Below are 1,153,433 nucleotides of genomic sequence, written 5' to 3' on the forward strand. Positions count from 1 at the left end.
ATTAAGTTGCTGAGTGTCTACCCTAAACCGAAGTACATGCAAAAAAAGAAAAAAAAATTGGAGGAGCAAAATTATAATGGCATTTGCTGAGATGCCAAACAGCAACCGATCCATCAGAGAGACTTTATATTAAAGAACTAACTTAAAAAACATTTCCAAGATTTCTTCTCCTCCTCCTCAACCTAAAGTCCTATTAACCCTTCCCTCCCCAAAATAAAAGATGAAGGAAGAACAGAGGAGGTTATAACACACAAAACCTTATGACCTTGAAAATGCTACAAAATGGCCTGAGCATTTTGTCCAGATGGTTTGGTAAAGAGGTCAGTTCAGGTCTTCACCAGAATTAAATCGCTTCCCATGGTCAACCGGGTCAACAGCAAAGCCAAGACTACTAAGATTGCAGTTGTTGTTGTGCACAATGACATTTGAAACATTTATAGTACAATATAGCTTACAAATTACTTTCATACGCATTAACCATGTGACTCTTACAATGATCCCATCAAGTAGGTAGGACATGCATTATTATTATTATTCCATTTTACTTTACATGTCAAATAACTGTAATGTGAGTTATATAAACAAAACAAAAAACCAAGTCTTCATGGAAGACAGTGGCAATTTCATGAGGGCAGACAAGGGTTTAAGTATCTCAACACAAAAACTTGGCCATATGTTCAGAACTGTTTCTTTATATTTAGAGACGAGAGTCTAAGTCTCCAGAAAGCCCAGTTTTCTCTCCTTCACTCATTATTCAGTCTCAGTCCTTAAACTGTACATCCTAAAAGATTTTGAGCATTTTAACAAGCCTAAATCACCCTTCACCACAAAAGTATCAGAGGGACTATATCTGTTTACCGATTTATTCAATGACAAGAAGTTGGGGCTGGCTCTACCATTACATTCTGTGAAATAAAGGGTTGAGTATTTAAAAAATAATGAGCACTCCAAAAAATACTGAAAAAGAAAATAAATCAATGTGATAATTCAGGGAACCAAAATAAATGCACATCACTCCTTTAATAACAACCAATTACTAGGCCAGAAAACTAGCAAATGAAACCCATGACTTGGGCATCATCATAAATCTGTACTAAAGAGGGCTCCAGACATCACACCACTCAGCACTGTAGGAAACACTGAAATACTTGCATAGCAACTGTAACTAAGGACATGCTGAAAATGCAAAAGAAGAAAAAAGAGTCACAAACTGGGGACAAACAAGTTTGCTTCCCTGGTAGAGTGAAGCACGCTGCTCACCTGCAAAAAGCATAAACATTTAACCACCTGAGACCGGCTGTAAACACTGTTTCAGCTAGCCAAACTCATCCTCCTGGTCTATATTCTATCAAGAAAAGAAATCAACCAAAAAGCTCAAAATATAAGGGACACAAAAATGCACATACCAAGCAGGTGACAGCAAGCTCTAGTCTATGGATTGGTCAAGAGTCAGGAAAGGCGCCCAGTCATTTAACTGTCAAACCTATCACTGACAGGCAGGTATTATTATCAGGGACACAAAAGTGAATCAGAAATTGATTCTGAAGTTGGAGCACTGCAAGGAGAGATAAAAAATAAATTACTGTACAATAAGCTAGTATTGTGATAGATATCAAAGAAAAATAAGATTATTGCTATTAGATTTTAGCTTATTGGAGGGTGTTATGAATTAAATTGTATCCCAAAAATATGTATGTTAAAATCCTAACCCCCAGTATCTCAGAATGTGACCATTTTAGGAAATGGGTCTTTGCAAATAGAGTTAAGTTAAAATAAGGCCATTTAGGGTGGCCCTAATCACCGTGACCGGTGTCCATGTAAGAGTGGAGACTGGAGTGACGCAGCTACAAGGCAACGCCGGGAACCCCAGAAGCTAAGAAGGCGCAGGGGAGGACTCTCCACCGGCACCAACAGAGAGAGCATGGCTCTGCTGGCACCTTGACTTTAGAACTGGGACAGAATAAATATCTGTTGTTTTAACCACCCACTTTTGGGTACTTTGTAACCTCAACCCTAGGAAACATACAGAGGGAGAGATTACTTCATATTAAGCAGATTACAGCCAGGATTCTTGTAAGAAGTAACATCCTAATTGAACCTTGAAGCATCTGCAGCATCTAAATGGTAGGAAATGAGATTTCCTATTTATATGATAACAGCATCTACCATTTATTGACGCTAAAGTATTGTACTAGGAATCATTCATATATAACTGGAGTGGGCGCAGGCTCACATCAAAGGGCATCTAAGACCTCAGCTCCCTCACTGACCCTCCCTGTTCCAGTCCACAACAGTTGATGTGTCTAGAAGCTTCAGTTTGGTAAATGGAAGTGGAAGGAGGGCTCGGGTTTGGGGAGAGTAGTGGAGAGGAGGGGGAGAAAGATACAGCAGATGGCAAACCTCCGTTCCCTTTCTAGTCCCGGCCGTGATCTCCCTCTAGAAGGGAGGGTGGAAGCAAGTTCCAGTCCCTCAACCACCAGTGTTCTGATCTGCTTTCTGGCCCAGCTTGCCCTTCATGCCCGTGGAGATCACAAACAGCCATGTAAGCAATATGCCATTAGAACCCTTGATTTCCTTGCTGACTTGTCCTCGTGCTGTAGCTATCTTATCAATACCCACCCTGAGCAGAGCAAATTGCCTACTTACTCTGGTGCTGCTTTTATACCACAGAAACACTACCTGGCCAAAGATCTCTTCTCCTTCAAGGTTCATCTGCTCTTTTCATTACATCCACAGCGCCCTCTGCATCAGTGCTGCACCGTACCTCTCCCCAGAGTCCCTTGAGCCCACTAAGGTTCACATCAGTTTAAAATTGAAGCAAAGAAAGATTGTATACCAATTATACTTCAATAAAAATAAAATAAAATTGATGCAAAGGGGATCCACTAAGCATCAGAGGTTAAAAAATGTAAACAGACAATATCCATCATATCACTGATAAGTTTTCACAAATGCCTCGGGTGCCTAACTGGTTTTCTTGGTTTCACTGGAGATGGCTGGTAATTGTAGGTCTGCTTTGGTTATGTAGCTGTATTCCTATTATGTTAATGTGTGTGCACAATTTAATTAGTAGTTTAAAACCTATACACGCTTATGTTACTCTACAAGAAGATATGTCAAAGAAATAATCAATCTTCCCATGTTTTCTTCCGTCTGCTACTTCTATAGCTTTTCTTCTTCCTTCCTAATTATAACCCTTAAGTAGAATTCGTGCCTCATATCGAAATTACTGAGTATCATAATTCTTCCAAGTGATAAAGATACCTCAAGACAAATGCTGGGCATAGAAGCCACAGGGCATAAATCTGCAAAGAAGTAAAAAGCTAACCGTTTCAAACAATATTGCTTCTCTCTCACTTACCAACTTTACATCTCCCTGTATGGCCCCGGAAGATGACTGGTTAGCCAGAGACGGGTAAGATTCCTCAAGGGAGGAACAACCTAAGACAGGCACAGTCGCAGGGGGGCCATCAGGTGAGAAATTGGGGATCAACAGAGGTGAGGCTTAGAACCTCACCCCCCCTGTTTTGAGAGAAATCTTCTGCATCCATGGATGTTTTGTTGCCCTTGTCTAGCTTGGATTAATACTTAGTCTATAGGCACACACCTGATCATCTACATTTGCCCTCTTACAGCACTAAACTATGTTTTCTACCTTTATCTTGCATCTACCTACCACTTCAACATTTTATTAAACATAATAATAATAATAAGGGAGAAATGTGGGATTCACATATAAATCAAGTATAAAAATCAAACGAATATTCATATTTGACCTAATTGTTTATAGTTCATAATGCATGATCAAAACTGATCAAGGTCTACTATCAATGGTTTAAATACACACTTGAACATTTCAGACAGAGATTCCATGTTTTCTCCAATACACACTTTTGTTCTAAGCTGGGATGCAGTTTTGTCTAGTTGTTAAATGCAAACATGCAGTAAATCACATTATTGGTCCTGATCCTTCCCTATACTCCATCCATGCCCTTTGCCATGTCTTTGGAATTCCCTCCATGTTGAAGGTTAGATTTGCACATTGTAATGATTGAGGGGTACTTTTGGAACAGGCCTTTTAACAGAGTAATGGAAACAAGACTGGCAGGGGAAGAAAAGTGGGACTAACTTAGTTGCAGCTGAGCCTCAACCCATCTCATGGGAAGCTCTGGAGCTGGGGTGGCCCTACAAAACTGTTTTACGGTGAGGCAAGGGGTCAGGTCTTTGTGCTCTCACATCTGACCAGTCACTGCATGCAGGTTGCCTGTGGGCACTGCAAAAACTGGAATTTGCCTCTTTTTTGTTGCCTCACTATTTGAGCTAGAGCATCTCATCTCATTTTCTCCTGACCTTGTCCAGCTTTCTTCAGACTCCACCTTGCAGATGGCAGATACTCTCTTGTTATGATACTTCTCAGCCTGCATAATCATGAGAGCCAATTCCTTATATATAGGCTCTGTTTTTCTAGAAAACCCTAATGTCGAGACCTACTTGTGGCCTTGAAAAATTTACCCAATTTTCTTCTAAGCCTCAAGTTCACCTTTGATATAGAAATAATATCTGCTCTACAAACTGAATTTAGCCTGGGACATGGCAACTTAGAAGCACTCAATCACAATGACTTATAGTTAATATTTGTATGCTTTTATTTCTAGGTGCAGAAATCACAAGCCTAGGAGATACTGGTAGGAGAAGAGGACTGGCAAAGGATGGGGCAGTTCTCCCTGCTCTCCAATCCCTTCAACCAGCCTTGCCCTCTGTCCTCCAACTGTTTAGGTTCTGGCAGTAGAGGAGATGGGGGAGTGGGGTCCAGCAATGTCAAAGGTAAATCGGAACGTGTGCCCTCTCACTCCTGGACTACTGAGCCAAAGATGACATCAGCTGAAAGAGGCAAGAAAGAACAGGGAAAGGCGCCCTCTAGTCTTACCCTGGTCTTTTCTTGTGGATTCCAGACTCTGAGCTTTCTTAACTTGGTATAACGTGGTGTTCTAATGCATCAAAAATAGCCTGTGGGGCCCTCACCATGCAGCCACTTCCAAGATTGGAGGCGGAGAATTTCTGCTCTCTGAAATTCCACTGCCAAGTTTTGGCAGAGTGCTTTCCTTTTTTTCTTTTCCTTTTAAAGCTGACAAGGGAAAACAAAGTGCAGAAATAATGTTAACCAAACAGACACTGATTTTTTTAAGCCTCATTTGCATCAGAAATTTCATTTCCAGATGAGCTAGAACCAAAAGAGACAGTACATATCCCAACTCTCACTAGAGAAAGTTTTAATTACAGACTTTGTATTTTATGACCAGTGGGTCAAGCCTTGGTTCCAAAGGGAGTCGAGACTGAAATTTCTCACATCTCTACCTCTAAAATCTTAACTGTGGCTTGCTATCCCCAATTATTAGTTACTTCATTTTAAACATGAGTGAAACTGAAAGTCATTCCCCTTCACTTTCCAAATGCATAAAAAAGCTACTCTCTGTTTTTCATGGTGCTGCAAAAAAAAAGAAAAAAGAGAACAGTGCATTCTTGAAACATTACGGAAGACCCATAGCAGAGAAGGGCAGCATACTGGGGAGAATCCTGGGAAAGGCTCCCCAGATTCGTGGGCCAAGGCATCTTAACAACAGAGAATAGAGAATTACCCCTGGGACGTCTTAAGTATAAATAAAGATGAGAAAACAGTTAACATTAGTGGGAGATCTACATTCCAGCCATTGTTCTGACATTTAACATAGACACATCATTTATTCCCATGCTAACCCTGTGAGGCAGATGATATTATCCCATTTGATGGATGAGGAAACAGAAACTGAGACACAAGGAGGTTAAGCAACTTGCCCAAGGACACACAGCTAGAAAATGGGGGAGCTCGGACTTAGCATCTCGCTCCAAAGGCTGCGGTTTCAACCACAAGTTGCCGTGGGCAGTCCACCCGCAGCTCAAAATTTCATGGAAGTTTTACCTTAAAAATTCATCAGGTATTTCATTCAATTCTGTAATGTTTTCACATTTGCTTTAAGATAAAAACGTATTCCAAAGATTTTAGCTCCATTTTTCAGTGTTCTACTTCCTCTTCAGCTAAATCTTTGAGTAAAACTGATGCTCCAAGAAGACACACCACGTATTTGGGGAGGTGCCCAGTTTGAGAAGCACTGGCCCAGAGCAGCTAACTTGCCCCCCCACAAAATAAAAATACCTTTATTGTATCATCAGAATTAATTTGTTCAGTTAATCAAATACATAAGAAAGAAGATTAGTTTCTTCCCCAGTGTCAAGGCAACTGATTGTAAAGGGTTGTGGGTAAAATGGAATTGAACCAACATATTAAGTGAGTAATTTAGCAGAAGAAAGCAGACCAATACCTCAGTTAGGCAGATGAAGTTCATCCTGGCTAAACTCAAAATAAGCATAAGGCTTGACATAAGGCAGAGAATCTTATGAGCAGGATATTTTTAGTTTGGACTGGGATGTAAGGACTGTGAGAGAGAGAGGAGAGAGAAATGAAAATGTGTGAGTATGTGTGTGTGTGTGTGTGTGTGTAAAAAGGAACGAGAAAGAAAATACAGAGAAGGAGCAGAAAGTCTGCTTTTGTTAGAAAAGATAATGCAATTTAGTAGGAAAAAGAGTACAGGATTTATAATTAATTAATGAGAACATTACAGATAATACTTAATAGTGCAACTTATTTTATCAAATCTAAGACACTGTCAATTGTAAGATTCATTCAAATTCCAAAGATTTAAAATGTCTTTTAAAATTTCATCTTAGATTTGATAAACTGAAATAATTTCTGAGTCCCATCCATAGTGAGGATAGTACATAATATAGAGCCTTATGGGGTGATGGTGGGGATAAGTGAGGTAACACATGACTGACATATGGGAGGTCTTCAGGAAGTTGAAGTATTATTATTTCTACCACTTTTTTGCCAAAAGCAAGTTAATTTCCTTCTTCCTCCAAATGATATTTTTATTTTTACTATATTGCAGGGGAGGGCTTTGCAACACACAAGTAGCGATTCTACAACATCTTACTGTGCTGATGGACAGTGACTGTAATGGGGTTTGTGGGGGGGACTTGGGGTAGGGGAGAGCCTAGTAAACATAATGTTCTTCAAAAAAAATAAATAAAATAAAATAAAAAGTTTAAATTGCAAAGGGGGCATTCACCTCATCACTAATGAAACAATAACTATATGCTGATGGATAAAGCAAGGCAGCATTATCCGCCTTAGATTTTTCTGTTTATTCTACAAATATATGTGTACATCTACAGACACTTATGTATGATAAATTGTTTTTAAAGATTTACTCATTTGAGCACTGTTAAGGTTTCTCATACTGCATAATGGATAAAGAATCACACTAGACGAGACACACAATTCATTCTTTCTAAAAAGTGCTAAGAACTATCAGCAAAATGAGTATAAATAACACCATTCCTAAATTTAAAGTTCTTTAGAGCCTAGCAGTTATTCATATTTCCCGTAACATATTTGAAGCTCGTCCTGATCATTGTAACTAGCTGTACTCCTTCCCGCCTTTATAAGTTCATGGATTTCTGTGGCGTGTTTATAGTTTTTAGGGGATACCACTGCATACTGTAGTAATTTATGTTCCTATCTTATCACCTCTACCTGCACATTGAAAAATGGAAATGAAAGGTTGCAGCAATGACCCAGCATTGGTCATTGGAAAGAGTGATGCAAAGATAAGATTACAAATAAATTGAGACTAATTCTAACAATCATATGAGTTCCCGGCTGTACAGAAGGGCCAGAAGCCAAGAAGGGATTGAGAGATGAATTAAAGAAAGGGGTGAAAGTGGTCAAGATTTGCTTGTGCTCAGAGAGTAGGTGGAGTTGCAGTGAGATGCCAGAATCAAAAGGTGTGGGAGTTGGGGTTCCAGAGAAGAAAAGTAAAACACACAGTGTATGTGGTAGAGAAGTTCAGAGCGATGGTCAGGTTCACACTGTGACTCTCCGAGTGGGTGACAGAAATGAGATGTAAGGGTTGAGGTGAAAATTTGTGGAAGTGAGGAAGTAAATACATTCTGAAAGTCAGGGTGCTAGGAGGTCTCATGGATGTTGAAACTCCTGGGACAACTTCATCCTTGTCTTCATTCCAGTTCCCATCCTTGTGTGGCGAAAGCTGCAGTTCTTCCCTACTGGGTGTTTCTTTCCTGTGAGTCTCCTTTACTTTCACACAGAACATTTCTGGTCACTTCTGATCACCAAATGAGGCTTTTTCCCCACAAGAAGCAATTCTGTGACATTAGCTGGGTGTCTTACAATGTAACTCAGTTCTGACACTACCCTGAGATAGCATCAGATCCCACAGGTTAAGGGCTCAGTCCCATAAGACTGCTCCCACCACACATACTTCAGATGCCAGTCACAAGCACGGATTATCACCCGGACTGTAGATCAGTAAGTTCCAATGACTCCCTCCTTGGGTTCAGTTAATTTGCAACAACGGTTCACAGAGCTCAGAGAACCACTTACTAACATTTACCAGTTTATTAAAAGATATGAGAAAGGGTACAGATGAACAGGCAGATAAAGGAACACATGGGGTGAGGTCTGGGAGGGTCCCCAGCACAGGAGCTTCTGTCCCTGGGGAGCTGGGGTGAGTCACTCTCCTGGTGTGAATGGGCTCACCCACCTGGAAGCTCCCCAAACCCCACATTATTGGGATTTTATGGAGGCTTCCTCATGTCGGCCTGATTAATTACTAACTCCATTTCTAGCCTCTCTCCCCTCTATGGAGGATGAGGGGGTGGGGCTGAAAATTCCAAGCTTCCAATCCTAGCTCGCTCCTCCTGATGACCAGCCCCCTTGCTGGAGCCACCCAGGAGCGCACCCAGAGTCACTTCATTCAAACAAAAGGTGCTCTTGCTGCTCTTATCATTTAGGAATTTACGGTTTGGGGGCCCTGGGTAGGGACAGAGTCAGAGACAAATACAAGAACAAGAGATGCTCCTAGTGTTCTTATCACTAGAAAATCTATACGGGTTTTAAGAGCTCTATGCTGGGAACCAGGGGCAGAGACCAATGCATATATTTTTGATTATCTGTAGTGCCGAAAGATCTGGGAATACGTGCATGGGATGACTGGGATGTCAGTAAACAGACAACAAGGAGACAAGTCGGAGAGTGCATGATAAGCTTAATATCAGGCTTAGCAAAGGAAGATGGACGTTTTCACCAGGGCAAAAGAGTGCAGATTTCCAACAGTGGTTCTCAGTGTGGTTCCTAGGCCAGACATATCAGCATAACCTAGGCTCTTGTTAGAAATGCAAATCCTAGACTCTACTCCAAATCCATGGAATCAGAAAACTGAGAGCAGACTCAGAAATGTGTGTTTTCTTAGTGTCTTTATTACCTCAGGTATCTAGAGGATATTATTTAAAATGAGATTGTTATTTCAAGTAACCTCAGTGAAAATACTTCTATCCTGTAAAAGGAGATAATAATTTTTGAAGCATTAATGAACATCAAAACTTTGAGAAACCCTCATCAGCTAAATGTTTACCTAATGTGTGGGCCATCCACAGTGATAAGAAAACTAAAAATACAGATTCTGATGGTTTATTAATTATATTAATTTTTAATCATTAATATTTTTTGGATGAATTCTTTTTCTCCCTCATTCTCTTCCTATTATAAATGTGGCCCACCCCTTTGAAAAACACATGTTACTGTTGCCCATAAAATAAAACTAGACAATAAGCTTCATTACCTTTTCTAATTAAACAAGAAAAAAATCTATTTAAATAGCGTCATTTTTCCTCAGCCTCCTTCTATGCTGTTCAAAGATCATTCCTCAATACCACCCTCCTGGCTAGAAAAGCACACTATTAATTGAACAATTTGTATCTTGGGCAAATAGAATTTGACATTGTGTTGTAAAATAAAAGGGAGAATGTCCCACAAAGCAGTATCATTACTAAAAACTGTTGTAACTGATCAGAATGTTCCACAGACATTCTGCAGATGGTGGCCCTCTAGGCTGTTGGCATCTGCAGGAGATGAGACAGGGTCACTGATTTACTAACTTTTGGGGCTGACTGACTCTGTTCTAATGGGACAGTGACCTTATTCTAGGAAATAATTGGACAGTCAGTCATTTCCTCCCACGTGAAATCTTGAGTGCTTTCCAGGGCTTCTGAGATGTGAGTCCAAGACTCACCAGGTTCTTTTAATTTCCTTCCAACTTTAACTAAACATTCCTTCTTAGACCCTTGCAGGATCTTTCTCTTGTCCCCCAGAATGAAAGCCCATTGTCCACTGTCTTTTTTGCACTGTCTTTTTTTGGGAAAGTCATATTTGCAAGAAGCTTATTCCACAATTGCTCTTGTGTTTGAATAACTTTACTTCTCAGTATATATGCGATCTGAACTGAATATGGTATTGGGAGCCTGGATTTTTACTGACTTTTTTCTCAGACTAGCACTGACTCATTTTCAGTGTCCTCGGCGTGGCAGAGCACTCTGGTGAGTCTTTGTAGGGTTCCAGGGGACCTCCAGGTCCAAGATTCCCAGAAGATGTATGGGGTATGAGGTCCTGCTCCAGTGTATCATCTGCACCTCACCACCATCCCCTGCCACCAACTGTACCTTCCCTCCAGCCTCTGGCTGCTACAGTCCCTGACTGTCAAGCTGCCTTCTGGTGGTGGGGCAGAGGTGGGAGGTACAGTGGGGCAAGATACCAGCCTGGTGGCTCCAGCCCAGCCATCTTAAGCAGTGTCCACTTCACCTGTTGCAAACCCATGCATCCTTGCAACACCAAATGATAGGAGTGTAGGCTGCACCTCTGTCCCTCCCTCCCTCCTCTCCCAAACTCATCTCCTCTTCCGTTTCCCCATTGAAGTAGGCACAGGGCAGATCAACAACACCCTCCCCTCCTTACAGGCACTCCCTGAATCATTATGTGAGCACTCCCACTATGGTTTGAGAGGGAGGGTGAGCAGCATCTCCCCCGCCATGGCAGGGCTGTCCTCTCACTGTGACCTTCACTCTGACCATGCCACCACCCTTGACCCCTTCTCATATGGGCTGGAGAGAGTTGGAGTAATCAGCTATCTTTGTGCCAGTGCCTAGTGATACGTGGGGTACACATATCACACTCCAGTTGTGGAAACTCTCTTCAGGGTATGGGATACTTAGCACCTTTCATCTTTGGCAATGGGCCTGCTGCAGCTAGAAAGTCTCATTCATCAGTCTGTATGCAATTAGCTTGATTATGATAAACTTTAAACAATGTGCCTGGCCACAAGCTGACCCCACTACTCTGCTCTGTCGCAAATACTCCTTTTGGAGAGGAAGTCCAAAGTGTCATCATGGGTGGCTTTTTAGGGGTAGAATCTGTTCTTCCATGACAGTGAGTACTGTTGGAGCAAGGTGACTTTTCCAATTAAAATACATCTTTGTTGATTCATTCAATAACTATTCATGGAGAATCTACTACGTGCTGAGCACACTGCCACATTGGGATACAACTGTGAGCCCAAAAACAGACAAGGTGCTTCTCCTTAGGAAATTTACAGTCTAGTGGGTGAGAATTATAAAAGAATCACACAAATATGTTTAAAATTCAACCCCAAAAAACACTTGGAAGAAAAAATATGATGGGGAGGATCAGGGAGGTCAGGAAAGGCCTTCTTGGGCAATTGAGTATCTATGTCTCCCCATTATATTAGCAAGATTCAAGCGCTATAGAAAGGAATATATTGTGAGCCTGAACCCTGAGCCCTGGCCTCATTCTGCACACTTAAGTTTTAACACAGAATTTAGCCTCTTTATCTGTGCTAATATATTCCTATGACCACACCCTCTTGGTCCTTATCTTGGGGGACCAGCACCATTCCTTTCCACATCCTTTTTCCCCTACCCCATGTGTACACAGCATCCTATCTGCATTCAGGCTCTCCACAGCCACCCACCATCACTTACACACACACACACACACACACACACTCCTCATCCTTCTTGTCTCCCCACTAGAGCTTCCTTCTCCTGAAGCCAGACAGTTATTAAGGTGAAAATATTATGTAGTGAATGGCCATCACCATGGGCATTTTTTTACATTTCACATTTTAAGAGGATATGTGATGCTTACATTTGGAAACTGTGGATCTGTGAAATTATGAATTATAGATTGCAAATGAGAGCCAACTGAACTTTAGGAACCTTCTAAGAACCTCTTATATTTTGTAGGTGCCTAGCTTGGTAGATGGTATTGAAGAGTTGATATAAATTGGGGGAAAAAAAGGTTTGGGGACAAATAATACCATATTATTTGAGAAAATCCACGGAAACTCACAAAAGATATTTAAAACAGAATCCTAGAAATTTCTTCTTTTCATGAGAATTCATTCCTAAAACAAAAAACTGAAGGCAAGTATCACTGGGTGGCCACTTGTGACTACTTCAGATAAAATGCAGATCTGATTACATCTCTGCTTAACTATAATGTAAGGAGACTGGGCTTTTCAGGGCTCTAAATAAAGACTGGTTAGCAACTTGGTAAAAACAAACAAACAAAAAAACCCAGGCACATGATATGTCACTAATCTTCCTCTGAGAATTAAGAAAATACACACCCGAAGATGTCATACAGTAAGAACTTTACAATTGTTACACCATATAAGGAAAAAAAAAGCTTATGCTATGATTAACTAGCATGTTTTCCTTCTGATCTGGTAATCCTCATATTGGTTTGAACCAATTTAAGGTTACTTGATTTCCATGTTGTAGTTACAGAACTGTAATTGTTTTCAGTAAAAAATTGTTGCTCTTAAAAGGCTTAAAATTGATATTACAGTAATTTCCTCAAGAAATATTTGTTGGTAGACCAAAAAAAATAGAATGAAATAAAAATATCTCACTTTTTCCTATCTGTTAACACAATTTAGTAGTACATTTTACTGGCAGGAAATTTGTTATGCTTTATTAGAGGTTTTAATATATTTTGACATGAAGAAGTTTCACTTAGAGGTACTAGAAAAAAGAAATCATGATTTATCAAGCCTTTACAACATGCCAAGCAGTATTCTGGACATTAATGTAAATATTTCATTTAATTAGCATAAACATTGTACCAAACCAACTGAAGAAACAGCTTATTGTTAATACTATCACTAATAACAGCAATAGTCCTTACCTATCACTTTACACTCTACAAAGAAATTTTAATGTAATTTATCTTTCTTGGTTTACATATTCATAGTTTAAAAAAGTAGTTTCACAGAGTTTATTATGAAAAACAGCAATCCAATAGCTTCAATTGCTTCCCTTCTGATTCTTGTTTTCAAAAGACCAATACTCAGGACCCTCTTCTGCTTCTCAGCAGTGCTGAACCCCCCATTTCCTGGATCATGTGCATTCCTCTTTGTTTACTCTTTCATTTTAATAAAATATCTTCTCCAACAGCTTGTGAGAAAGTGTAATTAGGAGAAAATTTTTGAGACCTTTCATGTCTGAAAATATGTCTATTCTACCCTCACTTTTATTAGATAGTTTGGGTAGGTGAAGAATTCGGTCAGAAATCATTCACCTTCAGAAGTTTGAAGACCCTGCTCTAGCATCATTTGGTTTCCTGTGTTTCTGTTGAGAAACCTGCAGCCATTCTCTCCCTGATCCTTTCTCTGTGACTCATTTTTCTTTCTGAAAGCCTCTAAGGCCTCTTTGTCCCAGATGTGATGAAACTTAATAATGATGTACTTCATTTAGTTCTTTTCTCATCAGTTGTGCTGGGATTATAATCTCTTTCGATCTATAATGTCAAGTCCTTACATTCTGGAAAGCTATCTTGAGTAATTTCTTTGATGATTTCTTCACCTCTAGTCTTTTTCTAGTTTTTCAGGAACTCTTGTTTTATGGATGTTGGATTGAACCTGGATTTATTGTCTAATTTTCTTATCTGTTCTCTCTCACTTTATATCTCTCCATTTTTGTTCTACTTTATAGAAGATTCCCTCAACTTTATCTTTTTTTTTTTTTTTTTAAATAATTATTTTTTATTGAAGGGTAGTTGACACACAGTATTACATTACATTAGTTTCAAGTGTACAACACAGTGGTAGAACATTTATATACATAATTCTAGGTTCCAGCTATCACCCTACCAAGCTGTTACAATATCTTGACTATATTCCTTATGCTATACATTACATCCGGGTTACTTATTTATTTGACCATTGGAAGTCTGTCCTTTTTTTTTTTTTTTTTTTTTTTTGTGAGGGCATCTCTCAGATTTATTGATCAAATGGTTGTTAACGACAATAAAATTCTGTATAGGGGAGTCAATGCTCAATGCACAATCATTAATCCACCCCAAGCCTTATTTTCGTCAGTCTCCAATCTTCTGAGGCATAACAAACAAGTTCTTACATGTAGAACAAATTCTTACAAAATGAATAAGTTACATAGTGAACAGTACAAGGGCAGTCATCACAGAAACTTTCGGTTTTGCTCATGCATTATGAACTATAAACAGTCAGTTCAAATATGAATACTCATTTGGTTTTTATACTTGATTTATATGTGGATACCACATTTCTCTCTTTATTATTATTATTTTTAATAAAATGCTGAAGTGGTAGGTAGATACAAGATAAAGGTAGAAAACATAGTTTAGTGTTGTAAGAGACCAAATGTAGATGATCAGGTGTGTGCCTGTAGACTATGTGTTAATCCAAGCTAGACCAGGGCAATAAAACATCCACGTATGCAGAAGATTTCTCTCAGAACAGGGGGGGTGAGGTTCTAAGCCTCACCTCTGTTGATCCCCAATTTCTCACCTGATGGCCCCCCTGCGACTGTGCCTGTCTTAGGTTGTTCCTCCCTTGAGGAATCTTACCCATCTCTGGCTAACCAGTCATCTTCCGGGGCCATACAGGGAAATGTGAAGTTGGTAAGTGAGAGGGAAGCCTTATTGTTTGAAAAGGTTAGCTTTTTACTTCTTTGCATATTTATGCCCTGTGGCTTCTATGCCCAGCATTTGTCTTGAGGTATCTTTACCACTTGGAAGAATTATGATACTCGGTAAATTTGATATGAGGCACGAATTCTATTTAAGGGTTGTAATTAGGAAGGAAGAAGAAAAGCTATAGAATTAGCAGGCGGAAGAAAACATGGGAAGATTGATTATTTCTTTGACATATCTTCTTGTAGAGTAACTTCAGCATGTATAGGTTTTAAGCTACTACTTAAATTGCGCACACACATTAACATAAAAGGAGTATAGTTACATAACCAAAGCATATCTGTAATTACCAGCCATCTCCAGTGAAACCAAGAAAACCATTAAGGCACCTTAGGCATTTGTGAAAACTTATCTATGATATGGTGGATATTGTCCAACTGAACTTGAACAGTCTGAGAGAAATCAGACAAATTAAAACAACCCATTCCTGGGGACTGTTCACATGCCATATGTTCTTTTAACAGTAAATAGTCTGCAGTTGTAAGAGTTTGGAGCGCTACAATTTGCACTTCTCCAAATTCTTGGTTGAGTTCCAACAGTATAGATCCAGTCAAATTTGTTGTTTTACTGTATGCACAGGCCAGCTTAGATATCTCCTTCCTCATTCCCATGGCAAGTCCAGGAACTGGTGGGATGAGTGCATCTACAGCTGTAGCAGTGCGTGGATCTTTGTTGGGGTTTTTTGATGATCATCTTCTGGCATGAGTCTTCCAGAGGGTGCAGATGTTGGAAGTTCTTTTTCATATCGTATCTTAGTTCATTTTCGGGGTAGCCCAATTAGGCTTTGATCCTCTGTATAAACACAAACAGACCCTTTGCCTACACTTTTATATGCCCTTTATACCCTTGTGTAGAACTCGTTGGAGGTTACCACACAGGAACTGCCCTTTTTTTTTTTTTTTTTGCTTTGTTTTTGGTATCACTAATCTACACTTACATGACGAATATTATGTTTACTAGGCTCTCCCCTATACCAGGTCTCCCCTATAAACCCCTTTACAGTCACTGTCCATCAGCATAGCAAAATGTTGTAGAATCACTACTTGCCTTCTCTGTGTTGTACAGCCCTCCCTTTTCTCCTACCCCCCCATGCATGTTAATCTTAATACCCCCCTACTTCTCCCCCCCTTATCCCTCCCTACCCACCCATCCTCCCCAGTCCCTTTCCCTTTGGTACCTGTTAGTCCATTCTTGAGTTCTGTGATTCTGCTGCTGTTTTGTTCCTTCAGTTTTTCCTTTGTTCTTATATTCCACAGATAAGTGAAATCATTTGGTATTTCTCTTTCTCCGCTTGGCTTGTTTCACTGAGCATAATACCCTCCAGCTCCATCCATGTTGCTGCAAATGATTGGATTTGCCCTTTTCTTATGGCTGAGTAGTATTCCATTGTGTATATGTACCACTTCTTCTTTATCCATTCATCTATTGATGGACATTTAGGTTGCTTCCAATTCTTGGCTATTGTAAATAGTGCTGCGATAAACATAGGGGTGCATCTGTCTTTCTCAAACTTGATTGCTGCGTTCTTAGGGTAAATTCCTAGGAGTGCAATTCCTGGGTCAAATGGTAAGTCTGTTTTGAGCATTTTGATATACCTCCATACTGCTTTCCACAATGGTTGAACAAGTTTACATTCCCACCAGCAGTGTAGGAGGGTTCCCCTTTCTCCACAGCCTCGCCAACACTTGTTGCTGTTTGTCCTCTGGATGGCAGCCATCCCCACCGGTGTGAGGTGATACCTCATTGTAGTTTTAATTTGCATTTCTCTGATAATTAGCGATGTGGAGCATCTTTTCATGTGTCTGTTGGCCATCTGTATTTCTTTTTTGGAGAACTGTCTGTTCAGTTCCTCTGCCCATTTTTTAATTGGGTTATTTGTTTTTTGTTTGTTGAGGCGTGTGAGCTCCTTATATATTCTGGACGTCAAGCCTTTATCGGATGTGTCATTTTCAAATATATTCTCCCATACTGTAGGGATCCTTCTTGTTCTATTGATGGTGTCTTTTGCTGTACAGAAGCTTTTCAGCTTAATATAGTCCCACTTACTCATTTTTGCTGTTGTTTTCCTTGCCCGGGGAGATATGTTCAAGAAGAGGTCACTCATGTTTATGTCTAAGAGGTTTTCGCCTATGTTTTCTTCCAAGAGTTTAATGGTTTCATGGCTTACATTCAGGTCTTTGATCCATTTTGAGTTTACTTTTGTATATGGCGTTAGACAATGGTCCGGTTTCATTCTCCTACATGTAGCTGTCCAGTTTTGCCAGCACCACCTGTTGAAGAGACTGTCATTTCGCCATTGTATGTCCATGGCTCCTTTATCAAATATTAATTGACCATATATGTCTGGGTTAATGTCTGGATTCTCTAGTCTGTTCCATTGGTCTGTGGCTCTGCTCTTGTGCCAGTACCAAATTGTCTTGATTACTATGGCTTTATAGTAGAGCTTGAAGTTGGGGAGTGAGATCCCCCCTACTTTATTCTTCTTTCTCAGGATTGCTTTGGCTATTCGGGGTCTTTGGTGTTTCCATATGAATTTTTGAATTATTTGTTCCAGTTCATTGAAGAATGTTGCTGGTAGTTTCATAGGGATTGCATCAAATCTGTATATTGCTTTGGGCAGGATGGCCATTTTAACGATATTAATTCTTCCTAGCCACGATCATGGGATGAGTTTCCATCTGTTAGTGTCCCCTTTAATTTCTCTTAAGAGTGACTTGTAGTTTTCAGAGTATAAGTCTTTCACTTCTTTGGTTAGGTTTATTCCTAGGTATTTTATTTTTTTTGATGCAATTGTGAATGGAGTTGTTTTCCTGATTTCTCTTTCTGTTGGTTCATTGTTAGTATATAGGAAAGCCACAGATTTCTGTGTGTTGATTTTGTATCCTGCAACTTTGCTGTATTCCGATATCAGTTCTAGTAGTTTTGGGGTGGAGTCTTTAGGATTTTTTATGTACAGTATCATGTCATCTGCAAATAGTGACAGTTTAACTTCTTCTTTACCAATCTGGATTCCTTGTATTTCTTTATTTTGTCTGATTGCCGTAGCTAGGACCTCCAGTACTATGTTAAATAACAGTGGAGAGAGTGGGCATCCCTGCCTAGTACCCGATCTCAGAGGAAATGCTTTCAGCTTCTCGCTGTTCAATATAATGTTGGCTGTGGGTTTATCATAGATGGCCTTTATTACGTTGAGGTACTTGCCCTCTATTCCCATTTTGCTGAGAGTTTTTAACATGAATGGATGTTGAACTTTGTCAAATGCTTTTTCAGCACCTATGGAGATGATCATGTGTTTTTGTCTTTCTTTTTGTTGATGTGGTGGATGATGTTGATGGACTTTCGAATGTTGTACCATCCTTGCATCCCTGGGATAAATCCCACTTGGTCATGGTGTATGATCCTTTTGATGTATTTTTGAATTCGGTTTGCTAATATTTTGTTGAGTATTTTTGCATCTACGTTCATCAGGGATATTGGTCTGTAGTTTTCTTTTTTGGTGGGGTCTTTGCCTGGTTTTGGTATTAGGGTGATGTTAGCTTCATAGAATGAGTTTGGGAGTATCCCCTCCTCCTCTATTTTTTGGAAAACTTTAAGGAGAATGGGTATTATGTCTTCCCTGTATGTCTGATAAAATTCCGAGGTAAATCCATCTGGCCCGGGGGTTTTGTTCTTTGGTAGTTTTTTTATTACCGCTTCAATTTCGTTGCTGGTAATTGGTCTGTTTAGATTTTCTGTTTCTTCCTGGGTCAATCTTGGAAGGTTATATTTTTCTAGGAAGTTGTCCATTTCTCCTAGGTTTCCCAGCTTGTTAGCATATAGGTTTTCATAATATTCTCCAATAATTCTTTGCATTTCCGTGGGGTCCGTCGTGATTTTTCCTTTCTCGTTTCTGATACTGTTGATTTGTGTTGACTCTCTTTTCTTCTTAATAAGTCTGGCTAGAGGCTTATCTATTTTGTTTATTTTCTCGAAGAACCAGCTCTTGGTTTCATTAATTTTTGCTATTGTTTTATTCTTCTCAATTTTATTTATTTCTTCTCTGATCTTTATTATGTCCCTCCTTCTGCTGACCTTAGGCCTCATCTGTTCTTCTTTTTCCAATTTTGATAATTGTGACATTAGACCATTCATTTGGGATTGCTCTTCCTTTTTTAAATATGCTTGGATTGCTATATACTTTCCTCTTAAGACTGCTTTTGCTGTGTCCCACAGAAGTTGGGGCTTAGTGTTGTTGTTGTCATTTGTTTCCATATATTGCTGGATCTCCATTTTGATTTGGTCATTGATCCATTGATTATTTAGGAGCGTGTTGTTAAGCCTCCATGTGTTTGTGAGCCTCTTTGCTTTCTTTGTACAGTTTATTTCTAGTTTTATGCCTTTGTGGTCTGAAAAGTTGGTTGGTAGGATTTCAATCTTTTGGAATTTTCTGAGGCTCTTTTTGTGGCCTAGTATGTGGTCTATTCTGGAGAATGTTCCATGTGCACTTGAGAAGAATGTATATCCCGCTGCTTTTGGATGTAGAGTTCTATAGATGTCTATTAGGTCCATCTGCTCTACTGTGTTTTTCAGTGCTTCCGCGTCCTTACTTATTTTCTGCCCAGTGGATCTATCCTTTGGGGTGAGTGGTGTGTTGAAGTCTCCTAGAATGAATGCATTGCAGTCTATATCCCCCTTTAGTTCTGTTAGTATTTGTTTCACATATGCTGGTGCTCCTGTGTTGGGTGCATATATATTTAGAATGGTTATATCCTCTTGTTTGACTGAGCCCTTTATCATTATGTAGTGTCCTTCTTTATCTCTTGTTACTTTCTTTGTTTTGAAGTCTATTTTGTCTGATATTAGTACTGCAACCCCTGCTTTCTTCTCACTGTTGTTTGCTTGAAATATGTTTTTCCATCCCTTGACTTTTAGTCTGTACATGTCTTTGGGTTTGAGGTGAGTTTCTTGTAAGCAGCATATAGATGGGTCTTGCTTTTTTATCCATTCTGTTACTCTGTGTCTTTTGATTGGTGCATTCAACCCATTAACATTTAGGGTGACTATTGAAAGATATGTACTTATTGCCATTGCAGGCTTTAAATTCGTGGTTACCAAAGGTTCAAGGTTAGCCTCTTTAGTATCTTACTGCCTAACTTAGCTCGCTTATTGAGCTGTTATATTCACTATCTGGAGATTCTTTTCTTCTCTCCCTTCTTGTTCCTCCTCCTCGATTCTTCATATGTTGGGTGTTTTGTGCTGTGCTCTTTCTAGGAGTGCTCCCATCTAGAGCAGTCCCTGTAAGATGTTCTGTAGAGGTGGTTTGTGGAAAGCAAATTCCCTCAGCTTTTGTTTGTCTGGGAATTGTTTAATCCCACCGTCATATTTGAATGATAGTCGTGCTGGATACAGTATCCTTGGTTCAAGGCCCTTCTGTTTCATTGTATTAAATATATCATGCCATTCTCTTCTGGCCTGTAGGGTTTCTGTTGAGAAATCTGACGTTAGCCTGATGGGTTTCCCTTTATAGGTGACCTTTTTCTCTCTAGCTGCCTTTAACACTCTTTCCTTGTCCTTGATCTTTGCCATTTTAATTATTATGTGTCTTGGTGTTGCCCTTCTCGGATCCTTTCTGTTGGGGGTTCTGTGTATTTCCGTGGTCTGTTCGATTACTTCCTCCCCCAGTGTGGGGAAGTTTTCAGCAATTATTTCTTCTAAGATACTTTCCATCTCTTTTCCTCTCTCTTCTTCTTCTGGGACCCCTATAATACGGATATTGTTCCTTTTAGATTGGTCACACAGTTCTCTTAATATTGTTTCATTCCTGGAGATCCTTTTGTCTCTCTCTATGTCAGCTTCTATGCGTTCCTGTTCTCTGATTTCAATTCCATCAATGGCCTCTTGCATTCTATCCATTCTGCTTATAAACCCTTCCAGAGTTTGTTTCATTTCTGCGATCTCCTTTCTGGCATCTGTGATCTCCTTCCGGACTTCATCCCATTTCTCTTGCGTATTTCTCTGCATCTCTGTCAGCATGTTTATGATTCTTATTTTGAATTCTTTTTCAGGGAGACTGGTTAGGTCTGTCTCCTTCTCTGGTGTTGTCTCTGTGATCTTTGTCTGCCTGTAGCTTTGCCTTTTCATGGTGATAGGAATAGTCTGCAGAACTGGGACGAGTGACGGCTGGAAGGACTTCCTTTCTTGTTGGTTTGTGGCCCTCCTCTCCTGGGAGAACAGCGGCCTCTAGTGGCTTGTGCTGCGCAGCTGCGCGCAGACAGGGTTTCTGCTTCCTGCCCTGCTGCTATGGAGTTAATCTCCGCTGTTGCTGTGGGCGTGGCCTGGCTCGGGCAGCTACTCCAAAATGGTGGAGTCACGTTGGAGCAGGAGCTGCTGGGAGGGTATTTATCTCCGTAAGGGGCCTCCCTGCTCCCTGCAGCCCAGGGGTTAGGGTGCCCAGAGATCCCGGATTCCCTACCTCTGGATTAAGTGACCCGCCCTGCCCCTTTAAGACTTCCAAAAAGCACCCGCCAAAACAAAACAACGCCCACCAAAAAAAAAGAAAAAAAAATTTTTTTAATTAAAAAAAAAAAAAAAGTTTTTAATTAAAAAAAAAAAAAAAAAGGTGTTCGTTCGTTTTTCTTTATTCTGCGCTGCCAGCCTCAGGCCTCTGCTCACCGGTCTTTCTGCCCTGCTTCCCTATTATTGGGATCCCTATCCCTTTAAGACTTCCAAAAAGCGCTCGCCAAAACAAAACAGCAAAAAAGCAAAAAAAAAATGTTCGCGCGCTTTTCTTATGCCCTCTGTCGCCCAGCCTCCAGTGCCTGCTCACTGTTCTTGCTGCCCTGTTTTCCTAGTATCGAGCGCCCTACACTCTGGCCCGGATGGCTGGGGCTGGGTGCTCGGCAGCCCTGGGCTCCGTCTCCCTCCCGCTCTGCCTGCTCTTCTCCCGCCGGGAGCTGGGGGGAGGGGCGCTCGGCTCCCGCGGGGCCGGGGCTTGTATCTTACCCCCTTCGCGAGGCGCTGGGTTCTCTCAGGTGCGGATGTGGTCTGGATATTGTCCTGTGTCCTCTGGTCTTTATTCTAGGAAGGGTTGTCTTTGTTATATTTTCATAGATATATGTTGTTTTGGGAGGAGATTTCCGCTGCTCTACTCACGCCGCCATCTTCTATCATTTCTCAACTTTATCTTTTAATCCTTCTATTGAAATTTTTATTTTCCACTATCATATTTTAAGTTTCCAATCTTTTTTTTTCTCATAATTTTCCTTTTTTAACTCATCTATTCGTGTTTCGTGGATGTGTTATTATTTTTTTCTTGTCTAATCTCTGTACATTTAATGAGCTGGGATTTTCCTTTCTTAACTTTTTCTTCTTCCTTTTAGTTTCTGTTTTCTCTAAGTTCTAGCTTACACTTGGATTTTTGTCTCTGTCTTTAATATTAGAGCCTCTGCTCAAAGGCATGTGGATCCTTGACTATTCACTGACACCTAAGAGAGGAGCATTCAAACCTGACCTGAAGCTGTGTGTGCGTGGGCAGGGCTTGTCAACCGGTGGGCCTTACTTTAGAGTGATCTGGCTCAGGTGATTCTTGGGGAGACCCCCAGTTAGCAGTATCTTTAGGACTTTTCTCCTGGGCTTCTTAGAGTTCCAGAGAAAATGTACCCAATGGTCTATATGGAGGCTCTAACTTTGTTTGCTACTGATCTTGGAGCTGAGTGGATCTAGAGTTTCTCTCTTCAACATGTAAATTTACACTTGCTGCTGTTTTTAATGTGGCACTTGCACTCTCTGCTGGGCCTGGTACTACCTTTGGTTCACTCTTATTCAAAAGTAAGCAAAGTCTTCTGCTGTTGTAGGAAATAGGCAGTTGACCAGCTATGCACAGTGGTAGACAGAGGGGCAGGGGGAGGTAGCAAAGGAGACCTGGAGTGCCTAACTACTTTTACAAACTTTCAACCAATCCTCCTGTTTTATTCTTTTTTTCAAAGATTCTTGGTGTTTTTAAATTTAGGTTTTACTATTATTCAGATATGGAGACAACTGATATTGAAAAAATAGTTCGTTTTTCACAGTTCCCAAGATGAGGAGGCACAGCACACCACAGAGAGCCACGAGGGGAAGGCGGAGGGAGTGAGGGAGAAATGCAGGCAAGAGGCTTTATTGTGGTTTTCATGAGAGGAATGGGAGAAGCAGGCTAACACTGGCTAGTTTAAGTAATTTTAGCAGGCTCTGGAGCACAAGGACTGTCCTTAGGTTCCTGACATGTGGCCCTGGGATGATTAGGACAGCAGAATATTGGCACAGAATATAGGAGCCCGATCAAAGAGGTGGTGGTGGGGCCTCTGGATTGGTTAGCCTACATATTAAAGGCACACTGAAGAGGAGTCTTTACTATTGCCAGGAATTGGCTAGCTCTGGGATGTGAAATGTCCCTGATGTCACTAAGGCCTCAGATGTCAAAATATCAGAATAAAAGAGTATGCTTAACACATAACCTAGGTGGGTGGGGCACAGGGAAGGCATTATAACACAGAGAAGACAAGTAGTGTCTCTACAGCATCTTACTATGCTGATGGACAATGACTGTAATGGGGTATGTGGTGGGGACTTGATAATGGGGGGAATCTATTAACCACCATGTCACTCATGTGATTGTATATTAATGATACCAAGGTAAAATAAATTTTTCTTAATACACTTGGTACTGCCAATTTCTGAGCCTCTAAGAGGTCTGTGGTGCAAGATGGCATATTCTGAGGTTCCTCCACTGCCTGTATATGGTTCTGCTTTCTTGGATATGATTATGTTCTATGTGGAGGCTCTAATCCCAGATCATCATGATTAAGACAATATGATTATCATATGGATTATGATTATAACATCATAACATCTTAGGTCTCACAGCCATCCATCTGCCCTCTAGCTTCTGAAATCTTTTGTTGTTGTCCCGTCCCTCATTCTCTTTGAATATGAAACATATATGCCTTTTAAAATAGTCTCTCAAGGTCATTTTAGTGGGAACTGGAGAAGTAGCAAATGTGAATGCTTGTGTTTAATCCACCGTCTTTTATAGGTAGTTGCAGAGTAAGTACAAATTCCTACTTTAAAGGAATGGTAGTATGTAACCACCTTACTCTACCCCAGCGCAGTCCTGCCCCAAACAGGATATATACGTATATATATATAAAACCTATGCTAAATATGTGAAGGGCTACTATATGGAAGAAAGAGTAATTTTATGCTGAGCTCCTCCAGAGACCATCTAAGAAATAAGTAGAAATTTTAGGGAGAGATTATTCAGCTCAATAAAAGAAAAAAATATTCCAGCAGTCTAAAATTTTAATCTGATTAAAGAGCTTTCCATCATGGAACACATGTATTCCTTCATAAACCCCTATCAAGCACTCACTAGAACCAACACAGTCTCCCCCATAGCTTGATCTCCAGCTGTTCATGGTCTATTGGAGGAACAGAAATGTCTGCGCCTGAAGATCCCTGCTTCTGTAGGTCTTCCACTGTACATAACACAGAATTCATGCTTCTCTTTTGCAGTGCTTACAATTGCTTGCTTAGAGTCTGTCTTCTCATTAGTCTCTGAGCTCCGAAAGGGCAAAAACTGTGTCTTTATTGTTTACCATTTTACCACTTAGATTTAGCATGTGAATGAGACACTGTAGGTACTCCGAAGCAAACCAAAATTTAGAGAGTAAATTAAGAGATAGTAGGACATAAATATAATCACGGCACAAGAGGAGAATTTTGGAAGAAACAGAATTAGTAAAAATACTTTAGTCAGCCTGGGATGATAAAGGGGACTTCCTGAGGGTGGTGGCATGTAAATGAATCCATGAAGAACATAAAAAAACTAGTAAGGCAATGAAGGAAGGGAAGAGAATTCTAGGAAGAGAAGCAGCTGACAGTAAATAACAACCTGGGAACTACAACTTAATCAGTATAGCAGGATAACAGGGAACACAATGAGGGATAAGGAAAGGTGAAGACAAGGGTGAGGTCAGCCTGAAGAGTTCCACAATAACATGGCAATGAAGAGTTAGTCAAGCCTCTTAAGCAAAAGATCTTACAATTTAATTCGGAAATGTTACTCCGGCAGCAGTATGAAGGATCAAAGAGAGATGGAGGCTAGAGGCAAGGAGACCAACTGGGCATGTGGAAGGTAGCACAAAACACAGAACACGAACACAATTCAGCCATGTTCTTTGCCACTTCAAACGTGAATCACCTTTCCTCCAGTTCCTAATAACGCACTCCTTATTTCTCTCTGAGGCTTCACCACAATGACCTCTACTCCATATTTCTACCATCATTCTGTTCAGGATTACTTGGATATTCTCTACAACGATCAAGGCCTTCTCTCCAGCTCTTTTTTTTCTGAGCTCTTACCAGAATCGCCCTTTACAGTCCGGTCACAGCATGCACTTTTCCCAGCAGGTCCCTGCAAACTATTACAGACTCTGCCCATTACAGTCCTAAAGCCACCTCCACATTTTTAGGTATTTGTATACCACCATCCAACTTGTCGGTACCAATTTTCTGTCAGAGGCTGTTCAGGTTGCTATAACTAAACACCAAGGATGGACTGCAGATAAACAACAGACATTTATTTTTCCCAGTCCTAGAGGCCAGGAAGTCCAAGACCAAGTATCTGCTGAGCCTGCTTTCTGGTTCATGAACAGTCACCTTCTCAGTGTCCTCACATGCCAGAAAGGGCAAGTGAGCTCTCTGGGGTCCCTTTTATCAGGGGACTGATCTCATTCATGAGGTCCCTGCTCTCATGACCCAAACACCTATGAAAGGCCTGACCTCCTAACACCACCACATTGGAGAACAGGATTTCAACATATGAATTCAGGAGGGAAGCACAAACATTCAGTCCATAGCACCTAGAATCTGTAAGTGGCCAAAGATAGAACCCACTGTATCCCAGTTCTTATTTGTGGAATTACCCTACATCACAAACCTAGAGACTCCTTCAGTGTTACTGCCCTCTTACCATATTGTTAGCAGACACTGCTTATACCTTCCTCTCCCAGTGCATTCTGATCCGGTTCAGGATGGCAGTTTAATTTCACTTCCTTAAATGTGAACCAATGGCAGTGACTTATCTCATGTGCCAACAGATGGACTCTGCATATTACTCTGTCACAGTTTAAAATTTGATATTTTTAAACATCTAAACTGAGAAAATATAGTTCTGATCAAAGAAAATATGCTTCTCCAAGGTACTGAGCACGATTGGTTTAAAAACCAATGTTACTCATCTTCCTATGTTGACAGAGAGTAACTGCATGAGTGGGGGTAAGGATTTAATAATATTTAATAATAAGAAAATACGGGTAACTGTTGAACCACTGTATTGTATACTTGAAACCAATGTAAGATTGTATATCAATGATATTTCAATTTTAAAAACTTATTTTTTACACTGTTTGGTATATGGAAGACACTCAAAAACAATGATAAATTAATGGATTTATAAGGTCAGGAAATCAATATAAAAGGCCGATATGGCAAATTGTGGGTATGTTCTAAAAATGGTAATTGTCAAATTACCAGATACATGAAAGCACACAGTGAGAAGGTGAACTACAGTGAGACTCTGGGGAGCCTGGGATGCTAAGTGGGGACGTGGATTTTATGGAGAGCCATTAAGATTTGTTTGTAATCAGATATCTGCTTAAGAAAGATAACTGTGAAACTTCCCATTTCAGGAAGCTGATTTTCATCCTTTCAAATGCCACTAAAATGACCAGTGTAATACGAAAATAGGGATAATTCTGTTTCAGGGATGGAAAAAGAGAAGGTATAGTCCAGAGCAATGCCTATGAGACAAAGGGCAAACAGGACCAGATTTGAGCAGTCGGGGGAGTGAGCAGCCTGCCATTCAATAAATGGAAAAGGAAAAGGCCTGCTTAGGAAATAAGTAGATGGTGTCCATTACAGAACCCACACCCCCAGGCTGTGAGTGGGAGGGGTAGCGCTGCAGTGTCATCAGCAGGAGCCCCCACCCACCCACCCACCCCCCCGGCTCCCCGCACCACAGCAGAAGAAAACAGCCCATGAGGCCTGCCCTTGTGCAGTGGGGCAGACAGGGGATACATGCAGGGGACTTCTAAGAGGAGTGGTGCCTGTTGCCTGGGCAAATGTGGGAAGCTGGGGCAGAGGCCGAGGTGGTGCCAAGGAACATACCTTGAGAGAGAACCAACTGGCACGTCAGCGGAATGCTCAGAGATAGCTTCCTCCATACCTGAAACAGGCTGTTCGTACTCTAAATCTTGCAAAATATCCACAGAAAATACATATTTTTATCCCTTCTTCTCTAGAACCAAAAGATTTGCCCAAGGGCCCAGATAATCTTCAACACAACTCATGTCAAGTCCCAATATTGGACCAATATGGACGCTATCTGTTAGGATGTACGAACAGAAAAGTTAAGAAACTTCAAAAAGTTTACTGACAAATACATACACACACACACACACACACATGTGCAAAGACCTGAATAAATAAGGTGACACTATGATATTCCTAAACAGAAAGACTCAACATGACAAACATGACAATTTGCCCCAAATTAATGTATAATGTTTAGGCAACCCCATCTAAAATCCCAAAGGGATTGTGTGGCGCATTTCATCCAAATTTCTTCTACTTACTCTTTAAAACGAGCACTCCTTCCTCAGGAAAAGAACTATGAGCAAGCCTTAAAGGTCTCCCTTTGCCCTGGTTCCATTCATACTGTCTAAGAGAAGTTCCTTGAAATTTGTGGCACGCAGAAGGCATTTTTCTTCACATTCAAGTACTAATGTAAGTTTTGATTATCAGTTGCTGTGGAACACACAACTCAAAATTTTGATAACTTAGAACAATAATCATTTATTTGCTTGTGGTTTTGAAACTTGGGCAGGGTTCCATGGGACAGCTCGTCTCTGCTCCAGACAGTTCCTGTGAGAGTGGTTTGACGGAGCCCGGAGGAATCAGTTTCCGAGATGGCTCCGGGTGCTGCTGGCTGCCACATGGGAGCTCAGCTGGGCGGATTGCTGGAGGCCTTTATTTTTTGCCACATGGGTCTTTCCATTTTAGTGTCCTTATAGCATGGATGCTGGGTTCCAGAGGGAGGACGCAGTAGGCTTATTAATGCATGGGCGCAGAGATCCCAGAATGTTAATATTCAGCAGCTACAGGCCCAGATCGATTCAAGAGGAGACCCAACTCTCCCTCCTGATAAAAGAAGCTGCAAGCACGTACAGGGAGGGGCAGGGTTCTCTGGGGGCCATCTTCGGAGACTGTCTACTACAGGCTATTTCTTAATTGTGTGTATTCCATTGGCCATTTGGGTCAGTGTCCGTAAAGGATATGCAAATGTCAGTGCTTTTAGATAAACTTGAAATTTTCAATAAAAAAACCTGCTGGGATTTTTATTGGAATTGCATTTAATCGATAGATCAACTTAAAGAGAACTGACAATAAAATAATATTGAGTGTTCCAATCATGTACATGTACATATCTCTCCATTTAAATTTTATTTACTTTCTCTCAGCAATAAGTATCCCACATTTTAATTTAAAAATTTTGCTTGTAATCTGCTGTAGTCAGTGTAATTTATAATCTGTGTAAAAGCATAATAGGAAATTTCAAGGTGGCATTATATAGTTTTTTTCTTCTCACAATCTAATAGAGGAACAAAGTAGTCTCACTGCTGGTTTTAGAAGTAGAAAATTTTGAATAACATTTTTAAATTAGAATATATGAAATACACACACATTTAATAACGGCATAAAGATAGAATATGATAAGAGTTACAGAGGAGTTACACACAGTACAATAAAAAACCAAGGAGAAAGCAAATTCAGCCTTTGATTTCTATTAAACAATTAAAAATAATAAAAACATTTTTAAGTGAATCTGTCAAATATATTAAAAATTGAATTCCATGAGATGTAAGAAATTGGATAAGAAAAAGAACTTTTTATGACAACTACATCCAAGCAGGCTTTCGACATGGATAACAATCTGATTTCTATTTAATATTTTCACTTACGGAGACTGCTCAACTTATTTCATTAAATGATTTCAGCATTTAATAATCAACATAACCAAGCTAAGTCCTTCAACTTTGAAACCCTGACTTCATCCTTTAAAAATGGCTGATCAGAATTCCCTTTATATAAGTCTTTTATAATGTACTTGAAAGTGGTTAATGAATTTTTTTCTTACAAAGTACAAAATCCTAATTCTAAGTACAAATCCTAATTCAAATTCTCTATATTTTTAAATTTAATTTTTTTTGGCTGAAACTATCAAATAAGAATACACTAAAAACAAAATTGAATCAGTCTGTTTGGATACTTCCCTCCCAATAATTTCAGATGAGACATTAGACTTCTTACTGAAAATAATAATTATTATTTAAATTTTCTTTTTAAAATAAATGCATCAGGTCAATAAGAAATCAACAATATTAAGTTAGAACATTTAAAGGCTGAAAATGTTCACAGCAGCAGTCATAATTCCTTCATAAAATGTAACTGTGTATATAAAGCCGTACAGAGATAGCACTTTTTTATTGAAGTATCATTGATATACAATCTTACATTGGTTTTAAATATACAGCACAGTGGTTCAACAGTTACACATATTATTAAATCCTCACCCTGTCCAGTGAGGTCACTGTCCATCAACATAGTAAGATGTTACAGAATCATTAACTGTATTCCCCAGATAGCACTTCTTTTTACGTCTAGACTATATGAACATATTAATTCTAAATGTTATAGAAAAAGCCTTTGCCACTAACTAGTAGGTGACTTTGACAAACTCTCTTTGATGGTCATTTTCCTCTTCTACTAAAAAAAGAAGGAGGGAATAATTCTCACCTTCACAGGGTTGTTATAAAGATTAAATTATTGTTTACAAGGTACTTGGTATAGTCCCTACCAGATAGTAAGTGTTGAATTAATGGCAATTAATTTTATTCTTATGGCAATAATAGCAATCGCAAAGACATTACTGCAGGAACAGTTTCCTGATATTGAAACAGTTACTGCAAACTTAGTGTTTTAAAATAACACAAATTTATTCTACTATTCTAGAGATCAGCAGTCCAAAATCAGTATTACAGAGCTAAAATCCAGACTTCAGAAGGGCTGGTTCTTTCTGGAGGCTGCACAGGAAATCCTTCCTCCTTGCCTTGTCCAGCTTCTAGAGGCCACCTGCATTCCCTGGCTTGCCGCCCGTTTCTCCATCTTTAAAGGCAGCAGCATAGCATCTTCAAATATCCACCTCTCTCTCCTAAGGACCACCTGAATAATCCAGGCAGTCCCCCAGCTCACAGTCCTTAACGTATTCACATCTGCAAAGTCCTTTTTGCCACATAAGATAACATATTCAGTTTTGAGGTTAGATGTGGATATCTTTGGTAGCTGGACATTATTTTGCCTACCACAGACACTAAAGTGACAAAGAGCACAATTATCTATGAATTTCATGAATCCAGTCCTACAACTTAATATTCTATTAACTTTGTTTTGAACAGACACCTATTTATTACAGAAGAACTTCAGTTCTTTCCTAAAACTAAATAAAACACATCAGACACAAATTACTAAAACGATTTTCATATCCATAAAATCAATGACTCTGAGTCATTGGTTGCTATAATTTTCAACCTGTCTAACCTAGAGCTTTAAATCTAATATGCTTCAGAACAACAGTGATCTTAATGTAATGGCAATATTAAACGTGCTCTGTGTACAGAGCTCATATAGAAAACTTCAGAGGTGGAGCCAAGACGGCGGCGTGAGTAGAGCAGCAGAAATCTCCTCCCAAAACGACATATATCTATGAAAATATAACAAAGACAACTCTTCCTAGAATAAAGACCAGAGGACACAGGACAATATCCAGACCACATCCACACCTGAGAGAACCCAGCGCCTCGCGAAGGGGGTAAGATACAAGACCCAGCCAGGCGGGAGCGGAGCGTCCCTCCCCCCAGCTCCCGGCGGGAGAAGAGCAGGCAGAGCGGGAGGGAGACAGAGCCCAGGACTGCCGAACACCCAGCCCCCGCCATCCGGGCCAGAGTGCAGACACAGTGCATGCGCGGGGGGCCCTAGATACTAGGGAAACAGGGCAGCAAGATCAGTGACCGGGCACCGGAGGCCGGGCGCTGGAGGACACCAGAAAAACGAGCGACCATTTTTTTTTTTTTTTTGCTCTTTTCTTTTGGCGAGCGCTTTTTGGAAGTCTTAGAGGGATATGGACCCCAATACTAGGGAAACAGAGCAGCAAGACCGGTGAGCAGATGCCTGAGGCTGGCGCTGGAGAATAAACAAAAACGAGCAGCCACTTTCTTTTTACTTTAATTAAAAAAAAATTTTTTTTATGGTTGTTGTTTTGTTTTGGCGGGTGCTTTTTGGAAGTCTTAAAGGGGCAGAGCGGGACACTTAATCCAGAGATAGGGAATCCGGGGATCTCTGGGCACCCTAACCCCTGGGCTGCAGGGAGCAGGGAGGCCCCTTACGGAGATAAATAGCCTCCCAGCCGATCCCCCTCCAACGAAACTCCACCACTTTAGAGCAGCTGCCTGAGCCAGGCCACGCCCACAGCAACAGCGGAGATTAACTCCATAGCAGCCGGGCAGGAAGCAGAAACCCTGTCTGCGCGCAGCTGCGCAGCACAAGCCACTAGAGGTCGCTGTTCTCCCAGGAGAGGAGGGCCACAAACCAACACGAAGGGAAGTTCTTCCAGCCGTCACTCGTCCCAGCTCTGCAAACTATTCCTATCACCATGAAAAAGCAAAATTATAGGTAAACCAAGATCACAGAGACAACACGAGAGGAGACAGACCTAACCAGTCTTCCTGACAAAGAATTCAAAATAAGAATCATAAATATGCTGACGGAGATGCAGAGAAATACGCAAGAGAAATGGGATGAAGTCCAGAGGGAGATCACAGATGCCAGAAAGGAGATTACAGAAATGAAACAAACTCTGGAAGGGTTTATAAGCAGAATGGATAGGATGAAAGAGGCCATTGATGGAACTGAAACCAGAGAACAGGAACGCATAGGAGCTGACATAGCGAGAGATAAAAGGATCTCCAGGAATGAAACAATATTAAGAGAAATGTGTGACCAATCCAAAAGGAACAATATCCGTATTATAGGGGTTCCAGAAGAAGAAGAGAGAGGAAAAGAGATGGAAAGTATCTTAGAAGAAGTAATTGCTGAAAACTTCCCCAAACCGGGGGAGGAAATAATCGAACAGACCACGGAAATACACAGAACCCCCAACACCAAGACACATAATAATTAAAATGGAAAAGATCAAGGACAAGGAAAGAGATTTAAAGGCACCTAGAGAGAAAAAGGTCACCTATAAAGGAAAACCCATCAGGCTAACATCAGACTTCTCAACAGAAACCCTACAGGCCAGAAGAGAATGGCATGATATATTTAATACAATGAAACAGAAGGGCCTTGAACCAAGGATACTGTATCCAGCACGACTATCATTCAAATATGATGGTGGGATTAAACAATTCCCAGACAAACAAAAGCTGAGGGAATTTGCTTCCCACAAACCACCTCTACAGAACATCTTACAGGGACTGCTCTAGATGGGAGCACTCCTAGAAAGAGCACAGCACAAAACACCAAAAATATGAAGAATCTAGGAGGAGGAATAAGAAGGGAGAGAAGAAAAGAATCTCCAGACAGTGTATATAACAGCTCAATAAGCGATCTAAGTTAGGCAGTAAGATACTAAAGAGGCTAACCTTGAACCTTTGGTAACAACGAATTTAAAGCCTGCAATGGCAATAAGTACATATCTTTCAATAGTCACCCTAAATGTTAATGGGCTGAATGCACCAATCAAAAGACACAGAGTAATAGAATGGATAAAAAAGCAAGACCCATCTATATGCTGCTTACAAGAAACTCACCTCAAACCCAAAGACATGTACAGACTAAAAGTCAAGGGATGGAAAAACATATTTCAGGCAAACAACAGCGAGAAGAAAGCAGGGGTTGCAGTACTAATATCAGACAAAATAGACTTCAAAACAAAGAAAGTAACAAGAGATAAAGAAGGACACTACATAATGATAAAGGGCTCAATCCAACAAGAGGATATAACCATTCTAAATATATATGCACCCAACACAGGAGCACCAGCATATGTGAAACAAATACTAACAGAACTAAAGGGGGAAATAGACTGCAATGCATTCATTCTAGGAGACTTCAACACACCACTCACCCCAAAGGATAGATCCACCGGGCAGAAAATAAGTAAGGACACGGAAGCACTGAACAACACAGTAGAGGAGATGGACCTAATAGACATCTATAGAACTCTACATCCAAAAGCAACAGGATATACATTCTTCTCAAGTGCACATGGAACATTCTCCAGAATAGACCACATACTAGGCCACAAAAAGAGCCTCAGTAAATTCCAAAACATTGAAATCCTACCAACCAACTTTTCAGACCACAAAGGCATAAAACTAGAAATAAACTGTACAAAGAAAGCAAAGAGGCTCACAAACACATGGAGGCTTAACAACACGCTCCTAAATAATCAATGGATCAATGACCAAATCAAAATGGAGATCCAGCAATATATGGAAACAAATGACAACAACAACACTAAGCCCCAACTTCTGTGGGACACAGCAAAAGCAGTCTTAAGAGGAAAGTATATAGCAATCCAAGCACACTTATAAAAGGAAGAACAATCCCAAATGAATGGTCTAATGTCACAATTATCGAAATTGGGAAAAGAAGAACAAATGAGGCCTAAGGTCAGCAGAAAGAGGGACATAATAAAGATCAGAGAAGAAATAAATAAAATTGAGAAGAATAAAACAATAGCAAAAATCAATGAAACCAAGAGCTGGTACTTCGAGAAAATAAACAAAATAGATAAGCCTCTAGCCAGACTTATTAAGAGGAAAAGAGAGTCAACACAAATCAACAGTATCAGAAACAAGAAAGGAAAAATCACGACGGGCCCCACAGAAATACAAAGAATTATTAGAGACTACTATGAAAACCTATATGCTAACAAGCTGGGAAACCTAGGAGAAATGGACAACTTCCTAGAAAAATACAGCCTTCCAAGACTGACCCAGAAAGAAACAGAAAATCTAAACAGACAAATAACCAGCAACGAAATTGAAGCGGTAATAAAAAAACTACCAAAGAACAAAACCCCCGGGCCACATGGATTTATCTCAGAATTTTATCAGACATACAGGTAAGACATAATACCCATTCTCCTTAAAGTTTTCCAAGAAATAGAAGAGGAGGGGATACTCCCAAACTCATTCTATGAAACTAACATCACGCTAATAACAAAACCAGGCAAAGACCCCACCAAAAAAGAAAACTACAGACCAATATCCCTGATGAACATAGATGCAAAAATACTCAACAAAATATTAGCAAACCAAATTCAAAAATACATCAAAAGGATCATACACCATGACCAAGTGGGATTCATCCCAGGGATGCAAGGATGGTACAACATTCGAAAGTCCATCAACATCATCCACCACATCAACAAAAGGAAAGACAAAAACCACATGATCATCTCCATAGATGCTGAAAAAGCATTTGACAAAGTTCAACATTCATTCATGATAAAAACTCTCAGCAAAATGGGAATAGAGGGCAAGTACCTCAACATAATAAAGGCCATCTATGATAAACCCACAGCCAACATTATATTGAACAGCGAGAAGCTGAAAGCATTTCCTCTGAGATGGGGAACTAGACAGGGATGCCCACTCTCCCCACTGTTATTTAACATAGTACTGGAGGTCCTAGCCATGGCAATCAGACAAAACAAAGAAATACAAGGAATCCAGATTGGTAAAGAAGAAGTAAAACTGTCACTATTTGCAGATGACATGGTACTGTACATGAAACACCCTAAAGACTCCACCCCCAAACTACTAGAACTGATATCGGAATACAGCAAAGTTGCAGGATACAAAATCAATACACAGAAGTCTGTGGCTTTCCTATACACTAACAATGAACCAACAGAAAGAGAAATCAGGAAAACAACTCCATTCACAATTGCATCAAAAAAGATAAAATACCTAGGAATAAACCTAACCAAAGAAGTGAAAGACTTATACTCTGAAAACTACAAGTCACTCTTAAGAGAAATTAAAGGGGACACTAACAGATGGAAACTCATACCATGCTCATTGCTAGGAAGAATTAATATCGTCAAAATGGCCATCCTGCCCAAAGCAATATACAGATTTGATGCAATCCCTATGAAACTACCAGCAACATTCTTCAATGAACTGGAACAAATAATTCAAAAATTCATATGGAAACACCAAAGACCCCGAATAGCCAAAGCAATCCTGAGAAAGAAGAATAAAGTAGGGGGGATCTCACTCCCCAACTTCAAGCTCTACTATAAAGCCATAGTAATCAAGACAATTTGGTACTGGCACAAGAACAGAGCCACAGACCAATGGAACAGACTAGAGAATCCAGACATTAACCCAGACATATATGGTCAACTAATATTTGATAAAGGAGCCATGGACATACAATGGCGAAATGACAGTCTCTTCAACAGATGGTGCCGGCAAAACTGGACAGCTACATGTAGGAGAATGAAACTGGACCATTGTCTAACCCCATATACAAAAGTAAACTCAAAATGGATCAAAGACCTGAATGTAAGTCATGAAACCATTAAACTCTTGGAAGAAAACATAGGCGAAAACCTCTTAGACATAAACATGAGTGACCTCTTCTTGAACATATCTCCCCAGGCAAGGAAAACAACAGCAAAAATGAACAAGTGGGATTATATTAAGCTGAAAAGCTTCTGTACAGCAAAAGACACCATCAATAGAACAAGAAGGATCCCTACAGTATGGGAGAATATATTTGAAAATGACACATCCGATAAAGGCTTGACGTCCAGAATATATAAGGAGCTCACACGCCTCAACAAACAAAAAACAAATAACCCAATTAAAAAATGGGCAGAGGAACTGAACAGACAGTTCTCCAAAAAAGAAATACAGATGGCCAACAGACACATGAAAAGATGCTCCACATCGCTAATTATCAGAGAAATGCAAATTAAAACTACAATGAGGTATCACCTCACACCAGTAAGGATGGCTGCCATCCAAAAGACAAACAACAACAAATGTTGGCGAGGCTGTGGAGAAAGGGGAATCCTCCTACACTGCTGGTGGGAATGTAAGTTAGTTCAACCATTGTGGAAAGCAGTATGGAGGTACATCAAAATGCTCAAAACAGACTTACCATTTGACCCAGGAATTGCACTCCTAGGAATTTACCCTAAGAATGCAGCAATCAAGTATGAGAAAGATCAGTGCACCCCTATGTTTATCGCAGCACTATTTACAATAGCCAAGAATTGGAAGAAACCTAAATGTCTATCGATAGATGAATGGATAAAGAAGATGTGGTAAATACACACAATGGAATACTACTCAGCCATAAGAAAAGGGCAAATCCTACCATTTGCAGCAAGATGGATGGAGCTGGAGGGTATTATGCTCAGTGAAACAAGCCAAGCAGAGAAAGATAAATACCAAATGATTTCACTCATCTGTGGAATATAAGAACAAAGGAAAAACTGAAGGAACAAAACAGCAGCAGAATCACAGAACTCAAGAATGGACTAACAGGTACCAAAGGGAAAGGGACTGGGGAGGATGGGTGGGTAGGGAGGGATAAGGGGGGGAGAAGTAGGGGGGTATTAAGATTAGCATGCATGGGGGGGTGGGAGAAAGGGGAGGGCTGTACAACACAGAGAAGGCAAGTAGTGATTCTACAACATTTTGCTATTCTGATGGACAGTGACTGTAAAGGGGTTTATAGGGGGGGACCTGGTATAGGGGAGAGCCTAGTAAACATAATATTCGTCATGTAAGTGTAGATTAGTGATACCAAAAACAAAGCAAAAAAAAAAAAAAAGGGCAGTTCCTGTGTAGTAACCTCCAACGAGTTCTACACAAGGGTATAAAGGGCATATAAAAGTGTAGGCAAAGGGTCTGTTTGTGTTTATACAGAGGATCAAAGCCTAATTGGGCTACCCCGAAAATGAACTAAGATACGATATGAAAAAGAACTTCCAACATCTGCACTCTCTGGAAGACTCATACCAGAAGATGATCATCAAAAAACCCCAACAAAGATCCACGCACTGCTACAGCTGTAGATGCACTCATCCCACCAGTTCCTGGACTTGCCATGGGAATGAGGAAGGAGATATCTAAGCTGGCCTGTGCATACAGTAAAACAACAAATTTGACTGGATCTATACTGTTGGAACTCAACCAAGAATTTGGAGAAGTGCAAATTGTAGCGCTCCAAACTCTTACAACTACAGACTATTTACTGTTAAAAGAACATATGGCATGTGAACAGTCCCCAAGAATGGGTTGTTTTAATTTGTCTGATTTCTCTCAGACTGTTCAAGTTCAGTTGGACAATATCCACCATATCATAGATAAGTTTTCACAAATGCCTAAGGTGCCTTAATGGTTTTCTTGGTTTCACTGGAGATGGCTGGTAATTACAGATATGCTTTGGTTATGTAACTATACTCCTATTATGTTAATGTGTGTGCGCAATTTAAGTAGTAGCTTAAAACCTATATATGCTGAAGTTACTCTACAAGAAGATATGTCAAAGAAATAATCAATCTTCCCATGTTTTCTTCCGCCTGCTACTTCTATAGCTTTTCTTCTTCCTTCCTAATTACAACCCTTAAATAGAATTCGTGCCTCGTATCAAATTTACCGAGTATCATAACTCCTCCAAGTGGTAAAGATACCTCAAGACAAATGCTGGGCATAGAAGCCACAGGGTATAAATATGCAAAGAAGTAAAAAGCTAACCTTTTTATAAGGCTTCCCTCTCACTTACCAACTTCACATTTCCCTGTATGGCCCCGGAAGATGACTGGTTAGCCAGAGACGGGTAAGATTCCTCAAGGGAGGAACAACCTAAGACAGGCACAGTTGCAGGGGGACCATCAGGTGAGAAATTGGGGATCAACAGAGGTGAGGCTTAGAACCTCGCCCCCCCTGTTCTGAGAGAAATCTTCTGCATACGTGGATGTTTTATTGCCCTGGTCTAGCTTGGATTAACACATAGTCTACAGGCACACACCTGATCATCTACATTTGCTCTCCTACAACACTAAACTATGTTTTCTACCTTTATCTTGTATCTACCTACCACTTCAGCATTTTATTAAAAATAATAATAATAAAGAGAGAAATGTGGTATCCACATATAAATCAATTATAAAAACCAAATGAGTATTCATATTTGAACTGACTGTTTATAGTTCATAATGCATGAGCAAAACCGAAAGTTTCTGTGATGACTGCCCTTGTACTGTTCACTATGTAACTTATTCATTATGTAAGAATTTGTTCTACATGTAAGAACTTGTTTGTTATGCCTCAGAAGATTGGAGACTGACGAAAATTAGGCTTGGGGTGGATTAATGATTGTGCATTGAGCATTGACTCCCCTATACAGAATTTTATTGTTGTTAACAACCATTTGATCAATAAATATGAGAGATGCCCTCACAAAAAAAAAAAAAAAAAAAGGACAGACTTCCAATGGTAAAATAAATAAGTAACCGGGATGTAATGTATAGCATATGGAATATAGTCAGATATTGTAACAGCTTGGTAGGGTGATAGCTGGAACCTAGAATTATGTATATAAATGTTCTACCACTGTGTTGTACACTTGAAACTAATGTAATGTAATACTGTGCGTCAACTACCCTTCAATAAAAAATAATTATTTTTAAAAAAAAAAAAAAGTGTAGGCAAAGGGTCTGTTTGTGTTTATACAGAGGATCAAAGCCTAATTGGGCTACCCCGAAAATGAACTAAGATACGATGTGAAAAAGAACTTCCAACATCTGCACTCTCTGGAAGACTCATGCCAGAAGATGATCATCAAAAAACCCCAACAAAGATCCACACACTGCTACAGCTGTAGATGCACTCATCCCACCAGTTCCTGGACTTGCCATGGGAATGAGGAAGGAGATATCTAAGCTGGCCTGTGCATACAGTAAAACAACAAATTTGACTGGATTTATACTTTTGGAACTCAACCAAGAATTAGGAGAAGTGCAAATTGTAGCGCTCCAAAATCTTACAACTACAGACTATTTACTGTTAAAAGAACATAAGGGATGTGAACATTCCCCAGGAATGGGTTGTTTTAAGTTGTCTGATTTCTCTCAGACTGTTCAAGTTCAGTTGGACAATATCCACCATATCATAGATAAGTTTTCACAAATGCCTAAGGTGCCTAACTGGTTTTCTTGGTTTCACTGGAGATGGCTGGTAATTACAGGTATGCTTTGGTTATGTAACTATACTCCTATTATGTTAATGTGTGCACGCAATTTAAGTAGTAGCTTAAAACCTATATGTGCTGAAGTTACTCTACAAGAAGATATATCAAAGAAATAATCAATCTTCCCATGTTTTCTTCCGCCTGCTACTTCTATAGCTTTTCTTCTTCCTTCCTAATTACAACCCTTAAATAGAATTCGTGCCTCATATCAAATTTACCGAGTATCATAATTCTTCCAAGTGCTAAAGATACCTCAAGACAAATGCTGGGCATAGAAGCCACAGGGCATAAATATGCAAAGAAGTAAAAAGCTAACCATTTCAAACAATAAGGCTTCTCTCACACTTACCAACTTTACATTTCCCTGTATGGCCCCAGAAGATGACTGGTTAGCCAGAGACAGGTAAAATTCCTCAAGGGAGGAACAACCTAAGACAGGCACAGTCGCAGGGGGACCATCAGGTGAGAAATTGGGGATCAACAGAGGTGAGGCTTAGAGAAATCTGCATACGTGGATGTTTTGTTGCCCTTGTCTAGCTTGGATTAACACATAGTCTACAGGCACACACCTGATCATCTACATTTGCTCTCTTACAACACTAAACTATGTTTTCTACCTTTATCTTGTATCTACCTACCACTTCAGCATTTCATTAAAAATAATAATAATAAAGAGAGAAATGTGGTATCCACATATAAATCAAGTATAAAAATCAAATGAGTATTCATATTTCTACTGTTTATAGTTCATAATGCATGAGCAAAACCAAAAGTTTCTGTGATGACTGCCTTTGTACTGTTCACCATGTAACTTATTCACTATGTAAGACTTTGTTCTCCATGTAAGAACTTGTTCGTTATGCTTCAGAAGATTGGAGACTGATGAAAATTAGGCTTGGGGTGGATTAATGATTGTGCATTGAGCATTGACTCCCCTATACAGAATTTTATTGTTGTTAACAACCATTTGATCAATAAATATGAGAGATGCCCTCACAAAAAAAAAAAACGTACACACTTCCAATTGTAAAATAAATAAGTATCCGGGATGTAATGTATAGCATAAGGAATATAGTCAAAATATTGTAACAACTTGGTATGGTGATAGTTGGTACCTAGAATTATCATGTATATAAATGTTGAATCACTATGTTGTACACCTGAAACTAATGTAATGTAATACTGTGTGTCAACTACCCTTCAATAAAAAATAATTATCTACAAAAAAGAAAATAATAACGTGTATAGGAAAAATTTACGCTGTAATGAACATATGAGACCAAATAAATAAATAAATAAAATAACAACAAAACAAAACAAAACAAAACAAACTTCAAAACAAAACATCTTAGGGCAGATATCCTTTTTAATATGTCAGATCTATAAAAGAAGGAAAATATACTTTACATCCTGATTTTTTTTATTGTTTCTACCCTTCTACAAATTTTCCACATGCATCATCACTGAAATTCTTTGATTCCAGACACATTACAGAGACTTTAGCCGAGCCTTTCCCTAATGAGCCATTCACCTACAGATTTACAGTTGTGTTTGAATGAGAAGTATTACCATTATATGGATGTGTATAGCATTTGGCAGAGAATCATATATTTATTTATTTAAACACAAAAAATTTTGGAAGAATACATAAGACACTGTTAACAAATGTTATCACTGGTAGTGGGATAGTAATCAGGCAAGGGCACATGGAGAAGATGGACATTTACTGTTTGTTTCAACCCACTTTGTGTAGAGTTTGAATTTTTGCCAGATGCATGTTGTAGTTTTACAATTATAAAACTAGTTCAATTTTTAAGGTAGTACATAGTCTAGGTAAAACCCAAAGATTAAATGTATTCAGAACAGTGTTTCATGTATCTTTGCACCCGTCATCATGCTTTACACATTATGACATTCAACAAATGTTGGATGAGTAAACAAACATATCATTCTTACTCTCAGAAATGGGAAAAAAGGCATATTAAATACATGAAATTAGTCTATGTATATAAAGTCATCCCAGAAAACTTCCCTGAGACAAAGTTGCAGTAAGACCAGAATTTTCCTGAAATTCTAGATAATAATTCAAAACAATACAAGTGCAAAAGAGGCTGTGACTGAACTCCAATGCGTCTATGGAGTATGAATTTATAATGAAGATGGCTTACATGTAAACTAGGAAAAGAATCAGAAAGTATCTTTGCTAGTATTTCTCCTGCACTGACCAAAGAAAGGATATTCTAATTCTTGGCTCGTGATCTAGCTCTTGCCAAAGAAATGCCTCTAAAATGCGAAAGGACAATTCATTGGTCCTTCTCAGTTTGCTAGAAATTCCTTCAGAAAGCGTCCAATTCAATATGCTTTAATTTTATGTTTATTCAGCAACCTTCTGACTTACAACTTGTTCTCAGAAATGTACATGCCCACCAGAAAGAAAAAATTCAAGAAAGAAGAAAAAGAAGAAAGGTGGTGGGGGTGTGTGTGGAGGAGAAGGATTCTGCATTTTTAAGCAAGAGAGTATTTTGTCAAGAAAGTTTCAGGTCTGGCTATCGTCCTTGGTATATATTCCATGGCAGGTTAATAAACTAGTACTCTGGATGATGTATACAAGCCTCTTATAAGATGATTAGCTTCCCAGTACCTAATCATCCCTCGAATGAACTGGTAAAATTTAATTCTTAAACATATAAATCTGAGCAGCAGAATCTGGACTCACAAATGTGGCCCTGAAACTCAGCCTACAACCACCCAGAGATGACTCTATAATCAGCATCAATTCATCATCAATGCAACAGAACTGTTTTTTCCTGCACTCTTTTGTCTTCATTTGAATAGTCTCATGAGGAAGAAATACTTTAGAAAGTTGAAGACAGACTGTCATCTTTCATAGCAGAATTTCTGAACCTTTGAAGACTTGCTAACACCAAAGTTTAGCCTGTATGTTCAGAAAGAACCAACCAAAACTTAAGGTAACTAGAATCAGAGCGATTAATACCTCGCTTGGGCCACAAACTCCACATCGAGCGACCTCAGAGTCTGCGGAAGCTTTGGGAAGTGCACCATGGTTGTACTGTTAAGCGCTCTTATAGAATACAGTGTAATTGAAATTGTTACACGTGAAAACACACTTTTATGATTTTGATATACTTTGCCAAATCGCTCTTTAAAAGGGTTGACTCTATTTATATTCCAACAAAATACAGCTTTTTCCCAATATCCAAAAGTAGAGTGCTCCTATGAAACCTTTCATAAGCTGAAATTGTGTAAAGCAAAGCAGCAGTTACCATTCATTTATATAAGCATTCCCAGACCCCAAAAAATAACCTCTCCTAGGCTTTCTGATACCTTAGGACACATCTTGCTAACAGACGCACAAATTAAATCAAGATAAAGCACAGATGCTCACAGACACAGTTTGGAGCTCTGGCAGCTGGATGCTGAGATGCTGAGAGTGGTTCCCGCAAAGGAGCCTGGTGGGGCCACTCTCGCTGCTCGGGGTGAATGCTGCCTCTGTGGGCTCACATTGAAACAAATGCTGAACATTATTTTCACTTTTCACCTTTTTCTGTAAGAGCAAAGCTCCTCTTTGGGATTCTTTTGATTAGTAATAACAGGTACTAATGTAGGTCTTTGGTAAAATTGAAGTGGCATAACATGGACTTTCAAAAAGCAGGGCTACCTGTATTTCTGTTTCCCCACATCCTTACCCACATTAAGTATTATTAATCTGTTAAAGTCTGTCAATCAGATACAAGGAAAATTATATCCTTATTATTTAATTTGTATTTCCTTAATTGTGAATGGTAACAAAAATACTTGTGCTGTCTGGCTATTAGATTTCTTTTCAGTATCTGGCTAGGTGTGGTCTTTGCCCAGATTTCTATTCGATTGGTCTTTTGCTTACTGACATGTAAGAGCTCTTTGTGTGGTAAATAAATTAGCCCTATATTTGTCATATGTTGAGAGTATTTTTTTCTTAATGTTATTTATCTTTTGCATCATTATTTGTAATTCAAGATGAGTTTTTGAGACAAGTATTTGCCAAGAAAAAATAAAACATATGTGCCTACATCAAGTTAAAAAGCTTCTGTACAGCAAAATAAACAAATGAAAGGCAACCTACAGAATGAGCAAATATATTTGAAAATCATGTATCTGATACAGGGTTAACACCCAAGCTACAATAAAGAATTCATACAATTCAATGGCAAAAAAAAAAATCCAATTCAAAAATGTGCAGCAGAACTGATTATGTATTTTTTGCCATGGAAGACAAACAAATGGCCAATAGGTTCATGAAAAGATGTTACCATCACTGTCAGGAAAACAAAAATTAAAACCACAATGAGATACCACCTCACACCTATGAGAATGGCTATTATCAAAAGACAAAAAATAACAAGTGTTGGTGAGGATGTGGAGAAAAGGGAATGTTGTGCACTGTTACTGGGAATGTAAATTCCCACTGGAGGTTTCCCAAAAAATTAAAATTAGAGCTATCATATGATCCAGCAATATCACTTCTCAAGTATATATTCAAAGGAAAGGAAAATAGGGTCTCAAAGAGATATCTGCAGCCCAACGTTCACTGAAGCATTATTCAAAATAGTCAAGATATGGGAAGAACCTAAGTGCCTGTCAGTGGATGAATGGATAAAGAAACTATGTGTATGTATGTGTGTGTGTGTGTACACACATACACAAAAACACACACACACGCACAGATGGTGTGTTACAAGGAATATTATTATTCCAAGAGAAAGAAGGAAATCTTGCCATTTGCAATAATATGGATGGACCTTGAAGGCACTATGTTAAGTGAAACAAGTCAGATAGAGAAAGCCAGTTAGGGTACGATCATTTACATGTGGAATCTAAAAAACCCAAACTCAAAGAAACAGGGCAGAATAGTGATTACCAGAGGGTGGGGGGTAAGGAAAATGGGAAGATGTTGCCCAAAGGGTACGAACTTCCATTTACAAGATGAGTAAGTTCTGGGGACCTAATGCACTGCATGGTGATTACTGTTAACAACACTTTTAATACTATATTATATACTTGAAAGTTGCTAAGAAAGTAAATCTTAAATATTCTTACCACAAAAAAAGCAATGGCAATCATACAACATGATGGAGGTGTTAGCTGACTCTATGGTGGTCATCATTTTGAATTATACAAGTGCATCAAATCAACTGTACACCTAAACTTACACAATGTTATATGTCAATTATATCTCAATAAATGTGGTAAAAATTTTAAATAAATAAATATAAATAAAATAAGCAGGTGTAGAAAGTATAAAAGGACCTAAAATGTATACCCAAGCTCCCAATCATGAAATAAAGGATCTTTTAAAGTAAAAAATAGAAAAAGTAATTTCTTTCCCCTCCTCCCACATGAAAGAAAACCTGCTATTGTGTTTCTAAAAGGCCTAAACTCTTTACACCTTCCTTAGTGTTATGGACAAATTGTTTGTGGCTCCCCTCCAATTAATATATTAAAGCCCAAAACCTACAATGCAGTGGTATTTGGAGGTGGGGCCTTAATGAGGTAATGAGATTGAGATGAGGTCAAGAGGGTTGGGTCCCCACGATGGGATCAGTTCCCTTATAAGAGGGGGAGAGACCAGAGGACACAGTGACAAGGGTCATGTGCAAGCCAGGAAGAAGGCTCTCACCAGAAACCAGAGCAGCTGAAATCTTGATCTTGGACTTCCCAGCCTCCAGAACTGTGAGACATATATTCCTGCAGGTCAAGTCACCCAGTCTACGATACTTTTTAGGGCCACTGAACCGACAAGACCCCTAGAAAAGAAGTAAAAAAACAAATTTTAAGGACAGTCCTTCAAAAGGGGATTAAATTGGACCATCTGAGAGATGAACAGAATAGACCTTCTCAGAGAAGCATAATGGCTTTCTGTGCAAGTTTCATGGGGTATCCAGACTTTCTAGGCACTAAACAACAATAACATACCTTAACTATTAAGATAAACAAAAACAAAACAAAACAAAAATGCATCTACAATATTTTCAAATGTCCCTAACATTTTCACCAAGAGGTGGGTCCTTAGAATTGAAAAGATTGAATTAGCTTCCTAAGGACTGATAGAAGTAGTAGGTTCCAAAAACTACAGGCAGCTGTGCCCACATTTACCAAGAGATACAGGAATTCTGATGGTGCTTTAGCTTATAGTCACTGGGGAAATGAATGCTAACCTCTATGGACCTGGGAATTGAAGTAAAAGATATTTATAACCAAACCTGGCACAAAGGGTGTGGACTTAAAACAGACTCAATGCGCCTAGGCAATGCACATCTCAGTAATGTTTATGATTGACTGAGTACCAGAGGACTTTCCCCAACTTTTCCAAACTGTGAAAACCTCTGACAATTCTTATGCAACTGTGGAACAGGGAGAGGAACTCCTAATTTAAAGACTGATAGTGGATCTCTTATGACCCTAGCAAGTGGACTCAGACCAGAATGACTTTGATATAGAAAATAAAATTAGATTTCTTGTTTCTGTAAGAAGATAACTAAGCCGGTATCAACCCTCTCACTATGTATGCATAGACTTGCCAAGATTAGATGAATACATACAGGTGGATAAACTATAACAACAAAAAAGAATACACAGTCTAAATCAAAAGAAAGGGAATCCCCAGGAGGCTTGCCAAGCCAGGAAAACGCCGCAACAGAGGCTCAGAATAGAGGTTATAAAGACCCCGGGGGTCAGAAGACATGTCCTGGTCTAGAAAGAAGAGCTGGCAGTGAGACACTGACAAAAAGGCCCTAGAAGATTCACTAAATCTGAAAAGGAGCTAGAAAAATTCTTTTTAGTGGAACAGAGAAATAACAAGGGAGCTTACCATCCCCTAGGGTTCTGAATGGGATAAAAGTTTCTGGGAAGCATCAAACCCCCAAACCTATACCATGGGTGGGTAAGGTTTCTGAATTTACACTATCTATGTGTTATGGGAATTACAATCTGAATATTTAATGTAAATGCTGGTCCCAGATACGTGAACATACTCAAGTACTGGCTTTGGAAAAAGCAAACATGAAAAGCAGATATCAAACCACTGTACAGGGGCTGAGCACAGGGAAGTCCCATAGGAAAATCAGCACCAGTGGAGATGAATTTACATTCCAGAGAGTTATCAAATGCAACAACAAAAAAGGAGAATTAGAAATAATAAAACAACGTGAAAAGCACTACAATAATTATCTTCAAAATAATTACAGCAGTGCAAGATTCAAAAGCATAATGAATAAAATAATTTGACTACAGGAAAAAAGAACAGAGGTTTTTAACGTAACAGTGGACAGCTGGAGATTTTAAAAAGATAACCACTGAAATTTTAAACTCAATCAACAAATTTAAACTAGAATAGAAATAATTGGAGAGGAAATTAGTAAATGAGATCAGTCATCAAACATAATGAAACCATAAAGATATGAAAAATATAAGAGAGGTTAAGGGTCAACCTCTCTTAATAGTAATTCCAGAAGAAAAAATACAACAGGTTAGAGGCAATACTCTAAGACATGATGGCTAAGAAATTCTCAGAACTGGAGAAAGACATGATTGAAATAGCACACTAACTATTGTAAGTAAAAATAAAAACAACCTATATTCAAACACTACAGAACAGTAAAGATGATGGAAAATTCTTAAAAGCAACTAGAGGGAAAAAAAGCCATTGGTATTTCTGGAAATGTGTCCATTTGGAGATATTTCTTTGCATTTCATTGCCATAATGGCTTTCAAATATTAATACACTCCTATCTGGGACACCCCCACATCCTACAAATTATCAGTACAACACTGTCATGTGTATCTCATCTTTCAATTAATTTTCTGTTCATTCCTACCACCCACTCAATCCTGATTCATTTATTTTTGTCCCTCAGGTTGACAGCAATTCCATTTTTCATGTAGCTTCAGGCATGAAAAGGACTATACTTGAGAAGAGAAAAATTCTGCTGTAAGCATCAAGTATTTAATTGTTAGCATAAATAGAACATTTTCCAATATTGTAATAATTACAAATCCAGAGAATGGACAACTGGATGAGTTTGAATTCATAACTGGCCATTAAGAGAACTGGATTTTGTACCTAATTTACCTGCAGAACATGCGATCTTTACCTACTTCATTTGCATCTAAAAATAGGTGCAATCATATATTCCACTATCTATTTCAAGAATTTAAGTTATGGGGTGGATGACAAAATGCTGATTATATAATAAGCTCTTAAAAATGCATTAATTGCTACATCACTGGAGTGATGTTTAGACAAATGTTCCAATAGATGGACAAGGAAAAGATTCCACAGATGCACTCTTCTGTACCATCAGTCAAGTCCTCAGAAGTCAGTTTCCCAAACAGTCGAGCCCTTTCAGAGAGATCTCTCATTACACTAACACAATTTCAACAAAAGCACATGTACATATGAGAAAGATGTGGGAAGTGAAGAAACAAAAAGATGTTTTTATGTTTTAATAATTGGTAAGCACCCTAAATCCAGAGTATGTATGACAGCACAGACAGCTCATGTGACAACAATCTGTGACAAACCAAAAGTGAACCTAAAATGAACTGATTATTCCCTGTTCACACGGGCTAGGGGGTTATAAATAGTTCCCTAGTGATCACTATTAGCAAGGTGGTCTGATATTGTGATATATAATAAGAAGTAATATATTTGGTCTTTGTCCCTATTTCTGGCACAGAGCTCCTAACACTCCTGGAATTTCCTAAGTGTTGAGAGATATAAAGATGTCTTTTGTTATGTTAATGAGGTAATGTTTGGAAAGTCCCTTGGTTGCCTAAGGATGGGGGCTCACTGCCTGGAGAACCAACCATGTGATTAGAGAATTGGAACTTTCAGTCCCACCTTCTGTGCCAAAGGGGAGTGGAGTGGAGAGGAGCTGGAGATTCAGTTCAATCGCCAATGGCCAATGATTTAATCAATCACGCAATGAAGCCTCCATAAAAACCCAAAGGACTGGCTGGAAAGCTTCCGAGTAGGTGAACATCTGGAGGTGCTAGCAGAGTGGCTTATTTGAAGAGGGCATAGACGTTCCACACCCTTTCCCTGTGCCCTGCCCTATGCATCTCTACCATCTGGCTGTTTCTGAGTTATATTCTTTTATAATAAACCAGCAACGCAGTAGTAAAATGTTTCTCTGAATTCTCTAAGCCTCTGTAGCAATTAATCAAACCCAATGAGGGGGGTCACGGGAACTTCCCATCTATAGTGGGTCAGTCAGGTGACAACCTGAACCTGTGACTGGTGTTTGAAGTTGGGGGAGGGCAGTCTTATAGGACTGAGCCCTTAATCTGTGGAATCTGATGCTATCTCCAGGTGGATAGTGTCAGAATTGAGCTGAATCATAGGACGCTCAGCTATAGTGTCTGAGAACTGTGTGGTGGTATAGGAAAAAAAAAACGCACACACAGGAACTGGGTACCAGAATCTCAGGTGGTCATTCAAGGAGCCTATGAGTCATCTTGATATTCTGTCTTGTTTTTTGCTTCACAGCCAAGTTCAATAGATTCCACCTCCAAAGATAAAGACAAATTGATCCACTTTTCCACATCACCTCTGTTACCACCTGTTACCTCCCATCACCTGTCACTTGGACCAGTCTTCCACTGGCCTCCCTTTTTTCTCTACTCTTTGCTTTCATTAGATATCAGCCAAAGGAATCTTTTAAGTGGATCTCCTATCTCCACACTAAAAATCCTTGAAAGGCTTCCCAATATACTTGAGATAAAATCCAAATCCAAATGGCCTAATATGATACACAAGGTCTTCATAATCCAGCCCTGCCTCCCTCTACTTCATTTTATACTACTTTCCACCTCACTCCAGCACACAAAACTGCCTTTCTCTTCCACAAACACACCAAACTACTTCCTTCCTCAGGCCATCATACTAGTGGCTCCGTCTACTTAAAATGTTTTTCTCTCTATTCTTTACTTGTCTGATTGATTTATCCTTCAGGTACCTAATTAAATGTCACTTTGTCAGAAAGGCCTCTCTGGCCCTCCAATTTAAATTAAAGCCCCCTTCTACATACTTCCATGGCAGTGGTTTTTATTCATATAATCACATATATAATTATAAAAATATATATAATATCTAATATATATTATAAACATAAATGTATATATGGATTATTTTTGGTCTTCCTTACCAAATATAAACTTCACTAGGACACGGATCATGTCCCTTTTGTCCATCACTGAATACCTCGTGCCCAGCACTGGGCACAATATTTTTTTGAATAAATGAACGACGCTGTAAAGTGGATGACTCCATATTATAGACGAGGACACTAAGATTCAGGATAAAACAACTTTAAAGAACTAGAACATTATTCTGATGTCTGACCAGAAAGTATTAAAATCCAGCATGGTCTATTTGATTCTGTAGACTATTAGATTATTACTGTCTAGACCAATACTCTGGTTTCTTGTAGTTTTTTCCTGGTGCCCACAAATTCACACATGTTTGCATCTAAGTGATAAAATTTTCAAGGATTTCTTCATTAAGAATGTTACAATTTTTCTCTAATTTTTTTTTCACTCATCTACAATTCATGACCCTGGAAAGTATTTAGGTCATTCGAGTCAGACACAGTGAAACAACTACCAAAGGACAATGGACATTTTTTTCCTGGGTCACTGAAGGTACTGAATTTGAACAATCATTAAATGACTTTAAAAATACAAAATTTCAGAATGCTTTCCCTCAAATAATTGTATGCAACTAATTTCTAGTCACAGCAGGAAAATTCTTTCAAAGTCCTTCAGACTAGTTCCATTGCCATTTTTCCTATAGCGCAACCACAGAATTTAAAAAGTCACATTTTAAAAAAAAGACTATACAAGGGAAAAAGGATACTACATAATGAAAAAGGATTCAATCCAGCAAGAAGATACAATTGCAAATATCTATGCACCCAACCTAGGAGCACCTAAATATACAAAGCAAGTATTAATGCACACAGAGAACCTGACAGTAATACAGTAATAGTAGAGGACTTCAACACCCCATTTACCACAGTGGGTAGATCATCCAGAGAGAAAATTAATAAGGAAACAGTAGCTTTGAATGACAAATTAGACCAGGTGGACTTAACAAATATACCCAGAACATTCCACCCAAAAACAGCAGAATACACATTCTTTTCAAGTGTATATGGAACATTCTCCACAAAAGATCATATATTAGACCAGAAAACAAGTTTCAATAAATTTAAGAATGAAATCACATCAAGCATCTTTTTGGACCACAATGACATGAAACTGGAAATCAATTATAAGAAAAAAACTGGAAAAAACACAAACACATGAAGGTTAAACAACATGATACTAAACAATCATTGGGTCAATGAGGAAATTAAAAATGAAATTAAAAAACTCTTGGAGACTAATGAAAATAGAAACACAATAGTTCAAAATCTTTGGGATACAGCAAAAGCAGTTCTAAGCAGGACACCAGATGGCTTCACAGGAATTCTGTCAAACATTTAAAGAAGAGTTAATATCCATCCTTCTCAAAGTGTTAAAAAAACTGAGAAGGAAAGAAAGCTTCCAAATTCTTCTTATAAAGCCAGTATTACCCTGATACCCAAACCAGACAAATACACTAAAAAAAGAGAAAGGTACATATCAATATGTCTGATGAACACAGCTGTAAAAAATTCTCAGAAAAATATTAGCAAACTGAATTCAAAATACATTAAAAAGACCATTCACCATGACCAAATAGGATTTATCCCAGGGATACAAGGATGGTTCAATATCCACAAATAAACCAATGTGACAATATTGTATTGATAGAAAGAATAATAAAAACTATATGATCATCTCAGTAGATGCAGAAAAAGCATTTGACAAAATCCATTATCTATTCATGATAAAAACTCTCAACAAAGTGGATATAGGGAGAACATATCTCAACATAATAAAGAGCATATGACCGGGATTAGGCGGAAGATGGCGGCGTGAGTAGAGCAGCGGAAATCTCCTCTCAAAACAACATATATCTATGAAAATATAACAAAGACAACCCTTCCTAGAATAAAGACCAGAGGACACAGGACAATATCCAGACCACATCCACACCTGAGAGAACCCAGCGCCTCACAAAGGGGGTAAGATACAAGCCCCGGCCCCGCGGGAGCCGAGCGCCCCTCCCCCCAGCTCCCGGCGGGAGAAGAGCAGGCAGAGCAGGAGGGAGACGGAGCCCAGGGCTGCCGAACACCCAGCCCCAGCCATCCGGGCCAGAGTGCAGGGCCCTCGATACTGGGAAAACAGGGCAGCAAGAACAGTGAGCAGGCACTGGAGGCTGGGCGACAGAGGACATAAGAAAAGCGCGCAACCATTTTTTTTTTTTTTGCTTTTTTGCTGCTTTGTTTTGGCGAGCGCTTTTTGGAAGTCTTAAAGGGACAGGGACCCCAATATTAGGGAAACAGGGCAGAAAGACCGGTGAGCAGAGGACTGAGGCTGGCACCGGAGAATAAAGAAAAACGAACGACCACCTTTTTTTTTTAATTAAAAATTTTTTTTTTTTTAATTAAAAACATTTTTTTTCTTGTTTTTATTTTGTGGTCGTTGTTTTGTTTTGGCGGGTGCTTTTTGGAAGTCTTAAAGGGGCAGGGCGGGCCACTTAATCCAGAGGTAGGGAATCCGGGATCTCTGGGCACCCTAACCCCTGGGCTGCAGGGAGCAGGGAGGCCCCTTACGGAGATAAATAGCCTCCCAGCAGCTCCTGCTCCAACGCGACTCCACCATTTTGGAGTAGCTGCCCGAGCCAGGCCACGCCCACAGCAACAGCGGAGATTAACTCCATAGCAGCCGGGCAGGAAGCAGAAACCCTGTCTGCGCGCAGCTGCGCAGCACAAGCCACTAGAGGCCGCTGTTCTCCCAGGAGAGGAGGGCCACAAACCAACAAGAAAGGAAGTCCTTCCAGCCGTCACTCGTCCCAGTTCTGCAGACTATTCCTATCACCATGAAAAGGCAAAGCTACAGGCAGACAAAGATCACAGAGACAACACCAGAGAAGGAGACAGACCTAACCAGTCTTCCTGACAAAGAATTCAAAATAAGAATCATAAACATGCTGACAGAGATGCAGAGAAATACGCAAGAAAAATGGGATGAAGTCCGGAAAGAGATCACAGATGCCAGAAAGGAGATCGCAGAAATGAAACAAACTCTGGAAGGGTTTATAAGCAGAATGGATAGAATGCAAGAGGCCATTGATGGAATTGAAATCAGAGAACAGGAACGCATAGAAGCTGACATAGAGAGAGACAAAAGGATCTCCAGGAATGAAACAATATTAAGAGAACTGTGTGACCAATCCAAAAGGAACAATATCCGTGTTATAGGGATCCCAGAAGAAGAAGAGAGAGGAAAAGAGATGGAAAGTATCTTAGAAGAAATAATTGCTGAAAACTTCCCCACACTGGGGGAGGAAGTAATCAAACAGACCACGGAAATACACAGAACCCCCAACAGAAAGGATCCAAGAAGGGCAACACCAAGACACATAATAATTAAAATGGCAAAGATCAAGGACAAGGAAAGAGTGTTAAAGGCAGCTAGAGAGAAAAAGATCACCTATAAAGGGAAACCCATCAGGCTAACGTCAGATTTCTCAACAGAAACCCTACAGGCCAGAAGAGAATGGCATGATATATTTAATACAATGAAACAGAAGGGCCTTGAACCAAGGATACTGTATCCAGCACGACTATCATTCAAATATGATGGTGGGATTAAACAATTCCCAGACAAACAAAAGCTGAGGGAATTTGCTTTCCACAAACCACCTCTACAGAACATCTTACAGGGACTGCTCTAGATGGGAGCACTCCTAGAAAGAGCACAGCACAAAACACCCAACATATGAAGAATCGAGGAGGAGGAACAAGAAGGGAGAGAAGAAAAGAATCTCCAGACAGTGTATATAACAGCTCAATAAGCGAGCTAAGTTAGGCAGTAAGATACTAAAGAGGCTAACCTTGAACCTTTGGTAACCACGAATTTAAAGCCTGCAATGGCAATAAGTACATATCTTTCAATAGTCACCCTAAATGTTAATGGGTTGAATGCACCAATCAAAAGACACAGAGTAACAGAATGGATAAAAAAGCAAGACCCATCTATATGCTGCTTACAAGAAACTCACCTCAAACCCAAAGACATGTACAGACTAAAAGTCAAGGGATGGAAAAACATATTTCAAGCAAACAACAGTGAGAAGAAAGCAGGGGTTGCAGTACTAATATCAGACAAAATAGACTTCAAAACAAAGAAAGTAACAAGAGATAAAGAAGGACACTACATAATGATAAAGGGCTCAGTCAAACAAGAGGATATAACCATTCTAAATATATATGCACCCAACACAGGAGCACCAGCATATGTGAAACAAATACTAACAGAACTAAAGGGGGATATAGACTGCAATGCATTCATTCTAGGAGACTTCAACACACCACTCACCCCAAAGGATAGATCCACTGGGCAGAAAATAAGTAAGGACGCGGAAGCACTGAACAACACAGTAGAGCAGATGGACCTAATAGACATCTATAGAACTCTACATCCAAAAGCAGCGGGATATACATTCTTCTCAAGTGCACATGGAACATTCTCCAGAATAGACCACATACTAGGCCACAAAAAGAGCCTCAGAAAATTCCAAAAGATTGAAATCCTACCAACCAACTTTTCAGACCACAAAGGCATAAAACTAGAAATAAACTGTACAAAGAAAGCAAAGAGGCTCACGAACACATGGAGGCTTAACAACACGTTCCTAAATAATCAATGGATCAATGACCAAATCAAAATGGAGATCCAGCAATATATGGAAACAAATGACAACAACAACACTAAGCCCCAACTTCTGTGGGACACAGCAAAATCAGTCTTAAGAGGAAAGTATATAGCAATGCAAGCATATTTAAAAAAGGAAGAGCAATCCCAAATGAATGGTCTAATGTCACAATTATCGAAATTGGAAAAACAAGAACACATGAGGCCTAAGGTCAGCAGAAGGAGGGACATAATAAAGATCAGAGAAGAAATAAATAAAATTGAGAAGAATAAAACAATAGCAAAAATCAATGAAACCAAGAGCTGGTTCTTCGAGAAAATAAACAAAATAGATAAGCCTCTAGCCAGACTTATTAAGAAGAAAAGAGAGTCAACACAAATCAACAGTATCAGAAACGAGAAAGGAAAAATCACGACGGACCCCACGGAAATGCAAAGAATTATTGGAGAATACTATGAAAACCTATATGCTAACAAGCTGGGAAACCTAGGAGAAATGGACAACTTCCTAGAAAAACATAACCTTCAAGATTGACCCAGGAAGAAACAGAAAATCTAAACAAACCAATTACCAGCAACGAAATTGAAGCGGTAATCAAAAAACTACCAAAGAACAAAACCCCCGGGCCAGATGGATTTACCTCGGAATTTTATCAGACATACAGGGAAGACATAATACCCATTCTCCTTAAAGTTTTCCAAAAAATAGAGGAGGAGGGGATACTCCCAAACTCATTCTATGAAGCTAACATAACCCTAATACCAAAACCAGGCAAAGACCCCACCAAAAAAGAAAACTACAGACCAATATCCCTGATGAACGTAGACGCAAAAATACTCAACAAAATATTAGCAAACCGAATTCAAAAATACATCAAAAGGATCATACACCATGACCAAGTGGGATTCATTCCAGGGATGCAAGGATGGTACAACATTCGAAAGTCCATCAACATCATCCACCACATCAACAAAAAGAAAGACAAAAACCACATGTTCATCTCCATAGATGCTGAAAAAGCATTTGACAAAGTTCAACATCCATTCATGTTAAAAACTCTCAGCAAAATGGGAATAGAGGGCAAGTACCTCAACATAATAAAGGCCATCTATGATAAACCCACAGCCAACATTATATTGAACAGCGAGAAGCTGAAAGCATTTCCTCTGAGATCGGGAACTAGACAGGGATGCCCACTCTCTCCACTGTTATTTAACATAGTACTGGAGGTCCTAGCCACGGCAATCAGACAAAATAAAGAAATACAAGGAATCCAGATTGGTAAAGAAGAAGTTAAACTGTCACTCTTTGCAGATGACATGATACTGTACATAAAAAACCCTAAAGACTCCACCCCAAAACTACTAGAACTGATATCGGAATACAGCAAAGTTGCAGGATACAAAATCAACACACAGAAATCTGTGGCTTTCCTATATACTAACAATGAACCAACAGAGAGAGAAATCAGGAAAACAACTCCATTCACAATTGCATCAAAAAAAATAAAATACCTAGGAATAAACCTAACCAAAGAAGTGAAAGACTTATACTCTGAAAACTACAAGTCACTCTTAAGAGAAATTAAAGGGGACACTAACAGATGGAAACTCATCCCATGATCGTGGCTAGGAAGAATTAATATCGTTAAAATGGCCATCCTGCCCAAAGCAATATACAGATTTGATGCAATCCCTATGAAACTACCAGCAACATTCTTCAATGAACTGGAACAAATAATTCAAAAATTCATATGGAAACACCAAAGACCCCGAATAGCCAAAGCAATCCTGAGAAAGAAGAATAAAGTAGGGGGGATCTCACTCCCCAACTTCAAGCTCTACTATAAAGCCATAGTAATCAAGACAATTTGGTACTGGCACAAGAGCAGAGCCACAGACCAATGGAACAGACTAGAGAATCCAGACATTAACCCAGACATATATGGTCAATTAATATTTGATAAAGGAGCCATGGACATACAATGGCGAAATGACAGTCTCTTCAACAGGTGGTGCTGGCAAAACTGGACAGCTACATGTAGGAGAATGAAACTGGACCATTGTCTAACCCCATATACAAAAGTAAACTCAAAATGGATCAAAGAACTGAATGTAAGCCATGAAACCATTAAACTCTTGGAAGAAAACATAGGCGAAAACCTCTTAGACATAAACATGAGTGACCTCTTCTTGAACATATCTCCCCGGGCAAGGAAAACAACAGCAAAAATGAGTAAGTGGGACTATATTAAGCTGAAAAGCTTCTGTACAGCAAAAGACACCATCACTAGAACAAGAAGGATCCCTACAGTATGGGAGAATATATTTGAAAATGACACATCCGATAAAGGCTTGACGTCCAGAATATATAAGGAGCTCTCACGCCTCAACAAACAAAAAACAAATAACCCAATTAAAAAATGGGCAGAGGAGCTGAACAGACAGTTCTCCAAAAAAGAAATACAGATGGCCAACGGACACATGAAAAGATGCTCCACATCGCTAATTATCAGAGAAATGCAAATTAAAACTACAATGAGGTATCACCTCACACCGGTGGGGATGGCTGCCATCCAGAGGACAAACAGCAACAAGTGTTGGCGAGGCTGTGGAGAAAGGGGAACCCTCCTACACTGCTGGTGGGAATGTAAGTTAGTTCAACCATTGTGGAAAGCAGTATGGAGGTACATCAAAATGCTCAAAACAGACTTACCATTTGACCCAGGAATTCCACTCCTAGGAATTTACCCTAAGAATGCAGCAATCAAGTTTGAGAAAGACAGATGCACCCCTATGTTTATTGCAGCACTATTTACAATAGCCAAGAATTGGAAGCAACCTAAATGTCCATCAATAGATGAATGGATAAAGAAGATGTGGTACATATACACAATGGAATACTACTCAGCTATAAGAAAAGGGCAAATCCAATCATTTGCAGCAACATGGATGGAGCTGGAGGGTATTATGCTCAGTGAAACAAGCCAAGCGGAGAAAGAGAAATACCAAATGATTTCACTTATCTGTGGAATATAAGAACAAAGGAAAAACTGAAGGAACAAAACAGCAGCAGAATCACAGAACTCAAGAATGGACTAACAGGTACCAAAGGGAAAGGGACTGGGGAGGATGGGTGGGTAGGGAGGGATAAGGGGGGGAGAAGTAGGGGGGTATTAAGATTAACATGCATGGGGGGGTAGGAGAAAAGGGAGGGCTGTACAACACAGAGAAGGCAAGTAGTGATTCTACAACATTTTGCGATGCTGATGGACAGTGACTGTAAAAGGGTTTATAGGGGAGACCTGGTATAGGGGAGAGCCTAGTAAACATAATATTCGTCATGTAAGTGTAGATTATTGATAGCAAAAAAAAAAAAAAAAAAAAAAAGGGCAGTTCCTGTGTGGTAACCTCCAACGAGTTCTACACAAGGGTATAAAGGGCATATAAAAGTGTAGGCAAAGGGTCTGTTTGTGTTTATACAGAGGATCAAAGCCTAATTGGGCTACCCCGAAAATGAACTAAGATACGATATGAAAAAGAACTTCCAACATCTGCACCCTCTGGAAGACTCATGCCAGAAGATGATCATCAAAAAACCCCAACAAAGATCCACGCACTGCTACAGCTGTAGATGCACTCATCCCACCAGTTCCTGGACCTGCCATGGGAATGAGGAAGGAGATATCTAAGCTGGCCTGTGCATACAGTAAAACAACAAAATTGGACTGGATCTATACTGTTGGAACTCAACCAAGAATTTGGAGAAGTGCAAATTGTAGCGCTCCAAAGTCTTACAACTACAAACTATTTACTGTTAAAAGAACATATGGCATGTGAACAGTCCCCAGGAATGGGTTGTTTTAATTTGTCTGATTTCTCTCAGACTGTTCAAGTTCATTTGGACAATATCCACCATATCATAGATAAGTTTTCACAAATGCCTAAGGTGCCTAACTGGTTTTCTTGGTTTCACTGCAGATGGCTGGTAATTACAGATATGCTTTGGTTATGTAACTATACTCCTATTATGTTAATGTGTGTGTGCAATTTAAGTAGTAGCTTAAAACCTATACATGCTGAAGTTACTCTACAAGAAGATATATCAAAGAAATAATCAATCTTCCCATGTTTTCTTCCGCCTGCTACTTCTATAGCTTTTCTTCTTCCTTCCTAATTACAACCCTTAAATAGAATTCGTGCCTCATATCAAATTTACCGAGTATCATAATTCTTCCAAGTGGTAAAGATACCTCAAGACAAATGCTGGGCATAGAAGCCACAGGGCATAAATATGCAAAGAAGTAAAAAGCTAACTTTTTCAAACAATAAGGCTTCTCTCTCACTTACCAACTTCACATTTCCCTGTATTGCCCCGGAAGATGACTGGTTAGCCAGAGACGGGTAAGATTCCTCAAGGGAGGAACAACCTAAGACAGGCACAGTCGCAGGGAGGCCATCAGGTGAGAAATTGGGGATCAACAGAGGTGAGGCTTAGAACCTCACCCCCCCGTTCTGAGAGAAATCTTCTGCATACGTGGATGTTTTATTGCCCTGGTCTAGCTTGGATTAACACATAGTCTACAGGCACACACCTGATCATCTACATGTGCTCTCTTACAACACTAAACTATGTTTTCTACCTTTATCTTGTATCTACCTACCACTTCAGCATTTTATTAAAAATAATAATAATAAAGAGAGAAATGTGGTATCCACATATAAATCAAGTATAAAAACCAAATGAGTATTCATATTTGAACTGACTGTTTATAGTTCATAATGCATGAGCAAAACCGAAAGTTTCTGTGATGACTGCCCTTGTACTGTTCACTATGTAACTTATTCATTATATAAGAATTTGTTCTACATGTAAAAACTTGTTTGTTATGCCTCAGAAGATTGGAGACTGACAAAAATTAGGCTTGGGGTGGAATAATGATTGTGCATTGAGCATTGACTCCCCTATACAGAATTTTATTGTCGTTAACAACCATTTGATCAATAAATATGAGAGATGCCCTCACAAAAAAAAAAAAAAAAAAAAAAAAAAAAGGACAGACTTCCAATGGTAAAATAAATTAGTAACCGGGATGTAAGGTATAGCATAAGGAATATAGTCAAGATATTGTAACAGCCTGGTAGGGTGATAGCTGGAACCTAGAATTATGTATATAAATGTTCTACCACTGTGTTGTACAGTTGAAACTCATGTAATGTAATACTGTGTGTCAACTACCCTTCAATAAAAAATAATTATTAAAAAAAAAAAAAAAAAAAGAGCATATGACAAATGCATAGCTAACATCATACTCAATGATGGGAAGCTGAAAGCTTTCCTCTAAGACAAGGATGCCCATTCTTACTACTTTTATTCAACATAGTACTGGAAGTCCAAGCCACAGCAATCAGACAAGAAAAAGAAATAAAGTCATCCAAATTAGTAAGAAAAAAGTAAAATTGTCACTATTTACATGTCAGTAGATGACACAATACCATATAGAACACCCTAGGGACTCCACCAAAACCTATTACAAATAATGAATGAATTCAATAAAGTTGCAGTATACAAAATAAATATACAGAAATCCATTGTGTTCCTATATACTCATAACAAAGTAGCAGAAAGAAAATTAAGAAAACAATTCCATTTACAACTGCATCAGAAAGAATAAAGTACCTAGGAATAAATCTAAACAAGGAAGTGAAAGATCTGCACTATGGAAACTATAAGACATTCATGAAAGAAACTGAAGACAACACAAATAAATGGAAAGATATTCCATGTCATGGACTGGAAGAACTAATCTTGCTAAAATGTTCACACTTATCCTAAATAATCTATAAATTCAGTGCAATCTCCATTGAAACACCATGGCATTTTTACTGAACTATAACAAAGAATCCTAAAATTTGTATCAAACCACAAAAAAAAATCCCAAGTTGCCAAAGCAATCTTGATAAAGAAGAAAAAAGCTGGAGGTATCACAAGCCTTAGTTTCAGACTATACTACAAAGCTACAACAATCAAAACAGTGTGGTAGTGGCATAAAACAGACCAACAGATCAATGGAACAGAACAGAGAGCCCAGAAATAAATCTACAACCATTTGATCAATTACTCAATGACAAAATATGCAAGAATATACAATGGGGAAAGACAGTCTCTTTAATAAATGCTGTAAAAACTGGACAGACAAATGGAAAAGAGTGAAACTGAACCACTATCTTACATTAGACACAAAAATATACTCAAAATGGATTAAAAACCTAAATGTAAGACCTGAAAACATAAAACTCCTAAAAGAAAACATAGGCAGTAAACTTTTGAACATTGGCATTAGCAATTTTTTTCTGGTTATATCTCCCCAGGAAAGGGACATGAAAGCAAAAATGAACAAATGGGACTATATCAAACTAAAAACATTCTTCACAGAAAAGAAAACCACCAAAAATACCCCAAAACAAAACAAAAAAGGAAACCTACTGTATGGGAGGATATATTTGCAAATGATATATCCAATAAGGTGTTATATCCAAAATACATAAAGAACTCCTACAACTCAACATCAAAAACAAATAATCTGATTTTAAAAGTGGTCAGGACCTGAACAGACATTTTTCCAAAGAAGGCATACAGATGAAAGGTATGTCCTTCCAAAGAAGGACACATGAAAAGATGCTCAACATCACTACTTGTTAGGGATATGCAAATTCAAAACTGCAATGAGATATTACCTTACACCAGTCAGAATGGCTAGTATCAAAAAGACAAGAAAATAGCAAATGTTGCAAAGGATTTGGAGAAAAAGGAACCCTTGTACACTGTTGGTGGGAATGTAAATTGATACAACCAAGATGGAAAGTGGTATGGAAGTTCCTCAAAAAGTTAAAAATAGAAATACCATACAACACCATAATTCTGTCTGGGTATTTACCTGAAGAAAACAAAAACAGTAATTTGAAAAGATTCATGCACCCCTATGTTTACTGCAGCATTACTTACAAAATCCAAGATATGGAAGCAACCTAACTATATGTTAGGTGATGTGTGAAAATGTAGTGTATATATACAACAGAATATTACTCAAGCATAAAAAAGAATGCAGTCTTGCTTTATGTGACAACATGGGTGGACCTACAGGATATTATGCTAAGTGGAATAACAGAAAGACAAATACCATGTGATTTCAAGGGCAAGTGGAATCTAAAAAATGTAAAGAAACAGATTCGTAAATACAGAGAACAAACAGGTGACTGCCATAAGGGAATGGTTTGAGGAGGATGGATGAAATAGGTGTAGGGGAAAAGAGATAAAAACTTCCAATTATAAAATAAATAAGCCAGGGTAATGAAATGTACAGCATAGGGAATACAGTCAATAACATTTTAATAACTTTGTGTGGTGACAGATGGTAACTACACTTAATCAGGGTGAGCATTTCTTAATGTATAAAACTGTCAAATCTCAATGTTGCACACCTGAAACTAATATAATATTGCATATCAACTATACTTCATATAAATAAAGTGAAGTTTCCATGTAGGTTTTTATTATCTCACTGATGCGAGCATTAGAATCTCTGCTGTGTGCTTGGATACAGCTTTGAATCACATAAAAGACTGACTTAATTGTACTGAGAAGGTCCAACAATCCCATGGAAATGGAAAGGGGTTTGGGGAGAAAAGTAGTAATTTTGGAGGGTTCCCTTCAAGAATATCTTCTCAAATTTGAATCCTCAGATTTATTCTCTGACATCCACTAGGATTTTCTTTTTATCTCATTAAAAAAATTACAGTAAAATATACTTAATATAAAATGGACAATTTTTAAGTGCACAGTTCATATGAATTGAGTGCATTCATACTGTTATGTAACCATTACAACCATCCAACAACAGAACTTTTTTCATCTTGCAAAACTGAAACTGTACCCAGTAAATACTAACTCCCCATCTCTGCTTTCTGGTAATCACCATTTTTATCTCTGTGAACTTGACTACTTTTGGTACCTCATAGAAGTGGAATCATACATTATTTGTCCTACTGTGAAAGGCTTATTTCACTCAACATAATATCTTCAAGGTTCATCCATGGTGTAGCATGTGTCAGAATTTCCTTCCTCTTTAAGACTGAATAATATTCCATTCTATGTATATATGACATTTTGTTTATCAATTCATCTGTTGATGGACACTTGGGTTGCTTCCACCTTTTGGCTATTGTGAATAATGTTGCAATCATAATGGCTGTACAAATATTTGTTTGAGTCCTTGCTTTCAATTATTTTGAGTACATACTCAGAAATGGAATTGCTGGATCACATGATAATTCTATTTTTAATTTTTTGAGGAACTGCCATAATGTTTTACAGAGTGGCTGTACCACTTTACATTCCTATCAGCAGTGCACAATTTCTCAACATTAGTGCCAACACTTGTTTATTTTCTGGTTTTTGTTTATTTCATAATAGCCATCCTAATGGGTGTAAAGTAGTATCTCATTGTGGTTTTGATCTGTATTTATTAATGATACTGAGTCTCTTTTCATGTACTAATTAGCCATTTGAATATCTTCTTTGGAGAAATGTCTATTGAAGTAGTTTGCCATTTCTTAATCAGGTTTTTTCTTTCTTTTCTTTTAAAGGGGTTAGTACATTACTCAAATTTAAGAGACGCTATCAACCAAACTCACGATAAATCTGTTGGGTACTTGACATTCAGTTTCTTGCAAATAATTGTTTGCATTTACTAAACAATATCACAATTGTATATAAAACAATTTATAAGCTTTAAATTTTAAAAATTATTGCATATGCAAATAGACATTATTCTAAAGAAGACATACAAATGACCAACAGGCACATAAAAAGATGGTCAGTATCACAAATCATCAGGGAAATGCAAATCAAAACCACAATGAGGTATCACCTCACCCTAGTCAGAGTGGCTAATATCAACAAGACAAGAAATACCAAGTGTTGACAAGGATCTGAAGAAAAAAGAACCCTTGTACACTGCTGGTGGGATTGCAAATTGGTACAGCCTCTATGGAAAGTAGTATGGAGGTTTCTCAAAAACTTAAAAATAGAAATAAGACTTAACCCAGCAATTTCACTACTGAGAATTTACCTGAGGGAAACAAACCAGTATGGAAAAGATATATGCACTCCTATATTTATCACAGCATTATTTTCAAATGGCCAAAATATGGAAGCAACTTAAATGTCCATCAGTAAATGAATAAAGTAGATGTACATATACATAATGGAACATGACTCAGTCATTAAAAAAATGAAATTTTCTATTCATAACATGGATAGACCTAGAGGGTATCATGCTAAGTAAAACAAGTCAGAGAAAGACAAAATACCATATGATTTCACATAAATGTGGAATCTGACAAACAAAAGAAAAAATAAAATAGAAACAGACTCCTAGACACAGAGAACAGACTTGTAGTTGCCATAGAGATGGCAGGAGGGAGGACAGGTGAAAGAGGTGAAGGGGGAAAAATAAGAGAGTGTTTAATATATTGATCTGGGTGATGGTTACATGAATGTATACACATGCCAAAATTCACCAGGCAGTACACTAAGATTTGTGCATTTTATTCTATGTACCTCAATAAAATTAATTACTACAAGTGAAGTATAATTAACATTCAGAAAAAAAGTTCGTAAGAGTACAGTTTGGTGAATTTTCACAAATGGTCACACATGCGTTACTAGAGCCAAGATCAGCAGAGACAGCCTTACCAGGACCTCGGAAGCCCCTCTCCTAATCAGTCTACCCCCTGCCTGCCAAGGTACCCAGTATTTTAACTTTTAGCAGATTACTTTTCCTGTTTTTGTGCTTTAGAGCAATGGACTTATTCAGTATGTACTTTTGTGTCTGATTTTTTTAATGCTCAACTTTACCTTTCTGCATTTCATCTATTTGTTGCTTGTGGGAGCAGATTATTATTCTCATTGCTGCCTAGTGTTCCATCATATGAACACTGTGCGAATTCATTACTTTATTCTGCTGGTCTTTTGAGTTATCTCCATTTACGGGCTCTCAAAACAGAAGCAGCAGTGAACATTCCGATACCTGCTTGTCGATGCACCATAAGCACCCATTTCTGTTGGCTGCATAAACACACGTGGAACTGCTGGATCAGGGTATGCTCCTTTCCTAGATAATCCAAACTGTTTTTTAAAGTTGTTACAATTTACATTCCAGCAACAGGGTAGGATTCTGTTACTCCACATCCTCGCCAACATTTGGTATTTTCCTTTCCTATTCTATTCTATTTTGAAATATAAAAACTGAGGCAAAGTTTAGATTGCTTTTGGGGGGACTCCTTTAGTGTTTGGTTTGGTTCTCCCAATTAGTAACCATGTCAGGCTTCTACCTTGTCCAGTCACAAACTGCAGACTGCCAGTGAGTTTTCGACTTCGCTGGACAGTTTTGCTCACTCCGCCGCCACTAGGTCTGGTCAAGAAAATGAGGTGTGCGCCCAGGGCGGGCCGAATCCTGGGAGTATTCTGGAAGTCTGAGCGCTGTGTAACTTACGCAGATTTCCTCGGTCAGTCTTTGCGCTGTAGTCCACGCCCTGGGAGCTCCTGCTGGCAGCTGGTCCCGCCGCCGTACACCCGGGTCCCTGGGGGGCGCCGGCATCTCAGAGCGGCCGCCTCTCAGCAACCAGCCGGGACCCGGAGGCGGCGGGCGGGCGCCGGGCGGCGCGGAGCATGCGCAGACCCAGCCCGGCGCATGCTCCTCAGCGCGGCGGGCCCGCGGGTGAGAGGAGTAGAGGTTTCCGAGCCCTGCTGTCCTCGGCGGAGCGGTTGCTGAGATGCTTGTTCTGAAACTTGGCTGCCAATAAAGTTCACTTAAAAAATCGTAGTCATTCTTAAGAGAGAGAAAAAGGCCGCGATCCAGGCGGGCGGCCCCGCCAGGAGGTGGCGGAGACGGCGGCGGTGGCGATTGCGCCGCGGCCAGGAGGAGCCGGCGGCGCCTGGCGGCGGGTCCGCGGCCGGCTGGGGACGGTGAGTAGCGGCTCGCTCCCGGGGCGGCGGCCCTGCGCTCCGCCACCCGGGGGCTCCCGGCTCCGCAGCGGATAGACCCGCCTCTGCCCGCGGTCCTGCGCTGCGCCTGGCCCCGGAGACCGGGGCGCAGAGACCTCCAGGCCCAGCTCCCAGCCCCGGCCGGGCCGCCGGGCGCTGCTCCCCCGCCTCGGAGCACGGCGCCCAGGCTGCAGCTGGAGGAGGTGGGCTGCGGGGCCCGCCCGGCCCACGGAGGTGCCCCCGTGGTGGTTGGGGGGGTCCCTGGACTGGCCCCAGGGCGGGAAGGAGCGCGGTGTGAGGGGGCGAGGCGCCGCGCCTCCAGCCTGGCTACCGACGGCTCCTTGACTTCCCCCAGCCCCCGGTGGGGGTCGGGGCGGCTCCGAAGACGGGAGACCGCGGCCAGGGGCTGGCACAGCCCGCGCTCAGTTTAATGGGGAAGAAGGTCCCAAACTCCGCCGCCTTTCAGAGCCCCCTTCTGCCTGCGGGGGCCCCCTGCCCGTCCGCGGCCCCACCCTCCCCTGGTTTCTCGCCCTGAGGCTCCTGGACTATGCATGAGCCAACTGCAGCATCATTGACTTCGGCAGCCGCGGAGCCTTCGGAGCCACGGCAGGTCCCAGGCAGGCGAACCCGAGGGTGTGTGGGAGCAGAAACTCCACTGTCAGGCGGCAGTAGAGCCTGGAAAGGGTCATTTTCTTCTCTAGGTTTTATATAACTCCTGACATCTTACAGCAAGGAAATTTCACTGAACCCAAGAATTTTTTCAGTATTTTATAAATATAATCATACCTGTACTTAAGTACGGGCTTTGATGAAATCCCACCCTTTCGGTCAGTTAACTCATCCTTCCCTTTTCCAATTTACTACCCTGCATTGGTTGGAAAAATCTTTAAAATTCAATTTAGAGGAAAGTACGTACAGGATTACTGTCAGGCTCTTGTACTCAGAATTATGCGTATTTTTCAGGAACTTACTTGTTTTGAGAATCAGTGCTTTAAGTCTATAGAGTAGAAGTGGCTGATAATCACAAGAGGCAGATTGCCTATGTTAAAATCTAATTCCATTTTTTTTCCTTCAAATTGTATTATTTTTAAAATTATCACTCAGTAAAATTGACTTTTGGGGGGGTGTAGAGTTTGAGTTTTAGATTCATGTCACCATCAGAACAATTAGGATGTAGAGCAGTTTTCATCACCCACCAAAAACCTCATGCTATCCTGTTCCATTGATTTTTATCTATCTTTCTCTTTGCTAGTATCATATCTTCTTGATTAATGTAGCTTTATGGTGTCTTAAAATTGGGCAGTATGATTTCCTCCAGTTTTATTCTTTTCCAGTGTTTTAGGTATTCTAGTTCCTTTGTTTTTCTATATAAATTATAAAATCAGCTTGTCTCTAACTACAAAAAATCCTGCTAGTTCTCTGGAATTGCATTAAACCATAGATTAATTTGGGGAGAAATGTTATTTTTACTTTCTGAGTCTTTCAATCTGTGAACATGATATCTTTACATTTTTTTACTTCTGTGTTTCATTAGTGTTTTATAGTTTTCAGCATACAGATCCTGTACATGTTTTATTGGATTTATACTTTTTTGGGGAACTCCTAAATGTCATTTAAAAACTCTTGGATTTATACTTTTTTGGGGAACTCAAATGTTTCATTTCAAACTGTACATTATTAAGATATAGAAATACATTTGAGTATTGTGTGTTGCTCTTATATTGTGTCCTTGCTAAACTTATTAGTTGCAGGATTTTTGTTTGATTCCTTATAGTTTTCTATATAGACAGTTGTATCATTTGTGAATGGATGTTTTATTTATTTTTGTTGCCTTTTGCCCTGGCTAGGACTTAATGTATGTTGAATAGGACGAATGAGAGTGGACATCCTTACCCTTGTTCTCAATCTATGGGGGAAAGCAAGTAGTCTTTCAGATTTAAAAATGTTAGCTGAAAGGTTTCTGAGTAAGTCCTGTTCTGTTTCTAGTTTGCTTAGTTTCTTCTCACAAATGGATGTTAAATTTTGTCACATATTTCCTCTTAATCAATTGATATGGTGATGTGGTTTTCCTTTTTTACTCTGTTAATATAGTGGATTACTTTGATTGATTTTGAGTATCGAACCAGCCTTACATTCCCAGAGTAAAGCCCACTTGCTTCTGGCTATTCTTTTTATATATTGCTGGATTCAGTTTACAAATATCTTGTTGAGGATTTTTGTGTCCATATTCATGAGGAGATATTTGTCCTAATTTTTTTTTGTACTGTTTTTATGTGGTGTTTGTATCTAAATAACGGGGATTGTTTGTTCCTCTTCTATATTCTGGAAAAGACTGTACAGCCTTGTTCTTGAAAAATTGGGTAGGATTATTCAGTGAAATCAGTTGAGCGTGGAGATTTCTTTTTGAGTTTTTTAAGTTACGAATTAAATTTCCTTAATTCTTATAGGGCTGTTCAAATTATGTATTTCATATTGGGTGAGTTGTGGTGGTTAATGTTTTTTAAGAAATTAGTTCATTTCATCTAAGCTATCAAATTTATGTATGTAGAGTCACTTGTTATGTTATCCTTTGAGTCCACAGAGTGCATAGTGATTTCCCCTATTTCATTGCCGATACTGGTAATGTGTGTCTTCTCTCTTTTTTCTGTTTGTTAATTTTACTGAACTTTCAAAAAACAGCTTGTTGTCTCATTAATTTTCTCTATTTTTCTGTTTTCAATTTCATTGTTTTCTGTTATCTTTACTATTTACATCCTTTTGCTTGCTTTGGGTTTATTTTGCTCATCTTTAGTTTCTTAAGGTGAGAGCTTATATTATCAATTTGTGACTTACTCTCTAAGGTAAGCATTTAGTGCTGTATATTATCCATCAGCACTACATTAGCTGTGTCCCTCAAATTTGGGATGCTGTATTTTCATTTTCATTCAATTATTTTTATTAAAGTTCTCTTAAGCTGCTTCTTTGGCCTGTGGATTGCTTAGAAGTCTGTGGATTGCTTAGAATTCCCCAAATATTTGGCGATTTTCCTGTTATCTTTCTGTTATTGATTTCTAGTTTGATTCCATTGTGGTCCCATTATTTTAATTTTGTTGAGGTTTGTTTTATGAACTAGAATATGTTCTATGTCCAGTGAGTGCTTGAAAAAAAGTATATTCTGCTGTTGTATGGACAGCAATATAAATATCAATTAAATTCTAATATAGTTTTATTGTGTTTTTAGAATTTTATTGTTTTATCTGTAGTGTTTTTGAGTATCTCTTTACATAACTATTTTAGTGGTTGCTCTGTTTATCTAATTTATCACAGTCTGTTGCTGTCAATAGACACCTCCCCAGTTGAAGAGAAGTATAAAAATCTTACCTCTCTTTATATTTCCTTTATTCTCTCCCATTTTAAATTGTCTTAAATATTTTCTCTACATATATAACCACATGGGACAGTGTCATAATTTTTGTTTCAACTTTGAAAACATAATTGAGAACACTCAAGAGAAGTCTTACTTTATTTACTCTTTTTTTTTTTTCTTCAACCATGTTCTTTCTTTTGTTTGATTATTTTTTAAGTTTTTGTTTTGTTTTGGTTTGGTTTTTTTAATCACTGAGATGGAGACCTGGATCTTAGGCTTCAGCAAGTGCTCCTAGGTGATTCCTGGATCATGCAAGTTTGTGAAGCACTAGGGACAATTACTGAGACTTCTTGAGGGGAAAAGAAAGGAATGTTCTTCACATTTGAGACTTGTTTTATGTGGTGATTGTACAGAAAAATTTTTCAGTTAAAGTAGTTGGACTATAATAGCTAGGTAGGAAGGAAATTAACTAGTAATTTTAAGAAGAAATTAGAGAAATTTACGTTCTGTTCTTTTCCATCTAAAATGCAAGCAGTACACATTCCATTACTTTTATTATATGAGGAACTATAACTAGTCTGACATCAAAGAATGTATGGCATAAGATTATTTTTAAAGGATTCATTGTAACCAGAACACTAGAGCACTGTAACTAAGAGCCCAATGTTGTCACACAGTTTTATGTTACTATGTAAGACTTTTCTTTGAGGTGTTTTTCTAAGGACATTAATTATTGCCTGTGAGGTTGAAAAGCAGTTTCCATAGATTTTGTATTTGTTGCCCATTTGGTGGTGACTGTGGAGGATTTATGTTTTATAAAACTACCATTCTTTGAGTGCTTAACTTTCACTACGCTGAGTGCTTTATATGTATCATTTATTAACAATCCAATGAGGTAAATATCCTCAGGAAACTGAAGCCTAAAGAGTTCAAGCATTAACTTCACTGAGAAACTAGTAAATGGCAACTTCAAACCTCAACTCTAACACCCATAGTCTTAGTGTCCATGAAAGGCAGAACCACGAAATCTAGGTGTTGACTGATACCTGGATGGCATTACATTGTGCTATTGACAAGGATTCAGAAATGAATGACGTTATTCCTCCTGTTGAAGAATGTCATTATCTAAACAGGGTGGGAAGGGGGAAACAAATTCTTGTAATGCAATGTAATTATTTCTTGATAAAACAATTATAACTTAGTTCGTTTTGTACAGTTTTTGTGTCATGAAAAAAATAATTTCATTTTAAACCACAGATTTAAGAGGGAAGATCTGATCACCTGGAATTAAATTTGGTACAGAAACCTTTTCAACTCCAAAAATGTTGGAGGAAGATATGGAAGTGGCCATCAAGATGGTGGTTGTAGGGAACGGAGCAGTTGGAAAATCAAGTATGATTCAGCGATACTGCAAAGGCATTTTTACAAAAGACTACAAGAAAACCATCGGAGTTGATTTTTTGGAGCGACAAATCCAGTATGTACTTGGCCATTTTCCCCTCTGTTTTCATATATGAACTGTATCCAGACTTTCATCAGAATAATAGTAACTAATTATAGTAGAGTCCAAGGTTAGGCATCTAGGGCAGTGGCTTATGAGAACAGTTGGGGGTTTTCTGTTACTCATTCCTGTTTGTTTATTTATTCTGTCTTTTTCCGCCTTTCATTTCTTTTCCCTTCCTCTCTCATTTTCTTTCTTTTTTTCCTACTCCTTTGCATCCACCCCACCCCCTGCCTTTTTCTATCTTATATCTGTTTCATATTGATGGCATCTTGGGCATTTCTTCCACAGAAACTGATGCTTGACTCAGGATTTCCGTCCACTACAGGCATACCTCGGAGATATGCAGTTAAGTGGATACTGCAATTGAGCAAGTCAGGTGAATTGTTTGGTTTGCAAGTGCATTTATAAGTTATGCTTACACTATACTGTAGTCTCTTAAGTGTGGAATAGCATTGTGTCTAAAAAAAACAATGTACATACCTTAACTAAAAAATACTGTATTGCTAAAAAATGCTGTCATCTGAGCTTTCAGGGAATCATAATCTTTTTGCTGGTAGAGGTGTCTTACCTCACTGTTGATGGCTGCTGACTGATCAAGGTAATGGTTGCTGAAGGGTGGGATGGCTGTGGCAGTTTCTTAAAATAAGACAACAATGAAGTTTGCCACATCAGTCGACTCTTCATGAACAATTTCTCTGTATCATGCAATGCTGTTTAATAGTATTTTACCCACAGAACTTCTTTCATACTTGGAGTCAAGCCTTTCAAACCCTGCTACTGCTTATCAACTAAGTTGATGTAATATTCTAAATCCTTTGTTGTCATTTCAAGAATCTTCATAGGAACAGACTCCATCTCAGCAAACTACTTTCTTTGCTCATCCGTAAGAAGCAGCTCCTCATCTGTTGAAGTCTTACGAGACTGCAGCAATTCTGTCACATCTTCAAGCTCCACTACTAATTCTAGATTCTAGTTCTCTTGCTGTTTCCACCCTATCTGCAGTTAACTTCTTCCACTGAAGTCTTCAAGCCCTTAAAGTCATCCATGAGGGTTGGAATCAACTTCTTCCAAATTCCTGTTTATGTTGATACTTTGACTTCTTTCCATGACTCACGAATGTTCTTAATGGCATTTAGAATAGTGTATCCTTCCCAGAAAGTTTTTAGTTTACTTTGCCTAGATCCATCAGAGGAATCACTGTCTTTGGCAGCTGTAGCCTTACACAATGTATTTCTTCAATAATTACACTTGAGAGTCAAATTTATTCCTTGATCCATGAGCTACAGAATGTATGTCGTGTTAGCAGGCATGAAAACAACATGAGTCTCATTGTCCATCTCCATCAGAGCTCTTAGGTGACCAGGTGCCTTGTCAGTGAGCAGTAACGTATTGAAAGGAATCTTTTTTTCTGAGCAGTGACCTTAAAATGCTCAGTAAACCATGTATAAACAGATGTGTTGTCATCCAAGCTTTGTTGTTCCATTTTAGAGCACAGGCAGAGTAGATTTAGCATAATTCTTAAGGGCCCACAGTTTTGGAATAGTAAATGAGCATGGGCTTCAACTTAAAGTCACCAGCTTCATTAATTAATTAATAAGAGAATCAGCCTGTCTCTTGAAGCTTTGAAGCCAGGCACTGACTTCTCTCTAGCTTTGAAAGTCCTAAATGACATCTTCCAATGGAAGGCTGTTTTGTCTGCACTGAGTATCTGTTGAAGTGTGGCCACCTTCATTCGTTACCTTAGCTAGGTTTTCTGGATCACTTGCAGCTTCTCCATCAGCACTTGCTGCTTCATCTTGTATATTTATTTTATGGAAACAGCGTCTTTCCTTCAACTTCATGAACCCACCTCTACTAGCTTCAAAATTTTCTTCTGCAGGTTCTCCAGGTCCCTTCAGAGGATTGAAGAGTGGTAGGGCCTCACTCTTGAGTCAGCTTTGGCTGAAGGGAATGTTATGGCTGGTTTGATCTTCTATCCAGACCACAAAACTTTGTCCATATCAGCAGTGAGGCTGTACTGCTTGCTTACCATTCATGTGTTCCGTGGAGGAGCACTGTAATTTCCTTCAAGAACTTCTCCTTTGCTTTCACAGCCTAGCTAACTATTTGTAAGAGGCCTGGCTTCAGCCTAGCTTGACTTTCAGTGTGCCAGTCTCACTAAGCTTGATTGTTTGTGGGTTTTGATTTAAAGTGAGAAATGTACAACTCATCTTTGCACTTGAATATTTAGAGGCCATTTGTAGGGTTATTGATTGGCCTAATGCAATATTGTTCTGACTCAGAGAATAGGGAGGCCTGAGGCGAGGGGGAGAGACTTGGGAACAGCTGGTCAGTGGAGCTCACTCAGAACACACACAACATCAAGTCTGCCTTATTATATGGTGCAGTTGATGGCACCACCCCCCCAAAAATTAAAATAGTTGTAACATCAAAGATTGCTGGTCACAGATCACCATAACAAATATAGTAATAATGAAAAAGTTTGAAATATTGTGAAAATTACCAAGATGTAACACAGAGACACGAAGTGAGCAAATATTAGAAAAATGGCGCTGATAGACTTGCTCAACACAGGGTAGCCACAAACCTTCAGTTTGTAGAAAGAAAAAAAAAAGCAACATCTGTGAAGTACAATAAAACAAGTATGCCCATATATTTTGTTTGGAAGGAAAATTACCTGTCATGATATTTTCTATCATATATGTAATGGGATCCTTTTGTTTAGAATGTCTCTTCTCTTTTTAAAACTGGGCAAGAATATATAGAAGTTAGATGATTAATAACTTGTTTTTACTTTAAGGAAATATGAGAAGGCAGATTTGGGAGGATTAAATACTCCTATGAAAAGAACATCTTCAGGGAATCCAAGTAGATTCTAAAACACATCAAAGTAACATTTTTTGGTCATTAGTTCTGAAAATTCTTAATGATATTTTAAATTATAGGAGACCAACTGAAATGTATTATAGAAATAAGTAACATTAAACAAATCTGACTTAACCAGCCCAGATAATTAGCATCCAAGATGATGGTGTTATTTTAAAGACTTTTGAATTTCTAGTCTGTATTCTATTACCCTTTTTAAAATACTTCTGTACTTGCTTCCTTTCTGTTATTTTAAGAGGATCCATTTTAAGTCTTCATGATGTTTATTTTTCTTATTTGTTATCTGAAGCATACTAATATTTTAAGGATACAGTTGATCCTCATTACTTGTAATTATTTATTTGCAAATTCACCTACTTGCTAAAATGTATTTGTAACCCCAGAGTCAATACTCCCAGTGCTTTACTGGTGGACAAGCACAGAGCAGCAAAAAACTTTGCTATCTGCGTGCACATTCCCCACTTAGGTCAAACAAGGGGGCGCTCTTCCTTCATCTTTCATCTCTCATACCATGAACAAGTGTCCTTTTCATGTCTATTGTGCTTTCTGTTGGTGATTTTGCTATTTAACACAGCCCCAAAGCACAGCGTTGAAGTGCTGTCTAGTGTTCCTAAGTGCAGGAAGACTGACATGCCTTACAGAGAGAATATGTGTTAGATAAGCTTCAGTCAGGCATGAGAGCGCTCTCAGCCTCGAGGTAAGTGCTACTGAATTTATATGTATTAAATAAGGTATCTTTAAACAGAACCACACAAAAAAGCAAAGTTATGTATTGATTAGTTAATGAAAATGTAACCAGGGGCTCACACACAGGAACCTGACCCTGTATTCCCCTAGGAGCAATGGCTCTGTATTTGCTAATCAGCCTTTGCAGTGACTTTACAGAACACAACTATCACGAAAAAGACAATGGACTGTGTGACAAAATAAGTAAGTAATTTAGTAAGTATAAGTTATAAAGGGCTACCAAGCAGGTAGCTACTTCCTTTCCTTTCTTCTTCTTGTTCTATTACTTGTGCACTGGAACCCATTAGAAGGGTGTGGCTAGAAGAGAGCAAGCACTGACCTGGGGAGTTCTCCTTTCCCAACACTGCTAGTCTCAGAGGGAAGAAATATGATAGGTAAATCCAAATCATGTGTTAAGTTACGGTTTTGAGGGAATGTCTTTCACCCTTCATTTTCAGTGTTAGTAATGGTATCAACATTTAAAAGTACTGTTTTTCAGAATGAAACCAGCAATGTAGTTTTAATACTTCCAAGTCTGAAGAATAAAAGTATACACAAAGCTTTATTACTAAATACATATGAAATAAATTCATCTCGTTTCAGAGTTAATGATGAAGATGTCAGACTAATGTTATGGGATACGGCAGGTCAAGAGGAATTTGATGCAATAACAAAGGCCTACTATCGAGGTAAATTGTGGGGGTTTTTGTTTGGGCATGTTCTTTTGGCTACACAAAGAACTTTGCTTTTTTTTTGTTTCCCATAGAAGGGTTTCTCTTTAAGAATACTTCATTTCAAAGTATTTTTTAAAAGCCCAGGTCATTATTATTCTAAAGACCTTGTTGAGTGGCAAATAATACTTTGTACTATGGACAGTCTGTCTCTGCCTTAAAGTTATGTAACTCATATAGGCATTCCTAGACCTAATCAGTCAGAAACTGTTAAATGCCTACTTCTGACCCCAAGGCATAGAACACTAACATATGAAGAAATAAAGCCCCTGCAGTAAGATGACATTTTGTCATGACACATGAACTTGAATGGGTAGAGCCTTTCAAATGCTGTAGGACGTGTATGTGAAAGGGAAGAACTATAGCCGTAGGTTTTAAGACTCTACAATGTGGAGTTAGGCTTTTCAAGGAAAACTTAGATTTCTAAATGGAACGTAAAGTTTCCATTAACATTGTCCTATAAAATTTTGTCCTTTTGGAATTTTCAAAAGCATTTTCACTGTTTCTCTAGCTCACTGCCAAGGGTGTTTGTAATAAGAGAAGAACTGAAAGCTTCATCTATTACACTTAGCAGTATAGCCCATTGATGCTTTTGACTGTATGTATATCTTGCTTTTTCTACTTTTTGAAAATGTGGGATTTATTATAATAATGATAACTGAGGTCTAATGAAAACATAGTTACACTAACATATAAGCAGCCAAAGAAGTTTTCTTTCTAAATTGGTACTAAGGGAACTTGACTTTGACAGCCTACTCTAAGAAAACATTGGTTCCTTGAGAAAATAGGAAAGGCACACCTTTCCGGGTGCCATCCTGATAATGCTGCCATTACTCACTGCTCCCCCTCCTTAAAGGCCTCTCATCTACACAGTAGCTTTGATTATCCCTTTCCTGTGGATGCCAGCTTGGATCTTGAGCACCTATATCATGATGTATGTGAGGTGGGAACTATGTTCTTACTACCCAGAGCTCTTCTTAGATTAGATGATATTTTTATCAGACTATGCATCTCCTGAGCATTGGTGTTGTTGATTAACAGGTCCTTAACATACAGTTTATTCTTGAATGAAGGTTATTTGTATTTTTTTAAGTGGGCTTATCACCACCACAACCCCCTATAACCCTATCCCAACACTCAAAGAAAAAAATAAGACAAAAAACCTAGGTGGAAACACTAAAAAGTAGTAGGATTACATCTTCATTATTTTCTTTATACCTACCTAGCTTTTTTCTCTAATTCTCATCATGAAATATGTGTTCTTTTTTTTTCTTGAGGAAAAAAATAGATTGGGCTGTTTCTTTTTAAGCTTTTGACAATTTGATATGGAAGTATTACATTTTAACCAGTATAGTTTTTTTTGAGAATTGTATTTACCATTATGTAGCTCTAATGTAAAAAGGTAAAACTGTGAGTCTACAGTTATCCCAGAATAAAGTTTAAATTTAATAAGCAAAACTGGTCAAATGTCAACAATTATTTGATTTGTACCTAAATAAAGAGAAAATGTTGGAATAGTGCAGTTCAGTAGACCATTTGGGCCCCTGATTTTTTAAAAAAGCGGCGAGGTAGCTAAAATATTTTAATTTCCACTGTACTTGGCAGTATTAATGCTTTCCCAAGTTTTTGGCATGAGAATGTGTTCAACATTATTATCTTTCAATTTTTAAAAGTTGGCTCATCTAGGTTGTTGTGTACTTCTTGTTTAGTACTTTTTAGGTGTCCACAGATCATACTGTTTCTCTTTAATATGTCTACAAAAAACATTCGTTGCCAGAAACTAAAAAGAGAGCCCATAATTATTAGTATTAGCATCTTAATTACTGTAAGTAATTGTTACATTTCTTTCCATTTTGTTTCATTTGGACTAAAAGGTTTTAAACAGCTTCAATTTCCCTATATTTAACATTTTAACTTAAAATAATCTTAAGGCTATATATAAGTGCCTGTTAAAAGCTTTGCTTAAAATGTAACTTGGTTTGGCCAACCATGTTAAAATGACAAAAAGGGTGGGATACTGAGATTGTTTTCTAAGTTGTAAGAAATATTCATTACATCCCAATTTGAATTATGGAATAAACAGGGGCAATTATACATAAATGGCATGTTGAACAGTCTTTTATACTTTCCTTTGGGGTTCCATCAGAAGGCTTTTGGCTGCTGACAGCAGAAAAGCAATTTAAAACTGATTTAAACTGGTTTTGACTTGTTTAATAGAAAAGTGGAAGTAACATAGCTTTTGATTGGGCGTTGTCCTGACTGTAACCTCAATGATTCTCTTGGTTTGCCCCCACCTCCCTGCTTGGGGTTCCTCCTCATGCTGATTTCCCTCTTGGTTACAAGATTGTTACCATCAGCAATGGAGGCCACATGCTTTGTTCACTTTGCTGGGGAGAGAGGGTTACTTCCCACAACAAGGATCAGAAGTCCTGAGCTTTTATCTGATTAGGCCGCTTTTGACCAGATTACAGTAAGTAGTCGGAGGAATGTGATCACCCTAATAGGCTTGGCGTGCTTAGGGCCTCCCCTCAGAGCCATGGGTAGGTTTAGCCTGCGTAAACCGTAAAGCTGCTGTATAGTCAGGAGAGGTGTTCTCAGGAAGGGAGGGGAACTGGACACCAGGTAGGCAACCAGGTAATAAGTGCAATTAGCATAGAGTCAGATGATGATGATGTAATTAAATAGAAGTAAAGACTAGGAAGAGAAGGTAGGGCTAGGAAGAATGAGTTCAGTAAGATATGCATTTGGTAGAAATAGAAACTCTCTGCCTTTTAAAATTATAACTTACTGATTTATGTCCAAAAATGTGTTACTTAAGATGAATAAAAATATTTTAAAAAGAAAAATTTTATTATAATTCATTTAAAAGACCTCTTATATAAAAAATCCATTGCTCAAAGGCATTATTATGTTCTTGGAATGCTGGCTTAATCATATAGTGAGACATGCTGAAACGTGACCTTCTTGTAAATAGGTTAGAATAGAGCATAAATCATATGAGGAAGCCTTTTGAGACCCCAAATGTACCCAAATACTAGCTAACAGTATATGGAAATGAGGTTACAGATTTGAGACCTATTATCTGAGATTATTCATATATAAAGAAGGAAGCAACCTTTATTTTTTTAAAAAAAAAAAGTACTTTCACAGACAAATGAATATAAATTGTTGGAAATGAAATAGCTCTAGACAAGAAACTACTTATAAATTAAAATTATAAATGCAAGAATTGTAGAACAAAATTAGACTATGCAAGACTCAGATCTGTTCTGAAATTATGTGGGCATGGATTCTGTGACAGATTGATTCATTGAATAACTTGTGTGTTTCAGATTATACAGAGTGTCAAAAAGAATAAGGGACAAATATTTTAAGTCCAGAGTGAAATCTGTAATAACATATAAAGCCCTGTGATCAAATTTTACACTGGTTCTCTAGAGTAGTGTGTCCTAAACTGTAATGTGCACCTGAATCCCCTGGGGAGCTTGTTAAAATGCAGACTATAATCAGTAGCTCCAAGGGTGGAGTCTGCATTTCTGCAATCCCCCAGGTGACACCGATGCTGCTGGTCCTCAGTCACACTCAGAACAAGTCTAGACACCATTTGTAGGGTCTTTCAGTGGTTGGAGGACAGAATTACTCTCCACACATTGTGTGCTGGGATATCTTCTGAACTGAATTCAGACACAGCAACTTTTTTAATGATCTTATTAATTAGGAATAAATATTTGCTGTTGGTGATATTATAATTGACAGCAAAAATTTGTTCAGATCTCTATTCCTGATGTGTGGGTAAATGGGGTTAACTATTAGAAGCAATTCAGTCGTGGGTGATTTACTGTTACCCATGATGAGGAAGAAATTTTCCAGTGATGTGATTCTTAGGGTAGGTAGTACTGAAAGAAGATTGAGTGGTAGGAAAATAAAAGTCTTTCGAAAATACAGGGATAGAAAACACTAGCTGCCTTTAAAATCAAGGGTGTAAGATAGGTCCAAATGACACAACCAAAATTAAAATCACTAACTTTCCTAAGGATGACTGGCTCCAACACAGAACTGGAGGTCAAAGGAAGAGAAGGATAGGATAACAGTATAGGGTTATTTCTGAATTAAGAATATTTATAGTAGTTGGTATGTTGCACAGGCACAGCTCATGGAGTTACCAAATAAAACTGTTTTTATCTCTCACAGTCCCTTTGTATTTTATTAGGTAGTAAGAGGGGAATTCCTTTCCTTGATCCTCAAATGAAAATTCCCTTCAACTCGTGTCCTTTCTGGTCACTCACAGACAGCAGTTTTTCTCAACTGACTCATAGTTATTTCTAGTCGTAAACATAGTCTCCATTTGGTAATTGGAGTAGCCAGTCCTGTGTATTAACCAAAATCCAAATGTGATTTAGCACTAAATCCCCTGTGCTCTCTGGGGTCTCAGCAGGCCAGGCTGTGGTCTAGGAAGGAAGTGCCGGTGGCCCCCCGCCGCCTCCTCTCTTCCCTAGCTGCCAGAGGCATTTCTGCCTTCTCCTGGGTCGGGCCTAGGAGGAGAGGGGGTTGGGAGACCAGCGCACCATGGCAGGTGCTGCTGCCGTCCGACTCGGGGGCTCTCTGCACGCCAGATGTTTCTTTCTCCAGCTGATTGTCCTGAATTCCTCCGGAGTTCCTGTTCCGGGTATGTTTCTCCTGGATACTTGTGGGAGTCAGCATTTCCCCTCCACCTTCCTTTATGCTAAGCTCCAGTACCCGCTCACATGATTTAAAATGACCCCATGCTGACTCATCTCTCAGACGTGGTTCACCTCGACTCCATGGGAAATGCGCGGGCTTTCCTTGTGTTCCCCGGTGAGAGCACACTGCCTAATGCAGCTCTCTCCTCCTCCTCTGTTGGCCTTGCCATTTCACTCTCGCTCCCAGCCACTGCATCTTTCCCAGGCTTGAATCAAGGCACCATCAGTCCAGAGGTCCCCAGTTACTGGGAACACATATCAAGCTCCCTAAGTGGTCTCACTGAAATCCGTTTCTTCCAGGTGGAGATAGAGGTAATGCCAGTACCCTCCCGCATCCCACCCCACCGTCTTCAAAGAGCAGGGTTGAATGGACAGCACTTTCTCTAAAGAAACCCTTTACAAGTCTTCCTTTCCTTTTCTCAATTCTTAATAACAATTCTTGAAGTGCTTAGGGAGTTCTAGGGTTGTGTAATGGACTTAGAGCAGTTTCCTTTATAAATTCTGCATATAATGATCTCCACATATATTTTGGGATCTGGTATTTGTCCTGTATTTTATTGGTACTTCTGCCAATTTTGTAAAAAGGGCCCTCTTTTAAGTTCAAAATATATTAGAAAAGGCTTTTTTTGCTTTTTAGAGTTTTCTTAAAGCATAAAGGAATGCATCACGATTTGACAGTATTTTATCTGTATGGATGGATGATTCTTAATTAGGGGAAATTAAAACAGGTAGTCCACCATTTGTCAGAACTATTATAACTGCAAAAGTAATCCAGGTTGTCTGGTTTTTGTTTTTCACTTTGTAATATATTTAGGTTAGATAAGATAAGGGGTTGCAAGCATCAGATCTGGAGGCTTAATATCAAGTGAACCAGACTGCGGTAGGGATTTGTGGACCATTTTTCGGGAGATTGTAATTGCTTTGTTTTGGCTTATTTCTGTCATCTTAGTTCAAGTTTATATTTTCTGTAGTTCTTTTGCTTTTTGGAATTTTTTCCTCCTCTACATTGGATAAATCTACTGTTCTCCCTTGGTTTAACAGTCACACATTTCGTCTTTTATGGCGATTGCCTTTAACTTAAGATACTATCTTAGTTTGATCCTCCCCCACCATGCACACACAAAGCAGTTCTTGGCACAGCTTGGTAGGGGTGATTTATTTGGGAGGTGTTCCCAGGAAGTAGAAGTGAGAGACTAGGGAAAGAATGGCAAAAAACCCATAAAGGGTGCGTTAATGAGCTAATTATTACTGTAGGCAGTTGGGGATCAGTCCTTTTGAGGTACCACACAGACACAGCGCAGGATGGTTCCACCAACGTGCAGCTGAGGTATTTCGATCCCCCCCTAAGTTGAAGCTTCCTCCAGAGGCATCAGTTCCTCTTCCGGGACGCACTACCCGAAGGGTCCTTCTGAGCATCAGAAGAAGCTCCGAGGCAGAAAAGCGAGAGAGGCACCTGCGGCGGATGCCGGATGTAGGATCCGCGCGGCAGGCAGCACCTGTCCTCCTGGCCGCCCTGACCCCGGGGCTGAGGGGACGTGTGCGCAGCCTCAGTGTCAGCGACACGTATTGATGTTTATTAACCACCCCTGGTTACTTACTTATCAATATTACATCTTCCTCCCCTGCAGACAACCCCACATTCCTTTGGTCCCTCCCCACCCCGTTCCCACAGGAATTTTGGGGTTGTCATGGGCATGCTTTTTCTTTTACCTTTGATCGCTTTTTTAAAAAATAACATTGTGCTTTTCTTAATCACTCTTGCTGCTTTTATCTCTGGCACCATCTGCTTGTTTTTTGTTGATGTTTTATTTTAATATATACTTTCTCTAAGAGCTTTTTTAATTTTTTTAAGGTGTCCAAGACCTGTATACCTGGAAATACCCTTAGGGCCCTCATACTTAAAAGACAGTTGACTGAATATAAAACTTTGGGTTTAAAACTAACAAATAGCATTCATAGTGGATTGCTGGTTTTCTCTCTCATTAGTGCTCTTTTACTTTCTGTATTCCTGCTGGTGCTCTACAGACCTTTTTTGGCCTCAAGAGTGTCTTGGGCAGCCCAGGTGTGTATGTCTTGAGGCTTAGTAGCAAACTCCTGTACCTGAGGGATCTGGAAGGAAGGCTTAATGGTAAGAAAACATGCCTGGATTCCAGGACATCCCTCTGACCCCAGAACGATTTCCTCTTGTTACCTGCACACCTGCTTTTCACCATACTCCCTGATTCAACAGCTAATCATTTGTTAGGAAAAAAAAAAAAAAAAGCTACTTCCAGAAGGTTGCTTCTTATTTTCCAACTTAGTTCTTATCAACCTAATGTGATACTTGGTAAGTATTGTCTATGAGTATAATATGGGAATTATGCAAACAGGGTAAACAACTTTTTTAAAAATAAAACTTTTTTCCACTTACATGTTTTTTACTCTTGGCACTGATTCTTAAATTAGGTTCCTCAGCATCACTGGTATTCTCCTACTAAAATAAAATAAAATAGATCTTTTTAAAAAGTAAACAATGAGCAAACTGATTATTTTCTCATAGAATTTTCTTAAATCTGTGCTAAAAGAAATTAAGAAGCAAATGACAAATATTGAAAGATCTTGGCAAAAGCCTATTCATGCTTAGTTTACCATTCTCTCTGTAATGCAATGAAATATATCAGTATTTTGTGGTGTTTCAACAAAGAATGTGTAAAAACCAGTTCTTTGTAGTAGAAATGTTTGTTAAAATATAAGCAGAGTACAACAAAGATGAGTTCAACATATATTTACACAAAAATTGTTCTGAATAGACAAAAGTTGCCCTTACCCTGCGTAGGGTTGTTTCATTAAGGTAAATAACATTTTTATTTTGTGCCCTTACAGGAGCCCAGGCTTGTGTGCTTGTATTTTCTACCACAGACAGGGAATCTTTTGAAGCAATTTCCAGTTGGAGAGAGAAAGTAGTAGCTGAAGTTGGAGACATACCAACTGTACTTGTACAAAATAAGATTGATCTCTTGGATGATTCTTGTATAAAGAAGTAAGATGGCTACTTTGAGGGGGTGGTGGTAGTTCTATAATGTTAAAACCTATTTTAATTTTTATATAGACTTACAAAATGTAGTAAAGTTTTTCTACAGGATGCTTTAAAGTTTCTATGAGGTATTCTGTGTGATTGGGTTAAAAAAAAGTTTACACTGAATCTTAAGTAAAAAAACTAAAGGAATAAATTTTGTAGGTCATTTTAGAATTCCAGTCTTAGGTCTTGTACCACAATTCTTCATGTTAAGTCAAATCTAGCTATAGTTAAGACTGTAAGAAAAACATCCTAGGATGTTTTAATATCCGAAGTAAGTGGCTATCCTATATTGATGTTTAAATAAACTAGTTCAGTTTTATATATTCTGTATATTCAGAACTGTTATTTGTAATTGATTTTACAAATTTATTAATAGTTTAGCATCCAGATAATTTGTCTGTATTTGCTCACTGTATTACTTTTTTGCTAGATTTGAAAATGTTTGGTTTTCTACTTTTTTATATGTTCTTATATCAGTTATTGGTTGCTATATAACAAGTTAGCTCAAAACTCAGTAGCTTAAAACATTTATTTCACAGTTTCCATGGGCCAGGAATCTGAGAGTGGCTTAGCTGGGGCTTCTGGTTCCTAGTTTTTCATGAGGTTGCCCTCAAGAGGTCATCTAGGCTGTAGTCACATAAAAGCTTGACTGGGGATGGAAGCTGTACTTGCCGTGGGGCGCCCCTCAGCTGTGGGCAAACCTTAGTTTCTTGCCGTGTGGACTTCTCCCGTGGGCTGCCTGTAGGTTCTCACAGCGTGGCAGCTGGCTTCTCTGGCAGCTTCACCAAGAGCGAGCAAGGCAGAAGCCACAATGTCTCCTGTGACCAAGTCTCAGAAGTCACATGCCATCACTTCTGTACATTATTGGTCACACAGACCAATCCTGATTACAGTATGGGAAGTGACTGCACAAGGGTATGAAGGCCAGAAGTGGGCGTCTGGGTATGGAATCACTGGGAACCATTTTGGAGCGTACTTACTCCATCTGAATAAAACTAAAATCAGGAGTCTACTCTTGTAGACATAGTCATTACTATAGCTCATATTGGCAGCAAAGTAGTTTCACAGCCGTAAGAGCAAAATAAGTAATGTAGTAGGATTTTTCAGTGTAAATTCAATTGTTTTTAAAAACAGAAGGAAAATTAAAGTATCATATAAACAAAAGTACTATTTAGCTGTATTAAATCTGGACTTTACAGAAATGTCTGCATACAGTTACAGGGAAATGGCTACAGTGACAGTATAATGATCCCCCCAGAGTAGAGCAAACTGAAAACTGGGAACCTTGAACTCCTCTGCCTTACTTAGCCCCTCTGCCACGCTGTTTTCAGTACATGTAATAAAAGTGATTTTTTTAAAAACAAGCTATCAGAGAGTATCTTCATATAAAACTTTTTCTCTCTTCTAATTGATATACAGTGAGGAAGCTGAGGCACTGGCAAAAAAGTTAAAGCTAAGATTCTACAGAACGTCAGTGAAAGAAGATCTAAATGTGAATGAAGGTAAACTGCCTTTAAAAAAAATTAATAGGACGTTTGTTTTATCCTCCTTCGGCTTTTTCTGTTTGTTGTTTACAAATCATATTTACATTGAGAACAGAATTTTGTCACTTTAAGAAAATTTAAAGGCATGATGCTTCTTTGAGTTAGAATCCTTACTAATGTCTTTGAATACTTGTTACCCTCTACAGCAAAACTCATGGGGTTTGTTTTGTTTTGTCTTTAAACATGTAACTGTGTGTGTGATTGTGTATGCACAGATGTGTTTTTCATGCATACCTTTTAAAATAACTGAATTGTTTTAGAACTCCACAGTATTGTATATTCCCGTAGGTAGTTAGAATGGTCTCAATTTATTTCATAGTATTTCCCAGTTTAAGAAAGTAGGATTAGAGAATGATTGTTATTTTCCTCATTCCAGAATTGCTACTTATTTTATTAGATTGCAACCCAGTTCTGTTTCAGGTGTCTTCTGGATAGGACATCTCTTCAAGACTAAGTCAGTTTAGTGTTGCTGAGTATTATCACTAATCAAGGTCTTAAAGCTAAAGAACCACTGCCTACAAGTATTATTTTATGTCTTTATTAATAAAAGGCCACTATCTATTTATTAGTATTACCACTGTATTTAGGTATTGCTTAAGTAATTTTTAAGTTGAATGTTTTTAACTAGATTGTATACTTCTAATTTAATTCCAAATATGTTTATTAGCAGGTACGAATATAGTGATATGAAATAAAAGATTCTATATTCATAAATTATACTGATCTGGTAAGGTTTTTGTTTTTATTCTAGTTTTTAAATATTTGGCTGAAAAGTATCTTCAAAAACTCAAACAAATAGCTGAGGATCCAGAATTAATGCATTCAAGTAGTAACAAAATTGGTAAGTTCCCAGGAAATTTTAGCCCCACATTTACCTGGTAAATTTATTTTCCATTCATTATTATCACATTTACTATTTTCTAATACAGTATACTCATTTCTTTAATAAATATGATTAGAAGGTATTACATCAGTGATTATTAAACTTAGGGGTATTAGTTCTCCTATTAAGATATATTAAGATTTTTTAACTATTTCATTTCCTAAATCCATGATATATTAAGACAGCAGAGATAAGGACTGTTTATAAAGGTCTGTCCTTTACGTAAGGGAACTTTTAACACTTGTTCTTCTGCCTATACTTGTACCATCTCCACATCTTCCTACCATCTTACTGATTGATTACTTATCACTGATTTTTTTTTATGCTAAATGCCAAGCAAAGTTAACATTCCCTGAACTAATGGGTTGTTTTCTCTTCAGCAATAATTGGTGAGCTGAGTCTTGATTTTTGATTTGACTTTTAAGAAGATGAGAACCGAATGCTCTGTTTCTAAAGCTTCTGTGTTGTCTTTTAAGGACTTGGTATCTGTAGTCCATCCCCTCTCGCTACATACACATAAACACACACATTTCTTGACATGTTTTGACTTAACTTTCTTCTTGGTTCTGGCTTCTTTTCTTCTTTTGCCATTTTTATCGCATATGTTCTTACCATAAGATACATCGGACACTTTAAGAGACGAGATAGGGTAGTCGTAATAAGCTCTGGTCTGGTCTCCTGGGCCCTACCCTTGTCTTCCAATCCACTGATTAAAGCCCTTTGATAGATGCTCATTGGGGAACATATTGAATGCAGACTCTTTTGATCACAGCATCTAAAGAAAGTCTGTGCATCCTTCCTGTGTCTCAGGCCCCACTATCCTTTATGTGGCCTGGTTACCAGCTCCACCAGTGGTCTTGCTCTTCCCTAAGCATACCCAGTGCTGTCTTAACTTCTCCACATCTACTTTGGTTCTTCCATCAGGAGTGTCCTCCCTTTCCCACCTTCTGTCAAAGAACTCTTCATTCCTCAAGGACTATTCTAGAAAGCTCTCTCAGCTACGTACCTGGCTGAAGCCATAGCCTCCATGCTTTTCTTCTAAACGAACAGCTCTAAGTCCAGGGCACTGCCAGGTATTGCATGTAGGTTGTCCTTTCTTATGAATTAGATGTAATTGGTCCTTCCTTTGAACCATATGTGGGATCTTGTGTCTCTTTTATGACACTTGACATACATCCTATTGCATTACTTATTTGTGTGCTGCCGTATGTCACTTAAAGCTTGTAAACTTGTGGGCAGGAACTGGTCTTGGTTGGCTGATAGTGTCTCTGGCCCAGAGCTTTGTATATCATGGATGATAAATAGTTCATAAATTGGAGATTACATTTAAATACTAGCACAGTTCAAAATGGAAACTGTAGTAGTAAAAAGGTTTTTAGTTCATCCCTCTTCTCTCATCACTTCAATTATCTGTAGACCATTTTCTTGTTGCTGTTTTAGCTTAGATAGCAAAGTCCTACATTCGTACCAGCTTTTGCATATGCAGTGTTTTTTATTAAGTCTCACAAGTATTGTTGTAGATGTTCTTCAGGAAGTTACATGATGTGAAGTTAATAACTGAAGTTAATAAAATGATATTTACTGATTCCAAATTTCAGAAATAGATCACAGAACAACATGTAGAATATGTCACCATTTGGGTAGCACAGGGAGGAAAATAATACATAAGCATTTTTTGCCTACATATGCATAAAGTATCTCTAGAAGGATATGTAAGAGAACTGATAAAACATGCATGTCTCAAGGGGGGGAGCTGGTGATTGGGGCAGGTGGGGATGGTTAGGGTAGAAGGGACACTTCACTGTGACTCCTTCTGTACCCTTTGAACTTTAAACCATGTGTATTGGCTATTAAAAATAAATGAAAACAAAAACCTAACATTGTAAATTCTCACAAATATTACTGATTTACCAAGAAGCTGGATGCACAGCCTGCAGTAGGTAACCCTTAAGTACTTCAATGTCAATCTCTGTTTTCCCTCAATTCATATAGGTGTCTTTAATACATCTGGTGGAAGTCACACGTCGGGTCAAAATTCAAGTACTCTTAATGGTGGAGATGTCATCAATCTTAGACCCAACAAACAGAGGACCAAGAAAAACAGAAATCCTTTTAGCAGCTGTAGCATACCCTAAAATATTTTAGGGAGAAAAATAATTGAATTATATTGTGCAGTTCAGTAATAAATACATCCAGCTGCTGTGGTATGTTACAAGTTTTTAAGCAGATTTTGCACCTAATGACTCTCTGAAAGTTGACAGACTTAAATATTGTTCTGCAGTGCTTTTCAGAATGGAGTGAGATCTTTGGTGGAAAAATGACTGCCCTGTGGACTCATTTTAATTTTTTTACATTAGACGAAGTTTCTCCTGTTTTTGAAAGAATGCTAAAAAAATGTCAAAAACAGGTTTTGCTGAATTTTAAATGCTGGAAAACATAAATGAAATGCCTAAATATATTGGTACAGATTTTGATATTATGGATCAAGGGAAAATAGCAAGCCTTCTTTTTCTGAAATTGGTCACATAGCTTTTCTGGAAAGTAGCATTGAATCCAAATATTACAAAAAAATAATATTGAAAGGTAAATGTTAAATTTCGCCAGACTACATTAGTGTGTATTTTGGCAGTGTTACTTGTGCAATATCTGTATAATGCAGAGTGTGGAGGTACGCATGCAGCGATCTGGTACTGATGTATATGCAGTATTTAAGGAAATATGGACTCTAATTCCTTCATTCATAAAACCATTTACACATTGTATGTTAAAAGTTTTTGTTTTCAAATAAGAAATCCCAGACATGTATTTTGCAAAAGGAGCTCAGATTTAAGAAGTGCTTTGTGCCAAAAATCTCATATCTAATTTTTACAGTGCTTTACTATCAAAATTTATGTTTATAGTGTCTCTTAAAAGCAGTTTTCCTTCCTGGACAGGGTAGATAAAAGAAGACTACAGTTGTTTTAATGCTAGCGCATCTCCCAGATGAGACAGTTGCTTATCTTTTTCATCTGTCTACCCATAAGCACGGTAAGCCTACGCTGGACACTCCTTGAGGTTCACAGCACATGTGCAGCTATTCCTTCAGTCCTGGGAAGTGCAGTGGTGTATCTAGTACCTTTTGCTGCTGACTGAAAATGCAATTTTGAACTTTTTGGATCATGCTAACAATTTTTTTAAATGCACAAGAGATGATCTTTTGTCTTAATCCACATTATTGATTTTATAATGCCCTGCAACTCTAAAACATCTTTTTGTCTATACATTTTTGTATGGTATTTTAAGATTATCACTTAACAATTTCTATAACCTTCGGTTTTTATAGCACTTTCTCAAGAGCTCTGTCAGCACCAAATACAGAATACTTTAAGAAATGATTTTAATATGTAATCACATAGCAGAGCATAAATTTTGTGACTTGGGATAGTAGCTTTCCAACTAAGATAATTGCATGAACCCTGTTAATAAGTGATACCATTCATCAATGACTTTTTTTTTAACCCCTTGGAATATACCTGGTTTTTACAGGATTTCAAAATATGTAAAAATAATTTTTCTTGAAGAATGTGTCAGTCATTTTTCATTATTTGTACTACTTTCATCCCCCCATCCAGATTAATATTGAGGACAGAACAGAATTTTCTGGGACATGTTTTGTGAAGTGGTCAAGAGCTGACTGTTTTCTTTTCATAATATTGAAATAATTGGGCATTATCTATTTCAAAGTAATATAAAATGTTTATTTTTGTATCACCAGTTGTCACCACTCCCATTGCTGGCAGTGGAATAGTTGCTGGGCACACAACTCAGTTCCTAAGAATATACCTGCTAGTCGTTCATCTTTTCTACACTCTTGAAATACAGGCTCTTTAATTTTTGCACAAAATATGTTTTGCAACAAATCGTCTTAATAGTCTTTAGTAGCAGAATAAAATCATTTTGTGTAATGATGTTGTAGTTCTGTTTCGTATTAGTTAGATGTGGGTTAAAGTTTGTTACTTCACTATATAAAAAATGTAATCTCTGCTGATGGTTGCAGTTCCCAATATTTGTGATATGATTTTATGTACTTCTGTCCTTTTTTTCTTTTACGTGATCTTTGTTACACATGTGAATTTTTAATTTGCACTCCTGTATTTTAATCCTAACCATAATTAGTCATTTTAAATAATTAAGTAGACCTGGAAATCAGTCATAAGTGGTATGTTAAATGCTTTCTCAACTAATCCTAAAATCTTCAAAATTGACTGTTTTTCTTCCCTTGCAACGCTTAACTTTTAAATAAGTTTATTATTAGTTTCTAATGAATCATGCATGGATGCTAAAGAAAAACAGTATAAAATTCCAGGATGTTGCGTGTTTGTGCTGTAAGGCGCTTTTCCCCATTATGGCCAGTCGTTAGCAGACAGCCAGAGCTGGACAGCTGCCTTTTTCCAGAGTTCCTCAGGTTTCTGTTCCTTTCAGTCCATCTGCCTAGTTAAATAGTATGCAGACCAGCCCACATAGGCAATATAGTTAAGTAAAACCAGGCTAAATGGTTTCCTTTTTATCTGTCCAAAGTTGAGAGCACCATATACTTTTTCAAAATAAAGTAAAACTAATACTACCAAAAAGAGGATGAAGACCTTTCCTTATTGTGGAATGAAGTTAGAGGACTGTTTCAGAAGTTTGCAAGGCAGTGCTGAGAAACAACTCTCTCCTTCACATGTACTCCATGGTGCCTCTGGCTTTTGGGGATCTTCTCTGAAGATCTTAGAGCGGGGAATTGGCTTTAGCACCTAATGTCCCAACTTAAACTACTTTAATATAAAATGTTAATTGTTGGCATCCTCTTCAAAACCTTTCACGTAGTTACTGGTAACTTGCTGAAGTGCCACTATCACTGTTATCGTTAGGGTTTCTGTTCTCTGATAACAAATGGCCTGCTGGGATGAAAGTGAGTCCCACCCACACTGCATTCATCCAGTGAACAGGTAGATTCATTCAGTTTTAACTATTAGTTATGAATATCATGTGTACTATTGTCACTATTCAGATTTTTACCCTAAAACATATAAGCCTTTCATACAAGTGAATTTATTTGCTAGCAGAAAAAAGGACTCTGAAATACCCAATCACCAAACTCCCAGGTAACTGGATGATTTGACTGTAATAACCTCTGTCAGGCAGTGCTTCTTTCCTTCTCTCTCTCGAAATATCTATAGTGGGATGTTGGTAAATGGTCTTTTAAAAAAAATTAAAACTTTGGATTAAAAGGAAAACTGAACTTTATTTTTGGTAGTACCAAATAATGCTTTTGTAAATTTGAATGGAAAACCACTTGTATGTATTGCTATTGGGTTGCAATTATGAGCTTAAAATATACTACTAAATAAAAATTTCATGAAAGATGAATTCCAGTAATCAAAAAATAAATGCATTTCAACTACAATTTTGTGTGGTATGTGTGCTGTATATCACCAGTGTGGAATCAAACAGTAAAAAGTGAAATGTGAGTTCTTTAAAAATCAGAATGACCTAAAGTATTTAATATTTCAGATATTCTGCAAATACTTAGCATACTCATTTTTTTATTGCAGATATTTAGTGTAATTTATTAGCATTAGGGTTTAAATAATACTGTCTTGGAAGCTAAATTTTTTCCTTAACTCTATAAGTAGCAGTCTGTTCTAAAGAAGTTATTTTGTCTTTTCTTTTTCCCCTTCCTCCACCCAAATAATACATTTACTTTGTCCTGTGGTACAAAAATAACTATAAAGTTCCAATTACTTAACAAGTGCTTTCTGTGTTACCACCATACTAAGCACTTTTGTATTCTGTATATCTGTATTTAAAGTTCTTAACTCCCAGGAGCATTATCACCCCAATTTTACAGTGGGGGGTGGCAGGGACATACATGTTGACGCCCTCTGTGGGGTTGGGAGTTCATGTCAGGTCTTCCTGCTTCAAATCTTAACACCTTGGGTTTTGTCCCAGAGCTTGTATGGTTGCACCCAGAGATGTAGGTATAAAACTGGACCCAAATGTTAGGTCAGTTTTCCAATGCCAGGTTTTCAATCTTTTCTGACACCTTTTGTCAAATTTCTGCACAATTTCACCTGTTTTAGTTACTCTTGGAATATTGCATATTAAAAGCTAGAGTAGATACTAGTCCTCACCAAACAGATGTGAGTCAATGTCACAGTGATTTGAATGCCCACTATAGGCAAGGGAAGCAGCATGTGTGCTATGATATTAGGTGGTTTGAAGTGGATAATTAAAGATTTATGTGGTCCAGTGCAAGAGGTTTATTCCTAGTTCATGATCAAAACTTAAGAATGCGGTTGTAGCCCTAAGTAGAAGACCCACTGCATTGTGCTTCCTTGCTGTCTGCGTGGCTACACATGGGGAGTTCCACCATACTGCTCTGCTTGTTGCCTTTTCTCTTTTCCAAAATTCTCAGCTTTTGCTTTCATTTCTGTCTCTGAAGAAGTATAAAATCTAACCTTCAAAAATAATATTATCACATACATACACTCCAAATGTATCAGCATTTTATCACCATCAGTCATTTGAAAAGGACAAAGGCATGGATGTTTCCTGGTTACAAATCACTGCATATAATCATATCCTTACTCTGCTACTTACAGTGGTTGTTAAATTCTTTCATGCTTTCTGATTCTAAAATGTTGAAGCAGGGTTCTCTGATCAGTTGATGACCTCTTTACAGTGAATTTTAAGCATTTGGAATCAGAGTGCTAAGACTGAGCTCCGTCAATAGGAAGGACCACACCTGCACTCATTGTGTCCGCCTGTGTAATACCTCACTTGGCTGTTTTATTAAAGCGGGGACGACATTGGTGTACAACAGTGTGAATGGTGCCCCCTAGAGGATGCAATTTGGTACTGGAAGGGAAACAGCTGGGGGACACCAGATAACATTCATTACGATTGGCTCTTCCCATCCCTCCGAAAAGCTTGGGATTTTTTTTTTTTAATTTCAAGGGTTCCTACATTAAGATACCAGGAGGTCAATTCTATATTTTTCAGATTTTTAATAGGCATCATTTTCACTCTGTCCTCAATTGAAGAACACAGAGTACCCTTCTGTCACCAACTCTGCAGGCCCTGCCAGCTGTGCACTAGAAGAGCCAGGGTGGGGATGGGAACACTGCTGGGAAGCAGTGTTCATGAGGGGGAGCAAAAGGGGTCCTAAAACTATGTCACATTCTAGAAGTGGTATACAACTCAGATAAGGCTGTTAGTACATTTATCAACATTAAACATATACTGTGAAGTTCCCTTACAGTCCAAACCTATTATATGTTATATACAGATGACAGCCTAAATGGAGATGAAAATGTGACTCTTGGGAGTTTCATCACTTGAAAATAAATTACACTTCCATCCTTATAATAAATAAAAATGTTAAGAATTGACACATTGTGGTCCTCACCCCTTGAATGTGGCTCAAGCTGGAGGTACAGAGGGCTGAGGTGCTGCAGACCAGGGACTGAAGCAGCTTGGAGATGGCAGATCACAGCTCTTCAAGTCTGTGATAAGGAATGGCCTCCAATAAAACTCCACTGCAGAAAACGGGAAATAAACATAACACGTAGAAAGGTTGAGGAGGCAGAGCCAGAATAGTCTGTGGTATAACAAATCCTGCACTGACGTGGAGGGAATGGGGAGGTGGAGTATTTCTCTGAGTAGAAGGGATTTACAGATGCTGACAGCTTTTGAGAACTTCAGAAAAATTGCTGCTTAGTTTTCAAAAACCAGATAACTAAAAAGATGGCAAAAAAGAAATTCTTTATCTGACAGTGAACCTGAAGATAGCAAATTTGAGTCTACTGACAAAGCAAGAGGCTTTGCCACAGTCACCAATGTGAATTAATGTGTCCCATGAAATGGAAAGATTTAAATGAAGATTTAAATGCCAGACAGGGCTGGCAATCAAAACAACCATGAATGTCCTCAGATTGTAATTGCTTTCTATGAAGAGAGACTAATTTGCATTTTTGTCCAGAAAATGAAGCTCCATATTGTTTGCACTGAGATATAAATATATAGAACCAGTCTGGATCTTGACTTTTTCCTGTGTGAAATAATACCTACATTCTAATGAAAATTGAGTTGCTATATTCATTTTGAAGTAGTATTTGGGGAAGTTAAAGTTGTATATTAATAGCACTTCTCACCTTGAGCTAATAGAAGTGTTCTACAGTTACCTCATTTATCACAGAAAAAAGAAAAACTGATATATTGGTCAACCTTATCGGTAAATAGAATGTAAACTCATTTAAGATGTTTCATATCTAATAATAATAGAAAAAAATAATGCTCAATGCTGGAAAGCTTTCAGTGAAAGCTACATTTTAATTATTGAAGACAGTATAAATTGACATAACTCTTACACAAAAAAATTTGGAAATATGTCAGGCCATAAAGTGTATATACCCTTTGATGCAGTAAATCCCACTGCTGGGAATCTTAACAAAGAAAATCAAAAACAAAAGAAAGAAGAAAAAAGCTGTATGTACATAAAAACGTTGCAGGAATAAGCAACAAGTTGGAAACAATCTGAGGCCCAATAAGGGGAACAGGTAAGTAACCTGGTCAACTACACAGAAGAGAGGTTTTTAAGTTGACAATTAAGCAGACTTTATGGCAGAATTAAATTTTTCTTTTCAAAGGCAAGTTACAACACCCTTATTTCTGTAATGATTAAAAATTTACAGAAATGTTGCACTTGAAAAAGATGAAGAAGATGAAGTGGGTATATAGTTGTTCAGTGGCAAAATTAGAGGTGAATTCCTTCACATTTTATGTTTTCACATATATCAAGAAATGCATTCATATTATTAGATGCACAAATCTTTACATTCAGAATAATTTCATAAAGATATCTAAAAAAATTGTACGAAAGAGAAGACACAGGGAAAGGTTCTTATTTTGTGATTCCTTTTATCCCTATAAACACACTGTGTGGTTAACAGAATGTGTAGTGTGTATCGTGAGTAAGATTTTGTCACCCAAATGCCCCACATAACCACATTTCCATGCCCAAACCCAGAAAAGAACAGTGGTTCTCTTGCCTCTAGCTGAGCACTTACTTTCTCATACAAAGTATTCATCCACAGAATAGTAAAAAATATGTATTTATATATATATAAAGGTGCTAGTCAAAACATAAGAATTTATCTAAAAACGTCTAAAAAAGATTAAAATATTTCTAGTTTTAATTGAATTATGCACAAAAGTGATGACACTGGAATATTTTCCTCACCTGAAACAACTGTCAGTACCAAATGAGTTGTTATGCCTAACATAAAGAACGAGTTATCACTTAAAATGGTATTTTATCATTTTTATGTCATTACTTGTAAGTACTTTAGGCTAGAAACCGAAATCTGCTTTCAGCATTTTACTGCAGAGTTTTGGAGCTAGCTCCTTTAGAATGTTCTAACAGCTTGATGGCCTTGTCAGAGTTTTCAATATTTCTAAGTAGAGTCTCTAATCTTCTCTTAATTTTCTTCTGATCTTCAAGAGCACAGCCAATTACTATGGATTGAAACTTCTGGTCAACTGGCCCAGGTGGCACCTCAGATGAACATGCACTGTATAATGACATTAAGTGACTCCTGGCATTTCCCAAATCATCCAGAAACTTACTGACCACCTCATCAATAATCCTGGTGGCATGCTTTAGGGATTCTTGCTGCTGGGGGCTTCTAATTGTTTCTACTGAAACTTCAACGGTGAGGGTTCGTCCCATCAAACGGTTTGCAGTCAGATTTAATTCTTCTCTTTCTCCTAAACATAAAAAGTTTCAAATATCAATCAATATGAGCCATAAACTGCTCTATGTCAAGAACACTAAGGAATTCACTTAACTAATTGTATTTTCTTTAAGCACCTCTGCTATGAATTTTTCAAAAGTAAAAGAGAAGAGGCTCTAACAAAGCCTAATTATTCCATTTTGAAACAAGCTAAACGTTCCTTCCAGGTCACCCTTTAACCAGACCTTTCTGAGTTTCAGGAATCTCACCTGAATGCCTGAAAACTACAGATAAGGAGAAGTTTCACCTGAAGAGCCCTCGAAACTACAGATAAGGACATTTCATTCTGAGGCAGTTTCGAAGCACAACCTCCTAGATGCCAGCAAGTCTGTCCTTGAGCCACTGATTAACTGGCTAGCCCCCTATGTTATGGGTAGGTACATAACTCCTACCCATAAACCTTCCCTTTAAAAGGTTCTCGCTCTGTTAAGGGCATGTGGGAGTTGGTCTTGGAACACTAGTCCACCATCTTCCTGAACAAAGCAACCTTTTCTTTTCACCAACACGTGTCCCTGGAGTTTGGGCCTTTGCAGTGACAAGCAGCTGAATTTAGGTTTGGAAATGGGCCATGGCCTGGTATGTAAGATTAACTGAAGTGTATCAGATTAGAGAGAGGTGGCAGAACACCTTGCCCTGAAATCTTTTACACAGGGGATCCCTGATGGGCTCTCAGGTTGCCATGTCTGCACAAGTGTGCACAGGTATGCATGTGACTGGGACGGACATCAAGTCTTAACACAGAGTGAACAGTGAGGATCACTCGGACTCCGTGCTGGTTAGAATGCAGAGATCAGGTGTCCTGGATCTTCATAAAGACCATGTGAGGGGAGCAAAATAATTTTCCCTCTACCTTTCTGAGTTATTGGCTGAGAACCCCTGTAATAAAACACAGATGAACAAGAAAAATAGAAAAGTTTATTACCATGTATACCTCACATATACATGGGAGATTCTCAGGGAAACTGAGTGACTCCCCTGGGTGGCCTAGGCCACCACCTTGTATACCATCTTTAACTAAAGACGATGTTGGCAGCCCAGTTGTGGGAGGTTACCAGGAAAGCAGATGAGCGAGGGTTCATAGCAGCCACGCAGATCTAATATAGGCGCCTTCTTGAGTCTCTGTTGATTTACAGAAGAGGAAGACATCCTTACAAATTGAGATTTCCTTTATACACGTAAATGGTTCTCACAAAAGGGTAACTTCTACTGCTTCGGAGTTTCTTAAGTGTCTGCAGTTTCTCAAAAATAATTAGCTCAAAATAGTCCTTATGCCCAGATGCATATCTTGGGGTGGCAAATTCTGCATGTGTAGCAGAATACAATGCTCCAATTTTGGCTGAGAAAACATAGCCATGATAGTGGAGGAAAAGCTGGCCTTAAAAGTAGTCACTGACTCATCCCTTCCACACAAATCTAAGCAGGCCAATAGTCTAAGTCTTGGCCAGCAAAAAAAGGCAGCGATGGGAAAAGGCACTGTGCCTATATTTCATTATTTATATGGAAAAGTTAGAGATCTCCTGCTAGTCCTGTTCTGTAACTTCCTTCCTAATTCATTGATCTTTGACCAGGACGGTGAAGACAGACTGGATGCTGGCCCCACTGTGGATGGTTATGTTAGGCAGAAGAATAGACATGAGTGGGGTGAGTAGAGAATAAGGCCAGTAAAGCCCACTACAAGGGGCTCAAAGAGTTAACCAGATAAAACCAGAGAGCCAGAAAGGACTCAGAGAGTTAAGGAGTTAATTAGTTGAAGTTTCCAAGGCCAGGAGTGACTTGGAATGTCCTGATACTCCCCAGATATAGAAAAGTATCCGAGCGCAGCGGTTGCCTTCATTGTACCAATTAGATCACGCCATTGTACAAGCTACTTAGCCTGCAAAAAAGATCCAGCTTACTCTTTAACTCAACCTATATGCTGTTTTTACTTCTTCTTCCAGCCCTCTAATCAAGTAACTTGTGACCAGGGCAGGCGACAGACCTCCTCGGAGTATAAATAAACCTACGTTGGATAGGATGCTGGGATCCAGACCAGCGCAGTCCCCTAAATAACCCTGTTCTTAAGACAGAACTTCAAAGGAATTATGAATCACCTGTGTACTTCGTGCCATACACTCCTGCCCAAGACGCCCTATAAAACCCCAGGCCCTAAATCCTTAAGCACGCCTCCTAAGGCTGCCTGTACTCACCTTTCTTGGAGTGTGTCACCCGCTGTTCTACTTCAGGTAAGTAGGGGGGCTGCGGAGAGCTCTGATCTGGGGCTTGCAAGTACCCGTTGCCTTGGTGACACGGACGAAACTGCAGCTGTGTGACAGTGCCCTTTAGTAGCCTGCCTGAAAATCTCCTTTCTTTGCCTTTGGGAAGTTCTCAGAACATCATCTCACTACATCCAGTGCTCTGTGGCTCCCCCAAATCCTGGGTGGTAGGGACTTAGTTCCCACACGACGCAGATCCAAGTTGGCACTGGACGCCGGGTGACCCCGGCTTTAGGAGTTGGCAGGGGGTCTGCCCAATGAGGTTCAGCGAGCTTCCCTTTCCTCCCTCCATTTTTCCTCCCTCTCTGCTCTATTCAAGGACACTGGCCTTTGTCCACCTTGACTCCGACCCACTCCTCCCTGGGAGACTCATTCAAATAAAACCTTAACTCTGCTTCACTACTGGGTCTCTGCCCTTCGGTTCTTTGTGGGGATGAGAACAGAGAACAAACTCAGCCCCCGACAGCCCACGCTGCTGGTCTCGGCGCGCTCACCCCACCGGCTCCCTGGCCCGCTAGTTGTCCCCAGAAGTGCCACAGGAGGGCCGCTGCCAGCGGAAGGAAACCACACGTGACTAGTTCCTCAGTGGCAGCTGTGCTTTTCATATAAAAGAGAGAGCCTATTTCTACATTAATGGGCCTTAATTGGGCCCTTCCTCTCTTTAAGTGGCACTTCAACCCATCTTTTGTCTTCTCTGCTTCCAGTCTCTCATCATTTTCCTCTGCTTTTACATTTCCAGTAACTTCTAAAGAACTGAAGTTGAGAATGCAAACGGAGACCAGGGCGCGGCCTTACAGTGCGGGCTCCTCTGCAGCCGCGGGCCCCTTCCTGTCACAGCCCCGCCTCAGCTGGGGGTGCGCTGGGAGGGCGGCCTCCGGGTAGCTGGCTCGGACCGGCAGCTGCAGCTGCTGTCTGCTGCCCACCGCAAACGCTGCAGCCCCGCGTACACAGCCCACAGGTCAAGCACACACTGGCCCACACTTAGCATGAAGCCCTTAGAGTGTCAAAGACGCTCACCATCACTGATCTGCCTCATGTCCTGGCTGTTTTGGATACTGTGTATCATTTCCAGCAGGATTTCCTTCTCTTGCTCAACAGCAGTTGCTGCTTCTCTCAAAGCTTCCACCCTATACAAATTGGAAAACAGAACAGTTATTATACGGAAGATTAGTATCTACCATTCAATCCCACTCAAGAATTATGTTTCAAAAATTATTCCTTTTTATTTTTTATTCTTTAATTTTTCTATTCATTTTAATCGGTTTACCCCTCTCCCATTTCCCTCTCTGCTCTGGGGTAAACATTCTATTTAGTGTTTTATCTATTTGTATTTATTCTTACAAAATCTGTATCTGTGTATTCGTCTACTTTGAGTTTATTTCTCACTCGTTTCTGTTTTCACTCAGCCTTATTTTATTAAGAACCCCCCGGTTCCTATGGGTACACCAGCAGCTTCTCATTGCTGCATAGCACGTGACCATCCACCTGATTTTACCTCCATTCTCCCAGTGGAGACACTCACCCCGCCTCCCAGCTTTTTATCACCACCAACGCTTCAGCACACACACGTCCCCTCTGGACCTGAACGGCAGGCTCCTTGGACATATTCCAGGGCAGAACTGCTGAGACACAGGGCGCATGTTCCCTCAACTGGACTCAGTGCTCGGACTCTTCTCCAGAATGGCTGTACGAGGCCACACTCCTGGCAGCAAAGCTTAGGGGCCCCTGTGTCCCCGCCTCAGCCCTGCCCAGTACTCAGCACTTCCCAACTTTGTTGCCAATCGAGTGAGTATACGTCAGTACTTATTTCCCTTTTTTCCCATTACTATAATAATTTTGGACATCTCCTGTATTCTTGTTAGCCTGTTCATGGCCTCTGCCCTTTTTTTTTTAAAATAGGGGTACCTGTCCTCTCCCGGATTTGCCTTCTCCAGGTGTTAACCTGCTAAGACACTGCAACCATCTTCACCCATCCTCACACGCCAGCTTCGTCTGGGATGGCCTTCACTGAACTGAGGTCCTTATTTTAAAGCAATCAAACGCATCGTTCCCTCATCGCTTACGCTTTTGAAGTTTTGTTTCAGGATCTTCCCCAACACTAAGTCATAAGATATTTTCTTACATTTCCTCCTATTTTATCATTTTACCTTTCTCATAGTTGTGTCTCAGTCCATCCAGAATCCACTCTTGTAGGTGGCTAGGTAAGGATTTTTTTCTCCCAACAGTGAACCATTTTCCCCAAGATTATCCACCAAAAATCCATCTTTCCCCCAAAGATTTGTAAATTGCCTACCTCTGAAATCTCTATTCTCTTCATTACTTATTTGACTGTTCTTACACTAACATCCTTTTTTTTTTAAGTATCAGTTTTGTAATTTGCCTTAATAACTGATAGAACCAATGCCCCAATCGTCTTTAAAGATAACTTACCTATTTAGACTTTTATTCTTTCATATGAGTAAGTTTATTGGGTTTTTCAAAAACCTGGGGTAAAATGACATAGAATATTGTCATTCCATCCACAGGCATGACACATCCCTCCACCTACTCTCATCCTCTTCTATATTCTTATTAGAAGTTTCAAGCATTCTTAATGGTAGTCTTCCTAGATCTTTTGAGTGTTTTGATAATTTGGGGGTATTGTTGCTATTTTGAATAATATTTTAAACTACATTTTCTAGCTGGTTACTGCTTATAAGAGAAATGCTGTTTGGGCAATTTTCCTTGTAACTGGTAACCATGACTTTTACTTATTAATGTTAGTGGTTTGTCTTTTGATTCTATTGGTTCTTCTAGACTGATGATTATATCATCTGCGAAAACATGGTAAGTTTTCATCTCTTCCCTTTCAATCTCATTTGTTCCGATTTTTCTTTCTTCATACTATCGACTAACATCGTCCAGTGGGGGTGAGAGGGGGCACATTTGTCTTTTCCAGAATTTAAAGAGAATGTGTCTGTAAGTTTTTGGTATGAAGCCCTGATCAAACTAAACAGGCACTGCTTTCCCCAGCTCCCCCAACTATACACACACATGCACGTACGACATACACACAAACATACCCGGTCACTGAAGAACTAGGTTGCAGAATTATGACAGAAAAAATTTCTGTATATTTAAAGGGCTCTGTTTCCAGGGTTCTTTCTTGTTATATGTTACACTTCAACTGCTGAAGTTGCCAACTTTTGCAAAATAAATAGTGACAGACCCATCTCCAGCATTCAAGGTAGTCTTAGAACATAAAATCCAGACCTAATCCTGATTGCTGCCTTAAATGGGCACAGGAGGAACAACTTCTCCAATGTTTTAGCATGTGTCCAATCCATATAAGGATCCCCCCTCCTTAACCCAGCCACACTTACGCATTTTCCCCAACAGTCACCCACCTGTTATACCCCAAAATAGCACTGATAGACTGTAAAGTCACAGAGACTCTTTCTTCATTAAGATACTAAATATATGTTGGACTTTGTGGTTTATAAGAGCCAGTAAAAACAAAGAGCTGATAAGAATCTTGTGTGAAAAATGTGGCTGGAAAACACCATCAAAAACATTATTCTATAGAATAGTAATAATGTATCAGGCCCTCTTCAGTACCATTCTTTATGTACTTAACACATTTTACATTAACAAACTCTCAGATAAACTAGGGTTCAGTACACATGAAAGAGATTGAGCAGGCATTAATGTAAAACATACATGCTAAAAACACAAACCATGACTCTATGATTTAAATGACACAGATGAATCATGTAATTGGCAAACAAGAAGATAATGAAAGACATTAATTTCTCAACACCCCTGAGTTTGCATTCAAATGTAAGATGATAGAGATCAAATGTTATTCTAAAAAGGAAAGCCTCATTTACAACAGTTAAGTAAAATAATGTCATAGAATTGTTAACAAGAAAATGGTTTAAAAGGAGTACTCCAGAAAAAATAAACCTGCCATGTAAAAGTTACATTTTGTCATTATATGAATCAGATGTAGAGAAAATTAGATAGAACTTTTAAGCTTTTGTTTTTTTGGCCCACAAGGCTAGAAACTACCAAAAATTTTCCTTGTGAAAACGGATTTCACCTTTTATAGAACTTCTTAGATATGTTTTTATTATTTTTATGTACATCTTTCTTATTTCACAGCAAAAGCAAAACGTCATTCTTCAAAATATACAGAGCTCAATGATTTTTTTTTTTTTTTTGGCATCAGGGGCCTTTCATTTGCTGTTCCCTTTTCTTGCAACATTCTTTATCCATGACCCTTGTCTACTGGGTGATCCTTCTTCAGAACTCAATCCTTTAGGCAGGAACTATTTCCTTAGCAACTTCCCACTTCTTCCTTGAGGCAATAAATACCTCCATTAGCACTGTATACCTGTCTAGTGCCTGGACTACATCATATTTTTTATTTTTTATTTTAAAAAGCTGAACCTAGATCTCGACTTACTTTATTATGTAATCTTTGTACTGTTTATCAGCTATCAGTATCCTTAAATTCTACTCATATATAAATCTTTTTGTCTACAATCTTTCCATTAGTTCTAAACTTTGTGAGCCATTATTATCTTCAAATATTCCCTGTCCTCCATTCTACTACTTTCTTCTGGAACAAGTGTTGAACCATCACATTCCATCCTTCATGTTTCTTCACATATCATTTGACAACACTTCTCTTGGCCAGAGGAGCAGTTACGTTCCTACTAACAGATCGTGGAAGAGCTACATGTCCAAATTGGGAAATAACTTATCTTCATATCAAGGCTAGCCTGCGCTGTGCTACTGAAAAATTCTTGCATGAAAGCACAACTAAGCAGCCTTTAACAAAAATAAATTTTAGACAGAATATTCTTATGAGGACAAAATGTTATTCAAGAGTATTTTTATGAGGACAAAATGAAACGCATGCATCCTCAGCTTGTCTTCAGGTCTCACGCACTACACACATCTCTGATCTCTTCAGGCTGGATATTAAAAGAACAAATTGTTGGAAGACTTAGGAGAAGCCCAACGTGATTTCACCAGACAGTGACTGCTACTGATACACGGCTAACAGAGTAGGCAGTAGGAACTGCAATGGCTTTTCAGTCTATGTTCAAACCAGCTCTGCTACTTACTAGCTATGTGACCTTGCGCAGTTACTTAAAATCTGTGTCTCAATTTCTCATTTCTGAAATAGGGATAATAAAATGATGGTTATGACTGAAAGAAGCAAAGCAGGTAAATAGTTTAATGCAGTGACAGCATCGACTACAAAAATTATATTTTGAGTTAATATGTGTAATGTGCCTAGAATTGGGCTGGCAAACCTAAGATTCATGATATTTATTATATGCTTACCATTATGAACTCACGCTTAGAGATGTCAAGAATTTGTGCTTTTGTAAAAAGGAGGGGAAAAAGGCAACTGCTCCCATCACAGGTTTATTTGAGAGAAACAATTTCTGAAACACGTTCTCAAAATCATAGTTCACAACTCTTACTCAATACCCTTATATTAAAAGGATACTACGACAATCAGTTAAATTATAGGCAAGGCAAGATTTTGAAGGGTTTTCTTAATCATCACCAAAATATTAAATTACATTCACTACTGAGACACTTTGGTGTACAAATGGGACTGGCTTAAAGTCAGCAGCTATTCATCAGAATGGCCCTAGGCAAGCCACTAATCCCTCTGGACCTCAGTTCCCTCACCTCTAGAAGATACAACGCGTCCTCCTCCTACCTCAAAGGGTTTTGTAAGGTCCAAATGACAATGTATATAAAAAATTACAGCCTGTTAATCAATATTACCTATGATGTCATCTTTGTGACTCCTAGGATACTGACACACCCTAAGGAGCTGTAAGCGAGAGGAAATCTTCAGCCAAATGATCCACATCATCCGCCCCCAGCCAGGACCCATTCCCTGGCTGCCAGCTAAGCCACAGCAACTGGCTAACGCCGGGGGAGGGAGCCACAGTATGATCAGTTTAGGGGTGTTTGTGAGCAGCCAGTCTCCTAATCCTGCCATTTTCCCCTGTGTCATTCCCCACAATCCATGTTCCAGATATCATCACCAGGCAGAGCCTTCTAGGAACCACTTAATGAGTGACACAGAGTGGGTGTTCAATATTTACTGCATTAAATACCAATTTAAATACAATTCTCACCTCTTTCTGTAAAATCATATATTTATCCATATGCTATTCCTACATTCTGAAATATAACCTAGTTAACTTTAAGAAAATTCAAGCATAAATTATTACAATTCAAGCACAAAGTATTACGCTCTGTAGCCAGTTGTCTGGGTTCTAGTTGTGTGACCTTGAACAAGTCACTGAGCTTCCTAAGACTCAACTTCCCATCTGGAGAACTGGAGCTAACAATCACTTCCACAAAGGCCTGGTATGTACGTCAGTGCTCATTAAGTGAATAAATGTTAGCATACATTATTTATAAATTAGGATAACTTAAAATTATAAGCAAGGTATTTTGAGCCACTGACAAACGCAAAAATCAGATACCATTTAGAATTGGTCATGAAAACTGGCGAGAAGAGAATCACCTTTTTAGGAGAAAGCAGAAAAGGAGATGAGACGGTCTCAAAAAAGAAAGGCCAGTATCGTAGCAAAGTACTAGAAACAAATGGAGTATCTTTAACAGTTTGTAGAATGCTGTGAAACATTTCAAAGCATTTTAAACATCACACACACCAGTTCACACTCTGTTCATAAAGCATTTAGCATAATTCACTTAGTGTAACTTTCATTTTCACATGGAAGAAGTTTTTACCACAACTGACAAAACTAGTATGGCTGGGGAACAGTACAATACAAGCTTCTAAATACAAACTGTAATGTTTTACTCTACTTAATACAGTGCTTATCGGAGGTCCTTACAATACAAAATTGAAGCAAAATAACATATGAATATCATATTTTCTTTAAGAATTGATCTTCTAGGCATGATTCTAGTTTTAAATAGTGTAGTGGTTTATCTATTTGGTTTCAAACAAACCTTAATGGATCAGCATTAACGTTTTTCTCTTTTTACTCACCTTCTGAAACATTTCCTTAGTTTTTAGTCAGTACTATCTCTTTTAAAAGAAAGTAACAAAGCTTAAAGTCTAAAATTACTAGACAAGTCCTTAAAATGAACAATTACGTATTAATCAGTCTCTCCTCAGCTCAAGGATTACTTAAGCAAGTTATAATTTAATCACTTGTACACAGTAATCTAACTCCATTTTGTATTAATCAAATCTTAGAATATAATAGTACCAAAAAACCAGAAGCTTTCTTTTAAAGATGAGTACTTGCTTTTGTACCTATTACCCCTTGAGGCAATAATTGGAGTTCCAGGACAATGACTCAGCTCGAAAGGGAGGCAGCATTCCTCATTCTTTTAAGAAAAAACCCTTTCTTCTCATTAGAGAGAGCCCCCTAAAATGGTTGAGAATACGCTCTCCCAGTTCTAAAGACCTGGGGAGATGAGCGGGTTCCTTGTTACGCTGCTACATAAAAAAGAACTACTACTCTTGAGAGGGACAGTAGGCAGCTGAGGCCGCTCATCTCCAGTTTCGCTCCATTTTCTCTGGGGGTCGGAGGCATCAGGTTCAACCCGGGGGAAGCGTTACTTTTCTCTTGTTCCATTTGACTCATTTTGGGCCGATGCCCTCAGAACGTGGTTGTGGCTCAGGTTTCTTGCTCTGTTGTCATCCATGAAATCATTGGGGATGGAGATTTTCTCGCTTTCTAGCTCTTCTCTCAGGGAAATAATAATGAATGCCCCACATGCTGAGATATACTGTGGTCGTTAACGCACTTTCTCCGCAAACAGACACCCCTTTTTGTTTTGGTGTATTAATCAAGGAAAATAAAGACAGACATGCAATGCTTCTTAAGAGTTTTTGGCTTACATACTCCTTTCCTCACCCGGCACCTGGAGAAAACGACCGAGCACTGTCCTGTGGACTCTCAGGGCGTTGCGGGTGCCTTAATAAGATTTCACTGGGGTACACCTGCACAGTTTACCCAGTATCTAGTGCCATAAACATTTACGGTGACAGAAACATTAGTTTTCATCCACCGTAGAAGGAAAACAGTATCTCCAAAATTTACTATAAATTAATTAGAAATTTTTTACAAGCCCACCACTATATTAATTACTTAACAAAATCTTAAATCTGCTAAGAGGGAGAAGCTATGACTACAGGCTTTCAGGCCAGGGACGAGCACTTTGAAGAAGCGGTCGGCACCGTGCGTTGCACAGAAGGAGGCGCAGCTCAAACCAACCCTGGGAGGCTGGCTGCGGGCCGAGGGCAGCGAGCGGGGTCAGGGCACGAGGGAGGCTGCCGTCCTTATGCCACAGGCACCCAGGCCGTTCATCCCGCAGCCCCTCCTACGCCCTACTCTATAATCCTTGCTATCTGATGGATCCCTGGACTTAATTTATATTTCTTGCTCTGAGGTGTTCTGGAGTGAAAAAACCACCACCACCACCTTTCACATTAGGGACTACTGAACAGCTGCCTCTTAAAAGGGCGTAATAGGCAACGACCAAGTTAACATCTGGGAAGACCCCAGCCTGGCCCCCAGAAGGTTCTGGGAGTGCTGGAGACCCGGGGTGTCACCGTCCCTGAGCGCAGCGTCACCGTAACTCCTGCCTTCTCTGACTCTCCTCGGCGCCCGAACGCTCAGCGTCTGTCACTCAGAATGGGGCACGAGAGCGCGCGCACAGGTTTTGCCTGAATCGAGCGCGTTTTCTGAGGCAAGGAGAGGAAAACCCGCCAGGAAACAGCGCCGCCCCGCCCACCCGGAAGGGCTGCCGGGCGGACCCCCAGCACCGGCGGGAGCCACGGCACCCCGCGCCCCGCCGCGCCCGCCGCGCACCTGAGCTCCAGCTGGTCCAGGCTCTCCAGCAGGCGGCTGGAGCGGTCGGCCATGGACGACGAGCGGCAGAAGCGCCCCTCGTTGGCCTTCGCGCTGATCTTCGCCTGAGCCATCCGAGCCTGCCGCGCGCGCCGAGGGGTCAGCGGCCTCTCCGGCGGCGGCGAGCTGAGAGCGCCCGCGACCGCACGTCGCCGTCACCGCGCGGGGCGCCCGCCTCCTCTGACGCCCGCGGGGGGCGGCCCGGGAGGACGCGCCGCCGCCGCCGCCGCCGCCGCCGCCGCCGCCACCGCCGCCACCGCCCGGGGCAGGGGCGCGCTGGCCACGCCGGCTCGGGAGGCAGGGTCCCGGGGGGGGGTCCCGGGACGGGAAGGACGAGCGTGTCCCGAGACCGAGGCAGAGCCCCCGGCCCGTGAGACCCGACTCCCGCGCAGCCTCAGACCACCAAGCCGGCGCGCGGAGGTCCCTAAGGGGGGCTGCGCGCACCCGCTCGGCGAGGGCCCCCCGCAGTGCCCCCCAGCACCCATAATTCACAGCAGAACCACACATGTGCAAGTCCCTTGATGTGGGAGGAGAGTGCGGCGCGGCGGAGGCGTGTAAGCCCAGCTCCGCGCGGTGTGCGCGGGCCCGCCCCGTCCTGGTACCGGTTCCTCGCCGGGGATGAGGACGGTCGTTAGGCCTGGGCACCACCACTGAAGCTGACAGAGAAAAATGAAAAGCTACCCCATCTTTCTGGCTAGCTGGATGTAGGATGCAAGGGGAATTTAATTTTTTTTTCTTCGAGTGAAATAATCGGTGCTAAAACCATTTCACACCCAATTTATTTAAATCTCTTGTTAAGAATGAAAAGATGCAGTAGGCCACTAGTTTCAGACACTTTAAAAGTGCGCAAGTACAAAGATTTTTCTGCTTAAAAACTTGGACTTTACTCCCATCTCATTATAGCTGTACACCTTATATTACAAGGATGAGAATGTACGTAAAATGATGGGTAGTAACAGTTTAAAGCTGAATCACAACCTTTAATTTGAGATCAGTTATTTAAATAGTTGACCAGAGATGAGGCCCTGAAGCCTGGATCCCAATTCCCTCTGAACTCGATTGAAATACTAATAAAATATTGGCATAGGGGATTTGACCTCATTGAATATATTGTCATTTAATTTTAACACACACTTGTGTTAGAATTTGAAGACATTTTGTGAAATGGTTTGAAAGTCAAGTTATTTTAGAATCGTCTTGGACACTCTCTCATATCCTTGATCCAATCCATAATTAGATCCCATTGGCTCTTCAGAATATATCCAGATTCTTCTGCCCAGTTCCACTGCCAACCCTCGGTCCCAGCCACCATCAATTCTCTCCTGGCTTACTGCAGTACCCTATTTGGTCTTCCTGCTTCTGCTCTTGCCTCTTACTATGTTCTCCTACAGTAATCCTAAGTAAAGCAGACCATGCCACTTTTTGCCAAAAAACTTCAATGGCTCATTTCAGAATAGAAAGGCCTCAAGGACTTCATCTCCTATTACTCTCCTAACTCATCCTGCTCAGCCATGCTAGCATTCTTCCTATGTATACCTCAGGATCATTTGTAGACCTTTTCTCCCTCTACCTGGAACACTTCCCCACAATTGCATGGTTCACTCCCTCACCTTCCTTTGGTCTTTGCTCAAGCTCTGGTCTGGATCTTTCCTGACCATCTATTTAAAAAGCAAGCCCCCTGCCCTATGCTATTTATCTTTCCCTTCCCTACTTTCTTTCATTACGCTTATCACCTTGGATATACTTACTATCTAACACTCTATCCAACTACCCCCAGGGAGAGTCCATAAAGGAGTATGGGCTTTGTTTTACTCAGTGGTTTACCTCAAGTGTTTGGAACAGCACATTGTTAAGTACTCAATAAAATGCTTTGTGAGTACTGAATGAATGAATGATGTAACAAAGATACACATCTTGGTCAGTTAGAAACATTTACTTTTGGTAATTTAATAACTTTCTTTAATACCACAGATACTTATCCTCCTGTCTAAATTAAGTTCAAATTATGATTTTAATTGTTTAACAAGTAGAAATACAGTGACATTAATTAGAACATTAAACAATCTAATTACCTTTTAAGGGTCATGATGAAATACCCCTTTTCTGTCATATGAAAAGCTTCAGTTACTCTTTACCACACACATCACAAAAGCTTATTAATAGAACATCGGTGCACATCCCATGCGTGTGTGGCACCTCTGGCACGGAGATGTCTCCTTTTCCCTACATCTGCCTGACCACTTTTCTTTCTGGAATGGCCCTTCTGCTCCACACTACTGAGCAAGTTCCTGCATGTGTCTTTAAGGGCGGGTCATCAATGGTTACCTCCCAAAGCCTTGCTCAACCACTTTACATACAAATTAAAAATACAGTGTGCTCACTTTGAACAACTAGACTGGTGAACTCTCAAGCTACAATGCCTACTTTAAGAAAAAAATGCAAGCAGGTGGGACAAAACTGGCCTCTTAAAAAATAAAAACAAATTAGATTTCAATGTGGACTGGAAAGACAATAGTAATTTTAAAAAGTAATGTTATTTTACACTAAAATATCTAGTTGCAGAAAAAGAACAAAATTTTAGCCATAACTTTTTTCCAATCTTAAAGAAAAATTTATATTTCTAGAAAATTTTAAGTTTGGTGTAAGTAATGACTACTCAAAATTTTTAGGGATGACATTTCTGTTCAAAAAACATGTAGCATATACACAAAGATAGGAAAGCGCCTCTTAACTTTCTAATTATTTAATGATTTTTATTCACAATGAAGCCTCAACATTTAAAAATTAAATGTGCCACCAAATATAAGAAACTAATAATGAATTACTAAAATGAAGACACTTCCATATGAAATAAAAAATTTAAAGGGCTAAGGAAATTACTCCTGAGTAGATCTTCAACATTATTTTTTGAAGAATATTATATTTACAGAAACATATATAAAAGGACTATTATTAAAAATAAGTTTAATTCTATGCAAATATTTTGAATCATTCCCTTTAAACAGTAGATAATGCACATCACATAAAAATCTAAGCAAGTAAAAGGAACAGACAAGGTTTCCTTTTAATAATGAAATTAGTATGTATTTATTCTTATTCCAGCACTGTGCTGCTCTAATTAAAACAGGAATATATAGCTGAGTGAAACCCACAAAGAACACTGCTGGCAAAATTTTTAATGTTTCCATGATCAGTTTCCATTACTCTTCTTCTGATAATCACAGAGATCTCAAAGGTAGTATATATTAGTGCCACAGGAGAAGTAGAATTTAAGAGAAAAACTGAATTATGACAACTTTATTTATATTCATTTCCACTACTAAAAAAATAAACTAGAATGATCTAAACAGTACAAATAAAATTAAGGAACTAATGCTACCTGGGAAACATATAAACAAGTCAGAAGCTTTTCCAATTTTTTTTTTAATTCTTATAACTAAACATATAAGTTCAAAGTTAACTGGGAAACTGTAATACCTATACTAGAAATACACGATTTATATTTGCATTAACGTATTTGATTCCTCTGTACACTTTTGCAAAACAGCACAAAAATACAAGGCAAATATGTAAAAGCAAAAAAAGCATCTTTTCAAATGCATTTGTCCTAGTAGAGATCTGATCTTTAGAAAACAAATTTCAAGAATTTATCCCAAGTATCTTCAAGGCCACTTGATGTCGTGTGGTAGTATCTTTAATTACATTTCCTCAAGACTTCTTCTAATAGCTTCTTCTAATTCCACATCTGCATTAAAAGACAGAATTTTAATAGGGCAGAAAACTAATAAACATGTCCTGTATGTAAGTCTCATTAACTACATCTGTCTTTTTAAAAAGGAAATACAAATTTAAGAAACAAGATAACTTGGCAGTTTCTCCACTATATGAGAATCTGGATATAATCTCAAATTGAATTATAATATGTAAGCTTAATGTGCTAAGGAACTTTTAAGTTAATTCCATTTAAGGATGTAGAAAAAGTTATAGACTCACAGGTAATCACTAGATTCAACATTTAAAAAAAAGATCTACTTATTTCCAAAAAGAATTGAATTAATGCATATACACTTAAAATAGAAATAGCAACACAAAACCATGAAACAGCGCAATCTCACAGGCTATTAAAATTTTAAGTTTTCTAGCATCTAAGGCAGAGTTAAACTCATGGTTTTATCCTGTCTTCTGAGAAACATATATACACATATGCACTCATTTTACAGTCGTTGAATGCCTGCTATATCTCAGGAACAAGACTGTAACAGTGAATAAGATAGACATTTTGGGGTTCACAGATATTTCTCTATTTCCTCTCTGAGAATGATGGTGCAGCCCAGGAGGGTAGAATTAGGCATCAAGTTCTTGACCTTCACTAGCTTCTCACACCAGATTTCTCTCATTCCATCCATTCTGCAATTTCTCTGAGCCTACCTGTCCCAGACACCAGTGACCTAACATGCATCTGCACCTTCCTCTGAGCTCAGGCACTGGTGTTATATTGTCTGTAATTTCCAATACTACAGGCTAGTACATGCTGTGTGTTAAACTAAAGCTAAATTCCAGGTCAGTGAGTGGCCTGAATTCAAAGAGATGAGGGAATTCAAAGAAAAGCCAAGATGCTCTTAGCAAAGAAGAACAAGGTGACAAGACTTGTACAGGATATGAAACCATATAAGGTCACAGTTAACTAGGAGTGTGATACTAGTGCAATAGGTAATAGACCAAAGGTACAACATAGCTCATACATATATGTAAACTTATCTGTGACAAAGGTAGCACTGGAGAACAGAAGGCAAAAAGGGTATTTTTAATAAAATAGTGGTGGGTCAATTGGTAGGCAATATGGAAAAAGTAAAATTTTACCCCTAGTTTATAGAATATACAAAAAAACCTCAGATTTACTATATATATATATATATATATAAAACCATGAAAGGCAAAACAACAAAGCTTCTGGGAGATAATACAAGGGAGTATCTTCATGACCTTAGTGTAGGAAAAGATTTATTAAACAGAATTCAAAAAACATGGCAAAGAATGGTAATTTGGAATGTATTTAAATTACTTCTATCCATGAGAAGACACCACTAACGAGTAAAAAGGCAAGACAGAGTGGAAGAGAATATTTGCAATACATGGAACTTGTACCCAGAAAGAACTGAAAGATTTTTCAACCCCGAAAGTCAACAAAAAGATAATCTAAAAGAAAACTGTCAAGATGTGAAAAGGCACTAACAAAGGAGTATGTCAAAATGGTCAATAAACATTACTCACCAGAAAAATGTAAATTGAAACCACACAGAAATATCAGTACATACCTACCACTAGTTAAAATTAAGAAGACTAAATAATTTCAGTGATTAGAGAAGATGTAGATCAATGGGAACCCATATACAATACTGGAACAAAAGAAATTGGCACACCACTTTGGAAGAACAATCTGGCATTATCTGCTATAGCTGAACACAGAAATACCATTCCTAGGTATATATTCCCAGAAACACGGACATACGTGCACCAAGAGACATGTATGAGAATTACTTGTAGATGCCAAAAAGTACAAAGCAAATGTTTGTAATAGATGAACTATGATATACACATAACAACAGAATATTACACAGGTATTGAAATGAACATACCAAAGCCACAGGCTAACATGTAGATAAATGTGTAAAACGATGATTGAAGGCATCCAAACACAAAAAGAATATAGACCAACTTATGTTGTACAATATGATGGACACTGACTATATGTAGCTATTTATATTTAAATGAATCAAAATTAAATAAAATTTAAGGTTCAATTCCTCAGTTAAGCCACATTTCAAGTGCTTAGAGCTATAGGTGACTATTAGCAACCATACTGGTACAGATAAAGATTTTCATCATTATAGAAAATTCTTTTGGACAGTGGTGATCTATATGATCTCATTTAGATAGTTCCAAACCAAGTACTACTAAATTAGTGTTTCCAGACATGCAAGTGGTTACTAACCTTTGGGAAGGAGTGCAGGGAAAGTAACTGGAAGAGGAAAGCCTCTTAGAAAAGTTCTTTTCTTTTGGCACTCCAATTATAAATATGTTAAGCAGCTTAGAAGCAATATAACTTGCAAACCAATTAAAAAAAATAAAAAGAGAAAGCTAAGAATGAAATGGAACTAAATACAAAAACTTTAATATCTACAGTGAGTTTATATGAATTACATGTGCCAGTTAAAAAGATGATAAAAACAAAAACCACCTAAGTGGTTCCACTTGCACTAACAGTGAAGTAGTACACTGGATTAACCATCCCATAGATAACAGTTATGAACTATTTAAGGCACTAGACAGCCAACAAAAATCAGAAACAGGACAGAAGCTGATCACTGATGGCAAACTGCAAAGGATTAAATTTACAGCTTTATGGTTTTCTGCTGCCTTAGGGCATTCCTCAGTCCTTGTGGAAAAAGAAGGCAGAATTTTGGCAGAAAGCCAAACTCTCTGTGGCTTAAGCAGACAAAGTCAGAAAAGCTGGAAAATGAAGTTGGGGGTGGGTGGTAGGTAGGTGGATGGGTTTCAACGATACGAAGAGAATTGCAGCAGAAACAAGAAAGCGACACAAGTGAGATCCTCCAACTTTATAAATCCTTGGTTGACATCTGAATTGCGTGTACACAGGAGAGGATTCAAGATTCTCAATGAAAACAGTTGGAAAGCTTAAAAAAAAAAAAAGGAAGCAATTTTAATTGTTGCCTTCTGTGGAGGAGGCAGAGTTTGGAGTTTGAGTCTTGCAAGTTAAGGGGGGGAAAAAAACAACCAACCTTCCTTAGATGAAGATAACAGAATCCAGAGAATCTGTAATATACATCGACAACATCCAGTATACATCAAAAATCACTTGGCTTATAAAAAAATAAGGAATATAACCTCAGAGTCAAGAGGAAGAGCATACTGTCAACAAGTAATAGCCTCCAAGACAATCAAGCTCTTGGGATTAGCAGAGAAGGATTTTAGAAAAGTTCTATTTTCAAGAACTTAGGATAAATGCTTAAGAAATCTCAACAGAGAAATGAAAATTATGAAAAACAACTAAATAAAAATTTTAGAACTGAGAATACAAAATTTGGGATGAAATATTCACTAGATGAAGTTCACAAAGGAGATGGCAGAAAGAAGCATCAATAAACTTGAAGGTTGAGCAACAGAAATTATCCAATACGAAAAATAGAGAGAAAAAATATTGGAAGAAAATGTACAAGCCTATGGATAAATGTAAGCCACCTAACATGTATAATTGGAGTTCCAAAAGAAAATAAGACAGAAAATGTTGCAAAAAATGGTTTAAAAAAAAAAAAGGCTGGAAATTTATAAAATTGGGGGAATTTTATAAACAGATATAAAGAGCTAAGAAAACTCTAAGTGGGATAGATACAAAGACAACCACATCCAGGGACATTATGAAAAATTGATAAAATCTAAAGAATTATTGAAAGCAAGAGGGAAAAAAATGACATATTATATATAGGGAAACAATAAAGACCACAGAATGACATCTTTAAAGTGCTGAAGGAAAAAAAAATTAGTCAACCAGATTCTAAAACCAGAAAAAAATACCCTTTAAAAGTCCAGAAAAAATAAAGATATTTTCATATAAACAAAAACAGGGTATTCATCACTAGCAAAACTGCATTACAGTATAAAAGGCATAAAATTGAAAGGAGTTTTTTTAGGCTAAAGAAAAATGACACCAGATGGAAATTCTAATCTACTGGAAAGAACGAATGTCACTGGAAATGACAAGTAATGGGTAAACATAAAAGACTATATATTTTTCTTTTTTTAAAATTTACAACACTTTTTAAAGCAAAAAATAGTATCGTGTAGAGTTTATAACACACATAAATGTAATACACATGAAAACTAAAGCTTAAGAGAGTTGAGGGCAGTAGGTAAACTGACCTATAGAGTTGGAGGTTTCTACATTTTGGAAAAAAAGCATAGTAGCACTCAGCACAAGGTAAAAAAGTAATAATCATTTAGTAATCTTTAGAGAAATCATAAAAATCAACGTAATAGGCTAAAAAGTCAATAAGTATATTAAAATAGTAAACACTAAATATATAAAGTAGAATAAAATAAAAATATAATAATCCAAAAGAGGGTAAAAAAGGAACTAAGAAGCAAAAGAAGGGACAAAGAGAACAAAATGGCAGACAGGAATCCAATCATATAAGAAGAAACTATGTTAAATGCTTATGTACTAACAAATCCATTATTAAAAAGTAGAGATTGTTACAGTAAATCAAAAAGTAAGATAAAATCTTATTGTGTCTATAGCAAATGTACTTTCAATAAAAACATATTTTATAATAAAAAGGATAAAAAGTATATACCATGTAAACATGAATGAGAAAGCTTGAATGTCTATATTAACATCAGAGAAGAAAGATTTCATGACAAAAGGTGTTATCAGACATAAAGAGCACTTCATAATGATAAACAGGTCAGTTCATTAGGAAGACACATCCAAGATATATGTGCAATTAAAAAACTGAACTTCAAAAGTATAAACCAACAGAACTAAAGAGAAAAAACCCACAATCATTGATGAAGAGTTCATTGTCCCTACTGCAATGATAGATCAATTAGTTAAAAAAATCAGTAAGGATAAAGAACATCTGATATTATTAACCACCTTGACCTCATTGATACTTATAAAGTATTTTACTTAATAAACACAGAAAACGCATGCATATGGAAATGTTCACCAAGACACACCACATGTTGGGCCACAAAAGCCTCAATAAATTTCAAAAGATTTAAATTGTGCAAAGTATATTCTCTTACCACAAAATTAAAAGTGAAAAATAAAATGTTTAAATATTTGGAAACTAAACAATATATGTATAAAAAGCCAATGGGTCAAAGAAGAAAATACAAGGAAAATCAGAAAATATTTCAAACTGATTATAGCAAAAATACAAGATATGAAAATTTGTGTAACACTACAGAAGTACAGAGTTGTTGAGCTACAGTCTGGGCCAAATCCAGTACAGTGGCAATCTGTGTGAATAAAATTTTTGGACACATTCACATTCACTTGTTTATACACATATGGTTGCTTTCATGCTATAATAGAGTAACTGTAACAGACACAATTGAATCCACAAAGCCCAAAATAATTACCACCTGGTATTTTACAGAAAAAGCTTGCTGACTCTGGCTTAGAGGGAAATATACACCTTTTCATGTTTACATGAGGAAACCAGAAAAATCTTAATATAGAAAGATAAACCCAAAGTAGAAGGAAGGACATAAAGAGCAGACTGAAAAGAGAAAAACTATCAACTGAGAAAAGTTAATTCCTTGAAAAGATTAAATAAGTCAATTAACATCTAGTTAGACTGATCAAGAAAGAGAAAACAAAAATGACCAATAACAAAAACAAACAAGGAGATGTCACCACAGATCCTACATCAAAAAGTATAGAATAATGGAATACTATTATAAGCAACTCTATATTGGTGCATTTGACAACTAAGATAAAATGGATAAATTTAGTGATAAACATAACTCTTCAAAACTGTCACAAAATGGAACAAAATCTGAAACCTATGTATTAAAGAAAATGAATTTATTATCAAAGACTTCCCAGGAAGAAAAATCCTGGCACAGAAATTTTAAAAAGTCAACTAACAAGTCTATATTCAGAAAAACTATTCTTCAAGAATGGAGGAGAAATTAAGATATTCCTAGATAAACAAAAGCTAAGAGAGTTTGTTACTAGTAGACCTGCCCTACAAGAAATGCAAAAGGGAATCCTGGTTGACATGAAAGTCTCAAAGCTATAAGAAGAAACAAAGAACATCTGTGGAAAGTATGTCTTTGTTTTTCTTTTATATGGTTAAGTCCATGTTTCTCTTACTCTCCTTTCTCTCTGCCTCAATTTCATTCTCTTCCGAGAGGTAATTACAGCAGTAGAAAGAGCTAAGGAGTTAGACCTGCATATGAATCAAGCCCCAGTCATTCTGAGGCTGTGACCCTGAAGGCAAATTACTTAATGTTTAGAACACTTAAGTTTTTGTGTAAAATGAAGAGAATATTCTCACTCTCACAAGTTAAGACTGAAAGCAGCTGTGGAAGTATTGGATATTTCAAAAACATTAACTGAATTCAAAATGAACACACTAGTCTCTTAGCCTTTCTTTGTTATTTAAACCAGCTACAATATGGAGTTTTACTGTTTATATTATATTATAATATTAATATTTATATTGATGACTGCTATTAATTGAACAAACTCTAGGGCAAATTACTGACATTTACAGAAAGACAGTTTTGCCTTGGCCTGCATTCACATAATGCTGTCCTCTTTTCCAGTGATCTGAGTCAGAAACCTCTGTTATATAGGCATACTTCTAGAGCAGACCTTAGGTGCAGGTAACAATAAATAATAATAATCAAAATCACAATAATATCAACAATACATATACTGCTTACAGTGTGTCAGGTTATTCTAGTTAAGATAGGTATACTAGTATTTCCATTTTTAAAATGAGGAAACTGACACACAGTGAAATGGTGATTTGCCCAGCATTACATAACATGTAAGTGGCAGAGATGAGTTTTAATCCAGGCAGTCCAAATCCAAAGACTACACTATTCATTACCACACTATGTGACCTCCATTTCCCATGTCTAGTATCTGAAATAGATTATATAGGACTTTTATGATTGCCCTGGGTAGTCAGAATATGATACTGGTCTACAGATATCAACAGACTGAAACAAATCACAGTGGAAGGGAGGGCAGACCTGAGGGAAACTGCTTTTACTCAAAGCAAAAAGCCACAGGCCAACTTATCCTTGCCTTGTGCCAACATTTTCAAACATTTATTGATTCAAGAAGGGAAGAAATGAGAAGAGACGAAGAATTTATTTAAACTTTCTGAGTTTTGCTATCAGGTTTGGACGAGAACACCATGTTGCAGGGACAAAAGATGACCTAATATTCTCTCAGTCAAACGGCCTGTGTTCATGTCCCTTATCCAGTTACAGGGAGATGGGTTGCAGTAGCTCTCAAATGTTGCTTTGTTAAGTTTATTAAGTTTATTCATTCAGCAAACAATCATTTGTGCCAAGCACTATGTTAGATGCTGCTGAAATAAAGATAAATAAAACATGATCCTACTTCTTGAGGAGCTTATAGTCTGGGAAGGATGAGCAATGTAGACAAATTTTTTTACATCCATTGGAATAGTACAAAGGAGCCTATAGGAAACAGAAGTTAGTTCTCTACAAAGAAGAAAAATCTAGGAGAGGCATTGACCATACAAAATTGTTTACAAAATGGCAATTTTATGTGGTTTACCCTAAGAAATCATATTTGAGCTAGCTCTTATGGGGTGAAAAGGAGAGGGAAACAGAAGAGTATTAGAGAAGGTGCAGCGGAGATCGTGTTCTTACCCTACACAGAACACCGTGAGCTTGTCACACTTACTTTATACAAAGCATCAGGAAATGAAACACACACATAATACCCCTCCAATTCTTCTTGGATTTAGAGCATTATGTCCCTACCTCATGTGACCAATTACTTAAAAGTTTAACATATCTTTTCTTGAATTTTTTAATAATTCTTTTCCAAACTAAAAAATTACAAAAACTCTCAATCTCCAAACCATAAAATATACCACACTGATAAAATCCTAGCAATTCTGATACATACTCAGTTACACATATTTCAGATTTCCTGCTTTAGCCAGGAGTGCACAAAACTGAAGGCTTCCCAAATGTGGTCATTTAAAAGTTATAATTTTGTTTGGCATTTTCTATGAGATCAGTCATGGGTGGCAAATAAAGGTTGCAAAGTCTCAACTATTTGGATGCTCAGCAGTGTTTATACTGTTTATCTTTTAGTCACCCTGATAAACAAGTTAGCTGGCAGTTTTTGTTTAAAACTAACAGAAGTTCCTTCATTTGTTTAATTCATCATTATGTAGCTGCTAAGCACTGAGCCAGACCTTACAAGACCATGTTGGGAAAATAAGTTGACCAAAAAACTTGCTTTCAATTCTGCTGTAGATTTACTGCCAACTTTAACCAGTGAATTCTGGCTATACAAGCGAAAGATTACAGTTGTCTACCTCACTGAATGGATGAATCAATTCCACTGCCAGACTTGAATTTCCCAACTCCTAATAGCACAAAGCTCTAGTATGCTCTTAGTCAACTAATTGCATCATTAGAGATCAAGCAAATACACAGAAAACAAACAGGCTGGATCACTCTGCGCCTGTCAGCCATATTTCCCTCCCTACTTCTAGGCTCCACATTCCCTCTCAAATCTCCAACAACAAATACTATGTTGGAATGTATATTAAGACTCCTATTTTGTCCTTTAATGTCAAAGATACCCAAGTAATAGCTTCAACTTACTCAGTCAAGTACTTTCTAAAATTGTTGTTTTATTTTTCTCCATGACTATTAAAAAGCAGTGTTATGGAAAAACCAAAATAAGAAATGGGCACATGACACAACCAAATAGTGGTACTACTAGCAAATGACTTACTGTGAAGAAAGACATAAAGTTTTCTTTAACCTATGGAAGGGAATAACTTCTTTAATGAGAGATTTGTTAATTTATAAAAACTGTCCATTAATACTCAGATGTAAGTCCTGTGTTCATAGTTCTACTGTGTAACTTTTAATACTCTTAATACTACTCACAATAAATACAAATTAGAAAAAAACAAAATCTCCTTACCTAAGTTAGTCAATTTTTTCTGCAATGGATCAGAAAATAATTACTTTAGGCTCTTGGGAATGGTGGGGGTGGTCTATACTTCTTTTGTCACAACCACTCAAACTTGCTCTTGAAATGTGAAAGCAACAGCACAGACAGTACCGAAACAAAGGAGTGTGGCTGTACTCCAGCAAAACTTTACAGGATCAGGTGGCATACTGGATTGGGTCTAAAGGCTGTAATTGGCTGATTCCTTTCTAGCCTCCTAAACTAGTATTGCCCCTAAATCATCTTATGTGAGAACATTTTACTTATTATCTGTATGAGGAAAAAAAATCTTCAAACTCAGGGGTAGGAGGGAGTAGAGGGGAGAAAGGAGAGAGGGAGAAAAAAACCCAAACCATACATATACAGTCAAGTAAGGAAAAGGATTAACTCTATTAGGTTACCTTCTGTGGAACTGAATTCTTCTCCTTTTATTAAAGGACTTTTTATGTCCATGTTATCATCACTGTCACATTCTGTAAGGCAGAATCCACAAATGCAAATGTATTTGTGAAAATTACTGTGCCATAACTTATGTATTCTCAAACAGTAGTTTCAATGATTTCTCTCATACCCAAACTTACTAATTACAACTCACTAGTATTACACTACACCACTTTCCCTATAGGATGGTTTCTCCAAAATGCTTACCAAATAATATTATTTAAATCAAGAAAAAACTAAAATCTAATGAAGGAAAATTCAATTTTTAGGTCTATATTATTCAAAAAAATTACTTGAAAAAGTTCTTTTAATGTAACTATTGAGGAAATACAGAATTCTAGTATTAAAAAAACTGGAAATTTTAAAAAGCTGGTATGTTTATTTCCATCTAGCAAACAAACTCCAAAGTTTCATTTGCACAAAATCATCTTAATGTTTTTTTAAATGGTGACAAAACTCTTCTGTTCTTTGAAAATCATATGCATTTATCTCTATAGATACCATCGGTTTAAATTAACAATGCCTCTGCATTGCACAAACTCACTTACCTGGTATCTTATATGCTTTCATAATGAGAAACCACAGGCTTTATTAAAATGACATGACTGACCAGATATTGTAAAAAGTCACTTAAAATCTGAACTATGGTACTATCAGTGATCTAGCATTTGGCTCACTACTTTAACACTACATTTAAATCAACATACATATATCATAGTGACTGAATCAGGGTTTAAACAATTAAATACAAGTCATAAGGACATATTTGCTTCTATTAAAGTATGTAAAAACTTAAAACATACATCTAAAAATTAAATATTTATAAATAAAAATAATTGTATTTTACTTATATATATTCCTTTGCTACAAAAATTTGTTATAACAAGTCACCTTTTGCCATTCCAGCAAAAAATACTATTGCTTTTTCTACAATCTGTTATATACACTTCTACAATGTTTTAGTGGAATAAAACATTACAATTGAAAAAACAAACAAATGATGTCTTAAGACATTAGGAACAAAGAGAAAACACCTTAGGTTTCTGTTATTACACTTTCAAAGTCAAGGCCAGTCAACAGCAGCATGTCTTAACTGGCCAAAACAATTCATCATTGCATAAAAGGCCTAAGGCAATAGTGCAGGTGTTAATCACAAGCATTATCTTCACACTAGGTTGCAAATATTTTAAAAGCTTTTCTTTGCCTCAATCAGCCCCACCTGTAGAATAGACAAAATTACTGTTTTCAGTATCCTACTTTCAGTAACTTAAACAGAATTAATTGTATCAAACAGATTTTTTGGATGGTGCCCAAAGCAGCAACCTATACTCTCATTAACAAACAAGCTGAGGAAACAACAGGCAGAGAGACCTGTAGAATTAAGTTCAACAGTAATTTTATGTAATACCTATTCAAGAGCATGATGCTATTTCAATCCTCCATACTTTCACAGCATGGGTAAAATTTTATGTCCAATTTTTAAGATGGCTTTAAAAATCTGTGTAATTAGTATGGCAAAATAGATACCAACCATACTTAATGACTCCATCCCATTAATTCCAAAATGAAGGCACAAACCAAACAGATACAACAAGGTCCTAGGAGCCCTGAAACCAAAAATGACCCAAAATTGTATGTAATACTGTATAGTATGTTCCTTTTGGGGAAAAAGGTATAGAAAGCTTTCATCAGATTATCAAAAAGGTCCACTGCTTTCTACTCCAAAACCATACTGCCTTAAGAAACTGTCTGTGTGTCAAATCTGAAGATAGGAACACTGTGCTAAGCTAGGTGAAGGGAGTTATCCTGGCATTCTTGTGGTAACCAAATTTACCCTAAAGGTCCAACAAGAATTACAGTATTTAATTTGTAAATTCTGTATCAATTCTGATATAGGTTATAACATGGATAAAACCTGGGGACATTATGCTAAGTGAAAGAAGCCAGTAACAAAAAGACAAATGCTGTATGATTTCACTTACATCAAGTATGTAGTCTAATCAAAATCAGAGACAGGCAGTAGAACGGTGGCTGTCATGGACTGGGGGAAAGGGGAACAGGGAGTTACTGTTTAATGGCTATAGAGTTTCAGTTTTGCAAGATTTTGAGTTCCAGGGACAGATGGTAATGATGGCTGCACAACAATGTAAATGTAGATAATACCACTGAACATACACTTCAGAATGGCTAAGGTGGCAAACCTCATGTATTATTTTACCACAAGAAAAAGAAATTGGAAAGAAAAACTAGAAAAAAAAATTGTAGGTAGAAATCATGTTTTCTTTTTATGGTAGTAGTTTAAAAAAATAGCTATTTAACAGGTTACTGTTGCCACTGTACACCAGGGGTTCTCAGCATCCTTTAAAAATTGTAAAAAGATCAAGGAGCCTTTAAATATCCCAAAACCCAGACTGCACCCCAGACCAGTTACAGCACAATCTCTGGGGATGGGGTCCAGGCATTAGTACTTTTTAAGGCTCTTCAGATAATGCCAACGGGCAGTCAAGGCTGAGAACCACAGTTCTAAGGGAAAATCCAAGTGCCCAGTACCCAGAGAGCAGCCTTCCCTTAATTCCCTTATGGTCACAGAACCTTGTATTTATCATAAAGGTAAAACAGTTGGGTCTACCAAAAGGAATCTATCCTATGAATAAATATTAATCTAGAAATACTAAAAAAAAAATAGCTATTTATTGAACACCACAGAGCTTTATATGCTGTGCTAGACACTGATACCACTTATTCGTATACCTTACAGACAGGAAAAATGAAGTTTGGGCAAGTTTAGTAACTTGCCTAAAATCACGTAGTTAGGAAGCAGCAAAGTCAGCATCTGAATTGAAGCCCATGCACTGCATTTCACAAAGTTTCAGGATAAAGTACACATGTGCCCCCAAAAAGCAGTAAGCTCAAAAGAGCACAGATTATGAATGACTAAAAAGAAATACCTAGAGCATAAGAGGCATTCAGAAGGGAACAATCAGCGTATGACAAAACCTGGGTCTTGCCTCCAACTCTAATACACCCAAGCAGACCTACTTCTCCACAAAAGGTTTCACGTTGTAAGTCACAAAAGAAATGCTACCAAAAGCAGGAGCACAGGAGGAGGAGGAAAAGGGGGTTGGTTGGCTTAGGGTGTCAAAGGTAAAAATTTAAGTGTTTTAGAGGATGTTAAGCAGATGTTGTTAGGGATCGGAGGAGGGACAGTAAAAGAGTGAAAGAAAAAAAGATTAAAAAAAGCAGCAGCCGCCAGACAGAAAAAGCAAGTGGATAAAAAAAAAATTACAGAATAGGGAGAGAGAAAACTCAATACTAAGGCATAACATACACAGAACTGATTCTTCCTTTAAAGAGCAGTTGGGTTTGTACACTTAACTTTGCAGAAGTGAATTGATCCATTGTTATAAGTGATTAGAGCAAAGTTCTTCAGAATGGGTTTTCAATCAAAATGTGGCTCTAAATATGTTGAAAGAAAAAAATAACTAGGAGGAGAGCAGAGCTGAAAAATGGAAAGGCATATAATAAAAAAATGCCAAAAAATAGTTTCTCATTGAGGTCATTCATGGTTGTAAATTAGAATGTTTAAAAATTATTTTATCATTGTCTTCTATCCACATTTATTTCAAAAATTATGAAAAAATAAACAAAAACAACACGTGAATCCCCAGAATCACATCTAAATATTGGGTTAGTAAAAGTGGGTATCAACATGTCCTTTCATTGAACAGTCTCAGAAAGGTAGAGAAGAAAGTGTTAAGTTCCAGGGATAGGACAGGAGGGACCTACCCCAAGGAAATAAAATATCTCTCAGGGCTTCATTTTGTCAGTGAACCTTCTAAATGGTCCTTTCATTTATTTGGTATTGCCACATTTATTGTTTTCTGGTTTTACCTATAAGCAACTTTGCTTTCTGAAAAACTGAAAATAAATTTGGAATTTCAGACACAAAGTGAAGATATGGTTCTGGGCTTTGCCAAAATATATCAACACATTTCAAACCATGAATACATATTTTATATATGTGAATATAATTTTATATACATGAATATAATTTTATCTTATTAGAGCAATAAAGGCTCCAAAAAATATGTCTCTTTCTTCTAAAACACTAAAGAATGAAAGTGATATAAAGAAAAAAATAAGACAGGAGTCTGAGAGCATGGTGTTTTAGTAAGCAGACAGCAGCTCACTAATGGACAGTTTATTGGTTTCCCTCAGCAGTTGAATCTCCTCCTTTTGGGCGGTTTGCACTGTGACTGCAGCTGCGTACCTTTGGTGGAATCAGATATGCTATTTAACAAGGCACACATCATATCTCCCTCTAAGTGGTGAGGGTTTAGTATATGTGCTGGCCTCTGAGTCTTCTTAAATTGATTCTCTAGCTCCAGAAAACCTTGATCTCCTGAGAGGATGGTGAAAGGAATTTGCTTGGGTAGTTGTTCATCTAGACGGCCAGCCTAAGTTGGAACAAATGGCATAAGTTGATAAAAATCAGCATTTGCGTTTCAAATCAAGTTACATCTATTTCAGGATGAGCACATACCTAGGAGGTATATTTATTAGCTTTAGCTTTTTGCTTTTTCCCTAGCTCCCACCAAAGTATGATGTATAAAGATCTCCCTCACAAATTAAATATACCACACTTAGTCAAAGATAAAATGCCATTAATTATAAGCTATTTTATGTGCCACTAAGAAACAAAAAAAAGGGCCCAGCGAGTTAAATAGGAGCCCTCCAACATAAAGCTGGAATGCTAAGGACTACACACTCAATCTAAGGGTAAATAAATAAATTTGCCACAGAAAAAAAGGTAGGTAAGGCAATCTGCATGAATCAGCATTGGGTAGGAGCAAAAAGAAATGTGCTTTAAAACATAAGCAGCCGTCAACAAGTTTGCAGACCACATTCCTGTTATCAATGTGACACATAAACCTTAAGCAGAGAATTTAATTTAAACAGGATCTCAGGTTGGCAGTTTTTCTAAAACACTGGCAGAGACAGAGGCAAATGCAAATCCCATCTTGGCCAGCAGTGACTGTTAAGGTGCCTCTCAATTTCAGAGATGCTAAAATGTGCAAGTGTCTTAGCATACATCAAATACAGTGTCACCTGACCATTTATTCCATAGATAGCTGAGTCTACTACATGTAGCTAAGAGTCCACTAGGAGTAAATAAGTATGATATGGGCCTTTGCCCTCATTAGTCATAAGTAGAACCTGATACAGAAAGTTTTATACAAAAATATAGCACTGAAGAATGATCTACATGTCATTACAAGTCAAGTGGCAAAAAATCCAAATGGGTCCTACATTCACATCCGACTTCGAATAGAACAATCACTCACATGCATACATATGGCAAAATCAGCAGCATCTTTTCTGTTACTACAGCGAGGGTGAAGGAAGAAGCATCCAATCCTATTCAGATAATTATAGATCTTACAGTTGAGTGGAGGCTTCCAGTTGGTGTTTCCTCCTATAATTTTTAGAAAAGACATAAATGATAGTCAAACAGGGAAGAAAAAGAACACTAGATACAACTAAAAATTCTATCAATGAAAAACATGCAAGAAAAAGATTTTTCTAGAAGGAAAGTACTATATTAGAATGCAGAACAATTCAGTTCTAGTGCAGGTGTCACTACCTTGCTGCATTCACCTTCTTGGGAAAGTAGACCAACTTCCCTGAATCTGCCTATTCATCTGAAAACTCATAGGGATAGTAAGCAGAATCAAAAGTAATCTGGAGAAATTTATTTGAATGGTATCATTCTATATGAATGCAAGCTTATTAGTTTTTTACAAATATGTCAAAGCTGTTCAAGTGGATAGAAATGATGGACAATCTGCAAAGCTAGATGTACAAAAGATTATCCAAGTCAGTACATGTCTATATTAAATCCAAATCCTCCTCTTCATATGCTGTTTCCTATCAAACATGAAGTATATCAGATGCTCACTATACTAAACTTCTATATGTCAAAGGTCTCTCTGCCAGGTTTGATCAATGGTTTGTAAAGAGATTCATAGAAGTTGCATATTTATGAATAGCAGTAACAATGAACTGAAGAGGCAGTTATGGCATGTTGAAAACTTCAGTGCTGCAGGTAGAAGTTTCAAGTTCAAAAACTAAATCTACTATTTGAGTTTTACACTTTGGAAAAAATAAACTTTTCAGCCTACTTCCATATATTTTAAAAATAAGGTAAACTACAATAATCAGTAAGCATGCATTAGTACTACGTATAGTACCTGGCACACTGTACTGCTGAATAAAGAAATTTTCAATCTGTAAGATTCACAAACTCTGTGCTACCAAATAAAGCTAACATTTACCACAGAGAAACGTAAAAACAAAAATATTCTAGCAGAGTAACTATAAAGTGACTTTGCAAAAAATACTGCAAAGTGACAGTATTCCAATTATGTCCCCATGTTCTATTCAGGAAGGTTCAAGAGTAGTCCTTTTAAAGTGAACCATATTTTAAGGGAGGAAAAAGAAGGAGAGGGGGTTATTTCAAATGTCTTTTTTATTAGCCATACCTTGAAAGCCCCAAATAAATGTTCCTTGGTTAAGATGCCCTGGTAGATGACCAAAAAAGCTTGACCAGTTGTCAAAGTCTACAAAGACTATATGAGTCATGGTTCGCAGGTAATCCAAATCTGGAAGCTCAACAACTTCATCATCTGAGAAGAACCATTAACATGAGTTTGATAATTAGCTAAAAAGATTTTAATTTTCCAAGTTTAGATGATATTAGAGAATAAGATCCAAAAATATTAATCTTGCATGTTACTCATTTCTACTTACATCTTTTCATGAAACCCAAACCTGTACATGACATGGTATATTTCTATCAGATAAAGAATACTCTGAATTATTTCAGAAATTTGATTATCTTTTCTAAAATGTATGCCATTGATCCTAAGATTTTCTTTAAAAGTCATTTACAAAAGGAATTTTAAAATATTAATGTACTGAAGAACTAGAAGACCAAGCTTTATAACTAAATAACCAAAAACTTCCACCATCCATCAAAATAAAGTTTCAAGGTTACCTAAGAAATTTTTCCCCACCAGAATTTCATTCTTTCCCCAGTCTAAACTGATTTATTCATAGCCTCTGGCTCTGAGATTAAACACCCTTCAAAAACAAGATAACCTACAACCTTTTTCTATAAAGTGGTGCAGAATAGTACTGACCATAATACATGCCCCTCTTGCTTCTTTCAGGTTCTTTCCTCTTCCACCTCTTATTCTCCATCCCTTTCCCTTTCCTTTATACTTTTCAACCTTAACAAGGCCTTAAAGTTTCAAGTGGTAGCAATGCAAATCTTAAAATTTTTAATTATTTTTAAAATTAATACCTTCTACTCCAACTAATACACTCCCTCAAAGATACTACTGCCATCCCCTCCCTCCCATTTCCAAGCCACTCATCTTAAATTTTTTAAGATTCTCAGTAATTGTGGATTTGGACACTGCAATCTTCTATCAAACACAAAACAAGTTCCCAAAAAGTAACCAGAAGAGCAAAAAAGCACAGGAGAACATAAAACAGTGTGATCACTGTTTTACTGTTTGAAAGAGCTGAATGGGTCTGCAGCATGTCACTCAAGCACTTCTTCCATAAACATGCCATAACTAAAGGTGTTGCTGAGATCTACATATGCTACAGAGCAAGCCCATTAAATTCAATGGTTCATAAAATATTTTATTAGTCCAGATTTTCATATAGCCTCATTGTCTCCACTCTACACTGTATAACTTACCAAGTGCTAATATTTATTTGAAAAGATACAGACTTAAAATTATACTCCAAACAAAAAAAACTGTATTTCTAAACAAAATATTACATTCTCCTAGACTTATTTAATTTTATCATATGGAAGAGGAAAATTGAGTTAAGTACCAACAAGAGGAGGTCCATACTTCAATTTTTGCCCTACTTTCCTTCATCCACTTGTAAGTCTACTTCTAATTGCTATTTTAACTATAAGTAAAAGCTTTGCTTCTAAGAAAATCATAATGAAACATACAAATTCTGAAGTGACCTTTAAGATTTCCCATACTTGAGGATAATACCAAATAAAAACAAAAGAATTACTTGATTTTTCTTTTTAATGAACCTACATCTAAATGATAAAATGTAAATGTTAGTAATGTCCAGGATAACTTTCAAATCTGCCTTTCAGAAAGACTAACAATTTCATCACTCTAAATTCCTCTGCCTTTTGTAATAGAAGAAAATGTTATCTAAAATATACATTATTTAAAGTTAACATACTCTTTGTCCTTTAGAGTGCTAAAACAACTGGTAGAACTATAAACCCCTGAAAAGTGTATGTGCAGTAATTAACTGAGTAATGTATCATTCTACCGTGCTCCTTGCTTCAAATCACTATTACAAGCTGTCACAAAAACAATGGCTGTAATTTTTTTTTTAATCAGTATGTGAAATTTGTGCAGACATTAGAGTCATAAGCCATACCCATATTCGGACAGCTTAGGTCATTCTCGGCTCCCTTCTCCATGTCTGAATTTTTTGGAGAATTTACTGCCTGTTTCAATTTTCTCTCTGTGCGTGAGGCACTGGCAGCAAACTTGTACAGGCTCGTTTCTTCAGATCCAAAAGGTGCCACACTGGGTTTCTGTAAGAAGCAATGATTTCTATGGAAGTGCTGCTGAGCACTCTTGAGATCATGGAATGCTTTGGTGCAGGTCCCACACTTGATTACATACAGTCGCTCCTCCTCCTCCTCACTCTTTTCTTCTCTGTGTACTTGATGGACGTGCGTGTTCATGTCAGCTACATTCTGTGTTGTGGCGGAACACAAACTGCAGCGAAACCACAGTTTACCTTTATCCAGCATGACCTGGAGACATCTACCGTAATCTTGCTTTCTGTTGAATTTACAGGTATAACTTTCACGGCAACCACAGGTTAACAGGTTACTGGTTTCTATTATTGGAAAGTCATTCTCAGTTTTAATTGATTTTTCAGTTTTTTCTGACACAAACACATAATCTATGCTGTGATGTTCCTTGTAATGATTCAAAAAGGCTTCTTCCACATTAAAAATAAGATCACAAAGCCCACAGAAGTACTTAATCTTTACCTTGTTATCATGCTCATCTTGGCAATGTCGGTACAGTGTTTCCACCTTGTGAAAAGTCTTTCTGCAATGGGCACAGCTGTATCTATGAAACTGGTGACTTGCTAAAGACATGCAGTGCTGTTTTACACATTCTTGGGAATCAAACATATCTTCACAAATTCGGCACTGCCATTTACCCCTTGGAGGACTATTTGCTGGGGAAGGATCAACAACAGTAACAGTTGAAGAGGGATTCTTAGCAGTCAGATTACTCACCAACACTGTAGAAGATGATGGCAAGATTTCACCTTCTATCTCATCCGTCTCATAAAAATATCTGTGTCCATTATGAAATTCAGTCACATGTGTCATGATAGTCTCCCTTCTTGATAACTCCTTTTTGCATGTCCGACACCAGAAAAGAAAGTTATTTAAATGTGCTCCTCCATGAATACGGCTCATATGTAAGCGGATGACCCCTGAATCTTCACACACCTTTGCACAGACCACACATTTATAACACATTGTGTTTGCTGAGAAAACATGCTTTTCTACTGCATCTTCACTTGGAAATTGCTGATGGCACTCACAAAACCAGGTTTTAACAACTGGCTTCTCCGTCTGGACACAAACCCAATCTTTTTTATCTTCTAAATTCATCCTTTTTTTTGGAATGATGCCGTAATCCTGTGAGCTAGATTTCTGAATAGACATAGTTCTTTTAAGTGATGAAAATTTTGATTGATCTAGCAGTAGATGCAAGTCAGGAGGTTTTTTCCCTTCACTGCTGTGGCAATAAAGTAAGACTGATTCTTCTATTGAGTTAATGACTCGGACTTTGTGTCCTGAATTCTGCTTGTGATTTCGGGTACTGGTTTCATCCACAAAGATTTGGTTGCAATTTGGACAATAACCTCTTAATATGAATTTCTCTGCAACCTGGGCAATGCTCTTCTCAGCTACAGCTACAGGACCAGCATTTCGACAACGAACTCTAAATTGGATTAAAAAATAAACTCGTAAGTATTTTTTAAATACAGTATCTCTGCTTTTTATTGTAGGAATTATAAACATACAAATAAGTACTAAGATATTTCTCAATAAAGATGGAGATGATATAATAATATTCTATCACCTCAAAATACCTGAGTATTACCTACATTTTGTCTGTTTCTAATCCACATATAAAATGGTAAAACTAGTATTAAAGAATTTTAAAAAATTCAGTCACTCACTTTAGGAAACTAAAAACAGTATCAAATGACTTGATAGAGGACCTTATCAGGCAAGCACATTAACTTCTCTATGGTAATTAAAATGTACAGAGGAATACTATGGTAAGATTCTTGAGTATCTGCTCTTTAAGAACTGATTAATTTTATGTCAGGAAAATACCATGATAGTTGCTTTTAAAGGAAGAACCAGGCTCAATTAAGACCACCCACTATTCCAAAAATTTACTCAAAATAAATCAACTTCTTCAGAGGAAAAGTAAAATGCAACAACTGTGCTTCAACTGTCTTCTCTTCACAATTAAACTCTCAAGAGAACAGATCTGCTACCATTCCATATATTAAATATATATTATAAGTGGGAAATTATACAAAGTATGGCCCCTAAGTATAGTATAATTAAACTGGAAACAAGGAGTGATAATAAAAACCCCTAAATATTTAGAAATTAAATCTCAGAATCTTTAGAGGTTAAACAACACATTTTTAATCCCTGGGTCAAAGTAGAAATCTAAAGGGAAGAGGGAAAATACTGTTAACAGAATGAAAATGAAAACAACCTATCAAACTCTGAGCGATGCAGGAAAAACAATGCTTGGAAAGGAAAAAGAAGGTCCAAAGTCAGTCTAAGCTTCTATCTTAAGCAGCTAGGAAAAGATAAAGCCAAAGTTTTAAAGAGCAGAAATTAACAAACTGAAAAATGGACAAACAAAAGAGAAACAACAGTGAAATCAAATGCTGATTGTTTAGGTGATCAACAAAAATTGGTTTGGTATAATTACAAACATAAAAGGCTGATTTTATTTTTTAATGAAGCTATGAAATAAATTCCTGAACCAAGTATAAGCAAAAGTTTCTCAGGAGAAAGCATATCCATAAGGAAAAAGAATAAATAAATTAAACTTAATAAGATTAAAAGCATCTTGTCACCAAAAGATATGAGTAATAATATGAATATGCAAAGTCTACACTGGGAGAGACTATATTCAGGGTGCATAGATTTGACAAAAGATCTAGATGACATCAAGAATTCCAACTTACTAGTAAAAAGGCAAACAATACAAATTTTTAAAAAGGCAAAAGACCTGAACAGACATTTCACACAAAGATAAATGAATGACCCATCAGCACAAGAAAAAATGCCCAACATCACTGTTCATCAGAAATGCATACTAAAACCACAGAGACATTCAAAAGAATAGCTAAAAGGAAAAAGACTGGCAACACCAAACTTTGGCAAGGATTCAGAGTAACCACAACCCTCATACCTTAATGGTAGGAATGTATACTGGTACAAACACTATGGAAAAATATTTAATAGTTTCTTATAAAATTAAATATACACCTACTTTTTGTCCAAGCAATTTTACTCCCAGATATACATCCAGGAGAAATGAAAACATATGTCCATAAAAACTTATAAGAAAGGTACATAGCAGCTTTATTCAAATAGCAAAAACTGTCAATAATCCAAATGTCCATCAACATGAGAATGAATAAAGAAACTGTTATATTTATACAATAGAATACTATTCAGTGAAAAGGAACAATGTAATAAACATATGAATGAATCTCACAGATATTATGACAAACAAAAGAGTGCATACTATACAATTTCATTTGCATGAAGTTCTAGAGGAGATAAAAACCACTATTAAAGTAGAAAAAAACCATCAGAATAGAGATTACCTAGGGATGAGATTGTGGGAAATGATTAAAAAGGAACCGGATAGAACTTGCATGGAAAGATAATTTATTATGAGAAAAGTGTGGGTTAATGCATTCATCCATTTGTCAAAATCATAAAATCTGTATACTTGAATGAACTTACACTGTATCTCAAAAACAAAGAACTTTCAAAAATAAGGAGAGTAAGGAGCATATATATGTGTAAATTAAACAAGAATGGCAGTGCTGGTTATTATGGAAGTTGGGTGATGGGTAAATGGAGGTCATTATACTATTCTGTTGATTCATAGAGTTGAAATTTTCCATAATAAAAAATTAAGAATAAAAATAAAAGGCAGAACAAGGATTTGAATTCATGAAATTTAAGTCAGTACCAGGACTGCTAACCTAATTATACTGAGTATATCTACAGAGTAATTATACTTTGCTCTCTCAGTTTTACTGAGAAAGTATTTTCACTTAAAGGAGAAAATAACTTCTGTTTCAAGCAAATGCACTCATGTCATTTAGTAGATACAAACTTTAAATGCCTTTTAATAACATAACAGGAAAACAGAGACTTGGAGAAACAGCCATCAAAATGCAAAGTACAGACTTTGGATCATGATTCCAACAAACCAAATGTAAAAAACTTCATGAGGTAATCAGGGAAATCTGACAACTGACTAGGTATTTGATGATAATGAAAAACTTTTAAAGGTGTGCTAATATTAGTTATTTTTTTAAAAACAACAGTCATTATTTATAGATACATACTGAAGTAATTACACATAAAATGATGTAATTTGCTTCAAAATAATAACTTGCAGTGAGTGAGAGAATGAAACACAACTATCATGTGTTGATAACCACCCAACCTGGGCTAAAGGCACCTTGCAGTTCACTGTACTATTCTCACTTTTGTATACTGCTTAATAATTTCCACTGCAAATGCAAGAAAAATCGCACTTGAATATTAAATAAATTTGGCCTTTCATTGAAATTTGACCTTTCACATGTATGTGATACTTTCCAGTCTGTTTGACTTAAAGCCAAGTTTCTATCTTAAACTGTTCTACACACAGCACACACAGAACTTAGAAACATCGTTTTTACATTCACAGCAATATCAATATATCCACTTTTTTCACACCTCTAACTTCTCTCATGCTGAATTTGGCTAATTTCCAGGCAAATGCACACTCTCATTCTAAAAGGAGAGAAACATGGAATAGAAAAGTATTCTTTGAATCCTTCCACTGGTGAAGAGCTTATCAGGCAGGATTCCCTTACAGCCCAAGACTAGACCTGTACAAACCTGAAATGGGCCGTGAGCTCCATGTGGGAACGCAGTGTCTGGTGACAGGCCACACACTTAACTTGAAATGGAACATCTTTGCACAAAGAGATCAAAACTTTCTTTGCAAAAGATGGAAATGATACTGGATGTGCTATTCCATTGTCATCTGAAATACAAAACAAACTACAACTTGCAAAGATTTGTTGAGAGTGACCCAACCTTCCTCCCCTTTGCCTTTCTCTACATCAAGTTATTTACATGATAAAAATCTACAGGAGGTAATTTTCTAGCCTTAAGTGCAAAGGACAATGAACACATACTCCAACTAAAATTTGAACCTTAAATTTAGAGAAACAACTGAATTCCCAGATATTATGGATATAAAAAAACCATAACCCTAAATAAATGTTTTCTTCCCAAGTTACTGTTTATTTCTCAAAGTAAGTAAACCTTACTCTTAGGTACAAATAAGTATTAAGAATCATTTTTGAAAAATAAAAATTGAGATAAAAACCTTTCGCTTTCATGTTTCTCAAGTTACTATGAAGAAAAGTTACCTCAAGAATTATCTGAGAAGTTATGGTAAATCAGCAAAGATTAAAGTAGTTTAGTAATTTTCAGCAGAAGAGAGTATTAACATACCACCCAGTTTAAAACTCTGATGGAAATGATTCTTTCCAGACATATGCTTCAAACACTCATCCTTGCTGCTAAAAAGAAGGAAGCAATTTGGACACGCAAAACACTGAATAATCTGAGGAAGAAGGTTGTTTTTATGTCCATCATCTGAAGCTTCCTAAAATATAAGGCAAAGCTGTATTATAAACAACTAAAATCAATATTCAATTTCTTAAAATCATCTTAAAATTTTCTTATTTACTATTTATTTGGAATACTCTGCATCAGTTTTTAATAAGAAAACTTTTCTTCTCTGAGTGTGAACTATGGAATTTTCTATTGTAAATAAAATTCCATGTGAAATTTTACATTTTCTCCTTAAAAACAAATTATGACCATCATTCTATAACAGTAAATACACAAATGTACTTGCTTTCTGTAATTTTCCTTTTTATATATACATTCATAAGCAATATTATATAAGTGCATAAATGTTTCTATATCACATATACTTTGCTTTGCTTAATCTATTCTGCAACATAACCTATGCTTTGTTCCATAAATTCCTCCATACTTAATCATCTACAAAAAAGTAAACAAACGGTGCTGCCATCATTTTATCAAACACTGTCATCTTACAGACTCTTCTACCTCTTGGTTTTCTTTTTCTATAATATGTAATGGAAATACCTAAAAATCAACTGGTATAGACCTAATGCATTCTTCTTAATGGCTGTAAATTCCATGGTGTGGATTTACCAAGATTTAGTTAAGTATTCATTTCCAGATTTTTTTTTATGACTATAAACAATGATGTAAACATCATTGAATATATACCCTTATTTACAGGTGCTTCTCTCTCATTATCAGGAATGACTATTGGGTTAAGAGGCTTATTATTTCACTATTAATATGTATGACTGCTTTTCAAGAAGGCTCTATCAATTGACATATTCCCTAGCACTAAGTGAGCCTGGCACAACAGCTACTGTAAATCTTTTTTTGATTTGTGCAGCCTGACAGACATTGTGATACTCAATGCTACTTTAATTTGCATTTCCTATCCACGAGTGAGTTCCAGCATTTATTCATACAACTCTGGGGTCATTCCTTTAACCTCATGTTTCAACTATTTTTTGTTTTCCCCCCTTCTAGTCAACTTGTATCTGTTCTTCATTGCTGAAGCTTTGTCTCATCTTCCATTTTGCAAATATTTTTCAAATATCTGTGTATTAATTTTGTATATGGTCACTTAGATTTTGATAGTCAAACAGGTATGTTCTTCTAGCATCTAAATTTTCCAAACTTATGAGTATCCTCTATTCTCAATTAGAAATATTCTTTAAGTATATATTTATATGTGTATGTATATGTATGTGTGCTTGTATAAAAACATAATTTAACTTAATGGTCTTTAGAGTAATAGCCTTAAAGGTGGTGTCTTCCTAAATTTACCATCATTAACACTAGGGATATCAGAATAGTCTTTGTGGTGCTTATGAGATGCAACAGGAGAAGGGATAGGAAATTCGCATTTATATTTAGCACACATCAAGCACCACACTAGGGTTCAAAACATGCTTTTCCACTTAATCCTTAGAATAACCCCATGAAGTACTATTTCCATTATGTACAAATAAGAAAACTGAAATTTAAATAAATCAACAAAATTACCTCCCACCAAGTTGTACCCCACAGGAGATAAAGCTACCCATCAAACTCATCTTTGGTAATAAATTCTATACTCTTCCCAATACTCCCCACCCCATTTTAATTTGGTAAGTACCACATAGAAGCTAACACCCAGGAAGATATTTTGCATTCCAATTAGAAGGTGTAAGGAAGAGCACTAAAAACATTTACTGACCACCAATTTACACAAATAACCCCTACTTGAAGAACTCTAAACTACAAAAATTGTTTAGTTCAATTGTGAGTTATAAATGGATTCAATATAAAGTTTAACTTGTTTGCTCAATAGAACAAAAATGTGATTACACATAAAATACCTTCTACAAATTGGGTGAGGAATAGGAAATGGGATGTCTGGAAAGTCAAAGCACTGAATACCTTTTTACCATTATATTTCTGGTTACATTAAGATAAAACACACCATAGAAAGCTGTATATTAAAAAAAAAAAGAACTACAGTAAGATATCACTTTATATCCACCAGGATGGCTGTTTTAAAAGACATAAAGGTGTTGGCAGGTGATGTGGAGAACTTGGAACCCACAAACGTTGCCGGTGGGAAAGTAAAATGGTATAGTGTACTGGATAACAATCTGGCAGTTATTTAAAATATTAAACAAAATTACCATATGACCCAACAATTTAACTTTTTACAGAAGTGAAAACGTATGTCCAAAGACTTGATATTTGTTTCTATCAACATTCACAGTAACAAAAAAGTAGAAAAAAATTCAAGTGTCCATCAACTGATGAACTGATAAAAGTGACATATATATCCATACAATGGAATTACTTGGCAACAAAAAGGAATGAAGTACAGATACAAGCTACAGCATGGATGAATCTAGAAAACATTGTGGTAAGTGAAGGAACGTTGTCACAAAAGGTCACTTATTATAGGATTCTACTGCCAGGCACACCTCATTTTACTGCACTTGCTTTACTGTGCTTTGAAGATAGTGCATTTCTGACAAACTGAAGGTCTGTGGGCAGCCCTGCACCAAGCAAGTCTATCAGCCTCAGTTTTCCAGTAGTACAGAAGAATTTGCTCACTTCCTGTCTCATATCAGAATGTGTCAGATTTTAGTAATTTGGTATTTCAAACTTTCTCATTCTAACTATATCTGTTATGGTAATCAGTCACTTCGAATCACTGAAAGCTCAGAAACAAACTTAGGTGCACTGGGAAGCCAAAAATTTCAGCTGACTGCTTTATTGCAACATTCTCTTTATTGCAATGGTCTGGAACCAAACCTGCAATACTCAAAGGTTGCCTGTATATGAAATTCCCAGAAAAGGCAAAAACCATAGAGAAAGAAAGTTTACTGCCTGCCTGGAACCAGGAAGTACAGGCTAGCAATGGGGGAAAATCACCTGGGATAACAGAATGGCCCTAGAACAGAATGAAAAAGAATGGTAGCACCTGCTGACCCACAGGTGACACTGAGACACACCAGGGCTCACAATATGTTGTCCTCCTCCTCCTCCTTCTCCAAAAAAGGCAAAAAACAGGAAGCTATTTGGTGATATACCCATTAGATGGCTTTAATGTAAAAAAAACTCTAAACACTTGCTCTTCAAGGTATGACCCAAAGACCTGCAGCACTGACATCATCTAGAAGCTTGTTAGAAATCCTGACTCAAAGGCCCCACCTTAGATCTACTGAGTAAGAACCTGCATTTTGACAAGATTCCCAAGTGATTCATGCACACATAAAGTTTGAGAAGCACTAGTCTAGACAGAAGAAACTGGATGGGAACAGGGAGGGAAGCAAGGCAAACAATGCAAACTGTGGATAATTTCAATGTTTCACTGAAGAATGCCATCTTCACAAAATAGAAACCATGGGTACACATTCTTCTAGCAACCTCTGCTGGCTGATTTAAGATAGCAATTACAACCTCATGCATACTAGTTTCCTTTTCCTTGCGACAGACACTCCAAACAATAATAAGGAGCATTTACGACAGCTGTTAAGTCAGGCCCTAAGTGTTCTATATAGTATTATATTTCTTCTCAACAATCTTGTGTGTAAGTATAGAATTTGCATTTTATCAACAAAAAACTTGGCTCACAGCTGTCCTGTAACTTGCTGAGAACACCTCCTGAAAGTGCCAGTGGAATCCAAGTCTGCCTGACAACAAAGCCTTCGTGCTATTGTGCCAAAATGCCTCCCAGAGGACTGCTAACCATCACAAAAGGCAGAGCACAACAGCACTGAAAGCAACGATTTCCAGGAAAACAAAGGAACAAAGCCATGAATTTGGAAAAGCACAAATGAGAGTACAGCTGACCCTTGAACAACATAGGTTTGAACAGCACATATCCAATTTTATGCGTATTATTTTCAATAAATGTACTAGAAAACTATTGGAGATTTGTGACAATTTGAAAAAACTCTCAAATCGACCAGATAAGGGATAAAGCATTATTTTCATCATGTCACTGTTCCATAATAGCAACCTCTTGCCAATATCAAGTTTAAAATCTTGTGACTTTATAATCAAGTTATTATTTGCTCTGGAAGTCCCCAGGACCATCCCCAGACTCCACGTTTGCTAGGACTCAACAGGCCTCCGCATATGACTGTACTTCATTCAGGCTGTGATGATAGTGAAAGGACACAAAGCGAAACCAGCAAGGGGAAAAGGCACACGAGGTGAAGTCCAGAAGAAAACAGGTGTAAGTTTCTAAGGCTCCTTCTCCCTTAGAGCCACACAGGGATACACTCAAATTCCTTCAAAAATGAATTGTGATAACCATGTGAACTTTTGTCTATTAGGGAAGTTTATTACACATTTACTGCCCACCATTTTTACTGGGGGCTGCTCACATTGCCTAATACCTACCAAAATTCCACACTCCTGTAAGGAAAGTAGGTGTTCAGCATAAACCACACTGTTAACACCAACAGTTAGCTACAGTGAGCTACTCACGTCAGAGATTGGTAGGAGCCCTCCAAAACCCAAAAAAACAGCCAAGAGCCAACCTTGCAAGCAAGCCTTTCTTGAGGATGGCAGTGTCGGGCCTGCTATGCTAACTCTTTTCTGCACACTACCCCATATTCACTGTTCTGTTTAGGCTCTTCAAACTTTCCTAGAATTCCATCACGTTCACCTCCCACCTATCCAAATCCAGTCCTTGGAGACCTCTTCTCTTCCATAGTGCTTCCTCAATTTCTCCTGATACTTCTCTCCTGATTCTCTTAATTCCTATTTTACTTTACGATGTGATTAAAGCTTATTCATTCTAGAATACAAGATCCCTGTGTTAAGAACTATAGCTGATTTCTCTTATACTACAGCAACTAGTCAGTGTTGAACAAGATACAGGCTCCCCAAAACTAAGGACTGAGTGTATAACAAAATCTGCTTCAAGATACACATCTATTCTGGGAATGCACTCTATTATTAGAGCAGAGGATAAGAAAACTGTAGAACTCAACTAGATATATTTGAGAGTACGAGCTTTAATTCTCTGCCATGAACCTATCTATACACAACCCAACGTACTACCAATGTTACTTTTCAAGTAGTATAGGTCTAGATATGAGCAAATTCTGAAGACACAATTTAAAGAGAAACACTATTGCTCTCTGGACATTACCATTTTACTATTTCAAAACCTGACATTCATCAATACACAACCTAAATACATCCTACAATACATCAAAGATGAATCTGCTTAAAGGTTTTTAACTATCAGGATATTTAATGTGGTATTGTTTATAACAGAAAAATTTAAACAAGCAATACTCCTAATAGGAAACTAAATGAAACTATAATATATACATACAGTAGAATGCTATTCATTTATTCAAAATGTATGTACTGATTCAAAAAATATTTAAGCATTTTTTGTACAACACATTGCTTTACTATAAAACAATTTAGATATTTTATCCTATGTAAAAAATTCATATATTGAAATATCAGAAACATATAAGAGCAAAACCTTTGTTAGTATTTTTAAATTTCCCACAGTGAACTTTATCACACAATTAACATTTTACAATGTTAATAAGTCATTAAAGATATCAAATATCAAAGCTGGTAATCTAATATCATTACAGAGTTCTCTGATTTATAAATTTGCACATACCATGAGTTAACTCATGTCCCTTGAAATATGACATATAAGAAGAGTTCCTTCATCTTCCTATGGTGACAGACAGTAGTTACACCAGTGGGGGTGAGGATTTAATAACATGGGTAACTGTGGAACCACTGTATTGTACACTTGAAACCAACATAAGATGGTATATCAATGACACTTTAATAAAAAAAAAGAGTTACTTAAGACAGCCTTTTAGATCTGTTTCTTAGTATTAGCATTAATAGAAGAACTGTTGTTTACTATGTGGTTCCAACAATTCAACAGGCAGTAAAGGCAGTGGACTTAAGTATAAGGTGGTAGTTCTCATCATGAACATCCTGAACAAGGTAAGTTAATTTTACAGAGCAACTCCATGAAAGTTGGCTTTCAGTTATCAAGTTTACCTGCCCACAAAAATTTCATGTTCTAAATAATTTTACTTTCCACAGACAACCACAATTTTGATTTTACGAGTATCACTGGTGAGTACAAGTTTAGATGCAGCAAGAAAACATCTATATCCAACTCTCTAGAAAAAGAATACCTATCTTAAGACATGTTCTTACCTTAGCAAAAAGGTGATCCCTATATTGTTGTTGAGTAACAAAATTTTTGTAACATACTACACAAGCAAAGGAATTCATGGAAGGTCCATGTAGTGTAATTGCTGGATCACATGGAGAGTGATCAAATCTACTTGGCAAAAGAGAAGGAATGTCAGAAAAGCCCACATTCTAGGGTCAGAACCATATTTGCTTCATTTGTTAAGCAAAACACACACGTACACACACACATTTGGTATTTTACACTTTTTTATTGAAATATTAAATAATTTTTATATCCAAAAAATATGGAGTTGCTCTCATATGCTAGGCAATCCCTTCAAACAGTGACCAATAAGCTAGCTCAAAATTTCATAAAAAGCACTCAAGATCCAATACGATGGATGTAAGCATGTTTTATCTAACTGTACACTTCCAGTTTGAAAATTACATAGCCATTTTCTTTTCCTTCTTGCCTTATTTACCATAAAACTCACAAATAATTTTAAATGAACCAATGGAATAATAACCTCATGTCAAGATTTCTGGCACACATCTGTTTCCTAAAAACAGCTTTTAATACTTTTAAATGCCTCCCCCTTATTTGTAGAACGCTGAAGCTCCCTCCAGAAGCCTCTGTAAAAGCCCCAAACTCTCAATTCCCATCTTTAAACTATTAGGAGGAGAGACTGTGAAGGTAAGAATGTTTAATGCCTTTAATACTGTCTTCCCTCCATACTGACTTTCTCAAGGTCTACAATTCAAAAAAATCCAGTAAATTAATAACACGATTTCATAAATAGAATATTTACTGTTAATTTTTTTTACATTTGGTTTACTTTTAGCATTCATTTTGTAATTCAATTTTAGCTTTTTTAGGCTAGGCCAACTATCTGTAAGTGCTTTGTGTCTCTTGAAATTTGCATTTATGGGCTCGATTTCTCTAAAACTGTTCAACTGTATATCAATGCAAAAAGGCTGTACAGAATTGTATGAGACATTTAAGGAATACATACATACTTAAAGGCGACATGCCTTTAAAGATAGGATATCACTAGAAAAATTTCAAGCCTCCTAGGAAGCCTAAGAAATGTAAATTAGAAATAATTATAACAATTTGAGTTTGGAATATTGAGTTATAATCACAATGGCAGAAGTACATCATGCTTTCATTTTACAAAATCACTTTGTAACTCATTTGATCATCAGCATCCACTAAGAATATCATACTTACCTTTTCAAATGTCCTAAGAGAAGGTGTCCATTATCAAATTCCTTGTTACAGTGCATTATGGGACATGAGATTGGTTTCCCAGACACCCACGCTTGGCCTCCTCTTCGGAATGAACTTTTTGTTCCAGAATTCATTGTACCTGTTTTGACTCCTGCATTATTAGAATATAAATTATTAAGTGTCTATTTCAGATACTTGCCCTTTGGACTGGTAATCAAAATTATGACATGAATGTAATAAAAATTACAGTATGGCATCAAGTGGGTGATTTTAACTGTAATTGTTTATAAGCTTCTTGCAACAGATATAATAATCGAAAAATAAATAGTTATTTGGGACAAGGAAAGCTGTCAACATCTCTAAGTAACATTCTCTTGAGGGAAAAAAAAATTGTTTCCTAAATTCAAGAGCCAAGAAGTGTCAAAGATCAAATACCTTAGAAAATCAGCTGCTCTACAGAACCCCTACCTCCCCCCTTCTTTTCCTTACATAAGTTGGCACACATCTTCTAATTTTTATTTTTTCTTTTAACTATCTTAAACACATTTTAAGGTTTAGCTATATTACAGAGGACCTGGGTTCTATGAAAATTATGTTGAACAATGTAACTAGGAGGGCAGGGAGGAGTGGAGAGGATAGGGAGGCAAGGAGGATAAGAGAGCTACTTTCTGAGGAATCCAGCCACTGGATAGCAAGTAATGCAGTTGTCAGCAACATATTTACAGAACATGGAGCACAGATTTACTTATCTCTCTCCTTTCTATTTGTCCTGTTATGTCCCTTCCCTTTTTCTCCTTTCAAAGCCAACTAGTAAGTAGTTTGCCCATCATTACCTTCTCTTAATTAATCCCCTTTCATCTGGTCTGTACTTCATCCCTTGTCTTATTTTATAATCTTGGTCTTACAGTCACACAACTCTTATAGACTTAATACCACTGACTAAATTTTGTTCCCAAGGAGACTACTAATACATGATATGCAATGGAAAATTTAGAGTTATGTTATATAAACAAAGAACTGTAAAACTGCCAGGAGGATTCTGATATACCAATAGCTTTTTACTGATTCTCTTTTATTATTATTTCTTATGGATTGTTTCAGTCAAATGCCTTTAATATTTCATATAACAGAAAACTGAGTATTTACCTTCATGGTAGTTTCTACAAAGCCCCTAATCATTTAACTGGAACAGAATATTATTCATGTAACATCACCTAGTTTTAAGATATCCAAGTAGTTATATATGCTTAAGGTTTCAACAGCTTTTCTGTTATTTCAGTCCTTATGGGGGAATGCCTTTATTAAAAACTGCCAAAATGATTACAAGTGTTCTGCCAATAAACAATGAACAGCATAGCATTTATTATATTTTAATTTTAAAGAAGCATTAAACGACAACACACCTCTTCAAATTTTTTAGTACATTCAGAATTACGACAATTTTTATTTATTGTCCATCCACATTCCAATGTCACCCATTAAGACTTTTACTTAGCCAAAGAGAGGCTTTGGGTAAAAATAAAACTGAAGAAAACAATCAACTGAACAAAAATAAGCTTTACCCATGGAAAGGCAAAATACAGAGAAAATTAAACAGTTCTTTTCCTTAAATTGTACGGAGTGCTATTTTTCAGTTACTAAGTACTTAAGTGTATGCAAACTAGTCAAACTGAAAAGGTCTATAAAACATGGATTTCCAAGGTTAGAGTAATTATAAATAAAGTATTTAAACAACTTCTAATCAAAGAATTGATAGCTGGATGCTTTGGAATAGGTTGAACAAGGCCCTTAATGTTACTATGTAGAATCTCACTTTTTATAATTAAAGAGAATAATGACTCATTTCTGTTTTCCCCAGTTACATCCTCTTCAAAGACCTTAGCACTCTTTAAAGCCCATTTATGGAATAGCACCATACCAAACATGGCTCAATGCAGCAGTTTCTAGCAATAAAAAAAACTTCAATTCTGTGTGGCAGGTACCAAGCAAAAAGATGAAACAATCATACAAAAAGAGCATAACTGAAGACCTTAACTCCAATCTCAAAGCTTATCAGCCACCAATGAACCAGGTACAACCTGAAGATAAATAAAATACCAAGTCTTGCCAAGAATCATAAAGATACAGCCAAATGCTCACTAATGTTCATTTGTTTCCACCTGGCCCACTCAAAGAAAAACGTAAACAGATGCTCATGAATTCAAATTGAATTCACACAAGGTGAAGGCCAGAGATTAGGCCTAATAGGGCATATTACGAGTCCTTATATTACGAGTCCTTATAACCATTTCTAGACAAGACTTGAAAGTGTTAGATTCATATGAAAAATGATTTAGAAGAGATCTTGTAGCTCATAAAGCATTGTAGTTCTAGCCCATTTTCCTATCAAAATCACTGAGGAATCTTCTCAAACCTACAGATGCCCTAGAATTATCTCTGGAGGTGAGGCCCAGGCATGTATTTAAAAGTTCCCAGGTAAAACCACTGAGCTAGTCATTAACTTCTACTGAGAATGAGTGCATATTAAGAGGGACTTTTTTTAAGTAACTGAAGCCTTAAGAGAACATCTCAAGAGGCAAAACAATTTATAGAGTAGTTTCTAAGTATCTTTTGCTAAAGTAGGATATCAATCATTTTGTTTAGCTGAATGACAGTCACATTTGAAACCCCAGTTTTAAGCTCCCTTTCTGTGTTCATATGTACACGTTTATAGCTCACTTTGGTATAATATTCAACATGTACTGAGCATCTCTGTGCTGAGCATTCTTTTTAGGCACTGATACTAAAAAGGATTAAAAATCCTTGGTCTCTTCCCCACTGAGCATACAGTCTGACAGAACGGACAGACATGAAAACATATCAATCCAACATAAAAGGGTAAAGACTACATTGGATAAATGAATACAGCATTGTGGGATCAAAGAAGACTCATCAACCAAACTTAAACAGAATAAATAAACCTAGCAACCTCTAGTACTGAGTATTACCTGTGGGTATTATTAATTTCACAGGCAAGTAACAAGAAAAAAAAGGAAAAGGTATTTAAAAGGAAGATGGGATGAGGTGGGAGACTGCCAGACACAAACAGAGGTAGGAAGGAAACAGAGTTTCAGGGAGTGACCCAGTGTCAAAATATCTACAAGTTATGGAAATTATTTTATAAGCAGTAATTTGATTCTATTCAAAGAAAAGCCCTCTGAAAACTAAACTTAGAACAAGACAAGGTTCAAAATTGAGCACTGTATGCCCAACTATTTCAAATGATCTTTTGCAACTAAACCTTCTGCTGGATTAAATACATAGCTAAGGTTTCTGTGGCTATCGCAAGCCTTTAAGAACTGTCTTTCAAAAGAGACGCTAGAAAAATTTCCATGGTAGGAATGGTCTACTAGCTCTTAAAAATTCCACCAAATTATCTGGCGTGGCGGGGGGAATGTTCCACAGTGACACTTCCAGGAGTCTCAGTTCTGTAGTTAGGGACAGAGAAGCTACTCAGTGCTTCAGATAAGCCTCCCATGTAGGCACTTCCTTAGAAAATATCTACATAGGCTGCATTGACAAAATAATAAGTAAACACTAATCCGTTAGATTTCAGCTTCATTACCATCTTATAGAAGGCTTTCCTGACCTCAAATAACCTATTATAGACCCCCATAGGTACATGCACTATTTCATGCAACACATGAATAAATGAACTACATCTAATGAGCTAAAAGATTATTTATTTACTCATACTCAAAATATGCTTCCACCAAAATAGGAAGATAATTAGTAAAGTAGGACATTATTAAGTATCACTGAAACTAAATTCAACAATTTATATAGTTACTAGCAACTGAATAAAACAGACATAATGCCTTAAGGTTTTAGGGAAGCTCAGTAACTTTGGTGTTCCACTTCTATCTCTAAAGAATACCTGGCATTTTTAGCCACTGGTCCACACACAGTCTTGCTGCTTCTGTATCAGAATGTCCTTGAATAAATTCCAATTCTTGTAACCCATGAGCATGCTGAAAATCGACTTTTTCCTACAGATATTAAGAAAAAATCAATTAACCTATGATTACTAACCTGGTTTCCTAGAGAATAGATTGTGACACAACAGTAACCAAAAATATACTGTTAATCCTATAGATAATAAAGAAAATAAAGACTGTGCACAGAAATATTTAAAGACTTTAACAGTACAAAGCATCTAGTTTAGTGGTTGGCACTGGCCCTGCCTGTTTTTGTAAATAAAGTTTTATTGGAACATAGCCATGCCCATTTGTTCTTTATTTCTTTTTCTTATAGAGCTAAGTCAACACAAAGGTTCATGCTCTAAGATGATTCCAATGTTATCTATATTTGCACAAAGTTTGCTATGACCTACATCTCCAACAAGAGGTGCTGCTGAAGTAAATTACAGTATATACATTTCATCAGTTGTTAGAAACATTACCAAATTTTCCAGTGAAGTAGGAATATACTTTTGAATTCAAGTAGGTCACCAAATAGTATTACACAAAGAAGACCAAATATAAACAAAGATGAATTTCAAGTTATATGTAATTATGTCAGCAGAGGTGGAAAAGAGGGTGAAAATAAATATATTAAATGTCAATGTCTGTTAATTGAAATATAATCTTTTTCATTTTTAAACTTTTATACATTTTTTCAAATTTTCCATATGTAGTCTGAAGTACACAGAAGCTTATTCAGTATCTCAGTGAATAATATTAATAAGAGCATTAATATTTAATATGTGCCAATATAAAAGCATTTATTGCCACCTACATCACAGGTTGGCAAACTTTTTCCATAAAAGGCTAGATAGTAAACATTTTAGGCTATGCAGCCTATATATAATCTCTACTGCAACTACTCCACTTGCCACTGTAGCATCCAAGCAGCCATAGATAATATGTAAACAAGTGGGTGTGGCTATTTTCCTATAAAACTTTATTTAGAAAAATAGGCAGCAGGCCAGTGCCAATCACTAAACTAGATGCTTTGGACTGTTAAAGTCTCTAAATACTTCTAATCAATTTACCTATAATCTATGTGCACACTCTTTAATCATGTTTTGTCTAACAATTATTAACCACTTACCATGTGCCAAGAAGTGTTCTAAAAGCATTTTAGACTTAATTCTCAGAGTAACTGTATTAGACAGGTACAATATTGTTCCCATTTTATGTACTGAGATACAAAAAAGGTCAAATAAATTGCCCAAGGATAAATAACAATGCCAGGACTTAACTCTCACAGTGTGACTATAGAAAGAATGTACTTAACCAGTATGCCATACTGTGTCTCAAAAAGGCCATGTTCTTAAAAAGAAATCACAAAGTTGCAAACACTGAATTTGTAAGATATAGGCCAGAATAATGAATAGCCTACTTAGGATCTTCTATCAGGAAGGTTAAGTAAAGGGGCAGAATGATTCAAGATTTTAATCTGAAAAAAATTTTCTCAACAATGTTCAAAGTATGGCCACAGAATACTGTTTTTCAAAGATATTAACATGTACTACATACTTTTAAAAAATTCTCTGTAATCAAATTATGTATAGAAACACTGGTTTTAATACAAAGTTCAAAAGGTTCCTTTAGTGAAGGACTTCCCAAGCCTTAAAGTGCTAATGTGTGTGTGATTTTCCATACAGAGTATGCAGTATACAACTTAATAAATCACCAAATACTTTATCTTTTCAATGTGTGTCTTACAGGGTCAGTGTTCTGAATAACATGCTATGGGCAACAAAACTAGTTTATCCAAAGAAAGCAGTATGACAAGCTTCTGGTAGACTATAAAGACATTTTCTTATGTACAGAATAAAACCATTTCTCAAAGTTCGTTGCAAACACCTATCACAATAAAAATTCCTATATATAATTGAGATTAAATACTACTATATGCCAACTAATAGCTTACTTATTTTAAACAAATGTCAATAATTTTAAAAAGAGACTTTTTAAAAAAGATTTTAGCATTTCTTACAATGTAATTTGAATTCTGTGCCTATACATGGTTGGTCAATGTACGCTCAAAAAAACATTTGTTGGCTTAATTTAGCCATCTTTTTCTCTTGTCAGAAAGCTATGTCCACAAACTTTAGGGTTATATCCTTTCTTGCAAGTCATCTTAACTCCAGCAATATCAATAAGCAAAGCCTGAGGCTGGTCAACTAGTCAGCTCAGCAAATAATCGCTCACAGTGATTTGTCCAGTGAAGATTTTAATGAATTTTCTTTTTTTTTTCTGACTGTGTTAAAACAGACAATTTAATAGTGAGACACCAACAATTCACAAAGGCCTAGAATAACTGGAGACATTTTCTATTATCTCTATTTTTGGTTATCTGTCATCCACTGGAATTCTTCAAGAATCCTTCCTTTCCAGGTGGTTTGTTTTGTTTTTGTTTTCTGTCACCTAGTTTTAAAAAAACAAGTTATCCATAACAGGAACCAAATTAAGAAAACAAAAAACACAAACAGATAGCAAGCAATGAGCTAAAGCATCTGTGTGAGGCAATTTCTCCCTTAGAAAAGGATGAAATCTAGATAAATTTATTCTTCACGGATAGGTAAGAATTTTGAAATTTCAAAAAACTATTCAGTTGTAAGATAAAGCCTTTAATACAATGAATGAACATTTACAGGGATAGAAGCTGACATTGTCCTTGAGAAAAACCCTGTCATAGTGACTATAAGATCATGAACTCATCACAAAAGCTTATTTACTATCTACGTGGGAACACTGCCTGGGAAAAGAAGGGAAAGAGTGGAAAAGCAGGAAAGCTTGCAAACCACTCCTCTCTCAAAGAGATTTTCCCAATGATCCATTAACGCTACACTTAACACAGTTTGGGGAAAGACTCTTCCCTAAAAGTAAATAGTGTTTCTGCCAGGAAAGAAATTACTATTTTTTTTTTTTTTAGTATCTCTGTGTGCTCTAAACGTACAATTAGAACAGTATGCTCTAATTTAATTGGTATTACATCATAAAGTTAAAATCCCCAAAACAAACCTACTTCTAACTTAAAGCCTAATTTATTCTATATCAGATTAGGAGATGCTAAAACAGAGGCTACAGAAATATATAAATTCCTTTATAATAACCAATTAAACATGGAATCAAAACCATAGGCATTAAAATTCTAAAATCATCGCACTGTTCTTTTACAGACTGAAGCCCAACGTCTATAAAAGCCAAGTGGCCTGCTGCAATCAAAACGGCCACTGGCAGAGCCATGATTTCAATTTCCATTTTTAAACTCTTAGTATGAAGCTTTTTTCTATTCAACTCATTAACATTCTACTAATAGACATTTGTCTGTATTGAAGGATTTATTTAAAGTAATTTCATTTGGGGCCTTCTAAAGCAAGTCAAGGAAAAGATTTATATTATGTGAGATTCTAAGTTAGGCTTCATTTTCCACATAGCAGCTCTTCTACAACCCTGACTCAAATTTCTTCCTCTTAGTAACAGATTTAATCTGAAGAGACAGACTGTAGAAAGTGGTCTGGTTCTATTCAGTAGAAAATAACCTTTCAACAGCTTATACTACAAAAGTCCTGATAAACTCTTTCATTCTTGTGATAAAGTAACCAGAAACCCTTAATTGCTCATCTGCTCTGAGAGTCCCCATGATTTCTAATCCCCAAAAATAAAGTCCACCCAATAATTTTTTTTCTTTCCTTTATACACATGATCAGAATCCAACAAACTAAACAAGAAATGTAAAAAGCTATCATGAATTACTCCTAAGTCCATGCTGAACTTGGATTCAATTATGTATTTTTATTTTGAATTTTTCTTTACAGCTTCATTATAAAAAGTACTATTCTGGTATAACACCAATTAAAGTAACTACATACCCTGAATGCTCTGTTCTTCTCTTCTTTCTGCTGTTTCTCCACTTCGACATGGTGGGCTAGCCGAGCCAAAGTCAGAGCAACTTTGTCCTTCTGATGGTCGATATAGTCTTTACGCTGAACATTATGCTGTAATTGAAAAAATGGTTTTCATCCCTTTAACCAAGAAAATTAGTTATATAAACACTTACCAAACAGTTACTATACCAAAAAATCATTTACTTTTAGCATAATCAAATCTCTCAGAACCTGTCTTATTTATTTTATATTTTATGTGGTATTTTGTAGATTGGCCAATCATCCAACTGCATTTTTGGTTTTCAAAATATTGTATAAACTACCTGCTAAGACATTAATCATTTTTATTTATAATCATCTGGCTATTAAAAAGTTTGGCAAACAGAAGATTGGAGACTGACGAAAATTAGGCTTGGGGTGGATTAATGATTGTGCATTGAGCATTGACTCCCCTATACAGAATTTTATTGTCGTTAACAACCATTTGATCAATAAATATGAGAGATGCCCTCACAAAAAAAAAAAAAAAGGACAGACTTCCAATGGTAAAATAAATAAGTAACCGGGATGTAATGTATAGCATAAGGAATATAGTCAAGATATTGTAACAGCTTGGTAGGGTGATAGCTGGAACCTAGAATTATGTATATAAATGTTCTACCACTGTGTTGTACACTTGAAACTAATGTAATGTAATACTGTGCGTCAACTACCCTTCAATAAAAAATAATTATTAAAAAAAAAAAAAAAAAAGTTTGGCATTGTTTTGGTCAGAGTCTATAAGGTAGTCCCAGCAACCCATTAGTTCAAGCTCCAAAAGGTGTAACAGTACAAACCTCCTTGACTATGGTTTTTCAGCCATGCAAGGTTGGTATTTACTTAGAAGAGAAATTTACTGATTATAAAGAACAGATCTAACTTCCAGTTTCTGGTCCAAAGGTAAGGAGTCTGGAAGCTGTCATTCAGGGTATGTAGCTATTTTAATTGGTGTTATACCAGAAGTCTTGGAAGCTGTCACACCATCCTAACGAGTAAAAAGCTAAAAAGTCAACAACTCTCAGATTCATCAGAGAAGTGAGGTGAGGTCACAGTGTAAACCACAGCTCCAAAAATGAGAGGGGGGCAGATGCATAGGATCGTAACTTAGTGAGGCAGAAACCCATGAGTGGAAACCTCAGCAGAAACCAGTATTGGGTAGGAAAACCTGAACTTTAATCGATGAATTGCTGGAGGCTGAGTGTAGACAAGTCTTAGGAGTTAAAAACTCCAGGGAGACCTAGTCACAGGGGGGCCCCTCACACTTCTGTGAGTTAATCTCCAGGAGTTCTACCAGATTCTCACAGTAAATTCCCTCATGTTTCCTGTAGGGGAGAGAAAAAGTAAGCATTTTGAAATATGCCAGAGCATTCTATTCTTAACAAGGCTGCCCTCAAAAGAAACTATTTTACCAGAGCCTAACCAACCTGAGAGAAGGGAAATATCCAATTCCAGGCCCACTTGAGGGGAGGGACTGAGCAGCACTGTTGAAGCTCATGGTCAAGGGGCATGGACTCTCCATAGCTGAGACCTAGTCACAGGCCTATACAGTGCTACCATTTCTCCCATACCTAACCACGGCATATAAAGGCCTATTTACTACAGTTCCTTTTACATAGTACAACATGCCCACCTTTCAACAAAAACTAACAAGGCATACTAAAAGGCAAAAAACACTTTGAAGAATCAGAACAAGCACAAAATGGGAGACACGGCAGGGATGCTGGGACTACTAGATCAGGAATTTATGACAACTATGATTGGTATGCTAAGGGCTATAACTGAATTAAAGTTGACAACATGCAAGAGCAGATGTGTACTGTAAAGAGAGATATAAATCCTAGGAAAGACACAAAAACATCAAAAACGCTATACAGAATGAATAACGCCTTTGATGGGCTCATTAGCAAACTGCATACCACTGAGGAAAGAAATCTCTGTGCTTGAGTATATGTCAACAGAAACTTCCAAAACTTAAAAACAAAGAGAAAAATGACTGAAAAACAAAAAACAGAATATCCAAGAATTATTGCAAATGATGTAATATGCGCATAGTAGGAATATCAGCTGCAGAGGAGAGAAAGGAACAGAAGAAACATTTGAAGCAATAAAGACTGAGAATTCCCCCAAATCAATGTCAGACCAAATCACAAATGAAGAAGTAGTAAAATCCTTTTTGTTCACTGATGATATGATCTTTCCAAGAAAAAAATATACAAACAGTAATTGGGGTGAAGTAACCTGTGTAATTATACATTTCCAGCAGCTTTACTTGTTGTAATTACCAAAAAGGCTATGCATACTGTATGAGTCCAACTACATGACATTCTGGAAAAAGCAAAACTATAGTGAGTAAAAATATACATATATCAGGGTTTTGGAGGAAGAAGGAATAAATTGTCAAGAGTACAGAGGATTTTTAGGGCTGTAAAACTATTCTGTACAGTATAAAGGTAAATATCTGTCCTAATACATTTGTCCAAACCCACAGAATGTACACCACCAAGAGTGAACCCGATGTAAGCTATAGACTTTGGGTGATAATGATTTGTCAACATCAGTTCATGGATCATAACAAATGTACCACTGTGCTAGGGGATCTTGGTAATGGGAGAAGTTATGCATGTGTAGGCACAGGAAGTATATGGGAAATCTCTATACTTTTTTAAGTTTATTAAAAATTTTACTAGAAAGACTGGGTTACTAACTAAAATGTCACTCTTCAGGCAAATCAGTGATATATGAACAACCCAAATTTTACCTAAGGTGGGACACAGTTGCATCAACCAAGTCAAATAGCAGGTATGATTTTGCAAATACACAGATGTTACACAAAGTGAGCATATATAAAAGGTCAAACTGGTATTTTCAGTACAAGACTACATCTTGGCAGTAAGGGATGCTCACAGGCTCACTCAGGACAGAAATAGTCCCAGCTAACTTTTGGGTCACTTGGCCAGCTTACAGTGCTACAACAGGTTAGTAGATAGTATTCTAACAACTCAAAAATGTTGTTTTAAAAGTCATAGGACAATGAAGCTTATGAGAAAGGATGGTCACAGAAAGCTATTTACCTGAGCTCTGATCCTTTAGTGGCAAATTTATCTGTCTTAAAAACAAATTACATTTACTCTTTCGGGAAGACAAAAAAAGTAGTATCTATTTATTTAAAATGTAGGTATTACCTTAAGAAGGAAATTTACATTGTTATACAAAGTCTATAGTTACTAAAAATTAGATCCTAACAAAATTTTTAATTTGAGGAAGTTAATATTTAAACATAGGTCTAGAATGTGCTCCCTTTCCTGACAGAAATAACATTTTACAGAGATAACACTGAACATTTACTATTAAACTCTAGCAAAAGTCATGCTTGGAAGGCCAGGTATATCAAAGCCATATTGACACATGAGGCAGACAAGGTATAAAATATGGCTCAATTACAAAATATACTGTTGTTTTATAACAACATGAATATTCTGGGAACAGGAAGTATGCCACATTTTAGATTAATTAAAGTAATCCTAACCCATGAAGGGCTACCCTTGAATTGATGGTTTCACTATCATTTTACTTTCTCTTTGGCCACAACAAAACAATTGTTCTGGATTACTTCTAAAGTTATACTCATTCAGATAGACTTCACATAATATTTATTCTTCTTAAAGTTTATTTTAAAAGTTATTTTAAAGCTTGCTTTAAAATGTTTAATCATTCTCAATTTACAAATTACAAATATACTCTGGACACAAAGTTAAATGAAAATTTAAGTCAGAAATACAGCAATTATATATCCAATGGGGAAACTCTTAGAGATACACTAGTCACAAAATATAAATACGTTTCTAAAATTTTCTCCCTTCAAACTACACTCATATGTTAGCAAGATAAACTATTTAGCTCTTTAATCAACATCTAAACAACATTTGTTCAGAGCACTTCAACTTCACCCTAAAATTAATCTCTTGCCCTACAACATTACCTTTTGAAGGTCAAATAACTTGAACCTGTTGGTATAGTTTGCTAAAATTATTTTTTGTAGAGAAAAAGGAATGGTACCATGGATATACAATGGGGAAGTAACAGCCCCTTCAACAAGTGGCGTTGGCAAAACTGGACAGCTACATGCAAGAGAATGAAACTAGATTATTGTCTAACCCCATACACAAAAGTAAACTCAAATGGATCAAAGACCTGAATATAAGTCGGGAAACCATAAAACTCTTAGTAGAAAGCATAGGCTCTTGAATTTAGACACGAGCAACTTTTTCCTGAACGCATCTCCTCGGGCAAGGGGAACAAAAGCAAAGATGAACAAATGGGACTACATCAAGCTAAAAAGCTTCTGTACAGCAAAGGACACCATCAGCAGAACAAAAAGGCATCCTACATTATGGGAGAATATATTTGTAAATGACATATCTGACAAGGGGTTAATATCTAAAATATATAAAGAACTCACATGCCTCAACATCCAGAAAGCAAATAACCCTATCAAAAATGGGTGGAGGAGCTGAAAAGACAGTTCTCCAAAGAAGAAATTCAGATGACCAACAGACACATGAAAAGACGCTCCACATCACTAATCATCAGGGAAATGCAAATTAAAGCCACAATGAGATATCACATCTCACCAGTTAGGATGGCCAGCATTGAAAAGACTAATAACAACAAATGTTGGCGAGGATGCGGAGAATGGGGAACCCTCTTGCACTGCTGGTGGGAATGTAAGCTAGTTCAACCATTGTGGAAAGCAGTATGGAGGTTCCTCAAAAAGATCAAAATAGAAATACCATTTGACCCAGGAATTCCACTTCTAGGAATTTAACCTAAGAATAAAGCAACCCAGTTTGAAAAAGACAGATGCACCACTATGTTTATCGCAGCACTATTTACAATAGTCAAGATATGGAAGCAACCTAAGTGTCCATCAGTAGATGAATGGATAAAGAAGATGTGGTACATATACACAATGGAATATTATTCAGCCATAAGAAGAAAACAAATCCTACCATTTGCAACAACATGGATGGAGCTGGAGGGTATTATGCTCAGTGAAATAAGCCAGGTGGAGAAAGACAAGTACCAAATGATTTCACTCATATGTGGAGTATAAGAACAAAGAAAAAAACTGAAGGAACAAAACAGCAGCAGAATCACAGAACCCAAGAATGGACTAACAGTTACCAAAGGGAAAGGGACTGGAGAGGATGGTGGGAAGGGAGGGATAAGGAATGGGGGCGAAAGAGGGCCTTACGATTAGCATGTATAATGTGGGGGGGGGGCACGGGGAGGGATGTGCAACACAGAGAAGACAAGTAGTGATTCTACAGCATCTTACTACGCTGATGGACAGTGACTGTAATGGGGGTTGTGGGGGGGTCTTGGTGAAGGGGGGAACCTAGTAAACATAATGTTCTTCATGTAATTGTAGATTAATGATACCAAAATAAAAATTTTAAAAAAAACATCAAAATTACAGTATTCTTTGTTTTGCCTAGGGTAAAAACAAACAAACAACAACAAAAAAGTAACAGGTGAGGAGCCAAGAAAAAAAAAAAAGGAACGGTACCTGGAGAAAGAACTTTAACTTAGAAACCTTTGCCATTTAAAAATGAGAAAACTGAAGTATTTAAAATTATGTTTTTCTTTTACTGGGGAGTAAATTAAGTACTTAAGGCAGAATGAACACGTACTCTCCAAAAGTCAAGTCCCCTGGATTTTCATTATGAGTGACCCAAGATGGGTGGCCTCTAGATCTTACCAAATTACATCCTTCCCTGCTTATGGGAGAACACAGCACTGGCAAAACAGAATGATCATTGATATTAAAATGCACATAAGGCATCTGTACCAAAAAGGTCACAGAAGGCCTTATTTTGCACATAAATGTTAACAGGAAATTCAAAGGACCAATAGGTTCAGAAACATAAATTTTAACATCAGGACACAAGGGGGTAAAAACCTAATGCAGGCTACCTTGTTACTGATACAACTGCAGAACCAAAGCTATGATATTAATGTCAGGAACATGGGCAGAAAGTGAACTGATTTCAGGGTACATATCAAAGTACCTGAAATGTTTTCCATAGAACAGATGAAAAGGGGCCACTATATTCTTAGGTTTGGGAATTTCCACCATTCCATTAGTGCCAAAATGCTGAATTATAATCTCCTCCAGAGCCTATATTTAAAGAAGCATTTAGGTCCTAGGAACCTAAGAGGTCAGTCTTGCGGATAGTAACTTCTCAAGTTAGAAATGAAATAGGCTCTCAACTGTAAGAATAAAGAGCCTTAAATTCCATTTAGAATGTCTACAGCTACACTATCTTCAGAGTCATCCTTCCTGAAGCACTTGCTGAGGTCACTGCTAATGAGTAGTAATGGAGAGTCCACACTGATAGCAAATCATCAGTAAGAAAATGCTATCTACTCATTTTGGGGGGAAAAGCATGAAAAAGTCTTAAAAAATACAGTGGGGAGAAGTCTCTATTTGCCTATATTTCAGTTCACTCTGCATCAGTTTTTCTTCCATACTTACTCCCCTCCCAATGAGGTCTTAAACAGAATCAAGGACAAAACTGAAAAGCCAGGAAAGGTTAAACGGTAGATTCAAGATTCAAAATTTCATTACCATTTTTTTTTCAACTAAAATGATGGCTTTTTAAAATGGGATCAGAGGTATGGTCACAATGCCATAGCCCTACACAAAGAATCCATGGGCACTCAGGAGTTGGAAGATTACAAAATGAGGATCAAACTGAGTACAGCAAGAAAAGTTTTCCCAGAACGTCAGGAGCCAGGTTAATATGACCTGTGCCTGTGATCCTGTCTGTGCTTAACCCCGCACACTATGAGATTCTTGTATCCTCAAGCATTCTCTTTGCATTCTTATCTAAAACGAGGTAAAACATACAAAGCAAATTTAGGTTGTGCCCTAGAAAAAGGAAGTCAGATTAAGGATACTGGTTACACTTGAATGCACATAATCTATGAAAAGTTTGGTAAAAGCAAGAATTTTTTTTAATTTAAAGCAAGAGGATAATATTTCTTTTAACATACCTTGGTGGAGTTATAGCAAATACACCAAGTCTCAAATAACTTGGTTAGGAAAGGAAGGCTTTCTTATGACAACTAATCCGGAATAGAGGGATTCAGTGGGTCAGTATAATGACAGAGCAGGGGCTGACACAGGAGGATTTCCTTTTTGTCAAATAAGGGAATTTTAAAAAAGGAACTAGTATCAATGGTCAACATCATTTTGTAAGAGTAAAGTAAAATCTCAAGCTAATACTTTTAAATTTCCATCTCATATTGAACAAATACAGCCTTGTGAAAAACTAGCTGCACTATCTTGATATTTCTTTTTGTTACAGACCAATAACCACTTCAAATTTGAAATCAGTTTAGTTGAACTTGAAATCAGTTCTGACCATGAACTCATAATCTTGATCACAGAAAACCAGAAGTCACCTCCAGTGAGAATTCCACTATTTGGAAAAAAATTTCACTGAAGTAATTAAATACTTTCATTTACTAATGAGTTTAATGAGCTAACAAAGATTTCTTAAGAAATAAAATTTCTAACATTGCTATGAAACTGTAATCTGCTATGTGAACTGTAATGTGTACAAAGTCATTAAATAGGCAAATTAACATCATGGCAGAAAAATTCCAGTAATCAATGAAGCTATAATCTGTATGTATTTCAATGTCTTTTTTCCCTGTATTTGTCTATTTTTCTCTTACAGTTTTTAAGTGAAAATGATCCTATTTTAAACATATGTATATACATTTTGAGTAAAATCTAGGGAAGCTGCAGATTAAAATGTTAACAGTTCTTTCTTTTCATCTTTATTTTGTAATACCTACACACAATCAGCACGTGTAATTAAATTGTCAATGAAATTTCAGTTGTTAATGAACAAGACAATGACAAAAAATGTTGAGACCTTCAATCTTCTGTTTAGAAATGTAATGGTTTGGTTTAAAATGACTAATTTATGCCTTATAGAAATTTAAGTTTAATGTCTATCCTTCATACATTTAGGTAGATATTTTGTATCTAGAAGGAACAATTAGTAATTGTATTTAACTTTTTTCCCTCTGTATTTTGTCACTAGAAGTGCAAAGACTGGATTGACATTAACCAAAAATTAAGTCAAGTCATTTTCATTCTGAGTTTAACAGGCTTAATGGCTACTGAGAAATATTTTTATACAGGTTTGATGTCAAACACCATTACTTTAAAGAAAATGCACTTAGCTAAAATGTACTTATAAAATTTATGCAGGGTTTAAAAAGTAAGTACTGATTTGTATTTAAAACATTAAAGGCATATTTAGTCAAATTAAAAGTTGTAACTTAAAAATATTAGCTTATTCATCTTAGACCTAACCTTCCTCTTTTCCTGTTTGGAATGTAAAAATGGAAAGCAAGATTTTTAGCTTTTCCAATCACAAAGGTAACTTATCAATGTTTAACAGATACATTCACAAGGAAGCTAATTATGTCCCTAATGAAAATTTTAGTAGAATCTGAATTTCGGTTCATCTGACTAATCTCAGATGAATACATACATAAAATATACTTTCTACATGCCTATTTCTTGAATCATTCACTCTCAACCCTGAAATGTATTGTAGTTTTAGAAGCCAAGTGCCATACACTTCCTACTAGCCTTTGGTAGTCAGGAACGGCCTAGTATTGAATGCTGGGGGAAGTAGCTATAAAGTATTTTGTAAAAATGTTCTAAGGTCTCATGAATAAATTTCCTTAATATTAAACACAGGGAGATCTTTCACAGTACTCTTCACTCGTCTGCTCATCCAAAACTTGAGCCTCTAAAGTCACTTCTTACTACCATAACTAAACTAGTTTTCTAGGAATATTTGCCAAGATCAAGTCAAAGGAAATGAAAGGAGTAATTCTGCTTTTGTAAAGCAATTCCTGAAACACAATATTGAAAGAGCAGTGCTTCACAAATTATCATTTTTTGATAGCTTTGTGGCACTGTATCAGTTTGTCTTTTTTACAACAATTGAATTACATTTTAAAGTAATTATTACTCATCTCTAAAAAGCACTTAGCTCTTGAGTAACCAACAAAAACAACTATGTTTGGAAATAGGAATATAGTCACTGAACCTCTCTTGTGAAATAGGTAATTCTGCCCCATGTACCAGATGAGGTGCTACAAACTAGGAGAAAGCACTCTGTAAAAATTTATTATCCAGACTTGATCACAATCACCCAGTTCCATATCTGACCCACCAAAGGCACTTTCTGGTTACTGAAAAGTATTATATAAGGGAAGATGAAATGGGGGAGGGGGACCTGGGGAGAGTGAAGAATAGGGAGAAAGGATATAGACAGAACAATCCAAGGCATTAGTTTATTTATTGTTGTATCTCCCTGAATATCAGCTGGCTCTGATTAGTCAGAAGACCAACTGGAGGATGATTATTCCCTCCACAGTCTTTATAGTCTATGTAAGGGACCCCAAGTCCAGAGAAAGCTAAGGAGCACGCAACTGCAAAAGTGGAATGAATTAACTTCAGGTTTCATCCTATCACCCATCTGACTAGTACACTTGGTTTGAATACAATTCCTGAAACGGCGTACTTCATTCAGACAAATTTCATAGCCTGCTTATTTATTGTTGTCCATCGAAAAGCTCTGGTCCATAGTTGGTCTCAAGTTTGCACTCCCACAAGTTCTGTTTATCAGAAGCCCCTTCTGTCCAACATACAACTCGAGCCATACGGTAAAATAAAATTTTGAAAAGCAGCAATTTTTCTCAAGAATTTTATGTTCCAATACAGGTAAGAACGTAAGAGATAAACACAGCAAAGCAGTACAATATTTATTTACCATCTCCAGCAGCAAAGTTTTGGAACCAGAAAACAACCTTTTTGTACAAAGCAATCTTCTTCCCCCCACAATTGGTTATTGTTTACAAATACAAAGTATACAGAACACCTGCTTTATATGAACAAATTGAAAAACACACACACAGATATATCCCATTCAGTAAAGTACTTTACTCAGTTAAGAAGGCTAGTACCACCAAACCTGTTAATAAAATTCTTCCTTTATTTTCTTTTCAGTAAATTGCCAATATCTTTATTTATGAAAATCCCCTCCTCGGAAGAATGACTTTGTTTCTCCTTCAGTACAAGACTCAAAAAAAAAAAAAAAAGGAACCTAGGAACTTAAGAAAAATTTTAAATCTCTCTGTATATGAAGTTGTGACAAAGCAAAGGGGAGCTACAACTTTTTAACCCTGAGTGCCACTGCTCTACCTCAGGCACAGAAAAGAAAAAGGATGAATTATGGAAAGAGAACAGAAAGGTCACAGTGCCAGTAACAGCAAGAAACTCAAACAAGAGAAAAAACAAACAGGTGGTTGACAGAAATGTGCTGAGGTTTGCGTGCTGCTGGAGACACCAATGGCACAAAGTTCACAAGTCCTTCTTCAATACAACACTTCCAAAATGCCAACGAATTAGAACATCTCTAGGAATATCTGCATTTTCCCCAAGTCCACCCTTAAACTACCTGTAAGTCAACACACAGAGAAATTAGCCACATTTAGCTACTCTGAGGACATACTGCCAATAGGTGGTCCTGAAATATGCAACTGTATACCCACAATGGGAGTCACATGTCACTTCAGAGCCATCATCCTGTTCATCTTCAAAGTTGTTCTCTACCAGTACCTCAGTCCTTCCTCACTGCTTGAGCTGTCCTTAGGGCTAGAGGTACACTGACTGAGAGCCCTCCTTTGGCTCAATTCAAGGAAGAAAAAGAATTGCTCTAGATGACCACAGTGGATTACGGTACAAACCAACCTCTTGAGAGACTACCTCCATAACCTTTCAAGAAATGGCTACCCAAAGTTAGTACGCTTTGAACAGGAAGGAACTGATACATGTTCATGGGTAATTCATCCTCTTTCTTCAGCTTCATCTCCTCCAACTGTCCCCATCAAAGCTATTCCTTAAAATTCTAATACCAGCAACAAGATGTTCCCCATGCCTTTGCCACATATTCCTTCACTGGAATGCCTAGTTCCTGTTTCCCCCTTAGTCCAACCAACTGCTCTGTAGTCATGGTCCAAACCTCAGCTTTAGCATTTGGTAAGGAAAGTTTCCTTAACCCCTCTAGATGCCCTATCTTTTGTTCCTACCTCATCACAGGCATTCCTCTAAACCAGACAAGTACACCATATGTCTTTCTTTCTTAAAGGAATATACCTTCTCTTATTAACTCCCAGTATCCCAAGACATTCTCAGTGCCTGCCTGCACATAGCAGTGAAAAACGTTTGATAAAGGACTGTTTCCAACAGACACAAAATGACAAAATAGCATCCATTAAAAATTGTATACATATTACACATCCTAGCTCTTCATTCCACATTCTTTTTTTCCCTTATTATTATGACCACTTCTTAGCTAGCAGTTGGGAAAAAAAGACCAATTCACTTTACATGTCTTTCAACGACTAAATCCATTACTGGCTTTGTAATACAGCTTAATGATTCAGCCTTAAAAAAAACTGTGAACAAGGGAGGGGGAGGGCATCAAGGGGCACTATAATTCACAATCACAATATAGGTAGGTCACGGGGATGGCAGTACAACAAGGAGAAGTAATGACTCTATAGTATCTTACTACACTGATTAAGACAGTGACTGAAATTGGGGAGAGGCAGGGATGGGTGAGGACCTGATAATATGGGTGAATGTTGAAACCACAATGTTGTTCCTGTGAAATGTTCATACGATTGTTTATCACACTTCAATAAAAAAAAACTGAATAAGGGGAATGTGATCTGATGGCATGGAATGATTACATGCTATTAAATACATCTTAAAAACTATCTGTATTTATACCCAATACCATCCCACAGTTATAAGAAATCTACAAATGTGGAAACAGCACAGCTACTAAAGGAAATCTACATGGGGCTTTCCAGTTTTCAAAATACTTCTGGGCATTACCTTATTTGAGAGTTGAATAACTGAGGCTCAGAAAACAACTTGTTAATACTCAGATCAAGGTCTTTGGAATTCAAATACCATGTGCTTTGCATCATTCCACCTTCCTTCCATTAAGCAAACAGCCTCAAGATGCCAGTAAAAAAAAATTTCAAGTATGTATCTGAAACAAAATGGGTGAAAGAACAACAACAAAAAGTATAATAAAGGAAAAGGAAATAAGAAATAAAAACTATGATTAGAACAATCAGTGCTGAAAATTAGTAGAATACAAATAGAGCATATGTAACAGAAGCCAACCATGAATGAAGAACAATCTTAGTCCAGCATCGTGAAATCTCAATTGGAGAACTAAGAGGTTAGGGTTTCTGATTTGACAAGTGAAAAAATCAGTAGTTAACATAAGACATCAAGTACTAAGGGATGAGCATACCAACCACAAACACAAAGTTTGAAGAAGAAATTATTAGTATGAGTCAAATTAGCTTATCACAGAGGTTAAGACTTGAGCGCAGCCTTCAAAAACACATGGATGCAGCCCAGTACAATGTTGAATTGGGACGTTGGAGGAATGGTTTTATTCAAAGCCCGGTTCCACCACTTGAGGAGGTTGCTTAATGATACATTTCACTTCCTCATCTGCAAAATAAGGGTTTGAAGTTCTGCCTCAATAAGGCCTTACAACTAGAACAGAGCCTACTAAACATTAGCTCTATAAATGAAGGTTCTCTCCTTTACTTCCTTCCCAGGCAGGAAGACAACAAATCAGACCCAACGCTATCAAGGTGCTTCCAAGATCTGCCAAAATATATTTTTGCCAAAAGTAAAAGAAAATAGGAGCTGTTATAAGCCATTAAAGACTAACACCCATATAATTCTGTGCTACGATTCTAAATGAGATTAATAATTAGAGTTACTATGTTCTCAATTCAAGGCAGAAAGGAATGGGCTACACACCTAACAAGAAGAAGCTTAATGTAGTATTTTTTAAAAAGTGAAATTTTTAAACTGTTTCATGACTTGAAAAATGCTTTTTCTCATCATCCAGATCATTGCTGCCTCACTAATTAAAAGCCATATAAAGGGACCACAAACATGATAGTTTTTTTAGCCTATTACTGTATCACAAATCAAGATGAAATACAACCATCAAAGATAAAAGCGGGAGCTAACAAGAGGTCTAATTGTAGCCCTTAAAACTGTATGCTGTGATAGAGCCACTCCTGTGGATAATGAAAAACAAGAAAGCATAATGTTCATTGAAAGAAACAGCATATCAAAGTTGTTCTTATAAAGAGACTATTATTAGAACTCATAATAACACCTGAAGCACTTAAGGTCAAAGGAGAATTTTTAAAGTCTCACCAGATACAAAAGCATTTACTTCCACTTCTACCAAGGAATATACTCAGGGATATTAGAAAACTCAGTACAACTTGAGGTCTCCAAAGTCATAAAAGAAAGTACAGACAACCTGAGAACTCGTTGAATTCTTGACAAGGCATCACAAAGTCCAACAGACCATGTGAAATAGTTACCTCAACAAAACCAAGTACAGCCCTTAAGATCTAGAGAAAACTGGTTAACTTTAAGACAATATATGTCAAGAGCTATACTCTCAATCTATAGTGATGGGCTTATAATTATTATTACCAGAAAAGAGACAACTGACCACAAACTCTATGTAATAATATATTTGTGTGAAGAATATGTAGAAATGAAAAAATAATACTACCATTAAACAAGAAAGCATTAAAAGTTGATGGGAGTTCAAGAGACAGAATAGTTTTGAGAGACCAGACTGACTACTTTAAAAGAAAAAAAGGACACTATAAGAGAAAACTAGGAAAATCTTTTACAATAATGCTGAAAGCAATGTACTTAAATATACAAATGCAAGCCACATAAAAATCCTGGCTAGTATATACTGGTAGAATAAAAAATATAATCTACATTGAAGAGATTAAGGGAAAATCGAATACCCTTTCAGAAAGAGGCATTACATAAAGGAGAAAAAAAGATCAATACAAAGAATGAAGTAACTGATATGCTAACATCAAAAGGATGTGGTTGGACTGTGATCACTTCATGGAGCAAACTTAACTTCCAGTAATAAGATATCTCAACAGTATCAAACACTACTATAAAGAAGTTTTCATTACTGTAGAGTCAAACAAATGAAAAGACATAGTAAAAAAATATCATTCCACTAATCATAAGAGGAAAAAAAGATTTAATGAAACAATTTCTCATCATTCAGCCAGGAAGGGAAATACCATGAGAGTATCTTAATGGCTTACAAAATTTATTATACCTGGAAACAAAAGATTGACACACAATACATTGATCATTATCAGTTACTGATGACTTCCACCTGTATATTTTCTTAAGTGAAAAATGAATAACTGGTTGGTTTATGTATCCAATAATGAAAAACTATATAGAATGGATGTGGCCACCTGAATGACATGAAAAAGATGCATACATATGACAATCAACTACTGAACTAGCCACTAACGTTAAGTAAAGAATAGTAAATTTCAAAAGATGAGGGAACCAAAATAATGCGAGTCCTGGGCAAAACACACCTCACATTAAAAAAACAAAAGTTTTCAGTTATTGCAATCTTTAAACTATTTCTACAAAGATCTAATCCATAATTTCTAACCTTCATCAGAATCCCAGTCAACTAATACTGAATGTGGCATTTAACTGTTCATTCATGTCATTTAACTCTGCATCCAATTTTACACGTAGAAGGGATTCTGGATTGTGCCTTTTCCAACCTCCTTGTTTACAGTACCTGAGAGGTTATCCTGGATGTATTGGGCCCTTAAGGACATAATCCATTAGGTCACTTAGGTATTATTCAGTAAATTATTAGTATCAGACTAATACAATATACTAAATAGTATCCAAGTAGCCTGAAAGAGTTCATGCTCACCTCAAAATGTCATTTTGAGGGTAAAGTAAATAAACACAATCATGCTGAACTGATAAAGAAGATGACAGTTAAAAACAAAAAAGCTTCAATGCAATTATACTGAGGAAACTATGAGTTTTAAAAAAGGCAGTGTCAGCAATTTACTGCTTTTTTTCCTTATGTCCTTGTTTCTTTTTACCAAGTAAACACATCCACTTATCAAATATAAGTTGTGTTACCATGGCTAAGAATGTTAGATAAGACAAATGACTTAAAACAGAAAACTTAGAGCCTACAGATAGAAAACAAAACGCTGCCTTAATTTAATGCCCAGAAAACTTGAGACAATTACTAATAACTAAAAAGAACTACCATGAAGTTATTTAAATAAAGGGGGAGGGGCATACTCTACAACCTTCTGAAATAGATCAAGGGTGCTATAAAGAAAACAAACATTCAGAAGGAGAGTACATTTAGATAGTGCAATTGTACAGATGAAAAATCTACATAATTTATAATCACTGTACAGAATAAACATAAATATCAGTGGCAACATATGCAAGAAATCAAAATATTAAGTTTTAAACAATAGTGTAAAATTTAAAAAGGCACTTCATATAACAATTAAACAATTTTTCTTGTACACAGTAATAAGAAATCACATTGTCTCCACATATTGTACATCTAGTTAAGAAGTTACGTTTTGAAGAAAAAGGATCATTATAACACATCCCTTCTAAGAATACCAGATCATTAAACTTGCCATTATTCTAAGGCCTCCTAGAAAACCTAGAGGTATTTAAACATCAGAGGTTGGCTTAATGGACAATTCTGTCACAGGCTCTGCATATGGCAGGCACAATATGAAAACTTATTATCTGACTAATTATGATTCCATACACTACTGGGGTTGTTCCCCCTACACCAAGTCCCCATTTTGTTTTGTAACAACGTTGTCATTCAAGTATGCCAGAGAAAGTTTTAAAATGATTTTTAAAAACCGAACCAGGTTAATGTTATTTGTTTCTTCTGCAGTCAAGAGACCCATCAAATAGCTAAATGCTGTTCCCATTCTAAGGCCTTCTTCCCCACCTCCACTCAACTGTCAAGTTCCTTCACCTACTTGATCACCAATACAATTTCTCACTATATTTTACTGTTAGGAAAATTCTCTGGAGATGCTTGAGTACATCAATTCAAGTGTGGTAAAGAATGTTATTTAATTATTGAGCAACATAACACAGGAGGAAGAAAATAGCAATGCTGCTTTATAAATATTTAAGAAAAAAGCTACAGAACAATGTAAATACAGTTAACACTGCTGACCTGTACACTTAAAGACTAAGATGGTAAACCTTGTCTCTTTTTTAAACCTACAATGTAAAAAACACAAACTTAAGCAGAGGAGCATCTTAAGTGGTAGTGCCAAAATAGTTTCACAGAATCACATCCTCAAGCATTTATTTTGGTTTGGTTTTTGGAAAATAAGAGTGCCTCAAAAATCATCAGGTCTGTGACCCAATTATCTAATTCAGAGAAGGACACAGGAGAAAAGGAAAGGTGAGAGTGGTATGCAGTAGCCTTAGCTAGCTGGGAGCACCCACGTGCAGTCATGTAAAAGAACCCCACAAGGTTTCTCTATCCATGAGTTCCCCAGCTGAGTCCTTTCCCAGAAGAAACTACAGTGTCATGTTAAGGGCACATGAGACTATTTCACTGGTGTAGTAAATATCACGAACTATAACCTCTGTATGATTTTTCAGACCCATCTTTTCAGGTAATCCATGTTCTTCCAATAGAGATCAATTTTAAAGAGTTTCTAGATCACTGGCATGGACCTCAAAAAGTACAAGGAAAACTTTGTGGAAAATACAGAAAAATAAAAGTAAACATTAACTTGAGATATGATGACAAAATTTGCAAGATTATCTCCTCTATCAAGACTGCAGTATAAACTTAATCTGCAAACAGGACAAACAGGACCAATACAGTACCCTGAAATTATCTGACAGAATAAAGTAACTTCTTTCAAGTAAGGATACTGGCGTCTTCGATCTCTATAGCACAAACAGGGAGTGAAAGAAAAGTAGATAAAGTGTTGAATATGACTACAATGGTTACAATTAGAAAGTAGGGCACCAGGAAAAATGGCAATCACTATTCTGCAAGAACTAAGAAATATGGCAGGAACTAGAAACCACATGAAACCTGAAGTACTGTATATTCCATTAACAGTAGACCCAAAATACTTTGATCAAACAAATAACAAAAAAATGCAGATGTTTGACAAACCAATAAGTTACAAAATTATACGTCTGTCAATAATTCTTTTTTGGCTGCCAAGCAAATACTAGGTGATATATTCAGACCCCTCAAACTTGACATTTTCTCCATTTCTGAAGTCATGCTGAGAAGACAAAGAACTAAAGGCTGATGTACTATACAGCCACTGCCTTGAGATTAAAAAGATACTATGGGACATATAACTGAGGTACCTGCTGCCAGTTGCAGTATGGCAGAGAACTATAAATGGAACCAATCAGGAGCAAAAACATAAGTCATCTCTCATGGTAAGAGTCTGACTAGATTAAGGGGCCAATAAACCAAGAACATGTCACTGGAGTCTTGATTTCAGACTTTCAAGAAATCATTAATAGAGAACCAGAAACAGAACTATGTGACATGTTCTATTTATTACATCCACAGTTATACTCTAATCTTAAGAATTTTTCAACATCTAAATTAGATGACATCCCCCTTTATTACATGAAGAGGACCAGATTGTCAGGCATGTTTGGAATTCTTGCTCTTTAAAGAATTCATGCCTGGAGGGTGTAACATCCTTTATTTTGAGGGCACTAATGTGCATATCTTTTTGTATTGAGAATGTGATGAACTATCAAGCTCAAAAAAGTTAACTGTTTAGAAGGTAGGTGTAAGAAGGTGATCTTGGTGAAAAGCCTGAGGACACCATGACTGGGTCTCACAGCTTTGTTGATTTATGAGAGCTTGATAGGTCAAACACTTAGGGGTGATGACCACAAAGAATTCTCTCACATGTAGCTTTGAGAGGTTATGATGCAGTAGCCATCAGTCTTGATGAGACAGTTACGATGAAAATTTCTATATAGATGTTACAGGTAGGAAAGTCTTTTTCCAACTTTTGTCCACAGTAATCCACACTGTAATCATTGTGACATCTAACCATTCCACTGGAAGCAAACTGGGCTTGGCAGAATTTGAATTCCAGTTCTTGATACACAGCTTCATGGTTGATTCTAAAGTCTCACAGAGCTTGAGTAGTATGAACTCTTTCAGTGAGCTGACTGACCATCATGACTTAGAGACTGTAACCAACGTGCCATTTTGTGAATATCTAACAAGCTCAAACCTGAACAAGGAAGCACTGATAAACTAAAAACAAAGGGTTTTCCTCTGGTGTTAGTAAACAGAGATCTAGTAGTAGGTTATTTCCAGATCTAAAATCTGCTAGTCCTCGGTTTACCAGTAAGATATTGCTGAGGAACAAATCTTTAGGTTTTTCTTTAATTACAGGAGGATTCCAATACCTGAGATCCTCCTCTGGACTTATTTTGGTCCCGAAGTATGTGGTAAACCTTTGTCCAACCCTACTTAAGTGAAGGTCTCTACTGCTCACTTGGCCAGTAAGTATGAGTCTATTATATACTTCATTCCAAAAATCCAGAATTCAAATGTCAGCTGTGGTCATTCCAGATGTGCATTTAGTTTCTGAGGTGACCGCCTACCTGTAGATCCTGTGTAAATGGGGAAGAGCAAGTAAAATAGTGAGGGTCCTGGGTGGCTTTACTGCTGAACATGAAAGATTATTAATTCTTATATCCATGGCGTTCTGGAGAGTCCCCCTTTTTTCTATATCTATAGGGGTGATTTCGGGGTTTGTACCATTCCCCTTTGGAGTATCCTCTGTTGTGATAATGTGCTTTCTGATCATGACTATAGAAGTATCGATGCTGGTTATAGTATTTGTTGTGGTCTTTAGAGTCATTTTCTTTTACACTGTTTTCTTCTGCAACAATAGCATTCACATCCTGTCCAAAGAGGGAAGTACCATCAAAGGGCAAGTGTGAGATCTTCTCCTGGGTTTTCTTAGAGAGCGATGTAAGCCGGAGCCAGGCTTGCCTTCTGTAGTCTATTGCCATTGCCATAACTCTGACAACAGAGTCCATTATGTCCCTAGTAGTACAAAGCTGCCAAAGGCCTGCATCCATGCCATCGGATATTATACATCTTGCTTTTCCACGATCAAACTCGGGATCATGGACCAGATCCTCCATATCTTCCCAGAGTTTTCGCTGATACTGAGTCATATAGGCCATGTAGCTAGCAGCTCGGGCTGCAATAGAAGCAGCGTGGTAGAATCTACAACCCATGACCTCCATTTCTTTTGAGGTAGAATCTAGAGGAGATGTTGTGCTTCCCCTTTTGCTGTGCTCCAACGCTTCCACAATGGGGCCCTCGGCTGGAGGATTTGGTTGGAAAGGAGAGGTATCCTTGGCCACAGGATAGACCCTATGTCCCATGAAGGAAGAAGGATGGCAATCAGCAGGGTCTTTAAAAACCTCAGTGGTAGCAATTCTCAGAAGAGGATGCAATGGAGGAACCAAACGTTTCTTAGAGGTCACAAAATCAGGTTTCCCTTCACACGATTCTGCTTCAGACTGTAATGTCACTCTCTTTATAACACCTCTCTGCTCCATTCTTTTCAAAAGACCTGTGAAACTAGACTGACTGGGGTCAGTTGGTTGCCCCTTGTCATCAGCTGAGGGGGATTTGCAGTCAGTTTCTTCTTCCACTGTGGACAGATTTTCTTCCTTGGAGCTTGAAATGTCCCAAGGTGCTGAGTTCTCACTTGGCCTAGAATGATGAAATCTAAAACAGCTCCTGGACTGGAGATCACGTATCACTCGGGACATCTCAGCCACTTGTGTCTGGAGATAGAGAATAGCATCCTGTCCAAGCTGTGAAGCTGAAGACTCTACAGGTAAATCCTCCTTGACCTCTGAAGAGGCCAAAGATTCTTGGGGGACCAGGAGTGGAGATAAAGGCAGAGTCTGACAATTTTGAGATGATTTAAGTGCCTCTGTCTCAGAAATCTTAATATCTGAATTATTCTGATCATTTTTCTGGTTCTCCAATGGCTTCTCAACAGAAGAACATTGAGAAACTATCCTTTGTGGACTGCTGGTGCAACTCCCAGAGGAGGAGCTGCCGTCTCCACTGGGAAGAGGTACACTGTAGCTAGAGCTCATTTCTGGACGATGATTCTCAGAGGATGGCACCTTAGACTCAGGCATTCTCTGGGTTATCCACACGAGTAAGAAAACCAAGGAAGAAAAAAAATATGCTTTTAATATGTTAACTTTCAAGTGCAGAGATGCATGTCCAGTAACTAGAACTCAATTTTTAAAAATTATTATAATTTACAATGAAAGATGCAATCCACTACAGGTCAGGAGGGGATCACAGAAGTAAAATCTACAACCTTTACTACCCCAAATACCCAATACCAACTACTGGCATTAATCTGGTACTCTGGAAAAAAAAGAATAAAAACATGCCCAGTTCAACTAGCCTGCTGCTCAGTCCCATGCTAGGATAAGAAGAGGTAATAAGAGTATTGGTGTTAACAATTTTTGTAAAATTCTCATTCAATATATGTAAGTCACAAGTAGAAGCTAATAATGGTAGAGAGAACTCGGGAAAAGTTCTAGTGACAAGAAAAAAAAAATTCTATAAATTCCCCATTGCAAAGTCACTTTTAAGCCCCTTTAAACACTTCCTCATTCACTCTCCATGTAGAACAAAACTTTCCAGTTGTTTGGTCCTACTTGATGGTTAGTAGTTTTCAGGGAGTTGATGTATATGTTACCTCATTTCTTCCTCACAACAATGCTGTAAGGTTAGGTATTATTATTATTCAATAAAGAAACTAAGGTTAAAAAGCTACTTAATTTATCCAAAGTCACAGAATTACTGAGGAGGACAGCTAAGACTAAAACCTAGGTATTATGAATCCAAGTCCATGGCTCAATCCCCTATATCAGAGAGCAAGAAGTTTTCTGGCCTCCTTGAACAGCCAGTTCTCAAATCCATAAAGAAAATAGCCCGATAATGGAAATTTGGATTAAGACAGATGAAAAATAAGACTGCAACAAAGGGCTCAACTAGTTGGTCCCAAAGTAAGGGAAGTAGTAGTTTAATGGCAAAACCCATGACCAACAGTAAACCAAAAATAAGAGGTCAGAGACAAAACTCCATATATGTGGGGAATAGAGGTCAAAAGGAATGACAAAGAAGTAATATTATCACCTATAACCCTTCCACACATTGCATTTCTTAAAGGCCCTTCACATATCCTTTCTTCCAAGATAAAACAAATTTTCGGTGGTCACATGGATCTGAAAGAAAAGGTTTCAATTCTATAGGGCACCTGAGAAGAGAGAGGAAAGGAGGGTGGCAGAAGGGTCCCAAAGCTTGCAGCTTTTATGCAATTTCTTTTTTATCAGTTCATCTCCAAGGCTTAGATTTCCTGTGTCAAACTGTCTTTTCATATCCTCACTGACTGTAAAGGAACAAACTTGAAAGAGGAAATGTTCTGGGCAAAAGATTCCTTGGATACCTATTATGGCCCATTCTAAACAGAAACAGGCCATTCACTATAGCACAGAGCTCCTAAACACAGTCACATCACTGATGTGATACCTCTCTTTAGAGAATACCTCTTTGATGACAAAAGAAATGCAAATCTAATACTATGTACTTACATCACTCTGAGAAGTGCTAGGCTCTTCTTCATCACTGCTAACCAGATCAATGTATTCCAGAACAGGTCTCAATGGTCCTTCCTATGAAAGAAATGAGCGCATTACAGGTTAGGTAGTTATTCAGACTAAACTAGCAGTTACAACAATGCTTTATGTTGCTGTTGGGACTGGTAAGGCTTCCTGAGGAAACCTTATGGGTGGCAGAAAATTATCAGAAAAAAAACAGAGAAAAATATTCAGATTACATGGTAAGAAATGATGACAAAACCTAACCCCTGACAGAGTGTTAGGACCATGTCAATTCACTGGGAAAACGATAACTACAATTAATACAGGAACAGCACTACAAGGACACATGTATGTATGATTCAACACTTCTCAGATGGAATGGGTACCCCAATAGCCTGTTAGATACCCAAGCTCAAAAGCATGGAATTCTCTAATAGCTCAGCTTTACCTCCCACTCCTAAAAAGTCAAACATCAAACCTAATTCTGCTTTCTTTCCATCCATACTGACTCCATCATAAACAATGATTTGAATGTTAATATTTAAAGCTGAAATTTTATTCTATAGGCAAGAGAATCAGTAAATACTAAGAGAGGAATAACATTATGAGACCAGTGCTTTAAGATCATTAATCACACTGCAAAGTATGGAGAACAGGGAAGGTAGGATAATTAATCAGTCCAAGCACATAGTAACACAGAACTAAAATAGTGGTGACAGCAAGGAGATAGTTTGTGGCACATATACAAGAAAATACACATGTATAATGCAAAACTAAATGATTAGCTATAAAAAATAATAATAACAAGTAGTCAAAGTGGCCCCTACATTTTCAAGCTTTAGTGACTAAAAGGATACCAATGCTATTCATATAAATTGGAATACAGAAAACAGGAAGCTGACACTCTTGAATATAGTGTGTTGATATGCCAGTGGTACACATAAATATCTGGCAGGCAGCTGGAAATGCAAGTTTTGTAATCTGGATGTATGAATGTAACTGTAAACAGAGATTTGGGAGATGCTCCCATAAAAGACTATTAATTCTAGAACTAAACTGTAACTATGATATTGCCAAGGAAGAAAATGAAGAGAAATAAGGAACTGAGGAAGGCTTTTGAAGGAATGCTGGAATTTTAGGATCCAGGAACAAGAGCTAAATAGCTAGTAAGAGATCAGAAAAGAATCAGGAATGCACAAATTCAAAGAAGCTAAAGATAGAGAAAACCTCAATGAAAAGTTGCCAATGCTAAATGTGGCCAAAAACATTTGAGCACCAAAAAAATAAAAACAGAAAAACCAAACACTGAATTTGGTAACAAGGAGATTTTAAAATGCCTCTGAGAGAGCAACTTTCAAGGAAGTAGTGAGCACAGAAGCCAGATTCTAAAAAAACTGAGTAGAAAATGAAGCAGTAAAGGCCATGAGTATAAATTATTCTTTTAAGAAACCTGGCATGTTGGGAACAATCTGGCATGTTGAGAATGAGAAAGGAATACAGGAGAATACGGTTGAAGGAAATATTTCTTAGGATGAGGAAAGCCGACTGTTGGCAAGCCAGAGTGATCCATTCAGTGAAAAAACTAACAGAAAAAAACTCTAGTGTTAGGAAATAGTAAGATCTAGTTAAAGATGATCTTCCTGAGAAGAGGCATTCAGTCTCAAAGCAGATTGTTTCTCCCCTAGGCTGCAACTTCTTTCCAAGCAAGAACTGCTATCCTTACTATAGTAATCTAGTCACTAAGGCAAAACGAGAGAGCAGAACTTCCTGGCAGGGATCATGTAATAAAGTGATTACATTTTTTGCCTGGGCTATAGAAACAGAAGTTTAAAAAACAGAAACAGAGGAACAGATATCCTCCAATATATGGTCAACAGAAATGAATCACCTAATTTAAGACTAAAACCAATCACTGGTATTAGGACTGTCAGTCCAAGAAGTAGAGGAAATATAAACTCAATAGCTTCTCCTGTTCATAATCACCTTAGTTTGTTCTATTCAAGAAATGTGCATCAGCTTTTGAGTTTTAATTACATACCAATAGAAAGAGCACACCAAAAAAGTCCCCAGGTTACCAGAAATACTAAGAGGTAGGGCGGAGCTTCCATGAATAGATGGCAGGTAAAAAAGAAAAGGAGGGACCTGAAAGAAGATAAGGTCACTAAGCTAAAAGTAGAATGCGCAGGAAAAAAAGAGTAAGGAAAATGGTCACAAATAGGATTAAAAGTAGCTGCAGATGTAGTAGAAAGGGAATAAATTCAGATGAGAGATGACCAGCTTAACTACGGGGGTAAACTGTCAGAGCGATATGCAGCCATTTTTGAACTGCTAAAAAATGACAACTTCTATATGATTCACACTAATTAAGAAAGGAAGATAAAAATAATCCAAAAATGAGAAAAAGCAGGAGTCATATACTACTTCACTCAACAAAAGTGGTTAAGAGTGGGAGAAGGGTAAGACAACATGTGTTTGGAACTGCCAAGACCAAGAGGGTGGGTGGAAAAAGGAAAAGAGCAGTATCCCAAAGAAAAAGATTACTTATAAACAAACACTCTACACCTAATTTTCAGTTGATATGGAAAAACTTCCACCATAATGAATTTGAAGAATCAAATCACTTTAGTACTGTTTTACTACAATTCAGTAACATTTGCCATTGAGCCCTGTACAGGCACTGTGTCACAGCTTTTCATGTACATTATTTCACTGAATCCCCTGTTAATTTACAAGTTGAGATACTGAATCATTACTATTACCCCTTTTAACAAATAAGAAAACTAAATGAGTTCTAGCAGGTACACCTGCTTCTCTAAATACATGGTCACTCTAATTGTGAGACAAAGTATGCATACACTTTTTAAATCAATGCCTTATTACCTAAGTTTCTGAGGCAAAATACTTTCTTTTCCTTTAGAACTTCCTATTGTCCCCAACTCTGAAAACCTCATAACACTGGACAAGAAATAAGTGATTAATTCCCCAATATAATTTCTTATGTTTATAATGACTGCTTTTATCCTTAAAAGATAAAAGCATGTGGTCTTCCAAATGCAAGGTATTTTATTTGAATTTGCTCCATCCATCAACTAGTAAACCATCATTCTCATCCCCTCTATACAAGTAACAAAACCAAAGAATTCTACTCCCAAAGTCATAGGATTTAGGGCCAGGAGCAGAAGCACAACCAAACAGTTTAGGAACATAGTTGGTTTATTATCCAAAAAAAGAAAAATTAATGAAATGAAGTTTTTGCTCCTATTATTAGAAAAGTCTCATACAAAGTCAAAATACCAACTACCTACTGTCATGTCAATAAACTAAAATATAGTCTACAAAAGTAGTTTAGACTGCTAAAACAAAGAATATAGACTTGAGCAACAGATGTAAAAATCTAACCTAAACCATAAATAATGAATATTTTTATTCATACAGAGAAGTTGAGGGCATAGTTTACTTCTGCAGTTCTGCCCAGTTCAAAAATTTCAAAAGGCTCCCAACTGCCACTTTAAGTTCAGATTTAGGCCATGATTCAAGATCTGAACCATCTTTCCTCTCCCACTCCAAAAAAATCTTACCCTCCAGAACTACACATTAATCCTCTCTGCTTTCTCATTTTGATTCCTTTCCTTACTCCATCTCAAAATGCCCTCTTAAACAAATACAAAATGCGATCTATACCAAAGTTATAAACTAAAAGCCCCGAGTCTTTCTGGTAGCACCACGTACTTTTTATTGAAGAATGTTCTACTTCCTACTAGAACTATTTACATAGTTCTCATCATCTCATCTCATACAATAAAAGACTAACTATGGATAAGGATGTATTTTTTATTATCTTTATAGCTCTCAGGTACCTAACTTATGACTTTGCATACTATGAACTCCCAACATTTCTATTTATTGAGCTATTTACAGCCCCAAGACACCCAACCAAAAGCTATCCTCATTTTTTGCCCATGACCCCTTTCTACTGCAGCTAAAGTATTATCACTTGACCTGTATGCTCTTGAAGTTATTTGTGAAATTACACTTTGATTTCCTTCATTATTTCTACATGTTCAATGATTCCACATACCATGAATCTTGACTGAAACCTAAATCTCATGTGCTGAAATTATGATAGGCTGCCACAGCAATTTCTGTATCTTTTTATCTTTATGTAGCTCTGTGAAAAATAGTTATCATCTCTTAGCTACATTTAGTAATGTACTGGGAGTACATTACTAAACTAGCTGCAGTTTCAAAGACAGAAAGATGGTGGCTCAATAAGGGATCATACAGGTATCCCTCACTTTTTTGAAAGTTCCTATTACGCACTTCACGTTTATAATAGACCTACATTAGTACTTATTTTTGCTAAACAAAAGAAATCCAAAGAGGATTTTCATTTTTATGAAAAAAGGCAAAAAGCAAAAATGGCATTCAGGGTGTTTTGCAGCCAGCTGTTAAGGAGATGGCTCACGACAGAGGCGGCAAGATCCCGTCCCGCCAAGCTCCTTCCAAGGAACCACACTCAACATCTCAGCATCAAGCCGCCAGAGCTCTGAACTGTGTCCGTGAGCATCTGTGCTTTATCTCGCCTGATTTTGTACATCCGTTAGCAAGATGTGCACTACAGTACCATAATGCCTGAGAGGTTAGTTTTTGGGTGTGGGAATACTCAGAAGAAATTTTTTCCATGTAAATTAATGTTAAACTGCTTCTTCACTTTAATGCCTTTTTGGCTTATTCAAGGTTTTGTAAAAACACTCTAATTTTGGATAGCGGGGGGAGTCTGTCTTATCAACAGAAAATGAGAGCAAAGGACCTAAATGAGAAGCTTTTTGTTTGGTAACATTCTGTTTCTTGTTTTGAGCACTGTTTACGAAGGTATATTGGCTTTGCAAAAATCAAACAATAAACTTACAAATCGTGCAGTTCTCTGTACTTAGATTCAATAAAATTTAAATGAAAGGGCTTATTTTTACACCTCCACAACTGTATTACTACTTTCATTCAGCATACTATGTTTAGTTTCAGACTCTGTACTTTACAAACCACAGAACGATTGCTGTGCCACAATGTGGACTGTAGAGAAAATTAGTAAGAGCGGACTAAGAAATCCAAAACAGAGAAATCAAGAAGTGACATTACGATGCTTTTTCAATCTGAAGACACCTAAAAGCAGGAAACTATTATCTTCACTGAATAAGCATTACCTGAAGCAGTCAAGTCTAAGATTAGGTGACCTAGGGAAGTAGTAGATTACAATTCTGAATATATTTTAAAATAGACTTACAGTATCATTAAGTGTCATAACCAAAAAGGCAGAAGGGCATTAGGAAAAATAAAAAGAAATCCTGCCATTTCCAACAACATGGATGGATCTACAGGGTATTATGCTAAGTGAAATAAGCCAGGCAGAGAAAGACAAGTACTATATGATTTCACTTCGTTTGTGGAATATGAAAACAAAGCAAAAAAGAATCAAAACAGCAATACACTCATAGACACTAAGAAGGTACTGGTGGTTATCATGGGAGAGGGCTTGGGGTGGGTAGATGAGAAGGGTGAAGGGGATAAAGGGGCAAAAAAATTATCCATTTTAAGTTGGTCACTGGGATGGTAATATTGCATGGAATTCAGTTAAGGATTCTATAACATTTTTCTATGTTGACAGACAGTAACCCCATTAGTGGGGGTGAGGATTTAATAATATGGGTAACTGCTGAACCACTGTGTTGTATATTTGAAACCAATATAAGATTGTATATCAATGATACTAAAATAAAAATTTTTGAAATTATGTAACGATCATATAAAATGAAAAAAAGGCAGAAGGAATGTTTTTAATAGGTTTCTTTTAGTATTGCAATTGCACTTAATACATATAATTTGATTCTATTTGGAACTATCAAACCTGTGAACCTACATTTGCAAACGGATAAATATAAAATGTGGTACCAAGAGGGATACACAATACATTGATTGTATACCTTTTATTTTTGATGCAAAGATATAACAGATTCTCTACATTTAAAATATACATTAAAAGGGCATTTTAAAATTCACCACATAAGCTTCCATGAATTACACACAAGCTATACTACAGTTCATTACAGAATACCAAAAAACATCTTTCTAATCTTATTTTTGTAGATTCCACCTGTGATTCCGAAAGTAAGGACCACAGTTGATAAAGTGTGTCATTCTTTCATTTGCACAAAATATCAAGATAAATAGTCTCTGATCACAAATACACCAATACTCAGAAAGAACCTGAAAACGTTTGTCCTTTAGAGATACGGACGGTATCCTGTTACCAAACACATTTCAGTCCACAGTGAGGAAGAGGGAGGATACAATAATTCTATTTCCCCAACCCAAAATCCCTTAAGTTTAAAATGAAAGGACAGAGTATCGTATGCACTAGCAATGGCGAAAAAAGCCAAGAAAATGATCCCGGGAAAGACTCCTAAACAAAATACAACAATGGATCACCACAATAAACATTACTGTTAAGGTACACATAGGGTATTTTTTAATAACCAGTTTCACAAAGTTGCCCCCAAAACCAACAACCACGAATACATTATCAGATAAACTATTAAAGAAAAATTATACACCTTTAATAGCAAACCTTCACTAATCACTGTTTGGGGTAGAAGTGTTCTTAGCTAGCTGAGATACCACTTTAAACAGAGCCTTCATAAAACTTGAACAATTTTGGGTGAAAAATTAACCCAAAATATGTCATGCTCCTGGCATTTGTACCAAAATGCATTTGTGCTCTGAAATTCTGATTCAACAGGTCTGGAGTGGGGTCCAGCAATGCACAGTTACTAAGGCTTGAAGACTGACTACTACAACAAAAGAAATAAACTTAGAAAAATATGTGAGCTGGTTGATGCAAGGATCTTCATTATGAATATCAATTGTTGAACTACGATGTAATATGATGTCCTCAGACGTTAGCCTTCAGGCTATCTGCTAGTGAAGCTACAGAATGCTCACACTTGGGAGTTCTTGCAACCCTTCTTGGTTTCTACCTCCTTCCTCATCATTGGCCCTCCGTTCTCCCTAACATGTGTTAGGAAGATACTCAGCCCCACTTCAAAACAGTCTTAAGAAACTAGAACTCTTTTAAAAAAAAAAAAAGAAAAAGAAACGAGAACTCGGCGTGTAGATTAAATATAAAACGGCTCTAAACCAAGGCACGTCTTTGTGATGGCTCCTGTGCTTGCTCAGAGACCTTTTCTGGTAAACTTCCTGATCCCGGGCCATGATCCACAGGGTCAAGCACCTACCAGACATTCTCACATGTTCGCGGATTATCAATGAACAGGCGAGGTATAATCCCCTAATGGCTTACCACGCACTGTCTCTGACTCTGGAAAAACCCGAATACGTTGCTACTTACACTAACAAACTGAATGTCATCTTCGTTTTCATCCGTTGTTGACTCAGACGCCTCAGGCCCGGCTGCGGGAGCAGATTCTATTATCTATAAAAAAATAAGCCAAAACACGCTTACCTATTCAGCCATATGCTTGGAGGAAAAGATTTTTCCAAAAGGAGAGACAAAGGAAGAACTTTCTAAAACGAAAAGCTCTTGAGGAAACCCGACTGAGCCCAATCCCACGCAAGAACACCCGGCTAAGAACAGCACCCGATGCAGTCAGTCGGGTCGTGCCCCTGCGTACGTGGAGCCGCCGACCCCCGCGGATTCCCCTGCCCCCTCCGGCGGCGGGGATGCAAGCTCACCACAGAGGAGCAATCCCATCTCAAAATGTCGCTCCCACTGGCAGAGCAGCGGCACAAGGAACTCCCGAGCCGGTGCAGGGGGTCGGGGGAGGCCGGGCGGCCATTGTTGCTGCGGGTTCCCCGCTCAGAAAGGCACCAGGCCCGGAAGCTGGGCTCGGCCCGAGGCGCGGAGGGAGCCGTCGCCCCCCGGCCGCGGCCGTGCACCAGACCTCCCCACCCCCGACAAAACACACCCTCCGGCGCCGTGCGGCCGAGAACGCCACGGCCCAACTCTCGCCCACTCACCTCAGGCCCTGGGTCTCCCATTTCTCCAACTGCCAGAGAGCACCGCCGCTCTGGCTGCCCCCGCCGCCGCTTCTGCTGCCGTTGCTGCCGCCGCCGCCCCCGCCGCAGCCGCCGCCGCCACCGCGACTCCCTTCCCGCCCAGCCCGGCGTCGCTCCACTGTGACCCGCCCCTGCGTGTGCGCCGACGCCGCGACGCCGCCGGCGGAAAGAGGGGAATAACCGCTTCCGAAGGAGGAGCGTGCCGCTCGGGCCCGCTATCCCCGCAGCCGCTTTCGCAACGTCCCGGCCTGCCTTCCTCGCGCCGAGCAGGATGCTGGGAATGGTAGTTCTAACTGCGCCCGAACGGCCCCTCACACCGCTGGAAAAGAGCGGAAAAGGACCCCGTGCTACGACGCATGCGTTGCGCCAGGCCGACATCAGCTGCAGCTGCGCCGAACAGCGGGCGGTCCGAGTTTTCTTGGTGGGGGGCGGAGCTCATTGATTTCTGTTTCAGCCCTCAAGGCGGGTGGTGGAGACTAAAAGAGTTTTCTTTTTTGGCTGACGTCGGGAATACGGAGGTTTAGCTGAACTCTGAAATGAGGAACCAAATCTGAGGTGGCCCTACCTTATTCCCTTTTCCCAGGCTTCAGTGTCCCAGCCACAACATGTGCACACAGGAGGCAGAAAACTGAGGACCAGAGCTCCAGTCTCCACATTGGACTAGAGAGACTGGTGAAGCTGAGAGCCCAGGGCCCAATAGGACAAGGAATCGAGGCTTGCTTAACTTTTATCACTAAGCTCTAGACCCAGTGACACCAAAATGTGCTTTTCAAAGATGGTCTGAGGTATTACATTACTAATAGAATAGTTGCCTCTATTACCTGTTCACCCTAACAGTTAACTCATGTTCAATTGTTTTAATTTTTCCTCAGTGCCTTATAAAATTCCTGACTTTTTATAGCCAAAGAATTGTCAATAAAGGTTTTGAAAAGAACTTAAGTTGGAAAATCCTTTAAAATCTTTAATTCCTGCCTATATGCAAACCTACCATGTGATTACCTATGCCTGTAGTAACTAATCTTGTCCTTGTATTTACTACATTTCCACCGTGTTTTATGACTTCAGTTCTACCTAGTAAATCTGAGAATTGTAGAGGCAAATTGAGGGACCTACCTGTTGTGTTCCTCAAAAGCTGTATGGAAATATTTTTTGAAGTTTTTAATGTCCAGGCAAAACTTACACTTAAGATTTTCCAAATATACTGGTGAGAGTTCAGGGGAACATTTACTGTAACGGTTGTAGGTAGCAATTAGTGGGCAAAACTGTTATGTGCCACAGTAATGTGGCTCAAGTCCAAAAATGCCTTTACCCTTCAGTTAAGTTGTTGTCATTGCAAGAATTTTTCCTGAGGACCTAATTTTATATTTATTCAAAATACTATTTATCACAGATTTGTTTTAATAACAAAAATTCGGGAATAAAGGCCTAATGATTGAAGAATAAGATGGTTAAACTTCGGCATGTACTCTACCAACTTAACACTATACAGCTAAAATTTTTAAAAGCATATGCAAACCATTCCTGAATTAGGAAACTTAAATATTAATAGTAATTTTTCCTGGGTAGTTGGACTATGTGTTTATAAGAAAATCCTTTGAAACTAACAGAAGATTTCTTAGAGACATGCCTATATTTCTCTAGGGGCAGATTAGTGTAACAAAGGAGAACAATCGGCAAAGTTTGGGAGTCTCTCAATCTTAGAAAATTAAGCAATTGGGCTGCTTTTAAAGTCAGTCTGTAAAGTAGTCTGGTTAGAATTGGAAGAAGCAGTTGTTTGCTAATTTGTTCAGGATTTAAAATAGAGGATTTTAACTATGGGGAACTTTTTGCATGTGTCAGAGGAAATGTTTTTTGTTTTACCTGGGCTGTGCATCCATAATTTTGCTTTGAGTTAAGATCATGATGGGTTTGATAACCCCTTATTTAGTTCTCTCAGACTTTGTCTTAAGCAACATTATAATAAATGAACAGATCTGTATCAGTGACATTGTTGATGTTGTTCCTTCAACTCATTATGTATAACAAAGAAATACACGCTTCAACTTTAGTTTGATTTTCATCAGTTTTCTATTAACTTTCTTGCTATTTTTCTTGAATGATTATTTCCAGACCCATCTGTCTGGTTATTTACTGACCCATCTTAAGATTCTGGAAACCTGGTTCTTGATAACGGAATGCCACCAAGAGACAAATACATCAATTAGGCTCAAACCAGCATTAAGAATCATTAGCCAATACTCATAAATCTCAAAAAAGAGAAAATATGGCTAGCATGAGCCTGTAACTTATTTAATGAGGATTCAGCTTGGCCAAAAGAGTTCATGTATATACAGCACTGAATCCTATTATGCTTCAGTAAAAGTACAAATACTCCCAATGCAACTCTACTACTAAGAACCATATTTAGTTTGGATTAAATGCTATGATTTTAAGACCTGGCAAGTGGAATGGTCTTTAACAATTTTTGATAAAGTAAGAAATGAATTTAAATGCATTTATTCAAAAATGGAATATTTTTCAGGAAAGAAGATGGTTCTTAGGATAATATGGAACCAACTGACATGGTCTTTCCTGTGAATTATAGGAGCAGAACAAAAAGCATTTGGTTCTAAAATGTCCAGTTTTCAATAAAAAATTAAAGGCAAGCAAAATGTTAAAGTGTAACCCATACACTGATGGGGGGTAGGGGGAAGCAGGCAACAGAAACTGCCTGTGAGAAACAGATTTGTAAACAACTACTTCAAATTAGCCATTAATCACATATTCACATTACTACAGGAAAACATGATTAAGAAGTAAAAGTATGATGACAATGTCATATCAAATAGAGAATATCAATAAAGTGATAGAAATTATAGGAAAAGAGTAAATGAATTGGAAAATACTAGAAATGAATTGGAAAGTAAATAGAAAATGTTTTAATTTACTAAATTGGATGTCATCAAAATTTAAAACTTCTGTGTTTCAAAAGAAACCATAATCAGTGAAAAGGCTACCCAAGAAATGGGAGAAAATATTTGCAAGTTATATATGTGATGAGAGAATTATAAACAGAACATAAAATATGGAAATGCAAATAAAGATATACAATGACCAATAAGTACATGATATATGCTCGATGTTATTAGTCATCAAGTAAGTTCAAATCCAAACTACAATGAAATACCACTTCACATGAACAAGGATAGCTAATATGAAAAACTCAGATATTAACAAGAGTTACCAAGGAGGTGGAGAAATAGTAACCCTTATACACTATTCATTAGTTTTCAGGGCCAACTTGAATGACAAGCTCATCAGACCTATGCCTGCCTCTCCTCAAAGACTTTCCTTCATAGCTAAAACATAGAAGACATCAAAATCAAAGATAAAAAACAATTGATGACTCTATAACATCTTACTATGCTGATAGTGACAGCAATAGAGGCAGTGAGGACTTGACAATATGGATGAATGTTGAAACCACTGTGCTGTTTATGAAACTATCATAAGATTGTATACCAATGATACTTCAAATTTTAAAAAATCAAAGGTAAAAAGGAACAGAAGACAATACTACAAGCCAAATTTAACCAAAAGACAAAAGAGTACCTGATCAGAATCCATAATTTTATTCTTAATCCTAGGAATAGGAAAATAAACTATGTTGAAGGGCACCATGGAAGTTTAAAAGTTACCTTATCGTTATTGGCAAGGTGGACTTGAGCAGTCTCAGATGATGTGCATGTGTAGTTTCCATGTTGAGCATCCTGGTCCATTGTAACAGATCACAACAGAATCTCTGTGGGAACTGTACAGAGATTGCCAAAGCCCACCAATGAAAGATCAACAGTTACATGTCTAAGTCACAATAAGCCATCTATATTTAGCTTGCTATATCAAGTTTGCCCCATGGAGAAAGTTCAGGAGAATCTTAATCTAGGAAAGTTAGGAAGGGCTTTTGAATGGGGTATTAGTACTTGTGTTAAGTGGTTCTAATAGAGGTCCTGTGATGTGGGTAACTGATTGGAATACAGTTAGAGAAATGAGGCTGTTTACTGACTGGTTCAGGCTGTAAGCAAACATTTCATAACCAGAGGGAGGTAATTCTTGTGGTTTTACTTGGGCTTTGGGTCTATTGCTGTAGCTTGAGTTAAGTTCTTTAAGGCGATACGTGGCCTTGGGTCTGTTACTGTAGTTAATGAATTGAGATCCTGAAGGGGAAATCAGCTTATTTCTCAAGCCCCTAATTAATCTTTTCCCTCATTTTGAGTTTTCATACACAGGCACACCTCATTTATCTAGAGGTAATGATTCTGGTAGCCAATAATATCTGAAATACAATAGTATTTGAAACCTTTGGATTAATTTCTGTATTTGTAAAATTAAGACATGGGTTTCCTTTATACTCTTAATATCCTATGAGTTTAAATAAATTAAAAAGTAAAGGATATGAACAGACTGTTCACAAGTAATAAAAATACTTCTTAAACATGTAAGAAAATGTATATACTTGTCCATAGAAAAAGAAATGGGAACTTAACTATAAAGTGGTACTATCTTTCACCTATACATATTATAAAAATCTAAAAATTTATAATATGATATATAAGCAAAGGTGGGGAAAATGCATGTTAAGGATTGCTAGTAGAATTATAAATTTGTACATAAATGAAATGCAACTTGCTAATACCTATCATAATTTATAACACTTTTCTAGGAATTTATACTTCTGATGTACTTAAAATATTTGAAATGGCACATGTACAGGGATATTCCTAGCAACATTGTTTGTAACAGTAAAAAATCGGACACAACTAAAAATGTCCATCAAGGGAATTTCAAATGAAATAAGATACATTCACAGTAGAACGAAACATTTGCCACCACACAAAATTGGCTATCAGAAGTTTGGACAATAGCTATGTTTGGGAAATAGTGACTGAACAGTGACTGCAAGGGGCACAAAGGGATCTCCTAGGGTGCTGGTAATGTTACTGCTTTGATCTGAGTTCTGGTTAAACAGGTATGTTCATTTTGTGGAAAATCACCACTCTGTACACTTACAATTCATGCATTCCTTTGTATATATGCCATCCTTCAAGAAAACAAATAAATTAGCTTTATGTAGACTTATATGCAATGATCTTTAAGATACATTGTTAATTTCAAATCCTACCATTTATGAAAAATATATGTACATGGTTGTATGTACATAAACAGTTTGCAAATACAGATAGAAAAGTGATAGGAGTAGTTGCCTCTTGGTAGTGTGTGAGGTCCAAGGTATTTTTCAATATGTAACCATTTGGATCTCTAAAATATATTACTGTGTGCATGTACCATTTCTTCAGAATTAATTGTAGTTTACTAATTTAAATAGTTAATTTTTATTAGCCTGCTGGGACCCAAAATAAATTTGTCACCGCATAAAATTCTACATTAATCATGGGTGATATCCTCAGACCCTATGCCATTGCCTAGCTACTCTTTAGATTTAATTACACTAAGAGGGTTTGCATTCTTGAGTCCAAGATGGTCAGAGATAGCATATTACCAGAGATAAAGGAAGCAACAGCTGAAAAGTGAGGGGTAGAAAAATTACAACTAACATGGATGAAATAACCTAAAGAAGTAATATAATCAGGACCATTTAGTTTAAGAGCAAATATTCCAACCTTTTAATGACTTTTGAACTTATGTTATAGCAATTGCTATTCATATGTTCAACTTAATGAATAAAGTTAGAAATAAAATACCAAATAGATTATTGAAAAAGCATGGTACAGATTTATTTACAGAGGTATAGTTTTCTCACTGCTAGTGTGGTCACAAAATGGAATTATGTGGGAGCAAATGACTGTAGAAGTGGTAGCAGGACTGCATAACAGGTAACCCCAAGGAACTAGATAGGTCACTTTCTTTTCCTTTCCTTCCTTTTTCTCTTTGGGTCTTGCCACTTTCAAATACAAAATGGTCCATTTTTTCTCTGAGGATTATCGATCATAAAGGTCCCAGATGTTAGAATTGCAGCTGTTTTCCTTTAATGAGTATATGTAGTATGTGTGTGTGTATGTGTGTATTTGCTGGTACATTCTTGCTTAAAGCAGCAAAAGCAAATTTCAATCAGTGGGACATTTGTTCCAGGATATCTTATCTCCAAGCAAAAGCTAATCAGACACACCAGCACTAAGGGCGGTCCTATCCAGATGAGGGAGAAAGTAAACCAGTTTGTTACCACCACTCTTAATTCTGAACATCATAAGCAATGCTATAAAGGAAAAGAAAGGAGGAAAAACTATTAGAAAGAGAACGAAGAATTTATGTCACTATGCTCTCCTTTTTTTAAAAAATGAATATAAGAAAATCAGTAAATCCACAAAGACAGCAATAGAGATTTTTTTGGCATCACCTAGGGAATTAATACGACTAGGACCATCCGGGATTTTCAGAAGTTACATAATACTAAAAACTACCATTTACAGAATGATTACTACATGCTAGGTGCTGTGTTATGCATATTACATACTTCACTTCATTTGTTCCATACAGTAATACTTTAGGAGGTATCATCTGGTATTATCTCCATTAGTTGAGAAAAATTTGGGAGACAGAAAAATGGATGGAGTAGTAACTGACTTCTCATGGCAGAGGAACTAAACCAGTTTGCCCCAGAAAATTAACGAGGGGCTCAGAATTGACATCAGGTGCAATGGATGATGCAGGTAAGGTTTTACAAAGATAGGCTGACATGATAATGCAGGTAAGGCTCTACAAAGAGAGGTTGACAGACTGCATTCAGAAATTGTAAATCCTCCCTCAGATGCATCTCATGTATCTACTCAAAAGATGTTCTCTGCATTAAGTTATAAGGAGACATCCAGCACCCAGGACACTGGGGATAGTTGTGGGTCTGAGTGAGATCTTCTGGAGAGCAATTCAGCACTAACCAAAAGACTCATGATCAGACTAATAATATGTAGGACACACCCCCAAAAAACAGATGGCTTTCTTCCCAGTGAAGTTCCCCTTGTAACAAATTGTGTATGAAAGAATAGAGGAAAAGCAAATTTAAGATGAGAAAAAGGGATCTTGGGTGAAACAAATAATGCCCAGAAAAATTTTTTTTAAATTTTTTTCCCAGAGAGATAAAGGGCATACACAAGAAAGAGGTTTAGTATTTTAATGAAAAATAAAATATTAGAAAACAAGAAACAAGTCTTGGAAATTAGAATTTTAACAGTTGAAATTAAAAATTCAATAGATGGCTGGAAGTTACAGAGTCCAGGAACTCTCCTAGAAACAGAAAAAGAAACCCAGAGACCTTAAAAAACAAATTGAGGAGAAAAGGTAAGAAAAACAGAAATTCATCCATGATAATTGGAATCCCAGGGTAACTGAAATTCCAGAAAAAGATAAAAGAAAGAGTGGGGTGGAGAACATTATACAAAAGTTAGATCAAAAAGTAATCAAATAAACTTTCCCAGTTGAAGAATGTAAGCATCCAGAATGAAATGGTCCATCATGTACCTGCATAATCAATAGAAAAAGATACACAACGAGCATATTTTTATCTAATTCTACTATATCAGAGAAAAAGAATACTGAAAGAGCCCCAAGGAGTTTAAGGACACAGGTTCTGAATAAAAGAATGAGAATCAGAGTTGCATTAGGCTTCTGAATAGCAACACTGTATGTAACTTTCTAGTACAAATACATCAGTAACCTTACTACATTTCTCCTTGTCCTTTGAGAAAACTGTAAAGCAACAAGGAAAAATTATAAACAACAAAAAACAAAGATTTCAAAAATATTACCCCACTTTTTCAGCAAATGGGTGACAAACAAAATCCGCAGAACCAAAAAGAAAAGCAATTCAGCAAAAACTTCAAAGGGAACATCCAGGTGTATGATGAGTGGCAGATCTCAGAAAGTAACAGCAGAAGTATATTCCTAAAAATGAGAAACTCATCCAAAAATGCAGTCTACAACCTATATACCTAACAATGGAGGGATGAGGTTGGGATGCGGAGAAAAGGCACAGAGTAAGGAGAGGGCTCCTAGCAGCAGATCTCAGAAAGATCCAGCAAACACAATCTCCCTGGAGGTAAAGGGCTTACCTGGAAGTGCAGGGGCTCTGTCCTCTGTTTGCTGCTACAGATGAAGGGTCTGGGAATGCAGGGCTTGTGACAGAAATCCTTCCAGACTCAGCATGGGTCAGAGAACCAGAGGGAGCAGGGCTACACAGTACTCCCAGGAGAGCCACACCAGGCAGAAGCAGTGGTCTATGTGACATCAGAGAGAGGGCCTTTGAAAGGTCAAAGGCTGGCAGAGACTTCTGGTCTCTCCCACTTTCCATGGACCCACCTGCAAATAGCTAGACCAGGAAAAACCAGATCATTAACAGTATGTGTTCAAGAAAGACTATGGCACAATATCAGCACAGAGATTTTATAAGAAAAAAATGTGAAAAAGAGCTGTACAATGGACCAATGTGTGAATGACACTCACAGAAAAATGTCTTAGAACAGATGAAGATGCTGACTGCACTTTCCACCACAGGGTAAAAATCTTAACAAAACTATCAACCTCATGTAGGAAGAGCAGAGAACACACATGCAGGAACTCATACACTAGTTTTTTCTTGGCACTTTCACTGCACTACCTTTATATTGGGAATGGCCTTTCCATTTAGGGAACATAAAAATATTCATCAATGTTTATTTTTCTTTTATGGTTTCAATTTTTTCTACTTCATCTTTAATTTTCTTCTGGAATTTGGGTTGACATAGGAATGTAATAAAATTTCTCCACAAACAAATTTTATTTGGGGATGAGGAAATGCCTATTTCCAAAAAAGACATACTTCATGCTTATCTGGCTGTTAGACATTCTCTGGTTTGATGCATTAGGGTGGAATCTACATGTAGGTTCTTTGGGAAGCTTGTTGCTCCATCAGGAGAATGCGTGATGTTACAGACAGGTCAGGGCCTGTCAACGCACGTGTCTCTCTGTGTTGCAGGGAGATTGTGGGTTCTCCAGCTAAATCCAATGTTAGATTTAGAACTGAAGGTGCTTTGTTTCAAGTACCTATAATACCTTAAAAAATCAAAATTTGAAAATAGGGCAAATTTATGGCATTGTTTCACACTACTTTCAATAGATGTATATTATTTTATATCTGTAATTTTTTTGTTTAAAAATACAAATTGTCAGAGACAGTAAAAAAAAAGACAGTGGTGTATGAAAGCAAGGCAAAAACCTCCTTCCAAAATCCCATAGAACATGAAAACACAGCAAATACAACTAGGCCTGAAATCAACCTGAAGACTACAGAACTGACCACCTACATCTGGGGACGAAGAGAAGACCCTACAGGAAAGGGTACAGTGACAAAGACGCAATCCAGCGGGACCCAAGCCCTCCTCCCACACCAGCTACAGGTGGGAGGAAGAGGAACAGAGTGGGGAGAGAATAGAAGCTCAGGACCCCGAACACCTGGCCCTGGAGATCTGCTCTGGGGAAACAAGCCCACAAACCCACACTGCACAGTGCCCTAGTGATTGGTGGGGCATGACAACAGAGACGGCAGGACACTCAGAGAGGCTGAGATTACAGCCATGTGTGGAGAACAGGCACGCTCTATCAGCCCCCCTGAGAAAGAAAGCAGAGCGGGCAGTTTGAAAGACTTCCCAGCAGTAAGAGGGGTGTCAAGAGGCAAGGATTGCATAGTGCTGTCTATTTAGGAGAAAGGTCAGGTGGACAATAGCTTCCAAGCCCACCCTCAGCCCAAAAGATGGGAACCCTCAGGAACTTCAGATGTTCCATACCTCTTGCTGGCAACACAGCCTGGAGACTCCTTCCAGTGATGCTTGGCCTGCTAGTCAGCAATGGACTCAAAACTTTACTCCCAGGTAGGCAGGGGGAGAACCTCCAGCCTGCTCAGCCCTATTTTGGGTCAGCCAGGGAGCTGCGTCAAAGAACCAGCCCTGGGAGCTCTTTCCTCCTGGCAGGTGCTGATCCCATTCATCTGTCCTCCACCATTGCAGCAGGCCAGATGGCAGCTATAGAGAGTATTCTCTCTGCTCCTGTGATCAGCTGACGGCCCACACAGCCCATCTGAAATCAGAACACAACGAGCAAGGCAGACCTACTGCACACACCCATGGCACGCAAAGAATTGGGGGTCCAGCACAGGAAACCGACGTTCTGGGAACTAGAGGGCACTGCCTACACAAATCTATTAATTCATAAGAAAATTTTAAAAATGAAGAGACAGAGGAATTTGGTCCAAACAAAAATTCAAGGAAAAAAACGCCAGAAAGAGGCCTTAGTGAAACTGAAATCACCAATCTTCTTGGTAAAGAATTGAAAGTAAAAGTCAGAAACTTGCTCATGGAGCTACAGAAAAATAATCAAGATCTCAAGGAGGATTTCAACAAAGAGACAGAAACTTTGAAAAATACAGTATCTGAAATGAAACATACAATGGAGGGTTTTAAAAGTAGGTCAGATGAGGTAGAGGAGATAGTAAATGAAATAGAAATTAGAGAACAGGAAAACAAAGAAGCTGAACTGGAACTGTTCTGGGACGTGAGGGTCAAGGTCAATCACTCCCAATCTCCCCTTAGCCTCACCAAGATCGGTCTGGCCTAGGGTATCATCCAAATTTGTTCCAGGCGGCCTTGGTATCTCCTGCCTACCCAATATTGACAGCCTCTAAAATACAGTGGTTAACTGACAAGCCCGTCTGGGTGGATCAATGTCCCCTAACTCAGTAGAAACTGCAAATTGCCCAGCAGCTTGTGTCCGAACAATTGGAAGCCAAACATAATGAAGAATCCCGTAGTCCTTGGAACACTCCCATCTTTGTGATAAGAAAGAAACATTCTGGTCGTTGGAGACTCCTACGGGACCTCTACAAGACTAATGCAATCATGGTTACCAGGGGAGCGCCACGACCGGGACTGCCCTCCCCCACCGTGATCCCTTGGAAACACTCCTTCATTGTTGACTTGAAAGATTGTTTCTTTTCTATCCTTTCACATCCAGAGGGCAGAGAACACTTTGCCTTTAGCTTGCCTTCGGCTAACTTTAAAGAGCCCATGAAAAGATACCACTGGAAAGTGCTTCCAGAAGGAATGGCTAAAGCCCCACTTTGTGTCAAACATTTGTGGCACAAGATATTCAAGTGGTACGTGACAAATATCCAGAAGCATACATTATCCCTTATATGGATGATATTATTTGTTCTCACGCAGATCCAGAGATTTTGTCTCAACTTTACAGACTGCTTACAATACAACTGAATATCCATGGACTTCATATTGCCCCTGAAAAGGTGCAAATGCAAACTCCATTCTCCTATTTGGGAACTCATATTTTACAGAGAATTGTTCAGCCACAAAAGGTGGAAATAAGAAATAGGCAGTTACATACCCTAAATGATTTCCAAAAATTGCTTGGAGACATCAATTGGCTGTGATCTTTCCTGAGACTTACCACAGGACAGTTACAACCTCTTTTCCAAATCCTTCAGGGTGACCCTAACCCCTCCTCCTCTAGGCACTTGACACCAGCGGCCACACATGCTTTAAAGCTTGTTGAGAATGCTACCCAGCGTGCTCAGGTACTTCACCTTGGTCCTCGAGCACCTGTTTCTGTTAGTTTGTACTACCAGCCCAACTTCTATAGGTGTTTTATGGCAACCCCTGGGACCACTTGAATGGATTCATCTCTCAAATTCTCTTTCTCAGCATCTTACTCCCTAATCATGTTTTAGTGTGTGATGTGGTTCATAAAGCCAGGACTCAACTTAGGCAGCTTATGGCTGCTGAACCTTCTTTCATTATTGTTCCTTACAGTGCCCAGCAACAGGCTTGGCTGCGGTCCACTTCTGAGGAATGGCAACTTGCCTTTGCTAACTTTCCTGGGAACACTGTCACTACCCGTCCAACAAACTTTTACAGAGTCTTAAGGACGACACTCCTCTAACTTTTCCTAAAATTATGCGCAGTGCACCTACCCCGGATGAAGTCACCATTTATACAAACGGATCCAATTCAGGTACCCCTGCTACTCACACCCCTAAGGGCACTCGCTCCTGCCGCAACTCACCGCTGCTTCGCCCAAAGGGTGGAGCTGGAAGCTGCGCTTTGGGCGCTTGAATTATACCCAGAACATTCTCTTAACATTTACACTGATAGTAAATATGTGTTCATGATATTCCATACTATAGAAACTGCCATTTTTTCTCAAGCTACTGCTGAGGAAATTTTTCATCTTTTTTTATAAAGCTCAAATGGCTCTTAAACAGAGAAACCATCCAGTATATGTCGGACATCTCCTTGCACACACTGGTCTTCCTGGACCTTTAGCTACCAGCAACGCAGCTGCTGATGCTGCTGCCTGAGAGATCCCTCTGCAGGGTTTAACTTTTATCTCAGAATCTCCATTCTCGGCTGCTCAACACTCTCATCAGTTATTTCATCAAAACTCCCAGACTCTTAAAAAACAGTTCGGGATTACCCATGAACAGGCTAAACAAATAGTCCGCACATGCCAAAACTGTCATCCTCTGTTGCCTATGGCACCTCTTGGTGTCAACCCTTGAGGCCTGCTTCCAAATCAAATCTGGCAAATGAACGTTATTCAAATCCCATTCTTTAAAAGTACACCCTCTGTTCACGTTTCCCTTGATATTTACTCTAGCTCTATATGTGCTTCCCCTCGCTCGGAAGAAGCCAATAAACACTTCGTTTCTCATTGTCTGCATGCATATTCTACCATGGGCATTCCTAAAATTATAAAAACTGATAACAGGTCTGGTCACACCAGACCAGCCCTCCAACATTTCTGTTCTACTTTTCAAATTCAACACATCACAGGAATTCCTTACAACCCTCAAGGTCAAGGAATGGTGGGAAAAGCCCACCTCACACTTAAAACTCAATTATTTAAACAAAAAGGGGAAAAATATGGGACCTCTCCCACAAACCTTGCGCTATTCACATTGAATTTTCTTTCAGTGGGGTTTCTTGCATACAAACCCCAATATGCGTTGCTTGTAGGGCCTTTTACTGTCTCTTTTCAAGGAAATCTGTATCACATTACCTGCACAAATTGAAATTTAACCTGGAACAAATTTTACCTGGAACAAAGGGAAAAATGTCTTAGTTCCTTTGCAGCCACCATATATCATGTTACCCTCTAATTTATCTGGACCATGGTATGATGACCCAGGAACACAATCCCTTATAGACATGAAAAATGAACTCTCCAGAAGCCAGACAGCTACTGGACTTCTAATTGCGGGATTAGTGGTTGCTATTTCCATCCTCATCACCTCTGTTACTTCAGCTGTGGCTCTCTCACAATCCATACCCACTGCCAATTTGTTAATCAGTTGGCTTATAACACCTCTCAAACTTTAAAAACACAGGAAGACATTGATTTAAAGATAGAGAGCTGACTTGCTGCTTTAGAGAGTACAATGCTAGCCACAGGTGATGAGGTGGAATCCGTCCAATGGCAGTTATGGCTTAGATGCCATGCTACATTTAAAAGCACATCTGTGTTACTAATGCACCTCCTAACAGTTGAGTGGGAATGGCATAAAATTCGTAGCCATATCCTAGGAGTATGGCATCATATTAACCTTATAAGCGTTGATCTACATAGCTTACATCACGAAATATCAGACATCCAAAATGTTCAGTTGGATATGATAGATCCCCCAGATCTAGCAAAACAAGTTCTGGAAAATCTTAAAGGCTTCAATCCTTTCAATATGTTAAAAGATACCCTCTGGTGTTTGCTTGCTTTGATATTTGCAGTAACTGTTTTGTTTTGTCTGATATTAGTCCACTGGCAAGTTTTCAAGAAAAGCAACGCAGACCAATTGAACCTACACGAACTATGACTTCAATTTGAAAATGAGAGGGGAAAGTTTTCAAATTTTCTAATCTTTTCACCCCTTTTTCTATTTGTCGGTGCTGTAACTTTCTCCTTTCTTTCCAAACCAAACTTTTTCTAGAACCTCCCTACCCTGTTGTTCCAAAGGAAATATATAGCCTGAGTTCTCTAAAATATTTTACCTGAGCTAAGCCCCGCCAGCTGGCAAGGGAACCTTAAGGCAAGAGTTGGGCATGGAAGCCATGGAGACAGAGAACTGATTCTCTCAAAAAAACGCCACTCTCACTTACATGCCACACTTTACCCTGACTGGCCCCGGAGGATGACTGGTTAGCCAAGGACGGGTAAGACTCCTCAAGGGAGGAACAACCTAAGACAGGCACAGTCGCAGAGGGGCCACCAGGAGAGAACTTGGGGGCCAACAGAGGTTTGGCACAGATCCTCACCCCGCCCCCCCAATCTTGTAGAGGCCTGAATCTTCACCATCTCTGTGAGAAGTGTCCTCCTCCTATGGCTGCTTTGTTGCCCATGCTCAGCTCAGATTGAGATACAGGCAGTGGTTATAATCCCACTTTTCTCTTACACTATGGGAAATTAAAGAAATATTTCACTACAGGAATTTAAGGGGGAAGGGTTATGTTAAAAACGGGATATTTAAGGGAAGGCTTTCTGTAATCTCTATTACATCTATCTATTACCTTCATTATTTAATAAAGGAAAAAGGGGGGAATGTGGAGGGCTGGAAGTGATGTCATCCTGGAAGTGACATCACCAGAGGTGAGCTCACCAGAAGCAGAAATGACAGCACTGGATAGGATATCACACCGGAAGTGACATCATTATGAGCCTGTGTATATAAGTTGTGCTCAGAAAATAAACGGCATCACTTGTCTGCTACCAGCAGTGAGTGAACCTCCTGATCCCAGCTTTGGTTTCCATGGCTTTCTTGTATCTTTCTCTGTGTTTCCCTTAGTCTCCTCATCCACTCCTCTCAGGTTTAGCTGGTTTGTGGAGCTGGTCTCCACACCCCACTTGGCCTCTAATGGCTTGGGTGGAGAACAGAATCATAATTTTTCATGGTGCTTGGCTGAAGTGAAGAGTTTACTGTGTAAAATAATGTTTTCTGCCTTGCTAGCCTGCCCTTTCCTGATCCACTGACCAGAGGGCAGGCTTTTTTCTTTTTCTTTTTCTCTGCATCTATTGGCATTTGCAGGTTGCTAGCTCCCTCAGCTGGAAGTCTGAGATATATTAATGGCAAGTAGGTAACTCAGGGAATTCACTTCTCTGTCATTCCATGAGTTCCATAAACTCTAAGTGATCTGCCTTCTCTCCATTTTTCAGTCTCATGTTTGTTTACATATAATGTTTAGGGTATTTAATCATACATAGCAGGAGAAATAAGGCAAAGTACATTTATCCATCCATTGATTTTAGGTTGGATAATCTGATTTAGATTGGGTAATTTGTGCAACCATAGATAAAAAAATAGATTTTATATCTAAAATCTATTTCTTATAGACAGATATACCTGGGTCTTGCTATTTATTCATTTTGGTAATCTCTGACTTATTAATTGGTATGCTTAGAACATTAGTATTTAATGTAATTATTGCTATGGCTATTTAAATCTACAACTGTATTAGTTTTGTTTGTCCTCTGTTTTTTGTTCTGTATCTTTTCCTGCCCTTTGGGAGTATTTGAACATTTTTAAAACATTCCACTTTATATCTTCTAGTTACACCTCTTTACATTTTTAAAATTGTTCTAAGAATTAAAACATATATTCTTATCTTTCTACCTAGTTAATACTGTACCATTTCATGTAATACATAGAAAACTTGCAACCATGAATTTCCGAATACCACCAACCCTGACCTTTTATGCTCTAGTGTGTGTGTATATATATATATATATACATATATATATATATATACATACACATATATTGGATATGTATCTAGTCCATAGGAAAAAACAATGTTTTAACCTTGGTTTTATTTTAAAGAAATTAACAAGAAAAAATGGTCTTTTACATCTTCCTACTTGGCATTTCTCATACTTTTTGGTCAAATCCGTATTTCTCAAAACTAGTTGAAGATTACCAAAGTGTACCATTTTCCCCTTACATGGATGAATACAAATTGCATACTAAAATTGTTCCTTTTTCATTAATTCATAACAAGTAAAGAAGTAACATTTGGCACCAATGTGCTTGTAAACTAAAACACAAATTTAAGCAATGAAACTTGCTGGCAGTATCAGCTTAACTTGTTTATGACAGTTGTGTTTGTTTTTCATATTATCAATTGTATTTTTAAAAAATGTTAGATATTAAAATTCTTGTTGGAACTTCTCTAAATCATAAACATCTTTGTAATATGAAATAAAGTAGCAGCTATTTTCAACTCATTTTTAAGAATACATCAGTATGTCTTCAAGGTAAGCAAGAAAGTTAATTAAGGCATAACTACATGTCTGATGCTAAAAACTGAAGAACTTATTTCTCTTATTAGTCCAGTGGGAGGTAGGAATAGTTGGAGTTGTAAACAACTCATAAAAATGAAGTGACATGTGGGAAACTTCAAATATTAAGCAAATACTTACTGAGCTTCTACTATGTGCTAGACACTGCTAATAAGTGGAGTTATCAACTCCTTTCATGTTGTTGTCCCAGAAACTTGCTATCTAGTAGGGGAGAAAGACAAAAAATTAAACTCTTATTAAAAGGGAAGGAGAAAGGTTGAACTTTACTATCTTGAAGAAAATGTGGAACCAGTGAAAGATTTTTAGTAGAAGAGAAATATAAACCTCAGAGACTGGCTAACCCACCCCAGTCCCTTTTCTCCCTTGCCCACTTTTACTGTAGAAGCTAAGAAAGGTAAAAGCTCACATTCCAAGCCTCCCATGGAGGGAGGGATAACCATGGAGACAGTTATGGACAGTAAAATGTAAATCTACCCAAAAAGGCTTCTGGCAAAGCTTCTTTTTGATGAATAGCCATGACTTTCTCCACCCCTTGTCTTTTTGCCTTAAATTTAGCAGATCTCAAACTGTATCAGACATCCTGTAACCTTAAGGGAAGGACCAAAATCATCTCAGATAACGCAGGAATGACACTACTGAGCCACTCAAAGCTTACAGCCATTTTCAGATTTCTTGTTATTCTAGATTATAAATCCCTTTGGTGATATAAAACAGGTTTTCTGTTATCTGAGTCTGAATGTCTTTCCAATAAAAGTTAAAAAAATAAATCTCTATTTTAGAATGGCCATTCCTGAGTTGGTGTAGAGGATGGATTAAGGGGCAAGAATGAAGGTAGGGAGACTTGTTAGGAAGTTATTATTATACTGTAAGTAAGAACACCAGGTACCTGAACTAAATTAACTGTAGTGGAGAGGGAGGAAAATACAGATTATAGAGAACTTTAAAAGGTGAGAAAGAGCAAAAAGATTTCAAATGTATGTCTTCTGAGTTTCTTACAAGTTTGAGCAACAAAGTAGATGGTTGTGCCATTCTCCAAAACAGATACAGTGAGGTATTGATAAGCTCAGCTTTGACACACTTCTGGGACAACAATGTGAAAATGATTAGAAGGTGGTTCATTGAGGTCTGGATTCGAGAAATTCAGATTTGAGAGTAACCATCATATAGGGTAGTACTGTTAGATAAGACTCTAATATAACCCATATATGTAATTCTAAAGTAAAATTAAATAAATGAAATTAATTTTAATATTTAACTCAATGTACTTAAAATATTTCAAGAATTATTACCATTATAGTTATTAATATAATAATTTACACACTAAATCTTTAAAATCTGATGTGTATTTTACACTTAAAGCACATCTCAATTCATTTGAATGCTTTTTCATCACAAATACTTGATCTGGATATAAATTTCATAAACTTACAGTTTAAAAAAGTAGATTCATATACCCAAATTGTTCCAAAAGTTAAGCTTTCTAATAGCTGAAAGTCATTTTCCTTTATTAATTACACCCACACTGAAAAAATCCAGCTCATCTTTTTAGAGACTTGATTTGCATAAATTTTGTATCAGCTCAGGATTAACATTGAACTCAGAGTTACTGAGTAAACTGAAAGGTAACTTTAAATTTACCAATAAATAAAACATTTTTCAAATTTTTCTTGTAGTTTTTGTAATAAATTTATGTAACAATGTAAAATACTGTTAAAAATATTATACATAGAGATGGCGGCGTGAGTAGAGCAGCGGAAATCTCCTCCCAAAACAACATATATCTATGAAAATATAACAAAGACAACCCTTCCTAGAATAAAGACCAGAGGACACAGGACAATATCCAGACCACATCCGCACCTGAGAGAACCCAGCGCCTCGTGAAGGGGGTAGGATACAAGCCCCGGCCCCGCGGGAGCCGAGCGCCCCTCCCCCCAGCTCCCGGCGGGAGAAGAGCAGGCAGAGCGGGAGGGAGACGGAGCCCAGGACTGCCGAACAGCCAGCCCCAGCAATCCGGGCCAGAGTGCAGGGCGCTCGATACTAGGAAAACAGGGCAGCAAGAACAGTGAGCAGGCACTGGAGGCTGGGCGACAGAGGACATAAGAAAAGCGCGCGACCATTTTTTTTTTCTTTTTTTTTTTTTTTGCTGTTTTGTTTTGGCAAGCGCTTTTTGGAAGTCTTAAAGGGACAGGGACCCCAATACTAGGGAAACAGGGCAGAAAGACCGGTGAGCAGAGGCCTGAGGCTGGCACCGGAGAATAAAGAAAAACGAATGACCACCTTTTTTTTTTTTAATTAAAAATTTTTTTTTTTTTTTAATTAAAAAAATTTTTTTTCTTGTTTTTTTTTGTGGTCATTGTTTTGTTTTGGCGGGTGCTTTTTGGAAGTCTTAAAGGGGCAGGGCGGGTCACTTAATCCAGAGGTAGGGAATCCGGGATCTCTGGGCACCCTAACCCCTGGGCTGCAGGGAGCAGGCAGGCCCCTTACGGAGATAAATAGCCTCCCAGCAGCTCCTGCTCCAACGCGACTCCACCATTTTGGAGTAGCTGCCCGAGCCAGGCCACGCCCACAGCAACAGCGGAGATTAACTCCATAGCAGCCGGGCAGGAAGCAGAAGCCCTGTCTGCGCGCAGCTGCCCAGCACAAGCCACTAGAGGCCGCTGTTCTCCCAGGAGAGGAGGGCCACAAACCAACAAGAAAGGAAGTCCTTCCAGCCGTCACTCGTCCCAGTTCTGCAGACTATTCCTATCACCATGAAAAGGCAAAGCTACAGGCAGACAAAGATCACAGAGACAACACCAGAGAAGGAGACAGACCTAACCAGTCTTCCTGACAAAGAATTCAAAATAAGAATCATAAACATGCTGATAGAGATGCAGAGAAATACGCAAGAAAAATGGGATGAAGTCCGGAAAGAGATCACAGATGCCAGAAAGGAGATCGCAGAAATGAAACAAACTCTGGAAGGGTTTATAAGCAGAATGGATAGAATGCAAGAGGCCATTGATGGAATTGAAATCAGAGAACAGGAACGCATAGAAGCTGACATAGAGAGAGACAAAAGGATCTCCAGGAATGAAACAATATTAAGAGAACTGTGTGACCAATCTAAAAGGAACAATATCCGTATTATAGGGGTCCCAGAAGAAGAAGAGAGAGGCAAAGAGATGGAAAGTATCTTAGAAGAAATAATTGCTGAAAACTTCCCCACACTGGGGGAGGAAGTAATCAAACAGACCACGGAAATACACAGAACCCCCAACAGAAAGGATCCAAGAAGGGCAACACCAAGACACATAATAATTAAAATGGCAAAGATCAAGGACAAGGAAAGAGTGTTAAAGGCAGCTAGAGAGAAAAAGGTCACCTATAAAGGGAAACCCATCAGGCTAACGTCAGATTTCTCAACAGAAACCCTACAGGCCAGAAGAGAACGGTATGATATATTTAATACAATGAAACAGAAGGGCCTTGAACCAAGGATACTGTATCCAGCACGACTATCATTCAAATATGACGGTGGGATTAAACAATTCCCAGACAAACAAAAGCTGAGGGAATTTGCTTTCCACAAACCACCTCTACAGAACATCTTACAGGGACTGCTCTAGATGGGAGCACTCCTAGAAGGAGCACAGCACAAAACACCCAACATATGAAGAATCGAGGAGGAGGAACAAGAAGGGAGAGAAGAAAAGAATCTCCAGACAGTGTATATAACAGCTCAATAAGTGAGCTAAGTTAGGCAGTAAGATACTAAAGAGGCTAACCTTGAACCTTTGGTAACCACGAATTTAAAGCCTGCAATGGCAATAAGTACATATCTTTCAATAGTCACCCTAAATGTTAATGGGTTGAATGCACCAATCAAAAGACACAGAGTAACAGAATGGATAAAAAAGCAAGACCCATCTATATGCTGCTTACAAGAAACTCACCTCAAACCCAAAGACATGTACAGACTAAAAGTCAAGGGATGGAAAAACATATTTCAAGCAAACAACAGTGAGAAGAAAGCAGGGGTTGCAGTACTAATATCAGACAAAATAGACTTCAAAACAAAGAAAGTAACAAGAGATAAAGAAGGACACTACATAATGATAAAGGGCTCAGTCAAACAAGAGGATATAACCATTCTAAATATATATGCACCCAACACAGGAGCACCAGCATATGTGAAACAAATACTAACAGAACTAAAGGGGGATATAGACTGCAATGCATTCATTCTAGGAGACTTCAACACACCACTCACCCCAAAGGATAGATCCACTGGGCAGAAAATAAGTAAGGACACGGAAGCACTGAACAACACAGTAGAGCAGATGGACCTAATAGACATCTATAGAACTCTACATCCAAAAGCAACAGGATATACATTCTTCTCAAGTGCACATGGAACATTCTCCAGAATAGACCACATACTAGGCCACAAAAAGAGCCTCAGAAAATTCCAAAAGATTGAAATCCTACCAACCAACTTTTCAGACCACAAAGGCATAAAACTAGAAATAAACAGTACAAAGAAAGCAAAGAGGCTCACAAACACATGGAGGCTTAACAACACGCTCCTAAATAATCAATGGATCAATGACCAAATCAAAATGGAGATCCAGCAATATATGGAAACAAATGACAACAACAACACTAAGCCCCAACTTCTGTGGGACACAGCAAAAGCAGTCTTAAGAGGAAAGTATATAGCAATCCAAGCATATTTAAAAAAGGAAGAGCAATCCCAAATGAATGGTCTAATGTCACAATTATCGAAATTGGAAAAAGAAGAACAGATGAGGCCTAAGGTCAGCAGAAGGAGGGACATAATAAAGTTCAGAGAAGAAATAAATAAAATTGAGAAGAATAAAACAATAGCAAAAATCAATGAAACCAAGAGCTGGTTCTTCGAGAAAATAAACAAAATAGATAAGCCTCTAGCCAGACTTATTAAGAAGAAAAGAGAGTCAACACAAATCAACAGTATCAGAAACGAGAAAGGAAAAATCACGACGGACCCCACGGAAATGCAAAGAATTATTGGAGAATACTATGAAAACCTATATGCTAACAAGCTGGGAAACCTAGGAGAAATGGACAACTTCCTAGAAAAATATAACCTTCCAAGATTGACCCAGGAAGAAACAGAAAATCTAAACAGACCAATTACCAGCAACGAAATTGAAGCGGTAATCAAAAAACTACCAAAGAACAAAACCCCCGGGCCAGATGGATTTACCTCGGAATTTTATCAGACATACAGGGAAGACATAATACCCATTCTCTTTAAAGTTTTCCAAAAAATAGAGGAGGAGGGGATACTCCCAAACTCATTCTATGAAGCTAACATCACCCTAATACCAAAACCAGGCAAAGACCCCACCAAAAAAGAAAACTACAGACCAATATCCCTGATGAACGTAGATGCAAAAATACTCAACAAAATATTAGCAAACCGAATTCAAAAATACATCAAAAGGATCATACACCATGACCAAGTGGGATTCATTCCAGGGATGCAAGGATGGTACAACATTCGAAAGTCCATCAACATCATCCACCACATCAACAAAAAAGAAAGACAAAAACCACATGATCATCTCCATAGATGCTGAAAAAGCATTTGACAAAGTTCAACATCCATTCATGTTAAAAACTCTCAGCAAAATGGGAATAGAGGGCAAGTACCTCAACATAATAAAGGCCATCTATGATAAACCCACAGCCAACATTATATTGAACAGTGAGAAGCTGAAAGCATTTATTCTGAGATCGGGAACTAGACAGGGATGCCCACTCTCTCCACTGTTATTTAACATAGTACTGGAGGTCCTAGCCACGGCAATCAGACAAAATAAAGAAATACAAGGAATCCAGATTGGTAAAGAAGAAGTTAAACTGTCACTATTTGCAGATGACATGATACTGTACATAAAAAACCCTAAAGACTCCACCCCAAAACTACTAGAACTGATATCGGAATACAGCAAGGTTGCAGGATACAAAATCAACACACAGAAATCTGTGGCTTTCCTATATACTAACAATGAACCAACAGAAAGAGAAATCAGGAAAACAACTCCATTCACAATTGCATCAAAAAAAATAAAATACCTAGGAATAAACCTAACCAAAGAAGTGAAAGACTTATACTCTGAAAACTACAAGTCACTCTTAAGAGAAATTAAAGGGGACACTAACAGATGGAAACTCATCCCATGCTCGTGGCTAGGAAGAATTAATATCGTCAAAATGGCCATCCTGCCCAAAGCAATATACAGATTTGATGCAATCCCTATGAAACTACCAGCAACATTCTTCAATGAACTGGAACAAATAATTCAAAAATTCATATGGAAACACCAAAGACCCCGAATAGCCAAAGCAATCCTGAGAAAGAAGAATAAAGTAGGGGGGATCTCACTCCCCAACTTCAAGCTCTACTATAAAGCCATAGTAATCAAGACAATTTGGTACTGGCACAAGAACAGAGCCACAGACCAATGGAACAGACTAGAGAATCCAGACATTAACCCAGACATATATGGTCAATTAATATTTGATAAAGGAGCCATGGACATACAATGGCGAAATGACAGTCTCTTCAACAGGTGGTGCTGGCAAAACTGGACAGCTACATGTAGGAGAATGAAACTGGACCATTGTCTAACCCCATATACAAAAGTAAACTCAAAATGGATCAAAGACCTGAATGTAAGCCATGAAACCATTAAACTCTTGGAAGAAAACATAGGCAAAAACCTCTTAGACATAAACATGAGTGACCTCTTCTTGAACGTATCTCCCCGGGCAAGGAAAACAACAGCAAAAATGAGTAAGTGGGACTATATTAAGCTGAAAAGCTTCTGTACAGCAAAAGACACCATCAATAGAACAAGAAGGATCCCTACAGTATGGGAGAATATATTTGAAAATGACACATCCGATAAAGGCTTGACGTCCAGAATATATAAGGAGCTCTCACGCCTCAACAAACAAAAAACAAATAACCCAATTAAAAAATGGGCAGAGGAACTGAACAGACAGTTCTCCAAAAAAGAAATACAGATGGCCAACAGACACATGAAAAGATGCTCCACATCGCTAATTATCAGAGAAATGCAAATTAAAACTACAATGAGGTATCACCTCACACCAGTAAGGATGGCTGCCATCCAAAAGACAAACAACAACAAATGTTGGCGAGGCTGTGGAGAAAGGGGAACCCTCCTACACTGCTGGTGGGAATGTAAGTTAGTTCAACCATTGTGGAAAGCAGTATGGAGGTACATCAAAATGCTCAAAACAGACTTACCATTTGACCCAGGAATTCCACTCCTAGGAATTTACCCTAAGAACGCAGCAATCAAGTTTGAGAAAGACAGATGCACCCCTATGTTTATTGCAGCACTATTTACAATAGCCAAGAATTGGAAGCAACCTAAATGTCCATCGATAGATGAATGGATAAAGAAGATGTGGTACATATACACAATGGAATACTACTCAGCTATAAGAAAAGGGCAAATCCAATCATTTGCAGCAACATGGATGGAGCTGGAGGGTATTATGCTCAGTGAAACAAGCCAAGCGGAGAAAGAGAAATACCAAATGATTTCACTTATCTGTGGAATATAAGAACAAAGGAAAAACTGAAGGAACAAAACAGCAGCAGAATCACAGAACTCAAGAATGGACTAACAGGTACCAAAGGGAAAGGGACTGGGGAGGATGGGTGGGTAGGGAGGGATAAGGGGGGGAGAAGTAGGGGGGTATTAAGATTAACATGCATGGGGGGGTAGGAGAAAAGGGAGGGCTGTACAACACAGAGAAGGCAAGTAGTGATTCTACAACATTTTGCTATGCTGATGGACAGTGACTGTAAAGGGGTTTATAGGGGAGACCTGGTATAGGGGAGAGCCTAGTAAACATAATATTCATCTTGTAAGTGTAGATTAGTGATAGCAAAAAAAAAAAAAAAAAAAAAAGGGTAGTTCCTGTCTGGTAACCTCCAACAAGTTCTACACAAGGGTATAAAGGGCATATAAAAGTGTAGGCAAAGGGTCTGTTTGTGTTTATACAGAGGATCAAAGCCTAAATGGGCTACCCCGAAAATGAACTAAGATACGATATGAAAAAGAACTTCCAACATCTGCACTCTCTGGAAGACTCATGCCAGATGATGATCATCAAAAAACCCCAACAAAGATCCACGCACTGCTACAGCTGTAGATGCACTCATCCCACCAGTTCCTGGACTTGCCATGGGAATGAGGAAGGAGATATCTAAGCTGGCCTGTGCATACAGTAAAACAACAAAATTGGACTGGATCTATACTGTTGGAACTCAACCAAGAATTTGGAGAAGTGCAAATTGTAGCGCTCCAAAGTCTTACAACTACAAACTATTTACTGTTAAAAGAACATATGGCATGTGAACAGTCCCCAGGAATGGGTTGTTTTAATTTGTCTGATTTCTCTCAGACTGTTCAAGTTCAGTTGGACAATATCCACCATATCATAGATAAGTTTTCACAAATGCCTAAGGTGCCTAACTGGTTTTCTTGGTTTCACTGCAGATGGCTGGTAATTACAGATATGCTTTGGTTATGTAACTATACTCCTATTATGTTAATGTGTGTGTGCAATTTAAGTAGTAGCTTAAAACCTATACATGCTGAAGTTACTCTACAAGAAGATATATCAAAGAAATAATCAATCTTCCCATGTTTTCTTCCGCCTGCTACTTCTATAGCTTTTCTTCTTCCTTCCTAATTACAACCCTTAAATAGAATTCGTGCCTCATATCAAATTTACCGAGTATCATAATTCTTCCAAGTGGTAAAGATACCTCAAGACAAATGCTGGGCATAGAAGCCACAGGGCATAAATATGCAAAGAAGTAAAAAGCTAACTTTTTCAAACAGTAAGGCTTCTCTCTCACTTACCAACTTCACATTTCCCTGTATGGCCCCGGAAGATGACTGGTTAGCCAGAGACGGGTAAGATTCCTCAAGGGAGGAACAACCTAAGACAGGCACAGTCGCAGGGGGGCCATCAGGTGAGAAATTGGGGATCAACAGAGGTGAGGCTTAGAACCTCACCCCCCCGTTCTGAGAGAAATCTTCTGCATACGTGGATGTTTTATTGCCCTGGTCTAGCTTGGATTAACACATAGTCTACAGGCACACACCTGATCATCTACATGTGCTCTCTTACAACACTAAACTATGTTTTCTACCTTTATCTTGTATCTACCTACCACTTCAGCATTTTATTAAAAATAATAATAATAAAGAGAGAAATGTGGTATCCACATATAAATCAAGTATAAAAACCAAATGAGTATTCATATTTGAACTGACTGTTTAGAGTTCATAATGCATGAGCAAAACCGAAAGTTTCTGTGATGACTGCCCTTGTACTGTTCACTATGTAACTTATTCATTATGTAAGAATTTGTTCTACATGTAAAAACTTGTTTGTTATGCCTCAGAAGATTGGAGACTGACAAAAATTAGGCTTGGGGTGGATTAATGATTGTGCATTGAGCATTGACTCCCCTATACAGAATTTTATTGTCGTTAACAACCATTTGATCAATAAATATGAGAGATGGATGCCCTCACAAAAAAAAAAAAAAAAAAGGACAGACTTCCAATGGTAAAATAAATCAGTAACCGGGATGTAATGTATAGAATAAGGAATATAGTCAAGATATTGTAACAGCCTGGTAGGGTGATAGCTGGAACCTAGAATTATGTATATAAATGTTCTACCACTGTGTTGTACACTTGAAACTCATGTAATGTAATACTGTGTGTCAACTACCCTTCAATAAAAAATAATTATTAAAAAAAAAAAAAATTATACATAATGTCACATTAGAAGAATGTATAAAATTATTCTGGCTTTTATTTTTAAAAGTTTTAATTTCAAATGAATTCTAGCTCAGGTAGAGCACAAACAGGCTTTTACCTTTCCTTGGAGCTTCAAATTTCAAATGCATATGCCATCTGATACTGGGGAGAAAACAAACCACCATTTCTACTTTATAATTTCTAAACTATCTGGCTACCATTTTTTGACCTAGTATTAACAGTACAATAAGTTCTGTAGAACTCAATAGGCAGGATCACTAAATTCATTCTTTCAATTCTTTCAGCAAGCCCATAAACTGATATTGAAGTGATTCATAGCACGTCTGCTCATATAATGAACACTTAACAACTGTACCCATGACACCTGAAATCATTTCAGAAAACTGAGCACAAATATTTTCAAACTGTGTCATACAGTAGATTGAAGATAGAGATGAAGCATTGGGCTCATTTAAAAATTCCAATGAAATCTGACCTTTTACCTAACCTAGCTAGCACATCATTTTCTGTGATAGAAAATAATATTTTCTCATGTAGCTGAAACTCCTCTGACACACTGTAAAATATTGAAAAACAGCTACACAAGTTTGACTTTTAGGCCTTGAATTGAAAGTACTTCTTCCTAAGTTTTCAAGTCCTATGAATTGTTGATATTGTTAGAAAGGTTCTGTATTCTGTGAGCAATACTTGGTGACTTAACTACAGTTTAATTAAACATCTGTTTTAGGCTTTAAGTCATCATTTTCTAACATCTGTAATTATTTTACTATCTATCGGTCTAAAACTGGTTTTTCATGCGAAAATCTAAGCTGTTTTATATCTGGCCAAACTTACCAGCTCAACCTTTTTAAAAATTATTTTTTTGCTGGGCATTTAATTCTGATTTCAGCTAAATTTACCACTTTTTTAGCCTTTGGACAATAACTTCACTCATTCTATTATGCATTTGCTGAAACTGTCTCAAAATTATCTACTTCACTATCTTCTTTGGTTAAATAACAGCTTGTTTTTCTCTGACACAGCAAAATGCAATTGTCTTTCATCATGAAATCTGCAACAAAAGTCTTTTTTACTGTTATAGTGGTAGCACTAGTTTCTGCATCTCTACTTGATTCTTTTTCAGTATGTCTTCATTTTAAATTAAAAAATTTGTTCATATTCATGCCTAAACTAGAAAAATAATTATAATTAAAATTAGTATTTCAACTTACCAATTACGACTTACATAAGTATCACTGTAATTCCTGTTATCTGTATAAAAAACTCAGTTACATCAACTCATAGAAAAAAATAATTTGCATTAATCCCATCTGTTGACACCAACTTAACCAGTATGTGTTTACAATACCAGACATGACACACAAATTTGACAGCACACTACAATAACCAAATCTAAAGCGATTTAGCAAAGTTAAATATATTTCTAAAAAAAAAAGGTTGAGTTATACATTAAGTATTTTATTTCACACTTCACTTAATTTTTAGACGTAATTAAAATAAATAAAAATTTCACTTTCTTAGTCCTACTGAGCTCAAGTGCTTAATAGCCACATGTCACTCTAGTGATTACTGTATTAGCAGATACATTAATGAGAAAGACAAGCGCCAAAAGGCTTATGGTTATTATTCCATTTCCCTTTTATTTGATATAACTTCCAGGACTCAGGACTTATCTGGGTTGTTATTCTCTAAAAAGTAAAAAGTGGAAATGATTGGATGTTCTGTACCAGATTCCCTGAAATATGTATGGCACACTCTAGCAGACATGGGCCAATCTCTAAAACACTATAGTTCCTAAAATCAATCATCAACATTATATTATTTCTTTGGAGAATACCTTTTAAACAGCAATATGCCAATATAAGTTTAACAAATAAATTTCAAAAAAATTTTAATGTGTAAATGAAAGATGTGTAGCAAAGAATTTACGAATGATAAAAACAAATACACAACACTCTTTATTCCAAGTTCCAAATAGCCAACTGATTTTCACATAAAGCTTTTGATCTTTGCCGAACTCTTGCATCCATAGCCAGCCTATGGTTGCATTGTGACCATGATTTTATAAATGGAGTTGCACCCCAATCTGCTCTTTCCCCAATAAATTTATTGTCATCAAATCTGATATATGATCTATTGTTAAACTATTTCTAACTCTTGTACAAATTTCATTCATTAAATTGAAGCCTCTTTCAGCTTCGGCACTATTGATCACAACAGTGCTAACTACCTTTTTAGCTTTTTGTGTAGATGGAGGAATTGAAACATTGTTTGATTTTACATTATTTTTTACAAATTCCCCAAAGTCCTTCAAATCAATTTCACATAGATGAAGTAATTTTTTTTCACCAGCTATCCATGGTGAAGTGATTTCTTCATAAGGCCATGTAGAAAGTTTTAGCAAATCAAAATAATAAAAAATACTGTCATCGTGAAGACGTAAGTTCATGTGTTGAATTATATTTTCTAGTAACGTATTCCTAGGAAGGGCATTGAATTTATTGTATCTATTAAATGGAATGTCTTTAAACCTATCTGACTTAATCAAACCTTCAATTTGAGACTCATGTTTTCCAGAACCCATTTTTAAATTTTCCAAAGCTCCTATAGTGCGGTTTGGTCAATTTTTGTGCTTTCTGAATGTTAGTTGACCTTAACTGTAGTGCAGCTGAAAAGTAGTGAAAATTCCTCAAGAATGTCTATCATTAAAGCAAGGTCTTGTAAGAAATTAATGTTAGCTAACCTCTTTGCCAAACCATAATAAGAATGAGAAAAATGCATATATAATACAGGATATGCACACAATACAGCAGTAGCAGCTTGTAAACTACATGCCACCCACCTTGGTCCCATTACCCGGCCAATTTTAACGATTTCAATTTCAACATCTTTAGCTACAGTTCCTAAAAGCTTGTTCTGATTTTTATCAGATTGACAGTAAATGGAATACATTTTATCAAGAAATACTTTTAAATGATTCACTTGTTTTATTTCCGATATTGAATCATCAAATGACAACTGCAATTGGTGGTTTAAACAGTTCCAAATAATGATTTCAGGAAAACTTTCCAACAACTTTGTAGCTACTCCAGACTTTTTCCCCAGCATTGTATTAGCACCACCAGAACAAAATCCAATTAAATTTGCTTTCAAATATTCCTTGGTAAAACCACAATCATTTAAAGTTCTCAATAATGTACTGAAAATATACTCTGCTCTCATTGACACTAATTTTTTAAAGTGACAAATAACATAACTGGTGCAGGAGCTGAATGAACTGTACACTGGAGATAAACCATCAGTGTGCTTTTCTTTGAAACTGTAGATGCCTCATCAATTATGATACAGATTTTGGCATTCTCTTCTATAATATTTTCAAATATTTTCATCTTCGTTTCTTTTGTAATATGCTCTGCTATTCTTGTTGCACCGTATCCTGTATTTAAACAGCTGACCTCTCCATTTTTCTCTTGTAATTCTATTATCCCCTCAATATCAGATAAAAGTCGATTATGTTTTACTAAACTGTAAACAATATTGAAAACATTGATGGTAGCATCAATATTTTTATTGTTTTGTTTGTGCACTAAATTAGAAATTGGGTCATTAACTGATTCCTTTAACAAATCCTGAATTTTACCATGGGCTTTAGAAACATCATGTTCCCTAATTTTTTTCCACAGAGAAGCTTGTCTAGTAGTTTTAGTGTTGCCATTAGAGATTACTAAATATGCAATCCACTCCTTAGACACATGGACATGCTTTTCTGCTTTTGATCCCAAATGCCGAACTGTGGAGCAATCCTTACATCCTAATTTACCCTCTTTTATTTCAAACCATCTGTACTGTTCAGTAAACATAAGCGCTTGTTTTTCATTCCTACAACCTGGAAGCATAAGATGATCTATTTCTTCCTTCGGTGAAGATGATGGATTTTGATTTTCTTCGACAACTGGTTGTTCAACATATTCAAAATTTGATACCTTTGGCTTAGACAATCCACAATGATTTGTTTCTATTATTACTTTCTGTGTCTGTTTTCAATTTCTTCACATTTAAAAATTGTGAAAAATCACCCTGCCGTTTTGGCATTTTAGGGAACAGAATCTGAAAAACAATTTTATACATGTAAGGATAATTCATGATAACACTTTAAGGGTTAATGTAAATGTTCTGCTAATGATTTCTTTTTGTAACTTTAGAAATAATTTTTTTTTGTATATCACTATATACAATCTTATGAAGATTTCACATAAGCAACTTTGTGGTCACTCAAATAAATTCTAAACAAAGTACTTGCCTTGATTTTGTTTACACCTATAACTTCAGTACAACTTGCTTTTTCTTGAAAAACTCACTATCAGTTTTTTAAATTCTACAGCTAATAAAAATGCCACAAAAGCTGACTATAAGCTTTTGATTATCTTCCAACTCAACAAGAAGTTGTTCATATGATTTACAAATTAATACAGTTCCAATGTGAAGAGTTGTTGGTATTTTCATTTGCACTAGTGAATAAGATGAAAGTGAAGAAATGGTGAACATCAGAACTCCGCTCACTCATCCATGTTAACATCAACATCTCTGCTGAACCAGAGAACAGTTTTCAACTATTGCAAGATTTTCTCAATTTTTTGTATAGCATATAGTCTAACAGACATATCACATTTTTAGGCTGAATCTGCATTAACATTTTATCCATCACTTTCTTAAGTTTAGACAATCAGCAAATAGATCAAGCTCTGAGTGATAAATCAATAATATATTAAGCAGAACACTGTCATACAGTATTCTACCAAACAGATACAATAGATGTAAAGAACCTCAAGTGCGCAAAGATATTTTGATGAGTTTTGAACAATTACCTTAAATGTAATAATTTATTTAGTTGTAAATTTAAATATTTTAATTCTTAGTAACAATTATGTGTTACAATCAGGTCACAAAATTCCTGAAAATTTAACAATTGGTTCTTGCAAGCCAGTTAAGCCACCTTGCAAACACTAATGCACTTAATGGCAGAACTGAAAAAACAGAAATATAACATACTTACATCACTATGATAGGTGCTGGTTTCTTTATCATCCCCACAGACCAAATCAATGTATTCAAGAACAGGTCTTAACGGTCCTTCCTAAAAAGGAAGGGAGGAAATTTACAAGTCACAAACCAAACTTGCATTTACAAACAATGGGCTTTTTTTCTTGGAATTTTTAAAAATTCCTATTAGGAGGAAGCCTTACAGATGGCACAGAATGATCAGAAAAAAAGGCAGCACAGGAAAAGATTCAGAGTAGATAAGCATATAATGATGACAAAACCCAAAAAGAGATTAAATATTCAAAGAGAGATAAAGCCAGGTAGGCTCCTTTGGAAATGGGATATAGTACAGAGATAGTATGAAAAAGACAAAAATATCACGACATGTTATTCTTTAACTGGGATGGTCATCAATAACCTTTCAGATACCTAAGATTGAAATCATGTAATTATTTGATGACTGCTTCCTACACATCTTCATATAATCAAATATTAATCCCTGAATCTTCTCAACCCTTTCTTTACATACATGCTATTTGTAAAGTATACCAGGCCTTATATATTCCAGTCAAAAACCTAGATTTTATTCCATAGGCAAAAAAACAATACAGTTCCGAAATGTCAACATTAGAGTTGTGTTTCAAGATTAGGAGAGTATGAAGTGTGGGAAGACTAATAACGATAATCCAGACAAATGGTAACGTAATACAAGTAGGGAGGACAAGGAGAACAGTGAGGACGTACACTCTTCTGTACGTATGCTGTATCGAAACAAAATCTGTCTCAAAGATAATGGCTCTCTTTGTGCCTCCAAATTTTTATCATTCTTTTCAGCATGTTGTGTTTATTCTGGGGCTATATATGGCAGAACACAAAGAGGCTGCGCCGTACTGCACACTGAAGGCCAGAAAGAGCTACATGAAAAGCCTAAGGAACCGAGCCAGTATACATCAAGTGGTAACATACTTCTGGATAGAAGATATTAGAAGAACAGAAAAAAAAGATACTGTTTTTGTATCTGAGGAGCTCTCAAGCAGAGAACTATCACCAACAACATTTCATCTTTATGGATGGTACTATAAAAAACACAGAGAAATAAGCAATTTCTAATGGAACCCAGCAGAGGATTGTGTTACAGAAGAAAATTCTGTCTCTGAATGTATTTTAAAGTAGAATTAAATTATCTTTTTCTTTTTTCTGTCACACCATATAAAAGCAATAGGAATATTTTACTAGTATTTTTCATGTACTGCCATTCCACTTGGACCATATGGCATACCTCAGAGATACTGTGATTTGGTTCCAGACCATTGAAATAAAGTGAGTCAAATGAATATTTTGGTTCTCAGTGCATAAAAAAGCTATGTTTATGCTATTACGTTAGTCTATTAAGTAAGCAATAGCATCATGACTGAAAAACAATGTACATACCTTAATCAAAAAGTACTTTGAAGGGTTAGCACACATAATGTAGTGGGGGCACAGGGAAGTCAGTATAGCACAGAGAAGACAAGTAGTGATTCTATAGCATCTTACTATGCTGATGGGCAGTGACTGTAATGGGGTATATGGTGGGGACTTGATAATGGGGGGAATCTAGTAACCACAATGTTGCTCATGCAACTGTATATTAATGATACCAAAATAAAAAAAAAATAAAGTACTTTATTGCTAAAAAGGTTAACCATCTAAGTTTTCAGTGAGTCATCACTTACTACAGATCACTACAACAAATATAATAATAATGAAAAATTTTTAAATATTGCAAGAATTACCAAAATGACAGAGATACAAAGTGAGCCAATGCTGTTGGAAAAATGGTGCTGATAGATTTGGTTGATGCAGGGTTTCCACAAACCTTCAATTTATAAGGAACACAAGTATCTGTGAAGCACAATAAAACAAGGTATGTCCATACGAATTCACATCTCCTTATGGAGCTGTCAAACATCCACTCCTCCCCCTCTATTTGGAAACCAGGCTAACTCTAAGAGGTTCTAAGCTGCACGTATAGAACTTTGGATTTCAAGATACAATGTTCTCTATATCTTAAAAAAATTTTAAATTAAGAGGGTTAAACCTCAGCTGAATAAAATCTTAACTTTGGTGATTCGATCCTTCTGTTTCTCAAAGTAAGGTATAAACATATGTGTCACTCCAGTTATAACTGCACAAACCATCAAGATCACAATGTCCATTCATTTCTATCTTTATACCATGGTCAGGAGGAACCAAGATAATTTTTCCTTAACACCCATGGAATCTTCCTTCTAAATGTTTTTAGTACAAAAACAGACACTGTGGCTCTTCATACCTACATCACTTACTCCTCAGCACAGGGAGGTAGGATCAACACACAACCCTCCTGGCACCCCCAAAATTCCAAGTATTAAGACTGTCATATGCACCATTAACAGGGAAGATTGTCAAGGAAACTCCTTGTAAGGAATTTCTATAGAGCCCTATTAGAACAACACACAACAATGCTAACACCACAATGTTTAGGAAGGGAATTTTGATTTCAAAAGAAGTGATTTATGAGGTGGCACTAAACCAATACCAACTAAGAAACACACCAACGTTAAATAGACACCCATTTACCGAAAAATTATACACCTTTAATAGCAAAACTTCATTAATCACTGGGGTAGGAGTGTTTTTAGCTAGCTGAGATACGACTTTAAACTGAGCCTTCATAAAACTTGAAGAGTTTGGGGTGAAAATTAACCCAAAATATGCCATACTCCTTGCATTTGTGCCAAAATGTATTTGTGCTCTGAAATGCTGATTCAACAGGTCTGGAGAGGGGTCCAGCAATGCACATTTACAGCTACTAATGCTTGAAGACTACTGTCCCAAAGAGAATAAACTTACAAAAATATGTGTGCTCTTGGTGATGCAAGGATCTTCATTATGAACATCAATGTGTGACAAAAACACACATTTTATTGCTAAAAATGCGGTGTCCCTATGATGTAAACATGATGTTCTCAGAGGTTAGCCTTCAGGCTATCTGGTAGTGAAGCTACACAATGCTCACACTTGGGAGTTCTTGCAACCCTTCTTGGTTTCTACCTCCTTCCTCATCATTGGCCCTCCGTTCTCCCTAACATGTGTTAGGAAGATAGCCCCACTTCAAAACAGTCTTAAGAAACTAGAACTCTTTAAAAAAAAAAAAAGAAAGAAAAAGAAACGAGAACTCGGCGTGTAGATTAAATATAAAACGGCTCTAAACCAAGGCACGTCTTTGTGATGGCTCCTGTGCTTGCTCAGAGACCTCTTTCGGTAAACTTCCTGATCCCGGGCCAGGCTCCACGGTGTCAAGCACCTACCAGACATTCTCACATGTTCGCGGAGTATCAATGAACAGGCGAGGTATAATCCCCTAATGGCTTACCACACACTGTCTCTGACTCTGGAAAAACCCGAATACGTTGCTACTTACACTAACAAACTGAATGTCATCTTCGTTTTCATTCGTTGTTGACTCAGACGGCTCAGGCCCGGCTGGGCGGGGGGACAGATTCTATTATCTATAAAAAATAAGCCAAAACACGCTTACCTATTCAGCCATATGCTTGGAGGGAAAGATTTTTCCAAAAGGAGAGACAAAGGAAGAGCTTTCTAAAACGGAAAGCTCTTGAGGATACCCGACTGAGCCCAATCCCACGCAAGAACACCCGGCTAAGAACAGCACCCGATGCAGTCAGTCGGGTCGTGCCCCTGCGTACGTGGAGCTGCGGGGACCGGACGCTCGCCCACTCACCTCCGGCCCTGGATCTCCCATTTCTCGGAGGGCCCGACAGTACCACCGCTCTGGTTGCCCCCGCCGCCGCCGCCGCCGCAGGTTAAAGAGGTGCTGAAACGCCTCAGAAGGAGGCGCAGCCCGCTCTGCCCGCAGGTGCCCCAGCAGCCGCTTTCGCACCGTCCCGCCTTGTAGTCCCCTCGCCGCGCAGGATGCTGGGATTTGTAGTTCTGGTCGCGCCCGAGCCGCCGCTCTCCCACCGCGCGTGTGGGTGGTGAAGATGTAAAGGGACATTGCTATGGCGCATGCGTTTCGCTAGATGCTCCTTGACTGAAGTTGAAAAACTTTTCTCTCCTAACCTGTCCCTCTCTCTTTTTAAGTCCAGAGAAGTTTTTAATAGACCATTGGTGTTAAACTAACTCTCCGAGGTTTTCTCGGATATTTCCCTGCCAATAGTGGCCGACCAACTCTTCTGAAAACTTGCACTCAAACGATTGTGAACAGATACAATGTATGAAACCAAATGGTAACTGAGACCGTTCTTTTAAAGCTTTTTCTCCTTGTCCTGTCATCCTGCGATCACCGGACAAATCTGTAGGCCCACAGAATCGCTTTTATGATACTGGTCCTGGCATACAGCGAATGAGATCAGACAGCACAGGAACTATGAGGCATCCCACCAGACAAAGGATCATCGTAGGAAATTTTAAGGAAGACTAGAGGTAGGTGAAATTTGAGTGAAAACCGTGTTTTGATAGGTTCAAAGCCAATTAAGACTGTGAAGAGTTCAGTGTCCCATAGGAACTGCGAAATGGACCCAGGGTCCTATTTACTTGGAAATTACAAAATTAACATAGTTACTAAACTTTGTGTCCAGAAACCCATTAACTATAGGCCTGCCCTGGGTTTGGAATATGAGGCTGGTTCTCTTTGTCAAATGACCCGCCAAGGTGTCAGATTGGTCAGATACTCAATGATTTTAGAGAACAAAGTTGCTCATTGAGTAAGAAAGCAGTAGTAACAGAAGTCGCTTTGACTTTACAAATGTAGTATTTTCTTTTGGAGAAATGTCTCTTGTTCATTTCTCAGCTGACTTGTATCTATGTCTGTTATTTGAACCCAGCAGATATTTACTTTCTCAGTTGGTGGTCCTGTTTTTGCTGGTCTAAATTATAAAATGGTAAATAATTACTTATGTCTTTAGCTAGTATTAAATGAATCTTAAATTTTTTGCATTTGCACATAGTGCACTAAAATTACAAGTGCATTTGTACCAACTAAATTTGGGACTTGTAGAGGAAAGTTAAGAACAAGAGATTTGCAAATATGATTGCCTGAAAACATATACATTTACCATTTCTAAATCCCACAAATGCTAGGAGAGATTTGCATTTAAATGATTTTCCTAATGTGCTGCCAAGAGTTCAGTGTAACATGTACTTTGATAGGTTACAGGTGGGAGTTATTCAGTTAAGCACTTGGAAAACAGGCAGGAAGTATGTGGCTAGAGCCTGAATATATGCCTTTCAATTCAGTAATTATGGCAGGGGTAGTCTTTTCATTTTAGATATTTAATAGGTATGTAGTGATATGGCATTGTCACTGTAATTTGTATTAAGTTAATGACTAACAATGTTGAACATCATAAAGTGTTCATTTACTCTACCCTTATATGTCTTCACTGGTCATGTCAAGATCTTCTGCCTATTATTTAAGTGAGTTATTTATTTTCTTATTATTGAATTTTGAGAGTTGTTTGTTTATTCTGGGTATAAATCCTTAATAGAGATGTGATTTGCAGATCTTTTGTCCTAGTCTGTGACTTGTCTTTTCATTTTCTTAAAATTGTCTTTCAAACAGAATTTACTACATTTTATGGAGTCTAATTCATCAGTTTTTTACTTTTCTTGATCATGCTTTTGGTAGTGTATCTAAGAAATTTTTGCCTAAGTAAAGTTACCAATATTTTCTCCTTTGTTTTTGTGGGGAAAATGGAAGTTTCTATGGCCAGGATCCTCACCTGACCCTAAACTACTTGATAATATAATTGGCTTACTGTTAGGCTAATGCTTTCATACTGGTTGGCAATGAGCTTTTATTGCCTGAGTCACTATATAAAGAGCTCTGCCCAGTGCTCTTGGCAGAGGCAGAGACAGGAGGATTACAGGCCAGTGGAGTGCTAGATGCAGACGTGATCCTAGTGCTCCATCTACCACTGTAAGAATTAAACCAAGTGTAGAGAAAATGAAAGTTCCTGTGGGCAGGATTCTCACCTGACTCTGGTAGGCTTGCTCACTGCACATGTGTGGGCAATACATTATTATTGACTCTATATGAAGAGCTCCACCCAGTGCTCTGAGCTGCATGGCTGCAGGAGAACAGAGGCTGGAGGTGGGGCAGTGCCTAGGAGAGGCCCAGAGGCAGAGACTTGCTCTGAGGGGAACTCTGGCCCCTCCCACCATTCATGGACCCACCTGCAAATAGCTCGACCAGGAAAAACCAGATCATTAACAGTATGTGTTCAAGAAAGGCATAATATCAGCACAAAGATTTTATAAGAAAAAATGTGAGAAAGAGCTGCAAAATGGACCGATGTGTGAAGGACATTCACAGGAAAATATCTTAGAACAGATGAAGATGCTGACTGCACTTTCCACCACAGGATAAAAATCTTGGTGAAACTATGAACATCATGTAGGAAGAGCACAGAACACACATGCAGGAGCTCATAAATTAGTAAACTTCTTTTCTTGGATACTTTTGCTGCCTAATTCTACACTTAGAAAGTCCTTCCCCTTCAGAAAACATAAAATATTCATGTATTTTTTTCATCTGAGTCCAATGTTTACTTTTTATTAATCTGGAATTCTTTATTAAATATGTTTTAAAAAATAAATATAACAATTATTTTTCATTAACTGGCTGTCTTAGTATCATTTATTGGATAAACCTTCCTTACCTTACTTATTAAAGTTTCTACTTTAACTGGATTCTAAATTCTTATATATATGAATACATAATATATGCACACATATACACCTATATGCATGCATATATACACATGTATACCAATTTCTGGGCACTGTATTCATTTTCACTAGTTTTCTTAATTTGTAACTCATTTAGAATCAGTATATGAAGCTGAATTTAAAAGAATACATACACTACTCTTGCCTATAAAAATATCAACACATCTCAAAATATTTTAAGGAAGAACCATAGAAGTTCCAGTTGAATAATACAGTTATGTTTTGTAAGGCAATTTTATTTACATGTCAGCAAAATATATTATGAAGTTTTTAAAGGAAATAACATATGTCTTAATAAGATTATCCTTTTTTGATAAAAATTTTAACCTCCCTGGACATTGTGTATATATCCTGCATAGCACTGGACATTTACCATGCACATTTCCTATATATCCTACACAGTATGGCTATGCAGAAGATGGAGGAGCCAGAGACACATAATCCAATTATAATGGTAATGCCTCAGTGTATGGGTAAGGAAGCCGTCAGCCTAGAAAAAGACATTTTCCCTGAATTTTATGCATTAATAAGAAACAAGCAATACTTTTTATGTTTTCAGTGGGATTTATTTACATTTAAGTAAAAGCAAATATTAACACAAGTTATTTCCTTAAGAATATTTATTTTGTACAACCACACTGTTATCAAGCAACACTTATGGAATGTTCCCTGGGTCTACAGTACCTAACTTTCTATTATATGGATCTTCTTTTCCAAGTTTAAACATGACCTTGTGCACAGAGGAAGCATGGCATGGCATTGTGGAGTTGCCATGTGTGATAACCTGACATCAAAAGAGAAGTCTCTAGATGAAGAATGTTTTATTTTGCATTCATTTACAAAGTGGTATTTTTCTTTTTGTGTGATTATCAAATCCATGCGATTTTGCTTTCAGTTCTTTTTTCTTCTGATACAACGAAAACAAACCAGTTAAAACTAAGCAGTGTAGCAATATAACCAACCAAATCAGAGGATGTTATATCTTACATAGGATGTTTTAGATGATATTGGTGTTTCATCTTACACATTTGTATTTAACACACTTTGGGCAATTAAAAGAAGCATGTAAACAAACAAAGTTTACTGTAAGTTGATGTGTTATTTTAACACCCATGAAAATTTGGGTTTATTTCTCTTCCAGGAGTGCAGTGGAATAGTTTCAGATTAGAATAAAAAGGTCTGGCTGCTCTCATTTTTTCCAGATACCAACTTTCTGCATATTTTTAGGTAACAGAATAATCCTGTAATTTTATTGCTAAAACACTATTACGTGGTTAGATAAGATGATCAGATTTCAGGATGACTTTCCTGCTTTCATGCCTGTGGACATTGATCATTTCACTGTTTATTTTTCCAAACATGTGCTTATGCTAAAGATCCAAAAAGTAAAATGGGGAGTCACTGGTAATAATAAATGTACAGCAGTGTCTTAGGACAATGACAAACCTTAGAGGTTGAAGTTTTTGTTGCTATGATCAGAGCTCTGACTATCCTGTTAAGTTAGCTGTACAAAGAAGCATTTGGGGACAGGAAATGCATATTTCCAAGAAACCACACTGCATGCATATTTAACTGCTAGACATTCTCTGGTTTGATGCATCCCTGGTATTTAGGGTGGAAAAACATGTAGCTTCTTCAGCAGTTTGTTGCTCCAGTAGGAGACCCAGTGATGTTAAAGATGGCTCGGGGCCTGTCAACACACATGTCGCTCTGTGCTCCCTGCCAGGGAGGTTGCAGGTTTTCCAACAAAATCCAATATTAGATTGAGAACTGAAAGTGCTTTGTTTCAGATGACTATAATACCTACAGAAAGCAAATTTCAAAAAACAGCAGATTTATGTTAGAGTTCTTAGAGCATTTTGACATGAGTTACTTATTTTTATGTCTACCACAAATTTGTGCTTCAAAACACAAATTGTTAATAAGAACTCTTAACTACTGAGGTGAACTAGGAATTATTTTATGATCTACTCAGAGGAAGTCTGGCATAGGTAATAGTTAAAATATTAAACATACATTTTTATCTCAAATGATTTTTAAAGTACTGTTTATTAGGTGAAAAATGCTGACCTCACATTCCACCACAGGGTAAAAATCTTAATGAAACTATCAACCTCATGTAGGAAGAGCACAGAACACATAGGCAGGAGCTCATACATTAGTAAACTTCTTTTCTTGGACACTTTTGCTGCCTAATTCTACACTTAGAAAGTCCTTCCCCTTCAGAGAACATAAAATATTCAAACACAGTGTAAAATGAACCATACCCATCAACCATCTTAAAAAATTATCAACAATTCTGTTTGTCATTCTCCAGTAACATTTATGGATTGTTTAGATATCAGGCAGTTTCCTAAATCTGCTTTACCTCTTTAAAATTAAAAAACACTAAATGAGCTAGGCCAATGGCAGAATTGCCGGGAAGTTAATAAATCTTACTTGCATGGTTACCTTCCAAAAAAGGGGCCTGAATGAGATCTTCACATGTTTATATATTCTTTGTTAAATTTACCAAAATTAGATATTTCGACCATAATCAGTTAAGACCACTGTCTCTTTCCAGTTTAAATGCCCCCCAGTCATATTTTCTCTCCGATTGTAACCATAAAATAGCACTGGGCATTTTTGAGATTTTGTTAAGGATTGACTGGGATATATTTTTGTGCCTTGTAATCTCTTCTATATCTATTATAATACTGCTGGCCAGTCCAGTGTGCAATGTCTTCTGGGAATACTGTAAATATACTCAATTCAAAAAATATTTAAGAGTACCTACTCCACAGATAACCTGAAATGCCCTGAAATCTTATAACTGGGATAACAGAGAAACTCAATAGAGTTTCTTCAAATTTGACAGCAATCCTACAAATTACATTGCTAATAAAGTGTACAGAATTTGAAAGAAACCTCTTTAAACTGTCAAAAAGAAAAAAAGCAATTTTCCATCAACTATGGTACAGTATAATCTAAGTCATTTTTCTATTCTCTCTATAAAAAAAGCTATTACAAAACAGTAGAAGAGGCAAACATCATGTCTGGATCCCCGAAAAAGTAGGATAAAAGAATTACAGAGCTGTTAATAAAAATATTCTGTAATTCCCCCTACATTATGCGATATTGGGAAATTTGTTAGTTTTAAACATTATGTAGTTTTCATGATTTATTTATTCTAAATTACCATACAGAGTTGTAACTGATTGTGTACTCATAATTTTGTATTTATTGTCTTAAAGAGAGTTCTCCAAATTCTACCAAGCTTCAAATTCCATAAGCCATTCATCCACCTCTGGGGTAGATATTATTAATACCCCTGTTTAAATAAAAGTTCAGAGAAGTAAAGTGACTTTCCAAAACCTACACAATTATTAAGAGGTGGAGCAGACTTCAACATGAGGCTTCCTTTTTTTTTTCTTATTTTTTTAATTGAAGTATCATTAATATACAATCTTATATTGGTTTCAAGTATACAACACAGTGGTTTGGTTCAACAGTTACCGTACTATTAAATCCTCATCCCCATAGTGCAGTTACTATCTGTCAACATAGGAAGATGTTACAGAATCACTGACTATATTCTCCCTGATGTGCTACTGTTTCCGTAGCCAACTTATATTATGATTGATAATTTTTGTGCCCCTTTATCCCCCTTACCCTCCCGACCCACCCACGCCAACCCCTCCCCCATGGTAACCACCAGTCACTTCTCAGTGTCTATGAGTCTACTGCTGTTTTGCTCATTTTGTTTTGTTTTGTTTTGTTTTTAGATTCCACAGATAAGTGAAGTCATAGGATATTTGTCTTTCTCCACCTGGCTTATTTTACTTAGCATAATACTCTCTAGGTCCATCCATGATGCTGCAAATGGCAGGATTTCCTTTTTTTAATGGCTGAATAATATTCCATGGTATATATATATATACCGCCTCTTTATCCACACATCTATTGATGGACACTTAGGTTATTTCCATATCTTGGCTATTGTAAATATGTGGCAATAAACATAGGGGTGCATATATCTTTTCGAATCAGGAATCTTGTTTTCTTTGGGCAAATTCCTAGATATGGAATTACTGGGTCGAATGGTATTTCTATCTTTAGTTTTTTGAGGAACCTCCATACTGCTTTCCCCAGTGGCTGCACCAATTTACATTCCCACCAACAGTGTAAGAGTGTTTCCTTTTTCTCCACGTCCTTGTCAACATTTGTTATTTCTTGTCTTTTGAATAGTGGCCATTCTACCTGGTGTGAGGTGATATCTCACTGTTCAAAACCAGAGTTTCTGACCCTAAAACATTCAATGTTATCTATCAACATGGCTAGGCATGTTACCCAGTTGTTTGTTCAAACAGCAGGCTTGATGTTGCTGTGAAGGTGGGTTTTCTTTAGATGTAATTAGCATTTAAATCAGTAGATTTTTAGTAAAGCAGATTACTTCCAAATGAGGCTGGGTCTCACCCAATTAGATGAAGGCCTTAAGAGAAAAGACTGAAGTCCTTTGAGGAAGGAGGAATTCTACCTCCAGACTGCCTTTAGACTCAAGGCTGAATCATCAACTCTTCCCTGTGTTCCAGTCTGCAGGCCTGCCCTGCAGATGTCAGACTCGCCATTCCCCACAGTTGTGTACACTAATTCCTTAAAATAAATTTCTCAGTATATGCACCCTGTTGGTTGTTTTTCTGGAAAACCATGACAAATGCATTAAGAAATACAATGAAGTATATGCCAGTGTTGGCTTTCTAATAGATAGTGATCACTAATGCTGGCAATTCACCTAACCTCATAAGGATTTAGTTTATAAGGAAATCATTTTAGACCGGGATTTCTCAAGCCTGGCATAACTGACATTCTGGGCTGGGTCATTCTTTGTTGTGGGGAGCTGTCCTCTGCAGGATGTCTAGCAGCATCAGTGGCTTCTATCAACTAGATGCTCACAGTAGCATCCAGTTGTGACACCAAAAATATCTTGAGACATTTTCAAATATTCCCTGGTTGAGGGGTGGGGGACAAAGTCCCTCCCACCCTCTTTGCACACTGCTGTATTAACCTGCAGGCTTTCAGCTGCCTCTGCCCCAAAAGGTCTGCCTCAGAATCCCTGCTGAATATCAGGGTAGAAATTATATATACTAAAGTGGCTTTGGAAATTTCAGAAGGTTATTTGACTATTTAGTGCAATATTATAGAGATGATAGTCTAATATCCTGTAATTCTTATAAATAAAATTTTCTTCAGCTCCTGTAAGAAAGAAGCTAAAAAAATGGAGTAAGGCCAAAAAGATTGGTAGTATCAAACTCTTGGCAAAGTGCATGCTGCAGGCAAATTGAGAACAGTCACAGGAGTGAGACAGAATAGGCAAAAAGGGGGGATGGATGGAACTTAGCACTTACCCTTATAGAAATGAGGCTCAACTGGTAAAGGATTGTCCTTTCAGATTCAAGCCACCAGTGGCAACCTTGAGCTCAGTTCTGGGTGGAGCGCATAGTCTACGACAGGGTCCATGGGTCGGTGTTTCTGGGCTTGGATGTATAGGAATTGGTAGAAGTCTACATGGTTTTGCAGACTTGGCAAATTTCTATATATTGCCATGCTAATAATAATGCAAAGAAAGTTGTTTTTCCAAAGAATACTTTTGGGGGCAGGGCGAGGAGGGAGTATGGTTCACCTGAGTAAGTATAGTCATCTTTAAACTGCTGTTAAATGACCAAGAAGAGAAAAATACAGCAGCAGTCCACCAGATGGTGCTATATCTGACTAACTCATCAAGCATGGCTACACTGAGTTTTAGGTGACCCTGCAGTTCCCAGCCTGCCTTCTCAGTTCTTTTGAAATAATTCAAATTCAGTTATACCGCAGTGAAAGATATATGCCAATTAAAAAATTGTTTTTTCCATTTTAGTGTTAATCTCTACTTCTGATTAAAAATTTATGCATTTCCTTTCCAAACAACTCAGTAGGAAAGCAAGGCTCAGGCCCAGATTTTTTCCCTTTTTCAATTTTAATTAATGACACAGCCATGTAATCTAAAAGTGCTATTCCTGGCAAGTACAAGCAAAACTGATAGAAAAACCTTTTAACTTTAATTTCTTCCACACTGTGCTGACTGATATAGTCAGAGATGAGTTTTGTGTCAGTCTTTGGCAGCCTGAGATATTAAAAAAACATAAGAAATAAAATGCTTTGCAGAGCTCTGAAATACAATAATGTTCTCCAAAAGATAGCCCTATGATTGGAGGTCTGGTTACACGGCATTTAGAAAGCGAACGTGGACAGTATATAGCAGGAAAACTGGGTAGTCTCAAGTCAAAGTGAGAAGGCTCATCTAAACAATTATCTTAGAACTGGGAAGTTGTGAAATTCACAAGCTACTGAAATTCTTAATCATTCGGGGAGAAATAAATACACATATCCTTATCTTTTATAAATCTTCAAGTCAGTCTACCAGTATGTATGTGCCATGGGAAAGAATTCCTTATAATGTTTTGTTTCAATATAAGTTTTTTTTTTTTTTTAAGGAAGGAAGAATATTGTTGACCTTTCTCAGAGCTAGCCTTAGTTGTAAGAAAAATAGGGATGGACCTGCAGGGAGGATGGGGGTGGTGGTCAGCAATGGGTGGAGGGGGATCACTGCAGTTCCGCATCCCATTTAAGACACAGTCAGAAGAAAGACAAGTAAAATGGTCTTAAAAGTGGCTAGGGTTAGGCAGAGAACAGAGAGGGGAAGTCAAAGATAGAAGTAGAGCAGGTTAGGTGAACCTGCCCTCATGAATTTACCATATACCATATTTATCCAAATATAAATAACACAATCATGCATTATTTTGTACATATTATCCATCCAAATAATGGAGAGGAAGGGTGTGCACAGTAAAACCGCCAGGACATTGGGTTGCTAAAGCAAACACAAAATTCCACTTCATGGCTTTGCCTAGGACAGGGCCTGACTATAAAGTGTATAAAATCAGGATTCACTAAAACAAGTAATTACTTTTCTTTATATAATCCAAGCATCTTGGAAAAAATCCTTTTTAGACAGATAGAAACTATAACAGTTGACTTAAAGTTCTCATGAAGCAGAATGGAGGAGGGTGGAGGAGACCTCTCAGTATTCCTGGCCAGTTGTTTGAACACAGATCAAAGCACTGTTTAGAGTTTCAAATCTCTGATGTACCTCAGAGATTTTCCAAAGGTCGCATCTCCCCTGTTCTGGACAAGCACTTTCCAAAGTGTCCTGAGTGCCTCCTTTGGCTCCTTTCTACCCCTACGCACAATTAAGCACATGTTCTGTGAAGGAAAATAATTCCTCAGTAAAACACAGTTGGAAAACACTGCATATTATATCCTCTTCTTAGAGATTTCTGGTATGCTCTGGGTGTATTAAAGGTTAGCAAAATGTCTGAGAGGTTCTGGGAAAGGAAAATGTGTAACTGAACTCAGCAGTTCCCAGATGTAAATGCCCTTCCCAGTCCCCACCTTCACCCCCAGGAAAGCCTATTAAGTATCTCACAGGCCACTAGTATTTTCTAGTAGAGTGTTCAGAACATGCTGTTTCAGGGATAAAAGTATTACATCTTCTTGCCACATTGAAAGGTTTGTGAAGATTTGAAAGACTTACCAAAAAGATCTACTTAATATCCTGAGAGTTCAGAGTTTTGCTTAAATTTGGCTTCTTGGTACAGTTGTTTAGCTTTTGCCCTATCATTCTCCTAATTGAAACATCATCTGTATTGGGAAACAACTGTTTTGTGACTCCTGTGAAAAAGAACAGTAACACAAAAATACTTTATGAGACCTTTGTATCTTAAGGTATGACCTGAGATAAAACATCAAGCAATCTGCATTACAATTTCGTCTCCATTTTACAAAAGCAGCCCAAATACCCATGAGATATTTAAGTAGATGATAGGTTAGGTGCAGGGGAAGATGGGGATTAGGGTGAAGGGTTAGGGGTTGGGTAGGATTAGAGTTAGGGTTAGCGTAAGGTGCAGGGTGAAGGTATGGTTATGATTAGAGTTAGATTGAGAGCTCAAAGTTAGGGTTAGGGTTAGGTTTAGGGTTAGGCTTAAAGTTAGGTGTGGGTGAAGCTGAGGGTGAGGTTAAGGGGTAGGGTCAGGGTCAGGTGTAGGCTTAGGTTTAGGATGTAATCAAAGTTAGGGTTAGAGTTAGGTTTAGGGTTGTGGTTCCATGTGAGGTAGGCTCAGATTTTTCAAAACAAAAAAAGAGATAATAAAGGTCTATGTTATAAACTGAGAGTATGCATATTTGTCTTCCTGTGGTACCGCTCAACTTTAACCTGGCTGCTTGCTCGGAACTCCAGGTCCACTTACTTCAAAATGTTAGGAATTTATTTTTATCCATTCCCAGTATCAGTTGAAACAACTAGACTTGGAATGAGCCTTTTCCAACAAAGAAATAGCATTTATTATAAAATATAGAGAGTTTGGATTCAGTGAGTCCCCAAATTTGCTGGATATATGCCCCCCAAATTATTTGATAATCTACATTATTATATTTAAGCAGCTTCATTAACTTAAAAACTGTAAATAAGATAGTCAAATTAACCTCTATTTCTAGAATAAAAGATAAGGGATATAACCAAGATAAGAAAGAGAAAATAAGATAAAAACTGTCCTGAAATTTTTTTTCAAAGATTTTAAAAAATTTACTCTTCTAAGGTTATGAATTTTATGAACCAAAACTTTTTAGGGATATTAAATTAAATTTTATCTTAATAACCACTTTTCATATAAAGTTTTCTTATAAAATTTCCCATATTTAATAAGAGTTTTAAACTATCCTCAGATTTTTCTTCCATAGAAAAATAGATTTGAAAAAAAAGCCATCAGACAATAACTTAAGATTGAATAATAAAATAACTCCAAATTCGTGTGACAATATAATACAGTCATATTATCACCTATTATTTCTTGAACTTCATTCTGATTCATAGCTGGTTTTACCGCTTTGTCCCTTGAAGTAGACGATTTTGCACCCGTCAGGCTGTGTGTGGCCATGTATTCATTTGTGTAAAGTACTTGCATTAAATCATTTATAAACTTCTGAGGCTTGCTTTTGTTACAACGGGCAATCTGCCATTTTTCAATCTTGAACTAAAAAATTTAAAAAATAAAATGAAAATTGGAAAAGAAAAGGAAAGTAACATCTGCAGAAATATATTACTAATTGAGTTAAGACATACCAGAAAACAAAATCAACGTTCCATAAGGTGATGTGTTATACTTTTAACATATATTTTACATTTCAGGGGTTAGAGTTAAATGTTGCTTTGAGATAGTTCCCAATATTTATGAGATATTTGTTCCATAGTATATGCAAAGTCTTGTCATGTAATCTGGATTTGGTACTTTAAGGATTAGACCCATCCTCAACACTTTCCACTAAGTGCGGTAGGCAGAATAATGGCCCACTGAAGATGTCCACGTCCTAAGCCCTGGAGCCTATCAATATGTTATCTTATATGGGAAAAACAGCTTTGTATATGTGATTAAAGGAAGTACCTTGAGATGGGGAGAATAGTATCCCATTATTATCCAGGTAGGCCCAATCTAATCACACAAGCTCTTAAATGTAGAAGAGGGAGACAGAAGAGTGGGTCAGTAGAAAACACAGAAGGAGGAGAGATTCAAAAAGTAAGAGGGACTTTGCCTGCCATGGCTGGCTTTAAAGATGGTGGAAGTGACTCATGGGACTACATCAAACTAAAAAGCTTCTGTACGGCAAAGGACACCATCAACAGAACAAAAAGGCATCCTACAGTATGGGAGAACATATTTGTAAACGACATCTGACAAGGGGTTAACATCCAAAATATATAAAGAACTTAACATACCTCAACACCCAAAAAGCAAATAACCCGATTAACAAATAGGCAGAGGATATGAAGAGACCGTTCTCCAAAAAAGAAATTCAGATGGCCAACAGACACATGAAAAGATGCTCCACATCACTAATCATCAGGCAAATGCAAATTAAAACCATAATGAGATATCACCTCACACCAGTAAGGATGGCCAGCATTGAAAAGTCTAAGAACAACAAATGCTGGCGTGGATGCAGAGAAAGGGGAACCCTCCTACACTGCTGGTGGGGATGTAAACTAGTTCAACCATTGTGGAAAGCAATATGGAGGTTCCTCAAAAAACTAAAAATAGAAATATCATTTGACCTGGAATCCCACTCCTTGGAATTTACCCAGAGAATACACATTCTCAGATTCAAAAAGACATATGCACCCCTATGTTTATTGCAACACTATTTACAATAGCCAAGATATGGAAGCAACCTAAGTGTCCATCAGTAGATGACTGGACAAAGAAGAGGTGGTACATATACACAACAGAATATTATTCAGCCATAAGAAAGAAACAAATCCTACCATTTGCAACAACATGGATGGAGCTGGAGGACATTATGCTCAGTGAAATAAGCCAGGCGGAGAAAGACAAAGGCCAAATTATTTCCCTCATTTGTGGAGTATAACAATGAAGCAAAACTGAAGGAACAAAATAGCAGCAGACTCAGAGACTCCAAGAAGGAACTAGTGGTTACCAAAGGGGAGGGGTGTGGGAGGGCAGGTGGGGATGGAGGGAGAAGGGGATTGAGGGGTATTATGTTTAGTACACATGGTGTGGGGATCACGGGGAGAACAGTGTAGCACAGAGAAGGCAAATAGTGAATCTGGGGCTTCTTGCTGCACTGATGGACAGTGACTGCATTGGGGTATGGGTGGGGACTTGATAATATGGGTAAATGCAGTAATCATATTGTTTTTCATGTGAAACCTTCATAAGAGTGTATATCAATAATACCTTAATTAAAAATAGTAAATAAATAAATAAATAAAGATGGTGGAAGTGGGCCACTAAGGAATGTGGTTGCTTGTAGAAGGGGGAATGGTCTTAAGTTTGCAGTCAGCAAGAAAATGGGGAGCTCAGTTTCTACAAGCACAAGAAACTGGATTCCATGACAATCTGAAGGAGCAGGACCCCTATGTTTATTGCAGCACTATTTACAATAGCCAAGATATGGAAGCAACCTAAGTGTCCATCAGTAGATGGACCTTCTATGAAGCCTCCAGAAAGGGGGGCACATGGTGACCACCTTGATTTGACCACACTTCTAACCTACAGAACTCTGAGATGATAAATTTGTGTTATTATTCATCATTAAGTTTGTGGTAATCTATGAAACAGCAAAAGCAAACTGATACACTAAGATTCAAATATCTGAATGTTAGGTGATTAGTATTTAATTATGCTCTTGAAGGCATATTTTCTGAGGCCGATACCTGATTCTAACAAAACTCTGTGTTTTTAGCTTCTGTTTCTTAAGAGAAATTGGGAGAGTAGAAAAAGAACTGTGTTCCGTTAGCATGAAGCTGAAATTTATCTTCTTTCAATGATATAATTTTATTACCCTTAATGCATAGTTATCCTTCTGTCGCTGGCTTAAGAATTTTCTAGTTTAATAGCTTCATTATGGTCCACAATTTGACTTTAGTTTTCTATACTGGCTATTTATTTCACAAATATTAGATTTATTGTAAAAAACTGTTTTATGCAATCAGGACGTTGTGGCTGTGATCTAAAGTTACCTAGACTTATCTGAGAAAGCAATGTTCATTATGTACTCTTATTTTACTTTTTTGTATTTAACTGTATCCCAGAGAAAGAAGGGCAGGTAGTCCAACTGACCTGTTTCTCCTCAGTATGATGCTCTTCTTCAGCTTTCAAGGAAACTGGTGAACTGGAATTAGAATTAGAATTGCTGCACGTTGAGGCTAATGAATCTGGTGAGGAGTTGTTTGTTGCTCTCCAAAGGGTGGTTGCAGATGTGGACATGGTCCCTCCACCCTTAAGCAAGGTCTCTGCCATACCAACCAATTCCTCAAACTGGGTGACTGCCTGGGGTAACACTAAAATGGCAAGAAAAAGTACTACTTTACAAATACTTTTCATACCAGGGGCATATGTCTATATTTTTTACTGTGTGTATATGCGTCAAAAATAGGTGGAACCAATTGTTAACATTTGCTACCTTTGGAAAATAAACATGGTAAGAAGAGTGGTTGGAATGTATTTACTTTTTCTTATTATACATAATAATTGCTTAATAAAAATGAATCACTTTTAAAGTATTTTATTATATTTAATGTATATGCATTACTTTGTAACTAAGTTGCATGTTTTGAAAAATTGGTTCTAATTACAAATAGTATTGTTTGAAGGTGTTTAATCTCTTTGTTTGGAGACATTACTGACTCTATTATCAATCACCTTCTAGTCACTCACATTAGGCCAGTTTAAATGACAAGATAAAATAAAGCATTTCTTACAGATTAAAATAAATTTTCAATGACCTTTCTGTGTTGCCAGGGAGTCAGATTCCATCAAATTAATAAAACTAGTTGCCACAATTCAAAAGTATGTTTTCACATATTAAAGAAAAAATTTGGCATTCAACTGAATGTTCTCTTTGTTCCTTTTTTTAATGGAAACTTACACATTCAAAGGTTTCATGCTTCCATGTAAAATGGTCTTCTCAGTTCTTATATCTAGTTTGTTTCCTAAGGACAAATAACATTGTGTTGGCGTTGGAAGACACCTTGAATCCTGTCTAATTCAACTCCTCACTCTATGGTTGAAGGTACTGCTAGAGAAGTGAAAAATCTCTTTTTTTTTGCACTTTTCTTAAGCATATTATTGAGCTATAATCTTCAGAATAATAATTTGATTCGAGAGCTGAAAATCAGGCATATTGATGAGATGTCCTAATCAATACATCTGGTACTATATTAATGGAAAAATAGGGAAATCTAAAGAGGAAAATCTTGTTTGATATTCTTTCAATTAATATTTACTAAGCACCTCTCATGTGCCAGACACTTATTCAATCAGCAATTATTTATTGAGCATTCACTAATATTAAACATTACCTAGTTTTTACCCTGTGCCAGGCATTGTTCTGAGAACTTTAATGATGTTCATTCATTTAAACCTCATTGCAACTCTATGAGATAGGTATTATCATTACCCCCAATTTACAGATGATGACAATTAGGTACTGAGAAGGTTAAATAATGTGTCCAGGGTCAACACAGTTAGTGAAAAGAAGAACCAAGATTCAAATTCAGATTCTGTCACTTCCATGCTATAAACGACTCTATTATGCAGACTCAACATTTGCCAACCTCTAAGTTAGGGGCCGGGGATAAGACGGGGAGCAAAACCAGACGTGATCCTAACACTTTGGAACTGAGAGGGGGTGGGGGGGCACATTATTTATATAACCATGCCATGTAGGAAGAATATGGCCTGCTCAAAGATCTGGCTTCCCCATCAACCCCCTCTCCTGGGCAGTAACCTCTAAACTCTTGGAATTTCCTGAGTGATGTAAGTGTCTTTGTTCTTCATGATGAGCCCTTTACACCACACCTGATAGTTTGCTTAAGGAGTTTCTCGGGGTGGGGACAATCACCCCCAATAGTTTTAGGGTAGAAGCTGGCCACAGCCACAAAGCCAGAAAGGCTTAGAGACTAGTTCAACCAGATAGGCAACCAATGAACCTCAATAAAAACTTTGGACACTGGAGCACAGGTGAGCTTCCCGGGTGAACAATACTCTGTGCATATTGTAAAACATAGACGCTAGGATGGTAATGCATCCTGAGGACAACAGAAGCTTCACGTTTGGAAACTGCCCAGACTCTGCCCTGTGTGTCTCTTCCAGCTTTGGCTGGTTCTAATTTGTACTCTTTCTGTATAATAAATGTAACCATGAGTATAACACATTTCAGTGAGTTGTGAATTTCTCTAGCAAATTATTGAAACTGAGTGTGTCTTTGGAAAACTCTGGAACATGTAGTTGGTATAAGAAGTCTTAGGCAGATTTAGTCTAGAGGAAGTTGAAGACTGAACAGGAATTAAACGGCTGGAGAGAATGAAGTGGTCATCAGACAAATAGGAAATACGAGTTCTGAATCTGAGGAACTGCAAGAAGGCCAAAGCTAGAATGTAAAAAAGAAAAAGGGAATTTGATGTAAAGTGAGCTTTCAAAAATATTTACTGTTTTCTCTAATAATGGAAGTTTTACAGCCTATTGGAATATATCCTTTTTCTATTTGTGTATCTCTGCCTCTGTTCACTCTTTTCTTTTTTAAACACAATTAGGACCATACAACATACGTAGCATTGTATCATGGTCTTTTTTTCAATTAAGTCTGTAAGTTGAAAATTTTGCCTACTTGATTACAATTAAGTCTGTAAGTTGAAAATTTTGCCTACTTGATTAAATCTTCTTGGGAAATATGATCTTTTGAGTCTAATTACTTAGAGTCAAAAAGTAAGATCTGACATGAAGTCTGAGCAGAAATTAAGTAGGGAAAGGGAGATGAGTTTGACAAAAGGCTGTAACAATGAACTCATCTTGTACACTTCCTGTGCAAGTTCTGGAATCAGCCATTTCTCCAAGGAACTCTAGCTCCTTTCAGTGAGAAATGATATTACAAGACCACATCCGGGTACTAGGAGTGCTCTTTGCTGTTGGCTTCTTTCTAGGCTAATTCAGCAAACAGTATTAGAAGAAATAATTATTCATTTTTAAAAGATAAAATTCATCATATGTTTAACCAGTATGTCCTATTCAAATTCAGAACACAGAGCTTTTATTTATACTGTGTAATGATGCTTTTTTAGTGTGCCACATGGTATAGAAAGGGAAGCTAACTTGGACCTGCTCCCACTCCTCCAACATTGAAATACTACTTTTCCTAGTGCCATTTGTTGAATAATCTGCCCTTTTCTTAATTGACTTGCAGGACTGGCTATATAAAGTGCCAAGCCCTTTGCAAAATGAAAAAATAGGACTCCTTGCTCAAAACTTCTTAAAAATTTTAACATGGTGATAGCAGAGCCTTTAACCAGTATGCCCTTTCTAAGAGCAGGGTTCTGAATGACTGCACAGGTCACACACTTGTGAAGCTGGCTCTGATGACTTGAGCACCATTACAGCAAATGCCTATATAGGATTTGCTATCGGCAGGCTCAGTTCTGAATGCTTCACGTGTCTCCTAAGTACTTTTGTTCTTTCCACTTTTGAGATGGGGAAACAAGAGGCACAGAGTGGTTGACAACTTGTACAAGGTTACACAGCTAGTAAGTGGCAGAGCCAGGGTTTGAACCCAGGTTGCTTGGCCTTTCTAAATCCAGACTCTTTACCTCTATGCCATAGTGCTCCAAGAAGGTTTCTTTATCATGTACAAGGTTCTGTTTTGAGGATATGCCATCTGTTCCTTGATTTGCTGACTCTTGCACCAGCAAGTTGTTTTTAATTATTGAAACGTTGTATGATTTAATATTGATAGGTTATGCCCTCATTTTTTTTTCAGAGGGTTCTTAATTGATTTTGCCTATTTCTTCTTTCAGGTTAACTCGGAATAATTATTTTCAAACTACCAAAAAAAAAAAAAAAAACAAGCCCACAAAATAAAGGGATCATTGGTATTTTGACTGGGATTCCATTCAAACTATTTCTGATTTGGGAACGAATGGCATCTTTTCATTTATGAATGTGACATGTCTCTCCATTTATTTAGGTTTGTATATTTCTCTGTGGAGTTTTAATTTTTTCATAGATCCCACACAATTCTTGTTAGGTCAGTGAGTAGATATTTTATAGTCATTTATGTAATTGTGAGTAGATTTTCTTTCTTTCTTTTAAGAATATGAAAGGCAATTACTGATCTATATGGAAATTACTGATTTTCTTAAGAAGGCAGCTACTATATTTTGGACACCTATTATATATCAGACATTTATTATTTTTTGAATAAGATAAAGCCTATAATGAAAAACAATAGTCCTCTGCCATATCACTCACCACTGTTGACTACCACTCCTAGAGGCTGCCACTTTCACTCCATTTACCTGTTTCTTCTGTTAATAATATGCATAAGTAATAATATGCATTTATAAACTATTTCTTGTATTTTTCAGATTCATATAATTATTTATTGACTTTCAACTATGTAATATGACAGTGTAGCTCTCTTTCAACTCTTCCTCGAGCTACACAGAAACATACACATGAAATATTTATATGCAAATAGATACACACTCCTCTCCTTTTCCACCATCCCAGGAGAGTGGTAATGGTTGTTAGTTCACTAAATATTGTGCTTGCATTGTTATAGTGATGTAAATATTATTCACCATTTCTTTTCTTTAAAACATGATTTTTTCCTAGAATTAATAATTATCTAATTTTTACAGTTTGCTTATTATTATTATTATTATATTTACTGCTTCTTTTACTTAGGCATCTCTAAACTGCCTAAAAGAAGTGTAAAATCTACTTCAGTATGTTTGAACACATCATGTCATCTATCACTTGCGAATTTTTGTGGAAGATCTCTCTCCTGGAACCCTTCAGAACCCTCCAGAACTAGCCTAGATGATTCTAGGCCACTGTAGATGTGTTATCCTGGAGCTTTCCTTCACTCTCATTTTGTGGTTTTTCCTTGTCTCTCCTGAATTAGACCATCTGTTTTCTGGATACCATATATTTCTCTTTCTAAATTCACTCTCCTATTATGGAGGAGCACATTCTCCATTAGCTTTTCAAAAAAGAAAGCATGGAAAGTGTATTACAGTTAAGTATGAAAATACTATTCTACCCTCACATTTGGTTGATAATTTCACTGGGTATAGACTCATAGGTTTAAATAATTTCCCTTCAGAATTTTGAAGGCATTCCTTAATTATCATGGAGATTTTGGTGTTGCTGGTGAAAAGTCCAGGGTTATTCTGATTTCTAGTCTTTAGCATGTGACATGCTCTTCTCTCTGAAAACTTTAGGATATTCTCTTTACTTCTGGGATTACAAAATTTCTCAGTGTTATGCCTTGGACAATTCTTTTCGCGTTTGGTGGTATTTTTTAATCTAGAAATTTGTGTTTTTTTGGTTCTAGAAGTTTGGAATATTAATTTCTAAAATACTTTCTCCTCTCTCTTAGGATCTCTTTTCTTTGGATATTCAGCCTCTTGGACTATATTTTTCTTAACCTTCTCTATTTTTCTTTTCTTTGTCTTCTTGCTCCAATATTTAAAAGATTTCTTTAACTTTTATTAAATTTCCAGAGTTCCCTCCCCTGGTTCTTTGAATATTCCTTTCTTAAACTACCCTGTTCTTGTTTCATGAAACTTTCTTCTGTTCCTTACATTGTCTCTATTTCCTTTGACCTTATTTTTCTTTGTTTGTTTTGATCTCTGCGTTCTATGTTAGAGGATTTCTTCAAGTAATCACACACCTTCCCTCAGCTGTGTCCAGTGTCCTGAGTTCATAGCTCTAGTCCAACCTCTCCTGAGAGGAAATGTTCACCTTCTGCTGTGGTGAAGAGCGGTAGGTGCAGGTCACATGGGAAGAATGTGTGACTTTGTGGTCCAAAAGGGTATTTATGTAGGTTTTTCAGTGATTACTAGTTTTCACACTGCCTGCACTACCATAATCCCTTTCACAGATACAATTCCTCAGCCTTTTGTAATTCTGTGGTGGGATTCAGCCTCTTTTTAATTTCTCTCATCTCTATTCCCTAACCACCCCCATCATAGTCCCTGAGATTTCACATTTCTCCAGATTTAGTCAGTCACCACTCATCCATCTACTTTTCAGCTTCTGAAATTTTATTGCATCTTTTATCTGCTGTGGTCTTCTCTTGATTTTCCTTTGTCCTTGTGCTTTTTGCATGTCAATTCATTTTTGGTGGGATTTCATGAAAGGAGGGAAATTCACACAAATTTAACTTAAGCTTTGTGTCATATTTAAATGAACCTGCACAAAACTTAATTGATTTTTGATTCCTTAATAAAATCTCATTAGTTATAAGAGTTTTCAATTGATGCTTTGTTTTTCCTAGGTATACATTCATTCTGTAGAAATAATGACAATTTAATATCCTCTAACAGTAGATATATCACTTTTTTCCTTTTATAACTTATTATGTTGGTCAGTTGTCATCTACAAAATATGTTTCAAATGCTTAACACATACACTTATTGCACCCACACATTTACTATTGTGAATGTCTACAATGGCATATATATTCTGTCCTTTTTCTTAGTAGGCTTTACAAACAGCGAAACAGCCCTGATTCTTAGTTCAAGGAGTAATTAGGAACATTACTGAGCAAAAGATAAACACTGTACTCTTTTCTTAGACCCCTTTCTTATTTGGATTATACATGAAATCTCAATTTTCTGGTATCTTCCTAGTTTCTAACTGTAGTTTCACAAGGAGACCTACCATGACCGTGCAAACACTCCCTTTCCTCAAATCTCAATCCTACTACTTTTTCCATAGCACTAATCACCAGGTAACATATTATATAATTTAATCAAAACATTTTTAATGGATTTTGATCATCTTGGTCCCCTAGAATGCAAGCTCCATGAGAGCAAGAGTGTTTGTCTGTTTTATCACTGGATTTTCCTAGGTATTTAGAACAGTGCCTGACATAGAATAGGGCTTTAGAGTTACCGAGTGAATAAATACATGTATGAATACTGCAGCAGCAGTTGGCAGTGCCCAACTTTTCTGTAGCCGGAAGTCCAGCCAATAGCCAACTTTACTACCTGGTTTCTAGGAGTACATTCTAGTGTGTGATATGGAAGGGGCAGAGGATATTAAATACATAATAGATTACACAGAATTTTAAGTGCCATAGAGGAAACAAAGCAGGGGAGGTGAGTTAAAAAAAAACAAAAAAAAAACCATTGGTGGAAGAGAGGTTGAAGTTTTAGATACAGAGAGGAGGTCAGGGAAAAGATGAATTTAGAGTGAAGACTTGAGGTAAGTGAGGGTGCAGACCATGTGGATAGTCGGGGGAAGAACATTTCAGGCTTAGGGAACGGTTGTACAAAGGCACTGAAGTAAGATCATGTCTTATTCTTCAAAGGGGAAGCAAGTGGTCTGGTGTGACTGGATCACAAAGCAGGGGGAAGAAGTAGAAAATCAGGCCACAGGGATACGTGGAAGGGAGGTGGCCAGATCACGTAAGGACTCAAAGATCATAAATATGACTTTAGTTTTATCCAGAGCAAGGTGGAAATGCACAGAAGGGTTTGAAAAGATGAGCGACATGAACTGACTTATGTTTAACAGGATCGTTCTGGCTGCTGTGTTGAGAACAGACTACAAGGAGCAAGAGCAGAAATAGTGACACCAGTTAGGAAGCTGCTGCCATGATAATCTAGGTGAGAGAGACAGTGGCTTGGATCAGAGTGGCAGTAGTGAGGGTGGTAAAGACGATTGTATTACAAAAGTATTTTGAAGGTAAAGCCAGTAGGATTTGCCAACAGACTGAGTGCAGGGTATGAAAGCAATATAAAAATACAAGATAACATTATGGGTTTTGGTATGAGAGTCTGGAACAATGAAGTTTGCATTAACCAAGATGAGGTGGAAAGAGAGAAACAAGTTGAGGGAAAAAGTCAAGAATATGGTTTGGGACATGTTAGTCTGAGATGCCTCCTAGATATGTCAAGTACACAGCTGGACAATGAGACTGGAGTTAAAGGGAGAAGTCCAGGCTGGGAATGGAAATATGAGAATCATAGCTTATTGATGGATTTTAACACCAAACCATTGGATGTAATCAGCTATGGAGCAAATGCAAATAGAAAGGAAAGAAGTCCAGGGACTGAGGCTGGGGCATCATCAAATATTTAGAAGGTAAGATGATCAAATGAATCAGCCAACTAGGCTAAGGAGGAAAGATCATCAGCACAGGAGGAAAACTGGTGAATGCGGTGCTCTAGAAGCCACATGAAGAACCTTTTTCAAGGAAGGGGACATAGCCAAATGTGTTAAGTGCTGGTAACAGGGCACTTAAGACGGCCATCGAGAAATGACCATTGAGGTTAGTAATACGGAATATTATAGGTTGAATTCTGTCCCCCCAAAAAGATATGTTACAGTCCTAACCCCAGTACCTCAGAATGTGACCTTATTAGAAATGGGGTCTTTACAGAGGTCATCAAGTTAAAATGAGGTCATTAGGGTGGACACTAATGCAATCTGCTGGTATCCTTTTAAAAAGGGAGAAATTTGGACACAGAGAGACAAGCGTACTGGGAAGACACCATGTAAAGTCAGCATCATGCTGCCTCGACCCAAGGCACAAGCAGACGCTAGGAGAGAGGCCATCCCCAGTGCCTTTGAGGGACCACGCATGGCCCAGCTGACACCGTGACTCTGGAATCCAGTCTCTAGAACTAGGAGAGCATTTCTGTTGTTTAAGCTACCTAATATGTGGTGGTTTGTCACTAGTAAACTAATATATGGAGGTTCATAAGAAGGGGATCATAAGAAGGGAAGTTACAGTGGAATGATCAGGCTGTAATTAAAGTGGGATCCAGAGAGATTAAAAGGGGAAAAATCAAACACAGTGTGTACTGTCAAGTTATTTAAGGAGGTTTCCTATAAAGGGAAGAAGAGAAACAGTGTGGAAAGTGTAGAAGGAAAAGGCCAGAAATACTTTTTTTTTAATGGGAGGAATAATAGTATGTCTGATGCTCATGAAAATGATTCACTAGAGAAGGAAAATTTCATCTTGCAGGAGAGTGGGGAGAATCTCTGGAGCTTTGCCCTGGATTAGGCGAAAGAGGATGGGATCTGACGCATAGATGGAGATTCTGCCTTTGGCTTAGGAAGATGGGTCGTAAGAGCAGAAGAGAAAGTGGAGACAAGCATGGATGCAGGGAAATGACAGTCCCAGCACATCCCCCAATTTCACAATGGAGAAGCAAAGTCATCAACTGAGAGTGAGGATCTGGGAGGAGGTGCGGGAAGTCAGCAGAGGGGAGAAACTAAACGGCAGCCGGTGAGCGCTGGAGAGAGAGAAGAAGCTGGTCATAGTAAGCGATTTGCCTCTCTTTAGAGTTTAAATTTATAGCAAAGATTGGTCTACTAATTTCCTTTTTTTGGGTTTATGTGTCAAGGTCTGGTTTCAATAAAAAGAGAGACAATAACAATAACTACCATTACTGAGCACCATCATGTACCAGGCACTGGGTAAATAAGGCATTTCTTCCAAGGATGTCCTTTGATCCTTATAGCAACAAGGTCCTGACAGGACGCCCCGAGGCAGGTGAAGCTGGGGCTGAGAGCGCGGTGAGGTGGTGAGGCCGGGGCTGCACGGCTAGCAGGCAGGGCTGAGATTCAAACCAAGGTCTCCAACATCAATACTTTTAACTAGCAGTTTATGCTAATTTTATAAACTAGCTTTTCATTTTACTCTAAATTCTTGAAGAGACTAAATAAAAATGAGAATTATCTGTCCTTTGAAATTCTCATCAGGAAAAACTATCAGTAAGTTATAAAAATAAAATTGAAAAAGATATAATGACTTGTTGATGGAATAAACATATTACTTTCATTCCTATGTGGCTGTTTCTATTTAAAACCAGGAAACCTTCAATTTAGTAAATATTCTCAGGAAAGCACATGAGCCATTACTCTGTCAACCTAGCTCATCATTCTGTTCTGTCTTCTATTATTTCTGACTCTAAAAATATAGTGGCACCGCCCTCTTTATTTCCATAGGCATCGCCCCAGGCGAAGCTGCCATCACGTTAGTCTGGGTGGCTGCAATTCCTTCTGTAAGTGGTTCTTACGCATTTTCTTTCTTGTTCCTCTCGTACTCATTCTGTACACAGCAGCCAGAGCGGTCTATTTTCAAAATGTTCTGTGTTTTTGCGGTTTTACAACAGAATGCTGTCCAACATAGGATATAATTGCCAACTACTCAGCTGTACAAAACAGGGCATGGTGCTTAACTACAAATGGAAAACATAATTTTTGAAAAATAAACACTTAAGCACAAGATATGATTCCACCAAAAGGCCTTATGCCAAGTGATTTTTAATTTGCTGAGCCCGATCTTTCTCTTTTTTAAGCCTTAAATGGAATATGATTATTTTCCCAAAGCATTCCTTCCAAAACCCAAACTAAAACTTAACATATGGAATCTTTAATTCTAGCAGTTCTCCAATGGATCACCGTAGGCTCCATTTTCTAGTGCTTTCCCTGGTAGAGGGGAATGAGGTAAGTATATCATGAGCGCCTTAACACGTTTGTTCTATCTTGCTGATCTTTTCTCTCTGGAACCTCACACAGTGAGTGGCCTATATAAAATGCTCAATAAATATCTGTTGAACGTTATTAAATGAACACAACATTTGGCATTTTGTAGCAATGATCTAAAATTTTCTAAGCAAAGAACTAGAAGCTTCAATAGAGTGCTTCTGTACTGTTGTGTAATCATAGATTTTAAGATATGATTTTTAATTTTTTCTCTAAGGTACTGATTTTCTTTTTCATTCTTGATAGCTGATTAGCAACACTGCTCACTCATACTGTATTTTTTCCCTTTCATCTAAAAATGTCAATTCTCTCAGAGTTTACCTTGAAGCATGACCAAGGACTGTCGGAGTCGGCTGTTTTCTTTCCGGGTGTTTGTGAGCTTTTGTTTCAGACATTTTATTTTCGTGCACAATTCCTCCTTTGACAATTCTGCTAAAGGCTCTTCATCCTCACTGGAGCTCTCACACAGCAGAAAGGTATTTCCTGAATATGGATCTCTCTGGAATACAAGGAAGGCGTAACAGAAGAGGTTTCAAAGTGACTTCATAATGGTTTATTCCATGTGCTGTGCACAGCAGGCGCTTAATCAGACCGATACATTCCAGCTGTTCCAGGCACGTCCTGGTCCAGGAGAGGAGCTGGGCCCCAACTGGTGATCCAGCCTGAGCTCTGTCTTCTGCTATCCGGGAAAACTCAGAATAAGGGAAGACATCAAAGTTCCATGCACATGTCTCTTGCAAAACAGATATCAGGAATCTGATTCTCTGCCTAACTTCTGTGAAAAATACTTTAACGATCAGCCAGACCATATGAACCTTTGTAACTCCTGCCTATCCTCCATTTCTCCGCTAACTCCTCATTCATAGCTTCTCTGCTGAGACTATGCAATGAGGCCGATTTGGGGGTTTATTGCATCAGATAAAAGGAGGCAGAATGTTCACTTAGAACACAGCATGTGTGTTTACCTTTTAGTTTTAAAAATAGTCATTAAGGTCAATGCAGGATGATAGTCTGAAAACTTCAGCATTTGAGTTGTAAAATCCAGGCTGTATTGAGACAGAAAAGAATTCTCTTAAATTACTAATCTGGAAAATTGGAGCATAGAATGGAATTTATAAAGATATACCTAGAAGCCTGGAGTATCAAGTTATTAAAAATAAGCTTTGGAGTAGAAGAGATAAAGGCAAGACAAAAGAAAGTTTTTTTTTCCTCCTGCACAGGAAGGGAAAAGGTGGCTGGTGTAGGCGGAGGAGCCTTGGGATAAGGAAGTGGAATGGCAGGAAGTCAGATTCAAGGGTCTGCGCTTCCTGCCCCAGTCCTTGGTGGGAAGAGAGATGAACCACAGGGGTAGGGATACACATAGAAACATCCAGATAATGAGGGGCAATCCCAGGGCAGCAGGACTGTCTCCTCTTTTGTCAGTGCATTAAAAAATTTATAAACCTAAAGAGGCATGCCTGGCATAACCTCAGGACAACATGGTTCCCTGCTGGGTCATGGATCAGAAATGACCAAAATTGGTGTCTAGATGAATGGACCGAGACAGCATCAAGACTCCCCAGAGCTCATGCAAAGCAGCAAGGGAATCCAAATGGTCCCTTTGTCCTGGTCAGGAAACAGGTAAATGCCAAGGGAACTGGAAACAGAAATCTTTTAGTATGTAGACAGGGGGGCCACAGGGTGCTGGAACCTTGTAGAAGATGGCAGTGGATGCCAGGATGGCAAACTTCAGCAGCCAGGGCCAATGGAACCCCCAAAGCACCTAGGAGTACTGGCTGTGTCTCAGCAGTAACACTGTTGGACACCTAGAAGCCAGGCAGGGAAGTTAGAACCTCAGCAGAAGGCCAGCTACCCTCCCCAGATGCTGGGACAATAGGCAAGACTACTGGAAACTTGGGTCACTTTCCACAAAAAGAAATAGAAAGCTGGGGGGAGGGTAAGAATCTAGGATCTATTGAGGTTTAAATCCCAAAATGACTGAAATTATACTGGTAGATCATAGGAACTTTCAATAGTTAGAACACTAATTGTAATTCCCTGCGAATGGACAATGGACAAGTTCAAATTTTTTTTTCTTTCTTTTCAAGCAAGAGATGGAGAATTGAGAGCCACATGAGATCAGCTATAGAAAATACAATTACAGTTTTGTATGATTTTATATGAGCTGCCATAGCACCCCTGGACTGCTCTTGCTGTTGTGTGAAAGGGAAATAAGCTTCTGTCTTGTATAAATCACTGTTATATCTGGGTCTTTGTTATGGCCTTTGCAACATCTGTCCTAACTATGCAGATGTTGGCACCTAGAAGCAGGATACCCCAAACCTGACATGTTTGAATTACTTAGAGGTCAGGTTTGGGGCAAAAAGAGCAGAGGTATAACATGCTGGAAAGCCCCTGACTCTTGTTAGACCTTGGTGACATATTTGGTGAAACTGTCACCTGGAATGCCTTGGAAGGCAGACCATGTGCTTACCGAGCCTGGAAAAAGAAAAATGCTGGAGTGTATCAGCGACTCTTGTCAGGGCTAGCCAGCTGACAGAGATGAGAGGCTGTCTTCTTCCATCTGCATTTGGAATGCAGCTTGCAATCTAAATGGACTGAATCCAGTAATGTTAAATCTTCAAAGTTTGAAAAAGCCAGTGACCTATCCATCTAAATGGTAGGATGTAATACTGTGATCCCAAGGCTTTCTCAAGAGTTTCTCTTCAGGTGTTTTCTGCCAGATACTGAGATCCATCCCAATGGTAAGGATCAGATTCGGTGTGTTGTCTTCAAGATTTTGTTTCCTATGACCATTAGAAAACTGCCACAGGTTACAGAGAAAAGAGGCTGAGCACATATGACCTCCTTGTCATAACAAAAGAGGAGAGTTTTCAGGCTTTTTTATGACCAAACAAGATCTTTGGCTGTAGATACTTACAATGGAACCAAACAGAAATAGTCTGGAAAGCTATTATGTTTTTGAGGAAAATACATCACTAAAGAAATCACAATACTGGCCTGCAAGGTCATGTGACTATTTTACCCCTCAAGGAACTACTGGGCTCCCCACACCTGCACCAGAAAATTGAAACAGGATGTCATTTTCTCCCATCAATTGTCAAAAATATGAAATACGGATATAAATATTGGCAGGGAAGTACAAATACAGGAACCCCTTATGCACTGTTCCTGGGCACATAGACTGATGTGGAAAGCAATCTAATAGTATTAGTCAAATGAACTAGAAATGAACATAATACTTATAAGCCATAAACTGTCCTTCAATATGAAAGGGAAAAAAGTTTCTTTATTCCAGAGAAATTCTTACACTGTTTCTTTAAAGGACATCTATGAAGGTATTTATTTTGTCATTGTTTCTAGTAACAAGATACTAGAGACAATCTAGGTGTTCATCTTTGGAGGAAAGGATAAATAAAATATGGTGCTATGCAATAGTTATACACAATGAATTAGATGTATAATAGCAAGGTAGATAGATGTTAAGAACAGTGCTGATTAAAAACATCAGAACTAGATTAAGGTGTGTATTATGATACCAGTGTCCTACTAAATGATGTATCCATAAGGTGGCACAGTGCAGTATGATTTGTAAAAAGGAAAAGAGTGGAAACCAGCCGCACACATCATAGGGGACTGGTTAAATAAATAATGGTACATAGACAGAGTGGAATAACATGGAGCTATAATAAAAGAAAGTTCTTTATATACTAGTGGAAAGATCTTCAGAATATATTAAGTAAAAAAGCAAAGCAGAAAGCAGCATATCTTGTCAGTTATATTTTGTGCAAAAGAGGGGATAAGAATATTTGCTTCAGCACTGTCGCAGGGGGCCATCAGGTGAGAAAATGGGGAGCAGCAGAAGTGAGGCTTAGAACCTCCCCCCTCATGTTCTGAGAGAAATCTTCTGCATACATGGATGTTTATTGCCCTTGTCTAGCTCGGATTAACACATAGTCTACAGGCACACACTTGATCATCTACATTTGCTCTCTTACAACACTAAACTATGTTTTCTACCTTTATCTTGTATCTACCTACCACTTCAGCATTTTATTAAAAATAATAACAATAAAGAGAGAAATGTGGTATCCACATATAAATCAAGTATAAAAATCAAATGAATATTCATATTTGAACTGACTGTTTATAGTTCATAATGCATGAGCAAAACCGAAAGTTTCTGTGATGACTGCCCTTGTACTGTTCACTATGTAGCTTATTCACTATGTAAGAATTTGTACTCCATGTAAGAACTTGTTGGTTAAGCTTCAAAAGATTGGAGACTGACGAAAAATAGGCTTGGGGTGGATTAATGATTGTGCATTGAGCATTGACTCCCCTATACAGAATTTTATTGTTGTTAACAACTATTTGATCAATAAATATGAGAGATGCCCACACACACACACACACACAAATATATATATATATATATATATATATATATATATATATATATATATATATATATAAACACACTTCCAATTGTAAAATAAATAAGTAACCGGGATGTAATGTATAGCATAAAGAATATAGTCAAAATACTGTAACAACTTGGTATGGTGATAGCTGGTACCTAGAATTATCATGTATATAAATGTTGAATCACTGTGTTGTACACCTGAAACTAATGTAATACTGTGTGTCAACTACCCTTCAATAAAAAAATAAATTAAAAAAAAAAAAAGAATATTTGCTTCATTTGAATAAAGAAAGACCTGGAAGGATAAACAAGAAAGCAGTAAATGTGGTTACCTGTATTTGGGGGGTGGGAGGTGGGAAGGGTTAATGGGAGCCGGGGATGTGAAGGAGAGTTTTCATCGCTTACTTAAAAATATATATATGTATAGTTTTTTTATTTTTTGATTGCTCAAGAAAGGTTTATTTTTTATTTAGATTTCTGACTCTGTCCTTGTGCCTTAAATACTGTCACAATTTTCTGCTCCTCTTTCAGAAAAGCTCTCTTGTCCTGTCGCAGACACATTTAGCACACACAGAACCACCGTAGACCCTGCTGACGTGTTTTTTTAAAATTTCAGACAATGTCATAAGAACTTTAGGTCACAGCACAAATTCCTCAAAGTTGTCCCGGGCACATGCCTCATGTGGATTTTGGTGCCTTCCCAACCTTCTGGGTATAAAGGTAAATAATTCTATTAGGGGTGAGGACAGCCTAGTTTTGATGGTGGCTGTATTACAGGACAGCCAATGATGGTATGTCAGATTCACGATTCTGAATGTCTCTAGACACCATCCCCAGAAGACTAAAAAATATTTTAAGCCACGTGAATACATAGTGTGTATTTTAAAAATTAGAATATATGCACATAAAACAATACATGTATTACAAAGACACACAAGTAAAAATATACAGGAAAAACATATTGATAACTTGTCCAAAGCATAGAAGAATGGGATGGGGAATTCAGATTAAAAAGAATAAATACATAAACAAATAAAAATAGGAAAAGGTCCCTGCCCAAAACAGTGATGATGATGGGTCACCAAGTGGAATAATTTTTTTAAAAAAGCAAGCAGTAAATCTTAAAGATGAGGTATTCCAATTTCGCCAATGTTTGTTTGTTTTTTTTGAGGGAAAACATTTTCCTACAGTTTGCTGTCAGATCTTTAATTTCTCAGACTATCAAGGAAAGTATGAACAATGGCATCATTGGTCATACGTAAACAGAAGCAGGTAAAATGTCTTTTGAGCATCTTTCTAACTCAACTTGTTCAACATTGAAAAGAGAACATGAACATGAACTTTTATTCCCTCAGCTGAATAAAGAATTAAAGAGAAGAATAAGTTAATAGAAGAAGAGAAAGTACTAATAAATAATGAAAGGAATGATGGAATTACGCTAGAGCTAGATAACAAAATTTTATCAAGGTAACAGAACACCAACCTGTCCTTTGTCCATGTCACTGTTTGCATTCTCTGAATCCATTGTGTCTGTTCTTTTCCTCTTTCCTTTTCTAAGAGCTTGGGTATTAGTAATTTCATCTGTTTGCAAGATCTTCTGCATTTTCTCAATTAGTTATCAAAGGTTTTCTGAAATTGTAGGAGGAGGGAATACCCATGTAGCTGATGCTATTCTGGATGTGGCCCAAAAGTTAATGTTTTTCCTTAAAAACAAAAACAAAAAGTATGTACATAATACACTTACAAACATATGTTTCATAATAGCACTAGCCACTCAAATAAACCATTTTTACTAAATGTGTCTTATCATACTTTCTCCCACTAACCAATTTAGTACACATTTTCATTTGATTCCAGTCTTTCAATTCCATCACCATGAAGACATCAAGTGTCCATGAAGTGACATGCAGTGAGCTGTCATTTACAGTTCAATAGTGTAAATTTTTTCCATCTTTACAAGTTTTTCTTGTCAATCAGTTATAAAGAATCTGAAGAACAACATGGGAACATTATAAATTGATGCAAACAGTACTTCAGAGTACTGAAGTTATATATCTTTAGGAAAAAAGACATTAATAATAGCAGATCTAATTGGGATAAAAATATTCCAAAGGGAGGTCAATAAGAATTGCTTAAAAGTTTGTTTTGTTTTTCTCTGAAAACTCTCAAGTTTTGAGATGGAAGTAAATTTAAGAATTGTACCACACAGAATGGGTAAAACTATCTCCAAGGCAACAATACATTTCATAAAACTTTTAAGAGATAATCATTTCTCAAAATTGATAAAGCAGATGACAATTTTTAGGTAAAATAGGGTTGAAATTTACTTTTGCTATGATTTTAGCATCCTTACTACTTGCATAATGCTTTTTTCATGAAAAGACTTTTAATTACAAATAATATAAAACTTTACAGAAAGGACTGAGTGTAAAGAAATATGTGGACGTTTAAGCAGAAAGTAACATATGTCCTTATTAAATTACACTAAGTATTTTCTTTTAGAAAATATGGTTCTTTTACCTATTTCAAGAGAAGTTCATATTCTCTATTCCACTCATAAAATTATATTTGGGATGGTGTTGCTGAAATTGCTTGTATGACACATGGCCCTGGATTGTCATATCTGACTCACAGAAATCAGAGATTTAGTTAATATCTAACTTCATTAATAATTTCAAAGATACAAGCAGCCAGGAGGCACAGGCAGAGAAGGGAGAGGTGTAGGGCATCCTGCAGGCTTTGTAGGTCCTTCCTTCTTACATCATATAGGTCCTCTGTGGTCTGGAATAATAGGTGAGACCTCTGAGGTTTGAGGGTCACTTCACACAGTGGGAAATGTTTAAGTTGTGACACAGCTCCATTTAATACCTCAGTATCACTTGCATGACGTTTTCTAGGGAGTTATAAATCCAAAGATTCTAGGCTTGCCATAAGCAATCCTAAATCAGAGATATACAGTTGAGAGCATTCCATAAATAAAAATTCTACTCCTAGCAAATATCATTAGTTTATTTACCCAGAGCAAGGTCAACAAACATTTTCTATAAAGGGTCACATAGTAAATATTTTAGGCTTTGCAGGTAGAGAAGCACAGTTGAGGATACTATGTAGGTACTTATCTAGCAAGAGAGAAAATAAAGTTTTACATAATTTTTATTCATAAAATTGAAAATATACTAACAATAATTGAATATAACTTTTGTAAGACAGGTCTATTAAAGAGAATGGAGTTAAAAAAAAAAACTAAACTCTTGTTCAGTTTGGGTTCAAAGTGTTCCCTGCCATCAAAAGCAATTGCAATTGCTCATTTGTTAGTGCTGACCTAGATGAGATTTTACATATTCATCTTTGAAAATGTGTTTCACACCGATGTACAGCCATATGCTGATATTAATACATAAGCTTGTAATTTTCTTAATTGAGATAAAATTCATATAAAACAAGATTCACCATTTAAAGTATATATTCAGTGGTTTTATTAAGTATGTTCACAATATTCTACAGCCATAACCTGGGAAGTCCATGTCTCCCAACACGAGATAATAATTTTAACTGGAAATTTAATATGTCTTTCACTTAGTAGACTCTTGTAGCCTTCTATTAAATTCTTTGATATTTGCCTTTTAGTGTACTATCACATTGCAGATTAATTACTTCCAATTAAGCTTTGGTAGAAGCTCCTCAGTTGCATGGTTAAATGTACTTAGAAATATGGAAATTTCCTTTGTATTTGCATTGAAGTCTGAAAGACAATGTTGGAACTGTAATTTGAACTTGAAAAATATATCCAGTGCATACTGTCTAACACCATGCACAAAGTAAACATGAAATGTATTAAAGACCTAAATATAAGACATGAAACCATAAAACTTTTAGAAGAAAACATAGGCAAAAATCTCTTGAACATAAGCATTAGTAATTTTATTCTGGACACACCTCCTTGGGCTAGGGAAACAAAAGCAAAAATAAACAAGTGTAACTACATCAAACTAAAAGGCCTCTATATGGGAAAGGACACCATCAAGAAAACAAAAAGGCAGCTTACAGTATGGGAGAATATATTCATAAAAGATTTTTCTGATAAGGGGTTAACATCCAAAATATATAAAGAACTCATAAACTCCTCAAAACCCAAAATACAAATAACCCAATTAAAAAATGGCAGAGGAACTGAACACACATTTTTCCAAAGAAGAAATACAGATGGCCAAAAGGCACATGAAAAGATGCTCCACATTGATATTCATTAGGAAAATACAAATCAGAACCACAGTGAGAACAACAACAAATGCTGGCAAGGATGTGGAGAAAGGGGAACCCTCCTGCACTGCTGGTGGGAATGTAAACTAGTTCAACCATTGTGGGAAGCAATATGGAGGTTCCTCAAAAAACTAAAAATAGAAATACCATTTGACCAGGGAATTCTACTCCTAGGAACTTACCCAAAGAATATAATTTCTCAGATTCAAAAAGACATATGCACCCCTATGTTTATTGCAGCATTATTTACAATAGCCAAGATATGGAAGCAACCTAAGTGTCCATCAGTAGATGACTGGATAAAGAAGAGGTGGTACATATACACAATGGAATACTACTCAGCCATAAGAAAAGAACAAATCCTACTATTTGCAACAACATGGATAGAGCTGGAGGATATTACACTCAGTGAAATAAGCCAGGCAGAGAAAGACAAGTACCAAATGATTTCCCTCATTTGTGGACTATAATGAAGCAGAATGGAAGGAACAAAACAGCAGTAGACTCACAGACTCCAAGAAGGGACTAGCGGTTACCAAAGGGGAGGGGTGGGAGAGAGTGCGTGGGGAGGGAGGGAGAAGGGGACTAAGGGGTATTATGATTGGCACACATGGTGTTGGGGGGATCATGGGGAAGACAGTGTCGCAGAGAAAAGGCAAACAGTGACTGTGGCATCTTACTATACTGTTGGGCAGTGATTGCATTGGGGTATGGTGGGGACACAATAACATGGGTGAAAGTAGTAACCCCATTGTTTTTTCATGTGAAACCTTCATAAGAGTGTATATCAATAATGCCTTAATAATAATAATAAAAAAAACCACAGTGAGTTATCACCTCTCACCAGTCTGAATGGCCACTATCGAAAAGACAAGAAATAACAAGTATGGCAAAGATGTGGAGAAAAGGTAACCCTCTTACACTGTTGATGGGAATATAAATTGGTGCAGCCACTATGGAAAGAAGTATGGAGATTCCTCAAAAACTAAAAATGGAAATACCATTAGACTCATTAACTCCTCTCCTAGGAATTTACCCATAGAAAACAAAATCCCTGATTTGAAAAGATATATGCACTCCTATGTTTATTGCCATATTATTTACAATAGTCAAGATATGTAAACAGCCAAAGTGTCCATCAGTGGGTGACTGGATAAAGAAGAGGTGGTACATATACACAATGGAATATTCATCCATAAAAAAGAAAGAAATCCTGCCATTTGCAACAACACAGACAGAGCTAGAGGGTATTATAATCAGTGAAATAAGCCAGGTGGAGAAAGAAAAATACCATATGATTTCACTTATATGTGGCACCTAAAAACAAAACAAACAAAGAAAATAGCAATAGACTCATAGACTTTGAGAAGAGGCGGATACCATGGTGGAGGGCTTGGGGTGGGTGGGTGAAATGGGTGAAAGGGATAAAGAGGCACAGAATCTCAATCATAATATAAAGTAGTCACAGGGATGAGACTCCACCATAGAGAATATGTTCAGTACATCTATAATATCTTTCTATGTTGACAGTAATTACACTGGTTGGGGTGAGGATTTAATAATGTATATAACTGCTGAATCACTCTTTTGTGTACTTGAAGTGAAGTTAATATTGTATATCAGCTATACTTCAATAAGGAAATATATCCAAAAAAAAAGAGAAAAAAGAAAAATAATATCCAGCGCAAATCTATGTGGGGATGAACATCTCATTTCTTGTTTCAACTTTTGACAGTGGTGGAAGTGTATAATGCAACTTGACATTCACTTATGAGTCACACATTACTTGAAATGCCTTTATCTCGGTGTAAGTTTTGCATATCAGTACTCTTTTTGTTTTATAATTTATTAATGAATTCATTAAGAAACATTATCAAATGTGCAGTGAAAGCTAAATTCTATTAGTTATTCAATGTTCCATAAGAGCATTTGAAGGCAGTTCTCATTCACAAAAATTTCAGTCTTGGCCCTCAGCTCAAACATTTGCAGCAAAACTTCACTACTGCTTAAGTTATTGAAATGCTGTATAGCAGGGCAAGTTAGAATATTTGGCTTCTATTTTTTTAAAGAATTTATAGAACTGATGAGGTCAAGTCCACAAGAATGAAGTTTACCATAGACACTATTTTATTGTTTCATTTATACATAATATTTTCAGAAGTAACCAAAGTGACCTTAAAATTTATATGGAAATACAAGAGATTTAGAGTGGCCAAGATCATCTTGAAAAAGAAGAAATTTGGATGACTCACACTTCCCAACTTCAAATTTTAACACAAAGCTACAGTAATTAAGACAATGTGGTACTGATATCAGGATAGACATATAAGTTATTGGAATAAAAGTGCAAGTCCAGGAACATGCATCTATGATCAATTGACTTTTTACAAGGATGCTGAGAATTAAATGAGCAAAGAAGAGTCTTTGCAAGAAATAGCGCTGAAACAATGCAAAAGAATGAATATACAAAAGAATGAATCTTACTCACACAATACACACAAATTAACTAAAAAAAATGTACATTTAGATCATAGACCTAAATGTAAGAACTAAAAAGAAAACAAGGGAGTAAATTTGTTGATCTTGGGCTAGGCAATGATTTTTGTAGATATGAAAACAAAAACATTATTTTCACAAATGAGATCATCAAGGAGGTAAAAAGACAACCACACAATGGAAAATATTTGAAAATAGGTCTCATGAGGGACTTGTATACAGGATATATAAAGAACTCTCACAATGCAATAATAAAAAGAGCAATAATCCAATTTTTAAAATAAGCAAAGGATTTAAGCAGACATTATTCTAAAGAAGATATACAAATAGTTGATAAGCACATGAAAAGTTGCTCAATATCATTAATCATTACAGAAATGCACATAAAACTATGATGAGAGGACACTATATCTATAATAAAAAAATAGAAAGTAACAAGTGTTGGTAAATATGTGCAGAAATTTGAACCCTTATACATTGCTGTTGGGATTGTAAAATAGTTTGGCAGTTCCCAATGTTAATGTTTAATGTTAAATGTTAAATGTTGAATGTTAAAAATTAAACATTAAGTCACCATTTGACATATCAATTCTACTCCTACATCAATTTATGCGAGAAATAAAAACACAAAAACTTATACACAAATGTTCACAGTAATATTCATGATAGTTAAAAAGGAGAAAAAAACCCAAATGTCTATCAACTTATGAAGAGATAAAGTGTAGTGTATCCTGTCAGTGAACTATTACTTAGCAATTAGAAGAAATTAAATTCTGATGCATGTTACCACATAAATGAACCTTGGAAACATTATGCTGAGTGGAAGACACCAGTCACAAAAGACCCCACATTGCATGATTCCATTTATATGAAATGTCAGGAATGGTCAAGTTTATAGAGACAAAATAGATTTCTTAGGGATGAGAGATTGGTGGAGGAGTGAGAGTAGGGGATGAATGGATAAACTGTTTCATAGAAGGGACAAAAATGTTTTTAAAAAATTGAATTTTACTAAAAAAATGTTAGTAATTGTTACACAGCCCTGTGAATATACAAAAAAGAAAAGTGCAAACACATTGAATTGTGTACTTCAAATGGCGAATTGCATGGTATGGGACTAATATTTTAGTAAAGGTATTTTAAAAACCATATATATGTAACAACCTTAGGGGGCTAATTTAACTTCCCTGTGATCACAGAGTTAATGAAAGGCAGAGCTGGGGAAAAACAAATAAATCATATATAACTGTTCCAAATATTTTCTGCAAAGTACCTGCTGACAAATAGTCAAAATATAGGCTTTAAAAGCATTATATTTTCACAGGCTTTGTAAATTTGCCCAACTAATACTTTTTCTGCTCCACACACATTTTCACCACCATCAATTATAGCACATCTTAGTAGATTCCACCTTAGGTTGATCTGAATTATTTTCTCAACGTCTTTGAAAGTATTCTCTCCCATAGTTTTTTCACAGACTACTTAGAGAGTCGAATTTGTCAGTCACTCTAAGCTCAGCAATTATTTCCCAAGTAAAGAAGAACAACTGAGCAGTATCAATAACATCTGTTGACTCATCAAGAGCCAAGGAAAACTCAAAGTCATTTGCCTTGTTTTTTAATTGATTATAATGTTGCTCCCAATGTCCTTGATTCTTTAGGGAACTGTTTTTGCTGAAAGGCTAATAGTCTTAAGTAAGTTTATGTTTTTCTGGGCACATGCCCTCAACTGCTTCAATCAAGTTTTATTTAATTAACCCACTATTGGTAAATGGCTTTCCTTGCTTGGCTAACAAATGAACCACTGGGAAATTTATTTTGGTTGCAGACTCATTTTCATTTTTTATTTTTGTGTAGAAATTCTGCTGTGATGAGATATTTCATTTCAAACTTTCTAATTTTTCTGACTGTTGCTGTCCTGAGTTGTGAATATTGTGATGAGTGCTTAGTTTAGTAATGTTGACAGATCATGTGCTTTTAACACAGCTATAGTGTCACTATAATAAACACAGTGCTTTGCCACCTAATTTGATAACAATCTCTGCTTTAAAATCTCAAAGTCCAGTTTTCTTTCCTTTTTTCTTGTTTTGACATAATTGGCATGCACTGGTAATAAAAAATTAATAAAATGCCATAGCATGACCATATGCATAACACTACAACACTGCCAAGTTATTATAACTGCATTACTGTGATTTGTGGTGCAATGAGCAGCAGTACAAAGTGAGGAGATTGTCTCATATAGTCTCTGTCAGAGCTACTCAGCTCTGCCCTCAGAGCCTGAAAGTAGCCATAAGCAATATGTAAACACACAAGTATGAGTGTGTTCCAATAAAACTTTATTTATGGTCCCATTTCGCACAAAGACTAAAGTCGACTTGCTCACCAAGAGTTCTTATTTCTGTAGTCCTGCTCAGACTGAGTGCTGCAGATCTTCCCTTTGCCCCTCCAGATCCCTTCTTCAGCCATCTCTACTCTGCTCCCTACGCCTGCAGGTTGGCCTATTTGGGCTCCCTCGCCCTCTTTCCATTGGGTTCAGCCAATGCAGTGCACAAGCAGATCAGAGAGAGGGAGGACAGTGAGTTAGGAGAATTATCCTCCTCCTTCCTCTACCTGTAGGGTCGCCTTAGATTTTCACAGTAGCCTTATCTATATGACCCTCTCCTTTCAGGTTGAAAATACCCACTTCCTTTCCTCTCCATTTGAGTCTAGGGCTGGTAGCATTTCCATTTTGACTAGCCCTGAGGTAGAGCACTATTCCCCCAGCTTCCCTGTACCTGGAAAATGGAATGGGTTCTCCCCTTACCCCAAATCATATGCTGAGACCCTGACCATCAAAGGTGCAGGTATTAGGTGGTGGGTCCTTGGGGAGGTAATTAGATAATGATGGGACAGACCTCATGAATGGGGTTAGTGCTCTCAAAGAACAGGCTTCAGAGAGATCCTTAGCCCCTTTGACCATGTGAGGACACAAAGAGAAGCTGGCAGTCTGCAGCCCGGAAGAGGGCCTTCACCGCAACCCAATCATGTTGACACCCTGATCGTGGACTTTTAGCTTCCAGAACCGTAAGAAGTAAGTTTCTGTTGTTTGTAAGGTATGCAGTCTCGGGTGTTTTGTTATAGCAGCCTGAATGGACTAAGAGACCAGCCACACATGTTAGCTTCATCATCTTACCAGAGTCTTTATGGTGCTCCTGAGTTGGCAAGAAAGCCAGGTGCTAAATGACTCAGCCTCTGTCTTATCTGTAATTAGGCAGTGCGACTGGCTTACTTTCATCTTGATGTGTTCAGGAAGAAGACTTCTACAGCAGAGAGGTAACAGCACAGAAAGCAGAGGCTGGGAACAGTGGGAGACAATCTTCATCTGCTCCACAATGTCACCCATTGTCTATGTCATGTGTGGAGCTATCTGAAACTTTGCACAAGAAAAGTATATGCAAAACTCAGAGGAACTTGGCAAGTTTTCCTATGGTTCAAGGGCAGCCAGAATCTTTTCTCAGAAATAGCAATTTTTGTGAGTATTTTCTCCTTGGCTATTATTCTGTTACTACTTGTCCCCCACACCCCCAACTCTTGATATTTATGTGCGTTTTCCCCATTTGTCAGAAACACAGGTGCAGAGTTAAGCCTAAAGAAGAGTAAGAATCAAAAGTTCTATTTTTAAGACAACTATACATCATGTAAATCACCTTCTACTTCACATTTTCTTGATTAATGTAGAACATTCTATTCATTTTGAAAGTTGAGGCCAAGGTGAGATCATTATGCTTTTTGCTCTAAGTAATCATATTCTAGAACATTAGTAAGTTCAGGCTAATTTTTAAAATTCACAAAATGTGATAATTCTGATACAAGAATCAATGTATATGAATAAAAATCAGGAGTGAATCAACTTTCAAATACTAATTTATCTTATCAACTATAACATGCAAGGACAAGCTAATTTCCCTTTGAAATATCTGCCCCATTATACCCTATATTAATATGACATATTAATATAATAAGTGGTTATCTTATTAATTTTGTACTTTTATAGTTTCAGAAGTTTAGGTCTAAACATAATTAATGTGCTGAGTCACGTATTGCAGATAATTTACCTAATAAATCATCTTAAGTAGTTTGCCTTCTCACCTACCACCAATAATTTTCTTGCTCTACTATTCTTATACCATGTTGAAGCAACATTAAAATTTTTAAAAAGCAACAATAAGCTACATTTCACATTCTTAAAGATGTTTCTTTACATCCTGTGAATAGGTCATTAGAAAAATACATTCATATATTTATGAGCTACAGTATTTTTCTGTCAGTAAATTCATAGAATAATAAGAATGAAAGGGAATGTAAAAGGCCATCTTCTCTCTGTACCTGCACTGCCAAGCTTGGGTGTGGGCACCTGCAGGGCAAGTGAGAACCAGGAAGTTAGTTAAGGAGGGAATGCAAGTAGTGACCAAACAAGGAAGCCCAAGGAGATGGAATGGACCTATCTAGTCCAGCTGAAGCCTAGAAAGTTACATGGAAGGAAGGAAGCATAGATGCATGCAGTGAATTCAAAGTATGGAGACCAAGCTCAAGGTTCAGTAGTGTTAAAGACTGAGAGGAACATGGGACTCAGTGGTGGCATTTTGGGACAATGTTGTGAGCCCATGATTCTATAGTAGAGAAATGGCTCGAACAGCCAGCAGGGGAGAGAACCTCAGGCAAATGTACATCCTTTCACAGAAAGAGGGGAAAGGCTAAACTTGTTCTTCTACCAAAGGATAGACAGCTTAGTGAAATACTTTTTGTTTTATTTGGTAGAGGTAAAGTCTTGCTATGTAGGTAGCCTGAATAGTTGTACAGTCTGAATCTCTTCCAAATATATTAGATGAAGAAGCAGGGTCATAAAAGTGGTTACAAACATAGGCTCTAGGATCAAACTGTTTGGATCCATAGCCATAGATCCAATACTTGGTAGCCATGTAATATTTCTGTGCCTGTTCCCCATCTTCAATAGAATAACTACCCCATCATGAGTTGATATGTTAAGTGTATTAATAACACATTAGCTTTTAATAGTATTTCTATTACTAATTGAAGGAGGAAGACCCAAATCCCCCTCATACAAGCTTAGATCAAGCACAGCGGGGAGGAGCAGAATGTCAAGAAACATTGTTAAATAACCTGGATGCTTATAATGCTATATTAAATTAGTCTCAATTTTAAAAACATAAAGAAAAAAATTATTAAAGCTATCTTTTTATGAAGGACAGCCTGTTAGTAATAGAGGTCTTTTTCCAAAGTGGTCCTCCGCCTGGCCCCCTACCCTTATTTAAGTTCTGGAGGTGCTTTGTCAAATTTACCCAAGTGATACTGATGGGGACATGGCAACGAAATGGTAAGAATGGATCTACAATTTTTTTTATTAATAAAATTTTATGTTGAGCTACATATAATAAAATACATGAATCTTAGTACACAGTTTGATGAACTTTGATATGTATATACACTGATGTAACCATCACCAAGGATCTGTAATTTTTTAATGAAAGGAGTCTTATTAGATTGAAAGATTAGAGGAGATGGTCTAGGCAAATTCCTCACAGGCTAAAGGAGAGGACCAGGTCTCCTGTGTGCCAGGAACAGCTGATCAGCTGTTGGGTCGGTCCTCACCCCTCTGCATATGGATAGACTACGGACAGTCAGAAGAGAGGAAGGTAGCTGTCCAGCAAGTCCCAACTGGGAAGTACCTACCTGAAGCTGCTGTGAGAATTACATGAGTAAATGTACGTAAAGCACTTAGCAGGAAGTGGATAGTAAGTTTTAGCTATTACTGAAAACAACACGCTGGTCCACCCAGAGGTAGCTAGCTGTTCCGTAACGAGGAAGCCCAGGACATGTTGTCCCATGGCCTTTGAGGGAGAGGGAGAAGTGAATGATTACCAACCAAGGGTACTGCTGCCCCTCAATCCAGGCACTAAGACCCAGACTTCAACAGCTCACAGATGGTAGATCACCAGGGGGTCTGGGACACTAACTGCAGTCCTACAGTATCTTCTCAAGATGGACTCCTGCCTCATTACAAATGGCCACAAAACAAAACTACAAAGAACAGTGCCCGCTAGACCTGGGGGTCTGAGAAACTTAGGGAATGGTATTGGTTCAAAGTCTGTCTCTGTGTGAAATGCATGAATGTTGTGCCATTAAACCCTTCAGAGCCTAGAGGGTCAGAAGGGAACTTGGAGGAACTAGAACCAGCCAGGCTGAGAGATCAGGACAGCCCTGGAAACTGGACCTACCCACTGGAGTGAGAGTCACACAGTACGGTCACAGTGATGGGAAGTTAAGACCTAGTGTCCTGAGAATATGGTGGTGGGAGTGGAGTTGAGGTTCACAAGTATGGCAAGTGTGGAAAGCTAGCGATAATGGGTAGAGCTGAGCACTGGGTGTGAAAAACCTCATAAGCTGTGGCTTGGAGCAGGATTTAGGAAGAATGGTTTCTATAGTCACCTGGGTATCTGGATATCTAGGAGTAAGTCCTTCTGCCTCTCTCCTAAGCCTTAAGACTATGGAGATCCTTGCAGACTCTGAGCTCAAGACTAAGTTTTAGGACCAGTTTTTGGCTCAGAGTGGGCTTATCGATTCAAACATCGAGATAGGTACTGGGACACTTCACTGGCGTGAAGGCAGCTCAGGCACCAGGTCGGCCCTTCTTCCCATGACAGAAGTCTCTGGAAGTGGCCCCAGAAAGTTAACAAAGGCTTGCCTTCTCAGGGTTAGAGCTGGCACTCCAATGACAGTTACCTTAGGGAGCTCACTGTCTCTCTCCCATTGTTTCAAGGTGTAAAAGGACAAGGAAACTCACAGCCCATGGTCTCTGCCTAGTCCTCGTGGAGCAGCATTCACCTGTATTTGGGAGATGCCCTTGAACTTCTATGTAGGTTAGAGTCCAGTTTCCTCAGCTCATCCTAGACTGACAGTGCTTGAGACCCTTTCCCAGTCTCAGGAGAGGTACCATGATATTAATGTTGTGGATTGAGAAAATAATTCAATACTGCAGAAGCCTTGGTATCTGTATGGATTTGTATGGTTCTGATTGATTCTCTCTCTCTCTCCTTTTTTTTTTGGTAATAACTTCTTCAGAACCTGATGAAAACTATGGATCAAGTCCCCCAAAAGAGACCCATATTTGTACATATAATTTCAGGTCCCTAAAAGCCTGTTCACGAATCCCAAGTTAAGAACACCTACAGCAGAGATAGGACCAGCAAAACAGGCTTTAGTTTTTTGGCTTTCTTCCTTGAAATATAAACTTTTATTATATTCTGATTTAGTTGCATTTTGGCCTGCTTTACTCCGAAGAGTGTTCGGGGGCTACAAAGACATTCTGAGGTGTCCTTTTCTTTCTGTTTTTAGATCTATGCTATATCATGACAATGGGATAATTTTAGTAACCTCTGGGACTATGTGTTATTGACACACCTTTTACTAATCAGTTACTCATCACAATTCTCTGTTCTCCTCGGTACACTTGCTACCTCTGTTCTTTTAGTGGCATTCTTTCTACTTATATGCTGATGCATTAGCATACAAATCTATAACCACAAAATATTTAATGCAAGAGTCCTACAAGAAATTATTATACAAAAATGGAGGAATATTAGCTATTAAATGTTGCTGTGATTTTATTAAGACAGTCTGGAATTTAATTCATAAACATTAGTTAGTTAGGTTTTTATTCATCTCATCACATTTTAACTATGCAACTATAAACCTCCTACCTTACCTTTTTCTGTTTTAAGAATGTAGAAATGCTTGCAGCTTATACAGCAACTCCTCCCTTGGATCTAGAAGGCACTAACTTCAGCTTTCAAACTTGCTTTGTCAATTGCCCATTCTTAGAAACGGTGGAAACATTTTACACTATGTGAATAATAATGAACAATGCTGCTCAGTGATTTATAACTCTAAGAGCTTTATAATTTGATTTATGAACAGCTCTCAAATTTTCCACTCGCAGTTCATAGAACTATGAGTAAATTTTCTAGCCAAGTGACTCAGTATTTTGCTGCATGACTAATCCCACACTCTGTGGAAAACTATATAAATGAATTCTATTTGCTTGTGGATAATAAATGATTACTTTCCAAAAACTGTCTGCAAAGCATTATGGAGTAGATGAATTCAATTACACTGATGTTTTAAACTTTCAAACTCAGCAGACATTTTTTGGGAAGTCTGTAATGCTCACAAGAAAGAACATTTTTTCCCCCCACAGTAGTATCAGGAATTCCACAACCCATAGGGCAACAAATCCTAATCAGGCTCTAAAATTTCTTAACTGTTAAAAGAACAATTTGGAATTATTCCAGTTGAAGTATTTTCTCTTCCAATGATTCCTTTATGTTATTTTAAAAGCTTTTATTATGATAAAATGAGCATAAAGCTCTTTCCCAGGGAATATTTGCTGAAAATAATACTTGATATTATTGAACCTAGTCATTTTTCCTTCAAAAACTCATATTTTAAAAAGGCAGTAGTGATCCAGCTGCATGATGGCTCCCCTGATTCTGTGGTTAGAAATCACCTCCAAGATTACATTAGATGATGTAGGTTCCTCCAGAGAACAGTTTCCTTACCTCCCATACAAGAACATGTATATCGTTGGCACAGGGCCTGGTCTTATACTGTCATGAAATAAACAGGCCATACATTTCCTTAGTTTTAACCTCTCAATTCCTTCCATGCTAATTAATTCTGTGAGTAAAGAACTTCAGTTGGGAACAAGTAGGTTACCAGCCCCAAATCAGTATGATTTACTTCTACTAATTTATTGCTACCATCATTCTTACCTAAACTTTTTGTTCTTAAGGGGATAATATTTCAAGGTAATGTCCTTGTGTGATTAAGGCTTGGGTAGTTTGCTTAGTTCCATATTGGTTTGTTATAAAAGCTTACAGACAACCTGGGCTACATTCCAAGGTTTTCCTTCTCTTTGCCCAGAAATCATTCTTCTATTCTGAGTATTGGTAGCCAGGGCTGGTGGGGAGAAGACTATGGGCAGGGAGCCATCAGAACTAGTCAGGGTCAATTTTAACTCTGCAGGGTCAAGAGCAGACTGAATGCAAGAGGAGCCAGCCTGGGGGACTCAGGGCATGTTAATACAATTAAACCAAGAATGCCCAGGAGAATTCCTTCTTCTCCCCTCTCTCCAACTCTTACTTTCTCTCCCACAGCTGGTTCCTTTTCCCAGGGTCCTCAGAAACTTGTTCAGGTACCTATATTGATGAAACAACCATTATTGGCCTTTGCTCAGGCTTTAGCTGCCTTTCTGCTCATCACTTTTAGAGCTAAATATCTTTAAAGATTGTGGACAGAGTTCTTTCCTCTGTTCCCCCTCCTACTCCGTCTTCAGTCCATTAGTGTCTGGTTTCAGCCTCTCCCACTACAATGACTCAGCTCCCTGGAAGGTTTCCAAAGGTGGCCCAGTCACCAGTTCTCAGTCTTCATCCTCCTAAACCTCATTTGTGCGTCTGTCCTTAAAAGTCACTAAACTGGAAGGCTTCCCACTTGGCTGGCATTGTCTTGCCTTCTGTTCTCCTTCTCCAGTCTGCAAGTGGAAGTCGTCTCCAAAGTTCTGATCCCAATTCTTTCTAAAGTTACTCTTACTTAGTCATTTCATCTGTATCCATGGCTTCAACTGTAATTTAGATCGATGGCTCCCAGTCTGTCCCTGGTTCCGACTGCTCCACCCATGTTTTCCGTGGGCTTGCTGGATAATTTTACATGGATGTCCTTCTGACATCTCCACCTCAGTGGGTCTCAAACTCAGTTTGTCGTCTTTTCCTTCAAAACTGTCCCTCCACCCTAGGTCAAAATTTGAGTCATTCTCATTTCCTCCCTTTCCCTCAATTGGATGCTATATAGCTTAGGGTGGAGGCTTCTTTTCTCGTGGTTTCTTTGTGACCCATAAATTAGGAATTTGTGCCACAATTTCCTAATTTATACACTTCTAGGAGATGTTTCTGCCATTTTATTAGAGCCCCTAACTCTCTCTTCTCTTTGGGACATGAATGACTCAGTGAGGAGGGAAACTGGGGAGGGCCTGCTGTACAAAAGGTACAGGGCAGCGCTGGTGTACAAAGGTCCCTCCTCATGTATGGCCCTGTCTCTTGCTCACTCCCGCTGCATGCCTTGTGGGTTGAAGATGGTCAGGCTCTTTTTAGCTGCTGGTCTCTAGGTAAGAAACAGCAGGGGTAGGGTCCCTTGCTGCCCTAGTGTTGGGAAGGCCTGTAGTTGTTCAGCTGTGACTGGGTGGGAATGGAGAATTCAGAGAAAAGGAGTGACGTCCCATTTTGGCCTTGACTCTAAGCCATTTTCTTCAATCTGAACTTACCCTGAATAAAGTATTTTACTTTCCCTTTGGTTCCTCACGTGTGTTCTCAGTTGAGTTGACAACGCAAAGGGAAGGAGGGTCATCTTCCACATACCTGACACCAAAGGTTCTCAATATTTTTCCCAACTCATTTGTCTTGTCTTGGGTGATAGTGCTAACTCATGATCATAAAAAGTCAAAAAATTATATATACTTTTCCATCTTGATTTTCATTTCTTGAAAGATTTGGCCATGGACCTTCCTCCTCCATCCATACCCCCAAACTTTCAATGTTTTTGTGATTTTGATACAATGTCAATTATTATTTTTTAATGAAAACCTAGCAGAAAGGAAAAGGCATACATTCTACTGAATTAACATCTAAAAAGGATTGATTGGCTCATTTAATATTTATGAATTTCCACAATGCATTAATGTTACATAAAAACAAAGAAGCAATTAATAACGGGTCATTATTTGGAGAAGGAAGTGATAAATTCACACACAAAAAAAGCAAAACCCAAAAAACAACAGAAAATAACAATGGAACCTAAATACTAAATTCTTGCAATGATGTGGTTTCCTTATTATTAGTATCCTTGGGATAACTGATCAAAAGAACAGAAATAAGTTCATCTAAAAAGAAATATCTATAATCCTACTGCACGGCGGTTAAACATTTGCCTGCCAAGAAAGATAAATGATGTTCTTGTGTGCACTTGAAACTTATAAATGGCTGCAGCAAGACTCAGGATGATAACAATTGTGCTGAAGAAAACCATATGTGCTCAGAAAACCATAATTGCTATTTAGTTGCTTTATTGTTGTTAAAAATCCAGAGTTTGGGGCAAATTGGTAACTATGTTGTGTTTGTGGTCTCAGTCATGTTTCAAATCTGTCGAGGCCATTTCAGCTCATTCATCAAATTTTAGTCAGTTGGAAGTAGTATAAAGATAATCTTCCTAAATTCTATTAGTTATTTCTTCCAGTGTTTGTAGAAGGTTAATTCAGTTCTGTTGTTTTCAATTACGAGGCTATGTTGAATCAATGCGCTGAAGAATTCTACCTTTCGTGATACACCACACATTGCAGGTTTTCAGGATTCCCTTCAATAACCCCAGCGCAATGAACAGGAATACAGCCTCTCACCGCAGTGGGCTGCAGTGTAAGGAAACCTCTGAACAGCGCAACCTGTCAGTCTCTGAGTACCAAGGACCTATGAGCCTATTGTGACTTGCAGGGCAGCCTACACTCTGACAGTCAACATCTCCACCTTAGCAACTGCAAGGTCCTGCCATCGTTAAACCAAAATAACTGAACGAGATGCAATATGTCAACAACTTGCATGTTTGTTTTAGGAAACATGTCGTGCATAAGAAAACCTAATCTATTGTTTCCCATGTTTATAAATCTGGTGTTTAAGAAATGCATGAGGCAATGCCTTTTGGGTTTCCTTTAATGCTTACACTTGGTGGTATGCTAAAGGTTTGAAGAACATCAATGCAAATGGTTAAGCTTTTATGCAGAGCCCTGCACTTGATTTTGTATAGTCAGAAAACAACACCCATTTTGAGAACCTACCAGCAAGTAAGAAAACTTAAGTATTGTCAGTGATTCTTTAACGGCTTTGCAAAATTTTACAAATTACTTTTTTATGACACAATTTCTTCAATCTCGTAAAATATTCCACGGAGTCCACCTAAGTAGTTACTAGAAACTCCATAAATGCAGTAATATGTGACCTTGTCGCAATAACTGCAGTTCTTTTATGAGAATAAATAAAACAAAACCAGCGAAAACCAGCCCTACACAAGAAAAGGCAGCACTGCCTCGGGAGCGGCGGAACGCAGTACGGCACCTGGCCGGCCACGGCCGCCAGATGCCGCAGACCGGTGTCGCAGCGGCGTCTCGGGCCCGTGGCGGTGGCCGTCCGCCCTGAGGCACTGCCGCGCTCCCGCCGTGCCTGAAGCGCTCGCATTGCACCAGTGACCGTTGTACAATCCCGGCCGTCAGCTACAATACACTTTTTGCTGGTTATGAAAAAATGGGAGGGGGTGTGCGTTTTGAGTGTGGCAGAGCATTAATTTCCTCTGGCTCCCTAAAAAAATTTCTCTTCAAAATATTTACAAGCCGAGCTCCAACTCCCTTCGTCTGTCAGTTCCCCACATCTGAAATTGCCTCTCCCTTCAAATGCACGAACTGAGGCAAGGTTTACGGTCAACGCAAGGCTGCAAAAACCCGTTTCTCGGCTGCGAAACAGCGCCAAGTTTGGGGGTGGAGCAGCTCACGCCTGCAGCCCGGAGCGTTCTACTTGGGGTGCGGGGGGAGGCTCCCAGCTTAGAGAGGCTTGGAGAGGGGTGGGCCTCCCGGTCCTGGAGAACCCCAATTCCCAGGGAAGGCCCTGCCCGGCGTTCACGCTTCAGCGTGCGAGGAACCCCCCGCAAGCAATAGCTCACCCGGCTGCATCCTCCAAAGCCCCAGCCTCGGGGCGGGGCGCGGGGAGGCGGGAGGTGGGCAGCACCGCCTGGAGGCTCCCGCCAGCTCCTTACGGTTTTCCCCCCGGCTCCGTGGCGCCCCCTGTCGCCGGGATCCCCAGCAATTCGGCCAAGAGAGGCTGCAGAGGGGGAAAGCCCAGTGTCCGGGAAGAGACAGGCGCCCTGCCTGTGCACCCGCGGGCGCGCGTACTGGCGGGCGGCCCCGCGGGGGGGGCACTAGGCGCTCAGGCCCGGGCGTAGCCCGCGGCCGCCGCCGAAGCCGCTGCAGCCATGTCCGCGCGCCCGCGCTGCCGCAGCCCGGCCGTGATGTCATCAGCCGAGCCCCCGCCGCGGCGCCCATTCCCGCCCCCCTCGGGCCGCCGCGGCTGCAGCCCGGGCGCCACGTCCCCGCCCCGACCCACGTGCGCCCGGCTTCGGGGATGCCGAGGCCGGCGGCGGCCGCGCGACGATGCGCGGGACCCCGGTGGCCGCGGCCGCAGCGCTGCTCCTCCCAGCCCGCCGCGTCTCCGGCGGGGCTGCGCCCGGGGGCTGCGCACGGACGGGGGCGGGGGCGCCCGGGGAGGGAGGGGAGAGGCTCCCCGCCGCCCAGTCCCCGCCGGGCCGCCGTCTGCTGAGTCACGGCGGGCGCTCCCCGCAGCCCTGGATCGTCGGCGCAGCGCGGCTGGTGCGGGCTGCGCAGCCATTGGGCTGCACGCGGGGCCGCGAGCGCGGGGCCTGACGCGCCGAGCCGCGCTCGCCCGTGCCCGCCGCTGGGTCGTGCGCCCCGCGCGGGTGCCTGCGCCGCCGCCCTCCAGTCCCGCCGCCGAGCCGCCCCCGCCTCGCCCGCACCATGATCGCCGCGGCTTTCCTGGTCCTGCTGAGACCCTACAGCATCCAATGTGCCCTCTTCCTCTTGTTGCTTCTGCTGGGCACCATCGCCACGATCGTCTTCTTCTGCTGCTGGCACCGCAGGCTCCAGAAAGGGAAGCATCCGATGAAATCTGTCTTTTCGGGTCGTTCAAGGAGCCGAGGTAAGACGCGCCGCGACAGAGCTCTGGGGGCCAGGGGGAACATTTAAGCGGATTTGGAGAGTGGAGCCCGGTTCGCCCCTGCCCCCGGCATTGCCCACTCCCCATCCTAGGTATGTTTAGGCTTTTAACGCCCCTTGCCCTTTTCGCCGTTACCCCTTTCCTTCAGCCTCGCGGATTGGGATGCACGGTGATGCAGGGCACTGGGAGCGGAGGAACGGGCGCACATTCTTAGTATCAGTTGCGAAAGCCCTCGGGGTATTGGAGTGCAGCCCGGGGCTGCGGCAGCCTCCCTTCACCCGTCCAGCGCAGGACCTTAGGTGTAGGAAAGTAAAGCATGGAGAGTTCGGGGCTCTCCAACTCCCCCAGAACTTTCCCCAAAACTTGTCGCGGAGAAATCGCTTGGAGACCGATGGCCTAGTAACCTCCCGGCCCTACAGAGAGATGTCCCCGCAGAATAAAAGGCGTCTGGAATGTGCCTTTCCGACTCTTGTCCCCCACGTAAGTCATTAGTAACTCGGCAGGTGAAGCACAAAGAGTTAATGAAGTCTCGTTTTTCTCTTTTCTCCCCAGATGCTGTTATGAGATCTCACCACTTTCGTTCTGAGGTAATTTATTTAGCGCGCACGCTCAAGGTCAGAAAAAGTTCTCTTTTCTGAGTACCAATATTAATCATACGCTTTAAGAAATAAAAATACACGTAGTCATATGTGTGAAGAAACCAGCAGGGCACTGAATGGCGAGCATGCTGCCCTCAAGCCGACAGTGACGTTTCTTTTTAAGTGATTCTCCAACATTAGTGCCCAGCGAAGATTTTAGCAAATTTCTTGGGTAGTGGAGCCCCTCCCTGTACAAGAAACGGAGACAGCGCCTAGAAGCGCTTTGAAAACCTCAGGAAACTTAGCCACGGAGTGGATCTCAGTTTCGTTTAAGATCTGTAATTTGCCTGTGGAAGCTTTCTGGGTGCTGTCAGTGGGCGGTGGTTGTTCACTTGGATAGCCAATGACAGAAAAAGGCTTTTAGGGTTGGTGCAGAGCAATTTGATCCATATACATTTCATTTTAGACTTTCAAGGTTACCTTCCTGTTCACTCTTAAAGCTCTCCACATTTTACTGGGGCCATCTGACGATTTTTGCCAAGTGATGGTGGTAGTGATCCGGCTGTAGTTGGTCATGGGTGCACCTCTCTGCTCTCGGAATGTGAACTGTCCCTCCACAAGCAGGTGACGGTGGGTGCAGCGATTAGGTGGGACAGCCAGGGGACCTGCTCCACTGAAGACAGAACAAAAAAAACCCACAAGCTCTCCCTTACCCAGTGTTCCTTTATGAATTTCCAGGCCAACCCCCACTTAGTATGAGGTAATTTTCCCTCTTTTTGGGAGTGTTTCACACAGCCAGACTTGGAGATTACTGGTACCAATGCATGATGTGTTTGCTCAGCAAAGACTTCATAGTCAGACACCCTCCATTTCCTTGCTGTTTACCTGAGAAGTTATTTCACATTTCATCTCACTAGTTAATAAGACGTTTTATTGCACACTAGATGTTTTATGGGACTGTGGTTGCTTGGAAGTTTTTACTGCATTATTATAACATTATAGTGTTGCCCAGTGAGTAATTCTACTGCATGCAACCCTGGAGGGTGAGAACTCAATTTAGGATGCTTAAGAGAGTAAGTTAACCAGTAAAATAATCTAGAGATTCCATTCCTGGCTTTACTCTAACTAGCTGTATGGTGCTGGGAAACTTTCTTAAGTTCTCAGCACCTCAGTTTACCCATCAGTATAATAGGATCAAATGTACCTGGCAGCGTTGTAGTGGGAGGGTGGGTTTACAAGTAATTACATGAAAAAACCTACTTAGTTCATAGCAGATACTGAGTACTGGGTACCTATCATTACATTTTGTAAAGCTGAATTTAAAAGTGTGTAAAAATAAAAGGTGTTCATAAAATTTAAAGTTTTGTTAAATACAGGTTTATGAGAAATGATATAAACAGTCCATTATGAAGTAACACTTTCTGAGTATTTTATTAATTTAATATAAGAATCATTTAGATGTGACAAAAAATAAGTAATGCTCAGGGTGCAAACAACAAAATTTGGGATTTGATTTTAAAAAGAGAGTGCCTGTTCTATGCACAAAATGATAGAACCAGAGTAATAATCCTGTTATGGATTATTATATTAACCATCAGGTATTTTAGACAAGGTACAAACAGAAAAATTGACATAGAATCATGTTTTGGTTAATTCCATCTCAGTGAAGCATTTGTCATGAGGATGCATTTGGTTAGGAAAGTTGGGAGCAGTAGTTTCATGCCTTATCTCATTTCACAAGATTCCTGGTACAGTTGACATCTTCTCTGTGCTTTATATTGCTTTATCTGCTAGCCTGTTAGCTCCTTGAGGGTGTAGACCATATCTCTCTTGTTTAGGGCTGTATGCCCACTTCCTAGTATATTGTGGGTTCTTAATAAATATTTATTGAATGAATGAAACATCTCTCCGTGGGTGCCAGCCAGTTCCTGTAACTGGGCAAACAGAACTCACAGTTGGGCAGAAAAGAAAAATGTGCATTTTCAGGTCATTGCTCAGAATTCAACATTTGCTGAATCTCAACTCTTATTTTATCTTTCTAGGCTTTTAAAACCTGTCCTGGAGTTGGTATTAAAACTTTAAGTCATTAATTATAACAAAATGGATTTGGTTAGAATTTTTGTTTCTCTAAAAATTAAATGCACTCTTCATTTATTGATGGACTGCCTATGTTCTTTTTATACCAAGTTCCTTTGATAAACTACTTAAAGAATGTTATTTTATAAGTGAAAATCCTGAGACTGTGTTGTGTGAGAATGTCATATTTTGTCACTACATTATATTTACCATAAATAAAACATTTTCCCTTAAGGGATTTTTTCCCTTCTCCCTTTCTATCAAAGTGCCATTTCCTGCAGGATTTTCTCCTTGAGAATACCTCTGAATTTTTTGGATTCTAGCATGTTAAAAAATTAGAATTTGAGTAGCATAATGGATATCCTTGTTGCTTTTTAGCAGTATCTGCTGAAAAGTAATTATCAAAAAAAATGTTTTGATTGTTTGACAAGTCATAATCAAATTAAACTAAGAAGTTGGTGCCTTCTCTTCTTCATTCCACTCCCAGTTAGAAGATAATTCACTTTGAACATTTCCATAGTGGTCAAATGAGGGAAATGACTTTAGGATCTGCTGACTCATTCTGAAATGGGAAAGAGCTTTGGGAAAACCCTTGTACATGGGAAGGAGTTAGTTAGCACTATCCTTCTTTACTTGCCAGAGGATATTCTCCAACCCACATGTCCAGAAAGGAGTCCATTTGGACAGAAAATTTCAGGATGTTCCTTCCCACGTAGTCAGGAGAAATCCTTCTCTGGTGGGGAGCCATGGGATTAGGACCCGATCTGCTTTGGAGAAGCTCCGCAGTGGGGAAGAAAGCCACATCTCTTATCTGAGGAGCTCCAGCATTTCTCCTCACTAAGTGTATAATAAACACCTTTATTCAATTCATGAAGCTAGAAATAAATACTATAGATGTTTATAAGACATTTTGGAATAATAACCACCACCAACCCTTTTTATTTTCACATACCTGCAAACTCATCTCTACTGGCTTAGGAGTCCTCTATTAATAACAGCATACAAGAATGTGAATATATTAATCCGTCCAGCGAGGACTGAACAGTATAACACCAATTCACTGATAGATAAAAGGCCCAATTAGATACATAGAAATAGGTGATTTGTGTAGGAATATAAAAATCATGTGTAGTGTTTATTTGGTCATAAACAGCTAACGAAGAGAAGTGATTTCACACTGATGTAGGCCACAGTCTAGAAACCAAGTATTCATTCTGGTTATCTAAGAAGTGTTCTTTTCCTGGGAATTTACAATGTTTTATGCTGTAACTTTACACAATGGTTGACTGTTACTTAGATCCCTCTGGGGAGTATCAGGCAGTGACAATCCTGATTTTAAGGAAATTTCAGAAAGTGATATGGGTAATTGAGGTACCATTCGATTATGAAGAGTCTTGGGAGTGCTTCTGTAGAATGAAGACAATTATAATGCCCTTGGAGAATATCCAGAATGAACAGTGGTAAGTGATCCCTATTCATCCACTCAGCGGACTAAGGGAAGCCTTGTTTGATGTAAGGAGGGGAAAGAGTGTGTTTTATGTCTATCAGCATTTGAGTAAATATCTTCACTTCCCTTTTCAGGTAAATGAAGCAAAAGAACTAAGTCAGGTTAAGCAGTTCCCAAAGAGTCACATAGCAAGATAAGGACTGAGTAAGACAAGAACTCCCTGTCTGCATTTTGTCTGCCCTGCGGTGTTTAACTGTGACACTCACAGCTCAGGGAGTAAAATGCCCAAACTTCTCAATGAAAGAGAAGCTAAATTGAGTGAATTCTTAGTGAACATTTCTTACAAAGCTGAATAGCCAATCCTTTAGGTTTTTCCAGCGGCTATCCAGGTTATCTTAGATGAAGGGATGGCCCACACAAGCCCTCTGGGCCGCATTACATTCCCAGAGGGTCCCTGTACCAAACTGTGTAACAAGGACAGCAAAATTTTTCCCAGCTCTTCCCATTAAATTTGTGTCTTTCATTAAGAATTATTCAATGTAGTGGATTAGAGAAAATGATTGTTTTTTAGCTATCTTTTTACAATTGGTTATTTTTAAAATTAATTCTTTGCCTAGAGTTAAATTCTAGGTTTAAATTAAATTATACTAATTAAGTCCATCTTAAGTTGAACCCTGTACATGATACAGTGTTCATTTAGTGTCACCCAATTACTTTCAAAATAAACACACGTTATTTTTTCATTCCGTGCAGGGTGTGATGTTAGCACTGACAACGGGTTGGAGGTACAGCCCCTGCCCTTGATGATTACTTCTAGGTCACTCCCAATATGAGTGCTGAAATTTTATAGTCACCGGTTTCTTCTGTCACAGTAACTGACTGCTGTGCTGTTTCCAACTGTGAATCACAAATGCTGTGAGAGCATCAGAGGCCAGCGTGTACAAGTACAGCCGATACATGTGTAAAAAAGACAAATTCACTCTATTCACAGAGCTTTAGTTCAGCAGTCCCCACTACCATATAATTTACCCTTACTTTAGCTACATGGCAACAAAGCAGAATGCTGAAAGAACAAAAGAGAAGGAAGGAAAAAAAAAGCCCATTTTATTTTTCATGCATCCAAGCCAATTAAATGGAATCTAAATGAATGTTGAAACAAAAGCTTTTCCCAGAGAAATTTGAATCTTTGTCCAACCTTAAGGCTTAAGAATGACTCTCTGAGATTTGGACTACAAAATAGAAAGAGGCTAATAACAAGTATTGATTTAATAGAAAGGAATATAGGGATAGAATTCCAAATCCTGCTTTTGGGCTCCAGCTGTGCCACTAACAACGTGATCTTGGTCAGGTCTCATAGCGTCTGAGATGTGGATGCGGTCTTCTCACTGGTAATGTGAAGATGATCTCTGAAGCCCCTTCCAGAAGTAACAGGCTGTGCTTCTGCTGTGTGAAAAGCATCATGCTAAGAAGGCAGCATGTAAAACATGATTCCTGCTTTCTAGGAGCTTAAGGCAGGTTAAGATAAAGATGTAATCAATATACATACCAAGTAACAAATTATGTATAGGAAAGGAATGGCTGGAATAGTTCTGAAGAAATTATTGTCTCTAGCTAAGGTAATCAGAGAAGCCTTCCAAGAGGATGTGATGTTTATGCTGTAGCCTGCAGGTTGGGTAGCATGGGGCTAGACAGAGAGAGACTGAGAGCAGACCCTCAGGCCAGCAGAACAGCTAAAGAATAGGCAAAGATTAAGAAGGTACACACCTTCCTAATCCACACCTTCCAAGTGAGAAGAGCTCAGAATACACCAATGTGGGCAGAACAAAGGGTTCTTGAGATTGCTTAAAGGAATATAGAATTAGAGATAAAAGTAGGTGCAGCTACAATAAAAAAGTTTGTGTACTACTTGACGGTTGGCAAAGGCTTTTGACATACATCATGTTGTTTGAACACCTTAAGAGGGCACCTACTATGAGGTCTCTCAAGAGAAGCAAAAAAAAAAAAATCACCTTTTGACTTCTTTTCCTGGCAGCTACAGCAGAACAGCCTCATCACTTCTTTTTCACTCTGGGGAGGAATGAGGAGTCATGCTTCAGGGAGCCGGGGAAAGTGCCCAGTGGCGGGCCTTTCTGCTCACCCTGAAGCTGCACTCTCGCAGGCTCACTGCTCGAGTCCCACTGGGTTATATTTTGACTGCAGACACCAAATATCCAGGGATTTGTGACAACCTGCTCATGTGTTCCGTGTGGTCATTACAAATCTTAGGGCAGAGTATAATAGTTTTGCAGGTAAGTCATTAGGCACAGGCCATTTTAATCAGCTGTGAACTGTATTACAGTGTTAAAAGTATTTGAAATATGTGTTCTTGTTTTAAATGTCTTCCTTGAAAATTCCTCTCCCGTAGTAACTATTCTACCTCAAATCCTCAAGCCTACTCCTTCACCCTCAGCCAGCAACTTTTGACTCCTAACTCACAGAGAACACGAATGCCATCAAGTGATAGAGCCTTAAGCTTCTTGTCCCTGCACACTGAGTGGCTTCTTAAGCTTCCCTCCCAGTCCAGTGGAAAATCCTCCGTTCTAATGTTTTATGCTTATGTTGTGAATTCCTGTTCTTTGCATGTCTTGGGGGATGTCCCATGAGTCATCCCCTCCTCTTTTATCTTCTGTTGCTTCCTCTCTGCTGGCTCCTTTCCCTAACACATAAACATCATATGTGCTTCCTTTTGAAAACAATACAACACTCCTTATACCACCAGCTCTGCTCTTGGCAAGAAAAGTTTCCTGAAAAAGGGTATTTATCACCTCCCATTCCTCACCTCTCATTTATTCCTCAACTCAGTATAACCTGGCATCTGCTGTTACTACTTAAAATCATTCACACTTAACTCATCAGTGATTTCCAAATTGTTAAATCAAATACTTTGGTCTTAAATTTAATTGATCTATTTTGTGTTTGATCTCTGATACTTTCTTGAAACTCTTTCTTCCAGGTTTTTGAACAATACTCTCTTCATTTCCCTCCTTTTTCTGGCCATGGCTCTCTCTGTTCCTGCACTGGGTTTTCTTCCTGCTTATATGTTGGTATTTCCAAGGTACTTGCATGGGCCTAATTGTTTAAACAGTGTTTTTGAGTGTTTTTGAGATGTAATTCACGTTTTGCATAGTCCACCCATTTAAAATGTATAATTCAGTGGTTTTTAGTAGATTCACACAGTTGTGCAGCCATCACACAATTTAATTTAAAACACATTGATTCCCCCTCCCCAAACCCCATACATGTTAGCAGTCACTCTGTATTCCCTCCCACCTCCACCCCGAACCACAAGCAACCAATAATCCTTTGTCCTAATAGATTTGCTGGGCTTCATTTTTGCTCTCCCTACTCAAACTCTACTTGTAGGATCTCACCATACTTCCTGTTTTCATTTACCCCCACATAATCGTTGCCCTGAAATCTGTATCTCAAGTTCACACTTCACTCTTGACCTCCAGATACAGTCAACTGCTTTTCCTTGTTTTCATATGATGTACGGTTGGCACCTCCAGCTGAACACTGAATTCATTAATTCCTCACCATATCTGCCCCTGTTTGGAGAGTAGTGCTGTCCTCACACCTCTCCTCTGCAGTTGCTCAAATGAGAAATCCAGATGTGACAGGTCCCTTCCTTACCCTTTCTGCACTCTCTTAACTATCCTTGGAGTCTGCCTTCCTTACAGCCCCATGGTGGGGGCCTTGGCTCAGGTCCTGTCATAAACCTCCAGGCAAGCCTCGCAATCCATACACACTAATTAGGATCATTCTGAAATACAAATTAATTCTTAAAATGTTTATTAGTCAGGGAGACATTCAGATTCAAGTAATCCCAACATAAAAATGGATTATTAATAAATAGGGATTTATATTCTCTCTTGGCAAGAGGTCTTTGAGATGCTGCAGGTGTTGCTTGATCCACACTATGTCATTGCTGGTATGTCTGGGACAATCCCAGCCTTTTCCTCATGGTTGCAGGATGGCTGGCACAGCTCCAAAATGCCCAAATTCAGGGATGGGAGGAGGGGAAGGGGAAGAGACAGCCAAGGAAGGATGTTCATCAGGATCAAAATCTTGGTCAGAAGTCTTTCCAGTTAGGGTACTTCTTACATCACTGGTAAGAAGGTGTACCATGGTTGGTCAGAACTATGTTCCCAAGCCACCTCTCACTGCAAGGGAAGCTTGGGAGATGAGCTCTTACTTTTTCCTAGCTTCTGTAGTAGAGATAGGCAAGAGAAAGGGTTGGGTAAGCCATGTATCTCCCCTACTGAAAATCCTTCAGTGGCTTCCCACTTCCTTCAATGTAATGAAGTTCAATGTTCTTGACATAACGTCAAAGGGGTCCCTGTCCTGGTGTCCTTGTGATAGTTCTAGTCTAACCGTTTGTCCACTATTCTTGTGATTCTCCAAATGGAGCATGACCTTTTAGGATTGTTTTTGACCATGTTATTTTCACCTGAGAAAGCTTCTCTTTCTCGTCCTTTCCTATTATTGCCCCCCCACCCCCAAGAAAAACAAAAATACTCAGACACAAAGGTCTAACACAAAGGTCTAAAAAAGGGTTTTCCTTCAAAACCCAGCTCATAGGTCATCTCCTCCAGGAATCTTGATTGGCTCTCTCCTCATAATAATATTTGAGTTTTTGTTTGTCTCTCCTTCAAGATTGTGATGCTCTTGAAGATGTCTAAGTCCCTACTTCTTAGCTCAGTGTCTGGCACAGAACAGAGCTCAGTAAACGTTTGCTGAATGAATGAATATTTGACATTATCTAAAGTCAGCTTAATTCTCAGTTCTTATGGATTCTGTAACTTTCCAAATATTCCTGTGTCCCTCTTCTACTTTAAGGGAAAGAGACAGATGCTTTTCCTTTTTTTCTTTCAGACATACCCACAGTTATGCCTTAACATCCTGTGTTTACTTCAAAAATACACAGATTCAGGAACTTTTAAAAATAAGTTGAAAATATTCCCTGGCATTTTTATTCCTTATTGAAGAGATTTTCATACTTTGATGTGAGAGTTCTGAACAAAAATTTTAATATATGTTTTTATTTCAATTTATAATCTGAAAATGCAATGTAAATATATTCTGAATTATCTTGTAGCCAGTTTACTGTATCACCCGTTTGGTCACTCAGTTCCAATGCCTGAATTTAAGTTTTGCTTACAATCACATTAGTGCCAAGTGATATTGCTTTAACTGTCACAATCTTAATAGAAAAAACCGGGGGTAATTTTACTGTGTAATTTATGCATTCATGGCAGGTGTGGACCAAATGGTTTATGTGCTTTGGTAATCCTTGTTCATCCAGTTTTGAGAAATGTGGTAAATCTGAATAAAGAGCATCAGAAATACCAAATATCAAGGTAAATACAAAAGAGCCTCTTAATTTCTTTAAAGTACATATAATTGTTTAAAGCACAAATTAAAACATTGTCTTGTAGGGTTTATGATGTATATAGATAGAGATTTGACAACTATAATATAGAGAAATATGGGGGAGTCAATGAACTTCCTGTATAATTGCAAGGTTTCTATATTTTATATGAAGGGTATTTTTAACTCTAAGTAGAATGGAAAGTTAGGGATGCATATTTTAATCTCCATAACAACCCAATGAAAAACAATGTAAAGCCAAATGATAAACCCAAGTTGAATTCTAAAAAACATACAAATGATCCAGAGAAGGAATGAATAAAGGAACAAAGGAAACCAAAAGCAGAGGGGACAGATTGAAAATAAGATGTTAGACCTAAATTCAACCATATTAATAATTACAGTAAATGTGAATGAACTAAGCACTCCAGGTCAGAGGCAGAGATTATCAGAATGGATAAATAGTAAGACCTCACTACATGCTACTTACAAGAGGTATACTTAAAGACTTAGTTAGGTTGAAAGTGAATAGATGGAAAAACATAAGTGTTGCAAACAATAAGCCTAAGATTAGAATGGCTGTGTTAATATCAGATAAAATAGATATCAAGGCAAATAGTATTGAGAGAGAAAGTAGGATGTTCCATAATGATAAGAGGGCTAATTGCTTAGGAAGACAAAACTATAAATGTGTATGTACCTAGAACAGAGCCTCAAAATATGTGGAGTAAACATTGTCATAATTTAAGGGATAAATAGACAATTTTGTAATCATACTTGATGATTTTAACATACTTCTCTCAGCAATTGATAGAATATCCATACAGAAAATCAGTAAAAATGTAGGTGATCTTAACGCCATCAGCTATCTTGACCTAATTGGTATTTATAGAGCACCATCCTCACACAACTCATTCATAAAGTCAGACTATATTCTGGGCCACAAAACATGTCACAATAAATTTAAAAGGATTAAAATCATATAAAGTATGTTCTCTGATCATAGTACAATCAAACTAGAAATCAATAATAATAATAGCTCCGTGAAAACCTCAAGTATTTGGAAATGAAATAACATTCTTCTAAGTGATCCATGCATCAAAAAAGAAACTGTGGGAAATTATAAAATATTTTGAACTGAGTGATAATGAAAACACAATATCTCAGAATTGTGGGATGCTGCCGTAGTAGTGCTCAGAGGAAACATACAAAGCTTATTTGCCTATATTAGAAAAGAAAAGTCTAAAATATAACAAATTTTTAAAATTAAGAAGCCAGGGGATAAAAAAAGGCAAAGTAAACAAAGTAAGTAAAAGGAAGAAAATAATAAATATAAGAGCAAACATGGATGAAATAGAGAAAAAACATACAATAGAGAAAATTAACAAAGCCAAAGTTGGTTCTTTGGAAAGACCAAGAAAGTTTATAAACATCTAGCTAGACTGATCAAGAAAAAAACAAAAATTACTGGTAAGATACATGGAAGAGAGTGTGTAAGTTTAGCACCCATAGACATTAAAAGAGTAAGAGAATATTCAGTACAGCTTTATATCCGTTAGTGGATAACTAATGGACTAACACCTATCTATAGCCCATTAGTTATCCACCCATCCATCCATCCAACCACCCAGCCTATGTACATTTCCTATGTCTTGGAACTCTAACTCCCAGATCGTGAATTCTGAAATAACCTCTCATTGTCCATCCAATTGCTTGTTAGTACCTCATAATAAGCTTCTAATGAGTTTCTTCTTCACCTTCACTGTGACCTCTGGTCCTAAATCTTCTCTAGGGTTCAGCCTGTCAGCACTTTCTGACTTCACTTGCCTTTCTGCTCAGCTGTGTAGAGAAGCTTCATTGTTATTTTTGCTTCCTTTGTGCAGTTAGTTCCTCTGCTACCGTGACTGACAATTCCCAGACCTGAGTCAATCGCATGGATTGTTTTTCTGTTGTTGTGTCTGTGAGGCCTGTCCTTACTGGAGACATTCACAAAACCCAGCCATTTGGTTCATTCTGTTATCTATCAGTCCTTTGCTCCCTGTCAGTCTATTAGTTAGTTTATGCTTTATAACAGACCACTTACAACATTAACTTTAGCTCACAGTTCTGGAGATGGGCAATTTGGGCTGCACCCTGGTGGAAGGTTGTTCTGGTCTGAGTTAGGCTTGTCTCGTTGCAGTTGAAACCTACTCCTGTGACTTTGGGCAGCTTCTGGCCAACTCACAGTTTCCTGACAGGTCTCTCCTCTTCAAAAGGCCAGTCCAGGTTGGTTCACATGTGGTTGGATTCGGGTTCCCAAAGCAGCAAGAGTAAGTGTGTGAGGCCTCTTGAGATCTAGGCTCTGAATTCGTATTAGTGCCTCTGCTCACACATTGTTTTGGCCAAAGCAAGTCATTAGGGAATGAGGGAAATAGAGTCTTGATGGGAGGAGTTTACAATACTGTGACAGCCTCTTTGCAGTCTACCATAGGTAATCTTTTGATTCATCTCTAGTTTGCTTCTGTCTACTCTCCCTAAAGCACTCATGTTAAGCTTTTTAAATTGTTTTCCATTAATCTTTTCCAATATCTTGGCTTTAATATATATGGAAATTCCACCTGAAATTTCCAGGGCTGACTTAATTTTTCAACACTTTTTTTGACGTATTATTTTCCAGTTTTAGAATATTTTCCATATCCTAGAAAGATTTCTCATGCCTATTTGCAGTCAGTCCCTGTTTCCACCCTTAGCCCACAAAACCATTAATCTACTCTGTGTTAATAAATTTGCCTTTTCTGGACATTGAATATAAGTAGAACCATATAATTTGTAGTCTTCTGCTTCTGACTTCTTTCATGTAGCTTAATGTTTTTGAGGTTTATCCATGTTGTAGCATGTATCATTAGTTTGTTCATCTTTATTGCTGAATAGTATTCCATTCTTTGAATATACCACATTTTGGTATATTTTGAATATATATATACACTTCTTTTTCCTTTCACCAATTGTTGGATATTGGATATTTTTCCTCAATTTGTATCTATTGTAAGTAATGCTGCTTTGTATATTTACTTAAAAACTTGTGTGCACATATGTTTTCTTTTATCTTGGGCAGATACTTAGTAGTAGAATTGCTAGCTTGCATGGTAAGTTTATCTTTAGAGAAATTGTCAAACTGTTTTCAAAAGTGACTGTACAGTTTAATATTCTTACCAGCAATGTATAAGGGCTCTAGTTTCTCCACATCCTTGGCAATACTTGCTACTGTCTGTCTTTTGATGATAGCCATTCTAGTGGGTTTTGATTTGCATTTCCCTAACTACTAATGATTTTGAACATCTTTTCATGTGCTTATTAATAGTTTATAACTTGTCTTGGTGAAATGTTCAAATCTTTGGCCATTTCAATTTTTAACTTCTGCTTTATTAAAATACTGATGTTATTTCACATGTATGTTTTTGTCTCCCCACCATGTCCATTTGTTTGAACACCACCACTATGTCCTATCATAACATTCTGTACATACTTAAAACCAAGCAAAGGGTGGAATTCCATTTTTAAAAATTAAATAGGCATTTTGGACAACACATTCTTGGCAATGGACTACATTTATCAGATACGGAAGGGAAAGTTCTCACCCTGTGTTATAAAAAGGATACCAGATATCAACTTTAACAGAAATGAAACAAGATGGAAAATTTTAACAAACTGTCTAAATTATTTTCTTAAAGAGACTTCCTCCACTGCCAAGATCTTGAGTAACCTTCTGATCAGTCATCTGGAGCAGTTCTTCATATAATTGATGATGTTGGCTTCCACTTGAGAAGATAAACACTTTTTTCTATACTTGCTTTCATTTTTGCCTTAATGTCTTCTACAGACAAGGTCCTTTCTGTGTTTTAGGAGTCTTTTCCTGTTTTTGAGGGATTCTTGACCTTTTTATCTTGGTGTGGGTCTTTCTATTTTGGTTTGATTTTTGTGCATTTCTGGCTGGAGAATCTTGTGTTGATTTTTTTACTGGAACTTTTTCTTTAGCTTCCGCCTCATCAAAGTCATTGTCATCATCATCATCTTCTTCATCAGCAGCAAGTTTTACTTTCTTCGGTGGAACATTGCTACTACTTCCAGGGGCAGATTGCTTTCTTTCCGGGTATAGTTAGGAGTTTCACACCCTCCTCCTCCTCCCCTTCTGACTGCATCTTCCTCTACAGCTACTAAATGCTGCCCCCTGAGAGGCATAGGCCCTGAATCACATTTCAAATATAAGACCACAGGTGGTATTATTTCAGTCTTCAAGGGAAATCATTGATGGTACAGACATTTTCTAAGTTGCCAGTGTTACTTTGATTGAACTGCCTTCATAATTCTCTTCCTCTGCTTCAACAATGTACAGTTCACTCTTTGCACTCGCCCCTAAATTGATCATTCCTAAAGATAACTGGTGCTCATTTTCATCATTATAAACCTTAAAATGATAATTTTAAGTTCACAACTGAAAGATAGCTCTGGGGCCTCAGGGAGCTCATGTCCATGTCCATTGAGTCTTCTATAGGGTGTGGAACATACAGGTGGGAGAGACGGTGGATGGAGGTAAATAACTATGGTTCCAGAGGACAGGCATGCAGGATGGAATCATACCAGGGATAATCTTTGCCCATATTCAAGTTGGGTTCTGTGTCTTTCTGAGTTGTTAGAGTTCTTTATGTATTTTGGATACAAATCCTTTAATAGACATAGGATTTGCAAATGTTTTCATATAGTCTGTGGTTTGTCTTTTCATTTACATAATGGCATATTTTTAAGTGCCAAAGCTTAACATTTTTTAGTCCAGTTTATCAATTATTTTATTTTATAAATCATGCTTTTGGTGTTATATCTTAGAACTCCTTGCCTCAGCCAGTATCATGAAATTTTTCTGCTATGTTATTTCTAAAAATTTTACAGTTCTGGCTCTTACATGTAGTCTATGTTCCATTTTGAATTTTTCTCTATTTTCTGGGTTTGTGAATTATTGTTATTAATTCTATTAAATAGTTGATAGAGTTCCTCAGTGAAGCCATTTGAGGTGATGTTTCCTTTGTGGAAGTATTTGAAATGATCAACATAAAACTTAAATAATCAATTTCTTTACTTTTTATGCCTCTTCAGATTTTCTATTTCTTCTTGAGTCAGTTTAGTAACTTGTGTCTTTCTGGGAATTTGTTCATCTAAATTGTCTAATTTGTTGGCCTAATAACAGTCCCTTTTACTCTCTTTAGTTTCTCTGTGGTTAGTCGTACTTTCAGATACTGTTTCTGTTTGTTTAGCAGAAAGTAGGGGCTTTCATTATCCTGTTCTGTTGCATACATCTGAGACTATGCTTGCATCCAGAGCCAGTGGCAGGAAGAGAGAAACATAATATAAAGCCGTGGGAATTTAACCCAGTCTCTTGGGATCAGAGAGGAAGGTTACCTTCCTAAGAATTTTAGTTTCCATTCTACTGGGACTCCTAATGTCATTGCCTATGAGATTGCTGGAAGGCTGGGGCTTAAGAGGACTCAGGGAAAGTAATGGGGGATTTCTGTACTCTGTCTGAGCCTTAAGAATTCCCTTTCTCACTCCTCAAGACAGAATAAGGGAGCTTGCTCTGGAGCTGTCTTTGTCTGAGCCTCAGTACCCAGCTCTGGCTTTTAGGCTGTGCTGCCTCATTGCATTAGTCTGGGAGGTACTGGAGGTCAAAAATGGCAAAAATTACCACTGGTTTGGTGGTACTTTGAATTCTGGCCCTTTTATTTAAAGCCCTTTGTACTACAGTTGACCCTTGAGCAATGCAGAAGTTAAGGGTACTCACCCCTTGTGCTCTTGAAAACCCACGTGTAACTTCTTTTTTATTATTCAGGTATTGTTGATATACAATCTTATATTGGTTTCAAGTATACAACACAGTGGTTCAATAGTTACTCATATTATTAAATCCTCACCCCCACTGGTGCAGTTACTATCTGTCAACCTAGGAAGATGACCCCTGTGTAACTTTTGACTCCCCAGAAACTTAACTGCTTATAGCCTACTGTTGATTATGGTAGTAAATGTTAAAGTAGACTAATATCTACAGATATTTTATTCACTCATGACATTCTGAACTTCCTCTTAATTTTTTCAATATTTCCAGACTGCATGGTTTTTCTGTCAGTTTCTTCAAATTGTTGCAAATCTCTAAACATTTTCCCAACATGTTTTTTGAAAAATATCCAGGTATAAGTGAACCCATGCAGTTCAAACCCGTGTTGGTCAAGGGTCAGCTGTACTGATCTCCAGAATCTTCAAATAGCTGCTTGGTGCATTCTGTTCAGTTATATAGTTGTATTTAGTGGGAGACATGCTTATTCTTCTACTTTATTGCAACCAGAACCATGATCTGTTTTTAATTTGTCTATCCCTCTCTCTTCCATAAGCCCATTGCTATTCTCTTTTTTTATTTATTTACTTTTTGGAAAATCTTGTAGCATTTTGTCATCTATTAAGACGTAGCTGATAGAGATGTGTATTGCCACGTATAACTCTAGTACTACTAAAGATTCTACTTATATTTCATCATTATACAGAGTTTTTAGGAATCCAACCTCAACATGTTTTCAGTTGAAACAGTTTATTTTTCTTCCTCTCCTTTTTGTCCGACCTCATAAATTCTCCAGATTTTTCTGGATTTTCTTCTAGTTTCTAAAAACTAAATAGACGGAGCGTAAAGAACTACCTGCGGATTTTAAAGAAAACAATCTACATTTCATCATGCTTACTGATGTTATTTACACAGGGAGTAGAACATTAAGAAATAATTAGCTGTACGCCATAAGCAAGTTTTAAATAGCTAACTGATTAACTGCAGAATCTTTAACCAATGTTAAATAAGTAAATTCCTGCTGCTGCCAGCCCCACTGTGAGCTGCGTGGAGGAGGCAGGAGGCATTCGCAAGCGTTTCAGACTGATGTGGAGTGCCACTGCCTCTGGTTTTGAAATCTGCAGGGTGTCCCAAAGGAACCCCAAATATATTTGGTGGAAGATTTGGTGAAATTGTCTACTTTTTTAAAAGTGATGCAGTATAATAGTAATTTGCAGTACAAATAGGAACTGAAAAAATTTTAAATTATTTTATAATAATGAGGTCTAATTTCTGCCTTTCTGAAGTTGCCTTGTGGGAACTTAATCTTTGGGGGCCATTCTAAGTGTCTGATGAACAGTATGGTCCGCGTTTCTTGAGAAACTGGAGATACGTAGACATTTGCTTTTATGCATGCTTTCCGGTGCCAGCTGTGGTCATGCCCGTGTGTGGATTGCTTGGGCAGAGACAGCCCCCAGTTAAGGAATCCTGCAGGAAGATGACCAGATACCCTTGTCTAGTCAGGACTGGGATCATTTTCTGAAAATCTCTGCCAGGTGAACGTTTGTCCTGGGTAATGCCTTTGGCGCAGCAGGCTGAGCTTTAGTTCCCACTATGGTTCAAATATGAGATGTTGTAGATTAACTTTCTGTATATTCCTTGTGATACCTGGAGAAATAGTAATTCACAAAGTCATCCCCAGTCTATAGTCTACAACTCAAAATTCCATTTCAGATCTTTTTCGTGCAGCAGAGAGGCAGATGGGCTCCATGTTTGTTTAACAGTGAGGAAGTGCATTTCAGGAAATGTATGGGACTTCAGGAGCAGCTGGAAGTTGTTTCTCAGCCTGCCTTCACTATGCTGCAGTGACAGGGCTGTGTGAGAGGGGTACCCGGAGAGGATCCTCACTTAGGAGTAAAAAGATCTGAGGTCAAGTCCTGTTCCTTAGTTTACCTTGGGTAAGTCACTTAGTGTTGCTGAGGCTCACTTTCTGTTTTGGTAAACTAGAAATAGCAATTCCTACGCTATCTTTTTACAGGATGTTGTGATAATCAGTGAAGATAATATGTGTGATTAAAAAAAATAAGTAAACCTATTAATTGGAAGACAAAGGGACTCATATCACAATGGCTATGACAGAATGGAATCTCCATTTATTCACCATGTATTTATTCATTAGTAAATACGTGCAAATCTAACATGCACAGGGCATCTTTAATTTCCCTATGCTCCTGGTTGGAAATATGGCTCACTTATCTCTCAATTACTTTTTGGAATCTATTCATCTTGTATAGAAAAAAACAGAATAAAAGCAAGTTTAGTTACAGGGAATGAAGAAGTCAAATGATTTGTGTAACATCTAAGTTGCAAAAATCAGTAACTGGGTAGTTTATATGGGCTCTTAAAATGATAGTCAAAGGAAGCAGGGTGATTTGGGGCTTTTCTGAAATAGTGAGATCTCATCCTGCCCCACATCCTGTCCTGGAGATGACCTAATTATGGGGAAGTGATAATAGCTGACATTTTCTGAGAGCTTTCCTACCTTTACATATGGCCTATCTCATTTAATAATCACTTGTCCAAGGTTATACTAAGGTTGCTCCCAGAGCTGAGATTGCAACCCTGGTCCTTTTACCTACACAGTCCACAGCTACCTAGAAGCAGAAACGTGGGGTCAAATTACAGGGAGCTGAACCAGCATTTCATTTATTTGCCTTTTCCAAGGTTCATAGGGATCAGCGTTAATTCACATTTTTTAACCTTGAAAGCTCAGAATAACCTTTGAGTTTGCTCTTCAGGACTTAAGAGATGGTGGTAATCGCCATCTGAGAGCAGAGTGGGGCTCAGATGGAATCAAATTTTAGAGCTTTAAGAAATAAGGTTCTCTGAGCAACCCTTTTTAATTTTTAAAATGTTTAAAGAAATGAATTTCCATTATTTAATCTGTTTTCTGAGAGTTCCTTTTTCAAGCATATCCAAATTTACACTTCCGAATTATTCGAAAGTATGAAGCAAGTTGATTATCATAACATATAAAGATGGTGTTTTTCCTCCATTATTATTAGAAAGAAAAATGTGCTGCTGTTTTCCACAGATGCAGTCAGTGTGTTTGTTAGTCTGACTCCCCCTCGATCTGCTGTCTAACTAAGCTGTAGTCTGCTAGTTACATTCCTGATATGGCAAAACAGAAGAAACCAAAGGCTGAATTTTAAATAACATTCCTAGTTATTTAGACTCTCCTAAAATATTTAGAATACCTAGCTATCTGTCTGAGTCATATGCTGTACTGGGTGGGAGTTAAAATTGGGAAATTTTGGCTGGCAACTGCTATATTACAATTTCTCTAGAAACCTCAAAGAAATAATGGACTGAAGCATGCCTTGAGCTTTTCTCTGAGAAACTATGGCAACAGGCCTTTAATTAAAGCTGAACTAGTGCGTGTAGCTTAGAAAAACAGAGATACTGCCAACTGATAGGGAGAGTACATGTGAATAATCCAGAGAAGTAAAAAAAATGTATTTTTGTAGATGTATTGGGTAACTCTTTGTGTATCTATATTGTTCAAAGAAATAGTAGGAAACTCTTGTAGTGAGTATCGATATTTGGCTTTGGAATATGTTTTAGTATTTTTTTTTTTTTAAGAAACTCGAGTTTCCTAATTATACTTTTTTAAGATGAATGTTCAAATTGTGTTTCCTGAGTGCACACGAACTGACATGTGGAAGGGCCAGCCACCTCGGGGGCAGAGGACGGGCAACCTGGGATGGTGACAAAATGGATGATCTTTCCATTTTGACGGTGGAGACCCTACACATGCCCCAGTAAAATGCACTGGTGGGCTGATGAACAACAATTAATAAACCGTTTCCCTCTTGAGCTGAACCATTTACACTAGTATGCTGGAAGGTGTAAACTCAGAGCAGGTCAAAACGTAATTGAAAAAAACAAAACAAAGTGGAATAGCAAGAGTGGACATTTTTCTCCAATCAAAATACGTGCTGGGCTAACAACCCCCAGTGATGAAGAGATTTTTGTAACCACCTTTGTCAGGAAGAAGTTTAGGTTATGCCTATTGTTTTAGTATCCTGTCTGAGTATTGCCATTCGCTCTTAAAAATGTGTCTGTTTGGAGGATAAATTTTCTAGTCATCTGGTAAGGGCAATAGCTGGGAAGATGAGTAGAATCTAATGAAATAAAATGTAATAGTGACAAAAGTAAAGCTCGTAGGCAAGAGACAGTGTAGGAACAGACTACAGTCATCTGTTATCCGGTCCCCTTGGCTCTGGCTTCCAGGTCACCTTGATTATACTGCTGGCAGAGTTGACTATTTATAATGAGATCCTGTCTGCCGCTCTTTTTACTTAATGACTTCCTGTTGCTTACAGGATTGGTACCCCCTTACTCAGTCCCAGATCCACCCTGCCTCCAGTGTACATGCCCCAACTCAAAATGAGCAAGGCCCATTTGCAGAATGTTCACTGTCTCCTGTGTGTTCGTGTCTCAATTATTGCTATTGTTGGAATTCTTCTCCTCTTTTCTTTTTGTGGCAAACTCTTATTCATACTTCAAAACAAGGATTAAACATCACCTCTTCTCCTCTTTACCTCGCAATCCTCCCTTAATTCTCCCAAACATTCTCCCCTCCGGGATTGGATGAGGGTACCAGATGTAGAGATCTATACATCGGTCTTTCCAGGGCAGGTACTATGTAGTTTTCATCTTGTCTGCATAGCCTTGGGTGGGGTCACTGTTTTGTTAAATATTTGATGAATGGATGAGTGGGATTGAGTGGGTAGAATAATTGGAGTCACTGGGGCATATTTGAGAAAACAAATTCCAGCTACAAAGTAGATGGAATTTGGTTCTCCTGTTTTTCCTTCCTCCCTCTTTCTCCTTTTTCTCCTGCCTCTCTAAGTGCCCACTGCTCTCATGCCTGTTTTTTTTGGCTTCCCAGAATATTTTCTTCAGGGACTTATCTCGGTTTGCTGAGCTTTAAAATACCCTTTACTTTTCTTCCCTAAACTTCTTCCCTCGATTCTACTCAGAATGCTATTTCCATTCTGAAGAATGCAGGTAGGTATAATTATAGGATAATCACTTCAACCTAATTCATCACAGGTTGAAAAAGACTGACAGGGAAGCAGCAAGAAGTATCTGAAATTGGAATTTTGCAATATCAGGGGTTGCTTGCCTGTTCATGTTTCTGATTGTATAGAAAACCTTTTCATGTATGTAGGGAACTAATGCCATCTCTAAACAGGTTTTCATGTCAGGATTTTGGATTATGTCATTCAGTCATGACAGAGGAATATTTTGAGAGCTGCCTGCCTATAACCAGTTTCAGCAGCACTACTGTCTTTTTTCAGCAGCATTTGTGTGATTATTTGAACATTTTATTGTCTTTTTTGTGTCTTTTTTTATATAAATGACTGAATATTGGAAAAGTGACTGCTAATGCTAACGACAAGGACATTAGGTCTCATTCAGCTAATTCACTTCAGACAGAAATATAAAAATTCATCAGGTGAGGCAATCAAAAGAGTTAATTCTTAGCCTCAAATGGATGTTCACAGAATTTAAACCCATCTGTAGTCTTGTTATATAGGAAAAAAAGCAAAAGCTAGGAACATACATGGAATTCTGGAACTCTGTCCTTGAAGACTGTATACAAAAGGGGAGCTATAACTAAGGATATATATATATTTTATTTTGCTATCATTAATCTACAATTACATGAGGAACATTATGTTTACTAGGCTCCCCCCTTCACCAAGTCCCCTCCACAACCCCCATTACAGTCACTGTCCATCAGCATAGTAAGATGCTGTAGAATCACTACTTGTCTTCTCTGTGTTGCACAGCCCTCCCCGTGCCTCCCCCAACATTATACATGCTAATCATAATGTCCCCTTTCTTTCCCCCCCTTTGTCTCTCCCTTCCCACCCATCCTTCCAAGTCCCTTTCCCTTTGGTAACTGTTAGTCCATTCTTGGGTTCTGTGATTCTGCTGCTGTTTTGTTCCTTCAGTTTTTCTTTGTTCTTATACTCCACATATGAGTGAAGTCATTTGGTACTTGTCTTTCTCCGCCTGGCTTATTTCACTGCGCATAATACCCTCTAGCTCCATCCATGTTGTTGCAAATGGTAGGATTTGTTTTCTTCTTATGGCTGAATAATATTCCATTGCGTATATGTACCACATCTTCTTTATCCATTCATCTACTGATGGACACTTAGGTTGCTTCCATTTCTTGGCTATTGTAAATAGTGCTGCGATTAACATAGGGGTGCATCTGTCTTTTTCAAACTGGGCTGCTGTATTCTTAGGGTAAATTCCTAGAAGTGGAATTCTTGGGTCAAGTGGTATTTCTATTTTGATCTTTTTGAGGAACCTCCATACTGCTTTCCACAATGGTTGAACTAATTTGCATTCCCACCAGCACTGTAGGAGGGTTCCCCTTTCTCCACAACCTCACCAACATTTGTTGTTGTTTGTCTTTTGGATGCTGGCCATCCTTACTGGTGTGAGGTGATATCTCATTGTGGTTTTAATTTGCATTTCTCTGATGACTAGCAATGTGGAGCATCTTTTCATGTGTCTGTTGGCCATCTGAATTTCTTCTTTGAAGAACTGTCTGTTTAGCTCCTCTGCCCATTTTTTAATTAGATTATTTGCTTTTTGTTTGTTGAGGTGTGTGAGCTCTTTATATATTTTGGATGTCAACCCTTTTCGGATCTGTCATTTACGAATATATTCTCCCATACTGTAGGATGCCTTTTTGTTCTATTGATGGTGTCCTTTGCTATACAGAAGCTTTTCAGCTTGTTATAGTCTCACTTGTTCATTTTTGCTTTTGTTTCCCTTGCCTGGGGAGATATGTTCATGAAGAAGTTGCTCATGTTTATGTCTAATAGAGTTTTGCCTATATTTTTTTCTAAGAATTTTACAGTTTCATGACTTACATTCAGGTATTTGGTCCATTTCGAATTTACTTTTGTGTATGGGGTTAGACAGTGGTCCAGTTTCATTCTCTTACATGTAGCTGTCCAGTTTTGCCAACACCAACTGTTGAAGAGACTGTCATTTCCCCATTGTATGTCCATGGCTCCTTTACCATATATTAATTGACCTTATATGTTTGGGTTAATGTCTGGACTCTCTATTCTGTTCCACTGGTCTGTGGGTCTGTTCGTGTGCCAGTACCAAATTTTCTTGATTACTGTGGCTTTGTAGTAGAGCTTGAAGTTGGGGAGCAAGATTCCTGCCCACTTTATTCTTCCTTCTCAGGATTGCTTTGGCTATTCGGGGTCTTTGGTGTTTCCATATGAATTTTTGAACTATTTGTTCTAGTTTGTTGAACTAAGGATATTTTGTCCTGTATTTTAGTTTCTGGCCTGAAACATTAGTCTTTCCTTTATCTTATAGTGATGTGTAATCAGATAAGAAATTTGTCATTCATTCAAATTAGTGTTGGTGCTTCCTTTCTTCTCTTCTTTGTCTATACCTGCAATTTCCTGAGAGTTTCTCTGTCTTATATGTAGAGTCAAAGAATAAATTGGATCTGTTATTATTTGGTTGTTTTTTCCTGTCTCTACACCTAAGATTTTAGTAATGGGACTTGGGGGAGTGGAGAAAGGTAACAGCAAAAACATTTTGTGTGCTGGTATCTCTTCACTACAGGGATTAAAGATTTAATTTGGCAGCATTTGCTGTTATTGCTTATTAATTTTACTTTTAGGTCAATTTTTGCATAGGTAAAACATTTACAAGCTTCAAAACTTAAAACAGGTAAAACTGTATCAGTGAGAATTCTTTATCCCATTCTTCCTCACTTTTATGGAAATTTAGTTAATCACCATTCTTAGTTTCTTGTGAATCCTTGTGTTTCCCGTGTCTCTGTGTTTCCCTATTAAGCATAAGCAGGCTTTTGAGTTGAGATAAGTATATCTTATTATGTTTCAGAAGTTGACCATCTGTGTTGCACATTTACCCTTAGTCTCTCAGCTTCCCCTTGCTCTTACATGCTATACTCTCTAGTGTTGGGGCTGGGACTCTGCAGACTACATTTCCCAGCTGCCCTTGACAGCTGCTTCCTGTTGGGATCTGTCAATGGGGAGCATTAGGGGGAGCTTGGAAGGTGGGAGGAGGGAGAAGCACTTCCTGTCTCCTGTTCCTGTCAGAGGTATTTTACCTCAGCCTCCAGCTTTTTCTCTAGACTGGCAGAACTAGCCTCACCACTCCCCCTCACAGGTACCAGCAGAAGCCACACAGTGCCCCCTCCTCAGAGATATGAGCCCCCACTAAGAGGCACTTACTCTCAACTATGCCTGAGCAGCGCGGCCCTTCCCACAGTTCTGAGCTCCCGCTTTGTGGGGCCTCTCCTTGGAGCTCCCACATTCTTGTAACCTAATCTCCTTCCTCTCCCACCCCCAACTCTACAGGTGGTAGCTGCCTCCTGCATTTATTATCTCTGAGGTACCTCATTGTCCTCTCTCTGCTGTGCCAGTCCTCCAACACCTATTTCACCAACTGTCTTTGTTAAATCTCCTCTGTTGAAATACCTGATGCGCTTTCTGCTTACCCAGAAGGACCCAGGCTGATGACTCATCTATTCATATTGTAGTGAATGTTTTTATGGAGATTGTTTTTTGAATTTTTTTCCACAATACTTTTTCTGTGCCAATAAGAATGATTGTATGGTTTATCTCTTTAGGCCTATGAAATACAGGACTGGATTTTCTAACACTAGACTCTTCTTGAATTTCTATAATAAATTACCCTTCATCACATTGTATTCTCTTAACAGGCAGCTGAATCTATTTGCTGATATTTTCTTTAGGATTTTTGCATTACTATTTATACATGAGATTGGTCTGTGAAATTTTCTCTTTTTTGGGTACTCTAAGTCATGTTTTTACTTCAATGCTGTATTTGCTCTGTAACAATTTTGGGTTTCCCATGTTTTTCCTAAGCTCTTCAACAATTCAAATAGCATTTAACATTACCCTTTCCAGGTGTCTGTTGTTCTTCTATCTTATTTTTATTCCTTTCAGAGAGTCTCTGAACTGGTGCCAGTTTGGTATCACATAATGGGAGATACATTTCACTAAATTAACCCAGAATGGCTAACACAAAAAGTAATACTTATTGTCGTATTAGCTGGGCTAGTTGAGAAAAGCTGGTCCAAACCAAACTGTGAAGTAGGCATTGTGTCTCTGGTGCCCTTTTAACCCCATTATTGTTGTACTTGAGTCTCTAAATAATTCTCCCTTTTACCTGCCCTCTTTTTCATCCTATTCTGCTGATAGTCCCTGCTACTAACTGATATGGTTTTTGAGATATGACCCTGCATAGAACTATTTGCATTTTTATAGCAGAATCATGATAATGGTCATGAACCAGTCTCAGATCCTGGTATTTTGTTTTGTGTCCCCTCTGTCTTCTGGGTTCTCCACGTACACTGATGTCTGAGGTGAGGCAGAAATGTACCGGACTGAGGAGGTTGTATCTTCCCATTGGCTCAGTTAAACAGGCTTAATGAGCTTTCTAGTCAGGACCCACAGGGGCTCTCCAGCCTTCTTTAAGAAAAAAGATGCAAACAAACACAAAAAACATCAGGGTCACCACCTAATTACCTTGGAGTGACTAAAAGATGGAATAACACCACATTCAAGTTTCTGATCCCATCTCTAGCCTCTCAGCTCATCATTTATTTTCAATACCTTTACGTGTCCTCTTCTTTCTGACCAGAAGGTCTTTCCTTGCCCTGGACCCTCTTTTGGAAGCTGGTGTCCTGGCTTCTCTCACACAGTGGTCAGCCCCTCCCCTCCCCACCATGAACTGACCTTTGTCTTGGTTGCCCCGGAATGTCTCCTGAGCATACTTCCTCATGTTACCTTCATTGTGTATCACTTGCTTTAAGACTGTTCCCCTCTGGCCTGGCCGCTCCTGAGGGTGAGTTCCGTGCCTGCTTGTTCTGGTTTCTGTGCTTAGTGCACTCCCACACACACAGGAGGCCTCAAAATATATTAGCTGCATTATTGAATAATGAGACCCAAGTAAAAGTGGAGGATGAGAAAACTGAATGGTAAATGGATAAGTGGACTCTGAAAGGATTTCGGTACCATGTGCCAAATGCTAAAAGGTAGGTTTTAATAATCCACTTGCACTGTATGAAAGTAAACATAGTGTTTTCATTCAGAGTGAATTTAATTTATATTTGGTGTGTGTTTACATTGCCGATGTTTTTCTGGCAACACACTTTCTACATCTGCTTACTCAGAAGATGTGTAGCAGAATAAATTGGAAAGGCTATGAAAATCTAAAATCCTCTGGTAGCTTTAGAATAACTCGCCTTTTGCATCAGGAAATCTGTGTTTGTTCTTCCTACATCAAGCAGTTTTGCCCTGCTTCAGGGAATGATGAGAGTGGAGATAAATGAATCAAAGGAGTAATAAGGGGTGCTAAAAATAGGTCTGTTGGGAGATGAGATGACCTGAAAGCAGAGGATTAAATGGAGGGGTTTGAAGGAAATAAAAGCTCTTCCCGTGATGCCTCCATCTGGAAAATGCAAATATAAATAGCTCATGGGATCATGTTTAGGTTGAATGTTTTCCCGTTAACACTCTGCAAAAATTTTAGTTGGCAATCTATGTTGGATGACAGAGGATTTTGAATTTTTTAGACTCACTTTAGCCATCAGACTCATTCAGGAACATATAAACATTGTTATCCTTACCTTAATGTTGCCTCCCACAGTACATCTTCATGTATTTATGTTTTCTTTATTCTGTACTCTCTAGGTAGATATTTTATGTTAGTGCTTTCTCTTTCTTACTGTTGTGTTAAATTATGTTTAGTTCTGCAGAACTGTGTAGGGACAGTTCTGGGATTTACATACATACCTATGCTTATATTGAAGTGTGTTAGTGGTTAAAATGAATCTTTTTAAAGAGTTTAGCAACACTCAAATGAGAAACATTGATGATGACAGTATAAATTTGTTGATTTTATAACCATACTTCAGCAGGGTTATTCCTTTTGGTAAGACAATTTGGTTTTATCAGTTGTGATTTAAGAAGACTGGTTCTCACCTGTAAGTCAATATGAGTGCCTTCATTTCTACCTCACAGAGCTTGTTTCTGTCTTCTTTTAGAGAGTGGGACATGTGGGTGCAGGATGAAAACTGAGGGGATTAGATCTTATGGTTTCTCCTGAGTGCCCTTCACAGGGGGCTGCTGCTTCTCTCCAAAGGGTCCGCAGTGTGGAGATCACTGTTGCCTCCTTTCGTTGAAATAATTGCACACTGGCTCCCAGTGAGAGCTGTAGTAGTATAGGGTTTAGCTGGATGCTCCAAAGCTCTGGGGGTGGGATTGGAGAGGGCCAAGTCTCTGTCAAGGGCCAGGACTCATGGCCCACACCTTCAGTCTCTTTTGTTCTTTAACTCTCCTGTTTTTTTCTTGCAGCTCTATATCCTAAGCAGAGGACTTTTCTCTTCTTGCTTTTCTGTCTTAGACTTTGCACCCCACCCCCCACCCCCAGCATCAGGCATCTTGTGAAAGTTGGTGCTTTTCTTCTTTCCTGCCGTCTCTGAGAAGCATAGGGTGAACTCTTGACTTGTGACCGCTGGCCTCACCAATCTCTGCAGGCTCTAGATGAGAAAGTAACACTTGACCTATTTAATGCTATTTTGGCTGTGTAGTTTTTGTGGCCTGTTGGCCCAGAATGACTATGCTAAGATTGCTTTTTAAATTAGCCAACCATGAAAGTGTCCCAATCAGTCATGCTTAATCCCTATGATAAAAGCAGACACAAATATGTTAGTCAATTCAAAGTCTGGCATAAAATGGAATGTTGTGGTCCTCCTTCTCCTACCTCATAAAATTAAAGAAAAAAATTTTGAAACAAGCATTTGTACTTTGGACTTTTCTTTAAACTCAGATGGCCATGTATAGAATTTGGTAGCCTCCTTGCATATGTTTCCCACAATGCTCATGGAAATGTAGTTTTCACTCTTGGAGGTGTTCTAGTCACAGAAAGGGCAGGCAGAGTCAGGTCTATTCCATTGTGCAAGAACATAGCCCCTCATTTCAACCTACCTTGTTTTGTTTTGTTTTGTTCTGTTTGTTTTACTATGAATAAGAAGTTATTTAGGAACACTTTAGGACACATAGATAGAGTGAAGTGCTGTCTTTCCTGCACTGCGGAGGTAGCCCAAACTTCTGATGATTAAATTAAAGTAAAAAACATATATGTTTGAAAACTAGAAATGATAGCTTTGCAGATTTTCAGTGTTACAGAAGTCCAGCTCCCTTGGTATGCTTAACTTACTGCCTTCATGAAATTTTCTTCCACAATAAAATTAGTAGAAACCTAAAAAGCCTAATATGACCAAAGCTGAGAAGAAACAATATAAATTGTGTCCGTAAGATATCATGAAATTTTCTTGTTTTAAGCATGTTAGCCTTAAAAAAAAAGAAAAAGAACCAGCTGTTTTGCCAGCTTCTCTCTGTTGGAGCATTTAAGCTATGCTTCTTACAGTGGATGGTAGTACATGAGAACTACCCCTCAGGGCTTCCTGACTCCACTTTAATGAAGTTTTCTTTATTTATTTTCACATTTCCCCATTTTGATCAAGATCTTTACTTGAAAGTATTGCTGATCAAGAGGCAGGTTTTCTTGTAGTTAGTGATTTTGTTCACTAAAGTGGGCTTTATCTCTTGGTGCCAAGAAGGACATTTCTTGGTTGTCGTGCTGGAGGGAAGTATGCCGGCTGGAAACCGTTGAGGCCACGTTGAACAACGATGAAGGGTAAGAGGGAGAATCTTCAGGCACTTCCCACCTGGTCTATGTCTTAAGTGTTGGAGAGAATCTTGAAGTGCTGAGCTAACATTACCCTTTTGGGCATGTCATTTCTACAAAGGTTTGACAGGCAACAGGTGTAAAGATTAAAAATGATTATACAGAATAAGATGAGGAACAGACGTTCTGCGAGGAACCATTCCAGCACAAAGTGTTCTTTTCTAAAAGCCTCGCAAAGAGGAGTTAGCTTGTTTCTATTTCCCTTGGGTACAGGGAAATGGATTAAAGACTAAGGGATCTCTGACATCATGAGCAGATTGGAATTCCTGGTGACATATTTAACAGTCAGAAAGGGTTCCCCCTTTTGCAGTAGATTGGGCCAAGAAAGAGGGAAGAAATTAGGCAAGAAGCAATAGCAAGCAAAAGTAATATAGGCCTGGTCCAGTCATCTTGTGAAAGCTGTCTGCCTCAGACGTGATCTGCTTCAGTTCCTGGAAATATTTATTTTCAAGTCACACGTTGGTGTACAGGCCCAGTCGGGGATTTGGTGCACAGGCCCAGTCGGGGATTTGGTGCTTTCTTTAGCTGTGGCACATGGATTCAAGAGTCTATTCCTTGGGCTGTGGCAGCACAAGGGTTGGTTCCTTTCCAATGGGGTAGAAAAAAGAGTCTTTCTGGAGATAACTTTTCTAATATACAAAATCTCCAGACTGCAAGATGTCATGTTGAAGGGACCTGCTGTGGAAAGATAGTTCTATGAAAGCGTGATTATTCTTAGTGGAAATAATTAGGACTTTACAATATTGAAGTATATCCCCCTTTACCAGTTGTAGGTTGAAGGAAGCAGGAGCCATGTGCACTGGGTGTCTTGTGATTATCTCAAACGGTGAGAGTTTATGGGTTCCAAAAAAGGGTAGATCTGAGACTCATAAGGACTAATGGCAGTGCCTTTGGCTAGGGTATTTGAAGACTCTACAACTTTTGCCGATTAAGCCTTAATAATGCCATCAGTGTTTTCAACAAACCCTGAGGATTAAGAATGAGATGTTGCATAACTGGCCAAATGGCACAGACTAGGGTAGTCAGTTCCCCAGTTAACTGAACACTGTAGAGTTCAAAGGGGTTTCCCAGGAGGAAATGATATTTTTAAAACATATAAACCATTTTGTGTATCTTGTATGGATAGGTATTAACTCTCCTTTAAATGTTTGGTAGAATTCACCTGTGAAGATAGCCGGTTCTAGAATTGACTTTTGTTTGTTGGGAGTTTTCTGATTACCGATTCAATTTCAGTCCCAGTAATCAGTCTGTTCAGATTTTCTATTCCTGATTCACTCTTTAAAGACTGTATGTTTCTAGGGATTTATCCATTTCGTTTAGGTTGTCCAATTTGTTGGTGTAAAATTTTTTGTAGTAGTCTCTTATAATCCTTTGTATTTCTTATGATGTCAATTGTAACTTCTCTTTCATTTCTGATTTTATTCATCTGGGTCTATTCTCTTTTTTTCTTTATGAGTCTGGGTAAAGGTTTATCAATTTGGCTTCTCTTTTCAAAGAAACAGCACTTAGTTTCATTGATCTTTTCTGTTGTTTTTGTTAGTCTCTGTTTCACTTATTTCCATTCTGGTCTCTATTATTTCTTTCCTTCTACTAGCTTTGAGCTTGTTTATTCTTGTTTTTGTAGTTCCTTTAGGTATAAAGTTAGATGTTTTGAGTTTTTTTTTATAGTTTGTTAAGGTAAGCCTGTATTGCTATAAACTTTCCTCTTAAACTTGTTTTGCTGTGTCAGAAAGATTTTGAACTATTGTGTTTCCTATCCACATTTTAAAAAATTCTTTTTCCTTTTTACTGTTCAGCTTAGATTATTCCCACTACCCTGTGTTTCAGATCATCGACCTGTTCTTCTGCATCCTCTAAGCTACTCTTGCTTCCCTCTAGTTTAGTTTATCATTTCACTTACTGTATTTTTCATGTCTGATGGTTTCTTTTTATATTTTTCTTATTTCTTTTTTGAGGTTCTCTTTGAGTTCATCCATTTTTCTCTCAAGTCCAGTGAGTATCATTATGATCATTACTTTGAATTCTTTTTCAGGTAGATTGCTTAGTTCCACTTCATTTAGCTCTTTTTCTGAGGTTTTGCCTTTTTCTTTCATTTGGAACATATTCCTCTGTTTCTTCATTTTGTCTGACCCTTTGTGTTTATTTATTAGGTAGATCAGCCATATTTTAGTCTTGAAGGTAGTGTTTTATGTGTTTATATATCATTATAAAAATTACCACATTGGTTAAAGTAGAACAGAATGTTCCTATAGGTATAGTTACAGTAAATGATTTAAGTAGCTGTTTCAATCAATAGGGATGTATTGATAGTTGTTGAAGCTGGGTGATGGGTACTTAGAATTCTTCATACTCTTAACTTCTTTTTTATATTTTGAATTTTTCTATAATAAGAAAACATTTAAAAATAAAAAATAAAATAAACTATTGGAAGAAAGAACAGGTAGTTCAGTGGATGGTGATACCCATTTGCGAAGGAAATAAAATTAGTCTATAGTTTATACTGTAGTCCAAAATTAATTTTGGATGGTTAATAATTGCAATATGCATGTTATTAATTCCAAGTGGATTATAAATGTATAGATAAAGAACTTTTTATAAAGGACTTAAAGAATAGAAGAAGATATGGCAGAGTATATTATAATCTTGCAGTTGGGAGAAACTTTCTAGGAAAAAAATAAAATGTAGAAGTCATAAAGGAAAGGAATGGAAGTTTTAAATAAAAAATAATGGTAAACTTCTCTACAATAAGATAGGTTGCAAGATAGGCAAACATACTTGCTGCTTATATCACAAATGATTGCATTCATATTATATGGAAAACAAATATATGTAACTTGCAGGAATATGAGCCATGGATGTGAACAATTCAAAGAAGAAAGCCAAAAAGATGGTTTATAAAAGTATGACAACATTTCCAACCTTAATAATAAAAAAGTGCAAATTAAGATCAGTTTATTTTGGCCATCAGATTGGCAAAAAATAAAAAGACTAGTACTATCCATTGCTGATGGGAATAGGATTAAACAGGTACTTTCATAGTGTTGCTAGAAATATAATTTGGTTCAATGTTTTTAGAGATGAATTTGGCAGTATCTTTTACAATGTGATTTTTTTATGGCCTGGAAATTCCATTTCTGTTTATTTCTTTTTTTTTTGCAGTGTAGTTGATATACAATATTAGTTTCAAATATACAATACAATGATTCAACAGTTACACGTATTATTATATCTTCACCCCAACTAGTGCAGTTACTACCTGTCAACATAGAAAGGTATAGAACCATTGACTGTATTCTCCATGCTGCACTTGCATCCCCATGATCAACTTATGATTGAGAATTTTTGTGCCCCTTTATCCCACCTCACCCTCACCCCCTCAACTGCTCCCCCATGGTAACCATGAGTCACTTCTCAGTGTCTATGAGTCTATTGCTGTTTTGCTCTTTTGTTTTTAGATGCCACATATAAGTGAAATCACATGGTATTTGTCTTTCTCTGCCTGGCTTATTTCACTTAGCATAATACCCTCCAGGTCCATTTATGTCGCAAATGGCAAGATTTCCTTTTTTATGGCTGAATAACATTCCATTTATATATGTATACCACCTCTTCTTTATTCATCTATTGATGGACACTTAGGTTGCTTCTGTAACTTGGCTATTGTAAATAATGGGAAATAAACATAAGAATGGATATATCTTTTTGAATTAGGGATTTTGTTTTCTCCAGTTAAAGTCCTAGGAGTGGAGTTACTGGATTGTATGGTATTTCTGTTTTTAGTTTTTTGAGGATCTCCCGTACTGCTTTCCATAGTGACTACCAATTTACATTCCCACCAACAGTGTAGGAGGGTTCCCTTTTTTCCACATCCTCACCAATACTTGTTATTTCTTGTCTTTTGGGTAGTGACCATTCTGATTGGTGTGAGGTGATATCTCACTGTGGTTTTGATTTGCATTTTCCTGATGATTAGCAATGTGGAGCATCTTTTCATGTGCCTGTTGGCCATATGTATGTCTTCTTTGGAAAAATGTCTGTTTAGGTCCTCTGCCCATTTTTTAATTTGGTTATTTGTTTTTTGGCATTGAGGCATATGAATTCTTTATTTTGGATGTTAACCCCTTGGCAATTCCATTTCTAAGTAAAGATTTAGCTAAAGACACATATATATCTTGTTTATTGCCCTGTTTCTAGTAGAAAAGAATGGAAGTAGCTGAAATTTTAATCAGTAAGACAATAGTTTAAATATGACAGACCCATATGCTAGAAAAGTTTTCAGTTGTTAAAAAGAATGTACATCGAAATACTATGTATAGTATTGTTAAATAAAAAAACAAGTGCAAAACTATATGCATAGCAAGATCCTACTTTGTTTATATTTTGTTTAATTATCTGTATAAACAGTTTATATTTATGTATCTATAACTGTCTGTATAAACATGGGAAAAAATCAGGATGTTATTTACTAACTTCACAGTTATTACTCTGGAGGTGTGTGTTTGGAGGTATAATATAAGGACATTCGTTTATTTATACAGTTCGCAAAGAGTGTGATATTCTTTTTTTGGTGGGTGTAAGTTTCTAATTTGTTCTTTTCTGAAAACTTTATACAAATAGATCTTTAAGTAAGAAAAATCCAAACCAAAACATATTGAGCATCTACTCTGTTCCATAATAAAGTAGGAAGAATGAAGCACTCAAAGGAGAAAGAAGCATGTGTCTGCTCTCGTATCCACGAATACCTTGTTGATAAATCAAACTGAGATAAATGCTGCGAAAGAGCCATATTGAGGTAAACACCACTTGAATCAATCTACTGGGAAAAAGTGAACAGGATCATATGGTCTAGGTTAAAAAGTTCGTAGCTCTTGCCCAGATAGCTGCAAGACAGGGTGATAAGATCTCTTTTAAGCTTCTAGCTACTGCATCATCTTAGGAAAATAAGTCAGTGTGCAAGGTGACTTCTCATGCTGAGATTTTGCTCATTGCTTTGATGTATGTCAAAGAGCAGAAATAAAGAGTGAAAGATGCCATAGTTGCCCCCCAAATAGACTAGCCACAAACATTTCTTCCAAACCTCCAATTAAGAGTCTTAGTTTGGACCTTGGTTCTGTTAGCTCTGTCTGTTCCTATTTCTCTGTCTTTGCTTAATATAAATATCAGAAGATTTGGGTCATGAAAACTTCTTTTTTTCGTGCTCATAAGTATGCCTTTCAAGTAAGCAGATTGTGAGAGGGAATATGCTGCCAGGAAAGCATTTAAGACTTGAACGTAGACCAAATACACATTCGATTAGTTTCATCTGGGGCAGAGATTCAGCTTTTAGACTGTGCGCAGGGACGGTCAGTCCTTCCTGCTCTCTGCATCCTCAGTGGGACTGTCAATGTTTATGAGACATTTCTGATCAGAGCAGTGTGTGTTGGAAGACTCTGCCCATCATGTTTTTAGACTAGCTTCACAGGCATTGTGCCTGGGGCTTGAAGATGAGCTTGGCAGCATCCATTCCCAATTCCTGTCTTGGGGGCTCAGTAAATGACCACCCTACTTCCCTGTTATGGTGCCATAGCTCACCCGTGGAACTTGGACACCTGCCCTGAATTCCAGCCTAACAGCTTGAATAGCTTGTTTTTCTATCTTTTCCTCCTGTTTTCTGTCTTTCTTTCCTTCCCCTTCTTCTTCCCCTCACCGCACATTTCCTCCTGCACACTTACTGGGCTGCGCAGCCTCCCCCCACCCTGCCCGGCTCCCGTGCTCTCACCTGCACTCCCTGTGCCTTCTGCGGCCCCCTTCTGGCTCCTCCAGCCCCTCTCTACTGCTTTCTGTCCTATGACCTGTCTTGTGGCCTTTGCTTGGTGTGACTGTTCACTTCAGAGATCTTGCTCTTTGGGTGCCATTTGGCTTCTCAGCATTTAAACTGAGAAGTTGTGAACACCCCATAAAACATGCTTGCTTCCTTATCTGTTTCCTTCCTTGGAAAGGGCGTTGGGACACACTCAGATTTTCAACTGTGATGCTTTTTATTTCATAGACATGGTCACTAGTGATACCGTCTGTGAGAAGGTAGCTTGGAAAGGGCTGCATGCGAACAGACTGTGTTCGCATTTAAAGAATCATCTATAGGGCCCTTCAGTCTGCAGTCAGGAAGCCTGGGTTATGATTTGCTGGTTGCTCTGCTATTTATAGAGCCTGTCATTGCGCATGACTGCCTGAGCCTGTGGCTGGGACCTCATGCCAGGTGGCGCTGAGCTCTGCTGCCCCAAAAGCGGACCGCAGACTGCTGCTCCTGCTTCCCAGGCAGCCTTCCTCACTTGCCCTCCTTAGCTTTGAGTGGAGCTTCAGCTTCTCTCTAGACCTCTCTACTCCCCACTTCACTTCCCAGGTGGCTGCTGCTTCTGTATCCTCTTGCTGCCTGTTTCTGATGTATATACTGCTCAGTATTTTTGCTGTTACTCTCATTTTTTGTATTGATGGATTTGCTGTCTTCTAGAAGCTCTTTTTTATTTTCGTATTTTTCATGAGAAAGGCCTGTAACACTATCTTTTATTTTATTTATTAAAGTATCATGATATACAATCTTACGTTGGTTTCAAATATGCAACACAGTGGTTCAACAGTTACCCATATTATTAAATCCCCACCCGCTCTAGGGCGGTCACTATCTCACTAATGTAGTAAGATTTCAGAATCTTTAACTGTATTCTCCATGCTGTGCTACTGTCCCCGTGATCAACTTATATTGTGATTGAGGATTCTTGTGCCCCTTTAACCGCTTCCCTCTCCCCCAACCCCGCCCCCTGCCTTAGCCCCGCCCCCTTGGTAAACGCCACTCCCTTCTCCTTGTTCCTAGAAGTTCTTTACTACTGGCTCTTCTCTGTCATTGAATGTTAAAGATGGGTCATAAGCTACTGAAGACCCTGTTAAGATGTTGTTTAGGAGATGCATTGGAGCGCACCTTCGGGGCTCCACTGGAAGGGAGTGAGGGGAGCAGGACTAAGCTGAGAGAGAAGTTGAAGTGTGAAGCATCTGCATGCAACGGAGGCCCCCCTGGTGCCCTATGGACTCTATGGAGGAGAGAGGCCCTTCTGAGTTGTCCCTAAGTGAGGCAAGTACTTCCCCTTTTCTTGACCAGCACTGGCTCTGGGGAGGGGGTGTGCCCTGACAACCAGTGACTAGCTCCTAGGCCGAGGGCAATTCACACATAGGGATTCGGCTAAAAGCCAGGAGCTGCCACTACTCCTAGCAACCAAGGCTTTGGGTACCTATGTCCTGACAGTGGGATTTGGGTGTGACCCCACGGCACCCACTAAGATGTTCTTGTTACCGTTGTGCATGTAGAGGATGCAATTTCTGCCCTACTTTTAACTGGATTTTATTATGAATGCAATGTGGGGTCCATACTCCAAGAGAGTCTCTTAAATGCCAAGCATATTTATTTTCATTTTATGGTTTACTTTGGCAAAAAACATGATGCTGAATTAAAAAGCAGTGTTGAGGCCCGTTTCAACAGAAAACTGCCTTGCCTTACTAGACAGTGCTGCCTGTAAAGTTCACCGTCACTGTGCTGATGGCGTTATTTCTGAAATCCAAAGCAGGAGGTGGGAAGGGTGAAGGTTTGAACTCTGTTGTACCAAAAGCACCAGGCTTGATAAATCTATGTAAACCTTTTGCATGGTACAGCCCAAATATACAAAATCAGGGAATAGGTATCATTATTAGAAAAGTAACGCAAGTATTAGCCTCTTTTGGTAGTAGCTATGTGTTTGATGAAACAGCCTAACATGTTGTTTAATCTGCCTATAAAACTACAAACAGACGGAGCGGACATGGCTGCCAGAGGGAAACTGACTGACCTTGTATTTCACAGACTAGGTTGTTGTGCACACAGCCCTACAGGGTACTGCAGAGCAGGGGCTGGCAGAGTTTTTCTATCAATGGCCAAATAGTATAAATTTTTGACTTTGTGCTAAGTGGCCCGTGCTCTTGGTGTTTCTCTGTCGGACACTCAAGAGAGAGGCTCCACCCGAGAATCAAGATCCAGCAACCATGCCCAGAGGGGTGGGGTGCCATGGTACAAAACTACCCCACCCCAGACAGCAGGAACTGGAGGTGGGGCATATGTCCAAGAAGGGAATGGTTGACATCTGTAAGAGACTGAAAAAGATTTCTGTTTATAAAACTTCATTTAAGTTGTAATTTATTTGTGATTTGAAAAAAATCGTCAAGGCTCTCTGACTGCCAGTCAGAGCTTCTGATCAGTGGAGCTAGTAAGTAGTTGGTACAGTATTAGTTGGTGTAAAAGAAATACTGTATTACTAACCTGTGAAACCTTGTCTAAAATAAGTACACAAATCTTCTGACTTTTCATAGATTAAAATTTGATTTGTCATTATCATAACATACCTGCAGGAACCAGTTATCTATACAGGTTGAATGATTACTTATTAGAAAATAAGACTTTGAAAAGGTAATATTTTGTCCCATTATCCCTTATTTGTGAGGGAATACATTTTCTCTGAAAACAGAAATGTAGCTCTAGATACATTGTTTCTTATCCAGCTGACAGAGTGACTCCCCTGGGCAGTCTTTTAATGTAAGATGATTCAAACCACAGGTGGCAGGGCTGCTTTAATCTTGAGGGTCCCCTGCACACGGCACAATGGGTAGCGTGTTATGACCAAAGTTACTCACTCACCATACAGTGAAGGGCAGGAACTGGTATTAGAGTAAGGATTTTCAGAGTGTAGTCAGGGGATAACAGTATCATCATTACCTGAGGACTCATTAGAAATTCAGATTCTCAGCTCCCATCCCAGATCCCTAAATGGGAAGCTCCAGTGGTGGGGTCTGGCAATCTGTGTTTTAAACCATTGAATTAGGGTACTACAAACTCCTATAGCCAATATACACTTAAGTGTACAGTGATTCAATGGCACAAACAAAATAGAAATATACTTGTTGTTCATTTAAGGGTACAAGTGGGTGACAGATTTGCAGTTATTAATTTTATTTAGTTGTTCGGGGGCCCAGGTTAATAAAGGCACTGCCATTTTCAGTGTGTGACTTTCAAGGTTGCTCTAGAGGTTATCCTAGCCAAAAAAGAAGTGCATGGTGAAGTGGTTGTGGGGAGTGTTTTCTGGACTTGGTCCAGAAATGACATATATTACTTATATCCACATTCCATTCTCTAGGCTCAGTCACATGGCCCTACTTTATTGCACAGGAGGCTGGGAAATGTAGTCCAGCTTGTTCTCAAGAAAAAGAGGCAAACATGGATTTTGGTTAGCAGCTAGTAGTTAGTCTCTGCTATGAACTCCTATGGAAATTTCTGAGATTTCCTGTATTCTTGACCAATTTCATGCCAAAAACCCCTTTGGCAGTCTAGTAAAGCCCATGGAGTCATTCTTAGAATGCTTTAAATATATATATATATACATAATAAGGGCAATGGATTATATTGAAACATCATTATAAATAAAATATACTTGGACAGAGCCATATTTGAACTTCTTTATTAGTGAATTAAATTACAAATTTAATTGGTAAATCTGGTGGCAGATTTACCAAGTACTGTGATTTTGAATTAAGGATGAGTACATATGGTATTTCAAGATATCTGCAGCCACTATAATTTAATATGTAATTATCTGTGGTTTATTTTGGTGGAAAAAGTGACAGGTACTGCTAATAATATCAGATTTATGTCCAACATTCACAATTGAGCAATATGGTACATTTCAGTTGGAGGTTAGTGAGAATAAAGGTGTAATTTTTCACCATCCAAGTTCATTAACTGCCCTCCCCATGTGCCTTGAATTTTATTCATGGATCCAGGAACTTCTGCTATATACTTTATTTCTAGCCTTGGATGAGAAGAATCAAAGTGTTTTTGCAGCGTATTATATACTTTATAGAAACATCAGCTTATTGAACTTCATAATATTTGTATATGGTAAGTTTGTATCTCATTTACCTACAAACCTTAGCTGTTCACGTATGTGTAGCAATAATAATACAAAACCAGTTCTGTATAAATGCCTAGTATATTCGGTTTCTTTGTTCCAATGCTTCATCTATAAACTGGGTGGTAGTTTGATCTATATAACAGTAATTCTTAACCCAAAATGTTAACTTTTTCAATTTCTTCCCCACTTATATGAATTGTTTATAGACCTTCTCTTGTTTTAATCAATCAGCATACATTTCTGAGTACTTCTTTGGTGCCAAGGCCTATGAGTTTATGTAGAAGATTAGCTTTGAAAGCATTACTGCCTTAAAATGTCTCTGCCTAAGAACAGAGTGGTAAGGACATCGATTTGGAGTTAGATAGATCTGGTTTTTTTTAATTGTAAAAATTAAATCTGGGTTTTTCTAATTGTAAGTTTTTGCCTTATGTCAATTACTTAACCCCAATAAACCTCAGATTTGTTGTCTATGAAGTAGATATAATAGGTCTCACACCTCAATTGTGTTTAGTAAATTATTGCTATTAATATCTCTTCCCTTTTTGTGCCAGTCTACACAGCCAAACAGTCCGGTTAAGTTTGAGTTTCTCGGTGCTTACATCTTCCCATTTAATATTCGGTGTCCAAGCAGAGAGATCAGTTGCTTGAGCCTTGGCCATGTGCCTACGCGTGAACTGTACATGTTATTAAGGGGCAACTTCTGGAGTGGGCTGTGGTATCAGCCACTCACCTCTGTATCAAGACTATATCTTGGGAAGTTGTGAACCAAAAGGTGCTGATAAATGAGGGGTCCTAAAAGTGGCACAAGTCCATTACTGAGAGACTTCCAAGTATCTGTCATCTACACTTGTCATCTGGTTAAAGGGCATCCAGGCAAAATCAAATGACCAGTCAGAAATGGTCTCTATACCTACACCATTAAATCGTGTTAACACCTGTAAGAGTTTATAGCACCCCCACTGTTTCAAAATAAAATGTCTTCCTGTTTCAGGACAAGCAAGTGTAATAAGCTGAGGACCTGTAATTCTATGCAGTGGGTTAGGGAAATAAACCAGGTGACCACTCAGTGATGACTCTGTGTTGTTTATAGTGTTTGTGGTCACAACTCTGACCTCCTGGCATGTGAATTGCTGCCACAACATCCAGAAAGTGAAGTAGTAATAAAAAATGGTAATAATTTATTGACTACTTCTTGTAATCCATGTACGGTTCTAAGTACCTAATGTGTATTATCTCACATAAATCATAATGCTGTCAGAGAGGTATTAATATATGTTTTTGGCAGATGAAGAAACTGAGGCATAGAGAAGTAACTTGGCCAAGATTGCATACCTAGGAAGTGAAAGAGTTTGTATTAGAGCCCAAAGAAGTAGCTATCTAAGAACACACAACTAGGAAGTGACAAAGGCAGTATTTGAACCCATATAATCTGGCTGCATTCTGTGTACTATGGTGCTTATTAAAAGTTATTTAAAAGTAGTAAGTATATTTTTTTTCAAATTTTTTGAATTGAAGTATCATTGGTATACAATCTTTTATTGGTTTCAAGTATACAACACAGTGGTTCAACAGTTACCCATGTTATTACATCCTCACCCCCACTAGTGCAGTTACTGTCAGCATAGGAGATGTTACAGAATCACTGACGATATTCTCCATGTATTTCTCCAAAATATATTTGGATGTCACAGAAATCACAGAGGCCTGTGGTGGTGCTTAGATCTTTTAAAGCATTTGAAGGTGGAATGAAATGACTGACATTTAGGAAAGACAGATTTAAATGTTTCTAATATTTATTATTAAAAGTAATGCTTGAATATATTCTTGGGCATACTTTGTAGAATTTCTCTAGAGTAGATACAAGTATGCAGAACATAATAATTTACTGTGTCATTGCTGCCCAGAATAACTGTACCAACATGATTCAATCTTAATCTTTTTTGGGGGTGGTCACCTTTAGTCCTTATTTTCCCAAGTTTTTCTAGAATTTGTATGTAGACCACCGTAGACTATTGGTAATAATATTGTATCATAACTTGTATTATTACAAGTTAAGCAATATTTGGTTGCTTATTTCTCATAAAAGCATAAGAGAAAGACAATCTGCATTCTCACCAAAGAAATGTACCCGACTTGCTCAACTATGACAGTATCAAATACTTAGTTAACTCCCAGGGCCCACATTTCTGAACAAGACTCTGAGGACATGGAAGTTATCGCCACCTAGTGGTTAGGCTAAGCCCCAACTCATGAGGTTCCTGGAATTTTCAGAGTACAGAAAAGTTACCAGAGGAGCTTGTTAAAAAATAAGCTTCTTGGCTTCACTCCTAGTGGGTCTAATTCAAAAGGAAGGAAGGAAAGAGAGAGAAAGGGAGTGTGTACATGTGTGTGAGTGTGTGGGTGGGAGGGGTGTCCAGGATCCTGCATGTTTAGAATGTGGCCCCTGGGCCTGCCGACTCTGACACGTCTGATCCTAAGTCTAGAACTCAGCTGAGCAGTCGGCCCAGCTCCCTCTTAATCCTCTTCTTCTGCAGCTGCAGCCTATTTCCTGAGTTATGTGGGAGCTGTGGGGACCTTCTGGGGCTCTCTTGGGTTGAGCAGGACCCAATGAGCTTGCACGCAGAGGAGGGATGGGAATAGGCTAATGTGTCTGGGGGTGAGTGGAAAGAGCCCAGACAATGGCCCCATTTGTGCCAATCCGCTTGCATTTCTTCCTTAATGATTTCTGCTGATTTTAGTGCTACTTTTGACTATGGGGGTCAGACCCTACTTTTGTCTTCTTTTCCTCCGTCTTCATATCCTTAAGCCTGGTCCTCAGGGTCTGTAATCAGACTCCAGGCCTTTTCCCAGGGCCTTCCGTGAGAATTCCCCTGTACGCATTCGTCTTTCAGTATCCCATACTGCTTCTCCCCTGAATTCTTACAGTTCATTCATTTCTGTACTCTAATCTTTACTTTTTCTTTTTACATCATTTAAAATTCCAAAGACCCACAACCCCAAAGAGGCCCTCCTTAGAGCATGTCACACCTCCTCCCCTCTAATTTCCCACCATACTTCATGTGTAGCCTATATATTCTCATCCTGGCACATAATGAAGTAATGTGTCTTATCACTGCGTGGTCCATTCATCTGTTCATCATTTTACTTCTTCATTCACTCCTTAGGTTGTTTCCCTATATAAATACTATTCATTCTTCAAATGCCACCCACCCAACTAAGCCAAATATAGACTGTTCTCAGCTTCCTTCATTGATTCCTTCTCTGAGGTGTCTGAGCTGAATCCACCACTGCCCACTTTAACCCTTAATTACTCCAGTGTGTTTACGAACTCTGTGTTGGACTTCTTGTGCTCTTCAGTACATTGTAAGCTCCATGGACACCTGTAATTCTTTGTGGACATATGCAATTTTCCAAACTTGTTTTGTGCATTCCCAAATGCGTAGTACTGCTTGGCTGAACATCGTCTTCACCTTATTGCACTGTCTCCATTCAGTATTCAGTCTTCATGGTGTTTTATAATGATGCTTTGCAATCCCACTTTCCTTCCTTCAGAGTCTGCCTTCAGGAAGGTAGAGTGTACCTTTACCCTGGAATAATACTCACTCCTGCCCCTTTCCCCTGCTTCATGCCTATGTGGAAATATTCTTCTTCACACGCAGTCTGATTTACATACATACAAGTAAAGCAATGTGCCCACTTTTTTATTTGGACTGGCTTTACAGGTGTAACTCCGGGGAGGGGAAATCCTGGGGCAAAATACCTTTGAAACCGAAATCAGTCAAAGGGAGAAATAAAGTTTAAAACCCGTTTATTGCTTACAAGCGGTTGTCCCACATCTGTCTCCTGCTGTGGCCCGAGCAAGTGAATACTCCCCCAACCTCTCTGGTCCAGATAAGCCCTTGCTTGCCATGTAATTACCCATTGATATGGAGATGCACTAAAGCCAGGTGAGAATTTCTGGAAATACTGCAATTTTACCCAGAATGGATTAAAAACATTTCTTTTTTTTCACATTAAAAAAATTGAGGTATATACAATAAAATGAACTAATCTTAGCATACCGCTTGATGCATTTTGACATGTGTATACACTCATGTAGCCACCACGCAGATCCAGATATCAAATGTACTCACTGAATTTTTTCCTATTTCACCCATTGCCCCCACCTGCCCCCACCTCCTACATGGTGTGTTTATGAGTCTATTTCTGTTTTGTTTGTTCGATTGTTTCTTTTTTTGTTATAAATGTTTCTTAATCCTGGGAGTAACTCCGAAAAGTAACTCTGGGCCCTGAGACACAAGCGCTTTCCAGAGCACATGAATCTTGCTTACACAAATCTTGCGTGTTGAGCATCTTTGTACATGTTCACTTTGGGAATGTAAATGATCTCATTAAGCTTGTGGCTTTTGGAGCTCTCTGTATAACCAGCCCCAGAGAATTTCCAAGCTAACTCAATACAAAACTGGATGTATTTGGTTGTGTCTTCCACCACAGGGATTCAGAGCAAGCCCGCGGCACAGTAGAAGGCGAGCTGCAGCCGTTGCAGCTGCTCGTCTGGAAGAAGCCAAGCCTGTGGTGGAAGTTCACCATCAGAGCGATAAAGAGATTTCGGTGAGGAAACGAAGAATCAAGAAAAGTAGTCGAGTCCAGCCAGAATTCTATCAGTCTGTCCAAGGTGCTTCAACCAGAAGGCCTGTAAGTAGAGAATTGTCTTTTATAAGAATATTAAAGAAATCGTTTTTTTAAAAATTGTCTTCAAGTATTATCTTTAAATGTTTAATTTAATTTAATTTAATTTAATTTAATTTTTTTTAGATAATTATTTTTTATTGAAGGGTAGTTGACACACAGTATTACATTAGTTTCAGGTGTACAACACAGTGATTCAACATTTATATACATGATAATTCTAGGTACCAGCTATCACCATACCAAGTTGTTACAATATTTTGACTATATTCCTTATGCTATACATTACATCCTGGTTACTTATTTATTTTACAATTGGAAGTGTGTACTTTTTTTGTGTGTGTGTGAAGGCATCTCTCATATTTATTGATCAAATGGCTGTTAACAACAATAAAATTCTGTATAGGGGGGTCAATACTCAATGCACAATCATTAATCCACCCCAAGCCTAATTTTCATCAGTCTCCAATCTTCTGATGCATAACGAACAAGTTCTTACATGGAGAACAAATTCTTACGTAGTGAATAAGTTACATGGTGAACATTACAAGAGCAGTCATCACATAAGCTTTCGGTTTTGTTCATGCATTATGAACTATAAACAGTTCAAATATGAATATTCATTTGATTTTTAAACTTGATTTATATGTGGATACCACAATTCTCTCTTTATTATTATTATTTTTAATAAAATGCTGAAGTGGTAGGTAGATATGAGATAAAGGTAGAAAACAGAGTTTAGTGTTGTAAGAGAGCAAATGTAGATGATCAGGTGTGTGCCTGTAGACTATGTGTTAATCCGAGCTAGACAAGGGCAATAAACATCCATGTATGCAGAAGATTTCTCTCAGAACATGAGGGGGGAGGTTCTAAGCCTCACCTCTGCTGCTCCCCATTTTCTCACCTGATGGCCCCCTGCGACTGTGCCTGTCTTAGGTTGTTCCTCCCTCCTGTCTCTGGCTAACCAGTCATCTTCCGGGGCCATACAGGGAAATGTTAAGTTGGTAAGTGAGAGAGAAGCCTTATTGTTTGAAAAGGTTAGCTTTTTACTTCTTTGCATATTTATGCCCTGTGGCTTCTATGCCCAGCATTTGTCTTGAGGTGTCTTTACCACTTGGAAGAATTATGATACTCGGTAAATTCGACATGTGGCATGAGTTCTATTTAAGGGTTGTAATTAGGTAGGAAGAAGAAAAGCTATAGAAGTAGCAGGCAGAAGAAAACCTGGGAAGATTGAGTGTTACTTTGACACATCTTCTTGTAGAGTAACTTCAGCATGGATAGGTTTTAAACTACTAATTAAATTGTGCGCACACATTGACATAATAGGAGTATAGTTACGTAACCAAAGCATACCTGTAATTACCAGCCATCTCCAGTGAAACCAAGAAAACCAGTTAGGCTCCTTAGGCATTTGTGAAAACTTATCTATGATATGGTGGATATTGTCCAACTGAACTTGAACAGTCTGAGAGAATTCAGATAAATTAAAACAACCCATTCCTGGGGACTGTTCACATCCCATATGTTCTTTTAACAGTAAATAGTCTGTGGTTGTAAGATTTTGGAGTGCTACAATTTGCACTTCTCCTAATTCTTGATTGAGTTCCAACAGTATAGATCCAGTCAAATTTGTTGTTTTACTGTATGCACAGGCCAGCTTAGATATCTCCTTCCTCATTCCCATGGCAAGTCCAGGAACTGGTGGGATGAGTGCATCTACACCTGTGGCAGTGCGTGGATCTTTGTTAGGGTTTTTTTTTTTTTTTTGCTGATCATCTTCTGGCATGAGTCTTCCAGAGAGTGCTGATGTTGGAAGTTCTTTTTCATATCGTATCGTAGTTCATTTTCGGGGTAGCCAAATTAGGCTTTGATCTTCTGTATAGACGCAAACAGACCCTTTGCCTACACTTTTATGTGCCCTTTATATCATTGTGTAGAACTCATTGGAGGTCACCACACAGGAACTGCTTTTTTTTTTTTATTTTTTATCATTAATCTACACTTACATGACGAATACTTTGTTTACTAGGCTCTCCCCTATACCAGGTCCCCCCTATATACTCCTTTACAGTCACTGTCCATCAGCGTAGCAAAATGTTGTAGAATCACTACTTGTCTTCTCTGTGTTGTACAGCCCTCCCCTTTCTCCCACCCCCCTATGGATGCTAATCTTAATACCCCTCTTTTTCTCCCCCCGCTTATCCCTCCCTACCCACCCATCCTCCCCAGTCCCTTTCCCTTTGGTACCTGTTAGTCCATTCTTGAGTTCTGTGATTCTGCTGCCGTTTTGTTCCTTCAGTTTTTCCTTTGTTCTTATACTCCACAGATGAGTGAAATCATTTGGTATTTCTCTTTCTCTGCTTGGCTTGTTTCACTGAGCATAATACCCACCAGCTCCATCCATGTTGCTGCAAATGGTAGGATTTGCCCTTTTCTTATGGCTGAGTAGTATTCCATTGTGTATATGTACCACATCTTCTTTTTCCATTCATCTATCGATGGACATTTAGGTTGCTTCCAATTCTTGGCTATTGTAAATAGTGCTGCGATAAACATAGGGGTGCATTTGGTCTTTCTCATACTTGATTGCTGCATTCTTAGGGTAAATTCCTAGGAGTGCAATTCCTGGGTCAAATGGTATGTCTGTTTTGAGCATTTTGATGTACCTCCATACTGCTTTCCACAATGGTTGAACAAGTTTACATTCCCACCAGCAGTGTAGGAGGGTTCCCCTTTCTCCACAGCCTCGCCAACATTTGTTGTTGTTTGTCTTTTGGATGGCAGCCATCCTTACTGGTGTGAGGTGATACCTCATTGTAGTTTTAATTTGCATTTCTCTGATAATTAGCGATGTGGAGCATCTTTTCATGTGTCTGTTGGCCATCTGTATTTCTTTTTTGGAGAACCGTCTGTTCAGTTCCTTTGCCCATTTTTTAATTGGGTTATTTGTTTTTTGTTTGTTGAGGCGTGTGAGCTCTTTATATATTCTGGACGTCAAGCCTTTATCGAATGTGTAAATGTTTAATTTTAAATAATTAGTTTATTATGTTGTTATCCCCAACAAGTGGTAGTATACGCACATGAATTCTGGCAACGAATGTGGTTTCACAGAAAGCTGTGGGGCAGAGAGTTGTCAAAGAGGCCAGAGGTAGTCACGGTCAGACAGATGGATTTAAAAACTGGTGAGTTCTGAGTCCCGCTAGAGCCGGGCTCTAGAATGAGGACAGGGGCCATAGAGTCAAGAGGCTGAGGCTGTGGTAGTGATGAGATCAGAGCTGGTAAAGTGGACATCCACAAAGCCAGCATCAGGACAGAAGAAGCAGCGGGGGGCGGAGGGGGGAAGCGGGGCTGGAGTGTGGGGCGGTAGCTGAACCCCTCAGGGAGGCTTGGGCCAGTGAGTCCTGCACTGCCCTCTGCAACCAACCAGGGAGACCGGAAGCGTGTTGGCCTTCTCGGGTGCCACCTTTACACTGTCCCAAGGCAGCAGCATCATCCTCTTCTAACCCAGTGCCGTGCATCTCTGTGGGCTGCAGTGCCTCCTTGCCTGGGAAGCCTGGGGCTCGCCTGGGAGCTGGGAGCTGGGAGCTGGCCTCCACCTCCTGCTCATCTCCTGCACACGTCGTTCTTTGTGCTTTGGTTGTTTTTTCGTGGTTGGGGTTCTCACATGGACTTTTACCAATGCCGTGACAATTAAGGATTTGGGGCTTAGGAAAGTGCCACTTAAAAGTTTTTGAAAAGTATTTCATGACTGTGATAATTTTATATTGCTTCAGCATTAAAAAAAAAAGTTCCCCTATGGTTTACTCCTATACTGGGGGAGCCTGTTTTTATCATTTCTCCTGCCAGCCTAGGGGACCATCAAGCTTCAACTTGGTAGTCTTTGAGCACTGGTCATAACTGCCTTGGGTAATAAGATGTATTCCCCATGCCCCTGTGACTTTGAGCTGGCTCTTCACTTTGTCCTTGAATTCCTGTCCTTGCTCTTTGTCTGCCTGGTGAATTCCAGTTCACCTCTTAAGAATGACTCATGATCAAGTGACTTGTCCAGAGAGTCTTTTCTGACCCTGTCAGAGTGAGGTGCCTTTCATTTTGATCCTCAGCATTTTGTACAGATCTCCAACATAGCAGCCATCCAAGTGAAAAAGGCAGGCTCTGTCGTAAGGCAGACATGGGTTCAAATCCTGCTCTGTGTATTTGGCAGGAAACAGTTGACATATTAAGAGAGCTTAACCGAAGAGAGTTTAACGAAAGGACTGTTTCCAGAGGTGTGGGCAGGGCTAAGCCCAAGCTTCACCAGCCTTCAAGTGGAGCCTGCCTACCTACCACTCCTCGCCTGAAAGGGCAGCAGGAGGCAGTGATGCTACTGGCTCCGGTAAGGGGAGCTGAAGCCGCGGGAGACTCCTGCCCCAGGAGCTGTGGCTGAGCAGGCAGCCACAGCCAGAACCCAGTGAGTCGGGCAGGGAGCAGGCAGAGTAAATGCCCTCTTAGCTCCTGACGGTGCTTTCCGTTGGCCCAACCTCACCGGAAGCCAGAGGGCAAGGGAGCGTGGGTGATGTGGATCATAGAGATTCGTGGCCCAGGGATGGAGCAGGGCAGAGATGGGCAGAGACTGAGAGGAGTCAGGGGCAATGAGAATAAAGAACATACCTGAGAATCTTGGCCAAGTCGTTCAACTCTTTGAGACCCTTACTGTAGAGTTATAACAATAACAGCTACTTCATTAAGTTGTGAGGATGAACTGAGCCGACCTATGGAAATAGATGGCACAGTGGCCTCCTTAGAATTAACAAAAAATGGTGATTCCTTCCTTTCCTTTCCTCTCCTAGAACTTGGCTTCTTTGGGAGCAGCTGGGGGCTGTATCATCCGGTCCAGAAGGTCTCCTGGCATAGGGCATTTGAGTGCATTTTATTGAATAAATGAACAAATGATATTTATGCATGACATATAGCTTATGTACTGTGGGCATTCAGAGAATGGAGAGGACTTATTTACTTACTCAATTATTTTAGCCCTCTACTACGGTAGCCAGAGGATAACTATTGCATAGAAGAGACGGGGTTGAGTTGTGTTTTAAAAAATGTGGGCAGGAGTCGGATAGGCAGCAGATGTCAGGTCTGGGGAATGGAGAGAGCAGAAGTGCTCAGAATCTCTTGGCTGCTTGTGGGGATTCATAAGGGGATCTGGAGAAAGACTGGGGCCAGAATATGTTCCAACCAATGTGTTTAAACTTCAGTTTCTATGCTTCATGGAGACATTGGAAGAGGTGGGTAGCATGCTCCATGCACGATTTTAGGAAGACTAAACGTTAGCAGGGTGAGGCAGAGGGGAGCAGGACAGGGGCAGGTAGGTAACTGTGCTGCAGTGTAGGTAGGAGACAATGAGGGCCCGAGCTTGGGCCTCATCGCAGACTGTCCACTGTAGCACCTCTGCCTCATCTGGTGTGCACGGCTGATGGGGGGCCTGAGGATGACCTTTGCTCTCTCTTCTTCAGAAGGTTCATTTGGAAGGGGGAGAGATTAGAGTGCAGTAAATAGCCACAGAAGCTACTCTGTTGGTTGGGGCAAAAAAAAAGGAAATTTTTTTTTTCTGGGGAATGTTCTTTGGGGCAGGTGAATCTCACCTCCTCTGTCTATCTGCACCCCCTAGGGGTTATTGTGGAGATTGGAAACTGTGAACTGGTAGTGAGGAGGCTGTTGGCTCCTTATATCCCATGATTCCTGCTCCGCCTTCTGGAACCTTCTGGCCTCTGCTGACATTTCCCTGTTTTTGTGCCTTATGTGGGCTTTAGCCTAGGACTCGTGTCCTGTCCTGGATTTCGTCAGGTGCAGTCAGTAGTGCTTGCTGGAGCCTCCCTAGTCAACGCTTGCCCCAAACGTGTGCCTTTTCTAACTTTCATATTTGGAGACAATCAGTATTACTAGGGGTTGCCATAGAGGCAACTCTGATTATGACTTGGAGATGGAATAAAAATAAATCAGCTATGGTGATTCAGGATTATTTGAATGAGTGTATATAAAGTACTCCAGGCATTTCTGGTGGCAATCTGAATAAGAAACAGCCCATGAGTGAGAAAGACTGAAACAGGGTGTAGCTGCCAAAGAGGTGGATTTGGTAAGGGGATCAGCCGGCTTTCAGTAGGACTGTTCTCTTGGGGACTTGAGCCTCATGCCATGGGGAATGCATTATACTTTGGCACCTTTGGCTGCTCTAACCTGTAAACTTATCCTCAATGTATAATTTATACTCAAATGTGCCTATATGAATTTATAATGGAGATCCCTCATATAGACAAATATGCTTATATGAATTTGTAATGGAGATCACCAACATGAACTTAATTAATAATATATGTATTTTCTCTTTCACTCCTTTGGAATGTTTCTAAGGGTGAGTAAGCTAAAAATATTTCCTGCTTCCTTCTTAGTAAACATGTCTTGGGACTTATACTATATATTAAGACACGTCACTAGAACACCTAGAAATTTTCTACACCTTGGAACAGAAAAGATAATTGTATCGAGATCTGCATTTGTTCTTTAGTATTTTTATTTTAACATTACAAAGCCGTTTTTGTGTGTGTCTGAACCCTGGAGTTTTTAAACATGACCATCATTGCCATAACAAGAGCCCCCCCATTTGCTGCACGCAGACTGTACTGGACCTTCCCAAAAATTGTGCTTCCCTGTTATTTCTCTTTTAATCTTCCCAGCTATTCTCTGGGGTAGATGTTCATTTTTCTAGAGGAGAACCCTTATTAAGGTCACACAGCTGATAGATGACAGAACGGAGATTTAAACCTAAGAACTCTTGACTAGAGTCACTTGAGAATGGGGAAATTCAAGCAATCACATTCTAGTGCTGGGGGTTTATCCTAATGAACCTTCCTAAATTATTTTAATCACTTTGAGTCTCAGTTTTCCTACCTGCATAGATCGTATACATAGATGGTGGTTTTTAATTATTATATCAGTCAAAATCTCTTTTTAAATGATATTGACTAGATAAACCCCAAACCTCACTTTCTCCATGCATTTCATTAATCCTCTCTTTCTCTGGCAGAGCACCTAGGAAAGTAGCAAGAATCTCCCTATCCTATTGCCCTCTTGCATGAACCTGTTAATGTGTAACAACTCTCAGGCCCAAGAAGTATTTATATGTTTGGTGTTGGGGTGGGAAAAGGGGAAATAAAAATTTCAGAGCACTTGCAAATAATCAGGCACACTGATTTTATTCTTGTTACATTTCACTGATTCCAGTTTTTTGCACACTTCATCGCCTGTGTTTCCTCGTGATTTAGAATCTCTGAGTCTTTCTCACTGGGGTGAAAAAGTATCCAGTTAAAAATTGGTAGGCTCCCAGGTCCTTGCCCAAGCTCTAGCTTACTCCCCCTGCCAGCAAAACCTAGGCCCTTGAGCTTCTGTCTTCTCCACCACAAGTAACTGGCTGTTGCACCTAATAATCTTGGCTCAGGAGATGGAGGACAGACGAGTTTAGCACAGACTATTGGTGGTTCTTCCTTCTGAAATGGTGAACACTGAGGAAGAAGCAGGTTGAGCCTTTGAACCTGAGTGGAAATTACATTTTCAGTTTGTTCAATTTTCAAATGTTAAGTTTGAAATATCTATTAGATACCCCAGTGTCTGCATTTCATGGAAACATGTGTCTGGATTGGAGTCACTAGTGCAAGATGGTATCAGATACAGGACACTGGATGGCACACCCCAGGAAGTGAATATTGGCAGAGAAGTGAGTTGAGGGCTGAGCCTTAGATCCTCCAGAATCCAGAGACTGGGAAGAAGGCTGAGGTTCCCTTACGCCTTCCAATTCCTCCCTCAGAAATACAGATGCAGGGAACACATTATTGTTTGTCAGAGGTTGGGGGGTTGGGTGGGGGGCTGGGAGAAAAAAATAAGTACACACATCCGACTACATTTGTTCTCTTCAGTGATACAGAAAAATAAACTCTTTGAATACACCAAAAAAAAAAAAAGGATAATAATACAGCTGCCTTAAGCAGAGATGGGTACAGGACTCCTGACTTCGATTTAAGGATATTAAAAGGCAACTCAGGTAGAAACTAGACAAAGAAGCAGTAAAGGATTTCCCACGTACACTGATTACTCCTCAGCTCTTTCTCCAACCACTTCCTTGACCTCACCCTTCTTTTCCTTCTCTGGTTGGATTTTGTTACTGATTCTTGGGGAAATTTCTGCTTTTCCAATTACAGCTAAGGTCATTGGAAGACTGCAAGCTATTTTGGAACATTGCAGAGTTTTTACATTTTTAAATTAGTATTAATAGCAGTTCAGGTCATTTTTGTAGTTGGAAGCTTGCTGCAGTGTAGAAAAGACTAACCACACATCCCTGATCTTACTGAAAATACAGTAGGATGTTTCTCTGCTCCTTTCCTGCTTAGATTATTAAATGACCTTCCCTTTCCCTTTCCTTTTCAAATAAGTAGGACCAGACAGCTTTATTTGCATAACCTCAGGACACTTCCCTTTCTGTGGAAGGCTTGACTACACAGCTCCTACCTTACTTTGGCTTAATTAATTGGCAAATACAAAGCTTCTAAAGGAAATGTTTGTTTTCTTTGCCTCTTTGGAATTCTAGAGAATGAATTGAATGAATAAAGTCAAATTTCTTTTGCTAACTGCCTAAAAAGGATTTTATTGAATTCTGCCCATTCAACTTAATGAGTCTTTTGCTACACATTGCTATATATGCCTTCCTTATGGAATCTTACAAAAGATTTCATTTGTTATAAATTTGCTATCGATTGGTTTAAGAATAATTGGAGCACAGAAACATTCAAGGTAGAAGGAATATATTAAATGAACAGTGTTAATATGGGTAGTGTTTAGTTTCTCAAACAATTCATGAAACCAAGGTGACCTTGGGTAAGGGATTCATGTGTTCTGCTTGGAGAAAAATAGGCACATCTGTTGTGCCCAAAGTCGCGAATCCCAAGGAGACCACCAAGGAGCCAACACGGATGCAAAAGCAAAAGAGCCTTTATTCGAGCTAGCCCGAGCTCAGTCTCACACCCGTGCCAACACAGTGGCCAGGTGCCAGAGAAAGAGAGAGCGTTTTCCCAGAACAAAGGCTTTATGGGTTTCCAAGGTGGTTGGGGTGGGTGATGGCCGTGGCTCTGGCTGATTGGCTGGGTCTAGGGGTAGTTGGTGGGGTGATAGTTCGTGGCTCTGGTCAATAGCCAGGGTCTAAGGGTGGTGGGTGAGCTCCTTGCTGACTGGAGAGGAGACCAAGCTCCGATTGGGTGAAATAGGATCCGGGTCCTGATTGGCTGAGGTAGGATCCAGGTCCCAATTGGCTGAAATAGAATCTGGGAGCTTGCCCCTTCACATCTTTCTAGTTCAAGATTCTTCTCCAGGTCAGCATTTTGACTGCATCAAGGCTTGTTGCCCCTCTTTTTAAGTCTTGTATTCTGGGTCCCCTGTTGTCTTAAAAACCTGAAATTCATTGAGCTCCAAGCAAACAAACTTAAAGAAAACATTTAGATAGATGTGTAAACACTTTCCAAGTTTTCATGTATAACTGTGGATCAAAGGACTGAAAAGAAGTCCCTTCAAAGATGGTTTAGTTTATTACTTTACTTCTAACAAGAACAGTCTTTATAAATTGTTTGGGGAAGGAAGGTGGGTATAAGTTCCTTTATTGTAAAGGGCACACTCATAGCTTTCTTTAGAATTCTGTTTGGCATTTAACATCCTCTTTGCCCAGGATGATTCCCTGACTGATCTTTGCCCTAAATCCCATGGATTACAAAAGAAAGCCATTTCCCGTTGCATCATTTGTGAGGAGTGTGAAGCATAGCCCACTACAGCTGTGTTGCTGTCGGTCTTTGTGAAATCAAAATGTTCAAGTTTAAGAGGATCTCAGAGCTTATCTGATTCAAAGGCTCTCCTAATGCTGGATTCTCCTTTGTCCCAGTACTTTTAGTAGTAAGATCTTCCATTGTTAGATGGTTCTAGTTTGCAGCAAGTTAATTGTACTTGAGAATCAAAAAGCTTTTTCTTTTCTGTGCTCATGGTCTCATCTCTCTGGACCTTTTCTCCTAGATCTGATTCTCAGTTTTTCTGACCATCACCTTTGTTGCTACTCTTCTAAACCCCCTCCTACTGAGTGGCAAGGATCTGCCTGATTTCTTTCTCTCTCTCTCTCTTTTTAATCAGGTGATGATTGTGGTGCAAGAAAATCAAACTATGGGAATTGAACCTATCCAAACAGAATTTAGTTTGTGCCTTGGGAGAGGAGAGGTTAATTCTGGAGATGACAGTAACGTTTCAGGAAAATTACTGCTTTGCACTAACACTTTGTAGTTGTTAGTATATTATATTTTTTAAAGTGTGTTTGTATTCATTATCTCATTTAATGTGCACAATCAACTTGTGCATTGGGTAGGGTATATATTATTAACCCAATTTGACAGAAGTGAGTCTCAGAGACTGGGACTCAATAATTATTTAGTCAATAATTAAAATAAATTATAACCCAAGGTTATAAGTCTAGAGAGAGGCAGACATCCTTCGTCCTTGCAAGCTGTTTGAGAGAGCACTAACTCAGATAACACTTGGGGAATTGGGTAAGAAATTTCTAGGACAAGATTATAGATTCCAGTAGACTGGAGGAATTACTCATTTACTCAACCTGGCTCATTACTAAGGGAGTATTAGCTATGTATCTTTGTAAGTCTGCTCACAGCCTGCAGTATCTGTACTGGCCACCCTAGAGTACTAATGTATTGTTAGGTCTACTTTGGTCCAATGCTACCAAGACCATGCTGCAGCCTCTACACCCTGCTCAATTATCAAGTGGTAAAGTAGGCAATTGACTCTGATGCTTGGGACTATCACTGACTTATCAGCATTGATCCCCCACTGCTAACGACCTGTATCACTAAGATAGATGAAGATCAGACACCTAATTTTATCTGGTGTTAAAATTGAGTTTAAATACTCATGTGTACTGTTACTTCTTTTGTAAAATGGTGCAGTTGCTATGGAAAACAATATGGAAGTTGCTCAAAAAGTTAAAAATAGAATTACTGTAAGATCTGGTAATCTCATTTCTGGATATATACCCATAAGAATTAAAAGCAGGGCCTTGAAGAGATATTTGTACACCCATGTTTATTGTAGCATTATTCACATTAGCCAAAAGGTAGAAGCAACCCAAGTGTCCATTGATAGATTACTGAATAAACAAAATGTGATATATACACACAATGGAATATTATTCAGCCCTAAAAAAGAAGGGAATTCTAACATATGCTACAACATAGATGAAACTTGAGGACATTATGCTGAGTGAAATAAGCCTGTCACAAATAAAGGAATACTATATGATTCTCCTTCTATGAGGTACCTAGAATAGCAAAATTATAGCAACAGAAAATAGAATAACGGTTGCCAGTGGCTGATGGGAGGAGAGAATGAGGAGTTGTTAATGAGTGTAGAGTTTTAGTTTTGCAAGATGAAAACAGTCATGGAGATGGGATGCACAACAGTGTGAATTACTTAATACTACTGATCTGTACACTTAAAAAAGGTGAAGATGGTAAATTTTTTGTTTTATGTATTTTACCACATTAAAAACAAATTGAGTTAAAACAATAACTGCAGGCAAGGAGGCAGAAGAGTATAAATAAGGGTTCATACAATAAGGGCCCAAATGATATACATTAGTGAATATACACATTTAGCTTATTTAAAATAAAACTAGCACAAAGTAAGAGTGCTACAAGGTAAACAAAAGGTAATTACAATCATCAAATGCTAAGAAAAGGACTTAACTATTATTTGGAGGGCATGTCCTTGTACACCCAGGGTGGGCATGACTCAATTACATGGCATGACGTTGCTTCATATGCATGAAAGGACAGTTAGTATTATCATTCTTAAAAAAGAGAAACTACAGAATGTAACTTAGTCTAAAGGCTATTGTATGATTCATTTGCACATTAGTTTAAACATATCTGGAATAAACAATATTGCTCTAAAACAATGTAAATGATATTGATTCAAAAAATATATAATTTCAAGTTTGTGTTCTGTGTCAAAAACTTCAGAAACTTTATTTAGCAAATAAATACATTGATCTTCTTAGGAGCCAGCGTTATCAGTGGGAGAGAGAAGAGAGGCAGGTATAGAATCAGGGAAATTAGGTAAATCCCTATAATCCTAAAATTCAATTGGAAATATCAGTTTGAACTCACTATGAATTTTTTAAAAAAAGAATAGTTCCTGGCTCTGTTCACTGAACAGGTCTGGAAACAGTGACCATCCACTAGTCTGCCCATATTATGGTATTCTGATGTCATTTCTTGATCCCAGATCTGGAATGAGAAATGTACAAGGAGCCTGGCTTGTCAAACCAGGAAGCAGAAAGCATAATTCCTGTCGGAAGGATCAGCAGTACACCTGGAGAGGCTCCTACTGCTGATCAATAAGCATAATGACTGCAGTGGGCTGAATCACATTAGTATATTTAAAATACATGCATTTGCGGGATTTAAAAATCCCCACCTCATTGGTGACCTTTGGAGAACACTGAATGAACCAACTCACTTTCCCCAAAAATGGCAAAGCGAAAGAATCAAGCATCAGCCTGTCTTTGCTGTAAGAATTATTTTACATGGTAATCAAATAATTGTTGAGGAAAGAAGGAATGATGACTGTCAGATGTCACCATTTTGCAAACCCTAATCAAATAATGCACCTGAACAGTGATCACCAATGACCACTAACACCCACAAGAGAGACAACTACACATTACGCGCCTCCTGATGAAAGTGCGTAACGCACGATGTGACTTGCCCAAAGCATTGCATCTACATCAGATCAAACCGCTGCTTCTTCTGACAGCTTTACACAAAACACAGAGGACAGAGAAAAAGACAGAAGACAGAGGAAGAAGGGAAATGATCTGCTGAGGATACAGTTAGCAAAGTCAGACTGTGGGAAACTTCAGGACAAACACTCCAATTTCTGAATAAATAAATTGAAAAGAAAAGAAAAAAAACCCAGGTGTAACCTATAGATGAAAAGAGATTTAAGAGACCTAACAACCAAATGTAATGTGTAGGCTTTATTTGGGTGAACAAACCACATGTAAAATTAAGAGTTCTTAAGATAACTGGGGACTGAACAGATATTTGATGATTAAGAAATTTATACAACTGTTTTAAATTCTTAATAGTGTTGTGATTTTGTTAAAAATAGTCCTTATCTTTTAGAAATACATACTCAAATATTTAGTACTGAAATAATAAGATCCATGGGATTTGCTTCAAAACAATCCAGTGGGGCAGAGGGACAAATGTGGGCAGGAATATAGCTCAAGCAACACTGGCCAGGGGTTGGTGACTGTTGGACGTGGCTCTGGTGTACATGGTAGTTCTTCACATTTTTCTATTTTTGTACAAGCCTGAAATTTTCCCTAATAAAAAGTTTAAGACATTAAAAAAACAACAACAATCAACACATTTTTATTTGAAATTTATATCATGAACACTTTGCTTCATCAAGTCCCTCTTCTGGCTTTTGTTTTCCTTAGAGTGAGCCTGCATTTTTGTGAATAACATTTCAAGACTTCAGATGGTCACTATTGGGAGGTTAAGAAAGGCAGAAGGGGGCAATATTTTGATGTGTTTTAATTTTTTTTTCTTTACCAAAGGACTATTTGCTTAGTTGTTGGCTTTTTATTCAGGACATTTGATGATACCCTGTTGGTGAGTGGTATAAAAATATACTTATTATTTACAATGTAAACAAATAATGTAAAACAGGGAATTATGCAGGCATATTCTTCCATTTTAATATCTAAAAGCTGCTTTTCCCTGAGATGGCTGTTTTTGTTCTCTGTAGCTTTGTTAATATGGAAACAGAATCATTTCGGAAACAAAACTGACCCAAAGGCAATGTGCCATCGCATTGCTTGACTTGGTCTTGCTCAAGTCAAGTCTACTCTTAAAATATTTTCCATGGTAAGAATTCTTCCATCCCAGCATTACTTTATTCCAGCAAATTATGCTTGTATCTTCTCACAGAGCTCATGAAATTTTGATGATGGGTGAAATGCAAGCTGTTGAGTTGCCTAATCGATGTCAATCTTTCATATTGACATCCCGTTCCATTACATGACTCTCTGTTCAGGAGACAGGTTTCCAGAGGCAGAGTACTTGCTTCCATTTTGTGGCTCATATTTCTACTTTTCCGTTGCTAAATAGGGAGGTGAGCTGATGACTTTCACATTTCTACCTCTATTTAAAGCTTACTTAAGAAAGCTTGAATTATCATAAGTTTGGGTGCTTTAGAATTATTTGTGAATTTTATTTATAGATTAGCCCTATTAGAAATGGACATGGATAATTGGGAATGGATTATAATTTTTAGGTGCTTTGCCAAAGGCAAACAAAAAATACTGTTGTTTACCTTTGCTGGAAGTGGATAGCTGGCGTGGATCTTTGGCACGGGGGTCCTTGTACCTGTGCTTTCATGCTATTAATTTTCATAACTTGCAGCTGCAGAAAGTTATTCTTAAATAGCCTAAGTGTTGAAAGTGAGCCCCTTTTTCTTAGTTTTCAGAGTAACCTTTTCCCTTGAACTGTGATTATAATCAGCTGTGATAAATCATTTTCAGCCTTTTCTCCTTCTTCTGCATTCCAATAAAGTTAAATATTATTGAGCATAAACCTTTGTCCTGAGAGTTCAGAAGGGCAAAAATTTTTATGCATTAGACTTGAACATATACTTTAAAACGGAGTTGTCTGTGCTCATTCAGCACTTTGGAGTTGTAAAGAAGAGATGTCGGAAAGTCATAAGCCACGGTTCTTGGCACCTTTTTCCATCCTTTTGATTGGTGTTTTTTTTTTTTTTTTTGGAGGTGGGGGTGTGTCTCTGAAACAGAGGAGTAGCACCCCATTCAGTGAAGTGTGAACTAGAAGAGTTAGTCAGACTTGATTTCTTCCACAGATAAAAAATGGTAGAAGTTTGTGATTTTTACCAATAAAGAAGCAGCACTGGGATTAAATATCTGATTGAGGATTTGCTTTTGAATTGTGTTATTGTCTATTTTTGGGAATAAAAGACTGGGTATGGTTTGAGAGTTGTAGAACCCTGTGTGGCCCATGGCCTGCTCATAAAAAAACAGAGTTGTTATTTTTTTAACAAAAAAATAAACCATTGGTCTGAAGGTGGAAAGCGGTGGGAAGATGAGTCAGTTGCATGCCAGGTATTGTCTGATTCTTTTGGCAATTATTTTGTGTTTACTTTATAATCTTAATTATTCTCACTGGTGCTTTTTATTTTCCTACATATATATAACTGCATGAGAGAATATTTCATATTATGAGGCACTGTAGAAGTATTTCATTAGTTGATATTTAAAATATATCTTTCTCTAATTGTGGAGCCAGATAAATTCAGAAACAGAATAGCACTGCTTTCTTAGAAACATGCTAAAATTGTTTTTCCAAAGTCATTTCTTCATTGTAGGTCTGTCTCTGTTTCTGACTTTAATAAGGAGAAGAATTATGTCAACTTAGAAGAAAAAGACTGTGCTTTGGTTTTTAAAACCTTAGCACTAGGGAATTATGGGATTTCAGTAAATTTTTAGTAATGAGTCTCTGGTCTACTTTATTTCTGAATAGTTGTTTAGCCATCATGGAGTAAAAGAAAATTGTAACATGAGAAATCAACGTGAGGAGGCATAGAAAACAGGAAAATCATAGGCTCAGCTATTGTGGCAAATTTCCAAGTTAGATCATCTTTTCTATGTATATCTGTAAGTTCCTTTCTTGATTCTCTTTTGAAAGGTATCTGTTCATCATGGGAACAGAAATTAGAAAATCTTTGTATCACATGCTTCAATAGCACCTGGTTTCTTGATGGGCTGGGCCTGGTTTAATTTTTCTTGAGCCTTTCAACAAATATAAACAATACAATGGAGTAGCTAGGAGTGTATTCTGGAGCCACCCGGCCTACATGAGTGTATTTCTGGCCTTAGTATTTACTAGCTCAGTGCCTTTGGGCCCTGGTAGTTACTCATCTAAGCTGTGGCTCAGATTCCTCAACTGTGAAATGGGGGTCATAACTTCATAATGTTTTTGTGAAGATTCATCTTTTTAAAATGCTTAAAACAGTAGTTGCCACATAGTGAGTGCTGTATCTGTTTACTGCTGTTTCTTATCAACAACCTAGGCATGGGATAGGGTTCTAGGTATATTGGAGGTGGGGAGACAAAGAACACACGGTTTCTGACCTTGGGGACCCTACAGTCTGTAGCAGTGGACAAACAGATGGTTGCAGTGTGGTTTGAGAGAGGGTGTTCTAGGAGAATATTAGCCACTTATTTCAAAACGGGAAGTTCAGAGAAGGCTTCCTGCAAGAGGTGGCTGCAGCTGAGTACTGAAGGACTATTGAAAAAAAATGGGGAAAAGCCTTCCAGGCAGAAGGAGCAAGATGCCCTGAAGGAGCAGTATGAGAATGAGCTCTGTTCCTTTTGGGAAGCTCGAAGGAGCTCCTAGTGAAGCTGCTTCAGAGTGTGGGGCTGAGGCCGTGTAAGTCTAGTGCTAGTGTAACAACTGGATTGGAAGTATGCAGGGTTAGGGTCAGGAGACTAATGCTTTGGTCCAAGTAAGAAATGATTAGGGCCTGACAATACTAGCAATAGTGTAGGTGAAAAGAGAAGAATTAAGTTGAGGGCTATAAAGGATTAGAATAAAAATGACTTGGTAACAAATACTAATGAGGGTGAAGAAAAAGAAGAAATCGTATGTATATATTTTTAATTGTTGGTTGGTTGGTTGGTTTCTAGCTTTAGCACATGGGTAGATTCTATAGTCTTTCACTAAAACTAGAATAGATCAAGATGAAAGGAACAGGGTGTGGTATAGGGAATGGGGAAGAGATACTGGCTTTTGTACGTGTGACTTTTTATGTGGCTATGAGCCATCCAAGGAGTGATGTCTAGAAAGCAGTTGGTTATTACAATGGAATTTACTGATAGTTGGCAAGGAAAAGATAGTTGGCAAGATAGATCAGATAGTGCTCAGTTCAGAGGATGTCAACAAAGCTCAGAGAGTGAATGAGCCTCATCCAGGGGCACCTGTAGACTGAAGAAGGAAGATAAGAGCTCAGATAGTGTGCCTAGATCCCAGGCAAAAATACATGCAGGTTAAATGGTGGAAGAGAGAGCCATCAGGAAGAAACAAACAGAAGAGGCAATCAGAGAAGAAAACCAGGGGAGAACGGTGTCACAGAAGCCAAGAGAAGCACAGGTTCCAAGAAAGAGTGGTAACGCTTTCCAAAAGACAAGACACAACAAGTGCTGGCAAGGATGTGGAGAAAGGGGAAGCCTCCTACAGTGTTGTATGTAAATTGGTTCAACTATTGTGGAAAACAATATGGAGATTCCTCAAAAAATTAAAAATAGAAGTGCCTTTTGACTTAGGAATTCTGCTCTTAGGAATTTACCGAAAAAGAACAAGGTCCACGATTCAAAAAGACATATGCACCCCTATGTTTATTGCTGCACTATTTACAGTAGCCAAGATGTGGAAGCAACCTAAGTGTCCATCAGCAGGTGAATGTATAAAGATGATGTGGTACATATACACAATGGAATATTACTCAGCCACAAAAAGAAAAATCCTACCATTTGCAACAACATGGGTGGATCTAGAGGGTATGATGCTCAGTGAAGTAAGCCAGGCAGAGAAAAACAAATACCAAATAATTTCACTCATTTGTGGAGTACAAAAACAAAGTGAAACAGAAGGAACAAAATAGCAGACTGAGAAGGGACTGGTGGTTACCAAAGGGGAAGAGTTGGGGTGGGGGTGGGTGAGGACAGAGAAAGGGATTAAGGAGCACAATAATTCACAATCATAATATAGGTAGGTCATGGGGAGTGTAGTACAGCATGGAGAATACAATTAATGACTCTGTAACATCTTGCTGTGTTGATAGTGACTGCAGTGGAGGGGGTGAGGACTTGATAATATGGGTGAATGTTGAATCACTGTGTTGTGTATTTTTATTCATAAGATTGTATATCAATGATACTTTAATTAAAAAAAAAGATTTTAGTCCAGTCTAATATTAATATAACACCAGCTTAATCTTGTGTATTATCAAAGCTCCATATTCAAAGTTAGTATTCCCTCTTCCCTCAGCTTGAGCTAGGGTCCGGCTGAAGTGGCAAAGGGTGTGGTTGGTTTCTTCTCTTTTCTTCCCTCCTTTTCTCCTATACCCTCCAGCTGTTGCTTCTGACTGCTCTAGGGTGGGCCCAGGGAGAAGAGGCGTTGGGGACAAGGGCCTTGCTCTGCGCAGCGCATAGCGCTGGGATCTGCTGTCAGTGCCCTCTGCATGGGTTGCAGTTCTCTTCACGTGGGAAAAGTCTTTCCTTTGCTTGCTTATTCATGTCTTGGCCCCCTAAGCATTGGTGATTCACCCCCTCTATTTGGTCCCTTCTTCCATCCACAAGGTCCACTTGGGTAGGATCCTTTGCATAGGAGTCTAAGTTCCCTCTCTCTTGGGGCCTGTCTCAGGTCCCCGGAAAACACGTGCCTTTGCTGGCCATGGAGGGGCTGCTCAGTTCTGGGCAGCCTTTCAACTCCAGCCATAGTCTTCACCTTTAGATTCTCTTGGTGAGAGTCATATTCTAGTCATACATTCCCCAACCTCAGAGGAGACATATTTCGCCCTTAAGAGGTCTCCTTAAAGTGCTCGTCCTTGGTTTAAGGTACAGGGTAAGTACCCCAACCTGTCTTCTTGGAAGAGATGCCCGAGGCATCGGTTGCCACCTCCAAAGCACTGCTTCTCTTGGTTTCTGGCTTTGTCTGCCTCTCTCTGAGAGGAAGATGGCCTTCTGCTGCTCTAATTGCTTCTACAGTGACTTAGCATGGCCTTCTTTGATGGCCTTCCTTTTCACATATTTGTGGGAAGATTATTTTTAAAAATTTTCAATCCATTTAAGATCTATACATGGCCCTTAATGTATGACTGGTCTTCCGCTCCGTCGCAGGTGACTTACCACATGAGTTCAACACCACTTGACATGGTCTGTTCAACAAGGCAAGTCTACTGACCATTTGTATCTTTAGGGCAATGTCAAATTATTCTAAATACTCTTGATTTCTATATTTACATTGTAGCAAACTAGTAAAAACAGTTCTCAGACTGGCACTAGTCTCTGGGCATATTTTGAGTTATGCTGTTCTAGCATTTTCTTTTAGGATCCCTTTAGGGTTGAAGGGTAGTGGAATTTAATGAATCATTCATTCCTAGCCTTTGGGGCATCAGCTAAAACAGATCAGGAAAGTTCTAGTTTAATATCCTACTAGAATTATAATATATATGCATTATTTATTAACATGTGTGCTCTGTGACACAGATCCTATAAAAATAGTGTTTCTATTCTAGAAAGGGGAGAGAGAGAGTAAGTAACTAAATATATATTATGTTAGGAAATGATAAGTGGTTGAAGAAAAATTTTTGAAGTAAGGGGGAAGAGAAAATTGGGTGTGGAATGGTGGCCTACAGTTTTATGTTGCATAGTCAAGGGATGTTTTTTGGTAAGGTGACATTTGATCAGAAACTGGTATCAGTGACAGAATTGTGTATCTGGGTAACTGCCTTTTAGGCCAAATGCTTTTTGTCACTATTTGCTTCTTAATTTATGGGCATATCTTAACTTTGATAAAAATAAAAGTCAATTCAAAAACGAATAGGGAAAAATGAATGGGAGATGAGGACACGAAGAGAGCATTTTTAGATTACTTGTTAAAGAAGTTTGCCAAAGGAAGGAATGAGGAATTTAGGCAATAAAGGAGGACATAGGATTCAGAAAGGTTTTCTTAAGATGGGAGACATTTGAGATGTTTTGATGAGAAGAAAGGGGGCCCTTGTGTGGACCTGAGCTGAAAAAAGTTGGGGGCAGGGGCAGAATGGACACATTTTGGGATTGATGGAGGTTAAATAGGGATGGTGCTGAGGGCCCTGTTGATGTTAGATGCTTTTATGTTTGTTGAGGGATCAAAGTGACTAGTTGAATGATGTTTTCAAAGTAGATTTCAGCAGTTTAGGATCAGGAGTTAAGGTGAGTGTTTTGGCTGATCTGAGATGGAGGTGGAATTGATAGCTCTGGAAAAGGGGGCTGGAATATTGATTTCAAGAGAATGCTTGTAATGATGCATCATGAGAGTGGCTGAGGAAGAACAGGAAGTCACAAGGGCAGGAATGCATCCAATGAAGAGCAATGAAGTGGAGGTCTGATTAGCTTGAAAAGGAGTGAGCGAATCAGAGAGCTGGAAATTTGAGGTTTGTTGTGGGGTTAGCATGAGAAGTTTCATAGATGGCTTAGTTCCAGGTAATGTCATCATCCAGAACAGAGCCGTGGAGCAGAAGAGGAGGGAAGAGAAGGGTTATTTGAATTCAGGAGGTTAGCAACTTTTGTGGCTGAAGCTCAGCCAAATGATGTGGAAATCTAGTGGATGATGCCAACACTCACTGAGGAGAAGAGGCAGTGAGTCAGATACCGAAGTCCTCAGTCAGTGAGGGGGTGCGGCCACAGGGCAGACGTAAGAAAGAAGAGAGTGGAGTTGGATGACGGCTTGGTAGGCTGGGATGCATGGGAGAAGGAGCAGCCGCTGGTAGAGGAACGCAGGTGCACAGAGAGCAGGTGATGGAGGTAAGACAAGCAGTTGCCACTTTAGGTGAGGGGGTAGAGCTTGTTGACAGCTGAAATAAAGGTTCCAAAGGGCACCTAGAAAAAAATCGGCAAGGATGGCAGTGGCAGAGGAGGTACAGATAGCAGGAAGATGATAGTCTTTTAGAGGAGAGATGCCCACGGAGCTTGAATTTGGACCAGTGGCCAAGGACGGCAGGGATGGGCAGTGTGGTAGGTGGGTTCACCTGTGCCAAGTTCCCAGCAGCTCTAGGAAGGGACCTCAGGGGAGCCAGGGGGAGCCTCTGCTGTCCACACCAGTGGTCTGAATCCTGTGCTTTCGGCCAGGTGGTGTGTCCATTAGACACTCCAGTCTCCTTAAGGTATGTGCTCCTTAAAGGCCTTTGGAACAACTGAGATGTAAATATGTTACTGATTCCTAAATAAGAAGTTTGGAACTTGAACTTTAAAAAGTAATCTTTAATTAAATGACTGCAAAGTGTATTGTTATTTCAACTGGGCAGTTGCAATTCAATCTTTATATAATTGCACATAAATGAAGTGTTAGAAAAAAGCTATTTTAACAAAATATATTTAAATAATAAAGTCCTTTCCAACATGTAATGGGAAAATGTATTAAATCTGTATTGTCGTATGTCTGATATGACGTGGAGAGAGCCTGTGAAAGAAAGCACAGGGCCCTGGGAACAGACTCTCAGAACGTCTGTGGCCTGGGCTCCTGCATAACCTCAGGAAGGAGCTGCTCAGAAGGTGTCAGTGTGCACCTGAAAATGGTGATAGTAAAGATAATGAGACTTCCAGCATGACCCTCTGCAGGTGGTTGGGAAGGGGACCCATTATCTTGAGGAATGTTTTCTCTGAAGGGAGTTGATTTTGGTGTCTACCTTTGGTGATTTGGAGGCTGAATGTATTATTTATTCAAGATCTCTTAAATATCGCATGATTTGAAGTGGGGGTGGGGAGGTTTAGAAAGGACAGATTTTCTTCAAGCTCATACAGGAAAGAATACACAATTTGGAGTTTTCAAGATTTAAACTAGAACAATCACTTCATCTCTTTGAGCCATAGTTTTCTTTGATGTAGAATGGGAATATAATACATATATATTCACCCCCCCACATAGGGTTGTTGCGGGATTAAATGAGATAATATTTATTAAGGTTTTGTGAGCTACAAACTGTTCCACAAATGTAGGCATGAGTGACAAGGGTTTCAGGTTTTGGAACTTGAACTTTAACATGATGGTGTTAAAGAGGGAGGAAAAGAAAGTGAGATGGCTGACATATGACACTCTCATCACTGGCTCATGCACAGCCTAGTTTGTGTATCCATCTGTCTGTCTGTGTAATAAGCACTCACAACCCATCATTGAAAACAAAAGCTAGGATCATGGCAGTAACCTATGTCTAACCATCTGGTCTCTCCCTTCCAGCCACTTGGCTCTTTCTACTCAAGGTAACCATCATTCTGAAGCATCTGTATCATTCTCTGTTTCCCTTTTCACAGAGTTTATTGTATCTCTGTGTATTCCCAAACCATTTACATTTCATAGTTTTAGTTGTTTTTGGCTTAATAGGAAAGGTTATCATAGTTTATGTAATTATTTGGAGCTCACTTTTTTCATGTAATACTACATTGCTAATATACAGCCACACTGTGGCAGGTCACTGTTGTCTCTTCATTCTGACTTTTGTGTTTAGGTACTATAGTTCATCCATTCACTCTCTTATAAATGGGCATTTGTTTCCAGGCCTTTGCTTGTTTGAGTGCTACTCCAAGTTTGCTTGTACATGTCTCTTACTCTGCATGTGTAAGAGTTTTTCTTGGGTAGATGCTTAGAGGAATTGCTACATGAAAGTTAAACTTTAGGAAATAATGCCAAACTGGTTTCCAAAGCACTTGCACCAGTTACAGTTCTATGAGCCCTGTGTAAACAAGCTTGAGGAATCATGTTCTTTTCAGCACTTAGTAATATTTGCCTTCAAAAATGTTTGCTAATTGAATATATGTGATATGCTATTCACTGTGGGTTTGATTTGCTTTACTCTGATCACGAAAGAGGCCAAACATCTTTTCATATGTCTATTAGCCATATGTGTTTCCTCTCCTACAAAATGTCCATTTCATGTGCTCTTTTCCTTGTTTTGTTGTATGTGCTTCTCTTACTGATTTGTAGGAGTTTGTTTTTTTTAATGTATTTCAGTTCACAGGGTTTTAATTTAAATTATTGTATTTTCCATTGCTTTGTGTTTTTGATAATCTCTTGTTCCTAACTCCTACTTTTGATGCCCTTATCCCTTTCTTTAAACATATCAAACACATCTATTTTATATTTAATAACTGATACTTAATATACCTGAAGTTTTGTCTATGGGTTTGTGTCTGTTGTTTCTGTAGTAATACCAGTGGGGTCTTATCTCATTGTAACTTTTGCACCTTTTAAAAAAAATTGAGATATAATTGACAAACAATGTTATGTTAGTTTTAGGTATATAACATAATGATTCAATATTTGTATATATTGTGAAATGATCACCATGATAAGTCTAGTTAACATCTGTTACCATAGATAGTTAAGGAATATATTTTTGTGATGAGAACTTTAAAAATTTTAGCAACTTTTAAAAAATTTAAGTTTCGTTGATATACAATCTTATGAAGATTTTATGTGAACAACATTGTGGTTTCAACATTCACCCACATTATCAAGTCCTCACCCACCCTCCTACTTGCAGTCACTGTCTATCTGCATAGTAAGATGCTATAGAGTCATTGCTTGTCTTCTCTGTGCTGTCCTGCCTTCCCCATGATATACCTGTTTTGTGATTGCTAATTACAGCACCCCTTAATCCCCTTCTCCCTCCCTCCCTGCCCACCCTCTCCAACCCTTTCCTTTGGTAACTGCTTGTCCCTTCTTGGAGTCTGGGTCTGCTCTCAGCAACTTTTGAATATGCAGTACAGTATTATTAACTGTCACCATGCTGTGCATTACATCCCCAGGACTTATTTATTTTATAACTGGATATTTATATCCTTTGACACATTCACCCATTCCCCCCAGACACCCCTGTTTTGCATTTTTTTTAAAATCATGAGCTTTCCTTTGCTGGAACTTTGTGGCAATTTTTGAAGCTTGGATTGAAGGTACATTTCTCCAGAGAAGATCTTTTTTTTCTGCCAGGCTTTATTAAACATGGGAAATCTAAAAACAGATTCTCAGTATCAGGCTTTTCATACTGCATAGGGAGTGTAATTGCCATAAAACACACATGAGAACCAGCTTGTGATTATGAAAATGTTTATCTGACTCTCTCTAGACTCACACTTGAGACAGACCAGTATCCTTGCTGTCTCAGGGTATTTGCTTTGTTTTCCTAATTCATACTTTCGCTGGCTTTAGTAGAAAGGCTTGTTAGGATCAATCTGCAATATGTCTGAGCAACCTTGTCTTGTTTTTGTATGATTAAAGAGGTTCCCCAAAATGGGTCCTCTCAGATCAGAGATACTAGTGCCCCAAAGTTCTAGCTTCCATCCCTAGAGCCATTGAAAGTTAAAAAAAAATCTGGACATCATTGTCCGAATATACTCCCTCTCTATTCCTCCTTAGCCCTAGCCAGAGGGCCAAGACATGACTTTTAATTCTCATTTCTTGTATAATTTCATTTCTGCTTAGGGCTGCGCAGGACATGGAGCCAATTGCTTCATCTTAAGGCAGATGACACAGCACCTTCATTTCCCGCAGACGGTAGAATTCATGCTCACACAGGGTGTTGAGAAGTATTCTAGTGCCTCACTTATTGTTCAAGTCTCAAGTTTCAAAACACATTTGTCATTTCAGTTAAGCCAAATCAACTTCCTAATTGCACAGTGATTTGTTATAATTTGTAGCTGAACATAAAACCTCAAATAGAAAAAATATTGATGTAACATTTGATGACAAAAGAAATCCAGATAAATTATGAAATAGCAAATGTGATTGTCAGGTTATTTTATTTATTAATTTTTATGTATTGCTTTTGGTAATTAACAACTTTCTAAAGAGATGTTATAGCCCAAATATACTTTTTTTAGAGGGGAGGGTGAGTTATGGGATTAGGAGAGGATATTTTCTTTTTTTTTTCTTATGTGTTCCACTAAGTACATGTTACCTCTAGTTCACTAGCTTTTAAACTTCATTCAGGATAAATATATAAACAGGCTCTGCATAAGATTGAAGGCAAAACATTAATGATATTGGAATTTGAGTCAACGTTTCTTTCCTAATTGACTTTATATTATCAAATATGTTTTGTATATATTTATATTACTGTACTGCAAGACATATTTTTTCAGCTTAATACATAAAGATAAGATGATCATGTTTAATTATAACTTGGCTGTTTTATCACTTCTGCTCTCCCAGTTAGATTTTAAGTAGAAGCCTATGATGCTTAAGACATATTTTTAATTGATTGATATAAATAAACATCCATTTAAAATGTAAGATTAAGTAGTCTCTAGTTAAAGAAATGTTTTCAGTATTTAAGTTTGTCTTCCTAATGTGTTTCTGTTTTGTGAGGCTATTTTCAGAGTTGTGTTTGCTTTTTTAGGCAAATTATTTAAAATGTCCTTCCTCAGTTTGAAAGGACTCTCTGCATATGCTCACACGTGAACTATTCTTGATGTGTCTATTTCTATAACTTTAATATGATCGAATCAAGCTGGACTTGAAAAAAAAGATGTCTGTGCCATTTTTGAAATGTTTTTACAATTTTAGAAAGATTTGGGATTTTGATACCTTACATAATTTTTCTTTTATGTGTGATATGTTTGGGGAGAGGGTTTGTGGAGGTGTAGGAACACATAGGATCAAGAATCCTAGACACCACAAGGCGAATTCAGTGTTCTACCAGCGAAGGCTTGGTCCCTTGGAGGAGCAAGGAGTTCACATGCACAGAGCAGTCCTTTCCTTTTTTTTTTTTTTTTTTTTTTTTTAGATAATTATTTTTTATTGAAGGGTAGTTGACGCACAGTATTACATTACATTAGTTTCAAGTGTACAACACAGTGATAAAACATTTATATACATAATTCTAGGTTCCAGCTATCACCCTACCAAGCCCATTTTTGAGAAGTTGTATATTTTTGGGTATCTTTTCTTTATTGTGAACTGATGCCTGTCTCTGGTTGTTTCTGTGCTTTGGGCCTAGTACTGAGCACAAAACAAGTCTAATCCTTTTGAGCTCCCCAAATACACCGTGAGATCTCTAAAGGCTGTGAGTATGTTCCTCCCAGTGCCTGGGACCACATTTTAGGGCACTTAATACGACATAGCTGAGAGCACAGGCTTGGGGTCAAAAGGACCCAGGTGGAAATCCTGGCTCTGCTTTGTACTGGCGGAATGACTGTGGACAAGTTATTTAACTTCCCTAAACATCCGTCTCCTTAAGGGGTCACAGTGACTATTAAATAAGATGGTGTGTGAAAGAAAATGTTCAAAACAATCCCTGACTACAATCACTCAGTAAATGATGCCTATAGTTAGACTATGATGGCTAAGTTGAAAGGAAGTCTTGCAGAATGTTTTAGTGCTAAGCCACGACTGCAGAGAATTTGAAAACGTGCTCCTTTTGGAAATGAGTCTTTGATACCTACCATGTAGAGCTTCTTACACAGCTAGAGGAAAATGAATTTGGAGATGTCCTCCTTCCTGTTTCCCACCATCAGGGTCAGTTTCCCCAAAAACATCAGACCGGGAAACACTCTGATCAATGTATGATCTTTATAACCTAGAAAGAGTGTGTTGTCCTGAATCCAGTGGTTTTCTTTCATAGGCTGATGAACTGGGCCTTTCTACCTAGAAAGATACCTTTGACTTCCTTAGCTCTTTGCCCAAAGCCTCCTCCCTGGAGTCAGATCCCAGAGCCTTCCAGCTCCCTCTGACCCCCATTTCCTCTCTAGCTCCACCCAGGCTTCTCTTCCTGACTTAAGGGCTCCCGCAAATCTCCCCTAAATGGAGATGGTGAGAGCCAGCTGAGGCCCCACCAAACCAGAGGCCTCCTCCCTCTTACTATTTAAAGGTGGTTTCAGTTTAGATGCCAATTAAGAGCTGTTTATTTGATGAGAGAGTACTTGAATTGTTCAACTCGTTTTGAAAAAAACATTTAAACTAAAACAAGCACACTATCCCCCAAATTTACCATAACTCATGTTATCTTCAAGGGGTTAAACACACTTTCTTCTATTGTCCTTAACTCCTTTCTTCTGCATCTATTTACTGGTGCTAGAGGTCCTTTGCTTGGAATTTCTACAGTCAGATAATGGGCCCTTGCCTACTGACTTATTTCCAAACACACACAAACACACACACGAGTATATATAATATATATTTATAAATATGTAAGGATGGTCTTGGGCCTTACCATGTATTTTTAGATAATATGTAAGAAGTTAGTACTTGCACTAACCTAATCAATGGATTTTAAATAAAATTAGAACTTTTGTTTATGTAGAATATAAAAAAAAATGTGATTTTGAATCAACTTTGTGTTCACTAGACTATATATTAAATGAGTAACAGAGGAGTTTCTTTTATATCCTTCCATCTAAAATGATGCTTAGGACTGAGGCAGAGAGGGCCTTTCTCTGCAGTCTTGATGGAGGTCACCGCTCCTGTGCTTCTCTAAACGTATGAGAAATTACTTAGGTAAACACTATCATTCTATGCTTACAACCTGGGGATCTTGATCCAGTGAGAAGAGGCCTAGACTAAACAACACTTAAAAACACAAACAAAAAAGGCCTTGTTATGTGTTTCATAGCATTTCGAAAATATTCAGATTTATAGAAAAGTTGAAAAAATAGTCCAGTGAATACTTACTGTTAACCTATTGCCATATTTTCCAGCTGTCTGTCTTTAAGTGCACACATTATGAGTTTCTTCAGCCTTCCTCTCCTATGACAAGGACACTTTCCTACACAAGTACTGTAATCACACCTTAGAAAATTAACAATGATTCCCCAGTATCACATAATAAACAATCCATGATCCCTGTTCATATTTTCCCAGTTGTTCCTGTCTTTTTAGCTTAAAAACAAGTACATAATCCCATCAAGGTTCACGAATTTGTTGTCTTCTTAAATTTAAAGTTCCGCCTTTTTGGGTATGTATGTCTCATGACATTGACCTTTTTGAAAAGTGCAGGAGAGTTATCTTGTGGAATGCCCCATAGTCTGGATTTGTCAAATTATTTCCACTTGTGCTTTTTATTTTTTACTTGTTTGTAAACTTTTGGAAATGGACTTACAGAAATGTACATAATGCATGAGGACATGGGTTTTTTAAAGTTATCTTCCTGGTCTCTGGGGTCCTAAGAAATCTGGCTGTTTTACAAACCCTTATCTCTGCCTTTGTTTCTCCATACTTCGAGAATGCCTAGTGCAGCGACAATTTCCTGGCTCCTTCATACAGATCAGGGTGCTAAGACTGGGCGGCTTCCAATCTAGGCAGTTCCATTGTACTTATCTCAGATCCCCCACCGGGGTTTCAATTAGAGAAGTTATTGTTTAGTTCCTCTTCTAAAAATGTTGCATTATGTAATTATCCTGGCTTTAGGAGATTTGGGTTGTTTTTATACCATGTGAATGAATTGGCTATTAGGAAAGTCATTTTAAAGCCTTTGGTGATCTAACTCAGTTGTTAAAACTACCTTAAACTAGGTTGTAGTAAGACACAATACAGGTTTTTTTGTTTCTCACAATTCAGGGTTTTTTTGTTAAGGAGATCCAACATTGGTCCAGAGGTGGCTCATGGTCCTTTATTATGAAAAAAGGCCAAATGTTAAAAATATAATGACCTAGGCCATTTTTGTGTTCACTGTCCCAATTACCCTTTCCCCTCTTTCCATGTACTCCACAGCTCTTTCCTATTTCTCTTGTTCTCAGGATGCCAAATGGTGGTGACAGATGATGGTGTAAATTGGGGTCTTAACCTGTGCTTAGTGAGTCAGTGAGCCCCATAAAATCATGTGCAGAATTTGTATGTATTTACTTATGAGCTTTGTTCTGGAGAGATGTTTTCATAGATCTCCTCAACTTTGCAGGGTGTCTCTGAGCCCCAAACACTGGCTTGGTTACTTCTTCCTGGAGTCTTGTGTATTTTCTCTGACTCTTAACAAGGTCTCTTTATCTTTGTAGTAATATTTCTGTGTATTTGTTTTAGACTAAAAAATTATAAGGAATGAAATTAAATGCATTCATAATACTAGTCATCACACAGAGATAATCACTGTTTATATACTGGTAAATAGTTATCTGTCTGCCTATCATCTGTCTACCCCTTTATGGATCATTCATCTATCCACCTACACTCACACAGTGGTTGTTTTTTTGTTTTCTAAATAATAATTCTATATGAACAGTTTCCACTTTGCTAAGTGTAGATCAATAACATTTTGGTTTAATTGCCGCAGATAGTCTATTGTATGGATTATGGATATACAGTAATTTATTTATCCAATCCCCTACTGATGGACATAGATAATTTATATTTTAATAGGAATCAAGCCTTAGGCAACAAGAGAGGAACTTGGGGCTTTTTGCTGGTCACAAGAGCCCTTTTCCTGGGTCTTACCCTTCCAAGCCCAATAGCAAAGGTTAGGCTCTGTACTTTGGGTCAGAGAACTTGTTTGCTTTTTCCACAAGAAAAGTGAACTGTACTCTTACACTCTTACCTCTAACTCCCAAGACAGTGATATGAGCTGGCAAGTCATTTCAAATCAATAAAGAATACACTAGTTTTATAGGATTGACTGACTGCATAGCAGTTCCATTTAAATCCATCCTCAGTTTTCAAGGCTCAAATGGGCGTAATTTTGTGCAATTTACATTTTTGAAGTGTAATGTACATTCCATATTATTGTGGAAAAAGAATCGAATGCTTCATTGAAACACTTGAAGCAAGTAGCCAGGAGATTATCGTGTATGAATATGTACCTATGAATATATCCTATGATATTTTGCCGAAAGAGGTGGTGCTGTCTTTTCTTCCTTTTTCTTTTATGTGTTTACCACTGACACTACCAGATTAGAGGCTGCAGCAGTCAACACCCTTGGGTCCCGGGGTAGTAACTGTTCCCATCTGGCTCCATGTGATTAATGGTGTTTATGTCATGGCATAAATCACATTTTGCTGTTCAATCAGCTGAGACTCTGGCCATTAAAAAAAATTACTCTATCTACAAAAATCAATAACCAGTGGTTTTTGGAAAGGAGCAGTACTTTAACGGTTATTCCCTAAGTCTGTCTGTGAAGATAAACAATCAATTACTGTACTCACTGAAATTGTGCAGGCAACAAGAAATATAATCATACAGATAAGTGATGACCTTAAGTAAGGACAGGTAGGAAGCCATCTTAAGGGAGACAGAAGGCAACCAAAGATACCCAATACCCCTTTGAAAGTCTTTAAGAATGTCACCCTTTTTTACAAATCCAGCCAACAATACAACCTCAGAGAGCTTAAGAGGAATTTTCAGAAAAGCATGGAAAATAAATTAGGTTGATAATAGCATTCTGTGACTGACTTCATGCCACTCACTACTCTGTGGACTCTAGCTACAATATAGAAAATCAATTTTGGTTCTTTATTTGCCTCAAGTTTGCCTAATACATTACTGCCACCAGGAAAACCCACAAAATCTAAATAAATTAATTAAATTAGCTAAAGCAATGAAATGTCGTGTAAAATAAAAGGGATGACTGCTTTTTTGGGGAAGAATAGAGCTGAAGATAAGTCTTAGATGCTTTGCCTTACAGGGAATATTATGTGTACTTTGAACAAGATGCTGTTGACCATGTGTAGCCACACGCCTGAATTGACCCAGGTGAAATCAGTAGTTCTGATTCACTTACCGTTTATTTCACATGCCTTGGATGAGTGCTTTGGGGTGTTGCTCACACAGCCTGTTTTTGCTGCAGTTGCCACTGCTTTTGTGAGCAGCACAGTGTTTTTGCTCAAATTGGAGCATACCTCACTGATTCCTGCCTGCCATGTGCTTCTGAGAAATCTGTGGCTGAAAGATACCTTTCAGGTATTCAAGTCATTCCAGTTTTGCATCTTCATGAGCCTGAGTAAAGTGAAATTCTAAATGGGAAAGGGGACATTTCCCTTGGACAGTTCATTTTATCTATAACCCTGTTCACAGCACAGTCAGCATCCTTGTTTTGATAGTAAGCTGGTGGATCTCTAAATAATCACAAACTTAATAAAGAAGGAAGGAATAACATTGTGTGCCTTTCCCCTGTATGGTAGGTATAATAACCCTTTTTTGCAAGATAAGATCCTGCAGATTAGCTCCAGCTAGATGAAGGGAGGACCAACCTTCAGGCAAAGTGCTTTCAGGAAAGCATCATGTTTCCCCATTTCACTGTAATGACCAGGAGCTGAGAAGAGCTGTTTCCTGTCACCGCACTGCATCGCTCTTCTTTACGTTATTGGCAGCTGTTACTTGCCAGAAGTTTAAATTATCTCAAGAGCTCTAAACTGAGTTCAGATGTTTGTTTACTGGAGCTGCCTTAGGGTTCTGAAAACAGCCTTTTGTGTGCTCTGCCTCAAGGAAAGGCTCTTCTCAGCATCCATCCATCCTCCCTCCCTGCGCTTGTCCGGGAACCTGCTTCAGTCTCATGAAGGAAATTAAATAGAGAGGCCAAGCGGCTCAGAACTCTTCAGAAAGGAGACTCCAGTGGTGAAGCGACTTTGAAACAGACAGGAATTGGGACTCGACATCCTGTATTTCTGCTTTGTTTTTGAAACTTGCAGTTAGTTGCCTTGATGAATTAGTCAGCAGTCTAGTAATGGAAAATGTTTCGCCTGTCCTGGTGGGGGAGCCAAATACTATAGATTTGTAACAGGAAGGCTGTTGATTCTGGCTTCATTGTTGGGCCAGTCATTTGAGAGCTGGCGGCCGGACCGCAGGCCACACACTTCTGTGCAAATCTTCCATGTATTGGAACCGCCTGGGTATTGTTTATACTGTCGGAGACACAGTCAAGAAAAGATGGTGAGCCCTGGGTTTCATTTCTTGGTTGTGTATCCCCTCAGCGCCGAGGATGGTGCGCTGCCAGACTCAGTTTGGGGGGGGGGGCGTCCGGGAGGGGGGCTGTTTAAATCGAGGAGCATCTGTGCGTGTTTTGCCGTTAATGCCTTTTTTTCCCCCTGTGTCATCCTCTGTAGAGTTCCGGGAACGCGTCCTATTGCTGCTCTGTGTCTTCCTCTGCGGATTTTTCCGATGAGGATGATTTCAGCCAGAAATCTGGCTCCGCATCTCCTGCTCCCGGAGACACATTACCGTGGAATTTGCCTAAACATGAGAGATCAAAAAGAAAGATTCACGGGGGCTCGGTGCTGGACCCCGCTGACAGAGCAGTCCTTAGGGTAGCAGGTAAGAGCATCCGGGAGGGGACGGAGCCACGACGAGAGTTGCGGAAATTCACCCACTGCTCCCTGGGGGCCATATCTGGGAGCTGACGCACTGGGCAGAGATTTGTACCCAAGGTGGGGAAGGAGGGTGACCCTGTTTACTTTATACCTCGATTTATCCAGAGTGCAGTTTGCCCTGCCTGCTGCTAACTAAGCTGTTTGTCCCCGTCTTCTGGTTGGATGAATTGATACCTTTGAATCGCAAGGAGATATTTACAGACATCTGCATTAAACTTTCCTATTTACATGCAGTAGCCACCTGACAACCTGAAAGTATTAACTCTATGGATTCCTAGTGGATTTACTGGAAGCTGTGAGACCGCAGCCTTCATTTTCATTTTCACCCAGGGGACTGAGCTATGCAGATTTAACAGGGATAGGTTCTTGGTTTTTGGTACCCAGGATCGCAGAGGGTATTCCAGCAACTCGGATGCCATTTTTTTCTTTTCTTTCGTCTTTTTAAAAATGTATCATCTCTGTCAGCATCATGTGTCTGTAGCAGCTTTCTTCCCTAGTGCTTTGAGGGTTTAGCCATTATGCATTCCTGATTAATTAATATATGGGAGGTGCCGATGTTTCTGTTCTGTCACACCCGGTGTTCCCTTGCACTGGCTCTAAAAGTCGAACCAGAAGGGCTGGCTTGTTTCAGCCAGCTGAAAGCTGAGACCACTCTGGAAATCAATCCTCCAGCCTTTGCAGTACCTATGTGGTTTGTGTGTATGTGTTCCGTGCAGGACAGCTGCTTCCTGGCACGGGCTGTTCTGCCATGCCCTCAAAAATTGTTTTTCTCTCTCTTGGAAATGGTGCTGGGGTATCTTGGAGGAAGTCTTTAGGGTCTCTTTTGCAAGGGCCAAAGGTCCAGGTATTTTTCCTTTTCGGAGGAGTAGCTTTCTGCAACCCTCCATCAGGCCTCCTTTCCACCCCCTCCCTTGCCTACTCACTTCCTTTTGCTTCCCACTGTAATGCAAAGTTGGTACTTTATCTTCCTCCACCCGGGGCTAGAAGGGACTAGCCCAGATCCCAGCCATTCTGGCAGCTGAGAACCCCCCACCCCAAGCACTCCCCCAGTAGGATTTTCTGATTAAGGGAAAAACAAATAGCCCAGCCAGCCTTTCTCTAGTCTGGGTTTCTGGGGCAACAGCCTTGAGCTTCTTCTGGCTTCTGTTGTGAGATGCTGGCTGGTTTCAGCCAGGCCTTTGAAGAGGAGGGGTGGAGTAGGGAAAGGGGAGGAAGAGTGAGGACGGAGGATGGAGACTGTTTGGGAGCTAAGTGAAAGCCAGCCGGGGTGGCCTGGGAGACCTGGGGCAGACCTGGGGCAGACCTGGCCCTCGGCACCGTCCTTGAGGACCAAAAAGTGTTTAGTCACTGAGGCCTGACTCCTTGCCCTGTTGAGACACCTCGCCCCTCACACACACACACACACACACACACACAAACACACACACACACACAGACACGCCCCTCACACACACGCACAGACACACACCCCTCGCCCCTCCCACACCTCGCCCCTCACACACACACACACACACACACACACGCACGCACGCACGCACGCAGGTCTGAGGCACAGTGCCAGTCCCAGATATTTGGCCTAGCAGAGGGGGAGGACAGGCACAAGGAGGGCATGTGTGTGACAAGTTGCTGGGGCATCAAGACAGGAAGTCTGTATCTGGGCATTTTCCCAGAAGGTAGAAGGTGCTACTGGCTTGAGAGTTTTCATAGTGGTGGCAGAAGTGGATATTTTTGCTTTTGGTAGTGAAGGAAGGGGTTAGGAGAGAAGGACAAGGCAGATATTTGTCGGGGAGAATGATACTGTAGAAATCGAGGAAAACCACTGGGCAGGAAGTCGGCAGGAGCTGGGAGATGTAGCTGGCAGTCTACACTGCCGGCAGGGAAGAAGTGGAAGAACTGGGCTTCTCAGGGCCTGCAGTGGACACGCCGGTGCTGGTATTGCTGGGCTGTGGACCCTGCGGGGGCAGGGGCCCTGTCCCATTCCTTGTAAATAGTTTAAAGAGTCATTTGTGGATTTGTGGCGTAGCAATGGAGTTAGTGGTTGATGATAGACTTGAAACCTCCAAGTTACATCCATTTAAATTATGTTAATAAAATACCTGAACAAAAGAACAAACAATGAGTAGCTCTGGTATGTAAGTGTACTACTGTGTTTAAAATACATATTGGTAAATTAGCTGTTTGCTATACAAATCATAATCAGTAATCACACATGGAGCATAGACTTGGAGGCCAGTCCACAAATATGCTTAATCATATTGTGGCATAAATACGAAATTCAGATATATTATGTGTTAAATTTGCTAGTGATCCCCCAGTGTGAGGATAAGGGAACAGGGCATCTGAGGGAATCTGGTGCTGTGGATAGTTTCAAAACATACTATTAAGAGCTCAACTGCTACTTTTATTAGACATTTTCATTCTGCTTAAAACACCCCATTTCTGAAATTCATCACCAGTAAGAGGTGGGGTGAGGTTCAGAAACAGAGTGAGAATGTCCATAGTGTTCATTACTAGGCAATAAGAGTTGCAAGTTCAGTATTTTTATTTGTTTTTAAGGCATAAAAATAGAACTTGAAAATGTCTAGGGTGAAGAAGACCATATAGTCTGTGGGATACCTTAATTCATTCATATTTAATAGATACTTATTGAGCCCCAGGAATAAAATGAAGGGAAGCACACAGTTCTGCCTTTAAAGAAGTCATAGTCTAACAGGATAACCAGATGTGTTGTCAGACAATTACCATGTGGTATGAGAGATGAGTTGTAATGGCTGTAAGTCCCTAGTACTTAAAAGAATCCAGAGGAGAGTCTAATTAACTTGGATGGAGAGGGGGGGCCTGGGAGGTTTCTGAGAGGTTGCTGAGGGCAAGTGCTGCTGAGATGAGACTTCGAGAGCTGGATGGAATTAGGGTGAGAGGGAAGGCCAATTCAGAGGGAATGGAACTACAAGAACAGAAGGTGGGAGATGTGCTTAAATGGAAACTTACCAAGTAATATGCGTAGCGCAGGCATGGGATTTGGTAGGGATTTGCAGAAACTGTAAAGGCGCTTGTGTGCAATAACGAGGAAACAACTATTTATGCTGTAAGTGGTGGAGAATTACTGAACGATTTTTTAAGTGGTACAGTGACATAATCAGGATTGCATTTTAAGAAGTCTTATTGGTGATGGTGTCACACATCTAACACTTCATATTTTTAAAAGTGCTTTTACATTTACTGTACTTTCCTCATGTTAAAATCTGAGGTTATACTATACACCCTTCCTCTCTCTCAGGGTCAATGTGGGAGTAAGATGAGAAAATGTCAAGGAAAAGGGCTTTGTAGTACCCACTGTATAAATGCCTTTTACACAAAAATAATACAGATCTGCTGTTCTTAGCTCTAGGATATTGTACATTGGGTTTTTCAGTCTTGAGGTGCCTGTAAAGGTACATACATGGTTTGTTAGTGACAGGGCTATTTTAAAATAATGGATTTTTGTCCCATGTGAATTCTTTGAAGTGGGATTTGAAGGATCAAAGCAGAGTCAGAGTTTGGACTCAGGCAAACTTGGATTTAATTCCCCTCCTATCACTAACTAGTTGTGTTTTCTTGGAAAGTTTACTCAACTTTCCTCATCTACATTTTTGTATCAAAGGGCCATGGTTGTAGTGACTAAATATAGTAGTAAATGTAAAAGATTTTGCAAATTTCTTGGCACATGGAAAAGCCTCTATAAATGATAGTTTATGGATGGCCAGATGCTTTTAGTAAAGCATGTAATGTGTTATAAGCACTTATTATCTCATTTAGCCTCCCAACAACCTTCTGAAGTAGGTACTATTATTTTCTTCATTTTTCAGTCTAAAAATCTGCCAAGAGAGGGAGGGATTCTTCCCAAGGTCATATAGCCTAGTAGGTGGTAGACCTAGGATGTCAATTCAGGCAGTCTTGACTCCAGAGGCCAAGCTCTGAACTACCGAACTTTTGCTGCATCCCTATGGAATACACTATTCTTATTAACAAGTGAATCCAGTGTTACCATCCCAGGAATGAATGGGGCAAAGGCTCTTTTTATAGACAACCCCAAATGCTGCTTCTGTTCATTTTGATTGGCTCTTTAAATGGACAGTTGTAATCACTTAAGTGTGCACTGAAATATCCAGAAAATTGGGAGCTCCTGGGTGCCAGTGTCTGATGGAGGGTCAGACTATGCGCTCAATGACCTTAGTCATTGTGAAGGAGACAAGAGAGTTTTGAGAGATCTATGTCTGTATATGTATGGTCTGTAAATGGAATGACCCTTAGGGATCTAATTGGTAATCCTTTTCATTTCAAAAAGGTGCTCCATATGATACGTGTTTGTTACTTCATGAACTAATGTGTTACCAACTAAATGCACACCAATTTGCAAGACGATTCTGGAGATCCTAAGGGCTTTGCAGGACATGGGATCAAAGTCGGATCGTAGGACAGTGGTAAGGATGGAAAAGAGATGTGGTCTTGCTTTGTTTGTAGTAACAAAAGTAGGCCAATTGCTCAGAAGTAAAGCTTCCCAATTCTAACGCAATTAAGTTTTTTTTAAGAGTGTACAGTTTTTCAAGAGTAGTCATCCCCATCTGAGAGTTAATGGAAAATGGTCTAGATTCACATCAAAAAAGAAAAAAAAATCATCAAGGACAAAAAGGTCAGCACATATAGAAGGAAGAAATAGGGAAGATGAGGGCAAGAGGTGAAGTTGTTTTAAGTCAGTCAACAATGAGCTGGTTTATCTAATAATAATAGCTAACTCTTAGGAAGCTATTTGATACTAGCTTTCTGAGGTAGGCACTATCATTGTCCCCATTTGACTGAAGAGGGGCTCGGAGAGGGTAACTTGGCCAGTCGGGCAGAGGGTGCAGGGCTTGCGTCCAAGGCAGCCCTCCATTTACGTGCCCCTGGGTAACACTCCCGTGGATCCTTAAATTCACCACTTTAGTATATGACATACCAAAGTTAAGGGAATAGCCCCCATTTACTAAAATTCAGTGGCCACCAGTACTGTGTGGAAGGCATCCAGGGTGGAGAGGAGGAGGGCGGTAACGGAGGGGGCCGGGGACACGGTGGGGCGCCCGGTCGGCGGCCGCCTCGAGGAGCGCGCGGAGCGGCGCGGCCGGCGCTGGGGGCGAAAGGGAGGGGCCGCGGCCCGGGTCTCCGGCCGCCGCTGGGGGGCGGGCGCGGGCGCAGGCGCGCCCAGGCTGACAGGCCCTGATGCGCGGAGCCACCTGCACAGGCCCCGCCGCCCCGCCCCCGAGGGGAGCCCTGGGCGGGGGACCCCGGGCCCTCCGCGCGGCCGCAGAGTGGCCTGTGTCCTGTACCCTAAACTGGGCTGGAAACAGCGTATTCTCCCCACTGTCGTCCCCGCCACCTCTTCCCCAGGGAGAGTCGCCGGCCCCTCAGCGAGCGCCGGGCACGTCGGTGACCAGATCCGTGGCTTTGTTCCCCAAGCACCTGTTGTTGGGTCCCAAATAGAAACCGGGCCCTGGGGGATCCGGGCCGGCCGCCCCGTGTCCGGGGGTGGGCGTTCCTGGCATGGCGCTGAGCGCGGTGGGCGGGCCGGGGAGGGGGCCGCGGGCGCCCGGGCTCCGGGGGAGGAGGGGCCGAGCGGCGCCGCGTCGGAGCCGAGCCAGCCGGGGCGCTGGCCGCCGCGCGCCCCCTCCCTCCCGCCCTCCGCCCGCCCTCTCCGGGGCGCGGGCGAGTGTCTGCGGCGCGGCGGCCAGGAAATGCCGCAGATGCGCCGCGCAGCATCCCGGGCGGAGGCAGCGCGCCGGCCCTCCCGCCCCGCCGCCGCCGCCTCGGTCCGGCCCGGAGCAGGCGCCCCGCGCGGGGCCAGGCTGCCGGCCGCATTGGCCGCTGAGGGTCCCGGCGCCGGCCGCCCCCCGCCCGTCCCCGCCGCGCTCCCGGCCCCGGCGCGTGGCGTGGCGCTGTTCGCCGCCGCCCCCGGGCTCGCCGAGATCTGCTGCTGCTGAAACCCGAGAGGGACTCGGCTCCCGGGCGCGGGGCGGCCCAGAGGCCAGCCCGGGAGCCTGGGCGTGCCCTCCGCTGGCGGCGGCCCCCCTGGCCCTACGGCCCCGGCCTCCGCGCTGCCCCCGCCTGTCGCTGCTTCTGCTTTCCCGGCTCCCGAGGCTGCGGCTTGCTGACTGCGATACTCTCCCGGGGTTACGAGGGGGCGAGCGGAATCGGCCAGTCATCGCGCAGGCAAACTCCGGGCATGGCGGGGTACCTCTCCCCGGCCGCCTACCTGTACGTGGAGGAGCAGGAGTACCTCCAGGTCTACGAGGGTGTCCTGGAGAGGTACAAAGGTATGTGGTCCCCGCGCTCGGGCTGCGGGGCTTGGCCCCGACCAGCAGACTAACCGTTACCTTTGCCTCACCAGAGCCATCACTGCGTGGGCACAAGTGAACAGGTGTCTGGACCGTCTTGGGAGAGGACCGGGTCTCCCTGGACGGGATTCAGTGCCCTCAGCGGAGGGAAGGTGGTGGGGTGGGCGGCTGTCCGGAGACGCCCTTGGATAGGCAGTAGAATGGGGGGAAGGGGCTTGGTTTTCAAGAAGCACAGTGCGTTTTCTCTCCTTTGTAAAAGCTCTTAAGCACTACGCATAATCATAATTCTTCCTAGGTGGGTGGATACCGATTAATTCTCCATGGGATTACTGAAGCATTGCTGCTCCTACTCGCCATTGGGTATTGGGTATTGGTTAAAACCCTATAAAAAAGGCTCTTGGGTTCTTAAATAAAGGAACTGTGTCACCGCTGAGACATAACCAAATCATTTTTCTTAAAATGATCTTATTTGATAAAAGTTTATAGTTTGTGACTATATACCTGTTCATATGTATCATAAATAATATTTCGTAGTGCGATGGATGAAAGACTTTAGTCAGTGAGCCTGTTATAAATTTAAATGTAACAATGTATTTTGAGATGTTTACCCTTTATGGTTCAGAAATTCTATACCAACTTGATATTGATATGTTAGTATTATGTTTACTTTGACTTTATAGTTAAATATAATGTTGACAAAGTGCCCTTTCTCATCTTAAAGAATCTTTTTTTCTCTGAAAATTATTCCGGTGTGTACAGGTGGTCTTCTTACTTTGGCTTCTGAAACATTCCACACCCAAGGGTGGTGCACCGAGCCTTAAGATATTAATAATGAATAGTAGCCCATTTCATAGGTTGGATTCAAATGGTTTTGCATGTTTTGAATATTTGCTTTGGGTTTAAGAAAGTCAATTTTTGTAAAGTGAATAGGGATTGCATGGTTAAAAATGCACATATTGATAGTTTTCTATTAGTAGAAAATAGAAATATAAAATCCTGAACTCAGTAAATTCCATATCTCCCCAAGCTCAAAATCCACCCACCCACAAATGTTTTATCTCTTTCGAGAACATGTTTTATTACTGACATTCTTTTAATCCATGTAGAATTTTGTAAACAGCACAGAATTCCTTTGTGCCAAGACTATTGTGTGTAATATGGCCACTGAGCAAGTGCAATGATATTTTAGGCTAGAGTGCATTTGTAGCATTTTTGTGTGTGTGCATGCGTGTGTAATACAGTCATGTTTATGTCTATTTTTCAATTTAAAATAAGGTTCTCAATTGTCTCCATAACTCTAAAAATTAGAAATATTGCAATACAGTAAACCTTATCGAATATGGACTCCTGTGCTCTTTAAAGTCAGAAAAAAGCCTGAAAGTGCTAAAGTATATATATTTTATACTTATGAAAAAAATCATGCCTGCGTGAATTTTTGCCCCATCAAGTTTTACCTGAGTGACATGTGAGTGATTTCAGGTGACTCTGAAAACAGAAATAACTGAGGTAGCTGATCTGACTTGTCTGGAGGAAGCAGACATTATTTGAAAGCTTGTTTCTATCTGCCTTTGGAAATAAAAGGACATTTAAAGATCTGAAGGCCACTGCAGTTCTCAGTGCAGACTTCATTTTAATTATAACCGAATGGTTAAGTATGGCACTTAAGTGTACACTTTTTCAGACAAATTTGAACCGAGAAACTGAGGGTTGTTTCCTTCAATTCCGTTGTGTTTCTCAGACAGTCATGAGTTTGTCCTTGGCTTTACAGATGCTGAATGTTTCATTTAGACTTGGAAAGAAAAGGTAAGAGTATTGGCCAGTGTATTATATGAAAAGCTGGAGACCTGGAAAACTCGTTGTTTCCCCATGTGTTTTGAAGCCAGTTATGATTTCCCATCAGTATCCAATACGATGACTTCACTACAGGGCTTATTATCCTGACGGCTTGCTATGGGGGCTGATCTAATCAGAAAAGAATTGTAGGCTTTGGAATAGGGAGTGTCAGTTCAATAAACTTTCAAAGTACAGTTGCTCTTTTTCTGAAATCATGCATTGTTCAGACATATTACATTCCCATTTGAACTTAAGAGAAGTTCTTTTGATTTTTATGTCTGACAGTGTTCCTTGGTTACAGAATGAGTTTGGGTTCGACTGGAGTATTATCAGGTTGCCAAGTTATCATACGCCCCAGCTGTTGAATACTGTTTAAGTGTAGAGTCAGCTGGAGCAACTTCAAAATCTGTTGTCAGAATTGTAGATTTATAATCATCCAAAACATTGGCAATTATGAGTATTAGATTTAGGAGTTGAGAGTTTTGTTAGGCATACCATAGTCTTCAGATGGCCTTGGAGGGACATCAAACCTAGCTCTCTGTAGAAAAATAAGAAGAGTGGCAAATGAGTGAGTCCTGATTACTTATGGTGTCTATTCTTGTGACTCGCTTTGGTCCTTTACTTCTGAGTGAACAGAAGTAGGCAACTGTTTTGCTGAATTAGAATAACACAGAAAGAGCTATTTGCTACGGAGAAGGGGGCGGGGGTTCTGATTCATATTCTAGTCCTCTGATAAACTATATTAATAGCTGAATATTCAGGGCATCTGATTGAGGAAAATCACATTGTTCTGCTGGTATCACAGGGTGAATAAAGGCACTTATTTCCAAGTAAAACATATTTACTTATTATTGTTCATGGTAAAAATTGTGCCATGTCAGTGGCTTTCTTTTACAGCTATAGTTAATTATCCAGTGTATTTGTCATGTAGTACAAAATATTTTAGTAGCTTAGCATAAAAGAGAACCATCCCTCTTGTCTGTCAGTATAAGGAAACTAAACTATATACTGATATTAAATTTCTTATTATATATTATGTTAATTTAATTAGCTGTCATTTTAATCTATGAAATTCTGCTCTTTGAGCCTGTCATTGGAAGATTTTATTTTCTCCACACATTGTTACTTTTTAGATTGTAATGTTAAGTATGAAATTAGATCATGAATGTGAACCCAATAAATCTTATTCTATATATTTTATTTTTTCCTGCCTGGGTCAAAGTTATATATTTTGAGATACGTGGAAATATTCTATACGTTTTAGACTTAAATAGAAGATAAATTATTTTGGTCCAACAAAATGGGTGTTTTTCCATTGACCTGGACATTAATTTATCTCCATACAACTGTCAAAATATTTTGTTACCATTCTCTGTGAGAGCTGAATGGCAGATTTGTTGCTTGTTTGTAACATCACTGAAAAATCCTCTTTGGTTATTCGGAGAAAAGGCAAAATTTTCTGTTTTTCATGGAAACGTTGAGTAATTGCATTAGTTCCTCTCTTTTTTGGGATTATATACTATGGCTTAAGTGCATGGGGACAAAAGGAACTGAGAACTAGTTCAACTGTAGTTTTCATTTTCAGTTCAGTTTTATGGTCTACACAGTTGCACGATTGGTAAAAATCCTGTCTTTTTACTGTGTAAACCAACTCTGGTGCCAGTGGAACTGGAATACAAAGGTTTTCAGGAATTTACCCCACTTCTTACGGTGTAGCCTTTGATGATCTTGCTCAGTGGTTTTCAGTTGGCGTCCAGGAATCTGCAAAATACTGATTTCAAATTTCATTTGCTGATGATCTGCTCATGGCTTAAGAGTTGTGTGGTTAGTGGACTTTAACTGTGCTGCATCATGATAGTGTTGTGTTGTAGCTGGTTATGATAGTATTTGGGCATTTTATAAAATAAAATAGGCTTAATCTGGAATGAGTGTTAGTTAAGATGGTATTTGTCTGTAACAGAAAACATATGATAGTGCTTAACCAAATAGATGTTTTCTTTTTCTTAGGTAACTGAGAGCCCCAGGGTAGGCAGGCCAGAGCTGTAGGATACCTCTGTTTGCCAATATGATCCAGACTTTGATATTTCTGCTTAACCTCTTGTAGTGTATCATGTGTCCCATCTGTCATCACAAGATGGCTAATCCTCTTCCAGCCCTTGTGTCTCAGTCCATATAGGAAGAAGGGGAAGTACAAGGGCAAAGGGCAAAAGATGCATGCTAATTAAGTCAGTCTCCTTTTAAAGAGCTTTATTGGAAGCCCACTCAGTAACTTTGACTTGTATCTCAGTGGCCAGAACTGTTAAAGTCGCCACTGCTATCTGCAAGGCAGACTACAAAGGTACAGATTTTTAAGGTGGCCCCGTTTAGTGCCCTGACCCTAAACTGAAATTCTGTTGGTAAAGAATAAGGAGAGAATGAATGGATACTGGGTTTGCAACCAGCAGAGTCTGGCACATGGAGGGTAAAGTGCCTGTCCTGAAATTGGAAACTTAAAGTTTGGACACATGTTAACAACTATAACACAATCTGACTTTGCTAAGGTTTGAGAGAATATCTGAGAGGTCCCTTGACGTCTCTTGAGGATTTTCAAAATGACACAGTTATAACATGGATTTGAAAGGTAATTTCTGCCAAATAATTAGGATTTGAATTGTGCAAAGGACTTGCTCATTGCCTTATACCCTAAGAATGTAAGCAGTTATTAGGTATTATTGGTGAGCATAATTTTGAACCCAAAATACACTGGTGAACCTTGGTTTCTTTTGTTCTGACTTAGCCTTATAGATTTATATCATATTTAGTTAGTCAGGCACTTTTAAAAAAGCTTTATGTTTTTTAAAACTTTCATTTCAACAATTTGGGGATGCTTATTTGCCGACTCAATGATAATTTTGGGTAATAAATACATAATAAATAAATGACATGTACGGAGAGGTGATGAGAACAATTTATTGTCTTACGGTTATTCTGTAGCCAGGCAAAGAATCATTTGTGTTTCTGCCTTGGGTTGTGTGCCTGGCTCTGTGAGGAGCTGGATTATTTGACCAAAGTATCTTCAGGAAATTGGAGATTGTAGCTTTAGGGTGATGAAAAGACAGAGTATTAAACTGTCACATGTTCCTTTGTGTTTTAGTTCCACATCCGAGTACAAAAATGTATAAAATTATCTGACCTTATAAGCCTGATGAATGAATTGCGTGAGAAGATTTGTAGTTTAGAATGTTTAGTATTTCATGTTAATTAAAAAGAAACTGAGATTCAGTTACATAGGACACTCTCTCTACAGTGTACAATTTGAAGGAAGTCTTCTGTGTCCATTTCTCAGCTTTTAGTGTTTTAGGGATCACATTCTACCAACTTCCAAAGAGGAATTTCAAGCAGATAACTTAAAAAAAATTAAATAAAATTTTGATTAAATCGGAAAGAACTTTTTCTTTAAAAATTGACGTATAGTTGATACACAATATTATATTGGTTTCAAGTGTACAACATAGTTATTTGACAGTTGTCTATGTTATTAAACGCTCACCCAAGTAAGTATAGTTACTGTCAACATAGAATGATATTACAGTATTAGTGACCATATTCCTTATGCTGTACTTTCATCCTCATGATTATATTACAAGTGAGATTTTGTACCTCTTTATTCCTTTCACCTCTTTCACCCTCCATCCCCAAACCCATCCCCCGTGGTAACCACAAGTCTCTGTGTCTGTGAGTCTGGTTCTGTTTGTTCGTTTGTTTTGTTTTGTTTTAGATCCCACATGTAAGTGAAATCATATGGTATTTGTTTTTCTCTGTCAGATGGATAACTCTCTGCTGAAGTAAATCATTATTGCTGTAAGTGATCAAATAAAGTCTTTTATAGTCTTTTAGTTATGTTTTAGTCTATTCTTCTAAGCAATATTACTTGCTATTGTTTTCTACACTACTTTAGTCTTTCTCAGAAGAGGAAGCAAATAATTCTGCTTGGGGTGGGTGTTGGATAAAGTTTTGTGCTTAGGGTCAAACGGGGTTTTACCCTATGAGAAGGTGAAGGTTCCAGGGAGACAACTGCAAAAGAATGACTAGCATGACCTCTCCATCTCACTAGTACAACCACAGAATCCAGTTTGGACATTTGGCTAAAGGGCAGAGTAGTTTTTAGGGAAGGGATTGGACAGGGGATATAGGAAGATGGAAATGGGTGAATATGGAGGGTTATATTGAACCAGATTGAAATGTGCCTTGAATGACACACCCAGGACCAAGTTTGGGCTTTATTCAGTTGTAGTCAGGGAAGGTAACCCTGATGACCCTCATCAGGACACTACCAGTGAGAGAGATTGTGGAGACAGTGAGTGGAAAGGAGGATACAGGGACTAGGGAGACAGTAATAGGAGGCGCCTGTAAAATTACAGTGCTTGGAATGAAAAGCTGATTATTCAAGAGAATTTCAGAAATTGATGGGATGGCCGACTTGTTGATTCTCTATGTGGGGCTGCAAGGGGTGCAGTGACTTCCATTGTTGAAGTTCTATTTGAAGAAGCTTGGAGTGTTTTCTTTCTAATTTGTAAGAAATAAATGTAAAATGTGTCCATTAAGAAATATATTTTTAAAACAAATGTTTAATATTCATCATTATTATACCTTCTTTTGGTAGTGAAATGAAGTGAATGCTGCTTAGTTTGACCTTGGAAATACAGCAATTATTGTGATCCAGAAAACCAGAATGTTCTGTTTAACGTAGGGTTCTTGCATACCTTATAGTCTTGTTGGGAATCCTCTGAACAGAACTGTAGCATCTTAGTGCAGTGAATTTGTTTTCTATAAGCAAATAAAATGAGTGGTTTCAGATCCTTTTGAGAAGTAACTAAATGATTAAAAAGCAAATTTTTCAATATATCCCAACTTTCAAAAAATTTGTTTTATTTCAAAAAGCCTCTGAATAGTTTTTTCCTACATAAACTTTAGTAGATTTGTAGAGTCCATTTTGTTTGGTATATAAGTTCAATGGTTGGATGACCACTTTGTACAAGTTCTAAGCCATTATGTGTTAAGCCTTTAATTTTTAATTTATATAGTGAAAAGAACATCTACCATTTATACACATAGCTACTCATATGCCAGGCACAGTGCTGAGTATTACAAATGAATGTATTATTTATAATTGCTAATTCTTATAACTCTTTATTTTGTCTACAACAAATGCCATTTTGGCCAGTGTGGAAATTGGAGTTTAGAGAAGTACAGAAGTAAATAAGTGGTGGCCAAGGTATTTGAACATAAAATGCATGTTTGAAGTAACATTTTGAGTTTCATTATATTGACTGGTAAATATTACAGAAACAGTTTGTATGAGGTTTTTTTATTAGGATTTTTTTTACTAGTATTATGATTTGGATTAATACTAGAACTTTATGAGATGTATTAAAATGGATGCATGAAATAAAAATTAGTAGTTTAAAAATTCATAGAAATTTATTTCAGTTCAAGTATTAAATAGACTTTGGAGCTTGACCTGCTGTATCTTAGCTGGATTTATAAATTCTAATGATTAGATATCCATGAAAGGAAAATAAGATTTTAATAATATGAGCATTTCCAGGGTGTTTAGGTTCAGGAGATTTTGAAAATAATTAAATTTTGTAAATGTCACCAGTGAATTTGACTGCTTTGATACATGCCTGAAATGTTTCCTGGAAAGAATTGTCAAAGGGAGTTAACAAAGTCCTGATTTTTCTCTAGTGGGTGAAAATATTTCCCAGTGAATCCTGGTATTAAAGACATTATACAAAGATACTATTGTCACAGTGGATTTAAATGCCCCCATATTCAGTGCTATAGTTTTCCGTGCCGGCCATGCTAGTGTGACAATTTGTATTTGTGGTTTTTGGCATGAAATACTACTACTCACTGGCTTATTTTATCCCACTTTTATTAACCTAGTGAGGTAGACACACCAGGACTCCCACACTAGGTTAATAAAGGTGGGATAAAAGAGGGCATATGAAGTATTTTGAGCAGGAGGGTTTTCGTAGACTGTCAGCGAATGAAGTAGACCCAAGAAATCAAGTCCTCTGTCTCTTCTTGGGCCATTAGACTCCTTTTTTTTTTTTTAAGTTAGTAGAGCAGTTTTAGGTTTACAGAAAAATTGGGCAGAAAGTACAGAGTTCCCATATGCTTCATCCTCTGCCCTCCACAGTTTCCCCTTTTGATGTCTTGCATTGGTGTGATACATTTGTTATAATTGATGACCCAGTATTAATATTATCATTAACTAAGAACTATGGTTTACAGTAGGATTCACTGTGTTGTACAGTTCTGTGGGATTTGACAAATGCGTATCGTGTGTCTACCATTATGTCATCGTACCGTGTAGTTTCACTGCCTCCAAAATCCACTGTGTTCTACCCATTCATCCTCCCAACCCCCAGACCTCTGGTAACCAGTGATTTTTTAATTGTCTCCATAGTTTTGCCTTTTCTAGAATATCATATAGTTGGAATCATGAAGTACGTACCCTTCTCAGACTGGCTTCTTTAACTTAGTAATAGGCATTTAAGCTTCCTCCATGTCTCTTCATGGCTTGATAGCTCATTTCTTTTTATTGCTGAATAATATTCTATTGTCTGGATGTACCGCAGTTTGTTTATCCACTCACCTATTGAAAGATGTCTTGGTTGCTTTCCATTTTTGTCAAATGTAAATAAAGCTGCTGTAAACACTTGTGTGCAGGTTTTTAGGTGGACATGTTTTCATCTCATTTGGGCAAATACCTAGGAGTATGACTGCTGGATCACATGGTAAGGCTGTGTTTACCTTGTAATAAACCGTGAAACTTTCTCCCAAAGTGGCAAGTGGCTGTCCTATTTTTCATTTCCACCAGCAATGAGAGTTCCTGTTCCACATCCTCACCTGCATTTGCTGTTGCCAGTGTTTTGGATTTTAGCCATTCTGATTGATACTAGAACTTTCTGAGATGTGTGTAGTCCTATTGCATTGTTTTAATCTGCAGTTCCCTAAGGACAAATGAAACTTCTTTTCATATGTGTATTTGCCATCTGTGTGTCTTCTTCGTGAATTGGATTGTTTTCTTACTGTTGAGTTTCAAGAGTTCTTTGTATGTTTTAGATAACAATCCTTATTCAGTCCATGTTTTGCAATTGGTTAGTACCCTTTTTCTACTGTCACTTCCTTTTGACACTTTTAAGACATTACATATTATAGATATTATTTAAATTAAAAGGCCCTTATTTCCTTTCATATGAACATATTGTTCTTAAGTACTATTTTGTTTGTAGGCACATACATTGAATATCATACTTACATCACAGAATTGCATATGATGGCTCAGAGTTCAGCAGTCCTACAGTTTGCTTTAATAGATCCACATATACTGCTGGTGCAATTCAGGTGTCCAGTGGGTCGTCAGCTATGATGCTTTATAACACTTGAGTCTAAAATTAGTTGAACTGTTCTATTTTAAGGATAGACTAAAATTAATAGACTATGTCCTGCAAAACATGTGAAAGTTAAACTCTCAGGATATTGAATTACTTCTTTAAAAAGGTAATCAGAAGTAGGGTAGAAAGTAGTTTGTCTTCATTTTTTAGAAAGTGTTTGTTACTGTGCTTTGATTATAGTCTGGGTATAATATTGAATGTATATAACATAACATTAAAAACACAAAGTTTTACTCTCACCCTTTAGAGATGAGACAGTATGTGATTATGTGTTTGAGTTTTCAAACCATATGAGCTAACAGGTAGAGTAAGATTACCTGATTTTTCTTTTAGCATATTTTAGAAGAGTCATTCATGGTCCATGAATATTTATGAATGCTGGAACACCATTAACTGCCTTTGCTAGGAAAAAAAGTGAATAATTAAAGGCATATTTGGCTGTTCATTTTGGGATCTTTATGATAACTTTATCTACATAACAAACTAGAGAATATTGAAATTACTTAGATAAAAAACTGACTGATTCAAAGTCAGTTTGATTTGCATATGGTGTGAATTTTATAATCTCTTTAAGTGAAAGCTTATGGTTATGAAGGCATTTGCAGTTTAATTTGCATGTGCCCTTCAAGCAATCTCAGAAGCTTTAACAATTTAGCCACTATAGATAATTGGTAATTTTTATACTTTTTTCTTTGAAAAATTTTGGAGGATGTAAAGAAGAATTGAAGAATTCTAAGTTACAGAAAGCAAAAGGCAAAGATACTTTAATTTTCTTGTGGAAAACAGAGCTGTGTTTAATCTTCATCCTTTTCCATTTAGAAAATTATATAGAAATTTAAATTTGTCCTTAAGTAAAATTAAATGGATAGGATAAACAGAATGAAGTGCTTTTGTTACTACTAACATTTCCTTGAAATCATTCAGGTGACATTGTGTCCAACCTCATATTTCTAATGATTCTTATCAGAAATTGGTTGATTACATACTTCATGTGAACAAATTACCATATACTCTCTCCCATCACATTTTGCCCTCAATGTTTCCCTAGAAAAACTGGGCGGAGATGAAGTACTTGGGGTCAGGGGAAATTGAATGTCACCAAATTGGAATATATGGTTTAATTCTAAAAATTTATTGATCATATACTTAAAAATTGTGCCAAGGAGCTAGGGCCTACTGAAGGGAGAGGAACACAGGGTTACACGATTGTAGCCTCCCAAAGAACACAGTTTGGTAAGCAAGGTGAACCAGCTGGACTCGTTATAAGACAGTGCTACAAAACAGGAGTGATCTGAGCATCTAAGAGTTTTATAAGCAGGGTTGTCCTTTGAAAGAAAGCAGAATTTCAAAGGGGGAAAAAAGCTTTGTGTTGCTTGAGCAGGGTGGTGGTGTTGGCAGGAGGTTTTCTCCATTTTACTATTTCCTCTGGACAATTTGACCTTGCATTTTACTCTTTTTGCATTGCAGTTCATGTATTATAATGATTTAATCAATACTCTAAACTGGACATTAAGTTGAAAATTTAGTCTCCATTTTAAGTAATTCTGCTAATGCCGTAATATATTATCAGATCTGAGGATTTATTAGTGAGGAATAACTTGAAGGTGTGGCTCAGCAAATAGAAAGATTGAATGAAACACTCAGCCTGGTATAGGAAACTCTGAATTAGATGGATGATAATAATTTTAACACCTTATGTATTTATCATATTTTTGCATATGTGATAATTTAATTTATATAACAACTCTCTGAGACAAATAACGTAAGAGCCAGTGCTCTTATAGTCAAGGAAACCAGGCTTTCACGATTGCATAGATTAGTGGCTGAGTGGGGACTAGAATCGTGGTCTTCTGATCTGCCAGTCTGGAGAACACTCTCTTATAGATAAATGTGGCACATCTTTATACGCATTCAAAGTTATTAATAGTATAGATTATAAGTTATGTATGTGAATAGTCTCAGTTCAGGTAAATCGTCATTGAATATGTTCTATAATTATTGCTAGAGATCTATACATAGGAAGGAGAGAAGTATGGTATGCTTTTTGTTTAATGTGGTTTGGGGCTACCAGTAATCTACAAACTATTAAAAAAAATTGAAATTGAAGTATAGTGACATACAATATTATATTGGCTTCAGGTGTACAGCATATTCAACAATTATATGCATTATGAAATACTCACCTGATAAGTGTATTCACCATCTATCACCATACAAACATGTTGCAGTATTATTGGCTGTATTCCCTATGCTGTGCGTTTCATCCCCATGACCTATTTATTTTATAATTGGAAGTTTGTACCTCTTTATCCCCTTTGCCTATTTTACCTATCCCCCTGCCCCTATGATCCGTAAACTTTTTGTTTAACATGGTTTGGGATATACATAACCATAAACTTTAGTGAAAAATTCTATTGCTGGATGTGGAGGACTTAGTTACTTGAGGGAAAATTTCCGTTATCTTTTATTTCCATTGTTAATTGAAGTAGCTTTTAAAATGACAGTGTTTACATTTAGACAGGAAAACTATCCCATTGACTAGAGATATCATTTCCCTATTACTCAATGGAAAAGGAACTGTGTAAGTGCTTGGGGAATGTGAGAAGAAAAATCTATGACACAAACTCATAATACTGTGGGAAAATAAATACACAAAATATGAATAAAAATAATCTTCAGTTCTATCCAAATATACTAATGTTTTGACATATTTCCATCTCCTTTTCCTATTCTCTTTTCTCCTTATATAGAACCTTTAAAGATCTGGGCCATTGTATGTAAAGTTCTGTATCTTGCTATTCACTTAATATATTATGGCATTTTCAAATGCCATTAAATATTATTTCAAACATTTTTTTTTATGACTGATGCGTGTATTCCATTATGTAGTGCTGATAAACAATGTCATGAAACCATTTAAGCAATTTTGTATCCTGGTGAATTTGGGTTAATATTGGTATCTTTTGATCTAATTACAAACTTCAGAAATACAAGTTTTCAAGATAAGAAAGAAATCATATGAATTATGTAAGCCGCTTAACAATGAATTGCTTATAAGATACTGCCTAATTTGTGATTGAGTAGATTCTTGAGTTACTTATCCGATTTAAATATTCTAAGTACTCTGATTTAGAAATTCAGCAATAAAGGAAGCAATGACTAATAATCAGGAGATCTGGTTTCCATTCCTGCCTCTTATGCTAACTAATCTTAGCTAGTCGTGGATGGGTTTATCAATTAAAATGAATGATTACCAATGTTCCTAGTCATCCTTTAATGTTTGTGTTAATGAATTAATTCATTCAGGAAGCATTTACTGAGTGTTGTGTGCCAACAAGTTAGATCCTTAGGGTGACAGACTTAAGAAAGTTAGTGGACTTTTATGTTTTTTGTTGAGTTGTAAATATTATCACTTTATGCTAATAATGCTTGTCCAGTTATCCTTCACATTGCTTTCTGATTTACTTTCTCCATTTATTGTTTATGGCATCCACCTGATTTTTTATTTTTGAAATGATCACCATATTTGTGTTTTTAATTTTTTCCAGAACCTATTATTGATTCTTTTTGAAAAACCTTTTAAAATGTCTTCAGAGCTTTTGATAGAGGTTGAAATTGTTGATTATATTCGTATTTCATTACTTGCACTAGTCTTCAAGACTGTGTTATTTATTCATACTACTGAATTAAGCAGTCCTTTGCAGGGTTAGGTTTATCTGTAACGTTAATTGAAGGAGATCTTTAGAAGAAATTTATATTTTTGAAGGTGTTTTCACTTAAATCTCATACATCGATCGATGTAGAAGTTGGTGCCTTTGAGCATGTGCAAATGTCTCTTTTTGGAAGTTTTAAAATTGTTTGAAAATGATGACTTTTTGGAAGTTTTTAAAATGTGATCCATCTTATCACTTGGTGTTGATCCTGTGTGTCTCGGTCTATGTTTCTTCTGTGTCTAGTTCAGTAGTCACCATGTGCAATCTTGAGGAAATGTCTAAATGACCCTTCTGAGCCTTTTCTATCTCTGGTTAAATGGAAAATTTCTTTTGTGCTTTTAATTCTTCACTTTAGCAATGAATAGGAACAAACAATTCTTTGTTGGCCATTCTTTGAGCCTGAGGTGGAGCTACAGTTTCAGGATTAAGGATTTTGGTCTTCAGTTTTGAAGTGGCTTCATTCTGGGGGATTAAGCTGGTTAGGTTTGTTTTTCCCTCCCCTTGTTTCTTCCCCTTCCCCTCCCACATTAACAGCACTGTGAGACAGTAGTGCATCCAACCCAGATACTTCTCTCCTACCTGCCCACCTTTGAGAATTACCATTGCTTGTGATTGATATAGGGAAAAGATAGAAACAACGAGTGTGTAGATTTCCAGTCCTTTCATTTTTTACTTGAGAAAACCAAGGTACAGAGAAGTGGGGTCAGCAAAGGGAAAAATAGGATTTAAACTGAGGTCTCCTGATTTCGAGTTCTCCACATTGCTCAGTCTCCTTTTTTATTCGCTGATAGTTAGAAGGGATGCTTTTATTAGCTGTATCTAAGTCAGTGAAAAAGCCATGGCTTACTAGGAAAGTTAGTAAGGAAAAGAATATAGAAGAAATGAGCAGAAAAAGTGAAGCATAGAGACCGAAGTCATGATGGCCGTGTTATTTTAGACACATGATTAGGGCAGTGCTGAGTTTCAGTTGATGCTTATGTGTTTTAGGGACCAGTACTGTGGCAGTGATGATGAATTGCATTCAGTAGGCTCATCAGTGTTCTGGGACTTTAAGAGATAGACTAGATTTGATATAAATTTGAATTAAACATGCAATTAAAATACTCTTCCACCTTGAAAGGTTCAATGATAATTCAGTTGCAGGTATTGGATCAACATGTGGTATCTGTTTGTTACCTAGTTAACTACAAGATGCAGGCTCCAGGGAGTCGGCCCCGGGCCACTGGCCACCCTTCCCCCGCGGCCTGCACTCTGAAGACCTGCTGGAATCTGGAGCCTTCCCATTTGCAGGGGATCCGGACTGAGGGGAGGAGAATGCGATACCATGTGAGCTCAGTACTAATAGACTCAAAGAGTAGGAGTGGCAGTGGAAGGGATGGCGAGTCTGGATTTGTTCATGCCCCAAATGGGCAGATGGTGTGTTTGGGGGTGCTGGGGCTGTGGAGGGGCAGTAAAGAAAGAAAGGAGAGGGAGCTTATTTCTTGCTATTTCCGGCAAGTTGGGAGATAGAGGTCTCTAGGTGAGTGATGGCCTGACTCCCTTCCTCATCATTTGGGTCTGCATATGTTTTACCTCTCCCCACTCTTCCCTGTATTTCCTCTGATTGTCCCAGTCTCCTCAGTTCCCTCTATGACAGCAGCAGGGAAGTGTATGGCTGGGAAGGATGTGATTTGGAAAGTGTGTTTCCAATAGGAACATGCCTGTGTGTGTGTGTATTTATTCACTATGTTATAGACCCAATGTTATATATTTTAATTATAGATTGACTATAAAATGTCAATGTGTATTGTACATCAGTAATGTTGTTTTACCCTTTCTAAAATGAAAAATAGAGCTTTGCATTAGCAGACGATGTGTTATAAGTTGGTTGTTTGGATCTTACAAGTAAATTTCTATAGCACGGAACATTGGTGAGTTGAAGACATCTGACAGGTTTTTGACAGTGGGCAAGTCTATGGAGAAATGTAAAGGATTTTAGGAAAAAGTTAGAAATAGTATTTTTTTAAGTCAGTAGCCCCTTATATTCTTATCATTATCTTCCAAAAGCATTTAGCAAAACATGCAGTATTAGCAAGAATGTGGGGAGAGAGTCTCTGGCATTGCTTGTGGTGTGATTTGTTTCTATCTTTGAGGAAAGGTTGTGGCTGAAGACGTACGTACTTTTTGACCCACCCAAATTTCAGAATTTTTCTTACAGGCAGATTTCATGATATTTGTTGTGACACTGCTGTTTATAATAGCAAAATACTGACAACAACCTGAATAACTGTTAATAGGGGATAGTTGATAAATTTTGATACTTCCATGACTTGGAATGTTAAGCAACTGAAAAAAAAATGAGTTAGATCTCTAAATATTGACCTTTAATATTTCCCCAATGTATTATTAAGGACAACTAAAAGAGGGCTAATGCATATGGTTATTTTTTAATTAAAAAAAAGAAAAATATCTGTATTGAAAACTAAAGAGAGGTATGAAAAATAGAAACCAAACAGATAATAGCAGTTAATTCCAAGCAGTGATATTTTTTTCCAATCTCTGTATTGGACATTTAATAGAAAAGTATGTATTACTTCTGCAATAATTATAAATACAATCACAAATAAAGTAAAATGTATAAAAGAAGAGAATTTCTATCTTCTGCATCCGTGGATGTTTTGTTGCCCTTGTCTAGCTTGGATTAATACTTAGTCTATAGGCACACACCTGATCATCTACATTTGCCCTCTTACAGCACTAAACTATGTTTTCTACCTTTATCTTGCATCGACCTACCACTTCAGCATTTTATTTAAAAAAAAAAAATAATAATAATAAGGGAGAAATGTGGGATTCACATATAAATCAAGTATAAAAATCAAACGAATAATCATAATTGACCTGATTGTTTATAGTTCATGATGCGTGATCAAAACCGAAAGGTTCTGTGATGACTGCCCTTGCACTGTTCACCATGTAAGAACTTATTCACTATGTAAGAATTTGTTCACCATGTAAGAACTTGTTCGTTATGCTTCAGAAGATTGGAGACTGTTGAGAATTAGGCTTGGGGTTGATTAATGATTGTGCATTGAGTCCCCTATACAGAATTTTATTGTTAACAACCATTTGATCAATAAATAGAGATGCCCTCTCAAAAGAAAATAAATAAATAAATAAATCACACACACACAAAAATCAAACGAATAATCATATTTGTCCTGGTTGTTTATAGTTCATGATGCGTGATCAAAACCGAAAGTTTCTGTGATGACTGCCCTTGCACTGTTCACCATGTAAGAACTTATTCACTATGTAAGAACTTGTTCACCATGTAAGAACTTGTTTGTTATGTTTCAGAAGATTGGAGACTGTTGAGAATTAGGCTTGGGGTTGATTAATGATTGTGCATTGAGTCCCCTATACAGATTTTTTTTGTTGTTAACAACCATTTGATCAATAAATATGAGAGATGCCCTCTCAAAAAAAAAAATTATGTCTAGAGTCAAGAGGCATGAGGAAATAAATGGAAACTCAGCAAAAAAAAAAAAAATTTTTTTTTAAGCTTAAAAAAAAAAAGAATTTCTAGGTATTTGCATGATGAAAGTACTGGTTTTTGAGAGAAGCTTCCTCCATGCTGTTCTGATGGGTATAATTTATAAGCAGCATTGTGGGTATTAAGTGACTTTGACTTAATAGACCATCTGGCACTTTAATAAACAATTTACAGACTTATGGTTTATGTGATTGTTTGTGGCTGAGGTGGATCACTATTTCCTCAGCTATCATTTTCAGCACCTGATTTGATCAAAGACTTGCATGCTGTCTTCTTAGGCAAAGTCCAGTAGGTCAAGATACCCCATGGGATGAGGGATTTGAATAGGTCAGAAAGATGTAATGGTCTCTAAGGACGGCTCTCCTTAGCCAGAGCTTTTGTGTGTATTGTTTCTTATTGGACTTCATTTTTCATTCATTCGTTTAATGAATATATATAAAAACTTATTGGATGCCCACCACTTACACAAAAATGACAAAGATGATGTTGCTTTCCTTTAGGAGATCTCAACCTCTAAGGGAAAACCAGCAAGATGAATTAGGAACAATCAAGATGCTGTACATTCAGTATGAATAAAGTATCCTCTGAGTAACTTTCTTCCACCCTTTACTTAGTGAGGCCCTGTACCCCTTAGCTTGTTTCATAGTTTTATTTCTCCAATAAGTAGGAATTAAGAAATATAGTACAGCCCTATTATAATACAACTCCTTTTTCTGTGGTTTAGAATATAAAGTAACCCCAGGATTATGAAGAAGTACCCAGTACTAAATATGTCATTACAGTAGGGAGATTCTGGAAAACAAATTGTGTATTTGCTTATGTAATATTATCAAATAAGGGAATACTTTTGAGGTTTGTAAAACCAAGTTGGGAACTACAGAAAATATTTTTATTTAGGTCTTTTAAATAACTCCAGTGCTTACCATGATATTTGGCATATTGTTGGTGCTTGATAATTATTTTATTTTTTAAATTATTGAATGAATTTCTTTGGAGCATTTTGGGCATTGAGATTTTCCAAATAAAGTTTCTTAACCAAGCTAACCGGTTACTTTTTCATCAGGTTCACTTATCATTTCTTTTGCAGTGTCTAATTTGCTGTTAATCCCATCCAGTGTATTTTCATCTCTAAAGTTCAGTTTGTGTCTTTTTTATTTCTTCTGTCTTTTATGTTTTTCCTTAATATGCTTAAGCCTTCCTCTATCTTTTTGAACAAACAGAGTACATTTAATCATAGCTGTTTTAGTATCTTTGTGTACTACATCTATTATCTGCATTCTGGGTCTGTTCCTTTGATTACCTTTATTCTTCATTATGGGTCTTATTTTCCAGCTTCATTGCACACCTGGTAATTTTTCTTACAGATGTCATTATTAATTTTACTTAGGTGCTGACATTTTTTAATGCATTCTTTTAAGTGTTTTTGTTTTGTTTTACAATGCAGTTAAGTACTTAATACACTGATCCATTCAAGGTTTGCTTGTAAGATTTATCCCGCACAACCCAAGTAGGCTTTTAGCATAAGGCAAACTTTTCCCACTGCTGAGGCAATACCCCTTTGCATTCTGCCTGTTGCTTTCTGGTAGTTCCTTACCTGCCTTTAGGTAGTTTTCCTTACACACAGTGTACACAGTAGTCAGACAAAAATACAGCCCCTTGCAGATCTCTAGACTGTGTTCTTGTACAGCTCTCTCTGGTTCTCTGCCCTGCAAATTCTAGTTGTCTGTCCTTCCAGATTAACTCTGTCTCCTAACTGGTGGGGGAGACCGCCTGCCTTACCCCCTCTCTCTTCCCATTCCCAGTCTTCCCCTATCCTGCAGTGTAGCCTGGGAACTCGCTCCAGGCAGAAAGCTGGGGTGATGGCGAGGCCCACCTTGTTTGCTTCTCTTTTCTCAGAGATCTTTGTCATCTGTCCTGCCCATTGTCTCATGTGCAAACACTGGTTTCAGAAGTGTCTGTCTTTTTAGAGACAAAAATAGTTGTGTAAAATGGAAGGGTAAATCCAGTCCTTATTATTCTATCCTGCTTAGAGGAGGACTATTAAACTCCTTCTGTTTGATGGAAGTTTGGGACTCAGCTTGGTGAAGGTACAGGAAGGGAAAAACTCTGGTTTCTTGTTCATGCATTTGCCCTTGTGTTAGTATTACCCTAAAAACATGAGAGCTGTTGTGTAGCTGGAGAATTACCACAGATGCATAAGATTTCTATATCTTGCATTAACATAAATGTTTCTATTTATATGATATTTAAATTTAAGTCAGTTTAATGAAAACTGTGTGAGTAGGGCAGGCAGAGAGGACAGATTCTTTTTGCAGTGACAATACATTTCTGAATGATAGAGCAGAATTATAACTGAGATTTTGTAATTTAGCTCATGTACTTAGGCCTGAGAAAAATTAATCTCAGAGATGCTAGGCTGAGAGTACTAGTTAGTACTGGAGTTGGAACTAGAACCCAGGTATTGTGATTTCTAGTTTAATGTTTTTTCCACTTAATCATGCTGCTGACCTTGTGCAGCTTAAGCAGCCATGTGCTGTTCTTCCTCTTCCTCCTGGTCCTGACAGAGTATGTCTCCCAGCCAGCCTGTTCCTTGCATGCTTAATTTTGTGCTGCGTAAACACTGCCACACTTTACACATGAGCTGAAACATTTATTTGGTCCCTTTGACCACATTATGTAGTATCTTTTGCACTAGGTCCTAAACACAAGACATGAAATGAGCAGTTGGAAGGCAGTTGAGTACTTGACCATTATTTTGAAAGTTAATATTTGTGTTTCAGTTGCAGTGACTGTGGGTCTGTTTGATACTGACTTTGAGTTGCTAAGAAATGTCAGAAGGTCAAAACGATTTTCAGAGATGTGTGGACTGTATCTGATGACAGTTTGGCACTTAGCTTTTATCTCCTTAAGGTGGCCTCCATATTGAGCCAAGACAGATTAGCCTTGTTATATTTAAAGAGTACTGAATCTGGCTTTGGCAGTACAGAAAAGGCAAGGCCCTCATCTGCCACAGTTATAAAGGTATGTGGTCCTTTAGGGACACAGCTGTGAAAAGGAACCTGAGCTTGTCAGTCAAGTTTGTATTCACAGTACCATTAAGGGTAAGGCTAATTTAGGTAACTAAAATGTAGCTAAAATTGAACAATTAGCTCCCTCAAGCTGTTGTGAACTGGTATTAGCATAACACTGAAAATACGTAACACTTACTGAGCACATACTCTTTGCCAGGCGTAGTCTGTCTTGCATGAATTATGTCATCCTCAAAGTAATCCTATGAAGGAGGTGCTTAAATTATCTCCATTTTGTGGTTGATAATGTTGGGGCACAATGAAGTTAAATAACTTGCCCAAGTGGAAGTTGGCAAAAGTGGTAGATCTGGGGATCAAAACCAGGCCACCTGTCTCTAAACCTGGGTTCCTAACCACCTCACAATACTGTCTCTTGAGGTTAAAAATATCTTGAATATGAGGCAGTGGTCACTATGATAAATTTCAAGTAAATTACTCAGGGTCCAGAAGTATTTTGACTTATTTCAGTAATTGTTTAGATTTTTATTTTTTTGTTTTTATTTGTGATAAAGTGTTACCATCCTTGATATACAAAATGTTTATATAAATTGGTGAGAACAGCAGTACTTTCCTCAGTAGAAAAACAGACCAGAGTTCAATAGGCAGTTCAGAAAAGCTAACAATGGGCTGTAAACATCAAAGGCAGGAACAGTGCTCATTTTGTTCATCGCAATATTAACCCAACCCTTGCAGAGTGCCTGACACCTTGCAGGGCTCCATTAGTATTATTTTAGTATCTGTTAATTTTTCACATGCCTTAATGAAGCATATGTGACTTCTTGACCTTTGCTTATACAAAGCTATTTTTTTAATGTTGCCTTAATCAAAGAGTTGAAGTTTTAAGAAAAGTGTTTTCGATTGTATTGTTACAGACATTTTAGTCCAAAGATGAAGACCTAATAAATTATTCTTTCTTAATTATAGTTAAGAGTCAGTATATGCTGTTTTATATAATTTCAGTAAGTAAAATTGATATTCCTAAATTAATGAGACCTAATGGAATTATGAGGAATTGCTATGTAATTTCTAGAACCTCTAAGTTGGAAGTGGTAGTGTTTTAATTCATTGAGCTGTTTATCTGCAAACCCTTTTGAAGAATGTGTAGTCTACCCTGGACTGTTTAGCAACTGATGTTTCTCTTTATGGCTTTTCCCACTTTTTCATCTCTTCCCTCTCTCTGATCAATGCTTCTGCCATCTCACAGTGCACATAGACTTCTGACATGTTGTGAATGGCTCTGAGAAATGGCGAAGCATATCAAAACAATGTTTTTGGTGTTGACAGTTGAATATTGGAGATTAGGAATTTGCGATTTCTAAATTGGCTTGAAAGAAGTGTTTTAGTTACGTGAATAGACTTGTCATCAACGACTTAATGTAGTATTTCCTCCTGAAGGTGGAGAAGGCTATAAGGGAGCAGGAGAAGGGAGAAAGAACAAAACGTTAACTAAATGATGACATGAGATCAGATCCAGTGCTACGTGTGTACATGTGTTATCATTAAAGTAAAAGCTCTCTTATTCACTGATTGAGAAAAAGAGGTTGGGGGAGGTGGTAGGGAACTGGTTACTTTAGAAAATATGCAGTTCACTAAGAGGTAATCCTATCACTCTGTGTCAGTGGTTATGTATCAGAGTACTTAATCAGGACCCCTCTCTGTATTCCAAAACATCCCCAAAAAGGTTGGCCAAATTATCAGGTTCTTTCATTTTTTGGCTAAAGTTATATTAACTTAGTGAGTTTTATATAGATTACCATATCTGATCAACAGTGCAGTATATCTTATTTAAAAAAATTATTTGTTAAATGTAATTCATTTGGGTGATGACATGCCCTCCATTTGTTGGGGCTTGTGAAAGGTGGGTCACTAGGGAAGAAAAGAGGTGTTTAATATTGTGAAGATTAAAGGCCTGCTCCATTTGGGCTGTCTTGTGATTTCTCATGGTGCCCTAGATTGATCTATTAAAAGATAATGAGCACTGCGGCTTACTCACATAAATGTTTACTTTGCTGAACCTCCAGGAGGCAGGAACCTTTCCTTCCTACCCTTACTCTCCTTCACTTCTGCCCCTTTTGTTTTTAAAAAATACTGACTGTGTGCTCCAGAAGGAAATTGTATTAGTTTCCCACTCCTGCTGTAACAAATTACCACAAACTTAGTTGCCTAAATAACACAAATTTATTATCTTAACAGTGGTCCGAAGTCCAAAGTGGGTCTAAAATCAAGGTGTCAACAAAATTGTTCCTCTGGACATTGTAGGGGAGAATCTGTTTCCTTGCCTTTTCTGGCTTCTAGAAACTGCTCTCGTTCCTTGGCGCATGACCACCTGACTTCCATCTCTACTTCTCTGTCATCTCTTCCCTCACTCTGACCCTCCTGCTTCCTTATGAGGACCCATGTGATTCCACTGGGCCCACCCGGTAATTCAGGGTAGTCTCCCCATCTCAGGATCCTTAACTTAATCACAGTGGCACAGTCCCTTTTGTCATGCAAGGTTACTTATTGACAAGTTCTACAAATTAGGGTGTGGATATTTTTAGGGGACTATTCTGCCCACAACAGAAATTTTTAGAACTTTCTTGTAAAATACCAGATACCAAAGCTTTTCCTTTATTAGTTGATCATGATGGAGACCAGAGATGGTATCCCTTAACCTTTAGAAAAATCATGATTTCATTTAAGACATAAATATGATTTAATAAAAAATAAAATGTGACAGGTTTGGCTAATTTGTATTATGCTGTTTTAAGAAAGAATGGGGGATGTACTCAAAGAAAATGGGACTTGATATCGTTCCATAGAGTTTAGTGATAAAGTACCAAGGCTCGTGGGAAAAAAAAAAGTTTATCCCACAGTACCTCCTCAAAAAGTCTTATTTTCACAAATTGCTTTTCAAATATCTAACCTGCATATATAAAGAACATCTTTTTTGTCTTCATCTGAAAAGGCAAATAAAATCAAATGGCCCTTGGATTCTCTTGTAGAGGCTGTTATTTTCTCAGTTGGTTTAAAGTTGCCTTTAGAACCATGTAAATTCTTACTCGTCCAGGGAGATGATGAGATTTGTAAGGTCACCTGAAGAGCAGCTCTCTCTAGAAAGGGAGACGCCGAAGTGAAAAGAGAGTTCTCACTGAAGTTTTTTTTAATAAGTATTTTTAGGCCTCTTCTTTTTTTCTTTTCTCATTTAAAAGTATCTATTTAATTCCTTGTACTTTTTCTTTTAAAGTGGCTTAAAACAACACCCATTTATTATCTCTCGATTTCCATGGGTCAGGAGTCTGGGCATTTCTTGGTGGGTGAGTTCTCTGCTCAGGACTTCACCAGACTGCATTTGTACTTAGTTTTTAGCACAGTGTGAAATTAGAATTTTGTAGACTAGACTACAAAAATCTCTGGTGGGAGAAAATTTAAAAATTAAATACAAACATTATTGCTAACAAGCTATCTTTTATATATAGTAGGAAGACTGAAACATACATAAAAAGGAAAAAAAGTCTATTTAAAATAGTTTCTCCTTCTACTTAGAATGTATTTCTGGATATGTGAAATTTGAAATTGAGGGGGGCATAGACTAATCAGACTGCAGACTTTGAGGTGTTTGTCCAGTGTTTCCTGCTAACAACCTACCAACTATCAGCACCAGGATAGGGGATTCCTTTGGTACTGTTTATTTCATAGATAAGGGCTGTTAATAAACTGCCAGGATGCTTATAATGAGCAACTAGACTGATTACAGTAGAGACTGGTTGCTATGCAGTAGGCCTACACCTAATAATACTTTAGGAACAAAGATAAGTGTCCTTACACATGCCACAGCTCTTGGGGCTCTGCTAACCTTACTCTCTGCTTGCTTGCATGTAAAGTCGATGGCAGCTCTCTCTCCTTGCAAAGTGGGATGTGTACATCAAAGGGGCTGTAGAAACACTGGTTTCACTGTTCTCCTGAAGGAGTATCAAACGACTTTTTGCACTAGTTTGGTTTTTACAAGGAAACTAAAAAAGTACTAGGTAAGCAGTTTCCCAGGGTTTGTACATTTTTATCAGTTCATTAACACTTTCTCCCTGTGACTATAGGTTCACCTCCTATTACAGAACTGTATTCATTAAATGGTATAAAACTGGAATAACTCAGCAGGCAGTTTTAGGGAGAAAGGAGGGGGGTTATGGTGCTGATGATATGGAGAGAGTACTCCTTTTGGGGTATTTATTTTTCTACCCTTAAGTTGCCCCTTTGTTCAAAATTTAGGGATGCCCTCTACAACCACCTTATTGTCAGAACTGTAAATTCTCATGGAAAGCAGAGGAAGATAGAAAATGGGAATAAGTTACTCAATCCTAATTTTGTTCAGAATTGGGGCATGAGGCCATAAACTTCCATCATTTTATTATCAAATATGTAAATTATGTGGAATAATCATTGTTTCCTAAACATCTCTATTTATTTAGATGTTAGCAAATATTTGTTAATAGTAGATTAAAAAACATTTTATACGGTGATTTTGGAGTGCTTTTTATATAAAATGTAATTGATTCTATTGTCTGAGTCATCATTGCTGAAATATTTAAATTAGAAGGCATGGGAAATCTGATGTTAGCAATATTTTATAATTTCCTTTCAGGGTCAGGTGTCTCATCTAACCTCATGTGCACTCCTCTTTTCCTCTGAAATGGTCTCCAGCCCTAAACTCCGGAGAGACTGAGGTGCTGGGATTTGGGCTCCAAATGTATCCTCCAGTCCCCTTTGTGGGGATCATCTTTAAAGGGCAAGCGCACAGACCTTTCACCCAGTTCTAAAAGTGGAGCATTTCTACTGTGCTGAAAAACTTGCCTGAATCGGCCATACTCCTTTTTGGAAAGATGTTGCAAACTCATGCCAGATAAACTCAGTTGCTTCATTAGTTTGGGCAGTGTAGACACAAAATACTAACGCAGTCTTGTCCCATAAAAACAGAATGGGTCCACATGCCCAAAATTTACAGTTTGAATTTTTATAACTTGGTGTGATGGGTAACTATGGATAAAATGATGTCTTACATATATAGCACATTACAGGGGGTCGTGTGTATGGGCCTTATTTATGGATCCATTTTCTGTACCTATTTAATTCCCCTCTCTACCTTTCCCTTTTAGGCCATCATTTCTATATAATTTACTTTTTGCCAGGTATTGTTCTAAATGCTAAACATAAGTTAATGTGTATTACAGCCCCATGAGGTGTCTGTCATCGTCCTCATTTTTACAGATGAGAAAATGGGTACACAGAGAGGATAAGTGACTTGCCGAAGATTATCCAAGGTCACACAGAGGTTATTTTAAGTAACAGCTGTGATTCCAACCCAGGCTTTTTGGCTGTGCATCCTGCACTTCCCTCATCTCCTGCCTACACTGTGCTCTCTCTACCAGTGTCCCACTTATAATACCTTGCAGTCTCGTAAGTAACTTTCTATCACTTTTGGGACGTGGTGAGAGAGTACCAGCAAACAAATAGATAAAAGCCTCCAGCATATATTTTGCCCGTGACTATTTTTGTTCAATTATATTTTTATTGAGCAGTTCAGCGTCTAAGATATCATGAGCTACCTTGACCAGAATGTACCTCTAGAATCAGCTTTTGATCATCTGGCAAATGTCTTAAGAGCAGAACTTTTGTTTTCCACTTTTCATAGTTTGCTTTTGATAGTTCTCTGGTGTGGTACAATTAGGTTTTCTTTCTCGGAAAGTTCTGTAACTGTTGCTGTGACAAATGCTGTTGGAGGAAACTGGTGTATTGTGAGCAGGGGGAAGAGATAGGCTTCAGTCAAGTGTTTTCTTTGGTCTGTCATAGACTTAGTAGGAGATCAAGTCCTGCTCTGAAGGACTGTTAGTGGCAGGTGCTATTTCTGTCACCAGGATGGTCCTTGCTAATTTTTAATGCGGTGACATCCCCAAATAGAAGCATTCTGTCATTCTCTCATTCCTTCCATTTGTGGAAGGATTCTGATCAAAGGGTGCTTTTTGCTTCTTATTTATTTAGTGAGACACAGCATCATATTGCATATAGAAATAGCTTGTGTAATGGTAAAAATAAAGTTTAACGAAGGATTGCTCATTTTCTTTCCTCATTTTTCACACACATGAATTTTGTACTTTAAAAATGAAGTCATACAGAAGCACACCTTCCTTATATAAACCTGTATTTGTATAATCAAATAATAATGAGCATTTAGTTTGTATGTTGGTACCATTGTAATCATTGCATTAATACTCTTTATATTCTTTTTGGGAATCAACTTACTTTGAGTTAGTAATACAAAAGCATGTTTAGGCTCAGTAATTTTTAAAAAATGAGTAACAAAACATACTGATTTTGTTTATTTGTAATCTAGTAAAAGATTGGCTGTTAGGGATAAAAGCTGGAATATTTTTAGTGTTTGTAGTTCATTTAGGCAAATATGTATTAAGTAGCATAAGAATTAGAGATATTAAAATTAAAAAAAATATGTTTCATAAGTAAATAGCTCAAATGAAACAAGTATAGTTGCATCAAGGGTTGTTTTAAGTATATTTTTCTGAGGCTTAATGATACTTAAACATGCGACTGTTTTAACCCAGTATTTTACAACAGATTTTGAGTTTTTTTAAAATAATGTCCCACATTTAAAACAGCCCAGTTTATTTAGCATAAATGTTTTAGAAGACTAAAAATTACTTTTTTTTTGCAAATAGATGTTAATTTAGATCTGCCCTTTGAAAAATTTTGCCCAGTATAGGACTTACCTCAGGATATTTTTACTTCTGTGGAATGCAGTTTATGTTTCAGGTCTACATTTTCTTCTCATTTCAGATTTTGTTTTAGAAAAAAATTTTATTTCAAATCTAATAAATTCTCATCTTAATTAGAATTAGTTAGGATGTACTTATTTAAAGCAGGTTAAATTTTTTTTAAGTTTATTTTTAAGAGTAGTTTTAGTTTTAAACAAGCTGTTAAGAAGAAACTCCTAATTTAAAATTAAGCTGTTAATTTTAACATGCCTCCCACATTATACATCTGCTGAGAATTTTTGCTAGATTTAAATCAGTTACCATTATTATAAAGAAAAAGTATATTTGTTCACTTTACCAAGGGGTTCATAATCACATTAACTAGTAGTAGAGAAGTTAGTGCTTTTGTTTTCAACACAGGCTTGACATGACGTATCACATTCTGGCTTGCTGAAAAGGAAGACCTTTGACAGGTCACTGAGTTTACCTGCAAATGGGAAAATGGAGTAGACACGGTTCTTCATCAGCTTGTAGAGCGCATTTCACCCCCTCCATTTAAAGAGAAGAATAGTATCTAATTAACAAATGGATTTGTTTCAAAGTTTCTTTTTAAATTGGCGTCCTAGACCTCTTAGCATTTCCCTGACTCTGTTAGAAAGCCAAGGCATCATTGGCGGTGCTACAACATCCTGTGGTTTCTAAGGGAAACGAACATAGTGTAGCTCCATTTAGAAAATCAGACACCTGGATTCATAACCTTTCCTTTACCTCAGCTCGGCCAACCCACTTCCTCTGGGAAACGGGGGGAAGGCACTGGCTTTTCTTTGGACCCCACCCTGGTGTCCGCTGAGACCCTATTGGCTTCCTCTGTACCCTGCCAGGGGCCCCGTGCTTCCTGCTTTTCTCCCACGTTGGGCCTGGGAACCTGCTCCCCATCCTGTCTTCCCCAGGGAGGCAGCTGTGCTCTGTCACCCTGGCAGCTGCAGGGGGGCAGACAGGTCTTTTTGCTGGGCAGGGTCCCTTGTAACCTGAGGCTTTCCAGCCCTGGGCAGGCTGCCTCTTGTTCTGTTTAATGAAGAAGACAGGAGGAAAAAAAAACAACATTGGAGTCAGGATACCTGGAGTTAGTCTGATGCTGTTATTTACGAACTGTGAGACCTTTGGGCGAATCGCTTAACCTTTTTGAGGTGGTAGTTTAGGGTATATGGTGAGCAGGTTGCATTAGGTTACCTCTAATGTCCCTTCCTGCTTTAACCATATTTCAGAAGGGGCTTTACAAATGATTAGGCTCTTAAAAGATAGAAATTCAGCACTCTTTTCCATAGGACACATGTACTTTTACCTTTGGTTGAACAAGAAACTTACCCCAAATTAGGATGTTTAGAATTGAGTATATTATGAATAACCTACATCATAATCTCAGTGTGTTACCAACAAAATGCCACAATGTCACTGGGGCTGACGTCATGCTGTAGAGAAATACGACATCGACGTTATACCTAAGATGTGCTCCTTAGCTGTTCACTGAAAGTACAGGCTTTCATTCTTCTATTTTCTCTAGCCTAACGTAAAGTGCTACTTGGAGACATACAAGAAAGTAGAGCAATATCAGTAAATAAAAACTCCATATTTAAAACACCTAAAAATTTACAAAATTTAAACGGCTCATGGAATTTCTGTGTTAAAATGCAGAAAAAAATTTTTAAAAATTACCTTCTTGAGATTGAAAAATCCATCTGAAATACATCAGTTTCTTCTCTGATCGTCATTCAAGGTGGTAGACATGATTGTAGCTTTAAGTATGTTGCCACAGAGTGAGTCATCAGTGGGAACATTTACTGTGGTTTTACCAGCTATCCAGGTGGAAGAGGGGAGGTTAAGCTGCATGTGTGCTGACACCCACCAACCATCAAATTGTATTATAATTGTTTGCATTTTTCATTCAAGCACAGCTTTGAGGGATGGCACCCTGGAGGCTCCAACTGGTGGTGTTTCTAATGTTTTACTACAAAATAAATTAATTATAAGGTGGCAGTGTTTTCAAATTTAATTGGTGATACCACCCAAGTGGCTAGGTTGTGAAACAAGGTTGTTTCATATGAAATCAAAAGGTTTGTATACCCCTTGTCGGACAAAGATGCTAGGAGCCATCCAGAACTTCTGCTTCACCCGCGGAGGCGCAGTTGAGGTTTGTTCCCAGAGGCCAGCCCCATTCCTTGAATACTTGTGACTGATGAGACTGACGTGAAGGACGAGAGTGCAGGAATTTGGGGTGGGGTGGTATCATGGAGATGTAAGGGAGAGCATAAAGGAACAAATCTGGGGGGCAAAAGAGGGATTAGTGCCCTTGCAGAGAGGGTGGGGAGCTTTGGGAGGAGGGAACCCGCCGTGCAGGTGGTCCTCTCAGAACCCTGCCTCCCAGCTGTCCCCTTTGCTGTCGGATGCTGAGTGATTTGACCGTGCAGGCAGCCGGGGAGGGTAGTGGGTGTCCGGGAAGGCTGTGCAGCACCAAGGGATTCCTCTCAGCCAGTCTGGTGTCTGCCATCATATCATGTTAGACCTCATGCAACAAATTTGCCAGCCAACCATTATTCAGAAATGATTAAAATCCTTATCACTGACTAATAAACACAGACTATCAGCAGGTGGTAGAAAATGTCCAGTTTCTATTTTTAGATATGCTGCATCTGCTAATTATAAAAATATCAGTGGTTCATTTTTTTAACCTCTTAGTTGATGCTTACTAAGGGAAACGTAGATTATTTCTTACTGGTTATGGGAAATCTGTTTAATTTAAATAGCAGTAAGTAGAATGATATTTCATGTTGATTCCAAGTAGCCACATCTATAGTTTTCTTAATTAAAATTTGGTTAGACTCAGTTATGTATAATTCTGTTAGTTAAGGAAAGGATCACAAAATATTATTAGATATGTAGACCGTATTTTATCCTTCCTTTTTGCCATTTTTTCACTGTATAATAATGGAAACCATGCATTGTAAGGGTTTTTTTTTCCTCCCCTGTATTAGATTTTGCTAGTTCATGACTGGTTTTCTTTGTTTTCCTTTCACACCATTCATTTCTGTTTGCCCTTTTTGTTCTCAGATTTACTGTAGCCTTTAATAGCAAACATTAGCCCTTCTAATAGACTGAAGCAAACTTCTGTGTATCTTTGAAAAAAAAAATCAATGTGGGAAATTTCAGTTGATTTCTTAAATGCAGTGTTTGTTTTTAAAAGTACTGTTTGTTACAGTTAAAAAGTAGGTAGAGGGAAAGAGACTTTACTAGGCAACCCACCCAAACCCTAGGGGTCATTGGGGTGTTACTTGGATGAAACTGTCACAGCCCAGGTCTGGTTTTCAGTTTTGTGGTTGTAAAAACTGAGTCTTGTTAACACACTCCGTCCAGACAGACTGACCCATTCCAGGTAGAGGAACTGTCAGGACATTGGTGTATAAACTAGAATGTCAGCTTTTAACATGCAGTGAGGAGAATGCAGCCGCCAAGTGGACGTTCATGCTGGATGGAACACTAGCACTCTCCCTCTCCGAAAAGCTACAGGAGAAGCCACAGTGTGTACGGAAGTGGGAATTGCATAGATCATTTGAAGAGCAAAACTTTTTTATTTTGATGAAGTCCAGGTGTTCAGTTTTTTCTATGTGCTTCATGGTTTTGGTGTCCTATTTAAGAAGTCTTCTGCCTAATCCAAGATCACAAAGATTTTCCAGACTATGGCAACTTGGAAAAAAGTTAACAACATAAAATACTGTGGAGGAAAAATTTTTCCACACAAAAAAATAACAAGGGAATGTGGAACACATTAAAGTGGAAACCCAAACTCAATTTTCACATGCAAAAATATAGTAGCAAAAGATGCTGATTCTACTTTTTATGAATTGGTCATTGGGAAAAAGTGTTTTTATTTGTAAGGGGTTATTGATCATTATCATCCCCAGATTAAAAGGCTTTCTCTAACAAGATCTGTGGAGGATCAGAGTTTGGTTTAATACAGTTCTGCTCATCTCCTGTGAAAATGTGTTTAATGAAGCAACATCAGTGTGGCTACGGTGCTGACTCTTTTGTGATATGGCCCTTGAGAAAGTACTATTGCAGTGGAATCTCTGAAAATGTGTCTTTTACCTTTTCACATTTTAATTGTCAAAAGAGACATATATTGTACAGTTCCAAGATACAGAGAATTATTTTGGAGTAAGCAAGGTAGAATTTCATGTTTCTTCTTTCTTTTCAAATTTAGTGTATCAATGAGAAGTTTTAGTGGTGACAAAAACCTTCTCTCTGTATAACTAGGGCCATAACCACCTTAAAGCCACCTTAAAGGTTTTTTTTCTTATTTTTCCACATTTATGTTGTATCTTGCTTAGTAACACCTTTTCCCAGAACTGGATTTAAAAATAACTGCAGTAATCTGTGTTCAGAATTTGTGCATTGTCTAAAGCCTTCAGACTGTAACCACAGATCATCTGAGTACCATCCAATCATTCTTAAAGGTAAAAATTAATTGTAGTTAGAGTCCTTGGTATGTTTTGCTACTTAATTATTCAATATATACACGTTAGTGTAGCCTGAATCTTGATAGTTTGATTTCATGACTGATTTAAATGATATGTTCAGGTTCACGCAGCAAAGAAAACAACTAACTTGTAATAAATTTGGTCATGAGTTTGGTATATAAGACTTTAGGAGATTCAGTGCTGTGGGATCATGGCCCTTGACCTCTCTCTGTTCCTTGCATTTGCGTGATGGGAAAACTGCCTTTGTTTCTAGCACCATGATTCCCACTTTAGGAGGGTGGGTTGCAAAGAAATTGTGTCTGTACCGTCCAGATTCGCAATGAGTCACAGAAGTATCTGTTGTACTCCATCCTAGGGAGTTGTCTTAAAGCTTTAACACGAGGGTGACATCTTGGAATATTGTAAAGGTTCGGGTCACCACACTGTTCAACGGTATTTGAGCCCTGGCTCTGCGAGGTTGGATGTTAACTTGCTGGTCACCTTGGCCTGCTTGTAAGATTCATACTAGGGGCTGCAGGAGGTGGAAAGCATTTTCTCATAGCTTTCTTGTTGAAGGGGAGTTTTGCCCTCGGCACTCAGGAACATGATTGGTGGATGCTTGAGGATTATATCAAAAGAAAATGGTGGTGGTAGACAGATGCTTGGACTCAGATCTTTCAGTCCAAGACTACCCTCTATGTTTTTCTTTATTGTATCTTACAGTCTTCTGAACATTTGAGAGACTGAAGATTTATGTAAGCAGTAGTACTATAGAAATTAAGGAAGGGGAAAAACCTCCCATGGAAAACAAACTATCCAATAAGATTGTAGCATAAATTTTAAAAGTGATTTCCAAAGCAATAGGTTATTTCCAAAATTTAATGTTGCTGCCTATTTACTAGAGTTTATAGTAAGTATGCCATAGCATTTTATAGAGCACAAGGGTCTTAGAACTCTGCCAGTTTACCTCTCAAATTTTCACTTTTCTTGCCTGCAAAATATGGATAATAGCCACTTACAGGACTTTTATGTGAGTGAAATGGGATGATATACGTAAAACATTTAGCTTAGGGCTTAGCACATATTACACACCCCAAAATGACAGCTATTGCTGGATAGATTTTCATGTCAGCTACAGTACAATCTTTTGGATTGTCAGTATTGCACTATTCTGTATAATATTCTATGTTTTTGGCCTTCTTAAGTATAATGATTTTCCTCTTTTCAGATTGAATTTTGACCTTTTCAAAAATCTGGAATTCACTGAAGACAAAGAATTATCCAGCACTTCATGAATGGTGATGTTTATATTAGATTGGCTGGGAGCCAGGTGGCAAAGAGCATTCAAGAGCAGACATAAATTTTTCCCTTTGCAAGAGGCCACATGGTGCTTTGTCCCTGCATCAGGCTCCCATGACTATCAATGGGTGTTATGTGTATAGAGCAAGGGAGAGATCTTGCTACTAAAATGTAGGGCAATGTGCTATATGAGATAAATTAGTCTGTTCCCATGAGCTCATGTTTGTCCTAAAAGATGTCTTTGTCTTGAGGTCCTTAGAGTCTAGCTAGCAGTAAAGAGTCAATATTTGGTATAATATTCAGTGGTTGACTATTTCAAGGATGTTCTGAGTTTGTAAAAAAACTAGTGGTATAATGGTATAAAATCCTAAACAAAAATATTTCCTGAAATTTTACATGCTATGTTTTTTCAGAGTGATAATTGCTAAGCAGTTTATTCTGGTTACCAAACTTTAAAGTTGATTTAAATCTTTTCCCCAAGAGTTTTAAGATCAGTACTCAAATCTGTAAAGTTAAGAAACTTTTTCCTCATTGTCCATAGAAATCAGAAAATTAATTCTAATTATTAATAAAATTATATTAAAAATTTAAACATATTTCTCATGTCATTCTTGTTACCATTCTATTTATAATGCTCAGTTTTCAAACCATTTTCTGATTATTCTTTAAATATAAAAGATAAAAACAATCAAGAAATAGAAATGGGTGTGAACATTAAGAAATTAAGAGATCAGCTTTAGTTTCTCAATATTCATTACATGATGTGTCAGTGAGATTAGAACATTCAGTAGTTTTACATTATCTCTTCTTTAGACTCATTATTATGATTTTTTTCCCCCTAAAGTTTCTTAAAAATTTTTTTATACAAGTCCTTCATGAATATGTCAAGTCTGGTTTCTCTGTGTCATTATAAAGATGAAATTACATGTTCTGGGGGAAAAGGGTTTTAATTTTTTCCTGGACATTTTATAAAAGAAGACATTTCTGGTTCTTGTCTAGCTTTTTTTTTTGAATAATACATATTCAACAAATATATACTCCCAGTATGGAAAATAAAGTTTATAGGGCCTTTTGATATCATTATTTTATTAGATATTCTCAAATAATTATATCTTTTAATTTTACAGCAATGGGACACGAGGCTCAGGTTAAAATAATTTACTTAAGTTTAACAATTGGCATTCCTTAAACAAAATTCTCCTGAGTATAAGTGAAAAATAGCCCTTCAGACTGGGGACATATGACACCCTAATAAATGTGTTGTACTCTGGATGAGCTCCTGGAACAAAAAGAGAACGCTAATGGAAAAACTAGTGAAATCCAAATAAAGTCTGAAGTTTTAAAAAAACGTGTAAGGAACTAAAAATTCTTCAGGGAACACAAGACAGTACGTTTGAAGACCACTAAGCATATGAAAATCTTGAGTGTGTGCTAATAGTTAATGAGTTGTTTTAAACTTACTGTTGCTGTTAATAGAGAAACTTTGGAAATAACCTAAATGCCTCTTATAATGGATAAATAAATGATTGTATAATTGGACAGTGAATACTACCTGTATTCACTGAACAGGATTATCAACGAAGTTAACTGTGGCCTTAGTGTCATCAAATAAAGCAAATTACCAAATTAAAAAAAATTTGGAATAGTTTAAAAACCTTAAACATTATACTATCTGTATATGGTCACAAAATCAAACAGTACAGAAACATTTGTAATGAACATGAATTCTTTCAGTTCTTCTCCTTCCCTTTTCCTACTCTATCCCTAAAAGTCATTTGGGGATACCTAAATGTCATGAGGATTTTAGTTTTTCTAATGGTTACTTCCATGTCCATAAATAAAATGTTTATATTGCTATTTAAAAAAGATACTACCTGTAGATATTTTCTATTCCTGTTATCATAGATGAAGATTTACCCTGCTTTATAGAATGCTTTTTTGTGATTTATTTATAATTTTTACCCAGATTGGTCATGCACATAGTTAAAAATCAAAATAGTTTTACATAGCTTATTACAAAAATCAGCAGTGCCTTCCACTATCATCTTCCACTTCCACTAAAAAATAGTCCCTTCCACTGTCACTGACCCCCAACCATTGTTTACACCCAGAGACAAGTAGTTCAGACTTTGAGCTGTTTGTTTTGGTGTTTAAGTCGTGTCATTAAATAAAATATTTTTAGATCAACTTCTTGATCTTCTGTATTGTCTGTTGGATCCTCTCTGTGGAAGGTGAGCTTTTAGCCCACTCTCCCCCTTTCTACCACCACACGTCACACTCCCCATCCTCTGTCCATCCAGGACGGTTACTTCAGTCATTCGTCTGGGTCAGTATTCTGTGTTCTCATTGTTATGATGGAGTAAATGCTAGTTGCAGCTGAGGCCTGGAGTAAAACATGATGACTCTGCCTTTCTTGTACAATTTTTTGTAACTTCTCTGAAGTTAGTAATTGTCTTGCTTCTTTGTTTAGTTTTGTGTGTACTTACCAGAAATCCAACTCCACATTGTCTCCCAGTTAAAATTTTCTCTCAATCCGTGAAAATACACCAGGTATTTTATCTTTTTGGATTTTACTTTCACAGCACTGTTGCATTCCGAATTGCTCACCCTCTAGCCCTGGGTTCTTACCCATCATTTGGGGATACCATTCCCCTGTCTCCTTTGTCAGATCCTTGTTTGCTGGGTCCCATGCTTGGTTTACATGAACTCCCCTCTCAGGTAGTACTGTAAGGAAAGGTACAGGGAAGATAAATTTTGTGAGACCTCAGTGTTCTGGAAAAGTTTTTATTATGTGCTTATACTCAATTGCTTATCTCTATGCTGAAAATAAGTTTTCCCTCAGTATTTTGGAAGTACTGATCTGTTACCTTTGGGGCTTTCACTATTGCTGTTAAGAAACCTCAAAATCATTCTCCTTCCCTCTCTCTGTCTCTTTTTTTTTTCTTTCTTCTGAGCAATTTTTGGACAATGATTCTCAACCCTGGCTCTCCTTTACAATCATCTGGGAACTTGGACCAAATCCTACTGTGAGTGATTTTGAAATAATTGGTCTAAAGTGGAGCCCAAACAGTTGTTTCTGAAAAGCTAAGTAATTCTAATGTGCAGCAAGGGTTGAGAACCACTGTTTCAGGATCTTTTCTTGGTCTCCAGTATGCTGAAATTTCACAATGATATGCTGTGATGTGAATCACTTTTCATTCATCATGCTAGGTAGTTTTTCCACTCATCTGGAAATTTATGTTCTTCAATTTTGAGAAGTTTTTGCTTTCTTTCTCTTAAGTTCTCTGTTCTCTTGTTTGTCGGTCCTCTGCTTGTCTCTTCTTTTTTCTCTAACTTGTTCCTTGTGTTCTGGTTTGTAAGTGATTTCGTCAGTTTGATCTTCCATCCCTTCCATTGAGTTTTTCTTTTCTACTATATTTTTATTTTCCAATAATTCATTTTGAGTGCTCTGAACATCCTGGTTTTAAGGACTCCCATTCTTTTCCCCCATTTTTAATGAGATAGAATTGACGGGCGTACACCATTGCATACGTTTAAGGTATATATTGTGATGATTTGATGTATGTATATATTGTGCAATGACAAAATAAGGTTAGTTAGCATTTCCGTCACCTCACAGTTACCTTTTCTTTGTGTGGTGACAATGTTTTAGATTTACTCTCTTAGTAACTTTCAAGTATATAATACTCTATTTGTAACTATAGCCATCATGCTGTACATTAGATGCCCAGAACTTAGTCATTTTAAAGCTAAAATTTGTGACCTTTTGACCAGTATCTCCTCATTTTTCCCACCCTTTGGCAACCATCGGTCTGCTGTGTTGTATTTAAAAGCTGACTGTGGGAGCTCTTTCTGTGTGGTGGACCTGCCGACTTTAGCGGTCGCTGCTATATGGTCTGGCTGGGCTGTTGCATGGGTTGGGGGAGCCCTTGCTGGCAGTGTCTTAAAGTCTTTCCTCCTGAGCTGGTCAGATTCTTCATAGAATACTATTTGCAACTCCAGCTGAGGGAGCTGAGGGGGCAGAAGATAGTCAGGGGGGATTTTTAGTATATGAACTCACACTTGATCTTCTTTCTCATCTCCGTCTCTTATTATGCAGATTTAAGACCCTGCCTCTGTTTTACTCTACCCAGAGAATTAACCTCCAGTCTTTTGGGGCTTGGGCAGTCATTTTAGGGAGGAATGTCTACTTCTTAGACTCAGCCCTTCTGTTTCAAGGCCCGTCCCCACCCTAACTTACGGGGCTGCCTGGACTTCAGGTTCTGGTGGGATTTTGGGGGATTTTAAGGTGTGAATCAGTGCTTCTCTTGGCTTTCCTCTCACACTGGCTCAGGATTCACCTCCCTCTCTGTTACGTCCTGTACCGCTAGCTCTTTTGCTTTCTAGATTTCAAATGTTCTTAATTAGTCCTTTTCCTTTCTCCTTGTTTGTGGGGGTGTATCCTAAAAACAAATGCCATTACTGTCAACGTAATGTGTTTTCAGGAGAGTAGAAGTAAGCTGTGCATTCACTGTGCTTTATTTAATCAGAACCGAATAATGTGATTATGATAAGTGAAATTATATAATGATGGTAAAGGCTTCAGATTGCCATAATAGTTCCATTTTGCATGTCAACTCTGAATTTCAGTCATATTACTTGGTATATATAATGTCTGCAGAGACTTGACAGTAGCTCATGTTCCAGTATCCTCTGGTAGATGATGCTGAATGGAACTGAAAGTTAAATTTGGAAAAGTTAAACTCTTCTGTTGCAATGCAGGTTAATAGTCTATATTAAAGTAAAATGTTTAGTTTAGAAACCCTAAAAACAGTGTGTTGGCATCAACCAACACAGCTTCATTTTTCTTCTTAAATCATTTATTGACTGTGTTAGCATTTGAAACATTGTTTTCTCAGTGTTATGTATACTTCAACCAGGTGTGACAAAGAAAATTTTAAAATAATGGCTCATCGATTCTTTTATTATACACTTTAAATACAAACTCTATGATACAATGTTTCATTTTAAGACCTTTTTCTTCCTCTAGAGAATTGGTAATTGTATCTTAAGGAAGTCTTAATAAAATACTGTGTTTTGGTAAGTTGATTTTGATTACTTATATGTCATGGACAGTGTGTACATTCTTCACTGAATATTCATTTATATTTAGAAAGCCAGTCTGAAATAAGGATGTATTTGCTGTAATATGAACAAGACAGATTTTTAATGTTTACACTAACCAAAAACTTCCTTTTTCCTTTTTGTAAATATTTTTCTGTTCTTCAAAAGCATTGTGTTCTTGTCTGTCTCAGAACTTCTTTTAGTTAGAATTCTCTTGGGCAGTTTGCTTTCTCTTCATCATTTTATTTTGAAAAACTAAAAATCTATAGAAAAGTTGCAAGAGTGAACACTGTGTATCCTTTTCACCTAGGTTCATTGATAACATTTTGGGGCATTTGTGCTGTATCTCTATATTTTAAATTTTTACTGAATCATTACAAATTAAGCTTATATATCATGATACTTTGCCCCTAAATAATTAAATATTTATGTCCTCAGAAGGACATTTTCTTAGATAATCATGATCCACTTTAATCCCTAAGAGACACTTCTTTAACACCGTCTAGTGTACCATATATATTCTTCTCTGATTTTTCCCCAACTTTCAGCCTCTGGCTCTCCTCCATTCCCTAGGACTCCAAATCCAAATAAGGATGATATGTTCATTGCATTTGGTTGGTATATATCTTTGGTCTCATATATTCTAGAAAAGCCCCCTCCTCACCAATTGCCTCATAGAATGTTCCAGTTCTGGATTAATAATGTCCTCATGATTGGATTCAGGTCAAACATTTTTGGCAAAAATGTTAGAGGTGATGGTCTCTCTTACTGCATTATATCAGGAGGCACTTGTCAATGTATTCCATTAATGGTGCTGTTAAATCTGATCATTTTATAAAGGTGGTATCTGTTAGATCTCTCCATTCTAAAAGTACCTTTTTTTGGTACTTTTCTCTCTCTTGTAGTGAATGCATTACCTGTGAGTAATTTGTACATATCCTGTTCCCCAGTGATTGGTTTTTTTGATTCCTTAATCCTTGCTTGGTTCAATTTTTTTATTGTAAAAATGGGGGTCATTTTTTTTTCATTTATTAGCTGGCATTCTTCTGTAAAGAAGAGTTTTCCTTCATCCCTCCCTTTTCTTTTTTTAAACATCACTGGTGACTCACAGATTTTTTAATTCAGTATGTCAGAATCTGTTACCACTGCTATTCTTTTTGATGCTTAAATTGTCCCAAGTTTGGCTAGTGGGAGCACCCAAAAGCTGGCTTCTCAGTCTTTTACATATTCTTATTAATTTTTAAATATTTCTTTACTTCCTGCTACAATAAGATGTTTCTATCTCACTTTGTGCTCTCCTACCCCAGATCTGAAATCAGTTATTTCTCTAAGGGGTCCTTTTTTATTTCAGTGGGGATTTGTATTTAGAAATCAAGATCTGAATGCTAGGTGTGTTTGTTACTACCTAGTTATCCCTGCTTCTAGGTCCTTATAAAGGAAGTACTTAGGAAATAGATACCTATTTTTTTTTTTTAAAATAATTATTTTTTATTGAAGGGTAGTTGACACACAGTATTACATTACATTAGTTTCAAGTGTAGATACCTATTTTTAAAATCATAAGTTTATTACTGAAATTCACTGTTCAGATCTGATACCATGGGGTTCTTCTTTACCTTCTTCATTCTCTCTGCTTGGCTTCCAACATTTATGTGTTTACCTCATTGTTTTCTCCTACAAAAAGTGCAGAATAGTGTCTTGGTTACTACACTTTATCCTTATCAGTTACTACACTTTATCCTTACCAGTCTGAATTGGATTTTAAGGAACAGAGATCCAGTCAGGCTACTGGAAAAGGTTAAAGGGATAAAGGACTTAGTGTAAGGATACACAGGGGCCTAGATCTAAGGCAGTTTTTGGCATTAGCTAATTCTATCCACCTGCTCTCTTGGCCTTGATTGGTGTTTGTTTTTTATTCCAGGAATCTTTGCTTCTCATAGCTCACCTTCAACCTTCCTAAGTGTGGAGGAATGCATTAGGTATTTGCCCTCTAATAAGAAGCGTTCTTTTGGGGAGCTTCTGATCAAAGTACCTCTGGTACTGTTGGCCAAGGGCAGGGCAATGGGGATTTCTTCCATTGAAATATTTGGCTGCTTTGTTTTGTTTGCTCTGTGTAATCACTGGGCACTGTTAGGTTTCATCCTTCTGAGTTTAGGCAGAAACCAGGGCTACCTATTTGTTGGATCTCCTTAAGACACGAATATCTTGTAGTTCCTTATATTTCTGACTTTAAATACATGTCATTTGTTATTTGCATAGAGAAGCCAGGGTTCCATTCAAGTAAAGTATTAAGAGCTACTGCCAAGTAGAGAACAATCAGTATAAAGAAAAGCATTTTAATCTCTTCATGAAGATGAGCAACATTCATTCTTAATTTCTAGTAATTTAATTTGTAAAGCACAGTGGACCCCGTTAGGGTGCCTCCACAGTATCTGCATATGTATTCCACTGCTGAACTGTTAAAATTTTCAGTTAAGCTGTACCAACGTCTTTCTCCTCAAAACTCACTCTCTTTCTGGTATGGAGGAGACCTTCATGTCTTGATTTGACTGTGCTTTTTAAATAAAAAATTTGTTTTGTTATGATATTCGAAGGAGGTTTAGTGAGCAAGACATTTTTTTTTCGAAGGATTTTAAAAATAAAAATTAATAACTTAGGTGTAGCATTTGTCTTTTTAATAAAATTCTTTATAAAATATTTTTAGTATAAAGTGTAAATCCAGAGTCCTTTTTTTGTTTCTCAGAAGATTTTTCAAGATATGTAAACCCTTGGAAATTTTTTAAAAATTTAGACGAACTTTTTATTTTAGAATAGTTTTAAATTTGCAGAAAAGCTGTAGTCCAGGTGTCCTGAATACCTGAATTCCCTGGGCCCAGTTCTCTTTATTGTTCACATCTTACATTAATGTGCACATTTGTCACAACTAATGAACCAACCTTGGTACATTGTTTTTAATTAAATTCCATTTTTGACATGGATTCAGTGATTTTTCCTTATTACATTTTTTTCTGTTCTGGGATCCCATCCAGGAAACTACATTACACTTACTTGTTATGTCTCTTTAGATTCCTCTGGTCTGTGACATTTCCTTAGACTTTCTTTGTTTTTGATGACCTTGACAATTTTGAGGAACATTGGTTGGGTATTTTGTAGAATGTCCTTCAATTTGGGTTTGTCTGATGTCTTTCTAATGGTTAGATTGGAGGGTTTTGTCGTTTTACTTCTTGCAAGAAAAGACCTCAGAGTACAAGTGCCATTCTGAGCCCGTCAGATCAAGGGGACATGCTCTCAGCATGACTTACCCTGACAGTGACCTGGATTACCTGGCCGAGGTTGTGCTTGCCAGGTTGCTTCCCTCCGCCGTCCTTCCAGACTCAGTTCATTGGAAGCAAGTTACTAAGTGTAGCCCGTGTGAGGGAAGGAGAGTTAAGCTTCACATCCTTCAGAGGGGAGTATCTATGTAAATTGTTTGGGATTCTTCCGTGAAAGAAATTTATCTCTTCTCTCCCATGTATCTTTTTATTTGTTAATTCATTTACTTATATCAGTATGGACTTACAGATATTTATTTTATACTTCGGGTTATAATTCAATACTTCGGTTATTTGTTTTGTTGCCCAAATTATTCCAGTGTTGACCATTAGGGATTATTTTAGGTTGGCTCCTGTGTGTCTTTGACATGCCCCCATTGCTTTGTTTTTTGAGCACTTCCTTACTTTTCTGGCATTACAAGATATTCTAGGCTCATTTTTTATATTCCCTACTTCAGCCTTAGAATCAACTACTTCTCCAAGGAGCCGTGGTTCCTTTTATTGGCGACTGGTATTAGAAACCAAGATCTGAACCCTGGGCCTTTGAAATATTTTGTTATCTGTAGTTGACCCTTGATCCACAGTGTGATTGGATAGGCTCATCTGCTATAATAGAACATTTTAATAGAGACCAAAAGCTGGAAAGGCAGCTGGAGTCATACTGAAGAGGCATGGAAATGCCAGTTAAGTACTTCGGTCTCATGGAAATATGTCATGGGTAAACTGTTCAAGGTCTTGAGCAGGGGAATCAAGACGAAAGAGAAATTCCAGAACAATTAGAGTAGCATTTGGGCATTTGGGGCTCAGACGCTGAGTCCACACAGGAGGTTCATTTTGTCCCATGTACTACAGTTAAAATTTTAAACCAATATTTAAAAATAGGGAAATTTAATAAAAAAATCTGGAGTTCAAGCTCCTCTTGGAAAATCAGGCTATCTGGTCATACATACATGGCATACATGCATACATGGCAACAGTTGACTGGAGCTGAGCAGAAGCCTGTCCCCTAAGAAGACCCACACATACTGATACTCACCAGTGTTCTCCACATCCCTATTACCTTACACTAGGTACACTCTACCTAAGTCACTGACATTATCTGAATATCTCTGTGTATATTTCAGTTTGGGACCTTTGATTCAGAGGTGTATAGAATGTAGGCTTTTGTGTATAGGTATGTGGCTTTTGTGTATTTGTAATAGTAAAATAGAAGGGGGCCCAAATCTGGGTGGTTGTAGAGGCAATGAAAAAAGTGTATGTATGGGGTTCATTATATAAGAGGCAGAGTGAAAGAAGAATTAAGTCTGGTGACCAGTTTTACTTAAAAGGGCCAAGATGCTCAAAAAATAAAACATTACTGTATTAGTTATCTCTTTCTGTGTTACAAATTACCCAAAAACGTAGCATCTTAAACAATCAGTGTTTACTCTGTCACACAGTTCCTGAGGGTCAGGAATCTAGGAATGGTTTATTTGAGTGTTTCTGGCTCAGGGTCTCCCATTAGGTGGCAGGCAAGCTGGTACAGTCATCCCGACTCAAATGGGGCTGGAGAATCTGCCTCCAGGCCCTCTCATGTGCTTGCTGGCAGGCCTGTTCCTTACTTACTGTTGGCCAGGAGCCACAGTACGCTCATGGCATGGCAGCTTGCTTTGCCCAGAGTCAGCGATCTGACAGCAAGCAGGGTGACAGCGGGCACCCACGAGGAAGACTGTTGTTTATAACCGAATCTTGGAAGTGACATCTCTTTCTACCATATGTAATTGTTCACACAGACAACCTGGGTACAGTATGAGATGAGACAACATACAGGTGTGACTAACAGAGGGCAGGGGTCACCCTGCAAGCTGACTCTGGGTGACCAAAACATTTTCGGCAGCAGCCTTCTGCGAGAATCTCGTTCATATATGAAATGTTTTTTAGGGCACCCTGTAATAAAATTACTGTTAATTCTAATTGTCCGGTTTTACCACTTAACCCTGACTCTCATTGTTTACTTTGCATATACTCATAAATGTAGAGTCATATTATTAGAAGTTTTACAGCTCATGTAGGTCATTCCCTTAATTTTATAGGTTTTTAAAACTGGGATCCTAATGATAATGATTTGATCCGAGTCACTTGGCTGATCAGCTGCAGTTCAAGAAATAGACGGCAGGTATTTGCCTTGTAATTGAGTGCAGTTTTCACCATTCAGAGTCTTACCCTACACTCCTTTAGTACAGAGTATCATTACAGTAAAAATGTCACTTTAAGAAACTTAGTCTCATGATTCAGCAAATAATAACATGCATTTTTAACTTTCTATTGCATAAAACAATTCAGATGTTATACTGAAAACTTGGCTTTGTGTTTTTAAATACATAAATTTGACATTTGGTTTTACCAAATGATAAAGTGCTTATGTAACAAGTTGGCTAACAAAAGCCTAAAATTACACCTGCCTTAAAAATTGAGATTTGGAGAGGTAGGCTTTCTTCTCTTTGCTCAATCTTAATGTTTAAAATAGCCTGGATCCTGCATGGTAGGGTATAACTCTTCACTATTTCCCTGGCAGTTTCTCTTTCAGAGTACATTTTATTAACAAGGCAATTATTGTATTTTCTCACTGAAATATTAAGACTTCACAGATAAGTCATTGTCTCAGTATCTTACAGGCCAGAGTGGAAGTCTAGTGATTCTTTGATGCAATCTTGCAACAGGTTTGTTATTTCCCCCAGGTTAGACATTTTTAAGCAGAGGTTAAAGGTCAGGCACTCCTTAAATTTGAGGTGAAATTTTGTGTTCATGTAGATGTGTTATGTGCATTTGGAAGAAATCCTACAGGTTTCATCAGATTCTGAAAAGGACCTGTAATCCAAAAACTGCTGCTGACTTCTGGTGCCATTTTGTCCTCTAGTTGTGATTCATTTTGCTCTTATGTATGAACATTTTGTGTTCATAGCAAACAGTGTACAGATATTTCTAAATTTTGGATAATACAGTAGTCTCAGCATTTTGCCCAGAAGTACTCAAAAACAAAACCATATACCTGAATGTTGTAATCCAGGGTTTTTGTACTTTTTAATGATTATTTATGCATTTAAAATTGTTAGAAATAATAACTTTTACAGTTCAATGTTTTTCAAACATTTTAATACTCTTCAATCAGGAAATTATCGTGTCTCCTTGAATGACACCACATTCTTTAACTGTTACATTACAGACAGCCAGAATGTGAGTTGGACAACTGCTCTTTGCAGACAATTTTAGTCACATTCCAGTGTGAGGATTAGCATTAGCCTAAATTGGGGGACTGTGTAAAAGAATTTATGAACTTCTAAAGTAATACCCAGTTTTCTTAGGTAATGTTTATGATTCTGTTCCATTTTGAAGAGACTCTATTATCTAACAGGAATATAGTTAAGATGTCCCCTGGTAATTGAATGGTCAGTTATTTTAAAAGATACGTTAATCCCTTTCTCCAACTCTTTATCCCCTTGAAAATTTATTTTCCTGCTGCTTAAATCTTTGTTTACATTTTTAAAGACAGCAGTCTTTACTGTGGGTCACATTTTAAAGACATAACTAAAACTAGTCTGGGGAAAAATTGTAGATCATCTTTTATCACTTTGCAGGACTTGAATAAATTGAGCATGGCAGAGTTGTGTCCCATCAGTAGTAGAGTTGCATCCCCAGCTCTGAGCAGATACATGGAATAAAATAGAGCATCTCACACACTGGGTTTTAATTTATTAACAGGGTTTGAAATTAGGAACAGTAATGATCTTATTTGATTGTTATTAGCCTAATTTCTAGCTTAATCACTAAGTTATGTTTACTCAATCACTGCCTTTGACAGTTGAATATAACAATGTAATTACAAAAATTATAATGTAATAATACCAAGACCATGAGACGCTGGACCCAAATAGTCTAGGTGTTGAAATCCTGGCTCTGGCATTTTTAAGGTGGGGCCTTCATGATTTAACTTACCTGTATCTCAATTTCTTCACCAAATTTATGGCTTCCTGGTTACTCTTGTATCATTAAACTTTTTACCTGGCTTTAAGGAGTCTAATGTGGGGACAGATATTGATGAAATCATGCCACATGTCCCTGTGAAATTGCATTTGGAGTAGGTGCTGTGAAGGCAGATTCATGGAGCAATGAGAGGATAGAATGTGTGTGACGGGGGGAAGGCTGGAAGAGAATTGAAAAGTGCCTCTTCAGCTTAAGTTTTTGGTACAGTTGTATGGCTTTCCTTCCACATGGTATATGGTATTTAATTTCCATTTAGTATCCTTTTTCTATGTGTCATTTTAACTCCATTTGGAAGTGGGCACAATAATGGATAATAAAGTACAGCTGACACTTGAATAGCATGGTTCAAACTACATGGGCCCACTTATAGCTGGAGTCTTTTCAGTAGATATATTGGAAAATGTTTTGCAGAGTTCAACAATTTGAAAAAACTCAAAGATGAACTGCATAGCCAATAAATACTGAAAAAAGTTAAGAAAAAGTTAGGTATATCATGAATGCGTAAAATATATGTGGATACTGGTCTGTGTGATCATTTACTACCATGAAATCAATAGTTGGCTATTAGTAGTTAAGTTTTTGGGGATTCAAAAGTCATATGCAGATTTGCAACTTCGAGGTCAGGATGAGGTTGGTGTCCTTGACCCCTTTGTTGTTCAAGGGTCAACTGTAATCAGAGAATAAGCATTTTGAGGAAAGGAATAATTTTTCTATTAATAGACCTTTAGAGCAGTTTTAGTTTTATAGAATAGTTAGTCATTAAAGTATAGTGAGTTCCCATATATCCTTTCTCCTCCCAGTTTTCCTTATTCTTGAAATAGTATTTTGTTATTAGTGTCATACATTGATTATAGTTGATCCAATGAACCAATATGGATACATTATTATTAACTAAAATCCGTAGTTTACATTAGGGTGTTCTACAGTTCTGTGGATTTTGATAAATGCGGAATGTCTTATCTGTTAGAGTATCATACAGATGAATTTTACTCCCCTAAAATCCTCTGTGCTGCACCTGTTTATCCCTCTCTCCTCACATCAACCCCTGGTAATCACTGATGTTTCACTGTCTGTATAGTTCTGCCTTTTCCAGAGTGTCCTATAGTTGTGATCATACAGTCTGTAGCCTTTTCAGACTGACCTCCTTCACTTAGCAATATGCTATTAAGGTTCTCCCATATCTTCCCATGGCTTGGAAGCTTTTTTTTTTTTCATTAACATTAAAAAATTATTTTAATAAATCTATACCCCTTTTGCCCATTTATTATTGCTGAATATTCCATTGCATGGATATATTGCAGTTTATCTATTTGTTGAAGGATATCCTGGTTATCATTTTTCAATTACGAATAAAACTACTATATGCGTCCATGTGAATATTGTTGTGTGGATGTAACTTTTCAGTTCATTTGAGTAAATATCCATGAGTGTATTAATGGATTGTATTGTAAGATTATATTGATCTTTTGTAAGAAACTGCTAAACTCCCTTCCAAAGTGACTACACAGTTTTGCGTTTCTGCCAACAATGAGGAAGAGTTTCTGTTGCTCCACATACTTGCCAGTGTTTGGTGGTGGTGTCAGTTGTTTTAGATTTTTACCATTCTAATAGGTATGTGGTGGTATTTCACTGTTGTTTTAATTTGTAATTTCCTAATGACATGTGATGTGGAACAACATCTTTTCATATGCTTATTTTTAATTTGTGTTACCTTTGGTAAGGTGTGTTCAGATCTTTTGCCCACTTTTCAATGTTTCTTATTGTAAGTTTTAAGAGTTCTTTGTGTGTTTTGTGTAACAGTCTGTTTTCAGATACGTGCTTTGAAAATATTTTCTCTTGGTCTGTGACTTGTCTTCATTCTCTTAGCAGTGCCTTCTGCGGTGCAGAAGTTTTTAATTTTAATGAAGTCCAATTTATTACTTTTCTTTTTCATGAATTATGTTATTGGTATTGTACTTGATAAGTCATCACCAAATGTAAGATCACTTAGATTTCCTTTTATGTTATATTCTGGAAATTTTATAGTCTTACATTTTAAATTTAGGTCTATGATCCATTTTGAGTTAATTTTTGTGAAAGGTCTGTGCCTAGATTCATTTTTTTTTTTTTGCATGTGAATGTCCAATTGTTGCAACACCGTTTGTTAAAAAGACTGTCCTTTCTCTGTTGAATTACTTTTGCTTCTTTTTCAAAGACCAGTTGACTCTATTTGTGTGGGTCTATTTGTATGCTCTCTGCTCTGTTCCATCCATCCATTTGTTCTTTTGCCAGTCCTACACTGTCTTGGTTACTGTAGCTTTACAGTTAAGTGTTGAAGTTGGGTAATATCCGTCTTCTGACTTGTTACTCTTCAGTATTATGTTAGATATTCTGGTTGAAATCATTTTTTTACCTCATGATTCAGCACTTGGTAATTATTCTTTTTTCAATATAGCAGCTATAGTGATCTATTAAGTGTTAAGTCAAATCTGTTACTGTTCTGTCAAAAATCCCTTCAATGGCTTCCCATTTCAGTAAAGGGTTAAATTTCAGGTCCTTGAAATGACTTGTATGGTCCTCCAGGACCCAGCTCTCCTGTTACCCCTGTGACCTCATCTCGTTGTGCTCTATCCCCTCCGTCTCTTTCTTCTAAACACAGTGGACTTCACCTTGCTTGAGCACACCAGGCACACTCTGTCTTAGGGCATGAGCAATGGTTATTGCCATTGCCTTAAATGTCTTTCTCCCAAGATAACTTCTTGGCTAACTCCTTCATCTCTCTCAAGTCTTATTCAGATGCCATTTTCCCAGTGAGGACTCTCTCACCCTTTTATTTGAAATTCCAGTGTACCACCCTCTTCCCTCTACACTTTCAGTCTCTTTTAACCTGCTCTACATTGTTCACAGCGATCATTGGTTTTGACATCTTATATACTGACTTATTATTTAGGTTTATTTTTGTTGTTTATTGTCTCTCTGTTTATGTTAGAATTTAATTCCAAATGGCAGCATTCTTTGTCTTTTTTGTTGACCAGTATGTCTTTAGCTTATAAAACATAGTAGGCATCCAATAACTATTAATTTCAAAAAATGAATGAATGAATGATTTGGTGAGTGGTAGGGGGTTAGTTGTGTCAGGGGAAGCTGGGTACCAATTCATATAGTTTTACCTGATCCTTAAACTCAGGATCTTCTAAGAATGAAGTCATAATTTAAACCACACCAAGATAATGTTTGAAAATATTTATTGATTCCTGACAAGATGCAGCAGCTTGTGGTGGTAATAATAGGTTTTACTTAGTGTGTTATTTATGAGTAACTGAAGGGCATTGGCCAAGTCAAAATAGAAGAAAAATCACTAACTCACTAGAGTTTTAAAACACAAGTTGTTTACTTCTTAAAGGTAGCAACAATTGCAGAGAAAGGTCTTGTATGGCTGAGACCAGGAATGCTCTTCTAAGCATGATACCCAAGTTACAAAGCCAAATCTGTTTCACCCACCTTTATATCTCAGAACCTAGCCTGATTGGTGCCTGGCATGTAGTAGGTGCTCAGTAAATGTTTGTTGAAAGATTGAATGTTATAAGAGATAATGCGTTATCAGTGAATTGCAGTGACATTCATGACATTTCCATGAATCACGGGAGCAGTTACACCCACTTACTTTTATTTTGTAAGAAAATGCTTTTCATATTTTATCCTAGCTGTGGTATTAAGTTGTCTTTGGCCTAAAGTCTCAGGCAAGTAAAGTCTCAATTAACAAATCTTTTGGAAACAAGGTTCAGCTTTCACAGTTAGCATGGATGGATGGGATGTCTGGTTGCACAAAACTGTTGTGTAAGAATATTAAGTTGCATATGTGCTTGCAGAGTAGGACAAACAGCTTCACTCAGATTTTTTTTGCTCACGTGCAGTTAATGTAAACACAGCAAACCCCAAGCCAAATTTGCTAAGTAAGTCCTGAGAGGAAATGTTACTCAGGTGTCTTTAGCATATCTAGTGTTTAGTTGGTTTTTGAAGGACGAGATGCCTTTTTTCCTGCATAGGATGGGTGAAGGGGAGGCTTTTGTAGCTCCTCTTGTAACAGAGAGTTTCCCTCTGTTAGTTGCCAGAGATCAGAACTGAATTCTCACTCAAATACTTGGAGGCCTTCTCCGAACACTAGTAATTCTTTAGTTCCGGTCGGTCTGGGGGCTCCTGCAGATCTGTGCTGGATCTCATCATTCAGGCTTTACCAGCATGTCTCCACTCTGTAAGCAGACTGGCTCCTGTTGCCTCCCATAACTTCTGCTTCCAGACTTAGACCTGAAATATCTTTTGCATATCTGACTTCTGTACACACCTTTATTCTATAACATTCCCCTCAATAATGCGTATGTTTCCAATATTATTTCTACCAAATGGTTGGTTGGAATTCATTCTCTTTGTTGGTAGTCCTAGTCTCTACCTAGGAATCTGCAGTGACTTCTTACCGTAATTCTACCAAAGAATCTTCCATAATTCTTATCAAGTTCATAATTGAAGATAACACAAGTTCTAAATTATTGCATTTCAGTGTCCCTATCTATTGTGAAACTAAAGATATTTTGAAAAATAAATTAGGGGACAAAGATATCTGCAGAGAGGTGAAGTAGTAAAGGAAGTAGAGGTTTTGCTTTAGAAAAGCCCACTGAAAATGGGTATTGCCTGTGGCGACCTTCACAACATTAAGAACATTTGTAAAACACCGTAAGATGTTAGAATGTATAGTCACAGAGTCTCAGAGTCACACACTATAGTCCAGTAGCTGTACAGATGATGAAACTGGGTCCAGTAAATGAGTTTTCCTGCTAATGTAGCTATAGATTCATGTACAGATTTGTTAAGTCTGAGTTTAGCGTCTTTTCTTTATTCCGTTGTCTACCTCCTTTGTAATATCCTTCTGAAATGTTCTTGCTAATTCCTTCCTTTCTAATTTTCTTCTTTACACAAATATCTGAATATCTTCTGTCTGCCAGGCAGTGTGCTTGCTGCTGGGAATGCAAAGATAAATGAAACAAGGTCATTGCTCCCCAATTATACTGTGTAGTGAGGGAGCTGGACTTTGTAAACAGAGACTTGACCTTGCATCTAAGGGATCTCAGGCTGCTAGGACAGAGGGAGCGTAGAAGTCCAAGCAGCATGAGGGGCACCAGAAGTTACAGAATATTGTCAAGTGACCAAACGAGGTGGAAGAAAAGGCTGCCGGATAAGCAGAGTATCAAGTGTTATTTGCTGTTAAGTGGTTTGACCAAGAATGATCTTGGAAAGTGTACTTGTTGTTTTGCTTGTTGGTGACTTGCACTTTTCAGTTTAGCCACTGGGGGGCACAGGAAAACTGAGCAGTGATGTTCAGAGAGCCTCCGGTCTAAGGAAGTAGTCACACCAGGACTGGTATCTCTTCTCAAGACTTGTGGGAATGTGTGTGTGCGCGCGTGCGCATGCCTGCACGTTGGGAAAAAGGTTTTGGCTATAAGGAAGGGTATTCAAGAACAGGGAGGTAGATTTGGGCCGGAGACTTATTATTTTTGAGCTATAAATACTGTTAGGTTGGATTATTATTAATCCATATGTTTACAGTGTTTATTTACATTACCAGGGAAACCTCTATACTAGATAACAAAAATATTTCCAAGTCTTAGGTAATTGTGTACTCAATCTAAGTACATTCTTGAATGGTTAAAAAATGCAGGTGGTAGAGCACTAGAGTTTCTTGTGAAATTGCACCAATGTTTCTTGAGGCAAATGGTAGTTTAGGTGAACCCTTTGCATCTTCTGTCTCTCTCAACTGATTAGAGAAAATCTGTAACATGGTGACTTGATCCAAGCAGAGAGAAGAAGCACTTTGACATGTTAGATAAATGATCAGAAAGATGAGGCAGAATTAATGCTTATGTGATTATGCCTGGAATATGTGTGGAGAGAATTAGAATACATGGCCACGGATGCCAAATCCCTAAGGATAAACAGGGAGGAAGTACTCTCTGTAAATGTGTTATTCCCATAAATTTGTTCTATCCATGGTACAGTACATAGCTGATATTAAAATAAGCACTTGTTCAGTGAATACAATAAACTAAGAAAAAATCACTTTTTTTTGTTTCTATGTAAAGATATCTATTGTACTATTTTCCTCTTCTTTTTTTTTTAACCCTGTTTTAAACTTTCTACACTGTTGCTTAAGGTTGACATCTGTGCCATGACTAGGCACAAGACTGGTTAACTAATTGCTTTTGGGGTTTTAAATGCTCAGCTGTAAGCTGCATTAAATAATAACTAGTGAGTACTAGAGGCAAAGGTTGTATTCAGCTCATAACTCAAGTTTCTGTATATAATTATTTGGTAAAAGGTGATTTTGATGTAGGATCTTACTTCCTGATTTGATGTGTCACTGAGTGAAAGCTTGGTTAGTCCTTTTCTGAATTGTCAGAAGGAAGTTTAAGCACAGTTGTGAATTCAAGCTTAATTTTTTCACAGGTTTTTAATCTGGGGTTAAGATGCTAAGACCCCAACTTTTAAAAAAAGTTGTAGAAATGGTATTTTTCCACCTTTATTGAGCTATAATTGATGTATATAATATTGTATAAATTTAAGGTGTACAGCGTGTTGGTTTGATACACTTACATACTACATGGTTAAAGGCATTTGGTACCAGGGTGACCATGAATGCAAGCATTGTATTTTGCCCACAGCACTTGCCTGTAAGGCAGCGGTGAGATTTAATTCCCTGGACTGCAGTACCTACTTCCAAAGCAGTTTCTGATCAATATCTGACAACTACATTAGGTCCACATGTGTGTTTGGAATTCCCATTTAGTAATTAGCCAGGGAGAAACCACTAAAAGAGTATATTGCCACACTGACTTCTCAATCTCCCCCTGCCTCCAAGGAAAAAGGTTGTAATTTATGGAAGTGGCATATTTCTTTTCACATTTTTTTGCTTCTTCTATTATGTCATTTTAGGCAGGAGGAGTGGGTTGCTAATTATATGATGGCAAAAGATCTTAACATTTGAAGAATGTTAATGAGGGGTATATGGGAATTATTTGTACTATTTTTGTGACTTTTTTATAAGTCTGAAACAATTTCAAAAGAAAACATTAAAAAATAAAAATTTCAAATGTATCTATAAATAGATCTGTAATATGTGATGATTGCACATTTTTGTGGATTATCATGGATTTTACTTGAATTTAGAGAATGTTACTTTCCCTTGTATTTTAAAAATGAGAGTCTGTCACTTGTTCTATATAAAGAATTAGGACAGAGTTGATTTTTCTCTGTGTACTGGACTCATCAATTAAGTCCTCTTTCTGCAGTCTTGTTTGGAAGTGCCATCTTTTTATAGTCAATATCTCATTTTAAACATGATTTATTCTGTACTTGATTTTTGTAAGGAACATGTTTATAGAGAACTCATTATCCTCTTTTTTTTTGTAGTAGCTTTTTTGAAATATAATTCACATACCATACAATTCATGCACTTAGAGTGTACGATTTAATGTCTTTTAGAATATTCAGAGATTGTGCAACCATTACTGTAATTAAATTTAGAATATTTTTATCACTCCCCCAAACTCTACCCTCTTTAGCAGTCATTACCTATTTTTTCCATCTGCCTGAGCTGTAGGCAACCGCCAAGCTATTTTCTGTGTCTACACGTTTGTCTGTTCTGGACATTTCATGTAAATGGAACCCTACAATATGTGGCCTTGTGTGGCTTCTGTCATTATTTCCTCTATTTTTATTTTCTTTGGAAAAGAGCCGTTTGGGCCTCAGGACCCAGCTATTATCATCACTTTGGCTTCTAGATGGGTTGGTCCTCCAGTGAAAGACTGTTGCTATGATGGAAAGAAAGATCAGGGATCCAGGAAAGGCCTCATTTACAGATAATATCTGAGATGATACTCTCTGTGTGAGGAGACCCACGCATGGATTTCATTAGTCATCTTGAAATTATCTTAATTATTTGATTCTTTTATTTCCTTAGAAAGGTAGTTGTAGTTTATACTCTGTTAGCATTTATTTACCTGGTAGGTAGATTTTGGATTAATCTGTGTCTTGAGTTCTATTTCAGAAGAATATGTTTGCCTTTGAAGTGTTTATATGGTGTATTTTCATCTAATGTTCTCAAACTTAAAGTTTCAGAATTAATATTCACTTAATTTTTTTCTGGTAGAGTAAGGTTCCTTCTGAGTCCACTCTTCACAATGGAAAGGAGTAGGTCAGGGCTGTTGTCATTTCCCACCTTCTGGGTACTGAGCTGGGAGGGAGGCTTGGGGCCAGTATGGCTTCTCTTGTGCACAGCTTCTGGCTTCTGGCTTCTGGCTTCCTTAGGGGCGTCTTCTCCTTCACCTTCTCCAACTCCTCCAGTGACTCAGAGCCAGTGAAGGTAGCTTTCTCGTTGAGCCATGTTGCTGAATAGCCATGAATTAGTTTAAAAATTGCTTAAAAAACAAACAAACCTTACTTAAATACCAAACAACTTAGTAATTTAAGTCATTGTAATACTATTTAAGAAAGTAAACAGAAAAACTTCAAAGCTGTGGTGCATATTTCTTCGGTATATAGGGCCTGTTCTCTTCTTATTAAAAAGAGAGTCAATTCTTCCTTAGAAGGCCTCCTCTTGTGCAAAATAAAAGGTATTAGCTTATTAGTGATCCTCTCCTGCCCTACTCCTGGCTTATGAAGTGACTTTGCAGTCTGTTGTCACTTCTCAACCATCAGTCCATCAGCAGTGCCCCTGAAAAGCGCTGCATAATCCTCCTTTGTCTCTTCGTTGCCTGCTTAGCATTCCTCGGTGGTCTTTCAGCATCTACAAGTAAAGCAATCTGCCATCATTCTTGGATTCTGAGAATTATTTAATATATATATTGTGTCTGTCAATCATCAACTTCCAAGTTATGAAAGCAACACAAATTTGTTGTGACAAGCAGAGAACTACAAAAGTTCTCTCTCCCTCTGCTGCCTTTTTCATAATAGCTAGTATTAGCAGTTTAATGTAATTCTTCCTATTTTTGTCATAGGACGTATGAAACCATGTATTCACACTTTTATGTTTTCTGTATATATATTATAGGGGAAAGGGAAAGCCAACACATTATTTCCTAAAGGAAAAAATCTTTTAGTTTTTTCTCAAGTTTCATCAAGTCATTTAGCAATTAGCATCTGGTTTGCCAGTAAGATTTACTAACTATAAACCAAAGAATTTATACCAGAACCAAAAAGCTAACATGTAAGAGAGAAATTTATACTAGTATATCCAACTACTTAACTTGCTGTATAAAGTGGAACATCTTCTTCACTATCAAAGCTTTCTCCTCTCGCATTTTCTCTAACTCAAAACATGGCTCACCAAAACCTAGAAATTTGGGGATATAAAGCTTTCCCCTTATTAGCTCTTCCTATTTTATCAATCAGCCACCTAGTTTTGGAAGAGTCGAGGGGACTATCATTATTTTGGATATTTGACATAAAGGGGAAAAAAATCAAGCATTTACTTGTCTGAATCATACCTAACCCTCAGGGTAAACAGATATTGAATGAAGGGAAGATTCTCTTTATAGATATATTTAGCTTTTAAATGAAAATGTATGATACAGTTAAAATGTTATTACTTTACGACACCTAATGCAACCTAAGTAACGATCATGAATGGCACTAACCTAAAAGACACAACCCGATTTTGTATGTGTGAATCCTATTAATCACTTAGCTCTAACTTCTAACTTACAGGAAGCATTAGGAACATGCTAAATGGCATGGGGATGCAATCACTGAAACTCAAACTGGGAACCCACAGGACAGATGATCTAGTTACTTGAACATATAAATTACAAGGAAATAAAAATAGAAGGAAGGAGAACCTATAGTTTGAAAGACACTGAGAAGTCGCGCAAGTCAGCAGCAATGTTTTTAACTTACTGAGATCCTGAGTCACACAAAGAAACTCCAAGAAGAAATTAACTTATTATTGGGGCGGGGAAATTTAAACACTCTATTTTGTGATATTAAAGACATTTTTTCTGTTTAAAGATACATGCTGAAATATTCATGGTTGAAGTGAAATGCTGTCTGAGATTTAAAATGATTCATGATGGGGAAGAGTGGGCAGGGGTTTAGATGAAACAAAGTTGTCTCTGAGTTGAGGAGCAGTGTGGTGGCTGTAGAAACTCATTCTACTCTTAATATTTTTGTTAGAATTCTTGTAATAGAAGTTCTTTTTTTTTTTTAAGGTGATGTTCAGATCTTTCCTAGGCTTCTAAATGTATAGAGGTCCATTTTGCATCTGAAGTCTCCTTTAAATTAGGTTATGGACCTATGCTTCATAAACCACAAATGCAACTCTTAATCTCAGTTGCTAAATACAGGTGGAAACTGTTTACCTGTGAGAAAGATGAGCCCTGAAGCCCTGTTCTTAAGAGCTGTGCTGGCATTCCCTGACCACCGTATTGCCACCAGTTCGGTGGAATAGAAGCACTGGTGTGGACCCTTCAAAGACCTTGCCGATGTGCAGATGGAACCTCCTTCTGTTGGTCCCAGCTGTGACTGACACAGACACTGAAGAGAATACAGATCTCTTGGGGATGTAATCTGTGCCATTTATGAAATGGTCTGAGTATAGTGCCATTCTACCTAAGAGAATCTGTGGTTTTTCTGTTTAAGTAAATAATGTCTATACTCTCTGTTAAAACCCCAGCAGTTTTATACAACCTTTTGGAAGTGAGAGAGACTATTTTGTGATCTTGTAAGAAAAGAGTAGAGAGAAGGTGCTATGCGTGGTCATTTAGTGAGTTAGTAGTCCTTGACTCAAAGAGGATCTGACACACTGAATATCTGCTCTGTGCCGGGTACTGTGGCATTTCTTGGCAGTTGGTTCCATTTTATAGACCTATGTGAACTGAGGCTCAGGGAGGGTAACTTCCCTCAGGTCACACAGCTGGTTGAGTTGTAGATCTTGATTTTAACTTAATCTGTTTCAAAAGCCCTTATTTTTCTGAATTCTACATGCATAGATTTCAATGCTAAAATATTTTTGCCTAGGTATGTATTTCAAAGTAGTAAGTGGTTTTTGAATGTATTTTGAAATGACCAGACTTTCACAATATTCTATTAATTAGTATGCCCTCAAAGTTTATTTCTTTTTTGTTCTTGGGGGAACACAAGGGAACCAATGGATTCTTTTACATGCTTTGCTTTGAGTGGGTTTGAGGAGGTAGAAATCCTGTTCATTAAAAAAATAAGAGTATAATGATATATCCAACATTTCCTAAATGATTGGAATATGAAATGATTCTGTGAAACTATCCGATTCTTTAAGGATTGGCTTTGCTGAGTTATAAACATGACAAGAAGAGCAGGTGGAATGAATGCTTTGCTCGGCCTAGGGAAGGGTCTTTGGGGAGTAGCTGCGATGTGAGGCTTCGGGGCCATTTTGGTCAATTCCCACAGCGCGTCTGGAACTCTGTTTTTCAGGCTGCTGCAGTTTGTTGGCTATGTCAGCATCGTTGTTGTCTGGGCTTACAAATCCTTAGAGCCTGAAACCAGGGAGGGAAACTGGTGGTGTGCAAGTGACAAAAGGGTTATATTATATTAGGGGTTTCTGATATTCATTAATAATTTTGAGTGAAGGAAATATGCCAACAGTGCATAATATAAAATAAATGGCAACTACAGGTCATTCTAGTAGTTCTAAAATAGTTATGAAATTGATATAGACATTGTTTCTACTTGTGTTTGACGATTTACTTTTAAATGTTGGGGTACATAAATATTTTTTAGAAATTTGTTACAGCAACTCACAATAACAGCCACTTAAAAATGACCACTTATTTCCACTCAGGTAGTAGTCCAGAGGTAGGGAGTCCAGGATGGTGTGCAGCTCAGCGTCCTGAGTTCTGCCAGGGCTGGTATGATGCTCAGGGATTTGGACTGTGGTGGTTTTAAAATGTGTGCAGCTCCTTAGTGGCTTTACCCATTAAAAAGGTTGCTGTCCTTGTCTCCCCCCCTTGAATCTGGTTGGGCAACTGGCTCACTTGCAACCGGTAGAATGTGGCGTTAGTGACATGGCATAACTTCTGAAGTCAGATCAGGAATGTGATACCTCCTCTACCTTGCTTGCTGGGACATTGGCTTTTGGAACCCTGAATTCCTACAAAAGAAGTCTGACTACCCTGAGGCCGCCTGAGAGCCGACTTCTGCAAATGAGGTCCCAGCTAATTGTTGGCGTCAGTTACCAGACGTATGAATAAAGATGCCCCCAAATGATTCTAGCCTCCAGCTGGCAAGGCCTTCTAGCTGTTGGGTTCTACTACCTGAGGCCCAGACATCGTGCAACATAGACAAGATTTCTGTGTGCCTGGTTCGAATCACTGATTCACAGAATCTGTAAATTGATGAAATGATGAAGTTGTTTTACAGAGTTAAGTTCTGAATGGTTTGTTATACAGCAGTGGTATCTGGGACAGAGACCCAAGGTCCTTCCATCATATATTACCCTCAGTCGTAACCCTACCATGGTTCTTAGATGTTTGGCCACCGTGTGTGTGGTCCAGTGGTTTGGGCTGAAGAAGTACAGAACAAGGAGCTGCCTTTCTCTTCAAGGACGTTCCTCAGAAGTAGCACAGTCACTTCTGCTTACATCTCAGTGGCCAAAACTTAGCTAGAGCATGGCCACATCTGACTCAAGAAGGACTGGGAAATGTGTATTTATTCCTGGCCACTCTGCACCTAGCTAAAAATTAGGGGATCGGTTTCTTTGAGAGAGACGGGTACAGGGATCTGGGGAAAAGTTGTAATTTCTGATACAGTTGTATTGGCTTGATGATATTAAATTCTTTACTATATGTAAATGGTATCATTTCTCTCCTAAGAAATTTTCTATTTCAAAAAGATCTCAGCAAGTTTGTTACAAAACACTGTATTTGGTTAGGATTAGAATCCATTTACTAATAATCCTATTTTGCAAATTAAAGCAGTAATGACACAAAGAGAATGAAATTTACTTCTCTGCCCTGTAGAAGAAGTCCAGCAGGAGGCAAGCTAGGTCTGGCTCAGCACCGGCAGTGCAAGTACTGGTTAATACCACCGTCTCTGCAACCTAAGCTGCTTTTACCTGCTCCCCGCAGCAATCTGAGGGGTGCTGCTTGGCCGTCTAAGGTGGCTGCTTGAACTTTATTCTAAGGTTGGCTTTCCAGCCCGTGGAAAGGAAGAAAGAAAAAGGAGAGATATAGGGGCACCAGATGTCTTCCTCAGAAAATTCCTAGAAGTTGGCATATGACACCTCTGCTTTCATTTCGTTGAGCAGAACTCAGCCATGGCCACGCCTACTGGAAGTAAGGCTGGCAGGTGTCATTTTTATTCCAGGCAACCACATGACCCCATCAACACCAGGGTTTCTATTACTAAGAGTTAAGACAGGAGTCATCAGAAGGCTGTGTTACATGGTCCATTTGAAAAGAATGATTTGGTTTGCCAAAACGTGGGCCACATTATCTATGACGACATGTCAGAACATGGTTAGAAAATGTACAGTGAGTCTAAGAATGTTCTGATTTATGTTTGTGTTCACAGAAGACTTTCATCTGTTCCCTCCCCCATTATTATAAACCCTTGGGTTTGCTGGGACATCTGATGTTTACTGGCAGACTACACGCTGCCATGTACAGACTGTCACTGTTTTAGCCTCAACTCTCAAAGTCTTCCCTGGAAAAGAACAATCCCATTTCTAGTATAGGCATAATAGGGCTGTCTGTCACTGTTTCTCAGTTGTCCAAAGTCATATTGTTTGAGGCTCTGCTTTTCTAAAAGCGTACTCTTTTTTTTTTTTAGTTCCCTGTAAGAATTTTTCCCTTTGTTTTAGAATTGAAATAGTTTGAATGAATATTTTAGCCATTTCTGGTGCAATACTGAATTAGTTGTGAGGCACTGATTCATCTTTGCACCATGTACTTTACTATAGAGCTTTTGTTTTATTAATACCTCTTGAGAAAATACTGTGACTTTTTGTTGTATTCCTATCTAAAGCAACTTCCCTGCCCTGTGTAATAGGGTTGAAAGATTTATTTCATAATTAAACTTGGCAATGCAAAGAAAATATTTTCCTTTTGTTATAGCTGCTCTGGTTGTCTTTGAGTTCCACCTTCTGATTAGTAGAGAAAACGTACTCAACTTGAATCTGTTTTAAAGCTTAGGCTACTGGGGTAATTTGGTCAGTCTGGTGTTCTGACTCTGATGGATAAAAATGCTTAGTTCTAGTAGGTAACCTCCCTCCCTGCTTTTTTCCTGGGCACCTTAAGACGAGAGATGTGGCTTCTTGACCTTGCCTTGCTGCAGAAGTAAGGTGCTCACACTTGCCAGTATCTTTATCCTCCTGGTGAAGCCCTTTGCGGCCTGATGCTGGGCACCCTGTTGGGCCACTGATTCCCAAGTCAGCAACCAGTGAACGTGAAGCCCATTCTTTGTGATCAGGCCTCATCCTTCATTTACTTATTTGACCTTGGTTCTGGCTGGTGCTACACTCGTCTGAGGTTGGACTGGGTGCTTAGTTGTTCCTGGCCCACATCATCTGCTCTGCAGCCCCTACTACCAAACCCCTTCTCTTTGCCAGAATTACGCCTCTGGCCGGTGCCCCAGGATGGCCTCCTTCCCGAAGTGCCAAATATGGAGGAGGGCCCAGAGCCCCCTCTGCCTTCCGCATCACTCCCCGCTCACTGAATGCACGTCCTTCTCCCAGGACCAACGCCTGGACTGGGGACATTGGTCTAGCCTCTCAGTTCCCTCTCTTCACCCCCAGTGTACCTGTTTCATATCCCGCATATCCTTATATCTTAGGTTCCCTTTAGTTTGCTCTGGGACTTGCTCTTGCAGCTAGAAGGGTATCTTTTTCTGCTGGAGGAGAATTTTATGAGCCTACGAGTTCTCTGATTAAAGGGAAGCAGGAAGAGGGTAAAGGAATAAAGCAATTTGTAAAATCCTGTAGATCAGAGCATGGCTGGCAAAGTTTTATAATATTGCTGAATAATTCTGTTTTGCAGGTGAGAAGTGATTATCCATCCTTTTGTAGCATTTCTATTATATTTCTTTTTTTTTTTTTGGAGTATCTCTCTTTTTTTTAAGGCTGATGAACACTTTGTAACCAAAAGGCAAAAGAGGGCATGAATAGTTTTCAAAATATTATCTTACTACACTTGCTTTTAAGATTGCAAAATTTTAGTCTTCTTAGACGTTACATTACTTAACTCAGCCTAGTGTTTAGCGAGAATGTCCAAAGATCTGTGTTCAAGACCTGGTTACCAGCTGGGCAGTGTCACATAAACTGCTCTTATTTATTGGTGTCTCAGTGTTTTCATCCGCAAATGTGAATAAGTATCTACCTCACAAAATATAAGTGAGTATACAGTGGGGTGATGATGTGAACGCGCCCTGCAAACCCCGGAGAGGAGTGTGATTTTGTGAGCACTAGTTTCCCCGGCTCACAGGATGTGCCTTCCCATTTGTGTGCTTGGGCTGTTGTTCCTTCTGCCTGGAGCGCACAGCTCCTCCTCGGCGCCACAGGTCTGTTGTGAGTAGACAGGTCACACTGGTCATGCTACTCCCTGTTCCTGTGGTGCATGTGGTCAGCAGGCTTCCTATTTTGTGTCAGAGATCTTCCTTTTTCTTTTATTTCTTCTGTTAGCTTTGAAGTGCCTTGATGGCAGAAGCTGTATTTTGTATACCTATATCATCTGCCAGTCACCCTACAACATATGCTCCCTTTCCTAGTCCCTTGTGCTTCTTACACAGTTGGTGCTTTTTTGGATATTTTCTATAGTCCTAGGGTACGCTTTTGAGCTGAAAATAAAATAGGCATTGGTTGATATTACTAAACACCAGTGAAATGGAAAAGATGATCATTATAGTTACTTTATAATCCTATTTCCCATCTGATTCCTCTCTGGTTTTTTGAAAAGTATCTAACATCTGAATAACTCACTGAAATCACGCAGGACTTATGAAATAAAGAACACATGTTTTAATTTAAGTACTTATCCATATGGAATTTTGACTGTTAAAAAATATTTTTTAGCTTTTAGAAATTAATCTTGGAACTATTAAGTCACTACTTTTATCACACTAAAATATTCATAGCTTACAGATATTTTTTACAGTTGGTTTAAATCTAGATGTAATATATGTGACATTTTGATTTTAGTGGCTGTATTTATATCTTGGATTTTCTCCAGAGCTGTATCTTCAGTTACGTGATTAGGCCATCTTAGATTTCACATATATTTAGTTGATAAATATTCATGAGGCTGCCATGAGAGTGAAACTAGAAATAAAGGAGATGGTCTGTGTTCAGAATCAATTGAGCACATTTACTCTTAAGGCCCTGTGGTTGATGACATGCTGAAGTAAATTAAGTCTGGATCTCTTAGTTAAGAGCACAGAATCTAAAAACAGCACAGAACCTAGAAGTCCTGCAGACCCTGTCTGCAGAAATAGGATTTTAAAAAAATTTTAATTTTGTCTGACTTTTGTGTACCAAGTCCGACAAAATTTACCTTCGCTGTGAATGTTAGTCTATTTTGCTTACACCTTTAAAAAGTTCAGCATCTGAAAATAAGCTATATATTTCTAATGTTTAATTAATTTCCTTTAAAAAGTTTCCCTTCTTAAATTTACCAGGCTTCCACCAGCAGCCACTTGGAGTGGCATACATCACTATGTAGCAATACTTGAGGCTCTTGGTCATTCCAATTGCTAAAAGAAACAGAAAGTCATATTTCTTTGGTAATTGAAATATACTATCAGGAGTATTAAGTGGAATTCTGAAGTAGTTCATATAAACAAGAAGTTCTGTTTTAAGAAGCATTACTGTGTCCCTCGCCCCAGCTGCGTTCTGGAGCCATGGGCATCCCCCTGGCTGTGCTGTTGTGCTAAGACTGTAACTGGATGGTCAGACTTTTTTTTTAGGGAAGCAGGAACCTGTGAACAGGCATCTATAGGCATGATACATACCCTGTTGGGGCTTCCAAACCTCATGTGTTAACTTGTGCTCCCTCTTTTCCTATCTTCTTAAAGGTCTCCAGAGAACATTGGTTAATTTAATTCAAAAATAGGTTACTAGCGGTCCCATTGATAAATCTGTGCTACTGAAGTAGTGTGAGATTAGCAGAAGCCATTAAGGATGCTTCTGATGTTCCCGTGATTTTGCTTCCGGGAACTGCCTGTGATGAGTGCGTTTCAGCCCATCATCATCAAGAACAGGGCCATCTCACACTGTTCTATGCTGAGCATTCTCTTAGCTCCGTAACATTCATTGCTGCTTTTCAACCTCTCCGTGAGTCTTTGAAGTGGGTGGGATTTTTCCAGTTTTACAGTTGAAGAAAGTAAGTTTTAGGGAGTCTTACCAACTTGCTCCAGCCCACAGAGTCAGCAGCAGAGCAGGGATGTGAGGCCAGGTCTTTCTGCCTTCAAACTGCCTTGTTGAAGATGTAAGGAAAGTACTTCTGTGGAGCTGTTTGAAAGTTCTGTTCACTGTTCTGTTGCCTTCCTGATAGAGCCCCAGCTCCTGAGAATGGCATATCTTTATAGGCCTTTTATTTTGGCCAAGCCTCCGTGATTCTATATGCATCTCATACTTTATCCATACCTAATGAACTTTTAATTCTCTCATGATTTTACCTTCTCTTTATTTTTCTTCTTTGCACATCCTATTCATTTTTATCTTATATTCTCCACCTTCCTTGCCCTCTACATTAAAAAGACACACAAATTTAAATCAAAGAGATGAAATGAAACAAATTAAACTCAACTTTATTCACAGTAGCACACATTGCTATTAGAAAGTGCCCCAAAATCCATCATCAGGTGAATGAATGAACAAACTGCTGTGTCCATACAATAAATACCTCTCAGCTATCCGAAGGAGCAAAGCGCTGGTACATACAAAATGGATGAGTCTACAAAGCATTTGCTGAGTGAGAGTCTAGAGTCAAATAGATTCTGTCTAGGTGATATTTTAGAACAAGGCAAACTAGTCTGTGACGATGGAAATCAGATTGCCTGTAGGTAGGGTGTGCGGATGGACTGCAAAGAGGAACAAAGGGAAGGGAAATGTTTTATGTCTTGTGTTAGGCACTGGGTGTAGGATGCACACAGTTGTTTTTTATTTTGTTGGTTGAACTTCGATTTAAAAAATAATAGAAATAAAATCAACTAAGCTCCTTTGACATAGTTCTTTCAAAGCTTATCGTGTGGTTTTGCCACTTCGGGCTTCCAGGTCTCTCTGCTGCTGGACTGAGGCAGGCTGTGTGGCTCATTCCGTTTGTAGCACCTGTGCTCAGCACTCCCCTGGCAGTCAGTCAGTTCTCAAGAGATGTTGAATGAATGGAATGCTAACTTATGAAAAAGCCCTGCCCATTAAAAAAATAAAAAAGGGTGTCTGGAAACAATGTGAGCCCAATAAGATGTTTAATACGATCTTTAGTCGCATGTAAATCTAAGCTTCATAGGAGAGGCAGTCCAAGCCATTATTAATTTAGTTATACAAAAGAATAGAGACTGAATTTGTATGTTTTTAGTGGTTTGCTTTGAGTTTTTAAATCACTAGGTGTCAAGTGAACTAAATGATGTAAACTACCATCATTCTCTAGTCATCCTCCCACCTTTTCTTTTGGAACGGGTTGGGCTGGAGCCCCTCACTGAGTACACCTGTGGCCTTGGGGGCTTTGAAAGTATTTCATTATTGAAATAAATTTTAGTTTACAAATGTATTTCAGTAGCCAGGCAGAGGTTGCTGAATGCTCAGCTGGTTCACAGCTTGTGGGCCACACACACGTTGGTGTCCTGTTGTGTAAGGGAACCCAGTAGCTTGTCTCTTGGGAAAAATTCCTCTGCATTTTAAATGGCTGCCTGTGTCTGGTATTTCACTGCTAGTGCTACAAATTCAAGTTCACACTGGTAGCAGCCAGAAATGCAAGTCATAAGACATTTTTTTAAAAGTCTACGAAGTGAGGGGTTCTCAAACCAAAAATCTCACAAGATTGCCTGCTGTGCAGCCCTCCCTTCCTAATGTAAAAAAATATATATATATATTCCTTGAAGAAAAATTGGAAGAAAATATTGAGGATGTAATAAGCATTTTCTGTCACTGAAACTCCTTAATATTAATTTAATGAATATCTAATCATTTTTATGGTTACACTGTAACTTGATCATTTTTCTCTCCTTGGGTATTTGGATTATTTCACATTTTTCTATTGATAGGTAGTAATACTTGTGTAAATATTGAGTATTATCAGGCAAGAATTATATTTAATGTTGAAATGAGTGTCTTATATAAATTGTATTCTGAATTTTGGGTTTTCTATAGACTTTTCCAGAGGCAGTATAGCATCAGGGGTTGTGATTATGGATTGTGGGACCAATGGCCTTGGTTTGAATCCCACATTCTCCACTTAACAGTTTTCTGACCTTGAACAAATTACTTCTCTGTTCCTCAGTTTCCTCATCTGTAAACTAAGAATAATAATAAACCTTCATTGTGAAGAAATAAAATACTAGCCTAGCACACAGTAAGTGCTGTATAAATTCAAACATGATACTTTGTCAGAGCACATGAATATTATGAGCACCTTAAGAGCCTCTTTATCAGTATTGCTGAATTCCCAGAAGGTTATACCAGTGGGTCTCCCATCAGCACTACCTCAGGATGCCTATTGTTACTACACAATATTAGCTCTTTGCAGAAATTCCTCATGTGCATCTGTTGTGACTGGCATGTCATCATTCAGTTTCTCTTCCTAACTGTATGTGCTAGCCCTTCATTTTCATTATGTAATTTATCTACTCATTAATAAAAGTATAAAAACAAAAAAAGTGTATTGACTTTTCTTTCCTTACGTATTTTTAAATTTTTTTTTAGGAGCTAGAATATAAAATGCTAATTTTCTTACAAAGATAGGAGGGGTCATGGAATTTGAAAGGTTGAGACTCTATTCTGATAGACAATAAAGGTGCATATAATATTTTTTAAATGCTGGGAAGGTTATCTCTGAAGATAACCACTCCTTCAAAATTCACCTTTGGTTTTTTTTTTTGAGAGGACATCTCTCATATTTATTGATCAAATGGTTGTTAACAGTTAACAACAATAAAATTCTGTACAGGGAACTCGATGCACAGTCATTAATCCACCCCAAGCCTAATTCTCGTCAGTCTCCAATCTTCTGAAGCATAACGAACAAGTTCTTACATGGTGAACAAATTCTTACATAGTGAATAAGTTACATGGTGAACAGTACAAGGGCAGTCATCACAGAAACTTTCGGTTTTGATCACGCATTATGAACTATAAACAATCAGGTCAAATATGAATATTCGTTTGATTTTTATACTTGATTTATATGTGAATCCCACATTTCTCCCTTATTATTATTATTATTATTTTAAATAAAATGCTGAAGTGGTAGGTAGATGCAAGATAAAGGTAGAAAACATAGTTTAGTGCTGTAAGAAAGCAAACGTAGATAATCGGGTGTGTGCCTATAGGCTAAGTATTAATCCAAGCTAGACAAGGGCAACAAAACATCCACAGATGCAGATGATTTCTCTCAAAACGGGGGGTGAGGTTCTAAGCCGCACCTCTGTTGATCCCCAATTTCTCACCTGATGGCCCCCCTGCGACTGTGCCTGTCTTAGGTTGTTCCTCCCTTGAGAAATCTTACCCGTCTCTGGCTAACCAGTCATCTTCCGGGGCCATACAGGGAAATGTAAAGTTGGTAAGTGAGAGAGAAGCAATATTGTTTGAAAAGGTTGGCTTTTTACTTCTTTGCAGATTTATGCCCTGTGGGTTTTATACCCAACATTTGTCTTGAGGTATCTTTACCACTTGGAAGAATTATGATTCTCGGTAAATTCGATATGTGGAACGAATTCTATTTAAGGGTTGTAATTACGAAGGAAGAAGAAAAGCTATAGAAGTAGCAGACTGAAGAAAACATGGGAAGATTGGTTATTTCTTTGACATATCTTCTTATAGAGTAACTTAAGCATGTATAGGTTTTAAACTACTAATTAAATTGCGCCCCCACATTAACATAATAGGAATACAGTTACATAACCAAACCAGACCTACAATTACCAGCCATCTCCAGTGAAACCAAGAAAACCAGTTAGGCACCCTAAGCATTTGTGAAAACTTATCTATGATATGATGGATATTGTCTAACTGAATTTGAATAGTTTGAGAAAAATCAGACAATTTAAAACAACCCATTCCTGGGAACTGTTCACATCCCACATGTTCTTTTAACAGTAGATAGTCTGTAGTCTCAACATTTTGGAGCACTGCAACTTGCACTTCTCCTAATTCTTGGTTGAGTTCCGACAGTATAGATCCAGTCAAATTTGTTATTTTACTGTATGCACAGGCCAGCTTAGATATCTCCTTCTTCATTCCCATGGCAAGTCCAGGAACCAGTGGGATGAATGCAGCTACAACTGCAACAGCGCCAGGATCTTTGTTGACGTTTTTTGATGATCATCTTCTGGAATGACTCTTCCAGAGTATGTTGATGTTGGAACTTCTTCTTCATACCGTATCTTAGTTCGTTTTCTGGGTAGCCAAATTAGGCTTTGATCCTCTGTATAAACACAGACAGACCCTTTGCCCACACTTTGATATGCCCTTTATACCATTGTGAAGAACTTATTGGAGGTCACCACACAGGAACTGCTTTTTTTTTTTTTGTTATCATTAATCTACAATTACATGAAGAATATTATGTTTACTAGGCTCTCCCCTGTACCAGGTCCCCCCTATAAACTCCTTTACACTCACTGTCCATCAGCATAGCAAAATGCTGTAGAACCACTACTTGTCTTCTCTGTGTTGTACAGCCCTCCTCTTTCTCCCACCCCCCTTTATGCATGCTAATCTTAATACCCCCCTTCGTCTTCCCCCCCCTTATCCCTCCCTACCCACCCATCCTCCTCAGTCCCTTTCCCTTTGGTACCTGTTAGTCCATTCTTGGGTTCTGTGATTCTGCTGCTGTTTTGTTCCTTCAGTTTTTCCTTTGTTCTTATACTCCACACATGAGTGAAATCATTTGGTATTTCTCTTTCTCTGCTTGGCTTATTTCACTGAGCATAATACCCTCCAGCTCCATCCATGTTGTTGCAAATGGTAGGATTTGTTTTCTTCTTATGGCTGAGTAATATTCCATTGTGTATATGTACCACATCTTCTTTATCCAATCATCTACTGATGGACACTTAGGTTGCTTCCAATTCTTGGCTATTGTAAATAGTGCTGCGATAAACAGAGGGGTGCATCTGTCTTTTTCATACTTGAGTGCTGCGTTCTTAGGGTAAATTCCTAGGAGTGGAATTCCTGGGTCAAATGGTAAGTTTATTTTGAGCATTTTGAGGAACCTCTATACTGCTTTCCACAATGGTTGAACTAACTTACATTCCCACCAGCAGTGTAGGAGGGTTCCCCTTTCTCCACAGCCTCGCCAACATTTGTTGTTGTTTGTCTTTTGGATGGTAGCCATCCTTACTGGTGTGAGGTGATATCTCATTGTAGTTTTAATTTGCATTTCTCTGATAATTAGCGATGTGGAATATCTTTTTATGTGTCTGTTGGCCATCTGAATTTCTTTTTTGGAGAACTGTCTGTTCAGTTCCTCTGCCCATTTTTTAAGTGGATTGTTTGTTTTTTGTTTGTTGAGGTGGGTGAGCTCTTTATATATTTTGGACATCAAGCCTTTATCAGATCTGTCATTTTCAAATATATTCTCCCATACTGTAGGGATCCTTTTTGTTCTATTGATGGTGTCTTTTGCTGTACAGAAGCTTTTCAGCTTAATGTAGTCCCACTTGTTCATTTTTGCTGTTGTTTTCCTTGCCCGGGGAGATATGTTCAAGAAGAGGTCACTCATATTTATGTCTAATAGGTTTTTGCCTATGTTTTTTCCTAAGAGTTTTATGGTTTTGTGACTTACATTCAGGTATTTGATCCATTTTAAATTTACTTTTGTGTATGGGGTTAGACAATGGTCCAGTTTCATTCTCCTACATGTAGCTGTCCAGTTTTGCCAGCACCATCTGTTGAAGAGACTGTCATTTAGCCATTGTATGTCCATGGCTCCTTTATCAAATATTAATTGACCATATATGTTTGGGTTAATGTCTGGAGTCTCTAATCTGTTCCACTGGTCTGTGGCTCTGTTCTTGTGCCAGTACCAAATTATCTTGATTACTGTGGCTTTGTAGTAGAGCTTCAAGTTGGGAAGGAGATCCCCCCTACTTTATTCTTCTTTCTTAGGATTGCTTTGGCTATTCGGGGTCTTTGGTGTTTCCATATGAATTTTTGAATTATTTGTTCCAGTTCATTGAAGAATGTTGCTGGTAATTTGATAGGGATTGCATCAAATCTGTATATTGCTTTGGGCAGGATGGCCATTTTGACGATATTAATTCTTCCTAGCCATGAGCATGGGATGAGTTTCCATTTGTTAATGTCCCCTTTAATTTCTCTTAAGAGTGACTTGTAGTTTTTAGGGTATAGGTCTTTCACTTCTTTGGTTAGGTTTATTCCTAGGTATTTTATTCTTTTTGATGCAATTGTGAATGGAATTGTTTTCCTGATTTCTCTTTCTATTGGTTCATTGTTACTGTGTAGGAAAGCTACAGATTTCTGTGTGTTAATTTTGTATCCTGCAACTTTGCTGTATTCCAATATCAGTTCTGGTAGTTTCGGAGTGGAGTCTTTAGGGTTTTTTATGTACAATATCATGTCATCTGCAAATAGTGACAGTTTAACTTCTTCTTTACCAATCTGGATTCCTTGTATTTCTTTGTTTTGTCTGATTGCCGTGGCTAGGACCTCCAGTACTATGTTAAGTAACAGTGGGGAGAGTGGGCATCCCTGTCTAGTTCCTGATCTCAGAGGAAAAGCTTTCAGCTTCTCGCTGTTCAGTATAACGTTGGCTGTGGGTTTATCATATATTGCCTTTATTATGTTGAGGTACTTGCTCTCTATTCCCATTTTGCTGAGAGTTTTTATCATGAATGGATGTTGAATTTTGTCAAATGCTTTTTCAGCATCTATGGAGATGATCATGTGGTTTTTGTCCTTCTTTTTGTTGATGTGGTGGATGATGTTGATGGATTTTCGAATGTTGTACCATCCTTGCATCCCTGGGATGAATCCCACTTGGTCATGGTGTATAATCCTTTTGATATACTTTTGAATTCGGTTTGCTAATATTTTATTGAGTATTTTTGCATCTACATTCATCAGGGATATTGGTAATTTTCTTTTTTGTTGGGGTCTTTGCCTGGTTTTGGTATTAGGGTGATGTTGGCTTCATAGAATGAGTTTGGGAGTATTGCCTCCTCTTTTATTTTTTGGAAAACTTTAAGGAGAATGGGTATTATGTCTTCTCTGTTTGTTTGATAAAATTCCAAGGTAAATCTGTCCAGCCCGGGGGTTTCGTTCTCGGGTAGTTTTTTGATTACCGTTTCAATTTCTTTGCTCGTAATTGGTTTGTTTAACTTTTGTGTTTCTTCCTTGGTCAGTCTTGGAAGGTTGTATTTTTCTAGGAAGTTGCCCATTTCTTCTAGGTTTTCCAGCTTGTTGGTATATAGGTTTTCATAGTAGTCTTTAATAATTTTTTGTATTTCTGTGGAGTCTGTTGTGATTTTTCCGTTCTCATTTCTGATTCTGTTGATTTGTGTTGATTCCTTCTTTATCTTAATAAGTTTGGCTAGAGGCTTATCTATTTTGTTTATTTTCTTGAAGAACCAGCTCTTGGTTTCGTTGATTTTTGCTATAGTTTTATTCTTCTCAAGTTTGTTTATTTCTTCTGTGATCTTTATTATGTCCGTCCTTCTGCTGACTTTAGGCCTCATTTGTTCTTCTTTTTCCAGTTTCGATAATTGTGATGTTAGACTATTCATTTGTAATTGTTCTTCCTTCTTCAAGTGTGCCTGGATCGCTATATACTTTCCTCTTAAGACTGCTTTTGCTGCGTCCCACAGAAGTTGGGGCTTTATGTTGTTGTTGTCATTTGTTTCTATATATTCCTTGATCTCTATTTTAATTTGTTCGTTGATCCATTGATTATTTAGGAGCATGTTGTTAAGCCTCCGTGTGTTTGTGAGCCTTTTTGTTTTCTTTTTAGAATTTATTTCTAGTTTTATACGTTTGTGGTCTGAAAAATTGGTTGGTAGAATTTCAATATTTTGGAATTTACTGAGGCTCTTTTTGTGGGCTAGTATGTGGTGTATTCTGGAGAATGTTCCATGTGCACTTGAGAAGAATGTATATCCCGTTGCTTTTGGATGTAGAGTTCTATAGATGTCTATTAGGTCCATCTGTTCTACTGTGTTGTTCAGTGCCTCCGCGTCCTTACTTATTTTCTGCCCGGTGAATCTATCCTTTGGGGTGAGTGGTGTGTTGAAGTCTCCTAAAATGAATGCATTGCAGTCTATTTCCCCCTTTAGTTCTGTTAGTATTTGTTTCACATATGCTGGTGCTCCTGTGTTGGGTGCATATTTATTTAGAATGGTTATATCCTCTTGTTGGACTGAGCCCTTTATCATTATGTAGTGTCCTTCTTTATCTCTTGTTACTTTCTTTGTTTTGAAGTCTATTTTGTCTGATATTAGTACTGCAACCCCTGCTTTCTTCTCGCTGTTGTTTGCCTGAAATATGTTTTTCCATCCCTTGACTTTTAGTCTGTGCATGTCTTTGGGTTTGAGGTGAGTTTCTTGTAAGCAGCATATAGATGGGTCTTGCTTTTTTATCCATTACTCTGTGTCTTTTGATTGGTGCATTAAGTCCATTTACATTTAGGGTGACTATTGAGAGATATGTACTTATTGCCATTGTACGCTTTAAATTCGTGGTTACCAAAGGTTGAAGGTTAGCCTCTTTAGTATCTTACTGCCTAACTTAGCTTGCTTATTGAGCTGTTATATACACTGTCTGGAGATTCTTTTCTTCTCTCCCTTCTTGTTCCTCCTCCTCGATTCTTCATATGTTGGGTGTTTTGTGCTGTGCTCTTTCTAGGAGTGCTCCCATCTAGAGCAGTCCCTGTAAGATGCCCTGTAGAGGTGGTTTGTGGGAAGCAAATTCCCTCAGCTTTTGCTTGTCTGGGAATTGTTTAATCCTACCATCATATTTGAATGATAGTCGTGCTGGATACAGTATCCTTGGTTCAAGGCCCTTCTGTTTCATTGCATTAAATATATCATGCCATTCTCTTCTGGCCTGTAGGGTTTCTGTCGAGAAGTCTGATGTTAGCCTGATGGGTTTCCCTTTATAGGTGACCTTTTTCTCTCTAGCTGCCTTTAACACTCTTTCTTTGTCCTTGATCTTTGCCATTTTAATTATTATGTGTCTTGGTGTTGTCCTCCTTGGATCCTTTCTGTTGGGGGTTCTGTGTATTTCCGTGGTCTGTTCGATTATTTCCTCCCCCAGTTTGGGGAAGTTTTCAGCAATTATTTCTTCTAAGATACTTTCCATCTCTTTTCCTCTCTCTTCTTCTTCTGGGACCCCTATAATACGGATATTGTTCCTTTTGGATTGGTCACACATTTCTCTTAACATTGTTTCATTCCTGGAGATCCTTTTGTCTCTCTCTATGTCAGCTTCTATGCGTTCCTGTTCTCTGGTTTCAGTTCCATCAATGGCCTCTTGCATCCTATCCATTCTGCTTATAAACCCTTCCAGAGTTTGTTTCATTTCTGCGATCTCCTTTCTGGCATCTGTGATCTCCCTTCGTACTTCATCCCGTTTCTCTTGTGTATTTCTCTGCATCTCTGTCAGCATGTTTATGATTCTTATTTTGAACTCTTTTTCAGGAAGACTGGTTAGGTCTGTCTCCTTCTCTGGTGTTGTCTCTGTGATCTTTGTCTGCCTGTAGCTTTGCCTTTTCATGGTGATAGGAATAGTTTGCAGAGCTGGGACGAGTGACGGCTGGAAGAACTTCCCTTCTTGTTGGTTTGTGGCCCTCGTCTCCTGGGAGAACAGCGACCTCTAGTGGCTTGTGCTGCGCAGCTGCGCGCAGACAGGGTTTCTGCTTCCTGCCCGGCTGCTATGGAGTTAATCTCCGCTGTTGCTGTGGGCGTGGCCTGGCTCGGGCCTCTGCTCCAAAGTGGTGGAGTCGCGTTGGAGCAGGAGCTGCTGGGAGGCTATTTATCTCCGTAAGGGGCCTCCCTGCTCCCTGCAGCCCAGGGGTTAGGGTGCCCAGATTTCCCCGGATTCCCTACCTCTGGATTAAGTGTCCTGCCCTGCCCCTTTATGACTTCCGAAAAGCACTGGCCAAAACAAAACAACAAAAACAACAAAATACCAAAAAACTGCTCGCTTTTCTTTATCCTCAGGGGCCGGCCGCAGGCACCCGCTCACCGGTCTTGCTGCCCTGTTTCCCTAGTATTGGGGTCCCTGTCCCTTTAAGACTTCCAGAAAGCACTGGCCGAAAAAAAATAAAAATAAATATAAAAAAAATAAAATGGCTGCTTGCTTTTGTTTGTTCTCCGGCGCCGGCCTCAGGCACCCGCTCACCGGTCCTGCTGCCCTGTTCCCCCAGTATCCAGGGCCCCCTGGGCATGTACTGTGTCAGCGCTCTGGCCCGGATGGCTGGGGCTGGGTGTTCGGCAGCCCTGGGCTCCGTCTCCCTCCCGCTCTGCCTGCTCTTCTCCCGCCAGGAGCTGGGGGGAGGGGCGCTCGGCTCCCGCGGGGCCGGGGCTTGTATCTTACCCCCTTTACGAGGCACTGGGTTCTCGCAGGTGTGGATGTGGTCTGGGTGTTGTCCTGTGTCCTCTGGTCTCTAGTGTAGGAAGAGTTGTCTTTGTTGTATTTTCATGGATATATGTGGTTTTGGAATGAGATTTCTGCTGTTCACCTCACGCCGCCATCTTGGCTCCGCCCCTCACCTTTGGTTTTTAAGGGAAAAAAAACAATTGGACCGGTGAGAGTTCTATAGAAATTTAGGCGTGGAAATGATCAGCCCAAGGTGATAGATTCTCTCTAGTGGGTAACTTTGGGAGAAGCGTGTTTTTCCTCTAACTTCCCCCAGAGCTATTTTGTGTCCGTTTGATTTACCTGTATGTTCTGAGTGGGTTTTGGCTGGGAGAATGAATATTAGGCAAAACAAATTTGATGATCTTTCTGCCCCAAGAGGAATGAAGTCCCCTGGCACCCCAGGCACTGACTTGTGTGTTTTCCTGCTGCGTGTCCGTGCTGGGGTGCGTGGGGCTGCGGCCAAGGCAGAGCCCTTCTGGGCTCGGTTTGGGTTACCTGGTGTGTGATTTCCACAGCTGCTGGAGCATGCCTGGTGATCATGTAACTGAAGCAGTTACCCCACCTGTAAACTACATTTAAATAAAAAACACTTGGTGGGTGGTAATCTCATGAAACAAGCCCAGGCTGGAATTTTTTTTCCAGGCGTTCAGTGGTTGTCCTCAGTATTCCCCACCCATTTATCCTTGCTGTTGACTCACTCGGTGACTGGCCCAGATGTGTTATGGGAGTGAAAGCTTTGTGCATGTGAATCACCCTGTAATTTCCCCTGACTTGAGAAGTATAACCTCTCAACCTGAAAAAATACTCTTCAACTCTTGGTCAAAGTAAAAGAGACCACAAGTTTTACAGAATGAAGGGAGTTACTAAGAATTCTAGATGTCAGTTATACCCAATTAAAAAAAAAGAATTCTAGGCCACTCTCTTTCATGAAGAATGAAATTTTCTGGGTGAATATTAGACCATCTGTTAAAGTATATTTGGTTTTGTACCTCAGGCCACTGTGACAAATTCATAGTACCAGTCTCAGTACTTAGAAAGACTGAGATTATGTTCAAGGTAAACAGAATGAGAATGTTCCATTGTGCATGAACCTACAGTGTCTAATACCACAGGGAGAGATAAGAACTCCCAAGTACTTATTTTTTTCCTTGTATAATTTACTCTGTTACCTTGAGCAGAATGAAGAATTTCTCTATGCTTTTTTTCTTATTTATAGTATAAAGGAGTTTTAGGCAATTTATGTAGTGAAGGAATAGTTTCCTAGATAGCAAGCATTTTAGTTGGGCTTTTCTTTTTCTAGAATTGCTACAGTAAGAAATTAAAGCAGTTATTTATCTTATGTCCCTTCTTAGGTTCCTTAATTTTGGAGAAGAGTACATGAGTTTGATTCACCCTATGTCTTGTTCCTGGATAGTAGAAAGGGCATTAGAAAATCTGCGTCAAATCCCAGCACTGCTGCTTCCTTGCTTAGAGAAACCTTGGGCTAGATTAAGTTCATTGAGAATTTCTTCACTTTTAATCAGTAAAATGAGGATGATGATACATAAATAAAGTAGCAGATTGTTGTGAGATCATGTGAAATTCTGTAGTACACAGGGTAGTAAATTTGACATGAGTTTGACAGCCATTGTAGGTGCTCAATACATATTTACTAATTGAATTAGGTACTAGGAAGCCAGTAGTATTTGTTTAGGACCTACTGTATTACATTTATACTATGTCATCTAATTTAGTGCTTGTAATAGTGCTATGTGATGGGTATCTAGTACGGTATCTGAAAATGGTGACTGTATTTTGCAGATGAGAAAACTTGAGTTTCACAGGTGTTACATCATTTGCCCAATCTGAAACTGCTAACTAGTGTTGATATCAGGACTTAGACTCATGTATGAGTTGGTCCCTTGTCCTCATACTGACTCCTAAGTCTGCTCTCTATTCCTACCTCAGCTGCCTCCCATAGTCTATCAAACAGATAGTGAACTGAATAGAGGGGAATTCCTTTAGTGTTTTAAAGTCTAAAGATATACCTAAATACTTAGGGTACTTATATAGCTATATATTATCTTAGGGTATTGGTTGGGACGGGAAATAGTGTAAAGGACAGAAGAAATAGGGTTTTTCAGAAATCAACAAGTCGTGAAATTTCAAAGAAATCTGAGAAACTACATGCATTCCCTGTAATTTGTTGTTTGTATTTTTATCTAAGCTACTGGAGGCTGCTTCGATAATTTTTGAGAATACGTTGGATCAATTTGAATTTTAAAGTGAACAGTTTTCTTTTCCTTACAAAATACAGTTATAATTGTAAATTTTCAAACTAAAGACTTTAAAATCCCCAATTGTCTATGGCATTCATAAACATAATATATTTATTTTATGTATAAATAATGTACAAATGTTTGTTTAATTTGTTTTCATCAATTTATATAATATCTGTGTGCTTTGGGATATATTCTCAACCAGACCTCTGAATCTGGAAAGAAAGGCTAGGGTTCTAAAAGAACTCTAATTTCTTTAAGTTAGTGTCGCACAGATAAGGAATTCCAGAAACTTTCTATCCTTAATATTGACTCAGAGCTGCAGCAGTTAGATGGTAAACAGTGCTTAAATGTTCTAGCAGCATATCTATAACTGGAAGGTTTTTCATGTTCCTATGTTTTTAGGATGTTCATGTGGGAGAAAGTAGATTAAAAGCAGATTCTAGGAGTTTTATGTTCCAATTCTTGGCTGATGATGAGAACACATACTAAGAAACTCTTCTTCAGAGTGGAACCCAGGCCTCTCTGTTCCCAGCCGCTGATACTGTTGATCGTGCCGCACAGCCGCCCACTGACAGCAGAGCACCAGATCGAATAAATGAGTGGGGGGATGGTGGCAGCAGGGGAGGAGACTCACAGAAAAGCATTTGTGCGGAGAGATTTATGGCGTCTATTGTTCTACACCATTGATGCCTCAGCTTACTTAGCACATTCTGTCCTTGTCCTGTTTCTGGATTCCTGACACACGAGGGCAAATCCATACTGCACTTTGTTCCCTGGCATTTAAACTTTGAACAAGGTTACCCTCCAAGCAGGATAATTTCTAAATATATTCTGAGTTACTGATTCTCCTTCCAGAGACTTTCTGCAGACTCATCATTTTGTATCCCCACCTGGGCAGCCATCATCTAAAACAGTGTCGCCAGTTGCACCTCTGCCCCTGTCCCCACCCCTTTGCCTCCCCTATCCCTGGTTTTCTGCAGCCTGCAGCCTAAGGGCTACCTACCCGCACCCAAAGCTGCAGTGCTGCCTTCAGATCTGAGTGGGGGGTACTGTGACCTGGTTCTTAAGTCTTTTTTCTATATCTTCCATAGAGTCTACCAGAGTATTGAATATAAAAATGAATAAAAGAACTTAAGGCACTTTTTTTCTTGAAGTAACTGTAATGCGCAATACATCTTCCTTGTAAAAGATCCAAGCCCTCAGTCTAGAAATATGAAATTGAAATACATTACAGCAGTCCCCTCTCCTTCCTGCTAACATTCTCATCTGGTGAAACTGCTCTTTCTCAATTTGATGTGCATCCTTTATATATGTTTATTTTGCATTTTCCCCACTTAACTATGTATCTTGGAATCTTTTTTGTGTCACCATGTGCAAGTTTTCCCCTATTAATATTCTATAGGATGGATAAAGTATAATTAATTAATCTAGCCTCCAGTTGACTAACATTTAAATGGTTTAAAATATTTTGCTACAGTAAACATCCTTGTATGCTAATCATATATATGCAAGTATTCCCTTAGATTTCCTACAAGTGGAACTGTTGCTTCAGAAGGTTACATGCGTTTTAATTCGTAATAGATATTGACAAATTGTGCTCAAAAATTAAGTTTTGTTCACATCCACCAATGTTGTTTGGGACTACCTGTTTCTTGCCATTAATTATTATCATTCTTATAAATTTATGCCAATATGAAATCATTTGCTTCTGGTGCATTTCATCTTATTAGAAGAGTGGTTGAGTGTTTCCCCATTTCTGCATTGGCTGCTTGTGTTCCTTCTTCTTACTGATTAACAGGAGTTATTCAACTATTTTGGATATTCTTGGGGTGTATTACACATGTAGTATATGTTTTCTTTCAGTCATTTTTTAAAAAAAAAACTTCATTAATAGTGTCTGCTATTACATCACATTTTTCAGCCTTCATATGTTCAATTTCTTTTGGATTTTGTAACTTGTTTTGAAACACTCTTCGTACCCAGCTATTTTTAAAACAATTTTCTGTGTTTTCTAATAATGGTTTTATCTGTTTTAAATGCTTTCTCACTCTCATTTGTAATGTTGTTTAATTTCTTCATGTACTGCCAGGTAGTATAAATCTGAAGATTATATTATAGCTGTATGTTTGAGATACATTGTCAGTTCCATGCTCATCTTGAAATATTTCCTTTTTAAATTATTTACCTTTCCTTGGCAGTGGGATTAAGGATTTCTGAAAATACCAAGAGCTTTTTTAATGAAGTTTATAATTTAGATATGCTAATAATTCCTTTTTAAATGTGTTTTTTAACCGTACTGAGTACCTAGCACAGAAGCTGTAGATAGATTATGCTTTGATTAAGGAGGGACTGCAGTGGAAAATGTCAATTTTATGTAGATTCAAATCTTAACAAATGATAGTTGTAAAAAAACCAAAAGCTAAGAAGATCACCAACATGGGGAATTTAAGTTGATAAAGCCAGTAATAAGAAAGGGGCAACCCTAGAATCTGTTTATGCTGTTGTTTCTTGTAGAAGATCAAGAGTTCTGGTTAAGCAATGAAAAATTGAACCTTGAAAATGAAAGATGAGAGCCTCTCTCAACAGAAGTCTTTCTTTGCATTATGCAAGTGTGAGAATCTGCCATTGCTGGGAGTAAGCACAGCAGAGGCAAAAGCATTCGTTGGGAAACTGGCTATGGGCTTTAAGTATATGGAACTTTGCAGCAGTGACTAAAATAAGAAATTACTGCGAAATCTATTGATATACTTTCCCCTATGGAATCCTAAAATGTTTTGCAAACTTTTTTTATGATGCATAATTTAATAGTTTGACTTTAATAGGCTTTTCCTAGTAAGAATCTTGCTTTGAATAAAAGCGTCTGGGATAGGGAGTTGTGGCTAAAACTCAGATGTTAAGTATCTTCTTCTAGGTCTATAGTCCCACAGAGGTGGATCACACACATCAGTGGGAGAAGGTTGGATTAACAGGAAAATGAATATTATTTGTAGTTCTAGGCTCATAGAAAAAAAACATAATGATGTTTCTATGGGAATATTTGGTAAGATTTTTCAGCTGAAACGGAATCAGGGACTCCCTTCCTCTTACCATTTCACTTACAACCTCCAGTCGCTAGTGACGTTGGCTAGGGCCACTGTGGGTGAGGGTCATGCCAAGTGGATGAGGAAGTTGTTAACCAGGACAAGGGCAGAGCCCCTGGGTGATACTGGTGGGTGCTGTAGCTCACAGGGTGCCCGAGGTGGGACTGGGCGGGGAGGGGTGGTGATGTGCAACGGGTCTGACCCATTCTCATCTAGCTCCCTGGTCCACAACTATTGTCATCAGTTTCAGGAGCTGGTCTAATCCCAGCTGTTTGTTTCAGCCAGTTTCCTTTTTCTATAATGACAAAAATCCTAACAGCTTTCCCTTGCTAATTCTACTGTGTTATACTACAGAGCTATTTCTGGGCAGTAGTTGGGGAACTGACTAGATGGATCCACTTCTTTTTCCCCCTGTTCTTTTTTTCTACACAAGTCCAACACGTCATTCTTTCTTTTTTTAAAGGTAGAGTGTTTTGCAAAGTATTTCCAATTTTCTTTTAAAATTCACATTCGATTCTTACTAATTAAACACAGAGATCTCATCGTTGCCCTGAATTCTGATGTGACCTCTTGAGAAAGCCTTGTGATTACCCACCCTTCCTCCATTCTTCAGAATCACTGATCTGGGAAGGCAGATTCCATCTTTTGTGAATCCTCACCACTGAAGATTTGGCCAGGCCTCATTTTGTTGTTTAACTTATTTTTAAAAAGTTCTCACTTTGTTTTCCAAGTATGAAATTATGATAATTGAATTTGCTTTTTGCAGCCTACGTCCTCTCCCCACCCCTTGTCCTCAGTAGCTGTGTGATCTGGGGCAAATTCTTGATCCCTACATGCCCTAGATTTCTTCTTCTGTAAATGGTCAGAATCTCACAGGGTTGGTGAGGTTAACATGAAGAATATGTGTTACATGTATGTAGCTGAGAACAATACCTGGCACATGGTAAGTGCTCCCAGTTTGCTACTATTACTATAATCGTCTTACAGTAAAATAGGTAGGCCTAGGCTTTATTATAGAGAACGCAGGTGCTCTAAAACAGAGACATTTGGAAAGGGAGCGAAGGATGCCTACTAAGCTGATACTTCTCATAGAAGTTGATACAGTTTTTTTATTTCTGGTGTATTCAGAGTTCCGGATCATACATGGATGTTTCAAAGCATATTGGCAACAATTAATTCAGTCATGGCTTTTCCCTTGGCAGAATGGAATTTGGTGGTTCCCTATTGCTGAAAATAAGCAATGATTTTTGGGGGAGGGGGGTGATTGTCCATACAGTTTCTATTCAGGTAGGTCTATTTGTCTAATGTTTCAGACAAAATTAGGTGTGCTGAAGATACTGGGTCTGTCGCTGCTTTATAATGGGGTTCTCACTTCTGACATTTTTTTCATTTCTTCATGCTTGAGAAGTGAAGTTCTTGTGAATTGAAGATTCCTTGTTTCCCCTGCGTTATTAGATTAGGGGTTCTGTGTTTTGATAACATGAAAAGAAGCAGGTTTTTGAATCAGATTTAAGATCCCACTTAGCCTTGTAGAATCTTAGACTAGTTTCTTAATCTCCCCCCATGGATCAAAGAATTGTGAAATTCAAATGAAAAATAGTGTGAAGTGTACATAAAGAAATACTTGGTAGTGGTATTGACCCCTAAGGATGTATCTACCGGTAAAGTTGAGCTTTCTAAGTCACCTTCATAGCACCCGTATCAGGAGGAGTTAAACACGTTAGGCTGGATGTTGGTTTTAAATTCCAGGGGAATTCTGCCTGCGGTGTTACAGGAGAGAATGTGAGGAGATACTTCAGCAGGGAAATCTACCGTCCTATTGGTCTGCAAAAATAGTTAGGAAATCAAAACTCTTTGTAAGGGACTTCTTAGGAACAGCTTTAATATTAAAAGGAGAAATAGGTAATTTAGTTTCTTTTTGGTAATAGTTGTACATGTCCCCTACAGAATACTGGAGGAGGCTCCTTTTGCTAATGTTTGTTTAAAAGTGGGAGTTGACTGGTTTTCAGCTTGCAGGTGGGCGTGTCTAGTCAATGTTTTCCTTTCTACATAGAAAGTTAACAGGACTCTGACACATCAGAGTTTGTACAGAAAGTTTAGGAGACTACTGGACAGATTTTCAGCAGAATGATGGGGCAGCTCATGAAAAATGATCAAGACTGGACCGCAAAGCTGGTGGGGCTAATGTGCTGTATGGGTTAGTAGTATCCCTGTAACACCACTTTACTGTTTTCGCAGAACTGAGAAAGGAAAGTTGCATGACCTGACTTGGTTTGCATGGTGAGAGTTTAGCAGACTGTGGGGCACCTTTCAGAAATCTGGACGACTCACAGGACAAGATCTGTGGCTCCTTGGAGAGAACTTTCGTCCCTGTTGTTGTGCATAGGATATGCGATTAAATAGTCTTAGTATTTATTTTGTGTGTGATAATAAGTGGGTTTAGCTTCGACTGGATTTTACTGAAAACCAGTGTACGTCCTAATAATCAATGCTCTTTATGCACATTTGTTTTTTTTCCCAAATTCTGTTATTCTTTGCATTCTGTGTTGTTACATATCTTGTTATTTTGTACTTTATAAGGTGATCATAAATGTATATTTTCATTTAAAACTTGCTCTGTAATGAAATAATTTTCCAATAGGGGCATGCTATAAAACTTCATTCAAAAAAATACTGGAGAGTCTGTAAAATCAATAGAATTGGTTAAAATCTCAGGAATGATTTTCCCTTTTTGTTGTCATAGCAACATTACCCTAAATATAAATCTCAGTGTTAGATATCCCTCACTGAAATGAAATAAAGAACCATTATGAGACTTGTAATTGGAAAATTAGATGTAATCTGGAATACTCCTTTTTGAAATAATGCATCTATGGAAAGTGGTAAATCACAGTCTCCCTAGACTTAAATTATTCCCTGACTGTAAGTTACTTTCCTGAAGAAAGCTGAGGCCCTTGAAGTCCACATCCACTCTTCCCTAATTATTATAGCATTCTGGGAGACTTCTGCTGTTAAAGAACTTCCCTTGGTCTGCTGGAATGGGACTCATTCATCTGGGTTTGTCATGGTTTAAAAGAAAAAATTTAGGTTGTTACTCTTAGAAGACTATGAGAGTTTATGAAGTAGTGTGTTTAATTAGCTTTAGTCTTTGTAATTCACTCATGAACTTCAGCTATAGATCATAATTCCCAGATATTAACTCAGTTGTTACCTGTCAAATGTTTAGCATCCATCTGATATTTTCAGCAGTGCTTTTTTGAGCCTGTAGAAATAACCGCTACCACAGAACCTCAGTGATCAAAATACCCTTTTAATAGTTGTATTATTTAAGTAAATCTCTCATCTGTACTTGGAGGTGATTATTTAAATACTGATTAAGTAACTTTCTTGCTATACCACATGGCTAAGAAATAAACCAAGAAGTGGTTAGTGTTTAAAACATATGTTCTACTTTGTCATGTTCCTTATAATACAGGACCAATTTTTATTAATCTACAGAGTAAGAAATATATTTTGTTAATTGTTATGTAGTTAAAGAAGTTTATGTAATACATATAATACATTAAATTTAATGGGGCAGAGTAAATTTGTTAGAGTTGATAGTATTACATGATGATTCAATAAATTTGAAAAATTTTGGAGGAGAGTTACAGGAATGCCTTAATCTCATATTTTGCAACTTGAAACAGATGCTGTCTATTGTTGAGTTATAAGAAATTTTAATTAGTAATACATTTTAATGTTATCTTAACAACTTACCATTATGGTCCTGAGTTATTATTTGGATGGGAATAGTATGGATATTACGTAGGAAGTAATCTTTAATCCTCCCAGTCTGTTCTCTTTTTGCTGGAGGCTTAGGAAAGCACTGCTGACAGTGTGATATGAACTAGACTTTGGCACAGAGGTCCCATTATTTGCATTCACTCGTCCAGAGGTCACATCACACAGCAGGGCCAGATTCCCCATCACCCCGTCTGTGATCGAGGTGTGTTCAGCACTTCTGTTTGAAAGATGACAGTATCTTGAGGGGGGATGGAAGCAACTCTAGAGGGAATCACGATACTTGGTTTCTAATTAGTTTCTTTCACTATGGAATTATTAAATCAGGGTTTCTTTTTGATGGAAAAGTCTGCACACAGCCGACTTCTGTCTTGCAAATCTACTTACTCTCCTTCAAGCCCCCCTTGACTGTCCTGGGCAGGGTTGGTCGAGCTCCAGCTGTGTTTGCTTACACAGGGTGAACGCTCTATCCTTTGCTCAGTGGGTATGCTTATCACATGCCTTCAGGCCAGGCGCTCTCATTAGATGGTGACCTCCAGAGAGTGAGGCCCAGTGCTTTTTCTGTCCAGTATGGTGGTCTCTGCACCACTGTGACACTGGACTCATCAAAGGGCCTAATAGATGCTGGAATGAATGAGTGAGGAAATAAAGCAAATGTGGAATCTGCATTTTATCAGTAAGGAAGACTAGTGGATTGTTTCTCTTTCTTCTTGTCTTATGCAGTAACTTTAGTCGTTCAGGTTAAATCTGAACTCTTTAGGAATAGTAAGGCTGAAAGACATTTAAGACACCATTATTATCTCAGACATATAGTAGTATCTATTGCTTACTATTAAGTATGTAGGTAGTTGTACATTATTATCTTGAATTAGATTGTCCTTTTTAGAGAAATAATTCCTATCATGAGCATCTATTTGTTGAGTGCATAAATACATTATGGCATTTCTACTGGAGGGTAGAAAAAGATGAGTGGGGTATAAATGGTGCCCCAAAGGAGTCAACAGAGGAGTTAATAATATTTTGTGGATGATGATGTTGGTTAATAACAATTGATATCATTGTTCTTGGTAGAGTAGGGCCTAGGGATTTTACACTGGGAATCAGGCAAATTTAACAATTTCAGCATAAGTTTTGAACATTTATATTTAGATATAGCAAGACTGGATCTTCTGGGTCTTCTTCTGCAACCCCTCCCATTTTAAAGTACCCAATGTTAAGAGGTAGACTAGAAGTTTGGGCACTATGCAGAACTTGTGATGGGGAGAACCAGATGGTAGGCTATGTTTGGTGCCTTTTTGCTTCTCCCTGACAAAGATAGGAAGTGGAAGGGGTTTCAAGGAGCTACCTGGGAGAAGAAATGCTTATGAAATACAAACTTGATTTTATGGCCCCTTTCCCTCCCTTTCATGTTGTCCTTAAAGAGTAGGAAAACCCTAGGTAATAAGCCGTCATCGAATAGCTTTGCAAATAATTGAATCTGAACAAACCATTGGATCACTTTACTAAAATTTATTTAACTGTTTCCTTATTATTGAACATTTGTTTTTTTACCAAAACTTTTATTTTGCTATTTAAACACTCTGATTTATATTCTCATAGATACATTTTTGTACATAACCATGATTATAGTTGTAGGATAAGCTTTAGAAGTGGACTTGCTGGGAAAAGGGTATATATATATTTTTAAGGCTTTATGTATTTATTGGTGAACTGTTTCAGAGAAGTATTGTTCAGTAGAACTTTGTTCTAGAGCAGTGCTGTCCAATAGAAATTTTTGTGATAATGGTAATGTTCTATATCTGTACTGTCCAAATGTGACTAGTGTAACTGAGGAAGTGAATTGTTAATTTTACTTTGTTTTAATTAATTTTGATTTAAACTTGAATAGCTGTATATGTTACTAGAGGCCACAGTATTGACAGTACAGGTTTAGATTTAAAGCAAATTACATTCCCACTAGCAATGAGTGTCTCTTCTCTGTGCCATTGTCAACATGAGTTATCTTTTTTAAATAAAATCTTTATGATTTGATAAGTTATAAAGCTTTGTGTTATATTATTATTACTTGCTAGAGAGGTTGAGTACCTGTGGGCATTATTTCCTTTGGATAACCTGTCTGCTTTTGCCTAGTTACCTATTAAGGTGTTCATCTTTTTGTTCTTCTTTATATTTTTATATTAATGTTAATAACCTCTGTCTCATATTACAGATATTTTTCCCAGTTGACTTATTTAAACATTTTTGTTTATAATTAAGTTATTGTAAAGAGCATAAGTACTTTTTTTTAATAACTAAAGTCTATCTTTTATTCAGATTTCCTTAGGTGATTTTTTTTTCTGATAAATTCTCCACTAGATCAGGTTTAATTAGATATCAAAAAGAGATAAAGCCTGGCCATGTTTCCACTTTGTTATAGAGATCTAAGATCAAAAAAAGAAAAAAATGTATTTTTGTGTGTATTTTAAAGCATTTTCTTGAATTTCATAGATGACACAGCAAGAAAATACTTCTGATTCAACCCCACTTATTGAGCAGAAACTTCCTGGTTTTTTTCTTGAGCTAAAATTGGTATATAACATTATATTACTTTCAGATGTACAATATAATAATTTGATCTTTGTGTATGCTACAAAGTATCACCACCATAAGTGTAGTTACCATCCGTCACCATGCAATTGTACCCCTTCATCCATTTCACTTAGTGCCCTACCCCCTTTCCTCTTGGATAACCACCAATCTGTTTTCCATATCTGTAAGTTTAAAAAATTCATTTGTTTTTTAGATTCCACATACAGATGAAATTCTGTATTTTCTTTCTCTGACTTCACTTAGGATACTCTGAAAGCTCAAGATCTGCTTTTTTATGGCTGAGAGGTGTTCCATTGTGTGTCTGTGTATACAACACACACACACACACACACACACACACACAGATACATACCACATCTTTATCCACTCATCTGTTGATGGACACTTAGATTGTTTTACCATCTTGGTTATTATAAATAATGCTGCAATCAACATATTGTGCCCATATAGGGGCACATATATCTTTTCAAATTAGTGTTTTCATTTACTTAGGATAAATATACAGAAGTAGAATAACTGAATCATATGGTATTTCTTTTTTATTTTTTGAGGAGCTTCTGCATTGTTTTCCATAGTGGCTGCACTAGTTTTCATTCCCACCAATAGTGCACAAGGGTTCCTTTTGCTCTATATTGTCTCCAATATGTATTATTTATTGTCTTTTGATACTCGCCATTCTGACTGGTGTGAAGTAATATTTCATTGTGGTTTTGACCTGAATTTCCCTGATAATTAGTGATTTTGAATATCTTTTCATGTGTTAGTAGGCCATGTATAAGACTTCTTTGGAAAAATGTCTAATTAGATATTTTTTAATCATATTGTTTCTTTGGCTGTTGCTTTGAGTTCTTTATGTATTTCATACATTAATCCCTTATTAGATGTACAGTTCGGAAATATTTTCTCCCATTCAGTAGGTTACCTTTTCATATTGTTGATGCGTTTGTTCCTTCTCTGTGCAGAAGTCTTTTCATTTGATGTTGTCCCAGTTGTTTATTTTTGCTTTTGGAGTCAGATTTTCAATGCCAAGACCAATGCCAAGGTGCTTACTGCCTGTTTTTTCTCTCTTTGCCTGTATTTCTTTTGTGTTTTATGTTTTCAGGTCTCACATTCAAGTCTTTAATCCATTTTGAGTTAATTTTTGTATATGGTGTAAGATAGTGGTCTAGTTTGATTATTTTGCATCTGTCTGCTGAGTTTTCCCAGCATCATTTATCAAGAAGACTGTCCTTTCCCCATTATATTTTCTTGCCTTCTTTGTTATAAATTAATTGACTATATATGTATGGGTTTATTTCTAGGTTCTGTATTCTGTTCTCTGTTTTTATGACAGTACTATACTGTTTTGATTGCTATAGCTTTGTAGTAAAGTTTTAAATCACAGAGTATGGTCCTTCCAGCTTTGTTCTTCTTTCTCAAGATTGCTTTGGCTATTCAGGATTTTTTGTAGTTCTCTACAAATTTTAGAGTTACTTGTTCAAGTTCTGTGAAAAATGCTGTTGAAATTTTGGTAAGGATTGTATTGAATCAGTAGACTGCTTTGGATAGTATAGATGTTTTAACAATATTAATTCTTCAGCTACATGAATAAGAAATGGCTTTCCATTTACTTGTGTCTTTTTCAGTTTCTGTCATCAGTGTTCTATAGTTTTCAGAGTACAAGTATTTCACCTCCTTGGTTAAATTTATTCCTAGGTATTTTATTCTTTTTGATGCAATTGTAAATGGGTTTGTTTTCTTATTTTTTCTTTCTGATAATTATCAGTGTCTAGAACCACAACAACTTTCTTTATATTCATTTTGTGTCCAGCTTTCCTGAATTCATTTATTAGTTCAAACAGGTTTTTTGGTGGAATCTTAAGGGTTTTATTTATATAGTATGATATCATCTGAAGGTAGTGACAGTTTCACCTTTTCCTTTCCAATTTGGATGCCTTTTATTTCTTTTTCTTGCACCATTTGAGTATGATGTTAGCTGTGGATTTGTTACATATATGGCCGTATTTATGTTTGTGGTGTGTTCCCTCTAACCCACATTATTAAGAGTTTTTATCATGAATGGATACTGATTTTTTTCAAATGCTTTTTCTGCATCTGTTGAGATACTGTGGTTTTTATCTTTCATTTTGTTAATGTAGTATATCACATTGATTGATTTGTGGATGTTGAACTATCCTTGCATCTCTGGAGTAAATCCAGCTTGAACATGGTGTATGATGCTTTTAATGTATTTTTGAAATTGGTTTGCTAATATTTTGTTGAGGATTTTTGTATCTGTGTTCATCAAGGATACTGGCCTGTAATTTTCATTTTCTTTTTGAAGTCTTGGTTTTAGTGTCAAGGTAAATGGCCTTGACAAATGGATTTGGAAACATTTCCTCCACTGCAATTTTTTGAAAGAAGTTGACAAGGATTGGTATGAAATCTTCTATGAATGTTTGGTAGAGTTTACTAGTGAAGCTGTCTAGCCCTAGACTTTTGTTTTTTTGGGGGAGTTTTCAAATTGTGATTTAGTCTTTTTACTAGTAATTGGTCTATTCAGATTTTCTGTTTTTTCCTGATTCAGTCTTTGAAGCGTGTATGCTTTAGAAATTTATCCATTTCTTATAGGTTATCTCATTTGATGTCATATAATTTTTCATAGTAGTCTCTTATGATTCTTTATATTTCTGTGGTATTAGTTATTAACTTCTCTTTCTTTTCTGATTTTATGTATTTGAACCCTTTTTTTTTTCTTGGTGAATCTAGTTAAAGGTTTGTCAATTTTGTTTATCTTTCCAAAGAACTAGCTCCTAGTTTCATTGATCTTTGCTTTTTTAGTCTCTATTTCTTTTTTAGACAGTCCCTGATTTAGGATGTTTCACCATTTCTTAACTTTATAAATGATGGGAAGGTGATGTGTATTTGGTAGAAACTGAACTTTGAGTTTGAATTTTGATCTTCTCCTGGGCTAACAGTATGCAGTACAATACTTTAATGATGCTGGGCAATGGCATTGAACTGTAGCTCCCAGTCAGCCATGTGATCATGTGGGTATGTAACTGATATATTTAAAACCATTTTGTACCCATATGTCCATTATGTTTTTCACTTTCAGTATAGTAGTAAATAAATTACATGAGATATTCAACACTTCATTATAGAATAGGCTTTGTGTTAGATTTTTTTGCCCAACCGTAGACTAATGTAAGTGTTATGAACATATTTAAGGTAGGTTAGGCCAAGCTATGATGTTTGGTAGGTGAGGTGTATTAAGTGCATTTTTAACATAAGACATTATCAATTTATGATGGGTTTTTGGGCTGTAACCCCACTAAATGTTGAAGAAGATCCATATGTCCACTCTAATCTTCATTGTTTCCTTCCTTCTACTAACTTTCAGCTTTGTTTGCTCTTCTTTTTCTAATTCCTTTAGGTGTACATTAGGTTGTCAGATTTTCCTTGCTTCTTGCAGTAGATCTGTATTGCTGTAATCTTACCCCTTAGAACTGCTTTTGCTGTCCTACAGATTTTGGAATGTTATATTTCCATTCTCATTTGTTTCAATGTATTTTTTTATTTCCCCTTTGGTTTCAGTTGGCTGTTGTTGAAATTGTTTCAGTGGTTGTTCAGTAGCTTGCTGTTTGATTTCCATGCATTGTGATTTTTCTTGTCTTCTTCTTGTAATTGATTTATAGTTTCATACCATTATGAACAGAGAATTTGCTTAATATGATTTTAATTTTCTTAAATTTACTGAGAACTTTCCATGTGCCCTTGAGAAGAATATGTATTATACTGCTTTTGGATAGAATGTTATGTATCTACCTATTAAGTCTATTTCATCTAATGTGTCACTTAAGACCCATGTTTTCTTACTGATTTTCTGTCAGGATGATCTATCTATTGATGTAAATGTGGTATTAAAGTGTCCTGCTCTTATTGTATTACTGTCAATTTCTCCCTTAGGTCTGCTAATATTTGGTTTATATATTAGGTGCTCTGTGTTGGGTACATACATTTTACAAACATTGCATCCTCTTATTGAGTTGACCCTTTTATCATTATGTAATGCACTTCATTGTATCTTATACAATCTTTGTTTTAAAGCCTATTTATTTTGTCTGATATGACTATAGTTACACCAGCTTTCTTTTGTTCCCATTAGCATGGAATATCTTTTTCTGTCCTTCATTTTCAGTCTGTGTGTGTCCTTAGAGCTGAGGTGAGTCTTTTGTAGACAATTTGTAGATGAGTCTTTATTTTTTTAATTCATTCAGATACTGTCTTTTGATTAGAACAGTTAGTACATTTATCATTAAAGTAATTTTTGAGAGGTATGTACTTACTGCCATTTTGTTAATGATTTTCAACTGTTTTTGTAGTTCTTCTCTGTTCCTTTCTTCTCCTCTTGCTTGCTACCTTTGTGGTTTATTGACTTTCTTTGCTGTTCTGTTTAGATTTCTTTTTTGTATCTACTAAAGGTTTTTGCTTTGTGGTTACCATGATATTCACATATAACAGTCTATATATATCAGTCTTTTTTAAGTGGATAGCAACTAAAGTTTGAATGCATTCCAAAAACTACCTTTTTATTTCCCCCACCCACTTTTTGTGGTTTTGATGCCACCATGTTTTCCATATATTTTGTGTGTGTATTGCTTAAATAATCATTGTAGCTCTAGCTAACTTTACTACTTTTGTCTTTTAACCTTCTTTATACCAGCTTTATGAGCAGTCTGCTACATTTATTGTTTATTTCTCTTTCCCAGTGAGATTTTTAACTTTCATACATTTTCTTGTTACTATTTAGTGACTTCTCTGCTTGAAAGAAGTCCTTTTAACATTTCCAGTAGGTTCAAGTTAGTGGTGATGAACTCCTTTAGATTTTTGCTTGTGTGGAGGACTTTTTATCTCTCTTTCAATATGCATGATAACCTTGCTGGGTAGAGTATTCTTGGTTGGAAGTTTCTTTCTGTTCAGCACTTGTAATATACCATGCCACTCCCTTCAGGCCTGCACGGTTTCTGCTGAAAAATCAGCTGATAGTCTTATGGCATTCCCTTGTACGTTCTGTTTTTCTCTTGCTGGTTGCAAGTTCTCTCTTTATCTTAACTTTTTACATTTTAATCACAGTTTATCTTGATGTGGACCTCTTTGGGTTTATCTTATTTGAAACGTTCTGTGCTTACTGGACCTGGATGTCTGCTTCCTCCCCCGGTTTGGGAAGTTTTCAGCAATTACATGTTCAAATAAACTTTTTGTCCTTTTCTCTGTATCTTCTTCTGGGATCCGACCCATGTAATGTGAATGTTATAATACTTCATATTATCTTATAGGTCCCTTACTCTGTGTTCACCTTTGAAATTTCTTTTTTCTTCTTGCTGATGTGTTTGAGTGACTTAATGTTTCCTTGTCTTTTAGGTCACTAATCTGTACTTCTGCTTCCTGTAATAAGCTATTGAACACCTTTAGTCATTTTTTTCTTCAGCTCTGTGCCTTCTGTTTAGTACTTTCTTATATTTCCTTTTGCTTTGTGAAAGTTCTCGCTGTGTTCATCTGTTCTTTTCCTGGGTTTGGTGAACATGTTCATGACCATAACTTTGAACTCTTTATCAGGTAAATTACTTATCTCCATACAAAGTTTTTTCCTTAGGTTTTATCTTGTTCTTTCCTTTGGAACGTATTTCTTTGTTCCCTCATTCTGTCTGTCTCTGTGTGCTCATTTCTATGCATTAGGCAAATCAGCTGGTATCCCAGTCTTAAAGGAGTGGCTTTGTGTGGGCTGTGAAGCGTACTGTTCAAGCCTGCCCAACTCTTGCTTGTCTCTTGAGCCTTTGGCTTTCTGATTGTTTAAGCAGCTTGATTTATTCTTGATGAGTCCCAATTGTTGAGGTTATGCCAAGCCATGTCAGTGTTTGAAAGAGAGGGATCTTACTCAGTACTTAGTTTTAGGCTGGTTGGAAGCCAGACCCTCAGGCAGAAGCTTTTAAAGTGTGCAAATGTATACAGCCCTGGGCAACCAGTGTTGTAGTCCCTGCTGGCCTAATGACCAAGCAAATTGGAGGTGTCCTCTTGGTGACAGTTGAAAAAATCAGGGCTCCAGGAAAAACTGGGAGGTACTGGGAGTTGTAGTAAGGCTGAGGGAAAGCACGAGGATGGCTTCCCCCAGCCTTTATTCCACGGAAACACCTCTGCGACCCTTCAGATGTATGGTAAACTTGGAGCCTGTCACTCTGGCTGATGCTCCTGGACAAGTAAATAGGCCGTTTTCATAGGAAGATTGGGGTTTGCTATAGTCTGCCATCTGTGCTGTGCCCTGGGGTGGTAGTCTTCCGAGAATCTCTGATTGTTTTGGTCCTGTGGAGCCCAGTAGTGCAGATCCCCCTGGCCGCCAGAGCCAGCCGCTGTACTTGGTGAGGACTGTGCTTATCTGCTGGCTTTAGTGGGGCCATGGGGGATCTTGGGGCTGGGGAGAGTCTGAGGGTTTCAGTAAGGCTGTAGAGGAGCCCAGGGCTGGCCTTCTGACTGTGGTGGGTGTGCAGGGGAGCCTGGGGCTGGAGCAAGCCTTTTGGCTGTGGGAGAGCATGGGGGCAGGGCAAGCTCACTACAGCCAGCAAGGTAGCAGGAATGCTAAGATAGTGCCCACCAGTAGTGCTACTAAAGTGGAGTAAGAGCACGAAGTGGCACCTGCTAGCACCTACATTCCTGGAGAAATTCCTATGGACCCCTGTACCTCTGGCGGATGCTTTAAGATTAGCTGACGAATCTCCTCATTTGGTCTAGGCACTTTTAAATGATTGCTTTTGCATTCAGTCCTGGGTTGAGTCTGTATATGAGCTAGTGAGGAGCTGACTTCCCATTCCCCACAGCCTTTTGTGTCTGTTAGATATAAGCCCTGTTGGTTTTCAAAGCCACATGTTTTCAGGACTTGTCTCTCCCTTGCAGGTCTCAGAGGTTGGGGTGCCTGATCTGGGCACAAATCCCTTACTCCTTAAGGAGATGCTCTGTATTTGTGAGATCCCTCCTGACTGTAGGGTTTGGGGAAGGCTCTCTTTAGACTTTTACTCAGCCTCAAGAGAGAATTGACCCATATGTGGCTACATTTGGTCTTTGTAGGAGGTGAGTTCAGGGCCTTGTGGTACTTCCCTCTTGAGCTCAGATCTCTTAACAATGTCCATAAATACTTCTAATCAGTAGGACAAACACGCTCAAAGAAACTTTAGTCCCATTAAAATAGTCTAAGAGAGCTCAGGGATGAAGAATTAGGAGGAAAAGAGATAAAGAGAGTTGAGCCATGACACCCCCAGGGAAAGGATGGAGAGCATGAAACTGTGGTGCGGCCACCAAAGAAAAGAGAAAGAGCTGTGCCAGATGGAGAAGGAGGGAGGACGGAAACAGGAAAGGGGATTGCTCCTGGAAGCAGGGAGGGAAAAGGTAGTGTCGTTTTGAAAGTCAGCTCTAGATGGAATATTATGATTGTAATCATGTGGTTGGAATATTATGATTCTCTTTTGAAATACTCATTTGATGAACCAGAACATTAAGGAGAACATTTCTCCTTAAATCGTAAGAAACTTTCCCTCACTCTGTTCTGCACCATGTCTATAGTAACCAGTCCCTAAAGCAAGGATTTAGTTGGGCCATTTCCTTTTTTACTAGACATTTTAATATAGGGAATCTAGGAGAGAATAAGGATGGTTAGTAATTAAACCAGAGTCTACTTCAAACCAAAGGATTTGAATGTAAGTCCTGCCTTTATCACAATTTTGAGCACTGGATAATAGTGGACGAGTCTTTTAACATCTCTGTCTTGGTTTCCTCTTGGTAAGGTGGGAATGACACTATCTACCCTTCTTTTTATGGTTGTGAAGATCAAGTGTGATGCACTATGTAGTAAGGTGCTTTGGGAAGTTCAGTGCAAGGGTTCGTTCGCCTGAGGCCGGATGACTCAGTAGAATGTGTAGAAGGCATTTGTTTAATGGAATAATGTTGGCCAATGTGACACTGGGAAGAGACCAGTCTGATAGATATCTCTCAACACTTCCTTACAGGTAGCTGTACATTGCAAAAAGTTAACAAGAAAATTCAAATGCACTAGGCAGTCTTTTTTGATTACTTTATTTTGGTTTATTTGCATAATCACAAAGTCTCCTGTTCATAGACTTTACCAATCTTATTTTTTATCTTTTTTTCTCTTCCAGATGAACGGGACAAAGTTCAAAAGAAAACATTTACAAAATGGATAAATCAGCATCTCATGAAGGTCAGTTTATATTTCTTTCATATCTTGGAATTGTTTTGCATACTTTAATTCATTGTGCAGTAATGGGTTGTACAGCTCTAAGCATACATTTTAAATATCAACTTGAAAGTTTAAATTCTAGAGCATTTCACATGCATTTGGTATGTGGCTTGTGGGTAATGATGGAGGTAGGAAGATAAGTGCCCAGTAATTACAGTGCATTCTGTGACATTAGTAAATGATGTTATTATTGGACTCTGGAAAATTTCAGCAATTTGAGAAAAATGTAAATATTTATATGTTAGATACAGCATGGAAAACTGAGGTTCTCAGTAAGATTTTTTTTTTTCCTCAAGATTCAAATCAGGTTCTGGCATCAGACTTATGTGGATAGCAGAGGGTTAGATGAGAACAAAGATGGATTTTAGAGACAGAAGTCTGGCCATGTTTTACTTATTATGCTTAGTATGACTTAGAAATTGGCACTTTGTGTCTACATTGCCCTGTGTGTGATACCGTTAATAGTTGCAGTCCCTAAATGAAGATGCATGTGCCATGGGTTGTTTTGAGAATCCAGAAGAGTACACAGGTACACAAAGTTGGCATACAATTGCATGGAGGCAGTGGATTCCACTGAAGCCCTTCTGCAAACCTCAGCTGAAGAACCTGTAGGCCTTCACAGTGAACTGCTGCTCACTTCCCCCAACCCCAACTTGTATGGACAGTCCTGAAGTTGGAAACAGGTGATGACTTAAGTCTGTTGTTTGAGACCTGGTAGAGTCTTCTCACACAGAAACATTATTGTAAATGTGGTTATATTCTTAAGCTATCCTAAAAATCCTGTTCAAGCCATCATGCAGCACATGAGTGGTATCAGTAATGTAATAGCATCTAATCATCTTCTTTAAAAACTATTCCTGTTTCAGGGACATATGAGAATTACTGGAGAGGCATTTTAGACCCTTCTCTCACCACCCGAAATCCTTTCCCCAAATTCTAATGTGTCCTTCACTGAGGCCATGTTATCTACTCCCCAGCTGAGAATCATTTCTGCAAGAAAAACCTCTTTTATTGCTGGGAGCTGTATCCTGTGGTGTGTTTGAGATAAAAGGTTGAGACCCTCTCCTTTATGATGTTTTTGTGAGGAAATGCATTGTGAATCCTAATTTACTATTAGAGGGTGGCCTTTCTCTGGTTAGCTAATAACGGCATAAACCTTTACTCTAATTCTTCCTTGCCTTATCATATTCTCTTTTTAGTTCATGAGAAGGATGTTATTTGAAGAGTTTTTAATGAAATGAAGCCATGTGATATAAATGTGAAGGGAAAGGGCAACCATGAGACCCGAGTCAGTAAAATCAAAGAGTGATTTATGGTTAAGGGGAGACAAAAGTGGGAATAAAATCATTTAGATAAAGTTTGAATAATTATATGTGTATTCTATTCTGTCAGTTTTAACTGTAATCACAAGTAGTCCTTACACCATGGGGAGGGGAGGTGGGTGGGAAGGTGAGGTTAGAGGAGAAAGAGAGAAGAAATGTGCCCTAAGACAGGCCACCCCACACCCCCGGCCCAGGAGTGCACTGGGACAGCCCTGAGGGCAGGGGCCCAGGGTCTGAGGACGCCACCCTCGGCTCAGCTGCCTGGGACTGCTGACTTAGGCTAGGGATGGGCCCCTCATCTTTTGAAATAATTCTTGAAGTTTTTGCTTTTTTAAATTATTACTTTATTTTAATATAATTTTATGTAATTGTTTTACCGTGTTCTCTTCACTCCAGTTAAGTCTCCAAGGAGAGCCATGCTTGGTAGTTCTCCTTTGGGCATGAGGTGATTGAGAGGTTAGTTCTAGAATAGATCTTTCTTCGCTGGATTTTTCTTTTCATCCCGCAAGTAGTATATTTTGCTAACTTAGAGCAAATTGTCTTTGAAAGAATGTTTCTTAGAAGGTTATCCATCTGTGATATAAAAGCCAAAGATGGAAGGCAGCAAGAGGTCAGGCAGACAGGGAGTTGTGTCCAGGCTTTGCAAATGTATGGTTTGTGTGACCTTAACCTTCTTAGGCCCTCATCTGTTAAATGGTGGTAATGGCAGGTTAGTATGAGGTTTTAAAGGACGTAATCCATCTAGGCATAAAGCATGATAGTTGGCATATTGTGTAAATTGCCTTTGGAACCCCTTTACCAAATCCTTTTTCTTACCTCAAGTACTTTATCTTTAGTTATTCATTTTAACAGAAAGCTGGGGTTTTGGGTTCAGAATTTATTGAGTAGATATTTGGCCTTTTGCCTCCTGTCTTAACAGTCCTGCCAGCAGGCTGAAGAATTATACTTGGAAGGCACTTTTCAAATCCTCTGGTTCACATCCCTCGTTTAACAGAAGGGGAAACTTGCCATAGCTGCTTACTGGTAGAACCACACTAGAAGCCAAGAAATGAGAACATGACTTACAATGAGGGCTGTGTCTAGTGCTTGATTTGTCTGTGCACCGCGATATGCTGCAAGTCTGCCAGCAGGTTCCCCGTGGCTATGAGATTGTGCTTACTTTTCTCTACCTAATAGTTCCAGCCATTTGCTAATTATTCCCCATGTTTTAGGAAGTTATGGTTTATGCAGCTGTAAAATAGCGTATACCCAGTGCCTAAGGGATGATTCTGTCATGGTTAATTTTAATGACTGAGGAAAGTAAACATTGTGGGGCTTTTATGAAAGCTGAAATTACTATTACATCCATATGTATAAACATATTTTTCCTTAAAATATATGGTTAGGGTTTTCTGTACAGCTTTTTCTAGAGAAAAAATTAATGTAGCCTTATTTTATATTCATCAAAGCTAACATTACATTTGTTTAAACTAAACAGACTGTTAAATTAAAACTTGTGTTTGTTGGTGAACAGACATCTCTGCTTTTTTTCCAAGTGTATTTAAATTTTAGTGTTCTGGTATTTCAGTTGTATAACTAAGTCTGTCCTTAAAGTGATTGTCCTGGCAAATGTGATTTTCCTTTTGATTCATCCTTCTTCAGAATACTTGTGACAATAAAGTCCAGCTAACACATCTAAGTCTGCTGCCTCTCCAAGCTTCTTCACACACTGAGTAGACCAGATTATGTACCTTGCAAATTATGGTTTGTAGGCGAATTATTGGTGTCAGTAACGTTTATGTATTATTTTTTAGCATAATTTTAATTATAGTGGTAAAACATGAGCTGGTTGTCACCAAAATACTTGTGACTTCGGTTAGCTAAATTTCCCCTAGAGAATTACTCTAAAATATAAAATTGCTGCCATCCTTTTATTATCTACAGTTATCCTATGTTCATTCTACCTATGGCACTTTATAAACAAGAGGGTCTTATGTCACTATTTAGTTTGTGTTGTTACTTGTCACATTTAAATCTGTCTTGCTATCTAGATATTTATGGGACAAATGATATTAAGAAGTGGCACCTAAGATTTAAGTACCTATGATTTAGCTTTTGCCTTGCTGTGCGGGAAAGCAAGAAAGAAGGAAGCCATTTATTTTTTGAAGCACTTTAACAGCTATCAGAGATTGGAAAATTCCTTTTTAATTGTTCACATGGACCTAGAATTAGAATTTGAGCCATGACCGAGAGACTGTATTCAAAACGAATACTTTAAAGGGATGAACAATTTTTAGGAAATGTTGTGAGTCTGAGGAAGTCCACATAATCTGCTTTACTTGCCTCGGATCCATTTAATTAGCATTTTATAGTGGAGGTATATTCTTCAGCACTGGTTAGCTATACGGCAAGTTTATTCCTTAATATTGTATTTGATATTTGGCCTAAATTTATATTGATACATAAATGCATTTCGAGAGAAGAGGCCCTGGATTTCAACATTGAGCCACACCCTGTTCATTAGTGAACTGCTTGGTTACTGCATGGGAGACACCCTACTGACTATCAGATTTTTATCTATGTTCTATCATGGCTTTGGAAAGTTTATTTTACTCATGGCACAGATATCCTTTGCCCACGTTGTAACGTCAATGACTTCATGGCCCCCAGACTGAATTACACTACTATTTATTTTCTGATTTTGTTGCGGGAAGCAAATGTAAATCCTGAAGCTGTTAATAATATAGTGATACCTTTTAGAAAATAGAAAAAGAGCTCTTTTTTGCTCTGTGTTCTTGACTATTGCATATTTATATTGAGTGATTTCATATCCGTGGGCACAGATGAGCTAGAAGAATACTTGAAGCAGTGACTTTATAAAGGGCTAATGAGAAATACCTCTTCTGAAATTATAAAGCAGTGTTTTGGTTCTTAAAATCTGCAGATGAGATTTTTTTTTGTTTGTTTGAAGACCCAGGGACTTCTACAAGTGGATTTAAATGGCTACATCAGACTCACTTGGGAGGCTTGTCAAAATAGGTTGCTTGGCCACACCCCAAGAGCTTCTGATTAGCTAAATGTGTTTTGATGTGTATTTATACTTTTTAATCTGAGCCATTTGAGGGTAAGTTATAAATATCATGGCTCTTTACTCCTAAATAATTATGTATTTCCCAAGAATAGGGATATCTCTTTCATAACAACAGTTATCAACTTCATAAATTTACATTGGTACATCCAAATTTGTTAGTTGATCTTTTATACCATTTTCTCCCAAGGCAGGGACTGTTCATGGTCAGGTATTACATTTAGTCTTCATGTCCCTTCAATCTGCTTTAAGTGGGAACAGTTTCACAGCCTTTTTTATAGACTTTTATGATGTTAACATTTTTGAAGAATACAGAAGAGTGGTTTATATTCAATGAAGATGAATTAATGGCAAAATTTATTTCGAACTTAAAGTTATCTTATAAGAAAAACTTAATCTTTTTTTTCTATAAAAGTCATTTAAGCACTTCCAAGTGATTTTAGTGTTTGTTGATAAAATAGGAAACAACTACTTTATCAAACTAAGAACACTAAAATTTTACTCAGTAGTTTCATCAGATAACTATAGTCCCATCTTGTGGTCAATTATACATTTTCTTCTTTTTGATTTCCGTACTCGTTCTAACCTATTACTTTCATCACCATCACTATCATTTGTTGAATGCTTATGATTTTCCATATCCTGGACTGGATACATAACACGTGTGACCTGATTTAATCCTTGTTTTGTGAGAAAGTGGAGGTTTAGGGAGGGTAAGTTAGCTGCTCAGCATGAAATAGCTAGAATGTGTCAAGGGCTGAGATTTGGTCCTGGGCCCTTTTGGCTCTACAGAAAAATGTCATATCACCCCATCATGCCACAGTACAAAGACAGGGAGTTAAGGAGTGATAAAGAAAAAATGAAGGTAGGGGGTAAAAAGCAATATCCTGGGCTACATTGCCGCTTTACTTAGCTCTAATTTCTCTTGGCATGTCCCTGTGTACTCTTTGTCTTTGTGGTTATAGCTTGGCCCCTTTTTATGGCCATAAATTTTTATTTGCATTCTTCTCTAATCAATATACTTTACAGGAATTCAGAGATATAGATTAAAATATACAAAGAAGCCAGGCAGCATTTCCTGAAGGTCATAGTTTTAGCTGGAGAAGGTTACTGACTAAAGCATTTTTGAAGAAGAAGAGAATTATACTTTGACCAATGGTACTAACATTCCTAAACTGTTGTTCAGGCCTTTACATCAGAAGTGTGCATGTTCTGTGGTAGGAAGACTAAAGCAGACTTGGTTTGTTATTTCATACTAGACTTTAAACTGCATGAGGACAGGGCTGTGTCTGATTTCTTTACAAATATGACTCAACATTTAAGATTTATGTTGTGGTTTAAGAGATAACAGCATGTGTAGTAGAGGAAGGGTTGAAAACTTTTGTGGGGAATGTCTGGTTAAAGGCCCGAAGTGTAGAATTTAGAAGCAAATCAGGTTCTATCTATCTGTCTCTCTCTCTCTCTATCTATTCATCTATTTATTTATTATTATTCATTTATCATTTATTTATTTATATATTTATTCATTTATTCATTTATTCATTCATTCATTCATTCATTCATTTATTATGTATGTATGTATGTATCATTAATCTACAATTACATGAAGAACATTATGTTTACTAGGCACCCCCTTCACCAAGTCCCCCCCACATACCCCTTCACAGTCACTGTCCATCTGCATAGTAAGATGCTGTAAAATCACTACTTGTCTTCTCTGTGTTGCACAGCCCTCCCAGTGCCCCCCACGCACTATACATGCTAATCATAATGCCCTCTTTCTTTTCCCCCCGCCCTTATCCCTCCCTTCCCTCCCATCTTCCCCAGTCCCTTTCCCTTTGGTAACTGTTAGTCCATTCTTGAGTTCTGTGAGTCTGCTACTGTTTAGTTCCTTCAGTTTTCCTTTGTTCTTATACTCCACATATGAGTGAAATCATTTGGTACTTGTCTTTCTCCGCCTGGCTTATTTCACTGAGCATAATACCCTCTAGCTCCATCCATGTTGTTGCGAATGGTAGGATCTGTTTTTTTCTTATGGCTGAGTAATATTCCATTGTGTATATGTACCACATCTTCTTTATACATTCATCTACTGATGGACATTTAGGTTGCTTCCATATCTTGGCTATTGTAATTAGTGCAGCGATAAACATAGGGGTGCATCTGTCTTTTTCAAACTGGAGTGTGCTGCATTCTTAGGGTAAATTCCTAGAAGTGAAATTCCTGGGTCAAATGGTATTTCTATTTTGGGCATTCTGAGGAACCTCCATACTGCTTTCCACAATGGTTGAACTAATTTACATTCCCACCAGCAGTGTAGGAGGGTTCCCCTTTCTCCACAGCCTCGCCAACATCTGTTGCTGTTTGTTTTTGGATGGTAGCCATCCTTACTGGTGTGAGGTGATATCTCATTGTGGTTTTAATTTGCATTTCTCTGATGACAAGCGATGTGGAGCATCTTTTCATGTGCCTATTGTCCATCTGGATTTCTTCTTTAGAGAACTGTCTATTCAACTCCTCTGCCCATTTCTTAATTGGATTATTTGCTTTTTGTTTGTTGAGGTGTGTGAGCTCTTTATATATTTTGGATGTCAATCCTTTATCAGATCTGTCATTTATGAATATGTTCTACCATATTGTAGGGTACCTTTTTGTTCTATTGATGGTGTCCTTTGCTGTACAGAAGCTTTTTAGCTTGATATAGTCCCACTTGTTCATTTTTGCCTTTGTTTCCCTTGCCTGGGGAGATATGTTAATGAAGAAGTCACTTATGTTTATGTCCATGAGATTTTTGCCTATGTTTTTTTTCTAAGAGTTTTATGGTTTCATGACTTACATTCAGGTCAGGTTTTTATAAATGTGAAAAAAGTAGGTGCTTTGGTAATCTTGACAATTTCCATATAGTAAGAGTTATACAGAAGAGTATGAAATCATTCCTTACAAACAAATCCTGGTTTGGGATTGAGAATTCTGAGTGTCTTCTCATCATGAAGAGTAATAATTTCTTGGTGATAAATTCCTCATCAGTAAAAATGTCCAGAATAACATTATGTTTACTTTCAACAGGGCTGTATTGACCTTTAGCATAGTTAGGGCTGTTTTCGAAATACAGTTTAGGAAGTACTCTGTTTTCATCCAGCTAGCTATTTTGTTGTAGATACCAAATACATGCGTGTAAAACTAATAAAACTTGATGCAGGGCAGCGTGGGATGAAGTGCAGGAATGAGTGGCGAATATGAGGGTTTGAAGAGATTGGATTCAGGAGACTTGGGGAGACTTAACAGTCGGGGACTGTGCCAGGGCAGGGAAGTTGACTTATCGCTGGGTTCAGAGGAGGGGTAGGGGGGACACAGAGAACTTGAAGGGCTGGACCACTAGGTTTACTGAAAGGAGGTTGGGTTGGATAGAAAAAGGTGATGCCAGAGAAGAAACAGGTGTGATTGGTTAACCAAGGATGTTGTTAGGATAAGAGTGACATAATATAACTGATATTTTAGGAGAACTTGCATTTTATACACAGGCATTAAGGAACTAAAGTGACTATATTATGAATTCCATGACATGACTGACTGTGTGTTCGTTTAATAGCTCCCTGTTTGAGTGAACTACAGAGAGGTAGCTACTGGCTTGCCCCAGGGGACTCTCTTCATCTTTCTCTTTGCTTTGTAGCAGGTACTTGGATGAAGTCAGGGAAGGTCCTTTGATCAGATCTGTAGATGGGAGGAATACTTGCTGCGATAGATCAAAAGAGCTAGAACTGTAGTCATAACAAGACAAAATAGCAATGTAAAATGTAAAATTCTGCTTAAAGATGGAAATATCCATGTGTAGGGTACAGAAGGTCTGGTGTAGCAGTAGTCCACATGATAAGATCTGGGGGGTTTGCTGACCTCAGATTTACTCCTGTGGTGCACCTGAATGCCGTCCCAGGCAGTGTGAACATAGTGAGACACACAGCGCTTCTCACTGGTTAGACCACATCCGGAGTATTTTTATTTTTTTTCAGTTTACCACAGTGCGTTTTAAGGGACAGTCAAAGGGAAAGTGTCTAAGTGGTACCATGACGAGGAGGCCTTGGAACCCTCTTGTGGCCGAGGAATGATGGAAACCAGTGGGGAAGTTGGCTTTGAGAAAAAAGGGTTATGGAGAAATGTGATGGCTGTTTTCAGATATTGACCTGGCAGTAATACAGGAGTGCAGTTTTGGGTTTATTTGATCCAAACAAAATTGCTGAAGAATTTCAAGTTTGAAGATTTAAACGCAATATAAAAAATACCTCTATCTCCAAACATCCTCAGTGCCCAGTAATAGATACTCGATTAAGTGTTTTTTTGATCTAAGGGTCTATTATTAGTTTATTATGGCCACTGTAACAAATCACACTAATGTGGTGACTTATACGGATGAAATCTGTTCGCTCACAGTTCTGAAGGTTGGAAGTCCGAAATCAGTCTTACTGGGCTGAAATCAAGGTGGTTAGAAAAGCCATGCTCCTGCAGAGCTCTAAGGGGAGTCTGCCCCTTGCTTCTCTGTTTCTCGTGGCAGCCACCATCCCTGACTTGTCCCACACCACTCTAGTCGGCCTCTGTGGTCACATTGCTTCCCTCTGTTCATGTGTGGGCCATGTTCCCCTTTGCCCCTCTTTTATAAGGGATACTTGTGATTGGATTTAGGACCCATTGAGACAATCCAGGATAATCTCTCAATCACAAATCTCTAAACACGTCTGCAAACAATCTTTTCTAAATAAGGCAGCTTTCACAGTTTCCAGGGATTAAGACCTGTTATTGTGGGGCCACCATTCAGCCTACAATATAGATGAACAACTGAAAATGATATGTAATCACCGATGGGCTCATGGGACAGGAAATCCCCGGCATTACCAAATTTCCACCAAAATCTTTGGATATTTAGTTAGAGTCTATGAGAGATGGAATAAAAATTATTAGTGTTTTGGTAGGTGGTATCTCAGATACTTTCTAAGACCAAGATTATATACTCAGATGACTCTGAGATGATGAGCCATGTGAGATACTAATTAATAGAGATAGACCAGAGATTAGCTTTTATACTTTCAAACTGTTTGGAAATAATTTTAAACTTTAAAAAGTTGCAAAAATAAAAATAGTACAAAGAACCCTGGTATACTCTTTACCTAGATTGACCTCTTACTAATATTTACCCTGTTGCTGTATTATTTCCAGCTAAGTTAGACTTACCTAGGAATTTGGAAACTGTTCTCCATATAATAGTCATTTGATCTTAATATAATATAGAAGAAATTTTTGTGTTGTGAAAAAAGGAAAGAGGAGTGACTTCAAAGGGAAGCTGTTGATGCTGGGAAAACCATTGCATACTTGTGAAATTGTTGCAATAGATGCCTGATAGCACTGAACTGTTGATAGTAGTGTAAACATATTCTGACACTGATGTTTGCTTCAAGAATTTCTTATCAAAATTGTTCAAGTATTCTTGTTCGTAATTAAAAAAAAATCATGGAATTATACTACTAGTTTTGAAATGAAATTTAGGGAGACCATTACATTATAAAGTCAGTTTTTGATAGTACATGTGTACAGAGTCCTTAACAGAGCAAAGAGGCCTGCGTTTCCCTATGTGTTTGAAATATGTTATAATGCTGGCCTTGTTCTCAGGCAAGCCCTCTAGATCTTACATAATGTGTACCCTGTTTTACAGATATTGAGAGCTCAAGTCCTGAGATCATGGAGCCATAATACAGTAGAGGAAGAAGAACGGTCTCCTTACCCCATCCCCAAATAGGTTGAAGTTTCAAACCTCACTTCATTTCTGTCCATTCCTTAGAATCACCCCTTTTTCCCCAGGGGCCCAGTACATGTGCGTGCCCTCCTAAGACCCTCTCTTCCAGAGTGGTCATGTTCCATCTTGGACTGCCAGGGCAGCTGGTCTCAGCTTGGGTCTGGAGGACAGCCTGATGGGACAACTGGTGGGAACGTGATTCACTGCCATCCATAGATGATAGAGCATTCTAGCCATCCTGCTGGAAATTCAGACAGATTCAAGAAAAAAAGTCTTTGTGGGCAGGAAGGCCAGCATGGTAGTAAGCTAATCATGCCTGGAGTCTGCTCCATGGTTAGCTTTCTAAGCTATTCTTACATTTTTTCAGCATTTTCCCTCACTGTATGTGGGGACCCGGGAGGTGGGACGGTGTGGTGGTCGACAGCAGAGGCTCTGGACTGAGTCCTTGGACTCACATCTTCTCGTGACCTTGAACCTTCCTAAGCTTTTTTTTTTCTCATCTATAAAACAGAGTAGTGCTCTCTTTGTAGACTTTGAAGATCATCAAAAGCATCAGGTGTGTCCTCCTGTCCTCCTTAACAGCGGCAAGTTGCGGTCCTGGAGTTTCCAACTGTATGGGTTTGAGTCATAATGCTCCCTGTATATTGAAAAGAGGAGACTGCCCATAATGTACAGCTGTAGTAGTTTTATAATAATATTGCAGTAATGGATGTCAGCCAAATGATAAACTAAATAAAGGAACATATTTTTCATGCTGGCCAAGCCCCATATTAATACCATTTTTTCCTCCCAAGGGTATGACAGTTTGAGATGAGATTCTGTGTTTGGCAGCAGATTGGATAACTTGTGAGCCATCAGATCACTAGTTGAGTTTTGCTTAGATAAAATAATTCATAGACCAATATAGTCCAGTAGAGCCATAAACATCACATGACATTTCAACTTTCTGCCTGAGCAGAGAATATGGCACTTAATGTTTTATGTAAGGGCATTAGCAGCCTTCCAGTGTAAAACACTTTTTAAAAAACTTCCAGTTTAAAAAACACTAAAAAACAAACAACAGTAACAACAAAAACCCTAGAAAATGCCTTTTTAAATATGCCTGTGAAGCACTTTTGTATAACTGAAGACTTGGGTGAGCCCAGGGATCAGAATAATCCTATGCTCTTACAAAGCCACCCGAATGGTCCAATTAGTTATAAAAATTTAAAACAGAGACTTGTGGATCCATGAAGCTAGTAAACTTCCACGAACATGTAAAAGTTCAGAGAAAGTTACATGTAAAAGGACATTCACAGCAACATTAAAAAGGCAAAAATAAATAAATACATGTTAAAAAATAAAATAATTGAAAACCCAATACTTAAAAATCTCTAAAAGCTAGCACCACTACTGAATTCTTGAACAATATTATAAAAAACCCATTTCTTAGATCTAATACAGTTATAGCAAAAAAGTATAGATGCCCTGTTTAGGAATGTTTCCAATAGATCTGGTATCTGCTTTAATGAGTTCTAGTGTTATCTTTCTCTTATCTCACAATTTGTTACTGTTCCCAAATGTTTTAAACATCTTTTATTTTACATGAACATAAAAAACTTAAGGGACCATATTTGCTGACACTTTGATATTAGTGAGCATTGTATATATTAAAGCAACTTTTATGTTTCTTCCATGCTGTTATATTCTGAACTTTTATAAATTTAATGTCTGATTACTACTTTTCTTGCTGGATTTTAAAATTGATACTCCAGAGTTGACAAGATCAAATGAAAACTTATATTTTTTTTGCAGAGGGGCATTTTTTCAAATCAGGTTCCCAGGAACCATGAATGTTAGGATATGCCCTGGAGAAAAAGAAAAGGTTTCCATTGCCAAAAGAGTTTGGAAAGCAGCATTAGCTGGTTGAAGAGATTTACGGTCCACATTAGCATATTGAAGTCTGAGAACTTCTGTGGTTAGGAACCCTGTTTAATCCAGTGTTTCACAAATCCACATGGTCATGGATTCCTTTTATCAAAGAATAGCTATTAACACCCCTTTGGGAAATGCTGCAGGACAGTTTTAAAGTGACTGCTTTTAAGCAAATGTAATTAATTTTGTGTTAGTTCGAACGTAGATTTGGACAGGAGCTAGTTAATTTGTTTATCACTGCAGGAATGTTTTCTCACAGCCTTTCGTATGGGTCATTGATTTTCTGATTCATGGACAATTTATACTTTGGGTGTACTTAAGTTATAACTGAGCTATTTATTTCTTTCGTTGTCTAAACTTTGCTTACTCTAACTCCCTCCCACTTCTCTTGGGCCAGATCCCCAGATTATATAAAACATATACATTAAAAAAAATTTTTCAGCTTGCCAGTCAAGTACTTCCGTTTCCTTTATTTCATTTGTGATGCAATTTTCATGTCATACAATTCTTTCTCTAACATGTTCTCTTTCAGTTTTTAAAGTTTTGAGACTATATATGAGTTGCAGACAGAAAATGAGTTGAAGGAAGTAACCAGAGCTGTACAATCTGAGCGTGGGCAACTGTTATGTACAGTATGATCTCAATGTTGTTTATATTATTTTTACTAACTTTCACCTCCCTACCTGTGTATATGTTGAACTGCTTGCCTATATATTTACCTTTACTTTTTTTTTCTTTCCCATTGAAGGATAATTCCTTTAGTCTTAACTATTTACCAGCTTTTCTGCAAAGAACACATATTGCTTTTATTATTAGGAAAGAACAAGATGATGTTATTTTGTGAAAACGTACTCTTTTTCCACACAAAACTTGCTATATCAAGGGAAGGCAGTTAGAAAGTTCATCTGCTTTCCAGAGGGGAAGGGTTGATCACTAATGAGCTGCTGGGCCTAACTTAAGGGTATTTGCATTCCAACCAAGACCTCTTGGAAGCGGGGAGTAGGTAGAGGTCTGCCCTGTACCTATGGCCTGAGGGCCAAATGTGGTATAGCCCATGAGGTGTAAGAATTTTTTTACATTTTTAGAGAATTGAAAACAAATCAAAAGAAGAATAGTATTTGGAGGCACATGAAAATTACAATGAAATTCAAAATTAATTGAATTTTGTAAAATCATATTGAAACCAGCTGTGCCCATTCCTTCATGTGTTTTCATACCATATGACCCTTAAAGCCAAAAACATTTACTACCTGGCTTTTTACAGGAAAGAATTTTGCCTACCTCATCTCAGGGTAAGGTTTTTGTGTGTATTCATGTGGGGGGTGAGGGTGGCCACTGCGTTTCTGCCAAGTCCGCTTCAGGCGGCTTTCCTTTCCCATATGCAAGGCCAGCTGTGGTTCTGTGAATAATTTTATACCATAGCTGCTTTTCTGAATGAGCTTCCCTCCGATTTATGTAACAAAATGGTATTTGAAAAGGCCAGCTCAGTATATTGCCTTACTACTTAGGCAAAATTTTATTTCTGTGGTAATCCTCTAGAGTTAAACTAGAACCATGGAAGACATAGCACTGCAAATGTCACTTGAAGTGAGAGTTCAGTAAGTGATGTTGATGTGAAGTGGATGAAATGTTTCTTCTATCACTCAAATTAGATCTGTTTCCTAACTAGAATGTGGCTATTCCATTTGCTTTTTGCTCTCTTAATGTATACCTTTTTGGTTTAGATTAAAGATGTTACATAGTGGTTGGCATTGCCAGCTTTATTGTTATAATCATCACTCCTTTTGTGACATTATTATCTTTGCAAGTATTTTTCAAAAAGAACAGACCATGCCATCTTTTAAAATATATTTCATTTGTATGTCATGACCCATGTTGAAACAGTCTAACACCCTCTCCTATATTCTGGATACTATTATTATTGTTGAATTGTGATGAGTATGAACATTTCCCACGTATAAACATTGCGGTCACTTGATAACTCAAAGGGAGTGTACTTAAAGTATTTTTGGGAACAACTTTTTTGAGATATAATTTACACATCATAAAATTCACTTGTAAGCTATAATTGAACCATTTTTAGTAAGTACGCAGAATTGTGCAGGTATCACCACAGTCTAATTTTAAAACATTTCCATCACCCCCAAAATATCCTTGTGCCTGTTTGCCCTGTCCTCTCCTGTCCCCCTCCAGCCCTATGCAACCAATGATATATTTTCTATCTCAGTAGATTTGCTTTCTCTGGATATTTCACAAAAAAGGAATCATGTATGTTCTTTTATGTCTGGCTTCTTCCGCTTAGCGTAATGTCTTTGAGGTTCATCCATGTTGTAGCACGCGTCTTCTTTCCTTCATACTGTCAAGCAATGTGTCCATGCTATCGCTGTATCACATTTTGTTTATTTACCTAACAGTGGACTGGCATTTGGATTGTTTGCAATTTTTGGCTATTATGAATGATGCTTCTGTAAACATAAACATACAGGTCTTTGTAGGGACATTCATTTCTTTTTGGGTGTTTATCTGGGGGTGAAATTACTGGGTCATATGATAAATCTCATTCAGCATTTTTAAGAAACTGCCCAACTGTTTATACCAGAATGGTTGCCCTGTTTTCTGTTGCTGCTAGCAAAGTGTAAGGGCTTCACTTTCTCTAACTCCTTGGTAATACTTGTTCTTGTCTTTCTTTTTGACTTGAGCCATCCTAGTGGGTGTGAAAGGCGATTTCATTGTGATTTTGATTTGTATTTCTCTAATGCCTAGTGATGTGTGTTGAACCTCTTTTCAGGAGTTTAATGCCCATTTGTGTATCTTCTTAGGTGAAATGTCTATTTAGATCTTTGTTTTTAATTGGGTTATATGTCTTCTTACTGTGTTTTCTTTTATCACTTATGCTTTTGGTATTGAATATAAGTAGTCTTTGCCTAATCCAAAGTCATAAAGATTTACTAGTGTATTTTCATCTAAGAATTGTAGTTTTTAGCACTTACCTTTAAGTCTCTGATCCATATTGAGGAAAAGGTTCGAATTAATCCTTTTGCATGTGGATATTCAGTTTCCTAGCATCATTTGTTGAAAAGATTTAACACCAAATTGCTTTTGTTCTTTTGTCAAAAACTAGTTGACCATAAATGTGTGAGTCTATTTCTGGACTCTCTATTCTGTGTCATTGATACCTATGTCTGTTTTTATTAAAAACATTTTAGTGTGAGATTCATTATTAAGTCTTGAAATTTGATTTATTTGAACAGCTTTATGTCAGTCATTTCTCAAACTAATTTAGATGGGTAAAGGGGAAATACTTGAAAGTTTTGGCAAGCAGAAATGGACATTTCCCCCTTGTTAGTCATTCAGCAGCATTTATTTAGCTCAAACTGTGTCATAGGACATGATGCCAGGTACTAACTCTCATAGGTGCCATGAAGGGCCTTGCTAGGAAGCGGCCTGGTGGAATTCATGGGTCTGTTTTCTGAGTTTCTCTTTTCTCCCAGTAAACAGGACAGGCATTCAGGGGCTCAGAGCTGAGGACATGGCCAAGGTCACAGACAAAGTAAAAATGACAAATCTTTATTTATTGAACAAATTTTCCTTGAATATCTACTACATGAAAGGTACTGTGCAAAGCACAAGGCATTTACAATGAGGACCTAAGACGGGGGCCCTGTCCTTTTAATGGGTCTGTGTTCAGGTATATCATGTTCATAAAACTATTCTATAAGGAAAATGATTGGTATCTTGGTATGAACCAAGGAAGATGAGAGTGCAGAAGAGAGAAGCATTCTCAGTCTGAGTGACATCAGTCCTTGACCTTGAAGGAAAAGTAAGATCTCAATACCCTGAGGAGGAGTGGAAACAGAACAGCAGTTTAGGTAGGAGTACCATGAATACAAGCAGAGAAATATGACAGTGGTGGTTTTGAGAGTGTGACCTCAACGAGGCAGCCAACATTTTTTGCAAATTCTCTTAGCCATTGGGATTGAAAATGACGCTTTTCCATTAGGGCACTGAGATGCCTACGTCTCTTGCTGTATTACCCACAGCTGTGTTCTGTCGTTCACCTTTGGAAATGTGGTCTCAGCTTTTCTGGGTGTTATCTGGTTCATACCTACTCTTTGTGAAACTTGTTAATTTAAAGAGAGGGTGCTCAGAACAGGGGCTGGAGGGAAAATCGCTTCCATTTAGACTTCAGTATGAGGCATAAATGCCACATCTGATCAGTGACTCTGGTTGTGAATAACTGGGGGGGACTAGCTGTTGAGCATTTGTGATCTACACATCTCTGTTGAGTCGTGGGAATCTGGAATTTAGATCACAATTGGATTGTTTTAAAGGAATTTGAAGAAATAGCATCTCTGAAAGTATTAATCTTTAAATAGAAGGTATTATTCTGTTGTAGAGATACATTTCACATCCACGTATATAATAATCTGTCAAATTTTTTTTTCATTGCATGGTTAATGGAATAAACTTGTCTTTATAATTCCATCTAAACATACCAGTTTCCTAAATATGTTTTATTTGGGAACCAAATAACAAAAAGTGGTTTTATTTTATATACATTGTGGCACTGGGGACTTGGAGTTTCACCTGGATTTAAGGAAAAATTTTGTAGCAGGGAAAGGGTGCTAAGCGTTGGCATGGATTGTTGCAGAAGCTGTGCCATCTCATCATGTGGGGGTGTCTTTAAAAATAGTTTCGGTGTTCATCTCCCTGTGACAGTTGTCTTGATCATAATCCTGGGTTATTTCAAAGGTTTAATGAAAAGGATACAAGCAGTTGTTCTCAGTTGTTTATTTGTAAGAATGCGAGAACATGGGCTTATGTTTAAAGAAGGGTGAATTAGTTTGCATATAAATATCAGAGTATCAGTAGTGCTAAAGGCCTTAAAACTGCAAAATACGCTACTGGGAGACTCCTTAGAATTTTCAGTCCTCGAGACGTTGAGTGAGATGAAGCAACAGCTGTGTGATTCCTTGTCTTGGGAGCCTCTTGCCCAGTGCTCTGAAAGGGACACCAGGAAATGTCCATGATGGTGTGGCCAGAAGGTACCCGTACGTGCCAGCGTCCCCTCCCTGGAGCCTTATACCGCAGAAAGACTTTACTTCTTGCCTAGTGCTCACCCCTCTCCTGGAGGGCCTTGTTTCCTTCCCAGTTTGGAACCCGACTCGTATAACCATTCTAGCAAAGGGCTGACTGTCTGGTTGAGGACTGGCAGAGCCATGCCTGACATCATCCATGAAGTACGTGAAGTTACTTTTTGAGGGGTCAGTTGTTTTTTTGATTTTGTTTTATGTGTGCTGAGATTGTAGCTGTCTTTTTCTATAAATAGTTATGTTGTAAAAGGTATTTTAAGAGGCACCAAAAAGAGAGAGGACTGTTCTTATTTGAGGTATCCACTGAATTGTTGAATGGCTGTGTAACAGGTCAGGCATTGACACCCTAGAGGGCATTTGATAGAAACCCCAAAGGAGACGATTCAGCTCAGAAGTGTTCAGTTAGCAGGTATCACAACCAGCACTTTCATCAGAATGGCAAAGTAGTTGACATTTTTCCCTATTCCCTTTCCTGGACTCTTCTCTCCACACTCACCAGCTGCCCACGGTCCTCCCACCACCTCCTCAGTGTTAAGAGTTCTTATTCCAGAATCCTGCCATGCCCTGCATTGCAGTGCCTCCTTCAAACTCTCCTCATCCCCTCCCAAAGTTATCCCATCTTACCACTAACCACGACTAGGCTTTCTTTGAAATTGATAATATGAGTTGTGTTAAGAAAAAAATCAGTCTGATAAAATGACTTGGCATTAAGGAGCAAATGACAGGTTGCTCTGTCCCAGGAGCCGTCTTTATTTTCATATAGGAATGAATGTATTTACCCAAGTACGTGTCTAGTTTCTAATAATCTTAACATTGATATGACCTAAGCAGGAGTCATTAAGTGGGGATTTAGTGAGGAAATACCTATTTTTTTACCTAGTAGTGAATTTTAATCATGACTTAAATAAAACTAATTAAACATTAAGAATAATTTTACATGATTTTTATTGAAAAATATGCAATGCTGTTTCAAGTGTTTAACAAAAGCTAAAATTTGGGCATAAAGTAGAACTTGCTTAATATGTTGGTGTTTTTTTCAGGAATTGGCACATATGAACTCATGTAGTACATAGTTATTAAAAGAGTATTCTGTTTAGTTGTCATTATTTGTCTTGTTATTTTATTACAGTGACATTTACATTTATATCAAAGTTTAATTGCATTGACTAGCTTATTCATTATTCTTTAGAAGTGTTAAGTGATTTTGCCCCCTAGTTTCCCCAGTTTTTTCTCTTTTGGCCAAGTTATGGGGAGGTGAATGGGGAGAGAGGTGAACCTTAAAATGACTTTGATTGGCAGAAATTCTCAATCATAATTTAAGTTGGCCACAGGGATAGTAATACAGCATAGAGAATGTAGTTAATGATTCTGTAACATCTTTCTATGTTGACAGATAGAAACCACACTAGTGGGGATGAGGATTTAATAATATGGGTAATTGTTGAACCAATGTGTTGTATACTTGAAACCAATGTAAGATTGTATATCAAAAATACTTAAAAAAAAATCTTGAAAAAATAAAATACAATCACATCTAAAAAAAAATGACAGTGATTGGTTCCTTCTTTCTTCCTTATGTTATTATTGAAAACTTCTTTTGCTAGAGTAGCACTTTCCATGATTTTTTTTGCAGTGACAAAAGGTTTAAAGAGGATCTGTATAAGTTATGAGTTACGGAGGATATTTGAAACCCTTTTAAAAGGTGAGTCTCATATCCTCCTGCCAAATATCACTGACTTTTATTCTCAATGACAGAATACTGGACAGTCTCACTTAAAATGAGCTTCCCCTGCTTTTAAAGACTGGTGCTCATTTGTTTGATGTTGTAGCATGCAGGTTGACTGGGTTGCATCTTTAATAAAAATGAGCTCCAGAGAATGTGGACAAAAAAAAGTTAATGTGCAGAGTAATTGAGTTTTTGATTCATTATTTTCTTTTAGTTATGTTGTTTGTTATTGCTCAACGCCAAGACCCGTATAGCTCTGCCAGGGATAAAAGATCTGCAGTGGAAAACATGCAAAAATAATTTAGTGTCTGTCTCCCTGCTGACCAAAGGGAAGAGCTAGAAGGGGAAGCAGGCTCAGCCAAACTGAGGCAGAAGCCGCCCCCCGAATGCAGGCACTTGGCACAGCAGAGGGTTACATGCTTTAAAACCAGAACAGACTGAAGCAGCCTTTTGGAAAGGTTCCTGTGACTGAAGTGAATTTGTACTGTAAAGAATATAAAAAATCCCTGGAAGAAACCGTGGCTAAAATGCCCCCAAATCTTAAAGTGTGTGTCTGCAATAGAAATGCTTTTATCTTATTTAACTATTTGTAGTTCCACCTTGTAGTGAAAGACCAGAGAAGATCTTTTTGTTTTTGTTTGTTTAAATGATTGTAGATTGTTAACCCAAAAGCTTAAAGAGAAATTTTTTGTCAAAGAACTGATCAGGTCCAATAAGAAGTAAACACTGTACTGCCTGAAACCAACATTGATTTGCTTAAATCTTTTCATTAATACCTTAAGCTATATGGTTTTATGGTTTAAGAATACAGTAAAGGTGATAGATTATGTGTGGCTTTAATGCTGACCTAACATTGCCATCCACCTTTTTATTACATCATATAAAGACATTCCCTCATTTTACATACCTGCACCAGTTTAGAATTTATGGTAAGTTAGGTCACATCTGAGCAATAGTTCTATTCTTTCACAAGTCGTGAAGAAATGGTGCTGAAATAAGTAATAAAATTGGTAATAAAACTGCAAGTAAGGCATCTACCTAAGAGATCATGTTATTTGTCAGCATTTCTGTATATTTTTTTTTTGAATTTCTGACTTGTTTATTGATGATTCATAATGACAACACAATTGTATTTTTTTTTCTTGGTTCTAAGGTTTTATTTTGTTGCCACTTTTTTTTTTTTTTTTGAGAGGACATCTCTCATATTTATTGATCAGATGGTTGTTAACAACAATAAAATTCTGTATAGGGGACTCAATGCACAATCATTAATCAACCCCAAGCCTAATTCTCAACAGTCTCCAATCTTCTAAAGCATAACAAACAAGTTCTTACATAGTGAATAAGTTCTTACATGGTGAACAGTGCAAGGGCAGTCATATCACAGAAACTTTTGGTTTTGGTCACGCATCATGAACTATAAACAATCAGGTCAAATATGATTATTCGTTTGATTTTTATACTTGATTTATATGTGAATCCCACATTTCTCCCTTATTATTATTATTTTTAATGCTGAAGTGGTAGGTGGATGCAAGATAAAGGTAGAAAACATAGTTTAGTGCTGTAAGAGGGCAAATGTAGATGATCAGGTGTGTGCCTATAGACTAAGTATTAATCCAAGCTATGCAATTTCTGTGTATTTTTAAAATACCTGATTGATTAGTGATAGATTATTTTTATTTATTTTTTGATGTAAGCCTACGAAGGGGCTCTCCCAAGAGAATGGTAGCTTATTTTTCATGAGTGTATTTGTTTGAAGTAAAAAAATTGCATTGACAAAACATTTAAATTCATGGTTTTCCCTGAAGCTGACTGTCCCCCTTCTCTTCATGCCATTAGTACAAGGCTGGTGGCAATCTCATCTGGGACAAGCACCTTTTATTATTTATGTTCCTTTTTAAAGATAGCAGTTGTTTTCCAGAATACTGTATCCTTTAGATGTAGGGGTGCTTGAAGAGAGGACGTGCATCCACCCGGCTGTCGCTGCTGTTTTTGCTCCTCGCCGCTGTGCTTTTTGCCCAGGGACCACGGATTTAATGCCCTCTCTCTTTGCTTTTCTGAGGGACCTTCCCTCCCGTATTGCATACAGATTGGCCCCTTGGCTTTATCTGTGATATGAGTTTGCTCAAGATAATAGTTTACAAGGAAACTTTCATACTGCTGGAGATACTGTGCCCTTGTTTGCTTAAATGCCTGCAGTGGTTCTCTTTGCTTTGGGAAAGTCTCCTTAAAATGGTAGGCAGACCACCTTTCCTACCGCACCTGCTGCCTCGCATTTCGCCGATTTCACAGACTGCCTTCCATCCTTGGAGCTACCACTCAGTTGCACACATCCTTGCCTTTTTTTTTCTTTGTTCTTGTTTTTCTCTCTCATTGGAACCTTCCTTTCTCTGCTGGGAGGACTTCTTCCACAGACTTGGTTAAAGCCTCTCTCTGAATTGCTGTCACTGCAGACTGTGGGCTTCAAGAGGTAGCACTCTCTTCACTCATCATTGTACCCTTGGACTTAAGTGAGTATCTGTGGCATATGATGGATACTCAAAATGATTTAGTGACCTGAATTGAACTGCATGGGAACAATACCTTTAAATATGAGAAGTAATATTTTTGTAGAGTTTGTCTAGATTAACATCAACCACTACTTGAACATGGCAGTATTACACAAACAACTATGTAATGATCTTAAAAGTTAAATTTGATTTAGCCCACATAAAACCAAACAATTACAAGTGAAAATGAAATGTTTGTAGTATTTTTGATCAGGTAAGCCATTGAGATGATACAGGCCTGGCATGCTCTATTCTCTCTCAAAAATAAATTTGAAATGCTGCCTGTCATTATCACCAGCACCTTATTTATAATCTCTATCTCCTCCTCACCCCTCCATTTTCTACTTTATTTTCTTTCCTTCAGATATTCTTCTTAAGCAAAGGAGTAGTGCCCTCTGGGGGTGAACTGCAGATGCAGGGCACTGCACACATTTTAAAAAGGGCTGCAGAATTCTTGGAGAATTTGTATAAAATACGGAAAATGATGCTTCATCCTTATTATGTAATTCAAGTTACATAATTTAATCCCAGAATAACTCAGAGTGCTTTCACTCTGCTCATCACTTCCTCTAGCACTGTTTATTCAGACAGTGTTTTGTCCCACTGGGAAAAAAATGCCCCACATGAGAAGAGTTGTTTTATTAAAAGTTGGAAATGGAGGGTGAAGACTGTTGGCGGGTGGTATAGTCTTCTGTGAAGGAAACTTACCAGGCCAAATGTCTGACTCAGACTGAGCACAAAATAAAAAAGCTTTTCTGTGGCTACTGCACTATTTAATTCCTTCTTCTTTCTCCCTTCATTTGATCACTTGATCAGATATTGCTCTAGGACTCTATTTCCATTCAATTCATTCACTACCACTCCTTCCTCATAATGTTGATTTTTAACTTCTAATTAAGATTTTCTATTACCCCCCACCTTTTCTTTTTGGTGGTGAGGAAAATGAACCGATATTTAAAAAGCACTCAAAATAGGATCATGTACCTAATAATTCTTTGTGTATTTTTGTTTATTATTGTTAATGAGTAAAATTTGTTTTGCATACAGTGGCAAAGATGATTATGATACCTGACATTATGTAGTATGTTTCATACACAGTGTTTCTCTAGACCTTCAGAATAAACACCTGGGCAGGTGAAAGAGGCAGTATTACCTCATGACCAACGTCTCAGGGTTTTTTCAAGCATTGCAGAAGTTAAATTAGTCTGCTTCTGTATTTTCTTCTAAAATTCTTAAGAAATTAAGCCACAAGACTTAAGAGCAGCTTTCTAACTTACATATTTCCTTCTAAGTTGACACAGTGATTTTAAAAAATGATGATAATTTTATTTTTAGATTGTAGAATTTTTGTTCTCTAGTCTGAAGTATAGGCTTTCCAGCTTAAATTATGCCCTTGAGAAAATTGAGGCCTAGACCGTTTGGACAGCTGCTGGTGGTGTGGGTCATGAGGCCTGTGGCAAAAGCAAGACTAAGATGCAATGCTTCTGATTCTTTTTTCCTTGTAATGTGTTTTCTCTTTTCCTAACTTGGTTTTTGCATGACATATTATCATTCTTCTCCAAACGTGCCTGATTGAATTTTTCTTCATTGTGGTATAAACACGATGGTGAAAAATGGTGCCTGGTTTTGGAAAGTGTCTCTGATGAAGGAGGCTTAGCTCAGCCTGGCCAAGCAAGTTGGGAAATTGCCTTCCTATGAAGTAAGTGTTCAGAATCACATGCTGTCTTTGTCCTGGAGTGAGAGTGACATCGGAGGTGGATTTGGAATGAGATGTGCCTGGGGTGGGATGTGTGTAGTGGACCAGAAAGCCCAGAATTCACAGCACTGTGTGTTAAATTACTGCCATGGGAGGCCCTGTCCTGATGGCACACTTGTATTCCACTGTCCCTTCTGTGAGCTGAGGATGTCAGACCTGCACAATGACATCATTTATTTTGAGAGATTAAGCAGCTGGCTGAGGATCAGGAACTATACACTACTGGTGATATAACTGTGATCTTTCATGTTTCTGTTAAGGCTCTTTTAGGGTTAGGTTGCTTTCTGGTTGCACTGGAGATACACAGAGTAGAACATCAATTTAGATGCATTGATGTGCATGAAATTAACAAGGTTAGCTCTTCTGCCTTGTTTTAAAGTAGGCCCTTAGCCTTATAAACTAAAACTGGGTTGGAAGCGGACTGGGTGAATTTTTAAAGTACTCTTAATATGTGAGTTAGCCCCCATTTTACCAAGTTGCTTATCTGCATGCATGTGTCATGTATGTAGTAGATGTGTCCTGAAAAGACTCTTGATTCATCTCTGAAACTTAATTATTTGAGAGGATTGTCATTTAATGGTATCCTAAAGTAAATATTCTAATGGAAGAGATAATCCCTTTGTAACTTATTTGGATACTTATAGATTTTTAAAGTAAGGATTGCCTAAAATGTGTTATGATATACTTCTATTTTAGGCAAATAAAGTATTTTTTAAACTTCCTTTTACTGTTGTGTAATTATCTTGTGATAGAAACTATTTCAGCTGACATTCTTTTGGAGTTAAGATATCAAAATGTCAGTTTGTGAAGATGGGGATACTTGGTTAGAAGTAATTTGACTCATTTTCAATTTTACTGGCTGTTTTATAGATGCTACTGACATTATTGTTACTTTGAGCTATTGAGATTGTTAATACTTGTATTATTTATAGTTAATGATTCATAGATGGGTTGACTTAGAAAGATCGAAAGATTCTATGACTTAGGCAAAAAAATCCCAAAATACTGGGTATAGAAGCCAGTAAATTTGATATATACTCTTATGGGAATTTTTTTTCTTCATTAATAAAAAATATTTTCTGACATTAATGAAAGATACTGCAAAACATGTATATAGTAATTTAAGATAATAAAGTTTAATGGCATTTAAACTACTTCTTTAGAATGAAACACTTAACTGTGAAAGGTTCATTTCCAGGTTACATCAGGCCTTGCTTGTTTTATAGTCAGATAATTTTGATCATATTTTAGATATTTTTATTATTTTATGCTGTATGTTCCCTTGACATTTTGGAAGTGCAAGAAAGTTTGACTCATACTTAGAAAACGTTCAGATTTCACTGCGCAGACTGGCAAGCATATTACGGTTTGTGCTCTTCGTGTGATTTCAGTGTCATTCTGATCTCTGCCTCTTTCTAGACCATTCTTTGGATCCTTTCATGAGAGCGGTGCAAAGTTGATGTAGCCTAGCATTAATCTAAAAGGCAAGAAAATGGAAATATGCTAACCCAATGTGAACGGCCATCTTAATAGCCTTCAACACATGACTGTCTAGCATCAACCTATAGTAGGTTTTTTAGCTGAGTATTTATGGGAGATATCACTTCTTGGCAGACTGAACAAGCTTTTGGGATATCTTTGGTGGTTTGAGCTCTCAAATTACAAGCTTAAATCAGGCCTGTGGTTTGGAGAAAGAAGTGATGGTAGGTTGAGTGTTAACTTTGTGTCACAGTTAACATGGTTATGAAAACCCTCCATCATAAGATTTATGTTTTTCAGAGGATGGTTGTGGCACAGGTCCTCTAACCGGACATACATGAATATTGAAAAACTGTATTTTAAAATCACTACAGGAATAACTCAGAGGAAGTTTCAAAAGTAGCACATAGAGTCTGTGTACCCTTCACCCAGTTTATATCTGTGGATTTTAAAGTGTGCAGCGTATATGTTGGCACTGAATCTTGTAGCACAAAGAGTAGAAAGATCACCTTGGGGGGTAAAAACTCACTCCAGTAGGATGGAGTGAGACGGCTCTGTCTGCTGCATCGGAATCAGGAATGAGGCCACCGCCACTGCCTGCATTTAAAAAATGGTGCCCCACTGTAATTGTCCAGGCTTATACTAAAATGTTAAAATGTAATAATTGTCTTTGCCTTTGTATTACTAATTTGAAATTCACTGTTTTTAGTTTGTAAATTTAAATTTAGTTGTTAAGTAATGAGAGAATCAAAATTTAAAAATTATTTCACAAGTCAGCATTGTCCGAGGGCTGCTTTCTACTTCTCCCCTCTCTTGTTTGAGCAGTAAGGATGATCCGGCGTTCCAGGACCAAAAGTTTTAAATAGTTTTTCTCTGTGTAGGTTCGAAAGCATGTGAATGATCTCTATGAAGACTTAAGGGATGGACACAATTTGATCTCTCTTTTAGAGGTTCTTTCGGGAGATACCCTGGTAAGTTTTACATTTTAAAATTTATTTTGAAGAACGTGTAATCCTCTCTGCATATGACCAGTATGTTTGTAGCACAGACTGTACAGGCTTTTACAGCATTCATCTTCTGAGCTGTGAATTCTGCCTGAAAAAAAGTGAGCGTGGTTAGATAGATTCCTAATCATTTTCAGACTTCCAATACTGTGAATTTGGGAGATTGAAGCACTTTGGTTATTGATTACTTTGCTTATATAATCAATTCTGTAATTAAAATATGATTTTCTTGCTTCTTTTTTACCTTTGGGTTTTGTTTTTTTTTTTTGCTCAGCAGAATTTGGATGCATAATATAACCACATATTAAAAGACTCACAAATAGCAAGGTGATAAACATTGCTTTCTGAAAAATGGTCTAACCCCATTCCACAGGTGTCATTTCCTTTTTGTGTGAACATTACTTCCCTTTCTTGGTTACCTGTTTTCCTTCATTATGTTCTGTTCATGCTCTTCTTTTCATTTCTGGTGTGTCTTGTGTCTTTGCTGTCCTATCTTCTGTCTGTTATATTCATTAGCCAAGGGAGCGAGATTTTTTGAAGACCTTACGATTGGTGAGTGCCACAGAAGCATGCGAATATGAACAGCATGAGGATGTGGAGGATGAGGATAAGGGGGTAGGTGTCGGCCCCCATAACGTGACTAACCTAGTGGTTACAGTGCGGTGAGCACTAACGTGGTAGAGAAGTAACCCATGGGTTTGGGCTTCTTTTTAGAAAACTGTAGAAAGGGCCAAAACCCACAGTGAGGGAGATGTGTGTGTACCACAAAATTGGACAAAGGAAATCGTTTTCTCTTTACATTTTACACATTACTGTGCACTGCATGGTAGCTGAACATATATGCTTAAATTATATGATGGCATTTTAGCCAAAGAATTTTATATATTTTTTTATGTAAATATGGAAATCTTGACAAATTTCCACTTTTGGAATTTTTATTTCAAACGTGGCAACTACTTATAGCTTGTTCTGAAAGAACTTATGGAAACTTATTTAATATTTAAGTTCATGCTTTAAATCATATTGGCAGTAGGCACTGGGTGGATATTCTTTACTTATGTTCTATGTCTTACTTAGAAGGGGGAAGGTTTTAAAATCTAGAGTCCCGTAAGAACTCCTATGGCTGTTTCCTCTGGTGACACTTAGTTGACTTCAGCTCACCTTTGCAAGATAGAGGTGCTCTTTTGTCATCTCCATACCTGATGTACTCTGATTTCATTGGACATTGTGGTTTTTTTTGGATCCAATGGGTGTATTTATCAGCATCCTTTCTACCTGTGACATAGAACCTATTTTTCCATTCTGTGGTCTGCTGTCTCTTCATTATGGTGCCTCTGGCTTCAGCAACCTATTCATTTTTGAGAAACTAAGCTGTCAGTTTTTTCTTTTCTTTTTTTCCCCTTTGGAAGACTTTATGTGGTAAATTTCAGCTCCATTCTTTGTGCTTTCAGTTAAGCATTTTCTTAGCTCTGTTACCTTACATTTTCCTTCTGCTGACTTGTGACGTTTCTTAAGGGAAACGGCATCAGAATGGCATCAAGGAAAATGATCGTGGTTTTTCAGTTTTCCTGAGACAGTAATAATCATATCCATCCTGAAGCAATGTGAAACTATTATAGAGTCCAACCAATTTTCTAGAAAAACTGAAATAAACTAAAGAGGAAATATTTGGCTTTCATTGCTTTTTGTCTTCCTCTATCATGGCTTAGTAAAACTCCACTGTCTCTCTCCTTGGTGATTTTTTGCTAACTGCATGCTACTTTACCTCATTTTCATTAACATGCCATGCGTGTGTAATTATTGAAACTCCAGTTAGAGTTTATTAGCGAGGCAAAATGGGGAATGGTATTTAATTCTTTTTGTGCATCCACAGCTAAACAAACTGTAGGCTAGAATTGTAGTATAGCAAATATAAAAAATCTATATGTCCAATGGTATTTTTTCTTTATTATTTGTTTAAATAAAACACCTAAGATAAAGCATATGTCTAAACAAAACATATTTGGAGAAACCCTTAGAAGTTTAATTAAATTTGATCCCAGATAATACAAAAGGATTAGAAATATCTTTAAAAATTGGGGTCTGCACAAGCAGTAAGTCCTGTTTTGACATGTTAAGATGAACATAAAGTGTATTTATAGAGTATATTTAGCATGGTCAGTGGTATCGGAAACTACCCAGTTTTTTATAGCCTGCATTTTTCTATTCTCAGCCCAGAGAGAAAGGTCGGATGCGTTTTCACAGACTACAGAACGTGCAGATCGCACTCGACTATTTGAAAAGACGCCAGGTATGATGTTTTTCAAAGTCTGTAATAGTGTAAACCTAGGTGACTGAGTAAAGCTACATAGAAACACTGTGGGAAATGGAGAGGCCAGATTTCACTCTGAATGAGAATCATTCAATCTTTGCTTTCCTGAGGCAGATATTTAAAAATATTTTTAAACCTCTGCTCCAAAGCAAAGGAAGTTCATAGTAGGTGTAAGCCCAGAAGAATTATAAGTGGCTACATTTACATCTGAAAAAAGCTACTGCTTTTCCTTCTGTTAGAATTGGAATGCTTTTGCCTAGGAAGCTAATGACATTTAGTAGCAACAGGAAGTTAAGAATGCCTGTGAACAGTTCTGAGCAGTGGGGAGGCAATATTTTATTTTTTATACTTAGTATATTAAATTGCTTTATAAAAATACTTTATAATACCTTAAAAAAGCTTAGTTGTAAGCATTTTTAATATGAAAGTGGTGAGGCAGTATATTACTTTTGTAAGTAGATAATATCGGGTAGTTTGTAAGTGGTTAACACATAAGGCAAAATTTCTCACACCCGTCTCCAAGTAACTTGAGGTTTTAGAATAAATCATGGAAAAGAATGAACACCATGGTGGGTATGATCTTGATTTGTTGGCATTGTATAATATAGTGATATAAGCCAAAGTATCAGTGATTTTTCAATTAGTAGAAAAAAGGAGAGAAAGACAGGAGAATTCAAAGTTACTGAAAACAATGAGAAATCAGAGATGGCAGCACTTTTGCTTGTTAATGGAGTAGGTAAAAAGAAAGGGACGGAAAAAGGGAGAGTGAGAAACACTATCTTTTATTATTCATTTATTTAGTTTACTATAAAAGTCGTCTATTTACTGAAGTTCTACCACTCAGTGCTTCAATACTTTAAATGTTATTTGTATTTGCCTTATTATTCTTAATTCTAGTGGAAGTTTCCAGAAAAATTAATGGCTAACTATACTGCCTTGTCTGAAATGATTTTGATAGAATTATGTCCAGGAAGTAAAATATTAGATTTCATTGTATTTAATTTTTCATATTTAATTCATAATATTTAATTTTTTGTTCAGGAAGTAAACATTAGGTTACATTTATTTACCTGAACATGTGTTAATTGGGCAGTTGATAAACTTTAAGTCTGGGTATTGTGTGCTTTTCTTTAATATGTGAGCAGCCTCCAAAAATCCAGTGACTTTAATTTGTATATTGGTAACAATTTATGGTAGACAAATAGAAGAATAATGTTACTTTTTGTTCACCCTTTGTGATGGAAGGAAGAGAAAGTTGTTAAAAACATTTTATTGGTTAGAACAGTTTCTTACTTAATGGTAAGAGTAAAAGATTATTTCCAAAAGACAAAATTATTTTTAATTTAAAAATCTTGAGTATTTAGGACTTCTCAACTTGAGTTATGTTTTTGTTTTGACAACTGACTACTTTCAATATTTGCTCTAGAGGGCAAAACCAAAATAATACCATTTTTCCTTTGTGGCTACTCTATAATTTACAGTCTAGAATGGATTAAGATGGGAGTAAGACAGTATTTTAAGGATTACTGATAGTAAAATCAGTCAATATTTTTTCTTTGTGTAATTTTGAATTGTTTTTATATATGTAAAGATGACTCATGCTGAGTTGAAAAACAGTTTGCTTTATCTCTTCTTCATGTATAACACAGGTGAAATTAGTCAATATTAGAAATGATGACATAACAGATGGAAATCCCAAGTTGACTTTGGGATTAATATGGACAATAATTTTGCACTTTCAGGTAAGCCCACTTTTTCTTAATTATCATTTCTTTTTAGCCTCTCATTGATAGTTTTGAAGTGGCTCATATGCAGGGTGAATTGTGTATTCATATACTGTGGAAGAAAATACATGTTAGGCTTCTTTTCTTAAACAATATATTTGAATTGTTCTTTTGAAGTAGGGTACTGCATTATTGGTGTCAATGAGTTTAAGTGATTTTAGGAAAATGCTTGTATCTCAGAGTTAGAAGACAAAGATTTCTTTTTATTGAATGTAGACCCATGTCTTTTGCTTATTGGGCAGTATTAACTTGATTTAGATATGAAAAAATTTTATAACTCAGTCCCTGTATAGAATATTTTTTACTTCGTGTAACTCTGCTGACTATTTCTACTGGTAGACACTAGATGGCAGTATAATAATCATACAGAGATCTGAATTACAGGTGTAGAACTGCTTTCTCAAACTAGATTTGAGAATAAATGAAATTTATGAACTATGAATTATATAATAAATCTGTGCCAATTGAGGGCTCATTTTGGTTTTTAGTTTTTAAAAGTGATGCATTTTGCAAACATAATCTTCATTTGATAGAAGCTAAGTCCTCACTCTGGGGCTATTCACTGCTGGCGGCTCACACAGTCTTCTGTGTGCAGCACAGAGCCTGCCCCATAGTAGGCAAGCAGCACATCATACTGAGTGATGACTGTGCAGTTGAACCTTGGAGGAGGAAGAGATGACCTGCCAGCCTCAGAAAGGAGCTGGGGCTTTGAACCAGATCTTGGGAGGAGTAAGACTGATTTCTTATTTTTAAAAGAATTTAACTGGGATATAGAGTTTGTAGGGAAATGGTGGAAAATAATGTACCTGGGGCTTATTTGTGTATAGGATACATCTGACAGGTGTGCAGAGCTACAGGAATTAGAGCCCAGGTGGGTCCCAGGACCTGAAGAGGCAGCTGTGCAAATGCAGAAGCAGGAAATGACAGGAGAGCCAGGAACTTTGGACACCCGAGGAGCCAGGTGTCAACCAGCCAGACTACACAGCAGCTAGTAGAGGTGAACGGCCACTCAGATAGGCTGTTGCTGTCAGGAGCTCCAGTAACAGGAACTGGATGCAGGACCCTGACAATCTGAGGATCACCATTACTAGGGGACCCCATTCTTAGGGGATGTAAGGAACTGAGCACTGAACCAAAGCAGGGATTGGGGGCATGGAGCCAGACCTTGTTATCAGAATTGGGTAAGACTAAATAGAACTGGCCAAAAGGCAGATTTTCTGTAGCATTCCCACAGCAGCCTTTTCAGGGGTGAGCTGGCCCTTCGTGGCTCAGGTCCCAGAACTTGTAGTAGGGTTGAAAATGTAAGAACCCCACATAGGAAAGTTAGAAGCCTATTGGAGCAGGGAGCCAATCAGATCATTACCAACAGAGCTGGTGAAACAGGCTACCTGGACTTTGCATCACTGTGGGGCCGAGGGAAAGCGCCCATTCTCCAGAGAGAATTGCTTGTTCTTTCCTTTATGGCCCTGATGGCATTTGCAACATACTTTACTGCTCTGAGCTTGAAAAATAATGTTTTAGGAAATTGAATACATCAATGCTATATAAAATAAATTGAAATGAGCAGAGTCTATAGTCAGGGAGAGAGCAAAGAAGCTGAGGTGGTGATCTCAGGATGGAGTGATAAAGGCCAGAACTCTAAGTGGGGATGAAACATTGGAATCCTGGAGGTGACAGTTTGAAGGAAGAAAGAGAGACTTGGTGGTAGGGAATAGAGGATAAAGGAGAGAGAGATTCAAGATGACTCTAAACTGTTCAGCCTGGGAGGTAAAAAACAAACAGTAGACTACTGAGAGAAATGGGGATGATGGCAAGAGGAAGGTGATGACCTTCTGGGTGGGTCTGATGGCACGGTGGGGCACCTGTACATCTGCCCGAGCAGTTGGCATGTGAGCAGAGCTGAGAAGTCAAAGCTGCAGACAATAAGCTTGAGAGTTATCAGTGTACAAGTGGCCATTGAATCTCTTCATGAGAATGGATCTCTAGGGGATTCAAGAGAAGAGCATGTGTGGAGAAGAGCTGAAAGCTAAGGACAGAAATTTGGAAAAGGGCCACGATTTCGGGTACAGGAGGAAAAGATCTACCTGGGGAAACAGGAGAGCAACATTTGGAGAGATGGCTGAAGCAACGAAAAATTTAGTATTGATGAAGCCAACAGAAGAGAGTTTAACTAAAGAGCACGGGAAAATTAAGACTGAATACAGGTTAATAGTTTCATCTAGAAGAAAAACATTGGAGACATCGGAGAAAACACTCTCTGGGAGCAGCAACCAGAAAATAACAGACCTAAATGTGAATAAATGGTTGGGAATTAGAAGCACTATATTTAGACCCTAAGTTTGAAGAAATTTAAAGCAAAAAGTCATTAAAAAAGAATTACGTATTAAGAAAGCTCTCTGAATACCATTCAACCCAGTAATTCCACTTCTAGGAGTTTACCTGAAGAAAACAAAATCCCTGATTAGAAAAGACATATGCACCCCTATGTTTATTGCAGCATTATTTACAATAGCCAAGATATGGAAGCAACCTAAGTGTCCACCAAGAGATGAATGGATAAAAGAGATGTGGTACATGTACACAATGGAATATTATTCAACCATAAAAGAAAGAAATACTGCCATTTGCAACAACATGGATGGATCTAGAGGGTATTATGCTCAGTGAAATAAGCTAGGTGGAGAAAGACAAATACTATATGATTTCACTTATTTGTGGAATATAAAAACAAAGTAAAACAGAATAAACAAAACAGCAGTAGACTTATAGACATTGAGAAGTGACTGGTGGTTACCAAGGTGGGAGGGGTTAGGGTGGGTGGGTGAAGGGGTAAAGCAGCACAAAAATTCTCAATCATAGTATAAGTTGGTTATGGGGATGGTAGTACAGCATGGAGAATATAGTCAATGATCCATAACATCTTCTTGTATTGGCAGACAGTAACCACACTATGGGGGTGAGGATCTAGTATGGGTAACTGTTGAACCACTGTGTTGTATAATTGAAACCAATATAAGATTGTATATCAATGGTTCTTCAAAAAAATGTTTACCACCTTAAAAAAGAAAGGTCTCCAGGGTTGAGGTGACTTTGAAGGAGGAAGGAGGACCAGCCACAGAGGTAACAAAAGAGGTTTTGCTTCTAATATGATCCTATGGTGTATATTATAGAATCCAGTGTTTTTTAGGATCTGAATTGTAATACATGGTGACTGTTAGATTGTCACTAATATTTAAAAGTTACACCAAGGTCTATGTAAAATGTACAGATCAGTGTTTTGGTAAACTAAAAAAGGTTTCTCGTTTAAATAAAATAACTTTTCTTAGTTCTGTGATAATTTAAGATGAGAATGATTTTGCTGGTTATGCCAAGATACAAGGCTATTTATAGCAGTGGTAATCATCCTCATTCAAAGTGACTGGACCTTGTTTTCTTTTCTCTGTACTTTATGTAAATAAGGGAAGTAATTTCAGAAGACCAATTTATTCAGTTATTTTTAAAATAATTGTTATGACCGTCACAAATTGAATCTCTTTTCCAGTCAGGCTATCTGAAGGTAAGTAAGCATTATCAACACAGTAATCATGTATAATTAGGGTACCATATGCTAGAACCAGAGATATTCAGATAATAAAGTATCTTGTTCTATCTATTGGGAGAATGTTCATAAAACTGACTATAATGTAGGATGTTGACCTAATGCAATATAAATAAAAAGAGGAATGTAGAGGAGGGAGTATTGTGGTAGGAACTAGAGAATAAGGGAAATTATCGTTGATACTGGGGATTGGCTTTGCTTGAGTGTGGCTGCTAGGCAGAGACTACAGCTGGCCGTTTCTGGGAGAGGGAACAGTGTGCAATGGCCTGAAAATGGGTAGTTGTTGAGTTTGGTAGGGCTAGAGGGGAGGGCAGATAGAGTGTATGTCATTGCTCGCGCCTCTGTCATGTTAGTGCAAACACCAGCTATTGGACTTTTAAATTCTCTTGAATAATATTGTTGCCATCGAAGACATTGGAAGTCAAGTTAAAAACAAACTGGAGGCTTTATTTTTGCCAGCTTGTCTTCTAGGGTATTCAGTTTTTACTACTAGAGGTTGTTTCATTTCCTCTCTAAATGGTTGAAGAAGATGTTGCCATGCAGACCTATTACTGACAAATGTCAGTGACACTGCTAACTTGACTGTTTAAATGAGTATTTTTATTTAGAAAAATATAAAGAGTTCCATCTTTTGATTAGTCTAAATACTATCTGGAGAAAGGCAATTATCAATTTTTTTAAATTAGTCAAATGAGTCCTGCTTACATATACGTCACTTGTCAGTCTAGTCATGCTGTGCTAATTTCCTCTTTACGTATCAATGACTCAGGATTAGAAATATGCACACCTTAGCTAATCAGGGTCCATTTGGATTTATTATTTTTATAGCAAGGCCCTAGTAAAACTGCATAATAGTTAACTAAGGGTACAATTATCAAAGTTACATATAAAGTTTAACTGCCTTAATTCATATATGATTGCACAGGTGTTTCTTTTGCCTGAGCATTCTGTGCTTTCAATCATAAAATGTACCTATTTGCTCTATGAAATCCTAATGAGCTCATAATAGAAATGGCTTAGAAATTTACATCCTATGAGAAATATTACAAACTAATTTAAAAGATTGATTCAAGAAACTAATGGAGTATTTTAGGCATTTATTCTCCTTCAGGTATTGAATCATTCTGTTATTTTTTTATGGCTGCTATTTTAAATGAGACTCAGTATAATTTACAGAGATTTTTGAGCTGTTGGGGTTTTTTTTTGCAAGTACCAAAATTAGTTGGTGTTTCTTAAGGAAAAATTACATGGCAGAGACTCTCTGAAAGTAGATTTGAAAGGCACTTTGAAAGTAAGTTTGAAAGGCACTTTGCTAGATGTCTCAGACTGGTATTTGCTTTCTGTTTGCTCTCAGATGTGTTGAACCACCACTAGTTTCAAAGGTTAATGTAAACTTTGGTAGTGTAACTGCATTTCAGAAAACTGAAAGTTAAAGCGAGGGTCAGAATCTTCTTGTACAGTAAAGCTAAGGGTTTGCCTTAGGAGCTCATCAGTGTCGTAATTTGACAGTGAGCAGTAATGTTTGTGTAAGACGATTGGTGGCCAGAAATAAGTCACGGTGTCTAATGAGACACAGGGACCGGCTGGGCAGCATGCCATGGCATTTCTTGGCGTGTGTCTTTCTCATAAGCAAAATGGCCTCATGCTGAAGAGGATGGTTGCAAAGTCTGAGGAATCAGAGGTCAGAGTGGAATTTTCGGACTTAATGGAGATTTTAGTAAGCCCCGGATTTTGAAATGAGTGCATCTTTCAAACCGTGATTTCCTGCAAATCAAATGGGGAATGTCTGTGGATGTGTAAGAGCTGAGAAAGAAGACAAATATTTAGATCCTGCCAAAACTCCTCTGAGCCCTGAAAAATACTCTCCCGGAAGAAAATATTTCAGAAGAAAACCTATTAAGAATACTGTAGGTGACACAGAGCCCGTAGAGCCAAACAATGAAGACGAAGGCAAGACGAGCAGCATTCAGCTCTCAGAAGCACAGCCAGCTCTTTTATCCAGGGGACTGGTACGGGAGGAATCTGTTACCCCAGACCTCACCCTGGAAAATGGTACTATTCAGCAAGAGAGGACAGAAGTTGTAGTTGACTGTGTTAAACAGAGACTTCTGCCGACTGCTGCAAGCAGGTGCTCTTACCATGGGAACCTAGCTCCTGCTAATGACAGCCAAGCAGAAGTAAAAGTTAGTGAGCTGGACAGAAGGATTTCCACGGAAGACAGCACTCCATACTGTGCAAAGAGGAAGAAACATTTAGATGATGTCAGCGCAAGAGAAATAACATTCCAAAGAAAAACTGATGTTTTTTCTTTACAAAAGGCAGCCAGCATCAGTTCTGTGCACGGCGGTACAGAGAGATCACTTGAAAAAAGTGGGTTTTCTGAAGACCCATCAAAAAATTATGGCAGTGTTCAGGAAAAGCAAAAAACTGAGAGATTTTGCCCTTATGCCATACAGCATTTTCACTTTGAAAATAAGAGGTGTCACTCCCTCTGTGCTAATGCGTCCTCTACTTCCAAGGACACAGATGGAAACAAGGTAAGTGAAGTGTGGAGTCTGAGTGGAAGGTGTTAATCAGTATGCCAGGTGCTCACGTCTGATTGAGGTTTTGTAATTTCTCTGTTTTTTCAAGTTATTTTCATATTAGTTTATGTGAAAGCTGTACAATTCTTGATGCATTTTATTGTTGTCTTAGGTTTGGTTATTTATGATTTTCTTTTTTTTGCTATCTGCATTTTTGAGTCACACTTTAATTTAAAAACCCTATACATTATTGTTATTTTGGGGAGACTTAGAAAAGTGTCACTTTAAGGGAATGCATATCTTTTGAATTTCTTTGGTTCATGTTTCTTGACTTTTCCTGTGGAATAGCCTTTGGAAATCGAGCTGCACTATAGGTAAAAATTAAATCAAAATAATTGTGACAAGAGAATAGCTTCATGACAAATTTAGGGAGGATGCAATTATCAGTTGGTACTGGCTTACTGATCAATAAGTTTGAAAGCTAAATTCCAGTTCTCTATCAGTTTTCATGCACAGAGCACTCACATAATTGCTTTCAATTCTGTGTGTGTGTGTGTGTGGCACAGATGAAATTACCCAAATCTATTCTGTCCCTTTGATACATGAGTTATTCCCTGGCCCCAGTCCTCCAGAAAGCTGAGATCTTTATTCCTAATACTGATTTTTTAGCTTTAGACAAGTTACATGTCTAGGGTTTTTACTTGTCTTCAAAATTTAAGTGAATATTTACTTGCTTGAGAAGTGCATTACCTTTACATGTTACTAGTTGGGAGTTAATGACTTATTCTTTAAGCTGTTCCTAACTTGGTCTTTTAATCAAATTATCTGGACATAAATGTTATATGTGATATTAAGCATTTTGGCAAGGTCATTGTATCATTGGGCAGAGATCATTTGCACAGTGACAGAATGAGGTTTTATTAGGGTTAGTGTACATGATCAACATTTATCTTAGCCGCTCAGTTCTCCAAAGGTGTTCCTGTTTATATACACCATCACACCTTGCCAATATTATGTCATCAGTTCTGTTTACATTTTACAGTGGGTTACATTTTAAAAATAAATCATCCAGTCTGTGTCATAGGGTGGGTCTGGCATAAAGGTCAGTGCAAAAGGAAACTATTTAGCTGCTACGTGTTTATGAATGTAACCACTTGCTTTGTTCACATATGTTTTCCGTCTGTTTTTGCATAATCTGGCTTCAAGTAAGCCTTACATTTTTTTTTTTTTTTTTTTTAATAATTATTTTTTATTGAAGGGTAGTTGACACACAGTATTACATTACATGAGTTTCAAGTGTACAACACAGTGGTAGAACATTTATATACATAATTCTAGGTTCCAGCTATCACCCTACCAGGCTGTTACAATATCTTGACTATATTCCTTATGCTATACATTACATCCCGGTTACTAATTTATTTTACCATTGGAAGTCTGTCCTTTTTTTTTTTTTTTTTTTGTGAGGGCATCTCTCATATTTATTGATCAAATGGTTGTTAACGACAATAAAATTCTGTATAGGGGAGTCAATGCTCAATGCACAATCATTAATCCACCCCAAGCCTAATTTTTGTCAGTCTCCAATCTTCTGAGGCATAACAAACAAGTTCTTACATGTAGAACAAATTCTTACATAATGAATAAGTTACATAGTGAACAGTACAAGGGCAGTCATCACAGAAACTTTCGGTTTTGCTCATGCATTATGAACTATAAACAGTCAGTTCAAATATGAATACTGATTTGGTTTTTATACTTGATTTATATGTGGATACCACATTTCTCTTAAAAATAGTTTGTAGTTGTAAGACTTTGGAGCGCTACAATTTGCACTTCTCCAAATTCTTGGTTGAGTTCCAACAGTATAGATCCAGTCCAATTTTGTTGTTTTACTGTATGCACAGGCCAGCTTAGATATCTCCTTCCTCATTCCCATGGCAGGTCCAGGAACTGGTGGGATGAGTGCATCTACAGCTGTAGCAGTGCGTGGATCTTTGTTGGGGTTTTGTGATGATCATCTTCTGGCATGAGTCTTCCAGAGGGTGCAGGTGTTGGAAGTTCTTTTTCATATCGTATCTTAGTTAATTTTCGGGGTAGCCCAATTAGGCTTTGATCCTCTGTATAAACACAAACAGACCCTTTGCCTACACTTTTATATGCCCTTTATACCCTTGTGTAGAACTCGTTGGAGGTTACCACACAGGAACTGCCCTTTTTTTTTTTTTTTTTTTTTTTTTTTGCTATCACTAATCTACACTTACATGACGAATATTATGTTTACTAGGCTCTCCCCTATACCAGGTCTCCCCTATAAACCCCTTTACAGTCACTGTCCATCAGCATAGCAAAATGTTGTAGAATCACTACTTGCCTTCTCTGTGTTGTACAGCCCTCCCTTTTCTCCTACCCCCCCATGCATGTTAATCTTAATACCCCCCTACTTCTCCCCCCCTTATCCCTCCCTACCCACCCATCCTCCCCAGTCCCTTTCCCTTTGGTACCTGTTAGTCCATTCTTGAGTTCTGTGATTCTGCTGCTGTTTTGTTCCTTCAGTTTTTCCTTTGTTCTTATATTCCACAGATAAGTGAAATCATTTGGTATTTCTCTTTCTCCGCTTGGCTTGTTTCACTGAGCATAATACCCTCCAGCTCCATCCATGTTGCTGCAAATGATTGGATTTGCCCTTTTCTTATAGCTGAGTAGTATTCCATTGTGTATATGTACCACATCTTCTTTATCCATTCATCTATTGATGGACATTTAGGTTGCTTCCAATTCTTGGCTATTGTAAATAGTGCTGCAATAAACATAGGGGTGCATCTGTCTTTCTCAAACTTGATTGCTGCATTCTTAGGGTAAATTCCTAGGAGTGGAATTCCTGGGTCAAATGGTAAGTCTGTTTTGAGCATTTTGATGTACCTCCATACTGCTTTCCACAATGGTTGAACTAACTTACATTCCCACCAGCAGTGTAGGAGGGTTCCCCTTTCTCCACAGCCTCGCCAACATTTGTTGTTGTTTGTCTTTTGGATGGCAGCCATCCTTACTGGTGTGAGGTGATACCTCATTGTAGTTTTAATTTGCATTTCTCTGATAATTAGCGATGTGGAGCATCTTTTCATGTGTCTGTTGGCCATCTGTATTTCTTTTTTGGAGAACTGTCTGTTCAGTTCCTCTGCCCATTTTTTAATTGGGTTATTTGTTTTTTGTTTGTTGAGGCGTGAGAGCTCCTTATATATTCTGGACGTCAAGCCTTTATCGGATGTGTCATTTTCAAATATATTCTCCCATACTGTAGGGATCCTTCTTGTTCTATTGATGGTGTCTTTTGCTGTACAGAAGCTTTTCAGCTTAATATAGTCCCACTTACTCATTTTTGCTGTTGTTTTCCTTGCCCGGGGAGATATGTTCAAGAAGAGGTCACTCATGTTTATGTCTAAGAGGTTTTCGCCTATGTTTTCTTCCAGGAGTTTAATGGTTTCATGGCTTACATTCAGGTCTTTGATCCATTTTGAGTTTACTTTTGTATATGGGGTTAGACAATGGTCCAGTTTCATTCTCCTACATGTAGCTGTCCAGTTTTGCCAGCACCACCTGTTGAAGAGACTGTCATTTCGCCATTGTATGTCCATGGCTCCTTTATCAAATATTAATTGACCATATATGTCTGGGTTAATGTCTGGATTCTCTAGTCTGTTCCATTGGTCTGTGGCTCTGCTCTTGTGCCAGTACCAAATTGTCTTGATTACTATGGCTTTATAGTAGAGCTTGAAGTTGGGGAGTGAGATCCCCCCTACTTTATTCTTCTTTCTCAGGATTGCTTTGGCTATTCGGGGTCTTTGGTGTTTCCATATGAATTTTTGAATTATTTGTTCCAGTTCATTGAAGAATGTTGCTGGTAGTTTCATAGGGATTGCATCAAATCTGTATATTGCTTTGGGCAGGATGGCCATTTTAACGATATTAATTCTTCCTAGCCACGAGCATGGGATGAGTTTCCATCTGTTAGTGTCCCCTTTAATTTCTCTTAAGAGTGACTTGTAGTTTTCAGAGTATAAGTCTTTCACTTCTTTGGTTAGGTTTATTCCTAGGTATTTTATTTTTTTTTGATGCAATTGTGAATGGAGTTGTTTTCCTGATTTCTCTCTCTGTTGGTTCATTGTTAGTATATAGGAATGCCACAGATTTCTGTGTGTTGATTTTGTATCCTGCAACTTTGCTGTATTCCGATATCAGTTCTAGTAGTTTTGGGGTGGAGTCTTTAGGGTTTTTTATGTACAGTATCATGTCATCTGCAAATAGTGACAGTTTAACTTCTTCTTTACCAATCTGGATTCCTTGTATTTCTTTATTTTGTCTGATTGCCGTGGCTAGGACCTCCAGTACTATGTTAAATAACAGTGGAGAGAGTGGGCATCCCTGTCTAGTTCCCGATCTCAGAGGAAATGCTTTCAGCTTCTCGCTGTTCAATATAATGTTGGCTGTGGGTTTATCATAGATGGCCTTTATTATGTTGAGGTACTTGCCCTCTATTCCCATTTTGCTGAGAGTTTTTAACATGAATGGATGTTGAACTTTGTCAAATGCTTTTTCAGCATCTATGGAGATGATCATGTGGTTTTTGTCTTTCTTTTTGTTGATGTGGTGGATGATGTTGATGGACTTTCGAATGTTGTACCATCCTTGCATCCCTGGGATGAATCCCACTTGGTCATGGTGTATGATCCTTTTGATGTATTTTTGAATTCGGTTTGCTAATATTTTGTTGAGTATTTTTGCATCTACGTTCATCAGGGATATTGGTCTGTAGTTTTCTTTTTTGGTGGGGTCTTTGCCTGGTTTTGGTATTAGGGTGATGTTAGCTTCATAGAATGAGTTTGGGAGTATCCCCTCCTCCTCTATTTTTTGGAAAACTTTAAGAAGAATGGGTATTATGTCTTCCCTGTATGTCTGATAAAATTCCGAGGTAAATCCATCTGGCCCGGGGGTTTTGTTCTTTGGTAGTTTTTTGATTACCTCTTCAATTTCGTTGCTGGTAATTGGTCTGTTTAAATTTTCTGTTTCTTCCTGGGTCAATCTTGGAAGGTTATATTTTTCTAGGAAGTTGTCCATTTCTCCTAGGTTTCCCAGCTTGTTAGCATATAGGTTTTCATAGTATTTTCCAATAATTCTTTGCATTTCCGTGGGGTCCGTCGTGATTTTTCCTTTCTCGTTTCTGATACTGTTGATTTGTGTTGACTCTCTTTTCTTCTTAATAAGTCTGGCTAGAGGCTTATCTATTTTGTTTATTTTCTCGAAGAACCAGCTCTTGGTTTCATTGATTTTTGCTATTGTTTTATTCTTCTCAATTTTATTTATTTCTTCTCTGATCTTTATTATGTCCCTCCTTCTGCTGACCTTAGGCCTCATCTGTTCTTCTTTTTCCAATTTCGATAATTGTGACATTAGACCATTCATTTGGGATTGCTCTTCCTTTTTTAAATATGCTTGGATTGCTATATACTTTCCTCTTAAGACTGCTTTTGCTGTGTCCCACAGAAGTTGGGGCTAAGTGTTGTTGTTGTCATTTGTTTCCATATATTGCTGGATCTCCATTTTGATTTGGTCATTGATCCATTGATTATTTAGGAGCGTGTTGTTAAGCCTCCATGTGTTCGTGAGCCTCTTTGCTTTCTTTGTACAGTTTATTTCTAGTTTTATGCCTTTGTGGTCTGAAAAGTTGGTTGGTAGGATTTCAATCTTTTGGAATTTTCTGAGGCTCTTTTTGTGGCCTAGTATGTGGTCTATTCTGGAGAATGTTCCATGTGCACTTGAGAAGAATGTATATCCCGCTGCTTTTGGATGTAGAGTTCTATAGATGTCTATTAGGTCCATCTGCTCTACTGTGTTGTTCAGTGCTTCCGTGTCCTTACTTATTTTCTGCCCAGTGGATCTATCCTTTGGGGTGAGTGGTGTGTTGAAGTCTCCTAGAATGAATGCATTGCAGTCTATATCCCCCTTTAGTTCTGTTAGTATTTGTTTCACATATGCTGGTGCTCCTGTGTTGGGTGCATATATATTTAGAATGGTTATATCCTCTTGTTTGACTGAGCCCTTTATCATTATGTAGTGTCCTTCTTTATCTCTTGTTACTTTCTTTGTTTTGAAGTCTATTTTGTCTGATATTAGTACTGCAACCCCTGCTTTCTTCTCACTGTTGTTTGCTTGAAATATGTTTTTCCATCCCTTGACTTTTAGTCTGTACATGTCTTTGGGTTTGAGGTGAGTTTCTTGTAAGCAGCATATAGATGGGTCTTGCTTTTTTATCCATTCTGTTACTCTGTGTCTTTTGATTGGTGCATTCAACCCATTAACATTTAGGGTGACTATTGAAAGATATGTACTTATTGCCATTGCAGGCTTTAAATTCGTGGTTACCAAAGGTTCAAGGTTAGCCTCTTTAGTATCTTACTGCCTAACTTAGCTCGCTTATTGAGCTGTTATATACACTGTCTGGAGATTCTTTTCTTCTCTCCCTTCTTGTTCCTCCTCCTCGATTCTTCATATGTTGGGTGTTTTGTGCTGTGCTCTTTCTAGGAGTGCTCCCATCTAGAGCAGTCCCTGTAAGATGTTCTGTAGAGGTGGTTTGTGGAAAGCAAATTCCCTCAGCTTTTGTTTGTCTGGGACTTGTTTAATCCCACCGTCATATTTGAATGATAGTCGTGCTGGATACAGTATCCTTGGTTCAAGGCCCTTCTGTTTCATTGTATTAAATATATCATGCCATTCTCTTCTGGCCTGTAGGGTTTCTGTTGAGAAATCTGACGTTAGCCTGATGGGTTTCCCTTTATAGGTGACCTTTTTCTCTCTAGCTGCCTTTAACACTCTTTCCTTGTCCTTGATCTTTGCCATTTTAATTATTATGTGTCTTGGTGTTGCCCTTCTTGGATCCTTTCTGTTGGGGGTTCTGTGTATTTCCGTGGTCTGTTTGATTACTTCCTCCCCCAGTGTGGGGAAGTTTTCAGCAATTATTTCTTCTAAGATACTTTCCATCTCTTTGCCTCTCTCTTCTTCTTCTGGGACCCCTATGATACGGATATTGCTCCTTTTAGATTGGTCACACAGTTCTCTTAATATTGTTTCATTCCTGGAGATCCTTTTGTCTCTCTCTATGTCAGCTTCCATGCGTTCCTGTTCTCTGATTTCAATTCCATCAATGGCCTCTTGCATTCTATCCATTCTGCTTATAAACCCTTCCAGAGTTTGTTTCATTTCTGCGATCTCCTTTCTGGCATCTGTGATCTCTTTCCGGACTTCATCCCATTTTTCTTGCGTATTTCTCTGCATCTCTGTCAGCATGTTTATGATTCTTATTTTGAATTCTTTGTCAGGAAGGCTGGTTAGGTCTGTCTCCTTCTCTGGTGTTGTCTCTGTGATCTTTGTCTGCCTGTAGCTTTGCCTTTTCATGGTGATAGGAATAGTCTGCAGAACTGGGACGAGTGACGGCTGGAAGGACTTCCTTTCTTGTTGGTTTGTGGCCCTCCTCTCCTGGGAGAACAGCGGCCTCTAGTGGCTTGTGCTGCGCAGCTGCGCGCAGACAGGGTTTCTGCTTCCTGCCCGGCTGCTATGGAGTTAATCTCCGCTGTTGCTGTGGGCGTGGCCTGGCTCGGGCAGCTACTCCAAAATGGTGGAGTCGCGTTGGAGCAGGAGCTGCTGGGAGGCTATTTATCTCCGTAAGGGGCCTCCCTGCTCCCTGCAGCCCAGGGGTTAGGGTGCCCAGAGGTCCCGGATTCCCTACCTCTGGATTAAGTGGCCTGCCCTGCCCCTTTAAGACTTCCAAAAAGCACCCGCCAAAACAAAACAACGACCACAAAAAAAAACAAGAAAAAAAATTTTTTTAATTAAAAAAAAAAAAAAAGGTGGTCGTTCGTTTTTCTTTATTCTCCGGTGCCAGCCTCAGGCCTCTGCTCACCGGTCTTTCTGCCCTGTTTCCCTAATATTGGGGTCCCTGTCCCTTTAAGACTTCCAAAAAGCGCTCGCCAAAACAAAGCAGCAAAAAAGCAAAAAAAAAAAATGGTCGCGTGCTTTTCTTATGTCCTCTGTCGCCCAGCCTCCAGTGCCTGCTCACTGTTCTTGCTGCCCTGTTTTCCCAGTATCGAGGGCCCTGCACTCTGGCCCGGATGGCTGGGGCTGGGTGTTCGGCAGCCCTGGGCTCCGTCTCCCTCCCGCTCTGCCTGCTCTTCTCCCGCCGGGAGCTGGGGGGAGGGGCGCTCGGCTCCCGCGGGGCCGGGGCTTGTATCTTACCCCCTTCGCGAGGCGCTGGGTTCTCTCAGGTGTGGATGTGGTCTGGATATTGTCCTGTGTCCTCTGGTCTTTATTCTAGGAAGGGTTGTCTTTGTTATATTTTCATAGATATATGTTGTTTTGGGAGGAGATTTCCGCTGCTCTACTCACGCCGCCATCTTCCGCCCCCCTCCTTACATTTTTTTTTATTAATGGAAATTCTTAAAATCTATTTCCTAAGAGGTACATAAGCCTCCCCCCTCTCCTCCTTAGTACTGTGCTCATGCCAAGGATTTCATTCTTCTTTCTTACTCGTGGGTCTAATGATTTTTGAAACTTCAATGGAAAATATATGTGAAAATAAGTCATAAACCAGCTAATCAGATTTGTTAATTAATTGTGGTGATGGCAGTACTTAACCAAGCCTCATACCTTCCAGGTGGAAGCTGAACGGGGTAGTCGGTGCTTTCATCTGAGGACTTGAACCTCGCACTGTAGTTCAGATAAAGGCTGTTCTGTGGCAGCCCAGTCGGGACCGAGAGCGTGGCCGCCTCCTTTAGGACACTCTTCCTGCTACCTCAGGGTGTTGACTCCGTTTGCTTAATTATCTGTGGTTGGAACTGTGAACAAACTCTGTCTTGTGTTGAATTCCACAGTTTTCACTGGAGAATTAGCCGATGGTGAGATCTCTCAGCCCCATCATTAGTATTACCTCCCCAAAATGGCCTGTTAGCCAGCATGCCTTTTATTCTTTTAAGACCTTTCTCATAGTTACCCTATTTGGTACATTCTGTTCTTAGTCACTTGTGTGCACGGATGGGCTTGATGACTTCTGGGTTAACCTCCAAGAAGAATGTGGACATTTCTTTGAACTTTTTCTTTTCTTTTTGAAAAATTTTCATTTTTATTTGCTTTTTTATTGAAGTACAGTTGATACACAATATTATATTGGTTTCCAGATACAACATAGGGATTCAACAGTTATATATATTATTAAATACTCCCCCTAACTAGTGTAGTTACTGTCAACAGAGAAAGATGTTATGGAACTATTGACTATATTTTCTATGCTGTATTTGCATCGCTGTGAATAATTTACATCATGATTGAGATTCAGTGCCACTTTATACCCTTCACCTCTTTCACCCCCCCAACCCCCACCCCCCCAACCCCATGATAACCCCCAATCACTTCTCAGTGTCTGAGTCTACTGCTATTTCGTTAATTTTGTTTTGTTTTGTTTTTAGATTCCACAAGTAAGTGAAATCATATGGTATTTGTATTTCTCTGCCTGGCCTATTTCACTTAGCATACATAATACCTTCTAGGTACATCCACATTGTTGCAAATGGCAGGATTTCTTTCTTTTTGTGGCTAAATAATATTCTGTTGTGTCTATGTACCACATCTTTATCCATTCATCTATTGATGGACACTTTGGTTACTCCATGTCTTGGCTATTGCAAATAATGTGGCAATAAACATAAGGGTGCATTTGTCTTTTCAAGTCAGAGATTCTGTTTTCTTCAGGTAAATTCCTAGAAGTGGAGTTAATTGGGTCATATGGTATTTCTATTTTTAGTTTTTTGAGGACACTCCATACTGCTTTCCATAGTGGCTGCATCCCACCAACAGTGTAGTTTACATTCCCACCAACAGTGTAGGAGGGTTCCCTTTTCCCCACATCCTCACCAGTACTTGTTATTTCTTGTTATTTTGATAGTGGCCATTCTGACTGATGTGAGGTGATATCTCATTGTGGTTTTGATTGCATTTCTCTTGTGGTTAGCCATGTGGAACATCTTTTCATGTGCTTGTTGGCCATGTGTATTTCTTTGGAAAAATGTTCAGGTCCTCTGACCATTTTTTAATTGGGTTATTTGTATTTTTGGTGTTGAATCATATGAGTTCCTGATTTTGGATGTTAACCCCTTATCAGATAAATCATTTATGAATATATTCTTCCTTTTTGTTTTGTTAGTGGTGTCCTTTGCTGTATAGGAGCTTTTAAGTTTGATGTAGTTCCACTTGTTCATATTTTATTTTGTTTCCCTTGCCCAGGGAGATGTTTCCAGAAAAAAATTTCTCATACTTATGTTCCAAGAAATTTTTGCCTGTATTTTCTTCTAAAAGTTTTATGTTTCATGTCTTATATTTAGTCTTTAATCCATTTCTTATTTACTTTTGTGTATGGTGTAAGACAGTAATCTAGTTTCATTCTCTTGAATGTAGCTGTCCAGTTTTCCCAACACCATTTATTGAAGAGACTGTCTTTTCCTCATTGTATATTTGTGGTCCTTTATCATATTTTACTGGATCATGTATGTGTGGGGTTATTTCTGGGCTCTTTATTCTGTTCCATTGAGCTAAGGGTCTGTTCTTGTGCCAGTACCATACTGTTTTGATTATTGTAGGTTTGTAGATACTTTGAATTCAGGGCATGTAATACCCCCAGCTTTGTCTTTGAGCTTTTCTTAATCTCAGACTTAATTCAGGCCTCCTACTTGAACTTCCCTGGTTCTGTGAAATTTGTCATTCTTAGTACAGGTGACCAGCCTACCTCCTCTTTAAATCCTTTCAACCATATGCTGACCTAGAATGGCCCTCTTTCCTTATTGGCTCTGTGGACATGGCTCTGCCAGCCTCTTCTCGAGTGCCTATTGCATATAAATCTGATAAGCATGTTACATCTTTACTAGGATAAGGAGGTGTAAATTTAAAAAAAGAGAATCTTAGGTTTGTATATTGCTTTGGAATTGGAAAAATGATTTCAGACATATGTCTTTTGGTTATCTTAACAACTATGAAATATGGAAAATAGTTCCTCTTTTTTAGGTGAAGAATTGGACACTCGGAATGGTTAAATAACAGCCTTAAGTCAACACAGTAAATGGCAATAGCCAAGTAAAGCTATGGTACAGCATTCTACTTTGATCAATTGTCAAAGTTTTGAAGTAGTTGCTATGAGGTCAGAGCAGGGACTGATGTGTAAAGGAGTTGATGTTCATCTATGAAGGATAAGTGTCAAGAACAGAAGTGGCAAAGGCAGGCCATGTTTGGGGAGAGGGAATAATGAGTTCATTGCCCACATTTTCTGTAGGGATCCCTTACTTGTCAAAGACTCACATGCTTCCTCTATTTTTGCCCTTGAGGTTTTCCCATAAACATTCTTTCTTTAGTTTTACAAATCCCACCTTCCCAGTCTTGTTATGTTGATCTCAGCAAAAATGGCAGTGTTTGTTCTCTGTTTATAGGCCATTGGCTCTCTAACTGACCACTTGTAGGTGTCACCTAAGGAGCTTTAAAAAAATGTAAATACCTGGATGTTATTCCAGTGCTTCTAAAGTGGTGGGTCAGGGTGGGGCTCCACAGGTGATTCCAATGGTCAAGACTGTGAATGGAGAGTTTGGTATCTTCCTTCTACAGTGATTCTTCCCAGAGTGTGACCACAGGGTCCTGTTGGCAGAAGCATCTGGAATGCTTGTTACAAACACCTTACCCCAGATTTTACTTGATCTCAGTATCTCCTAGTGGGGCATGAGAGAACACTGTGTGTTTATATATGCCTCTCACATGTTTCTTAAAAACACATGAAATTTTGAGAAGCAGCATCATCCTAGCCTAGCATTTGCTCTCTCGTTCTCTTCTCACTATAGGTTTTCTGATAAGCAGTGTGGGTTATGGGCCTGAAAGGCAGGAGTTCTGAGCTCTAGTCAGGTTTTGTCATCAGAGAGCTATGTGATTTGAATAGCCGCCTTCATTTCTCCAGGTTTCAGTTTCATTTTCTAGAAAAGGAGGATATTGCACTAGATCATGATATTGCGCTAGATCATGATCCTACTATTAATAATAATGGTATTTGTTGAATGCTACTATATACCAGACATTCCTTCATTATGTTATTTAATCCTTAGAACAAGTCTGTGAGATGGTTCTATTATTAGCTCCATTTGGCAGAGGAGAAATTGAGCCTCAGAAAAGTTAAATAATTGTTCACGTGACTCAGTAAATGGAAGACCTTGGATGTCACCCATGATTATCTACCAAGCTGAACTCTTAACTGATAACAAGCTGCTCACCTTTTTCCACATATACCTTTTTTAGTTTTGAATTCCTATGAATCTGTATATATAAACTGCATCCCTTTTTGTGTTTAGTGTTTTCACCCATCCCTATATCCCTCCCTTCTTTTACTTCTCTACCAAACAATACATGACCTCTATTGTATGTTGAACTCAAACTTCACACTCTGAGATAATAAAATACAACCCTTTTCCACATTCATTATATCCCTTTGTTTGTTCCTAACAAATGATAGGGACCATGAGTGTAAACTTAGTCACCTGAAAGTTAGACTTTTGGGATGATGAATGAATATTTTAACTTCCCACCATGCTATGTAGCTATACCAATGAAAACTGAACTATTTTTATGTTCCTTTTCATGCTTCAGTGACTTGTCAGTGGACAGCACAGTGACCTAAAGGAAGAAAAGGATGAGAAATAAGGAGTGTGGATATTGTACAATTTGTATTATCAATGTCTGAATAATGAAGAATTGAGTATTGTTATTGACTTTATATTCTAAAAACTTAAAAAAAATTGAGAACCATTTAAAAATGTTAGAATACATTAATATTCAAATTCACTGTAATGTATTTATTCAGTGTTGTTTTCTTAACCAGATGTTTGATGCATCTTAGACTACAGAATATTTACTTAGAATCCAATGACTAGGATGAAATCTGAATGTTTTCCCTTTCATATAACTTTGCTCTGCAGATCTTGAAAACAAAGGTCATTTGCTTTACAGTTAACTAATTCATTTCTTTCTGAACCATTCATCTTTTTTAATGAAAGTGAATTTATTGATTTTTTTTTTTTTTTTACTATTCCTAGTTATTAGGATTTTAAAGAATTTGTGAAAATTTAGTTGTGAAATAGTTGCATATAATTTGGGTCTCTATCAGCATTATAGTATCTCTCTATTTTCAGTTAAATGAAGAATATGCAGAAGTTTAAAATCCTTTGCTGTACAGGATAGTTACATTCATATTAATTTCCCCCCTTATTCAAATAAGAAATTTGCTAAAGGTAGCCATCAGTTTAGAGGCTTAGCATGTGAGCTTTATCAAGTTTTTAGCCTTCTATCCTCTATCTTCCTTTTAGGGAGGCAGTTTTAACTGGATGGAATTTTCAAAATATTTGTACCATCTTTGTGTTAAAAATATTTTGTGGTTCACTTTCACACATTTTTGAAATTTGGAAGCAGACACTAAAAAATGTGTTGATTACATTTTGTTCTGCCAAAATAGCTAAAACATCTTTGAAGAGGTTGTCTGTGGAGGCAAACATCTTGGCTTGGAAACATTGGCCTGTGTTGACAAACACTAATGTGGGATTTGCTTTTGCCTGACTACAGTGTCAAGTAGTGTGAAATGAAAGAGTTAAGCAATAATACCCACCCTGGTACATAGTTACTCCACTCACTCTGGGGCAGGCACTGTTTTGAATCCTGTGTGTGTTTGATCTCAGTCTCACACTATCATGATGACGGGAAATTGAGGTCCAGAGAAGTCGCAAGGCTAGTATCCTTGGGGTATGGAATTGACCCCACACAGGTCGCCACCCCCCACAGCTCTGCACTAATCTTTCTCCTAATAGTAAACTTTTACTCTTGAAGTAATTATGTTAAGAGACTCATGAGGTAGAAGAATCCTGAGATTTACCTTTTCCAACCTGTTGTTTTCATCCTTACTAATACCTGAACTCTTTCAAATCGAGTATAAACTCTATTTTAACAAACATATGTGAAGGAATTGAGTTTCCTTTGATAACACTCTTGTGTCTAACCCTCTGAACCAGTAGGTATTTTGTGTTCTGCAAAGGCTATAAGGGGTGATATGACTTCTCTTTCCTAGAAAGAATGTTTGACTAGTTGTTATTTCTACATCCACTGTGTGTTCCTTAAAGCAGTTTTTGCTTATATAATGAGGTGGTTCACCAATAGTTGAAGCTCTTTCTTTCTGTAATGTTGTAGGGAGTCATTGTAGATTTAATATAGTGGAGGAAAGAGAACTTATGAGATCTTGAGTCAGAAGACTTAAATCTACCTTCCACATCTGTAAAATAGGATGGTTTCTTGTTTTAATTAAATGAGTTAATATATGTGAAAAAGACTTAGTAGACTATAAGCATGTTGTAACTTCTATCTTATTACTGTTTTCTGCTCCTGTAGAAGGGAGGAAACATCTTATAATGCTGAGGAGAAGAGCTCTATTAGTTTTCAAAATTTTTAAGGGGTCCTTCTTTCTTCCCTTTGGACATAAAGCATGCATAAGCAGAGTAGGCTGTCTCCTTCCACCCCCCCACATCCCGATTCCTCATCTTCTCACTATTTCTTCATCAGATATTTACTCAATATCTAATATACATCAGACAGTGTATTTCTCTAATTCCATAATTAGTGAAAATTTTGTCAACCTGTTGGAACAGAAATAGCTCTTGGGAGGAACCGATTTGAAGTTAATATTGGTTATTTACCCCTTAGTACAGATACCTTTCAGAGACATGATTGATAGTAGCTCTGATATGAGAGAGGAAGAGGACGTCATGCCAGAGGCGAGTCTGCTGTTCTGGGGTTGGGGGGAAGGCCATCAGGTAAGGTGATATGGCTGGTCTAGTGACGAGGGTTCTCTGAACCCTGACATTGAGTTCATGTGGGACAATCAAGGGCGTGTCTTCCTCTGAACCTGTGTAGTGTTCTGCATATCAGCTTCTTTGCCAGTAGAGACACTGAAAGCCCTCCCATGACTAAGTGTGTGCAGCCATCTGCCAGCAGTGGATACACTCAAAGTCCCCACAATGGCTGCCAACCTGGAGGAAAAATGAGTCTGTGTTATAAGGATAGATTTCTTTTCTAAATATGAAAGAGAAATTTCATTCTGATCCTGAGGCTTCTGAATTGGAATTTGGGAGCCGTAGGTCCCAAGTCTCAGCCTCCTCCTAGCACGCTGTGAGGCCCCGGACAAGTCAGACCACCTGGTACGGCCTCAGCTTGTTCACCAGTGAAACGAGGGAGTCTGCCAAATGGCTTTGTGGTCTTTCGGTATGAGTTTCCCTGATGCCAATCCTTCACTGTATTTATAGCCTCTCTAAGCTAAGTATCTTAGTTCCTTAACTTCAGAGATGTTACCTTTTCCCCTGTTACACATAAATTATTTAAGTAGTGAATTTGATTAAACTTTCAAATCTTTTCATTAAATTATTTTTTAAAAGTTGCATTATTTGCCTTGTATAGAATAATGATGCATATGCATTTTTAACAAATGTGAATAATCTTTTATCTGACCCTACTTTGGGAGCTCGTTGTTCTTACGTACTAACTGCATGCCAGAACCATGACCACATCTGTAAAAATAGGGTGTTCCTGTCGCCCAGTTGTCTGGTGGTGTTGACTTTGCTCAGAGGACTTTCACATTTGCAGCCTCAGCTGACCGACACAGAGATGCCGTTGCAATTCATTTAGCAGTAAGTGGGTCATCTCCTGCCACGCTGTGAATGAAATCAGAGTGTACTATGCGATGGGCTCTGCTGGCTTGCTTTTTTTTTCATTGAAAGTACATTCTGAGTCTGTATATTCTGTCAAGTTTATAAAATTGCTTTAGAAAAATGATCCAGGTGAAGCTGAGGTTTATCACCTGATGTTGGGTTCTCATTGAGTCTCTGGTCTCTCATCTTGTGCTCGCTGCTGGGAACTTCTGCGCAGTGGCTAGGAGATTTTATACTGTTGGGAAGTGAGGTTAGTTGGAAACCATTTGCTTTTCTAAAATGACAAGTTTCACATGAGGGGTTAAAACTCATCCATACCAAATGAAAACCTGAAATATGTCTCTGATATTTCCTTCCTTCCTTCCTTCCTTCCTTCCTTCCTTCCTTCCTTCCTTCCTTCCTTCCTTCCTTCCTTCCTTCCTTCCTTCCTTCCTTCCTTCCTTCCTTCCTTCCTTCCTTCCTTCCTTCCTTCCTTCCTTCCTTCCTTCCTTCCTTCCTTCCTTCCTTCCTTCCTTCCTTCCTTCCTTCCTTCCTTCCTTCCTTCCTTCCTTCCTTCCTTCCTTCCTTCCTTCCTTCCTTCCTTCCTTCCTTCCTTCCTTCCTTCCTTCCTTCCTTCCTTCCTTCCTTCCTTCCTTCCTTCCTTCCTTCCTTCCTTCCTTCCTTCCTTCCTTCCTTCCTTCCTTCCTTCCTTCCTTCCTTCCTTCCTTCCTTCCTTCCTTCCTTCCTTCCTTCCTTCCTTCCTTCCTTCCTTCCTTCCTTCCTTCCTTCCTTCCTTCCTTCCTTCCTTCCTTCCTTCCTTCCTTCCTTCCTTCCTTCCTTCCTTCCTTCCTTCCTTCCTTCCTTCCTTCCTTCCTTCCTTCCTTCCTTCCTTCCTTCCTTCCTTCCTTCCTTCCTTCCTTCCTTCCTTCCTTCCTTCCTTCCTTCCTTCCTTCCTTCCTTCCTTCCTTCCTTCCTTCCTTCCTTCCTTCCTTCCTTCCTTCCTTCCTTCCTTCCTTCCTTCCTTCCTTCCTTCCTTCCTTCCTTCCTTCCTTCCTTCCTTCCTTCCTTCCTTCCTTCCTTCCTTCCTTCCTTCCTTCCTTCCTTCCTTCCTTCCTTCCTTCCTTCCTTCCTTCCTTCCTTCCTTCCTTCCTTCCTTCCTTCCTTCCTTCCTTCCTTCCTTCCTTCCTTCCTTCCTTCCTTCCTTCCTTCCTTCCTTCCTTCCTTCCTTCCTTCCTTCCTTCCTTCCTTCCTTCCTTCCTTCCTTCCTTCCTTCCTTCCTTCCTTCCTTCCTTCCTTCCTTCCTTCCTTCCTTCCCTCCCTCCCTCCCTCCCTCCCTCCCTCCCTCCCTCCCTCCCTCCTCCTCCCCTCTGTCTCCCACTCCTTCCTCCCTCCCTTCCTCCCTCCCTCCCTCCCTCCCTCCCTCCCTCCCTCCCTCCCTTCCTTCCTTCCTTCCTTCCTTCCTTCTCCCTCCCTCCCCCCTCTGTCTCCCACTCCTTCCTTCCTTCCTCCCTCCCTCCCTCCCTCCCTCCCTCCCTCCCTCCCTCCCCCTCCTCTCTGTCTCCCACTCCTCTTTAGTTATTCAGCACTTAATGTATGTCATGCTCAGAACAATATAAGGAGAACATTCAAAGTGGAGAGACAGCTTGAGCAGAGGGCCCTAGTTGAGAGGGAGCATGTAATTCACATGGTTTGACGTAGGTTTGATCATGGAGTAGACGGCTGGGAGTGAACTGGGTTGCTGTGGCTGCCGATCAGGAGCAGCATGATGGGGAAGTGAGAGTAGGGCAAGAGAGGGCTGTGAGCGGTGAGGAGGCGGTTGCTGATGTCACTGGGGCTTAGTTCCAGAAGAAAGTCGAAGCTTTCTTGGGCCAATATTATTCTAGGTCTATCATAACAGTTTGTACTGGCATTGGAGTCAAGAGGTAATGGTCCGGACTAAAGATAATAGTCATCAACTCCGTAGTTTGTAGTGGGAAAAGAGGGAATAAGGATGTAAGACTCTCTTCTCCTGTTACAATTAGGTGCTTATTTCTTGCCTAGCAATGTGGAAAACTAGTAGATGAGTGTGTTTGGCAAGATTAGTCAACACACAGAAGGTTGCAGAAGAGTTGAAGAAACTCATTGTTCTGTGTTCTGAGAGTTCTAGCCCTGTTTTCTCTGGCCCCCAGATTGCAGAAACAAAGGATTCAGTTTGCTTTTGGATATTTATGGTGTCCCCAAGCTGTTTGATGAAACTATGGTTCACGTTTCCTGAGGCACTTGGTCAGACCCTCACAATGAAATAAAACGCATTGTGGATAAACCATGAGCAGGCACATGTCTGGTTTTGCTGCAGTTAGAACTGTGTGAGTTGGGGTCAGGCTTTATTTCTTGTGTTTGAATTCTCCCTCTCTGTCTACACCCTCTACCCTCCAGGACCCTCTTCCATAGTTGGACACACCATCTTCTCTTAGTGCCGATAATGAGGGTTCCAGTCATTGCATATTGTCTCAGCTCTGTCAAGAGGGATAAGGGAAAATACGTAGTATTAGTTGAAGTGGTGGAGTGTGCAGTAGGGCCAGACAGAAAAGGAGGTAAAGATAGAAACAGGCTCATAGACTGGGACAAAATTTGTCAAGTCAGGAATGTGAGGTGTTGATAGAACCAGATAATAGGTTTAGCCAATGTTTGGGACTGAAAGTGGTAGAACAGGAAATTGGTAGCAGAGGTCAAATATCTGAGGTGGACTGGCTCTGGTTCAAGGTGATGAGATCCAGGATGTAGCAGTAGGTGTGTGAATGGCTGAAAGGAAGAGAAAACAGGTCTGTGGGATGGGGTGTGGGGTGGAGATAGGAACACAGTAAGTGTCAGATATTTGGGGTATGTGGAGGAGAGGGAGATGCTAGTGCAAGAGTGGCCTACAGTGTAAAAAGTGAGGTCTTTACACCTGCAGGGAGTAGTTTGAATACTATTGGTTTTGCCTCATTGGGGGAGTTAAAATACACTTGCCTGGCCTGGGAGCCTAGTGGTGTCTGGGATTTGCATTAATGCAGTGGGGGTAACCTGGTTCAGTAAAAAGGTAGAGGCAGTGTAAGATTTTGAAGATGTCAGAGACTTTGTTTACCATGGAATAGATATTTCTAGAAAGTTTAGGAGTGGTGGGGAGTGGGTCAAGAGAGATGAAATGGGGGCATGAGAGGGTCAGTGACCGGAAGAACTTGACTCTGGGCAGTAGGCAACAGTGAGCTCGATGTGAGGCACGAGGGCTTCAAGTTTTCAAAAGGAACTCTGGTGTAAAGTATTTTGTTTGTTTTGATGCTGACAGATTGTTGGTGAGAAGCCTCAAGCAGCAAATAGTTCTAATAAAATCGTGGTGGGAGACGCTAACATTTAGTTTTCTGTTACCAGGTACCGCTGAGTACTCCATGTGGATTATTTTGTCTTATCTTTAGAACCACTCGAGGAGGTAGAAATTATTATGTGATCATTTAAGTTTTAAAAATGAGAAGAATGGATTTTAGAGAGATTATGTGAGTGGCTCTGGGTCATAATCCTGTTAACTGTTGGAACTGGAAGTTGAACGCAAGCAGCATGAACTGAAACCTCCTCAGGTCTCTCTCTGTCTGGCCTCTAGGACTTGGAGGGAGGAGCCTTGAATACTTCCTGTCTGACCTGACCTGTCATAGATGAAGGATTCAGGCTGTTTTGCTGAATTTTGAATGTGTTATGGATGACAACTGCAAACTTAGAATTTTTGGCATTGAATTTATTTTTCTTTTTAGTTTTGGCTGCATGGTATCATGAAAAGTTTGATATTCTCAGATAGTAGCTAACAGTAACTGTGTATTTAAAAAAATACCTGAGTGTCCATGAGGGGGTAATAGTTGATTGGAAATAGCAAGAGACTCTGAAAATGGTTAATGTGTTAAAAATTTGATCTATAACATATTTGAATATACATTTTTAAATCGTAGTTTTTAAAATAGTGTATGCATGGGTAACAGTCTGAAATTGTATGTGTGAGGAATGACCTGAAATTCATGTATTGGAAGCACTGAATACGAATATATTATTTCCTCTTGGTTGATGAGACCATTTTCAGACCTCTAAGCTCCTCTTCCTTTAATATCCTGCCTTGGGTGAAATGCTGTGTAGCAGTAAAACCTATCACACTTACCATGTAGTTGAAATTTACTGACTTCCCCTGTTAATAGATAATGACTTTTGTGACTGGACTGACTGGCATGGATTTTTCTTGACTCGGCAGAAAATAGTCCTGCCTCTCCCAGCTCTCTCCCTTTTCGTTATACGGTTACAAATACCACCCCTGTAACACCTGCCTTTGTTTAGCAATTCCCAGAAGCAGTTGATTTTATCATCTGTAAAACTGAGAGGGACCTTTACCTAGTTGTGAAATTTTACCTAGAGTTTCAACTCTTTAATTTACAGCGTTTCCTAGGTTAGTTTCTCTGAACCTTTGTTTCATAGATTTTGAGTCGTTGGAGGCAGCACATTTTAAAACTTTTTCACTTCTAGCAACAGGAAGAGAATTAGGAGAGTTGTAAAGCAGAGCTTTTGCTTCGCCTTTTGTCAGAAAGCGTGATAATAACCACAGCAATAAAATAGCTGACGAAGGGAGCCTGTGCTTAACTGCATGCCAGCCACTACACTGTGCTCACATTGTGGAAATCCCACAATACCGCCTAATAGCTGTTATCATCATCATTTTACACGTGACGGAATGGTCTTATGTGGTGGAGATGAGGTTTAGACTCCCAGATGTGCCAGAGGCCCTCCAGCAAAAGTTTAGCCCAGAATATCAGCTGGAAGTTGGGCGACAGAATACTGGTGATTTTTCTGTTCTTTTTTACCCCACATTACAAAAAAAAAAGAAAGAAAATCCTTCGTATGTACACTGTATAACGTGTTCATGCACACAGTTCTTTTTACACGCTGTGACGATGAGCATGGATTCCTGGGGAAGATGGTTATATTGAGATACTTTCCTCCACTGTCAAATCCTGGCCGTTTGTCAAGGAGCACGTCTCAGACTATGGCTGAGAGTGGGCTCCCAGGGCATGGTGGCCTCTGCCTGAGTGCAGGAGAAAGGGTGCTGTGGTCCCTGCCGTCATCTGCAGGTGGTATTTCGGGGGTTACCAGGCCCACGGGCTTTGTGGCAGCCTTCCCAATCCCGTTCCCTGGGGTGCCTGTGCCTCTGGCTCTTGTGGCAGCTGCCAGGAATAAAGGGCTTCCTGTTTAAGCCTGGCATTACCACATGTAAAAGGCTATCTTTGGCCGGTTTAAAAAATTTTTATTTTCTACTTTCAGTTATTTGACTCTGCCTGATTTAACCTCTGTCTTCTGTGTTGTATTAGCAGTCTCTTCTTAAGACTTTAGACTGAAAAGAATCTTAAACATTATCTGCTTATACCTCCTACCTCCTCATTTTATAGATGAGGGAGTGAGTGACTCACCGACTTGAAATGCACTGTTCAAAGCTATGGGCCTAGTGGCCAGCACTAGAGGCCAATCTCATGACTTTAGTGATTTTTTTTTTCCTGTTATAAAATGACTCGTGCCTTCCGATGTCTGGCTTCCAATTTTTATTTGCTCATCCTGATCCTGGCTTGCCTCCCGTCTTCTTGATTCCTTGGCTCTGGGTCAGGCACTGATTGAGGGAACAGTTGTTTGTTGGTATTAATCCCAGTTTTTGAATTACTGTGTGACTCCTGGTAAAGTTACTTTGTGCCTTAACATCATTATCAGCAGATTAATTAAGAAGGACCCTTAACAAAGAAGTTCTTGAGAAAATGTAAACCATGTGAATTGGTGGCCTGTTTTATTATTGTTTAATGAAAGAGACTTTTAGAAGATTTAATGAAAACAAAGTATGTGGAAAAAAATCAGATGATAAAGGTTTCATGTTAAGTAATCTGAACACGGGCTCCTGAGAAAATGAAAGAGACTTTAGGCCAGATTGTTAGTTAATTGGGGAAGGTATTATTTTCCTTCTTTGTTCTTATACAGAATACCTATTGGATCAAATTCTGCTCCACAGGTGGTAATGTAGATTAATTTGTAGGTTTCATTTGAAATTGGAAAAGGATTTTCTTATTTTAACAGATCTGATTAGAAAAGAGGAATGTAGAATTTTCAATGTTGTGATGTTTTGGTATAATAAAAAAAATTAGACGCTTGGGTTAAATCTGACCTTTCAATCTATTAACCTTTCTGAAATTTGGTTTCCTTCTGCATCAAATGGGGAAACTTTACTTAGCTTGCAGGTGAGAGTTAAGAGGATTAATTAACATAGCGCTTCACACATAGTAGGTTCTTAATCTGAGTGAGTTTCCTTCCTAATAGTTTAATGCTTTCCGTTATGTTTAGATATCTGATATCCACATTACTGGAGAATCAGAGGATATGTCTGCAAAAGAGAGATTGCTGCTGTGGACACAGCAGGCAGTAGACGGTTATGCTGGAATACGGTGTGAAAATTTCACTACCTGCTGGAGAGATGGAAAACTATTTAATGCCATCATTCATAAATACAGGTATGAAATTTGTGGGCTTTTTTTTTCTTAGACAAATACAAGAAGTGTTTCTTTCATTGCCAAATTTTTGAACAACCTTTTATTATTATAGAAGCTGTACTTGTGCATGACAGGAAGTTAGAAAATATAGTCAAGTAAAAGTAAACACATCACATTCCTACCCTCCAGAGACCATCACTGTAAGCTTGGTGCACACATGCAAGTACACATCGTTATAATGTGTGTTCAGATTTTGCCAGTGACTTAGCAGATAGTGTGCTGTGATATGCAGAATCTGTACAGGTAGATGACCAGGAGTGTGTACATAGAGAACTGATAAGTAGTGAGGTAAGACTGTAGTTCAGACTTAGAGCTCACGAGTTTCCAAATCATAGTCTCCTATGATGGGTTTAACAATGGCCAGTTTGGGGGTGAATTTCCTGGTGAAAATAACAACTAAATCCAACTTAACACTTCCATAGCACATACCAAGTGCCAGGCACTATCCTGAGCAGTTCATGTATAGTAATTCATTTAATCCTCACCACATCCCTAAGGGTCTTTTGTCATATATTGTCATCCCCAGTTGACAGACAGAAACTGGGACCCAGGGTAAATACATGCTCACAGTCTCACAAACAGCAGGTGGCAGATTTGGGATTCTAAGCCAGGCCCTCTGGCTCTTGGGTCTATGCTCTTAGTGCCTTATAAGATGGCAAATTCCCAGAAAATATTTATTGAAAACAGTATCTTTCTTGACCTCAGTTATTTTTCTTAGTTTTGCAAAGAGTATATCATGTTGTTGAAGAGCTGAATATCTTCTGAGTAAGCTCATTAAACTGACAAACTTATTTGGTTACAATAAAAATAATAATTATACAGAGTAGTTAACATCCTGATAACTTTCTACATGTGAGGCATTCTGTTAAGCACTCTCCATGTGTTACCTCATTCAGCTCTCCCTCCTGTCCCGTAATACAGGAACCACTATTCCACCTTCACAGATGAGGGACGTCGGGTTCGTCAAGGTCACACTGCTAATGAATTAATTACAGAGCTGAGATTCTCACTCTGATCTGTTTGACTCCAAAGCCCATTCTCCCCCTCCCTGTCTCCTTTCCCTTTCTTCCTTTTCTTTCCTTTCCTAGTTCTCTCCCCTGCTTCTCTCTCCGTTTTTTATTTTGGAAATGTCAACACCAAAAAACTGTGATGAATGCCTACACTCCAGAGTCCCCTTTAAACACTGTAAGAGCCTGGTCTAGTTGCTGAATTAAAAAGAAAAACCAGGATCAGCTTGCCTACACTTGTCCAGAAAAAAAAAGTACCAGATCTTCTTGAGTAACATTGCCAAGAGGGCTTAGTGGTTACAGACTTTGTGATTATTACACTGCACTTCACATGTGACTTAAAACACAAGGTCCTCAGAAGGCTTTGTAGCTGAACACAGTCTGTACCTGGGATAATAAGATCTTTTTGGCCTTCGAATAAAGAATTTGGATTGTTGTATCTAAAGCATTTATGGCATGATGTGTCTTTGAGGGAGCACTCTGCCCTCTTTGAAGTTATTGGGAGGCCAAGTATTCTAAAATAACTGACTTTTAAAAGCAATGGTCTCCTGGCATTGTCTCTTCATACTTATTGTAAGGCTTATAAGTACAAACTGGTATATACATGGTATGCGTTTTTCTCCTAAGTATTTAAATAAGTCATCATAAATGTCAAAAAATTCTAAAATTTCCTAGAGAAGTTTAATGTTATGGATAGAACTTACATTGCTTTAGAAGAGAATTTGGACTTTGTGAATCTTACTTGTTTGAACTTTGATTTTGGCAGAGTAGTCATTTTAGAAAATTGTTCAGCTTTAACTTTGAACTTCCATTTCCTTGTTTGCTTTGCTTTCCTTTGTTAGAATTCATGGTAAAAATACTGAGTATCAGGTTTGAGTCCTTAGAAGATTTCTTTGTTGCTGAAGTTTTGTTAAGTTATCCTATGTCTTATAAAATGTTACTGTGGTTTCTTCCACTAGAAGAAAGCTTTTATCTATAGAATTGTCTTTTTAGTTAGTCCTTGGGTCTTTCTTTTTTACTTAAAAAAACAATTGAGTACTTTTCTTCTAGCATGTGTCAGAATTAAAGTAGATGGGGTTAAACAGCACATGGTTTTCCCTGTTGAATGCTTTGATTTACTGTAAAGACAAAACAAGTTATATAAACAATAGAAAAATCACAAGAAGCAGATTTTTGGATATTGGACAGTAATAATCGTATTTAGAGAGTAGAGCCTTTATTTAATGGTTGTTCTTACTTGATAATCCTATAAATTTTGAGATGTATTTGGATTTGCCCTGGAAATGTACCCACTTCATTGGGTTTTTCAGACATTGTTTACATAACAATTTTTATTACTTATGTGAATTTTATTTGACTTCAGTAATAAAAATTATCTGAGGTGCACATGGCTTTGGTTTCTACTTAAATACCAAGACCAACCATATGGAATATTTGCAAGTATTCCATATGGAAGGACCTCAAGAGAGAATGAGAGCTTAGCAGGAAAGAACCTTGAGATGAGTGGTTGGAGGGAGAGATGTGGTGCCCTTACACAGGAAGTTTGCATGTCCTGGATAAGATGTGAAAGATTCCTCTGGAGATCAGAAGGAAAGTAGATAATATTTGTCAATTAAAGGTCAACCAGTATTATTTGTAATGGGTGCCTTAGTAGGGTTGTTATGAACATGTCTTACAAGGATTTAAAAGTACTGATCTGAAATGGGTGCAGAATAATAGCATCCTTCAGATTTTGTATTAATGTAAAATACTTTCAGAAGTTATTAATCAAGTCCATTAATTTGGACTCTTTAGCATATCTTTTTTTATTAAAGTATCATTGACATACAGTCTTATGATGGTTTCACATAAACAACACTGGTTTCAACATTCACCCCCTTCTACTGTGGTCTCTAGGATATTTTTATTAGTGTTCCCAGAGAGACTATGAGTTGTGAAAGTAAATAGAATATTTGTTTTCCCCACTGAGCAGTACTTAACTAACAATTCAGTTATCCTCAAATGTTCTGTGGAAAACTTAATTTTTAATACTTTCTGTTTCTTGAGAGTAAGTGAAATACAAATGAAGAAGAATTTATATAAGACTTATTTATAGTTGCTATGAATTTGATCTATGAGGTTGAAAAGGAAGTAACTGTCACATAGTAGGTACCCAAGGAATATGTGCAGACTGTTGACCATCTTACCAGTTTCTGTCCTAGGTGTTCGGTAGGCCTACATATGGTAGCCCTTAAAATAACTGCAATCCTGTGAAATAGATGATACTATTTCTATTTTTATCCATTGAATACATTATAAAATTATTAAATTATTTAAGAAACTAGGGCTCAAAGGAAACTAATACACTTGACCAAAATGCTTTTAAATAATGGAAACTACTGCTGTGCATCCTCAGGGCCTCATAGGCTTCTGTGTAACTACCTGTATGCTCTCCTGCAGGCAAACTAGATACCAAAATTGGAACCGTTGACCGGAACAGTGGTGATAGTGCAGCCTTGAAGACTAAGGCAGTTCAACAAGGATAGATTAAAATTCTTGATGAATTTAAGAAATGACTAAATGAATAGTACACATATTACTACCAACTAAGACCTTTTTACCTTTTTACCTTGTAAGAAATCAAGGGACCACATTAATGACTTAATTTAGAATTAGCCATCTATGAAAATAGCATCAGCAAAAGCTGTAATATAGTGAAGAAAGTTGGAGATAATTGGAGAACATGAAAACACTTGCATAAGTAAGAACAAAATCACAAATGAACTGTTCCATAGTTTTAGTATGTCACAGTACACTAAAGAGGACGAAGAGCCTAGAATATGGAATGAGTAATAAGAATGATCAAGTAATATGATTTAGTGGAAAAGATTACAAGGGATAGATAGCCTTATAGGATCTGTTTAAATAGGTCAATGATAAATACACCATGTTTTTCTATTCTAACTCCTAGCATTATCTGTGTGTTATGTTCAGTTTTCAGTGGAAATGGTTCAAATAATAAAAATGCCATATATCCTTACTTTTTCTGCTTGTTTGTACAATTTAAATTTTCTTTAAAGCCTATTAGAATCTTTTCACTGAAAACCACAACTGGTAAGAGATTTTCATTAAATAAGCCTCACTCTTGCCCCTAACCTTAATTTTCATTCACAAGAATAACAAGGAAGACTGGATTTGATAGATTTAGATCAAAAGGATGTCACAAAAGCTTTTGATGAGTAAGTAGCTTAAAAGAAAGAGAAGTAGGATTAGCTGAGAACCAGTAGCCAAGGGATTCTAGGAATACCCCCTAAATTCTAGTAGATTAGTAAGTCATCGAAAGTTAAGATAGATATAGAAGATTCAAATTCCTGTTGGTAACTCAAGTTCTTCAGAGGTAGGAGTTACCAGCAGAAGGTTGAACTGGTAGTTCTGTGCTCTATTTAAGGCTCATAATAAAATTGATTTTTTTTTTCTTTCTGGGAGAAATAAAGCTATAACTTCCAGCTTGAAGTTCAACCCCTGACTTGTCTTATTTTATCAGTCTTTCCAAGTACGTATCTGCCCTAGAACATTGATGTGCCAAGTTCCAAAAGAGTGCCCAGCATCGCGCAGTGCGCAAACATGTCTGCTGAGCAGGCATGAACATGAATGTGTTCCCACAGGCCAGGAAGAACACTGCAAAATGTGCATTAATGCCAGGAGAACCTAAGATGGTGATCTGAGAAGATACTAAGTATGTCAAGATTAAAATGCTAGGGGGGGTGTGTTTTAAAGAGAGTTTATTTCAGTTTAACAGTTTCTGCTTGTCCTATTTTTGTTTTTAATTTTTCCCATTCATTTGTTTAAATCTCCTTTAAGGCCCCTGGTATTCTTTTCATGAACATGTTTTAAGTATATTACTCAAGTAAGATACCACATTTTTGAAATTGGTTATATTCAGGAGTATGCCATTTAAATATTTTCTAATTAGACAGCCAGGAATTTTGCATTTGTCTGAAGTGTGTAGTTGGGTAGCAATTAATTTTGTTCATTGTTTTGCATTTGAAATTAATGGGACTGTCGTATTTCATTATATTAATTGTTTAAAGATGCTGTAATTGGGAGGTTAGGCTGTAAGGCTGCGGTCAGAGTCATCTTGGTTAATAGTCTGACCTGGGGGCCCATGATTCAGCAACAGGCTTGCATTTAGTCACACCTTATAAGCTAAACTGGATTGGACTGGTTTAATACTGGGAGGAGGCTGTTTAGGGTTTGAAATGTTCCCATAGGAAGTTGGATTCATGTTGATAGGTGATTCTTTTTCCTCAGACCCTGTTCTGCCCTTAGGCTGCAGAACCAAGAAGCGTGAGGGTGTGTATGCATGTGCCACGTACACACAGGTATGGGCTCTGTTTTGTGTGGCCGCAGGGGAGGCATAGACACAGAACCCTGAGAGTTACTAAGTTTTTAAAAAGTAGCTAGTATTTCAGTTTGTGAGGCAAAAAGTCAAATTTCCCATTTACTTTACCAGATAAACTCAGAACAGTTGAGCTCTGAGATCATAAATGGGTGACTTCTAACTAGTATCATATTCTGAACTCCTTATTTTTAAATCTTTATTTTAAAACCACATGCATTGCTTGTAATGCCTGTGCATCCAAGTCAGGTGTATGAGTTAGTGTCAACACCCAGTGACTGTTTTTAGTATATCTGTATATTTTTACATGCAGTTTTAGGGATATGATTTGGCATATAAGTATTTAGAGGAAAGGTTTGCTTTTATTACCTTCTTTCTATGTTCTTGGCCCTCTTGCCCAAACTGATTTACAGAAATCTCTGTAATACTAACCCTTTCATTATCGTATGTGACAGATACTTATATATAGATATGAAGTAAGCTTCGCCCAAATTCTCTTACTTCCATTTTTGAGTCAGAAAACTGAAAAGGTGACACAACCATAACAGGAAGATGGATTCCCTGGCTGTCCTCACCACAAAAGCCTGGTAAATTTTGTGGCAGTTTCTACAGTAGGCACTCCTCGCTATGGCCCAACTTTTTTTGAGGCTATGATTTTAAAAACCCACAAAAAAAAATAAAAACATTCAAATAGAATAAAAGGGTATGTATTTAAATAATGATTTCTTTCTCCAGATTCCCAGTCCCTTTCCCCAGAAGCAACTGTTCAATTTCTTTCATATTCTTCCAGAAATTTTCTATGCGTATACCAAAACCTGTTCTTCTTTTGAGGAAGGGTTAGCCTTCTTGAGGTAGAATTTACACAGGCACCTAATTATGAACATGTGTAAAATCTTTTCTAAAAAACAAATGAGAGAATAGCATATATGTTATTTCAATTTTTTTTCTCAATTTACTTTGTATGTCTTTTCATATCAACAAAGAGGTTTACCTTATTTCTTTAAATGCTGCATATTATTCTGTTATATGGATGTGACAAATTATTTAATAGCACCTTACTGATGGACTTTATGTTGTGCAGATGGGGGAATGTGTCTGTAGGATAAGATCTTAGAAGTAGAGTTTGTGGGTCAAAGGGTAATACATGTAAAATTGTAAGACATGTATCTGAATTGTCTGCCACTACAGTTGTATTGATAGTCACCCCTTCTGCATTCTGCAGTGTTTCCCCCGCCATGAATCCTTTGAGAAAGAAATATTTCCTTACTTTAGTTGTTAATTACATTCGAACAGACCTAAACTCCATCTGCTTTTTTCTATTCTTTTCTTAAATTTAGGCTTTTACTCATGAAACTATTTTTCTTCAGCTTTTAAAGGATGTGCTAAAGCTAAAATTGCTGGCCTGTGTTTCCCTTTGGTGTGCAAAGCTGTTAGTCTAAACATGTATGTGTTAAGAGTCTAGGGGAAAAATAACCACATAAGTTGGCAAATTTCAGAGTGATGTGGTGATTTAAGAAGTTAGAATACCAGCGTTGCGGGGGGCGGGGGGAGGGTGTCTTGAGATAACAAGTGAGGGAGGGCCCAGCCCAATGCCAGAAGTCTAGGAAGTATCCTCCCCTCCCTACGTGCTGCTGCTGATCCACTAATAACTGGGCCATGACTGTAAAGCTCCAGAGAAGATGGGCTTTCATGAAAGACTCCCCTTATTTTGAGTCCTGATTGATGTAGTCTTTCATGTTTCCTTTCAGCATTCTCTTCCCTCTTCTTACAGTAAGAGTTCTCTTAACATTGTAGGAGCAGCTGGCATATGTCCCTTCCATTTATTTCTCTTCAATAGGTCCATCTGTTTTGTTGCAACACTTCTTTTATTTTGACTTGCTTATAGATTCGTATTATTATATTATTCAGTGATATGAAGTTGTTTGATATTTTCTCCCAGAGTAAAAAAAATAAGTTGATTCATCCCCCTTTTGGGGGGGGGGTTGGGGGTGGTGTTTATTTCCTAGGGACTAAGATTTTTTTTTTTTTTTTTTTTTTTTTAGATAATTATTTTTTATTGAAGGGTAGTTGACACACAGTATTACATTACATTAGTTTCAGGTGTACAACACAGTGATTCAACATTTATATACATGATAATTCTAAGTACCAGCTATCACCATACCAAGTTGTTACAATATTTTGACTATATTCCTTATGCTATACATTACATCCCGGTTGCTTATTTATTTTACAATTGGAAGTGTGTACTTTTTCTTGGTTGTTGTTGTTAGGGCATCTCTCATATTTATTGATCAAATGGTTGTTAACAACAATAAAATTCTGTATAGGGGAGTCAATGCTCAATGCACAATCATTAATCCACCCCAAGCCTAATTTTCGTCAGTCTCCAATCTTCTGAAGCATAACGAACAAGTTCTTACATGGAGAACAAATTCTTACATAGTGAATAAGTTACATGGTGAACAGTACAAGGGCAGTCATCACAGAAACTTTTGGTTTTGCTCATGCATTATGAACTATAAACAGTCAGTTCAAATATGAATACACATTTGATTTTTATACTTGATTTATATGTGGATACCACATTTCTCTCTTTATTATTTTTAATAAGATGCTGAAGTGGTAGGTAGATACAACATAAAGGTAGAAAACATAGTTTAGTGTTGTAAGAGAGCAAATGTAGATGATCAGGTGTGTGCCTGTAGACTATGTGTTAATCCAAGCTAGACCAGGGCAATAAAACATCCACGTATGCAGAAGATTTCTCTCAGAACGGGGGGGTGAGGTTCTAAGCCTCACCTCTGTTGATCCCCAATTTCTCACCTGATGGCCCCCCTGCGACTGTGCCTGTCTTAGGTTGTTCCTCCCTTGAGGAATCTTACCCGTCTCTGGCTAACCAGTCATCTTCCGGGGCCATACAGGGAAATGTAAAGTTGGTAAGTGAGAGAGAAGCCTTATTGTTTGAAATGGTTAGCTTTTTATTTCTTTGCATATTTATGCCCTGTGGCTTCTATGCCCAGCATTTGTCTTGAGGTATCTTTACCACTTGGAGGAGTTATGATACTCGGTAAATCTGATATGAGGCACGAATTCTATTTAAGAATTCGTTGTAATTAGGAAGAAAGAAGAAAAGCTATAGAAGTAGCAGGCGGGAGAAAACATGGGAAGATTGATTATTTCTTTGACATATCTTCTTGTAGAGTAACTTCAGCATGTATAGATTTTAAGCTACTACTTAAATTGCGCACACACATTAACATAATAGGAGTATAGTTACATAACCAAAGCATACCTGTAATTACCAGCCATCTCCAGTGAAACCAAGAAAACCAGTTAGGCACCCTAGGCATTTGTGAAAACTTATCAATGATATGATGGTTATTATCTAACTGAATTTGAGTAGTTTGAGAAAAATCAGACAAATTAAAACAACCCATTCCTGGGCACTGTTCACATCCCATATGTTCTTTTAACAGTAAATAGTCTGTAGTTGTAAGATTTTGGAGCGCTACAATTTGCACTTCTCCTAATTCTTGGTTGAGTTCCAACAGTATAGATCCAGTCAAATTTGTTGTTTTACTGTATGCACAGGCCAGCTTAGATATCTCCTTCCTCATTCCCATGGCAAGTCCAGGAGCTGGTGGGATGAGTGCATCTACAGCTGTAGCAGTGCGTGGATCTTTGTTGGGGTTTTTTGATGATCATCTTCTGGCATGAGTCTTCCCCAGAGTGCTGATGTTGGAAGTTCTCTTTCATATCGTTTCTTATCCTAGGGACTAAGATTTACTTATAGTTTACTCTTGTAAGTTACTTCTCTATCAAGATTAATATTATTCTCTGTATTATTAAAGTCTATGAGGTTGTTTGGGGCTGATTGTTCTCTGTGAAATGAGAGCCATAATTCATTAAGTATCTTTTAATTCCCGATATTGTTAGATTCTAACTTGAAGCACTAACAAAACTTGCTGTAAATGGCAATGTTTCTCATCCCTTGCTTTCTGCCCTGTTGGTAGAGTCCTTTTTGTAGAAAAAAATAAGAAGAATATTTGAAAAACCAGGTACCTAGTTTTAAGAAACGGGGAAATTACCTTCATAGCTTGTTGCTGCCATGGAGTTAACTGGCTCCATTTGTTTCTCCAGTATGTGCCCAAATACAAGCAGAGAGGAGTGTCTGCTCTCCCCTGGGCAGCTGTGGGCGGGTCTCCTGCAGCTTCCTAGGCATTTGCTGGGGGAGAGGGGAGAACCTATGGCAGGTCTTTTTTTTTTTCCCCACAAGGGGTGGGGGCTAAAGCCAGATGCTTTGTGTACCAATAAGAATGGTAAGTATATGCTAAGCCTGAACATGATTTAACCGAGTCATCTTTAGGAATTTGTTATGGTAACTGCTGCTGTCAAAAGATAAGGGAGGCACAGTTAGTGATATTCCTACTGTTTGATCTGTGCAGGCACAGATGTTAATTGACACACATGGTTTCATGCATCTGTGTGAATTGGTAAGTTGTGGTCTGGAGTATAGGGGTTGTTCTAAGACTGACCTGTTGGTAAGTGGAGTGTTTCTTTTTAAAATATTTCCACAGAATCCCCTTTAGTTCCTTGCATGCTGCTGAGTACATACTAGTTTTCCAACAAAGCCAGACTGTATGAGCCAGCTCTCTGCTTTGTCTGTGCATGTACCCAAGCCATTAGGTACATCAGAGAAAGGCATGCTTCCGGGTAGACGGGTTTCACTGTGTAACCTCATGACTACAGGTCTCGTGTAGCTCTGACTGGCAGTCACTGTCTGTCGGGTTAACTCACCCCTGCTCTCCCTCACACCCCCTTTTCTTCCTTCACTGGTAACTGATGATCTTGACTCCAGCTCTGAGATAATACTGAACGAAGCCATCGGGTGGAAAGTCTTTCTTTTTACTACCAAAGATAGGAACATTCCTTTATTTGCATCTATCCAGCCATGTTTGCTCCCGCTTAATAGAGGAAACCTCTCTCTACCTATCCGAGGCCTGTACCCCTTCTCCAGTGCCCTGGATCCCATCTCAATCATTGTCTGGGAAACCTTACTCTCTCATTATATTGAACTTAACTCTCTCAACAGATCTTTCTTACTGGATTTAGGCATGCTGAGGCGTCTTTGTTAATAAAACAATGAACAACTAAAAAAACAACTCTCCCTTAACCTCATGCTTTTTTTTTTTAAACAACCTGAGCAATTTTACATTTAATGAAAACTTACAGGTAAAGCTAAACACATACGGACTGCATTAAAACAGTAAAAGTATTGCACAAATTGTGGGCTTAAGTCAGAAATGCCATCTTAATTTAAAAAAGAGCATATACAGAAGAATGATGATCAGAATTAAAATCTAGTGCCCTGTTGGGTAACCTTATGCTTTTTTCCCGTCAACTGCCTGATACCATTCCTTCCCTTAAGGGCCACACTTCTCCGAAGAGTTGTCTCTGCCCTCCATTTTCATTTCTTCACTCCATACATACTCCATACTTACTGCCTCTTGTAATCTGGCTTCTGGCCCCATAATCCAGCAGGACTCTTCTTCTAGGATCAGGAGTGACTTGGTGTGTGTGGCTAAAACCAATGGACATTTTCCCATCCGTATCTGTCTTCTCAGTAGTTGGCCCTACTGATCATTCTTTTCTTTTTGAAACACTACTCTTTCTGTTCAGCTTCTATGACACTGCCCTGCCCTGGTTTTTCTCCTGTTTCTTGGGCTGTTCCTGCTCAGTTCCCTTTGCAGACTCAGCCTCCTTCACAAGGCCAGTCTTCTTCTCCCCGCTGCTGCCATATTATTTTGCAAGTTGCTACTGTCTCCGGCCTTGATTCTGTAGGCATAGTTTCACTGTGAAATTTCTCCATCTTACCCCAGAGCTGATCATTGAATCTCTTATAACCCTCCTTAATGCATTTAATGGTTTTCCATGGTTCTTGAGAAAGCATTCCAGGTCCTTCAAGTAGGTCATGAGATTCAGCATCACCTTGGCGTCTGCCAGCCACCCAGCTCGTCTCTCACCACGTTCTCCCTGGCTGCCGTCTCCTCGCCCTGCGCTGGTCTCTTCGTGCTCACGCTCCCTCCGAGCACAGAGCACATGCGTGCTTTCTCCCTCTACCTGGCTGCTCCCTCACCAGGTGTTGTCCTGATTTACCACCAAGCTCCCTCGGAGCTCTGAGCTCTCCATATACACAGTCCCTGTATGCTTAGCATTTCACTGCCGGGAACACGATAGATGCTTTTTAAAAATGGAGTCAATGAATGAATGAATTTGCTAGTTTGTTGACTGGGAAGAATGATTTCCCATTAGCTTACCAAATCACCAATTTATGCCTTCTCTGATTACATTTTCATTACACTGTTTATGTGCCAAGAAATACTTCTTAATAACCTGTGTCCATTGTTCTTTATACTTAATTTCACAAATACTTTCACATGAGCCCTCCCTTGAAACCTTGGGCTAGTTGATTGGTATTTTCAGACCTTATGGCAATAGCAGTCCAAAATGCCCTCTCTCCACCCCCACACACATTTCCAGATGCTCCCAAGGGATAACTGGAATTCTAGGTGATTCTTGTAATTCCTCATTTTCTTTTTTTGTAAATGGGAAGCAACACACAGGTTTCTGGATATGTGTTCAAAGTCATACAGAGAGGAAGTTAGGACTAAATCGCAGGACACCTGAATCACGGACTGTTACTCTTTTTCACCTCAGTATAATGTTTCTTCCCAAATATGTAAAAATTGTCTTTTAAATATTTTCCAGAATTTAAAACACTGTTGGGAAAATAACATAAAATCTACCATCTTAACCATTTTAAGTGTGTTATACAGTGGTATTAAACACACTCACTACTGTGCAGCCCCCTCCACCGTCCATCTCCAGAGCTTTTCACCAGGCAAAACTGAGGCTCTGCACTGCTTGAAGTGTGGTTCCCCTGCCCCCAGCCGGGGCACCACCCTTCCACTTTATTTTATTTTATTTTTTATTGAGAAAAAACTTGTTGCTCAGTGTCTTTTCAGATGATTAGTTTCCTTAAATCACAGTGTTTATTTAAATGGGTTTTAATTTTGAGTGTAACAAGAAATCTGTTACCAAATGCTGTCTTTTCCAGACATCATCGTTTTACAGTGTGTATTTCAGAGTTAGCCAAATCCCCACCCCATTCCCAAGTGTGTTCCTTTCCTCTAGGTTTAAACATAAAAAATTAACACCGGAAAAAAGGGGAAAGGTATGTTGTCTCATGGGGAGTGGGGGGCATAAGGTCCTATCAGCTGTTGGTGTTTGTAGGTGCATTGAGTTCATCTTGTTATGTAATTATCTGATAGTATTGTGGATTAAAAAATTTTTTGTGTGTGCTTTGAGTTAGTTGTATTACATAATTATCTGATAGTATTATTTTAAAATACTTTTTGTCAATACTTTTTGAAGAAAATGAAATTTTTATTAGAGACATGGGGTTTTCTAAGATTTTTGTGTCCAAACTTGCCTGATAAGAATCAGCTGGAGAAGAGGGAGACCCCTGATGACAGTTCAGAAGACCAGAGCTTTTTCTGGGTTCTGCCCCTCTGCATTAGGGCATTACAAGTGTGGGAAATATTGGTATACTAGATATTGGTGAGAACTGTTTTAGTAACAGTCTGAAACTATCTCAAATCTTACATTTTTTTGAGTATGCCAGCCCACACACATACACACATAGACACACTTCCTTCTGTTTCTTTATAGGTACTACCATCATTTTGATTTCCCCGGTAGTGGAAGGTAAATCGCCCTGTATTTTCTTTATCTTGACTTTTCAACTTTATATTGGACGTTACTATTTAATTAGCTTTCAGTTTATAATGTCAGCATAGCTTAGCAAATTACTCAGGCTTTGTACTGAGCAAGACCGGGGTTCAAATCCTCACTGCCTCTTGTACTCTTGTAAGTTATGTAACCTCGATAAGCTTTAGTTTTTTCATCTGTAAATTCAGGATGACAGCACAACCAGCTGCTTAAAGGGTTCAGTGAGATGGCAATGCCTTTAAAGCCCACAGTACATTGCCTGCCACATAGTAGGTATCGATATATATTAATCTTTGTTGCTGTTCTGTTATTGTTATTATTTGTAAGCCATCCCAATTTTAAATTTTACCAAAAGCTGAAGTTGAGGGCACATGAGAGCATAAGAAAGGAGAATTCAGAACCTAGGAGCAATAATTTATGCTTTTTGAAACTTTACAGTGTATTTATTCCTTGTTTCTTGTTTTCAATCCATGCCTATTTTCCAGATTGTTTCAGCTGAGAAAGGCCTTTAAGAAACCTCAAAGGGTGCATGTTTAGGTTACGGAGGAGCAATGATAATTGTGTCCTGTTTCAAAAAAATTTGAATTCCTGATTGGACACAATAGATGGTAGTTTTATCTATAGAAATTAGTGAAAAGAAAAGAAGAGGAACAAATATATGCTGGAAAATGTCTCCAGAAATTTGAATCAATGGTACCTTCCACTCCCCAAAGCTCATTCACTCCTTTATTATTCATTCATTCTTCAGACATTCATGTGCTGGGCATTATGCTAGCTACCGGAAATGTAAACATGGATAAAACACAGGCTCTGTCTCAGGAAGCCCACAGTTTAAAATGAGAGACAGACAAATGCATGACTATAACAAACTGTAGTAAATAGAGAAAGCAGAGAGCATTCTGGGAACGGAGAAAAGTATTTCCTGGAGGAGATGATGGTGGAACCATGTCTTACAAGGAAGACTTTGAGTTGATTACGTAGTGGCGTGAATGGGGGTGAGGTATGCAGTAGATATTTCTTGAGCAAAGGAAAGAGAAAAGAAGAACCCAATGTGTTTTTGTTTTGTGTTGGGAAATGAATTCTACTCCTTTCCTGCCCTCATGACTCATATAAGGGAAATTTCTCAAACATAAGAAGGTTCAGATTCTGGATAGCCAAAACAAGTCTGTATGCATTCAATAAATAATTACTGAGTGCTAACTGAGAACCAGCACAACCCAACAGACTCTTAAATTTAAATCACTTTTTTCATACTTAAAAAGAAATGCTGGTTTGAATTTTGACTGTTGATATTTCTTCTATCTGTCTTTTTCCCTGTTTTTATATTTTTGGTTCAGGATTTCTTAATCTTGGGTCTGCACTAATTTTCTTTTAGCTAATTTTTATCAGTGCCTCCTCAAGTATGTTCTGATGGCAATTTCTAGGTACTTCTTTCCAGCTATTTTGATTTTGTTTCATGTTCCTTATAATTGAGCATATCAGTGTTTTGTATGACACAGTGAGGAAGCCTTGGAAAAGTCTCTTGTGCTTATCTTCAGCCATTTATAGCACTGTATAAGTCACATATTATCCCGGAATCCCATTTAATTCTCATGTGATATATTAAAATGTTTGAGGACTGGAAAGTTACTTTGGGGTTTCTGTATAAGAGATTAAAATCTCATGCAATTTTAATGTTTTGCTAGTTTGGCTGTTAATGTGGGTGATGGTATATATGACACACATATATCCACATATATGCCTGCCTGTATATTCATAAATGCCCATACATAGATACTTGTGGATATATATAGACATGTGTGTATTTTTTTTTTGGTCTAGGGAGAATGCTCTTTTAAGATGGTATTATGTGAAAGATAAGCACTCCTTTTATCCAAATTACTTTGTATTTTGGAAATAGACATTTCATTTGATACATTTTTGTTCTCTATTTTTGGAACGAAAAAGGGCACTAAGCATGAGTTTAAGAGGTTTGCACTTTTCGTTCTCACTTTCAACCTCGTCTTATGGCTTTATCTTGGTTTTATACCTTTAATTTAAAATTTGTGTTATCTCTTGTGCTTTTATATTTCTTTGTAAGGTGTTTTTAATCATTTACGGAAAAAAGGTGGGATATAAATATACATTTAAAAAAGTTGTACATGATGATTGAGTCATTCAGAAAAGATTGCAGTATCATAGAATAATAACACAAATAGGAGGTAGAATGGCACTTTTTCCATAAAAAGACTAGTATATATTATTTTAGGTGGCAGAGGATTTGATCATATGATTTTGAAAGATTTCTAGAAAATGGACACATTAGAATAACTAATGCTCAGTTATCTAAACTACAACATAGGAACGTGACCCCTGCCTTCTGCTTGCTTATGGTATAGTAAGGTCTTTGGTTAGTCAACCCAAGAGGTGAATGAAATTTCCTGTTAAAGTTTCACAAAAAGGAGATGTTACAGTGCAATGAAACCTTTAGAATGAAAATAACAACCTTTTGTATGTGGAAAGTAGCTACAGTTTTTTTTTTTTTTTGAGAGGGCATCTCTCATATTTATTGATCAAATGGTTGTTAACAACAATAAAATTCTGTATAGGGGACTCAATGCACAATCATTAATCCACCCCAAGCCTAATTCTCAACAGTCTCCAATCTTCTGAAGCATAATGAACAAGTTCTTACATGGTGAACAAGTTCTTACATAGTGAATAAGTTCTTACATGGTGAACAGTGCAAGGGCAGTCATCACAGAAGCTTTCGGTTTTGATCACGCATCATGAACTATAAACAATCAAGTCAGATATGATTATTCATTTGATTTTTATACTTGATTTATATGTGAATCCCACGTTTCTCCCTTATTTATTTATTTATTTTAGTAGCTACAATTTTTAAAGGTTAAATTATCCCAGTGAGACTACGAGGGAAAAGGAAGGTCACAAATCCCAGCATATGCTTTTTTGGGGAAGCTCCAGACACGTAAAGACAGATTTGAAGACTGAAAATGACCGAATGGTTAGGAGATGAGCCAGAGGAGGGATAGGATTTTGCAGACTTTCAGGCTGTTAGTTTTTCATAGTGGTTTTAGCTTTTTTACCCTTTTCATTTTTTGCTTAATTAATTTTCTTTGTCTACTGCAGTGTTTTAATGGAGGAAAACCATTTTAGTTTTTGTTTGATTTAAACTGTTAAATATCATGATAAAGGAGATGGCTTACCCAGACTCCATGCATTATACAATTGCTTTTGTGCTGAAATGTCTATGTCATTCTGAAGGAAGTTTTATGTTTTATTCTCTTAGTCAAAAACTTGATTCTTCAATGACTTTATTCATTCCCTCTGGGATTACTCAGTGTTTACTTTCTCTGCTAATGGCAGGGTTCGCCCAACAACATGCCCTTTCTTGTTGGTAGATGTGGCAAACTCAGAAAGGCTGCTTTTTTAGGGCTTTACAAATGTGTGAGGTTTATGAAAGTAAAACAATTTCTTAAACTTTGGATATTTGTTTTTGTCTAGACTGTTATACTCACCTGTCTGGTAATCTTGACATTGGCAGATTCTTCAAAATACTTCTGTGTATAAAAAATAATGTTATTTTTAGAGGTATGTCATTGACCTCTACTGTAATAGTCGGTAGATTTATTGTTCCTATAATAAATGTAGGATCACTTTAAAGTGGCATGTGGCATGTGAAAAACATTACTGAATTTCCTAGTAATTTCCTGGGAAATAAGTAGGTAGGTAACGCGAGTTACCTTTTAAGGTTATGAACACTTCAAAGTGCTATAAATCTATAAGTAGATTTCTTTGGAGGCCTGCTTTCTCATCAGATAAAAATAAGAGCACAAATTACTGCCTGCTTTCTTAAGGTTAATGATATATTTTCAGAGTTTCTCATGTAAACAGCTTCCCAAGTAGTATTCAAAATAATTTGCATTTCATTCCTCCCACACTACTTTTGAGTCCTCCCACTTTTTCTGCAGTTCTCCACATGGTTGTTTTGAGCACACCAGTGTGCCTGTGGAGGGTGTAGAGACAAGAGAGCCTTTCCTTACAAGTTGGTAAACAGGTTCTTTTACTCAGTGATTTTGAGGGTGGCCACCACTCTTTTTCAAGGCCTCAATGTGTCTGCATTCTTTTAAAGCTTTCTTTTTGAGATGAAAGTTTCTTGAGTGGCTTCTGGCCTTGAGTTAAGTTTCCAACTGCCATATTTTGCCATTTTCTGTATAAGGAATATTTAGGGAGTCTTTTCTTGCCCTATAGATTAGGGCTAGCTTCCAGGTATCCTTTTGGTTTAGATTATCATCAAAGTCTCCCAATTAGAAAAGGTGAAGTCTGGGGTATGTGAGAGAGAGAATGTGTGTGTGTGCCCGTGTATGCACATGGATGCTTGTGAATATACAACCTAGTGCTTATTTTACTCTTTCATTTATGATTTTAATTACTATTAACCTATTCACCAATTTATCTGTAAATATTAAGTGTCTACTATGTCTGTGTCACTCTATCTCAGCAGAATGATAAAATGTATTAATAAAAAAGTTTATTAATACATACATGGTTCTTGCTGTCTTGGAGTTGACCAGTTGTGAGAAACAAGGTGTCTTTGCACTTAAACCATGAATTACAAGGGCAGGGAAGTATATGATTTTTCTAAATGCCAAATTGATCAGCAAAGGCCCAGAAGTGTAAGGAATTCAGGACACAGAGGAAAATGAGAGCAGGAAAGGTTAGCGAGGGCTCCCAGATGAGGTGGTGCTTGGTTTCTGCTTTCACGGATGGGGAGTGAGAAGACAACAGTGCCAGGAAAGAGCACCCTGGATGGGGATGCCAGGGGAATGGAAGTGAACTAATCAAGCTTTTTGAGCTTGGAGAGAAACATTCTGAAGATGCTAGTTGGATTGAAAGGATGCTATTGGAATAACAGAACTTGTGTAGGTTGAATGGGACAAATATCATATGTATTCCAATTAGGAGGAATTTGTGGACTTTGTTGAAAGTTCTGTAAGTTCAAACTTTTATATTTTCCTTGCTACACATGTCTTTGATAAACAGAAGTTTCTGAGAACAGTAAGCAGTGCTAAATGGTTGATGAAAATCTCTATATTTCAACACAGGCTTAGTATTAATATTTTTAAAAGTTGTTACGTAAATTGCTGAGGTTGAATTGGTACATGAGAAAACTTAACTAATCCAATGAATTTTTTCCTAGGCCGGACCTGATCGACATGAATACTGTTGCTGTTCAAAGCAACCTTGCAAATTTAGAGCACGCTTTTTATGTAGCAGAAAAAATTGGTGTTATAAGACTTCTGGATCCTGAAGGTGAGTTGCTGCCTTGACCACATGTGGACTGGCATGCAAGTCTGATCAAAAGTAATCTGCCAGCATTTTAAAATAATGTATGTTGCTGCTTTAGATGTTGATGTCTCCTCACCTGATGAAAAGTCGGTAATAACTTATGTGTCATCTCTCTATGATGCGTTTCCCAAAGTCCCTGAAGGTGGTGAAGGCATTGGTGCGAATGTGAGTACTGATTTTTCCATACTAGCAGGTGCAATTCAGGAATTGACTGAATTCTTTGATGGTGCTTTTTACAGTTTCGAAATACAAATATTTTTGAAAGAATTTGAGCTAATATTCTATTTAATAAACCTATGCCTTATGCCATTTTTGCGGCACCTTTCCACCATTACAATTAAGTATAACTCAAACATTTGTTCTATGTTGTGAATAAAGGAGGCCATTCGGGATTACACGTTATTTACAGATAAAAGTTATAAACCACTGAATTTTGGATATTTTTCATTTTTAATCAACTGCTGTTTCAAAACTGCTCTATTTGATGTCCTTCCATATGTATGGAATATCTCCCTTTAGAAACCACTTTGAAGTTTATTAATTTACCTAATCCCATGGGATAATTTGTTCAGGTATTGTTTTTCTGACTTAAAAGTGACATTTGGTGGAGAGTTATTTGATTTTGCCAAATTAACAGAGCTACTTCATAAGCAGGGCAAGGTTTCCAATGCATAGCCTTGGACTCTTAAGTCCGCTGCTTTTAAAGGTTTGTGTGATTCAATTCCATCATGCGTTTTGTAGTGGTCATGCTAACATGTGCACATGTATTTCTGGGGGAGAACAGTAAATTCTGGATGTGTTACGCTTTTGGGGCTGATCCCCTCTCCCCCTCGGCATCTCCCCTTCTCCTTACAGATGCGTTTTTTTTCTGTTTTACTTGGAAGATTTAGGAGCTCATCTTGGCGAGCTCTCTTCTGGTCTGTTCACCTCTCTGTACTGCTGTTTCTAAACTTATTTTCATTCTCTTCCTCTTGTTCTTTCTCTCAAAGGCTTATCCCCTTTAGATCTCTCGAGAAACTTGCTCGCCTGTTCTTCCTCTACTCTAATGTCTGCTGGTGATTCAGTGTTGAGCGTCGCTTCAGAATGTTTCTTGTGGCCATTCCATGCTTTATCTTCTCACTACCTCCACCCTATTCCCGACTCTGACCCTTTCACACTAAACCTGGAATGACAGCTTTCCTATAGCTTTCCATCTCCATTATTTTTCTCTTCCCATCAGCTTTGCACACTGTCACCAAATTAGTCTTCTTAAAACCTGCTATCTACCTTGAAAACTTTCAGTGGCTACATATGACTTGAAAGGCTAAATCCAATGTAGATGTTCTCACCTTCAAAATTCTGCATGTATTAATTCTGCTTGCCTGCTTTTTTAGCTCTAATGTCCCTATATAGACTGTTTGCTGGTAGCCAGGGCATTTCTGTTTCAGAGTGCTGACCCACTTGGGACTCCTCTGTCTTTTACCCTCCTATGTCTCCCAAGAAGCTTTTAGTGACTGTTTGGAGGCACATTTATGCTTAACCAATTTGTATTTCAACCCCAGCATACACTACCTATTTATTTTGACACTTAATACTGCTTTTCATTTTGCTTAACTGTATGACTCTTTCACCTCCCCATCTAGAGAGTAACTCTTCGATAAAACGTATTATGTCTTAAAGTGTTATATTTTTATTTCAACAATTAGCACAGTCCTTTAAACATTGTAAGCCCTCATGAAATACTTCATTGAATGTAGCAGTTGACAACATTTCAGTTTCCTCTATTTTTCTGAGTTTGCTTAATGAGTACTTGAATAACCCCACCATATACATATCCTATAGTTTTTATTTCTATCTAGTTTCCTGTACATTGTATAGCTCTTTAAGTTTCAGATACACAGTAGACTTACATCTGGAAAGATTGGCAGAAATGGTTATTAATCTGGTTTATGCAAGCTATTACTCTCCCTTTTTGATTGTCTGAAAAACACCCCAAAATGGCTGCAGTGTTTTTATTCCATTGCATTTAGATGCAGCCTTAGAAGTCTTTTCAACACAGTGCTCCAGGCAACCCCTATCTCTGGGTCAGAATTGGCACTCATTAGGCTCATTTTACTAGTTAAATGTTGATAGCATGTTTTTAAAGCTGTTTATGTAGAAAGGATTGGGACTGGGCAGAAAATAAGAAAACATTAAGCTGGTTCTCTCTGTCAGGCTTAATGACGAGTAAATTCACAGAATGACCTCTAGCTAAACTGTGTTAGATATGACTATTATCTGTACACACGGAACTTTCTATCATTTTATTGTTCCAGGATGTTGAAGTCAAATGGATTGAATACCAGAATATGGTGAACTACCTCATCAAGTGGATTAGACACCATGTGATCACAATGTCTGAGAGAACATTTCCTAATAGTCCTATAGAACTAAAGGTCTGTGTCACTGTAGAAGTTAACTAGATTAAGGTGATGAGTAAACTTTTAAATAATGCTCTAATAGTTCCATAATTTCAAAGGTTCAAGAAAAATTGTCCATGGCTAGTCAGTAACAAGAAGGTACATTTTTAATTTATTCATCTCCTATTGTACAGAGAAAATGGAGGCAAACATTCATAATTAAAACATACTAGCAACAGTATCTTAAAGAAATTTATAGTTTCTTAGCTTTACACTGTTGACAGTTTTAAGGTACAGTCTGAGAGAGTCTGGAACTGATATTGCCCATAGGTGTTGGTGCCTGGGAAATACTTGGAGCCCACCAGGTGGCTGGAGTAGGAGGCTTCTCTGGGAAGCTTGCATAAGTGTGACAGTGGTTGGAAGTGCGCCTGGTGGTTGAACTATCCTGTTAAAAACTGCTTCAGAGGCTTCTTGTGTATAGCCAGTGATACACGCTCTTTTTTACTGTCAACTCAAAATACACACCTGACTTTCAGTATAAGTGAATTAATGGTTTTGTAAAACATTTGCCACTACCTAAAAACACGTGCAGCTCTTTGAGGCAAAGACATTATAGAAAAGGCTCTCTAGATATATAAACTTGGTGAGGAATAAGAAATCTAATAAAAAGACAATAATAAATTAGTTGTCTTTGTATATTTGGATTTGTCATAGCAAAGTAGTCTGCTTTATTTCAAGAAACTGAAAATGTGAATATTAAGAACAAAGTCCAACTCTTTGAACTGTAGGCTTTGTTTCCATGATCACACCAGAATCGCAAAAACTGTCTGAATCCAGGGCGGGCCCTGCGGGAGTCATGCACTGTGCTCGCGCATCTGCACAGAACATGTGCAGGGCAGCCCTCCTTGCCACAGGGAGTTTTCCTCCGCATGTGCTGATACGATTCTTCTTAAGTGTTCTGAGGTTGTTTGTGTGATATCTCCCCATGTGGAAGGTAACCTTTCCGTGGCAAGAAACAAACTCCCTTTCTATCACCACTTGCCGCAAACAGTGTTTGGTACACAGTGGCATTCTGTGCTTGCTTACTTACTGATGGACATCCCAAAACATTGCATTTTGAGTTCAAAACGGTTTTCAAATTTAAGTTCAACTTATTTCCCAATGGATTCCTATTGTCTAGACATGTGGGTAAATTTGTACTGGCTTCTGTTTAATGCAGATTCTTAAAGTTTTGGAAGAAGGTTGAATGACTTTACAAATTACTTGCAGATGTCTGGAATAGTACATAATATAGGAAAGGAAATATATCATGAGGAAATGCGAGTAATTTCATTATCCAGTAAAGCATTAAATGGAATCCTTCAGAAATGTGTCTGCCTGAGGCTTACTGGGACTTAAAAAAAAAAAGCATGAATTAGGGTGGAATAATTAATATATGCTTAGTAAACACGGTGATATCTTGCTACCTAATTTTTATAAAGGTCTGTTTTAATAAATACAACAACTTATATAAAAGAGATTCCCAAATTAGTATCTGTAGACTAGATAATATAATGGTTGGAACTTCCATAGTAATAGCAACAACTAATAGCATCTATCTTTGTTTACTAAAAATTTGTTTAATTGGCCAATGGGATGTTGAAACCAAATTTCAGCCCTATCTGTCTGATAAGAATTCTGTTTCTAAGATACATCTGTGATGTAGAAGAGAAGAGTTATTTTTTTCCTTTACAGGAATTACATCAGATTATTTCTCCAACAACTCTAACTAAAGGGCAGCATTTGGAAGGTGTATCTTTTAAAGGATATGCTTTCTAGTTGGTATGATGAGAGATTTTTTTAGTAGAGTCATAGTAAACACTGTCATAGTTTATTATTCTCCAGATTTTTGTGTGGCACATGTTGAATCATGGCTCACAGTGATAATTACGCCCTCATCAAATCTTGTATAACCCAGATGCCAGCCAGTTTGGAATCAGTGTTGTCCTTGAATATCATTTTTATTAAGGAATTCCACTGAATGCATGTGACACAGTAACTATAGCATTCGAAATGGTAACATTATGTGATAATGAAAACAGGTCTTCAAAGTGTAGCCCTTCATTTATTTTCCCTTTCATTTTAGGCACTTTATAACCAGTATTTACAGTTTAAAGAAACAGAAATTCCACAAAAAGAGACAGAAAAATCAAAAATTAAACACCTATATAAATTACTGGAGGTAAGAGGAAATTTCCTTTATATTGTCAAGCATAATCTCCATTTTTTACATCTTTGCTTTATATGAGATTATTTTGTTCTCTCAAGATTTGGATAGAATTTGGACGCATCAAGCTCCTTCAAGGTTATCATCCAAATGACATAGAAAAAGAGTGGGGGAAACTTATTATTGCCATGCTCGAGAGGGAGAAGGCGCTTCGTCCGGAAGTGGAAAGGTAGGCTCATGGAGGAGTTTTCTCCCTGAATACCAGGCAGGGGGAGGGTCTCCTTGCTTTCATGGAAAGGGCTTAAGTTTTGGAGCCAGGCAGACCCAGGACCAACATTTCCATTTTCTGTTTTCTTGGCTGTGTGACCTCAGATCACTTAGTCTTTCTGATCCTCCATATTCTTACTGAGAAACTCTTCCGAGAAATTTGAGGAATAAATCAGTGACATAATATTTAAAAAGGACCTGATAGGCTGGATTGGTATGTGACGTCTCATCTAATAATGTAATTACGGTTTTAAAGCCAGTCACAATTAACCATGAGAATTTTTCCAAATGGCCTTTAAGTCACCAGCACCTGGATCCAGAAGCTCATAGATCAACAGTTAACTGATACTGTTTCTTGTTATGTTCTTGTCTATGGCCCTTTTGCTATGGGACAGTGGAAGCCGGAAGTCTAGTTTGCCACCATTTAAAGGGCAATGAGATGACATCTAGAAAAACACTCAGTAAATGTTGGGTCCAAATTCCCTTTCTGCCCCACTTCTGCAAATGCATCTACTCCATGAAATCAACACTAACTTTCTGTCGCTCTGTCTCCCCGACTATACCTGGGAAAGTGCTGCTTAGCATCCTCAGGAGCCCTTTGTTGAATGGATTTGTCTCTGATAGTCCTTACCTCTCAGCCTGAGATCTCTGTCCCTCATTAGCCGCAAGCCCCACAGGGTCAGGTACCCCTCCCAGGTCTCCTTGCACTACACCCTCCTTGCTCCCTGTGGTGTGGCCACGCTGGGGGTGTCTCTGGAGCTCTGACTTGCCAAGGCCCCACCCTCCTCCATACACAGGATCTTTGCACCATCTGTTCTGTTCGCAGGAAAGTCTGTTTCATTCTCCTTGTCTGTCTTTTCTCCTAATCGTTCTCAGGTCTCGGCTCCAGTGTTACTTCCTCAGGAAACTTTCCATGGTCTCCTGGGCTAATTCACATGACTTGGTTTTGATTCTCATATTTACATATATTGTTCCTTCATAGGACTGCAGTTGGTGTAATTTTATATTTATTTCTGTAACTGTTATATTAAGGGCTGCCTTAATATATGTTCCAAAGTTGTGAGCTCCAAGACAGCACAGGCTCTTGTTTTTGCTCTTTCTTGGGTTGCCCGGGCCTGGCTGAGTGCCTGGTGCACACGGAGGCTTCAGGGTGCCCAGGTTCTCTGTTGCCCACGTGTGACTGCAACACTGTTGAAATAGGAAATCATGTGTGAAAGATATGAGAAGAAGACTAAATTGTCAGTCCTTCATTAAAGTACACTGATCATATACTCCTGTTTTAAAACATAATATTATCCCTTACATAACAGAATCTAGAGCCAGAATAAGGTTGAAATACCCAGGATGAATCTTTCATGGAAGAGGTAATTCTGGGCTTAAAATGAGATACTAAGCTAATTGTCAGAAGTTATAGACAAGTATGCCAAAGAGAGGACACAAAGTAGAGTTTTAGTCACCATAATGGTAATCAGATTTTAATGTATGTTAATAAAAGCATTCAGTGGTTAAGAGTTCAAAGTCTAGGAGCCAGTCAGTCCTGGAACAGGTTATTAGCTCAATTTCCAAACCCTGAAATCTTAGACAAGTTCATTAACCTTTCTAAGCCTCAGTTTCCTCATTTATAAACAGGATGTAATAGTACCTACCACATTTACATTTACTGCTTATAGGTATGAAATGAGGTCATGTATTTAAAATGGTAAGTTAATTCCCTGGCAAAGAGTGATTACTTAATAAATGTTAGGTGCTACTCTTATTATTTTTGAGCTTTTCTATTTACTAACTATACTTGACAGAACACTCAAATTTCCTCTTTCTTGCCTTCTGAAAAGAAAAAAAAACCTACTTCAGAGTAGAGAGCAACAATTTGGCTTTGGTAGTGTTGGGGGCTGGGCAATATTGCAGGAACTTGGTTGGATAACAGCCTTCATTTTTCCTGATGCAACAAGTTTTTTGGTGCTAGCTATTAATTGCAAATAATAGCTATGTGGCATGGGAGTGCATAAAAGACAGATGAGAAAGAGCCAATGTTCTTTGGCTGTGTCCTAACCTAAAGAAAGGAGGAACAAGCACAGACAAATTAAATTTGCAAGCATTGCATTGATACTCTAACTTAGTACTTTGACTTTAAAAAATATAAAGTAACTATATTAAGATGAGAAGCAACATTCCTGAGAGCATGTCATCTAAAGAGAGTATATGGATAATTTTCCAGTTAATTTAACCTAATAAACAAATGGCATGGTGGCTAAGATGGACATGTACTTTGTTTCTCATCAAACTCATTTGTTTATAGGTACTCTCATGTACCAGTTTTTAGCCTTCTGTTGTTCAGTACAAACCTGGCCCTATACAAAAGTCAGGCTGTGATTGAATATTTGTGTTCTTTAAGCTGATTGGTATTGCCAGAAAAACTTTTACTGATTGTACCTGCACTTCAGTGCGGCATCTGAGTTGTTTTTTAGGTGGTTGCAATTGGGTGACTGTTGGTGAAAATATTTGGCAAATCTTTTTCAGTGACGCCCTGATCAGCCCGCCTTGTCCATACTTGCAGGGTTTTAATGCAAGCTATAAAAGGCAAACCTCAGCTAGCGAACGCATGGCTTTAGGCGAGATTCTTTTAAATAGTTATCAGCATATTATTTGCTGTGTGTTGAATATGCATGTTGGAGCATATTTAAGGAGCTATTAAAGCTGTAACACTCAGCTGCCATTTCTCACTGTTAGAAGTAGAGCTTTTAGCAGACCTTCTATGTTTTAGTTACTTTTAATAATCAAAGAGAGAGCATCATTTCAGGAATAAAAATGCACAGTAGCAGTTACAGTTACCATAGCAGTGATTCTGTGTTTAGTAATACTATGAGCACTCAAGCCAGTCTTGATTCAAATGAAAATTTTCTCTCAGTTAATTGTGGTCCAACATTGATCAACTCCTGCATTAACTTCGGCACCGAATCTGTTGATGGACACAGGTATTGAGCTATTGGTATGGGACTGTGTTTTACTTTTGGTGGACAGCCTTTTTCAAGAGTGGTCAACTATGTGACTTCAAAGGGAAAGGCTTTATTTAATTTTGTCTCTTTTTTTTTTAGGCTGGAAATGTTGCAGCAGATTGCCAACCGAATTCAGAGGGACAGCGTCATAGGTGAAGACAAACTGATTCTTGCCCGGAATGCTCTCCAGTCTGTAAGTTAATTTTAGGAGTCATTTTGATTGTGGTAAAGGGTCTGTGCCTTTCAGTGAACTGAAACTTTTGGATAACATTTGGTCAATTCCTGGTATTTTTATCTGCTGTAACTTAAAGGTTGTTAAAGATCATCATCACTGTTCTCTTGGTGGACAGGGCGCAAAGGGAAAATGTATTTTTGAACCAAGAGGGAAGACAGAGAAAAACTCAAATAGCCTTCTGTTCTAATAGTTCACGTTTTTTTATTTGAGGCTAGTTTTGAAACTGGTTTCACAGAATTAATACCAAGTTCTTTTAAAATGCAGGATTCCAGAAGATTGCAATCTGGGGTGCAGCTTCAGAATGAAGCAGAAATTGCCGGGTATATACTTGAATGTGAGAACCTTTTACGCCAGCATGTGATCGATGTACAGATTCTTACTGATGGAAAATACTACCAGGCAGATCAGTTGGTACAGAGGTATGAGTGCTACCTGTGCACACCCTTTCCTCTTGTCTAACTTTTCATAGGCACCCACAATAGGAATATGGAGTGTGAGAACTTTATAAAATATATTTCTTACACTCTTTTCAGTTGAAATATGTGTCACATTAATTCTGGTATTGTGTAAGTAGGTATTCTTCAAAGATAAGTAATAGAAAAAATATTCTTTGATGTACATACTATTTAATACCATACTAACTAACATACACAGAGTTAAAATATTCATGTGTGACATTTGAAAAAGGGGAAAAAGAAGAAGAGTATTATCTTAGCTCAATTTTTAAGTTTTCTGTTTATCCTGTCATGCAATGGTTGTAACAAAATGTTGGGAGAAATATATATATATGTTTAAAATCTTTATCTCTGAGAAGAGGACCTAGGCTAAGAATAGAACCTTTCAGGTAGTATATTATATATATATAGTATATAAATTTATTAAAAATTATAAATGATATTTTGACCAAGTAGTTACACTTTTAGGAATCTATAGTAATTCTAAATATTGAAAATATATAAGCAAATATAGAAAAATTTTAAAAGTCAGAAATATCTTATAATAAAAATTTGGAAATATACTATATGTCAAATCATAAAATGCTCACATTATGGTGTAGCAATTATGTTCTTTATAAATGACAGATACGTGATAATATGGAAAGTACTTACAGCACAGTGTTCAATGGAAAAAGTGATGTAAAAATTTAACAATGTTATTACACTGACTTTTTTTGGGTAGGCTTTATTTTTCTAAGTTCAGGTTTACAGAAAACTTGAGTGAAATTTATGAGTTCCCAGATGACCCTTCATACTCCTCTTCCCTTATTATTAACATCTTGCATAATGTAATACATTTGTTATAATCAAGCCAATACTGATACATTATTGTTAGCTGAAGTTCATAGTTTACATCAGGGTTCACTCTGAAAAATGCCTTTTATATTAGTTTATTCCTTTTGATTTTCTTTTCAGGGTCGCAAAGCTGCGTGATGAAATTATGACCTTACGGAATGAATGTTCCTCGGTGTACGGCAAAGGACACATGCTGACAACAGAAAAGATGAAGCTCATGATACCAGGAATTACTCAGAGTTTAAACTCAGGATTTGCACAGACCTTAAAGCCCACTGTGAACTCAGGGCTGACCCAGAGTTTAACGTCTTCCCTGACCCCTTCTAGTATGACATCAGGCCTGTCATCAGGTCTGACTTCCCGCCTGACTCCATCCGTCACTCCAGCTTATACACCTGGCTTCCCATCAGGAATAGTTCCAAATTTCAGTTCAGGGATAGAGACAAATTCATTGCAAACTCTGAAGTTGATGCAGATCCAAAAGCCCCTTCTAAAGTCTTCTTTGCTGGATCAGAATTTAACAGAAGAAGAAATCAATATGAAATTTGTTCAGGATCTTTTGAATTGGGTTGATGAGATGCAGGTAAAAAATGTTTACTTTACCTGTAACTTTCTATCTTTATTGCTGTCAGTTTCTTTTTTAAACCTAGTTTCTTTCTGTTTAAAGGTGCAGCTGGACTGCATTGAATGGGATTTGCCAAGTGTTGAAAGCCATTTAGAAAATCATAAAAATGTTCACCAGGCTATTGAAGAATTTGAATCTAGCCTTAAAGAAGCAAAAATCAGTGAGGTATACAAATTTAAAATCTGTATATGTTTAATTTTGGCTTACTGTTGTTCTGCTATGTTTCTAAAGACAAAATAATAGATACAGTGAATATGAGTCAGAATTCCTAAAAATTCCTAACCTCAACGTCATTTTATCCTATATTACAGATCCAAATGACGGGACCTCTTAAACTAAGTTATGCAGAAAAGCTGTACCGATTAGAGAGTCAGTATGCCAAGCTCTTGGTAAGTTTTTTTTTTTAAACCTTGTTTCCTTTATCTCTATTTGGCTAAGACATGATTCTTACAGTGATTTTCCTTATAAAGAACACATCCAGGAATCAGGAGTGGCACCTTGATACACTCCATAATTTTGTAACTCGTGCAACAAATGAACTTATTTGGTTGAATGAAAAAGAAGAAGAGGAAGTTGCTTATGACTGGAGTGAAAGAAATACTAACATAGCTTGGAAAAAAGATTATCATGCTGTAAGTACAATCTTGGTAATTGAATGCTAAAATTGTATTTCAGGCTTAGATCTCTTTCTGACTCTTTTCTTTCTTTCCTTAAATTAGGAATTAATGAGAGAACTAGATCAAAAGGAAGAAAGTATTAAATCTGTTCAGGAGATAGCAGAGCAGCTACTTCTGGAAAATCATCCAGCCCGATTAACTATTGAGGTAAGTCAGAAGGTGTAACAGTCATAGTTGAATATTGGCATTTAATTATCATTCTTAAGATTCATTTATTGCTAAGAAGTTGGAAAATACAAACCATCCAACTTTTTTTACAGCCTTGTTCAAAATAATGTTTTTTGACAGATCACACTGATCTTGCCTTTAGTCCTCTTGCTTTCCCTAAGTGTGTCAACCACTGTTCACTTGAAATAAAGGTAATTTGGCATCTGCTGTGCCTGAAGAGATGCATTACAGTAAACATGAAGGACCTTGACTTACAAGCTTTGATGTTTTATTTCTTCTTGACTTTGTGACGTTGCCCAAGTGATGTAACTTTGCTAAGCCTCATTCACTTACCTCCAGTGAGGAAAATTGCTTCTAACCCATAGAGTTGTGGTGAGAATGAGAAGAAATAATTGCTCTTACTCCTCAGTACAGTTCTTGATGCATAGTATGTTCTCAAGAAGTATTTGTTATTATTTCACTAATTAATTTTATTCACTAAATTAATTTTAGTCTGGTTTTGTGAGACATATTGGAATGAAGACTTGGTAAGGCTTATGGTATAACACACCCATTTCAAATCAAATGGAGGACTGATATGCAATTGTCAGGTTGCCTGTGTGTGGTGGTGGTGGTGGTGGTATGTTTAATTTTTTAGCTAGTTAGAATTAATGACTTTCTAATATGAAGGGGAGTTGCATAAGAGGGCGAGGTGCATCAGACGTAGATAGATGTGGTATATTGCCAGAGGGGAAAAAAAAACGAAACTGTGCTTACAAAGTGTAACAGGCTCCAAATTTCACAGTTGGGGAAGAGAATCTGATAATCTGTGTTCACTGATATAATCATGACACGAAGGATTAGTAAAATTCTAGACCTAACTAGGAAGTTTTGGAAATGTGACATTCGACCTTTCATTTATATAAAAACAAGGTTTTGCATCTACAGGAAATACCACATATAGGAATGTGAAAGACAGAAGAGTAGGTGGGGGACACTGGGGAAAGGAAATGAGAATAATGAAGGGTCTGCTATACTTTTGTATGGTTATAAACTAAAAGTAGCACATTCCTTAGGATACAGATAAAAACTGTTAGGAACTATGATTATTAAGAATTTTGGTGGGACTGGGAAATGTGAATGTGAACCTAATCACTTTTATGTGGAAATGTTAATCTGATTAAAAATACCTAGAGGGATAAAATTAAACCTTTGTTATCTTTATGATTTCTTTGGTCTCTCCAATGTCTTGTGGATACATGGATGGCATTTAGTTAATTATCAACAATTTCAAATATGATACAAAAAAGAAACATAATCTAATAATGTACAATGATAATGTCTTTTAGAGCCAATTTACTCAAGGTAGCTTAATTTGAGGGAGCAGGTAATAAGACCATGATATGTCGCCAGATTTCCAGGCTGCATTTTACAATCCATTAGGAAAACCTGTCAAGAGTACGTAGCTCAGCAGGAAGGAGTTTTTCCAAAAGGAGAAAGAATGTCAGGCTTTCTTGAGATAGTCATTAAAGCTTCTAGATCGCCCTCTTCTGGAAATCAGTAAATTGCATCTTGAAATAGGAAGGCATTTTGCTTGCCTAATGACATACGTGTCCTTTCTTTAGTATTTTTACCCTCGTGAAAGATACACTTTGTTTAAATAAAAATTCAAGTAGTGTTTTTAATGAAAATTACTAGTATTATAATGATTACAATTCCAGAACTACATTGATACGGCTCGCATTCTCCCTTCTCTGCCTTCTCCACGCCGTTCCCTGGCAAAAACAAACTCATAAATCCTCCTCCTCTCCACCCTCCACAGCTTCTGGCCTACTTTCAGGAGCAAAAACAAAGAGAAAACCACAGAACCATCTATTTTTGTGTTAGAAGGTGTATTTTTTTACCCTGTCATATAAAAATACAGAGAAAAGAAAGGAGAAGGGAAAGTGTCATGAAGGAAAACACACTTGAGGATCCCACAGCGTTGGTGTGAGGGCTGGTGGAAAAGGCTGAGGGGCCGGCTTTCTAAGTAGCAGCATAACTTACGTCCATTTGAGATGTGCAGTGTTTTTTTCATGTAAAAATAGCCAGTTAGCTTTTTCCACGCATCTTCAGAAGAAATCTCAAGACATTTAAATTTGAAAGAAATTGATCGGACTGATTTAAAATTTTTTATTTAAACTTGTAGGACTTGCTCTGTGCCAGGGAGAATTCTCAGGTTAGAGGGACACTGCACCACCCTGACTCGCAGGTCTTGCTCTGTTAAGGTGGCCCTGCCGTCTGTTGGTCTTTGGTCCTCCAACAGCTGCATTGTGATTCTCTGACCAGTCATGGTGGCTGTGTTTTCTCTTTAAGGCCTACCGAGCGGCCGTGCAGACCCAGTGGAGCTGGATCCTGCAGCTCTGCCAGTGTGTGGAGCAGCACATCAAGGAGAACACTGCCTACTTCGAGGTATGTGCATGGAACCGCAGCATCAGTGGATGGCGCGGTGATTCGGGCTGACGTACAGCCAAGAGTTCTTGTTATTGTCAACTTACATTTATAATACGTGCAGGGGAAATAAACTGAATACTGTCTTTGTAGGGCATATGTCCTCTATGATAGAGTGAAGCATTCTCTGGAAGAGGAAATCCTTTAGAAACCTGTTAAAATGGCAGAAAAACCATATTATATGAGTGTCATTTATTAAGGAAATAATTTCACTGCAGAGAGCCATGCGTGCTTTTTTCTGTTCTTCAGAACTTTTGAAGTATTGTTGGAATATCATCCCTACTTAAAAATTATTTGGACCCTAAAGTAAAACAGATCTTCAGTTAAAATAATCCAGGGTGAAAACACAATATAGACATGAACTTTGGACACTTGATGTTCATTCATAGTTACCCAGAGTTTGCTTAAAGGAAGGACGTGGCTATTGAGTTGTCTTGTGATCTTATTCTGTTCTCATGAGTGGTATACACAAGGGGCCCTGGTACTTGGTAACTCTCTGCTTTCCTGGCATTTAGTATAACTGCCACTTTTCATCTTTCCATAGTTTTTCAATGATGCCAAAGAAACTACAGATTACTTAAGGAATCTAAAAGATGCCATTCAACGGAAATACAGCTGTGACAGATCCAGCAGTGTTCACAAGCTGGAGGACCTTGTTCAGGAGTCAATGGTACTAATATGAAAGTCTACACATCTCATCAGAATAATGTGTAATGGGGATTGGTGTTGTTGCTATATTTTTATATGTGCAGAATTTTCTATTTAATTAGTGGTTTTGATATTTGCCTGTCATTCAACCAAGCATTTAAACATTCAGTTTCAGTACGTTTTGGTAACAAATAACAAAAGCATTTTTTTAATGTGATTGCCTTGGTATTTTAAAATAATGCTTTAACATTATTCTCTGTGTGTGTGTGTGTGTGTGTGTGTGTGTGTGTGTTTAGTCATTCATTTCACAAATACTTGTTAAGCCCTTCCTTCAGGCACAGTTTTAGGTGCTGGAGATAGAACAGAGAACAGAACAGGCAAGAATCCCTACCCTGGCACTTGCATCCTAGAGGGGAGTAGACAATAAACATGATCAATAAGTAAAATCTCTGTAGTATATTATACAGTGATAAAGGCTAAAGAGGGGAAAACAACTACACAAAACAAGGGAAGAGAGATGTGAGAGGGGCCGGGAGGGATGGAACGTTTGGGCCAGGCGGTCAGGGAAGACTTCTGATGGCGTTTCACCTGTGTAGAGCGAGAGCATATATGTCTTTTACTTTTAAAAACCCATCTTATTTATTACTTAGGAAGAGAAAGAAGAACTTCTGCAGTATAAAAACACAGTGGCAAGCCTGATGGGGAGAGCAAAAACAATAACTCAGCTGAAGCCAAGGAATCCTGACTGTCCACTCAAAACTTCTATTACAATCAAAGCTATCTGTGACTACAGACAAATTGAGGTACTTATAAACCCTAGAAATAGACCAGTTTCTGGCATTATTTATATATTTTAAAAATGAGGTCAAATTGCTTACTAGTGGGAACATTTTCCTACCTCAAAAACAGTGAAATTCCAATATTGGTCATGGAAAAAAATTAGTCAGCTGTGACCTCATTTGGCTTTTCTGTTCTTCATTTAAAACCAGATAACCATTTTCAAAGATGATGAATGTGTCTTGGCCAACAACTCTCATCGTGCTAAATGGAAGGTCATCAGTCCTACTGGAAATGAGGCTATGGTGCCCTCTGTGTGCTTCACAGTTCCCCCACCCAACAAAGAAGCAGTTGACTTTGCAAACAGGTTTGTACGCATTAGCTAAATACACAGAGCTGGTCTTTTGAGGGGTTCTGGAGGTTAAAGAAACAATAGTTTGTAGTGCGACCCACAGCATCAGAAGGACCCAGAACTAGTAAACATGGCTTAGTTCTCAACAAGAGAACTAAACAAAAAGAAAAATTGTAGCATGTTTCAGAGGGAGTGAAAAAGACTTAACCTGTGTTTTCTTTCATATATTTCAGAATTGAGCAACAGTATCAGAATGTCCTGACTCTTTGGCATGAGTCTCACATAAACATGAAGAGTGTAGTATCCTGGCATTATCTCATCAATGAAATTGATAGAGTTCGAGCTAGCAATGTGGCTTCAGTAAGTATAAATCTATACATCAACATAATCTGCCCCAAAATATGGGGCACATTATTATGAGGGGTGGAGTGTATTTGTTGTAGCATAGGGTGGAGCCCAGCAGATCCATGCTAATATTCATTTATTCAGTGAATATTTGTTATATACCTATTGTAGACAAGACATTTCCTACAAAATGCTTATTCAGTGCTTATTCAGTGCTTTATTCAGTGCTTATTCTTGATAGGGAGACAGTATATATAGTGTTGAGACTTCGAGAAATGGGTACAGTTTGATTTTACTTATTGAATTTTATGGACTTGTTTTTCCCTGTCTTTTAAAACTGGAATAGTTAATGAAGAAGAAAATTAATTTCAAATGTTTCTTCTGTTTATAGCCATTAATATGAGCTGGCATATACAATGATACCCTAGCTTGATTATCTGTCCCATTTTAAATTTAACTCTTAGTACTCTAATAAATTACCTGGATCATTGGTTTTCTTTAGATAAAGACAATGTTACCTGGTGAACATCAGCAAGTCCTGAGCAATCTGCAATCTCGTTTTGAAGATTTTCTGGAAGATAGTCAAGAATCACAAATATTTTCAGGCTCAGATATAACACAACTGGAAAAGGAGGTTAATGTATGTAAGCAGTATTACCAAGAACTTCTGAAGTCTGCTGAAAGAGGTAAAGGGTGGGGATCCTTGTCTTTTTTTCTCCATAGAGTTTGTTTCAGGCTATTTTCTGCTTTAAAGGGGACTCTTAATCTTAGGTATATTAGGTCACTTAGCCTGTGGTAGGTAGACAAAATTGCTGGAATGTAAAAAACATGTTTGAGATAGGAAGATGCAAAGAGGGATTCATTTTTTTCTAAATGATGAATTAATAAAAAGATGCCAACACACTAGTATGACAAATGATGGATTCTTAATGCATCTACTTTTCAGCATTATCACTGTTTTACAATGTAGTGTTCAGAATAATAATCCTTAGTTTCTGAAAAAATTCAGCTATTTTCCTATGTACCAAAGGATTTTTAAGGCTTTATTTTTTACAGGAGTTTTATATCCATAGCAAAATTGAGAGGAATGTGGAGAGATTTCCCACAGCCACACTTGGATCGTATATGAGTCAAAGGAAAATATTGTATGTAGTTACTTTTGCTAAGTACAGATTCTATTATGAACTCGTTAGATGTTACACAGAGACAGGAACTTTAATCAGTAATATTCTAGTTTAAAAACTTTTAAACATTAACACATTCCTTACCTGCTTCTCATTTTTAAGTATTTTTGTTTAATTTTAAAAATTAATCTGCAGCTAATTCACATTTTTGTGAACATACATTACCTTCCTTGTACATCCTAAGTCAGACACTGGTACTTTGGATGGCATAGGAAAGTTTTATAAACTCTCTGTCACTTGTAAATGTTCCACTCTTTGTAAGGTTTATATCCTTGGGTGGGATTGTGATGATAACTGCTAATGTCATTTTGACTAGCTATTCCCCAGTAGTAGTAAAAGTGCCCCATTAAAACATAAATAAGAACATCCAAAAGATAGAAGGCAAAGTATTTTCTAAACATTTATGTTTACTTTCACAGAGGAGCAAGAGGAATCAGTTTATAATCTCTACATTTCTGAGGTTCGAAACATCAGACTTCAGTTAAAGAACTGTGAGGATCGGTTGATTAGACAGATCAGAAATCCACTGGAAAGAGATGATCTTCATGAAAGTGTGTTCAGAATCACAGAGCAGGAGGTGAGATTTATAAATGTGTTGGGAGAGATGTTAGCTTAAGGTAAAGAACTATATCTTAATGACCTTCGTTGGCAATTCCTGTGACTTCTTAACATGCTTAGTTTTACCCAGTTGTTAGATTCAATTATGTATTTTTTGTTTATTGTAAATGAGGATTCTGTAGCTTGGTACTACCTGTGTCTCAGGTGAACACAGGAGCATGTCCCTCTTACCCATTGTGATGGGGATTGAAGGGCTTCTCAGAGTACAAGTCTTCTCATTTTGGGTTTGATGGTCACCTGCTATATGCAAAAGCACTAAGTTAGATGTTTGTGCCTGAGGAGATGGGCAGTAAGGGAATTTTTGATAATAAAACATGAATGCTTTGGCTTAATTTCTTGGATAAAGAAAAAGTAAAGAATGCAGAGGTTTTTAAGTCAATGAGCATAATGTAAATGTGTTTTTTTTTAATGTTTAAAGAAAGATGCACCGTCTGGAGTGACAGCCTCATACCAATGTTTACTCTCTGTTTTATAGAAACTGAAGAAAGAGCTGGAGCGACTTAAAGATGATTTGGGGACAATCACAAATAAATGCGAAGAATTTTTCAGTCAAGCAGCAGCCTCTCCATCAGTTCCTACCTTACGATCTGAGCTCAGTGTGGTCATTCAGAACATGAACCAAGTCTATTCTATGTCTTCCACTTACATAGATAAGTATGTAACCACTGTCTTAATATAAATTGGCTTTATGCAACTGTCATACTTTTATACATAAGCTGTTCATTTAAAAATACTAATTTTTATGACAATAAATATATTCATCGTTTGACCTTAATAACAAATGCATTAAATATTTCTATGGATCTATGATGCTTCTTCATAGTGAAAGGGAATATGCCTCAGAAATTAGGGCATAATGTATGATCTTCCTACATTTTGCCTGTAGTTGTAGGTGACTCAGCTGTTGTTGTTCATAGGATTTCCTCCTAAGCTTGTTCTAAACAAGGTTTGAAAGAACATTTTATGTTGGACCCTCTTGCTATATACTGCTTGTGGGCAGGCCGTGGGGTGGAACACAGTGCTGTCTGTTAACATCAAGAAGACAGTTAGCTGAATGTTAATCTTGTAGAAGTGTGTCCGTGTCCCAAGAAGGAAAGCATGCTATATTGTGTGTCATAATAGTGCTTCATTGGAAAATAAACATTTACGTATAGGAGGCTATGTTTAATTCCCTTTTTTAGGTTGAAAACTGTTAATTTGGTTTTAAAAAACACTCAGGCTGCAGAAGCCCTTGTAAAACTCTATGAAACTAAACTGTGTGAAGAAGAAGCAGTTACAGCTGACAAGAATAATACTGAGAATCTCATACGTACTTTAAAGGTATGAATCTCACTTTGGGCTATTTTTAAAGATCGTACTCCAAAAGTATTTCTCTAACACTTAGATCTTCCAAACATCAACCATTAAATAACCTTAGTTTGAATACATTTATATTCATTCCATGTCATATCTTTATAATACCATAGCTTACTCTGTAGAAGTATGCTCAGTCATTTTTAGTTTGAGGTGAGTTTCTTCTCATGTGAAATTTGAATCTTTTTGACAGTAGCTTTTTATACAATTCATGTCAGTAGGAGTTGAAGTTAAATTTTTTGTAATAGATTTTGTTGCTGAAAGAGGCAGTTATTTTAAGAAATCAAGGAGGTAAGTACAGGAGTTAATCTAAGGAAAGAAAAAGACTGATAGTTTTAACTCATCTGTATCTATACTTCTATATATAAAGCACAGACTAAAACTATTACAAAATAATTGGGAAAAGTTATCTCTGATTTTTAATGCATGTATTCATTTTTACACAATGAGATTAGTGGATATTTTTTAAGATAAGCAATGAAAAAGACCTATAGAGGTAGCAGACTTGTTAAGGAATATATTTTGTTTTATTAATATGCAAATTCTATTAGGCTGAACTTTATAAAATTCTGTCTTATTTTTAGATCAATGTGCAAACATTGGCAATTTGTAAGATTCAACGTAATATCTTTGTACATGAAAGATAGTGTTTCCTTTCTCTGGCAGTCATTTGTAGATAAGTTACAAAATTAGGTAAATAATGTGTTCATGCAGTGAGTGGTTGACACCTTTTTATAACTTTTACCAATTAATCTATTTTAGCAATGGAGATCGGAAGTAGATGAGAACAGAGAGGTATTCCATGCATTAGAGGATGAGTTGCAGAAAGCTAAAGCCATCAGTGATGAAATGTTTAAAACATACAAAGAACAGGACCTTGATTTTGACTGGCACAAAGAAAAAGCAGATCAATTAGTAGAAAGGTGGCAAAATGTTCACGTTCAGATTGATAACAGGTTAGTCTCCTTTTTTGTTGAGTTTTGTCACAGATTTAATGTCTGTCCTTGTGTTCTAGGAAAAAACGTACATTTAAGCATTTTAAAAAACTTTTAATTATGTTAATTGTGAGAGCTCTGTCTAATTATATATCTGTTTATATGGTGGGCTTTTAGCAAGACATTTAACTTCAAAATGACTATTTTTCAACTCTTATGTTTTTAAAATTATTGCTGTAGTCTGGTGTTTGCATAATTAATCTACTTGCCTTTTCTGAAGGAAAAAAACCCAGTATAGTTCTGTATTTATTACCAACTTACAATGTGCAAATAACCAAGACTTAGTAAGAGCATGGATCATGCATCTGATAGGGCTGTATGTATTCATCTATACTAGACGTGAGAATGTAAAGAAATTGAAAGGACCTGATGTTTATTTTAATTGTAGATCCAAAAAGTTGAAATAATTCACCCAGTGACTGAAATATAGAAGTGAAAGGAAATGGAATGGCTTTAGAGTTCATCTGAAAAGAAACGGAATAGTGTCCTTTATCATTCGCTTTCATGTTTATATTAATAAATGCAAATAAAATACTTTTATGATATAGTGCCATTCTTGAGAAGTAAAGTTATGTTCAACATATACATTACCTAATCCCCATAAAGTATATGATATACAGGTTTAAAACAGTGGTTTTTTTAATCATAGAAATTGAGGTATTTAATCATAGCTTTATTCATTGAACTACTTTGTCATTATTGCAAAAGTGAACTGCCACTTGATGCAAGCTTTGGATATTCAAGGCATGTTGATTGATAATAATTATGGTTAAGTTTCCAACTTTTCTGCATTTTAGCTTTAGTCTCTGGGGCCTGAACCTAAAATAATCAGTACCCCTAAGTGGTACAACTTAGAATTAAGCTAAGCCAGTATGGAGTGCCCTTAGAAACATGCCTCCTGGTGCTGTAGCTTTGAATTCTTTACATGTACCCCTGTTGCTGTGTTTAGTGCCTTACAGTACAGTTATTTTGTGTCTCCCTTCTTCTCTGTACCTGCTGCCTTCCTAATGGGTACTGATGGAAACTGTTCTGTGGTTATTCTCTTAGGTTACGGGACTTAGAAGGCATTGGTAAGTCACTGAAGTACTACAGAGATACCTATCACTCTTTGGATGACTGGATCCAGCAAGTTGAAACTACTCAGACAAAGATTCGGGAGAATCAGCCTGAAAATAGTAAAACTCTAGTCACAAAGCTGAATCAACAGAAGGTATGTAAAAACAATTCTGTGTACTAAGGTTGTGTCTGCATTTGGTCAGTCATGACCCTTATCTTCCTTTCCTTTGGTAAAAGAAAAAGCCAGCAACTATTTGGAGGAAGATAGGGAGTAAATCATAAATACTGAAATCCTGTAATCCAAACCTACAAACATCATCAATTACTTTGATTTCTTGGAGGTAATTTTTGGAAGCGTCAAGAATAAGAAAGTAGCGTGTTGGTACACTTTTCAAATTCCTAATGATAATTTAATTATAGGTATAGAAGTCTCTTTGGTACTTGGCTGGCTACAGTATTTTCGTGAAATCCTAAATAATTAAAAGTGATTAGTGGTAGAAAATTAACAGCCACATTTGACAGCGAGTTGAATGCTTTTGCGATTTTTGTACTTGATGGGCCAGTACTTTCTAGCTCTGTTTTGATCAGGAATAGGTGGGGGCCAAGGGCATCAAGACTACTTTTAGATAATTCCTATGGGATTTTAGGAATTTCTGCTTTGGAAGCCCCATCAAGGTGAGTCACTTATTTGACTTAACCCAGAAGTTTGTACTTTACCCATAAAGCAAATTGTGTATCAAATGCACAGGGCTGAGGAACTATATTATTAAAGGGTGTGGCTATTTCTTAGTTCCTGAGCATCTTAAGTAGTTGAATAACACAGTTGCTTGTCCTTTTTTCTAAACTGTATGTCTATAGATGCTGGCATCTGAAATAGAAATGAAACACAGCAAAATGGCTGAGTGTCAAAAATATCTAGAAGAGTACTCAAGGACAGTGAAGGTAAGGAGATTCAGTTACTTGGGTCACATTTAGGTGTGTGATTCTACAGTGTATTTCTAAAGCCTTTGCAAGTCATTTCACTATGCAACAAAAAACAGGAACTCTTCCTTTGAAGCTTTTGACATTTGTCTAACAATTTTTGTGAAATGTGAGTCACATGACAGCCCCTGGTTCATTCATCCTCTCTCCATGTCACACATGGGTTCAGTACAGACACATCCACCAGAGTAAATACATGGCCCTGAAATTGGTTTCTTACTACTTTTTGCACCCTTGCTCTCTGTCTTTTTTAACACTGCTGGAATATTCCATGGGAGAATTTCTGCCTTTCTGATTCACAGGGCAGTTCTCATGCCTTTGAAGTCCTTGACAATGCCTTGACTTCAGTCCCCCAGACCCACAGTTCCATTGCCCAGCTAGAGGAAGGGGAGGCGGGATATAACTAACATACTGTGACTGTTTCCATGAGCTTCTAGAGAGACCTGGGAGCATTTCTGATCACCCTAAATGTTCTGCTTTTATAACTGCCTTGGAGGTGTTCCAGGATTGGGTAGATTCCTAAAAATGTAGTTTTGGAATTCTTTTTCTAATTTAAAGTTATTCAGTGAAACTAGGTTCTATTTCTCAGTGTCAAAGCACTGTAGAATTAAGCATTAGTGGGTTGCTTTAATTAATTTAACCTTACTGACTCCTTTACACAGGACTATGAATTACAAAAGATGACATACCGCACCATGGTAGATTCACAACAAAAATCTCCAGTGAAACACCAAAGAATGCAGAGCTCAGCAGATCTCATTATTCAAGAGGTAATGAAAGTACAAGAGAGAGGAAAACGGGTAAAAAGGAGAGAAACAGTACTTAAGAAAATTATTATTTATATATTTGTATTGTGGTAAAGTATATATAATAGAAAACTTGCCATTTTAACCATTTTTAAATGTATAATTCATTGACATTTAGTACACTCATTGTGTTGTGCAACCTTGACCACTGTCCATTTCCAGAACTTTGTCATCCCAAAAAGAAGCTCTCTGCTTATAAGAATACATTTAATTAATGGTCCTAAAAATCCATTGGAAAGCTTTATTCAAGATTAATGATTAACTACAGAGACTAACAAACATACTCCATGATTAAATTTAGAAGAGAATTGTCATTTACTACAGTATGCGCAACAGTCATAAGCACATTCCTCCCCAGTTACCATTACTGGGGAGTTGCATACTTCACTGTCTCAAAGCCTAGCCAATATTGTAATTATTACTCAGCATTCCTCCAGCTCGTTTAGGGCAACGGGAGACGATGTTTTATTATTTCCCTTACTTGCAGTTCTTGGACCTATGGACCCGGTACACGGCTCTGGTCACCCACATGAGACAATATGTTAAATTTGTTGGTGATTCATTGAAGAGGCTGGAAGAAGAGGAGGTAACCATTATCTATGAACAGGCAACTAAAAAGAAACTACAATACGTTTGGAAAAAAACAAAAAATGGTTCCATGATATATTTACATGGTTAATAGCTGATCTATAAGTAATGATTTAATTATAAAATTGCAATGAAAAAGAGGAAAGACCTAGGATTTTTTGGGTTGGTTTTAAGATTCTGTCAAATAGAAAAACTTTTTTTCTAATAGAAAAAATAGAAAATTTCCTATTTTTACTCTAGGACCCTAATACCATTAATGTCCTAAATGATCCTATTTAAATTATGTACTGTGGCAGTTTGACAGAATTTTTTCAGTTTTACCATGGTTGGGAAGTGTACGTCTTGGAAGTAGAGTTCCTACTGTTATTTACAGAAATACTATATAAACACATTTATTTTAAATTAGTATCTTCAAGGATTTAAAACATAAAAGCCATTAATTTAGAAGAAGTAAGTGTTTGTACAAAATGATATCTACTTTTTAAAAATTACAGAGTTTTTTCTTTTGTTTTTGTTCTTGCCAAGAGGATGTGGTATATGATAAAAATAACTGCCATTCTTATATGGAGGACTTCTGCAGCTTTGATTCTGCATTTAGAAAATACATTCAGAAATGTAGAGTAAGGAGTACTTATGAAAATAATATTGCCATGAAATGCAACTGTGTCTGATTTTGAAGGGTTATGCTCTGCTGTTATTTTCTTGATTTGTTTTCTATTCCTAACCTCAGAACAGACCAAAATAGACTAAAAACTAAAATAAGTCAACTGTGGGGCATTAGCCATTTTAAAGTAGACTGTGGTTGAAATTCTGAAGATGATTATATTTACTGTAACTCTGTTCATATATTGAAAGAACCAAAATGGTAGGAAATGTCTAATAGTTGTTATTTTCTTAGTTTTAAAAAAATGTGACTGCTTTTGTAAACTATTTTAGTCTGTTCAGAGTTAAAGGTTTTCGCAACTAGATCACTAACATAGCTACTTGCAAGTCTTTATAACCAGATTCCTTTGTGTTTAGAAAGGAGAACCAGAAGGTTGTTACCATCCAAATAATTGGCATACACCTCTCATCTATGAAAGAACCCCCATAATTTGTTTACATTCTTAGCTTTGGAGAGATCTGAGTCTGTTTTAAATGGTATTTTCATAATTATATGTAAAGTAACTTAAGTCCTTTCTCTTATAGTGTATATCTGATTGCATATGTGTGAACCACTTTGCTCAAATTTATATGATGAGGTAGAATACTAGAAATTATACAACCCAAAGATACTTGAAACATTTTGCCTGCAATATATACAAATTATGCTTGTCATTCTTTGAAATGTAAAAGATTCATAGTGAATTGAGCATCAAAACAATGTAGTTTGTACAAGATCATGCAAATACTATGATTTAAAGTAGATAAAAACATTCCTGATTAGAACTTTACCACTTAAAGATCATATTAATTGAATGTCTTATAAAAGATATATATTTCTATAACTGGGTCTGTAAAGACCCACATGAGAAATCTGAGTCTGGGAGCAGAATTTTCCATCATAAGCATAAAAATCAAACAGTGATGCATGTTATCTTCAGAAGATGTACCAAATTAGTTAGAGATGTGTTAGTAGAGTAGATGTAATAGATATTAGAAGGGTAAAGAGATTTTTCTGGTCTATACTGAATGCAAATATATATCAAATACTAATTTTTGAGATTAGAAGATAATGTTTCCTTGAGGAAGTTATTTTTATATTAATAAATTTGACATCTACAAGGAAGCAAATCAGCAATAGGACTAAATTATTCCTAGTAATTTTGCTGGTATCTGCTAAAAAATTCAGTGTTATCTAGACAAAATGAGATTATAAAACAATTGCTAAAATGGCTCTAATTAAGATACTCAGGGTTCGACCATCTTGTTTTCCTGAGGGAATCTTCACTTTTATAACACTCAAAACTTCATAGCTACAGCTAAGCTTTAAAGGAGATTTGACAAAAAATTGAGACTTTTAGAAGTCATCTAATTGACCATATTGAACATTTAATATTTAAGCAGATGAAATGCTTCAGTGTCACTAAGAGTGGACCCTGGTTACAAAATAAATAGATCACCAAGTATTGCAGACTGTAATGAGATTTATTTTTATATGCATTCTTATTAAAAACCATATATAGGTTAGCAGAGGACTGAAATTATCATCAAAATCATTGGGAATCAGGACAATAGAGGAAGCAAAATAAGATATATGGTCTATAATGTAAATGACATTCTTGAAACTGACCAAAGCTTCTCAGTGGAGAAAAAAATATATAATTTCTCCTTATTAAATTGTTTCTAATTGTGATGTTTTTGAGCTGATGATATGAAACTAACAACTGTAGTGTATTGATAAAGATAAATGAAATAGTTTAATTATAAACTAGCGCTGATCATTTAGTTCTGTAGTCAAGGCAAACTGTACCTCCCAGCTGAGACTGATTCTGTTATCCATAGAGTAAAAAGTATTTCTTATATTTTATATTATACATTGGAACTGACTCCTTACGTATGTTACAAAAAGCATTTATATTTAACGAATATCTTTGTATTTGTGGAGTATCTAAAGGTACTTGTCGAGGCGGATTCATAAAAGGTCTGTCATTAACAACAACAAAATCTGTGAGTATATGAAGCACATCTTTTCTAATGCCCCCAGGGACTATAGCTGCCTTTGCATTAGCAACTCTGATCATTATGATTGTGAAAATGTGGCAAGTATAAACAAGTAAGGAATCTGCCTTTAGAAATCAGAAGGTTTTAAATAATTTTCCTCCTTCCCCATGTTAGATATTATTTTCCTGATTTGACTCTTTGTTCCAGAGTTCTGTTATGTTGTTTCTTTAACCCTAAAACGGGGATGTAGATATCATTTTAAATTTCTACTTGGCTAGATATTGAAAACTTCAGTTTTTAAATGTCATTCGACTCCTATATGTTCTTCTGAGCTTGGGGGGCGAAGTGGTAGGCGAGAGCGCTGCTGGGAGAGTTTAGCGCCCCCTTTGTTATCCACCCATTCATGTGTTTTCAAGATGATTGAAAACTGTAGAAAGAAGATTGAGGTCATGCCCTGTGTTTTGTAAGATCCCTCGTTGCTATAAAATCCTGAACTAGCTAATTTTTAAAACAAAATTATTCATGAGAGAGAGAAAAAAGATTATCTGGTTTAGCAAACCTGACACAAAGGGTTTTTTGTCTTCTCGCACTGCTGACTTTCTGAAGCTTCCTCTCTGAGGAAGGTGGTGGTGGTGGTGCTTGTTCTGCATTTGGTTTCGCTTGTTTTAGTATTTCCAAGCATTGCTTCAGATTTTTTAAGGTAAATTTGAATAGAACAGGCTTGACACTTTTGAACATCTCTTGTAGATTAAAAGGTGTAAGGAGACTTCTGAACAAGGGGCATATTCAGATCTGCTTCAGCGTCAGAAGGCAACAATGATTGAGAATAGCAAACTCACAGGGAAGATCAGTGAACTGGAGAACATGGTAGTTGAACTAAAGAGGCAAAAGTTGCGAGTCGAGGAAGAACTTCCAAAAGTCAAGGAAGCTGCAGAAAATGAGTTGAGGAAGCAGCAGAGAAATGTAGAAGACATTGCCCTGCAGAAAATCAAGGCTGAAAGTGAAGCCAAGCAGTACCGCAGGGAGCTTGAGAGCATCGTGAGGGAGAAGGAGGCCGCGGAGCGGGAGCTGGAGCGGGTGAGGCAGCTCACGGCAGAGGCCGAGGTCCGGAGGGCGACCGTGGAAGCAAATCTGCAGAACTTCCGGAGCCAGTTAGAGGAGCACAGCTTCACCAGAAGAACCCTGGAAGATCATCTTAAAAGGAAAGATTCAAGTCTCCATGACTTGGAACAACAGAAAATGAAGTTAATGGAAGAATTACGAAGAAAGAGGGACAACGAGGAGGAACTCTTGAAGCTGATAAAGCAGATGGAGAAAGACCTAACGCTTCAAAAACAGATAGCAGAGAAACAGTTGAAGGAAAAGCAGGAAATCGAACTGGAAGCAAGAAGGAAAATAACTGAAATTCAGCATTCATGTAGAGAAAGTACGCTGCCAACGTGTGCGATCACACAGGCGTCGTCACACGGAGACGTAGCAGGTCTTCAGAGAGCAGAGGAACTCAGGCAGAAGGTAGATGAGCTCACAGTTGCCAACAGAAAGGCTGAGAAAGACATGAGAGAGCTGAAGTATGAACTCAGTGCCCTCCAGCTTGAAAAGACCTCATCTGAGGAAAAGGCTCGTTTCCTGAAAGAAAAACTGGATGAAACAAATAACATGCTCAAGTGCCTTAAGTTAGAGTTGGAAAGGAAGGACCAGGTGGAGGAAGGGTATTCTCAACAGCTCAGAGAACTGGGTAGGCAGCTGAACCAAACCTCAGGTAAAGCAGAAGAAGTCATGCAAGAAGCTAATGATCTTAAGAAAATAAAGCACAGCTATGAAGTAGAGCTAGAGTCTCTTCAACAGGAAAAAGGGAAGCTGCAAAGGGAAGTAGACAGGATCACGAGGACCCATGCCATAGCTGAGAAGAATATCCAGCATTTAAATTCACAAGTTAATTCTCTCCAGGAGGAGAAGGAATTCTCTAACGACAGAATACAGTTCTGCCAGAAGAAGTCAGTTCATCTAAAAGAACAATTTGAGAAAAGCCACGCACAGTTACTTCAAAATATTAAAGCTGAAAAAGAAAACAACGATAAAATCCAAAAACTTAAAGAAGAACTGGAGAAAAGTAATGGGTGTGCAGAAATGCTGAAACAAAGGGTAGGTGAGCTTACTAGGCAGAACGACGAAACAAAGTTAATGATGCAGAGAATTCAGGTGGAGTCAGCAAACGTAGTTTTAGAGAAACAGGTTATCCAGCAGAGATGTGAAGCACTGAAAATTCAGGCAGATGGTTTTAAAGATCAGCTGCGCAACACAAATGAACACTTGCATAAACAGACAAAAACAGAACAGGATTTCCATAGAAAAATTAAATGCTTGGAAGATGACCTGGCCAAAAGTCAAAATTTAGTAAGCGAATTTAAGCAAAAGTGTGACCAGCAGAACATTATCATCCAGAATACTGAAAAAGAGGTTAGAAATCTAAATGCTGAGCTGAATGCGTCCAAAGAGGAAAAGCGACTGGGGGAACAGAAGGTACAGCAGCAGCAAGCTCAGGTGCAAGAGCTAAACAACAGGTTGAAGAAGGTACAGGATGAACTGTACTTAAAGACCATTGAGGAGCAGATGACCCACAGAAAGATGGTTCTGTTCCAGGAAGAATCTAATAAGTTCAAATGTTCAGCAGAGGAGTTCCGGAAAAAGATGGAAAAATTAATGGACTCCAAGGTTATCACTGAACATGACATTTCAGGCATCAAGCTCGACTTTGTGTCTCTTCAGCGAGAAAACTGCAGAGCTCAAGAGAATGCCAAGCTCTGTGAAACAAGTATCAGAGAACTTGAAAGCCAGCTTCAGCAATACCGCGAGCAAATGCAGCAAGGGCAGGGTGTAGAAGCAAATCATTACCAAAAGTGTCGGAGACTTGAAGGCGAGCTGGTAGCCCAGAAACGTGAAGTTGAAAACCTGAAGCAAAAAATGGATCAGCAGATAAAGGAACACGAACATCAATTAGTTTTGCTCCAGTATGAAATCCAAAAAAAGAACCCAGCCAAAGATTGTACCTTCAAACCAGATTCTGAAATGGCAGTGAAGGAGTGCCAGCACTCCGGAAACCTCTCCTCTGGGAACCCAGGACAGCTTCGCCCAGCAGCCGGATCACCTCTGCTGAGATGGACCCAGGAACCACAGCAATTTTCCGAAGAAAACTGGCAACATCGGGTTGTTGAGCCAATGCAGAAGGATGTCCAGTTCTGGCCGTTGGGGGCACCACATGAGAAGGAGAAAAGCCAGCAGTGTTACTCGGAGTATTTTTCTCAAACAAGCACCGAATTGCAGATAACTTTTGATGAGACAAACCCTATTGCCAAACTGTCAGAAATAGAGAAGATAAGAGATCATGCTCTGTTCAATTCCAGACCACCTGTTAGATATCAAGATGACAAATGTGAAATGGACTTGGTGACACTTTTGGCACCCTTAGAGGTATGCTCCGGATTCTGAGACCTTATAAGCTACCTAATGTCAGGTTTCCTCTCGTTTCTTTTCTCTGCTGAAGTTTTTTAAATGATGTTGAATGGGAGTGACTCTCTCATTCTGACAAAATGCTGTACTTTTCTAGTGATCTACTTGAATCTTTACTACAAGTTATTCTTTCATTTTTAAGTGCTTGAGATTAAACATACAGAAGTCATATCTATGGGATTATATTCTGAAGAATGTGACCATAAAACAAAAACTAGAAGAAACAATCATTTACCTTTAGTTTCTAACATGTTCTGGGGACAAATTTCATCTCAGTCTTTTTTAAACCTAACATTTTAATACCTTAATTGTCACCTAAAGTAAGCTTCAGACTCTAAATAGTATTACTAGTTGCAGAGTCCTCTGTGGTTTGACATTTTTCTTCTCTTGACTTGCTTCATCTTTGTTATTCTAGGAATTGTATTTGGATTAAGAATGGGTAAAGTGGCATAATGTTCTCTAGATGACTTTTAACATCTTATAAATTCCTGTTACAGATAGCTAAGAACAAGCAGTATGATATGCATACAGAAGTTACAACCTTAAAACAAGAAAAGTGCCCAGTACCCAGTGCTGAAGAATGGATGCTTGATGGGTGCAGAGCACCTGGTGGATGCAGTAGAGATTTCCTTAAAAAAGGCTTAGAACCAGAGACCTTCCAGAACTTTGATGGTGGTCACACATGTCTGGTTAGGGATGATGAATTTAAATTCCAAGGGCTTCGGCACACCGTGACTGCCAGGCAGTTGGTTGAAGCTAAGCTTCTGGACATGAAAACAGTTGAGCAGCTGCGACTTGGGCTTAAGACTGTTGAAGAAGTTCAGAAAACCCTTAGCAAGTTTTTGACAAAAGCCACCTCAATCGCAGGGCTTTATCTCGAATCCACAAAAGAAAAGATTTCGTTTGCCTCTGCGGCCAAGAAAATCATAATAGATAAAATGATGGCTTTAGCCTTTTTAGAAGCTCAGGCTGCCACAGGTTTTATAATCGATCCCATTTCGGGTCAGACATACTCTGTTGAAGATGCCATTCTTAAAGGAGTTATTGACCCTGAATTCAAAATCAGGCTCCTTGAGGCAGAGAAGGCAGCCCTGGGATATTCATATTCTTCTAAGACTTTGTCAGTGTTTCAAGCTATGGAAAATAGAATGCTTGACAGACAAAAAGGTAAACATATGTTGGAGGCCCAGATTGCCAGCGGGGGCGTCATCGACCCGGTGAGAGGCATTCGCGTCCCTCCAGGAACTGCGCTGCAGCAGGGTTTGTTAAATAATGCCGTCCTCCAGTTCCTGCATGAGCCGTCCAGCAACGCAAGAGTTTTTCCTAATCCCAACAACAAGCAAGCTCTGTATTACTCAGAATTGCTGCAAATGTGTGTATTCGACATAGATTGCCAATGCCTTCTCTTTCCATTCGGGGAGAGGAACATTTCCAATCTCAATGTCGAGAAAACTCATAGGATTTCTGTAGTAGATATTAAATCAGGAGCAGAACTGACTGCTTATGAGGCTTTCCAGAGAAACCTAATCGACAAAAGTACATATCTTGAGCTTTCAGGGCAACAGTATCAGTGGAAGGAAGCCACATTTTTTGAATCCTACGGGCATCCTTCTCATATGCTGAGTGATACTAAAACAGGGTTACAGTTCAATATAAATGAGGCGATAGAGCAGGGAACGGTTGACAAAGGCCTGGTCAAAAAGTATCAGGAAGGCCTCATCACGCTTACAGAACTTGCCGATTCTTTGCTGAGCCGGTTAGTTCCCAAGAAGGATTTGCACAGTCCCATTGCAGGCTACTGGCTGACTGCTAGTGGGGAAAGGATCTCTGTGCTAAAGGCCTCCCGTAGAAATCTGGTTGATCGGATTACTACCCTCAGATGCCTTGAAGCCCAAGTCAGTACAGGTGGGATTATCGACCCCCTGACTGGCAAAAAGTACCGGGTGGCTGAAGCTTTGCATAGAGGCCTGGTTGACGAGGGGTTTGCCCAGCAGCTGCGACAGTGCGAATTAGTGATCACAGGGATCGGCCATCCCATCACCAACAAAGTGATGTCAGTGGTGGAAGCTGTGAATGCAAATATCATAAATAAGGAAATGGGAATCAGATGTTTGGAATTCCAGTATTTGACAGGGGGGTTGATAGAGCCACAGGTTCGCTCCCGGTTGTCAATAGAAGAGGCTCTCCAAGTTGGAATTATAGATGTCTTCATCGCTACAAAACTCAAAGATCAGAAGTCGTATGTCAGAAATATAATATGTCCCCAAACAAAAAGAAAGTTGACCTATAAAGAAGCCTTAGAAAAAGCAGACTTTGATTTCCACACAGGACTTAAACTCTTGGAAGTATCTGAACCCTTGATGACAGGAATTTCTAGCCTCTACTATTCTTCATAAGAGGACATGTTTAAATAACTTTGCAGAGGGGTGATGCTATCCAGTTCAAATCATGATAGTATCAGTTAAATATACAGTCTACTACCTTTGTCACAGACTGCAAGCACTATTTATTTCTTGAGGGCTGGAAATAGCTGATTATTCTGAAGAGAGAATGAGTTTTAAATTGAAAACAAACGATTTACTGCTCTTAAAAATGGTTCTATTGAGTTTTGAGATTAGTTTTTTAAATCTTGCATGCACTAAAATATAAACGTATTGTACCTAGAATATGGGATAAGCCTACAAGTTCACAGCACCTTTTCTTCACTCTCCATCATTAAATAGGTCCGGCCTGTTGTTAGGGTTCCTGTTTACTGAATGATCCATTACACTCACTGAAAGGCACTTCAGAAAGCACCATAGAGTCAAAGTGAAAGATGTAAATTCATTCCCACATCTCTGAGGCTATCAGATTGCTTTGGAAAATGAAAAAGGTTTCAGTTTTTCTGTATGCAGTAACTTTCTTTGCATATTAAATGTTTCCCACAATCTCCCATTTCTAGTTAGACTTTGTAATTAAAAGCAGCATTATCGTGTGTTGCAAGAGGGTGAAAGATTTTTCTTCATTCCATGTAGTTTTCATATGTGTTGTACACATTCTCTGTTCTTTCAGCTTTCCATTGTCTTGATACTTTTCTTTCAAGACCGTTGTGATTGTCATGCTAATGCAAAGGGCAGCGATGCAAAGATCTAGTGCTTCATGAATAAAATTGTGATGTTTTATTTGTTGTATTGATAGACCAGCTGGGAGGTTAGACTGATCATGAAGGCATGTTGGTGACAGCTTCCCTTGCTACCATAATCATTTTGGAAGTACATCTGCTATGTGACATGATAAATGTGGTTAAGTAATTCAATAAAATATCTCAGTAACCTGTGTGTGATGGAACCTTTTTACATTTTGGTTTTCTGAAAAGAGGTCCAGTTTAATGGAATATATCTTTTTTTTTTTAACCACTCACACCTGTCAGAAGTCACTGGAAGAAGAAAAGAGAGAACATGTTGAAAAGGCCAAAGAATTACAGAAATGGGTGTCAAATATCAGCAAGACATTGAGAGATGGAGAGAAGGCTGGAAAACCTTCCCTCTCTAAGCAAAAGGTATTCACTGAGGTCATCCTGGCTTAATATTATAGTAATAGTAGGTAGAATTTACTGAGTTAATACAGTCCACCTAAAAAATTTGATTCTTTACCCTAATTTTCCCCATTTTTATTGACAAATATAATGAGGATCAGAGAGGTTAAGTAACTTGTCTAAGGAATCACACAGTATGTGGCCAAAGAAAGTGTTTCTGATTCCAAAACTTGAACTGAATGTTAGTCTTACTACTAGTAAACTAATATTGTGTTGCCTTTCCTAATGGTTAGATCTGCCTCTTGACAATCACTTGAGAATTCCTGCAGAGTTGTCATCCTGTTCTGTGCCCAGAGTAGAGCAAATCCATGCACCCCACATCTTAAATATAGGCAGTCTTATTCTTACAAATGTAAACAGGAAGTTTCAAGAACAACAAAGATACAAACTAGGGTTTTAACATTTTGAGTTAGTTGTGCTTTTTTGCATCTTTTCTACTTTTTTTATTAAGGTATTATCAATATACACTCTTATGAAGGTTTCACATGGAAAAACAATGTGGTTACTACATTCACCCATATTATTGAATCCCTCTCATACCCCATTGCAGTCACTGTCCATCAGCATAGTAAGATGCCACAGAGTCACCACTTGTCTTCTGTGTGCTACACTGTCTTCCCCATGATCTCCCCCACACCATGTGTGCCAGTCATAATACACCTCAATCCCCTTCTCCCTCCCTCCCCACCTGCCATCTTTTCTGTGTATAAAGAAGTGTTCACCAGTCACCAGAAATTCCAGATTCTTTCCCTTAAGTGAGCTCTGTAGCTCTCTGGGCTATCTTCTGTACCCCAGCTACTTGGCATTAGTTGCATACTGCAGCTTGTGAGATGTTAGTGCTCCGTGGTGTTGGACTGGCCGCTTGAAGCTCTCAGGGCATTGGTAGTTAAGGTGTGATTCCTGTATTGCTGCTCCTGGTGTGAGCACTGGAGTTGCTGCTGTATTTTAAAAATAAATTTCAACTAAGTTAAGGAGCATTTTTTAAAAAACCCTTTTCCTACACTACCCTCCTGCCTCTGCCTGATCTTGGGAAGTTTTAGGGGCTATCATTAGCTTCCCTTTCTCGCTCTGCCTCAGTGCCATTTGTCATCAGTTGAAACAGACATTGACATAATTAAAGAGGAGAAAACATCAGTATCTAATTTTGTTTATGAAATGAGGCAAAAGTAACTTATCTGGGGTTCCCCTTGGAGAAGTTTACAGACCTGAGTAGATACTTAAATTATTATTTAATTAAAATAAAGCCATATTAGTTTGTAGTCTTGCATAGTGTATTTCATATTAGTGTGGAAGAAATAAGAGGTTGGAAAGCAATTACATTTGGTGTTTGGAATCCAGAACCTTCAGAAGGTTATTTTATGTGAATACTTAGTTTCAGATATCTTATTTCTTAACTTTTCTCCCTATCAGATAGGAAAAGAACTAAAATAGGAACATAAACCTTGGCAAAAATTTCTTCGGAAAACAAGTTTCTTTTGAGAAATGTGGATTATAAACCTTGGTACTTTCTCATTTTGTAGTCATAAATTCCCCAAAACTTTACTATCAGTTTTAAACCTAGTACACATAAAAGTAGATACTTTTTAAAATGCAGATCATGACCAGATTAAAAATCTCTGTAACACTTGGTGGTCTTTCTGTTAAAGGAAATTTAAGGTAATTTGATGTGAATAATAAATTTGCCTGTCAAAAATCACTGGCTTCATGATTATCTATAACCAGGAAAAATTGTCTTTAAGTTGACTCTGTTCTGAAGAGAATACATGGGGAAGTACATCTTTTCATTGGCCCATAATTTCCTTAATTCTGTTCTTTTAACAGAGAGGCAGTTTCTGAAATTAGGTATTCAGAAGTGATACACTGAGAGATTAGGAAAAAGTGGTTTTCCGCAAATAGATCACTTGTTCCTCTGACTGTCACAGGTGACTTTTGCAAGGTCAAAGTTTTAGCAATGAAAATGATTTAATCTTGGTTTGCGCACTTACGGATTAGCGCTTTCGCCATAATTTTGTGAAAAGGAGCACTATTTCTAGGAGCTTGGGAGAAGAAAGATGCTCTTTTGAATTAGCTGTTCCACATTCCTGAGTCGTCTTGAATACTGTGATGTACAGGGATGATGGGGCCAGGGCTGAACCTCCGGCCACCTTGGGTGTTCAAGCATCCTTCATTTGGGGTGGGCGGAGGCAAGTGCAAGAACCACGTAATGCTGGATTACTGTTTCCTTGTGAAAATGACCACACTGTGGTCACGGAGAGGGCCTTTCCTTTATCATGCATTCTAAATAAGGTACTTTTCTTATCCAGGCCAGTAAACTGATTCTGATAGAGTTTTGACTTGGGTCACCCAGAAAGTAGATCTGTCATTGGGGCCTTGATTAAAACTTGATTAGTTTTTAAAGGTTAACCTTTTTTAGTTTTCAGGAAGAGAGAATTTGAATGTATCTTATTTGCCTCACAGATTTCCAGTGAAGAAATATCCACCAAGAAGGAACAGTTATCTGAAGCACTTCAAACCATGCGGCTGTTTTTGGCTAAACATGGAGACAAGTATGTTGATTTTCATTAGCTCTTTTATCCACAGTAGTGAAGCGGTCTTAAATACGTTCATCAAAGCAGAGATGGTAAATTTTATTGAGATTTAAGAAATAGAATTCAATCACAACTTTACTTAATAATAACATGACTATAAATTTAGCAATGTGTTACTTTTAGTCTTTACCAAAACTCTGAAATGTACCTATTATCCCCATATATTACTGACAAGACAACAGGCTCAGAGAGGGTAAGTATTATTAGCTAGTGAGTGATAGAAGCTCCAAGCCAAGACTTAACTCTTAGTAATGATCTCTGAGACTTACCTGTTGGAAAATATGTTCTTCATGTTCTTAGCGAAGACCTGTGGTGACCTGATTTCTCATATTTTGGTCCTACTTTTTGCAACAAGGCAAATACATATTTCAGCTAATGCTTAAGACTGGGAAGGAATTTACCCTTTTCTTAAACCGTTTTCAGTTTCTCCTTTAGGATTACTCCAAAATGACTTTGTGTTAAGCCTTAGAGAGTCAGGTTAATTTCCTTGTGAATTTCCTCTTCATTCCTCCTGCAGCTTGAACAAGTTTCTTCCTGAGTAATGGTACCTTTCCGTCATTTTTCCATGTTGGGACTAACAGTGGGATTTTTCCTTCTGTCAGATAACAGCACCTTGCTATTTTAGAAATTTGTATATGCTACAGAAATGCTGATGTATTAGTTTATACCCTTTCCTTCAGCCTCTTTATCAAGCAAGAGAAGGATTCTTAGATGATTAGGGACATCCTGAATTTTCATATACAGTCACTCTGAGACTTGAGAGATCTGTATATGAGGTTATATTTTATTTTATGACCATGTGCTTTTTAGAAAAGCATTCTACGTAGCAGAATCATTGAGCCTAGTATCATCTTTATCATTGAAGACTTGCATTCCTCTTCTCATACTTTCTGGTTATTTTAGAATGACAGAAGAAGAAAGGAATGAACTGGAAAAACAAGTGAAAACTCTTCAAGAAAGTTATAATTTATTCTTTAGTGAATCTCTGAAACAACTGCAAGAATCACAAACCTTAAAAGATACAAAGGTAGAGGAGAAGGTAATATTATTTATTTAAAACATGAAGCTGCTTCAAGATTCTTAGTTTTACTGCATGGTTGTAGAAATATATGTCAATGATAAATGATCTTGCATTGAAGTGGACGGAGTGTGTTTATGTAGAGATTTCAGTGTTTATTAAATGCAATCTTATACTTGCTGTCATCAGTTTCTATGACATCTTAATCTCTGCCTTGCATGGTAAAAGAAAAGAATCATTCATTTTTCTAACTCTTCTCTTTAAAAGCCATTCTTCTGCTGCTCTATTAGGTATTTTACCATATAAATGTGATGTTTTAATCATCTCTAAAGGTGGCAATGGAGTGTTACAGGATTTATTTGATTTTCAGAGCTAGCTGTGAGATTTGAGTGGTACTGCACCCTCTGTTACAGTGAGGATGCCCTAGCATCTTCTTAAAATAGAGCAGAAATTATTTAAAGTTCAGCCTGTCCTTAAGCTTTTAAAACCTGACCATACAAACTCATAATATTCAACACAACGTTCAATATGAAAAAGTTATCTTTATGTATTCAATTCCCTTACTTGGCACACAATTTGTCGCATTTTGGGGATATGCAACAACTTTTCTGGCCTGTTAGTTTTTGACTGTGAAGCGGTCTGTATGCTGTAAACATGAATAGCATGGGGACTGACACTCTTCCATGTCAGTAGACTAATCTCACCCTGGTGCAGAAAGCATGATTTGCTTCTAGGTGTGTTCTGTTTTCTCACTATCATCATCTACTCTATTGTGTCCTCACTAACCTTTTTAATGTACACAGAATTAAATTTTCAATTCACAGATGCATGTTGTTTTCAAAGCTTTTATCATATCCTATCCTGTTGAATAGATCACTGACATAGATCACTTGTGCATTTGAGCTACCTAATATTCACAGCATTGCTGCACCTTGGTAAGTAGAGGATTTCTATGTTGAAGAGTATTCCATATTAAAAAATGCAAACTACGTTTCATGAAACCGCCCACCCTTGTGTCACAGACTGACCTGGGAATTTTGTATTTTCCTTTCAGCTGGATAAAGTGATTGCAGGCACCATTGATCAGAAAACTGGAGAAGTCCTTTCAGTCTTTCAGGCAGTTTTAAAAGGCCTTATTGACTATGACACAGGAATCAGGTTGCTTGAGACACAGCTAATGATTTCTGGTCTAATTTCACCAGAATTAAGAAAATGCTTTGACCTCAAAGAAGCCAAACACCATGGCCTTATTGATGAGCAAGTTCTGTGCCAACTCGAAGAATTAAACCAAGCAAAGGAGATTATTTCTGCCGTGTCATCCCCCACCATTCCAGTGCTAGATGCTCAGGCTCAAGGCAGGCTATCAGAACCCATGGCCATCCGGGTACTTGAGATTCTGGTTTCCACGGGCTTTCTAGTTGTGCCAGCCACAGGAGAGCAGCTGACCCTGCAGAAGGCCTTCCAACAGTACTGGCTGTCCTCAGCATTATTTTCTAAAGTCCTGGAAAGGCAAAATATGTGTAAAGATCTTATTGACCCCTGCACCTCTGAGAAGGTGTCTTTAGTAGACATTCTACAAAGAAGTATCTTACAGGAGAACACTGGGCTGCGGCTTCTACCTGTGAGACCACAAGAAGGAGGCAGAATAACATTAAAATGTGGAAGAAAAATAAGCATTTTAAGGGCCGCTCATGAAGGTCTCATAGACCGTGAAACCATGTTTAGGTTATTAGGTGCACAGCTTCTCTCTGGAGGTCTGATCGCCTGCAACTCTGGTCAGAGAATGACTGTCGAAGAAGCTGTGGCAGAAGGGGTGATTGACAGAGACACTGCTCATAGTATTCTCATGTATCAAGTTCAAACAGGTGGAATCATCCACTCCAACCCTGCCAAACGTTTAAGTGTAGATGAAGCAGTCCAGTGTGATTTAATAACTTCTAGCAGCGCTCTGCTGGTGCTGGAGGCTCAGCGAGGCTATGTCGGACTCATCTGGCCACACTCTGGTGAAATATTTCCCACATCTTTTATCTTGCAGCAAGGATTGATTACAAATGAATTGGCCTACAAAATCCTGAATGGGAGGCAGAAGATAGCTGCCCTTTATATTCCAGAAACTTCTCAAGTCATTGATTTGGATGTTGCCAAGCAGCTTGGAATTATAGATAACAACACGGCATCGATATTAAAAAGTATAATCCTGCCTGATAAAATGCCAGAGTTGGGAGATTTAGAAGCTTGTAAAAATGCCAGAGGATGGCTCTTTTTTTGTAAATTCCATCCATTTCCAGTCCATGATTACAGGCAAGAAGAGGATGTTTCTGATGGAGAAGAGCCAGTGGCAACTCCGAGCTCAGAACAAACTAAACTATTGTTCCTGTCTTATTTGATGATAAATAGCTATATGGATGCAAACACAGGGCAAAGGCTTTTACTGTATGATGGAGACTTGAATGAAGCCATTGGTGTGCTCCTGGAAGGCTGTAGTACAGGATTTGATGAGGACATGCCCATGAAAGAATGTCTTGATGTCTTAAGACTTCCTGGTGTATTTCGGAGCAATGCTTCAGGTAAAGAAAAGGATGAAAGCATAACTTCACCAAGTAGTTTTGATAAACATCATTGCAGAGAACCTAAAGAAATCCCTGAAAATAGAAACCATGCCATAGATGAAGAGTTTAATGAAATGGGAAATAATGCTATCAGAAATGAACTTCATCTGTCGGAAGGCCTGGTGAATGTAGTGATAACTGATAATAAAGTTAAGAATTCATCCAATGTGTGTGTACCCAATCCTGTATCATCTCTAACAGGGTCTGGACTTGCAGAAGTGAGCATGCTTAGACAAGACCCTGAGCACATACTTGAAAAGTATAAAAATCAGAGCCAGGTTGAAACAAATGAACATGCAGATGGATGTAGTCATTCTAAAAACATTCAAAACTCTGCAAGTGATTTGATAACAAATCCTACTGTGAAATCAAAAACTAGTAGAATCTGTGATTTGAATGAAACAGAGAAGGAAGATAATATGAGCAAGGATTCAGCTGTCTTTGACTATTCCCCCAGGCTAAGTGCCTTGTTAAGTCATGATAAATTGAGGAATGATCAGGGAAGTGGTAACGATGTTCACACCACAGAGAACCATGGAAATAAATGTGAAGCTCCTACATTGCCATTCCATGACCAAACCATGTTGTTAGGTCAAAGAGTGGGAGAAATATTTCAAGACCAGTTTCTGGGAATTGCAGCTATCAGCATCAGTTTACAGGGAGAACCCTCTCGACAGAAATCTGTAAATAGTGGTACTAGCGCTTGTCAGGTACAATATCACAATGATAAATGTATTTCAGATCCTTATGGTGAGAATGAAAAAGTGCATGCTGTTTCCCCAAAGAAACCTGCAGACGAGCAGAATGAGTCCAAAGTGGAAGAGTACGCCTTTGCCGTGACTTCAAAGGACCGTAGCGACAATGCATCTCACGTCTGTGGTGCACCACTGTGTGAAGAAATCATCAGCGCTGGTGACTATGAAACATCGCTAGTGGATGATCAGCAGAGTGTCTCAGAAACAGACACTGAGAGTGATGACGATTTTTATGATACTCCCTTGTTTGAAGATGATGACCATGATTCTCTGCTCCTGGAAGGTGACGACTGTGACTGTCTGCAGCCTGAGGACTATGATACCCTGCAGGAGGAAAATGAGGGGGCAGCTCCTCCTGGTGATATATTTTATGATGCTCCAAAAGAGAATGAAAACCCGGCAATGACCCAGGAGGGATTAGTTGATCGCTTAAGCATGAAGAGAGAAGTGCAGTCTGCTCAGGATTTTTTCTTAGATTTCGAGAAAGCAGAGTTAGATTCTGGTGAAAGAATACGTTTACATTCAGGTGACTCATACGAGGTAAATGGGCACTTGCTGGAAACTGGATCGGAAAGGGAAAGTATGAATAACCTTGAAGGGGATGAGTCTGACTCATTGACTGATTATGAAATTGTAGGAAGTAAAGGGAGCATCAGTGCTCCATTAAAATTCGATGACACTGGGTGTTGGAGGGGGAGAAAGGAAGAGTATGGAACTGAACAAGAATTTAAATTTGACACTGGTCATTTAGACTCTATGCAAAATGAAGAACGTTGTGGGGGTTACACATGTGACAGTGATGATCAGGATGATGAGGACAGTTTTGACAACGACGGCAGTGATGAAGGAATAGAAGGTGAGAATAAAAAGCCCACGTGCCGAGACAAGGCTGAAGACACAGATAACCCATCATGTGCCACCACAGTAAAGGAAAACAGAAGCAGTCATGAAAATCAAAGTATTAATAAAATGATTCTCTTGGATAAAATGCACAATTATAATTATTTAGAGAACCAGCAAGGTGTAAATGTTTTACAGCTAGAATCAACTAGTAAAAGTAGCTTAGTTACTGAAAAAAGCAACCTTCCAGAATATACAATGGAGGTTGTTAGGAAAAGCAAAGATCTGTCGAGTCGTGAGATGCTCTTTAAGAATATATTGCTGCCTGTCATTAAAGACACTGAATCAGAAAACATCGTTGGCCCTGTAAATACTTTACATAATACTAATGTCTGTTCAACTTCTGAGTTAGATAATGATCTAATGAATGTGAAGTTTAAATTGATTGAAGGGCCAGAATCTACTGACTCTGTGAAAGATGGAGGTCAATATTTTGAGAATGTAATGTTTTGGGTTGACTCATCTTTTGATGAAACCGTTTGTCCTGAGCCCGACTTAGAAGGAAAACCTTCTGAGGAAAGCCATTTGTCACCCACAGCCGCTGTAACCAGCAAAGGTCATCAAGGACATGGAAGAGATGTAATTAACAAGAAAGATGACAATAATGTGTTAATAGAAGATGAAACATCAATTCATGAAACATGCTCGGATGAAAAAGTGCTTATGCAAAGTCTTGTAGATGATAAATATTTGAAACTTTTGCCTTGTGAAAGTAAAAGGGAGAGTCTTGATTCAGCTAATAGTCAGTTTCCATATCTACCCATTACAAACAAGGAAGAACAGAATCAGAAAGGAAACCTTAAAAAAGCAACCATGACTCTTAAAGATGAACAGAAGAATCTACAAACAATGGTTAATGAAAGTCCTGTTCAGTTTGAGAATCTTGAAGAAATATTTGACGCATCAATTTCCAAAGTGATCAGTGACGACATGAGCTCAGACATTGTATTGTCGGAAGGGACTCCAACTGTTGAGAAAGATTCACTCACTGATGGGCCTGAGAAAGAGCTTGATCTGTTTACTTATTTGAAGCACTGTGCTAAAAGTGTAAAAGCAAAAGATGTACTGAAACCGAAGGAAGATAGCCCAAGCTGTATTCTAGCAGCTTCTGCTCCCATGGGAGAGCACTTACAGTTCGAAGTCAGTGATACAATAGAGAAGACAGCACTTACCCACAAAGTCTCATCTCTACATGAGACAGTGCATCTTTGTACAAAAGAAAGTATCTCAGAAGGAGAAACAGAAGTTCCTGAGCTCACATCAGAAAGAGATGAAAGCCCTCTATCAGTCTTACCTCTCAGTAATGTGGAAGGCCTTGGGAAAAATAATGATTTTGTTCAGTCAGACATCTCTACAAATGGAAAAAGAAATGGTAACTCCTGTATCAATAAGAAAGGAAGAACGGAGCAAGCGCCACCCAAAGAAGAAGCCTTGTCTCCAGGACTCCAAGAAAAGGAGGTTCAGGTTCCTGAATTACCTCAGGTATTCATTGAGGATGTAAAGGATATTTTAAAAAGTAGATTGAAAGATGGCCGTGTGAATCCTCAAGAGGCTGGAGAAACTTCAGCCTGTGCAGACATTAAAATTTTAATTCAAAACTTAGTGAAAAGAGTTAGCACATCACAGATGGTAAATGAAGCATCTAAAGTGCCCAGTGACTCTAAGATTGGTGACTGTTCTGAAATTTCCCCCATGAATAACTCACCAGACCTAAAAGAAGAGTATAGAGATGATCCATTCTGTATTTCAAGTCTTAAGTCTGAGCGTCTCCTTGATATACTTAAGCAAAATCAGTATAGCCAAAAAATTGTGGGAGCCTTTGAACTGATAAGAGAAGTAACTCAGATAGAGTGTGACTTAGAGAAAAGAGCTATTCCACCTAAAGTTCTTCCACTGCAACTTGAACATATTTTCTGCAAGCTGCTAGCTGATGCATATTCAGAGCAAGTACAACACGTTGGAGACCTGAATCAAAAATCATCTGCTACTTCTGAGATGGTGGGTGAAAAGCCACACATTCTTGATGATCTTAAAAGTAAAGAAGGAAACCATTGTTCCTCTAATTTACAAAATGTAAAAGAAATTGGACAAGAAAACTCCACTGTGTGTGCATCAGCCTTGCCAAGAGATGAGAAGCCAGAGGAATTGCACAATTATTTCCCAAACCATCTGGAATGTATTTCAGGGTCAAAAGAAATGACTTCTGGAAATAGCTCAATGGAACAAGTAAGTTGACTTTAAATTTTATATGGCAGTAGCTGCATGAAACATTTAAGAATAAACCCATACATTTTATTTACTTTAAAAATATGCATAAAATCTATTGAATTAAAATTTCTAAATTTGTGTTTAGGTTTCCAGTGAGCTACAGCAGTGTTTACAACACACATAAAAAATGCACGAGTATTTGGTTTTACTTCAAGAAGCCCCCTTAGATAACCAAGGTTCTCTGTATAACCATCTAGAAGCTTTAAAGAACCAACTTAAACTTAAAGGGGTGGAACTGGAATTAGACTTAGTGCTTAAGTAAAAATATCGCATGCTGTGCACCTGTTATTATTTCTTGATGCACCCAGGCATTGTTTCTAGTATGATAACCTGTATACACATATCAAATATGTTAACAGACAAATCATGACTAACTGCTGTTTTGATGTCCTTTTGCAGAATTGTTTGTGTCACAGGTTTCAAGAACTTAAGAAAATGGAATGTTTCTTCCTGTCGATCAGAAGTTCCATCTCTTAGACATGCATGGCCAGTATTTTTTTGAGCAGTTTCATCCAAACATGGTCTTCTTCCTTGTATATAGGACATGCTCTTACTTTCTGTATCACATCGCTCAGTCTGTATCCCACTGCTATCATGTTTACAGCATACTTAGAAAAGCTTGAAAAATTGTGTTCTAATTTTGCATTTAGAACTTGCAAAATGTATTCTAATAGGGAGCTATCAACAACAGAAAGTTTATGGCCACACATTTCAGATGCTTTTGGTTTGGGTCCACTTCAGGTCATGGCAGAGCGTCAGCAGGAGTACAGAGAAAGGCTCCAGGGGATATGTGATCTCCTCACCCAGACTGAAAACCACCTGATCGGTCACCGAGAAGCCTTCGTGATCGGAGATGGCACAGTTGAGTTAAAGAAGTACCAGTCCAAGCAAGAGGTAAAATTTGGTATTGCATCAGCAGTTTGATTACTAAGTTTGATATTAATAATTGATACTAATTTTGATTACATTTCGACATTAAGGTTGATTGCCATTGTTCAGAAAGCAGTTGGGATTATTGAAAAATAGCCATCATTTTAGCTTTACTGAGGCAAGGCATATTTAGATTCCTCCAGACCTGAGCTCTCAGCTTTCTACAAAGTTAAGTTATATTTCTAACTTCACATGAGCCAAGTCATTTTCTTGACTGGTTTTGTGTGAAATACTGAGTGGGGGAGATGTAAAGGAGGTTTGATAATGGAAGTGACCTGTGTATGAGTTCAAACTTGGGTCCATTTAAGGCCAACCCACTCATCTGCAAATTAGGTAAAATAGACATCAGTTAGGGTTCTTTCTCTTAGTTCCTTCTTGCTCATTTCATCTTTATCTACAGTCTCTTCCTTTTCACTGAGGTAAACAAACAATAATAACAGATAGAGATATCTTTATTTTGGTTTCAGAAGAAAGAACATTCTCATTGTAACTAGGCAGCTCTTGGTTCAAATCCCAGACTTGACACATTGTTAGCTTTATAACAGTCTTTTGTAGCCTCAGTTTCCTCACTGGTCATGCTTGCATTGATTGTAAGAGTTTAGTAAATGCTGTGTGTTAAGTGACTAACACAGTTAAGGTCACATTGCAGTGGCTCAGTAAATTGGAGCTCTTCTCTTCCAATTCAAATACTTTTCAGAAAAATCGGAAGTGGCTTAAAATGAAAGCATGGAAAAATAATATGAAATCGCAAGCACAGTGCAATGTAGAGTATGAAAATACAAAGTAAATATGGGAGAGTAGGAAAAATGACAGAGAGAAATCTAGACAGAGGAGAGCTATAACTGCTGAAGATAGATTCAAATTTTGAGCTTCCTAGAAGCAGGGGCAAAGAAGCAAACATTAAAGAGCTCTGGTGTTTAGAAGAAGAAAGTATATTAGTTCACTGGGAGAACTGTTTTGTTTTTATCCTAAGTAACAGATGTATATTAAAAAATAAATGCATAGGAACAGACTAAATAATATTACCATGTATTTAAAAGCTCTTGTAAATGTGTTTACATAACATAAAAAAATCTGGTGTGTGTAAACTTGCATGGATTATACATTGAATACTTCATTATTTTCAGTGTTAACAAGGCATATCCCTTTGTTAAACATGAAAATCTCATACTGTTCTTTAATGCTATTGAAATTTCAAATTATATTAAATATTGTGATATAAACAAGCCAACTCCAATAAACATTGAATATGCATTTTCAACCTATAGATTCTCCTTCTCTGCTCATGCCTTCTTTTAGGATCACAATTCTGGAAGAATTAAGTCGGTGATAATATGATTTTTTTTGTGTGTGTATGTTACAAGGAATTACAGAAAGATATCCAGGGCAGTGCACTGGCGCTGGCAGAAGTAGTGAAGAACACGGAGAACTTCTTAAAAGAGAATGGTGAAAAGCTGTCACGAGAAGAGAGAGTTTTGATTGAACAGAAACTCAGTGAAGCCAAGATGAAGTGTGAACAGCTTAATTTAAAAGCAGAACAGTCAAAAAAGGAACTGGATAAAGTTGTGACAACAGCAATTAAAGAAGAAACTGAAAAGGTCCTTATTCAAATACACGGTACCCTGTTGCTTTGTGAAAATGATTAGTGTAACAACTCCTTGATTTAGTAAGTGGTATCAGGCGGTAGTAAGCAATGATTAGCACCAGGGACTAGAATTTTAGGTTTCCAGGTATGTAACTGACCAGATACCATAAAAAGTTTGAAGCACTGGCTTTGCTTAACTTAAAAAAAAACAAAAACTAAAGTGGGATTGTGAACCTTTCTACTTGTGAAATATGGGAGGACCCATTCAATTACAGTTAAAATTTCAGGGTATATTTTTAAGAACAGTGGGAACTTCACAGTAACTGTTGCTCTAAGGTTCAGTTTCACTGGGTTCAGTTGTCAGTGTGCGTAGCTGTCAGTTACGTCCACTCTAATTTAAGTGATCTTTTGGAATGCCCTGAATGCCTCAGCCTGTGTTCAGAATACCTACTGTGAACTCCCCCTGCCCAGGTTGCGGCTATGAAGCAGCTGGAGGAGAGCAAAGCCAAGATAGAAGACCTTCTGGACTGGCTGTCAAATGTTGACAGAGACTCAGAAAGGGCCGGGATGGAGCAGAAACAGGTCATTGAGCAGAACGGGACTCATTTTCAAGAAGGTGACAGCAAGTTGGCGATTGGAGAAGAGGGTGAAGTTAACGGTAACCTGTTGGAAACTGACGTTGACGTGCCAGTTGGAACCACTGAGGATAATCTGAACCAGCAATACCAGAAAGTGAAGGTTTGTTGCTTTAAACACAGTGATATAGTTAAATTCTATTTTCAGGTCTGTAACAATGGGAACTAAGCACAGAGTTATCTTTTTAAACCTTAATGACTTTTAAGAGTAAAGTCTTTTTTTACTAGATTTATCATTTTGTTAAATATAAATTGTCAAACGTAAGTTGAGAATACAGGGCAGATCAAAAATCATGAGAAATAAATTGTTCAACATGGCATTCTTATAAGTGAGGCAGGGTTATAAGGAATTCATAGAAATAGTAATAATAGCAAATATTTATAGAGAAACTACAGTGGGCCCTGCATTTTCCAAGTGCTTCCATGTTAAACTCATTTGGTTCTCCCAACTCTCTCTGAGGTTATAATTATCATGTTACAGAGAAAATGGGAAACGGTAACTTAGAGAAGTGAAGTAACTTGCTCAAGTTTAAACATCTAGTAAGGGGTGGAGTTTGGATTTAAAGCTAGGCCTTGAGCTCAGTCACTCTGCTAAATTCAAATCCATGTTCCAGACCAGCGTGCTGGGCAATCTCGAGCTCGCTTCGGCTCCCTCTGAGCCTCTGCTCCTCTCTGATGAGCTCTGAGTTCATCTCTCCAGTGAAGGCCATGGTTGAGAAGAGGAATGAGAGCCCTTCTAAAAAGTCACAGTGTGATGGAGATTAAAGCTAACATTAATGCTCTGACGGGAGCACAGGCAACTTTGAAAAGCCATCTTAAAGTGTCACATAATTGATAATTCTGTTTCAGCATTTGGTATTTGGTAGTCAGATGACTGGACTTTACTTTTCCAGTTCTCTGTGTTTTCCTCCAAGTCTTTGTCTTTGGAGTCTTTGGATTAGAAGGCTGTCTGTGAAGTTTTTATATTACAGAAAAAATTAAACCAGAAGAATGGAAGTATTTACTGTATATACTTTCAAGAGACTATTACAGAACATTTATTGTATTTATCTCTTATAATGAAAAATCTAATGAGTTCCTAAAGGAACCTTATGAGTCAGTTAGAAAGAAGTCAGGAAAGGTTAGTGACTTGACCCAAGTAGAAGAGACCAGTGGGTGGACTCAAACATGATGATGCCTCGCAGGAAAGCCACTATGTGACATTTGCCTTCTGATATTCTCAGTTCTAAAAATATGGGACTCCGAAAGTGCTTCAGAAACGCCCGATCCCCTGGTGGGCTGGAGGGATAGCCCGGAGTGTGACCAGGTTCTGTTTGTGGCTCTCTCCAATTGTGCCATATGTTCTGGGCCAAGTCACCCTCTTCCTTCAGCTTGGATTTCATCATCTGTAATAGGAAGGGGTGGGCCAGATAACTTATAAGGTGTTTATGTGTCTATCCAACCTATGTGCAAAAGACCTCCTGGAAGGTAGTATATAAATATAATTCAAATACCAAAGACACAATCTTTGGGAGAAAAGTTATTTAGACAAAAATATTTCTCATGTGTCCACAGTGTGGCAGGCATTGTTACAGGTCACAAGGCTATGAATATTAATAATGAGTCTCTTCTCTGCTATTTGGGATCAGACCTTGTAAGTGATCCACAGCTGTGCTTCTCAATTCTATTAACGTCATAGCATACATGTATTATTCTTATTTTGCCCCTGTGTGCCAGCACTGTCTGGGTTCTTGAGATTCCCCAGTGAGCAAAATAAATTCCCTGTCATGGTGTTTGCACACTAGGAGGGTGAGGATGATAGGATGATAAATGCCTAAATTCTATGGGATTTGGAATGTTAGAAGGTAGCAACTTTTTGCTTAGAGAAGTAAATTGACTGGGTACAGGTGGGTGAGTGTGGGGCTTGGGGCCACTTTTCAATGTTCAGTAGGAACATTCCAGTAGGCCACACGGAGGTTTGTGCAAAGACTTAGAGGAGATGGGGGTTTCTTAGCAGATATCTGAGGGAAGGGCTGTTGCCAGATAAGAACAATTGAAGAAGAAAGTCCTAAAGTGCCTGACAAGGTGGGGTTAGGGTGGTGGGTGGAGAGGCTGACTGCCTGGGGTGGTGTGGAAGAGGACCGGGTCATGGAAGGAACTCTGAGGTAAGGTGACCATGTTGTTTGGCCCATGTGGGCCTTAGATGTGAAAAATGGCCCAAAAGATTATTATCCTTTTTGCCATATTCGTATGGCATACTGAGGTGAATGGAAAAAGCTGCCATGAGTAGAGAGAAGGGGACTCCTGCTGCCTGAGGCCCACCCTAAAGCTGCCCTGAAGGTCAAGGTGATCAATAGCCCTGCACACCTGTGACCTGTTTGCACAGCACATCTGCCAGAAGCCCTGTCCTTTGCCTTCTGGGTGGATTTTAATCCCTGGCACATGCCAGATTCTCCAGGAAGTGTTCTACATACATGCTCTCATGTGGTCCTTTCAGCAAACTTATAATGGGTGGAGGTTATTGTCTTCATTTTCCACATGTAGAAAGCCGAGACCTTGGAGAAACCAAGTCGCCCCAGTACTCTCTTTTACTGTATATACTCCTCTAATTTTTACTGGGCTTCTCTGAATGTATGTTGTTCTTGCTTAATTATTGTCATAGTGCTTTTTTTATAGCTTTAAAATTAACAAATTCTGTTTTTCCCATTTAAATGTCTTTTCAAGATCATTTCCTAATAAAAATATTGTTACTTACTTCCTAGTTAGGGGGAGACATCAGCAATCCCTTTAGGGTGGTTGTGAGGGTGCAGCAGTAACATGAGATTGAGATTTTAGATTCTAAAATGATTTAGGATAGGAAGAGAAATTTACATTTTTTCCAAATTTCTCAAAAACAGGATTTGTCCTGTGTGATTAAGTACTTTCTGGAGAAGATGGAAATCTTAAAAATAGGATTAGTGTGCTCAGAGTTTGCTCTTCTGAAATTCACTAGTAAGAGGTAAATGCTCGGCTTCTTGAGAAGGTTAATGAGACTGTCAGTCCTGAGGCATCAGGGTGTGGCCCCATCACTGCTTTCACGTGGCTTTGTGCTCCTGTAGGCCCGACATGAGAAGATCATCTCTCAGCATCAAGCCGTCCTCATGGCCACCCAGTCTGCGCAAGCCTTGCTTGAGAAACAGGGCCACTATCTCTCTCCGGAGGAGAAAGAGAAACTACAAAAGAACATGCATGAGCTGAAAGTGCATTATGAAATCGCCCTGGCCAAGTTGGAGAAGAAGATGAAGTTAACGCATTCTCTGCAGGAGGAATTAGAAAACTTTGATGCTGATTACAGTGAATTTGAGCACTGGCTGCAACAGGCAGAACAAGAACTTGAAAATCTGCAAGCAGGTGCAGACGACTTCAGCGGCTTACTGACCAAATTGAAGAGGCAGAAGAGTTTCTCCGAAGACGTGATTTCCCACAAAGGTGACTTGCGGTACATCACCATTTCTGGAAACAGAGTGTTAGAAGCAGCCAAATCGTGCAGCAAGACAGATGGCAGTGGCGTGGCCGACCAGGAGGGCGTCAACACCTCTGCAGCCCACAGAGAGGTCCAGAACAAACTGGATCATGCTACCGATCGGTTCAAGTCTCTCTACTCTAAGGTAATTTTATTTCAGTTTTTTTTTTTTTCTGGATAATTATTTTTTATTGAAAGGTAGTTGACACACAGTATTACATTAGTTTCAGGTGTACAACACAGTGATTCAACTTTTATATACATGATAATTCTAGGTTCCAGCTATCACCCTACCAAGCTGTTACAATATCTTGACTATATTCCTTATGCTATACATTACATCCCGGTTACTTATTTATTTTACCATTGGAAGTCTGTCCTTTTTTTTTTTTTTTTGTGAGGGCATCTCTCATATTTATTGATCAAATGGTTGTTAACAACAATAAAATTCTGTATAGGGGGGTCAATGCTCAATGCACAATCATTAATCCACCCCAAACCTAATTTTTGTCAGTCTCCAATCTTCTGAGGCATAACGAACAAGTTCTTACATGGAGAACAAATTCTTACGTAGTGAATAAGCTACATGGTGAACAGTACAAGGGCAGTCATCACAGAAGCTTTCGGTTTTGCTCATGCATTATGAACTATAAACAGTTCAAATATGAATATTCATTTGATTTTTATACTTGATTTATATGTGGATACCACATTTCTCTTTTTATTATTATTATTTTTAATAAAATGCTGAAGTGGTAGTAGATACGAGATAAAGGTAGAAAACATAGTTTAGTGTTGTAAGAGAGCAAATGTAGATGATCAGGTGTGTGCCTGTAGACTATGTGTTAATCCAAGCTAGACAAGGGCAATAAAACATCCACGTATGCAGAAGATTTCTCTCAGAACGGTGGAGGGGGGTGAGGTTCTAAGCCTCACCTCTGTTGATCCCCATCCCCATTTTCTCACCTGATGGCCCCCCTGCGACTGTGCCTGTCTTTGGTTGTTCCTCCCTTGAGGAATCTTACCCGTCTCTGGCTAACCAGTCATCTTCCCGGGCCATACAGGGAAATGTAAAGTTGGTAAGTGAGAGAGAAGCCTTATTGTTTGAAAAGGTTAGCTTTTTACTTCTTTGCATATTTATGCCCTGTGGCTTCTATGCCCAGCATTTGTCTTGAGGTATCTTTACCACTTGGAGGAGTTATGATACTCGGTAAATTTGATATGAGGCACGAATTCTATTTAAGGTTTGTAATTAGGAAGGAAGAAGAAAAGCTATAGAAGTAGCAGGCGGAAGAAAACATGGGAAGATTGATTATTTCTTTGATTATTTTAGTTTTTAAGGGGAAATTAGTTTTTGATGGTAGTTTTCACTTCATCCTCCTCTTAATTTTTGTTTTGAAATTAGAGGCAAAAAATCCAAAAGCTGAAGCTGAGAAAACAAGGAAGTTTTATCCTATTTCTCTGTCTTTTTTATCTGCTTTATTTCTGCAAATGTGTTTGAAGATCAGGAACCTAAAGTTGATTTTGAGAGTGATTTCCAGGCTGCCCTCACTAAAGCTCGCTAATGTCCACTTTGGCCACAAGATGGCGCTTACATTTCGGCTCTAAGCCAAGAGTGGCCTGCTAATTTGCAGCCTCTCACGCTGGAGAACTAAAGTTTCATCTCGGGTAATTCCCTTCACAAATACTATACATATTTGTACAGATATTTTCATTCAGTGCATTATTTTAATACCCAGCTGCTGACAAACTTCTCTTTCAGCTTCTCTTACTCTAGTGGACAAGTGAAGGGTTTTGTTTAAATACAAAACAAAACTAAGAAAACATTTTCCTGTTTACAGTATAAGCTGAGCAGACTGACCAAGTTGAATAGACGATTTGAAGAGCATCATTGACTCTTGGCCTTTGCTTCATTCTAATGTGGATTATTTGTCCTCCTTGTGCAAAATCAATCTTGTGTAACACATGGAAATCATATATTAAGCATCTTGAAAACCTTTTCATCAAATGCCTATCAAATGTGTTTACCCAGCATATCAAGCTAAGTGGGAATGTGCCTTGATAGGTCAGCCTCTGGTGATTGACAGCTAAATACTTTATACTAGGTTAAGTCTCAGCCCTGGTAAATATGTTTTTGAATTGGTATAAGTTTAGGACTATCTTTTCATTTTTATGGCTAACCTTTTGACTTGTTAGAGGACGCGTCTTCACACAAAAGAAAAAAAATGTTAGTCTTACAGTTTTCATTAACTTTGGTTGAACTCTGGTGTTTTTCAAGTTACATAACTTCTAGGTCCCAAGGTTTTTTTAAAACACATAAAAATAGTGCATTTTAACCCCCCACATTTTTTCTCTTGCTTTTTTAGTGCAATATTCTTGGGAATAATCTGAAAGACCTGGTGGATAAATATCAACACTACAAAGATGCTTTGTGTGGCCTTCTTTCTGGGCTCGAGGCCTGTGAAGTCACAGCAAACAAACATTTGTCCGAGCCCATTGCTGTGGACCCTAAAAATCTGCAGAGGCAGCTAGAAGAGGCCAAGGTAAGAAAGAAAAAAGAGAGCTCCAGCCCTCCAGTAGTCTTACCAAAAAACGTCCGCTTTCCCAGTCTTTTGTGCTCGTTTTACCCAGGGAAAGGGGGACAGAGGATGGAAGTGTATGCTTGCCTTTCCCCAGGGAGTTACAGCTCAACTTCTCTGTAATCCATTCACTTCTCTTTCTGATGAAACTGGTTTTTCCATTGTCGTCTAACTAGTTCAACACCACCGTTACGGCTTGTATCCCATGTAACTTCCCAAACCAAACCAATATCGCCCAGGACACTTATTTTTATTTATACTTATTTATTCTGTTCATTGCCTTGTTCCTCCATTAGAATTAAGCTCCATGAGGGCTGGTGTTTTTCTCTCTTCTGTTCATTTCTATCTCTCCACACAGTGTCTGGCCCAGAGTAGGTACGCTGTAAATACAAGTTCACAAGTGAATAGGTGGCAGAGCACGAGGGATGCTTCTGTCACATTTGGTGTCTGAGGACCAGGACTGCTGTCCTATTGAGAATCCCCATGATTCTTAGAGGCACAGACTTCAGTTATCACCTGGCACAGGTCCCAAAAAGTCTTACCTGCTCTTTCAAAAATTAAGGCTTAATGTGGAAGTCGCATAATTGTGGCAGTCGCAGCCATATGTGCAGTGGCAGAGAGCATGTTTGTATCTTAATTTAAAGCATATTTTAAAATCCTCATGGGAGGGGAGAAAATTTTTGAGATATTTTATTCTTATTCCATATGACTGATAATTTTGAATTTGAAAGTTTCATTTCAGAAATGTTTCCTGTGATTTCTTTTAGCAGATAGTTAGCATTGTTGCTGCCAGAGCTCAAAAGCAAACACTGTATTGCCAGTTCAACTACTGCCTTGCAGCCTTGCAGCCTTGCAGCCGCCTCTGTCAGTTACAGGGTCAGAAGCCACTATTGTGCTACTAATGGGAAGCTGCACCCACTAGTGCTGGCCCTGCAGTCCCTGGCTCACCCTGCTGAGCAGGCTCACTGGTAGGTCTAGCCTGAGCTGGGCAGCTTCAGCCTGGAAGAAAGCTCAGTCAGACACTAGGGTGAAATGTGGCAGGTTAAAGCCAATGTAGAGAGAGGGAGATGGGCAGCGTGGGGCAGAAGCATCGGGTGAGAGGAGGGAGGACGGGGCCGGGACAGTGAGCAGGGTGGAGGGCACTGCGGCTCTCCGGGGCTGGCGGGCTTACCTGGTCTCACACTGGGCAGTCGGTTGGTGTCCTGAGCCGGGTCAGCTGCACAGTGACGTGGCCTCTCGGGTTCCTTTGGATGTGCATTACTGAGCCCGCTTCTTTTTCCCCCTTTTTTCCCTTTCTTTCCCACAAGCACAAGATCAGATCTGTCTTAAGTTTTCAGGTCCCATTTGATCACTTGTTCAGGGACAGTATATGTGGTAAGGGCTGAGGAGATGCTGTGACATAAAAGACCATTATTTTGCTAGGAAGTGCCAACAGCTTAAAATAAATACTAAGATTGCCTGTATTTCATTTTATTAGGAAGTTGGGTATTTTGAGTATAAGAAAGTATGTAAAACAGATATACACATTTTAAGTTGGGTCTGTATTAGGAAACTGTATAAAATTAATTTTTAACTAGAACAACAAAAAAAACTCAAAAAAGAATGCTATGTCTTTTAAATGAAGTAGATACAGGGATTAATTCTGAAATAGAGCAAACTTACTTGGTATATACAATGAAAGCACACACTTCCAGTCCTAATTCAGCCGAAGAAGTACTAAAAAGGAGAGCACTGTCTCAAAGGAGAATGAATTCTAATTAAGCCACAGCATAACTTAAAAAGTTAAGTGTGTAATTAAAGTTGTTCTTGGCATACATACGTATTTTCTTCATAGATGATCTCAACATGTAGTGAGGATGAATTACTATGAGGATTTAGGCAGTCTCCATTTCTTTCATTTTTATTAGCAACATTTACAAATTATTTTTCTTTAACAATAATACAGATACATAAGACTATTAAAAAATCAATTCTGTCTGCTAATTTATATTCTATTGTATAATAAATGTAATTTTGGGGGTCCCAGTTGGTTCATGTGAAATACTTCTAAGAGCACATTGCTATTAGTATTATTATTCTGAAAACTGTTATCTGTGTTGTCAACAGTCGGATACCACTGAGCTATAGTGACACTCTTTGAGCTCTGTTTCCAGGGGAATCGGTAGACAAAACAAGATTTTAGCTACCTTTGCAGTACAGAAAGAGATAGGATTTTGCAGCCAGTCTAGAGGCCTGGGGCTAGGTCATGGTGGCTGACAGTGTCCACCTTCCAGGCTTACAACTTAGCCCTTTTCTGGTGCAAGGCGATCAGGGTCATAATCTTGCAATATTCCCCATCACAGATGCTTCCTTCACAGATGTATCAAAGAGAAGAGGTGAGGAAGAGATACTTGTTTTGTAATCCATTTCTAAGTTTTAAGATGGTAGGTAGGGCTTTGGTATTGGGTGTTTTTGTAGTAGCATGGTAATTTTTACATATATTTATTCATTTAGTAGACATTTATGTGCTAGGCCTGTTCCTAAGTTTTGTGATGACCCAAAGATGCTAAAACCCTGCCTCTGACTTTGGGGAAACTCAGATTCTCAAAAAATACATTTTTGGAGATGCCCTTAACCTTATTTCATCTCCTAAAAAGCCATGTAGTGTGAATAAGTTGTCCCTGTGGCTTATCTTTCAGTCTGGTTCTAGGTAAATTTCCTGTCTTGAGGAATTTCTTAAACTTTCTGTACCTCAGCCTCTGGGAGAATTTCCTAAACAGACACACTCTTTGGCCTCTTGAGATCCCTCCTGGGATCAAATCACAGATCCCAGCTTGGCCATAGTTTGATAGGCCTTTTCACATACACACGCTGCCTGCTTGTCAGCACAATTTCTTGGGTATGAAAATTGGTTGAGGAACTTTCTGCCATTGGCATTAGGCATTTGCTTTAGTCTGAAATGAAGGCGAAAGAGAAGAGGTGTTTTTAGATTTTATACCTGATAACTTGATTTACTTACTTTTTCATTCACTCATTTATTCCAGAACCTTCTGTCAGGGCCTAATACATGCCAGGCACTGTGCTAGGTAATCATGACAGAAAGCTGAGTGGGATGAATTCTAGTTCTCCAAGAGGTTACAGTTTGACAGACAAGACAAATCCAATAATATCCACAAGGTATTCATGGGAGCTTCTGTGGGGTGAGAAGAAAGTTAGGAAGGCTTCCCAGGTGAACATTAAAGGGGGACTGAGAATGGGGTCAGGATGACGGGGGGCAGATTGCATGAGAAGTTTGGTGTGTAAAGATGTTAAGCTGTTGGGTCTAGTGTGAGCAAATAGCTTCTAGCAGCTGTGTTGCTGAAGTTTCTGAAACAAGAGATGGAGAGAGATGAGATTGAGGATACGAATATGGAATAAATTTCACTGGACCTTTTGTAACATGTTCAAGTTTTTGCCTTTAATATGAAGGCAGGGGGAAGCTCTTGAAAGATTTTAAAGATGGGAGTGATATAGTCAGATATGTACTTTAGATAAAAGACACTGAGAAACTTTATCAGGCAAGAGATTGGAGACAAGGAGCACAGTTAGGATACTTTCTCAGTAGAGTGAGAGATTATCCTGCAGTGATCCAGAAAAACAGAACAGAGGTCCAGTTTTAGACAAATATTAATCAGATTAATTTGTAAGTGGAAAGGAGGCCTGAGAGAGTTCAGGAGGAGAGTTCAGGGTAACAAGGTGCAGTCTCAGGAGGAGGTATAGGTGTGGGGAAGGAAATGATATGTTCAGATTCAGCTGAATCTGGGGTTTGGAGGTGAGGTGGTTCGAGAGGCAGCTGGACACCTTTTTCCACGGCCAGGGATGAGCTTATGTACAGGTGGACATACGGGAACTGGAGTGTGAAACCCAAACGCAAGACTAGGAAAGGAGCTCCAGTCACTCGAGGGAAATCAAAGCCAAGCATAGTGCCGTGCGGCCAGTCGGCCCGCCGGACAGAGAGAGGGCACCTCTGGAGACTCATCTGTGATCCCTGCCCCTGCTTCTCTTCTCATTCTTGCTGTGGAACTGCATCTGCTCAACTCAGAGAAATGCAGGGGCCTCTAGTCAGCAAAGTCAGGTCACATTATCCTTTATCCTCCACTTCCTCTCTTCCTGCATACTTTGGGGACAGTATTCTGGGCCCATGCCCATCTCTTACCTTCGTTCTGTCTCTGTCCTCTGCCCATCACCTAAATGTAAGTACCCCCACGCTCCTTACTGCCTCCCCTCTGGGGTCGCTCTGTGTCCTCACCAGCTGTCACCAGCAGAGCTTGACGTCCACTGCTGTATGTCCAGTTCCAGCCTGTGTTCGGAGTCCTTTCCGTTTCCAGCTTTGCTCTTTCTGTATGAGAGTCCCGAGAGCACTTGGAAATCATGAATTCCCAAACAGACTTTCCTCTGCTCCTAAATTTGCTCCCACTTTTGCATATGTATTCCAGTTATTGCATAGGCTTGCAAACTTGGGTGCTTCTCATCTCCTCTTGTCTTTCCTGCCCTCTCAGACCTGCTGTCCAATAGAACATTCTGTGATGATGGAAATGTTTTAGAATCTGTTCTGTCCAACATGATAAGCACTAGTAACACCTGGTTACCCAGCACTTAACATGTGGCTAGAACAACTGAATAATTTCATTTTTAATTGTGTTTTATTTCAATTAATTTAAATGTCAAAACCCCCATGTAGTTAATGGCTGCCAAATGGATGGCTCAGCTTTAGATGACTAGCAGTCAGTTCCCATGGATTCTTCTGATTCCATAACCAACCCTACTTTCCCGGCCCAGAGACGGGTTCCTACTTGCTTGCTGCTGAAGGTGCCCGTCGCTGGTATCTCTGCTTCATTTCTTCCCCATTGAATTTACCCCACACAGTGCTACCAGCTTAACAGCTCTGAACATGTCAACCCCTTACTCCAAAGCCTTGTGTGACTCCTGATTGATACAGGATAAAATAGAAACTCCTGAACCGGACATTTGGGGCCTTTCCAGTCCTATTACTGTTTATTCACCCATACGCGTTCTCAGACTGGACGGTACCCTCCCTTTCTCCTGTGCTGTTCTACCCCTGTCTTTACTCCTTCGGCTCAGCAGGGAAATGTCTCCCTCTCCACTGCCGTGTGCCCCAGTCCACATTTTCTTCAGGACCCACCTCAATGCCACCACCGTCCAGGGGGCCCTCATTGCTGTCCCCAGTTAACTCCTTCTCTCAACTTCCCGGAGCTTTTTCTTACTCACCTGTGGCACATACACTTCCAGCCTTAGACTCTTAAGTTCCCTGTGGGTAAGCTCATATCTGTTGGATTTTTGTATTGTCACAAAACATAGCAAGATTTTTGAAATTTGTTAAACAGTAAGTAACTTGTTGAATAAACAGAAATAAATATGAGTCAGTATTTGGTCAGGATCTACTGAAATGAAAGTCCTTAATATTTCCTTCCCTGGAGTCAGAAATGGTCCCAAAGGTTTTTTGTTGTTTGGTTTTTATTTGTTTGTTTTCTGGTGGTAGTGAGGGTATTGTATGAAGCCTACAAGTGGGGATTGAGGGGGAACTCAGGCTAGGGTAGAGGGTTGCAAGATAAGGAATCAAGGCAATTATGAACATACGCTCAAAGGTCCATTTCAAGACTGAATATGTATTATCTTGACAGACTTAGGTTTTTGCTAATGCCCCTGTATATTTATTCATATATATATTTATTATTCTAAGAACATTAGAGTAAGTTTATAATGATGGAAAGTTTACTCTGTCCAGTTTATCTTACTGCAAATAAATTTTTTATATTCAAAATATATTATTTACTTGTACTGAGTCTAATCAAAGCATTCAATCGTCCAGGCTCTGCAAGGACAGATTTCAAGTCAGCAGGTTGCTGTAGAAAAACTGAAAAAAACGGCCGAAGTGCTTTTAGATGCCAAGGGATCTTTACTTCCAGCCAAGAATGATATCCAGAAAACACTGGGTAAGCGCCCATTCCCTTGTTTCCCTTCTTGCAGGTCAATTCTAAATGAAGGTAACCCAACAGAGACGGAGACAACACTCGCCAGTGTATGTTGTGTAACTTAAGTTGTTGCCCTGAGAAATGGTGCTTCTCAGTCTGGGGAAGGCTTGCCTTATTTGGCAGGTATTTTAGAATCTCGGGAGTGGGGGCTGTGTCATTTGAAAAGAGTGTATTTAAATTTTAATTTAGAATATGTAACAAAAAGTCTTCACATAATATTCACCTCAGAAAATTGAATTTAAGATTCTCTTGGCTGATGGGATTAGGCAGAGCTAGACTCTCAGCCTGTGGCCAGAAGGGATCTGTCGTTATCAGAAGCCGGAGCATGAGTTTAAGAGGTCAAGAGACTGGCTTTCAAACCAGTGTTCCTTCTTGATTTTCCAGAAGTCTTTGAGTGGTCTCTTGGGGCTCCAGTTACCCCAGTTCTTCAGGGACACTGGCAGTTACAATGGCACATTTGTGCCTTCCCATCCGAGTAGGGCATTTCTTGAGAGAAGAGCTGTTGCATATTCTTTGCATCTACTCACAGAATTTAGTTTGTACTAAACGCACAGGGGAGTATCACTAAATGCTTACTGTCTTACTGTATTTTTTGTTTTGACTTTGCTGCTTTTCATAATATTTAATGGGTGGCTTGCGGTTATTACGTATGTGTGAAATAAAAAACTTGGCAGAGCAGATGATTAGACACATTTCACCCCCAAAAGAGCACAAATTAAAATCTGAGTAGAAATTTTATATGAAGAGAAAAATGAAACTTGGCTCTTCTAAAACCACTCTTAGAAGGGAAACTTTTTTCACTCATACAGACATTCTAAACTTTTTTGATCAGGTACCCCTGTCAAACAATTTTCAGCACATACCCGCATATAAGTGTGTGTGTTTATAAATTACATATACATATTATTATCTTCTCATATTATAAAGCCAAAAATATAAAATTTTAAAGTATAAGATAAAATATGAATAGAAGTTCTAACATTTTGTTTGTGTGTCCCAGGGTACAGTCTGACATTCTGTGTCAGCAGTGATTGCTATAAGGACTTAGGCATAGGGATTTGAGGGAGAAAGAAAGACTGTATTATTTACGTAATTTACAGAGGCATTTTGACACTTTTTGCCATTGTTAAGTGTCCATAGTTTCCTTTTTATATGTTTAAAATCCTTATGTTGCATTATTTTACGGTTTCAAAACATCTATCTGGCATACATTTCTAGGAATGTGTGAAAATATATGTGAGATATATGTGAGATAATACAATGTATTATCCTAACGCATTCAGAAAGGATTAAAGGACTTTTCAAATTATTGGATCATTAACAGTAAATTGATTAAAAACAAATTGTTTTATACAGAGAGATGAATACATTAAAAACCATTGTTCTTTAAATTTCTCATTGGTCTGCAGTATAGAATGTAGGGTGTTAAGATGTAGAGCTTTATATCCAAGTGAAAACTGGGCCAGAAAGGGCTTTTTTCTCATCATCTTAAGTCTTTAGGATTGAAAGTAAAGTTAATCTCAACTGAGATACATCAGCCTGTTAACCTTGTTTGTTTTCCCTTTTGTTTAGAAAATATGAAAAACTTTTTCTAAGTTTTCCCTTAGAAAAACTTCTAAAGTAAATTCTATTTATGTGTATTTTAGAAGCGTAATCTCCACTTCCTTTATTTTAAGTAAATTTTCACTGTTTTCTCAATATGTTTGTATCTGCCAGTTCCTGTGCATTGAGGACTCTGCTTAGGGTGTGCAGGATGACAGAAGCTTAATTCTTACATGTGTGTGATTGAGAGACAAGGAGTGGGTGCATTAGGGACAGGGAGAGAGAGAATTCTTATATGTACAGGTTCATTCTTGATGAATCTTTTTATAGTTGTGTATTGTTTCTTGAGAATAGCTGTATATGACTGTCACCTTTTTCTTTTTTCCATATAGTTATCAAGTATGGCTAATTTAAATGTCATCTTGACTATCAATGTTTATTCTATAATTGGCTGTTTGGACCACTTTCATTTCTCTGGAGGCAAATTCAAGTGTTTATGCATCAAAAAATCACTTTTCAAATGCAGATCATCTATATTACCTATTTAAAAAAATATTTCAGTTTTCTATTTTACACTGGGATCTTTTCTTTCTTTTTAAAGGTTTTAGGTGGTGCTCTAAATATGCATTATACATTTATCATTTAAACTTTTTTCTTTTTCCAGTACGGGGGTGGAAATTTTGCGATTCACCTTAGTGTATTTTTGAAAAAGAATAGGCCAGAAATAATTTTGTGGTTAACATTTCCTGATCTTTTTTGGCCAGATGACATTGTTGGGAGATACGACGAAGTGTCCAGGTCTGTCATTGACCGAAATGAGAAACTCCAGATAACCCTGACCCGCTCACTGAGTGTGCAGGATGGCCTGGACGAAATGCTGGACTGGATGGGAAGCGTGGAGAGCTCTATGAGAGAAACAGGTCAAGTGCCCTTAAGTTCTGCTGCTCTTCAGGATGTGATCAGTAAACACATTGTAAGTGACGTTTTAAAAAGAAAAAGAGTCCCACTTTTAGAGGGGGAAAAAAACAGTTTAATAAGCTTCATGGATGGGTAGATCAGGTTAAGGATATAGAAAGCAAAGGGGTTTCCTGAACCTAACCATGGAAAGCAGTGCATGCACAAAGTTAAATGTGTAAAACAACGTTTCAGTGCAGGAGTGTGGAGTTTTGTGCACCGTTTCATGAATACTATTAATTATAGAGGACTCACACATACATTGAGTCCTATCTTGCTTTTCATTACTTCAGCCAGCTGCACATAAGGTTAATCAGATCACTCTTGTTGTTGTCTAGCCTTTTAAAAATTAGGACCATGGATAATCCCTAGGCTCCATGAGACCCCGGGGTTGTTGAGTAGCAGCCGCCTCCTGCCTTGCTTAGGCAACTCACCAGCTGTTCTCCACTCGCTCTGGAAGAGATTGGGGATGGTATTCCTCCAGAGACAGATCAGACTTATCAGTCAGTATCAACCATTAACCTCCCTTAATACAGGATGTTCAAGCTTATATTTTTATGAAGAGTAATTTTTTAAAACTCTGTGACATTATTTGTAAACATCATTGTAAGACATGTGCGATCTCTGGTTCATTTCAGATGCTGGAACAGGATATTGCAGGGCATCAGAGCAGTATAAATGCCATGAACAAGAAAGTGAAGAAATTTATGGAAACGACAGATCCGTCCACGGCATCTTCATTGCAGGCCAGAATGAAGGACTTGTCTGTTCGTTTTTCAGAAGCAAGTCATAAACACAAAGAAAAACTCGCCAAAGTGGAGGACCTAAAAACTAAAGTTGAACTCTTTGAGAACCTCTCAGAAAAGCTCCAAACATTTTTAGAAACAAAAACTCAGGCTCTTACTGAGGCAGATGTGCCAGGAAAAGATGTTACTGAATTGTCTCAGTATATGCAGGTATGTCTTCCTTGTAATCACAAGGCTGATAAAGTGTATCAACAGTGAAGACACGCTAATACATTTATTAGCAGAATTATAATTAGCAGTCATTTTAATTGCTGATGATTAGTAATCCTTCAAGGGGAATGCCATTTGAAGATCTAGCAACATCTTATACTGATTAAATATCTAAATGCTTTGTAGGAATCAGCCTTTGAACTCTCAGAACACAAAAAAGATCTTGAAGTTTTGCATAGTCTCTTGAAGGAGATTTCCAACCATGGCTTGCCAGGTGATAAGGCTCTCGTTTTTGAAAAAACAAATAATTTGTCGAAGAAATTCAAGGAAATGGAGGATACCATCAAAGAAAAGTAAGCACCACTTAAGAAACTGGATTTTATTCTACTTGGTACTAATTAGAATGAATTCTTGTTATTTACTTATGCAGATAGTGGAAACAATTTTGAAAGCTTGAAGACAAGCGTAGGGCTACTTTATAAGGGCTTTTGATAATTTTTCTTTCCTATTGAAAGTAAGTGCACTTTTATTAAAATATTTAGGAGTGAAAGTCAGTACTCCTTATATAAAAGTAGAAAGCATTATGTAAGAAAAATGGTGGTAGGTAGCATATTACTGAAAATAATCTAAATTTGCTATAGCCTCTGAAGCTTTGGCAAAGACCAGATTTTTATTTGCCAAAGCAGAAATAACCTTGAAAAATAGCTTGTGATTCATTGCTTTCTGGGCTCAATTCAGAAGATATGTGCATTTTCAATATAGTTCTTGATGACCTTTTTTTAAAAAAAGTTTACTTTTTAGAGTTGTAGATAAGACATGACTCCATGAACAAACAAAATTAAGAAGCAAGAAATGAACCTGAGTTGAGCTAACAAAGCTGTACAGAGATAAGCCTTGTGACTGAACTTTTATATTTCTGATCTCATGTTGGTTTAGAATATACATCTGGTTTTGCTAAAGTTCATACAGAAGACTCCAAAAAGATAGAAAATAGTTATTTCTTTTTCAACTCTGCTATATTTGTTCAGAACTCTCTACCTAAAACTTCTGAGTGCTGTCTATCCGACTCACAGAGCAGTATATTCCATCTTGTCATGAATACATTCACGGCACACAGAAGAAATATTTAGGTTGTTTCTTCTTTCAAGTGGGTGCAGTTTTAAAGCAAGTATTCATCAGAAGTTAATCCAGATGCAGTAGACGCTCATGTGCCAGTACTCCAGACCCTTGCACAGCTCACATACCATCTACATGCCATCCATGTACCAAACGTAACTGTCCTCACAGCTGCCCATGTGCCCGCCTTTCATGGTGCTGAGTGGACAGAAAGATCCATGGAGTTGATCTTGGAGCTTTCTGAGTATTTGTGGGAAGGCACCCATTAAAATTCTTCAGTCATTAGGTCTTACCTCGTATTTGGAGACTTAAGTCTATACTTGAGCACCCCTTTACGCCTCCACGGAAGTGACTGTAGTGCAGCGTTAGAACCACTAGGTGGCGGGGTGTTTTCTCAGGTCGGTGGTTTATACGTTTCCCTTCTGGTTCCGTTCCTTCTGGCACTAAGCACCGTGTAAAGTGGACAGATCAAAGCTCACTGAATCTAAATCATGTTAAAACTGTTTACATAGCCTTAGAGTTTATATAGCGTTTTGGAGTGCCATTGCATATGGGTTACAGATATTTTGACTGTTCCTTATCTTTGTCTGTTGACCGCCTGAGGGATAGAGGCATAGCTATTTAGCTGATTTTACTTCCCACCAATGAAACCTTTCCTCTTACATCAAAGGGTTCGAGTGTGCATGGGGGAAGATGTTTCTTAATATTGAGCCTGATATGGAAATAATTATTTATTAATAATTAGTCTTTGAGTATCTCCTTTCTGTGGCTTAAATTCTTCAGCGTTCTCTTTTGTTTTTGTTACTTAGAAAAGAAGCTGTGTCTTCTTGTCAAAAACAGATGGATGCTTTCCAAGTGCTTGTTAAGTCATTCAAGTCATGGATAAAAGAAACCACAGAACGAGTTCCCATTGTTCAGCCTTCCTTTGGTGCAGAGGATTTAGGAAAATCTTTGGGAGAAACTAAGGTACCTGATTGTGTCTAATACTAGTTTCTCATTTGCTTGTGTCAACAATGAGAGGTTAAAAGCCTAAGAATGGTTTCCTTTGATCTAATATCACATAAGTTAGGTCCACATGTATGTACAGTGTATTTCATATATATTGGTCAGTACTCTATATTTTGTCATGATATTTGGAAATCATGACATGATATTAACTGATCCTTTTGAGGAAGGACACAAACTTCCTGTTATAGGATCCAAATTTCCTTCCCAACCAAATCTCTACTTAGTTTCAGTTTAATGGTGAGTGAAAGATCCTTCCCTTCTGTTCTCAGCATCTTAGTCCAGCTTGGGTACACCAGTATTTGAAGATGGATGTTATTTGAGTCTCTAGTATAAATAAGTTTTTCGTCGTCATCTGACACACACCTATGACCAGTTATGGCAATTTTTTCACTCCAGATGTGTGGAGATAGGTGTTTTTAAAAATTCATTGAAATTTTGATGATCAAACTCACTATTAAGTGGAATTCTGAATTTCCTTTTTTAAAATTGTTTCTAGTACATTTCTTCCTGTAACTTAGCTGTAACCTAGTACAGTTTTTCAGACGTACAGTTGATAGTTAGTTTGGAACCCATGGAAGCTAGGAATAGCCTGACTTCCACTATGGTGAGGAGCAGAACGCATGATGGGTCGTAGCCTGCTGTTAACAGAGCTAACAGTCACCTGGGCTGCAGGACACCCAGGGATGGTGCCTTTTTCTTCTATCCACTCCCTCACACATCAGCACCCACAACCATCATTGCTTGAAGATATGTTCAAGCAACTGAATTACAGTGTGTAACACTGAAAATGTCATGAAGACTGAAAGATAATGTGTTCTTATATCTCAAGAAATTACAAGAAGAGTGGAGTTTAAAAACACCAGAGATTCAGAAAGTAAACAACAGTGGGATCTCACTATGTAACCTAATAAGTGCGGTGACTACCCCTTCAAAGGCCATAGCAGCAGTTAAATCAGGTATGTAGTTTATTTACGTTCGTGACAAACACCGTAAGAATTGTTCATGGTATATTTATTTGATAAATATTTATTTAATTTGTGTATCTTTTTAAATTAACACAGACAGTAACCTCAGAAGCACAAAGGGAAAGACCCAAGAAAGATGGTATCTGTAAACATACCTAAAGCTGGCATTGGAAAGTATCTCTTCTAGTCAAATTTCACATCCTTCTTCTGTTTCATTTTATTAAAGACTACAACTAAAATGTAGCCAAATTAATAAGTAAGAATAAGGAGCACTATGTTAGGGAAGAGGCAAGATCAGATTCCAATTTGTTTTTCCCCTTAAATATGTCAAATAGAATATTTGACATAAAAGGAGTAAATAAAAAATGAGTCTGATCTCACAAGAAAAAAGAGGTCAGGGAAGAAAACAGGTTCTTTTCTGTGGAGTGGACCTCTCTTTTTTTTTATTCCTGTCTACTTTATTCTGTATACTATTCCCAAAGAAAACAATTATGTAGTGTGTTAGCATATCTAAATCATAATCATGGCTGAGGCATGCTTCACTACAGAAGGGGAGTCATGTATAAATAGTGATTCTAAAATTAAGTTGTAGATAGAGGCTTAAGTTTAAAACATATTCATGTTGTTGTCAATACCAGAATTTTTAAACTCCAGGAATAGATGAAGGCGATCTCATATCTTCATTTTGAGAGTTTCTGAGTATTCTTGGTGGTTTATCTGTTCTGCCCGGTGCCCAGCTGTCCATATTGTGAGGCCGATGTTCCACCTGGTTCCCCCTCGACCGGCCATTCATTCTGCTCTGCTAATCCCATTTCAGGGAGCACTCGTATATGGTGTGATGATCTGTTTTTTCTCTCCTAATCAGATTTCCTGAAATGTTGTTCCCTTTTTTTTAAGAAAAAGAATTCTATTACGTATTTAGTTCTTCACATCCATTTCTATTTGCAATATGTAAAATATTTTTTTTTTCTGCTCTCTTGATAACTACCAGGACTGGTAGAAATTCATCTTGAGCATATACAGGATATTTTCACTTCCATATGAAATGTCATGTGTGATTTTTTTTAAAGGGACAAAACTTAGATTAAGATTCAAAATGTTATTGTCTTAGACTTATTCTTGTGTGGGTAGTTTGGAGAAATATCTGTGTTTTAGATAGGTAGACAATACTCACTAGCGTGAGAAAATCTAATTGATTTTATTCTGATTATGGAAAAGGTACCAATGCTAGATGTTTATATAATTAAAGAGAAATAATTACTGCTCACTGAATAATTCCTAATTGCTAGGCAATAGGTTAACTGTCTTTAATACCTATGTTGTTCTCAAAGTTAGGTATTATTATCCACATCATTTGGTGGGGTGGTGATTAATTTATCCAGTGATCCAGCTAGTAATTAGTGGGGCTGGGGTTTAAATTCAGGTGAGTCATATACCAAAGCCCAGGCATCCTAACCACTGAGCTCTCCTCTCTCTCTCTGTGGATGTAATGTGGGTTTAGCAATAGGGTTTTGTTTTGTTTTGTTTTCACTTTTAACCTCTTTCATGTTCTTTTACATCATTCTGCTCCCATTAAACCAATCCCATTAAACCAATGTTTCACATGAGCAACATTGTGTTACTATATTCACCCATAATATCAAATCCCCCAACACACCCCATTTCAGTCACTGTCCATCAGCGTAGTAAGATGCTATAGAGTAACTACTTGTCTTCTCTGTGCTGTACTGTCTTCCCCATGCCCCTTCCCCCTCGCTACATTAGGTGTGCTAATCATAACACCCCTTAATTCCCTTCTCCCTCCCTCTACCCACCCTCCCCACTCCCTTCCCTTTGCTAACCGCTAGAGCTTGAGGGACTTTATCATTAAAATAACTTTAGTAATAAAGCAACTTTATCACAGAATTGTTTTATAAATTAATATTAAATGAATTTTAATCAAACTCTGTGATTAATATATGCAATCTAAACTTACTGAAACTCTAGGATTTAAGACAATCGTGTTACCCTAAGAATGAATTTTATGTGGAAGAGAGGTTATAGCTTGATCTCTACATTTGGACCTGTTTGATTTAGAAATTGAATCAGTATATTTTCCAATAGTAATAACATTTAAAAATGATAACAGTTTATGGGGTTTGATTTATTGTCATCTATTATATAGAAATGCTGTGGAAATCAATGACTACTTCACTATTAATATTTTTGCAGGTGGAATAATATTAAATGGTGAAGAAACAGCCACAGACACTCAGGATATTTTGACAAATAAAGGTGAATAGTAACTTTAAGTGCTTATTGATTAAAGTCACTTTGGTTTTTTTTGTTTTCTTTCCTTGAGAGAAAATCTTAGAGGTGGACAGTAACTATATTGAAATTTCAAACTTGAATGAAAATGGTATTATTTAATATCATAGTCATATTCTCCATAAACATCATATTTATGTAACGTACCATGCAATTTCATTCATCTGAAATTAGTGAAATCTGGTATGTTTCCTTCTTTTGGCTAATTTGAGATATTTTGTCACTTGGGATAACATTATTTGAGCTATTGAGTTTCCTGAGAAATTAAAAAGTAATATTTCTTGATTTTGGCTTTTTATTCCTTTTAAGAAGTCTAATTCATTTCACTTGTATTATGCAGTGTTTCTAAATTTTTCATCATTAAGTAACATTATACAATGCTCTCTCTAACCTTTTAGTTTTAAAAATTCTATGCCTTTAATTTATGGAGGAGAACCCACACTGGGCTTAATATTGACAAAATAGGAGGGAGTATCATATAAAACAACTTTTATTTCTGGAACTCTAAACACCATGAAAGTGCATCAGTGTGATTTTTTTTCTTACTCTTAGGATTAACATCCATTAAAAAGGATATGACTGACATAAGCCACGGTTATGAAGATCTTGGCCTCTTACTTAAGGACAAAATAGCTGAATTGAATGCTAAGCTCTCCAAACTGCAGATGGCTCAGGAAGAATCGAGTACAATGATGCAGTGGTTACAGAAGATGAACAAAACTGCAGCACAGCTGGATCAGGCACCTGCACCTACAGACGCTCAAGCCGTGAGGACTCAAGTTGAGCAGAATAAGGTATATTCTGCGGGGACATTTCCTGAAGATCGGGAAGAGAACAGATGAGTCCATAGCTGAGCCCCGGGGGTCAGGACCCCTGCTGTGATTTCTTGCTCTTCTATCCTTTAGCAGATCGTTTGCCAAGTCCATTTATGTGCCTTTCGGTAGGGGGTTGATGATAGTAGTTGGCTGTGTTTACGCACAGACATAAAGATGAGTGAACTGCTGGATGGAAGCAACTTTGCCACCATTAAATCAGTTTAAGTCTGGGATTTTAACCAGTCAGCTATGGGCAAAGATTTATTTAAGGGTGAAGTGTATTAGGGATTTGTTGTGTCCAGTATAAAATAGTGTACTTTATGCTTTTCTTTCTTTAATAAACAGTATTTCTTTCGACACCTGTCAAGACTGGGAACATGGTTTTACATTGTGGCAATGGTGGCAAAAATGTCTACAAATTACTAACTTACACTGATGTCTGTAGTGTGTTATCCAGAAAGCGCTCAGTCACTAGTTGTTGAATCTCAAACGTGGCAGCATTTATCAAGTCTGATTTTTCTTCTTAATTACAGTCGTCTGGATGTCCTCTCCCCTTCTTTTTCAGTGGGGTTTGTTTGAGAATAGTGTGAAACTCTTCCTAGGTAATAGGGATGAGAGTCCTTTTCTCCAGAGCTCTAGTGTTCCTCTTGGATTCCTTCTTCAGGTAGTTGAAAACTAGTTAAGAAGAGGAAAGGAAAATCTTTCTGCTGAATCCAAGTCCTCACCCACTTTTCAGCATTTATGATGGATTTTTTTTCCTCTTATGGTCATGTTAGAGAAGGAAATACTCCATCTGAATTGTGTTTTTGCTTTTTGATGTTGACATACGTCAGTGTAAGTTACTTTATTATTTTTTGCCCTTGTTAGTCATTTGAGGCAGAACTGAAGCAAAATGTAAACAAAGTACAGGAGTTGAAAGACAAGTTGACAGAACTGCTGGAGGAGAACCCACATACTCCTGAAGTCCCCAAGTGGAAACAGATGCTGACAGAAATAGGTATGTTCTTTTCCTTACACCAGAGTCCACGAACAGAAGCTCAGTCACTGTTTTATCATAATCTTTATCAGAAAACATTTATCCAATAGCCTCACTTATTTTTGGATCTGCTTTGATGTTTCAGAATCTGTTTTTGCATCCTTAAAGATGTCATTTCAGATGATACTGTGCTGAGCCCAGCATATCCTGTGGGCTTTCTTGCTAAACATAGTACCTACCTTTATTTTTATGAAGATGGTAGATACTAGTTAGTAAAATGCTGTGTACTGAGTGACCTGTTTTCATTATAATTTTTTTTTTACTAGGTTTTTGGTGCTTCTAGTTTTTTATCCTTATTTTAGTGTAAATATTCTTTTTCATTTATTTGTCGGGAAATGGTATAAGGCTCCCTTCTCTTTCATAGAGTTCCTTCTGGGACTTCTTTAGCCCCTACTTTATACTCTTCTTTTCCCCAACCAGTATGAAAAAGTACTGCCCCACAGAAGTCTGGTATTTTTTATTTTTTATGCAGAGTTACCCTCCCATGTTGGTCCTGCCCCTGTATAAACTGTTCCTCATAAGTACAGAATCTTTTTCAAAAGCCCTATTATCTTATCATGCCTTTTCATTATTACACTGACATGGAAAACAGTGTAGGACAGCAATACTAATTTTTCCCCACTTTATAATGTTGTTTGCAGAATTTAGTGAGTTAATGTGCATAAAGCTCAGACAAATAGCACCTGGCACATAGTAAGTGCTGTGTGTTTATTATGATTATAATAAGAATTACTTTACTTTCGATTGTTCCATGACATTTAAGTGAATATTGGTCTTCCTTTAGAGTCAGATATGTTGTGATAAATTTATAAATCTGTAAGTTGTTTTAGTTTAAAAAAGGTTATCCTATGGGTTCTTAATATTCAAAGGTATATTTAATCCAACTATAGTGACTCTTGTTGCATTGTAATTAATTTATTCCTAAATCAGTGGCTCTCACCTGGGACATCAGAATTATTTGGAAAAGTTATCAAGACATTTTAAAATGCGGGTGGGAGTGAGGAATGTGTATTTCAAAATGCTTCCTGGCAAAATTTTGAAATAACTACCTCTCAGTTTATTGTTTTAATTGCAGGATTTTGTTGTCAGATTGTGTTTGACTAGAACATGCCATATTGAAATGATGTCCTTAGATAATGTTTCAGGGGTTGGGTTCTGTTAAAAGCAGCCCTTTAATGTATTATGCTAGGTGAAAAAAATCTTTCAGATCAACTAATCACACCCATCAGTGACTGTCTGTTGAGTAATTGATGTGTTCAAGGGCTAATCAATGGCTCTTGGGTTCAGGTAGCAAGCAGGCTGTCTTGAGGGTGGGGTGAGCAGGAAGGGCTTCTTAGCAGAGCGTACAATCCAGGGGGATTCTGAAAGAAGGTAGACCTGGAATATGTGCATAAGTAAAGCCTGGCAGGTACAGATGGGGCTTATGTGAGCAATGCCTGTTTGTATGATAAGGCTCATCAGCAGGTCTAGCTTAGCAGGTCTCATCTCAGAGTGCAGGCTCCCTAAGGTCAGTAGACAAGGTCAGTTTGTGGGAGGCCTTTAATGTCAAGCAGAGGTCTTCAGATTTTATCATCTTGGTGTTGAGGAGGTAATTATTGAGTGATTTGGGCATGGAAGTAACATATGTAAGTGATTTTGTTTTTCTTTTAGGGAAATCATTTTAGAACCAATGGATTGCAGCTGAGAACTCTCATTTCAGGGAAGCCAGTTGGAAGACTGGCAGTCGAGGTCTGTAGTTCTCAGAAGTTTGCTCCTGGGAGCAACAGCATGTGCATTTTAGGCCCCACTTCAGACATACTGAGTCATAAACTCGGGGCCTGGGGCCCAGCAACCTGTGTTAACAATTCCTGTGGTGATTCTAATGCAGCTAAAGTTTGAGAACCGCTGGTGTAGGCAAAACATGAGGACCAAAATGGACTTAGGACCTTGAGAATGTGGTTGAATGCGTGCAGTTTTATGTCAAGGACTAAAGAGAGTCAAACAGTCTTAGTTGTTGCATCTCTGTGACATGGGGAGGGAATAACCTTTGAAAGAAATCTAGAAATCAGAAAAATCCACCAGTTTTGATAGGAATATAAAGTGTTTTTTTTTAAATGAGTTTACAGGGTAGGTGAGATATGCTATGCAACTTTTGAGCAGCTGGTTGCTACTGTGAGATTTGAGTGGAAGAGGAGGGCTGGGCATAGACGCGCACATGTGGGAATCATTTTCCTGGAACTGATCACTGAAGATTTCCCAATAAGGGAAAGGATTAATATTCATTATTCTACTTGGTCACTTACAGTTGAATTAACAGACTCTGTAGGACTTCTAGAAGGAATGAGGGACTACAGGATCCTGTTTGCCTTAAGGAATACTACATATTCAACATTGTCTTCTAGAAACAGACTGAAGTTCATTTTTCTTACACTTCAGTTGACCTACAACCAGCAGGACCATAAAACCTGTACCATAAAATGTAATTAACTCTTAGATCTTAATCAACTATAGAAGAAATTATAATGACTATATAACCAAGAAGGGTTATAAAGATGAAATGATAGCCATTGTATATCATTTCAAGTCATATCCTACAGTTTTCATAGATATGGTCACGTTAAATGTATAAGAACCAAACACCAGTTTCATCCTTTATATTTTTCTTTCAGATTCTAAGTGGCAAGAACTCAATCAATTGACAGCTGACAGACAGCAAAAACTGGAAGAATCCTCCAATAATCTAACCCAATTTCAAACTGTAGAAGCTCAGTTAAAACAGTGGCTTGTAGAGAAAGAACTGATGGTCAGTGTTCTTGGGCCCTTGTCAATTGACCCAAATATGCTAAACACACAAAGGCAGCAGGTGCAGGTGAGTATGACTTGACTTAACAAGACATATGTTTTCATTTATAAATACATTAGCTTTGGACAGTATGTGCTTTTACCACCTTGGAGTGTGTGTGTAATGTTTCAGATGCCCGTAAGGTAACTGCCCTGGGGTTAGTGGGTACCAAAGCTGTGAGGTGTCCCAGAGTAGTCTGCTTAGCCTATGAATGGATCAAATGCCTTGATCATTTCAGTCGTATTATAGTTTGTGCAGACCCTGCTAGAAAGGGCCTTCTGTGAAGTATTAATGTGACTGTAGAAGTAATAACATTTTTATGAGAAGCTTGTGTATGCTTTCTTATTGTTTAGAAATTGCTCCTTTGAGGTTTTTATTCATTTTGATTGTGATAGTAGATAATGAAACTTGTAAAACTCATGTAATACAGCTTGAGGTGGGGAGAGACAGAATAAAAAGAGGAAAAAGAAGAAGGGAAGCAGAGAGGGAACCTTGAAACCCAGTGGGTTAGTGAGACTAGTCTAATGGTAAAGTGGATAGATCCACAAGGGGAGGAAAATCCACAAAATGTAAGTGAGAGGTGATAGCAGAAACTCTGTTGTGTGTGTGTGTTCTTTATGTATGAGTAGTGATATTAGTATAGTGAGCCCGGTCCTATACTCTGAAACTACAAATTAGTCTTGGTAGTTGAGAATCACATGTCCTACCTCATGTATGCTCTTAATCTGAAGAGAATGAAAACAAAAGATACAAATAAACATGAAGAGAAATAATTGCCTCTAGTCTTGGTAGTTTCCCAGAGATAGATAAAACATGTTATTAAGTGAAGAAAGTTTTTGTATCATTCATTTTATAATGAGCGCCAATATTGAGCCTGCACATTCTAGGCAACATGATTTATGGGCTAAAATCCTTATAATAAAGATTGAAAATGTTAATAAATCTTATGTTAAAAAACTTTGTAAATCAGTACACGGTAAGGTAATACATTCTAACACTGTTTCTACTGTGCGTTTCCTGTAGTATAAAATGCTATAGAGTATTTTAAAAATCCCACAAAGAGAAAACTACAAAATGGAAAAAACAAATTGTCAGTGTGATGTCATCTTGTCTAATAGTAGTGTTTCCCTTTATATATGAAAATTTGTGCATAAATTTATATTCATTTTGCCTAGACTACCAAAAATATGTATTCCCTTTCCCCTTGGGTGGTTGTTAATTTCAGACAAAATGTTCTCTTTATGAAGCACCATTGCTCCTTGGATTAGTTTAAGATAATTGCACTGCCCTTGAAATAACAACTAGGAAAAGAGTAACTTATAAATAAATAAATAAATAAATAAAAGCTAGACACATAAATGACATTTCTGTTTAGAAACTTCAAGCTATGTTTTCCATAACTAATTATCCTGTAATCGGTGTGTTTATTTATCCTCATTCCCTCTTTACTGTAGATTCTGCTGCAAGAATTTGATACCCGGAAACCTCAATATGAGCAGCTTACAGCAGCTGGTCAGGGCCTTCTGAGCAGACCTGGTGAACACCCTTCTTTCCATGGGATTGTGAAAGAGCAACTGGCAGCTGTGACCCAAAAATGGGATAGCCTAACAGGACAATTGAGTGACAGATGTGCCTGGATTGACAAAGCCATTGTTAAAAGTGCCCAGTATCAGAGTCTGCTGAGAAGCCTTTCTGGTAAACTGAGTGACTTGGATCATGAACTCAGCAGCAGTGTGGCTGTGAGCACACACCCTGATGCTATGAACCAGCAGCTGGAAGCCGCCCAAAGAATGAAGCAGGAAATAGAGCAGGAAATGAAGCAGATAAAAGTGGCCCAGACCCTCTGTGAGGATTTGTCAGCACTGGTTAAAGAAGAGTACTTGAAGGCAGAGCTTAGTAGGCAACTAGAAGGCATCTTAAAATCATTTAAGGATATTGAATGCAAAGCAGGTTTGTCTGTCTTCTTTTAATGCATGTGTTTCCTAGAAATGGAGGTAATGTATTGCCTATTTCTAAGCTGTTGCCAGTAGTCCAAGACCCTAAAGAGAATCTGCCCCCACTGAGAGCACAGTTGAGGGGAAGGTTGCTGTTAGGAGCTCACAGAGAGCAGTTCTCTGTCCCTGTGCATGCACACTGTCAGGGTCGTGCTGCACAGAGAACAGAGACACAGTCTGTTGGCAAAATCCACTTAATGAAGGCACATTAAAATTTCAGGTATTCCAAATTGGTTCTTTAAACACTGTAAGCATTTTTGCTGGGTGGCAGTTTCACTGTACCAGAAAAACAGATGAATACAGTTATTAAGAAGGCTTTTCATCATCTTATCACCTGCAGTTACTTTGTTTCATTCTGTCATAGAAAGCTGTCCTAGAGAAATGTGTGCAAGACAAGCGTTTGGCACTTTTTCCTCTCTTTCCTGCTGTGGCCATAATTCTGTGACAGTGTGCCCGTGTTTGTCCGAGGTAGCCGTAGTGAGCTGTGGGACGCTAGAAGGGCCTGCCAAGGAAGAGCACATGGTCTGCTACATTTGTGCTGTTTGAAAAGTAACACAGGGTGCCCTGCACCTAATAAATACTCTATATCTTTTAATTGATTGGTCTTTTAATTTATTGTTTTTTGATCATAGCAACAGTTTCTTACATCTTTATTTTGACATGATACTGATAATCAATACTATTATTATGATAAGTACTATTCCTGTTATCAATTCTTATTTAATTGCCACAGCAGCTTGTATTAATGTTGACAGTTAACAGTGGGGGAAATGAGGTTTGATCACCATGTGCCCAGGGTCTTCACTCTTGGGAAGTTGAGCCAGGATCCCAGCCCATACAGTTCCTGTGTGCTACATTGTAGCTCCTCTGTGATGTGTGAAAATCATAGAAGTGGGGGATCATATTTGATAAGGGTCGGGTTATTTATCAGAGTGACCCAGACCTTTGAGCAGGCGTTGCCTGCCTGCACTGGAGCCGCGGTGACCCCAGCATCTAGCTCTGCTGGTCTCGTTGCAGCTCCTTCTTGCTGTCTTTTCTCCCCTTGTCGGTAGCTGAAGCTCACTTGTAGTCTTACAGGTGTACTCTGATAGTCACCGCCCTTGCTTTTAAACTGTTCTGTACAGGTATTTGGTGGTTTTTCTCTTAACTTTTTGATATAAAATAAACATGTCTGTGATTTCATTTTTAGAGAGTCATATTCAGCACCTTCAGTCAGCCTGTGCGAGCTCTCATCAGTTTCAGCGAATGTCTCAAGATTTTCAGGCTTGGTTGGATACAAAGAAAGAAGAGCAAAGCAAATCTCACCCAATATCCGCCAGACTTGATGTCTTGGAGTCGTTAATTAAAGATCAGAAAGACTTTAATAAAACTCTGACCGCTCAGTCTATTATTTATGAAAAAACCATCACAGAAGGTGAAAATCTGTTATTAAAAACACAAGGGTCTGAGAAGGCAGCCTTACAGTTACAAATAAACACAATTAAGACCAACTGGGACAGGTTTAATAACCAGGTGAAGGAAAGAGAAGAAAAGGTAAAAGATTCATTGGAAAAAGCTCTCAAGTATAAAGAGCATGTAGAGACTCTCCAGCCATGGATAGACAGGTGTCAGAATGACCTGCAGGAAATACAGTTCTCCTTGGATCCTGCTGAAACAGAGGATTCTGTTGGCAAGTTAAAGTCTCTGCAGAAGGAAATGAACCAACACTTGGGGATGGTAGAAGTGCTAAACAGCGCAGCCAATAGCTTGCTCAGCGTCTGTGAGATCGACAAAGAGGTTATCACGGATGAGAATCAGTCACTGATCCAGAAGGTAGACATGGTCACTGAACAACTTCACAGTAAGAAACTCTCTCTCGAGAACATGGCCCAGAAGTTTAAAGAATTTCAAGAAGTTTCCAGAGAAGCTCAAAGGCAGCTTCAGTGTGCAAAGGAACAGCTGGAGGCCGATAATTCCCTGGGACCCCAGGCTTGCAGTAATAAATACCTGACCACACTGCAGACCCAGCAGAAGTCACTTCAGACCTTGAAGCATCAGGTCGATTTGGCCAAAGGACTTGCCCAGGACCTCGTGGTGGAAGCCTCAGACTCAAAGGGAACCTCTGATGTTCTGTTACAAGCTGAAACCTTAGCTCAAGAGCATAGTGCCCTAAGCCAGCAGGTTGCTGACAAGTGTTCCTTTTTAGAAACCAAGCTACAGGGCATCGGGCATTTCCAGAATACCATACGAGAAATGTTTTCTCAGTTTGCAGAGTTTGATGATGAACTGGATGGCATGGCCCCAGTGGGGAGAGATGTAGAAACTCTGCAGAAGCAAAGGGAGGCTATTAAAGCCTTTCTGAAGAAACTGGAAGCCCTCATAGCGAACAACGGCAATGCCAATAAAACCTGCAAGATGATGCTGGCCATGGAAGAAGCCTTGCCTGACTTTGTTGGAATCAAAAGGGACCTGGAGGCTTTAAGCAAACAATGCAACAAGTTGCTGGACCGAGCCCAAGCCCGAGAAGAGCAGGTTGAAGGGACAATTGAGCGTCTGGAAGAATTCTACAGCAAATTGAAGGAATTTTCTGCTCTGCTTCAGAAGGCTGAAGAACATGAAGAGTCTCAAGGCCCTGTTAGTATGGAAACAGAGACAATTAACCAGCAGCTTAATGTGTTCAAGGTAGGGAATTCTTCATTTTTACTAAACTTTTTTTTACTATTAAAGGAAATTTCCAATAGGTATAGAAAGGAGATTGCCTATTTTGCAGAATCTTCTAGTATGACTGCCCCAAGGGTTTGAGCCTGAATTAGAGTGTATCGGGGGAATATCCAGGCACATGGGGGCAGTTCCTAACTTGCTGTGGAATTGGGCCCTCCTGGGGAAAAGCCTGAGATGATATCAAGAGACCAGATGGGTGCTTGGAAATGTCCAGGCAAGCCCGAAGTGACATCGCGGAGTCTGTTTCCGAGGTCATTCACAGCTGACCAGTCAGAGTGGCAGGGCCATGTTTTGAGCTCTGCTGCAAAGGCCTGTCCCTAACATAAAATGCTTGTTTTCCTGTTTGGCTCCCAGCATTTTCTTTAATGGTGAATTAGAGCCTTTTCCTGCTCTTTCCCTTTTTTATAGTCTTCTTAACCTTCTTAATTTAATTTCTTTTATAAACATTTTTCTTCCAAAATTTCTTATTTTTAAAGTCAGAATGGATTTCTGCGTTGTAATCCTGGTTTTACAAAACAGAGATCTTGGGCTCCTGCCCAAGATTAGGAGTAACTTATTTTTGATGGGACTACAAGTTCCTTTGTGCCAAGAAATGTCTGCCACTTGATAGCACCCATCGATGCTTAAGGAGAGGAACGTTAGATAAAGATGGTGGGCTTGGTTCAGTGTCACTGGCTCTGGCTTCTTTAGGATATGAGCAAAAGTTGTCTGTTGACCAGGGAAAAGGACAGGTTCATCTGTGCACAGAGAGGGTCCTAAACATCAAGTATTTGCCCTTTGGGGTTTGCACGGGTCCTCATGAGCTGTGTTTTACTTTCTGGTAATGATTAGTGTGACAATAAGTCCCACCATTAGCACATAAAGGTTAAGGTAAGACCAAATAAAAACAGAGTTTGTGAGACTACAAATCGTTTCCTATGAAAAATGTATATAAATCAAAGGGACTCCCAAATTCTCTACTGTTATATTAGATGGAGTGTTTCCTTTGCTCATCCTTCTTAACATTGTTTAGGTGACTCAATTTTGGAAAATATGTTGTTTTTCTTCTTATTACTATTATAAAGGTTATCTGTTGTTTATAAAATGCCTCTGAAGCCCAGTTCCTTCATGGCTTAAAAATCTGAGATTCTGTATTTAGGTCTTGATTCTTGAAGGTAGAGGAAACAGTTTTGCTGTTGACATTATTTCCTTCACTGTGTCAAACTTCCGTATTTCTGGTGTTCAGACTAAAAGGTTTCATGTGAGGGAATTCAATTCGCTGGTGAAAAACCAAAGTTCTGTGGCAATTGCTGTTCACAGACTCATGGAGAGCTCGAGGCTGGCATTTTCTGAAGAACCTTGGCAAAACTTGAATGCTTCAATGACAGTAATCAAGTAGTCTCTCTACTAATGAAATTGGAGCATGTTCAGTGCCTTTGTGAAACATTATCATTTCTCTGGGTTTTCTGTGACTGTGTGGAAAGGAAGGAGTTAGGCCTTCATTTCTCTTCACACGTTCAACTGCTGGTAAGAAAATGGGCAGAAGTAATAGTATCGGTGGTGGCTGCCTGTAGGTGCCCCCCCCCACCCCCTTCGTGTTCCCAGGCAGGAGTACAGGGAAGCAGATGGCTCTCCCTGTGGAAAAGAAAGAGAAAAGAAAGAGATAAAAGCTGCACCCTCACCATTGCATGGAAAGCGTTTTGCACACTGAAAGCACTAATAAGTAAGCATCATTACCATTAATGGCCACAGAGGTTGCTTTGTTTAACAGTGAAGAAGAATAAAGTGACTATTTCTAAAATAAACCACTTTGCATGCTATGTTAGTCTGTTTTCTGATTACCTTGGAAGGAATTAACTGATTTTAGTGAAATTCAGTAATAAAGACTATCATGACATACCTTCAATGTTTAGAGACTCAGTGACTATAAAATAAAAGTTTCTAAGTGGACAAATCAACTGCATTTAATATACTCCAGTACCACAGGTTAAAAAAAAAAAGAATATTATTGTTGTAAATAGAGATGGCAGCTTACACAGTCACTAATTCCATTTATTTGTGTGTGTGTGTGTGTGTGTGTGTGTGTGTGTGTGTGTGTGTGTGTGTATGTTCTAAAAAAAGAGCAATTACAAAAGTTAACATGTACTGTGGGCTCACTGTGGTCAGGCACTTTTCTGAACTCTGTGTTTAATCCTGTCAATGGTCAGGAGAGGTGGATGCTATTATTATGGCCATCTTCACTGTCAGGAAGCTGAGACTGGAGGTCACGTGACTTGCCCAAGGTCACATAGGGGGGTACATGTCAGAGCCTGGATGTTTTGGTGGAAATAATCCAATGTTCTGTGTCAACTTTATTCCTCATGTTGTACATCTGATGTTTTTTCTGGGAAATTTTCACATCATCTTCGCCATAGTCTAATTTGGGTGGCCTGGGTAGCCAGCCATTGTTCCTTTTAACCCAAAACACTAGGAGCACCCACATAAGGAAAGCTTCTATAAAACTGGCTACTATGAAAAACATGAGATAAATGTGTGTGAAATTGTCTGAGAAACGGACACATAGATGGTGTGATGAAGACGGTGGTGGTGGTGGTGGTGCCCACGACCATTCCTCTGCTGTGGAGCCGGACATTGCACTGTCCTGGTGATCACAGCTTTCTTGATCCAAGTGGTGAGTTCACTTGTTTGCAATTCAGATCTCGATTTAGTTTTTGTTGGGCAGTTAGACTTCTGCTGAACGTTAGTTCAGCAATATTTTAGGGAGATTAAAAGAAAATGTTGAAGTAGATTTATTTGTGTTGTGTGAAAACTCATTTGTGTTGAGTGAAAATGAAAAATAGCAAACTCCTACTTACTGTGATTTGTAAAAATGAAATAGGGCACTGAAGTACTGGTCTGTTTTCATCATAGACTTTGAAAGAGTCTTGACATTACTCTTATCAGTAGCTTTAGTTGAACCTAAATTCATGGATAAAATCATACAAAAATTTTTTCATAATATGAAATAAACTTCCATCAGAGTAGGACTGAAATTTAATAGCCATTCCCCGGTCACTCAGTTGGGGAGGCCTTAGATTCACTTGGAAGGCAATGGATTATTTAAACTAGGTAAGACAGACTTCTCTGCTTCCATTTTTTCCCCCCTAAAACTTAACATAGAAAATAGCAGTCACTGTCCTTGAAAGGACAAAACTAATTCATGTTTGAAATCCTAACCCAAACATAATGATTAAAAACGAATGCTATTTATTCTGAACCAAATGTGCTAATTCACTGTTAGTGAAAGCTATTCTGGATTTTTGAAACTAGACTGGCATTACCTTTTGTATTAGTTTAAAGTTTTTAAACTATCTTGATTGTATGAGTTCTGCTTACCATACAGTTTCCAACTTCAGAATATTAGTCATTGGATTAAAATTTCTGGAGAGTGAAGTGTTTTCTATGACTGTTGATAAGTCAGAGTATCATTTTTCTACTTACACTTCTCTATTATTACATTAAATTCTGTGCACCCTGTCCTAACTTCCTAGGCAAGAAAGAAAAATCCCCTTCGGTGTTGCCTTTATCCGTATCCTTGAAGATTCCTAACTCAAGATCATCTTCAAATTCTAAACTATGTTATTAAGTAATGTTAATATTTCCGCAACTTTACTTATCAAAGACATATGTAACCAACTCTCTGCAAGGAACAGGTCCCTGCCGTTCCCATGATATCATCAACAGCTAGTCAGATCTTCTGATCGTTGTGAAGTAATCCTCATCACCATATGGAACTGATTCAATTTCATTGAAGATCAAAGGAACTTGATGTTTTAATGAACATATCCAGTCACTTTCTAGCAAAATATATACCCCCCACACCCCCCATCTCTCTCTAGGCCATGGTAAGAAGTCTTCTCTCAGAACCTGCTTCCTGTTTGTTTTTGGCCATTCTGTTGCCACCCCAACTGTAATTCAGTTTGTCCCCACAAATGAACATATCACTGATACAAGTCACTCCTGAACCAAAGATTTCTTTCTGTTTTCAAAATTGAAATAGCGTAACATAGAGCACAGAATTTTTTATTTTTAGTATCACTGCTATCCAGTCTTCTGAAGGCTTCACATGAACAGCACTGTGGTTTCAGCATTTACCCATTTCATCAAGTCCTCAGCCCCCCTCTTGCCGTCACTGCCCATCAGTGTAGGAAGATGCTACAGAGTCATTACTTGTCTTCTCTGGAGCACAGAATTTTTAAGACAAGTTGAAATTGGGGACGAAGACCTGAACCCAGGCCCGATATACTGTGATAAGCTTTTCTCTGGTCTAGGTGAAGGCATCATTTAACCCAGGCATCATGAGTTGAGTATGGGGTGAGCTACCCAGGGCCAGTGTCATGAGGCTGAAGAAGCCAGGCAGTTTGAGCACAATTTGTATACAGTATTGTTGATATTATTAATACATCACTTTCCAAACATCTTCTTGTTTGTATACCCATATCATTACATAAAGGACAACGACGAATTGTTCTCCATTTTGGTTGAGAATGGGAAAATTAAATAAAGCTATTGCAAGAAGAGGTTTCCTTAGGGGAAAGTTCTTGATGTTTGTTAATGAGACTATGCTAGCAAGGAGGTTACATACCTCCCGCTGATATTTTTAAAGGTGAAAATATTTTCGCTCTAGAAACTGTAACTTGATGCACGGACTTTAGAGGAAGGTCACATTATTTAATCAGCTACAGTGGCATTGAAGATTTTAGGGAAAGAGAATCATATACGCGGGGCAGAAGAGAAGCCCCACTAAAGGGGAGACCACACCGCGCTGGGAATTGGAACTGGCCTGCTGTGAATCAGTCATACTTCATATTCTCACGCCCACAAACCAGCGGAGGGATGGGCGCCCTCCTTCCTGTGTCAGCAAGGATACACGGCTCTGAAAGGGTACCCTGTATGAGCGGAAGTGGCCAGTGTGGATTGTCTTCCCATTTTGCTGCTAGCTGGTGATGTCGCCCTTCATGCTGCCTGCCCTCTTTTTTCTATTGCTTCATATAAGATGGAGGAATTAAGGGAGGTTCTGGGGGCAGTCCCAGCCAGAGATTTTTTTTTTTTTACTGCTGCAGTCAACGAAGAGAAACTTTATTGAGCCCCCAAGGCCATGATGCAAGGGCAGGAGGCCACCCTAAGGGCAAAGGAAGAGCCAGTGGAGAGGCTTATTTGACCTTCTTCTTGGGGCGCAGGTTGTTGGCATGGCTACACTTCTTGCTGCAGTTGACAGCACAGAGGTGCAGGCGAGCATAGCACTTGCGGCAGATCATCTTGTCGCAGTTGTATTTCTGGGTTAGCTGGCGGAGGGAAGGCTCGATGATGCCCCCCGCGAGCGAAGCACCAAGTGCAGGGTGGACTTTTCCTGAATCCTGTAGTCTGAGAGAGTGCGGCCATCCTCTATCCGTTTGCCTGCAAAAATCAGACACTGCTAGTCAGGTGGGATGCCTTCCTTGTCTTGGATTTTAGATTTGACATTCTCAGTGGTGTCACTGAGCTTAACCTCAAGGGTTATGGTCTTGCCTGTCAGGGTCTTCACAGAGATCTGCATCTCTGCGTCTGCATCTCGGCGGCCTCGTTGATGAAAGAGACAGAGATTTTATATCAGGGGATTTTCTTTTTTTTTGGTGGGGGGAATGTTTTTGGCATTAACAAGAATAAACCTGTGTCATTATTTTAAATTACTCCCTCCCCGCACCCCCTCACCCCACCGAAAGCGCCAAACGGCAGCCTCTGCTGTCACATAGGCCTCCTTGGATGAGAGGAGCCCTACACTGTGCAGTGTGCTGATGTGGGGAGCTGCTTGAAGGTGTGTCTGTGCGTGTAGAAACAGGGACAGAGAGGAATTTGCTTTGTTGTTATAAATTATACACTGGCTCCGTGATAAGAAAACTTGACCAGTAAATGTTTTTAGAATGTTTATTCAGATCTCCATTTGTCCACTATCTGATAGCCTTGGGTAGGTGAATGCTGTGACAGTAAATTAGGGGAAAAGCTTTTGGAGCTGCTCAGGAACCAGGATACCCCAAGAAAATGGCTTTGCTCACATACCTTGTTTCTCACATATTCTTGATTGTCTTAATTTCAAGAATATTTCTCTTGTCAGTGTTTTCATATGAATAGTATTTTCAGGTTTTGTTTGGTTTTTGTTCCTCTGAAGGAAATTAAGTGGAATCATTAATAGGTATATTGATTTTTACTTTTTTTTAAATTGACGTGTAGTTGGTATACAATATGTTGGTTTCAAGTGTACAACATAGTGAGTAGGTGCACTGGTTTTGCTTGCTGAATGGAATGAAAAAAACCCCTGAACTTTTGGTAGCTATATGTGAATGTATTTCAATCAATGATGATTATATATAGAATTATTTTCTGTTCATGTGGAAATTTTTTTATCCCACTGTCATCTGAAAACTATGAAAATAGGGGAAAAACAGTATTACAATAACTTACAGAAAGAATAGCAAGTGAGTGCTTAATTAAGGATATTACCTAACATTCACATCAAGGTAAATTCCCATCAAGATCAGACAACCTGTCAAGTGCTTCTTAGTTTGCTTTTGTGATGGGGTCTGAATATCCTACTTTCTTTTAAATTTAAACTATTTCCAAATGAAATAAATAGCTATGGCATATTCTTTTGATGAATATCCTCAGAAACTTTTTAGTCGTTTATGTGAAGAAGTTTTTTAGTTTGAAAGCTAAAAAATATAGGATACTTTCAGTTTTCATTAACTAATGGCACATTTATTTTAGAAAGAATAGAAATTGTTACTCCTAAGGTCTATTTTTGAACTCCCAGCAAAAAAACACCTTGCTCTCGTTTGGCTTCTAATCCAGATTTCAGGATCTATTAGGCCAGGAGGATACTTTGTCAGTTTTCATGGGCGTTATTGCATTTATTCACGTAGACATTTTCCACTTATTGCATATCGATATCTTAATATCTTCCATCTTTCAGTTTTAAAAACTCTATGTTTCAATTGATAAAATGAGGTAGATTCTCGCACTTGTGGTAAGATTGTTCAGGAACTTGCCTTTTTAAAGATTTAACTTTGAAAATACAAATTTAAAAAATGAGTACTATTCTGCTTATTACACAGCCAATATGTGTACTTTTCCAAAATCATCTGCCTTTAGAAGATACTTTATCTAGATCATGTTTTTTAGTAGGCAGTGTCAAATAAGTCAAGTCACATTTTGAGAACATTTAACTTTATGATTTCTGTATGAAGTAATAGTGTTGGCTGTTTTTTAGAAAAGTTTTGCTCATTTTATTCATTGTGTATTTTTCTCCTGAGTGTGAGTTCTAGATATCATGATTAATATTTGTTTACTGTATCACAATTTGATTAAGGTTAGACGTGATAACATTTAAAGTAACTGTGTAAACCATATCTGAGAGGAAAAGATAAACCAGCCCAGTTCTGCTTATTTCAGACTTTTTTTAATGCTATCCAGATACATCTTTGGAATGTAAGTTATTGTCATAAGGACCAATATAATATTAATACTACAGATTTTAATTTGAATCACAATGTATTAGAATCATCATTTATAGAATTAGTTGAAGTCAGCTTAACAAAATAGGAATTCAGTTATTTAAAAAATGGCATATACTTAAACATGATCAATTAAAGGACATTTTCCCATTGCACTCCCTACTTCAAAACTGTATTTTCTCATCCCTGTTCTCCACTCTGCTGTAGGTTTGTAAGGCCAATAGCAGTTCATCTCTGCACCAGTGTTTTGCAAGTGCTCATCATGATGTTTGGCAGGTAGTGAGCCCTCTTTGACGAATGCTTCAATTTATGGATTATTTAGTTATTTTTAAAGATATATGACCCACCTCAAATGTGAGGTTACCTGTTACTCTTCTTAGCCTTACAAAAAGCTAGAATAATACTGTGCTGATGATTCAAGTTAGAGTCTAAGGTGGACTGAGTTGGTGCCATTCTTATGAAAAGGTCTGTGACGATCCTAGAATGTTTAGAGAAAGGCCCTTACCCACATTTCACGGAAACTTTATTATCAATATTGCCATCAATAGGCAGCTCTCCAGTCTTACCTATCAAGATAGTGGCATTGGGGGCCAAACTCATGGTCTAATTGCTGGCCTAGTGCCCAGTCCACTGTTCAAACATGGTAACTGCACATTTTTCTTTGATCATCAGCACCTCAGAACAGCCTGTGTGCTTGAGCTTGTTGAAATATTTCACTTTATGACTCTGAAAAACCAGCACTGATATTGCAATGTTGATGGATATTTTACTATATTTTTCTTTATAAATGGCTATATATATATATATTTTCCTATTTCCCTTCCCAACTTAACAATGGCCACATACTGAGTTGCAATCTAATAATTACCAAGTGGGCGTGTGATGTATTGAGTTCTGGTTATGGATTTTTTTTTTAAGATTCAGTTCTTAGGTTTATTAAAATAATTTTTGGAACAAAAGTTCTGTGCCACATCTTTTCTGTAAAAAATTATCAGAGAAAGTATAAAGTTGTTTTTACTAGAACTGCCTTCTTCCCTTTGGGTCATTGCAGTTTTATTTATGCTCAGAAATGATTATTTTGTGAGATGGAGAAAAGACAATCTGCCTTCATGTGTCATTCTATCTGCTGCTCTGTTAATGTTTATTTTGTAAAATAAAGAATGGAAAGATTTTATTTAAAAACTATTAATTTTCCCTACAATGGCTAAGGTTTGACTTGCTGAATTTGTTTGCAAAATAGTATTTTTAAAGAGCTTTTGTTCAATAGATGAAAATCTGTGGATGCGATTTTGTTTATTAAATATCCAAAGTCATCTACTGCCTGGGATCTTTGCCTGGGCTTTGCATTAAGCTCAGGGAGGCTGCATGGTTATTGGTAACTAACTAGTACTAACATTCCTGGCACTGGGGCTCAGGGATCCCTGCCCATAGGGACAATTACTTTGGAGAACAGTTAAACTTGGGCCTTAAAAAGGCATGACACAACACTCGGTTTCAAAGTGATCTGCACCTCGCATGGCGATTACTGGAGTCTGCAACTGCAGTGTCTGAGAGGGTGGCTGCACCTGAAGGATAGGGACCTGAATAGAGTTTCCTCCCATTTGATATTCAAATGAACGTAGGCCCCTGGCGTACACGAAATTATTTCTTCCGGGGAGCTCCTGGTGTCAGGTTCTGCCTCCGCAAGCCCTTCAGATCCCTTCCCATTTAGGGACCTCTGCACCGGAGCTGCCCCTCTCCCCAGATCCAGAACGGGGGCTGACTTGCGCTGATGTCACCACCAAGCTGTTGCACCGCAGCCTCTCGGCGTCTAGGTACCTCCCCCTGAACAGTCCGCTGACTCTGAGAAGAGGCCAGGAGTCAAAGGGGCGATGCCTGCGAACTTGAGTCGCGGGAGGGCGTAGCAGCGAAGCGATCGGGAGAGCGGCGGTCCGGAGCGCCGGGAGCCGGCGGGTGGAGGGACGGAGCGCACGCTGCCCGGGGAGCGAGGGCGTCGCTGCCGGCGCCCTGGCTCCGGAGGATGCTTGCGGGGACCTCACTGTCCTGAGGAGCTGGGCACAGCGCAGGGGGCCCCTGCCGGAGTTCCTCTCCGCCTGCTCCACCGGCCCCCTCTGCGTCTCTCCAGCTGTAGCTAAAATGAAAGCCGCTGCGGCCACAGTTGGGCAGTTTCAAAGGATAGAGTCGTCTCGGTTTTCAGCTGCATGTGAATGAGCTGTCTGTGCCTTGGAGGAAACCGGGAGCTCTTCTTCGCTGAGGTTACCTCAGGTGGAATAAGCCTTCTTAAGGAGGATCAGATAAGACCCTTTGGAAATGGCCTTTTCTCTTTTTAAAGGGGAGCTTATAGTACACCATGCTTTCTAACTGTTTAAAGGGTTGCTGGATTATACTGGCCTGGGTGTCCAAAAGTCTTTTTTGTTTGTTTTTTTCTTCTTTGGGCACTTGTGAAAAGCCTGGAAGAAGCTTAATATGGGAAGAAAAACTGCCTTTTGGATCAAGATTATTTATAGCTACTCCCAAAAAAAGTAAAAGAAAATTTTAACTTTCTTACAGCCTTAGACTTAACTTATTTTTCTCTGAAGATTGTTCCGTGCCTTGATCTGAACAATAATACATGGTCCCTGTGTTTGTCTAAGTTTCTGAAGCATGATTTATTTATAAAGGAGATGGGGTTTTGCAAGCCACCTTTAAGTGGATTACAGTTAACCCACGCCCTGCCAAAACTGACATGCAGCTTATTAAAAACGCTTGCTCATTTGAAAATTTTAATCTGGAAATCTCAGATGCAAAAGTAGACTAAAAAGGGAAATAGACTGACAATGGAATGTTTTGAGTGTTTGAGACACTGTTAAGTGTGTATGTGTTTTCTTTCTGTGTTTTGGAGTATGTGAAAGGAAACTTTGAGGCCTAGGGAAGTGGGAGAAAGGAGATTTCTGTACTGTATCCTTACTGCACTTTATTTTTTAGAATCATTCTAAAAACAGCCAGGTAAGAGGATAGTTGATTTAGACAGACGCACTGATGATGACCTTATGCACCTCATATATTACAGTGTATGTTATTTGAGCATGTGTCTTTATGCTGAAGACACTTCATAGTTCTGTTCAGAAGTACACTTTTGTGAAAGATGCTTTATCTTATTTCTTATTTTCTGTATTATCAAGAACTGCGATAGTTGTTTTAACTGTCTATAAAATGGGGAAGCCACTCAGCAGACCAGACTGTTTACGTCAGAATCCCCCATGTGTAGGGAAAGGTGAAGAAGAGGAGGACCTAAACATCGAAGACTGCTATGTCCCGCAGCGGTCCATCTATGATACCGTTAGGCTAAACGAACAGATAGACTCTGGTTCCAAAGGTAGCCTGTCTTCCAGGCATTTTACAGACCGGACTTTACCCTACAGTCACAGAACACTGGATGTTAGCTCTTTATGGTCCAATGGTGCCCTTGCTTCTTCCGGTGCATTTGAGCTGAGAGGTCGTGAAGTTAACAAACTAGATGAAAAGATGATCTTTGATGCGCTCAAACTAAACAGTGATGTCATTCGAAGCACAGGATTACCCAAAGCCAAATCGCATGCAGAAAAGAAGGAGCATAGACGGTCATGGCGAATGTTTGTCCCAGCCAATTTTATGGATTATGCAAACAAAAGTGAAAGCTCTTTTGTTGAACCTATTGATACGTCAGATGCTGTTACCAAGGCCGGCAAGTGCAGATGGGGTACTAATTCTCTCACATCAGAGGAGGACGACTCTGGTTTATGTAGCCCTCCAGCAGAGAGGGAAGAAAAACAGGGCATTTTAACTGGAGACCAGTCACGAATTAGAAGCTTGTCTTCTGCTGAAGATATTCACATAGCAGAGCAGTATAGACCATTTTTTTCTGTTTATTCCATTAGTGAACAGAAAATCCCCCTGCTTTCATGTGGAAGCACCCACCCGGATGAGAATTTAGAAACGATTTTGCATGATGCTTCTCCACTGGAGGAAACAAAACATGTCAGTGGCCAAAGGGAAATCCATGGTGAAAATTGTTACCTGCAGAATAATTTGAAAGAGAGCCCTGTTAAATTTGAGCCATTAATTATGTCAAGAGATGGAGCACACGAGTGTATTTCTCCCACTGCAGATGAAAGGAAAACATATGGACCCGGAAAATCTCAAGTCACAGCACGAAGTAGGGAATGTATGGAAGATTCTCCTGAGGATTTAGATCTCTCTGTCACAGATCTGGGGGGAAATTACGTAGATTGTGGTAGCACAAGTCTAGTGGAAAGTGTGACCCTATTGATACCACATGATTCAGAAGAATCCAACATAGCATTTAAAGAGGAAGTGGAGGCTCCCCTTTCTGCCCAGGAGATGGAGGTGATCCATTTGAAGTGTTCCCCAAAATTCACACCACTAAGAAAGAAAGCAGCTCCTAGGAAAACAAGGGCCCAGGCAGGAACATTGGACACAGTCTGTAATGGCTTTCAGGCAGCTCAGGTAATTGACAGGAATGCGAAACTATGGAATGCCTTAAGTTTGTGGTTCTGTTTTAAAATGGTCCCTAGTATTTCTAATAATGATCATATTCAGTCTTTTATTTGGGGGCTTGATTAGTACTCTGCAAGATGACAGATAAACGGGTAAGTGGATCATTTTGACAGATGAGGGACCATATTTGAGGAGAATGATTATTCCCGGCTGTTGTCCCGCTGTTGGCTGGGCCAACGGTTGTTAGCTGCCCTTCATTCAGAATGCCTCCACTGTGAGTTTATGTTAATGTTAGGCTCTTAACACAAATTGTGGTTTAAGACACTGCCCTTTAAAGGCAGTTACATTGGGTTTATTAAGCCTGAGCACTTAGTTATAAAGGCACAAACCCAGTGTTACATTGTTGCGGTCTGCAGAGTACTCTGTGCAAGTTAAGGACTTTTAAAGTGTGCTGAAAATTTTCTCTCAGTAGCTCTGCATGTGGAAGTACAGAAGTGGTGGTGGTGTGTTGTGCAGTCATTACAGCCCCTAACTTTCTGTGAGTGGTGACTGAAGTAAGAAAGTAAAGGGTGCAGCCTTGTAGTAAGTAGAGTTTGTTCCTCAAGCCTGTAATTTTTTTCTTCCCACTCGGATTGAAGTTCAGCTATTTTGGTACTTTTCCTAAGCTCTTCTGGTAAACTGCCTCAGAGGTAATTTTATTTTATTTTAAGCTTCTCTGTGTTTGTGTGCTTATGGATTGAGTTGGGGGAAAGTGTCTCTTCATAGGTATTTTGTTATCACTGAGAGATAAGGAATTTGGACAAAACAGAAAAATCCCTCCTTAGCCTAAGAAATCATCGCTCTAGTCAGTGGTACCCTTCCCTTGAGCATGCATTAAATGGCATGCTAGTTAGGTTAAAAGCTCAGCAAAGTCCTTTTTTATGTGAAGGATTTTGCAGTTTATTTTTAGGAAGTAATTGAATGCTTAGGAGCATATAGATTCATTAGTAGTTGTCCTTTTTTTACTCTTAATATATTGTTTGTTGAAAAAATATATTACCAGAGACCCACCTAGACCTAAGCTGATATGCAACCCAAAAATTAATTTCTTTAAGATCAGAGGTTAAAAATATTAGGTTTTGTCCTGAAAAATTATCTGAGGGAGAATAGAAGCTTTCCTTGAATCCTTATGTGCCAGAAAAGTTCCTGAATTAAGAATGAGCAGTTTTCCTACGCATCCCCCACTCCTTTTTTTTTGAGTTGTAAAACATATTCACAGCTATTAGTTTCTAGAAGCAGTAACTTAGAAAGTGATATGAAGAGGAATAGAATCATTGTACCAAATTCTATTTTCACCACCTTGCTGCAACTTCCAATTGACTTACTAGGTAAATTAATGTCTTTTAAAGAATTATTAAAACTTAGGTGTGCTTTTTTTTTTCTCAGTGATTTGGGGGAATTCTTATAATTTCTGTAGTTTTCTGTGATTGACTTTTTATATTTAATATTGTTATGTAGAAGTAATTAGCCAGTGTGGAAACTGTCTCTAAAGATTTCCTAAAGAAGGAAATGTGCTTTTAACTAGGAGGGGACTTTTATAGGAAATGATCATTTATTTGTTTGCTGTTTCTTAAGTCAGTCATTCACACAGTAACACAGGAGTATCCTGCGTGCTAGGTCTTGGGCCAGAGTCTAGAGAGTTTCTCTCTTTCAGCCTCTACATCTCTCAAAATTATTTTCCATACTGTGTCAGTACATTTTTTACAAGTACCATTTTGATATTTGGCTTTATTATGTTTTCATACATCCTATTCAACTGTTCATTCATCTGGACTGTTCATATATTTACATATTGCCCTGTAAGTTTAATGACTCAGAGCCCTAAACTTAGTCTTTGGTGTCTGACTGAATGAAGCTTTCCTTCCTTAAACTAATTTATTTTCCTCGTGGCATCTTTCAAGCCCTATATTAAGAACATTTGTATTGTCTATGAAAGTGTTGATGTAACCCCAGTATCCTCTGTTGTGGGGTTGACATCATCTGCCCCAAAATACAGACATAATTTTTCTGTGTTGTTCCTTTGGCAACAATTTATTGGGTATATATTATGTGCTGGGTACTATGATAGGTTCAGTATAAGGAAAACAGAAATTTCTGCTTTAGTGGAACTTGTCTTTTGCCCTAACACATTAGATCTTTTAGATCTTGTACTAGTTACAGGCAGCTGGGGACTGAGGTTGGATGGGGTGGACAGTCACTGGGTGAGTGCTGGAGAACTGCTGATGGGGCCGGCGGGGGCCAGAGTGGCCAGAGCTGCTGTGCTGCCCGTACGGGTGATCAGGTCCTCCATGGGGTGAGGTCTCCATGCCTCTTGCAAACCCTTCTGCATTCTTGACAGATATTAAGGGGGCTGCATGTGTAGGCACCCACACTCATGCAGTGCCTGTGGTATCTTTTCTCTTCTCCTACTCTATTAGCTTAGCTTACTTGGCAGGCTAAAGCCTGACCTCTTGTCTCACCTCCTCATCTTCTCAGAGATGCTCATTTCCAGTTTGAGCCTTAGACTTTAGTTGCCAGCTAGCAGCAAGCATCTTTAGAGGAGCCTATATAAGTATCCTTGCCCAGTAAGATTCATTTGGGGCCTATCTTAAAATTTTGCTCCTTAGCATTCTCCATACCTTTTCTTTTTTATAACAAGAGTTAAATTGAAATGATATGAAATTTCTATTACTATGATAATGAAGCAATAAAGAGAGGACACATGTACTCTTTTCTTGGTTCTTTAAGTAATCTGATTAAATACACTTAGAATATCATTCGTTAATATTCCTGAGTGGTTTGATAATGTGAACAGATATTTAGTTTACTTCCTTACTATTATTCATTAGATAGTTACGACCTATGAATAGGCAGCAAAAATTATCTTTACCTCTAATACTTGATACCTGATAATTGAACAAATGTTTATATTTGGTGGTGGTTAGATAATGTCATTCATATAATGACTGCCCTCCCAACTGCAGATATTCCAAAAAGAAGAGATTGAGCCCTTGCAGGTTAAACAGCAAGATGTCAACTGGTTAGGTCAAGGACTTATTCAGAGTGCTGCTAAAAACACCAGCACGCAGGCTTTGGAGCATGACCTGGATGAAGTCAATGCATGGTGGAAGACTCTCAGTAAGAAGGTAATTTTTTCGTCCCCTTCATTGTCATTTCTGTTCATTATTATTCTCTAGCATTTGTGTGATCACTAATCATATTTATAGTAGCCACACTTCCGTAAACATGCCTATATTTTTGCATTGCTGTGAGCTGGGTGGCTCACACTCAGATGCTCACAGGAGTGTGGTAGGCAGCATAAAGGAAAGAAGTGAGCTGGGTGAAACAGGGCTTCTCCCTGTTGTTATCTCCACTTTGATAGAGACTCAACAGTACAGGTGTGACGGCAGGTGGCCCCTGATGCGTGGCCCTGGGTAGAGAGAGCACATCTACCTCTAAAGGTGTACTAGCTACTTATTAACCTCAGCAAATCACTGCCATGTAAGAGCCTAGGTTCACTGTTGTCAAATACAAATTAACCTGGAAATCTCACTTCGTATGTGAAACCTACTTTTCCATTGTCAGTGGCCATTTCCCTCTGTACAGCAGGTCACACTGTGCACTGTCAACCCCGGACTCAGGGTTTGATGCCCTCGCTATAGACCATTAACTCCAAGTATTATTTTACTTATAGGATGTATATCCCAACTTTTCCTAAATGTCCACAAGGAGAAACACGAAAAGAATGCCCTGATATCTTTGGAGACAATGCTGACCCATTCTGGTGGCTCTTCACATGGCATAAATGATCAGAAAATTGTTATGGGATGGCACTCCTTCTCTGGTGTGGTTGCTATTGTTTCTGTAGTTCTTCCCTGTGTTGAAATCTTAAGCAGCTGCCAAATCTCAAAACTACATGTATCATTCTTTTAAAGTCTGCTTCATGCCGTTGTGCTCCTCAGACACAATTGGAATCAAGTGTCAGGTGTAGGTACATCCTGGTGCTTGAAGTGTCTTGCCAACCACTTTCTCGGTCCAAAAGGAAAAGATCTATGAGAAGGGCAGTAAGATCTCTCAGTGCAGGGTACAGAGACTCCGTTTACTAGGAGACAAAGGCCCTGGTTTGTCAAAAAAGGACTCTAGAACTTGGAGTTGGCAGAACTTAATGGGTACTTTGTAGTTATTTTGCCTCACAAAGCACAATTCTGATTCCCTACTATAATAGTTTTTAAAAATCATTATCTTTTTTAAATCATTATCTCTGATATTCATCAGTAGGAAATAAAATTGATAACGATATGGTACCACATCAGGGATAATGATAAATATGACTAAGGCCTTGTTTCTTTCAGTAACTTTGAAATATTTGAATCATTCATTGCTAATCATAAATGTATTAGATATTTCCAAAATCTCAAAGAGACTATCTTTTACATTGACTGGGATGATAATCTTATCTTCTTGGCTTTCTTGCTCAAGTTTGACCCCTTTCCTGCCCACCATCAATGGCAGTAATTCTAAGTGCAAAGGTAAAGAAAATGGGTGACAAAATGGGCAGAGCAGCATGAGAAGTGGTGGCTGGTGGGCAGATCCCATGTTGCATGAAATGAGTAAGTGAGTTGGAACACCTGGAACTTCGCAGGTGGCTCAGCGAGCAGCACAGCTGCAGGAGGCCTTGCTGCACTGTGGAAGGTTCCAGGATTCCCTGGAGTCCCTGCTCAGCTGGCTGGTGGACACCGAGGAGCTCGTGGCCAATCAGAAGCCCCCATCAGCCGAGCTCAAAGTGGTGAAGGCTCAGATACAGGAGCAAAAGGTAAGTTAGTGATGCTATTGTACTGTGATTCATATTAACTCTTGATAAGGAGAGTTAAAAGTTTACCTTGTGACTCTGTTTACATTAATAGGCTATCCTAGTTAACTAGTTATTGATGTTCTAGACATTATTTACCCCAACAAATATTTTATTGAGTCTTGGGTCAGGCATTGTATCAGTGCTGGAGATATATCATTGAGTAAAAAAGATAAGTGTGTCTCGTTGAATTTAGTAGGAGGGGAGGAACAGGGTGAGAGAGACAGTAAAGTAATTAAGCAAATTGTGATAAATTAGCAAGTGATAAATAAAGCAGGGATGTGGAGATAAGTATTAGGAAGTGAAGAGCAAGAATGGGTGGCTGGAAGTGTCAGAGTGGAGAGTGGGGTGTGTATTTGCGCAGTTTTAAATGGAGCAGGTCAGGAAGACATCACTCACTGAAGAGGCAACTGTGGACAGAAATGCCAACGGTTCCTTTATGTATTAGGTTAATCCATACAGAAGTTGCCCATTTTAATAGATTAAATATGGGCAGTTTCTTGTGGTTCAATCTGTACTGAAGAGGCAAATATTTAATTCTGGAATTAAGGAATGTGCCATTGTGTTTTTAGTACTACCAACATGGTACCACATCAGAAAGGCACTGTTGTTAGAGGGATGATGACTGCTTGGGGCTACACATACAGTTTTTTGCCCCTGATGGTTGTGGTCTGTCAGGAAGCATTTAGTGACATTGTCATTACTAACTCATCAGCTGTGACATGAAATGATATATGGGTGGGGCCTCACACCCGTAAGGTTTGTTTTCTGTGTAACTTTAAACAGAAGGGAATGGATAAGAGGCTTAATTTAATTTTGACAGTACTCTCTCAAAATCCACTAAAGGCTTTAGTATATTGGGAAACTAACCTGTTAGAAGTAGATTTAGAGGTAAGGATTGAAGAAACAAAACAGGAAACACATTGCATTTGTGTGATCTTTGAGTCACATATATAATATATAACAAGGAATAAAATGACATGCATGTGATAATCATATATTTAATGTGATGTTACATGTAATAATATAACTTGCTACCATTTACAGTTTCATTTAAACCTTTGTTATTCTTCCAGAGTTACTGAACTATGCTTCACCAATAAAACCTGTGTGTTGATTTTGCTTTCTTAATAGCTAGAGGCTTTGCTGTTAAAGTTTATCCAAAGTAATCTACTTAATTCGTTCTCTTTGCTGCCTAACCCACCTGTTGTGCCTTGATTTTATAATGACTAACCAGTGTCGAGAGAATTTTTGCATTTCTTCCCCTTGTTTTTAAACACGTTCCGCTTACCTTCTGCTTTGGTGGTCTTGATGTCAACGAAAGGGAGAGAATCCTCTTCTAGCTTGTTAACTTCTGGAGTAGACTGTCCATTTCTTTAATCCTTAACTGTCACTCAGGGTCAGATGAAGGAATCAGTGTCAAGGGTTTTGTTCACCTGTGACTTCCTCATTGCCGTTAACACAGTGCGTATGCACAGAACTTGCTCCTGAAATACTTGTTTTGATTAGACTACTGCCAGGTAATCCTGAGTCCAGCTACCTGTGTCAAATATTTCATTCCAGGCTTCTTGAAATGTTTACTTAGACTCAAATCGAGTGTTTTTTTCTGCTGTAAAATCCTGAAATATTAGTCTTATTTAGCCAGCCTTAGAGATTTCTGACACATTCCACCTTCTTTTCCTTTTGGAAATGATATTTAAAGGCTCTTATTTTGTTTTCATCCTCATGAAGGATTTAGGAGCTAGTCCCGCCTACTAAAAGGAGCCAAGAGCCTCTAGTTTTAGCCTCATTAGCTGTGAGCTCTGTCTGAGCCTCAGGTTCCCTGTCTATAATGGATTGTCATGGGAAAAGGTCTTGGAAATACTAATGGTTTATAATAATCATTTTTGTGTCAATGAGACTGATAATTGTTGAATGTTTAGGGCATTCCCATTTCATTACAATAATAGGGATTTCAGTGCAGTGGAGTTATCCTAAGCAGCACCTTCTACCCCATTATTTTATATTGCATACTTAATAATGCATGCCTTAGTGGTCTTACCAATATTAGTTTTATCTACTATGAAGAGCTTCTACCACAATATCTGACACAATAGTAATGAATCATTAAACAAAACGAGTTATTTTAAAAATCCTACTTCTGAGATCCTTTTGTAGATGAATCCATGCAAAATATATATTTTTGTCACATAGCAGAAGTACTTAGACTACGTTTTCCTTTCCCTTTTTGTGTATATGTTAAATGTTTTGTCTCAAGCTTCTCCAAAGATTGTTGGATGACGGCAAATCTACTGTGGAGGTAATCAAACAAAAAGGAGAAAAAATTGCTGCAACAGCAGAACCTGCAGAGAAAGTGAAGATTTTGAAACAGCTGAGTCTCTTGGATAGCAGATGGCAGGCACTGCTTAGTAAAGCCGAGACACGGTAACTACGGGCAGTCTTTTGTAAAAGTTGCAACAGCTTTAATCTTGGTTTTTTGTATTTTGATAATACTTTTCTCTAAATTGGTATTTTCCCACGTTTACTGTGTCTGTGAACATAGGTGGCAAGGGCTCTCTCCTTGTTCCTCCGCTGGTCATGGCTTAGAGTCACCAGATAGATCCTGACTCTTTGTTTTAAGAAACACGTTGCCTTTGGGGGAAATTCATTCCTTTGTTTATTAAATAGTTAGTGCCTGCCTACCTTGCATCAGGTACAGAACTAGACCTTGGCTTATGTGGGTGAGCTGGACAGGTCATCTCTGCCCACAGGTGGAGCACAGTCTAGTAGGGTTTTATGGCCATTGGTAAGTAATGAAGACTGCGATGTTTCAAAGCAAAAATACAGGGTGCTTGGATGCATGTGACAGAAAGAAGCTAGTCTAGGGGCAGGGAAGAGAGAGTTAAGCTATGTTTTAAAGGAAGAGTAAGAGTTATCTAGGAAATAAGGAAGGTTGTAGGGTCCTGTGCTTATGAGAAAGCCAGGAAGCCTGGAGCATGACTCCACTGGGATTTTGTGCTCAACATTTTTTTTTTTTAATTACATTTCTTCCTTCTCTGCCTTGGCCCCACATGAACATGTCGAGTAGTAGCCACAGTGAAGTGCAGCCGCAGAGACCTGTTGACTTGAAAATGGATGAATCACTGAACAGAACGAGTAGTTCCATAACTTCCTACCTTCTTTAGAACCAAAATGGCAAAGGGAAGAATTTGTCTAATCTTGAATTATGGAGTAGAATTAATTAGCATTCTAGGACCGAAGAATAAGGTGCTCTTAAGAAAGCTGAAAGTTTCCTGTTGTCCTTCAATATATGTCAGAAGATTGTTCCTTCTGTGTAATGCCCAGGACATTTTACCCTGGGTGCCATGAGAGATACTTTAAGTACTTTTTGTTAATTAAATGAATAAATGCTTTACTTATTTTCCTAAACCTTCTTCACAATGGCATGAAGTGAAGGGATAGAGGTCATACTACAGTTCACACTCAGACTAATAAATTGATTCAATTGAAATTATAGTAAATTAAACCCAGTCACCACTGGTTCCAGCACAGAATGTGTTCAATGAGTCATTATTTTTATGGTCATTGTCATTGCTCTTATTATTGTAATATTACTGGCACTATAACTATTACTATCATAAGCATTTTAACCAAGTTTCTTTAGACTTTCATAAAAACCCAGTACTGGTGGTTGGTCTGTTGTTCAACCTTAATTTCATTTAATAGGAGAACTGTTTTAACATATTCTTTAAATGGGAGAGATTTAAATTTTAACTTGAGATGTTTTCTCTAAAAAATGTTTAGAGTAGAACGCAGGAGCATGAGTGAAGATTTCTGTTGACTGTTTCACACATTCCTCATCCCTAAATGACCTTTGTCTTGGCACATTCATAGGAATCGTCAGTTGGAAGGTATCTCCGTGGTAGCCCAGCAATTTCATGAAACCTTAGAACCACTGAACGAGTGGCTTACAACCGTAGAAAAGAGGCTGGCAAATTCTGAGCCCATCGGAACCCAAGCATCTAAACTTGAGGAGCAGATTGCCCAGCACAAAGTAAGAAACCCATCGCACATGAAGATTCAGTTTTCCACTTCCTCTATGGTTTTGTGATATAAATTTGAGCTATGTGCTATTGTGTTACACATAATTGCAAACTTGACTCATTTCAAATGTCATCCTTTGTTCTATTTACGTTATCATTTTCATTTGTCTATTCCTTTTGTTTCTCTTTTTTAAACCTTATTTAGGCCTTAGAAGATGATATCACCCATCACAATAAACATTTACATCAGGCTGTTAGCATTGGCCAGTCCTTAAAGATTTTGAGCTCCAGGGAGGATAAAGATATGGTGCAGAATAAATTAGACTCCTCTCAAATGTGGTACACTGAGATTCAAGAGAAAAGTCACAGCAGGTCTGAGCTTCTCCAGCAGGCCTTATGTAATGCTAAGATTTTTGGGGAAGGTGAAGTTGAACTGATGAACTGGCTGAACGAAGTGCATGACAAAATGAGCAAACTCTCAGTCCAGGATTACAGCACTGAGGGACTGTGGAAGCAGCAGGCCGAACTTCGGGTATTTTGATTTATTTTATGTTTTTTTTTTTTTTTTTTCATTTCGGTTTTCATTATTTTCTCAGTCTTCCTTATTTCTGTATGATTTTATGTTCATTGTGATTGAAGTGAGTTGCTATACTCAAAAAAGGCTGCCTGTGTACCCAGGTTACTTTTAATGAGTTCACTTTTAAAAAGGTTTATCCAATAGCCAGGTTTTTAACTTTTCATTGTTACTTTATTGTTGTGTACAAAGACCCACCCTGATTAGCCAGTGTTCCAGTATCTCCACATAGCCCATAAGTGGAGTTGTATTTGTGTAAGGATGGCAACATGCGATCTGGAGAAAAGAGGGGCACATGTGGGAATCATGAAAAGCACTGGAAAATGTGAGGTGTTAACTTAAATACATCTCTCTGAAACCCAATTCAGTTCTCTAAGATTAACTAATGCTAATCTTTATTTAAATTTTTCCCCCTCCACATAAAAATGGTCCCTGTGTTTTAGGTTCTACAAGAGGACATCCTACTCAGGAAACAAAATGTAGATCGGGCTTTACTAAATGGTTTAGAACTACTTAAACAAACAACAGGTGAGTATCTTTCAAATCAAATCATCATCAGTCAGCATTTTGCAGTGCTTTTGAAATGCTTTAGGGATGGGAGAAAACAAAACCCTTTATAATGTTGGGGCCACTCCAAGACTTCATTCTGGAGAATGCTGGGAAGACCCAAGGGGGGTCTGGGAATATGATCTTACTTTTTTTCTCATGATCTCACTTGAATTCTTAGTGGAAGTTGTGTGTATTACTCATAACACAAGACGGTGTGGCACAGGAGATGGTCAGAGAAGCCCACAGAGTAGTTATGTTAGTTTTCCGCAGTGAAAGGCAGTTCTGTTTGTAGACAAATACTTTCAATTTTAAGGTAGACACATACTGTGGCTGTACCCAGGCTTCATTTCCCATGCTTGAGCTCACTAAGGAAACAGATACAGACTAACTTGTTTCGCACTTCCTTTGGCCAGAGGAAAGCATCACTGTAACTGCAGCCAGTTCAGCATGTGTGTGTGCTGGGGGCAGGTACCATTCATGGTGAGTTGGAGGAATTCAGGATCATATGTAGAACCTTGGACTAGGGGTCTGAGGCCCCCACACAATTACTCCGTGTCTGAGAATGAGGTGGATGCAAGTGAGGGTCTGCTGGAATACTGCAGATAGAATTATCATTTTTAATGTACACAAACCCCACATACACACCTACATACATGTATGCATACATGCACACACACCAGACACTGTTCTAAACACTTTGCAGACATAAACTCACTGCATTTGTTCACAGCCTTATCAAGTAGGTTCTCTTCTTACCCCATGTAATGACGAGTACCCAAGGGCACAGAGAGATGGAGCGTCCTGTGAAAGTAATAAGCTACCAAGTCCATGTTTGAACCCGGGCAGTTTTTAAACCCTGTGTTTGAAAACCAAGAGCACCATACATATAAAAGCAGAGATGACACTTTACACGTAACTGAAGGCCCTGGAGCTCCTTTCTAGTTTTTATATTGGCATTTTTGGAGCTGTTTAGATTTGCCAGCAATCTTGGGAATGATTAAAAACCTAGCAAAGGGCTTCTCTTGGGTCAAATCATCTTTGGGAAAATGCCTCCCGGTTTTTCCCCTCCCAGAAAAATCTCATGAGTGTATGTTATTAATACCTGAAGAACCCTTCCCCTCACCTTTTCTTTGCTTTTATGAGATCTAACATGGCTTTGAAATTTTAGGTGATGAAGTTTTAATCATTCAAGATAAATTGGAAGCCATTAAGGCAAGGTATAAAGACATTACTAAGCTGAGCACGGACGTCGCCAAGACCCTGGACCATGCGCTGCAGCTGGCACAGCGGCTGCACTCCACACATGAGGAGCTCTGCACCTGGCTGGACAAAGTGCAGGGGGAACTGCTTTCATATGAAACTCAGGTCCTGCAGGGAGAAGCGGCAAGCCAAGCCCAAGTGAGACAAAAAGTACGCTGTGATTCATGCATTTTGGATCAGGTTGCCCTCTGGGGAGCTCTGTTCATAGGAATGAAATGATACTTGTCTCCTGTCACTGCTGATATGCTGATGGATGCTTTGGTGGGTGAAACCTGACAGACGTGGGCAGCCGAAGGACTGTTTCAACTTTTAGGAGCCCCGAGATGAAAACAATGTATTGAATTTGTTTCCAGACTCTTAGGTTTGGGAGTATTGTTAATTACACAAGAGACAGAATGATGAACACAGAAAAAAAAACAGGAAAATGATCATTGTTTCAAAGATATGCATGATTTGGTTTGAATACTAGTTTGTTTACGTGGGCAGATGTATAGCGTGAGGCGGCTTTTCTCACTGTATTGCAGAGGTGGTATCCTACCATGCTAATCATTCTTTTCAGAGCTAGCCTCTGGTTTGATCATCCCTCAGGTGTGATCACGTGTGGCTGAAAGGGAGTCTGGGGGCAGGTGGGTGAGGTCAGGCCCACTGGGCCTGTAGTGTCCAGCTGGGATGGTTTAAAGCCAGTATGTTCTTGTTTTGAGGGTCACTTAGTTCTGGCTGGGACTTGGCTCTTTATTTTACTTTTCTGATACCTGATTACTTAGATGTTAACAGAAAGCAAAGTATATTACATGTCAACCTGCTTGGTTTTATTTCCCCATTTAAGCATGTATATTAAATTTCAAAGATAAAAATCTTTGACAAACGAATTCTTCTTCAGAACTTCTCAGGAAACACTTTCCTTTTTACAAAATAGCTTAAAATAACAAAGGTTTATAGCACTTAACTGAAACAGAGGAGGAGACCACTGCCTCACATTACCTGCCCGTGGAGGACTTGTGCCCCAAGGACAGCTAAAGGGAAAAAAAAGCTTGTTTAAACTCTGACACATCATCTCACATCTGTGTGTTTTCTTAATTCCACTCTCAGGAGCTGAAGAAGGAAGCCCAGAGCAACAAAGCCTTACTGGACGCCCTTAATGAAGTGACCAGTGCTTTACTGGAACTGGTGCCCTGGAGGGCCAGGGAAGGGCTTGAGAAAATGGTGGCTGAGGACAATGACCGCTACCGCCTGGTGAGAGACACCATCACTCAGAAGGTGGAGGAGATCGACGCTGCCCTTCTGAGGTCACAGCAGGTAGGGGCCCGGGCTTTGCTGCCCAGGAAGGGCATGTCCTCCGGTCGTTCCCAGAGCCTTACTGAACAAGATGTCTGTGAATGGGCTTTCTGTTTGTTTGCTATACTTCAAAAGTGACAGGAGCGATTTGGGAAGAGTGCACCTGGGTGACTTTGACCCCCGGGTGCCAGGGCAAGGCTGATTCGTACATTGTGAACAGCCATCTGCCTCCGTGTTTCCCAGACTCACCCTTACCACGTCAGCCACTGGGAGCTTAACCCTGCTCTCCAAACAGAATGCTTTTTGTCTACCTATGTATATTGCTGGTGGTAATTTTATGCCCTGGCTCAGTCTAATTTGTGTGTGAGTACACACTTTGAATTATCATGTGAGTCCATATTAATTGTTCATTTACATACAGTTATGGTAAAGATAGGCTGTATTCTTTCTAAACGGGAAACAGCTGTGTTGGTAATGTAATTATTTCTGAAGGTGACTAAAGGGGGGAAAAAAATGAAAGTTTGTGACCTGAGACTCCTCACACAGAGTTTATAGTTCAGAGAGTTTTATAGGCACAGCCTCCTCAGAAAACTGGAGACAATGAGTGCGGTCCTGGAAATAGATGTTTATAAATACATGTTTTGATTAACTCTTATCAAAATCTGTGATTCTTTGCATTAAGTCACCAGACTCTCAATGCAAAGATTCTGGGACAGGGTTAGTGAGGTGGTGTGCACTTTAGAGCAGAGCTTGGGAAGGTATGTGACTAAGTTTTTACTAATACATGCCAGGAACAAGCCACACAAATCAAGCAGACCGAGTGGGAGAATCCAGACTTAATTTTCCAAGGTGTAATTTCTGTAGTTCTAAGGCATAGTGCTCCATCTCTCATTTCAGTGCTGTGCTCTGGAATCAAAAGCTGATGAACATGATAGCAAAATGCCTGCCTAAGAAATTTTTGCGCGGGAGGGCATTCATGCCTGAGGAATGCATCGCATGACTGTTTTCATAGTTTGGAAGAATTTGTATGCCTCATTATGATAAGCAAATAAGTACATTTGTTGACAAAGTTTATTCAACTGTGTGAAAATACTTAATATTTTTCTCCAAAATTTATTTCAACATTTTAGAATTGGCACTGAAGTTTTCCCTCAATAGCAAGGCAAATAAATAATTCTGTACTCTTAGGAATAAGATTTTTCTTGAGAAGTGGACCGTGGTTGATTAGTTCAGTGAAGCAAGGCAGTAATAAGGGCAAGGTTGAGCTCATATTTGTTAGTAAACTCTGATATGTGCCAAGGTCATTAACTATTGCCCAGTTCTATTCAAGGTTTTGCAGATGGTTTCCAAAGTTAAAAAAAAGAAAGAAAAGTAACCAGGTCAGTATTTGTCTTCTGGAATCAAAAGCATACATCTTGTAAGAAAATAACTATTACCGAGGGTTTTTTTTTTTTCATTATAAGATTGTTTCTTATAGAAAATTTCAAGATTTTCTAAAAGATAGAAAAACTCACAGAAGAAAGAATGTGTAAACAAGGTGGTCTCTATCCTTCCAGCCATCCATTTGAGAGTGAGAAAGAGTGCGAGAATGCCTATAGTAAAAGTATCTTACTTCCAGTACGTCATGTAGCTAATAGCAGTGCCATGAATATCTTCTGGTTGTTCATGCATATTTATGTTGTATTTGTATGTGCATTCTTTTTAAATGCCTGTCAGTGCAATACCTCCAATAACAAAGAAGTACATGAATTATGTACAGTAAAATGTACTAAGTCATCAAAAAAAGAAATCCCTCTAGTAAGGCTAAGCGGACACACAGTGTGGAGCTGGGAGAAATGTTGCAGTGTGCGGTATGGCACCATGCCTGTGGTCCCACAGCTGGTATATGGTGGGGTTGCAACCAGAGCTTATCCAGATCCCATTCTGCAGCACTACAGTGTCTCCTGATAAGTCATGTACAGAGGGAAACTCCTTAGGGATGTTGCATCTTCTTCCTAGCCTCCTTCAATAATCTGAAGGAAAGCACTATTACTGCTGCAGAATGGATGTATACAGTGAGAATATTTCCAACTGGAAGGACATGAGACATGAGGATGCGCACCGAAGGGATAATGAGGTACCACTCCCTAGGCAAGTTTAGGAACAGATGGATACCTGTCGTGGTTTGGCAGACATTTCATTTTGTACTCAAAAGAATAATTTCTAAACTCATTATTTTCAAGTTTATAAAGGATTTAACATATCATTGAAGTTATTTTATGACATTGCCCACTTAGGAATGTTTTGGAATTAAGACTAGAATGCAGTTAGGTAATAAAATATTTGTTTTGCTTTTATCCAACGATAACACATCCATAAAACGTAAAAGGAATGATGCAGAAAAAAAACCAAAACAACAAAACCCTTTAGATCTAGATGTTTGCCACGTATTTTGTACAGTCTGTTTTATGGTGTATAAAAAAGTCATCTACCATCTTTGTCTCTTCTCCATCTGAAACATGAACAGGATTGGACCCCAGTCCATCTTTTTAGACATACCTTTAGTGATACACAATTTGTTTTATTAATTGCTACTCCTTTCCCGATCTCTACTCCCTCCATGCCCACACCCACAAGGGACAGGGTGAGGGTGTAGAAACATGATTTGGTAGTTTTTAAATTTATAGATCAAATTCTTTGTCCATGAATAACGTGGCAAAATTAAACTAGATTTTTTAGCAAATTTCTCTTAATGATGTTTCATCTTTTGCCCAGCATCAAGGTTGTTTATATTCTTATATGCAGATCTGCCTCCTTTATAATGTTATAACCTGCTTTCTGGAATTCCGCAAGAGCCCAGGGGACTTTGTGAATTGTCAGGCCACTCACAGAGTGTACTGGTTTCCAAACACTGACATGAAAGATGTCCAGGAAAACATGGAAAAGAATTAAGGTTTGAAGAGAGAAGGGAAGGGAGCATACAGATTTCTAATCAGCATGTACTTTGTGACCACCCTACATACATTTAGTTTTTTGAAAAGTTCTGATTTGATGTGCTTAGACTTCATGTTAATCCCATTTCATACTAAGTTTTGAGAAGATGTGTCTTTGAATGTTAAAACTGTAGGGCCAAGAGCCCTATGTAAACTTGAGCGGTGGTTATTATGGGGAAACGATTGAACAGTCACAATTTGGATGAATGCATGAGGTCTGTATGCTGTCCGTGCTGTCAGTCAACAAACATCAAATCCGACTACAGGTTTGCAGGCATTGGTATACTGAAGGGATGTTCCTTTTTAAAAGAATTGGGCCCATTCATTACTTTTAGGAAAATCTAAGTGGAACAAGGTAGCTTAGTAAATGGGGATGATAGGCTTTATCATAAAACAAAACAAAACAATATAGCTGCCTCCTCCTCACAGTACATGTCATTACCTGAGTTGGAAACCATACATATCTTTGCATGTTAAACCTACACAAAGTAACACATCTTTGTTGCTTGCTTTCTCTTATGGCAAATTTTGCCAAATGAGCTATGTGGGATGGGGAAAGTCACTTTTGCTTAAAAGGTATAGGGCCTTGTAGCCTGAATTCAGACTGCTATGATGATTTAAACCTCAGGACAGCTCATTGTCCTTTGGCTCTTGTAATTGTGCCATTGTCAGAAGTTGCTAAAATGTGTGCTTCTTGCTGGGTCTGGGAATCCCAGGCACCCTCTGGCAGTTCTAATTGCTTGCCTATTTTAGCAGGCCATAATAACCCCAATACAAAGGCGTCTAGGTTGGTGATTTGGGTACAATTAAAATAAACAGCCCGTTGGGTCATTAGTGCTCAGCCTTGGAGAAAAATAACACTTGTTTATTTCTTTTAAAGAACTAGAAGGAAACCTCCCGCTAGGAAGTGAGATTTATTTAGACCCTCCAGGTGTTGGGGGTGGGGGAGTATGGGCTGTGTTATGAATAATGTGAAGCAAAATGGAAGGAAATGCTAATCAAAGGAAAATGATAAGATCCCCAGCCAGGGGAAGGGAGTAAAAGGATGTCCCTGAGATTGTGGGTCAGATTGGCTTATCACTCTGCCTTGCTAAACCTTAAAACCTTTGTTTCCACTCAAGAAATTTTCTATGTAAGTACAAAAGCAATTTGTCAGAGAACAGAGAAAAGTTTAAATACGAAGTTAAATCTACTTCTTGACTCTTACAGAATTTGAGCCATTTTTGGTAAACTCACATGAACATTTTGAGTTCACGAAGTCCAAACTGTATATAAGCACAAGTGATATAACATAATGGCAACTAAGAGTGCAGCTTCTGGGGTAGAGCCTCCTTGCTGAGTGAGCCATGTTCTAACCTCGGATCACAAATTTTACTAGCTGGGTAATCTCTGTTAAGTCAGTTAACGTCTCTCTTCTTCAGTTTTCTTGGCTGTAAATGGAGTTAATGGTAAAGCCCACATTGTACAGTTAGTTGTCAGGATTAAAGTAGATACTGTGAGTTATGCATTTAGAACAGTGTGTTCAATAGAATGCTGTCCAGTTACTGTTTTACACAGTGATTTTCAGGAATATTTAAGGGTAGTCAGAATGTCTTTCACCAACTTGTAGGAAATTTCTGAAATACTCGTTCAACTGTACAGCTAAGGTTGATGGTTAGACTGCACTGATGGTAAAATATTTCCAAGAATATAGTAATAGATGCTAAGATTATTTACAATTATTTGGGGTCAGCTTTTGCTACTGGAATGAGCAGTAAATGAATTTATTAATATTTGGTCTAGTAAACTTGTCCATGTTGTTCACATGTAAAATAAGCAGTTTTTGTCGTCCATTAGAAATACTCAAGTAGTCATTCAAAAGAGTCATTGACCTAAATAAAATGCCCTGTTTTACTGCGGCTATTCCATTTGTTGCTGAACTATTAATACTTACTAATTTAATTAAAAAATTTTTCCCAAAGACAGAATGGCAATTTCTGCATGAAGTCTTGTTTTCTTTCAGCAAAGCAAATATTTGCCTTGGTTAAAGAAACAGTGTGTGTGTTTCAGCTTTCCATTTTGGCAACTTAGATGGTATCATCATACTGTTTTTCACTGAAGACTTTTATTAAGGAGAGGGAGAAGTAGTGTTAAACTAATATTAACACTAAGAGCCTGGCTTTAGCAGGACTCTCATATAATACTAAAAATAGCCTGAACACAAACAGGAGAGGTGGTGTGTCACTTTACTTGTTCAGGGACCAGTAGAAGGAAAATATTGTAACTGTTAAAATTAAGTTCATATGTCTCACAGCATTTATGCTGCAAATACTCAAGTAGAAAGGACTGGACCGTTTCTCTCAATTTTGTGCTCTTTAAGCCAGTCACATAAATTCTGCCTTGAAGTTTCATTGTATTTGGCCTGAAAGCCAGCAGTCCATGCGCAGACACTTCCACTTGGTTTTCATGCAGATTTCTTTTTCCACACCTGAAGTTGCTGAATTCGTTGATAAAGTTTTTTTTTACTCTAGTCAGTAATTACTAGTGAGTAGTTCCATTTGAAACCAAGTAACATCATAAAAATTAATGAACCAGATTAATCCAGAATTTTTCAAATGGTCTCTCGAGATTCCTTCTGGAGTCCACCTTGTTCTGATTTGTCCCAGTAGCAGAAAAATGAATGAATCTGTGGACAAAACACTTATTAACACTGCTTATATGCACACCATGAGCCTCTCCCATGACTTTCTGAAAAAAATGTGGCTTCACTAAAAAATAACATGTAATGTTATAAGAAATATAGGAAAAAATAAATAATTCTGCTTGAATACATAAATGCACACATAGTCACTTTGGAAGTACTGCCCTTCCTTCTGACCAAAGCTCTGAATTTCTTTATGTAACAACTTCTGCATGTCTGTAATCCTCTTAAATGTGTGACACTTCAAGGACAGTGCAGTGTGACAAGTGTGTCTTGATTAGCACATATGATAGTGTGACTGCTGCCCACATACCGGGTGGGTCTTACAGCAGCCTGACTTTGCATTGCTTTTTTGGTAGATGCTGGTTTGTATTCAGGTTTTGTTCAGGGAGCTCTTCTAGAAATTGTTAGGGAAAGGTCTGTTAAGCCATATCCTTCCCTTTCATATCCTTACACAGCTGAGTTTTTTAAAGGTAAATGTAAAAGTATTAATTTTTTCCCTATTATGGTTTTGTTGGGGCCCATTATTGAGATGATTATCTCAATTTTTTACAGTCTAAAACTCTTGACTAAAAGAAATTGATCTGCAAATAGCTCTAGAATTTAATTATTCGTTCATTAATTGGTAAAGATGAAAACACATAGATTCATGAGATACAAAAACAAAATTTAATCATAATTTAGTAATACTGTATTTTTCACTTCTATGATTTGTAGATTTTTATTTACGAGATTGAAATGGTAGTGGTACTTATAATCAGTGCTATTAATGTTTGTGCCGGGTTACTGCTGAAAGGCTATTTCCTTATAATTAAGGAAAGTCCACTGATAAGCTTGATGAATGTAAAAAAAATAATAAATTATACCCCATGGTGATGAGGGTACAGCAAATGTCTGCTCATGAGAGAATAAATTAGTATGCCGTATTGAAGGGCAATTTGGGAATATATATTTAAAAGAGAAAATACAAACAAAAACTTACAGATGAGAGGTTACCCACACAGCATTGTTTTTTTAATTGGTTGTTTTAAGATAATTGTAGATTCACTTGTCATTGTAGGAAGTAATACAGGGAGATGTCCTTGTATCCACCTAGTTTTCCCTATGGAAACATCTTGCAGAATTAGAGGACAGTACCACAGGCAGGCTGTTGACAGTGATGCAGTCAAGACACAGGGCATTTCTATTGCGCGGGTCCCTCGTGATGCTCTTTTGTTGCCCTATCCACTCCCTCCCACCCCTGCTGCCTCAGCTCCCGGCAGCCACAGATGTGCTCTCCATTTCTATTATATTGTCATTGCAACAAATATGAGTACTTTCCAGCCACAGCTTCCTTCTCCTCTCCTTCTGGGTCTCCAGTGATATGCATGTTAGGTCTTTTGTTATAGTCCCCACAGGTCCCTGAGGCTCTGTTGATTTTTTTTTTTTTCCAATCTATTTTCCATTTTTCAGTCTGGTTAATTTCTATCATTCAGTTTTCTACTTCACTGATGCTTCCCTCTGGCCCCTTCATTGATACCAACCACTGAGCTTTAATTACTGTGTTTTTAAGTTCTAGAATTTCCATTTGGTTCTTTAGATTCTGCTTCTTTGCTGAGTCTTTCTAATTTTTCATTGATTTCGACCATGTCTGAAATTGCTCATGAATCGGTTTTATCATGACTGTTTTAAAGTCTCTGTGAGATCATTCTAATGTCTCTGTCATCTCGGTATTGGCATCTGTTGATTACCTTCCTGAGCTCCGTTTGGGATCTTGGCTCTGGGTATTATGAGTCTGGAGACTTAAACTTCCTGTTGTAAATGGCTTTCTGGCTCTGCTCTGGCAGAAGCAGCAGTTTGGGGGTGCTCTCTGGAAGCAGAGGTCCAGGTTCCCCACTCTCTCAGCCTCTCATGACTGCTAAGGGGACGCTCCTCGTTCCTGCTGGCTAGGAGAGGGAGTGCCCGCTCTCTGAGTGGTTTCTGCTGGCACCATGGTGAAGGTGGCCGCGTTACCACCGAGCAAGGGGGGACACCCTGGCTCTCCACCGCCTTCTCTCACTTGGCCCAGAGGAGGTGAGGAGGGGCCTCATGGCTGCTCCATGCGTGGAAGTCCAGGCTTCCCACTGGGTCTCCCTGGCACTGTGGGCAGGGGCCTTATCATTGGCCAGAGGGAATGAAAGTTCCAGCTTGCTACTTGGCCGCCTCTGACACAACCCTTAGGGGTGACCCTGTTAGAGGCTCACGGGGGTGGAATTCTAGGCTCCCCCATTCAGCATCTCTTGGCCCGTGCAGGTGAGATTACAGCTTTTTTCTGTGGGGTTTGGTTACTGTCTCAAAGTTTCCCGTCTGGCCAGGCTACCCGTTTCCTGGTCTCTCGGCTGAGACAGCAGCTTTTTTGACTGGGCTCTGTCTGTGCTGCTTGCTGTTTCTGGATTTCCAGTCTGTCCAGGAGGCAGTCTAGGGTGTGTGGGGCGAGAAGACCACCCAGAGACCTCACCACCGTGCAGCCTGTTCCCCCGGTGCCCAGGTCCACGGCAGTTCTGCTCTGCTCTCTCCCCATCCAGAGCTCTTACATACGTTTTATATATAATGCCCAGCGCCTTTAGGTGTACTTACGAGGAACAGGGAAGAAAGTATGTTCATAATGTTTCATAGTGTCTTAAAAGTATGAGTAGTTTCCCGATCTCATTTCTTATCTCTACCTATCCCTCTCCTCACATAGTTAACCAACCCCCTTGCTTCCATTGAGATTTCAAGGTTCTCTTGAAAAATTAGAAGCTCTGGCAGTGCTGAACTTGACTCCTCACAGTATCTGTTCCCCATTAAATCTTCCCTCTGCGGCCATTGTTAATTACCATGTACCACTGGTGCTTATATTGTTACATGCCCACTTTATTCATTTATGGTAATTAGCACAGGAAGGGGTTGGGATGTATCTGATGCAAGGCGCTGAAAACGTTCATCCTCTGACTTAGGAGTCACCTTCTGGGAATCCAGCCTGAGAAACAAATTAGAGATGCCAGCAGAGATTTATATACAGAGATACTCATTTCAGGTTGTTTATACAGCAAAAAAATGCAGGGAGCCTAAATGAAAATATCCAGATATGCTAGAACACAACGGTGTTATTTAAAAATCACATTTAAAAGAATATGACATGGGATGTTCATAATAAATGAAAAAGCAGGATATGAAACTGTTTATGCAGTATTATCCCAGACTTTTCTCAAATGCTAAAATTCACTAAAATACCAACAGTATTAACTCTGGGCTTTAATTTGCTTCTGTATGTTTTTCTTTACTTGATGAATTTCTACTATGAATTACTGCTAGGATCAGGAAAATAAAATTTCTCAAAATATTTAAGAATGCTCTTTGAAAATGTTCTCTACAGTTATTAAATGAAATGTAAAACGTTATACAGAAGCAGAGATATATTTTACACATGCATTTACATACACATAATATAATAAATAAATGGTAATATTTCCTTCTTTTTGCTAGGAATCAAGTACTTAGCAGAATGCTACACCATATCACATGGGTTAAAGTGATGGATGAAATGATTGGAAAGTGGTACCCAACTGTTGACTTTCATAGTTCTTCCATTTGAATAGTGCTCCTAAGGAGAAAATTCTTAACAATAACTAAAAAGAAGACAACAGTGTTAGCTGTCCTAAAAATCATTAATGCTGTGTTATGCATCCCATACATTTTAAGAACTTGTGTTTAGTTTCTCTGTGGAAAGTCCTCCTTTCTGTATAATGTCTGTCATTACCATGAATTATTTTAGGATGCCGTGAAGAGAGAAGCTCAGATTCCTCGCTTGTGTAATGGCGATATTTAAAAGAAATATACATAGGTATTTTTTCTGGTACCAGTTACAGGAAGTTGCTCACCTAATTATTTATCTTTTGTTTAGTTTGACCAAGCAGCTGATGCTGAGTTATCCTGGATTACAGAAACAGAGAAGAAATTGATGTCTTTGGGTGACATCAGGCTTGAGCAAGACCAGACCTCTGCTCAGCTGCAGGTTCAAAAGGTGAGAAAGTGCATTTCCAATTGCTTCTAAATTATTCGTTAGTGTGCTCGAAGTCTAGAAAAATGTGTTTGCATGGTTTACTTTGCAAGACCCCGCTAGTGTAACTGGGTATTTATAGCTACTTTGCCTAATTGTTTTCATTTTAGTCATTCACACTCTCTCTTCATCTTTATTTTGATAAATCACAGACATTCACCATGGAGATTTTGAGGCACAAAGATATTATTGATGAACTTGTTAAATCTGGACATAAAATCATGACCACATGCAGGGAAGAGGAAGAGCAATCAATGAAGGTAAAATCTTTTCTGTGACTGGTAGTGAGACTCTTGAACAAACAGCATGCATTGAGCTTTTTCAGTCCTAGAAAAGCACTCTTTCCTTTATTTACAGCTGCCATTTAAACAGTTTAATCTTTAGTTTTAAAAAAGGCATTTTTCAAGCTTACAGAATAACAGTGCAAGGAATATTCCAGCAGTCACACTAGGGACAATGTTGTTTTAGTGGACAGAAAAACTGTCCTTGAATAACTGGTGCGCATTAAGCATTCAGTTAATGTTAGCTGTATTATTGCCATTATTATCAATATAAAGTGTTATTATGTATGCCAACTGTTGTTTATATGCTTCGGCAACATTGGGGCAGCTTGAGCTGAAACAAAACCCAAAATGTGCGGTACCCTCTAATGCTGAAATCCATTCTCTGTAAAGTTACAGTAAGCTGAATAGGGGAAGAAACGAGCTGAATAATTAGAGGGACCATCCAGCTTATGTAGTTTTAAGGATCCTTTAAATGGATGAGAACCCAGCCACAAGTAATAAATGTTTAATTCAGTTCATATTCAGCCATCTGAGCAGACTAAAGAAATTAATATGTATTAATGCACCTTGTAGGAAAATGTCCCATGACAAAACAATTGTACAAATAGCTGTGCCTCAGATCCCATTTTAAAGATTATGCATTGCTTTTAATATGTATCATAGACAAAATAATAGAATATCATTGTGTAATGAGTTTCTCTTGTATTTATACTCTGCAATGGCAGTGTACTTGTTTATAATTTAATCTTTAACTTTATTATTATCGCAAAGATTCTGACATGAAAAATACAGCTTATCATGAAATAATTTCTGCATCATTCTGAGGGTTATTGGGTTACTGTTGTGATTTACTGTCTGCTGTTAGTTTATGATACGAATTTGTACCATAATCTGGATCACTGTGACCGCCGCGTGAGTGTGTCGCATAATGTTCTACTTTGATTCTGATATAGCTAATTAGTTTTGTGCAGTAAGAGTTCTTTTACAGCTTCATTTGCAAAAGGTAGTCCTTTTTTTTTTTTCCAGAGAGTAATGTAAATGTTGCTAGACTCATATGAAACTTGTTTTCTAACATAGAAGAATGGCTGGAGAATTTTATTTACTGTGTTTGGAGAGCTCAAAGTCTTATTCATGAAAACCCAAGGCTGTTTATATTTGGATTTTGTCACTAATTTTTTGAGAAGTTCTTTGTGTCATAAATCCCATTATTTTTGATGATTTCATAGAAATCTATTTGTATGAATATATCATAATTTATTAGTCTGATCTCCAGTTGTACTTTTAAGATGTTTCTCACATTTTAGCTGTTTTTTACATATATATAATAGGAACTTTTTTTGTAGTAAGAACACAACATCAGCATGTAGTGGAATATTATTCAGCCTTAACAAGAAAGAAACTCCTGCCATATGTAACATTATATGACCCTGAAGGGCCTCTCTTTACCTTTCTTACATAGAAATGGTTAAATCTAAATGGGTTTTGTTTCTTTGCTCATTTAACATACATTTGTTGAGTGCCTCCTCTGCACCTGGTGTATAATGCTGGATAAAACATTCTGGAGTTCATGTGCTTCTTGGTCAGCCTGACCTCTTAAACACATTTCACTATCTTATTTTCTAGAAAAAACTGGACAAGATACTGAAGAATTATGATACCATCTGCCAGATGAACTCAGAGAGGTCCCTACAGCTAGAAAGGGCACAGTCCCTGGTTAACCAGTTCTGGGAAACATATGAAGAACTTTGGCCATGGCTGATGGAAACAGAAAGAATCATCTCTCAGCTTCCTGCCCCAGCTCTTGAATATGAAACTCTAAGACAGCAGCAGGAAGAACACAGGGTAAGCTCAGTGTCAGAGAGAATGCTGGTATTCCCCATTAAAGGAGAATCATGATTTTTATGGTGCTTTTCAATGCAGTTAGACAGACACCTTACATTGTCAGGACATTTCAGCAATATTGTGTTCTGGTCTGCAAACACGTACTTACCTCATAGTTGCTTACCTGTTGTCTAGGGTTACAGTGAGAAGACTCAGGCCGGTGGACCACATGGTGCATGTTATTAATTATATCACAGGTTTTATAGAATAGTATGCAGTATAAATTGGGTGCAAAAACCAAAATTCCCATTTTAAAATGTTAGAGAAATAAGCTTTTGAAGTATTTTGAATTTATGCATGTTGAATTGCTTTCAATTTACACCTGTTGACTAAGTTTTATAATTGGAATGTAAGTGCAGAGTAGAAATAAATGGAAATGACACACTATGGACAAGGCTATTGAGCTTGTGAGAAACTACAATATAACAAATAACCTCAAAATTTCAGTGTGGTGAAGTGTAGCTCTATGAAAAGGAAAAATCCTGAAGTATGAAGACAAAATGCTTCCCTTTTTTTCTTTAACCTTATATACATGGAGCTCTTTTGAAGTTCTCTGCTTCTATAAATGTATATGTGTAAACTTAAGAGTATATTTACATCTACAAATATATCATGTTTTAAACACATGTAAAATTAGGAACCAGTATGAAGCCTTCATTGCAGCTGTTACTTAAATGTTAACATAGCTTAACAGAGCTTGGGTGGCTCTGCTTTTGGCATAATAAATAGTATGGAAAGGGCCACTGCTGAAAATGTCGAAGTTGGATCAGTTTTTCCCTTTTTGCATAATCTTTCAACTCTCAAAACAAATTTATGGTTTTATGTATAAAGGAATTACAAAAATTGCTCAAACTAAATTGTTCAGAATGTTTGCAGTCTTCTAGAATGTCATTTCTTCTGCAGCTACACAGCATCCTCTTCAGTTATTTTTGGGATGATCTTCTAGTTCATTCCAGCTAAGAATGAAAAATGGCTCCAGTAGCCATGTTACCAAGTAGTAAATATCTTGAAGTCACACTAAATATTTCCAGCGTGACTGGGCTTGTACAATAGTATGTTGCCAAGAGTCAGTAGTTACACATGAGGCAAAAGACGTCTGTCTGGCCCTTTCTCCCTGCACATACACACCACGCAGGCATCTAGTAAATATTCTCTTGTCTGTCATGACATGGTCTAAAGAAGGCTCACCTCACTATTCCCAAGCTAAGGTGTCTCCTGGTGGTGCCACGCAGATGAGAGCCACCTAGACTCTAGGCAGCTCAAGTCTCAGCAGAGATCTCTCTTCCAACTTGAGTCTCTTGATTGCTCTGAGTGTAAACTTGTTTGACAAACATGTCTTATAGAACATTGAAACCAGAACATGTGTAACACATTCCTTTTCCAAGGGACTGTTTATTCGCTGAAATTACTCTCAGCACCTCCATTTTCTAAAGCATCATGAAGATAGGACCTAATAACATGGAACAAACTAAGAATATCTTAGCCTGGACCACCTAGGAGCTTGGTCGCAGACATGACCCTCCCAGATTCTTCTGTACAGCATGTTAGGTTAGACCTCCCCCTTCTTTTTTTTTCTTTTTTAATTGAATTTGTGTTTATTTAGCTTTTTCCAAAAGACTTTTGAGACCATCTTCAGAAAAATTTCAAGAATAGTATATTATGTTTGGTATTGTTAATGAAGTAATAGACCAACTACCTTAACAATTTTCAAAATAATTCTTGTGGCTGATTTCAGTGGACACTTCCAGTAAAAATCTGCATAGGTGGCTGTCCTCATGAGTCTTCTTGAAGAATGACTGAAATCAAAGCACTTGCAGGAAAAGATTGATAGCTTTTTTTCCTAGACTGTCTTTCCTGAATATAATTTCTCGCAGAGAAATGTTTGTTAGGGGCTGGATAGCAAACAGTTTGGAGATGTACTTTCTAGTGAGGACAAGGAATTGCTGATGACGGAGCCTCGTCAATAATGTGGTGCACATGGAAGGCTCCTCAGGGGTGTCTGGAGGCCAGCCTCAAAGAAACCTGCAGGTGAAGCGGAAATCCAAAACCCTGGGAGTGGTTTTGGATTTGGCCCTGAAAAACTGCTCCATGGGAAGCCTTGGGTTCCATGGAGTATGGATATTCCAGATTTATTCATCTCCCCAGACGGAGTGGGGCTCCGCTTGGATTCCACACCCACTCGTTGCTATAAATTTCATTGAATCTTTTGATTAGGTATTATGCAACATTTTCATATGTCACATTTTTCCTAAAATCACCTCGTAAATAATGCTCAGTATATAGTTATGCATTTGATAGACTGATGACCTTGCAGCCTCTAACTTTTGAAAATAAATACAAATCGATTCATTCATGTCTGTATGTACAAAGAATAAATTCATGTATATATTATGTAATATACGTACACATTTTATTTTTCTTTACATATATAATTACAATGGCTTGGTGGGCTTACATCCCCCGAACTTGGGCATTATCTATAGTTCTTGTCCTTTTAGCTTAGCATTGTGTCTATCTTCTACTGAGCTGCTTTCCTTGTTCTTCCTCCCTTCCTTCCTTCCTCCTCCCTTTCTTTTAAGTAATTTCTGTATATGTCGTGAGTGTGCAGAAAGGGATACCAAGAGTTACAGCTTGGTTTCTATAGGTTGGGCACATCACAGTGAATTCAGAATCCTTTTATGTAATACGACCCTTGGCTAAAACTTGTATCAAAATGTGCCATCTTGGCATGAAATGGATAATGAACTGGGATTAATTATTTTGCTCCATGAGCATTTTTATATATACCCTTCTGGGGACTTTGACATGAGCAGGCTGTTGTTTAATCTTTGTGTCAGGGGCATCTCTTCCTGGCAAAGACTCATATGAGCCGTGTGCTAAATGCCTTGTGATGGGGAGGGTGTTTGTTTGGAGCTTCTTTCCAGCTGGACGCATCGGGGATGTAGACAGCTGTGACATGGAGGTGTGACCCTGTGATGCTGAGGAGCCGTTTGGTTTGTTGTAGCAACTGCGAGAGCTGATAGCCGAACACAAACCTCATATAGATAAGATGAACAAAACTGGGCCACAGTTGCTGGAATTGAGCCCAGGGGAAGGCTTTTCCATCCAAGAGAAGTATGTGGCAGCTGACACCCTTTACAGTCAAATTAAAGAAGATGTCAAAAAGCGAGCTGTGGCACTGGATGAAGCCATTTCTCAATCTACTCAGGTAATTGTTTACACCAGACATGTGACTGGGCTCTTCTGAATAGCAGAGCATGGAAAAATCTTTCCTGGATCTCCTGATTAAATTTCAACTAAGATTATTTCATTACATTAACTTTGAGTATTGATGTCTTTGTCTCTCAGAGGTGGTATTTGCTTGCGTCCAGTCCGTACATTTCTCTGCCTGCTTGTAGGTACAATAAAAAATAATTTTCAATGACTTAAAAAGCATACAGTTGTCATCATTGTCCAAATACTTAAGTAAGCATGTATCTAGAGTAGAATGCAGTATTTGCCATAGGGAGACATGAAACAAAGTGTTATTTATTATCATTATTAGTAAAATAGTCCCAGTAAGAAGAAAGACTGAATGATAGGCTGAATAAGAAGGAAAAGATTCATATACAGTCAGAAATTGATGCTTTTTCCTTTTTTGAAAACATCTTTTTTCAAGAAGTTAAATTTGAAATTATCTACAGATTTTCCACTTTCAAAGTTTGGTTTTTATCATTAGATCCACTGACATTAGAGTGGTCTATTTCCTATAAATCCGGAGTGAAGATTCCTTTAATGTAGGATAGTGTTGAGTCTGAATGAACCACTTTTCAAAACTTTGTCTCATTGTCTAGAGTACTTTTGCAAACAAAATTTTTAAATTCTTTCATGAATCTGATTATGTGTTTGGACATGAATTAAATACACACTTCTGTTGCAATGTTGGGAAGGTTTTAGTTTTGTTTAATTTTTAACATTTTGCAGTTCAGGAAATTTACAACTTACTTAGTAATCCTTTAAGATAATCAAAACTGCCATGAATCTTACATTTAATAATATTATGTCCTCAGGATGCCAAAATAAGGAGTAATAGTGAATAAAACAATCAGTTTTGATAGACAAACACCCAGCTTATTAAACTTAATTATTAAAATTAATTTGAATTATGATAAAAGCAGTAGGTAAGTGGCTGCCCTCAGGTGGTCTTTTATATATTAACATATACCATTTTTTAATGAATACACTCAATTATTTGCAAGAAATAGTCTGGTCTATAAAAGTAGTGGGATGAAGAGAGGTGCATGTGAGGTAGGATTTTTCAAATGTCATACACCATCTGCATATAACTGGATGGATGTGTTAGCACGGGGGCTAAGATTTAGTTCTTGATTGTGATGTTAAATAGATGCTTTTTTCTATATAAATGTTCACACTTGGTATCGCAGATCTTTTCCCCACAAATGATTCCTTTATTTTACTACTAGTTCCACGACAAGATCGACCAGGTCCTGGAGAGCCTCGAACGCATCGTGGAGCTTTTGAGGCAGCCGCCTTCTATCTCTGCTGAGGTGGAGAAGATTAAGGAGCAGATCCGTGAAAATAAGAACATGTCAGTAGACATGGAGAACCTACAACCATTGTATGAAACTCTTAAACAGAGGGGAGAGGAAATGATTGCTCGCTCTGGGGGCACTGACAAAGACGTATCTGCCAAAGGTAATGGTTTTAGAATAAGGAAGAGTTGAACTTTATTTTTAAAGCAACTCTAAATGCCCATGCTGTCTACCGGCAGTCCAGTTGCATGCCAAAATACCAGATTTTTGAGACAGTATTACAAATATGATGTTTTGGGGATTTAAGGGTACATGTACATAAATCCATTGCTTAATGTCTTCCTGTGTTAGTGAAGTCCATAAGTTTAATGCAAAGTGCAGATGCACAAAAAAAGCCACGTGTTTTCTGGGACTTTTAAGCCAGTTTTTTAAAGCACAATGCTAAGAACAAACCTAGGGATTATTATTTCTTTTTTTCTCTCATTACTGATTACAAACTATCTTACATCGTGGATACTCTAGCCCATAGCCACAGAAATGGCCACCACGACTACAGCCAGCCATATTAAAAATATGAGCTGGGGATCAAAAGGAAGAATATCCATATAAATTAGTGGGAATTCATGAAAAGAATGCTCTAGAAACAAGTACAAAATACATATCCTATGTTGTTATATTCCTGGGACTGAACGGACACCTTTGTTCTTGGAGAGCATAAAGAATATACTTAAGTGGTTATTTCACTTTCTTAGGAAACATGGTAAACTGAGCTCTACTTAGCTCACGTGTCTTTGAGCATCCACTTTTGTCAGGAAGCACCTTGGTTCAGAGGAGCCAGACACCCTCAGAACTTGAATTTGTCTGGAATAGGCCATTGGGCCCACATGCCCACTAGAGTGGGGTCAACCAAACTTTGGTCTGGTTTTAGATACTTAACAGATTGAATCTGTGTGAACTAAAATATTCTGCTTTATTGTTTAAATGGGGCTAACACATTGCCTTTTGGATATTGTTTTGCACCATAGCTGTTAAGGATAAGCTTGACAAAATGGTTTTCTTTTGGGAGAACATACACACGCTGGTGGAAGTAAGGGAAGCCAAACTACTGGATGTCATGGAATTAGCAGAGAAGTTCTGGTGTGATCACATGTCGCTGGTGGTTACCACTAAAGATGCACAAGATTTCATCCGGGATCTGAAGGATCCTGGCATTGATCCCTCAGTGGTAAAACAACAGCAAGAAGCAGCAGAGGTAAGCAGAAAATCCCATTTAAAGTAAAAAAATAAGTTACAGTATAATGAGACCTGGGTTCCACTGGTAAATATTCAGAAGTACTCTGTTAAGATTTGCATTGGTTCCAAAAGTGGAATGCATAGTGATACCGTAGGAGATAAAGTAATACCCACTAATTTCCCTTTAGAGAGTGTATATTTTTTAAGTTTCTCTTCATCTCCACTGCTTCTGCCTTATTCCAGGGCCTTGTTCTCTCTCTCTCTCTCCCTCGCCCTCTTTTTGTGGCTGCTGAAGTGACCCAAAGCAGTCCCTCCCTGCAGAGCCCCTTCCTTGTCAGGCCTCTAACCCTGCTGCCATTGGTTTCTCTAAGCCTGTTCTGTCTTGCTGCTCAAAACCCTTCAGAGGCATCCACTGCCTCCTGAATGAAATCCTGACTCCCTGGAACTGTGTGCTCACCTTTTACTGCCCAGCCTAGCCTAGGCCTGTGTTTCCAAAGCCATTTTTTTTTTTTTACTGTTTCTATATTAGAAAATGGCTTTTCCCAAAACTGCTGTGCTCTTTCTAGCATATGTATTTCCTCACCCTAATATGCTCTTCGTGCCAGTCCTCTGGCAAATCTCACTCCAGCTTCAGGGTTCAGTTGGATTATTACCCTCACATAAAATCTTTTTTTATATACTTAGCAGAGTTAGTCTCTCTGTGCTCCCACAACACTTCCTCAAAGGATGCCATACATAGTGAGACATCACTGGCTATACCTCTGTCTTTCCTAAAGGGCACTGTGCCCCTAGAGCAGAATAGCCCTATCTATTTTTCTTTGTATCCCCAATGTGTAGTTTAGGGCTTGGTACATGCTTACTAAATGTTTCCTGAATGAACAAATATATTTAACCAAGAAGATGAAGGCAAGGTGGACTCTTGCATTGATGTCATCCCCTTTTTAAAGTTTACAAACCCTGGGGAAATGATCTAAAATGTAAATCCAGACCTAGATTACCCTAATTCTATTAACAAATACATTAATTTTGCATGAAGTCTTTGAACTCATATTTTACTCATATTTTATTGTATTATTTTTTAAGATTCACTCTCCCATAGCAACTTAAAAATATGCAGTACAGTATTACTGACTGTAGTCACCATGCTTACATCACATCCCCAGGACTTACTTATTTCATAACTGGGAGTTTTTACCTTTTGACCCCTTCACTCATTCCTCCCATCTCCCAGTCCCCCACCTTTGACAACCACCAATCTATTCTCTGTATCCATGTGTTTGAGTTTTCTGGGGGGAGGGGAATAGTATTTTTTGTTTTTTTCTTTTTTTTAGATTATCGTATCAATTTAAATGTATATTGCCAAATTGTTGGGTTTTGAAAAACAAAATGTTTCTATGCTTTTCATTGTTATTGATACTTAAAAGCACTTATTCCGACATTTGTTACATAGAATTATTTCTTAAACATTATTTAACATTTAACATTTGTTACAAAGGATGCTGTTTTTTTCTATAAAATATTTATTCTGCTCTCTTTGCATGGTGAAAATACTTATTGCAGAAACCTAGAAAATAGCAAGATGAGAATAAAAACTGATCATAATCCCTCTTCCTAGAAATAAATACCATTACTGTCATTGTGTGCATCTTTTCAGTTACACTGTGATTTTTACTTAAGGCTCTAAGGCTGTCATTTCTCATTCTAGTCCATAAGGGAAGAAATAGATGGGCTGCAGGAAGAGCTGGATATAGTCATCAACCTGGGTTCTGAACTCATCGCTGCGTGTGGGGAACCAGATAAACCCATTGTCAAGAAGAGTATAGATGAGGTACAACTAGCATATTTTCTACTCTTAACAATCATTTTAAAAAAAATTTTGTGAACTAAAGCATATTTGGTAGAAGGAGTTGAAAACATATGACCCTAACAGAGTTCTGACATTTAAATTTCAGTTACATTCAGCGTGGGATTCTCTCAATAAAGCTTGGAAAGACCGGGTGGACAAACTGGAGGAGGCGATGCAGGCCGCTGTTCAGTACCAGGACGGCCTGCAGGTGAGGGCTTTGCCGCGTGGCTGCTGGAAGGAGGGATCCTCAGGGATTTCCACAGACTGACGCACGCTGGGCCCGCTGATGCCACCCCAGGGCTGCAAGTGGGGATTCAACTGCCTCGCCTACTTCACTTCATGTTTTGTCTTTTGAGAGATATTTCTGACACTTGAGATCAGTATAGATTTCTGTATACATCTGAACACATTTTTAGACACACATCGAGTGTAATCTACTTTGAAATTTTTCTTTCAGTAAAAGTAAGTGTTCCCACACAGCATTTTTCATAAACGGCTCAGCACCAGACAGTGAAATGGAACTGAATCTGAGTTCTGTTCTAAAGTTGAGTGGAATTAGATGAAAGGAATAAACACTATCTAAAAATACCACCAAGTTTAACTAAAGTCAGGAGTAAAGAAATTTGATTCGAAGCCAGCGTTCTCAGTGAACTAAAATAGATTTGTCTTTTATTAGGTCATAATCCGGTATGTAAAATGTGTTTTCTTTTCCATATATATAAAATTCCTTTTGATAGTTGTTTTTCATCTACCTTAAGGGTTTTCATTCAGTTCATTAACAATTTTTTTAGGTGTTTTTATTTTTTTAATTAAAAGTTTTCTTGTCAGTTGAGGTCAACTCAGGGGTATTTCTCTCTCCATACCTTCCTAAACTTTTATTTCATTTCCTAACAGGCTGGAAAGAGTTTAATCTTTTATCCCTCCTACCATATGGAAAAAGCCCTTCTAAGTATTTCCATAACACCCAGCAAGTATATTTTTAAAGCTCAGATGAGAACATCTTTTCCTTTTTATTATGCCTCTCCATTTCTATATTTGTAAAAAGTAAATATCACAAGTACGGCTCTATGCCAGCTGAGAAGTGTTTTGAACTTTGGAAACTAAAAAGTCACTACAAATAATACCTTATAACTTTCCCTTTCCGTGTCCCCCATCTTTTTTTAAACCAAAGTGATAATTTATTGGTTAAGTATCAGTGGCCAAAACTAATCAGGTTCGAGCCGTCACTCTGTGAGGCCAGATCATGATGTTCACATACCTTTGGTAAGTCATTGAGTTGTGCCCGCTGCCATGGCTGGAGATGGTATAGCCACTCTTACAGCCATTTGACCTCAGGAGCCAGGAACCAGAGGAGGCTCCAGGCTAGACACCGTGACTTACACAGTTTCGTTACCACTGCTGGAAAACAGGGTCCATCACAGGCCTAGTAGCATCAACTGGGGGAATGACTGGCACCCTGATTTAGTAAAGGGCTGTTAGGGCTAGCTGTAGCGAGAGGCTCCAGAGATTTCAAAATTTGATTGTAAAGTAAAGTAAATTTTATTTCCCAGGTTGCTGCTTAAGTTTTTTGGGTTTATTAATGACAACTTTGAAATTCAGATATTTTCCAAGGTTATTTCCTCCTGCTGTTCTGATGTGGCAGCTTCATTAAAGAGCAGAATACTTTTGTGCATTCAGTTCCTGGAAGAAATATGAGTTGTGCCTTTTTAGAATATTATATTACCTAAGAAGAACAGGAAAAACAGGAGATGCTGTCATCTGTGTCGTAATTCAGATTAATGGTCATAATGTTAATTGTCATATGTGCAGGATTTTAATGCTAATATAAATAATGCATAGGGTTTTGTTGGGCTGTATATTTTGCTCAAGTGCCAGACAATATACTTGCTTACTTGAATAAACAGATGGAATGGGTTTCTCGGTATATTTATACAATCTGATCTGCCTTTTAGGCAGACATGAAAGAGCATGGAGAATTCGATTCCATGTGATTCCATTTCTAAAACTCATTCAAATGGACTTGTTTTGAAAGTTCTTAATACTATAAGATTCTATACAGGAAAGAATATTCTTTGCAAACTTGGATGCAGAATTGGCTTACATCTATTTCATATATTTCATATATAGTTCTATTTCAACTGTTATATTGTTGCTTTTACTTTTTTAGTTGAACCATCTTAACTTTATATTAAATAGTCCCGTTCCATAATATTTTTGTAGATTTACAAGTGTATTTTTCTGTAACACTTGAGATGTAGCAATTTCAGACATACTATTATAATCACACGTGGACTAATGTGTTTCTCAGGCAATATTCGACTGGCTGGATATTGCAGGTGGTAAATTAGCTTCAATGTCTCCAATTGGAACAGATCTTGACTTCGTTGTCAAGCAGCAGATCGAAGAGCTAAAGGTATGGGGTGGGGAGCTAACTAATTTAGCAAAGACTGCATTTTTAAGTTCTTGCTTCATAGGATTCTTTATACAAATTTATTTTGTGTAATTGAAGTGTAAATATCTTGATAATGAAACTGGTTTAATATAGTGCCTGCACATAATAAGCAGTATATATATGCTCATTATATACAGGGTATAAAATACTAGTGGTTTTCCTTTCTTCTTATTAAATTGATAGCTGTTCATTAAAGAAAAATAAAAAAATAAAAATAAGAAAAAAGGTGGCTTTTTAAAAAGCCACCCCAAATGTTATGTTCCCAGAGGCAATGCTCATAAGACTTGATTTACAGACTTTCTGATATGCTCATGTTCACAGGTGGTTGAGTTTTGCGGGAGGGGGTGTATTTATACCCATGTTGATCATCCTGTGAAGAAGTTTTATAACTATTCAGTAGTGTCATTGTCATCAGTACACGTACAGCAACATTTTTCCTTTCTTCGTTATGTTCAGAGTAATTCATTTAGTCTAACAGGCTAAAGAAGCATCCATGGTGTAATCTCGTTTCCCAGAATGTTTGTTTTATAAATGCTTGTTGTTTTCCATCTGCTCTCCTCTGTAGTTTTTGCTTTTGTGGTTCTTGATCTCCAGCTGCAAAAATGGCTGGACAGCTTCCTCTTTGAATCCCTCTGTGCTGATGATCATTTATCAAAGTGGGATCAGCTATTTCCTTCCTAATCTTAAATCCCTATCCACAGAGATATCACACCATTTTCAATAAACTCTACTAGATTTTATACAAAGTTATTATTGGGCTTTAAAATTGTATCATTTTCATCCCTAAGTGTGATGTAGAATGTTCTAGAAAAAATTTTTTTTCTCTTCTGAGAATTTTGCTGTTACCATCATTAGATTGAGATTTTTTTTTCACTGTATCTGGTCATATAGTAAACACATGGTATACTTTATGTAAAATTGTTGGTATGGAGGAGAATTGATTTTGGACATTTACATATATCTTAGTGACTTTCCTAGAGCAAGTTGGTTTGGAGAGCTCTCTCTCTGAAATCAGGTTGTCTGAGATTATATTCCAGTTTATCTACTCACAAGCCAAATAACCTCAGGGAAGTTACCTAACTGGTCTCATTTCTGTGTCCTTTGGTTAAATTGAGGACAAAACCATTTTCTTTTTAAGTTTGTTGAGCATAACCTGATGATAGCAAGTGTTCACTGTACCTGAGTTGTTATTTTTTAATTACTACATTGATAGATTCTTATTCCTCTTAACCTCCACTGCCCCACACAGGAAGTGCAAATTGGAATAAAAGTTTAACCTGTAGAATTTCTTTTTTGTTTAACGTTTTGATTTAGAACAAAGTGTCCTTATATATATCTCTTTTTTAAAAAAAGCAATTTAAGTCAGAGGCCTACCAACAACAGATAGAAATGGAAAGACTGAAACACCAAGCAGAGCTTCTGCTGAAGAAAGTAACAGAAGAGAGCGACAAACGCACTGTTCAAGACCCATTAATGGAACTGAAATCGATATGGAATAGTCTGGAGGAGAGAATTATCAATCGACAGGTAAGTACCAAGACTTTTTATTTTAAGAAATTATCAAAGTTCAATTTTACATGTTCATGTAAACTGATTATTAAAAAATGAAATGAATGATTTTGTGCGTCAACTTTTGAAGCCCCTAAATTCTCTTGTATTACTGGCACTCTTGCTGCTTCTCACAAACCGTTTTTAACCACCAAGAATTTAAACACCCAATGTGAAGATACAATGATCACACTCCATTGGATATGCTTGTGGAATTATGCATCACTGACCAAAAAAAGTTGATTTTTTTTTGCCCTGTTTTATAAGTGTATGTCATTCATAAATGGATGTCTTCCTTACTACTCTCTTTGTAGCATAAGCTGGAGGGTGCTCTGTTAGCACTGGGGCAGTTCCAGCACGCTCTCGACGAACTGTTGGCCTGGCTGACTCACACTGAGGGCTTGCTAAGTGAACAGAAACCTGTTGAAGGAGACCCTAAAGCCATCGAAATTGAACTTGCCAAGCACCACGTACGTAGCTGTAATTGCATGCTACACTTCTTCTCTGTGTCTTTCTAGCAGCCTCAGAATTTTTCTTGTATGTCTGTGCCTCATGCGTTTCAAGTTTATGATTTTAGCACAAGTTCATTTTTGACATTTGTTACTGAATGTTAAGCTACTTAAAACATGCTTTTTAAGAGCTTGTCATCAAACTATTTTTCTTATTCTTCAAGGCTGTTATCAAAAACAGAAAGGAGGGGAAACTTCTGGCTAAATTATTAAGGTGAAGGTTTCAGTCCCTGATTTTCCCTGTTACTGGATTTACATAGAGTCTATTTATGTTAGAAATAGAAATTGCAGGGATAGCCTAAAGCTGTAAGCTCTGACATCCCGGTGCAGGTTGTGTGTGTGTGTTTTTGCTTTGGTCCCCCTTGTCTCCATGTCCTCTCACTTGCTGCTGATTTGGCCTGCCTAACGCTTCTCTCTGTCTACATTTCTCATTCTGTTGGGCTTTGTCCTTTTGTCTCTCTTTTCATTGGCTTTTTGTGTCTTAGTCCTTTTCTTTCTTAATTAGTTTTTAAAAATATTCATTGTTTTAAAAGCTTTTGTATGTCTTGCAGTTGATTTAAGGCTAACTTATAAATGGAAATGTTTATCTTAAGATGCACACAAAACAATTTTATGATGTTGTCATCTTTGTGACACTTGGTTGATAATTTTTAATAGAAAATTCCCTATATTTTAAGTCACTAGGCTTAATGAATCAAAGGTTAGTTTTTCATAGAGGGTTAGCATTCACGTGAATATTGGTATCTGATTTGAGGTTAGTGCCTAAATTCTAACCTTAATTAAGTTTTCCTTGATTATCAAGTAGACAATCTTTGATTATTTTATATATTTATTAACATTTTAAGAGAAAAGGTAGGTTTGGGGCACTTTAATATCATGATACCCAGTTTTTGACTATTTCTGCTTTAGTCTTCCATTTTTCATATTTTTATTCCACAGCACTTGTGCCCTAATTTAAATTTTCCTTTTCTTTTACCTTGTTCCATCTATATCTTTTGTCTTTGTCCAACCACATGTGATTAAGTAATTAGAACTTATTTTGCATCATGAGTATTTTTCATTATTTCATGTTTACATTATACCTTTGCTAGAAAATTAATGACTGGTCAGACTGCATAAAAACAAAATGGTTTATTCTCAAATTGTGCATTTATAGTATTTATGTTTTCATAAACTTGGCAGTTGTCTCAAAAGTAACACAGAACAGTGACAGGCACTTTGTAGACTTCAGTAAAGTGGAAAAATGAGGTTCTCTGGTACAGTTATCTTGGGGAGGGGGTGAAAAGCAATTTTCATTTTTGTTCATCTGTCTTTGAGCAGTTAGAAATGACTCCTTCTCTCTCTCTCTTCTCTTCTCTTTCTGTCTCTCTAAGGGAACTCAAAGGACTTAAAATTGCCTGTACAGTCACTGGAGGAAGGGAGGGAATGTTTCCATCGCTCTCTTGCTTCCTTCTCCTAGGCTATCTTATGTGGCCAGACTTGGACCATTTAAAAAATTGAATTTTATGTAATTTTATATTTTGATCACACAAATATTTAATTCTTACCTTTGAAGGTGATTCCTACTGCTAACAAATCGAAGTACATGCTTTTTATAAAGATCACTCCTTACTCGGCTGCTTGTGGAGCTTTTGGAAAACCCTCCCCAGAGGCCGCAGAGAACGAGTAAATACAGAGAAATGGGGATCACAGGTGGTTAGTGCCCTTCCCTGAAAATCCCACCTAGTCTGCGTTTCCCTGCAGATGTGGGACGTCTGGCACAGGACGAGGGATGCTGGGCCCTTTCTTTCCTCTGGCCAGCCCTGAGTCAGTGAGTGTAGGGAAGGATTACCTTCAGCTCTCACTAACATTAGAAGGAAGGTTTCCTGTTTTCCAAAAATGTAACCGCAGTCTTCTTGAAAGGGAACTATTACTAAGCTATATTTGTTCTCTAAAGTGTAATTCTTTTTCAGTATTTGAAATTGATTTTTTTCTTTTTAGCTTTGGGATTGCTTTCCGCACTTAACCATTCTGGTCCCTATGTTCGTGCATTTAAGCATTATTAATCTATTCTTATATTTCCACTGTATAAAAAGGAAAGCACTATTTATTGGGATCTGTAGTAAGTATTTTGTATTTTCTAGCAAAGAACAGCTAAACTTTGAAATGCTGGGCTTGAGTATCATTGACGACAGTAAATCTTCTTCCCTTTAGTGTTAAGGGACTCCAAGATTCCTGCCAACTTAGTGGTTTCTTCTAACACGCTTCTAACAAGAGAATATAAAAGAATATTCTATGATATCTTTTCCCTCTTAGAGTGCTAATTATAAGATATGACACTTTATATCTTAGAAATATAATGATTTTATATTTGGAAATGGGTATACAGAAATAAAAATATCTTTTAAATTGTTCACTTAAGACATTTAAAAAAGTTCATTTAAAATGAGCTTGAATCAAATGAAAACTTGTAGAAGTTTTTCATTACAACCTCTGGATATTTAATGTCCTCAACTGCAAGGTTATTTAATAAGAAGAACTAGCAAATGTTCCCAGATAATCATTTCAGGGGATGTTGGTAGACAGAAATATCCAGGAAAGCTGCAAAGTTAAGGGAGAAGAAGTATGTCTTTTAAAATTCTTCATTAGTATTAAAATTCTGTATGTATGATGTTTTTGGTTCAGAATGTCTCATAACCAGAAAACACAGCAAATGTGTTTAAAGCAATGTTAACTCAACAAGAGCTAGCAAACAGAGTGTTGTCTTAATATTTTCAGGTGCTTCAAAATGATGTATTAGCCCATCAGTCCACTGTGGAAGCCGTTAACAAAGCAGGAAATGATCTAATTGAATCAAGTGCAGGTGAAAAAGCAAACAACCTTCAGAACAAGCTGGAGGTTTTGAATCAACGCTGGCAAAATGTTTTGGAAAAAACAGAGCAAAGGAAGCAGCAGCTGGATGGTGCCTTGCGCCAGGTGAATGAGAATACAGTGGGCCCCTCATCCACAGAGGGGGATGCGTTCCTGCGGGTGCCTGACACCGCCGATAGTACTGACCCCTATATGTACTTTTTTCCCCTATGCATACACAGCTATGATAAAGTTTAATTTATATTAGGTACTGTAAGAGATTAACAAGTATAATCATAAAATAGAACAATCATAGCATATACTATATATAATAAAAGTTATGTCAGTGTGGTCTCTCTCTCTCAAAATATTCACCCTTCTTGTTGTGATGATGTGAGATGATAAAATGCCTGCGTGATGAAGTGAGTGTTAGGATACTACTGACCTTCTGGTGATTCATCGGCAGGGGGACCATCTGCTTCAGGCGCTCAGTTGACTGTGGGTAACTGAAACCTCCAGAGGTGAAACCGTGGGTCAGGGGGGCCTACTGTATATTCTGAAACTTTCTTTAGTCTTCAAGACTAAAATAGCGTGGAATTCCTTCACTGATTTACATACACTTGTTTAATTTTTATACTTTAAGGAGAGGAGTAAAAGTATAAACAGCGGATATAAAAAGTGGAGCAGATGAGACCTCAGCTCTCTAGCTCTTAGTGTAGTAGTCTTACCTTCTGAGCTGTCCTGATGCAGAAAGGCACGGCAGACCCCGAGGCTCCTGCTGCCCGTAAGAGAGCGGAGAGGGGCTTAGGCTGGCGTTGGTTAGACCTTGTTTATGCTTGGCAGTGGCAATGTTTGTGGCCCAAACTTGAATTTTTTAATCGCTCCAGGCCAAAAGCTTCCATGGTGAAATTGAGGGTTTGCAACAGTGGCTGACTGACACAGAGCGTCATCTGTTAGCATCCAGGCCTCTGGGAGGTTTGCCAGAAACAGCCAGGGAGCAGCTTGACGCCCACATGGTGAGTATATTAGTTCCTACAGCTCTAGCCTCAGACTAAGAAACTGACTGTTTTGTGTGGGCCCTAGTGATAAAAAGAAATTCTGGGAGAAGGTTTAAAGAATATATACACAGTTTTAAGCAGAAATCTCTATCTAGACACACCATTTTTTGATTAATTTTTCAAGCTGGAACCTTTAGTTCAAAGGTTACTGTGTCAGTATATGAAAAGGGGGCTTAGAAGTCCAAACCTTTTCTAGAAGCAAACTTTCCCCCATAAAATGATAAACTTGTATGGATAGTAATATGACATTGTGTAAATTATGAACTGTTGTGCCCTGAGTGAAAATAAAAATCCTACAAGTAATCAGAATTCACTTAAAATGTTATTGTCATAAGCATGATATACCCACCTTGTTTCATGGAAGGCTGGAAAATATGTTCTTCTGTTAAAACAAAGTTACTTGTTTATTTTTATTTTAATGTTGATAGGGCTGTATCTCCAACTTCATAGCTATACTAGAAAGGGCCAAGAGGAGGCTCCTGTCTGAACCGTCCAGGCTGGAGCACTGTGTCTGTGGGCCCTTCCCACCCAGATTCCGTGCCACTGTCAACTCTTAAGGAGAAGGAAGAAGAATTAATAGAACTTGAGACTCTGGTTTTTTTGCACAGAAGTATGGACTGACAAATTAAATTTAGACTACCTTTGATTTATTGACATTTCCTATTAATTTCCCATTGTAATTCAGCTCAAAGTTCTAATAGAAATCGGTCCGTTTCAAATTTTGAAAACGAATCCTCTTTTACATTAAATTTGAATTTGCACCAGAGTTTTTTGAATATTCAAATGTCGATGATTAGTATTTTAGGAAATAAAAATAGAAGTACTTGGAGATTTGGCAAAAGAAATGGGTCATTCATTGTTCATAAAAGTTTATACTCTTCAGTGGAAGTGTACATATTAAAACTACATATTTGGAAGTAATTTTGGATTTGGTGATTCGGAAAGAAAGTAACTATCTTGTGGGTGTTGTGAAGAAATATAATAAAGATACCATCTTACTCATTTCACAATTGCCATAAGCAGTTCGTAAATCCTATTATCCAGTGTGGAATTTTCTAGAAACCTTTAATAGATATTCATTGTTTTAGAAAAGGACTGTTTCTATGATTTTGTATTTGTTAACTTTTGTTTTTTTGGTGACACAAAAGACCCATTTTGGTTGAAAAAGTAAGTGACAAAATAATAGCAGTGCTTTTCTTTCTTTTCCATAAAACCTGACTGACTCCCAGATATTTGCTTACTTTCCTGGAAGTACCTGCATAGCTATTAAGAGTGTTCATTAAATAGAAGTTTAATAACTTCTTGACCAAATATGCTTGGAATTAGTATCTAATAACAAGCACTTTTAAAATGTTAATTTAGAAGATTTCATGTAAAAAGTTGGAATGCAAAGAACTTATCTTTAGAATATTTTAATTTTAGAAAAATATTACGTATCAGCTTATTTGGGTTGAATAGGATATATAAAATAAATTTGCCAGAACCTGACATAATATCCCAGATTATAGAAATTTCATGATACAAGGAATTCTAAAGTTTTATTGATATTTTGTAATACTGTTTTAGTAATTTTTTTTTGGTTGTGTTAGAAATGAAGGAAACTAGAAAAACTGGAATATTAGAGATTCAAGAGATATATTTAAAAGTCTTGCTTTAGGATTAAGAGCTTTTAGTAGGTATGTTTAGAAAGTTGTCTTTTTTTAAGGTTTAAGAAATCACAAAGTTTGAGGTGACAGAAATTTGGAATTAATAGTAATGGTTGCACATTCTTATGACTATACTAAAAAATACTGATGTGCACTTGAAAATGATGAATTTTATGAATATATCTTAATTTTAAAAATTATAAAGTTAAGTGTTAGGTATAGAATAAACAGTTTTTCTGTGGTAGCTATAATTTGACCCACCAGAGTTTTTAAAATATTCAATATTTAAAAATAATTATAATGCAGTTATAATTGAATCAGTAGAATAGAACTGGTCTAAATTTTTTACACAAATGTAGCTGTTGTTTTACTGATCTTAAATTCTGAATTTGTTGATAGCAGTTTAAAAAATATTCTTTGTAGAAAAAGTACTGCATCCCAGTTAAAAGCTTTAAAAATGTTATAAAGGAAAATAATACTCATAGTGTCATAGTTTGGCTTTTGTGATTCCAAATTCTAAATAATCAACTTAAATGTCTCGCTATATTGGGTCTTCGCTTTCAATCCCCTGTATATCTTCAGAGTATGAAATTAAATTATACCAAAAAGTATTGCAGTCATTGTATCATAGTCTCAGGAGAGAAACCATTTCACAGAAGAGAAACTGAGGCTCGGGGAGGTTAAATTTCTTGCCTAGAGTCACAGAACTGACTGGTTACTGTACAGTGAAACCTTTCTTGGTAACATTAAAAATACTTCTCGCAAACCTTAGCGTGCTGGAGTGAATTGCCATTGATAGCACCATTAATGAGATTGCTTGGTGGACAGGATGTAGCTCTAGGTTTAAGTGTTGTTTCAATAATAATGAAAAGTTTGAGTGTGTCAGGGTTATTCTTTGTGCTAGATGGTGATGACTACGTAGTAAAAGACTTGGAATTGATGTACTGGATAAAGGATTCTTAGATTTTATTCCCTTAAAAATGATATAACTTGGGAGGATATCTCTGTTTAGGAAATCTGTGCTGCCTTTGATGTTAAAGAAGAAACATATAGAAGCCTGATGCAGAAAGGCCAGCAGACGCTTGCAAGGTGCCCCAAATCTGCAGAGACAAATATTGACCAAGACATAAATAACTTGAAAGAAAAATGGGAATCTGTGGAAACCAAACTCAATGAAAGAAAAGTATGTGCCTTAATTAATATAATAGAATGAATGTTTTGGTGGTTTTATTTCATGGGTTTTACCTTATCTCTGAGTAGCATCATTAGTGAACAGTCTGTTGATCCATGTTTTAATGATCCATGCTTAGATTTTCTTTGTACATGTAGAGGTTACATGGGATCAGTTGAAAACTGTATTCTGTCTTAACACAGAAGAACAGAGTTAAAGGAATCTATTCAAACACAGATAAAGGTATATCATAGATCAAGTTTAATAGGTAACACTTTTAAATTTATGAACCATTGAAATTCTGGACTGTTAAGTAATTCTATCTAATCACACTTATCAAGCAAAGGACTGTATGTAGGAGAGAGGAAGATGATTGTTTATATAATAAGCACTTAATGTAAGTCCACAAGTAAGGATTAAAAATTATTGTTTAATATACCCTAAGAAAAAGGATAGGCTAGAAGTCCTAGATTATATGCCCTTATTGACAGAGCATAATACATATTTCATAGTATTTTGGCACCAAAAATTAATCATATGAATGTCAAGTTTAATTTCTACACATTCTGTTTAATAGTTGTGTTCTGTAGTTAATTGCCCCCAAACCATAATTTCAGTGTATATTAAATTGTTCTTTTTAGCTGCAGTGAGATGCTTCTCGCTGTATTAAAGGGTCTTGGTTTGCCAGTATTTTAGTGAAGGCCCACTACATTCATGAACTGTTTGGGTAATACAGATCATGCATAAGTAAAATGTGGACAGGAAGCGCATCTGCCAGAGAGTGCTTAAACTGGTGGGGGCAGGGAGAGAGCCTTGAATATCGTCAAGTACCATAATAATCTGTCTCTGCAGACTAAACTGGAAGAGGCCCTCAACTTGGCATTGGAGTTCCACAGTTCTCTCCAAGACTTTATCAACTGGCTTACCCAGGCTGAACAGACCCTAAATGTAGCTTCTCGGCCAAGTCTTATCTTGGACACAGTCTTATTTCAAATGGACGAACACAAGGTGTGTTGTAACTCAGATGAGTAATACTCTCATTTCAGACTTTTTAGACAACAGACTTTTTTAATGTCAGAAGCATGAATTTGGTAGTTTGAAAACTTAATTTTGTCCTTTCAAACAATTTGAGCTTATGACACCAGAAGCATTTTTAAGATAAATCAGCTTTCCTTTGTTTCTAATTATACCCCTTTTTTTGGGAAAGGTCTTTGCCAATGAAGTAAATTCTCACCGTGATCAGATAATAGAGCTGGACAAAACTGGAACCCACCTGAAGTATTTCAGTCAGAAACAAGATGTTGTCCTAATTAAAAATCTACTGATCAGTGTACAAAGTCGATGGGAAAAAGTGGTTCAACGGTTGGTAGAAAGAGGAAGATCCTTGGATGATGCAAGGAAGAGGGCCAAGCAGGTGACATTTGTAAAAATTTCCTGAGCTTGGCATTAAATCAGTTCTACCTGTTTAAATATACATTGTGTCACTAAAGTACTTTTACTGCAGACTGTATTAGGTGTAACATGCATGCGCAAAGCCAAGGTGTTTATTACCTAAAAAGACTTGTGACCTAAGTTTGGGTGATGACATTGCTTTTTGACCTGGCAGCCACTTCAGGCCCTGGGGACTAATCTTTAAAGGACTGATTGATTATTGCTTGACTTTGTCGAAGGGCTGTTATCATTAAGGCCCCAAGAGAGGCCCAGCGTTTTTGTTACTGGGTTGTTGGTTTTCTCTGTCTCCTTTCCCTCCACTCTGTAGCCAGAATAAGACATCATACTTTATAATTATTATATTGCTACCTTTTGTTTAGTTCCCCAGCCAAACTTTCTTCACAATCAGCTAAGAGAGCCAGTTTTGTGACAGGGCCTATTCTGTGTCTGTGTTGGTTGTTATTTCTCACCTCTCTGAGTCTGTACTCTTACTGGAAAGCCTTAATTTCTTCTCTCATATTTTGATACAGCTTCATCCTGCTTTTAAATTAATTGTCGGAATCTTTTGGGGATGTGTTTTTCCTTTTTATTTATCTTTTTTAATCTAGAGAATCTCATGGATCTCACAAGGAGCTTTCCTCGCTCTCTTCCGCTGTCCCTAATATTCCATTCTAGACTAACACAGAGAAGAGGTAAAATTATGTGTCTCTGTACTCTGGGAAGGAGACAGATCCACCCACCTTGCTTGGCTTATATTGTTTGATTTCTACTAGAAAATCACTTGCCCCATTCAGTTGCATTTTCTATCACTGGATTTGGACTCCATTATTTTGGGGGAGCTCAGTTGGGTGATGCAGAATATACAGGAGTTAAATGTTTCATTGTTTAAAACTATCAGCGTAAATTTGTTAAAAGCTTTAGAAATGTCAAATCGCATTGTTACAGGGTTATATGCCATAGATCCCTTTTCTGAGTGGGATGTCTGATATGTTCCTTGTTATAAGTGAGTCTCTAGAATAAAGTAGGTCTCTAAAATGTTTTTTAAGACAGTATTAATGATGAACCTGATATTTTCTTTCCACATATGTAGCAGTGTTATTGTAGTGTAGGCATTTCTTGAATTATGAATGTCTAATTTATGAAAGTCTCTTGGATACCAGTAGTCAGTGGCCCACCCTCTTGCTTCTTTCTCCAGTTAGTCAATTTTATTTTCTCATATTGTCTAATTAACTTTATAAGGATTTTCTACTGTTTTTGCTGCCAAAGGATAGCATTTCTTCTGTTTTATCTGGCTTAAAAGTAGTTTTGAAAGCAGGGCCAGCCTTAAAACCTGTGCATTTATATCACTAAACTTACCATTGTTATAGCCTATATATTTGCAGAAAGACTACCAAACACCATGACTAGCTGTTTCTTTAATTTATTTCTTATTATCCTAATATCTCAGTTTTGGGCTCAGATGTTGATCTAGTTCTCCAACTTCGGTAGTTTATGTGCCTGTTACAGCCTTTGGTTTTCATGTTCAAATTGATTAGAGCTGTGAGAGGGATGCACAAGGAGAGCAGATTTGATGAGAAAGCTCTAATGGGCCTTTGCAGCTGTGTGGTTGTGTGCTCTTATTGTTCTTATTGTTAAATGTCCTTTGTTATTTCATCATTAATGTGCTTTGATATAAAACAGATTTTGATTACATAGTTTTGTTATGTGTACATTCACTTAAGTTTATTATGAGAAAAAATTTATAGCCAGTTTCACAATTTGGCATCCAAAAAGAGTACACAGAGAACACTAGTTCTCTGTGATAAACAGGAAAGAGACTGGTTGAAATCCAATATGCATAGCACCAGAATATTTCAAGATACCAAAAAGATTTATATTGTTAGAATTCAAGGGTTGTGGGTGCCCTTACATATCATAAAACCTATATATATGTGAGGCACAGGCATTCATTTGAGGATTTTGATGGCAGCAATAAAGATGTTAGACTACCTTTGTATTAAATAGAGTTGTAATGGCCTCTTTTTTGTTCCTGTTACTTTTCAAAACCAATTTATAAACTTCATCCTTCCCTCTCTTCCTTTTGTTCCTTTTTCTTAACACACGAATTAAACACCATAGGAGTAAGCTCAAGAGACATCTCTGGACAAATAAAACTCTCTGAGAGTTTACATTAATTATTAAGCAAAAGGAAAGGAGGGCAAGTTCTCCCTAGTGCTCCCTAACTGTTTCTGGGCTCATTCCTATTTTTATTGGAGTTTATGTGTTTGAATGCATTACAGCGAAGTGACCCTGGGGCATGGCCACAAAAGCCAAGCACTAACTAGACATTGCATAATCTGCTGATGAAACTATTATTATTTTCTTCTTTAGAGGAAGTTTTGACTTAATAACTTAACATTTCCATGAATATTAATTTTCTATTTGAAAAACAGACTTGATTTTAAACATAGTAATTATACCAGAAAGTTTCCTGGACAGAGACATGAATCTCTTTTGCAGTTCCACGAAGCTTGGAGTAAACTTATGGAGTGGCTGAAAGAGTCAGAAAACTCTTTGGATTCTGAACTGGAAATCGCCAATGATCCAGACAAAATAAAAACACAACTGGCACAGCACAAGGTGGGTCTATAATTAAGAAAAGCCTGTTGTGTCATTATATATCTCAAGATCACTTTTAAATTGTCACACAACTGTGTATTTATTCAGCCCTGGAGAAAAAAGGCTGTCCAGTGTGTACCTACATTACATGTAGACAAGTTGCCCTGTGCACGGGCCAAGTGGCAGTAGTATCTTTACTCTGGCTGTTCCATTATGATTCCAGGGTGAACAACTGGTAAGAGAAAACATTCAGCAGTAAAACTGGAATCTTGCACAATATAAAGCATATAAAGGATTTGTAGGGCATCCCAAGTTTTCACCACTATCTTGTCTGGTAATTTCTTTCATAGACCACATGCCATGTAGAAAATAATTCTATAGTAAAATTTAATATGTATTTTGCCATGTAGATTCTTTCAGACAATGCAGTGGGGAAAATTGGTATTTTGTTGTGTGTGTATATGCGGGTATATGAAATCCCACTCTGACCCTCAAAGACGCATGGCCAGTAGCTTCCTTGTGCAGACTAGAAGATGTGGAAATGTGTTTTATATTTTCTACTACATGGCATGCAAAGGGGATTCCTCTTGTCTTCCCCACCTCTTTTGAATTTCTGTTTGTAAATCACCCTCAGGGTGAGGAAGTGGGTCAAAGGAGAGCGGCTCCTGCAAACACTTTTACAGTTTTAGTCTTCTGCATGTAAGTCATCGCTTGAAACATAATATTTAAAAGGCTGGAAAATCTTGTGCGATGTAAGGTTCATCATCATTGGGAAATTCTGGCCGCCACCTTCACGCAAGTCGGTTGCTCCCATCTTTCGTTCTAATTGACCTCAAGGGGTCATGATCCTAGGAGGATGGCAGGAAGCGTTTGAGGGCCCATTCTTTGGCTGGATGAGGGCTCATGGATGGCTGGTTCTGCTGGTGCCCTCTGCCCGGGAGCTGTCCCACACAATACTGGAAGCACAATGATAGCGAGCAGCACCTTCCTTCCCCTCTGAGGGAGAGCTGAGAGCCTCTTTCTCAAAACAGAGTGCCAGATCTGAACTTGAACTTGAAGAGGTAGTGTCATGTAGTCTTAAGAATGTATATTGCATATTTAAGTTGGAGAATCCTAGAAATAAGAATATGTGAAGAGCCCCATCTAGTGTGACCTCTTGCTCAAGTCAACCATTTCTCTGAAATGTGCAAGACACATAAAGCCAATCTTAAAAGAAGTATTTTCTAGTCATCATTTGGGTACTTTCTGACCTTAAAAAGTTCTAATCTATCCTGTATTCAACTATTACAGTTATTAGGTGTCTGTTGTGTGAAGAAAATCTGTCAATACCATGATTCTAAAACTAACATTCTCTTTAAAATAACATTAAAAAATAATAATTATAGAAGATAAACTGAAGAAAGTGTGATATTATAATGGTATTTATTGCTAAAAATTCCCAGATGTAGCTGCCACCTATTGCAAGACAAAATAAGTATTTTAGTCATAAAATGTCTAAATTTTAAAGGTAACAAAAACTTAATTAGGTAATTATAACCAAGGTTATTATGGAAAATTACCCATTTGCATAACATTTCACTATCTGGGATGACTGTAAGATGCTACCAGAGTTGAGAATCATTGTATTAATGTTTCCATGATATTTCATGAGCTCATAAACTGTCTGTCAGGTTGACCTTTCCTTCTTCTCATCCCTGAGATTAAATATTCAGTAGTGGTTGTCTCATTCTTTCTATTACGTACTTATGAACACACCCAATATACAAGATGGTAATGAGAGGCTTACAGACATAATAGCTCTCTGCTCCAGAAAAACCTGTAATTGAGTTAGGTAGAAGGAAGAGAATTCACCCCCCATCCCATGCACATGCATACAGACACAAACCTGGTTAACAGTGTTAAGCAGCAGCAAAGTGTAGATGCCATGTTAACAGTGTAACTGTTCAATCCTGGAAAAATAATCTGTGGATCTTATTGAGACTCTGGTTGGGCATTAAAGCCGTGGGGAGGAGAGGTATCAGCTCCCCAAATGGTGTGAATAGAAAGAGCAATAGGTCCAAACACAGGAATCCACAGATACAGTTCTTATGTGTCCCTTCTCCTGGCTCACAGATAAAATTACATGTAACATTGTTGTGAATATCTGAAATGTGTGAAAATAAATCTGTTCAGACAAAAAAAGCCCTGTAGTAAATGTATGCATTATTGAGTCACTCTGTCCACACTGGACCTATAGTTACTCACAGAGTATTAACTACATTTTCCTCTCCAAACCCTTGGGTTGTTCAGTAGTTTATTAGCAATTACATTTTATCAGAACTAGTATGCTATTTCTGGTTTATAACCACAAAAGATTCGGGATTTGTTTTACTTGGAAATATTTTCTGACAAAAGTAGGTGCTCTCAGAGACAGACACCTCGCTTCTGAGAAAAATAAACCCTTCGATTTACAAATCTGAAGTTTCTTTTCTCCCCTGTTGTGTTCTAGAGTATAGCAATACTACACTCTGACTTGATTATTTGCTGATGTCTTCCAGTAAGGTTTAGACTCCATTTATTAAGGAATGCCTCTTTTAATGTCTCTTACCTGTTTATTTATTAGTCCCAAGTAGAAACACACATTGTTTTCTTGTTAAATATGTAGGAGTTTCAAAAATCACTGGGAGCCAAGCATTCTGTCTATGACACCACCACCAGAACTGGGCGTTCTCTGAAGGAGAAAACCTCCCTGGCTGATGACAACCAGAAACTGGATGACATGCTGAGTGAACTCAGAGAAAAATGGAATATCGTCTGTGGAAAATCTGTGGAAAGGTAGAATGTTCCTTAAGACAGTTTGGTTACTTTGTAGACCTCTTTCAAACACACAATAGTGGTGCTTGGTGGGAACATTTTTGGAGCCTTAAATATCTCCTTTGCCTGGGACCTTCTGCTCATCCGTAATAAACTCACTTACATGGTTCCTGCACTGAGAAGCCTTTGCTGTTCATTATTATTTATTTTTGACTTCTCAGTTCACTCAGAACTGATATCCTTCTCCAAGCCTCAGTCTTCCCACACCTGACTAGAGCAACTGCTTTCTGACTGGTCTCCTCAGGTCTGCTTTGTCCTTCTTAATCCACTTTCCATAATAACTACTAGGATGGTCTTTTAAAATTGTAAATAGGATCTTGTCATTCCCCTGCTTTATTACCCTTTAAGCACTTGATACTGGGTGTGAACTAAAACACAGGCTGCTTCATGTGGCCTGTGAGGTCCTACTGCTCTGACCCTGGTGTTCCCTTCCACATTCTATCCCCTCTTTCCAATCTCCTTTCTCATGACACTTCATCTGTGAAGGCCCTAAACTTACTGCCAAATTGTTAAGTATTTAAGAAAGTAGTATAGTAGTAGAAGAGTTCAGATATCTTAGAAATGTTTTCACATTTCTCATTGATTTTGTCAGTATTAAGATTAAATAGAATATTATATTCAGTTGTAGGGAACTTCATAATGAATTTTTTTTAGTTCGTTTTTAAGAATCTTTAAAATTTACACTCTCAGAAGGTTATATTCTTTTAACAATATCATATAAATGTTTTTCATTTATGTTACATTCTTGAAAAGATAAAACTGGTGATGGCAAACAGATCCCTGAATGCCAGGGCTGAGAGATGGGGGCAGGCTGTGCCTATAAACAAACAGCAGGAGGGAGATTTGGGGAATGATGCAACTGGTCTATGTCTTGGTTATGATGCTGGCTATGTGATCCTGTCCATATGCTACAGTTCATAGAACTGTATACACCAGAAATGTGTGACAGTTTGATACACAAATCTGAAAATAAATTTTAATTAAAAAGTCCAATTTTTCTGAAGAAACTGCAGAGTCAGTGATTTCCAGAGGTGTGATGGGAGAATTTTCCTGGAACAGGTGCCGTGTATTTTAAGAATAAGAGAGAAAGTTTGAAAAGAAGTTTTATTTTCTAAGGAAAGCAAAGAAACAGCCATGAATACCAGGATGTTGTTTTTCCTCTTGAGTTCTGCTCAGACTTCATGAATGAGTTTTACATGTTTGGATATACAGTGTGGTTTTGTTGCCCAGATTGATTTATCTACCTTTTTCTTCAGACAAAACAAGTTGGAAGAAGCCCTGCTATTCTCTGGACAATTCACAGATGCCCTTCAGGCCCTCAATGACTGGTTATATAGAGTTGAACCCCAACTGGCAGAAGACCAGCCTGTCTATGGAGATGTTAATTTATTGGTTATTATGATCGAGAATCACAAGGTATTGTTATCTGGGACATTTTATTGATCTCATTTGATAATTCTGAGTATAGAGGAAACTGTAACCACTTAGCCTTTTAAAATCTAGAGACAATGTATCATACTATGCAACAGTCTTTAATATTGAAATATGTGTACATTTGAGCCAGAATCAGGAAACCAATTTTAAAAGTGATATAGAAAAATTACTTTAGGATCAGTGAAATACTTTTGTTCATAATTACCATATCTATAATCTTTTAGAACTTGGAAAGTGAGTTCATTGTCTGATTCTTTAAAACATGTTACAAGACTGTTTCATTGTCTTTTGTTATTCACATAAATAATGATGTGATATGATTTAAAATTGTTCATTCAGTGGCCTGGAACTTATTCATTGCCTAAGTGTATGAATTTGTAACTTGATCTATGACTTTCCTTTTTTTAAAAATTGTGTGAACCTTGCCCACTGAACTACAGTACATGTATTATGACAGATTTGATTATTACTTTAAGAAAATTAGTTTCCTTGCTATTTGCTGATAGGTATGTTATGTTAAACTGTTGTTCAAGCCAAGGTAATATTCAGGATGTCCAGGTAATACTGAGTGTAACATCCTATATTATGATGAAATGCTGTATTACAGCTTAAAGAACCCTAAGAAGAATATGAGGCATGGCACTAATATAAAATGGTTGTATCAGGGTTGACTTTATTTACAAATATCTTACAGCACTGTCCTTGAATTCATGTTATATTCCCTCTGTCATTTTTTGAGTTCAGAAAATTTATTTCATTTAAAAATGTTCTCTTTATACTTCCCTGGTTTTCCCATTTTTATCTTACTGTTCTTTTTAAATATTTGGTCCTTTTGCAGATTTATTTCCCCTTTTCTGGTTCTCTTCTCTCATTATATCCATTAAAGAGAATGTGTTATATTTTCATATTAACAGAAAATAAAAGAATAGGTGAAGAACATTGATCAGTCCCACAAAAATAAAACATTGTAAAAATTATGTAGCTTGCTTATATTGAGACAAATGTTTTGTGCATGATTAATACAAACTTTTCCATTCCCTGGCATTCATTCAATGAGTAATGAATAGTGTAATGTTACTTTTTACATAAATGCCATTTGTATAATCTCACTGTCTAAATATTTACTCCACTAGGCACTTGCCAGGTTTTTTATATATTGAAGGTCATCAAGAATGAATTAATCATTCAGCATTAGTAATACAATTGGAAGGCTAAAGAAGAAGTTTTAAGTATACAAAGTACATTGGAAGGTTTAATCAGAACTGTTGAATTAGTCCTATCACAAAATGAATAGACAGTGTATCTTCTATGCATGTGTTTGTGCATGTATATGTGTACGTGTGTCTGTTATCTATAGGCACATCTCGTTTAACACCATTAGAGTGAAATCAGCAAATAATTCATCACATTATGTTTGGGTTGTTCTTGATGGGCTCACTTTTATGATCTGATGATCAGAATAGAAAATCATGGAGATCGCCAAAATTATAAAATGTGCTTGGTGATATCCATTTGATGATTTTTTTAGAGAAGTAGTTAGTTAATTTTAATCTACCTATAAGATTGGTTATTTGGAAGATCTAGTTGCATATACAGACTCTTGGATCAGAAATGAAGTACCCTGGATTCATTTCTTGGATTAAGTCTGTGGCAAAAGAAGTCAGTTTAACTCATAACACATTGAAATTCATCAAAATTAAGTGGGAAGAAAAAAAAGCTTTTCTTCCAAGGTGACAGATAAAGATTTAGGTCTCAAAAATTTGGCGTTATGGGCTGGTATTCAGGATGCTGTGAAGGACAAAGGCATCTTATAGAAAAATCGGGCTATCTGCCAACTCCCTGTGGGATTCCTCTAAGACCGTTATTTCTAAGACCCCATGAAGTGCCCCAGGATTGCTGAGTTATTTGTTAGTCTCTTAGATACGTTTACTAATTACGAGTAGTGCTGTAGTCTGAACAGAGTTGGCATGCACACTAATGTTTGAGAGGAAATTGGGACACCATATTAAAGAATGAGGAAAAGGATTTGATGCTTTTTTTTTGTGGACTTGAAGTAAAGAAGGTTGGCCACCACTGTTTAAATCCAATGTGTCATTTAAAAAATAAGGCTATTCAGGAGAGTGTCAAGATCGAACAGCCTCACCCAGGAGTTGTTCTTTACCGTGTTCTATCCACTGGGAGCAGTGGTCCTGTCCTCTGTGAAAAATATGGGTCATTACAGTGTGGGTCTTGGAGATCTATACGTGATGTTAGGCACATGTGTATTTCAAACAGTATGTGTTACTACTGCAGTTTGGTTAATTAAAAAAATCAGTTTTTATAAAAATATGGTCTTCTTAGGTCTTCCAAAAAGAGCTGGAGAAGAGGGCCAGAAGCGTGCAGGCCCTGGAGCGCTCGGCCCGAGAGCTCACAGAAGGCAGCCGAGACGACTCCTCCTGGGTCAAGGTCCAGATGCAGGAGTTAGGCACACGCTGGGACACCGTGTGCGCGCTTTCTGTATCAAAGCAAACACGGCTGGAGGCGGCTCTGCGTCAGGTACAAGTCACGTCGGTCACAGTGGGCGTAGGGAGGAAGGGTGTGGGAAGAACCGCTCTCCGAAGAACCGTGAAGCGCCTCCCTTCTTAAGCCGGACAGCCGTGGAGAAGGAAGTTCTCAGCATCCTTGCCTCGGTCCTCCTCCCAACCCCGCTAAATTACTCAGAGAGGGAAGTTTTCTCACCCTCACGTAAAAGCACTGCTTGAGTCATCTTGAGCCATTTTTCAGCTGTGATGTGTAGCAGGCTGCCATTCATCTGAAATCAGATGGTTAAAATGGAATTATTCTTCATAGAGGCCTTTTTGCTATATTAGATGTTTTTCTTATGTTTGTAAAATGCAGCACCGTATAGCTTTATCTTTTTAATGGGAATAATGTGCAATTAATTTAATCAGTTTAAATGTAAGACTGTTTATTTCCCACTGAGAGGAAGCATCTGCTATACTGACAAGCATATTTGGGGCTCTTGTTTGGGGGGTGTGTGTGTGTGTGTGTGTGTGCGCCCACCATTAGGCGGAGGAGTTTCACCACATGGTGCACCCCTTGCTGGAGTGGCTGGCAGACGCAGAGGAGACCCTCCTTTTCCATGACGTTCTCCCAGAGGATGAGGATGGCCTTCGGACTCTCATTGATCAGCATAAAGTGAGTTACGTGAATGTTAAGTAAAACTCAATGAGAAAAAATAAACAAAGTAGGCAAAATAGATTCATGACTGCAAATAGCAACTGCCTGAATATTTTCCTTCCTGAGAAATAATTTAAAATTCAGTACATATTAGAATTCACCAGTATCCTCCTTGCTTTCAGAAATGTGTCTCCATGTGCCCACACACATATGTGTAGCTGTCTTTTTGTTTTCTTTGTAAATAAGGTCGTTATTCTAAAAATCTGTCCTAAAATCTATTTCCTCTAAGAAAGCACATTGATTTTTATAGGTGGTTATTTGGTTTCTGACAGAATTGGTCAGTTTGTTGCATTTTTATGTGCATTTCAAAGATGAAGCTTCTTTAATGAGCAGTTTGGCATTTATAAAATTGCACCATTAGAACTGTGAGTTAATAATTTGACCTTTGTAAGCAAGACAAGCAGGTAATTTAACAACTGTCTTCAAATTTTATTTTGAAGCCTCTGCTTATTCTGTTTTTAATCAAGAGCCACCTTAAATTCTTTTGACAAGTAGCTCATAGTATAAATTACAAATTAAGGAATATAAGTAGATATACCACTGAATAATTAACCAAGTGAAAATCTGGCCATTGAATTTTCAGGTCATGCTCTTCCCTGCGGCAATGCATAGAACTTGCAAAAAACCCTTAAGAGAATGGTCCACATAGCTCTCAACAGATGTTTTTTTAACCTTTGACTCTAAAAGTCAGGAATTTGCAATGCTACCATTCAGTGTAGTACTGATGTCAGCATTTCCTATTAACTTTAAAAGATCTGTTTATCACTGCTGAATAACCTCATCTTTCAAGGTCAGATTGGAAATACATCATTAATTTTAGTATAGCGTAAGTTACATCATCTGTGGAAACTTCTTTAATTATTATGCTCTCTCAGTGATGGGGTACCTCACATTTAGCAATAAAATATTGCTTTGTCATTAGTAAAAGTGATGCGAGCTTGTATAATATTATCTGAAAGAATGACATTTAAAGTTGAAGTTTAAATGCAGAAGTGGGGAAATTACATCAAATTGACTATAAATTTTTGATTCAGTTCAATGTTTTGAAAAACTAGTTTATGTTATATTACCCTAGGCTGACCATTAGCCAGCACTGAATTCTACTAATATACCTGGGTTGGGTCCCAGCATAGCCCCTTGAAGCCCAGGCTCCAGGTCTGACACCCCCAGAAGGGAGCCTGCTCGTGGGGTCACCACCCTGACAGCAGGACCAGGAGTTCCCCAGAAACATCAGGAGGCAGGTATCCAGAGCAGGGGTAGTGGTTTTTACAACAAATCATCTTTAAATATTTTAAAATAGCATAAAGTAACATGTAATTTTATAAAGGGCTTCTTAGTGATAACATGTTGTATAATCCATAGTAATACTTCTTAGTAATATTCTAATTCTTAGTTAAAATTCTTAGTAGTAACATTTAACGTTATTCATTCTCATTTCCTTTGCTTTCCTTTTCACATTCACCATTAGAAGCAATGCAGAATGTTTAGTTTTTTTAGCCCCAGGACTAGAAACTTCTCGGTATAATCCAACTTTTAAAAAAAGCAAGCTCTCCCCCATGAGTACACACCTCGGGAGCAGCGCTCAGCCGATGAGCAGAGCCGGCGCGTGGCGGGCAGGCGACGGTCTCGTCCGCAGCCTTCCTGGCACGGCCCTGGCCCTCCCTGGGCAGGAACAGTGAAGAGTACGTGATCCGATCCGCCGGCGTCTGGAAAAGCACAGCTGTTATTAACTTCTGGTTTTCTCTTCCTTGTAAAGTTGTTTTTCTTTTATTTAAGGGGCCCGTATTGGGGAAAATAAAATATTTTTAACAGTAGGTCATGATATTTAAAAAGTAGGTCATGTTAGTGGAGCCTGTTGTTAATTGAACCTTGACTCCACAGCAGCAAAAAATGCTAATTAAAAGGTGAAAGAAGTATTTATTCAATCACTAAGACACGAAATAAGAATAAGACACAGACCTGTGATCTTGTGGACCTTAATATTTAGTAGGTATGCATGTAAACAAATAATTTAACATAGCAAAATACCATGGGAGGAGCTACGTGACAGAGCTGCTTCACAGAAGTTAAAAACTGAAGGTCACTGACACTACAGTAAACACCCCTATTTTCAATGATACCCTCCCCCCGTCACACAAGTGACAGCTACATGCAACGCCTGGCAACCCTTGTGAGTCAGGGTCCCTCTTAGCCCACTGGGGGTCCCGGCAGGATGCTTGAAATTCAGTGTGAGGTTGTTGTGTTTTTTTTGCGTTCTTTTAGGTCACCATTTTCAGGGCAGAGGTCTTCGTTTTTTAACCCACGTTCAGAGTTCTGCAATCCATGCATCCATCGATACAGTTCTGATGGTAGAAAGTACAGTTATATATGTGAGACATGGGTAAAACAGGTTGATTTGAAAGAAGTCTCTCGAAACTTATTCATCCTGCTGAGGCAGAATATGGCTCTTACTGGCCTCTGGAAGGGACACTTCTCACGCAGGCTGGCCCCCTGCCTCCAGCCTCTTTCCTGCCTGGACATTTCCCTTTCTCCAACACTCCCAAATGTGTATAAGTTCCTTGCCCGACCTTCTCTCTTCCTTGGCACTTTGTTTAGTACATACTGCTATCATTCCTGACACAGTTAATGCTATTTTAAATACTAACTTCCTTGTCTTATTTGTTAGAAATTATTTTGCAATAAATATTATTTCTATCTCTGGTATTACTCTTTCTCCCAATCCTATTCTCCATTAATATGATCATAATATGTCCAAGTTTAAGAGAGTGTGTTTTTTATTTAATGTATTTTGTGAAGCATGAGGTATCATCCTGGACTTGTATTTTGAAATACATGTTAGAAAGTATGTTATTTTGTAGGTTTGTCCCATCTCCTCTCTTAATGTCCCAATTAATGGATTCTTTCCAGCTGGGAATAAACCAGTTGAAGTTATTGTTTAACTCTGACAGTCAAATGAACGTCACTGGAGTTTTGTTTTCAGCCAGGGCCAGCCGCTAACTGAAGTCTTTGTTTCTGCTGTAGGAATTCATGAAGAAACTGGAAGAAAAACAAGCAGAACTAAATAAAGCTACCAGCATGGGAAATGCTCTTCTGGCCCTCTGCCCCCCTGACTGCAGCACCTCCTTTAAGCACTGGATAACACTCATCTGGGCCAGGTTTGAGGAGGTCCGTGCATCTCAGATCATCTTTAGAGCAGCAGTGGCTTCGAGAATAGGGAGTTAGGAAGACTTCAAAATTAAGAAGCACTTCCGGCTGTGGGAACACGAGGCCTCTGTGCAGACACATGTTCTGTAAAGCACCCTTCCTGTGCCTACTGGCTGCCCCTCCAATCCACTTTTCATTCCAAAGTTAAAGGAATTTTGCATCTACATCCTCGAATAATGACAAGGCAGTCATTTGGTTCACTGAATCTTTTTGTCCCACGTCCATGCTGTGTCTGTTGAATAATCCAGTACTTGAATAGTAGTATTTCAGAGTAGTATATGCTTATGGAGTGAATTGCATACCTGACATGATTTAATGCTGTATTTAAGATCTTAGCTATTTTTATTTTTACTCTGCTACATGGAGGAAGCACACTTGATCATTTGTAGAATGCTGTTTGAACTTAAATGAGGCAGCAAAAGGCAGTCCAGGTGATGGATGGGCATCTCTCAACTTCTGAAGGGGGCACACATCGTGGCGGGAAACCACAGAACCCAGGCTGGGTCTCGGTGGGCTCTAGGAAGACTGCAAGTAGCGGGCATGCAGCCCAGGATGAGGCTAATTCACTCTTACATTTTGTCTCTTTTCCATCAATGAGATCGTTGACTCTGATGGAGGCGCTGCAGCATGATGTCTGTCTCCCCAACAGGTGCTGGCGTGCGCCCAGCAGTATCAGCAGAGGTTAGCCGGCACCCTGGCCGGGCTCCTCGCTACGCAGGAACTGTTGGAAGCTCTGCTGGCATGGCTGCAATGGGCCGAAACCACACTGAGTGATAAGGATAAGGAAGTCATCCCCCAGGACACTGAAGAGGTGAAAGCCCTCATTGCGGAGCACCAGGTAAAAGAAATAACCTAAGCCCTGTCCTCCCAGCTGTTTTCTTTCTTTCACTGTCATACTTCTCAAAAGTGCTTCCTGCTTGTAAACCTCACCCCCTCGTGCACACTCAGCAAGTCTTCCAACTGGGTCTCTAAGTCTACCGCTGCCCGAAAATGTCCCACTTTGCTGTCACTTAACGTTGATGGTCTTGGCTCTCCCACACTTCTCCCCTTTTTAGCCTCTGTGAAGTCACCCTCCTGTGGTCCTGTCTCAGGGTGGCTCCTGCCCTACCTCTTGCTTCCTGAACACCAGCCCTCCCTGCATTTCATCCCCAGCCCTCTGCTGCTTTCATTCTGCTCACCCACCCTTGTTGATTGCTCCGTGCTTGCATTTCTTACTGTCTGCTGCTAAACATCTCCCAAAATAACCATCAGTACTTCAAATAATCATATCTGCAAGGGAACACATCCTCTTCCTCAAAAAAGTTACTTCTCCTGTGTATCCTGCCTGTTTTAAACTCTGAGATGGTAGGTGTCACACCAACAGAGACTTTGTTTGTCTGCTTCTTTGTTTGTTACACATTTACAAAGCTTCGTTGGATAAGCAGTTAACATTGCTATTTTATTTTAATAAAAGTATACAATATCAATGTCTATAATGGCCCTGAAGTGTCTCAAGCCATGTGTGATCAGTCGTCTCCCGTGTGACAAATATTCCAGAAATGTGTCACTCCACTTTCCCTGATATCTGCCCCCTCCTTTCCCCATTGCTTTTCCCCAGAGTGTATGCCTTTGCCGCATAGTCCAGATATGGGGACGGCTTGTCAGCAATAACAATGAGCCTAGGAGAGGAGCGAAGAAATGGCAAGATAGTCAAACCTTTTAAATATGAACTTCAGCCTGAATAACTTTTACTCTCCTGGCATAGCATATTTATCGACAAGAACGTTTAGAATATATCTACATTTAATGTGGATGCTTTACGACATTGTATATCAAAGCCAATAATTAAATATTTTAAATACGTAGATGAAAGGCACCACAGAAAAGTCCTAGGGTCCGCTCCAGTTAACTCGTTTCTTTACAGACAAATGCTCACTTTAAGATGCTTCAGCAAGAGCTTGGAAGCTTGACCTGAGCTGCTGTAGAGACCGGTTATGTTATTCATACAGCTGCTCCCATGCATGGTTTTCAAACTAAAGAAAATAACTTTTGTAATGCTGTCATTATCAAGTATAACATTTTGTATTCTTCAGAAATGACTAAATGCTATGTTACAATGGTTAGATTTTTTCCCCTAAAGATGAAACCCAATGGTTTATTCTTTTTTCGGAAATAATTGCATGCTCCTTTTATCCTTTTGTTTTTAGTTCATCTCTAAAGATGATTTTCTCTGGTATACTTGCATTTAATTGACATTTAACTGACATTGACGTTTCAGACCTTCATGGAGGAAATGACCAGAAAACAACCCGATGTGGATAAAGTTACCAAGACCTATAAGAGGAGAGCAGCCGATCCCTCTTCATTGCAGTCCTATATCCCGGTCTTGGATAAGGGGCAAGCAGGAAGTAAGCAGTGGTCAATTTCTTTAAAATAAATATGGTTAAGCAAGAAAGTCAGTTTTATTTTGAATTACCGTTTGAAATTTTAGAGCAATTGGTGATACTACATAAGCTCTCTATCATAAAAGGTTTCCTTGAAAGAATGCATGGGCTCAAGTATGGTAGCAACTTATTTAAAAATAAAGAAGCAAATATATCCAGGTTTCTATATGTAACTTTATTTGCTTGAAGTACGTCTTTTAGATTAGCTGGAAGAAATTGGAAAAACTTGCAGTCAGAACAGGAATCATTATCCCCTTTGAATTGTCTCATTTTGCTTCTGTGATATAAATAACTGTAAAGTGGAATGTAACAGAAATAACCATGACCTGGATGAAGTCCATGACCTAACTGTTCATTAGTGACTGTTCATTAGTAATCTGATGGATTTTGCCCATGTTCATGTGACTTCAGGCTCTTATTTACATAATTCTCAGGCTACCTTGACCCAACAAAATGACATGAAAAACAATAACAGCTAGCTTGGGGATTTAAAAGAAGCACAATTTAGGTCATACATTTTTGTGTATTTCTGAATAGTGCCTTAATTTTTTAAAAAATGTTTTCAGATCTGTCGTAGTGATGTCATTGCACCGGGAACCTTCATAGGGGTTAACAGCTCCAGGGACAGACTCCTGGCTGTCCCCACCGCTTACCAGAGGGGAACAGTAACCCTGGACAAGTTACTTAAACTCCCTCTGAGCCTCAATTTCCTCATATGTAAAAGGAAATAATTATAATTTCATTAGACTGTGGTGAGGATTAAATGAGTTAATGTGTATGAACTACTTAGCATCCTTCCTGGCATATACTTAAATGTTCAATAAATGTTAGCTATTGATACTTTTATATAGCCCCGTGAGAGGTAAGAATTCTAGGCAAATCCCAGCTTGGACACTAACTTCCTATGTGATGTTAAGCCAGTAATTTTTCTTGACCACACTTAACCATTTGGTTAGATAAGGAAAATGCATTGAGATAATTGTTCTGTGAAGCTACAGAAAATTGTGGAAAAGCAGCCAGAAAGAAGAGGGAAAAAACTGTAGGAAGGCAGTGCATCTGGATGTGGGACTATATACCCGATGCAGAACCTCAGAGGAAAATGGACCTGGGTGAAAGCCGGGATTCTGCACAGCCTTCAGTATTTGCTTGGACTTCGTAAGGTGCCTGGACTCCGGTGAATGCCCGTGTCTCCTGCTTTCACCTGCCCTCCTTGCAGCCTGTCTGTCTAAGAGGAGCAGCTGGGTTTGTGTAACTGATTCTAAGATATGTGTCACCGTCCTGGGCGATTTCTTCTGTCATGCCTTAACAAAGAGGAGGATCACAAGGCACTTCATTGTCACCGACATGGCACAGATTTTAAGCTGGAAAATGTTTTAAGCATAAATTTTTTGAGAGTCCTTCCCAGTTAAATACCCCTATCAAGATATATTTCTCTAATCTACATGAAGAGTATGTGATCCTTAATAAGTGAAACAGATTTTGACCTTGATGTTATGCATCATCTAAATAGGATCCTTCTACTTGTAAAACCCAGTAATTAAGCTGATTCAGTGTCAGCTAGGAACAATAAAGGCCAACCAAGCCTCAACATGTCTCAGAACCCTGGAAAGTGCCATCCTAACCGAAATTATATTTTAACAGGAAAATGCTTCCCAGCCTCAAGCTTATATCCCTCTGGATCACAGACACAAATCGAAACCAAGAACCCCAGGGTCAACTTACTGGTGAGCAAATGGCAGCAGGTGTGGCTCCTCGCACTGGAAAGGAGGAGGAAGCTCAACGACGCCTTGGACAGGCTGGACGAGGTCAGCAAACCCACGCCCCTAGGACCGTGCTGTCCCGTGTCCTTCTTCACCATGACACTTTGCCGAAATGTTGATTATTCTGCTTTTCTGATAATAGAAAAGCAATGTGAGTGAATACCTCTAAAATTAATGCCACAGGTGTGTCCATTATCGTGGGAAAAAGAAATCCTGATACGTGAGACTCGCATTTAGGGAATCAGTAAAGTAAAAAGCACTTATGGTTTAATAGAATCAGAAGCTGACTCTTCAAGAGAGGACCTTACTTGACCTAGGTTTGCTTGGTGGTTTTCCCGGCAAATACAACCATTTATAAATTCAGATGGTATAATTATGTATAGACTGAGATTTACAGTTTCAGATTTGCAATTGACGTTTTTAGAAGAAGAGGGCAATGAGAGTGGCAAATAACAGAGAGACCAAGGCTGTTGAACCAGGCCCGCTACCCAGTGGCATAGAACTTACTGCTGGTGTTACTTTGGGCAGACCACCCTGGTGCTCATGGTACCATCAGGAATTTCCAGGTTGACTTTTCTGAGGACTTTTGTTAGTTTCCCTTATTTTGTCAAGAAAACTCATGATAATAGTGCAGTGAACTTTAATGGAAAAATGTTTCTGAGTCCCCTTTGCAAGATCATACCTTTCTTTGAGGCGGGAAAGATACATGTACTATCTAGAGGATCTTAAAAATAACTCTATTCATAGACTTTTTCATTTGAGCACAGCATTAACTCCACCAAGATACCTTCTGTCCTTTTCAGCTGAGGGAATTTGCTCATTTTGATTTTGATACCTGGCGCAAAAAGTACATGAGATGGATGAATCACAAGAAGTCTCGAGTGATGGATTTCTTCAGGAGGATCGATAAAGATCAGGATGGGAAAATAACCCGGCAAGAATTTATTGATGGAATTCTTTCCTCAAGTAAGTCCCAAGAGAGTTGACTGTAACTGATGTAACAGTTTGAAATTGTGGGGCCAATAAATTTGTTACCAGTAAAGCTTTGCCTTTAAACTTAGTTCTGACATCACTCCCTCAAAAAAAAGTGTCCTTGGTAGAACTTAAGGCTTTGAAGTCAGGCACGCTTACTAATTGGGTAACCATAATTAGTATATTCCTTCCCTCCACTGAAGCTGTGTGCTCATTAGTATAATAAAGTTAGTAATATTTGGTTCTTAAGATTGTGTTACCTGGCATATAGTGGGTAATACAATAAAAGCAAGTCAGTCTCTTTGTTTTTTGTTCGAATTCTGATCTAACATTGTCATTAGTAGGACATTAGAACTCTGTATAAATTCTTAAGGTACATGTCACCTACTTGTTTGATGGTTCAGTCATGTGGATATAATTTCCCTGGAAGATGTTACTGGAAGTCACTCTTGAAGTAAATTTCATATATTCATATGTGAATATATATACGAATTCATATATATGTAACTCATATATTCCTTAAGTAAAATTGTATTTAAACTGTACGATATTTGCTAATATTAAGTAGTTTTCAATCTAGAAAAACAGCAATTTCAAATGATTTGCCCTCATAGTAATTAAAGATAAATTCAGGGCACATATATAATGGTTTCATTTGTTGTGATTTAAACTGGTTGTTTTTTTTTAAGGGTTTTAATGTATTTGATGATCCTGATCATTTAACTAGCCACACTAAGATTAAAATGTACAGTCAGTGTCTTGAGAGAGAAATAACTAGTAAACACTACTTTTTAAAAAATGATTTAAACCTTTCTGTAAAATTTTGTTGTAAATAGCAGCGCTTATAAATTTTCATTGGTAACATAGTATGGCTTATATTGAGAGTTAATTATTACTTGTATCTGGAAACTAAAATCAAACTCAGAGAAACAGAGTAGGAAAGTGGTTGCCAGAGGCTGGTGCGTTGAGGAAACTGGGAGAGATTGGTAAAAGGGTGCAGATTTTCAGCTGTGTGATGAGTAAGGTCTGAGGATCTAATGCACACATGTTGACACTAGTTGTTAAAACTGTATTTGTATAACTGAAAACTTCCAAGAGAGTAGGTATTAAATATTCAGGGAAAAAAAGGTAAATATGTGAGGTGACCTATAATTAACTAGGTGGGAGGAATCTTTTCACAATGTATAGGTGTATAAAATCACCAAGGTGTATGCTTTCAGTATCTTACAATTTTATTTATCCATTATGCCTCAGTAACACGACTTCACTATTATTTTGAAAATCCTAGAGTTTCCAACCAGTCACCTGGAGATGAGCGCCGTTGCCGATATCTTTGACAGAGACGGGGACGGATACATTGACTACTATGAATTCATAGCAGCCCTTCATCCAAATAGAGATGCATATAAACCTGTCACCGATGCTGACAAAATTGAAGACGAGGTACACGTTATCTTTCCACTGCCTAAAACAACAGTAGTGTGTTCTGCCAGGATGCCATGAGCACTTCATGCAGCCATTTTATTTATTTCCATGTTTGTTTTCTGTGTCAAAATTTTAAGGATGCTGCAGTGTAACATTAACATTAAATCTCCTCATTGTTTGACAGGTGACAAGGCAGGTAGCTAAGTGTAAATGTGCAAAACGATTTCAAGTTGAACAGATTGGTGATAACAAATACAGGGTAAGTTTTCAAAATAACTTTATAGTTGTTTTAGAAGATAAAAATTGAAATGTGTACACAATTTGATCTGCATTTTTTTCCAGGAATGCTAATTATTTTTACCTCATATCAGAATTGAAGGTGTCTAAAATTCCAGTTTTTGTCATTTTAAATTACGTAAAGATAGGTCTGCATTTCGTAAGTTAGGACATATGTTTGACATGCACACCATGTTTATTACTTTTAAGGAGAAAAATATTCACAGAAAAACACATCTTGTATATTTAAGTTGCTTCATATTACTTTATAAATTTTTTAATTGTGATTAGAGGTAAGTTTTCATATTTCCAATAACAAAGAAAGATATTTGAAGCCAGGACCACAAAGTTAAACATGTTGATTCATGTTTATAAATATGAAAAAGAGGCAATGTTTTCTACTTCTGCAGTGACTTTTCCTTTTATTCAAAGTAATTATTTCCTTAATAACTCAGTTCACCTTCTTCAAAACAACTATTTGAAGTCTGGCCAGTGTGCCTTTGTCACTCTTTCTCTATCTTTTTTCTCTCTTTTGGAACATCTTTTATATGTTGTGGCTAGATAGGAAATGTGCTGAGCTTCCCTTATGCAGTATGTTATTTATAAGTGAAATGTTACTCATTTTTATTTCTCTATTTCCACAATGAAAAAATTTATCTAGAGAATATTCTGATTATTTGGTTTGAATTGCGATAAGGGGGTACCTGCACATCTCTAAACTAGACACTACAACAGCCAAAAGCCCAGAGGGTAAGAGTGTGTGTGTGTGTGTGTGTGTGTGTGTGTGTGTTTTCTAGAGTCATAGAAAGTTTCCTGTTGAACTAATTGTGTCTTTCTTCCATTTTTCATTTTTTTTTTTATCAGTTCTTCCTGGGAAATCAGGTATAAACCAGTGGAATGTATTCTCAAGTTCCCAATGATTTTTTTCTTAACTTTAATTCATGATCATTAAAGCTTGCCATGGCCAGTCTTTCCCATGCTGTCCCCCTAGCTACTATGCTGTCGGTTGGCGTGGTGTTTCTGTAAACGCTGTAAGGGTCCTTCATCCAGGACTCCTTTTTGCCTTGTGTCTCAAATGAGGAGATTACTTTTAAGCAAACCAGATAATGAACTGTAGCTTGCCTGGTTGATGGTGTTACAAATGCAATTTTCAGTTTCCGTTTTTAATAATACTGTTCGTGTAAATCTTATGCAAGTACTCGTTGGAACACAAATGTATTTCTCCACACATGTCTGTGTAGCCTCACTGGAGTTTATCCACTGAGGTCACAGCAGTGAGAGAAGGATCCGCCTCAGCCAGGGCCACGGAAGCTGGTAGGAGAGCCACCGTGGCTCACGAGTGATGGGTTCTTTCCAAAGCAGCCATTGTCCCTTCTTCCCTAGGCACTGAGGGAGGGCTTCCCAGCTTCTGAATAGATGTTTTAACTCTGGAGGTTTAGAATGATGTGATTCCTTTTGAGGAAATGTATCTCTTGCAGCTTACAAAAATCTTAAGGTAGACTTTATCCCATTTTGAGCTCACATTTAAATCAGTATAAACTGTTCAGTGGCACTGCGTCATGATCAGAATTTTAGAACTAAAGACGAGAAATGAAATTGTGTTTTGATTTAAACAAGAGTTTCTTACTGTTTGGTTTTTTTTTATTTTTGGAAAGAACCATGCTATTTGCAGCACCTGAACATATCATAGATATTACTGTGCCACTCATTTTTAAACTTTACTACATCTTAAATTTCAAATTAGCTTTTATCCCCATTTACTGCAGGCTCATAGTTTTTCAAATTAAGTGTCTGTTCCTTTGAATAGATGTTTTTAGAATTCCATTAGTTGTAATACATAAAAAGTTGCTTTTCCATTCTTTCTATTTTCTGAGTCAGCAATTGGGATAGCATCTTTCATTTACGGAAAGGATGAGAGAAATACTGATCTCAAAAGGTTGTATTCACTGAAAGCACAAAGAACATTAGTCTACTTTTTCTTGTCTCACGATTTGGCTGTTGGGAAAACAAGGGAAATTCTGAAGACGATATGAGTTATCTAGGGAACGCCTTCTCAAAAAAAGAAATGAAAATCATTCATATTTTATAATTGAAGCATCGTCTCTATAAGGTACTTTAATTATTTCCATAAAACTTTTGTTTTGAGCATAATTTTGGACCAAAAGTATCTGGCCTAATTATCTGGTTCCTTAAGGGTAATTTTCTTTAAATCCCCTCCTTTCCCTTTGCTTATTAGCAGCACCAAATTTTTTCTAACAGAATTAATGTGTATTTTGATTTATAAATTTTAATTCACATTTCAGGAACTGGATAGGAAAGTTTAAATCTCAAGGTTTAACATGGACTTAGAAATAGCAATATAAAAAGGTTTGATGTAAAATGTGTGAGTTCCTGCTAGTGTATTTTACATCCTTTCGAGGGTATTCTGAGTTTCAGGGTCTTGAATGGTTGGCTTTGTTATAGATTTCTCTTCCTGGAACTCAGTATGTAAGCTTATTGAAAAGTAGCAGATTGTTTCTACTTTAGGTTTTCTGTTTATCCATCATGAGCCCAGACAAGTAGTCAAAGTCACAATTGTATCTTACCTGCCTTAGAAGGAAGCTATTTATGTTTGATAGACTGTTCGTTTTGCTATGGTATTGCTGGGCTGGCAACCATGAAATTCAGTATGGTGGTTTTTATAAGCTGGACATGAGCCCATGAGAAATGGTTTAAAAGTATAAAATCATTTCTCATGGGCTTTCAAAACAAATAAACCTTATAACCAGAAACTACCTGTAATCTAGACATTTATTCAGGACTTGCAGAATTTGTAGCATATGCAGGTGATTGGGGATCCATTGAAAGGGCAAGAAAAAGGTGATTGCTCATTACTCAGTGTCAGTAGTTATGGTACAAATAGCTTCAAGAGAGAGCCTTTTAGATTTGAAAACTGTATCATTAATAGTATGTCAATGGCCGTTCTCATATTACAGTAATCCAAAATGGCACATTAATCCAGCCTTTAACAAATTGGTTTACCAGACAGATCATTAGTGATGTGGGAATTTTAGTTGACTGTGAAATTTGTATTGGTCATGTTCATTTACTACTTTATCTCCCTAAGTCAAAGCTGCTCATAGGGAAAATGAGTTCGTGAAGCTTTCTCCCACAGATTTCAGTGGAAAACAGTTTGAGTGTAAGAGGAATTTTTAATGAAGACTAATCAGATGATTTCTTTAGAATCCTACTTTGTATAAGCCCTGGGCAATGGGGCCAGTGCTTATTTTCATGGCTGTGTTTAATTACTAAAAACATTCTTCAATTCCTGTCTTACTAATTAATGTTTCTGTCATAAGAAAGAAAAACCATTTTTAGAAGAAACCTTCAATATAATACTTGATAACCTTTGTTATCTTTTTTCAAACTATTTCCTTTGGGCTAAATCAGCATGCAGCAGTCTAACGCAGATCATTACAAACCCCTTTTTCTGAGATTTTACTAATCACTGTGAACTAAGCAAGAAATTAAAGCTGGTTACTTAAGCTACTGCAGATCAAGATCCTTTAAGCTTAGACTTACTGTTGACAATTAGAGGTTCTTTTCTTTCTCAATCTTCACAGTTTGGAGACTCCCAACAACTGCGACTTGTTCGAATCTTACGAAGCACTGTGATGGTTCGTGTCGGAGGTGGATGGATGGCACTTGATGAGTTCTTGGTGAAAAATGATCCTTGCAGGGGTAAGGAGATGCTATGTCAAGATTATAACACCATGAAAGTCTATCAATTTTGTATTATTTTCCAGCATCAGAAACATACTGGGTCATTTATTACAATAGTGAAAGTTTCACCTTGGTCTCTGTCAGCCTAAGGTTCCCAAAGAACGTGAGGCAGTCGTGCAAACCATGTTGTTCTCTTTTTTTTCTTTTTAACTTCTTCTGGATAAATAGAAGACCAGCAGCAGAAAATACTAAAGTAGATTTTCCTTATGAAATGCTCCCATCTGCAGTTTTCAAAATGAGCTATAATACCAACCAGGGAAAGGATTTTGTGTGTCATTAAATAACAAAGTAAAATGAGATGATGAAGACTGAAGATAGTGGATAATAAAAGTTTAAAAGTGAAAGTTTTTTTAAATGAAATTAGGGGGAGGTAAGGAAAACAATAGTTTAAAATTTTTGAATAATAATCAAATACTAACTGGACTCTTGCTTTGAAGTTGTAGATCAGAACATTAAAAATAATAAGCATATAACACTATTGCTCTCACCATATCTACTAGCCAGAATCCTTAGTTAGCTTTTAATTTTCCTTATTTTTCAGATCCTACAGTCAATTTTACGAGTGGTTATTTGCTTGCAATTTCTATTAGGTCCTGTTTACTCAGTAAGCCCATTTTTCTTTGAAACAAGCAAACAAACGATAATTTAAAAAATAATCTTTCTTTAACCTGTGAGTCCATTGATCCTCTTAAACAACAAGTGTTTGTGCTGGCACTGTCTGTCCGCCTACCGAGTGAGAAGCCACGGTGCGTGCCGTGGGCCTCTGTGTCAGGACTGGCATCTGGATGCACAGCGCATTAGATTGCAACCCCATGCAGTGAGCAGGCTCTGTGCTCAGGGTGCATTAGCCAGCCACCCTCAGCAGCTCTGTTCTCTGCAAGTCAAAGACACACCCATGAAAGAAGCAAAGTAACCAAAGCTTCCTTTTCGTTTTCTATTTTGAAGATAGTGCCGGATAAGGTAAGGTAGCTGCATTTATGAAACAAAGAAATTAGGACGTGCAGTGTTCTATTGGGTTGCCAAGGAAAGTTAGCATGCCTGTGGAAGGACTTCCAAATACCTTTTTCTTACTAAGTCAGACCTGTAAGGGCTTCTTTTCCTGATACAACTTTTCTTCTAAAATGTGTGCAAAAGGCTGGATCTGTACACCCTTTGCATAATCAACTACTGTTACTTTGTTTCTGCTCTCGCTAACAGTACCCTTTAATGTGATTGGTATCCTGTGTCATTTTTTCTAGTTCATCATCATGGGAGTAAAATGTTACGTTCGGAATCAAACTCTTCAATTACTACTACTCAGCCTACTATAGGTTGGCAATCCCTCTCTTTGCCTCTCGCCTCTTACCTTTTCTCTCTCCTACTTTTACATTCTTGCTTTGGTCATTTGTTTAAAATAACATGCTTCATCCATCACGTATGGCTTCGCTCATATCCAACTGAGCTGGTGCTTCCAAATTTAAATTCTGACAATGTGACACACTCACTCCCAGTGTATTGCAAGCGGAGGCGTGATGTAAGTGCTCAAACACGTGCTAACACGTTGCTCATCGGGTGGAGTGTTCTCCGTGTGCGTATGTGTTCGGATGAGTGCGCATCACTAAGTACCCCACATATCCTTGGGTCTGGTGTTTGTTATTGCATGTTGGTAAAAAAGAGTTTTTCGAGGCATAAAATACAAGTTTTCATGTTGGCATCATGATTAACAAGTCATCTCTCATTCTGTGTGATTCTATTGTTCAGTGAATCCCAGTGTTAAAATACGGGCATCCTCCTTACCTTAGAAGCACATGCAAAACACACAGTCCCTGCCCTCCTGGCTTTTTTCTCAGTGTGGGGAAAGGGTGATGCAGCCATGTGGGCATCAGTAGCTGGTGGATTAACAATATTGGAGCATGAGCTTTTCATTTTCATGCTGACTCTTACTTTACTAGTGGTTATTCTTGCTGGTGTCTAGTGTTAGAATAAACACACCTTTTTTTTTTCTTTTCCCAAACTTACTTGTGTCCAAAAGGAATGCATTGTAAAGGAATGCATTTAACTTTTTTTTATGCTGAGTTGGAGTTGGCATGGCAAAAAGATGTTCTTGAAATCTGCAACGTGATCTGTGGTGCGGGGGGCTGGATCTTCCCGTAAGCAATTGAGCATCTCTTGTCTTCATTCCTCTTTTGTGTGTGTGCATTGTTGTGTGTTACGCAGCTAAAGGAAGGACGAACATGGAACTTCGGGAGAAGTTCATATTAGCGGATGGTGCCAACCAGGGGATGGCTGCTTTCCGACCCTGGGGCCGGAGATCGCGGCCGTCATCGCGAGGAGCTTCGCCCAATCGATCAACGTCTGTGTCCAGCCCTGCTGGCCAGGCGGCCTGTGCCCAGGTCCCCGCCGCCAGCACACCCAAGGTGAGGCTCGGGCCCGAAGGGCTTTCCACTCACTCTCTTGAATATTCTTCTGTTTTAGGACCCTAGACTTTGTAGGACCAGCCTTCTCCATTTATACCCCTTTTCACAATAGGGCGAACAAAAGATTTAAAGTACATAGATATATATGCTTTTGCTTTGTGGCCCATATAGAGGCTATTTAGGGACTTCGGTTACCTTTCATATTTTTTTTTTTTTTTTTTTTTTACTTTTTAAAGCTTGATTCATTTTTTTTTTTTTTTTTTTTTGGTGTGTGTGATTTTTCCATCAAATCTTTCCACTTATTTTTTTAATTATTGTTATTCTTACAGTGAATTGTGACTCTTTGCTGTGAATATCTTTCTGTGGCTCTGTTTTTTATCTGCTCTCCTTTACATTTGATTTGCCATTGTTCCATACAGATTCTCCATCCTTTAACACGCAATTACAGTAAACCCTGGTTGACAAACAGCAAAATGTCAACTCCTGGTAAAGCAGCAGAGTGCTCAGACCTTTCCGTGCCATCTGCAGAGGTATCGTAAGGCCCAGATGCCAGCCTAACATCTGCTTTAATTGAAATGTCACCCACTAACATTGCTTTACCTCACCCTTAACGTATGTCCTTTTGATAATGCTGTGTCTTTTTATAGGTTTTTATAAAGTAAGTATCAACTCAGCTTTCTAGGAAGACATGAGAGTAAGAGGCTAATGGAAAAGACGGTCTGAGCTCCTGAACAGTGTCAGATTAACAGCCACACCTGCAGGCTCTCTACATCCTTTTTTGTTTGTTTGTTCTCTTACTCATACTTAATTTTTACTTTTCACTCTTGGGAGAGTGAAATACAGGAAATTATATCCGGACCCAAGTAAAGTTTCTTTTAAAGCTGATGACATTCTTTTGCTTGTAGACATAGTTTAGGCAAGAAACCCCTGTAGATGAGAGTAGGAGGCAGTATCATTTGCAAGAGAATCACTTAAAAGAATGTTTATTTAGAGTGTTCACTGTCAGCAGCATCCTTCCGAAGGTCTGTTACATTTATTTCTGCCCAAGAACACTGGGTGGGTGAGACATAAGCCTTGTAGTTTCAGTGCAGTGGGGGAGGCTTAGCTATGCAAAATGTTATCTGTCATTTTCAGAAGGTATGTATCTTTATTAGACTTCAGTGATTATTATTAAAGTATATTCTGGCTTTTTATTATGGCATAATATGTGGAGATAAGATATTTAGGCCATATAAAATTTTCCAAGATCAACTCATAGATCACTTACATTCAACTGAAAGTCAACCATGTATCTTTCAAAGAAATTTCTCTAAAATGACAAACATAGGCATCAAATAATCACACATTTGATTAGAATCACTATAATTGGGGAGGAAATTCCTAAACCACTTTTTCTTGAAATGAGAGAGATATTTCATATTAATCGCCAGGAAGACCCTTATGTAAAAGTGTTGTGGTACCTTTAGAAAGCTGTTTATGCTTTTTAAAATGCTTTCTGATCTGTTATTTAATCCTCACATCAATAATAAGAAGTAGGCAGAGAAAATTCCATTATCCTCAGAACTCAGATGGAAACAATGGAAATACCACTGCTGATAATGGTAGAATTGGGGCAGAAACAGCCCATTCTTCAACTCTTCCTCACTCCCCAGCCCCTCATTTCCACTCCTCCCTCAAATGGGAGACATGAGTGCCAAGTATTGTATCTAGGGATGTCTGTCATTTGGGATGAATCTCTTGTCACAGAAGCTGAGAACAGTTTAAGGAACGTCAAGCAACATGTTTGTTTTAAATATCTGGAGGTGTGCTGCTTTAGTTTACATTTTTAAAAAGTAGAGACTTCCCCAGATTAAAGTCTGAGTAGGATATTTCGACTAATACCGAACTACATTTCATTTTAAATAGCCTCATCAGAACAAATCAGCCAAACAGACAAAATAACAGTCTATGTCTGTGGAAGATGTCTTTTGAAAAGCAGTACTAAGTAGGGTTTTGACAGTAAAATCCAAGCCATCCAGGCATTCTGAGAATGATTCTATGCATTCTGCCACCTTGAATGATATATTTAATAATTTGTAGGTCCTCACTCTCTCATGGATTGTTGAGGTTCTTTTTAGGTTAAGAATTTTAACTAGAATCAGGGTTGTCAGATCTTGGGCAAATCACTTCCCTCCTCAAGCCCTCATTTTTCATACTTGTAAAATGTTGTGACTAGGTGAGTGTGAGGATTAATTGTGGTAATATGTGTGAAAGTATTTTGAAGTCTTAAATATTACATGTGTACAAATCATATATAAATTCTATATTTATGTATGTATATAATGCATATTTATATGAGTTGTATTAATAAAGTGCAAGTTTGATCTATCAACAGGTCTTACATAGGCTTTATTGAACATGTAAAACTATTTAATAAAGGAAAAATTAATTTCTTTAAAAAGCACTCATAATAGGTATAGATTCACATTCTCCAAATAGCTTTCTAAATTCATTGAGGAATATGACATTAATACTGCTCAAATTTATTTTTTTTAACTTTGGGAAAACTTTCAATTTTTCAAAGTCCACGTTCTCTCTGTACCATGCCATCATCGTCTTTGTGGCAATACTCTCTTAACTCTGTAATGTTCACTGACAATCTGAAGCATACTAACGAGACTGAAATATACTCATAGTTTAATTTGTCTTTTTCCCATTGCTGTCCTTGGGGATCTCCCGGATCCCAAATTGGAAACTCACTTTGTGTTTTCTCTTTAACATGAGTTACATTTCTTTATAGGGTTCCCTTTGAGTTCAGGGAGAAAAGAAATTAGTGCAGAAAAAGCAAGTGAGAACCCCATGCCTCTCTTAATCGAAGCTTCTCCCCCTGCACTTCCCGATGAGGTCTGATGGAGGGTTTCCACGGATCCGCCAAGTGGCGTCGGTGGAATATCATGGAACAAGGAGCAATCTCTTAAAATGTCCTTTCCCTGATTAACTGCAGGGAACACCGATACAAGGGAGCAAGCTTCGACTCCCAGGGTATTTATCAGGGAAAGGCTTCCACTCTGGAGAGGACAGTGGCTTGATAACAACCGCAGCCGCCAGAATCCGAACACAGTTTGCTGGTGAGTGTAGCGCGTCTCATTCCTTAATGGCTTTGCAGTATCATCTGAAGATTGAAGTCCCTGTTCTTCCCAGTTGGGGAAGAAATTATGAATTGATGGTGCTGTGTTCCCTTGACATGACACACAGCCCCAGGCCTCCAATGAAGGTAGGGTTGAAATGTGTCAGGGGAGTAAGTGATGAGAAAATCCCTTTTGGAAAGCACCAAAGCAGGACGAGAGACTGATGGTAGAACAGAAGAAAACTGCCACGGCGTCCTACTGCTCCTTCAGGCTGGAGGTCTTGGCCCTTCTGACTGCTTAGGCATGGCCCTGGGCTCTACTTTGGGTGGTCGGAGAAACCCAGCCCTGCTGGGCCTCAGACTTGTGCTCCTCAGTTTCCCGGAAGAATAGACCTGACCCCTGGGGCTCGGGGCGAGGCCAGCAGGAAGGACCTTTAAAGTCTCAAGGTTCCTCTGTGCTCTGAGTTACTTATCCTCAGGCAAAACCTACCTCTGAGGGTTTGCTCTTACTTGCACGACCCATACCTGAGTACACATGCTGGACTTTGGAAGGCATAGTATTAAATTATCTGTATATTCCTGTGTGTTGGTAGTAAAGGGGATCCTGTTTCCAGTGGGATAAACCCAAACCTACCCTGAAAATGTAGCTTGCTGTGACTTTTATCTACCTAGAGTAAGGCTGCCTACTCTTGTGGAATGGAGGAAGGCCGTGAACTGCAAGTACTTCCTGAGCGCCTGTGAGGTGGCGAGAGAGAACTGAGATAGAGGGGGCACTAGTTTTCAAGGATGTGTGGCGGATGGCCCCAGTGATGAGGGTGACCCGTCTCTGCCCTCTCTCCTCAGATCCCAAGAAGGCTCCCAGCCGAGCGGGAAGCAAAGCGGGCAGCAGAGCCAGCAGCCGTCGGGGCAGTGACGCGTCAGACTTTGACATTTCAGAAATCCAGTCTGTGTGCTCAGACGTGGATACTGTCCCCCCGACGCGCAGGCCTGCCCCCCGAGCGGGTTCTCGGCCGTCCAGAGCCAAGCCTTCCAAGATCCCCACGCCCCAGAGGAAGCTGCCTACCAGCAAATTGGACAAGTCCTCAAAGAGATAGTGCGACTGGTTCCACCAACGCCCTTCCTTAAGCATTTCTTATTTAAGTTTGAAAGATGTAAAATGTGATGTAGAAATTATTGTGAAATCTTGCAAGAGGTGAATTTAAAAATCTGCAGATGGCCTTATTTGTGTATTTGTCTTTTTACTTTATCTGTATAATTTTTTGTCAGATATTCTGGGGTAAAAGTCACATCATAGGTGAGGGGGGAGAAAGCGTTTAACAGGCACTAACGTTTCTGCACCGTGATGTGTAGAGCACACACTAAAATCAGTTCCTCTGCCTACAGGTAAGTCCACCTCTTCTGACAGCCACAGCCCTACATCAGTAGCTAACACTAAGGATACCTCATGACTTCTCTTGCTTTTGTGGAAATTTGGAAAAGCCAAAAGACACGCACAGGGGATCTATTTTCGAGATGCTTTAAGTGCAAACTGAAAGATGGAGGGCAGGCAAACACAAACCATACACAGTTCTTTACGCAGTGTCTGACAGAACTCACAGGAAGTTACTTTAAGCACTTACCAGTGCTGTGTGATGTTTCAAGAACCTTGCAGCATTTCTGTGCCATTGCTTCACGTGAGGCCAGAGGTGTCCTGGATACTAGACCTATTATACTGTAAGACAATAATTATAAAGTGCATTCATATAAATGTGCGGTTTTCTTTTGCTTGAGTGGACAGCAGCAACTGTATCATTGAACTCATTTTGTATCAAAGCAATTTTGCTTGCAGAAAGCTATGAAATAAAACATGTCCCTTAACTACGTTGCTATGGAATTAATTTTTTCCCCCAGGGAAAATCAGTGTATTTTTTTATGAGCAATATGAATTTGGAGTAACCAAAAGATACTTAAAAATGGGTTTATTTTGATTTCTCATCTGAAATAATCATGTTCTGGTATTATATCTATATTTAATAAATATATACATTTTAATTTATTACATATACTCACTGTAGAAAGATATTAGTATGCATTTAATAAAACATTCACATGAACATATGGAATAGCTGGTTATTTAAAATGAACTTTTTCTGTTTCTTTTAAATGAAGGTTATATGTGTGATCTATTTTTACTGATAGTGTGAGAGTCTAAGTTGGGGTATCAAGAACAGAAATATAATATATAAAAAACATATAATGAAAATAATGTTGACCACACATTCTACAAATATTGTAAACTGCCAACTATGTGCCAGCTTCTGTCTGTGACCCTGAGGCTGTAGGTCCCTGCCCTCTCATACTCAAGGGGGAAACAGTTAATAAATAAATCACTAAAAACCATGAATTGAAACAAGGGGAAGTGTGACAGGGTGAGTGATTTTATTAAGTAATATAGAGACACTCTTCTGGCTTGTGTACATTTAAAAGTCAAATGATTCAATTTTTCTGAATAATAAGATAGCCTCATATAACGAGAACAACAGATTATTACTTTGGATTTTCCCCATAACCTTGTAAATTTATTTCAGCAGTGATGGTGTTGGGTTCAAGGGGAGAGTGTTACATTTCCCCTGCTTGGTCCCTTTCCCAGAGGCCATCACTGAAGAGCCACAGGTTGCCACCGACAGAAATTAGTTGCCACTTCTCAGTGGTAGCATTTCCTTCGCAAAGCCTAGGTCTCAGGTGGGAGCCCTTGATGGAAAGTGTAATTCTAACCTACGGGATCACGTGTTATATATAATGCATACATTTGAGTATAAACATGTCATCTGAGAAGGCAGTTGAAGTTATTGTTACTCCTTTGATGTTTTGCACATGATCACATTTCCACTTCAAAGATGAATTTAAGGGAATGATGTAATCTCAGCCTGTTTGAATGCCACCCCTGTTAGAGCTGGGAATTTTGCTTTTTTTTATTTTAAAGTAAAATAAGCTTTTGGAGAAAGATAAGTGGTTTAAAATATTTCAGAAAAGGTTTACAGGCTCCTAGTTATCAGCTGTTGCCCTCATGGGAAGTTTTTCAAACTTTGATGCCTGATTTGTTTCCTCTTGAACTAATCCTAAGCCACAGGCTGACTTGTGAAGTGTCCTCCTGTAAATATCAGTATATGCAACAGACACTCCTCTTCCTCTGCACACACTCCTTCTCGTTTCCTTCTCTCTTCATTCTCTTCTATCTCTTTCTTTGAAGCACAGGACATTGGGATGAATCTCAATTCTAAAAATCTTAATATAAAGATTGGTTATAATATAAGATAAACCAAAGCATATTTAAATTTTTAAGAGTTTATTTGAGCAGAAATCAGTTCAAATCAGATAGTGCCAAACCGTAGGTGGCTAGGAGCGCTGCTCCCGCAGGAGCTGGGAAGAGACTCAGAGAAAAGGCAGAAGCCAAGCAAGGAAGTTACCAACGGGCCCTAGTGGGAAGTCCAGGTGGCAGTTGGTGATGATTGGTTGTCCTTCGTGTTTTGATTTCACACCTTGAGGCATTTTCAGGTTTAGATTCTGGTTTGCTCAGGTAGGCCAACAGGGCATTAGAGCGACCTGGCCTTCTTTTTAATAACTTAACAGTTCTTAAGCATTAGGGAAGCTAAATCATGGAGTAGACGTCTTTGTCTTAAAAATCAAAACCACTAATTCTCATGTACTGCTACAGTATTTTGAAATAATGGAGTATCCTCTTTGATACCCGTGCAGAAGTAGATGGGCCTTTGCCGAATCTCAGATCCGGTTCCTAATGGCAGCTGTGGCTGGAAGAGCTTGGAAGTGCCCTCTGGGCCGTGGTGGTTTGATCTGTAAAAATGAAAAGATAGGCTGGGAAAGGATCTAGTTTCCTTTTCCTTTTTTTTGATCATTTTAAAACTTGCTTTAATTATTTGTACCAAGTGAAATTATAATGAGGGTGCAGTTCTTTGTTCCTTTTTGACAAGTGCTTTGAAATGACCATGCTTTATTGTCAAATGGGCCATATGATACCACCCAACAGCACCCCTGCAGGTGCCCGAGCCTAGTGTGGGTTTCTGATGACCCTGCCATCTGGCTGAGAATTTACCATCAGAGTTCCACAAATAGAATAAGGCAAGGACACTTTAACTTTTCTTTCAGTGCCTTTGTGACTAAGTTCCCTTGAGTCATGTTAGGGACTGACTTGATGGTTACCAAAAACTACTGCAAAGGAAAAAGAGTCATGGATGAGATGTTTGTACAAGGAATAGTTCATAGGACACTTAAAACTTCACCTACCAAACTGTACAACGATGGTTGGTTTTATGTAATTCTGGTGTCCATGGACATGTTGAATATTTAGGACAACAAAAATAAGGGAGTTTTTCTTCCTTTCTTCTGCTTCCCATGTGCTAAAAGAAGAATATATGCTAAGCAAAATGTGTTTGAAGGAATTTTATAATTCTTTACTCATACTTTTATTGTATACTCCATTATTTTCAATTAAAGACTGCATAGGAGATGAGAATAAAGAAGTTTTTCAAAAGTTATTCTCAAAAACAAAACATTCTTTTAGAATGTTGCTGACCTTAAAGTGTAGCTACTTTTGCCCCAGAGCAAAGACTAGGAAATTTCATTTCCACGGTTTCAGAGTCTATCTATGCCCGTGGTCTGGCACTTTTCCATCAATAGAAGTTTATTGCGCTAACACTGCCCACAGATGCATATTTCTTCTAAGATATTTTTTGCATGTATTTTATCATTAGCTAATTTCTCAACGGTAGTATAATCTTAGCATGAGATTTATCCTTAATAACACTGATGTAGGTATACATATAGATTTCAAGTAGTTTCGACAAGTTTTGTCCAAATTCTTGTCAAATCTGACGAGATCCTTCCTGGTTTAACTCGTGGTGTGGCTGATGAAGGGCTTGTTGTAGAATAGTTTTCCTGTTTGCCTCTTGCATTTTAAGTGTCTTAAAGCCATGGTTGCTTTGCAGGGATCTACTTAAGCCACATTTTGTTAAGAATTATTTCATTAAAAAGAAATAAAATCTGTTAATTCCAGCTTGACAAAGATTAGCTACCGTCTACTGCACATGCTAAAACAAACTTGGGAGTTCAAGGGCTGTTCAGAGTCCCATTCTGACCTCAGGTCCCCTGAGACCCAGATCATGAGAGGACACTGGCTGTCATTGGAGGGCAGGCCCAGTGTCTGTCTGTAGTTAATGTTTGTGAAGTTTAATTTCTTCCTCCTTTTAGATGAGATGGAAATATAAATAGACATTTTCTTCTTGCATCCTATGAGGTTACCTTGCACACATCCTAATCTAGAGAAGACTGTTTTGCACTATTTTCTTCTACCTCTAATCAGCCATCTTTTTCTATGGGGTAGAAGTCGGCAGTAAAGTTCTTTTCCCTCTGCTCCCAGTTATGCAAGAATGCACGCCTGTGCTGGTGATGATATGGGATTATAGCCCTGGTAAGCTCTCCTCCAAAAATTCAGAGTGCAGTAAAGATGGGATGTACCGGTATTCCTGAAGCCACACTTTAGTTCTTTCTGGCCTTTGTTATCTGTTGCTGGTGCTCCAGTGACCACCGGTTTACCTCCTTACTTATTGTCTCCTCCCGGCAGCAGGTTGGAGGAACTGGCCTCATGGGGAGGGATGTGCCTTTTGCTGACGAAGGACCAGAAGAAAGGGTGATTAAGATGGGACAAGAAAGGTGAGGGAGTTGCCTGTGTCTTGCTGGAGGTTTCCAGCCCTGGGCAAATTCACTCTGGATGCTGAGACCAAATAATGACACGGAACATTGTGGGTAAAGTGTGTTATACCAAGCTCTATTCTCATGATGGCAGGTCAAGCGCTAGAATCACATCAGCATCATGAGAGTCTGCAATCCATCTTCTTCACCTTTGTGCAGAGCACTGGGCAGAGCTCTTTCTAAGGCAACACAGTCTATAATGGCTCACTGCCAACGCGAGTGCTGCACATGCACAGTGGGCAAGGAGATTAGGGTCGGGTGAGGATCCTGGCCAGGGTAACTTCCATTTTCCATACACCCTGCACTGATTGCTCTCAGTAAGTTAAAAGATGTGATGTCCTGCCTGGAGTTTAGGAAAAGATTACAGGTTAAGGTATTTGAGTTGAGCAGAGGTTTGAAATAGCTGAGACCATGGGTTTATAGTTATCCAGATCTACAAGGTGCAGCCTGGTGTAGGAACAGAGGGGACCGAAAGTTGATCTAGAACTGGGTTTTTTCTATTCAGGCTCAATAGGAAGAGCAAGGGGTTGGAGTAATGGAAAGAAGCAGAGGATGAAGGATGAGTTTCCACCTGAGAATCAGGTTTGAGGGTGCCCAGAAGGAAGGGTTTAGGGGGAAGGCACACTGGGTGGGTGTTGGGATCAGGGATGTAGAAGAGTAGAGCAATATGGATGAGCACACAGGAGCAGACACATGGCTCAGAGTGACTTATATTGGGGGCATTGCCTGAAGATTGCAAGATTGTGAATTTTGGTGGCTTCATCATTTTGTTAAAAATTAGTCTCAGCTGTTCAAAGTCTTCATTGATATTTATTGTGCTTATAACAGATTCTGCCTGGTGAAAGCAATGACAGTGACCTCCAAGAGTGGAGGAGAAGGTGGAAAGTCTGCTTCTCAGCCGGCGTTGGCTGTGTCTCAAAGCCCCAAGTAGGCTGAGGTGTATGTGTATGTTTGTGTAGCTCCGGCTTTTCAAGAAGGCACAAGGCTTAGGCCTCAGGTATACGATATATTGATACGTAGTTTTTAGACCTGGCTGTGGGCACCAGTTAAAAATGGGTCATCATAAAGCATATATATCTGAAAAGAGGGCCAGCCAGAGAGAAAACATACATGTTTATGTTTTTAATTACTAGGGTATAAATGTTTCCAGAATAACCAGTCAGTGGGCACATGTTCTGGACATATGTCAACAATTTGGTCACAATATACCTGCTTAAAAACTGACCAGTGAATTCAGGGGAATAGAATAGGTTAGATGTAAACTAGACTTGACAATGCTATCTGTCATGGATTAACTTGGAGTCATTTCTTCTGGGAAACCTTTTGCATCTTTAAGTATTTGATTATGTCCATACTGATTTTTTCAAGTCTTACATTTGTGTGTGTCAATTTTGGTTTATAAAGCTGTTAACCCCAATATATACATGTGTGTGTGTGTATATATATATATATATGGAGTGAGGTTCCCAACCAGTCATTGAAATAGTAGGTAGGTATTATTTGAGTTTGATGAATAATTTAAATGAAGCTAGAGAGGTTGTCATTTGTCCAAGCACACGCAGCCAGAAAATACCCGGATAGGTAGATTCTTTGCTACTGAGACCAGTAACCATTCCATTACACTTCACCATTAATTTGCAAAAGAATGCATATCACAGCCTCTGCATTCTTTTTTTGAAGATGGTGACTTCATAAAGAGGACGTGACCATGACCTGTCTCAGAAAACCACACCACAATTGGATTTCCAGAGCCACAAACTTCATTCTAAGATAGTTTTAGATTGTTCCTTGGAGTTTGGAAATGTGTTTCATACGTAGACTAATTTTCCATTGTTCCATGTCTCATCAAATTATCTGATTCCAAAAATGTAGCGACCTTATAAAATTGGTTTGCTGAGTAAGGCGGTCTGATTTGAGGCAACTGACATTTGATACCCTTTTTCCCTCCAACCATTACAAGATGCTCGTCTATAAAGTTGCTTCACCACTTAGCTACCTAAGAATCCTGATTCCTCCTGAGGCCAAATAGGTATCCTAAACGACTTAGCTTGAATTAGACTTTTGAATATTCTACAGTTTGCTTAAGTTCATTGACAGTATATGGGAATAAATGTTACAACTTTTCACTGTGTCATAGTGTAGTAGTTTCAAATGAAGTGGGTTTTCAAAATTTTATTTCAGGTGTAGAAATGTATATAATGTGACCTAACCAAAAAAGATATAAAGGAATGACGTACATTCAGAATTTTCCTGCTTCATTTTTGGTCAGTTTGACTATATGTCTTCACAAGGTAGTCCTAGGCTTGTATCCTGATTCTCTCACTCAAATATATTTCAGATTGTGTTGCTACTTTCATGCATATGTTCTTTTGCTCACTCTTAACACTGCTTTGGAAATGTGTCTCTTAAATATCAGTTTAATAGATCAGTGTCAGAATCATTTGCCTTTGTCAAACCATATTTGAAATGTAGTTAATTCAGTGAAGAACTTTGACTTGGTACATCCCTTTGATTTATATTGACTGCATTCTGGGAGTGGGATTTTTATATACTCAATGATATATTTTATTATCAATTTCTGATTACAAAACTATACAGTTGCTAATTGTGGAAAATTAAGTAAATACATCAAAGTACAAGGGGAAATAAAATCATTCATCCTCCCACTACTCAGAATAAATCACTGGTAAATTTTGGGGATGATCATTTTTGTGTTGTAAATTTTTGATGTCATATTTATTATACTTTCCTTTTGGTATCCCCAATGACATATTTAAACTAAAAAAGGCCAAAAGACAGTGAGTTATTTACCTGTAGTTATTTTAGTCTTTAAAACTGGAGATACGATGATACTCGTGTTGCTTTCCATTGCTGGAGAATAATTGCCCTTAAAACTTGTAATTTCAAACAACTCATCTCACAGTGTCTGTGATCAGGAATCTAGGAAAGCCTTAGCTGGGTCCACTGCTTCAGGGTCTCTCACGAGGCTGCAATTAAGGTGCCAGCTGGGTCAGAGTCAATGTCACTATATGTCATAGTTCATTTGGGGCAGGGTCCACTGTCAAGTTCACTCATTGGTTGGTTGTCAAGATCACCTTCCTCATGGGTTGGTAGACTAAGGGCCTCAGTTCCCTACTATCTGTTGGCTGCAGACCACCCTCAATTCCTTTGTGCCGTGGACCCCTCCAACATGTCAGCTTGCTTCGTCAAAGTGCACAAGCCAAAAGACTAAATAGAGTCCAACAAGACAAAGTCACAGTCTTCATAGCAGCACAGAAATGAAATCTATCCTGTTAGAAGCAAATCACTAAGTCCAGCCCATATGCAAAGGAAGATTATACAAAGGCACGACTATCAGGAGGCGGGCATCATTGAGGGCCGTCTTTGAAAGCGGCTGACTATAATAATCAGAAAAGCTGTATTCTAATCCCTTAACTTATTTATGTCATGAAAAAACTGGTTTAAAAATCTTTCAAAATCCTCAAAGTCCTTTTCATCACACATGAAAAGTATGACCCATCAAAATTCAACTACCGGTTCAACACAGTCTAGATCGAAAGAGGAATGTTTCTTCAAAACTTCACTTTACTGAAACGTTACTTACGATGGTGGGAAATGAACGACACAAACATCCAAGCAAAGGTTGTCTATTCCAAGCCACAAGAGTGTTGTCAGACGTTCAACTCGACCAACAAGCAGATCAGGGTACAAACAGGATCCTTGACTTCCTAACAGGACAGTGGAGAGGCCGAGGGAAGTTAATGAACACACATCCTTCAGATATGGGGAGAGGATTGACGGGGTGCAGATTCTAGGCTGGGAACTCATCTAACCACCCCCTGCTCCGTCTTGGCTCATTGTTCCTTGCCTCGTTCTCCTGATGACTGACTCCCTTCCTTTTGAGCCGCGGAGGTTCCAGGCTGCTGTTACATGGAGGCATGAGATTCTCCCCAAGGGAGGACACCCAGTTCTCCTGTCTGGGAACAGGTACTTGTTGACATTGGCTCTTAAGTGCTCCTTGGTTGCCTAGGAGCTCCCAGGAATTTACTTAGCTGGTCAGGGTTAATTTCTCATTCAAATTTTCTTCCAAGGGATCCCACATTTGTAGCACATGCATTTGAAAAGACCCATACTCTTGTGAAGCAGGGAGAAAGTTTGGCAACAGATAAAACATGCTCCAATGGCCCTCCCTCCCTGCACACATGTCCTAGTGTGTTTTTGACATTTGCTTTGTGCCAGCAAGATCACTTTCATATTCAGAGGAACTGCTTCATCATGTTCTCCAGAAAACTGAAGTGCACAAAACACCTCCTGAGCAGGCACTGTTTTGTGGACCTCAAACTAAAGTTCATCCAAGGAATTTTATGCATAACAAAGCAGCACTACTTAAGAGTGTTTTGCAACAGCCATGAGCCAGCTAGCTGGGGAATCATTGTTAAACAATCCATAAACAATTGAGATAGTGCTTTTCATACCATATACATACATCAGATTTCAGGAGCCAGCTGTTTTCCAGTTTTTATTACTTCTAGAGAAAAGCCAAAGGAATAGCGGAGCCACTTTGGAGAGCTTGTCTACCCCAACTCCCTACTTCCCCCACCCCCCAACTGCTGACAGTGAAAGGATAAAGGATTCAGGACTCCTGCAGGGCTGTCTGTGCTGGGAACCACGTGTCCTTCTGTCCTTCATTCTCATCCAAGTCTTTGAGAGAGCTGTTATCCCAAATTGCTGGTACGGAACTTAATGAAACTGAGGCTCTGAGAATTGCATGCCCAGGTTACCCAGTGAATACGCAGAGGAATCCAAGTATACGAGCTTTGTTGTGGTTGAACCCAAAGTCCTTGGGGGTTTTTAGAGTACCATGCTACTTGTGTGAAAAGTTACTTTTTACATTTTTTTGTGTGTGCCCTGGCCCACATCTTATTGATCAGTTTCTTCCTTTATTTATTCCTAACTTTAGTGCTTTAGCAACTTAAAAAAAACAACTAAAAATATATTCTTTCCAGCTTTTCCCAACACCCAAAAAGAGTGAAATAAATTACCTATTTTTTTAACTACTACGATAAGGTAAATATTATCTTTACTTTACTGAAGTACCATTGATAGACAATCTTATATTGGTTTCAAATATACAACACAGTGGTTCAACGGTTACCCATATTGTTAAATCCTCTCCCCCCTCTAGTGCAGCTACTGTCTGTCAACATAGGAAGATGGTACAGATTCACTGGCTGTATTCTCCATGCTGTACTACTATTCCTGTGACCAGCTTATATTATGACAGAATTTTTGGTAAAGCACATGTTTTTTAAAGTAAAATTCACCTAGTTTGTATAAACATTACTTACCTGAGAGCTAAATGGGAAGCAAAAAGAGAAGGGCAGAAGGATTTAAAATGCCAGCTGGGAAACAAGCAATGTGGGTCTTTGATATTGTGATGCTCATTCAAAACGTCCCATGGATTTGTGGTCTGCTTTGCAGAGCTTCAGAAGATAACTGTTAACACTGTTTAGGATTAGGCTGAATTATGGCTCCAACTGGGTGGGGAAGTTCATCTTCGGTGCCAAGAATCGGTGATCTTGGCTTATAGCTGCCTCTTATCTCTTTGATATGTGGTGCTTAGGTCTCATAAGATCAAGGATGGCCTTTGGAGTAAACTGTCTTTTTCTTCTCTACTGCCAGATAGAAACTTCCCAATCCAGTTTGATTTTAATGCCAGACCTACATTGTGTGATGTGTACCTACCTACAGGCTTGTGGGAAAACATTCGGGAAGAATGATCACCTGATTCTAGTACACATTCTGGAACACATGCATGAAAATGCAAAATAAACCTTACTTTTTTTTTTTGCTAACCTCAGAATACTGCAAAAACCTGCTATCATGGTCCGTTACCTGTCCTCCATGGCCTCTCTGTGAAGTAGATACACTGGAGTGACCACCCATCTGGTCACCCATGTAACTGACCTGAATGATGGTTACCAAGAAAACCCCCTCACTCTGAAAGTACACTACACGGGAGGGGTCTCTTTCAGTTGTTAAGTCTAAGATTCCTCAGTCTTCCTGTCCCAAAGCCTGAGTTTCAAAAGCAATAAGTATTTTGAAAAGAAACCGATGGTAGATGAAGATTTAGGAGAGTACAAACACCATCCGGACATGGTAGATTGGCAACCTCCAGATAAAGGCTAAAATTTAACAAAGGTTCTAAACGTGGTCATGAGGAAACCAAATGCAGAATATAAGAAATTTATGCATAGCATATATGAGGGAAAAAAAGCTGTGGTAGACTGCTCATCAGAAGTCGGTTGTGTGTCAAATGATCTTGAGCTGCATTAATAGAGATATAGTACATAGCATAAGGGAGGGGAAGTTTGTTCTCCCCTCTAACACCTCGTAGGCTGTGGCCACTGGCTGGCTTCCACAGGTCAGGGACCAGGATGAAGCCCAGAACCGTGTTGGAAGTGGACATCAGAAAGTGGAAAATAAGATTTTATGCTATGTTAATATAAATTTCCACGAGTCAGTTATTCCAAAGAAATTTTTTTTTGCAGGAGACTCTGCATAGTTTGTAAAATGTTTATTTTATAACAGATTTAGTGAAGTGACAGTTTACAGGTTACCTCTCATAACTTTGATGAAAAAATTCACTTAAACCTTTAAGTGGGCAAACAAAAATTATTTTCCAACAGCTAGCATTTATACTCGATAACAAACATAATCTCAAGGTTACAGTTACTGTAGTTGAGAAACAACTATTCAACCTCTGAATATTACAGGAATACTCTTTGTCCTTTTAAGACTGGAGAACCTGACTTCATGATGATCAGATGCAGAATGTGTGTCATCAGTGGGTAGGCATTCTCTGGCCATTTCTCTGATATTACTCACCATCTCCCAAGAAAGCGGTCCAGCAGTCTTAGTAATTTACCCTTCTGGCCACAGTCTTTTCTAGATTTCCATTACCATTATTCAGAATTGTGGCTGATTACAATTACCACTCTAGGTAAGCTGAATGGCATTTCTTGGGGCTTATAAGAGCTATAATAATAATGGTTTCTCTGTAAGGCAGATAGCATCTCATTCTAGAGACAAGAACACAGAGAAGTTAAATAAACTGCCCAGGGTCACAAAGGAACTGAACTAAACCCCAGTCTGCCTGACTTTAATGCTTCTATAGCTTTCTTCAGATGTCAAGGGCCACCAATGGGTGGAAGACAGATACTTATTTCATCATGAGAAAGAACTCTATTCACTGTGGCTGCCTTGGGAGTAGAGTTACTGGCAAGACACAGGACACCAGCTAAACCTGAATTTCAGATGACAATGAAAACTTCTTTCGTATAAATCAGTCCCAAATATTGCATAGGCCACTCTAGGATTAAATACTATTCATTGCTGATCTGAAATTCAAATTTAACTGGATGTCTTGTATTCTTATTTGCTACATCTGGCTGTCCTATTGGGAATGGTTAGCTTCTAGGTGTGGATGATTAAAAACACTAGGGCCCACAGGGAGATGTGTTCTTGAGCAACTGAGGGCTGCCAGAGCAGATTGGGGTTGTATGGCACATAGGGTCCAGACCCCATCATCTTCATGGACGTCGTCTTGGAGCCCAGACCTGAGCTAGGTGTTGGAGAGGGACCGAGCGACTCTACAGTTCATGGCTTTCAGGAACAGTGGCTTTTTATGGCCTTTCCCTTTGGTTTTATTCCTTTGGTAGGATGGTCTTACCACTCCCCATTCCTTCGTAGGTACAAGGGACAGTGGAAAGTGCACAAGAGAACAACATTTTCTCCTTATTAATATTTCTTGAACTGTGTTGGTGGTAGAGATCCTTGGAAACACATCTACATGGAAGACTGTGTTCCCACCACAAATTCTGAGATTTTCTCCACCAAGATGTAGCATGTCCAACATATTTTTTGTTTTGTTCTCCCAAGAACAAGGCATTGGGAGCATTCCTCCTAGAGATAGGGATTAGGATAAATAAATTCTGGCAGACACTCCAGATCACATAAGATAAGTTAAAAGTTGGCCCTATTTTGAAGTTGATGAAACCATTGTTTTGGAAAAACTTCTTAATGTTTTTGAATCAAATCCTTTAGGAGAATTCTTCCTTAATGGATGTCTGACCGCCCCATGGTATTAATGACCTGTCACATGAAATCTTTAAGTAGCTTCATGCTGATAATCGACAAATAATGGAAGTTCAACTAGGGCCCCTTTCAAATTTGATTCTCCCACGTAGTGTAATCTGTTTACTGGAGACTGTTGTTAAGACTGTAAAAACACTCTCTGTCTGGGTGCCAGAACAGGATGCGGGCTGCCCAAAGCATAAAAAATCAGTTATGCATATGCTCAATGGTAACAATAGTTCCACAGGTTTATTTTTTTGTTACCATTATGAGAAATACTTGAAAATGCCCCGTGGAGAGGCAGAAAACAGAGCCACGATGTCTGTCTTTGGGGAGCCCAGTTTTATGAAATATTTTCATTATTTTCACTAGTGGAAACCTGCCTTCTTCCAAATAAGATTCTGTTCATGTCCTCTACCCAGTCTGAAACTGAAAAAGCCTAATAATATAAGAGATAATTTTTAAAAAACGTGATTGTAGAGTGGGGGAGCTTTTTAAAGCAAGACACAAAATACAAGAATCATGAAGGAAAGATGCCTGAAGGCTTTTGCCCACCAGGAAATCCCCACAAAGTCAAAAGACAAACTGGGAGAAATATCATACTGGTAAAGGATACAATTTTCTTGCTGGATATGAAAATATAATTCACAGTAAAAGAGTATAAATATAAAATCTACATAAATGTGAAGAGTTCGGAGATCACCTTCTGCCCCAGTAGTCTGGCGATACAGGAAAGTCTGACTGAGCACAGTGTTGGCGAGAACGTGGCGAGATAGTATCTCATTCTAGAGATGAGAACACAGAGAAGTTAAATAAACTGCCCAGGGTCACAAAGGAACCGAACTAAACCCCAGTCTGCCTGACTTTAATGCTTCTATAGCTTTCTTCAGATGTCAAGGGCCACCAATGGGTGGAAGACAGGTACTTATTTCATCATGAGAAAGAACTCTATTCACTGTGGCTGCCTTGGGAGTAGAGTTGCTGGCTAAGACACAGGACACCAGCTAAACTTGAATTTCAACACATTGTTGCCAAGACTGAAAACTGAAGATCAGGCCTCTTTAGGAGACAGTTGGGCATTATCTACCAGAACTTTAAGTGCATGTACTCTTTGACTTAGCAGTACTAGTTCTGGAAATGTATCCAGCAAGAACGTGTACTATACTAGAAAAATTTTCCAGGAAAAATAATGTCTCCTCACCAGACCCAAGTTGCTTTGCCTGTCAAAGCCCCAGGGGGTGACTTAGCATGGCCTGGGGGAAGAACGGGAGGGAAAGGCAGAGGGGAGAGAACATGTCCTTGGCCTCAGGCCTGCCAAGATGCTGCTCAAGCTGAGCTGCAGTCCAGAGCGAGCAGAGGGTTTGTGAATGAGTCTCACAGAGGGAGATGGTCCCCAGGATGTTGGTTGGGGTCACACATTTCCATCCGGGGAGAGAGGAGCCCTGGGTGCACTAAGTCCTCTTGCAAAGGGGACGTTCAAGTCATGCTAGGATTCTTCTTCTCTGAGTCTGGCCCAATATTTAAAGCTGCTTTTTTTACTCTTGCTGCTTTGAGCCCCATGTTGCCTGCTCCCCCAGGGTGGTATGACCTTCACTGCCTCCTGGAACTGAGGTGGTCCCCTTCATAGGTAACATGCAGGTGTCCAAGTGCATTTTCAGTCCCCATCCCTCTGCGTTCCTCAGCTGGGTGCTGAGCTAGCGGATCGCATGGTCCTGTGCAAGGTGGCCCTCAGCAGCCTCCGCTCTGGAACCCTCAGGCCTTTGCCTGCTGCCTCCCAGGTGTGGTTCCCGGAGATCTCATTTGGTCTCAGCACGCACGTGGAATGAAGCCCCTGTGTGTCCCTTAAGTCACAGGCCCCACGAGGCCCAGGGAGGATCACCCCTTGCTTGACTGCCTCTTCTTTGTCCTCACCTTTGCCTGTCCTTAGATTTTTTTTAACATCTTTATTTTATTTTTAATAGCAATCCATTTACATGATTCAAAAGCCAAAACTGTAAAAAAGGTGTAAGCAAGGGGTCTCAGTCTCACACTTCTCCAGCCCATTTTATTAGTTTCCTATTTATTCTTCCAATGCTTCTTGATATGAATGTGTGTCTCTGTGAGTGTGTATGTATATATACATAGAAATATGCACACATCAATATATATATATTTATATGTATATATAATATCAATATGTATATACACACACACACACACACAAATGAAGCAAGACATAAGAGAGTAAGTATATTCACATTTTTGAGTAACCAATCTCCAAAACTCTTTTTATCTTGCAAAATTGAAATTCTGTACCCATTAAGCAATAATTGCCCACCTCCCTGGCCCCTTGAGTCCCTGGTAATCTCCATTCTATTTTTGGTTTTTATGGGTTTAACTCTCTAGGTATCTGAGGAGAAAGGGAAGGTGCCTGTGGCCAGGATTCTCACCTGGCCCTGGTCGGCTTGCTCGCTACACACATGTGGGCAATACATTGCTATTGACTCTATATAAGGAGCTCCTCCCAGTGCTCTGGGCAACACGGTGGCATGGCTGCAGAAGAGCAGAGACCTGAGTGCTGGCGGTGCTGAGGACAGGGACTGAGATGGCTGTACGGGCAGAGAGGCCCAGAGGCAGAGATCGGCTTGCTGCATGCAGACTTGCTCTGAGTGAATGGGATTCTAGTGACTGACCTGCCACCGTGGGAAAAAAATTGGGTATAAACTCTTTCACCCCAAGAACATTCCATTGTCATTTCTCGGTCACTGAATCCATAGTGAACATGCCTGGGGCTGAAACCCATTGGCAAGACAGTACCTCATATAAGGGGAATGATACAATATTTGTCCTTTTGCGCCGAGCTTACTTCACTTGGTGGGATGCCCTCAGGGCTCACCCATCCCGAGCCTGTGTCAAAATCTCCTCCTTTTTCATGGCTGAACAGTCTCTGTGTATGTTTACTATATTTTGTTTAGCCTGTTCATCTGGATTTGCTTCTCCCTTTTGGCTATTATGAATAATGCTGTTATGAACATGGATATATAAATCTATGTCCCAGACCCTGTTTTCAATTTTTTTTGGAGCATATACTCAGAAGTGGAATTACTGGATCATATAGTAGTTTTAATTTTAAGTCTTTTGAGGAAATACCAGACTGTTTTCCAGTATGGCTACATTCTCATCTATAGCATGCAAGGGTTATAGTTACACCACATCCTTGCCAACACTTTCTATTTTTCTTTTTTTTAATAGTAGCCATCTGAATGGGTATGAGGTGGTGTCTCACTGTAGTTTGGAGTTGTTGGCCATTTTATCTCAGCTTTTGACGCTTCCACACCTTGGATAGGTTATCAATAGGTTATCAACTTCAGTGGCAACAGAAACACTGGGGCTGCTGCTTTGGCCACACCTTTCTCTGTCGTGGAGGGTTATCCGTAAGGTTTCATTTCCCTACTCCTTTCAGCTGAATGTTTAAAACCTTCAGCTGCTCACTAACTTGCTTCCAAGGTTAATTCTATTAGCTGCAAAGACCGTGCTGAATCTTGGTGTCTTCGTCTCTTCAGTTCTTTACATTCTGCCTGAGCCAGTCCTATGGATTCTGCATGTTGTAGGCACCATCATGAGGGAGAGGTGAGGTCAATAAATTCTGGGTCTGCTGAAAACCTCTTTTGTTTAAACAAACCCTGTGGACTGAAGAGATTTCCACTCCCTAGGCCTCGATCTCCTGGCTTCCTTCCAGTTGGCCAGCTCCCACCTGTACCTGGGCACGTTACCTTGCAGACCGTCCGTCCGTCCTTCCACCTTCCCACCCCCTTGCACTCACCTGCTAATGCTTGAAATAACAGGTGCTGGTCTCAGTCTTTCTTTCTCAAATCTGCCTAATTCAGTGATCTCAGTGTTGACTGCACTTTGGAATCATCAACTGGGGAGATTCTTAAATGACTTGATGTCTGGGTTCCACCCCAGAGGCTTCTATTTAATTGGTCCAGTTGTAGCCTGGGCATTGGGGTTGTAATGTGCAGACACGGTTGAGACTTAAACTTTAGGAAATAATTAATCTTCTTAATAAATGTTATTAATAAATCTTCTTAGCTCTCTACTCACAATAGCATCCTAGCTTGGCCTCCCTCTGGAGCTGTTACCATAGTTCGCTCTCTGAGGTTTTATCCTCTGTTAATTACTTTTGCATCGCAGGCTTCCTCTATGATCCAATCCATGTCCTCCTTCCTAATTCCAGCTGTAAAAGGAGTGTGCCTCATTTTATCTTTCTTATCTCTCTAGCCTGTCAGGAACAGAATAGAAGAAAATATTTTCCCTGTCCCACCCTCGAACCCCTTCTACAGGCAGGAATGCACATTGGCAAATACTATGTTCAAGGCTTGTTGGAAAATCTTTGGAGCCCGACTTTCTGTGATTCTTGAATTCTACTAAAAGTTACCTGCTCCTAAATATACCCAGCTGCATCTGCTTTGTTCAAGACACATATGCAGCTGAAAAGGTAAGAAACTTCTGAGTCTAGTGGAAAGATGGGGAGAAATAATGTGGGAGGAAGATTGGCAATCTGAACCCTTTGAAACCAAGTCAATTTAACTTCAGGAGTTTTTGCTCTTAGGCCAGTGAATGTGCTTCCCTCAGGGGCACCGCCTCAGGCTCTGTGCCTGGTGGAACTCCATTCCTTGAACTGAAGATGTAGTTGAAAGTCAGCCGATTCTCCTCCCGTGAACAGGTAAGCACATTATGCACTGTTTTCCTTGATATTAGTTCGGGTGTATGTTGAGCTGCTTACTGGTAAGCGCCTGGACCTTTTCTCCACTGGCTTCTCCTCAGCAGTGATCTGAGCTGCTTTGTGGAAGTTGTCCCAACTTGTTCATGCTGTTTGGACCCGTACAAGGAGACAAAGGGTCATGATATACAAGCCTCTAGGCGACATGTCATCAGGCCAGACCTCTCCCTAGAGTCAGAGGTCAACATAGTTCATCAAAAACGCTGCAATTAAGATGCAATTAACTTGCTAACTGGAGCCCTGCAACTGCTTTTCTACGGAAGGAGTAAAGGGCTGTCTGGGTGGCAGGCTTTGCCAGTCCTTCGTGAGGCTGTTGTCTCCGTTTTCTCGGGCTGCTATAACAAAGTGCCATAGACAGGATGCTTTAAACATCACTTCTCACAAATCTGAAGGCTAGGAAGTCCAACACACGGTGCCGGAAGATTCAGGTCTTGGTGAGAGCCTCTTCCTCGTCTGCGGACGGCACTCTTCTTGTATCGCCACCTGGCACAGAGCAGGGAAGCAAATCTCTCGTGTCTATTCTTACAAGGACACTAGTCCCATCATAAATAAGGGTTGTACCTTCATGACTTAATTACCTGCCAAAGGCCTCGTTACCTAAAACAATCACACTGGGGATCACGGTTTCAACATATGACCTGGGGGACACACACACGCCGTCTATAACAGCTTTTCCCGGTGCTCTGACCGCAGCAGTATCTAAGACTCCTGTTGATGGGCTTATCTGCTGCGGTCCATCTGCCGGCCTTCCTGCCTGCTCCTGAATCCATCAGACAGCCAAACCGACAGCCCAACGATTCGGGGTAGACATACTCAGTTGCTTGCCGGTGTGCCCCACACATTGAGTTTCTGCCTCCAGCTGAACCTCTTGCCACATCACAACTCTTGGGCATGGTTCCTTGGTACCTGCCTCATTTTAGTGAGTCAGCGCAGGCCTGGGCCGCATGGCTGTGGGTGCACATGCTCGGGCCTGTCCCGGGGGTGACGAAGAGCAGCCCTGAGGAGTAAGGCGAAAGGATTCAGGATCCAATCATGCTCTGCACCTGTACCTGTGATACCTTCTCAATCCTCATTTTCCTCAGGGGTAAAAATTGAGAAAGATCAGTAATTGCTACACAGAGAACATGGGGTTGCTACGAGGTTTAAATGAGACAATTTGCATAGAGCCCTTGGCACACTGTGAGTGCTCGATAAATGCCATAAATGTTATCTGCCTTGTTTTAGTTGCAAGAAACATAAAGTAACTCAATCTAGCTCTCAGAACAATGAAGCTTGTTGAAAGGCTACAGAAACAACCCAGTTTCTATTGCAGTAAAGACAGGTGGGTGGTGGGCGTCCAGGAACTGGGAAGTCACAGATGACCACTCCTCGGCCCCAGGCTTCTGTCTCCGTTTCTCTGTGTGTGTGTCACCTCTGCTTCTTGCAGCAAGTCGATTCCTTTCTACTAGTTCTCTTTGAGTACCTCCTTTCTCAGCTTTCAGCCTGTGACAGAGACCCCTAATTGTTCTCTAATATCCATTTTCTTTTTTAAACTTTAACAATAGAACCTTAGCTGAACATATGGCCTCCCAGCTAAAGATGATATATTTTGGGCTCTCTTGCGTGGCCATGCGACCAGGTTCTGGCTTGATGTGGAAGTGTCATACACAACTTTGTGATCACGGGAGGGGGCATGCTTCCTGCTCCATCTTCCCTCTGGAACAGGGTATGGTAGGAGCTGTTTGGGGCCATACAACCTCAAGAACGTTAGGCCACAGGGTCAGAGGAGCCTGGGCCCCTCACAATGAGGAGGTGCTTTACGTCTGGACTATTTCCTTTTAGACTGTTACCTGGGAGAGAAAAACAAGATCTCTTATTTTGTTTAAGCCATTTTACTTTAGTCTTTGTCACAGTGGTTGAATCTGTGTCCTAATAGATGAATCACGTGCTCTCTTTGGCTTGTGCAACTTCCAAAATGAATTTCACCTTCAAGTGCAGGCACTCACCATTGTCCATCCAACTTCAACTTTTAGTTTCCATTTCCAAATTCCAGTAAGAAGGAATCTGGTCAAGTGTGGGTCAAGCATCTGTAAAGGCCGAGGCTTTGGGGGGTGGAGTGGGAAAGGAGGACGGTCATGTGGTGCAGAGAGCTGCCCTATGCAAACACTGTCAGTGCTGCAAGTCATAGAATACGGATGCATAACTGTTGGCATGCCTGAAACCCTAAGACGCGATGCCTATATCCAGTAAACAAGCTTTCGGCAATTAAAACAAAAGCTTCCAGGATATGTAGGGGATCAAGAAAGATTCAAACCGGGCCCTCAGAATCCTCTACCTGGGCAGGACAAGTGTAATAATCATTGAATAAAATAAACATTCTGTCCAAATAGAACTCAAAGCATCAAAACATGTTCCAGTTATGTTAATTTATTGAATTGAGAAAACCAAAAGGTTTGCCTATAGATTTTATAAACATTTTTAGCCTAAATTAACCTGAATCAACCAAAAAACTGAACATATTCAGGTACTTCCCACCCTGGGAAATTTAGATTACTCAAGATTTGCTGTCTGGAGTTACTTAAGCTGTGACATGGCAAAATGTTTTTTTTATGATGATGTAATTAAACTGGGGGCAATAGGTACATTTAACTCCCATGATTTCTTATTTAATGTCACACTTAACAGATCAGTACCAAAGGACAGTGTGAGGAGGTTACTGGGGATATACTCTGAGGCACTCCTTGTCTTTAGCAGTGAAGCCATTTCATTTCCACCAAGCGCTACAGTAGCATTTCCAAATGTGTGCTCTGCAGACCCCTGGGACCTGCAGACACTCCAGGAAAAGAGGAGCTCCCCTGGAAAATAAATTTGGAAAATATGCTGTGAGTTATAGTTCCCCTTGGAGACTTGTAATGTTGTGATTAACTAAGGCAGGAAGTCACCCTGCTGAAATGAGATGTGTGACCTCTGCTGAACGTTGTTCAATCCTGTTTCCCCCAAATTTCACATTTTGGGAAATGCTGTGTATGTGTATGTATTAGCATCAGGGAGGGCAGATGCAATAATGAGGCTGTGGATCGAATGGGAAGAAACAGGTGTCAAAGTAACGAATCCAGAGATGAGGCCGCTCATCTTTGAATTTCATGCTTTGGAACCATGAAAGGCTATACACACGTTAAAATAGAGCAAAAGGTAAAGAGAGATGTATATTGACCTTCACAGACAGAGTTATGGCCATGCCTAAATACACAGCCATTGTATACTTTATCATTTACAAGGTAGCAATATAAGTATGTAAACTTTTACTTAAGCCCCGATGAAATGTCACTCTGTTTTGAAAATGTGAAGACTGAATGTTGGAGTGGATAGTGACTGGGCCTAAAACATGAGGACACACTGCAAGAAAAAGATGCAGGTGAGATCCTCTGCCAAAAAAATAAAAAGAAAAGCTATCTTCAAATAAGTTCGAAGAGGCACAACGCATAACAGACCACTGAACATTCTAAAGTATCATCAGTAGAAAAAGTCATTTACCTTAGATTTCTCCCAGCATTTGCCAAGCCCATTTGCTTCCAGGACATTTTCTGAAGTTATTTTTTCCATATTAATTTCCCATCACCTTTCTGTGGAATATTCTTTGGGAATGGCTGCTCATTCTCATGACACTGGCTTCTCACTGGCCAAAGGCAAGCATCGCCACGGCCTCGGTCCTCACGGAAATCATGGCTGTTGGGCTACATTACATAGAAATCTACAAAAAAATCCTGAAACTGGAAGAAAGTTTACTTTTGTGGTTGCTATTAAAGAATGGCCTTGCTGAGTAATTCGGATCAACCTGACCTCCCTCCCCATTTCCATTTGCCCAAATTACTCAGGTGTGACTTAGCCTCTATAGGATTTTCTGCTCTAAGTTCTTTCCAAGAGTTGAGCTAGGCTGACGCCTGCCACAGGTGGCTTAGAGTATTTGGAATCTTCTATACCTCCTGACAAATAAATGGAAAATACCTCCTTTAAAAATGAATATTGCAGATGAAAACGAACTGATAACTATACCCAGATGTGAATTCAGTGACGCCATCTCATGAGACACCATTGTAATGGCAAATTCCAAGTTTCGGTGGGCCAAAGTGGGGAATGTTTAAAGTCTTCCTGACTCCAGGTAAAAGCCACATGTCTTCTGTTGGGGGTGTGCTGCTTCTTTCAACTGCCTAGTCTAACAGGACCAAACTCCAAGCAGTCTTTGAAAAGTCGTTATAAGCACACGAAATGGTGATTCTAGGAAGGTACCTAACAGCATGCTGTGAGAATGCTAAGACAAAGGGTATATAAGCCACAGACTTCATTCACCCTGAGAGTATTTTGCAGGGGAAGAAATTGATGCCACTTGATTTTTCTTGATTCAAACATCCCTCTAATTCATATTCATTCTAAGTGGCTAATTGAACAGAAGAGAAGTAAGTAACTTCAAAGGTACGTTTACACAACTGATCTTTTCAGTATATTTTTTCCAGTTTGAGATATAATTGATGTATAACATTCTGTAAGTTTAAGGTGTACAATGTGTTGATTTGATATATTTATATACTATATACTGTGACAGGATTACCACTACAGGGTTAGTTAACACCTCCCTCGCCTCCCATAATCACCATTTGTTGTGGTGAGAACATTTAAGATTTACTCTCTTAGCAACTTCCAATATATAATACAGAATTATTAGTTATAATCACCATGATATACATTAGATCCCAGAACTTATTCATTGTATAAATTGTATAAACTTACAAACATGTAAAATTGTATAAACTGGTTATACAATGTGATGATTTGATGCACATATATATTGAAATGTTTTCCACAGTGTAGTTACCACATCCATTGCCTCACATAATTACTGTTTTGCTGTGGTACTGAAAACACTAAAGCCCTACCATCATAGAAACTTTCAAGTATACAATACGGTGTTGTTAATTATAGTGACCAGGCTGAGCCTTAGATCTCTGGAACTTATTCATCTTATAACTGAATGTTTATACCTTTTGACCAACATCTCTAAATTTTCCTTACCCCTTGCCCCCTGGCAATCACCAGTCTACTCTCTGTTTTTATGAATTCAGTGTTTTTAGATCCCATCTAATTATTTTTCTTTCTCTGTCTTTTTTCACTTAGCATAATGCCCTCAAGTTTCATCCATGTTACTACAAATGGCAAGATTTCCTTCCTTCTCATGGCTGAATAATATGCAATTGCATATACATATATACATACATACATATGTATCTTCTTTATCTAGCATCTTCTTTATCCATTCATCCATTGCTTGTTGTTTCCATATCTTGGCTATTGTGAATAATGCTGAAATAAATATGGGAGTGCAGATTTCTCTTCTGGATAGTGATTCAATTCCTTTGGATATATACCTAGATGTGGGATTGCTGGATGATAAGACACTTCTATTTTTAATTTTTTGAGGAGCCTCCATACTGTTTTCCAAGTCATTGCCCCAATTTACATTCCCACCAACAGTTCACCAAAGTTCCCTTTTCTCTAAAACCTTGCCAGTATTTGTTATCTCTTGTCTTTTTGATAGTAGCCATTCTATCAGGTGTGAAGTGATACCTCATTGTGGTTTTAATTTGCATTTCCCTGATGGTTAATAATGTTGAGCACCTTTTCATGTACCTGTTGACCATTTGTATGTCTTCTTTTGAGGAAATGTCTACTCAAGTTCTCTGCCCATTTTTAAATCGGATTGTTGTTATTTTTGGTATTGAGTTGTTTGAGTTCCTTATACACTTTGGATATTAAGCCCTTATCATACATATGATTGACAAATAATTTCTCCCATTCTCTAGGTTGCCTTTTCGTCTTGCGGATTTTTTGCTGTTGCTGTGCAGGATCTTATGAGTGTGATGTAGCCCCATGTAATGACTGTGCTTTTGTTGCTTGGGCTTTTGGTGTCATATAAAAAAAAAATCATGCCAAGACCTGTTTCAGGAGTTTTTTCCCTATCTTTTCTTCCCTATCTTTTTCTTCTTCCCTACCTTCCTCCTTTTAAGGTTCTATGTTTAATTTTCATGAATGGTGTAAGACAGGGGTCCAACTTCATTCTTTTGCATGTGAATACCCAGTTTCCCCAGAACCATTTTCTGAAGAGAGTAGTCTTTCCCCACTGCGTATCCTTGGCTCCCTTGTCACGTATTAGTTGACTGAATAAGCAAGGGTTTTTTCTGGACTCCCAGTTCTGTTCTATTGGTCTATGTGTCTGTTTTTATGCCAGTTCCATTCTGTTTTGATGACTCTAGCTCTATAGGATAGTCTGAAATCAGGAAGTGTGATGCCTCCAGCTTTATCCTTCTTCCTCAGGGTTGCTCTGGCTACTTAGGACTTTTTGGAGTCCAAATGAATTTTGGAATTATTTTTTCTATTCTGTGAAAACTGCCATTGGAATTCTCATAGAGATTGCATTTAGTCTGTAGATCACTTTCAGTACTATGGACATTTGAGTAATATTAATTCTTCTGACCCATGAATATGGGATATCTTTCTATTGTGTCTTCAATTTCTTTCATCAGAGTTCTTAAAGTTTTTTTCTTATGGTGTCTTGGTTAAATTTATTCCTAAGTATTTTATTGTTTTCTGTGCTATTGGGAATGGGATTGCTTTGTTTCTTTCTTTTTCAGAAAGTTCATTGGGAGTGTACAGAAATGCAATGTATTTTTGTATGTTGATTTTCTATCCTGAAGTTTTACTGCATTCATTTATTAGGTCTAACAGTTTTCTTGGTGGAATCTTAAGAATTTTCTAGTCATCAGCAATGACTGGACAGGGACAATTGTACTACTTCCTTTCTGATTCTGGTTTGGGCACACTGGGAGCTGCCGGGTGGGGAGGGGACTGGGGCTGCAGGGCCTTGGCACTGGCCCAGCCATCTCAGTGGAAACTGGTGGTGGGAGTCGGGTTGGCAGGGTGCAGAGGCACAGCTGGTGGACTAGTTGCAAGCAAGCCCAGCAGTGTGGGCTAGTGATAGGAAACAGGGCTGCATCAGGGCCCAGGAGCAGCTGCAGGGACCTTGGTTGCATGCATGCCCTCCTGTGTCTGCAGGGTCTCCCCATATGCATGAGTACAGCAGTGGGGGCTGGTGTCATCAGGCCGGGGGTGTGCAGGGGCGTGAATAGAGAGGTTGCTTCAGGTGTGCACAGGCAATGAAGGCCAGCTGTGGGGGCCTCTAGGCTTGCCCTGTGCACCCCTGCAGCTGTAGAAGCTTGGGCTGGCTGCCCAAGGGGATCCTGAGCTCCAGTGGGAGTGCAGCAAGCTAGGGAGTGGAGAGGACTCAGGTGGATGGCAAATACCTGTGGGGTGAAAACCCAGTAAAATCTGCTTGGGGTCTGTGGCAACTTGCAGAACATTGCTTTCTTCTGTGGCAAAAGCTGCTGGGCTCCTTTGCAGAGCAGGTCACTGGGAGTTACAGTTGTTCCTGCTGCTTGGCAGATACTGGCAGCCCTGCACTTCCTTGGTCCTGTCTTTATACAGCTTAGCTCCGCCAGTCTCTGGGTGGAGTGACGTGGAGGTGAGTCCTTGGGGGAGCTGGTCTCTCACCCTGCTCTCCCTCTCCCAGCAAGGGGAACTCTTTCTAGCTAGGGAGTTCTCTCCTGGCACTCAACAGAGCCAGCCTGGGGGATGGGATGATGTGGGTAAAGTGAAGCTGTTCTTCCTTTCCTTTCTGTGTGATTATTCTCAGTGTTTTTTTCCACTGCACTGCTGACATTTCTGAAGTGGACTGCAGAGCTCTCCCAGGGCTAGTTTTGTTTGTGGGTAGCTGTCTAATTGTTGATCTTTGTGGGGGGCTGGAGGCTGAGGTCTCCTCCTTTGCCCTCTTGGTGACATCATCACCTAAATGTTTTGAAATAAAAATTTGTAGATCTGTTCATTTCTTCTGTTCTTTTTAGCTTTTGTCTCTCATTCATAGTTGAAAAAGATAGATTGGTACTTTATTTTAAAGTCTCTTAACTTCTGTAAGACTCAGTTTTCTCATATCTAAAATGTTGGGATTAGGTCTGAAGGGTGGAGGGTCACTTCATTCTATAATTTTAGTGCAGTTTCTGGTCCATGGTGGGTACTTGACAAATACTTGTTAAATAATTCTGGATATTCAGTCACCTATTCTGACTTTTGCCAGGCACAATAGTCCTGCTATCTAGCAGCTCAGGTTAATACTGTGGCTCCACACTTTATTAGTTTTGTGAACTTGAGAAATCACAATAAAAATTAGAAAATATTTTGAAGTGAATGATAGTGAAACTATGACATGTCAAAGCATGTGGAATGCCGCTAAGACAGTACTTAGATGGAAATTTATAACCTTAAATACAATATTTGAAAAGAAATGTTGACAATTAACAGTCTAAGATTTCATCTCAAAAATATTTGATAAAGAATAACAAATCAAATCCAAAGAAAGTAAAAGTAACAAAATCATAATGATAAAAGTAGAATCAACAAAATGGAAAGCTGTTTTAGAGAAAATCAACAAAATTAAAAATTGATTCTCTGAAAAGATTAGTGAAATTGATAAACCCCTGAAGCATGACCGATTAAGGAAAAGAAGAGAAAGAAGCAAAAAACAACTTATCAAAACTGCTCAATAAGAAATAGCTAACTGGAATAATTCTACATATATTAAAGTAGTTGAACCCCTAATTAAAGATATTCCTACAAACAAAACTTCAGGCCTAGCTGGCTTTGCTGATGAATTCTTCAAAACATTTAAGGAAGAAATAATACAATCTTAAGCATAATCTTTTAGAAAGCAGAGAAGGAGGGGACTGTTCCCACCTTAGTTTATGAAGACAGTGTAATGATAAGACCAAAATCTGATAAAGGAAATAAAGGAAAATTGTAGAAGAGTATAGTTCAGAAATAAAGAGAAAAATTCCTAAACAAAATATTAGCAAATGGGATCCAAGGTAATGCATGATAACCAAATGATTTTTATTTTAGAGAAAAATGCTATTTTACTATTCAAAATAATAATCAAATCAATATAATCTACAGTAACAAATAAAAGGAGAAAAACTGAATGTGCACTGAAATAAATGTAGAAAAATTATCTGATAAAATTCAATACCTGTTCATGACAAAGAGAATTAGTAAGCCTGGGATAGAACCTGAAACTTATAAAGGATGTCTGCAGGAACTTTACAGCTACCATCTCATTTAGTGGTGAAATATTGAATGCTTTCCTCTAGAGGTTAGGAACAAGAAACAGATGACCCCTATTTCCACCCATTCAACACCGGAAGTGTTTATCCAGGGAAGTTAAGTAAGAAAAGGAAATAAAAGATGTAAAAACAGGAAATGAAGTAAAATTCATATTATTCACACATGATCTGATTGTTCACATTGAGCATTCAAAAGAGTCTATGCATTATTAGATTTAGTCAACAAATTTTGCATATGTCAACATACAAACACTGAATGCACTTCTATATACTAGAAACAAACTATTGAAAAATGAAATTTTAAATAAAGTAATTTCTACAGTAGCACCAAAGAAATTAAATAGAAATAAACCTAATAAAAAATGTACAAGCTCTCTATACCACTAACTAGCAAACATTGCTGAGAAAAATTCAAGAAAGTCATCATGTAAATGGAGAGATATGCATGCTCATACATTAAAGACTAAAGATGGTTATCATGTCAGTTCTCCCCAAGTGATCTGTAGAGTCAATGCAACTTAATCAAAATCCCAAAGAAGGTTTTATCTTTTTGGTAGAAATGTACAAGTTGAATTTAAAATTTATCAAAGACCTAGAATCCCAAGATGATTTGAAGAGCAGAATTAGAGGGCTTGTACACTACCAAATTTCAACATTTATGAAACTATAAAACTACATGATTCATTCAGTATGGTATTGACAAAGGATAACCAAATATACCAAAGGAAAGGAATAAAGAATCCAGAAACAGAAGCTCATGGAGAGGGTCAACTGATTCAAAACAAAGGTACCTCTACTACTCAGTGGGGAAATGACAGTCTTCAATAAATAGTAACAAAGCAATTGGATATGTGTAAGGAAAAAATAGAACTTTGACCTGTAGTTCACTCCATACACAAAAATATATTTGAAATGGATCAGGGACATGAAAGTCTTTCATAAGCATGAAGAGTAAAACAATAATGTTCCCAAAGAACAAAATACAGAAACATGTCTTTATTTTTATGAAGTCTAAGAACTCACAAAACTAACTGATAGTAATACAAGTTGGAGAGTGGTCACCTTTAGGGGGACTGTGGATTAGGAGTGGGCAGAGGGACCCTCTTGGTGCTAGGAATGTTTGTTGCTCATCATGATCTGGTGGTTACAAGCATTTCTGCATATGTACAACTCATCACGCTGTACCCTTAGAGTAGGGCAATTTACTCAATAAAAAGTAGAAATAAAAATCAACAAATGCATCAAAAAAGAAATCTCAGTGGTAATGAGAAAATATTTTGCTGTTTGTTCTTCTCTTCCCACCTCCCACTCCTCAACCCCAGATGGATGCCTGTCAGTTCCTTTTCTCCATACTGACCCAAACACTTTCAAAAGCAATTTAAAGGTTCTAAATCTAAGTTTCTGTAAGATTTCCCCTTGGTTTTCTCAGTAAACCCGAATAAAGTTTTAAGATAATCTATTGACTCGGCAAAAATTCAACGTTATCAACGCTGATGGGAAAGCTCCTTGAATAAAATATTGACATCAAACCGAAGCAAGATTACTTGGGAGTTTAATCACCATAACGCTGGGAGTAACACAGACCCTGTGCTACACCCAGGGAAATCCATAAAAATGAGATGCAGCTGCTGACACTATAATACTAACCAAGGTTTATATAGTACTTCTTGTGTGCAAGGAGTTATTCCAAATGCTTTATTAATTTATTTCATTCACTCAAGGACCCAGTGAGGTAGGTTATCATCCCCCATTTAACAGATAATAAAACTGAGGCACTGAGAGGTTAAGAAATTTACCCAAGGTCACACATCTAATAAATGGTACATCTAGGATTCAAACACAGGTATTCAGGTACTATTCCATGTTTTTTACTCCCTTTGTCCTCTGAGAGTGAGTGCTTCCTTTCCTTTATGGTTGGATAGGAGTATTGTGGGGAGAGGACCCTTCTTTGCAGCTCCTTAAAAGCCCAAGAGCACCGCATGCTGGTGGCTCTGTGCAGCCAGGAAAGGGGCCACCATCTTACCTCTTCTCTAGAGGCCTGGTCTGCAGCGGTGGTCTCTGGGTCTATATTTAACCTCTAAAATAGAATGAGTTCCTGAGCCAGGCATTCTGTCCACCTCAGGTTTAGGAGTCATGTTTTATCTTAGATGAAGTAGTTTCTCATTGTAGAACCTCAACCCTGCAGCACGTGAGGAGAGCTAACAGATTTTCCCAAGAGAATTTCTGGGGGGAGGCTGGAAATTGAATCTTCCTCCTTCTAGTACACCAGCACCACTGATAGCCTTCGCAAAACTCCCAGTAATTTGATTAATTTGCCAATTTGCAGATTCGAGGACTATTTTAAACTTGATTTTGTTTTGCTGTGTATGCTGTGTTTATTTCCTTATTGGTACTGTGGTTTAATTTATTCTTCTCAATGTTGCACAGGCCATTTTCTCTGAGGAGTCTGAAAGTACCTCCTAAATGAGAGTGTTTTTGTTCATCTTTGTTTTTTTTTAAATTGAGTTTTACATGACATGCAAAGTTGTGTAAGTTTAAGATGTGAAATGTTGACGTGATACATTTATATTGCAATATGATTGCCATGGTAGCATTGCCTAACCCTCCTATCACCTCATGTAATGGCTATTTCTTCTAGTGTTGGGAACAATTAATATCTAGTCTCTTGTGAAGTTCAATGTTTATAATACAGTTTTGTTGTCTGTAATCTCTGTACTATGATCAGGTTTCCAGGACTTCCTAGTTGCATCTTTGATTTTTCATGCAGGGTTTTTTCTTTACATTTTTGGTACAGGGTTTCTCAACCTCAGCACCTGACATTTTCGGCAGTATAACCCTCCTGTTCTGTGCATGGTAAGGTGCTCAACAGCACCCGGGAGTCTTCCTACCTGATGCCAGTACCACCCACACCCCCAGGATCTCCAGACAGTGCCAAGCAGGGAGGGGAGAATCACCCCACACTGAATCACTGCTGTAGTCCATGGTTCACAACGGAAGAAATCCAAGTATGTGTTTTTTTATTTTTTATTTTTTATTTTATCTTTAATCTACAATTACATGAAGAACATTATGTTTACTAGGCTCCCCCCTTCACCAAGTACCCCCTCACACCCCATTATAGTCACTGTCCATCAGCATAGAATCACTACTTGTCTTCCCTGTGTTGCACAGCCCTCCCCGTGCCCCACCACATGCTAATTATACATGCTAATTGTAATACCCCCTTGCTTTCCACCCCCCTTATACCTCCCTTCCCACCCATACTCCCCAGTCTCTTTCCCTTTGGTAACTGTTAGTCCATTCTTGGATTCTATGAGTCTGCTGCTGTTTTGTTCCTTCAGCTTTTCTTTGTTTTTATGCTCCACATATGAGTGAAATCATTTGGTATTTGTCTTTCTCCGCCTGGCTTATTTCACTGAGCATAATACCCTCTAGCTCCATCCATGTTGTTGCAAATGGTAGGATTTGCTTTCTTCTTATGGCTGAATAATATTCCATTGTGTATATGTACCACATCTTCTTTATCCATTCATCTACTGATGGACATTTAGGTTGCTTCCATTCGGAAGAAATCCAAGTATATGTTAGTTACGGAGTCCCAGATATCACATTTCTATACAACCAGCCCCTGTGCAAATGGGGGCCACCTGTAAGCGCCTCTCACTGGACTGTTGTGAGCTCTCAAGCATGCAAATTCATGTAACTTCTAGCCCCTGACCTAGCACATGGGCTGCAGAAAAGTTTTGTTGGGTGAATGAGAGGAGTGAATAATGAATACACAAAAATTCTTTTGAATGCCATGAATTTGAGGCAACTGGGTATCAAGTAAACTAAATACTGTGACTGGTTTGGTTAATTTTACACTGAATTGGTTGTTCTGCATTCATTCAGCTGTATATTCATTCATTCTTTGACTCAGCAAACACTACCTGAGATCTGGGTATGTGTAGGTACCTGGCCCGGCGGCTCATAGCCTGGAGGTGCCTGGGTCAAGCCCCGTTACTGCTACTTTCTCTGTGACTGTAGGCAAGTTTACTGACATCTCTGTGCTACAGTACATACCCTATGGAGGTCAGTTTCTTAATATATGATAAGGGCTTAGGCTATTCCCAGACACCTACCTAACAAGTGCTATGTGTGTTTGCTGGTGTTATGCCTCGTGGGGAAGATAAAGATGGAGAGAGTGAAAAATGTGCATTAGACTCACTCTAACTGTAATGTGTTATAAGAGGGGTTCAGACTACATCCAGTGGAGGGGTGGAGAAAGTGTGGATGGCCTCAGGACAGGGAGACGTTTGAGTGGGTACTTCACGGATGGGTGGGCAGAACTGGGTGTCATGTGGGAATGTGGGAGGGGACACCCAGAGGCGGGACCGCAGAGTGAAGCCGTGGGGACACGTGTCAGGAATCCTGGCGGTCATGCCGGGCTGGAGTTTGGGGAAGGGCACTGAGTCCGGTAACTCAGGGCAGGGCCTGACTGAGCGCTTGCATGAGAGGCCGCTTGTTCTTCGTGGCCCAACAGTGAAGAGTCTGAAACCAGAGGCGGCCTGGGGTTGGGTCTTAACTTTCATGATGTTACGTCCTAGGCATGTCAGGAGACCTTTCCTGCCTCAGATATCTAACCTTAAAATGGGAACAAATAATGCCTACCTCAAAGAATTGTGAGAATCAGTATAAATAATGAGCATAAAGGGCCTAGTGCAGTGCCCTTAACAGCGTTCATTATTATTATTATTATTATTATTATTATTATTATTATTATTTTAAAAGAGAGCTAATTGGAAAAGAAAAGAGAGAGACATGTCGAAGTATTGAGGAGACGATGCGGGGTGACAGACGATGGGTCCCTTATGAGCTCTGTCTGTGGCTGACCTGGGAGGTGATGGCTAGAACAGGAGGCTGGATGGCACTTACTTGATAAAGTGCACTGAGGGGCGCCCCCCTGCTAGGCACCACTGCACACAGGGGGTGAAGTAAGCAAGTCCAGCTTCGGTCCTAAGGCATCCGCCTTGCAGCAGGGGAGACCACCTGGCAATTGAGAAACGGCAGCAGTCTGATGCAGGCCGTCTGCCTCCCCCTCTGTGGGAGTTGTGGACATAGACACAAGAAAGCAGGGGTGGGGCAGGGGAGCAGAAACTAGGCACCCCTGAACCGACTTTTCCCTGTAACTTGGTCATGCTGTCATAGGGCACAGTCACTGTGGGGAGCAGGGACGTTAAAAACAAACAAAAAAGCAGACCAGGAACAACGAGTTAAAAGAAATTGAAGTATTTCCCACCACCTCTCCTGAAAAACCAAGTTGTTTCGGCTTTGGTTTTAAGAAGGCACCAGGAGAGGGCTGAGGGGTGTGTGGTACTTTCTTGAGGCATAGAAAAACTGGAAACCTCTTTTTCCTCATCTTATCCCCTCCAAGTTCTTGCTGCTGCAGCTCCTCGGCCTTCTCTTCCCTGGCTCTGAACCCGTCTCCAGTGCGGGCCCCTCTGCACCTGGCTGCTGCAGACCCTCTGCACTCCCCCGTCCACCCCGCCCAGCTCGGCACCGTGCAGCTTGATTCCACCTGCCGGGACTCTGTCAGTTGCTCTCGGATCCCCGCTCCTCAGGTGTTGTACATTCCATGGCCTCAGCATTGTTCCTACTGGGGAGTGTGGGGCAGGGAGAGCGGAACGGCCTAGAATTATTAGAGGTAGAGATAGGGAAAGAGGCTACAAATGTGCATTGACTAATGGCTTTTTAAAAAAAATCCTATTCTAAAAAATGATTAAGAGCAAATCTGAAAAGAGAGAACTTTGAATTCCCCACATTAACTTTCTGGGGGCATGTGTGCATACAGTGCAAGCGGCTCCCTGCCTCCGTTTGAACCGTGAGGTCCCAGCAGCACTTTGATCAGTTAGTGCGCTGACCATGTCCTCTGGTCAAAGAGCACCTGGAATCCACCGTCGTGGAAGAAAGTTTGGGTTTTTCAATTCATTCCAGCAAGGGCAACCTCCCTCCACAGGGAACCATGGGGTGGCTCGGTGAGGAGGTGTTAGAAAAATGTTCACAGGACCTGGGCTTGTGATATGTGATTTTGGTTAGTGTTCCAGGAGGCAGGGTTTTATTCCAGGTTAAATGCTGTCAGGAAGAAGTAATTCTATTATTTAGTATAATTCCTGTCTAAAAGGCTCAGAGACATAATGCTCAGTGCATGGTTCACTTATTCAGCTAGCCCCTTGCTGCACAAAGTCTTAGAACATCAGGGAAAAGAGTCTCCTAACTAATTAAATTTTGCAGGTCCTTTTAGATAATCCTCATTTCAATTCTTGTCCTGCAGAGAGAAAAGTTACATGGTGCGATTAGTCCAATGAGACTCATCAGTGAGTCTATATTCCACAAACTATCCAGTTTTTCATGGATTGTTTTTCCTATTTTTAATTTTTAAAGGCTGTTCCAGAAAGTGATAAGTTGTCTTCATGGTCCTGGCCACAGGTTGCCTCCAGACACAGTTTCAGGGCTTGCTACCTAAGTTTGTGGTTGACTGGAAAGTAAATGAATTGCTGGAGCAGGGGCCCATTTCTTAGGGCTTGTTGGTCTCAGAAGGCTGTGTGACTTTTCTGTCACCTTGGGCACTTTGAGTTGTGCATTTACTTTGTTTACGATACATATCCTTTAAATTCCAGTCTGCCAGCTTAGTTCTCCTCAGCATACGGTTGTCCTTGAAAGAAAATACACATTGTGCTTTCTACAAATAGATGGTAATGGAGTGGCTCGCACTGCACAGACTCTTGACCTCTTCTTGAACCTGACAACCAGCAGGACTCACATGTCTTTGCCAAGGTTGCCTTGCATTGCTGTTAATCTGTGACTTGGAGATTTTGAGGGAAAATGGTTCTTGAGGAGGTTCCAGTGCATCTGTCACCTCATATCCCCAGAGGATTATACACCACACATAGTTCTCTTAAGAGTTCAAGGCTTCTCAGGACTCATGGGTGTACAGAGGGCAACAGAGTCTCTTCCACTTTTGTATATGCTTTTATCATTTGAAGGATGCTAAATACTTCTGCATCTTTTATGTAACAGAAGATTTCACAATTCTCTTATCGTTAGCCTTTTTACCAATAAATCTATCCCATGTGACACTATTAGATGATTCTTTCTGGCTTCTTAGCTAGATTCCTTTCTAAAACTGTAAGGGTCATGGTTGCAACCAGGTCTTTGATGAATACTGCAGGTCAGAGTGGCCTGGCACACAAACTTGACTTTCTAGGATCCTTAGGGTTTTGTAATGAAAGCCAGAGCTTATCTAGCAGCTGGCTTTCAGGGGAAATCGCAAAGAGCCTACAAAAAAAAGAAAAACAGTAGGAGAGGGCTTGAGCCTCCAGTGTGAAGACGAGAGACTGAATTTACAAAGGGACAATGGTCAGACCACTTACCTCTAAAGAGAGAACTTTGACTCGCAATCTGTAGTGGCCAGGCCAGGAAGTCAGCTGACGGCTCTTAAGCCCCCTCCAGTTTGAAGAGGTTCTTACCCCCTGTAAGGAGGCAGCAGGGCTCTGCTGAGCTTACCGTCATTTGCATCTGTAATCCCCACAGCCAGCTGCCCGCCAGCGAAGGCCTCCTCACAGGCCTTATGGAGGGGGTGGTCGTGGCCCAGAGCTGCTGCGGATGTGGACAGGCGCTGTTCTCCCAGCATTCCATGGAAACCCCATCACTGAGCCTCGAACGGGAGGCCTTTAAACCAAAACACATCCCCAGGCGAGCTCCCTTATATGATCTAACAGGATCGGTCAAAGAAGTCATAATGCTGGCCAACCACAACACTATTACACTGGGTAAATGTGTTAGTAAGCAAAGCGAATCTGGGGGAATGGAAACTTGTACAGGATCCACAATTTCGGCAGAAGTGTGGCAGCGTGGAGGCACACAGGAGTGAGAAGGTGCCAGGGAATGAGTTTCTTCAGGTTACTAGTTTGAATTGCCTTAGGTAAGGATGGGTTTTTCTCATGTCCCTTCCTTTCTCCCCTGGCCTCGGCTGCGCTCCATGAGTGAGACCCTCCCACATCTAGGTCTCAAGGTCCTGGGCACACACTGGGGCCAGAGCCATCAGGAGTCACAGAGCTGTGAGATTTTCTGCTCCTCTGCATCTCACAGGGAATGCATCTGGTAAGTTAAAGAAAAGGGAAGCCCCATGTAAATTACTGTGATATAATGAGTCATAAGAAATACATATTTGGTCTTTATCCACATTCCTGAAAATACTGCAGAGTCTTAAAGATGAAATGGGTGTTTTATCATGTTAACAAGAGACTTTTGGACCACCTCCCCACCTCCCACCCCATCAAGGGTAGGGGCTGGGGGTTGAATCGGCCAATGGCCAATATTTATCAATCATGACTATGCAGTGAAGCTCTCACACAACCCCCCTGAGATAAGCTTATGGCTCTCTCGCATCCTGCATTCAGTCGGGGGGAGCTTCTGCGCTTGGGGACCCAGCACGCCTCCCCGGGCCACCGAGTCAGGGCCCGAGCTCCACGAGGTAGAAGCCCCTTTATTTGGGACCTTGCCCTGTGTCTCTCTTCATCTGGCTGTTTACTTGTATCGTTTATGATTGCTATCCTTTATTAAACTGGTAAATGTAAGTGTTTTCCTAAGTTCCGTGAGCCACTCTAGTAAATTAATCAAACCTCCCATCTGTAGCAGGCAGGTCAGAAGCACAGGGAACAGCCTGGGGCTTGTGACGGTGTCTGGAGGGGCGGGAGGAGGGCAGTCTCGTAGGATGGAGCCCTTAGCCTGGGAATCTGGTGCTGTCTCCAGGCAGAGAGCATCAGAATCGAGCTCTCCAACACCCTGCTGGTGGTCGAGAAATGCTTGGTGTTATGTGTGGGCCGACCTCCCCCCTAGCCCTCCCCCCCCACCACGACACACACACACACACACACACACACACACACACACACACACATTGGAATCTGGTCTGGGAACCCAAATGGAGTTTATGCTACTGTTACTGCTGTGTGTACTACTATTAATTGTTGCATGGGAAGGAGCACATAATCACACAGCAGGCCTGCTTGCCGCTAGTGTTCCCCAGACTCTGGGCACCCCTAGCCTTGTCCTGGCTCCCCAGGACCATGACCTTGTCACTTCCCCCATTAAAGGAGCACCCTATGTCCAATATTTTCAGAACCCCAGTTTCTCATTCCTAAAGTAGCAAGTGACCAGGCTTTTGACTAGTGGGTGCTACTCCATTTTTGTTACCCAAGTTCATGTTTTCTAACATGCTATGGAGACAGCATGGTGGTTGTCTAATTCCACGGTGTGTAGGATGGGCTGGACAAGACAAACCCTGAGAGGGGGCAGATCAGGCCCTGGTCCTTCCTCAGTCACCCTGAGGAGGGGGATGATCACCATGATCACTGATCAGCTGTGCACCTGGGCCAAGTTTCTTCTTGGGGCCCAGCTCTCTCATCTTTAAATTTGGTGAAATAATAGTAATAGGTAACATTTATTGAATGCCTACTCTTTGCCAGGCATCACTTTAAGCATGTCATCTCTATTAACTTACTGAAACCTCACAGCGAGATTAATTGTAGGCTCATAACTTCACTTCTTCGAGACTTGTCGGGTGTGTGTGTGGGGGTGGGGTGACCATGCACATGTGTGTTTTAGAAAATTTAGAAATTTTACTAATGTCGAAGACTTGATGTTAAGTAGTCAAGTGAAAACAAATGTAACATGGCGTGTGCATAATACAACTGTGTGTGACATACAGGCATGAGAAGTACTGTGATATTTGTGGTCCTTCACTGGACTTACGGGGAATGGAAAATCCAGTCTCTTACTTGACAGATACTTCAAAGGAGCTCAACTTTTTTTCCTTCATGAATTTATGAACTTTCTCATACTGTTAAGCAGCAATCTATCTCAAAATTGATCAGTTTTGGGGTTTTGCTCCTTCCAATAGTAATTTAAACCTCCTTCCATACTTAATCCAGCACAGAAAAGCTAATCTATTTGCTGTTAACAGACCTATAACTGAGTGGAAATTTGTAAAAAAGCTAAACTGTATTTATGAGAATGTAAGTGCCATAAGCACCGGGGTTTTGTCTATTTCTTTTTCTCATTGCTGTATTCCCAGAGTCTGGAACAGTCTCTGGCATGGAGTAGGCAATGAGTATTTGTCAAGTGAACGAGTGAATGAATGGGACAGCAGATACACATGCATACCCATTTATCTTTGTTGAATTGCTCTGATCAGAGCTGTCAGGGAGCTTAAGTCTGTTGCTTTTTATTAAATGAATTAATGCAAACAAATGAATGAAATGTTCTTTATCAAATGAATGCCCATTAAAGAATTTTGAAAACTGTAAAGCAGCATGGAAATAGAGGGTGTAACTTTTATTTCCTGTTGGGTAAATGGCTGGGGAATAAAACGTTTCTATAGGAAACAATATCAGGCTTTCTAAGTTTGTTCTGAGTTTATTTAAAGAAAATGCATGTAAGCAAGTAACTAGAGCACTGTATTCTATCTGAAAATTGAAAAGGGTCCAAGAAGGAAATGTGAAGACAATCTGGCTTCCCTGATAGTTTGCTGAGTGTGTGGCAGATGTGTATGTAATTCAGCATAATTGTTTTCCCACCAAGAGCCTAGACTAATCTCTTAACAGCTTCTTACCACATTAGACTCAGTCCTTCACTATCTTTCAATTCCATCTGAAGAGTCGATCTTGTCTGCTTGAAAGAAAGCAGAAGGACACTCACCCAGCCAGATGTTCCAAGGAAGTGCAGGGAGCTGCTTGGATCAGTGTCTCTTATTCCTGACTTGATGTGTTGAGTTAATATCCTGGTAACTATCTAAATCCCACAACAGCCTGACTGCCTCTAACTGTTGGGCCCCTACATGTTTAGTTCATTTTAGAAACCTTGTTAACAATCAATGTAAGTTGAGGTGATCTAGCTCTCTGTAGACACCCTTGCAATGTTCAGCAACCCACTTAAGGAAATATGATTTGTATATTTTAATGTTGATAATATATATAACCAGTGATAAAGCTCTTTATTGTCCTTATCCATTGATGATTTTTAAATATCACTTATTTAGAAGTGAAATTTCTCAAGCAAACTGTATTAAGTTCTCTTGATTGGGGAGAACTATATTTTTGAGTTACATTTACTCTTTTTTTCTTTTTCAACTTATACCTCCCTACTTTATTCTTATTTCTATGACTTCTGGGTAGTTCTTTTTTCGTTTTTTAAGAATTAATTGTCTCTTTTTCTTTTAAAGCCCAACGTGAATGGAAATAATTGATCACATGGTTATTGCCCACAAGTTCACCTTATATGAGTGCGACTCTATATCGTTAGCAACTATTATAACTTAGTTTCCCAGCTTTTCCCAAAGATATATCTTGAGAATTTTCAGGAAATCTGGCCTATTTCAGATAATGTAAAGGGACATTGTATGAGTGTTCTGGCCAAGGGATCTCCCTTTGATTTCAAGTTTCTCCCTTTGATTTGTTTAACTATGTATTGCATCCTGGGAGTGGGAATTGTGAGAATGCTGGGAAGGAACAGAGCAGAGACCAAAGAGGAATATACTCTACGTGGAGGCCCTCTGGCTTTACCCTGTGAATGTGTTAGGCTGCTGTCTGCCGAAAGGATCAGAAAACCTGGACCCAACACTCTTGAACAATAGGGGATTCATTAATTCACATTACAAGACATCGTGCTGGAGTGCAGGGTTTGGGCACACTTTGTCATGTTCTGTCTGTGCTTCTCTGACCCCATTGGCTATACCATCTTGAGATTTAGCTTTATTCTTGAGCTGGTAATGAGAGGCTACAATAATCCTAGGTGTTACCTCTAGATATGATGATGTTCCCAGAGAAAGTATGCCTTCCTAAGAGGGTGTCTTTTCCATGTAACCCCCAGCAGATATGTATTGGTGAGTGAGTGATGAAAATTGCTTCATAGGATCACTCCTAAACCAGTCAATGGCAAGGGGGATGGGACTGCTGTGGAAGCCTGGTGAAGCCCTTGGCATTTTGGAGGAAGCAGATATTTATTATTCAGATAAAACTGAACTTCTGTTGTACCCTTGGAGGACAAGCAAGGGAAGACTTTGAAAGACAAGAAATGTAAGCAGAGTTATTCTTTGTTCCAGGTGTATGTGTATGGGTCCAAAAGGTATAAAGTAGTCTCTTAAAAATTTGAAGAGGAATTAGGAGAGACACTTAAAGCATTGGGGTAACAGAGCAAAAGCAGGTTTATATTCTTGGTCATACCATCCAGGAGAGAGTCCTGACTCTAAAAGGTATGATAGACCCATCCATCTTCTAGTGAGCAAATCAGTAAATAAGACAAGTAGGGGAAAACTTCTGTGGTTGGGGCACTAGTTGAAAGTGTAAACAGAGCTTTTAAGTCAGTGGCAGATTTCCTCTACTTTTCCGACTGCCATTCCGCACTATTTAAAAGGTATTGTCAAATTTCCACTTCCAAATTATCCTGGGTGGTGAGGTCAATGAGTGAAAAGATAACTTACAAAATGAAAAATCCACATCTAGTTTGCCTCTGATTGAGGGCAGGTGGGCTGGCGAGGCGGTCTGAAGAGACGGCGCGGCTGGGTTCTGCCCTGTAATTCTCAAGGTCCTGGTGATCACAGCTGTGGGGCTGCCTCTCCTCTAAACTGCTTTTAGAGAAACTGCCTCTTAAGAAAGCAGCTGATAGGTCTTTTAACATGTCCCTATGATCCATTGCATGTGATTAATATATGCTTTTTACAGATTTTATTCTCAATTCTTATTTTTAAATTCTGTTGGGATTCTTTGTTTTTATTTGATGTGGAAAAACATGGAAGGGAAGCCTGTTAGCTGATAGTGAAGAATAATTTCATTAAATAGTCCTGTTCTCTAGGCCTTTTTAGGAAAAAGCAAAGAAACTGAGAGGGCTTTGGTGAAGTTCAATTGAACACAGGCCCAAATATGGAAAATTAGTACTTTCTGAGGTAGCTTTTTATAATTTAAAAAAAAAATGGGGGAGGAGAGGGTAGTTTTGTGATTGACCAGTTCTAAAAAAGGCTGAAAAGTAAATGAAGTATCTTTCCTTTTGTGTGAGCGTCTGGCAAAACTGTACTTAATTTCTTTCTTTCAGGTAGGGAGGTCTGCCAACATGAAAAATAGAATGATTTATACTTTTCTTCTGCATTTTGTAACTAATGTTATTTGGAATCCTTTTAATTTGGCAGCAGCTGGATGTGAATTATAGATTACTGAAGGGAGTGATTGGTGTAAAGTCTTACTCAACAGATAGTCATTGTACGACTGTGAAAACTAACTGGTTTAAAGCCACTCCAAGCTAGTACTTTACCTAATGCTTCTCAATTTAGTTTTTTTTTTTTTTCTGTGCATGTCTTCCATAGTATGTCTCAAAACCCCTAAAACAGACCCCTGAAAATGACTCAAGATCTGGAAAATACGCTTTCCTGGCCAATTCTGGTTTGCCTCAGTAGTGTTTTGAAGGCTTTCTGTGCTAAGTGCAAACATTCATATACCAAATTCCATGGGGCCTTTATCATTTTTAATGTGAAAAGAATCTGTTCTTGGTTTCTTTAATCTTTTATGGCCAAATTGGGTCCAGAAGATGGAACTGTGGACCTGCACTTTCCAACTAAACACAGCATTGCTAATGGAGGGGAATGTGTGGAGATCCTGTGCAATCAAATCTTTGAGGGACACTTTCTTTACTCTTGAAACAAAGATCTATTCAATATGTGAGAGAAATACTGCCCTCTGGTCTTAAAACAACCAAGAACAGGAAATAATTTTAGATGCTCAAAGTCTGGCTTTCTTTGAGATCTGCTTGGAACAGTAGATGTGTATGAAAAGATGTAATGGCTCAGCCCTTTGCCATGTTATCACAGCCAATTTTATGAATGCAGCTCAGATGATTAAAGAAACCCTTTTCATATGGTGCATTTCAAGGCTTTAATATTATATCTACATATTTATTATTTTTTCCAGAAGAGGGGTTCTGAAATTGTGATATGTGGATGTCCTGAGGATCTATAAATGAGCTCTAGGAAGTCTGTGGAACTCTCTGAAATTTTTAGGTCATTTTCCTTGATGGAACTTAATTTGTATCAGATTCTGAAAGGACTCACTGATCATTCGCAAAAGTTAATCACCCCTTCATAAAGTCTCATATTCAAGACATCTAAGGTTTCACCTCTGTCTTGCTTGCATAGAGTTGAATACTGAATAGTAAATTAAGTGAATTCTGGAAAAAAGAAGTAACATTACTCTTCTAAAAAAAATTTAGATTTCAATCGAAATTGTATATATTTTCAAACAGTTCCACAATGTTTATTATAAAAATGCATCACTCTCCCACCTTATTTCTGTTTCAACTTTCTGACTGGTTTTTTTTTTTTTGGTGTTTCCTTCATAATTCTAAATAACACAACTATAGCAAGTCTGGGTTATAACAAAATAGCATTAGCTGTTGTCTACTGACTTCCCATTTACAAAAGAGGTCGCAGCTCTCACAGCACCCTACCAAACAGGCCGAGGTAGTGCAGCATCTGCACATGCAAGTGTGCACACACTCACACAGCTTCCCGTCTCCGTTCCTCCGGTGTATTTATATAATAATATTTAGTTCAATATTCATTGCTTATTTTATTATTCTCATGAGTACATTTTATTCATAATTTGGTCACAGAGTGTACTATGATTACATTTCTTATTCTGTATAATTTTGGTTTCCCTGGATGCTAATACATTTTTCAGTGTTCCAGAAAACCATTCCCAAAATAATTTTTTGCTGTTTTTTTTTTTCTTATGGAGCCCCAAAGTCTCCTCCAGGGAGGTAGATTTTCTCCAAACACGTCTTTACTTATCAGGCTGTCTGTCACTATTATCATTTCTTGAAGAATAGTGCCTGGAATCTTCTGTCCTCGTGGCTATTTCTGGGCCTTTACTCTTGGATTTGCTTCCATTTCTCTTCTGATTCAATCACCTGCTTGATAGATTTATGCTTTCCTTTATCTTGGTCTGCTCTTGTTTTAGTAAAACATTTATGTTCTTTGATAACTTCCCAAGAAAGTTTGTGTGGATAAGTGTTTTGAGAGTTTGCATGTTTGAAAATGTCTTAATCCTACCCTCACAACTGATTATAGTTTGGCTTATAGAACTCCAGGTTGGAAATCATTGCCCCTCAGAATTTTTGAAAATATCTAAATGATAGTGTTTTATTGATTTAAAAAAATTAGTTTGGTAGATATGATTATTATATAAAACAAGTGCTTCTAGAGTACATTTTTATAGATAGATTTTAGTAATATCTTGGTAAAATAGTACATAAAATATTAGCAAAAAACCTGGCACAGAAAAACTAGGCAGAAAGACTAAAAGCGATATAAAAAGTATAGGGTCTCCCATCTCCATAAACATTATTAAATGTTAACTTCTGCTGAGTAATAATTTTATTCGAACATTACATGGCTTAGTTATAGTGGTAATTTACAAGTAGATGTTTTAAAACATTTTTTTCTAGTATAATTAATTTAACAAATGTCAAAATGAACTCTGTAATGCACTAAAATCACAGAATACTACCTTTTGGTAAGAATGTACATAAGAACTCAAATAAAACATGTTAATAGAACTCCTAAAGGTAAATGATAAAAATATTCCTTACAAACAAAACATACCACATTTGACCATTCATAGATAGTTATTCAATGGTAAAGGTACAGTGTTAATGAGAAACTTGATTTTTTGTTTTGAAGTAGTATACCTTCAAAACTAATATTTTTAACTTATTCTTTTTTGGGGGGGTCTGGGGGATCTTTACTTCCATTAATATATCAATTTTGGAGAACTAACATCAAAGAATCAGTAGAAATGTTGAAAAAAGTAAACACTTCAAACATTAACTCCCATATTAATAAAATTCACTGAAAAGGAAAAAGTGAAGATAAAGGCCACATTTTGCCCACAATGGGTGAACATGAGTGGCTTTGACCCTTGCTGCCCATTGATCATCAACTTTAGGTGGCATTGATTTCAAATACGTTTTATCCTTGTACAACATAAGGAGAAATTTGATACTCAAAATGAAGGGAATGACATTGGATGATAATGGTGAGATGATCTAAACACAATAAAGTTACCATTCCTAATCACATTCCTTTAGAAACTATCCATAAAGGGAACAGTTAAACTCAGAAAGGCCTGGTTGCTACTAGGGCTCCATTTGGCCAAAACCACCAGAGAATCCTGGGTCTGGAATCCCAGACTCCATCCCCAGATAAACCTGATGTCTACTGCTGATACTAATCTTTAAAACGGTTTTTGACCAGGTCTGTTAAGGCTTTTAAAAGAGAGAACATTATTTTCAAACTTAGTAAAAATAGAGTCTTACTCTCATTTTGTAGGTAAGAATCTTAAAATTCCACACTTAGAGCCTATAGGCTGTTTTCCTCTGTAGCACAGTGTAACCAATATTAATTTTCTAGGGATAAAAAAATTTGGAAGTCCATAAACCAAAAATGGCTTGTAATGAGCACACTGCAGTGGCTTTCACTTTTGAAGTTATTTGGCATCAGAATCCAGAGAACTTTAAAAATCATCCCCTAGAAGCTTCAGTTGCTTTCCTAAAAGCTATTTAAGTGTCGCCATGTATCTCATTATATTGCTTTCCACTGTTTTATTTGGTAAGCAGATGACTATGTAGGTAAATTATCTGTATTGAGTGGTAACTGCAAACTGATTTTAAGTGTTGTGCTTAAACATATCCAGCAAGAACAAAGAGGTTGAATACTTAAAAATGGGCCTACCTGCTAAATAATGTCCTCAGCATCAGCTCCATCAGCGCATCTTTATCAGTAGGTAGATGCCCACCACTAAAAAGCATCTCAGGTAAAAATGAATGTTTTCCTTGGTATAAATCAATAGTCCTTGTCATTGATTGGGTAGTTAGACCAGCTGACCTCAAAGAAATTCATTATTTCTTTTCAAAGATAAGACTTGCTAAGCAGTCATGGAAAACCATTCCAACATTCGTGGTTAAATAGGAAGGAAAATGAAAATAATAAATTCACAGTGCAAAGAACAACTTTAACAGTGATAAAGGATGTTAAAGCACTTTTTAGAGAGTTACAACACATTCGAAGATAAAACCAAAACTAAATTCTATAAGAACTGTTAAAAGGATGGGCATTCTTCTAATAATCTCATGAAAAACACAAAACTGGACTCCTTCTCTGGCATGTCTCCTGACGCGGGGCTCACGAACGCTGCCGTCTTTTTCTCCTCCCTGCATTTGCATCTGTACCTGCTTTCATCAATTCACGTGCACTCATCTTTTGCATGCCAAGCATTTCCAGCAAGGCGTGGTCTTTACTCACATCCTCATTTTCCACTTTCCTGTTGTTTCTTTTTAGCCTTTCAGAGAGAAAGTTTTCATGGTGGAAGTCCTGGGATCCCCCCTTGAGATCTGCAGGTGAGTGGAGAGCGCTGTCCTCAGCCACAGTCATTTTATTCTGGGGTCTTCATGCTCACAAAGGCCCATGAAGAGAGATGACTTCTGACCCCTTGCCTTTCACTTCTACCGATCATTTGGATCCTACCAAAAAAATTGGGCTGTTGGACTTGAGAGGGCCCAGTCTGATCTTTAAATCCTTCATCTTCATCGGATTCTTCTTCAGGTAAGTTAGGAACGTTTATACAAAGATAAACTTTGATGCAATGTTTTTCGATTTCATCAAGGACCTAGTCTTCAGTTGCTGTCATTTCATCCAGTGAGGTTGTCAGCTTTTTGCAATTACAGTACAGTAACTCACCTTAATGTGTATTATCTTCATAAACTTAGCTTCTAAGGATTGAAGTTTCTGCTCTGAAGGCAGAGTATAAACCAGCAGTACGCTGTATTCTCTGTGAGCTGCCTGTTCAAACCATTCTCCTCACTCAGATATTATTCAAACTTCTCATCAGTGTAAGAGATAATAGTAAAACAAACTCAGCTATTGGTTGTACCGCCATGTCTTGGTGTAACCACTGCTGTAAGTCACAGTTTGACTCTCTCTCTTTATTATTAACTCTTAAAGCCTCAATTTGGACAGTTTTTAAACAATTACTCTGTTCTATGTAAAACTATTTTGAGTTGGAGATCAGTCAAGAGCAGGTTTTCTGCAAGCGTTGATTTTCAGTCATTAGTATGAACTCAGAAAGCATTTTCACTGGACTTGATTGAAAACATTCACAAATCCAAAAGAGCCAAAAATTTCTGGATTAGTAAATTGAGCAAGTTGCCTGAACATTTTAATGAAGTTTGGTCAGTCAGCAGACAAGATGAAGAGTAGGTGCCAACTGACTGAGCCACAGACCCCACCAGCATCTGTGGTCTTGCCTTCAAAATATCTTAAATAAAGTCTTTATTGAAATATAACTCATACACCATAAAATTTATCCATGTAAAGTATACAATCAAATGATTTTTAGTATATTCACAGAGGTATGCATTGTGTCATTCCTGAATATTTTCACTACTCTCGGAATAAACCTTGAACAATTAGCAGTTTCTGCCATTTCCCCCAGATCTGTGGCAACGACAAATCATCTTTACATTTGTATGAATTTGCCTTTTCTGGACATTTAATGTAAATAGAATCATATAATATGTGCTTTTTTGTGACTGGTTTCTTTCACTTGCCATAGTGTTTTAAGGGTTCATTCATGTTGTAGTATCAATACTGCTTTCTTCTTTATGGCTAAATAATATTCCACTGTAAGGCTATAATAATTTTGTTTATTCATTTATCAGTTAGTGAGCGTTTGGATTATGTCCATTTTTTGGCTATTACAAATAATGATGCTGTGAACATTGAGTACACATATTTATGTGGATGTATGTTTTCAATTTTCTTAGGTATATATCAGGAATAGAATTGTGGATCCTATGGTAACTCTATGAATAACAGTTTAAGGAACTGCCAAACTATTTTGCAAAGGGGTTGCACCATCTAAATTCCCACTAAGAATGTATGAGGGTTCTAATTTCTCCACAGCCTTGCGATTACTTGTTATTATCCATCTCTTTAAATTGTAGCCATCCTAGTGGACACAAAGTGGTATCGCTATGTTATTTTGGTATGCATCCCTGAGTAGCTAATGACGTTTGGCATTTTTTCATGTGCTTACTGGCAATTTGTGTGTCTTCTTTGGAGAAATGCCTACTTAAATTCTTTGCTGACATTTTAATTGGGTTATTTGTCTTTTTGTTGAGTTGTAAAAATTCTTTTTATATTTTGTATACAAGTCTTTTATCAGTTATGTAATTGTGAATTGTTCCTCCTGTTCTATGAGCCACGTCCTCAGAATTTTAAAAGCACTTTTCATTGTCTTCTGGAGTGAAGTTGGCTATTGAAAAAATGAATAATCTTTAATATTATTCAGTTGTCCACTCCTAGTCACATTTTTTCTACTATTTTAAAATTTTGCTTACACCTGGATAATTCAATGATTCCCCTATTGATAAGCATCTGGATTGTTTTCAGTCTTTTATTATTACAAATAACTATAATAAATACCCTTATGCATATGTCATTTGGCATTTCTGCAAGTATCTCTTTTGGAAAGAGTCCTAGAGTGGGATTGCTTGGTCTAACAGTAAACACACATATATTTTGATGAGTATAGTCCAATATCTGTATGTGAGTATTGTGTAATTTTTTATTCCCTTGGTGTGAACATTAATATGGAAACACATGCTCTTCAGTTCTGAGATATTTACTGAATTTTTCTTTTATTTCTACTCTCTCTTCTCTTATCTCAGTTTCTGCAATTTCCAGAATTTGGGTATTTTCCTTTCTATCTTGATCCTTTTGTTCTGTTGTCTTTTCTTTCCTATTTTCCTTCTGTTTGGTTTTCCCTTTTTTTTCTGGGAGAATTTGCTCCAGAAAATTCTCAAACCTGTCTATTTAATTTTAATTCCAGCTCCTATTTAATTATAGTCATATTTTAATTTTCAAGAGCATTTTTGTTTTTTCTGAATGCTGTCTTTCATAGCCTCCTGTTCATATTTTTTGATTCAACTTAATTTCAACCATTCGTCCAATAAATATAAACTGAGCACCAATTATTCTGTCCCAGGTAATATTCCAGGCTGCAGAATTGGCAGTGAAGAAGCATAGAAAAATCTCTGTCCTCAAGGAGCTCACAATCAAAAATGTATTCAGCAGTGATAAGTAGACAGAGAAAAATAAAACAGAGTAAAGGGAGACTAAGAAAGATGGGGAGAGGGGCCGCTGTATTACATGGGGGCTCATGAAAAGCTTCAGTGGCCTGGTGATATTTGCGAACAGACTAGAAAGAAGAGAAGGAGGAAGATGTACTTGGGGGAAAGGGTTTTTCTGGCAGAGGAAACTGAGAATGCAAAGGCCTTGAGACAGGGATACGGGAAGTTTAAGGAAAATCAAGGAGACCAGTGTGGCTGGAGCCGAGTAAGCGAGGGGCAGAGTGACCGAAGATGGAGTCAGAGGGAGCAGGGCGCTGAGAGAGACATCTGAGAGAAAGAGAGAGAAAGATCCCAGAGAGAAAGGTTTGGAGAGGAGGGATGGCATGATCCGACTTCACACTTTTTAAACATCACCATGGCTGCCCTGGGGCAAACAGACACAAGGAGGGCTATGGTGGCAACAGACAGAATCATCTGGAGGCTGTTGCAGCCGTGCAGGGCAGAGGAAATGGTGACTCTGACCTGAGTCAGAGAGTAAGAAGTAGCCAGATTCTATATATATTATAAAAGACGAGCTGGCAAGAGGTGCTGAAGAAATTGAGGGTTCCAAATGAATCCAAGGCTTAGGACCGAGCCCAGGAGGAAGGCTGTTGCCACTTACTATGATGGGGGCAGCACAGGAAGAGCCAGGTTGGGAGGGAAGTCGAACAGTCAGTTTTCATCGTGTTAAGTTTGAGATACGTGTTAGAGATCCAAGTCCATTTATCACGGAGGCAGTTGGATATTGAGTCTGGATTTCAAAGGAAAAGTCTAGGCCAGAGATGTAAATTAGGAGTGAGGACTATCCCATGGCATTTAAAGAGAAGGAAGAAAAAGAGCTCCAAGAACTGAGCCCTGGGCGACTCCAAAATTCAGGGACTGAGAAGCATGAGGACCAGGACGGGAGGCTGGCGAGGCGTGGTTGGCAAGGTAGGACGAAGACCCCCGCGCGGTATCCCGGAGCCCACGAGAACAGAGTGTTTCTGGAGGGCAGGAGGGGTTACCTGTGTTGGCGCTGCTCGTACATTGAGAAAAACGAGGCGCTGGAGGGTGTCAGGAGGAGGAACAGATAGAAGTGGAAATGGTGACGAGGAGCCAAGGAGTGACTCCCCTTTCCTCCAGGCTCGGGGAGGTGAAACAGCCACCACTTGCTTTGGGTCCCTGGGAGGCTGCAGCTTGAGGAGAGGCCTTTTCTCTTGGAGGACCAGAAAGTGGAGGGAATTTTCTGAAAAGAAGTTGAGGATATAGGGGTTTTGCTGGTGACTGAGCGTGTTTTGGGTCCTATATTCCAGAGGTTGCAGTGAGGTTTTGGGGGCCGGGATCAGAGTGTGGTGAGCCAGTCTGAGGCTGTACAGAGTCGTTGGGCTAAGGTCCTCGTCTTGTTCTCAGTCACCAGGGGACCCAGGCTCAGTCTGGAGAGCAGTAGAATACAGGGGAGGCATTCTCTGCCGTGAGCAGACAGGGCTTCTTGGGACCTGCCTCTGGTAGCGTGGTAGGTCCTGTCAACGGGAGCACGTGGCATCCCTCAAGAGGGGATGTTCATACACGGAGCCCAAGAAACTCTCAGGGTGCCCTGCTTACTCAAGCCAGTGGTGCTGTGGAGGCCAAGAGAGAGGCCAAGTCCCTGGGAGGGGTTCAAGCTCCACTAGACCTCTTGTCAGGATCTCCTTCTGTTTCTGTAAGAATATTATTACGGTGTGACTTTTCATCGTTTATCTGTTTTCTTCTGTTTCCTACCGTGTCTGGGAAACTTCAGCGTTCCTTTTTCCTGTTTGTTTTGAACTCTCTTTGTAGAACCAAAGTCAAGAATACAAATGGAGGCCCACATACGACATCTCTATAAACATAAAAATCACCAATAGGACTAACACATTGCTAATAAAATTGTGTTCTATTCTTCTACCTTGACAACTCTACCTTCATAATAACCTGGAAATCCAGGCTCAAATTTATGATAATCATAATATATAAATATCAAATCAACACATTGTATACCTTAAACTTATACAATATAGTATGTTAAGTATATTTCACTAAAAAAAATTCAGATTGAGAATTCTTTGGGGGAAGGGAGCGGGGGACTGGCTTTTCACGACAGACCTCGGCTAAGGCCGACGTGTTTTCAGAACCGTAGCCCTACACTCAGCCGTGCCTGGTGTCCCCGTATTTAGAGTCTCTCTCCTTTGCTATAAAATAAAGACTACACTTTATTTTTCTTAGATTTTTTCTGTTTTCCACCCCACCTGAACTCCACCTGATATCGTAACTTTTCACACATTCTGCTTTGATTGACTTGCATCTGCGTCCCACACCTTCTGCAGGCCCAGTTTTCACCTTGCACAAGTCTTATCCCTTTGCTTTCCGGTTGTCCCTTCTATGATTCCCTTTGTACCACCAAGTTTATGCTTAGAAAGAACATTGTTCTTACTGTCATTTTAGTGGACTTTTGGGAGATAGATGATGTAAATATGCCACTTTTGCTTCCACTGGACTCATTAACCCTTCTTCATCACTGGTGCAGACCCTGTCATTGTGACGACTACACTTAGCTACTGCATTGGTGTGTATGACAACAGCATACTGTTTCAAAAGAGAAGTACTTGGTGTCTCTATATTTCAACACAATGCAACTTTTTAAATATTTTTCACTGCCTTGATTTGCTGACTGAATCATTTGGTTTGTTTCAGCACAGTACATGAGTAAGAAGGCTAAGATCTGGTTGGAGGGAAATCTGATTCTCCAAACTATTTAAGGAGCATCATGGATATTTATTTTATGTATCTGCTTGTAACACACCACCGTCTTCTGGCAATCAGTCTGATTTTTCCTTTTTGGACCAAGGGTTTGGATGTGCCTGGATCTGGGAGACACACACAGCCCAGCTTGTGTATCAGTGAGCAGGTTTCACTCTGTGGCTACAGTGGTTCATTCAGGAATGAGCACCTGGTCCAAATCAGTCCAATGTAGCAGTTTAGAACTTTCACTGGAATTCTTCAGGGAGAGATGATCTTTCTCACCCTGATCACTAGGCTGCTAGGCTGTAATTAAAGGTGCTGGTGGCCATTCCTGTCCCCATGTAGGCAGGTGTCTGTGCAAGAAAGAAGGAAAGGAGAGAGAGAGATAGGGAATGAGACTTGATAATGTTGCTTGTATTAGAGCCCCAGGTCCATCAATGCCTGAAAATCTACTGTTGGACTTCTGATTACATAAAATCAATGATCTTTACTTCTTTAGGCTAGTTTGTGTTGGGTTTCTGTTTCATGTAACTACGGGGGTCACAAGCAAAGTAGAGTATTAATAAAGCCTTGTGTGTGTGTGTGTGTGTGAGAGAGACCGAGAGAGAGAGAGATTCAATAAATTATTGATCCTTTCTATTTTTTAAGTATAAATATAATGCCATTGTGCTTATAGAAATAAGTGAAGCTAAGTGTTTATATGAATATGGACATTTTAATGTGTGAATAAAACAAGAAAGCATGATGCTAGAGGTATGAGTCTTTGATAAAGTTATGATTCTTTTCAGGGCCTTTGAGGATGATTTCACCTAATGCTAACCTCTCAAAGGGGAATTTCAGAGGTTAAGAAAAAGTGAATTTTACATGATTCCACCAGATGTGGGATAAGGGAATAAGTTTAGAAGTTAAATAACTAAAAAGTGTCTCTGGTGTGTTTCTAATGTTTCAGTATATGCAAACTACATTTTATATAATGCATCTCATAATATGGCCAACGATAGAATGAAATTGAACTTTAATTGAAAGCAGAGCTAGAGGAAAGCTGGGACTGGGAAGTACAGGGTCCAGTTTCAACAACCACCATTTATACTGAATATTAAGAATAGACCTTAATTTTAAACAAAATCAGAAATAGATCAATAGAAAGAAATTCATTCCAAAGAATGGAAACAGATTGAGAGGCACAGGATAAAATTTTTTATATTTGGTAAATCATTCAAATATAAGAAATTATTATGCACAATTTAAAAGATTGTCCATAGAAAAGCAATTAATAGGGAAGGGAATGAAATAATGCTAGACTAAGAAGCACAACTGATATGAAATACTATCAGAAGAGGCATCATTTTTACATGGATCCATGCTTCTAGATTATATTTACTTACATTTTCTGTAGTTTTTGCTTTAGATATCAGCTTGGAATCATAATCCAAGCAAACATAACACTAAGACCTAATTATAGGACTATAGAATGCTTCTCTTTCCCCCACACTCACCATTACATTGCTAATGGCTAATTTACAACAGATCCTTTTACCTAAAACATTATGCCAGGCTATCAAGAAAAAATTATACGACATACCAAAAAGCAAAAAACACTTTGAATCTTTCTGAAGAATATAACAAGCATCAGACCAGCCAATGATATGGCAGGGATACTGGAATGAGCACCCTGGGAAATCAAAACAACTATGATTAATATAATAAGAGCTCTAATGGATAAAGTAGAAAACATATAAGAACAGAAGGGCCTTGTTAGCAGAGAGATGGAAATTCTAAGAAAGAACCAAAAAGAAATGATAGAGATTTGAAAAAAGACACTATCCTCGGAATGAAGAATACCTTTAATGGACTTATTAGTAGACTAGACAAAGCTAAGAAAAGAATCTCAGAGCTTTAGAACATATCAATAGAATACTCAAAAAAGCAAAAAGCCAGGAGAACAAAGACTGAAAAGACAGAACAGAATATCCAAGAACTGTGAAACAATTAACAAAAGGTGTAACATGCATACAGGGAATATCAGAAGGAGAAGAGTGAAAGGAATAGAAGAAATATTTGAAACAATCATGATGACGTAATTTCTCCAAAATGATGTTAGACACCAAACCAAAGATCCAGGAAGCTCAGAGAATACGGAACAGGATAAATGGAAAAACAACAACAACAACAAAAAACTACAACTAGGCATAACATTTTCAAACTACAGAAAATCAAAGAATAAGAAAAACTCTTCAAAGGAGCCAGCGGGGGAAAAGCCCTTGATTTCTAGAGCAGCAAAGGTAAGAATTACATCTGACTTCTCAGAAACCATGTAGGCAAGAAGAGACTGGAGTAAAATATCTAATTGTTAACGAAAAAACCCCTACAAAGCTAGAATTCTGTACCCTGCAAAATTATTCTTCAGAAGTGAAGGAGAAATAAAGACTACCTCAGACAAACAAAAACTGAGGAAATTTACTGACAATAGACTTACCTTGCAAGAAATGTTTAAGTTCTTTAGAGAGGAGGAAAATGGTATAGGTCAAAACTCGCATCTACCTTATGGAAGGAAGAGCATCAAAGAAAGCATAAGTAAAAGTAAACTAAACATTTATTTTTCTTATTTCTAAATAAGATAATAGTTTTTTTTGAGGTAATAATAGCAATGAAACGAAAAGCTAGTTCTTTGAAAAGATCAATAAAGTTGTTGAGCCTCTAGCCAGACTAAGAAAAAAAAGAGAAAACAAATTACTAAAATCAGCAATGAAGGAAGAACATTGTTATAGATCCTATAGACAATAAAAGGATAATAGAGGGATACTAAGAACAACTAATGCCAACAATTGTAATAACCTAAGTGAACTAATTCCTTGAACAACACAATCTACCAAAAGTCACACAAGAAGAAAGAAACCATCTGAATGAGCCTTTATTTATTAAAGAAATGAACCAATAATGAAAAAACTTCCCAAACAGGTAGCATAAGTCTCAGATTAACTGGTGAATTCTATCAAACATTTAAGGAAGAAATTATACAAATCCTCCCTATTTTTTTTCAGAAGATAGAAGTGGAATGCATACTTCTTAACTCATTCTATGAAGCCAGCATTACCCTAATATCAAAACCAGAAAAAAGGCATTACAAGAAAACTAGAGATCAATATCTCTCATAAATATAGATGCAAATATCCTCAATAAAATAGTAGCAAATCAAATCCAACAATGTATACAAATAATTATATACAAAACTAAGTGGGATTATTCTAGGTATACAAGGCTGGTTCAACATTCAATAATCAATTAATGTCCACAGAATGAAAAGACAAGCCACAGACTGGGAGAAAATATTTGCAAAAGACACATCTGATAAAGCACTGTTTTCCAAAATATACAAAGAGCTCTTAAAACTCAATAATAATAAAAAAAAAACGATTCAAAAAATGGGCCAAAGACCTCTCCTTACCAAGGAAGATAAATAGATGGCAAATAAACATATGAAAAGATGCTCCACATCATATATCATCAGGGAAATGCAAACTGAGACTAGTAGATACCACAACACTTCTACTAGAGCGGGCAAAATCCAGAACACTGACAGCACCAAAGGCTGAGCAACAGGAAGTCTAATCCATTGCAGGTGCAAATGCAAAATGATACAACTACTTTGAAAGACAGTTTGGTGGTTTCTTACAAAACTAAACATAGGCTTGTTATATGATTCAGCAATCACACTCCTTGGTATCTAGCCAAGGGAGTTGAGAATTTGTGTTCACACAAAAGTCTGTAGACATGTTTATAGCAGCTTTATTCATAATTGCCAAAACTTGGAAGGCAATTAAACTGAAGAACAATTCACCTGTCCCCCTGTAGGTGAAGGGATGAATAAATGGTGGTACATCTAGACAACAGACTATTAGTTAGTGTTAACAAGAAACAGGCTATAAAACCATGAAAAAGCATGGAGGAAACTTCAATACATATTGCTAAGTGAAAGCAGCCAATCTGAAAACATTACAACTGTTTGATTCCCAGTATATGACATCCTGGAAAAGGCGAACCTATGGAGACAGTGACAAGATCAGTGGTTGCCAGGGTTCAGAGGGGAGTGAGGGAGAATAGGGGGAGCAGAGGATTTTTAGTGCAGTGAAACTGTTCTGTATGATATTATTATGGTGGATACATGTGTCGTTACACTCGGAAAATACTCTGTATGATGTTATAATGACATCATTATACACTTGTCCATGCCCATAGAATGAACTATGCTAAGAGGGAACCGCCATGTACACAATGGGCTCTGAGTGATAGTGATGTACCAGTGTAAGTACATCAATTTTAACAAATGTGCCTCTTGTGATGGGATGTTGATAAAGGGGGAGGCTGTGAGTGTACGGGGACTGGGGGTAAATGGGCGCATACAGGAATGGGTATCTTTGGCTTGATTTTGTTGTAAACCTAAAACTCTTCTAAAAAATAAAGTCCATAAAAAATCTAGGGCATTTTTGCAGTACTTTTTAAAAACCTTTAAAATATATATGCCTTTCGCCCAAAAATTCTATGTTCATGAATTTACCAAAAGAAAATAGAGATTTCTGTTCTAGGGGGTTATTTACAAAACAAAGTAAATAGTCTTTACTGAGTAACTGGAAATTGGCTAAATAAATTATGACATATTCACAGTGTAACCCTTAAAATTATGCTGTAAAAATACTTGTGACTTAGTAAATTCATTCAGCTATCAAATGTTTATTTCCACAGGAGGTATGCATTTTCTTTAATAGGTATATTTCAATAATCAGATGGGCTATAATGTCACACAGTGGAAACAGATGATTAGTGTTAAAAGATTTTCACAACTTTTATCAGAAGTGACTCATGCTTCCCTATTTATTTATTCAAGTGTTCATTTAGTTGCTAAGTTCCCTGGAGCTTTAAAACATGGAAACTCTTTGACACTCCCTGCAAAAAGGTGTATTCCAGTTCGCGCTCCCTGTGAACATGGCTGGCTGTAGGGACTCACTTCTATGAATGGAAGGTGGTGGAAGGTATGCTGTGTACGTCCAAGGCTAAGTCACACAGGTGAGAGGGCTGCCCCCACACTCTGGCTGTACACCAGCCTTGGGAACCCTAAGGTGACATGTAAGAAGTCTGCCTCACCTGACGCTGCCATGCTGGAGACACCGTGAGGCCAAAGCACATAGAAAACCAGAGATGCCAGGGGACACCCATTTGTCTAGCCCAGCTCTGCCAGTCTCTCAGCCTAGACACCAGACGTGCAAGTGAGGAAGCCTTCAGACGATGCCAGCCCCAGACTTTGAGCCGCTCTGGCTGATGCAGTGGCGCAAAGACAAGTTGTCCTCATCAAGTCCTGCCCAAATTACAGATCTGTGGGCAGGATCAATGTTACTGTTTGTAAAGCCCCTAAGCATGGAGGTGCTTTGTTATGCAGACTTGGATTACTGAAATCCTTATCTGCCAGACAGGTTACAAACATACGGACAAATGTAAAAAGGTATGATGTCTCTCTCTCTCCTTCATGCAAAGACCCTAGAAGCACATAAAACAAAAGCATGTCTGTAGGATTATATATGGGGGGTGAAATTATGCCGAATTTTGGCTAGGTTATCTGAAATTGGTGTACTTGTCTTACTTCTATCATTAGAAAGTAACTCAATACATGAATAGCTGAATAGACAGGGAAGGATGAGTCACTTCTGAAAAGGCCATGATAACCTTTTAACACTAATCACCTGTTTATAGGGGCTGCTTTATAGCCCGTCTCATTCTTGAAATAAGCATATTGAAATGCGTGTTTTCTGTGACAGTCACAGTGTACAGAAACTGACTGTTCTGGGTTCATAGGTGCTTCGTTTTCAACTTAGGAAACATGAGGAGGAGAAAGACGCCACTCCAGGTGGCCACACAGTAACTTTGTAACCACTGAAACCGATATCAAACCCATTTTCATCAGTTTTATTCGTGCTTTTGTAAGAAGTAGCTGGACGGTCTCTGGGTTCTGGGCATTTATTATCACATTCTTTACCCTTCATATAATGACTCATGGAAAAGAGAAGCCCACCAAGCTCAGATGAATGTCTTCTTCACATCAGCCTAGTTTGATCATTGGTCTAAAGTACTTTCCCCAGTGAACCAATGCCTAGAGAAGGTTGCCGGGAAGATAATAATTAGTCTTCTCTGCACACATTTCAGATGTGCCTGGCATAGAAGGGAAAACATGAAAATAGTGTAGCTTCTTAGATATTTGGGCTGTAATTGTGCAGTGTTTGGTTGGTGATGGCATTTTCTTTCTATTTCCAGATCAAATAAAGCATTAAACGTGTTGGGAAGGCTGCTGTTAGTAAAAAATAATTAACATTTTCATCCCTAGGGGGAGATATCATAGGCACAATAGGCCTAGATTTGGTCTAAAAACATCAAGCGGGTCCTGTAGTAAACTGTGAAAGTATGTTGCTTATGGTTACTGTGTCAGGATGAGAGCAAAAAATAGACAAACTAGAGTATAAAATCTGTCTTTGCCTTCAGAACCCTGGAAGGTATCCATTTTAATAATGTTTGAAGCAGGGTGAGCTTGTTTCCCAGCCCAGCTATAAATACCTTGTTCTCTAGGCCAAGTTAAGCTGCGGAAGGTCTTTGAGCGCCCTCTGATCTGCCATGCCCGCCCTCTTGACACCACATCAATGGTTTTTATCTCCCCCCACTTTAATTTCCTTATATTGTGAAAGTGTTGGCTGCAGTGTGACATCAAATGCCCTGGCGAATGCCAGCATTCACTTTCACTTATTTAATTGATTCCTATGTGCCAGGCACTAAGTATTTTTGCATATATTAAATCCTTAGTCATCACAATCACATTGTGTGGTAGAAAACATCACTATACACGTCTTTTTTTTTTTCATTTTTCTCATTATTTATTTATTTTTATTAAGGTATCATTGATACACACTCTTATGAAGGTTTCACAAAAAGAACAGTATGGTTATTACGTTCCCCTTTATTATCGAGTCCCCCACCAAACCCCATTGCAGTCACTGCCCATCAGTGTAGTAAGATGCCACAGAGTCCCTATTTGTCTTCTCTGAGCTACACTGTCTTCCCCATGACCCCCCACACCATGTGCACCAATCATGATACCCCACAGTCCCCTTCCTCCCTCCCCACCCGCCCTCCCACACCCCTCCCCTTTGGTAACCACTAGTCCCTTCTTGGAGTCTGTGAGTCTGCTGCTATCTTGTTCCTTCAGTTTTGCTTTGTTGTTTTACTCCACAAATGAGGGAAATCATTTGGTATTTGTCTTTCTCTGCCTGACTTATTTCACTGAGCATAATACCCTCTAGCTCCATCCATGTTGTTGCAAATGGTAGGATTTGTTTCTTTCTTATGGCTGAATAATATTCCATTGTGTATATGTACCACATCTTCTTTATCCATTCATCTACTGATGGACACTTAGGTTGCTCCCATATCTTGGCTATTGTAAATAGTGCTGTGATAAACATAGGGGGGCATATGTCTTTTTGAATCTGAGATGTTGTTTTCTTTAGGTAAATTCCTAGGAGTGGAATTCCTGGGTCAAATGGTATTTCTATTTTTAGTTCTTTGAGGAACCTCCATATTGCTTTCCACAATGGTTGAACTAGTTTCAAGTTCCACCAGCAGTGTAGGAGGGTTCCCCTTTCTCCACATCCTCGCCAGCATTTATTGTTCCCAGTCTTCTGGATGTTGGCCATCTTAACTGGAGTGAGGTGATATCTCATTGTGTTTTAATTTGCATTTCCCTAATAATTGGCAATGGAGCATCTTTTCATGTGCCTGTTGGCCATCCGAATTTCTTTGGAGAAGTGTCTGTTCATATCTTCCATTATTCCCATCTTTATAGATGAGAAAACTGAAGCAAAGAGAGAACACTGCCTTAGATCACCTGGCTAGTATGCAGCAGCACTACGATTATAAAGATAGAAATAACAAGTATGCTCTCATATTTTCAGCAGACTGTGTGCTACACACTTTATGTGAATACAGGTATAATATATTTGACAATAACAGCACAACGAAGTGGGGGAAGAGATGAAGTTATATTGGAGTGAGGAAATGAAATCGGATCATAACTCAAATCCTTAGGGAGAAATGAAGAGGTCTGGTAAAGAAGATAGTTAATATAAAAAACAGTACATTTTTCCCCTTTTATCTCATGTAAAATTTTAACTATAGCACTGTATTCTTCAGGTTTGTAACATGCATAGTTTTAATACATCTGATAATAATAACAAAAATTAGAGAGTGGGAATGGAGCTATATGGGAGCAAAGTTTCTGTGTCTTATAGTAATTAAGTTAGTATAAATCTCAAGTAGATTCTAATAGTTAAAATCTTATTAACCCTAGAGCAAACACTAGTAAAACAACTAAACAAAATCTAAAAGTTATTAAAGGAATTATAATCACACATAAGAAATGTCCACTTAATACAAAAAGGACACAGTAAATGAGAGCCAGAGGAATAAAAATGACATGAGACATACAGAAACTATAAAGCAAAATGAGACAAAGATCCAATTATATTAATAATAGTATTAAATGAGAAGGAATAAAACAATCCAATCAAAAGATAATCATTATTAGACTGATAAAAAAACAAGATCCAACTACCTGCTGTCTGTAAGGCACCTTTGGATTCAAAGATACTAGTTGCATATGAAAGGGTATGTAAAGATTGTATATATAAAGGTTGAAATGAAAGGATAGTATATATTTTTTGGACACTAAATATGTGTTGTTTTTCTGCACCAATTCTCTCCCACCAACTGGAGGCCCAACAGTTCAATCCTCTTCTGACACAATCTACCAGGAATTAGCATCAGGCCCCTCAAGTTAAAGGGCTTAGTCCCCGCAAGACGGCCCCCACTCCAAACCCCAGCTGCACGCTGGGTTCCTAGGCAACCTACACTTCTGCCCAGCTGATGATAAATTCAGGGGTTCCAGTGACCAACAGCCCCCATCACCTCATTTGATAATTTGATAGAACAACTCACAGAATTCAAGTAAGTGCTCTTTTTACCTATCACAGTTTATTATAAAAGATACAAATGAACTGCCAGATGAAGAGGTTTACAGAGTGGGACCTGGAAGGGTCCCAACCACCCAACCCATGGAGCATGGATGGATTCGCCAACTTAGAAGTTCTCCAAATCCCATCGTTTAGGAGTGTTTATAGAGATTTCATTATGTAGGTGTGATGGATTAAATCATTGGTCATTGATAACAGCTCAATCTTCAGATCCTCTTGCCTCCCCAGAGTTTGGGGGTCAGGGCTGAAAGGTCCAACTCTTTCATCATACCGTTGGTTTTTCTGGCAACCAGCCCCCATCCTGAAGCTATTTAGGTTCCCTTCAACCTGAATCATCTCATTAGCATGCAAAAGAAAGGGGATTCCAAGGGTTTTAGAAGGTCTGTGCCAGGAAACAAGGACAAAGACCAAATATCAATTTTTTTTATTACACTACAGATGGAAAAAGATATTTCATGCAAAGAGCAACTGTAAGAGAGCTGGAATATCTATAATAGGATGAGACAAAATAAACTTTAAGACAACAAATGTTGATAGAGACAAAGAGGGACATTTTATAATTCCCTAATATCCTGCAAAGAGGAATTGGTGAATGGGAAGAAAGAGAGGCTCAGAAGTTATGATGCTTGCTTGTGCGGATAGCGCTGGTTCAGGGGCTGTGGCAGGTCTTAGTGTGAGCAGGGCCCAGTAGGGTCAAAGTTCTAGGTATATTAGTGGGAGAAGAAGGTATTTTCTCTGATTCCTTTCCTCATAAACATCACATTTCAAAGTACAACTTTTGTCGTGGCCTCTCAATGATCCCTCTGTGGAAATGATTTCATGATCAGGTTGACTCCTAGAACAATGTACATTTTATACCTTATTAGGAATAAGGCTGAGAGAATATGAATTAGTTGGTAGGATGGTAATTCAATTTAATGGTTGAATGGAATGTGTGCCTTGAAGACAACTAAGCTTAGAAAAAGAAATGATGAACAGTTGTGAGCAAGTGGAAAAAAAGCACAGGAGAAAGATGTTTTAATGTATCTTATGAAGGGCGAAATCCTTTTTCTTTTGCTATCTTAATGACCTAGTGATAATAAAACCAAAGGACTCATCAATCTGTCAAAAAAGTGTTTTAGAGTGGACACATAATCTTATGTGTCTACCATAGTGCTATCAAATTGTATTTACTTAGTAGTAACATACATAGTAAAATTATCACTTTTATGTTTTAAAGGTAGATGAAGTTTTTGTTTGTTGAGATTATACCGCTTAAATTTATGTCTTACATTCATTCCTAAATTTTGAAGAGAAAAATTGTATAATGAGCAATTTCCTGTTGATTAATTTATAGCTTTTCTTATTGAAACTGTTTTAGCCCTAATCAAGTCAGGTGTAAGGTAAGTTCTGAAGCATGCCAACTTTGGCATTTTTCTGTAAGAATGGACAAAACCACAACCCAAATCAAGGAAATTGCACATTATTCAGTATGTTAATCCTGGTGTAACCTTGGCCCTTCTTATCAGGAAATTATGTTATTTTTAAATAAAACTTTATACCTTAAGTTTTTGGAATAGAGCATTGATTTACTTTCACTGTGCAAGTGTTAAAAAAATAATTCCCATTTAGATTCTGTGTTCTCATTTTGGTAGGGTAGTAGCCTTAGTCAGGATGACAAATTTTTGGCAACTGACTTGTGGAATGTTATGTAAAACACAATGACTAAAATTTAGAGGTTACATTGGTTTCAATTAATTACTTAAGTAATAATTAATTTTTAAATAATTAAACTGTTTCCATTTAAATTCTGTCCTCTGTCAGTAGTCCCTGCAATGAGAAGGGCTTATTCTCAGAAGCAGTTAATGTATGTGTGCAACATGAATTTTAAGGAGCCCTGAGTAAATTTCACTTTATAAACCTCTTTGATATTTGCTAGGTAAAGTCACTCTTTCTAAGTATATCTCCAATTCCAGTTTGTTTCTTCTTTTTTCCTAATCCCATTGTTTATTCATGGCTTCATCAGATTTAATCTGGGAGACTGCTTTTCCTATTTTCTTTTCATTTCCTTTTAAATTCATCTTTCACAAACCTTCCAAATTCAGTTATTTAAAAAGCAAATATTGGAAAGATACTCACCATCATTGTCATTAAGGAAATACGAGTCCAAACCACATATAATACTACTACATACCTGCTCTAGGCTAGCTCTAATACACACACCCACATCCACACATCCACACACACCAACAAAAACAGAAAACAATGTAAGGCAAGAATGTGGAGAGATTGGAACCTTCCCGTATTGTTGGTAGGAATGTAAAATGGTGATGCTACTATGGGAAACAGATGGGCAGTTTCTTAAAAAGTTAAACATAGAGTTACCATGGGATCCAGCAATTCTGCTCCTGAGTATATACTCAAAAGAACTGAAAACAGGCACTCAAACAAACACTTGCATACAAATGTTCATAGCACTAGTCACTTTAGCTAAAAGTAGAAATGTGTTCATTAAAGGATGAAGGGTAGACAAAATGGGCATATTCCTACAATGGAGTGAATTACTGATACATGCTACCACATGGACGAACCTCGAAAGCATAGTCAGTGAAAGAAGTCAAACACAAAAAGTCATATATTGTATGATTCCCTTTATAGGACATATCCAGAATTGGTGACTCTATAGAGATAGAAAGCAAATTAATGGTTGCCAGGAGATGGGGCAGGGGAGTGACTTCTTAATGGGTACAGGGTTTTCTTTGAGGTGATTCAAATGTTGTAGAGCTTGATATAAATGGTGGTTGCACCACATAGTGAATGCCCTGAATACCACTTGAACTGTATACGTTAAAATGGTCAATTTTGTAGTGTGAATTTTACCCCAATAAAGAAAAAGATTTTTTAAAAGTGGACAAGGAATGCAGAAAAGAGATCATCGTAAGGCAGTGAGAGAAGGACTTGCCTTTGCTAGCTGTGAAGGTGGAGGAAGAGGGTCATGAGCTAAAGAATGTGGCCAGCTTCTAGAAGCTGAAAAAGGTGAGGGAATGGATTCTGCTCCAGAGCTTCTGGAAAGGAACTCAGCCCTGCTAGCACCTTGAAGTTTGTTAGCCCAGTGAGACCCCAGTCAGGCTTCTGACCTGCCAAACTAGAACATTAAATTTCTATTGTTTAAGCTACTAAAAAAAAGCAAATTTAACTCCAACTTCTTCCCCCAAAGTTGTTCCAAGGTTGTTCATTGCTCTTAGAGACAATACAAGTTCTTCATCTTGGTCAGGATTTGATCCCTGCCAACCTCTCTGGGACCCGTGTACATCAGTCCTATTGCAGCCCCACCCACTCGGGGCTGCCCTTCCAGCACTCTTGGCCTGGGTATCATCTCGTCTGCAAGAGAGCTCAGACTGCTCCCCTCCAGGCCATGTGAAATTTCCTTCCTTGGTGCTCCCATAACATGTTGGATGTGTCTTTTCTCACAGTGGCATCCATACTGATTATGTGCACCTTGAGGTCAAGGCATTTTTTTAAGCCCCTAAGTGTATACCACACTCTCCCCCAATTCCTGCAGAAAGTCAGCTTATAAAAGTCTGTTGAATGCATACTTGGAATGCAAAATTTAGTCCTGGGAGGTGAAATGGCCTATAGGGAATTATGAGCAGAGCTGGAAGTAAGTCTTCCCAGGCTGGTGCTGTCACAAGCTGCTTAATAATATTCAGCAAGGAGAACTTGTCTTTAAGTGTATCGGGTATTTGTACTCTGGTCCTTTTGATTATGGATCAGGATAACTTAGGAAAATATTACTTTTTTTTTCCCCTTTCCCACTTCCACAAGTGTAACCAAGCCCTTTGATGTTCTTCTGGATCAAAGGAAGTTTTTGTTATTGGGCCGGAAGCAGAGGTTGTCAGTAAGATATTCTCTTCCTGGCTTTTGTTTCCCTAAAATCTCAGCTTTGACAAGTTCATGCTAAGCTCTTTTTAAGACAATCAGAATGAGGAGAGACTTTTTCCCATAGATCAAATCAAAAGAAGAGAAGCGGTGTGAATGACAGCTGTACCTTAAGCACTGTACCCCACTCACGGAGCAGAAGCAAAGAGATGCCTGTTCAAGGAAGCAGTGTGGGCTCCCCAGGGGCATCCGTAACTGACCATTACAGGTCTTTCCCCCAGCTTCTATGCATTCTCTAACCTTTTGGATTCTGTGAGACTGTAGGCTCAGAAGGGGCTTTGGAGGGATGGATGTCTTACAGATTAGTAGGAAGGGGCAAGAAGTTGTATTTAGTTTAAAGAGAAATATCTTTAAATCGATACTTCTTTTTAAAAATTTCATTTATGTCTCTTCAAAAAATTTTTATATTGAGGTAAGTACAATAAAATGCACAAGTCTTAGTGTACAGCTTGATGAATTTTGATGTGTATACACTCGTATAACCATTGTCCAGATCAAGATATTAAAAATTCTTGCTGATTTTTTTTTGCCCCTTCACCTACTTCACCCATCCCACTCCCGCACCAGTCTGTTCTGTGTTTATAAGTCGATTTCACTTTTGTTTATTTGTTTTATTTTTTTAGATAAGCTGAATCATATGTTATTTGTCTTTTTCTGAATTATTCACTTAAGTGGATAGTCTAGGTCTATCCATGTTGTCGCAAATGACAAGATTACATTCTTTTTTATGGCTGAACAATATTCCTTTGCATAAGATGTACCACATCTTCTTTATCTGTTTTCCTGTTGATGGACACTAGTTTGCTTTCATATTTTGGCTATTGTAGATAATGCTGTGACTAACATAGGAGTGCATGTATCTTCTTGGATCAGTGATTATGTTTTCTTCAGGTAAATTCCCAGAAGTGGAATTGCTTTGTCATATGATATTTCAATTTCTAGTGTTTCGAGAACCCCTGTATTACTTCCCATAGTGGCTGAACCAATTTGTAATCCAACCAGCAGTGTAGGAGGGTTTCCTTTTCTCCACATCCTCACCACTTGTTATTTCTTGTCCTGTTGATATTAGTCATTCTGACTGGTACGAGGTGATATCTCATTAGGGTTTTGATTTGTGTTTCCCTAGTGATTAGTGATGTTGAGCATCTTTTCATATGTCATTGGCCATCTGTACGTCTTCTTTGGAAAACATCTCTTCAGGTCCTCTGCCCAATATTGAATTATTTGGGGTTTTTTTTTTTGGTGTTGAGTTATGTGAGTTCTTTATGTATATTGGTTATTAGCCTCTGATCAGCTATATCACTTACAAATATAGTCTTCTATATTGTAAGATGCCTTTTCATTTTGTTTATGGTTTCCTTTGCTGTGCAGAGCTTTTTAGTATGATGTAACCCCACTTATTTATTTTTGTGTTTGTTTCCTTTGCCTGGAGAAATAGAGCCAGACATAAATGACTAATGCTGATGTTCAAGAATTTACTGCCTATATTTTCTTCAAGGAGTTTTATGGTTTCATGTCTTATATTTAGGTCTTAATCCATTTTTAGTTTATTTTTATGTATGTATAAGAAAGTGATCCAGTTTCATTCTTTTGCATGTAGCTGTCCAGTTTTCCCAACACCATTTATTGAAGAGATTGTCTTTTCTCCACTGTATATTCTTGTCTCCTTTGTCATATATTAATCAGCCATATAGGGGTGGATTTATTTCTGGGTTCCCCATTCTGTTCCATTGATCTATGGGTCTGTTCTTGTGCCAGTGCCATTCTGTCATGATCACTGTAGTTTTTCAGTATAGTCAGGGTGCAGGATACCCCCTATTTTGTTTTTCTTTCTCAAGATTGCTTTGGCTATTCAGCATTATTTTTGTGTGTGTGGTTCCATTTAAGTTTTAGATTTATTTGCTCTTGTTCAATGAAAAATGCCCTGGATATTTTGATGAAAATTAAATTGAGTCTGTAGATTGTTTGGTTCAGTATGGCCATAAAATGTCTGTTTCTTAGATCTTTGAACTTGTGGACTAAAAGTCATACTCACTTAAAAATGGATAAATGGAATAAAAGCATCAAGCTACAGGGAGGTGGTCTAAAAGATCCCTGTACCCTCTAATATCTCTAAAGTGTTTGAAATGATCACATCTTAGCTTTAAAAAAATTATTATTGTTATAAAGTCAGAGAGGGAGGCAACAGTGTATGCTGGAAGGACTGTTAAATAGGAAGCCAAAGACCTGGGCCATTTCCCGAGGGCAGGGGACAAGATCATGAAGGAGGTAGTGTTCCTTCTGAATTAACCCTTTGGGTAGTGCTTTTTCAGCATCTTTCCTCTGCTCAGCTGCATAAGCAGCTCAGGGTTGCCAGACTTATTCTGCCCTTACCAAAATCCGTGGGTGCAACAACGGGGCTTGAGAGACCTGCACTGCTTCTGGATACCTGGGTTAGGAGAAGGGGTAGAAATGAAAGTGCCATCAAATCGTTATCAGGCATTGACACCGGGGCACGCAGTACTGTGTCCTATCATCCAGTTATACACGAGAACAGGGCTCCAAGGGAACAGAGGTCAGAACGAAGAGGTTTTAAGTAATTAGGAGGAGAGGAAGGTGCTGGAAAGATGAGGACTGTGGGTGCTGCTGAGGCGGGGATGGGGGACGGTGTGGGGAGACTGGCTGCACACGGACTGCTCAGAACCATGCTTCCATGCCCCTTGAGTCAGGGAAGAGGCAGTGTGTTAGGTTGGGGTGCTCTAACAAAATACCACAGCTGGGGGCTTAAACAACAGACCTTTTTATTCTCACGGTTCTGGAGGCTTGCAGTCCGAGATCAGGATGCAACCGTGGTCAGGTTCTCATGAGGGCTCTCTTCCCGGCCTGCGGAAGGACGCCTTCTGATGGGTGGTACATAGTCCTCCCCAGGTGCACACGGGGAGAGATCGAGAGCGAGTGAGTCCCTCCTTTGCTTATAAGGCCAGCAGTCCTGTTGGATTAGGACCCTGCTCTTATGACCTTGTTTAACCTTAAGGATCTCCCAAAACCCCATTTCAACTTTGGGGGTAACAGTAGGGGTTAGGACTATAATATATGAATTTGGGGCAGGAAGACACAATTCATTCTATTGCAGGTAGAGAGAAAGGAGGGTTGGGGGTTAGGGGAAGAGCAGAAAACCTGTATCCCAACTTCACCCCCAGCAATACCTGCTTCTTCATAAGGCTTGATTTTCCTATAGAATCATGGGGACACAGAGACCATACAGTGCTTTTGTTTCATGTGAAAGATAAGTATTTGGAATAACCAATGGTGAATTAGGAGGGAGGACGGGAGCATTCTCAAAGCGGTTCCAGAACACTCAAATTTGCCAGTGTGGGATTAAGCACCAACACACTGAAAATTCAGTGGTACGACTGCCCAGATAGTACGTAATAAAGCTCACCAGCTCGGAAGGGCGTGGCCTTAGTGCCCGAGTGGTGGTAAAATTGACTGCTCATCAAATCAGATGCTTTTGTTAGTCTTCTTTTTTGCAGTTCCGTATCAGCGTCATCAGGAATAATTTGTATGTAGGTCACAGTTTCGTATCTGTTGCTGAAGTCGGATTCCTGGCAAAGGGGACTGTGGGCAGGCAAGGGGAAGCTTTTTCATGGTGCCATTGTGCAAGGCTGTTGCTCTCAGTCTGAAAACCAGTTGTCACCTGAGATTTGATAAGCTGAGGTGATAGAAGTGCGACTTCCAATTAGGAGTCACTTGTCACTTTCGGCTTCATTAAAATACAACTGGTGTGATTTCTTAGCTAATAATTGGCAAGATACTCCTTATTTCTGTGTCAGGTAGATCTTCATTCTTTTGGAGATAATTCCAGTCAGAACTGATTAATGGGTAAGGTTCATTATGATTGCCCAGAGCAACTTTTGTAGCTTAGTTGGGTGAAGGTTCACATGACACCAAAAGTATAATAGTATTCCTACTGCAAATTTTATGGAAATAGAAGTGAATGTTTTCACGCATTTCTTTGTAGCTGAGGCCATGGGCTCCTGCCACCCCCACATAAATATTTCCAGGATACAGTGAAGTGGTGCCTTGGGAGTCTAACTGCTCTCCTTTGAAGTAATAGTCATACTATCTCTCTTTTCTTCTCTATCAAGTGAGCTTTATTTGAGTGGATGGAGAGACAGCTTGGTTCTACTTGAACAGAGGTTGGCAGACCAGATGGCAGGTAATACCTAGATTCAGGTGTTTATTCCATTCATTCACCGTTTTCCTTTTCTAAAGCACAATAGCCAGAGGTATGTAATAAACACAACTTTATAAACTTGACCCCATAAAAATAAAAAAGCATATATCCTTGCCAACAAATAAGCAACAAATGACAAGCCAACAAATGACAAACTTGACAATATAATCACAACTTACGCCACAAAGAGCTAATCATCATTATTCAAGGTAGTTATGTTATATATTCACGGGAACACTGAATCAACAAACACTGAGCCATTGCTTTCGTGGGAAATTGACTAGTTTCCTGCAAGCCTCTGGTCACTTTTTTGTCAGCCAATCAACATATAACCTTGTTTTTGATGTGTTTCTGTTGAAATAAATCTTACGTAATTTACTCACAGCCAACAGCATTATAACTCAAGCCTGAATCAAGCTTAGCAAACACACATATTTTCTCCATAAGGTACATCACAGCCTTCTTGCTCTTAGGGACACTAGACAGAATTCAGCACTACCCTTGGGGGCCCATTTTACATTGCCAATCCACCAATAGAAAACACAAACGTGAGAAGTGTGGCACTCAGCAGACCATGAAAAGCGTACTTGTTTTCAGTACGGGAACTGAAACAAGAAGGCAGAGCATGGCTTTGACCTCAGCCGGGAGGGTGCATGCTGTGTGGCTTAAGTTTTTCGCTTCTCTGTGTGTATCTGTGAATGACCACAAACACACCGTGAGTACTGATTTGGGGATTACAACTAAATTTTAGTAAGTGGGTGAATTTGAAAATATGGAATTCATGAATAATGAAGATCTGTCTATCTATTATCTAATGAAGATCGATCTATCCATATCTATCTATCTATCTATCTATCTATCTATATCTATCTATCTATCTATTGAGAGTTTATAAAAATCAATAAGAAAAAGCCAACTGCCTAGTAGAATAATGGTCAAAGGAATGAATAGATAGGGTAGGAAATACAAATGACACTTAATACATGAAAAGATGCTCAATCATATAAAGAGAAATGCAAATTAAATTAAAATTACAGTGAGATGACCTTTTTAAACCTATCAGATTAGTAAAATAGAGAATTTTGTTAAAATACCATGTTGGAGAGGTCACGAGGAAATAGGCACTCTCATGTTTTGCATATGGGAGTATGAAATCCAATATTAAATCCTAAATAAGTCACATGCCCTTTCACTAAGCAATTCCATTTCCAGGAATTCATTCTTTAGATATATTTGTTTCCATGCAAAATGACATACATACAATGTAAAGACAGGAATCTTGATACTGATTTAAATGTCCATCAATAGCTGCCTGATTATGGAAATGGTGATAATCAAGAATATGAAATACTATATAGATTTATAGAAGAATCTGAAAACTCACTGGGATATATTAAATTGAAGTATGCACTGTTACCCCTTTGAATGTGTATGTGTGATGTTTCTATAGTCTAAATGACATACAAAGTTTAGCATTTTTTTAATTTTCAGTTTTATTTTAGTCAAAGCTATATACAATATTACATGATCACATCTGGGCACTTGAGGATACTGGAGCACTCTTTTTCTATGTCCACTTCCTCTAAATTTGGAGCTTTAACTTTTATGAATATAAATTTCTGGGCAGGAGTGTAGGTAAGCAACTTATGACCATGCATCATCTTGCCTTAGCATAGGTATCTATATATTATCCATACTCGTCTATGTCTTATCTATGTTTAATTCGTTCTCTCTGCTAGTCAACGCCACGCACTGCTTCCCCTGGGTCATTAATTACAGAAAATCTAGGTCATGCATCATTCCTGTTTTAGACCAGCCTTGGAGTATTTCCAAATATACCTTCTTTTTTTGTTTTTTGACTCTTCAAAATCTCCTAAGACCCCTATCCTATTTCAACACCTTACGTCAAATTTCCATGCTTCTTAACTTACTGAGAAAATTGAGGCCATATAGTATAACAGAAAAAATATCTCAATTTGTTGTTCCTCTCTAAGAGATTTGTCTACCCTTATCCCTACTTTCCCCCACTTTATGTGAGGGATGAGGTCTTTTCTATTCAAGGTCAACTTTCTGGAGTCTGTCTCTCGTTGAAGCTCTCCCTCCCTACTGATTTATCGCCCTCTTCATATAAGGATTCTCTCATTGAAAGAGGCCTCCACCGCACAGTGCTTTTCCCCTCTGGTCACCGTACTATCTTACTCTGTCTTCTTTCCTCATCCCAGATGCCTGTATACAAGTCTCTGCCTCCTGCCTCTACCTCCGCTGTTCTTCTTCGCTGTGGGATTCGCAGGCTGCTGGGGTCCACAGTCCTACCCTTTGGAAACTGCTCTGATGAAGGTTATAAATATCTCCTCAAATGTCGCAGCCGATGGATAAGTTTCCATCATTATCTCTTCCTCAAGAGATCACTTTTATCTCCGGGCCATCTCCTCACTTTGATGGCAACAGTAACGAGAATTTCTGTAGAAATGCATGCTGATTCCCAGGTAGATCAGAAGTCCTCTGACAAAACACTTCTTTGGTTCAAAGAAACGGTACATAACATTTACAGGGTTTTCAGTTACGAAAGTTGATAAATGAAATGTAGGGTTTTCTATGTTCCCCATTTGAAATTTAAGCTCAAGACTTCCATTAGTTTTTCTTTTTTTTTAAGTGACAACCATCTTTTCTTATCCTGGTGTTGGCTTCTGAACAACTTCATCTACTTTTACTACTTTTACTAATTACCTCTTTGTGAATAATTCTTAAATTCTAACCCTGAAAGTGAACCCTCCACCATTGCACACATATTCAACACCTTCACTTGGATGCAATTTATATTCATAAAAGTTAAAGCTCCAAATGTAGAGGAAGTGGACATAGGAACTTGTCTGAATGGAATGTAACACATGTATTATCCTCATTACAGTTCCGCCTATTCTCTTCCTGCCTTTGATTTATCCATTTGCTCCCCTTACCCACCCATCCTGAGCTGCATATCATCAATCATTATGCCTTTCAAAGAATGTTTTGATTTTGCATCATTCATGGTCCCAGCAGGAAACTCGTGGCGTGCTCAATTGATGCATGAAAACCACTGTGTAAAGGGACTGTACAAGCGTGGGTACCGTTTAGGGAAACCAACATGGGACGGAGCAGCGCACCGGGACTGGAACAGCAGAAGTGCCTTCCTCCCTCGTCCTGAGGGGCATGGGAAAGGGGCAGTGAGCAGAACCTGGAGCGAGTAGCTGTATGGAAAAGACTGCTGAAGGGAGCTTTGATCTCATGGGGCAAGAAGCAGTAAAGCAAAATCTCAGACTTCACTTTATTCCTACTTTTCTATCTTCCACCAGTGCTGTCCACTGACTGAACCCAACTGGAAGCAAGCAGACATGAGAGAGCCGACTGTTATAATCACTGCAGCTCATCCTTTTTGGTCAGGGAGTGAAGTGGGGAAGCGTGGAGAATGCATCTGGGGAGCCAAGTGGAAAATATCTAGCACAGACCCCCTTCTGCAGGGACTCAGCAAACATTTGTTGCTATTTATATTAGGGTTTTGCTGACCTTGATGCAATTTTGTACGTGTTCCATTTCTCATTCTCTAATATATTCTTTCTACCCTGTTCCCTTTGGCTCTGGCGTCTTCCCACTTTTCTTCTAAACTGGCTTTCTGCCTCTGGCTGAGCCCATGCTTCCCAAGAGTTTTGGCAACATGGAAGACGCTACTCAGCATGTGGCGCCGCTCCTGTTCCCTGGGGTGTGGTGACCCCGTGTGATGGCTGAAGCTGTTTCTTTTCCTCAGCAAAGACTGGTTTCCTGAGAAACTTCCACCAGGAGAATCATCTTTCCGTAAGACTGAAGAATCTCACCACATTCTAGGTGACCAGAAATGAGTAGATAATTAGACGAGAGTGGGATGGGGGTTTTGTTTAGAAGCCGTGATGTCCTAATATCGTCTACATGTTACTGAACATCTTTTCTGCATTTTCCAAGGATGGGAGTCAAGAAACCATTCTATAGCTTATTTTGAGAAGTTCTACATGCAAGACCCCTTCTACTTATCATATTTCTTGTGTTTATCCTGTTTTGTTCCTCGGAGGACATAGAATGAGTAAATAAGACATGTTCTTTCGATTCTTTGCAATGTGGTATTGGTGAGTTTTAAAAGACTGGTGAATAATTATGGAAAATACTATATAAAAGGAAAGTGTTTATCATGGACATCTATTTCCTTTAGGAAAAGTCACCTCTTCCAATCTATAAGGTCCTTGTGAGGTAATCTTTCATGAACTCCACTGTCCTTGGCCACAGAAATGGACATTTCACACAGGTTGGGCCAATCCTGAAGTCCCAGTCCTCTAGCAAAAAGTTTAGGGCAGGGATGGGCATGTGCTCCCCAAAAGATTGGTAAGAATCCTTGCCTGGATGGCTCTCCACACTGAGAGAAGTTCCTTTTCAATGGGAGTTGTCCAGCTGGGACGGTGTGAATCCGGGGCATCTGTTTTTAGTCAGCTTCTTATTTGTAAGCAATAGAAGAAAACCACTCTGGATGACTTGGGCAGGAAATAAATTTATTAAAAGGTTCCCAGGAAGCAGAAGGAATCCTTGGATGGCCACAGAATCAGGTACTATGTTCAACAATGCAAATTTTGGCCCCCAATTGTGCCTCAGGATGGCCGGGTCCAGTGAAGACATGATTGGCACCATGGGTGAGCACAAAGCCGTGCAGCCTGCAGAGCTGACACTGTGAGCACGGGACTCTGAAAATCACCACAGTGCTGCTGTCCCCACCCCGGGAACGTGAGCCTGTAAGGGAGAAGGCATCAGCGTTCCTGATTCTTTTCCCCTTTTCTCTCTTTATCTGCACCCAGTTCCAAATTTAGGGCAGCTGTGTTTTGGTTAGTGTTGTCTTGGTTACATGCCTGAACCCCAGCTGCAAAGGAGTTTGGGAAAGTCAAGCATCTGACATTTTTAGCTTCCACCATGGCAGGGCATGTGCCCCACCAGGTCTTAGGAGATGGGAAATTCCCTAAACAGAGAGGAGTTCCAGATGCTGCAGAATGAAAGGGTGACCAGCGCCGTTAACAACAAGCCATCTGTCCCAGTCTGCAGAAATAAGCCAAGGTTGAGAAGAAGGAAAAGCCAAGAACAGGAGAGATAGACAAAATCCAGACGATATCACTGAAGCCTCTGAATCTAGATGTGCCTGAACCTTTAAAAAAAAAAAATCCTGGCCTATTTATGTAAGCTGATAAATTCCCCTTTTGGCTTAGGTTACCAACTCCCTTTTGAGTTGAGCATCTGTCACTTGTAAACAAGAGACTCTGGCCTTATATGGTGCTGCCTTCATTATTAGTGTTGAAATCATATTCCTGCTTCTTTATTGGGACATTTTTACTGAGTTCCCTCTGCCTGTACTTTATGAATTCTCTTGACTCTTGGCACACAGATGGGCCTGGATGAGGAGGCAGAGAAGCACCACGCCCGTCAACCAGCCGTTTAGGTCCTGCCTCGTCCTGGGTACAAGCCCCCTCAAGGAAATCCCCCAGCTTTGCTCTCACGTTGCTTCTGTCTCCTGTATTTTAAAGAACATTGTTCTCAGCTAAACAGATTAGGAGAGACAACTTGGTGTTCAATTGTAGGGTCAAGATATCCTCAGATTTTGCCTCTAAGGTTTGTGGATCTGTTTGTAAGCACAGGATCCTGGGTTGAATCCTTCCCCTCCAGGAATTGGCCTATCTGCGGCCCCATGGAGTTCGTTTTCTGGGGCAGGACACATCCGGAGGAGTCGTCCTCTTGAGGAATGAATACCTTGGGGGCTGTCCCTTCGGTCCTTGGGACAGAATGCCAGTTGTCTTGGCCTCCTTCACTCTCTGGCCTCCCTTTTTCACACGCTCACCTGGTCACAAAGGGGTTCACCCTGCTCCGTGGAGTAGGGACCTGGGAATGGCTGCTGGGCACTCCTTCCTGCTTGTCTGCTACCTTCCCTTCTCTGAGAGCCCAGGGGGCTGGGGCCTCTGGGACTCTCGCCCAGGAGAAATGAGTGAGAAGCCAGGAATTTAAGGAATGGCAGAAGGGGAAGTCTGATGCCTTCTTGGCATCCAAAAAGGTACTCATTCCTCCAAAAGGCTGAGACGCTCCTGGGGAGAGCGTGGTTCTCTCATCTGATCTCACTGTGGGCTGGACTTCATACTTGGGCGTCTCTCACACTTCCTGAGTTGTGAGAACTGGCCCCCTTTGTTCCCCAAACTGTAATAAATTCCAGGCTGCCAAGAGCTGGTAAATGGGCAGGATGATCAGGGTGGGTGAGGCAAACCTAGGTGGGAGGCTGACCCCCCTTCAGCTTACACCCCGAGGCGGGTGGCGCCTGACCCGTGGCAGGCCCATCAGCTGGCCAGGCATACGGCGACAGGAGGCTGCAGGTCGACTATGAGGTTCTGTCCATCAGCTGAGCTGAAGCCAAACGACTCTTATGATGTCTCTTATCTTACCTCACCTCGGTGAACACATTGAGACTCTAAATCCTCTTTCTGTGTTAGGATTTGCAGTGGATCCACTGAGTAAATAGCAGATGCTGAAGAACTGAGTGATGATACATTTTTAACTTCTCAAACACGGATGGCATTTAACTTCTCTTGAAGCTTCTAGACTCTGGAATATATCACACTCGTTGGCTGAATTTCCCTTTGAACTTAGACGTTTGCAGCAGACATAAGTAACTGGTGTACAGAGGTGGTCAGCATGTGGTATATAGATCCTAGAGGAAGTGAAAGCACGTTTTTAAAATGACTGTTCAATTCTTTCTAAGGCATTTCCTTTTCCCATAAAAAAAACTATATATTAATCTGATTGGGAATATGTTAATAAAGTGCCTCCTTCCTCTTATTTTCATCTGTTGCCCTGGGAACTCTGTTCTTTCTCTGGGAATGGAAGGAACTGATGTTAACTGTTCTGCAGGGAAGACAATGAGGAGCTGTGGGGTCCATGCCAAGTACATTTCCTGCCAGTACCTGCTCCTTCACTCACTTTAATTATGAGCAATTGTTTGGGCTGCAATGTGAAGAAATATTAGAGAATGGAAAAAAAAAAAAGAACAGCTCAGAATATTATGCCGCAGCTGACTCATGTTTTGGCAAAAAGGACTCTTAACTAGATTTTATGCTTTAGCCTTGGGACGGTATCAGAGAGCAACCTTGCCATATAAGCACATGAAGCCCAGTTCTACCATTTATTTTGAAAAGGTCCAAGTAAAAACATTTGAGAAATGCAGGGATAACATCAGCCATCGGGTAAAGTTCTGTGTTAATCATGTGCGGTGCCCTCATCGGAGTGACCAGGGATATTTTAAACTAGATGTTAGCACCGCCTATATTTAGCTGGTGTGTCACATTTTACTGCTTAGGTTTGGTATATTTGACAAATCTCACATTTTACGGAAAGGCTCTGAATCGTTCGCGCTGTATGTACACAGGGAGGGACAAAAAGCCGGTGGAAGCTGGACCCCGAGAGGAAGGCTGGGAACAGAGACGTTTTCAGATCTGGGTCTGAATCAGGCGACGTTGGAGCCGAAGCACCTCCAGTGTGGCCACTGCTGGCAGAGTGAATGTGGGCGGGTGAGAGTCTGAAATCAGACTCCGCAGGGCATTTATTGTTTCTGTGTTTTGATTAATGAAGTAAAAGACAAACAGAGAAAAGCATAAAAAGAGATTTAAAATAGCCTAGTGTCCCACCACCTGGAGATAAATCCTGTGAGCCTTTTTTTCCCCTATGCCCATATTTACACATAAGCATATACTTTTGAATAATTACAAACATTCAGCATTAACTGTTTTGTAATTAAAATATGTCATGAGCATTTCCCTCGCTTTTACTTCAAAGGAAACCCACTTTTGTGACTGGCTACGATTATACTCAACAGCTGTACAATCTCTCTAAATATTAGATACTTCTGTATAGCTGTGTATCATGTTTGTTTTAATTTATGTTTATTTGGCTATAATTGAGGTTGAGCTTTCTTTTTTTCAGACTTATGGCTGATTTTGTAATTTTTCTTTGGTGAATTTCCTATTCTTGTCCTTAGCCCATATTTCTATTGGTGGGGGATAGGTGGCATTGAGTTCATCGTAACTGATTTGAAATCTCTCTCTCTCTCTCTGTTAAGCCTATTAATTCTTTTTATCCTGCATCGTGAAAAGATTTCACAGTTTTTGCCTTCTTACTTCGTTAAGGTTTTTTTTTTAATAGGAAGATTTACATTCTTATGCAGTCACATACATCACTTTTTTTCTTTAGGTTTTCCTTCTGCTGCTTTTAAGCCCAGGAAAGCTTGAAGCTCAAAGGTCAGATACCTTTCACTTATGTTTTCTTCTAATTTTTTCACGGGCTCGGGTTCACATCTGGCTTCCTCTTATGTCTGGAATTTTCTTTTGCTGCATGGTATGCGAGATGGTCTTTGATTGTTCCTGCATTTGTTGCATATTCTTTTCTGTTTGGGTTGATTTATGTCTGTTCTCATAATCATTACTATGGTGACTGAACTATTATCAGCAGTTTATCATAAACCTTCATATCTGAGGGTAAGATCTCCTTTTTAACTGTTGCTTTAGAATTTGCTTGGTTATTTGTGCCAGTTTAGGTTTTGGTTTTTTGAGAAATTTTGTCATCATTTTGTCAAATTGCTTTTGGAAAAGTTCCCCCCTCAGAAGCATACTGTTTGTTCCATTTACTTAAATAGCTTTTTCTATTCTTGCTGGATATTTTGTGGTTTTCCTTATCTGAGTCTTAGCATAGATAGTCAGTGAATAAAGTAGCTTAATTTCATGTTTAAAAAAATCATCTTTGAATGAAAACAAAATAGCTGATATTTTCTATTCTACCACCCACTCACACTATTGAGGTATTCTGAATACTTGTCAAGAAGACTTATTCCTAAACTCTGATTAATATCAAATCAGGAGTTTAAAAAGATTTTTCTCTTTATCAAGTATGTCAGATAAGATCAGGTATTAAAACCCTTTACATTCTAACGTGTGCTCACTGGAACATCTCAATAAGTTTCCACAATCTTGCATATCCAATCAGAAAATGAAAACAATTACTGTATTAACTGATTATTCCTTCTTTACAAAGGCATCAATGATTAAAATAATTTTTTTTTTTTTTTTTACTTATTTGAATGTTTTCAACGGAACAAAGGATTTCTTGGCTTCACTTAATAAAGATGTCCAAAGCGGTAAATTTTTGCTATTCGGCTAATAGAATCTATTCTGGATTCATACCTACTACTTACTTGCATTGACTTCTAAGTTATTTGTCCTCAGTCTAGTTGGTTTCTGAAGATGGAAGACAATACCATGCCTCCTATTCCTACAGTAGCGTCAGCAGGGAACAGACTGGTTTGTACTAGAGAACCTACGTGGACGTCTTCTCCTACCGCAGGAGTCACGGGTACATGCAATGAATGGCATACCAGCGTGTGTTTGAAGACCACTGGGGAGGATTAAAAATTAGAGACCACTGAGAATTTCTCTTCCTCAACGCTGTTGAGAGTACGAAGGAGGAAATGCCCCAGCTGACATTTGCTGACAGGGAATTAATGGTAGGAAGTGACCTTGAAGCTTGGCTCCCAAGAAGCATAAACAAACTTTCCCTGGCGGTTGAAGGCAGATAATTCTGAAACAAAGGGAAGCGTAAATGAATTTTAAAGGCAGTGAGAGGAGAGTGTGAGTGAGGGCCTGGTGCCAGCTATGACCAACTGGGAGTTTTTTTTTTTGGTTTTTTTTTTTGATAATTATTTTTTATTGAAGGGTAGTTGACGCACAGTATTACATTACATTAGTTTCAGGTGTACAACACAGTGATAAAACATTTATATACATAATTCTAGGTTCCAGCTATCACCCTACCAAGCTGTTACAATATCTTGACTATATTCCTTATGCTATACATTACATCCCGGTTACTTATTTATTTTACCATTGGAAGTCTGTCCTTTTTTTTTTTTTTTGTGAGGGCATCTCTCATATTTATTGATCAAATGGTCGTTAACGACAATAAAATTCTGTATAGGGGAGTCAATGCTCAATGCACAATCATTAATCCACCCCAAGCCTAATTTTCGTCAGTCTCCAATCTTCTGAGGCATAACAAACAAGTTCTTACATGGGGAACAAATTCTTACATAGTGAATAAGTTACATGGTGAACAGTGCAAGGGCAGTCATCACAGAAACTTTTGGTTTTGCTCATGCATTATGAACTATAAACAGTTCAAATATGAACACTCATTTGGTTTTTATACTTGATTTATATGTGGATACCACATTTCTCTCTTTATTATTATTATTTTTAATAAAATGCTGAAGTGGTAGGTAGATACAAGATAAAGGTAGAAAACACAGTTTAGTGTTGTAAGAGAGCAAATGTAGATGATCAGGTGTGTGCCTGTAGACTATGTGTTAATCCGAGCTAGACAAGGGCAATAAAATATCCACGTATGCAGCAGATTTCTCTCAGAACAGGGGGGGTGAGGTTCTAAGCCTCACCTCTGTTGATCCCCAATTTCTCACCTGATGGCCCCCCTGCGACTGTGCCTGTCTTAGGTTGTTCCTCCCTTGAGGAATCTTACCCATCTCTGGCTAACCAGTCATCTTCTGGGGCCATACAGGGAAATGTGAAGTTGGTAAGTGAGAGAGAAGCCTTATTGTTTGAAAAGGTTAGCTTTTTACTTCTTTGCATATTTATGCCCTGTGGCTTCTATGCCCAGCATTTGTCTTGAGGTATCTTTACCACTTGGAGGAGTTATGATACTCGGTAAATTTGATATGAGGCACGAATTCTATTTAAGGGTTGTAATTAGGAAGGAAGAAGAAAAGCTATAGAAGTAGCAGGCGGAAGAAAACATGGGAAGATTGATTATTTTTTTGGCATATCTTCTTGTAGAGTAACTTCAGCATGTATAGGTTTTAAGCTACTACTTAAATTGCGCACACACATTAACATAATAGGAGTATAGTTACATAACCAAAGCATATCTGTAATTACCAGCCATCTCCAGTGAAATCAAGAAAACCAGTTAGGCACCTTAGGCATTTGTGAAAACTTATCTATGATATGGTGGATATTGTCCAACTGAACTTGAACAGTCTGAGAGAAATCAGACAAATTAAAATAACCCATTCCTGGGGAATGTTCACATCCCTTATGTTCTTTTAACAGTAGATAGTCTGTAGTTGTAAGATTTTGGAGCGCTACAATTTGCACTTCTCCAAATTCTTGGTTGAGTTCCAACAGTATAGATCCAGTCAAATTTGTTGTTTTACTGTATGCACAGGCCCAACTCGGAGTTTTTAATCAAGCAGCAAAGTGGTCGCTGCCCTGCACGCCCCCTTCTGTACTCTTTACCAAGATTTCCTTTTCAGCTACAGAAAATTCAAACAATTTAGTATTTAGCTTTTTCCATGGCAGTGAGTCAAACTATTTCATCCACCTAAGATCACTATGAAAAAAATGCTATTTTACCTCTTTTTGATTATTTCACATATCTAAAGGTTTGAAGATTTTATAAAAGTCTTTAGATACAGAGATTTAAATTTTTGTATGGTCTATGAATCATAAATTACAGATGAACAAATGAGGGAAAAATTTAATAGGGTAAGGTGCTTTTAGGATGATTTATCTATCTTAATTTTTAGAATCATTTGTAAAATATGGAAGTACAGATACTCTGCAAATACTGCCCCACCTCCACCTTGTTGAGTCAAGGAAGAGATTGTTGAGCAACTTCTGATGAGAGGTTAATACACATTTGAAATGCTCGATTTCATTGCACAGATTCTAAACTGAAGCAATTGTATTCAAATGCTTATGGATATTTATGATGAACCTTTAAAAATTATTTCACCTCCAGGTAATAGAAAACTGGATGAATGGGCTTAATCACAAGGATATTTATAATCTCATATAACACAAAGTCCAGTGGTGGATACTCCAGAGTAGGCGAATCCACTGGCTTGATCATCTGTGTTCTTACTCTCTGCCCTGCTATTCTCAGAGCATTGTGAGGGATTGGCCATTTGCCCTCATTGTCTCAAAGCATCATTTCCAGCCACAAAATTATCCAATAGAAGAATGTGACTGTTTTCTCTTATTTCTGGGAGAAAAATTCTCAGAGAGAGGAAAGCTCTTTCAAAAGTCCCCAGAAGACTTCCTGTCCTATCTCGTTGGTCAGATCTGGGTCACGTGCCCATTCCTAAACTAACCACTGGCAACAGGAATAAAAAGCCCATTTCGGTTTAGACTAACCAGGGTTTACACTCTGAGCCACGTGGTGGAGAGATGAACAAGCAAACAAAATTAGGATTCAACCAGCACAAAGGCAGGACACATTAAAGAGTGATTCCCCATGCATTATATTAAGGCATTAATGAAAAAATGCCATTTTTAATCAGTTCTAAATTTTTTTAATATTGATTTTGAGGAAAAGGGAAAAGCTAGTAAATTCATATGTTTCTGGTGTGCCATTAAATTCTGTGTTTATTTGTAAGATCACAGAGACCTTACATATTCTTGAAATTTTAAACATCTACTCCAGGTGTAACTTTAAGGAGATTATATTTTTTCTTAAGTAAATTCAAGTAGAGTATATACAGATGTGTTTTTAATAGTACAAAGGACACCCCCAAATATTAGAGGTGCCATTAATCTTCCACGGTTGACCAGTTCTCCCTCCAAACATAGATTGACACAGTGGGAATGAAACCTCTTACAAGCTATTGCTTCATCATTTGCTGAAATCACTGCACTTTTTCTTGCCATGAAACAATTTTCCACTCTTGGTTCTGTGGAAACATTCATCTGGAAGAAACCTGCATTTGTCCTTTTGAGAGGTGTTGGCCTGGAGTTCAAACCAAATCCCATCTACCTAATTGCTCCTGCCACACGGCCTCAGGAGTGAAGAATTCTCCCTTTGTTTGCAACCTGACAGGGGGCAGAGCTCCACAAAATATATTGCTTGCAAGAGAAGAGAGAAATATGACTCTATATGACATACAGCTCCTCCCGGTTAGTTGCTTTTTTGGCACTGCTTGGTTATACATTTGGATACTGCTGCATTTTTAAAAACATATTTCTTTTCAAATGGGAGCAGCCCATTCTCACTCCTGATCTGGGCCTCTGAGATTCGACATGATCTCAACCAGACACTCGTCAGAGTTTCCTGGTGTAAGATTTGGCCATGCAAAGCAAAAAGCTTGCCCCTGTGCAGGTCCAGTGGTCTCCCCAGTTTGCAGAGAAAGGTGCCAGGGGAGGATGGGGGGCTCTGCCCAGGCTCAGCCTTGGTGAGGTTCTGCTGTAATCAAGGTTTGGTCTGTTGAGTTAGACTGTCCCACCTTTCCCTCCTTTCTGCACTTCCGTGTTCCCTCCCGTTGCAGCTTGTGACGCCGCATGCTTTTTTTAAAAAATCCCTTTCCTTCTCTCAAAATGTGATCTCAGGAAAGGAATCCAATAAACTCAGTAACACACAAGGGGAAATGCCACAAGGTTAGAGACACATTTGGGCTGATCTTTCCCTTGAATTTTTGCGTGAAAAAAATCTCTAAATCAAAAGGATACATTTCTAATTGTGACACCTTAAGCTTCAATAAAAGCCAATAAGAAAAGTTTTCTTCCATTCCTGCTTTTCTTTTTTCATTTTTAGGGGCTGGAATTCTTCCTGGGGGCCTTAACATCCTCCCATATACTGAGGTGGCTTCCTACTCTGAGAAGAGGGCTTTGATGAAATGAAAACAGACTTGGAAAGAAAGAGTTGCTGGAGATGATGTGAAGTTTCACAGTCAGATCCATCAGATCAGTGGAACTGTTCAGGGGTGAACCAGCTCCCCACCTTCCCCTCTGTGAGGCTGTGAGAACTGTGAGAGCATTTTGCTACTACACTGGAACTCCTGGTCTTATATCCTCGGATGGTCTTCTGGCTTTAGAAAAATAGATTATTGGGAATAAATCTGAGATTAGGATTATCTTACAAAATCCTAGACACCATCTTTGTGTTTTACCTATAGCCAAAGCAGTGGGGAAGCAGTTTACATTAAACCTCTTAAGCAATAAAATAGCAACACCACTCAAATAAGAGAAAAGAAAAAAAAGATCAAAGGGCCAGGAAATTAAAGGGTAAGTGTAGTTTTTACCAGAAAATTATTCATATTAAACTATCCTTTGGAGCATGAAATTTAGCACTGACCTTGGAATCAAAAGACAGTTGAGGGGTATACAGGTCTCATTATCTTCCTTGTCCAGTAGGAGAGAAAAAAGAAATTCTAGTGCTCAATTTAGGAAGGAACTTATGGTGTAGGCTTTTATATGGGGAACTTTGAACAATACAGAAGATGAGATCATTTATTACTGGGGAGCCATTTTGGTCAAGCACAGGAAGCCATTTAAAATTATTAGAGAACTAAGAAGGTTGGGAAGAGGTTTGTGGTGAGCTGTTAATGGGTCGTTCATGGTAAACTTGCCTCTTGACGGTTTCGGATTCCTGAGATTAAAGGGGGTACCTGAATCTATTTTAGGAACCTCGAAAAACTGTTTTCTGAAATTGTTTCCTATGAAGGCAAGGTTCTGGAGAGATCAGATGAGCACTGCAGCAGCCTGTCTTGGGGAAAGGATTTTTTACGACCACATAGGGCTTTGTAAGAGTATATTCAATTTGTCAGCGACTTAGAAACAAAAATGAAATCAAAATACTTTTCTGAAACGTGTATAGTCCCTCTTACATAAGCCTGAAAAGGTGCAATAAGAGCTTTGGTAAATGATTGTGCCTAAATGATTGCATGAGAGAGCAGACTGCTTGAATTTCTGAATCTTTTTTTTCTCTTTTTTTTCTGGGCTCTCTAAAGAGGGAGATAACATCTAGCAAACTGGGAAGAATGAGATCAGAAAAGCCTGTGCCTACTAATCTTTACTCAGGGCAAAGCAAACGGGAGCCCTAAAGCTGTCTGAGAGAAAATGAAAGGCCCTGGGTTCAGCTGTCTGAGAACCAGGCAGGGCTTGTGATGGCAAAAGCAGAGCAGCACAAAGCCCTTTTCACCGGCTGCTTGTGTGATTCAGAGGGTTTGCTGTAGATGGAGATAAGTTGGATTTATGGGAGGGGTCTCTCCAAAGGGTCTAGCACACAATCCTCTCTCAGAGTCAAACAGGAAAGCTCATTCATCTGTTAACAACATCCAGGAGAAAACGGCCCTTGAAGATGGTATCTGTGAAAAAGCATTGTGTGCTCCTGAAAGCACTACTTGTTTCCATGGAGTTGGGGGAGTCGGTGAGGCTTCTCATTCTTGTTCTGCCTCTTTTCTGAAAGGTCGGTTGCTGTCGGTTACAGCACCTGACATTGCTACTCCTGCCAAGATCCATTAGTACCGTCTCGATGGATCCCTTGACCAATTAGAAAGAATTTAACATCAATGAGGGTATGGGGCACTAAGAGCTCCTCATTGCCAACTCAAGGGACAACTGGGAGAGAGACATACTCTGTCAAAGATATAGATACTTGTTTTTTTCCATTGTAATGAAATCATACAATATGCATTATGCTCATAATGCATTTATCTTGGCAGCCAACCTATTGAATGCTTGTAGATTACATCAGCCATCAAATCTGATGTTCAGTACAAACTCCGAGTTAGTCCAGGTCAGTCCAGTTCAAATTATCTGCCCTGTCCAGTAATTATCTGCCTGTTGGCTGTGTTAGTTTTCTGAGTTGTCACCTATTAGCCGTATAGAAATTGCTTTGAAATTGATGCCTGCAGTAATACTCATCCGGAGAAGGTATAGTTCCCCCAGTGGTGTGGGGAAATGTGTAGGGGCATTTGGGATTGCCCCAGTCAGATTTCAGTAGGCAGGGATCAGAGATGCTAAACACCCTGAAATATGTAGGACAGACTCATCCACTGAAGGACCCCCAATAAAATGTTCAGAGTGAGGACAAATTGAGAAATATTACTTGCTATCTACCTCTCAGACCTGGGCTGTATTCTCCTAAAGCTCACTCAACCACCTGGAGCAAATCTCCTGAAACACATGACTGACTGGTAATGCCGCACGCAGGGGACTTACCTCCAAATGACTCCCACAATGAAGTATTGGCACAAAAGAGACCACCTACTACTAAGTAGGAAAACTGGTATTTAAATTTCATGCTGACATTTGCCAGTGGGGTGACATTCCCTTCAAGGAAAGGCCCTAGATGGGATGCCGGGCCAGTGAAAGCCCCACCTGGCCACCAAGGAACACAGGGCCACTGCCACTTTGAAAAAATTTAGTAAAAATCCCAATATTTTAACCCATTCAATATTTTAGAGACCGATTACTTACACTGATCTGTTTATGGGATCTCAAATTATCAGCTTGATTAAACAGATAAAATAACTTATTCATTTAATTCAAATCAAAACCAAAAAAAAGAAAATTTAAGGCACTCATAGTCCCACCACATAGAGATAACCAAATAGAAGCAAAATAAGAAGCAAAAATAAGAACATTTAAGGCACTCACAGTTCCGCCACATAGAGTTAACCATGATTAGTTAGCATTTTGGTGAATTTCCTTCACATGTTATTACTGTTCTAAGCTTTCAAATTAAAAAACAGATCACTCTTTATGTGCTTTTTCTGTTTTCACTTGCAAGACTGTATCTTTCTAGTTTGGCACCATTTCTCAGGGTTTCGTCATCTGCTTGACCCAGATGGGACCTCTGTGTGTATGGGAGGCGGTGGACAGGTCCGGGGACGGGTCAGGTGCGGGCTTCCAGGGGCAAGTGCTCATTGTGTTTCAATAACTTGGAGGCCTGATTCACATCCTCTCAGTGACCAGGAGGGTGGTTGTTCTTGATGGGAGGCCAGGAGGCCAGCGAGCCAAAGGAAAAGGTTACGTGTGCTTGAAAAATATGCTCAATATCCTTGTAAATGACCCATGGGCTCTCTGAGCTTTGCTTCCTTGAATGGGCTGCTGTAGAACTGGGGCCTTTGGGGTCTTCAAAAAGATATTGGCTGTCTTGCATGGTTTATGTCATGGCAAAGCATGTCCGCACACACAAAAGACATAAAAATCGATCATAATCCTGCAAATCAGAAACTGCTGTTAATCCTTTTTTATTTTTATGCTTTTGTTCTCATCTTAAGATAATTTTACCCACCAGAGACGAATGCTGTTAACATTCTTTTTTATTTTTATGCTTTTGTTCTCATCTTAAGATAATTTTACCCATCAGAGATGAATGCTGTTAACATTTAGGTGTCATCATTTCTTTTAAACTGAAGTATCATTGGTGTACAATCTTATACTGGTTTCAAGTATACAACACAGTGGTTCAACCCAAATTATTAAAACCTCATCCCCACTAGTGCAGTTATTATCTGTCAACACAGGAGGATGTTACAGAATCATTGACTCTATTCTCCATGCTGTACTTCCATCTCCGTGACCAACTTATATTGTGATTGAGAATTTTTGTGCCCCTTTTCCCCCTCACCCTCCCCACCTGCCCATCCCAACCCCTCCCCAATGGTAAACCCCAATCACTTCTCAGTGTCTATGAGTCTACTGCTGTTCTGTTCATTTTGCTTTGTTTTGTTGTTAGAATCCACAAAAAAGTGAAATCATATGGTATTTCACTTTTTCTGCCTGGTTTATTTCACTTAGCATAATAAATAACCTGTAGATCCGTCCATGTTGTTGCAAATGGAAGGATTTACTTTTTTTAATGGCTGAAGAGTATTCCATTGTGTATATGTACCACATTTTCTTTGTCCATTCATCTACTGATGGACATTTGGTTGCTTCCATATTTTGGCTATTGTAAATAATGTGGCGATAAACATGGGGGTGCATATGTCTTTTTGAATCAGGGATTTTGTTTTCTTTAGTTAGATTCCTAGAAGCAGAATTACTGGGTCATATGCTATTTCTATGTTCTGTAGTTTTTTGAGGAACCTCCCTACTACTTTCCACAGTGACTGCGCCGATTTACATTCCCACCAACAGTGTAGGAGGGTTCCCTTTTCTCCCAATCCTTGACAACACTTGTTATTTCTTGTCTTTTAGATAGCAGCCATTCTAACTGGTGTGAGGTGATAGCTCATTGTGGTTTTGATTTGCATTTCCTTAAGGACTGGTGATGTGGAGCATCTTTTCATGTGCTATTGGCCATCTGTATTTCTTTGGAGAAATGTCTGTTCAGGTTCTCTGCCCATTTTTTAATAGGTTTATTATTATTATTTTGGTGCTGAGGCATATGAGTTCTTTATATATTTTGGATGTTAACCCAGGTCTCACTACTTCTGAAAAGCAAGTGTGATCCTTCCGTTTCGTGGCTTTTCCTCCCAGTAATATACTAGTATGAGCATTTCCCCTAAGCCATTGGATAATCTTAACATCATTTCAAATGGACACCTGGTAGTCCACTGAATGTATCATAATAATGAAAAACATCTTATCATTGAGCATTTAGCTTATTTCCAACTTTAGATAGTTTTCAAATAATGTTTGTCCATATTAAAAATATAGTTAAGCAAATATTGTGTAATCTGCAAACAAAATCATGATTAATAAATGCCCAGGAAGAGCATGAACTAGAAGAAACTTAGGAGATGGACATCTTCAAGCTCTGCTTTGGAAGGATGTAGTTTAGTCTTACCTTCTTATTTCATACTGTAGGAAGTTGAGAGCCAGCAAAGCTTAAGTACACTTCTCAGTCATATAGCAATCAGGTAATAAAAGCCACAGGTTTTTGACTTCCTGTCTTATATCCTTTTCCTGGTTAACATTTAAGTAATAGTCTTAGACCTAAAGGTTAAATAAGAAAAGAAAAAGCTGGAGGTTGCTGCTAATAATTCCAACATTCTATCTACCTGAAGCTTATAGCAATATGGTTTTGTTATTCAGAGAGATTTCCATTTATTTCTGAGGAGTGGTGGCCCAAAAGGCACCATGTATATTTGCTCTCCTCAATTTACACTATTTTAATTTTAAACCTTTTCAGTGCCTTTCAAACACACGCTGCCAGTTTTTTCCAAGATGCGTTGTCCCATCTCCCTCTAGTTTAGTTTCTGTTTCTTGCTGTCACATCCCCTCTATTAGTTCTCAGGCTCACAACACTTATTGTGGTGGGGATTTTTTATTATCATTTAACAGAAGGGCCTTTCCAAGTCTCCCATCGAGTTTGCAGGAATCTCATGCACATCCCCGAGTCTATAACATCTGTTCTCCCTAACGCTGCAATTTTGAATTCCACTATTGTATGTAACCTTCAAAGTGGTCTCCATCACCACACCCGTGTGAAGCCAAAACAGATGCCATGGCACAATGCGACCTGCTTTATTCTCTTTTTGTGCATGTAATGCACACCCTCCCAACCGTCCATTACTGCTTTTATTAGTCTCTGCCGTCTGCTTTCTCACCACCATTGTATCTATGAGGACTTCCAATTCCAGAAGAATGATTTAAAATCCCACGAAGAAGAATCAGTGCCACAAAACCACTCTCTGCCATTCTTTTTAGGATAATCATTCTTTTATCTATGTGATTATTTATTTGTAGTGCAAAGAAAATTATTCATTGGTGTTTTGAACATATCCTATCTCGCTGGTTTATTGCTCCTCAGTTTGCAATGACTTTGTAATTAAAAAGAATCACAAATTACATTAAGAAATACATTTCATTTTCTTTGATGTAGGACTCGAATGGGACTTCAGAGGCGCCGCCAAGTCTCCTTTGTCTTGCCTTCCAGACTCGCATAATAGAACATCAATCTTGTAAAAGATCCTCTGCCAGAATCTCCCAGTTTAATTTAATAGGCTATTTGGTTAAGACCGGAAGTCTTTATCTTTCTTCCTACATTTAATATGTCAATCCTAAGTGCTACTAAAAATGGGAACATTGCTCATAGAGAAATTTGGGGGTGTGCTCAGACATATCTTTAGAAAAGTCAATGACAAATGCCATAATGCCTCATATTTTCAGGTTTTAAAAATGTAACTTCATTAAGTAATATGATAAAAGATTTATAAGACAACCAGAAAAGGTAACACCCTAATTACTTGATCTGACTTGAAGAAAGCTAAAAAAAAGGTATTTTGAGGTGCTTTGCTGCCCTCTGGAGGAATCATCTCAACAGCACAGACGCAGCTTAGCAGCTCATTTTGAAGGGCCCTTGGCGATCTGCTCCTATCGTCAAGGCTTTTATAGCAAAGGAAACTGAGCATGTGGGGTCCTGTGACTGGTTCCGACTGCAGGGAACCATAAGCCAGCAGTGACCGAATATGAAGCATTCTTATTAAGGTCACTGAATGATTTATATTCATATGTTTGAACTAGTTTTCAGAAAGTATTATCAGGAAAATTCTTCTACAGAGTAATTGTGATACAGAATTAGCTGATATGGTCTATGATAACTTTTGAAAGAAATTTGTATTTGTTGGTATTGAATTAATACTCAAAATTAAATTCTATGAAATTCTATGAAATTCTATTAAATTCTATGAAAGTTTTAAGGAAAATTATTCAGTATACTATAGGTAGAAAACTTACCACTGAAAGAATATAAAATGTGCTTTGCTTTAAGTAAAATCTGTCCTATGGAAGTCTTGCCATTCATAAGGGAAAATACTTCATTTTTTACTTTTTGTTTAAAACAAAGGTTCCACATACATTCCTATGCTCTGTTAATCCATTTGGCTATACATATATTTTCATGCAATTAAAAATGTCATGTGACTCCTTTACCCAGGATATTTGGAGATTTTAGATCTTTTCTTTTCTTTATGTTCTCTAAGGAACTTTCCTGACTTGGGACCATGTCTGGGGGGATTCTAGAAGCACATGCTCTCCCTTCTGAATTCCGTTAACTTCCAGTGAGATTTAATCAGAAGTACTAGAAGCTTAACAACATGCAGGATTGAGTTATGGGCATGTAAGCAAGCCAGGGGGTTAGAGTGGCTGGACTCTCTATCATGTAGCTCAGAAAAGAGGATAAGGGAGGATATGATTCATATTATACTTTGCAGTCATTATTTGAGGAAAATAGTAGCTTAGAGATGGCATCGATGTTTAAGCTGTAATATAGCATCACCTGTCTCATACCTGTTTGGGGGGGATTTTTTACATAGTAAATTTGCAGATTATCCTCTAACACTGCCTCTTAATTCAACCAGATTTGACAACTATAAAGTCCTAACAGCAACAGTATCTACAGTTTGTTGAGAACCGACCAGGCTTGACCCATGGCATTGGCCTTCTCTGTTTTGTATTCCGTCAAATCTAAGACAAATGTGAGGCACACCGTCGTTAGAGGGGAGGTTGTTTATTTTCCTCAGTTCTTGTCCTTGCCCACAGCAAAGAATTGAAGGGCAGAGACCCAGTAGTGAAGTAGAGTAGAAGTTTTATTTAAAGTTAGAGAAAGTGTGTGCATCCTCACAGAGGAGTTTTAAAAGGTTGAAAAGTTTTATTTAAGGTTACACACTCAGAAAGTGCGGGCATCCTCAGAAAGGAGGCGCGCTGAAAGTTTGGGGGTTTCCCCTTTTAATGATTAGCAAATTTGTGCCAGGGCAGACCGTGACAGCTGCACTGTGACAGCTCCCTCTCTGATGGAGGTTTAAGATGCTGCAGATTGTAAGATATGTTTCCATTCTGGGGATGCTCAGATGTGGGGGAAATGTGCTCTTAAATATCAGTGAGGTATGGTGTATTACCCTTTAATCTAATTGTGGGTAAAACTGCAGTATTCCCAGAATCTCTCACCTGGCTTTAGTGCATCTCCACATCAACAGAAATTTCTAAGGGGCAGAGAGAAGTAGTTCATCTCCATATCAGTAGGTGATTACCTGGGCGGGCAACTGGGGGCTTTTCTGAACATGAGAGGTTGTGGGGAGGCTTCGCTCGCTTTTGCCACTTCAGGAGAGAGACAGACTCTGGATGGCTTTTTTTGTAAGCAATAAATGGGTTTTAAACTTTATTTCTCCCTTTGACTGATTTCGGTTTCAGCTAGGTATTTTGCCCTGGGATTTCCTTTCCTGGGAATTACACTAATATTTATCATAAACCTAAGAGATAGGTATTGTTTTCTCTGATTTGCAGATCATTTGGTGAAACTATAGCATTGAAGGGAGATTCAAGAACACAGAGAACAGACCTCACAGAGTGGTGGTTGCCTTGAGGTAGTCCTTTCATATGTAACTAGAAGTAAAAAGTAGTTGCAGCAATTCACATTATGTGACATCAGGTACCCTACTTACAAGGAAACAAGTTTATTATGTATGGCATGTTCAGAGACCCAGAAAAATTTCCACAGGATATGGCAGAATTGGCAAGATCTCTGATAAAATGTAAGAGGCTTTGGGTGTGATTTCTGAAAAACAAGTAAAGAGGCATCGCATAATATTTTTGCATCATATCCCAAACCAAATCTTGAAGCTGCCATTATTGCTCCAGGATCAAGACTGGGCTGGTGATGTTATTTTTGTAAATGGACAGCAGGGCTCCTCTGTGGAGAAATTTTAATTATCTTCAGCAAAGATACAAAGCCTTTTCAGAAGGAAGAGGTTCACAGCAGGACTTGGTGGCTAAGGGATTCATGTCATTGCAACACGAATGTGTCAAATTTCCCGAGGCATGCTCCAAGACACTGCTTGAAGATTTAAGCTGCTAGCAAGCTGTCAGCATCTGGCCACAAAGGATCCCCCCATGGGAAAAATCACGTTGTTATTCCATAAGGCAGCCGTCATTTTACATCAACCGCATTTCATGCAGTACACCTCTCCATTGTTATGAAGACGCTGGCTAGAAGGGATATCTTTTTGCCCTCGGGGGACATTTAGCAGTGACACTTTGCAATTTGCATGTGGTGGCGATGCTACTGGCATCTAATGGGTAGAGGCCAGAGATGCTGCTAAATATCCTGTAAGACACCGGACGGCCCCCCACACCAAAGCCTTATCAGGCCCAAATGTCGGTACTGTGAAGCTGAGATTCCCTGGTCTCACGCCTAAGAGACCTTCAGCTCCCACAGATGGCATCTGTTCTGGGGTGTTTCTGGGCACACCTTCCACAGCGGCATAGGTCTGTGCTCACCTCCTCCACAGAGCTTATCGCTCTGTTCTGAAATCAGCTACCGTGTCTGACCCACCTTCACATTATACTTGACACTCCCTGATCATGTCCTCAGGCACTGGCACTGTGTCTGAGGACATTAAATTGTTAAAAATGAATGACAGAAATCTTGGGAGAGCTAACTGAGGCAAAATAAATCCTAGGAAGTGTTCGAAAACCCAATTTCAGCAAGGCCAGGGGTAGAGCTGGAGTTCAGGATGGCAAGAACCACGTAAGTCGGCAGCCCTCTCTCCCCTTCTCCTGGCCCTGCTTCTCTGTCTATGGACCTTAATTCTCTGCATGGTGAGGCAGCCGTGGGCCATTCCTGTGCGTTCAGTCTGTGGCTGTGTCCCCTGAAGAGGACTAGGTCCACCCTGGGATCTCCAATTCAGAAATTCTGAGGAAAGTCTAGGCTTCCCTCACTGGCTACCTTGGGTCAGTTGTCCACCCTGAACTATCCAACTGTGGGTAACGCGCTAAGGGCAGGAGAAGTTTCTAGAAACAGAGAAGTACTGGACAAAACACAGGCGTTCATTGCACTGGACAATGGTAGACACTCAGTGATTATCTGCTCAGTGATTGAATATTGAAAAGCCCAGAGGAACATAACATGTGCCAAGCTACTTAGAATTACCTCCAGGCACCGCTAATTTTAATGGGAAATGAAATATTTGCTGAGTGGTGACATGGTTGCTTGGGAAGCCTTTGTTTGAGGAAGGCTCCTATTAGTTGGAGCTCTTTGGCCAAGAATGGCTAAAACCCTACTTAAATTAACTGTAATAGAAATTTTTTGGGTCATAATAGCTCTGAAGTCTAGGGCTAGATTAAGCTGTAGGTCCAATTAGATTCAGGATCTCAAACAATCTACACTCTTGTCTGCTTGGCCTAATAATGTTGCAGACTCTCTATGTTGGGAAAGATGGACACAGGCAACTCCAGACTCACACCTTCCCAGTTTAGCCATGAAAAAGAGCACTGTCCATATGTCAGTATCTGAAAAGACGTGATTGCATTTTCTTGGTCTTGAGCCCAACATTGGTCAATTCCTGTGGTTGGGAGCATAGGGTCTGGTGCATCTGCATCTCGTGGCCACTCTGGAAATGAAGAGTGACTTTGTGAATGACAGCACACCAGTAGCCACAGAGAGTCAAGGAGGAGTTTCTAGGAGGAGCTAGAAGAAGGGAGATAAGAAAGCATGATAGAAAGGCAGAAATGCAGCTTCGCAGTCTATCACTCTAGGGCTTTTTACCCACATGACTTTGGATAAAGAAACTTAATCACTCCGAGACTGTTATTTATTAAAATAACAAAGACTGCTTAGACTGCTTATTCAGTATAAAAATAACAGCATTGTAGACATTTTAGGTAGTTATAATTAGTCTCAAACACTTAATTGCTATCTAGCATTGGCTTTGACATGATTTTCTGAGATAACAATGCCTGGTGCTAACTGGCTGGGAACGCAGGGAGGCTGACCATTATGAGAATCCTTTGGCCTCTTTCTCTCCTTTGGCTTCTGTGTCTCTGCTCTTCTGTTCTTCTTGGGAACTCAAATTTGATGCCAAATCCTCAGCTGAAGGTTTGTAGGTTTAGGTGCTTCATCAGCGTTTTTTCCTTAGTAACTGTAATACATGAGGTGAGAAAAGGTGTTAATACTATAATGGAAAATTACAAACAAGAATGGAGGGAGCAGTAAAATCAACCCATTAGATCAATCACCCTGCTCAACAACCAGCAACTCTTGGTTTATCCTGCGTCATTCATGTCACCATGCTCTTGACCTGTCTATCAATCATCCCAAGCACGTTTTCTTTCTTATTAAAGTCTCATTGATATATGATCTTATGTTGGTTTCAAATATACAACACAGTGATTCAACAGGTACCCATATTATTAAATCCTCACCCCCAGTAGTGCGGTTACCATCTATCACATAGAAAGAAGTCAAAGAATCATTGACTATATTCTCCATGCTGTACTGCTGCCCCTGTGACTGACTTATACTGTGATTGCAAATTATTGTGCCCCTATATTCCCTTCACCCTCCCCCACACCTGCCCCAACCCCTCCCCCGTGGTAACCACTAGTCACTTCTTAGTGTCTATGAGTCTACTCCTGCTATTTTGTTCCTTCTGTTTTGCTTAGTGTTTACATTTAGTGAAATCATATGGTATTTGTCTTCTCCGCCTGGCTTATTTCACTGAACATAGTACCCTCTAGAACCATCCATGTTGTTGCAAATGGAAGGGTTTCTTCTCTTTTAATGATTGAATAATATTCCATTGTGTATATGTACCACATCTTCTTTATCCATTCATCTATTGATGGACAGTTAGGTTGCTTCCATATCTTGGCTATTGCAAATAGTACTACAATAAACATAGGGGTGCCTTGTCTTTTTGAATCTGAAAACTTGTTTTCTTTGGGTAAATTCCTAGGAGTGGAATTACTGGGTCAAATGGTATTTCTATTTTTAGTGTTTTGAGGAAACTTCATAGTGCTTTCCACAGTGGTTGCCCCAAAGAACATTTTTTTCTGAACTTTGTGTGTATTTCCAAAAGATAAAGTTGCTTAATAAATCACAATGCTGTGATTGTGCTGAAAAAATGAGCAATAATACCTGAATAACATCAAAATAGCCAGACAGGGTTTATATTTCTCTGATTGCCTCATCCATTCATTTGTTTACTTGTTTTATTTATTTATTTATCTTTAACAATGTATATATATTTTAGTTAGGATCCAAATAAGCACCATACATTACAACTGGTTGACGTGTCTCTTAAGTCTTGGGCTCTATAGTCTCCCCTTTGATCTCTCTCTCTTTTTTTCCTTGCAATTTTTTCATTGAAAATCTGGCTATTTGTCCTGGAGTTTCCCACAGGCTGGATTTTGCTGACTGCATTCCTGCAGTGTTGTTTATGAGCTTCTCTGTCCAGTACGTTTCTGGAAATTGGCTGTTATATTTAGAGACTTGATGAGATTCAGATTCAGTCACCTCAGCCTGTCCACCCGTAGATGGTGGCACATGCTTCCATCCTGGGCAAGTCAGGACTGCTGTCTCTCTCTTTTTGCAGTCATGGTAACCATTGTTCCATTGATTTATTAGGGATTGCAAAGTGGTGGCATTTTAGCGCTATCATTCTCTCTTAACTGATTAGCTGGGATGGCCTATGAAGAGAAATCTCCCTATCAACTCTTAGGTCCCTGTGAGGTTGAATTTGTTCAGGAATGGCAGAATAAAGGCCTGATTCTTTTTCTTTATTTAAAATAATGAATTGATTTCCCATCATTGTCCACTGGTGGTGGTCAATGACCTGCTTTTTATTATCATGGACTTAAGCATGTTAGATGTGTTTGATTCCATTGTGTTGATTTCTTTTATTATCCTTAATGCTCACATTACGTTGTCCCACCTGCAGCGGGTGGGAATCTACACAGGTTATTTCCTGAGTCTTTTTTTAGTTTTGCCCTGTAATATTAATGCGTGGGTTGATTTTTATCCCTTCATTTTTTAAATGCACTTTTTATTTAAGTAGTGCATATTTATAGAAAAACACACAATTCATGAATAGAGAGCTCAAACTTTCATGAAGTAAATACACCTGTGGGCCCAGTACCCACATCAAGAAACAAAATTACCAGCGTGGCTTGACCCTTCCCTGTCATTACCCCTTCAAACATAACCACCACATGACTTTTAGCCCCATAGATTCATTTTGCCTGTTTTTAACTTTGGTAAAATAAAATCATACAATATGTTCTCTTTTATGTCTTTGTTTTTTTACTCAATGTTTTGCTTGAGAAATTCACCCATGTTCTTGTGTATAGCAATAGTTTACTCATTCTATATTATCAGATGTTGGACCTCTTGGACTGGGTCTCTATTTTTTTAATTCTTTTTTCTCTTGGATATTTAAAATTTTTTTTGGTTCTTCTTTTTGACAAATTTTCTCAACTTTGTGTTCAAAATTTCTTCTGTTCCCTGTGTAGTCTCTGTTTGCTTGAGGTTTCTTTTTTCTGATTGTTTTGGTCTTTCATCTTTTATTTAGTAGCTTTCCTGAGATGATTTGTGACTTCTTATTCATATTTAAATGTAAGGACTCAACAGCTATTTTTGGAAGCAACTGTTGGATAACTGGATGAAAATCCACATTTTTATTTGGGAGAACTCCAAATGTCAGTGTTCTGATAACCTAATTGCTTCATAACAAAACAGTCCAAATTTAGTGACATAAAACAGTGATCCTCATGTATTTATTATCTCTCATGATTCTTGGGATTGAGTGGACTCAAATAGGTGGTTCTCATTCAGGGCCCCTCATGTGGTTGCTGGCAGACTGCATGGGGCTGAGGTTATCTGGAAACTTCTGTACTCAACATAAATGCTTCCTGGGCTAGGAAGACTCAAATGGCTGGACGCTGGAGCTCCTGGGGTTCTTCAGGCATCTCTCTATCTTAATGGGGCCTCTCCAGCATGGCAGCTGTAGCATAGCTGGACATTTTACATGGCAGCTTAGGGTCCAAAAGCATGTGTCTCAAGATAGAGTGAGATGGTCATTGTAGGAATGGCCTCTTCTGACCTAACCTGGGAAGTCATGCAGTGTCACTTCTATAGCACTGCCATCCCCAGGAGTGAGCCACTAAGGCCAGTCCATAGACTCCATTTCCTGCTGGGAGGAATGCTAAATAAATTTGTAGATGTTTTTTACAACCACTGCTCACCTGCAGTTCTTCTCTTTAAGATTCTTGGGCTCTGCCTAAGATGAATTCTCTCATCTACTGGTGAGAATGGGAGGTAGGTGGGTGTTGGATATGCCTGTCTGCTGGTATTCTTAGACTAGGGTGGAGAAAGAAAGATTGCAGCTTGCTTGTAGCTTGTGAGAGTCCATGGTTCATATACAGGTTTGCATTTAATCCTTCTTCTTCAACTGCATTTGTTTTTCTTAGGCCCGTTCTCTTAATTCAAATTCCCTGGGAGCTCTGGTCTCCTGCTGGCTGGGGCCAGGGAGTCTAACTGCTCCATATAAACTCTTTCAACAGCCCCATTTTCAGACACACTCCTGTCCACTTCAGTGATATTTGATTCCTGCAATTTCTGAGTCTTTCCAGGTTTCTTGCGTGTCTTCCATTCACCTCTCTGGATTTACTCTCTGTTCTTCTCTACCTTGCTTAGGGCTTTGGGGGGTGATTCCTTGGGACACCTCATATTCTGCTTTCAGCATCAGTAACGGTCCCTGGCTGAGCCATATTAGAACCTGATGTGAAAGGAAAAATCAGTAGTACCTATCCTGTCTTTATGTAAAGTTTTTAGATTTTGTTCATCATGGCATTTTTTGCATCAATTTTGACTTTTTAAGATATTGCATTATAATTTCATTTATCTTGATGACTGAGTTGTTTAGATCTCCCTCACCTCCTTTAAATATCACTGCACCCAAAGTGTTTCATTTATGCCACCAGCTTTGACATTTTGAATATTAGGTTGCAAGACTCTGTCTCTTGTTAAAATTGTCCGGAGAAGGTAGGTGTTTTTGCTTTCTGTTTTATTCTGTTTTAGCAGGCAGCCAGCCTGCTGAGGTTCAGCCTGCAAGTTCAGTCCCACTTTCTTTTGACCGTGGTTCCAACGTCCATGCCGACTTCCAGGTCTTTGCCATGCTCTGGGGTCTGGCCCTGGCCAGCTCAGGTTAGTCTGGGGCTGGGTGATGGTTTATGTCACAGTTCAGTTCTCAAGACCTTGCTCTGCTTCCTCGGAAGTATTTCATGCATGTGCAGCTTGAGGGGGATCCCAGGACTTGTGTTGATTCATAGGCAGAATTTAGGGCATCCCTTTCTGAGATTTCAGCCACACTGTCCTGCTCCCAGGTCCCAGTTTACCAGCTCCTCTATCTAGAAGTATGAGGTTTTCTCAGAGTTTTAGCTGTGGGTTGTATAGTTGCAAATGGTGAGTTTCCCTCATTCTCTGTACAAGAAAGACCCCCTTTCCTGTATGTCTCATAGCATCGGTCATTGCACTACAAAAATATTTAATCATATCATTTTCTTTTGCAGTGGCCTCCAGGAAATACAACAAAGGATCCAAATAGAATTTAGCAGACCTGCCAAAGTCATATAGAGAATAGGCTCTTTACATCAAGTGGGCCTGTGTTTATAGATTATGATGTGTAGAATCTATAGTCCCTCCAGGTTATGAGCTTCATACCTGAACTGTCAGCTCTATGTCTCTAACACATGGCATAGGGCTGGCCACTAAGTGGATATAAGGAAATACTTGTTACATGATAGACTTCAGCACTATAACCATTTAAAGGTTGTCTTCAAAAAGCTATATTTTCAAAGTTTTAAAATTCATTAATGAGCTAATATGACATTAGGCAATGTCTCTACTGTCAAGGACAGAAACTGGGACCTTTGGTGGCTGGGTTGCGGCACAAATGGGCTGAGCTGGAGGCCCGGGCGTGATCTCGGGTGTGGGGATTCAGCAATCACCCCCTCCCTTGGCTCTGCCCCGACCCTCTATGCCCCACGTTACTAATTTGTAGAAAGTAAACCCAGTTGGTTGGGTGTCTTGAAATGCCATTCTGGTACATGCCCAGCAACATTTATAGCCTCTTCTCAATTACTAAGTAAGTCATCTGGAAGAGAGCGATTAGAACTCAGAGCCTTCTGACACAGGTCCAGAAGAAAAAATCTAAACTGAAACATCACTAATGATCTTGTTGGATAATATTTCCCTGAAATGTATTTTAGCTTACCTTTTGTTTCTTCATGAGTACAATTCACTTAATACCTATTTTATGACATGCATCAGGTAACACCCTTTGAGGGATAAAATGAAGCTATGGTCATCCCTCCACTCTCTCCTCTTCCCACCAGCTAATATTCTCCCGAAGGTCAAAACATCTGACCACAGTACAAGCGCCCTGATTATAATACAAGTGCTTGCTCGCCTCTGCCCTCCTTCACATTGCCCTTCCCACCTGCCAGAGCCTTCATCTCGGGCAATGTACCCCTGCTAAGTTTGTGGCTGGCCATGTGACCCTCCCTAATCCCATAACTTGGAGCGGATCAGAAATACATATTTGATCCTAGCTGGCCAGTTAGATTCTTTTTCCAGATCATTTTGAATTGGGACCAAGTTCTGACTTGGTTAGGCTTACATGCTGGTGTAGCCTCAGATGGGAAATCTACCATTTTGAGCAGATCTTTGGAGCTGGGTGGCTAGGTAGTAAGGAAAGTGTATTGATCTACACGGCAGAAAGAAAGGACAAGGAGAATAAAGAGAGGGTCTGAGCAAAGAGACCATGTTAGCCCCTGAGAGAGTTGGAAAGAGAATCCCTCTTGGTTTCTAATGGGGTCTCCCACAAAGCCAGGTGTATTTCTGCCCTTGGATTCCAGAGATGTCCCAAATCCTTAAGATACAATTCCTTTTAGTATTAACTCAAGTTGATTTCTGGGTTGTTTGTTTTCTTTAACAACAAAATGCTTCTAGATTAAAATGAAAAAAAAAAACCACCCAAACAAAATAAAACACAAGCTAAGCAGAAGTAAAAACAATAATATAAAAAAAGAAATAGCAAATAATTCTGACTGGTTAATTCAAAAGACATGCCTATTATTTTTATATCTTCTCTGAGTTATTGCTATTCCCCCCTCTCCTTGCATTTCCAAGAATAAAAGTTAAAAATTAGGTGTCCTGAAATTTCAAATAATTTCATTTCTGAATGATTATTTTTAGAATTTAATCATGCTGGGGTATCTATTGCCATTTTGGTGATAGCCTTAGCACCTGAAATTTCTTTGGTCAAAACCACTTGCTGCAAGAATGTGACTTGAGGTGACTATGGCTTTGTATGCTGAGTTGTTTTCTGAAGGGTATTTTGATTTATGATGACTTCACTCTTCAGTCTATGCCGTTAACTTTTTTTGGATGTGAGGAGGGGTCTTCATGGATTACCAAGCTCTGTCTTTAAAAAGTATCAACTGAAAGGAACTGTAATTCCGTTTCTTAATTCAATTCATTTTTGCTCTCTTTGAGATGTCCAGTATAAGAAAGACAGTGCCTGTCTCATTAAACTGATAACTATCGGCATAGTGGATTATTTTCAAGGCACATTTTCTCAGTGCCCTAGATAAGGATGAGATAAAAGTCTTTCTCTTTGTTAGAATCTATTCATTGCTCTTTTCTCTGTTTTAGGGACTTTTCCCCCCAGAAGGACCACTCTGTAAGGGGAAGTCTATTTCCCCTTCCTCTCTAAGTGATAGTCTTGTGTAGCATCTTTATTTTCTGCCTGCAGCAGCCTAGACTTTCATATTGAACTTTTATCCCCTCTCTTGTCCTGTCTTCTAAAAACGGAGTGAAAACACCGATCCCTTTGGGCTTTCTAAATTTTGTAGATACTTGATGTGAGAATCATCTGGTACATTCAGGTTCAAACCAGAAAAGTCCACAAAAGGAGAAATTGTAGGGTTATGAAATACCATCCCCCTGTCTTCCCAAAGGATGGAAGTTTCCCTGTTACTTAATCCCAAAGTGTCCTGAGGGAGGGGAGGGGAGGCTGGCCCAGCCTGAAGCGGAAAGGAGACCAAATTTGTTTTCTCTGCTTCCCTTGCCTTTCTGACTGAGACTCTCGACTGTCAGCTCCTTCTGGTGTCCCAGACAGTTGTTCTGACCCACCTGCCTCTCTTACGGCCCTGGAGTGCTCCCTGCCCGCCTTCCCTTGCAACAGGACCACTGCTCCCTCCTTATCCTCATTCCACCTGACAGCTTCAGGCTGGAAAAATTTCAGATGACTGGGGCAGGGGTTTCTATGCAGTAGGGATGTGGCAAGTGTTCCCTGGGGGTAGGAGTGGGCTGTTGAGGGAGAGGCGAGGCGGGTGTGCCGGAAGCTGGTCCCCACGTCTCACCTTGGAACACTCACTGAGCATCCTTGCTCAGCTGGCCCAGTCACAGCCGTGTGCCCCCTGGCCCCTAGCTCAGGATGCTTGCTTCCTCTCTGGGCTCTGGGCTCCTCGAGGGAGTAGAGCAGCTTCCCCCACTCTGCCCTTGTACGCTAACGCACACGGCCTCAGAACGCACTCAATAAACGCATGACTAAACGAAGACCCTCTCGTGTTCCCGCCATGACATGCAAGGGGCTATTAATTCTTCCTCCGAGGAGTGCTATAGTGCTGGCCCCAACCACTCCTTCATGGCCTGATGTGGGCCACAGTGAGTGAATGGATAAATGAAAAAAAAAAAAAAAGAATTGAATGTGGGGATGATGTTTGGAAAATATTAAACTGATGTTTTTAAAAAATTCCCTTAACCTATAATGCCCCTTATCTCCCCACACATGGAATCAATGGGCTTTGTTATTTCAGGGAGACAATAGATACTCTTAGTCTGGAGCAAATAAGTCATGTTTTGGTTTTGGTTCTCAGAGCTGACATTCCTGAGTTTTTAGCAACATAATCTCTTATTATCAAAAAGAGATTTTCTAAATCCCAAAACTTTCCCTTTACTCAACAGGAGTTAAGCCTGGCTGACTCAATTCAAAGTTTTTTGCAGCCAGTGGTTACATATCAGAATCACGGGGGTTGGGGCTGGGGGGTGGGTGTTTAAAAAAAGTGCTAATGCCCAGGTCCCGTTTCTAGAGATTCTGATTCAATTCGTTTGTCTAAGATGAAGTTCAAGTACTGCTGTTTTTTTGTGTGTGTGTGTGTTGTTTTTAATGTTTCGTAGCTAATCCTAATGTGCAGCCCTAGTTAAGAAAATGTCTTGAAACAGTAGTGTTTGAAGGCCAGGTAAAGTGATGTATGGCAAGAGCCCATCACACAGGAAAGGAGACCGGAAAGCAGGGCCAGGAGGTCAGGCGGGAATGACTTGACTGCCCCCTGAGGGTAGAACACTGGCATGGGCTGGGCAGGGGGCAGTAGGAACACCCAGAAGGGCTTGGGGATCAGGTGTGGGACTCTGACCTGACCTTCCAGGTTTCATGGGAGAATCCCAAGCCACATGGGGAGAGCCTGTATTCAAAAGGCTACCGAGCATGTGGCTGCCCAGGTGGTATTTTAGGAATGTCTGGGGAATATGGCTAAGCCGGAAGGAAGCCGCACAGAGCCTTCCATCCTTCAGCTTGGTGCAGCAAAGTCGGCTGAGAGTTCAATGGACTAAAACCATATCCAAAAGAGCACACACCGTACCAGTATATTCATAGGAACTGGGGGATGAGTCAAAACAGCTGACAGTGATGGAAGTCAGAATACCAGTAGTTACCGGGGTGAGGGCGGTGTTAGTAACTGGAAGGGCATGAGGGAGCTTTCTGGGTGTGGCTATGTTCTGTATATTGATGGGGATGGTAGACATATAGATGTGTACATATGTAAAAAGGTCATTGAGTTGTCCACTTAAGAGTTGTGTGTTTTATTGTATATAAATTATAATTCAAAAAGTATTTTTAAAAAGTAGGGTGTAAGTGAAGAAAACAGTCTTCATTTTTCACACAAAGACTTGGCCTAACTTGTCAGGATATAAAGCCAAGTGTTGAAAAGTGAATGGTGCCAGATAAAAATATATGTGGTGCTTACATTTGCCAGAGGTTGACTCAGTCAGGCCCTGGAATAGTAGAGAGGGAAGACAGAAGGTTTAGACATGAGCAATGAGGAAAATGTGTTTTCACCAAAAAGCCCCTGGGCCTCCTCTGACAACTGCTTTCTCTCCCTTGGAAATTTTTAGATCCTTTCTGTTACCACAGTATTTTTCCAAAATGTTCCTCCTGAAATTGATTTGTTTAAAGATAAACTGGCCCCTTTAAAATCAAAGCTAAGCTGTCAACAAATCCTAATGGCACGTTCTGGAGGGAAGATTGGTGACATAAGTGGCCCTAAAGACACAGGGATCAGGCATGTATATGTTCTGAGTCATTAGGAAAGTAACTTCTTTTCTTTGCAGTGTAGTGGGAAGAGCATTAGTTTTGACATCAAAAAGATGTGAGTTCAGCACCCAACTTCACCATTTCCTTCCTGAGTGATCTTGAGAAAGCTGTGTGATCTTTCCAAACCTTCATTTCTTCACCTATAAAAAGGAGATAATAACTCCTTTATAGATTGTGCTATGAAGATTAAATTGGGTCATATGTAGGGCTTGGCATATGATACCCTGTCCATGAATGGGTATCATTATCACTGTTATTACAGGATTGCAAAAGACCACCTACCCAAATATCACCCCCATCAGTAATGGATCTTAGTCCACATAGTTGTGTTCCTTTCCGATTCTCTTCCTCTTTCTACTCCCAACTCAAATGTTATCTGCCTCTAATCATCTTCTGCCTTGTTATCTTAGAAAGTAGTTAAAGGAAGAAGCCCTTTTTTGTTGACCTGTGTACCCCAGAAAGGGACCAACCCAGTGATTTATATAGATAAATATCTAATATATTCTTCATTAAATTGAAGAATTCTTTAAAAATACAAATGTTTTAGCAGAGAAAATACATACTAGCAACATATTTGCTATCTTTTACACAGTGATCCCTACAATTTATTGTATCATCTGCTTAGCTACTATCATATTAATTACCATAAAGCATTTCCTGAGGTTGGGAAGAGGATATTCCAGCAAGTACTTGATGGGAGCAGATGGTAGATGTTAGTATATGGGAACTGATACTACTCTGATACTAACCCTGTGTATTAATTATCTTTTGCTGTGTAAAAAATCTCCCTAAACTCTCACTGTGAGAGTCACAAATTTGGGAGCAGCTTAGCTGAATGGACTTGACTTGAGGTTTCTGATAAAATCAGATGGGCTGCAGTCAATCTGAAAGCTTGACTGTGGCTGGAGGTTCCACTATCAAGGTGCTCATGGCTGTCGAGTTAGTCCTGGCTGTTAGTGGGAGACCTCAGTTCCTCTCCACGTGGGCTTCTCCACAGAGCTGCTTATGTGTCCTCACAGTATGGCCACTGGCTTTCCAGAGTGAGCAATTCAAGAAACCAGGCAGAAGCCACAGTCGTTTTATGACCTAGCCTTGGAAGTCACACAATATTACTTCTGCTATATTCTGTTGCCACACAGAACTGCCCTGATTTAATGTGAAAGCAGACTGCACAGGGGCATGAATGCCATGAGGTAAAACATTGGAACCATTTTGGAGGTATTAAGATTTAAGTAGAATTTATTCAATATGCTTCCTGCAGGGAATATACTACAGTGGGATATACTACATCTGACTTCACTCATGGGGCTGCTATGTTGGACAACTATGGAAGGTTTGATGGCATTGGAGTGTGTGTGCCCTCTTAAGTTGTCTAACAAAGCAGCTTACTGGAGGAACAATGAGGGGCCAACTTTGGGTAGACTTTTGGACTGGAATAAGGGGATGAGTCATTAAAAAATCAAAGGACAACATTAGGAAATGCCCTCCTATGGAGTAAGCTTCCTGAGGGAGGGTTTCTTTTCTATTTGTTCACAGCTTTATTCCCAGAGTCAGAACAGTGCCTGGCATTTGATCAATGTTCAAAAAATATACACGGGATAAATGAATGGGTGAGTTTAAATCTGCTTAATAATGGATCTCTAGTATAACTTGTTCGAAACAAACTGTAAGAACCTAAGTCTGTTACATAAGCTATATTTAATAACACTCTATTAATCATTAATGCTCAGAAAAGGTTGTTTTAAGTTAGATGAGTGTTGTTTAAATTTTTACTTAAACATCTGAGGAATCTGGTTTTATGAAAAAATTTTTATATAGTGTTCCTTGTGAAACATCTATTTTCTTTTTCTTACTTGGTATAGCATTGTCATAAAAGGGAATTGGGAAATAATAGGGAAATTGTAACTATTGGAAACACTAATTTTGGAAATAGAGTTTTCTTTTTTACATTTTGATTATAATAGTAAGTTTTAAGAAATTAATACTATTATATAATGGCAGGGACATTGTGAAAAAATATCCTTAGTGAAATACACAAGAAAGATAATGAATTCACTTGCTCCATGTCAGTGGCTATAGAAAAAGTAAATTTTCCTTAGATCTCTATGATATTGAGTAGTGCATTTTATTAGAATAACTTTAGCCACAAAAATGGAATGTAAGAAGACTATCAAGGCAAACTGGAACTCTGAAATTGCTTTTCACAGTGAAAACCAGTTGAAATCAAATAGTCAAACACTGTTGTCCACTACTCTGTCAACTTCCCATTGGTTTAGAATCAGTGTTTCTTTTGAGGTGACTTTGTTAATAAAGCAGACAGAAGCATCCGAGACCAGGCCAAGCAGTTCCCACCTCCAGCAAATGTGTGAAGAGCCATGGACAAGAGTAGATAAAGAATGCTTTCCCAACCAGAAAGAACAACATGGCAAAAATAGAGTTGTAGTTCAGCATTTAAGTTGTGATGGAAGCTGACAGTTACTGCTTCCTTATTCAAGAAAAACACAATCTTTTAAAGTTTGGCATTAATTGGGGGTCCTGGAGGTTATGATTGTGAAGGCTGGGAAGGCAGGGGTAACATCTCAGGCAATGGGAGGAGAGTGGCAAGTCTTACCTTGAACTGGGGAACTGCCCCTTAGCAGGAAGGAAAATATGTTGTGGATCTTTTCAAAGACCAGATACAGATCCTGAGTTGCTTATTCAAGGCCTGCCTCACTTCTGTGGGTGGCCCTGATGGTGATTTCTTTAGAAGGAAATCCTTCCTCTCAACCTTGGGGACTGTTTCATGGGTGGGTCCACAGGAATGGTAACACCACTTTCAGGGGGGCTGTCTTGAGAAAGAATCCCAGGTCTAAGGTTCTGTCCATATATAAGCAAAGGAGTCTCCTCTGCAGCAATTTCCACCTTAACATTTTATTTGAATTGGTCAGTTATGAGTTTTCAGCAGTGGAACTGAACTTAAGGAGAGTCTTTCCCTCTGAGGAATGGACTGGGGTCCCAGGAAAGTTCTAATTGAACATGTTATTCAGGATTCCTGTCCCCAAAACCCGAGAACAGAAAAACCCACCAGCAGGAAACTTACAATGCAGTGTTTTGGCAAAAGTGTGCACGTGCAGAGGGGGTTCAGATTGTGGTCCCACTAGTGTCATCAATTTACAGAGTTACCTGAGCTTTACAAAATTTCTTGGTCTCCATGTCCTTTTCCATGAAAAGGAGATAATGTTAATTTAAAAATTCTGTTTCCCAGCTCCAGCGTTTACTAGCCATGCCACTTAGGGCAAAATTCACTAGAGTGTTTTCCCATCTGTAAAACGGAAGTAGAAATGACATATATGCCAGAGGGTGAAATTCTAATGTATGTGAAAATGTTTTGTCAAGTGTGATGCGAGGTACACACTGAATCTGTCTGTCAGTGTGGCACACAGGCAAATCAACAGCCCCCTTTCCAGGGGACAGCTTTACTCACCCCTGTGGAACAGCTGGCTGCGGCGTGGAAGACTGAATTACATCCTCAGGTCAATGGGATTCATGCAAGAAGGAATAATGTGGACTTTAGAATGAGTCAAAGCAAAATAACCACTGATTAGGTAGTCTAATTGGAACTTAGTTATACGGTAGTCATAGTCCAGGTTATAGAAAGTAGCTTTTCTAATATAAAACATGCATATATGTTTCTGGAATCAAAGTTCTATTTTTCCTGAAGTTTGTCTGCTCCTGACTTGCATTCTCCTTCTTGAAGGTATAGCAGAAACGAGGTTATTCTTTTCTTTAAGTTTTTATTTGCTAAAGCTACAATCGCCAGTTAGAATGTATATGCAGAACGGCCAAACCAGAGTCCAACATAACTTTGTTTTGCATTAAATACATACAGTGGAACTCAGTCATACACTATTTGGAATAGGGGAGGGAAAATGACCATTTAAAAAGCCAGTGACACTTCAGGGAAAGAAAGGAAGGTTAAAGTGAATGTGAGACTATAATTTTAAATTGGACTTTTTAATTTTAATCCTTGTAAATAACTCCAAATCAGTGGAACATCTCCGAAATGGAGATAAAGGAAAATTTGATTAGTACACTATGAAGACAGTGCAGGGAGAAAAAGAGACATTTGTGTCCTACTGAGTTTACACACATCAATTAGCTGGTTACACATACATTATTCCATTTTATGTTCACTACACCTCTGTGAGGTAGATATTATCTTCGTTTCACAGATATTAAAACTGAGGCCCAAGAGAGGCCCAAGATTACATAGTAGGGAGTAAGGCCCTAACCAGAAGCCAGATTGGTGACTGAGAATAAGAATTATGAATCACAAAGGTGAAACATTTTGACCTCAGAAGTCTTAGTATGGTGCAATATTTTCAACTAAGCCTAAGGCCATTTATAGACAGGACTGTGTGAAGAACTTCCTATTTTCAGAGGAATATTTCTTTTTCTCCTCCAGTCTTGCAGGGTAGAAATGAGGTCTGGAAGATCTTGGAAAATCTCAGGCCTTTAGTAAATGGTAGCAACTGCTACTGCTCTTGTTATTGTTATTATTATCTAGTAGCCCTTAAGTCCACTGTAAATAACGAAGAGGTTCATTGTCCAGCAAATTTTTAAAATTGGGGTTGTCCAATATCATCCTATCCACTCATGGTTGTTACATTGGTGGGTCAAGAAAAATACCCAGGAAAAGTGAGTTTGTAGGGACTTATTTGAAAGAGGAAAAGAAATGAGACAGATCTCTTGGAAGAGTAAGCTAAGGTCTGAGCTAAAAACAGTTCCATGAAACAAATGAGGGTGTAGAGGAGGATTCATGGAGATTCAAACATGGAAAAAGGCACAGAAAGTATCGACTTAGTCAAAACAAAGCAACTGAGGCCATATTGGTTTTGCCAAAATAACTGGATGGAAAACAGTCCACCCATTGTTTTGGACTAGACAGTACCAAACAACTGGCTTGAAAGATTTCTTTCTTCCGCTGCATTGACCAAAATTTTGGTATTGAGTAGATACAACCTAAATCACAGGGCAGGGAGAGGTACCAAGGAGGATCACTACAGATACCGTCATTGGTGCTAGCTAACAATAACAGCAGAACCTTGACTTTGTGTAATTGCTTAAAAAGTATTTTCAAATAAGTGATCTCATTTGGCAGAAACTGATCTCAATTTGTGTTTCTCCATATCTCACTGTTACATAGCCTTGAGGAAAAACGGTTATTGGGAAAAATAATCTTAGAGATTTACACCGTCCCTAAGGCTGGCCCTTCTTCAGGGCTCTGAGAAAAAAAAACTTTACTATCAGAATACTTTCTTTTCATCTGTTATCCTTCTGGCATTTAGATTACTTAAAATCTCACAAAGTGAGTAGCATCCTTGTAGACTAATTAGATAAAGAAAACTGGAAAGTTTAGAGATCTTCCTTTGTAACTAGAGAGGCAGTATAGAGAACCGGGCTGCGCTGGTTTGAGCCCGGCCGTTAGCCCTTTCGGGATGCGTGGAATTGGGCAGGTAACGTAGCCCTGTGTCTCGTGTTCTTATCTCCAAGTGGCACCGATGGCATTCACGGGGCATTCCGCGGCTCTCCAACTTCGGCTCCATTGGAGTCACCTGGAGGGTGAGTCGGTGGAGGCGGGGCGGGGCCAGAGACTTTACACGTCTAAGGAGTCCTCAGGTGAGGCTGATGCCCTTTGAGAATTCTGGGGTCAGCGAGTGAAGTTGATCACGTGACTACCATGTTTATCTGAGAATCCGGTGCACTGTCAGCGTTCAAATCATTGTCATCAGCAGCATCCTGAAATAAATGATAATGAAATGAGTCACTAGCAAGGCACTCCCATTTTCACAGTTAAAAAGAGTAAAATTAACTCCAGTGAAGGCATTTTCAGCATTCCTGAGCAATTACCACGGAAGAAACTTAGGTGTCCATGGCAGGCCTCCCTGTGGGCAGCTGAGCCTGGCTTATCCATACAGCTGTGGCTATAAACCAACACCAACCAAACAAGAAAGCAAAAGCCATTTATTCTGACCTTGCATAGCAAGAGAGTAGTCCACTACCGTTTGTGTTTTGGCAGAGACTCAAAGGCAGAGAGGAGTGGGAAAGCTTTGTGGGGAAGAAAAGAAAGGATTTCGGTATGCCCTGAGTGGAGGCTGTTGGCATGGGGCAGCTGTGCGTAAGCCAAGAAGAAGTGGGGCATCCTATGAGATTGGTTAGGGCACATATTTGGCTTTCTCTGGTTGGTCCTAAATTGGGAGCTCTCAGTTATTAATCAAGTCCTGGCTCTCTGGGGCCGATTGTTACAGAAGTTATTGTTTAGTTTCCCGGATTGTCACTAGAGCTGGCAATCTGGCTTCCTGCAAACCTGACTTACAGCAGGCTGGTTGTTCCCTGAAGATAAAGCAATTGGTTTCCTGGGAAGATTACTGCAGGTTGTAGGTCAAAGCTCAATTTTATATATGGTCTGGCTATCGTCCATATTATATGCAGTCTCTCACAGTGCAGAGACAATCAACAGGGAGAGAAAATTCTGACTACACTGATTAGTGATCTAACCCATGCAATCTTTATAATGCTTATTAGACCCACAGTTCGGCTCGCTTCTGCATCCTTGCTTGTGAGCCTAGTTAGTGTTAGTCTACCTAAGGAAGTAACCCACTCTTGGTATGCTAGCCAGTCAAGACTGAGCTCACCAAATCAAGGAACAGATTCTATGATTTACTGAATTGTAAGCTGCTGACACCTAACATATAGGGGGCGATTCATCAAGAGGACATAATAATCCTAAATATTTATGTACCTAATATCAGAGCTTCAAAATGTAACTGATAGACCTACAAGGAGAAACAGACAAATCCACAGTTACAACTGAAGATTTTAATACTGCTGTCTTAATAATTGATAGTTTAGGTAGACAGAAAAGGACGGAGAAGATTTGAACAAGACTATCAACTAATTTGACCAAAATGACATGTATAGAACAATCTGTCCAACAAGAGCAGGATACACATTATTTTCAAGGGCACACAGGACATTTGCCAATACAAACCACATTCTGGACTGTAAAAGAAGCCCCTCTAAAATTTAAAAGGATTCAAGTCATACAGAGTATGTTATCTAACCACAGTGGAATTAAATTGTAAACAATTACAGAGCTATCTTTCAAATATTTATAAATGATATGACACACTTATAAATAACCAACTGGTAAGAAAAAAATTTAAGAAGAATTATATAGTATTTTGAACTAAATGAAAATAAAAACAGCATCAAAATTCATGGGATGTTGTCAAAGCAATCTTTAGTGGTGAAATTTACAGCAGTACAGGCATATGCTAGAAAAGAAGGAAGAACTCAAATCTATTACCTCAGCTTCTACCCCAGAAAACTAAAAAAGGAAGAGCAAGTTAAAGCAATTAAGTAGAAAAAAGGAAATAATAAATATCAGAACAGAAATCAGTGAAATGGAAAACAGCAAAGCAATAAAGAAAATGAATGAAAACCAAAGCTGATGCTTTGAGAAGTGTAATAAAATTGATAAAGCTCTTGCCAGACTGATCAGGGGGATAAAAAAGGAGACACAAATCACCAATTGTCAGAAACAAGATGTGAACTCACCATCGATGCTATAAACTACAGATATTAGAAGGATGGTAAGGGAATGGTGTGACCAACTTTACGCCAATAAATCCAACAACTTGGATCAAATGGACAAATTCTCTGAAACAATCTACTAAAGGTCACATCAAGAGGAAACAGACGCCCTGAAAAGCCTACATCTATGAAAGCACTGAATATGCAGTTAAAAACCTTCCTCCATTGAAAACCTCAGGTGCAGGCAGCTTCACTAATGAATTCTAGCAAATTTTAAAGGGAGAAATAATACTAATATTACAACCTTTTCCAGAGAATACATTCCAATTCACTTGTGTGGGCAGAATTACAAAATAATCTGTGGTGACAGAAAGCAGATCAGATCCCTGGGATGAGGGAGGGGAGGGAGCAAAGAGAATTGGAAACAATGGATTAAAAGGCGCACAGGGAGACTTCTGGGGATGATAGATATGCTCCTGCTCATGATGTGGTGGTGGTTTCACAGGTGTGTGTGTTTGTCTAAATTTATGAAATTGAATGCTTTAAACATGTTTAGCTTATTGTGTGTCAGTTATACATGAATAAAATTCTTCAAAAAAATTTTAAAATGCAACTGTAAAAGCAGTTGTAGAAAATATGGCAATTTCTGATATCAGAGTGGGAAGACCTCCTTGTGCATACAAGTGAAAAAGTACCATAAAAGGGAGAAAAGATGAAAGGATTTAATGATATAAAAATTTGAAACCTAGTAAGGAAATAACAACATAAAATAAGTTACAGGGCAAATGACAAATTGTAAAATATTGGCCAACGTTTCCAGACATACGTCCTTAACATTTTTAAAGAACAAAGAGTTTTTACAGAGTAATTAGATAACTGACAGTATACCAATTGATTAATGAGCAAAGGGCATGAATAAGCAGTTTGCTAAAGGAAAAGCACAAATGGTTAAGAAACATCTAGAAGTCTTTTACTAATCACATAAGTGCAAATAAAACTGAGCAGGGAGCTGTCACTCTCTACCTAGTATTTTAACATGGGCTTTGAGAAACTGATGTATAAGCCCAATGTTGAAAATGATGAGAGAAATAGACATCTTCTTTAATGCTACGCTAATGGGAGGGCAAATGTGCAACCCTTTTGGGAGGGCAATTTAGTGGCATGTATCAAAGGCCCTAATGCTTCAAGCTAGAAAATCCAAACCAGTAATACAGCCCAATTCCAACATAGGAAATAACTCCAATAAAGGAAAAAAAGTTTTACCCAGTTTGCAGCTAAGTTCAACCATAATAAATGATTGTTTTGAACTTTCTTCTGAATATTCCACCACATTAGTGATCCTCTGAGTTGGTTCGTAACAGCTAAGAGCTTTTATTCAAAAACTAAAGGAGTAATTGCTATCCAAATAATATTGTTCTTGATGATTTACATGGATATGTAAAGAACACATTTATTATTAATGGTTTTTCAGTGTTTTAGAAATATCATTGCATTCTTTCTGGGTCCATTTGCAAATACTTTTATTTCCACAATGCAGCAGTAAATTTAGTTTATACGAAAAATATAACTGAATACTTTCTAAATTTGTTTGAATAATTCCAAATAATTTCCAAATACTTTCAAATTTAAATGCTTAAACATTTAACTTGAAATCAAAGAATGATGTTTTCTTAAATGTGAATGGTATATTTTGAGATCAGTATAAGCATACGCTCAGAGAACTGACTTGCTTTTTACAATATAGCAAAACAAATACCCTGCTAGACTTGCAATGATTTAAAGATGTAGTAAGAGGTTATATTGAATAGAAAACTTAAAAAGGCAGTTAGCAATTTTTATTTTTGTGAAATTGTTTTGCTCTGTAGTATTTGATGGCCAAATGATCTACAGAGAAGCTTCACTAGTAAGATTCTTAAAGGGTTCTATCCTTGAGAAAATTGAATTTGTGGTTAAGGCTACATTCTCTGTGTGTCTGTGGCATATGTTCCCCATGCTGAACTTATAGTGGTCTAGACTGTTCTAAGTATCACAGGCTGAAATGTGAAATTTTTATTAAACGTAGCTCATAAATCTGGGACTATGTGCCATACCTATGATAAGGCGGAAGGAGACTATCTGCGACACCTCTGGGAGTCTGTGCATTCTGAGTTTGTGACAGCATTACTTAAGCCTGTGATTTATGTCTGTGGAAGTAGGCATATTGCTATATAAACAGCTATTGCTGGATGCATGTTCTCAGCTGAATAAAGAGAACTTACTTCCTGACAAACAACACTTTCCATTTCCTTTCACCTCTGAATGAAACTGTTGTAGATAGAGAAAAAAAGATCAGCTGCCATATATTATGCAGGCAGCAATATAAAAATCAAGATAGGAAATGGTCCAATGTGGTTATAGAGATTCAGCTTTTCACTAGTTACTCATGTGACCTGCATTTCCTGTCTGCCTCCACCTCTGACTTCCTCCATCCCCCACCATCTCCCCTACACCCTGCAATGGGGCAGAGCTCACAGAGCCCCGGGAGCTGGTGAGGGCGGTGCCTGCCCATAATTATCAAGTGTGTGTGTGTGTAATTATGTGCACACACAAAATATTAGTAAGTTAGCCCCAAAGCCAAACTCTAAACTTGAAATGGCGGGAGATACATGTCATATAATAAATAATGGCAGTGACAATAGGTCCTTTTTGAGCCTGTACTGTGTGCCTCACACTGTTATAAGCAGTTTGTAAATTTGTTATAAGCAATTTGCTTTTCTCATTTTAAAGGGGAGAAAGCTGAGGTTAGAGCTCTGGTCACACAGCTAGTAGGTGGCCAAGCTGGGTTGTGAATCCAGGTCTGTTCTGGTCCTAAATCCAGGCTGAAGTATACGGCCCTTCCTTTCCAGAACTATGCCCAGGAAGCAGGAATCTGGCTGCTGCTGGGGGATTTGGATTCTCCTGGCCAAGTGCTCATGGTGCAGCAACTGTACCCCCACAAACACAGGCTGCGAGCTCAGGGTGGCAGTTTGCTGGTTGGGATTTTTCTCCCTACTGACCATTTGACAGTATGCTTTTCAGTTACACATTTAGAAGAGTAGGTGGGAAAAAATATTGTAATAGAGAGGTCAGTGTTTACACAGTAACCCTTTCTCTCAAAAATTTGAAAATATTTTATTAGGAGATAATTCTAAGCTTTTATAGTTGTCATCCATTCTGCAATTCTTCAATTATTATTTTCTCAGGATCTAAATGGCTTCTGCCTTTGATGCTTGCAAATGTGTACTTTTCATCAAAATGAAAGAAGTTTGGTCTTTCTGTGACACATATTAATGCTTTGATGTGACTTGTCATTCGTTCATCAATATTTCCTGGACTTTGAGAATTTTGTGGAAAACATAACAAACAGCCTTTCTTTGATTTTTTCCAGTGCATAAGACAGATATATAAGTAACAAATAGTTGATAAATGGTACACCTTTTGTATACCTTTAGTATAGGTGAAGTGCTACATTATGCTATACCATTCTTATTATTGGGACTACATCTTAAAACTAATGGCAAATGAAGAGACAATTTTATGCTGGCTTTGATAGTACAAAAGCTATTCTAGGCTGGAGCTAGAATTCAGTACGCTTATTGTCATATCAAATTTAAATTGGGATGGATTTTAGAATGCTTAAGAGTTTTTAATTGGAAATAACTCATATTTTTAAAATAGTTGGCCTTGAAAGTATTTGCACCTGTCTCTGTGAAGAAAGTTTATATACTTCCATCACTATCAATTTATTTTGACTTTATTATATTCAGACTAAAGATCTGAGAAATAACTCAAGAATTTTGAGGGATACATTATGATCCCCTTAAAACAACATTTACAATGTTTATTCCTAAAGGCAAAACATGAGCTACAGTTTTCATCAGAATGCCAACTGTCTGCAACTATTCAAATAATTATTTTCCATATTTGGTGTTGCAAGTTAAGGGATAAGAGGGTAAAGGGGAGTTTTCACATGTAGAAGATAAGGAGGAGTACTTCACAAAGTCTGATACTAAGCAGAGCCTAATTTGTGTTAAGAAAGGCATGTGATTGTCTTTCTAGATGAGAAGTTATTAAACCTCATGATTCAAGCTGGGCAGCTGCAGAGAATTAAGGAGCTAATGAGAAAATGTTTAGGCCTTTGGTGACGTTTGGAAAGCAACGAATCTGCTTAATTTAGACAAACCAGGATTTAAAGACCTTATATAAAGTTAGGGCTGTTAGAAAAGATGACTCATATTAATTCTTCAGTCACTTCCTTGAAACTATGTGATTATAAGTCATACAAAATGAATTATCGGAGTAATGATGTGAATATCACCAGAAAGCAGGTTGTACAGATTTCTATATTGTTAACCACTGGGTTGAGTTTCCAAGTCACTTTTGCTCTTTGGAGAGTGGGAAAATATATATATGTATTTCTAAATGTGTGTTTTCTGCAGGTAGCAAGTGACCCAACTCCCAACTGTACAAGGGGGTCACCTGACCCCAACACTTAGGGTTTTTTGCTGTTTCTTACACTCCACTGGTTCCTGATTACCAGCTTACCTCTTCTCAGTGTGACTCCTGTCAGCTCTAGTGGGTCAGTCCCACTCTGAGATGGTTCCATAGCTAGGCCTTGTGCTGATTGCATTGCATGGATGATTATCTTATTATTCCTGACAACCATCCTAGGACATAAGTACTGTGATCATTTCCATTTCCATTTTGAAGAAACTGTAGCTCTTAGGATAGTGACTTACCTAAGATTATCTGGTTACATTTCTCTGATGTTTTTTACATGCCTCACTGACTTCAGGTCACCGTGTCCTGCCTTGAACTCCTCTCTGTGGGGGCTTCTAGCTGCTGGCATGTTACCTGGTATTGTCCTTACACTTCATCTTCCCCTTCACTAGGTATTGGTTTCTGGAAAAATGCCCATTTCCTTGTTTCTGAATCTATTACTTTATTCTCTTCTATTCCTTAGGCTAAACCATTTTATTCTATTGATGAAATTCACTGTACACCACGTAGGCATGAGGCTCACATTTTTATTTATTTTTATTTAATGAAATAAGATAATAATAGTTTGTTTCTGCTCAACTTCCTGAAATCTAGAGCTCACCTAAAACCAAGTTGTTGAATTTTAAAAATATTTACAGAGTTTTAGAGTGTTTGAAAACAATATATAATATAAAGAGAGGTTCACAAAAAAAGATTAAATCAAATTTTATTTGATCTACAGTAAATTAGATTTTATATCATTTATGTTTTATATGATCTACTGTAAATTAGAATGTTAACTTGATCATACTGGGTCATATATAAAAAAGAGAAAAAATCCATTCTGATGATGCCTGTGTCTCCACAAACCATTTCCTAAATATATAAATGGAATGTAAAAATGTTTCCTTTTTCTGTTAAGATCTCTCACTTATCAATTCCAGGTATCCAGTGCAAGTAACTTTAGGGGGTAGGTTTAGGTCTATATGTCTAGTCTGAATTAAAACCAAGTCATTCCTCAGCATTCTTCAACAAACTAGAACAAGTAGTTATAAAATTCATATGGAACAACAAAAGACCCTGAATAGCCAAAGCAATCCTGAGAAGGAAGAATAAAGCTGGGGGGATTATGCTCCCTGACTTCAAGCTCTACTACAAAGCTACAGTAATCAAGACAATTTGGTAGTGGCACAAGAAGAGAACCATATATCAATGGAACATAATAGAGAGTCTAGATATAAACCCACACATATATGGCCAATTAATATTAATAATAAAGGAGCCATGAATGTACAATGGGGAAATGACATTCTTTTCAACAACTGGTGTTGGCAAAACTGGACAGCTACATGTAAGAATGAAACTGGATTACTGTCTAACTCCATACACAAAAGTAAACTCAAAATGGATAAAAGACCTGCATGTAAGTCATGAAACCATAAAACTCTTGGAAGAAATCATAGTCAAAAATCTCTTGAATATAAACATGAGCAACTTTTTCCCAAACACATCTCCTTGGGCAAGGGAAACAAAAGCAAAAATAAACAAATGGGACTACATCAAACTAAAAAGCTTCTGTACAGCAAAGGACACAATCAGCAGAACAAAAAGGCATCCTGCAGTATGGGAGAATATATTTGTAAATGACATATCCAACAAGGGGTTAACATCCAAAATATATAAAGAGCTCACACACCTCGACACCCAAAAAGCAAATAACCCAAACAAAAAATGGGCAGAGGACCTCTCCAAAGAAGAAATTCAGATGGCCAACAGGCACATGAAAAGATGCTCCACATCGCCAATCATCAGGGAAATGCAAATGAAAACCACAATGAGATATCACCTCACACCAATTAGGATGGCCAACATCCAAAAGACAAGGAACAACAAATGCTGGTGAGGATGTGGACAAAGGGGAACCCTCCTACTCTGTTAGTGGGAATGTAAATGAGTTCAACCATAGGGAAAGCAATATGGAGTTTCCTCTAAAAACTAAAAATAGAACTAACATTTGACCCAGGAATTCCACTCCTAGGAATTTACCCAAAGAAAACAAGATCCCAGATTCAAAAAGACATATGCACCCTTATGTTTATCGCAGCACTATTTGCAATAACCAACACATGGAAGCAACCTAAGTGTCCATCAGTAGATGAATGGATAAAGAAGATGTGGTACATTTACACAATGGAATATTATTCAGCTGTAAGAAGAAAACAAATCCTACCATTTGCAACAACATGGATGGAGCTAGAGGGTATTATGCTCAGTGAAATAAGTCAGATGGAGAAACACAAGTACCAAGTGATTTCACTTATCTGTGGAGTATAAGAACAAAGCAAAAACTGAAGGAACAAAACAACAGCGGACTCACAGACTCCAAGAAGGGGCTAGCAGATACCAAAGGGAAATGGAGTGGGGAGGGAGGGAGAAGGGGATTACAGGGTATTATGATTAGCACACATAATGTAGGGGGAGCATGGGGAAGGCAGTATAGCACAGAGAAGACAAATAGTGACTCTATAGCATCTTACTATGCTGTTGGACAGTGACTGCCATGGGGTATGTGGGGGGGGGGCTTGATAATATAGGTGAATGTAGTAACCACAGTGTTGCTCATGTGAAACCTTCATGAAAGTCATTCCTGTGTTGTATACCATCATTCCTGATTGAGTCAAAGTAAAAATAAATATGTTTTTAACTGAACAGATGAGTTTATAGACTTTATCAAAGGCTTTTCAGAATTTCCTAACTTATTTAAAAGAGCTATTTTGTTAGCAATAAATGTTCTGAAGATTTCTGAGGATTGTTTCAATTTATCACTATGTAAGATTGCTAACCAGAGAGAAAATCAGGGCTGTCATTTTGATTTGTGATGCTATATCACATTTTTGTGATGCAATATCATTGAATTACAATTAGATTAGTTTCTAGAAACTTTCCTCTGGCAAGATTTGAAAGCCTACTGAAATGAGGAAGAGGGTAGTTTTATGTAAGGGAGGAACAGTGGATATCTGGGGTCTGTGTTGCAACTACTTCCTAAAATGTAGAACTGTGATTTTCCTGTTGCTTCTAACTCAATACTTTTTAAATAATTTCCCAGGTTGTTTGAATTACTTACTCTATGTGAATTGTAAATTATATTTTTAATATAGTAAATTTAAGCTAACTGAAGAATCCCATTATTCCAAATCACTGCCCTGGATTACTTTCAGGAAGATCAAGAGTTTCAAACTTAATTATCTTTTCATTTTGCCTATATGCACTTAATTAAAACATGTGAAGAACTTTGATAATGAAAAATATAGCGTGTCTAATCAAATATGACATTAAAACAGAAGGATGTTTCCCCAGATTGCTCTTGCTTTGTGTTAAAATTCTTAATAAATTATTACAACTATGTTAATTAAATCTCTGTTAGAAGAATGACACAGTCATATAGAGTGTCTCAATTATTTTATTAATGTGATAAAAGTGGGAGAGGTGCAGGTCCATGGCTGTCCAGATGTGGTGAGACATCTGGCTCTGGCTCACTTTCTTTGATCGATGATGGGGATGGGTCTCTTCCATGTGACTGCCACTTTTTTGTCCAGGTGTCTAGGATCCTTTTCCATGTCATGTTGAGGGCCAGTGAATGGAGAGATTGCTTAGCAACCCCCAAGAGGAGTGTTGTCCTCACTCTGCTTCATTATAGGGACTGTTTTGGTTGAAGCAGAAAACTCTATGTTGGCAACTTCTTGAGTTGTAAGGATAATACGGTGGAGGGACTCAGATGCAAACTTGCAAGCAAGCTTTCGACTCCCTTCGACACAGGCTGGTAAAGCGGATGGGGGAAGCCATCCAGCACGGAGCAGTGTGAGGCTGAGAGGTTGCCAGCCACCCCTGGCACAAGCAGCAGTCAGTGCCCGGGGGCCCTTCCCACTGCAGTCCACTGAGCAGCCTGTATGTGGCCTTGGACTGTCCACCAGGAATGACACTAATCTGTGCCTCCACACATTGCTTAGGGTTTACCTGGCACCTTGTATTAAGTATGAATGTAGCAAAGGGTCAAACCTTTCATCTGTAGCCACCTGCATAAGTTGTACAGAAACATCGAATAAGGGATAACTAGATGTAATATCACGGTAAATTTAGGGCTTCTAGGAATCGGGGATAGAAACTGCTAGGATTTGCTTGGTGTACTTGGCAACAGTAGTGTAGTGTTTGTCCAGAGCTGTGAAGGGTCTGAGTTCTTATCTACTTTGAAGTTTAAAAATTAGCCTGCTACAGTTTCCATGATGGCAGATGACACAACTTCTGGGTAAGAGACAAAGGACTTTGTTACTCACAGAACGGCAAACCCCATATCTTGGGGTTTGAGTTCCCCTGGCCCAAAGTTCCATGGGGCCAATGTGTTGAGTCCATATTAGTGCCTATAGGGTAGGTTTTGTTACAGGAGAAAAACCTGAACTAGAGAATCCTATTTCTTATAATGGGCAACAAGCACACCTGCCCTTTGATCTGGAGGGAGATGCAATTGCTTATTTTTAGGACTGGTAAGTATACAAATATCCTTAAAAATATGGTCTGGAACAAAGGGCAGTCAATATATCTGCTTGTCAGATGTGAAAAAACATGAAAGATCCATGGAAAATTGATTCCTAACTATATTGTGATGAAGATCTATGTTTAACTAGAAGTTTTATAGTTTCTATCAGCTCTGTACCCTCAGTGCATAAGCCACATAATGTGAAATCTATGAAGTTTCATTTCCTCATCTGTAAAATTTAGTACTCTTTCAACTAAAATATATTAAACCTCCCCATGACCAGGCACTGTTCTAGCCACTGGGGATAAAACAGTAAATAAAGCCAACGAAGGTCTCTGCTCTGATGGAGTTTACATTTTACTGAGTATAAATTGATTATTTAAAAATTCAGCAGTATACAATGAGTCAAAGATGTTAATGCTCTGGAAAAAAAATACAAGAAAGCAGAGAAAAGGGAAAGAGCATCCTGGGTAGAGTGTTGGGGGAGAGTGTGTTGCTACTTTGTAAAGGTTTGGTAGGCTTTTCTGGTACAGGGACAATGGAGCAGAAGCCTGAAAGAAGTGATGGCACCAGCCAAGTGGATATTAGAGGAAAGAGGTTCCCAGCTAAAGGAAACAGAAAATGTGAAAACTGAAGACGGGTCCTGACTGGTGAGTTGTAAAAATAGTGAGGAATCCGTATGGCTGGCATGGAGGGAGGGAGGGAAAGAGAAGTAAATAATGTTAGAAGTGTGTGTGAGTGTGTGTGTGTGTGTGTACTTTGGGTTATCATAGACAATCCGATGTTTACTGTGGATGAGATAGGAAGTCACAGGAGGGCTTTGAGTTAAGAAGTGCCTTGGTCTTATGTTAAAATCAGACCATGGGTTGAAAAAGAGAAGTGCAGGAGAGGCATGGGGACCATATATGAGACTATGGCCCTAATCAAGGAGAGAGCTGGTGGTGACTGGGAAGAAGGTGAAGAGAATGATTAAATGTGAGGTGTGTTTTGAGGTAGAATGAACAGGATTTTCTGAAGAATTAGATGTGGAGTTTGAAGGGAGGAATGGAATCAAGAATGATTCTATGTTTTTCGACCAAGCACTTGGAAGGATGGAGTTGCCATTGACTCTGATGTAGAAGACCTCAGAAAAAACAGTTTTAGGGGGAATTTCAGACAACAGGTGCAGACAATTTCAAGAGGTTTTATTGAAAAATAGGCCCGCAAAATGTGATAGTAGCTAGTCGAGTGAATACTAGATATATACTCTTTTAAAAGATAGATGAATTTACAGCATGCAGTCTTTAACTCCTGACACTTCTGGAGAGAGAATGTGGCTGAGGGACTAGTCTGGGCTTCCAGTTTGGACCCAGTCTGCCACTCAGAATTTTTAATATCAAAGCTCTCAGAGTATTTTTATTCAACTATAATTCTTTTTAAAAATTAAGAATAATCTATTTGATAATGTGTTTTTTAATTGCAGTTTATCTCCATAAACATAATACATTTATCATATGACTCCATTGCATTCCAAGGATATGGAATGACTCCATTGCTTATGCAATTGCAATATAGTATCATTTTAAGTACCATGTGCAAAAAGCCCATTGGTCAGCAATGACAAGCCTATTGCCATGGGTGTACTTTTAAGCTCCCTTTTCAGGGGGATAGAAAAAGAACCCAATCAGCTTAATTCAGGTAACTGGAAAAGATCTATGTGTATAAACAGGGGGAGGTAGGTAGAGGAGAAGGGAAGGGGTTTTGGGGAGTGGGGAAGAGGAGGGAGGGGGAGAGAAATCTCAAGGGAAGCTAGGAACACCCTCTAGAGAAGAGACACTGTAGTTCGGAAAAGGAAAGATCAAAGATTAGACCCAGATCTAAAGATGGGCCTGTCTAGCGGACCCTTAGAAGCAGGAATAAGAGATCACCATTCTTTATTTCCTTCTCATATATTCCTGCAATCACCTGACAGATTATCTCCAGAGTTCTAAATTTAAATTTCAGAGTGAGAAAATCTTATTGGTGCAGCCAACCACCCTTGGCCATGTTTGTATAGAGTTTTTATATCAAGCTACCCCACAGCTGGTTGCCCAGGCTTATGGGATCTTGGGTGGAATCTTATGGGATCTTGGGGGATCCGATCAAGGGGCAGGAGGGTGGGCCTGAGGCGTGAGGAGAGCTGTCACACGGGGAGGTCACAGGCACCCAGCCCAGGGACCTGGTCAGGGCCCCTTCATGAGGTACTGTTCTTTAGAAAGGAATCAAATGTAGGTTCTCTGTATTGTATAATGAGACATCTGGGAAAAAAGGAAATAAGTCAGGGTGAGTTTATATTCATGCATTTACCATGTTTATAAGGAGTCAAAATGTCTACATTTATCACACTGGTATTGGATAATTCCCAGTTGCACTGATTTTTTTTCTAGTTATGTAGTTTGTGTTTGCAGAGGCACCACATAAACCGCTAGCACTCAGTTTCAAGTATTTACACCATGTTTACAAGTAATCCACTGAAGGATGAAATGCCAGGTTACTGAAGAATCTATGTCATTGTACTGCCCTCTTGTGGTTCGCTCTTGGCTTTACAGTTTCTCTACTGCCCCGTGTAGAAAGCGACCTTGCGCACGAATTCAAAGTTGTAAGGGAAACTTTTTGCTTCTGTTTGATTTAGAGAGTGCATGGAGTAAAAGCCATAATATTACAATATTTATCTATTTCTTATCACGGGAAAATTACAAACTAGGCCCATCATACTCTAATAGAAGATCCTGAGTTGGAGACTATGGAAGCCAAGGATTTAGAACCTTAAAGCTTTTCAATATTGTTAGAATTATGTAATTAGGAATAGAGTGAAGCTTAAGACCATTGAATTCAACCCAGTCATTTTACAGTTGAGAAAACAAGCTCCCTCCATGATCTAAATACCTTGGCCAAGCTTCTGCAGATAGTTCACAGTGGGAGAGGCCCAAGGTCCAGTATGTGAGCAAGAAAAAAGGTGAGATACTCAAAAGGAAAATGAATCCATCAGTTGTTTGAAGGAGAGGGAGAACATATGCTCTTCTTTTTTAGGAAAACAATACAATTAAAAAACATTATCTTCTCTACTGATTCCAGAACATTATTTCTGGGCAAAGCAGAAAAGAGGAGAAAATGGTCTCAATAAGGCAATGACTCCATCCATGTTTCTAACCTCAGATGGTCTTTCTTACTCAAAGACTAGGTTATGAGGGTGCTTTGCTTGGGGCATATCCATTTCCTTTCTATCAGGGACTGGAATGGCTGTGCTATGGACTGATCGTGTCCTCCCCCAATTCATATATTGAAGCCCTAATTCCCAGTGTGGAGATGAGCCTATAAAGACATAGTTAAGGTTAAGGGAGGTCGTAGGGTGGGACTTGCCCCTTATACGAAGAGGAAGAGGGAGAGATCTCTCTCTGTCATGTGAGGACACAGCAAGTAACTGATCATGCTGGCACCCTACTATCATTATTTCATGTAATTTTGCAAATTTTGGAAACTAAGGCTCAAAGGGCAACTCGCCATCTTTGTAAGGGACGGAACGACAACTCAGACTACGGTCTGTGTAATTCTGAGACCGGAATCCTTCCTCCCTGTGCCTTGGCCATGTTAGTCCTCTACCACCAGCCTCTAAGCGGCATCCTTCTCCGCCACCCCACCTGGAATAACCCTAAGAAATCAGTGGGGATTTACCAAGCACCTTTAGTAGTCACAAAAGTTACAGACATGTGTGCCATGTGGCCAGTCTTGCTAGTACGGGAGGCTGTGACTTCAACCTCCTTATGAACTTTTCTGATGGTTTTGCCATCGTGGACTCTTCCTTCCTTAGAAATTTCATCCATTGGCTGTTCTTACTCAAACTCATCATTCCCTAACCCAGAAATACCAACATCTTTCCAGGCACCCAAGCAAGAAAGTTGGGAGTCAGTCTGAATTCTTTCTTCTCCCCCTTCTCCCTTATTGAATCAATCATCAATTTCGGCCTTTTTTTATTACCAAAATAATCCCAGACTCCATCCTTTCTCTCCTTCCCTAATGTCATTATTACTGTAGTTCACAATCTCTTTCATTGCTTGCTTGCATTAACCTTTTAAGTCATCTCTCTGCTTTCATTATTTGCCCACTTAAATCTCTCTACTACAGCTAGACTGAATGATCTAGGGCAAATGTGAGCAGTTGTGAAGGGGGAAGTTCAGTCTCTGAAACGAGGTGCATATGCTCCTCGCAGTCTAGACTGTGCCTTTCCTTCCAGCCTCATCTGCAGTCATCTTTACAGCATATGTCATATTCCAGGTTTGCTGATTTTTTTATAGTCCCTGTTCACATAAAATCTCATTAGTTCATTATGCTCTTTCATCTGTCCAACTACTCACCATTCCTCCAAACTCCAGCCCTCACCCTCATTCAGCAAGAATAATGCTTATAATTACTCAGTCTTTAAAGGCATAGTTAAGGCATCATCCCCTCCAAGAAGCCTTCCTGATATGACACTAGGCTAGGTGCCTTCCCTTTGTGCTAACATAGAATACTGAACATTCCTCTGCTGTTGGACCCACTACTTTGTACTTACATGTCTATCTTCCTTATTTGCTCCTCGAAATAGAGTCAAGCTTCAGCACAATGCTTAATAAGGGGTCCTAATAAGTGCTTGTTGAGCTAAAGTTTTTCAAGAACAATTTTTTTAAAAAACCAAAGCCCTCAGTTTCAATATCTTGTAGTCCACTGTTTGTTTTCACAGACATATATGTATATTTTAATTATTATTATTAATTATACTTTATAATTAATACATATACATATACATATAATACATACATATATCTGTATAAAACATATATTTGCACAGCTATAACCACATTAAATAACTGCTGTTTTCAAAAATAGACTATAACTCTGTTATACAAAAACTCCATTATAGCTTTCTAGAGCTATACCACAGATCATTTGAAGGAAAATTACTTGGCCAAAAATGTCTAACCCACTCATGAGAATATGGATTGTAATTTATCTGTAGCCTCCATTATGAAGGGTACCAGTGGCATGCCTCTCAGTGTTCTTTCTCCTTTTCATTGTTTATCTGCTAAGGAACTAGAGAAAGAATTAAAGTAAGTTGGGTGGCACTGCAGGTCGCAGGGGACTCCCTGCCAAGAGGCTCGGCTCGGACCGCTCCCATCGTTACGTCAAGAACACATGTTTTCAAATAAATGTTCTAATGTAACAACTCATATCCTGGAACTAGTTTCTACTTGATAGTCCAAGAATTGAAATCTTTGGTTTGTTCTTTTTTACTCACGATCTTTGAGCATTCATCTTGGCTAGGAAAAGAGTCATTGTACTCTGTAAACTAGTGTTTGATGGGCTAGCATTAGGATTTGGGGAAGTTTTCTCCTTATGGAAAAGGTGTTTTTAAAATACATTGCCTGGGAATATAGTCAATAATATTGTATTAACATTATAAGGTAACAGATAATAACTAGACTTACTGGGCTCATCATTTCACAATGTACATTAATGTCAAATCATTATGTAGTAGATGTGAAACTGACACAGTGCGTCAATTATACCTCAATAAATTAAAAAAAATCACATTGGCATTTCATTGCTAAACCCATGTCATGTCATTTTAAAACTAATAGATGTTTATAATTCCTGGATTTTGTGAGTTAAGTCTCTGTTAATTTGCTCCATCTGTCTAGGGACTAAAACCCATGTTTTAAATATCTACCCTTAACGTGCACTCATGGACCAAATAGTCAAACATTTCTGGTTAAAGGAAAGAAATTTAATATATATATCAATATAAATACATGTTTATATAGTGTGTTTTAAATATTCTTTAACAATATAAACAATAGTAATATTAAATACATAAATCAATGAATATGTATTTCTTCATTTGTTCTGGACATACCACTTGGCATTAGATAGTAAGTTTTTTGCCAGAAGACTTCCCTAACTAATCAGACACGTTATTCTGCCTGCAATTATGTATTTGTAAATGGGCTCCAAGTAACTTTTATAAGAATAAAAAGAAAGAGCTTTCCAATACCAGAATATTTACACTTAAATAAAATTTTTGATCAGTACTGGTCCTATTAAAGAGTTATGCGGAGGGCATTAAAAATACTGATACTCAAACTCTTCTTCTAGAGAGTCTAATTCAGTTGATTTGGATGGGGCTTGGTATCAGTATTTTTAAAACCTCCCCGGTCCATTCTGATGTACGTCCTGGGTTGGTGACACAAGGCTGAGCACGACTAATGAGCAGTTGGTCAGATGGAGGCTGTTGCATCTGCCCCGTCCCTCTGCCTCCACGCTGGCCAAGCGAGCGATTCAAAAACATATCATATCCCAGGAGAACGACAGAAATGAGTGCCACTCATCAGGATCTAAAGCCAGGCTGCCCAATAGGATTCTTCTGTAATGAAGGAAATGTTCTGTCTCTACCCTGTCCAATACACACCCACTAACCGTGTGTGGCTACTGAGCGCTTGACACGTGGCTAGTGCGACTGAGAATCTGAATGCTAAATTAAGTGAGTAGAGCAGTTTACTCTAGTAATGAAAAAAAAAAAAAGACATTCCAGGATAGAAAATGTCCAGTTTAGTTATTTAAAAAATTAAGCATTCAGTAACATCTTACTGTACAAAGTTTAAACATACCCACCAGTAGAAAGGATCTTATAACAGACCGCATGTACCCATCACCCAGCTTGAACAACTATCAGCCCCTGAGCTACCTTGTTTCAGTCTGCAAGCTACTCGCTGTCCCTGCCCACCTCCACCCCAGCCCTGATTATTTTCAAGCAAGTTCCGGAGTCACATCATTTTATCAATAAATTTAATCATTTATAAGCACATTTGGGCAGATTTGTTAATGAATTTCCTCATATTCATGTTGGCTTCCTGCACATTTTGGCGGCTTCATAATCTTCCTGACATTTACTGTCTTTTTTTTTTTTTTTTTTGTACCTTATTTGGACTTTTGTACTAAAGGAAAAAAAACCTAACAACTAAATATAGAAAATGCTAAGCTGGCCAGCCTTGTTTAATTTTCCTATTGCTTCAATTCATTACGTTAGAAAATAGCTTACAAAGTGGAAATGTATGAGATTGCAAGTAGAGTTAAAACAATATGTGCATTTTTTTTTATTTTTAGGGAAAGAAAGAGAGATCTTAACCACCGAAGAACTATGAGTAAACAACCCCAGGCTCTACTCACTTTTATTTTAGGAACATACTAAATAATGTTAAAATCAGAACCATACAATCCAGTTTGAGAAGGTGCATAGAGACTTGTAGGATTAGGGGGCATTCTGAGGGAAAATTTCTCATCAGAATAATAAGTGAAGCCAAAACTAGAACTGAGAAATAAGAAATTGCTGAAGATGAAAATCTGATCAGAAAATAAGAAGCCATATAAAATGTGGTTTCATAAAATATCAAAATAGAACTATTTCTTTTGGGTACTAAAATACCGTATTTTCATATATGCCTGTATACAATGATTGTAAATGAGCTTCCAATATATATAAAATATCACAGCAAAAGTGTACATTATTAGACTTGGCCAGGCTGGAGGAGGGGGATAATTTTATTATTTTTAAATCATATATAATCTACATTTGCTTCTATCTTTCTGCCATTACTTTCCGTCTTTTGTCTTTAACCACCAAGAATGAGAGCTAAGTTATCCATTCAGTGGGCCTAGGTCACAGTACTTTATCCATAAATATACAAGTTAAATATCTGGAGGAATAAGTAAAATCAATTTCTAATTTTTCAAATCCAGATTAGCATTCTAAAATTCATCAAGCTGAAATGCCCAGTATGCCACTGTTTCAAAGCAGAAAGGTTCTATGTGTCTCTTCCATTCATAGACTTATAAAAGTTTTTACCTGAATAGAATATAAGCATGATTTAATTCAGCTTCACATTTGAGCCCTGAAGTCTCTGGATTAAATGAATTATTAAAGGTCATAAAACTAAAAAGTGCCAGTTCAGTTCTTGCTGCAGTGGCATGTATACTAAATTTGGATACAGAGAAGATTGGCCTGGCCCCTGCACAAAGATGACACGCAAATTCCCGAAGCATTGCATGAAAAACAAAGTACCTGTTTAGACCCAAGAAGCCAACATTTTTGCCTTCCAGGTTGGTGCCCCCCTCCTAGATATAAAAGATGAGGTTTTACCTTAAGTGACAAATGAAGAATTTATTGGATTCTGTTAACTATGATGGTATAAAATCTATTCATTAATATTATGACTTTGAAATAGGAATTGTTTCAAGGAGTTACATGATTTTTAAGGTCCCTTCAAGCTTTGAAATTATTAATTTATAAAAAGAGGTTCTAGTTTGCACTTTAAAAATTGAATACCATATTTTTGCATAAATTAATGTTATAAAACTATGTCAGATATTTCCAAAAGAACAAATATAAATAGAGGAAAGAAGAGAGGGTTACGAGTCGGCTTCTGGTCTCTTGTTGATATTAATAAAGGTGATAATTTTATCTACAGATGAGCTGAGCAAAAGAGTTTGACTAATAGCATTCATCCCAAATCCTCAACTTTTTCTCTAAAGATTTGCTTCCCTTCCTTTCCTTACTTAAAACTTGGTTCTATCCTTGAATTATACCATCCACCCACCTACCTCCTAGACTCAGGGCTAAGAGTATGGTAGTGTCTTCACTCCCCATATATGTTTTCAGATAATTTCTCCTTCATCTTCAGACCATATATCCAGCCTCTAATTGCACATGTAGGTTTCCTAAAGGCACAGCAAACTCAGCTGCCCTTAACTCCCAAGCTTTCGCCATGCCACTGTCAAATCCACTCCATGTCCTATGCTCACTCTCCCGCTAAAAGGTGTCATAAGTGTGCAGTTGCCCAAGACAGAAACCTGGAAATATACCTGGCTTCTCCCTACCTCACTTGATTCAGTCAAAGTCAAATTCTGTTAAGTCTACTAGTCAAATGTATCTCTAAGCTGTGTGCTGCTGTCCAAACCCCTTGGCTTACATTAGTTCTACTTACCACTGGCTCCTCTTTGAACTGTGGCTATAGCCTTCCTTGCCTTTAGACTTGGTGAGGATTGCTCCAGTCTGTTTATCTTCTTGGTGACTATCATGTGCAAGAGATTTCTTTTCTTTCAGTATCCATATAGTTTCCATAATAGAAAATGAATCTCAGGATAACCGAAAAATTTGCTCACGCTCTTGAGTGTTACAGCCAGATATTCTGACTCCTTCTTAGGGTTACACTAACTTCTAGATGCCCCTTCTGCAGGTCTGGGAATATGCACACCCCTGAAGAATAAGCAGTGAAGAATTGGGGCTTAACCACAGGATTAAATGACAGAAGGCTCTCAATTTTTAAAACCTAACTGTAACATAATGTTCAGTTGTTCAAAGGACAAATTCTGAGTCATACAAATGGTATTTAGAGGCCATCAGTCTACAATGTTACTACCTTTTGAGAGACATAACTTCACTGTGTATGATTTATTTCTACTTTCCAATATTCTCACTTTATTATCATTATAAATCAAGCTTTTTTTAAAGGACTTTGATTGTTGCCTATGGAGTCAAATAGAAAGAAATTATAATCAAATCAGGGTAAATATCTTAACTATTCTTAATTATTCTTTTCCCAGCTTGGAATTATTTCACAATATGACAGAGCATTTCAAAGTAAAAATATGTATGTTGGTCTACCAACAGGGACCTGCCCATCTTTATAAGGCCAGTTGGCTAATAATCAAATTTTAAAGTCAGTGAAAAGTAATCTCAAGTTCCACCTGATTAAAGATGAGGAGAATAAACAAAACAATGAAATAAATAGAAGAAAATTCTGAGATTCGCAGGTTTTGAGAGAAATTTACTGAGATGACATTGAAGGGCAGAGAATGACAGAAAGTAGTTTCACTGGTCCACAGTTTTATCCATTCTATATAAGTCAAGTTCATTGTAAGTTGATTTGTGTTCAGTCATTTTTCTATGTTGTCATTTTGGACTGTTTTTAATGTCCTTCCCCCTTTAAGAATTAGAAAAATATCTGGGCTCCATAGTGGACCTCTGTGGGAGATTGGCAGTTGAATGTAGCAGTGGGCCGTATACAGTAAGAGTTCTGCTGACTTGGAAAATTCAAGAAGTGGGTACATAGTCAAGGGGGCCTCAGATACCTCATAGATGGTAACAGCCTAGGTTGAGCCTTCCTATGGCTGTCAGAGACCAAGGGCCTAAGGATAGCAGATCGTTTTTGATGCCCATCTTTACAATGATAAGATGTGCCGTATTTTCATTCCTGTAATCTGTTTTATATATTTAGTGCCTGAGGTAAAGCATTTTTCAAGTATTCTATGGACACTTATGAATACTCTTCTGAGGGCAAAATGTAAAGTAGTTTCTTGTTCCAGAGAAACTCTTCTTGGTGTTTAGTATTATGGGAATTTTGCATGAAGTTTTCCAATCTGGCCATCCATGTGTGGTATACTCCTTCCCAAATGTTGGTTTACCATAATGTAGAAACAATTAAAATGCTGTGTCAAGGAGACACACAGAGTACAGAGTACAGTGTCTCTGTCAATAGTCTGGAGCCAGTGAAAGAGAGAATGAAATTTCCTTTGGTTCTTTATTACACATGGCACCTATGTGTGAATCAAGAAAATTAGAGGGAACATAATAATAGTTTAAAAATATTATTAGATGCAATGAAGTAATTAGAGGCATGACTAAACTCATGGACAAAATTTTAAAATCATTCATATGCACAATGGTTTAAAGATATGATTTTGAAAAAGAGGATTGGAAGGTTATTTTGCTTAAATATAGTTTTCACTGAAGACTGGAAAGTGCTATTACCACTTAACTGCACCCATTGGAAGTTATTTGGTTTGATCATTTCTTATCTTCATTTAAAAGTATAACATATGTTGGATACATTGTTACTTTAGAAGTTTTAGGTTAGACAAGAAAAGATAACTTATTGCCAGCTGTGTTTCAAGAGAGATTTTATTTAGTTTAATGTGGAAACATACTAATGTTTATATTAAAACAAAACAAGATCTCAGCAAACTTGGAACAGAAGGGAACATTCTCAACCTGATAAAGAATACTACAAAAAACCTGCAGCCAACATCATACTTAATAGTGAAAAACAAGTGCTTTCCCACTAAGATCAGGAAAGAAAATAAAAATGTTCCTCTCACTACTTTTTTTTTTTTGAGAGGGCATCTCTCATATTTATTGATCAAATGGTTGTTAACAACAATAAAATTCTGTATAGGGGAGTCAATGCTCAATGCTCAGTCATTAATCCACCCCAAGCCTAATTCTCATCAGTCTCCAATCTTCTGAAGCATAACGAACAAGTTCTTACATGGTGAACAAATTCTTACATAGTGAATAAGTTCTTACATGGTGAACAGTACAAGGGCAGTCATCACAGAAACTTTCGGTTTTGCTCATGCATTATGAACTATAAACAGTCAGTTCAAATATGAATATTCATTTTATTTTTATACTTGATTTATATGTGGATCCCACATTTCTCCCTTTATTATTATCATTATTATTTTTAATAAAATGCTGAAGTGGTAGGTAGATGCAAGATAAAGGTAGAAAACATAGTTTAGTGTTGTAAGAGAGCAAATGTAGATGATCAGGTGTGTGCCTGTAGCCTCTCACTACTTTTATTCAGCACCAAAGTATAAGTTCTTGTTCATCCAGTAAGACAAGAAAGAGAAAATCTAAGTTATGCCAATTAGAAAGGAAGAAATAAAACTGTCTTTATTCATAGAGGACATGATTGGCTATGTAGATAATCCCCAAAAGTCAACATAAAAATTCCTGGAACAAATAAGCAATTATAGTAAAGTTATAGGACACAAGGTTAATGTACAAAAGGCAATTGCTTTCCTGTATACTAGCAATGAACAATTGAAATTTGAAACTGAAAACATGCCATTTATATTAGCAACAAAAAAAAAAGGAAGAAAGAAGAGAAAAATAGTATAACAAGATATTTCTAAGATCTATTTGAGGAAAACTACATCACTGTGATGAATGAAATCAAAGAAGGTTTAAATAAATGGGGAGATATTCCATGTACATGGATAGGAAAATTCAGTATTAAATTGTCTGTTCTTTCCAAGTTGATCCAACGCAAGCCCAATCAAAATCCCAGCAAGCTGTGTGGTAGATATTGACAACCTGATTCTAAAGTTTATATAAAAAGGCCAAAGGCCTGGAATAGCCAGTAAAATATTGAAGGAGAAAAGCCAAGTTGGAGGATTGCCATGACTGAACTTCCAACCTTACAATAAAGCTACAATAATCAAAACAGCATGCTATTGGTGGAAAAATAGGTAAGTAGAGTATAATAGAGAGCCCAGATAAAGAGACACATGCAAATATAGTTTTGATCTTTGACAAAGGAACAAAGACAATTCAATGGAGAAAGGATAGTCTTTTTAACAAATTGTCCCAGAATAAACAGATATCCTGTGAAAAAAGAAGATTCTAGAAGATAGATTTTCACAAAAATTAACTCAAAAGGGATCATTTTGTCATGATCTAAACATAAATGACCTGAATGTAAAATGAAAAGCTGTAAAACTCATAGAAGATAACATAGGAGGAAATCCAGGTAGCCGTGGCTTTGGTGATTACTTTTTAGACATGATACCAAGGCATGGTCCATGAAAGAAAAAATTGAGAAGGTGGACCTCATTAAAATAAAAAACTTGTGCTTTGTGAAAGATGCTTTTAAGAGAGTGAAAAGATAAGCCACCTAGTGGGAGAAAGTCTTTGTGAAACATATATCTGATAAAGGGCTGTATATCTGAAATATACAAAGAACATTGTTCAAACTTCAAGAAAACAAATGATCCAATGTTTTGAATTTCAAAACATGAGCAGATCTGAACAGACACTTCACCAAATAAGGTAAACATACAAGGAGATGATCAACATTATTTTTCATTTAGGGAACTGTAAATTAAAACAATGAGATACTACTCTATACCTATCAGAATGGCCAAAATCTGAAACACTGATAACACCAAATGCTAGTGAGAATGTGGAGCAACAGGAAGTCTAGTTCATTGGTGGTGGAATGCAAAATGGTATAGCCTCTTTGGAAGAGAGCTTGGCAGTTTCTTAGAAAACTAAACATATTCTTATCGTATGGTCCAGGAATTGTGCTCCTTGGTATTTACCCAAAGGACCTGAAAATGTATGTCCACTAAAACCTGCACATGGATATTTAGAGCAGCTTTTTTCATAACTGCCAAAACCTGGAAGTGACAAAGATACCCTTCAATAGATGAATGAATAAATGAACTGTGGTACATTCAGGCAATAGAATATTATTCAATGATACAAAGAAATGAGCTATCAAACCACAAAAAGACATAGAGGGACCTTAAATGCGTAACATAAAAAGAAGCCCATCTTAAAAGGCTGCATATGCATGATTACAACTACATGACATTCTAGAAAGGAAAAATATATGGAGACAGAAAAAAGATCTGTAGTTTCTAGGGATTCAAGGGGGAGAGGGAGGGATGAACAGGCAGAGTACAGTGGATTTTTAGGGCAGTGAAACTCATCTGTATGATACTGTAATAGTGGATACGTGTTATTCATTATACATTTTTCCAAACTTATAGAATGTACAACACAGAAAATGAACCCTCAAGTAAATTTTGGACTATATTAGTAATGATAGGTCAATAATTCATCAATTATAACAAATGTAGCTCACTAATGCAGAAGGGTTAATATGGGAAACTAATTCCTGCTCAATTTTCTGCAAACTCAAAAAAAGGAAGAATAGGAAATTACTTTTCATTTGAAGATCCTTTATGTGATCTCTGGATAGTATGTATTATTTCTTTTTTTATAAAACAACTTTATCAAGACATAATTGATATACAAAGAACTGCACATATTTAATGTGGGCAATTTGATGAGTTTGGACATATGCAAACACCCATGATGCCGTCACCAAGGTTACGGTGATAGCACATGCAACACTTTCCAGAGGTTCCTTGTGTCCCATTTTTTTCTTGGTAGTAAGAATACTTAACAGAAGATCTATCCTCTTAACTTTTTGAAGTGTACAATATTTTATGTTAACTATTGTTGGCACTATGTTGTACGGCAGATCTCTTAGAACTTATTCATCTAGCATTAACTGAACCTTTATATCATTGAACAACTCTTTTAATATCCAAAAAACATAGGCTTAACTCCTGCAACTCCATAGCAAAAAAGAACAAATAACCTGAAAAGGCAGCCTAGGGAATGGGAGAAAATATCTGCAAACCATATATCTGAAATGTTTTGTTTCTTGACCCTTTAAAAGTCTTGTTCTATGCAATTTTTGTATTGATTGATTTTAAATTTTGGCTAAAAGGGCAAAAAATAGTTAAGCCCTCACACATTGCAGTAAACTCACAAAGGTAGCAGAGAATTGCTATTTAGTTCAGTCTTGCCTTCTTGTGTGATTTAATATCAAAATATAATTGTAATGATAGCCTTATTCAGTTTAGTGAAGCAAAGAGAGGAGTTTGGAGTGATTATAATTGGTAGAGTAACAGAACAATTTGGATCCAGTTCTGGTTCAACTAAATTGCCATTTCAAATTAATTTCCTGGTTTTATTTTAATTGAGCTTGACTCACCACACGCAGTTTTCACCATATGCCCTGCAATAAACCAGGATAAATTCCAAAAGGAGCCAGCGCCTATCAGCTGTTACAGTTCACGTTCGGTTGAAACTTAACACAATAATAACCTTTCCACTTTCCATCAAAGTTTCTCATGCTTGAATGCGTTTTGTATAATTAACCAACTGTTTGGAAATTGTCATGTAATTTTTCACTTGTTTTAATGAAATAAAAAAATCCAAATAATCAGCTTTCATGTGTCTTATCTATTGTCATAATGAGTCTTAGATTTCTCTGATATTTCTTTTTAAATCAAGAGCTGGATTTCTATAACATGTTTGTTAGCAAGTGAGTCAGAGCTGCCTAAGGAAATGAAAATTTCAGAAGAGTTTTTATCTACAATCTCATGCTTTTTTCATTAAATATCAAAAATTAATGTATATATTATTAAGAAGTTAGTAATTTATAAGATTATTTTTAACACTGAGATTTTTTCCTTTAAATATAGGACGCCTGGTCTTCTAGTGTCTACATAGTAAATGTATGATTATTGTGAGTTACACCTCTTTGGTTGTTCTCTGAAGAATGTCATATAATATTTTTACCAGCATATTTAACCATTAGATTACTCACCCACACTCAAATAACAAGTTCCTATATGTCATATGCCATGGATAGTTTTAAAGGACTTAAATCTCAGAATCCATGACCAGTAAAACTTGTGAGGAAAATCACCCTATACATGAGCAAAACAATCTTATAAACTCATATTGTTTTGGCAAGCCTTTAACACAAATGCAAACCTTTGAATCAAAATCATTGACACTTCTTACAATACTTATTATTATTATTTTTTTACTTCATGTAAAAAGTTAAAAGAGAATTTGTAATGTTTGAATCTAAAAATGTGCACATGTATGGCGCTATGACCTGCTTAGTGTATCTTTAAACTATGAAGAATCTCCTCACATTGGAAAAAGGTCATTTTCATTCCCACTTTCATATGAATTGTGTTCCCATTATGAAAGCATACAATAAATTTCCATTCATATAAAATTAAATATGTATGCATACATAGCTTACGCCGACCCACACTTGTGAATATATTCCATTTTATGTGAATTTTCCATGCATTTGTTAAAAGGATTGGAAATTTTCAGTAACAATTATACTTAAGCTCTGAATAAATTCCAAATACTGGGCTTTACATCTCAGCTTAAGAGTTAGGAACATCCACTGGGTGGCAGAAGTGTACCAGGCAGGTTGGCAAACCTGCTGGGAATGTGCTGGCTGTGCCAAGGTGAAGCTTTTGGGAACAGGCTGATTGGTGCTCTGAAGGACGTTTGCTGACCACTTACTTTCTTCCACTGTGTGCATGTGTGGCACCTAGCTGCCATGCGCTCCCACCGGGTATCCCTTGTGGTGAATGGGGCACATTTGCCAGATGCCTGGAAAAGTGAGGTCACTGCAAACTCTTCCTAGCAAGGTTTTCTCTCAGAGGAGCTGCAGTGTCTGTGTGGGAAAAAAATATTGAATTCCCAGACTCACTGTCCCTGGGTGAGTTAAAGGATCCAGAGGCTTCTTGGGGGGTCCCTGTTTTGTTACTTTGAACTGCACAATGGACGTTTTTTAATTTGCTCAGCCCTTTAAGGAGGGACGAAGAAACAGAAGGATGACAGTTTGCTTTTGTTTGTATATTTCGAAATAGAAGAGGAAAAACAGACCAGGAAAAACTTAGCTTTTAAGAGAACACAGAGACTGAATTCATTTCTTCCTCCCATTGAAAATACTCTTTACACGTAAGATGATAAACCACAATAAAGTAGTTGTTTGTATCACTGGTGTTAGGGAGTGAATTGTGATTATTTTAAGTCAGGGTTGCTGCCAGGCTACTGACTGACTTGAGGTAACTTGTTCAGAAGTCGGGATTGATAAAAGAAGTGACAGCCTCTAAAGATGCACTCACTTCTCACACTATAATGTGCGTGGCAGTCCTTTGGGGCTCTTGCTGAAATGCAGATTCTGGCGCAGTAGATGTGCCCATTATTAAGCTAATGTCTGTCAATTCCAAACCCACCCTTCCAACCTCAGCTTTGGGTTGCTGGGGCTGGCCTCGCCAAGCCACGTTTGTGCTTGGCCAGCTGGCTCTATGCCAGGCATTTCCAGTAGGAGGCGCTAGGGGGAGACTGCAAAGCGGAGGAGGGAGAAGGGGTCTGCTTTCTGCTCCTGTGGGCATCTTGCCTCGGTATCTTCCTGTTGCAGCAACTTTGAAGTTTCCAGTTTTCCCAACACTCACAGGATGAACTTCATTATGCCCTTCAGAGACCCCAGCACTAGCCAGGCGACTCCCTTCCCAGGGATTCCAATCTCTTTCCTTTATTCCCCTAAACCTACAGGCGGTAGCAGCTTTCTGCAGTTGCTGTCACCCTAATATACTAGAGTTTATTTTTACTCTTTTAACTACATAGTTAAAACTTTATGCTTACCAATTCTTTCTTTAAAATAAGTTTTTTTGTGAACATGTAGTTGGCATTAAATATCCTTATTAGGTTCAGATGCACAACATAGGGCTTCCATATTTATATACATTACAAAGTGATCACCATGATAAATCTACTACCGTCTGTCAACCATACAAAGGTTTTAAAATTTTATTAACTGTTCCCTATGCTGTACATTACATCCCCATAATTTACGTATTTTGTAAGTAGAAGTTTGTACCTTTTAAGTCCCTTCACCTATTTTGCCCACCCCCACGCCCCCACTTCTAGCAACCACCAGTTCTCTGTATTTATGAGTTTGCTTCTGTTTTGCTTGTTTTCTTTCCTTTGTTTTGTTTTCCAGACTCCACATATAAGTGAAATCATATGGGATTTGTCGTTCTCTGACTTACTTCACTTAGCTTAATACCCTCTAGGTCAGCTATGTTGTTGCAAACGGCAAGATTTCATTCTTTTCTGTAGCTGAGTAATATTTATTGTATATATGGATCACACTTTTTTGTCCATTCATCTACTGATGAACACTTAGTTTGCTTACATATTTTGCCTATTTTATCTGGTCTTGGACTTTTGCTTCTTGGGAGTTTTTTTATTACTGATTCAATTTCATTAATGGTGATGGGTCCATTCAGGCATTCGATTTCTTCTTGATTCAGCCTTGAAAGATTGCACATTTCTAGGGATTTATCCACTTCTTCTAGGTTGTCTCATTTGTAGGCACAGAGTTGTCTGTACTAATCTCTTATGACTTTTTATATTTCTGAGTATCCATTCTAACTTCTTTCATTTGTGATTTTATTTATTTGGGCCCTCTCTCTTTTTTCCCATGTGAGTTTGGCACAAGGTTTATCAATTTTATTTTCCTTTTCAAAGACTCAACTCTTGGTTCCATTAATCTTTTCCAAAGCCTTTTCAGTCTCTATTTCATTTCTTTCTGGTGCCCACTGAGGCCCTCCCACTGGGTGTGTATGGGGGGGCAGGTGTACGGGGTGGGGCGAGCCCGCAGGAGGGCACCCGGCTGGGCAGGTAGCTCTAGCACTGGGGATGGAGGGTGTTGGCAGCAGTTCCCACCAGTGCGGAGCCAGCTAGGTAGGAGGAGAGTAAAAAAAAATGACGCCCACTGTGCTTCTTTTCCTGGAGAATGTCCCAACAGATCTCTGCCCTCTCAGCACATTCCCTAAGACTTGTCAATGAGTTTCTTTCCTGTATGGCCCAGTGCTTTTCACATTGCTGCCTCTGAGCTGGGACCCTGGGAGAGCAAGAACTGTGGGCACCCTTTCAGAGCAGAGTCTCACTTTCCTGCTGCCCTCCAGCTCTCCTGGACATAAGCCCTGTTGGTTTGCAAAGCTGGGTGTTACAGAGGCGTGCCTTCTTGGTGCAGGTTCCCCAGGCTGGGAAGCCTTATGTGGGCCATGTGAGGGCTGCTCCAGTTGTGATATTCCTCCTGTTTGTGGGTCACTGTGCTAGGGGTGTGGATCCTGATTAGACTGCATCTCCACCAGCTTATCCATCTTGATGTGGCTTTTTCTTTACATCCTTGGTTGTATCAAATCTTTTCTGCTAGTCTTCAGTTTGTTCTCAGGGTTGTTCTATATGCAATTGTACTTCTGGTGTGTCCATGGGTGGATGTGAGCTCAAGATCTCCCTGTGCCACTATCTGGATCCTGCTTCCTAGTTGACAGTTCTTTATATGAAATTCTCACTGTTGAAATAATCGGTGTGGTTTCTGTCTCCTGCCTAGAATCCAACTAATAAAGTAGGTTCAGGGTGGGGTCTGAGATTCTGCATATCTGACAGGCTTCGCAGTAAGGCCCAGCTGCTAGTCCATGGACCGGAGTTTCAGTAGCAAGCAGCTAGAGGAGTGGTTCTCAGTGTTTGGCTGCACATTTCAATACCTTGGGCCTTTAGGAAAATACCAATGACTAGATGCCACCCCAAGTGTCTGATTTAGTTGGTTTGCGGTGTGGCCTAAGCATTGAATTTTTTGAAAGTCTTCCTAAGTTATTCTCATATGCAGCCAGAGTTGAAGACCTCTGTTCTAGAGCAGTGATTCCTAGTTAGGGGAAAATTTCCACCCACCATGGGGGACATTTGGCAATGTCTGGAGACATTTTTTATTCTCATAATTGGGGAGGTGCTACTGGCATCTAGTGGCTGCTACTCAGCACCCGGTAATGCATAGATGATCCCCTACAACAATGGATTATTTCACCCAAAATATCAGCAGTGCCAAGGTTGAGAAACCCTTATCTGCAAGATGTGATCAACTCACGTCATCTCTTTGTTCATTCATTTATTTAGTCAAATATACTTACTGAGCATCTTCTATGGGCTTTTCTAGATGGCGGAGACTACAGAAACGTTGAGAGTCAGGTGTTAATAAACAGCCTTAGGAGGGAGAAGATCTTCCTATGATGTGCTTGTTGGGTAAAGATGCACACTCGGTCACTTATTTTTGGTGCTGGAGGTTAGCTGCAGTACAAGCCTTGCTGCTGCATATGTGCAAGGTGCAGGGATTCTCCCAGACCCTGCAGATGCTGCTCCCAGTGTGTACTGATGGCAGGAACTCTGTGTCACTGTCAAGAATGACAGTCCAGAAGAGGAGAGAAAGCTGATGATTTTCTGAGCCTCTTTTTAACTCCTAGTGTGGTGCTCAATGCCTACCCTCAGGAACTGAGGGACTGGTTAGCCAGTAAGAACGAATGAGTACACACTAATGAAAGATGATTTTCACTGTCTGGGACTGTACTATATGCCAGGCACTTTGTTAGACACTTTACGTGTATCATTTCTAATCCTTTGTGGGATGATCTGTGAGCTCCATTTTAAGTTAGTGGGATCAAGACTTGCAGAATATAAACATGACCTGCCAATTTTATGAGCTTTTAAGAGTCAGAGTTGGTGTCACTTCAGAAACTGGTATTCCATTAAGAATAGTCAGGATTTTCATCCCAACCATAATTTTGTATAATTTACAATGGCGCAGGTGCTGTGATTTAAACACCAGAGCTATCAAATGATTGCTCCTGAGTATTGATAATGCTCTTTATCTGTACCACATCATTATCTCCAGCACTGTTAACAAAGCGTTCTGTTTCCAGATATCCTCAGGGTTTGGAAGTGTGCGGTGGCTGATCATCAGGGTGCGAACCGGTTCTCAGAAGGCTTGCCCCCAGGCTTACTCAGCTCTTGGCTGGGGCATCACAGTGAACCCCAAAACAGACCCTGAGATCTTCTGATTCTTGTTTTCTGCTGGCCCTTGGCAAGCAAGTGTGGTGCTCCAACAGGCAGAGTGTCTTCAAAGGCAACAAATACTAAGTCATTGTACAGTTCATCCATCTCCTGAGCATGGTTGTAACAACCATTCTGATGATTTCACTAAAATTCTATTTATTTATTTATTATTAAGGTATCATTGATATACAATCTTATGCTCAGGTTTCACATGAGTAACATTGTGGTTACTACATTCCCCCTATTATCAAGTCCCCACCACATACCCCATTACAGACACTGTCCATCAGCATATGATTTTACTAAAATTTTAACTAATTTTTTCCTTTACCAGTACTTAAAGGCTACCAGAGCAGTCCTCTGCTATACCCTCTATGAGAATGTTTTCCAAACCAGAAGTGCTATGAAACCCTTAGTGGGACATGCAATCAAATGGCCAGCATTTCCTTTGTTAAAAAAATGAAATAAACTGGAATACAATTAAAAATATCAGAAAGCATCCACACAGTAAGCATTATTCCATGTAAATTTTGCTTTATGAACACATTTGCATATGGACCTGTATTAGTGTCCTATGGCTGCTGGAATAAATTGCTAAAAATTTCGTGGGAGGTAAGATGTGGGTGCGTACATGAGCATGTGTGTACATGTGCATGGATGTGCACAGGTGTGTATTAGTATGTATATGTGCACATGATGAGTGAGTGCATGTGTGACATTGCAAGTATATGTGTGTGTGTGATACACACAGACATGTGCAGGTGTGTGTATGTGTACCTCTGTGTGTGTGAGCACATGGGTATATGCGTACACTGTGTTTCTGTGTTTGTGTGCACAGATGTTAGTGGGCAAGCAGGTGCATGTATCACTTAGTGTCAGTGGTAGCAGAAGGCTCAAGCCCCTGCAGATTTGAGTCACCTGATCTCTCCTAATTCATCTCTCATGGAAACCTTTTCCCTAAGTTGTTTTTAACATGCCCTATTTACACTTTGCATAAAATCATCCCATGGCCTAGTTAGTAGCCTAAACAACAGTATGATTTCTGATGGGCCAGTTAATTAAGACTCATCATGGGAGACTTTAAACTCTTTGCTATTCTTGACTTTTCTATTTCCTGAAACAGATTGAGCAAGTGAAATCCACATTTAATTAACAGTCAGTATAAAAGCCTTAGGGACAGGCCAAAAAAAAAAAAAAAAGGCGTCAGTGTTCCCTTATCATGGGAGAGTCAAAAAGGGAAAAATGTTTGACAGGAAGTAAAGAGTTAGCAACCTGTGTTTGGGAGGCTAGCGAACTTGATTACAAGGCATAGTGAGAAGGTGGGCTAAGAACAAGGGCGGGGTGAAGGGCAGTGCCCTGGAGGAAAGGTTTAAAGGGTGGGAAGAGCACCTGGATTTGCCTGACAGAGTAAGAGCCTCAGGAAGGTGGAAGCTGAGAACATTTTCATTTAAATACTATTATCATGTGAGTACTTGAGAAGATGTTACACTGCCTTAATAGATAGCACTCTTTTGGCCTGTGTTTCCTTTTTGTTATCCTAACCAAAAAGAAATGAGAAGATTCTACTTCCCCTTGAAAAAATATATATTCTTCTGTGAAGGAATTGTTGTATTTACTCACATTTACCAAGAATAAAACCCTGTGGAAACTAAAGATTTTAGAACAATGATTTCCTTGTATTTTAAGAAGTAGGCTGCTCCAAACTCTACCCTGAGAGTATCCTAAGGACAGTTGGAATTTAAAGTCTGGACACTTTTCAGACCTGAAATATGCAGTTAGTAAAATGTTACAAAGAAGTAAGTCTGCCAACTTTGTTGGCTGTTGCTCTTGAAGAGGAAGCTATTTAAGATTATGATTAAGAGCTGGAAAACTCTTAATGAATCTAGAAAAAGAAAAACAAATGAGGCCCAAAGTCCATAGCAGGAGGGACATAATAAAGATGAGAGCATAAATAAATAAAATTGAGAAGAAAAAAACAATAGAAAGAATCAATGAAACCAGGAGCTTGTTCTTTGAGACAATAAACAAATAGATAAACCCCTAGCCAGACTTATCGAGAGAAAAAGAGAGTGTACACACATAAACAGAATCAGAAATGAAAAGGAAAAATCACTGCACACACCACAGAAATACAAAGAATTATTAGAAAATACTATGAAAATTATATGTCAATAAATTGGATAATCTAGAAGAAATGGACAACTTTCTAGAAAAATACAAACCTCCAAAACTGACCCAGGAAGAAACAGAAAATCTGAACAGACCAATTACTAGCAATGAAATTGAACTGGTAACCAAAAAACTACATAAGAACAAAACCCCTCAACCAAATGGCTCCAGTGCTAAACTTTATCAAACATTAAGGAGCTAATACCCATTCTCCTTAAAGTTTTCTGAAAAGTAGAAGAGGAAGTAATACTTACAAACAGTCTATGAGGCCAGACTGTTATCCCTGATGAACATAGACACAAAAATCTTCAACAATATATTAGCAAACCAAATTCAAAAATACATCAAAAAGATCATCCATCATGATCATGTGGGATTTATTCCAGGGATGTCAGAATGGCACAATATTAAAAAATTCACCAACATCATATACCACATCAACAAAAAGAAGGACAAAAATCACATAATCATCTCAATAGATGCTGAAAAAGCATTTGATAAAATTCAACTCCATTTATAATAAAACTCTCAACAAAATGTGTATAGAGTGTAAATACCTCAACATAATAAAGGCCATATACAACAAACCCACAGCCAACCTCATACTTAACAGTGAAAAGCTCAAAGCTTTTCCTCTAATATTGGGAATAAGGCAAGGATGCCCACTCTCCCCACCTTTATTCAACATAGTACTGGAGGTCCTAGCCACGGCAATAGGAAACACAAAGAAATAAAAGGCATCCAGATTGGTAAGTAAGAAGTTAAACTGTCACTGTTTGCAGATGACATGGTATTATACATAGAAAACCCAAAAGACTCCACCAAAAAACTGTTAGAACGAATAACTGAATTCAGCAAAGTTGCAGGATATAAAATTAATACTCAGAAACCTGTTGCATTCCTATACACTTACAATGACTTAGCAGAAAGAGAAATCAGGAAAACAACTCCATTTACAATTGCATCAAAAAGAATAATATACCTAGGAATAAACCTAACCAAGGAGATGAAAGACCATACCTTGAAAACGACAAGACATTCATGAGAGAATTTAAAGAAGACACCAATAAATGGAAATACATCCCGCGCTCATGGATAGGAAGAATTAACATAGTCAAAATGGCCATCCTGCCTAATGCAATCTACAGATTCAGTGCAATTCCTATCAAAATAACCAATGGCATTCTTCAACAAACTAAAACAAATAGTTCTAAAACTCAGATGGAACCACAAAAGACCCTGAGTAGCCAAAGCAATCCTGAGCAGGAAGAATAAAGCTGGAGGGATTACATTCCCTAACTTCAAGCTCTACTACAAAGCCACAGTTATCAAAACAATTTGGTACTGGCACGAGAACAGACACATAGATCAAAGGAACATAAAAGAGAGCCCAGATATAAATTCACACATATATGGCCAATTATTATATGTAAAGGAGCCATGGGTATACAATGGGGAAAAGTCAGCCTCTTCAACAACTGGTGTTGGCAAGACTGAACAGCTACATGTAAGAGAATGAAAGTGGGTTATTGTCTAACTCCATACACAAAAGTAAACTCGAAATGGATAAAAGAACTTAATGTAAGTCATGAAACCAAAAAATTCATAGAAGAAAACATAGGCAAAAATCTCTTGAATATAAACATGAGCAACTTTTTCCTGAACACATCTGCTCAGGCAAGAGAAACAAAATAATAAATGAGCAAGTGGGACTACATCAAACTAAAAACTTATGTACAGCAAAGGACACCGTAAGCAGAACAAAAAGGCATCCCACAGCATGGGAGAATAGATTCGTAAATGACTTATCTGATAAGGGCTTAACATCTAAAATATATAAAGAACTTACACACCTCAACACCCAAAAAACAAATAACCTGGGCAGAGAATCTAAACAGACACTTCTCCAAAGAAGAAATTCAGATGGCCAGCAGGCACATGAAAAGATGTTCCATGTTGCTAATCATCAGGAAAATGCAAATTAAAACCACAATGAGATATCACCTCACACCAGTTAGGATGGCCAACATCCAAAAGACAAGAAACAACAAATGCTGGCAAGGATGTGGAGAAAGGGGAACCGGAACTCTCCTACACTGTTGGTGGGAATGTAAATTAGTTCAACCATTGTGGAAAGCAATATGGAGGTTCCTCAAAAACTAAAAATAGAAATACCATTTGACCCAGGAATTCCACTTCTAGGAATTTACCTGAAGAAAATAAGATCCCTGATTCAAAAAGACAGATGCACCCCTATGTTTACTGCAGCACTATTTACAGTAGCCAAGATATGGAAGCATCGTAAGTGTCCATCAATAGATGAATGGATAAAGAAGATGTGATATGTATTCACAATGGAATATTATTCAGTCATAAAAAGAAAACAAATCCTATCATTTGCAACAACATGGATGGAGCTAGAGGATATTATGCTCAGTGAAATAAGCCAGGAGGAGAAAGACAAGTACCAAATGACTCACCCATTTGTGGAGTATAACAATAAAGCAAAACTGAAGGAACAAAATAACAGCAGACTCACAGACTCCAAGAAGGGACTAGCAGTTACCAAAGAGAAGGGAATGGGAAGGGTGGGTGGGGAGAGGAGGGTGAAGGGGATTAAGGGGTACTATAATTAGCAATCACAATATAGGTAGGCCATAGGGGAGGCAGTATAGCATGGAGAAGACAAGTAATGACTCTATAGCATCTTACTACACTGATGGACTGTGACTACAATGGAGGGGATGAGGACTTGATGATATGGGTGAATGATGAAACCACATTATTGTTCATGTGAAACCTTCATAAGATTTTATATCAATGATATTTAAAAAAAAAAAAAGAGCTGGAAAACCCTAGTGTTGATTTCAGTTAACCAGAACACATTTTTATTGAGCTCTTATTTTCTGTGCCAGGCTATATGCTAGGTGCTGGGTGGGCAGGGTGGAGGAGAAGAATGAGGTCAGATATATAGATGAATAATGCCTGGCACATAATAAGTATCTATTGGATGAAGGAATCAATGAATGGACGAGTCCCTGATATTGATTGATTTAGTTTGCTGGGGAGAGTGAGGGAGTGTAGGGAAAGTGGAAATTCCCATGGCCAGAATGCTCACCTGATCCCAATTTACTTGACCACTGCACATGTGCAATAATGTAATAATGGGCCTACTGTGTAGGTGCATGCTTACACATGTGTTGGAAATGAGCCATTATTGTCTGTGTTGCTATATAAAGACCTCCACCCAGTGCTCTGTGCAGAGCTGAGCTGTGGATTGCAGACTTACCAGATGCAGATGTGATTCTAGCACTTGACCTGCCACCCTGAGAATAAAGCTTGCTATAAGACTTTTTACCCTCAACATTTCATGGTCATTATTTGGTCTCACTGAATCCACGGTTAACTTACCTGGAGCTGAAACCCTCCAGCATTACAGGGAGGTGCTGGGGAGACAGACAGAAAGAGAGATGACTGGAGACTTAGGTAAGTGGTTCTCAACATTGGTCTGCATGTTTGAGTCACTTGGGAACTTAAAAACATACCAACCTGATGCTGTCCTAAGTGCGCCTTCATTGATTTGAAGGCAGAGGAAAGAGGAAGAGTGAAAATCATGCCATGGTCCCAGGAACGTGGAACAGCAAGTGGTATTTGGAGAAGGATAAGTGACTTGGGGTAGATAAAGTATACAGTGACCTGGTCTTAGCAGATGATGGAAATTCTGGACAGAAGATGGGCAGGTTGGTAGAGTTAACTCCTGCAAGACTTGGGTTGCTGGGGTAAGGAGACGGATTTAGTTCTGTAGTCATTTGAGAGCTCAGGAGGAACTGTAAGGAAAAGATATAATGAGATTTGTACTTTAGGAAGGTGAATCTGGAAATGGGTGGTGAAGGGAAGACACTGCTGCCTGAAGGCTACTGCACTAGTCCTGGTGAATAAAGGCATTGGTGCTCAGGTGGTGGTGGGGGAGTGAAAAGCCATATATGATAGACATTTTTGTCTTTATTATTTTCTTTTAACCTTGAATTATGATAATTAAAATATTTGTCTTGAAAAAACCTATTTTAATAATGCATATTATACCAAGAAATGGATTAATCACAATTTTTTTATTAGGATCCTATTGTTGTTTTTTTTTTCACTTTTATAAATAATACTATACTGAGAACCTTGCATATAAATCTTTATGTGAGTTCTGATTCCCTTATGACAGATACTTAAAGGGGGATTACTGGCTTGAAGTGTATTTATCTTTGAAGATCTTTTATACAGATTGCTAAAATTACTTTTCAAAACTTTTGAGGATATTTCCTGAGTGTTAGAAATACTGTGCTTATCTCTATAATATTTTGTAGTTGTAATACTAGTTTCTTCTGATCTATATCAAGTATTTTTTTAAATGAGAAGAATTAATCCACGGAAGTACATCTATGTTGGGGAAGCTGTGGGAAAAGTTAAAGTGACCAGGCTAATATGTAGCCTGTTAAGTGGATACAGTGTATTCTTATATTTTTATAGTCATGAAGGGGATTATTGACACAAATAATTTTTAAGAATTGGAGTTGACTAACTCAGTGGTCCTGCAGTAGGTTTGCAACATGATTTGGGGTGACAAAGAATATTTCTTACTCAGGAATGATCATTTTTGTTGGGGGAACTTAATCCATCATCCAGGTGACTTGTGTAGAGATGAGATAATATCCTTCTTTGCAAGATAATTACAATCAACCCATACATTTTTGGGAAGCCTTTGTATATGGAAAATTCTATGAGGCTAACAAGTGTCTGGATCTGGTTTGCTTAATCTAACACACAAGCAATGCGTCTGGAAGAAGTCTTCATGCTATGCAATGTTTTGCATGCTGGTCTGACCACAGGGGAGCTTTCCCATCCTAAGCTTGTACTGGACAAACTTTGAACCATTTATATTATGTATCTGGCATACAGGGCTCTATTCTCTGATGGCACATGATTCATACTAATAGAACAATAGAAAATATGGCTTCAGTCATTGCAATTTTTTTTCTGGGAAAATTTGCTGTAAAATTATATTCTCTTATGGAAAAATCATGTGTGTAAGAGAAAATGAAGTCTTACTTTAAAATACAACATACTGCTATCCCCCACAGGAACTAATATTTTATTTATCCTTGGTGGCCTCAAATTTTCTCATTTTTTTCTTTTTCCCTTCTGGGTTCCATGAAAATCCTCACCAATACCTATAAGTGTAATAATGTTTGGCTGGCGGCCAATGCTAAGGCTTTCTGAGGTACTCCTCTAATCTGGGAACGCGACTTTGTGTATGGCCCCAATCAACAGTTGTTTACTTGGCAAGCCTGGAACTGTAATTTGAAGGCACCAGCACTTTGAGAATTCCTCCAAAAGTACTTAGAATGTAAATTACGACTAGAAAATAGCAATCCTAAAACCCACTCTGAACGGGTCATCTCCCAAAACGACAGCGAAGTTGTTCACTATTGAAGAAGATTTTTCCAAGAGTTTCTAGAGTTCAGTATTTCTCCTTCTTGAACTCCCAGCATTTTTTTTTTACCATCTTTCTTATGACCCTTAACCTTTCCTTGGGCTACTGAAGTTGTTTAATTATAGGTTATATTTTCCAAGTCTAGGTGCCATCTGATTCGCATCTGTGCTCAGTCTCCCACGTAGTCTCTGCTCATTTAATAAAGGGTTGGGTACTCCAATTATTGTTAAATTTTATAATTTGAGATCTGGAGCAACTGTCTCAGATTAGCAGCATGAATTTAATTGGGATAAAGACAGATAAATTAATGCAGCAATGATAAAACATTCACTTGGTCCATGATGAGAAAGAATATCAGCACAACTAGACGTTTTGTTTTTAAAAAATTATGAAAGTATTCTTGAAGTATAGATCTCACTTAATGAGTGCTTGTTTGTGTTGATGATGATAGTGTTGGGGGTGGCTAGGGGTGAAGTTTCTTCCTTGCCTTTTTTCATTACCATACTATTTATAAAAAATAAAATCTTGTTAGTACCCTCCCACAGTATTTACCATGTGTGCATAAAGTGGGAAATGCCTTTGTAAAGTGTAACTTCATGACTTATTTGATATTGTCATTATCCATGAAACGTATCTTCAGAGACAAAAGCTCCCATTTTTTCTCTCTGTCAGACCCAACATGTCAGGCTGTGGTTCTGTGTCAGAACCACCTGGGAGCACCTGGGAATACGAGGGCTGCAGGGAACGCAGAGGGCCTGGATGTTGAGCTCTGACGGTTGTAGGAGGGAAGTCTGGTGCGGAGGAATAAACACCTGCCTTGTAGTCAGACAGACTTGGGTAAGTTATTTCACCTCTCTGAGCCTGTGTCCTCACCCACATGTTCATAAAATGTTTCTCATATGCAAGATCCCGTGTGTCAAGCTCCTGGCCTGGTCAGTGTGCTAGCCACAGAAGTTTACATCCTCCTTCCTTATATGCCTGTCACCTTTGATTGGGCGACTCTGATAGCACGTCATGTGCTGTATTATACTCACCTTCTGGACTGGCGAGCCCTTCAAAGGCAAGGATTGTCTATTGCTCACTTGTTATCTCCACTGATTAGGTCAGTTCCTGGCAGAGAGTGGACACTCCATGAGTGACACTGAGCTGCATCCAACTGTGCAAAAGAATCCACAATACTATCAGGAATTGGGAGAAGAATTGAGAAACTTGGAAGGAAGTAGAAGAGAGCAATAAAAGCCTGGTCCTCTGCCACCTATTCAAACTTATCTCTTGATGGTTTATGGTTTAGTTGATACCTGTTGAATGAATGATATTAATAAGAGTATTTATAAATGAGCCCCACAGGAAAGGTATGTGGAATTGATATTAGGTAACCTAGCTGAGTGCTTGGCACATACTGGACACTGAATAAATACTCACTGAGTCGATGGACAAGTGATTAAGTAACTACATCATGGATGGTAGTTAAGTAAAACAGATTATTTGGAAGGTAATATACATCCTGGGAGGTGGTAACCGTTTGCTGCCTACATTGTGTGTGTGTGTGTGTGTGTGTGTGTGTGTGTGTTCGTGTATGACAGAGAGAGATTGAGAGGAGGAAGAGGAGGGGAGGGAAGGGAAGGAATGGGGAGAAAAATGAAGGGAAAGTGTGTTCAAATTAACCTCTGAAGGACTGAATGATTTATCAGGCTTAGTTTCCTTTCACTGCTATGAAACATTAATTTAGTTACCGAAGGAGTAAGTGGCCGTAGAGACAAAGGAAAAATTCTCATCTGACTCACATAGCCAACACACAAAGCTATCTGACCCTGGTGGACAGAGGAAGAGATGGCATCTTGGTGTTCTTGCTAATACCTCTTTGCTGATTCACCTACTTGCAAACAATATTACTTACTAGCAAAAACTAAGACTGATAAAAGAACCTCGTTTGTTCTTTTAAGCAATTAAATGAAACGGCTTATATTTTGCATCTGGGGTTTGTGAATCACCCTCAAGTATTTCCAGTATTTTCCTGAACACCCCTGGCATCAAATCTGGCAATAGGAACTGGATGGTTCTCCTGAGGGCTGCGTGGGAAAGGGCTGGCTGCTGCTGTGTGGCTGAGAGACATACTTGTGGCTGTCAGTGATTCTGGGAAGTGCAGGGGCCCAGGCACAGGGACCAGCAGCCAACACTCTACAGACAAGCCACTGAACCCACTTCAGCCTCATTTCACTGTCACAAGTTCATAACTTAGGGCTAAGCCACTCCCTTCTCAGGCACCAGGTGTAATGTATCTAAGGACTAGAAGACTGGAATATCTTATCACTATTTCAGGAGAGGTGTTTAGGAGGCCTGCGGACGTTCTAGTGCAGGTTCAGTCACTCACCAGGCGTTGGTATAAGGTGGGGAAGTCACCGTCACTCCCCAACCTCAACCTCTTCATTTGGATCATGAGCATGGTCCTCTTCAGCCGCAGGGCTGTCCTAGAGATGCATGAGAACACGTGGGAATGGGCGTGGTCAAATGGACGATGCTGGGGGCATGCACAAACGTGCACATTCATATTGTGCTTCTCTGCAGGAAGGGGAAGAGGAGTGGGGAGAAAGAGCCTCTCAGGCCCTTATGAGGAGTTGGCTCACTAGGGTGAATGGTGGGGTGCAGTGTTTACAGACCCCTCAGCAGGCAGCCCGTAATCACAGAACCAGAGGACAAAGAATGGCGTTCTTATAAAAACGAGCTGCTTTCCTCTCCCTCTCCAACCTCCTACTGTCAAACCTCCTGCTTCGCTTTTGGCTTCTACGCAGGGGTGTGTCAGCCGGAATGCTGCTTGAGGTGATTAAGTGGGACCCCCAGGCAGTTATTTCACAGTTTTCAAACATCTCTCTGTTATTTTAGCTAATTCTCACAAACCGAGTAAGGTGGACCTGATGCTCAAGGGAGAGGACAGTGGTGGGAGGACTTCTCATGGGAAAGGGGAGATGAAAGTTTCCGTGATTGCCAAGTAAACATCCAAAATTGTTTTGAAATAAAGCCCAGATTTGAAGGGTGTAATTTGCCACTCGGAACGTTACTATTTCATGCTCCAACAAATGAAAGATGCTCCAGAGATCTTTGATTTTGACCGGAATTATATAAAATCTCATGGGAATCAATAAATAATAATTAAGCAGGATCCTGTTGCCTTTGTGTAATTAGTGCAAATGTCATTCCTTTGTCAGGAGTATAAATATACATCTCTGCCTTGGTAACCACCTCACATCTCATCTTAATTCACAAACCGTTACTGGCGTTATAGTTCATCTGCCTATCTGCAACTTATTCAGTGTTTTTCGGTTTTAACAAGGATGTTTGATATCTGGAATGACTTACCCAGAAGGTAATAAAAATATGGATAAAAAATGTGTGGATTTCTAAGTTTAAGGAGTTTCAGGACTTTTAAGAATCTGCTACACATTTGTAAAATATCTACATGTGTTAGCATATTTTTATAAATTACTATGCTGATCTTAATAAAAATGACTCATGTCTATGGTAGGCATTACACATACATCGTAGTAATAATAAAAATACCTTTTGATTGAATGATAATACCTGTTACAGTTAAGCCAGCTGCAGTAACAAACAAGTGTCTACATGTATAATGGGTCAGGTTATAGATGCTGATCTCTCACTCATATGAAGTCCAAGACCGGGAATCTTGGTTATAGGGGGCTCTCCTCTAAACCATGGTTGGGGATCCCAGTTTCTTCCATCCTGGAGCTCTCCCTCTTTGAACAGTGGTTTCCCAGGTTTCTGGGTTCATCTCTGTCAAGTCAGTGTGAGGGGAAAGAGCACAACAGGTTTTTAGGGACCAGGAACAATACATTAGTTACAGCTTAAGCTGTGTACCTAGAAAGAGAAGGAAGCAGATTTGATGAAGACCAAGACAATTTCTGCTACACTAGCACATCGTTAGCTCTCACAGAATGTTGTCTATTATTATTATTGTTATTATTATTATTATTTTCTATTGAATGTCAACATACAACTTGCATAAAATCTGTATTTTAGGTGATGTGAAGAGTAAGACATTTTGGGGGAATGTGTGCCATATTGAGAAGCAAGATTAGTGATCAAGATCCCTATTTGGAAGAGGAATGGAAGAGAATGTTCATAATCTCTTCCTTAGACAAAAGTCAAGCTTACTTTAACTGGACTTTTAAAGTGACTGTACACTCAGGCCTGAGCTGTGTACTATGGAAAATATACAGATGTGACTGAGTCAATATGTGCTATTAGTAATTAGCTGCACATAGGAAAAGAATGGTGAAATTATTTCTTTTCCTTCAACATAGTGTGAAGTAGATAATCTTCATAAAGTATATTCTATAAAGAATAAAAATGATTCTAAAATGAGATTAGTAAAGCATTTCCAATGTCCTTTCTTCAGTTTGTTTAGATCCTATGAATGTAAATATTACATGTATTTAGAAATCTATCACCTATCTATATCGATTTTCTATCTATCTATATCTATCTATCATCTATCAATCTATATCTATCATCTATCTATCTATCTATCTATCTATCTATCTATCTATCTATCTATCTATCTATCTATCATCTATCTGTCTATCATCTATCTATCTCCAACTATCATCTCTATCTATCTGTCTATCTATCTATATCATCTATATCTATCTATCTATCATCTATCTATCTATCTATCTATCTCTATCATCTCTATCATCTATATCTATCTATCATCTATCTATCTATCATCTATATCTATCTATCTTCTATATCTATCATCTATCTTTCTATCATCTATCTTCTATATCTATCATCTATCTTTCTATCATCTATCTTCTATATCTATCATCTATCTTTCTTTCTATCATCTATCTTCTATATCTATCTATCTATCTATCTATCATCTATCTATCTTTCTTTCTATCTATCTATCAATCATCTATCTATCTTCCTACCTACCTACCTACCTACCAACTTACCTACCTATCATCTATGTAAGTCCTACCAGAAAAGGTTCAGGTACTTTTCTTTTCTTGCAAACAAAAGCAGCCATTGTAGCATAATTAGAGATATTGTATTGTTGTTAATACAGGAGTTAGCAAACATTTTATGTAAAATGCCAGGTGGTAAATATTTTAGGCTTTGCAGACTGTATTGTCTCTTTCACAACTACAGAAAGCAGCTGTAGACAAAATATAAACACATCACTGGGGCTGTGTTCAACAAATCTTTATTTAAAAAACAGGCAGCAGCCCAGATTTGGTCTCTGGGTTGTAGTTTACTGATTCTTGGTCTAGAATATTCAGTACTTTCCCAACAGGTTATATTTTCTAATTTTATATTAAATGTTTATGACATTTATGAAGGTGATTTCTCTCTATAGAGTTTGAAGTTTTACTTTCACTTTAATTTTTGGTGGGAAGAATAACCACGACCCCAGGTAACACTGACTAATTCACTGTCTTTTGTCGTCAGCACTAATGAAACTATCCTACAAGCTGTCGTCACTGTATTGGCATGTTTTGTTGGATCACAGACCTGCAAAGGCTCTTGGTTACCCAGAGAAAAACTGTCTTGTAAAAAGCACTGGGAGAAAGTCCTCTGGGACTGCTAAAGAAAGAGTCATGAGCCTTCTTATTAAGTTTAGTCTTTAAGGAAACTTTTGTGTATTTGCTTAATTTTTCTTTGGTAGCTGGAATTTAGTTTTCTGACTTCAAAAGCTTTGTATAAGACTCAACATAGTACCAACCATTTCATTTGATGTTTTCAAACTATCTAGGAAAGGAGTATTTCCTAACATGTTAGCAGCAAGTAGAGTGAAAAAATAAAAACCAACCCTGTGCACCTGACAGAAGCTCATAGAAACCTAATTCAGAGATGTGGGTGGAGGCAGGCTGGATGTCCCTGTGGTAAGAAGGTGCAATCTGTTACCTGTGGGAATCATGTGCTATAGAAGTTTTTAGGTAAAGGGACTTGGAATTAGGTATCTCCAGCACTTGTTTCTTTTGTATTTTTTTATAAAGGTATCATTGATATACAATCTTATGAAGGGTTTTCACATGAACAACATTGTGATTACTGCATTCACCCAGATTATCAAGTCCCCACCACATACCTCATTAGAGTCACTGTCCATCAGCTTAGTGAGATGCATAGAGTCACTACTTGTCTTCTGTGTGCTATATTGCCTTCCCCATGTGCCCCCCTATATTATGTGTGCTAATCATAATACCCCCTTAATCCACTTCTTTCCCACTCCACCCCAATCCCTTTCCCTTTGGCAACGGTTAGTCCATTCTTGAGTTCTGTGAGTCTGCTGCTGTTTTGTTCCTTCAATTTTGCTTTGTTGTTATACTCTACAAATGAGGGAAATCACTTGGTACTTGTCTTTCTCTACCAGGCTTATTTAACTGAGCATAATACCCCTTAGCTCCATCCATGTTGATCCAAATGGTAGAATTTGTTTTCTTCTTATGACTGAATAATATTCCATTGTGTATATGTACCACATCTTCTTTATCCATTCATCTATTGATGGACACTTAGGTTGCTTCCACTTCTTGGCTATTGTAAATAGTGTTGTGATAAACATAGGGGTGCATATGTCTTTTTGAATCTGGGATCTTGTTTTCTTCAGGTAAATTCCTAGGAGTGGAATTACTGGGTCAAATGGTATTTCCACTTTTAGTTTTCGAGGAACCTCAATATTGCTTTCCACAATGGTTGAACTAATTCATATTCCCACCAACAGTGTAGGAGGGTTCCCTTTTCTGCATTCTCACCAGCATTTGTTGTTTCTTGTCTTTTGGATGTTGGTTATCCTAACAGTGTAAGGTGATATCTCACTGTGGTTTTAATTTGCATTTCCCTGATGATTAGAGATGTGGGGCATCTTTTCATGTGCCTATTGGCTATCTGAATTTCTTCTTTAGAGAAGTGCCTGTTCAGATTCTCTGCCCAGGTTATTTGTTTTTTGGGTGTTGAGGTATGTGAGTTCTTTATATATTTTGGATGTTAACCCCTTGTCAGATATGTCATTTATAAATATATTCTCCCATACGGTAGGTTGCCTTTTTGTTCTGCTGATGGTGTCCTTTGCTGTACAGAAGCTTTTTAGTTTGATGTAGTCCCAATTGTTCGTTTTTGCTTTTGTTTACCTTGCCTGATGAGATATGTTCATGAAAAAATTGCTTAGGTTTATATTCAAGAGATTTTTGCCTATGTTTTCTTCTATGAGTTTTATGGTTTCATGACTTACATTCAGGTCTTTGATCCATTTTGAGTTTATTTTTATATATGGAGTTAGACAGTAATCCAGTTTCATTCTCTTACATATAGCTGTCCAGTTTTGCCAACACCAGTTGTTGAAGAGGCTATCATTTCTCCATTATATATCCATGGATATCCTTTATCATATATTAATTGACCATATATGCATGGGTTTGTATCTGGACTCTCTATTCTATTCCATTGATCTATGTGTCTGTTCTTGTGCCTGTACCAAATTGTTTTGATAACTCTGGCTTTGTAGTAGAGCTTGAAGTTGGGAAGCATAATTCCTCCCCCACCCCCCACTTTATTCTTCCTTCTCAGGATTGCTTTGGCTATTCCGAGTCTTTTGTGGTTCCATATGAATTTTAGAACTATTTGTTTTAGTTTGTTGAAGAATGCCATTGGTGTTTTGATAGAGATTGCATTGAATCTGTAGATTGCTTTAGGCAGGATGGGCATTCTAACAATATTAATTTTCCCTACCCATGAGCATTGGATGTATTTCCATTTATTAGTGTCTTCTTTAATTTCTCTCAAGAGTGTCTTGTAGTGTTCAGGGAATAGGTCTTTCACTTCCTTGGTTAGGGTTATTCTGAGGTATTTTATTCTTTTTGGTGCAATTGTGAATGGAATTGTTTTCCTGATTTCTCTTTTTCCTAGTTCATTGTTAATATATGGGAATGCAGCAGATTTCTGTATATTAATTTTGTACCCTACAACTTTGCTGAATTCAAATACTAGTTCTAGTAGTTTAAGAGTGGATTCTTTAGGGTTTTTTATGTACAATATCATATCATCTGCAAACAGTGACAGTTTAACTTGTTCCTTGCTGATCTGGATGCCATTTATTTCTTTGTGTTGTCTGATTGCTGTGGCTAGGACCTCCAGAACTATGTTGAGTAAAAGTGGGTAGAGAGGGCATCCTTGTCTTGTTCCCAATCTTAGATGAAAAGCTTTCAGCTTTTCACTGTTAAGTATGATGTTGGCTGTGAGTTTGTCGTATATGGCCTTTATTATGTTGAGGTACTTGTCCTCTATACTCATTTTGTTGAGAGTTTCTATCATGAATGTATGTTGAATTTTATCAAATGCTTTTTCAGCATCTATCGAGATGATTATGTGATTTTTGTCCTTTTTTTTATTGATGTAGTGGATGATATTGATGGATTTTCTAATATTGTACCATTCTGGCATCCCTGGAATAAATCCCTTGTGATCATAATGTATGATCTCTTTGATGTATTTTTGAATTTGGTATGCTAATATTTTGTTGAGTATTTTTCTATCTATGTTCATCAGGGATATTGGTCTGTAATTTTCTATTTTTGCAGTGTCTTTGCCTAGTTTTGGTATTAGAATGATGCTGGCTTCATAGAATGAGTTTGGAAGTATTTCCTCCTCTTCTACTTTTTGAAAAACTTTAAGGAGGATGGATATTATGTCTTCTCTCAAAGTCTGATAAAATTCAACAGTGAAGCCATCTGGTATGGGAGTTTTGTTCTTGGGTAGTTTTTTGCTTACTGATTCAATTTCATTGCTGATAATTAGTCTGTTCAGATTTTGTTTCTTCCTGGGTCAGTCTTAGAAGGCTATATTTTTCTAGAAAGTTGTCCATTTCTTCTAGATTTGTTAGCATATACTTTTTCAGATTTTTCTCTAATAATTCTTTGTATTTCTGTGGTGTCTATACTGATTTTTCCTTTCTCATTTCTGATTCTGTTTATGTGTGTAGACTCTCTTTTTTTCTTGATAAGTCTGGCTAGGGGTTTATCTATTTTATTTATTTTCTCAAAGAACCAGCTCTTGGTTTCATTAATTCTTTCTATTGTTTTATTCTTCTCAATTTCATTTATTTCTTTTCTGGTCTTTATTATGTCCCTCCTTCTACTGACTTTGGGCCTCATTAGTTCTTCTTTATCCAGTTTTATTAATTGTGAATTGAGACTGTTCATTTGGGATTATTTTTCCTTCTTTAGATAGGCCTGAATTGCAATATACTTTTCTCTTAGAACTGCCTTCACTGTGTCCCAGAGAAGTTGGGGCGTTGAGCTGTTGTTTTCATTTTTCTCCATATATTGCCTGATCTCTGTTTTAATTTGGTCATTTATCCATTGATTATTTGGGAGCATGTTGTTAAGCCTCCATGTGTTTGTGGGCCTTTTTGTTTTCTTTGCATAATTTATTTCTAGTTTCATACCTTTGTGATATGAGAAGTTGGTTGGTACAATTTCAATCTTTTTGAATTTTCTAAGGCTCTTTTTGTGGCCTAGTTTGTGATCTACTCTGGAAAGTGTTCCATGTGCATTTGAGAAGAATGTGTATCCTGCTGCTTTTGGGTGGAGTGTTTGTAGATATCTATTAGGTCCATCTGTTCTAATGTGTTGTTCGGTGCCTCTCTCTCCTTATATATTTTCTGTCTGGTTGATCTGTTCTTTGGAATGAGTGGTGTGTTGAAGTCTTATAAAATGAATCCATTGCATTCTCTTACCCTCTTTAATTCTGTTAATATTTGTTGCACATATTTGGGCGCTTCTATGTTGGGTACATAGGTATTTATAATGGCTATATCCTCTTGTTGGACTGACCCCTTTATCATTATATAATGTCCTTCTTTGTCTCTTGTTCCTTTCTTTGTTTTGAAGTCTATTTTTTCTGATACAAGTATTGCAATTCCTGCTTTTTTCTCCCTATTGTTTGCATGAAATATCTTTTTCCATCCCTTCACTTTTAGTCTGTGTATGTCTTTAGGTTTGAAGTGAGTCTCTTGTAGGCAGCATATAGATGGGTCTTGTTTTTTCATCCATTCTGTAACTCTGTGTCTTTTGTTGGTGCATTCAGTTCATTCACTTTTAGGGTGATTATCGATAGGCATGTACTTATTGCCATTGTAGCCTTTGGATGTGTGGTTACCAAAGATTCAAGGGCAGCTTCTTTACTATCTACCAGTCTAACTTAACTCACTTATTATGCTATTATAAACACAATCTGAATATTCTTTTTTTTCTCCCTTCATTTTCTTCCTCCTCCACTCTTTATATGTTAGGTGTCATATTCTTTATTCTTTGTGTATCCCTTGACTGACGTTGTGGGTAGCTGATTTAATTTTGTGTTCGGTTAGTAATTAATGGGTCCACTTCCTTTACTGTGCTTTTATTTTCTCTGGTGACAGCTATTTATCCTTAGGAGCACTTCCATCTAGAGCAGTCCCTTTAAAATACACTTTAGAGATGGTTTGTGGGAGGTAAATTCCCTCAACTTTTGCTTATCTGGAAATTCTTTAATCCCTCCTTCAAATTTAAATGATAATTTTGCTGGAGACAGTATTCTTGGTTCCAGGCCCTTCTGTTTCATTGCACTGAATATATCATGCCACTCCATTCTAGCCTGTAAGGTTTCTGCTGAGAAGTCTGATGATAGCCTGATGGGTTTTCCTTTGTATGTGATCTTTTTTCTCTCTCTGCTGCTTTTAATACTTTGTCTTTGTCCTTGATCTTTGCCATTTTAATTACTATATGTCTTGGTGTTATCTTCTTTGGGTCCCTTGTGTTGGGACATCTGTGCACCTCCATGGCCTGAGAGACAATCTCCTTCCCCAGATTGGGAAAGTTTTCAGCAATTATTTATTCAAAGACACTTTCTATCCCTTTTCCTCTCTCTTCTTCTGTTACCCCTGTAATGTGAATATTGTTCTGTTTGGATTGGTCACACAATTCTCTTAATATTCTCTCATTCCTTGAGATTTTTTTTCTCTCTCTGATTCAGCTTCATTGTATTCCTGTTCACTGAGCCCTCTTTCTGGTGTTTGAGGGATTATGGATTGAACAAGGTTCTTCTGCCTTTTCATAATCCTGGGGCAATGGCAGCTATTGCAGGCATGTGGTGCCAGTGCCTACCCGAAGGAGAGAGCTCTTTCCTGCTTCCCAGCCACAGTGCCTGTCTCTGCTGTCAGGGCTACTGAGCCACGCTCAGGGAGCAGCCTTGGCATTAAGCCCCTAAGCTGCCCTAGGCAGGGCTGCCCTCCTGCTGGCCTGTGGCAATGGCAGGGGTCACAGGCAAGCCATGCCAGTGCTTGCCAGGAGGACAGAGCTCTTTCCTGCTTCCCAGCCACAGTACCTGGTGAGGCTGCCCCAGCTGGCCTGGAGTGATGGTGGGGCAGCAGGTCTGTGTGCAGGTGCCAGCTGGGAGGAAGGAGAGGCAGGCCACTTATCGCGGTGGGGGGCCTGGGGGCTGTGTTGCCAGCCAGGGAGATGGAGCACCTGAAGCTCTGGAAAGTTCCCAACCTGCTGGGCTGAGTGTGCCAGGACAATTTTGTCCATCTGTTCCTTTCCTTGAGCAGCAAGCCTGGTGTAATCCTTGTCCCTTTAGCAGCCCTTTCACTGTTGGGAAGCCCTTCAAAGTGTTCGCCTTTCTTTTGTCCCAGAGCAGCTGGTTGTGAGAACATGTTCTCCACAAGCAGCTGGAATCTCAGTCTCTGACTTTGCTTTTCAACCCCTCTAACCTCCAGAGCACCATGCAGTGTGGGTTTGTGCTCCTGGAGTAGATCTCCAGGGCTGGGTATTTAGCAGTCCTGGGATTCTACTCTCTCCCCTCTCTGTTTCTCTTCCTCCTGCTGGTGAGCTGGGGTTGGGGGAGTGCTCGGGTCCCGCCAGGTTGCAGCTTTGTTACTTCACCCTTTTCCATGAGATGTTCTCTTTTCCCAGATGTATGTTGCCTGGTGCAATCTTATTTCTGGTCACCCTTTTAGGATTAGTTGTATTAGCTGTATTTTCATATTATATGTGGTTTTGGGAGGAGAGTTCTGCCTCAGTTCTCACACCGCCATCTTTTTTCCCCTCTCTCATCTTCAGCATTTGTTTATGTAACAGATGTTTTTGAGCTGGTCTTTGGACTCACCTTGCAGTGGGGGTGGGGAGTACCAGTGTCTGTCCTTGGATCAGGCCTTTGTGGCAGGTGTGGAGAGGAAGGAAGGGAAAGAGACACTGTCTCTGCCTCAGTTGCCCCTTACAGTCCTGGAGCTGTGGGTTCATCCTTTTTTTTTTTGGACAAACACTGACTACCCTCTGGTAACTCATGTACAAAAGGCACCCAAATTCTGGCTCCTCATGGAGAACTGGCCTGCATTCTGTTATCTCTACTGATTCTCTACTTAGTATCTATGCTGGGCAGTCCACTCTAGAGCCTCCTGTATCTCAGTTTCCCTTTAAGAGTTGTGGGACATCCACTTAACCCATGACAAACTCCCACTTTCTTGATCTTTCCAAGCAGCTTGTAGACTATGTCGCTCCCAGTCCTGTCTTTGTCTTGCTGTCTCACTCCAACTCTATTCTCCTCTTGCTCAAATAAGCACATTGAGTGACTCTACAAGACCTCTGTGTAAGCAGACATCCACTGTAGAATGAGATGCCAGTCTCCCCTTTGTGTAGGCACCTCAAATCTCTGAGTGGTTCTTTTATAGTCTCTCCCTTACTGGATTGTGAATGGTACCTTCCCTTTCCTGTAGGTGGAGATAGGAAAAGACCTCATCAAGAACTACTGATGACTCCTGGACAACAAGCAAGCCCCCAGTCAATACCCTGTTTCAGTATCATGGGTTTGGTTAATGGTGAAGATGAAAGAAATAGATTAGAAATTTTTAGGAGATAATATTTATAGGACTCAGTTATTAGATTATTAGATTAGGTATTAGGAGTAAAGGAGAAAGGGATTTATCATCTAAAGAGAAGGAGAACATCAGAGAAGGATCAGGTTGGGGGAGTCATGAATCACAAATTTGGTTTTTGATATTGATGAGTTCTAGGTGCTGGCATACAGATGGAAATATCACATTGGCAATTAGTTACATGTCTTCAGCCAGATCTTGAAGTGGATATAAAATTGTGAGTCATGTCAATAGAATCTAGGAAGAAAGTATAGGAAGAAAAGAAGAGTGTGTATAGGATTGATTGTTGAGGAATTTTGACATTTCATTGGTGGGTGGATAGGAGTAAGCATTCCAAGGAGATTGAGAAGGAGCAGCCATAGTAGCAGGAAAGCCGAGAGATGGTTTCTAAGGTGGACAAGATGCTTAAGTCTGAGAGAGGTGGGGGTTTAAGGAGTAAGTGGCAGAAGGGTGACTTGTGGCTATACTATTTATGTTGCTCCTACTGATGTAGAAGGACATTAACCAAATGGAAATGCAAGGGCAAATGGAAGCAGGATGAAACCATTGTGGATTTATAAGGAATGTTCATGTGGCTAAATAAAGATTCATTTCATGCTTCCCATGTGTGTTTAAATCAGTTCCAGAGAGACTTCATTTATCATAAAGACAATGTTCTATGTATCACAAGGAAAACATTATAAACTGAAGAGCTGTCCCAGAAAGTTTAATTTTATTCTTTATAGATTTAAAAAAATCTGTGTGTGTGTGTGTGTGTGTGTGTGTGTATGAGTGATTCTCTTTCTAAAGCCAGTGTTATTATATGTTCTTCTAAAATTTCTTATAGTATCTCTTAGGCTTTGTGATGGGTTAATGAATATCAGGAAAAGGTTAAAATAACTGCCTGAATTGTATGAAGCTTATTGTAAAGAGAATGTTAAGCAGCTGTTTTCCATTTCTCCTGATAGAAAACAAGAACAGCTTCATCTCCAGCCATGGAGACTTGGGTAACAACAAAGAGGAACTTTTGCCTAGAGCAGAATAAATAATGGGTGGTTCCTGGAGTACAGAATAAAATATTGCTTAAGTGAACCATGATCTGGGGATATTCTGGGGCATGCTCTTGGCTTCCCTGGCTGTGGGCACTGCTACAAGTAGGACTGCCTTTTGGAATAGGCACAGTTAATAATTTCTCTCCAACGTCAGCATCTTGTCCTTGAAGATGGCAAAATGTCCACAATTTGATACCAATGTACTTTTTAAGTCTTACTTGCCACCACACCCCTATTTCAACCCTCCATTTCACTAAAATTGTGGTCTCCAAATGTGGCCTTTTTGCCACTGGGTCAAGCTTTTCTCTAAATCTTTGGAAAATCTAGCTCAGATGTCACTACTGCCATGGAACCTTCCAGAGCACTCTTGTAAAATATAATCCATCCTTCCTATTGATTTCCTTATCCTTTCTTGAACTACCACTTATTTAAACCCAAACATATTCATTCAATAAATATTTATTGTCTACTATGTGTCAGACAGTATTTGTGACAGGTGCTGGGGACAGAACAGTTCTTGCTTTTATGGAGTTTCCATTCTTGTGGCAGCATAGTGGAGACCACATGTTTTGGGGCCAGTTTTTCTAGGTATGCATCCTGGTTATGTTTCTTTCCAGTTGCCTAGGTAACTTTTATACTTCTGGGCATTAGTTCCTTCATCTGAAAATGAAGTAAATCACAACCACCTGAACCAGGTGTTTTGGATTCAGTTGGCCCATCACCCTGGAACCATGTCTTCGCTTTGTTTTCTAGTTGAAGCAGGCCTTGTAACAGCACGCCTTCTTCTCTTGGGCATGAAGCCAGGCTGTGGCCACTACCACAGCCCTGGGGCCTGCAGAGTGGCTGCTTCTGGTCTCACTGGAGATGGGATGGACTCTTCAGAGACGTCATAGTACTTCTCCGCCTCTCTGAGAATCTCTTGATTTCCTGTGAGCACCCAGCTTGCACAAAGCTGTGGTCAGCTCTGTATCCCAGTCCCTCCTGCATGTTCCTCTTCTTCCCTGACCCGCTGCCCTCTTCTCACCCTCCTGCCTACCTGGCCTTGCCCGTGTAATACAGGGCTGGCGTCTGTGCTCTCAGTTCAGGCTGTGCTTCCAAGGGAGCTTGGACTAACACATGACTTGACTGGCTTATGGTGAGGATCTAATGGGAAGTACTCAGAATGGTATCTGGCATAGAGTAGATAATAAATCGTAGCTATTATTATTGTGGGAAAAGTAAATGAGAGCACAGAGGAGGGCCTAGGTTGAGGAAAGGAGGGTGTATTTAAGGATCCTCAGAAGACATTCTGTCTAAACTGAGACCTGAAGGTTGTGTAGCCAAGTAGGATTTGGGGGTGAGGTGCATTTGTAATTAGTATACCAGGCAGAAGGAGCACTTGAAAGCCTGGGGTTAGAAAAGAGCCTAGGTCTGAGGAATTGGATAAAATCCATCTCTACTGTATCTAGTTGTGGTTACTTGTATACATGTGTTTAGCAGTGATAATAAAAATATTCCACTTCCTCATATTCCCCAGTTCTCTTGCAGTTCTAGATAATGAAATATGAAGGAAGTAATGTGTCATTTCTGAGCTGAGGCAGGGTAAGAATCCATATTTTTCCTCTGCTACCAAGATCAGAGACCACAGGTTCCATATGGATGGAACTCAACAAGGTAAAGCTGCTGTCATCCAATTCCCTAAGCTCCTCCCTAGGTAGAGCAGAGGCTCCTGCTGGCCCTTCTGGAGTAAGAGCAATGAATAATCCTTTGCTGATTTAAGCCCACTAGAACTTTGGGGTTAGCTCATTACTGCAGCATAACCTAGCTTATCCTGACTAATACAGTGATTGATCTTCCAGATCACAATGCTACCTTCTGGATCAGGGCCACGCCTATGGTGAGGCAGGACAGGTGCCTTTGGTACACAATTGAAGAAGGTCCTTACATTCAGGCTCGTGCGAGGCACATTATAACCAAAGCAGACTGCGTGGGAGGAAGAATGGAGGGACTCGAGGCCTGAGAGCTTATGGCTTCAAAGACCATCACAGATCTTTGGACTGTAGTAGAACTATAGTCAGCTCCTTATTTGCTACAAAATAAGGCAAGGGAATTTCAAGAAAACCAAAAGCCAGTGGGATTCATTTAGACACTGAAAACTTGCTTTTATTATTTAAAATGTACTCTCAAGAGGGGATTCTTTGAGAAGAAAATTATCTTCCACTTCCACTTTCTAAAACTAACACTACCTCACAGTTTTCATTGAATGATTTCCACCTAAGACTTTCTTGTGAGTTAAGTCCATCGTTATAGAAGAACCACTCTATCTGGTTTAGAGTCATTTGTTGAGAGTGAATAAAAAATAATTTAGCTTAAGACTAAATTTCTGAATAACGTTTTCCTGTTAAACCAGCCTCATTCTGTGATTCCAACTCTCTTTTTAGCATGAATTTGAAACATGTTGTGTGTGCGTGTGCGCAGGGTGGGGTCACGCCTACTGGGTTAGAATCCAAATGTTACTGTGAGAAAGAATGTCATGCTCTTGCTCCTTGATAAAGAGACTTATCTGAAAATGCCTGGAATGAATCCAGGATATTATATTGTGGCTTGGAAACCAACCAAAATGCTGAGCTGGACATGTGTTTCTTTAGGCTTTCATTATAAGGGGTACATATTAACTATTTGAAATAATTGGTTTTGTGAAAGCTTTCCTAGGCTGCAGCAATATTCTATTCTGTATCCTTTGTAGACTGGCTGTAAAAACTTGCCTTTTGGGAATTGTACATGTTTTTCTGAAAGGCTATTAACTGAATTAAAGGTTAATGCATAACTGTCCCTGGTGATTGGATATTTGAAAGACACTGCCAGAAGAGAAACAATGAGATGCATTCAGAGAAGACTGTGTATTGAATGTGCTCAGTTCTTAGAAAAATAAATGCAGGAACATCTAATCTCATCACAGTTGGATATGTATGTTTTTGCAGATGGAATGCAATTTTCTAAAAATGTCAGCTGTGTGTGTCTCATAAATACTGAAAACATATGCTAATTTTTGGCAGCAACCAAGCAAAGCTATGGTGCTTTTACTTTAAATTTAAATACACAAATGGGAAGTGAGCACCCAGCAATGATGGGAATGTACTAGAGTGAGAGCGCATGTGGCATGGAGTCAGAGATTGACAGAAAGAAGAGCAGCAAGTGGAAAAGGAGGGAGTTGAAGGTACTCAGCAGTCTAAGCAGAGATGCAAATGGCAGCTGTGCTAAAGCAGCCAGGAGAATACAGCGGAACCCAGGCCAGGATGGATTGAATTCAGAGTCTGAGACCATCACGGTCTGATGCACGATGATTTGAGGGGCGCTAGGGCACGTTATGTCCCACTGCCCTCCTTTCCAAACCAGCTGTTGTGTGTGTGTTCTGGTCTCACTGCAGACGGGATGGACTCTGGTCAGGTCGGGGTATTCCCAAGAGTATTCTTTGGGAACCCTGCTTCTGCTGGATGTTTTGGACATTTTTGTGTTCCTATTAAAACAAAGGGGCTGGGGTGCCAGTGGAGGTAGGCTGCAAATAACTTTGGGACACACATGAATTGAACAAAGTTCAATGTGTGTCTTTACTTTTGCACTTGCAAAGCCTTTATTATATATGTTAATATGAATTATGAGTTTCAAAAATGGAATATTGTGTGCATTATCTCTCAGAATGATCCAAACATGTCTTTTTTTTTTTTTACCCTTGCAATATCCCACAGGACAAGTGTTTGTGAAATGTGCTTGGGAAATGATGACTTGGATGCCTGAGATTTGCCTGTCAGCTAATTATTCGATAGAATTAAGATATTAAGATTCCAAGCCTCCTTTTAAAATAAATGCAAAGATATTTCTGGAAGTCCTACGGAGTGAGCCATTATCTGGTATACACACCACTGCCCTACTGCAGCAAGGTACAGGTTGCTTGTTAACGACCTTTGAGCCCGTAACAGGTGAATTAGAGGTCATGCGTGGGCTTTGAATGAAGTGCATGCATATGGGCTTTGCATGGCAAGCCTCTGAGGTTAGAGGGAAATATCTGAGATGCTCGGCTGGGTGCAGGTAAGGTGAGGCAGTTGGAGGTGTTATGCCAGCACAGGAGAGCTGGGTCAGCCTGTACTTGCTAAGTAGCTAGGGAGAGGCTGAAGGGTGCACACGGCTGGCTGGCAGGGAAAATGTAAAGCAGACAGACTATGAGTTGGGGGCTCAGCTCATAAGTATTTAATTTTAAAAACTATATGCCTCTGAAAATAAACTGTTAGCTTCTGTTCTTAAAAACAGTGTTGTTTAAAAGTTATTGCTAAAAAACAGTGTGAGCTTTGTCAAGAATATCAGAAAGTCCAGTTTCTGAATAATGTCTAAAGAATGAGAAAGAAATGAATCATTTCAGCCAAAAAAGTTGTCCTAAGTATCACTTTTAATCATAAAATAACATACATATTGTAGAAAAAATTTAAAAATACAAAAAATGAGGAATAAAAGAAAAATCATATATTTTCCATAAGATCTCAGTGTAGGAATAACTATTATAAAATTTTAGCATATCACTCAGTGTCCCCTTCATCTCCTCCCCGCTCCCTTCCCTCTCACCATTCTCCTCAAACAGTAATTTTTTTTTAATTTTTATTTTTTGGTATCATTAATCTACTATTACATGAGGAACATTATGTTTACTAGGCTCCCCCCTTCACCAAGTCCCCCCCACATGCCCGTTCACAGTCACTGTCCATCAGCATAGTAAGATGCTGTAAAATCACTACTTGTCTTCTCTGTGTTGCACAGCCCTCCCAGTGCCCCCCACACTATACATGCTAATCCTAAGGCCCTGTTTCTTCTTCCTTCACCTTCTCCCTCCCTTCCCACCCATCCTCCCCAGTCCCTTTCCCTTTGGTAACTGTTAGTCCATTCTTGAGATCTGTGATTCTGCTGCTGTTCCTTCAGTTTTTGCTTTGTTCTTATACTCCACATATGAGTGAAATCATTTGGCACTTGTCTTTCTCTGTCTGGCTTATTTCACTGAGCATAATACCCTCTAGCTCCATCCATGTTGTTGCAAATGGTAGGATTTGTTTTCTTCTTATGGCTGAATAATATTCCATTGTGTATATGTACCACCTCTTCTTTATCCATTCATCTACTGATGGACACTGAGGTTGCTTCCATTTCTTGGCTATTGTAAATAGTGCTGCGATAAACATAGGGGTGCATCTGTCTTTTTCAAACTGGGCTGCTGTATTCTTAGGGTAAATTCCTAGGAGTGGGATTCCTGGGTCAAATGGTATTTCTATTTTGAGCTCTTTGAGGAACCTCCATCCTGCTTTCCACAATGGTTGAACTAATTTACATTCCCACCAGCAGTGTAGGAGGGTTCCCCTTTCTCCACAACCTCGCCAACATTTGTTGTTTGTCTTTTGGATGGTGGCCATTCTTACTGGTGTGAGGTGATATCTCATTGTGGTTTTAATTTGCTTTTCTTTAATGACAAGCAATGTGGAGCATCTTTTTATGTGTCTGTTGGCCATAAAAATATGGAATGCTTCACGAATTTGCGTGTCATCCTTGCGCAGGGGCCATGCTAATCTTCTCTGTATTGTTCCAATTTTAGTATATATGCTGCTGAAGTAAGCACAAACTGTATAATTTTGACTGATACTAATAATGAACATAAAATTTTAATGATCATATAATTTAATTCAGGGATTGGCAAATCTGGCCCACTACCTGTTTCTGTAAAACCTGTGAGCAAGGAATGGATTTTATATTTTTAAATTGTTGAAAAGAATCAGAACAATATTTCATGATACTTGAAAATCATAGAGATTCATATTTCAGTGTCCATATATAAAGTTTTACTGGAAGCCAGCCACACCCATTCATTTGCTGTTATCTGTGCTGCTCTCACACCACAGTGGCAAAGGAGCAGTTGTGACAGAGACAGTATGGTGTGCAAAGTCCCCCAAAATATCTACTATTTGGGCCTTTACAGAAAATATTTGCTGACCTCTGATTTAATGAATTTTAGAGCTTTTGCCCATTATAAATACAGTTTTAACTTATCTTTACACATATATCTTTGCCTACCTTTCTAATTATTCTATTTGGATATTTCCTGAAAAACAGAATTATTGTGTCAAAGTGTATATGCATATTTTAAGGCCCCATGTTCTACTTCCACCAGAAGCATACAAGAGCTACAGTTTGGCAATATGATCTCGATAGTACCCTGCCTTAAGTTATTTTAAGTTTAATAATAAAACAGTATTAATCAAGTCCAACTTTGCTAGTAATGAGGACTTGCTGGAGAAGTTTCTCATGCTTTATCATTGTTATCTCTCCTTTCAATATAGCCTTGAATCTTGCAGCTTCTCTTAATACATCCTGTTGCGAGACCTCACAAAATTTGATTACTCCTCAGTCATTATAAATAGGAGTGTTTAATGGAGAAATATCTCCATTTATTATGGGAAATAGAAGACATCTCAGTGTCTGTATGTGATTCTGTGTAAATCTGAGATTAGGGCTCCTTCCCCATCGACATGAATTTATTTATTTTGAATGGATTGATTTTTAGATTCTGTGTTACCACGTCTAACTGAACCTGCCCACACTCATTTCTCCTTCAGCTGGTAAATGTATTTGCCTCTTGAAGAGTGAAACATTGTTAGTTTCATTCCCACGTGGGACTAAGAAGGATATAGATGTGCCCTTGAAGAGGGCCTGGTAACCCTCATTTTAATGTCACTTGGTTGGAGGAATAAGGGGAACAGATATTTAGGCTTCAAGATCGTAAGTCTAGATTTTACTCCTCCTTAACGTGGAACTCTGTGTTATGGAGGACAGTTTTGAATCTTTTCTCATTTGAAGCTTTACTTTTGATGCTGCCCAGAAGTTATACCTTGTGGCCCTGGTTCTGCATATTTGCTTATTAAGCTTTCAAAGATCTAATTTGACACTAATTTAAAACTGTTCAATTTTTTTATTCATGGGGAAAAAATTTTTTTAAGAAAGAAATTTCTGCTGACACAAAACAGATTTTCACCTAGAATGAAAGTGCAGGAATTAAGATACAGTCCATTAGGATTTGAATGGAAAATACAATGTTGTTTGTGAGATAAGTACTTTCCAACTCTGTCCACATCCCTATGTCTACCAGACATAAAGGGGCTGGATCTGAAGTCCTATCAGTCACCCTTGGATCAAGTTTCCAGGTTCCTGATGAAGAGCAGGGTGAGAGTAACTGGTGCTGAAAAGTGTTAGGGGACCATAGAATGGCCTTTAATAATTTTAGCCTGGTCTTGGGCTAGTTGTCATGCAGAGAACCTCATCCTTTTATTCAGCAGCTATTTAATGGGTTAAAGTCCCTACAAAAATTACTGAAGAGCCTCTTAACTTTTCCTTAAGAAAAAAATTGAAAAATTCATAGAGAGACTCTAGAAGTATCTTCTTACATCCTTAGTATCCATTTACTCCCAGATGAGAATGTTGGGTGGGGATCTTTCCGCCAAGCCGAGCAGCCCTCCTAGAATTGTCCCAGTTCAGGCTTGGAAGAAGCCTACAGAGATCATCCTCTGCAGACCATGCCTCTCAGAGACCAGCTGTGGTGAGAGGTGGGACTGGGACCCTTTTAAAATCTTGTTTTTGTCAGGTTCATTGTGGCTTTCTTGAATTCAGGCCTGCAGGCTTCATCAGACTTGAGTTCCCAGATGGCAGAGGAGGAAGCCAGAGCCCTCCTATCCACAGAGTCTAGCCGGGGACTGCCACAGCCGAGGGACTGCTCCTTTTGAATAACTTGGCATCTTTGAAAGGCTGGAGTGCAGCCAGCGAAAGCATTCATCCCGCCCTTTGCTACTCTAGAGGCTTGCCAAGTAAGCTTCTAGCCAGGGAAAAAACCTTGACAAAGGGAGAGGGAGGTATTTCTCTCCTGTTCCTTACAACAGGATGTCATGCAGGCAGGTGGCTGAATTTATGATGGCAAATTCTGGAGGTACCATCTACCTCTAGGGGTCTCACATTTGGATCTATTAGTTTCACCTGTGAAGTGCACTGTTCAGTCCTTGAAGTTAGACTAGGACAAAATCCATACAACGCTAAGTATACATTCATTCTCTCTTTTAAGAACAATGATCAATCTAGAAGGTTACTAGAAAAACTTTACACCCAGAATTGAAAGAGAAGGTGAAGAATGTAGAAAACAGTTTATTCAATTAATTACAATTTGCAGAACATGGGAAGGAGGAAAAAAATGCAGATTATAATGTCTAATTGTAACTATGACTTGACTGTCCCCACAGAGGATCAAGCATTTTGGAGCTGGAAAGGGACCACAGATAATTCCATCTGCCATCGTAAATTTTCATATGACATCTGATGAAATATCTCTTAAATCTGGCCAAAGTGACTTTTGTTTAAAGAGTATTTGGGATTAAACAGAATTAAAATATATGGGAATGAGTGCTAAGTCATTTACCTGGGTAAAAATGCAAGTTGGAAAATAAGTGACTAATTATGGTAGGAAAAAAATCTAGGTATGGTCTATAAATTGTGAAGCCAAACAATGTAGGGTTGTTTTTCTTTTTTTAAAGCAAGAAGCATACTGTGGGATGTCTTCTTCAAGTGACCATCACTGATAATTTCCTGTGCAAATTATTATTATTACTCTATTTCCAACTTTTGACTGTAACTCCAAAGAGAACCAGTACCGAATATATGCTTTCACTTTAGATAGAACATTCGAATCACAAATGAATTAATCAACAAAGCATTTGTCTTCCAGTTACTTTTGAAGATGCCTGTGTATAAGTGACTTCAACGTGAGGCCAGTCGCCTCTTAGCTTCCCTCTTCACTGAAATAACCTCAATAAAGCATCTCTTGAGTTCTGTAGGAAGAGCCCTAAAAATAAATAATTGTTACAGCTGGTGAAGAATAGGGTATTTTCTCATTTCTATGTTATGGTTTAAATCTGAGGAAAGTTGAACTTGACTTTTAGTCCTAAGATAAAAATATAAGAAATGTGACCCAAACTTTGGAGAACATGAATTCCTTCAGTGTTCTCTTGACCAGAAGAACTTGGGACTCTGAAATTGAGGAAGAGAGGTGCTATGAAATTAAAGAATTATCTCCAAACTTTCTGACTGCGCTTTTGGGTATATTTGTAATTTTGTTTTCCTTTGTGGCTTCATTCTCGGACATGGTCTTTGCGAGGAAGGTGTAGGCTTACGTGGTCCTTGGAGTTCAAGATCTAAGAAAAACTAAAAAACCCATCTTTGCCTCCCTTCCAAATTCCTAGAGAGACCTCTAACTGGCCCAATTTGGGTCCTATGTCCACCCCAAAACCTGCATGGACCAGGCACTCTGCAGGTTGAGGGGTCTGGTGATGTTATTATGGGGGCCCAAACCAAGGACCATTAGAATCACTGCTGCAACATCACAGGACTCTGGATTTAGTCATCAAACTGGAGGTGTGTGTACAATCCAAGGATGTAGGTGTTGGAAAGAGCAGGAGGCGGCCCCTCAGGTAGGCTCTAAAGAAGTCCTAAGGAAATGGTATCGCTTTCCTTTCTCTGCAGTGGCTGATTTATTTTGTTTTTCCCACATAGCACTCAAGCCTCCTTTTTACGGTATTAGCACTCTGACTTCCTTTGAGGATTCCTCTTCACCACTGTGGGCAGTTTAAGCAGGTAGTACAATTAGATGCCTTGTTCTCTCCTAATCTAAGGGGTTGATAGGTGACCCAACCTAGACCAATGAAACTCACCATCCTTATAGATTGAGTAGAGCGATATATAGAAGAGAAAAAAATGTAGCTCAGTTTTACCACTGGTGGTTTCCTTTTAAGAATGCTAAGTAGTTCCTGCTTCCTCTGTAGCTTTACCTGATTTCTCTTTTCTTAAATATGTTTCTCCAACCCTTCTGTGAACTATTCATGTATTTACAAAGGATTCATTTTCTTTGTGGATTACAAATAGTTTCTGTGCTTGCAACCAAGGAGTGCTAACTGATATAGAGATCAGGGCCAGAAGGAAATAGGGTGCTACAAATCACAGTGCTTAACATGTAAAATAATCTAGGCAAGGGAGGATGGAGGGCAGAAAAGACGCCTCCGTTCAGGGCTGGGAAGTTGGCCATTATTATTGTGCAATAGGAGAAAAGCTTGTCAAACTGTAGCCTGTAGTAACTTGGGGCTTAGACAATTTGAGTCTCTCAGAGATACAGTAGGAAAATGTGAAGGTATTGATGTTTTTGGCTACAACTTGCAGCCTTTAGTAGGACCCCAGAAAAAACTGATACACTTAAGCTGAAGTACATTTTGAAAACAGGGAAAGTTCAAAAAAGATAGAACCTTTCTAGAGATACTGATTGCCACCTGCAAAATGAGATGGCATAAAGCCTGGTACACTGGAGCCTCAGATAGTTGGAAAAGCCAAATTCTCTGCTAATGATAAAGTTAGTGTGAGTGAGTGTAGGAAGGTGGGAACCACAGAAGACGATAAAATTGCCTCCTGGAAGAAGCCAATTCCCCAGGATCCTTGGATGTACTGCTTGTTATGCCAAGGTGAAAATGACATTCACCCCAAAGATGCAGTGAGGTTAGAGTTCAGAGCAAAGGTCAGACTGGGCAAGACTCTCCACTCCACATCCCTATTCATAATCATTTTAATAGAGCCTAGGGAAATGAGCAGAACATTCTGGAAGCCAAAATCCTCAAGTAGATGTCTAGATTCAAGGACAATGACTAGACAAGACATTAGCCTGAATTTCTAGCTTCTGGAATTGAACAGAAACATCCTAGGTTTTAAAAGAAATTGTCATCTCAGATAGACCTTAATCTTGGCAAAAATGTCCTATGTTCATTGGTCCAAGGAGAGCCTCCTGGAGGGCAGAATTCAGGGCTCCCAGTAGGCTGAACAGGATACCCACTCCTCTTCCAGGGAACAGTCTTGGCTATTTCTGTTTATCAGGATATATTATGGACAACAGTGGTGGGTGATGTGTATTGTTTATCCCCCTTTCAAGTGAGGGGTCTTTACTGTATTACTTGTTCTTTTCTCCAATATTGATATTAGCTAATTTGATCATTTAACCATGGGTTGCTGGACCATCTAAACCTGACCAAGAAAAATGCCTGTCTTGGATTTGGAGCGGAATGCTGTAATCTGATGAGGCTTTGGGCTGTCTCCCCTGGGGAAAAGAATGCATTTGGAAGCTGGGCAGCAAAAGGTTAAGTGTGGTGAACATTTGTAGGTTTTTGGTATCCCCATTGCTCAGGTGTGTTTCCTCTTTTTAAAAGGTTAACAGAGCCCTGATTATATTTGAAGAACCCCCATCTCTCTCTTCTAGTCTGTGGGCTCAGGGTGGGGTTCCAAGGATGGAGCATGTGACAGCCTCCCCAGGCAGCACCCTGGCTGACCCTCGCATAGGAACTGCTTCCAGGTTGGCGAAGTAGTCAAGCAACTTCCTCCTGATTTTGGGAATATCTTAAATCCACTTGGCATTTGAAGGAGAGCTACTGGGTAGAAATGACTTTATGGTCATTTTGATAAGATTTGATTGTCACCTGGAGTCCTGCGGTCAGCTATTTCCCCAGCACCAGCTTTGGGCCTGTCAGACCTGCCCTCTTGTAGCTGAAGGAGTGGGCATGTAACCCAAGCCGGGCTAAAGGACTCTCTCTGGACTTTGGGTCTTGGGTTGAGTGCTTCAAGGACAGAAAACCAGATGCACTCCACTCTTTCAAGTTGTGGTGCCTTTTACAAGACTGATGAGCTATATCTGCTGCACAGACTCTGGTCATACTGATTTTGTCCACGTTTGGTTCTCCAGGCTTCTGATCTATCCACTATCTCCATTATCTGATTCTATTCTGATCTATCCAGGTTCTCCACTATCATTCCAGTATATTCCTTTGCTGCCATCCAGAGATGGTTTCTGCAGTTTGCAGCTCCAAGACCACCAGGTAACTGGCTTTTCCTCTTTCCAGACTGCCTACTATAGTTTTGTAACTTCTTATTCCCTTCACATATCCCGTTGATTTGCATTTCAGTTGTATTTCATTTACATGGCATTACTGAAGATAAGGGTGAGGCCATAATAAGGCTGGCTCGGGACTGCCTGCAATCTTAGAGATTGCATTGGAGAACTGCCTGCTTTTATAAATGGTACTTATTTTAGGGTGATTTTAGCTACTTATGACGGAGAGCGGGGGCTTGTTTTTGTTCACAGCTATGTCCCAAAATTCTAGTCTGGTGACCAGAATAACATCAATGCAATCAGGACACATTGATGCTATTCATTGTATATACATTGATGTTATTCTCCCTTGATCTTGTCACATTTTAAGAGCAATAGAAAATCATGTGAGTGTTTTAATCAGGGGAGGACTATGACAAAGTCTGGTCATAAGTAATTGGATGGACGGTGGTACCCTTGGGAAAGATAGGGAATGCAGAGAGGCAGAGCAAGTGTTTTTAGGAGGGGAACAGAAAGATAATAAACTCAGGTTTGACATATTTTACTTGAAGTTCCTTTCATTCATACAAGGGAAGACGTCCAGTGGACTGTTGGGATACTGGCCAAAAGTTAGAGGGAGAAACCTGGGTTGGAGATGTATACATGGGAAAAGACAAAGGGCTTTAGCTTTTTTGTAGGGTCAGAGGTTCATGCTTTAAAAATCTGGAAAGTCATGGAACACCTTCCCAGAAAATTAGTGTGTCTATGTGTGTGTGTGTGCATGCTGTGGAAATTCTAAGAATTGACAGACTCCCCCAAGGGCCAGATGTGGATCCCAGGTTAGGAGTGAAGCTATGGAAATGGGCGCATGGCATAGGGAGAGGTCACTGGGAGAAGAAAAACTTATGGATGGGCACCTAGGGGTGGGCAAAAAGAAAAGAAACCTGTAGCAGAGATGGACAGGTAGGCAAAATGTTAATAAAGGATAGGGGAAGAAAGTATTTCAAGAAGGATAGGGTAGGGGCCCATTAGACAAAAAACTACTGAGAGATTAAGAAAGGAGAGAACTAACAGGCAGCCTTTGTAACAGTAACTATAATAACCTAGGAGGGGGTTTCTGTAAACTACAGAGCCCTAGGCCCCATCACCAGCATCCTGAATCACAATATGGTAAAATACCCCAGTCCACTGCATATAGGAGATTGTTAGCAAATTTGGCTGGAACAGTTTTAGGAAGTGGTAGGAATGGAAGGAGTTGGGATAGGAGAGTCCGAGTAGATTCAAATAAGCTATAGAAGAGGAAGAGGTTTAAAATACCAGAATAGACAGAACCAGCAATAGGTATGGTTCTTAAGGAGACAGAAAGAGGGGTGAGACAGTGAGGGGCCCCCTTTATTTATTTATTTATATTTATATTTTTTATTCATTTTATTATCATTAATCTACAGTTACATGAAGAACATTATGGTTACTAGACTCCCCACTTCACCAAGTCCCCCACCCCCACACACCCAATTACAGTCACTGTCCATCAGCATAGTAAGATGCTGTAAAATCACTACTTGCCTTCTCTGTGTTGCACATCCCTCCCTATGACCCCCCCCCACATTATACATGCTAATCGTAAGGCCCCTTTCTTTTTCCCTGCCCTTATCCCTCCCTTCCCACCCCTCCTGCCCAGTCCCTTTCCCTTTGGTAACTATTAGTCCATTCTTGGGTTCTGTGATTCTGCTGCTGTTTTGTTCCTTCAGTTTTTCTTTGTTCTTATACTCCACATATGAGTGAAATCATTTGGTACTTGTCTTTCTCTGCATGGCTTATTTCACTGAGCATAATACCCTCTAGCTCTGTCAATGTTGTTGCAAATGTTTTCTTTTTATGGCTGAGTAATATTCCATTGTGTATATGTACCACATCTTCTTTATCCATTCATCTACTGATGGACACTTAGGTTGCTTCCATTTCTTGCTATTGTAAATAGTGCTGCAATAAACATAGGGGTGCATCTGTCTTTTTCAAACTGGGCTGCTGCATTCTTAGGGTAAATTCCTAGAAGTGGAATTCCTGGGCCAAATGGTATTTCTATTTTGAGCATTTTGAGGAACCTCCATACTGCTTTCCACAATGGCTGAACTAATTTACATTCCCACCAGCAGTGTAGGAGGGTTCCCCTTTCTCTGCAACGTCGCCAACATTTGTTGTTGTTTGTCTTTTGGATGGTGGTGATCCTTACTGGTATGAGATGATATCTCATTGTGGTTTTAATTTGCATTTCTCTGATGACAAGCGATGTGGAGCATCTTTTCATGTGTCTGTTGGCCATCTGAATTTCTTCTTTGGAGAACTGTCTGTTCAGCTCCTCTGCCCATTTTTTAACTGGATTATTTGCTTTTTGTTTGTTGAGGTGCATGAGCTGTTTATATATTTTGGATGTCAACCCTTTATTGGATCAGTCATTTATGAATATATTCTCCCATACTGTAGGATACCTTTTTGTTTTTTTGATGGTGTCCTTTGCTGTACAGAAGCTTTTCAGCTTGATATAGTCCCACTTGTTCATTTTTGCTTTTGTTTCCCTTGCCTGGGGAGATATGTTCATGAAGAAGTCGCTCATGTTTATGTCCAAGAGATTCTTGCCTATGTTTTTTTCTAAGAGTTTTATGGTTTCATGACCTACATTCAGGTCTTTGAACCATTTCGAATTTACTTTTGTGTATGAGGTTAGACAGTGATCCAGTTTCATTCTCTTACATGTAGCTGTCCAGTTTTGCCAGCGCCATCTGTTGAAGAGACTGTCATATCCCCATTGTATGTCCATGGCTCTTTTATCATATATTAATTGACCATAAATATTTGGGTTAATATCTGAGGTCTCTATTCTGTTCCACTGGTCTGTGGCTCTGTTCTTGTGCCAGTACCAAACTGTCTTGATTACTGTGGCTTTGTAGTAGAGCTTGAAGTTGGGGAGCAAGATCCCCCTCACTTTATTCTTCCTTCTCAGGATTGCATTGGCTATTTGGGGTCTTTGGTGTTTCCATATGACTTTTTAAACTATTTGTTCTAGTTTGTTGAAGAATGTTGTTGGTAATTTGATAGGGATTGCATCAAATCTGTATATTGCTTTGGGCAGGATGGCCATTTTGACGATATTAATTCTTCCTAGCCAAGAGCATGGAATGATCCATTTGTTAGTGTCTTCTTTAATTTCTCTTAAGAGTGTCTTATAGTTTTCAGGGTATAGGTCTTTCAGTTCCTTGGTAAGGTTTATTCCTAAGTATTTTATTCTTTTTGATGCAGTTGTGAATGGAATTGTTTTCCTGATTTCTCTTTCTATTGGTTCTTTGTTAGTGTATAGGAAAGCCATAGATTTGTGTGTGTTAATTTTGTATCCTGCAACTTTGCTGTATTCCGATATCAGTTCTAGTAGTTTTGGAGTGCAGTCTTTAGGGTTTTTTTATGTACAATATCATGTCATCTGCAAATAGTGGCAGTTTAACTTCTTCTTTACCAATCTGTATTCCTTGTATTTCTTTGTTTTGTCTAATTGCCATGGCTAGGACCTCCAGTACTATGTTAAATAACAGTGGGGAGAGTGGGCATCCCTGTCTTGTTCCCGATCTCAGAGGAAATGCTTTCAGCTTCTCGCTGTTCAGTATGATGTTGGCTGTGGGTTTATCATATATGGCCTTTATTATGTTGAAGTACTTGCCCTCTATTCCCATTTTGCTGAGAGTTTTTATCATGAATGGATGTTGAATTTTGTCAAATGCTTTTTCACCATCTGTGGAGATGACCATGTGGTTTTTGTCCTTCTTTTTGTTGATGTGGTGGATGATGTTGATGGATTTTTGAATGTTGTACCATCCTTGCATCCCTGGGATGAATCCCACTTGGTCATGGTGTATGATCTTTTTGATGTATTTTTAAATTCGGTTTGCTAATATTTTGTTGAGTATTTTTGCATCTACATTCATCAGGGATATTGGTCTGTAGTTTTCTTTTTTGGTGGGGTCTTTGCCTGGTTTTGGTATTAGGGTGATGTTGGCTTCATAGAATGAGTTTGGGAGTCTTCCCTTCTCTTCTATTTTTTGAAAAACTCTAAGGAGAATGGGTATTATATCTTCTCTGTATGTCTGATAAAATTCTGAGGTAAATCCATCTGGCCTGGGCGTTTTGTTCTTGGGTAGTTTTTTGATTATGACTTCAATTTCTTTGCTGGTAATTGGTTTGTTTAGATTTTGTGTTCCTTCCTTGGTCAGTCTTGGAAGGTTGTATTTTTCTAGGAAGTTGTCCATTTCTTCTAGGTTTTCCAGCTTGTTAGCATATAGGTTTTCAAAGTAGTCTCTAATAATTCTTTGTATTTCTGTTGGGTCTGTTGTGATGTTTCCTTTCTCGTTTCTGATTCTGTTGATGTGTGTTGATTCTCTTTTTCTCTTAATAAGTCTGGCTAGAGGCTTATATATTTTGTGTATTTTCTCAAAGAACCAGCTCTTGGTTTCATTGATTTTTTTAATTGTTTTAATCTTCTCAATTTTGTTTATTTCTTCTCTGATCTTTATTACGTCCCTCCTTATGCTGACTTTAGGCCTCATTTGTTCTTCTTTTTCCAATTTTGATAATTGTGACATTAGACTATTCATTTTGGTTTGTTCTTCCTTCTTTAAATATGCCTGGATTGCTATATACTTTCTTCTTAAGACAGCTTTCACTGCATCCCACAGAAGTTGGTGCTTTGTGTTTTTGTTGACATTTATTTCTATATATTGCTGGATCTCCATTTTAATTTGGTCATTGATCCATTGACTATTTAGGAGTGTGTTGATAAGCCTCCATGTGTTTGTGAGCCTTTTTGCTTTCTTTGTGCAATTTATTTCTAGTTTTATACCTTTGTGGTATGAAAAGTTGGTTGGTAGAATTTCAATCTTTTTGAATTTACTGAGGCTCTTTTTGTGGCCTAGTATGTGGTCTATTTTGGAGAATGTTCCATGTGCACTTGAGAAGAATGTGTATCCTGTTGCTTTTGGGTGTAGAGTTCTATAGATGTCTATTAGGTCCATCTGTTCTAGTGTGTTGTTCAGTGCCTCTGTGTCCTTACTTATTTTCTGTCTGGTGGATCTGTCCTTTGGAGTGAATGGTGTATTGAAGTCTCCTAAAATGAATGCAGTGCAGTCTATTTCCTTCTTTAGTTGTTAGTATTTGTTTCACATATGCTGGTGCTCCTGTGTTGGGTGCATATATATTTATAATGGTTATATCCTCTTGTTGGACTGAGCCCTTTATCATTATGTAATGTCCTTCTTTATCTCTTGTTACTTTCTTTGTTTTGAAGTCTATTTAGTCTGATACTAGTACTGCAACACCTGCTTTTTTCTCCCTATTGTTTGCATTAAATATCTTTTTCCATCCCTTGACTTTTAGTCTGTGTATGTCTTTGGGTTTGAGGTGAGTCTCTTGTAAGCAGCATATAGGTGGGTCTTGTTTTTTTATCCATTCAGTGACTCTATGTCTTTTGATTGGTGCATTCAGTCCATTTACATTTAGGGTGATTGTCAATAAGTATGTACTTATTGCCATTTCAGACTTTAGATTCGTGGTTACCAAAGGTTCCTTCTATCTACCAAAGGTTACTTTCCTTACTATCTAACAGTCTAACTTAACTCACTTAGTATGCTGTTACAAACACAATCTAAAGGTTCTTCTCTATTTCTCCTTCTTTTTCTTCCTCCTTCATTCTTTATATATTAGGTATCAAATTCTGTGCTTTTTGTCTATCCCTTGATTGACTCTGGGGTTCGTTAATTTAATTTTGCATTTGCTTCATAATTAGCTGTTCTACTTTCTTTACTGTGGTTTTATTACCTTTGGTGATAGCTATTCAACCTTAGGAACACTTCCATCTATAGCAGTCCCTCCAAAATAGACTGTAGAGATGGTTTGTGGGAGGTAAATTCTCTCAGCTTTTGCTTATCTGGAAATTGTTTAATCCCTCCTTCAAATTTAAATGATAATCTCACTGGTAAAGTAACCTTGGTTCCAGGCCCTTCCGCTTCATGGCATTAAATACATCATGCCACTGCCTTCTGGCCTGTAAGGTTTCTGCTGAGAAGTCTGATGTTAGCCTGATGGGCTTTCCTTTGTATGTGATCTTATTTCTGTCTCTGGCTGCTTTTAACAGTCTGTCCTTATCCTTGATCTTCCCCATTTTAATTACTATGTGTCTTGGTGTTGTCTTCCTTGGGTCCCTTGTGTTGGGAGATCTGTGGATCTCCATGGCCTGAGAGACTATCTCCTTCCCCAGATTGGGGAAGTTTTCAGCAACTACCTCCTCAAAGACACTTTCTATCCCTTTCTCTCTCTCTTCGTCTTCTGGTATCCCTATAATGCGAATATTGTTCTGCTTGGATTGGTCACACAGTTCTCTCAATATTCTTTAATTCTTAGAGATCCTTTTTTATCTCTGTGCCTCAGCTTCTTTGTATTCCTCTTCTCTAGTTTCTATTTCATTTATTGCCTCCTCCACCGTATCCAACCTGCTTTTAATACCCTTCATCGTGCTCTTCAACAATTGGATCTCCGACCTGAATTCATTCCTGAGTTCTTGGATGTCTTTCCGTACCTCCATTAAAATGTTGATGATTTTTATATTGAACTCCTTTTCAGGAAGAGTCACGAGGTCCATATCATTTACATCTTTCTCTGGAGTTGTATTAATAATTTTACTCTGGACAAGGTTCCTTTGGCATTTCATGTTTGTATCTGGCGCCCTCTAGTGTCCAGAAGCTCTATTCTGGAGCTGCTGAGCCCCTGAAGCAATGTCGGGGGTCGCAGGGAAGCGGTACTGGTGCCTGAGGGGGGGAAAGAGCTGTTCCCCGCCTCCTGGCTGCTGTGCCTGTCTCCACTGCCTGAGCCAGTGGGCCGGTCACACAGGTATGGGTTTTTGTCCCAGAGCAGTCGGATATGGATCCCTGCGTTCCACAAGTGGCAAGAATCCCAGTCTCCCTGGGAACTCTGCCTGTATTAACTTTCCATCCCCGTAGTCATGCGAGTCTCATGAAAGTACCATGAAATGTAGGCTTGTGCTCCCAGCGCAGATCTCTGGAGCCAGGTATTCAGCAGTCCCAGGCCTTCCACTCCCTCCTTGCTCCGTTTCTCTTCCTCCCGCCAGTGAGCTGGGGTGGGGGAGGGGCTCTGGTCCCAGGAGCCACAGCTCTGGTATGTTACCCTGTTTGCTGAGGTCTGCTCTTTTCTCCAGGTGTGTGCAGTCTGACGCCGTCCTCTTTCCTGTTGCTCTCACGATTAGTTGCACCAAGTATATTTTCTAATTGTATCCAGTTTTAGGAGGAAGCCTCTGTCTTTCCTCTCACGCCACCATCTTTAATATGTCTGAAAGGTCCCTTTTCTATTTGAATAGATGAGAAGCAGAAACAGCTGGGTGTAGATTTGGTAGACTTCGATTTCCTTTGTAAAGAGGCCATTTGCTGAGAGGCTGGGAGGTATTCTCTTCATTAATAAAAATATTAGGATATTGTTATCCATGTCTTCACATCAGAAAATCATTATTGTATTTTCATTGCTATGACTGGTGGAGAAATATATTACATAACAATGGACTATAACATGGAAGTATGAATGAAAGGAATGCAGGAAATGATCCTTCCACAATATTTGTTTCTAATCTGAATTCAGTAAGATTGAGTATTGAAGGAAAGCATTTCTTTGTGAAGGTTCTCCCCTGGGGAGAAGTTAATACAACATCCATTCAGCTGATATATATCGAGCACCTACTATGTTCCAGGTATTGTTCTAGATGCAGATGTTAATCCTGGGAACAAGACCAGTTCTTTGTCCTCATAGAGCTTACTTTGACACAGATGCAAAACAAAAAAAGCAATGAACAAATAATACAATTTCAAGTACTGAAAAGTGATCTGTTGAAAATAAAGAGGGGTTAGAGGATGGGAATGGTTGTAGGGGGTTCCAGTTGGATGGGGTGTGCAGAAGGGGCTCTCTGGAAGTCAAATTTGAGACCCCAGGGAAGAGAAGTAGACAATTATGGTAAGATCCGGGGCAGAGCGTTGGAGGCAAAAACAAAGGGCAAGTGAGAGGACAACACACTAATGAGTGTAAGGGAGGGAAAGCAGGCCATGCAAGGGGACGGGCGAGGGAGCAGAGGGACAAGGGGGTTCAGTGAAAGACTGGGCCAGGGGCCAAAGCAGGCCAGGGGCCAGAGCGCAGCAGGCTGCTAAGCACAGGAAGGTTCACTTCCTGGCTGCTGTGTGCGTAATGGACTGAAAGGGGCAGAGCGAGAGCATCCCTTTGCTGCCATGAGGCAGTTACCTCTGTCCAGGATGGCCCTGTAACTTAACGTTCTCAGAGGCAACTGCCTTCCCGACTACTTGACAGTGACCTCCCTCAGGTTTTATGGCAGCTTCCCCTTCAGGTCAAAGGCAGGCACCTGCCGGGGTTGGGCAGACCGCGGGGATGAGCCTGGCCCCGGCCCTCGCCAGCCCCGCGCGCTGGCCCTTCCCCGCGGAGCCCCATCGGCCCTGCTGCGCGCTGCGGCCCCGCTCGCCTCTCCGCAGCCGCGGTCGGCCGGGCCTCGCAGGATCGGAGCCGCACGTTTCCAGCCGGGCGCCCCCCGCGCTCGCCCCCGCGGCCCTCCGTCCCGCCTCCGCCGCCGGGGGCGCGGCCGGGGAGAACGTCTCGGGGCTCCACCCCCCGGGCTCCGCGCGCCCGCCGCTGGGCCGCCCCTCCGCCGAGGGCCCCACAGCCGCTCCAGCCCGGCTTTCGTCCGGGGTGCGGCTGGTCGCTGCGGGGACGCCCGGAGCCCCGGGGGCGCGCGCCGCGGGCGGCGGCCGGAGCCCCACCTGGACGCCGCGCCAGGTAAGGGGCCGCCGCCCGCGCTCCGGTTCTGCCCTCCGGGGCTGCACTTGGGCGTTTGGGGTCCGGGGCGGCGAGACCGGGGGGTGAACCCCGCGGGCGGGCTGGAGGCTGGGACGCAGGGTTTGTCCTGCAGAGTTCCTGGGAGGGTCGCCGGCCGCTGGGAGTGTTCGGCCCCCGAGAATGGATGAGGTGCGGCGGTTACCCCTGAGCTCACCTGGGTTCTCGGAAGGGCTGCGGCTTCCGCAGGTGGGGGGCGAGGGGCGGGGGGCCGTGGGCTGCTGCTCAGCAGGCAACCTTGGTGGGGCGGGGGCCGGGCTTTAAAAAACTTCATGCCGGAGCAGCACCCCAGACCAGTTCAGTCAGTCTCCGGGAGGGGACCTCGGGCATCCGTCTGAAAAAACCCACACCTGTTCTCAGGTGATTCCCACGCGGAGTAGCTGGGGAACCAGGGAGGTCCCTGGCCGGCCGCGTCGGCTCGCCCGGGAGCTTTGAGAAGCGCGGACTCCAGCCAGGCTGGAACTCTGGGGATGGGGCCGCCTTCTCTTAACGAACCCTCCAGGTGACGTTAGTGTTCGCTCAGTTTTGAGAACTGTTGAGCTCAGTGAAGGTAAGGACAAACGCCTGCGAATTCTCCTCCATAGGAGGAGGAGGAAACAGACCCCTTTTCAGAAAATCATAGGAATTCACATATTAAATAATATGTACTGTGTATATATATGTGTGTGTGTATAATAATAATACTGTGGGCTTTGGAGGATCCTATAAAAGACAGACTTACCATGAATCTTTGGCTCTCAGTGAGATGATCCCAGATCATCCTTGTCGCCCCACATCAGGACTCTTTTTTTTTTAAATTTTAAAGTGAAGCTTTAAGGGATTCATGCCAGTTCCCCAGAGTGGAAGGGGATTCAGCATTGCAGGTCTCTGAGTTATGTGAAGTGGCCCCTTTCTTTCATGTGATAAGAGATCTGAGACTTAAAATTTTTGGCAAAAAACATTCCAGCTGTTCCTAAGATATTAATACAGAAAAAGAACGACTTGGCAAATAGGCTTAAATGGATTAGAAAATTCGATGTTGGATAAGAAAAGCTAAAACAGGCATGACCCGAGCACATGTGTGCTGTGGTGAACATAATGCTGACTGTAACAAGACTTTCCGGAGAATGTTGATTTCCCTTGCTGCTAGTTTCTGTGCCAATTTGTGATGGAGGTACAAAGACTTGTTAGGCGACAGGTACTAAGCTGTGTTGAGAGAACTGGGACATAGTAAGCAGTGGGGAGGAGCAGGAAGTGAAGTCTCAAGCCTCAGGTTCAAGACCTGCTCTTCTGCTTCTCCATGCTCATGTATAGTTGCATAATTTCTCCAAACCTCACTTTCCTTGTCTGTAAAATGGGGACTGCAGTAGTACAATGCATATTTTATAATTCTCACATTGTTGTCAGGGTTAAATAAGATAATGCCTCTAAAGTGTCTAGCATAGTAAATGTTTGTTAGCTCAGAATGTGCACACACCACACACAAACTAAAAACAAAATACAAACCTAAATCCCCAAACACCTTGAAATGAAAAATGTATTGATAACACAGTTAGATTTTGTATTTCCGTGGCAATCTCATTATTAGAATTTAGTTTTTACTCTTTACCAGAATGTTAACATATGACCACCCTCAAATTATCTTTGAAACTTTATTGCATGTTTTATATGGCACTTTCTGGAAAAAATTTTTTTAGTAGATTAGTTTCAAGGCAACAGCCTGGTATTTATTTATGTACTCACTGCTTATGGTGAAGGATTTAACCATCTGGTGGCACTTATAATCTATTAGCATACACATTTAAGTAGGCTTAAAATGGATATCTCCAGAATATCATTCCTTACTTAAAGAAAAAGTTCGAATGGTAAGAGAGCATCTGAAAGAGAGCTTGCTGTGAATTAGAAGAGAACCAGTTGAGAAGTACTTTTGAAATTTCTTAGGTTCTTGAGAGAGAGAATAAAATGAAACCTTATTGGTTACATCAAGACTTATTCAAGACAATGTAAGAGAAGACAAAATGAGGACACAGAGCAAGGACAGGCCTAAACTGGCAAAAAGATTAGGTGAGGTAATTTAAGAGTCCTGTTCGTCTTTAACTGCAATAATTTCAAAATGCTTCTAATCACATACACAAGAGCAATTCCTTCCACATTATTTGATTTGAACTGATCTGGATGGTCCTCCTAGGACCAAATAGTTCTAGTGAAAAAATATGTATGGTATTCTAAAAAAGGATGCCAAATGATTCTGTACTTTGAAATTAGTCTTGATTGTCTTTTAATTTCAGTGATAAATTGAATATTAGATTTCTAAGATAGAGGGTCTTTTTTGACTCTTGCATCCTTAAGTAAAAGAAGTGGTACCCCACCTATTAATGATCTTATGTGACTTCTAGATGACTAAACATAAGGCAAGTTCCATTATATAAGCATCTCAGGAAATCAGGTGTTTCTCGGGATACTTTTGAAATTTCCATTTAATGTTATTAACAATGTAATTGGAATTTAATGTTATTACATTAAATTGCAATTACAATTTAATATAAAAAGGGTTTCTCTCTGGCTCACTGTATGAAATGAATCTTAGCTGCAGGGATGCAAAGGAAAGATCAGAGGCAAAAATCTTGATGGGAAAAATGAAGACATGCAGGAATCAAATTATGTGTTCTGGATAATTTAACTGAAGAGTTATGAGGGTCAGTGATGTCTCAGTTCAGAGACAGGATGTGACAGCACTGCTTGCAGTGAGGGACCAATTATGAATGATCAGTATTGCAAAGTTCCACAGTGATTTTGGATTCTTCTCTTGTAGGCATGAGGCCTGGAGTAGAGACTATCCCAGTGAAGGAACCTTGATTGCACTGGCTCACCTAGGTTTTGATAGTTACCTGGCTTTCATTTAGGTTCATTTTGAGGACCCTCTTTGTTCCGAAGTGGATGGTTTTACTATTAAGGTCAATCTGGAAAGTCTTGTGATTAACACATATCACAGGAAATGGATACATGTTCTTATTTTGTGTTATCATCTTCTGATTTTATTTCTCAGCATGCAATACTAATTCTGTAGCTTGATTTTTTGTCATTCTTGTGAGAAACAAAGTTGAAACGTTCATTTCTGGTAGGTGGTCCAATCTCAAAGAATCAGCCATGAAGGCCGAGTCCCCAGCTTTCTCCATCTCATGGTGAAGGACACACACTCTTAGACTTTCTAACCTTGAATCCTGACTCTGTCACTTACTAATTGTTTGAACTTGGACAAGTTACATAACCTTGCCTCTGTTTCCTTACAAGTAAAATTCGGGTAATGGTACCTACTTCTGTGGGGTTGTTGTGCAGAGTAAGTGGATTAACATATATGAAGTTCTTTTAATGGTACTTGGCTGATAGTAAATGCTTAATAAGAATTTGTTATTATTTTACCTTAGACATTGATGAATGGTTTAAGCTGAAATCTCTTTTCTGTTTTCTCCTCTGAAAATTGCATCCTAAAAAAGAAGTAGTAGTTTATGTTCATTTGATGGTTTTTCTGTTTTAGCTAGTGGGAGAATTTGTTTCCGAATAAATGAAATATGTCAAGTTTCAGAAAATAATACAACATTTTGAACTTCAAGAATCACTGCTTTAACCAACTGGCTCCCATACTTGACTGCACGTTGGAATCACCTGAGAACAGTTTTTTTTTTATGTTATGTTATTTTTTATTTTTTTTTATTTTGGTATCATTAATCTACAATTACATGAAGAACATTATGTTTACTAGGCTTCCCCCTTCACCAAGTCCCCCCACTGAGAACAGTTTTTTTAAGAATGCTGATGTCCAAGCTGATTAAAAATGAATGTTTATTAATAAATTAAAATCAATTTATTATGAAAAGGGGTAAAGTGGTCATATCCTTTATAAAGAGAGGTCCTGTAACATTACACAGTAACCATATCCATGGGATTCCCATGTACTGATAGAATTTTTAGAATGGTGAGGGGTATTAGAATTTGTCCTGTATTAATGGGGAAACAGAAGCTTGTAGACATCATTGACTAAGGGCTCAGGAATGGTGGTGGCCCTAGATAACAACTCAGGTTTCCTGTGTTCCTGCTGTGCACAGTTTTTCATTCACCTACCTTGTCTTCTGAAAAATCAGCTAATGTGACAAAAGCACATAATTTAAAATAAAGTGCTATTGGAATACTATAGATCTGCCTGTCCCATTTAACCAAATTTGATTGCAGGGTTATTTATTCAAAAGATTTCCTTAATGAAAATGATGTTGATGTCCAGGAAATTAATCTATAGCCATCAGTTGTGGAAAGGTTATTTTTTTTTTCCCCACTAGATTCGTGTTTACTAATGATTCAACTTAGTTTTCTTCTTGTTGTCTCTTTGGCATTTTGGTTTTTACTAATGAAAACCTAGGATATCTTTGAAAATTTCAGGAAACACTGACAATTTTCTCAAGTCCAAATTTGGTGACCTTCTGGGAATCCTGCCAGTTGCTTGTGTTTGAGTCAGTGTTTAGTTTTGTTTGACTTGTCTTGTTTTGATCTGGTCAGTTTAGCCATGATTACAATGTTATGATACCCATCAGCTGTTTGTTTTTACAGTTATTGGTGTCAAGAAGTGAAGATTATGTACCAAGAAAAATTTTCTTTTTAAATTCAAAGTAAAAAGAAGTTCTAGTGAAGATTGAGTTTTATAGAAAGTTTGTTCTGTAAATATTCTTTGGAAATTTCATTTTTAAACATTTTTTATTATATATCAGATAAATAAAAACAAATAGAACGTATGTATTTTATATTTATGGTAGCTTTCAAATCCATAGGTGATTCAATGACTGAAACGACTTATGAAATACATACTTTAAAAAATTTTAAATCTTGTTGTATCTATGTATTTTGCTACTTTATTAGGAAGAGAGTGTTTGATTCCACCTCATGGGAAGTGTCTAGGGTTGTGTTTTCCAGGACTAATATAATTTTCTAGGACTAGATAGAATATTAAAGGTAAGACAGGGTGGACCATTCTTTGTAAGTGTTCAACCATTCACCAAATAGTGATTAAGTGCCTACCAAGTGCTTTGCCATCCTAAGCGGATTCAGAGAAGTTGCTAAGTTCAGCTTAGTAAGTCTATTAATAGCCAATAGGCAGTCTTCTTTTTTTAAATGGAAAACCCCTTCAATTTATTATATAAAAATATCATTTTGTAGGTATCTCTAAGTAAAAAAATGTGTAAGGCAAAAGTAGTTCTCACTTAAATTTAGAAAAACCAATAAGCATAGTGTGATGTGCCAGCTTCTTCTCAAATCATTTTTGATTCTCATTTGACCTAATACCATGTATCCGTCTTTAGGAAGGGTTGAATATGATTTGAAGGAATATCTTGGCAAGAAGTGGAAAGGTTATCCCAGAAGGAGGCGCTGTGGAGAAGGTAAACACGCCAAGATCTGAGGACACTGGCGACTGTGCTACTTCTCTGTAGAAACTCACTCTTTCCTTTTGGCGGTTTGCCTTTTCATAATTTTACACTTCCCTCACTTTCCTCTCCCGGTTCAAATCATTTGTGAGCTGGCACCTCAGGGCTAAGGTTTGACATGAGTGAGAGTGAAATAGCTTTAAGGAACAGGGATGACATGGTAACTGTCTTAACTAGAACAGTATAGGCAGAGTTCCTACATGGGTCCCTTTGGACTGAGGAGGGAGCAAGAATAAAAGGAGAAGATGGGATTCAGAGGCCTTGAAGGGAATTAGTGGCACAAGGAACCCAATTCAAGCTCTTGTATATTTAGTGGCAGCAAGTGTGTAAATGTGTAGTTTGAGCAAGTAGGTACCTACTGTTTATGTTTCTATAGTGCCATCTAAATAATAGTAGTAATACTATTATATATATAATATATATGTCAAGTGCTAAACATGATACATAGTGTATATAATATATATGTAATACATAATATATATGTCAAGTGCTAAACAAATAGACCCTCTCATTATTTCCTATAAGGCTCTGGACAGTGAAATGGGACACTTGGTTTCTAATTTCAGCCTTGCTTAAAAGTTGGTAGCTCTACAGTAAGGGAGAGCTGGGCAGGTGTGATTAAAGTCATCTTCTGTTTTGCTTATTGTATCTTTTTCTTTTTCTTGGTTGAAGGCACCATTTCAGGCCATCATGGAACATATAAAGAGTTGCAGCTTAGAGCATCTGTATGTAGAGCTTAAATCAATGTGGAGTAGCATCCTTTGGAGATTAGTATACTGAGAAATGTACAATGAATTCCTAAAATTCCTATTAACATGCTTCTTGAATTTTTACTGAAGATGGACGTTACTGTAAATGAGGAATGATGAAATAAATAACAGACCATTTAATTTCAAGAAAATTGTGAATTCATTTTCATGATGCCTAAACACATTTTTTTTTTTGGCTTCCATGTGGGAATTACATAAAAAATGTTTATTCATCTTTTCGATCCTTGAAAAAGTTTCTTTCCAGATTCTGAATTAGGAGCTTTGTGAGGGAAATCATGTTTATATGAATAATCGAATTATATTTTTAAGCTCTAAATTGCATGTTTCTCAAAGTATTAACAGTTTTGTTTGTGTGGTAGGATGATATTTCCATGCCTGCTTTTCTTTGTTTTCTCTGTTTGCTTTTAATACACAAGCATTATTTTTATAATGCAATATTGAATGCATAACTACATGCTTTGTAGATGGAAACATTTGAAATTGAAAATTTGAAATTCCATCCAAATGAGAACTAATGATATTACAGTGTGACTATGTTCCTATAATTCATAATGTACCTACTGTGCCAGAGGTGCTCTTAAATATCAGACACATTAATTAAAGATAGTAAAGTCTGGCTAAAAGGATGTAGGAATTATTTTTTTAAAGCAGAAAATCAGTTTATTACTCGTTATGAATTCCAGAAGAATATTATATGCTCTAATACACTGAGACCATGTAAGATAATGGCTAAGATTATGGGTGTGTGTAGCCATGGTCCTGGGCCCTTAGCTCTTCTGTAGCCTTCTGCATGGTAACTAACCTTTTGAGGCTTAATTTTCCAATCTGTCAAGTGAGGATGACAGGGCCTACTTCACAGTGTGGGCAGGAAGGTTAAAGTGAATAAAACAGATTAAGACTTTCACATAGTGCCTGGTAGGTAAAAAGTATTCAAGTTAACTCAAATTCATTATTATCCTAAGTATGATATTCTCCCTACTTACAAGTTTTTTCACACCTATGATTTGGATATTATCTTTTGGAAAGTGTGTTACTTCTTTAGATGAGAACATCTTCCATACCATCTAGGTCATGGGAAAGAGGCAAATCCAGATATTCATCATTATCCATGTTGTGCCAGGGGAGAAGAAAGTGCAGATGCAGGGGAAGGATCTGCTCCTGAAGCCGGGTGTGCACTGGCAGCAATAATGGAGGCTTTTGGGAGCAACTTCTTGTGACTAAATGTGGATGCTGGAGTCCTAGAGGCCGTCACCCTGTCGTCAGCCCAGTCTCAGGGGGACACGGTGGTTGCTGGTTGGGACCGAGGGCCTTCTCGAGTCTTGCTGGAGGCCGCAGGTAGCTTGTCATGACCTCTGGGTTTAGCGATTGTACATCTCTTTGTTCAAGGCCGTAGATAGTCCACATCATGACTTTGTGAGAATTAGAAGAAAGCCTTTTCCCTGGGCCGGGCAGCCTCGGGTCTCAGTGTCCATTCGCTTCCTCAGCCAGATGGCCCTGGGGCTGCCGCAGCCAGGACTTTTGTCCATCTGTTGAGGACAAGAATTAATTCATCATTCAGCAAATATGTAGTCAGCTCCTTCTGTAGATTAAACTAGATCCTACAGATGCAGCAATAAATAAGACATGATCCCTGTCCTCAAGGACTCGTAATCTCTTAGCAAATTTCCCCGTAGATGCTCTGGATGTTGGAACACCACAAACCTCCTGACCGTATTCTGTTGCTGGCTCAGTGTAGAACGCTTTAGGGAGGTTAGTGAGCCTGTGTTCATATGTTAATTGCTCCCAAACCCACTAATCTGAAGGTTTATTATTATGCTCTGCGGTTGGATCTCTGTTCTCTTCAAAACTGTGGTGAGTTCTACATATATAATGTACATCAGTAAGTTTCTACAAAGTATTTAAGTGAGCATGTAGTCTATGAAGCCAAAAACTAAACCAAACAAATAACCGTGATGAATTGAATTGAGTTGATTGAGGACTTGACAGAAGGAAGTTATGGAGGCACTGGGAAAATCAGAATCAATTGTTTTTAGATTATACATGTCAGAACCCTGGAAAAAAGTGTGGCTATTTTTGATGTCTGGTTAGTTCTAAATTAGCTCATTAAATGAAAAGTCCATTACTGATAGAAGATAGAGCCATTTGTGCATCTGTGTTTCTGTAACTGTGCCTCTACATATTTTAATTTTTTTGCTGGATAGTGTAATTTCACACTGGACGTTTTTTGGCCAGACCTATTGCATTATTAAATGCCAATGAGTTTGTGCATTTTAAATGTTTCTACATCATCCTGGATACGGCTGCCAAGTTGAATTCCAAATTTTCCTTCTAGTAACCTGCCATGGTTTTGAGCTTTGGACCTAAAACAGCCTACGTAATATTAGAGGAGCAATTATAATTTCACTTTTTCAAACTTGATTTGAATATTAATTACTCAAATTTAAAAATAAATGGATGTATGCTTTCCATTTTATTTCCTCTTCCGGTTTACCCCCAAAGATGAGCATTTATCATAAAGTGATGCAGAAGAAATTTTTTCCTATTCCTATTTTTTCATTATTTTAGTATTGCCAATCCTTAGACAAGGCCCTTCTCTTTTACCCAAGACAGTGTCCTCAAGAAATCCTCTTACATGGAACTTGCAGTGTTTCCCAACTGTAATGAGGGCGTAGCTCGGCTTTTCCAGAGTGCAAGACTTTGCTACTATTTATTACTCTAGACTCTAGAGAGTTTCCGATTTTAGCTTTTTTTTTCCTTCAAATTTTTTCTCCTCTTGGGATTTCTCAGCCATCTATGGATATATTCTAGGATAAAAGGGGAAGGGAAGAGGGCATATTTTATTATCTACAAAAGCTTCAAGAATGGGTGTCAGTGTCTGTAACCATTGTTCTCATGAGGAAGTTGGGAAGTTTTAAATGGAAAACGACACGAATTTTCATATGTCAAGGTAGGGGGACACGGGAACTCCCGAGGAAGCCATTACTGTGTATTGCATCACTTATAGAAGGAGATGTAATTATAAAAACATTGAATATGTGCTATATGAATAAAAAGAGGAGTGATGACTCAGCAAATTTAACTTAGGTGGCAACCAGGGTGCCTAGTAGACTGGAGGTTAGGATGACCCCAGGTCATATGCTTATGATATAGTTGGGAGATGGGCTATTTCAATTATAATTTTTAGGAAGCAAAAGTAAGACTCTAATTGGACTCCAAATGGTTTAATACTGAAGATAGACACTGTGGAAGGGGGGGTCTGTTTTTGTCATGATTTGCTTCACAGAAGAGGTAGGGCTTGAACTTGCTTCTTGAAGCATGATTCAGTTTGGACACACACTCTAGCAAGCGTAAATTATAGGAATGGGAATTATCTTACAAATAATTGTTTATAATACAAATATTGTTTGCACCAATAACACTTGATACCTGGACCTCTGGTGAATAGCATACCTAAGGAGCACACTATCCAGTGCCCAACACCTCCAGTGATGGGAACTTTCAGTTTTAGGGGCATCCCCATTTATTAAGAACCTTTAACTTAACTGAAAACTTCTTCCCTGGAGTTTCCAGGCATTGGTCCTAATATTGTATTCTGGGACTGACAGTGCCAAGTTTAATTTCTTTTCCATGTGGCAGTCTTGCCAGTATTTGAAGACAAGGGGAAGATCATATTCAAATACCACTTCTTTTCTGCAATGGTTTGGAGTTAATCTCCAGTCTGGTCAGTCTCCCCTGGACACAAAGATTTTTCATTCTTTTTGAACCACTGGTTGCTGATAGATAGGGTATAGCCTGTCCTTTTTCTCCCTCTAGCCCAACAGCAACCAGTTAGCAGCCAGGTTACAATAATGACTTCAGTTTACCATTATTGAAAACATTTCAGTCTACTTAGACCTCCTGCTCTTAAGCCACCTGATTCCTACTGAGAAGTCAAGAATCCAGAGTTTGGATCCCAGGACTTTTATGTGTTTCTTTTGAATTTTGTCTTGTTGCAGTTGGCCCATTGTTTATCCAGGTGGAATCTTTTAAAATCCAAAGTCTTTCATTCAATCAGAAATCTTTCTTAGCTTTCCTTTGTCTAGAACTTTGATTTGTCAGGCCATCACTGCCCTCACCCAAATTACCAACAGCCATTGAACTAGGTAAGGCAAATGGCAGGATTCCAAACCCTTTCACTAGAAACCTCTTACCAGGTGGGCATAAGGTGTTACTCTCCATTGGGGAGCCGTTCAATTAGTTGTGCATTAAGCTTACATTTATCTGTTTTCATTTTTGAAATATCGTGAGTACAGTATTCTCCTGATGTCAGCCCAGTATTCCCTTCAAAGAAGTACAGGTCAGTAAGATTTCTGCCTTGCACTTAAGGGTTTTATGTGAGTTTTTAAAAATTAAAGTATCATTGATGTACAGCCTTATGAAGGTTTCATATGAACAACATTGTGGTTTCAACATTCACCCATATTATCAAGTCCTTACCCCCCACCCCATTGCAGTCACTGTCTATCAGTGTAGTAAGATGCTGTAGAGTCATTACTTGTCTTCTCCATGCCATACTGCCTTCTCTATACCTACCTATATTGTGATTGTGAATTGTAGTGACCCTTAATCCCTTTCTCCCTCCCCACCCGTTCTCCTCGCCCCCTTCCCTTTGGTAACCACTAGTCCCTCCTTGGAGTCTGTGAGTCTGGTGCTATTTTGTTCCTTCAGTGTTGCTTTGTTTTTATGCTCCACAAATGAGTGAAATCATTTGGTACTTGTATTTCTCCACCTGGCTTATTTCACTGAGCATAATACCCTCTAGCCCCATCCATGTTGTTGCAAATGGTAGGATTTATTTTCTTTTTATGGCTGAATAATATTCCATTGTGTATATGTACCACATCTTCTTTATCCATTCATCTACTGATGGACACTTAGGTTGCTTCCGTATCTTGCTATTGTAAATACTGTTGTGATAAACATAGGGGTGCATGTGTCTTTTTGAATCTGGGGACTTGTTTTCTTTGGGTAAATTCCTAGGAGTAGAATTACTGGGTCAAATGCCATTTCTGTTTTCAGTGTTTTGAGGAACCTCCATATTGCTTTCTGCAATAGTTGGACTAATTTATATTCCCACGAACAGTGTAGGAGGGTTCCCCTTTCTCCACATCCTCCCCAGCACTTTTTGTTTCTTGTCTGTTGGATATTGGCTATCCTAACTGGTGTGAGGTGATTTATGTGAGTTTCTTATAAGCAGAATATGGGTGGATTTAACAAAAACACAATCTGAAATATTTGAATTTTGAATAGTAAATTTAACCCATTAAACTTTATTATGATTGCTAATACATTTGGATTTTTTCTTTGCATTTTACTTGGCTTTTTGTTTTTATCATTCTTTCTTGTTCTTTCTTGTGATTATTACTATTAGTTTTCTGTGTTTGGAATTAAATTTGCTTCGTTTTCTTCCCCTACCAGTTATCTCTGGAAATGACATTCCTACTTACATAAAATTAGTTGCCATTATATGTCTGTGTATCAATTACAACCTATGTTTTCCACTAATAGCTAGTTGGTATCTACCTCTCCCACCCAGATAATTTATTTATCCTATAAGCCCTCACCCAGTTCCCAGTTTGAGAGCTTGTATTTTATTTCTAAAATGTTATTAACTTTTTTCTGTAACAATTTTAGGTGGAAGTTTATTTTGGGGGAATGGTTAGGGCACAGTGGCAAATTCTGTTGATTAAAAAAAAATTTCTATTCCACAACTAGCTCTTAGTTTTGTTTATTTTCTAGTAATGTTTTTTGGAGCTACTGAGTAGATAATAAACATTTGAGTTATTTAATGTTCAAATGCTCAAAATGCCCAAAAATGATTTTCTTTGGTTCCATATTTTCCTGCAAAACTTTGAAAATTTTGATGCATTGTCTTTTAGCTTTCCTTTTGTGATAAGAAGTCTATAAACAATCTGAATTTTATTTCTTTTTAGGTATTCGCTTCCATCCCCACCTCCTCAACCACCCACATAGAAACTTAGGAATTTTTGCTTTGTCTTTTGAATTATAATTTTTCACCAATATGTGTCTAGAAGATCTTTTCCTCCCACAGTTTGGTACTTGTGACCCCTTTCAATCTGAAGATTCAAATTTTTATTTAGCTCTGAAAGCATTCTTCTATTATTTCTTCATATGCCTCTTTATTTTTTTCCTTCTGAAAAAGTCTTTTTTAAATTTTTGTAAAATTTGTGTCATTTTGCATTGTGCTGGTAGCATTCTTCAACTTTATTTTCCATCTACTTCCCTCTTCCCATATATATCTCTGAATATATTAATTACATTTAAGCTAGTTATCTTTTTACTATTATTAACTCTGTTTCTATGGGTATTATTTACTCTCTTTGCTGAGTTTGTGGTCTTCCTCTGTGATGCTGGTTTTTATTGAATATTTGTTCACATCTTTGTGTTTGCAATTTCATGTTTACAACTATATGGATTTTTTTTTTCCTGTTTACTATAGCTTGCCCCTAATAATTACAGAGTAGGGCAATATACTAGTGTCTTACCTTCTGGACTTGGCTACTTCTTGTTCCTCTTGGGTTTTGCTAGTAGGGGACCTACCTGAGGCCTCTTTGCCAGTCATGTCTAAGAGCCTGTCTATACTCATGCTTCCCATGGATATAAATAGAAAAGAGTTGCCTACTATCCAAAAGGCCATTATTCTTCCTCAGTCGTGCAAAGAGCTTTTTGCTAAGCCTAAGAATCATTTACCTCTCTGTCAGGGAACTTTTCCACTTTCTGCTCTGAGAATCCTTTTTCTCCAGCTCTGAGTGATACTGTTCCTCTGACCTTCCCGGCAACATATGCCATGGAATTGTGAAGCGATCATGTTCAGTGTTAATCTGGTGATATTCGAAAGCACCTGTAATTGTGGAAAGGAACAGAAGTCATTTTGGTGCCTTCTTTATTAATTTGGCTATGAGAATATTTTGGACCAAGTGTTATGTTATGTGGATAGCCATAATTGCTCTTTGGGGCCTGGGGTAATATGGCTTTAGGGATCTTGTTTGCAATTTCTTCTGAACGACATTTGGATGATGTAGGAAAATAAGAGCATCTCCTTTTGGATAGAGTCTGACATACTGTTATTCTGAGACTGCACTTGGCACTTGAAAGAGAAATGTCAGTTTTTCAGCATGAACGAAGTCCAGTGCAGCTGTTTCTGCTTTAGACCATTGAATTTGAAAAACTGTTTAAGAGACAGTAACCAACTTTGGATGGTTACTGAGTTATGAAAGTTTCCCATCTCATGAGTTCCTTGCATTGTGGATGGCAGATTTGATAATGATACTATCCTGAGTTGGTGTAGCATGATCCCTTTTAGAGCTCCTTTCTGCAAAAAGTTCTATAAATATTTAATGACAATGTCACCTCTTATAATTCAGTGTCTTTATCATACTAGTCTCATCCAGCAGGGATTTGAAAATATCATTTTAAACATCACACAATGTGATCATTTGCCAAGGTGTGAACCAAGATATTTACAAACTAAAATATTTTCTAGTTCTCTTGGGTTGACTTTTTCCAGAAAAGTATTTAATTAATTACTCAGTTTGAAGTATAGTATTGCCAATTTCCAGAATGCCAGGCATAGCTTTGTTCAAATATAAGAATAAAACACATTCCACTGCCAAATTGTACATTTTCCCCCAACTCTCTACCATGTAAGAATATCTGTACTAGTTCTCTGTCACCATCCCTGTTGGCAGATAATCAAAACCTGACTGTGCTATTTATTTGCTCACATTTATGTGTGTGTGTGTGTGTGTGTGTGTGTGTGAGAACACTGTAAAATAGTGTAAGAAACCCCACCTTTTAGGATTCAGAACTATACCGCAGTCATTCAGTTGGATTTCTGTAGTAGTGTTTGTCATTTGTTTAGAAGGAGGAGCATTGTAAAGGGATTATTTTTTGAGAGTTTAGCAATAAAAACAAAAGGCCGTCACCAAAAGAGAATGATCAGGATGATACTGTGCATGTCTTTGGAGCTCTCTGAATGTAATAGAAATGTTATAGATATGATAATTTTTATTACAAAATGTTAATTTATGGAAAATTTGTAATGCATCAGATCCAGTTTCGAATAATGGAAAGAAATGACTTTTTTGGTTGTTTTAGAAAGCTAATTGCCAATCTGATATTTAATGGAATGAGTAACTAGGTGATTTATTTCAGAAAATAGAAGTGCAGCTGATTTGAAATGGAAGAGCTCCTCTAGCTCACTCATTTCCTCACCCACTGGTTTTATAGAGGAGATACTGAAGTCCACCCAGGCTTGTTTTCTTGTCCAGATTGCCGCAGTGTCAGTGGCCCTGCTGGGCCTGGGACAAAGATGGTCCAGCTGCCACTACAATCCTCTTTTCCCCACATCTAGCTGAATAAGTCCAGGAAGGAACGGAATGTTGTGACTCATCACTTTTAAGCAAGTTACTGTTACTGCACTGAATATAATGCTTCCTTAATTAACAAATGCAGGATGTTCACCATTTTCCATACCAGAGCTTCCTTTTAGATGGTAAAAAAAATTGCATAGTGGTTTATTTTTGAGGATGGTCTTTTCATTTCTATTCTTTTAAACACAGTTAGTCATGTTTATTTGGTTCCCTTGAATGTCAGGATGGTAGATTTTATTAGTTCGCACTGACTCCCCCCTGTCCCCGGGAAACCTCTCGGGCATACGTAGGAAGGGGTAGTGGAGCCATTTGGGAGGTAAAAAAAGATTGTACTGCATGAGGCATTCTGTTGTTCTTGGCTCTTTAGCAAACATTTTCCTTGTAGAAACAAAAGGCTGGCTTTTGATCTGGCAGTGCTATGAAGGGTAGGTAGGAAAAAGCATGGCAGTATACTTGGGGGAAGGGTGGAAAATGCTGAAGTTGATTGAAAGTCTTGCATTTTATTAAGTGCTTAGAAACATTTCCCATGGATGATAGCAAATAAAGGTTAAGATGAAATTCATTTTGGCAAGGAGAAATGTGAAACTGATTTATAAAATATTGCACTTTTCCCATGAACACACACACAGAAGATGCATATTTCAAATTTGTATTTTCTTAGTTGAATATCAAAAGATAGGATATTGAAAATTGGGAATATTTAGTTTGTGACAAAGAAATGCAACTTGGGAATATTTAGTTTGTGACAGAGACGCAACTGGTATTTTGCAGTTTTGAAATGTGTGTTCTTCCCTTAAACAATCAAAGCATAAGTAAACCTGATAAAAATCATCCATGACAATGTTTTAGAAGTTAATAGCAATACAAAAAAAAAAAAAAATTATCGTCATTCACCTTGCTCAAGGATGCCATTTAAGTTAATAGAAGAATTATATAGATTCCTAACAAACCAATAGAATGAGGCTCTAGAATTAAGGAAAATATTTTGAGGCTTGAAATTGTTTAGTTTAAGAACTCTTTTAATACTTGGTAGGTGCTAAAAATATGTCACTTCATGATATTTCTTTATTGATTTATTATTGAGGGAGCATTTTATTCAAGCAGGAGTAAAAATTGGACTCAGTTCTTTGAGATCGATTCCACAGAGGAAGATCAAGTTTTCCTGTCCTTCAGGTAGTCATAGGACATTGGATTAGAAAGGCCCAGGATAGAATGTATCTGGCTTAGTTATAGCTCCTATAGAATAATGACTTTCAAACTTGTTTTACAGGAAGATATTTTACATTGTGACACATCTGTATTTATTGGGTAGATGTATATCAAATATTGTTTCATGATACATATCTACTTTTTCTAAAAACATTATATTCTGAATTTCCCCTTCCATTCCATTCTATTAAAAAACACTAGTCATGACCCACTAAATTGATTTCCCAATCTACTGATGAATCATGTTTTGCAGTTTGAACAACACTGCCATAAACATCCCTCTGTAGTATTTTTTGGTGTGGGGGGGTGATGAATTTAAATTTATGTTGATTGTTATCAACTCTACCAAATACATTTCAGGTACATGTAGGTTTCCATTTCCTGGCCCCATATTAGTTCTGGCCTATGAGTTCAGTGGAAATTGGTATACATTTCTGGAATGGAACAAATAATTGCTAGTTTAAGAGTCTAAAGCTGATTACCTCTGCCATAGCAAGTGGCCATGCTCCTCAGAATGGGTCCTAAAATGAAGAATGAGGTGCAGAGCCCCTAATCAGCCCATAGTGGATATTTAATACAAGCAAAAGAGAAACCTTTGCCATTACAAGTCACAATTTTTCAATATATTTCTCCTCAGCATAGCCAAATCTCCCCTGGTTGATAGAGGATAAGCTGGTGGTGGGAGAGCCTCCTTTTGAAATATTAACTTTGCCTAAAAACATACAAATTTAAATATAAATTTAGAATATCTGACTTTAAAACAATATGTGTTTTTCATGGAAAAATTTGGAAAATATGAGAAAACATAAAAATTACATATTTGTAGTGCTGTTCCTGGAGACAACAATGTTTAACATTTCCATGAAAGATATATATTTTTACACGATTAGCTTACTGTCTAGTTTTGTGTTTTTCTTCTTCTCTTACTGTGTTTTTTTTAACGTCATTAAATATTCTTTGAATACAGGAATTTCATGCCTCTGGAGTGCTCTGTCATTTAGATGACCCAGCATTTATTTAGTTATATTTGTACTGCTAGGCATTTCAGTTTTGTTCAATACAAAGAGTTTTAATGGACTAAAATCTCAGTTCTTGGCACTCAAAAGCAAGTAGTAAGCCAGAGCAGAATCCACATTCCCTCATTCTGCTTAGCATCAGTTGCATCTGCCCATTACCCCATTCCTGGCACATAGTGGGTCCAAATATTCAGCTGTCAAGTAAACAATTCCATATGTCCACACCTCTTGGGGAGCTTAGACTTAATCTTCTAAAAACTAAAAAGCATTTTATTTCCTCCCCTCCATCCCTCAGCAAACACTTTCCCTTGTCCTTCTGGGTTCTTTCTCTCTGGCAAGGACACTGCCATCCCCTAGCTGCATGAGCCAGGGACTGGGGTCACCCTCAGTTCTCCCCTCTCCACTGTGATCAAACTTAGCCTGTTTTAACTTGTCTTTCTCAACTCTCCCTCCCTCCGTCCTGCATCAGGCTTGTATGGTCTCTCAGTGGCCTTTCTGTTCTCCTGTGCATCATTCTCTGTTTGCTACCATAATGAGCTTTCTATAATGTGAACCAGAATATGTCACTTCTTGCTTAAAATCCCTCTGTAGAATCCTAGAATGATCTTGAAAGACAAAGTCCATTCTTCCTCATTTGATTTGAAAGGCCCTTTAGTGATTTGTTTCCGGAGCACCCTCCCTGTCATGGTCATTCACTCCTCTCACTGTCTGTTTGGATTGAGTTGTATCTCCTCCAAATTCATGTGTTGAAGCCCTAACCTGTATGTGGAGATAGGGCCTATAAGGAGATAATTAAGTTTGAAAGAGATCAGAAACGTGGGGCTGTGGTATGATAGGATTAATGTTCTTATAAGGAGAGTCAGCAGAGAGCTTGCAGCCTCAACCGCCCAATCCGCACACCGAGAGGAGGCCTAGTGAGGACCCAGCCAGCAGGTGGCAGCCTGCCAACAGAACAGTCTTGCCAGAAACCTACCATGCTGACTGCAAGTCTCCAGACTGTGAGAAAATAAATGTCTGTATTTTAAGCCAACAAGTCTGTGGACTTTTGTCATGGTGGCCTGAGCTGAGACATTGCCCCCACCCTCCACTGGTATTTCACTCCAGAAGTCTTTACTTCAAAAACGCTGTTTCACTGAGCACATCTTGTTCTTTAATGTTTCCAGAGATAATCAGGTAATAGCTTCCTATCCTTCTCAGGTGACCTACATGCAAATCCCTGGTTCTCCTTCAAGTCACAGGTGGGGCTTTGCCTCTTCTTGGAAACTTCCCTGTCTCCTCTCTGCCATGTGGATTTAGGTATTAATTTTTCTGAGCTTCCCTTGCACACACCTCCATTAAACCTCTTCTTTTCTATAGTAACTGCATATTTGATGTCTTTCTACTGAATTCCGCATTGCTTGAGGCCATTTACTATGTGTTTTTGTCCTTGTATCCCCAGTGCTTAGGACATTGACTGAAAAATAGTAGGTGGTGATAATATTGTTGAGTGAATAGACAAATAATAGTGGTAAAATAGTTATTTATCTCACTTCTATCTCTTGAAGAGTTTTTCCTCTCTTATAATCCAGATAACCACGCTTCATGTTTTCTTATCAAAGCTAGCTGTCAAGACAGAATTTGAAATTCAGTTATACTGAAGTATAAATAACTGATGACAGTTTATGTCTCCTAAGTGAATTTCTGTTTTAACAGGGAGATAATTCTCAATTTAAAGAGATCCTTTGTGGCATTTCAGGCTTACCAAGCATAAGGAATCGTTTTAATTGGGCGTGGAGGTGGGGCTAAAGAAGTTTTCCATTCTCCAAATTCATACCCCTTAGGTTCTAAGAGTGAGACTGGGCCTGTTACCTGCTGGCTCACAGAATGAACTGGCATGTCAGATCGCACAGCAAATTCATTTTGCATTAATTACATAGCACAGATCATAGGAAATTCTCATACGGTAAGCCTTTGCACATAAGACACGCATCTGTCAAGAACTGTGGTTTCTTGGTATATCCCAGTGACTCTGAGTCAAGGTCACAAAACCAACATTGCAGACTTTTGGTGGTTTGGAATTGCATTTTGTGTTTAGTTATTGAGGAAGTTGCTCTCTCTGCTTCCTTGAAGACCCTCCATGTCACTGTTATGGACTCGGCAGAGCACTTGGGTGATTCCGCTAGAAATCCATGTGCTTGTTTGTGGGCTTCCCCTGCTGAAGCCATCCCACAGGGATGAGAGCTTGTGGACTTAAAAAAAAAAAGAAAAACCCACAGAAAGTGTTCCCCAGTTTTCCTCAGTGACCCATTTTCATGTCTGATAGTCTTATCAGAAGCTTTATTCTCATACAAACCTAAGTCCTGCTGGATTTAGTTTTGCCACCTTGTTCTGTTCTCTGCAGAATGAGGCACATCTGATTTTCATTTAAACAGAAGAAACCAAGCAGTGCATCATCTGCTTAAAAGCAATGCAAACTCAAGAGCATCTCAGAAATAATTCAAGTTAGATTAAGTCAGGAAAACGGTGTTTTCTGAACACAGTGTGACTCAAAGCAGACTTGCTAGTTAGACTGAAGCCTGACATTTTGGAGGGGTGTTTATATTCTCACCATCCCCAATGGATTTTTGTTCTGAAAAGCCAGACCACATTAATGTAATTGAGGAACTACTTTGTTTTATATTCTGTTTTAATTCAGTGTTTTTTTTCAGAAAGCAGTGAAAACATTTCATGGTGTTTATCTTTTCCCTCCAGGATTGTGAAGGAGAGGGACAAATACCTCTTGAGAAGTGGAATCATTTAGTAGATGGATCCATGTAAATTAAATGATAAGGGACATTTGGTAAAAAATTACCTTTCTCTAGTTTCTAGAAAGGAACAATATAACGTTCTTATCATTCTAGGTAAGAAAATCAAAATGACTTGTCTTAGAATAGACTTGATTGTACAAGCTACCTGGTTGGGCATTCAGTTATGCCTGATAGCTTCAGTATTTTTCTGTTCAGTGAATGAATTAACTAATGGTGGGCATTTCTCATGTAGAGTTTAAAAAGTAGAATTCGAGACATATGGATTCTTTAAACAATTCTGTTTCCTATTTGTTATGTTGATTTTTGGGAAGAATATTTAAAATAAGGTGAAAAAAGATCACAAAATAGACTTAAGATTAATTGTAGCATTTATGAGTATATACACCTTAAAATGATAAGATGCTCTGTTAAAGATTAATATTGAAAAATTAAAGGCCATGAATACACATAAAATTTTTGTGTCTGATTCCTGTTAGTGACACGTCCTTGCCATTTGAAGTCCTTTTCTTTAAATTTATTTTTTTGTGTGCTAAAGCCCTCACCAGATTCTTTATGATGTGAATTGTTTCCTTTCATTGAGTACCTGAAAACAGCCCCTTCTCTGGCCAGGAACAAGATGGAAATTCATCCAGGTCGCAACCTTTGGGCTGCCCGATGCCAGGTCTGTGCTGAGTAGTTTTTGATTGCCATCATTCTCCCAATTTTTGAAGTTGAGCAAAGAATTTAGTTACATAGAACTTTCATGTTTCTTTCCTGATGATCCAGTAACAATCATTAAAAGTGAAGCTCTGTAAAGTGTTTCAAAAATTTTGAGTCATTTGCCTCTCTTAGCAGCAGGTGTTCTGAATCGGTGACTGTCAGTTGATCTAGTGGTTAGGTAGTTCCTTGGTAGCTCATGATCTCAAAATTATTTAAAGAAATGGCTGTTTACTACAGAAGTTGTTTGCATTAATAGAAGCCTTATTGTAATTGCATAATGTTAAAGGGAAATGGAATATTTTAAGGGTTTTGTAGGGGGAAGAATTTAAATTGTGGCTCTGAAGGAGTCAGTGATGTTTAATTCAGCAGGTAGTGTGATCATTTTTAGAATTTTGAGAAAAGGGGAATCTCCTTCTGATTTTTTTTCCCCCGGAGGATCAGGATTTTGTCTTTGTTTCTTTGTTTATTGACTTAAGTATTTGTTTTATGTGACAGTTTACACAGCATGGTATCTTACTCGAGAGCCATGGTCTTCTTCCTTGTCAGTTTAGAGAGTTAGGAAAAATGACTAATGTCATTCATTGGCTGTGAGAGTGAAAGCAGTACTTTTTGTTAAATACATTTAAACAATGGATTTACATAGAATGTGATACTGTCCAACTAATAATATTTTAACACAGTTATCCAAATGAAATCTAACATGTCATTGTTTTCACCAAATGTTCATACTGATGTGTGTTTTTCTAGTAAGGGACTTGGTAAAACAGAACAATGTCAAGAAAACAACAGAACGTACTGTCACTGCCTTTATATTTTGATTCAGTTCAAAACTGCTGATTCTTAGAAACAGAATCCATTTTCTTGGATATTAAATATAATTTTTTGTTTATGTCTCCTATGTTCCAAAGAGATTGAGACTTACGTAGCAGCCACTTATTGAGTGAAATAAGATATGTAGATATCAGAATGGAAAATACTAAAATAATCAGTATTTAAAACAAATTGTGTCACAATTAAAAGTATAGACTGTAATATACACTTTTGCTGAGGAGAACTGTAAATTTAGATGATGAATGATGTTTAGTTCTACATAGTAACTTTACCTCTTCATTTAACATTACTGCAGTTATTGTGTATTTACTATGTTTATGCCAGTAACTGTAAAGGGTCTGAGACTTTACCTGACCTGTGCTCTAACAAGTTAGTCGGCCATGGTTTTAGGCCGGCAGACAGGAGACTCTTGGGTGTGACACCACGGACTTTATTACTGACAACACGGCAGACAGCATGAAATTCATATTTGCCTGGGTTCCTCTTGTGCCCTGGTCTCATGAAGGTGATGTGCAGGGATGCAGGTGGATGCTGCATTTACGGGGGGTTATGTCAAGCTGAGGAACTCTTGGGTTTCAGAAATCCCTTTTATAAAAAGAGTTCTAGCAAACTTCTCCAACCTTGTTCTGAAGGAAGAAATCATTTTTATTTTACTGGTCAGGAAATAAATCTGCTCTCATCCCAGGAGGGAGACACAATCTCCCAAGGCTGGTTTGGCGGATCTCCCAGCATCCTTGGAAATAGTCTGGAACAAAAGTTGACTCAAGAGGCACAGAAACACCATGTGGAATTTTCCTCCAACACTTTGCAGTTGAAAAATCAATTAAAATAAAAATTTTAATATATTTTGGATGTCAGTTCAATTAGTTCTTTTCAGATGGAACCATTTTTGGTGATTGTCAAGGGGAACCATGGTACATTTTGCTGCTCCGGCAATAGCTAATAATATCACATTCCTGAGCATCTTTAATTTAAAGGTAGTTTGCCATGCATGAATTATGCAAATACAATTTTACATTAACTTTTTAAAAATAGCTTTTGAAATTAGAATTATTCCTTCACCTATGAGAAATGAATGTAATAACTATACTTACCAGAAACCATTTACTGGTGGCCTCCAAAATTTTAATGCAACATATATAAAAAAGACATAAACCTAGGACCTAAGTTCTTAGAAAAATTCGACATTTTTAATTTTTAAAGTTTAATGATTTAGTTATTTAGAAAAGCAAAGAAATTAGTGTTTCTCTGAGGCATGTTATAGAGTGAAGAATATTGGTTATGGTACCAAAGGAAAGCATGAATAAGGACATGAAATAAGAACATATGGGACTTTTCCTTTATATTGCCTTCATGGGAGACACTTTAACTTGTCAGTGGAAAGGGAAAGATAAAGACAATAATTCCAGAAGCAAAGAATATAGAAAAAAACATGTTACTTTCTACCAATATTTCTGTCAGTCACTGTCATCCTTTCTTCAAGTCAACACAACTAATACATGGGCTGCTTGTCATGGAAAGTAATATTGGTAGGACTCCTGTTTCTCCCCCAAGTGGCTGGCCCAATCCTAGCTTAGCCAGGGATGCAATGTTTTTTTTTATTTTGAGTAGACCAAGGATGCTCTTCCCTCAATATATATCTTCTTAGCATTTTATAAAAAACAAATACATGAACCACTGCATGAGATCTTTGGTAAGAAAGCAGAATGTAAAGTGGGGGAAAAAATAAAGGGACTAGACTTAGTCTACCACCTGTCAGTGCTAAGGTCACCAAGTAGGCTTCGTTTTTTAGAACCTTAGAGTTCTGATCTGTATGATCCACTTTGAAATTCACCCAACACCTCTCTCACAGTCCCTTTATTAAAGAATATGAGCTTTAAGTGAATGAAAATATATATCTGATTGATAATCACATGAAAATCCTGTAGGCTGAAAGGCAGAGAATCTTTTTGTACATGATTTTTTTCTGAGCCTTAAATATAACCAGATGAATTTTCTTTTTAGTGCTATTCTACTGTACTCATTTAAATGAATGATTTGTCTTCTAATGGGAAATCTGCATTTCATCATGGAGATGGATTACATGCCTTAAACTTTACTCCCTAGAGAAGCAGTAGCTCTTTTGCATTATATTCTTTGAATGTACTAAAGACTCAGATTATTATTATTATTATAGCAATTTCATCCTAGGCATGAGATCTTAGAACTTTGCAGATGTATGGATTGAGAAACATGAAAAATATAACCACTATTATCATGTGAGTAAGTGAAGTTTAAGAAAAGTCCTCATAGGCAACATTATTATAATGTTTTACAGTTAGCTGTCTGTGAACACAAAATAAAATGGAAAGAAAGCACTTTCAGTTTTAAAAGCACTCTGTTGGTGGTGGTGGCCAAAGAATAAAAAGCAAATGCAAGCCATGAAATTGTTTGTTAGGTTTCCTTATTTGCTCTTAAATTATTATATTTTTGGAAATATCTGATCTGTTGTTTCACAGACATTTGATTATGAAGTAGAAGCTAAACCCCAGAAACACTGGTAGTAAAAGAATAGTACCTTTGTCAGGTTTGAAACAGAACAGCTAACCAACAAATTCAAGTCCTATTAGTATTTTAAACAAATAGATACTTTTTATCTTATTGCCTTATCTTTGGGCAAAGGACTTTGAACATCGTGGCTGATTCCTAGTATGAAATCTAAGACTTACAAAGTTCAAGTGCACCTTCATTCATTAAGGTCTTCTAATTGGCAGTCCTTGAGGCAAGCTTTTATTGACTAAATCGGTGATTTTTCAGTGGGGTCAATTTTTTTCCCCAGTCATGTCTGGGAATGTTTTTTGTTATCACAACTGGAATGGGGTATTTTTAGTGTCTAGTGGGTAGAGCCTAAGGGTGTTACAAACATCCCATAATGCACCAGAAAGACCCCTGTGATAAAGATTTATCTGGTCCCAAATGTCAGTAGTTGAGAAACCCTGAGCAATACACAATAGTGTATTTCATGCAAAAGAATAATTAACAAGTGGCAGATTTTTGCTTCAAGGCCAGCATTGAATTGTGTAGTCGAAACAGGAATCATACAGCCCTAGAGGGACTTGGCTAAACCTTCTGGCTCTGTTTTGTGTGACCAGCTTCCTTTAAATCTCTGGGTCTCACTATGCTATTTGTAAAGTTGAATTAAAAGTATAGTTGCTTCTTTAAGGGCTTGTGGGATTAAATGAAATTATGTAATTGCTTAATCCATTGCCTGTTTCATACGGAGTCTCAATAAAAGTTAGCTATTATTCAGAGTGCTATCAAGAACCTTGTAGCAATGAAAACAATAAAGATTGATGGTTTGTTATGGAGGTAGCAAGTTTCTTGTTCTTGGATAAGTTCAAGCAGGGTGTGGACAACATTGTGTGTTCCTTCTGACTATAGTAAGTATTTAAATGGCATTCTATCTTTCTTAATTATACAAAACCTAAAATGATTGATGGTTTTGCTTGGGTCTTCAGTAACTAAGAAATTTTAGTTAAGGTTGACATCAAGTAAGCATAGATAGTGCTGATAGCAGTTATTAATAAACTTGCTTTGTAATTTGGTACTAAGACATTGACTCTAACTTTTTTGCATATGTGTTCCCTTAGTTCCCTCTGCTAATCAGTGCTATTTTCTTGGACTCCTCCAGACATTTTCTGTGTTCTCGCAGCAGCAAAGTTCTTTGCACATCCACTGTGTGTCCATTGCCTAATACAAGTCATGGGGGCTATTTATCTTTCCATCTAACATGACATTTTTTGAGCATCCCCTGTATACCAGAGGCCATACAATGTGCTGTGCATGTATTATATCATTTGGCAGGCAGACAGACAGTAAATGTTGAATAAGTGAACAAATATATTAACAATAAAAGCAATATTAATTGAGCCCTTACTATGTATTACATAGTAAACAGTCAATAAAAATCAAACAAAAATATATCTTCAGTTGATCCCCTGAAAGCTCTTAGTTTTGTTGGGGAAGCAAGATGTATTTATAATAAGCTTCTTTCTCAGTTAAGTGCTTTGATTAAAATTTGATTACTATATCTTCATACTATTTCAGTGCTTATCAGCCATTCAAACAATATTAGATATTCAGTAAATTAGGTACTCAATGTTAGCTAAAAAAAATGAATAAAGTACCATTCAGCAGGTAGACAATAAAATACTCATCGCAACAAAAGTTGCAATTTTAATTGTTATGAAATGTAATTTATTCTGAGCTATCACAGAGGATAGATATGCTTCATTAAAGCAATAGAGGTTTTATTGCAATTTTTGCTAATTACATTTTTATAAACCAAATCAGATTTCTTTAAATATTTTTAATTTATAATATCTTTCATCACTTTGCATTACTCTGCTTACAAAAGCTGACTTTTCAATGCAAAATTTTTAAGATAAAAAGTATTCAGTGGCAACAACCTCCGTTCTGTAGAATAATTTTTTCTCCAAGAGTAAAGTGTCAGGTTTATGATCCTGGCACTAACCTAATCACTGATTTAGTCAGTCGCTCGTAGTACTTAAATCAGTACTTACACTAGTTTTATTTTGTGTCTTCCTGCTTTGTGTGGACAGCTAGACATACTAAAATTATGTCTGAGAGAAAGACACCACTTTAGCTCTCCTAAAAATAACACTATTCCGAGACTCGAAAACAAGTATAAACAAGTATACCAGGTCAAATAACCCAAACAGATGTGTTCAATATTTTGTGATAATTCAATGTAAAGAGAGGAGACATAATACTTCAAGAATTAAAAGGCATTTCAAGAAGTTATGAAACAACCCTTATTTCATACAAGGAAAATAGAAATTATTTAAAAATGGTGCTCATGTGATAGAAACTACTGGGTGTTGTCTCTGCGATTGAAATGAACAGGGGGCACATTTTATTTCCAAGAGGGAGCTGTTGCCTTGTAGGTCTACAGCAATAATGACCCATGTGGTGATTTTATAATGCAGTTAAGGAAAAGCTTTCAGTTTGGAGAAGTGTTGGGAAAATACTAAGAACAAGATAATGAGAACTTTCATGAAGTTATTCTGATGTTTTTCTTACAGTTTCTTTTCTACAGTGAACTACTTTTATGCCTGAAATAATGTTAGAGAACAGTTAGATTACTGGATATTCATCTGATGCGTTTTCTCTATACTTTGAAAATAAGTCACCTCAGAAAAGTTTGGGTACCTTCTAATATTTTTATACCAAGCTAGTATTCTGTCAGTATTTTTAATGCATTCCTCTTTAAAGAAAAAGGTGCTGAATTGTATTCATGTAATTAATAGGACAGATCAAGGAATGGGTATCTTCTCATTTGGGGACACAGAATATTTAATACTTTGTATAGCGTGTCACAATATGGGAAACCATTGAACTTTTGTTATCACATTTAGCCCTCATGACAGATGTGAATAGAATTGGCCTCCCATCTCTGTGTATATATTGGGGGCCCTCAGTAATCAGAGAGGCCCAGTGACCAGGAGGATCACATATCTGATGCTTTGGTAGTGCCAGGACTGGAGCGGGATGATTCTGCTCAGTGTCCAGGAATGGGTGGCATTTTCTTAAGGTGCCTTTGGATCGTGGATGTGGATAGACACCTTTGCGTTCAAGCCATGGGCTGACCCTTCCGGGCTGGTTCTAGAACAATACCATTAAACCTTCCCCTGGTTAAGGGAGGCCGTATGGTATATTGGGGAGGACACTGTTTTGGGAACCAGTGGGCCTAGGTTTTGATAGTGGCTCTGTCACTGTATTTAATATTGGTTAGAATACGTAAGTAACCTCATTGATCTCCAGCTTATCTGTTAACGAAATCGGGTCAGAAGGGCTTTCAGTTTGGTTTATTTTAAGGGCCATTCCTTTTCTTTTTCTCTTTATAGGGAGTTTCTTGTTTGTTAAATGAATTTAATGAATAATCTCAGTCTTTGAAAAAAGTCAACCCTTCATGGTCACTGCTGTTCATTGTCCACAGTTGGTCTGGATAACCACAGTTCAAACCTGGTGGTTAACTGAAAGGCTTTGACTTCATTGGTAGTTGGGCTTCAGATGACCCTGCAGTGGAACCCCACCAAATGGATCCTCGTCATTTGCTGGTCCAGTTGTCTGGATAGAGGACACCATTCAGTGAAACTCATATATTGTCCAATCATAGAAATTTTACTTTAATTAAACCCTGAATCATACTTCTATCATATTTGAAAGCATTAATCTCTAACACTATTTCTTCTTATTTTCAAACAGTACATTTTATAATTAGTACTTAAATGCCACACCTTAAAAAGTTCCTTAAAAATATGGACTGCCGTATTTTTATAAGAACTCACACATTTGAAGTACATGTGTACCACTTAATATATGCATGCTTAATATAGGAAATACTGATATGTTGTTTTGGAATATATAATTAGGACTCACCTTCTAAATATGCAAATTAATTTTATCACATACTTAATTTTCAGAAAGAAAAGACTGTAATTATCTCTTTATTTTAAAAATATAAAAGAGATTGAGGCAAAGATCTCAAATTATTTTCAGTGTTTTATTTAAAAATGCAAACAGTGTGGAAAAGCCTGTTTTAGCCCTCATGTGTTATGTTTTGGCCTGGGTAAAAAGATGTGTCAAGAAAATATAACCCTAAGTCTATACAGGTGGTTAGGGATGGGAATTGAACTGGAATATTCCCTTAGAGGCAGTGAAGAATGCTGACCTGGCATTGGCTATGTGCAGCTATAGAGCTTTGCATCTGTGTGAGGTTGACTGTAATCTTCATCTGTTGACGGTTCCAATGGGAATTATTTGGATAACAGAAAATAGAATAGAAAGAGAGAGAATGGGATTCTAAGTGCCTCTCTGAGTCATCCTAATGTGCATGGGGCTTTAAAAGATACCTTTGGCCAAAGGAAATTTATGTGTGTGAGAGCAAGGGATGAATATCTTTTTGCTGTTTTTATATTTGGTTGTATGACCTTTCGGCTCTATTTGGTTCACAATTTTAAAGCTAAAATATGAATTTTCTTAAAATAAACTCTTCCCTAGATAATAATGTTGGTCTTCTCTGTGGGGTTGGGTGGTATCTGGGCCGGCCTGGTTTGCTGGTTGGAGCATGGACTCTAGTGTGGCAGAAGGTCCCATGTGGCCAGTGTTCCACGGGCACATTCTTTACACTTTGTCCTAGCCAACCATTCCACTGATCTGTGACCCCCAAAGAAGTCATCTCAGAATGAAGATAATTAGCATAAATCTATCACCATTGTGAATAACAACAACTAAATGTCTTACCAGTGCTGGGTGAGCCATCAAAATATCTAACTGACAACCTAGACCATGCAGAGCCTGGTGGGGCTTAGGGGATCAGTAGTTCTAAACTCTACCTTCTAGGAACTCACGGCTAGTCAGGCAACTAGGAGATAAACACATGTACATGAATATATATTAGCTTACAGGAAAGTGATACAAGCCTGCTTAAAATTTTCAAATAATGTACAATGAATATTCAGGAAAAGGGAGTTCTTTTCAACTACAGCAATCTGTTGTTTCTCCCCACACTTTTTTGAAAATGTAGGTGTTAAAAAATTTGAGAAGGGATGAGGAAATATTACCTGTTGGTTTCTTAAAGTGGGTTGGAGACTTTACAAGGTGCTTTTTTTGATGCCATTTCATTTAGGATTCACGACAACCCTTCAAGGTAGATAGGGTAGATTTATTCCTGATTTTAGAGAGGAGTGTAAGATTCAGAGAGACTAAGAATATTGTTTTAAGTCACACAGAAAGTGATAGATTAAGAATTCAAACCTGTTCTAATCGAAAGCCTGTATTCTTTCCACTATGTCATGGTTTCTAGCAGTAAATTCAGGGACTTATATTATTCCAATGTATATATTTGTACTTTTATTATACATGTATGCTCCCTGAAATAACATACATTATCACTGTGTAAATTTTGAAACTTATATTGATGATATATTGTTTATTTCCTTCTAGAACTTTATTGTTTTCACTTAACATATTGGTACACATAAATCTACAACATCCATGTGTATTGAAATAGCCTGGGTTTATTTATTCATCCTCTTATTGATAGAAATTTAGTCTATTTCCATTTTTTCCCCAGTTACAAATAATACTGAAGATACATATATATTATATATGTATTGCCTGAGATAGAATCATGATATTATAGGATATGCTTTTTGCAACTTTACTAAGTATTTAAATTGCTCTTCACAATGGCTGTACCAGTATATTCTCTCCTTAGGAGCATCAATTCCTATTTTACTAAATCCTCTTTAACTTTTGTTGTTAATGTATTTTTTGGGGTATGAATGGTATTTTACTTTAGTTTATATTTTCCTATTATGAAGATTGTTCATATTTTCATGTTGGACATCTAGGATGCTTATTTAAGTTTCTTGTTTATAATCTTTACCCAGTGTCCTATTGGATTATTTATATTTTTTCTTATTTAATATAGGCTTTCTTTATATATCCAGGGTACCAATCTTTGGTTAGACATATACATGGTAAATACTTTATTCCAGATTAGGTCTGTCTTTTTAACTTCATGATGCCTTTTGTTATGAAAATATCAGTATCCTCCTTATCCAATGTTAGACAGATATCCTATATATATTCTAACAGTTTTAAAGTTTTGCTTTCCACATTTAGGTCTTTGATCCGTCTGTACTTGGCTTTAGTATATGGTGTGAATAGCAGCACAATTGTATCCATATTTCTTCTCCCTTATATGATTATCAATTTTTACAACACATTTATTCATTAGTTCAGCTTTTCACAATTAATATATAATGCCATTTCTCTTCTATAACAAATTCCCATATATAGGTGGGTTTGTTTCTGTGACTTTATTCAGACCCATTGTTCTAGTCTAAACTTTTGTTAGTACTAAATTTTTATAGTTACTATAGTTTTTCAATGAATTTTATATCTGGTAGTTTAATTTCATCCCTCATTTTTCTTCCTCAAAATAGTCTTGGCTAATTTTGGCCTGTTTTTCTTCCATTTGAATTTCTTGTTCATCTTACAAAGTTTTCATACTTACACTCAAAACATCTGGGTTTTTATGAGAGTTGCGTTTAATGTACAGATTAATTTGAGGGAAAATCTGTCACTTTTCCGATCCTCGTCTTGTAATATGAATGCATTTATTTTTCCATATATTTAGAACGTTCTGTCCTACAATTGTGATTTTGTTCTATTCACTTCAGACATGCCCTTATTTTTATTGCCATTGTGAATAATATCTTCAAAAATACATTAAAACATTTTTATTGCTAGAATAAGAGGATGGTATTTGATTTTTAAAAGCTTAGTTTTATATGCAACAGCATTGCTGATATGTTATTTTTATGTAGGTTTTAAATTTAAATAATTTTTCCTAATAATACAATTTTATTCCTTTCTTAAACCTATACCTTAGGTTATCTTATTTTCTTAGATAATATCTATTACAGTGCTAAATAGAAGGGATTGTAGGCATCCTTGTATTATTTCTGGCTTTATTAAAAAAAATTCTAACATTTCACTATAAACTATAATGTTCACTAAAAGTTTTTGGTTTTATCATATTAAAAAAACTTGCCTTTTTCTTTTGAAATAATGAATGGGTGTTTCATATTTCAAAATTATGAATGAGTGTTGAAATTATCAAATGTTTCTTCTGCTTCTATTTCAGTATTATGGGTGGGGTGTATATGAGATGATAAAGCCACAGCCTGTAACTGTGACAGTGGATGTAGAATAGAATCTTGAGGGTTTTGTTATTAGTTGTGAGGGAGGATGGACAGAAAACAGCTTTTGGAAGACACTCATGGTTCTCATTTAGGATAGTTGGGTAAATTGTACAGTCATTATTTGAATATTTGAATAGGGAATGAAAAGAGAATAGCAATTTTTTAGGAGTAGATTTTGAGGTCACTTGAAGATTTGTTGAAACTGAGATGTAGGTTGGATATTTTAAAGTTGATGTTCATCAGACCTGTTGGATATAATTATTTAAAACAGACTCTTGAATGAAAGAGTTAAGTATGCTCTGGAGATAAGAATTTGTGATTCAGTGGTATCTAAGTAGTAGTTACAACTCTAGGGGAGGGTGAGGTTTCGCAGTGAAAATTTGCAGCATAATGAAAGTTGAGGCTCTGGCTAAGCCTCAGCAACCTAAACACATACAGGACAGAAGGAGGGACTCTCAGAGAGTCTGGAATAAGTCACACCCAGGAAGAGTGGTGTCAAGGGAGACTTAGTGAGAAAGTTTCAATTTAATAGGTGTCTGTATGAGTCAAATGCTGGGAAGTTAAGAAAGGTGGCCAGAAAAAGTTGTAACTAGTACATCCCTGTGCATGTAGATCATTCAGGACGGCTTCCGTAGAGTGCTGGAGTCAGATCCTGGAGGGCAGTGGGTTGAAGTGTTAGCAGGAGGTGAGCAAATGCAGGAAAGCAATGAAGACCGGCCATGAAGGGAAGAGAAAGGACGAAGCAAGGAAATGAATCAAGGGAAGAATGAGCCTTTGAGAACCAAAATGTAAGTTTCCCAGTTTTGGAATTGTCATATGGATAAAGCGTAGGTGGTTAAACTTCAGTTAAAAATGAGAGTGAATGGTAGAATCTGTTTTTTTCTTATGGCTGAGTAATATTCCATTGTGTATATGTACCACATCTTCTTTATCCATTCATCTACTGATGGACATTTAGGTTGCTTCCATATCTTGGCTATTGTAAATAGTGCAGCAATAAACATAGGGGTGCATCTGTCTTTTCAAATTGGAGTGCTGTATTCTTAGGGTAACTTCCTAGAAGTGGAATTCCTGGGTCAAACGGTATTTCTATTTTGAGCATTTTGAGGAACCTCCATAACATGGATGGAGCTAGAGGGTATTATGCTCAGTGAAATAAGGCAGGCGGAGAAAGACAAGTACCAAATGATTTCACTCATATGTGGAGTATAAGAACAAAGGAAAACTGAAGGAACAAAATAGCAGCAGAATCACAGAACCCAAGAATGGACTAATAGTTACCAAAGGGAAAGGGACTGGGGAGGATGGGTGGGAAGGGAGGGATAAGGGTGGGGAAAAAGAAAGGGGGCATTACGATTAGCATGTATAGTGTGTGGGGGGCATGGGGAGGGCTGTGCAACACAGAGAAGACAAGTAGTGATGTTACAGCATCTTACTACGCTGATGGACAGTGACTGTGAAGGGGTTTGTCGGGGGGACTTGATGAAGAGGGGAGCCTAGTAAACATAATGTTCTTCATGTAATTGTCGATTAATGATACCAAAAAAAAAAAGATACATTGAAGCCCTAACCCCCTCCCCCCCAAAAAAATATTAGAGTGAGTGAGCCCTTGGATACAGTCCAGAGCTGATCAAGGTTGCATGAATGGACCGTTCTCATTCAGAGTTGATTGTTCAGGTATGTTTGCCGTACTTTGGCTCTTCGTTTTTATTGTGTCTAAAAGCATGGGGTCATGCAAAAGAAATTCATAGGAAGCAATTTCAAGGGCTGGAGCTAATCCATTGTTAGAACAGTGAGGTCCTTAAATAAGGGTAAAACCTTTAATAAATGTGAATTGTGGAACAAAAGTATTTTAAAAATCGTTACTATAAAACATAAATATTTTGATGTTTTATTTGTAGCCTAACAAACATATGCTAATGATTAAATGGATCTCTAATTTGGAAAAAATTCATCTAAATGAAACAAAAAAATAGCCTTGACTGTTTGGGATAGGATGTTGAGTCTATTTTGGTTATCATGATTCAGTAAAAGCTATTAAACCCACAGACTCTGCTAGTCTGTAACAGAGGAAGTCCTTGTCCCTGTTCTTGCTCCAACGTTAGAATCAGAGAACAACCGTATTCTAGATTCTGTTTGTTCTGGCACAATTTAGTTCATTGGATTTGTTTCCAATTTAAATGCTGTCTTTGCCAGGTGAAGTTGGTAGTGATTAAAGAAACTTAAAAAGATGTCTTTAATCCAGTGAGATGCTGTCCATGTATTTAGATATTATTTGAAAATTACTTCTTGATAGGATGGGTAAATTTTTTAAGTAGCCAAATTTATTTTTGTAGTTGAAATTGACCAAAATTACCAACTTAAGTTGGGCTGCAACAAACCAGTTCAAGGTTTCCACGGAAACATGATTTCATCCCATCTATGAAACCCATTTTGTTTTTTTCTCCTTTATCATGGAACTTGAATCTCTGCAATGTTTTTCCTGTGATTCCTGCTCCAAGGAAAAGAAAACAGGTTTCCAATTAGATATTCATATTTTTCCCATTAAAGTTTATTTCCAAGAGACATTTTCCTTTACGGAGATAAACAATGGCCATAGCCTAAACTCTTTCCCGTTAAGTTACTATGCATTTTTGTTATTTGTTTTCAAATACTTTGGTCAACCTCCAGTTCACAATTATTCCAAGCTATCTTAAAATTACTTCATACTTCTAATATCCTTAATACGTGGTGTCTAGCTGATTAAAAAATCTTCAATGAAAGAGCCATGACATTCTTCTTCATTTTTGTTTTCTCCTCATGCCTATCCCAAACCCTGATACAGATGGTTTTCAATAAATGTTCATGGAGTCAATGAAGCAGGAAATATTTAAGTGACTTCTGTGGGCTTAGCATCATCAAGGGCTCTATGAGGTACAAAAGATATAGATAAGATACTTTCCTGTTTATAATTAGGGATCTAGGGAGGATGAAGAATGATATGTAAGTATGCCAGAGCTTTCTTTACTTTCTCATTTAATCTTTACATCAGTCCTAGAGGGACTGTGCATTATACTGATTTTTCAGATGAAGAAACTGTGGCTAACAAGGTTTGAGAACTTGTTCAGGCTAGTGATTGGTGGACTAGGGTTTGAATACCAGTTCTGCGTTGACAAGCACACTTACTAATTGGAGCGAGAATTCTTCTACAGATAAAACAGTGAAGTAGTAGAAGTCATTGGTTATAAGGAGTTCAGACAAGGAAAGTTTATGTGGATGAGAGTAATCATGGCTAATATAAATGAAGGAATCTTTTATTTTACTACAAGATGAACTCTATACAGTATACTTAATAAACACTATACTTTGGTATTTTATCTACTGGAATAAAATCTTAGCTCTTAGATGTGTTTCTTAAATGTCTACCATTTGTTTTTTAAAAAAGCAGGCTATGTAATAACACTTGAGTTTTAGAAAAAAAGAATACATACAAGTAGATTGATTTTACTGATTATCATAGAGTCACAGGATCTCAGACTGGCCAACCCTTCCTTCTCCTAGAAAAGGAAACCAAGTCCCAGAGAATGGCCCCAGATGAATTTTTTTTCTTTCTCTCTTGCTTAAATTCATATGATAGCAGAATCAAGGTAATATAGTGTTCCAGCACCAAACGTAAAATTCTTTAAGCCACATAATGCTTTCACTCATTGATTTGTAGCACACATATGTGTACCTATGGATAAAAATAATTTTAGTAATTTTTGAGCATATGTCATTTGTTTTCTCATGCTTCAATAAGCTGCTATAGAAATTTCTTGCTGTGGAAACCATGCACTTCTCATCCTTGTAAAAAATATTCTTAGAGATAATGGCCAACTGTGCATACAAAAATGAATCAGGTCATAGTGATGGTTTGTATCTATCCTTTGGCTATTTTTTTGTGTCTCTTCCTTGGTGATATTTTGCTTCTCTGTCAACGACTCCAAATTTTAGTTTTTCCTTACATCTTCTCTTGGGTTCCATGTGAGTGCCATGTATTTTTATTTCTCATGATTAGTTGTTTTCCTTGAATGGGGAAAATGATCAATTCAGAAACATAATTATAATCATTATGCTGCTTAGATGTTGTCTTTATTGATGTGTTGTTAGTCTTACAAATCTATATTTTCTTCTGTGAACTTAGACGACCTTAGAGTAGGAACAATTATTGTATTTGTAGCAAAATTATGCTATAAAATCAGTTATTAAGTGGTTTGTGTTCACTATAGGAATATTATTATTTTGGGGGGGAGGCTCTGTTCCTGATTAGCAAGTAACATCAAGTAATATATCAGTGGTTATCTCTCAATAGCAGTCATAGAGCCATGATAATTCAAATTAGAAAAATAATGATCTGAAACTTTAAAAATAATTAAAGCACCCAGTACATGTCTGTTATATGAGACCCAAGGTACCATGAATCATTTCCAGGAAACCCTCTCATGTATCATAGCTACTGTTTGAACGTAAGAAATGTTAATGAAATGCTTAAGAAATGCATGTAAATGAATTAATTTGCCCTTTTAGAACTCAGAATGGTTTAGGAGTGAATTATTCAGGTTAGACCAAGTCTCTGAAACTCTCTAGGAGGTCCTGAATTGGCCCCATCCTCTTCTCCAGTGCCCACTTGACAGTTTCACAAATTTTGAAACTCATCAAATGAAGTTAGAAAAATCAGAAAACTACTCATATAATATATGGTTCAAATTGCTGAGTAGAGGCATAAACATTGGGTTTTGATAAAAGTGGTACAGATTTTGATATTTTATTAATTAGGCAACTTTAAATTAGTTTAATTTGAAACTAGAAAATGTGAAAGAGGGCAGCTTAATGAAGAAAAACAGGTAATTTGAATTTTTAGAGAATGGCCCAGTGGAACAGCATTTGTTAAAAAGGAGAAGTAGTGTCACTAATTATTTTGCATTATTATCATTATGCATATCACACATGCATTTAAGGTATATTCACCCCCTCCCCAATTTGGTTATTTATTCTAGAATAGAAACACTGCAAACCAGGTAAGTATTTTATTTTGAATGGAGGAAAGTAATTCAGTATATTGCTTCCTTTGCTGCTATGGCTGGGTGTTGGCATTACTATTGTCTGTGAGTGTAGTGCTGCTATTAAGCCACACGTAGGAACTTGTGACATATTTTTAGTAAACCCTGACCATTAAAAAGATTTTAAGTAAGAAAAATACAAGACAAATTTGGTTTACTATTCATCTTAGAAAACATTTAGGATAGAAAGTTTGTGTTCTGGATACAAATTCTTGGTTGATCATACTTGTGACAAATATTTTTCTTCCATTGTGTGACTGTACTTTTATTATTTTTATTCCTTTGTTTCTTTGAATACTTACAAAGCTGATACAAACAGCACCACCATGCTACTGTCATACCCAGTGAATTTTTTAAAGTGGTGAATATCATCTAACATCCAGTCCACGTTCAGTGTTCTCGATTGTCTCAAAAATACCTCTGTAGAGTTTGTTTAAGTCAGGATCCCTAAAAAGGTCCACAGTTGCATCTAATTGCTATGTCTCTTAAGTCCCCTTACTTCTGTTTTCATGCCATTTATTTATTAGTTCTACAGTTTTTCCCTTTCTATATTTCACTGATTTCATCCTCGTGGTGTCACTTAACACATTCCCAAGTTTCTTATAGCTGAGGTAGATATGAAGACTTGAGTAAATGCAGATTTTACTTTTGGCCAAAGTAATTCACAAATGGGAATGTGCTTCTCCTAGTATGTCATGGTAGGAGGAACATGTGTCTTATTCTACTTTAATGATGCTAAGGTGAATGAGTGGGTTCAGTTGTGTTGAAGCCTAGTGTACGTGTCCTAACTTCCTCTCTAACCTTCCCTCTAATAATATTAGCAGCACTGGTGATCCTTGCCTAGATCCATTGTTTCATTAGGGATTGCAAAATTTGATTTTCTAATTCTGTTATTCTTCTGGCATATGTTGACTTTTGCCTCATCAACAGTTTTATTATCCTGGAATCTCTTCCCATAGGAAAAGTAGGATAAAGGCTTGCCTCCCTTTCTTTATTTGCCCCTAGCAATCTCCAGAGGTGACCCCTGGTGTTTTGTTATATTTATCATTATGAGCTCATAGGTTTAGTAAATTGTTGCACTTAAATCCATTGTAGTCATTTTAATGATCGGATGCATTCGTCTTTAGCCGACAGGAGCCCCTCAGCTTAGCTCTTGGGTCCTTTTGTTCTAGTCCCAGTGGCTTTTGAGACTTCCCTTGTTTTGAGAATGGTAAGATTTCTGCATCTCCTGTCCTCAAGATCTGGAATCTGCTATTTTCCCCAAAGAGCCCTAGTTTCCTTTTAGTGGGAAATGATATTTAGAAATCACAGTTGGGGTGCTAGGGTTGTTTATTGATGATTTTATCCATATCACTTGAACATGCATTGCTCATTTCCACCCATTTCCTTTCACCCTGACACCTCTTTTGTCTATGCTATTTATTTTGGCTGTATTGTCCTGGATGGCTGTTTGACTTTGCATGTGCTTGCATTTTATTTTCTACATAGGCAAGCAAGGCACATCGAGAACCAGCACTGACATCTCATGGGTTGTTATGCAGCATTTATTTTGGTGTATCATGGATGGATTAGAAGGTTAGGTGTCTGGAGAGCAATTTGACTTTGACTTAGACGTTTAAAATTTTATTTGGGAATTGATGTCTTTACACTTATGATGCTTTATCATCAGCATGAGAGCTAAGGAAAAAGAAATAAAAATTAGGCTACTATATGCTAATATAAAAGGAATTCAGGGATAGAAAAAGGGCTAGATAGAAAATTTGTAAGCAAAGCTTAAAATTACCAACAGAATCCCATGGCCTGATTCCAGTGGGTTTGCTGGCACAGGCTACTAAAATGAACTGTGCTACATGTTCCTTGGATAGCTTTTACTGGTCTCGTTTTGAATGATTACACAGACATGTATATTCCTTTGTGGCTTGAAGTTTAGAAGCCGCTATGGCCAGATGGGATTTTAAACCACTTCACCGAACTACGAGATAACCTAGTTACTGCAGTTCACGTTGTCTTGTGTAGCTAGAATGGAGCTTCACCACTTAGTCGTACAAAAGAGTCAGGAAAGCAGTCACCCGCTGTGCAGTGTGAAAGCAAACTCTGCAATATGTCAAATAATAGCTTCTTTGAATCCATTAGCTTCTGTCTAAGATGGGGCTCTACCTGTCTGCCTACCATACTAGATTGTGGTTTGGAGAAACATGGGGACAAATGTCAGTTAGTTACTTAACCGTAAACTATTCTGTACAGTCCAGGTGGCATTGATTGATTCATTACATATTTTGGGGAGCTTGACTTGACCTATGGAATTGCAGAAGTTCTGACCGTAGTTCTGTTGTTTTAATAACTCAAACCAAACTCTACATCATTCTTAATTCTTTCACTGGTTTGCCAGCATTTTGCCCTTCTAAATTCTGTCTCAACTGATACTTCCTTCTACTACTGTAATGTCAGGAATATAGAACACAATAGATGTGTGTGTATATGTGTGTGTGTGTGTGTGTGTGCGTGTGTAAAAGTGTGGGGACCAGAATTTCATTTTCCCCACCTTTTCCTGTTTTATAATTTAGTTCAAAGACAAAGCCTATAAATAAGCATGAGTGTTGGTGTCTCACGAGAGGACTATTTTTATTTTTCAGTTTTATTTGAAGGTTTTATAGCCAAGAACAACAACGAGATTTTAAGATGGCACCTTTCCAGACTGTCTCTCATTTTGTAAGCTTTTATTACATTCCTGGCGATTCCTCATGCTGATCCCCATGCCTTGACCATGGGTCCACTGAAAGAAATACTAATTTTAAGGAGACAAGGAGTTTGCTTTCATTTGGACCTACTGTTCTCAGAAATTTAAGCACAAGTATTTACTTTGATTTTAATAAAATATTAGAGACAATGACAGTGGAATATGATACAACACATAAAAGTAGGGAAATGGAAGAGATATGAAAAGTAAAAGGGTAATAATTGATAAGTTTATCTCCTGTTTTTTCTGAGAATCAGTTCTTAAAATTTTATAGAGCTCTTTGATTTTGAAAGTGGGATGATCTCCTTAATGTAAAAACCTGATCGTGATTCACCCACGCTTAAAACCTCCTTATTGGATTCACTTTGCATTTAGGGAAAATGGTTCTGAATTTAACATACTACATGTGGTCCTTGCTACATTACCTGTGGTCCTGCCATTCTTCCTCTTCCTCGTGTAACAAGCCACACTTACTCCATCCACAGAAGGGTAAGTTTGTCCACAGTTTAGGTGAGTGTCTGCTCCAATGGCATCTTTTCAGAGGCCTTCTCTGATCTCCAAAGCTAAAGGAGCCCTTCCTCTCTCCCTGCCCCAAGTTATCCGTTACTGTTTTCATTTCTTTGGAGCATTTACCACTCTCTGAAATTATCTCATTTATTTAGTCACTGGAACCTAAGCTACATAAAAGTGTATTCCTTATCTAGTTTGGTCACTTCTGAATTCCCAGCATCTAAAAGTATGTCTCATAAGGGGCTCTTGATATATATTTTTTAAGATAGTGGAAAGAGTTCTGGAGTGAGAGAAACTGAGTTTAAGTTTGGGGTCTGTTGCTTATTACAATGCATTTGACAGGCAAGCCGTATTACCTAAGTAAGCCTATTTTCAACACTTCCCAAGATTAAATGAAGTAGTGTTGTCTCAAGCACTGGAAACTACATTTTCATGCTCACAGTAATTCCGTGAGGTCAGATCATCATTATTTCCATAGTTGAGGATTACAGATCACCAGTTTCTGAATTTAGTTTCACCTTTCTTTCTTTTTTCTTTTGAATATTAGAACACTATAAGGAAGGTATAAAATTATATTAGTTAGTGGCAGTGTTAAATCTATAACTTGGTGCATAGCTAGCCTAGGGTGTATTCCACTTTAACAGGTGAGCTCAGTTTAAATTCCTACGTTCTCTTAAATGTAGTTGCCTCTGTTATCCAGTAGGAACTATCTATATAGGATTAAAAAGTTAAGTTTTTCCAAAACAATTTTCCATGTTTGAATGTGGCATATATTCCGATGTTCTTTAAAGGCCCATTCACTAGAAATGAGGCAAGTGTGACTGTGGACTTTATGCTGCATGAGCATCATCTGGGAGCTTCTTAGAAATGAAGAATCTTAGGCTATAAACCAAACCTACTGAATCAGAATCTGCATTTTAACAAGATCATTAGGTGATTTGTATGCATGTTAACGTTTGAGAAGGGGGATGCTAAAGGTCTTCACCACTCTTTGAGCAGCAAATTCTTAGAAATTTTTGCTTGTAGAGATCCTCTTGAGTTATGCTTTCCTATTCGATGTTGCTAATTCTCGACCCAGGAACTAGGAACCGTAGGATCCTTAGGAGGCTTTTTTGCTTTTTGTTTCCTTATTTTTTCATTGCCTTATACCAACATTTATAGAACTTCGATGTACTATGGTATACTAGCCTATGGGGAGCTTTTTTTCTTTTTTAAATGTTTGGTCCCTTGCCCTACAGTCTGAAGCTATTGGGTAGGGCTACAGCTAGGCCAATCCTTGTGTTTAACAAGCTCCTCGGGTAATTGAAGTAAATGCTGAAACTGGATATGCCTCAGTTTATATGCATTATATGTAGGCATATGTACAATGAACAGCTATAAAACAGAGTTATGAAATATAGCTTCAGTGGTTAAATAACATGGCAGTCACATGTATTTAATGCCTTTTCCATTTCACCTATTTAATAGTTGCCAATTTAGAATGTAGTAAAGTTAAGACATTTAACTTCAGCCCAGTAATTCTGAAGGAATTAGATACTACATAGAAATAATGAGGATGTTTTTGGTAGGGGAACAGAACAACTTAATTTTGAGGCTTTGGGGGAGGAAGTTAGTCAACATTTATTAGTACACATTGTTGCCATAAACAGCACATCCTGGTGATGACTCACCAAAAATGCCTCCTTGACAGTTTTTGACCTTTACAGCTCTTTGTCCAGAGGGGCCAGCTTACTTTGCAAAATGGCAGTGATGGTATTGGACTGATTGTTTTTCATTGAGGTGTAATTTACATGCAACTCCTTATATAGTTGTCCAGCCTTCAGTTAAATGGCCCAGACTCAATATCATCACTGAAAATGTAGGATATTTCTAATCCCCCAGCAAGGTTACTTGTGTTACTTCCCAGTTGATTTCTTCCATCAAAGGCAAATATTTCCTGATTTCTAACACCATAGATTAGGTTTGTGTTTTGCGACTTCTTATAACTGGACTCATGCTCTGTGTGTTCTTTTGTGTTTGGCTTCTTTCCTTTAATAGAATGTATTTAAAAGTAATTCATGTTGTTGGGTATAGCAGTAATTTATTATCTTTTTGTTGCTGTCTGTTATCCCATTATGTGACTATACCACACAGCTTGTTTATAACAAAATGGTCTGTTGATAGAATTTGGATTTTTAGTTTGGGGTAATCTAGTTTGGAACAAAACTGCTATCAGTATCATTAAACTCTATTTGTGTGTATATTTTCATTTCTTTTAGGTAAATACCTAAATAAAGAATTGCTGTTTAACTTTATAAGAAACTGAGTCTAACAGTTATCTAAAGTGGTTACATCATTTTTTGCTCCCAGCATTAAGGTATGAGTTCTATATTTCTCTACATAGCCTCATAAACATTTGATATTGTCAGTTGTTTATGATTAGCCATTTTAGTGTATGAAAAGACATTTTATTGTGGCTTTAACATATGTTTCTCTGACTAATGACGATACAATTTAATATGCTTATTTGCCATTTCTGTATCTTCTTATTTAATGTGTTAAAGACTTTCACCCATTTAAAAAAATTGGATTGTTTTCCTTTTTATTGTTGATTTCTAGGAGTTTTTTTTAGCCAAGAAATGATTTAAAAAAGTATTTTCTTTATTGTGGTATAATTGACATATAATATCCTATCAGTTTCAGGTGTACATTATAGTGATTCAATATTTTTATAAATTATGAAATGATCCCCTGGTAAGACTAGTTACTATGCAAAGCTATTACAATATTATTAACCATATTCCCTATGCTGCCATTTCATCCCATGACTTACTTATCTTATAATTGGAAGTTTGTGCCTCTTCATTCCCTCCACCTATTTCTCCAGCACCCAACTCCTCCCCTCTATGGTAACCAACAGTTTGTTTCCTTATCTACGTGTCTGTTTCTATTGTATTTTGTTTGTTTGTTTTGTCTTTTGGATTCCCACATATAGGTGAAACATACAGTATTTGTCTTTCTCTGACCTCACTTAGGATATTCTCTAGGTCCATCCGTGTTGTTGCAAATGGCAAGATTTCATTCTTTTTTTTATGACTGAGTAATATTGTAGGAGTTTATATATACATTCTGGATATGAGTCATTTCTTACAGTATTTTTTTTCTGAATATTGGCTTGTACTCTTAACAGTGTCTTTTGAGGAAAAGAAATGTTTAATTTTGGTGAAAGATAATGTGTCCATTTAAAAAATTGCTAGTGGTTTTTGTGTTGTAAGAAAATTTGCCTACCCTTAAGTTGTGAAAATAGTCTCTTATGTTTTCTTCAGGAAGTCTTATAGGTTTAGCTTTTATATTTAGATCTATGCTTCATCTAATTTTGTATGTGGGATGAGATGGGGTCAAGGTTCATTTTATTCTGTTTATTCAGTGAATCCAGCATCACTTATTGAAGACTTTCCTGTCCTATTCAGTTCAATCATTTTTATTGGAAATCAAATGACCAAGTAATAGACCATGGTCTATTTCTGAACTCTATTGTGTTCCATTCTATATGTTTATCCCTACACCAATAGCACACTTTCTTGGTTCCTATAGCTTAATAAAGGTAAAAATCAGATAGTGTAAATTCTCCAATTTAGTTCTTCTTAAGGTTGTTCTTTATTCAAGGTTTTTCATCATTTAGGACTGTTTCTCTGACTCAAAATCACTTGCATTTTTATAAATTTTAGAATAAGTTTGTTAATTTCTTTAAAAAATCTGGGATTTGGATTGGCATTGAATCTCTAGGTCAATTTGAGAAGGATGGCCATGTAACCAGTACTGAGTCTTTTAATCCATTAATATAGATCTTTCCATTTTTTTGCTTCCTTTAATTTCAACAGTGTTTTAGTATACAGGTCTTTCACATTTTTCATTAGCTTTGTATCTAGGTTTGTGATGCTTTTGATACTATTGAATGTTACATTCCACACACTTACCACGCCCAGTTTTGTTGCTAGTGTATAGGTGCACTTTTTAAAAACACTTTAACCTAGTGCCTTGAGGCCTTGGTAAATTTACTTATTAGTCCTGGCATTTTGATGGATTTTCAAAGTTTCAAATGTAGGTTATCATGTTGTCTGCAAGTAACTGAAGTTTTATTTGTCATCTTTATATCTTTTATTTATTAATTAAAAAAATTTAATTTTGTTTAAGTGAAGCTTAGTTGACCTACATATTATATTAATTTCAAGTGTACAAGACAGTATTTCAACATTTATATATATGTTATAAAATGCTCACCACTGTTACCTTTTCTCATCATACAAAGTTATTACAATATTTACTATGTTGCCTATACTCTACTTATAATTTTCATGACTTATTTATTTTATAACTGTATGTTTGTACCTCTCAATCCCCTTCACCTATTTTGTTTATCTCCCATCCCCTTCCCCTTGGGAACCACCAATTCTCTGTATTTATAAGTTTGTTTCTGTTTTGTTTGTTCAGTTGTTTTATAAATGAAATCATATAGTATTTGTCTTTCTCTGACTTATTTCACTTAGCATAATACCTTATGTTGTTGCAAATGACAAGAATTCATTATTTTCTATTGCAGAGTAATATTTCATTGAATATATGTTCCACATCTTCTTTATGCATTCATTTATTGATGGACACTTAGATTGCTTCCATATCTTGGCTGTTGTAAATAATGCTTCAGTGAATGTAGGGGTGCATATATCTTTTTGAGACAGTGTTTTCTTTAGGTGAATACCCAGAAGTGGAATTGCTAGGTCATATGGTATTTCTATTTTTTAATTTTTTGAGGAACCTCCATACTGTTTTCTACAGTGCCTCACCAATTTATATTCCTGTCAGTAGCAGAAGAGGGTTCCTTTTCCTCCACATCCTTGCCAACACTTGTTATTTCTTGTCTTCTTGATACTAGCCATTCTGCTAGATGTGAGGTAATATCTCATTGGGGTTTTGATTTGCATTTTTCTGATGATTAGTGATGCCAAGCCTCTTTTCATGTATCTGTTGGCCATCTGTATATCTTTTTTGGAAAAATGTTTAGGCCCTCTGCCCACTTTTAAACTGGATTGTTTTTTTTGCTGTTGAGTTGTATGAGTTCTTTTTATACTTGGGATATTAACTCCTTATTGGACATTTCATTTGTAAATATCTTCTATTCAGTAGGTTGCCTTTTCATTTTCTGGATGGTTTCCTTCACTGTGCAAAATTTTTTTAGTTTGCTATAGTTCCAAATGTTTATTTTTGCTTTTGTTGCCCTTGCTTAAGGAGACAGATCCAAAAAAGTACTCCTAAGACTGATGTCTGAGTGTTTACTGACTGTGTTTTCTTTTAGGAGAGTTTTATGCTTTCAGGTCTTCCAGTTAGGTCTTTCATCCATTTTGAGTTTTTTTTCTTTCTATGGTATGAAAAAGCAGTTCAGTTTCAGTCTTTTCCATGGCCTGTTTTCCTAACACCATTTATTGAAGAGATTGTCTTTTGTTGCCTCCTTTGTCATGGATTAATTGACAAAATAAGCTTGGGTTTGTTTTGGGGCTTTCTATTGTTTCATTGATCTGTGTATCTATTCTTGCCAGTACCATACTGTTTTGATTACTATAGCTTTGTGGTATAGTTCAAAATCTGGGATTGTGATACCTCCACATTTGTTTGTCTTTCTCAAGATTTCTTTGGCTATTTGGGGTCTTTTGTGGTTCCATACAAATTTTAGGATTATTTGTTCTAGTTCTGTCAAAAATGTTATTGGTAGTTTGGTATGAATTGCACTGAATTTGTAGATTGCTTTGGGTAGTATGGCCATTCTAAGAATATTAATTCTTCCAATCCACAATTGTGGTATATCTTTCCATTTGTTTGTGTCTTAGTTTCTTTCATGAATATCTTATAGTTTTCAAAGTACAGATATATCTTTTATTTTTCATTTTGAATATGGCTTTGGCTAGCTAGGACTCCCTGTGTATTTTTGAATAGACGTGATGTGAGTATATCCTCAACTTCTTACTGATTTTGGGGAGTAAGTGTTCAGTCTTCCACCATTCATTGAATGTTAGCTGTAGATTTTTCATAGATGGTATTCATCACGTTGAAGTTCCCTTCAATTCTTTAAAAAATTTTGTTAAATACATTGCTACATAAAGTGAGATGTTCTTCTGACTTTTCTTTTTTAGTCTGTTAGTATGGCAAATTATATTGGTTGAGTTTTGAATGTTAAATAAGCCTTGCATCTCTGAGATAAATGTCACTTGGTCATGATCTTTTTTTCTATATTGCTAGATTTGATTTGTTAATATTTCATTGTGGATTTTACATCCTTGTTCATGAAGAGGGATAGACTGGCTAGTTCATGAAGAATAAATTATAGTTTTCTTATAATATCTTTGGTTTTCTATTATGGTTATATTGGTGTCACACTAAAGGTTGGGGAGATTTCACTCTTCCATTTTCATTTAATTTCATTTGTTAAAGAGTTTGATTACTATCATTTTTTCCCCCTTACATTTTTGGTAAAAATTAGTGATGAAAGGATCTGGACCTAGAATTTTCTTTGTGGGAAATTTTTTGGTTAAAAATTCAATTATCTTAATTTCAATTTAGACTAGTTTCAGTAAGTAGTGTGTGTATTCTAGGACTTTGTCCATTTCATCTGTCTTCTTGTTATACTTTTAATGTTTGTAGGACCTTAATGGCATTCTCTATTTCAGTATTGACAGGTAGTTCATGTTTTCTGTCTTATTTCTTGATTATTCTTGCTAGGATTTGTAAATATATTCATTCGTTCAAATAATTATTGTTTTAGTTTTCAATTTTCTATTTCATTGATTATTTTGTTTTTACTTAATGGATTTAGTTTGTTGTACTTTCTCTAGCTTTTTAACATGGAAGCTTAGGCATTATTTTTCATTTTTCCTCTTTTCTAATGTGATTTTTAAGCTAAGCTTTTTAAGGAGTACTTTAGTTGACTCAAAATTTTGACTTTTTAAAAAAATTATGGAGCTGTTTTAAATATTTTTTAATTTTGCCTCTGATTTCTTTTTTTTAAACTCATAGATTATTTAAAATTATGTTACTTAATTTACAAGTATTTTGGGATTTTCTTTCTATTTGAATTTAACACGATTTAGGTCAAAGAACAGAAATTAATCTGTGTAATTACATTTCTTTGGAATTTGGGGCTTGGATTTTTCTCCAGCATGTGGTTTATTTTCGTGACTATTCATATGCATTACAAAAGAATGTTTATTTTGCTATTGTTAGGTTGAGTGTTGTACAAATGTCAACTAGGTGAAGCTGGTTGGTAGTGCTTTTAAAACCTTCTGTACCATTAGTAATTTTTGTCTAATTCAGTAACTATTGAAAACCAGATGTTAAAATCTCACTTTATGACTTGAATTTGTCTGTTTCTTTGTTTAGTTTTTTTTCATGTTTTGGTTCATGTATTCTGAAAAGCTTTATTATTAGATATCTACACATTTGGGATTTTTATATCTTTCTGATCTGTTAATCTTTTTATTACTATGAAATTTACATCTAAAGTTCTTATTCTTGTCCCTCTGTATGTAATATTTCTCTTTTCTGTGGCTAGTTTTAAGAATTTTATCTTTTATTTGATTTTCAACTGATTGAGTATGATATACTTAGTGTGACTTACTTTGTGTCTTGGGGTTTGTTCAACTTGTTTGATCTAATTGTTGGTAGCTTCTGTCAATTTAGAAGATTCTTGGCTATTGTATTTTAAAATATTTCTTAATTCACTTTCTTGTTTCCATCTGAAAAGCAAGTTACTTGTATGCTAAATCACGATCACTTGATACTGTCCCAGAGATTTAAGATGGTCTGTTCCTTTTGTCATGCTGTCCTTCTCACTTTGGGTTTCATTTTGGATAATTTCTACTGACTAATCTTTAAGTATACTGCTCTTTTGCTCTCATGTATGCAGGTAGGCCCATTGCATAAATTCTTCTTTGGTATATTTTTCATTGCAAGAATTTTAGTTTATATCTTTTTATAGTTTCCGTCTATTTCCTGATCTTTCATAGTTTTTTTTTTTTTTTGAGAGGGCATCTCTCATATTTATTGATCAAATGGTTGTTAACAACAGTAAAATTCTGTATAGGGGACTCAATGCACAATCATTAATCAACCCCAACCCTAATTCTCAACAGTCTCCAATCTTCTGAAGCAGAAGGAACAAGTTCTTACATGGTGAACAAGGTCTTACATAGTGAATAAGTTCTGACATGGTGAACAGTGCAAGGGCAGTCATATCACAGAAACTTTCAGTGTTGATCAGCATCATGAACTATAAACAATCAACTCATGATTATTCGTTTGATTTTTATACTTGGTTTATATGTGAATCCCACATTTCTCCCTTATTATTATTATTATTATTATTTTTTAATAAAATGCTGAAGTGGTAGGTAGATGCAAGATAAAGGTAGAAAACATAATTTAGTGCTGTAAGAGGGCAAATGTAGATGATCAGGTCTGTGCCTATAGACTAAGTATTAATCCAAGCTAGACAAGGGCAACAAAACATCCATGGATGCAGAAGATTTCTCTCAAAACAGGGGGAGTGAGGTTCTAAGCCTCACCTCTGTTGATCCCCAATTTCTCAACTGATGGCTCCCCTGTGACTGTGCCTGTCTTAGGTTGTTCCTCCCTCGAGGAATCTTACCCGTCTCTGGCTAACCAGTCATCTTCCGGGGCCATACAGGGAAATGTGAAGTTGGTAAGTGAGAGAGAAGCAATATTGTTTGAAAAGGTTAGTTTTTTACTTCTTTGGAGATTTATGCCCTGTGGCTTCTATGCCCAGCATTTGTCTTGAGGTATCTTTACCACTTGGAAGAATTATGACACTTGGTAATTTTTGATGTGAGGCACGGATTCTACTAAAGGGTTGTAATTAGGAAGGAATAAGAAAAGCTATAGAAGTAGGAGATGGAAGAAAACATGGGAAGATTGATTATTTCTTTGACATATCTTCTTGTAGAGTAACTTCAGCATGTATAGGTTTTAACAAACTACTAATTAAATTGCGTACACACATTAACATAATAGGAATACAGCTACGTAACAAAAGCAGACCTACAATTACCAGCCATATCTAGTGAAACCAAGAAAACCAGTTAGGCACCCTAGGCATTTATGAAAACTTATCAATGATATGATGGATATTGTCTAACTGAATTTGAATAGTTTGAGAAAAATCAGACAAATTAAAATACCACATTCCTGGGAACTGTTCATCTCCCATATGTTCTTTTAACAGTAGATAGTCTATAGTCACACGATTTTGGAGCACTGCAACTTGTGCTTCTCCTAATTCTTGGTTGAGTTCCGACACTATAGGTCCAGTCAAATTTGTTGTTTTACTGTATGCACAGGCCAGCTTAGATATCTCCTTCTTCATTCCAATGGCAAGTCCAGGAACGGGTGGGATGAATGCAGCTACCACTGCAACAGCGCCAGGATCTTTGTTGAAGTTTTTTGATGATCATCTTCTGGAATGACTCTTCCAGAGGATGTTAATGTTGGAAGTCCTTCTTCATATCGTATCTTAATTCGTTTTCTGGGTAGCCAAATTAGGCTTTGATCCTCCGTATAAACACAAACAAACCCCTTGCCCACACTTTGATATGGCCTTTATACAATTGTGAAGAACCTATTGGAGACCACCACACAGGAACTGCTTTTTTTTTTTTTAGAGAAAGGAATATTATCAGAAAAATGTACTTCCATAGCTGATCATCTGACAACCTTTAAAAGATCAAAATTAAGGATATGTAAAGCATGCATTAATTGGTATTTGCAGTTAGTTTTATCCTATCAGGGAGAAATCCCCCTTTTATTTCTCTTTTTTTTGGTTATCATTAATCTACAATTACATGAAGAATATTATGTTTACTAGGCTCTCCCCTACACCAAGTCCCCCCCACAAACCCCATTATAGTCACTGTCCATCAGCATAGCAAAATGTAGAATCACTACTTGTCTTCTCTGTGTTGCACAGCCCTCCCCTTCCTCCCACCCCCCCACATTATGCATGCTAATCATAATACCCCCTTTCTTCTTCCCCACCCTTATCCCTCCCTACCCACCCATCCTCCCCAGTCCCTTTCCCTTTGGTAACTTTAGTCCATTCTTGGGTTCTGTGATTCTGCTGCTGTTTTTGTTCCTTCAGTTTTACCTTTGTTCTTATACTCCACAGATGAGTGAAATCATTTGGTATTTGTCTTTCTCTGCTTGGCTTGTTTCACTGAGCATAATACCCTGTAGCTCCATCCATGTTGTTGCAAATGGTAGGATCTGTTTTCTTCTTATGGCTGAATAATATTCCATTGTGTATATGTACCACATCTTCTTTATCCATTCATCTACTGATGGACACTTAGGTTGCTCCAATTTCTTGGCTATTGTAAATAGTGCTGTGATAAACATAGGGGTGCATCTGTCTTTTTCAAACTGGAGTGCTGCATTCTTAGGGTAAATTCCTAGGAGTGGAATTCCTGTGTCAAATGGTAAGTCTGTTTTGAGCATTTTGAGGAACCTTCATACTGCTTTCCACAATGGTTGAACTAACTTACATTCCCACCAGCAGTGTAGGAGGGTTCCCCTTTCTCCACAACCTCACCAACATTTATTGTTGTTTGTCTTTTGTATGGTAGCCATCCTTACTGGTGTGAGGTGATATCTCATTGTGGTTTTAATTTGCATTTCTCTAATAACTAGCGATGTGGAGCATCTTTTCATGTGTCTGTTGGCCATCTGAATTTCTTTTTTGGAGAACTGTCTGTTCAGTTCCTTTTGCCCATTTTTTAATTGGATTATTTGTTTATTGTTTGTTGAGGTGTGTGAGCTCTTTGTATATTTTGGATGTCAAGCCTTTATCGGATCTGTCATTTACAAATATATTCTCCCATAGTGTAGGGTACCTTTTTGTTCTATTGATGGTGTCTTTTGCTGTACAGAAGCTTTTCAGCTTAATATAGTCCCACTTGTTCATTTTTGCTTTTGTTTTCCTTGCCCGGGGAGATATGTTCAAGAAGAGGTCACTCATGTTTATGTCTAAGAGATTTTTGCCTATGTTTTTTTCTAAGAGTTTTATGGTTTCATGACTTACATTCAGGTCTTTGATCCATTTCAAATTTACTTTTGTGTATGGGGTTAGACAATGGTCCAATTTCATTCTCTTACATGTAGCTGTCCAGTTTTGCCAGCACCATCTCTTGAAGAGACTGTCATTTCCCCATTGTATGTCCATGGCTCTTTTATCAAATATTTGTTGAACATATATGTTTGGGTTAGTGTCTGGAGTCTCTAATCTGTTCCACTGGTCTGTGGCTCTGTTCTGGTGCCAGTACCAAATTGTCTTGATTACTATGGCTTTGTAGTAGAGCTTGAAGTTGGGGAGTGAGATTCCCCCCAACTTTATTCTTCTTTCTCAGGATTGCTTTGGCTATTTGGGGTCTTTGGTGTTTCCATTTGAATTTTTGAACTATTTGTTCCAGTTCCTTGAAGAATGTTACTGGTAATTTGATAGGGATTGCATCAAATCTGTATATTGCTTTGGGCAGGATGGCCATTTTGACGATATTAATTCTTCCTAGCCAAGAGCATGGGATGAGTTTCCATTTGTTAGTGTCCCCTTTAATTTCTCTTAAGAGTGACTTGTAGTTTTCAGGTTATAGGTCTTTCACTTCTTTGGTTAGGTTTATTCCTAGGCACTTTATTCTTTTTGATGCAATTGTGATTGGAGTTGTTTTCCTGATTTCTCTTTCTATTGGTTCATTGTTAGTGTATAGGAAAGCCACAGATTTCTGTGTGTTAATTTTGTATCCTGCAACTTTGCTGTATTCCGATTTCAGTTCTAGTAGTTTTGGAGTGGAGTCTTTAGGGTTTTTTATGTACAATGTCATGTCATCTGCAAACAGTGACAGTTTGACTTCTTCTTTATCAATCTGGATTCCTTGTATTTCTTTGTTTTGTCTAATTGCTGTGGCTATTACCTCCAGTACTATGTTGAATAACAGTGGGGAGAGTGGGCATCCCTGTCTTGTTCCCGATCTCAGAGGAAAAGCTTTCAGCTTCTCGCTGTTCAGTATGATGTTGGCTGTGGGTTTACTTTTATATATTGCCTTTATTATTTTGAGGTACTTGCCCTCTATACCCATTTTGCTGAGAGTTTTTATCATGAATGGCTTTTTAATTTTGTCAAATGCTTATTCAGCATCTATGGATATGATCATGTCGTTTTTGTACATCTTTTTGTTGATGTGGTGGATGACGTTGATGGATTTTCGAATGTTTACCATCATTGCATTCCTGGGATGAATCCCACTTGGTCATGGTATATGATCCTTTTGAATTCAGTTTGCTAATATTTTATTCACTATTTTTGCATCTTCGTTCGTCAGGGATATTGGTCTGTAGTTTTCTTTTCTGGTGGGGTCTTTGCCTGGTTTTGGTATTAGGGTGATGTTGGCTTCATAGAATAAGTTTGGGAGTATTCCCTCCTCTTCTATTTTTTGGAACACTTTAAGGAGAATGGGTATTATGTCTTCTCTGTATTTCTGATAAAATTCCAAGGTAAATCTGTCTGGCCTGGGTGTTTTGTTCTTGAGTAGTTTTTTGATTACCTTTTCAATTTCTTTGCTTGTAATTGGTTTGTTCATCTTTTGTGTTTCTTCCTTGGTCAGTCTTGGACGGCTGTATTTTTCTAGGAAGTTGTTCATTTCTTCTAGGTTTTCCAGCTTGTTAACATATAGGTTTTCATAGTAGTCTTTAATAATTCTTTGTATTTCTGTGGAGTCTGTCATGATTTTTCCATTCTCGTTTCTATTCTGTTGATGTGTGTTGATTCTCTTTTTCTCTTAATAAGTTTGGCTAGAGGCTTATCTATTTTGTTTATTTTCTCAAAGAACCAGCTCTTGGTTTCATTGATTGTTTCTATTGTTTTATTCTTCTCAGTTTTGTTTATTTCTTGTCTGATCTTTAGTATGTCCCTTCTTCTGCTCACTTTAGGCCTCATTTGTCCTTCTTTTTCCAGTTTCGATAACTGTGATGTTAGACTATTCATTTGGGATTGTTCTTCGTACTTCAAGTGTGCCTGGATCGCTATATACTTTCCTCTTAAGAGTGCTTTCGCTGTGTCCCACAGAAGTTGGGGCTTTGTGTTGTTGTCATTTGTTTCCATATATTCCTTGATCTCTATTTTAATTTGTTCACTGATCCATTGATTATTTAGGGGCATGTTGTTAAGCCTCCATGTGTTTGTGAGCCTTTTTGTTTTCTTTGTAGAATTTATTTCTAGTTTTATACCTTTGTGGTCTGAAAAGTTGGTTGGTAGAATTTCAATCTTTTGGAATTTACTGAGGCTCTTTTTGTGAGCTAGTATGTGGTCTGTTCTGGAGAATGTTCCATGTGCACTTGAGAAGAATGTATATTCTGTTGCTTTTGGATGTAGAGTTCTATAGATGTCTATTAGGTCCATCTGTTCTAGTGTGTTGTTCAGTGCCTCCGTGTCCTTACTTATTTTCTGTCTGGTTGATCTATCCTTTGGGATGAGTGGCGTGTTGAAGTCTCCTAAAATGAATGCTTTGCAGTCTATTTCCCCCTTTAGTTCTGTTAGTATTTGTTTCACATATGCTGGTGCTCCTGTGTTGGGTGCATATATATATATAGAATGGTTATATCCTCTTGTTGGACTGAGCCCTTTATCATTATGTAATGTCCTTCTTTATCTCTTGTTACTTTCTTTGTTTTGAAGTCTATTTTGTCTGATACTAGTACTGCAACCCCTGCTTTCTTCTCCCTATTGTTTGCATTAAATATCTTTTTCCATCCCTTGACTTTTAGTCTTTGCATGTCTTTGGGTTTGAGGTGAGTTTCTTGTAAGCAGCATATAGATTGTCTTGCTTTTTTATCCATTCTATTACTCTGTGTCTTTTGATTGGTGCATTCAGTCCATTTACATTTAGGGTGACTATTGAAAGATATGTACTTATTGCCATTGCAGGCTTTAGATTCGTGGTTACCGAAGGTTTAAGGTTATCTTCTTTAATATCTTACTGCCTAACTTAGCTCGCTATTGAGCTGTTATATACACTGTCTTGAGATTCTTTTCTTCTCTCCCTTCTTAATCCTCCTCCTCTATTCTTTATATGTTGGTTGTTTTATTTTGTGCTCTTTCATGTTTCCTTTAACTACTATTAGTGGGTAGTTGATTTTATTATTGCTTTTAGTTAGTATTTGGTTGATCTGCTTTCTTTGCTGTGATTTTATTTTCTCTGGTGATATCTGTTTAGTCTTAGGAGTGCTCCTGTCTAGAATAGTCCCTCTAGAATACCCTGTAGAGATGGTTTGTGGGAGGCAAATTCCCTCAACTTTTGCTTGTCTGGGATTTGTTTAACCCCTCCTTCATATTTAAATGATAATCATGCTGGATACAGTATCCTTGGTTCAAGGCCCTTCTATTTCATTGCATTAAATATATCATGCCATTCTCTTCTGGCCTGTAAGGTTTCTGTTGAGAAGTCTGATGATAGCCTGATGGGTTTTCCTTTATAGGTGACCTTTTTCTCTCTAGCTGCCTTTAAAACTCTTTCCTTGTCCTTGATCTTTGCCATTTTAATTATTATGTGTCTTAGTGTTGTCCTCCTTGGGTTCTTTCTGTTGGGAGTTCTGTGTATTTCCGTGGTCTGTTCGATTATTTCCTTCCCAGTTTCGGGAAATGTTCAGCAATTATTTCTTCAAAGACATTTTGTAACCCTTTTTCTCCCTCTTCTTCTTCTGGTACCCCTATAATATGGATATTGTTCATTTTGGATTGGTCACACAGTTCTCTTAATATTGTTTCAATCCTGTAGATCCTTTTATCTCTCTGTGTGTCAGCTTCTATGCGTTCCTGTTCTCTGGTTTCTGTTCCATCAATTGCCTCTTGCATCTCATCCATTCTGCTTATAAATCCTTCCAGAGTTTGTTTCACTTCTGTAATCTCCTTCCGGACTTCTGTAATCTCCCTCCAGACTTCATCCCTTAGCTCTTGTATATTTCTCTGCATCTCGATCAGCATGTTTATGATTTTTATTTTGAATTATTTTTCAGGAAGACTGGTTCGGTCTGTGTCCTTCTCAGGTGTTGTCTCTGTTATCTTTGTCTGCCTCAAATTTTGCCTTTTCATGGCAATAGAGATAGTTTGCAGAGGTGGCACGAGTGATAGCTGGAAGAACTTCTCTTCTTGTTGGTTTGTTGTCTTCATCTCCTGGGAGAACAGCGACCTCTAGTGGCTTGTGCTGGGCAACTGCGTGCAGACAGGGCTTCTGATTCTTGCCCGGCTTCTATGGAGTTTATCTCTGCTGTTGCTGTGGGCGTGGCCTGCCTTGGGCGGCTGCTCCGATATGATGGAGCTGCAGTTGGAGTCGGAACTGCCGGGAGGCTGTTTATCTCCGTGAGGGGCCTCTGATCTGCCCTGCTGTCCAGGGCTTTAGGGTGCCCGGAGTTCTCTGCTGCTGGACTAAGTGTCCCAGGATGCTTCCATCCTGCTGTGGTGTCCCTGTCCCTTTAAGACTTCCAAAAAGCACTCACTTTTCTTTGTCCCCAGGGCGCTGGCTGTGGGGACCTGCTCACAGGTCTTACTGTCCTGTTTCCCTAGTATCCAGGACCCCATGCATGCACTGTGTCTGCGCTCTGGTGTGGATGGCTAGGGCTGGCTATTTAGCAGTCCTGGACTCCCTCTCCCTCCCTGCTCTGACTCCTCTCCTCCCTCCCGGAGCTGGGGTCTGGGGCGCTTGGGTCCAGCTGGGCCAGGGCTTGTATCCTACCCTCTTCGTGAGGTGCTGGGTTCTCGCAGGTGTGGTTGTGGTCTGGATGTTGTCCTGTGTCTTCTGGTCTCTCTTTTAGGAAGAGTTATCTTTGTTGTATTTTCAAAAATATATATGGTTTTGGGAGGAGATTTCTGCTGCTCTACTCATGCCACCATCTTGGCTCCCCCTCTGATCTTTCATAGTTTTATAGTTTTCTAACTTACTCATTAGATCCTTTAACATATTCATCATGGCCTTTTTACAAACCCCATTAGATATTTGTGATATTTAGGTCATCCCTCGATCTGCTTAAAGTGGGTGCTTTTTCCCCTGGTCAGAAATTAAATTTACTTACTTCTCATATCTTGGGAATTCCATGGGATATTCCTTTCAGCTTGTCAGTATGAACCAGCCTTTTACATTTCTGACTTCTATTTTTTCTCTCTTGTTCATCCTTTGGTTTCTACTTTTTGAGATCTCTCTCTCTGTTATAGTGAAGGACTGGAGTGCCTTGGAGGGGGACATCTTGCAGTTCTGTTGCTTCTTCCCCAGACTTTAGGAAGCCAGGGACTTGTATTTGAAGAATTCCTGGGTACCTGAACAGAGGGAGAAGTATCTCTTTAGGCAGTTTTGTACTACTCTCAACTTCCTCTGTATTGTATATCTCCTCCATGCATTCAGTTAAGGCTCATGGGAAAGAACTGCTGGTTGGGGGTATACTTGCTCTGTGGCTAGGGACCCTCAGGATTCTAATTTGTCACACTAGCTTTGACTGGTTTCTCCCATGCCTTGGCAAATTCCTCCTCCTGAGGAGGAATCCCCTTCTGCTACGGACAGAAGCAGCCCTAAATCTTCTCTATCTTATAAAGCATTAATAACTTTTGGAATGTGTTCCATTTAAGTTTCTTTAAATTCTGTCTTTTCTACTAGGCTTAAAGAGACTATAGTTTTATAATTTATCTGGCATGTTCTCATTGTTGGGAGTGGAAAGTCTCTTGCAACTTTCCACATTCTAACTGGAAGTGGAATCCTTGGACTAACTTAGAAGACATATAACTGAATGTTTATGAATCAAATAAAATGTATCTTAATGTTTATAATTACATGCCAATAAAGTAATTAAATCCTATCACTCAGCTTAATTATATAAATATTTTTACTAGATACCCTTTGTGTGTTTCTTAAATGCTAATCTATATTTAAAAGAAGAATGTTTGCTACCACTGAGATAATGAAAAGAATGTGATAAGGCTCTAGATCTATGCTAAATGGAAGAATTCTAGTAAATATTTTGAGCAAGGTCCAATGTGTTGGAAAAGTTTATACTTTTCCAAGATAATTATGAATTAAAAGACTTAATAGTTTTCCTCAGTTCCTGTTCATTGTTCTCTTGTATTAGTATGTTAAAATGTGGTTATTTTGGACATATAAATCAATTCTAAGGATAGTAAAAATTAACTGTATTCCAGCTAGGTATTGTAATTAAAAACTTCAAACTTCTAATGGCTAGGTGTTTGTCTTTATCTTTCTAATATATAACTTTACTGTTTTTCTTTTTCCTTTTTAGGAATCCTAAAACCGAAATACTATAAAGAAAACAGAAACATGGCTCACCATATTACATTTCTTTGGATAGTTTTGGTCCTGCTTCTTCAGAATTCTGTACTAGCTGAAGATGGGGAAATAAGATCAAGTAAGAACTGTCATCATTGTCCCTTTTTGTTATCAATGAATTGCTTGTGGAAATCAAATTTGGGGCACTCAAACAAGGGCCTTAAGGATCTTATTCTTATTGTCTTTATGCTGTAATTCCCTAAATAAATGAATGACTATGTTACATATTAACTGAGAGGAAAAACTTCTGTAAGAGGTAATTTTGAGAAAATTCTATGGTAATTGTTTATTAACCCATCAGGCTTTGGAATAAACAGTCTGTCCATTTATGAGTTTAGTGATATGGAGATAAAGAAAATACCTACCTCATAGGATGGTTTGGTATCAGGACCATCCTATAAGATTATCTCAGAAAGATAATGAGATAATGCATGTAAATGAGATAATGCATATAAATGGTTTTGTACAGTGACATCTCTTTAATGGTGATTATTATTCTGATTGCCTATAGGAAAGCTTATATTAGAGAACGTGAACTATATTAATTATAGTTCTGCCACACAATCATCATTTGTAGATATCATACTTCTTTTCAAAAAGTTTGCTTATATTTATATTTTAAAGTTAATAAATTAATTATGGACTCCATAACAGTTAAATCAGATGGTTTGACAACTTGATTCAACCCGGCTTAAAGTTTATTAAAACAATAATATTTATGTTTCTATGACATTTTTATACTTTAATCCATCCAAGGACTATGGAAGGTAGATACTCTTTTCTCTGTTTTTTGAATGAGAAGATTCCCCAAATTTAAGGGTCTTATGTAGTGTTGTATAGCTGGTTAGAGATTTGAACTATGCTTTTGATCTTCAGTCCCTTCCTTCTCTGTGGCACTGGTGATTCATCTCACCGAGAAGGAGGTCTTTTGGAGTGGTATTTTGTCTAGGGTTTATAAGTGGCAGTATTTGCTTTTGTACCCATGCTCTTGGCTAACCTTGCAGTTATGAAATATATGCTCCATGGCTCTGGAAAGGGGTAGGAAGGGCCAAGAATAACCTTATAAGAGTTTATAACCACTGACTCAACTTGTACACAAACACCAGCAGGTTCAGGCAGTAATGAGTTTCTTAGTATTTAGGAAGGGCAACATTGAAGAGCTCTGCAAACACAACTTTCCTGTCCTTTTGTCTCTCCCACAAAACCCCAGTAAAAGCATAACCTTGCAATCCCAGTCCAGCTTCCAAAAATAACAGAACTGCATTCCCTTCATTTAGAAAATTTGCTTCTGGGCAGAGTTCCATTTCTGCTGGCCCTACCTTAAACCCTGGCGGTGGTCATTGGAATAGTGTCCCTTGTGCCCTTCTGTACTTCAGCACCACCTGCCACATAGCACCTTGGGAGTAACATCATAATCACAGTTACATTTTTGAGACAAATGCATTTTGTGGCAGTTTGGTTTTTTTTTGGTAACTTCTTGGCTCTTACATATGTTCAGTGGATAATTGTGTTTATTTTTGCTGGTTACTGTGACAGATGAGTTGAATAACTGTAAAATTGAGGTCTCTTCATGTAAGCCTTATCATCATCCAGATATGTAAGCAGACAAAAATAGGGAAAAGAATGGAAAGGGAAAGAAGAGGAAAGGAGGGAATGAAGAAGGTGACGAGAGACTGTTTTGATTAACTCATAGATTGATTGATTTACTCCTAATGCCATGCAGAAATACTGTCACTAAACAATTTTTTCTCCAGTACCATCCTGTGCAATTATGATATGTCATTTGCAATATATACAGAAAATAAATCATCCTTGTTATAACTTTAAATTGGGCATCTGATCACTACTGAAGGGAGACCACTAAAATGAGTAAAAACACAAGACTTAGAATTGCTATAATATTACCTTGCCTCTTCCCATCTTCTTCTAACTCAACGTCTTCAGGGACATGTGATCCTTATCATATGGGCCATAAACAGTAGTATTTTTCTGCGTTGAGTGCAGAAGTTAAAGATGGTGGCAAGTACAACTGTTCCTTCCTGTACACCCTACTGGCCATATCAAACTATTGGAATTGCCCAGACAAACCAGTTTGTCTTTTAGGCTATGTCTGTCTCTCATCTCTGGATCTTTGCACTTGCTGTTCCCTCCGATTAGAAAGTCCTCCTCTTCTGCCGGCTGACGCTCTCCTTTCAGATCTTAGGTTGCCTATCAGTTTTCCCACAGCTGACTTCCCACAGTTAAGTCGCTACTCCCTCTTAAATGTTCTCATAATACTGTGTACTTTCCCTGAACAGCCAGTTGTCTGTCTTACTAGACTTTGACCTTTTTGAGGTAGCTTATGTATCTTTGAAGCCAGTATTTAGTGTGGTACCAGGCACAGAGCAGGTATTCAGTATACATATACTGAAAAATGAATATGGTTAGAAGCATTTTGTGTACTGTGGAAAAAAGAGTTTGATTTTTTTCTTTTTCTTTTCACAAGTGTTTAGAACTTGTTTAGGTATAACTTGCACCAAAGATAGTCTTTTTTTTTCCTTCAATAGAACTCTAAGATATGCTGATCATACATATTTCCTTGTGTCTTGAAACAAGAATATTTGTCTCAACGGAGAAAGAAAGGAAGTTTTAAACCTTGAACATACGTTTATTTAGCACAAGCTAATGTTTTGACTACATGATTGGCTAAAGATAAGAGATCAGATCTTTAAAAACTCATCTTGTTTGTGTGTAAGAGTGACTGCTTTGGTGATGTTCACTCATTTAACTTTTATCAACTACATCAAAGAATTTTATTAGCTAGTTGAGTCTTGAAGTTGGCAGAAAGTTTAATTCCTTTCCCTCATTCATTAGTTTATATATATTTTCACAAATATTTATAAAACTAAAACATATTTCATTGATAACTTAGAATAATAATTTAGTATATAGCTGAAAATCATGCATTTCTTTCTTTGATTTGTGTGCTTTCATTTATTCAATGGAAAAAATGGAATAAAATGTTGCTTTATGGTAATACCTACCCCAACAAAGAGATATTTAGATTACATATTCATATGCAGGTGGACTTTTTATTTCCTACAAAAAAGCAGAATCATTAATTCTTAAAATAAGACAAAAAAAATTTAAAAAATTCAAGAAAAACTAATAGCCCTCTTTTATAAAGAATTTTCATGAGGTAGACAGTGTATCTCAATCTTCATAAAGCTCCTATGCAGTGCTTACTGTTACCTTTTTCTTTTTTTTAATTTCAGCTTTATTGAGATACTATCGACATATAAAATTGTAAGATATTTCAAGTGATGTCATGGTGATCAGATACACAAATCTTTTTGCCTTTTTTACAGCAGATTTGCTCTGATGGTTTTCTTTCTCACGCAGGTTGTCGTACTGCTCCGACAGATTTAGTTTTCATCTTGGATGGCTCTTACAGCGTCGGCCCAGAAAACTTTGAAATAGTGAAAAAGTGGCTTGTCAATATTACAAAGAACTTTGACATAGGACCAAAGTTTATTCAGGTTGGCGTGGTCCAGTACAGTGACTATCCCGTACTGGAGATTCCCCTGGGAAGCCACGATTCGGGAGAGAATTTGATGGCGGCAGTGGAATCCATCCACTACCTAGGAGGAAATACAAGGACCGGGAAGGCCATCCAGTTTGCACTCGATTACCTTTTTGCCAAGTCCTCCCGATTTCTGACCAAGATAGCAGTAGTGCTCACGGATGGTAAGTCCCAAGATGAAGTCAAGGATGCCGCAGAAGCAGCAAGGGAAAGTCAGATAACGTTATTTGCCATTGGCGTTGGTTCAGAAACAGAAGATGCGGAACTGAGAGCTATTGCCAATAAGCCTTCATCTACTTATGTGTTTTATGTGGAAGACTATTTTGCAATATCCAAAATAAGGGAGGTGATGAAGCAGAAACTCTGTGAAGGTAAGCCTTTCTAGAATTTGGAAATAAATAATGGCACTTTCTTATATTTTGGTATAACCTGTTCATTTGGTCTAGTGCACATAATTTTGTTTAATGTCAAATTATTTATGTCATATTTATGCTGAGGACAAATTTTTGTGTTATATTTATTCTGCATAAATTTTGTTTTGAAGACAATTCCTTTCTTATGACATCTACAGTTGGAAAATGTAATATTTCATTGTATTTGTCATTTGTCCTTAGAATTACAACATGTCTATTGTAGAAATGGTAGAAAAAAGATACAGAAAGAGTAAAAATATATGTAAACCACACATGATCATGTCATTCCTGTTAGTGAGTTTCTGTCTTTTTCATTCCAGTCTTTTTCTTTTTTTACTTCAGTGTGTGTGAGAGTTTATTCATATGCCCAAATAAGGATAATATTGTATATATAATTTCATACTCCATTTCCATATTATTATATATTCTATTATTGTGTGTATAATTATCATACACTATGAACATGTTGGCATACATTCTCCTAAGATACTTCATTTAATAATTTCTCTATTTTTGTATGTTTAGTTCATTTTTAAGTTTTTAAAAATATAAGTAACAATGAATATTCTTGTACATAATTCTGAATGGAAATTTCTCATTTCTTCAAGGAAACAAAGGGCAAATTACTAACATTTTTAAAGCTCTGGAAAATGTTAAAAATTACACTTACACTTAAACTCCTACCAGGACTAAGAGAACATTTGAGAATATAACATTTAACAATCAATTAATTATGTTTATATCATTCCATAAAATGTAACTTAATGTTAATGATAACTCCATAGTATGGGAAAGTTCTAATTTTTGGAAAGCATTAACCTTATTGGGGTATAAATATGCCTATAGTCAGATTATTTTGGGAGAGAGTAATTTATTTTCATATCTTTATTTTTCATATTATAGGTATTCAATATACCATGTACCTAAAAATAAAGACATTAATGAAAATTGGAAAGGCTTTGCTTTAATTTACCTACAAAAGTCCAGAAATAGATTGGTTCACATTTGATAGAAAAAATTTCAAATCATTGTAGCTTAGAAAACAAATTAACTACCTTTTTCTTCTTCATATTTTTTGGGGAATATGGTAAAGAAAGATATTAAAATTTTTTCTAGATTATTTATTTAAGAAGTAAAGGAAAGTAAGAATTTTCTTTGATCAAAGTTTTTTAAATGTCCTATAGTACGCATAAATTGTCACCACAGTTACTCTTTTTATGAGTCTCCAGCGGTAAGACTGGGTTGACTTTTGTCATTTTGAACAGGCCAGAGGGATTTAGGCTTTTTTCCAGTTTTACTGAGGAATAATTGACATGTATAAATGTTTAGTATGTTGTCAGATGAGGTAGAATTCTTTGGTTTTGAAGGTAGGTATATTTCATTATTAAAATTAGACTTTTCATGGTAAAATTGTACTTACCACTCATTTTTATCCTAAAATATAAATTTGATTAAATATGTCTATTCTGTATTTGCTTCAGAGACTTTTTCTGTAAATAAATATTTTGGTAAGTGCATTATCTCTATTTAAATAATGTAATTATACCTGAAAGAGTAACTGTGCTTAAAAGGAGTAAAAAAAGCCTTTCAGCTAAAATGTACAATCTGTAAAAGAAAAACAAATCAGATTTGCCAAATATTCTTCATCCACACTCAAAAAAGAATGTAAGTAATGTCTGTGTTTATTCAGTTCACATGTGTGCTGTACAATAGCTATCTTTTAAAACATAGTTTTTAAAATTGTACATATGGAATATATGGACTTTTTTGCACTTGACTTTATAAGATTAATGCACTAAATTAATGCATTCTACATTACAGCAGCCTCAAACCATGTAATTTTTCTTTAAATCCTGTGGCTAACTGACTTTTTTGGGGCACAAATAATTAACATCTACTTTGAGGGGCTTAGCATATAGGATTACCATCTCCTCATACAGCTCATTTTTTATACTCTGCTATGGGTGAGCCACAACAAACAAAACTATTTGCCTCTTTGTTCCACATGGATTAGTTCATCTCTATGAATGTCTTGGTTTTTTTCTTTTTTAAAAAAATTGTAAAAAATACTGATCTACCCTATTAATACATTTTAAGTGTACAGTACAGTATTGTTAACTAAAAGTACAGTGTTGTAGCTATCTAGAACTTTTTCACAATGTGTTACTGAAAAACTCTATGTCTATTGAACAGTGACACCTATTTCCCCCTTCCCCTCAACCCTGGCAACCACCAATCTACTTCCTGTTTCTAAGAGTTTTACTACTTTAGGTACTTCATAAAAATGGAATCCTGCAGTATTTTTCCTTCTGTGACTGGCTGTTGGGATTTTGATAGTGATTCAATTGAATCTGTAGATCATTTTGGGTGAAACGGTCATTTCCACAATATTATGTTTTCTAGTTTATGGGCATGAGATGTCTTTTCAGTTGTTTGTGATTTTAATTTCTTGTAGCAGTGTGCTGAAGTTTTCATCATTCAAGTGTTTCATCTCTTTGGTTAAATTTATTCCTTAGTATTTTATTAGTTTTGATGTTCTGGCTAGTACTTCCAGTGCTATATTGAATGGAAGTGGTAAGAGTGTGTGTCTTTTGTCTTGTTCCTGATTTTAGGGGAAGAAGTTTCAGTTTTCACCACTGAGTATGAAGTAAGCAGTTGGCTTTTCATATATGGCCTTTATAACGTTGAAATTCCTCCTATAGCCACTTTGTTGAGAGTTTTTATCATGAAAGTGTGTTGAATTTTGTCAAGTGCTTTTTCTGCATCTGTTGAGATGATCATATGACTTTTTATCCCTAATTATCTTCATTTGGGATATCATGTTGATTGATTTCATAATTGAACCATCCTTGTTTCCCAAGGATAAATCCCACTTGGTCATAGTGTATGATCCTTTTTATCCTTTTGAAATGCTGTTGAATGCTAGCATTCTGTGGAGGATTTTTGCATGTGTGTTCATCAGGAATAGTGGCCAGTAGTTTTCTTTCCTGGTAGTGTCTTTTTCTGGATTTGATACCAGGGTGCTGCTGGCCTCATAAAAAGAGTTTAGAGGTATTCAGTTTTTTTTAGAAGAATTTGAGAAGGATTGACATGAATTCTTAAAATGTTTGGTAGAATTCACCACTGTGGAGAATTGATCCTGAGCTTTTCTCTGTTGGGAGATTTTTGATTACTGGTTCAGTATCCTTACAGATCTGTTCAGATTTTCTGTTTCTTCATGATTCAGTCTTGGTGGGTCATATATTTTGGACATGTATCCAATTCTTCTAGCTTATCAAATTTGTTGGTATATAATTATGATCTCTTATGATCCTTTGTATATCTGTGGTATCAGTTGTAATGTCTCCTCTTTCATTCCTAATTTTATTTGAATCTTCTTCCTTTTTTTGTTAATTTGGATAAGGATTTTTCAGTTCTGTTGATCTTTAAAAAAAACCAACTCTTACCTTAATTTTATCTTTTTTTTATTGTTTCACTATGCTCTACTTCATTTATTTCCACTCTAATGTTAATTTTTCCCTCCTTTACACTAATTTTGGGCTTAGTTTGTTCTTTTTTGTGGTTCCTTGACACATAAGGTTCAGTAGTCTGAGATCTTTACTCTTTTTAATGTAAATGTTTACCACTGTAAATTTCCATCTTAGTACTGCTTTTGCTGCATTCCATAAGTTTTGGTATGTCATATTTTAGTTTTTGTTTCTCTCAAGATATTTTCTATTTTTATTTTTGATATTTCTATTCTGATATTTTCCCTTATGGTTTCTTTGATTCAGCGGTTGTTCAGGAGCATGTTGTTTAATTCCCACACATTTGTGGATTTTCCAGTTTTCTTCCTACTATTAATTTCTAGTTTCATTCCACTGTGGTTGGAAAATAAACTTGACATTTTCATTCATTTCTCATTTTTGTGTATATACCCTTTATAGATAATTTCTTTGTGGTTAACATGGGAGTTACATAAAGCATCACACTGTTATATAACAATTTATTTTAGCTGATAACAGTGTACCTTCTATCACATAAAAATAGTCTACATTTTTGTTTCTTCCTGTCCCCCCTCACACTTTATTGATGTCACCAGTTACATCCTCTTATATTTTTACAATTATGGTTACTGTTTATACATTTGTCTTTAACTTCTATATCAGAATTAAAAGTGATTTGCATACCACCCTTACTGTTTTACTGTTCTCATAAACTGGGCCTGTGTGAATAGTTTCTTAATTAGAGGCTAATGGATTATTTTTCAAGAGCTCATAATTTCACTCCCTTTGATATCTGCCTGCAGCACTTATATTCTCTTGTTCTTTAGCCACAAGTTTCCCTGCTCTCCCTTGTTCTCCATGGCCACCAGGTATCCATGCTGATTCCTTGTCATCATCCTGGGGCAAGACTGATATCATCCCCTCAGTCAGCCCTTTGAAAAGCTGGGAGCTGAATACATCCTCCATTCTTTTCTCTTCCTCCTGTGGGAGAAGCTTCAAGGTTTGTGTTTTTTCCTGATCATGCTGAGCCATGCCATCCACAACATGCCACCCACCATTCTTCTTTCTTCTCAGCAGTGCCCAGGCATCTGCATAGTTCCAGTTCCTTTAGTGCCTCCAAATGAAGTGAGGTAGACACTGGTCTCTTGGGCAGCCCTCTGAAAAGCTGGAGCATTGAATACATCACTGTTCTCTTCCCCCTGAGGAAGAATGCCACAAGCCAGGGCATTCTCTTCTGGCACTTATTTGTTCAGGCTTGGAGGAGGGATAGAAATGAATGAAAATGTCGAGTTGATGTGAGTAAAGTGAAATTATTCTTATTACCTGTTCAAATGTGACTGTTCTTGGCTCTGTGCTCACCTGGCATACCTCAACTTGCTAAGTGGAATTTGGAGGACTCGTAAAGGTATTTTTGTCCATATATTATTGTTAAATCAGTGTTTCTTTGGGAGAATGTGGGCTGGGATTTCCTATTTCACCATTTTGCTGATGTTATTCATTCTGTTCCTTTTTTGAGTCAACCAGGCATGGGTTTGGTGCAACAGATTTAAGAGGGTGAAAGTCATTTCCCTTGGTGTCCTAGAAGATATCTTCCTCAGGTGTCTTGAAAGGCTTCCACCAGCCTGTGGCTTGAAGTGCTAGGTCTCAGGACCAACATTTTGATTCAGGTGTGTTGAATTTCCCTGTGTGTAAGTAGTGGGTAGTTAGCAGGCTCTAGAAAATTGCCTGTATATTCTTACTGTTCCATTTTCCATGTTCCTGTTTCCATGTCCCATTTTGACTTTTAGATGAAGTGGTATATCTATCTATTTCTTAAAAGAGTATATGGTGTTGACTTGCTCAAGAGGGGCAAAGCCTAGAGGTCAGGAGGCAACTATCTGAGCAATAATACATAACTTCTGGAGAAGAGTGATATGCAAACAATCCGGCAATGTAGAAGTGGATTGAATAGGATGGAATAAGCTAGGTAGATATGATATGACATGTTCATTAGTGCTCCTGTGACATTAATTTATAATTAGAAAGGTGTAGCTGGACACATTTTATTGCCCTGCTTAGACTTAAGATATATAGTTTTCATGTCCCTGTCCTTGGCAGGATTTTAAATAAAACTCATTTTGTATGCTCTCAGTAAGGCTGAATTATGCTAATAAATAAGCCCTGAGATTTAACAGAAAAGTATTTTTGGACTGCATTGCTTAAAATAAACGGAGTAATCTGTACTCATCCCAGAAAGCAGTCCTATTCCAAATACTTTCTGAATCTAGGGGAGTAAAATGTACTTATAACTGTGTAGTCTGTGTAGAAAATCATTTGTGAACTTAAGTCTGTGGATTTTTTTTGTCCTTGCTCCTGCATGCACTCCTTTAACTAACTCGGTTTATCTTAGTTGTTTTACTTACCAATTGTAGGTGTTCTGGCAAGTTCCCAACTGAGTCTCTCTTAGCATTTGATTTTCCTGGCACTTAAAATTCTAACTTTCAAGTTCCAATTTTTATTTTCAGTTTCTTTTCTCCTCTCAGGATGTGCTTGTATGCATATTCATATATTTCTTTTCCCTACACAATGGAGAAGTTAATTATTTACCTCTGTTTCCCCTGAAGTTTGTACAAAAATTGTTGATTAATAAACAAAGTAGCATTTTATATATGGAAACTTTCTTTTACCTGTTTCTTATAGCTAGGTAAAATGCAAACATACAATTATATTTGAGCATTTTAACTATGTTTTCCTTCTCAGTTCCCATGTGTAGGGATATCTTATTGTTCTCCTTGTAGGTGAGCAAATTGGGAAGAAAAATTGTTCCTTCAAGAAATTAGAATTTTTAAAATACATTTTTCCCTAATAAGATGTGCCAGGTAATAATGAAAACACAGCTACATTGTAACTATTAATTTATTTTCCTCATTTCAGAAATGTGCTGCACTGTTTCCTCTAAAATTTGGGGGATTAGAATATAGTGTAAAGGTTTTATTATAGAAAAAGAACACAATATTGGCTTTATCTGCCACTTGGTGTGCCATTTCGGAGTTACAAAGCACTTTCACATACATCATCATTTTTGATCTTCAGACAAACCCTTTGAGGATCATTATTTTTGCTTCACAGAGGAGAGTCCAGAGGTTCATGAAAGGTTAAGAGAAAGGCTTAAGTTCTTGTCTAAGTCTGGACTTTTCATCCAACAGCTTATAACTTGTCTTCTGTAAAACAAATCAAAGCAACAATTCAAATATGGATATTCTTATGATGGAATGCGTAACATTTTCTTCTCAGAAATGTCTTTCTTTTGCAGCTTTAAATCAATTGCATTTGAAGTGAGGCATCATAGATTGTTCTGTATACCTCCCCGTACTTCCCCCACCACCAAAATAAGAATGTGCATCCTAATGACAGGGAAGATTAATTTTATTAATTGATTTATGATTTAAACTGTGTCATGTGGTGTTATTGACAGCTCTTACCCTGTCTCTCATGTCTTCCTATGGAGGGACCTTGGAATACAAACTCCTCCCCTCTCTCTCTCTCCCCACCTATTTTCACTCCTTACCACTGAATGAGGAGATACATTTCGGATTAGTAGGTTTGATAAAAGTAGCTGTTTATGGTTGGCAAAGTGTCTTTGGCTTCCTCTTCTTTGGATCACTGGGTCTGTGGAGCTGGTATGTTCTGGTTTCCTCTCTAGACCATGTGTGAGCTTAGTGGCTTAGTGGGCAGGCCTTGCTCCTGAGGTGGGGTGGAGAACAAACCAACCCTGCATTGCTGGGAGGCTGTGGTTAATCATGGTGTGCAGTTCATGGAAGTCACTGAATCACAAATCTAACCAGCGTCTTCTGTTTGCCCGATTCCTATATTTCCCCATCAGTTAGCTCCAAGCTTACCAGTGGAAGAAGGGTGTAATTGATTGGGTCCCTTCAAAACTCAACATCTTAAGACCCGAAGAGAGAAATATCCCTCCATTCCTAGGAATTTATCTAGTTTCATTTATATCAACCCTTTATTTCCAATATTCTGTGGTACAAATGATGATTGTATGTGTTGAGCTAATGAAATCCATTTCATGACTTTTTATTGTGTTATAAATACATGTTTTGTAAGAGAGTGATTATCTTAAAGTACACGTAGTAGAATTTTTGTTTTATTCTCTTAGCTGCTTTATAAAATATAAGCAGTCATGTTTGGTCTGTATGTTTTTTAAGGGTCTTGGAAAAACCTGAAATATTGCAACATTTCTGTAGTATAACAGCTTAGTAACATTTCAGCCATATAAATTTTTCCATATAATTTGAGACACAAGTTTCCCAGGGAAGTGAAAGCATGTTATATTCTTATAATTTATATAGATATAGATGATTGTATAATGGAAAACTTAATGATTCTTCTTAAGAAAAGTCTTATTTATAAATATGTTTAATATAATAATAGTATGATTAATCATGGAGAAGATAATAGGCCCATTTGAAGAACTTCTTTGACAGAAAGGACCCACAGTTAAGCTTTTTTCCAGAGTGATAGAACCAAAATTTGAGCTGTAAAATTATAAACTGCTAGAATTGGAAAGAATGTCAAGAACAACACATATTTTTTTATCCTTCTAATTCTGGGAATGCTAGAAAGGAATCTTAGAGTTCATCTCCTAGATCCAAGAAATTTAAGAGAGTTATCCAAGGTCATGTGACTAATAGCAAATCCTGGATAAGAATCATGAATCCTGTCCCAGTGTTCTCCTGCCCCCCAGGTATTAGGTTGCTTCACATTCAGTATTGTGAATTATAAACTTCAGCATAGTGTTACCCTTAAAACATTCCATTAACAAATGTTCTTCTTACATTTCTTTTTTATTTTTAGGGGCAATAAAGACAAGACTTCACTCTCAAGTGCCAAAAACACTCCCTACCTGTTGTGTCAGAAAATACATTTGCATACATTCATATACATTTGCATGCATATATAGATTTTATGATTCTAACGTTCCCTAGTATTTCTCCCTCGATTTTCTTTTGTTGTTGAAACAAGCCACAATTAGTCAACTTTTACTGCTTTTGGTTTTGCTTTATAGAATCTGTCTGCCCAACACGAATTCCAGTGGCAGCTCGCGATGAGAAAGGGTTTGATATTCTTTTAGGGTTGGGTGTAAAGAAAAAGGTTAAGAAAAGAATCCAGCTTTCACCAATGAAGATAAAAGGATATGAAGTTACATCAAAAGTTGATTTATCAGAATTCACAAGGTAAATGTTATGTATTGGTACAATCTTTTTTTAATATGTCTGTAGACATGTTGAGAATTCTTTAAACTTACACATGTTCTTCTTTTTCTAGCAATGTTTTCCCAGAAGGTCTTCCTCCATCATATGTATTTGTCTCCACTCAGAGATTTAAGGTCAAGAAAATGTGGGATTTATGGAGAATTTTAACCATTGATGGAAGGCCACAAATAACAGTTACCTTAAATGGTGTGGATAAAGTGTTATTATTTACAACGACCAGCATAATTAATGGCTCACAAGTGGTCACCTTTGCTGATCCTCAAGTTAAGGTAAAGATGCTCAAGTATGATAATGGTGTTAATGGGGAAATCACCATCAGGTTTGTGTGTGTTGGGGGAAGAAAGCCATAATTTTAACTTGACTTAAAAGATAGGGACTTCATATTTTAATGTTGCTTAACTGACAAGGACAGGACAATTATTTTTTAGTCCATATGGGATTAAGGGATGGAGGGAACTAAACATTTTCAGTGCCTGCTACTAGGTGCCAGGAACATTTAATTATAATAACCATCCATGGAAGAAGCTATTGCTCTCATTTCACAGATGGGAAACCAAGGTTCAAGTATATTACGTTCCTCTCAAAGTCACAAAGTTAGTAAGTGATGACATTAGAAATTGAATTTAGTTCTGGACAGTTTTAATGTCCATGTTGGTCTGATTTGCACTGCCATGTCATACAATATATTGAGATAATAGACATATTTGTGAGAACATTAAATACAGGTAGATAATAGGTCAAAGTTCACATTTGTTAAGAGGACATTTTATTTCCCCAAAAGGAAGATATATTTAATAAAATCAATGAACTAAAAATAAAAGTGGTTTTTGAAGTCAAATGTTCAGAATATAGATAGAACAATAAAAACAATCATATTTTGATCATTACTGTAATTATAGTCAAATAGCATATTATATAATTTAGGAAATACATAAGGTTATATATGAAATCATGAATTTATGCAACTGAAGGAAGAGAAGGAAATTAAGACAATTGTTATGGTTTAGAAACTGAGGACACTATTATTATCCAGGGGAAATTGGGAGGGGTAGAAAAATTGGTATATTGTTAATTCTGTCAGGCCGATTATGAAATGTACTGGTAGAATTATTCTAGCCAGTATTAGAATTATAGGTCCCATATATAGGAAAGAGGTCCAGACATTGATGTAGATGTGGGAGTTATTCCACAGAAGTAATAATTGACCTGTAGGAATGGATGAGATGGTCAATGGGGAGAATGAGAAAGGTCCAGGACAGATTTGGGGAATGATCTCATATAAGGGCAGGTTGAGGAATAGAAAATAGAGAATGAAATTGAAAGAAGAAATAGAAGCAGAGACATAGAGAATGAGTTGAAGATGATCGAGATGGTTGGAGTCATGCAAGGTGAGTGAGAATATCAAGCAGGATGGGCAATAGGGTTCAAAGCTGCAATGAAGTGAATAGGATGAGGAATGAGAGAAGCCACTTGGATTCAGAAATTAGGAACATATTTGTGAGGAGGTTGTTTCAGGAAATGGTTTGATACAACTACTTTTATACGTAATGGAAACTCCACTAGGAATTAATAAAATATTGGTGAGTAACATTTGAGGCCCAGCTTGGGTCAGGGTGAATTAGTATCTGATTCACCCAGTCTCTGTGATGTAGATTTATGGTGGGGGCAAAGGAATGGGAACAAATAGAACATTTTTAGGAATTTATGTCTATTCCGTGCTTTCTTCCTCTAGACATTATTTGATGAAGGCTGGCATCAAATTCGTCTTCTAGTAACAGAACAAGATATAACTCTGTATATTGATGATCAACAAGTTGAAAACAAGCCCTTACATCCAGTTTTAGGGATCTTCATCAATGGCCAAACACAAATTGGAAAATACTCTGGGAAAGAAGAAACTGTTCAGGTAGATAAAGAATGATTTGCTTTTTGCATTATATAAGATGGACTTTTGCTGTCCTTTGTGATATTTATCATGTTTAACTGTATTTAGCTTAATTGTGAATTTCTTTAAGATACTTAATCAAAAGGTAATTAATTCATTAGCAAAATTTGTGTGTGTGTGTGTGTGTGTGTGTACGAAAATGCACAATTGATCAGTTTTATAACAATTCTTAGAAATTTTCTTTGTTCCCCTGAGTTCAGGATATGGTTTTACATTCTTATGAAACATTAATTTCATATTCTGAGGAGATGTATAGATTAAATAATGAATTTGGAAAAGAGGAAACGATTACAGCTGTGAGTGGGAGTTACAGAAATTTCTTTGCAGCTGTGAGAATAAAATAAATGCATGTCAGAGTTCTTCATAAACAAAACCATGCCTTTTTGGATATCTCTGTAAATTAGAGTATCTATGTGTGAGTTGAAAAATGTGTATGTAACAGACAGCCATTTCTTGAAAAATCATTGATTTGAAAAGGTGTGTCTTGTCCATTCTGTTTCTATTAAGGGAAGACTCAGTGACATTCAAATGTGTGGTCACCTGGATGGTTGCCTTAGATTAATGTAACATGTCAAATTGTAGTGGATGTTTAAATAGTAACAGGTGCTGGGTCTGCTCATCACAAAATATTCCATGATGGTTTCTAAACATCCAAAACTAAAGATGGCCTCTTGAGCCCCACTCTATGCAATCAGGAATTTGTGGAGATTTAGGATAAATGCAGAAAGCCTGGGAAAACTTTTTAAGTGGCCTAGAAAATGCTCTCTAGACTGATTTCTAATACAGGGATACTGAAAAAGCTCCATTGGGTTCCCAAAGGAAATTTGAGGTTTCTTTTGGGTGCTCGGGAAGGTTTTCTTAGGAGTTATGTTGCATCACATCTTTATGCTGCATGTTAGGTATTTAAATTTTGTATTTTTATTGTTTTAGCTCAATGCTGTGATCTAAACCTTAGACCATTGCTAAACATAGTGGCTACTTCTGTGTATCTGAGTTACTCTTATAAAACAGTTAGCTTGTGCCTCAAATTTAACTCAGTTGGTTTTATGTTCCTAGTTTGATGTCCAAAAGTTGCGAATCTACTGTGACCCAGAACAGAACAACCGAGAGACAGCGTGTGAGATCCCCGGATTTGTGAGTAGGATGAATTATTTTTCCCCATGTGTTGCTTCATTCAGTACTTTCAAAGCAATAAATAAAAAGAGATGATATGCTTAAATTACTGTATAGTTTAGTTTCTTAATCATTAATGCAAATAATGTTACATTGATTAAAACATCTTTTGAAGTTCAAAATTGAAATAAAATTATAATGTATTCCTGTGCAAATGTGAAAGACCACAAGAACTGTGGTTTTTCCACATTATATTGGGTTGTGATCGTTCCAGTACTTGAGTGAAGCAAGGCTAGACTTTCCCTAGAAAAATACAGGATTCTTTGGATATCCAGGGTGTAAACTACATTTCTATACATAATTTTATGTGTGGATAGAATACTTCACACAATTTTGAAGAGTGGGAGATGATTCGTTTTCCTGTTCACCAGCATGTTTTCTCAAATTGTAATGAGTATATAGTTTCCTTTCTGTTGTTCTTACCTAAGTGAGATGTTCTTATAGTTCTAGGATATAAGCAGCTTTCTATTTATTTAGCTATTTTCATTATTGTGTTAGGAGGAAAAAACATTATATGCTAAAGTGTCACAGAGTCTGATTATATATGTGTGTGAGAGTGTGTTTGTGTGTGTGTGTGTATAATCAGTCTCTTTTCCCCTGTGCAAAAAAAAGTATATATTGTTGCTAAAGGAAATAAGGCTGAATGTTGTTAAACTTTTTGACAGTGTGGGTTCCCAGGGATATTTGAGCCCTACATGGTTCATATTTGAGCTCTTGTTCTGGTTCTTTCCATTTGTATAGTCATGCTGTCATCATCTGCTTTCTTCTGATCAAACTGAATAACTTGTGAATCCACATGTTCTAAAAACTTGAAGACATAGAGCAACGCTTTTAAGGGATCTAGGATAAAGTCAAAGATGCAGCCTTTTAGCAGTGGTTCATTCTGAGTTTTCTAGATAGGTGATTGTTTAAGTATTATGACTATTAGATACTTGGTAATTTGGAATATAAATCTTTCTTAAGAATAAGTTACTATATTTTGGGAGGCCATTGTATATACTTTATTTATTGATATTTCTGTGACAACATTCGACCATTACTATTCTCCCATATAATAAAAGACGGCATTGGATTATAGATTTTGAGTTCTCACATCCACTTTTTGGTCTTTTTATGTCTCCTTCCTTACTCTCAGGTGTGACTTCACGTAGCTTGTTTACCTTTTGCATCTTCATTTCCACCATCTCATTTTCTGATCTAATTTGTTATTGTTTGGAAAGATTATTAACCTATGTAAAATTGTGTATTCTTTAGTAAGAAATAGATTGTTTAGTGTGAAGCTCTCCTTAAGTAAAGAGCATCAAGTGTAAGGCTAACAGTTTGTGACTTGCTCAGATGCATTTTGGCTTTATTCTCTGATTCTTACATGTTCAAGTGAGCATGCAGATCCCACCTTGAGGTATTTTTGTTTGTGCATGGCCATTCTATCCACAGCTTTGGCATTTTAATTTTCTCCTTCTGCTCTTCCTTGTTGTGAATTTCCTTCCTTTTATCTTACTATAAATATAGTGCTCATAAATATAAGTGAGTAATTTTTTAAGCCTCATTACAAGCAAATGTTTTAGTTCTTGCTGGTTTTGATACTTATATCTTGAATCTGGACAATGAAATATCTGTAAATTAGGAAGATGGTTTAGAAATTTAATTAAAAAGATGCTTAAAAACACATCTGTTATTTTTCTTTCAGAATGGTGAGGTAGGCCTGGATACTATTATTCTCCTAAGGTAATATTTGCATTGTGGGACTGTTTAGCTTGCTTCTATCAACTGTAAGTATGTTAGACAAATGGAACCTATTTTTATGTAATTGGAGAGCACAGTATTCATAGATTTTTGTGATTTGGAATTTCTTATTGCACTGGGCTAAATAAATTGGAAAGTAAATGTAAGATATCTTTACTATTTCACACAAACATACGGACACATACACATACACATACATAAAAGTACATCTGCCCATGTGGTTTATTTTCATTTTGTTTTTATAGTGCCTCAATGGTCCCAGTGATGTAGGTTCAACTCCAGCTCCCTGTATTTGTCCTCCGGGAAAACCAGGACTACAAGGCCCCAAAGTGAGTGAAAAAGAACGCTATATTTGTTAAAATGCACAAACAAGAGCTACGCAAATGCACAGAATTCCTAATCACCCTTGACCCTGGTCAAATTTCAACCCGATGCCTTAGAACTGTATAAACCAGAGTTTTAGTGATATTTTTAAAAAGTGTACCCTACTCTGTAACTGCCTTTGAACCTGAAGTTGATACTCCGTGCTCACAGTAGAGTAAAAGAGCATTATCAGTTTGTTTGTTTGTTTGTTTTTTCCCCAGATAATGCTGCTAGGTCCCAAGAATGGTACATCCTTATGACCTGGTTAAAAAAAAAAAATGGAGAAAGGGCATTGGTTAAAATATATTCTAAATTCTTAAATGTCTAAATTCTTACTTTGTGAGAATGATTTTCATATAGAAAAATGAAGTAAAGAATTTAAAATTGATTTGAATGTTTTGTTTGTTCAATTCTAAAAATAGAGGCATATATATACATATATTTCACTTAACTGTGTGATAAGTACTTTTGAGGAGTATATTCTTGTAGTCATTTTCATATATACGCATGTCTCAGTTGCAAACATTTATTTGTGGATATGTATATATATTATTTGTGTGAATGTGTATAAACATTTACTTAGTTGTGGACACATTTTTATGTGATTGGAACTATGATGTGCATATTATTTCATAACCCATTACTTTTTATATGATAAAATATTCTGAATATGTTCCTATGCTTTTAAATATGAATGAGTTTTTAAGTAAGTTTATAACTATTGTGGCAACACTTGGACATGTCTTAGGCTGTGAGACCAAGATGTTAAGTGGTTTGTCTGCTGTAGACAAATCTTGTTCATTTAATATTATTTGAAACTATCACCTAAAAGAATAGTGTCTAATTTGAAAGCAAGAGTGACTCCTTAGCCATAGAGTGTTTTTGTGTATTGATCATCTATTACTTGAGATGATCATGATAATTTTTGTTAAGTATGAATTGTAATGTTCATTTAGATGAAATTTTCTTAGTGTGGAAATCACCATGACTAGAAAATTTTAATTTTTGGACTGCCGATCTCAGAGAATTTAATTCTTATCTTCTGTGCAGGTTTGTCTCATCCATTTTCATGCAATAGTTAATGATGTACTTTGAGCCTAGCTGTTAAAATCAAGAAAAATGAAATTTAAGAAGTAAAAGTATACATTTAATATTTCATTTAAAGTAAATCTATTTGGCTTGGATTTTGATGCCAATATATAGAATCAATTTACTATTGTAAACTCTTTTTAGATTGTATTTAGGGAAGTTAATCCAAGTTTTCTTTAAAGTAACTACATGTTATTTAGGCTGCCTTGACCTAGAGGAGAAGCACTTGTAAGGTGCTCTGGGAGAATATACCTTGTAAGACAACTTGGTGTGACCTACCAGCAGACTTCTTTAAAAAATGTATTTATATAGTTTATTCAACTTGGATATTGTACATAAAAGTGATTTGAACTACAAGAGATAGAATGTGGAAATCAGGGTCCCGTAATGTCTGACCTTGTAAAGCTCAGAGTGCCTTTCTAACTCTTACTGAGGTTCAGGCCACCCCCCTGGGTCTCCAAAGGTCTGCCTCCTTTTGGGAGGCACCAGATGCCTTTAATGTTTTCTGATTGTTCATTAGTGCCATTAGGTATCTTATAGAGTGACACAATTTTTATTCACATATGTTTCTACAGCAAATTTTTAGCAGCCCCTTTCTTATCTGGAAAAAACCTCTGATTTCAATATTTCCATGTTTCATGTGTTCTTCATTTTCATTCCAATTTCTTAGTCCTAATCTAGCCCTGTTGCCACCTACTTCTTTAAGTGAAATTGCAGTTTCCACCATTCTTCAAGTTGGCATGCCTTCTTGGTCTGCTTTCCATTTAATTCAGAAAATCTGGCAGGAAGACAGGAACACACACACACTCTTCCATACTCTTAGGGCTCTTTTCCCCTGGAGGTGGTTCTTTACCCACACGAGGGACCTGGATGTGAAAAATAGAATCCCTAGCAACCCTCCGAGTTGTACTCCCTTTAGATAATTTCTGGCTTAGAAAATTGATAGGGTTTTAATTAAAACAACAGACCAGCACTAAAACAGATGAGGTGATTTTACTATACATCCAACTGAGGCTTCCTGGCCATTTTTGTTGGATGCTCTGCAAAGTGTTGAGGATATCTGTTAGACTCACCCGCAGAGAATAGATCTAGTCATTCTATTAGCCAGAAATAGAGTTCTAAGTGACAGTTGAGTCATGCGACTGAAACAGAGGAGAAATTCTGTGTGGATTGGTAGGTAAGTGCTTAGTCTAAGACAAAGTCATCTGTTTTAGGTTCTCTAAATTTTCCCCCAAAATATGACAACCGTATTGCAAAACCAAGTCAAATTAATTATGGTATTGCACACTTAGACTTATCATGGTATTTTATGATAACTCTTCAGTTAGCATAGAAAAATATATCTGTCACTGGACTGTGAGCCCCTTAATGAGTAGCTTATTCATTTTGTATCCCTACCATCAAAGATAAGAAGTGATTAAATTAATGAATCTGTATTCAATTCTGTATTCAAGCATTTTACAATGGAGGTTAATACAAACTAAATTCTCCTTTAGAATTCTGGTGTCTAACACAGTGCTTTAATAGGAATAATTTTTCTATTTAATGAACTATAAAATCATTGAAAAAATAAGATTCATCCTTGCCCCAGTTAATCTATATTGAATATCTTTGTTTTCTATATGAAAGAGCCAGGCAATCCCCAGTTTACAAACAGCTCACTTTCAGAAGACCTATACATGCCCATGGCAGCTTCTTACCCTGCTTCATTAGCCACAGGAATATTTGTGGGGAAAAACTCCCCACATTTGATTTAAGCTTATATGTTAGATCTGTTAGTTCAGAATAAATGGAAAGAAAGCTTTTTTAAAAATTTTTTCAGAAGAAACTATTTCTGACCAACTCCTTTTCTCTGAAATACCACTCTCTCTACAACCATGTCTCCGTTGACACTCTTTGTTTCCCCCTAATGTTGCCACTGATGTAGAGATTCATTTGAATTATCAAAGCCTTTGGAAAATTTCAGGGGCCCCTGGACATTCACATTTTTATGGTAATTTTTCCAGAAGAAGTCGACCCCTTCTAACCCAAGCGTGAGTGTTTGAGTTTTGAGGGAGGGGAGAGGTTGGTTTTAGAGACTGAAATAGGTCTTAGGTCAGATGCTCCAGATGAGGCCAGATGGTAGCATGAAGGCCCAAGGAGTTGGAGAAGAGGCCTTGGAAACACGGGATTTGTTTTAGATGAGCAACTGAAACTATTAGCTTCCTTCTGCAAGTGCACTGTTTAATTATTCATATTTGCTCTGCTTGAGAGGCCATATTCAGAGATATTTTAGCTTAGTCCATGACATTTCCACTCCTGTCAACAACTCAAAAATCCTGTGGCACAAACTCAATTCAACATAAGTATTGCTTTTCAGCTGAACACATTTTTTGAAATTCAAAATGTGCAAGTGTTCAACTAAATTAGAAGAAAGTGGACTGGGAATTTAGTCACAGTGGTACAATAATAAGTCATATGTCTAATGTATTTGGAAGTGTTTTTCATATTAAATTTGCTAACAGTCCCAGGTGCAGTTCTGATCAATATACACATTTGAATGTGGACGGGGATAGTAGTGTTTAGGAGCATGGGCTCCTGGGACTGAATTGGTTGAATTCGAGTCTGATCTCAACTGCAGCTGTGTGACCTTGATTAAGTTAACCTCATCTTCCAGGGCCTCAGTTTACCTTTATATAAAATGGGCATAACAAAATTACCTGCTTCATGGGATTATTATGAGGATTAACTGATATAGTATATGTAAATCTCTTAGAACTGTGCTTAGCATATAATAAACATTCAAAGACTGGGTGTCAGCTTTTCTCACAGTATTCAAATTGAATTTTTGTTCTAATTGCCCTTCTCTCCAAAATTAGGGTTTTACTATATTTTTCTGTTTTCATGAAATCAACACCAAACATGCATGAGTTTTTGCAAATAGTAGGGCAATAGTCAAAATAACCAGGAAAATTGACTAGCAATCATTGAATCTGCAAAAGAGATCATTTTCCCTCTTGGGGCTATTGGCCATTGTTAAGGGTCTTAGGAAAAGTCATATTGGATCTATCTTGTGGGTGATTTTTTTTTTTCCTGGAAACTTAGTTTTGATTCCTTTAAAATGTTACTGTTAAGTGTGTTTTATACTTTTACACAGCATAAAAACACATATCTATTTCTTCTTGTGCCAAAGGTTTATTTCTGCCTCATCACAGAAGTGGTGAAACCCTCACAGATCCTTCTGGGTCCTAGATTTTGATGATAATTTCTATTTTGTAAGCAAAGGGGTCATTAACAGAGATTTGATTTGAAATAAATCAATCAGCAAATAATTCCTGAATACCCAGCATTGTCCAAAAAGAAAAAGTATACACTATTGACCCTGTTTTCTAGGAGTCTTAATCTAAACGATAAATGAAGACTAATCAAGGAAAAACTCTAAGAGAATTCTAGTTATGTATATGCAATCAGTGATGTAAGAACTGCTGTAGCATTTCAGTACAGAAAGACTTCAGGAGAAAATGGAGTCCCTGAGAATGGTGCAGTGATAGAACATTTTGTCATATTGACTGTTAAGTGGACAGGGAAGAAAAATTCCTTTCCAGGTGAAATAAATGAGAGTAGCTGTTGAAAGGCAGTGAATCCAATCTGGGCACAGATAAAGAAGGATGCCAGGGAGGCTAGGGATTCGTATGGACCCTCTCAGAAGAAGAAGAGAAAAGCTCTGACTCCTTAGAGAACCAGAGCATTGCTCCCTAAGGCCCCACTAGCCCAGAAGTCCTTGGATCAGAATTATATCTAGACAGATTATGTCTCTTCAGCAAGACATCACATGTTTCAGCATTAGTTTTCTCCCTGCATTTAGAGCTATTCTTTCTCTATTTATTTTTTAAAAATGACATTTCCCTTCTTCCCAGGCTTCCCTCATGCTAAGCCTCTTAGGCAGCTCCTAAATGGGAAGCCCATCCCTTTTTCATTGGCTTCTTAATTGAGTTCACATAGTTCTTTCCATTTTTCCTGTTATGTTTCAGGAACAAGTCTCGCTCGCCAGTAGCCTAAAGTAGTATTACAGACCAGCCAATTTGTTACTCTGAAAGTACGCTTGGCCTTGGTGTTTAGTTGATGTACAATCACTGGGATCTTGTGTGAATGATTTCTTGATGTGAAGTTGTGAAGAATTGGTGAACTGAAATCAGGTGCCTCTGTATAGGAGTTTACTGATACTGATGGCCAGGACTTCATGCCCCACATGGACCTCATGGACTCAGTGATAGGGAGATGAATATGATATTATTTTTGAGGGATTTCTTAGATTTAAATTATAAAACATCCTAAAAAAATGTTGCTTTCATTGCTTTTTTCATGGGTGGTGACCCTCTGATGGTCACTACTGGCCATTGGGCAACATACCAGAGTTCCCTAGAATGTGCCTGGGATCATTGCCGTGTTGCATAGAATCATGTTCTTTGAAGATCTCTGGTTTGAAGGGCAAAGGCCATTTCTTCATTTCTTGGGTATTACATGTGCTCAAGGGCTGTGAGTGCTGGGCAGAGTTGTTTGGCTTGGACATCCCTCTCATGAAAATAGTTGAACTTTAGAATTTTAACATTATACTAAAATGAGATTATAAATGCAGGCAAAGAGACACATTGACAGGATTGAAAGTAATGACTGTGGTGCAGCTTTAAACTTAACTCGTATGTGTAAGATCACATGGCCTGTAGGCAGTTTTTTGCAATAAATAATTATGAATTGACTACATCATAAGTCATTGATATCTGTAGTGTACCATTTAGGACAGAATTCAGTCTGTAACTTATGAGTGTAGTATTGCTGTCACTGAAGCTGTATTTGCTATGACACTTCAAGGTTTGTTCAGAACTCTAAAAATTATCCTGCCTTAAATATTTTGCCATGACATTTTGCATCACTGAAAAGAACTTTATTTGTTACACCTGGTGGGGTCACAGAAATAAATCATTGTAGGTTTTTCATAATAAAAAGCATGTATTTGTTAAGCTAGACATCTAAAATACGACACTTTTCAACCCCATTTTGGGACTTCTGTTTGTTCGCTTTTCGTATACAAAAAGCTGCCAATATGGAGTTGGCTTGAACCTTGATGGGCTCTTGACTGCACCAGTGTGGTTGATTGTTTTGTACTGAGTTTTTTTCCTCTACAGGGTGAGCCTGGACGGCCTGGGAACCCTGGCTACCCTGGACAACCCGGTCAAGATGGTAAGCCTGTGAGTACTGAAAGCTTAGTCATCTCCAGTACTGGGATTATAGTGTCAAAGTAAAAATTTCACTGGGCAAAGTTAAACAGGCAAGGAAGACTTTATTCAAGACGATTGTAATGGGAGAGAGACTGAACTTCAGTCAGCCGAAACAAAGGGAGGGAGGGAGGGTTCTTCAGTGCTGGGATGAGCTAATGGGAAAGTACAGGAAGGCTTGAAGGAGAAGGTTGATCAATAACGGATGAAGCAAATTGAGTTATTCTGAGTTTGGCAAATATTTTCTTGTGTCATGAGCCCCTCTCTGTTAACTGGCACCCACCAAGGTTAGGTTCTTACCCTCACACAGAGACTGGGACACCTGGGTGCGTATTTTCCTTGATGATTACATTTCAAAGGGATGGCTCCCAGGTCCTTGAAAAGGACATTCCTGGGTTGTAAAATGGCCAGGAGACTTTTAAAAAGATTTATATCTCCAAGGGGCAGAGAAGGAATTTATAATTGCAAATGTTCTAAAGTAAATGCTCTAGGAAAAGGGAAGATAGGGACCCAGAGTTAGGAAGAAGGCTGTCTAAAGCAAGTCTACTTTAAAGCATTTTAGGCAAATATTTATGGGTAAGTCACCTGTTGGCATGTTTATAAAAGTAATTAAACATTAAGAATTAGCTCTTGAATGTTAAAGAATAATTGTCATGCAGAAAGGTACTTCCTAAGAGAGTTTCTAAATCATGCAACATTAACTCTTGCCATAAAGGATGGGGAGGTTTGTATTATGAGACAATAATGTTCAAGGAATGAAAGAAACATAAGACTAACATTAAACTGCCAATACCCCAAACGTCAGGATAGAGGAGGAGCTTATTAAGTCCTTGAGAGAGGTTTGCTGAGAAATTTAATGCAAAAAACATAAGCAAGTTTGAAAAAGATAGTGATGTGCTGGGGCCTTTTATACCAGTGTTGCATGGGAAGGGATTAGATATACACAGGTGAGCCTCTCTAAAGAGAGGGTGTCAGCTCTTGTTACGTGGAGAGGTGACAGTACGGTGGCCAGCCGGAGTTGCAGAGTGCTGAGGCTCCTGGGTGTTTGGGGCAGTCTGTGTTCAGCTTACCCAGCAGGCTTCTTTCTAGGTGTGATGGCCGTCCATTCGGGGATTTTGAGGAAGGGATTGACTTCATCTGGCTTACTATTTAGAAGGATAAATATGAATATTATGTGGAGAGTAAATTATATGGGGCAGGCGTGGGAGCAGAAGGCCACGTAGGAGGTGGTCTGAACATTCTAAGTGGATTGGGGCAATGTGGCGAAAGGGAAGGGAAGAGATCAGATTCTAGATTCTATTTTATCGTAAAGCTGATGAGAATTGCTGTCAAACTAGATGTAAGGGTGAGAAAAAGAGTCAGAGGACACTCAGAGGACCTTAGCTTGAGCAACGGAGTGGACTGTGGAGCCATTAACTTAGCTGGGCAACCCTGGGAGATGTGAGGTTTGAGGGGGAAATGGAGAATGCATTTGTGGACATGCCAAAGGTGTCTCCTTGGATATTAGAGATAGGAAATTGGAGCTCAAAAATAAGAAAGAAAATACACAGTTGGGACTCTTTAGCAATGGATGTATACAGAGCTACCAGAAAGGATGAGGTCATTCAGCAAAAGTCAGTGCAGGTACATGGAGCAGAGGGCGGGCAGTGCACTGGGCTGAGGGCTTTGTTACAGAGGGGACGAGTAGGACTTGCTCCAGGAGACTGAGAAGGATGGTGACTGTGCATGGGGAACCCTAGGGGAGTGTGGCGTCCCAGAGGTCAAGTGAAGAAAACGTCTCAAGAAGGGAGTGATCAGTTGTGTCTCTGTTGCTCAGAGGTTGAGAAAAATGAGATTTATGTCTAGACCCCTGGATTTGCTGTATTGCAGTAACTGAGGACCTTGATTCATGTGGTTTCGGGAATGGTGGGTACAAAAGCTGGATTAAAATGGGTTCAGGAGAGAATGGGAGATCAATGGGGGCAGTCAGTGTAGATGCTTCTTCTGAGGGATATAAGGGGAGCAGAGAAGTGGAGCAGTTATACAGGGTAAAGGAGAGTTTTTTAAAATATGGGGGGGTGTTATAGCATGTTTTTATGATGAAATTGAGGCAGAAGGTAGAATTGATGATTTAGGAAATAGGGATATTTGCAGGAAGAAAACCCTTAGGTATGTAGGAGGGCATTGGTTCCGGTCACAAGATGAGAGTTTGGCCTGGATGAGAGTATGGATAGTTAGGCCTTTATATGGAAATAGAGGGCCAAGCCAGTAAGCACAGAAACAACTAGGTAGTGTATATCGGGACAGAGGGTGAGAAATGTATCATCAGACTGTTTCTATTTGAGTTGAATAAAATGAATAGATTCTAATCTAACATCCCCCTTTTTGTGCTTATCCTTAACACCCGTTACATGCCAGCATTTGTCTCGAGTTTCTCTAATAAACCATCCTTTTCTCACTATCACTTATTGTTTCATTCCCTCACTGCAACTCCTTACGGCCCCTGAAGGGAACCCGTGTGAGCTCTGCCCTACTCACACTGGGTGGGATGAGCTGCACAGATGTGAGCCCTCCTCTGCCTGGAGACCCCTTCCCTGCGATGTTCTCTTTCTGTTACTGGCAGTGGCGGCACCGCCCCAGCTCCAGAGCCAATACATATCACACGCTGAAGTGTCATCTGCCGACACCTCGCAGTGACATGGGGTCCCCGACAGCACTCCTGAATTGTTTAGGCTGTTGTTTTTTTCAGTGGTCAAAAGTCCTGGGAAATATTTGGAGGTGAGTGCTGAACAGGCTCTCCACAGGCTATCAGCTCTAGTTGATTGTTTTTCTTTTTAAGTATGTTGGTGTGAATGAAATACTGGAAATTGGTTCTATAATTAGCCCGATAAAATAATTATGGATATTACTCTGTGACTCTTATTTAAGCTATAAGAGACTTATTGTCTCTCTCATTTGGTACATGTATGTGTTTTTGGTATCTGTGTATGATTTTATGTTGAGATAGAGCCATCTAGCATCTGATGTAAGGTGCTAGATGGTCTTAGATGATATGTGTTATTTGAGAAAAAAATAAACCATCTATGGTAGACAGAATAATGTCCACACCCAAGCTCTAAGAGCTATGAATATGTTACCTTACATGGCAAAAGGGACTTGGCACGTATGATTCAATTAGGGATCCTGAGATGCAGAAATTATCTCGGTTTATCTGAGTGGCCCAGTGTAATCACAAAGGGCCTTATAAGAGGAAGGAAGGAGTATCAGGCTCATAAGGAAACGCGATGATAGAAGCGGAGATCTGAATGAGATGCCACGAGCCAGGGAATCTAGGCAGCCTGCAGAAGCTGGAGAGGGGAAGAAACAGACTCTTCCCTAGAACCTCTAGAAGGAAGGCAGTCCTTCTGACACCATGAGTTTATCTCCCTAAGACCCGTTTTGGACTTCTGACCTCCAGAACTGTAAGTTTGTGTTGTTTTAAGCCACTATGTTTGGGGTAATTTGTTAGAGCAGCAATAGAAAACTGATACACTAACCCAAATCCTATTTACCCAAACGTAAGACTATTTTTGTAAATAACCCTTTCCCCCTCCCCCACCTCTCTCTGCAGAAACATGAGGTTGGGTGGCCAGGCAGGAAGAGAAAGGGAGCCTGGGAGCCAGAACAGCTGCGGGTCATTAGCGTGTGTCCAGGGCCAGCGCGGTGGGAGTGGGAAGGTGTGGGTGGAGCCTCTGGCTGGCGATCGAAGCCATCTGGACCGAGGAAACTTGGATGGAGTAATATGAGGGGAATTCTGCTTTGTTTGGAATTGGTCTGTGCAACCCCCCCTTAATAAGCAATTTGAATCTCTTTCCCATTATAACCAGGCCAAGTCAACTAAAGCTTTAAATGGGGAAATTATTCCACTCTGGAGAAATACTTATTTTCCTAAGGAAAATACCTTCACCCCAAATTAAAGAGCTGTTTTTCAAATCCTTCCACTCCTTTCTCATTTCTCTATCAGTTAAATAACTTCTGTCAGCACAGTATCTGAAGATACTCCTATTTTACTGTTTTTTCATTATTAAACGAGAGGCAACAGGGAAAAAAGTACTTTACTGAAACTGAAGCCCTAGCTGGCTGCTGGAGAGAGCTGGGGCTCTTTTGCCCTCTGCTTTGTTTTTCCAAGTTGCTTTGCTTTCACGGGCCTCAGTTTGTTTACCCGGAAAATGAGAAGATGATGCCCGATGAGGCCAGGTTCTCACCAAAGCTGATTTGCTAAGATTCCGTGAAGGCCTTCATACTTGCCAAGAGAGAATGGTGAGCTAGACTCAGCTGTGGGCTTCCGGAGATGATTTTCCATATGAATGACCTTAGGAAGTGCTTTAGAAGGACTGATGGGCACTGCTACCAATAGACAAAAGAGTGGATTGGCCCTTGGGTCACACGCAGTGACATAGCGCCCCCCTCTGTCCTCGCTGCCCGCAGTGTGCCGCTGAGTGGTCTAGAGGTTCCAGAAAGGGGCCAGCTTTCTATGGAGGGTAAAACCTTGCTATAAAAGGGATCGGCATCTGTGAAGGGGCTGCCTAAAGGGCTGATACAATTTTTTGGCATCATTAGTAAATATATCATGTCTGTATTAAGAAAGGCAACTGTCTTACTTTTGGATTGTTGGGTTTGGTTTAAGATACGACACTTTAGGAATATGTAGGATATGGAATTCACTCAGCAACCAGGAGAAAGAACTCAGAAGACAGTGGGAAAGGATTTAAAGAACGTACGTGCAATCCAAATGAGACGCTGTTGTAAAATCCTCAAGACCGATGGTAGAGAATAGGAGGAGAGGAAGGGAAACTAGCTCTTAGGCTTGCAGGGGGTGAGTACTTAGCAGTAGAACGTGGGACCATGGGACAGGTGTCTCTGGTTTCCTTCTTTCAGACTCTTAGCCGAATACGGTGCCAACTGTGGACTCAACAGCCTAAGAACTGTGGGAATCTGGGGGCTGAGTGCCATGCAGATTAAAGGCCCAAACAAGAGGATACATTAGAATAAAAGCCAAAGGAATGACTATTGGAAAAGAGAATTCCAAGAGGCAGTCTAATTATGAAGTGTATGAAAAAAAACACATCCTTCTGGAGAGAAAAGTTTCAGCCTGAACTCTCACTTCACCTCAGTCTGAGCTCCTTAGCAAAAAGTTTTATTATCTCACTGCCTCCTACTCCTGTAACACATACGTGCACGCACGCGCACACACACACACACACACACACACACACACACACACATGCTCACACTCACTCACTCTCACACTCTTACCCCTCATGAGAGGCTCACTGATAAACTAAAATATGGGCCATTTATGTCGGATGAACTACCCTACAGTTGAGCAGTTGATCTTCCTTTTCTGTAATCATGTTATTTAAAAGCTATCTCTTCTGTAAAGTTTTCCTAGACAATGCTTAGTTGACTAATTAATTTTTCTCCAACACACCTCTTATGGAAACCTCACATATGGATTTTTCCATGTTTTTCTCATGTGTTTCTTAAATAGGTTAGTTACATTTTATATGTCAGAGATAGTAAAAAAACAAGAACGATAATGCATCTTATACACGTATACATTATATATGTACTAATGTTATTTGTATATTAAATTCTTCAAGGAATTATTTGGTGGCACCTCGACCATTTGTGATTTTGAAGTCATGCTTCTAATGGGTCTTCTTTTGATTATCATCTGTATGAATGCAGAGCTGTTTCTACTATTATTTTCAGAGCCTTTAGTAGTAGTGAATGGTTGGGCTCAATAAATATTTGTGTGCTTATTTATTCATTCTTTCATCTTGTCTATCTATTTTCTGCTGGATAGTCATTGTGTTCCTGGCTGTCTTCTAGGCTAAGGAAATACGCAATGAACAAAATAGACAAAAATGCTTGCCGTCTTGAAGCTCACATTCCACTGGGGAGAAAGGGATAAAAAATCCACAATAATGAAAAAAAAGTAAATAATAATTTAAAAATAAATAATTAATAAATATTAGATGGTAAATAGAGCAGGACTGCAAACACAGGAAGAAGGTTCATTACTGGTCACTTACTGTTGAATATGAAGCATAATTACTAGACATTTAGGTTGGGAAGTAAGAACTATTAAAAGAGTATCTGTTACCTTTAAAAACTGTGCATTCTCCTTTGGAAATAAACTCAGTGCAACTTTAAGCATAACCTTACTTAGGGAAGGAATCAGTTGACCTAAGTTTAATTAAATTCTGTGAATCTAAGAACTGAGTTGTATCTGCAGAGACTGTCAAAGGTAGGCCATGTTTTTCTTTTGTGTGCTTTGCTCAAGGCAAATTCTTATAGGAAAGTGGATGAGGTTGCTTTGTATACTCACCACCCATCCACTTTAACTTGGGGGAGGCTTATATTTAGATGAAATGTCATTTACAGTAAATGTAGTTCGCTTCATTTTGAAGTAGAAATTCTGTTTTTCCCACAGAAGCATTTAACTTCTCCTTGTCAAATATAAATAGTTTATCTTAGTCCCTAAAAATAATTTTAAAAATTTTGTGCTACTTCTTCTTTTACAATCAGTTAAACTGTGTTTTCCTCCAGAGTCCCTCTCTCAGTCAGTGATATCATCAGCCATCCCACTGCACAAGCCAGAAACCTGGGCATCATGCCATGACCCGATTCCTCACCTGTAATCCATCGTCACCTTGAATGGAGGCATGTTCTACCTACCATTCTCTGCCCTCTTCAAGGACCTCTCACGTGTCTTCATGCTTTTCCTTGTCCTTTGTAATCTAACCTCCACAGTGTAACAAGTGAGTTTTTCAAAGCTCAGGTGTAATTATGTGACCCCCTCTTTTACTGGCTTGGATTAAGATCAACATTCTTCATAAGACTCAAAAGCTGGCCATGTAACCTCCAGTGTACCATTCCTTTCTAGTTTTGCCAATCTTCCCTAGCTCACTCTCTTCTTTGTGGATATGGCTCATGCACTCATGCTACGTGGCACCCTGAAGGGCTTCTTCTCATGCATTCTGCTTCCTTTAGTGTTCCTCTGAGCTTGTCTCTTCAGAAAGCTTCTCCTGACTGCCTGCTCCTCACCTCTCATAGCATCACAGTTCTTTCTTAGAACTTAGCCCAGGTGCAATTATATCACATTAATATGACCTGTTAAGTCAAGTAATTTGAGCAATCAGTTAAGCATATAAACGACTTGACTAACACTTGGGTTGGATGGCAAATAAACTAGCTTCTATGTTAGTTATACATAGAAAGGCAGAAATTTATGAATATTCTTAGAATTTAATTATACAGAGCTATTAAGTCTGCCAATGACTAGAAGAATCCACAGTGGACATTAAAAGTATACGCTCGATTTTGGTTAACTGGTTACCTTGGCTGTGTACCTAAGAGTATCTGTTAGAATTTTAGAAAACTTTGAAGAAAACTATGTAATAGAATAAACTTTAAAATCATATTCTTCCATTTTAAAAGGAAGAGTGACATCCAAAATCATTTCTCTGGATTTTATTCTCATTTTTTAAGTTTAGAGTATTTGAAGGAAACCAATTACTCTATCCTCTCCACTACTTAAAAAAAAATCTATATATTTAGATTGGTAGAATATTTCATGGTATGATTAGAATTGGGCTCAGAAGAAATTGTGACCCTTGCACATGTGATGATTTTATTTCCTTAATTTCCATTTCAGTGCTATATACATTTTTCCTGGAGCATTGTAGCTATGAATCATGGAAGAAAGTTAAATGGATTCTGTATTCTTCAACTCTACGATTTGGCAATGGGAATATTTTTTCCCTAAAAAATGACTCATTTACAAAGAGACTTTCTGTGAACATGGAAAAGACAAATACTGTTAGAAATCTTGCAGAAGAGGGTAGGGTGGATATTTGGTCCTAATTATTGCCAAATGTCAAAATTAATGTTAAACAGTATTAATCAAAATTCACATGAAAGTAATGGTTCTACAGGAAAACACAAAAACTTGTATATTCAGAAAAATAAAAGCTCAGTAAGCTATATGAAAAGCTTATCATTTTTCCTGTTTCAGGGCATTCTTATTGTCTTAGTGTACCCTGCTATGAGTCAACCAATGTTTTATATTTTGCTCCTCTTGGAAATTGGAATATTCCTCTCTGTTAACCTTTATTTTCCTGATTTTTTAATCCAGAATTTGTTTTTCCAAATTTCACCCAATTTCTTCTGGAGATTTGCCCTGGGAACCCCCAGCTTGGATGTGATTTTGGTTTTCTTTACTTTGTTACTAATTGTGCTTCCTTTAGCTTCTAAAGTGATCTCTGAATTTCTTTATGCAACTAAGTCTTCAAGAATTCATTTCATTGTAAGTTACTCACAACAACAATAAAACCCGGTTTTCATATTGTGGGAAGCATTTATTATTCCTGTACTGCAGTTCTTCCAAAGACACAAACAAACAGGGCTGTTTTAAAATACACCGAAGCATTGTTCGCATGTTCCGCGTTAGACCTAAATGAGTGATGAAAAAGGGTTAAATCACTGTGATGGTCACTGGACTTGCTCATGCTCTACTGGTGGCTGTTCAGAAGTGTCCTCATGGTTTTGTACAGTCTTCACTGAGTCTGAAGAGAAGAAAGGAACATTTATTGAGTTCCTAACATCTTCCAGACGTTTTCATCTTTGACTCCGTTTGTTTCTTTTCAGAAGTGAAGTGGGTATTATTATCCTGGTTAATGTAAGATTCAAGGTTAGCTGGGCAAAGTGACTTAGCCAAAATCCTGTAGAAAGTAAAGGGAGGAACACAAATTCAGCCCAATATCTTGCAATTTCAAAATTCATTGTCTTTCCACTTTTACTATGTTGCCGCCCAGGATTTGGGAATTTGATCACTGCCTGAGGTCACATTATGAGTCAGAGGTGAGCTGGGAACACAAGCCTGGGGTATCTCCACGTTGCTTTAATCCATTAAAATGCAGTGTGTCTTCTCTCACAAATGCATCACACTAACTTCCTCGAAGAGGAGAGACTGCACGGCAGCTTTTGGTCTTCTACAAGAGATTAATTTTCTGATAAAAGTAATAAAGCATGTATGACATATAGCTTAGCTTTTGAAAATATATGAAAGAAAAATAATTTATTAAACTGTACTTTGCAGATGACTAACTATTTGATGGGTAGCCAATCTCCATGCTAACTTTCTTTTGAGGAATTTTATGAGCATTCCTTTCCTCTGGGCACTGAGAATTCTAAACAATTAAAACTAGTCTGGCAAAATGGAGTCTTGGAATCTGATTAACTGTTTTAGAATCACAAGATGTGATCTATCATGAAACATCTTCAGACAGAGGGTGTTTCCATTGGCTTGGTCAGCTTACTAGCTATGTAACTTTGGGTAAGTTACCTGAACTTCTGTACTTTAGTTTCGTCATCTGAAAATGTAGAACCTACCTTAAAGGGGTGTTGTGAGGATGAAGTGACTTAGCAGAGGTGAAGAAATTAATCTGGAACATGGTAAGTGCTATATAAATCATTGCTCTTATTATTTCTTTCTGTTGTACATCATGTAAGACTATCCAAAGAGTGCATGCAGGGTTTTAAAGAATCTGAGGACACCCTAGCATACTTATAAATATATATGTATTTATACTTATACATTTATAAATAGCCTAGTTCTGTTTAGGCTTGTGCTAGTGCCAGAATTGAGATCCAGTTGCAGGCTGGTTGAGGGATTCTGAAGTGGTTGAGGGAAGGCTATTCAGTGGTAATTAGAGTGGTAGAGATATAAGTCTGAACAAACTCTGAGGAGATCGACTTCTTTTTCTTGACTAATCTTGAGAACACAAACCACATGGTATTGCTAAAAGTTCCAGTTTACTCCTGGAAGCAGCACCAATGTAATGTGGGTCCTTGGAGAAAGATTTTTCACATTTGTGTGCAGTGTGGATGACCTGAAAATAAATTCATCCAGTATTTGATTAACAAAAAATGTGTCAAATGTTCTGTTCAATGCTAGAAATACAGAAGTGCATTAGACCTGGTCCTTTATCTCAAGGGGACACATAATCCAATGAGACAGAGATGGTGCCAGCGCAGAGAGCCTAAGATGTGTTTGAAAATTGCGGGCTGTTTTGTTTGAAGTATGGAAAGATTAGTTATGAGATTCATTCACGGATGAAGTAAAATACTGAAGGATTGGACAAAGGGACTCAAGAAAATTTGAGTCTGAGAAATCCTGGAGAATGTGTAATGATATGTACTCTGTGAGGAACTGGATGGGGTAGGAGGAAAGGATAATGGTTGGTGATAGAAATTATATAGTCATCACCATTTGGAAGTAACAGAGCATTTTACACAATAAGTAATGTAGGTGCATGTAAAAGGAGAAAAAGCTAGCATTGCTCTTTCTGAGACAAACGTCATGATTATTGTTGTTACTGGATCTAGCAAAGACTAGTGAAAGGAATATTTGAAAGTGGGAGTGGAAAAGCAGGGATTTTGATATCTCTAAAGTTGCAGCTAAAAATGCACTTACCAATGAGTGGGTAAATACAAAGATGGGTGAAGACAACCATGGAAAGCCACATGGAAATGAAGCTTTTGGATTTAAGAATGAAAATGTAATTGGCAGCATTTATAAGACCTGTTGACAACAGAAAGCTGTACCCAAGCAGTAAGTCTGAGAAAGGTGGAAACTGAGCAGAGAGTGGGAGAAAGATGGAATCTGAATGAGAGGCAAATGTGTTTGCAGGTGCCAGGTGGTTAAATCAACAGGACATTGACCCTGAGGGACCTGGATAAATGTTCAAGGCCTGGAAATTTGGTTTGGAGTTTAGTCGCCATGTGCTCAGTGAAGAATGAATATTTTGTCTCTGTCTGAAAAAGTTGCGCTATTTTTACCAAGGGTCCAATTCCTGGAGGGATGTGTGAGAAACAGTGGAGATGAAAGTGACCCTCACCTCAGGGTTGACAGGTGGGAAGGACACAATATGGAACATTTATGCGGTTAACACCAGCTTTCTAAAATGATAGATCCAAAGGCTGTTATGGATTTAATCTGAAAAATAACATTTATCAAGGCTTTAATTTATTTCAGGGATTAACTCAGGTGACCACTAATCAGGTAGTTTAAGACTGCATTACATTTGGCTAATCCTCTAATCTTAACGTGTTCTTCCCTTGAGTATGTTGAATACATTTTTAATGAGCAGAACATTCTTCCAAGGCGCAGAGAACATTGGCTCTGTGTTTCCATCCCAAAGCCTTCCGTTTCTTTTTCTAACATTTTAAATTTGAACTAGTTTTAACTTACAGAGAAGTTGCAAAAATAGTGCATAGCTCCCTTATATCATTTATCTAATTTTTTCTAAAGTCAGCTTCTCATAAAACTACAGATATAAAAAAACAAGAAGTTAACATTGGCGTCAGTTAACTAAACTGCAAACTATTCAGATTTTACCAATTTCTGCACTAATGTCCTTTTTCCTGGTCCAGGGTCCTATCTGGGACCTCACATGGCAGCTTTTACTTATCTTTTGTGACCTTTCCTGATCCCAAAGCCTTCCTTTTAGTGGAAGCATTTCTGGATGTTTTGTTAACCTAGAGATATTTAGTGCCTTCTTCCTAAACACCGAAGGATCTGAATTCCTTATTAAGCATTTGACAAGTTTTTTATTTTGGTTTCTGAAATAGTTTTGCTAAGTGAAGTCTTAGGTGTAAGAAACTTGAGACAGGAGTGAATCCTGAAATGGAGGGCTGCTCTTTGGTAATATAATGCAATATTAATTATTTCTTGTTTGCTTTTCTTTAGGGATATCAGGGAATTACAGGATCACCAGGTGTTCCAGGATCCACAGGAATACAAGTATGTGGTCCATTTATACACATTTTAGAAATACCGTTTCTAGTGAACAAAAAACTTAATTAACCAAATTTTGTCTGTGGTTAATTTAGGGAGCTCAAGGACCACCAGGTTACAAAGGAGAACCAGGGAGAGATGGCGAAAAGGTAAATGCACACAAACAAAACTGCATCCAGTCTTTTTTGTCCCTCATTGAAGACAAAGGCCGTTACCTATGTTGACTCCCATTCAATAGTGCTCACTTTGGTGAATTCCAGGATTTGTGGGCTCAGAAATTTGTCAGTGGCCATTGGCTAATAAAGCTCACAGAAGGCTTTTGTCACTGGAATATCACCAGATGACCACTGTCAGATGGAACAGGTATTAGCATTGTCCCGGAGACCAGTTCTCTCCCTGTGGTTAAGCTCTGCAGGGAGCTACCTTCTTAGAAGGGAGAAAATTAGGTGAATGGGGTGTGTTCCCATATTAGCCACAGACAGCTCCATACCCACATGTTCATCTCCATGTTATACACCTATTTGGCAGCTGGCCTGCTGGCTTAGCCTTACTGGATTTCCCCTTTAGGGCTTCAGTGGGTACAGACAACATTTGTACTGCTGACTCTGTTTTTACAACTGAGATTTGCCAAGCTTCCTACTGAAGCACATTTTCTTTAAATATGTTCAGTGTGTTATTACCTCTCCATGGATCTCATTAAGGCCTACCAGCCCTGGTAGCTGGTCCACATCCAAGATGCCCATTTGTATTTGCATAGAACCCATGTTGATTTGTTAGCTTAATTCCTAAAGCACAGTCTTAAAGTTCTTAGAAGGCATTTTGCTGTTTGCTCCTGATAAAAACATGTACTAATTTTCTACCTACAATCCTTGCAAAACTATTCCTTTTTAAAATAATGTGCACTGCATTCCTATCTGAGAAACACTGATCTGAACTATATCCATTTTATGGTTTTATGGTTGCTCATGTTGGATGCAGAAAATTGTAGCTGCTAACTTGCTATCACTGGATAGACAGATCTCTAGCAGGTCTCATAGTGTATATGCCACTTTCAAGCTATTTGACCTTGAGTGCCTTAATGTCTATGAATCTTATTTTCTTCATTGACACGATGGGGATTTCTATATAGGTTTATTGTGAGGCTTACATGAGAGAATATATGAGAAATACTTACATGGCTCCTGGTACAGGGTTTTTCTTAAATGGATGTTATTCAAGCAGCACAGTTGAACTTGGGACATAGCATGATATGGGCGGGCATATGTCAGGGGCAGGACCTGGGCGAGAGTGGTCGTCAGGGCAAAAAGGAGGGTTAGTGACTGGCAAAGAAGCAGAAGATGGAATAGGTCAGTACAGCATTATAATGTGGGGACAGTTAAACAAGGTAGAGCAGTAGTACTCGTCAAGTAATTCCTGAAGTGGTGTAAAATCCTATTGGTCTGCTGAGTGGCCCTGAGCCTCTATGAATTTTTTTATGCACCGAACAATCTCTGTTTATTTTGAATGATGGAGGTGCATCTCAAGGGATGATGGAGAGCAGGCCAGGCCCACATGAATGAGAGATGTCTGATATTTTTATGCTCTGGGGCCGTCGTGAGAGACAGCCTGACTTCCTTCAGGTTAATGAGGGATTCTCCAGTGAAGGACACCTGTTCTGAGCAGACCATGCACCAGGTCCCTCATCTACGTTCTAATCTATAGGATCATTGCTGTTCCTTTGCATTCTCACAAATAGGCCCATGTTGGGGTGGTGATGATGTATGAAAGTATGCATGGATGAATGAATATATCTCCAAATGGGTAAATGAATAAACTTATTTTTTGTTTTACTTGGGTTTTAGAGACCAAATGTAAAAAGGCTTTTTATTTTTCACCTTAAAAGAATTGGAGTAAAGTACTTATTCAAAAATAAAAGAATAACAATAATTTTGTAAGTCACATCTTAACCTAACTGCTCTATCATTTTCTGTCTGTAAAACAGAAGTGTGTGAATTTTACAAGCCATGCCTTCTGTTGAGTAAGATGAAGAAGCTGTATGTTTAGGTAAAGGTCTGTGTTCTCATTCAGAGTTGGTTGTTTTTGGAAATTCATTTTTGGGCATAAACGGATTTGACAGAGCCACGTGGGGGCTTAAAGTCACCATGTGCTCCCATCTAAGTTCTGTCCTATTCTCTGTGGCGTCCAAGAGTTCTTTGTCTAGAATTACAATAATTTACTGAGCTAGTTAAAGACTTTTCCTTGGTTCTTCCTCTGGCATATGGTTCCTTACTGCAATGGGAAGGTTAAAAAATATACCCTGAAGTGGCCCTGACTTGTGGCAGTGCCCGATCTTTTTTCTGAGGCATCACAACAGTGGCCCTTGGGAGAGCATTCCACACAGTACTAGTCTCCATTAGGGTATTTTCCCAGCGTGATTTCCACTTTGTGGGTTTCCTCTGAAAATTCCCATAGTAGGAGTTTCCACATAATTAAAATTATATGTTCTTTCTTGCTGACTTTAACATTTGTTCCTCACATATCAGAAAATAAAACCTGTACAGATTATGCAGGGTTTTTCATTTTTTCCCTGAATTAACAAAATTAAAAGGAACACATATCCATCAAATGGTCTTCAATTGGTAACTCATTTTACATGGTTTAAAGCTATTCTTTGGAATCTAAGAAATAAGCTTAAAGTACTTTAAGTACTTTAAAACACATCCTCAACTTTAAAGAAACCTAATATATTTAAATCATGTGAGAAATAGATTTTGTTGAAATTTGTATTAGGATGCTTTGGTTAGTTGACAAGTATTTGTAGACTTTCAAGTTTGAGTATGAAACTTTTTTATGGCGTATTTAATTCTGGACACACAGGAAGTATTAATAATATATATATTCTAACCTATCCAGACTTGACATGAACTTATCCTGTGGTTTTACTGGGCTTAAGAAATAAAATACATTAACTGTATCTAAGGTGTCATCATGGAACAAATTATACGTTTTTGTTTAATTTCTTCATTAGGTCATTTAACATTTGAATTGTCCTTCAAGGCCTCACTTTCCCATTGTCCTAGCATCCATAGATGAGTATCGTGTGATGGGTGAGACTTCCTTACTTCCATTCTCTGTGCCTCCAAGTGTTGTTCCAGTGGTTTCTATATATAGTCCATCATAATCAGGGAACTCCAATATATCCATGTTGAGAGGACAGTAATAAAGGACCAAGCTAAAAGAGTTATTAGGGAATAATGTTAAAACCAAGTCTGTTAGTGATTTTACTTTTTGCAGTGTTCCTAAGACAAAAAAGGAAAAGATTTGAAAAAATTAAAGCCAATAGTGACATATGAGGGGGAAATAGTTAGAATTGACTTAGTAAGGTTGCCTTTTCCTTCTTTGTCAAAAAGGGAGTGTGATCTACTTTTGTGGCTTTCTGATAGTACAGAAAACAAAGGCCCAAACAGTCGTGTGTGTGTGTGTGTGTGTGTGTGTGTTGGTGGGGGTGGCCAGGCGGGTGGGGATAAAAGGAGGTGAGGGGCTTAGCGCAGTTACAGGTCACAGGCCGGGCTCTGAATTCAGACTGCTGAACTCCCTAGTCATGCTTTTTTATCTCTTTAAACTTGGTTTTTAAAATCTGAAAAGTGAGGGTTATAGTATTTCTTCAAAGCCTTGTGATTAAGATTAAATAAGGCTATAAGTTAAAATAATTTTATGCTTGGTCAAAATTAAACATTTACAATAAATCAGTGATGATGACGATGGTAATGAAGACAGTTTGCTTCCTGGGACTACCATCCTGCTCATGACCTAAAGTAAAAGTTTCGGAAATACCTTTGGTTTCTCTCTTATTATTTCTCTAAATGTTGAAGTGCTCTCTCTGAAGTAACCAGACAGGAATTCCCCACACTTCTAATTATATCTACCTTCATACCTGTGTATATATATCCATATTCTGCCCTCTGTCCTGTTAATGCGGATGAACTGTCAAATAGATTGCCCACCCCCCCTGGTGCACTGGATCCCAGTATTCTCCATTACTTTGTGTTATTAATTAGCCTTTCTCATTTGTGTCATTTAGTGCTTTTTCTTTTTTAGTCAAATCTTCCCAATAGTGCAAAGGATGACCCATCCGAAACCAACCAAGCTATACCCCTTCCTCACCCATGTCGCCTCCTCTAGCCACCACCCCACTTTCACCTCCCGTTGCAGTGTGTTTTCCTTTACGCCCTCTGCACTTTCTCACTTACTTCTCTTTGACTCACTCTGTAGGACTTCCAGCCAAACCTGCTGCTGCATATTTAGATCGCTGATGTCTACCATCTTTGAAATCCAGTGGACGGAGTTTTCCAATTATCTCCGTTTATCTCCTTATATGTCCCAGCAGCACTTGGCACAACTAACTATCCTCTTCTGGGAACTTTTCTTCTCTTGGCTTTTGGGATGCCTCATGTTCTTAGATTTTCTCTTGCCTTCACTGGTTACCTTTTCACAGCCTTGTTATCTTCCCCAATTCTATCCATTCTGTAAATGTTGGGGTGTGGCATGGTTCCGTCCTATGCCCCTCCCCTCCTTAATAGAGTCTCTTACTATTATTTATATTTATATGTAATTTTATGTAATTATATATACGTAATTATATGATTTATAATTATATAAATTTATATGAATATAACTTTATTCAGTATACATATTGGTAATAAGTATAAGTGACTATTATATTGATATAATTAATGTTAGAATTAGTATAATAAATACAAATGTAATTAAAATACACAGACATATATGCAATGTTTTCCAGGAAAATATTTTCTTCATCTGAATCTGGAGAAACTGGAATTGTTCTTACAACCAGGATTATCAGAAAATCTTTAGGAAGGGATGATACCACATTTGCCTTCTTTTCTACATTCTTTCCTCAGAGGCTTTTCTTCCCAAGCAGCACGAGTGTGCTTATCCTAATACTCTGTGAATTCAGGCTTTGTTGCATGTCCCGCCTGTATATTTGGTGCTGCCCTGTGCATGCTCAGGTTTTTACTACTTCTCTGGATACTTTTGCCAAGTCTTGATTGTTTTCCTGATCTTTCAACCCCTTTCTTTTTAAGGCTTTCAAATGGATTCAGCATCTCAGTTTACTATAAAGGATCATGAATTCCATGTCCCACGTAAATTATTGGCTGCTATGCCTTTTTCTGTCCTGTTTTCTTTTTCTTGACGGGTATCATTGGGAAACTTTAATGACTTTTATTGATTTTTATTGGTATTTTGTTGGATCTGAACTCCACCTCATCTTCACTTTGAATGCGCTCTGTTCTGCGGTCATTGAGAAGCCATGGCAGTGACTGTGTAGTCGGGGTTTAGGAATCTACCTTTTCCGAGGCTGGAGGAATCCTGTGGTGATCTCCACACTGAAGAGGAGTTTCCGTGAATGTGTTAGAGGGAGGAAACATTTTGGTAGGTTGAAACAGTTCCTAGTAAGTCCTTATTGTCTGAGCTTCAGGAAGAGGTAGCATTTGTTCTTATCTGAGAGGAGAGGGAACAACCAATATTTGTAAGGCTTTGGATGTGTTGGCTGTTTGAAGGATTTTACTGTTGCATGTACATTTTTCTGTTGCATTTTTGGACACGTTTTACATTGGTCTTATACATAGGCATTCCTTTCCACATGCAACCCTCACAAAGAGTCCTATGAGGTTGGTAGAATTAGTGATATTATGCCCATTTTACACTAATTATGGAGTAAATTATCCCTACTTTACCATTTGGAAAACTAAGAAATGAACTTGAAGCATTTGTCTGATGTTGTTTAAGGATCAGGGGTTTGAAATAAGGTTTTGATCTCAATCTGGCTTTCTTTTCACCATATTTGTCTGCTTTGGCCCAAACAGTGTTTAACAGTGTGATTTGTTCTTCTTGCGCTCTATGGCCAGTAGCCAAATAGGAGGAGGAGGGAGCTGGATGGACAAGTTCAGGTGTGTGATGGTGCACGAGAGCAGGTTCAGTCTGCATCCCTCTCCAGGGAGGGGTAGTGCCGTCTAGAGCACAGATCATCAAACCTTTAAACTGCAAAATCTTGGCAGTGTAAGGCTTTTGGGCGTGCAGTCCCATATCTATGTATGAACTATATGTTTATGCTACTGAACAGAACAGTGTATGCATTTAAAACACATATACACTGAGAAATTTAAAAAATATTAGTTTTCATATTCTCTTACTATTCAAATAAATAGTTGTGACCTGACTTTGGGGACTGTGACTCTAGATCAACTTACGGTATGGACAGGCTCATCAAAGGCATATTCATCATTCACAAGTGTTGGACACAGCCTGTGGGAAGTGGAACCATTTTATGGTAAATTCTAGATTCTCTTTGATTAGAATTTGTGGTAAGTTTGGATGCAAACAGGAGTGCAACTGCTTAAAGTAATTGTTTCTATTGAAATTTTCCTGGAGGGCTCAAGTGTTTGCCATACTTTACAAAATGAAAATATTTTATATGTTCAACAAATAATCATTGATCACAAGTCTGGCATCAGTTAGGCATCAACTAGATATGGATAGTGTAGGCTATGAGGCCAGCACAAACAAATCCCAAATGCCTGTGGCTTAAAACAAAAAAGATTTATTGCTTGTCAAACCACACATTTATTAGCAGCAGTGAGGGATCCCCCAGATTCACCATCTAGTTTATAACTAATTGTTGTAGCAGGTGCACAGAGAATCAAACAGTGACTCTTAAACCACTGCCCTTCACCTTTAATTAGCCAGAGCAGATTTTGTAAACCACCTCTACTTCAAGAGTCAGGGAAGTGTGGTTCCCCTATATGCTTGGAAGTAGAAAGAATCTGGATATGGATAAATAGAAGTATATCTACTAAGAAAAAATAAGAAGGAATCAAGAATAAATATTTTTTTCTGGTGGTCGGTATCTAATAAAACACATGACACATACAAAGTTAACTGTATGTCAAGATAATCAACATTAAGTGCCAACGAAGAGAGTTGAATAAAATTCTCTGGGAGTTTAGAGGAAAGTTGAAATTTCAAAAAGCCTTCATGAAAGAAACTGTAAACAGATGGCTGATCATAGCTACTCACTATAGGGGCTGCTTCTATCTAGTTTAAGAAATCTCTAATTTGGGAACGCTGCGGTTCTTTATTGTCCTTTTGGGTTTTTCTTTGGTGTATTATCATCAAGACTGTAATGAACATCTCTGTATGTATTTCTCAGTCAGTCTTTCTGGGTGTATCTATAGGAAAACGATCCAGAAGTGGAATTGGTGATAAGGGTTCAAAGGGTTAAATTCAGTTAAACTTCGATACAAATCACCTATTTTTACCTTCCAGAAAATGTGTCCTCCCCCAACAATTATGTGAAAATATCTTTCCTTACACTCTTATCAGCACCGGTTTTCATTAAATTTTTCCAGTTTTCACCTGTGCAAGTTTAAAATGGTACTTACTGGTTTGATTTGCGTTTCTTTATTGGTCAGTGAAGTACCTTGTGATTTTTGGACACTCTGTTACTTCTCTGTAATCTGTTTCTTACTCATATCCTTTTTCATCTACTGGGCTGTGCTTTCTAAAAATTGTTATATATACATGTCATAAATTGTATGAAAATGTATCTCCTGGCATATATTATATGTTTTGACTTTGTTTTTGGAATTATAGCCATACAGAAAAAAAAAATACATATATATATATATATATATATATATATATGTATTTTTTTTCTTTTTTTATCCTATGCTTGTGGAAAGGTTCCACATTTTAACATATTGAATATGATGACTCCTGATTTTAGTTTTTGATTTTATTATTTTCTGTTTTAACCTTTAGAATTTTGATATTTGGAGTAAAGTTAGATGAGCATTCATATTTTTTCCTCTTTTCCTAAATGGATAGCCAGTTGCCACAACAATGTTTATGGAATATCACTTTTTTCTCCATTTACTTGAAAAATCATTTTTGTTGCTAACTTTCCATTTTCATCTGGGTCTAGTATTTTGGCTTTCCATTCTGTTCCATTTATTTGTCTACATCCTCTCCACTGCCAAATTGTTTTAATTGTTGTCACTTCATAATATGATTTAATATTGGCAGGACTAGTCCTTCCTCATTATTCTTTATAATCAAAATTTTCCTGGCTGTTCTTGCATGCTTATTTTTCCAGATAAAGGAGAGTATCTTTTCCTCAATTTCTTAGAAATTCCTATTCACCCTTTAATTAGGAGTCTTTTGAATTTATGGGTTAATTTTAGAAACATTAACATAATTTCAATACTGAGCTTTCCTCTTCAAGATTATAATTTATTTTTATTTACTTTTTTCAATCTTGAAACTCAGTGGTTTTTTTTGTATTAGTCCACAACCTTGTTTTTTATCTAGGAAATTTGATCTCTTTATTCCAATTTTAAATGGAACTTCTTTAATATATTAGACCCACCTTAATTGGTTCAAGACTCTGGTGTAAGTCGTTAAAGTCTCTTTCACCCAAAAAGGGAAGGGGCAGGAAGGAACTAGCAGCCCCTCCAAATAGATGCTCAACCTACTCTACCACCACAGCTGCTGCAGCTGAACCTGCTCCTCTTTCCAGAGTCCCACTGTAGTAGGAGCCCTGAGAAAAGTGTAAACCACTATCAATGCTCTGGATGGCAAAGTTCTTCCCTTTGATCCCAAGGGGAGCTCACTAGCATTCCCCTGGGTAAGGAGGGAGAATCAAGCCTGTCCTTTTTTTTTTAAATTAAGCTATCATTGAAATGCAATCTTATGAAGGTTTCACATGAGCAACATTGTGGTTTCAACATTCACCCATATTATCAAGTCCTCATCCCCCACTGCTGTCACTGTCTATCAGTGTAGTAAGATGCTGTAGAGTCACTGCTTGTCTTCTCTGTGCTATACTGCCTTCCCCGTGACTCCCCTATATTATGTGTGCTAATCATAATGTCCTTTAATCCCCTTCTACCTCCCTCCCTCCCTCCCACCTGCCCCACCCCCTTCCCTTTGGTAACCACTAGTCTCTTGGCATCTGTGATTCTGCTGCTGTTTTGTTCCTTCAGTTTTGCTTTGTTGTTATACTCCACAAATGAGTGAAGTCATTTGGTACTTGTCTTTCTCCAACTGGTTTATTTCACCGAGCATAATACCCTCTAGCTCCATCCATGCAACATGTTGTTGCAAATGCTACCCACTACTTTTAAACTTTGGACATAACTTGGCTAAGTATGTGTTCGGGTCATACTTTCTTATGTCCTGTCTTTTGTAGATACTGTCTTAGTATTCCCCAACCATTTTGCTCACTACATTTCTCTGCACTCTTCTCTCTCCTGCCACTTAACTGCTGTATGTCAACATAGGTGCCATGCCTTTTTTATTTTTACTTAAAAATCTTGCTTATGCATGTGAGGGTAACGGTCATTTTAATATATTTTTTATATATATTTTTTATATATTTTTGTCACATTGTGGGTGAGTGCTCCTGGTCTTCTCGCTTCATCTGAGGTTTGCTTGTCATCTCCAGTAAATTAAATTTTGAAGAGTATGTCTTCTATAAATGTAGAATGAGAGGCAGAGAATGAAGTTGTGGCTGGGACTTCACTCAGCCTTAATAGAGAATCCTGATTTGCCCCTTTCAGCTGTAGTGTTATCAAGGATTCATTGCCCCCCTAAATTCCCTTACCAGGAGTGAAATCTTAGTCTACCCTGGCCTTCAACTGATTATCTCATATCAGTCTTCCAAAGAGTCAGCTCAGATTGTCCTCTTTAATCTATTTTCTCTCTGTAGGAACTGTTAGCACTCCTTTCTGCCCCAAGAGATGGGGAAAAAGTAAATGCGAAAGGTAGTTTTGGTTCTTGTATTAGGGGGTCCACATGATAAGGGAAGGATGCCTCTTGGTCACCCCTACATCTTATTTTTTTCTTTTATCCTCTGTTTGGCTAAATTGTTTAATTTGGGGGTTATTAAGTTGTAAAATGTGTGGACTTATAGTGAGTCTTCTCTGTGTCTCTCTGCTTTTCTGTCACATACACAACCCCCCCCCCCCACAGATTGTTTTTACTCTTTCATGGAAAATTGAGGTAGTTAAAAGGAAGCTATTGCTCTTGAGAAGGACTTTTCATTATAAGCCAACAAAATACTATTCCTGTTGAGACTGGAAACAAAGAGATCCTAGAATGTAGCAGTGTAAACGAGAAAGAAAGTTATTTTTCTCATCGAATCAGTTCTCTGCATACTCATTCAGGGACTCACATTTTTCCCTTTTGCTCTAGTCTCCCTTAGAGTGTTGTTCTGTTCTACATAGTCTAGGCTGCATAACCAGTTACCATCTTATCTGCCTGCTAATCCGATGGGAAGGAGGGAAGAGAAGTCATAGCCATAAGCACTTTCATTAATGATGTGAAAGTTACACAGCATCGTCCCCCACACATTCTGCGAGCAAGAGCTTAGTTATGTGACCATGAGTTGTTGAAGAAGAGCCTGGGAATTATAGTGTCTGTGCTTCTATATGTGAATTCTCAATACATAAGTGAATAGGGTAAAGATATTTTTGGATAGTTAAAGTCTTGGAATATTGTCTTGGGATTTTAACATTGATATACATTCAACTCTACAGACTTATTTCCAGTGGATTTTGACAAGGGTGAGATTGAAGAGTATAAGATGATGTATTTTTAGGCTGAAATGTGTTTTCTTTAATTAATTTCAGTTTTATTTTCAGGGTGACCGAGGACTTCCCGGTTTTCCTGGGCTTCATGGAATGCCAGGATCAAAGGTTGGAGAAATATGGTCTCTTAAAATTCAGCAATACCATATTTTGTTTCAAATTAAAAGTACTTTATGTTAGATATGTGTTATAAATAAATACTCATATATAAATTGAAGCATATTAAAGTAAGTGATTGGGTTATGTTAGTATCATAGACTACATTTACATAATGCTTTTACAAATTTCCTTTTAAATTTTCATAAATCTGACAGTATTTAAAAAATTGATGAGTAAATTTGACTACATAGAAATTCTCTTAACTATAATTCCTATACCATAGGCCCTGTTATAATATCTGCTGTCCTTATTTTTCTTTATAAAGCCTAAAAAATAGAACTTTTATAAACAAACTTTGAATTATTTTATTCTATTTATTTTAATATTGGTAGTATTAAACTTTGTTGTTAGTAATTAGTGCTATTTTTCCTTTGTAAGGGGCATATTCATATTTCTCTAAACTTCAGTATTTGTATTTTGTCTTTTAGGGTGAAATAGGCCCCAAAGGAGATAAAGGATCACCTGGATTTTATGGCAAAAAGGGAAGTATGGATCACAAAACATTACATTAAGCTTCAATGTAATGGAAATAGAAAACTTGAATTTCATTCCCAACCCAGCATTGTAGCAATTACCTCTGTTTACTTTTCTCATGGGGTTTATTCAGAACAATGAAGAAAATGGAAAAATAACCAGGGACTGTTATGTGTGGTATTCTATAAGAATAATTAATATATTCTGAATTTTATTAATTATTCTGAATTTTAAAAATATTTACAAAGAGAGATTCTCTGGGATTGATAGCTGCTTAACAGGATGTTCACTGACAATGTTACGAGCCTTCTTCCTATTTCTTCATGTTGAAGGAACATCATATTCTCCATATATATAATTACTCATTGCTTTTTAAAATTTTGCCAAGATGTGTTTTTTCTTTGTTACATGTTTGTAATAATTCTGAATCCATCCATATTGTCAATAACTTATGTCCACTGGTCTGGTAAAATAATGCTTTGCCAAAAGTTTCAAATCTAATATAAACTATAGTTCCATGAATTCTGTCACTATATATTGAAGTTAACTTACTTTCCTAGTTAAGTTGAAGTTGGAATTCTAAAACATTATTGCACCTCGTCCTCGGGTAGTGTGTAAAGGCATTCCAAATGGTCCAGCATGTGTCACACCATGGCAGGCTATCTCACCTTACAGCCTCTAATAAAACTAGGCTGTCCTGAACCCTGGTACTAGAACTGTTTACCTTTATACCCAGAAGGTTGGGAAAACACCAAAATCCGCATGTGGCATGTGCTCAGGCCAACTTTGAGGAGTTCCTGCCATGATCTAAAGTTCTTATGACATTGTCTAAAATGAAAAATATATGTCAGCAGGGTCTGTGGTGGTTCCATGTGTGCTAAATGTGTCTGTGTCAGGGTCAAGAGAGTGCTCCTTACTGAGGTGCACAAAATGTTTGTGAAAGTGTTAAAGGCACAAGCACAGAGTCAGAAATCTAAATAAAATATGAAGATTTCCTGAGTAATAAGCAAAATGTGATTGTAAGAATTGTTTTTTTAAGTGTTCGTTTTTAATACAGGGTGCAAAAGGTGAAAAGGGGAACGCCGGTTTTCCTGGCCTTCCTGGACATGCTGTAAGTTTGATGGAAAAAGTTCATGAGTATTTTACTTTAAGTAAAAATTATCTTGTACTGTCTTCCTTTAAAAAGAAAAATTTGTGCAAATAATGTATTTAAATACATGCAATTATTTTTCAGGGAGAACCAGGAAGACATGGAAAGGATGGATTAATGGGTAGTCCTGGATATAAGGTATTTACAAAAAACCCCCAAAAATATTTCTGTAACTTGTGAGTAAGCATGAGAAAAATGTACCAATATGACTTTTATTCATATGACATGGTTATACAATTAATGAGCTAAAAGTTATTTTAGTGTAATTTAGAAGTGATAACTAAGTTTGTTTTGAGTTCTATTGTGAAGTCTTATGTGTCAGAAATAAAATCCCACGATATTAGAAAGTGGAGCTTCTGTGATAAGCCACTCAGATGGGTTTGTTGGTGGGTTAGAAGTAGAGGTACTTGGTTCTGTCTCACAGGGGATTTATTTTGGAGGGTGGGGGTACTGCATCCTGAACCCTGACAACCTCTTTATCAGTTGCATGGTATGAGAGAGTTAGAGGAAGAAGAGCTGCAAAGTGCCAATCATTCATCACCCCTGAAAAAACTCGAGGCATATGTCTTTATGATGGTGGGTTAGCACAATTACTTATATACAGAAACTATTTTTGATCAATTATCAAATAGAAATGGGCTTTTTATGATGTACCTTGTTAAATACAAGGGCATCAGGCATGTGTATGTATTCAAATCAGTGCATCTGGAATGTGCCAACAGCCTATATTACTGTCCTACTGCAAGTGTTTTTGTGTACCTAAGGAGAGGATTTGTGTAATCCAGCCAGCCAGTGAGGCCACTTGGTAACACATTGGATTTAGAGATGTCATCGTGTTTCTTAACCATCTGTGCTCTGAAGGCTAAACTTGCTCAGAAATCCAGTCCTAATTTTCTTAGTCTGTTTTCTCTTCCTTTGGAAAAATTGTCCATTTATTTGGTTAAGTGTTATGAAAGTTATCCACATTTTATGGCATTTTTGAGTTTGTTCATGTGTCGTTAATTATATTTCACTGGTTTTATATTTTATTTCCCATTTGTTCATTAAACAGATATTTATTCATCTGCTAGGTGCTAGACATACAGAAGAAAATAAAACCATCACAACCTTTACTCTTAGGGAGTTTATAATCTAGTTTTTCTTTATTAGAGAACAGATTCTTCTCCTTACCTGCAAATTAGGCATCCCCCTAATTTAATTTTTCATTGTCTTCGGTTATCATTAGCCCATGTGCCCCCGGGAAATGAGATTATACTTTTTGGGGTGGTAGAGTTTAGAGAATAGAACTGAGTTGGGAGTTCCACCTTTCATGACTTCTTACAAGTAACTTGCATTTTTTGGCAGATTTTTTGACCTTCAGTTTTCTCATTTCAAAATTGGAGTAAATGTTACCTCTTTAGAATTGTATGGGAAGGATTGAGTAAGATAAAGCACCCAGCACAATACCTGTCAGAGAATTAAGTGTTCAAGAATGAGTTAGTTTCTTTGCCCATTTTTTGATTTGAATATAGCTTTAAGATACTTTTTTGTAAATACCATTGATATACAATATTATACTGGTTTTGGATATATAGCATAGTGATTCAACAATTATATACATTATTAAATGCTTACTACAATAAGTGAGGTTACTGTATGTCAGCATACAAAGAAATTATAGTATTATTGGCTATATTTCTATGGTATATTTCCATCCCTGTGACTAATTTATTTTATAATTTAATGTTTGTGCCTCTTTATCCTCTTCACCTATTTCACCATCCCCAACCCCCTGCCTTACAGCAGCCACAAGTCTATTTCCTGTGTTTATGAATCTGTTTGTTTTTTTGTTTTATTTTCTAGATTCCATATTTAAGTGAAATCATATGGTATTTATCTTTCTCTGCCTGACTTATTTCACTCAGCAGAGTACCTTCAAGGTCCATGCATGTTTTCACAAATGGCAAGATTTAATTTTTTTACATGGCTGAGTAATATTCCACTATTAAAAACCGCTTTATGGAGGTATAATTAATATAAAAAGCTGTACATGTATAATGTATACAATTTGGTGAATTTGTAGATAAGTGTATACCCATGAAGCCACCATTGCATTCAATGCCGTAAACATAAATATCTAAAAGCATCGTCCCTTTATTATTTGTTATTTTCATTGTAAGAATACTTAACATCTATTCTGTTAGCAGAAGGTTACAATACAGTATTGTTAGCTATAGGCACATGCTGCACAGGAGAACTCTAGGACTTACTCATTTTGTATACTGAGACTTTGTAACCTTTGACCAACCCTTCCCTGTTTCTCCCTCCATCAAGTCCTGACAACCACCATTCTACTCTGCTTCTATGAACTTGACTATTTTAGATTGTTCATATAGGACAGAATTTGTCATTCTGTGTCTGGTTATTTCACTTGTCATGTATACTCCAGGTACATCTGTGTTGTTGCAAATGGCAAGATTTTCTCCTTTCTTGAGGCTAAACAATATTTCCTTCTGTGTATTTATATATCTGTATCTATCTACATATCTATATTTCACATTTTCTTTATTCATTCAGCCATCAGTAGATGTTTATGTTGCTTTTATGTCTTGGCTATTGTGAATAATGCTACAGTGAACATAGAACTACAGATATTGAGCTCCTGATTTCCATTTCTTTTGATATATACCCAGAAGTGAGATTGCCAGATCATATTGTAGTTCTATTTTTATATTTTTGTGGAACCTTCTTTCCATATTGATTGCATCAATTTGCATTCCTACCAACAGTGTACAAGTGTATCAATTTCTCCACCACCTCATCAATGCTTATCATCTTTTTTTGTTGTTTTGACAACAGCCCCTAACAGGTGTGAGGATATATTTCACTGACGTATCTCTTTTCAGATATTTGGTCATTTGTATGTCTTCTTGGAAAAATGATTATTCAGTTCCTTTTCCCATTATTAAAATAGATTTTTTTGTTTTTTGCCATTGACTTGTAAGAGTTCTTGGTATTTTGTATATTAACCCTTTATCTAATATATGACTTGCAAATATTTTCTCCCCTTTTATAGGTTGCCTTTTCATTTTGTTGTGCAAAAATGTTTTTATTTGATATAATTCCACTTGTCTACTTTATCTTTTATTGCCTGTGCTTTTGGGTCATGGATTGAACATACAAAATTTAAGATTTTTAGAAATTTCTATAAAAAAGTGCCATTGGAATTTTGGTAGGGATTGCATTGAATCTGTAGATCGTTTTGGGTGTAATAGACTTTATATTTTAATATGAAGTGTTCCATGGAACATTACAGAGTTCCATGAACTAGGGTTGCCTTTCCATTTATTTGTCTTTAATTTCTGTCATCAGTGTTTTGTAATAATTTTCGATGTATAAGTCTTTCATCTCCTTGGTTGAGTTTATTCCTCTTTTGATGCTAGTTTAAATTGGATTATTTTCTTAATTTTGTTTTTGCTTAGTTCTTTGATAGGGTATAAAAATGCAACTGATTTTTGTATGTTGATCTTGTATCCTACAACTTTACTTAATCCATTTGTTAGTTGTAACAGTGTTTTGGTGGAGTCTTTAGGGTTTTCCATATATAAGATCACGTCATCCACAGAGAATTTTCTTCCTTTCCAATTTGGGTGTCTTTTATTTCTTTTTCTTGCCTAATTGCTCTGGCTAGTATTTCCAATACTATGTTGAATAGTAGTGAAAATGGGCATATTTGTCTTGTTCCTTATCTTAGAGGAAAACCGCTCAGTTTTTCACCATTGATTATTATATTAGCTGTGGGCTTTTTATTACATATATGTTTCTTATTGTGTTTAGGTAAGTTCCTTTTATACCTAATTTGTAGAGAGTTTTAATCATGTAATGCTGTTGAATTTTGTCATGTTCTTTCTGAATCTATTGAAATGATCATGTGGTTTTTATCTTCATTTTGTTTATGTGGTATATCACATTGATTTGCATATATTGGAACATCTGTGCATTCAGGAATAAATCCCACTTGATTATGGCATATCATCATTTCACTGTGCTGTTGAATTCAGTTTGCTAATTTTTGGTGAGGATTTTTGTATGTATGTTCATCAAATATATTGGCCTATAGTTTTGTCTATTTGTGGTATTTTTTCTGGCTTTACTATCAGGCTGATAGTAAATGGCCTCATAAGATGAATTTGGAAATATTCTCTCCTATATTTTGGAAAATTTTAGGAAGGATTGGTATTCTTTAAATGTTTGGTTGAATTTACTTGTGAAGTCATCTGTTCCTGGGATTTTTTTATTGAGAGAGTTTTTAAATTACTGATTCAGTCTCCTTATTTGTTATTGGTCTGTTCAGTCTCTTTCTTTTTAATTCAGTCTTGGTAGGCTTTATATTTCTCCGAATTTATCCATTCTGGTTTGTCTAATTTGTTGGCATAAAATTTTTCATAATAGTTCCTTATGATTGTTTTTATTCCTGTGACATCAATTGTAATGTTTCTTCTTTTGTTTCTGATTTTATTTACTTGAATTTTCTCCTCTTTAGTTAGTGTAGCTAGGGATTTGTCCATTTTTTAATTTTCAAGAAAACCAACTCAGACTTCATCTATTTTTAAAATTGTTTCTCTGTGCTCAATTTCATTTATTTTGGCTGTAATCATTTCCTAACTTTGGACTTAGTTTAGCCTTCTTTTTCTAGTTCCTTTCCCTTTTGATATTAACTTGCATGCACATATCCACAAGTGTAAACCCCAGTTCACTCGGTTTTAAAACTTTATTGAGAAGTAAATCACATCTCATACAATTTACCCATTTAATGTGTACAATTTAATTTTTCCCCATTAAGTGTAGTTACAGAGTTATTCAGTAATCACTGCAATCTCATTTTAGAACATTTTCATCACCTCAAAGAGAAACCCTCTACCCATGAGCAGACATTCCCTATTTCCTCCCAACCACTATCCCTGTACTTCCATCCTATGCAATCTCTAACCTACTTTCTCAATGGATTTCCCCATTTTGGGCATTTCACATAAATGGAATTGTGCAATATGTAGTATTTCATGGCTAATCTCTTTCACTTACCATAACATTTTTGAGATTCATCTGTGTTTTGACCTGTATCAGTACTTTATTCCTTTTTATTGCTGGTGGTAAATAAAATGCATTTTATTTATGTATTCATCGGTTGAAAGATATTTGGGTTGTTTATATTTTTTTGCTATTATACATAGTGCTTTTATGAATATTTGTGTACAAGTTTCTGTGTGGATGTATGTGTTTTCACTTCTCTTGGATAGATTCCACTACTTCTATTTATAGTGTAATAGCTGGAGTATATATGACTATATTTAATATTTTGAGGTCATTTCACTATTATTTGTTTTCTTGATAGAGTCATGCTACCCTTCATATTATAATTGGATTGTGTCTCCCATTTTTCAGCTAGGGTGGATCTAAAATAATTAGGTTCATTCTTTCTTATCTATTTGTGATTTTTTTTTTACTAGAATCATTTGCAATAAAAAAAAAAGCCTATTTAAAAAAAGCTTTATTTTGTAGAGCAGTTTTAGGTTCACAGCAAACCTAAACAGAAAGTACAGAGTGTTTCCATATACCCCTTTTTTGTCCCAATATATAGCTTCCCCTAGAATCAACTTCCCACACCAAAGTGGTAAATTTGTTGTAACTGAGAGAACTATATTGATATATCATTATCACCCAAAGTCCATAGTCTGCCTTAGGGTTCACGCTTGGAGTTGTACATTCAATGGGTTTTGATAATGTGTATTGGGATGTATCCATTATAGTGTCATATTGGATTCATTATAGTATCATACAGAATTGTTTCACTGCCTTAAAAATTCTCTCCTCTGTGCTCTTATTCTTCCTTCCCTCCCTGTAACTTCTAGCAACCACTGATCATTTCACTATCTCCATAGTTTTTTCTTTTCCAAAATGTCGTTTAATTGGAATCATATAGTATGTAGCCTTTTCAGATTAGCTTTTTTCACTTAGTAATGTGCATTTAAGATTCCTCTGTGTCTTTTAATGGCTTGACAGCTCATTTCCTTTTAGTACTGAATAGTATCCCACAATTTGCATTTCCTTTTTAGAATCTTTGAATCATGATCAACCTTACTTTTATTCTGACCTCTTAAAAATCTATTTTCTTCCTTCCACTCAGCTTTTTGTTTTGAAATTTTTCAATTCTACCGAAAATTGAACCACATAAATTTATGAATATTTATTTCTATAATTTTTTTGTCAGACCACTGGGAATCATAGAAACCATACTCCTAAACACTTAAGCCTTATCTCTAAAAATTCTTTAAATTCCATATTACACCCAAGAGATTTAATATCAATACAATAATATTTTCTAATATGAGCCTATATGCAGATTTGTCCAATTGTCCAAACAATATCCTAAATAAACAATAATTTTTACATGAATACAATAATATCTGTATTGCATTGGTTGTGTATTAGGGTTCTGCAGAGAAACAAAACAAATAGGATATGTATGTATATGTATATATTATTTTTAATATATATGTCAAATATATAAATATGTGTGTGTATATGTATTATATTTAGACAGAGAGGGTGGAAGGGAGGGAGGGAAATTGATTCATTCAAAAGAATTCTTTCATTAGATGGTGGGGACTATGCTTTCTGTCACTATAGTTTTACTATTATAATTTCAATTAAATATAATCATACAATATTTAGACATAATGGATATATGATGGTTTTTTTCATTCATCATTTAATGAACATACAAATTGTTTCCTATATTTGGCATTTATGTTGGTATGGATCTTAAACACATGTGATAAAACATGTTGGTGTACATACAAATTGTTTCCTATATTTAGCAATAGTGTTGATATGGGTTTTCTTAAACACATGTTATAAAATGTATTGGGCATATTTTCATTTCTCTTGGGTTGATACTGAGTAGAACTGATAGGTTGTATGGTGAGTATATATTTAACTTCTTAAGAAACTTAGTAAACTATTTTCAAAAGTGGCTGCATTTTTCTTTCTTTCCATAAACAATTTCTGAGAATTCCAGTTTTACCACAGTTTTTCCTATATTTTACCAAATATAGGAAACAATTTGTATGTTCAATATTGCTAAAACCAATTACACATTATCAAAACCCATTGAATGTACAACTACCATAAAATACCACAGCTATTTTAGTTGATGTGTAATGGATTTTTTTGTGGTTCTAGTTTCATTTCCCTGATGACTGACAATGTTGACATCTCTTTATGGGCTTATTGGCCATTCGTATTTCTTCTTTTGTGAAGGGCCTTCACAAGTGTGAAACACTTGAACATTTAAAAAAATTTTGGGGTTGTTGGTCTTCTCACTAATTCATTATAAGAGTTGTTTATATATTCTGGATGTAAGTCCTTTATCAGATATATTTTTGCAAATATTTTATTATAATCTTTGGATTCCCTTTTTGTTTCCTTATGTTGTCTTTGGTGGGAAAGTTTTTTTAATCTGGATGAAATCAATTTCTTAAAATTGTTTGTGGTTCATGCCTTTGTGTCCTATTTTCAAAGCTTTACCTAATTTAGAGCCCCCAAATTTTCTCCTATCTTTTTTCCTAAAAGAAAAAAATTTCAATTTTCCTAAGCATGTATTTAGAACATTATATTTTCTAAAATTTTGTCATCTTCACTTACAAATGTAGGTCTATGATACATTTTGATGATTTTAATTTCTATATATGGTGTGAGGTAAAAGTCAAGGTTCACTTTTTATTTGTAGACCCAGTTATTTGAGCATCATTTATTGAAAAAACTATCATTTCCCATTGAGTTACATGAATATTTTTGCCAGATGTCAACTGATAAATATATGTGTAAAATTATTTTTGGACTCTTGATTCTTTTCTAAAAATCTATACCACTTTCCTTTCATTAACAACACACTACCTTGGTTACCATAGCTTTAAAATAAGTCTTGAAATCAGGCAATATAAGTATCTAAATTTGTTTTTCTTTTTTGAAATTGTAATGAAGGTAATTTATATGAATTCCATTTCAGCTTGAAAATGTTTTACAAAAAAAAAGCCTTCTGAGGTTTGTTGAATAGACTTTTTAGTTTGGAATAATTTTAGATTTACAGAAAAGTTGCAGATGAAGTAGTTTCTTTATGTGTTTTACCCAGTTTTTCCTGATGTTAACATCTTATATTACTATGATACATTTGTCACAACTGGAAATCAATATTGCCCATTGCTATAACATGGACTGCCTACTTTATTTGTATTACATAAGTTTTATCATTAATTTCCCTTTTCTATTCCAGGATCCAATCCAGGATATACGATACTGCATTTGTTTATCCTGCCTTCTTAGTCTTCTCTAATATGTGATAATTTGTCAGTCTTTTTGTGTTTTTCATGACTGGCGATTTTGAAAGAGCATTGGTAATTTGTAGAATGATACCCAATTCGGGTTTGTGTTACGATTTCCTTATGATTAGACTAGTCTTATGCTTTTGTTTTTTGTTTTTGTTTTTTTTGGGAGTGAGGGAAGGATGACAGACGAAAAGTGCCCTTTTCATCATACCAGAAAGTATATGCCGTCCATATGACTAATCATTGGTTATATTAACCTTGATTACCTATTTATGGTAGTATTTGTCAGATTTCTCTTTTGGAAATTACTTCTTTTTTCTTTCCACATTCTCTTCCAAAGTGAATTACCAAGTCTATCCCCTACTGAAAATGGGTAGGTGGGGTTAAGCTTCAACTCTTAGAGGGGAGAGTATATTTATATATATCATTACGTTTATTTGGGGAGAGTTGTGGTTGTAACAGTATTGAGTTTTCCAATCCATGAATATGGTATATATCATTCCTCTTATGTAGGTTTTCTTTACCTTAGCAATGTTTTATAATTTTCAGTGTACACATCTTATATATCTTTTGTTAAACTCATATCCAGGCATTTTATTTTTTAATAATCTTGTGAGTAGATTTATTTTTAATTATTATTTTTTGTTGTTAGCATGTGAAAATACAATTAGTTTTGATATATTGATCATATAGCCTGTAATATTGCTAAAACCAATTCTTGGTTCCTGCAACTTCCTTTGCAAATTCCTTTTGTTTTTCTGCACAGTTGATCATATTGTTTGCAAGTAAAGACTATTTTCTCCTGCTGTATTAATTTCTATGAATTTTACTTAATAATTTATTGCACTGACTAGGCTCTCCAATATTCTGTTGAATAGAATATTGAGTATTCTATTGAAGTAGTGAGAGCACACATTCTTGCATTGTTTCTGATCTGAAGGTAAAGAGCCTCAGTATTTCACCACTGTTAGTTGTTGGTTTTACATAGAAACCTTCATCAACTTGAGGAGATTCCTTCTATTTCCTAATCTTTTGAGAGTTTTTCTTTTTTTAAAAATTATGATTAGATGTTGAACTGTCAAAAACTTCCTCATTTACTAAGTTGAGTATATTGTTTTCTTTCCTTATTTCCCTATAATAGTTTTGGCATTAATAGTTTTGGTATCTTACATTAACTTCACATTATTGGGATAAACCCCAATTGGCATTCTTATATTACTTTTTATACATTACTGGATTCAATTTGGAAATATGTTTTTAAGGACTTTTGTATCTATGTTCTTGAGAGATATTGGTCAGTGGTTTTCTTGTGACATTTTTGTGTAGTTTTAGTATCAAGGTAACATTAGTTCTTATTTTCTGAAAGGTTTGTGTAGAATTGGTATAATTTTCTTCTTATTTGGTAGAATTCATCAGTGAAACCATCTGGACTCAAGCTTTGTGGATATAAGGAAGCTTTTAGTTATTAATTAAATTCCTTTACTAAGTATTGGGCTATTTAGAGTTTCTATTTCTTCTCAATAATTTGTAATTTGGACCTTTTAAGGAATTTGGCCATTTAATTTTAAAATTTGTTGGCATATTTTCTTTATAACATTGCATTATTCTTGCCTTCTTTATGTAGGGTTTATAATTTCTAAGCTTTCATTCCTGATAGTATCTGTTTTGTAATAATGATGTATTACTGTTAATGATTATATGAAATAAGTAATAGTGATTTGTTATTGAAATCAAGCACCACAGAAGTTTTCCTCATCTTCTCCTTTGTGATTTGGGCTTTGTGCTTTGGTTGTTGTGTAGTTCCTTCATGACTTTTTCTTATTTCTTACATGGGAATTGGTCAACTTAAGCATTCTTTCTCTCATAGGGTCAATAATAGTAAACTTTATTTTCTTAGGAAATTAGACATACCATCTAGATCTTTCAACTGACTTGCATAGAATTGTACAAATTCATCTCATGATTTTGAAAGTTTTCTGTTTCAGTCATTATTCTCTGTCATTTCTTTGAACATTTATGCTTTTACTTTCTACTGTTTGTGTGTGTGTGTGTGTGTGTGTGTGTGTGTGTGTGTGTGTGTGTGTGTGTGTGTGTGTTATGTTTGGTTATATGATCTTTTGGTTTCTCTATTATGTTGTTGCTGGGTTTTTTTCCCCTTCTCAAATATCCAACATCGCAATTTCATTATTCATCGATTTTTGTCTATTTTTGTTTTTGTTTTTTACTTTTATCTATAGTACTTCCTTCATCTTTTTTTTCTAGCTTTTACAGTTAGGAATTGAATTAATTTATGTTCATTTTATTACTTTTTTGCTTTTAGTATTAAATTTTAAATATTTTTATCATTATTGCTTCAATTGTATTCCCTTGATTTTAATGTACAATATTTTGATTAATATATATATTTTTAATTCTGCAATTTTGGTTTTATTTCTCTTTTTCCTAGAGGAGCTTAAGAGTTTAACAGTCTTTTTAGGTTGGAAAACCTTTAATTTTGATTCTGTTGTCAATTTCTGATTTTACTGCACTGTACCAGATAATATTAGCTGTATTATTTCTTCCTTATAAGATTTATTGAATTTTTTTCTTTGACTTATTATATGTTCAATTTTTAGGAATGTTTCCTGTACATATGAGAAGGTAAATCTCTATTTTGAGAGTGAAAAATTCAATGTACAGTCTTAAGATCAACTTATTGAGTATCTTCTGTAGATTATCTTAATTTTCATTTGTGTAACACATCGTCTTGAAGAGAGTGATGTGTTTGTGTGCTCTTACTTCATGGCCATCTATTTTTCTTTCTATATTCTGTTTTATGAAGGTGATTTGTATCTTATTTTCTGCATAGATATTCATAACATTAAATCTTCTTCATTTTGAATTGTGGCTTTAGCATTATAAAATGTCATTTTTTTGTCTCCTTTAAGTATTTTTAGCTTGAATTCTGCCTTGTCTTATTTGAGGATTATGTTTCTCCTTCCTGATTTTTTTTATTTGTTTGCTATACTTTTGCCCATCTGTCTGTTGTTTGGCTTGTAGTTTTTTGAATCTTTTTGTTTTGTTTCTCTTGTATCAAGCATAGAATTGGTCTGGTGTTTAAAACAATCTGAAATTTGTTTCTTTTTAGAGACTGAGTCTGTTTTTATTCATTGGCTAATAGGTTTGATTTTACCTCTGTCATAATGTTAATGTTATAACTTTATTATACTTACCATGTGCGTATGCAGTGTTTACTGTGTTTCTTAATGTGGTCTGTTGTTTTCCTTTTTTGATTTTATTTTCTTTTGATTTAGGAAGATTTATATATTTTTCAGTTGTCCTTTTTTCTTCCAGTTTTATTGAGGTAATTAACATATGGCACTGTGTAAGTTTAAGGTATACAGCATAATGACTTGCATGTATTATGAAATGATTACTACAGTAAGTTTGGTTTAGCATCCATCATCTCATATAGGTACACATTTTTTTCCCTTGTGATGAGAATTCTTAAGATGTATTCTTGTAACTTTTGTATTTACCATATAGTTCAGTTAACTATTAATGATCTTTATAGTAATACCTTTGGTAATCTATAAAAATACATTTTAGAATTCCTTTAATTCCCCTTTGCCTTACTTCGGCATCTATGCTTTGTTAACTTTAAATAGTTTCCTACCATCTTTGTGACAGTTAATGAATTTATTATTTTTCCCTTTCTCCTTTTCTTCTTGTTTAATCATAGCTCTTCTACTTTGTCAGGTCTTATGATATTTATGGAACATTTTCCACTCTTTCCCTACCTTTGTTTCAAATCTGCAATTAAATGTATTCAGTGTTCATCACCAGCCCCTTCACCAGTATTCCATAGTGGTCATTTGGGTTTGATAAATCTCCTCCTCTAGTATATTCCTTAGGAAGGGCTTGTGAATACAATATTCTCTGAATTATTGTATTTTAACATGTTCTCTTATGTTCTTGTTACTTGAATGACAACTCAGCTGTTACTGTCTTGTTACTCTCATTGTCACTCTAAACCCTGTCTCACTGCTTTTCACTGCCTTTTAAAAAAAATTTATTTGATATGTTGCTCCACTGCTGTCATGTATATTGCTGATGCCAACCTAATTGTGTTTCAAGTGTAAGTGACTTTGTATTTTTGTATGGAGGCCCAGAGGGTTATAAAAAGCCTTTATGTTGCAAGTCTAATAGCATAACTTATGTCTCAGAATTAATAATTTCAGTTATCCTGTAATCCTTTCAATAAGTAGATTCAGGACTTATTTTAATTCTGGAATATTCTCTTTGATTATAGTTTTAAATAGAAGTTCTGTCAGATTCAGCTAAGGACTCCAATTATGGATATGTTGACACTTCTTGAACTGTCTTTTACCTTTTTCAATTTCTGATCCTTTTCATCTTTTTTAGAATTTCATTTTTATTGTCCATGCTTAGTTTTCCATTTAATGCCTTTTTAAGTTTTAAGTTAAATCTATTCTTCCTTAGTTTCTAATAATTTAGTCATACTGAGATTATTTAATGTTTTCAAGTTATTTCCTGAATTAATTTACTTCTTATTTCAAATTTCATTTTTTTACATCTGAAAATGCTTGTATAATGTTAATCCAGTTTACAGCATTTTTCTTCATGTTTATTTTTGTACGAGGGAAATTTACTGAAATGTTTTGATTCCCATTTTCTGTTTTTGTTTTTAGGAATTTTGTTTGGATGCTTTCTCCAAATTCTGTTTCAGTTTGAAATGTCTTATATATATACTTAGGCCCACAATAATAGGCAGGGATATACAAGTTTGAGTGGATTACTGGGCTTCTTAGTTCTGGAGTGTCTCCTTTGTTATATATGGTGAAGTTAGATGTTTCTTTAATTGATTAAGTTTTTTATTGGGAAGGGCTTATGTCTTCTTCTGGGGAGATGGAGAAATGAGAAGTATGATGTGTTCATTTAAGATTCCTGTGGTACATCCAAGAGTAGATGTCCATGGTATTGGTTTTTTTCCTCCCACAGCCATATTTAGAAGCCCAAGCATGGGTCTGAGGATGTTTTCAGCATTATTTACCCATAAGCAAATGCAATAGATAAACAGTGAGGAAAAGGGGTAAGAATTTTAGTTAGCAGTTGAAATTCTGAAACATGGTATTTAAACTGGATAGGAAAATATGTGAACACAAAGACAGATTATAACAGAAAACGTAATTTATTGGATACTTACTACAATTCCTATTTTCCCTGCACTTTATATGCATTCTCGTTAATCTCATATATCATTATTAGTTACAAGTAAAAAAACATTCACTCTTTTATAGATAAGGAAACTAAGGAATGGTGAGATTAATAACTTGTTCAAGATCATGTAATAGCCATAAATTAATAAACAGTGAGAATTTATTACACTGAACTGTTGAACAGTCAAGTTATCTTCAAATATTCAAATAACCTTACTGAAATGTAGAAAATGATGATGAAACTATTGACTCTACTGTTTTTTTTAAAATTTTTTAATTTTGGTATCATTAATCTACAATTACATGAAGAACATTATGTTTACTAGGTTCCCCCCTTCACCATTGACTCTACTGTTTTTATGAGAGTTTAACTAGGTTAAAATAAAGACTGACATTTTTTTAATTACTCATTTTCCCTAAATTATAATGCCAAAAGATAGCAATACAAATGTAAAAATAATGTACCATTTGAAACTAATGCAGCTTAAAACAAATCATAAAAGTAAAGGATTGTTTAAATCCTAACTTTTTGGTGGCAGTAGAGCCACCGATATTTATGGATCTTCCAGTCTGTGCTGAGAAATGTGTAAGGCACTTTCACAAAGGCTCTTATTTTATTTCCCTAAAAAGAAAAAAAACAAAACTATGAAGTTGGGAGTATTAATGTCATTTAGGCATTGAGATCAGATTAAGGGAGATTAAAGACTTTACCCCAAAGTGCCATCAGTTACATGACAGGGCTAGAATTCCAGGCCTAGTTCGTGTGATCCCTTCTATACATGATGGCTTCCAAGCTCCTTGTCTGTTTATTTGGTCAGCCAGGAGAAGCTTCCCCAGTCTTACATCTTCAAAATACACTCTGGCATGCTAGAGATTTGTTTACAAACTAGAATAAACCAGGCAGTGAGATCAAAGTTAAAATAAAGTGTTTAATAACAAAGTAAGGATCATCCTCAAAATTTAGTTATATTTTAATGGTCACACACCTGATTTGGAGGGTTGCTATGGCCACAAACTAAACTACTCTGCATCCTTTTATTTTTATGGGTAAGTACCAAAGACCACAGCATGGAAGGAAATACACATGCAGTGCAAGCTTCACTGTCTGCTTTTGGTTCAATTTTCTTGTTAAAAATAACTGGTTTGTTGTGGAATAAATTGCCTTTGACATTAGCTGTAGAAATGGGGTTGAGGAATAATGTTCAGTATATTTTCACAATTATTTTATACCATGGTAGGAGTTAATAATAAAGTAGCAAAATGACAAGTTAGAGGTAGAGATTTGCTCTATGCCTTTTTCTGCCAGCCAGGTCAAGTGATGGCAGTCAAGTGATGAAGTTCTTGTTACAATACTGAACTTCACAGGTCAACTGTGTACTGCATTTGATTTTTTTATGGAAAATAGCCAAGTAGAAATTACCTTGCATCTCCCAAGGAAATGTTATTAAAAGGATAAAGAAAACACTCCTAGGTAAAGATTGTTGGCCATCATCTTGTGATCACTAACAAGAACTATCAGTAACCCAAAGACCTCCTGGGAACTTGTTAGAAATGCAAGCTCACAGAATCCACCCCAGACCTGTTGAATTGGAAAGTGGGGTAAAGTCCATAATCTACTGTCTAACAAACCCTCCAGGGGATTCTGGTGCAGCTCATGTTTTGAGAATCACTGCTGTAGATTATAAATGATAGATGATATTTTGTTCAAATAATTCTGTATCATTCTGATTATGTATCCTAACAAGAAGTAGGAAGAATAAAATAATCCTCAGATAATTGTGGGACTTCACCATTGGTAAACCTTGCTCGTAGTCAGTTGCTTTTTAAAAAAATCTCTTGCTAAATAGAGTCAGATTGGGTCAAGGTCAGAGAAGTAAAAGGAGAGAAATTTTCTAATCAAAGTAGTCATGTAATACAAGTTAGTTATTTCTACTCTTTGACAACTGCCCTATCCCGCTTTGTATACAGATCTGAACTGCAGATTTGTTTAACGAGTCACACATGACAGGCCCCAGAGACGGGGGAAATTAAGCGGTCTAATGACTGACTTGCAACTATGCCATAATCCTCAAATCATCAGAATCAGCCAGAGATTTGTTCAAACATATCCTTGGGCTCCACCTTCCAGAGCTTCTGTTCTGGAAGGTCTCCAGTAGCCCCTGAAGTTTAGCACTTTGAAAAAGTTCCTGCATGAAGTGAAGCTGACCTGGGTGGTGTGGGGATCATACTTGAGAACAATGAATCTCCCTGACTATTGATACAAGTGTTGGGTTCAGGTTTCACCATTGCATTATTTCCCTCTTGTATTAGGACCTAACATAGCTCTTTTCTCTATAAATTTTCCAGCCTTTGAACCAAGTAAATCCAAAATACATTTTGTTTGTCTATATTATTTTCATAAGCTTTTCTGTAGAACCATTGGGTCAACAGGACCTCCCCTTCCCCCAGTTTGGTTAATTTACAGGAAAACATTATTCTTTGTTTCCTCTATCATCAGCTGTCAGCTAGTGTTTGTAAATAGAACTGAAACATGAAATACTTGGCATTTCACTGTGCTAATGAAATGCCAGAATTCATAAAAGTAGGGGAATCAGTGTTTATATAATGTGGTATGGTTGAATTTTTCCTGTGAGTGCTGATTATGTTCTCCAGGTGTTACTGGTTCTTCCCTCTGTGGTTCACTGTCTATAATTTCGAGAAATTCATTAGAATATGAAACTGTGGAAATGAGCGGTGGCATATGCTTCAGAACATGTATTCTGAGAATCCCCCTCAAACCTATGTAACTCAGGCGTTTGAGGTATTTACAAGAAAAAATGCTTTTGTTTTACTTTCTCTGTTGCTCTCAAGTAGGATAAAATGTTCTCTCTGGTATGAAACAAGTGTGGCATAATTGTTTGCAGAGAACTTGCCTTGTTATGACAGAAACAAATTCATGGCTCTTAATGACTCTTAGGTTTCAAAAAGCCTAAATGTTTGAGGGTGTGTGTGTGTGTATTTCAGAGGCTCTCCTCCACTGCCCTTTATTTGGTTTAATCTGTGTGGATATGATACCTTTTAGGATTAATCTAAGGTAATACTTACTGTTAGTAAGTATAGTGTCAGATACTTTTGTATATACTAGCAATTGATTCATCTGGGAAAAACTGTTAGGGTGCTAAAAGGTGAATGTAAAGTAAGATGCTGAAATAATCTGAGCACACTAATTTAAAGCTATATAACTGAAACCTATTATAATTTTGGCAGCTAGCAAAAAATATGCATTTTAGATATTTATTTTAAAAAGGGAGATACTAAATTAAGGTGCCAAATAATTTCTAGTAATAATCCATACATAACTCCATTCTTAATGAAAGCTTTATTTTGGGTTTAAAATGCAATTCTTGGGAGGCAAAGTCAAATTAGGTGAAAAGGATGATCAATTTTAAAGTAAAAATGAAAATACAAATAAATATGAAAAAGATTGATATAAACCTTGGTCACATTAGTTTGAAGATAAGAATGATATCCTGTTCTCTTAAGAGTGAGTATACAGTACCACGGTTATTTAATAACAACTTATCTACTGTCATTTATAGATTTGATATTTATATAGTCACTTGATGAATTTAAGAATGTTATTTGCTGTCAAGAGAAGTTAATATTAATAATCTAGAAATAGTTTAAAATTTTTCTTTTTGTATCTAGTGGCTTTGCTATTTTAAGTTATAACAGTTATTTTTATTTTATAAGCATGCCTGAAAATGGAATTCTCTATTTCTTTTTATCATTGAAAGGGAGAAGCAGGACCTCCAGGCGCCCCAGGGCAGGACGGATCAAGGGGAGAGCCTGTGAGTACTTTCTCAATTCGTTTCTAAAGGTGAAATTCTTTTCCTGTCATGAATTCTTTGACTATTTAAATTCTCCTCCCAGATGCCCTGTTCTTGTCCAGTCACCTCCCTTCCAGATTTGGATATTGTAGAAGCTCTCTGTAGAACACTATAAAATACTGAAATATTTAATCCTCTTTGCATACCAGGGAGAATTTTGCTAGCAGGAAATTTTTGTACAGTATGAATCACAATCACAAATACTCATGCCCACACAAAGCAGTGGCTACACAAGCAGTAGAGTCTGTTGCTGAACCTTTAGTCAATGTCAGTTTGCCACAATGCAGTGAAACTTGTTTCAAGCTGATCGGGTTGATAGAGGGTTGCCATGGTTAGTTCTCTTTCTCTGTGTAACGCTCTTAGGGTTCTTTCTCGCCCGAGTATGCTCTGTGTGATCATGTGTTCAATAAAAAACAGGGAAAGAAGCATGATAGAAAAAGTACTGAGTCTGAATTTTGTGTTTTAATCAAGTGTTCCAGATGACTCGACTTTAGATGAGTTTTGGAAATACAGTTTTCCCTACCTTTTGTTCCTACAGAGCGTGGCCAACATTGGCCAACATTTAAATACCAGCAGATCTTATTTTATTTGTCAAAGTTTCCTGTCTTAAGATAATTTATAATTTGTTTTGGAAATTAAATAATAGCCAAGATATATTGCAGTTTAGCACAAAATGTTCAGTTGAGTGCTCAGAATCTAAATATGGGAGGTAAGAGGGAGAGAGAGGAATCCCCAGGGCTTTTTAAATGGGGTGGAGAGATTGAACTACTTTTAGAATAAATTGTTATGCCCGAATCACGGTGAGTCCCAAGAACCACTGGAGGACTCAGCAAGCAAAAACAAAGAGCCTTTATCAAAGCAGTACAAGCTCGAGCTTGGGCACCCAGCTGGCCCGACGCAGTGGGACTTGGTTCGGGAGCCCCTGTGAATGTTACAACAGGATTTTTATGCATTCAAGAGGGGCAATTAGGGGGTTCCTCCCAGGCAGAACTGGGATTGGTTGACCTTTAACTAGGCCTAACTTGTTTCAAGCTGATTGGGTAGTTAGGGGGTTGACATGGTTGTTTTCTTTCTCTGTTTGTGTAACGCTTTTAGGGTTCTTTCTTGCCCGAGTCTGATTGGCTGAAGCGGGACGTTTGTGGTTTTTCTTAGTAATTGGCTCTTGGTACAGTCATGGGGTAAGAGTTTAACTTCTTTAAGATGGAGTCTCTTTGGTCAAGTAAGTTTAACTTCCCCCAAGATGGAGTCTCTTTGGTTAAATCTCGCTTGGTTCTCTCACAATCAAATATTAATGAATTCCCATTTTGTGTATTATCATGCACTGAGGAAGTTCTCTACATAGCTACTACTTTCAAAGAGTTTATAATGTAGTTTGGAAGAGAGCAAAAAACGATGCAAATAATTGCCAACCTGGGGCAGTTTATAGTAAATGCCAAATATGGATTTAACATGGAGTCAGCAAGCTAGGGTTTGAAGGTAGTCTCTGCCACATTCCTGCTACATGAGCTTGGATAAAGCACTTCACATCTGTGAAAACCTTTCTCCTCATCTGAAAAGTGTACATACTTGGAAAGCCTATTTCATAGGGGTCTTGTGAGGCTTACATAGGAAACATGAAAAAAAAATAGTGAAAACACTACTTTTCGGCACCTTGCTTATCTGTATTTTGGAACTTGCCTGGGGTCTTCTTACGTGCTGAGGGAGTATAGGAAGATCTTGTATGGTGAGGTAATTGAGAAGTTTTTACCAAGGATTTGGGGCTGGCTTTGGTCGTGAAGTATGGCTGGCAATGAAAGGAAGACCAAAGGAAAAGCTAATAGGAGTGAAGACACCCAGGTGAGATGGTGAAGCCTGTGCCCAAGAAATAATGAAATAGCTTTAATGAGGTTCTAAGGCTGCAGTGAAAGGTTGAGTGGTAAGAAGTAAAGTTAGTTAGGAAGGAAGTTAGTAAAGGAAGGAAGGTGGTTAGGGTCATACATGGAGATCCTTGGCTGTGAATTGGGGAAGCAAACTTTATTCACTTGCCATGGAAGTTTTGTGAAAAAATAATATCATGATCCAAAGTAGTGCTTTAGAGGCGGTTATGCGCTCCTGGTGTATGCAGAATGGATCAAAAGGAGAAGAGACTGGAATTGGACCAAATAGCTGGCTATTTTGGGAGGCCAGGCATGGAGGAATATGGCCTCACATAGGGTATTATTTGGAATGGGGAGAATTCAGTAGGAAAAGTGTGAACTCAGTATATCTGACCCATAATTTTTGTTATTAAAGAATTTGAGGACTTGGTAGCTGGATATGAGACTGGATGTGTTTATCTGTTTACGTTCCTCTTTCTGAAAAACATATAAAGTGTGTGTGTGTGCATGCATGCGTGGAACGGGGAACGGGGAGGAGGGGAAGACAGGTGAGAGGGAGAGAAGCTAAAGGGAAAGAGAAAAGAGAAATAAGGGACAGTGGACAGGAAAGCAGGTTGTAATTTGAATTAATTGTGTTCTAAATGTTTGAGTCAGTTACTTGGAATTTGACCCTCGTTTTTCCAGAGACACAATGTTATAACGGGCAGGCTGGCCAGCTAGTCTACGTAAACTGTAATACAGTGTGAGTGGGTGTATTTGCTTTGAAAATAATACTATTGTGCTGCTGATACAATCGAATAGAGTAAGTAGGAAAGGAGGTCTTGAGGGAGTGTTTTCTCTCCCAAAGCTGTCTGTGCCTTCCTGTCACCAAGAAGCAGGTGTTCATTTGTGTTTTCCCTGCCCTGCCTGCTCCCACTTTATGCAGGATTTACTCATCTAGAGCTTTTGCATTGGCATTCATTTCATTCTGGGCAGCTTGGCCCTGCAGATTGCAACCTTTTCTTTTATTTTCTGCCACCCTCCCAGCATTCACTGCATTCCCAGAATTGGGTTTGCGGGGGGTGGGGGGGGACACATACAGACGGCTCCATGGCTGCTTGCAGCCTGGCTGAGGAGATAGACAGTTAAAGAAGAGAGCAAAAACTAACTACAAAGTTCCAAAAAACAGATAAGCAAGGTGCCGAGGCAAGAACGGCAGTGGGGTAGTGGAGGTTGTTTGGAACATAACGTGTCCTCTGTACCAATCAGGCAGAAAACTAGGAGTTACTGGGCCAGACGCTTCAGCCCTGCCTGCTCCATCCCTCCATGTCAGGGAAGGCCAGAAAGGGCCCCTTGTTCCTTTCTACCACTCCTGTCTTTTCTCCTAAGAGGAAGCCAGGTTTCCTATGCCAGCAGACATACTCTCTTAGGAAAGCAAATGATAGATTAAGCATCTAAAATTGGCCCATGTTATTTGGGTATAATTTTGGGGTCTTTATTCTCTCCCGCGTAAGAACATACAGCATGACACACTATTCTGTTATTCTGACAATTAATGAAAACTTGGTTGTTAGAAATAACATCCTGTGAAGACTGATGCTTGCCATTTGTGGAAGAGCTTGGAGAACAGGAAGAAAAGGAAAGGTTTCATACTTGGTGACACAAATAAATGAAGACTTTTCCACTGCATGTGGATGCTGGTCTTAAGTATTTATAATGAGTGATTTGGCCCCACTAAAAAGGACATGCTCACATTATTTGTTCTATAATGTGGCAGCCAAGAAAATGGAACTTAAGTTGGAAAGACAGAAGTTCTTAGAAAAATGCTTTAAAGCTAATTAAACACATCTTGTAGCAGCCAACTGATGATTCATCCCTGTAGGCAGGTTGGTAAGTATTAACACTGAATCCTGGAATTCAAATTGAGGACAAAGACTGCATTTCATTGTGATATTACATTGCTTTAAAGTACAGTTACGTTCATATGCCTATGCTTTGAATTTTAAGGCTAGTATTGGTCAATCCTAATACGAATTCATCCCGAAGGTAATTTACTTCCTAAGTGGCAAGTTATATCCATTTAACATCAATCCAGGTGACTGTAAACTCAGTTCTAACACTTGCTGGATTATTATAATTGGTTTCAACCAGGTAGTACTGTGTTTGAAGATTATAATCTTTCAGCAACCCATTCAGCAAGCATTTACTGGGTGTTTTCCTTGTGCCAGACATTATGCTAGTTGAGGAGACTGTGAAGATTAATTTTTTGTGGTCCTGCCCTCAAGCAGTCAGATGAATCAGCAGATCATAGCATAGTATAACTGTTACAGAGGCACAAGGAGTCCTGTAGAAGATGGTATGACACCAAAGGAGTATGGGACATCGCTAGAGTGATGCATTCTTCTTTTTCTTTTTAATAGCATTACTGAAATATAATTCACATACTATACAGTTCATGTATTTGAGTGTATATAGGAATACATTTTTAAAAAAGCTATTCTCTTAGCCAAATTTTGGAAGAAAAACAAGAGCTGACTAATTGTTTGGCTTAGCAAGGCATGAACCTGTAGCATGTTCCAAAACATAGAAGTAAAAGAAATCATGATAGTTGCAGAAAAGCTGTCACTAGTTCAGGCTGCTTGGGATGCATGGAGGGGATGGGATAGATGGGATAATCTTACTGCATGGGTAAGAAGCACAGGAAGACAGAGCAAGAAACAGGAAATAGAGCCGGAAGAACCATCTTGGCTGGGGGAGGCGATCCTAAGATATTTTTCAACAGAGCTCATCTAAATGATAATGAAGGTATTTAAATAGGAGGCCTATACTTTGGGTAATTGGGAAAAATTAGATATTTTTAAATGAGGACAAATACCATTCCAATAAGATATACTAGGTCATGTTCAAGAAATTTTAGTTTTATGAATACTAAGTAGAGTAGGTTAAAAAATGCCCCCCCTTCCAAAGATATCCAACCCTAACACCTGAAACCTGTAAATGTTATCTTATTGGAATGAAGGGTCTTTACAGATATGATTAAGTTAAGATCTTGTGTTGAGTAAATTATCCTGGATTACCTGAGGGGAGGCTGAGCCAATCAGTTGAAAGGCCTAAAGAGCAGAACTGAAGTTCCTCAGAGGAGGCAGTGAAAACAGAGTGGCTGAGATTGGAATGATGGGGCCTCACGTCCAGCCCTGCTGGAGGCTACCAGAAGGTAGAAGTGGGGAGTATAGCTGACTTCAAATTTCTGGTCTCCAGGACTGTGAGAGGATAATACTCTATTGTTTTAAACTACTGAATTTGTGGTAATTTTTTTTACAGCAGTCATAGGAAGCTAGTACACTGGATTTCTCATTGAGTCTAATCCTTAATTATTTGTGTAATAAACCTATGTAAAAAGGCATGTAAGTATATTATGACATCTATCAAACTCTTGTTAGCACATGTATTGATCAAAAACATTGGGGTTTAAAGCAGGTACACGGGTTCAGTTTTCCCTGGCAATTTGGTTAAAAGCAAGGTTCCTCAATCATCAGTATTTACTGACTGATCAATTTTGCTAAATTCTGCTGTGTTTTTTTTTTTTTTTGAGAGGGCATCTCTCATATTTATTGATCATATGGTTGTTAACAACAATAAAATTCTGTATAGGGGACTCAATGCACAATCATTAATCAACCCCATGCCTAATTCTCAAGAGTCTCCAATCTTCTGAAGCATAACAAACAAGTTCTTACATGGTGAACAAGTTCTTACATAGTGAATAAGTTCTTACATGGTGAACAGTGCAAGGGCAGTCATCACAGAAACTTTTGGTTTTGATCACGCATCATGAACTATAAACAATCAGGTCAATTATGATTATTTGTTTGATTTTTATACTTGATTTATATGTGAATCCCATATTTCTCCCTTATAATAATAATAATAAATATTATTATTTTTAATAAAATGCTGAAGTGGTAGGTAGATGCAATATAAAGGTAGAAAACATAGTTTAGTGCTGTAAGAGGGCAAGTGTAGATGATCAGGTGTGTGCCTATAGACTAAGTATTAATCCAAGCTAGACAAGGGCAACAAATCATCCATGGATGCAGAAGATTTCTCTCCAAACAGGGGGGGTGAGGTTCTAAGCCTCACCTCTGTTGATCCCCAATTTCTCACCTCATGGCCCCCCTGCGACTGTGCCTGTCTTAGGTTGTTCCTCCCTTGAGGAATCTTACCCGTCTCTGGCTAACCAGTCATCTTCCGGGGCCATACAGGGAAATGTAAAGTTGGCAAGTGAGAGAGAAGCAATATTGTTTGAAAAGGTTAGCTTTTTACTTTTTTGCAGATTTATGCCCTGTGGCTTCTATGGCCAGCATTTGTCTTGAGGTATCTTTACCACTTGGAAGAATTATGATACTCGGTAATTTCGATATGAGGCACGAATTCTACTTGGGGGTTGTAATTATGAAGGAAGAAGAGAAGCTATAGAAGTAGCAGATGGAAGAAAACATGGGAATATTGATTATTTCTTTGACATATCTTCTTGTAGTGTAACATAAGTGTGTATAGGTTTTAAATTACTAATTAAATTGCATGCACACATTAACATAATAGGAATACAGCTACATAACCAAAGCAGACCTACAATTGCCAGCCATATCCAGTGAAACCAAGAAAACCAGTGAGGCACCCTAGGCATTTGTGAAAACTTATCAATGATATGATGGATATTGTCTAACTGAATTTGAATATTTTGAGAAAAATCAGACAAATTAAAACAACACATTCCTGGGAATTGTTCACATCCCATATGTTCTTTTAACAGTAGATAGTCTGTAGTCGCAAGATTTTGGAGCGCTGCAACTTGCACTTCTCCTAATTCTTGGTTGAGTTCCGACAGTATAGATCCAGTCAGATTTGTTGTTTTACTGTATGCACAGGCCAGCTTAGATATCTCCTTCTTCATTCCAATGGCAAGTCCAGGAACCGGTGGGATGACTGCAGCTACAACTGCAACAGCCCCAGGATCTTTGTTGAAGTTTTTTGATGATCATCTTCTGGAATGACTCTTCCAGAGAATGTTGATGTTGGAAGTTCTTCTTCATATTGTATCTTAATTCGTTTTCTGGGTAGACAAATTAGGCTTTGATCCTCTGTATAAGCACAAACAAACCCTTTGCCCACACTTTGATATGCCCTTTATACCATTGTGAAGAACTTACTGGAGATCACCACACAAGAAATGCTTTTTTTTTTTTTAAGAGAAAGGAATATTATCAGAAAAATGTACTTCCATAGCTGATCATCTGACACCCTTTCAAATGATCAAAATTAAGGATATTTAAAGCATGCATTAATTGGTGATTTGCAGTTAGTTTTATCCTATCAGCGAGAAATCTCCCTTTTCTTTCTTTCTTTTTTTTTTTTTGTTATCATTAATCTACAATTACATGAAGAACATTATGTTTACTAGGCTCTCCCCTATACCATGTCCCCCCCACAAACCCCTTACAGTCGCTGTCCATCAGCATAGCAAAATGTTATATAATCACTACTTGTCTTCTCTGTGTTGTACAGCCCTCCCCTTTCTCCGAACCCCCCATTATGCATGCTAATCATAATACCCCCTTTCTTCTCCCCCTCCCCTTATCCCTCCTTACCCACCCATCCTCCCCAGTCCCTTTCCCTTTGGTACCTGTTAGTCCATTCTTGGGTTCTGTGATTCTGCTGCTGTTTTGGTCCTTCAGTTTTTCCGTTGTTCTTATACTCCACAGATGAGTGAAATCATTTGGAATTTCTCTTTCTCCACTTGGCTTATTTCACTGACCATAATACCCTCTAGATCCATCCATCTTGTTGCAAATGGTAGGATTTGTTTTCTTCTTATGACTGAATAATATTCCATTGTGTATATGTACCACATCTTCTTTATCCATTCACCTACTGATGGACACTTAGGTTGCTTCCAATTCGTGGCTATTGTAAATAGTGCTGTGATAAACATAGGGGTGCATCTGTCTTTTTCAAACTGGAGTGCTGCATTCTTAGGGTAAATTCCTAGGAGTGGAATTCCTGTGTCAAATGGTAAGTCTGTTTTGAGCATTTTGAGGAACCTTCATACTGCTTTCCACAATGGTTGAACTAACTTACATTCCCACCAGCAGTGTAGGAGGGTTCCCCTTTCTCCACAACCTTGCCAACATTTGTTGTTGTTTGTCTTTTGGATGGTAGCCATCCTTACTGGTGTGAGTTGATACCTCATTGTGGTTTTAATTTGCATTTCTCTTATAATTAGCGATGTGGAGCATCTTTTCATGTGTCTGTTGGCCATCTGAATTTCTTTTTTGGAGAACTGTCTGTTCAGTTCCTCTGCCCATTTTTTAATTGGATTATTTGTTTGTTGTTTGTTGAGGTGGGTGAGCTCTTTATATATTTTGGATGTCAAGCCTTTATTGGATCTGTCATTTACAAATATATTCTCCCATACTGTAGGGTTCCTTTTTGTTCTATTGATGGTGTCTTTTGCTGTACAGAAGCTTTTCAGCTTAATATAGTCCCACTTGTTCATTTTTGCTGTTGTTTTCCTTGTCCGGGGAGATATGTTCAAGAAGAGGTCACTCATGTTTATGTCTAAGAGGTTTTTGCCTATGTTTTCTTCCAAGAGTTTAATGGTTTCATGACTTACATTCAGGTCTTTGATCCATTTTGAATTTACTTTTGTGTATGGGGTTAGACAATGGTCCAGTTTCATTCTCCTACATGTAGCTGTCCAGTTTTGCCAGCACCATCTGTTGAAGAGACTGTCATTTTGCCATTGTATGTCCATGGCTCCTTTTCAAATATTAATTGACCATATATGTTTGGGTTAATGTCTGGATTCTCTAATCTGTTCCACTGGTCTGTGGCTCTGTTCTTGTGCCAGTACCAAATTGTCTTGATTACTATGGCTTTGTAGTAGAGCTTGATGTTGGGGAGTGAGATCCCCCCTACTTTATTCTTCTTTCTCAGGATTGATTTGGCTATTCGGGGTCATTGGTGTTTCCATATGAATTTTTGAACTATTTGTTCCAGTTCCTTGAAGAATGTTGCTGGTAATTTGATAGGGATTACATCAAATCTGTATATTGCTTTGGGCAGGATGGCTATTTTGACGATATTAATTCTTCCTAGCCACGAGCATGGGATAAGTTTCCATTTGTTAGTGTCCTCTTTAATTTCTCTTAAGAGTAACTTGTGGTTTTCAGGGTACAGGTCTTTCACTTCTTTGGTTAGGTTTATTCCTAGGTATTTTATTCTTTTTGATGCAATTGTGAATGGAGTTGTTTTCCTGATTTCTCTTTCTATTAGTTCATTGTTAGTGTATAGGAAAGCCACAGATTGCTGTGTGTTAATTTTGTATCCTGCAACTTTGCTGTATTCTGATATCAGTTCTAGTAGTTTTGGGGTGGAGTCTTTAGGGTTTTTTATGTACAATATCATGTCATCTGCAAATAGTGACAGTTTAACTTCTTCTTTACCAGTCTGGATTCCTTGTATTTCTTTGTTTTGTCTGATTGCCATGGCTAGGACCTCCAGTACTATGTTAAATAACAGTGGGGAGAGTGGGCATCCCTGTCTAGTTCCCGATCTCAGAAGAAAAGCTTTCAGTTTCTCGCTGTTCAGTATAATGTTGGCTGTGGGTTGATCATATATGGCCTTTATTATGTTGAGGTACTTGCCCTCTATACCCATTTTGCTCAGAGTTTTTATCATGAATGGATGTTGAATTTTGTCAAATGCTTTTTTAGCATCTATGGAGATGATCGTGTGGTTTTTGTCCTTCTTTTTGTTGATGTGGTGGATGATGTTGATGGATTTTTGAATGTTGTACCATCCTTGCATCCCTGGGATGAATCCCACTTGGTCATGGTGTACGATGGTTTTGATGTATTTTTGAATTCGGTTTGCTAAAATTTTGTTGAGTATTTTTGCGTCTACGTTCATCAGGGATATTGGTCTGTAGTTTTCTTTTTTGGTGGGGTCTTTGCCTGGTTTTGGTATTAGGGTGATGTTGGCTTCATAGAATGAGTTTGGGAGTATTCCCTCCTCTTCTATTTTTTGGAAAACTTTAAGGAGAATAGGTATTATGTCTTCTCTGTATGTCTGATAAAATTCCGAGGTAAATCCATCTGGCCTGGGTGTTTTGTTCTTGGGTAGTTTTTTGATTACCATTTCGATTTCTTTGCTCGTAATTGGTTTGTTTAACTTTTGTGTTTCTTCCTTGGTCTGTCTTGGAAGGTTGTATTTTTCTAGAAAGTTGTCCATTTCTTCTAGGTTTTCCAGCTTGTTGGCATATAGGTTTTCATAGTAGTCTTTAATAATTCTTTGTATTTCTGTGGAGTCTGTTGTGATTTTTCCGTTCTCATTTCTGATTCTGTTGATTTGTGTTGGTTCTATTTTTCTCTTAATAAGTTTGGCTAGAGGCTTATCTATTTTGTTTATTTTTTCAAAGAACCAGCTGTTGGTTTCATTGATTTTTGCTATTGTTTTATTCTTCTCAATTTTGTTTATTTCTTCTCTGATCTTTATTATGTCCCTCCTTCTGCTGACTTTAGGCCTCATTTGTTCTTCTTTTTCCAGTTTCAATAATTGTGATGTTAGACTATTAATTTGGGATTGTTCTTCCTACTTCAAGTGTGCATGGATCGCTATATACTTTCCTCTTAAGACTGCTTTCGCTGCGTGCCACAGAAGTTGGGGCTTTGTGTTGTTGTTGTCATTTGTTTCTATATATTCCTTGATCTCTATTTTAATTTGTTCATTGATCCATTGATCATTTAGAAGCATGTTGTTAAGCCTCCATGTGTTTGTGAGCCTTTTTGTTTTCTTTGTAGAATTTATTTCTAGTTTTATACCTTTGTGGTCTGAAAAGTTGGTTGGTAGAATTTCAATCTTTTGGAATTTACTGAGGCTCTTTTTGTGAGCTAGTATGTGGTCTATTCTGGAGAATGTTCCATGTGCACTTAAGAAGAATGTATATCCTGTTGCTTTTGGATGTAGAGTTCTATAGATGTCTATTAGGTCCATCTGTTCTATTGTTTTGTTCAGTGCCTCCGTGTCCTTACTTATTTTCTGCCCGGTGAATCTATCCTTTGGGGTAAGTGGTGTGTTGAAGTCTCCTAAAATAAATGCATTGCAGTCTATTTCCCCCTTTAGTTCTGTTAGTATTTGTTTCACATATGCTGGTGCTCCTGTGTTGGGTGCATATATATATATAGAATGGTTATATCCTCTTGTTGGACTGAGCCCTTTATCATTATGTAATGTCCTTCTTTATCTCTTGTTACTTTCTTTCTTTTGAAGTCTATTTTGTCTGATATGAGTACTACAACCCCTGCTTTCTTCTCTCTGTTGTTTGCCTGAAATATGTTTTTCCATCCCTTGACTTTTAGTCTGTTCATGTCTTTGGGTTTGAGGTGAGTCTCTTGTAAGCAGCATATCGATGTGTCTTGCTTTTTTATCAATTCTATTACTCTGTGTCTTTTGATTGGTGCATTCAGTCCATTTACATTTAGGGTGACTATTGAAAGATATGTACTTATTGCCATTACAGGCTATAGATTCATGGCTACCAAAGGTTGAAGGTTAGCCTCTTTAGTATCTTACTGCCTAACTTAGCTCGCTTATTGAGCTGTTATATACACTGTCTGGAGATTCTTTTCTTCTCTCCCTTCTTATTCCTCCTCCTCCATTCTTTATATGTTGGTTGTTTTATTCTTTGCTCTTTCATGTTTTCTCTAACTGCTTTTAGTGGCTAGTTGATTTTATTCTTTTTGCCTTTATTTAGTATTTGGTTGGTCTGCTTTCTTTGCTGTGATTTTATTTTCTCTGGTGACATCTGTTTAGTTTTAGGAGTGCTCCCATCTAGAACATCCCTCTAAAATACCCTGTGGAGGTGGTTTGTGGGAGGCAAATTCCCTCAACTTTTGCTTGTCTGGGAATTGTTTAATCCCTCCATCATATTTAAATGATAATCGTGCTGGCTACAGTATCCTTGGTTCAAGGCCCTTCTGTTTCATTGCATTAAATATATCATGCCATTCTCTTCTGGCCTGTAAGGTTTCTGTCGAGAAGTCTGATGATAGCCTGATGGGTTTTCCTTTATAGGTGACCTTCTTCTCTCTAGCTGCCTTTAAAACTCTTTCCTTGTCCTTGGTCTTCGCCATTTTAATTATTATGTGTCTTGGTGTTGTCCTCCTTGGGTCCTTTCTGTTGGGAGTTCTGTGTATTTCCGTGGTCTGTTCGATTATTTCCTCCCCTAGTTTGGGGAAGTTTTCAGCAATTATTTCTTCAAAGACACTTTCTATCCCTTTTTCTCTCTCTTCTTCTTCTAGTACCCCTATAATACGGATTTTGTTCCTTTTGGATTTGTCACACAGTTCTCTTAATATTGTTTCATTCCTGGAGATCCTTTTATCTCTCTGTGTGTCAGCTTGTATGCATTCCTGTTCTCTGGTTTCTATTCCATCAATTGCCTCTTACATCTTATCCATTCTGCTTATAAATCCTTCCAGATTTTGCTTCATTTCTGTAATCTCCCTCTGGACTTCATCCCATTGCTCTTGTATATTTCTCTGCATCTCTGTCAGCATGTTTATGATTTTATTTTGAATTCTTTTTGAGGAAGACTAGTTAGGTCTGTCTCCTTCTCTGGTGTTGTCTCTGTGATCTTGGTTTGCCTGTAATTTTGCCTTTTCATGGTGATAGAAATAGTTTGCAGAGCTGGGACGAGTGACGGCTGGAAGAACTTTCCTTCTTGTTGGTTTGTGGCCCTCCTCTCCTGGGAGAACAGCGACCTCTAGTGGCTTGTGCTGGGCAGCTGCGCACTGACAGGGTTTCTGCTTCCTGCCCGGCTGCTATGGAGTTAATCTCCGCTGTTGCTGTGGGCGTGGCCTGGCTCGGTCAGCTTCTCCAAAGTGGTGGAGTTGCGTTGGAGGGGGAGCTGCCGGGAGGCTGTTTATCTCAGTGAGGGTCCTCCATGCTCCTTGCAGCCCAGGGGGTTAGAGGGCCCAGAGATCTCCAGATTCTTTGCTGCTGTACTAAGTGTCCCGGGACGTTTCCATCCGGTTTCGGGGTCCCTGTCTCTTTAAGACTTCCAAAAAGCACTCGTTAAAAAATTAAATAAACAATTAAAAAAAAAAAAGCTGCTCGCTTTTCTTTGTCCTCGGGCACTGGCCTCAGGGTCCCTCTCACCGGTCCTGCTGCCCTGTTTCCCTAGCATCCAGGGCCCCCTGGGCACGCACTGTGTCTGCCCTCTGGCCCGGATGGCGGGGGCTGGGTGTTTGGCAGCCCTGGGCTCCGTCTCCCTCCCGCTCTGCCTGCTCTTCTCCCGCCGGGAGCTGGGGGGAGGGGCGCTCGCCTCCCGCGGGGCCGGGGCTTGTATCTTACCCCCTTCGCTGGGTTCTCTCAGGTGCGGATGTGGTCTGGATATTGTCCTGTGTCCTCTGGTCTCTATTCTAGGAAGAGTTGTCTTTGTTATATTTTCATAAATGTATGTGGTTTTGAGAGGAGATTTCCGCTGCTCTACTCATGCTGCTATCTTGGCTCCACCTCTGCTGTGTTTTTATAAATGTATTTTATCGACATCTCACTTTTCTACATTCTCATGTTGTTCTATTTGGTAACTTTTAGCCCATAAGTCCTCTCTCTACTATTTATATTGCAAAGTTGCAAATTTAAATGTCTGATACTTAATGTATTATGTATATAAACCATAGTTTAAAAACGTAATACTATATGAATATACATAAGAATCGACATGGTAACTATATGATTTAATCATGTTTCAGTTATTTTGCTTATTTTTCTCCCCAGGTTGGTTTTTGATGTCTGCCATGTTCCTTTTTTGCTTGTTGTATTTTATTTATTGCCCTCCCGTGAAGCACGCTGTTGTTTCTTTTGTAATACATTGTAAAAAACAAAATCAAGGCCTGTTTTATAATGTTTCTTTCTTTTAAAACATGTTAAACTTGTCAGACTGCATATTCATTTTTGTGCCAAGGGATGAAGAACAGTCAGATTGTTTCAAGGAATCTTCAATTTTTGGAAGTGTGTTTTCCTAACTTTTTACAAAACCCCTCTGAATTTCTCTTGGAAAGTTAGGTGGATGTGGGACAGAGCAATATAGGGACAGCAGCATACCAAATTTACCAGTAGTTGAAAAAAGATAACTGGAAAGATTCAGCTTTTACCAAGTCAGCTTTTTGACCAAGTTATCATGTTGACCAGCTTCCTTTCTTTGGAGAATGCTTACTCACTAAACTACCTGAAGGATCCATGTCTCCACTGCTGCTTTTCTTAGCTGTTCTTGTCCCGGTGCTCCATCCTGATGTATTTTTATGTAGTGTAACATTCTTCCTCAGGCAGTGTGAACCATTCTCTTGCTAGTTGTCTGCTCACCAGCCAGGCCCACTGCGCCCAGGGGGCCCGAGGGCTCCTGGTGGATTTGTAGGCAGGGCTTGGGTTCCACAGTTTGAGCCGAGATCCCTGGAGCTCCATGAGGATGAGAGAAAGGATGCACGCTTTCTCCACAGATGGAGGTGAGCACATGATTCTTACTTAAGGATGTCTTAAGCCTTTTTATAGAAATGTTGGCAGTATCGCTTTCCCAGGAATGAAGGCGTAGAGATCGCTGAGCTATACTTGAGGACATTGACTCATAGAAGCTTTGTTGTTTCCTTTCCTCATGCCTTTTGAATTCTTTTAAACCTCATGTTATGCTAGTCTTGATGGTGTAAAGTTAACTGCTCAGCTGGTCCAAGTCCTCATTTACTTAAAAGACAAGTAGGTCTTTTGTTTAATCACTTTTTCTGTGGTTGATTATTTGACATGTCAGTTTTATGCATATAGGCCAAAGACATGCGTACAATTCTTGGGGAAAGTTAATGTTGAACTGCTATTATGGTTTCCCATATGGAATAATCCACTTTTATTACATTAGTAATGTTTTATTACACTAGTAATGTCTTTATTTACTCACTTGACTTTTAAATTTAGACTGAGAAGAAACATAAGAGGGAAAAAACCTCACTAGTTCTGTCCTTGTTCTTTTTTAATTTGCAATTGTATGGTAAGCTTTTTAAAGACTTCTGTACAAATTTGTAATATTTTTTTCCCCACTCCTCTTTCAGGCACCAGGAATGGCTTGTCCTTGGTCTGTGTTGGATGAAACAACCTTAACCTGATTTTCTGCAGTTAAAAATATCACATGTCACTTCTTAGTGTGAAGGCAACATTTAACAATTCACAAAAATTTGAAAGCTCAATTGTATTTATTATTGTAATAATCCCCTGCTAGTTTTAAGGTTATGTTTTAAAACTGGATTGAGAGTAACTTTTAGAATGCATTTTGAAGTAAGTTTTATCTAAGTTAAGTAATGTAAATGTCTGATTTATCTACAGGAATAACTAAATTCGTAAGCAGTATCTACAACTTTTTGGTCTCCCCAAATAAGGCATTTGGCATTGTAATGACTGTGGAAATATTTTATCTTTTTCCTTTACCACAAAGCAAATGTTGACCCATTATCTGGACAAATTAGTTAATAAAGTCCTACTAGGTTTAATCATGGATCTGTTTGATTCTTTCCTATTGTAAATAGTTTCACTGGCATAGTAAAACCAGACCACCATTAAAGAATTTTACAAAGCAACATTGTGCATTTAAATTTAGAGGCTCTGTACCTATAGTACTGATAATTTTTGTTGTTCTGAAGAAATCTTTTAAAACAAGATCATTGTAAGACCATTAATAAGCATTAAAATATACTTATTTGAATCTTCCTATTCTTTATTCATTTATTTATAATTTGATAACAGCTCTATTGAACCCTGAAATGACAAGAGGAGTAGATGCAATTAATCATATGAAACGATACATGATTAATTCTCAAAATGGATAACATATCCTTTGGGAAACAGAATCTTACTTATGTAGTTGCTTACATAGGCTCAGTAATCTCACTGGTGATGGTGATAGTTTATATCCATCTCTCTTCTGAAAATAGTAAAATAGTGAGTGAGAGAAACACTTCACGGGACAGTGAGTCTAGATTTGAAGGCTTTCAGGGCTTTGACTTTAAAATTATGTTCTTTAGTCATACAAGGGTGAGGGTAGTTTTGCATACTTTTCATTAAAAATCTTTGAAGTAAGGTACTCATATGATATTCTTGAATTAGTCCAAATGCATTCTCCATTTTTGAAGCATGAAAACACAGAATTAACAAAACATTGTTACTCAAGGCACTTATTTTAGTACTGAGTTCATGATCCATATAAACAGCTATTTTAGCAGAAGAGATGAAAATATTTTATATTCATTCTACTTTCATGAGTGCGTCTTTTATATGATACATCTTTTATGTGATCAGTAGTATGCACTTTGGTAACTAGATTATTTCATTCTTAAGATCTCTTGCATTTTATGTTTTAAGAAATACTTTCAAAATACTTGAGTGTACTTACTACATTGAACACTAGACAGATGTTTAATGCTGCCAAGAATTCATACCAGAATGTCATTTATGTTCTGGGTGTGTTGAAGGGATGTTAAAACACAGATGGGAAATATCTGAGAAAAAGAGCACTTGAAAATAATTATTTTGTTTATTTCAATATGCATTTTTATTTTTGATAATCAGAAAATAGGTGATTGCCAAAAGTTCTAGGTACTTAGATGGTTTATAAAAATAATTTTTGTAAATTTTAATATTGGTGTTCTACTATTTGAAATAGATATGCCTAGTTAAGTCATAGTTAGCTGTTTTGCTGTTTTAATTTTGGTTATTTAAAAGATTGTGGTTTTGAAGTGTTGGCATAGATACATACTTTGTGGGCTGTAGGAAAAAAAAAGTTATGTTTTCACAAAATACTATGTTAATATGAGTATTTATGAATACATTCCAGAAGTCATGTACTACTCTAATGGTTCATTTTGAATGTAATCCAGTAGAAATTATCAGCAGAAGATATTAGGATATAAATTTACTTTAAGTGTTTTGTTAGAACATAGGGGCTAGGTTTTTTCAATAAAAATCTCTCTTGCATTTGAAGTATAAAGAGTAATATTTGATAACCTAATATTAAAATTGAATCATGGCAGAGGAGTCCAATGATGATTTATTGGTTCTAAAAACTGAATAATTTCTTTGTTGTGATAGAATTTTCTCTCTGCTGTGTACATAAAAAGAAGGCCTTAATGGGACTTAGGTGAAATAGGAAGAACTTATGGATAATATATTTAAAAAATGGAATGATTATTCACAAAACATAAGAAACCACTACTAGAGAGCTTTAGAATTGTTGCAGATTTTTATTGAGACATACAGTTAGGTGCTAATGTTTGTTGAGCAATCATAGAATGTACAACATTGTACCAGGTGATTATAGATGGAACATTTATTCTCCAGTTAGGAAAATAAAAAGTCACTCAAGAAACATACTGTGCAAAAGTATATATATATTCTGTGGTGGGTTAAGACTTTTAAAAGGTATTAGAGATAAGTATAGTTAATCATGAAATGTGAGGTATTAAGAATTTAGATGAAGAGTTATAGATTGGTAGGAAAATCATCTGTAATAATTTTTAAGTAGAGGTGTAAAATGGATTATATGAAATTTACTTGATAATCATAAATCAGATAAAAACTCTTGATAACTATTCTAGCTTAATACCTCCAATACAGATAAATTTCAAGAGAATCTTTTTTTATTTTTAATAGAGCACTGTTTCTCTTAACTGTGATGTAGAATTGCCTTAATCAGAATCACCAGAGATGGCTGTTAAAATTCAGTTTCCTGGGCCTCCAGTCCTAATGAATCAGAATCAAAGGCTGACACCCTGGAAACTGTGTTTTCTGGCTGCTATATGTGGGTCTGATATAAAGTTTGATAGTGTTATAGAAGCTATGATTTAGGTTGATGAAAAAAGAGGAATATAAAGGTAGTAAAAAGACAAAAGTTACCTACTCTAGGAGAACATTTAGTTTTAGTGACATTGGTAAAGGGAAATGGAATAATGACATTTATCCTTTTAGGCCATATGTGCTTAATATCTTCCTCTTACTAAATAAATTTTAATATTACCATGAATGGTAATATGAAATTACGTTTCCAGATAAATTCAGTTCTCTTGGTGTATTTAAAATACTTTATTAATTTTTGACAAAGTCTTAGAAACAAATCTATCTTGTAAGACAAAGAGGCATCTGGATGCAACTGAACAAGAATAAACTTCATGTGAAGATAGACATATCCTCACAAAGACAGGAATTCATTAATTTAAATGTACTTGTTTTATTATATTCTCAATGTCACGTGACATATTTAGGCTATTTTCTGAGAAATTTACTTTGAAGATGTATATAGTATTTAAAAATAAAATAATGTTATCCGATGTATTAACATTTTATTTTAGAAAAGCTACCTTCTATTACTGTGGGGAAAAAAATGGGGTAATACTCCCTGATAAGGCTAATCTTGTCAAATGCCAAATTCCTAGTTCTTTTTATCAAAGAAACTGCTTCTTGAACACAGTACTGTTCTTTCCTAAGAAATATAGGTGCCTTTGTCTAGCAGAATATCCTTAAAATTATCTGTGAGAATAACCTGCCCAGGCCTGAAAACTACACAAATGTGCTACCCTTTGAGGTCATGGCAGTGAGTTGTGTAAAGATCCTTCCAGAATTGATGTTTTGAGTTTGCAGGATACTTTTTTCTTGTTTTACATTTTTTAACCCAGTGATAGCTACAACTGTTAATATCTTTACTTTTTAATTTTGAAAGACCAGTGTGTGACCTAGATTTCTTGGATGACCTAAATATGAGTAGAATTTATTGAAATATAAAAACCTCAAAAAAAATAAAGAACCCCAACTTATTACTTCTGTACATTTTAATTTTATTAATATGTAATTTTTGTATGTAATTATATATTTTATGTAATTTCTCCTAAATAGGCAAAAAATATAGAAGTTGTGTTATAAGTTTGAAAATGTTTCACTTATCCAAATCCCATTCCTATCCCCAAAGGTAGTAACTGTTACTCATTCAATGAGATTCTTTCCAAACTTTTTCTTGCATACACAAATACATAAGCAAAATACATATCTATTTTTAAAATAAAAAATTATGTCTAGTGATTTATTATTCATTTATTTAGCTTCACAATATTATGGATGTTTTACCATACCTGGTTATCAGAATAGAAAATCTATCTCATTTCATTTATAACTTGAATGTATTTTATCTAACTTCCGCTACAAATGTTATAAATAGTCCCACATACTTATGCAATCTTTTTTAGAAAGAACGTATTCCTGTAAGAGTAATTATTACTTCAAAATATAGCCTATGGTTTATTCCTGATTTTAGACAGAAATGTTTAGTGTCTCACCAAATGTGATGTTTACAGTTAGTTTCTAATTGACTCAGATTCCGATTTACAACATTCTAGTCCTAGATTAGTAAGGATTTTTAATAAATAATGAATGATAAATTTCACAGAATACATTGTTAGTATCTTTTGAGATGATTTTGTATTTTTTTCCTCTAAACTGTTAATATAGTAATGTCCATGAACCTAACATAATATATGGATATATTTCTTGATGTTGAACACTCATTGCATCCTGACACAAGTCCCGCATAATCATGTTATTCCTTTGTTCTAAGGCACCGCTAAATTTGACTGACTTACATTATAGTAAAGCCATTTTTATTAACAAATTTGAACAGTTTATAGATTTCCTTTTTAGGTATTATCCTTGACTGGTTTTGTTATTAGGATTATGATGGCCTCATAATCTGAGTTTGATCTCCATCTTTTTAATGTCTTGGAGAAGTTTAAAAAACAGAAAAACTATCTGGTCCTTTGATGTTGGATAATATTTCTATGGCAGGCAAAATAATGACTCTCCACTCTAAAAAGATACCACATTCTAGTCCCCAAACGCTGTGAATATGTTACCTTACATGATAAAGGGACTTGGCATTAATGTTAATGACCTTGAGATGGGGATAATATCCTGGATTATCTGGGTGTGCCCAATCTAATCACAAGTAATAAAAAGTAAAAGAAGATGGATGAGGAATGGGTCAAGAAGATTGGACTTGGAAAAGACATGACTGGCCATTGAACATGGAGGAAGGGGGTCATGAGCCAAGGATCATGTGACCTCCAGAAGCTGAGAATGACCCTCAGTTTACAGCCAGCTAGAAAACGTGGTGACTGTGGTCCATCAACTGCAAAGAATTGAATTCTGCCAGTAGCCAGAATGAACAGGAAATAGATTTCTCTAGAGGCTCCACAAAGGTATGCATCCTTGCCACCCTGAATTTAGTCCAGTGAGACCCACGTTTTACATCTGTCCTACAGACCTGTTTAAAGCCACTGTTTGGTGATTTGTCGTGTGTCAATAGAAAACTAATGTAATTTCCTTTAAATTTTTTCCTTTAGTGAATGCTTATTCATCTATCTAATCTTAAGATTTTTCAATAGAAAAATGGAGGTAGATTATATAAACAGACAATTCATAATGGGCTGAGTTACAATAAATAATACAATGATTTAGATGTAAAAGTATATTAGTATTTTAAAATATGAGGTTATAAATAACAATATAAATTAGATGCAATTTTCAAATAAGGGATTATTTACTTTTTACCATGTAAATTAAAGTTAAAAATTAATTTGTTTTCATCGTGAAACTAGCTTCAGTTTGATTTGGTGGTTTAAAATATTTTTGATGGTGACTTCTATCATATATAAAATTTCAAAAATACAGTTTTCAGACTTCTCTGTAAAGTGGTGCATAAATTCTATTGAGCAATGAATCAGCTATGAAGGTCTTTGAAAAACCCATTTTCAGTTTTCTTCTTAATGAGAAATTCACCAGTTTGTTTTGAGTTACACAGTGACATTCCATGTACCCAAAAAGTATGGTATACATTTTTTAGGTTTTCAGAAGATCAGAGCTCATTTTAGAACAACTCTGGTATTATTTTTATTATTTTGGAAATTTGTTTTTCAAATGCAATCAGTTACCAGGTTTAGATATGTGTATATCTTTATGTTCCTTTTAACTCAATAATATATTTCACATGCATGATCCTCACTTTACTCGCTGATATAAAGGGGCAGGTTGTTTTTCTAGATTTGGGGATTCAGGGTGGTTACATGGCTTTCCCAGGCTGTGGCACTGCAGAAACTGAGCCTAGGTCTCTTAATCCTGCCCTCCTCCTCGTCCTCTGGGTTTTTAGGTATGTTGTTGTAATTTGCTAAACATTTGTCTTTTTGTTTTGTCCTGAAAAAATGATACTCTTACAATAGTAAAATTGTTTAGAATATCTTCTTGTCCTTTGAAAAATGTTAAGATGCTTTTAGGTACTGAAGAGATGCCAATAAAATGCAGCAATTTGCAAGAGTCCCCAGATAGCTTTTCCTTCTCAAGATATCCCTGGTCTCTGCAACTTATTATGTCAAACTGTGACATTTTCTGTTGTATATAAATATGAGTAGCCCAAAAATACTTACCAAAGCCTTTTCTACTGAAATTATGTGTCTTTGAGTAATTTGGGTCCAGTTCCATGTGGGTCCTGGTCTGTAGGCTAGGGAGAATATATTCGTCTAATGTTACTTAGGTTATTTTTTTCCCCCTTAAAGATTTAAGGGAGTAGTAAAACTGGTAATTTCCTTATTAAGGGTTTAGTGTAAGTACTTCTGTATTGGTTTCTTTCAGGTCTGGCAGCTTATGATTGTGAGTTACTTCTCTTTGGAGTTACTTTACCACCAAGTAATCTTTTGTGTTTCATAATGGTCTGCCGGTTAGTGTGGAATTTTTAAAACAGGATTGAAAAACACTGTGGGGTTCAGCTGCAAATATATTTGATCCTTTTGGGCATACATTTTTGAAAGAATAGTGACAATATTTAAAATGTTCAAGAAGCAAAAATCATTGTAGCATTTTTCTATAATCCAGGTCAGCCAAAGGTGAAAAGGCAAAGGTCATAAATGAGGAGCAATGCACCCTTGCTGGCACCCTGCTAACGGGAAGCCTTAGATTGCCAGAGTTATCTTGGATACAGTGGAAACATTTGGAGATGAGAGTAGAGAAAGGCGAGGTGGAAAGACAAAAAAAGATATCCTCAAAATGGAGAAAGAGGACAAATTTTGAGACATGGAAGAGAATTGACTTATGTACTTCACAGTGTTCAACAGTCAGGGAGGAGCTGTGAAGACAGTGGTGAAGATTTGTTCATTAGAGTGTCTGCACTGAGCTAAACACTTTTGAGAATTAACTGATAACGTACCAATCCTATGAGGTAGATTTTATTATCTGTCCCGTGTATAAAATGGGGATACTGAAACTCCACATTTTAAAAACTCATCAGCCTGGAGTTGATCAGCTGAGTCCATAATCATTGTAATCTTTGTAGCTAGTAAGAATTATACTTACAGCATATGTGTTTTTCTTCATTGAATATTTAGGAATGAATAAATCACTTCTTGATATAATAGAAGAAAAACAATGTGCTTTTAATATTTTAGTACCTGTATGCTGTCAGATCTCTCTACCACTATGTGGAAAAGTTGAAAATTTTTATTTTAAAGCATCATTAATGGATTAGATTTGCTTATAGTACATTTAAAATATTACATTACTTAAAAGCAGATTTGATCCAAAATGCTCTAATTTGAGGGCCAAGGGAAGTGCATTCATTGCATATGGGAAAGTATAAAGTGATATTTTTAATTTTCTAAGTCATGTATAATGGATACATTTCCTCCATTGCAAAGTGCTCTTTAGGAAGTAGGGGTCAAACCCTTTATTGTAAGTTTTGTATTTTTATTCTTAATGACATTTTTGTTGCATAGCAATTGTTTAATGGTTATAGAGAAGCTTCTGAAACATTTTTTCATGTCAACATTCTTTCACCACAGCAGTATGCAGGATTTTCCAATTGACTTTCTGCTCTTCCTCAAGCCCAAACTGAAATCACAAAAGTGGAAGAAATATATCCCTTTACTCTTACCAAATAAAATACTTGTCTCTTTACTTACACATTTTCACAGTTGCCTGAACCCAAAACCACACAGGCTGAAAATGAAATATAAAATAGTATGCTTGGAAAAACATTTGCTCTATGAAGTAATTGTTACTGAATACTTTTTGATCAAGAAACTGGTAAATTTCAAATGGCTTTGAATACTATTTCTGCTGATGTAAAATCGACAAAAGGTTAGCACATTTCAATAAATAGGAGCCCAGGAAAATATGATCTGGGGGAATTTTATAGACTAATATAGCTCTGAATTGCATGAGAATTTTATCCCATGCAAGCTCATGGTATTATTCTAGTTTTGTCAAGAATTGCTCTTGTAAGTCAGTTTTACTTTTTGTTTTTTAGTATTATATAGCTTTATATATTTTTTGCTATGGTATTTATAAAATACAAAATAATTCTTGGTATAATTGGACGTAAAAAATCTTATGATTCCATTTCATATCAATGAAATGTATTTTAATATTTTACTACCTTAAGACAGAGACAATAGGAAAAGGGTTCTTTTTTTCCTAATCTGGAATCCCCTCAAAGTACTCTCAATATCTGATATGTTGAAATAATGTAAGATCTGTGGCTATGTCCTAATATAGACCAAGCTCATTCTTAGAATTATTCAGATGAAAGGGTGTTGAATGCAGTCCAGGGAATGAATGGTCAGGGCCCTCAAGGATTCCTGGGGGGTCGAGGCAGTGTGCTGCTCAGGGACGCCTAGGGATAATTCTGTCTTTTTCCCCCAGAGTAAGAATATAGCCTTGTTGCTAGGGCAATTGGCTCCAGAAACAGGACTCGAGTCAGGTATCTCTAATTCCTACTAATATTGCAGATTGTGAATTGGCCTAGGGACTTGCGGAGTGACGGAACCCTGAGTAATAAAAGACTGTGCGGCAAGAAATTCCGCTTCTCAGGTCTGACAGCATCATGAGCAATTGCATGACTCCTTTAGGAATTCCTGGGGCCAAGAGACACTGCATTCACATAGTTACACCAGTTTCAGCTTAGAACAATGTATGGCCGTTTTACATCTGATAATATTTTATAGACAGACACTTTATTTAAATTCAGAACTTAATCTAAATGTATAGTGAGTTTGTGTGTGTGTGTATTTGAATGAGAGTTGGTTACAGATAGTTTGATGCCAAATCATGGTCTATTGAAATGGAGGCCTTTATTTTAACAACTTGATCTTAGTTGATTGCACTGTGAATATGCATTTTCTGCTTCAGTTCATATCACTCTATTATACTCATAATTCAATTACTTCTGCTTTATGTTTTAGAGTGCTTATAGGGTATACTGTGCTCATTTTATAATACTTAAAAATTTTATATTGTTTTATATTATTCTCTAGTATGGTTATATGTTTTTAACTCGACTGAGCCCCTTGTTAAGTCATTGCTCACAACTTTTGTTCTCTCCAAAGATTGTAGCACCGTGGCAAACTGAATTGAGCCAAACAGAATCAAATTGACTTCCACTTTATGTTTCAAGTTTAGAATTTAAAATTGGAACTATGTGTATCTCGCACTATAATTGTGGCTAACACATTGATTGGTATTGTATTAATAAAGTCAAAATGTGAAAATCAAAACAGTAGCGACCCCCCAGAACAGAAGGTGCTGATCTCGTTGGCAATGGCATCTCTCTCCCTGGCCCTGATTTCCTGAGATGTACTGCTGCCCTTTGAAAGCCCTGAGGATGCAGAGGGCTTTCAAAGAAATACTGATAGGGCCCAATTTCCTTGTCTTTCTAGTTCCCTTTTCTGTCCGAGTCAATACAAATATACAAAAACAACTGATATTAATGATTTAAACTGAAGTGTCATCAAGAAAAGAGCTAAGAAAAATGAATAAGTGAAAATTAATTATACCAGCACTGTTTGTTTTGGGTGATTAGTGATCATTTTGATAATTGCATTGAATCACTGATAATAGGTCTGCTTTCCCATGAATAAAAGTGCTCCTGTTATTCTCAAATTTATAAATTAACATTAATTTTCTCTGAATCTTACCTAGAGATTCAGACTCCTTTTGTCTCTCCACAAACCGTGGTGTTCATATTCTTCCCGATTTTGTCAGCAAGGGATCATTGGGAGAAAATTGCCATATCTTCCATCAGAGGTTAGATTCTTGGGTGTTCAGGATTCAGTTTGGAGGAATTGATTGGTGATTGGTTTCATTAGTTTTTAATTATGGTTGTGAGATGGTGAAGGCCTTTGGAACTGTTGTACTGAAGCTGAGCTCCTATTATTTGACAGGTTTTCTTGCATTATTGATTGTAAGTAACATAAATGTGTTCAAACGAAATATCCTTGTTTTATCACTTTGTTGGTCTGAAAGAAGAACTAAGGTTAATATCTTCATATTTTCTCTTTTAGAAAGCCTTTTTAAAAAACATTACCAAAAATCCGGTTATGACCTATGATTCTCTAATGATACCATCTACAATTTTTTAAATTAAAAATCTCCTTTCTTTCTTTTTAGGGAATCCCAGGATTTCCTGGAAGTCAAGGATTACTGGGACAAAAGGTGAGTTTTCATGAAAGTTGAAGACTTTGGCCTGGATCTGCCGATTAACAGGGTAATGTGGTGATGTGTCTTCATATAGTATACAATTTTACCACATTCTTGGTAACAGTTAATTGTTCAAATATGACATAATTTCAGATGCTATTATTTTGCCCTCATAATTATTTTTTGTTCTTATTTTATACAGATAATGTGAATTTATATACAGGCTTTTACTTGGTACCTTCTGTGTTTTGTGCTGTTAGCCCATCCTTTTGGGATAATTTTAGAACTAACTGAATTATATCTTTAGAAGTTTCTTTAGTACAGTCATCTTGGTAATAAACTTCCAGTTTTTATTTAATTGCAAATATATTTTACTCTTGCTTTTGAGGTAGTTTTGTAGGGTATACAGCTCAAGGTTGCTATTTTCTCTTAATACATTGAGGGTTATCTTTTATTGTCTCCTGACTTCCATTGATAACTATGAAAAAATCTGCTCTGATCTAAGTATCATTTTTTGTAAATGATCTGTCCTTCCTTTGGAATTCTATAAAGGTATTTTGTTTTTAGTGTTCTTAAAACCCACTACAATGTATCTAAATGTGGATTTCTCTTTATTCATCCTGGTGGAAATTCATTTTGCTTCCTGGATCTGTGGAATTATTTCCATTACTCTGGAAGATTTTAGCCATTATCTCTCTATTACATCTATTCTATTCTATTCTCTCTGTTCCCTCCTCCTGGAATTCTAGATAGATGTATTTTAATCTTTCTATTTTTATCTTCTGCATCTCTAAACAACTTTTATTTTTTATATCCTTGATTCTTAATATTCTAGTTGAATTTTTTGGATATATTTTCCGGGGGACTTATTTTTTCCTTTACTATGTCTAATCTGCTGTTGAAACCATCAACTGATTTAAAAAAATTTTTAAACGATCAAGTTTCTAATTTCCAAAAGTTAAAATGTTAAATGACAGCTTTTTATTTTTTATAGTCTCTTGTTTTATTTTCAGTCCTAACACTCTTTCATGATTCTATTTTTTGATTTATTAAGTTTCATATGTAGTCTTCAATTCCTTTGCTAACACGATTCTAATATATGCAGATCGTTGTTACTCCTGCTAACTCTTGTTCTTATGGCTTGCTGCCTCCTCTTCATTTATTGTTGATTTTGAGCTCATTGCTTTGTCTTAGTTGGTGGGAGTCCTGTGAGCCTAACTGGGGCTTGAAGAGCTGCCTGCTGCTGGTAGCTGTGGCTGCTGTTTCAGAGTATATAGCATATTCTATACTGTATGCTATACATATTCAGAGTATAGTATATTCTCAGCCCTCTTCGAGAGTCCTGAGTCATCATAGGTATGAAATATTGCTGCCCTTTTCCCATGATTGGCACCACGGTCAGCTTCCCAAGAGCTGTGCATGTGTTCAGACACCTCGAGGCCTCTTGGCTCCTGCATCTCTATCTCTGGCAAGCTTTGGGCACAGTTCCAAATCCTGAAAAATATAGCCCCAACCCATAGTATATTTTATTAAAATAAGAGATTTTTTGAAGACTTTTTCTGTTTCTTAATATGATCAGCACTCTCCCACAGAGGTTGCTCTTTCCAAGGCTTTTTGTTCTGGATTCAGAGAATCCCTTGGAGCATCTGATCAGCAACAATGCCAGAAATTGAAGTCCAAATGATATTATTATGTACCTGCATTTTTCTTAACTTGTGTTCACTCTCATAACTCTTCAACTATGACAAATAAGATTGTTTAGCCCCGGTTGTCTCACCTCAACAACCCTGTGTGAATGGCTAGGTCTTCCTTTGAAAGAATGGCAGAGTCCCTCTTGATTTCCTAATGAAGATCTTTGACTCAGTAATCCATAGACCCTAGGCGCAGGTCTTTAAGGTTTTAGATTCTTGATTTTTCTACCTTGGGTTGCTCCTGTCTTATAGTAGAGGAAGGGAAGACAGACACCCTGGGTACATTGGTATTGATTTTTCATTTCATAATGGTTTGGTGGGAAATTTATGGAACTGGATCAATAATTTACAATGTTAAATGTGACCTGTATTTGATTTTTAGGGAGAGATTGGGCCTCCAGGACCACTAGGGAAAAAAGGAGCTCCAGGGATACCTGTATGTTAATATCATTATTATTTATTATCAGTTTGATATATTGTTACATCGTATTAGGAGTTTTTATTCTGGAGATCACATCCAGCAATGATATTTTTGGGGTCCACAAATTCCATCTATTTTATTAAAAAAGATTACATTTATGTCCATTTTTCTAAAGAAGTCCAGATTTCTTTAGATTCTCAGAAAACTGGCCACCCAAAGAAAGATCAGGGACTTACTGTTGACAAACCAGACAACAAATATTCTAGCTATTTGTCACAAACAAAATACCCAAATGCCATGAAAATGTCTAAAAAATCAATGGTTATTCTTTTTTCATTTAAAAAAATTACAAATTTATTACTCTAATGAGAGAGCATATATTCAGAAGAGGTAATATAGGAAGGTCCTAAATAAGTGAACAGTTTGGAAGTTTTGGGAGTGAAACGTTACATGTGAGTTTGATATTAGAAATTATGAGACTCCTTTTGTGTGTGTAAAGATTCCATAAGAAATTCCTAAGTATATTGCTAGAAGTGATGTTGATGTTAATCTATGAATCAAATTGCCTATATAATGGCTTTTTCTTTAAATAAAACTGATCACTTTCATGTTTGATAATTTATGACTTCTCATTTAATCATGGGAGTTAAAAAACCAAATGTTTTACCCAGTGCTTTGAAAGATTTGGCGAATTTGCATGTAAGAATAAATAGGAAAAAATATTGTCTATTAGATATGAATTCAATTTTGGGGAGATGTAGAAGATTTTCCCTTTGAAATGGAATATTCTTCCTCTACCCTCCACCATTACTACCAAGCTATTTTTTCATTGAAATAGTAAATTACACTTGGTTATTTACTGGTGTCTAAGTTAACCTCCAGAAAATGAAGGTACTGAACTTCAAGAATATCTATATTTAACATTTTTAATGTTCTATACATTATACAATAAACTAGTATGTTTTACATTTTATAGTTGCAATAACATCCTAAATTGGCAGCAAAGCGCATGGTAGTGATGACATGGTATTTTCAATGTGGCCATATTGAGATTATGTTTTCTGATGACAGTAATTGAATGTTTTTTTGCTCACCACATTTTCTTTGCTATGTTTAAGAGAAAGCACTTGTTTTTAATATATGTAATGGTATTGAGAGTGGAATTTAAATTAAATCAGTTCCTTGTTGCTGGAATGGTTATCATAGTCTTATTTTGAATCTTATGGTTAGTTAAAAATATGGCTATTTTATAACTTGAAGAGAGATGATCATATTCAGAGAATTATTAGGTTGTAACTTCCAAAATATTGTTCAAGAAAATAGAAATTGTAAGTAAAATTGGCAAAGATAATATCTATGAAGAAACCTAATTCTTAGCCATCATGACAAAAGAAATTATGATGCAGAAAAACAATTAATGTTTGTCACTGTCTTATATTAGCCACCCAGTAATTGTTGCTATTTGTTGGTTGTATGACCAACCAAGTTATCAGGGTTTTGCTGGCCTTCCTGCTATCTGCATAGTTTGATTCTTTATTATCCTTTATTTGGATGTATGTAGGCAACTTTCTCAAATAGTGCATTATTTTTTGGTGGATTAATTGTTATGAGAATATGTAATTTGGAAATAGATTTAGTATTTTATAATGCTCTTCTCTAAATTACTCTTGAAATTCCCACTTAAAAATGTAGGGTTTGATGGGAAGTGATGGATTACCTGGTCAGCCTGGAACACCAGGATCTAAGGTAAATAAAATAAAATTAATAAGAGTGAGAAGCGTGTGAAAAATGACCTCTATGTACATCAGTAAGTTTTAACTATACTGATTTTATTTTGTATGTGGTTTTAATTCTATGAACAATCAGTTGTTAGAATGAAATCTTAGGCAAAAACTAAGCATATTAAACAAGCTAATGTAACGCAGGTCTGGTTTAAATCAAAGTCCAGAATTCCTCAGTACTCAGTCCCCTCCTCCCTTATTGGCATCTCCGAGTACACTGGGGAATATGTTCTACAGAGTTCTGTGGGGTTGGTGCCAAACCCACCAATCTCCAGTGTTATTCATTATGACTGAGGATAACTTTACCAACTTTCAAGTCCTCTTCTTGGTATTTTTATTTAATGAAATGTATATGAAATTTTTATTTGCAAAATGCCTTGCAGTGAGTTTCATTAGGCAGTCCCTCCCTTAGGACTGTGGGTAAGAGAGCATGTTATGTTTACTTTAAAACTTAAAAAAATAAACTACACTGGAAAAATATATTTAGAATGTCAGGTTATTCTCAAGGTAGAATTGAAACTGTTTGAATAGCATGGTTTGACCATTTTCTATGTGTATGGGATACCACACTAAGAGAATTTTTTTTTCTGGTTTTATTAGAGGATCAAATCAAGTACATTATGGATAGACTCAAGAAACTATTCTCAACTACATAATGAGTAGGTTCTAGGACAGCCTTCTGAAAGGAAGTGATAGAATTGCTGTTTTAAAAGTATTCAATTTTAAGTAGACATTGTCCCAGGAGAATAGAGCCAGGCATACAAAATGAGTAGATGACTTAATCTACTTTTCATTTCTAAGGTACTTAGAGAAAGAGATAGGATAAAGGGTCATGGGAGCCCCCAGTGATTAAGGAAAAGTAGCTATCCTTTCACCAGTGGGGGGTCCTTATGAGTCCTTGGAGCACTGGGTGTCCTGGCAGCATTAAGTGTCCACGGAGATGGTAGACAACTCTTGAGTGACTGGGCCAACCATGTGGAGAGTCTCCATAATTTCTCCAGGTCATTTTGTAAGGAGATAGCCTTATATTCCTTAAATAACTGGGGATACAGTGGACTCTCCCAGGGTTTTCTATATGCTCTAATACTTAAGGATGCTGCCTAAGATTTCATCAGCTGTTTAAAATTATCCACTTCTCATTTTTGGCCTGACAGTGAACTGGAGGTCAGTTAATTCTTTTGGATTTTCCATAGAACATTCTAGAACAATGTATTTGTGGCAGCCACCACTTGAGTAGATTATGCTGCTATGGCTGGGGAGGCAAGTGGATGTTGCCAGCATCAGAGTTTATTTTTTCATGAATTACCATAAAATTTGGTTTCCCTCATCTTGTACTTGTGCAATTATTTTGTCAAAAATAGATTTAAGATGTTAAAATTGTACCTTTTTAATGCAGTCTTTTCAGTGAAACATTTCCACTTCCTTTCATGTAGTATATTAGCTCAGGTGTTGGAATCTTTTTCGGCAAAGGACTAGATGAATATGTTTTATTTAGTCTTTGCAGGCCATAGTTTGCTTACCTTTATATTAGCTTACCTCTGCCAGTTTTGTCAACTAATATTTATACTTTCAGTATCAATGGTGCAAGTTTTAGAGTGGGAGAAAAAAAGTCATATTAAGCAGAAAAGGGATGAGGCTGAAACTCTGTGGTAGATCTTTAAAAAAGTTCTCATTTAGCTTATACCACCATTTTAAAAATAGCTGCTGAACCATAGATAAGTCTCCCATACCATATTTCAGTTTTTAAAAATATTATCTAAATGATAATAAGACATATTAACATAATCAAGTCATGTAACTTTCAACAAAGTCTAGTCACCTCTGAGTTTCAGCTTAATCGCTTGTCATATTAGAAATTTTAAGAGACCACTCTTCCATGTTTCAGTAATGTTATGTGCCAATGTTTTAAGTAAGACCAACTATTACATTCATATGTTTCTTAACACAAGCAGCCTAGAAAAATTTCAGAACTGAAAATGAAGTTGGTCGCCTTAACTTATTAGTGAAGCCAACTTGACTTTGGGTGATTATCACTGCCCCCCTTCCAGGTGCTACACCTCTCTGTTTAATTATGGACTTTTGCCAGATATGGACTAGGTTGTGATTTCAGGTATCAAATATATTTGAAAACCAGACTACCTTTGACAGACTCTCCTTATTACTCAACACATGTAGTCTCTGTTTTTTATATCCAGTCCTCTTTTCTTACCTTACATTCTCTGCTTTGCCAACTTGGTCTTGCTCTCAAAGTTTCTCTCTGTTAGAAAGGACTGCTTGAATCCTTAGAAAGAGCACAAGCTAAACATTTTATAATTCATACTTCTTCAAAAAAACCACTCTACATCTGGAACCAATTATATTACCTTCAATTGCATACTGAAGGTGAGTTTGAGAAATAAAATAGCGCAAAGATGAAGATTCTCAACTCGTAGGATGCTGTTAAAATACATGGCGTAAGAATGTGTAGTAAGGGGCGGAGCCAACATGGCAGCATGAGTAGGACAGTGGGAATCTCCTCCCAAAAACATATATACTTTTGAAAATACAACAAACACAACTAGCCCTAAAAGAGAGACCAGAAGACGCAGGACAGTGGCCAGACTGCAGCTACACCAGAGAGAACCCAGCAACTGGTGAAAGGGGTGAGATACAAGCCCCGGCCCGGCGGGACCCGAGCGCCCCTCCCCCCAGCTCCCGGCGGGAGAAGAATAGGCAGAGCGGGAGGGAGACGGAGCCCAGGACTGCTGAACACCCAGCCCCAGCCATCTGGGCCAGAGCGCAGACACAGTACGTGCCCCGGGGGCCCTGGATACTGGGGGAACAGGGCAGTAAGACCTCTGAGCGGGTGCCGAAGCTGATGCCCCTGTGACAAAGAAAAGCGGGGGCTTTGTGAAAGTCTTAAAGGGACAGGGACTTAACAGCCTGACGGAAACAACCCAGGTCACAGTACAGCAGCTGGAAATTACAGGGAAAACCGGGTGCACTAATCCCCTGGGCAACAGCTCTGAGACCCCTCACGGAGGCAAACAGTCAAGCTGCCCCCCCCCATCCATTACCCCACCGGGCGCTGCGAAAGCAGAGAAGCAGCCTGAGACAAATTCCGCCCACAGAAAGGGAAATTTCTCCCTTCCGGCCAGGCAAGACACAAAGACCCACTCTACACGCAATTACCCAACACAAGCCACTAGGGGTCGCAGTTGTCCCAGTAAAGAAAGGCCAGTAGCAAGTGAAAATTTTGGCCCTCCCAGCTGACAGTCAATAGCACCTGTCAACATGAAAAGGCAAAAAAATATGATCCAGACAAGACTAACCCAGACAGCTTCGGCATCTGCTACATCTTCCCCTGAGAAGGAATCTGGGGAGATAGATTTAAACAGTCTTCCTGAAAAAGAATTGAAAACAAAAGTCATAACCATGCTGATGGACTTGCAGAGAAATATGCAAGAACTAAGGAAGGAGAATTCAGAAATAAAACAAGCTCTGGAAGGACTTCAAAACAGAATGGACGAGATGCAAGAGACCATTAATGGACTAGAAAACAGAGAACAGGAACGCAGAGAAGCTGATGCAGAGAGAATAAAAGGATCTCCAGGAATGAAAGAATTCTAAGAGAGCTGAGTGACCTTCGAAATGGAACAATATCCGCATTATAGGGCTACAAGAAGTAGAGAGAGAAAGGGGATAGAAAATGTCTTTGAAGAAATAATTGCTGAAAACTTCCCCAAACTAGGGGAAGAAATGGCCTCTCAGACCACAGAGGTACACAGAACTCCCATGACAAGGGATCCAAGGAGGGCAACACCAAGACACATAATAATTAAAATGGCAAAGATCAAAGACAAGGACAAAGTATTAAAGGCAGCCAGAGAGAAAAAAAAGGTTACCTACAAAGGAAAACCCATCAGGCTATCATCAGACTTCTCAACAGAAACCCTACAGGCCAGAAGAGAATGGCATGATATACTTAATGCAATGAAACAGAAGGGCCTCGAACCAAGACTACTGTATCCAGCACGAATATCATTTAAATATGAAGGAGGGATTAAACAATTCCCAGACAAGCAAAAGTTGAGGGAATTTGCCTCCCACAAACCACCTCTACAGGGCATCCTACAGGGACTGCTCTAGATGGGAGCACTCCTAAAAAGAGCACACAACAAAACACCCAACATATGAAGAAGGGAGGAGGAGGAATAAGAAGGGGGAGAAATAAAGAATCATCAGACTGTGTTTACAATAGCTCAACAAGCGAGTTAAGTTAGACAGTAAGATAGTAAAGAAGCTAACCCTAAACCTTTGGTAACCACAGACTTAAAGCCTGCAATGGCAATAAATTCATACCTTTCAATAATCACCCTAAATGTAAATGGACTGAATGCACCAATCAAAAGACACAGAGTAATAGAATGGATAAAAAAGCAAGATGCATCCATATGCTGCTTACAGGAGACTCACCTCAAACCCAAAGACGCGCACAGACTTAAAGCCAAGGGATGGAAAAAGATATTTCAAGCAAACAACAGAGAGAAGAAAGCAGGTGTTGCAATTCTGGTATCAGACAAAACAGACTTCAAAATAAAGAAAGTAACAAAAGACAAAGAAGGACATTACATAATGATAAAGGGCTCAGTCCATCAAGAGGATATAACCATTATAAATATATATGCACCCAATACAGGAGCACCAACATACCTGAAACAAATATTAACAGAACTAAAGGAGGAAATAGAATGCAATGCATTCATTCTAGGAGACTTCAACACACCACTCACTCCAAAGGACAGATCCACCAGACAGAAAATAAGTAAGGACACAGAGGCACTGAACAACACACTAGAACAGATGGACCTAATAGACATCTACAGAACTCTACATCCAAAAGCAACAGGATACACATTCTTCTCAAGTGCACATGGAACATTCTCTAGAATAGACCACATACTAGGACACAAAAAGAGCCTCAGTAAATTCCAAAAGATTGAAATCCTACCAACCAACTTTTTAGACCACAAAGGCATTAAACTAGAAATAAACTGTTCAAAGAAAGCAAAAAGGCTCACAAACACATGGAGGCTAAACAACACGCTCCTAAATAATCAATGGATCAACGACCAAATCAAAATGGAGATCCAGCAATATATGGAAACAAATGACAACAACAACACTAAGCCCCAACTTCTGTGGGACGCAGCAAAAGCAGTCTTAAGAGGAAAGTATATAGCAATCCAAGCATATTTAAAAAAGGAAGAACAATCCCAAATGAATGGATTAATGTCACAATTATCGAAATTGGAAAAGAAGAACAAATGAGGCCTAAGGTCAGCAGAAGGAGGGACATAATAAAGATCAGAGAAGAAATAAATAAAATTGAGAAGAATAAAACAATAGCAAAAATCAATGAAACCAAGAGCTGGTTCTTTGAGAAAATAAACAAAATAGATAAGCCTCTAGCCAGACTTATTAAGAAAAAAAGAGAGTCAACACAAATCAACAGTATCAGAAAGGAGAAAGGAAAAATCACGATGGACCCCACAGAAATACAAAGAATTATTAGAGAATACTATGAAAACCTATATGCTAACAAGCTGGGAAACCTAGGAGAAATGGACAACTTCCTAGAAAAATACAACCTTCCACGATTGACCCAGAAAGAAACAGAAAATCTAAACAGACCAATTACCAGCAACAAAATTGAAGCGGTAATCAAAAAACTACCAAAGAACAAAACCCCCGGGCCAGATGGATTTACCTCGGAATTTTATCAGACATACAGGGAAGACATAATACCCATTCTCCTTAGAGTTTTCCAAAAAATAGAGGAGGAGTGCATACTCCCAAACTCATTCTATGAAGCTAACATCACCCTAATACCAAAACCAGGCAAAGACACCACCAAAAAAGAAAACTACAGACCAATATCCCTGATGAACGTAGATGCAAAAATACTCAACAAAATATTAGCAAACCGAATTCAAAAATACATCAAAAGGATCATACACCATGACCAAGTGGGATTCATCCCAGGGATGCAAGGATGGTACAACATTCGAAAGTCCATCAACATCATCCACCACATCAACAAAAAGAAAGACCAAAACCACATGATCATCTCCATAGATGCTGAAAAAGCATTTGACAAAGTTCAACATCCATTCATGATGAAAACTCTCAGCAAAATGGGAATAGAGGGCAAGTACCTCAACATAATAAAGGCCATCTATGATAAACCCATAGCCAACATTATATTGAACAGCGAGAAGAGCTGAAAGCTTTTCCTCTGAGATTGGGAACTAGACAGGGATGCCCTCTCTCCCCACTGTTATTTAACATAGTACTGGAGGTCCTAGCCACGGCAATCAGACAAAACAAAAAAATACAGGGAATCCAGATTGGCAAAGAAGAAGTTAAACAGTCACTATTTGCAGATGACATGATACTGTACATAAAAAACCCTAAAGACTCCACCCCAGAACTACTAGAACTGATATTGGAATACAGCAAAGTTGCAGGATACAAAATCAACACACAGAAATCTGTGGCTTTCCTATACACCAACAATGAACCAACAGAAAGAGAAATCAGGAAAACAACTCCATTCACAATTGCATCAAAAAAAATAAAATACCTAGGAATAAACCTAACCAAAGAAGTGAAAGACTTATATTCTGAAAACTATAAGTCACTCTTAAAAGAAATTAAAAGGGACACTAACAGATGGAAACGCATCCCATGCTCATGGCTAGGAAGAATTAATATCGTCAAAATGGCCATCCTGCCCAAAGCAATATACAGATTTGATGCAATCCCTATGAAACTACCAGCAACATTCTTCAAGGAACTGGAACAAATAATTCAAAAATTCATATGGAACCACCAAAGACCCCGAATAGCCAAAGCAATCCTGAGAAAGAAGAATAAAGTAGGGGGGATCTCACTCCCCAACTTCAAGCTCTATTATAAAGCCATAGTAATCAAGACAATTTGGTACTGGCACAAGAACAGAGCCACAGACTAATGGAACAGACTAGACAATCCAGACATTAACCCAGACATATATGGTCAATTAGTATTTGATAAAGGAGCCATGGACATACAATGGCGAAATGACAGTCTCTTCAACAGATGGTGCTGGCAAAACTGGACAGCTACATGTAGGAGAATGAAACTGGACCATTGTCTAACCCCATATACAAAAGTAAACTCAAAATGGATCAAAGACCTGAATGTAAGTCACGAGACCATTAAACTCTTGGAAGAAAACATAGGCAAAAACCTCTTAGACATAAACATGAGTGGCCTCTTCTTGAACATATCTCCCCGGGCAAGGAAAACAAGAGCAAAAATGAACAAGTGGGACTATATTAAACTGAAAAGCTTTTGTACAGCAAAAGACACCATCAATAGAACAAAAAGGAACCCTACAGTATGGGAGAATATATTTGAAAATGACACGTCCGATAAAGGCTTGACGTCCAGAATATATAAAGAGCTCACATGCCTCAACAAACAAAAAACAAATAACCCAATTAAAAAATGGGCAAAGGAACTGAACAGACGGTTCTCCAAAAAAGAAATACAGATGGCCAACAGACACATGAAAAGATGCTCCACATCGCTAATTATCAGAGAAATGCAAATTAAAACTACAATGAGGTATCACCCCACACCAGTAAGGATGGCAGCCATCCAAAAGACAAACAACAACAAATGTTGGCAAGGCTGTGGAGAAAGTGGAACCCTCCTACACTGCTGGTGGGAATGTAAACTTGTTCAACCATTGTGGAAAGCAGTATGGAGGTACATCAAAATGCTCAACACAGACATACCATTTGACCCAGGAATTGCACTCCTAGGAATTTACCCTAAGAATGCAGCAATCAAGTATGAGAAAGACCAATGTACCCCTATGTTTATCACAGCACTATTTACAATAGCCAAGAATTGGAAGCAACCTAAATGTCCATCTATAGACGAATGGATAAAGAAGATGTGGTACATATACACAATGGAATACTACTCAGCCATAAGAAAAGGGCAAATCCAACCATTTGCAGCAACATGGATGGAGCTGGAGGGTATTATGCTCAGTGAAACAAGCCAAGCAGAGAAAGAGAAATACCAAATGATTTCACTCATCTGTGGAATATAAGAACAAAGGAAAAACTGAAGGAACAAAACAGCAACAGAATCACAGAACTCAAGAATGGACTAACAGTTACCAAGGGAAAGGGACTGGGGAGGATGGGTGGGTAGGGAGAGATAAGGGGGGGGCAGAAAAAAGAGGGGTATTAAAATTAGTATCCATAGCGGGGTGGGAGAAAGGGGAGGGCTGTACAACACAGAGAAGACAAGTAGTGATTCTACAACAGTTTGCTACGCTGATGGACAGTGACTGTAAAGGAGTATATAGGGGGGACCTGGTATAGGGGAGAGCCTAGTAAACAAAGTATTCGTCATGTAAGTGTAGATTAATGATAAAAAAAAAAAAGCAGTTCCTGTGTGGTGACCTCCAATGAGTTCTACACAATGATATAAAGGGCATATAAAAGTGTAGGCAAAGGGTCTGTTTGTGTTTATACAGAGGATCAAAGCCTAATTTGGCTACCCCGAAAATGAACTAAGATACGATATGAAAAAGAACTTCCAACATCAGCACTCTCTGGAAGACTCATGACAGAAGATGATCAGCAAAAAAAAAACCCCAACAAAGATCCACGCACTGCCACAGGTATAGATGCACTCATCCCACCAGTTCGTGGACTTGCCATGGGAATGATGAAGGAGATATCTAAGCTGGCCTGTGCATACAGTAAAACAACAAATTTGACTGGATCTATACTGTTGGAACTCAACCAAGAATTTGGAGAAGTGCAAATTGTAGCGCTCCAAACTCTTACAACTACAGACTATTTACTGTTAAAAGAACATATGGCATGTGAACAGTCCCCAGGAATGGGTTGTTTTAATTTGTCTGATTTCTCTCAGACTCTTCTAGTTCCGTTGGACAATATCCACCATATCATAGATAAGTTTTCACAAATGCCTCAGGTGCCTATCTGGTTTTCTTGGTTTCACTGGAGATGGCTGGTAATTACAGGTATGCTTTGGTTATGTAACTGTACTCCTATTATGTTAATGTGTGTGCGCAAGTTAATTAGTAGTTTAAAACCTATCCATGCTGAAGTTACTCTACAAGAAGATATGTCAAAGAAATAATCAATCTTCCCAGGTTTTCTTCTGCCTGCTACTTCTATAGCTTTTCTTCTTCCTACCTAATCACAACCTTTAAATAGAACTTGTGCCACATGTCGAATTTACCGAGTATCATAATTCTTCCAAGTGGTAAAGACACCTCAAGACAAATGCTGGGCATAGAAGCCACAGGGCATAAATATGCAAAGAAGTAAAAAGCTAACCTTTTCAAACAATAAGGCTTCTCTCTCACTTACTAACTTAACATTTCCCTGTATGGCCCCGGAAGATGACTGGTTAGCCAGAGACGGGTAAGATTCCTCAAGGGAGGAACAACCTAAGACAGGCACAGTCGCAGGGGGCCATCTGGTGAGCAAATGGGGAGCAGCAGAGGTGAGGCTTAGAACCTCCCCCCTCATGTTCTGAGAGAAATCTTCTGCATACATGGATGTTTATTGCCCTCGTCTAGCTCGGATTAACACATAGTCTACAGGCACACACCTGATCATCTACATTTGCTCTCTTACAACACTAAACTATGTTTTCTACCTTTATCTCGTATCTACCTACCACTTCAGCATTTTATTAAAAATAATAGTAATAGAGAAATGTGGTATCCACATATAAATCAAGTTTAAAAATCAAATGAATATTCATATTTGAACTGACTGTGTATAGTTCATAATGCATGAACAAAACCGAAAGTTTCTGTGATGACTGCCCTTGCACTGTTCACCATGTAACTTATTCACTATGTAAGAATTTGTACTCCATGTAAGAATTTGTTCGTTATGCATCAGAAGATTGGAGACTGATGAAAATTAGGCTTGGGGTGGATTAATGATTGTGCATTGAGTATTGACCCCCCTATACAGAAATTTATTGTTGTTAACAACTATTTGATCAATAAATATGAGAGATGCCCTCACAAAATATATATATATATATATATATATGTATATATATGTATATATATATGTATATACATAAACACACTTCCAATTGTAAAATAAATAAGTAACAGGGATGTAATTTATAGCATAAGGAATATAGTCAAAATATTGTAACCACTTGGTATGGTGATAGCTGGTACCTAGAATTATCATGTATATAAATGTTGAATCACTGTGTTGTACACCTGAAACTAATGTAATGTAATACTGTGTGTCAACTACCCTTCAATAAAAAAAAAAAAAAAAAAAAGAATGTGTAGTAAGAAGACCTAAGTAATTAATGCTGGTCTCTGAAGACTTGAATCTCTTCCCTTGCTTGGAGCTGTCAGCTTTAAAACATGCTTTTAGAAAGCTTTGTATATATGTGGATCCACTTCCTTGTTTAAAAGAATTTTTTTAGTAAGTAGGCTTAATATACAGAGTCTATATGTCAAATAATTGGAAAGTTGAAAATGTAAAGATTATTTTAAATATATTCCCTTAAGTGGATAAAATATATTGCAACTATGTTAAAAAATAATTTAAATGGTTTAATGCATTGACAGGGAAATAAAGGTGAACCTGGACTCCAAGGGACACCTGGGGCTCCTGGGCTCAAGGTAATTATGATTTGATGCATTTGGTAGTATTTTCAAAGAATTATGAATTCCCCTTGTCATCTGAGATGAGTATTTTGTAACCCTTAAGAAAAAGATACCTGAAATTAGGATGACTTATTTCACAAAATTAAGTTACGTGAAAGGAATTGACCAATGTGGGTTTTCATTTCTGTGGTTTTGGATACTATCATAGTTTGGATTATAAACATATGAAGCACACCTTTGGCTCAATTTTTCTAGACATGGTAAAAGTTGTCTGCTAGTATGAGTGAGCATACTCTGCTCTTGAGAAGATCACTCTGGTACAGAGCTGGAAACAAGACTGTGTGGCTCCCGCAAGTGCTATTATTTGTTTTCAGTGTGGGGACTCATAGCTGCTTTTTAAAGTTTCCTCCAAACCAAGTTGTTGGTGTTTATTTCTCTGGGATTTTTCAACTCTCTTTCAGGCTATAAAAATCTAGAGTAATATTCAAGAGCTCAGGAGTGGGCACAGTGAGCAAAGAAAACCAAACTTAATTTCTGCAAAGAGAGCAGTCTTCACTTAATGTGATAGTTTTGGACTAATGGTAAAACACTTGCTTGAATCATGAAGCAAGTTCAAGGTTGCATCCTATCTCTTACAGATATTACCTATATGTCATTGGCACATCATTACTATATACTTACAAGAACTTCCTTATTTAATACTTTTTAAAAACCTTTATTTCATAAAGGAAACAATGTCTGTAGTATAATAGAGAGTGGAGAATCTGAGTTAAGATAACTCATGGAATATTACCTGTACTGAAACAGCTCAAGAATTTGCTTCCAAGAAAATAAATTTCCATATGTATAAAGAAAAAAAATAAATGTGCATACAACTAAAGTTCAAAGAGGTTTATCCCAATGTTTGTAAATAAAAATATGAAAACTAGTATTTAACAATTGAAATTTCAAATAAAAGACAGCAAATCAATACAGTCGAATACTATTCTGTAATTAAAAATCGTGTTTTCTAAAATAGCATGTAAGTGACATATAAAGAACTTCACAATATTAATACATCATGAAGTAAAAGACAAAGTTATGCATACATAGTGAGCACATTTTAGTAACTAAATTCTGTATGTGTGTTTGTGGGAGGTAGAGAGAAAATATATAACAAAATAAAAATAATAGTAAGATTTTCATTGATTTTTGTTCTATCTCCTTCCAGTTTTGTAACAATAAGTTCTTCAAAGTAGCAATAAAATGAGGATAAGCAGTTGCAAGGAGGAAAAGAAAATGTTGATAAATAAAACAAGAGATACCAGTGTTTATTATCTTTACTACATTATTATTTGTTGTTGAAGTTATAAAATGTATAAAAATAACAAATATTTATAAAAGTTTTAAATATGTACTATCAGAATTTTTTAACTAGCAAAGAGGAAAAAATAGCAAGTTTTATTGGGACTCCTTTAAACTTTTCATTCTTTACTATTTCTGTAATAGTAACTCTAAACGTCAACAAATTTTTTAACCATTAATCTAAAATTTGAGATGTATGTAGAGATAAAAAGACTGGTGTTTTTCATAAGCAGTAGATCTTCAATCTTTGTGTAATTTCTGTGTTACCTAGGGAGAGCAAGGAAGAGTGGGTCCCCCAGGAGAACCAGGATACCTGGGTTTACCTGGAATTCAAGGAAAAATGGTATGCATTGTTTAGGAGCTATTTATTCATTTTTAACCAGCTATTAATGTATAGTTTTCCTTTTGTGAAAGTAGCATTGTAGGACTGATTATACATTTAATGCTAAACTAACCTATATATTTAGTGTATGTATAATGTACTCAAATCCCTACTAATAATAGCTGTGGCATCCTTCTTGTCCCTGGATAGATTCGGTCTCCTAGATGAAGACCTTAGAAGAGGCATGCAATTGGAAAAAATAAATGTAAAATTAAGTAATATCCTGTAAGTTCAGATTGTTTTACAGTCAATCCAAGGGAGTCAACAATTTTTTAGAAGTATTCAGTGTCAGGCCCTCTTAACAAAATAGGAGTGTCACTCTTATCAGAAATCTGAAAGGATCAAAATTATACCCAGAATGTCTGACCCTGAAGTTCCTATCCATGAGATAATTATATTACATGCAATTTCATTTAAAACTAATGTACGGAGTTTGAACTACAAATCCTGTTTACTGATACAAACTGTTTTGGTGAGATAAGATAGCAACAGATTCTTCCTCTGTCAAGTAAAGGAGCCCTGAGCTGTATAGGTATAAATATTATTATTTGTTTGGAGATTTTAAGCAATAACTGACTGCCCATTTGTCAAAGTCCATGCCACTGCAAATAGATACATTTCAGGTTAAAAATAAACTGGCTTTGATTCTAGAAATGATACAAACTCTTATGTGTCTATCTTCATATCCCTTGCTGTTTTAGTTAGTCTACAATTTCACTTCTTTATTCTTCATGTATTACCTACTTGGTCCCTAGATTATTATACCCAGTATGATTCTTGCTCTAGTCAACACTTCTGAGATGGGGCGACCCTTGTAGCAGCAATTAAGTTTTAGACTCTTAGTGAATATTAAGTAAATCTGTTGTGAATATATGTTTGGACTTAGAGAATTTTCTTGTTCAAAATCTTGCCTTTCAAAAGGAAATCTGTATTTGTTTTTTCTGTAAACATAAAACTCTAATTTCTGTGCTTAGCATGATGAGATGGAAAGGAAATTTGGGAAGAGTGTTTAAGTTCAACTCTGAACAAGTACTTACCTTTCCTGATCTGTGGGTTCATTATCTTTAAGAACAATGAGAACATTGAACTAGCTGGTTTATGTTTCTTCTAGCTGAGAAATCATAGGAAACATTTTCCCCAAAAGTTCAATATTGAGGTGTATTTTTTTCTACAGTATCATTCCAATGTTATCTTTCATTTGTTTCCTGTAAATCTGTGGCTATTCCTAGCTTAGTGGAAGATTTTCAGTTTGATTCCATAAAACCTTTGTCAATGTAAGTCCTTTCTCTTTGTTTAATCTCAGGTTGTGATCAATACAGAAAACTTCTCTTCCTGGTAAAATAGAAATTGTAGTAAATTTTCCTTTCAAATGTAAGAGCACAAAAAGCGTTCATCTAGAACATCATTTGACATGATATGGTTTTACTCTCTTCCCCCAAATTGTGTTAGAGCCAGCCTCTATAAATAAGGCAATTGTGGGATTTACGTAAGACCATATATTTTTCTTTGCTGAAGTAAAATGTTTATTCAAAAGGATGCAGAATATACTAGGTTATGATATATACTAAGCTTCCTTTTTGCAGGGTGACAAAGGAAATCAAGGTGAAAAAGGCATTCAGGTATGTTGCTGCCTTCTTCTTTTGCTGGGCAATAAAATCAGGGCCTTGTTCTTTTTAATTCTTATATTGTTTTTTCCAGCTCCTTCCTGTTTCACCATCAATATCTAATTGTTAATCCCAGCTTTTCCGTTTGCTGCTAAACTCAGGCAACATCAAACCTAACTTTAAGACTCTTCAACATTTTACTGTTGTAGAAAACTTGAGGGCCAAGTAATTTAACAAACCAAAGATACGGATTTTATACACTTCTAATACCTATTTTTTGTATATTTATAGTATACATGTTTCCAAAAATGATTTGAAATAGCTTATAGCTTATGACACAGATAAAGTTGATAAGAAACCATTGACACCAAACATAAGACATATTCAAACTAATAAATGGGAGAAGAATTATACCAGAAAAATTTATCAGGCTCAGGAAATCTAGGGAGGTTAGAAGGACGTTTTGTTTTAGTGCTTTAGCAACAAAAGCAAAGAGAGGACCTTGTTACCTCCATGCGAGATACGAATAGTTTCAAGTCAAATGGCTACTGAACATGTTTTTTTTGCTAACAGAGCACCGACCTAGGAATATGAAGCCACTAGCTGAATCAATGATATACTTAATCAGGAATAAATGATATCTGTTGGTCTTTCAATCTTCTAGATTTTAGAAATGTAAGACTTTTCCAACTAGAAATTACAATCTACAGACCAAATAGTTTCTTGATGTTTTAACATTACAAAGCTCAGTTATAGTGGCTGAGTTTTGCCATGGAGAATAGCTTAATGTACAAAAGAAAAATACTTTGCAAAATTTCACAGAGTTTTAAAAGCTCTGGAACTTCTGGAGCCGTAAAAGGAATTTCAAATTGAAATAATAATACACAGTCAAATCTGCTAGGTTCAGACTCAACAGTTATTTTTACACAATTTTTTTACTAAAGACATTTAAGCATTTCTATGATTCCTTTAATTTTGAAATTAGGAGTGAGGTGAATTTTAAGTGTCTGTGAACTCTAAATCCATATATCTCAATGTCCCTCCCTCTACATGTCCAAAACAGAACTTGTTATCTTTCCCTATAAACCATCTTCTACTCATAGATACCTGGTCATGATAATTAAGAGCACCGCGAAATCACCTCAGGAGAAGACATCTTGGAAGCCATCTTTGGACTCAGTCTCTTCCTCTTTATTCACATGCAGTTTCACACCTGAGTGTCTCTTCAACTTGGCCCCTTCTCCCTGTACCCGTTGTCTTAGTCATTTGTTGGCAGAGGCCCCAGATCACCGCAGTACCTTCCTACTTGCTCCTTGAGTCCGGTCTACTCTCTTCCCCCCCATGCTTTTCCGGCACGCAGTAACTACGCACACATCTCCCAGAGAATCCTTCCATGGTGTCCCATACATTCCACGATAAAGTCTGTCCCGTAAAGTGCCTCCTGGTCTGACTGGATCTTGAGTCTCACCTCTTGCCATTCTGCCCACCATACTCCACTCCTGCCCTGCTGCTTTAGCCAGAAGCAGTCACTTGCCTTCGCCCTGTGTCTGTTCTCCTGCGCCCACCCTCCTGTCTTTTCTCCTATTGGCCACCTTTCACTCATCAAGGCCGAATTATTTTCCCTACCTTCTCTGTCAAATGCCCCTTCCTGTGATCCAGTAGTATCCAGCCCAGACGTTGAATTGTACATTTTAATCATTCTTGATTTAGTTGCTTATCTTTCCCATCACACAGTAAGGAACTTAAAGGTGACAATGATTTCTTTGTTTTGATGTCCCTAAAGGCCAGCCAATAGGTGTCACTCAATAAATACTGGGAATTCACTAAAACAACTAAACAAATAAATCACTATGCAAATGTGATTTAAAATTTTAGTCACTAGATATTAGTGTTCAGGGTCAGGCAGAATGTCTTATATATGATAGACATCCAAAAGTATTTATTGAATGGACAAATGCATTTAAATTTGATTAATTTTTCTGTTTTTATGTATCTTGATATTAATGATCTTCATTCAAAAATACATTTTGTAGTGTTTTTTAATTAAGATATAATAACATATAACAATATATAGTTTCAGTTGTGCAACATGATCCAATGTTTGAAATACACTGCGATATGATCACAAAAAGTCTAATTACCACCCATTACCATATATAGTTACAAAATTCTCTTTTTCTTGTGATGAGAACTTTTAAGAATTACTCTTAGCAACTTTTAAATATACAGCACAATATTCTTAACTATAGTCTCCATGATGTACATTATATCCCCACGACTTATTTATTTTATAACTGGAAGTTGTAGCTTTTGACTCCCTTTACCCATTTCACCTGTACCTCATTTATTTTCTCTGGCAACCACCACCAATCTGTTCTCTGTATCTGTGAGCTTGTTTTTTTCTGTGTTTTTGTCTTTGGTTTGGTTTGGTATGCTTCTTTGTTTTAGATCCCACATGTAAGTAAAACCATATGGCATTTGTCTTTTTCTGTCTGACGTATTTCACTTAGTATAATGCCCTTAGGGTCTAGCCATGTTGTTACAAATGGCAAGATTCTGTTCTTTTTTATGGCTGACTAGTGTTCCATTTTACAGTTTATTTTTAATTTTTGAAAATTTCTTTAGAGAGGTCTCCTTTTATGTTATTCAGCCATAAAAAGAAAACAAATCCTACCATTTGCAACAACATGGATGGAGCTAGAGGGTATTACACTCAATGAAATAATCCAGGAGGAGAAAGACAAATATCAAATGATTTTGCTCATTTGTGGAGTATAACAACTTAGCAAAATGGAAGGAACAAAACAGCCACAGACTCCCAGAAGGGACTAGCAATTACCAAAGGAAAGGGGTGGGGGAGGGGGAGGCGGAGGGAGGGAGAAGGGGGTTGAGGGGCATTACGATTAGCAAAAATAACATGGGAGAGCACAGGGAAGGCAGTATAGCACAGAGAAGGCAAGTAATGACTCTGCAGCATCTTACTATGCTGACAGACAGTGACTGCAGTGGGTGGGGAGGACTTGATGACATGGGTGAATGTTGAAACCACAATGTTGCTCATGTGAAACCTTCATAAGATTGTATATCAATGATACCTTAATTAAAAAAAATTATAATCAAGGCAGTATAAAAATAAATAAATAAAGAGGTCTCCATTTCCTCACATGCATATAGTCAACACTGAACATAATTATGTCATTAACATTAAAAATTATTTTTTTGTCTATGGTCATTGAATTTTTAAATTATTTTCATGTTATTCATGTGGAGTCAGCACAATATCCTCAACTATCTAAAATTATTTACATGTTCCCCAAAAGTGAGTAGTTTGTTCCTTATCTCTATCCATTTTAACTATAAGATTAAATTGATTCTCCTCTTCTTTTCTTCTCTGAGAGACTAACTTCCACATCTCTAACATCATTTTACATATTTGCATCACTGCTTTTGTGACTTTTTTTCCTAGACTGCATGATAATGCGGAATTTGTATCATGCATGTGATAACATCATAGGTGTGCAAACAAATTAATACTGTTGATTATATTTTAAAGGGTCAAAAGGGAGAAAATGGAAGACAAGGGATTCCAGGGCAACAGGTATCTATTTTCTTTGATAGAAAATGAAATAACGAATTACATGCCTGGGCAATGCTGAGAGAGAGTTACTTAGAAATAAAAATGGGTGGAAAAAAGGTCCGACATTATGTGCTTTCTAAGCATGCAAGGATGAAAATGCTAGGCGGTAGTGGTGGTAACAGGTCGCATTATAGTTTTATTTTCCCCTCCTGACACTGTTGGTGGCTATGAACTTTCTTTTCAGTGCTTTTATCTGGCAAGTAAATGACGAAAGGTAGATATGTCCACCCATTTCTTAGTTATTTGCCAGAAGCAGCCATAGAGTTGCAGCATCTCCTGTTTATTCTTGATTTGCATCTTGGATGTGAGCAGCTGAGGACATATGGAGTGGAGGAATGCACTTGTTTCCCTCTAGTTGGTTCAGAGAGATAATTTGCTGTGCTAGAGACTCACTAAAATGCCCTCTTGAGGTACCGTGTTATGGAACTGATGCACAATACACTTCTTTTGCTCCTTCCTGCCTTAGCTCTCCTCATTAAGTAGGGTTGCAGTGAGAGTGTCATGTGGCATATAAGGTCAGTCAGAGCCAAACTGGACCAAAAAAGAAGAGCATAAAAGTGATAACTTACTTACATAGCATGTTTGCTGCACTGGCTGCAGTTAAACTCGCTTCCACCTTGGCCTGCACCAGAAAGGCAAGTTGTACGTGTGAGTCCGCCCAGGAGTTCAATCTCTTTTGAGTGTGGGTGAGAGAAGGATCCAGGAATTACACCAGTTCTGGAGATACGGGGATAAAACTGTGTAATGATGTCCCCAAGGACAGGGTGCCTGTGTCCCTCAGCTCACCTGCAGAAATCTGAGAGGTCCCAGAGGAGAGTGTTTGAAAACAGATGGCTGAAAGGTTGTCTGTGATATAAGGTGGAAGGTGAGCTCTAGATATTAAGAAGAGTTGAGGGTTTAGAAGCTGACAAGAGCAAAAGTAACTAAGAGGGGAAATGGACTGAGTTTGTATGTGTACAATTACATCCAATCAAAACATGTCTTTTAATATAGCGCTCCTGCAAACCCACTTGATGACACATCCTTCACTGCCCCAATTCCCACCCTGGCAGCACCAATCCCCTCAGTTTCCTGTTGTCACACAGTATCTGGAAACAGCTCTTTTCTCCACCATCTCCGTCCACCTTCACCCCTTCATCCGTCCAACCTCCTTAACCCAAGCCTTTCACCAAAAATTGTTACCCATAATACTGCTGATAAGAAGGAGGTTTCCTTTGGGATTTGAGCTCACAGCCTAGCTGGCTCACTGGCTTACACAGGGCGCTCTTCCCGAGGTTCCCATAACTTGTTCTTACTCCATTCTCAAGGAACATTCGAGTCTTATCCCTGCCCCAAGCTAGGAACTGGGTTTCCTAGACAGCTTCTGCCCTAGATTTGTTGGAAACAGCATCTCCAACCACCAGAAGCTGAGCTTATCAGGGGTATGGTCATCCCACACTCTTCAAGTAAAGAGTCTTAGTCACCTGTCGTCCTACCAAGTGCTGCATGCATGTTGCGTTGCGAATGCAGCCTACGTGATGTTGCTCTCAGGAGATCATCTTAGCGTGTATTCAGATGATAGCTGTTTTCAGTTTCAGCTCCAATAATTCTAGTCCTGAGAAGTTCCTATTTCACCTTTCCTCTTACACTGGCTCTAGTTGTAGGATTATATCTGGTAGGGAACCCCCCAGCATGTCTTCAGAAACCTCAATATTTAAAGAATGGCCTTACAGAGAGTGTTTTACTCACTGATCAGTTTTTACATGAAAACTGAGTTTAGGGGTTTTATGTTCACATTTTAATTTGAGAATCTATCTTCCTTTACCATACATTGATTTTACCTAATTTTTCTTTCCTTTGGTCTAATTTATATGTCCATGTTTATGGAACCTAGAAATAAATCAAATATTTAAACTCAAAATTATTTTGTGAAATGTTATACACTAAAATTTATAAGAATCGCAGACACGAATTTTTAATGTTCAAGTTGAATAGTGAAATCCTACCTGTGTGTATGAAAGCCAGACCCTTTTTCCTGTGCTGATACTGGGTGATTTTAGAGCCTGAGTGTGCAATGAATTTCAAAAATGGAAAATTTTAATGTCTTTCCTGAAAGTTCTTATCACCTATAATATGCCATTGGAATGAATATGTGAAAGACATGGGTGGGAAATAATTTAATAGTCTTCCAGAGGTATCCAGAGATTATAATGAGTAAGTTACATGCATGGACACCTCAGGGTTTGTGTCACTGGGGGAAAATACCACATTGTACCTCACATCGCTTCTCTGATCTGCTTCCCAGCAGTGAGTGGTTTAGGCGTAGGACAAATGAGTATTGAAAGTGCTCTATTAATCATTTTTAATGGTAATTTACATTAGCTCATTTTGTGTCAATAATAACCAAAATTTAATTTTAAGAACACAAACTTGGAAAAACAATATTCACCTTATCACAAAATCAAAGAATAAACATACCTTAACTGATTTGTGTTTTAATTTTCATTAAAATAGTAATAGTTTAAAAATTCAGGATAGAATTTAAAGAGAATTCAGGTAGAATCCCATTCTAACCTACCTATATGACCTGCAACATGTAAAAACATTCGTATCTACAAATGAAAGTCATGTAAATTAGCATTTTTAAATTATCAAATTATTGCCTAGTCATTCATTTCCTTTAAAAGACAGAAAAACGTCTTATATGTGTAATTTTATCACTAATTCTATCAGTTATTTTCTGAACTGAAAATTAAAGTTTGGTTAAATATACGGTAAAAGGTGCACACCACAGTACTAGGACTACAGCTTGCACATTTATCATAGTGTTTTTTTTTTTATTAATTTCAAAGGGTATTCAAGGCCATCATGGTGCAAAAGGAGAGGTATGTTTCTTCATGTATTGTGCTCCTCTGTTCGGTCTTTATTGTTTGGATTTCAAATACTGTGTAAATCTAGCTATTGACATCAGAAACAGAAAATGTCTTCCATGTTCATCAGTAGTCCTGAATAGTGATTTTCAGAGTATATATTCATTGAATTATGTATGAAATATTGTGTATTTGCCTATATTATTGGTTCTTCTTCTGGATTAAGAGCTAAATTTTTCTGCATATTTTGCAATGAAGAATGTTATATTTTTGTATTTGTCTCTCTAGAATTTAAACTCCTTAGGAACGGACTGTGTTGTGTTCATCGTATCTGTGGCTCTCTACATATTGCCTACATAATATACTCAGTAGATTGAGTGGATATTTATAGGGTTGAGTGGATGGGTGGCTGGATGAATGGGTAAATGATAGTTAAATATGATAATGAAATTTCCCTCCTGATCGATAACAGTATTTCCCAGTTGTTTCCTATATAGCTTGTGTGTGTGTCCGTGTGTGTGTGTGTATTCATCCATATTCTTAAGGACTTTTATGATGCAGTTGTAGCTTCTGAAATATTTAAATAAAAATTTTGAAGATTTCTTTTGGTTTTAGAGAGGTGAAAAGGGAGATCCTGGTGTCAGAGGTGCCATCGGACTGAAAGGAGAATCTGGGGTGGATGGGCTGATAGGGCCTGTGGGTCCTCAGGGGCCACCTGGGGAAACGGGGCCTCAGGGACTGCCAGGACTGGACGGGAAACCTGTATGTATTCTGCTTCTTTCATAGTTTTCATATTTGCATGACTTTTTACTTGATATGTACGTCTTATAACCCCTAATTATTTAATGCAGGGAAGAGAATTTTCAGAACAGTTTATTCGACAAGTTTGCACTGATGTATTAAGAGGTAAGTCTCAAACAGATTTCTAATAACATTTTTCTAATTACAAAAGTAATACAAATACTTGAGAAAAATTGTAAAAGATGTAAGTAAGATAAAGAAGAAAATGAAGGACATTTATAAATTCTGTTTTATTCTAGGTATTTTTATAAAAATAAAATGTAGGCACCCTTTTGTAATCTTTTATATAAAATTTATTATTAATTCACCATTCAGTAAATTTTTTTCCTGACATAATTCTGATAATTTAATCAATGAATATGGATGTCTATAATTTAATTTATCAATTTATTTTATGGGGAGTAATTTCACTTTTCCCCCTATTTTAAGCAATTGCTACAATGAAGTTATTATACAGAGCAATCAATATTTCCATAGTTAAATTCCTAGAAGTGAAATTATTGGCCAAGGTCTGTAAAGTTTTACAAACCATTGGAGCTAATGCCCATGCACCATTTAATCCAAAGGGTGTGGGCTTTCTTTGTTTTTAAGACCAGTTACCAGTCTTACTTCAGAGTGGAAGAATTCAAAACTGTGATCATTGCCAGTCCCAACACGGTTCCCCTGGAATTCCTGGGCCACCTGGTCCCATAGGCCCCGAAGGTCCCCGAGGATTTCCTGGTTTGCCAGGAAGAGATGGTGTTCCTGGATTAATGGGTGCTCCCGGACGCCCAGGTGTCAAAGGATTAAAAGGTACATAATTTGTGTGCACAAGCAGATGAACAACAAAAAAGTATTTTCGGTACTTATACCCTAAATTGATTTAATAGGCAAGAGTTCATCTTTGTTTTTATGTTGACAAAAGATTTTTATATCCCTAAATCTTTAATTTGTCAACTGAGTTAAAGAGCAGTTACTCTACTTTCTGGAAGTAATATTCTAAAGTAGAGACAGAAAGATAAAAGTTATGAAGCATATGAAATTACAAGTTAAAAAATGTTGACAATGCACTTAGAAAATTTTACTGAGTATAATAAGGTCTTCCAGTAAAAAATCACAGATACCATTTCCTTTATTTTGATTTTGGTAACTCCTGTTACCTTATTCAAAATAATTTTTTTTCTATTATAGGAAGAATTATGTCTTGCGACCAAACTTCCTAATAGCCTACAACTTTGCCTTTGAATGTTTATGTGAAACGTTGGTTGATAATGCTTTCCTTTTTATTTAATGGTATATGAACAATTTCGATGTTTCATCAAAGTAATAAAAGAACAGCTATGATGAACAGGAAAAGCTAATAATCCCAAAATACTCTTCTTTCTTAATATTTAATCCCCATTCAATCTTTCTAGATCACTGATAATTTTATAAATTTTTGCTTCAAAAATTCTGTTCCATGTTACAAAGAGGTGGTAAGCTATTTTTAAGATATATTTTTTTTCTTTCAATGTGTGTAATAATAGCTTTGAAAGAAACAATCCAGGAGGAAGTGGTTTTATAGGAAAAGTAAGCTTTCCCATCTTTGACCCTCTGCAGGCCTACCAGGAAGAAACGGGGCAAAGGGGAGCCAGGGGCCCGGGTACCGTGGAGAGCAAGGTCCTCCTGGTCCCCCAGGTGAGAGCTGATAGATGCTCATCCATATTGCCACGCATTTCACTCAAAGAAAAACATCATAAATCTATGTCAAAAGATTTGAAACGAAGACGTTTGTTTCATTTTTTTGAGTGATTCCCATTCAACACGTTGAGCTCTAACTATAGTTGACCCTTAAATAACATGGGTTTGAACTACTCACATGGGGATCTTTTTCAAAAGATATATTAGAAAACCTTTTGGATTTGTAACAATTTGAAAAAACATTTTCTTTTCTCTAGTTTACTTTTTCTCCCTCTTTGCTAAGACTACACCATATGTTACATATAACATACAAAATGTGTGTGAACTGTTGGCAGTACTGGTAGGACTTCTGGTCAACAGCAGGTTATTAGTAGTTAAGTTTTTAGGAAGTCAAAAGTTATACGTGGATTTTCATTGTGTGAGATGTCAGCACCCCTAGTTCCTACTTTGTTCAAGGGTCAACTATACTGGAATTCTTTTCCTATGTTACATTCATAAATCCTTCAGGATTCTCTTACTTATCATTTAGATTCCTTAGAACACAATCCTTAAAATAGTTTTTGAATGGTTTTAGTTACCCCTGCTTATCTAGCGTGTATCATCATTTGATTGTTATGATTCTCAGGGAAGCCAACAGTTCTGAAAAGGACTAAAGTCAAACTCTGCGAGCTGTCATTTAACTTGGCTACGCCTCGTTTGTAAAATGCTGACAAGATGTTATCTGCATCATGACATTATTGGAAGATTAAATGAGTCAATACATGTAGTACTTTTGAACCATGAATCACACTCATAGTTACATTTTCCATGAATGTGTACTATTATTATTGTTTTAAAGGTTATTACTTCATGAAGCTTTTGGGTGGATTAAATGATTTAATGCTGTTTATGTAAGACACTTAGAATTATACCTACAATTGTAGCTAAATGCTAACTAAATGTTTAGTAGTAATAGGGGAAGCAGAAAGTGTTACCAATAGGAAGTGCCCCAAACACTGTGCTCCACCCCCAAACCTGAATATTTCATTTTTGTTATTTTGAGTCATCAACTTTAAAATGCCAATATCCTGTTACTCTCCTATCTTTTGGGTGTTGATCACTATTAAACTGCAATAATGACAGTGTGTTTAGATGTGAAAACTAAAAAATATGTCTAATGAATACTCATTTTTAGGATGAACATGGCATGTATGTGACTTTATTACAGTTTTAGCTTACTGATATACCACTTATTTGTAATAATATTAGTAAAAGATATAGTTAAAGAAATAAGTTTTGGTAAACTACAAATTAAAATATTTGAACATTTGCTCAATGTCTCAATCAGCAGCATGCATGTTATATTAATATAACTTAGCCTCATTACCGATTGCTTTTGGATCAGTTCTCAAACTGCAAGGCCTGTGAATTAGCAAGAGAAGACCCCCTCTTTTGACATTAATGCAAATATATAAAATTTTCAAGAGCACTTTTTTTTTTTTCAGTTTAAGTGTTTTACAGAGTCAGCTGTATCACCCACCATCAGAAACCAAACTGCTCTGTTCACATATTGCTAATGTCCCATCTTAGGTCCAGAGGGCCCTCCGGGGATAAGCAAAGAAGGTCCTCCAGGAGACCCAGGTCTCCCCGGCAAAGATGGAGATCACGGAAAGCCTGGAATCCAAGGACAGCCGGGCTCCCCTGGCATCTGTGATCCATCCCTGTGTTTTAGTGTAATTGTCGGGAGAGATCCATTTAGAAAAGGACCGAACTATTAGTGTCTGATGCCTCATTCAGCAGTGCTGGCGTGGTGCTTTTCTCCTGCGGTCTCACAGTCTTATCATCTCAGGAAGATAACAGCAATAATCCTTTGAAAAGAAACTAAAGTACCTCGGTGTTTTTTATTTTTCCTTACGGAAAAATATATAAAAGGTCACATATACTGATTTTAAAGGCTCCTCGGTCATTCAGAGCCTTTAGATTGGTAGCATTAACTAAATCTCAAGGGTTCCTTATATGTCCATTCATTTTAATCAACGTTGAATATAAAACCACCATTGCCTGTTAGTCAGTCAGTTTCAGTCACTGTGAAATCTTTCACGTCCAGCCTCCATGCAGCAGAGTATTTGAGTTTAATTTCTTGTCTGTGTGAAGTTCATGTTTCATATCTCATTGCACGTTCTTCTACATTCCCCCAAACATGTATCTGGTCATTGGAAAAAAGATCATGGCTGATACTCGAGTGGCAGGGACCAGTCATTTGCTCCAGTGTCCGTGACTATTGGATAAGGACAGTGGACGGCTGGTTGCTCACTCTTTCGAGTACCACCTCTGAATGAAATTATTGTGTTTCTTGTTACATTTGCAGATCCTCACATTTGATTAATAATTATTGCTAAGAAAGCAAATAGATTACACTGGGAACAGTCAAAATTATGTAATGGTAGAAACATTTTAGAAAAAAGTTTCATTGTGTCTGGTCAATATGCTCCAAGGAAATGCAAGCTCAGAAATACTAAAAAGACTTTATTTTTCATAGTGCCTTGTTTGTTGCATGACATCATTTTCCATCTCACTTATTATATGTGTATGTTCATGTATGTTAACTTTCACTGTAACAAAGCTAATGGGAATAAATGCTCTAGTGGAAAGGTAACTCCACAGATGCTACTAAGTTTTGATATTTTTTAGCAGACTTTAAAATATTACAAAGTCTTTGTGTACTGTATTTAACGCTTTTATAAGGAATATGATTTGAGGTATTTCATCCTTATGCTCTAAATTTTGTTACATGCTTGTTATTCAAAGTGCAATAAAGTTTCGTACAGGCCTGATTGCAGTGTCTTTTTTTATACTTAATTAACTGGTTATTGTGTATATAATCTATATCACATGGTCATGTATTTAATGGATGTAATTTATTAAATTATTTATCCTCTTCTTAAATAACTGGTTCATAGGAAATGAGAACTTAGATATTCAGTAGGTGTGCTAACTCACCTGAATAAGTTCCTGGCCAGGAGTGGCTTTTGAACAAAACTGAGCCTCACTGATGTGTCATTGTATCACTTTGATGAGGACCTTCAGGGAGAGCAAAGTGCATGATATTTCTTAGCTGAATTTGCATTAAGCTTATTTTGATGTTCTGTCTCCTGCAAAGTCCCAGGTATCTGCTAAGGCCTGACCGTCCTGCTATCCCTGGTAATTTTGGCATTTGTGGTTAAAATCTGGTAAAGGAGCAGAACAGGGCAGTTGGTATTGTTTCTTTATTCATTCAACCAGCATTGCCCATGTGACCATGCAGTGCCAGATACTGTGCCGGGGATGCAATGGCTCTAGAGTCACATTGTCTGACTTGAAGGAAGTCACATCTAATGAGCAGGTGAGTCCAATACATCCATTCTCAGAAGGGAGAAAGTGCTATAGAAATGTATAGGATGATGCTATGGATTCAATTGTGTCCCGCCCAGACTGGTCTGTTGAAGCCCTACCCCCTATGTGCCTGTATTTGGAGACAGGGCTTTTAGGTGGTAATTAAGGTTTAATGAGGTCATAAGGATAGATTGGTGGCCTTATAAGAAAAGGAAGAGGGAAATTCTCTCTCTCTCTCTCCCCTCATGCATGTAGGAAAGGCCTGTGATGGCATAAAGATAAGGAGACTGTCTACAAGCCAGGAAGGTAGCCCACCCTGATCTTGGACTTTCGGCCTCGAGAATGGTGAGAAAATTAATTTCTGTTGTTTACGTTACCCCTTCTATGGAATTTTCTTATGGCAGCCTGAGCTGTAAGGCAGATAAGAGTAGGGAAACTTCCCTGAAACAAAGATTATAAACTGAAATTTGAAAGGCTACAAACCATTGGCATAACCAAGTCATGTCAAGACAATGAAAATAAGCAAAGGCTGGGGATTAGAAAAATCACGGAGCATTCTGAGAACAACAAAACCTCTGGAACAAAAAAACATCTTCACTTTCAGCCTCCTGCTTTTAAAATTAGCATCTCAAGATGAAATGTTTCTTTAGTTTATCATGGCATATGTCATTCCTAACATTTTTGCCTTGGACAATTCGAGACAAATCTATAAAATGTTGACTTTTGAGAATGAAAAGGTGAACGATTTTGTCCTACAAGTTGCCTAGTGATGCATTAGCACCACGTTACCTGGAAGGCCCTTAGTGTGGCGGCAAGAGCATGGCCTCTGTCCTGAGGTTGCCTGGGTTCAAATCTCCACTTTCTTTTTCTTGTATGAATTTAGAAACTTTATTTACCTCTTTGTGCCTAAATTTATGCATATGTTGAATGGGGACTATTAATAGTTCTTACCTCATTGTAAGGATTAGGATTGTGAAGAGTAAATGAGATGAAACAAAAAGATTAATCTATGGAGTCAGATAATTTACCAGTGCCGCACAGAAAAAGGTGGGATTAGCATATCCTGAGATGAAACATTTAAAAAACGTATTCAGGACATTTTATGACTAATTACTGATAAAGTTAATCTGCTCCACTGACATTCAGAGTGAAACTCTCAGTCATAAAGGTAAAAATAATTCTCAGTAAAGGCTGACTTTGCTAGATTTTGATCATCTTGGTCTAAAATGTATAGTAGGAACAATTTAGGGAAAAGAATCAACAAACAGTTTATATTCTTGGGGTATTTCATCTCTATTTTATTATCTGTGTTTTTTTTAATTGTATATAATCCTGTTTCTTTGAACTTTATCAGCTAATTATATCTCATTTCCATGATGAAGAGGTCTGCAATTGAGATGGGGTTGCACATGATTCATTAATCTCCAGTAGAGGGCAGCAAAATACATGTGTCTACACACACACACACACACACACACACACACACACACACACGAAGAAACAAATAACCTTTTCTCATTATACTAGTCATATAAACTATTACTATATACATTTAACCTAAACATGTTCTCAATTTTTCAAGTATGGTTAGATGTATGTCCTTAGAAATTGTTTCAGAGAAGAAGAAAAATCAACACTTTCCTAAGTTATAGACATAAACTAATGAAGCCATTTATATTTTGATGTTTTGCCTGTCTATCTACTTTACCTTTGTAAGATTCAGTTTATCCAATGAAACAGCTCCAACTAGGAGATTTGATTATTTCTCCATATTGAAACTTTATTGTCAAAGGAGAGGTTCGAAGCTCACTCCTGGAATGCCTCAGTTACAGAGCTGACCTGCGGGCTGGTACCTTAGCTCTGTTATGCCTGGGCATTGCGGAAAGCTATCCTTATCATCATGTAGAGTTTACAGTGAAAAGTCCTATAACCTAGTACATACAGTGCACTGTGTGAAATGTCAACACAAAAGATTAGCAGCTCTGGGGTGAAAGCATTCAGAGCGTGATCTTTGAGGAGTTGGGGCATGATAGGGAACGCATAGGGAAACCCAAATTAGAAATCTATAATTTTGAGGGAAAAGACTGAAATAAGCCCATACTTTAGTTAAAATGAGCTGCAAATGTTTTTCTGGTAGGTCTTAACAAAACTGTCTTAAAAGATATATAGAAAAATATTATTTTGCCCCCAAATAACATCTGTAATAAGGAACTGTTCCTACTCACTAAATTATTTCTGGGTTCTGCCTTCCCCACTATAGTTTTTCGCAGAGGATATTGGACAAATAATTTCAAAAGATACTGATATCTTAGATGAAAATAACCATTTGGAATTGCTGACGGGAGTATCATTCTGAATGAGGAACTGAGAAAGTGTTTTCCCACTGTCATCAGTTCAGTTGCCATTTCAAAATACTGTTTAAAAACTCTAACTTGAAAAGTTGTCTATAGTTCTCACAGAGTGAATTTTAAAATGATTTTGACAACGAAAAGCAAAGAGAGTCCTATACATGTGACTTTGGATGAATCTGATACTTTTCCTGAATTTGTTTTCTTATCTGTAAAACAAAAGGTTTAAGTTACTGTGTTTTACAACCCTGGCTATACATTAGATCACCTAGGGAGCTTTTAAAAAAATTCCCTGACTTGGGCTCCACCAGAGATTCTGGTGTAATTGGTTTGTCTTCCAGGCAGAGGAAATAGCTGTACCAAGGCCTGGAGTTGGAGAACACAGTTCAGAGGAAGTGGAATTTATTGTGTATTTTAGGTTTTGCAAAGCTGGTGGTAGAAGGTGGCAAAAGATAAGGGTAGAGATAGTGGGAGGGGTAAGAGGGATGGAGAAGGAAGGGGAAGCTTTCAAGGAATATTACAGGATTTTAAGGAGGAAATAGCATGAATAGATTTACACTGCAGAGAGATCACTCTGGCTGCAGTGCGAATAGATGAAACGAGGCAAAACTGGAAGTGGAGCAGCTCATTAAATGCCATTACAGTGGCATTGAGGATAAACAGGGAGATAAGGACTAGGCAGAGGTGAAGGCAGAGGGCGTAGGGAAGTAAGAGACTATTGTTACTGGGGAAGAAGAATTTTTCTCTTCCCTTTAAGGTTCTTCTAGTTGGTCTAAGAATCAAATTGACATGAGACAGCGTAACAAGAGTTTAATTACATCCACATGAAGAATCCACAGACTCATAAGATTCCAAAGAAAGGGAAAATGAGGCATATATGTCATTCTGAACCAGGAAGAAGGGAGTAGGGGTCTGGGACTTCAAAGGAAAAGAAGCAATTCAAAGGAATATGAAAGAGTAAATGTTGGGAAAACAAATATTTGCTGGGCCACACAGAAACAGTGGGTCATAGAGCAAAATTTTAATAAACAAGATTTGGCTAAATTCCTCCTTTTCTGCTATATGTACTTATGTTTGGTGATAGTTCTCTTCCAGGAGCAGGTCCTTTATCTACATCCTTTTTATGCAGTTAGGGGGAAGGTCAAAGTTTCTTTCTGAGTCTTTTGAGTCTTGATTGTTTTCTGCTCAGAATAATCCATATGCTAAAATGATACATCTTGGTGAGGCCTATCGTTTCCCCTTATACCAACAATTTATTAGTTCTGCTTAACTCATGGGTAGCTTCCCGTATGTACCCCCAGCATCCTCCGACTCCAGGAAGGTCAGGGCTACTGTTACAGTGTGAGATAAGGTATAAACTGAAGTCTTTAGGCTTCCACCTGGTTGTTGCACATGGGATGAGTTTGTTTGCTAGGCTCAGGCTGCACCTTCTAGGGGCCTCTCCTGAAAGTCTTGGCAGGTTCAGAGTGAGAACTGGAGTGTGAACAGAACGGCTTCATTTGCTACCAGCCTGACTCCTGATGCTAGCCCAGATAGAGATCGGAGTTCCCCCCGCTCAGATCTTATTCACACCAGTCTTTTACTGATACCAACAGTGAGATGAGATGTATCTGTTTTTCTTTCTGATGCCTACGGATTCAAGAGAATATTATTTTACTAATGCTGAGATTCTTAAGGAACACCTGATGGTATAAATGCAGTGGCATTTATCCCCTGCACAGTAAGAATATGATGGGTAAGCTTTATTTTTATGACATGGGGTTGTGTATTGATTTGATGCAATTTCAAATCCACTTGTTTAAAATATATATGTATATTTTAGAAGTTGTTTTGATATAAGAATGAAGTAAATTGTGTCAGTGAGATGGAGCAGGGAAATGGGACAAGGGTCAGACTGTTGTAAAATCTACTTAACCTGTGAAAAAGGACCAGCTTATTCTTTACTCTATATGCTGTTCTTCTTCTGCCAGTCCCTTAATCAATTAAGTAACTTAGTAACTAGGATGAGAGAAGACCTCCAAAGTGAAAACAAACCTACCTGGGTAAAGAATGTGAAGATACGGATCAACATAGTCTTAAAACAAAACTTCAAAGGAATTATTAATCACCTGTATATATCACGCCTTAGGCAGACTCTTATCCAGAAGTCCCTATAAAACCGCAGACCCTAAACCCTTAGGTGCACCTCCTCTCTGAGGTTGCACACACTCGCTTCTGAGTGTGTACCGTCTTATCAAATAAACTTGCTGCAGAAACCTATTGCGCTTCATTTCTGAACTCTTTTTCATGATAAAGACCGAGCTTGCTCACCTCCACCTCCCGGGGTGTCTTTGCTCTTTACATGGCTGCTACCATTCACAACTGCTCTTGCTTTAATAAGTTCCTTTCTTGCTGGCACTTGTTTGACCTGATGGTGCATTTTTTCCTGATCAGAGTCAAGAACCTTCCCCCAGAGAGGTTGAGGTTTCATCTACTGCTCAGGGAGAGACCTCCCCAGATGCGGCTGCCCGGCAACTCATACAAAAGTCCACCTCAACTAAATTTGGACTTGATTGCTTTCATCTCTCTTTGCCTGGAACAATAGTGTGATTCATCTGTCTTGGTTTTCCAGTATGTTATTTCTTCATTGGCTTCTGAAGAGATATTACTCTGTATGCGGTTGGCTTGTAGAATCTCCGCAGTGTACCTGTGTTAAAAAAATTGCTGGCATGAACAACTCTGTCTCTTAAGCATCAATTTGCCTCCCAAAATAAAATGCGTGGATGCTAAGGTAAAGTAAACTGTTTGAAAGTCTATGACATGGGTGTCATCTTGTCTGGAAATGCTTAATAAGCCAAATTAGCTGATTAGATAAAGGATATACTCCAGTGTCCCCAGGTCATCTGCAGTCAGCTGACAGTCTAGGAGGAAACACCTTCCAGAGGAAAAAGCCCTTTAACCAGAAATGGTAAATGGAAGTTTTTTAGAGCCAAATCCCAGCAATTGTTAATTATTGCCTAGAGGAATTAAAAATCTAATTTAGATGTGATTTTATTTTTCCTTGCCTTAGGCTGAAGTGGTAAGAATAAGGGAGAGGGAACAAGAAAGTGAGGATCTGTGCATTTGGGTTAGATTTAGGGAGAAATCGATTTGAAACTGTTTTTTCCATCTGTGACTTCTCCTGGGGATTTTCCAGCAGCAAACTTGAATTCTGTAAACTTTAATACCTTTATTAATCCTGGAATTAACTGTATGAAGAATGTACACTTTATACATTTTACATACTGAACAAACCCAGGTGCATATTTTTCATGGTTAGGTTATGTAGAAATTAGGGGAACAAGAAAGATTTGAACCTAAGTCTTCTGTCTCCAAACACTATGCCATGTTCGTTTATATTGTCCTCTCCTATGAGAGCTAAAAACTAAACAAGTGGTTATTGTACTCCTTTGTTTAACTGATTTCTCCTGTTTCTCCTCATGATGAGTTTAGTGACAACAGAAATCCTTACAATAAAATTAAACTCTGAACTATCCTTAAGAATTATTACAAAGAGGAGTTGGGGCAACAGTGTCTAACATACAAATCAGTCATTTGTGGTATAAAAAAGTAAACCGAGGCATCGTAAACATTTTTAAGTTTTTAAGCAAAAATAGATTCTAACTGGGCAGTACCAAACCGGAAGTGGTCAGGAGCACTATACCTTCAGGGGCTAGAGAAGAGACTCAAGCAAAGAAAAGAAATCATCTGATTGGCTGTCACTTAAGTGGTTGCCTTATTTGGGAAACCCTTGTTGACCTCCTTGTTAAATTAATGTCACAGTGGTTACTCTCATAAAGCTTCTAGTGAGAACTTCTTTTCTGTCAATTTAATAAAACAATTCTAGATCCGGAGATCAAGAAATGTGTTTGTGGGGTAAATGGAAGTTTTCACCCTGAATGTCAACCGTTTCCCACCTGGCTTTAGTCCGTTTATGTACCAGTAGATGTTTACTCCAGCAGAGCTTCTGGTTGATCTGGGGCAAGGGGTGGAGGAAAAGGGCCCTTCTCTCCTCCTCGCCATTCCTGATACCTGATTTGTCTGGTGCTTGCCAATCACCAAGGTCCTGCCCGTGGAGTTCCGGCCCAAAGGCGTGGGCAGGGAGAGGAGCAGGCAGCAGAGGGACCTAGCTAACGATCTCGAGGAAGCTGTGAGCCATAAAAACTCTTTCTCCCAACTTGCCCTTCCCCTTATCCTCCTTCAGTTTCACTGGATTCATAGGGAATTTGTCCCAGGAGGGGAACTCCCTTAACCCCTGTAGCTACAGTATTTAATAACTTTTTCTAAATGACAAGTGAAGAAGTGATAGAAACTAAGAAAATCAGAATTATTAGATGTAATTTCAGAAATACTGACAGAAATGCATTTCCTTTTCTCAAGACTTACTAAGCTTTTGTACTAGAACAAACTGAGCCTTTCAGGATTGCTCAGTGTTTTAGAAAAAAAGATTGGTCCTTTCACAACTTAGAGGCAAAAGGAAAATGGGGGAGCTTGATTGGAAGGAAGTAGCTCAGTAGAAAGAACACAACTTCAGAGGTAACTTGGGCGAGTCTTAATCGCAGTCGGGAAAGATACACTTCAAATGTTGTTCAGAAAGGAACTAGTGAGAAGACAGAACGCAGCGGCGGGCGCTGGGATGGGACGCCGGGGAGAGTGGGTTTTCATCCTGACAGTGGACTCGCATGTATTCAAAGTGTTACTGGAGACAGGTTATTGGTTTCATTGTGAGAAAGTATTCAAGGATGGATACAAAAGTGGTTGAATTTTAGGAGTTTATTGGAAAATAACAATTTAAAGGAATGAGAAAGGACATGACTGAGAGTTGAGTGTGGGCAGACCCAGAGGGAGTTGGATTTCCTCCAAGTGGCCATGGGTTTCAAAGGGAACAGGATGGGGTCTTCTTGGAGCTGGGGCTTACTTCACCCTCGTGCCAGGGGGGGAAGCTTTTAGCTATACTTGGTTCTCATTGGAACTGTCATGGCTTGGGGAGGCTGTGATTTTTACTATGCTAATGAGGGTATAATTTATTTGGGGGAGAAGTTTGGGTCAGCTTTCCCTGTGTGTTGGAATGAGCCAGTTATGGCTGGTCTGTTATCTATATTCTTACTCCCCACAGTCTGCAGGAACAGCTTACACAGAATATGTAGAATGTAGGCATCCCAGTGAATGGAAACACCCATCCACTGTAAACAGCAGCTCTAGTCCCCACCCACCTTCCCTGCTCATGTCTGGCTGTTTACCTACTCAAACAAAAGGGTGAACCTCCTTCTGCTCATATGAGTGAAAAGACTGAAATACAGTTAAAATTTCTCCATGTTTTGCTTCTGTAATTATGGGTCCAGGGAAACAAAGGGTCTAGTTTAAAAAAAAAAAATGGGGGTATACAGAAGGGTAACTAGCAAAGTGTAATGTTGGAGGATTACCTTTTATCATAGATTCTGTGAGTTAACATCTGATGCAAAATGTTAATACTAATTAGCATTTTGTTTATGCAAAGAAGTCACATGGAAGAAAAAGTCTGTGGTTAAAGATGGTGTTCCTTTAGGATAAAAGAATGTTAAAGACCCAGCAGACCTTTCTGAATTTCTGTAAAATTTCAGAAACATCTAAGATTCTTTATTTCTAATATACCTGCACTGGGATCCCCTTGATATATTTAACTCTACTTAAGAAAACTTGCTTTTGCTTTTTAGCTTCTCTAAATTTAAGTGTCAGCAGCTATTCTGGCTTTCATTTAACTGACAGATACTTTCACACCTTAACAAGAAACAGGAAGTGTACCCATGTAGGAAAAAGGGGAAAAAAGATAGTTGGCTCTGATCAGCTTCCTGTCACATCATACCACGATTCCATTGTTCATTTTCAGTCCGACTGGTTAAAATTTCAGAGGCGTCAGCTCACATAAGGAATGATCATTATCTCCAATAACACCCAGAGAGTAAAAGATGAAAGCTGTTGTGTGTCCCTATGACATGTTAAGGGCCCAGGCAGGTGTTAGAGTCCTTGTAGCCAAAAAGGGAAGAAGCAGGGACCCGTTGAGTTCTTGAGTCCTACCACAGAGGGCAGTTAACATGAGGAAGCAGGAAGAGGGACATTTATAAGAGCAGCTACTATTGATTCGGTGATTTGAAAAACATCCCTCCTTTACAGCTTCCTTAGGATTGGGTAATATTTTTTTGTTTTATAATTGAAAATACTGAGCTTCATTTGGCTAGACAGTGATAAATCCAAGATTTAAACCCAGAAATCCCAGGTTTAAATCCAAAAGCTCCAAATGCTCCAGAGCTCATTTTCAGTGTTAATATAACTAAAATATACTCTCTATGGGGTCTGTGTTGTCATACAATGTTTAGTTGGTGCCTGGAGGCCATCTAATCATTCCAGGTCTGGAAGAATTTTACACGGACGTACAATGCATCTAGTTCAGTGGGAAGAGGATGCTCGGCTGTTCTGCCCTTCGGACTGTCATTTGCAGGTTTCATTTCCAGGTCAATCAGACCCACTGCCGCAGGTCAGTTTAGGACCATTCCTGGGGGTTCCATCCCAAGTGTTCCACCAACATCTTATTCATTCCTCCATGATGGCATTTTTGTTTTTAACAAAATGCCGCCGCCACCGCGCCCCTCGAGGCCCGGCGCCGCGCGTTAACCGGTGCCCGTGAGGCCGCACTTTCTCCTCTGCGCTGCGCACGGAGGACGACGGAAGCGGCGTCTCCTCAGCTCCAGCCGGAGGCCTCGGGCGCAGCGGCTGCGGGGCCGCTAAAGGCGGTCTGACGGACATTTCCAAGTTGACACCTCTGCCGCTGCCGCCGTTCTTCTCGAGGTCCACCGCCGCGCGTTAACAGGCTGCGCCGCGAGTGCGAGGGCCCCAGGGCGGGGGCAGGCGGGGGCCCCTCAGTGTGGCCCGCGGGGGTCCCCGCCCGGCCGCGAGCGCTGGCGGCGGCGGCTGCACCGCGGGGCATGCATGGCGCCCGAGAGCCCCGGCCGGGACCCAGTGCTACGCAGCGGGCGCCTGACTCCAAAGTTGAGCGCAGGCTGGCCACGCGGGTGGTGGCCGCTCCGGAAGCTCTAGCTGCACCTGCTCCAGGCGCTGCTTCAAGGTAGGACGGAACGCGGGCTCGGGGTTCCCCTGAGGAGCGGGCCTGTGGGTTTACTGTGACATGGCCGTCAGGCGGGGGGTCCTGTGAGTCTGCTGCTGTTTGTTCCTTCATTTTTTTCTTTGTTGTTATACTTCACAAATGAGGGAAATCATTTGGTACTCCTCTGTCTCTGCCTGGCTTTTTTCACGGAGCATAATACCCTCCAGCTCCATCCATGTTGCAAATGGTAGAATTTGTTTCTTTCTTCTGGCTGAATAGTATTACATCCTGTATACGTACCACCTCTTCTTTATCCATTCATCTACTGATGGACACTTAGGTTGCTTCCATATCTCGGCTCTTGTAAGTAGTGCTGCACTAAACATAGGGGTGCACATGTCTTTTTGAATCTGAGAAGTTGTTTTCTTTGGGCAAATTCTTAGGAGTGGAATTCCGGGTCAAATGGTATTTCTATTTTTAAATTTTTGTGGAACCTCCATACTGCTTTCCACAACAGTTGAATTAGTTTACATTCCCACCAGCAGTGTAAGAGGGTTCCCTTTTCTCTGCATCCTCACCAGCATTTGTTTTTCCTAGTCTTTTAGATGTTGACCATCCTAACAGGTGTGAGGTGATACCTCACTGTGGTTTTAATTTGAATTTCCCTGAGAATTAGCAACGTGGAGCATCTTTTCATGTGCCTGTCGACCATCTGAATTTCTTCTTTGGAGAAGCGTCTGTCCAGATACTCTGCCCAATTTTTAATTGGATTATTTCGTTTTTGTTGTTGAGGTGCGTGAGCTCTTTACATAATTTGGATGTCAACCCCTTGTCGAATATGTCATTTATGAATATATTCTCTCATACAGTAGGATGCCTTTTTGTTCTATTGATAGTGTCCTTTGCTGTACAGAAGCTTTTCAACTTGATATAGTTCCACTTGTTCATTTTTGCTTTTTTTCCCGCTACCCAGGGAGATATGTTCATAAAGAAGTTGCTCATGTTTATATCCAAGAGATTTTTGAATATGTTTTTCTCTAAGAGTTTTATGGTTTCATGACTTACATTCAGGTCTTTGAACCATTTCTAGTGTACTTTTGTGTATGGGGTTACATGTAGCTGTCCAGGTTTGCCAACACCAGCTGTTGAAGAGGCTGTCATTCCCCCATTGTTGTATTTGCTGTATTTTCAAAATATATATGGTTTCAGGAGGAAATTTCCACCACCCTACCATGCCGCCATCTTGAGAAAAAAATGAAGATGTGTGTTTTAATAAGAGAAAATATAAGGAATGGAAATTCATTTTGTTGAGGGTAACAGAACATAACTGTTCCAAAATACAGCTGTTTATTTAAGAGGAAGAAATCTAAATGTAAAAAAAAACTGTAGAAACTTAGTGGAGGAATTAGAAAACTTTTTGCAATTTTTCAACATTAACAGCAAATTGTAATTTTGTTTTCAGTGAAAAGGACAAGTTTTCTTAAACTGTTGGTCTCCTCTTAATGTTGAAAATTGCAGAAATTTTTCTAATTGTTTTATCAAAGCAGTTTCTCATGCTTAAAATCTCAATGAATTGTCTGAGTATTTAAGAAAATGAGATCTCCATATTAAAAGGACTAAAAGCTAAACTTTGCTAATAACTGGGTGACCTTCTGAATCTGTCTTTGAAGTATTTTGTTGTCATTCTAGTTAAATGGATAAGTATTTCTTCATGTCAACCTATAATCTTATTTAAGCAAGTGCCAAAGAAACTTTCTTCTGCAAACTTCCCAAAATCATATTAAAAAAGGTGCTTTTACCTCTAGTTAACTCGTATATTTTCTAGAGGGTCCCTGGAACAAGTCAGAGGAATTTTTCTCCTCAGGGGGGAAAATATTTGGCTAATTTAGCTTATTTATCTGATAAATATTTACCTGGAAAGAACTGTCAAAGGGAATGGTGCTATACTTTGTTACTGAATGTTTTGTGTTACAGAAATATCCAAATTTCCTTATGTCAGCTGTCTTATTTCCCCAAAATATCTAGCTATGGTTCTCTAGATGTTTTAGTTTTCTCCCATCATTTCAATAAAAGTTTTACTATTTCTAGTTCTCATATTCAGGAATGCATTCTTTTTTCTTTGTTTTGTTTTGATTTTTATTAAGGTATGATTGATATATTCTCTTCTGAAGGTTTCACATGAAAAAACAATGTGGTTACTACATTTACTCTCATGAGATCTTTCACCATAGTCATTTGTATGTCTTTTGTCACTTATTGTAACTGTTCTATTACTCCTAAACTAATACAGAACTAGATTTCAGAAGAACAGGTATTGATTACATAGGATTAAGTAAACTAAGAAAAATGATTTTGTGGCTTTATGTTTCAAATGTTGCTGATAAAGTGTTTTAAGCTTTTTCTTTTAAACTGACAGCAGTTTAGTAAATGACAATATCTTTGTAGGCAGAATTGAAACAATTATCTTTCTACTTGATCCCTCCACAATTTAAAAACTCTCAGTGAGTATTTTCATATTTCATGGTAGTACGTTTATTTGCATAAGTTCAATAAGGATCTGCTTTCCTTGTAAGAGGACCAATTAAAAACACAGGGAATATTACCAAGGCTCTGACTGGAATGTCATACCTGAGAGACACGTGCATAAACTCAGATATGAACAGCTTTAAGGAACTAAGGTTGACTTTATAAAGCCAACAAATCCCCTTGGAAGAACTGGCCTGGTACCTTGCTTACAGGGTTCCCAGCAGCCTTCCCAGGTGAGTAAGGAAGGTCACTTCCTGGCAGGTGCCAGAACCTCAGGATGTCTTGGGGACCCCGAGAAGAGAGGAATTCACCCAAATCTGCAGGTACTGCAGGCAAAACCTGAAGGCAAGTCTGGCTTGGCTTTCTGGCCTGGAGAGGCCTTTAAAAGTCCAATTTGCAATTCCTTATAAAAAGTTCCTTCAAAGCACATTTAAAGGATTCTAAGTAATCAATTGCTCTTCTTGCTGCACTTATGCAAATAGTCAAGCCAAGTGTTAATTAATTTCTTAATCTAGTTACTACTAATAAAAATGAGGGTGATTTTAGAGAAAAGTATTGTTTCAATAATGCAGCCTTATATATACTAAATCCTAATACTAGTCATTGAGACATAGACCAGATCCAGAATTCTCGTTTCCCCAAAATATCTAGCTATGGTTCTCTAGATGTTTTAGTTTTCTCCCATCATTTCAATGAAAGTTTTACTATTTCTAGTTCTCATATTCAGGAATGCATTCTTTTTCTTTGTTTGTTTTGTTTTGATTTTTATTAAGGTATGCTTGATATACACTCTTCTGAAGGTTTCACATGAAAAAACAATGTGGTTACTACATTTACCCGTTTATGAAGTCCCCACCTATACCCCAATGCAGTCACTGTCCATCAGTGCAGCAAGATGCCACAGAATCACTGTGTGCCTTGTCTGTGCTACACTGTTTTCCCGGTGATCCCCACACCATGTGTACTAAACATAATACCCCTCAGTCCCCTTCTCCCTCCCTCCCCACCTGCCCTCCCACAGCCCTCCCCTTTGGTAACCATTAGTTCATTCCTGGGGTCTCCGAGTCTGCTGCTATTTTGTTCCTTCAGTTTTGCTTCTTTATTATACTCCACAAATGAGGGAAATCTTTTGACATTTGTCTTTCTCTGCCTGGCCCATTTCACTGAGCACAATGTTCTCCAGCTCCATCCATGTTGTTGCAAATGGTAAAATTTGTTTCTTTCTTATGGCCAAATAGTATTCCATTGTGTATATGTACCATCTTCCTTATCCATTCATCTACTGACAGAGCCATGCATTGTTAATCTTGTCAAGTTGCTCCAAAAAAGAAAATCCAACTCCAGATGTTGCTACTAAACCTAATAACAAGATTTATTCTATCTTGCCTAGAAGCCATATAACTGCAAATAGTAATAGAAATGGAGCCTGGAACAGAAGCGCCAATCTTCTGAGGCCCTCTCAACTGACCATTTATGGAGACCTAACTGCACCTCTTACTGCACCCCCTCTCAGCATGAAGCAACCAGAGTGGTCGTGGCCCCATTTCCCTACTAGCAGCGCTAGGGTCTCTACCTGTAGAGGGGGGAATGAGACAGGGACCAGGAGCATCGACAGAATAAGGTGAGGGCCTCCGGAAAAAGCAAGGCAGGATATTTGTAGTCAGAGCAATGTACTAACTACATGCAAGGAAACCCCCTACCAAAACTCTGGGTTACCCGACCAGACAGCCCCCAAGAATTTGACTGGCAAACCAGGTCCCTGAAACGTGGTGCTGTTCACAGCCCATCCTTTCTCCTGTAAGTGTTGCAGTAGTCTAGGTGCTGCACAATGTTTGTTGCATGCAGGACTTCTGGTAAGAAAAGAAACAGTAAGCGCGATATAATCAATATAATGGTCCAGCTACACCATTGGCAGGTTCTCCCATGCTGCATATCCTGGGCTCCAAGTCCATGGCACACGGTGGGGCTGTGGAGGTGCTCTTGTGGAAGGACAGCGACAGCGCACTGCCGTCCTTCCCATGTGAAGTGAAGGAAAACTGCTCCTCACTGTCCTGTGCTGTGTTTATGGAGAAGAAAGCATTAGCCAGATCCACAGCATAGTATATCCCTAGTTCATGACTTAGGGTATTCATGAGGGCTGCAATAGGGGGGACAGCAGCCTGCAGAGGGATATGACTGACTTACTCAGTTCTCTGTAACCCACGGTCATGTGCCAGGAGCCATCTGGCTGTTTCACCCGCCACTCCAGGAGGTTAAAAGGGCTATGAGGACGCTTTATAATGCCTACTTTTCCAATTCCTGGAGGGGTTCCCAAATTTCCTTATGCCCTCCAGGGAATTTGTATTGCTTGGCATCTGTCACCTGCTGATGCGCAACAAAAGCTACAGGCAGGTGCTTAGCATGTCCACTCAGAACTGCCTTTACCACACATATCCTCAGTCTGAACTCACCTGCATGGTCTGCAAGCACAGGCCCTGGAGGATGTCAATCCCCAAAATATATTCAGAGATGGGAGAGAGATACATAGTATGTTCCTTCAGGTATAGATGCCCTACTCCCAACAGGATTCAGGCTTGTTTCACTCTGATAGCCTTAGCTCTAACTATTAACATCTAACTATTAACAGTGGGGGTCCCTGAAAACTGCTCAGGGTTGCCATAAATCAGTGAACATTCAGCTCCTGTGTCTACCAGGGTTGGGATGTGTTGAATATTCACTGGGTAGCGATGAACTGATACTTGCACATGTGGCCTCTGGTCCCCACCTGGTTCCCCAAGGTGTGTGCCTTGACCCTCCACTCAGTAAAACTGTATAGCCCAATCAGCTTCCCGTGTGGGTTCAGGTGAGGATGGTTCACTGTCTAGCAGGCAGTCTTGCAGGCTCCTCCTTTCCTCCAGTGGCAATCGTCCCACATGAGGCTGCATCCCCACAGTGAACCAAGCCTGGACTTACCCCGGAATTAATCCATCCCCAGCACCACCACGCACCTGGGAGTAGCCTTCACTGCAGCCCACGCTGGGTTTACGGCAGGGTGTGCCCTCAGAGCTGTGTCCCCCTCTGTGTGCCCCTGCCTGCACCCATTAGGGGGCACCTTGGCATTTCAGATCAGAAACCCATAGCTGGTTTTGCCCTAATGAGGAAAGTAGGCGGGGTGCCTGATGTTCACTGGTAGGACTAGTCCAGATAGCAGATTCAGATCCCTCCAAATGTATCTACATATTTAACTTTATTTTGCTAAAATACTAAGAGAGGTTTAGGTGAGTGGAGAGTTGATGATATGATTCCAAAATTTACATGGAAGAGCAAGTGGGTTTTCCGTGGAGGAAAGTCAACCCATGCCTGCTTAGACATCTCTGAATTTCTAGTCCACAGAACCTGTGAGCATATGGAATTGTTCTGTTTTATGTTTCCAGGTCTGGGATGGGTCAACACACAGCAGCAGAAAGCTGGAATGTCTCTCATTCACGAAGGACACTGGCCTGCTTTCACAACCTTCCTCTAGAGCCTCCTATCCCTTGGGTGACTTCAGTGTCCCCACAAATAAACTTCACAGCACTCCTGTCTCCACCTGCTCACACTCAGTGATGTCCGTGTGTGGCCCCCTCAGCTGCCCTCTGTCAGTTTACCAAAGGGCTGGCTTTCCCTGAAATTGTAAAGACCCTGGGAGGTTTTGGGATAAGGGACAAATGGAGGCCTCATCTTACTATCCCTTCAAACTCCTGCCTGGGGTTGCCCACAGGGAGAGCACTGGTCAGAGCTGCAGTTCACAAGGTCACCATGGCAACCTGTTGTCCATCATAATGGACATACCTCAGCAGGGCGGGGCAAAGGTGCATAAATACTGGGGCTATCACCCCACAGCCAACCACTTGCTACTTGGACCCACAGGGCAGGTATCAGGTGGCTGCTTGCAGGTGCAAGATATATTGATCAGAGCGTGAGTAGAGCTGAGGTTGGGAGTGCCGAGGACCCTGAGCACGGGAGGAAGCAGAGGAGGTGTTGGCTTGAGGTGGCCTGTAGTTCACGGGCCCCAGGATGCTGGGGCCCACGCTCGTCGTCTTCCTGCTGCTGCTGCTGCCGTCTCCGCTCCTGACCACCAGGAGCCCCCCCGACCCCTACCGCACCCAGGACCAAGGTCACCACCCCAGCTCCAGGCTCCAGGAGAGCCCAGCAGATGTTGAATCCTGCTGGAGCACTTACGACGTGTACTTCGTCCTAGACTCGTGAGTGGCCCTCCTGCTCTAGTCAGTGCCATAGAACAGTGCTGTCCCTGGGGTCAGTTTGGGGCCGCAGGCTCTGAGAGAGGGAAGCAGGGACTGTCTTGGTCACATTCAAGCAAGAGACTCTCTGTGGCCTCTCTGTTCCTGGGGCAGAAAGAATGCCCCAGGCATTTGTTCCCTGGGACTTTTTCTCCTGAAAAGGATGAAAGGCCCCCATCCAGTTTCTAGATGACTCAGTCCCTCCAACCACATGGCCCAGGTCTGTGACCTGCAGGTCCCTTAATCAGCTGGCGGGGAAATTCCTGCGGGCAAACTTCTCAGCAGTTAGGTCCCTCTGGGCTTTGGCTGTTGGTTTTTGTCTGTTGGCATGTTTTGTTCTGTTTTTCACACCGATTACTATTGTGTAAATGGGCCCCAGGGAGATGGCCATGTGGCTTTTGGGCATCCGCAGTGCCACTACTTGAAAGTCCTTTTCTTTCATGCTGCCAAGTGCTTTGCTTCTTTCTCAGACACCTTGGAGACTCAAGGTACTGTGTGTGTGTGCACCTCCAGGGCACTTTGGTTTGTCCAGAGCCCGGGGGAGCTAGGCTGTGGGGTAGGCCCCTGCCAGCCATCAAAGAAGGATGGGGGTTGGGGGTCTCAGTCTTTGGGGGAGATGACCTTGTGTCCATATTCACCTCCTGTGTTGGGCTGGGATAAATGCTACTTATTCAGTGTTGACAGTGGTGTTGAAAGGACTCTCGGGTGTCCAAGGATGTTCTTGGCCTTTCTGTCATCCTCAGAACCGTCCCTGGAGGGAGAGCAGGGCAGGCCTGTGATGTGCGGTCTCCTGAAGGGGGGCGGCTCCTGGGGGCTGGAGGAAGCAGCCCAGAGGCTGGAGGGGCTGCAGGACCCAGGCGCACTGAGCTGCCTCATTCCATCCCAGGGGGGATGGCCTCTGACTCCCCCTAGTCTCCCTGGAGCCTGCTGATAGGGGGGTGCAGGCCCAGCTGAACCCGCAGAGCTGGGAGCCTCCCCTGCCAGGAGGAAAGGTCCCTCCTCACTGTCTCGGGGAAGGGCTCTGCATGGCCCTGGGCAGCTCTTGCCTCCCTGATCCTCAGCACAGCCCAGGGGCTAGTGACCCCCACCTGGGGCTTGGGTTGGGGTCTGAATGGTCCTGGGGGACTGAGAGCCTCCTTGGGTCAGTCTTCCCAGAGAGGGCCAGTGAGCGCAACGGGTCCTCTCAGCTGCCATCCTGTTCTAGTGCCCCTGCCTGCACCCTGGTCTCTGTTGCTGGGCCTGCTCAGGCACATCTAGGCCCTGGGGTGCATGGGGAAGGGCTCAGGGTGCAGGAGGGGCATGTGTAATAATAATAATTGGACATGATGTGCCAGGCAACGTGCCCTCCCATGTAGGCCTCCCAAACCTTAAGGCAATGGATCTTTCCTTATTTTCGGGTGACGGAACTGAGGCTGAGGTGGAAGTGATTTACTCAATGTCAGCCGAGCTAATTTGCTTCCAAATGCTAGACTATGGGAAGGTAGTCCCCTCTCTCCCCCAAGGAAGAGTAACATGGGTGTGTGAGAAAGGCACTAGAGAAACAGCTTTTGAGCCAGGATCTCCCCACTCCTGCCCTTCTCTTCACACTGCCTCCTTTGGCTTCCTTTTTTTTCATTTTACTTTTTATTATTTATTATTAATTTTTATTTTGGTATCATGAATCTACAATTACATAAAGAACATTATGTTTACTAGGTTCCCCTTTCACCAAGTCCCCCCCCACATGCCCCTTCACAGTCACTGTCCATCAGCGTAGTAAGATGCTGTAAAATCACTACTTGTCTTCTCTGTGTGTTGCACAGCCGTCCCCGTGCCCTCCACACACTATACATGCTAATAGTAATGCCCCCTCTCTTTTTCCCAGCCCTTATCCCTCCCTCCCACCCATCCTCCCCAGTAACTGTTAGTCCATTCGTGGGTTGTGTGATTCTCCTGCTGTTTTGTTCATTCCGTTTACCTTTGTTCTTATACTCCACATGTGAGTGAAGTCATTTGGTACTTGTCTTTCTCTGCCTGGCTTATTTCACTGAGCATAATACCCTCTAGCTCCATCCATGTTGTTGCAAATGGTAGAATTTGTTTTCTTCTTAAGGCTGAATAATATTCCATTGTGTATATGTGCCACATCTTCTTTATCCATTCATCTACTGATGGACATTTAGGTTTCTTCCATTTCTTGGCTATTGTAAATAGTGCTGCGATAAACATAGGGGTGCATCTGTCTTTTTCAAACTGGGCTGCTGTATTCTTAGGGTAAATTCCTAGGAGTGGAATTCCTGGGTCAAATGGTAAGTCTATTTTCAGCTTTTTGAGGAACCTCCATACTGCTTTCCACAATGGTTGAACTAATTTACATTCCCACCAGCAGTGTAGGAGGGTTCCCCTTTCTCCACAACCTCGCCAACATTTCTTGTTGTTTGTCTTTTGGATGGCAGCCATCCTTACTGGTGTGAGGTGATATCTCATTGTGGTTTTAATTTGCATTTCTCTGATGACAAGCGATGTGGAGCATCTTTTCATGTGTCTGTTGGCCATCTGAATTTCTTCTTTAGAGAACAGTGTATCCAGCTCCTCTGCCCATTTTTTAATCGGATTATTTGCTTTTTGTTTGTTGATGTGTGTGAGTTCTTTATATATTTTGGATGTCAACCCTTTATCAGATCTGTCATTTATGAATATATTCTCCCGTACTTTAGGATACCTTTTTATTCGATTGATGGTGTCCTTTGCTGTACAGAAGGTTTTCAGCTTCATATAGTCCCACTTGTTCATTTTTGCTTTTACTTCCCTTGCCCAAGGAGATATGTTCAAGAAGAGGTCACTCATGTTTATGTCTAAGAGATTTTTGCCTATGTTTTTTTCTAAGAGTTTTATGGTTTCATGACTTACATTCAGGTCTTTAATCCATTTTGAATTTACTTTTGTGTATGGGGTTAGACAGTGATCCAGTTTCATTCTCTTACATGTGACTGTCCAGTTTTGCCAGCACCATCTGTTGAAGAGACTTTCATTTTCCCATTGTATGTCCATGGCTCCTTTATCGAATATTAGTTGACCATATATGTTTGGGTTAATGTGTGGAGTCTCTATTCTGTTCCACTGGTCTGTGGCTCTGTTCTTGTGCCACTACCAAATTGTCTTGATTACTGTGGCTTTGTAGTAGAGCTTGAAGTTGGGGAGCGAGATCCCCTCCCCACTTTATTCTTCCTTCTCAGGAATGCTTTGGGTATTCGGGTCTTTGGTGTTTTCATATGAATTTTTGAACTATTTGTTCCAGTTCATTGAAGAATGCTGTTGGTAATTTGATAGGCATTGCATCGAATCTGTATATTGCTTTGGGCAGGATGGCCATTTTGACAATATTAATTCTTCCTAGCCAAGAGCATGGGATGAGTTTCCATTTGTTATTGTCCTCTTTGATTTCTCTTAATAGTGTCTTGTAGTTTTCAGGGTATAGGTCTTTCACTTACTTGGTTAGGTGTATTCCTAGGTATTTTATTCTTTTTGATGCTATTGTGAATGGAATTGTTTTCCTAATTTCTCTTTCTATTAGTTCATTATTAGTGTATAGGAAAGTAACAGATTTCTGTGTGTTAATTTTGTATCCTGCAACGTTGCTGAATTCTGATATAGTCCTAGTAGTTTTGGGGTGGAGTCTACAGTTTTTTATGTACAATATCATGTCATCTGCAAATAGTGACAGTTTAACTTCTTCTTTACCAATCTGGATTCCTTGTATTTCTTTGTTTTATCCAATTGCCATGGCGAGGACCTCCAGTACTATGTTGCATAACAGTGGGGAGAGTGGGCATCCCTGTCTTGTTCCCGATCTCAGAGGAAAAGCTCCTTTGGCTTCTTAAATGCTGGCAGGCAGTCCTCAACCCTCCGGCCACAGCTGGCTCTCTCGGCAGCTCAGGGTGAGGAGTATAGGCCTTGGCCTGAAAGTGGAGAAGGAAGGAGAGGAAGGGGAGCCACTGAAGTCCCTCGTGCCCCACACTCAGGCTCCAGGACAGGCTGTGCCACAGCACTGTGCCCCCCTGCCTCCCCCATGGCCGATGCCTTGACACTTGCCCTTTTGCTTGGCCAGGACTAAATCCTGCCAGATTGTGCAAATAGGAGGAGGAGCTGAGGGTGCCCAAGAAAGCATTTACACACCCACTTCCCAGCCCTGGACTACCAGTGGGGAATGTGCCTAGGGTGTTGCTGCAGCAGGCCAGGCCAGACCTGAAACCACGGCAACCTCAGCCCCAGGGCCGGGAGCGGTGCACCCCTGACAGGGCCTGCGGGGTGAGAAGTGCTTAGAGAGAGAGAACATCCTCCCTCCTGGGGCTGCTCCCTGCCCTTCCCGGGGAACGGGCATGGGGAGGCAGCCCCAGCCCTACAGTCAGGCAGACTCCATTCACCGTCAGGGAGCATTGGGCCAGTTGCTCCATCTCTCTGTGCCTCAGTGTCCCCATCTGTACAGTCAAGGTCTTCATACCCATCTCACCATGTTGCAATGAAAGGGAAGGGGAATTTGTATGTAGTTTGCTCAGCACGACATCACACATAGTCATGGAAGATAAGTATAAAGTGACCTGGCATTTAAGCCAAAATCACACCTCCTGGGATCTCCCTGCCCCACAGGGGCCGCTGACCCAGCCCAGATTCCCTGACTCAGCTTTCTTCCCATGTGCCCTCTGGGGTGGGGGATGTGTGAGCCTAATGTCTCTGCTGGGAGCCCTCCTGAGGTTCTCTGGGCGCCGTCACCATGTGATGAGTGGTCCTGTTCATTCATTCTAGGCCGGGGGAAGTCAAGTAGGATCCCAAGGTGGGTGTGCCCAGTGAGAGGATAATGGAGAGACAGAATCCAGGGGAGCACCCACACGTGTGACAAAGGTGGAGGAAGAGGGGATGGCCTGGGGGGAGAGCAGAGCTTCAAGATCCGTCCACTCCGGACATGGAGCCCGTGCAGGATGCTCGTTAACCAGCACCTTGGCACCAACCCCTGTGAGACAAAACGGGCAGAAGTAGGATTAGGTGGAGCTTCCGTGCGGGTCTGACAGCCTCAGCTGGCCCTCAGGGGTGTCCCAAGTCGGACCAGATGTTAGGGCCGCCCGTCACTGCATGGGGCTCCCTCGGGAAAGGCGGGGTGAGAGGTTCTCAGAGAGGATGACAGCTGGAGGGGCGTCGTCAGTGAGGCATCCGGACCCGGCGTGTGTGCGTCCTGCCCGGCTTCCTCCCGAGTTCCGGTGAGCGGAAGAGCAGAGCCGTGCAGGCCTGGCTGTGGATCTGCGCTCCCCGTGGGATGGGCCGTTCCGTGTCTTTTGCTTCTTCCTGCTCAGGGCCCTTCACACCTGTTCCTCACGGAGGGAGCCATGGCTTCTGTGCTTCTCAGGACAGAGGCTACTGAAAGTTGTATAAACAACAACTCCACATCCACCCCTCCCCAGGTCCTGGCAACCTCCTTTCTGTTTTCTGTATCTACGAATTTGCCTGTCCCAGACACTTCAGATAAATGGAATCATAGGACAGTTGGCATTTTGTGTTTGCCTTGTTGTGTGAGGTCCACCCATGTTGTAGCATGTATCAGATTTAAGCCTCCGTTTGTTCAGTGTTTCTTTGTGGAATTGAAGGCTTAGAGCTTCCAAGTCTGCCATTTTCACACTTCATGCCACTAGTTTGTAATTTCCTTTTTGAATTTATCAAGGAAATACTTGAACATAAATTTAAGATGGAGCACTATTATAAATACACACACACACACACAGAACCTTGAGACTCTTGCCCCATATGGCCCCACTTCTGATCCTGTTCTTCAGAGACAGCCATTTGCAAGTATTTCAAATTTGTTTTTTGACATTGTTACCATGTATCTAATAATGTGTTCATACGCTAAAACATATTTATACTTTATGGTATTTCTTGCTGCTTGAGGTTACATATTCTCAGTTAACTTCTTACCGTGGAAGAGTATTTAGCTTAGTTACATCTCAGCTCGCTTATATGATTCTGCTCTATGCGTCCATTCTCCCAGAATAGTTATATCACCAGGATGTCTTGGCCTCAAGGTTTAATTGTGGAGCTATCTATGGATGCCCATCTCTCCATTCTCATTTAAGAGTGGGACACTGTATCATGGCTGGAGCCCTGAGTGCCAGAAGCCCATGTGTCCGCTGTGTTCCCTACTGCCTCCTTGCTGGGAACTGTAGGTCCCTGTGGTTGCCTACGAGCTCTCACATTGTTGTGTTATAGACTCAAGGGTTTCCTTCCAAATTATCATAAATTAACAACTATCCCAGAGTAGATAGGTGGGTTGAAGACTCTTGTTTCCTTTAAATTTTCTTTGGAGTGTCCTTTTCATTCAGTGGGATAACAGGAGAGAGGTAATGGGGAGGAAATGGAAAGTGTTAGTTAGGAATGGAGTTGTCTTGCACGTCAGCGTGGGTCTGAGAGCAAATCTCTACTTAAGCAGGTGGACAAAGTCTGCTGCTTTGCTACCCAGCAGCTGGCAGAATCAGGGTCACCCTGACCTGCCAAGTGCAATGGGTAGAGTGTGGGATTTGCAGCCAGGGCTGGGTTCACATCCATACTAGCTATTGAAATTGTATCACATTCTATGACCTGGGTAATCCTGTTTTCTCATCTCAAAAGTGGGAATAATTACTGTCATAGGGGTTGTTCTGGAATCAGAAATCATGTAGGTAAAGTGCCTGGTAGATGTGTACCCACTGGAATCGTGGTGTTCACGTCATTTGTCCTTAGTTTCCTTACTATTCCTGACGGTTTTAGATGTAGCCGTGGAGGCAGAGGGAACGGTAGTGAGGAAGAGCCTAGAGCCATGACCCACCCCCATGTTCAAGGGCTCGAAGAGGAGCAGAGAGCTGGGAATGGTGATTCCCAAGGGGAAATGGGGCACCAGGAGAGCCAATATATCAGAATCTCTGGAGGCTTTACCGACCAATGCATCCTACCCCATTTCCTAACATTCTCATGTAGGATGATCAACCATCCATGTTTGCCACCAAAGGCCCCTCCCTTATCTGAGAAGTCCCTCATCCCCTCCCACACAGGTCTAATCGGTCAATTGCTGCCACTCACATTGAGTAAAGTCACCACGAGGGTAACCCACTGACCTCACTCCGGGAGCTGTGGTGGCTTTAGCTATTTCAGGAGCTGGGGGCTCTCGTGGAGGAGCTTGCTAAGGGCCTGCAGGAAAGCAGGGAAGGCAGAAAGTATGCTCACATGATACATGCACCTCCGTCTCTGACTCATGTCTTCTTCTTTTTCAGATCCCACAGTGTAAATGACAACTGGGAGTTCACACAGCACTTTGTGCAGAATTTGGTGAACAGCTTTAAAAAGTACAGCTTCTCAGCTCTGTGTTGCAGGCCATTTTCCTCTGACTGAGTACATTGCTATTTAGATGCAGTGGACCTGGACCTGCCTCAGGTTCCAAAGCTCAGGGCAGTGTTCTGAAGCAGGAGAGGACAGACCCCATTTGTTTCCTAAGATCTCTGCAGCCCTGCTTGGCTCCTTCCTTTGAGTGAGGCCTTGTTCTCAGGGGCACAGTCTTCCCGGGAAGACCTCACAGACTAGGAAATAGGCAAACTCCTTAACACTGTAACTAAACATGTGGATGTGGAAATTTTATCTAGACCTTGAAGGATGAGAAATACAGGGTAACAAGAACCATGAAGGTCATTTGAGCAGTAAGGGGTCTATTTGGCTGAACATGGTTAACATGGGAAAGCTGGGAAATGAAGCGGGAGGTCAACTTGTGGCCAAGGCAGAGAGGCCAGTAATGCCAGGAAGCAGGGCTTGGATTTCCTGCTGCGGGCCATAGGGAGCTATGGATGATGCATGATCAGAGGGGCTGGTGGGACTGCAGAAAGACAGGGCTCCAGCTGTACCCCAGGCAGAGAAGCCTCATAATGGTGGGCAAGAACAGGACCAGTGGGGAGCTCATACAGGGACTTATGGAAACAGTGTAACTAAAGGATAATGAGGGCCAGGTGATCAGAAGGTGAAAAGGGAGGGGAGAATATGAATGGCTGATTAGGGAGGAAAATTTCTTTGAGATGAGGGGAGGGAGGTGGGGAAGATCGTCCAGGGAGGAGGAGGAGTGAAAGTACAAAGAAGTTGTCAGGAGAGGAGAGGCCAGCTTGGGAGGGCCCTCTTGGAAGAACATGTAGCTGCCTATCTCCTTGTGCATGCAGCCGCCCTGTGTGCATGTGTGTGTGTGAGAGAGAGAGAGAGAGGCAGAGAGAGCCAACAGACTTTTGGGATTTGGGTCTACAGGGTGCCATGCCGCACTTTGACAAGAGGGCAGCATGCCTTCCAGGCCTCATAATCCTTCACTAAAGTGATGAGAACTCCTGGAGTCCAGGAAATGGACTCCACACTAAAAGAGACAGAATGGAGAACAGAGAAGTTGGTGGGCACCCCCTCCCTGTTGCACATCAGCATCACTTTCAGCCTGTGTGTATAGTTGCTCACAAGCCCGTGTTTCCTCCCAAGCCCCACACAGCGTATGTCGTTCATTACCTACTCGACACATGGCCATGTCAATATGCAGTTGACCTCGGACAGGTAAGTGTTTCACTGATCCCCTAAAGCAGACCCAGCGGTCAGGCCACAGGGAGCAGAGGGAGCCCCTGAGCCCGCACTGAGGAGCCCACGAGTGTGCAGCCACGGGGCTGTCCTGGACCCTCCCCTCACTGCCCACCCTGACCTTCAGGCCAGGCCCCCGGGTCCCCGCTGCCGCCTCTACACTGGCTCTGGCTGGACCCTGTGCTAGTAGACAGACTCCTCCCCTCCGAGCCCAGCCCTCCACCCGGCACGAGTCCTTCCCTCTATGCTCTACCCTTTCCCTAGAGCAGACTGACTGTGAAGATTCCCTAATCAGGTGGAGCAGTTGTGGGGTTCCTTTTGGGACATAGCCTGGCACATGCTGTTGTGTGTCACTTTGTGCCCTGGGTCGCTGGGGAAAGAGGGAGATAATCAGAACCAGGGATGAAGGGATGGATGTCATCCAAGTGTGGGTGCTTCAGTGGAGAGGAAAATGTTCCCAGTGACTCTGGTCAGGTGAGCCCAGGAGTGGGTCCTGAACCCCAGATGGACAGGGTGCTGGAGGAAGGCCCCGTGGGCCTGCATCCTAGGAGGGTCCAGGTGGGGGGTGGGACATTATGGAGCTTCTGAGTAGCAGGGAGGTTAGATTCTCATGCAGGAAAATGACTGGAACCCCCCTGAGGAGCACCAGGCAGAGCCTGAGGACTCTGCACTGGAGGGTCCCAGGGCCGGTGGACGGGAGAGGCCAGGGTGAGCATGGTGACCTTTCCGAGCTCTGCCTTAAGTGTGGGGGTACAGTGTGCCCTCTCCGGGGCCCCCGTGCTGCCAGTCACACTGTGGTGGCATCACAGTTGGGATCTCCCAGTACTCACCATGGACAGTCAGGGTGGTCCCCCCTAGGGTCCCCAGTTCTGCACGGCTTAGAGCTGAGCACAGAGAAGATCCTGCCTTACCTATGCGGCTAGAAGGCAGCGTCCCCTCGCCACCCTGCTCACCGGATAGGGGACTGGGAAGGTGGGAACCAGGCCAGCCAATGCCAAAGGCACAGGACAGAGGTCTGGGACCGGGCTCCTTTACATGGTCCTCCCCCGTCCCAGCAGGGCTGCACGCGCAGATGGGCAAGGACAGCCTGGGGCTGGTTGTACGAAGCAACCCCTCATTCCATTTCCCACCTGCTCTGATTTTTTTTTCAGAAAAAAAATAAACAATGCTCTTGTCGAAATGCTCTATATACTACCTAGCGGAGCCATAAATATGGAGCACGGATTGGAAAAGGTACAGAAGCTAGATTTCTAAGATGTGGCTCTGCTTTATCAGGTTCTCAGAGGGTCATCATTGGGTCATCTCACTGTCCCCCTGACACACTTTTTCCTTCATTTTGTTGCAGGCCAATGAGCAGATCAAAAGAACACGTGCTGCAGGTAAGTGAGCTGCTTCCTGCCTTCTTGGTGATGGTGTCCGGGGGAAGGGCCAGGCCTGGGCCTCGGTGAGGTCGGTGCAGAGCATCCCAGGCCGCATCCAAGCTCTGACTCCTGGAGCCAGCTGCTTGCCCTTTCTGAGTGGCAGCCTTCTCCTCTGAGCAGTGGAGATGAAAGCCACCCCGTGATGTTCCGCGGCACAGGAAGGGATCGTGTGTGCGGCGTCATGGTTCCTGGGAAATATGGGGCGCTGGCCCTGGAGCTGGGCTGCATGAAGAAGAAAGGGGGAAACCCAGCAGGTCCTAGAGCAGTGGGGCCTCCGTGTAAGAAGGGAGCCTGACCTTCCCCCTTGCTGAGCACACATTCCTCCCTGACTCCTTCTCCCTTCAGCTCCTTCCCTTGGCTTGATGCTCCTGCTCTGTGTCTCCCGCAGTGTAAACGACTGTGCCTGTCCCAGAAACATCTTCATCTTGGCTGTAGGGTCTATGGAATATGTGTGGCCCAGGGAAAGGCATTGAGCTGGGGAGGGGGTCTACTGGTCACCTGCCTCTGACCTCGAGCCCTGCGCCTGGGTCTACAGGTGCCCACGGGAGAGCTGTGGGTGAGGCCCAGAGCTGGAACAGGCCTGCATGGACCTGTGGGAGTCTTGCACAGTGGGTGTGCCCACCCCTCCTTTTGCTCATCTGGAAGGCTGATGCTTAAACTGTGAAATTGCTTTCATTGCCTTTCAGGGCAAAGGTTGTACCGTCTGGTAGAAGTGACAGTTCTGTAGGAAAAACCCTAAGCTGGGCTCAGTCTCCTCATCTCCAAAGTGGGTCTTGGGCTAGGGGCCCTTCTTGTTGCATAATAAGCTGCAAAGCCATCCAGGCATTTGGGTGGCAGGTGCTCAGGTCTGGGTGGCCTCTCCCCATGAGGGTGAGGTGTGGCGAGCAGTGCTCGGGACCTGGAAGCCTGTGACCATTGCTCTCATTGACCCAGTCACTCCCTGCATCTCCCACAGGACAGAGGGTTCCCACCCTCATCATCGTGCTGACAGGTGGAGAACTGCTGCCAGAATCATTTGCAAAGACACAAGTTGAAGTGAGTCAAGCCCATTGTTACCAGCCTTTGGGTCCACATATTTGGACGAAATTTATTATACCCAACATTTCCTCTTTCTCAGGCTGCAAAATCCAGGCAGTTGGGGGCAACTCTGTATTTTGTGGGCATGGAAGATTATCAGCTATACCAGGTAATTCTGAGCAGGGAACAAGGGGTCACTTGTGAGCCTAGCTGGAGAAAGCTTCAAAGACGGCAGCTCTCTCAGGGTCGCCCAGAGGATGAGCCTTTACTCACCAACAGGTGCCTGGGGAGTGGGATTGGGGCCGTCTCCGCTTAGGCTGGGCCCTTGGAGTTGAAAGATGTGCAACGTGGCCATTCAGAATGATTAACAAGTGTTGTCTAAGACCTACCCAGCAGAGATGAGGGTGGAAGAGCTTTCCCTCCCCTGAGGGCGGGCTGCTGGCGGGTGCCAGGGTCTAGCCCTCGGTGTCTGTCCCCTGGGATGGGGACCTCTGGGTCATCACCCCTGGCTGTGGGCCCAGGCTGTCTCCTCTCCCTTTCAGCTACGGGAAATTGCTGGCGAAGAGGATCATGTGTTTGGAGTGGACAATGGATACAGTGGACTGGAAGACATCGTTGGTCCCGTGAGTGAGCGGGGTGAAGGTGTCTGCACACCATGCCCCCACCGTTCCCTCCGTGACCCTGCCACTCCTCTCTCTCTATTTCAGCTCATAGTGAGGTCATGTGTGCAGATTATGTCTGTGGATTACTCCACTACCTGTGCTAGAGGTAAGTAATGGAATCGCTGTTGTAAACACAGGAGTGTGTGTGTGTGTGCGTGTTTTGTGAATGTGCCATGTGTGTGGTGGGAGTCGTGTATGTGGTTCCACTCTGTGCGGTGTGTTTGAGCCCGCTGTGTGTGTGTGTGTGTGGCACATGTGTGTGAATGTGTATAATGTGGTGTGTGTACGTGAATATGATGTCTACGGAGGGATTGGTCTGGAATGCGCACTGGGTCCATAGAATGTTTATGTCAGGTACGTATGTAAGTCTGTGTGAGGTACGGGTGCCTGGGGGTGTTGGGGGTGGGCATGTGATGGCATCTTTGCCCAGGTTTGTAACAGGCCCCCTATCACTTCAGAACCCACTGCACAAGGCCTTGGTGACCATACTGCAAAATGACTGCCACATAAGTTTAGTGTAATTGCTTTCTTTAATCTCACACCCAAAACATTGATTAGGAAATTTAAAAAACTGTTTTAAAAAAACTGAACGACACTACCAAATGGGACCCAACCACGTATAACCAGGACAATAGGTCAAACTATTTAGAAACCACCCCAGAAATCCAAGTCTGATTAGTATTTGAAATGTAATTTGAGTGGGTAAGGGACCTCCGGGATGATGGCTTCCACCTGAGCCAGCTGTTGGGGGTAGCTTTCTGACTCCCCATCTTCTGAACATGCAGTGTGGAGGGCACCTAGCAACCCCACACATGGGGGCCTTCCCTGCCCTTCCTGGGTTAAGCGCCCAACCATGCAGCCAGTTTAACATCTTCATTTCTGTGGTTCTGTGTGCTGGACACACCGGCCACGGCATCTGACCAACATGACAAGCCACAGGTGAGGGTGCCAGTCACCATTCATACCCCATGGCAGCCAAGACGAAGTGTCAGGTGCCTGCCACATGCCCTCTACCAGTGTGGCCCAGAGTTTTGGCTCTGATTTGTTAAACTGCTGCCTTCTTGTCAAAGGCCACTACACAGAGTGACAGTCACTTGAAAGTACAAAGCAGAAACCTGGACCCCAAAGGAAATAAAAGAGCCCGTTTCATCAGGCTGCCCTGGAGGAGCAATCAGGGGACCCTGAGGAAGCAGGCAGGGGCTGGGCATGAGGCTCAAGGGCTCCTCCCTGCCCCTAAGCCTGTGCTCCAGCCCGTCACAGGTACAAGTGCTCAGAGAGGCCACTTACTCACCCCAGGCTGACCACAGAACCTGAGGTCACTAGCTGACCACCTGCAGGGTAAGGACCCCTCTGCTCTAAATCTCATTTGCTGCAGAGGTGGGGTTGGGCAGTGAGGCTACTGTAGGCCCTGCCTCAGTTTCCCACCCATCCTCTGAGGCCCAACTCACAGGAGTCTCACCCTCCAAGCTGCTCCTGGTGGAGCGCCCCCTCGGCCTCCCTCTGCCGTTGGTCTCTGCCTCTCATTAGTCACTTGTCATCCAAGGTGCACCATGACTTCTGCTGGGCTCTGTCCATGATATTATTTCTATCATGCAGCTTTCTGTTTCCAGTCTTTTATTATGTAAAGCTTAAAATCTTCAGCATTGGAAACAATTGCACAATGAGCCCCCATCTCGACTAACTGGTGCTCAGAATCCCTGTGTGACCGTATTTCCTTATGATGAATGGAGCTAGTCCTTGCTGGCTCACGCTCTCTCTCCTTCAATGCCCCATCTTATTTCTGAAGCATCTCACAGTGAAATACTGACATCAGGCTACCTCCCATGAAACCCTTCAGTCTGCATATCTTAAACTAGGGACTAATGTTCGTTGAGAGTTCTCTTTCTGAAATGCAGAAATGGTAACGGTGCCATCTGACAAGGCTGAGAATTGCCTGGGACCCTGTGTAAGTCAGCCCATGGACATACAGAATTTAGCGCTGCCCCAGGAAAACCCCCTGGATGCCTTCCTAGGCAGTTTCCTCCAGCCCCGCCCCTGTGGGCAGCTCCCCTCCTCACATTTCCCCCACAGGCAGTCCGCTGCTTTGCACCTCTCTTCAGTGGGCCACATGCTGTGAATGCTGTCTCTGGCCTGGTGCGCTGGGCACAGTGGTGTGAGATTCATCCCGCCTGTGTATTTGCTGGGGATGCTGGGGCTGTTCACCCCTGGGTGGCCATGCTGGAGGTGGGGCCTTGAATTGTTTTCCTTATGTGACTGGCCATTGCAGGACCTTCTGTGCAGCAAGGGTCCCTCCTGCCACCAGCATGGGTAGCCACTGTCCCTCCACTATGATGAGGGTCCCCGTTGGTCCCATCCCACTCTCTCCCAGAGAGAACTACTAGGAGAACTTGACTATGCATATGGCACATACCTGTGTAATGAGAACTTGATCACACGTATGCACACCTATCTCAGTAGACTTAACAGGGATATTTCCATATTAGTGGGATTGTGTACTACATAATATTTTCCAGCCATCTGCACACCCGTCTGTTACGTTGAAGGACCAAATTAATTTCACTAGTCTCCCTGGTTCAACGGTAAGATTGTTCTGAAGGAGATGTTACTAGAAGCCACCATGTGGCGCCTTCCCAAGCATCCCTCTCTGTGGGCATGGGGCAGGGGTCTCCTGGGATCAGTCCCCGTAGTAGAATTGCTGCAGGCAAGGGACACACAGGTGAACAGTGGGGGAGCAGTGTGCGAATTCTCTCCACGAGCCTGCGCCGGGCAGCACGTGGTGTCCCAGCCCCTACCTGGCCATGCCAGAGCGGGCACCTCCAGCCTTGCCTCTGCCAGTCCTGGTGGTCAGCCACCCTTCCTCACTGCCCAGCCCCACCTGGCCTTTCCAGGGAGCTGCCCACCTTCAGTCCCCTGTCCTTGGGTCCCGGGCAGCCTGGTATATAACTTTTCTCCCAGAAAGAATGCCCTCCCTTCCAGAAAGGATCTCTCTCCGTCCTGGGGCTGCAGGTCCCTCTGCGCTCTCAGAGCTGGTGGGCAGCATGAGTGTAGCGGGGGAAGTGCAGCTGCCTGCAAGCTGGCTGTGCTCACTCTCAGATTCACTTTCTTCTTGGGGCTTTTGCTGTTGGAGGAACAGGGTGCGGGCAGATAGAAGGTAAAAGGAGCAGTTCTCTGGGCGGAGCAGAGTACTTTAACTTAACCTCTCTTCTGCTCAAAACCCCATCCTGGCCCCACTTGCCTACAATTCCCAGAGTAAACCAGACCCCTGAGAGCTGTAGTTCCTGCAAGAGGACAAGTGGTCAAGAGCAGGGCCTGAAGGGCAGCAGGGACACAAGGCAGGGTACAACTCATGGAGTAGAGGGGCGCTGTGCACCATTTGCAGGAGTGCCGGGGCCTGCCGTGGTCCGGGCTCTCAGCCCTGCCCTGGGCTGCCACACTCCCTGCATGTCACAGACACAGGAGTAGAGGCTGTTGCCAAACTTCCCCACGAGGCTCAGGCCAGCCAGGTCCCCTCTAGGGTTTCAGGCTCAGCAGTCACAGCCCCATGAGTTGGAAAGCAGAGCCCAGGGCATTCCAGAGGAGCTGCGTGATAGCTATTCAGCTGGGTCTAGAGCAGAGGGGGCATCCTCTGTGGTCCTGGATTGGTCACTGACAGCAGGTCCTGACCCTCTGACTGCCAGGTGTTGGGGGAAGCCACATACCCTATTGAAATTCCACATTCTCTTTCCGCAAGAACATGACTGGCTTCTCTGGTTTCCATTCTGCCATAGGCCCCCAGAAAGGAGGGGGGGGCGATAGAGAATTGATTCCGGGTGGCAGAAAGTCCCCAGGCCCCCAGGTGTGCGTGTGCAGCTCAGACATGACCCAGGGCTGACTCACCAGGATATCTTGGCTCCTCTCTCAATTGTGTAAGGGTTGCCTGGTCCCTGCCTGTGCCCCTTAGGGGGACCTTGGTATTTCAGAGCAGAAACCCACGGCTGGGTTTGCCTCTATGGAGGGAACTAGGCTGGGTGCCTTTAATGGATGGACTTCCTGGGTCTTGGGAAGTGGGGAGTGGCCCCTGAGTGCCCTGGGCCCAGCGCAGGCTCCTGAGAGTGGGCCCTCAGTGACCCCAGGGGAGGATCTGGCCAGGGGGTTGCCCAGATGTGGGTTCAGCTACAGCTGCCTCCTCCCAAGAGTTCATGGGGATTCTGTTTTGGGGGCGGCCTGCCCTAGTTGTGATCTGAGGAAAATAACTCAGCGCTTCCTCACAGAGACATTTGGATATTCCTCTTGCAGGTAAGAATGAAGTCAAGGTTATTGGGAAAGGTTTTGAAAACACACAGAAGGAAGAAGTCGTCTGTCAATTTCGAATTCGAAAGAAAACCATCCGTAAGTAGCCCCTCCTTTCCTCCAGTGACGGCTGTCCCCCAGCAAACCAAGCCTTCAAAGCCGTGCTGACCATTCGCTATGTACACAGTGAAAACAAGCAACACGGACAGTGGAAGGGGTAACTGGTTGGGAGCCTGGGCACCTGCCACTCGTGCCCAGGACTGAATCGATCCCCAGCACCATCACACCCCTGGGAGAGCCTCTCCTGCAGCCCTGGCTGGGTGTGGGGTGGGTGTACCCTAAGAGCTGCACCCCCTCCCTTTCCTGGGCTCTCCCTTCCCTTGAGAGGCAAGCACTCGAGTCTATTAGTCTGTGGGAGGGAAGTTGAGGCAGCCCCAGGGCTCTGAGTCTCGGCCAGGTCTCCCAGGATGGTGTGTTCACTTGAGATTGAAAGATGATGCCATTAAAAAATGCTAAAGAATCCACTCCAAAACTACGAGAGCTGATATCTGAATCCAGCAAAGTTGCAGGATACAAAATTAATACGCAGAAATCTGTTGCATTCCTATACACTAAGGATTAACTAGCAGAAACAGAAATCAGGAAAACAATTCCATTCACAATTGCATCAAAAGAATAAAATACCTAGAAATAAACCTAACCAAGGAAGTGGAAGACCTATACCCTGAAAAATACAAGACACTCTTCAGAGAAACTAAAGAGGACACTAATCAATGTAAACTCATCCCATGCATGTAATATTGGTTTGAAAACTCCCTTCCAGTTAATCATGCTTGTCCAGTCCCCTCTGCATGCTGGGCTGCCGTCACATCATTCTTCTCTCTGGACTGTGAATATCCAATGGGAAAGTCAGTTTGTACCTCTTTGGGGATTTTTTCCCCATTTAATCCTAACCATTCTAGACCCCAGACACCAATCCTTTCCCCTAACCATTTAGTTTTCATTACGAGCTCCAACAAAGGGGTAAGAATGGTCAGAAGGTCGTAGCTAATCTGACAGTCTAGTCAGCAGCAGAGTACTTGGTGTGAGGTAGGTGCTCTGGGGAAGGCAGAGAACAGAAGCCAACATCTGCCAAACGGTGGGCTCTGCTTGCCAAGGGCCACAGGAGGGGAGACGGGGATGTGGGGACATGTCCATTCAAATTATTTGCGTGTAAATTTCTTCCAGGAATGAAGGCTGTGTCTGTGGAAGATACCTCCATTACATGCCCAGGACCGAAGTTAAATGATCGGGGCCAGTAAGTGAAAAGCTTTAGGCACTATGGCGTGACCAGCATGGGGGATGCCTCCTCTGGCCGAGCTGCTCACACCTGTGCTGGGAGGGCTCAGGGCTTCCTCTGCACCCACCTATGTGGGTGGTCCCCTGAAGGGCTGTGATCCGCTGTCACCCAGGTTCGATCAAGGAGGGCAGGATGCAGGAGGTGACGGGCCCCAGGGATGGTACCTTTGGCCCAGGCAGCCTTTCAGGGCCAAGCCAGCATACCCTGTCATAGAAAAGAGTTTGCATGGTGACACCAAACAGCCCACCTGGCCACTTGGGCCATGGCCACAAGGGCATCTGGGCCATGCAGGGCTCCTCGTGGCCCGCTGAGCCTTCATTGCAGAGGGTGACCTCATCTCGCCTGCTGGGCTCTCCTGTCCCGTGCTGCCTCCTACACGGTGTCCTGAATGCCCAGTGACCACAGCCATTACATCGAGGACCACTGTGGGGCTGCAGGTTGAGCCAAGTGCACGCACTGTGCCGTCTGGGCTGCTGGTCACCATCTGGCCTTTCTGTGCTTTAGGGCCGTCTTCATCGATATCAGCCTGAATAATGGCCTCACCTTCTTCAAGACGGATTTAGATGTCAGCAGGAGGAACTGTGTGACTTCCAGGGTAAGACTGCAGCCTCCCTCTGGGACTATACTCAGTCCATTCACTGGACGGAGACACACACACACTGGGAAGCAAAAGGCAGGAACAGTGTCCAGGGCAGGCCCAGCAAGCAGCTTGTGCAGCTGGGCACCTGTGCAGCATGTCACAGCCACTGCAGCCCCTTCGCCCTTCCCTGGGGAGCTGTGCCCCACTCAGGCTTCAGAAGTGCCCCGGGAGTCCCTCTGTAAAAGTGTCTGGGGCCACGCAGCTCCTCTGCCCTGTTGCAAGCCCAGGCTCCCTGAAGGCACATGGCACCGACCACTTGGAGCTCTCAGCGGACTCCGGAACAATGCTGAGACCGGCCCCCTGACTCCCACCTTGCCACATCCCTGGCCAGGTTCTCCTGGTGGGGAGTTCAGAGCTCCAACTGGGTCTGGCTTAGGTGAGGGGTGGAGGCTGGAGGCTGTGTGCAGGGAGCTAGAGTCCAGGCCCTCAAAACTGGGGTCCCAGACCCAGGAGCCCTGGAGGCTGGGACCACCTGTGGCCTTGCAGAGTCGAAGTGAATTTCCACTGCACTGGTGCTTGGGCCCAGCTGCGGGTACAGCCCCTGCCCCCAAGCCTGGCTTCCAACAGCACAGACACTCCTGGGCATGTCTGTTTATACTTACCCCTGGGTGTCTGCTCACAGATCAGCAGACAGAACTGACCCGTTTGCCCATCAGGAGTCCCACCCGGTGACAACCACCCTTCAACAGGAACATTGGGAAAAGAACTCTGGAGCCAGCTGGTGTCTACTCCCAGCACAGTGGCTTCTCCCCCAGCCCTGGCCTGGCCTCTCCTCTCCTCTGCCCTGCCTCCTGGGCACTGAGTCACTCTCGCCCTGTCCCTCTCCCACTTCTCTGAAGCACCTCACTTGGTTCAATGGTTCAGGCCTTGCAGCAGCTGAGTGCACAGACGCAGTGAGCTTCTCCTTGGCCATGAGTAACAACAGGACAGGAGACCCCATTCCTTATGGGCCTGCCCTGTACCAGGACAGGCTATGAACTCTGAACCTCACAGGTGTCCTGTCACTCGCTCCTGCAGACGTGGAAGTGCAGGCTAAGAGGGCTGAGCAGCTCTGTGGAAGGGGGCAGGGAGGGCGAGGCCATGAGGAGATAGACCCAGGGTGCTGCCCTGATCCTGCAGTCACCCTTCCTCCCGGCCCCAGCAGCCCCTCTGCACCCCCTGTGTGCCATCACTGGAATGCTCCTCTCCAGGCCCCTGTGCTGTCAGCCCAGCCGTGCCATGGGGGCTGCCTTTCACCCAGCACGGAGGATGCTGGACTCCCTGACGGGGCTCTGGGGTGGAGCCTCTGAGTGGGGTCTGTGGACCAGGGCTCTTCAGGGGCCCTCAGGGTCCAGCCCTGGGCTCCTAGTCCCGCTGTGCCCTCTCAGAGTGGGGCAATCTGAGTGTAAGGGGGAAAAGGGATATGGAGTTGTGGGTTGGGATGCCAAGTGACAGGCACCACAGGAAGCTTCCCAGGTGCACGGAGGGCTTAACACATGTGCTTTCTTCAGGAGGGGTCCCCACCTGCTGTGACAACAGCTGTGCCGCTATGTGCCCTTCTCGAAGATGAGCCGGAAGACACGGAGGATACTTACCCAGATAAAGTGTCTCCCAGGCTAGAGTCCCTCACCTTCAAGCCTATCTACTGGGTTGTGCCTATCGTGTCGCTGCCCTTTCTCCTGCTGGCGTGCTGTTGTTTCTGCCCATGCTACATTCAGTGTGTGAGTGACCCCTGACTACACAGCCCTGTGGCCCATACCCTCCCCAGCCCCCCAAAGTATCAGGACTCCTGGCTGCACCAGGAATCTGCCTGTTGGAAGGTTCCCATCAGTTCCGAGGTCATCACCTGAGCACGTGGAGGCTCAGAGCTGCCCTCCCATTCCTGGGCACACAGCCTGGCCTCTAAGGAGTGCCTCAGGCTTGCCCTAGGGAGGGGACCTGTGAGCTTCCCTACCCCTGAGGAGAAGTGACCCCAGGCCCTGACTCAGGCTTCTGATGGACTCAAAGGGACAAAGGCCAGGGAGAGACTCTCCTGTGGATTGCATTATTTTTTGTACCAGCTTTGTATGTTCCAGTATAGTTTCAAAAACTATGAACATACTGAAGTGGAAACATGAAGTATTAGGAATCAAAAACAACAAAGGGATGTGGTGGTCAACAGCATAGCTTCTATGCACCTCACCTCCCCATTCCCACAGGGACCCACCATGGGGTGTCTCAAAGATCACATGGTCACAGTCCAACAGTCAAGTTTGAAACAGCAACCTAAGTCCCAACGGAGCCAGGCCGTTCCACCCAAAGGAAGCCCAAAGGAAACGGGGCGGAGCGATCCAATGCCGGCTCGGGTGCAGCGCCCTCGGCAAGAGGTTTGCCCGCAGGTTAGTACTGAAAGCTGCGCTGGGTCTGGGTATCATCAGGGGTCTGCTGGAGCTCCTCATCTTCAAACCGCCCCCCAGGCTTGGGATGGGCAACAGACCCTGCCTGGGCAGCAATGGCCCCAAAGGGAGGGCCAGGTGCCCCAGGATTCCTCTCCTCTGGGGCAGCTGTGCCTTTACAAACAGACATGGCCTCTGCCCATCTCTAGAGCCCTGTCCTTCCTTCCCAGTCACTGCTCAGGACCAGGTTGTGCTGGGCCCCATGCTGAGCAGGGGACAGAAATGAAGTGGCCCCATTGCTGCCATGGCAGCTCCAGGTCTGGTGTCTCGACTGGCCTTGGTCCCTCGGGTACTGGGGGAGAATGTCACCTTCATGGCATGTGGCCAGTGTCCTGCTTAACCAGGGCAACAGCAAAGGGCAGAAGCAGCTCTGGGGAGGGCGGGCACAGAGACCTGGCTAGCCGGGCTCCCAAGGACAGGTGTGGGAGCACGGCGGGAGGAAGGACCCCCGGGGGTGTGAGAGGGCAGCACCAGCAAGACGCCTGCAGGCCTGAGGTCTGCAACCTGGGGGACTGAGGACAGTACGCCAGGGTGCTGGGTGGACTTCCCTGAGGGCCGGGCACAGGGGTGGTTCAGGGTGTGCGGAGGAAAGGGAGGGAGGAGCAGGAAGGGAAGGGGAGGATCTCTTATCTTCATGAGACATACAGGCTGCTGATGAAAACGACCTGGTTAGACACCTGTACCAGCAGCACACATCCTAGCCTGAATGTCTCCCAGGGACCCACAGGGAAGGGTGGGCTCAGCTCAGGTAGGGTGAGCCAGCTGGCCACAGACCCACACTCAGCGATCACTCAGACGGACACCCAAAGCCCTGTTCTGTTCCTCTGCTGCAGAGCAGGTCCCTCCTGGGGGCATGGCTGAGCCTGAGCCTTCTCACCCTGTGTTTATCACTCCATCTTTCTATGTCCCTGAAGCTGCCACCAGCACCAGCCAAGTTAGGTTATGTTTGGTTTGGTTGTGGTGGTGTCCGAGCCTGAGGGCAAACAGGCCTTCAAAAGGAGGCCTCCCGCAGCCCTGGGAGATCCCCCAGCACCCTCCAGCCCTCATGACCTGAGCAGAGAGAGCTGGCAGAAGAGGGTGACAGGGGCATGGTGGACCCCCTATAAGATGTGGGGCTCACAGTGTCACACAGAAGACACCCTTCTCGTGCTCCCATCAGAGCCTGACCAAGGGCCTCGGTCATTGAATTAGCAACTCGGGCCTGTTTCCGCAACTGCTATGATTCCCACTGAAACAAAGGGGCTTTTGTTCAATCCCCAAGGGCCTGTGTGTAGGAGGCTCTCCCACAGGACTCAGAGGAGTTATGGTAAAGGGGATCAGGTTTCAGGACCCGGTCCCCTCCTCTGGGCTCTCATGTATGTGGCGCTGCATTTCACAGGCCTTTATCGCTGAATCCTGGCTGAGAGAGGAGCTGCGGTGGGGTTGGCCTTTGGGGTCAGCAGGGCTGGGGAGAGTGGAGGGCATCTTATGTGGCATTAGGCTGTGAGGGAGGCCCAGCCCAGGTGCACACAGAGCCCAAGTATCAGGTGAGCAGGCAGGGCTTCCCTGGGGTGGGTGTCCCAAGGCAGGAAACGAGGGTCTGGGGTTAGTGGAAGGTGGGCCTCCCTGCCTGGGTCAGTACCCTGTGTGGATGCAGGTGGCCTGGGGAGACCCATCTGCCAGGGTCTCGTGAGCACAGCCCTGTCCTTGTGAATGCTCTCACCCTGGCCACCCTCTTGGTCACAGAGTCCCAGGACCGGGTCTCTCGAAGGAGAGGTGCCTCAGGGAACGAAGGGGATGTGATGGAATTTCCTGCCCTCTTGGGGAACAGCCTTATTTGCAAACTAAGATTTTGTTGGCTTTTCACCAGGATGGCTCACTCCTAAGGGACAGGGTGCTACTCCTTGGTCCTTGGGTTCCCCAGCAAACATTGCGGACTGGCCAGGAAGTGACAGGTGCAGGGCAACAGCTGCAGTGTCCCTACCCCAGGAGCTGCCTGGGAGGAAGCAGACACTATTTTCTCTTTCTAGTGCGCAGCGTTATCGAGACAGGAGGGCCACACGGTGATTATGTCGTATTATAATGAATACAAAATGACAATGCAGGTGAGAAGGGCCCTGGACAGGTGCTGATACCCCAGGCTGGGCTGAGGGAGGGGCAGCCGGCTCCTGCCCCACAGACACGGGCCCAGAAGGCCTGGCTTCCGTGGTGGTGAGGTTATAGGTGCTGGGCTTCGATCACCCGGCGCCACAGTAAAAGCCACCATCCTGGCCCTAGAGGCCTGGGAGAGAGAAAAGGCCTGAGAGCCCATATTCCCCGCCCCCACCAGGCAGGTCCCAGTCCCCGAGGCTCCCCGTTGGCTCAGGCCCAGGCCTCTGGGTGCGGGGGGCTGCCCGACAAGTGCCAGTCTGTGGTTCGGGCAGAGCTTGTCATCCGCCCCAGCGAAGCTCGTTCTTCACTGGCCCTCAGGTGGATCGGGGAGAAGAAACTGAATGGCATGAGCCTGTGCAGGGCAGGGAAAGGCAGGGAAGTTCTGTGCCAAGTTCTTTCTGCCATGAGCACTCCCCGGAAATATGAGTGTCACCTGCTGCTCTTGCAGAAGTCCCCTCCGCAGAGTGAGGGAGAGAACTGCAGGGTCCCTGTGACCCACTGAGAAAGGGTGACATGATGCAGGAAAGACAGGTTCTTGGAAGCCTGGTGTTAGCAGGGTGCATGGTGCCCCTAGGCAGACCTGGTGGGCAGATCAGTGGGATAAGGGCCAGCAGGACACGGGTGGGCTGGAGGGGACAAGGGACCTGGCCAACCCCATGAGTGAGGGAAGCTATAGCCTTAAGCCCCCAATACCAGTGGCTTCTCAGTGACTTTCCGTCTCTCCTCTTCCCCACAGGTAAATTATCATGATGTCCGCCTACAGATGCCCATCGTGGATCATCCTGCCGTGCACAGCACCAACCCAGCTGCCATTCCTCCATCCTCAGCAGCACGTGCTCACGGTGCCAGGGTCCCAACCCAGTTGCTGCCCATCTGAATAATGCCACTCATAACTGTGGCAGCCTGGATACTCTGGAAAGCCCTCTGTAACTCTTACCCCATAATATGATCTCTACAGCACCAAAACCCCAATATTATTTTTTGTTTTTGTGTGTGTGTTTTTGAAATTTTGGTATGATTCTGATATACTTAAATGAGCAACATTGTGGTTACTAGATTCCCCTCTTTATCAAGTCCCCCCCCACATACCCCATTACAGTCACTGTCCATCAGTGTAGTAAGATGTTATAGAGTCACTGCTTGTCTTCTCTGTGATGTAGCACCTTCCCCATGCCCCTCCCCAGATTATGTGTGCTGTTCATAATACCCCTTTTCCCCTTTCTCCCTCCCTTCCCAGCCATCCTCCCCAGTCCCTTTCCCTTTGGAAACTGTTAGTCCATTCTTGGGTTCTGTGAGTTTGCTGCTATTTTGTTCCTTCAGTTTTTTCCTTTGTTCTTATACTCCACATATGAGTGAAATCATTTGATACTTGTCTTTCTCCACTTGCTTATTTCACTGAGCATAATACCCTCTAGCTCCATCCATGTCGTTGCAAATGGGAGGATCTGTTACCTGCCAGTAGGAGTATCAGCCCCTTAGGTATCATCTCAGGTTGCTGTGGGACTTGGTGTAAGTCATTTTTATTTATTTTATTTTATATTTTTATTAAGGTATTATTGATATACACTGTTATGAAGGTTTCACATGAAAAACAGTGTGGCTACTACATTCCCCCATATTACCGAGCTCCCCCCATACTCCATTGCAGTCACCGTCTGTCGGTGTAGTAAGATGCCACAGAGTCACTATTTGCCTTCTCTGTGCTACACTGTGTATCCCGTGATCACCCCGACACCATGTATGCCCATCATTATACCCCTCAACCCTCTCCTCCCTCCCTTGCCATCGACCCGTCCCTACTCCTCCCCTTTGGTAACCGCTAGTTCCTTCTTGGAGCTGTGAGTCTGCTGATGTTTTGTTCCTTCAGTTTTGCTTAATTGTTATACCCCACAAATGAGGGAAATCATTTGGTACTTGTCCTTCTACACCTAGCTTATTTTACTGAGTATAATATCCTCCAGTTCCATCTATGTTGCAAGTGGTAGGATTTGTTTGTTTCTCATGGCTGAATAATATTCCATTGTGTATATGTACCACCTCTTCTTTATCCATTCATCTACTGATGGACACTTAGGTTGCTTCCACATCTTGGCTATTGTAAATAGTGTTGTGATAAACATAGGGGTGCATAGTCTTTTTGAATCTGAGAACTTGTTTTCTTTGGGTAAATTCCTAGGAGTGGGATTCCTGGGTCAAATGGTATTTCTATTTTTAGTTTTCTGAGCAACCTGGATACTGCTTTCCACAATGGTTGAACTAGCTTACATTCCCACCAGCAGTGTAGGAGGGTTCCCCTTTCTCTGCATTCTCACCAGCATTTCTTGTTCTTTGTATGTTCTATGGTGGCCATACTAACTGGTGTGAGGTGATATCTCATTGTGGTTTTAATTTGCATTTCCCTTATAATTAGCGATGTGGAGCATCTTTTCATGAGCCTGTTGGCCATCTGAATTTCTTCTTTGGAGCAGTGTCCAGATCCTCTGCCCATTTTTTAATTGGCTTATTTGCTTTTTGTTTGATGTGGCGTGTGAGTTCTTCATATATTTTGCATGTTAACCCCTTGTCGGATATGCCATTTACAAGTATATTCTCCCGTACTGTAGGATGCCTTTTGGTTCTGCTGATGGTGTCCTTTTCTGTACAGAATGTTTTTAGCTTGATGCAGTCCCATGTGTTCAGTTTTGCTTTTGTTTCCCTTGGTGTTAAGTCCCTTTTAGAGCATCCAGTGCACTCCTGCTGGGCTCTGATGACTTGTTCAAAGGTTAAAGTCCAGGCCCTGCTGAAGGGCTACAGCCCACATTGGCTTTTGCCCCGGATGCAACAAACATTTTTGTAACCATTGGGTCACCTCAGAGTCAGGCTTTCCTTCTAGCCAACATACCTGGGCCAGTTCATCTGCTTCATCAACTCATGGAGATGTCAGCAGCAAAAGGGGCCTGCTCTCCTTTAGAATTTTGACCAGAATTCGGTAAGTTGGTGAGTCCATTCAAGCTGCTTCCAGGGAACCCAGCCATAACTGTCTTTGGTCACATGGACATCCATCTCACAGGGTCTTGACAGGTGTACCACACTCAAAGGCTAGAAGGCGTTGACTGCCCATTTTGCAGCGGTGAAAGAAAATGCACATGTGTCATCCTAGGCCCACCTGATGCCCTTTCATACCACATGGTATAAGGGCTTCATCATTTGTGCCATGTGCAGGATAAACAGTCTCCTGTAGCCTAAAAGTCCCCAAAACTCTTGCAATAGCATGACGGATGTGGGGGTAGGATAAGCCTGAACTTTATCTGTAATCTCTGCTTCTGGGATAACAAAATGCACACCAGACCCCAGAAAGTCACTCCGTTCTTGATTGGCTTATGGCTGCACTTCACCCTGTATGGTCCAATCAGGGTGATTTACCATCCTCTCCCACTAGATGGCAAACATATGCTGAGCTCCAACAGGTGTTATGGGAGTTAAGCATGAAAAATGCCATCCATAGTCTAGAGAATTATGCCCCTATGAGGAGCTTTTACTACAGGGATGAGAAATATGGTGCTTCAGATGGCTTCCATGTTCCTCTTTGGGTTGCTAGTGGCCATTCTTGTCCCTCACTTAAGGCAACCCATAAGTGAGGTTATTCATATGGTAGCAGACTTGGGAGAGGTTGAAGCAATGATATCACAGAAGGTAATATGGTCTGCTACTCAGAGGAAGAATTTAAAGGTCACAGGGACCCAGGTGTGGGTTGATTTAATAGGGGAAGGAGCAGACAGAGAGAAGTTAGGTGGGTAGTCAAATAGAATCTTCCTGGAGCTATGGCAACAATTGAAACTGGCGCAGCAGTTCTGGCTGTTGAGGCAGAGGCTGGAGATAGAGCCACAAGTCTTGCCTGTGTGTTTGCAAGACTTCCTGCTAGTGAGTGAGCCAGCCTCACCTAACCCACACAGGAAGATCATTGGAGGACTCGGTTTGACTGAGGGGGGGTTGAGGTACCTGGCCTGAGGGACTTGGACGGGGACCAGAGGTCACATGTTGAAATATCAATTTATTGGTACCCAGTGAGTGTTCAATACATCCCAGCTCTGGTAGACACAGGAGCTGAATGTTTACTGATTTATGGCAACCCTGAGTGATTTTCAGGGCCCCCCACTGTCATACTTGGATATACAGGTAAGGCTATCAGAGTGAAACAAGCCTGAATCCTGTTGGGAATAGGGCATCTATGCCCGAAGGAATATACTGTGTATATCTCTCCCAAACCCTAAATATATTTTGGGGATAGATATCCAGCGAGGCCTGTGCTTGCAGACCACTGCAGGTGGGTTCAGACTGAGGATATGTGTGGTAAAGGCAGTTCTGAGTGGACATGCTAAGCACCTGCCTGTAGCTTTTCTTGTGCATCAGCTGGTGACTAATGCCAAGCAATATAAATTCCCTGGAGGAAAATAAAGAAATTGGAGAACCCCTCCAGGAACTGGAAAAGTGGGTACTAGAAATGCCACCCATAGTCCTTTCAATTCTCTAGTGTGGCTGGTAGAAAAGTAAGATGGGTCCTGGCATAAGACCTTGGATTACAGAGAATTGAATAAAGTCATCTTGTCTGTTGCATACATGATGGATACCCTGAGTCATGAACTAGGAACATAACATTATGTTGTGGATCTTGCTAATGCCTTCTTTTCCATTGAAATAGAACAATAAAGTCAGGAACAATTTGCGTTCATGTGGGAAGGGCAACAATGGACTTTCACTGTCCTTCCACAGGGATACCTCCACAGCCCACCATCTGTCATGGGCTTGTAGCCAAGAACTTTCAGCATGGGAGAAACTGCCAATGGTGCAGCTGGACCGTTATATTGATCATATGCTAACGTCTGATGCTCTTTCTGATCTAGAAGTTGCAGCACCTGGACTGCTGCAACATGTACAGCATAAAGGATGGGCTGTGAACAGCACTAAGGTTCAGGGACCTGCTTTGTCTGTCAAATTTATTGGGGGTTATCTTGTTGGGGAAGACTGAAGTTTTCCCAGAAGTAGTCATAGGTGAAGTCCAGGCCTTCCCTATCCCTACAATGTGGTGTTGTTACAGGAGTTTTGAGTCTTTCAGGGTACTTGAGTGTTTATCTTGCCCCTGGCACAAATTCTAAAGCCCTTGTACCTTTTCGTTTATAAGAGCATCGGGTGGGAGTGGGATGAGACATTTGTGTCTGCTTTTACCGCTTCGAGGAAACTCCACCCGCCGCTGGTACCCGTCGTGGTCAGAGCCTTCGCGACTGCATACGCGTCTCCGCGTCTTGCGGGTCCTCGAACTCAGCGAAGGTGAAGGGCGGCCCCTCGCGGCAATTCTTGAGGTCGGAGTCGCAGAGAGCGCGGCATTCGTAGAACAAGTCCTCTGTGCCCTTGATTCGCACGTCTGGAGGTAAGTTACCCGCGTAGATGCGGCAATCGTTGCGCCCTGCTGGGCCACAAATCACACCACCTCCCATCATGGCGGCCACGAAAAGCGTGGACCCGGGCACCGGCTTTCCCACCGAGCCTAGCGCTCTGTGAAGCGAGCCTGCAGGACTCCACGTCTGCCCCATGGCAGAGTGTTCCTGAAATTTATCCTTGGTGCTTGTATCAGATCTTTCCTTTTTTTTTTTTTTTTTTTTATCAGGAAGTGGTATGCTAACATGTGGATACATCCGTTTGGTCATCTATTCTGCTACTCATGAACATTTGAGTTTTTCCAGTTCACGTACAATATTTTTAAACCAGAATTTTGTTCATGGCATTTACCAGCTTTAAAGTGTTGTCATCTGGTCATTGTCAGATGCATAATGCAATTAACCAAAACCTGAATTTCTTTTTTTGTTAGTAATACTTTCTGGCTGCCCATTAGAATCATCTGGGGTGCTTAAAAAACAAAACCCAACAATCAGGCCACACCTGGGACCAATTAAATGAGGACCTCTGGAAGTGGGGCGCAGAGGCAGTGGTTTTGAAGCTCCTCGGGTGAAAGGTACTGTGCGGCCGGTCGGGAGAGCTCTTACATGGTCTTCCAGAGACTAGGTTGGAAGGTTGCTTGCTAGTCTTTCACTTCCTGTAGTGACTGCTTCTCACTCCTCTTAAGTCCGGTATTTTTTTTCTTCTCTTGAATTTGATGACATTCAGATTTCAGCTCTCTACTTGTGTTTTTTCTTTAAGGGCTTTTTTTTTTTCCTTTCTAAAGTATTGTTAAGTTCCTTCTTACAGGCTTTCCATGTCTCCTTTACATTCTCTTCTCTCTCAGTTCCCCCAGATAACAGGTATTTTTTCCTTGCACTGACCCTGAAGACTTGTAGAAGATTGCATTTTAAAGCTCAGGCACCTTTTCAGGTAAGTTCTTTTTTTATGCATTGATTTATTCAAAATATGTCTTCTAATAGGTGGAGCATCTTCAGGCTCATCCATTTACGGTCTTGTTCTGTCTTCTTCTGTGCTGTCTTGTTGTTTCTTTGCTGGTCATTCTCATTCACCATAGTTTCAGTTCCAGGGTCTTCTGGGTTTGGCTGCTTGCTCCTGTATGGATCTTGGGAAGCGGTCAATGGGACATCTTTCTCCACTGTGGTGGCTGTCTGTACCTGACCCAAAGGGCATTCCCTCCAAGGGTGAGTACTCCCCCACCTCGCTTCTGTGCCTCCCAGCTGTGGATCTAGAGCAGTTGAGTTCCAGGGTCAGAAAACTAGGCAGGAGGACTGAGAGGTTCCAGTGTTGGACTGGGGCAGGGTAATGGGCATTTCAGCCCCAGGTCCTGGCAATAAGGCAGGGCTTGATCCGTGGAGATTTGTCATTGTAGCATTGCCTTGTTTTGATTTAGGTTGTCTAGCTTGAATATCTAATATAGATTGTTTTCCCTGTTAAATGATTTCCCACCTTCAATCTTACATCTGTGGCTTCTTTCTTACATTTCTGCAAGGTTGGAAAATGTAAAATTGATGAGACAGATGTAGAGAATTTAAAAACAATAATAAAACTGACTAGCTTCTCTGTTTTTTATTATAAAACCTTGCACTGGCAATCCTAAAACATTGCCCCCAAAATCTTTTGCTATAATTGCTTTGGTCATTGTTGAATTTCAATTAAAAAACAAGTGTATCTGTGTGCTTGAAAGTAGCACACTTCTATTATTTATCCTTTATAGTCTGCATGGAAGCTAATTTGGAGAATCCCTGATATGTACAGTAGAAAAACTCCCCCAACACAGGCAGATAAACTCAGTTGCATGGGTTCTTTTGGAAAGTACATCCTTAATGGTTTGAAATCCTATGAGCTCACTTCAGTTGTATTTTTCTGTGTGTGTGTGTCTGTGTGTGATATCTTTTTATTTTATTTTAGTATTGTCTACAATTACATGAGCAACATTATGGTTACTAGACTCCCCACATCATCAAGTCCCCCCACATACGCTGTTACAGTCACTGTCCATCAGTGTAGTAAGATGCTATACAATCACTACTTGTCTTCTCTTTGTTGTACAGCCATCCCCGTGCCACCGCCCCCACATAATGTCTCCTAATCATAAATACCCCTTTTCCCCCTTGTCCGTCTCTTCCCATCCATCCTCCTCAGTCCCTTTCCCTTTGGTAACTGTTAGTCTATTCTTGAGTTCTGTGTGTCGGCTGGTGTTTTGTTCCTTTAGTTTTTTCGTTGTTCTTGTACTCCACAGATGAGTGAAATCATTTGATACTTGTATTTCTCCGCCTGGTTGATTTCACTAAGCATAATACCCTCTAGCTGAATTCTTGTTGTTGGAAATGGTAGGATTTGTTTTCTTCTGATGGCTGAATAATATTCCATTGTGTATATGTACCACATCTTCTTTATCCATTCCTCTACTGATGGACACTTAGGTTGCTTCCATTTCTTGGCTATTGTAAATAGTGCTGCAATAAATATAGGGGGGCATGTATCTTTTTCAATCTGGGCTGCTTCATTCTTATGGTAAATTCCTAGAAGTGGAACTCCTGTGTCAAATGGTATTTCTATTATGAGTTTTTTGAGGAACCTCCATACTGCTTTCCACAATGTTTGAACTAATTTACATTTCCACCAGCAGTGTAGGAGGATTCCCCTTTCTTTCACGTCCTTGCCAAAATTTGTTGTTGTTTGTCTTTTAGATGGTGGCCATCCTTACTCTTGTGAGGTGATATCTCATTGTGGTTTTAATTTGCATTTTTCTAATGATTAGCGATGTGGAGCATCATTTCATGTGTCTGTTGGCTTTCTAAATTTGTTCTTTGGAGAACTGTCTGTTCAGATCCACTGCCCATTTTTTAATTGGATTATTTCATTTTTGTTTGTTGAGGTGTGTGCTCTTTTATCTATATATTTTGCATGTCAACCCCTTATTGGTCATTTATGAATATATTCTCCCATACTGTAGTATGTCTTTTTATTCTATTGATGGTGTCCTTTGCTGTACAAAAGCTTTTCAGCTTGATATAGTCCTACTTGTTCATTTTTACTTTTGTTTCCCTTGCCTGGGGAGATATGTTCATGAAGAAGTTGCTTGTGTTTATGTCCAAAAGATTTTTGCCTATGTTTTTTTCTAAGAGTTTTATGGTTTCATGACTTACATTCAGGTCTTTGATCAATTTTGAGTTTACTTTTGTGTATGGGGTTAGACAATAATCCAGATTCATTCTCTTACATGTAGCTGTCCAGTTTTGCCAGCACTAGCCTTTGAAGAGGCTGTCATTTCCCCATTGTATATCTATGGTTTCTTTATCATATATTAATTGACCATGTATGTTTGGGTTAATGTCTGGACTCTCAGTTCTCTTCCACTTGTCTGTGGGTCTGTTCTTGTGCCAGTACCAAATTGTCTCGATTAGTGTGGCTTTGTAGTAGAGCTTGAAGTTGGGAAGCAAGATCCCCCATTTTATTCTTCCTTCTCAGGTTATTGCTTTTGCTCTTCAGGGTCTTTTGTGGTTCCATATGAATTTTAGAACAATTTGTTCCAGTTTGTTGAAGAATGCTGGTATTTTGATAGTGATAGCATTGAATTTGTAGATTGCTTAGGCAGGATGGCCATTTTGACAATATTAATTCTTCCTATCCATAAGCACAGGACGTTTTCCTATTTTTTGGTATCTTTAATTTCTCTAATGAGTGTCTTGTAGTTTCATGGTATATGTCTTTCACTTCCTTGGTTAGGTTTATTCTAGGTATTTTATTCTTTTTGATGCAATTGTGAATAGAATTGATTTCCTGATTTCTTTCTCCTAATTCATCATTAGTGTATACGAATGCAACAGATTTCTATGTATTAATTTTGTATCCCTCAAGTTTGCTGAATTCAGATATTAGATCTCGTAGTTTTGGTGTGAATTCTTCATGTTTTTTTGTGTACAATATCATGTCATCTGCAAACAGTGACAGTTGAACTTCTTCCTTACCAATCTGGATACCTTTTATTTCTTTATGTTGTCTGATTGCCATGGCTAGGAACTCTAGAACTATGTTGAATAAAAGAGGGGAGAGTGGGCATCCTTGTCTTATTCCCAATCTTAAAGGAAAAACTTTCAGCTTCTCTCTGTTAAGTATGATGTTGGCTGTGGGTTTGTTATATGTGGCCTTTATTATGTTGAGGTACTTGCCCTCTATACCCATTTTGTTGAGAGTTTTTATCATAAATGGGTGTTAAATTTTGTTGAATAGTTTTTCAGCATCTATGGAGATGATCATGTGGTTTTTGTCCTTTTTGTGGATATGGTGGATGATGACGATAGGTTTTTGAATGTTGTACTGTCCTTACATTCTTGGAATAAATCCTACTTGATCATGAGGGATGATCTTTCTGATGTATTTTTTAATTTGGTTTGGAGTATTTTGTTGAATATTTTTGCATCTATATTCATCAAGAATATTGGCCTGTGATTTTCTTCTTTGTAGTGTCTTTGCCTGGTTTTAGCATTAGAGTGATGCTGGCCTCATAGAATGAGTGTAAGTCCCTCCTCTTGTACTTTTTGGAAAACTTTATGCAGGATGGGTATTAGGCCTTCAATAAATGTTTGATGAAATTCAGCAGTGAAGCCATGTGGTTCAAGCATTTTGTTTTTAGGTATTGTGTTGATTATCAATTCCATTTTGCTCCTGATAATTGGTCTGATCGAATTTTCTGTTTCTCCCTGGGTCAGCCTTGCTAGGTTGTAGTTTCCTAGAAAGTTGTCCATTCCTTCTAGGATATGCAGTTTGTTAGCATATAATTTTTCATTGTATTCTCTAATAATTTTTTTTCTGTGGCATCTGTAGTGATTTTTCATTTCTCATTTCTCATTTTGTTTATGTGTTTAGACTTTTTTTTTCTTGAGAAGTCTGCCTAGGGGTTTATTTATTTTATTTTCTCAAAGAATGAACTCCTGCTTTCATTGATTACTTTCTATTGTTGTATTTATCTTGATTTTATTTTTTTCTGCTCTAATCTTTATTATGTCCCTCCTTTTTCTGACTTTGGACCTCATTTGTTATTCTTTTCAAGTTTCATTAATTGTGCATTTAGACTGTTCATATGGGATTGTTGTTCTTTCCTGAGGTAGGCCTGTATTACAATATACTTCCCTGTTAGCACGGCCTTCGCTGCATCCCACAGATTTTTGTGTTGTTGAATTATTGTTGTCATTTGTCTCCATCTATTGTTTATTCTCTATTTTTATTTGGTCATTGATCCATTGGTTGTTAAGGAGCATGTTGTTAAGCCTCTATGTGTTTGTGGGCTTTTTCATTTTCTTTGCATAATTTATTTCTTGTTTCATACCTTTGTGGTCTGAGAAGGTCGTTGATACAATTTCAATCTTTTTGAATTTACTGAGGCTCTTTTTGTTGCCTAGTATATGATGTATTCTTGACAATGTTCCATGTGCACTTGAGAAGAATGTGTATCCTGCAGTTTTGAGTGTAGAGTTCTGTGGACGTGTGTTAGATCCATCTGTTCTAGGGTGTCGTTCATTGCCTCTGTGTCCTTACTTATTTTCTGTCTGGTTGATCTGTCGTTTGAGTGGTGTGTTGAAGTCTCCTAAAATGAATACACTGCATTCTATTTCCCCCTTTAATTCTGTTAGTATTTGTTTCACATACGTAGGTGCTCCTGTGTTGGGTGCATAGATATTTATAATGGGTATGTCCTCTTGTTGGACTGACCCCTTTATCATTATGTCATGTCCTTCTTTGTCTCTTGTAACTTTCTTTGTTTTGAAGTCTATGTCTGATACAGGTATTGCAACACCTGATTTTTTCTCCCTATTGTTTGTATGAAACATCTTTTTCCATCCCTTCACTTTTGGTCTGTGTATGTCTTTGGGTTTGAAGGGAGTCTCTTGTAGGCAGCATATAGATTGCTCTTGCTTTTTTATCCACTCTGTAACTCTGTGTCTTTTGATTGGTGCATTCAGTCCATTTCCATTTAGGGTGATTATTGATAGATACTTATTTACTGCTATTGCAGGCTTTAGATTTGTGGTTACCAAAGGTTCAAGGGCAGCAGTACCTGCAGGGCCTGCTGCATGTCCCTAGGGGGTGAGGGCGGTGCGGGAAGCTGCCTGGGCTCGCTGGTCTGTGCAAAGTTCCAAGCGGGCAGGTCGGAGAGTTAGAGAACAGGCGTGGAGGTTGGGGCAGGGTGCAGAGCCCATGAGCCACCTCCCCTTGGCCAATCAGCCATCACGGCGGGCACCTGTGTGGGCGCACTTTCTCCTCTAAGCCGAGCGGGGAGGACGACAGCAGCGGCGTCTCCTCAGGTCCAGCCAGACTCCTTGGGAGGCACAGTGCCGCCCGGGTGCTCTGGCTGCAGCACTGCTGAAGGTGGTATGATAGGCATTTCCATGCTGATGCTATTTTTGATAGTATTTTGCAGTTGTTCTCTGTCTCTCTCCCCCATGAGTTTCTTAGCTTGTTAAGGGTGGACCTCATGCAGTGTTTGAAGATGTTTTCAAGTACCTCTTGCCAAGGCTTGTTTTGAAATTCTTTTGGAGCCATATTTGTTGTTATAAAGATCGTATAAGCGAGGTAGTGGTGGTGTCGATGAGCCTAGGATGTTGGTACATTAAGTTAAATTCTCAGAAGAGTACCTGTATCACAGTAAGCACTCAACTATTAGCTATCATTTTTACAACTTCCTGATCTTTGTCTTATTTTGCTCAACTTCTCTAATGATGAGAGCCAACAGCACAGGGGGACCAGGACATTCTTCAGCAGCACAGGTTTTGGCCAAAAATGCTACAATTTCATGGCTGTGTGGCCTTAAACTTAGTCTTGATAAATATCAACGTTCTCATCTTTGAAAAGGAAATGTCAATAATATCTCAAAGGAATGTTTTTAAATGTAATGATTAATTTAAAAACACAGAGCAAGTACCTGACACCCAGTAGATGTGACCTGTTATTATAATTACAGTGGAACTGGTTCTCCCAGGGGACCTACAAGTTCCTCATCTGTGGCTAATTACTAAAGTATAAGGACACTTTTGACCCACACAGACAATTCCCAGATTTCATACCAAACTTTGATCCTAACTCTTTCTCTAGTCCTCCAATTAATAGAATGGATGAAGCCTCTTCATTAGAATATCTTACCGTCACTGAACTGTGAACACACAAAGCAGAATTTGTTTTTTTCACCCTTGCTGTGTTAATGCCATCATGACCATTGGTAGCACCACATTACTCTAGCTCAGCTGGGAGTTTCTTATGTTTTTGCACTAACTAAAAAGGCTACCTGCAATCTAGATTGTCATTTCTGTGGTCAATACTGACTGTGCCAAGAGATGGTATTACACAGTATCTCTGCTTCTTATGAAATACTTGATAACATTTTTACCTGAATAAATCCATCTGACTTGACTATGATTTTGTGGAGTTAAGCCTCACTGTTGGCTGCGAATTGCAACTAATTGTGAATTTTTAAGACTTTTTTAGATATAATTTGTAAATTATTATTCCTATTTCATCTATTCACTCATTATATTCATTCATTAAAGAACTCATTTAAGACTTTTTTGGATATAATTTGTAAATTATTATTCCTATTTCATCTATTCACTCATTATATTCATTCATTAAAGAACTCCTTGGAAGGAAATGAAAGTACTTATTTTTGTTTGTGATTCTGGTAAAACTGATTATTATTATTTGAATGAACTAAACTGTATAATAAGTAATGCATGCAAACTTACTTTTTCCATTTAAAAAATGTGAAAAAGAAAACATGCTGTAATGTCTTTGTTAACATCCCCAAATCCTATATTGTTTTATAGTAAATAGGAATATAAGGCTTTGAAGGATTTTAAGCATTCAGGCTAATTTAATGCTTTGAAAATATTGAACATCAGATAGATAGAAAATGAGTTTGGAGGAAAAGTAGGGGGGACAACAATAGGAAAAATATATATATGTTGCTAAGGAAAATCATAATTCAGTTTCAGTTTTTCTGACGTTCCACTAATTTAATATTAGTACTTTCTAAGGACATGGCCACATTAGCCAATTGTCAGTGGAATAATGTGATTTTCTGGTGCCAAATTCTGCATTACACTAAGACTAACTGCTGATGAAATTAGAAGAGCTTGTTGTATATTAGAGATTCTGGTCTTTTGGCTTGGAAATTAAACCACATAACTTTTTATGCCTACTTTATCTAATTTCTTCACTGAAAATTGGCAAGGAAACTTTTTTCCCCAGTAATTTATTTACATGAAAATCTGTATAAATGCCTATGAAATGCAATTTGTACATATTGTTATTCAGGGAAGAAAATTCTAAGGGCAAAAATAATTGCAGTCACTTTGTACTTTTGATTACACAAAAGATACTTCACAGAAAAACATGTAAAAAAAAAACAAACTATTTTCCCCCCTCCTCATTTTACAATTTCAAAATTTCCAGAAATTGATCTGTATTCTTTTTTCTCTAACTCCTGCCTTTTTCTTTTCTCTCCTTTTCCTCCTTTTTGCTTATATAAAGCAAAATATAAACTAAAGTTTGATTGTTTACTGTATATATTTAATAAATATAATGTGCTTTTTTTGGTATCATTAATCTACAATTATATGAGGAACATTATGTTTACTAGACTCCCCCCATCACCAAGTCCCCCCAACATACCCCATTACAGTCTCTGTCCATCAGCGTAGTAAGATGCTATAGAGTCACTACTTGTCTTCTCTGTGTTGTACAGCCCTCCCTGTGCCCCCCACTCATTATAGATGCTAATCATAATACCCCCTTCCTTCCCCCCCACCTTATCCCTCCCTTCCCATCTATCCTCCCCAGTCCCTTTCCCTTTGGTAACTGTTAGTCCATTCTTGGGTTCTGTGTTTCTGCTGCTGTTTTGTTCCTTCAGTTTTCCTTTGTTCTTATATTCCACAGATGAGTGAAATCATTTGGTACTTGTCTTTCTCTGCCTGGCTTATTTCACTGAGCATAATACCATCTAGCTCCATCCATACTGTTGCAAATGGTAGGATTTGTTTCTTCTTATGTAATGCACTAACTTTTTAATAAAAAGTTTATTGAGGTATAATTTACAGATAATAAAATGCATCTGTTTTAAGTGTATATTTGATGGGTTTTGATAAATGTATGTATCCATGAAACCATCACCACAATTAAGATACAGAACATTTCCACCCCCCAAAAAAAGTTTTCGTGTGTTTCATTGTTCAAGTTTTCTCTAGTTTTATCTATTTCTCTATTTTCTATCTACTTGTTCTCTCAACTGGTAAATGAGGAGCATAGAAAACTCTAACCATAATTGTGGAGCTGTCTTTTCTTTTACTTCTGTCAGTTTTGGCTTCATGTATTTTGCAGTTCTCTTACAGGGTGCATACACACTTAGAAATATTATGTCTTTGGTGAATTGATCCCTTTTTTTTTGTTATAACTTGTCCGCTTTCTTCATGATAATATTGTTCTTTATAATAATCTTGTTCTTTAATATACTTTGCCTGATGTTATCACGGACACCCCACATTCTTTTGAAAAAAGTTACATAATAATACTTTTTCATCCTTTGACTTTATCTGTATCTTTACATCAAAACTTTACAGGCCAAGTTTTCCTTGCATCTATTTAACTTAATCATTATAGTGTGAAAGCATCCATGGACAATGCATAAACAAATGGGAATGGCTGTGTTCCAATAAAACTTTATTTACAAAAGCAGGTAACAGGCTGGATTATTTGATGAATCCTGTTTGGACTGTTTAAACTTAAAGTAATTATTAATCTGGATGGGTGTATAGCTATAATCTTTCTATTTGCTTTTAGTTTGTCCCATCTAATCTTTACTATATTTTTCTTTATTCTTGTCTTCTAATGGATTTAGTATATTTTAGTATTCTCTTTATTCCATTATTGAGTTGCTAGCTATCCTTATGTATTTTATTTTTGTAGTAGTAACTCTAGGTTTCACAACATGCTCTTGTCTGTATTTCTCTTTTGTTAAGACAAAAGTCTAGTTTCTGTATTGTCTTCATTTTATAAAGACTGTATTTGGTCTGTATATGCAGTAAATTTTTTTTTGCTTTAATTTTTTTTTGCAGTAAATTTTTAAAAATTCTTTTGAAGTAAGAAAAAAGGCCTAATTCATTTTATAGTTACTTGATTTTAGAAAAATTAAACAGTAGATTTTAGGGAAAAAAACATCCCACAGCAAGCTTGCAGACAATTTTAAAGTATTTTATTATAGCAAACACAGTTGATCTCAAAAACTTATGCATAGCAAAGCAACCATGGAAAAGCAGTGAGAAAAATTGTTTAAATGGCTAACAGATTAATAAGAGCTCAAGAAGCCCACCATGCATAAGGCTGTTACAATCCTAAATTAAAGAAGCAAAGAAGAATCCAAGGGATTCTACAAGGATCATGACAACTTTATATATATCAAAATGTGGAATCTGACACCAAACCCAGTAAGACTCGTGGATGATTATGATTGTAAAATGCATAGTCACTAATGAAAAGGAACTAGCAGGGAGACTCAGTTTAGTCTTTGTATCTGACTTTTTGAACCATCTGAAGGAAATCTGAGATTTTCTTGTGAAATCACCCATCGACTTACTGCATAACAGCAGGTAAAACCAAATTAGCCAGCCTTAGAAGCTGAATTTTCAAATGCCCTGCTTCCCCTTGAATCTTCATTCTGTTCCAGTCCGGCTTCTGGATCAGCTTCCCCAAATCCAAGGCTGACTGCATTCGGATAGTCTGTGTGCCTACCTCCAGCACAAAAAGAGATGGTTTTATGCGGAATGAACACACTACAATGCCACATGATATAGAAGTTTATACATTTACAAAAGTCATTATCCCACACCACAGTGCATAATTAAAACAAGATTTCAGAGAAGGGGACCCTAGAATTGTCAGACAACAGTTATCTCCTCCCACAGTGTGTTTCAGGATCACTTCTGAGAGAGCCAGCTGTTTGTTTTCCTACAGCTATTTTGAGAAAAACTGAGGAGAGAGGGAGGGAAGGAGGGAAGGAGAGAGACACCTGTGAAAGAGAAAGTGGAGAGAGTAACAGTTCCGTGGAAGGACTTCGAGAAGTCGAGTAAAGTGCCATCCTATTTGTGGACTTCATAGAGGAGCAGAGGATTTGGCTGAACTTTGAAATGAGAACGATGGATGTCTCTGAAGTTGCTGCAAGCGCCACACCACCGTATTTCCATCAGTGTGTGGAAAGAGTGGTGACATCCACCTGGATGTGGCTGTGCCTGGAAGCAGTGACCTTCGTCCGTTGTGGAAGGCCATGGTTCCCTCAGAGTTCATGGCCACCCAACTCATCGTGCGTTGAAAACGAAACCTCATGAGCTTCAGAATATAATTGTTTTATTTTAAATTCAAAACTAAATGGGTACGTCTATAGTCTTTGCAAAGGGAGCAAAGGGGTAAGAGTAAGTTATTACACTTACAATTGTTGCAAACAGCTTGTCAAAAAGACAGTATGTTTGGGAGGAAAATGTTACTGGTAGCCTTAGAGAAGACTCACTTAACAAAAAAAGCTTATGACCCTCTGAACTCACGTAGAACAAGTATTTTTATGTACTTTTGGTGAAAAATGCTGAGGCAAAAAATGGTAGGCTTCCCTAATGCCAAATATCTAATTAAATGTAGAAAATATACCAGAACATTTATCTCTTTATTCCCAGTACAGTATATTTTCTTCTCAACCCTGGTGCCTTCCTCTGTGCCCATGTTGAGATACCCTTTAAAAAAGCCTGCTTAAATCTATGTGGACCCTGAAGTATAAGGTAATATCAATAAACATCTTAGTTTTAATAGCCTTTGAATACATGTAGCAGATATTATAAATGCTGGATTTGAACAATAATAACAATACATTTAATGGGTTGGTATGAAAGTTTTGATTTCTTGAAATAATCATGTTCTACACTTGTGGACTTTAATATGTTCTTTCTTATTAGAGTATATCAGACTATTATTTTATTGACATATTTTTGACAGTGTAGCACATTTGCAAGAACTTTGAAGCTATCCACTCTGGGGATTACAAATATTTTTTTACTTGGATTTTCAAGATATGAGAATCTTGGCACATGGTCTATAGCTCTGCATTCCAAGAAATAGTCTGAGTACTCATGATATTGAGGGAGGATCATATTTGGAACTAATCTTCCTTAGGCTTCTGCTTTTAAGAGAACACATGAAATAAAATTCCTTTGGTCATTGAAACAAAATTAAAAGAAAACCGAATAGAGCTTTAAGGCTATAATGAAAGGTAAAAGGGCAAGAATCTGTTACTTTCTCAAACTTTTTTTGGACCTCTTTCAAACATACCAACTGAAAATATCTTTGAGACACCTGGGATATGAACTGACATTGTATGATACTATTGATTTGTCAAATTGAATAATGGCATGGTGTCTGTGTTTTTTTAAAAAAGTTTTTACTTAAAGATGCAGACTGGATAATGGGTAAAATAAAAAAAGGATGATAATAGTGTTGATAATACTGATGTTAGATAATAGATACCTGTGGGAGATTCTAATTTTCTAATATTATCAAATTATACAACTTTATAAAAATTATTAAAAATTAATTACAAAATATACATTAAAATGCAATTCAAAATATATAATTATAAACTATAATGTGTAGATGTCTGCTCCTGGGCTGTAGGAGAGCCGAGCTGGAGGACTGCCCCGTCGCCCTGAAGCCCCAGCATCGAGTTCATTCCAGCGCTACCAGGGCTGCAGTGGCTTCAGCCAGCCTGCCATTCTCACTCCTACCTTTTACTTTGAGATTGCTCAGAGCAGCAATGCAGAAATAAAAGGGTGTGAGGAGTACCAGGAGTCGAGGGGAAGGCTGGATGCCCAGCCAATGTCCCTACCAGTCCCCTAGCCAGCCTGGAAGAGAAGAAGACCATTCCTGTCCCCTCCAAGGACAGCAACCTCTCCGCCAGACAAATCAAAGCGGAATTCCCTGCTTTTGGAGAGGGTCAGCCTTGGCCAGCCCTCCCCCAGAATGGCAAAGGCAGCCTAACTCTGCCAAGGTCTGCGGCCACTATGGCTTCTGCTTCCCCGCCAGGCAGCAGTCCCACAGGCCCAGCCTGCCGGCACCAGGAATCGAAGTCAGCCTCTTGCAGCCCAGCCAGGCTGCAGGACTGTGGCCTGCATAGAGTGACTGTGAGGTGCTGCAGCCCTCTGGAGTGTCCCTGTGGCCTCCCCTTCCACCCATAACAGGAGTAACAGTAGTGATAGAGGCCCAGAAGGAATTGACTTCCAAGGTCTATCCAAAGGAAACTGTTCATGCTCGGCCTCTGGGGCAGGCGCATGACCAGCAGACTTGCCTATGGTGTGTGACCCCCCGCCTCTTCCCTCGGCAATAGCCAGGGCCAGCAGGGAGCCATTGGGAGCTTCTTCACGTTCAGCCTCAAGTCCGAGCACAGAAATCTGTTTCAGGTTTGCCAGAAGGAACCTGAATGAAGCTGAAAGCAAAGACCAGTTGGAAATATTTCCACCAGAGGCTACCCGTGTTCACCACGCTGTACGCGGACTGTAAAGCTCAGCAGCTCATGGAGCCCAAGGAGATAATGTGGGAAACTGGTCAGTGCTGGAAGCAGACAGCTGCCAGTGTGGGCTGTGCGTGCATATTGCAGGGGGCCAGGAGGACCTCCTGCAGTGAATGCAAGGCAGAGGTGTGCAAACCACCATGATCTCTCAACTCGGTTCAATTTGAGTATTGGCATCACCATGGCCTTCAAAATAACCAAGAACATGAGCTTTATAAGACTGCCCGGACCTGTGACAAAAGGAGGGGCTGGCGGGCCCTGGCTGCCCGCTGGCAGCGCCATCCTCATCCGAGCGAAATCACAGGGACTGACCTGGCGTGTTTCCCCAGGGGCCCTCCCGCATCCTCCATCTCCCCATCCCTTAGGCCTCCTCCACCACCTCCATCTCCCTTTTCCCTCCTTTCCGTCTGTGTTTATCTAGGAGAGGAGATGGTTCTTCGTGACAAAATGGTTCATCTAGTCATTGTCAGAGTAAAGGGTCTCCTATTTCCTCCAAAGAGAGGAGGCACAGGGACAAGAGACATGTTGATTAGGTCACAGCTTCTGGGCTTCTGCCGCTTCGCTATTTGCCCACAGCTGCGGCTCTCCACTGACGAGCCTTTGGCCTGCAAGGATGGGGTGAAGATCATGTCAGTCCTCAGAATTCTGAATTTACATTTTAATATGAAATGTAAAACCACAGTGCATGAAGAATTTGAGTAGCCATTTGTAGACCTAAAAATTTCCAGAATGCTCTGCTCATGACAAAATCATCCACTGTCTTTTTTTCTCTTAAAAGCACTTTGGACCTTGTGTTAGAAACCGCAAAATCTCTGCAGTGTATTTCTGCCTCTCACACAAGAAACTCCGAGGAGCCAGGGCCATGAAATGTCCCATCTTCCATTTCATTCTAAAAGACTCTTGTTATCAGATCAAGCCCTTTGTGTCTCTGGATGAATTTTTAACCCCATTCACCACTTTTGATAACCATTACTTGAGGGTAAGGGGCTGTGAAAGTGGGAATTGTTTGCATGAAATGAGTGATGACTAGCTACAGCAGGAGGAATTTTGTTCTTGTTTCTAGTTATGTTCCCCTCTGCCATGAGAATTAGGGGCCACCAAAGTGCAAGGAGATAAGTGACAATGCCTTCACAGGAAAATAATTTAGTCCAGCTTATATAGCCCTTGCCATTCCTTTATTCCCTTTTTAAAAGGGGAGAATAGAGGCACTTGGAAGTATGGAATCATTTCTATACGTAAAGGCATCTAAGGTGATAACAGCTCTGTTACCACGATGGTTTGCTTTTGAATATATTTCCAACATTAACTTTCCTACTCAGAGCCTTGAGTTTTCTGTTTCTTTTCTACCAAGTTTTCCTGGGTGAGTTTTTGACCCTTGTTGGGCTAAATTTTCTGTCCTCATAAAAGATACAAGCTTAGCAAACTGGATGCTCAGGCTGTTGTTGTTAGAAATTTAAAATCCATTATCCTTTTTAGAAACTGTCAATCTCTGCCCATTTCAGTTACTGACCTACAGCATGCCTCCTATAAATGACATGTCTTTCTGTACCATAGTTCTTTCTATATTATGACATACTTTGTTATTGTTCTAGTTAAATGTCTCACAAACCAGCCACCGAAATAGAGCTGCTTAAGTGGAAGCCTGTTGTGCGCTGAGGAAGGAAGTCATGGGGGTAAATGTTCTCCACAGGGAGCTTGCTGATGTACCTGTTGTCCTACAGGGACTCGTGCTGTGTAGGAAGTCCAGGCAGAGAAGGAAAAGGCACAAATGCAGTTGGCATCATCATGTCCACATCTGGTCATGAGATTTAGCAATGCTCATTCTCATATATGGAAGTTTGTTGAAAAAATCTTCAGACTGGGCATCATTTATAGAGGGCTTTTACAGATTTATAGATGGCTTCCCATTGAGGGGCTTCCCATTTTTTGTTCTTCTCAAAGGAAGAGTCCAAAGACATCTAAAATGGTGTTCTGCCTAAAGCGCTTGTTGAAAAAGGTGTAACTGCATTTTGGCTTTCCTGGTGCTTTAGACTATGTCATATTACACATATGTGCCCCTTCTGCCCTCGGCTCTTAAGTCATCAAACTATTGCTAATGCACGATAGGCTAGAAAGAGCAAAGAAATAGAAATCAGGAAACTTGACTTTTGATCCTAGTTTTCCAAATCCATGACTTCAGAGAAGTCCATTGTAATATAGGCCTAATGTTACTTGTGAAGATTACATGAAAAACAAAACTTTACATCAAGGTCTTAGTACAAGAACTGGGTAAGTGCTAAATAAATGCAATTTGGTGTCAACTATATTCCACAGTCATCTTGCAGCTCTGTGTGGCCATGTGACTAAGTTTTGCCCCATAGAATGTGGTCAGAAGTGATGTGGGCTTTTTATAGGTTGCGCTAATCAAGGGAGAGAACCTGAGTGCTCTTGTTCCCTTTCTCTATCCTGGTTCTTGGAATGTGGATAAGGTAGCAAGTCCTCTTCAACCAAGCAGATAAAGGCAATATGCCAGAGACGGCAGACTCAGATTTTTCATAGCAGACCTTAATTATTCACGGCTGAACTATGAGAAGACAGAGAAATAAATTCCCAGCTTCACTTAGAAATCTATTATATACTACCAAATCTATAGTCTACATAATAAACATCCAGTTAACCAACAAAATATTTGGTTTGTCAGCATACAAATAATTTTTATGTTAGCCATACTATTTTTTATGTTAGCCATACTGTTTTTTTTACTTGAAGTACAATAATACATGAGCATTTTTTAAATGGATGACATTAAATGTGTTTTCTGTGTCCATTGTCATAGCTATAGATTGTTCATATATTATCACATACACACCTCATAGGTTGTCACACATATATGTATCAAAATGTAAAATAACTTACATATAGTCTTATTTGATACTATACAACCCCATTTTAGACAACTAAAGTAGGCAATTAAATTACAAATTATAAACATTATTTGAGATATTACTTTATTAAAGGACGATGATGTTTGAAAGCTTCATTACGATTAGAGATTTGTTGTAGCCAAGTTTATATTATGCCGCTTTCCAATAGTCTAATTCTTTTTTGGCCACATAATGGAAGCTTGACATCTTATCAGTTTCCCAATCCATAGTTCATAAATCTAGAGCATTTTGAATGAATAAGGAGAAAATATCCTTTAGAAAATACACTACAATACCATCATGGGGGAAGACAGAAGAGAGATGCATCAGAATGGGTAGACAGATTCAAAGCATAAGGAGTTCATCAGCCATTGCTGGCTTTGAAGAGGAAGGGGGTCATGAGCCAGAGAATGAAGTGGCCTCTAGAAGCTGAGAATAACCCCTGAATGAAAGCCAAAAAAGAAATGGGGACCTCAGTCCAGCAAATACACGGAACTAACTTCTGCCAACAGCAGGATTGAGGCTAAGAGCAACATCTTAATTTTAGCCTGCTGAGGCCCCTATCACAATTCTAACCTACTGATTTGTGAGATAGTAAATAGGCATTGTTTTAAACCTCCAAATATGTGGTAATTTGTTGTATCACAGAGAAAAACCTGATACTGGGACCCAGAACATCTGTGTGGTTCACCAGTCTTAATGGGCTTAAGGGAAGTTGAGGTCAGGTGATGTGTAGAATTTTGGCTCAAGACCATGTCACAGTGGGCCTATCGGATGTGAAAACCTGGCTTTCCCATTATTCATCCTGTTTCCTAAGTATATTATTGGATTACACATACTCAGCTGATTTCCAAAATGGTATGAAGACTCTCATGGAAGAAGAAGAAATGGTAGATAGTGGAATACTAATTGCCTACCAAAATATAAGCCAAAGAAATACTATATTCCCAAGGAATCTTAGAGATTACTTCCACTGTGAAAACCTGGAAAGAGGCAGGCATAATTATCCTTAGTATAGGCTCACTTACCTCAGCTGTTGTACCTGGGCCTTAGAGAATAAGGGTTATGAATGTAAGCTTAGTAAAGTGGAAACCCCACTGAAGATGTAGTCTTTTTACTAGAGCAAATGGACACAGGCTCTGGTATCTCATATGGCACTATTAATCTGGAAAATACATCCCCCCCACCCATATCAATGATTGGATTTTAAAGAGTTGGCTTTTACCCTGCAGGGATAGCAGTACACTATCAGGGTCGACTGGAATAGAAACTGTTAGCATGACTCCAAGATACACTTGCTCCTGCATTTTCTTAGCTCTCATTTCAGGAGAACACTTAAACCAGGGAGGCCAAAGGTGAAAAAATGAACCCTTGATAATGAACCCTCTGATTGAACTATATTCCATTATCATATTTTGTATGGCACCTAGATTGATGATGTCTACCAGGCTCATATAATGTGGTCTCTGGCACATAGCCAGATTAGCCAGTGTGAAGATCTTTCTTGGGTTTAGATATATGACATTAGGCTAGAAGAGGAGCATTTGAACTTCCAGAAAGTTCAACATAACTTTCCATAAGGTTTTCAAACTACAATTGTTCCCCTTTTTCAGAGAACATGGAAACTCGCATGCAAATCTACTAAAGGATTATGCTGCTGATCCTTAAAATACTCTGATTGCAACATTCTGATTTGCAATACTCTGATTGCACTAACTTCTTTTCATAGTAAGATAGGTAAACCTTAGGTAAGTCAACTTTATTTTATATTTCTGTGTCATGTCTGTGTCTTCTTTCACCATCAGTCTGACATGACTATTTGCTAATATGGTGATTTTATGGCTCAACATATATGTCTCCTCATAGAAGCTGATCAGGCTGCTGCCCCTGCTGAGTGCCTAGGTTTCCAGGCAGCACTCAACTCTGACATCACCATCCCACCCACCCCCACCCCTGCCCGGGCCAGCTGCAAACCAGGGAGGCCTGGCAGCCAACTGATGTCAGCTTGAAGGAAGTGATCTGGTGGCAGGTGCATTGTGTACTGCACAGATCTTGTTAAGACTAAAACCCTCATGTGGAAGTTGCCCTGATGTTGCTACTGTTAGCTCTCAGCTGAGTCTATCTCCAGGCACTGCCTGGCCTTGGAGGGCAGCCAGAGGAACATACCTCTGGTCCCTCCCCAGGACAGCTTGTATGCAATGACTAACCTCTTGGTCTAAATCTGGGACAACTCCAAATGTCCAGAGCTCCCTATGGGATTGCCTGAGGCCTATGTTACTTTTGATTACAGCTCCACATCTCCCTGTACCTTATGTCACTTCTCTTACTTTCTTACAGCTTGTTTCTGAGAGTATTCCCGGTTAACGCTACAGAAACCTCTGCCTCAGGGCCTGTTTTTCAATAACCTGCCCAAGGCATTTGGTTTGTAGAGTGGTGGTGTACAGTGTTCTGAGGGGAAGTAGTGCTGAAATTTCTAGTATCTAGTCCCAGGAACTTGTTGAGATTTAATATTCATCTCTGTTAATTTAATTCTGACTGTATACATGAGGTGTTCTATATCAGAGATAGATTTTATATTTGTTACTTTATAAGTAATAAGGATATTATTCTCCCTCACCTGAGTTTTTACCCCTAGGGTGATATGATGAAAACCAAATGGAAACATCCCTTATATATGTAGCTGGACACTCCATTGGTGAGGGACAGAGAAAAATAGATTCTCTCCTTCTATACAGAACAGCTGAGTTCCCTTTCTTCTTCTAAAAGGAGGGAGAAAAACCTTTGCTGTGTACAAGTGAGATGGAAAGGATCCTGGGTCTCACTCTAACCTCGTGGAATGTATACGCATCTCGTCAGGGACCACATAAACCCTGTGTATCTCTCTGGCTTTTATGACCTACAGATGTCTCCAAGGTGCTGGACCTCATTTTCTTTTGAAATGTAAATACATACCTTCAGAGTTAGGTAAGTCTCTCTGGAATTCTCTCACCATCTTATTCCAGGATTCCAGGTTTTCAACAGAATTTATTCAGAAAGCCCAGATGGCATAGAAACACAAGAATATTCTCTCTGCATCCCATAGCATCACAATTGCAGATTAGAAACAGTGGTGTTTTCATTAAGGAAGCTTCTGTGATATGGTTGGATTACATAGTTTAAGACTCTGCCTTTTTGAGGATCCTGGAGAGTCTAGGAACTGCTTTATATCCTATAATAAAGTCTTTTTCTGTTTAAACTAAACAAAGATTCTTTTGCATTTGCAACTAAGATTCCCAGCTGATAAAGACACCACATTTATATTATAAAACAGGCATATAAAGTTACATATTATTTAAGTAACCATGAAACATACATATTTAGTAAAACTGAAAAACATGTCTAAGAATAAGAAATATATCAAATTCAAGATCACCTGATATTTACTGTGGAGGTTGAGGGAAGGAAGAATTGTGAGTGGTATAGAGTAATAGGAACCACAAGCATGATGGTAATGTTTTATTTATTATGAGTGAAGGGTACAGGCATAGTCACTATGTTTATGAGGTATGTGTGCTTGTGTACATACATATATAATATATATGATTTTGCATAATAAATATAAAAATACCTACATGAAAATCTTTAAGTGCAAACATAAGCTGCTACAACAAAGAGCTTCCCAAATACCTTGGCTTGAAGAAAAACATTAATTTATTCCTCTCTCACATGAGAATCCTTAGAGAAACAATGCAGGTTGTTGGGATATCTCTGCTCCACACTGTCATGCAGGGACTCAGATTTCTTCCTTCCTTATTACTCCCTCCTCCCACAGGGCACTGTTATCATCTGCCTGGTAAAAACACAGGTGTGCATGTCTCAGCTCACGGGAAGGGAGAAAAAATCATAAACGTCCAAGGTTAAAGTAAGACCAAAACCAGAAAGTGACTCACATCACCCCTAGTCACTTGGCAGTAGAAAGAACTGATGTCTGTGGCCAGACCAGGCTGCAAGGGTGGGTGGGAAATGTCTTTCCAGCCAGATGATGTGCCCAGCTCCAATTATCTTGTTAGGAAACAAGCAAAGAAATGGCTTTTGATGAAAACTAACAGTTTTTTCCAAAAGGACTTAATGAGAACTGTGTACAAAAAATGATTTAATGAGACATAAATACCAAAGTACAGTTTTCTTTCCTGCTCACAAATCTCAAATATTATCTGTCACATTTAATCTTATTTCAGAAGTAAAATTCTGCATCTTAGAGCCAGAATAACTCCAGAGATAAACTGTATCTGACCCTTAGTGTGCACAAGGACTTTATGTGAGTAACAATGTACTTAAGACTTAAAAAGGAAAGTTAAGAGCTTTCATAATCCTCTTCATCGGAACTCATGCCATTATTTACCAATTTTCTCTATGAGGAAATCTAGTTGTCTGCTGTACAAGTCTTTCTCTGGTTTGGCTTGTTTTTAAATTCACTTTTCAGTTGCATGTTATCACTTGTATCATCATAACAAAGAATGAAGAGAAGGGAAATTATCATTATTATTTTTGTATGTGTTAGAACTTGGGAAAATCTTCCCCAAATTAAGAAAAGGTTACCTTGACAACAGTGTGTCTAAATTATTTTCCCCTACTAATACTGATTCCTGTTCATTCTTCTGTAAAAGCAAAGGTTTGCTGAAGCAGAATTCCAGCTGTTTTACAAATTAGTTTGTGCATTTGGCACAGATTCTCTCTTCTGATTTTTAAAATTTTCTCTGAATATTTTTGAATAAGACAGCTTTTAGATAGAAAAATGTGGTTATTTCCACCTACTCTACTCTTTCAGCTACAAGAGACCCAGAAAAAAGATCAAAATAATAGAGTCCCTCCCACCCCCATCCCAGTCAACTAGTAAGATTTCAGTAGGTTGGGACTTAAATTGGAGTCATAATTTCAGGTTGGGATCACACAGATTAATAGATACCAAAGATTCAGGTTTGACCTAAAATATTCCATATTAATATGTCTTACCGTGACCACTACAATGTATCTTTCCTTTCATATCTTGATAACATCGTTTTTCTTCTTTTTAAGGCTGGACATAAAATGTTGATGGATTTGCATTTTTTAAATCATCTGTTGTTAATTGTGCCTTCCAAATTGTTGCATGTGGTAAGTAATCCTTAATAGTTGAGGGAGAAGGTAAACTCTTTTTAGGCAGATCTCTAAACCACTCAATGTTTCATACTGTTAATGCCGTGAGACTTCTTTATGGAATCATTCTAGCTACTGGTGTGAATACAATAAACAATGATTTCTTCTTGAAACACTTTGACATTTTGTTTTAGTAAATCCATATGTGGAGGGGAATTGTAATGTTACCCAGTAAACACAACTCCTGACAGGCTTTTGATTCAGATTTTATGACAATCCTGAGTTATATTTTTTTCCACCGAATTTCTCTACCAAAAGCATCAAATTTGAGTTAAATATTTACAATGTTTTCACGTTATCAACAACCTTACGTGTTTATTCCTAGAGTGCATGAGTATAATTTGCACAGATTTAAAATTATAAAATGGAAACAATCTTAGGTATAATAGAGTCCAACCCTGTTGTTTTACAAATAATGAGGTTAAAAAATGGGCTTGGAGAGAATCACACAGCTGGTTAGCTATAGGTAATACTGCTGAGGGTAGGCATACCATATGATAACCACTGTCTCCACCCCCAAACATGCTTTTTCCTGTCTATTGTAAAAACTGATAATCAGTATTTTTCTAAGTGTATTATGTGGGTTTTTCTTCCACCCGAGCATTTCTTTCTTTTAACTTGCTTTATTTATGATATTCAAGAACTGAAAAGCCTCTTCCATCCTGTTCCTTGTGCTGCCCTCTTCTGGAGAAGGAAGGAATGGCAGTGGTATAGATAAAGATTTCTCACTTCTGTTCTCCTACAGTGAGTTTTTTGAAGGGTCATATAAAGTTATAACTTAAAACTTAGGTTAGGAATACATTCTAATATATTTATTTTACAAATAGAGAAACTCATTTTTATCACATCTTATCTTTCCCTTATTTTCCATCTCCTGAAAGAAAAAAAGTACTTCTGAATTTTTCACATTATACTCTCAAAATTATAAATTCCAGAAGTTCATTGTCCATAATGAAAACTGTTGACCAAAAAATCATTACCCACAATTTTAATTCAATTCTTCCCTTAATATAAAATGAAGGGCTATAGTTATGGGACTATACATTTCTGGAAATTATTATCTCACACCAGAATTATGATTTTAAAGGTTGTATAGATAAAGTCTATATATATATATTTTTTGGGTCTAAATCTGTAGGAGTTGCTTTGAGATCTACCTGCTTTGCCACTGCCATGGGCAGAAATGTGATTTTTTAAAAATTATACCCTTAGCATTAGAAGTTCCTCAACCTTTTTTGTAGAGTGACACTAGTGACTTACCTCCACCCCATTCTCTCTTTTCCATATATTGTATTCTTGGGAGGCAGATTCTGAATGGCCCAGTTCAGGTCAGAAGACTGCCTGTGGATTAATTAATAGTGTGGCCAGGGTTGCCTGGTCTCTTAAACCAAATACCTATACCTGTATGTAAAATTAATTCTCAGAGAAGAATAAATTAGTGTGACTTGATTACCCCTCCTTGTAATGGTATTTATTGCTATGTAAATTGCTGCAAATGTGGTCACATAAAACAATATGCATTCATTATTGTGCAGTTTCTGTGGATTAAGAGTCTGGGCTGAGCTTTACTAGCTCCTGTTTCAGGGTCTCGTGACATCTCTGCCATCCAGATGTCAGCCACGGCTAGGGTGTCATCTGAAGGCTTGACTGGCTTGGAAGACTTGAAAGATTTACTTCCAAGGGGAAAAACTGACAGAATTCATTTTTTCAAGAGCTGCTGGATTTAAGATCTCTTTTATTAGCTGGTTGTTAGTTCTAACTTGCCATGTGGATCTTGTCTCACCAAAGTGTACAAACCAAGGAGGCAATATAGAGAGTCTGCTAGAAGATGGAAATTATAATCTTAAACTATCTTAATCATGGAAATTCCATCACATTTGGCATGTTTTGTTGGCTTGAAACCCAGTTACATGCAAAGGAAGAGTATTACACAAGGGTGTGAACAATACCAGGAGGGACCACCAAGGGGTGCTGCCTTGCCCCATAAGTACTATTAATCAACCAGAAGGGCATTTTGGTTAGTTTGATGAGCACCATATATCTAATGTAAGGCACTGTAAGTCCAGGGAGAGGAAATCCCAGGGCAAAGTACATCTAAAAACCGAAAGCAGTTAGAGGGAGAAATAAAATTTAAAACCCATTTATTGCTTATAAACTGCAGTCCAGGGCCATCTTTCTCCTCTGCTCTGGAAGAAGCCAGCAAGCAAGCCAGCTCCTCCCCTTAACCTCTCAGGTTCAGACACGCCCTCGGTTGCCCAGGTAATTACCCATTGACATGGAGATGAACTTCTCTTCACCCCTGAGGATATGCAAATTCACTAAAGCCAGGCGAGATGTTCTGGAAATGTTACAATTTTACCCACAGGCACTATGTTACACGATTGGGGATTTAAAAAAAAAGACAAGGTTCCTGCTATTGTCCTTATGAAATGCATAGTCTAGCAGATGTGTCAATAAACCTATGAATCAGACCATATATTCCTCTGCTTAACACTTAATTAATTGCTCGTCTTACTCTGAGAGTAAAACACAGCTTCTTATGACTTCGCAGGACCTGGTTATATAGTCTTTTCCGATTTTGACATTCTCATGTTGTGTTTCGCCCACTTTTCCACTATACTTTTCCATCTTAGCATGTGGCAAATTCTGGGATATGTGTATGTTTGAAAACATTTTTTTAAGGTTTAAATATTGTCACTAAATTCCCATCATTAAAACCTCAGTCATCCAAAGCATGTCTAACTTTACACAACGTAATTTTCTATCGTCACCACTAAGATAAACTAGTTGTCAGAATGTACCCTTTGATAATAAACTACTGAATTGCTTTATAGGACTATTAACTACACATTGGTTGATTGTTGAAAGCAGCCTTCCAAAGATGAATGTTTTGATTTAAAGAAATTCCTCAGCTAGACTTCAGAGTCCTTGGAACACTGAGTTAGAGGGATCCTTAACCAATTTCATTTACTTACTGTTTATTGTTTTTTTCTGCATCCAATAATTCCTACTTATTGAGTAACCACCGAAGAAATTCTCTAAGTTCCAGAGAAGCTTTTCCTTAGCCATTGTTTTTTAGTTCACGTTATGGACATTTAATTGTACAACTGATCAGAATTCTTTTTTTCTTTGTCAAAAGACACATTCAGAGTCATAGCCACACTGAAACCTACATATTCTGACTCCAAAGCCCGTTGACCATTTTTATATGGAGTTCACATTTTTTTCCCTAAGTCTCTTTGTCTTTATCTTAAAGTTCACTCAAGTCAGTCAGATCTCCTGTGTTATAAAAGCTTCTTTTCCTTACTAGTTTAGAGTCTACCAAACTGTGTTCATGGTCTTTTTAAGCTTCTGGAATATTTGGGGTGCCACATATTGTTTCTCTTACACATTTTTCTCCATTTTTCTTTGTTACTTTGATGTTAAGAATCTGATTCAAGAATTATGAACAGCTAAGTAGAAGAAAAAATCTTTTTCTCTCTTTTTTTTCTTCTACCCTCCTTCATCCCATCTCCTCTTTCTTCAGTCTCTTCCTGTACCATCTATTACATATGTGTCATACCTATCTATGTTCAAGGTAGAATGTATAAACTTTGAACAAAAAACCCCTCAGACTCCATCAAGTCCATGAAGAACTTGGCACATGATACACACACGCACACACACCTGTGGCCCTCCTTCCTTCTCTATGTAATTATGTACCTGGGGAATATTTTATTGATGTCTCCTGGTGTGGAAGAAGAAAAGAAAGAAGGACAAGGAAAGGACAGAGAAGCATGACTTCCTAATTAGCCTGAGGATATAGGCTTTCTGAGTGTGAATGACATAGGGGGTCATGGCTTCAGTCAAGTGGAAAAACTGACTTGGAAATGGATTTAGCCACACATTTTAGGCCTCAAGGGACTTGATTTTCACTTAGGTTACTTAAAGATGATTGCTCTCTGGATGGGTCAGGTGATGCTAAAAGAACAAGGTTCCCCTGCTCTCCTGGGAGTGTTGAGATTTATTTCTCTGGGGTGGCTAGAAACAGTACTGGTTCATTCCAACAAATCATCCTGTTTTCATTTAGAGATTAGTATGTTACACTGTAACACCCAAAGAAAACTGGGGGAATTAGTGATGATATATTTCAAGAGCCATCTTACCATAAAATAAATTGAAAACATAATTAGATATGCATAGAATTGTATAAGATTACCTGAAGGAATAATTTTGAAACCTAGGCCAGGGCATTACAGAATTAAAGTATTTGGATTTCACGTAGATTTATGAGAAACCACAGGAAGAGTTACATTTAGGATTAGCAATCTGTGTTATATAGATTTCCATTTTTACTGTTGGGAATTATTTACATCAATTCCTTCCCACTTAAACATGATTCATTCACTTACTCATTCAATTAATTTAATGAATATTTACTGTGTGCTAAATATATGCTAGGTTCTTAGGATAAAAAGATTTATAAGTGTGGCATCCGGCTGCAAGGAATGTATAGACCGTTGAGATTAGAAATCTCTGAGGAGCTTCATTCTCTCCTTTGCCTCTCCCTCTTCTGTATGGAAGGAGCAGAGGAAAATAACAATGAAGCAAGGTTTAATGCTATTTTGCAATTAAAAGATACATCTGGAGTTTAATCCACTTAAAATACTATTTTCTCAAAATCATCCCATTCTGTACTTACTTATTGACACTCCCAGCATCCAATGGTTGCCTCAGTTTCTGGTTTCATCAAACTGGGTTTTGCCAGTGGGAGCCCAGCAGATCAGAAGGAGGCGGGAGAGCAAGGTGCTGGTCCCTTCCTCCCTGGGGAATGGTCTTGGGCTGATGGTTTCTTCCCACCAAAAGTCATCACTCTTCTCTAGGTGGATTTATGAGACTCTGATTCTCGGTTATATTAACTGCTCTCACCTCTCTCTGTTGAGTTTCCTCATAGTGAAGACTTAGTGTTCCTATCTCTAAGTGCTGTGGTATTCCCGCGGTTCCCCTACACTCTGCCCAGGCTTTTGAAGACAGTCCCTTTGTACATAAACGTTCCTAGAATGTTTATATTTTGAATATGGAGTCCGTTACTCTCAGTGTTGTTGTGTCTTATTTCTTTGCTTCCTGATGTGTTCTAAAAAAACGCTAAGAAAATTTACGTGGTATATTTTATTGTTTCTAAATACAAAATAATAATTTCCAAACTATCTGAATCTAACTCAAAATTACAAACATGAAAATAATATTCTTTTCCTAAAGCCGTATTTTCTCACCTATTTTCATAGATGTCAGAATGATGCTAGTATAAAAAACAAAAGTACAGATCTCGCATACACAATGAGATGGGTAAAATTGTGCCCTAAATAAGAGTGATTTAGTCTTTGGCCTTTTTTGATATTTGGCGTTCTTGATTTATTTTCTTTTCCATTCTTCAAAACAGAAATAAAACAATACCTCTTTTATTTCTTATTTCAATATTACTATGGTCTTGTTTGACTTTTCAAGGAGCATGTGTAGTCTCACAGGATAACAAATCTGGCACTATTTCTTAAGAGAAACAGAAGTAATACTCAAACAACAGGTGTTTTGTTATTCTCACAGGCCCAATTAAATGACTGAGTTAAAAGTTCAAATGAAGTTTAGCAGACTTGCTTCAGTCTAAAGGACATTTTTGTTAAGATGGCTCAACTGATACTTCTCAAATGGAGTGAGTATAAGTCATGGTAGATTAAATGACTTCAATTCTCATGTATTAAAAATATGAATACATTCATTTATGTTTATTCTATGGGATCTTTTGATATATTTGCAGACAGGTAAATATAAATTAAAATTCTGCTAAAATATAAAAAATTCTGTTTATAATCAACAGAACTAAAGTATATTCTGTTTTTTTCCCCAAAATATCACCTTTCAATTCTGGAACATATACAATACCCTGACTATGATTTTTCCTGGCACCAAAGCTATGGAACATCAAAGCCATATAATCAGGGGTTATTAACCTAGAGTCTATGTCTTCTGGTCCTTGGGTTGACTATAGGGGTTTCACAAGGCCTAGGATTCTATATGAAAAATATTCCTTTTGTTACATACTTGCATTTTTCTGGGAAAACAATAAGAATTCTAAAGAGGTTAAGGACCACTAGTTTAATTTTTTGAGGATGGTTGATTTTACTAATGTTTTTAATATTCAGAAGCTTTATATATAGGGCTCCTCTGTGCAGGGCCCAATATCCAGACAAGGATAGGCATGTGACTAGTTTTTGTCAATAAAATATGGGTAATGGTGAATATGTCATATCTGAGCAGAAACTACTAAACATTTTGAAGTTTCAGCATGTTCTGATTAACATCTGCCATCAGACTAGATATATCCCAGATGGAGGCCGCTCCATTAGCCTAGGTCCTATGATGGAGCAATAAATGAACTTTTGAGGGGCTTCTTTTTTCCTGCAGGAAAAATCACCCTGAGGTGACTGCTAAGTAAAATGGTCAATTTCCACCTCTTTTCTAGAATAGATCAAATTAATTGCCTTGCACCTGGGCTTAATGAGTAAATCAGTTAAATTTGATTCATTAGTTTACATGCTCTTCCACAATGGTTATGTCACTGTGCATGTCATCTACAGTTACCTCAACACAGGGTTTTCCCTCTTTGAAAACTTTTCATGAATGCTTTCTTGTCAGTTCAAACATTTTGCCTCCAATCTAGGAGTAATCGGGACCATATTTACCCTCTCCACTGAAGCAACAGGAAGAAAAATACAGTCAAAATATATAAAACAAAGTGACCCCTGAGAGACAGGAGACAAATTAGGTGAGTCTTATCTGATAGTATCCTTCACCTGATTTATTAAACTGCTAGTATTTGAAGTTGCAAATTGTTTTAGTCCATGAAATAGTAAGTTTAAAAAATCCTGAAACATTTTTTTCTTTAGCATTGAAGGTATTTTCATTGCTTGGCTAGCCTCGTCAATAAAAACTAGAAAGTGATTTAAACATATGTTGATTTAATACTAAAATAGCTGAAGTTATCTATTCTGTAGCCAAACAATGTGCAGTTCGTTGAACTGTAGAAACAATTGCATTCAGATGACATTTAAACCGCTCCTGAGTGTGAGCCATCTTTGAGGATTCTAACTTTAAACTCATCTAAAAGAACTTCCACATGAGCTGGCTTGCAAAATCCAGCTTGTTTCTTGTTACTGTGAGTGTTACATTTGGAAGCTCACATTTCATCCTGATATTAAATCATGATGCTTCTGCTCTAAAGTGAGGAAGAACAACTGGAAACTCTTTCATTGAAATTAAAGATTTTATGACTCTGGGATACTGTTAGGAAATGATACTCATAGTTTTCTACAAGTACATATTTAAGGGAATTAGGAGTCGGTATTTTTATCTAGGAAATTACAGAAGTAGAAAATATATAAGATATTTGGACTGTGTAGAGTTGCTCTCAAACATGACAGTTATGTATATGAAAGTTTCAAATTGTAAAGTGCAAAATGACTGAAAAAGTTTTGAGATTTCTTTTGAGATAGGAAGATCTCTATAATGAAACAAATCAGCAGGAAAATGGGGAAGAAACATACTGGATTCTATTCCCAGATTTCCTGGCTGTTTCTAAGACTTTGAGCAGGGCCATTAAAATAGCTATCTATGCCTTTGTTTCTACAGTCTTAAAATGATAGTTTTGGAATTCCCTCCCAATTAGAAAATTGTCTAGCATTATAAAACAACCTAAGAAAGCTTTCAAAGGAACCTTATGTCAACAACATCAAAATATTATACAGCTTTTAACCTAGAACCATGTCAAAGTGCTATGTGAGAAAAACAAATGAGAAGTTTGTAGTTTTTATTTTGAATTCAAACTCTTCCTTATCCATAGATTTTTTTCCAGAGAGAATCAATTCTAGATATAGTAAAGTATAAAAATGCTATGAAGAATGAATTCAGTTTTCAACATTTTGTTTTTTGCATATATTCACAAACAATAAACATTAGTTAGGAACATTAGTCAGGTACAGACCTTATCTGTATGCATTTGACAGTATTTATATTCATGGTTCTCCAGAGAAAGTAAAGGAGAGAGATTCACATGTCCACATTCCTTGGCCAGCCTGCAATCCAGCTGGGTCCCGGGAAGGAGTGAGGACTCACTTCTCTGCTTTCTCGGGTAATGACTCAAGGACTTTAGCGTTTGTTTCAGATTAAGAGGATATCTACTCAGCCTCTGCCCCAAGGAATACAGTTTTAAGATTTTTAAGTCATTATTTTGCCATTTTTCTTTCCCCAAATTCATGTTCCCTTTTGGCCATTGTGCCCTTCCTCAGGCTTAAGTCATTATATCTAAGTTGGAGTTATGATATTTAGTTCATGTAAAGTATAGAATTGAAACTAAAATTTCAATAGCCAAGTCGCTTGGGAAGCTATAAGAAATTTACCTGCTGGGGAAGAAAAATGGTAAAGGAGTTTGTCTATATCACCCTGGACTCCGGGTGATCTGATTTTTTAAAATTAAAACTTCCTTTCTACAAATATTGTATATAAATTATTCTTCAATAAAAATACACAAAATTACATTAAAAAGCAAATTGAAATGCTTTTAACATTAAATCTCTATGGCTATCTGCTTATTCACGTTGAGAAATGAAGCACATTTGATTCGTTTAAGAAAAAGAAGCTCTTCCTCTTCAATGTCAAAATACTTTCTTCTGGTTTCATTCCTTGTCATTGTTACATTTGTTTTTCATTCCAGAAAGTAAGAAGTACTACGGGAGGAGAGAGTAAATGGGAAAGGGAAAGGTGAATACTGGTAAGGAAACACGTTGTGTTCAAATTCAGTTCCACCTTGTACCAGCTGTGTATGATCTTGGGCAAAGCCATTTCTCAGTTTCCTTTTCTATAAAGTGAGAGAATGATAATGCTTGCTTTGCTCGCTTTGAGAATGAGTACAAGTAAAGTGCATAGAACACTGCCTGATACAATATAAATATTAGCTGCAAATATTAATACATTATGTGCTTTATAAACATATATATTGTAAGCTAGTAATATGTTTAAAATATTTTAAAATTTACTAATATCACAAGACGTTTTTGCTTTTAGAAGTAGATATTTTCCTTCTTATTAATAGTGTTTTAATGTCCTTCTTTTCAATATTTTGCTTGTTGTAAAGAATGTCTTTCTTACTAACATTAGTTCATATCTTAATGCATAACATACCCTGTAGACAAGGATGTAAACCCATATTTCAATATCCTCTTGGGCAGTGAAAATAATTTATGCTAGTTTCTTGGCACATGCCATTAATCATCATTATTTGACCTTTTAATGTGGTTGACTATAAATTCATACTGGCAACAGAATGTAAGCTTTCCTGTTTCTTGTTCTCTTGGGTGTGCTTCATTAAGACTATATTTTGAAGATTTTTTGCAGGATTAATTTAAAACCATGTGGCCATTTTATTAGACTACATTATGAATGAATGCATCTGAAATCCATTTATCAGATCACTGTTTCTCTTTTGTGCATTTCTAGGGTCAGATGCCATATGACATTTTTGTATCATTACTTTTATGTCTTACATCCTTCTGCTTTGATGCTGGACAACTTGGAGCAGTTCCTGGACACTGTTTGTACACTGAGGTTAATAAGTATTTAATTATACATGAGAGTGACTACACATTATGTGAATATATCCCACTAAAACATGACTAAAGGGATCCCCAATTGCAAATCCTCTTAGCTAGGTTCCCAAAATAACTCCAGCACTGCCCCGGACATTCTGTATCAACCTTGGTGTGTGAATTCTAAAGCCATTCCCAGAGATTATGAATATGCTGTATAGCAAAACTCTGTTATTACCCAAGATCTACAAAGACATTTAGAAATGAGAGGTCTGATACTTGTGGGATACTGCAGGGTATGTATGTTATGCATTCACTGGGGGTCTGGTTCGTGAAAATAATTGACATGCCTACTTCTTATTTATTTCTTATGAATCCAGGTTCTTCAAATAGCATTCAAAAAATAGTAAAGGACAAACATCAAAGATCTAATGCTCAAATTGTTCTTGCTCCTTTCCAGGATAAATTTTAGATCAGTTTTGCAAAAACTTTTCTGGGAATCAGGAGGGAGTCATTAATTCTTGAGACTAGGATGTCAGCATGTTTGGGGAATTCCTCATGTGCATGAACCTCTTTAAACTTCCCTGGTTATACAGGGATTTCAGGGATTTTTGTTCAATATATGAGTGAATGGTAACTTAATTACGACACTCCTGAGAATCAATTTGAATTCATTCATCACTCATTTGACAAATTCCAGCGAACTTTATAGTCTTGTTTGACCAATTGTTCAACCCCAAAAGGTCTAAGTCAATAGCATTCGGTTTACTCCATCATAGGAATTGTGTATAGGAATTAATTCTATACAACAAGCTTCTTTAAAACATTTACCTTTTAGCCTATACATCCCAAGGAGGTTGTTAACCACTGATGATATGGTAGTGAATAGTCAAAATAGAAAAGTTTTCTATTTTGACATTTTATTTTTTCTTATAATCAGAAGTCAGATACTTTGTTTTGTCATGGGCAATTGCTTTAAAAATATCTGTACTCTGGGAATGACTTTAGAATTCACAGACCAAGGTTGATACAGAATGTCTGGGACATTTTTAGAGTTATTTTTAACACATGACAGAAATCATGTTGTAGGAGTTCAGAAATGTGAAACAGTAATTCTTTCTGCAATCATATCTTAGATAATAAAAGTAGGTAACGTCCATTTCTTGTGTCCCATCTTGATTATTCACAAATCTAAAAATAGAAATTCTATCTTGGGAAGTATGCATTCATCATTTACTGTAATTATAATTGTTGAATCACTATGTTGTACACCTGAAACTAATATAATATTGTCTTTCACCTATATCCCAACTAAAAACTTTAAAAAATCCCATTTAAACCACCATACTATTAATATACTGATATACCACTTTGCAGATATTTGCATGTCTGGACACATGAAAATGTTGGTCCTTCAAAGATATTTTTGTGTGCATCTATCTGAGAATGTTGTTGTTTAAAAAAATTGATTCATATTTTTTTTTTAGTATTTTTTTCTTTTTAATTCTAGGAGATCAGGCATCTTTGTTTTGTTTGTTGATGCCAGTCCCTGGCACATAATAGGCCATCAATAATTAATTTTTGAACTTGCTAGTACAGTTTGACTTTTATTTCTTTGAAAATATCCTATAGAACAGCTATAGGATGGTCTACTGAGCGTGCATTTTAACTTAGGCAGTGAACACACCGTTGCTGGTTGGTTGGGAATTTATATTTTTTCAAATTTTTATGCATAAAATTGCCAGAACACTCTTCTTCATGATTCCCTTTTTGTACAACTCGGATTACTTGAAATAAATTTAAAAGCTGGAATTCCTTGAAATTCCTTACTTTAAAAAGACTTCCAAGATGCAGGGCAGAGACAACATGGCGGTGTGAGTAGGACAGTGGGAATCTCCTCCCAAAAACATATATATTTTTGAAAATACAACAAATACAACTAATCCTAAAAGAGAGACCAGAAGACACAGGACAACAGCCAGACTACAACTACACCAGCGAGAACACAGCATCTGGTGAAAGAGGTGAGATACAAGCCCCAGCCCGGCGAGACCCGAGCACCCCTCCCCCCAGCTCCCGGCGGGAGGGAGAGGGAGCCCAGGACTGCTGAACACCCAGCCCCAGCCACCCGCACCAGAGCGCAGGCACAGTGCATGCATGGAGGGCTGGAAACTAGGGAAATAGGGCAGCAAGACCTCTGAGCAGGTTCCGAAGCTGATGTCCCTGTGACAAAGAAAAGCGGGGGCTTTTTGAAAGTCTTAAAGGGACAGGGACTTAACAGCTAGATGGAAACAACACAGGTCACAGTCCAGTGGCTGGAAATTACAGGAAAAACCGGGTGCACTAACACCCTGGGCAACAGCTCTGAGACCCCTCAAGGAGGTAAACAGCCAAACAGCCCCCCTGTCCATTACCCCTCCGGGCACTGCGAAAGCAGAGAAACAGCCTAAGGCAAAACAAGCCCACAGAAAGGCTGAAAGGAAAATTCCTACACTTTGGCCAGGAAAGACACAAAGACCCAGCCTACACGCAATTACCCAACACAAGCCACAAGGGGTCGCAGTTGTCCCAGTAAAGGCCAGTAGCAAGTGAAAAGTTTGGTCCTCCCAGCTGACAGTCAATAGCACCTGTCAACATGAAAAGGCAAAAAAATATGATCCAGACAAGACTAACCCAGACAGCTTTGGCATCTGCTACATCTTCCCCTGAGAAGGAACCTGGGGAGATAGATTTAACCAGTCTTCCTGAAAAAGAATTCAAAACAAAAGTCCTAACCACGCTGATGGACTTGCAGAGAAATATGCAAGAACTAAGGAAGGAGAATACAGAAATAAAACAAGCTCTGGAAGGACTTCAAAACAGAATGGATGAGATGCAAGAGACCATTAATGGACTAGAAAACAGAGAACAGGAACGCAGAGAAGCTGATGCAGAGAGAGATAAAAGGATCTCCAGGAATGAAAGAATTTTAAGAGAGCTGAGTGACCAATCGAAAAGGAATAATATACGCATTATAGGGATACCAGAAGAAGAGACAGAAAAAGGGATAGAAAGTGTCTTTGAAGAAATAATTGCCAAAAACATCCCCAAACTAGGGGAAGAAATGGCCTCTCAGACCACAGAGGTACACAGAACTCCCATGACAAGGGATCCAAGGAGGGCAACACCAAGACACATAATAATTAGAATGGCAAAGATCAAAGACAAGGACAAAGTATTAAAGGCAGCCAGAGAGAAAAAAAAGGTTACCTACAAAGGAAAACCCATCAGGCTATCATCAGACTTCTCAACAGAAACCCTACAGGCCAGAAGAGAATGGCATGATATACTTTATGCAATGAAGCAGAAGGGCCTTGAGCCAAGACTACTGTATCCAGCACGAATATCATTTAAATATGAAGGAGGGATTAAACAATTCCCAGACAAGCAAAAGTTGAGGGAATTTGCCTCCCACAAACCACCTCTTCAGGGCATCCTACAGGGACTGCTCTAGATGGGAGCACTCCTAAAAAGAGCATAGAACAAAACACCTAACATATGAAGAAGGGAGGAGGAGGAATAAGAAGGGAGAGAAATAAAGAATCATAAGACCGTGTTTCTAATAGCTCAACAAGTGAGTTAAGTTAGACAGTAAGATAGTAAAGAAGCTAACCCTGAACCTTTGGTAACCACAAACTTAAAGCCTGCAATGGCAATAAATTCATACCTTTCAATAATCACCCTAAATGTAAATGGACTGAATGCACCAATCAAAAGACACAGAGTAATAGAATGGATAAAAAAGCAAGATCCATCCATATGCTGCTTACAAGAGACTCACCTCAAACCCAAAGACGCGCACAGACTTAAAGTCAAGGGATGGAAAAAGATATATCATGCAAACAACAGAGAGAAGAAAGCAGGTGTTGCAATTCTGGTATCAGACAAAACAGACTTCAGAATAAAGAAAGTAACAAAAGATAAAGAAGGACATTACATAATGAAAAAGGGCTCAGTCCATCAAGAGGATATAACCATTATAAATATATATGCACCCAATACAGGAGCACCAACATACCTGAAACAAATATTAACAGAACTAAAGGAGGAAATAGAATGCAATGCATTCATTCTAGGAGACTTCAACACACCACTCACTCCAAAGGACAGATCCACCAGACAGAAAATAAGTAAGGACACAGAGGCACTGAACAACACACTAGAACAGATGGACCTAATAGTCATCTACAGAACTCTACATCCAAAAGCAACAGGATACACATTCTTCTCAAGTGCACATGGAACATTCTCCAGAATAGACCACATACTAGGACACAAAAAGAGCCTCAGTAAATTCCAAAAGATTGAAATCCTACCAACCAACTTTTCAGACCACAAAGGCATAAAACTAGAAATAAACTGTACAAAGAAAGCAAAAAGGCTCACAAACACACGGAGGCTTAACAACACACTCCTAAATAATCAATGGATCAATGACCAAATCAAAATGGAGATCCAGCAATATATGGAAACAAATGACAACAACAACACAAAGCCCCAACTTCTGTGGGACACAGCAAAAGCAGTCTTAAGAGGAAAGTATATAGCAATCCAAGCATATTTAAAAAAGGAAGAACAAGCCCAAATGAATGGTCTAATGTCACAATTATTGAAATTGGAAAAAGAAGAACAAATGAGGCCTAAGGTCAGCAGAAGGAGGGACATAATAAAGATCAGAGAAGAAATAAATAAAATTGAGAAGAATAAAACAATAGCAAAAATCAATGAAACCAAGAGCTGATTCTTCGAGAAAATTAACAAAATAGATAAGCCTCTAGCCAGACTTATTAAGAGGAAAAGAGAGTCAACACAAATCAACAGTATCAGAAACGAGAAAGGAAAAATCACGACGGACCCCACAGAAATACAAAGAATTATTAGAGAATACTATGAAAACCTATATGCTAACAAGCTGGGAAACCTAGGAGAAATGGACAACTTCCTAGAAAATACAACCTTCCAAGACTGACACAGAAAGAAACAGAAAATCTAAACAGACCAATTACCAGCAACGAAATTGAAGCGGTAATCCAAAAACTACCAAAGAACAAAACCCCCGGGCCAGATGGATTTACCTTGGAATTTTATCAGACATACAGGGAAGACATAATACCCATTCTCCTTAAAGTTTTCCAAAAAATAGAAGAGGAGGGGGTACTCCCAAACTCATTCTATGAAGCTAACATCACCCTAATACCAAAACCAGGCAAAGACACCACCAAAAAAGAAAACTACAGACCAACATCCCTGATGAACGTAGATGCAAAAATACTCAACAAAATATTAGCAAGCGAATTAAAAAATACATCAAAAGGATCATACACCATGACCAAGTGGGATTCATCCCAGGGATGCAAGGATGGCACAACATTCAAAAGTCCATCAACATCATCCACCACATCAACAAAAAGAAAGACCAAAACCACATGATCACCTCCATAGATGCTGAAAAAGCATTTGACAAAGTTCAACATCCATTCATGATGAAAACTCTCAGCAAAATGGGAATAGAGGGCAAGTACCTCAACATAATAAAGGCCATCTATGATAAACCCATAGCCAACATTATATTGAACAGCGAGAAGAGCTGAAAGCTTTTCCTCTGAGATCGGGAACTAGACAGGGATGCCCACTCTCCCCACTGTTATTTAACATAGTACTGGAGGTCCTAGCCATGGCAATCAGACAAAACCAAAAAATACAAGGAATCCAGATTGGTAAAGAAGAAGTTAAACTGTCACTATTTGCAGATGACATGATACTGTACATAAAAAACCCTAAAGACTCCACCCCAGAACTACTAGAACTGATATCGGAATACAGCAAAGTGGCAGGATACAAAATCAACACACAGAAATCTGTGGCTTTCCTATACACTAACAATGAACCAACAGAAAGAGAAATCAGGAAAACAACTCCATTCACAATTGCATCAAAAAAAATAGAATACCTAGGAATAAACCTAACCAAAGAAGTGAAAGACTTATACTCTGAAAACTACAAGTCACTCTTAAGATAAATTAAAGGGGACACTAACAGATGGAAACGCATCCCATGCTCATGGCTAGGAAGAATTAATATCGTCAAAATGGCCATCCTGCCCAAAGCAATATACAGATTTGATGCAATCCCTATGAAACTACCAGCAACATCCTTCAATGAACTGGAACAAATAATTCAAAAATTCATATGGAACCACTAAAGACCCCCAAATAGCCAAAGCAATCCTGAGAAAGAAGAATTAAGTAGGGGGGATCTCACTCCCTAACTTCAAGCTCTATTATAAAGCCAGAGTAATCAAGACTATTTGGTACTGGCACAAGAACAGAGCCACAGACCAATGGAAGAGACTAGACAATCCAGACATTAACCCAGACATATATGGTCAATTAATATTTGATAAAGGAGCCATGGACATACAATGGCGAAATGACAGTCTCTTCAACAGGTGGTGCTGGCAAAACTGGACAGCTACATGTAGGAGAATGAAACTGGACCATTGTCTAACCCCATATACAAAAGTAAACTCAAAATGGATCAAAGACCTGAATGTAAGTCATGAAACCATTAAACTCTTGGAAGAAAACATAGGCAAAAACCTCTTAGACATAAACATGAGTGACCTCTTCTTGAACATATCTCCTCGGGCAAGGAAAACAACAGCAAAAATGAACAAGTGGGACTATATTAAGCTGAAAAGCTTCTGTACAGCAAAAGACACCATCAATAGAACAAAAAGGAACCCTACAGTATGGGAGAATATATTTGAAAATGACACATCCGATAAAGGCTTGACGTCCAGAATATATAAAGAGCTCACACGCCTCAAGAAACAAAAAACAAATAATCCAATAAAAAAAATGGGCAGTGGAACTGAACAGACGGTTCTCCAAAAAAGAAATACAGATGGCCAACAGGCACATGAAAAGATGCTCCACATCGCTAATTATCAGAGAAATGCAAATTAAAACTACAATGAGTATCACCTCACACCAGTAAGGATGGCTGCCATCCAAAAGACAAACAACAACAAATGTTGGCGAGGCTGTGGAGAAAGGGTTACCCTCCTACACTGCTGGTGGGAATGTAAGTTAGTTCAACCATTGTGGAAAGCAGTATGGAGGTACATCAAAATGCTCAAAACAGACATACCATTTGACCCAGGAATTGCACTCCTAGGAATTTACCCTAAGAATGCAGCAATCAAGTATGAGAAAGACCAATGCACCCCTATGTTTATTGCAGCACTATTTACAATAGCCAAGAATTGGAAGCAACCTAAATGTCCATCGATAGATGAATGGATAAAGAAGATGTGGTACATATACACAATGGAATACTACTCAGCCATAAGAAAAGGGCAAATCCTATCATTTGCAGCAACATGGATGGAGCTGGAGGATATTATGCTCAGTGAAACAAGCCAAGCGGAGAAAGAGAAATACCAAATGATCTGACTCATCTGTGGAATATAAGAACAAAGGAAAAACTGAAGGAACAAAAGAGCAGCGGAATCACAGAACTCAAGAATGGACTAACAGGTACCAAAGGGAAAGGGACTGAGGAGGATGGGTGGGTAGGGAGGGATAAGGGGGGGTAGAAAAGGGGGGTATTAAGATTAGCATGCATAGGGTGGTGGGAGAAAGGGGAGGGCTGTACAACACAGAAAAGACAAGTAGTGATTCTGTAACATTTTGCTACGCTGATGGACGGTGACTGTGGGAGGGTATGTAGGGGGGACGTGGTATAGGGGTGAGCCTAGTAAAGTATTCATCATGTAAGTGTAGATTAATGATAAAAAAAAAAAGCAGTTACTGTGTGGTCACCTCCAATGAGTTCTACACAATGATATAAAGGGCATATAAAAGTGTAGGCAAAGGGTCTGTTTGTGTTTATACAGAGGATCAAAGCCTAATTTGGCTACCCTGAAAATGAACTAAGATACAATATGAAAAAGAACTTCCAACATCAGCACTCTCAGGAAGACTCATCCCAGAAGATGATCATCAAAAAAACCCCAACAAAGATCCATGCACTGCCACAGGTGTAGATGCACACATCCCACCAGTTCCTGGACTTGCCATGGGAATGAAGAAGGAGATATCTAAGCTGGCCTGTGCATACAGTAAAACAACAAATTTGACTGGATCTATACTGTTGGAACTCAACCAAGAATTAGGAGAAGTGCAAATTATAGCACTCCAAAATCTTACAACCACAGACTATTTACTGTTAAAAGAACATATGGGATGTGAACAGTCCCTAGGAATGGATTGTTTTAATTTGTCTGAATTCTCTCAGACTGTTCAAGTTCAGTTGGACCATATCCACCATATCATAGATAAGTTTTCACAAATGCCTAAGGTGCCTAACTGGTTTTCTTGGTTTCACTGGAGATGGCTGGTAATTACAGGTCTGCTTTGGTTATGTAACTATACTCCTATTATGTTAATGTGTGTGCACAACTTAATTAGTAGTTTAAAACCTATACATGCTGAAGTTACTCTACAAGAAGATATGTCAAAGAAATAATCAATCTTCCCAGGTTTTCTTCCACCTGCTACTTTTATAGCTTTTCTTCTTCCTTCCTAATTACAACCCTTAAATAGAATTCGTGCCACATATCGAATTTAACGAGTATCATAATTTTTCCAAGTGGTAAAGATACCTCAAGACAAATGCTGGGCATAGAAGCCACAGAGCATAAATATGCGAAGAAGTAAAAAGCTAACCTTTTCAAACAATATGGCTTCTCTCTCACTTACCAACTTTACATTTCCCTGTATGGCCCCGGAAGATGACTGGTTAGCCAGAGACGGGTAAGAGATTCCTCAAGGGAGGAACAACCTAAGACAGGCACAGTCGCAGGGGGGCCATCAGGTGAGAAAATGGGGATCAACAGAGGTGAGGCTTAGAACCTCCCCTCCCCATTGTGAGATAAATCTTCTGCATCCGTGGATGTTTTGTTGCCCTTGTCTAGCTTGGATTAATACTTAGTCTATAGGCACAGACCTGATCATCTACATTTGCTCTTTTACAACACTAAACTATGTTTTCTACCTTTATCTTGTATCTACCTACCACTTCAGCATTTTATTAAAAATAATAATAATAAAGAGAGAAATGTGGTATCCACATATAAATCAAGTATAAAAATCAAATGAATATTCATATTTGAACTGACTGTTTATAGTTCATAATGCGTGATCATAACTAAAAGTTTCTGTGATGACTGCCCTTGCACTGTTCACCATGTAACTTATTCACTATGTAAGAATTTGTACTCCATGTAAGAAGTTGTTCATTATGCTTCAGAAGATTGGAGACTGACGAAAATTAGGCTTGGGGTGGATTAATGATTGTGCATTGAGCATTGACCCCCCTATACAGAATTTTATTGTTGTTAACAACCATTTGATCAATAAATATGAGAGATGCCCTCTCAAATATATATATATATGTATATATATATATATATATATATATATACACACACTTCCAATTGTAAAATAAATAAGTAACTGGGATGTAATGTATAGCATAAGGAATATAGTTAAAATATTGTAACAACTTGGTATGGTGATAGCTGGTACCTAGAATTATCATGTATATCAATGTTGAATCACTGTGTTGTACACCTGAAACTAATGTAATAAAGTTGAATTAATTACTACCCCTCCTTCATGGAAATAGCATTCTCCTTTTCCTTTGGTGGACCTTCCTTCCTCCAGTGTTCTCAGCTGGAGGGTGTTGGAGGGATTGGCCCTCCAGGTCAGAGTGAAGGACTAAGAAATGGATCCACAACTTAGGCCACTGAGGTGAGAAATATTTGCTTTTCAGCACTATTGGGAAAATCATTCTCTGGCTCCTTGATGAAGAAGAGGAAGAACAGCTGTGGGGATTGCTGGCACTCTCGTGGCACATGGTGTAGAGAAAATGGAGGTTCCTATGGTCAGGATTCTCAACTGACCATGGTGGGCTCACTCACTGCACACGTGTGGGCAATATGTTATTATTGACTCTATATAAAGAGCTCCGCCCAGGGCTCCAGGCTGCACGGCTGCAGGAGAGCAGAGCCTGGAGTGGTGGCAGCTCTGAGGACAGAGGCAGAGACCGGCTTCCTGCATCCAGACTCGCTCTGAGAGAACGGGATTCTAGTGCTTGACCTGCCACCGGGGGAGTAAAGTTGGGTAAAAACCCTTTCACTCTATGAACATTCCATTGTTATTTTTTGGTCTCACCAAATCAAGAGGGAACTTGCCTGGGACTGAAATCCACTGTTAAAACAAAGGGGAGTCGACTTTAGGATGAAGTGGACACCACAGAAAGCAGAGAGACGAGACAGAAAGATTCTAGACTTTTATACCCTAAGGCCAGTCCTCGCTTGAAGATTGACCTACCTTTGACCTTTTCAGATATCAAGCGAAAAATTTCCATCCTTTCCCAGTTTGAGGTAAGTTTTTTATTAGCAATAATACAAAGATCCTGGTACTATGAATATCCTTCACAGTGTGTAAAGGGATCATTTTCCCAAAATCTACTTAATATTGGTTATCATTATATATTGGCTGATGTCACAGAAATCACATTGTATCTCATGTTGATTTGTATTTTTTTTTGACTGCTAGTGAAGTTAAACATGTTGCATTGGACCATCAGCACAATCTAATTCTTTTGTGGTTTCTTGTGAGACATTCCAACCACTCACATTCCATGAGGTACACCTGTATCCTTTTGTTTTTAATATTGCCTTTTATTTTGAAATAACTTGAGATTTTCACAAAAGTTGCAAAACTATAGCAGAGAGTAGCTATATGCTCTTTACTCTTCCCCCGATCCAGATCTCACATAACCATGGTGAGTTTGCCAGAACTAAGACATGAACATTGTACAGGACTCTTAGCCAAATTACAGATGCCTTTTGGGTTTCAGCAGTTTTCCCATTAATGCCATTTTTCTGTTCTAGGATCCAATCAAGGTTATATTTATACCAGTTATTCTTGTCAGTGAATTTCTCCCTGAAGATATTCCAATTCTTGCAACCAAATTTCACTTGCCCAAGTCAACCCCGAGCATATGGAGTGCTAAGGGATCCTTAACAATCAGCAAATTTGAGAAAGAGCTCCATATAACAACACTTCGATTATTTCTGTTTTTACTGTCTGTAATGCTGCTTAAGCAAGTTTCCAGAATAATACAGAGATGATGGACTCTACTTTTGGCTAATAAGTAGGCTAATTTTACGTTGTGGGTAAAGATGAATAACAATTACTGAGGTCGCTTCCAAATGTGCATTCACTTTGGAGTAAGAAGGCCTGAACGTCAAATACTAGAAAATGTACCAAGCATGTCTGATCTTGGGCACAGGACCTAAAAACTGTCTTTGAGTTTCTTGTCTGCAAACTATCACTTTATTAAGCATTGCAAGCTTAACATGCTTCACTGAGAACACTTGAGTTCTCCATTTCCTCCCTGGGCTCTAAATAGTTTCCTCCTGTCCTTAGCCAACACTCTCATCTTCAATCCTACTGCAAGCCCAGAACATGCCATCTACTCATTCCTCTCTTCCTTCACATTTGGCCCATCAACAGGTCCTCTTAGCTGACATTTTGAGTGATACTTTGCATTTATCCATTTCTCTTTGTTTCCACTATTAGAATCCTAGTTCAGGGGACCATCACCTCCTACTTGGATCAGCGCACCAGCTTACTAATTACCTCTCTGATTCTACATTTACTCTTACAATGCATTTACCACCTTGTACCAGACTGATATTTTAAAAGGATAAATCAGATCTTGGTTCCACATTTTTGCTTAAAAAAATTGCAGTGGCTCCTGACTTCACTTAGAATAAGGTCCAATGTCCTTATCGCTGCCTGCATATCATATAGGATGTGGGTCCTGACTGCCTCCTAACATTATCCAGTGGTGTTCTTCCCCCTGCTGAGGATGCTCCAACCACACTGGCTTTTAGTTTGTCCTCAAATAAGCTCTAGTTGCTGCAGCCTTACGGCCTCAGATCCCTGCTGTTCTTTGCACTCTGTCTCTACTTAGACTGTTTCAGGGCTGGATACTTCTCATTATTTAAGATCACTTCCAGCTTAAAGAACTCCTTCTAATTTAAAATTTTAGTGGTGTATATTCGTGTGTTTTCTCTTGGTCCGTCTCTGCCTCTAGGGTGTAAGTTCTATGAGGGCAGGACCTGTGTCTGAGTTTAACTATGTCTCTGGTGCCAGGACAATGAGCAGGACCTAACAGGCCTGTGGACTGACCGAGGAGTAAAGATAAAATGATATCGATTTACCTACTTGAGGACAGTTCCGGTGGAACTGAGGGGACAAATGGGAGTGAAAAGAGGAATTATAACAAATAAAAAAATATATAAAAGGAGACCTGCGTACTTGATTTTTTTCATAATGTATTTGAAATTACCTAAATTGCTCCTTTATGTCTAATGACTGGGCTTCTATTCTGTGGGGAGGCTGACATTTTTCAAGATTATATCAGTTGTGAACAAACAAGCAATTGATAAGTGATTCAGTTCCAGAAATTACTCTTTGTTAATCTGGGATCAGGGAGGTGTGTACGTGTAAGGAAAAACTGCATGCATTGAAGCTATGGGTTTTTGGTCAGCATAGGTCCAGTGTTCCAAAAATATAAATAGAATAATGCAGTCCTTACATTAGAATTTATTCTAAATATATCGCATATTCTACAGTATATCGTAGGTGGTCGATAATCTTGCTGAGGAAATTGACATTTGCCTGAGACTGGAAGTATGAATGGGAGGTATTAGATAAATGGGATGTGTAAAGGGGTGAGAGGGGCATCAAGGGGTGTGGGAAGTGGGGAGACATTTCTGGGCAGAGAATAGCATGTGCAAATAGCTTTGGGGAGTGAGGGAGTCATGGACTAGGGTTGCAATGTGAGCCAGTGAGCCTAGATGCAGACAGTGGGAGGGGGCGGCTTTCTTTTGGTAAGAACCTGACAGGCCTAGAGAAGTGGATGAGAGACAGCACTGGGTGCTGGGGCTGAGGGAGTGGAGGTGGAAATGTGTGTAAATGTAGTGGGGAAATGATTGACACTTCTCATTTTACTTGAGGTCAGCCTTGCCCTTACGTCCGTGAGATTTGCTGTAAAAGTCCATATATTGTCCCCAATCCCATAGCCTCATTCTAACCATGAGGCAGCCATCACACAAACCCAAACTGTATGACATTCTCAATATAACTAACAAGTATTTTTCACAACTGAGATCCATCACAAAGAAAGTTGGAGAAATTGTCAGAGCTAAGAGGATCCTAAGGGAATAGAGCAAATAAATATAAAATGGTGTGCGGGTAAGGTCCTCTTGCAGGAAAAGGACATTAGGTAAAAACTAAGGAAATCTGAATCAAGCATAGATGTTAGTTAATAATAATGTGTCAGTATTGGTTCATTAACTGTAACAAATGTATTATACTGATGTGAAGATGTTAACAGTAGGCACAACTGGGTGTGGAAAATATGGGGACCCTCTGTACTATCTTGCATTTTTTCTGTAAGTCCAAAACCCTTCTAGAATAAAAAATTTATTTAAAAAATTCTTGTATCTCAGAAAACATATTTTGAGGGTTCTGAGTGTTAGCTCCCCAAATTTTACGCTAACATTTCTGAACTTAACAGAACCAGATACAGTATTTCTATTCAAGATTCTACTGCTTACTTTTTTCCCTGGAACAAATTAATATCTCTGTCATACATTCAGATGTATTAAAGTAAAATTGCTTACTTTAAACCTTGTGTTCTAGTTATAGCAAACCATTGACAGTTCTCTTGCTGTGCTGGGCCATCTCAGTTTTTATTCTCCTCAGTTCATCCTGCTACCAGAACACACGTCTGCCTTTTCTGGGCCACAATAACTCATACTCCTTACAGGCTCAGCTTTTTTGATATTTCCCCCACAAAATCAACCATGCTTTCTTCAGACAACTTGTGCCTCATTCCATCACAGCATTATTCTTCCTATACTGAGGCTAATGACTTACTGTACATAAGGTCCTTAAGGGTGAGGACTCATATCTGATTCATTTTTCTGTGCCCGATGTCAATCACCATGTCCCTACCTACAGCGACACTCTAAAATAGTTCTGTTGATGAATAACTGAACAAATGTTGGTAATTCCTTTAGGAGGCCTTGCACCACAGTGCCATAAACATACATGGAATATCTGCTGAAGACTTATCTCTTCTACACCATGAGATGTTGCCATGTGAAGATTTTGGTTATAAAAACAGATGGCTCAGGGAGGCCATCAAAAGAGTCCATCGGTATCTTGGAGTTGGTATCATGATGAATTTAGGTCTTTCTTCTAAAATGAAATAAGCAGAAGCAACTGGAGAATCAACCACCTCCTTCCCCTCCCCCAGATGGAAATTGAGAACAAGGGAATTTGGCAAAGAAATTTATTGAGGACCTGGTAGAATGATTATCTCCAAAAAAACTTTTTTTTCTAAGGGATCTGCCCTTGAAAAGTACAGTTACTGCTCTATTTAGTAACGTGACTCACTGTGTCAGAGGAGGCAGAGGTACCTCCTGAATTATGAAGCAGCTGGGAAACTATTTTCTGCTCGCTTATGGGTTCAGGCTGTCTGAACAAAGCTGTGTGGCGACTTGTCTTTGTCCTGGAGAGGTAGGTGTGTCCCTTGTCCGATAGTCCGCCTACAGTTTGGCCCTTAACAAAAGGGTCTTAACAGTCTTGTGAGGCTTGGGGCACTAGCTGGCCTTTGTCCTCAGCTCACACATTTGGGAAATGAGGGGCCTGTTTCTCATCAACTACACTGCTGAAGTCTCCCGCCCCTTTCTTGAGTATTATACGGACGGAATGAATCAGATTTGGGGTGCCATGCTAGTAGAATGGGAGTGGGTAGGAAGAGTGGTTGGATATCCTGGGTAGAAAAGTGGGTGTTTGGAGTGAAAAATAGAATGGAGAGTCTCACAGGGGACTAAGAAGGAGTTGTTTCTGAGAGTATGCAGAATAACCCAAGGGAAAGGGCACGCTTTAATTTTTTAGAATTCTCACCTTGGACTCTAAAAGTGTTCCTCAAGTTCCCCATCTTGTTTCCTCTGGAGGCCACATTAAGATGGCAGCGCCTACCGAGGGGGGCGTCTGTGGGATGGCAGGATGTGACCTGCTCCAGTAACAGCGGCTCCTGGTTGGAGCCTGGGGTGAGAGAAGAGAACAGCGAGGAGCAGGGGCAGGGGGAGTTTGCATGTGCCCGGGGACGGTGACTGCGCAGGGTAGGGGGCGATGCTTGAATTAGACCAATCATGTGGATCCGTTAAAGTCCAAGATGACATGAATCAACACTAAACTTTCATTATTTACCAGTTTAATCCTAAGAGAAATTAGAGTCTCAATGAACATGCCAAAGAAAACTAAAATCCTTCGGGCAACCTACATTTCTTTGACTTCTTGAAGGATTTTTATATGACCTTCTCAGTCTGCATTACCAAATTTGCCTATCGGTTTCCTACTTACTGCTTAGAACCCCAAGGTGTTTGAATTGAGACTTCATTTACTGGATTACCTTCCAAGAAAATGACCAGTTAATGATGAAGAAAAGCAGTACTTCACCATTAATCTTCAGAAAAGAGAATCTACCTTTATGGGCAGGCAACCGTTCATTTGTTTAATATTTCACTATTAGTTGGCAATGAAGGTGGATCTTGGTGGTTGGGAGTCAAGAAGGAACAGGAAGAGACCTGAGTTAGAGGGCGTGTTTGGGTGTCCAATGGGGGCAGTCTTCCAGAGGAGACTTTTTTCAGGTTTTCTGATTATTAACCTATAGCCTCTCTTGGAAGTAGCCCCTTGCATGAAGTCCCAAAGTAATTGCCCCTTTTTCTCCAGGGATTCAGTCTAAAAGTGTAGAGGCCATCCCTAGCTCTGTTTCCTGACCTCCCACCCGCTGGTCAGCCCTCAGCACTCTGCCGTCACCCTGACCACAGACTGACATGACCGTCTCTAAGGTCACATACGACCTCCTGAAGATCGAATCCAAACAGTGCTTGTAAAAATGTATGGCGTAGGGCATAGGACTTCTCTGCTACATTTGACCATCAAGAGCTCTTTGTAATTTTGGAAAGTTTTCCTTGGTTTCTACTCTCCAGTTCTTCTGCCTGTCTGATCACTTTTTCTCAGTCACCTTCTTCCCTCTTAAACTAAAATGCTGTTGCTTCTCACTACTTTTCAGATAATTGCATGTGAATATGACATGGATCTTCAACACAATTTGTTCTTCATAGAATTAATCATTCTTTTTTTTATTAAGGTATCATTAATATGCAATCTTATGTTGGTTTCAAATGTACATCACAGTGGTTCAACAGTCCCTGTGATCAACTTATATTGTCATTGCGAATTATTGTGCCCTTTGATCCCCCTCCCCCTCTGCCGCCCCCGCCTCCACCCCGACCACTCCCCTTGGGCAACACTTCTCATTGTCTATGAGTCTACTGCTATTTGGTCCCTTCTGTTTTGCTTTGTTTTTATATTCCACAAATAAGTGAAATCATATGGTATCTGTCTTTCTCTGCCTGAGCATTTATCATTCTTACACCACAGCCTCACACCCATTCCCTTTATTGAATTCATGATTCCATTTGATGATCCTGTCATTCACCTGGAACCCTACACCCAAAGGTAGTGACAGGTCACTGGGCCCTCTTCACCTTCCACATCCCATGGGTCCCTAAGGCACGTTAATTCTGTTTCCTTTATCTTTCCCTCATTATTTCAAAAGTAATGCAATTCATATATAATTTTCATTTAAAAATTATGCAATCTAGAAATATAAGGGAGAAAGAGATAAAATTCTCCTTCATTCGCTCTTGTCCATAAATCCTAGCCTATGTACTTTGTCCCCATTCCAAAGAAACAGCTTCCCATCAGCTAGCCTCTGGGTCTAGGAGTATCCACACCCATAGCAGGGTCTGCTCCGGGGAAGATGGACTCAGAGAAGTAGACTGCACAGACCCTGAACACGGACTCCGGTAAATTCTGTGTCTGAGACACCAGAGCACCCTGTGGAAGGGGGATCGTAGGCTTCATAGCCATGTCATATTGACCATGGGAGAGAGGGGGCGCTGTCCTAGCCTGCTGCAGAGGGGCTGCTTCTGAAGGAGGGCAAGAGGGGGCCTTCTCCAGTGGAGAGTCCCGCCTGCCTAAGGGCAGTACTAGTTCCTAGTGTAGAACCAGGTTTCATTAGAGTTAATTCAGAAATTGAGTAGGGCAGAGACTATAGATTATTTAATGTTTTTCTTCATCAGATATTTGATCTGTTGCTAGAAACTGGATCCTACACATGTACTGAAGAAAACAACTGGTGAACAAGCCACAGAGCCTGTCTTCAAGGAGTCGTCCTTCACACAGAGCATGCTTACCCTCAGGTAGGTCTTCAGCAGTGTGGCTCCGTAGGCAGCAATTCATGTGAACATAGATAATTTAGTGCTGACTTTATTTCTTTAACTGTTCTAAAACAATGTTATATTGCAAATATCAGAATAGTTTTTAATTATCATACAGTGTAAATAAACTATTATTCTTACATAAATTCTATCTTCAGGTGAAACTGCTTCATTTTAAGGTTGCTGAGGTCCATTATTTAGAGTGTACTGCCCTCTAGTGGTTAAAATACAGTATTTTTTTCAGTTTACCCAAGGCTCCCCTGAAAGGAAAGATTTCAGGAGACTTTTCTTTGGTGATTAATTTTTTACATTCTCAATTTTCTCATTAGTATTTATTTTTCCATTTATTACTGTTTTCTTGAAAAATATTTCATTGTTTTTGAAATTCTGTTAAAGTAAAATCAGACAAAATAACTACTGCATGGAGAGTTTTTAACAATACACTGAGAATCCCAGAACCAGTTCCAATGAGATCTGGGGAGAAAAACCTGATTAAAAGATTTTTAAAATTAGCAGAATAAACATTAAAGAATGGTTTAAAAGTTGTAATGCTCCACCTAAAGAAGAAACGTCTTGATAAAATATGAATACAAAAGACATTATTAGCAAAGGTATTGCAAAGCTACCGTCATTTTTTAAAAGGCTTGCCATTAAAAATGGCAGAAATATAAATGACATAGAACCACAGAGAAAATCTGGAGACAGTCATATAATAATTTTTTAGTATTACAAGTGTACTATGCAAGGTCGTCGGTCTACTTATCAAATGATATTAGAATAACTGGCTAATTGGCAAAAGAAAATTTAAATCTGTACCTCATAGCTTGGATAAAAACTCTTGATGTATGAAATGGAACTGGAGAAAATACAGAGGTATTTGTATGAAATCAAAGTCAGAAAACAAAAGGAAAATTTTTATAGGTTTGATTACAGAAAGTTGGTTACAGAATACACACACACACACAGACATACACACACACACATATACATATGTCTATATATACATATAGATATATAATAAATAGCAGAGTGGAAACAAACATAAATATAGAAAAAAATGGCAATATATGATAAAAAATATTCTACAACAGTGCTATATAAAGAACTTCTACACTATAAAAAAAAGTTAGAGAAAGAAATAAAAAGCCAATTTATGAAGAGCTATTAAAGGTGAATGAACAAAAAATGCTCTTTCAATTGGTGTAATTCAAAGAATGTAAATAAAAATACCAATGCAAGATAATTTGTCACGTACCAGATGGACCACGAAGATAGAATTGACCAAGTGTTAAGGCATGTTTGGGCAATGAGAATCTCATATACTAGTGATGAAGCATTAAACAATATAAACTTTGGGGGGATAGTTAAGTCATGTGCTACAATGTAAAATGTGAACATATTTTAAACATAGCAATTCTAATTATATTAATCTTCTAAGAAGACAAAACTAGCAAAAATACTTTTACATTCTTTACAAAATTTGTCAGATTGTATGATTTTATTCTTTTTTATGTTTTTTTGCATTCATCTGAATTTCCTTTATTATTTCAACAAATCTTTATTGAATGTCTATTATATTAGGCGTTGTGATCAATGCTGGGGATTCAGTGAACGAGACAGACACAACCCCTGCCTTTGGAGCATTACTTTTTATTGCTTTAGAGATTAGAATAAAGGAAAATAATTACTTAAACGTACTTTGGCAAATTGTTTTAAGGGGTTACTTACATTTTTAGGTTGTTTATATAATATGACACTACTGAACTTATAAAACATGAAAAGTCTCTGCAAAAAATGATTGGTAGACTTTTATGGGATCATGTATTGCAATTATGAATATGCATTCTTATTTCTCTTCTGAATTGTAAAATCCTTTAGGGCATTAAGCATTTTCACTATTTTTTCCAGAGCTTCCACATAGGCATTTCTTACTAGGTATGTGCTTTGGGAGTGATTTAAAAACTGGAAAAACATGTCGATTTAAGAACAAAGGAATCTTGACAAACAGTAATTCGGATAAGTACTTTAAAACTCTCTTTAGAAGTTGGGGTGTAGCCTAACAAGGTTCCCCTGGCAGGGAGCACCACTATCACACTTCCTCTGAAAGGTGATTGTAATATACCCCTCTGGCAGTAGCAAGGGGAGGGAAAGGGTTGGGGGGGGGAGGGGTCCCTGATTAACCATTTCCTGACAAAATTCATATAGTGACAAATATATGTTTTCGTGTATCAGTGCATCAGTATATACAAACTTGAGTAATAATTTACTTGGAGAAGTACTTGTTGAGTACATAACTATACCCAGTCTGCACATGCTTCTGCATTCCACACATGTGCTTCCCATTCTGAGACTGAGAGAAGCACAGTCCTCTGGGAAACGGTGAGCAAAAATGCCAGAAAGCTTTGCAGCATCTATGATGGATTGATTGAGGTACAGTAAATCCTCTTAGTTCCTCTCTATTATTTCTGCTTGAAATTGTCTGGGGAAGAAAGATGCCTTCTGTAGGCATTCTGGTGGATTTCTACCCTTAGCCCCAAGTTAATTTGACCATCACAGGGGGAGTCTCGCCGCTTTACTGGAGAGGGATTCTTTCTACCCAAGTTAGAGGACCATTATTAGAAGCTGTTAGTTGTTTTGATGTGTGTCTTATTAAATCTATCTTTTCTTTTGCTGATGGAAAAATTTGGACCCTTTTGAGGAACAATTCTGCAATATTTGCTACTATGGCCAGTCAGTTCTGTTTTTAGGATTCTGATGTATAAAAATATGAACATGTGTGTGTTTTTAGAGGTATGTTTGAGAATTTTATTTTCATTTCAGTGTTTTTATGGTAGCAAAACAAAAACAAAAAGAGAGATCAATATACATGCCTACCAGTAGGAGAATGGGTAAATATGTTTTGTTATAATGTGGTCCACCACGGAGTTCTTAAAATCGGAATTAAAAAGGTACACTTAAACTACCTTAAAAAGCTATCCATATTGATGTTATGAAGTGAAAAAAGAGATTTAAAAAACAGTATGTATCCACTAAGAAACTACTAGACCTAACAAATGAGTTCAGCAGGATTGCAGGATACAAGATCAATATACAAAAATCAATTGCATTTCTGCACGTTATCAGTGACCAATCTGAAAATGAAATTAAGAAAACAATTCTGTTTCAATAGAATAAAAAAGCATAAAAATATTTGGGAATAAATTTGCCAAAAGAAATTCAAGACCTGTGTACTATAATCTAGAAAATATGGTTAAAAGAAGTTAAAAATGATCTAAATAAATGGAAAAACATCCTGTATTCACAGATTGAAAGACTTAATATTGTTAAAATAGCAATATTCCTCAAGTTAATCTGCAGATTCAATACAATCCATATCAAAATCCCAGTTCAATTTTTCTTTTTTTTGGTAAGATTGGCAAACTGATCCTAAAATGCATACAGAAATGCAAGGAACTGAGAATAGCGAAGAACTCTTGAAAAAGGGAATAAAGTTGGAGAACTCAAGAGTTTCTAATTTCAAAACGTATTGCAGTTACAGCCATCACGACAGTGTGGTACTGGAGTAAAGTATACATACAGATCAATAGAATATGTTAAGAGCCCAGAAATCAACCCTGACATTAGTAGTAATTGAGTCTCAACAAGGTACCAAGACAATTCAATGGGGGAAAATACTCTTCCACAAATGGTGCCGGGACAATTAGATATTCATACTCAAAATAATGAATTTGGACTCTATTCTCACATGATATGCAAAATTTAACTCAGAATGGATCAGTTACCAAAGTGCAAGAGCTAAAACATACAACTCTTGGAAGGAAATATAGGAGCAAATCTTAATGGCCTCAGGTCAGTCATTGATGTCTTAGATATGCAAGCAAAAGCACAAGCTATAAAGAACAACAGTAAGTGATGGATGGATTAACAAAATACTTTAAGTCCATTCAGTGAAATACTATTAGACATTAAAAAAGGAATGAAGTACTTATACATGTAACAACATGGATAAACTTCAAAAACATTATAAGTAAAAGAAATCAGACACAAAAGACTTATCGTATTGCATTTTTATATTAAATGTCTAGAATAGGGAAAATCTATATAGAATCCTTAGCTCCATCTCCCTGGAAGGTCTTTAGCATTCTGGTTATAATTATTTGTGTACACATTTTAGCTCCTTGTTCAGACTATAAGCTCCTTGATGACAGGGACTCTGTTTTTTTCTTGTGTCTGTCACAGAATCCAGTGTAGTTCCTTATACAAACAGATGCTCAACATTTATGGCATGCATAAATGATCTGCTACCAACCCAAGAAACTTAAACTACTGAAATTTACACTCCCCCTTGCTGATACACTTGGACTCAGAGAATATTTCTTTGAAATCCCTGGGAAAAGTTAATCAAAATCTAAATCTACCATGTCACTTCCTTTATACAGTCCATTGCAACTATTCTTCCGGATCCATAAAAGTGTCTGGGACATTTGCCAGAGTATATTACTCTAAAATGTAAAATGTCAGCACTTTAGAAAGTTTCCCTTTTAAATTCTTTCACAATAATTAGGGTTTCCTTCCATCAGGTAGCACTAACAAATACAGTACCTTAAAAAAAAAAAGTATTGTTTGAGATTCAGACTCTAGTTTTCAAAATAACTTAAAATAGTCAACTAAGCCTAAGTAATACTAAAGATATGTAATGAAAGATATTTAAAGAAACAATGATATACTTTGGGATTTGCTCACTTACCACATTTCTTCAGGTCTAAGATGTCTTTTATATTAATTGGCACCATTCTTTTAGGCACCACTAAGAAGTAAACGACTGCCAATTAAACAAAAATGTAATGTTTTCTTATCATTTAGACATCATTTTCAGGTATCTACTGAGGTATGATAAAAATTGTAAGATGATTTGATACATGTATACATCATGAAAAGATTCCTCCCATTTAGCTAATCATCACATGCATCACCTGGGTTATTTATCTTTTCTTTAGGATCAAATGTATGACATGGTGATTATGGTTGGTAACACTATTGTATAATTGAAATGTACTGAGAGTAGAAATTAAATTTCTCACCCCCCCAAAAAAAATTTACAATTATTGAAAGGAGATGTTTGTGTCATATTACACCTCTCTGTTTCCATGCTTTTCTGGGTATATGATACCTTTTTTTTCAATGCTGAATCATACCATGATCTTTTTGAGGGCATTTGGTGGCAATTCAACTCAATGTGCCTACTCAAAATGAACAAAATCATTCAAATATGACAAAAAAATTAGCTACTACCAAGTTTGTGCATGAGTAGGCATAAATTAGACTGATGCCACCAGAATGACAGAGACTTTAAGATGAGTGATTAAAATGCTGATTTTAGAGACCACTTGCCATTTTACTGTGGAAAAATTTGAACTTAGAATCAATGAAATACAGTATCTTTATCTTTGTTAAATTGATTTGAATTTTAAGGAACAATCAAAAGCCCCTCCTTGAGCTTCAGGCTCCTTTTCCCTCAGCAGTGTCTATTTTTACTGTCTTTTTGAGAGCCCTTATTCCAACCCAATCAAAAAAAGATATTTGATTTGCTCTTTCAGTGCTGCTGAGCAGCTAGAAAAATCCACATTACAGCCTTTGACCTAAATAATTCTTTCAACCCATGAGAAGATGAAGGGATAAGCCCACAGAACACTGAGTTTAAAAGTTCTATGGCTAGATTCCTTCTAATCACAGGAAGTAATTTTCAGCTTTTTAAAAAGAGCAAAACATACGCTCCAGTCCCTCAAATCATCTTTCTGGTTGTATTTACATCCTGTGCTCCATGTCTCAGCAATGTCCCAAAGAGAACTTGACCTCTGGGACTTTTCTTTCTTGGCCAGTGGTAGAACACAGTCATCCTCTTTCTTATAAGGTTGCAGGTTTATTGGCATCTTAAGATAAACTCATAGGAAATCCCACTTTTCCTTAATCTTGGGTCAAATAATCCTAGTTTAGCAGCAACATGAGGATTGGAGAAAGATTATGTATTTTTGAAAGCTCTTTCTGGGGAAGGCATTTGAAACTCAACTGAGTATCCCACACTGAGATGGTTATTTTCCTTCTAATCGCATGAAGCGCTGGGTGCCCTCTCTCAAGACTGACAGCCGTCACCACTCACTCAGCCGTCTAAGCCAGATGCTGGACACTTTCAAAGAGACTCATGCCATCAAAGCCTTTAGCCCACCTTTAGTTACTTGCCTGTCTCTGTCTATTGTGGACATGTGTTTGTGTCTCCCCCAAATCCATAAATTGAAATCCTAACCACCAATGTGATGGTATTAGGTGGGGCCTTTGGGAGGTGATTAGGTCATAAGGGTGGGGAACTCAGGAAGGGAATGGTTGCTGTTATAAAAGAGACTTCAGAGAGTTCTCTTCTCCTCTCCACCATGTGAGAACATAACACAGCAGCACAGCAGAGGGTCCTCACCAGAACCTGATCATGCCGGCACCCTGATCTTGCACTTGCAGCCCCCACAGCTGTGAGAAATAAATTTCTATTGTTAATGAGGAGCCCTGGCCACAGTATTCTGTTAGAGCAGACTGAACAGACCAAGCCACCCATTCTGTACTGTAAGTTCCACTCTAGACAATAGGGACCCTGATTATTCTCTTTATCTTTGCAACCCCAGGTCCTGCTGCATAGTGCATACATTAAAAACCCAAATGGAAATTCACTTCCTTTGTGTCATGAGCGAGTAACCCACTTACTGCTAGTTAAGGACAGAGATTGGAGAGAAACATGGGTTTGAAGCTCTTTGAATTTACTATGATTTTATTTTGTGCTATTTTGTACCTTAGTAGGTCAAACCCATGAGGTTGCCTGCTAAGTGTTTAAGTTACTTAAGCCTGGTAAGTGCTTAAGGGATGCAGAATTTTAGAATTAAAAGGGAACTTAGAGACAGTTCTTCCTAAATACCAGGCCCAAAGAAGCTGCTCATTACCTGAAGTTTTAAAGAAAGAGCTTTGACGCAGTTGGTTAAACACTAGAGTTGACTTGGGTTTCCTTTCTCTCCCCAGTTGGTGGGAAAGAGATGTTGCTAACAAAACATCTTTGTAAATAAATTTATAAAACTGGGGCAAGACTTTCCCTCCGATAGAAAGCTAACTAAAATTAATACTGGGCTCAAACTTTGTCACAAAGTTAATATGTTACGAACACTGTAACCCTGAAATTCAAAGACTATCTAAGTCAGGTTTCTTTGGAGAGTAAAAAGCACCTCTGAGGGTATCGAAGGGTGCAATAGATGAAGTGGGAGGTAAACGTTACAGGAAGTTAAATCTTTCATTTGTTACTTTTGACAAGCTAAACCCAAGTTATAAGGGCAAGGTAGTATTCTAATCAAGCATGCCTCACTGGTTGTAATTGAGTTAATCTGCCTTCATGTCCAGCATGTCGACTTGCCAAGAATTTGAATAATCACAGTGCACACGAGGATTAGGGAAGCTGTATACAGTTAAGGCGGTTAATGCAGTAAAGTGTTATGAGACATGTTTTCTCAGATGGGAAAAAAAATTGAGAAAAAATAACTGGTTTGGATGTGGTATCCATTTGCTTCTTTAAAATGAATAATCTAGGAAGGCTTCTTGCAATCCTCTGCATTTTGCCCTTTTTTGTCTTTCCTGGTATCAACAGTTCACTGAAAGTATCCTTATTAAAAAATATTCTGGAGACAATGGGAGCAAGGAGAGTTCTAACACTTCTGGAATCCTTGTAAGCGGCAAGTGTGTTAAGTGCTCAGACCTTGCCCGAACCCCTTTGGGTAGGTATCATTATTTCCATTTTAGAGACCAGGAATGCGAGGTTCATGGACGTGAAGTATTTGCCCGGTCAGGTGGAAGCTAGGGTACCGGGTGGAAGAGCCTGGGTTCAGTCGTGCGTCTGTCCCAGCTCCACGGTGGTTTTCTTTCTGCTCCCTTTTGTCACTTCTCAGTCTACGGCTGCCGTAAAAGTCTGGTCTGTGTTCAGATTCCAGGTCTGGTTTGGTGCATGGAAAAGTGCATCGGTGGGACACCCTGACACAAAGTGAGCCTTGCTATCACAGACGTATCCCACCACAACAGTAAATTAGAAAAAAAAATCACATGATAATTATTCTTACCGTTTGCCTCAGAACTGCCATCTAGTTTTACTGTATCCAAAAAATAGACAAATTTAAAAAGTGGTTAAAATAAAAACAGTGACATACTATTATTGAAGTACTTTTGGAAGGTTAAATCCAGATAAACACAGTTTACTGGTAAGAGTGAACAACTAGGTGTCCTGAAGGAATACCACGTGACTTTGAATACATTTCTTCCTGCGCTTGCCCCTCCCTTTACATAATGTCACCAGAAAAATAAAGAATACGGTTGTTTATTTTTTCCAGCACTCCTCATTCTTCTCTGTCCCCGTTGGGACAGGGTCTCTAGGCTGCCAGCAAAATGGCCTTTGGCTCATCAATCAGTTTCACAGCCAGATATCACATGGTGTAGTTGACAAACCCATTTCAGTATGAAAGAGCGAACTATCCTTGGATTAGTGTAGAATTTGTTTCTTCCTCTCCCAGGGCAACAAATGGGTTACAGTGCCACACACGTGAATCAGGAGAAAGTTAATCAATGAAAAGGCCATCAGAAGACTGAAAGTCAAGGCCAATATACTTAATGATAAATTCAAAACCGTCTATCTAAGACTGAGAAGCTATTAATAACATGTTTACCATAATTTGTACAATGTTATTCAAAATAAATACTTAGATCAAGTACTTATGGAGGCTATCATTTTAATTGCTTTCTATTTTGAAGTAATATTTAACAGCCTTGAGTCTAAAGTAGTAACTAGTTCAACAATGTATACAAGTTGGGTATTACCTAATTTTCAAAGAACTCATTCTAAGTCAAAGTGGCATATTTTAAATTCAGATTTCTTCAGGGATTCTTATCTGAATTGCAGGGAAACCTATATTGTAAGGCCTATCGTAAGGCCACAAAAGGAAATCAACCATGCTAATGGTATATGCTTAAATAATAATCATATGGCTTGACATGAATGTACAATAAATACGGTTTTTTCAAGGCAATTGCTAACATATGTTCACTTACTTTTTTTGTTTAGCAAACTGAGTTAAAAATACCATTATCCTAAAAAAAGACATTATAGCATAGTTTTTGATCATTTAAAGATAGCTCTTTAACCCATTTTCAGTCATTCATCCACACTATTTAAACCTATACACACTCACATCTTCATCCTAATCAGTTTTGGAGAATAATAAGGAAAAACTTCACTAGCCCAAAGCTTTAGGATCATTGCTTAAAGTTACTACCTTTTAGATTCCATATGAAAATTACTCTTTCTGTTAGTTTTATTTATTGAACACTGCTACCAAGAAAGAGGCTCTATATAACTACAAAATAATAATAGAAAACTTAAAAATACAGCTGTGGATCAAAAAGGATGTTATGTTGTACCTTAAAGGTTTGAGAATTGACATATATTAAATAAAACAAAGCTACAGCTATGTATCCTTAGTGAACTGGCTTGAATTCTAGGGTTATAAAGTCTCATGAAGTTCGTTTTTAATCCCCTGATTTTCTGTGGCACATGAGAATTCAAGAATAGAAATAGTTTGAGAAAGATTCTAGATCACTAACTATAAGGAAAACAACATCCCTGTTTTTGGAATAATCATGTCCTTTTCATCAGTAGTGTGAGGTTCTAGAAGGGGTTAACTGGGACCAAATCCTCAACTCCAAATTCAGAACCAGTGGAGGGATAGACAGAAGAGTCAGAAAGGAGGAGGCTAACTATAAACTCTAATGGAGATTAAAGCTGGATGGGAGGACGTGGTGCAGGCAGGTGGCTGCTCCGGCCTTTCTGACCTTGACTTCTGAATTCAACAGGCTTGCCCGCCAGTTTCTGGCACCGTTGGGCCAGCACAGCGACCCTGACGGGGGCAGAGTGCTGCCCCCTGGTGGTGGGGAAATATCTAATGAACAGGTTCTTGCTTTAATAAGACAGACTGAAAGCTGAGCAGAGCACCAAATTTTCCTTTTCCCCCCATTCCCCAGTCCAAGAAGAGGAGTGAGAAAGGGGGCAAAGGATGGATGTACCTGCAGTAAAAATGTCTTTCCCACCAGGGCCAAGGGAGGGGTGGGGAAACCGTGTTCTCCCTCGGCTCTAAATTTAAGTGTGAGATGCCTGCCTCATCATTTTGGACTTCTCACACCATCAGGGAAATAGGCAAAACAGGCTCCATTAAGTGACCCTGACTTTGGAGGAGAAATGTGTCTGTTGCAACCAAATGATGGCTGGAAACCCTGGCCGGGGTGTGCAGGGTTGGGCAGAGGGGGTGGGGAGTGCCCAGGTGTTCTTTTTTTCTACAATGTACTCCAGAGGAAAAGTTAACACAGGACTATTACCTTCTATGCTGATTTCCTCAGAAATAATGAAATTCGGACTTAAATTACATCTCCCCCCACCACCCCCACCAGGGGAAAAAATCAACTGGAGGTGCCAACTGAAGGTAAGGGAAATAGGAAATCAGTGGCAAAGGAGGCAAGATCAGTTACAGTTTAGAATAAGTTGTTGAAAATGAGAAATGTAGTCTCTATACATCCTTAAGGTGTTTCCCTTTCCTCCTCTTTCTGTTCCGAATAGGGAATGTTTCCCATTTTGTCCATAGGTTGCAGAATATTGAGAAGGCGCTGGCAAGAAACTTGTGGGAATGGCTGTGTCCTAGGGATCAGGGTTCAGGGGACAGAGGCCTACAGCATTACCCAGAACTTTCTCTTATTTATGGTCCTTACTCTGGGAGAAAGTTATTTAAGCATTCTAAGAAATAGAAACTCTCTCTGTTGCTAAGTATAGAGATTAATATGAGCTAGAGCAGGATACAGAAAGAGTCTGCATGTTGAAATAATTATTGGGACGTAGAGAACTGTGGGTCTCAATGATTTGCATCTTGTCAATGCTTGGTTTTAGCAAACAGACAAAATAAAACCAGAAACGAGTGGGACTGTGATATTATCAGGAAATGGGAATGGATAATAGACTTTGCTTCATGAAGTTCTGTTGTATATATAAAAATCCCTAACCATTATTAAAATGTGTATTTTCAGCATAACCTTTATGTACAACATCAAAAAAGTTGATTATAGAGGGTGCTTGTATGAAACCTACTTTCTTCTTAATGAGAATGCTCCCTTAATTGGGGTGCCCTTTTCATACTCTTTTAAGGTGTTACTAAATACCCATTACCAGTGTCCGAATAGTGGTACCATTCCCACCAAAAGAAAGAAAAAAATTTAATATAATAGATCAAGTGCCTACTATATCTCAGGTGTTAATTACAGTTGGGGAAAAATAGCAATTTGAGTAAGATGTTTCAAAGGAGATGCAAATGTTAAACACAATCAATTATTATTATGTAATATTATTCTGGAAAGGTCTTTTGAAAGATGAGTATATATATCATGTATATTCTCATTAGCATCTAAAAAAGTGGTATTTTCAATTTTTTCCTAAAATGTCTGATTTAATTTGGCCTGGAGTAAGGTGCTATTATTAATTTTCTCACTACTGGCAATATTTACTAAGTTTGTTTTTTATTTCTGATTGTTATTAGGGTTCATGATCTTTAAGAATAAGAACTTGAAAATATTAAAAAGTAAACCACAGCATTTAGGAGTTTAGTTCTGTGTCAGCTTTATGTTTCAGCTCTTTCTACAAAGGATATTTGGCAGTCTAGAAGTTATAAAAACCTGTAAAATATGAATTACAACAGAGAAGATAAAAAAATATGTTTATATATCATATAAAAATTGATTATTTCATTATTATAAATTCATGTTTGCCTTGTTTTTCCTTCCCCTCCTTGTCTCCTACCAAATATTGCTTAACAGCAATACTGTAGATCTAAAACTTGATGATGTAACACCTGCTCTCTAATTAATTAATTACTATGTTGTACAGTCAACAAGGAAAGTCACTGAACTTCTACTAAGATGCTTGATTTAGAATTAGATTTATCCCTGTTTGGTGATGTTTGCATAAGTAATGTTTAAGTTATCTGTTGTGGGAGATTTCTGCCTTAAACATCTTTCTTTTCCTAAACTAAGTGGACTGAAGGATCTGTAAAACTGAAATTAAGGACAATTACTATTGTGATTTGTCCAAACTCCTGGCTCCTGACTAGTTATACTGCTGTTTCCCTGTCACTAGTAAAATTCTGAGACCTTCTACCTCTGGGTGCAAATCATGTGCAATTAATGTGCTTGGTGAGAGTTATTTAATAAATCTATAAATCAACTCACTTTGTTAACAAATATATATACATAATACGTATACCACGCTATGGATTATTTGGCAATCCACCTGTGAAAAAGACACCACCTGGTATTTCAGAGCTCCACTCCCTCCCTGCTAAGGACACAGAGTCGAATCTTTCTCAGCTCCGTGTAACAGAAAATAGGGGGCTTAGTACTGGGTACTGAATGGCAGTTTTGATTAAGAAGTAGACCAACAGGTATGAACTGGTCTGCATCTGGCATCGAATAGTTTATAACTTTAAGTCTACAACCTTGTTTTGGTGATACTCTTGAGAACCACAAAAGAGAAAATCAGAAGAATTCTGAACAAAATTCAGTAAACTGAATAACATAGGATTAGGTAGCTGCTTTAAATATGATAGTGAAATGTATGCTTAAATGAAAGACCAGTCAGCATATAATGACTGCAGTTATAATGAATAGTCTGAGAGCTGTTAGCACCATTATTAGTCAGGGCTGTTCCAGAAATATTTGTTCATGCACTTTGAAAGACACACAGCATAAATGGCAGGAATGCAGTTTCAGCCCTTGTAGGTAATGTCACCGCATACCTGGAAAACATGGAGATGTATTTTCTCAACAAAAGAAGTACTCAAATGATTACAGAATTGAGCACATCATTTAGAAAACAACAAAATACAACAGCATTCCTCACACAATTTATAGCTGGATAGATAATATAATGGAATAAAAGATTGTCATGATAAAAACAAAAATAACTGGCCTACAAATAAATGTATACAAGTAAATATAAAAATAACTAAAACTAACTCTAATGCTCTTTTAAAAGATTTATCTCCTAATGCAATACCAATAAAAATGAAAGTTCATTTTTATTTAGAGAGAAAGTGATACTAAAATTGATTTGAAAATAAATGAACATGTGAAAATACACAGAGTAGTTTCTAAGAGGGTGAAGAATAAAAGTATACTAGTTCCCACCAGGTGTTAAAATATTTTATAATGTGGGAGAAGCTAAAACTGTTTTACTGGACTCTGAATAAACAGATGGATCAAGGGAAATGAACAGAGTCCAGAAATACTCATGATACTGTTTCCAGATGAGCGTGACTTAATGAAGAGAATCAGAACAGATTCCATCACTCGCTTGAAATGACCCTCCTCATTGAAGCAAAACAACCTGCTTCCAGGTCAGCCACTAAGGAGCCGACCGGTCAGACTGACCAAGGAGAAGCAACTGCCATCCAGGAGGACCTTCGAGATAAGTCCAGGCACGTGTGTGCTACCACACAGAGTGAGAGCATAGCGTGGTCTCGGTGTGGTTATGCACAGAGAAATGTTGGATGGGAAGATGGCAGAATGCAAAGGAGTGATTACCTGGCATACCAGGGTTGTGAATGACTAAAAAATTTCCGTTAACACCTTCATAACCTTTCTTATTTTCAAATTTTGCAAGAAATGTTGTGAGTCTGTTTAAGAAGAGGTCTGTGTTCCACTGTCCTCACTGGTGGGCAGGGAAGGACTGGTTGTCACATGTGGTTCAGGTCCTTGGTGATAAAAGGCAGAGCTACTACCGGCTCTCCCGTCATGCCCATTTCGCCCTTGTGTAGCTACAGTCTTCCTTTCACCAAATCTAAATAGGTTTTCCTCTCTTCCTCTCTCCCTGTTACTCCCTCCCTTCCTTCCCATTAGGGGCTTTTCTGTCATTATCCTCAAGTTTTGGTTGTAAGACTTAGAATCATTTATGCCTCTTATATTGAGGATGAAATGTTTATTTTTAAATATATCAAATTTATCCACAAGATCTCTCTCTCTCGAAATTGGTGTCTTAGTCATAGTCTGATGACATGTAGGTGAAAAATGTATGGGTGCAGGTCTTTTCTTTCTGTTGAAAAGTTTATTGAAAAGCATTATATTTTCATGGCACTTGGTTTTATATCATTTGTCGATCAAGTCACACGAGCCGGAATGAAAACGGGCAGGTTTCCCGGGCGACATGCTTCGCGGGCTGCGAGAAGCAGGAGCCACTGGCGCAGACTGTCTGTGGAGGAGGAGCAGTATAGCTTCAGCATCTCCCTGTCTCCTGCAGTTCCTCCTCCGTTTTGTAAATTCTCTGTTTTTAGATCTACTCTACTCATATCTTACAACCTTCCCCTCTGCCCTTCCATCACATGCTCTACTTGATTCTGTTTATTTCACAGTCATGTCCGTTTGCTCATGGATTTCCTTAAGGGTCTCCACTTCCTGCGGCAAGCTGTTGCATTTATATTTTCATCAAACTTTTGTCAACTTCTGGGGAAAAGTACCATTTGCTAAATTGTTGATCCATTTTGCAGTTCATCCCTAGATGACAGCTCATCATTCAGCTTGGGCTGTCAGCAGCCTCTGGCTTCAACTCTCAGTACTACAGTTTTTATCTGTGAGGCACCCATCGTTTTCAGATTTTTCACACCAGTAGCCTGTTCGTTGGCTGAATGTATTCCATCTACACAGATTTCCTTTCTTATTAGATATGTCCTTAGGTTCAGAATCGGTAGTAAGCCCTGTCGCCGGTGAAGTGTAATCATTCAGACTTGCATTTCATTCATTTTCTAAGCTAGAAGTTGGATGGCTGAGACTTCTGATTGAATTTGGTTTGTTCACTGCACTCGGTATGTTGCCTAGTCTAGCTGTCCACTTCCTGCTTTATGTTTTTAAATTGACACTTTCTTCTCAAGCACAAGGAGTTTTTGTTTTTCTCTTCATTTATTTTAGCTTCATTAGGGAACTTTCTACATTTGAAATTTTACTGACATCTTTACAAAAGTAGATGAGCAGAAATACTAAATAATATAATATAATGGAACACAATATATTACTGGTTCTATTATACCCTAGTTAGAATACATTTAAGGGATTTTTCAGATTCCAAAAAAAGTTCTGTAGCTCCAGAAAAAACACGTGATGTCAGTTCTAAATGATTCAGTTGTCAACTCCCAACTCTAATTAACATAAATGTATCAGTCATTACCCTGGGACCTTAAGGTTTTAACTTCTTTTATTTTAAATTCCTAACATTCATTTATTACATAAAGTGTGAATGAGATTCTTAAAAAATAACTTGGGTGTTAATCTGTTATTTCTTAATAGTCGATGTGGTGGTTCTTCAAACTTCAGAGCTGATCAGTCATCTGGAGGGCTTGTTATACCACAAAAGTGCTGGACCCCACCCCCAGAATTTCTAATTCAAAGATCTGGGGTGGAGGAGAAGCATTTCTGACATGTTCTCAGGTGATGGCGATCTTTCTGGCTTGGGGACCACACCAGTCTGTGCTGATGAAAGGTTCTGTAAAAATTTTATTTATGTCTTTATTTCACTTAATTTTTATCAATGTTCTCCATTTCCTAAGTTTTAATATCTGATGCTTATCTGTAAAGCTACATCTAAAAGCTCATTTCAACATTCCCATAAACAAGACATGTTCCTGACCTGCCTGAATGTTACAATTCCCTTTCCGAGAAGCAAGCACTTTCAGCTCTCAGGACTCTTCACGAACATCGGATCAGGCTGATGCTGAGCAGCCAGGGCAGCCGGTGGTGTCTAAGGAACCACAGCATCAGAGGCCCGAAGTCTCGGTGGATCTTCTTCGTAGCTATTGCTCTGAGTCTGTAGGGGTACCTTGGTTCATACGCATGCTTATGGCCAGACCTCTCTCAATACTCAGCTCCTGGATGCCTCGACTCCCTAGATTACCAGGCATGGATGCCTCGGACCTCACGATGTTCAAATGACAGCTTCTCCAAACACGTTTGAAGGTTTCCTGTGCGACATACTTCATATTGTCAACTTCAGGCTTTTTCTTTCTAATGCCAGCTTTTGTATTTATCCTCTGTTGGCCACTTTGAGTCCAGTGATTCTCTCCTTCTTTCTGCTACTGATTTGTTCTCCTGACAGCTTTTGAGTTTCTTTTATAGTCTTAAGTGGTTCCCACTCAGCATCTTCTACAGGCTCAGCTGTGGCCAAGGAGATACCATCTTCCACTGAATTATGATCATCGCCAAACTGGCTCAGAGCTTAAGTGCATCCAAAGAGGGGCCCCTGCGGCAGAATCACAGATGAGCATCTCAGGTCCCAGGTTTTGATTCCAGCCAGTTTAGCATGCAGCATTTTCTCTGCTAAATCCACAATATGTGCTTTGAAAGAGAAAAAGGTCTTGTCTGGGCTGCCCGGCTGACTCAGTACCAAGTCTGAGCCTATGGCAAGCAGATGTCTTCTGAGGGCACCGGGATGGATACCAGAGGTAATCTTTGTACTGCTCTTCAAGCCTGCTTTTGGGCAGGAAACCTTGAGGTCGGGGGTCTGTGCCGTCCCTTCTGGAGTCTGAATTGCCAGGGATTCTTTACTGTCCTTAGACCCTCTTGCTTCTTTAAATATGTGCATTCTTCCATATTCTCGTGGTCTCCTTGGGAGAGTCTTTTTTTCACAGGATTTTTCTTTTTGATGTGTCCACTCTCAGATTATCATGCCTCTTTACCTAAGTATTAAGTATGAATCTTTTTAAAAGATACTTTTCACTGTTTCTATATAATTATTTAAGATGTTCTGTTTTTTAAAAACCCTTCTATTCCTAGTACATGCTGATTGGTTCTGTTTGCAACTTTTCAAGCTTTTCCTATTGAAGATCATAACAGAAGCAGTGTATTTCAGATCATGCACCTCATGGTAGCTATGGAAATAAATGCCAGGTCAGTAGCAACAGGTGAAGAAAAATTGTAATGAATAATATACATTGGCATCTGAGGGGGTTAATAATAAGTCACACTACTTTCTTTACCTCCAAATTTCAGAATTAATTGAGAACTAGGAGCCAAGTGCCTGGCAAATGCCTATCAATATAGCAGTGTAGTACACATAAAGTTCGATAGGAACCATGGCTGGGATCTGGGGCCAAATGGATTTTTCTAATATTTCATTCTAAATTGAAATTACTATCCATAGCCAGAGTTGAGTGGCGATAACTTCATTCCCCACCCACCCCAGTTTTGGTGACAGTGTGCCCCTATGAACTCACAGCTTGATGGAGCCAGAAATGGGTGTTTCTTGAGGAAAGCCACTATGAAAGAGAAAGAGGGAATGACCCCAAAGGGAAAACATAGTCTATGCTTAGTTCCTCCTGAGCTCACCAGTCAAGATAAGCTGACGGAACTCTGTCTGAACAGGAAGGTTGCCTCTATCGTGTCCAAGTTTTCTGAGACACACAGCTATCCAAGAGACAGTACAGAAAATGTCTATCACAGTGGTCAGACATAAATGTCTAAGTACACTAAGTTTCTTAATAGAAATCATTCTTTTTTCCTCCTTTGGCAGCTTTAATACTACAAGATAGGTGGGGGTAATGCTCTGTGAAATATGTAAATATGATTAATGATCCAAAAAAAATAATCCACACAACCCCTCAGGTTTGTTTTTTAAGAGCAGAGTTGCTAAAATTAAAAGAAAAATGAAAACAGCTGTCCAAAGAAACAGTTGTCTAACAATACTTCCAGAAAAAACACAAAATAATAGATGGGGTTCTTATTTGAACTCAGAATTAGCTTGGTTATAGTGAACTTAAAGAGGATAGATATGTAGATGGATTAAGAGGCTTTGCAACCAATGTATACTATTAATATCTCTTATGATGAATTTCATGATTTGGAGGTTTCCTTCATAATCATTGCCCATAAGACAATGAAACACTCTCTTGGGAACAATTGCAGTTGACAATATGAAATAGCTCAAGTGTGTGCATTCTGCTGGCATATGATCACACAGGAAAAAGATGTCCATAAGGCATGCTCACTGCGAGGGCGTTTCAGCCTTCAGGTTCAACAGATGGACCACAGAGTTCTGCCGAGCAGAGGAGTTGACAGGTTTGGGAATATTGCCACGACCTGTGGGGACAAATGTCAAAGGAGGATTTTGTCTTCCTATCTCCAATGACTCTAATGAACCTACATTTATAGTTTAGGGCCTTGTGGGTACTCGGGCAATATATTCAGTCTTGTCTCTTCTAGGCTGAATGAAGAAAGCTAAGTGAAGTGGTTGCTTATTTTCAATGGTGTATTAATTAAATTTGAATTAAAAGTAACAAAACTTCAAACATTTCCCACTAATTCAATCACTTCAAATCATTCATTCATTAACATTTATTGAAAATTGATAGGTACCATACATTTTGAGAGTTATAGGAGGTATAAAACTGAATATATAAAACTCTTCAATCAAGAAATTCATAGGCCATTTGGGGAGGCAGGCTTGTAAACAAATAATGTATGTATAAAGTATGATAAGTAATACCATGTGTTAGCAATGTAAAAGTACATTAGTTGCACAGAACAAGCAATCAACTTGAGAAATCAGCAAAGGTTTCATAAAAATTTACAAAAAACAAATCTTTTCATAATGTACTTCACAACATTCAAATACAATCTCTATTGTGTCATACAGGATAATTTTTCAGATAATTTTTTATAATATTTAGCATAGCTCACTGAATGGACAAAGATTTTTTTAAACATACTTTATTACAAAGAAGAAAGTTAATGAGTAAAGGTTTTGTTTCATTTTTGTGGGGCTTTTTTTTTTTTTATGATGGAAGGCGATGGCATAATGTAGACAAAACTCACAGTAACTTACCCCATGACTTTAATTACATGAATTTTCAAGATGAGCCCAGAGTCAAATGTTCAGATTAAGCTGAGGTCCTATGCTTTCATTCTTCCCTCTGTGTTGAAGAATTGAGTATTTATGAGATTAGATTTTGCCAAAAATGTGAGGCATTTTCACGTTATTTTTCCATGATATAAACCTGTAAAGAGATACATGATAAGAGAGCGTGAAATCCAGGTTTCTTTGTTCTAAAGAACCAATTTATAGGCCAAGTTGCACAGATGATTGTTACTCACTAGATGGCAGAATACTAAAAGAATACTCTGGCATAATACAGCTGGTTTCATAAATGCACTGGATAATTTGATTCTAAGGGCTTCACATCATGGCAAAATTCAATGATTCACTATTAAGTGACATTATATATATATATGACTATTCTGAAATAGCCCCGGACACAGATAAAGGTAGTTTCTGTAAATACATAGTAGAACCTTAGGTATGTAAGGGACTTTCTGTCATCCCCGCTTCCTCTGGCATACCCCCAAGTCTTTGCTTCTGTGTTTTTTAGGACAGTTGTTTTCATTATTATCCCCTGCTTCCTAACTCATAAACCTGGGAGATATTCTTGAATCCCTTCTCTCTCTCGCCCACCTTTAACACAATATTGAATATCATGAACAAAGGTCCGTTGATCTACTTCAACAGCTGGTCTTTCTGCTATGGCCTCCCCTCCGAACACATTCAAGGAGTGCTTGGGTTAAGTCATCCTCCTTTCTTACACAGTCTCCTACCTGTCCTTTCTGCCTTGAGTCTTGGTGTGATCCAGGTAACCTCCATACTGCCTCAGCATTTCCTAAACACACATTTTCATCGTATCAGGCTATTTTATACAATACTGCAGGCATCGCTTTTTTACTTATCAGATGGGCAAACGATTTGAAAACAAAATTTGATGAAAACTCACCATTGGCAGGACTGTGTGGTAGTAGCATTCTTCTAGACAGATGGTAAAGCTACCGAACATCTCTATTTACGACAGGCAGTTGCGTAATATTTTTAATATTAAAAACAAGTATTTCCTTTGAACAATGCCCCTGCTATTAATTTTGTTGCAGATTTATTTCTAAGACTCAAACCTGTAATGAATTTAAACATCAACATAGATAGGTTTAAGTGCAGTTTGGAATGTTTACATAGTGCAATATCATGTAGTTCTTCAAAGAGTGGCTCAAGGTGCATTAAGGCACTATCTTCAAGGTGTGTTACTACTGGGAAGAACAAGGTGCAGAGTATAATGTAGAAGATGGGTCATCATATTAGGATATTTATTTCACCTTGTTTCCATGTATACATACAACACACGTTAAAACATGAGGCCCTATTGCGCAGTGGTTAGCAGCACGGGTCATGGAGCCATGTTTGCAGGGCTCAAGCCTGACTCCACCAGCTGGTTCTATGACTGTGACTAAGTCAGTTCATCTTTCTGTGCCTCAATTTCCTCCTTGCAAAATGGAAATGGTAATAGTAACTACCTAATAGGGCGGTTGTGAGGACTGAGTTAATACAATTTACTTTGAAAAGCATCTGGCATGTAATAAGATGTAGATTAGTGTTTGCTATAAATTAATACATTAGCTTCTTTCTGGAAGGATATACAAGAAACATTTTGGAAGGTGGGTCTAGGGGCTGAGAGATGTTTTTTAAAAAAATACCACACAAGTAACATTTAAAAGAGAATATCTTTTTAAAAATCCTTCAGTGATTCTCCAGTGCTTTAGGATGAATTTGAAAGTAGTGTGTCCTTCAAGATCTTTCACAGTCCCTGTTACCTCCCTGTTTGGCTTCCATTGTGTCTCTATCCTATCCTCTGGTCACAGGATTTATTCCACATTCTTTGAATCTATTACATCCTTTCAGATGCTCTTTCCTCTGACAGGATGCCCTGCCCTCCTCAGACTCCTATGTAACCTGCAAAGCCCTCTCCTCACTCCTCCAGGGAGCCCACTCTTGCACTCTTGTTCCTCTCCGAGTGCACTGGTAACCCTTCAAGTGTTTCTGTGTAATAGAGACTATTTACTTGGCGATTGTTAGTTCCAATATTTACCTCATCCATTTATTGTGCACACTTAAAGGCAGGACTATGTCTTTTATATCTTTATATATTCATTGTCACAGTGACCAAATACTTTCTTAATAAATATCAAATTAATGAATAAATGAACTATACACAAAATCTCCCTTCCCCCCACCTGGCACACCCAGAAATGCCTTCTGAAACAGTATCAGATACTGGGAAACAGAAACCTCACTGAGGACTTCAAACTGAGTGGATTAGGGAATTAGTTACATAGGTGTAGGAAGGCTTAACAGAAGGCAAGGGACACAAGTATCTAAGTTTAATAATTGGAACAAGTTAGAGCAACAATGGGGAGAGAAGGTTGTGGAACCCAGGAGTTCGATGGAAGGGCTCAGTGGGGCTGGAGCTTTGGAACTCTGAGGGAGGCTCTGTACAGCTTGTACTGGGACTCTGGAGAGGGGCATGGCCCGCTACGTGTTAGAACTCTGAAGGCGGTGTGGACCAGGAGGAGCTCAGACCACAGAGGTGGAGGTGACAGGCAGCGGGCACACAGCTTGGCTGGTTCTCTGCCTACCACGGTAGTGCTGGGGGCTCCTGGTGCCTTGAGGGGGCTTGGAGAAGCTGGTGCTAGGAGTGCGGAAGGAGGCTGGGGCAGGCCTGCAGCTGCAGGGCCAATGCTGGGAAGCCAACAGGACGTTAGCCCCCCCTTACCCCTTCCTCACCTTTCCAATTTTCCTCCACTGTAGATTTTCTACCTTTTCCCTCCGCTGTCATTTTCCTCCATCGGCTGATCTTAACAGGAAGCCAACTGGCAGGAGAGTCTGGAAAAGGCAGTTTGCAGAGTTTCAGCTCCAACATCGCAGTGGAAGGTACAAGAAGACTGGACTTGTTCCTGAAAGACAGTAACTGGTTCCAGAGTATCAAAGATTTCCTGTCCTTCCCAAAATTGGGTTTGTAGAACTGCAATTCAATTGACAGCATCTATCTCCCCTTTAAACTCCTGCCTCAGAATTTCTGCAAAAATACCTTAAGTTTATGTAACACTTCATGATCTTTTTAGTTTAGTTTAGCATATAGTATTTCTTTTTGGACTTCACAACACAATTATTTCTATTTTACATGTCAGCTTAGATCACACTGTACTTCTTAGAGATTTTTTTTGGTTGTTTTATTTTTAAGCTTTATTTTTAAATAATTTTGAAACATACAGAAAATTGGCAAAAATAGTACAGAGATGTATTACCATCAACAATGTATGAGCATGTATGTTTATCCTACAGGCTTGCTGGGAAAATATTCCCAGCCTGGGGCAAAATACCTTTGGAACTGAAATCAGTTGAAGGGAGAAACAAAGTGAGAGAAACCTGCTTATTGCTTCCAAGCAGTTGTCCACTTCTGCTCACCTGTGTCTTTCAGGACCTGGCTAAGAAATAGGGGGCCCCACCCAACCTCTCCAGTCCAGATATGCCCTTGCCCCCCCTTGTAATTACCTACTGATATGGAGATGGACTACTTCTCTTCACCCTTTGGAAACACCTGTTAATATGGAGATGCACTAAAGGCCAGGCGAGAGATTCTGGAAATACTGCAATTTTACCCTCACTTGTCAACAGGATGTGTTTGTAACTTTAAAAACTGTCATCTTGAAATATCTCAGTGTTGTTTTAGATTTCTCTATGAGTGATTTTGAACATTTTTTTTCACAATTGAGGGTTTTTCTGAAGAATTTGTTGCTGGAGACAGTTTCTTGGTCTCCTCAAGAGAAAGAATTCAAGGATGGACACAGAATTGGTTGAGTTTTAGTTTTTTTAGAATATAAGAGTTTAAAGAAAAAAGAAATTACATGCTTGAGAATTGAATAAGGACAAATTCGAGGTGAGTTGCCTGAGGATACAATGGGGAGCTTTTCTATGTAAAGGGAGGTGAATCTTTAGTAAGTGGGAATAGCTTTCAAAGGGAATAGGCAGAGGATTCTCAGAGTTAGGGCTTTCTCTGCCCTCACGCCTGGCAGGGGAGTTTTTGGCTACATTTGGTTCTCACTGAAACTGTCAAGTCGTGGGGAGGTGGGATTTTTACTATATTAATGAGTATATGATGTATTTTGGGGTGAAGTTTGGGTCAACATCTCCATACTGGAACCAGTTTTGGCCAATTGATATTCTCATTCCCTATATCCTGGGAGAATAACTTCTGTGTAGAATGTAAACAACAGCCAGCTGAAGTCCCCACTCCCCTCCCTGCTCATATCTGGCTGTCTAGGTACTCTAACAAATTGTCTGTTTATATCTATTTCTCATTTTTCTACCATATTTTTGGATCTTTGTCCATCAATTTTTGAGTTATTTATACATATTGGGATTTTTGCCCTTCGTCTGTAATAAATGTTGCAAATATTTTGTACTAGATTTTTAGCTGCTTCTAGACTTTATTTATGGTGTTCTTTGCCATAGAACCATGTGATTTCTTTTTTAGTTTTCATGTAGTCAAATTTATCAATCTTTTCTTTTATTGTCTCTGGATTTGGAGTCAAACATGAAAAATCTTTCCCTACCCTATAGTTAAAGAGGAATTCTTCCATGCTTTCCTCTAGTACTTATATGGTTTCAAATTTTATATATAGAGCCCTAACCTGTTTGGAGTTTATTCTTATGTATGGTGCAAGATATGCATGTAATTTTCTCTTTTCCCATATGTTTACTGAGTGGTCCCAGCACAATTTATTCAAAGATTCACCTTTTTCCTGATGATTTAAGATGGCATTTTTATCATATACTAAATTTCCATGCATGTGTATGTATTTCTAGACTAGATTTCTACGCTAGAAATTTAGTTCACTGGTCTATTTGTTTTCATGAGCCACTACCAAGCTGTTGTAATTATAGGCACTCTATATTATGTTTCAATATTTGATTGAGCTAGTGTCTCATGGTTTTTCTTTTTCAGTGTTTTCCTGAATATTTCTGCAAGTTTGTTTTTCCACATGAATTTTAGTATCAACACCTCTAATTCCATCAGAAAAAACACTTGTCAGTATTTTTATTGGCCTTTGCATTATATTTATAAATTAATTTAGGGAATACTGACATCTTTAGGGTGCTGCATCATCCTATCTAAGAACAGGTGATATTTTCCCATTTGTTTAAATTTTACTTCTGTGTCTTTTAGGAGTTTACTTTTTTTTTTCAAAAATAGAATCTATTCTACACATTTCTACATTT

At 38.6% G+C, this 1,153,433-nt stretch overlaps 9 protein-coding genes, 4 long non-coding RNA genes, 1 other non-coding gene and 4 pseudogenes across 30 annotated transcripts; 9 read left to right on the plus strand and 9 right to left on the minus strand.

Annotated features, from left to right (window-relative positions):
- Positions 1-43,957: 43,957 nt before the first annotated feature.
- On the minus strand, positions 43,958-68,694 carry LOC130681362 (uncharacterized). Its single transcript, XM_057494277.1, has 4 exons — positions 68,664-68,694; positions 65,865-66,025; positions 64,813-65,709; positions 43,958-45,195 (listed from the first exon to the last, which is right to left on the minus strand). The coding sequence occupies exons 1-4, from the start codon at positions 68,692-68,694 to the stop codon at positions 44,962-44,964; spliced, it is 1,323 nt and encodes a 440-aa protein (XP_057350260.1). The 3' UTR covers positions 43,958-44,961.
- On the plus strand, positions 65,114-90,130 carry RAB23 (RAB23, member RAS oncogene family). Of its 2 annotated transcripts, XM_036916307.2 has the most exons (7): positions 65,114-65,285; positions 69,907-70,126; positions 74,369-74,454; positions 82,080-82,236; positions 83,695-83,777; positions 84,571-84,660; positions 86,695-90,130. In XM_036916307.2, the coding sequence occupies exons 2-7, from the start codon at positions 69,972-69,974 to the stop codon at positions 86,835-86,837; spliced, it is 714 nt and encodes a 237-aa protein (XP_036772202.1). In that variant the 5' UTR covers positions 65,114-65,285; positions 69,907-69,971; the 3' UTR covers positions 86,838-90,130. The 2 variants fall into 2 exon arrangements, with proteins under 2 accessions (XP_036772202.1, XP_036772203.1); XM_036916308.2 differs by lacking the exon at positions 84,571-84,660.
- BAG2 (BAG cochaperone 2) lies at positions 78,672-105,901 on the minus strand. 6 transcript variants are annotated; one of them, XR_008994270.1, is made up of 6 exons: positions 105,646-105,901; positions 97,790-97,899; positions 94,354-94,494; positions 92,135-92,264; positions 81,628-81,687; positions 78,672-78,863 (listed from the first exon to the last, which is right to left on the minus strand). XR_008994270.1 is itself a non-coding variant. In XM_036916311.2 (5 exons), exons 1-4 carry the CDS (start codon positions 105,756-105,758, stop codon positions 92,149-92,151), a joined length of 480 nt encoding a protein of 159 aa, XP_036772206.1. In that variant the 5' UTR covers positions 105,759-105,901; the 3' UTR covers positions 81,610-81,690; positions 92,135-92,148. The 6 variants fall into 6 exon arrangements, 3 of the variants coding, with proteins under 3 accessions (XP_036772206.1, XP_036772205.1, XP_036772204.1); XR_008994269.1 differs by having other exon boundaries at positions 81,628-81,690; XR_008994268.1 differs by lacking the exon at positions 78,672-78,863 and adding an exon at positions 80,334-80,670 and having other exon boundaries at positions 81,628-81,690.
- Positions 105,902-106,438: 537 nt separating this feature from the next.
- On the minus strand, positions 106,439-213,336 carry ZNF451 (zinc finger protein 451). Of its 5 annotated transcripts, none has more exons than XM_036916292.2 (15): positions 213,156-213,336; positions 177,430-177,513; positions 170,019-170,099; positions 148,238-148,363; positions 144,293-144,404; positions 140,377-140,527; positions 139,167-139,293; positions 132,837-132,990; positions 132,213-132,360; positions 127,388-128,988; positions 125,440-125,583; positions 124,243-124,373; positions 123,168-123,354; positions 118,858-118,929; positions 106,439-109,429 (listed from the first exon to the last, which is right to left on the minus strand). In XM_036916292.2, exons 1-15 carry the CDS (start codon positions 213,174-213,176, stop codon positions 109,383-109,385), a joined length of 3,186 nt encoding a protein of 1,061 aa, XP_036772187.2. In that variant the 5' UTR covers positions 213,177-213,336; the 3' UTR covers positions 106,439-109,382. The 5 variants fall into 5 exon arrangements, with proteins under 5 accessions (XP_036772187.2, XP_036772185.2, XP_036772190.1 ...); XM_036916290.2 differs by lacking the exon at positions 213,156-213,336 and adding an exon at positions 178,059-178,455; XM_036916295.2 differs by lacking the exon at positions 213,156-213,336 and adding an exon at positions 178,059-178,446 and having other exon boundaries at positions 128,909-128,988.
- LOC130681202 (uncharacterized) lies at positions 183,850-195,579 on the minus strand. Its single transcript, XR_008994271.1, has 5 exons — positions 194,595-195,579; positions 191,074-191,226; positions 187,907-188,195; positions 186,197-186,453; positions 183,850-184,347 (listed from the first exon to the last, which is right to left on the minus strand). It is a non-coding gene; the product is annotated as an uncharacterized LOC130681202 (long non-coding RNA).
- Positions 213,337-216,595: 3,259 nt separating the features above from the next.
- BEND6 (BEN domain containing 6) lies at positions 216,596-263,299 on the minus strand. Of its 4 annotated transcripts, none has more exons than XM_036916305.2 (8): positions 263,173-263,287; positions 262,306-262,463; positions 244,224-244,369; positions 238,636-238,813; positions 227,872-228,092; positions 225,075-225,267; positions 223,773-223,909; positions 216,596-217,966 (listed from the first exon to the last, which is right to left on the minus strand). In XM_036916305.2, exons 3-7 carry the CDS (start codon positions 244,341-244,343, stop codon positions 223,782-223,784), a joined length of 840 nt encoding a protein of 279 aa, XP_036772200.1. In that variant the 5' UTR covers positions 244,344-244,369; positions 262,306-262,463; positions 263,173-263,287; the 3' UTR covers positions 216,596-217,966; positions 223,773-223,781. The 4 variants fall into 4 exon arrangements, with proteins under 4 accessions (XP_036772200.1, XP_057349674.1, XP_036772197.1 ...); XM_057493691.1 differs by having other exon boundaries at positions 216,597-217,966; positions 244,224-244,443; positions 263,173-263,286; XM_036916302.2 differs by lacking the exons at positions 262,306-262,463; positions 263,173-263,287 and adding an exon at positions 245,501-245,558 and having other exon boundaries at positions 216,597-217,966; positions 244,224-244,443.
- LOC118927743 (uncharacterized) lies at positions 243,355-257,887 on the plus strand. The gene is made up of 3 exons (XR_005030946.2): positions 243,355-243,460; positions 252,787-253,009; positions 256,316-257,887. It is a non-coding gene; the product is annotated as an uncharacterized LOC118927743 (long non-coding RNA).
- LOC118927736 (dystonin) lies at positions 262,600-678,193 on the plus strand. The gene is given in 100 exon segments (XM_057493688.1): positions 262,600-263,325; positions 263,327-263,354; positions 263,925-263,959; positions 306,036-306,236; positions 338,156-338,363; positions 437,037-437,098; positions 462,707-462,796; positions 465,042-465,119; positions 466,790-466,882; positions 495,205-495,371; positions 513,793-513,905; positions 514,000-514,106; positions 516,236-516,355; positions 518,445-518,540; positions 518,627-518,754; positions 521,885-521,978; positions 522,285-522,439; positions 523,433-523,895; positions 523,980-524,102; positions 524,249-524,326; positions 524,408-524,569; positions 524,657-524,761; positions 527,117-527,212; positions 527,796-527,921; positions 528,550-528,702; positions 528,889-529,043; positions 529,262-529,388; positions 529,876-530,059; positions 530,977-531,134; positions 531,651-531,829; positions 532,357-532,495; positions 533,291-533,484; positions 534,571-534,733; positions 535,438-535,521; positions 536,223-536,330; positions 536,854-536,952; positions 546,514-546,642; positions 549,136-549,224; positions 550,170-550,305; positions 551,339-556,774; positions 557,558-557,710; positions 559,111-559,344; positions 559,803-560,069; positions 563,044-563,592; positions 565,814-565,990; positions 571,875-571,998; positions 574,344-574,552; positions 575,172-575,489; positions 575,676-575,842; positions 577,415-577,571; positions 578,443-578,569; positions 580,790-580,852; positions 581,438-581,679; positions 582,568-582,697; positions 585,385-585,584; positions 587,012-587,507; positions 588,741-590,212; positions 605,235-605,396; positions 606,893-607,063; positions 609,357-609,523; positions 610,973-611,132; positions 611,327-611,653; positions 612,139-612,223; positions 613,413-613,654; positions 614,594-614,800; positions 624,333-624,452; positions 624,641-624,748; positions 626,396-626,614; positions 629,658-629,861; positions 631,117-631,348; positions 632,211-632,437; positions 634,124-634,246; positions 634,371-634,472; positions 636,573-636,677; positions 638,070-638,243; positions 638,579-638,734; positions 641,531-641,728; positions 642,490-642,618; positions 645,319-645,489; positions 646,330-646,485; positions 646,685-646,891; positions 649,408-649,527; positions 652,151-652,320; positions 653,616-653,775; positions 656,134-656,328; positions 656,842-656,970; positions 660,034-660,177; positions 660,866-661,054; positions 662,474-662,603; positions 664,281-664,444; positions 665,203-665,365; positions 666,660-666,814; positions 666,981-667,055; positions 667,937-667,954; positions 670,675-670,792; positions 672,073-672,144; positions 673,031-673,230; positions 673,650-673,760; positions 676,214-676,337; positions 677,180-678,193. Coding segments are annotated over 100 exon segments (23,097 nt in total). The 5' UTR covers positions 262,600-262,614; the 3' UTR covers positions 677,431-678,193.
- On the minus strand, positions 276,587-288,609 carry LOC118927625 (nucleophosmin-like; annotated as a pseudogene).
- On the plus strand, positions 543,076-546,421 carry LOC130681201 (plectin-like). The gene has a single exon (XM_057493689.1). The coding sequence runs from the start codon at positions 543,626-543,628 to the stop codon at positions 545,498-545,500; it is 1,875 nt and encodes a 624-aa protein (XP_057349672.1). The 5' UTR covers positions 543,076-543,625; the 3' UTR covers positions 545,501-546,421.
- LOC118927742 (ubiquitin-60S ribosomal protein L40-like) lies at positions 595,287-595,866 on the minus strand (annotated as a pseudogene).
- Positions 678,194-802,994: 124,801 nt separating the features above from the next.
- On the plus strand, positions 802,995-803,093 carry LOC118927803 (U6 spliceosomal RNA; annotated as a pseudogene).
- Positions 803,094-842,530: 39,437 nt separating this feature from the next.
- On the minus strand, positions 842,531-842,637 carry LOC118927806 (U6 spliceosomal RNA). Its single transcript, XR_005030983.2, has one exon. It is a non-coding gene; the product is annotated as a U6 spliceosomal RNA (small nuclear RNA).
- A 15,055-nt stretch (positions 842,638-857,692) lies between these two features.
- Positions 857,693-1,035,740, plus strand: COL21A1 (collagen type XXI alpha 1 chain). Of its 4 annotated transcripts, XM_057494380.1 has the most exons (30): positions 857,723-857,835; positions 875,964-876,062; positions 914,551-914,676; positions 917,979-918,530; positions 927,114-927,282; positions 927,374-927,590; positions 929,054-929,227; positions 930,323-930,400; positions 932,428-932,511; positions 938,797-938,859; positions 950,663-950,716; positions 950,806-950,859; positions 961,414-961,467; positions 961,947-961,998; positions 963,048-963,103; positions 963,227-963,280; positions 980,501-980,554; positions 1,006,000-1,006,044; positions 1,008,103-1,008,156; positions 1,009,834-1,009,887; positions 1,020,613-1,020,666; positions 1,022,267-1,022,338; positions 1,023,961-1,023,996; positions 1,027,535-1,027,579; positions 1,030,450-1,030,482; positions 1,031,083-1,031,229; positions 1,031,319-1,031,373; positions 1,031,860-1,032,060; positions 1,032,847-1,032,924; positions 1,034,497-1,035,740. In XM_057494380.1, the coding sequence occupies exons 3-30, from the start codon at positions 914,589-914,591 to the stop codon at positions 1,034,682-1,034,684; spliced, it is 2,865 nt and encodes a 954-aa protein (XP_057350363.1). In that variant the 5' UTR covers positions 857,723-857,835; positions 875,964-876,062; positions 914,551-914,588; the 3' UTR covers positions 1,034,685-1,035,740. The 4 variants fall into 4 exon arrangements, with proteins under 4 accessions (XP_057350364.1, XP_057350363.1, XP_057350365.1 ...); XM_057494381.1 differs by lacking the exon at positions 875,964-876,062 and having other exon boundaries at positions 857,693-857,835; XM_057494382.1 differs by lacking the exons at positions 857,723-857,835; positions 875,964-876,062; positions 914,551-914,676; ... (3 more) ...; positions 929,054-929,227; positions 930,323-930,400 and having other exon boundaries at positions 932,177-932,511; positions 938,797-938,851.
- On the plus strand, positions 962,217-963,041 carry LOC130681379 (60S ribosomal protein L34-like; annotated as a pseudogene).
- Positions 1,035,741-1,045,643: 9,903 nt separating the features above from the next.
- On the plus strand, positions 1,045,644-1,075,958 carry LOC118927746 (anthrax toxin receptor-like). Its single transcript, XM_036916316.2, has 16 exons — positions 1,045,644-1,045,743; positions 1,059,779-1,059,850; positions 1,061,007-1,061,078; positions 1,062,251-1,062,332; positions 1,062,445-1,062,478; positions 1,063,476-1,063,555; positions 1,063,638-1,063,706; positions 1,064,080-1,064,160; positions 1,064,245-1,064,305; positions 1,068,475-1,068,567; positions 1,069,696-1,069,765; positions 1,070,312-1,070,402; positions 1,071,938-1,072,147; positions 1,072,625-1,072,804; positions 1,074,871-1,074,945; positions 1,075,728-1,075,958. Exons 3-16 carry the CDS (start codon positions 1,061,020-1,061,022, stop codon positions 1,075,866-1,075,868), a joined length of 1,326 nt encoding a protein of 441 aa, XP_036772211.2. The 5' UTR covers positions 1,045,644-1,045,743; positions 1,059,779-1,059,850; positions 1,061,007-1,061,019; the 3' UTR covers positions 1,075,869-1,075,958.
- Positions 1,075,959-1,100,593: 24,635 nt separating this feature from the next.
- On the minus strand, positions 1,100,594-1,102,575 carry LOC118927657 (uncharacterized). The gene is made up of 2 exons (XR_005030910.2): positions 1,100,866-1,102,575; positions 1,100,594-1,100,750 (listed from the first exon to the last, which is right to left on the minus strand). It is a non-coding gene; the product is annotated as an uncharacterized LOC118927657 (long non-coding RNA).
- Positions 1,102,576-1,121,856: 19,281 nt separating this feature from the next.
- Positions 1,121,857-1,140,117, plus strand: LOC130681233 (uncharacterized). Its single transcript, XR_008994315.1, has 3 exons — positions 1,121,857-1,122,202; positions 1,129,077-1,129,177; positions 1,139,657-1,140,117. It is a non-coding gene; the product is annotated as an uncharacterized LOC130681233 (long non-coding RNA).
- Positions 1,140,118-1,153,433: the final 13,316 nt, after the last annotated feature.

The sequence above is a fragment of the Manis pentadactyla genome, chromosome 16 (genome assembly GCF_030020395.1).
Source record: "Manis pentadactyla isolate mManPen7 chromosome 16, mManPen7.hap1, whole genome shotgun sequence".
NCBI classification, from domain to species: domain Eukaryota; kingdom Metazoa; phylum Chordata; class Mammalia; order Pholidota; family Manidae; genus Manis; species Manis pentadactyla.

Bases quoted from the DNA above. Each gene is read 5' to 3' on its own strand.
- LOC130681362 (XM_057494277.1), bottom strand. From the start codon at position 68,694: ATGGGAGAGAATAAAGGAAATATAAAGAGAG. The intron at 66,026-68,663 runs GTAAGATTTTTA...CCTTGCTGTAAG, and splicing joins TAAAGGAAATATAAAGAGAG to ATGTCAGGAGTTATATAAAA. The intron at 45,196-64,812 runs GTAAGTTACACA...CTTCTTTTCTAG, and splicing joins GACTGACCGAGGAAATCTGC to GGGTCTTGTCGGTTCAGTGG.
- RAB23 (XM_036916307.2), top strand. From the start codon at position 69,972: ATGTTGGAGGAAGATATGGAAGTGGCCATCAAGATGGTGGTTGTAGGG. The intron at 70,127-74,368 runs GTATGTACTTGG...ATCTCGTTTCAG, and splicing joins TTTTTGGAGCGACAAATCCA to AGTTAATGATGAAGATGTCA. The intron at 74,455-82,079 runs GTAAATTGTGGG...GTGCCCTTACAG, and splicing joins AACAAAGGCCTACTATCGAG to GAGCCCAGGCTTGTGTGCTT.
- BAG2 (XM_036916309.2), bottom strand. From the start codon at position 105,758: ATGGCTCAGGCGAAGATCAGCGCGAAGGCCAACGAGGGGCGCTTCTGC. The intron at 97,900-105,645 runs GTGCGCGGCGGG...CAATTTGTATAG, and splicing joins CTGGACCAGCTGGAGCTCAG to GGTGGAAGCTTTGAGAGAAG. The intron at 94,495-97,789 runs GTGAGCGTCTTT...TTTTATGTTTAG, and splicing joins CATGAGGCAGATCAGTGATG to GAGAAAGAGAAGAATTAAAT.
- ZNF451 (XM_036916291.2), bottom strand. From the start codon at position 178,475: ATGTCGGCCTGGCGCAACGCATGCGTCGTAGCACGGGGTCCTTTTCCG. The intron at 144,405-148,237 runs GTATGTAGTTAC...TAATATCTGTAG, and splicing joins AGAAGAACAGAGCATTCAGG to GAAAAAGTCGATTTTCAGCA. The intron at 124,374-125,439 runs GTATGGCTAATA...TAAAAATTATAG, and splicing joins ATTTATTTGGGGCTTTCAAG to GAGGAAACACCAACTGGAAG.
- BEND6 (XM_036916305.2), bottom strand. From the start codon at position 244,343: ATGCAGAAGATCTTGCAAACAGATGAAATTACTAATACCCAAGCTCTT. The intron at 238,814-244,223 runs GTTGGTGTTCTG...CTTGTATTCCAG, and splicing joins GTGACATGGACAAAGGACAG to AGAGATCCATATTCAGGAAA. The intron at 225,268-227,871 runs GTCAGTTGGACT...TAAATTTTTTAG, and splicing joins ATCATACTGAGGAGAAACAG to TTCAAGATTGAAAAATGGCA.
- LOC130681201 (XM_057493689.1), top strand. From the start codon at position 543,626: ATGCATACAGAAGTTACAACCTTAAAACAAGAAAAGTGCCCAGTACCC.
- COL21A1 (XM_057494381.1), top strand. From the start codon at position 914,589: ATGGCTCACCATATTACATTTCTTTGGATAGTTTTGGTCCTGCTTCTT. The intron at 963,104-963,226 runs GTAAGTTTGATG...ATTATTTTTCAG, and splicing joins CTGGCCTTCCTGGACATGCT to GGAGAACCAGGAAGACATGG. The intron at 1,020,667-1,022,266 runs GTAATTATGATT...TGTGTTACCTAG, and splicing joins CTGGGGCTCCTGGGCTCAAG to GGAGAGCAAGGAAGAGTGGG.
- LOC118927746 (XM_036916316.2), top strand. From the start codon at position 1,061,020: ATGTCGTTCATTACCTACTCGACACATGGCCATGTCAATATGCAGTTG. The intron at 1,064,161-1,064,244 runs GTGAGTGAGCGG...TCTCTATTTCAG, and splicing joins TGGAAGACATCGTTGGTCCC to CTCATAGTGAGGTCATGTGT. The intron at 1,074,946-1,075,727 runs GTGAGAAGGGCC...TCTTCCCCACAG, and splicing joins AATACAAAATGACAATGCAG to GTAAATTATCATGATGTCCG.